The sequence below is a fragment of the Salmo salar genome, chromosome 12 (genome assembly GCF_965601325.2).
Source record: "Salmo salar chromosome 12, fSalSal1, whole genome shotgun sequence".
NCBI lineage: Eukaryota > Metazoa > Chordata > Actinopteri > Salmoniformes > Salmonidae > Salmo > Salmo salar.
The window spans coordinates 88,155,915-89,309,347 of NC_138302.1; the positions used below are offsets into that span (position 1 = coordinate 88,155,915).

Below are 1,153,433 nucleotides of genomic sequence, written 5' to 3' on the forward strand. Positions count from 1 at the left end.
CCGTGCTCGCAAGACTGACCTGAAGATACTGTATCCCGGCGTCATCGCTCCCATGATTAGCCTAAGATAGGATATTCTACACCCAACAGACAGACTCAACACACACTTGTCATTAGCGAAAGAGCAGGCAGGCCAGCTCGAGGGAGAAGGCAGAGGAGCAGGCAGGCAGGCCAGCTCGAGGAAGAAGGCAGAGGGGTAGGCAGGCAGGCAGGCCAGCTCGAGGGAGAAGGCAGAGGAGCAGGCAGGCAGGCCAGCTCGAGGGAGAAGGCAGAGGAGCAGGCAGGCAGGCCAGCTCGAGGGAGAAGGCAGAGGAGCAGGCAGGCAGGCAGGCCAGCTCGAGGGAGAAGGCAGAGGAGCAGGCAGGCAGGCCAGCTCGAGGAAGAAGGCAGAGGGGTAGGCAGGCAGGCAGGCCAGCTCGAGGGAGAAGGCAGAGGAGCAGGCAGGCAGGCCAGCTCGAGGGAGAAGGCAGAGGAGCAGGCAGGCAGGCCAGCTCGAGGGAGAAGGCAGAGGAGCAGGCAGGCAGGCAGGCCAGCTCGAGGGAGAAGGCAGAGGAGCAGGCAGGCAGGCAGGCCAGCTCGAGGGAGAAGGCAGAGGAGCAGGCAGGCAGGCAGGCCAGCTCGAGGGAGAAGGCAGAGGAGCAGGCAGGCAGGCAGGCCAGCTCGAGGGAGAAGGCAGAGGAGCAGGCAGGCAGGCAGGCCAGCTCGAGGGAGAAGGCAGAGGAGCAGGCAGGCAGGCAGGCCAGCTCGAGGGAGAAGGCAGAGGAGCAGGCAGGTAGGCAGGCCAGCTCGAGGGAGAAGGCAGAGGAGCAGGCAGGTAGGCAGGCCAGCTCGAGGGAGAAGGCAGAGGAGCAGGCAGGTAGGCAGGCCAGCTCGAGGGAGAAGGCAGAGGAGCAGGCAGGTAGGCAGGCCAGCTCGAGGGAGAAGGCAGAGGAGCAGGCAGGTAGGCAGGCCAGCTCGAGGGAGAAGGCAGAGGAGCAGGCAGGTAGGCAGGCCAGCTCGAGGGAGAAGGCAGAGGAGCAGGCAGGCAGGCCAGCTCGAGGGAGAAGGCAGAGGAGCAGGCAGGCAGGCCAGCTCGAGGGAGAAGGCAGAGGAGCAGGCAGGCAGGCCAGCTCGAGGGAGAAGGCAGAGGAGCAGGCAGGTAGGCAGGCCAGCTCGAGGGAGAAGGCAGAGGAGCAGGCAGGTAGGCAGGCCAGCTCGAGGGAGAAGGCAGAGGAGCAGGCAGGTAGGCAGGCCAGCTCGAGGGAGAAGGCAGAGGAGCAGGCAGGTAGGCAGGCCAGCTCGAGGGAGAAGGCAGAGGAGCAGGCAGGTAGGCAGGCCAGCTCGAGGGAGAAGGCAGAGGAGCAGGCAGGTAGGCAGGCCAGCTCGAGGGAGAAGGCAGAGGAGCAGGCAGGTAGGCAGGCCAGCTCGAGGGAGAAGGCAGAGGAGCAGGCAGGTAGGCAGGCCAGCTCGAGGGAGAAGGCAGAGGAGCAGGCAGGTAGGCAGGCCAGCTCGAGGGAGAAGGCAGAGGAGCAGGCAGGTAGGCAGGCCAGCTCGAGGGAGAAGGCAGAGGAGTAGGCAGGCCAGCTCGAGGGAGAAGGCAGAGGAGCAGGCAGGTAGGCAGGCCAGCTCGAGGGAGAAGGCAGAGGAGCAGGCAGGTAGGCAGGCCAGCTCGAGGGAGAAGGCAGAGGAGCAGGCAGGTAGGCAGGCCAGCTCGAGGGAGAAGGCAGAGGAGCAGGCAGGTAGGCAGGCCAGCTCGAGGGAGAAGGCAGAGGAGCAGGCAGGTAGGCAGGCCAGCTCGAGGGAGAAGGCAGAGGAGCAGGCAGGTAGGCAGGCCAGCTCGAGGGAGAAGGCAGAGGAGCAGGCAGGCAGGCAGGCCAGCTCGAGGGAGAAGGCAGAGGAGCAGGCAGGCAGGCAGGCCAGCTCGAGGGAGAAGGCAGAGGAGCAGGCAGGCAGGCAGGCCAGCTCGAGGGAGAAGGCAGAGGAGCAGGCAGGCAGGCAGGCCAGCTCGAGGGAGAAGGCAGAGGAGCAGGCAGGCAGGCAGGCCAGCTCGAGGGAGAAGGCAGAGGAGCAGGCAGGCAGGCAGGCCAGCTCGAGGGAGAAGGCAGAGGAGCAGGCAGGCAGGCAGGCCAGCTCGAGGGAGAAGGCAGAGGAGCAGGCAGGCAGGCAGGCCAGCTCGAGGGAGAAGGCAGAGGAGCAGGCAGGCAGGCCAGCTCGAGGGAGAAGGCAGAGGAGCAGGCAGGCAGGCCAGCTCGAGGGAGAAGGCAGAGGAGCAGGCAGGTAGGCAGGCCAGCTCGAGGGAGAAGGCAGAGGAGCAGGCAGGTAGGCAGGCCAGCTCGAGGGAGAAGGCAGAGGAGCAGGCAGGTAGGCAGGCCAGCTCGAGGGAGAAGGCAGAGGAGCAGGCAGGTAGGCAGGCCAGCTCGAGGGAGAAGGCAGAGGAGCAGGCAGGTAGGCAGGCCAGCTCGAGGGAGAAGGCAGAGGAGCAGGCAGGCAGGCAGGCCAGCTCGAGGGAGAAGGCAGAGGAGCAGGCAGGCAGGCAGGCCAGCTCGAGGGAGAAGGCAGAGGAGCAGGCAGGCAGGCAGGCCAGCTCGAGGGAGAAGGCAGAGGAGCAGGCAGGCAGGCAGGCCAGCTCGAGGGAGAAGGCAGAGGAGCAGGCAGGCAGGCAGGCCAGCTCGAGGGAGAAGGCAGAGGAGCAGGCAGGCAGGCAGGCCAGCTCGAGGGAGAAGGCAGAGGAGCAGGCAGGCAGGCAGGCCAGCTCGAGGGAGAAGGCAGAGGAGCAGGCAGGCAGGCAGGCCAGCTCGAGGGAGAAGGCAGAGGAGCAGGCAGGCAGGCAGGCCAGCTCGAGGGAGAAGGCAGAGGAGCAGGCAGGCAGGCAGGCCAGCTCGAGGGAGAAGGCAGAGGAGCAGGCAGGCAGGCAGGCCAGCTCGAGGGAGAAGGCAGAGGAGCAGGCAGGCAGGCAGGCCAGCTCGAGGGAGAAGGCAGAGGAGCAGGCAGGTAGGCAGGCCAGCTCGAGGGAGAAGGCAGAGGAGCAGGCAGGTAGGCAGGCCAGCTCGAGGGAGAAGGCAGAGGAGCAGGCAGGTAGGCAGGCCAGCTCGAGGGAGAAGGCAGAGGAGCAGGCAGGTAGGCAGGCCAGCTCGAGGGAGAAGGCAGAGGAGCAGGCAGGTAGGCAGGCCAGCTCGAGGGAGAAGGCAGAGGAGCAGGCAGGTAGGCAGGCCAGCTCGAGGGAGAAGGCAGAGGAGCAGGCAGGTAGGCAGGCCAGCTCGAGGGAGAAGGCAGAGGAGCAGGCAGGTAGGCAGGCCAGCTCGAGGGAGAAGGCAGAGGAGCAGGCAGGTAGGCAGGCCAGCTCGAGGGAGAAGGCAGAGGAGCAGGCAGGTAGGCAGGCCAGCTCGAGGGAGAAGGCAGAGGAGCAGGCAGGTAGGCAGGCCAGCTCGAGGGAGAAGGCAGAGGAGCAGGCAGGTAGGCAGGCCAGCTCGAGGGAGAAGGCAGAGGAGCAGGCAGGTAGGCAGGCCAGCTCGAGGGAGAAGGCAGAGGAGCAGGCAGGTAGGCAGGCCAGCTCGAGGGAGAAGGCAGAGGAGCAGGCAGGTAGGCAGGCCAGCTCGAGGGAGAAGGCAGAGGGGCGGGCAGGCAGGCCAGCTCGAGGGAGAAGGCAGAGGGGCGGGCAGGCAGGCAGGCCAGCTCGAGGGAGAAGGCAGAGGGGCAGGCAGAACCATGTGGATATGTTTTGGTAATCTGCATCTGGCAATGTATTAATTGTCTTGCATGCCTCGCAAATTCAACAAAGTAGACAAATGTTTTCCTCTTCCTCTCTGGTTTTACTTAAATTACACAACTTTCCCTAGGCTTTTATAGCCATATAGTCTGGTTTGGCTTTAACATGGGTAATGATGTTTTGTGATAACGGCACTGTGATTTTAATGTTGTGGGGGGGAAAAATGTTTCTCGGTAAGGTATTTTTCTTAACGTTAAATATCCCAACTTCATTTAAACGTTTAAAGGTACTTACTTGAAATAGCTTATATGGAGCTATAAGTAGGTACTAAAACTATCAAACGCTTGCCAAGTGTAGGCGTCTGCAACAATTTAGCAGGAGGGGAATGTGGGAGGGGTGAGTTTCCAACACAATTCCTCACCTCCATTCTCTCACAACACCACAAAGGAGACAGTGTAATCTACTGTGATATTAAGGTGAAGACCGCAGGCTGTCATTACTCACCCTATTGCCTCACTGAGGATGATGCCTGACTGAGAAGGGTTTGGCACTACATGTCTGCACTGTGTTTGATTGAGACACATCAGCCTTAGGTACAGACACATGACTGAATCACTGTCAGTGCTCTTTGTGTAATAAAAAGGTAGGGAACTCTTGACAAGAATTTGTTGGATTAAAATATTTAATGTCCCCATCTTTTTAATACCAAATCTGCCATTAATCCGAGGGGGATCAAACACTTGCGCGCCTCTGAATATAAATTCATTTGTCCAGGTGTTTCTTCCACTCAGTTCAAGTGTGCACCACACTCAAAATGGATTTAAATAGGAGGAAAACCCAGGGTTTGTGAAAGCAACAGTGACGGCCTCAGCCAGATCAAAGCGGGTCTGTGTGTGGAGTGGTAATCTCTTATCTGGGGCTCCTAAGTGTTGATGCCTGAACTCTCTGACCTCTGGATAGCTATGATGCTGCCAGCACGTTCATTCCTCTCCACTGCCCCCAGTCTCACCCTCCCCTGGCTGGCTACCCCAGACCATACCTGGCCTGTGGTACATGTGCATCGGTCCTCCCCAGCAGCAGCAGGCTGGGGCCTGTCTCTCTCTGAGGCTCAGCCCTACCCCTGGCTGCCTGTCTGTCACGGAACCTTGCCCTAATGAAGGCGGAAGGGCCGCTGTGCTACTGCCTGCTCTTCATCATTCCTGCCACAGCCGAGGTTCACTAATTAAGACGCTCGGCCCTGCAGATTATAAAGCATCTGGATCATTAGCATGGGGTCAAATGGCATTCGCTCGGGGGGGGGGGGGGGGGGCACTGTCATCAACCTGCCGTCTGTCAGCTGGCTGGCCTCTCATGGCGAGCCAACAGTGTTCTGGCTGCATCCTAGCCCTGCTTCATAATTAGAATGTTACAGGTTAGGACCGGCCCCAGAGAGCGACACGCAGGTTAGGACCGGCCCCAGAGAGCGACACGCAGGTTAGGACCGGCCCCAGAGAGCGACACGCAGGTTAGGACCGGCCCCAGAGAGCGACACGCAGGTTAGGACCGGCCCCAGAGAGCGACACGCAGGTTAGGACCGGCCCCAGAGAGCGACACGCAGGTTAGGACCGGCCCCAGAGAGCGACACGCAGGTTAGGACCGGCCCCAGAGAGCGACACGCCGGTTAGGACCGGCCCCAGAGAGCGACACGCCGGTTAGGACCGGCCCCAGAGAGCGACACGCCGGTTAGGACCGGCCCCAGAGAGCGACACGCAGGTTAGGACCGGCCCCAGAGAGCGACACGCAGGTTAGGACCGGCCCCAGAGAGCGACACGCAGGTTAGGACCGGCCCCAGAGAGCGACACGCAGGTTAGGACCGGCCCCAGAGAGCGACACGCAGGTTAGGACCGGCCCCAGAGAGCGACACGCCGGTTAGGACCGGCCCCAGAGAGCGACACGCAGGTTAGGACCGGCCCCAGAGAGCGACACGCCGGTTAGGACCGGCCCCAGAGAGCGACACGCAGGTTAGGACCGGCCCCAGAGAGCGACACGCAGGTTAGGACCGGCCCCAGAGAGCGACACGCAGGTTAGGACCGGCCCCAGAGAGCGACACGCAGGTTAGGACCGGCCCCAGAGAGCGACACGCAGGTTAGGACCGGCCCCAGAGAGCGACACGCCGGTTAGGACCGGCCCCAGAGAGCGACACGCAGGTTAGGACCGGCCCCAGAGAGCGACACGCAGGTTAGGACCGGCCCCAGAGAGCGACACGCCGGTTAGGACCGGCCCCAGAGAGCGATACGCCGGTTAGGACCGGCCCCAGAGAGCGACACGCAGGTTAGGACCGGCCCCAGAGAGCGACACGCCGGTTAGGACCGGCCCCAGAGAGCGACACGCCGGTTAGGACCGGCCCCAGAGAGCGACACGCAGGTTAGGACCGGCCCCAGAGAGCGACACGCCGGTTAGGACCGGCCCCAGAGAGCGACACGCAGGTTAGGACCGGCCCCAGAGAGCGACACGCAGGTTAGGACCGGCCCCAGAGAGCGACACGCAGGTTAGGACCGGCCCCAGAGAGCGACACGCAGGTTAGGACCGGCCCCAGAGAGCGACACGCCGGTTAGGACCGGCCCCAGAGAGCGACACGCAGGTTAGGACTGGCCCCAGAGAGCGACACGCCGGTTAGGACCGGCCCCAGAGAGCGACACGCAGGTTAGGACCGGCCCCAGAGAGCGACACGCAGGTTAGGACCGGCCCCAGAGAGCGACACGCAGGTTAGGACCGGCCCCAGAGAGCGACACGCCGGTTAGGACCGGCCCCAGAGAGCGACACGCAGGTTAGGACCGGCCCCAGAGAGCGACACGCCGGTTAGGACCGGCCCCAGAGAGCGACACGCCGGTTAGGACCGGCCCCAGAGAGCGACACGCCGGTTAGGACCGGCCCCAGAGAGCGACACGCCGGTTAGGACCGGCCCCAGAGAGCGACACGCCGGTTAGGACCGGCCCCAGAGAGCGACACGCCGGTTAGGACCGGCCCCAGAGAGCGACACGCAGGTTAGGACCGGCCCCAGAGAGCGACACGCAGGTTAGGACCGGCCCCAGAGAGCGACACGCAGGTTAGGACCGGCCCCAGAGAGCGACACGCCGGTTAGGACCGGCCCCAGAGAGCGACACGCAGGTTAGGACCGGCCCCAGAGAGCGACACGCCGGTTAGGACCGGCCCCAGAGAGCGACACGCCGGTTAGGACCGGCCCCAGAGAGCGACACGCCGGTTAGGACCGGCCCCAGAGAGCGACACGCCGGTTAGGACCGGCCCCAGAGAGCGACACGCCGGTTAGGACCGGCCCCAGAGAGCGACACGCCGGTTAGGACCGGCCCCAGAGAGCGACACGCCGGTTAGGACCGGCCCCAGAGAGCGACACGCCGGTTAGGACCGGCCCCAGAGAGCGACACGCCGGTTAGGACCGGCCCCAGAGAGCGACAGACACATAGACAGACCATGCAGGGTGAGGTTTAGACACCGGGTGATGTGGCTTGTGTTGAAATGCAATAATTTGTAAAACAATCTGGGATTCCTGTGTTCAACGGCACGTAATGAGAATCCGGTATTTATTTGATCTAGGAGAGGGTTGGGTGCCGACCGTGCCGCTCTACCATCATTTGTCATAAAATCCCTCTCATTAGCAGGTCCTCACTCACCTTTTATTTGAGTTAGCTCCAGAGCCACTGTGGTGTTTGGTAGTGTCATGGAATAAAGCAGCAGTGAGCTCTAAGTGCTGCTTCTGCATCTCTTCAGTCGGTGTCTCTGTCAAGGGCATTCCTACTGCCCCTCAAACCCTCAGCGGCCTGTGAGGTATTTAATACAGCACGGCGGGCTTGTGAGGACACACACATACAGGCTGGAGGTTCCGCTCTCTTTTTCCTGCGGGACTTTCTCTCCGTCATAGTGCAGTGTCACTACACAGGGGTGTTGTTTGGCATGGCAGCATGCGTTCACCTATCTATGCCTGTAACTTCAGACCTCTCCTCTGCTTCTATTTTAAACCAGAGGGCAGCGATCCCAGAGAGAAGCTGTTTGTGGGTGCAGAGGAAGGCAGAGGGCTGAGCTGAGGACTGTGGTTGGCACAACTGCACAGGGCTGCTTGTTTACGTTAGAGGCTCCGCCTGTGGGAGTGAAAGGGGAGGGGAGTTTACTAACCTCGCGAGGGTCGCAATTCCTCATGAGCCATTCCCCCATTTCGCTGGCAGTTGTGAAAACAATTCCCCATCTGGCATGGGCAGCAGCGCAGAGTGGGCAGGGAGAGGAGTGTGAATCAGCTAACTTGCAGCGGTGGTGGGATATTTGGGGTTAGAGTTCCTGTGTGCTGGCCTGGGATCAGGGGTTATGAGTGGTTGTCAGACAGCCTTGCTGGTGTTATGAACACGACTCAGATTAGTTTCTCTATGTGGTCACAGAAACAAACTGCACTACCACAGCTCAGGAGTGGAACCGAAGACATGGCACAGATTTGAGTCAATCAAACCTGCCTGTGTCCAGGATCTGTTTACACAACCACACTGCCTATATGCTAGTGATGAAGGAAAAAATCGGTACAGCTACTATATTGTCCAAAAATAATATTGGGATGTATCAATATTTGACTGTAAAAAAAAATGAAAAAATGAATATATACACACGTACGTGTGTGTTTTCCTTCTACTTTAGTTAGCACTAGTGGGCTGTACTTGCTCCAGAACTCCTGTGTTGTTCATCCTATAGCTTGTTCTCCATCTTCTCTCCAAATAGTGAGCCAACATGGTTTCAGCACTTACTGATAAACTGGTTTTGTCATGCTCTCTCTCTGCCACAGACATATGGTGAGCAGTATGTGTGGAACATCAAATCACAGTAAAATACAAGTATCGAATCGAAATACATATATAGAATCGTGAGAATCTCTCTTAACCGCAGGTAGCCTAGCGGCTAAGAGCGTTGGGACAATAACCGAAAGGTTGCTGGTTCGAATCCCCGTGCTAACTAAGTGAAAAATAGGTCTGTGCTGTTGAGCAAGGCACTTAACCCTAATTGCTCATGTAAGAGCGTCTGCTAAATGACAATGTAAATATTGTATTGGCACTTAGTGTTGTTATTATTTTATTGCCAGATCCCTGGCATTTCCCAACCCTTCTATATTCACATGAAAAATGGGAAGCATCCACATGTTAAGGGAGCCCTGGTATTTTGAAAGTACCAAAAACCAGTCTGCAGTGTACAGTTTCACTACAGGAAATATGGTACTAATTGGATACTGAATGCTTAGCTAGCTGCCAGACGTGTTTGTGTAATTAGTTATGCTCAACCAACCTCATTGTTAGTGTAATTTCAAAATGTATGTAGTTGGACTAAAAACTCTGCTTCCTCATCTTCTAGGTTTCACTCAGAGAGACAGCTAGACCGCTGAAGCCCTGAGCTGGGGAGCCCTGTCCTCAGCCTCCACTCACCTCACCTGGCCTGCATTTCGCCCATCAACCCCCTTCTACCACCACAGACTCGCCGCAGCCCAGCCTGTCGTCACTATGACGTCGGAGCTGGAGAGTAGTCTGACATCCATGGATTGGCTGCCTCAGCTGACCATGCGGGCAGCCATCCAGAAGGCTGATGCCCAGGGGCACCACGGGGGGCCGGGCATGGGCAAGAAGAGCGCCATGCTGGACCCCAACACCACTCTGGACCAGGAGGAGGTCCAGCAGCACAAAGACGGCAAGCCGCCTTACAGCTACGCCAGCCTCATCACCTTCGCCATCAACAGCTCGCCGAAGAAGAAGATGACCCTGAGCGAGATCTACCAGTGGATCTGCGATAACTTCCCCTACTACAGGGAGGCGGGCAGCGGCTGGAAGGTAAGATGATGGACAGAAAGGAGCTGGAGTAGAATGGATGTCATTCTGAGCTGATGTCATGACAGAGTGTATGAGATGGTTTGTAGACATTGAGTTAGACATAAAGCTAACTGTCATTCATTATAATCACCCACACTGTTATTTCACTAAAGCTCAAAGCGAGACTACCCACTCTATATCCACTAAGTGCCTTACATCTTTGAGTGAAATAATAGGAGCAACCCTCAGAACTGTGTGAAGTGTACAATTCTGGATTAATATTCAGAGCGAGAGATGGCCCTATCTTTGCGAACACAGACTAAATAGCCCATTCATGGGTGGTATTATTCATTGCAGATGCCTTGATAGGAGAAAGCCATTATGTAGGAGAGAGAGCCAGTGCTGTGTCATCTCAAGGAGCACGTGATATACAGAGATGAAGCTATGCTGATTGCCTTTTACAGAGCCCAGATAGAAATTGATATTGTTTTTTCCAGTCAGTGACATTTATATGGACCAGAATGTGAGGCACTGCTTTATTGCAGCCAGGCACAATGTATGTAGCCCATTTCCTGTGTGTAAGAGCAAGTGTGTGTGCGAGTGAATCTATGGAAGGGGAAGAAAGTATCCAACAATATTATACATTTGGGTTGAGTTGGCTTCATGTCAACTCTGTAGATATGCAATATCTTGCTAAGGTTACTAAACTATAGTGGATAATGACCTTTTGAACAACTTTTAACATCTGTACTTTATGGTGATGTTGACTTGTATTCAGGTTGACAATCTTCAGGTTGTGATGTTAAACATGTAATGGCACTACACATGTTTTGCTCCCTGTTCATTTATTTCCATTTTCTAAGAGCAAAAGCATGTAGTTGAGTTAGCAGGGTGCTAGTCCTGGGGATGCTGTCTTTAGCAGTAGTCATCCTATCCTCCTCCGTTGTATCTGCTAGGATAGGAATGCAGCTATAGCATGTGTTGTAGTTGAGTTAGTGGGCGTGTGAGGGTTGTTGTGAGCATGTCTGGGTGAGGTGAATGTAGGTCGGATGCAGTCATCGCTCCGCTATTCCCCCAGTGATGTCGGTGCGCTGCAGGAATGTAGGACCCAGTGCACGCACACGTCTGCTCTGTATGATAATGCAGGCTGCGCCGCCGAGATGAAACCGGGCTAATCCAGGCGCCGGCAACTCATTTAATCATCTCAATATAACTCCATTAGTCTACGCTTTTAAGAAATATCAATAAGTGCTGTCAGTAAGAACAGATAATTCATCAAGGTCAAAGAAATATGAATGCTGTGTTTGAAGGAGTGAATATTCACACACAGCGACCACGAGCAGGCATGTAGACAGAGGCTTCCTTACACGCTCTCTAAAGCACCTTTTTGACAATGTTTTAAACTCTGAAGTGATGCAGAAGAGTTTCATAATGTGGTCTCTTTTTATATGGGCCTGTGCTGTAGGACAGGCTCTATAAGTTAAAGGTGTTGTTGGGGGAACAGCTAGAAACTCACGGGCTATTCCTGTATTATATATTGTTGACCCAGTATGCCTCTTACAAGAATACTTGCCTAAGGATGCATCATCCTTTCTGTAGTTTTCCCCCTCATCCCATAGTATCTATTTGTACCAACATCACCGAGCATGTTACATGATAGAATCATGTATGTACATTTTATAGAGCTTCTTGTATTCTAAAATGGACCCCTCTCTGTGTGGAGTCCTATCCTCCGTTCACTCCAATTCAATCTTGCTGCTCAATCCCATCCATTCAAGTCCATGTCATTACAATATTGGATATGTGGCGCTGGCCCTAATGACTTTCTCCAGATTAAATGGGGAATAAGAGCGATCTGGTCTCTCCCAGGTTAGGAGGTGTCTCCTCCTATCAGAAGCTCTCGTCTCGGAGACTTTTTAATGCTATCAAGACGTTAGGCTGTGGGTCAGTTTCTAAGCTTATGAGTTTGACACTGTCTGGCTCCTTCCTGAGCGTCCACTAATGAATTTAAAGCGATGATGTCCTGCCTGGGTGTCTAACTTCGTCCCTGCCGTGACGTGCTTTCTCCCAGCACACAGCCTATAGCAGGCGATCACAAACTGTTTTTGGAACACAACCCAATTTTAATATCTGAAAATTCTCACGAGCCCAACTATGTGAAAAAAATTATGTAATTAATGTTTACTTTATTTGGGGCTGTAGCAGTCAATGGAAAAACATTTTAACACTATTTCTGATTGTCTTCTCAACTCACTATCACATACTTTTAATGTGGGGCGATGGTAGTCAATTGCAAATGAGTCTGACATAATGGAGGTTGTTTCACCACCACTAATGAGATGGGTGTGCTTGATGCATGTCGCGTCAGAGCTTTTCCAACGTGGATGGATATTTGGCTTTAATACAGAAGAGAGCACTGAACCCATCTTCACACAGATATAAGCTGGCTAAGGGTACCATGAGTTTTATGGTGCTTTCAATACAACTGGGAAGTGAAATTATGTCAGTAATCTTCAGGTCGGAAAGTTGGACCCCTTGAAAGGTTCCCGAGTTGGAATTCCGAGTTGGATGACCATTAAACAATTTTTCCCAGTCTGAGCTCTTTTTTCCCCGTGTTCCCAGTTGTCTTGAACAAGGCATTAATGCTCAGAGGGAGACTGCAGGAACCAAAACTCCTCCGTAGTGACCCGTGAATGTGTTGTCTGCAGCATTTGGTCACATGACAGCTCGATCAGCTGTTCGATTTCACTTACCGGCATGTCAATTGAGCCAGGATCACAGTCAAACGGACTGGGAAGTAGGTCCTAAAGTCCTCTTACAAGCATTGGAGGTGAGCAGTCATTACTCGTGTGGGACACCAGCCTGGTCTCATAGCAGCTGGGACACTTACTGATGTTTTCTGTTAGAAACATGCACCGCCAAGGGAACGTGAATGGTTCGCTTTTGAAAAATTCTCTTCATTAATAATTCTATCCTCTGAATACACTGATTTGGTCACTCATCTGTAGAATGTTTTTTTTCTATTTCCTCTGCATTCTTGCATTCAGTTTCCCAAATCTTTCTGTTTCAGAGGCAAGGAGACACATTCTCTTTTCATTACAATAGGTCAACCAAGTCTGTTTTTTTACATCCATTGTGAATGACAACAGTTCCTCTCTCAATGCAAAAATATATCCTACACTCCCCCTTGATAACCACCAAGCCACGGTGTGAAACGAATCCCATATCTCCACATAGTTTTGCAACAGGCAGTGCAGTGGTATGTGATTTGATTTAGTTTACAATTGAAGTTACCTGCTGCAGTATATCTCTGAGTTCTGTGCTCAGCTCTTTTGCCGCCAGTTGCTCTCGGTGTATCATACAATGTGTCCACATGGCAGAGGCAGACACATTCAGAACTAGTGTGCAGAGGCCTGACCTCTGTCCCACCATGGATGGAGCCCCATCTGTTCAAAAGTACTCACCATTCCATCCCATGGAATCTGTTTTTGTCAATATAGTTATGCAGCATAATAAACATCCCCTGTGCTGTTTCTTGCTTGGGAATTGTGAGACAGAACAATATGTAGCATCCCCCGCAAGTATAGCGAACAAAAATCAATGCATGGGCATCTCGGCCCTCACAGCTAACGTCCGTTTTTGAGTTGTTCAGTCAGTTTCCTCTTGATTGCTATTAATAGCATACATTCTTCGTTTAACAGTGTTATCTGACAAAGGTATTGATGTGAGTTTCTGTGCCTCTGCCTCCCCACACGTTGTTTTCACCGTATCAATTGCGTCTGGTAATATCAAAGTCTCTGCAATAGTGTGTGGTTTCATATCGTAGCAGGCCTAGCCATTCACCGTGGGAATGATTCAAGTGCAACGCTCTAGTGTGCCCTTTTCCTGTGATCTAAGGGCACTCTCTGGTTGAATGTGATCTTTTAGATATGAATCGTTATAATTTCTATTTTTAAGGTTAACCACATTACAATGATTTTGAGATGCAAAGACGATATTATAATTTGTTTTTATCCCCGGATTTTGGAAATTCTCCCGCTAACCCATTTCATATCAGACGAGCCCACATGAGGTCGCGACCCGTAGTTTGGGAACCGTTGGTCTTTTAGGCTACTGCTGAAATGCGTTAGTGTGGGATCCTTAGTGGTGCGATACACATAAACCTCAGTGTAAAGGTATTAAATGTCTAGATACTGGAGGATTACCGGGATCCCACCCAGTCAATGCAAAAGCGCTTATTATGCGCAGAGATTTGAAATCCATGTTTACAAAACAGGTTTATAATCCCGCTAAGAACCGGCCGTCTAATCTGATCAGGTCCTCTGAAAACGTGTGTCCGGCGGAGCCACGCCCACTGATTACACCGCAAACTCCTTTGTCCCACTCCAACTCCAGGTAACCCGTAGTTTGGGAACCGTAGGGCTGGCACAGTTACCTAGAACTGTGTAACCATCGGCTAGAGATGAAGACATTCATTAAAAAAACAGTCATAACCTTCCAACAAAATTATATACACTACCGGTCAAAAGTTTTAGAACACCTACTCATTCAAGAGCTTTATTTTATTTATACTATTTTCTTCATTGTAGAATAATAGTGAAGACATCAAAACTCTGAAATAACACATATGGAATCATGTAGTAATGAAAAAAGTGTATTTGAGATTCTTCAAATTGCCACCCTTTGCATTGATGACAGTTTTGCACAAGCTTGGCATTCTCTCAACCAGCTTCACCTGGAATGCTTTTCCCAAAATCTTGAAGGAGTTCCCACATATGCTGAGTACTTGTTGGCTGCTTTTCCTTCACTCTGTGGTTCGACTCATCCCAAACCATCTCAATTGGGTTGAAGTCGGGTGATTGTGGAGGCCAGGTCATCTGATGCAGCACTCATCATTCTCCTTCTTGGTCAAATAGCCTGTACAGAGCCTGGAGGTGTGTTGGGTCATTGTCCTGTTGAAAAACAAATGATAGTCTCACAAAGCGCAAATCAGATGGGTGGTGTATCGCTGCAGAATGCTGTGGTAGCCATGCTGGTTAAGTATGCCTTGAATTCTAAATAATTCTGTGTCACCAGCAAAGCAACCCCACACCATAACACCACCTCTTTCATGCTTTATGGTGGGAAATACACATGCGGAAGTCAAATTTATTTATATAGCCCTTCTTACATCAGCTGATATATCAAAGTGCTGCACAGAAACCCAGCCTAAAACCCCAAACAGCAAGCAATGCAGGTGTGGAAGCACGGTGGTTAGGATAAACTCCCTAGAAAGGCCAGAACCTAGAGAGGAACCAGGTTATGAGGGGTGGCCAGTCCTCTTCTGGCTGTGCCGGGTGGAGATTATAACAGAACATGGCTAAGATGTTCATAGATGACCAGCATGGTCAAATAATAATCACAGTGAACAGGTCAGGGTTCCATAGCCCGAGGCAGAACAGTTGAAACTGGAGCAGCAGCACGGCTAGGTGGACTGGGGACAGCAAGGAGTCATCATGCCAGGTGGTCCTGGGGCATGGTCCTAGGGCTCAGGTCCTCCGAGCGAGAGAATTAAAGAGAGCATACTTAAATTCACACAGGACACCGGATAAGACAGGAGATATACTCCAGATATAACAGACTGACCCTAGCCCCCCGACACAAACTACTGCAGCATAAATACTGGAGGCTGAGACAGGAGGGGTCAGGAGACACTGTGGCCCCATCTGATGATACCCCCGGACAGGGCCAAACAGGAAGGATATAACCCCACCCACTTTGCCAAAGCACAGCCCCCACTAAAGGGATATCTTCAATATCTTCAACCACCAACTTACCATCCTGAGACAAGGCCGAGTATAGCCCACAAAGACCTCCGCCACAGCACAACCCAAGGGGAGTGCCAACCCAGACAGGAAGACCATGTCAGTGACTCAAACCACTCAAGTGACGCACCCCTCCTAGGGACGGCATGGAAGAGCACCAGTAAGCCAGTGATTCAGCCCCTGTAATTGGGTTAGAGGCAGAGAATCCCAGTGGAGAGAGGGGAACCGGCCAGGCAGAGACAGCAAGGGTGGTTCGTTGCTCCAGTGCCTTTCCGTTCACCTTCACACTGCTGGGCCAGACTACACTCAATCATAGGACCTACTGAAGAGATTAGTCTTCAATAAAGACTTAAAGGTTGAGACCGAGTCTGCATCTCTCACATGGGTAGGCAGGCCATTCCATAAAAATGAGGCTCTATAGGAGAAAGCCCTACCTCCAGCTGTTTGCTTAGAAATTCTAGGGACAATTAGGAGGCCTGCATCTTGTGACCGTAGCGAACGTGTAGGTATGTACGGCAGGACCAAATCGGAAAGATAGGTAGGAGCAAGCCCATGTAATGCTTTGTAGGTTAGCAGTAAAACCTTGAAGTCAGCCCTTGCCTTAACAGGAAGCCAGTGTAGGGAGGTTAGCACTGGAGTAATATGATCACATTTTTTGGTTCTATTTAGGATTCTAGCAGCCGCAATCTGTTCACCCACACCGCCTCTCACAAAGACACGGCGGTTGGAACCAAAAATCTCCAATTTGGGAAGATTTCCACCGGTCTAATGTCCATTGCTCGTGTTTCTTGGCCCAAGCAAGTCTCTTCTTATTATTGGTGTCCTTTAGTAGTGGTTTCTTTGCAGCAATTCGACCATGAAGGCCTGACTCACGCAGTCCCTCTGAACAGTTGACGTGTCTGTTACTTGAACTTTGAAGCATTTAGGCTGGTAACTCTAATGAACGTATCCTCTGCAGCAGAGGTGAATCTGGGTCTTCCATTCCTATGGCGGTCCTCATGAGAGCCAGTTTCATCATAGCACTTGATGGTTTTTGTGACTGCACTTGAAGAAACTTTCAAAGTTCTTGTAAATTTCTGTAACGACTGACCTTCATGTCTTAAAGTAATGATGGACTGTCATTTCTCTTTGCTTATTTGAGCTGTTCTTGCCATAATATGGACTTGGTATTTTACCAAATAGGGCCATCTTCTGTATCCACCCCTACCTTGTCACAACACAACTAATTGACTCAAATGCATTAAGAAGGAAAGAAATTCCTCAAATTAACTTGTAAGAAGGCACACCTGTTAATTGAAATGCATTCCAGGTGACTACCTCATGAAGCTGGTTGAGAGAATGGCAAGAGTGTGCGAAGCTGTGAAGGCAAAGGGTGGCTACTTTGAAGAATATAAAATGTATCTTGTTTTCTTGAACACACTTTTGGTTACTACATGATTCCATATGTGCTATTTCATAGTTTTACAATGTAGAAAATAGTAAAAATAAAGAAAAACCCTTGAATGAGTAGGTGTTCTAAAACTTTTGACCGGTGGTGTGTGTATATATAATTATTTATACAGAACAAAAATAGAAGCTCAACATGCAACAATTTCAAAGACTTTACTGAGTTACAGTTTAATGAAATCAGTCAATTCATATAAACCCACTGGGGAACCAGGCCCAGCCAGTCAAAATGAGTTTTTCGACACAAAATGGCATTATTACAGACAGAAATACTCCTGTGTGGAGGTCTTGGGCTGGCGTGGTTACTCATGGTCTGTGGTTGAGGCCAATATTGTGATTTTTGTCCAAACAACACGATACATAGTAAATTATATCCGACTATCAATTATTTGGGATTTTTTTCCCATCCCTATTGGCCCCTTGATTTGTCACTAGACTTCGCTAGATTATGTTTTGCTGTTGCCGCGATTATGTCACAACACCAATTTGCCTGCGGTCCCCGACATAGCGTTTTCAACCTCCTCTCCCGCCACACACCGGGAGAACGGTTTGGAACCTCTAACCCGAGCAATTTGACTGGTAAACTCATGGGTACATTCGCAATGGCTGTCTGGTATTGTGATGCAATTTCCATTGTAATGTAAAATGTTCCTTGAAATTATGTTAACTGATGTGGCGCATGCAATGGAATGTATTTTCTTGAAATGTCAGTCGTGTTTAATCAACAAATCACACCACGTTGATGGGTACACTACGTGCTTTTACTTCCTGCATTTACTTCTGCTTTGCTCCTCACAATAGCTGCCACTCCACCATTGTGCCATCATTGACTTGAATGAGGATGCTTGTTCCATTCATTTTATTTATATTGCAGTACATGCAGTCTAAATGTGCAAAAAAATGTACAATATATTTCTGTATATATAAAAATGATGGGGACTGCAGTCAGTTGGCTGGCCAATTACCATCATCCAAAATGTAATGACCATCACAGGCTTATGTGTTAGTGCTCTCAGTTCTCTCCAAAGGAGTCCCCTTGGCAACAGTATAGATGGAGACTTTCCACAATATACACACACACACACACCTCATCCAACAGCTTCTGACTGTGTTGCCACCCACCCCCATCTCAAATATTGCTTCCCACACCGAATGTCGTCCAGAGCAGGCAGAAACTCTTTCCTTGCAGAAAGTTCCCTACTGCGTCTCTCTCAGGTGAGGGATGCCAAAGAAAATGTGGGGCAATTCTCAACCAGTTTAAAAATTCCTGAAATATTTGCTTTTGAACTTTAACTGTTGAGGAGGAGATTGTTGCTACTGGCTTGATTTCCCCCCCCCCCCCTGTTTTTTCTACACATGCATGCAGGGAAGCAGAAAAAATAATGCATATAGCTGCTGATTGCCCAACAAACACCATCTCCCCTACTGCAGCCACAGCTACTGTAACATGTTAATAGAGACAGCCTCAGACACTGGAGGAGACCTATGTCGGCCAGTCTGTAGACTAGAGCTGGGGTGTGGTGTTGCCTTCTGCAGTGGCCCTGGACAGAACTAGCCTCTGATCTCATTATAAAATGCAAATACACAGCACCCTAAACAGATCAAAGGTTGGCCTTCCTATTGGATGGCGCAGGCTTAATAATGGCAGCCTGGAGACATTTGTATTTTTTAAGAGGTGATTTGGAGAGCTGACATTCCTCCGGGACATTATTTACTTTGGAGAGAATGTTGTTGCTCACTACTGTAGTGACTGACTACAGCACAGAAATCCCAGACAGCTCCTTCTGTTGCTTATTTAAATGTGATCAGCCAGGTAAGAGTATTTGCACTTTCCTCTGCCCCTGCAATCTCCCACAAGCTTGGGTTTCAGGGCGTGGAATGGGAAAGTGTAAAATTGCTTCAATGCTAGACTGTGATGCCTCCATCTGCTCATCCAGCCTGTATCATCATTACGCTGTTAAGCAAGCATTTACATTTTAAAAGCTTTGCTGATATTGAATAATTCAGCAGCTCAGATACACATTTAGGCAGTAGCCTAACACTAAAGCTTATTTTTCCTCATCCAAAAAATCTGACATTTTAGAACCCTGTCTTATCATTCTGTATCAAAGGGAGTGCAGTGCAAGTGAGAGCCTTGTTTTCTGAGGTGCATGTGGGAATATCTTTAGCGACTCCGTCTTTCCCCAGATTGCTGTAAATTGTAGATGCAGCAGAAGTGGATGTGTGGTGGCCCGGTGGCGGTAGTGATACATTCAGCAGCCGGTTTGATCCTGCTGTGAGCTGGTTTCCCGTGTTAGGAAGCTCCTGCCTGGCAGCCCACCCACCAGCCTCACCTTAAACCCTCTCCTGCTACTGCCACCCACCGCCTCCCCACTGCTTACGCTCTGCCCCTCAGAGTGGGCAGAGAGGACATGCTGGCTGGCATGCCCCGGATCCATTTGGCAGGAGCCGCTGTCCCCACCACCCCGCGGAGTGAAGAGTCAACTACAGTGAGGAGGAACATGAAAGGGCTTGGGCTCTGGAGCTGTCTCTTGTGACCTGTATGTACCGATTTTGGCTCTGTTCTTATATGTAACAGTATCTCTTCCCTGCTCATGACCATGACTTCACAGTTCAGTCTTATCTATAGGTTCCATACAACCAATCGTAGCCTAAACATGAGCTTTTAAGTCTGTTTTGTCTTTCCCTGCCGAGCAACACATTTTGCTGGACAGTGATGCACTGTTGTGCTCTGGACAGGGCGCACACTTGCTGAGTCACTGCTCCAGGCCTTTTCAAAAGCACTGCATCTCTCTCTCTGTTATGCTGAGTCACTGCTCCAGGCCTTTCCAAAAGCACTGCATCTCTCTCTCTCTGTTATGCTGAGTCACTGCTCCAGGCCTTTCCAAAAGCACTGCATCTCTCTCTCTGTTATGCTGAGTCACTGCTCCAGGCCTTTCCAAAAGCACTGCATCTCTCTCTCTGTTATGCTGAGTCACTGCTCCAGGCCTTTCCAAAAGCACTGCATCTCTCTCTCTGTTATGCTGAGTCACTGCTCCAGGCCTTTCCAAAAGCACTGCATCTCTCTCTCTGTTATGCTGAGTCACTGCTCCAGGCCTTTTCAAAAGCACTGCATCTCTCTCTCTGTTATGCTGAGTCACTGCTCCAGGCCTTTCCAAAAGCACTGCATCTCTCTCTCTGTTATGCTGAGTCACTGCTCCAGGCCTTTCCAAAAGCACTGCATCTCTCTCTCTGTTATGCTGAGTCACTGCTCCAGGCCTTTCCAAAAGCACTGCATCTCTCTCTCTGTTATGCTGAGTCACTGCTCCAGGCCTTTCCAAAAGCACTGCATCTCTCTCTCTGTTATGCTGAGTCACTGCTCCAGGCCTTTTCAAAAGCACTGCATCTCTCTCTCTGTTATGCTGAGTCACTGCTCCAGGCCTTTCCAAAAGCACTGCATCTCTCTCTCTGTTATGCTGGAACGTTACTCAGCCACTGAGCGCTACAGCGACACTAAAGCAGTGGGGAAGCAGGATTGGCTGTAGAGCCGCTCAGTAGCTGGGGATAGAGTTTGGACTGATACACTACACACCGCAGTGATACTTCCTGAGCAGTACATTGAAGTACATTACAGGGCTGAATTTGGAGTGGCTGAGATTTACATGTGCGTATTTAATAACTGAGGGAAGGGGGTGGTTCTTCTGTATTTTTATGGCTTTTCCAGATATGTTCCAGATCGCTTATGTGGGACTGAGATCATTACCTCCAATAGGCCGTGCCCATGCCTCGTCTCAGATCTGGAAATGGAGCCCGCTCGGGGGGAAATCACCCTCGCTACATAGTTAAAGTTATGAACTGCAAAGAATTTTAAGCACTTTTAAAACGACTCATAAAACTGGGAAAATCATTAGCTAGTCGTCAGGTTCTTCTGTAGGGATAACGGATAGTGTGAGAATCCTAGAGTCATCATTTTGTACCCAGTCAGATTTGAATGAAAAATCTTGCTGGTTTTTATTGCATTGTAAATGTGAATGTTTCTGAGGTGTGTCCATTTGTCCCTTTTATTATGGTGTTCCTGGTCTATGACCTGTCATTGTAAGGGCAGCAAAAGTCTGATAACACTCCCTGTGTTTTGTGCAATTGTGACATAGCAAAAAATGTTATCCTGTATATTAAGCCTTATCCAAAAATGTAATGCAATGTCTGAGGATAGCTCTGGACCATCTGACTTAAAAAGTGACAGCTTGATTAAAAAGCTTTGAATAAAGGTTAATGATGATGGCACAAAACATAGGCCCCTGCTAGACAGTGAAAGCTTAATCATGGCTCCAGTGTAGGAATACTGTAAAGCCCAGTCATGAAAGCATCAGCTTGGCCAGTCTCGTTTTTTTATTGAAAGCCTACTCATGGCTTTTCTGTGTTAAGGCAGTCTGACCTAAGCATGGCCTCTCGTAGGTTCTGTGATTTTGCCAGGAGAGCGGGAGAACGAGAGCGAGAGGGGAGAGGGAGGCGCTGAGCCATAATGAATTCTACATGCTATAAATAGAGCCCAGTCCTTGGAATCCGCCTTTAACTCTGAATCTGCACTGTTAAATCCGCCTAAGCTGGGCTAGACCGGCTAGTGCTGCTGCCGCTGGCTTCTGCTATATAAAGATTTTCATAAATGCTCTAAAAACCATGAATGATAAAACAACAAAAAATGTGTCTGAAGGATTTCTTCCCGTCTGTCTCCTGGTCTTTGTTTGATCGAATTAACAATATCCGTAATTGAGGTAGTCTGCTCTCCCTGTAGATCAGTTTGCCTCCTGTGATCTCGCTACTAATTTGTCAGCTTTTCTCCCGTGCTCAGCGTTTCCTTTTTGAAAGAAGAGAGAGAGCTCCAGCCATGACTAATTAGCAGAAGCTGTGAGGTCTGTGGGAAGGTCCAGAGGAACAGGAGACTAGCTGGTGATCTGGCCAGAGGTCTGGAGGCTGGCTGAGGTAAGCTCTCAACTGAGCATAATGCAGTTACACCTACAGTACAGGAATCTAAGCTATGTTATGTAGCCTATACATCCACACTGCTGATCACTGTCATCTGATGGGAATTAAAAACAGAGGTCGCCAGCCCAAATGTTTGGTGTGCTGATGTAATCAGCATGGTTAGTAGCCTAATTATAGTGCGAACATTGCTGGCCAATGTCGTTTCATTTCATCTTTGTTTAATCCGTCCTTTCTCCACCGTGGTAATTACTTAACCCCGATCACCCCTTCTGTCATTCTCCCAGAGCTAATAGCCTCACGCTGCCGCTTGCAATCTCCACTTTCTGCATTTAAATTCATGTGGTCAACACCAAGATATCTCTCTAAGTGCAGAGTATAACATTGCTAAATATTGACGTAGTGATCAGAATGTCATCATTGCCACAAATGTTTTTTTGCTGTATGCGTCTCTCTCTGGCCTTGCTCACGTCAGGACAGCCTATGAGAGTGAAAGTTGATCTCCATGCCTGCGGGTCCTCATTGGGGTCAGCGCTCTATGGCGAGGGGGACAGTGACACAGCTGTGGCAGTGGAGCGGAGCAGAACCAGTGATGGATGACATGTCAGAATGGGCTGCTCAGCCTTCCTCTCCGCTCCTATTGACAGCCACAACTCTCCCATCCTGCATCGGAGGGGCTAATCGCAGGTCATGGCAGCCAGGGATATGACACATAAATATCGCTGGTTGTAATTGCTCGTTTGTCAATGTCACATTCTCAATGAATGTTTTCTGCAGTTAATTTATCCAATGAAAGTCCCATTAACAAACACAAAAAAATGAATGGATGGAAGTAAATTTGCTACAAGGCAGGAACTGTGTAAGCAGAATGTCTTTATACTGCTACTGACTATGCTTACTTGTTGCCAGTGTTCAGACTGGATTGTACCCTGGAATCTTATCAATGTGTTTTAAGTGTTTATCGTTACATTGTGGTTTTGCTCAGGCTCTATGCAGGCTACAGTAGGTAGATGTTGTGAGTTCTGTCCTAATACAACAGTATGTATATGGTGATCAGAGTGGGTGTGTCCCAGACCGATTTGTTAGCCCAGGCTTTGAGTCCTGCAGCCCTCTTCCCTGACCCAACAGCCTGTAGCTCTTCTAGCCGTGAGGCCAGAGGTGGGTAGTATATGGGGCTTTGGTGACCCGCACCCGCCCGCCCGATAGACTACATCCAGTTTGCTGAGTAGAGTGTTGTAGGCTATTTTGTAAATGACATCGCTGAAGTCAAGGATCGGTAGAATAGTCCGTTTTACGAGGGTATGTTTGGCAGCGTGAGTGAAGGATGCTTTGTTGCGAAATAGGACGCCGATTCTAGATTTAATTTAGGATTGGAGATGCTTAATGTGAGTCTGGAAGGAGAGTTTACAGTCTAACCAGACACCCAGGTATTTGTAGTTGTCCACGTATTCTAAGTCAGAACCGTCCAGAGTAGTGATGCTGGACGGGCAGGTGCGGGCAGCGATCGGTTGAAGAGCATGCATTTAGTTTTACTTGTATTTATGAGCAGTTGGAGGCCACGGAAGGAGAGTTGTATGGCATTGAAGCTCATCTGGGGGTTTGTTAACATTGTCCAAAGAAGGGCCAGAAGTATACAGAATGGTGTCGTCTACGTAGAGGTGGATCAGAGAATCACCAGCAGCAAGAGCGACATCATTGATGTATACAGAGAAGAGAGTCGACCCCAGAATTGAACCCTGTGGCACACCCATAGAGACTGCCAGAGGTCCGGACAACAGGCCCTTCGATTTGACACACTGAACTCTATCTGAGAAGTAGTTGGTGAACAAGGCGATTCAGTCATTTGAGAACCCAAGGCTGTTGAGTCTGCCGATTTTAAGAATGCGGTGATTAACAGAGTCGAAAGCCTTGGCCAGGTCGATGAAGACGGCTGCACAGTACTATCTTTTATCGATGGCGGTTATGATATCATTTAGGACCTTGAGCGTGGCTGAGGTACACCCATGACCCGCTTTGAAACCAGATTGCATAGCGGAGAAGGTACGGTGGGATTTGAAATGGTCAGTGATCTGTTTGTTAACTTGGTGTTTGAAGACTTTAGAAAGGCAGTGCAGGATGGATATAGGTCTGTAACAGTTTGGGTCTAGAGTGTCTCCGCCTTTGAAGAGGGGAATGACCGCGGCAGCTTTCCAATCTTTGGGAATCTCAGACGATACAAAAGAGTTTGAACAGGCTAGTAATAGGTGTTGCAACAATTGCGGTGGATAAATATAGAAGGGGAGGGTCCAGATTGTCTAGCCCAGCTGATTTGTAGGGTTCCTGCTTTGAATTAGCCCATTGTGGGATGAATGGGTGCTCTGAGGTGTCTGGCCCTTCTTGACCACTGCAATGTATTATTTATGGGTCAGCGAGTATGGCAGCTCTACATTAACTTGGCTCCTTGACTGTTTAGGAAGGCTGTGACCTATTTTACCTCAGTAGGAAGTCAAATAAGATTCAAGGAAAGTTCTGATTTGGTCTGAAGTTGGAAGCTAAGGCGGCACATCCAAGTCTAAAGTCTCTTCTCTGTTTCTCTGTACATTCCTTTAAAATGAATAGTGCACAGGTTATCGCGGGAGATCTGCCTCGGTTACAGGATTGAGTAATGTTCTATTGGATTGTGATGCAAAGGCATGACGTGATTGGCTGCCCCATACCAACTTAAGTTTGTTTCTTTGACTAGTTACTGATCATACTTTGTATAATTGGAGGATAGTTTCTCTCTGTCCTATTGGGGGATCACATTTGTATTTTGTACAGCCTATCCAGAGGCTTCGGATGAAGGTGAATGTGGCCCTGAAGACCCCTGGTCTATTTGTGATCAAGTTCATGTTTCCTTTTCTACTCCCTGTTTGTTCTGTATTGAGAGCAATGGGAGAAGAACACACCTGAACATGAAACAAAGGACCTATATTTCCACAGAAAATTATAATTTCTTGCAATTCATTGAGCAGCTAAACTCCCAGAGTCAGTAGGTTTGCATTCACCAGGCATAGTGAATACATGATGCCACCAGACAACCCCACCACGTTTCGGATGAGTTCGACCCAATTGCAACAGCTTCCTCCGTCCTGCCTTTAGTGGTGCTCAATCATGGCCTTCATGTTTCTAATACTGAATAGAAAATGAAAATGCCTAACCAATTTGACTCTCTTGGTACATTACATGTGATAGGATGTTTTTTCTTTTCCATTCCAGAGAAATAATGATGCTATTCTCAGGCGTAGCCTAAGTCACCATTTTGTTTTCAAAAGTTGACGAATAAATTTGACTCTGTCAAGAATGGTAGATTAAGGAATGCTTGTTGCCTACATTTTATGAGTTGTATGCTTTGATTATTGCTCTTATTGCGGAGTATGAACTCCGTAATTGAAATGTAGGCATGGAAGCAAATCAAAGGTCTTTGGTTTCTCTGCCAGACTTCATGGCACAAAGCAATCACATTATTTCCTCTCCTTTAATTGGGCCTTTACTAAGTAATGCAAAGGCTAAATGTAACCACCAACACGTGGCGCATGATCTGCCCCTCACTATTATACCCTCTACCCTAAAAAAGGTAAATGCATTTTGTTTTGGTGATCAAGGCTCGGTTATACAGTATTATTGTGGCATTTCTACACAACAGGGATTTTTTTATACCCCCAAATCAGCTTAGAGTTTTTCAATTTGAATTATTATACAAAATGATTGCAACCAATAGAATGATATATATACAGTTGAAGTCGGAAGTTTACATACACTTATGTTGGAGTCATTAACTCGTTTTTCAACCACTCCAAAAATGGCAAGTCTTTTGGCAAGTCTGTTAGGACATCTACTTTGTGCATGACACAAGTAATTTTTCCAACAATTGTTTACAGACAGATTCTTTCACTTATAATTCACAGTATCACAATTCCTGTGGTTCAGAAGTTTACATTCTCTAAGTTGACTGTGCCTTTAAACAGCTTGGAAAATTCCAGAAAAAGATGTCATGGCTTTAGAAGCGTCTGATAGACTAACATAATTTGAGTCAAATGGAGGTGTACCTGTGGATGTATTTTAAGGCCTACCTTCAATCTCAGTGCCTCTTTGCTTGACATCATGGGAAAATCAATAGAAATCAGCCAAGACCTCAGAAAAAAAAAGGTGTGGACCTCCACAAGTCTGGTTCATCCTTGGCAGCAATTTCCAAATGCCTGAAGGTACCACGTTCATCTGTACAAACAATAGTGTGCAAGTATAAACACCATGGGACCACGCAAAAGCCACGCAGTTTGGGGTCACTTAGAAATGGCCTTGTTTTCCATGAAAACTTACATGAAATGAGTTGCAAAATGAATAGGAAATATAGTCAAGAGGTTGACAAGGTTATAAATAATGATTTTTAATTGAAATAATTGTATTCTTCAAACTTTGCTTTTGTCAAAGAATCCTCCATTTGCAACAATTACAGCCTTGCAGACCTTTGGCATTCTAGTGGTCAATTTGTTGAGGTAATCTGAAGATTTTTCACCCCATGCTTCCCGAAGCACCTCCCACAAGTTGGATTGGCTTGATGGGCACTTCTTACGTACCATATGGTCAAGTTGCTCCCACAACAGCTCGATAGGGTTGAGATCTGGGGACTGTGCTGGCCACTCCATTATATACAGAATATCAGCTGACTGCTTCTTCCCTAAATAGTTCTTGCATAGTTTGGAGCTGTGCTTTGGGTCATTGTCCTGTTGTAGCAGGAAATTGCAAAATGGAGTGATAGCCTTCCTTCTTCAAGATCCCTTTAACCCTGTACAAATACCCCACTTTACCACCACCAAAACACCCCCAGACCATCACATTGCCTCCACCATGCTTGACAGATTGCGTCAAGCTTTCCTCCAGCATCTTTTCATTTTTTTCTACGTCACACGAATGTTCTTCTTTGTGATCCGAACACCTCAAACTTAGATTTGTCTGTCCATAACACTTTTTCCAATCTTCCTCTGTCCAGTGTCTGTGTTCTTTCGCCCATCTTAATCTTTTCTTTTTATTGGTCAGTCTGAGATATGGCTTTTTCTATGCAACTCTGCCTAGAAGGCCAGCATCCCAGAGTCGCCTCTATACTGTTGATGTTGAGACTGGTGTTTTGCGGGTACTATTTAATGAAGCTGCCAGTTGAGGACTTGTGAGTCATCTGTTTATCAAACTAGACACTAATGTACTTGTCCTCTTGCTCAGTTGTGCACCGGGGCCTCCCACTCCTCTTTCAACTCTGGTTAGAGCCAGTTTGTGCTGTTCTCTGAAGGGAGTAGTACACAGCGTTATACGAGATCTTCAGTTTCTTGGCAATTTCTTGCATGGAATAGCCTTCATTTCTCAGAACAAGAATAGACTGATGAGTTTCAGAAGAAAGTTATTTGTTTCTGGCCATTTTGAGCCTGTAATCAAACCCACAAATGCTGATGCTCCAGATACTCAACTTGTCTAAAGAAGGACCGTTTTATTGCTTCTTTAATCAGAACAGTTTTCAGCTGTGCTAACATAATTGCAAAATGGTTTTCTAATGATCAGTTAGCCTTTTAAAATGATCAACTTGGATTAGCTAACACAACGTGCCATTGGAACACAGGAGTGATGGTTGCTGATAATGGGCCTCTATACGCCTATGTAGATACTCCATTAACCTCTCTCGTTCGGGACGTGAGCGTCCCACCTCGCCAACAGCCAGTGAAATTGCAGGGCGCCAAATTCAAACAGCAGAAATCTCATAATTATAATTCCTCAAACATACAAGTATTATACACCATTTTAAAGAAACTTCTTGTTAATCCAGCCACAGTGTCCGATTTCAAAAAGGCTTTGTGGCAAAAGCACACCATGCGATTTATGTTAGGTCAGCATCTAGCCACAGAAAACCATACAGCCATTTTCCAAAGAAGGAAAGGTGTCAGAAATAGCGTTAAAATTAATCACTAACCTTTGATCTTCGCCGGATGACGCTCCCAGGACTCCATGTTAGACAATAAATGTGTGTTTTGTAAGATAAAGTTCATCTTTATGTCCAAAAACCTCATTTGAAATTGGTGCGTTATGTTCAGAAATGCATTGTCTCAAACAAACATCTGGTGAATTTGAAGAGAGCCACATCAAATTAAAGAAATACTCATCATAAACATTGATGAAAGATACAATGTTATACATAGGATTAAAGATAGACTTCTTGTTCATCCAACCGCTGTGTCCGATTTCAAAAAGGCTGTACGGCGAAAGCACATCATGCGATTATGTTAGGTCAGCGCCTAGCCACAGAAAACCATACAGCCATTTTCCAACCAAGGAGAGGTGTCACAAAAGTCAGAAATAGCGTTACAATTAATCACTTACCTTTGATCGTCATCTGATGGCACTCCCAGGTCTCCATGTTAGACAATAAATGTTTGTTTTGTTAGATAAAGTTAATCTTTATGTCCAAATACCTCCTTTTTGTTCACGCGTTTAGTCCAGTAATCCAAATGCACAAAGCGCGAAACAGCTCTTATTCGATCCCCTTTCACAATACAAGCCTGAAACAACTTCTAAAGACTGTTGACATCTACTGGAAGCCTTAGGAAGTGCAATCTGACCCCACAGACACAGGATATTGGCAATCACTTAAACTACAAACCTCCGATTTCCCACTTCCTGGTTGGATTTTTCTCAGGTTTCTGCCTGTCATATGAGTTCTGTTATACTCACAGACATTATTTTAACAGTTTTGGAAACTTTAGAGTGTTTTAGAGTGTGTATCCAGATATATGCATATCGTAGCTTCTGGGCCTGAGTAACAGGCAATTTACGCTGGGCATGGTTTTCATCCAAACTTCCCAATGCTGTCCCCTATCCCAAAGAAGTTAAACAGTTGTTTCCAGCTACAATAGTCATTTACAACATTAACAATGTCTACACTGTATTTATGATCAATTTGATGTTATTTTAATGGACAAAAAAATGAGCTTTTCTTTAAAAAAACAAGGACATTTCTAAGTGACCCCATACTTTTGAACAGTAGTGTGTAAGAAGTAGTGGTACTGAGTTAATGTTCAGGGGTAGGCCTACCTAACCACGTTCATCTCATCATCCGAAGACGCTGCATATACAAAATACAAACGGTCCCCCGATAGGACAAACTATCCTCCAAAATCATACAACAAACCAGGCTTCATTTTTATCAAGATCATGCATGCATCATTACATGTCGTAAAAGCAAATTGAGACCGAAAACATGGGTATAAGTGAATTCACTGTAGATTTGCGACAATGTTTTATATGGAAGCCCATAACCGCTACCAATTTTTCAAAAATACAATTCCTCATGATTTGGCAACGTGCACATTTTAGTCTGTGCTTTAGTCTGATCAACTGTAGCCTACTGATAATCACCACAGCTGCAGGTAGTGTAGAGAAGCCTACTGATAATCACCACAGCTGCAGGTAGTGTAGAGAAGCCTACTGATAATCACCACAGCTGCAGGTAGTGTAGAGAAGCCTATGCCCTCTGATCCCATCTGGGCCATGAGAAAAATGTAACGTCATGTTTTTATAGCTTAAAATAGGCCCATTTATTTCTGAGAGAAATGGGAAGGTTTTCTTTTGGTTTATATGCACACTTTGGGTGGCTAGGTCAGAGGCATTTTTTTATCCAAAATGATTGACTTGAATTAATCAACTCAATAGTGATGACAAACTGTGAGTGTCTTTTATAGTTACAGATGCAACTCTGCATACACAGAGCTCAGCTCTGTTTTATTGTCCAAACGCAGTTGTCTCTTTGTCCATGTAAAGGGTTTTAATGTTGTCGTCTTCCCTAGGGCCAGGAGTTTTTCCAGGAGTTAAAAACAACACTATGATCTGATTTTAGAAAAATGTTCTGCTTCCATCATAGCCCGTATGATAGTTTTTATTTTAATTAAGTTTTTATTTACTGGTGATTTATTGCGATGTCATATGCTAGAGCTAGGGTCTGGAGTTGGTTAGGTTAGTCTACTACCAGATCAGAAAACCCACCCCACCACCACCACTCTGGGACCTGTGGTGCCACTTCTGAAATCACCACACAATGTTAGAAATGAGAAAACATATCCGATTTGTATGATGTACATTTTATATTTGTTGGGTGGTGGGGATGGGCTTCCATAGTTTTATGTGGCTCAGTGCAACCAGCAGCTAATGTTTCTGCAATTTTAGGTAAAACCTCAGTAAATCAAGTCTTAATTATTATTATAAACTCAGCAAAAAAATAAATGTCCCCTCACTGTCAACTGCGTTTATTTTCAGAAAACTTAACATGTGTAAATATTTGTATGGACATAAAAAGATTCAACAACTGCGACAGAAACTGAACAAGTTCCACAGACATGTGACTAACTGAAATTGAGTAATGTGTCCCTGAACAAAGGGGGGGGGGTGTAACAGTCAGTATCTGGTGTGGCCACCAGCTGCATTAAGTACTGCAGTACATCCAACCCCTCATGGACTGCACCAGATTTGCCAGTTCTTGCTGTGAGATGTTACCCATCTCTTCCACCAAGGCACCTGCAAATTCCTGGACATTTCTGGGGGGGAATGGCCCTAGCCCTCCGATCCAACAGGTCTCAGACGTGCTCAATGGGATTGAGATCCGGGCTCTTCGCTGGCCATGGCAGAACACTGTGACATTCCTATCTTGCAGGAAATCAATGGTGACTTGACCCTCATGCTGGAGGGTCATGTCAGGATGAGCCTGCAGGAAGGGTACCACATGAGGGAGGAGGACGTCTTCCCTATAACGCACAGGTTTGAGATTGCCTGCAATGACGACAAGCTCAGTCCGATGATGCTGTGACACACCGCCCCAGACCATGACGGACCCTCCACTTCCAAATCGATCCCGCTCCACAGTACAGGCCTCGGTGTAACGCTCATTCCTTCAACGATAAACGTGAATCCGACAATCACCCCTGGTGAGACAAAACCGTGACTCGTCAGTGAAGAGCACTTTTTGCCAGTCCTTTCTGGTCCAGCGACGGTGGGTTTGTGCCCATAGATGACGTTGTTGCCGGTGATGTCTGGTGAGGACCTGTTTTACAACAGACCTACAAGCCCTCAGTCCAGCCTCTCTCAGCCTATTGCGGACAGTCTGAGCACTGATGATTGTGCGTTCCTGGTGTAACTCAGGCAGTTGTTGTTGCCATCCTGTATCTGTCCCACTGGTGTGATGTTCGGATGTACCGATCCTGTGCAGGTGTTGTTACACGTGGTCTGCCACTGCGAGGACGATCAGCTGTCCGTCCTGTCTCCCTGTAGCGCTGTCTTAGGCGTCATGCCTCCTTGCAGTCCTCATGCCTCCTTGCAGCATGCCTAAGGCACGTTCACGCAGATGAGCAGGGACCCTGGGCATCTTTCTTTTGGTGTTTTTCAGAGTCAGTAGAAAGGCCTCTTTAGTGTCCTAGGCTTTCATAACTGACCTTAATTGCCTACCGTCTGTAAGCTGTTAGTGTCTTAACGACCTTTCCACAGGTGCATGTTCATTAACTGTTCATTGAACAAGCATGGGAAACAGTGTTTAAACCCTTTACATTGAAGATTTGTGAAGTTATTTGGATTTTGACGAATTATCTTTGAATTACAGGGTCCTGAAAAAGGGATGTTTCTTTTTTTTTTTTTTGCTGAGTTTATATTAAATATTATAAAGATGATGCACCCCCTGAAAAAAAACGTCTTTAATATGAGGAAAGTGTTCATACATTTCAGGTGTTTCTAAAACATTGTTCTGCTCTTACCATGTATGCTGTAGGAGTGATGGCTCACCAAGACAATTGTTTACACTGCCCTTCTTCAAGGGGGGCAACTTTTGGGCCGAGGGTCGTGCGCCACCTCCGGAGGTAGCAATTGAGTCGACGTAGAAAGTACATAAGTTTACCTTTGAGTAATATGTGTAGAGGATGGTATTTTTACAGGGAGTGTAGTAAGTGTGAAGATGCTCTAAATGGCGTACTGACAAACGGCTTTCATCAGATCTCTCATGTGGAACAGAGTATGTGAAGGCTTTCATCAGCTCTCTCATGTGGAACAGAGTATGTGAAGGCTTTCATCAGATCTCTCATGTGGAACAGAGTATGTGAAGGCTTTCATCAGATCTCTCATGTGGAACAGAGTATGTGAAGGCTTTCATCAGATCTCTCATGTGGAACAGAGTATGTGAAGGCTTTCATCAGCTCTCTCATGTGGAACAGAGTATGTGAAGGCTTTCATCAGATATCTCATGTGGAACAGAGTATGTGAAGGCTTTCATCAGATCTCTCATGTGGAACAGAGTATGTGAAGGCTTTCATCAGATCTCTCATGTGGAACAGAGTATGTGAAGGCTTTCATCAGCTCTCTCATGTGGAACAGAGTATGTGAAGGCTTTCATCAGATCTCTCATGTGGAACAGAGTATGTGAAGGCTTTCATCAGATATCTCATGTGGAACAGAGTATGTGAAGGCTTTCATCAGATATCTCATGTGGAACAGAGTATGTGAAGGCTTTCATCAGATATCTCATGTGGAACAGAGTATGTGAAGGCTTTCATCAGATCTCTCATGTGGAACAGAGTATGTGAAGGCTTTCATCAGATCTCTCATGTGGAACAGAGTATGTGAAGGCTTTCATCAGATATCTCATGTGGAACAGAGTATGTGAAGGCTTTCATCAGATCTCTCATGTGGAACAGAGTATGTGAAGGCTTTCAGGGAGCATAAACTGGAGGATGTCACTTTGCCTCCAATCTCTCATGGCCTGGCGCTTCCTCTGCAGACAGAGAGGGAACCATGTATAGCACAACAACCCAAAAGTGCAAGCCTGCATCGCTCAAAGAAATGGACCAAATGTACAGTAGCAGCCAGGCTTATAATGCTCTTCTGTCTTATGGCAAATATTGTGAATTCACTACTGTTTTGCGTATTATGTCAAATGGCTTAGGCTATGTGTGCAAGACTATGGTTTTTCCCTAATTTGAAAACCTGTCATTTGTCTTTGTTTCCTCTTTGAAATGTCACAGTTCGAGATCAGATTAGACATAGACAGTGGAAGTAGCAGAAAAGCTGTAAAAAAAGTTGTCATCTGAGGGTGGCTGGTGGATGGGTTAATACATAAATATATAATACACTGTTTTTAAAAAAATCCTTGTTTTAGTGCAGTGGGCCCTCATCTGAATGATGCAGATCTTTTGACATTCATTTAGACATATTTCCATTGTCTGGTGAGACCTTCATTATACCATACTGATAAAATAAGCCAAATAGAAAGCCTAGCCAATGTAGCAGATTGTAGGCTAGGCCTATTTGTTCCCTACTTTATTCACAACCTAAAACTATTCTGGACCACCTGGTTCTTCAGTCCGTTCCTCTGGGCCAGATGATTATTTTCAGTGTCCTGTACCAACCAATTCATGATGACTGAACAGTGTCTCTCTCTCTCTCTCCTCTTAACTGTTTTAAACAAGGTCCATGTCCATCATGTCCCCTTAACCCTGGCTGGCTCTAACTTTGAGAACACAGTCAAAGGCCAGAGATTTACAGAGTAGATAATTTATTTAATAGTGCCATCCCCATCTGTATAAGGGTGCTTGTTTGCAGTGAAATGATTTGAGCTAGTCTGTAGGCTGCTGTAGTCAGCTAGCTACAGTAGCTAGCCTCCTGTGCTGTTCTGTCTCTGCAGTGAGTTATGTGAGTGGAGCTGCTCTGCTCCGGAGGCTGTGGAAAGCCCTTTGACTGTGTGTGCTTTGCTCTCAGCACCAGGCGGGGGAGAGCTCTCTGAAGGACTATGATTAAAAGAGGCTTCAGACGAGTGGCTCAGATCTTTTGTCGTTGTGTTGACCTGTCATTCAGTATTAAATTAAGTTCATTTTCCCCACAGCCTTTCAAATAAATTCGCAGCAGCCAACCCGACTTCCAATTTTGAAATAGAGGCTTTCAAAAAAATGTAAAATATTTCACTGAAGTCAGGGCTTTAACTTTGAATGCATCCACAGGCTTTTCTAAATGTCTGCAACACCCAGTTCAAGGTTAGCTTACTCAACAAAGCAGGTAAAGATGTGGGTGTGATGGAGGTTGAGCTCAGAACATTTCCATTGCAGTGTTGTTGGTCTCCAAATCTCTTCCTCTGCTGAAAAGGGAACATCCTTGGTGCAGCTTTCATGAACACTCAAGAGAATACATTAGGGGTTTGTTAGCTGAGCCCTATTGTCTGTGGCTGTACGTGGGCTTCAACAAAGTTACACATCAGATAAAGACGGATATCTTGACTTACTGCTGAGAGGATCACAGATCTCACACTATGCCAAACTGGAAAGCCAGAATATGGGGAATACTCTATATAATGTCTGTGTTTTGAATGACATTATCTGTGTTTGCATTTTGGATAGACAGTCTTCAGTGACTGACTGACTGGTGTGTTAGTCAGTCCAGCCAGGGGGAGTGTCAGTCTCTGGCAGCACCATGTTGGCCCCTGCATACCTGTCTGGAAAGGAGCTCTCTGTCTCCCACACCTTCCCAGCCAGAGTAACTAGTATAGTAGTCACCTGTATACTCACCCTGAACAATGGATTCAAGTGAGCTGTAATAAATTAATCTCTGCCTTTTTTTGTTGAGTGCTCCAACTCCTTGCTGACTCACATTAGTCCTTTTTTGAGGTTTATCTTGGGAAATCCTTTTTGTCATGCGGAGGCCACCTGAACTCTTAACTAGTATAGTACTTTTATAAGCCTGGCCGCCAATGCTTCACGGCCCCATAATCACTTGATGGATGGGAAAGGGAGATACCTAGTCAGTTGTACAACTGAAAGCCTTCAACTGAAATGTGTCTTCTGCATTTAAACCAACCCCTCTGAATCAGAGAGGTGTGGGGGACTGCCTTAATCAACATCCACGTCTTCAGCGCCTGGGGAACAGAGGGTTAACTGCCTTGCTCAGGGGCAGAACGACAGATTTTTATCTTGTCAGCTCTGGGATTCGATCCAGCAACCTTTCGATTACAGGCCCAACGCTCCTACGAACCTGCCTGTCTCTGTCATTTGCCTAACTTGTCCCTTTGCTTATGTATGGAATATGTACTGTAGCCTATCCCGAAGGATATTTATGCTCTGTATAGAATCACATGACCTTGACAGTCAACTCCCACTATGGATATCCAGTGGGTGTAGTCAGTACAGCTTTACCTGGGGTTAAAACTGCTTGTGTGGGTTGCTTTTTACTGTACTGTGTCTGAAGCGTTTCACAACCATGCTAAGGAGAAACCTTTTTTAAATAGTCAGTGCATTAAAAGCTTTATCTATCTGATGAATGCAGAACCATTATTGTACACTTGAAACAGGGGAGATACTGAACCAGTTATGTGGTTACCAGGACCACTGATTTCTTTGGCGGCTATGTATATGCATTTATTTGTCTTTTAAATTTCTGTACGCACACATTTTATTGTGCTCATAATGTGAAATATGGATTTAATTTAACCATTGAAAAGACAATTTCCCTATGGTGTAATCTCAGTTTGCAGAAGAACATGTTTCTTTTTAATTACTGTAATACCTCAACATGTTCTAGATAGGGTCTTCGTATTACTGTAATACCTCAACATGTTCTAGATAGGGTCTTCGTATTACTTTAATACCTCAACATGTTCTAGATAGGGTCTTCGTATTACTGTAATACCTCAACATGTTCTAGATAGGGTCTTCGTATTACTGTAATACCTCAACATGTTCTAGATAGGGTCTTCGTATTACTGTAATACCTCAACATGTTCTAGATAGGGTCTTCGTATTACTGTAATACCTCAACATGTTCTAGATAGGGTCTTCGTATTACTGTAATACCTCAACATGTTCTAGATAGGGTCTTCGTATTACTGTAATACCTCAACATGTTCTAGATAGGGTCTTCGTATTACTGTAATACCTCAACATGTTCTAGATAGGGTCTTCGTATTACTGTAATACCTCAACATGTTCTAGATAGGGTCTTCGTATTACTGTAATACCTCAACATGTTCTAGATAGGGTCTTCGTATTACTTTAATACCTCAACATGTTCTAGATAGGGTCTTCGTATTACTGTAATACCTCAACATGTTCTAGATAGGGTCTTCGTATTACTGTAATACCTCAACATGTTCTAGATAGGGTCTTCGTATTACTGTAATACCTCAACATGTTCTAGATAGGGTCTTCGTATTACTGTAATACCTCAACATGTTCTAGATAGGGTCTTCGTATTACTGTAATACCTCAACATGTTCTAGATAGGGTCTTCGTATTACTGTAATACCTCAACATGTTCTAGATAGGGTCTTCGTATTACTGTAATACCTCAACATGTTCTAGATAGGGTCTTCGTCACAGGGTTTTGTGATCGACATGTTTGACGTTCTCTCTTTGTTTTGCTGCGTTTTGCTGCAGCAAGCAAACTGTTCATGTTTTATTAAAACAACATACAAGTGAGTAAAGATCAGAGACTAAGGCGGTTTAAAACCTAGCATGCCAACACTGCTACTAGATGCCAAGGGAGGCAGATCAAATGCCTTTGAAGCTTGTAAATAATCAAGTTGAAAATCGTTGCAGTTGACTTCATGGTTTTTCAAGTGTGTGCTTCGCGTCTCTCAGTACTTTAGTGGACTTGAGAGAGATCTGTGCTGTGCATCGAGCCGGCACTTGGCTCGATGCACAGCATAACTCTTCAGTTAGTGTGCAGTGTGTTGGGGCGAAGGGGGAATGAAGGAATGTCTCAGGCAGGCCTTTTCAGTAGTGCATGGTTTATGTGGTTGGCTTGTATAAGGTGAGGTGTGCAGAATGTTGGGAGGTAGAACCTATTCCTAACCTGACTCATCTCACCCAGTTCTATAAACAGCCAATCAGAAAGGCCTCATCTCTACGGCCCTGGGGTCACTGTTCTTCACATGACTAAAAGGATTAAAAACATCTTGTGAGATTGCACCGGGTCAGACTGTAGTTTAGCACCTTTGTGTGTGTGTCTGTGTGTGCTCCCATGCACAACGTGTGTGTGTGTGTGTGTGTGTGTGTGTGTGTGTGTGTGTGTGTGTGTGTGTGTGTGTGTGTGTGTGTGTGTGTGTGTGTGTGTGTGTGTGTGTGTGTGTGTGTGTGTGTGTGTGTGAGTGCGTGAAATGAAGGTGGTGCTCTGCTGTGGCGTTCAAGGCATCCCACACATCGTCCCACACCCACTACAAATAGACAGTGAAGGTGCTACATTCCTTAGCCCCTGTGGAGGTCTCTGAAGCAGAGTTGTGTGTGTGTGTGTTTTTATAGGAATGGGGCCTTGTATGAAATGTGTCACAACAACAGTGTAAAGTAATCTACTGTGCCAATGATTTATCTTCACCACTGTTTGGTCCCTACCTTAGTTTTATCCTAGTTGTGCTGTGTCAGTCCTGTTTCGCCTTGGTGCTCTCGCCCTCTTTTTCTCGCTTCGCTTTCTCTCCTTCCACCCTGTGTCGCTCCGCCCCGTCGCTCTGCTCTCCGCTCGCTCTGCTCTCCTCTCGTTCTGCTCTCCTCTTCGTTCTGCTCTCCTCTCGTTCTGCTCTCCTCTCGTTCTGCTCTCCTCTCGTTCTGCTCTCCTCTCGCTCTGCTCTCCTCTCGCTCTGCTCTCCTCTCGCTCTGCTCTCCTCTCGCTCCGCTCTCCTCTCCCTCTCCTCTCCCTCTCCTCTCGCTCTCCTCTCGCTCTCCTCTCGCTCTGCTCTCCGCTCTCCTCTCGCTCTCCTCTCGCTCTGCTCTCCGCTCTGCTCTCCGCTCTGCTCTCCGCTCTGCTCTCGCTCTCCTCTCGCTCTCCTTTCGCTCCGCTCTCGCTCGCTCCGCTCTCGCTCTGCTCTCCTCTCGCTCTGCTCTCCTCTCGCTCTGCTCTCCTCTCGCTCTGCTCTCCTCTCGCTCTGCTCTCCGCTCGCCTCTCCCTCTCCTCTCCCTCTCCCTCTCCTCTCCCTCTCCTCTCGCTCTCCTCTCCCTCTCCTCTCGCTCTCCTCTCGCTCTCCGCTCTCCGCTCTGCTCTCCGCTCTGCTCTCCGCTCTGCTCTCCGCTCTGCTCTCCGCTCTGCTCTGCTCTCCGCTCTGCTCTGCTCTCCGCTCTGCTCTCGCTCTCCTCTCGCTCTCCTTTCGCTCCGCTCTCGCTCGCTCCGCTCTCGCTCTGCTCTCCTCTCGCTCTGCTCTCCTCTCGCTCTGCTCTCCTCTCGCTCTGCTCTCCTCTCGCTCTGCTCTCCGCTCTGCTCTCCGCTCTCCTTTCGCTCGCTCCGCTCTCGCTCTCCTTTCGCTCGCTCCGCTCTCGCTCTGCTCTCCTCTCGCTCTCCTCTCCTCTCGCTCTGCTCTCCTCTCGCTCTGCTCTCCTCTCGCTCTGCTCTCCTCTCGCTCTGCTCTCCTCTCGCTCTGCTCTCCTCTCGCTCTGCTCTCCTCTCGCTCTGCTCTCCTCTCTGCTCTGCTCTCCTCTCGCTCTGCTCTCCTCTCTGCTCTCCTCTCCGCTCTCCTCTCCGCTCTCCTCTCCGCTCTGCTCTCCGCTCTCCTCTCCGCTCTCGCTCCGCACTCCTCTCCGCTCTCCTCTCGCTCTGCTCTCCGCTCTCCTCTCGCTCTCCTCTCGCTCTCCTCTCGCTCTCCGCTCTCCTCTCCGCTCTGCTCTCGCTCTCGCTCTGCTCTCCTCTCCGCTCTCCTCTCCGCTCTCCTCTCGCTCTCCTCTCGCTCTCCTCTCGCTCTCCTCTCGCTCTCCTCTCGCTCTCCTCTTGCTCTGCTCTCCGCTCTCCTCTCGCTCTGCTCTCCGCTCTCCTCTCGCTCTGCTCTCCGCTCTCCTCTCGCTCTGCTCTCCGCTCTCCTCTCGCTCTCCTCTCGCTCTCCGCTCTCCTCTCCGCTCTCCTCTCGCTCTGCTCTCCTCTCGCTCTGCTCTCCTCTCGCTCTCCTCTCGCTCTGCTCTCCTCTCGCTCTGCTCTGCTCTCCTCTCCGCTCCGCTCCGCTCTCGCTCTCCTCTCCGCTCTCCTCTCGCTCTGCTCTGCTCTCCTCTCGCTCTGCTCTGCTCTCCTCTCGCTCTGCTCTGCTCTCCTCTCGCTCTGCTCTGCTCTCCTCTCGCTCTGCTCTCCTCTCGCTCTGCTCTGCTCTCCTCTCGCTCTGCTCTCCTCTCGCTCTGCTCTCCTCTCGCTCTGCTCTCCTCTCGCTCTGCTCTCCTCTCGCTCTGCTCTCCTCTCGCTCTCGCTCTCCTCTCGCTCTGCTCTCCTCTCGCTCTGCTCTCCGCTCTCGCTCTCCTCTCGCTCTGCTCTCTCCTCTCGCTCTGCTCTCCGCTCTCCTCTCGCTCTGCTCTCCGCTCTCCTCTCGCTCTGCTCTCCGCTCTCCTCTCGCTCTGCTCTCCGCTCTCCTCTCGCTCTGCTCCGCTCTCCTCTCGCTCTGCTCTCCGCTCTGCTCTCCGCTCTGCTCTCCGCTCTGCTCTCCTCTCCGCTCTCCTCTCCGCTCTCCTCTCGCTCTCCTCTCGCTCTGCTCTCCGCTCCCCTCTCGCTCTGCTCTCCTCTCCGCTCTCCTCTCGCTCTCCTCTCGCTCTGCTCTCCGCTCTTCTCTCAGCTCTCCTCTCCGCTCTGCTCTGCGCTCTCCTCTCGCTCTCCTCTCGCTCTGCTCTCCGCTCGCTCTCGCAGGCTCTCAGGCGTTATCGGAAAGATCACATCCCTTTCTGTATGACTGGACTAGATCTGAGGTATGCACCGCAGAAGGTGTGGCTCAACTCTTTATCTGCCTCAGTCAATCACATGGAGTTTTACCCACAGGTCGATTACAGGGCACAGCAGACCTGCTATTTGTCATTCTTTCTCCTCTTTAGTCACTCTAAAATAGATATTTGAAGTGGCTGCGCTGGTCCTTGTTTTTTAAGTTGCTCTTAAAAGCCTTGTGGGTGCCATCTTTCATAACAAGTCTTTCATTGTTGTTGTTGAAATTAGATGTTGATTTCATAGAGATGGGTTGAACCTAAATGGGATGGAAGCACGGCAAGTGGAACTGATGCACCAAGTCTGCAACCAACAGGACCCTGAACAGCTTCTACCCCCAAACCATAAGACTACTAAACAGCTACCCAAATATCTGTACCAACTCTTTTGACTCATCACATAAGCTGCTGCTGCTGTTATCTATCCTGTTGTCTAGTCACTTTACCCCTACCTACAGTATACTGCTGTTACTGTCTATTATCTATCCTTTACCCCTACCTACAGTATACTGCTGTTACTGTCTATTATCTATCCTTTACCCCTACCTACAGTATACTGCTGTTACTGTCTATTATCTATCCTTTATCCCTACCTACAGCACTGCTGTTACTGTCTATTATCTATCCTTTACCCCTACCTACAGTATACTGCTGCTACTGTCTATTATCTATCCTTTACCCCTACCTACAGTATACTGCTGTTACTGTCTATTATCTATCCTTTACCCCTACCTACAGTATACTGCTGTTACTGTCTATTATCTATCCTTTACCCCTACCTACAGTATACTGCTGTTACTGTCTATTATCTATCCTTTACCCCTACCTACAGTATACTGCTGTTACTGTCTATTATCTATCCTTTATCCCTACCTACAGTATACTGCTGTTACTGTCTATTATCTATCCTTTACCCCTACCTACAGTATACTGCTGTTACTGTCTATTATCTATCCTTTACCCCTACCTACAGTATACTGCTGTTACTGTCTATTATCTATCCTTTACCCCTACCTACAGTATACTGCTGTTACTGTCTATTATCTATCCTTTACCCTACCTACAGCACTGCTATTACTGTCTATTATCTATCCTTTACCCCTACCTACAGTATACTGCTGTTACTGTCTATTATCTATCCTTTACCCCTACCTACAGTATACTGCTGTTACTGTCTATTATCTATCCTTTACCCCTACCTACAGTATACTGCTGTTACTGTCTATTATCTATCCTTTACCCCTACCTACAGTATACTGCTGTTACCGTCTATTATCTATCCTTTATCCCTACCTACAGTATACTGCTGTTACGGTCTATTATCTATCCTTTACCCCTACCTACAGTATACTGCTGTTACTGTCTATTATCTATCCTTTACCCCTACCTACAGTATACTGCTGTTACCGTCTATTATCTATCCTTTATCCCTACCTACAGTATACTGCTGTTACCGTCTATTATCTATCCTTTACCCCTACCTACAGTATACTGCTGTTACTGTCTATTATCTATCCTTTATCCCTACCTACAGTATACTGCTGTTACTGTCTATTATCTATCCTTTACCCCTACCTACAGTATACTAGTGTTACTGTCTATTATCTATCCTTTACCCCTACCTACAGTATACTGCTGTTACTGTCTATTATCTATCCTTTACCCCTACCTACAGTATACTAGTGTTACTGTCTATTATCTATCCTTTACCCCTACCTACAGTATACTGCTGTTACTGTCTATTATCTATCCTTTACCCCTACCTACAGTATACTGCTGTTACTGTCTATTATCTATCCTGTTGCCTAGTCACTTTACCCCTACCTGTATGTACATATCTACTTCATTTATCTGCACATCGACTCATTACTGGTACCCATTGCATATATCTAAGTTATCGTTACTTATTTTCTATGTATTCCTTGTTATTTTTCAATTTTTCTCTGTGCATAATTGGGAAGGGCCCGTAAGTATGAAATTCACTGTTATTTTACACCTGTTGTTTACAATTTGAGTTTGTGATTGGTGCTAAACAGGGATCTGCCTCATCATTAGGGCTTTTCTCCCATCCAGTCTGAAGGGTATTAGCCCCTGGCTTTATGGGAGTGTAAAGTGAACGTGTGTGTGGTACATTAGTGTCAGTGTTATTATCTGGGAAAGGTGTGATAAGAAATAAACTTTAAAACTCCACTAGAACAGCTCTGAGTTATGCAATATACCCCCCTGCTTCTTTTAGTTGCTGGGGAAACATTTTGATCACAATGCTGTAAATCCAAAGGTATTTAAGCATCATCCCATTTGGAGTTTAATCTAAACGATTAAAGAGCGTGTCCAGGCCTTCCCTTACTTAGTAAGATGGACGTTTGCAAAAGGCTCACAAGTAAATACTTAACTTTACATGAGAGGTGTGAAATGTCACAACAGCCATTTGTTGGGATGCCTGTCAGGAGGATATGTTTTTAAGACAGAGATGCAGCAGCAGGGAAGGACAGCATTAGTGTAAGTGTATGAACGTTAGACAGACCTGTGGAGAGACCGACCGCTCTTCACTGGTTCTCTGTGTGAGACGTCTACCTCCCTGCATGTCAGTATGTGTCCTGTGAGGCTGCAGTCCCCTGGCTCTCTCAGCAGTGTCTATACAGGGTGCTCTGACCCCTTCCTTCCCTCCCTGCCTGTGAGGAGAGGAGCAGGGTTCTGACACCACCTGTCCCTTTGGCTCACTCTGAACGTTTGACACGCGGAGCACGGGGTCAGCGTGACCTACTTTCCCCTGGCGGCCCTCCTGTTGTGCCGCAGCTCCCCGCTCCGCGGTGGGGTGGGCGTGGGGGGGGGGGGATGTGAGTGCACGGCGGAACTGCTTACGCCTTCACTGCTGTCCCGGTGTGTTAGATCACCATGTTCTTTAGGAAACACAATGTGGTGTGTGGGAGGCACAGTGGATGAGCATGAGCTGCACTGTGGGGGTTGCAGGTACATGCTGGGCAGCGCTTGGGCTGGACCCCTGCTCAGCGCTCGGCTCTGTCTGACTAAATTTGCATTACTGCTCATACTCAATGATCCCTTCTACTTACTGTACTTCTGTTAACACTGGATCTCTACTAGGTACCTATCAGGCTGCTCCATCCTCATTGTGTGCCAGTATGACACTGCGTACTGTAGATGCTTAGGCTAATTGTAGTGTAACTTTTCCCAAAACAGACACGGTAATATGGCTAACTGGCTTTAATTGGGAGGATTCTCACCAGAAGCAGAAGTGGGTGTCATCAGGTTTCTCTGTGTAACACTGCAGTCGTAATGTGTTAAACGCTTCTATTCACTCCACTTTACCCTTTCTCCCATGAATGACCCTCAGCCTGTTAGTTTCACACCAGTGATGTGTAAGCTTAGAGACGGGAGCGTGTTTGACAGAATACAGCATGCTGCTGCAGCACAGAGCCTGTCAGGGCAGTGGAGTGCTGCCAGAGAAGAGTTCATTAAAAAGTAAACCTCTAATGCAGTGGCAGTAATCTAGGCTGGGTTGGGATAGATGACTGTATCAATGATTTAGACCTGCAAGAAGGCCCTAAATGGAGACTGAGCAGCATCTGTCCCTGTGAGAGGCTGAGCACTACTACTGCCTCCTCTCATTGAAGCCATGGAAGTTCAAGGCCGAACACGGTACTGCAGGGATTGTTAGCAGTAAACAAGGCCGAACACGGTACTGCAGGGATTGTTAGCAGTAAACAAGGCCGAACACGGTACTGCAGGGATTGTTAGCAGTAAACAAGGCCGAACACGGTACTGCAGGGATTGTTAGCAGTAAACAAGGCCGAACACGGTACTGCAGGGATTGTTAGCGGTAAACAAGGCCGAACACGGTACTGCAGGGATTGTTAGCGGTAAACAAGGCCGAACACGGTACTGCAGGGATTGTTAGCGGTAAACAAGGCCGAACACGGTACTGCAGGGATTGTTAGCGGTAAACAAGGCCGAACACGGTACTGCAGGGATTGTTAGCGGTAAACAAGGCCGAACACGGTACTGCAGGGATTGTTAGCGGTAAACAAGGCCGAACACGGTACTGCAGGGATTGTTAGCGGTAAACAAGGCCGAACACGGTACTGCAGGGATTGTTAGCGGTAAACAAGGCCGAACACGGTACTGCAGGGATTGTTAGCGGTAAACAAGGCCGAACACGGTACTGCAGGGATTGTTAGCGGTAAACAAGGCCGAACACGGTACTGCAGGGATTGTTAGCGGTAAACAAGGCCGAACACGGTACTGCAGGGATTGTTAGCGGTAAACAAGGCCGAACACGGTACTGCAGGGATTGTTAGCGGTAAACAAGGCCGAACACGGTACTGCAGGGATTGTTAGCGGTAAACAAGGCCGAACACGGTACTGCAGGGATTGTTAGCGGTAAACAAGGCCGAACACGGTACTGCAGGGATTGTTAGCGGTAAACAAGGCCGAACACGGTACTGCAGGGATTGTTAGCGGTAAACAAGGCCGAACACGGTACTGCAGGGATTGTTAGCGGTAAACAAGGCCGAACACGGTACTGCAGGGATTGTTAGCGGTAAACAAGGCCGAACACGGTACTGCAGGGATTGTTAGCGGTAAACAAGGCCGAACACGGTACTGCAGGGATTGTTAGCGGTAAACAAGGCCGAACACGGTACTGCAGGGATTGTTAGCGGTAAACAAGGCCGAACACGGTACTGCAGGGATTGTTAGCGGTAAACAAGGCCGAACACGGTACTGCAGGGATTGTTAGCGGTAAACAAGGCCGAACACGGTACTGCAGGGATTGTTAGCAGTAAACAAGGCCGAACACGGTACTGCAGGGATTGTTAGCAGTAAACAAGGCCGAACACGGTACTGCAGGGATTGTTAGCAGTAAACAAGGCCGAACACGGTACTGCAGGGATTGTTAGCAGTAAACAAGGCCGAACACGGTACTGCAGGGATTGTTAGCAGTAAACAAGGCCGAACACGGTACTGCAGGGATTGTTAGCAGTAAACAAGGCCGAACACGGTACTGCAGGGATTGTTAGCAGTAAACAAGGCCGAACACGGTACTGCAGGGATTGTTAGCAGTAAACAAGGCCGAACACGGTACTGCAGGGATTGTTAGCAGTAAACAAGGCCGAACACGGTACTGCAGGGATTGTTAGCAGTAAACAAGGCCGAACACGGTACTGCAGGGATTGTTAGCAGTAAACAAGGCCGAACACGGTACTGCAGGGATTGTTAGCAGTAAACAAGGCCGAACACGGTACTGCAGGGATTGTTAGCAGTAAACAAGGCCGAACACGGTACTGCAGGGATTGTTAGCAGTAAACAAGGCCGAACACGGTACTGCAGGGATTGTTAGCAGTAAACAAGGCCGAACACGGTACTGCAGGGATTGTTAGCAGTAAACAAGGCCGAACACGGTACTGCAGGGATTGTTAGCAGTAAACAAGGCCGAACACGGTACTGCAGGGATTGTTAGCAGTAAACAAGGCCGAACACGGTACTGCAGGGATTGTTAGCAGTAAACAAGGCCGAACACGGTACTGCAGGGATTGTTAGCAGTAAACAAGGCCGAACACGGTACTGCAGGGATTGTTAGCAGTAAACAAGGCCGAACACGGTACTGCAGGGATTGTTAGCAGTAAACAAGGCCGAACACGGTACTGCAGGGATTGTTAGCAGTAAACAAGGCCGAACACGGTACTGCAGGGATTGTTAGCCGTAAACAGGAGTTGAACATTTGCAGTCTTCGTTTAAAAAATGGAATAATTTTAAGAACATGGTACCAATAATTGCTTATTATACACCAGATATTTTTTTTATTTGACCTTTTATTTAACTAGGCAAGTCAGTTAAACAAATTGTTATTGACAATGACTGCCTGGCAAAAGTCCTCCTGCGGGGCTGGGGGCTGGGAACCGATGTATTTTAATATCGCGCACAGATGTTATAAGGATAATTTAGTTGCTAATAGCAGCTGGTGTCGGCCATCACTGAGCTAGCCTGCAACGTCACTTCTTGGAGTAGCTCAAACTCTGCATGTTATGTCATCTTAACCGACCTTCATTTGGATTCAATGCGCTATTGGGTTTTCAAATAGAAATAATTGGTGTCAAGTGATCAATGACTTTGTCCATTCATTTACAGTGCATTCGGAAAGTTTTCAGAACCCTTGACTTTTTCCACATTTGGTTACGTTGCAGCCTTATTCTATAATAGATTCACTTCATTTTTTCCTCATCAATCTACACACAATACCCCATAATGACAAATCAAAAACCGGTTTATAGACATTTTTGCAAATGTATTAAAAAACATACCTTATTTGCACAAGTATTTAGACTGTTTCATATGAGACTAGGGGCGGCAGGTAGCCTAGTGGTTAAATAAAGACTAGCCTAGTTAAATAAAGATTCAAATAAAAAAATAGTCAATTGAGCTCCAGTGCATCCTGTTTATATTGATCATCCTTGATGTTTCTACAACTTGATTGGACATAATTTGGGAAGGCACCTACCTGTCTATATAAGGTTCCACAGTTGACAGTGCATGTCAGAGCAAAAACCATGCCATGAGGTTGAAGGAATTGTCCATAGAACTCCGAGACAGGATTGTGTCGAGGCACAGATCTGGGGAAGGTTACCGAAACATGTCTGCAGCATTGAAGGTCCCCAAGAACACAGTGGCCTCCATCATTCTTAAATGGAAGAAGATTGGAACTACCGATTGCCCAGCCAAACTGAGCAATCGGAGGAGAAAGATCTTGTTCAGGGAGGTGACAGAGCTCCAGAGTTCCTCTGTGGAGATGGTTGTCCTTCTGGAAGGTTCTCCCGTCTCTGCAGCACTCCATCATTTAGGCCTTTATGGTAGAGTGGCCACTCTACCATAGTCTGGCCACTCCTCAGTAAATGGCACATAACAGCCTGCTTGGAGTTTGCCATAAGACACCTAAAGACTTTCAGACAATGAGAAATAAGATTCTCAGGTCTGATGAAACCAAGATTGAACTCTTTGGCCTGAATGCCAAGTGTCACGTCTGGAGGAAACCTGGCACCATCCCTATGGTGAAGCATGGTTGTGGCAGCATCATGCTGTGGGGATGCTTTTCTGTGGCAGGAACTGGCATACTAGTCAGGATCGAGGGGGGAAAAGGAATGGAGCGAAGTACAGAGATCCTTGATGAATACCTTCTCCAGAGAATTGAACCCGATCAAACAGCTCTGGAGAGACCTGAAAATAGCTGTGCAGCGACGCTCCCCATCCAACTTGACAGAGCTTGAGAGGATCTGCAGAGAAAAATGGGAGAAACTCCCCAAATACAGGTGTGCCAAGCTTGTAGCGTCATACCCAACAAAACTCGAGGCTGTAATCGCTGCCAAAAGGTGCTTCTACAAAGTACTGAGTAAATGGTCTGCCTACTTACAGTTGAAGTCGGAAGTTTACATACACCTTAGCCAAATACATTTACACTCAGTTTTTCACAATTCCTGACATTTAATCCTAGTGAAAATTCCCTGTCTTAGGTCAGTTAGGATCACCACTTTATTTTAAGAATGTGAAATGTCAGAATAATAGTGGAGAATTATTTATTTCAGCTTTTATTTTTTTCATCACATTCCCAGTTGGTCAGAAGTTTACATACACTCAATTAGTATTTGGTAGCATTGCCTTAAACAATTTAAACTTGGGTTAAATGTTTCGGGTAGCCTTCCACAAGCTTCCCACAATAATTTGGGTGAATGTTGGCGCCCATTCCTCCTGACAGAGCTGGTGTAACTGAGTTAGGTTTGTAGGCCTCCTTGCTCGCACACGCTTTTTCAGTTCTGCCCACAAATTTTCTATAGGATTGAGGTCAGGGCTTTGTGAAGGCCACTCCAATACCTTGACTTTGTTGTCCTTAAGCCATTTTGCCACGACTTTGGAAGTATGCTTGGGGTCATTGTCCATTATTTTTTACATTTACGTCATTTAGCAGACGCTCTTATCCAGAGCGCCTTACAAATTGGAAGACCCATTTCTGACCAAGCTTTAACTTCCTGACTGTCTTGAGATGTTGCTTCAATATATCCACATACTTTTCCTCCCTCATGATGCCGTCTATTTTGTGAAGTGCACCAGTCCCTCCTGCAGCAACGCACCCTCACAACATGATGCTGCCACCCCCGTGCTTCACGGTTGGGCTGGTGTTCGACTTGCAAGCCTCCCCCTTTTTCCTCCAAACATAACGATGGTCATTATGGCCAAACAGTTCTACTTTTGTTTCATCAGACCAGAGGACATTTCTCCAAAATGTACGTACTTTGTCCCCATGTGCAGTTGCAAACCGTAGACAGGCTTTTTTATGGAGGTTTTGGAGCAGTGGCTTCTTCCTTGCTGAGTGGCCTTTCAGGTTATGACGATATAGGACTCGTTTTACTGTGGATATAGATACTTTTGTACCTGTTTCCTCCAGCAACTTCACAAGGTCCTTTGCTGTTGTTCTGTGATTGATTTGCACCATTCGCACCAAAGTACGTTCATCTCTAGGAGACAGAATGCGTCTCCTTCCTGAGCGGTATGATGGCTGCGTGGTCCCATGGTGTTATACTTGCGTACTATTGTTTGTACAGATGAACGTGGTACCTTCAGGCGTTTGGAAATTGCTCCCAAGGATGAACCAGACTTGTGAAGGTCTACACTTTTTTTCTGAGGTCTTGGCAGATTTTTTATTTTTTTATTCCGCATGATGTCAAGCAAAGGCGCTGTGTTTGAAGGTAGGCCTTGAAATACATCCACAGGTACACCTCCAATTGACTCAAATGATGTCAATTTGCCTGTCAGAAGCTTCTAAAGCCATGACATCATTTTCTGGAATTTCCCTAGCTGTTTAAAGGCACAGTCAACTTAGTGTATGTAAACTTCTGACGCACTGGAATTGTGATACTGTGAATTATAAGTGATATAATCTGTCTGTAAACAATTGTTGGAAAAATTACTTGTCATACTCAAAGTAGATGTCCTAACTGACTTGCCAAAACTATAGTTTGTTAACAAGAAATTTGTGGGGTGGTTGAAAAACGAGTTTTAATTACTCCAACCTAAATGTATAAACTTCCGACTTCAACTGTATGTAAATTTGATATTTCAGGTAATGTATTTTTAATACATTTTTCAACCATTTCTAAACCTGTTTTTGCTTTGTCATTACGGTGTATTGTGTGTAGACTGAGGGTAAAAATGGTTTCATACATTTTAGAATAAGACTAACATATCAAAATGTAGAAAAAGTCAAGGGGTCTGAATACTTTCCAAATGCACTGTATACAGGCACTACTTCCCTCTCTCTGACATCAAATGCATGAAGCACACACTCCACTCCCCAGAGGGGCTGGCATTGGATGCATTGTTGTACAACTGACTAGGTATCCCCATTTCCTCACCACTCCAGCTCTTTGATGGCTGAGTCTGGAAGGTGGGTGGTTTTACTTGGGTCTTAGAGATTATCCAGTACTTTTGTATACCTTTTAGTCAGTAGTTGTGAAAGTAGCGCTCACGAGACATACTACATCACGTGCAGATTTGTGTCCACATCATTGAACCACATCTCTTGTTCTCTCTCACTCTGCTGGGTGTGCATCTTGCTTGCTGTCACTCAAATGACAAAGGGCTGAAGCTCATTGCTTTGCTTCATCTTGGCCAGGTCGCAGAGATAAATGAGTACTTGTTCTTAACTGGCCTACCTGGTTAAATAAAGGTGAAATACATTATTATTATATATTTTTTTATTGGCTTAAACTAATTGCTGGGGGCTGTAACCCACGTGAGGGACAATTTAGGGGAAATGGCACCGTACGTCTTCCAGAAAAGTTTTCAAACTAGGGATTTCAAATAAAATGTAATTTGTCACATCCATCGAACACAACCGGTGTAGACCTTACTGTGAAACGCTTACTTACAAGCCCTTAACCAACAAGGCCGTTTTAAGAAAAATACGAGTTCAGAAACGATTTACTAAATAAAGTACAGTAAAAAAGAGTAACAATAATGAGGCTGTATACAGGGGTACTGAGTCAGTGTGCGGGGATACAGTTAGTGGAGGTGATATGTACTTGTAGGTAGGGGGAAAGGGACTTTGCATAGATAATAAACAGCGAGAAGCAGCAGCGCGGGGGAGTCAACGCCAATAGTCTGGGTAGCCATTTGATTAGCTGTTCAGCAGTCTTATGGCTTGGGTGTAGAAGCTGTTAAGGAGCCTTTTGGACCTAGACTTGGCGCTCCGGTACCTCTTGCTGTGCGGTAACAGAGAGAACAGTCTATGACTAGGGTGGTTGGAGTCTTTGACAATTTTTAGGGCCTTCCTCTGACAACTCCTAGTATATAGGTCCTGGATGGCAGGAAGCTGGGCCCCAGTGATGTACTGGGCTGTAAGTACTACCCTTTGTGTAGCATTAATTAATATTTAGTGGATCATTGAGGTAAGACAGTAATTCTGCTCATAGATTAGGCATGTATGAACAACACAATGGCACATCGAGCCCAAAGCGGGAGGTTTAAAAAATACTTAAGTCGCCAAAGTACCAGAGGATGACATTTAAGTGCTTAAGTTGTAAGACATTGTAAGGTCTGCATTACACTGCCTCTCTTCCTCTCTCTCCCTCTCGGTCTCCCTCTCTTCCTCTTGGTCTCGGTCTCCCTCTCTTCTTCTTCCTAGGGGCCTAATGGCCGCCGTTGTTTTCCAAGCTGATAGTATGCATCACACCCCTTTGTTACCATCCTGGACCTGTATGTAGGTTATGAATACTCTGTATAGCCTACTGTATGTAGGTTATGAATACTCTGTATAGCCTACTGTATGTAGGTTATGAATACTCTGTATAGCCTACTGTATGTAGGTTATGAATACTCTGTATAGTCTACTGTATGTAGGTTATGAATACTCTGTATAGCCTACTGTATGTAGGTTATGAATACTCTCTATAGCCTACTGTATGTAGGTTATGAATACTCTGTATAGTCTACTGTATGTAGCATGGAATGCTGTATAGCCTACTGTATGTAGGTTATGAATACTCTGTATAGCCTACTGTATGTAGGTTATGAATACTCTGTATAGCCTACTGTATGTAGCATGAATACTCTGTATAGCCTACTGTATGTGTACTCTTTAGTGTCCTTACTGACTCATGGTCATGTCCCCTGATGCAGGAGGTAGTATAGACTAAGGCTAGACTAGAGGACAGAAGGGGCAGGCTGATGGATACTGTACTGCTAATTAGTGTTGTCTGTCTGTGTGAGGGAACCCTGCTAGGCCTAAGTGTGAACAACTGCTTCAACAGACTCCTGGCAGAGAGGAGGCAGGCAGCCCCTAACCAGACCACATCTCTCCATCCCACCACTGGCACTGACTGACACTGGATCTAACCTGACATAGCAGGTGTAACATAAACACCCGAGGGGCCTTTTGTTCTTTATATCTTGTCTGTTGGGAGTTTCTCTTCTGCGCTGTTGAACCAATCCAGTAAATGTGGAGGAGTTGTTAAGATGTAGTGTTGTCTTGTTCACGTCCAAAGCAGAAGTCGCGTCACAGGCTTTATCCATTTCCCCTGAAAACCGGATGCATCCGGTGCAACTACCCTCAGAGGTTGGGTTGGTTGCTATCGGATGGTGCCCCAGATATTGGTGTTTGATATGTCTCTTCAATATTTGACAAGTGTGTGTGGTGTTTGTTTTGAAATATATTTTAGTTTTCTGGGCCTACTGAGGTGCAAAACTACTTTTTCTTTACTGATGTTACAACTAGCTCCATCTTGTGGGCTCTGTACTCATCTCACATCTGCTCAACCTATGTCCAACTCATCTGATGATCCCAAAGCTTTTTACTGCAGCTATCTATCAATACTACTCCATAAAATGGAGTGGAGACGCGTGCATTCAGTGAGTCCGCTAAGTCCATGGCTGGCCCAGCTCCTGATGATTCCAGGGCCCTGCCTGGCTGGCTCTATCCTGGCTGTTATTAATCCAGGAGCATAACTCTACAGCCATCATCAATGTTGCTTCAAGCCCCCGATCAGCCAGATAAATCAGCCTCTCTCTGACGGTGAGGACTAGCCAACACCATAATGAGTTAACTTTCAGAATTATCTCCATAATGTATTTCCTTCCCCCCAAAAGAGCCTTGTGTAGCGTTAACTGATATGAGTTAACGGTACACAAGGCTCTTTTGGGGGGAAGGAAATACATTATGGAGATAATTCTGAAAGTTAACTCATCCCAGAGAGGTATTCATTTGGGATGCGTGTGTCACTTAATTCAAGTGGAGCTTTGATTTTTGTAATTTGAGAAGTTGAAGAAGCCAGGTTGCTTGTAGTCTCCAGAGAGTTGTTACCAGGTAGATTAGACCCTGTGTCTTCCTAGTTGCTTTGGCCAGGTTCAAGGCAAAGATCCAGTGACTGACTGTGTCTAGTCATGGATTTAGCAGATTCATTCCTCAGGGTGTAATTAAAAGTTGATCTTGACAGCAGGAAATGACATGACACAGGATGATCGTGTAGCATGCTACCAAGATTCACTTTTCACTTTGTCACAATGGCACGGCCTCTGTGGCTATGATATGCTCTCTTCTCAAAGACACGAGATCTCTTCCTCTGTTTTTTTAAATCCCTAAGCTCTAACCCCGATATTCTCTCTCTCTCTCCCTACAGAACTCAATACGGCACAATCTGTCATTGAACAAGTGTTTTCTCAAAGTGCCTCGCTCCAAAGATGACCCAGGAAAGGTAAGAGGACTGTTGGTTCAAACCCAACACACAGAGATGACAGTGAATGGGGTGGGAATAAACAGCTGCTGTCCACAGGTTGATGTAGCAGTCTAGACATATATACTCTTGCAAGAGTCTCATGCCATCTGCACTAGAAAAATGTTAGCTTTGAATGTCTGCCAGTGCTGACAGTTTAGAAATGCATGGCATGCTCTTAATCTATTATGAACAGTCCACCCCCACACAATTGCATGGCCAATGTAAATGAGTTATTTTTAAGACCGGCAGGGCAGACTAAGTTGAAGATGTGGTAAAAAGTAGTGATGCACCGATATGACCTTCTTGGCCGATATCAGATATTTTCCTTGCCAAAAAAAACCCGATAACAATATTTAAAATTTTAGCGGCCTTTTTAAGCAATCTAGTACAGTTAAATAGTTACCACACACACGAACGCAGCAGTCTAAGGCACTGCATCTCAGTGGAAGAGGCGTCACTACAGTCCCTGGTTCGAATCCAGGCTGTATCACATCCGGCTGGGATTGGTAGTCCCATAGGTCTGGGCCGTCATTGTAAATAAGAATTTGTTCTTAACTGACTTTCCTAGTTAAATAAAGGTTACACACACCACACTGACCAAAAAGTTAATTTGTTGGTGTTTACGTATGTCCCCATTACCAGTAAAACATCATCAAAACCTATTTCTTTCACCTACTTGCTGTGCTGTTTTGTTTTTCATTTGTTCAGTCGTTTCATTCTCTACCAGGATTTCTATGGAACACCACTTGGATCTTTGTGTCAAAGATAACACTATTTGACGTGTCAAATAACACGACATAATCTGTTTCAGTCGCTATAGTTAGCTAGCTAACTATATAGCTAGGTGTCATCTAAAATAACCCTCATTTATAAGTCAGTTCTTATTTGATTAATGGTGGTCGGACCCATCTATGTAAAGTTAGCCACAATAGTGGACTTTGTGATTAGCCTTCAAACTAAAAGTAATGCATAATACTACTTTTTCTAGTCATTTGCATCACTGTCTATGACATACTTTTATTTTGAAGGCAAACTGCAAATTCCACTTGCGCCAAATCTTTATTGTGGCTAGCTTCACAACACATAACCCAGTCCTGTTGAGCGTCACTAGCCACATGAAGCCAGCTGGATGCTTATAACGTTAGCTTTGGGCAACAGGGTTAAGTAGCTGGCTAGCTATTTATTTTCATGAACTGAAGTTCAATTTCAATAGCGAACAAGTGGCTACCTAGCTAATACTTACTCACAAGGATTCCTAAATAATTGCTAAGAATAATGAAAATGACCGCAACTTCTACTGGTCATTGTTTTCATGCTGGTTGTATTGGTACTAGCTAGGTGCCAAGCTAAAGTTGGCTAGCTACCCCAGAGTTGCGGTTGAACAAATTATGCTTTATTACTAGAGGTCGGCCGATTATGATTTTTCACTGCCGATTATTGGAGGCCCAAAAAAGCCCGCTACCGATTAATCAGCCTATTTTATTTTTGAATTTGTTTATTTTTACTTTATTTTTTTAATTTTTAATTTTATTTTGGGGGGATTTATTTATTTGTAATAATGACAATTACAACAATACTGAATGAACACTTATTTTAACTTAATATAATACATCAATAAAATCTATTTGGCCTCAAATAAATAATGAAACATGTTCAATTTGGTTTAAATAATGCAAAAACGAAGTGTTGGAGAAGAAAGTAAAAGTGCAATATGTGCCATGTAAAAAAGCTAACGTTTAAGTTCCTTGCTCAGAACATGAGAACATATGAAAGCTGGTGGTTCCTTTTAACATGAGTCTTCAATATTCCCAGTTAAGAAGTTTTAGGTTGTAGTTATTATAGGAATTATAGGACTATTTCTATCCATACGATTTGTATTTCATACACCTTTGACTATTGGATGTTCTTATAGGCACTTTAGTATTGCCAGTGTAACAGTATAGCTTCCGTCCCGCTCCTCGCTCCTACCTGGGCTCGAACCAGGAACACATCGAAAACAGCCACCCTCGAAGCAGCGTTACCCATGCAGAGCAAGGGGAAAAAACAGTCCAAGTCTCAGAGCGAGTGACGTTTGAAATGTTATTAGCGCGCACGCCGCTAACAAGCTAGCCATTTCACATCGGTTACACCAGCCTAATCTTGGGAGTTGACCGGCTTGAAGTCATAAACAGCGTAATGCATTGAGAAGGGCTGCTGGCAAATGCACAAAAGTGCTGTTTGAATGAACGCTTACGAGCCTGCTGCTGCCTACCATCGCTCAGTCAGACTGCTCTATCAAATCATAGACTTAATTATAACATAATAACACACAGAAATACGAGCCTTAGGTCATTAACCTCTATGGGCTACTCAACAGCCAGTTGAATCCTGTGGCGCGTTATTCAAATCCTTAGATATGCTATTACTTCAATTTTATAAAAATATGACTATTTTACACCATTTTAAAGATAAGACTCTCGTTAATCTAACCACACTGTCCGATTTCAGAAAGGCTTTACAACGAAAGCAAAACATTAGATTATGTCAGCAGAGTACCGAGCCAGAAATAATCAGACACCCATTTTTCAAGCTAGCATATAATGTCACATAAACCCAAACCACAGCTAAATGTAGCACTAACCTTTGATGATCTTCATCAGATGACAACCCTAGGACATTATGTTATACAATACATTCATGTTTTGTTCAATCAAGTTCATATTTATATCAAAAAACAGCTTTTTACATTAGCATGTGACTAGCATTCCCACCGAACACTGCCGGTGAATTTACTAAATTACTCACGATAAACGTTCACAAAAAGCATAACAATTATTTTAAGAATTATAGATACAGAACTCCTCTATGCACTCTATGTCCGATTTTAAAATAGCTTTTCGGTGAAAGCACATTTTGCAATATTCTCAGTAGATAGCCCGGCATCACAGGGCTAGCTATTTAGACACCCAGCAGGTTTAGCACTCATCAAAGTCAGATTTACTATAAGAAAAATGTTCTTACCTTTGTTGTCTTCGTCAGAATGCACTCCCAGGACTTCTACTTCAATAACAAATGTTGGTTTGGTCCAAAATAATCCATCGTTATATCCAAACAGCGGCATTTTGTTCGTGCGTTCTAGACACTATCCTAAAGGCTAAATAAGGGTGACGAGCATGGCGCAATTCGTGACAAAAGAATTCTAAATATTCCATTACCGTACTTCGAAGCATGTCAACCGCTGTTTAAAATCAATTTTTATGCCATTTTTCTCATAAAAAAGCGATAATATTCCGACCGGGAATCTGCGTTTAGATAAACAGACAAAGGAAAACAAAGCATTCGGTCGAAGCGGGCACGCGCCTAAGCCCATAGTACTCTGAGTGGCCACTTGCCAAAAGCGATAAAGTGTTTCAGCCAGAGCCTCCCTCGATATCGTTCAATGTTTTCCCGGGCTCTGAGACCCTATGGAAGACGTAGGAAGTGTCACGTTATTGCACAGATCCTGAGTCTTCAATAAAAAGAGCCAAGATGAAACACTACTTCTCAGACAGGCCATTTCCTGCTTGAAATCTTCTCAGGTTTTGGCCTGCCATAGGAGTTCTGTTATACTCACAGACACCATTCAAACAGTTTTAGAAACTTTAGGGTGTTTTCTATCCAAATCCAATAATTATATGCATATTCTAGTTACTGGGCAGGAGTAGTAACCAGATTAAATCGGGTACGTTTTTTATCCAGCCGTGTCAATACTGCCACCTAGCCCCAACAGGTTAATATGGTCGAATCTGGAAACTATCATCTCGAAAACAAAACGTTTTTCCTTTCAGTGAAATACGGAACCGTTCCGTATTTTATATAACGGTTGGCATCCCTAAGTCTAAATATTCCGGTTACATTGCACAACCTTCAATGTTATGTCATAATTACGTAAAATTCTGGCAAATTAGTTCGCAACGAGCCAGGCGGCCCAAACTGTTGCATATACCCTGACTCTGCATGCAATGAACGCAAAATTACACAATTTCACCTGGTTAATATTGCCTGCTAACCTGGATTTCTTTTAGCTAAATATGCAGGTTTAAAAATATATACTACTTTGTATTGATTTTAAGAAAGTCATTGATGTTTATGGTTAGGTACAGTCGTGCAACGATTGTGCTTTTTTTCGCAAATGCGCTTTTGTTAAATCATCCCCCGTTCGGCGAAGTCGGCTGTCTTTGTTAGGAAGAAATAGTCTTCACAGTTCACAACGAGCCAGGCGGCCCAAACTGCTGCATATACCCTGACTCTGTTGCAAGAGAAGTGACACATTTTCCCTAGTTAAGAAATTCATGTTAGCAGGCAATATTAACTAAATATGCAGGTTTAAAAATATATACTTGTGTACTGATTTTAAGAAAGGCATTGATGTTTATCGTTGGAGCAACGTGTACCTAAGCGATTATATGCAACGCAGGACAGGCTAGATAAACTAGTAATATCATCAACCATGTGTAGTTAACTAGTGATTATGATTGATTGATTGTTTTTTTTATAAGGCAAGTTTAATGCTAGCTAGTAACTTACCTTGCCTTCGTACTGCATTCGCGTAACAGGCAGGCTCCTCGTGGAGTGCAATGTAAAGCAGGTGGTTAGAGCGTTGGACTAGTTTAACCGTAAGGTTGCAAGATTGAATCCTCGAGCTGACAAGGTAAAAATCTGTCGTTCTGCCCCTGAACAAGGCAGTTCCTAGGCCGTCATTGAAAATAAGAATGTGTTCTTAACTGACTTGCCTAGTTAAATTAAGGTCTTAAAAAAAAAAAATTAAGTCCCCCCCAAAAAATTTAAGTCCAAAAATACCGATTTCCGATTGTTATGATATCTTGAAATCGGCCCTAATTAATCGGCCATTCCGATTAATCGGTCGACCTCTATTTATTACCAACGCAGTATGAAGCACAGTTCCCGCTCAGCCCAGTCAAAACTGTTCGCTGCTCTGGCACCCCAATGGTGGAACAAGCTCCCTCACGACGCCAGGACAGCGGAGTCAATCACCACCTTCCGGAGACACCTGAAACCCCACCTCTTTAAGGAATACCTAGGATAGGATAAAGTAATCCCCCCCCCCCCTTAAAAGATTTAGATGCACTATTGTAAAGTGGTTGTTCCACTGGATATCATAAGGTGAATGCACCAATTTGTAAGTCGCTCTGGATAAGAGCGTCTGCTAAATGTCTTAAATGTAAATGTATTGTAAACACATCTTTCGTGGCCGGTGTTTCCTTGTTTGCAGACTTTTTTGTACAGCTATGACAGTGCTTCTGTACCTTTTTTGACACAAAGACCCAAACGGTGTTCCATTGTATGTATGTCGTGAAGCTAATAGCAGTGACGCTATTACTGTGTAACTCCGGTAGGGCAACATCTGGAAAATAGCGCACTTGGTAGTTTGTACCAACATCACCCACGACAGAGAAGTGTTGATTGTCAAGGGAAATAAATTCCATTATCTTGGCTTTAATGGATTTCACCTTTGAGTTGTCTCTCTGAAATGTTCTTACTCTTTCAAATGACTGCTTGATCCACACAGCAGACATTGTATGGGCTAGGTTAGGAATGCTGTGTAGCGCAAAATTTTACGTGGCGTTATTATGGTATGCACGGAAGCTTTGACATCGGTTTTTATCATCCACGTTAAACTAGACATCTTGTTAACCGATATATCGTGCATCCCTAGTAAAAAGCCATTAACCTTGTGGGAATAGGCCAAAATAAGGCCATAGTCAGGCCATTTCTAGTAACTCCCTAAAAGTGCCCCTCAGCACTTCGGAGGAGAGGAAAGGCATTACTAGTATCCCCTGCTGTGTTTAGTTTTTCACATGGTTGAACCATGTGGGCCTATATTTAGTGTATTCTGGTTATGTGAATTGGTCTAACATATGTAATCCCCGCTTTGTCTGGAGCACACACACTCTCTCCACACACACTCTCTCCACACACACTCTCTCCACACACACTCTCTCCACACACACACACACACACACACACACACACACACACACACACACACACACACACACACACTTTCTCCACACACTCTTTCTCCACACACACACACACACTCTTTCTCCAAACACACACACACACACAAACTCTCTCTCCACACACACACTCTCTCTCTCCACACACACACACTCTCTCTCTCCACACACACACTCTCTCTCTCCACACACACACACTCTCTCTCTCCACACACACACACTCTCTCTCTCCACACACACACACTCTCTCTCCCCACACACACACACACACTCTCTCTCCCCACACACACACACACACTCTCTCTCCCCACACACACACACACACTCTCTCTCCCCACACACACACACACACACTCTCTCTCCCCACACACTCCTCTCCTCTCTCTCCTCTCTCTCTGCGTTCTCTCCTCTCTCTCCGCGCTCTCCTCTCTCTCCGCGCTCTCCTCTCTCTCTCCGCGCTCTCCTCTCTCTCTCCGCGCTCTCCTCTCTCTCCGCGCTCTCCTCTCTCTCTCCGCGCTCTCCTCTCTCTCTCCGCGCTCTCCTCTCTCTCTCCGCTCTCTCTCCGCTCTCTCTCCGCGCTCTGCGCTCTCTCTCCGCTCTCTCTCCGCTCTCTCTCCGCTCTCTCTCCGCGCTCTCCCCTCTCTCTCCGCGCTCTCCGCTCTCTCTCCGCTCTCTCTCCGCTCTCTCTCCGCTCTCTCTCCGTTCTCTCTCCGTTCTCTCTCCGTTCTCTCTCCGTTCTCTCTCCGCTCTCTCCGCGCTCTCTCCGCGCTCTCTCCTCGCTCTCTCCGCGCTCTCTCCGCGCTCTCTCCGCGCTCTCTCCGCGCTCTCTCCGCGCTCTCTCTCTCTCTGCTCTCGCTCTCTCTACTCTTGCTTTCTCTCTCCGCTCTCTCTCCTCTCTGCTCTCGCTCTCTCTACTCGCTCTCTCTACTCCCTCTCCTCTCTGCTCGCTCTCTGCTCTCTCTCCGCTCTCTGCTCTCTCTCCGCTCTCTGCTCTCTCTCCCCTCTCTGCTCTCTCTCCCCTCTCTGCTCTCTCTCCCCTCTCTGCTCTCTCTCCCCTCTCTGCTCTCTCTCTCCCCTCTCTGCTCTCTCTCCCCCCTCTCTGCTCTCTCTCCCCCCTCTCTGCTCTCTCTCCCCCCTCTCTGCTCTCTCTCCCCCCTCTCTGCTCTCTCTCCCCCCTCTCTGCTCTCTCTCTCCCCTCCCCGCTCTCTCTGCTCTCTCCCCGCTCTCTCCCCGCTCTCTGCTCTCTCTCCCCCCCGCTCTCTCCCCCGCTCTCTGCTCTCTCTCTGCTCTCTCCCCGCTCTCTGCTCTCTCCCCGCTCTCTGCTCTCTCCCCGCTCTCTGCTCTCTCCCCGCTCTCTCCCCGCTCTCCTCTCCCCGCTCTCTGCTCTCTCCCCGCTCTCTGCTCTCTCCCCGCTCTCCACACTCACACAGGCTTGAAGTGCTACACCGAGCTATGAGCTGTAGAGGATGGGGACTGAATGCTTAATTTCATGTTTTGCTGTAATCCTCTGATGTTGACTCTCCTGGGAGCTGCTCCACTAAATACAAACCATCTATTGCTGTATGGATCCCAATCCAAATGCATGGCCAACATGCTCGCATCCTTAATGTTTCATTTGGAATTTCTCTCCCCCCCGAAGATAACTTCAAAGAAGCGCTAGCCTCTCTTGATATGTTACATCAATATTGTAATGTGGCAGGAATATGAGCACTGCTGGTTGTATGAGATAGGTGAGCCATGTCTTTCTCTGAGATGGAGAGAGAGAGATGATGGCAGGCATGGCATACTCCTTTACCATGGAGATAAGGGGGTACAGTGTAGTGCAGATACGACTCCCACTGCAGATAGACCTACATTCATTTACATGATGTTAACTGGTTAGTTTCAACTCAGTGACTAGGGTCTGGTTTCAATGATGGACGCGTTTGGCATAGAGGAACTACGTCACTACTTGTAAATAAGAATTTGTTCTTAACTGACTTGCCTAGTTAAATAAAGGTTAAATGAAAAAAAAATACTTTACCCACTTGTATAAAATACAAGAGATAGCTAGCAAGAGATTATGGAGGTTATTTTTAATGAGTGCATTTCGTCTTACACTCTTGGGAATTGGTCTATATGGATAGGGATAAATTAATATTTCTTACATAAGAAATATGGAAAGCATACACACAACCATGGTAGCAATTAAAAGGGAACAGTTTGGGCATAATGGGAAAATTATTAGACTAAAGGTGAGGACAACAATTCACCTGACACTAGTGAATCCAAACATTACACTGTAGAGGTCGACCGATTCTGAGTTTTCAATACCGATACCGATTATTGGAGGACCAAACAAAAGCCGATAACGATTATTCGGACAAATTTTCCTTTCATTATTATACATTTTATAAATAAATAAATATATGTTTATTTATTTATTTATAATAATGACAATTACAACAATACTGAATGAACAATGAACACTTTTATTTTAACTTAATATAATACATCAATAAAATCAATTTAGCCTCAAATAAATAATGAAACATGTTCAATTTGGTTTAAATAATGCAAAAACAAAGTGTTGGAGAAGAAAGTAAAAGTGCAATATGTGCCATGTAAAAAAGCTAACGTTTAAGTTCCTTGCTCAGAACATGAGAACATATGAAAGGTGGTGGTTCCTTTTAACATGAGTCTTCAATATTCTAATCTCAGGAATTGATAGGCTTGAAGTCATAAACAGAGCTGTGCCTCAAGCATTGCGAAGAGCTGCTGGCAAACGCAGTGAAGTGTTTGAATGAATGCTTACGAGCCTGCTGCTGCCTACCACCGCTCAGTCAGACTGCTCTATGAAATCATAGACTTAATTATAATATAATAACACACAGAAATACGAGCCTTAGCTCATTAATATGGTAAAATCCAGAAACTATCATTTCGAAAACAAAACGTTTATTCTGTCAGTGAAAGTAGAAGTGACACAATTTCCCTAGTTTAAAATTGCCTGCTAACATGAATTTCTTTTAACTAAATATGCAGGTTTAAAAATATATACTTCTGTGTATTGATTTTAAGAAAGGCATTGATGTTTATGGTTAGGTACAGTCATGCAACGATTGTGCTTTTTTCGCAAATGCGCTTTTGTTAAATCATCCCCCGTTTGGCGAAGTCGGCTGTCTTTGTTAGGAAGAAATAGTCTTCACAGTTCGCAACGAGCCAGGCGGCCCAAACTGCTGCAAATACCCTGACTCTGTTGCATAGAACGCAAGATAAGTGACACAATTTACCTAGTTAAAAGAAATTCATGTTAGCAGGCAATATTAACTAAATGTGCAGGTTTAAAAATATATACATGCGTATTGATTTTAAGAAAGGCGTTGATGTTTATGGTTATGTACACATTGGTGCAACGACAGTGCTTTTTTTTGCGAATGCGCTTGTTAAATCAACACCCGTTTGTCGAAGTAGGCTGTGATTCAATGATAAATTAACAGGCACCGCATCGATTATATGCAACGCAGGACAAGCTAGATGAAATAGTAATATCATCAACCATATGTAGTTAACTAGTGATTATGTTAAGATTGATTGTTTTTTATAAGATACGTTTAATGCTAGCTAGCACCTTACCTTGGCTCCTTGCTGCACTCGCATAACAGGTAGTCAGCCTGCCACACAGTCTCCTCGTGGAGTGCAATGTAATCGGCCATGATCGGTGTCCAAAAATGCTGATTACCGGTTATGAAATCTTGGCCATTCCGATAATCGGTCGACCTCTATTACACTGTTGATTTTGTCATTTTCCATTTACTGTACTTTTCACCACATTTGTTGATAACAAAAATGGATACATTCAGTAACATAAGAATTTTGGGGGGAAATTTGGGGTAGGTACAACATAAGACAGAAAAATGACAAGGGTTTGAGTAATAGGACATACTGGTGTTTCCAAGTTGTCACACACCTCACCATGTGTGCTGAGTTCCTAAGTCATTTCAATGCACTTTCATGACTCAGAGTTTTCAACTAGAAGGTGCTTTTTTTTAAGCTCTCCTAGCTGTGCCGTGGAGGAACTACACAAGCACACTTTTCTTGGACCACAGCCCGGTATCCCCGCCTTTACACAATTACTGTTGTTTACGCAATCCAAAAACAGTCCATTATAAATCACAATCTGGATCATGTGAGCATAATTTTAAAGCTTGTTCTATTGCCAACATGACTAGTTAAATTCTAAGATAAGATCTTATTGTTTAGGCTTTCAGTAGGCAATTCAGAGAGACAGATTAGTAATTTTGGTGCACATAGAATGGATTCATGAGTGCGTTCAAATGCAAGGTCTGTGGTAAATTTTCTTAAGAATACAACAGGCTAATTCTGTTCAGGACAACCCAGGATATGACGTCATGTCATCTTGTAACTACAACAAACATAGTGATCATAAACGTTAACACTGTATTTTACATGGAAATGTGAAGTGCACATTTGGACTCACTGGTGTGTGGCTTGCTTGTATGACATCAAAGTAGTATTTATTATGATCCTCAACGTTTCATTTTTCAAAATACATTGAGTCCTCGTAATTTACAGCATTTCCCTCACTGAGACAAGAAAACATTATCAAAAGTTGCCCAATTAGTGGTAGGGGGGTCAAATTCAGAACTGTAACAATTTAAGTTACTGTGATTTTGTCAAATGAAAATGGTCCAAAAAATAAAGAAATGGCTTCTGAGAAAATAGCGATTTATCAACAAGAATTTAGCTTAGACTGTCTGTGAGTGGGAAAGGGAAAACTGAAAATTGTCTGTTATTGGCAGAGAGGTTTAGAACTCTTTATTGGTCTATGAACTCATTTACTGCATGTTAATGTCACCATAGAAGGCCAAAACGCCATCTCACCAAAACAGGCTGAAATTGCAGGAAGTCTTTTCAAATAGCTCTTACACTAGAAAAGCTTCTTTTTTTTCAGTGTCAAAGTATTATTCCAACCTCAAGGGATAGATAGATAGAGAGTGAGTGTGTGTATGCGCGCGCAGAAACATATATATTTTATTTATTTATTTGTACCAGTCAAAAGTTTGGAAACCTACTCATTCAAGGGTTTTCTTTATTTTTACTATTATCTACATTGTCGAATATTAGTGAGGACATCAAAACTATGAAATGACACACATGGAATCATGTAGTAACCAAAAAAGTGTTAAACACATCAAGATATATTTGAGATTCTTCAAAGTAGCCACCCTTTGCCTTGATGACAGCTTTGTACACTCTTGGCAATCTCGCAACCAGCTTCATTAGGTAGTCACCTGGAATGCCTTTCCAACTGTCTTGAAGGAGTTCCCACATATGCTGAGCACTAGTTGGCTGCTTTTCCTTGACTCTGCGGTCCCAACTCATCCCAAACCATCTCAATTAGAGGTCGAATCGATTATGATTTTTCAACGCCGATACCGATAATTGGAGGACCAAAAAAGCCGATACCGATTAATTGGTTGAATTTTTTCCTTTATTTGTAATTACAACAATACTGAATGAACACTTATTTTAACTTAATATAATACATCAATAAAATCAATTTAGCCTGAAATAAATAATGAAACATGTTCAATTTGGTTTAAATAATGCAAAAACAAAGTGTTGGAGAAGAAAGTAAAAGTGCAATATGTGCCTTGTAAGAAAGTTAACGTTTAAGTTCCTTGCTCAGAACATGAGAACATATGAAAGCTGGTGGTTCCTTTTAATATTAGTCTTCAATATTCCCAGGTAAGAAGTTTTAGGTTGTAGTTATTATAGGAATTATAGGACTATTTCTCTCCATACGATTTGTATTTCATATACCTTTGACTATTGGATGTTCTTATAGGCACTTTAGTATTGCCAGTGTAACAGTATAGCTTCCGTCCCTCTCCTCGCTCCTACCTGGGCTCGAACCAGGAACACATCGACAACAGCCACCCTCGAAGCAGCGTTACCCATGCAGAGCAAGGGGAAAAACCACTCCAAGTCTCAGAGCGAGTGACGTTTGAAACGTTATTAATGCGCAAGCTAGCCATTTCACATCGGTTACACCAGCCTAATCTTGGGAGTTGAAGGCTTGAATTCATAAACAGCGCAATGCTTGAAGCACAGCGAAGAGCTGCTGGCAAAACGCACGAAAGTGCTGTTTGAATGAATGCTTACGAGCCTGCTGCTGCCTACCACCGCTCAGTCAGACTGCTCTATCAAATCATAGACTTAATTATAATATAATAAACACACAGAAATACGAGCCTTAGGTCATTAATATGGTCGAATCCGGAAACAAAACGTTTTTCCTTTCAGTGAAATACGGAACCGTTCCGTATTTTATCTAACGGGTGGCATCCCTAAATCAAAATATTCCTGTTACATTGCACAACCTTCAATGTTATGTCATAATTACGTAAAATTCTGGCAAATTAGTTCGCAATGAGCCAGGCGGCCCAAACTGTTGCATATACCCTGACTCTGCATGCAATGAACGCAAGAGAAGTGACACAATTTCACCTTGTTAATATTGCCTGCTAACCTGGATTTCTTTTAGCAAAATATGCAGGTTTAAAAATATATACTTCTGTGTATTGATTTTAAGAAAGGCATTGATATTTATGGTTAGGTACAGTCGTGCAACGATTGTGCTTTTTTCTTAAATGCGCTTTTGTTAAATCATCCCCCGTTTGGCGAAGTCGGCTGTCTTTGTTAGGAAGAAATAGTCTTCACAGTTCGCCCAAACTGCTGCATATACCCTGACTCTGTTGCAAGAGAAGTGACACATTTTCCCTAGTTAAAAGAAATTCATGTTAGCAGGCAATATTAACTAAATATGCAGGTTTAAAAATATCTACTTGTGTATTGATTTTAAGAAAGGCATTGATGTTTATGGTTGGAGCAACGTGTACCTAAGCGATTATATGCAACGCAGGACAGGCTAGATAAACTAGTAATATCATCAACCATGTGTAGTTAACTAGTGATTATGATTGATTGATTGTTTTTTTTATAAGGCAAGTTTAATGCTAGCTAGCAACTTACCTTGCCTTCGTACTGCATTCGCGTAACAGGCAGGCTCCTCGTGGAGTGCAATGTAAAGCAGGTGGTTAGAGCGTTGGACTAGTTAACCGTAAGGTTGCAAGATTGAATCCCCGAGCTGACAAGGTAAAAATCTGTCGTTCTGCCCCTGAACAAGCCAGTTAACCCACCGTTCCTAGGCCGTCATTGAAAATAAGAATGTGTTCTTAACTCTTACATCTAGATGTTCCGCTAGCGGAACGCCTCGCCAATATCCAATGATAGAGCGCGGCGCGAATTACAAACTCCTCAAAAATCCAAAAACTTCAATTTTTTAAACATATGACTATTTTACACCATTTTAAAGACAAGACTCTCCTTTATCTAACCACATTGTCCGATTTTAAAAAGGCTTTACAATGAAAGCAAAACATTAGATTATGTCAGGAGAGTACCCAGCCAGAAATAATCACACAGCCATTTTTCAAGCTAGCATATAATGTCACAAAAACCAAAACCACAGCTAAATGCAGCACTAACCTTTGATGAGCTTCATCAGATGACACTCCTAGGACATTATGTTATACAATACATGCATGTTTTGTTCAATCAAGTTCATATTTATATCAAAAACCAGTGTTTTACATTAGCATGTGACGTTCAGAACTAGCATACCCACCGAAAACTTCCGGTGAATTTACTAAATTACTCACGATAAACATTCACAAAAAAACATAACAATTATTTTAAGAATTATAGATACAGAACTCCTTTATGCAATCGCGGTGTCCGATTTTAGAATAGCTTTTCGGTGAAAGCACATTTTGCAATATTCTGAGTAGATAGCACGGCCATCACAGGCTAGCTATTTTGACACCCACCAAGTTTGCACTCACCAAACTCAGATTTACTATAAGAAAAATTGGATTACCTTTGCTGTTCTTCGTCAGAATGCACTCCCAGGACTTCTACTTCAACACCCAATGTTTTGGTTCCAAATAATCCATAGTGATATCCAAATAGCGGCGTTTTGTTCTTGCGTTCAAGACACCATCCGAAGGGTGACGCGCCGGCGCGTATCGTGACAAAAAAATTCAAAATATTCCATTACCGTACTTCAAACGCTGTTTAAAATCAATTTTTATGTGATTTTTCTCGTAAAATAGCGATAATATTCCGACCGGGAGACGTTGTTTTCGTTCAAAGACTGAAAGAAGAAAATGGTGTCTTCACATGCACGCGGGCGCCCGTGTCATTGTTCTCAGATCGACCACTATCCAAATCCCTTACTGTTTTCCGCCCAGGGACTGCAGAGTCATCATTCCCCATTCTGGCGCCTTCTGAGAGCCTATGGGAGCCTTAGAAAAGGTCACGTTACAGCAGAGATCCTCTATTTTCCATAAAGAGGCTATAGAAGGACAAGAAATGGTCAGAGAGGGAACTTCCTGTATGGAATCTTCTCAGGTTTTGGCCTGCCATATGAGTTCTGTTATACTCACAGACACCATTCAAACAGTTTTAGAAACTTTATGGTGTTTTCTATACAAATCAAACAATTAAATGCATATTCTACTTTCTGGACAGGAGTAATAACCAGATTAAATCGGGTACGTTTTTTATCCGGCCGTGAAAATACTGCCCCCTATCCTAAACAGGTTAACTGACTTGCCTAGTTAAATAAAGGTGTAAAAAAAATACTGATTTCCGATTGTTATGAAAATTTGAAATCAGCCCTAATTAATCGGCCTTTGAAGATCTTCCTCTGTTTGCAATCCCCAACGGTCCCAGCTACACAACAAATGGTCGGTTTGTTCGATAAAGTCCTTCTTTATATCCCAAAAAAGGCAGTTTAGTTGGCACGTTTGATTCACTAATCCACCCGTTCCACTCGTTCAACATGCATACAAAGAACCCCAAAGTTACCAATAAACTTCATCCGAACAAGTCAAACAACGTTTCTAAGCAATCCTTAGGTACCCTAATATGTAAATAAACGATCAAATTTAAGCCAGTATGTTCAATACCGGAGATAAAATAACGAAGTGCGCGCCCTCATCCACGTGCGCCACAAGACTACAGTCCAAAATGAGAGCCACCTTGAAAAACTACAATTACTAACTCATTTTTCAAAAAACAAGCCTGAAACCCTTTCTAAAGACTGTTGACATCTAGTGGAAGCCATAGGAACTGCGATCTGTGAGGAATTCCTTTGAATATCCCATAGACAAACAATTGAATGGGTGGTGACCTCAAACAAACAAAATAAATATTTAAAATCCGGATGGATTCTCCTCGGGTTTTCGCCTGCCATATCAGTGTTGTTATACTCACATACGTTATTTTAACAGTTTTAGAAACTTCAGTGTTTTCTATCCAATGCTACCAATTATATGCATATCCTTGCTTCTGGGCCTGAGTAACAGGCAGTTTACTTTGGGCACATCAGTCATCCGAACTTCAGAATACCTCCCCCTAGCCTTAAGAAGTTTTAAGAACGAATTCTTATTTTCAATGATGTCCTAGGAACAGTGGGTGAATTGCCTTGTTCAGGGGCAGAACGACATATTTTTACCTTGTCATCTCGGGGATTTGATCTTGCAACCTTTCAGTTACAAGTCCAATGCTCTAACCACTAGGCTACCTGCCGCCCACCGCTTCACGGTGAGAACCACCATGCAGAGGTCATCCGTTCACAATCCGTCTCACAATCAAAAATCTCAAATTTGAACTCATCAGATCAAAGGACAGATTTCCACTGGCCCAATGACCATTGGTTATGTTTCTTGGCCCAAGCAAATCTCTTCTTATTATTGGTGTCCTTTAGTAGTGGTTTCTTTGCAGCAATTCGACCATGAAGGCCTGATTCATGCAGTCTCCTCTGAACAGTTGGTGAGATGTCTGTTACTTGAACTCTGTGAAGCATTTGTTTGGGTTGCAATCTGAGGAGCAGTTAATTGCTGATTTCTGAGGCTGTTAACTCTAATGAACTTATCCTCTGCAGCAGAGGTAACTATGGATTTTCCTGTCCTTTGGCGGTCCTCATGATAGCCAGTTTCATCATAGCGCTTGATGGTTTTTGGGACTGCACTTGAAGAAACTTCCAAAGTTCTTGACATTTTCTGGATTGACTGACTTTCATGTCTTAAAGTAATGATGGACTGTCATTTCTCTTTGCTTATTTGAGCTGTTCTTGCCATAATCTGGATTTAGCCCTATTTGGTAAAATACCGTCTTCTGAAATACCCCCCCTGAAACCGAAAGGTTGCTGGATCAAATCCCCGAGCTGACAAGATACAAATCTGCTGTTCTGCCCCTGAGCAAGGCAGTTAACCCTCTGTTCCCCAGGCGCTAAAGACGTGGATGTCGATTTTTAGTTATTTAACCAGGTAGGCCAGTTGAGAACAAGTTCTCAATTACAACTACGACCTGGCCAAGATAAAGCAAAGCAGTGCAACACAAACAACACATGGAATAAACAAACGTACAGTCAATAACACAGTAGAAAAGTCTATACACAGTGTGTGCAAATGAAGTAAGATTAGGGAGGTAAGGCAATAAATAGGCCATAGTGGCGAAATAATTACAATTTCACAATTAAACACTGGAGTGATAGATGAACAGAAGATGAATGTGCAAGTAGAGATACTGGGGTGCAAAGGAGGGGGGAAAAAGAATAACATGGGGATGAGGTAGTTGGGTGGGCTATTTACAGATGGGCTATGTACAGGTGCAATGATCTGTAAACTGCTCTGACAGCTGATGCTTGAAGTTAGTGAGGGAGATATAAGGCTTCAGTGATTTTTGCAATTTGTTCCAGCCATTGGCATCAGCGAACTGGAAGGAAAGGCGGCCAAAGGAGGAGTTGGCTTTGGGGGTGACCAGTGAAATATACCTGCTGGAGCACGTGCTGCTATGGTGACCAGTGAGCTGAGATAAGACGGGGCTTTACCTAGCAAAGACTTAGATGACCTGGAGCCAGTGGGTTAGGCGACGAATATGAAGCGAGGGCCAGCCAAGGAGAGCATACAGATCGCAGAGGTGGGTAACATATGGGGCTTTGGTGAGAAAATGGATGGCACTGTGATAGACTACATCCAATTTGCTGAGTAGAGTGTTGGAGGCTATTTTGTAAATGACATCGCTGAAGTCAAGGATCGGTAGGATAGTCAGTTTTACGAGGGTATGTTTGGCAGCATGAGTGAAGGATGTTTTGTTGCAAAATAGGAAGCTGATTCTCGATTTAATTTAGGATTGGAGATGCTTGATGTGAGTCTGGAAGGAGAGTTTACAGTCTAACCAGACACCTAGGTATTTGTAGTTGTCCACATATTCTAAGTCAGAACCGTCCAGAGTAGTGATGCTAGTCGGGCGGGCAGGTGCGGGCAGCGATCGGTTGAAGAGCATGCATTTAGTTTTACTTGCATTTATGAGCAGTTGGAGGTCATGGAAGGAGAGTTGTATGGCATAAATCTCGTCTGGAGGTTTGTGTCCAAAGGGCCAGAAGTTTACAGAATGGTGTCGTCTGCGTAGAGGTGGATCAGAGAATCAACAGCAGCAAGAACGACATCATTGTTGTATACAGAGAAAAGTGTCTGCCTGAGAATTGAACCCTGTGGCACACCCATAGACTGCCGGAGGTCCGGACAACAGGCCCTCCGATTTGACACACTGAACTCTGAGAAGTAGTTGGTGAACCAGGTGAGGCAGTCATTTGAGAAACCAAGGCTGTTGAGTCTGCCGATAAGAATGTGGTGATTGACAGAGTCGAAAGCCTTGGCCAGGCTGAGGTGCACCCGTGACCTGCTCGGAAACCATTTTGCATAACGGAAAAGTTACGGTGGGGTTCGAAATGGTCAGTGATCTGTTTGTTAACTTGGTGTTTGAAGACTTTAGAAAGGCAGGGCAGGATGGATATAGGTCTGTAACAGTTTGGGTCTAGGGTGTCTCGCCCTTTGAAGAGGGGAATGACCGCGGCAGCTTTCCAATCTTTGGGGATCTCAGACGATACAAAAGAGAGGTTGAACAGGCTAGTAATAGGTGTTGCAACAATTGCGGTGGATAATTTTAGAGAGGGTCCAGATTGTCTAGCCCAGCTGATTTGTTGGGGTCCAGATTTTGCAGCTCTTTTAGAACATCAGCTATCTGGATTTGGTTGAAGGAGAACTGGGGGAGGCTTGGGTAAGTTGCTGTGGGGGATGCAGAGCTGTTGACCGGGGTAGGGGTAGCCAGGTGGAAAGCATGGCCAGCCGTAGAAAATTGCTTATTGAAATTCTCGATTATCGTAGATTTATTGGTGGTGACTGTGTCCTAGACTCAGTGCAGTGGGCAGCTGGGAGGAGGTGCTCTTATTCTCCATGGACTTGTGTCCCAGAACTTTTTGGAGTTTATGCTACAGGAAGCAAATTTCTGTTAGGAAAGCAAAGGCTCGCCTGTGTATATTGGTTCCTAACTTCCCTGAAATGTTGCATATCGCGGGGGCTATTCGATGCTAATGCAGTATTCCACAGGATGTTTTTGTGCTGGTCACGGGCAGTCCGGTCTGGAGTGAACCAAGGGCTATATCTGTACTTAGTTCTACATTTTTTGAATGGGGCATGCTTATTTAAGATGGTGAGGAAAGCACTTTTAAAGAATAACCAGGCATCCTCTACTGACGGAATGAGGTCAATATCCTTCCAGGATACCCGGGCCAGGTCAATTAGAAAGGCCTGCTCGCTGAAGTGTTTTAGGGAGCGTTTGACAGTGATGAGGGGTGGTTGTTTGACTGCGACCAATTACGGATGCAGGCAATGAGGCAGTGATTGCTGAGATCTTGGTTGAAGACAGCAAAGGTGTATTTGGAGGGCAGGTTGGTCAGGATGATATCTATGAGGGTGCCCGTGTTTAGGGTTGTACCTGGTAAGTTCCATGATCATTTGTGAGGTTGAGGGCATCTAGCTTAGGTTGTAGGATGGCCGGGGTGTTAAGCATATCCCAGTTTAGGTCACCTAACAGCAAAAACTGTGAAGATAAATGGGGGGTGATTAATTCACATATGGTGTCCAGGGCACAGCTGGGATCTAAGGGATGTCTTAAACAAGTGGGAACAGTGAGAGACTTTTTTTCTGGAAAGGTGGATTTTTAAAAGTAGAAGCTCGAACTGTTTGGGCACAGACCTGGATAATATGACAGAACTCTGCAGGCTATCTCTGCAGTAGATTGCAACTCCACCCCCTTTGGCAGTTCTGTCTTGGCAGAAAATGTTGTAGTTGGATGGAAATTTCTGAATTTTTGGTGGCCTTCCTAAACCAGGATTCAGACACGGCTAGGACATCAGGGTTGGCAGAGCGTGCTAAAGCAGTGAATAAAACAAACATAGGGAGGAGGCTTCTGATGTTAACATGCATGAGACCAAGGCTTTTACCGTTACAGAAGTCAACAAGTGATAGCGCCTGGGGAATAGGTGTAGTAGTGGGGGCTACAGGGCCTGGGTTAACCTCGACATCACCAAAGGAGGAGTAGGATAAGGGTACGGCTAAAGGCTATAAGAACTGGTCGTCTAGTGCGTTCGGAACAGAGAATTAAAGGCGCAGATTTCTGGGCATGGTAGAATAAGTTCAAGGCATAATGTACAGACAAGGGTATGGTTGGATGTGAGTACAGTGGAGGTAAACCTAAGCGTTGGGTGATGAGAGAGGTTTCGTCTCTGGAGGCATCAGTTAACCTAGGTGAGGTCGCTGTGTGTGGGGTGGGACCAAAGAGCTATCTAAGGCATTTTGAGCAGGACTGGGGGACCTACTGTGAAATAAAACCAATATAAACTAGCCAAGACAGCAGTAGACAAGGCGTATTGACATTAGAGAGAGGCATAAAGCAATCACAGGTGTTGATCAGGAGAGACAACGGGTAAATGGCGATGAATGGGCAGAGCGGGTCAGTTAGGTACATACAGGACCTGAGTTCGAGGCTGGGGCCGACAGGTAAACAAAATTACGTACTGTGTTATTGAAACAGGGGGCATCAGCTGTGTAGCCGAGTGATCATAGGGTCAAAAGAGCAGCAATAGGTGAGTCAGGGTGCTGTTCGGTAGTCACTACTACGCTAGGCGTGCAGGGGACACAGCATTCAGAAAAGCTTGCGGGCCGGGGCTAGTAGATGGTTTTTCGGTGACATCGTAACAGTATACCCTGTTGAGACCACATCGGGCGATTACGTCAGCAGTCCAGTCGTGATGGATCGGTGGGGCTCCGTTTCAACAATAAAGGGTCCTGGCCAATTGGCATAGGTGGTATTGTAGCCCTAGAATTAGCTGGTATATGGGTCTTGCTTGAGGCTAGCTCAAGGCTAGCTGGTGCTTTCTTCGGGACAGAGGCGTTAGCTAACAGTAGCTACTCGTTTGCAGCTAGCTCGCTGCGATAATCCAGAGCGGCAGGAATCCGGTGATCATGGTAGATAGAAGCAGTCCGATATGCTCTGGGTTGATATCGCACTGTGCAGACTGGCAGGTGTTGTCCGAGCTAAGGCTGGCTAATGCCGGGGGGGAAAAAGGCGAGGACCGCTAGCCGTGGCTAACAAAGACTAGTAGCTAGTTATCTGGCTAGCTCCTGATGGAAGTTCCAGTTATAAGAAATAAAAATAGCAGCTCTATACCGTATTTGTTGAGGCGGTTTGCAGGAAGTATATTTATTTCGTAGATAGAAAGAGAGATTAAGATATACGAAAAAGACCGGCTATTTACATGGGATAAGACAAATACAGATATACACGTCCTACTGTGCTGCCATCTCGGAAAGAAAAAAAGAATTATGGCAGTCCCCCGCACCTTTCTGATTGAGGGGTTGGGTTAAATGCAGAAGACACTTTTCAGTTGAGTGCATTCAGTTGTACAACTGACTTGGTATCTCCCTTTCCTTACCTTGTCACAACACAACTAATTGGCACAAACGCATTAAGAAGGAAAAATTCCACAAATTTACTTTTAACAAGGCACACTTGTTAATTGAAATGCATTCCAGGGGACTACCTCATGAAGTTGGTTGAGAGAATGCTAAGAATGTGTATAGCTGTCAAGGCTACTTTGAAGAATCTCAAATATAACATATGTTATGATTTTTTTTAACCCCTTTTTTGGTTACTGATTCCATATGTGTTATTTAATAGTTTTGATGTCTTCTATTATTCTACCGTTTTAGAAAATAGTGCAAATAAAGAAAAACCCTTGAATGAGTAGGTGTCCAAACTTTTGAATGGTACTACTTATGACTGGTACACAGAACAATCACGTTTTTAACTGCACTGGCCTTTAACTGGTAGGGAACGCTAAGTGTACTGCATATTCCATGTCCTGTATCTAATCTAGACTGAGATGGGGAAACCAGAGAACGTGATGTTGACATGCGTACTGTAGGGAGGGAAAGTCAGCTTCCTTTTTGATAGCAGGTATAGCAGTTAAACAGTGCTTCTGGTGAAATCATCACACGGTCATCATGGCCTTTGTTTAGAGACTGAATAGTTGGAGCTTAGTTTCATAACAGTTGTAGCTTACAATATGGACACACACACTTGCCTTGCCAGGCTTCGCTATGATGCAGTGTATTCATGAATAATTTAAGAACTCTTTAAATGGGTTTGTTTTTCCCCCCATCGAGTCTCATGGGGGGGTTTGTGGAGAAATGCAGAAACTCCCTTCCCAAGGGTTTGTGCTTAGATTTTTTGCTTAATTAAAAGAAATGCCACCCAGCCCGGCTCTCTACCGGGACAGTGATTTTGAGTCTACCAGGAGCTCGAATTGAATCAGTTAACCCCTAAATCATATATTTAGCAGTAAAACAGATGCTATGGTCATAACACGGAGCTCAGGCAGCTCACCTTCAGACGTCCTTAGACGTTTCTCTGTCTGTTACTCTCAGCCTTTTACACTGAAGACAACACCACCAAATATACCAACAATGGAATTGGGCTACAGAGCTGAGAGTATAATGGGATTTACTTCAGACATTATTATGAGATGTCTGTCTCTGGTTGGTTGCACTGTGAATTATTCTCCCTCTGAGGGAAATGCTAATCGACCCCAAGCTTTGAAAATATAAAACATATTTGCTCAACATTGTATTGTTGTTGCAGTGTTTCAAAATAAAAGCCAGGAATAAAAGCCAGGATGGTGGTTTAGATGGCGGTAGTACTGTGACTGGGGTATGGTACACCTTATTGTATGGATTACGTTAGACACAGGTTGTTGAAGCCGTACCTCTCCTCTTCTGTTGTCCAGAATGACAATTTCCCAAAAATATATTGAAATGATTCTCTCTGCTTAGGAAGAATTTTAAAAGTCCTGATCTCACTTTCCCTTAACAATTGAGATCTTATCAGGATTAATATAAAATATAATCATGTGTTGCATGTGGCTTCGGGGTGGAACACCATTGAAATATAAATGAAATGGGGCTGAATGCGGAGCTAAATAATGCAGCTGGAGTGTGGAGCTGCAGCCCCAGAGCCAGCAGGTCTATTCTCTCCTTGATTAGCCGGGCTCAGACCTGGGCAGAAAGCCCACATGTTGCTCCAGCTCCCAGACCAGCTACTGTTGGCTACCTACACTACCTGAGGCTGAGGAAGTACTGCTTCAGGAGGAGCTTAGCATTTCACCAGCCACTGTCTAGAACTACGGAGCATCACAGACGAGGAGAAGTCTCACCACAACACAGCTCCCTCCAATATAAAACAAAGTCACACACACACTCTTATCACACACCACTATTTACTCTTGCATTGTGATTTAATAGCATTTGTTAAAGCCCTATTGTGTCAGTCCCAAAGAAAAGCCTCCGATTCCTTTACCCTTTGTCTGGAGATATGAATCCCTCATGTCCAACGGTAACGTCCCTGTGGTATCAGGCCGTTCTGTGGTCTTTACTGTGGTCCCTCCTCTCTCCACAGGGCTCCTACTGGGCCATCGATACCAACCCAAAGGAGGACGCCCTGCCCACACGGCCAAAAAAGAGGCCGCGGTCCGGAGAGCGGGTGAGTCCTCCAGACACGCCACATCCTCCCCTGAATCTTTGTGTTTTACACATGTAGATACCCTCTCTTAAACCATGCCATCACCGGTAATGATGAGAGGACTCATGTGGAGAATTAGGTAACCAGATCATACACAATCTTCACATACAGCTATTTTTTTCCCCATGTTCAATCTCTCTCTGATAGACCTCTTTGTCTCTGCCTCTCTCTCCTGTATACTGTCTCACTCACACGCGTGTACACACACACGCACGCACGCACGCGCACACACACACGCAGTAGGAGTTTTTCCTCCCTTTATGTAACTGCCTCTGGATGAGTCTGTCTTGTCTTGTAGCAGGCTCCTCATTAATAAACTATGCCCCAGGCTGCTGTTACTTACATACATTGCATTCTGCAGTCATTTTTTTATTATTTTTTTTTTTTACAAACATCAATTAATGTGCACTGGCTGTTCTTTCTGAGCGGGAGCTTTTGTCTTTAATTATGTATGAGTCGTGTCCAGTGTAACGCACAGCCTCACTGGTTTAGTAAACTGCCCAGATTGACCTGGCTCTGAGGCATCCATCCATCTCTTCCTGGCTGCTGCAGGCGGCAGTCTGGCCCGATACAAGCCATACAGAGACGGACACAAAGAGCCTCTCACTCAGTTAACCAGCCACGTGTATGTCTGTGGTTCTAAGATGAGGAGGGAGAGGTGCACATCCTATTCTATACAGTACCTACACCTGTGTGTTTGTGTGTAAATGACTTTAAATATAGTCATTGGTGTGTCATTCTAAAGCAAAACAAATGCGCAGAATTCACACACTGTTCCGCCAGCCTCAGGTTTGTGCATGTATGTTGTTAGTATGACACATGCACACCATCCTCCCTTACTACACATGTGGCTGTTGGCCTACAAGGCATTCCATTAAGTCTCAGACATTTAGAAAATGGTGACTTTGTGAAATCTCATTTATGTTTATCATGAATTAAAATTGGTATTGTTGCCAGCCAATCCTCTTACAGTAAGCAGTTTTGGCAGACAGGCGTGGTGGAGTTATCTCCCCCAGCGGAGCGCCCGCGACTCGCAGAGAGCAATGGGGGCTCTTCTCTTCATCTCCTCAGGAAATATTTCAAATGTGACCTAAATAAAGGTGTTGCTTCTTTTGTAATTTATAAATGGTCCTGGTGTATTTTACATACTAGAGATCTGCATTCCTACCTCTTGCCTGGAAGGAAAACTAGCTTCCCAACAAACACGGCAACATATGAGTGTTAAAACCTATACCTTCGTACTCATGGCTTGAGGTTATGTATTATTCTTAGAATGAGTTAAGAGTGAGTATTTTAGTGGTCCTATATTTGATAATTAGCTAAAAGTAATACTTTTGCCTCCCTCCCTCCCCCAGGCTTCTACACCGTACAGCCTGGAGTCGGAGTCTTTGGGAATGGACTGTATGATCTCTGGAAGTGCCTCTCCAACTCTGGCAATCAACACTGTGACTAACAAGGTACCTACCCAGCATGCACCTGCACACACTGCACCACCCTGACCCCTCCTTCCTCCCTCTGCCCACCCACTGCTTGTTCCTCACTGAGAGTAGCACTCAACCGACACACACACACACACACACACACACACACACACACACACACACACACACACACACAGCTTGTTCCTCACTGAGAGCAGCACTCAACCGGGATATATATACACACACCACACACACACACACACACACACACACACACAGCACCACAACAACAGGGGATTACTCATTGTGTTCAATATGATATTGATGTTGAGTATGGTATTGAGTATCGTGATGATAACCCTGGTATTGGTATGGAAATCAAAATTCTGGTGTCGTGACAACACTACTCTACACACACCTGAAAGTTCATGGAAGATGCCCAGTCCTTTTCTGGTCTGTCCATGAGATGTGGTTGGGTTGCCTAGCCTGACGACTCACACTAAAGTCATCATTGAAGTCGTTTGTGGTGACGAGGGGTGTTGTACTAAACAAAGTAATCCATTTGATCGTCTCTAACAAATCAGAGTATCAAAGTCAAACCGCCGCTTTATCCTTGCGTCTTCTTGACCAATCAGACGTCTCCGAATGTGTTCACATTTGGTGAGGGGTCAGGCAAGTACTCAGATCCAGATTCGTTGTGGAGAAGAAACTAACGTCCACAGGCGTGCCGTAGCGTTTGGCTGGAGGAGTCTGGGTAGCCTGGCAAGACATTACTGTGTGTGTGGATGTCTGTTGCCGTATAACCCTCACTGCAGAGAAAGAGCGGGAGAAGCCACAGGGACTGCAAGCTGTTGGCGTTGAATACGCTGTTCACTCTGAAATTGAAATAGGCTTTTTAACCTTAAGCCCTCTCCTCTGGGCCCAGTGGGGGCAGCTCTCTGGAGTACTTTTAAAAAGCCTACAAGAGTCGCTCATTCATTTACTGCAGCGGGCGTAAAAAAATACTGTGTTTTATATAAACGGTGGGAGGGGGGTGCTTTGGGGTAGAGTACTTGAGGGTGGGATGTGTGAGAAGAGGAGGGTGTGTGTGGTCTTGCTCTTCTACCCTCGTGGGGACCTGAAGTCCCCACAAGGATAGTAAAATGAGGAAAATTCTCCATCGTTGGGACATTTCCGCAATCCCGACGACAACAAAGGCTATTTTGGGGTTTAGGTTTTGGGCTTAGGGTAAATAGGATTTTGAAAGGAAATACATTTTAGGGCCTCACGAGAATAGAACCGCGTATCTGACTGCGTGTGTGTGCAGTAAGGGGGAGTGGTGTGTGTCTGCCCTTTCGGAAGGAGGACTGTCTTTGGCGTGTGAGACGGGCTAGGTGGTGCCCCTGGAAACACACACACACACACACACTTGTCTTTCCTACTCTCATCTCAACAAATAATCACTTGTCATCGATTTGCTGGGAAAATTGAGGTTTCAAACCTCAGTTGGTCATTTAACACGGACATCCTCCATAGATAAGTTTGATTTCACACATAAGAATAATGGAAAACAAAACCCCAAAAATTCTGAACATCCCTGCTTCAGGCAAGGATACAGCGGGGCTGTGTTTGTGTGACGTTATGAGTGTCTTTTGTTCTCCTGATTGTAACTGTTGCTATGATAAAGCATAGTGGAGAAGCAGCAGCGGATCTGAGCCCTACTCCTGAGAGAGCTTGTTTCTCACTGTGTTACACTGTAAACATACAACTGGCCACGCCTCTTTTGGTGCACTGTGCCAAACCACAGGAATTCCCTCTTTCTCTCCCTCTTTCTCGCTCTCTATTTTCCCTCTCTATCTCTCATGTTCCTGCCTTCTCTGAGAGGCCAATGGGAGGCTGTGTCAGGACTACAGAACCAGTGAGAATCCCAACACTGTCTGTTAGACGTGCCTTCAAGTCTCCCCTGCCTTTCATTCTCTCTCTCTCTCTCACACACACACACACACACGTTTTAAAACATTTTTCTCTGGTCTATTCTGAGGTAGCTGTTTGTAATGGTTGTGAATGAGACAGAAGTCTGGCATTAGAGCGTGATAAAGGAAGGGGGATTGTAGGAAGAAGTGTGTGTTTACTGAGGAAACGTCTGGCCCTGTGCTTTGCTTCTCTTTCTCCCTCTTAAATCCTGTGAGCAGGGATTCTGCTGAACACTGGCAGGCATTGTTAAAGACATCTGGGTGAATCTCGCTTTGATTTCATAATCCAAGTCTCATGCTCCAGATTAGAGTCTTATGTAAAAGACACCTGGCTTTTTACTTAATTTACTGCTAAGAATAGAACACACACTAACTCCTGCTAGTTGCTAGCACCAAACACGGATCAGGATTTACTGTGGCAGGAGCTCCTACCTGTGTGAGCATGCTTGTCTTTGTGGGACTGGATGACTTTGTGTGTGTGAGAGACATGATGACTGGGTTTTGGTCTGTGACTGTGTGGCGTGCTGGAGTGGGCGTCTTGACTCTGGGGTCTGTGTAAACCACAGAGCAGTGAGGTCTGGAAATCATCACACTGGATGAGGGGACTAAAAATAGATTGGTGGTTTAAGACTTCATTACATGTAACATTTATATTTCTGCAGCGCGCTGTTTGATTAGCATTGTAGTGCTGATTTCGAGACGTGCCTAAGCCCTCAGTCTTAGCTGCTCATTGATTTCCTCCTTCACGCTAATGAACACTGGAGCCCAGCCCACACTGAGTGGTGGAAGGCAACAGTCGACTAATTAGCTTCTCTTTCATCCCTTCCCCCACCAAACATTCACTACTACACTGGATCCAACACTCTCTCATCTGACTGTTATTAAAGCACAACATTTTTGTGTCATTTTCTGGCAGAGTGAGAGCCCACAATGACTCACTACAGAGGGAGAGTGCTGTGTGTCAGGATTAGTGTCAGGACAAGTTTGCGTATAAAAAATAACATGACGGATTTCAGTTTTGCTTATCTTTTTCAACATTAAATGCATTATGAAATAATGACTAATTATTTTAGTGGAAATTCCAAAATGAACATTGAATTGCCAAAACATTGAAAACACTCTCTTTGTCAGTTCCACATTGGGTAGACATCAATAGAAAAAGAGGACATTACTATGAAATAATATTTCAGTTGTGTGTATTACTTGCTTTTTATTTGATGGTGTTATTATTTTTCATTATTTAAAGCCATCTCATCTCTTCTCAGGCAGTAGCAGGCAGCCAGCCAGCCAAACATACATGTAACGTTCTCTGTACTCCCCATACTGGACTCTCTTTGAGTCATCCTATTTAGCTAGGCTAGCTTGCTAGCTAGTAGCTGCTTAAATATGCTGCATAGTTGTCGAAACGTGGTAATTAGCTACTATGGAATTCAAGTAATTGAACTAACGTTTGTCAATTAGTTGTTTAATACCCCCCCCCCACCCACCCCACCAAAAAAAAAAAGTTGGTTAATTGCTCAGCACTAGTCAGTGGCTGTACTCAGACTGCCTATATAACAGTAACATGGGGCAGCAGCCAGATCTGGGTTCAAATGGTATGTTTTCTTTCAAACACTGAGCGGATGATTAAGCCTGCCTGGTTTGACAGATTTGCCGGGTTTTCACTTTTGTGATTATTCCGTTGGTTCCATTGTGCCAGGCAAGCTCAATCAAGCACAAGTACTATTTGAGCTCAGATCTGGAGGTCAGTCAGACCTAGACTTGTCTCTGGACTCAGAAAGCAGAGCGGCCTTCATGTCCTGCTGCTGCTGCTGTGTGTTAGACTGAGAGAGAGGGTGCAGGCAGGGCCACAGCCACTCAGCCTGATGAGCAGAGCCCTGGCCGGACACTGGGCAAGACTGAGCACACATCACCAGCACCATCCAGGCTGTTGGTGCTGCTGCCAATCCCTGCCCTGTCACACACACCAGCCAGTAGCATCGCCTGCATAGCTGCCATTCCACACATCCTTTCAGTTTCGCACAATGGAAAAAAATGAATGTCTATTCTCTCTGGATCTCATTATATTCATCGCCAGATTGTTTCTACCACCAGTGCTACTTAATAGCAGTCTGTTGTGTGACACCACAATACTCAATTTTTTTCTTTAGCAAAGCCTTTTCAGATGATAATAATGAAGATGGTCGTGTTGCAGTGCTCTGGTTGCTTGCGTTGCTGTATTGAAAGGTCAGGGTCTCGGTTGAATTGAAGACCTTTGTTGTCCCAAACCGATTTGCGCTCTGTGAGCAGATGGGTCTGACATGGCCAGTAGTGTGACCTTTAGTAGTTACCTACCCAGAGAGAAGAGCCTTTACCTGGACACTTATTCAGAAAGAGCCCATGTGGCTCGGGTAGCTGTGGAGGTTCAGAGAGAAGAGCCTTTACCTGGACACTTATTCAGAAGGAGCCCATGTGGCTCGGGTAGCTGTGGAGGTTCAGAGAGAAGAGCCTTTACCTGGACACTTATTCAGAAGGAGCCCATGTGGCTCGGGTAGCTGTGGAGGTTCAGAGAGAAGAGCCTTTACCTGGACACTTATTCAGAAGGAGCCCATGTGGCTCGGGTAGCTGTGGAGGTTCAGAGAGAAGAGCCTTTACCTGGACACTTATTCAGAAGGAGCCCATGTGGCTCGGGTAGCTGTGGAGGTTAAGAGAGAAGAGCCTTTACCTGGACACTTATTCAGAAGGAGCCCATGTGGCTCGGGTAGCTGTGGAGGTTAAGAGAGAAGAGCCTTTACCTGGACACTTATTCAGAAGGAGCCCATGTGGCTCGGGTAGCTGTGGAGGTTCAGAGAGAAGAGCCTTTACCTGGACACTTATTCAGAAGGAGCCCATGTGGCTCGGGTAGCTGTGGAGGTTCAGAGAGAAGAGCCTTTACCTGGACACTTATTCAGAAGGAGCCCATGTGGCTCGGGTAGCTGTGGAGTTTCAGAGAGAAGAGCCTTTACCTGGACACTTATTCAGAAGGAGCCCATGTGGCTCGGGTAGCTGTGGAGGTTAAGAGAGAAGAGCCTTTACCTGGACACTTATTCAGAAGGAGCCCATGTGGCTCGGGTAGCTGTGGAGGTTAAGAGAGAAGAGCCTTTACCTGGACACTTATTCAGAAGGAGCCCATGTGGCTCGGGTAGCTGTGGAGGTTCAGAGAGAAGAGCCTTTACCTGGACACTTATTCAGAAGGAGCCCATGTGGCTCGGGTAGCTGTGGAGCTTCAGAAAATATGTTTCTGGCCAGCCACTCTCTCAGTCCAAAAACAGCACTCTGATAACATCCAGTACACACATGCTTTGCATTCACACACAGGTATGGAATTCCCAGACACACAAACCACATTCAAAACCCATCCCCACCCATTATTTGGGCAAATGGTGACTCACCATCAGAATGATAATGTTTGTATATGGCATGCAGTTATTCGTCAAACCCTATTGGTGTATTTCTAGGTTGTGTGCTGTGCGGTATGCAAGAAAAGCTAACACAGCCTCTTCTTATTTCAGGTGGCGTTATACAACCCAGACCAGGATGGGAGTGACAGTCCAAGAAGCAGCCTTAACAACAGCCTGTCTGACCAGAGTCTGGCCTCCGTCAATTTAAACAGTGTGGGCAGCGTGCACAGCTACACACCAGTAAGAGCTCACACTGCAACCTCCTCTAACCACAGTGTTACAGCTATACACACTGCTAACACCAAGCAACACAACTACAGGATCCCAGTTAGAAAACATTTACAACCGCGATTCTCAGCTGGTGGGTTGCGGGAGGTCTTGAATGGGATGCGATTGTCTGAGTAAAAAAATATATAATTAATTTGTATTAAAAATACTCCATTCTGAACTTAAACGACTAAAACCAGGTATAACGTGTGTAGAAATGATAATGAACCTATATTTTAAAATGTAACCTTCTGAAGTAAAATGGTTCAATCATATTATTTTCAATATAGATTTATTAGCAGCACTATTTAGCAGATTTGGTTGATTTTATTATTGTCTCAAACCAGTAAGCTTGAAAGCTCAGACACACTGGTAGGATTGTCAAATGTTTGCCTGTGTTCACACAGCAAAGTTAAAATACTCCAAATCATAAGGTATCAATAGTGTTGTTTGGCAATGCATTTCCACGCGTATTGCTTATGGTCTAGATTTCAAGCTATCTGTGCTAATGTTGCTATGTTGTTAAAAAAAATAACTTGTTGATACTTGTCTGATGGCTACAGCTAGATAACTACCTAGCAAGATGACGAATAAACTATTTAATTCACTCTCCATAATCTAATACTGTCAGTGCCAGGCCATAGGCTAATGTTTTGCTAGGTATCTCAAGTTGGCATATTCGCTAACTAGCACAACATGGCTACCTAGCTAAGGACACTGCACTAACTCGGCAGCTAACACAGGCAGCTGTTTCATGGAAATTAGCTAGTCCATTGTGATTCAATTATGTCGATACTAGCTGCAGTGGTTAGAAAGTATGTAGTGTTGTGTGCATTGTCTGTGCACTTAGCTTGCTCCCATCCTATAGCCTACATTACATATGAAGTGTGACTGGTTGATCAGTGGATGTACAGAGAAAATGCCCTCTTCTTTTTTCCTTTTTTTCTTTGCTCCCAGAATCTCACTGCCGATAGGTACTTGCTAGAACAAAAGTGGTACCTGCTGCGTGCCGATCCGGTAGTGATGAACCTGCTGATTATACTTGTAGAATCGCAATCCTTGTCAATGGCCAACAACTTGACTTTGAGCCAATCAGAGATCACGAACCCCCATGTGGGGGGGGCAGCAGGTACCGCTTTTGTTCTAGCAAGTACCTATCTGCAGTCTATTGGCAGTGAGATTCTGTGTATTTCATGCTTAACATTCTTCATCAAGAATACGGGTGAAATATAATTAAGGTGGGACTGTTGTTCCATTGTCATTTAATTAGTACATTTACTAGCAATATAGATTTTTTAAACGTTTTCCAGATTGCATTTTGGCAACAAAATTCGCAATGCGAATATTGGAGTGAGACAGACAACCTGGTTCAATTTCGATCCTAAGGCAAAACCAGTTGAAAACCACCGATTTTAGAACATGCATGTCAATCTCTAACCACAGTGCCCCAGCTATACATCAGCTAAAACCAAACAAGCACCACAATAACTGTCACTCTATCACAGTTAGACATACAGGAATGTAGGCAGTGCATGCCAATCTCTTATCACAGTAGATAGCTGTAACCCTGGAACTTAAACACAGTGTATCAGACCAGTTAGTTACTGTATATCTCATATGATCCGAGAGACCCAGGAGTTTCCCTTCAGAAGAGCTATAGACAGTGAGAGACTAAAGAGGTCGTGGGGTTGGTGCTCTAGCGCAGAATATCAGCGGGGGTTGAGGGAAAGTGAGAGCTGTACACGCTCTTGGAGAGCAGACAAAGAGAGCTGTTGCCTGTGATGTCTTCCCACCAGAGATGCCCCCTTCTTTGGTGGGGTCCTCCTGCTTCCCAGGGTGCTATTGCTCCAGGCTCTCTGCATCGATCCGTTCAGACTGATGGATGTTCCTCCAGTGCTGCTGCTGCTGAGAGCAGACTGTTTCTTACTGCCTCACTTCAGCCAGGCAGACTCAGACTGGATTCTATAGTAAGGCAATCTATACTGTAGCCCACCAGTATGTCTGCAAAGCCCTTTGTTGTGTTAAAGAATGTGTACTCTAACAGCAAGACTACTTTAAGTGATAGCTCCATTATTAGTGTCCTTCACATGTTAAACCTGGTATGGCTTGAAAGCTACCTCTGTGATGCTGCAATAAAGGATATATACTGTTCTTAAACATCTAGTCTACTTCATGTAAATGAAGGTACATCCTCAGTTATAGAATAGTGATTGCTCCATATTAGTGTTTTTCTCATCATTAACCTTATTAGACCGTATTGTTAGAGGGCAACATTGCCTGCACTCTTATACACCATTGAATAAAATTGGCCCTCACACTACTACATGGGTAAAATGATTGCTTATTTGTCCAAGGCTTTAGTGTTTTTGTTTTAAATCCATTTTGCAGGCCATCTATTGTATTGGCTTTGTGTTGATTTTGGTTTCTCTTTTAATACTTTCTGAGAAGGATGCAAGCAGCGATCAAGACAGTCAAAGGCATGTAGTTGATGTTTAGTTTGAGGAGTGACCACTTTACACACCAGATATTTAGCTTCTTATACATGTTCATTATGGGTTCTTGGCAGTTTAATTAGGTTAGTGGACAGGATTAAAATATAAGCCTTGATCTGTTGCACAAAAAAGGTACTGAACAAAAATATAAACGCATAATGCAACAATTTCAGTTACAGTTCAGAGTTACAGTTCATATAAAGAAATCAGTCAAATTACTGGGAAGGGGCGCAGCCTGGGAGGGCGAAAGGGCTTTATTTCAGACAGAAATACTCCTCAGTTTCATCAGCTGTCCAGGTGGCTGGTCTCAGACGATCCTGCAGGTGAAGAAGCTGGAAGTGGAGATCCTGGGCTGGCGTAGTTACACATGGTCTGCGGTTGTGAGGCCGGTTGTACATACTGCCAAATGTTCTAAAACTACATTGGAGGTGGCTTATGGTAGAGAAATGAACATTTAATTCTCTGGCAACAGCTCTGGTGGACATTCCTGCAGTCAGCATCCCAATTGCCACACTGCTTCAAAACTTGAGACGTCTGTGGCATTGTGTTGTGACAAAACTGCACATTTTAGAGTGGCCTTTTATTGTCTCCAGCACAAGATGCACCTGTGTAATGATGATGCTGTTTAATCAGCTTCTTGATATGCCACACCTGTCAGGTGGATGGATTATCTTAGCAAAGGAGAAATGTTCACTAACAGGAATATTAACAAATTTGTGCACAAACTTTGAGAGAAATTAGCTTTTTGTGCAGATGGAACATTTCTGCAATCTTTTATTTTAGCTGTTGCAACATTGGACCAAACCTGTTTATTTTTGTTCAGTGTAGAAAAATGTTTTGCATGAAATGTTTGTGGCTCTCTTGTTCTCCAGCAGATCCATGTGCAGATATCCATTGATGTCTCTGAGACGTATGTTTCCCAGTCAAGCGTCAGTGTTGGATGGTGTAGTCGGTGCTCTTCACCAGTTAAAGTGAAAGTTGTAGTCTGTGTTTGACTGTGGTAATAGGTTTGTGTTGTAGTTAGTATGTTAGACGGAGGTGTGTACCGCTAGGTTGTACTGCATGACAGAACACAGCCGTCAGTGTTAGGTGTTGAGTAGATGTAATTCACTGCTCCAAGATCTCTAATTATCTCTCCTCTATTTCTACTCCTCTCCTTCTCTCTCTCCTCCTCCATCCCCAGGTGACTAACCACCCAGAGCCGGTGTCTCAGTCGATGAGCCTCCAGCAGCCCCTCCAGCCCCAGTACAACATGCCAGAGAGGGACAAGCAGCTCCTCTTCTCCGACTTTGAAGATCTCAGTGCCTCCTTCCGCAGCCTTTACAAGTCTGTCTTTGGGCAGTCCTTCAGCCAACAGGGTGAGTGCTCATCAAGAGGGCAGGATGATGCATCCCGGGTAGTAGGGCTGGGCGATATGGCCAAAATCTCATATCCTGATATAGGTCATTTCATATCCTGATAATGATACAAATCACAATATAGCACCTGTTTGTTTTTTATATAGTTTATATAAAATGACCACATGTAAAGGCCTATTTCTTATTACATTTTGAATTAAACTCAACAAATCAAAGCTACTTACTCATATTTTGTTATTTCTACTTTTTCTACTTTACAATAGATGTACTATTGTAAAGTGGTTGTTCCACTGGATATCATAAGGTGAATGCACCAATTTGTAAGTCGCTCTGGATAAGAGCGTCTGCTAAATGACGTAAATGTAAATGTTTATTTAGAACCTTTGTGCAAATTTTCAATTGTGGAATTGACGCTTTGTCGAAGGAGAGTGGAATTGGTGCGAATTAGGTTTAGTGATTTCAATGAGTTATCTAATAGACAGTAACCGTAGTGCAAATGTATGGGTGTTTTCATGGTCTACTGTGTGCTAAAGCCACGTGCAAAAGCCTCTGGCCTCATTCCCAATGCTAAACATAAAAGAGAGTCGGCAAGTTCATAGCAGAATAATGCAGTGGACTTTATTCATTATATGGGATGAAACATGTTAATCCTTACTCTGCCTGTAATCTAGTATATCTTTAGGATGATATATATACATGCATACATACATGCATGCATACATACATACATACATGCATACATACATACATACATACATACATACATACATACATACATACATACATACATACATACATACATACACACTTCGTATGATTGCAGCATCAAACCTGCTTTTGCCATAATGATGAAGTTCATAATGATAAAGGCCTATTATTGCACAGAGTCAGATCAAGTGTGGCTCTCCAAAACATGGCAGCCCTTTAGAACGGAATGCTTTTTGTTTGTCATCTGATTGACTGATGAACAAAAAGCACTTGACAAGTGGGTTATGGGCAAAAGCAGACAATACTTTTCCTTGTATAACCTACTTTCCCAAATCTAATGCATTTCATGCTAATGTTTTCAGTGTTCCTCTCCTTTAATCTATCATCTAAGTTTCATTAGTTTAAAGTTGTTCCCTTTTTATGTGCATAAAAGTGAAATCTCTTAGTCAGACAAGCCCTTGCAATTAAAAAGTGTAAATAAACGAGCGAGAGGATTTCACACAATGGTGCTGTAGACAGTGAGCTAATTCACCGGCTTTGATAATAGGTAATGAGCTCGCGTTATTATTCTGGGGCTGCGCGCTAATTGCTTTCTGTATTTCCCTGGTTGGACAATGGGCTTTCTGTGCCGATAAGAGATCCACCTTTGTCACCGCTGCAGTAAGTGTTCTGGGGCAGTGGCGAGGGGCTGGAGTCAACTCTAAAAGCACTCCAGTGAAGTAGGTTTACTGTGGCAAAGCTGGTAGCCTAGCGGTTAGCCTAGTGGTTAAGAGCGTTGGGCCAGTAATGGAAGTGTAGCTGGTTCAATACCCCAAGCCGACTAGGTCAAAAATATGCCGATGTGCCTTTGAGCAAGGCACTTTAACTGTAAGTGCTGCCGTAAGTCGTGCCGATAAGAGATCCACCTCTTCAGGAAGTGTTCTGAGGCAGTGGCGAAGGCAACTCTAAATGACTAACGTGTAAATGGACAGGCCCCTTAAGAACCGCTCCCCTAAACGATTGCTGTTGGGTGTGCAGATGTTCGGGCTCCAGTTTAGAAAACAGTGCTGCTGCACAATGGCAAATGTGAAAAGAAACACAGGGTGCAGAAGAAAGGCTCAGACTCTCTAGTGCTGCTGAGACATTCCTTTAGCTCGTTCAAAATGGCAGCTGTTTAGTCTCATTGTAACATCAGTTTATTTTACATTGCATGTTTATATCAAATAGTGATTCAATTCTCTAAGCAGAGAGCAATAATAATGACTGTTTTGTGTGTGTGTATATGGACTTCCAGGTTTGATGGGCATGCCAACAGAATCGTCCCAACAGACCCACACCTCCTGCTCCTATCAGCACTCCCCCAGTGGCACCATCAGCACCCAGAACAGCCTGGCAAACAACCACTCCAGTAGCGGTGGCCAGGTGCCTCTGTCCCACCCTCCCCAGCTCCCCGTCCAGAACGCCCACCCGGGCCATGGCTCGCCCCACACACAGCACATCTCCCAGCACGGCCCACACAACCAACACGCCCAACACACCCAGCACCAACACCCACAGCACCCCCATCACCCTGCACACTCCCAGCATGGTCCGCACCAAACGCAGCACACCCAGCAGCAGCACACCCAGCACCCCTCCCAACACGCACAGCACACCCAGCACCCCTCCCAGCAGCAGCATCAGACTCTGGCTCACCAGCCCCATCCTGCCCAGCAACAGATGGCCTGCAACACGGGTAAGACCTGCCGCTCTCTTCTCACACACATTCAGATACACTCAGGGATAACCCTCCTAGACACAGCTGGACATTTGTTCTGTATAAGTACCAAGACCTGCTTTGGGACAACGGACAGTAAATCACCATCTGATTTCTGCTGTTTGCTGTAATGAGAACAAAGCAAATGCTGCATCCATACAGCAGACAGTACCTCTGGAGCACAGCAACCTTTTCAGAGGGAACTGGCTCCTACCAGTGGCCAAAGTAGAGTACCGTTGCAGGAAATGTGGAGACTTATGGACTCCTCCAGCCTCTAAAAACCAGTCTGTGCTCCGTCTGTTTACAGGTCTGCCCTCTGACTGGTATCCAAATCTGGACGCACTGAAAGAGAGCTGCCGTATTGCCAGCAGTTATAACTGGGCTGACGTCGACCTCTCACCTTTTCAAGGTGTGGCCATGAAGGATTATGTAAATGCAGTTGCATTGACACATCCAATTTCAGCCTGAAATAGGATAACTATACAGGCTGCTTATTTTTCAATGTGTTAGGCCTGCGTTTAATACCGTTTTCTTACTGTCTACCTGTATTCTTTTCACTGACATTTTAAAAGCTGTTTATTGTGTTTACAAGAGTCATTTTATCCTAATTATTTCATGGCTGATTGCCCATGATGAGCACCATTAGACACATTGGAGTTCTCTATTTTTGTTGGTGTGCTGACGTGTTGCCAATCAACAGTTGAATTTGAAGGAGCTCTGCAATTAAAGAACACTGCCTTCAAGTTTAATTACCAAACAGTGTAGCTCAGCAGGTCACAGAGTTGATCCAATTACACTATACAATTGCAAGGTAGGCGGTTTTAATTATCACCGATAAAGTTTACTTATGTAATTAAAGCATTTTAAATGTTTTAACATAGATAAACGTATCTACACCCACTTTTCACATTTATGGGGTGTGGATGATTTGACCGGAGATTTTTATGACTAACTTGTCGTTGAGACATTTCTCTGCAGTGGCTAGCAGCTAGTACTACTGAAAGGTTTGGACTGGTGAGCCGCTGAGGCGGCTGTACATTGCTGTTGTTTTCCTTGGCTGATGATATGTATGTTTGACCCTGTGCAGGACTGAAGGAGAGCATGAGACTAGCAGAGCAGAACAACTGGGCCCTGGAGCCCACACAGATTGCAGATCTCTGCTCATCTATCAACCAGTTCTTCGCCCGCACCGGCGTCATTCAGCCACAGGGGGCAGTGCAGCCCGTACCCGTATGCCATGGCTCCATGCACCCCAACAAGCCCAGCCAGCACATGGCCACAGGTGGGTGACTCCTCACCTCTAACCTGCATCCCAACTAACATTATTATTGCATTTAAAACTACAGATCACTGGACATTGGTGGCATTTTCCTTTATGTAAATGTACACTGAGTGTACAAAACATTAGGAACACCTTCCTAATATTGAGTTGCACCCCCTTTTGCCCTCAGAACAGCCTCAATTTGCAATTTGTTGGGGCATGGACTACAAGGTGTTGAAAGCGTTCCACAGGGCTGCTGGCCCATGTTGACTCCAATGCCTCCCACAGTTGTGTCAAGTTGGCTGGTTGTCCTTTGGGTGGTGGACCATTATTGATACACAGGAAACTGTTGAGTTAAAAATCCAGAAGTTTTGCAGTTCTTGACACAAACTGGACCTACTACCATACCCCGTTCAAAGGCACTTAAATATTTTGTCTTGCCCGTTCACCCTCTGAATGACACGCATACACGTCTCAAGGTCTAAACATCCTTGTTTAACCTGTCTCCTCCCCTTCATCTACACTGATTGAAGTCGTCAGTCAGTCTGTCGTGGAATGTGCAGGTGTTCTTAATGTTTTGTCCACTCAGTGTATATTGCAATAATGCTGCGGACCAGGTGGCTTGTTTTAGCTAGCGCATATATTATTTTGGGATTGCGATATTTGAGTTTGTCTTTCTCTCCACAGGAAATCTCTACATGGACTCAAGACAGAGCATGTCTATGATGGGCCCCCCAGGCTACCCCCACATGCCCCCAATGAGCAGCGCAGGTCCCACAATGACAGGTACAGAACAGCGGCAGCACCTATACAATACAAGTACTCACTAAACTAGGTCTCAGTCAAGGAGATGGTCTCTACGGTACAGTCCGAGTATTCATCAAACCTATCCTTCCACATTCTACAAGCACTTTTCCCATTCAACTACACATTTAACCAATGAAGCTTGCACAGTGCATGTGTGTCTTTGTGTGTATGTACTATGCCCAACTCCCCTGCTCTCTTCTCTTAGGACACCATGCGCAGATGAACCAGCAGCACATGATCTCTCCCAGAAACTTCCAGATGCACCGCATGCCAGCTGATGACATCCAGGATGACTTTGACTGGGACTCCATTGTCTAATGTTAGATGTTCTGCCCCTAACGAGGAACGGTCAGGTGGTGCAGAGCAGGTGGAAGTAGGAGGAAGAAGCCAGGCCGAGCTGTACGCTCTAGCGAGGAGACTGACTGTTGCTGGTGGGATACAGAACAGAAGAGCAGGTGTCGTTTTGGGAGGATAGAGGAAGAGACTTCAGAGTGCTGCCATTTTTACAAACAAAATGAAACATACAAAATAAATGTTACTTTGAAGACAATCATATTTACTAGGACATGTTTAAGTGGTGGCTTATGTGCTTGTCTTGATCAGGCAAGTAGCACACGTTCATGTCCAAACACATCCTCCATCCTCTCCCATCCCTCTCCATCCCTCTCCCATCCCTCTCCATCCCTCTCCCATCCCTCTCCCATCCCTCTCCATCCCTCTCCCATCCCTCTCCATCCCTCTCCCATCCCTCTCCCATCCCTCTCCATCCCTCTCCCATCCCTCTCCCATCCCTCTCCATCCCTCTCCCATCCCTCTCCATCCCCCTCCCATCCCTCTCCCATCCCTCTCCCATCCCTCTCCATCCCTCTCCCATCCCTCTCCCATCCCTCTCCCATCCCTCTCCATCCCTCTCCCATCCCTCTCCCATCCCCTCCCATCCCTCTCCCATCCCTCTCCCATCCCTCTCCATCCCTCTCCCATCCCTCTCCCATCCCTCTCCCATCCCTCTCCCATCCCTCTCCATCCCTCTCCCATCCCTCTCCCATCCCTCTCCATCCCTCTCCCATCCCTCTCCCATCCCTCTCCCATCCCTCTCCCATCCCTCTCCCATCCCTCTCCCATCCCTCTCCCATCCCTCTCCATCCCTCTCCCATCCCTCTCCATCCCTCTCCCATCCCTCTCCATCCCTCTCCATCCCTCTCCATCCCTCTCCATCCCTCTCCCATCCCTCTCCATCCCTCTCCATCCCTCTCCATCCCTCTCCCATCCCTCTCCATCCCTCTCCCATCCCTCTCCATCCCTCTCCCATCCCTCTCCATCCCTTTCCATCCCTCTCCATCCCTCTCCATCCCTCTCCCATCCCTCTCCATCCCTCTCCATCCCTTTCCATCCCTCTCCATCCCTCTCCATCCCTCTCCATCCCTCTCCCATCCCTCTCCCATCCCTCTCCCATCCCTCTCCCATCCCTCTCCCATCCCCCTCCCATCCCTCTCCCATCCCTCTCCCATCCCTCTCCCATCCCTCTCCCATCCCTCTCCCATCCCTCTCCCATCCCTCTCCCATCCCTCTCCCATCCCCCTCCCATCCCTCTCCATCCCTCTCCCATCCCTCTCCCATCCCTCTCCCATCCCTCTCCCATCCCTCTCCATCCCTCTCCCATCCCTCTCCCATCCCTCTCCCATCCCTCTCCCATCCCTCTCCCATCCCTCTCCCATCCCTCTCCATCCCTCTCCATCCCTCTCCCATCCCTCTCCATCCCTCTCCCATCCCTCTCCCATCCCTCTCCCATCCCTCTCCCATCCCTCTCCATCCCCTCCCATCCCCCTCCCATCCCTCTCCCATCCCCTCCCATCCCCTCCCATCCCCCTCCATCCCTCTCCCATCCCTCTCCCATCCCTCTCCCATCCCTCTCCATCCCTCTCCCATCCCTCTCCCATCCCCTCCCATCCCTCTCCCATCCCTCTCCCATCCCTCTCCCATCCCCCTCTCCATCCCTCTCCCATCCCTCTCCCATCCCCTCCCATCCCCTCCCATCCCTCTCCCATCCCTCTCCCATCCCTCTCCCATCCCCTCCCATCCCCCTCCCATCCCCCTCCCAGCCAGCAGGTTTCCAAAGTTCCCCCAGCTCCCTCCGTAACTGTTGTGTGATTTGAGCGACTTGTTCCGCTTGTTATCCTTCTCGTGTTGACTTTAGGCCTCAGCTGCCTCTTGGATGAGTTTGTCTCTATTCGTTTTTATTATTTTATGGAAAACGCAGGCCGCCTGTGGTGCTTGTTGGTCAGACGATGGATCCCCTATAGTGGGTTTATTGGTAGGAAGGTTAGGGTCCCCTATAGTGGGTTTATTGGTAGGAAGGTTAGGATCCCCTATAGTGGGTTTATTGGTAGGAAGGTTAGGATCCCCTATAGTGGGTTTATTGGTAGGAAGGTTAGGATCCCCTATAGTGGGTTTATTGGTAGGAAGGTTAGGATCCCCTATAGTGGGTTTATTGGTAGGAAGGTTAGGATCCCCTATAGTGGGTTTATTGGTAGGAAGGTTAGGGTCCCCTATAGTGGGTTTATTGGTAGGAAGGTTAGGATCCCCTATAGTGGGTTTATTGGTAGGAAGGTTAGGATCCCCTATAGTGGGTTTATTGGTAGGAAGGTTAGGATCCCCTATAGTGGGTTTATTGGTAGGAAGGTTAGGATCCCCTATAGTGGGTTTATTGGTAGGAAGGTTAGGCTCCCCTATAGTGGGTTTATTGGTAGGAAGGTTAGGATCCCCTATAGTGGGTTTATTGGTAGGAAGGTTAGGGTCCCCTATAGTGGGTTTATTGGTAGGAAGGTTAGGATCCCCTATAGTGGGTTTATTGGTAGGAAGGTTTACAATAACTGAGGTTATGTTTTCAACAGGCTTCACATGAAGAACACATCTGGCCCATTAAAAAAAAAGAAGCTAATTGTGTACATTCAGAAACATTACCGGCAGTATTTGTTGTGGTTTTGTGTCTATTCTGTCAACATTGTCATACCTTTATCTCCAATACTCCAACAAGACTGAAACTGGTCGATGAATTCCAGACCTCATCACCTCCCCCCCTCCTTTGTCTGGCTTTTTTTTCCTTTGGCAAAATAATAATTAGACTGCAAGTAGTCTCATTGTCAATCACTACATCCTTCCACTGGTCCCGCAATCAATGAGATTGATTATAATTTCCCCGTACTAGTGTATTAAGGGAATAGTTTGTAGTTAATACACAAAATGAATGAGTACAAGTATACGCCTGTAGGTGTCTATTCATCTATTAAACTCAGTGTACATGCAGCACAACGAACTGTAGGATATTTTCCTATTATCTTCTGATGCAGGAAATGTACTGATTTAACTCAATTACTACAAGCAATAGGAATGTTCTTCATTCAGATGCTATACGTCTGAAGTCATCAGAATTGATCTCCCAAATATCTTCTTGGTTGTGACCGTCAGACTTACACTGCAAGGCAGAAAATATGCTGAAAAACGATATAAAAAGGGAACGAGGTGTGTTTGCCCTAAAATTACAATCATCTGCATATGCTATCAACGAGCACAAAACAGATGCAGAAAAAAGAGATGAAAGCAAGGGTTCAAAGCAGATGTGCATTTTGCAGGCAGGGTTTCTTATGTTGAGAAATGAGCTCTATCTGATCAACAGGCAAGTGGAGATGGAGGATGGGAGACTAGAGGTGCTGGAAACACTCCTGTCCTCTCTGTCCCTCTTTGGCGCGTTAATCAGTCTGGCCCTGAACCCTCATCATGGTGCTGCGTTGAACCTATATGGGAGCTTTGTTTGGGTAGAGCACAGTTCATCTTCCCTTTTTCATTTGTTCCTCCACTATTGGCCCCTTAGATAAACTAAATCTCTGGCTGGATTTTGTTTTACTCCATTTCTGAAAATGTTTAGTTTTTTTAAAAGAACTAAAATCATGACATTGTTTTGTAATATCACATAAACACCGCTGGGCCCAGACACCAATATGTCTCTTGTGACAGTGTACATGTGTAGATACTGAACCGCCATTGTCCTTTTGAAACAGGAGGCAGAAGACAAGAAGGGAAGCTTGGCTGGAACTAGTGCTAGCTCTTCTCACAGCTAGTTATACTGCCAGGCATATCTGCAAGGTTTCACAGATCTTTTAGCAGCCAGTTCTTTAATACTGCACATTGTTATGATCTTAAATGGTTTTTTCTTTCTTTTCCTCCATCTTTTTCCTTTTCTTTTACCTGTACCGGATTTTCGGTTAGATTCCCAAATGTTCATTGTATTTGAAAGCATTGTGTGTGGCTGATTGTCTTACCTGTGGATACCCATTGAGTGTTTAGGCTTTGTTTAATGGCCAAAATCAGTCAGTCAGTTAGTCAGTCAGCCATTTAAAGCACAGTCTGATTGCTCATTCAGTTAAAAAGCCAAGATCACTTAAGATAGTCAACCATTGAGCGCTTCATTAGTGAAGGAGGACTACTTTATGGAGAAGAGATCAGTGTAGCGATTTTGAATTGACCATTTGATTGCTAGTTGAAGTCAGCGTGGGTGCTGCAGACTCTGGGACTGACCTTAGGAATGGGTGTTTAGAGGGACACGATGAGAATGTGGATATAAAAGTGATAGGGAAGTCTTGGCAGCCCATGGTTTTGTATGTTGCATTTCATCACTGGTAATGATGAAGGCACTAATGAAAAACTCCCGGACAGCCGTAGGGTATGTAGTAAATCCACCCCCACAGCTCAGAGGAGATGGGATGGGCTGGAAAGAGCTCATGGATGTGATCAGAGGTAAAGAGGAAGGGAAAGACAATGACTGGATCACCCTCTTAACTGTGTGTGTGCTTGTGTGCTTGTGTGTCTGTGTGCGAGTGAGTACATTTTGTTTAAAAAGACAATACATTTTTTTAAATACTGCTGGAGATGTACCTGCCAGAGAGATTACGATGATATGAAAAAAGAAAATAAGCCGAACAAGGCTTGTTACATTACGGAGAAAACTGCCAAGAAGTACTGCTGATTGAGGCCTATTTTATTCAGTGCTGGTGTGTTGTTGTGCTTCTTGTAAATAAATGTCTTTTCAATCATCCCTTTTTCCTCTGGGGGCGGGGCATCAAGGCAAGGGGTTGGTCTTACTCATGAAAGAGGGAAAAGAATAGAGTATTTTGTTATTGTCCAATCAGAGGGTGAGACCGTATGTGTATATATCTATATTGTATATATGTGATGAAAATGTGTTGGCTTTTTGTGACACTACCTTTTACCTGTACTATGGTTCTACATTCAGTGTTTCAGTGTTGATAATATATATTTTTATGTTTTTTTGATTTTGTCTTTGTCATTTCTTGTATTTGTTTTCTTTTTCTCCTTTTTGTCCTCTTGGTTATTGCACGGTTTATTACTTTTGCTGTCCAATGAGGTGATACAGCTACTCTTTGTATTGGTTTAGTGCTGTAAAATAACTTGTTATTAGAGTTGTCGATACCACCCCCATCCCCAATATGCATGAATGGCACTTAAACAAATAAAATGTTCACTTCACTGTGGAATGGTTGTGCGTTTATCATATTTTTTTATGTATTTGAATTAGTTACATGAAGAAACTTGTGAATTATTTCATATTTTGAACATAAGATGTAGCTGTTACTCGCATCACCGTTACAGAACATGAGTTTTGCAGTATGTTTAGACCATACTAGTTGTGGGTAGGGGAATTTCTATATACACTGTTAAAATTGCAGCAATTATGACAAATCAGAGCCAAACTGAAAGGTTAGTGTTGAATATAACAGGTAGTAGAGCCCACCTGGCAGTAGTGCAGCTCCTTGCTCACAACCTCAAACATTTACCTAAAATAGTTTTTGGTAAATATTTGTGTTTTCACTCATTCCACTTAGTTCTGTGCACTCAATGTTTAAAATGTCTCTAATTCTGAAGGTTTTCCAGGATCATACATTAGTACTAGCATTACAGTACTAGTTCATACTGGAACTCTTTCTTCCATGTCAATGACAGGCTCCATATGTTGTTTTCCACACGTTCCTGGACTAGAATAGTCTCCCAGGAAGGTTACAGTCAGCAATCATAGGTTTATCAAGACATGCATGTCCTTTTCCCCGCCCAGCTCCCGGAGACCCTCCCCTAGCCCCTACACGTCAAGCCCCCACATTCACACTCCATGACACACACGACTTCATGCTTATTTTGGAATTCTACTCTATCTCTGGTCCAAGCTGGTAGAAGTGAGTAACTGACTGAAGAGCCTCCACTGCTGTCAGGGAAGGTAGTGTGGGGGAGCTTAGCTGTGCTGCAGCTCCTTTAGACTCAGCTAGGGGCGTTGGTCTAGTTACTGTAAGAGAGGACATCAGGAAGACAGTCATGAGAATTCCTCTGATGCTGCTTCTGCTGGCACTGGCAGTACAGCTATGTTCTGCACCGCCAGCTGCTGACTGACATTTACTCCTGAGGTTCTGACCTGTTGCACCCTCTACAACCACTGATTATTATTTGACCCTGCTGGTCATCTATGAACGTTTGAACATCTTGGCCATGTACTGTTATAATCTCCATCCACCACAGCCAGAAGAGGACTGGCCACCCCTCAGAGCCTGGTTCCTCTCTAGGTTTCTTCCTAGGTTCCTTCCCTTTCTAGGGAGTTTTTCCTAGCCACTGTGCTTCTACATCTGCATTGCTTGCTGTTTGGGGTTTTAGGCTGGGTTTCTGTATAACACTTTGTCATCGGCTGATGTAAAAAGGGCTTTATGAATACATTTGATTGATTGAACAAGTAAATAAGCCACTGCTCTACATTTTTGGGGCTCCAAAGTGGCACAGCGGTCTAAGGCACTACATCTCAGTGCTAGAGGCGTCACTACAGACACCCTGGTTCGAATCCAGGCTGTATCACAACTGGCCGTGATTGGGAGTCCCATAGGGCGGGGCACAATTGGCCCAGCGTCGTCCTGGTTTGGCCTGTGTAGGCCATCATTGTAAATAAAAATGTGTTCTTCACCAACTTACCTAGTTAAATAAAGGTTAATGTATTTTAATTTTTTGAAGTGTTAAATCAACTAATCAATCACTCTAACCTATGTCCCAGATGTAGGATCTTAATTTGACCCTATATTGTCACAGCAAATGAATCCTGCAGCAACAGGATTTTAATGTTTAGTCCATAATGTTCCTTGATCGGTGGTTAGGCTATTAGCTGGCCAAAAGTAGGCTACATAAAGTGTTCAACTGTTAATATAACTGTGTTTGTGGGGGTTTTCAGTGAATGTATGTAAATCAGCAGGCTCATCTGCATTTCCTGCAACTCTCAGCAACAAAAGGGATCAAATTAGGATTCTATATCTGTATGTCCTGAGCTTTGATTTGAAACACCCTTTTTGTAATTTAGTGAATTCAGTCAATTTGTTTAGTTAGTTATAATGTATTCAATTGAGACTTGGTTATGTTTATTTATAGTAACCTTTACGGATTATATCTCAGACCTCTTTGACTCTGGTGTGTATTTTAATTTGATCAGAACCATATGGAACAGGTTTCTTTTAGGTATGCTAAATATTTGTACCGGGCCACATTGGACTGTGCTGTTTAGGGTGTCATCAGAACTGCTATACATGGCAGGGCCATGGTTAACTCCTTACTTAATTGTGAACGCAAATGAAAGCTCTTTATGTTGAAATGTAATATGGGGAGGGGAGCCGTCTGCCCTGCCTTGGTGGTACATGTTATGTAATACTGCCAGGTGGAGTGTCTGATGCTCTAGTCTTGATGGTTGGTAGCAGAAATACCCCTAGCTGTATAGAATGAAAGTATGTAAGCTATTTAGGAGTTAACACTACACTCTACTCCACACTCCTCCCATTTCCCCTGCATTGAGGGAAGCTAATCCTACGTCCACACCATACTCTAATCTGTGTTTGGACAGCATGGGGACAAACACTAAGAATAATTACTTTCTTTATGCTGAAATATACAGATAACTGACAAAATAAAGGAAACACTTGAGTAAATGAGAGATACAAAGTATATTGAAAGCAGGTACTTCCACACGCAATTAGCATCCTATCATGCTTAGGGTGATGTATAAAAATGTTGGCTACCATGGCTAGAAGAAGAGATCTCAGTGAATTTGAAAGAAGGGTCTCAAACAAGGATATGGGGTTTAAAGTGTGTGTGTGTGGGTCAGTCCCCAGATCTAAACACAATTTAACACTTATGGGAAATTCTGGAGTGTGCGCCTGAGACAGCGTTTTCCACAACCACCAACAAAACACCAAAAGATAGGATTTCTTGTGGAAGAATGGTGTTGCATCACTCCAATAGAGTTCCAAACACTAAGACGCTTAATGTTGAAGTTTCCTTTATTTTGCCGCCATGTACATGTTATTTTCACTTATTAATCTCCTGAACCTATTGGAAAGGCCAAACCAAAGAATTTGCTATTTTGTTATCACTGAAGTCAAGACAGAGGTAGCTGAGGCTATTAACCCCCCTTATTCCCCCTGTAGAACCTGTTCCAGTTGTCCCAGATGAACCTGCCCCTGAAGAACTTGCCGCAGTAGAACCTCTTACAGTTGTCCCAGAGGAACTTGCCTCTGGAGAACCTGACCGTGAGGAACCTGCTGCTGAAGGACCTGCCATCACCCCTGAGGAATCTGTCCCAGTAGTCCTTGTACCTGACCTAGTTGCCCCTGTAGAACATTACCAAGAGGAACCAGCCCCAGTAAAATATGTTCCTGAAGAAGCTGCACCAGAGGACACCATCCTGATAGCTCCAGTGGAAGCTGCACTAAAGCAAGCAGAAGAAGCTGCCCCAGCAGAAGCTGGCCTGATTGTTCTAATTGAAGCAGATGTACACATTAAGTATGTAAGTACCCCACAAGATACACTTCATTTTCCAGCTTAATATTGTGTAACACGTAGTAATTCCATTGTACTTTTGTAGATAGTACACGTACTCTGTGGTGTACTAGTGTGTTTATCCTCCCACTTGAGGATGACCCAAGTCAGTGAGGTTGACCTACATCTTATCTATTTTTGTAAACTCAACCAAGTGCTAGCAACGACATTGAGTGAACATTTTGAAGAGTGTACATTCAAAGGTAGGTAATTAGAGCCTATGTAATCCCGGGACACCCAGCATATCTGTCCACAAGAGATTCCAACCTTGTGATAGTTATTACTGAATCGGATGCAGCTGAGTAGCAACTAAACTAGCCCATTTGTAACAAGCATTGTAACAAGCCTTCATTGTTACACCTCTGTAATTACAGACTGCAATTACCACCAATTACATGTTATTACAGTATAATTATGTATTGCAATTAGTTACAAAACTTGATACAGTGTAAATATATATATATATAACTATGTCATAAGAACCCCTTAAAATGATGTGCTACCGTAAAATCTTGTCTATGAATCTAAGCACAACTACTTTTGCACTTGTCTTCAAGTTCCAATTCAATTGTAAAAGGCAAGCTATTGAATAAATAATCACTGACTGGTGTTCTTTTGAACCTATCTCCTGTGGTCTATTCACCATACTGAATAAACCACATAAACAACATCATACTACACATATTCAGTCAGAGGCAAGGCTGGATTTGTAAGGTACATCAATACCTCAAGTTTTTTTTACAAGAGAGGACGGTCCTGTGTCACCCACACAGAGGCATGTTGCAGGAACAGTATGCGCACTGCTCAGTGCTCACACATCCGATATTAATGTTGATGAGAGAACGGGATGTTCTATATGAGACCCTTTAAAGAGCTCCTATGGCCAAGCTGTATACATGTGTGCATGAGGGTCAATGATGGACGTCCTGAGTGGGAAAGCATGAGAAGTTGCTGTCAAGGGGGGAATGCCCCTCTCAGAGCTGGAGTGCTGCTGACAGCTGAGTCGAGGAGCCAGGGAGGATGACCTGGGAGTTGAGGAGGGTGAAGTCTTGTGGAAGATGGGAGGAGTCAGCTCTGGTAGAAGGGTGTTTTATTACACTGACTTCAGTGAAATTGGGGAAGCAGTTGAAACAAAAGCTTTACAAACCAACCACTACCTGGGTCTTCCTCAAAATTAGTCCCTTTTGCGTCCCTTTGATATTTAAGTAGAAATTGTTCACTAATATTGGATTTGAAAATCCTTTTTCTGGCCTTTTGTTGTGGGAAACTGAGTGTGTCGAGCATAACACGTCAACCCTGTTATTATAGATAGACAGGCTAGAAATGTTTTAACAACAAAACATTTTTTGTGAAGCCTGCATTCAATTGTCCCTTCCTGTTGCACCCAACAAGCATCCCTTCCCCCTGTTACGACCAACCCTGTTACTTTTTGGCACTTAATTAGGCACTTTCTATAGTCTTTTTTTTTTTTTTTACCTCTTGAGATTGAAACACATTTTTTTATTAAGTTGAACATGTGCTCATCATGACAGGATGTTAAAATTTGGTGATTTATTTTTTTCAAAAGTCATTTTGATACATGAATCTCAGTATAATATATTAACAATGCCCGAGGTTTGCTATTGAATTCTTAAATCCGTTATCCAACAACATGAATGAGAGACACTTATTGGTCAGGTTGACAATTATACCATGGATAATGAACTGTATACTCTTGGGCTTGAGACTTGGTAAACATTTATTGGAATGACTGTGTGCTCTTCTGTTGGGAGATAGAAAGGGGGGTTAAATAATCACCTACATTGTGTGGGAACAGCCTCCTCTGCTGGCCACTAACATGTTTGGAACGGAACTTTGACAAGGACCGTTTTGCAGGGTTACTCTGTAGCAGTAGCACATTTGAAATGTATTTCATCATTTAAAAAAATGATACCATGTGATTAAATCAATGTGTTTTTAAGAGAACTTCCATTCATAGTCTGAAGGGAAAATCTGTTAGCGTGAGCCAGCATCAGGATTCACAGGAAGGCCAAAAAGATCATCAAGGACATAAACCTCCCGAGCCACAGCCTGTTCACCCCGCTATCATCCAGAAGGCGAGGTCAGTACAGGTGCATCAAAGCGGGGACCAAGAGACTGAAAAACAGCTTTGATCTCAAGGCTATCAGACTGTTAAACAGACATCACTATACGTAACCCTGCACCCTAGAGGCTGCTGCCCTACATACATAGACTTGAAATCACTGGCCACTTTAATAATGTTTAAATAATGTTTACATACTGCTTTACTCATCTCATATGTATATACTGTACTGTATTTTAGTCAATGCCCCTCCGACATTGCTCTATCTAATATTTATATATTTCTTAATTCCATTCTTTTACTTTTAGATGTGTGTGTATTATTGTGAATTGTTAGATACTACTGCACAGCATTTCGCTACACCCGCAATAACATTTGCTAAATATGTGTATGTGACCAATACAATGTTATTTGATTCTTGATGCCATAATATGCCACTGTTACCTTGAGCATGGCACTTGACCCAATAACAGCTCTAGGGGTGCTGCACCGCACGCTGCCAGGGTTCCCATGTGTGTGTTGGATTGAGCAAAAAACATCTCTGTAAGAAAATGGACAATAAATTCTTGTAATTCATGTAATAGTCTTTCATGCTTTATTTTCAAGTACAAAGTAATACTCCTGGAACTAAATACAAAAAAATACTATAAGGATTTTTAACCTACATACTTCCACATCCTGAGTGTAAGAAATTAAAGGATATATGTAATCAAATGATTATGTGTACATTTTTTAGATACCAACTATCAATGTTATTTGCCTGATGATAACATAACAGTTAAACATTTATGTGGCATGGGCCGAATAAAAATGTGATTGATTAGTGGACATCAATTTCTTGTAGTACTGTATCTAAATGCCATTGAATATTCCATTTAATAATGATGTGAGACATGAAAAGACCATCGGTAAACAATTTGACAATTGAGGTTAGGCTACTGGCTACTGGGTGGCTTGGGCGTACATGCTTGAAAACAATTATTCATCTAATACATTTTTCAAGAGAAGTCTGTTGTCCATTCTGCACAGAGTCCTTGCAAAAATCTTTAAAAAGACGAATTGAACATTGCCCCATCGATAGTTGCACGAGCCGCCTTCCTCTCGCTGCTCCGCAACCCTAATGAATAGTTAGTCATTGGAAAGCCTTTCGACTCAAGCCTCCATCCTCCATTTTCAGCAGATTGAAAGCAGGTAAATACAAATCAGTGCTGATCAAACTAAAACAGGTAAGTGCACAAATATGTCAACACGGGTATCCCAATCAAACCGGTTGGCGTGTAAGTGGCTACATTGGAAACCCAGAGACACTCAGTCGATGGTTGCATCGGTTTGGAATAGGCTACCATTCCAATGGTCGATGTACAAGGATAACAATAAAATGCATTTTGTAAAATAATTTGGCTATGATGTTCTATCAAACATCTGGCGCAACTTTTCGGTCAAGCCATTGGATTCACAATCTGAAAGAAATATAAGTGATACCCTCTAGCTATTTGTTTGTAGAACTTGCTTGAGAAGCACATGATTTATTTGTTATTTTATGTAAGATTACTGGTAAATCTAGGCAATAGCCTAATAAAGGCAGCATTATAATATATGATAGATTATTAAAAGGCAATGTTTTTAGCAACATATTTTGTGTTGGATTGTTTTCAGACAATTTGCTAATAAATAGCCATATAAAAAAAGTCATGCCTAATTATATTTCAGGCCATCTCAAGGCCATCAGACAGTTAAATAGCCATCACTAGCACATTAGAGGTTGCTGCCTATATACATAGATTTGAAATCACTGGCCACTAATAAATGGAACACTAGTCACTTTAATAATGTTTACATATTTTGCATTACTCATCTCATATGTATATACTGTATTCTATTCTACTGTATCTTACTCTATGCCGCTCGGACATTTATATATTCTTAATTCCTTTACTTAGATTTGTGTGTATTGGGTATATGTTGTGAAATGATTAGATATTACTGCACTGTCGGAGCATAAGCATTCCCCTACACCCGCAATAACATCTGATAAACACGTGTATGTGACCAATAACATCTGATAAACACGTGTATGTGACCAATAACATCTGATAAACACGTGTATGTGACCAATAACATCTGATAAACACGTGTATGTGACCAATAACTTCTGATAAACACGTGTATGTGACCAATAACATCTGATAAACACGTGTATGTGACCAATAACATCTGATAAACACGTGTATGTGACCAATAACATCTGATAAACACGTGTATGTGACCAATAACATCTGATAAACACGTGTATGTGACCAATAACATCTGATAAACACGTGTATGTGACCAATAACATCTGATAAACACGTGTATGTGACCAATAACATCTGATAAACACGTGTATGTGACCAATAACATCTGATAAACACGTGTATGTGACCAATAACATCTGATAAACACGTGTATGTGACCAATAACATCTGATAAACACGTGTATGTGACCAATAACATCTGATAAACACGTGTATGTGACCAATAACATCTGATAAACACGTGTATGTGACCAATAACATCTGATAAACACGTGTATGTGACCAATAACATCTGATAAACACGTGTATGTGACCAATAACATCTGATAAACACGTGTATGTGACCAATAACATCTGATAAACACGTGTATGTGACCAATAACATCTGATAAACACGTGTATGTGACCAATAACATCTGATAAACACGTGTATGTGACCAATAACATCTGATAAACACGTGTATGTGACCAATAAAATTTGATTGGATTCATTTGTTTTTTATTTTTAATACATTTTGTAAAATTTTACAAATATTTTATTTTTCTTTGTCATTATGGGGTATTGTGTGCCGATTTGATGAGGGGGAAAACCCATTTAATCCATTTTAGAATAAGGCTAACAAAATGTAATGTCACAAAATCTGGAAAAAGTCTAGGGGTGTGAAAACTCTCCAAATGTAGGCCTAATTGATTTGTTCATGGAAAGTTCTGGATCAGTAATGGTTTACCGATAGGTAGTAGGCTAGTCTCTTTCCATTGTAACTGTAAGATTATCATAATTTGAAAGCTTTTAAAAGACCTTATAGCCTACCCTATATTCATCATGAGTGCAGCCTATAGCCTACTGAAGGCATTTTCTTGCACTTGTTGGGTGAGGTAGTCCTTACTTATGGAGATGATCACATCACTGTATTTCAGGCTATGGACAAGTCTACTACAGTGAGTTATTACACTGAATTCATACTACAATCTCAAATATATGCATGCTGGCATGTCTGCACCTTGAAAAAATGTGTCTGGCCTCCATGTAATCTGCTTTGTGTCGGAGTTTGTCAACTACATAAAGGAGTGTGATATTTTGAACCAGTGACAGCCAGGACAGTTTGCCTTGCAATCCCCTCTCCTTTCCTAATACAGTACCTTATGAGTAACAAATACAACCTCTTACAAAAGGAACTTGCTACCTGTGCTTCTCAAGCTTGTTGTAATAAGAACAACTTGATTCCACAAACATGCATGTCTTATATTTCACCTTTGTGTTGTTAATAAAGGGGTAGTTAATCTTAATTCTAGTGGAGTACTGGTAATGATAGCTATCCCCTTCATAATCAGTAGTGACTCTGCCAGAGTCACTATCATGTGGCTATATGTGGCATCGGCAGTCTGCCTCAATGCTATTATCCAACCATAGGATTGACTATTACCCTGAGACCACAATTATACATGTCTCCTGTGCTGCCTCCCCTTTAGATCCAATGTGAGCACAGCCTGCCCAAAGTGCCAGACCCCAGAGTCCATTGTGGAGTCTTACATGAGCAGGTAAAAGAAGCCAATGCATTTATGCTCAGTTTTACAGTGCTCCCGGTGTGAGAGTGTATTTATGTTTTGGTCAGGGTGGTGGTCTGCTTTAGATATGAAATTGGGTGTTATATTCTAGGTGACCATGGCAGTTCCTGGAGGGACAAAGGAAATGCTCGCTGACATACCGCGCCATGTGTGGAAGGGCTTTCCCGATAGCATGAGACTAAGCCCCTCTGTTGTTGATCCAAGTCGCATTGGTGAGTTGAAAATGAGCTGCTTTGGGTTTGTTCTAACATCACATCACTTTTCAGTTTTGTAGATAAGTAATGAATGATCATTTGTTGGTGGTAAAATTACACTAGCAGTGCACCTTACGATATGCAGTGAGTGGCTATGTGGTTTCTGACTGTGGCGTTCACTGGTGTGGTATGAGTGTAGCTCATATAAGTGTAGCTCCTGAAACTTAGGACCATACAGTAATGACCAGTGATCACAAGGGAGAGGAAGAACTACATCTGGCAGTGGAAGCAGAGTACATTATGAAGGCTTTCAACTCAAGAAAAAGAATAATCTCCAGCCTGTTCTGGCATGCCTCAGAGAATCGGCACACCTTAACACATTTTTAGAGTCTGAAAGCTTTTCTATATTGCATGGTTAATTGTGGATTTTGTAGTGCATGTCCAATTCTGTCCAACTTTTAAAAAATCTGCATTTGTAAGATGAATTTGATTTGGGATCGCTATCCCCCAATGGCAGGGAGTTACCTAGGCAACATTTAGTAGGCAGTGGGGTTTTTGGTTTGAGATTGCTGACGGATTTTCCTCCACTCCTTTCCCCAGGTGTCTGGGCCTCGAGGCTGATCCCGAAAGGCAAGAGGTTCGGCCCGTTTGTAGGAGAGAAGAAAAAGAGGTCCCAGGTGTCCAGCAATGTTTACATGTGGGAGGTGAGCAGCAGAGGATAGAGCGATAGCCTCAAAGATCTACAGTACCTTCACAGACATCTAGGTTGTAAATGTTGTAAGCGTAAATGTTGTAAGCATCACAGGCACAGCACACCCTCCATATTATATGTGCTGTTATCCATTTTCATAACATTTTAAAGATTATCATCCAGATAACCAATCTGTCCTCTGTAGGTGTATTTTCCAGCCAGGGGCTGGATGTGTGTGGATGCTACAGACCCCATGAAGGGGAACTGGCTACGGTATGTAAACTGGGCACACTCCACTCAAGAACAGAACCTTTTCCCAATGGAGATCAACCGAGCCATTTACTACAAAGTGTTACGGGTAATTCAGACATGAAGTCTCACTGGTAAAATGTTATTCTCTAAACATTTGAGCACTAAAGCAGAGTGATGGTTTGCTATTTAGGCATGTGAATTTAAGAGTACTGGCTATTTAGCGTTCAATCTTCTCGGTGTAACAGTTGGGATAATGGGACAATTTGTATTACAACGCATTTCTCATTCCTGGATTTGGTTTTTGCTATGTTTACCGTCGTGGTAAACTTTTTTAAATAATTCATGCAAAATCCAAATTTGTATTATGCTGTCTCAGCTATACTTGGATATAATAAACCATTTATAAAAGGAATTACGTTTAAAAATGTTGAAATACATAGTTTGCCATCTACAGCTACTGAAATGTCAGGACCTAACATTCCTGTTGGACTTGACAGGCACAACAAGAGCCCAAGTATTTCATCCTGTCTCTCAGCAAACCTGTCTCTGATTTGTTCCCATTCTCCTCTTTCCTTGTAACAGCCAATCGGACCCGGGGAAGAGTTGCTTGTGTGGTACAATGGGGAAGACAACCCTGAGATAACAGCTGCATTAGAGGAAGAAAGAGCCAGCAATCTGAACAAGAAAAATTCACCCAGGGCAAAGCGAGGTAAAGCGTACACCCCTAAATCCTAATTTCTCTCTTAAATTGTGCAGTACATATTTACCAAACCCTTCGATACGATAGCTGGCAGTGGGTGGCAGAAGTCGAAGGAAATTGTCCTTACGCCCATTCGAAGTTGAATTCTTGATAGCATGCTAGCTAGCTAGCTAGCTAGCTTAGCTAACAGTACAGTGAGGTGTAACTAACTAGATTCAGTCATTTTCCTTTCCAAACTTTCTATCTCAAATGTAGTTTTATGTTACTGTTAATTCATAAAGGTTGATTGCAGCTAAATTAGTAGCTATTATGTAACAACACAGACAGCAGGATACTGTCAACATTGGCTTGTCGGATAAATAAGTTAGCTAGCTAACGTAAACGTAAACGTCACGACGAACCAGCCACCGAGTTTTCTAGGATGTGACCTTTCCAGACTAGCAACTTATTTGCGAGCCACGTTATTTGATCCGTTGATCCATTTGCTACTTACCTATTTTTAATAGGTATCCAATTAGCTAGTTATGTTACAGGACTTGCAGGTTAGGGATTTCATGGTCTGATCGGTTTGTTTCACTCTGCTGTCAATTCAGCTCAGGTAGCTAGCTCGCGAGCTAACAGGCTAGGTCAAGCACGGGCGTGCTAGATTGCAAAGTGCTGGCTTTTGTGTTAAGAAAATAACTGATCAAAACAGTTACCATTGTGGTAAAGGGATGGTAGATTACTCGAGGTATGTGTCATACATGTGCTGTAAACCCTTAGCTACATCTAGTTAGCTACCTGGATACGTTTATCAATTTTGTCTGTGCCATCGCCAGGAATATGCCTGCCCTGAAAAGAAACACCCTTTATTTATTTTCGACGTAACAAACACGATTTAGCTGAACGGTATAGGTTTCTTATACTTTGACAAATTTGAAATGTTGTTCATGTTTCCCAGGTAAGTGAACTCCATTTTCATTTGGCATCGGGACTGTAACTACTAGCTAGCTAGTCAGCCAAAGTCAATGCAAAGTTGAGGTAATGTAGTGCTGCAGACTAGGCCCAGGATGCATGTAGTTGCACAAGTTCTGTAGTCCCACCCTTCCTTTCTCAACAATACCACATCTTAACATCGAGTTTCATTTTACATAATAATTACCTGCTAGAATGAAATTCATATTTATTTCTTTTTCTACATGAAATTGACCTAGTGTTTTCCTTTCAATATGAATGACCAGTTGATAATGTTGGTTAACTGTAGGCCTACACCAAACTTGAAAATCATAGACATATCTATGCATTCAACCCCGGTCTGTTTTTAATTTGCACTGATTTATTGACTCCATAGTGATCGGGAGACGCATAGGGCGGTGCACAATTTGGCCCAGCGTCGTCTGTGAGGGGAGGGTTTGGCCGGGGTAAGCCGTCATTGTAAAATAAGAATTTGTTCTTGCCTAGTTAAAGGTTAACTAAATAGTCACGTTCACCCCAATACCCAGGGCTAAAAGAGCTTTTATCCCGGGCCAAAACTGAAACCACACAGATTACGCTAATTTGCGTGCGAGTAGAGCGTCAATTCACATACACTAAGTAGTTTATGCCAATTTAATTGACATGAAAATCCATAATAAACAATTGCATTTATGTTTGCGATGTAGCCCTTGTGAATTATTGTGTTCATTTTGACTCCCATTATGTCCTACGGGAGCCACCGTACCTGCTTCCTGTTATGTTGGCTCATGAACAGGAGAGTTGTATCGTTAGCTAATACACCCTAGCAGTTTTTAAAGAATGTAGCTAGTCTGGTTATTTAGACATAACAGTATTCTCTCTTGAACGGAGTTCCAGTTTCCCAGTCGTACATCAACAAAGGTAGACATAGTTATTGCTTTCAAATATGTATTATTGTCACTGGCAGCTAAACTTAACACTAAATAGACACTTTCTAACTAATTTATACATGTCACCATTCCAGACGTAACAATGCACAAACGGTCATTTGTGCCGTTTTATATGCTCATTGCTTCACGTAGATGCGGGAAAAAATAGACTTGCGTTATAATGTGAAGTGCATTGACGCTCGCGGCCTGTCTGTTTTCTCTCATTCACTACGGTGCATTGTAATTCCAGCGTTTTCACACTCCTACCAAGTGGTCTAGCTGGCCCTGCTCCAGAGCACTGTGGCACCGACTTTGCAGGGCTAGTCAATCAGTGTTCCATTGTCTCCTCATTTGAATATTTTACTCCAGAAAAGTGACAGTTGGTTGGTTTCAGGCAACTCTGTGTGGACACAGGCTTAACTAGCCCACGACCAGTTTTTGCCTGGGACTAAGGATTGCCAGGGGCTAAGAACATTGCCATGTTAAAAGGCCTATTGAGTACTATCATTGAGTTGTGTTAGACAATTCTGAATGTTGAGACTTCTGAGAGAGCCTACTTGTCATTTATCTGCAATCCCTCTTTGACAAATCATGTACATATCTGCATCAAATTTCCAACAAGTGGGAACTATCTATACACCATATAATCTTTCAATGTAAATAAATTCACTTCTGGAGAAAAATTAAATGCTAGCACAATTTCAATGCTTGTTTTCAAGCACACAAACTTGTTTATTTTGCTGACTTGAAACAAATTTGAGGGGCACAGGTGACTGGGCTGCAACATGTGTTTCTGGGGCATGAATCAGGCTTTGTAGGCCAGGCCAGATGACCTTGTTGTCACAGCAACTCCAGTGATGACTGGATGCTAACCCAGTCTCTTGAGGCCGGCTGATATCAACTCAAAATGGTCTCCTGCCTAGGCACATAACCACTACATTGATCAGCCATTCCAAAAATATCCATGTCTCTTCACATGACAGTTTGTTCATTATGTAGCCTAGTGTTTAGTATGACTTGAAAAATTCTGAATGAAGGCATCATAGCTGTGAAAATTCATTTCGGACAGAAGTTGTATTTGACCGTATTGGACATTAGCCTGACTTTTAAACCTGCAGCTGTTTAGCAGAAGGAAAAAAAACATTACGTATGGTAATATCGAAAGACAATTGATGACATAAGCTCATGTGGTACTTGGCCTACATTGTTTAAGATCCTGTTCAGCAGTCATACAGTATATTGCTTTGCTTTCTGTTAGACAAATATAATATTATGAGTTTGTAATTCCATGTAGTTTAAGTGCCAACCAATACACAGCACAGTTGTGAGTTGAGGTGTGAATTAGTACACTTTTCCCACTAGATGTTCACTTATCTGAACATCTCCTTTCTGATAGTGCATTTACTTTTGTAGATGTAGTCCAATGTCAACATTTTAAAGAAACTACATTCCACATCTTACTAGTATTGCTTTGGTGTGAATTTTTTTATTTGCGTTTGGCTAATGTTTGTTGGTTGATGTGTGCTTTCTACCTTAGCCAGAAAACTCTTGGAGAGAGCCAGACAGGCTGGTTTGGGTGGATTCCGTGGGCCCAAACAAACAGGCGGAACCAAACCTATTGTCACAGAGATGTGGGATACAGAGGAAGGTAAGTTGCCCCATTTTATAATGGATATTTGTAATTTGGGAAGTCTGTTCAGGTGTAGCTAGTTAAGTCGTGTTATTTATGTATTTCAACCATTTCGGCTAGGTTTCCTCCTTTAAAATCTCTATTTTTTTACGTTGAAATTAAGTTACTTTTTATATTCTGTTGCTATGCGGTTTTAGGTCCAAATGAGGAGGACGAGAGACCCTCCCCATCTCCAGGGCCTTCACAGGGGACTCGGGAGAGTTCCACCATGGGGAGTAACAGCCTCTCTCAAGCCCAGTTCATCTCAGCAGCAATGAGAGAGAAAGATGAGGGTGATGAGGAAGACCCAAGGGATCTGCAGCAGTGGCCGTCGCTGATAACGCAGAGTGCTCGGTCTGCTACTGAAGCTGAGTCGGAGGATAGGAGTGAGCAGCCTGATCTGCCACTAAGCCATAGCAGCCCAGGTGAGGTGGGGCCTGGGAGCCTTCAGACTGCCTCATCCCTACCAAGGCCTGAACCAGAGGCTGACCCATACCTCGACCTTGACCTTGAAAGTGAACCCCACGGAGAGGAGTCCCATCCCTGCCAGCACTGCGAGCGCCATTTCTCCACCAAACAGGGCTTGGAGCGCCACACACACATCCATGCTACTGCAAACCAGCAAACGCACACGTTCAAATGCCGTTACTGTGGCAAGTCCTTTGGCTCGCAGGTGGGACGTCGGCGACACGAGCGGAGGCATGAGAACGGGCCAAAGAACAAAGGCCAAAGGCCTGGCTCACTGGCTGGGACTGCTACTTTACTCAGTCCTCTGGGGCAGGCTGACTGTTCCAGCCCAGACTGTGCCACTGTCTCTGGCCACTATGTTGTCATGGGATCCCCGGTCCCTGGAGGACTTATGCAGAGCCCTCAGGTTGTGAGGAAGGACCCCGCGGCTGAGAGTGACCAGCCCTTTATCGTGGATGAGAATGGAGAGACAAAGGAGCTTCATCCTTGCAAGTACTGTAATAAGGCTTTTGGCACTCACACTAACATGCGCAGACACCAGCGCAGAATCCACGAGCGCCACTTACTGCCCAAGGGTGTGCGCAGGAAAGGCATGCTGCTGCAGGAGAGCCCGCAACAGCAGCGTCTGCCTGAGCAGTCCCCCAGTGCCAGCCCACCCCCTGTCTATGTGCCCAGTGCAGACACTGAGGATGAGGGGGACCGAGAGGAGTACATGGTCGACATATCCAATAATATCTCTGAGAATCTCAGCCTGTACATCGACGGCAAGATCCTGTCCACTAGTTCAGTCAGCGGCTGTGAGGTGATTGAAGTGGACTCCAGTTCTGCAGCACTGTTTGGTCTCGATGCAGTGGTCATCAGCCCCAATCAGATCAGTCAGGCTTTCAAAGTGGACACCAGGACCTGTGCTGTGAAGCAGGTCTCCAACCTCGGCCAGCCCACGACGAAAAGGAGAACGTCGACACCCCCGCTCATGCCCAGTCTTAAAATGGAGTCTGAAAATGGGTCCTCCTCTTCCTCCTCCACGTCTTCCTCATCTGCCTTGTTGGTGGAAAGTCTCTTCCCTCAGTCCTCAGACTCATTAGCATTTCAAAAGGAGAAAACGATCTATCTGTCTCCTAAGCTCAAACAGCTCCTTCAGACTCAGACAGACAGTCAGAAACCCACCATCGCCCTGATAGCAGACAGCCACAGATTAGCTCCCCCCCTCTCCGTTGCGTCCCTGCCTGCAGCCTCAGGCAGGTTTAAGAGAAGAACGGCTTCCCCTCCCTCATCTCCACAGCTCAGCCCTGCGCTGAAAGCAGATGGCTGTAAGAGCGAGGCAGGGGTCTCGTCGTACACCCTCAAGGTGCCAAAGCTGGAGAGCCTGGGCATGTCCTCTGCCTGGAGTCTGTCCAGCAAGGAGGAGAGGGACACACTGAGTCCCAGCGGGAAGGACGGGTGCAGCTGGTCTGCCTCTCGGAGCGGAGGGAACTCATGTAATCAGCAGCCCTTGGACCTTTCCAGCGGCATCAGTAAATGGAGTGACGGCTTCAACAAGACGCCCAGGGAGGAAGTGCTAGATTTAAGCATGAGTCGGAAGAGTACAGCGGAGCCAGAGTCCAAGGGAAGTCCAGCTCCGACACAGCCCCACATCAAGAAGAAGAAGCCCAATACCAGTATGCTAGAGAAGGTGTTGATGAATGAGTACGCTGGCTTAAACCCAGCAGGAGAGGAGGGCTCTTGTGCCCTGGGAAGCCCAGATTCTCAGTATACTGCAAGCAGTGGTACAGGCACAGCTTCTCACAGCCCCTCTTCCAATATGCCCTTTGAATCAGCTGATCCCTCTCCCCCCTCTCTAACCCCTGTCACTATGAACCCCTCCTCCCCCTGCGTCTCCAGCCTGACCTCTCCAACGCCACCTCCCCCTGTCCTACCCTCTATGCCCTCACCAGACTGCCCCACTTCCAGCTCTCTCCCTGTCCTCTCCCCTAAAATGTCCCCCAGATCCATTGACCATTGTGAGGACAAGCCAGTTTGTGTATCTAACTCTACTACAGCAGAGACAATATTAGCTGCAGTAAGTAACAGTTATGGAGATGAGAAACATGTCACTAAACCAGTAGACCACAATACAGATCCTGTTATCGGGAAAGCTTTATCAAACCCCTCAACAGAGTCCCCCTCAGTATCTGATGCTGTCCCTGTGAGTCTGTCTTCAGCACAATCTAAACCTGCTAGGAGTGGGAACCACAGTTTCTTAGATATCCAAATTAACCCAGACCTGGAACCGATTATTACTGATGGACAGGGGAAATCCCAATGCTCTGAACTCCCTGTTTTATCACCCGTAACAGAATCCCCCCTCACTGCCTCATCGACCTCTCCTGTTGGAATATCAGATGGCCCAGCGTCGTCAGTGGTCTCCCCAGCATCACTCTCTAGCACTGTGATTAAAGAGGAGGCCCAGCACATGGATCAGCTGGCTGATTTAGGCCTTCCTCCTGGTGCCACAGGGTCTTCACCTCAATCTGCTGCTGCTGCTGAAAAGCCCTCTGAGGTGGTGGTGGTGGTGGTGGAGGAGGGGGGATTGGAGCCAGACCCATTCAGTAAGAGCTTTGTGTGTAACGTGTGTGAGGATCCCTTCCGCTCCATCAAAGAGCTCAGTCGGCACATCGTGGAACACGCCTCTGAGTGGCCCTACAGGTGTGAGTTCTGTGTGCAGCTGTTCGGGAATGCCCCGGCCCTGCTGGAGCATCGCACAGCCCTCCATGGTGTGGGACGCATCTTTGTCTGCTCCTTCTGCTCCAAGGAGTTCGCATTCCTCTGCAACCTCCAGCAGCACCACAAAGACCTGCACCCCAGCCAGCCATGCACACACACAGCGGTGGAGAGTGGCAAGCTGAGGCCACAGAACTACACAGACCCAGCCAGGGCCAAAGAGGAGAGTAACCCCTCAACCACAGGGCCTGAGTCCTCTGCTGAAGCTGCCTCCTCCCAGGAGGTCTATGATGTGAAGAAAGAGGAGCAGCCTGATACTAACGGGAAGCATGAAGAGGCTGGACCAGAGGACCCAACTGAAGAGCTCTACACTACTATAAAGATCATGGCTTCTGAGGGAGGCAAGCCTAAAGGCCCGGACGTACGCCTGGGCATTAATCAACACTACCCCAGTTTCAAGCCACCCCCCTTCCCCTACCACAACCGCACGGCTGCAGACTCAGTGGCCTCGGCCACCAACTTCACTACCCACAACATCCCCCAGACATTCAGCACTGCCATCCGATGCACCAAGTGCGGCAAGAGCTTTGATAACATGCCCGAGCTGCACAAGCACATACTAGCCTGTGCCAACGCCAGTGATAAGAGGCGGTACACTCCCAAGAAGAACCCCATCCCTCTCAGACAGATAGTGAAGCCCCAGAACGGAGCTCTGTCGCCTGCCTCTGCTGCCAACGCAGGGCACAACGCCTTCCGCAGAATGGGCCAACCCAAGAGGCTCAACTTCAACCAAGAACCGCCTGGCAAAACCAAGATGAGTTCCCTCAGTAAGAAGAAGAACCAGCTGGTTCAGAAGGCCATCACTCAGAGGAATAAGACTGCTGCTACTGCTAACAAGGCCCCTAGCCAGGTTAAAGAGGAGGAGCCGCAGGAGGTCCATGTGTGCCCTCACTGCAGTCGGGAGTTCACTTACCCTGCCAGCCTCAGTAAACATATAGCAGTCAGCTGTCCCATGAAGCCTGTCTCTAAAAAGGCCCAAAAGGGAGCAGCAGCAGAAGAGGCAACACCAGCTGTAGATAAAAACATGAGCCTTCGCAGGAGAACCACAGACTCTGAGATCCAGCAGCCAGAGACTGCTGAGTCGGTGCCCAAAACCCTGGGCAAAACACGCGCTCGCACTTCTGGACCCGGCTCTGCGGAGGCTGAGACCCCACTGCCGCCAGGGAAAGGAAAGACGGCTGTCACGCAGGTGCGTACCAAGAGGCCAGCCTCTTTCCCTGCTGCCACAGTTTCTCTCAACCTGAAAAGTAAAAAAGGCAAAGTTCAATCGTTACCCCCCACCCTGTTGCCCTCCGAGACTCCCAGTGACTCTGCACCACTGCCAGCCACCCAGACAAAGCAACGCATGGGCAAGGAAATGCCGCCCAAGAAGGTAGCAGAGGTGAAATTTCCCCTACAGAAGCTGTCTCAGGTGCCGCCTAAGAAAGAAGGGGAACGGTTCTCTCTGAGAGCGAGGGAGCGAGCTGGGGGGCCGGTGACCCGGAGCCTACAGATGGCTAACAGTGTAGCTCCTGGGGAGGTGAAAATAGAGGACCTCTCCAGCCAGGGGCATAAAGAGACCCAGGTAATGTTACTTTCAAATGGTGTTCATGCCAAGTTACTACTCACTTTTAAATAATCCTTTACACAATATTCTGTCTTACAAAAACACTTTCCATACAACGTGGTTCAAGATGTTTATATTAATCAGGTTCTGTGTTGCACTTCAAATTAGAGAAGACATATCACTGTAGTTGATATTTGTTGATATCTTGATGCGTTGTCTCGTCTTCCAGGAGCCCTTGCTGAAATGAGCCAGGTTGAGCCATGTCGATCTGAGGAGAAAGAAGTCCGTGGCTAGGAGGGTGTCACTGTGCTGTCTCACCTCTGAGGAGATCCTCTAGCCTTCCCAAGGTTCTGACAGACAGGAGGAGGTGGGCTGGCTCAGTTACAGGACATCATGGACTCTGCTCTCTACACATCACATGCTGTGTTGGCTGAACAGGAGGGATGCCTTTCTCTCCATCACTCACTGTGAAATGAGCCTGAGACTTTTAAACACAAAAAAGAAACAATTAACAGACTGTAAATTAATATATACAGTCTGTCATATATTTTAAGTCATAACTTGACCCATAACATTGACATTGGGGTTCCGTTACGGTTAAAAGCTGATATATTGCAAATGGCAATCATTTATATTAGTTCACAAAACTGGTCTGGTGTTTCTTTCGCTGTGTTTTTGGTTTACTTGTTTGGTTGTTGAGATGTTGGAGGATTCAACAGTCTCTTAATGCATGTGCTGATTATCCAGTAGAACTAGACAGAACTCTGTCCCTCGCCTGTGTCCCATGTTAAGTCTTGCGCCTACTTTAATTAATACAAATCATTTGCAAATGAATATGTATATTTGATTTCATGTAATACTCCATTGAGAATACATTGTAGAATATCTCTTATATGCATTTATTTTTAATTTTTTGTTTGTTTGGGAAGCTATGATTAAACAGCTGTTTTCAACTGTAGAAGTGGGCTGTCTGAAAGGCTGGCTGAAAGAGTGTGTGTGCAAATGTGGTGTATGGGCAGGCATGTGCTGTATGCATGGCCTGACAACAGTTGACCCCTTCGTCTCAAAGTTGAGATGTGTGTCGTCTCTGGTATGTTTTTGTCTTCATGTTGCTTATCAGAGCAGTACCAGCAGGGAAACCTGCCACAGCTAGAACAATGCTGCCTAGCACCGTTACTTCCCACAGAAGGGATAGGGAAGATGAGATTTGATCTTCATGTTGAAAATGTGAGTGGCTAAGGAACACTGCCGCTTATCCAGTTTATTGACATTGTGGATTTCAGAGGCTCACATGTTGATGTATTATACATAGTTATAAGTAGCCCCCTCTTGTCTGAAAGCACTTCAAGAAGAAAATCTGCCAAACTGTTTTGATTAGATCAGTATGAATCCTTAAAGGACCAGTGCAGGCAAACATGATTTTCTGTATTTTCTAGATATTTCCTCGCTGGGGTTGGAATACTACTGTGAAATTGTGAAAATTATGACGCTCTTTTAATGTAAGAGCAGTTTGAAAATACTCACCCAGACCACTCCCAGACAGTCCTAGCAAAATTCTTGAGAAATTGCTCTTTTCAATTTTTATTGAAATCAATCATAGTAAGGTACTTAATTGTTTTCCTGAAATTATTTCATATTGAGGTAAAAACGACTGCATTTGGACCTTTCAGTTATTTGGTTTTAAATGTGAAGAATGGGATTTAGACATTTCTATTGCACATGACAAACTGAGTTGCCTCAGAAAAATAATTGAAATGTAGTCATTGGAATATTTCCCCTGTAACATTTCCCTGATTAAAGACTCCCTATAGATTTGCATTTTTGTTTTGTTTTCGAAACGGTCCCGAGACTTGATTTCATCTTTATGATGTAATCAAGTGAATTCATCTGAAATATCTAGCAGCAATGATTGTATGGAGGATTGTCAAAGAAGTTCAAAGGTGATGGGGTTCGGAAGTATTTTCCAGAGCGACTTACAGTAGTGAATGAATACATTTCATACTATTTTTTTTTCTTTTTCTCCGTACTGGCTCCCTGTGGGAATCGAACCCACAATGTTAATTTCTGTACCTAAAGTTGTGTGGTTGGAGAGGTAGCATATCTATACTGAACAAAAATATAAACACAACATGTAAAGTGTTTGTCACATTTTTCATAAGCTATAATAAAAGATCCCAGAAATGTTCTATGTGCACAAAAAGCTTATCTCAAATTTGGTGCACAAATTTGTTTACATCCCTGTTAGTGAGTATTTCTCCTTTTCCAAGATAGCCTGTCAAGCATTCCACAGGAATGCTGGCCCATGTTGACTCCAATGCTTCCCACAGTTGTGTCAAGTTAGCTGGATGACCTTGAGTGGTGGACCATTCTTGATACACAAGGGAAACTGTTGAGCATGAAAAACCCAGCAGCGTTGTAGTTCTTGACAATCAAACTGATATGCCTGGCACCTACTACCATACCCTGTTCAAAGGCACTTACATCTTTTGTGTTGCCCATTCACCCTCTGAATGACACGCATACAATATCCATTTCTCAACTGTCGAGGCTAAACAATCCTTCTTTAACCTGTCTCCTCTTCATCTATACTGATTGAAGTGGATTTAACAAGTAAAATCAATAAGGGATTATAGCTTTCACCTGGATTCACCTGGTCAGTATATGCCATGGAAAGAGCAGGTGTACCTAATGTTTTGAACACTCAGTGTATGTTTGAGGACTAATGAACAAAGAAGAATATACCTGTTGACCTCATTATGTAAAACATATTGTTAATTTACATATTAAATTATTTTTCAATTTGGCGTCTGTGTACGCCGCCATGTATGATTTCATGTTTTTGGTTAGGTCCTTTTTAGTTGTGATTCCATTGCAGAGTCATCGTACTGTACATTCAGGTATCTGTTTTGACAAGATGAGCTCATCTTGATCACCTGGTCCCATTTTTTTTTTTTTTTTAAGTCATCTATATGGATTTTGGCTATCGGATAGAATTAAATGCATAGAAAGAAAATCTATACAACAGGAGTCCACATTAAAGTAAATTATTTGTCAGTTCTATTCATTCTATTTCTATGCTTTTAATCCTTTCCGATAGGAGAAATCCAGATAATTTATTAAAAACTGGGCCATGGTGGTGAGCATTGAGTCCTATTTGGGATGCACAGAGATTTGTCCATCAGTCACTATGTACAGTATGATTGCAATGTAGTTGATTTCATACACTGATACTGATTATGTATAGGTTAGACTACAGAATGACAAGCGCATTGATGACAATGTACTTGAGTATGATGGAGAGAGGTCATCCCAAGGGGAATGTGTCTTCAGAACGTGACTGACTGAATGTCTTTCATCTGACCTGAAAACATTACCTGCAATATGACAGACAGGGGCTCCAATCCTGTATCCTGCATTGTCTTCTCGACATGCCAAAGAATAGATATTAATTTGTTATTTAAAAAACAAAAGTCTGAAGCATGATCAGCCCCCCATAGATGAATTATCTTGCTGTGATGCTGCAGCTCTAGTCAATCATCATTATTTATTTCTTCCTGTAGAACCAGAATACTACGTGAGGAATAGCTGCTGGAATCCGGCTGTGCTCAGGATGCCAAATGCTCCGTTTGTTTATTCATTTCCTAGTCTACACTTGACAGAGTACATACAGAAATGTGATATTCTGGGTAGTCGATGAAGCTAGCCTATATTGGCATTGGCAAGTTTCTGCCAAACTGAAAGACTCTCTTCTTTTAGAAAGTTGAGACAGATACTATAATCAAGGCTTATTAAAGTTATTTTACTTTTCCCTAAGTATACACTGAGTGTACAACCCCCCCATTTCCCCTCAATTCATTTGCATGGACTCTACAGGGTGTTGAATGCGTTCCACAGGGATGCTGGCCCATGTTGACTCCAATGCTTCCCGCAGTTGTGTCAAGTTGGCTGGACGTTCTTTGGGTGTTGGAGCATTTTTGAAGCACGGAACTGTTGAGTGTGAAAAACCCAGCAACGTTGCAGTTCTTGACACAAACCGGTGCACCTGACACCAACTACCATAACCTGTTCAAATGCACTTAAATATTTTGTCTTGCCCATTCACCCTCTGAATGGCACACATACACAATCCATGTCTCAATTGTCTCAAGGCTTGAAAATCATTCTTTAATCAATATCAATATCCTCCCCTTCATCTACACTGATTGAAGTGGATTTAACAAGTGACATCAATAAGGGATCATAGCTTTCACCTGGATTCACCTGATCAGTCTCTGTCATGGAAAGAACAGGTGTCCTTAATGTTGTTTTTTTTTACACTCGGTGTATATACTGTACTTCGGGAAAAGTAATGACTTTTGATATGCCTTGATTATATTATCTGAAAATATAATATAGACCAGGGATCATCAACTAGATTCAGTGCTGGCCGATTTTTAGTGGAGTGGATGGTCGGGGGTCCGCAACACAATTTCAAATAATTTGTAGACTGCAAACTAACCACAAGAAGGCCAAACAGATATAATATTAGAATGAAACATAAATCTTGCTTCCATTTGTTTATGATCACGTGTCTATCTGTTATTCGTTGAAATACTTGGGAACAGAGTTCCGAAATTAAAATCACTTGAAGCTGATTTCTTGGTGTTTTTACATCCAATAATGAAAATGCAACCATTTTTTAAAAATGTTTTATTATTTTTTGCTCAGAGAACTTGGGGGGGGGCAAATAAAACCTCTGCCAGTTGTGGAACCCTGATATAGACTGTTAGAGGACCATGTCTGGGGCTGTGATCTGGGTGTATTTTGAGAGCAGTGCGCTGTGAGTCATCTCATGCATACAGTCCTTGCATTGTTCCTCGGTGTGGGTGATACCTTGTAAAAAGACTGTTCTGTGAAAACAATAGAGCCTTTACACTCTCCAGTTGGCCTCAAGGACAACACCCATGGTGGAAATTAGTCCTAAGTCACTCACCTACCAGTACACAAATTGCCCCAGATTCACTGTAATGTGTCTACTTTAAACTTATGAGCACTGCATACAAATTGCATCAGGTATTATCTGATAGTGGAATCACTATCTTTGTTCCAATACAGCCTGACCAGGACAGGAAGTGACCTAATCAGAAAGTCTGGTTGATGGCCAGGACACAGTGACCTTGAGACATCTGAGGCTGGTGCTAAAACATAAACACAACATCAATTTTAAACAGAGGTCAAATAGTTAATATTATATTTGGCTACAACAGTAAAAGCTTTAACGTACAATATTAATGTTTTAACAAATGCTATGAAATTACACTATATTTAGAAAACCTGTGCTTCAAATACCAATTGTACTGTACAGTGCATTCAGAAAGTATTCAGATCCCTTGACTTTTCCACATTTTATTACATTACAGTCTTGTTCTCAAATGGATTAAAACATTTTTTCCCCTGATCAATCTACACACAATACCCCCAAAACTGTTTTTATAACTTTTTGAACATAAAAAAAATTAATGTACACAATTATTCAGACCCTTTATTCAGAACATTCTTGACGCACCTTTGGCAGCAATTACAGCCTCAAGTCTTCTTGGGCATGACGCTACAAGCTTGGCACACCTGTATTTTGGGAGTTTCTCCCATTCTTGTCTGCAGATCCTCTCAAGCTCTGTCAGGTTAAATGGGGAGCGTCGCTGCACAGCTATTTTCAGGTCTCTCCAGAGATGTTTAATCAGGTTCAAGTCCGGTCTCTGGCTGGGCCACTCAAGGACATTCAGAGACTTGTTCCAAAGCCACTCCTGCGTTGTCTTGGCTGTGTGCTTAGGGTCGTTGTGCTGTTGGAAGTTGAACCTTCGCCCCAGTCTGAGGTCCTGAGCGCTCTGGAGCAGGTTTTCATCAAGGATCTATCTGTACTTTGCTCCGTTCATCTTTCCTTCGATCCTGACTAGTCTTCCAGTCCCTGTATCTGAAAAACATCCCCACAGCATGATGCTGCCACCACCATACTTCACCTTAGGGATGGTGCAAGGTTTCCTCCATACATGGCGCTTGGCATTCAGGCCAAAGAGTTCAATCTTGGTTTCATCAGATCAGAGAATCTTGTTTCTCATGGTCTGAGAGTCTTTAGGTGCCTATTGGCAAAATCCAAGCTGGCTATCATGTGCCTTTTACTGAGGAGTGGCTTCGGTGTGGCCACTCTACCATAAAGGCCTGATTGGTGGAGTGCTGCAGAGATGGTTGTACTTCTGGAAGTTTCTCCCATCTCCACAGAGGAACTCTGGAGCACTGTCAGAGTGACCATCGGGTTCTTGGTCACCTCCCTGACCAAGGCCCTTCTCTCCCAATTGCTCAGTTTGGCCGGGCGGCCAGCTCTAGGAAGAGTCTCAATTTAAGAATGAAGGAGGCCACTGTGTTCTTGGGGACCTTCAATGCTGCAGAACTTTTTTGGTACCCTTCCCCAGATCTGTGCCTCGACACAATCCTGTATTGGAGCGCTACAGACAATTCCTTTGACCGAATGGCTTTGTTCTTGCTCTAACATGCAATGTCAACTGTGGGACCTTACATAGACAGGTGTGCGCCTTTCCTAATCATGTCCAATCAACTGAATTTACCACAGGTGTACTCCAATCAAGTTGTAGAAACATCAAGGATGATCAATGGAAACAGGATGCACCTGAGCTCAATTTCGAGTCTCATCGCAAAGGTTCTGTATACTGCAAACATTTCTAAAACCTGGTTTCGATTTGTCATTGTTGGGTATTCTGTGTAGATTAATGAGGGAAAAAAGTAATTCAAACCATTTTAGAATAAGATTGTCATGTAACAAAGTGTGGAAAAAGTCAATGGGTCTGTATACTTCCTGAATGCTGAGCAAAAATATAAAGTGTTGGTCCCATGTTTCATGAGATTAAATTAAAAAATCGTATTTCTCTCAAATTTTGTGCACAAAAAATGCCCTGTTGGCATTCCTCCTCTGCCAAGATAATCTGTCCACCTGACAGGTGTGGCATATCAAGAACCTGATGAAACAGCATGATAATTACACAGGTGCATCTTGTGCTGGAGACAATAAAAGGCCACTCTAAAATGTGCAGTTTTGTCACACAACACAATACCATCGATGCATCAAGTTTGGAGGGAGTGTGCACTTGGCATGCTGACTGCAGGATTGTCCACAAGAGCTGTTGCCAGAGAATAGAATTTGAATTTCTCTACCATAAACCTCCAATGTCGTTTTAGAGAATTTGGTAGTACGTCCAACCGGCTTCACAACTGCAGACCACATGTAGCCATACCAGCCCAGGACCTCCACATCCAGCTTCTTCACCTGCGGGATCGTCTGAGACCAGCCACCCAGAAAGCTGATGAAACTGTGAATTTGCAAAACTGAAGATTTCTGCACAAACTGTCAGAAACCGTCTCAGGGAAGCTCATCTGCAGGCTTGTCATCCTCACCAGGGTCTTGATCTGCCTGCAGTTCGGCGTCTTAACTGATTTTAATGTGCTCTTAACGGATGAATCCTGGTTTCAACTGTACCAGGCAGATGGCAGACAGTGTGTATGCATCGCATGGGAGAGCGGTTTGTGCTGATGTCAACGTTGTGAACAGGGTGCCCCATGGTGGCGGTGCAGTTATGGTAAGAGCAGGCATAAACTACGGACAACGAACACAATTGCAATTTATCGATGGCAATTTGAATGCATAGAGATACCGTGATGAGATCCTGAGGCCCATTGTCCTGCCATTCATCCGCTGCCATCACCTCCTGTCTCATCATGATAATGCACGGCCCCACGTCGCAAGGAAGCTTAACATTTCCCAGTTCTTCCAGTGTACTTGTCACTGCTCAATATTCCTTTTTATTAGTACAGTTTGCTTAGTATATTCCAAATGCTAACTGTTGTTTTCAGGTTTTTCAGCATGCAGTCTGATCTTCACTACACACCTTTTTTTGTGGAGCAGCAGACTGTGACCTTACAGAAGTCAGGTAATTTTATCAGCAATGGAGTGTATTCGTCTGACATGAATCCTGAACACATTCATTTCGAGGTGTAAACTTTGGTGCTGATGTTGGACATGGGGCTGATTCTGTAGACTGCTGTCAATCAGAGAGAGTAAACTCACACTGTATCAAATGAAATGTTATTGGTCACATACACAAGGTTAGCAGATGTTATTGTGAACGTAGCGAAATGCTTATGCTTCTAGTTCCGACAGTGCAGCAGTATCTAACCGGTAATATCTAACAATTACACAACAAAACCTAATATCTAACAAATTCCACAACAAACCTAATACACACAATCTAGTAAAGGAATGGGATAAGAATATATAAGTATAAAATATATGGATGAGCAGTGACAGAGTGGGTAAGATGCAATAGATAGTAAAGAATATATAGTGAAGGATACAGTATACGTTATATACATATGAGATGAGTAATGCAAGATATCTAAACATTATTAAAGTGACTATTGTTCCATTTATTAAAGAGGCCAATGATATCAAGTCTATAGGTAGGCAGCCACCTCTCTGTGCTAGTGATGGCTGTTTAACAGTCTGACGGCCTTGAGATAGAAGCTGTTTTTCAGTCTCTCGGTCCCAGCTTTGATGCACCTGTACTGACCTCGCCTTCTGGATGATAGCGGGGTGAACAGGCAGTGGCTCGGGTGGTTGTTGTCCTTGATGATCTTTTTGGCCTTCCTGTGACATCGGGTGCTGTAGGTGTCCTGGAGGGCAGGTAGTTTGCCCCCGGTGATGTGTTGTGCAGACCGCACCACCCCCTGTAGTCGAGAGGGCTTAGATATTATGATTATATTATTGTTATTATATTATCTGTTATACTAGATATTATGCCACTATCTGTATCTACTATAATATTAACAAGAGCAATTTTATCCTTTACCATTATTGTTTTTGAATAACATTATATCCTCTATCCAGGAGGCGTTTTAGGAGCAGTCTTTCACTCTCTTTAGATCTGTATCAGCAGACCACATGGACAAAGTAAGTCTCATTCACATCACTTCAGTCCTTATGTCTTTTACTGGCAGATAAAGCAGGGTAGTTTACTGGATGGTAGGCCGTTGTATCGCCATCACATTAATGCTGCTTTGCCATGAATATGCTTAGAGACAGGTTCTGGCCAGCGTGCGTCTGTGCTGAGAGGAGTTGTCCAAGGCCCATCCGCCACAACCTCACACACATTAATGGCCTATCAAGCTCACTCACCAGACAAGCTGCAATAAACCATACTAGTCACAGGATAATTGGAATGTATTTTGGACTAGAACTTCTCTAATGCATTTGTTGTACTGGAAAGGTGTGTGGAGCTTTGAGGTTGATAGGTGAATGAGGAATCTAATGTAATGTGTGAATTTTATTTATTCAGTGGGCTGGTGCAACATGTTTTTCTTTCCCCTGGTGCCATGGCGGTATGGTTTATGGTTCCCCGTGGGCTGGTGTTGTTGTTTATGGGTGCTCTGTGTGGAGAGGTGCGCTGTGCCATGCCCCGGCTGTCAGAATGAAATATCACTGCACTCACTCTTGATTGCGGTGTACGGGGCCTCGTCGGATTCATAAAAATGCAATCCCATGCAGCTCTGTACCAGCCAGCCAGGGAGCACTAAATAAACTACGATACAGAGGAAAGCAGGCCGATTTAAGAAGTGCATGGACACACACCACAGGAGGCTGCTGAGGGAAAGACGACTCATAATAATTCTGCTCCAGCCATTATCACGAGCCCGTCCTCCCCAATTAAGGTGTCACCAACTTCCTGTGACACACACATTTGGTGTGACACACTGTAGCTGCTACTGCTACTGCACGTGTATGTGCTGATATATAGTACCATGATATACCATGATGTACCATTATATACAGTATAGTACCATGACATATAGTACCATGACATATATATATATATATATAGTACCATGATATATAGTAACATTATATACAGTATAGTACCATGATATATAGTACTATTATATTCAGTACCATGCAAATTCTGAATGACCAGATGCACATAACACCATGAGACCACAGTATTCATCATTTGTGAATCTAGATCGGAACATATCCTATTCCTGAAGGGGTGCAGTTTCTGCATTTCTGTAAGCAACATTGCTCTGTAACCCTCATTGTTCCAAACACTCAGCTCATCCTAAAGCCTGAGGAGTATAGTAATCTGTCTTCTCTATAGAATGTGTCAGCGAGCTCTGTGGGAGGGGTATGACTGTTGCTGCGCACACATCACAGCACACAGCCTTCTGTGATCTAAAAAAGCATTCCCAGTCCTGACTTGCTGTTCAAAGAGAATGGCATTTTCCTTTATATCCCAGCACACGGACCAAAAAGGCAATTTTCTGATGTTGAATGTTATTTAACAAGGCAAGTCAGTTAAGAACAATTTCTTATTTACAATGACGGCCTACCAAAAGGCAAAAGGCCTCCTGTAGGGACAGGGGCCTGGGATCAAAAATAAAACAATTTAAATATAGGACAAAACACACATCACAACACTACATAAAGAGAGACCTAAGACAACAACATAGCAAGGCAGCAACACATGACAACACAACATGGTAGCAACACAACATGACAACAACATGGTAGCAACACAAAACATGGTGCAAACATTATTGGGCACAGACAACAGCCCAAAGGGCAAGAAGGTAGAGATACATCACACAAAGCAGCCACAACTGTCAGTAAGAGTGTCCATGATTGAGTCTCTGAATGAAGAGATAAACCTGTCCAGTTTGAGTGTTTGTTGTAGCTCGTTCCAGTTGCTAGCTGGAATTGTACCTTACATGGTGAAAAATACACATTGATTTCATGTATATCCCACCAGGAGCAAATCTGGTGTTTTTAGATCACATTAAAGCTATATTTATCAGGTTTGAAGGTAAGACCCAGATTCAGACTGTGTTGGAGTAACAATGTTTATTACAGCAACAGGGCAGGATAACAACAGGTCAAGGCAGGCAGGGTTGATAACCAGAGTAGTAGGGGAAAGGTACAGGACGGCAGGCAGGCTCAGGGTCAGGTCAGGCAGAGGTTGGTAATCCAGAGGTGGGGCAAAGGTACAGGATGGCAGGCAGGCTCAGGGTCAGGTCAGGCAGAGGTTGGTAATCCAGAGGTGGAGCAAAGGTACAGGACGGCAGGCAGGCTCAGGGTCAGGTCAGGCAGAGGTTGGTAATCCAGAGGTGGGGCAAAGGTACAGGATGGCAGGAGCAGTGGTGAAGCTGTAATAAACATTGTTACTCTGACACAGACTACATCTGGGTCTTACCTTCAAACCTGATAGTACAAACTGGCCATGACTGACACAGTAGACCCGGGCCAGCTGCGCAAAGCCTTCTCTTCCCAAGGAGCCACCATCGGGAGGAAGTGAAGTGGCTTGGGCCTTGTTGGACACCTCCCGAAGGTCCTGGTACTCCGCGGGAATGGCGGAGAGGTCCGGGGCACCTTCCAAGCACGCAGGAAGACGTCCCGGGGCAGGTTGCGCTGACTTCAGACACTGGGCGCGGCAGAATGGACTCCTGCCCATGATGGCACCAGTAGACCAGTTGATGAGGGGATTGTGTTGCTGGAGCCAAGAGAATCCCAATACCATGGGAATCTGAGGAGACTTGATGAGCAGGAATTGAATAGTCTTGCTGTGATTCCCTGACACCCGTAGCTTGATGGGAGTGGTAATATGAGTGACCTGGCCTATAGAGAGCCCGTCCAGCGCTCTGACATCCATGGGAGTGGAGAGGGGCTGAGTGGGGATGTTCAGCTCAGAAGCCAAGGTAGTGTCCAAAAAACTCTCATTGGCCCCAGAGTCAATGAGGACCCGGAGAGATTTATACTGGTTTCCCCACAGAAGAATGGCATGAACAGGGGTGCGAGCAAGAGAAGCAGGAAAGTTCTCCATATGGCCCACGAGTACTCGCTCCTACCAGTGAGCCTGATCTTTTTAAAGGACAAGAGGACACAAAATGACAAAGAGTCCCGCAGTACAGACAACACTTCGTGTTGATCCTGTATTGCCATTCCCCTGGCGATAGCCCAGCTCTACCTAGTTGCATAGGCTCGGGAAGCGGTGACTCAGCCATCTTCGGCGACTCTTGGGGAAGGTTGGGAAGCCTCGGGTTCTCTCGGCAAGATTGATATATATCAATCAAACAGGGTTTATTAAAAATAGACACAAACAAATAGAAGAACATGTTTCAGTTTAATACAACGGCTGTTGATGCTGAAAAAGCTTTCAACTTTCCAGCTTAAATAATTAATTTGATAAAAAATATGATATAAATGTCCTAATGCAAAAAATATAGTACATTATCTGATGAAATTGCTTTAGAAAGGGGCACAAGACAAGAATGTCCTCTCTTCCCCCCTCCTGTTTGCACTGGCACTTGAACCGCTTGCAAAAAGAATTAGACAGGATTTGGTAAATATTAATCAAAACTTATTTTAAAATGTATTTGCAGATGATCTACTGATATACCTGACCAATATAGAAAACTCAATGTCCTCCTTGCTAAAAATATTTTTATAAAATCTCCAGAGGGTGGTGCGGTCTGCCCAACGCATCACCGGGGGCAAACTACCTGTCCCCCAGGACACCTACAGCACCCGATGTCACAGGAAGGCCAAAAAGATCATCAATGACATCAACCATCCAAGCCACTGCCTGTTCACCCCGTTATCATCCAGAAGGCGAGGTCAGTACAGGTGCATCAAAGCGGGACAGAGAGACTGAAAACAGCTTCTATCTCAAGGCTATCAGACTGTTAAATAGCCATCAGTAGGCAGCTTCCACACAGTTATGTAACCCTGCACCTTAGAGGCTGCTGCCCCATATACATAGACTTGAAATCACTGGCCACTTAATAATGGAACAATAGTCACTTTAATGATGTTTACATATTTTTGCTTTATTCATCTCATATCTATATACTGTATTCTATTCTACTGTATTTTAGTCTATTCCACGCCGACATTGCTCATCCTAATATTTATATATTCCATTGTTTTACTTTTAGATTTGTGTGTATTGTTAGATATTACTGCACTGTTGGAGCTAGAAACACAAGCATTTCGCTACACCCACAATAACATCTGCTAAACATGTGTATGTGACAAATAACATTTTATTTGATTTCTCAGGAGATCAAATGTACGTGGAAAAAAAATCATGGCAAAAGGCCAAAGAAAAAGAACAACTCGTGATCTACAGCAATCCTTTAACTGCATTACAAAAAAATATAAAACACTTAGGATGCTTAATAGGTGACAACAAACAACAAATATATAAAGATAACTTAATCACATCACTCAACAATATGAAAGCAGATCTAATTAGATGGCACTATCTTCCCATAAATCTAAGAGGTAGAATAAACCTCTTCAGAATGGCATGGCTTCCAAATTACCCCACCGAAGACATTCTTTAAAAACATATACTCTGTCATAAGACTTTATATGGGCAAATAAAACTCATAGAATAAAAATGAAAGTTTGAAATCTTCCTGAGTCAGAGGGTGGTTTTAACCTTGGACTTGGAATTGTATCAACCTGCCACCCAGGGCTTTTATTCCACCCAGGGCTTGACCACCCAGGGCTTTTATACCACCCAGGGCTTTTATACCACCCAGGGCTTTTATACCACCCAGGGCTTTTATACCACCCAGGGCTTGACCACCCAGGGCTTTTATACCACCCAGGGCTCATCCCCAGAATTTTTAACCTGTCTGTTTTCTAAGGATAAAGCTAAGAACATGAGCAACTTCATAGTTAAGAACACTATAACAATAATATTTCGTTTTCCATGTGGACCAATTTATCTGTGAATTCTGAAAAGCTATCCAAGGATTGTTCCATAGGGTTGGGTTTTAAGGGAGCGATATTGGTTCTAAAACCCAACCCTATGGAACAATCCTTGGATAGCTTTTCAGAATTCACAGATAAATTGGTCCACATGGAAAACTAAAAGCATAGAAACCGTAAATGACTTGGTAATAGGAAATAAATGTATTTCCATGACAGAATTAAAAATCAATGTTGGACTGACCAATGCAGATATTTTCAAATAGATACCAGTTAAAAGGTTAATAACAAGACATTTCAAATTGAATCTATTGGACATCAGAGCAATCTGAAGGGGATCCTATTTGAGTCAGAAAAAGATGTTCATATGATAGGTAAGATATTCAAAACCTTGCCTATCCAACTGACAAAAAATAACTTATATTGGCACAAGATGGAAGGAATGTTGAAACATAACTAACAAGATGACAGTTAAAGAAAATGTAGGCTTAATCCAGTATAAACAAATATATAGAATGAATTACACAAGACAAAAATCACAAATTCTAGAGCACAACGACAGAGTCATGTCTTAAGTGTAAACTAATAATTACTAAATTATCCATGATTTCTGGGAAAGCTATAAAGTCCAAAAGTTATGGGCAGAGATAGAAAGTTGGCTGTCAGAAGTATTACAATGTAAATGTACTTTTAATCCATCTGTCTGCATATTTCAAGACATGTTATATGAGGGTGCAGTGAGATACTTTTCTGTCAATCATCTTGAAAAAACATATTCGTAAAAACTGGAAATCACCCAATCCTCCGTCGTTAACACAAAGGAATGGTCAAATGCTTTATTATCTAAATGTTGATACTGCGTGGGTGGCACAGAGGAACAAAATGGTGCAGTTTGAGGCCATGTGGCGGAGAGTGATGCGGGCGCTGGAGATGGGGGTGTGAACAGATGGGTCTGGGTAGGGGTGATGTTGTGGATGTTACTGTATGCTTTGTATTGTAAAAAAAATACAAACATAAATAAAACTAAAAAACTAAAAAAAGAGAATGGCCAATGAAGTTAGAGGGGATGAATAATGAATTCCAACGGACATCAGTCTGACTTACAGATGTCGGATCTTAATTTGATCACCCTGTTGCAGGAGAACTTGCCTGCAATGCAGGAAATGTAAAACTTGTGTGAGGTTTAAAAGGCTTCTGAAGTTAGATTTTCCCGTACAAAAATGTATCAAATGTATAATAATTGACATTTCCTTTTGCTGCAGGATTATTTTAATAATAATACATTGTACTTATATAGCACTTTTCAAAGTTTCTTTACAATTGTAGAAATTATTTTCCTGCTGTAGCAAACTGGCTCAAATTAAGATCCTACATCTGTAGGCAGGGATTTCAGTGAGGAGCCATCTTCTCTGTGTTGCTTGTCATTGCTCATGTCATACCACAACTGAGCCTGTCCCATAGACTCAGTTAATTTATGTCTCTATAGGTATGATTTGCCTCTGATATAGGGCAGCTGTCCATCTATACGAGTGTTTGTGAGATGAGGGTACTTTTTACCTGCAGTGGTATGTTAGGGTGGGTGTGGTGTCAGATATCTACACGTTTTTGTATGAGGTTAACTGTTCACCTACTTGAATGTCTTAGATTGGCTGAATCTTCACCTGCAGACAGTAAAGCATGTGCATGCCTATGGCTAATTATTCACTTGGCCAAGCAAATATGGCCAGATCTGTTCACCTGCGTTGTCACCTGCTTTAGCCTGCCAGCCGAGGGCTGATCTCCCAGAGTGGCTGTTGGAGTGTCCTGCTGCAACGTTTCCTTTCAAAACAGAAGGATGTGACGTGAGTGCCATAGTCAGGTCCCCTGTGTGTAAGCTCTTAACAGCACAGCAGTGTGACAGAGGGCTCAGTGACAATGGGCTTCCTGGGAATGTTTTGCTAACAGGGAAATGGACTGTTAAACGGAGGAGCTGGCTGACATCCTGCAGAAGGGTCAGGACCCAAACAGAACAGAGAAAGAGAGGTGGACTCACTGAGAGGAATATTATGGGTTTTGTCCCTTCATTGTGTAGGAATAAGTGTGTCATAATGTGTCTGAGGGTGGTTTCCATGCCAACCCTTAAATAAATAATGGGCACTTTACGCTTCAAGGTGCCTCAGGATCTGAAGTATTATTGTCTCAATGTAATTGGATATTCCTTTCATGCCTATGTATAATATCCTTCATTTCAACTTGTTGATGTATCTTCGCAGTTACTGTAGGTGGACATATATGTATTTTCAGATACTTATAATCATTGGCACTCATCTCATCAGATGCAACAGCGGAGCACTTTGTTTCCACACTACATTCATAATGGGTTCGAGGAAGCTACAGTGTGTGCTCCTTTTCACCTCATATTCAGTGTTTCTGGTTGTGCTTTTTGAAAAGCGAAGCCTCGGGTAACAAATATAGAATTCAGACTTTTACGCAACCTCTTTCTTTCTCCCGCATCCCTTTTCCCAGCGCCAGGGAGAAATGAAGAGCTGGGGTTGCAGAAATCCGTTTCGCAGCAGCTCAGGCTCTAAGATGGATAGAGGTGGTTTGCATGGGGAGAGGGAGAGAGCGAGGGAACGAGAGAAAGAGATTATTAGGGATATAGAGAGGGGAGGAGGAAGGGAGGGTGGGCAGTGGGAGGAGAGAATGGGGGCATGCAAAACAGATCAGATAACAACAATTGTTTTTCCACTATCCTTTCCCAGAGGCTGCTGCCTACTACCTACTCCCAGGGAGAGAGAGAAAGAGAGGGAAGTGTGACTTTCACCTGCTGGAGACAACCAGCCTCTCTCTGCTCTGCTCCTCTCTCAGCCTGCAGCTACCAAACCTGCTGTCAGCCTCTCACAGACACAGAGCAAGATCACAGCACTACTGAAACAGCTGCACTCAGGGCTGCTTTCTCCAACACTCCTGCACTCTCTCACTCTAACATACACACACAGGCACGTCCAGAACACTACCACGCAAGCGCTCCTCACACACTCACGCAGGCAGGCACACCCCCTCTCATTATATGTGCAGTGAGAAGCTCTGCTCTGCTTGTGTGGGTGTGAGCAGTGGGCTGTGTTTCTCTCTGGCAGCAACAGCAGCACTAGCAGCAGGACTGGTCCAGTGGAGGGCAGTCACCTCACTCTCTCCAGACTCCAGGACAGCTCATCCCCGGGACTCGGGAAGCCCTCAACAAGCCTTTCTCTCTCTATTTCTTGTTCTGTCTCTCTCCATTCTCACTCTCTCTCTGCTTCGTCGTGACGCAGTGTTTCTGACCTTCATTCCCCTAGTGCACGCAGTGTGGACCAGTGGGACAGCCATGGAGGATACCCTCACCTGCAGCCCCACCACCTTTTCCCAGGTGTTTGGACGTCAGGGACAGCTCATGCAGGCCAGTGAGTAACCAAACCAACCTACCCCATTATTAAACATGTCAGTGTTTTATCCCCCATCGGCTGCCTGGAGATCGCGCCCAGATCAGATCGTTAACAAGCCTGCTCTATCTGTCAGTTTTAACGGATCTCCTAGCTGTCACTGCCACCTTAGTTCAGCTGGTGCTTGGAGGCAACAATGACTGTTTCAGACAGAGCAAGGCTGAGATCTCATGGGATTGCTGTTGCACTTCTACAGTCTCTTTGGAGTAGAGGGGTGGTTTGTATGTAGGTTGATATTAAGGGAGTTTGCAGAGATCTGTGTACAGGGGCTTTAGGTAAAGTGTAAGGTGCACAAACCCTTGCAGGATGTTGTTTTGTTTTTGTGCCCATGAGGAAATATGCGGTTTGTGTAGCAGCTGGTACTCATGGTTAATATCTGTTGCTGTGCTGAGTTGTAGCACTAGCAGGGCTGATTTTACATATCCAGTGTTCAGCATAGAGAGGGAGGCATGACATCATAGCAGTGTAATCTCACAACAGCGTAATCTCCACAGCGCAGGGGAAAAGGGGATACCTAGTCAGTTGTACAACTGAAATGTGTCTTCCACATTTAACCCAGCCCCAGAGAGGTGCAGGGGGCTACCTTAATCGACATCCACGTCATCGGCGCCCGGGGAAAAGTGGGTTAACTGCCTTACTCAGAACAACAGGTTTTTACCTTGTCAGCTTGGGGACTCGATCCAGCAACCTTTCGGTTACTGGCCCAACACTCCTACCGGCCAGGCTACCTGCCGCCCCAGATACATACCACTGTTCTTTTCACAGAACATCTGAAATCTATATTGTGCCCTTGTTTGACAAGTTAAAATATCACTGGGAATTCCATCTTCGTCAAACTGCCTGCTTTCAAGACAGCATTTTTTTTTTACTACAATAGCAAGGCAGCAGTGGATCAGGCCCTGAGAGACTATGTAGGAAATGTACATTGCCCAGACTGATGTCTAAATTACTGAGAGCTGAATCCATGACATTATCAGTAAAATGAACACATGCGTTGAAAGCACTCTGCAACTGTTTGATCATATCAATCATGTTTGGCTGATATTCAGGGTCATCTAGCTCCTGAATGCAGATTATTTCCCTTGAGAGAGGACCAGAGATTGGCTTATGTCAGCCTGGTCTGCCTTAATCTGGGATCTCTCTCTCTCTCTCTCTCTCTCAGGGGCTTTATTGGCATGGGGAACGCATGTTTACATTACCAAAGAAAGGAAATTGATGAACAAAAGTGAAATAAACAATAAAAAGTGAACAGTAAATATTATACTCCAAAATAAGTAAATACAACGTTCCAAAAGAATAAAGACATTTCAAATGTCATAATATGTCTATATACAGACTTGTAACGATGTGCAAATAAATATATGCTGTATTTACAATGGTGTTTGTTCTTCACTGGTTGCCCTTTTCTTGTGGCAACAGGTCACAAATCTTGCTGCTGTGATATTTCACCCAATATCGAAATTGGATTTGTTTTCAAATTCTTTGTAGGTCTGTGTAATCTGAGGGAAATATATGTCTCTAATATGGTCATACAGTACATTTGGCAGGAGGTTAGGAAGTGCAGCTCAGTTTCCACCTAATTTTGTGGTCAGTGTGAGCCAGGTCTGCCTACGGCAGCCTTTCTCAATAGCAAGACTATGCTCACTGAGTCTGTACATAGTCAAAGCTTTCCTTAATTTGGGGTCAGTCACAGTGGTCGGGTATTCTGCCACTGTGTACTCTCTGTTTAGGGCCAAATAACATTCTAGTTTGCTCTGTTTTTTTGTTAATTCTTTCGAATGTGTCAAGTAATTATCTTTTTGTTTTCTCATGATTTGGTTGGGTCTAATTGTGTTGCTGTCCTAGGGGTCTGTGGGGTCTGTTAGTGAACAGAGCCCCAGGACCAGCTTGCTTAGGGGCCTCTTCTCCAGGTTAATCTCTCTGTAGGCGATGGCTTTGTTATGGAAGGTTTGGGAATCGCTTCCTTTTAGGAGGTTGTTGAATTTAACGTCTCTTTTCTGGATTTTGATAATTAGCGGGTATTGGCCTAATTCTGCTCTACATGCATTATTTGGTGTTTTACGTTGTACACTGAGGATATTTTTGCAGAATTCTGCATGCAGAGTCTCAATTTCATGTTTGTCCCATTTTGTCTCTCTCTAGCCAACGTCTTGCAAAGAGAACTTACCCACTTCCTTTCCCCTCTACCATTAATACAAACTGACTCTTCACACATGTATGTTGGGTAATGAGGAGGGCGTTGGGGAGATTAAACAGTGCCAGAGCAGTCAGAGAAAAGACAGAGGCCTGTACGGTGCTGCCACTTTCTCTCTGAAGTTAAAGTTCTTGCTTCATAGTTCAAGAGGATTTCTGCTCCACCGGATCTTCTAATCAGATAGACCCCTAGTCTAGATTCAGAAATGTGTTATCAACAGACACACAGTATTAAAAAAACAATTAGATTGCGAACACACGGTATTAAAGCATAATGCGCAAACAGAGAGTTGTTTGTGATAATGAGAACATAACTCACTAACACATGTTCCTTGGCAGGGTGTAATGAGCTGTGGTGCGGTGCAGTCTAGTGGATCTGCTATCTCTTCTGTTATTGTGCTTTATTTAGCCGACTCGCTGCTGGGCCGTGCAGTGATTTGATGAGATAAATGAGCTAATCCAGCCCGGTGGTGTATTGTCATTGTTATTGCCGAGAGAGTGTCTCTCTCTGTTCCTCTCTTCTCTTTGCATAAGAGCAGCCTTATATAAATAATGCTCTTTGTTTGAGTGTATCTGTGGACTCATTAAGTGTGTTTGGTATTCATGGGCGTATTACTGTCGGAGGGGTGACAGGGCCCTGATTAATATTCTGCCTCTGACTGGGCATCTCAGGAGGCTCAAATCCTCTTCACTAAGTGTGTGCTGGGTTTTGAAGTGCTGCTGATGATGACTCTTCTGTTGTATCTAGGAGAGCCGAGCTAGGCTTTATTATATAGGACAAACCTTTATCTCTCTTACACACACACACACACACACACACAGTCCTGATTTATTCACACACACCGCTGCTACCGTATGTGGCTAATCTCAAATGCTGTCACATTTGATGCCTAACACTTATCTTTCTCTTTGAGTGTGGGGGAACATTCAGTACACAATTGAGCTTTAAGATGGCTTAGAATTTTTTTTCATAATAGTAGGCCTAGTCGAGGTACAGTGTGTACCATGCTAAATGGAAATGTGCTTTTGCACTTACGCAAATGAAGGGTTTGATTGAGTCACACCGACTGTACTGTAGCTTGGTTTGTACTATCACGCCCACTCTGCCTAACCAAACCTATTAAGCTAATGCAATTACTGTATGCAAATCAGCTATTCAGTGAAGTTGCTTTAATATTTCATGTTTTTGAACAGGTTAGAATTCTAAGACAGAACCTCTTTTTTGTTGTTGTCACAAAACATTGTACACTACCGTTCAAAAGTTTGGGGTCACTTAGAAATGTCCTTGTTTTTGAAAGAAAAGCTATTTTTTTTGTCCATTTAAAATAACATCAAATTGATCAGAAATACAGTGTAGACGTTGTTAATGTTGTAAATGACTATTGTAGCTGGAAACGGCTGATTTTTAATGGAATATCTACATAGGCGTACAGAGGCCCATTATCAGCAACCATCACTCCTGTGTTCCAAAGGCACGTTGTGTTAGCTAATCCAAGTTGATCATTTTAAAAGGATAATTGATCATTAGAAAACCATTTTGCAATTATGTTAGCACAACTGAAAACTGTTGCTCTGATTAAAGAAGAAATAAAACTGGCCTTCTTTAGACTAGTTGAGTATCTGGAGCATCAGCATTTGTGGGTTTGATTACAGGCTTAAAATGGCCAGAAACAAATAACTTTCTTCTGAAACTCATCAGTCTATTCTTGTTCTGAGAAATAAAGGCTATTCCATGCAATAAATTGCCAAGAAACTGGAGATCTCGTACAACGCTGTGTACTACTCCCTTCACAGAACAGTGCACACTGGCCCTAACCAGAATAGAAAGAGGAGTGGGAGGCCCCGGCGCACAACTGAGCAAGAGGACAAGTACATTAGAGTGTCTAGTTTGAGAAACAGACGCCTCACAAGTCCTCAACCTGCAGCTTCATTAAATAGTATGCGCAAAACACCAGTCTGAACGTCAACAGTGAAGAGGCAACTCCGGGATGCTGGCCTTCTAGGCAGAGTTGCAAAGAAAAACCATGTCTCAGACTGGCCAATAAAAAGAAAAGATTAAGATGGGCAAAAGAACACAGACATTGGACAGAGGAAGATTGCAAAAAAGTGTTTTGGACAGATGAAACATTCGTGAGATGCAGAAAAAAATGAAAAGATGCTGGAGGAGTGTTTGACACCATCTGTCAAGCATGGTGGAGGCAATGTGATGGTCTGGGGGTGCTTTGGTGGTGGTAAACTGGGAGATGTGTACAGGGTAAAAGGGATCGTGAAGAAGGAAGGCTATCACACTGTGAACAGAGCTTAATTGGAGCCAATTTCCTCCTACAACAGGATAATGCACAGCTCCAAACTATGCAAGAACTATTTAGGGAAGAAGCAGTCAGCTGATATTCTGTATATAATGGAGTGGCCAGCATAGTCACCAGATCTCAACCCTATTGAGCTGTTGTGGGAGCAGCTTGACCGTATGGTACATAAGAAGTGCCCATCAAGGCAATCCAACTTGTGGGAGGTGCTTCAGGAAGCATGGGGTGAGATCTCTTCAGATTACCTCAACAAATTGACAACTAGAATGCCAAAGGTCTGCAAGGCTGTAATTGTTGCAAATGGAGGATTCTTTGACGAAAGTAAAGTTTGAAGGACACAATTATTATTTCAATTACAAATCATTATTTATAACCTTGTTAACGTCTTGACTATATTTCCTATTTATTTTTCAACTCATTTAATGTATGTTTTCATGGAAAACAAGGACATTTCTAAGTGACCCCAAACTTTTGAAAGGTAGTGTAGGTTTTTGGCAGCATGATTATCATCACCTATCAATATTGAATGAATTTGATCAGTAACAGGTTTATATTTCAATTCCACTCTCTAGGTTTGTCTTTCAATGTGATTCTCTGCTCCTCAACAACATTGGAAGAGTTGCTGTAACATTGCAGTCAGTGTCATTATGTATAGGGACTGCACACCCTCCCACTCATAGAATTAACTCAAAATAATGTTTACAACCACACATACTAAGAACTGTAGAGACCCTGTGTTAATAAACTTTGATATTGAGTTTGCCACTTCAGCATGCTTTTGTGGCACAGTCGATGCCACGCAGGGCCTTGGGCCAGAAGGTTGACGGTTCGCCCACCAACACGAACGAGCTCACTTTCCCTGCCTATTTCAATAGGCCAACACTATGATCAGAGCCGTCTGTAGACAATGATCAACTAGGGAAATATCTGATTTTGTAAATGTGGATGCCATATTTATAATTATATAAAATATGCTAAAACATTTCCGCCAACAGGTTTCTGTGCCAATGATCCACACAACCAATAAACAAAGCCTTCCGGCTTCAGGCGCTTCAATATCATGGTTTACGTTCTTTAATACCACAATAATTATGCCAATAATATCAACAAACAGAAAATACACCCCTCCCTACCTTGTACCCAGTATAGAAGGCTTGGCTTGACAATCTCCGAATGTCATTAAACGTTTTAGTGTTTTGTAACAGATGTCTCTTTCCATTCATCAAATGGCCGCTGCACAGTTGGAATTGATTGGTTTTATACTGTATGTCAGTAAAAACATTTACATATGGTACAGTATTCAGACCCCTTGACTTTTTCCACATTTTGTTACGTTACAGCCTATTCTAAAATTGATTAAATATTTTTTTCCCCTCAACAATCTACACACAATACCCCATAATGACAAAGGGAAAACTGGTTTTTAGAATTTTTGGTAATTAAAAATAAAAACAGAAATACCTTATTTAAGTAAGTATTCAGACCCTTTTCTATGAGAATAAAAAATGTAGTAAAGCTGTATCCTGTTTCCATTGATCATCTTTGAGATGTTTCTACAACTTGATTGGAGTCCACCTGTGGAAAAGTTAAATTGATTGGACATGATTTAGAAAGGCACACCGCTGTCTATTTAAGTTCCCACTGTTGACATTTCATGTCAGAGCAAAAACCAAGCCATGAGGTCGAAGAAATTGTCCATAGAGCTCCGAGACAGGTTTGTGTCGAGGCACTCCTCAGTAAATGGCACATGACAGCCCGCTTGGAGTTTGCCAAAAGGCACCTAAAGACTCTCAAACCATGAGAAACAAGATTTTCTGATCTGATGATACCAAGATTGAACTCTTTGGCCTGAAAGCCAAGCGGTGAAGCATGGTGTCATATCGCCTTATCTCTGCTTGCTGGTCACCATAGCTGTACCCACTCGTAGCATGCGTTCCAGCAGGTATATCTCACTTGTCACCCCCAAAGCCAATTCCTCCTTTGGCCGCCTCTCCTTCCAGTTCAATGACTGGAACGAACTACAAAAATCTCTGAAACTGGAAACACTTATCTCCCTCACTAGCTTTAAGCACCAGCTGTCAGAGCAGCTCACAGATCACTGCACCTGTACATAGCCCATCTATAAATAGCCCATACCACTACCTCTTCCCCTACTGTATTTATTTATTTAGCTCCTTTGCACCCCAGTATTTCTACTTTGCACACTCATCTACTGTCAAATCTACCATTCCAGTGTTTTAATTGCTATATTGTATTTACTTTGCCACCATGGCCTATTTATTGCCTTTACCTCCCTTATCTCACCTCATTTGCTCACATTGTATATAGACTTATTTTTATACTGTATTATTGACTGTATGTTTGTTTTACTCCATGTGTAACTCTGTGTTGTTAAATGTGTCAAACTGCTTTGCTTTATCTTGGCCAGGTCGCAGTTGTAAATGAGAACTTGTTCTCAACTTGCCTACCTGGTTAAATAAAGGTGAAATAAAAATAAAATAAATACAAATGGTGGTGGCAGCATCATGCTGTGGGAATGTTTTTCAGCGGCAGGGACTAGGAGACTAGTCAGGATCAAGGAACGGTTCAATGGAGAAAAGTACAGAGAGATCCTTGATGAAAACCTGCTCCAGAGCGCTCAGAACCTCCGACTGGGGTGAAGGTTCTCCTACCAACAGGACAACGACCCTAATCACACAGCCAAGATAAAGCAGAAGTGGCATCGAGACAAGTCTCTGAATGTCCTTGAGGGGCCCAGCCAGAGCCCGGACTTGAACCCAATCTAACGTCTCTGGAGAGACCTGAAAATAGCTGTGCAGTGACGCTCCCCATCCAACCTGACAGAGCTTGAGAGGATCTGCAGAGAAGAATGGGAGAAACTCGCCAAATACAGGTGTATCAAGCCTGCAGCGTCGTACCCAAGAAGACTCGAGGCTGTATTCGCTGCCAAAGGTGCTTCAAAAAAGTGCTGAGTAAAAGGTCTGAATACTTATGTAAATGTAATATTTCAGTAAAAAAATATCACGGCCAATATTCCAACCCTCTCTCTGTGTGCCCAGACTGACCACTAAAACATTACTGTCATCTTCCTATTAGAGTCACAGTCAGACAATTGATATTGTTGGCATTATCCTTAGTTCCTTTTCCTTTGTCATTATGGGGTATGTGTGTAGATTAATGTGGGGGAAAAAACGATTTAATCCATTTTAGAATAAGGCTGAAATGTGAAAAAAGTCAAGGGGTCTGAATACTTTCCGAATGCACTGTATATACACACAGTACAAAGATTTTTAAATGTGACCAGGATTGCACAATAAAGTCGGACTTATTCCATTGTGGTCCCTATTGTCACACCAGTCGTCGCTTTGGCTGTCCAGCTCAGGCGTTCGACGTCGCCGGCCTTCTAGGTGCTGCCGAACCTACTGCTGGCAAACGCCCTTTACTCGTCAACCCCAAACTTGTCTCATCATCATTACACACACCTGGTTCCAATCCCCACTCTATCACTGTATATATACTCCCTCTGTCATTTGTCTTTGTCGGTCATTGTAAATGTTACTTGTTTTCCTGAGAGGAATCACTCCCACTACTTCCTGAGTGCTTTATATTTTGCACTTTGTGTTCGCCCTGTGCCTTTTTGTTTATGAAGATATATTTTGAGCACAACAGCGTTTGGGTTTCATCCCACTTTGATCTATGGCGCTTAAATAAATGCAGTAGTTCTAAACCTGCGACTGCCTCCTGCCTACTCCTCTCTACACCAGTGACTGCCTCCTGCCTACTCCTCTCTACACCAGTGACTGCCTCCTGCCTACTCCTCTCTACACCAGTGACTGCCTCCTGCCTACTCCTCTCTACACCAGTGACTGCCTCCTGCCTACTCCTCTCTACACCAGTGACTGCCTCCTGCCTACTCCTCTCTACACCAGTGACTGCCTCCTGCCTACTCCTCTCTACAACAGTGACTGCCTCCTGCCTACTCCTCTCTACACCAGTGACATCTATTATTTTTTTTACATAAATACATATACAATTACATAGATACAGACATCAAAATGTTCTACTGTTCACACATTAGCCAGCTTTTGACATTCTTTTTAAAAGAGGTTATGGTTGGTATGGCTTTGAGTTGCTATGGTAGTTTGTTCCACTCAACAGCGCCGGTATATCTTCTTTTCAGATAGACTCATATTTAAAACAGTGAAAATTAGAGTCTCTGTCTCTGGTATTATGCTGGTGGACGTCTCTAACTAATAAAAATAGTTGGATAGGTACCTGGGGGCTGAGTCTGTGATAATTCAGACCAAGTTTAATTAATACTACTCTTTTTTTAAACAGATAGCAAGCCTAGCTGCTTAAAATGCTCAACCTCCAGATGAATAGGAAGGGTGAGTTTAAGTGCAATTCCTAGACGCTTGTTTTGGCTGGTCTGTAACTTATTCTTTATATGTGTGGGACTGCTGGTGATGCATGGGTGGACTGGGACAAAAATTCAGCCCTGGCATTTTACCCACACCAGGCCACATCACACCACTCGCTACTTACACCCACACAGGCGGTAGTGCTACTGACACATAAGATAAGCAGTACACTACAGTACAGGGTCTCTCAACCTTTACTGTACTAGTGACTGGCAAAACATGACCTGCCTCCTATTTTTAACCAGCTAATTTGGAGTCTGGAGATACAACTCACCACTATAACTGGGCCTCTGAGTCTATTTTCTCAGCAGCTGGTCTGTCATTTCTCACAGATGTAGATGTAGACACAGCACTAGCAGAACCAGAACTTTTAGCAAATACTGTAAGTCGTTAATTTCAGACATTTAGCAGCGTCGGCCTCAAGAATCGGCACCAACTTTTTCGGCACCAACTTTCTGTTTTTTATGATCCATGATCTTATGTTCTGACTGAGTGACTGACAAAGAGAGCGGGTCTCACTCTCTTTGATGATGCGCGTTTGACTTTGAATGTGAATTTACGCCACCTCAGCCAATCAGAAAACCGGGCAGCCCATCTTGGTAGAGGGGCCGACCGATGCCCACTGGTCAGCCAAATGCTCAATATAGATTATTATAACAACAGAGATTGTATTTAAAAAAAATAAATAAAAATTGACCAGCCCACCCTAATAAAACAAGGTCCGGCCCTTCTGGCATTTGCCAGAATTGCCAGACGGCCAATCTGCCCATGCCATGATGCGCAGGCATAATCAAAGTGACACTGGACTAGCACACATGCCAGAGTCTTTAAGGTGTCTATAGCTACCTTTCCGTCCAATTGGCGACCGATTTTCTCAATATTCTAAAATCTGCATACAAGCAATATGCGCATTTTCCCATCAGAGTTGTGCTTCCATCACATTGACTTGTTGCAGATAAAAGTCTGTGCGTAAATACAGTTGAAGTCGGAAGTTAACATACACTTAGGTTGGAGTTATTAAAACTCATTTTTCAACCGCTCCACAAATTTCTTGTTAACAATCTATAGTTTTGGCAAGTTGGTTAGGACATCTACTTTGTGCGTGACACAAGTAATTTTTCCAACAATTGTTTACAGACAGATTATTTCACTTATAATTCACTGTATCACAATTCCAGTGGGTCAGAAGTTTACATGCATTAAGTTGACTGTGCCTTAAACAGCTTGGAAAATTCCAGAAAATGATGTCATGGCATTAGAATCTTCTGATAGGCTAACTGACATCATTTGAGTGAATTGGAGGTGTACCTGTGGATGTATTTCAAGGCCTACCTTCAAACTCAGTGCCTCTTTGCTTGACATCATGGGAACATCAAAAGAAATCAGCCAAGACCTCAGAAAAAAAATTGTAGACCTCCACAAGTCTGGTTCATCCTTGGGAGCAATTTCCAAATGCCTGAAGGTACCACATTCATCTGTACAAACAATAGTACACAAGTATAAACACCATGGGACCATGCAGCCATCATACCACTCAGGAAGGAGACGTGTTCTGTCTCCTGGAGATGAACGTACTTTGGTGCGAATGGTGCAAATCAATCCCAGAACAACAGCAAAAGACCTTGTGAAGATGCTTGAGGAAACGGGTAGAAAAGTATCTATATCCACAGTAAAACAAGTCCTATATCAACATAACCTGAAAGGCCGCTAGGCAAGGAAGAAGCCACTGCTCCAAAACCTCCATAAAAAAGCCAGACTACGGTTTGCAAGTGCACATGGGGACAAAGATTGTACTTTTTGGAGATATGTCCTCTGGTCTGATGAAACAAAAATAGAACTATTTGGCCATAATGACCATTATGTTTGGAGGATAAAGGGGAAGCTTGCACCCGAAGAACACCATCCCAACCGTGAAGCACGGGGATGGCAGCATCATGTTGTGGGGGTGCTTTGCTGCAGGAGGGACTGGTGCACTTCACAAAATAGATGGCATCATGCGGAAAGAAAATGATGTGGATATATTGAAGCAACATCTCAAGACATCAGTCAGGAAGTTAAAGCTTGGTCGCAAATGGGTCTTCCAAATGAACAATGACCCCAAGCATACTTCCAAAGTTGTGGCAAAATGGCTTAAGGACAATAAAGTCAAGGTATTGGAGTGGCCATCACAAAGCCCTGACCTCAATCCTATAGAAAATGTGTGGGCAGAACTGAAAAAGCGTGTGCGAGCAAGGAGGCCTACAAACCTAACTCAGTTACACCAGCTCTGTCAGGAGGAATGGGCCAAACTTCACCCAACTTATTGTGGAAAGCTTGTGGAAGGCTACCTGAAACATTTGACCCAAGTTAAACAATTTAAAGGCAATGCTACCAAATACTAATTGAGTGTATGTAAACTTCTGACCCACTGGGAATGTGATGAAAGAAATAAAAGCTGAAATAAATCATTCGTTCTGCTATTATTCTGACATTTCACATTCTTAAAATAAAGTGGTGATCCTAACTGACCTAAGACAGGGAATTTTTTTTACAAGGATTAAATGTCAGGAATTGTGATAACTGAGTTTAAATGCATTTGGCATAGGTGTATGTAAACTTCCGACTTCAACTGTACATAGTGCACATCAAAATAACTTTTGCAGTTCAATTCCCATCTACCGAATAAATAATACAAGTGAAATGAGTTTCCATGGCATTTTAAACCCTAGGCCTACTGATTGTTTTGCCACAAAAAATGTTGCGTAGGTTTAGCGAATGTCCCACTCTGGTATTGGCACCCGCGCTCTAGCCCACAGCTCGCAGATACAGTGATGCACCTGGCCTCTTCACTGCCTATAAGCTATTCCTATTCGTTCTTGTGGATTCATATTGAAAATTGATGCAGCTTTGAATGCTTTTATGTGTGGTATAAGTGCTAGTTAGCCTATTGCAGATCTGTACAAATGATCCACCAACCGCTATTGTCTATATAAATGGTGGATAGAGGGCAGGATAGACAGTTAGACTAGTAATCGATATTGACCTGTGGTATAGTAAAAGTTAGCGAGTGGAAAAGCATAGTGCATAAGGGAAATACCAAAACACCTTGATATAGGGGAGGTGCATGGAAGCAGATGTGGAAATATGTGGATGGATGTGGATGGATGAAATTATATAGTAAAACCTGCAAAAGAGCTCATGTAAACCAGGGAAAAAACGCACTACCCTCCCCTGTGCCCAATAAAAAAACACACAGCCCTCCCCAAAGCAAAAAATATATTAGAAAACCCTCCCCTATTTTGACCCCCCCCCCCCCAGTAAATGTTTAACTGTCCTTTACATGAAAACAGTTTTTACCAACTAAGATTACACAGATCTCCAATCCTGACAGCATTGTTTTATGTGGGACCAGAGTTTAATCTTGCCTAAAGCTAGTGCCAAGCAAAACCACTGTATCTGGAAACTATTTTTTTGTTGTTGGAATTATTAAATATTTTGCAATTTTCTTTATTCTGTATGAACAGTCCCTGTTCCGCATGTTTTCATCTTAAGTTTTGGGCAATGTTTTGTCCCACTTTGTTCCTCCAAAAAAACGCTGGTGGTGCAAACACATTTCACAAGGGCCTATAAAGTTGGGAGATTGCCTTTAATGCGTGCCATCACTCAAATCGATGCCATAGAGCTGGGGTCTGCTCTGGCTAAATGCCCCTCTGCTGTACTGTAATGTCCTATGGAGAAGTTCCAGTCACCTTTCTGCTCCACTGGGTTCCAGTGATGAGAGGACAGAGGGAAAACAAGGTTATCAGCAGATTAAAGTCTATCGAGCCTATAACTCTTCATACTGTCCTCATCCCCTCTGAGAGAGAGAGAGAGAGAGAGAGAGAGAGAGAGAGAGGTTGGCGCAAGGCCAATATTCCAACCCTCTCTCTGTGTGCCCAGACTGACCACTAAAACATTACTGTCATCTTCCTATTAGAGTCACAGTCAAAAACAATTGTCACAGTGGTTTTCATATCTCTATTAGATTAGAGGTCCTTATTGACCGTGGTTGCTGGATATCTCCAGTGATGCTGGTAATTACCATCAGAGCCCATACAGGCTTAAGTTAGACCTCTCTCTCTCTCTGTGGTCTAATCTCCCATATTGGATTTCAGCACTACATTAGTGCATTTGATTGCACAGATGGGCAGGCCTCATGTCTCTAATGGTCACTGTGTAAGAACTGGGTCTGTGGGACTGTGCGTGGGACTGTGTTTGTGCGTGCACTTGTGCGTACGTGTGTGTGTGTGAACCTTTACTGACTCAGGGTAGTCAATACTGTGTATTTATGAAAATTGCCTTCAGAAAGTATTCATACCCCTTGACTTATTCCACATTATGTTGTGTTACAGCCTGAATTCAGAATGGATTACAAAGATATATGTATATCACCTATCTACACACAATACCCAATAATGACAAAGTGAAAACATGTATTTTGACATTTTTGCTAAATAATTGAAAATTAAATACAGAAATATCTAATTTACATAAGTATTCACACCCCTAAGTTAATGCTTAGGTAGAAGCACATTTGGTAGTGATTACAGCTGTGAGTTTTTCTGGGTAAGTCTAAGAACTTTCAACATCTGGATTGTGCAGCATTTTCCCATTTTTCTTTTCCAAATTCTTCAAGCTGTGTCAAATTGGTTGTTGATCTTTGCTAGACAACCATTTGAAGGTCTTGCCGTACATTTTCAAGTAGATTTAAGTAAAAACCGCCACTCAGGAACATTCACTGTCTTCTTGGTAAGCAACTCCAGTGTACATTTGGTGTTGTGTTTTAGGTTATTGTCCTGTTGAAAGATGAATTCATCTCTCAGTGTCTGGTGGAAAGCAGACTGAACCAGGTTTTCCTCTAGGATTTTGCCTGTGCTTAGCTCCATTCTGTTTGTTTTTTTTATCCTGAAAAATTCCCTAGTCCTTAATGATTACAAGCATACACATAACATGATGAAAATATGGAGAGTGGTACTTAGTAATGTATTGTATTTGCCCCAAACATTACACTTTGTATTCAGGACAGAAAGTTAATTGCTTTGCCACATTTTTGTTGCAGTATTACTTTAGTGCCTTGTTGCAAACAGGATGCATGTTTTGGAATAGTTTTATTCTGTACAGGCTTCCCTCTTTTCCCTCTGTCAATTAGGTTAGTATTGTGGAGTAACTACAATGTTGTTGATCCATCCTCTGTTTTTTCCTATCACAGCCATTAAACTCTGTAACTGTTTTAAAGTCACCATTGGCCTCGTGAAATCCCTGAGTGGTTTCCTTCCTCTCCAGCAACTGAGTCAGGAAGGAGGCATGTATCTTTGTATTGGCTGGGTGTATTGATACACCATCTAAAGTGTAATTATTCACTTCGCCATGCTGAAAGGGATATTCAGTGTCTGCTTTTTTTTTTATTTGACCCATCTACCAATAGGTGCCCTTCTTTGCTAGGCATTGGAAAACCCCTGTGGTCTTTGTGTTTGAAATTCACTGCTCGACTGAAGGACCATACAGATAATAATATGTGTGGGGTACAGAGATGAGGTAGTCATTGAAAAATCATGTTAAACACTATCGTACAAAGAGTGTGTCCATGCAACTTATGTGACAGATCTTTACTCCTGAACTCATGTAGGCTTGCCATAGCAAAGGGGTTGAATACTTATTGGCTCAAGACATTTCAGCTTTTCATTTTTTATTCATTTGTAAAATAATCCACAACAGAAAATCCACTTTGACGATGGGGTATTGTGTGCAGGCCAGTGACAAAAAAAGCTAAACGTAACCCATATTAAATTCAGGCTATAACACAAAAAAAATTACAAAAAGTAAAGGGGTGTGAAAACTTTTTGAAGACACTGTGTGTATGCATGTACTGTATGCATGTGTGCGTCTGTCTGCATGACTAGTGACTGACTGTCACGGTTGTTGTCGGTGAATGAGGACCAAAACGCAGCAGGTACGTGAATGCTCATCTTGATTTTTAATTACTCTCAAAAATGAACATACAAAATAACAAAACACGAAAAACGAACACTCGACAAATAGACAGTCTGGTAAGGCACAAGGCTATACACAGAATAATCACCCACAAATCACACACACAAACACACCCTAATATAGGGGACTCTCAATCAAAGGCAGATAGACAACACCTGCCTTCAACTGAGAGTCCCAACCCCAATTAACCAAACATAGACATACACTCACTAGACTCCACATAGAACTACCTAGACATAAACCAAAACCCGAAAATACTAAATCAAACACCCTTTACACAAACACACCACCCCAAACCACATAAAACAAATACCCCCTGCCACGCCCTGACCAAACTACAAAACAATTAACCTTATATACTGGCCAGGACGTGACAGTACCCCCCCCCCCTTAAAGGTGCTACCCCAGAAGCACCTTAACAAAAAATAACCCCAAGCAACACCAACAAAAAGTCCCCTTTTCTAAAGGGAGGGAAGGGAGGGTGGCTGCCGTCAACGACGGCACTGTGCTACACCCCCCCTCCCCAACCCACCTATTTCTGGAGGTGGCTCTGGTTCCGGCCGTTCCAGGCTGTCGGGCCACTCTGGCATCGCCGGGGGGCAGTCGGGCCAGTCTGGCATCGCCGGGGGGCAGTCGGGCCAGTCTGGCATCGCCGGGGGGCAGTCGGGGCAGTCTGGCATCGCCGGGGGGCAGTCGGGGCAGTCTGGCATCGCCGGGGGGCAGTCGGGGCAGTCTGGCAATCGCCGGGGGGCAGTCGGGGCAGTCTGGCAATTCGGGACAGTCTGGGCAGTCTGGCAATTCGGGACAGTCTGGGCAGTCTGGCAATTCGGGACAGTCTGGGCACCAGTCTGGGCAGTCTGGCAATTCGGGACAGTCTGGGCAGTCTGGCAATTCGGGACAGTCTGGGCAGTCTGGCAATTCGGGACAGTCTGGGCAGTCTGGCCACTCCGGACAGTTCAGCGCAGTCTGGCCACTCGGGACAGTTCAGCGCAGTCTGGCCACTCCGGACAGTTCAGCGCAGTCTGGCCACTCCGGCAGTTCAGCGCAGTCTGGCCACTCCGGCAGTTCAGCGCAGTCTGACCTCTCTGACGACTGTTGACTGGCGGGCAGCTCTGACGATGACTGTTGACTGGCGGGCAGCTCTGACGATGACTGTTGACTGGCGGGCAGCTCTGACGATGACTGTTGACTGGCGGGCAGCTCTGACGATGACTGTTGACTGGCGGGCAGCTCTGACGATGACTGTTGACTGGCGGGCAGCTCTGACGATGACTGTTGACTGGCAGCTCTGACGATGACTGTTGACTGGCGGGCAGCTCTGACGATGACTGTTGACTGGCGGGCAGCTCTGACGATGACTGTTGACTGGCGAGGCTGGGTTGACGCACTTGTAGCCTGGTGCGTGGTGCTGGTACTGGGCTTACCAGATTATGTACACCCACCTCCAGGCTAGTGCGGGGAGCGGGAACAGGACGAGTCGGACTGGGTTGACGCACTTCCGGGTCCGCACGAGAGACAGGAGCTGGAAACCCAGGGCTATGGAGGCGCACAGTTGGTCTCGATCTTACCTCCTGCACAACCCGTCTTGGCTGGATGGAACTAGTAGCCCTGTACGAGCGGGGTGCCCGTACAGGGCAGACTGGGCTGTGCAGGGGCCTGATGGTAGCCGTGCGTAGAGCGGGAGTTGGGTAGCCTGGTCCTCGGAGGCGTACCGGCGACCAGATACGCTGCACAGGCATCCTCCTACCAGGCTGGATGCCCGCTCTAGCACGGCACCTGCGAGGGGCTGGAATAACGCGCACCGGACTGTGCGTGCGTATGGGTAAGAGTGCGCTCCTCAGCGAAACATAGCGCTCTCCACCCCATGCGCTCCTCCATATAACCACGAGTAGCTGGCTTCCGGCTCTTCTTACGCCTAGCCAAACTACCCGTGTGCCCCCCCCCCAACATTTTCTTGGGGGTGCCTCTCGTGCTTCTCCTTCAGCGCGTACTTGGCATCGTACCACCGCCTCTCTGCCTTGGCTGCCTCAATTTCCCACTGCGGGCGTCGATAATCCCCAGCCTGGTGCCAAGGTCCGGCCCCGTCCAGAACTTCCTCCCAAGTCCACTTCTCCCGCCAGTCCAACTCGAACTCCGTCTGCTCCTTCCTCTGCTGCTTGGTCCTTTGGTGGTGGGTGATTCTGTCACGGTTGTTGTCGGTGAATGAGGACCAAAACGCAGCAGGTACGTGAATGCTCATCTTGATTTTTAATTACTCTCAAAAATGAACATACAAAATAACAAAACACGAAAAACGAACACTCGACAAATAGACAGTCTGGTAAGGCACAAGGCTATACACAGAATAATCACCCACAAATCACACACACAAACACACCCTAATATATGGGACTCTCAATCAAAGGCAGATAGACAACACCTGCCTTCAACTGAGAGTCCCAACCCCAATTAACCAAACATAGACATACACTCACTAGACTCCACATAGAACTACCTAGACATAAACCAAAACCCGAAAATACTAAATCAAACACCCTTTACACAAACACACCACCCCGAACCACATAAAACAAATACCCCCTGCCACGCCCTGACCAAACTACAAAACAATTAACCTTATATACTGGCCAGGACGTGACACTGACAGACCTGGGTTCAAATACTGTTTCAAATATCTCAATTACTTTCACATACATTCAAAGTAAGTAGTCATGTATATTTTATTTGAAAATACAAGTAGTTTAACATTTTAAGGTATCTGAAAATACACTTGGAAAGTAATTGAAAATATTAAAATACACTGACTCAAATACAATCCCATGCATTTAACACAGGCATTTGAAAATAGTATTTTAAACTACTCACAAATACAATTGAGTTGACTATTTGGTTTTTACAAATATCCATTCAAATACTTAAATAAAAGTAGTTGTTTTTGGGCTGTGTATTTGAAAATACTAAAATACACAGAAAAAAATATTTTAAATACCAGATACTCATATACACATGTCATCATTGAGATTGAGCAGACAGACAGACACCGGCTGATGCCAGAGGACAGTATCCCTTTATGGAGTACAGACCCAGTGACAGATTTTGATTTGATTTGATGCTTTTGATGTGCCTGTGTTGCTCATATTTTCACACATTGCATTGCAGTATCGTTTCTCTCTTCCATACTGATTTACCTTTGGGCTTCTTTAGAACTCTGTATCTCTTTTGTTTCTCTCTCTTTTACTCAGAAGCACACACACACACACACACACACACCTCTGACACAGCCTCAATTTCACACCTTCCTGCATTTCTGCAGATAGTAATGGGTAATTCCCTTTTCTTTTGTGATAAAAATGTAATATGCTGTCTACAGTATGTTATCAAAGTGGTTGTACTCAGGAAGAGTGGCTTGTTACGAGAGAGTTGCTTTCATACTCCGATGCTCAAGCTGTCTTAAGATCTGGGCCTCGTTTTCCAGTTGCGAAATAACTTAAGCATTACTATGATCGTACCAGATGCATCGTTATTTAGGAGCCAACTTTTTAAGAGTGCTTCCCATACAAGCACGTAGAGAGAACATTTGGTAAGTGCGTCTTAGACCATGTGTCGATACTGATAGGATCGAAAGAAAAGCAGCACTGCTCTCGGATCAGCTCCTAGAGAGATATTATCACTACCACCTATGGCTGCAAATGGGCTATTGTGTGCGAGTCTGCTTATTACGCGTAAACATTAATAATGCACTAAATAAAAAAATTGGGCACATTATTGCGCACACATTGTCATATCATGAAACACATTGAGGCAAAAATGACAGACCGTAGCCTAGTCGCAATTATATACAACATTAAAAAGTTCTGCTTCCTGACAAACTCTTAGCTTCACCTTATGTTGCGGAATTATTTTGGCAAGCTTACTGTAAGTGGTGCACACATGCACTGATACATTCCCATTAGCATACAATTCACCCTGGTTCAGGCTTTTAAGCGTTTAATTGAATGTTTGGGATGCAACAGTATGTGCTAATTGAAAGTCTACCTCAGGATAAAGGTTGATGTTGTTTTACTGAAAATAGAAACAGCAGGAGCAACTTTTTCATTATACTATAACTCTGCTCACAGATGCTACGTTAATGAAAACTCCACTGAACCTTCATACAAGATAATTAAAAGTCATGTTGCCAAGGGTTACATTTAGAGTTAACCTTTAGAAACCACAGGTTTACAAGCTTTTCCTTTTGTAAGAAATAACCTTTTTTTAGTGGTGAAGAATGGTCTGCCATTGCCACAGCAAAATAAATATAATCCTATTTTAAATGTCTTCTGAATCCAATATGCATTGAGGCGGTCCAGTTAAACTATCATTACCTACTTAAATTGTTACAAACATGCACACTCTGCTCTGTGCACTCCCATTCACTCCCATGTGTGTGGCGTGTGCCCTGCATGTTAAAGAGCTAGCCACTGGGGCTCTGTGTGTGAAGACTATATATTTCATCACAACAGGAGCACATCCACCATAGCCTAACTATGGATGCACTAATTCATATAGATCAAGAATTTCTTGTATGTTCTATGGCCTCTGCTCTATAGGTGCCAGTGCTATGGGTGATGTGCTATAGGGGTTTTGCTATGGAGTGTGTAACCTTCTACATGCAATGGGTGTGTTTGCTATAAATATTGGATTTAAGAGCAAGCACTCTTGTGTTATGACCTCTGTACTATAAAGGTATTGTCCTCCAGTATGGGTGTTTGTACTATTGGTTCCATGCTCTGGTGCAATGGTTTAGTTTTTTTATTGTGGCTTTGTGTGTGGATATATATTTGTTCTTTATTACAGGTGTGGAGTAAATTGTTTTGTCTTTGTCTTTAGCTTGTTTTCCATCCTCCCCTCTCTTCCCAGTTTGTAGCTCTGTCGTTTGTTAGAGGAACACTGGGGGCTTGGCAAGCAGCTCAGCCTCAGCGTGTCTGCAGTGGAGGACTCAACAGTGTAACTAAGAGGTTTATATTCCAGACTGAGGGGAAAGGAGGCCAGCGGCGCTGGGTACTGGGTACTGGGTAGGGAGGTAGAGACGACAGATGTGTGGAGTCAGCAGACACAGGAAGCCTCGGGTTCAGTGATGCAGAAACAAAGAAACACATCGAGAGGATGATGAGGCTTAGTTTAGCTCTATGCTGCCAGGCTGGTTCTACTGCTGCTGCTAGTGCATTCACACCTCCAAGACTCACAGTTGTAAACATCTATATATGATGATTATTATGATGTTTGTTTTATTGTTTTATTCACACCTGCACTGTTGGAGCTCAGACCTTAAGAGTTTGACTGTACACTGCTACTACATTTGCAACCCTAAATAAAAAATGGAATCTAATCTCTCCAGGCAGCGCCACAGCATTTACTGACCTGAGAGAGGCAGAGCAGGGCCAGATAAAGCAGGTGTTTTAAGCAGGTTTGAAATTTACATTTACATTTACATTTACGTCATTTAGCAGACGCTCTTATCCAGAGCGACTTACAAATTGGTGCATAATGGTGTGTGTGTTTGAGTAAGGATGATGCTGGTGCATTTACTAATCTTATTTTGGGGAGAGGGCTCACTGAGCAGAGAGTACATTTACATAGGACCTGTAAAGGGCCATAAGTAAACAAGAAAATGCTCCCCAGTTGTGGCGCTCCTATTGGCCGGTGACTTTAATGCGGGAAAACTGAAATCCGTTTTTACCTCATTTCTACCAGTATGTCACCTGATCAACTAGAGGAAAAAAAACTCTAGATCAGCTTTACACCACATACAGAGGTGCATACAAAGCTCTCCCTCGCCCTCCATTTGGCAAATCTGACCATAACTCTATCCTCTTGATTCCTGCTTACAAGCTAAAATTCAAATAAGAAGTACCAGTGACGCACTCAATACGAAAGTGGTCCGATGAAGCGGATGCTAAGCTACAGGACTGTTTTGCTAGCACAGACTGGATTCACCCGATGGCATTGAAGAGTTTACCAAATCAGTCACCGGCTTCATTAATAAGTGCATTGACGACATCGTCCCCACAATGACAGTACATACATATCCCAACCAGAAGCCATGGATTACAGGCAACATCCCCACTGAGCTAAAGGCTAGAGGAGCCGCTTTCAATGAGCGGGAGACACTAATTTGAACTCCCTACGACAAACCATCAAACAGACAAAGTGTCAATACAGGACCAAGATTGAATCCTACTACACCAACTCTGACGCTCGTCGGATGTGGCAGGGCTTGCAAACTATCACAGATTACAAAAGGAAACCCAGCCGCGAGCTGTCCAGTGATGTGAGCCTACCAGACCAGCTAAATACCTTCTAACCACGCTTCGAGGCTAGCAACACTGAACTGTGAATGCATGAGAGCACCAGCTGTTCCGGACGACTGTGTGATCACGCTCTTCTTAGCCGATGTGAGCAGGACCTTTAAACAGGTTCATATTCACAAGGCTGCAGAACCAGAAGGATTACCCAGGACACGTACTCAGAGCATGCGCTGACCAGCTAGCAAGTGTTTTCAATTACATTTTCAACCTCTCCTTGACCCAGTCTGTAATACCTACTGTACATGTTTCAAGCAGACCATCATAATCCTTGTGCCCAAGAATGCCAAGGTAACCTATCTAAATGACTATCGCACCATAGCACTCACATCTGTGGCCATTCCATTTTAAGTTATCGTCATTTTTTTCTCGCTGCATTGTTGGGAAGGGCCTGTAAGTAAGCATTTCACTGTTATTCTACACCTGCTGTTTAGAAAGCATGTGACAAATACAATTTGATTTGATTCACCGCCTCTGAGATTGGATATTATCAGAACCTGGAAATGCAGTATTTTGTGTCAAAGGCTTTCCATTTTTAATTAACAGTCAAGTAAACTCCTCCAGAGTTATATAAGTCTGCTGACTGTGCAAGTGAGAGTTTAGTTTTCTGCATCAGCCACAATGTAATAACAGTTTATAAAATGACAGACGTGACAGCGCTACACTTTAATTGCAGTAGTGGAATTGTTGCTGAGTTGAAAAGGAGTAGGTTTGAACTTGCCCTTCATTACTGACCATCCTAAAGTCACACCCCTAGCTCTGTTGTTTATTACAATTAAATGGTAGGAGTTACACATTATAATAAAAGCTTTGTGGTTATTAAGGAAAATGAAATACTGAAGGAAATGCTCGTCAGGGCTAATTCTGTCTATATCTGTTTGAGCTGGCCTGTCTTCTCGTGACATAAGACCAGATCCCTCAAAACCTCCACCTCCACCGAGACGTTGGGCACCGAGGACCAGACCCAGACCAAAACTGCATTCACATGATCTGCAGTAGTCTGGAGATCAACAACCCATTTGTGCTGTCCATACAGGCATATCCTGTATGATCTAATCACCTGGTCCAGGTACTCACCAGGACAGATACTGTCAGCATCATTAAGCTGCATTCCTTTCTCTCCCGTCTCCTGAGCTCATGGGTAGCAGACATGTGAATACGGAGCTGTCTGTGCGTGTGTTTGGAGTGTGGAATGTATGAAAGATGTGAGTGCCCTTTAACTTTTCTCGCATATCCTTTCTCCAGGAGTGTCAAGCTCAGTATGCTTTGGTTTGAGGTGCCTTTGAATATCTGGGGCTGTTTACCTACATTAAACCCGGAAATAACCTTATAACAATAACTGTATTTTACCAGGTTTTTAATCAGGTTTTTGCAAGCACTTTTTCTACCTTTGAATTGCATATAATCTACTGTCATTGAGCTGTTACAAAGTAAGATATGGGTATAAAAATGGTTTTGACTAGATGGGATACAGTTTTTGTCAGATTTGACTTTTCGTTGCAGAATTTACACCACACAGTAGATTGCAGAATTGACACAGTAAATTAGGATAATTAATGTAGCTAGCAGGTTAGGAGAATTAGGTTAAGTTTAGGAGGAGGGTTAGGGTTAGTATTAGCTAAAATGAATATTTTTTTATTTATTTAACTAGGCAAGTCAGTTAAGAACAAATTCTTATTTCCAATGACGGCCTAGGAACAGTGGGTTAACTGCCTTGTTGAGGGGCAGAATGACAGCTTTTTATCTTGTCAGCTCTGGGATTCGAACTTGCAACATTTCGGTTACTAGTCCAACATACTAACCACTAGGCTACCTGCCGCCCGATGTTAATTTGACAAAAGCTGTATCCCTTCTAGCCATGAGCTATACAAATATGAGTATCATTTTATTTTATTTTTTTGGAGCGGGCATAAAATAAGTATAAAGGTCCAAAATGTGTAGCCTCTCCGAAAGATTTTTGGCATACGACCCGAAGTACAAGGAGTGGAATGTTAGCTAAAAACACTGGCAACCAGGCTGCAATATCTATACTATTAGAGTAATTCTGAGATCTAATGTTTCCCCAATAGCCTTATTATAGGTTGTGAAGAGTATCTTGCTATCACACAGTGTTCCTTCCTGCTGCAGAGTTAGAAGATCTGCCTCTGCCCCACTTTTTCCGTGATACACAGATACACAAAGAACACACAGAGACTGAGACAAACAGGCCTAATTGGCAGCAGCCTTGTCATAGTCCTGGCTCTCCAAAGGACCCTCATTCAGCCGCTGGATTTGATGTGCCTGGTGACCACAGTGGTGTCTCTGTAGCTGTGTAGTGGTGGAGTTCCTATGGGTCTCCTCCCCTCTAACAAGCTATCTGTGTAGTGGTGGAGTTCCTATGGGTCTCCTCCCCTCTAACAAGCTCTATCTGTGTAGTGGTGGAGTTCCTATGGGTCCCCTCCCCTCTAACAAGCTCTATCTGTGTAGTGGTGGAGTTCCTATGGGTCTCCTCCCCTCTAACAAGCTCTATCTGTGTAGTGGTGGAGTTCCTATGGGTCCCCTCCCCTCTAACAAGCTCTATCTGTGTAGTGGTGGAGTTCCTATGGGTCTCCTCCCCTCTAACAAGCTCTATCTGTGTAGTGGTGGAGTTCCTATGGGTCTCCTCCCCTCTAACAAGCTCTATCTGTGTAGTGGTGGAGTTCCTATGGGTCTCCTCCCCTCTAACAAGCTCTATTTACCCTGATTCCTCAAAGAGAAGAGCCTTATCCTCATGAACTCTCCTTCTCAGCTGGAAGAAGTGCACAGATGTCTCTTTTCTTCTCTCTCCTGCGGTATGTGTCACTCCCATCCTTCAGCGTTTCTTCTTAATCTCATTTTCCTCTTTCATATACACTAGAATAACACTTACTGTTGTAGCTGTGAGATGGTAGGCTCTGTGTTGTGTTGCAGGCTGGCGGGATGCTAATGCTAGCTGACCTTGGGCTGAGGATCGATCCAGATCATTAAGCCGGCCTGCCCTGAGATGCTCCCTCACCTCCCTGACATGACGCGCAGCATTACATGTCTTATCGTGAGAGCCTCTCCTCACCACACTCATTTGTCATTCATTTCAATTAGTCTGTGGGCTCTCTGTGCCTGAGTGGAGGCACGCTAATGTGAGTGTAATAATACTCCAGCCAGGCAGCTTGGAGTCTTTGGCAGTCTATCAAAGAGCCAAAGGAGGCTTTTATCTTCAGTGCATGGTTCTGATGCTCCATCTGAGGTTTGTATTTCAAAAAGTTCAGACTGAACACAGGGAATCCCAGCAGCTCTTGGTGCCGTTCACTTAGTTGTCTCACTAGGTGGCACACTGATCAAAGCCAATCTGGACCTGTGGAGGGCACTATCCTCCATGCTGCCTCGAGCTGCTTTGCTTCTGGCTGTGATACACTCAGGGTTAGTGCGATCTGGGGTCCTTGTGATGTCTCTACACTAAACCCTAACCTTAACCCCTACCCTTACCTTAACCATTTTATATGTCAACTTCAATGGGGTAGGGACGTCCCAAGGATCCCAGTGTGGCAAGGACCATACACTCAATATACTGTATTGTACAGCTCAGCCATACAGCACATTACTGCTTTCTTTAATCACAACAATAGGAGACTCTTTGGTTGTCTGAATGATTGTGTGGATGATATTGAGGTGGATCTGAAATCTGTACTTGTAATTTATTGATGTTATACTGTAGTTAATGTGGTGAGTGCAGCGGTCATTCTGGTTCAACCAGGCTAGTGAATTAGTATAACAAATTTGTATACTAGGCTTTGATCTAATATTTTATTAAAAAGCCCTTGAAAATAGAACAGACTTGATAACGATTTACACTAGGGTCCCCCAACTGGTGGCTCACGGGCCAAATTATGATTTTCTTTTGGGCCTCCCAAGTTTTCTGAGTAAAAACAAAAAAATATGCAGTACCATTCAAAAGTTTGGACATACTACTCATTCCAGGGGTTTTCTTTATTTTTACTAATTTCTACATTGTAGAATAATAGTGAAGAAATCAAAACTATGAAATAACACATGGAATCATGTAGTAACCACAAAACTGTTAAACAAATCAAAATTTCAGATTCTTCAAGGTAGACACCGTACTTTCTACAATGTAGAAAACAGTTAAAATAAAGAAAAACCTTTGAATGAGTAGGTGTGTCCAAACTTTTGACTGGTACTGTATATATTGTAATTTAAAAAAAATGGTTGGATATATAAATTTTTTTAAACCAACAAATCAGCTCCAAGTGATTTTAATTTGGGAAATCTGTACCAAACTATTCCCACGCATAATAGATATGTGATCGTATACAAATGTAAGCAAGGTTTGAAATGATTGTTTTAGTGAAATACTATATCAGTTTGGGCAGTCTACAAATGATCTGGAATTATGTTCCAGCCCCTGACCTTCCTTTCAATAAAACATATAGTTGGTGATCCCTGATTTACACCATGCCCATTCTCATACAGTAGCCGTCTACCATGCTACAGTTACCACACGGGGGCAGTGTTGATTTGTAAAAAGGTGGAATCCCTGCACAGTGCACAAAGGAGTGTACACTGACTTTACCAAATATTAGGAACACATTGCTAATATTGAGTTGCACCCCCCCCCCACCATTTTGCCCTCAGAACAGCCTCAATTCACCAGGGCATGCACTCTACGAAGTGTCAAAAGCGTTCCACAGAGATGCAGTCCCATGATGACTCCAATGCTTCCCACAGTGGTGTCAATTGGCTGGATGTCCTACGGGTGGTGGACCATTCTTGATACACACTGGAAACTGTTGAGCTTGAAAAACCCAGCAGCGCTGCAGTTCTTGACACACTCAAAACTATACCCCGTTCAAAGTGGGCTCCCGAGTGGCGCAGCGGTCTAAGGCATTGCATTTCAGTGCAAGAGGCGTTACTACAGTTCCTGGTTCAAATCCAAGCTGTATTACATCCGGCTGTGATTGGGAGTCCCATAGGGTGGTGCACAATTGGCCCAGTGTCGTCCAGGTTTGGCCGGGGTAGGCCGTCATTGTAAATAAGAATTTGTTCTTAACTGACTTGCCTGGTTAAATAAAAAGTCCTATAAATCTTTTATCTTGCATATTCACCCTCTGAATGGCACAAATCCATGTCTCAATTGTCTCGAGGCTTAAAAATCATACTTTAACCTGTCTCCTCCCCTTCATCTACACTGACTGAAGTGGATTTAACAGGTGGCAGCATTAAGGGATCATAGCTTTCACCTGGTCAGTCTATGTCATGGAAATAATCGAGCAGAGGTACATGAACTATAATGTACTGCACTCACTGTCACACAGGGTCACATACTGCCAACCAGGGTCAGACAGTGTAGGTAGAGTCCCCCAAAGGAGAGCTTTCATGGGCTCACCTTCCCCCAGGTTAGTATTTAGTATTTTATTAGGATCCCCATTAAGTTAACCAGCTGCCTGCTGGAACAACCAGTCACTAACCACAACCAAGAAGTAACCAGGTCCAACTGTCTGATATTGTAATGTTCAAACTGACAGATAGACAGGTCAAGGCTGGGAGGTCTGGGAGCCATTGGCTGGCATTAACAGAAGGAAATGTTGCTCGATCATAAGTCGCAGCCACACTGGTATACACTCTGAAATCAAATCACCCAGGATCGGTTAAACCATTTCATCTGCTTACCATGTAGAATTTAATAATACTTCAAACAAATGTAGAAAAGTCATGACGAAGGTGAATGCTTTGGTTTGGTGTTAGCTAATAATTTGTTTGTTACAATGAAATTGTGAACTTCTATCCTCAACACAGAACTGGTGCTGCTGTTCAAGGGAAACTGGTCTCAAACTGGATTGGTCTGTTTTTCAAGGCGTGTGTTAATGCTATGGCTTTAGTTATAGGGTGATAGTACAAGGATTAAGAAGTGTTGTAACTCTAGTCTTGCCTGCTCCTGCTGGCTTCAAGACCCAGTGGGTCCAGTTCTACTGTCACCATAGCAACCAGCGCTGAGACATGCCGTAAAAGTTTCATTAGAAATGTAACGGGATTTGTTTTTCTTTCTCTAGCCTTCATTAGAATTTTGATGACTGTGCCTGTTGAAATACTTTTGAGTTTTTTGAAGAAGGGATCTTTTTTTTTTTTTATCAGTCCTCATTGTTGAGAATTTGATTGGGCGGCTGTCTTTGTATGCTTATCATGTGTGAGCGCTGAAAGAGCTGAATAACTATCAGTATAATTAGTGGGACCCCCACAAGAGAAACGAAAGGAGACACTTTAGTACTTATTTGCTGAACTTTGAAACATTTAATTGTCACACACATTTATAGAATCACATTCGATTTATACTGTTATTTGTTTTGGGAATATAGGGTAGATGTGAAAAGGATAGATTGAATGATCAATTCAGTCTCAGTTTTTCCTCATACATCAAGAAATAAAACAAAACAACTTAAAATATGCAAATGCATTTTTTTCCCCTCCCGTGGTAATTTACATTACATGTGAATAGAATACAGAATGTGGCCAATGGATTGGAATTGAATAAACCGAGCTGTATGGCTCAGTGAAAACAACACATAAGGAAATACGATTCTCAGGCTTTTACAGTGACATTTCAAATTAGATTTGTCTTCGAGACATCCATGTAGGGGGATATTGAAAAGAGACCCAAAGCAATTCAATTTAAAGTTGGAGACACAAGTATTGCAAATTGTGTTGTCTCAGACAGAAATAGAGAGCATCAACAAGACCTTGATTGGATATTGGATGTTTGCTTAACCCAGCGTTTAGTTTCATGAGAAGTTTATCCCACATTTTTCCCGTACGGTTTTCATTTCAAAAGAATAACATTTCACTTTTTCCATTGAGAGGATTGGTTGTCCAGAGGTTCCAAACCCATTGTGGTGCAGTCAGACCAAACTGTTTCCTGCATGGGTAAGCTCCTGTTTTAAGAATAAGATGTTTCATCATTTATATATGCAGTTTGCAGGTTCTGGAAATACATGGTTCATACACATATGATGTTAAGTAATCCAAGAATTCTAAGCATAAGCAGTATAGGTGCTATATCATAACAATATAACCAATTACATGAACACGGAGTCTACAAAACATTAGGAACACCTGCTCTTTCCATGGCATATACTGACCAGATGAATCCAGGGGAAAGCTATGATCCCATATTGATGTAATTTGTTAAATCCACTTCAATCAGTGTAGATGAAGAGGAGGAGACAGGTTAAAGAAGGATTTTTAAGCCTTGAGACAATTGAGACATGGATTGTGTATGTGTGTCATTCAGAGGGTGAATGTGCAAGACAAAAGATTTAAGTGACTTTGAACGGGGTACAGTAGTAGGTGCCAGGCGCACTAGTATGAGTGTGTCAAGAACAGCAATGCTGCAGCGTTTTTCACGCTCAACAGTTTCCCATGTTGATCAAGAATGGTCCACCACCCAAAGGACATCCAGCCAACTTGACACAACTGTGGGAAGCATTGGAGTCTGTGGAACACTTGACACCTTGTAGAGTCCATGCCCTGATGAATTGAGGCTATTCTGAGGGCAAAAAGCGACACAACGCAATAATAGGAAGGTGTTCCTAATGTTTTGTACACTCAGGGTACAGCACAATCAAGAGTTCTCTATTTCAACTTCTGTAATGACCATATTTTATCTGAATACCAGCACGTCTTCACACCTTTCATTTATCTCCTCTAACCCCTCTGCTGTGTGGGCTGGGCCGTCAACACCATGTTGTGCTGCTCTGTAATATTACAGTGTGTCTAAAAAGCATTCCTCATAAGCAAATAACGTGTGGATAGTATACTATGATTTATTAATGATCAATGTAGTTTTTGAGAGTCTTGGTGTGTCTATATGTAAGAGTAGGCCTATATGGTTTCCCATTCTTCATTCCACAACAGGTTGTTGTGAGTTGTGTTTACATCCTGATTGGAACAGAAGGTTTGTTCTACACAAACCAAAGCAAGACTGTTGCACAATGGGAACCACACTCTTAGAAAAAGTTTTAAAAAGGGTTCTGCTAGGAGAACCCTTTTTGGTTCCAGGTAGAAATGTTTTTGCCTCCACATAAAACTCTTTTGGATTCTGTGGAAAGGAAATATGCCTCCCGTGTCTGCATCTGGGTCTCACCCTGTACCCTTATACCAATGTCTATTTTACAAGGGAGCCCTGCACAATGTACAAATACAACATAATACATATATATACAAAATTACAAAACACACTCAAGAGAAACAATCACAAGAGGGCCTCCACTTCAGTACAGTACATCTAGTTGTAGGGAACTCCGTAGGTTGTTCCATACATGGGGTGCAACGAAACTAAAAGCATATTTACCTAACTGTGTGGAGACCGGGTATGGTAACTCGTACAGTACGTCTAAAGGTTATCAATAATGTTAGGTACTGCAGAAGTTTTGGTAAGAGAGCTTTATAAATAAAAAGAGCAATGAATCGACCTACAGTACATGTCTTCAGAGAGGGCCATCCTACTTTCTGATATATGCCAGTCTGGCTGTTCGTTTTAGACAGACTGAGGGCTGTGGATTCTCTGATAATTGATTCTGTAGAACACAAGTGGAATTCTAGATTTTTGGCTTGATTCCTTTTTGAGATCAACCCCCTGAATCCAGTTACTGTCAGTGTTGCATTTCACATCCTCCTCCGCCAAGCAAAACAGATCAAATCTACGCTTCATACTAACATACCTCCATCTTCTGTGCTTCATCCTCTTCACACAGTCAGACAGAAGTCAGTGTTGAGAGTGACAGGATCAGTTACTTTCTGAGGAACTGGGATACATTGGAATGAGGCTTACTAAGGTGAAGTATTTGTCATTGTGTCCACATAAAGGAAAACCTTTAAGAGCCAGCACTGTGGTCCATTCACAGTGGGACTTTTGGCAGTTATTCCTGTTGCAACCTGGATTTACTTTTGCAGAATAAATTGCTATTTGACAGGTCTTCAAAGTTAATTTGATTCTGTCTAACTCTTAGGGACATTTGCGCTCTCAACAATATATATTTGTTAGAGCAAAGCTTTGAAAAAAGTAACATTTCAGGAGATTGCGATGCATAGACAATCAGGGGATGAATTGCACCCTCCCATGGATACTGATGCAGAACAATGTGGCAAACATCAAAGTTACAAGCCTTTATGGACGTTGTCAGATACCAAGCGGGATTGGATTAATTTTATGCAAAGCAAACCTCTGAACTAAAATGGATCTATCCAAATGCCTGTGTGTTTGAGTAGCTTTACAATAAGCATTACAGTTGCAAACTTTCTAATGCCTCAATATTAACCTCAGTCTCTTCCCGTTCTGAAAGAAGCAGATCATGTTACTGTATAGCCTTAAGTTTAAATTCAATACAGGCTTTGTTCTCCAACATGATTGTGTGGGGTGCTTTCCTGGCGTCTGCCATTGAGATGCAGCAGAGTTGCGTTCTCTTGGTTGTCTCAGAACCTCAGAGATCTCTCATCCATTGATGCAGCCCTGGGCCTGAGGTTTCAGATGTCATGTCCAAATCAAATCAAAATGTATTTGTCACGTGCGCCGAATACAACAGGCATAGACCTTAGTGAAATGCTTACTTACAGGCTCTAACCAACAGTGCAAAAAAGATATTAGGTGAACAATAAGTAAATAAAGAAATAAAACAACAGTAAAAAGACAGTGAAAAATAACAGTAGCAGTTCTTGGAACTTCTTCAAATTGCCTTGGCAGAAGGCAGGCAGTACCACAGCACCTGAACAGGGAGGGATCCCCAAAGCTGCTGAAGAATTGAAATATTCATCTCTATTTCTCTCTGCACCAGCAGAAAAATTGTATTAATCTATAGTGCAGAGCTGGATAAGAAGGCCTGGGTGAAAAACCCCAGTCATTACCTTTACATTTATTCATTTTGCAATTATACCAAACAAATCTGTCTCCCACAGGAAACACTATGCAGATTGATATTTTAACAAACACCACAAAACACAGGTGAAGTGTGAAAACGTCCCTCTAGAGATGTTACATTAATAAGAGCTAGCTGTTTTCTTACTGCTTACTGATTCACTAAAAGTGTCTGCTGTTGACTGGTCTCATTACAGTTCTTTGTTGATGCCGCCAGTGACTCTGCAAAGCCTGTAATGAGTTCTATCTCATCTGTTCCACGTGTGTATGGACCATGTGGAGGAGTACTAGTCTGGCAAATAAACACTAATCAAACAATGGTGTGGTGATTTCATTGACCATCCAGTGGATCCTTCAGGAAAATGTATGTAACAAAAACAGGAGTTTGATTCATAGTCATGAACTCTGAGGTAAAACTACTGAAAAGAGTGGGCAAATGTGTAGCTTTAATGTCAATATTTGCATAACAAAACACCATTGTTATAATACAAGGAACATAAATTATTACAGAGGCGTTGTTCCGAGGACTATCTGAATACATCAAATGCATTTGACTTTCCAGGTTTATGTTTGAGCAAATACTGAAGGGACAAGAAATGTACCTATATTTATAAGGAAATATGTCATGTGGCGCTTACTGAGAAAGAGCATTGACATAATTTCTCTCAGTTATGCTAATCGAATGCTTCAGTTGACACATGGTCAGCTCTCCAGGTGATTTGAATACTTAGGTTAGGTATTGTATTCAATCATTGATCTGAAAACCACCGTTGACATTTTCTCTACTGTTTTACTTGCTGTAGAATAAGGGGGCGCGTATTAATGTCCATGCTAATGGATTGTCTGCTTTGCACTTGCTGTGTGAATATGATTAGATGTGAAGCTAGGAACATGGGCAGTAGAACACCTTTCCAGTAATTTGAGGGCTGCACTGATGCGTGTTTTTATTTCTTCGGGCAACTTACTTGATCAATTCATGTTAGTGATTGACCAGAGAGTGTACATACTGTATCTGTTTTCCCAGATATAAACAGTCATTTATCAAAAGGCTAGAATAAAATCCAGCAGACCCTGTAGCCCTTAAGGACTGGAGTTGTACCCATTCCCTGGAGCTACACTAATAGGAAGAGTCACCTGCCTTATATGTCTAGAAGTGACATTGTATTATTCAAATATATTTTTTTAATTATTATTCTTTTTTAAATTATTATTATTATTATTATTTTTTTATTTCACCTTTATTTAACCAGGTAGGCTAGTTGAGAACAAGTTCTCATTTGCAACTGCGACCTGGCCAAGATAAAGCGTAGCAATTCGACACATACAACAACACAGAGTTACACATGGAATAAACAAAACATACAGTCAATAATACAGTAGACCAAAATAAAACAAAAAGTCTATATACAGTGAGTGCAAATGAGGTAAGATAAGGCAATAAATAGGCCATGGTGGCGAAGTAATTACAATATAGCAATTAAACACTGGAATGGTAGATGTGCAGAAGATGAATGTGCAAGTAGAGATATTGGGGTGCAAAGGAGCAAGATAAATAAATAAATACAGTATGGGGATGAGGTAGGTAGATAGATGGGCTGTTTACAGATGGGCTATGTACAGGTGCAATGATCTGTGAGCTGCTCTGACAGCTAGTGCTTAAAGCTAGTGAGGGAGATATGAGTCTCCAGCTTCAGAAATTTTTGCAGTTCGTTCCAGTCATTGGCAGCAGTGAGCTGGAAGGAAAGGCGGCCCAAGGAGGAATTGGCTTTGGGGGTGACAAGTGAGATATACCTGCTGGAGAGCATGCTACGAGTGGGTGCTTCTATGGTGACCAGTGAGCTGAGATAAGGCGGGGCTTTACCTAGCAGAGACTTGTAGATAACCTGTAGCCAGTGGGTTTGGCGATGAGTATGAAGCGAGGGCCAACCAATGAGAGCGTACAGGTCGCAATGGTGGGTAGTGTATGGGGCTTTGGTGACAAAACGGGTGGCACTGTGATAGACTGCATCCAGTTTGTTGAGTAGAGTGTTGGAGGCTATTTTATAGATGACATCACCGAAGTCGAGGATCGGTAGGATGGTCAGTTTTACGAGGGTGTGTTTGGCAGCATGAGTGAAGGATGCTTTGTTGCGATATAGGAAGCCGATTCTAGATTTAATTTTGGATTGGAGATGCTTAATGTGAGTCTGGAAAGAGAGTTTACAGTCTAACCAAACACCCAGGTATTTGTAGTTGTCCACATATTCTAAGTCAGAGCCGTCCAGAGTAGTGATGCTGGAAGGGCGAGCAGGTGCGGGCAGTGATCGATTGAATAGCATGCATTTAGTTTTACCTGCATTTAATTAGAGGCCACGGAAGGAGAGTTGTATGGCATTGAAACTCATCTGGAGGTTAGTTAACCTCTATGGGACCCCTTCCCGTTCTCATCCCGGTAACGGGATTGCTTGACAAGATAGCATGGCGTGAAATTCAAAACAGCAAAAATCGAATAATTTCAATTTCAACTATTTTACACCATTTGAAAGATAAACATCTCCTTAATCCAACCACATTGTCCTATTTCAAAGAGGCTTTACGGCGAAAGCATAAAGTTAGATTATGTTAGGACAGTACATAGACAAAAAATGACACACAGCCATTTTCAATGGAAGGACAGGCATCACCAAAAGCAGAAAACCAGCTAAAATTATGCACTAACCTTTGACAATCTTCATCAGATGACACTCCTAGGACATTATGTTAGACAATACATGCATTTTTTGTTCTATCAAGTTCATATTTATATCCAAAAACAGCATTTTACATTGGCGCGTGACATTCAGAAAATGTATTTCCCCCAAAACTACCGGTGAATCAGCACTACAATTTACAAAAATACTCGTCATAAACGTTGATAAAATATCAAACTGTTATTCAAAGAATTATAGATGAACATCTCCTGAATGCAACCGCATTGACAGATTTCAAAATAACTTTACAGGAAAGCACACTTTGAATAATCTGAGTACTGTGCTCAGAAAAATACACTACGCAATACAGATAGCCGCCATTTTGGAGTCATCTAAAAGCATAAATAGCATTAGAAATATTCACTTACCTTTAATAATCTTCATCAGAATCCCAGGTTCACAACAAATATTGTTTTGTTCGATAAACTCCATCATTTATGTCCAAATAACTCCATGTTGTTTGCGCGTTCAGTAAGCTACTCAAAATGTAGGACGCGCGAGGAAAATGTCACGACGAAAAGTTCAATTTACGTTCTTTCAAACATGTCAAACGTTGTATAGCATCAATCTTTAGGGCCTTTATAACGTGAAACTTCAGTAATATTCCAACTGGACTCATGCATTGTCTTGAAAAACGCTTTGGAACAGAGCTTCCTCTCTCGTGAATGCGCGCCAATGAACTGACATCCTTCCCTGGGTTACCAACTTCCCAGCCTTCTCATTCGATCTCTGTTCATCATAGATGCCTCAAACAACTTTCTAAAGACTGTTGACATTTAGTGAAAGCATTAGGAAGTGCATAATGAATCCTTAGTCACTGTGTGTTCGATTGGCAATGACTTGAAAAACCTACAGGCACCAGATTTTTCATTTCGTGGTATTTTTCTCAGGTTTTTGCCTGCCATATGAGTTCTGTTATACTCACAGACACCATTCAAACAGTTTTAGAAACTTCAGAGTGTTTTCTATCCAAATCTACTAATAATATGCATATTCTAGTTTCTGGGCCAGAGTAGTAACCTGTTTAAATTGGGTACGTTTTTCATCCGGCCGTGAAAATACTGCCCCCTAGCCCAGACAGGTTAACACAGTGTCCAAAGAGGGGCCAGAAGTATACAGAATGGTGGAGTCTACGTAGAGGTGGATCAGAGAATCACCAGCAGCAAGAGCAACATCATTGATGTATACAGAGAAAAGAGTCGGCCCGAGAATTGAACCCTGTGGCACACCCATAGAGACTGCCAGAGGTTCGGACAACAGGCCCTCCAATTTGACACACTGAAGAAGTAGTTGGTAAACCAGGCGAGGCAATCATTTGAGAAACCAAGGCTGTCGAGTCTGCCAATAAGAATGGGGTGATTGACAGAGTCGAAAGCCTTGGCCAGGTCGATGAACACGGCTGCACAGTAATGTCTCTTATTGATGGTGGTTATGATGTCGTTTAGGACCTTGAGCGTGGCTGAGGTGCACCCATGACCAGCTCTGAAACCAGATTGCATAGTGGAGAAGGTACGGTGGGATTCGAAATGGTCGGTAATCTGTTTGTTAAATTGGCTTTCGAAGACCTTAGAAATACAGGGTAGGATAGATATAGGTCTGTAGCAGTTTGGGTCTAGAGTGTCAACCCCTTTGAAGAGGGGGATGACCGCGGCAGCTTTCCAATCTTTGGGAATCTCAGACGATACGAAAGAGAGGTTGAACAGGCTAGTAATAGGGGTTGCAACAATTTCGGCAGATAATTTTAGAAAGAGAGGGTCCAGATTGTCTAGCCCGGCTGATTTGTATGGGTCCAGATTTTACAGCTCTTTCAGAACATCAGCAATCTGGATTTGGGTGAAGGAGAAATGGTGGGGCTTTGGCGGGTTGCTGTGGAGGGTGCCGGGCAGTTGACCGGGGTAGTGGTAGCCAGGTGGAAAGCATGGCCAGCCGTAGAGAAATGCTTATTGAAATTCTCAATTATAGTGGATTTATCGGTGGTAACAGTGTTTCCTAGCCTCAGAGCAGTGGGCAGCTGGGAGGAGGTGCTCTTATTCTCCATGGACTTTACAGTGTCCCAGAACTTTTTTGAGTTAGTACTACAGGATGCAAATTTCTGTTTGAAAAAGCTAGCATTAGCTTTTCTAACTGCTGTGTATATTTGTTCCTAACTTCCCTGAAAAGTTGCATATCACGGGGGCTATTCGATGCTAATGCAGAACGCCACAGGATGTTTTTGTACTGGTCAAGGGCAGACAGGTCTGGAGTGAACCAAGGACTATATCTATTCCTAGTTCTACATTTTTTTGAGTGGGGCATGCTTATTTAAGATGGTGAGGAAGGCACTTTTAAAGAATAGCCAGGCATCATCTACTGACGGAATGAGGTCAATGTCATTCCAGGATACCCCAGCCAGGTCGATTAGAAAGGCCTGCTCGCAGAAGTGTTTTAGGGAGCGTTTGACAGTGATGAGGGGTGGTTGTTTGGTCGCAGACCCATTACGGATGCAGGCAATGAGGCAGTGATCGCTGAGATCTTGATTGAAAACAGCAGAAGTGTATTTGGAGGGCGAGTTAGTTAGGATGACATCTATGAGGGTGCCCGTGATTACGGATTTGGGGTTGTACCTGGTAGGTTCATTGATAATTTGTGTGAGATTGAGGGCATAAAGCTTAGATTGTAGGATGGCCGGGGTGTTAAGCATGTCCCAGTTTAGGTCATCTAGTAACACGAGCTCAGAAGATAGATGGGGGGCAATCAATTCACATATGGTATCGAGGGCACAGCTGGGGGCAGAGGGAGGTCTATAGCAAGTGGCAACAGTGAGAGACTTGTTTCTGGAAAGGATCATTTTTAGAAGTAGAAGCTCGAATTGTTTGGGTACAGACTTGGATAGTAATACAGAACTCTGCAGGCTCTTTGCAGTAGATTGCAACACCGCCCCCTTTGGCAGTTCTATCTTGGCGGAAAATGTTATAGTTAGCGATGGAGATTTCAGGGTTTTTGGTGGTTTTCCTAAGCCAGGATTCAGACACGGCTAAGACATCCGGGTTGGCAGAGTGTGCTAAAGCAGTGAGTAAAACAAACTTAGGGAGTAGGCTTCTAATGTTAATATGCATTAAACCAAGGCTTTTACGGTTACAGAAGTCAACAAATGAGAGCACCTGGGGAGTGGTAGTGGAGCTAGGCACTGCAGGACCTGGATTAACCTCCACATCACCAGAGGAACATAGGAGAAGTAGGATAAGGGTACGGCTAAAGGCTATACGAACTGGCCGTCTAGCATGTTTGGAACAGAGAGTAAAAGGAGCAGGTTTCTGGGCACGATAGCATAGATTCAAGGCATAGTGTACAGACAAAGGTAAGGTAGGATGTGAGTACATTGGAGGTAAACCTAGGCATTGAGTAATGATGAGAGAGATATAGTCTCTAGAGACGTTTAAACCAGGGGATGTCATCGCATATGTAGGAGGTGGAACAACATGGTTGGTTAAGGCATATTGAGCAGGGCTAGAGGCTCTACAGTGAAATAAGACAGTAATCACTAACCAGGACAGTAATGGACGAGGCATATTGATATTAGAGAGAGGCATGCGTAGCCAAGTGAACATATGGGTCCAGTGATTGGTTGGGCTGACTGGGGACACGGCGATTCAGACAGTTAGCAGGCCAATGCTAACAAACTAACAGTTAGTAGGCCGGGGCTAAACAAGCTAGCAATTAGCAGACCGGGGCTGGCAAGCTAGCAGTTAGCAGACCGGGTTATCAAGCAAGCAGTAGGCAGACCAGGGCAGGCAAGCTAGCAGTTAGCAGACCGGGGCTAGCAAGTCAGTCTTTGGGGGACGTCGCGATGGGGGTAAAGTCTGTTTTTGCCTCTTAGTGCAGTGACGTCGATAGACCAGTCATGGAATTAGTAGGGTTCCAAGTAGCTCTAGATAGCTAGCAGGCCGGTTAGCAGAATGGGCCTTCAGTGGACGTCGCGCCTGAGGGGCCTGTTGGAATCCTCGGGCAGATTATGTCGGTATTCCAGTCATAGAGGATCGGTGGGGTTCCGTGCCCCGTACCGGCAGTAGAAGGGGTCCGGATATTGTAGCCCAGGAGTGGGCTTCGGTGGTAGCACAGGAGCCCTGGCCGGGCTAGTTTCAGTCTAATTGGTGCTTGCTCCAGGATGGAAACGCTAGCCAGGAGTAGTCACCCGGGATTGCGGTTAGCTAGTTACGAAGATCCAGTTGAAAATGTTCAGAGTTTGCGGTAGGAATCCAGGGGAAGAAAAAAAAAATAATATATATATATAAAATAATAATAGGTCCATTATGCTCTGGTTTGAGTCACGTTGTTCGAACTGGCTAGAGCTTTCCGAGCTAAAGGTTAGATGATGACCACTAGCAATGGTTTGCTGACTGATAGCTGGTAGGTAGTTAGCTGTCTAGCTTCAGTTGAGGGATTCCAGATCTGAAGTAAATAGAAATACTTTAGAAAAGAAAACAGATCCACGTTACATTGGATGAGGCGGGTTGCAGGAGAGTATTTAGAAGTTGAGGGTTAGGAAAATATTTGTAAAAGATATGCGAAGAAAAGGATGTAAAAAGATATATACAAGGGACACGACAGGACAAACACGTCTGACTGCTACGCCATCTTGGATGATTGATTTTGTATATATATGGTTTTGTATATAGACTACTTGTTTATCCTAATACTTTATGTAAATAGTGGAACCCTATGAGCAAACTGCATTTTCACTCTAATATTTTGCCATATTGAAGTAGTATTGTTATTGAATTGCTTTCAGAAAAAGCCACTTGGTTTCCCCGTTGAGCTGAGCTCTTTCTCTCAGTGACAGATTTCATTGAAATGAAATTGAAAGTACAGCTGAAGGTGTGTCTGTTCTGTTCTCCACGTCTGACAGAACGTCATTTTCAACAGCAGCGTTTCATTACACTGCAGCGTGTCTGCCCGCCCATCTTTCAGGCAGAGAGAGGTACACCTCGTCAATGTTGAATGTGAAATTAGAATCCATTTGTCAACCGCTGTCATAAACATTTTCTTTTTTCCTGCCTCTGATTTGATGTCTGCCTCTGCCTGCCTGCAGTGCTGTGTGCTCATAAACATGTCTCTGGCTGTGTGATGCTGTTCAATGGAAAACTGGAAGGTGGGAACATAAATCTTTCATCAATTTGTTGATGGACTGACCTTGGTTGTCATCGGGGACGGCGTCACATGTGACCAGCGTTCCACTTCCCTATGCTGACCTCCCAACCAACTATGTAGGTCACCCTCTCCTTTTCACCTCCTGTGGCCACCCTGAGAGTCAAAGGTCATCTGCTCTCATGTCTGATGAGCTGACCTGACCTCGCGGCTAAGCCAAGCACAACATCCACCCCTAGACAGCTACAGATGCCATGTCTTAATTTGATCATCCTGTTGCAGGAATTTTTTCTTCACAGCAGAACATGCAAACTTGTTGTGTATTCAAGGTTTTAAAAGGCTTCCACTTAAATGTTAAACTTGATTTACCCTAACGAAAAATGTACCAATTATATATTAATTATAATCCACATAACAATTCACATTTCCTGTTGCTGCAGGAATATTTACCTGTTGTGTGAAACTGGCTCAAATTCCGATATGAAGACAGTCATTATCCATTATACAGTACATTTACAGTTTCCACAGTAAGGTATCTATGAAGTAAGCATAGTGTGTTTGTTTTAAAAGTGCTGCATTTATTGATGCATCAACTCTCATGGATGAAAAACAAAGGGTTGCACGATCACCAGAGTTTACAGCATGAACAAATGCATCAAATGGGCTAGAGTGAGATTTGGGATGGATTAGAGCTCAGCCAGGGAAGGAGCAGTACTATAGCTGTGGCCATGGGGATGACAGGGTTTAGAGCTCAGCCAGGGAGGGAGCAGTACTATAGCTGTGGCCATGGGGATGACAGGGTTTAGAGCTCAGCCAGGGAGGGAGCAGTACTATAGCTGTGGCCATGGGGATGACAGGGTTTAGAGCTCAGCCAGGGAAGGAGCAGTACTATAGCTGTGGCCATGGGGATGACAGGGTTTAGAGCTCAGCCAGGGAGGGAGCAGTACTATAGCTGTGGCCATGGGGATGACAGGGGTTAGAGCTCAGCCAGGGAAGGAGCAGTACTATAGCTGTGGCCATGGGGATGACAGGGTTTAGAGCTCAGCCAGGGAAGGAGCAGTACTATAGCTGTGGCCATGGGGATGACAGGGTTTAGAGCTCAGCCAGGGAGGGAGCAGTACTATAGCTGTGGCCATGGGGATGACAGGGGTTAGAGCTCAGCCAGGGAAGGAGCAGTACTATAGCTGTGGCCATGGGGATGACAGGGTTTAGAGCTCAGCCATGGAAGGAGCAGTACTATAGCTGTGGCCATGGGGATGACAGGGTTTAGAGCTCAGCCATGGAAGGAGCAGTACTATAGCTGTGGCCATGGGGATGACAGGGTTTAGAGCTCAGCCAGGGAGGGAGCAGTACTATAGCTGTGGCCATGGGGATGACAGGGTTTAGAGCTCAGCCAGGGAGGGAGCAGTACTATAGCTGTGGCCATGGGAATGACAGGGAATGGAGCTCAGCCAGGGAAGGAGCAGTACTATAGCTGTGGCCATGGGGATGACAGGGGTTAGAGCTCAGCCAGGGAGGGAGCAGTACTATAGCTGTGGCCATGGGGATGACAGGGTTTAGAGCTCAGCCAGGGAAGGAGCAGTACTATAGCTGTGGCCATGGGGATGACAGGGTTTAGAGCTCAGCCAGGGAAGGAGCAGTACTATAGCTGTGGCCATGGGAATGACAGGGTTTAGAGCTCAGCCAGGGAGGGAGCAGTACTATAGCTGTGGCCATGGGGATGACAGGGTTTAGAGCTCAGCCAGGGAAGGAGCAGTACTATAGCTGTGGCCATGGGAATGACAGGGTTTAGAGCTCAGCCAGGGAGGGAGCAGTACTATAGCTGTGGCCATGGGGATGACAGGGGTTAGAGCTCAGCCAGGGAGGGAGCAGTACTATAGCTGTGGCCATGGGGATGACAGGGTTTAGAGCTCAGCCAGGGAGGGAGCAGTACTATAGCTGTGGCCATGGGGATGACAGGGTTTAGAGCTCAGCCAGGGAGGGAGCAGTACTATAGCTGTGGCCATGGGGATGACAGGGGTTTAGAGCTCAGCCAGGGAGGGAGCAGTACTATAGCTGTGGCCATGGGAATGACAGGGTTTAGAGCTCAGCCAGGGAAGGAGCAGTACTATAGCTGTGGCCATGGGGATGACAGGGTTTAGAGCTCAGCCAGGGAGGGAGCAGTACTATAGCTGTGGCCATGGGAATGACAGGGTTTAGAGCTCAGCCAGGGAAGGAGCAGTACTATAGCTGTGGCCATGGGGATGACAGGGTTTAGAGCTCAGCCAGGGAGGGAGCAGTACTATAGCTGTGGCCATGGGGATGACAGGGTTTAGAGCTCAGCCAGGGAGGGAGCAGTACTATAGCTGTGGCCATGGGAATGACAGGGAATGGAGCTCAGCCAGGGAGGGAGCAGTACTATAGCTGTGGCCATGGGGATGACAGGGTTTAGAGCTCAGCCAGGGAGGGAGCAGTACTATAGCTGTGGCCATGGGGATGACAGGGGTTAGAGCTCAGCCAGGGAGGGAGCAGTACTATAGCTGTGGCCATGGGGATGACAGGGTTTAGAGCTCAGCCAGGGAGGGAGCAGTACTATAGCTGTGGCCATGGGGATGACAGGGTTTAGAGCTCAGCCAGGGAGGGAGCAGTACTATAGCTGTGGCCATGGGGATGACAGGGTTTAGAGCTCAGCCAGGGAAGGAGCAGTACTATAGCTGTGGCCATGGGGATGACAGGGTTTAGAGCTCAGCCAGGGAAGGAGCAGTACTATAGCTGTGGCCATGGGGATGACAGGGTTTAGAGCTCAGCCAGGGAAGGAGCAGTACTATAGCTGTGGCCATGGGAATGACAGGGTTTAGAGCTCAGCCAGGGAGGGAGCAGTACTATAGCTGTGGCCATGGGGATGACAGGGTTTAGAGCTCAGCCAGGGAGGGAGCAGTACTATAGCTGTGGCCATGGGAATGACAGGGTTTAGAGCTCAGCCAGGGAAGGAGCAGTACTATAGCTGTGGCCATGGGGATGACAGGGTTTAGAGCTCAGCCAGGGAAGGAGCAGTACTATAGCTGTGGCCATGGGAATGACAGGGAATGGAGCTCAGCCAGGGAGGGAGCAGTACTATAGCTGTGGCCATGGGGATGACAGGGTTTAGAGCTCAGCCAGGGAGGGAGCAGTACTATAGCTGTGGCCATGGGAATGACAGGGTTTAGAGCTCAGCCAGGGAGGGAGCAGTACTATAGCTGTGGCCATGGGGATGACAGGGTTTAGAGCTCAGCCAGGGAGGGAGCAGTACTATAGCTGTGGCCATGGGGATGACAGGGGTTAGAGCTCAGCCAGGGAGGGAGCAGTACTATAGCTGTGGCCATGGGGATGACAGGGTTTAGAGCTCAGCCAGGGAGGGAGCAGTACTATAGCTGTGGCCATGGGAATGACAGGGAATGGAGCTCAGCCAGGAGAGAGCAGTGCTGTAGCCATGGGGATGGCAGGGATTAGAGCTCAGCACTCAGAATGCACATGGGAGAGATCAGCCTGGACAAGGAGGGAGACTCACAGGGGGAGATGCGAAAGCAAAGCCAGTGTGAGGCAAATTAGTTCAGCTGACAGGTCACCATGGCAATGGATGGAAAGGCAGACAATCTTATTCAAATCAAATTTTATTTGTCACATGCGCCAAATACAACAGGTGTAGACCTTAAAGTGAAATGCTTACTTACAAGTCCTTAACCAACAATGCAGTTCATGAAATAAAGTTAAGAAAATATTTACATGTCTGTTGGGTTAAGTGTGTGTCAGTTGTGTGTAAGTTGTGTTTGCAAGCAATTCATGTTTTTGGAATTTCCAAAACATTAATGTTTCTTATAAAAACAAGATGCGATGCAGTCAGTCTTTCCTCAACTCTTAGCCAAGAGAGACTGGCATGTATAGTATTGATATTAGCCCTCTGATTACAATGAAGAGCAAAATGTGCTGCTCTATTCTGGGCCAGCTGCAGCTTAACTAGGTCCTTTTTTGCAGCACATGACCATATGACTGGTCAATAATCAAGATAAGATAAAACTAGAGCCTGCAGGACTTGCTTTGTGGACTGTGGTTTCAAAATAGCAGAGCATCTATTTATCACTTGACAGACCTCTACCCATCTTTACAACCATTGAATCTATATGTTTTTACCATGACCATTTACAATCTAAGGTAACACCAAGTAATTTAGTCTCCTCAACTTGCTCAACAGCCAAACCAGCCAAACCAGATCCAGAACCTAGGGAATGATTTGTACCAAATACAATGCTCTTAGTTTTAGAGATGTTCAGGACCAGTTTTTTACTGACCACCCATTCCAAAACTCACTGCAACTCTTTGTTTAGGGTTGAAATGATTTCACAAGCTGTGGATGCTGAAGTTTACAGGGTTGAATCATCAGCATACATTGACACAAGCTTTTCTTAATGCCAGTGGCAGGTCATTTGTAAAAATAGAAAAGAGTAGAGGGCCAAGTGAGCTGCCTGCGTTACACCACGCTTTACATGTTTAACATTAGAGAAGCTTTCAGTAAAGAAAACCCTCTGTGTTCTATTAGATACATAGCCCTGAATCCACAACATGGCAGAGGTTGAAAAGCCATTAAACCTACCTTTTTTTCAACAAAAGGCTATGGCCAATAATATCAAAGACTGCACTGAAATTTAACAGCTCCCAAAAACGTATTGTTATGAATTTATTTCAACCAATCAGTCATTTGTGTCAGTGCAGTAAATGTTGAGTGCACTTCTCTATAAGCATGCTGAAAGTCCATTCATTTGTTTACAGAGAAATAGCATTGTATTTGGTCAAACACAATTTTTACAACAGTTTGATAAGAGCTGGCAGCAAGCTGATAGGTCTGCTGTTAGAACCAGTAAAGTCTGCTTTACTGTTCTTGGGTAGTGGAATGACTTTGGCTTCCCTCCAGGCCTGAGGACAATGTAACGAGTGCGCTGAGTCGGGAAGCAAGTTCAGGGAGTGTGTTTCAATAAATAAACAAAACAATTAACACAAACAACACACCGACATGAAACAGAGTCAATAACACCTGAGGAAAGACCCAAGGGGAGTGACAGATAGGGAAGATACTCAAGGAGGTGATGGAGTCCAGGAAGGTGTCATGAGGTGCTGGTGGGCTTGACGATGGTGACAGGTGTGTGGGATAATCAGCAGCCTGATGACCTAGAGGAAGGAGAGGGAGTATAAGTGACAAACACTTTTCTCTAGGCTCAGATTAAAGATATGACAGATAGGAGTGGCTATAGAGTCACCTACCATCCTCAGTAGCTTTCCATCTAAGTTGTCAATGCCAGGAGGTTTGTCATTATTAAATCGATAACAACAATTCTTTCAACTCTCCCACACTAACTTTACAAAATTCAAACGTACAATGCTTTTCTTTCATAAATATTTTTTTTTATACATGAATATGATGTCTCATTGATCGTTGTTGGCATTTCCTGCCTAAGTTTGCCCACTTTATCTTTGAAAAATTCATTAAAATAGTTGGCAACGCCAAATGGTTTATATTCATTACAAAACTATCTGATATGATTCGATGGAGTTGAATTTGTCTTTCTGCTCATACTTTTATTTAAAGTACTCCAAAGTTGTTTAACCCCTCATTCTTTATATTATTGATCTTGGCTTCTGTCACGTGTGCTCCCTCTCCGGCCTCTAGGTCACCAGGCTTCTTGTTATGGCTCACACCCATCACCATCGTTACGCGCAGAATGACGCCTCACCAAAAGGAAGCATCAGGGAGTGTTTTTTGTTGTTGTTTGTTTTGGAGGTGATGTCAGGTCCGGGTGTCAGAACCAGAGCTACCTGGGAGGCCTCAGCCGGTTTGTCGGATTCCCGCGCCACGGCGGGTTCGACGGGTTTCCATGCCTCGGCGGGTTCGAGGGGCTGCCGTGCCTCAGCGGGTTCGACGGGCTGCCGTGCCTCGGCTGGGTTCGACGGGCTGCCGTGCCTCTGCTGGGTTCGACGGGCCTCGGCTGGGTTCGACGGGCTGCCGTGCCTCTGCTGGGTTCGACGGGCCTCGGCTGGGTTCGACGGGCTGCCGTGCCTCTGCTGGGTTCGACGGACCTCGGCTGGGTTCGACGGGCTGCCGTGCCTCTGCTGGGTTCGACGGGCCTCGGCTGAGTTCGACGGGCTGCCGTGCCGCGGCTGGGTTCGACGGGCTGCCGTGCCGCGGCTGGGTTCGACGGGCTGCCGTGCCTCGGCTGGGTTCGACGGGCTGCCGTGCCGCGGCTGGGTTCGACGGGCTGCCGTGCCTCGGCTGGGTTCAACGGGCTGCCGTGCCTCGGCTGGGTTCGAGGGGCTGCCATGCCGCGTCTGCGTTCGACGTGCTGCCGTGCCTCGGCTGGGTTCGAGGGGCTGCCGTGCCTCTGCTGGGTTCGACGGGCCTCGGCTGGATTCGAGGGGCTGCCATGCCGCGGCTGGGTTCGACGGGCTGCCGTGCCGCGGCTGGGTTCGACGGGCTGCCGTGCCTCAGCGGGCTCGACGGGCTGCCGTGCCTCAGCTGGGATCCCGAGCCTCGACCCTCACACCTCAGCCGGTTCGTCAGGTTTTTTGCGCATCGCCGGAGGCGACCGGTCCACTCCTGATTCCCGGGATCGTCCCTGTGGTTGGAGTCCTGCGGCTAGAGCCGAACGTGCTGGGGAGGGGGTACTGTCACATATGCTCTCTCTCCGGTGCTCTAGGTCGCCATGCTCCCGCGCCTCAGCTGGTTCGACAGGTTCCCACACCTTAACAGAGGTGACCGGTCTGCTCCTGATCCCCGAGATCATCATCTTGGTCAGCGTCCTGTGACTAGAGTCGCGCGTCGGGGAGGGGGTACTGTCACATATGCTCCATCTCCGGCCTCTAGGTCACCTGGCTGCTCATTATGGACTCACACCCATCACCATCGTTAAGCCCATTATGACACTCACCTGGACTCCATCACCTCCTTGATTACCTGCCCTATATATGTCACTCCCTTTGGTTCCTTCCCCAGGTGTTTCTGTTTCTGTTTCATGTCTGTGCGTTGTTCGTATATTTTTGTTTTGTATTACGTTTATTTATTAAAACACTCTCTCCCTGAACTTGCTTCCCGACTCTCAGCGCACATCGTTACAGCTTCATAATACAGTTTATTTGTATTTTTGTTGAGTTTAGTCACATAATTTTTCATTTTGCAGTAAGTCAGATGTGCAGCCAGACTTATTAGCCACTCCTTTTGCCCCATCTCTTTCAGCCATACAATTGTTTTAATTCCTCATCAATCCATGTAGCCTTAACAGTTCTAACAGTCAGTTCATTAAGAGCTGCATATTTATCAATGATTGGAAGAAGCATTTTCATAAATTCATCAAGTGCACCGTCTGGATGTTCCATATTAATCACGTCAGATCAAAATATTTTTAACATCATCCACATATGAGTCACAGCTAAATATTTTGTATGATCACTTATACAGCTTTTGGAACCTTGGCTTTCCTGAATATAGCCACTATATTGTGACCACTGCATATAATGGGTATGGGTACAGCTTTAGAACAAAGTTTTACAGTATCAGTAGAAATGTGATCAATGTGGATGATATAGTTCCTGTAATGTTTGTAAACAACCTGGTAGGTTGATTAATAACCTGAACCAGATTACAGGCACTGGTTACAGTGAGAAGCTTCTTCTTGAGCGGACAGCTTGATGAAAACCAGTCAATATTCAGGTCCCCAAAAAAAGTATTGGTTTACATCACATACACTCTCAAGCATTTCACACACACATTATGTAGATACTGTCTGTTAGCACTTGGCAACTCAATTTTAGGAAGGTGTTCCCAATATTTGGTATACCCAGTGTATTAATATGAGCAATTTTTTGCCCTTTCCTGGATTGCTTATCAGAGATAGACATAATATGGAAAAGAAACAAAGCAAGAAAAAACACTATTCAGCAGTCCATCAATCAGTTGGTCTGTGTAAGTGTGTATGTCCTGTGGGGTTGAAACTACAAACCCACAGGCTTTTGGGAGGGAGGGTGGACAATGAGCCTGTCATAGCGGATCTTAGCAATGTCCTGGCAGTTTTCATGGCTGGGATAAGTTATTTCCTCTTCTGGCGCACAGCTTCAGGATAGTCGTCATTGAGGAAGTAAGTTCCTCTCAAGTTCTTGGCTCTTTCCAGAACAACTACCTTGTCCTTGAACTTCAGGAGCTTGATCACTATCGGTCCCATCACCTGGGCCAGTGGTGGGTTTCCAGTCCTCTGGGCACGCTCCATCTCAATCTTCCTGTGGTCCATCTTCAGTTTCTCAGTGATCATTTCCCTCACTTTGTCCTCAGACTGCGTCCAGGTCTCATATGGAGACTCTGTGATTCCGTCCACAACTATGTGTGTGGTTATTTCCCTCTGTGTGTGTGTGTGTGTGTGTGTGTGTGTGTGTGTGTGTGTGTGTGTGTGTGTGTGTGTGTGTGTGTGTGTGTGTGTGTGTGTGTGTGTGTGTGTGTGTGTGAAACAGTGTTGTAGTACTCAAGACCAGTCTCGGTATATGTGACCGACCGCCTTGATTTGGTATTATGTAGCAAAATTTGAAATTGTGTTTTTTACATTGGATAAACGTAGAGATACAGAGCTACAAAATGGTATATCATACATTGCATTTGAGGAACAGTAGAAATTGAGGAAAGTAATTCTGCTTTGAAAGTTGATAAACGTGTATCCTCTATTTTGATAAAATGGCCTTTGAATGTTTTGGTGGCCTTTGAATGTTTTAGAGAGCTCTTCTTTGTCTACACCCATTCAACATCATTCACACCCTCTTAAGCTTTAGCCCCCATGCAAACTCTGACCATTTTACTCGCCCTTGCAGAGCTGGTTATCCAGAGCGTTGGTGACAACAATTTTTTGCCGATGTTTACTGACACCAGCCATATTCAACGGGTGTTGAGCTTTCGTAAATTCATCAGTTATTCTGCGCTCTGGCACACTCAGATGAAAGCTCTGAAATCGGAGTAGATGGCCAGAGTGAATTCACGAACTCACCCGAAATGGTTACTTGCATAGTGGAGTCTTTGTTAAGACATGTAGCTAGCTAGCTAAACAATTAACCATAATCCCAATCATGACCTTACTACCCTAAATGAACCAGGTTCAATGTTAGCTAGCTAACATTAGGCTATAACTAGCCAAGCAAATGGCTCTGAGATAAGAATAATAAGGTCATACACATAACGTTAGCTAGCTAAGAGTACACTTTAACTTGAAATGAAACCACTTTCTGTCAAAATTAGAAACATGTGTCGTGTCTGGACTATCATTAAATGTGAAGATTGTTATTTTGTCAAATCAATTCTCTATGTGCAATTATTATTACGTGATTTAACTAATCATGTAAACTTTAATTAACTAGGAAGTAGGGGCACCACGGGAAAATGTTTATAGGGTCTATTTCCCGAATCGACTCTTCAGATATTTTCATATCTTAAAACCTGTTAGGGACAGACGTTCCGATTGGGGAACGCCTCACCAATATCCAATGGTATAGCGTGGCGCGAATTACAAATACCTCAAAAATGCTATAACTTCAATTTCTCAAACATATGACTATTTTACACCATTTTAAAGACAAGACTCTCCTTTATCTAACCACATTGTTCGATTTCAAAAAGGCTTTACAACGAAAGCAAAACATTAGATTATGTCAGGAGAGTACCCTCCCACAAATAATCACACTGCCTTTTTCAAAGCAAGCATATATGTCACAAAAACCAAAATCACAGCTAAATGCAGCACTAACCTTTGATGAACTTCATCAGATGACACCTCTAGGACATTATGTTATACAATACATGCATGTTTTGTTCAATCAAGTTCATATTTATATCAAAAACCAGCTTTTTACATTAGCATGTGATGTTCAGAACTAGCATACCCACCGCAAACTTCCGGTGAATTTACTAAATTACTCACGATAAACGTTGACAAGAAAACATTACAATTATTTTAAGAATAATAGATACAGAACTCCTTTATGCAATCGCGGTGTCAGATTTTAAAATAGCTTTTCGGTGAAAGCACATTTTGCAATATTCTGAGTACATAGCCCGGCCATCACGGCTAGCTAATTTGACACCCACCAAGTTTGGCCCTCACCAAACTCAGATTTACAATAAGAAAAATTGGATTACCTTTGCTGTTCTTCGTCAGAATACACTCCCAGGACTTCTACTTCAACAACAAATGTTGTTTTGGTTCGAAATAATCCATAGTTATATCCAAATAGCTCCGTTTTGTTCGTGCGTTCAAGTCACTATCCGAAGGATGACGCGCCGGCGCATTTCGTGACAAAAAATGTCAAAATATTCCATTACCGTACTTCGAAGCATGTCAAAAGCTGTTTAAAATACATTTTTATGCTATTTTTCTCGTAAAATAGCGATAATATTTCGACCGGGCGACGTTGTATTTGTTCAAACACTGAAAGAAAAAAATTTTGTCGTCTCGTGCACGCGCGCTCCAGTGTCATTGTTCTCAGCAGGACCACTCACAAAAACTCCTGCTGTTTTTTGCCTAGAGACTGGAGAGCTCTCATTCCACTTTCTGGCGCCTTCTGAGAGCCAATGAAAGCCTTAGAAAATGTCACGTTACAGCAGAGATGCTGTATTTTTGATAGAGATGCCCTAGAAGGAGAACAAATTGTCAGACTGGGCACTTCCTGTATAGAATCTTCTCAGGTTTTGGCCTGCCATATGAGTTCTGTTATACTCACAGACACCATTCAAACAGTTTTAGAAATTTTAGAGTGTTTTCTATCCAAATCTACTAATTATATGCATATTCTAGTTTCTGGGCAGGAGTACTAACCAGATTAAATCGGGTACGCTTTTTATCCGGCCGTGAAAATACTGCCCCCTATACCATAACAGGTTAATGTATCATTATTACCTCATTAGTTCTCATTACTGAATGTCGCAAACCCTTGGATATCTGCACGAACCCTAGCCTAAATGATGAATCAGCAATACACAAATTGGCTTAATTATTTATTTACTAACTAACTAAATAATCACAGAAATACATAAACAAACAGTAGATATTGGTTACTAACACAATGCATTGATAAGTCCCTAGTGGGCTAAACCGGTGTGATGGCTTGGTAGACAATGGAAAGGCGGGACAGAGAAAGAGCGGGAGATAATTATATTCATTAAAATGATAATCCTTTGCACATGAACGGCCACTCATTTGAGAATAATTGAAATGTATATACTTACGCCCATATGTCGTTGTTGTCTTCTCTGTTGGAATCGCCGTTCCGTCTGAATTAGAGTCAGTTCATCAGAGAGTCTCTGGTTAACATCCCCAGAAGTCACAATGTCTTTTGTAGTTGTCGCTTTCTCAGCGGCTAAGGATAGTGTCTGTTGCATAGAATAGATGCTTCTGCGGTTGTTGGTATTCTCGTACTAGATTTACGTAATTTCCAGCTGCAGACTAGTAATTCTACATCTAGGATTTGCTCTTATTCTGTAGTGATCGATAGTCTCAGAGTTGAACCATTTCCAGCCGTGTAGCCAATGCTCCACGCTGTATGGTCTTCTGGGCCTATAGAGTTGTAGTTCTTTACCACTTCAACATGTAGCGTCAGCTCCATATTTTCTGGTCTAATGGTCTATAGAATTGTAGCCATTCCAACATGGGGACTCCGTCCCGGCGTTCTCTGACTTAATGTACATTTTGTAGGAGGTGGGTTTTATACTCTGTGGAAGAAGGGGCAGTTGTATGACTCTTAATGTGATATCTGGGCTCATGGGGGTGTGGCCACTGACTAGTTAAAATTTATATGAAAATCCATACTCTCATTTAGAAGGCTAACATCACATTTAATCTTTTCACAAATAGTTTCATATTTACTCATTCATTTTATCCATCATCTGGATGTAAATCTGATAATTGAAAAGATGTTCACAAACAGAGATACAGTAATGTGGGTTTCCTGTCCTTCATGAGATCACCAAATGAAACACACTAGTCATGACTGTCCCTTAAGTGTCCACGGACCACTCCCACATTCTCAACAATATAAATATTGTTTAATTATTGAAATGATGTCCAACGGTCTCTCTGTGTTCCACAATTTACATTCCAATCTCGAACACTACAGAGCATAGGGGCAGCGTATTTTATGACCGACCATATAACAGACGGTTTCCCGCGCTCCCCCTCTACTAGAGAGAGCACGCTGTAGAGCGGACCCACTGTAACCTGACCCTTCAGATCGTCACAGGAGACTTATGACACGTGTAATATCTGAAAATGTAGCTATGTAGACTATCTTACCCTTATAAATCATAGATGGATGCGTCTCCTGTCACGGATGCCATGGTTGCGCTTAGTTTGACGATGTAAACCGGAGACAGGTGTTTTCTCCATCATAATATCATAGCTATCATAACTGATTTCAAAACTCAGTCCTCCAGAAAGAAAAAAGAAAAAGAAAAGAAGAAAAGTGGAGAGCAACACTTATGTAGTTTTACTAGGCGATACATTTTAAAAAAGTCACGTTAAACAGGATGACCTACACATATTGACCAGCTCAAATAGACTGCTGTATGGTCTGCTGTATGGCAGACCAATTCAAACTCATCTCTCAGCATGTCCAGCCCATTCATTATCTCAGCCAATCATGGCTAGCAGGAAGGTTGCTTACTTTTTCTGTTGCTTAACCAACCAGGCTCGTAATATAACAATTGTATTTGTATTTACCGATAGCATACAAGTTTGTTATTAAAGCACATGAAAGTTCACATGTCCGAGAAGGGATTTCTGCCAAAAAAGTTTACGTTCAAACGGCTCTCCTGTGAAGTAGTGACCCGTGACATACGCCTACAGGCCCACCCAATCAGATTGATGTGGTTTAAGCATTGTTGTGGACTTAGACCATCACATTTTTGAATTTTATTCTATTTTAAAAAAGTGTGATTTTGAGAGTGAAAATCTGAAAAACATAGGAAAACTCATAAAAAATGCCATAAGAAAACATTGGATTTTTCACACAGGGTGCCTTTCCTTCACTGGGCGGGCTGTTTTAGGAATCTTTTGCCAAATTTGAATATAGCCACTACATGCAACACTACAGCACTGCACAGGGCCGATGGAAAGACAGCAGTCACATACAGCATGATGTTAAAGGATAAGCAGGCTGTCAGAACCACTCTAAATAGCAGGAGGGTGAAGTCAGGCGCAGGAGACCGAGGTACGTGAAACACACGTTTAATGAGTAAGTCCATAGTAGCCAAAAACAAGGCAGGGTAACAAAACTCCAAAACAACAGGAACAATGAATCCTGGAAAGAGTCGGGACGCAGCCCAGCAACCCTAATGCCCAAAATGACAGTGGCAGAGGAAAACACAAATCTCCAACCTACTAAACGGACGACACGAAAATAATCCCGCACAAACCCCAACAAAAACAGACAGACTAAATACCCCACTAATGACCTAACACAAAACAGGTGCTAACCTAAACAGACATATCCAAATGACACAGAAACAAAGATCGGTGGCAGCTAGTAGTCCGGCGACGACGAGCGCCGAGCGCCGCCCGACCGGAGAGAGGCGCCACCTTCTGTGGACGTCGTGACACAGGCCTTAAACTGGGACATAATAAGCCAGTAGGTCCTAATCATAAGAATACAGAAACACAACCATTAAGCATTTCTCAATCGAAATGTACAACTATTACTTCCCATTGAAAAAACATTTCACCTTTAGCACACAAAGTAACCTGTTACCTAAAGTTTTTAAAGTGGAACTTTGCAGATATGAAACAAACAGACAATCATAATATCAGTCAAAAATAAAAATAAATCCCAGTTTATGCTACAAAACCAACATAATAAGAGGTCTTAAAAATAGGTAATATTTGACTCAACTTTCCATGCCGAACACTAAGGCATTGTTGGCAGAATAGATGGATGCAGTTTGTATTTGTATTTTTATTTATTATGGATCCCCATTAGCTGCTGCCAAAGCAGTAGCTACTCTTCCTGGGGTCCAGCAAAATTATGGCAGTTCAATGCTTGATTAATATAATTCACCAATATCTTTCTTGGTAGTCCAAAACATATTGCTATCAGATTGTAAATTACAGCTGGCCTGGTACATTGCTTGCTGCCTCCATTGGGATGCACTGTTTCAGTTTCAATGACTCAATATTCTGGACAAAAATGGACGAATGTAATTAAGTCTGGGAAAACAATCAAACTATCAAGGGCAATGATCCCAATGTGGCTAATAGGCTATCGTATCTATTTATGTAGCAAGCTAAAAACACAAAGCCTAATGTTAGCTAGCTAGCTGCTAGAAGTATCTCATGTTATGCCATTGGAGGAGTGGTTGAGTGACTGACTTTTTCCCCTCATATCATTTTTCGGTGGCTATAGACAGCTAGAGTTGCAGGTGTCATTTGGTTAGCTAGCAATAACTTGAATGACTGTTATTCAGTTAGCATATCTCTTACATTCACAAATTCACTCTGGCTATCTACTCCGATTTCAGAGCACTCTCGTCTGAGTGTGCCAAAGCACAGAACAACTGATTAATTTATGAATGACCAACACCCGCTGAATATGACCGGTGTAAGTAAACATGGACAAAAAAAGTACTAGTCTAGTCTAGATTATTATTTGACCCTGCTGGTCATCTATGAACATTTGAATATCATGGCCATTTTCTGTTATAATCTCACCCCGGCACAGCCAGAAGAGTACTGGCCACCCCCATAGCCTGGTTCCTCTCTAGGTTTCTTCCTAGGTTCTGGCCTTTCTAGGGAGTTTATCCTAACCACTGTGCTTCTACACCTGCATTGCTTGCTGTTTGGGGTTTTAGGCTGGGTTTCTGTACAGCACTTTGTGACATCAGCTGATGTAAGAAGGGCTTTATAAATACATTTGATTGATAGATAACATGTAAAAAGCCTACCCAGCTCTGCTACTGCGAGTAAAATGATCAGAGTGAGGTGTTCTCTCACTTGTGTCTGGAAGTAGCTAGCTAGCAAGCTAGCCAACTTCAGCCAATTAGCTTGGGTGCTTGGTTGGGATAAGCATGCATTGGCAGGCAAGCTGCAGAAGGATGAGGAGGCTACAATTCCCCGTTATCAATTTTGACGGCCAAATAGTGAAAAGGTTTGAGAAGGATTATCAAATGTTCCTTTGTTAGATTCGAGCTCATCTTGCTCTGGATAGCTTTAGTTGTTAATCTTATTTATATACATATCTGAGGGCGAGAGAGCCTACCTTTTCATGGTTGTTTGATCAATAGGACAGTAAAGTTTCCAAATGTAAGAGGACTCCCGTGGTGTTTACATACAGTGCCTTGCGAAAGTATTCGGCCCCCTTGAACTTTTCGACCTTTTGCCACATTTCAGGCTTCAAACATAAAGATATAAAACTGTCATTTTTTGTGAAGAATCAACAACAAGTGGGACACAATCATGAAGTGGAACGAAATTGATTGGATATTTCAAACTTTTTTAACAAATAAAAAACTTAAAAATTGGCCGTACAAAATTATTCAGCCCCTTTACTTTCAGTGCAGCAAACTCTCTCCAGAAGTTCAGTGAGGATCTCTGAATGATCCAATGTTGACCTAAATGACTAATGATGATAAATAGAATCCACCTGTGTGTAATCAAGTCTCCGTATAAATGCACCTGCTCTGTGATAGTCTCAGAGGTCCGTTTAAAGTGCAGAGAGCATCATGAAGAACAAGGAACATTACATTACATTACATTTAAGTCATTTAGCAGACGCTCTTATCCAGAGCGACTTACAAATTGGTGCATTCACCTTATGATATCCAGTGGAACAACCACTTTACAATAGTGCATCTAAATCTTTTAAGGGGGGGGAAGGGGGGGGGGGGGGGGGGGGGGGTTAGAAGGATTACTTTATCCTATCCTAGGTATTCCTTAAAGAGGTGGGGTTTCAGGTGTCTCCGGAAGGTGGTGATTGACTCCGCTGTCCTGGCGTCGTGAGGGAGCTTGTTCCACCATTGGGGTGCCAGAGCAGCGAACCGTTTTGACTGGGCTGAGCGGGAACTGTGCTTCCTCAGAGGTAGGGGGGCCAGCAGGCCAGAGGTGGATGAGCGCAGTGCCCTTGTTTGGGTGTAGGGCCTGATCAGAGCCTGAAGGTATGGAGGTGCCGTTCCCTTCACAGCTCCGTAGGCAATCACCATGGTCTTGTTGCGGATGCGAGCTTCAACTGGAAGCCAGTGGAGAGAGCGGAGGAGCGGGGTGATGTGAGAGAACTTGGGAAGGTTGAAGGAACACACCAGGCAGGTCCGAGATACTGTTGTGGAGAAGTTTAAAGCCGGATTTGGATACAAAAAGATTTCCCAAGCTTTAAACATCCCAAGGAGCACTGTGCAAGCGATAATATTGAAATGGAAGGAGTATCAGACCACCGCAAATCTACGAAGACCCGGCCGTCCCTCTAAACTTTCAGCTCATACAAGGAGAAGACTGATTAGAGATGCAGCCAAGAGGCCCATGATCACTCTGGATGAACTGCAGAGATCTACAGCTGAGGTGGGAGACTCTGTCCATAGGACAACAATCAGTCGTATACTGCACAAATCTGGCCTTTATGGAAGAGTGGCGAGAAGAAAGCCATTTCTTAAAGATATCCATAAAAATTGTCGTTTAAAGTTTGCCACTAGCCACCTGGGAGACACACCAAACATGTGGAAGAAGGTGCTCTGGTCAGATGAAACCAAAATCGAACTTTTTGGCAACAATGCAAAACGTTATGTTTGGCGTAAAAGCAACACAGCTCATCACCCTGAACACACCATCCCCACTGTCAAACATGGTGGTGGCAGCATCATGGTTTGGGCCTGCTTTTCTTCAGCAGGGGCAGGGAAGATGGTTAAAATTGATGGGAAAATGGATGGAGCCAAATACAGGACCATTCTGGAAGAAAACCTGATGGAGTCTGCAAAAGACCTGAGACTGGGACGGAGATTTGTCTTCCAACAAGACAATGATCCAAAACATAAAGCAAAATCTACAATGGAATGGTTCACAAATAAACATATCCAGGTGTTAGAATGGCCAAGTCAAAGTCCAGACCTGAATCCAGTCGAGAATCTGTGGAAAGAACTGAAAACTGCTGTTCACAAACGCTCTCCATCCAACCTCACTGACCTCGAGCTGTTTTGCAAGGAGGAATGGGCAAAAATGTCAGTCTCTCGATGTGCAAAACTGATAGACATACCCCAAGCGACTTACAGCTGTAATCGCAGCAAAAGGTGGCGCTACAAAGTATTAACTTAAGGGGGCTGAATAATTTTGCACGCCCAATTTTTCAGTTTTTTATTTGTTAAAAAAGTTTGAAATATCCAATAAATGTCTTTCCACTTCATGATTGTGTCCCACTTGTTGTTGATTCTTCACAAAAAATTACAGTTTTATATCTTTATGTTTGAAGCCTGAAATGTGGCAAAAGGTCGAAAAGTTCAAGGGGGCCGAATACTTTCGCAAGGCACTGTATTTGCAAAAATCCATTCAGGTGTATTTTGTGGCTTTTAGAGAATGCGTTCTAATGATCTAAAGTCACGCTTCTGCAACTACCTGTAAACACACAGTTCAGTTCAAATCGAATGATGGCTGGCCCGTGTGGTTTCATACATGTATGTTATTTTCAAAGAAATGGCTAACAAGAGCAAGCGCGCTGCAATAAAAAACATAGTTCCACTCACCAGATGATGATCGTTTGAAACTTAACTTCTTGTTGAAACTTATTCTTGAAAAGGGAGAAGCTAACAAATTAGCAGCAACATCCTCTTTGATAACACCTGCTGCAGCCACTGCAAACTAGCCGACAACAAAAGCTAGCTAGCTAGACCGTGGGAAAGCTACTGCTCCATATTGCGCAGTGATTGGATCTTTTTTTCTCTTCATTGTTAACCCTTTCCTTATCAACAAAAAGTTGCAAGATTAAATCATTAAATCAAGATTAAATCATAATTGAAAATAATCATATCATTATCATTAAAATCATTATTTTATAAATCCTTAGCCCTTCTCTGAAGGCGTAAAAGGCCAATTGTTCCCCACTGTGTTTGGGTTAGTAATAATTTGTAGAGTGGCTCTATTTTCCCTCAGCATGCATTTTTTTCACTATTTTCAATGTCTAAAGAATCTATATTGTTCTGAAATATGAATGTGAATGGTTTGAAATTGCTAGCTAGTTAGCGGGGTGCGCGCGAATAGTGCTTCAATTGGTGACGTCACTCGTTATTGGTCACTCGCAATTGGTGACGTCATTTGTCCCTTGCTCTGCAAGGGCCGCGGCTTTTGTGGAGTGATGGGTAACAGTGTTTCGAGGGTGACTGTTGTCGATGTGTGCAGAGGGTCCCTGGTTCAAGCCCAGGTAGGGGCTAGGAGAGGGATAGAAGCAATACTGTTACATTGGTGCCGTGACCCGGATCACTGGTTGCTGCGGAAAAGGAGGAGGTCAAAAGGGGGGTGAGTGTAACCGGTGTGAAATGGCTAGCTAGTTTGCGAGGTGCGCGCTAATAGCGTTTCAATCGGTGACGTTACTCGCTCTGAGACCTTAAAGTAGTTGTTTCCCTTGCTCTGCAAGGGCCACGGCTTTTGTGGAGTGATGGGTAAAGGTGCTTCTAGGGTGGCTGTTGTCGATGTGTGCAGAGAGTCCCTGGTTAGGGGCGAGGAGAGGGGCGAGGAAAGGGACGGAAGCTATACTGTTACATGAACCGAGAAATAGTGGATATTTTGAACTCTTATTATGGTGGTGATTTGACTAAATGCCTTACCTCCTCACGCCATTTGCACACACTGTATATAGACTTTCTTTTTTTCTATTGTGTTATTGACTGTACGCTTGTTTATTCCATGTGTAACTCTGTGTTTTTGTTTGTGTCGCACTGCTTTGCTTTATCTTGGCCAGGTCGCAGTTGTAAATGAGAACTTGTTCTCAACTGGCCTACCTGGTTAAATAAAGGTGACTCACATTTTTCTGGTCTCGGTCTTAACTCGGTGTCAGACCCCTTGTCCTCCTCCCAGTCTTGGTCTTGACTCGGACTTGATTTGCTCCGGTCTTGGTCTAGAATCGGTCTCACTTTAAGTGGTCTAAAACACAACACTGGTGTGAGTCAAATTGAATATGCATGAACCTGAGTTTTTTTTTCTCTCTCTCCTTTACCTCCCTCTCCTCTCCTCTCCTCTCCTCTCCTCTCCTCTCCTCTCCTCTCCTCTCTCGATTTCCCTCTCTTTCACTCCATCTCTCTCTCCTAGCGGTCCAGTCTCTGAACAGTCTGAATGACCAGATAGCCCACTTCATGGTGACCAGGCCCGCCACTCTGTCCCGGGAGGACGAGGCCTTCATGCCTGAAGAGAGAGACACCTTGAAGGAGTCCATGGCCCTGATGAGGCACCTACTCTTGGACGCACAGGTACAACCCCTGACGTCTAACCTCTGACCCCTGATCATTCACCACCTTTAAAACCAGGTCAAGATTCAAAAGGGCAAACAAGTCTCTTTGCTGTATGAGTCTGCAGAAATCATGTGGGGAAGAAGGAATGTTTTCACAGCAATTCAGGGCATTAATGTTATGATGACTCATACTTGGGCTGTTAGACTTGACTAGAGTATTAATAGTTCATTCACTCCAATCTCATTAAAAAGTATTTCAACTGATACTATGCTAGACTATTTCCCTTCAAGCAAGCAAACTAATATTTATTTATGGTATATTATGATGAAGTTTGCAGGTATCTAATTTAGTCCTGGGACATTTGTTCTACTCTTTCACTTTGTGTTTCCTTTCCCTGGAGAGGATGTAGCTTCTCCCGGGGAACAGGCACTGACAGGGCAGCTATGAGCTTACTGACTCTATGCAGGACCTGGGAGAGACAAAAGTCCAACAAAACGAAATCGTCCCAAAATGTCGACATTTGAATAATTGAATGCCACCTCGTTCGGAGAGGAGCATAAATAATGCAATGGTCTCTCAGTCTCTCTGAAGCTCCTGATCAAATTGAGCTGTTCAAAATCATTAGTGACAACATCAGCACTGCAGATATGGCCATAATGTGACTGGCTCTGCCGCGGCTCGCTCACTAATTACAGTATGCATAAACCAAGGCCCCAATATCATGCCATCCCAAGCGCCCAACAGTGCAATTGCATGCTGGATATTGTCTCCAATATGGCAACACACTGTTGTTGTGGAGGGAGTCTGGCCCTAACTCTGTGATGAAGCAATAGATTGTTTGTATGTCTCTCAATCCTCAGGAGGCTTGGAAAGAAAATGCTTGCTTCAATCACAATGATTTCCATTGTCTTTTCTAAAGACTTCTTTCCTGAACATAATGATGTCCTTTCTTCATCCGAGGGGACTCTTTATGTATAATATGTGATGAATTTCTATAGAATGAATCCGTCTGGCTGTAGGGAGAAGTAATAAAACAATCTGCTTGAATCCTCCGGTTTGCCTTGGATCATTTGACAATTCCTCTTTACAGTTTTTATTTCCCCCTTTATCATCTTGTTCCCTTTCTTGTTTTGATGGATGTTCTCCAGGACTTGACATAGTGATGCATTTGGCTCATCCTTTAGTCACATCACACACTTGATGGATATAGAGTCCCCTCGCCATTCTCCCTAAGATATTTTCCTGAGACGCTACGGTGTCATTGATTAAAGAGAATGTAATTCAGCAAAAGGCCATCGCCTTCTCCTCAGCCCATTTGTATGCAAGCCGGAGTGAAAGATAGTTAGCCTGCAGTCAGTTTTTCTGCAGCTCAACAATAGAACACTGTAGGGTGATGGATGAGCAGTAGCCTCTGCCATGAATGGACTGCTGAATATCCCTGTGAGAAGTTGTACTTCTAAAAGTTGGTAGTAGTTTAATGTTAACTGAATCATCCTGTAGCTATCAAGTTGACTAATGATCTACCTGTTGCCATGGCTCTGTGTCCAGTAGACCCATTATCTTTACCTGCACCCCTCTCTTCCCTTGTTGTCTGTCCTGTCACCTGAGCCCCTCTATGAGGCCCTTTTCTGCCCTGTCACAGTAGCGTAGCTACAGTATAGGCTGCTCCTCTTCGACTGACAGCTGCTTGCTGCCATAGCGATGAGTCTTGTATCCTCTCCAGGAGATTCCTTACAGGAGAGTGTGTAGTGGTAGGCTAAGCTTACACATCAGTCTGTCTCAGTGGGTGTGTCTCTCTTCTACATTCCCTCATTTCCTCTGGGTATGAGCACAGTAGGACCTTTCTGAACTGTGCTGCACAGTGCTATGTTTAATCAGACTACATGATCACAGTAATTACAGCCTTATATCTATAGTGTATGACTTTGCCCAGAGAACCTCCCAAAATAAAAGGTGAGAAAAAATAAGACTATTTCCATGATGCCTACACAGGAGCAGTGTCTGTCTGTCTATCTGTCTGTCTGTCTGTCTGTCTGTCTGTCTGTCCAAACAGTAGAGCAGCAGCAAGCACTCAGGTGGAATATTAAATCAGTCTCTCCCACCCTCTATCCCCCCCATCTCCCCTCTCTCTCCTTCCTTCTGTGTTAGCTGCCAATCTCGGGGTAAGTCTGAACCAAAAGTCCAGCTAGCTGACAATGTTTCAGCAGCAGGGCTACAGCTGACCTCAGCCTAATTGGTTCTGTGGCAGAGCCAGACTGGGCTGTTCTGGCACCCCGCGGAACCTTAAAGAGCCGCAGAAAGAAAAAAGCAACTCTGGAGCAGTGGCTAGTTTAGCATGTCAATCTTGGTGGGGAAAACTCAACACATGTTTTTTTAGATGCATGCCAGCAAAGCCACTACACAACACAACACTAAACAATACATGAATTGCACTATAATTGCGACAAACGGTGCCCACAAACTGTGATGGCCTACATAAAGCTGTCCCAACAGCAGAGCTTTACTTTCAGCAACATGGAGTGAATCTTTACCACTGCTACACCTGGCTATCAGCAGAGCCTTGTCTGTCAGAGAAACAGTTCATTCAGGCTCATTTACTGCCTTTTAAAAACATGGCTGATATGGCTGACTTGCTTAAATAAACATGGCTTCTACTGACTCCTTGTGGATTTGTGTAACTCGATAAGAACCACATTCTCCTTCATAATAACGAACGCCAACATGAGTTTAGACTGTTGAACCATACACCAAAATTATTACATTTATGTTCAGTAAATTCATAATGTTTATTCTTGTAACGGCTGTCTGAAGAAGTAGACCAAGGTGCAGCGTGGAGTTTGTTCATCTTTTATTTTGGATGAAAAAAGGCACTTCACAAAGAAAAACCAAACGACAGCCAAACAGTCCTATCAGGTATCCTAACACACTAAACAGAAATGAACTACCCACAAACCCCAAAGGAAAACAAGCTGCCTAAGTATGACTCCCAATCAGCGACAACGATGTACAGCTGTCCCTGATTGAGCGCCATACCAGGCCAAAACAAAGAAATACAAAGCATAGAAAAAAGGACATAGAATGCCCACCCAAATCACACCCTGACCAAACCTAAATAGAGACATAAAAAAGGCTCTCTCAGGTCAGGGCGTTACAATTCTTATATCATTGACCCTTACACACACCTGGGTATCAAGATTTTGATTGTATGACTTCATCTTCAAATACCATTTTTTCAGGAATCTCTTGCGAATGATTTTGCCGAAAATGGTGTCTACGCCGGGCTGGGCTGGTTCCCTCACTTAACAGAGCACAAACAGAAAACATGTCTGATGAAACTGCAGTTTATCACAATAAAATGACAGCTCTTAATAAAGATTGTTTAAAAAGAAATAAGACCCTTCTATACGATATTAAATTAATTATTTTGAGCTGATAGGCCTGCCTTCATTAAGGCAGGCCTTTGAAGGTGTTAGAAAAGTCCCTAGCTCTAAGTATAAGTGTATAAGCAAGTGCAAGCAAATGAGCTGCGACGAGTTAGGCCTTCGTTCAGAACTTTCAAAATGGACACCGACAGAAATTCAGATAGATGTTAGTTCAGATAAATTCAGCAGGACGTTGAGGGATAACTTTACTCTTCTTTAAGTCACCAGAGAGAGAGAGAGAGAGAGATAGATAGAGACGCTCTTAGCCTACCATTTGAAGTATTTTATTAGGCCTATGTGGTCTAAAAAGGAAAGAAAATACAATCACAAGGATCCACTTTTATAGACAATATACCTATGCACACATCGCATCGCTCAAACAAACAACCCTCACAATATCAACTGGAATTACATGAGTTTATTAGTGAACGTTCACTAGCGAACATGGTTATAGACCCAACAACATTAAATCATCCCCTCCTCTTGGTAACAGACCCAACAACATTATATAGTATCCCCTCCTCATGGTTACAGACCCAACAACATTATATAGTATCCCCTCCTCATGGTTATAGACCCAACAACATTAAATCATCCCCTCCTCTTGGTTACAGACCCAACAACATTATATAGTATCCCCTCCTCATGGTTACAGACCCAACAACATTATATAGTATCCCCTCCTCATGGTTACAGACCCAACAACATTATATAGTATCCTTCCTCATGGTTACAGACCCAACAACATTATATAGTATCCCCTCCTCATGGTTACAGATCCAACAACATTATATATTATCCCTCCTCATGGTTACAGACCCAACAACATTATATAGTATCCCCTCCTCATGGTTACAGACCCAACAACATTAAATAATCCCCTCCTCTTGGTTACAGACCCAACAACATTATATAGTATCCCTCCTCATGGTTACAGACCCAACAACATTATATAGTATCCCTCCTCATGGATACAGACCCAACAACATTATATAGTATCCCTCCTCATGGTTACAGACCCAACAACATTATATATTATCCCTCCTCATGGTTACACCCTCCTCTTGGTTACAGACCCAACAACATTATATAGTATCCCTCCTCATGGTTACAGACCCAACAACATTATATAGTATCCCTCCTCATGGTACAGACCCAACAACATTATATAGTATCCCTCCTCATGGTTACAGACCCAACAACATTATATAGTATCCCCTCCTCATGGTTACAGACCCAACAACATTATATAGTATCCCCTCCTCATGGTTACAGACCCAACAACATTATATAGTATCCCTCCTCATGGTTACAGACCCAACAACATTATATAATCCCCTCCTCATGGTTACAGACCCAACAACATTATATAGTATCCCTCCTCATGGTTACAGACCCAACAACATTATATAGTATCCCCTCCTCATGGTTACAGACCCAACAACATTAAATAATCCCCTCCTCTTGGTTACAGACCCAACAACATTATATAGTATCCCTCCTCATGGTTACAGACCCAACAACATTATATAGTATCCCTCCTCATGGATACAGACCCAACAACATTATATAGTATCCCCTCCTCATGGTTACAGACCCAACAACATTATATAGTATCCCCTCCTCATGGTTACAGACCCAACAACATTATATATTATCCCTCCTCATGGTTACAGACCCAACAACATTATATAGTATCCCCTCCTCATGGTTACAGACCCAACAACATTAAATAATCCCCTCCTCTTGGTTACAGACCCAACAACATTATATAGTATCCCTCCTCATGGTTACAGACCCAACAACATTATATAGTATCCCCTCCTCATGGTTACAGACCCAACAACATTAAATCATCCCCTCCTCTTCGTTACAGACCCAACAACATTATATAGTATCCCTCCTCATGGTTACAGACCCAACAACATTATAAGGTATCCCTCCTCATGGTTAAAGACCCAACAACATTATATATTATCCCTCCTCATGGTTACAGACCCAACAACATTATATAGTATCCCTCCTCATGGTTACAGACCCAACAACATTATATAGTATCCCTCCTCATGGTTACAGACCCAACAACATTATATAGTATCCCTCCTCATGGTTACAGACCCAACAACATTATATAGTATCCCTCCTCATGGTTACAGACCCAACAACATTATATAGTATCCCTCCTCATGGTTACAGACCCAACAACATTATATACTATCCCTCCTCATGGTTACAGACCCAACAACATTATATAGTATCCCCTCCTTATGTTTACAGACCCAACAACATTATATAGTATCCCTCCTCATGGTTACAGACCCAACAACATTATATAGTATCCCCTCCTCATGGTTATAGACCCAACAACATTATATAGTATCCCTCCTCATGGTTACAGACCCAACAACATTATATAGTATCCCTCCTCATGGTTACAGACCCAACAACATTATATAGTATCCCTCCTCATGGTTACAGACCCAACAACATTATATAGTATCCCCTCCTCATGGTTACAGACCCAACAACATTATATAGTATCCCCTCCTCATGGTTACAGACCCAACAACATTATATAGTATCCCCTCCTCATGGTTACAGACCCAACAACATTATATAGTATCCCCTCCTCATGGTTACAGACCCAACAACATTATATAGTATCCCCTCCTCATGGTTACAGACCCAACAACATTATATAGTATCCCCTCATCATGGTAACAGACCCAACAACATTATATAGTATCCCCTCCTCATGGTTACAGACCCAACAACATTATATAGTATCCCCTCCTCATGGTTACAGACCCAACAACATTATATAGTATCCCTCCTCATGGTTACAGCCCCAACAACATTATATAGTATCCCTCCTCATGGTTACAAACCCAACAACATTATATAGTATCCCCTCCTCATGGTTACAGACCCAACAACATTATATAGTATCCCTCCTCATGGTTACAGACCCAACAACATTATATAGTATCTCCTCCTCATGGTTACAGACCCAACAACATTATATAGTATCCCTCCTCATGGTTACAGACCCAACAACATTATATAGTATCCCCTCCTCATGGATACAGACCCAACAACATTATATAGTATCCCTCCTCATGGTTACAGACCCAACAACATTATATAGTATCCCCTCCTCATGGTTACAGACCCAACAACATTATATAGTATCCCTCCTCATGGTTACAGACCCAACAACATTATATAGTATCCCTCCTCATGGTTACAGACCCAACAACATTATATAGTATCCCTCCTCATGGTTACAGACCCAACAACATTATATAGTATCCCTCCTCATGGTTACAGACCCAACAACATTATATAGTATACCCTCCTCATGGTTACAGACCCAACAACATTATATAGTATCCCTCCTCATGGTTACAGACCCAACAACATTATATAGTATCCCCTCCTCATGGATACAGACCCAACAACATTATATAGTATCCCTCCTCATGGTTACAGACCCAATAACATTAAATCATCCCCTCCTCTTGGTTACAGACCCAACAACATTATATAGTATCCCTCCTCATGGTTACAGACCCAACAACATTATATAGTATCCCTCCTCATGGTTACAGACCCAACAACATTATATAGTATCCCTCCTCATGGTTACAGACCCAACAACATTATATAGTATCCCCTCCTCATGGTTACAGACCCAACAACATTATATAGTATCCCCTCCTCATGGTTACAGACCCAACAACATTATATAGTATCCTTCCTCATGGTTACAGACCCAACAACATTATATAGTATCCCCTCCTCATGGTTACAGATCCAACAACATTATATATTATCCCTCCTCATGGTTACAGACCCAACAACATTATATATTATCCCTCCTCATGGTTACAGACCCAACAACATTATATAGTATCCCCTCCTCATGGTTACAGACCCAACAACATTAAATAATCCCCTCCTCTTGGTTACAGACCCAACAACATTATATAGTATCCCTCCTCATGGTTACAGACCCAACAACATTATATAGTATCCCCTCCTCATGGTTACAGACCCAACAACATTATATAGTATCCCCTCCTCATGGTTACAGACCCAACAACATTATATAGTATCCCTCCTCATGGTTACAGACCCAACAACATTATAAGGTATCCCTCCTCATGGTTACAGACCCAACAACATTATATATTATCCCTCCTCATGGTTACAGACCCAACAACATTATATATTATCCCTCCTCATGGTTACAGACCCAACAACATTATATAGTATCCCCTCCTCATGGTTACAGACCCAACAACATTATATAGTATCCCTTCTCATGGTTACAGATCCAACAACATTATATAGTATCCCATCCTCATGGTTACAGACCCAACAACATTATATAGTATCCCTCCTCATGGTTACAGACCCAACAACATTATATAGTATCCCTCCTCATGGTTACAGACCCAACAACATTATATAGTATCCCTCCTCATGGTTACAGACCCAACAACATTATATACTATCCCTCCTCATGGTTACAGACCCAACAACATTATATAGTATCCCCTCCTTATGTTTACAGACCCAACAACATTATATAGTATCCCTCCTCATGGTTACAGACCCAACAACATTATATAGTATCCCCTCCTCATGGTTATAGACCCAACAACATTAAATCATCCCCTCCTCTTGGTTACAGACCCAACAACATTATATAGTATCCCCTCCTCATGGTTATAGACCCAACAACATTAAATCATCCCCTCCTCTTGGTTACAGACCCAACAACATTATATAGTATCACCTCCTCATGGTTACAGACCCAACGACATTATATAGTATCCCCTCCTCATGGTTACAGACCCAACAACATTATATAGTATCCCCTCCTCATGGTTATAGACCCAACAACATTAAATCATCCCCTCCTCTTGGTTACAGACCCAACAACATTATATAGTATCCCCTCCTCATGGTTACAGACCCCACAACATTATATAGTATCCCCTCCTCATGGTTACAGACCCAACAACATTATATAGTATCCCCTCATCATGGTAACAGACCCAACAACATTATATAGTATCCCCTCCTCATGGTTACAGACCCAACAACATTATATAGTATCCCCTCCTCATGGTTACAGACCCAACAACATTATATAGTATCCCCTCCTCATGGTTACAGACCCAACAACATTATATAGTATCTCCTCCTCATGGTTACAGACCCAACAACATTATATAGTATCCCTCCTCATGGTTACAGACCCAACAACATTATATAGTATCCCCTCCTCATGGATACAGACCCAACAACATTATATAGTATCCCTCCTCATGGTTACAGACCCAACAACATTATATAGTATCCCTCCTCATGGTTACAGACCCAACAACATTATATAGTATCCCTCCTCATGGTTACAGACCCAACAACATTATATAGTATCACCTCCTCATGGTTACAGACCCAACAACATTATATAGTATCCCATCCTCATGGTTACAGACCCAACAACATTATATAGTATCCCCTCCTCATGGTTACAGACCCAACAACATTATATAGTATCCCATCCTCATGGTTACACACACAACAACATTATATAGTATCCCATCCTCATGGTTACAGACCCAACAACATTATATAGTATCCCCTCCTCATGGTTACAGACCCAACAACATTATATAGTATCCCATCCTCATGGTTACAGACCCAACAACATTATATAGTATCCCTCCTCATGGTTACAGACCCAACAACATTATATAGTATCCCTCCTCATGGTTACAGACCCAACAACATTATATAGTATCCCTCCTCATGGTTACAGACCCAACAACATTATATAGTATACCCTCCTCATGGTTACAGACCCAACAACATTATATAGTATCCCTCCTCATGGTTACAGACCCAACAACATTATATAGTATCCCTCCTCATGGATACAGACCCAACAACATTATATAGTATCCCTCCTCATGGTTACAGACCCAACAACATTATATAGTATCACCTCCTCATGGTTACAGACCCAATAACATTATATAGTTTCCCATCCTCATGCTTTCAGACCCAACAACATTATATAGTATCCCCTCCTCATGGTTACAGACCCAACAACATTATATAGTATCCCATCCTCATGGTTACACACCCAACAACATTATATAGTATCCCATCCTCATGGTTACAGACCCAACAACATTATATAGTATCCCCTCCTCATGGTTACAGACCCAACAACATTATATAGTATCCCATCCTCATGGTTACAGACCCAACAACATTATATAGTATCCCTCCTCATGGTTACAGACCCAACAACATTATATAGTATCCCTCCTCATGGTTACAGACCCAACAACATTATATAGTATCCCTCCTCATGGTTACAGACCCAACAACATTATATAGTATACCCTCCTCATGGTTACAGACCCAACAACATTATATAGTATCCCTCCTCATGGTTACAGACCCAACAACATTATATAGTATCCCTCCTCATGGATACAGACCCAACAACATTATATAGTATCCCTCCTCATGGTTACAGACCCAACAACATTAAATCATCCCATCCTCTTGCTTACAGACCCAACAACATTATATAGTATCCCTCCTCATGGTTACAGACCCAACAACATTATATAGTATCCCTCCTCATGGTTACAGACCCAACAACATTATATAGTATCCCTCCTCATGGTTACAGACCCAACAACATTATATAGTATCCCCTCCACATGGTTACAGACCCAACAACATTATATAGTATCCCCTCCTCATGCTTACAGACCCAACAACATTATATAGTATCCCATCCTCATGGTTGCAGACCCAACAACATTATATAGTATCCCCTCCTCATGGTTACAGACCCAACAACATTAAATAATCCCCTCCTCTTGGTTACAGACCCAACAACATTATATAGTATCCCCTCCTCATGGTTACAGACCCAACAACATTATATAGTATCCCATCCTCATGGTTACAGACCCAACAAGATTATATAGTATCCCTCCTCATGGTTACAGACCCAACAACATTATATAGTATCCCCTCCTCATGGTTACAGACGCAACAACATTATATAGTATCCCCTCCTCATGGTTACAGACCCAACAACATTATATAGTATCCCTTCGTAGTGGTTACAGACCCAACAACATTATATAGTATCCCCTCCTCATGGTTACAGACCCAACAACATTATATAGTATCCCCTCCTCATGGTTACAGACACAACAACATTATATAGTATCCCTCCTCATGGTTACATACCCAACAACATTATATAGTATCCCCTCCTCATGGTTACAGACCCAACAACATTATATAGTATCCCCTCCTCATGGTTACAGACACAACAACATTATATAGTATCCCTCCTCATGGTTACATACCCAACAACATTATATAGTATCCCTCCTCATGGTTACAGCCCCAACAACATTATATAGTATCCCTCCTCATGGTTACAAACCCAACAACATTATATAGTATCCCCTCCTCATGGTTACAGACCCAACAACATTATATAGTATCCCTCCTCATGGTTACAGACCCAACAACATTATATAGTATCTCCTCCTCATGGTTACAGACCCAACAACATTATATAGTATCCCTCCTCATGGTTACAGACCCAACAACATTATATAGTATCCCCTCCTCATGGATACAGACCCAACAACATTATATAGTATCCCTCCTCATGGTTACAGACCCAACAACATTATATAGTATCCCCTCCTCATGGTTACAGACCCAACAACATTATATAGTATCCCTCCTCATGGTTACAGACCCAACAACATTATATAGTATCCCTCCTCATGGTTACAGACCCAACAACATTATATAGTATCCCTCCTCATGGTTACAGACCCAACAACATTATATAGTATCCCTCCTCATGGTTACAGACCCAACAACATTATATAGTATACCCTCCTCATGGTTACAGACCCAACAACATTATATAGTATCCCTCCTCATGGTTACAGACCCAACAACATTATATAGTATCCCCTCCTCATGGATACAGACCCAACAACATTATATAGTATCCCTCCTCATGGTTACAGACCCAATAACATTAAATCATCCCCTCCTCTTGGTTACAGACCCAACAACATTATATAGTATCCCTCCTCATGGTTACAGACCCAACAACATTATATAGTATCCCTCCTCATGGTTACAGACCCAACAACATTATATAGTATCCCTCCTCATGGTTACAGACCCAACAACATTATATAGTATCCCCTCCTCATGGTTACAGACCCAACAACATTATATAGTATCCCCTCCTCATGGTTACAGACCCAACAACATTATATAGTATCCTTCCTCATGGTTACAGACCCAACAACATTATATAGTATCCCCTCCTCATGGTTACAGATCCAACAACATTATATATTATCCCTCCTCATGGTTACAGACCCAACAACATTATATAGTATCCCCTCCTAATGGTTACAGACCCAACAACATTAAATCATCCCCTCCTCTTGGTTACAGACCCAAGAACATTATATAGTATCCCTCCTCATGGTTACAGACCCAACAACATTATATAGTATCCCTCCTCATGGATACAGACCCAACAACATTATATAGTATCCCTCCTCATGGTTACAGACCCAACAACATTATATATTATCCCTCCTCATGGTTACAGACCCAACAACATTATATAGTATCCCCTCCTCATGGTTACAGACCCAACAACATTAAATAATCCCCTCCTCTTGGTTACAGACCCAACAACATTATATAGTATCCCTCCTCATGGTTACAGACCCAACAACATTATATAGTATCCCCTCCTCATGGTTACAGACCCAACAACATTATATAGTATCCCCTCCTCATGGTTACAGACCCAACAACATTATATAGTATCCCTCCTCATGGTTACAGACCCAACAACATTATAAGGTATCCCTCCTCATGGTTACAGACCCAACAACATTATATATTATCCCTCCTCATGGTTACAGACCCAACAACATTATATATTATCCCTCCTCATGGTTACAGACCCAACAACATTATATAGTATCCCCTCCTCATGGTTACAGACCCAACAACATTATATAGTATCCCTTCTCATGGTTACAGATCCAACAACATTATATAGTATCCCATCCTCATGGTTACAGACCCAACAACATTATATAGTATCCCTCCTCATGGTTACAGACCCAACAACATTATATAGTATCCCTCCTCATGGTTACAGACCCAACAACATTATATAGTATCCCTCCTCATGGTTACAGACCCAACAACATTATATACTATCCCTCCTCATGGTTACAGACCCAACAACATTATATAGTATCCCCTCCTTATGTTTACAGACCCAACAACATTATATAGTATCCCTCCTCATGGTTACAGACCCAACAACATTATATAGTATCCCCTCCTCATGGTTATAGACCCAACAACATTAAATCATCCCCTCCTCTTGGTTACAGACCCAACAACATTATATAGTATCCCCTCCTCATGGTTATAGACCCAACAACATTAAATCATCCCCTCCTCTTGGTTACAGACCCAACAACATTATATAGTATCACCTCCTCATGGTTACAGACCCAACGACATTATATAGTATCCCCTCCTCATGGTTACAGACCCAACAACATTATATAGTATCCCCTCCTCATGGTTATAGACCCAACAACATTAAATCATCCCCTCCTCTTGGTTACAGACCCAACAACATTATATAGTATCCCCTCCTCATGGTTACAGACCCCACAACATTATATAGTATCCCCTCCTCATGGTTACAGACCCAACAACATTATATAGTATCCCCTCATCATGGTAACAGACCCAACAACATTATATAGTATCCCCTCCTCATGGTTACAGACCCAACAACATTATATAGTATCCCCTCCTCATGGTTACAGACCCAACAACATTATATAGTATCCCCTCCTCATGGTTACAGACCCAACAACATTATATAGTATCTCCTCCTCATGGTTACAGACCCAACAACATTATATAGTATCCCTCCTCATGGTTACAGACCCAACAACATTATATAGTATCCCCTCCTCATGGATACAGACCCAACAACATTATATAGTATCCCTCCTCATGGTTACAGACCCAACAACATTATATAGTAACCCTCCTCATGGTTACAGACCCAACAACATTATATAGTATCCCTCCTCATGGTTACAGACCCAACAACATTATATAGTATCACCTCCTCATGGTTACAGACCCAACAACATTATATAGTATCCCATCCTCATGGTTACAGACCCAACAACATTATATAGTATCCCCTCCTCATGGTTACAGACCCAACAACATTATATAGTATCCCATCCTCATGGTTACACACCCAACAACATTATATAGTATCCCATCCTCATGGTTACAGACCCAACAACATTATATAGTATCCCCTCCTCATGGTTACAGACCCAACAACATTATATAGTATCCCATCCTCATGGTTACAGACCCAACAACATTATATAGTATCCCTCCTCATGGTTACAGACCCAACAACATTATATAGTATCCCTCCTCATGGTTACAGACCCAACAACATTATATAGTATCCCTCCTCATGGTTACAGACCCAACAACATTATATAGTATACCCTCCTCATGGTTACAGACCCAACAACATTATATAGTATCCCTCCTCATGGTTACAGACCCAACAACATTATATAGTATCCCTCCTCATGGATACAGACCCAACAACATTATATAGTATCCCTCCTCATGGTTACAGACCCAACAACATTAAATCATCCCATCCTCTTGCTTACAGACCCAACAACATTATATAGTATCCCTCCTCATGGTTACAGACCCAACAACATTATATAGTATCCCTCCTCATGGTTACAGACCCAACAACATTATATAGTATCCCTCCTCATGGTTACAGACCCAACAACATTATATAGTATCCCCTCCACATGGTTACAGACCCAACAACATTATATAGTATCCCCTCCTCATGCTTACAGACCCAACAACATTATATAGTATCCCATCCTCATGGTTGCAGACCCAACAACATTATATAGTATCCCCTCCTCATGGTTACAGACCCAACAACATTAAATAATCCCCTCCTCTTGGTTACAGACCCAACAACATTATATAGTATCCCTCCTCATGGTTACAGACCCAACAACATTATATAGTATCCCTCCTCATGGTTACAGACCCAACAACATTATATAGTATCGCTCCTCATGGATACAGACCCAACAACATTATATAGTATCCCTCCTCATGGTTACAGACCCAACAACATTATATAGTATCCCTCCTCATGGTTACAGACCCAACAACATTATATAGTATCCCATCTTCATGGTTACAGACCCAACTACATTATATAGTATCCCCTCCTCATGGTTACAGACCCAACAACATTATATAGTATCCCTCCTCATGGTTACAGACCCAACAACATTATATAGTATCCCCTCCTCATGGTTACAGACCCAACAACATTAAATCATCCCCTCCTCTTGGTTACAGACCCAACAACATTATATAGTATCCCTCCTCATGGTTACAGACCCAACAACATTATATAGTATCCCTCCTCATGGTTACAGACCCAACAACATTATATAGTATCCCTCCTCATGGTTACAGACCCAACAACATTATATAGTATCCCTCCTCATGGTTACAGACACAACAACATTATATAGTATCCCTCCTCATGGTTACAGACCCAACAACATTATATAGTATCCCTCCTCATGGTTACAGACCCAACAACATTATATAGTATCCCCTCCTCATGGTTACAGACCCAACAACATTATATAGTATCCCATCCTCATGGTTACAGACCCAACAAGATTATATAGTATCCCTCCTCATGGTTACAGACCCAACAACATTATATAGTATCCCCTCCTCATGGTTACAGACGCAACAACATTATATAGTATCCCCTCCTCATGGTTACAGACCCAACAACATTATATAGTATCCCTTCGTAGTGGTTACAGACCCAACAACATTATATAGTATCCCCTCCTCATGGTTACAGACCCAACAACATTATATAGTATCCCCTCCTCATGGTTACAGACACAACAACATTATATAGTATCCCTCCTCATGGTTACATACCCAACAACATTATATAGTATCCCCTCCTCATGGTTACAGACCCAACAACATTATATAGTATCCCCTCCTCATGGTTACAGACACAACAACATTATATAGTATCCCTCCTCATGGTTACATACCCAACAACATTATATTGTATCCCATCTTCATGGTTACAGACCCAACAACATTATATAGTATCCCCTCCTCATGGGTACAGACCCAACAACATTATATAGTATCCCTCCTCATGGTTACAGACCCAACAACATTATATAGTATCCCTCCTCATGGTTACAGACCCAACAACATTATATAGTATCCCTCCTCATGGTTACAGTCCCAACAACATTATATAGTATCCCTCCTCATGGTTACAGACCCAACAACATTATATAGTATCCCTCCTCATGGTTACAGACCCAACAACATTATATAGTATCCCTCCTCATGGTTACAGACCCAACAACATTATATAGTATCCCTCCTCATGGTTACAGACCCAACAACATTATATAGTATCCCTCCTCATGGGTACAGACCCAACAACATTATATAGTATCCCTCCTCATGGTTACAGACCCAACAACATTATATAGTATCCCTCCTCATGGTTACAGACCCAACAACATTATATAGTTTCCCTCCTCATGGTTACAGACCCAACAACATTATATAGCATCCCATCCTCATGGTTACAGACCCTACAACATTATATAGTATCCCCTCCTCATGGTTACAGACCCACCAACATTATATAGTATCACTCCTCATGGTTACAGACCCAACAACATTATATAGTATCCCCTCCTCATGGTTACAGACCCAACAACATTATATAGTATCCCTCCTCATGGTTACAGACCCAACAACATTATATAGTATCCCTCCTCATGGTTACAGACCCAACAACATTATATAGTATCCCCTCCTCATGGTTACAGACCCAACAACATTATATAGTATCCCCTCCTCATGGTTACAGACCCAACAACATTATATAGTATCCCTTCGTAGTGGTTACAGACCCAACAACATTATATAGTATCCCTCCTCATGGTTACAGACCCAACAACATTATATAGTATCCCTCCTCATGGTTACAGACCCAACAACATTATATATTATCCCTCCTCATGGTTACAGACCCAAAAACATTATATAGTATCCCCTCCTCATGGTTACAGACCCAACAACATTATATAGTATCCCCTCCTCATGGTTACAGACACAACAACATTATATAGTATCCCTCCTCATGGTTACATACCCAACAACATTATATAGTATCCCCTCCTCATGGTTACAGACCCAACAACATTATATAGTATCCCCTCCTCATGGTTACAGACACAACAACAAGATATAGTATCCCTCCTCATGGTTACATACCCAACAACATTATATAGTATCCCATCTTCATGGTTACAGACCCAACAACATTATATAGTATCCCCTCCTCATGGGTACAGACCCAACAACATTATATAGTATCCCTCCTCATGGTTACAGACCCAACAACATTATATAGTATCCCTCCTCATGGTTACAGACCCAACAACATTATATAGTATCCCTCCTCATGGTTACAGACCCAACAACATTATATAGTATCCCTCCTCATGGTTACAGACCCAACAACATTATATAGTATCCCTTCCTCATGGTTACAGACCCAACAACATTATATAGTTTCCCTCCTCATGGTTACAGACCCAACAACATTATATAGCATCCCATCCTCATGGTTACAGACCCTACAACATTATATAGTATCCCCTCCTCATGGTTACAGACCCAACAACATTATATAGTATCCCTCCTCATGGTTACAGACCCAACAACATTATATAGTATCCCCTCCTCATGGTTTCAGACCCAACAACTTATATAGTATCCCTCCTCATGGTTACAGACCCAACAACATTATATAGTATCCCCTCCTCATGGTTACAGACCCAACAACATTATATAGTATCCCTCCTCATGGTTTCAGACCCAATAACATTATATAGTATCCCCTCCTCATGGTTACAGACCCAACAACATTATATAGTATCCCTTCCTCATGGTTACAGACCCAACAACATTATATAGTATCCCTCCTCATGGTTACAGACCCAACAACATTATATAGCATCCCTCCTCATGGTTACAGACCCAACAACATTATATAGTTTTCTTCCTCATGGTTACAGACCCAACAACATTATATAGTTTCCCTCCTCATGGTTACAGACCCAACAACATTATATAGTATCCCTCCTCATGGTTACAGACCCAACAACATTATATAGTATCCCTCCTCATGGTTACAGACCCAACAACATTATATAGTATCCCTCCTCATGGTTACAGACCCAACAACATTATATAGTATCCCCTCCTCATGGTTACAGACCCAACAACATTATATAGTATCCCCTCCTCATGGTTACAGACCCAACAACATTATATAGTATCCCATGCTCATGGTTACAGACCCAACAACATTATATAGTATCCCTCCTCATGGTTACAGACCCAACAACATTATATAGTATCTCCTCCTCATGGTTACAGACCCAACAACAATATATAGTATCCCTCCTCATGGTTACAGACCCAACAACATTATATAAAATCCCTCCTCATGGTTACAGACCCAACAACATTATATAGTATCCCCTCCTCATGGTTACAGACCCAACAACATTATATAGTATCCCCTCCTCATGGTTACAGACACAACAACATTATATAGTAACCCCTCCTCATGGTTACAGACCCAACAACATTATATAGTATCCCTCCTCATGGTTACAGACCCAACAACATTATATAGCATCCCTCCTCATGGTTACAGACCCAACAACATTATATAGTTTTCTTCCTCATGGTTACAGACCCAACAACATTATATAGTTTCCCTCCTCATGGTTACAGACCCAACAACATTATATAGTATCCCTCCTCATGGTTACAGACCCAACAACATTATATAGTATCCCTCCTCATGGTTACAGACCCAACAACATTATATAGTATCCCTCCTCATGGTTACAGACCCAACAACATTATATAGTATCCCCTCCTCATGGTTACAGACCCAACAACATTATATAGTATCCCCTCCTCATGGTTACAGACCCAACAACATTATATAGTATCCCATGCTCATGGTTACAGACCCAACAACATTATATAGTATCCCTCCTCATGGTTACAGACCCAACAACATTATATAGTATCTCCTCCTCATGGTTACAGACCCAACAACAATATATAGTATCCCTCCTCATGGTTACAGACCCAACAACATTATATAAAATCCCTCCTCATGGTTACAGACCCAACAACATTATATAGTATCCCCTCCTCATGGTTACAGACACAACAACATTATATAGTATCCCTCCTCATGGTTACATACCCAACAACATTATATAGTATCCCCTCCTCATGGTTACAGACCCAACAACATTATATAGTATCCCCTCCTCATGGTTACAGACACAACAACAAGATATAGTATCCCTCCTCATGGTTACATACCCAACAACATTATATAGTATCCCATCTTCATGGTTACAGACCCAACAACATTATATAGTATCCCCTCCTCATGGGTACAGACCCAACAACATTATATAGTATCCCTCCTCATGGTTACAGACCCAACAACATTATATAGTATCCCTCCTCATGGTTACAGACCCAACAACATTATATAGTATCCCTCCTCATGGTTACAGACCCAACAACATTATATAGTATCCCTCCTCATGGTTACAGACCCAACAACATTATATAGTATCCCTTCCTCATGGTTACAGACCCAACAACATTATATAGTTTCCCTCCTCATGGTTACAGACCCAACAACATTATATAGCATCCCATCCTCATGGTTACAGACCCTACAACATTATATAGTATCCCCTCCTCATGGTTACAGACCCAACAACATTATATAGTATCCCTCCTCATGGTTACAGACCCAACAACATTATATAGTATCCCCTCCTCATGGTTTCAGACCCAACAACTTATATAGTATCCCTCCTCATGGTTTCAGACCCAATAACATTATATAGTATCCCCTCCTCATGTTTACAGACCCAACAACATTATATAGTATCCCTCCTCATGGTTACAGACCCAACAACATTATATAGTATCTCCTCCTCATGGTTACAGACCCAACAACAATATATAGTATCCCTCCTCATGGTTACAGACCCAACAACATTATATAGAATCCCTCCTCATGGTTACAGACCCAACAACATTATATAGTATCCCCTCCTCATGGTTACAGACACAACAACATTATATAGTATCCCTCCTCATGGTTACATACCCAACAACATTATATAGTATCCCCTCCTCATGGTTACAGACCCAACAACATTATATAGTATCCCCTCCTCATGGTTACAGACACAACAACAAGATATAGTATCCCTCCTCATGGTTACATACCCAACAACATTATATAGTATCCCATCTTCATGGTTACAGACCCAACAACATTATATAGTATCCCCTCCTCATGGGTACAGACCCAACAACATTATATAGTATCCCTCCTCATGGTTACAGACCCAACAACATTATATAGTATCCCTCCTCATGGTTACAGACCCAACAACATTATATAGTATCCCTCCTCATGGTTACAGACCCAACAACATTATATAGTATCCCTCCTCATGGTTACAGACCCAACAACATTATATAGTATCCCTTCCTCATGGTTACAGACCCAACAACATTATATAGTTTCCCTCCTCATGGTTACAGACCCAACAACATTATATAGCATCCCATCCTCATGGTTACAGACCCTACAACATTATATAGTATCCCCTCCTCATGGTTACAGACCCAACAACATTATATAGTATCCCTCCTCATGGTTACAGACCCAACAACATTATATAGTATCCCCTCCTCATGGTTTCAGACCCAACAACTTATATAGTATCCCTCCTCATGGTTACAGACCCAACAACATTATATAGTATCCCCTCCTCATGGTTACAGACCCAACAACATTATATAGTATCCCTCCTCATGGTTTCAGACCCAATAACATTATATAGTATCCCCTCCTCATGGTTACAGACCCAACAACATTATATAGTATCCCTTCCTCATGGTTACAGACCCAACAACATTATATAGTATCCCTCCTCATGGTTACAGACCCAACAACATTATATAGCATCCCTCCTCATGGTTACAGACCCAACAACATTATATAGTTTTCTTCCTCATGGTTACAGACCCAACAACATTATATAGTTTCCCTCCTCATGGTTACAGACCCAACAACATTATATAGTATCCCTCCTCATGGTTACAGACCCAACAACATTATATAGTATCCCTCCTCATGGTTACAGACCCAACAACATTATATAGTATCCCTCCTCATGGTTACAGACCCAACAACATTATATAGTATCCCCTCCTCATGGTTACAGACCCAACAACATTATATAGTATCCCCTCCTCATGGTTACAGACCCAACAACATTATATAGTATCCCATGCTCATGGTTACAGACCCAACAACATTATATAGTATCCCTCCTCATGGTTACAGACCCAACAACATTATATAGTATCTCCTCCTCATGGTTACAGACCCAACAACAATATATAGTATCCCTCCTCATGGTTACAGACCCAACAACATTATATAAAATCCCTCCTCATGGTTACAGACCCAACAACATTATATAGTATCCCCTCCTCATGGTTACAGACCCAACAACATTATATAGTATCCCCTCCTCATGGTTACAGACACAACAACATTATATAGTAACCCCTCCTCATGGTTACAGACCCAACAACATTATATAGTATCCCTCCTCATGGTTACAGACCCAACAACATTATATAGCATCCCTCCTCATGGTTACAGACCCAACAACATTATATAGTTTTCTTCCTCATGGTTACAGACCCAACAACATTATATAGTTTCCCTCCTCATGGTTACAGACCCAACAACATTATATAGTATCCCTCCTCATGGTTACAGACCCAACAACATTATATAGTATCCCTCCTCATGGTTACAGACCCAACAACATTATATAGTATCCCTCCTCATGGTTACAGACCCAACAACATTATATAGTATCCCCTCCTCATGGTTACAGACCCAACAACATTATATAGTATCCCCTCCTCATGGTTACAGACCCAACAACATTATATAGTATCCCATGCTCATGGTTACAGACCCAACAACATTATATAGTATCCCTCCTCATGGTTACAGACCCAACAACATTATATAGTATCTCCTCCTCATGGTTACAGACCCAACAACAATATATAGTATCCCTCCTCATGGTTACAGACCCAACAACATTATATAAAATCCCTCCTCATGGTTACAGACCCAACAACATTATATAGTATCCCCTCCTCATGGTTACAGACCCAACAACATTATATAGTATCCCTCCTCATGGTTACAGACCCAACAACATTATATAGTATCCCTCCTCATGGTTACAGACCCAACAACATTATATAGTATCCCTCCTCATGGTTACAGACCCAACAACATTATATAGTATCCTTCCTCATGGTTACAGACCCAACAACATTACATAGTATCCCTCCTCATGGTTACAGACCCAACAACATTATATAGTATCCCCTCCTCATGGTTACAGACCCAACAACATTATTTAGTATCCCTCCTCATGGTTACAGACCCAACAACATTATATAGTATCCCCTCCTCATGGTTACAGACACAAGAACATTATATAGTATCCTTCCTCATGGTTACAGACCCAACAACATTATATAGTATCCCCTCCTCATGGTTACAGACCCAACAACATTATATAGTATCCCCTCCTCATGGTTACAGACCCAACAACATTATATAGTATCCCTCCTCATGGTTACAGACCCAACAACATTATATAGTATCCTTCCTCATAGTTACAGACCCAACAACATTATATAGTATCCCTCCTCATGGTTACAGATCCAACAACATGATATAGTATCCCCTCCTCATGGTTACAGACCCAAGAACATTATATAGTATCCCTCCTCATGGTTACAGACCCAACAACATTATGTAGTATCCCTCCTCATGGTTACAGACCCAACAACATTATATAGTATCCCATCCTCATGGTTACAGACCCAACAACATTATATAGTATCCCCTCCTCATGGTTACAGACCCAACAACATTATATAGTATCTACTCCTCATGGTTACAGACCCAACAACATTATATAGTATCCCTCCTCATGGTTAGAGACCCAACAACATTATATAGTATCCCATCCTCATGGTTACAGACCCAACAATATTATATAGTATCCCTCCTCATGGTTACAGACCCAACAACATTATGTAGTATCCCTCCTCATGGTTACAGACCCAACAACATTATATAGTATCCCCTCCTCATGGTTACAGACCCAACAACATTATATAGTATCCATCATCATGGTTACAGACCCAACAACATTATATAGTATCCCCTCCTCATGGTTACAGACCCAACAACATTATATAGTATCCCCTCCTCATGGTTACAGACCCAACAACATTATATAGTATCCCCTCCTCATGGTTACAGACCCAACAACATTATATAGTATCCCTCCTCATGGTTACAGACCCAACAACATTATATAGTATCCCATCCTCATGGTTACAGACCCAACAACATTATATAGTATCCCCTCCTCATGGTTACAGACCCAACAACATGATATAGTATCCCCTCCTCATGGTTACAGACCCAACAACATTATATAGTATCCCTCCTCATGGTTACAGACCCAACAACATTATATAGTATCCCTTCCTCATGGTTACAGACCCAACAACATTATATAGTATCCCTCCTCATGGTTACAGACCCAACAACATTATATAGTATCCCTCCTCATGGTTACAGACCCAACAACATTATATAGTATCCCCTCCTCATGGTTACAGACCCAACAACATTATATAGTATCCCCTCCTCATGGTTACAGACCCAACAACATTATATAGTATCCCATGCTCATGGTTACAGACCCAACAACATTATATAGTATCCCTCCTCATGGTTACAGACCCAACAACATTATATAGTATCTCCTCCTCATGGTTACAGACCCAACAACAATATATAGTATCCCTCCTCATGGTTACAGACCCAACAACATTATATAAAATCCCTCCTCATGGTTACAGACCCAACAACATTATATAGTATCCCCTCCTCATGGTTACAGACCCAACAACATTATATAGTATCCCTCCTCATGGTTACAGACCCAACAACATTATATAGTATCCCTCCTCATGGTTACAGACCCAACAACATTATATAGTATCCCTCCTCATGGTTACAGACCCAACAACATTATATAGTATCCTTCCTCATGGTTACAGACCCAACAACATTACATAGTATCCCTCCTCATGGTTACAGACCCAACAACATTATATAGTATCCCCTCCTCATGGTTAGAGACCCAACAACATTATTTAGTATCCCTCCTCATGGTTACAGACCCAACAACATTATATAGTATCCCCTCCTCATGGTTACAGACCCAACAACATTATATAGTATCCTTCCTCATGGTTACAGACCCAACAACATTATATAGTATCCCCTCCTCATGGTTACAGACCCAACAACATTATATAGTATCCCCTCCTCATGGTTACAGACCCAACAACATTATATAGTATCCCTCCTCATGGTTACAGACCCAACAACATTATATAGTATCCTTCCTCATAGTTACAGACCCAACAACATTATATAGTATCCCTCCTCATGGTTACAGATCCAACAACATGATATATTATCCCCTCCTCATGGTTACAGACCCAAGAACATTATATAGTATCCCTCCTCATGGTTACAGACCCAACAACATTATGTAGTATCCCTCCTCATGGTTACAGACCCAACAACATTATAAAGTATCCCATCCTCATGGTTACAGACCCAACAACATTATATAGTATCCCCTCCTCATGGTTACAGACCCAACAACATTATATAGTATCTACTCCTCATGGTTACAGACCCAACAACATTATATAGTATCCCTCCTCATGGTTAGAGACCCAACAACATTATATAGTATCCCATCCTCATGGTTACAGACCCAACAATATTATATAGTATCCCTCCTCATGGTTACAGACCCAACAACATTATGTAGTATCCCTCCTCATGGTTACAGACCCAACAACATTATATAGTATCCCCTCCTCATGGTTACAGACCCAACAACATTATTTAGTATCCATCATCATGGTTACAGACCCAACAACATTATATAGTATCCCCTCCTCATGGTTACAGACCCAACAACATTATATAGTATCCCCTCCTCATGGTTACAGACCCAACAACATTATATAGTATCCCCTCCTCATGGTTACAGACCCAACAACATTATATAGTATCCCTCCTCATGGTTACAGACCCAACAACATTATATAGTATCCCATCCTCATGGTTACAGACCCAACAACATTATATAGTATCCCCTCCTCATGGTTACAGACCCAACAACATGATATAGTATCCCCTCCTCATGGTTACAGACCCAACAACATTATATAGTATCCCTCCTCATGGTTACAGACCCAACAACATTATATAGTATCCTTCCTCATGGTTACAGACCCAACAACATTATATAGTATCCCTCCTCATGGTTACAGACCCAACAACATTATATAGTATCCCCTCCTCATGGTTACAGACGCAAGAACATTATATAGTATCCCTCCTCATGGTTACAGACCCAACAACATTATATAGTATCCCTCCTCATGGTTACAGACCCAACAACATTATATAGTATCCCATCCTCATGGTTACAGACCCAACAACATTATATAGTATCCCCTCCTCATGGTTACAGACCCAACAACATTATATAGTATCTACTCCTCATGGTTACAGACCCAACAACATTATATAGTATCCCTCCTCATGGTTACAGACCCAACAACATTATATAGTATCCCCTCCTCATGGTTACAGACCCAACAACATTATATAGTATCCCATCCTCATGGTTACAGACCCAACAACATTATATAGTATCCTTCCTCATGGTTACAGACCCAACAACATTATATAGTATCCCTCCTCATGGTTACAGACCCAACAACATTATATAGTATCCTTCCTCATGGTTACAGACCCAACAACATTATATAGTATCCCTCCTCATGGTTACAGACCAAACAACATTATATAGTATCCCCTCCTCATGGTTACAGACCCAACAACATTATTTAGTATCCCTCCTCATGGTTACAGACCCAACAACATTATATAGTATCCCCTCCTCATGGTTACAGACACAACAACATTATATAGTAACCCCTCCTCATGGTTACAGACCCAACAACATTATATAGTATCCCTCCTCATGGTTACAGACCCAACAACATTATATAGTATCCCCTCCTCATGGTTACAGACCCAACAACATTATATAGTATCCCTCCTCATGGTTACAGACCCAACAACATTATATAGTATCCCATCCTCATGGTTACAGACCCAACAACATTATATAGTATCCCCTCCTCATGGTTAAAGACCCAACAACATTATATAGTATCCCCTCCTCATGGTTACAGACCCAACAACATTATATAGTATCCCTCCTCATGGTTACAGACCCAACAACATTATATAGTATCCCTCCTCATGGTTACAGACCCAACAACATTATATAGTATCCCCTCCTCATGGTTACAGACCCAACAACATTATATAGTATCCCTCCTCATGGTTACAGACCCAACAACATTATATAGTATCCCTCCTCATGGTTACAGACCCAACAACATTATATAGTATCCCATCCTCATGGTTACAGACCCAACAACATTATATAGTATCCCCTCCTCATGGTTAAAGACCCAACAACATTATATAGTATCCCCTCCTCATGGTTACAGACCCAACAACATTATATAGTATCCCTCCTCATGGTTACAGACCCAACAACATTATATAGTATCCCTCCTCATGGTTACAGACCCAACAACATTATATAGTATCCCTCCTCATGGTTACAGACCCAACAACATTATATAGTATCCCATCCTCATGGTTACAGACCCAACAACATTATATAGTATCCCCTCCTCATGGTTACAGACCCAACAACATGATATAGTATCCCCTCCTCATGGTTACAGACCCAACAACATTATATAGTATCCCTCCTCATGGTTACAGACCCAACAACATTATATAGTATCCTTCCTCATGGTTACAGACCCAACAACATTATATAGTATCCCTCCTCATGGTTACAGACCCAACAACATTATATAGTATCCCCTCCTCATGGTTACAGACGCAATAACATTATATAGTATCCCTCCTCATGGTTACAGACCCAACAACATTATATAGTATCCCTCCTCATGGTTACAGACCCAACAACATTATATAGTATCCCATCCTCATGGTTACAGACCCAACAACATTATATAGTATCCCCTCCTCATGGTTACAGACCCAACAACATTATATAGTATCTACTCCTCATGGTTACAGACCCAACAACATTATATAGTATCCCTCCTCATGGTTACAGACCCAACAACATTATATAGTATCCCCTCCTCATGGTTACAGACCCAACAACATTATATAGTATCCCATCCTCATGGTTACAGACCCAACAACATTATATAGTATCCTTCCTCATGGTTACAGACCCAACAACATTATATAGTATCCCTCCTCATGGTTACAGACCCAACAACATTATATAGTATCCCCTCCTCATGGTTACAGACACAACAACATTATATAGTAACCCCTCCTCATGGTTACAGACCCAACAACATTATATAGTATCCCTCCTCATGGTTACAGACCCAACAACATTATATAGTATCCCCTCCTCATGGTTACAGACCCAACAACATTATATAGTATCCCTCCTCATGGTTACAGACCCAACAACATTATATAGTATCCCATCCTCATGGTTACAGACCCAACAACATTATATAGTATCCCCTCCTCATGGTTAAAGACCCAACAACATTATATAGTATCCCCTCCTCATGGTTACAGACCCAACAACATTATATAGTATCCCTCCTCATGGTTACAGACCCAACAACATTATATAGTATCCCTCCTCATGGTTACAGACCCAACAACATTATATAGTATCCCCTCCTCATGGTTACAGACCCAACAACATTATATAGTATCCCTCCTCATGGTTACAGACCCAACAACATTATATAGTATCCCATCCTCATGGTTACAGACCCAACAACATTATATAGTATCCCCTCCTCATGGTTAAAGACCCAACAACATTATATAGTATCCCCTCCTCATGGTTACAGACCCAACAACATTATATAGTATCCCTCCTCATGGTTACAGACCCAACAACATTATATAGTATCCCTCCTCATGGTTACAGACCCAACAACATTATATAGTATCCCTCCTCATGGTTACAGACCCAACAACATTATATAGTATCCCATCCTCATGGTTACAGACCCAACAACATTATATAGTATCCCCTCCTCATGGTTACAGACCCAACAACATGATATAGTATCCCCTCCTCATGGTTACAGACCCAACAACATTATATAGTATCCCTCCTCATGGTTACAGACCCAACAACATTATATAGTATCCTTCCTCATGGTTACAGACCCAACAACATTATATAGTATCCCTCCTCATGGTTACAGACCCAACAACATTATATAGTATCCCCTCCTCATGGTTACAGACGCAATAACATTATATAGTATCCCTCCTCATGGTTACAGACCCAACAACATTATATAGTATCCCTCCTCATGGTTACAGACCCAACAACATTATATAGTATCCCATCCTCATGGTTACAGACCCAACAACATTATATAGTATCCCCTCCTCATGGTTACAGACCCAACAACATTATATAGTATCTACTCCTCATGGTTACAGACCCAACAACATTATATAGTATCCCTCCTCATGGTTACAGACCCAACAACATTATATAGTATCCCCTCCTCATGGTTACAGACCCAACAACATTATATAGTATCCCATCCTCATGGTTACAGACCCAACAACATTATATAGTATCCTTCCTCATGGTTACAGACCCAACAACATTATATAGTATCCCTCCTCATGGTTACAGACCCAACAACATTATATAGTATCCTTCCTCATGGTTACAGACCCAACAACATTATATAGTATCCCTCCTCATGGTTACAGACCCAACAACATTATATAGTATCCCCTCCTCATGGTTACAGACCCAACAACATTATTTAGTATCCCTCCTCATGGTTACAGACCCAACAACATGATATAGTATCCCCTCCTCATGGTTACAGACACAACAACATTATATAGTAACCCCTCCTCATGGTTACAGACCCAACAACATTATATAGTATCCCTCCTCATGGTTACAGACCCAACAACATTATATAGTATCCCCTCCTCATGGTTACAAACCCAACAACATTATATAGTATCCCTCCTCATGGTTACAGACCCAACAACATTATATAGTATCCCATCCTCATGGTTACAGACCCAACAACATTATATAGTATCCCCTCCTCATGGTTAAAGACCCAACAACATTATATAGTATCCCCTCCTCATGGTTACAGACCCAACAACATTATATAGTATCCCTCCTCATGGTTACAGACCCAACAACATTATATAGTATCCTTCCTCATGGTTACAGACCCAACAACATTATATAGTATCCCTCCTCATGGTTACAGACCCAACAACATTATATAGTATCCCATCCTCATGGTTACAGACCCAAAAACATTATATAGTATCCCCTCCTCATGGTTACAGACCCAACAACATTATATAGTATCCCCTCCTCATGGTTACAGACACAACAACATTATATAGTATCCCTCCTCATGGTTACATACCCAACAACATTATATAGTATCCCCTCCTCATGGTTACAGACCCAACAACATTATATAGTATCCCCTCCTCATGGTTACAGACACAACAACAAGATATAGTATCCCTCCTCATGGTTACATACCCAACAACATTATATAGTATCCCATCTTCATGGTTACAGACCCAACAACATTATATAGTATCCCCTCCTCATGGGTACAGACCCAACAACATTATATAGTATCCCTCCTCATGGTTACAGACCCAACAACATTATATAGTATCCCTCCTCATGGTTACAGACCCAACAACATTATATAGTATCCCTCCTCATGGTTACAGACCCAACAACATTATATAGTATCCCTCCTCATGGTTACAGACCCAACAACATTATATAGTATCCCTTCCTCATGGTTACAGACCCAACAACATTATATAGTTTCCCTCCTCATGGTTACAGACCCAACAACATTATATAGCATCCCATCCTCATGGTTACAGACCCTACAACATTATATAGTATCCCCTCCTCATGGTTACAGACCCAACAACATTATATAGTATCCCTCCTCATGGTTACAGACCCAACAACATTATATAGTATCCCCTCCTCATGGTTTCAGACCCAACAACTTATATAGTATCCCTCCTCATGGTTACAGACCCAACAACATTATATAGTATCCCCTCCTCATCGTTACAGACCCAACAACATTATATAGTATCCCTCCTCATGGTTTCAGACCCAATAACATTATATAGTATCCCCTCCTCATGTTTACAGACCCAACAACATTATATAGTATCCCTTCCTCATGGTTACAGACCCAACAACATTATATAGTATCCCTCCTCATGGTTACAGACCCAACAACATTATATAGCATCCCTCCTCATGGTTACAGACCCAACAACATTATATAGTTTTCTTCCTCATGGTTACAGACCCAACAACATTATATAGTTTCCCTCCTCATGGTTACAGACCCAACAACATTATATAGTATCCCTCCTCATGGTTACAGACCCAACAACATTATATAGTATCCCTCCTCATGGTTACAGACCCAACAACATTATATAGTATCCCTCCTCATGGTTACAGACCCAACAACATTATATAGTATCCCCTCCTCATGGTTACAGACCCAACAACATTATATAGTATCCCCTCCTCATGGTTACAGACCCAACAACATTATATAGTATCCCATGCTCATGGTTACAGACCCAACAACATTATATAGTATCCCTCCTCATGGTTACAGACCCAACAACATTATATAGTATCTCCTCCTCATGGTTACAGACCCAACAACAATATATAGTATCCCTCCTCATGGTTACAGACCCAACAACATTATATAAAATCCCTGCTCATGGTTACAGACCCAACAACATTATATAGTATCCCCTCCTCATGGTTACAGACCCAACAACATTATATAGTATCCCCTCCTCATGGTTACAGACACAACAACATTATATAGTAACCCCTCCTCATGGTTACAGACCCAACAACATTATATAGTATCCCTCCTCATGGTTACAGACCCAACAACATTATATAGCATCCCTCCTCATGGTTACAGACCCAACAACATTATATAGTTTTCTTCCTCATGGTTACAGACCCAACAACATTATATAGTTTCCCTCCTCATGGTTACAGACCCAACAACATTATATAGTATCCCTCCTCATGGTTACAGACCCAACAACATTATATAGTATCCCTCCTCATGGTTACAGACCCAACAACATTATATAGTATCCCTCCTCATGGTTACAGACCCAACAACATTATATAGTATCCCCTCCTCATGGTTACAGACCCAACAACATTATATAGTATCCCCTCCTCATGGTTACAGACCCAACAACATTATATAGTATCCCATGCTCATGGTTACAGACCCAACAACATTATATAGTATCCCTCCTCATGGTTACAGACCCAACAACATTATATAGTATCTCCTCCTCATGGTTACAGACCCAACAACAATATATAGTATCCCTCCTCATGGTTACAGACCCAACAACATTATATAAAATCCCTCCTCATGGTTACAGACCCAACAACATTATATAGTATCCCCTCCTCATGGTTACAGACCCAACAACATTATATAGTATCCCTCCTCATGGTTACAGACCCAACAACATTATATAGTATCCCTCCTCATGGTTACAGACCCAACAACATTATATAGTATCCCTCCTCATGGTTACAGACCCAACAACATTATATAGTATCCTTCCTCATGGTTACAGACCCAACAACATTATATAGTATCCCTCCTCATGGTTACAGACCCAACAACATTATATAGTATCCCCTCCTCATGGTTACAGACCCAACAACATTATTTAGTATCCCTCCTCATGGTTACAGACCCAACAACATTATATAGTATCCCCTCCTCATGGTTACAGACACAAGAACATTATATAGTATCCTTCCTCATGGTTACAGACCCAACAACATTATATAGTATCCCCTCCTCATGGTTACAGACCCAACAACATTATATAGTATCCCCTCCTCATGGTTACAGACCCAACAACATTATATAGTATCCCTCCTCATGGTTACAGACCCAACAACATTATATAGTATCCTTCCTCATAGTTACAGACCCAACAACATTATATAGTATCCCTCCTCATGGTTACAGATCCAACAACATGATATATTATCCCCTCCTCATGGTTACAGACCCAAGAACATTATATAGTATCCCTCCTCATGGTTACAGACCCAACAACATTATGTAGTATCCCTCCTCATGGTTACAGACCCAACAACATTATAAAGTATCCCATCCTCATGGTTACAGACCCAACAACATTATATAGTATCCCCTCCTCATGGTTACAGACCCAACAACATTATATAGTATCTACTCCTCATGGTTACAGACCCAACAACATTATATAGTATCCCTCCTCATGGTTAGAGACCCAACAACATTATATAGTATCCCATCCTCATGGTTACAGACCCAACAATATTATATAGTATCCCTCCTCATGGTTACAGACCCAACAACATTATGTAGTATCCCTCCTCATGGTTACAGACCCAACAACATTATATAGTATCCCCTCCTCATGGTTACAGACCCAACAACATTATTTAGTATCCATCATCATGGTTACAGACCCAACAACATTATATAGTATCCCCTCCTCATGGTTACAGACCCAACAACATTATATAGTATCCCCTCCTCATGGTTACAGACCCAACAACATTATATAGTATCCCCTCCTCATGGTTACAGACCCAACAACATTATATAGTATCCCTCCTCATGGTTACAGACCCAACAACATTATATAGTATCCCATCCTCATGGTTACAGACCCAACAACATTATATAGTATCCCCTCCTCATGGTTACAGACCCAACAACATGATATAGTATCCCCTCCTCATGGTTACAGACCCAACAACATTATATAGTATCCCTCCTCATGGTTACAGACCCAACAACATTATATAGTATCCTTCCTCATGGTTACAGACCCAACAACATTATATAGTATCCCTCCTCATGGTTACAGACCCAACAACATTATATAGTATCCCCTCCTCATGGTTACAGACGCAAGAACATTATATAGTATCCCTCCTCATGGTTACAGACCCAACAACATTATATAGTATCCCTCCTCATGGTTACAGACCCAACAACATTATATAGTATCCCATCCTCATGGTTACAGACCCAACAACATTATATAGTATCCCCTCCTCATGGTTACAGACCCAACAACATTATATAGTATCTACTCCTCATGGTTACAGACCCAACAACATTATATAGTATCCCTCCTCATGGTTACAGACCCAACAACATTATATAGTATCCCCTCCTCATGGTTACAGACCCAACAACATTATATAGTATCCCATCCTCATGGTTACAGACCCAACAACATTATATAGTATCCTTCCTCATGGTTACAGACCCAACAACATTATATAGTATCCCTCCTCATGGTTACAGACCCAACAACATTATATAGTATCCTTCCTCATGGTTACAGACCCAACAACATTATATAGTATCCCTCCTCATGGTTACAGACCAAACAACATTATATAGTATCCCCTCCTCATGGTTACAGACCCAACAACATTATTTAGTATCCCTCCTCATGGTTACAGACCCAACAACATTATATAGTATCCCCTCCTCATGGTTACAGACACAACAACATTATATAGTAACCCCTCCTCATGGTTACAGACCCAACAACATTATATAGTATCCCTCCTCATGGTTACAGACCCAACAACATTATATAGCATCCCTCCTCATGGTTACAGACCCAACAACATTATATAGTTTTCTTCCTCATGGTTACAGACCCAACAACATTATATAGTTTCCCTCCTCATGGTTACAGACCCAACAACATTATATAGTATCCCTCCTCATGGTTACAGACCCAACAACATTATATAGTATCCCTCCTCATGGTTACAGACCCAACAACATTATATAGTATCCCTCCTCATGGTTACAGACCCAACAACATTATATAGTATCCCCTCCTCATGGTTACAGACCCAACAACATTATATAGTATCCCCTCCTCATGGTTACAGACCCAACAACATTATATAGTATCCCATGCTCATGGTTACAGACCCAACAACATTATATAGTATCCCTCCTCATGGTTACAGACCCAACAACATTATATAGTATCTCCTCCTCATGGTTACAGACCCAACAACAATATATAGTATCCCTCCTCATGGTTACAGACCCAACAACATTATATAGTATCCCTCCTCATGGTTACAGACCCAACAACATTATATAGTATCCCCTCCTCATGGTTACAGACCCAACAACATTATATAGTATCCCTCCTCATGGTTACAGACCCAACAACATTATATAGTATCCCTCCTCATGGTTACAGACCCAACAACATTATATAGTATCCCTCCTCATGGTTACAGACCCAACAACATTATATAGTATCCTTCCTCATGGTTACAGACCCAACAACATTATATAGTATCCCTCCTCATGGTTACAGACCCAACAACATTATATAGTATCCCCTCCTCATGGTTACAGACCCAACAACATTATTTAGTATCCCTCCTCATGGTTACAGACCCAACAACATTATATAGTATCCCCTCCTCATGGTTACAGACACAAGAACATTATATAGTATCCTTCCTCATGGTTACAGACCCAACAACATTATATAGTATCCCCTCCTCATGGTTACAGACCCAACAACATTATATAGTATCCCCTCCTCATGGTTACAGACCCAACAACATTATATAGTATCCCTCCTCATGGTTACAGACCCAACAACATTATATAGTATCCTTCCTCATGGTTACAGACCCAACAACATTATATAGTATCCCTCCTCATGGTTACAGACCCAACAACATTATATAGTATCCCCTCCTCATGGTTACAGACCCAAGAACATTATATAGTATCCCTCCTCATGGTTACAGACCCAACAACATTATGTAGTATCCCTCCTCATGGTTACAGACCCAACAACATTATAAAGTATCCCATCCTCATGGTTACAGACCCAACAACATTATATAGTATCCCCTCCTCATGGTTACAGACCCAACAACATTATATAGTATCTACTCCTCATGGTTACAGACCCAACAACATTATATAGTATCCCTCCTCATGGTTAGAGACCCAACAACATTATATAGTATCCCATCCTCATGGTTACAGACCCAACAATATTATATAGTATCCCTCCTCATGGTTACAGACCCAACAACATTATGTAGTATCCCTCCTCATGGTTACAGACCCAACAACATTATATAGTATCCCCTCCTCATGGTTACAGACCCAACAACATTATTTAGTATCCATCATCATGGTTACAGACCCAACAACATTATATAGTATCCCCTCCTCATGGTTACAGACCCAACAACATTATATAGTATCCCCTCCTCATGGTTACAGACCCAACAACATTATATAGTATCCCCTCCTCATGGTTACAGACCCAACAACATTATATAGTATCCCTCCTCATGGTTACAGACCCAACAACATTATATAGTATCCCATCCTCATGGTTACAGACCCAACAACATTATATAGTATCCCCTCCTCATGGTTACAGACCCAACAACATGATATAGTATCCCCTCCTCATGGTTACAGACCCAACAACATTATATAGTATCCCTCCTCATGGTTACAGACCCAACAACATTATATAGTATCCTTCCTCATGGTTACAGACCCAACAACATTATATAGTATCCCTCCTCATGGTTACAGACCCAACAACATTATATAGTATCCCCTCCTCATGGTTACAGACGCAAGAACATTATATAGTATCCCTCCTCATGGTTACAGACCCAACAACATTATATAGTATCCCTCCTCATGGTTACAGACCCAACAACATTATATAGTATCCCATCCTCATGGTTACAGACCCAACAACATTATATAGTATCCCCTCCTCATGGTTACAGACCCAACAACATTATATAGTATCTACTCCTCATGGTTACAGACCCAACAACATTATATAGTATCCCTCCTCATGGTTACAGACCCAACAACATTATATAGTATCCCCTCCTCATGGTTACAGACCCAACAACATTATATAGTATCCCATCCTCATGGTTACAGACCCAACAACATTATATAGTATCCTTCCTCATGGTTACAGACCCAACAACATTATATAGTATCCCTCCTCATGGTTACAGACCCAACAACATTATATAGTATCCTTCCTCATGGTTACAGACCCAACAACATTATATAGTATCCCTCCTCATGGTTACAGACCAAACAACATTATATAGTATCCCCTCCTCATGGTTACAGACCCAACAACATTATTTAGTATCCCTCCTCATGGTTACAGACCCAACAACATTATATAGTATCCCCTCCTCATGGTTACAGACACAACAACATTATATAGTAACCCCTCCTCATGGTTACAGACCCAACAACATTATATAGTATCCCTCCTCATGGTTACAGACCCAACAACATTATATAGTATCCCCTCCTCATGGTTACAGACCCAACAACATTATATAGTATCCCTCCTCATGGTTACAGACCCAACAACATTATATAGTATCCCATCCTCATGGTTACAGACCCAACAACATTATATAGTATCCCCTCCTCATGGTTAAAGACCCAACAACATTATATAGTATCCCCTCCTCATGGTTACAGACCCAACAACATTATATAGTATCCCTCCTCATGGTTACAGACCCAACAACATTATATAGTATCCCTCCTCATGGTTACAGACCCAACAACATTATATAGTATCCCCTCCTCATGGTTACAGACCCAACAACATTATATAGTATCCCTCCTCATGGTTACAGACCCAACAACATTATATAGTATCCCTCCTCATGGTTACAGACCCAACAACATTATATAGTATCCCATCCTCATGGTTACAGACCCAACAACATTATATAGTATCCCCTCCTCATGGTTAAAGACCCAACAACATTATATAGTATCCCCTCCTCATGGTTACAGACCCAACAACATTATATAGTATCCCTCCTCATGGTTACAGACCCAACAACATTATATAGTATCCCTCCTCATGGTTACAGACCCAACAACATTATATAGTATCCCTCCTCATGGTTACAGACCCAACAACATTATATAGTATCCCATCCTCATGGTTACAGACCCAACAACATTATATAGTATCCCCTCCTCATGGTTACAGACCCAACAACATGATATAGTATCCCCTCCTCATGGTTACAGACCCAACAACATTATATAGTATCCCTCCTCATGGTTACAGACCCAACAACATTATATAGTATCCTTCCTCATGGTTACAGACCCAACAACATTATATAGTATCCCTCCTCATGGTTACAGACCCAACAACATTATATAGTATCCCCTCCTCATGGTTACAGACGCAATAACATTATATAGTATCCCTCCTCATGGTTACAGACCCAACAACATTATATAGTATCCCTCCTCATGGTTACAGACCCAACAACATTATATAGTATCCCATCCTCATGGTTACAGACCCAACAACATTATATAGTATCCCCTCCTCATGGTTACAGACCCAACAACATTATATAGTATCTACTCCTCATGGTTACAGACCCAACAACATTATATAGTATCCCTCCTCATGGTTACAGACCCAACAACATTATATAGTATCCCCTCCTCATGGTTACAGACCCAACAACATTATATAGTATCCCATCCTCATGGTTACAGACCCAACAACATTATATAGTATCCTTCCTCATGGTTACAGACCCAACAACATTATATAGTATCCCTCCTCATGGTTACAGACCCAACAACATTATATAGTATCCTTCCTCATGGTTACAGACCCAACAACATTATATAGTATCCCTCCTCATGGTTACAGACCCAACAACATTATATAGTATCCCCTCCTCATGGTTACAGACCCAACAACATTATTTAGTATCCTTCCTCATGGTTACAGACCCAACAACATTATATAGTATCCCCTCCCCATAGTTACAGACCCAACAACATTATATAGTATCCCTCCTCATGGTTACAGACCCAGCAACATTATATAGTATCCCTCCTCATGGTTACAGACCCAACAACATTATATAGTATCCCTCCTCATGGTTACAGACCCAACAACATTATATAGTATCCCCTCCTCATGGTTACAGACGCAAGAACATTATATAGTATCCCTCCTCATGGTTACAGACCCAACAACATTATATAGTATCCCTCCTCATGGTTACAGACCCAACAACATTATATAGTATCCCATCCTCATGGTTACAGGACCTAACAACATTATATAGTATCCCCTCCTCATGGTTACAGACCCAACAACATTATATAGTATCTACTCCTCATGGTTACAGACCCAACAACATTATATAGTATCCCTCCTCATGGTTACAGACCCAACAACATTATATAGTATCCCCTCCTCATGGTTACAGACCCAACAACATTATATAGTATCCCATCCTCATGGTTACAGACCCAACAACATTATATAGTATCCTTCCTCATGGTTACAGACCCAACAACATTATATAGTATCCCTCCTCATGGTTACAGACCCAACAACATTATATAGTATCCTTCCTCATGGTTACAGACCCAACAACATTATATAGTATCCCTCCTCATGGTTACAGACCAAACAACATTATATAGTATCCCCTCCTCATGGTTACAGACCCAACAACATTATATAGTATCCCTCCTCATGGTTACAGACCCAACAACATTATATAGTATCCTTCCTCATGGTTACAGACCCAACAACATTATATAGTATCCCTCCTCATGGTTACAGACCCAACAACATTATATAGTATCCCCTCCTCATGGTTACAGACGCAATAACATTATATAGTATCCCTCCTCATGGTTACAGACCCAACAACATTATATAGTATCCCTCCTCATGGTTACAGACCCAACAACATTATATAGTATCCCATCCTCATGGTTACAGACCCAACAACATTATATAGTATCCCCTCCTCATGGTTACAGACCCAACAACATTATATAGTATCTACTCCTCATGGTTACAGACCCAACAACATTATATAGTATCCCTCCTCATGGTTACAGACCCAACAACATTATATAGTATCCCCTCCTCATGGTTACAGACCCAACAACATTATATAGTATCCCATCCTCATGGTTACAGACCCAACAACATTATATAGTATCCTTCCTCATGGTTACAGACCCAACAACATTATATAGTATCCCTCCTCATGGTTACAGACCCAACAACATTATATAGTATCCTTCCTCATGGTTACAGACCCAACAACATTATATAGTATCCCTCCTCATGGTTACAGACCCAACAACATTATATAGTATCCCCTCCTCATGGTTACAGACCCAACAACATTATTTAGTATCCCTCCTCATGGTTACAGACCCAACAACATGATATAGTATCCCCTCCTCATGGTTACAGACACAACAACATTATATAGTAACCCCTCCTCATGGTTACAGACCCAACAACATTATATAGTATCCCTCCTCATGGTTACAGACCCAACAACATTATATAGTATCCCCTCCTCATGGTTACAAACCCAACAACATTATATAGTATCCCTCCTCATGGTTACAGACCCAACATCATTATATAGTATCCCATCCTCATGGTTACAGACCCAACAACATTATATAGTATCCCCTCCTCATGGTTAAAGACCCAACAACATTATATAGTATCCCCTCCTCATGGTTACAGACCCAACAACATTATATAGTATCCCTCCTCATGGTTACAGACCCAACAACATTATATAGTATCCTTCCTCATGGTTACAGACCCAACAACATTATATAGTATCCCTCCTCATGGTTACAGATCCAACAACATGATATATTATCCCCTCCTCATGGTTACAGACCCAAGAACATTATATAGTATCCCTTCTCATGGTTACAGACCCAACAACATTATATAGTATCCCTCCTCATGGTTACAGACCCAACAACATTATATAGTATCCCATCCTCATGGTTACAGACCCAACAACATTATATAGTATCCCCTCCTCATGGTTACAGACCCAACAACATTATATAGTATCTACTCCTCATGGTTACAGACCCAACAACATTATATAGTATCCCTCCTCATGGTTAGAGACCCAACAACATTATATAGTATCCCATCCTCATGGTTACAGACCCAACAATATTATATAGTATCCCTCCTCATGGTTACAGACCCAACAACATTATGTAGTATCCCTCCTCATGGTTACAGACCCAACAACATTATATAGTATCCCCTCCTCATGGTTACAGACCCAACAACATTATATAGTATCCATCCTCATGGTTACAGACCCAACAACATTATATAGTATCTCCTCCTCATGGTTACAGACCCAACAACATTATATAGTATCCCTCCTCATGGTTACAGACCCAACAACATTATATAGTATCCCCTCCTCATGGTTACAGACCCAACAACATTATATAGTATCCCTCCTCATGGTTACAGACCCAACAACATTATATAGTATCCCATCCTCATGGTTACAGACCCAACAACATTATATAGTATCCCTCCTCATGGTTACAGACCCAACAACATTATATAGTATCCCTCCTCATGGTTACAGACCCAACAACATTATATAGTATCCCATCCTCATGGTTACAGACCCAACAACATTATATAGTATCCCCTCCTCATGGTTACAGACCCAACAACATTATATAGTATCCCTCCTCATGGTTACAGACCCAACAACATTATATAGTATCCCTCCTCATGGTTACAGACCCAACAACATTATATAGTATCCCTCCTCATGGTTACAGACCCAACAACATTATATAGTATCCCATCCTCATGGTTACAGACCCAACAACATTATATAGTATCCCTCCTCATGGTTACAGACCCAACAACATTATATAGTATCCCTCCTCATGGTTACAGACCCAACAACATTATATAGTATCCCTCCTCATGGTTACAGACCCAACAACATTATATAGTATCCCTCCTCATGGTTACAGACCCAACAACATTATATAGTATCCCTCCTCATGGTTACAGACCCAACAACATTATATAGTATCCCATCCTCATGGTTACAGACCCAACAACATTATATAGTATCCCCTCCTCATGGTTACAGACCCAACAACATTATATAGTATCCCCTCCTCATGGTTACAGACCCACCAACATTATATAGTATCCCTCCTCATGGTTACAGACCCAACAACATTATATAGTATCCCTCCTCATGTTTACAGACCCAACAACATTATATAGTATCCCTCCTCATGGTTACAGACCCAACAACATTATATAGTATCCCATCCTCATGGTTACAGACCCAACAACATTATATTGTATCCCCTCCTCATGGTTACAGACACAACAACATTATATAGTATCCCTCCTCATGGTTACATACCCAACAACATTATATAGTATCCCATCCTCATGGTTACAGACCCAACAACATTATATAGTATCCCTCCTCATGGTTACAGACCCTACAACATTATATAGTATCCCTCCTCATGGTTACAGACCCAACAACATTATATAGTTTCCCTCCTCATGGTTACAGACCCAACAACATTATATAGTATCCCATCCTCATGGTTACAGACCCAACAACATTATATAGTATCCCCTCCTCATGGTTACAGACCCAACAACATTATATAGTATCCCATCCTCATGGTTACAGACCCAACAACATTATATAGTATCCCCTCCTCATGGTTACAGACCCAACAACATTATATAGTATCCCCTCCTCATGGTTACAGACCCAACAACATTATATAGTATCCCTCCTCATGGTTACAGACCCAACAACATTATATAGTATCCCTCCTCATGGTTACAGACCCAACAACATTATATAGTATCCCTCCTCATGGTTACAGACCCAACAACATTATATAGTATCCCCTCCTCATGGTTACAGACCCAACAACATTATATAGTATCCCTCCTCATGGTTACAGACCCAACAACATTATATAGTATCCCTCCTCATGGTTACAGACCCAACAACATTATATAGTATCCCTCCTCATGGTTACAGACCCAACAACATTATATAGTATCCCCTCCTCATGGTTACAGACCCAACAACATTATATAGTATCCCTTCCTCAGTGGTTACAGACCCAACAACATTATATAGTATCCCTCCTCATGGTTACAGACCCAACAACATTATATAGTATCCCTCCTCATGGTTACAGACCCAACAACATTATATAGTATCCCTCCTCATGGTTACAGACCCAACAACATTATATAGTATCCCCTCCTCATGGTTACAGACCCAACAACATTATATAGTATCCCCTCCTCATGGTTACAGACCCACCAACATTATATAGTATCCCTCCTCATGGTTACAGACCCAACAACATTATATAGTATCCCTCCTCATGGTTACAGACCCAACAACATTATATAGTATCCCTCCTCATGGTTACAGACCCAACAACATTATATAGTATCCCCTCCTCATGGTTACAGACCCAACAACATTATATAGTATCCCTTCCTCAGTGGTTACAGACCCAACAACATTATATAGTATCCCTCCTCATGGTTACAGACCCAACAACATTATATAGTATCCCTCCTCATGGTTACAGACCCAACAACATTATATAGTATCCCCTCCTCATGGTTACAGACCCAACAACATTATATAGTATCCCTTCCTCAGTGGTTACAGACCCAACAACATTATATAGTATCCCTCCTCATGGTTACAGACCCAACAACAATATCTAGTATCCCTCCTCATGGTTACAGACCCAACAACATTATATATTATCCCTCCTCATGGTTACAGACCCAACAACATTATATAGTATCCCCTCCTCATGGTTACAGACGCAACAACATTATATAGTATCCCCTCCTCATGGTTACAGACCCAACAACATTATATAGTATCCCTCCTCATGGTTACAGACCCAACAACATTATATAGTATCCCCTCCTCATGGTTACAGACGCAAGAACATTATATAGTATACCTCCTCATGGTTACAGACCCAACAACATTATATAGTATCCCTCCTCATGGTTACAGACCCAACAACATTATATAGTATCCCATCCTCATGGTTACAGACCCAACAACATTATATTGTATCCCCTCCTCATGGTTACAGACACAACAACATTATATAGTATCCCTCCTCATGGTTACATACCCAACAACATTATATAGTATCCCATCCTCATGGTTACAGACCCAACAACATTATATAGTATCCCTCCTCATGGTTACAGACCCTACAACATTATATAGTATCCCTCCTCATGGTTACAGACCCAACAACATTATATAGTTTCCCTCCTCATGGTTACAGACCCAACAACATTATATAGTATCCCATCCTCATGGTTACAGACCCTACAACATTATATAGTATCCCCTCCTCATGGTTACAGACCCAACAACATTATATAGTATCCCTCATGGTTACAGACCCAACAACATTATATAGTATCCCCTCCTCATGGTTTCAGACCCAACAACTTATATAGTATCCCCTCCTCATGGTTACAGACCCAACAACATTATATAGTATCCCTCATGGTTACAGACCCAACAACATTATATATTATGCCTCCTCATGGTTACAATCCCAACAACATTATATAGTATCCCTCCTCATGGTTACAGACCCAACAACATTATATATTATCCCTCCTCATGGTTACAGACCCAACAACATTATATAGTATCCCTCCTCATGGTTACAGACCCAACAACATTATATAGTATCCCATCCTCATGGTTACAGACCCAACAACATTATATAGTATCCCCTCCTCATGGGTACAGACCCAACAACATTATATAGTTTTCCTCCTCATGGTTACAGACCCAACAACATTATATAGTTTCCCTCCTCATGGTTACAGTCCCAACAACATTATATAGTATCCCTCCTCATGGTTACAGACCCAACAACATTATATAGTTTCCCTCCTCATGGTTACAGACCCAACAACATTATATAGTATCCCATCCTCATGGTTACAGACCCAACAACATTATATAGTATCCCCTCCTCATGGTTACAGACCCAACAACATTATATAGTATCCCCTCCTCATGGTTACAGACCCACCAACATTATATAGTATCCCTCCTCATGGTTACAGACCCAACAACATTATATAGTATCCCTCCTCATGGTTACAGACCCAACAACATTATATAGTATCCCTCCTCATGGTTACAGACCCAACAACATTATATAGTATCCCCTCCTCATGGTTACAGACCCAACAACATTATATAGTATCCCTTCCTAGTGGTTACAGACCCAACAACATTATATAGTATCCCTCCTCATGGTTACAGACCCAACAACATTATATAGTATCCCTCCTCATGGTTACAGACCCAACAACATTATATAGTATCCCCTCCTCATGGTTACAGACCCAACAACATTATATAGTATCCCTTCCTAGTGGTTACAGACCCAACAACATTATATAGTATCCCTCCTCATGGTTACAGACCCAACAACAATATCTAGTATCCCTCCTCATGGTTACAGACCCAACAACATTATATATTATCCCTCCTCATGGTTACAGACCCAACAACATTATATAGTATCCCCTCCTCATGGTTACAGACGCAACAACATTATATAGTATCCCCTCCTCATGGTTACAGACTCAACAACATTATATAGTATCCCTCCTCATGGTTACAGACCCAACAACATTATATAGTATCCCCTCCTCATGGTTACAGACGCAAGAACATTATATAGTATACCTCCTCATGGTTACAGACCCAACAACATTATATAGTATCCCTCCTCATGGTTACAGACCCAACAACATTATATAGTATCCCATCCTCATGGTTACAGACCCAACAACATTATATAGTATCCCCTCCTCATGTTTACAGACCCAACAACATTATATAGTATCTACTCCTCATGGTTACAGACCCAACAACATTATATAGTATCCCTCCTCATGGTTACAGACCCAACAACATTATATAGTATCCCCTCCTCATGGTTACAGACCCAACAACATTATATAGTATCCCATCCTCATGGTTACAGACCCAACAACATTATATAGTATCCCCTCCTCATGGTTACAGACAAAACAACATTATATAGTATCCCTCCTAAATGGTTATAAACCCAACAACATTATATAGTATCCCTCCTCATGGTTACAGACCCAACAACATTATATATTATCCCTCCTCATGGTTACAGACCCAACAACATTATATAGTATCCCCTCCTCATGGTTACAGACCCAACAACATTATATAGTATCCCTTCCTAGTGGTTACAGACCCAACAACATTATATAGTATCCCTCCTCATGGTTACAGACCCAACAACAATATCTAGTATCCCTCCTCATGGTTACAGACCCAACAACATTATATAGTATCCCTCCTCATGGTTACAGACCCAACAACATTATATAGTATCCCCTCCTCATGGTTACAGACCCAACAACATTATATAGTATCCCTCCTCATGGTTACAGACACAACAACATTATATAGTTTCCCTCCTCATGGTTACAGACCCAACAACATTATATAGTATCCCATCCTCATGGTTACAGACCCAACAACATTATATAGTATCCCCTCCTCATGGTTACAGACCCACCAACATTATATAGTATCCCTCCTCATGGTTCAGACCCAACAACATTATATAGTATCCCTCCTCATGTTTACAGACCCAACAACATTATATAGTATCCCTCCTCATGGTTACAGACCCAACAACATTATATAGTATCCCCTCCTCATGGTTACAGACCCAACAACATTATATAGTATCTACTCCTCATGGTTACAGACCCAACAACATTATATAGTATCCCTCCTCATGGTTACAGACCCAACAACATTATATAGTATCCCCTCCTCATGGTTACAGACCCAACAACATTATATAGTATCCCATCCTCATGGTTACAGACCCAACAACATTATATAGTATCCCCTCCTCATGGTTACAGACCCAACAACATTATATAGTATCCCTCCTACATGGTTACAGACCCAACAACATTATATAGTATCCCTCCTCATGGTTACAGACCCAACAACATTATATAGTATCCCTCCTCATGGTTACAGACCCAACAACATTATATAGTATCCCTCCTCATGGTTACAGACCCAACAACATTATATAGTATCCCTCCTCATGGTTACAGACCCAACAACATTATATAGTATCCCATCCTCATGGTTACAGACCCAACAACATTATATAGTATCCCTCCTCATGGTTACAGACCCAACAACATTATATAGTATCCCTCCTCATGGTTACAGACCCAACAACATTATATAGTATCCCATCCTCATGGTTACAGACCCAACAACATTATATAGTATCCCCTCCTCATGGTTACAGACCCAACAACATTATATAGTATCCCTCCTCATGGTTACAGACCCAACAACATTATATAGTATCCCTCCTCATGGTTACAGACCCAACAACATTATATAGTATCCCTCCTCATGGTTACAGACCCAACAACATTATATAGTATCCCATCCTCATGGTTACAGACCCAACAACATTATATAGTATCCCTCCTCATGGTTACAGACCCAACAACATTATATAGTATCCCCTCCTCATGTTTACAGACCCAACAACATTATATAGTATCTACTCCTCATGGTTACAGACCCAACAACATTATATAGTATCCCTCCTCATGGTTACAGACCCAACAACATTATATAGTATCCCCTCCTCATGGTTACAGACCCAACAACATTATATAGTATCCCATCCTCATGGTTACAGACCCAACAACATTATATAGTATCCCCTCCTCATGGTTACAGACAAAACAACATTATATAGTATCCCTCCTAAATGGTTATAAACCCAACAACATTATATAGTATCCCTCCTCATGGTTACAGACCCAACAACATTATATATTATCCCTCCTCATGGTTACAGACCCAACAACATTATATAGTATCCCTCCTCATGGTTACAGACCCAACAACATTATATAGTATCCCTCCTCATGGTTACAGACCCAACAACATTATATAGTATCCCATCCTCATGGTTACAGACCCAACAACATTATATAGTATCTCCTCCTCATGGTTACAGACCCAACAACATTATATAGTATCCCTCCTCATGGTTACAGACCCAACAACATTATATAGTATCCCATCCTCATGGTTACAGACCCAACAACATTATATAGTATCCCCTCCTCATGGTTACAGACCCAACAACATTATATAGTATCCCTCCTCATGGTTACAGACCCAACAACATTATATATTATCCCTCCTCATGGTTACAGACCCAACAACATTATATAGTATCCCTCCTCATGGTTACAGACCCAACAACATTATATAGTATCCCATCCTCATGGTTACAGACCCAACAACATTATATAGTATCCCCTCCTCATGGGTACAGACCCAACAACATTATATAGTTTTCCTCCTCATGGTTACAGACCCTACAACATTATATAGTATCCCTCCTCATGGTTACAGACCCAACAACATTATATAGTATCCCTCCTCATGGTTACAGACCCAACAACATTATATAGTATCCCTCCTCATGGTTACAGACCCAACAACATTATATAGTATTCCTCCTCATGGTTACAGACAAAACAACATTATATAGTTTCCCTCCTCATGGTTACAGACCCAACAACATTATATAGTATCCCATCCTCATGGTTACAGACCCAACAACATTATATAGTATCCCCTCCTCATGGTTACAGACCCAACAACATTATATAGTATCCCCTCCTCATGGTTACAGACCCACCAACATTATATAGTATCCCTCCTCATGGTTAGACCCAACAACATTATATAGTATCCCTCCTCATGTTTACAGACCCAACAACATTATATAGTATCCCTCCTCATGGTTACAGACCCAACAACATTATATAGTATCCCATCCTCATGGTTACAGACCCAACAACATTATATTGTATCCCCTCCTCATGGTTACAGACACAACAACATTATATAGTATCCCTCCTCATGGTTACAGACCCAACAACATTATATAGTATCCCATCCTCATGGTTACAGACCCAACAACATTATATAGTATCCCTCTTCATGGTTACAGACCCTACAACATTATATAGTATCCCTCCTCATGGTTACAGACCCAACAACATTATATAGTTTCCCTCCTCATGGTTACAGACCCAACAACATTATATAGTATCCCATCCTCATGGTTACAGACCCTACAACATTATATAGTGTCCCCTCCTCATGGTTACAGACCCAACAACATTATATAGTATCCCTCATGGTTACAGACCCAACAACATTATATAGTATCCCCTCCTCATGGTTTCAGACCCAACAACTTATATAGTATCCCCTCCTCATGGTTACAGACCCAACAACATTATATAGTATCCCTCATGGTTACAGTCCCAACAACATTATATAGTATCCCCTCCTCATGGTTTCAGACCCAACAACTTATATAGTATCCCCTCCTCATGGTTACAGACCCAACAACATTATATAGTATCCCTCATGGTTACAGACCCAACAACATTATATATTATGCCTCCTCATGGTTACAATCCCAACAACATTATATAGTATCCCTCCTCATGGTTACAGACCCAACAACATTATATAGTATCCCCTCCCCATAGTTACAGACCCAACAACATTATATAGTTTCCCTGCTCATGGTTACAGACCCAACAACATTATATAGTATCCCTCCTCATGGTTACAGACCCAACAACATTATATAGTATCCCTCCTCATGGTTACAGACTGAACAACATTATATAGTATCCCTTCCTCATGGTTACAGACCCTACAACATTATATAGTATCCCCTCCTCATGGTTACAGACCCAACAACATTATATAGTATCCCTCCTCATGGATACAGACCCAACAACATTATATAGTATCCCTCCTCATGGTTACAGACCCAACAACATTATATAGTATCCCCTCCTCATGGTTTCAGACCCAACAACTTATATAGTATCCCCTCCTCATGGTTACAGACCCAACAACATTATATAGTATCCCTCATGGTTACAGTCCCAACAACATTATATAGTATCCCCTCCTCATGGTTTCAGACCCAACAACTTATATAGTATCCCCTCCTCATGGTTACAGACCCAACAACATTATATAGTATCCCTCATGGTTACAGACCCAACAACATTATATATTATGCCTCCTCATGGTTACAATCCCAACAACATTATATAGTATCCCTCCTCATGGTTACAGACCCAACAACATTATATAGTATCCCCTCCCCATAGTTACAGACCCAACAACATTATATAGTTTCCCTGCTCATGGTTACAGACCCAACAACATTATATAGTATCCCTCCTCATGGTTACAGACCCAACAACATTATATAGTATCCCTCCTCATGGTTACAGACTGAACAACATTATATAGTATCCCTTCCTCATGGTTACAGACCCTACAACATTATATAGTATCCCTCCTAAATGGTTATAGACCCAACAACATTATATAGTATCCCTCCTCATGGTTACAGACCCAACAACATTATATATTATCCCTCCTCATGGTTACAGTCCCAACAACATTATATAGTATCCCTCCTCATGGTTACAGACCAACAACATTATATAGTATCCCATCCTCATGGTTACAGACCCAACAACATTATATAGTATCCCCTCCTCATGGTTACAGACCCAACAACATTATATAGTATCCCTCCTAAATGGTTATAGACCCAACAACATTATATAGTATCCCTCCTCATGGTTACAGACCCAACAACATTATATATTATCCCTCCTCATGGTTACAGACCCAACAACATTATATAGTATCCCTCCTCATGGTTACAGACCCAACAACATTATATAGTATCCCATCCTCATGGTTACAGACCCAACAACATTATATAGTATCCCCTCCTCATGGGTACAGACCCAACAACATTATATAGTTTTCCTCCTCATGGTTACAGACCCAACAACATTATATAGTATCCCTCCTCATGGTTACAGACCCAACAACATTATATAGTATCCCTCCTCATGGTTACAGACCCAACAACATTATATAGTATTCCTCCTCATGGTTACAGACAAAACAACATTATATAGTTTCCCTCCTCATGGTTACAGACCCAACAACATTATATATTATCCCTCCTCATGGTTACAGACCCAACAACATTATATAGTATCCCTCCTCATGGTTACAGACCAACAACATTATATAGTATCCCATCCTCATGGTTACAGACCCAACAACATTATATAGTATCCCCTCCTCATGGTTACAGACCCAACAACATTATATAGTATCCCTCCTAAATGGTTATAGACCCAACAACATTATATAGTATCCCTCCTCATGGTTACAGACCCAACAACATTATATATTATCCCTCCTCATGGTTACAGACCCAACAACATTATATAGTATCCCTCCTCATGGTTACAGACCCAACAACATTATATAGTATCCCATCCTCATGGTTACAGACCCAACAACATTATATAGTATCCCCTCCTCATGGGTACAGACCCAACAACATTATATAGTTTTCCTCCTCATGGTTACAGACCCAACAACATTATATAGTTTCCCTCCTCATGGTTACAGACCCAACAACATTATATAGTTTCCCTCCTCATGGTTACAGACCCAACAACATTATATAGTATCCCATCCTCATGGTTACAGACCCAACAACATTATATAGTATCCCCTCCTCATGGGTACAGACCCAACAACATTATATAGTTTTCCTCCTCATGGTTACAGACCCTACAACATTATATAGTATCCCTCCTCATGGTTACAGACCCAACAACATTATATAGTATCCCTCCTCATGGTTACAGACCCAACAACATTATATAGTATCCCTCCTCGTGGTTACAGACCCAACAACATTATATAGTATTCCTCCTCATGGTTACAGACAAAACAACATTATATAGTTTCCCTCCTCATGGTTACAGACCCAACAACATTATATAGTATCCCATCCTCATGGTTACAGACCCAACAACATTATATAGTATCCCCTCCTCATGGTTACAGACCCAACAACATTATATAGTATCCCCTCCTCATGGTTACAGACCCACCAACATTATATAGTATCCCTCCTCATGGTTACAGACCCAAAAACATTATATAGTATCCCTCCTCATGTTTACAGACCCAACAACATTATATAGTATCCCTCCTCATGGTTACAGACCCAACAACATTATATAGTATCCCATCCCCATGGTTACAGACCCAACAACATTATATTGTATCCCCTCCTAATGGTTACAGACACAACAACATTATATAGTATCCCTCCTCATGGTTACATACCCAACAACATTATATAGTATCCCATCCTCATGGTTACAGACCCAACAACATTATATAGTATCCCTCCTCATGGTTACAGACCCTACAACATTATATAGTATCCCTCCTCATGGTTACAGACCCAACAACATTATATAGTTTCCCTCCTCATGGTTACAGACCCAACAACATTATATAGTACCCCTCCTCATGGTTACAAACCCAACAACATTATATAGTATCCCCTCCTCATGGTTACAGACCCAACAACATTATATAGTATCCCTCCTCATGGTTACAGACCCAACAACAGTATATAGTATCCCATCCTCATGGTTACAGACCTGACAATATTATATAGTATCCCATCCTCATGGTTACAGACACAACAACATTATATAGTATCCCCTCCTCATGGTTACAGGCCCAACAACATTATATAGCATCCCCTCCTCATGGTTACAGGCCCAACAACATTATATAGTATCCCCTCCTCATGGTTACAGACCCAACAACATTATATAGTATCCCTCCTCATGGTTACAGACCCAACAACAGTATATAGTATCCCATCCTCATGGTTACAGACCTGACAATATTATATAGTATCCCATCCTCATGGTTACAGACACAACAACATTATATAGTATCCCCTCCTCATGGTTACAGGCCCAACAACATTATATAGCATCCCCTCCTCATGGTTACAGGCCCAACAACATTATATAGTATCCCCTCCTCATGGTTACAGACCCAACAACATTATGTATTATTCCTCCTCATGGTTACAGACCCAACAACATTATATAGTACCCCTCCTCATGGTTACAGACCCAACAACATTATATAGTATCCCTCCTCATGGTTACAGACCCAACAACATGATATAGTATCCCCTCCTCATGGTTACAGACCCAAGAACATTATATAGTATCCCCTCCTCATGGTTACAGACGCAAGAACATTATATAGTATCCCTCCTCATGGTTACAGACCCAACAACATTATATAGTATCCCATCCTCATGGTTACAGACCCAACAACATTATATAGTATCCCCTCCTCATGGTTACAGAGCCAACAACATTATATAGTATCTACTCCTCATGGTTACAGACCCAACAACATTATATAGTATCCCTCCTCATGGTTACAGACCCAACAACATTATATAGTATCCCTCCTCATGGTTACAGACCCAACAACATTATATAGTATCCCATCCTCATGGTTACAGACCCAACAACATTATATAGTATCCCCTCCTCATGGTTACAGACCCAACAACATTATATAGTATCCCTCCTAAATGGTTATAGACCCAACAACATTATATAGTATCCCTCCTCATGGTTACAGACCCAACAACATTATATATTACCCCTCCTCATGGTTACAGACCCAACAACATTATATAGTATCCCTCCTCATGGTTACAGACCCAACAACATTATATAGTATCCCATCCTCATGGTTACAGAGCCAACAACATTATATAGTATCTACTCCTCATGGTTACAGACCCAACAACATTATATAGTATCCCTCCTCATGGTTACAGACCCAACAACATTATATAGTATCCCCTCCTCATGGTTACAGACCCAACAACATTATATAGTATCCCATCCTCATGGTTACAGACCCAACAACATTATATAGTATCCCTCATGGTTACAGACCCAACAACATTATATAGTATCCCATCCTCATGGTTACAGACCCAACAACATTATATAGTATCCCCTCCTCATGGTTACAGACCCAACAACATTATATAGTATCGCTCCTAAATGGTTATAGACCCAACAACATTATATAGTATCCCTCCTCATGGTTACAGACCCAACAACATTATATAGTATCCCTCCTCATGGTTACAGACCCAACAACATTATATAGTATCCCATCCTCATGGTTACAGACCCAACAACATTATATAGTATCTCCTCCTCATGGTTACAGACCCAACAACATTATATAGTATCCCTCCTCATGGTTACAGACCCAACAACATTATATAGTATCCCCTCCTCATGGTTACAGACCCAACAACATTATATAGTATCCCTCCTCATGGTTACAGACCCAACAACATTATATAGTATCCCTCCTCATGGTTACAGACCCAACAACATTATATAGTATCCCTCCTCATGGTTACAGACCCAACAACATTATATATTTTCCCTCCTCATGGTTACAGACCCAACAACAATATATATTATCCCTCCTCATGGTTACAGACCCAACAACATTATATACTATCCCCTCCTCATGGTTACAGACCCAACAACATTATATAGTATCCCTCCTCATGGTTACAGACCCAACAACATTATATAGTATTCCATCCTCATGGTTACAGACCCAACAACATTTTATAGTATCCCTCCTCATGGTTACAGACCCAACAACATTATATAGTATCCCATCCTCATAGTTACAGACCCAACAACATTATATAGTATCCCATCCTCATGGTTACAGACCCAACAACATTATATAGTATCCCATCCTCATGGTTACAGACCCAACAACATTATATAGTATCCCATCCTCATGGTTACAGACCCAACATTATTATATAGTATCCCATCCTCATCGTTACAGACCCAACAACATTATATAGTATCCCTCCTCATGGTTACAGACCCAACAACATTTTATAGTATCCCTCCTCATGGTTACAGACCCAACAACAGTATATAGTATCCCATCCTCATGATTACAGACCTGACAATATTATATAGTATCCCATCCTCATGGTTACAGACACAACAACATTATATAGTATCCCCTCCTCATGGTTACAGGCCCAACAACATTATATAGCATCCCCTCCTCATGGTTACAGGCCCAACAACATTATATAGTATCCCCTCCTCATGGTTACAGACCCAACAACATTATGTATTATTCCTCCTCATGGTTACAGACCCAACAACATTATATAGTACCCCTCCTCATGGTTACAGACCCAACAACATTATATAGTATCCCCTCCTCATGGTTACAATCCCAACAACATTATATAGTATCCCCTCCTCATGGTTACAGACCCAACAACATTATATAGTATCCCCTCCTCATGGTTACAAACCCAACAACATTATATAGTATCCCCTCCTCATGGTTACAGACCCAACAACATTATATAGTATCCCTCCTCATGGTTACAGACCCAACAACATTATATAGTATCCCATCCTCATGGTTACAGACCCAACAACATTATATAGTATCACCTCCTCATGGTTACAGACCCAACAACATTATATAGTATCCCTCCTCATGGTTACAGACCCAACAACATTATATAGTATCCCATCCTCATGGTTACAGACCCAACAACATTATATAGTATCCCCTCCTCATGGTTACAGACCCAACAACATTATATAGTATCCCCTCCTCATGGTTACAGACCCAACAACATTATATAGTATCCCTCCTCATGGTTACAGACCCAACAACATTATATAGTATCCTTCCTCATGGTTACAGACCCAACAACATTATATAGTATCCCTCCTCATGGTTACAGACCCAACAACATTATATAGTATCCCCTCCTCATGGTTACAGACGCAAGAACATTATATAGTATCCCTCCTCATGGTTACAGACCCAACAACATTATATAGTATCCCTCCTCATGGTTACAGACCCAACAACATTATATAGTATCCCATCCTCATGGTTACAGACCCAACAACATTATATAGTATCCCCTCCTCATGGTTACAGAGCCAACAACATTATATAGTATCTACACCTCATGGTTACAGACCCAACAACATTATATAGTATCCCTCCTCATGCTTACAGACCCAACAACATTATATAGTATCCCCTCCTCATGGTTACAGACCCAACAACATTATATAGTATCGCTCCTAAATGGTTATAGACCCAACAACATTATATAGTATCCCTCCTCATGGTTACAGACCCAACAACATTATATATTACCCCTCCTCATGGTTACAGACCCAACAACATTATATAGTATCCCTCCTCATGGTTACAGACCCAACAACATTATATAGTATCCCATCCTCATGGTTACAGACCCAACAACATTATATAGTATCTCCTCCTCATGGTTACAGACCCAACAACATTATATAGTATCCCTCCTCATGGTTACAGACCCAACAACATTATATAGTATCCCCTCCTCATGGTTACAGACCCAACAACATTATATAGTATCCCTCCTCATGGTTACAGACCCAACAACATTATATAGTATCCCTCCTCATGGTTACAGACCCAACAACATTATATAGTATCCCTCCTCATGGTTACAGACCCAACAACATTATATATTTTCCCTCCTCATGGTTACAGACCCAACAACAATATATATTATCCCTCCTCATGGTTACAGACCCAACAACATTATATACTATCCCCTCCTCATGGTTACAGACCCAACAACATTATATAGTATCCCTCCTCATGGTTACAGACCCAACAACATTATATAGTATTCCATCCTCATGGTTACAGACCCAACAACATTTTATAGTATCCCTCCTCATGGTTACAGACCCAACAACATTATATAGTATCCCATCCTCATAGTTACAGACCCAACAACATTATATAGTATCCCATCCTCATGGTTACAGACCCAACAACATTATATAGTATCCCATCCTCATGGTTACAGACCCAACAACATTATATAGTATCCCATCCTCATGGTTACAGACCCAACATTATTATATAGTATCCCATCCTCATCGTTACAGACCCAACAACATTATATAGTATCCCTCCTCATGGTTACAGACCCAACAACATTTTATAGTATCCCTCCTCATGGTTACAGACCCAACAACAGTATATAGTATCCCATCCTCATGATTACAGACCTGACAATATTATATAGTATCCCATCCTCATGGTTACAGACACAACAACATTATATAGTATCCCCTCCTCATGGTTACAGGCCCAACAACATTATATAGCATCCCCTCCTCATGGTTACAGGCCCAACAACATTATATAGTATCCCCTCCTCATGGTTACAGACCCAACAACATTATGTATTATTCCTCCTCATGGTTACAGACCCAACAACATTATATAGTACCCCTCCTCATGGTTACAGACCCAACAACATTATATAGTATCCCCTCCTCATGGTTACAATCCCAACAACATTATATAGTATCCCCTCCTCATGGTTACAGACCCAACAACATTATATAGTATCCCCTCCTCATGGTTACAAACCCAACAACATTATATAGTATCCCCTCCTCATGGTTACAGACCCAACAACATTATATAGTATCCCTCCTCATGGTTACAGACCCAACAACATTATATAGTATCCCATCCTCATGGTTACAGACCCAACAACATTATATAGTATCACCTCCTCATGGTTACAGACCCAACAACATTATATAGTATCCCTCCTCATGGTTACAGACCCAACAACATTATATAGTATCCCATCCTCATGGTTACAGACCCAACAACATTATATAGTATCCCCTCCTCATGGTTACAGACCCAACAACATTATATAGTATCCCCTCCTCATGGTTACAGACCCAACAACATTATATAGTATCCCTCCTCATGGTTACAGACCCAACAACATTATATAGTATCCTTCCTCATGGTTACAGACCCAACAACATTATATAGTATCCCTCCTCATGGTTACAGACCCAACAACATTATATAGTATCCCCTCCTCATGGTTACAGACGCAAGAACATTATATAGTATCCCTCCTCATGGTTACAGACCCAACAACATTATATAGTATCCCTCCTCATGGTTACAGACCCAACAACATTATATAGTATCCCATCCTCATGGTTACAGACCCAACAACATTATATAGTATCCCCTCCTCATGGTTACAGAGCCAACAACATTATATAGTATCTACACCTCATGGTTACAGACCCAACAACATTATATAGTATCCCTCCTCATGCTTACAGACCCAACAACATTATATAGTATCCCCTCCTCATGGTTACAAACCCAACAACATTATATAGTATCCCATCCTCATGGTTACAGACCCAACAACATTATATAGTATCCCCTCCTCATGGTTACAGACCCAACAACATTATATAGTATCCCTCCTAAATGGTTATAGACCCAACAACATTATATAGTATCCCTCCTCATGGTTGCAGACCCAACAACATTATATATTATCCCTCCTCATGGTTACAGACCCTACAACATTATATAGTATCTCCTCCTCATGGTTACAGACCCAACAACATTATATAGTATCCCTCCTCATGGTTGCAGACCCAACAACATTATATATTATCCCTCCTCATGGTTACAGACCCAACAACATTATATAGTATCTCCTCCTCATGGTTACAGACCCAACAACATTATATAGTATCCCTCCTCATGGTTACAGACCCAACAACATTATATAGTATCCCCTCCTCATGGTTACAGAGCCAACAACATTATATAGTATCTACACCTCATGGTTACAGACCCAACAACATTATATAGTATCCCTCCTCATGCTTACAGACCCAACAACATTATATAGTATCCCCTCCTCATGGTTACAGACCCAACAACATTATATAGTATCCCATCCTCATGGTTACAGACCCAACAACATTATATAGTATCCCCTCCTCATGGTTACAGACCCAACAACATTATATAGTATCCTTCCTCATGGTTACAGACCCAACAACATTATATAGTATCCCTCCTCATGGTTACAGACCCAACAACATTATATAGTATCCCCTCCTCATGGTTACAGACGCAAGAACATTATATAGTATCCCTCCTCATGGTTACAGACCCAACAACATTATATAGTATCCCTCCTCATGGTTACAGACCCAACAACATTATATAGTATCCCATCCTCATGGTTACAGACCCAACAACATTATATAGTATCCCCTCCTCATGGTTACAGAGCCAACAACATTATATAGTATCTACACCTCATGGTTACAGACCCAACAACATTATATAGTATCCCTCCTCATGCTTACAGACCCAACAACATTATATAGTATCCCCTCCTCATGGTTACAGACCCAACAACATTATATAGTATCGCTCCTAAATGGTTATAGACCCAACAACATTATATAGTATCCCTCCTCATGGTTACAGACCCAACAACATTATATATTACCCCTCCTCATGGTTACAGACCCAACAACATCATATAGTATCCCTCCTCATGGTTACAGACCCAACAACATTATATAGTATCACATCCTCATGGTTACAGACCCAACAACATTATATAGTATCTCCTCCTCATGGTTACAGACCCAACAACATTATATAGTATCCCTCCTCATGGTTACAGACCCAACAACATTATATAGTATCCCCTCCTCATGGTTACAGACCCAACAACATTATATAGTATCCCTCCTCATGGTTACAGACCCAACAACATTATATAGTATCCCTCCTCATGGTTACAGACCCAACAACATTATATAGTATCCCTCCTCATGGTTACAGACCCAACAACATTATATATTTTCCCTCCTCATGGTTACAGACCCAACAACAATATATATTATCCCTCCTCATGGTTACAGACCCAACAACATTATATACTATCCCCTCCTCATGGTTACAGACCCAACAACATTATATAGTATCCCTCCTCATGGTTACAGACCCAACAACATTATATAGTATTCCATCCTCATGGTTACAGACCCAACAACATTTTATAGTATCCCTCCTCATGGTTACAGACCCAACAACATTATATAGTATCCCATCCTCATAGTTACAGACCCAACAACATTATATAGTATCCCATCCTCATGGTTACAGACCCAACAACATTATATAGTATCCCATCCTCATGGTTACAGACCCAACAACATTATATAGTATCCCATCCTCATGGTTACAGACCCAACATTATTATATAGTATCCCATCCTCATCGTTACAGACCCAACAACATTATATAGTATCCCTCCTCATGGTTACAGACCCAACAACATTTTATAGTATCCCTCCTCATGGTTACAGACCCAACAACAGTATATAGTATCCCATCCTCATGATTACAGACCTGACAATATTATATAGTATCCCATCCTCATGGTTACAGACACAACAACATTATATAGTATCCCCTCCTCATGGTTACAGGCCCAACAACATTATATAGCATCCCCTCCTCATGGTTACAGGCCCAACAACATTATATAGTATCCCCTCCTCATGGTTACAGACCCAACAACATTATGTATTATTCCTCCTCATGGTTACAGACCCAACAACATTATATAGTACCCCTCCTCATGGTTACAGACCCAACAACATTATATAGTATCCCCTCCTCATGGTTACAATCCCAACAACATTATATAGTATCCCCTCCTCATGGTTACAGACCCAACAACATTATATAGTATCCCCTCCTCATGGTTACAAACCCAACAACATTATATAGTATCCCCTCCTCATGGTTACAGACCCAACAACATTATATAGTATCCCTCCTCATGGTTACAGACCCAACAACATTATATAGTATCCCATCCTCATGGTTACAGACCCAACAACATTATATAGTATCACCTCCTCATGGTTACAGACCCAACAACATTATATAGTATCCCTCCTCATGGTTACAGACCCAACAACATTATATAGTATCCCATCCTCATGGTTACAGACCCAACAACATTATATAGTATCCCCTCCTCATGGTTACAGACCCAACAACATTATATAGTATCCCCTCCTCATGGTTACAGACCCAACAACATTATATAGTATCCCTCCTCATGGTTACAGACCCAACAACATTATATAGTATCCTTCCTCATGGTTACAGACCCAACAACATTATATAGTATCCCTCCTCATGGTTACAGACCCAACAACATTATATAGTATCCCCTCCTCATGGTTACAGACGCAAGAACATTATATAGTATCCCTCCTCATGGTTACAGACCCAACAACATTATATAGTATCCCTCCTCATGGTTACAGACCCAACAACATTATATAGTATCCCATCCTCATGGTTACAGACCCAACAACATTATATAGTATCCCCTCCTCATGGTTACAGAGCCAACAACATTATATAGTATCTACACCTCATGGTTACAGACCCAACAACATTATATAGTATCCCTCCTCATGCTTACAGACCCAACAACATTATATAGTATCCCCTCCTCATGGTTACAGACCCAACAACATTATATAGTATCCCATCCTCATGGTTACAGACCCAACAACATTATATAGTATCCCCTCCTCATGGTTACAGACCCAACAACATTATATAGTATCCCTCCTAAATGGTTATAGACCCAACAACATTATATAGTATCCCTCCTCATGGTTGCAGACCCAACAACATTATATATTATCCCTCCTCATGGTTACAGACCCTACAACATTATATAGTATCTCCTCCTCATGGTTACAGACCCAACAACATTATATAGTATCCCTCCTCATGGTTGCAGACCCAACAACATTATATATTATCCCTCCTCATGGTTACAGACCCAACAACATTATATAGTATCTCCTCCTCATGGTTACAGACCCAACAACATTATATAGTATCCCTCCTCATGGTTGCAGACCCAACAACATTATATATTATCCCTCCTCATGGTTACAGACCCAACAACATTATATAGTATCTCCTCCTCATGGTTACAGACCCAACAACATTATATAGTATCCCTCCTCATGGTTACAGACCCAACAACATTATATAGTATCCCCTCCTCATGGTTACAGACCCAACAACATTATATAGTATCCCTCCTCATGGTTACAGACCCAACAACATTATATAGTATCCCTCCTCATGGTTACAGACCCAACAACATTATATAGTATCCCTCCTCATGGTTACAGACCCAACAACATTATATATTTTCCCTCCTCATGGTTACAGACCCAACAACAATATATATTATCCCTCCTCATGGTTACAGACCCAACAACATTATATAGTATCCCCTCCTCATGGTTACAGACCCAACAACATTATATAGTATCCCTCCTCATGGTTACGGACCCAACAACATTATATAGTATCCCTCCTCATGGTTACAGACCCAACAACATTATATAGTATTCCATCCTCATGGTTACAGACCCAACAACATTTTATAGTATCCCTCCTCATGGTTACAGACACAACAACATTATATAGTATCCCATCCTCATAGTTACAGACCCAACAACATTATATAGTATCCCATCCTCATGGTTACAGACCCAACAACATTATATAGTATCCCATCCTCATGGTTACAGACCCAACAACATTATATAGTATCCCAACCTCATGGTTACAGACCCAACAACATTATATAGTATCCCATCCTCATCGTTACAGACCCAACAACATTATATAGTATCCCTCCTCATGGTTACAGACCCAACAACATTTTATAGTATCCCTCCTCATGGTTACAGACCCAACAACAGTATATAGTATCCCATCCTCATGGTTACAGACCCAACAACATTATATAGTATCCCCTCCTCATGGTTACAGACCCAACAACATTATATAGTATCCCTCCTAAATGGTTATAGACCCAACAACATTATATAGTATCCCTCCTCATGGTTACAGACCCAACAACATTATATATTATCCCTCCTCATGGTTACAGACCCAACAACATTATATAGTATCCCTCCTCATGGTTACAGACCCAACAACATTATATATTTTCCCTCCTCATGGTTACAGACCCAACAACAATATATATTATCCCTCCTCATGGTTACAGACCCAACAACATTATATAGTATCCCCTCCTCATGGTTACAGACCCAACAACATTATATAGTATCCCTCCTCATGGTTACAGACCCAACAACATTATATAGTATCCCTCCTCATGGTTACAGACCCAACAACATTATATAGTATTCCATCCTCATGGTTACAGACCCAACAACATTTTATAGTATCCCTCCTCATGGTTACAGACACAACAACATTATATAGTATCCCATCCTCATAGTTACAGACCCAACAACATTATATAGTATCCCATCCTCATGGTTACAGACCCAACAACATTATATAGTATCCCATCCTCATGGTTACAGACCCAACAACATTATATAGTATCCCAACCTCATGGTTACAGACCCAACAACATTATATAGTATCCCATCCTCATCGTTACAGACCCAACAACATTATATAGTATCCCTCCTCATGGTTACAGACCCAACAACATTTTATAGTATCCCTCCTCATGGTTACAGACCCAACAACAGTATATAGTATCCCTCCTCATGGTTACAGACCCAACAACATTATATAGTATCCCCTCCTCATGGTTACAGACCCAACAACATTATATAGTATCCCTCCTAAATGGTTATAGACCCAACAACATTATATAGTATCCCTCCTCATGGTTACAGACCCAACAACATTATATATTATCCCTCCTCATGGTTACAGACCCAACAACATTATATAGTATCCCTCCACATGGTTACAGACCCAACAACATTATATAGTATCCCATCCTCATGGTTACAGACCCAACAACATTATATAGTATCTCCTCTTCATGGTTACAGACCCAACAACATTATATAGTATCCCTCCTCATGGTTACAGACCCAACAACATTATATAGTATCCCATCCTCATGGTTACAGACCCAACAACATTATATAGTATCCCCTCCTCATGGTTACAGACCCAACAACATTATATAGTATCCCTCCTCATGGTTACAGACCCAACAACATTATATAGTATCCCTCCTCATGGTTACAGACCCAACAACATTATATAGTATCCCTCCTCATGGTTACAGACCCAACAACATTATATATTTTCCCTCCTCATGGTTACAGACCCAACAACAATATATATTATCCCTCCTCACTGTTACAGACCCAACAACATTATATAGTATCACCTCCTCATGGTTACAGACCCAACAACATTATATAGTATCCCTCCTCATGGTTACAGACCCAACAACATTATATAGTATCCCTCCTCATGGTTACAGACCCAACAACATTATATAGTATTCCATCCTAAAGGTTACAGACACAACAACATTTTATAGTATCCCTCCTCATGGTTACAGACCCAACAACATTATATAGTATCCCATCCTCATAGTTACAGACCCAACAACATTATATAGTATCCCATCCTCATGGTTACAGACCCAACAACATTATATAGTATCCCATCCTCATGGTTACAGACCCAACAACATTATATAGTATCCCATCCTCATCGTTACAGACCCAACAACATTATATAGTATCCCTCCTCATGGTTACAGACCCAACAACATTTTATAGTATCCCTCCTCATGGTTACAGACCCAACAACAGTATATAGTATCCCATCCTCATGGTTACAGACCTGACAACATTATGTAGTATCCCGCCTCATGGTTACAGACCCTACAATATTATATAGTATCCCATCCTCATGGTTACAGACGCAACAATATTATATAGTATCCCATCCTCATGGTTACAGACACAACAACATTATATAGTATCCCCTCCTCATGGTTACAGGCCCAACAACATTATATAGTACCCCTCCTCATGGTTACAGACCCAACAACATTATATAGTACCCCTCCTCATGGTTACAGACACAACAACATTATATAGTATCCCCTCCTCATGGTTACAGACCCAACAACATTATATAGTATCCCCTCCTCATGGTTACAATCCCAACAACATTATATAGTATCCCCTCCTCATGGTTACAGGCCCAACAACATTATATAGTATCCCCTCCTCATGGTTACAAACCCAACAACATTATATAGTATCCCTCCTCATGGTTACAGACCCAACAACATTATATAGTATCCCTCCTCATGGTTACAGACCCAACAACATTATATAGTATCCCTCCTCATAATTACAGACCCAACAACATTATATATTATCCCTCCTCATGGTTACAGACCCAACAACATTATATAGTATCCCTCCTCATGGTTACAGACCCAACAACATTATATAGTATCCCTCCTCATGGTTACAGACCCAACAACATTATATAGTATCCCTCCTCATGGTTACAGACCCAACAACATTATATAGTATCCCCTCCTCATGGTTACAGGCCCAACAACATTATATAGTATCCCCTCCTCATGGTTACAGACCCAACAACATTATATAGTATTCCTCCTCATGGTTACAGACCCAACAACATTATATAGTACCCCTCCTCATGGTTACAGACCCAACAACATTATATAGTATCCCTCCTCATGGTTACAATCCCAACAACATTATATAGTATCCCCTCCTCATGGTTACAGACCCAACAACATTATATAGTATCCCTCCTCATGGTTACAGAAACAACAACATTATATAGTATCCCTCCTCATGGTTACAGACCCAACAACATTATATAGTATCCCTCCTCATGGTTACAGACCCAACAACATTATATAGTATCCCCTCCTCATGGTTACAGGCCCAACAACATTATATAGTATCCCTCCTCATGGTTACAGACCCAACAACATTATATAGTATCCCCTCCTCATGGTTACAGACGCAAGAACATTATATAGTATCCCTCCTCATGGTTACAGACCCAACAACATTATATAGTATCCCATCCTCATGGTTACAGACCCAACAACATTATATAGTATCCCCTCCTCATGGTTACAGACCCAACAACATTATATAGTATCCCTCCTCATGGTTACAGACCCAACAACATTATATAGTATCCCATCCTCATGGTTACAGACCCAACAACATTATATAGTATCCCATCCTCATGGTTACAGACCCAACAACATTATATAGTATCCCCTCCTCATGGTTACAGACCCAACAACATTATATAGTATCCCTCCTAAATGGTTATAGACCCAACAACATTATATAGTATCCCTCCTCATGGTTACAGACCCAACAACATTATATATTATCCCTCCTCATGGTTACAGACCCAACAACATTATATAGTATCCCTGCTCATGGTTACAGACCCAACAACATTATATAGTATCCCCTCCTCATGGTTACAGACCCAACAACATTATATATTATCCCTCCTCATGGTTACAGACCCAACAACATTATATAGTATCTACTCCTCATGGTTACAGACCCAACAACATTATATAGTATCCCCTCCTCATGGTTACAGACCCAACAACATTATATAGTATCTCCTCCTCATGGTTACAGACCCAACAACATTATATAGTATCCCTCCTCATGGTTACAGACCCAACAACATTATATAGTATCCCCTCCTCATGGTTACAGACCCAACAACATTATATATTTTCCCTCCTCATGGTTACAGACCCAACAACAATATATATTATCCCTCCTCATGGTTACAGACCCAACAACATTATATAGTATCCCCTCCTCATGGTTACAGACCCAACAACATTATATAGTATCCCTTCTCATGGTTACAGACCCAACAACATTATATAGTATCCCTCCTCATGGTTACAGACCCAACAACATTATATAGTATTCCATCCTCATGGTTACAGACCCAACAACATTTTATAGTATCCCTCCTCATGGTTACAGACCCAACAACATTATATAGTATCCCATCCTCATAGTTACAGACCCAACAACATTATATAGTATCCCATCCTCATGGTTACAGACCCAACAACATTATATAGTATCCCTCCTCATGGTTACAGACCCAACAACATTATATAGTATCCCTCCTCATGGTTACAGACCCAACAACATTATATAGTATCCCTCGTCATGGTTACAGACCCAACAACATTATATATTTTCCCTCCTCATGGTTACAGACCCAACAACAATATATATTATCCCTCCTCATGGTTACAGACCCAACAACATTATATAGTATCCCCTCCTCATGGTTACAGACCCAACAACATTATATAGTATCCCTCCTCATGGTTACAGACCCAACAACATTATATAGTATTCCATCCTCATGGTTACAGACCCAACAACATTTTATAGTATCCCTCCTCATGGTTACAGACCCAACAACATTATATAGTATCCCATCCTCATAGTTACAGGCCCAACAACATTATATAGTATCCCCTCCTCATGGTTACAGGCCCAACAACATTATATAGTACCCCTCCTCATGGTTACAGACCCAACAACATTATATAGTACCCCTCCTCATGGTTACAGACACAACAACATTATATAGTATCCCCTCCTCATGGTTACAGACCCAACAACATTATATAGTATCCCCTCCTCATGGTTACAATCCCAACAACATTATATAGTATCCCCTCCTCATGGTTACAGGCCCAACAACATTATATAGTATCCCCTCCTCATGGTTACAGACCCAACAACATTATATAGTATCCCTCCTCATGGTTACAGACCCAACAACATTATATAGTATCCCTCCTCATGGTTACAGACCCAACAACATTATATATTATCCCTCCTCATGGTTACAGACCCAACAACATTATATAGTATCCCTCCTCATGGTTACATACCCAACAACATTATATAGTATCCCTCTTCATGGTTACAGACCCAACAACATTATATAGTATCCCCTCCCCATGGTTACAGACCCAACAACATTATATAGTATCCCTCCTCATGGTTACAGACCCAACAACATTATATAGTATCCCTCCTCATGGTTACAGACCCAACAACATTATATAGTATCCCCTCCTCATGGTTACAGGCCCAACAACATTATATAGTATCCCCTCCTCATGGTTACAGACCCAACAACATTATATAGTATTCCTCCTCATGGTTACAGACCCAACAACATTATATAGTACCCCTCCTCATGGTTACAGACCCAACAACATTATATAGTATCCCTCCTCATGGTTACAATCCCAACAACATTATATAGTATCCCCTCCTCATGGTTACAGACCCAACAACATTATATAGTATCCCTCCTCATGGTTACAGAAACAACAACATTATATAGTATCCCTCCTCATGGTTACAGACCCAACAACATTATATAGTATCCCTCCTCATGGTTACAGACCCAACAACATTATATAGTATCCCCTCCTCATGGTTACAGGCCCAACAACATTATATAGTATCCCTCCTCATGGTTACAGACCCAACAACATTATATAGTATCCCCTCCTCATGGTTACAGACGCAAGAACATTATATAGTATCCCTCCTCATGGTTACAGACCCAACAACATTATATATTATCCCTCCTCATGGTTACAGACCCAACAACATTATATAGTATCCCCTCCTCATGGTTACAGACCCAACAACATTATATAGTATCCCTTCTCATGGTTACAGACCCAACAACATTATATAGTATCCCTCCTCATGGTTACAGACCCAACAACATTATATAGTATTCCATCCTCATGGTTACAGACCCAACAACATTTTATATTATCCCTCCTCATGGTTACAGACCCAACAACATTATATAGTATCCCATCCTCATAGTTACAGACCCAACAACATTATATAGTATCCCATCCTCATGGTTACAGACCCAACAACATTATATAGTATCCCTCCTCATGGTTACAGACCCAACAACATTATATAGTATCCCTCCTCATGGTTACAGACCCAACAACATTATATAGTATCCCTCGTCATGGTTACAGACCCAACAACATTATATATTTTCCCTCCTCATGGTTACAGACCCAACAACAATATATATTATCCCTCCTCATGGTTACAGACCCAACAACATTATATAGTATCCCCTCCTCATGGTTACAGACCCAACAACATTATATAGTATCCCATCCTCATAGTTACAGACCCAACAACATTATATAGTATCCCATCCTCATGGTTACAGACCCAACAACATTATATAGTATCCCATCCTCATGGTTACAGACCCAACAACATTATATAGTATCCCATCCTCATCGTTACAGACCCAACAACATTATATAGTATCCCTCCTCATGGTTACAGACCCAACAACATTTTATAGTATCCCTCCTCATGGTTACAGACCCAACAACAGTATATAGTATCCCATCCTCATGGTTACAGACCTGACAACATTATGTAGTATCCCGCCTCATGGTTACAGACCCTACAATATTATATAGTATCCCATCCTCATGGTTACAGACCCAACAATATTATATAGTATCCCATCCTCATGGTTACAGACACAACAACATTATATAGTATCCCCTCCTCATGGTTACAGGCCCAACAACATTATATAGTACCCCTCCTCATGGTTACAGACCCAACAACATTATATAGTACCCCTCCTCATGGTTACAGACACAACAACATTATATAGTATCCCCTCCTCATGGTTACAGACCCAACAACATTATATAGTATCCCCTCCTCATGGTTACAATCCCAACAACATTATATAGTATCCCCTCCTCATGGTTACAGGCCCAACAACATTATATAGTATCCCCTCCTCATGGTTACAAACCCAACAACATTATATAGTATCCCTCCTCATGGTTACAGACCCAACAACATTATATAGTATCCCTCCTCATGGTTACAGACCCAACAACATTATATAGTATCCCTCCTCATGGTTACAGACCCAACAACATTATATATTATCCCTCCTCATGGTTACAGACCCAACAACATTATATAGTATCCCTCCTCATGGTTACATACCCAACAACATTATATAGTATCCCTCTTCATGGTTACAGACCCAACAACATTATATAGTATCCCCTCCCCATGGTTACAGACCCAACAATATTATATAGTATCCCTCCTCATGGTTACAGACCCAACAACATTATATAGTATCCCTCCTCATGGTTACAGACCCAACAACATTATATAGTATCCCCTCCTCATGGTTACAGGCCCAACAACATTATATAGTATCCCCTCCTCATGGTTACAGACCCAACAACATTATATAGTATTCCTCCTCATGGTTACAGACCCAACAACATTATATAGTACCCCTCCTCATGGTTACAGACCCAACAACATTATATAGTATCCCTCCTCATGGTTACAATCCCAACAACATTATATAGTATCCCCTCCTCATGGTTACAGACCCAACAACATTATATAGTATCCCTCCTCATGGTTACAGAAACAACAACATTATATAGTATCCCTCCTCATGGTTACAGACCCAACAACATTATATAGTATCCCTCCTCATGGTTACAGACCCAACAACATTATATAGTATCCCCTCCTCATGGTTACAGGCCCAACAACATTATATAGTATCCCTCCTCATGGTTACAGACCCAACAACATTATATAGTATCCCTCCTAAATGGTTATAGACCCAACAACATTATATAGTATCCCTCCTCATGGTTACAGACCCAACAACATTATATATTATCCCTCCTCATGGTTACAGACCCAACAACATTATATAGTATCCCTGCTCATGGTTACAGACCCAACAACATTATATAGTATCCCTCCTCATGGTTACAGACCCAACAACATTATATAGTATCCCCTCCTCATGGTTACAAACCCAACAACATTATATAGTATCCCTCCTCATGGTTACAGACCCAACAACATTATATAGTATCCCTCCTCATGGTTACAGACCCAACAACATTATATAGTATCCCCTCCTCATGGTTACAAACCCAACAACATTATATAGTATCCCTCCTCATGGTTACAGACCCAACAACATTATATATTATCCCTCCTCATGGTTACAGACCCAACAACATTATATAGTATCCCATCCTCATGGTTACAGACCCAACAACATTATATAGTATCTCCTCCTCATGGTTACAGACCCAACAACATTATATAGTATCCCTCCTCATGGTTACAGACCCAACAACATTATATAGTATCCCCTCCTCATGGTTACAGACCCAACAACATTATATAGTATCCCTCCTCATGGTTACAGACCCAACAACATTATATAGTATCCCTCCTCATGGTTACAGACCCAACAACATTATATAGTATCCCTCCTCATGGTTACAGACCCAACAACATTATATATTTTCCCTCCTCATGGTTACAGACCCAACAACAATATATATTATCCCTCCTCATGGTTACAGACCCAACAACATTATATAGTATCCCCTCCTCATGGTTACAGACCCAACAACATTATATAGTATCCCTTCTCATGGTTACAGACCCAACAACATTATATAGTATCCCTCCTCATGGTTACAGACCCAACAACATTATATAGTATTCCATCCTCATGGTTACAGACCCAACAACATTTTATAGTATCCCTCCTCATGGTTACAGACCCAACAACATTATATAGTATCCCATCCTCATAGTTACAGACCCAACAACATTATATAGTATCCCATCCTCATGGTTACAGACCCAACAACATTATATAGTATCCCTCCTCATGGTTACAGACCCAACAACATTATATAGTATCACTCCTCATGGTTACAGACCAAACAACATTATATAGTATCCCTCCTCATGGTTACAGACCCAACAACATTATATATTATCCCTCCTCATGGTTACAGACCCAACAACATTATATAGTATCCCTGCTCATGGTTACAGACCCAACAACATTATATAGTATCCCATCCTCATGGTTACAGACCCAACAACATTATATAGTATCTCCTCCTCATGGTTACAGACCCAACAACATTATATAGTATCCCTCCTCATGGTTACAGACCCAACAACATTATATAGTATCCCCTCCTCATGGTTACAGACCCAACAACATTATATAGTATCCCTCCTCATGGTTACAGACCCAACAACATTATATAGTATCCCTCCTCATGGTTACAGACCCAACAACATTATATAGTATCCCTCCTCATGGTTACAGACCCAACAACATTATATATTTTCCCTCCTCATGGTTACAGACCCAACAACAATATATATTATCCCTCCTCATGGTTACAGACCCAACAACATTATATAGTATCCCCTCCTCATGGTTACAGACCCAACAACATTATATAGTATCCCTTCTCATGGTTACAGACCCAACAACATTATATAGTATCCCTCCTCATGGTTACAGACCCAACAACATTATATAGTATTCCATCCTCATGGTTACAGACCCAACAACATTTTATAGTATCCCTCCTCATGGTTACAGACCCAACAACATTATATAGTATCCCATCCTCATAGTTACAGACCCAACAACATTATATAGTATCCCATCCTCATGGTTACAGACCCAACAACATTATATAGTATCCCTCCTCATGGTTACAGACCCAACAACATTATATAGTATCACTCCTCATGGTTACAGACCAAACAACATTATATAGTATCCCTCCTCATGGTTACAGACCCAACAACATTATATATTTTCCCTCCTCATGGTTACAGACCCAACAACAATATATATTATCCCTCCTCATGGTTACAGACCCAACAACATTATATAGTATCCCCTCCTCATGGTTACAGACCCAACAACATTATATAGTATCCCTCCTCATGGTTACAGACCCAACAACATTATATAGTATCCCTCCTCATGGTTACAGACCCAACAACATTATATAGTATTCCATCCTCATGGTTACAGACCCAACAACATTTTATAGTATCCCTCCTCATGGTTACAGACCCAACAACATTATATAGTATCCCATCCTCATAGTTACAGACCCAACAACATTATATAGTATCCCATCCTCATGGTTACAGACCCAACAACATTATATAGTATCCCATCCTCATGGTTACAGACCCAACAACATTATATAGTATACCATCCTCATCGTTACAGACCCAACAACATTATATAGTATCCCTCCTCATGGTTACAGACCCAACAACATTTTATAGTATCCCTCCTCATGGTTACAGACCCAACAACAGTATATAGTATCCCATCCTCATGGTTACAGACCTGACAACATTATGTAGTATCCCGCCTCATGGTTACAGACCCTACAATATTATATAGTATCCCATCCTCATGGTTACAGACCCAACAATATTATATAGTATCCCATCCTCATGGTTACAGACACAACAACATTATATAGTATCCCCTCCTCATGGTTACAGGCCCAACAACATTATATAGTACCCCTCCTCATGGTTACAGACCCAACAACATTATATAGTACCCCTCCTCATGGTTACAGACACAACAACATTATATAGTATCCCCTCCTCATGGTTACAGACCCAACAACATTATATAGTATCCCCTCCTCATGGTTACAATCCCAACAACATTATATAGTATCCCCTCCTCATGGTTACAGGCCCAACAACATTATATAGTATCCCCTCCTCATGGTTACAAACCCAACAACATTATATAGTATCCCTCCTCATGGTTACAGACCCAACAACATTATATAGTATCCCTCCTCATGGTTACAGACCCAACAACATTATATAGTATCCCTCCTCATGGTTACAGACCCAACAACATTATATATTATCCCTCCTCATGGTTACAGACCCAACAACATTATATAGTATCCCTCCTCATGGTTACAGACCCAACAACATTATATAGTATCCCCTCCTCATGGTTACAGGCCCAACAACATTATATAGTATCCCCTCCTCATGGTTACAGACCCAACAACATTATATAGTATTCCTCCTCATGGTTACAGACCCAACAACATTATATAGTACCCCTCCTCATGGTTACAGACCCAACAACATTATATAGTATCCCTCCTCATGGTTACAATCCCAACAACATTATATAGTATCCCCTCCTCATGGTTACAGACCCAACAACATTATATAGTATCCCTCCTCATGGTTACAGAAACAACAACATTATATAGTATCCCTCCTCATGGTTACAGACCCAACAACATTATATAGTATCCCTCCTCATGGTTACAGACCCAACAACATTATATAGTATCCCCTCCTCATGGTTACAGGCCCAACAACATTATATAGTATCCCTCCTCATGGTTACAGACCCAACAACATTATAGAGTATCCCCTCCTCATGGTTACAGACGCAAGAACATTATATAGTATCCCTCCTCATGGTTACAGACCCAACAACATTATATAGTATCCCATCCTCATGGTTACAGACCCAACAACATTATATAGTATCCCCTCCTCATGGTTACAGAGCCAACAACATTATATAGTATCCCTCCTCATGGTTACAGACCCAACAACATTATATAGTATCCCCTCCTCATGGTTACAGACCCAACAACATTATATAGTATCCCTCCTCATGGTTACAGACCCAACAACATTATATAGTATCCCTCCTCATGGTTACAGACCCAACAACATTATATAGTATCCCTCCTCATGGTTACAGACCCAACAACATTATATAGTATCCCATCCTCATAGTTACAGACCCAACAACATTATATAGTATCCCCTCCTCATGGTTACAGACCCAACAACATTATATAGTATCCCCTCCTCATGGTTACAAACCCAACAACATTATATATTATCCCTCCTCATGGTTACAGACCCAACAACATTATATATTATCCCTCCTCATGGTTACAGACCCAACAACATTATATAGTATCCCATCCTCATGGTTACAGACCCAACAACATTATATAGTATCTCCTCCTCATGGTTACAGACCCAACAACATTATATAGTATCCCTCCTCATGGTTACAGACCCAACAACATTATATAGTATCCCCTCCTCATGGTTACAGACCCAACAACATTATATAGTATCCCTCCTCATGGTTACAGACCCAACAACATTATATAGTATCCCTCCTCATGGTTACAGACCCAACAACATTATATAGTATCCCTCCTCATGGTTACAGACCCAACAACATTATATATTTTCCCTCCTCATGGTTACAGACCCAACAACAATATATATTATCCCTCCTCATGGTTACAGACCCAACAACATTATATAGTATCCCCTCCTCATGGTTACAGACCCAACAACATGATATAGTATCCCTTCTCATGGTTACAGACCCAACAACATTATATAGTATCCCTCCTCATGGTTACAGACCCAACAACATGATATAGTATTCCATCCTCATGGTTACAGACCCAACAACATTTTATAGTATCCCTCCTCATGGTTACAGACCCAACAACATTATATAGAATCCCATCCTCATAGTTACAGACCCAACAACATTATATAGTATCCCATCCTCATGGTTACAGACCCAACAACATTATATAGTATCCCTCCTCATGGTTACAGACCCAACAACATTATATAGTATCACTCCTCATGGTTACAGACCAAACAACATTATATAGTATCCCTCCTCATGGTTACAGACCCAACAACATTATATATTATCCCTCCTCATGGTTACAGACCCAACAACATTATATAGTATCCCTGCTCATGGTTACAGACCCAACAACATTATATAGTATCCCATCCTCATGGTTACAGACCCAACAACATTATATAGTATCTCCTCCTCATGGTTACAGACCCAACAACATTATATAGTATCCCTCCTCATGGTTACAGACCCAACAACATTATATAGTATCCCCTCCTCATGGTTACAGACCCAACAACATTATATAGTATCCCTCCTCATGGTTACAGACCCAACAACATTATATAGTATCCCTCCTCATGGTTACAGACCCAACAACATTATATAGTATCCCTCCTCATGGTTACAGACCCAACAACATTATATATTTTCCCTCCTCATGGTTACAGACCCAACAACAATATATATTATCCCTCCTCATGGTTACAGACCCAACAACATTATATAGTATCCCCTCCTCATGGTTACAGACCCAACAACATTATATAGTATCCCTTCTCATGGTTACAGACCCAACAACATTATATAGTATCCCTCCTCATGGTTACAGACCCAACAACATTATATAGTATTCCATCCTCATGGTTACAGACCCAACAACATTTTATAGTATCCCTCCTCATGGTTACAGACCCAACAACATTATATAGTATCCCATCCTCATAGTTACAGACCCAACAACATTATATAGTATCCCATCCTCATGGTTACAGACCCAACAACATTATATAGTATCCTTCCTCATGGTTACAGACCCAACAACATTATATAGTATCACTCCTCATGGTTACAGACCAAACAACATTATATAGTATCCCATCCTCATGGTTACAGACCCAACAACATTATATATTTTCCCTCCTCATGGTTACAGACCCAACAACAATATATATTATCCCTCCTCATGGTTACAGACCCAACAACATTATATAGTATCCCCTCCTCATGGTTACAGACCCAACAACATTATATAGTATCCCTCCTCATGGTTACAGACCCAACAACATTATATAGTATCCCTCCTCATGGTTACAGACCCAACAACATTATATAGTATTCCATCCTCATGGTTACAGACCCAACAACATTTTATAGTATCCCTCCTCATGGTTACAGACCCAACAACATTATATAGTATCCCATCCTCATAGTTACAGACCCAACAACATTATATAGTATCCCATCCTCATGGTTACAGACCCAACAACATTATATAGTATCCCATCCTCATGGTTACAGACCCAACAACATTATATAGTATACCATCCTCATCGTTACAGACCCAACAACATTATATAGTATCCCTCCTCATGGTTACAGACCCAACAACATTTTATAGTATCCCTCCTCATGGTTACAGACCCAACAACAGTATATAGTATCCCATCCTCATGGTTACAGACCTGACAACATTATGTAGTATCCCGCCTCATGGTTACAGACCCTACAATATTATATAGTATCCCATCCTCATGGTTACAGACCCAACAATATTATATAGTATCCCATCCTCATGGTTACAGACACAACAACATTATATAGTATCCCCTCCTCATGGTTACAGGCCCAACAACATTATATAGTACCCCTCCTCATGGTTACAGACCCAACAACATTATATAGTACCCCTCCTCATGGTTACAGACACAACAACATTATATAGTATCCCCTCCTCATGGTTACAGACCCAACAACATTATATAGTATCCCCTCCTCATGGTTACAATCCCAACAACATTATATAGTATCCCCTCCTCATGGTTACAGGCCCAACAACATTATATAGTATCCCCTCCTCATGGTTACAAACCCAACAACATTATATAGTATGCCTCCTCATGGTTACAGACCCAACAACATTATATAGTATCCCTCCTCATGGTTACAGACCCAACAACATTATATAGTATCCCTCCTCATGGTTACAGACCCAACAACATTATATATTATCCCTCCTCATGGTTACAGACCCAACAACATTATATAGTATCCCTCCTCATGGTTACAGACCCAACAACATTATATAGTATCCCCTCCTCATGGTTACAGGCCCAACAACATTATATAGTATCCCCTCCTCATGGTTACAGACCCAACAACATTATATAGTATTCCTCCTCATGGTTACAGACCCAACAACATTATATAGTACCCCTCCTCATGGTTACAGACCCAACAACATTATATAGTATCCCTCCTCATGGTTACAATCCCAACAACATTATATAGTATCCCCTCCTCATGGTTACAGACCCAACAACATTATATAGTATCCCTCCTCATGGTTACAGAAACAACAACATTATATAGTATCCCTCCTCATGGTTACAGACCCAACAACATTATATAGTATCCCTCCTCATGGTTACAGACCCAACAACATTATATAGTATCCCCTCCTCATGGTTACAGGCCCAACAACATTATATAGTATCCCTCCTCATGGTTACAGACCCAACAACATTATAGAGTATCCCCTCCTCATGGTTACAGACGCAAGAACATTATATAGTATCCCTCCTCATGGTTACAGACCCAACAACATTATATAGTATCCCATCCTCATGGTTACAGACCCAACAACATTATATAGTATCCCCTCCTCATGGTTACAGAGCCAACAACATTATATAGTATCCCTCCTCATGGTTACAGACCCAACAACATTATATAGTATCCCCTCCTCATGGTTACAGACCCAACAACATTATATAGTATCCCTCCTCATGGTTACAGACCCAACAACATTATATAGTATCCCTCCTCATGGTTAAAGACCCAACAACATTATATAGTATCCCTCCTCATGGTTACAGACCCAACAACATTATATATTTTCCCTCCTCATGGTTACAGGCCCAACAACAATATATATTATCCCTCCTCATGGTTACAGGCCCAACAACATTATATAGTATCCCCTCCTCATGGTTACAGACCAAACAACATTATATAGTATCCCTCCTCATGGTTACAGACCCAACAACATTATATATTTTCCCTCCTCATGGTTACAGACCCAACAACAATATATATTATCCCTCCTCATGGTTACAGACCCAACAACATTATATAGTATCCCCTCCTCATGGTTACAGACCCAACAACATTATATAGTATCCCTCCTCATGGTTACAGACCCAACAACATTATATAGTATCCCTCCTCATGGTTACAGACCCAACAACATTATATAGTATTCCATCCTCATGGTTACAGACCCAACAACATTTTATAGTATCCCTCCTCATGGTTACAGACCCAACAACATTATATAGTATCCCATCCTCATAGTTACAGACCCAACAACATTATATAGTATCCCATCCTCATGGTTACAGACCCAACAACATTATATAGTATCCCATCCTCATGGTTACAGACCCAACAACATTATATAGTATACCATCCTCATCGTTACAGACCCAACAACATTATATAGTATCCCTCCTCATGGTTACAGACCCAACAACATTTTATAGTATCCCTCCTCATGGTTACAGACCCAACAACAGTATATAGTATCCCATCCTCATGGTTACAGACCTGACAACATTATGTAGTATCCCGCCTCATGGTTACAGACCCTACAATATTATATAGTATCCCATCCTCATGGTTACAGACCCAACAATATTATATAGTATCCCATCCTCATGGTTACAGACACAACAACATTATATAGTATCCCCTCCTCATGGTTACAGGCCCAACAACATTATATAGTACCCCTCCTCATGGTTACAGACCCAACAACATTATATAGTACCCCTCCTCATGGTTACAGACACAACAACATTATATAGTATCCCCTCCTCATGGTTACAGACCCAACAACATTATATAGTATCCCCTCCTCATGGTTACAATCCCAACAACATTATATAGTATCCCCTCCTCATGGTTACAGGCCCAACAACATTATATAGTATCCCCTCCTCATGGTTACAAACCCAACAACATTATATAGTATCCCTCCTCATGGTTACAGACCCAACAACATTATATAGTATCCCTCCTCATGGTTACAGACCCAACAACATTATATAGTATCCCTCCTCATGGTTACAGACCCAACAACATTATATATTATCCCTCCTCATGGTTACAGACCCAACAACATTATATAGTATCCCTCCTCATGGTTACAGACCCAACAACATTATATAGTATCCCCTCCTCATGGTTACAGGCCCAACAACATTATATAGTATCCCCTCCTCATGGTTACAGACCCAACAACATTATATAGTATTCCTCCTCATGGTTACAGACCCAACAACATTATATAGTACCCCTCCTCATGGTTACAGACCCAACAACATTATATAGTATCCCTCCTCATGGTTACAATCCCAACAACATTATATAGTATCCCCTCCTCATGGTTACAGACCCAACAACATTATATAGTATCCCTCCTCATGGTTACAGAAACAACAACATTATATAGTATCCCTCCTCATGGTTACAGACCCAACAACATTATATAGTATCCCTCCTCATGGTTACAGACCCAACAACATTATATAGTATCCCCTCCTCATGGTTACAGGCCCAACAACATTATATAGTATCCCTCCTCATGGTTACAGACCCAACAACATTATATAGTATCCCCTCCTCATGGTTACAGACGCAAGAACATTATATAGTATCCCTCCTCATGGTTACAGACCCAACAACATTATATAGTATCCCATCCTCATGGTTACAGACCCAACAACATTATATAGTATCCCCTCCTCATGGTTACAGAGCCAACAACATTATATAGTATCTACTCCTCAAGGTTACAGACCCAACAACATTATATAGTATCCCTGCTCATGGTTACAGACCCAACAACATTATTGAGTATCCCATCCTCATCGTTACAGACCCAACAACATTATATAGTATCCCATCCTCATGGTTACAGACCCAACAACATTATATAGTATCCCCTCCTCATGGTTACAGACCCAACAACATTATATAGTATCCCTCCTAAATGGTTATAGACCCAACAACATTATATGGTATCCCTCCTCATGGTTACAGACCCAACAACATTATATAGTATCTCCTCCTCATGGTTACAGACCCAACAACATTATATAGTATCCCTCCTCATGGTTAAAGACCCAACAACATTATATAGTATCCCTCCTCATGGTTACAGACCCAACAACATTATATATTTTCCCTCCTCATGGTTACAGACCCAACAACAATATATATTATCCCTCCTCATGGTTACAGACCCAACAACATTATATAGTATCCCCTCCTCATGGTTACAGACCCAACAACATGATATAGTATCCCTTCTCATGGTTACAGACCCAACAACATTATATAGTATCCCTCCTCATGGTTACAGACCCAACAACATTATATAGTATTCCATCCTCATGGTTACAGACCCAACAACATTTTATAGTATCCCTCCTCATGGTTACAGACCCAACAACATTATATAGAATCCCATCCTCATAGTTACAGACCCAACAACATTATATAGTATCCCATCCTCATGGTTACAGACCCAACAACATTATATAGTAACCCATCCTCATGGTTACAGACCCAACAACATTATATAGTATCCCATCCTCATGGTTACAGACCCAACAACATTATATAGTATCCCATCCTCATCGTTACAGACCCAACAACATTATATAGTATCCCTCCTCATGGTTACAGACCCAACAACATTTTATAGTATCCCTCCTCATGGTTCCAGACCCAACAACAGTATATAGTATCCCATCCTCATGGTTACAGACCTGACAATATTATATAGTATCCCATCCTCATGGTTACAGACACAACAACATTATATAGTATCCCCTCCTCATGGTTACAGGCCCAACAACATTATATAGTATCCCCTCCTCATGGTTACAGGCCCAACAACATTATATAGTATCCCCTCCTCATGGTTACAATCCCAACAACATTATATAGTATCCCCTCCTCATGGTTACAGGCCCAACAACATTATATAGTATCCCCTCCTCATGGTTACAAACCCAACAACATTATATAGTATCCCTCCTCATTGTTACAGACCCAACAACATTATATAGTATCCCTCCTCATGGTTACAGTCCCAACAACATTATATAGTATCCCTCCTCATGGTTACTGACCCAACAACATTATATATTATCCCTCCTCATGGTTACAGACCCAACAACATTATATAGTATCCCCTCCTCATGGTTACATACCCAACAACATTATATAGTATCCCTCCTCATGGTTACAGACCCTACAACATTATATAGTATCCCTCCTCATGGTTACAGACCCAACAACATTATATAGTATCCCCTCCTCATGGTTACAGGCCCAACAACATTATATAGTATCCCCTCCTCATGGTTACAGACCCAACAACATTATATAGTATTCCTCCTCATGGTTACAGACCCAACAACATTATATAGTACCCCTCCTCATGGTTACAGACCCAACAACATTATATAGTATCCCTCCTCATGGTTACAATCCCAACAACATTATATAGTATCCCCTCCTCATGGTTACAGACCCAACAACATTATATAGTATCCCTCCTCATGGTTACAGACCCAACAACATTATATAGTATCCCTCCTCATGGTTACAGACCCATCAACATTATATAGTATCCCTCCTCATGGTTACAGACCCAACAACATTATATAGTATCCCCTCCTCATGGTTACAGGCCCAACAACATTATATAGTATCCCCTCCTCATGGTTAAAGACCCAACAACATTATATAGTATCCCTCCTCATGGTTACAGACCCAACAACATTATATAGTATCCCTCCTCATGGTTACAGACCCAACAACATTATATAGTATCCCTCCTCATGGTTACAGACCCAACAACATTATATAGTATCCCCACCTCATGGTTACAGACCCAACAACATTATATAGTATCCCATCCTCATGGTTACAGACCCAACAACATTATATATTATCCCATCCTCATGGTTACAGACACAACAACATTACATAGTATCCCCTCCTCATGGTTACAGACCCAACAACATTATATATTATCCCATCCTCATGGTTACAGACCCAACAATATTATATAGTATCCCTCCTCATAGTTACAGACCCAACAACATTATATAGTATCCCTTCCTCATGGTTACAGACCCAACAACATTATATATTATCCCATCCTCATGGTTACAGACGCAACAATATTATATAGTGTCCCTCCTCATGGTTACAGACCCAACAACATTATATAGTATCCCTCCTCATGGTTACAGACCCAACAACATTATATAGTATCCCCTCCTCATGGTTACAGACCCAACAACATTATTTAGTATCCATCCTCATGGTTACAGACCCAACAACATTATATAGTATCCCATCCTCATGGTTACAGACCCAACAACATTATATAGTATCCCTCCTCATGGTTACAGACCCAACAACATTATATAGTATCCCATCCTCATGGTTACAGACCCAACAACATTATATAGTATCCCTCCTCATGGTTACAGACCCAACAACATTATATAGTATCCCTCCTCATGGTTACAGACCCGACAACATTATATAGTATCCTTCCTCATGGTTACAGACCCAACAACATTATATAGTATCCCTCCTCATGGTTACAGACCCAACAACATTATATAGTATCCCCTCCTCATGGTTACAGACGCAAGAACATTATATAGTATCCCTCCTCATGGTTACAGACACAACAACATTATATAGTATCCCTCCTCATGGTTACAGACCCAAAAACATTATATAGTATCCCATCCTCATGGTTACAGACCCAACAACATTATATAGTATCCCCTCCTCATGGTTACAGACCCAACAACATTATATAGTATCCCTCCTCATGGTTACAGACCCGACAACATTATATAGTATCCTTCCTCATGGTTACAGACCCAACAACATTATATAGTATCCCTCCTCATGGTTACAGACCCAACAACATTATATAGTATCCCCTCCTCATGGTTACAGACGCAAGAACATTATATAGTATCCCTCCTCATGGTTACAGACACAACAACATTATATAGTATCCCTCCTCATGGTTACAGACCCAAAAACATTATATAGTATCCCATCCTCATGGTTACAGACCCAACAACATTATATAGTATCCCCTCCTCATGGTTACAGACCCAACAACATTATATAGTTTCCCATCCTCATGGGTACAGACCCAACAACATTATATAGTATCCCTCCTCATGGTTACAGACCCAACAACATTATATAGTATCCCTCCTCATGGTTACAGACCCAACAACATTATATAGTATCCCATCCTCATGGTTACAGACCCAACAACATTATATATTATCCAATCCTCATGGTTACAGACACAACAACATTACATAGTTTCCCCTCCTCATGGTTACAGACCCAACAACATTATATATTATCCCATCCTCATGGTTACAGACCCAACAATATTATATAGTATCCCTCCTCATAGTTACAGACCCAACAACATTATATAGTATCCCTTCCTCATGGTTACAGACCCAACAACATGATATATTATCCCATCCTCATGGTTACAGACCCAACAATATTATATAGTATCCCTCCTCATGGTTACAGACCCAACAACATTATATAGTATCCCTCCTCATGGTTACAGACCCAACAACATTATATAGTATCCCCTCCTCATGGTTACAGACCCAACAACATTATTTAGTATCCATCCTCATGGTTACAGACCCAACAACATTATATAGTATCCCATCCTCATGGTTACAGACCCAACAACATTATATAGTATCCCTCCTCATGGTTACAGACCCAACAACATTATATAGTATTCCATCCTCATGGTTACAGACCCAACAACATTATATAGTATCCCTCCTCATGGTTACAGACCCAACAACATTATATAGTATCCCCTCCTCATGGTTACAGACACAACAACATTATATAGTATCCCACCTCATGGTTACAGACCCGACAACATTATATAGTATCCTTCCTCATGGTTACAGACCCAACAACATTATATAGTATCCCTCCTCATGGTTACAGACCCAACAACATTATATAGTATCCCCTCCTCATGGTTACAGACGCAAGAAAATTATATAGTATCCCTCCTCATGGTTACAGACACAACAACATTATATAGTATCCCTCCTCATGGTTACAGACCCAAAAACATTATATAGTATCCCATCCTCATGGTTACAGACCCAACAACATTATATAGTATCCCCTCCTCATGGTTACAGACCCAACAACATTATATAGTATCCCATCCTCATGGTTACAGACCCAACAACATTATATAGTATCCCCTCCTCATGGTTACAGACCCAACAACATTATATAGTATCCCTCCTAAATGGTTATAGACCGAACAACATTATATAGTATCCCTCCTCATGGTTACAGACCCAACAACATTATATATTATCCCTCCTCATGGTTACAGACCCAACAACATTATATAGTATCCCTCCTCATGGTTACAGACCCAACAACATTATATAGTATCCCATCCTCATGGTTACAGACCCAACAACATTATATAGTATCTCCTCCTCATGGTTACAGACCCAACAACATTATATAGTATCCCTCCTCATGGTTACAGACCCAACAACATTATATAGTATCCCATCCTCATGGTTACAGACCCAACAACATTATATAGTATCCCCTCCTCATGGTTACAGACCCAACAACATTATATAGTATCCCTCCTCATGGTTACAGACCCAACAACATTATATAGTATCCCTCCTCATGGTTACAGACCCAACAACATTATATAGTATCCCTCCTCATGGTTACAGACCCAACAACATTATATAGTATCCCCTCCTCATGGTTACAGACCCAACAACATTATATAGTATCCCATCCTCATGGTTACAGACAAAACAACATTATATATTATCACCTCCTCATGGTTACAGACCCAACAACATTATATAGTATCCCATCCTCATGGTTACAGACCGAACAACATTATATATTATCCCATCCTCATGGTTACAGACACAACAACATTACATAGTATCCCCTCCTCATGGTAACAGACCCAACAACATTATATATTATCCCATCCTCATGGTTACAGACCCAACAACATTATATAGCATTCCTCCTCATGGTTACAGACCCAACAACATTATATAGTACCCCTCCTCATGGTTACAGACCCAACAACATTATATAGTATCCCTCCTCATGGTTACAATCCCAACAACATTATATAGTATCCCCTCCTCATGGTTACAGACCCAACAACATTATATAGTATCCCTCCTCATGGTTACAGACCCAACAACATTATATAGTATCCCCTCCTCATGGTTACAGGCCCAACAACATTATATAGTATCCCTCCTCATGGTTACAGACCCAACAACATTATATAGTATCCCCTCCTCATGGTTACAGACGCAAGAACATTATATAGTATCCCTCCTCATGGTTACAGACCCAACAACATTATATAGTATCCCATCCTCATGGTTACAGACCCAACAACATTATATAGTATCCCCTCCTCATGGTTACAGAGCCAACAACATTATATAGTATCTACTCCTCATGGTTATAGACCCAACAACATTATATAGTATCCCTCCTCATGGTTACAGACACAACAACATTATATAGTATCCCCTCCTCATGGTTACAGACCCAACAACATTATATAGTATCCCCTCCTCATGGTTACAGACCCAACAACATTATATAGTATCCCTGCTCATGGTTACAGACCCAACAACATTATTGAGTATCCCATCCTCATCGTTACAGACCCAACAACATTATATAGTATCCCCTCCTCATGGTTACAGGCCCAACAACATTATATAGTATCCCCTCCTCATGGTTAAAGACCCAACAACATTATATAGTATCCCTCCTCATGGTTACAGACCCAACAACATTATATAGTATCCCTCCTCATGGTTACAGACCCAACAACATTATATAGTATCCCTCCTCATGGTTACAGACCCAACAACATTATATAGTATCCCCACCTCATGGTTACAGACCCAACAACATTATATAGTATCCCATCCTCATGGTTACAGACCCAACAACATTATATATTATCCCATCCTCATGGTTACAGACACAACAACATTACATAGTATCCCCTCCTCATGGTTACAGACCCAACAACATTATATATTATCCCATCCTCATGGTTACAGACCCAACAATATTATATAGTATCCCTCCTCATAGTTACAGACCCAACAACATTATATAGTATCCCTTCCTCATGGTTACAGACCCAACAACATTATATATTATCCCATCCTCATGGTTACAGACCCAACAATATTATATAGTGTCCCTCCTCATGGTTACAGACCCAACAACATTATATAGTATCCCTCCTCATGGTTACAGACCCAACAACATTATATAGTATCCCCTCCTCATGGTTACAGACCCAACAACATTATTTAGTATCCATCCTCATGGTTACAGACCCAACAACATTATATAGTATCCCATCCTCATGGTTACAGACCCAACAACATTATATAGTATCCCTCCTCATGGTTACAGACCCAACAACATTATATAGTATCCCATCCTCATGGTTACAGACCCAACAACATTATATAGTATCCCTCCTCATGGTTACAGACCCAACAACATTATATAGTATCCCTCCTCATGGTTACAGACCCGACAACATTATATAGTATCCTTCCTCATGGTTACAGACCCAACAACATTATATAGTATCCCTCCTCATGGTTACAGACCCAACAACATTATATAGTATCCCCTCCTCATGGTTACAGACGCAAGAACATTATATAGTATCCCTCCTCATGGTTACAGACACAACAACATTATATAGTATCCCTCCTCATGGTTACAGACCCAAAAACATTATATAGTATCCCATCCTCATGGTTACAGACCCAACAACATTATATAGTATCCCCTCCTCATGGTTACAGACCCAACAACATTATATAGTATCCCTCCTCATGGTTACAGACCCGACAACATTATATAGTATCCTTCCTCATGGTTACAGACCCAACAACATTATATAGTATCCCTCCTCATGGTTACAGACCCAACAACATTATATAGTATCCCCTCCTCATGGTTACAGACGCAAGAACATTATATAGTATCCCTCCTCATGGTTACAGACACAACAACATTATATAGTATCCCTCCTCATGGTTACAGACCCAAAAACATTATATAGTATCCCATCCTCATGGTTACAGACCCAACAACATTATATAGTATCCCCTCCTCATGGTTAGAGACCCAACAACATTATATAGTTTCCCATCCTCATGGGTACAGACCCAACAACATTATATAGTATCCCTCCTCATGGTTACAGACCCAACAACATTACATAGTATCCCTCCTCATGGTTACAGACCCAACAACATTATATAGTATCCCATCCTCATGGTTACAGACCCAACAACATTATATATTATCCAATCCTCATGGTTACAGACACAACAACATTACATAGTTTCCCCTCCTCATGGTTACAGACCCAACAACATTATATATTATCCCATCCTCATGGTTACAGACCCAACAATATTATATAGTATCCCTCCTCATAGTTACAGACCCAACAACATTATATAGTATCCCTTCCTCATGGTTACAGACCCAACAACATGATATATTATCCCATCCTCATGGTTACAGACCCAACAATATTATATAGTATCCCTCCTCATGGTTACAGACCCAACAACATTATATAGTATCCCTCCTCATGGTTACAGACCCAACAACATTATATAGTATCCCCTCCTCATGGTTACAGACCCAACAACATTATTTAGTATCCATCCTCATGGTTACAGACCCAACAACATTATATAGTATCCCATCCTCATGGTTACAGACCCAACAACATTATATAGTATCCCTCCTCATGGTTACAGACCCAACAACATTATATAGTATTCCATCCTCATGGTTACAGACCCAACAACATTATATAGTATCCCTCCTCATGGTTACAGACCCAACAACATTATATAGTATCCCCTCCTCATGGTTACAGACACAACAACATTATATAGTATCCCACCTCATGGTTACAGACCCGACAACATTATATAGTATCCTTCCTCATGGTTACAGACCCAACAACATTATATAGTATCCCTCCTCATGGTTACAGACCCAACAACATTATATAGTATCCCCTCCTCATGGTTACAGACGCAAGAAAATTATATAGTATCCCTCCTCATGGTTACAGACACAACAACATTATATAGTATCCCTCCTCATGGTTACAGACCCAAAAACATTATATAGTATCCCATCCTCATGGTTACAGACCCAACAACATTATATAGTATCCCCTCCTCATGGTTACAGACCCAACAACATTATATAGTATCCCATCCTCATGGTTACAGACCCAACAACATTATATAGTATCCCCTCCTCATGGTTACAGACCCAACAACATTATATAGTATCCCTCCTAAATGGTTATAGACCGAACAACATTATATAGTATCCCTCCTCATGGTTACAGACCCAACAACATTATATATTATCCCTCCTCATGGTTACAGACCCAACAACATTATATAGTATCCCTCCTCATGGTTACAGACCCAACAACATTATATAGTATCCCATCCTCATGGTTACAGACCCAACAACATTATATAGTATCTCCTCCTCATGGTTACAGACCCAACAACATTATATAGTATCCCTCCTCATGGTTACAGACCCAACAACATTATATAGTATCCCATCCTCATGGTTACAGACCCAACAACATTATATAGTATCCCCTCCTCATGGTTACAGACCCAACAACATTATATAGTATCCCTCCTCATGGTTACAGACCCAACAACATTATATAGTATCCCTCCTCATGGTTACAGACCCAACAACATTATATAGTATCCCCTCCTCATGGTTACAGGCCCAACAACATTATATAGTATCCCTCCTCATGGTTACAGACCCAACAACATTATATAGTATCCCCTCCTCATGGTTACAGACGCAAGAACATTATATAGTATCCCTCCTCATGGTTACAGACCCAACAACATTATATAGTATCCCGTCCTCATGGTTACAGACCCAACAACATTATATAGTATCCCCTCCTCATGGTTACAGAGCCAACAACATTATATAGTATCTACTCCTCATGGTTATAGACCCAACAACATTATATAGTATCCCTCCTCATGGTTACAGACACAACAACATTATATAGTATCCCCTCCTCATGGTTACAGACCCAACAACATTATATAGTATCCCCTCCTCATGGTTACAGACCCAACAACATTATATAGTATCCCTGCTCATGGTTACAGACCCAACAACATTATTGAGTATCCCATCCTCATCGTTACAGACCCAACAACATTATATAGTATCCCATCCTCATGGTTACAGACCCAACAACATTATATAGTATCCCCTCCTCATGGTTACAGACCCAACAACATTATATAGTATCCCTCCTAAATGGTTATAGACCCAACAACATTATATGGTATCCCTCCTCATGGTTACAGACCCAACAACATTATATAGTATCTCCTCCTCATGGTTACAGACCCAACAACATTATATAGTATCCCTCCTCATGGTTACAGACCCAACAACATTATATAGTATTCCCTCCTCATGGTTACAGACCCAACAACATTATATAGTATCCCTCCTCATGGTTACAGACCCAACAACATTATATAGTATCCCTCCTCATGGTTAAAGACCCAACAACATTATATAGTATCCCTCCTCATGGTTACAGACCCAACAACATTATATATTTTCCCTCCTCATGGTTACAGACCCAACAACAATATATATTATCCCTCCTCATGGTTACAGACCCAACAACATTATATAGTATCCCCTCCTCATGGTTACAGACCCAACAACATTATATAGTATCCCTTCTCATGGTTACAGACCCAACAACATTATATAGTATCCCTCCTCATGGTTACAGACCCAACAACATTATATAGTATTCCATCCTCATGGTTACAGACCCAACAACATTTTATAGTATCCCTCCTCATGGTTACAGACCCAACAACATTATATAGAATCCCATCCTCATAGTTACAGACCCAACAACATTATATAGTATCCCATCCTCATGGTTACAGACCCAACAACATTATATAGTAACCCATCCTCATGGTTACAGACCCAACAACATTATATAGTATCCCATCCTCATGGTTACAGACCCAACAACATTATATAGTATCCCATCCTCATCGTTACAGACCCAACAACATTATATAGTATCCCTCCTCATGGTTACAGACCCAACAACATTTTATAGTATCCCTCCTCATGGTTCCAGACCCAACAACAGTATATAGTATCCCATCCTCATGGTTACAGACCTGACAATATTATATAGTATCCCATCCTCATGGTTACAGACACAACAACATTATATAGTATCCCCTCCTCATGGTTACAGGCCCAACAACATTATATAGTATCCCCTCCTCATGGTTACAGGCCCAACAACATTATATAGTATCCCCTCCTCATGGTTACAGACCCAACAACATTATGTATTATTCCTCCTCATGGTTACAGACCCAACAACAATATATAGTATCCCCTCCTCATGGTTACAATCCCAACAACATTATATAGTATCCCCTCCTCATGGTTACTGACCCAACAACATTATATATTATCCCTCCTCATGGTTACAGACCCAACAACATTATATAGTATCCCCTCCTCATGGTTACATACCCAACAACATTATATAGTATCCCTCCTCATGGTTACAGACCCAACAACATTATATAGTATCCCCTCCCCATGGTTACAGACCCAACAACATTATATAGTATCCCTCCTCATGGTTACAGACCCAACAACATTATATAGTATCCCTCCTCATGGTTACAGACCCAACAACATTATATAGTATCCCCTCCTCATGGTTACAGACCCAACACCATTATATAGTATCCCCTCCTCATGGTTACAGACCCAACAACATTATATAGTATCCCTCCTCATGGTTACAGACTCAACAACATTATATAGTATCCCTCCTCATGGTTACAGACCCTACAACATTATATAGTATCCCTCCTCATGGTTACAGACCCAACAACATTATATAGTATCCCCTCCTCATGGTTACAGGCCCAACAACATTATATAGTATCCCCTCCTCATGGTTACAGACCCAACAACATTATATAGTATTCCTCCTCATGGTTACAGACCCAACAACATTATATAGTACCCCTCCTCATGGTTACAGACCCAACAACATTATATAGTATCCCTCCTCATGGTTACAATCCCAACAACATTATATAGTATCCCCTCCTCATGGTTACAGACCCAACAACATTATATAGTATCCCTCCTCATGGTTACAGACCCAACAACATTATATAGTATCCCTCCTCATGGTTACAGACCCATCAACATTATATAGTATCCCATCCTCATGGTTACAGACCCAACAACATTATATAGTATCCCTCCTCATGGTTACAGACCCAACAACATTATATAGTATCCCTCCTCATGGTTACAGACCCAACAACATTATATAGTATCTCCTCCTCATGGTTACAGACCCAACAACATTATATAGTATCCCCTCCTCATGGTTACAGGCCCAACAACATTATATAGTATCCCCTCCTCATGGTTAAAGACCCAACAACATTATATAGTATCCCTCCTCATGGTTACAGACCCAACAACATTATATAGTATCCCTCCTCATGGTTACAGACCCAACAACATTATATAGTATCCCTCCTCATGGTTACAGACCCAACAACATTATATAGTATCCCCACCTCATGGTTACAGACCCAACAACATTATATAGTATCCCATCCTCATGGTTACAGACCCAACAACATTATATATTATCCCATCCTCATTGTTACAGACACAACAACATTACATAGTATCCCCTCCTCATGGTTACAGACCCAACAACATTATATATTATCCCATCCTCATGGTTACAGACCCAACAATATTATATAGTATCCCTCCTCATAGTTACAGACCCAACAACATTATATAGTATCCCTTCCTCATGGTTACAGACCCAACAACATTATATATTATCCCATCCTCATGGTTACAGACCCAACAATATTATATAGTGTCCCTCCTCATGGTTACAGACCCAACAACATTATATAGTATCCCTCCTCATGGTTACAGACCCAACAACATTATATAGTATCCCCTCCTCATGGTTACAGACCCAACAACATTATTTAGTATCCATCCTCATGGTTACAGACCCAACAACATTATATAGTATCCAATCCTCATGGTTACAGACCCAACAACATTATATAGTATCCCTCCTCATGGTTACAGACCCAACAACATTATATAGTATCCCATCCTCATGGTTACAGACCCAACAACATTATATAGTATCCCTCCTCATGGTTACAGACCCAACAACATTATATAGTATCCCCTCCTCATGGTTACAGACCCAACAACATTATATAGTATCCCTCCTCAGGGTTACAGACCCGACAACATTATATAGTATCCTTCCTCATGGTTACAGACCCAACAACATTATATAGTATCCCTCCTCATGGTTACAGACCCAACAACATTATATAGTATCCCCTCCTCATGGTTACAGACGCAAGAACATTATATAGTATCCCTCCTCATGGTTACAGACACAACAACATTATATAGTATCCCTCCTCATGGTTACAGACCCAAAAACATTATATAGTATCCCATCCTCATGGTTACAGACCCAACAACATTATATAGTATCCCCTCCTCATGGTTACAGACCCAACAACATTATATAGTATCCCTCCTCATGGTTACAGACCCGACAACATTATATAGTATCCTTCCTCATGCTTACAGACCCAACAACATTATATAGTATCCCTCCTCATGGTTACAGACCCAACAACATTATATAGTATCCCCTCCTCATGGTTACAGACGCAAGAACATTATATAGTATCCCTCCTCATGGTTACAGACACAACAACATTATATAGTATCCCTCCTCATGGTTACAGACCCAAAAACATTATATAGTATCCCATCCTCATGGTTACAGACCCAACAACATTATATAGTATCCCCTCCTCATGGTTACAGACCCAACAACATGATATAGTTTCCCATCCTCATGGTTACAGACCCAACAACATTATATAGTATCCCTCCTCATGGTTACAGACCCAACAACATTATATAGTATCCCTCCTCATGGTTACAGACCCAACAACATTATATAGTATCCCATCCTCATGGTTACAGACCCAACAACATTATATATTATCCCATCCTCATGGTTACAGACACAACAACATTACATAGTATCCCCTCCTCATGGTTACAGACCCAACAACATTATATATTATCCCATCCTCATGGTTACAGACCCAACAATATTATATAGTATCCCTCCTCATAGTTACAGACCCAACAACATTATATAGTATCCCTTCCTCATGGTTACAGACCCAACAACATTATATATTATCCCATCCTCATGGTTACAGACCCAACAATATTATATAGTATCCCTCCTCATGGTTACAGACCCAACAACATTATATAGTATCCCTCCTCATGGTTACAGACCCAACAACATTATATAGTATCCCCTCCTCATGGTTACAGACCCAACAACATTATTTAGTATCCATCCTCATGGTTACAGACCCAACAACATTATATAGTATCCCATCCTCATGGTTACAGACCCAACAACATTATATAGTATCCCTCCTCATGGTTACAGACCCAACAACATTATATAGTATTCCATCCTCATGGTTACAGACCCAACAACATTATATAGTATCCCTCCTCATGGTTACAGACCCAACAACATTATATAGTATCCCCTCCTCATGGTTACAGACCCAACAACATTATATAGTATCCCACCTCATGGTTACAGACCCGACAACATTATATAGTATCCTTCCTCATGGTTACAGACCCAACAACATTATATAGTATCCCTCCTCATGGTTACAGACCCAACAACATTATATAGTATCCCCTCCTCATGGTTACAGACGCAAGAAAATTATATAGTATCCCTCCTCATGGTTACAGACACAACAACATTATATAGTATCCCTCCTCATGGTTACAGACCCAAAAACATTATATAGTATCCCATCCTCATGGTTACAGACCCAACAACATTATATAGTATCCCCTCCTCATGGTTACAGACCCAACAACATTATATAGTATCCCATCCTCATGGTTACAGACGCAACAACATTATATAGTATCCCCTCCTCATGGTTACAGACCCAACAACATTATATAGTATCCCTCCTAAATGGTTATAGACCGAACAACATTATATAGTATCCCTCCTCATGGTTACAGACCCAACAACATTATATATTATCCCTCCTCATGGTTACAGACCCAACAACATTATATAGTATCCCTCCTCATGGTTACAGACCCAACAACATTATATAGTATCCCATCCTCATGGTTACAGACCCAACAACATTATATAGTATCTCCTCCTCATGGTTACAGACCCAACAACATTATATAGTATCCCTCCTCATGGTTACAGACCCAACAACATTATATAGTATCCCATCCTCATGGTTACAGACCCAACAACATTATATAGTATCCCCTCCTCATGGTTACAGACCCAACAACATTATATAGTATCCCTCCTCATGGTTACAGACCCAACAACATTATATAGTATCCCTCCTCATGGTTACAGACCCAACAACATTATATAGTATCCCTCCTCATGGTTACAGACCCAACAACATTATATAGTATCCCCTCCTCATGGTTACAGACCCAACAACATTATATAGTATCCCATCCTCATGGTTACAGACAAAACAACATTATATATTATCACCTCCTCATGGTTACAGACCCAACAACATTATATAGTATCCCATCCTCATGGTTACAGACCGAACAACATTATATATTATCCCATCCTCATGGTTACAGACACAACAACATTACATAGTATCCCCTCCTCATGGTAACAGACCCAACAACATTATATATTATCCCATCCTCATGGTTACAGACCCAACAACATTATATAGCATTCCTCCTCATGGTTACAGACCCAACAACATTATATAGTACCCCTCCTCATGGTTACAGACCCAACAACATTATATAGTATCCCTCCTCATGGTTACAATCCCAACAACATTATATAGTATCCCCTCCTCATGGTTACAGACCCAACAACATTATATAGTATCCCTCCTCATGGTTACAGAAACAACAACATTATATAGTATCCCTCCTCATGGTTACAGACCCAACAACATTATATAGTATCCCTCCTCATGGTTACAGACCCAATAACATTATATATTATCACCTCCTCATGGTTACAGACCCAACAACATTATATAGTATCCCATCCTCATGGTTACAGACCGAACAACATTATATATTATCCCATCCTCATGGTTACAGACACAACAACATTACATAGTATCCCCTCCTCATGGTAACAGACCCAACAACATAATATATTATCCCATCCTCATGGTTACAGACCCAACAACATTATATAGCATTCCTCCTCATGGTTACAGACCCAACAACATTATATAGTACCCCTCCTCATGGTTACAGACCCAACAACATTATATAGTATCCCTCCTCATGGTTACAATCCCAACAACATTATATAGTATCCCCTCCTCATGGTTACAGACCCAACAACATTATATAGTATCCCTCCTCATGGTTACAGAAACAACAACATTATATAGTATCCCTCCTCATGGTTACAGACCCAACAACATTATATAGTATCCCTCCTCATGGTTACAGACCCAACAACATTATATAGTATCCCCTCCTCATGGTTACAGACCCAACAACATTATTTAGTATCCCATCCTCATGGTTACAGACCGAACAACATTATATATTATCCCATCCTCATGGTTACAGACACAACAACATTACATAGTATCCCCTCCTCATGGTTACAGACCCAACAACATTATATATTATCCCATCCTCATGGTTACAGACCCAACAATATTATATAGTATCCCTCCTCATAGTTACAGACCCAACAACATTATATAGTATCCCTTCCTCATGGTTACAGACCCAACAACATTATATATTATCCCATCCTCATGGTTACAGACCCAACAATATTATATAGTATCCCTCCTCATGGTTACAGACCCAACAACATTATATAGTATCCCTCCTCATGGTTACAGACCCAACAACATTATATAGTATCCCCTCCTCATGGTTACAGACCCAACAACATTATTTAGTATCCATCCTCATGGTTACAGACCCAACAACATTATATAGTATCCCATCCTCATGGTTACAGACCCAACAACATTATATAGTATCCCTCCTCATGGTTACAGACCCAACAACATTATATAGTATTCCATCCTCATGGTTACAGACCCAACAACATTATATAGTATCCCTCCTCATGGTTACAGACCCAACAACATTATATAGTATCCCCTCCTCATGGTTACAGACCCAACAACATTATATAGTATCCCACCTCATGGTTACAGACCCGACAACATTATATAGTATCCTTCCTCATGGTTACAGACCCAACAACATTATATAGTATCCCTCCTCATGGTTACAGACCCAACAACATTATATAGTATCCCCTCCTCATGGTTACAGACGCAAGAAAATTATATAGTATCCCTCCTCATGGTTACAGACACAACAACATTATATAGTATCCCTCCTCATGGTTACAGACCCAAAAACATTATATAGTATCCCATCCTCATGGTTACAGACCCAACAACATTATATAGTATCCCCTCCTCATGGTTACAGACCCAACAACATTATATAGTATCCCATCCTCATGGTTACAGACGCAACAACATTATATAGTATCCCCTCCTCATGGTTACAGACCCAACAACATTATATAGTATCCCTCCTAAATGGTTATAGACCGAACAACATTATATAGTATCCCTCCTCATGGTTACAGACCCAACAACATTATATATTATCCCTCCTCATGGTTACAGACCCAACAACATTATATAGTATCCCTCCTCATGGTTACAGACCCAACAACATTATATAGTATCCCATCCTCATGGTTACAGACCCAACAACATTATATAGTATCTCCTCCTCATGGTTACAGACCCAACAACATTATATAGTATCCCTCCTCATGGTTACAGACCCAACAACATTATATAGTATCCCATCCTCATGGTTACAGACCCAACAACATTATATAGTATCCCCTCCTCATGGTTACAGACCCAACAACATTATATAGTATCCCTCCTCATGGTTACAGACCCAACAACATTATATAGTATCCCTCCTCATGGTTACAGACCCAACAACATTATATAGTATCCCTCCTCATGGTTACAGACCCAACAACATTATATAGTATCCCCTCCTCATGGTTACAGACGCAACAACATTATATAGTATCCCCTCCTCATGGTTACAGACCCAACAACATTATATAGTATCCCTCCTAAATGGTTATAGACCGAACAACATTATATAGTATCCCTCCTCATGGTTACAGACCCAACAACATTATATATTATCCCTCCTCATGGTTACAGACCCAACAACATTATATAGTATCCCTCCTCATGGTTACAGACCCAACAACATTATATAGTATCCCATCCTCATGGTTACAGACCCAACAACATTATATAGTATCTCCTCCTCATGGTTACAGACCCAACAACATTATATAGTATCCCTCCTCATGGTTACAGACCCAACAACATTATATAGTATCCCATCCTCATGGTTACAGACCCAACAACATTATATAGTATCCCCTCCTCATGGTTACAGACCCAACAACATTATATAGTATCCCTCCTCATGGTTACAGACCCAACAACATTATATAGTATCCCTCCTCATGGTTACAGACCCAACAACATTATATAGTATCCCTCCTCATGGTTACAGACCCAACAACATTATATAGTATCCCCTCCTCATGGTTACAGACCCAACAACATTATATAGTATCCCATCCTCATGGTTACAGACAAAACAACATTATATATTATCACCTCCTCATGGTTACAGACCCAACAACATTATATAGTATCCCATCCTCATGGTTACAGACCGAACAACATTATATATTATCCCATCCTCATGGTTACAGACACAACAACATTACATAGTATCCCCTCCTCATGGTAACAGACCCAACAACATTATATATTATCCCATCCTCATGGTTACAGACCCAACAACATTATATAGCATTCCTCCTCATGGTTACAGACCCAACAACATTATATAGTACCCCTCCTCATGGTTACAGACCCAACAACATTATATAGTATCCCTCCTCATGGTTACAATCCCAACAACATTATATAGTATCCCCTCCTCATGGTTACAGACCCAACAACATTATATAGTATCCCTCCTCATGGTTACAGAAACAACAACATTATATAGTATCCCTCCTCATGGTTACAGACCCAACAACATTATATAGTATCCCTCCTCATGGTTACAGACCCAATAACATTATATATTATCACCTCCTCATGGTTACAGACCCAACAACATTATATAGTATCCCATCCTCATGGTTACAGACCGAACAACATTATATATTATCCCATCCTCATGGTTACAGACACAACAACATTACATAGTATCCCCTCCTCATGGTAACAGACCCAACAACATTATATATTATCCCATCCTCATGGTTACAGACCCAACAACATTATATAGCATTCCTCCTCATGGTTACAGACCCAACAACATTATATAGTACCCCTCCTCATGGTTACAGACCCAACAACATTATATAGTATCCCTCCTCATGGTTACAATCCCAACAACATTATATAGTATCCCCTCCTCATGGTTACAGACCCAACAACATTATATAGTATCCCTCCTCATGGTTACAGAAACAACAACATTATATAGTATCCCTCCTCATGGTTACAGACCCAACAACATTATATAGTATCCCTCCTCATGGTTACAGACCCAACAACATTATATAGTATCCCCTCCTCATGGTTACAGACCCAACAACATTATTTAGTATCCCATCCTCATGGTTACAGACCGAACAACATTATATATTATCCCATCCTCATGGTTACAGACACAACAACATTACATAGTATCCCCTCCTCATGGTAACAGACCCAACAACATTATATATTATCCCATCCTCATGGTTACAGACCCAACAACATTATATAGCATTCCTCCTCATGGTTACAGACCCAACAACATTATATAGTACCCCTCCTCATGGTTACAGACCCAACAACATTATATAGTATCCCTCCTCATGGTTACAATCCAAACAACATTATATAGTATCCCCTCCTCATGGTTACAGACCCAACAACATTATATAGTATCCCTCCTCATGGTTACAGAAACAACAACATTATATAGTATCCCTCCTCATGGTTACAGACCCAACAACATTATATAGTATCCCTCCTCATGGTTACAGACCCAACAACATTATATAGTATCCCCTCCTCATGGTTACAGGCCCAACAACATTATATAGTATCCCTCCTCATGGTTACAGACCCAACAACATTATATAGTATCCCCTCCTCATGGTTACAGACGCAAGAACATTATATAGTATCCCTCCTCATGGTTACAGACCCAACAACATTATATAGTATCCCATCCTCATGGTTACAGACCCAACAACATTATATAGTATCCCCTCCTCATGGTTACAGAGCCAACAACATTATATAGTATCTACTCCTCATGGTTACAGACCCAACAACATTATATAGTATCCCTCCTCATGGTTACAGACCCAACAACATTATATAGTATCCCCTCCTCATGGTTACAGACCCAACAACATTATATAGTATCCCATCCTCATGGTTACAGACCCAACAACATTATATAGTATCCCCTCCTCATGGTTACAGACCCAACAACATTATATAGTATCCCTCCTCATGGTTACAGACCCAACAACATTATATAGTATCCCTCCTCATGGTTACAGACCCAACACCATTATATAGTATCCCCTCCTCATGGTTACAGACCCAACAACATTATATAGTATCCCTCCTCATGGTTACAGACCCAACACCATTATATAGTATCCCATCCTCATGGTTACAGACCCAACAACATTATATAGTATCCCTCCTCATGGTTACAGACCCAACAACATTATATAGTATCCCTCCTCATGGTTCCAGACCCAACAACATTATATATTTTCCCTCCTCATGGTTACAGACCCAACAACAATATATATTATCCCTCCTCATGGTTACAGACCCAACAACATTATATAGTATCCCCTCCTCATGGTTACAGACCCAACAACATTATATAGTATCCCTTCTCATGGTTACAGACCCAACAACATTATATAGTATCCCTCCTCATGGTTACAGACCCAACAACATTATATAGTATTCCATCCTCATGGTTACAGACCCAACAACATTTTATAGTATCCCTCCTCATGGTTACAGACCCAACAACATTATATAGTATCCCTCCTCATGGTTACAGACCCAACAACATTATATAGTATCCCTCCTCATGGTTACAGACCCAACAACATTATATAGTATCCCTCCTCATGGTTCCAGACCCAACAACATTATATATTTTCCCTCCTCATGGTTACAGACCCAACAACAATATATATTATCCCTCCTCATGGTTACAGACCCAACAACATTATATAGTATCCCCTCCTCATGGTTACAGACCCAACAACATTATATAGTATCCCTTCTCATGGTTACAGACCCAACAACATTATATAGTATCCCTCCTCATGGTTACAGACCCAACAACATTATATAGTATTCCATCCTCATGGTTACAGACCCAACAACATTTTATAGTATCCCTCCTCATGGTTACAGACCCAACAACATTATATAGTATCCCTTCTCATGGTTACAGACCCAACAACATTATATAGTATCCCATCCTCATAGTTACAGACCCAACAACATTATATAGTATCCCATCCTCATGGTTACAGACCCAACAACATTATATAGTATCCCTCCTCATGGTTACAATCCCAACAACATTATATAGTATCCCCTCCTCATGGTTACAGACCCAACAACATGATATAGTTTCCCATCCTCATGGTTACAGACCCAACAACATTATATAGTATCCCTCCTCATGGTTACAGACCCAACAACATTATATAGTATCCCTCCTCATGGTTACAGACCCAACAACATTATATAGTATCCCATCCTCATGGTTACAGACCCAACAACATTATATATTATCCCATCCTCATGGTTACAGACACAACAACATTACATAGTATCCCCTCCTCATGGTTACAGACCCAACAACATTATATATTATCCCATCCTCATGGTTACAGACCCAACAATATTATATAGTATCCCTCCTCATAGTTACAGACCCAACAACATTATATAGTATCCCTTCCTCATGGTTACAGACCCAACAACATTATATATTATCCCATCCTCATGGTTACAGACCCAACAATATTATATAGTATCCCTCCTCATGGTTACAGACCCAACAACATTATATAGTATCCCTCCTCATGGTTACAGACCCAACAACATTATATAGTATCCCCTCCTCATGGTTACAGACCCAACAACATTATTTAGTATCCATCCTCATGGTTACAGACCCAACAACATTATATAGTATCCCATCCTCATGGTTACAGACCCAACAACATTATATAGTATCCCTCCTCATGGTTACAGACCCAACAACATTATATAGTATTCCATCCTCATGGTTACAGACCCAACAACATTATATAGTATCCCTCCTCATGGTTACAGACCCAACAACATTATATAGTATCCCCTCCTCATGGTTACAGACCCAACAACATTATATAGTATCCCACCTCATGGTTACAGACCCGACAACATTATATAGTATCCTTCCTCATGGTTACAGACCCAACAACATTATATAGTATCCCTCCTCATGGTTACAGACCCAACAACATTATATAGTATCCCCTCCTCATGGTTACAGACGCAAGAAAATTATATAGTATCCCTCCTCATGGTTACAGACACAACAACATTATATAGTATCCCTCCTCATGGTTACAGACCCAAAAACATTATATAGTATCCCATCCTCATGGTTACAGACCCAACAACATTATATAGTATCCCCTCCTCATGGTTACAGACCCAACAACATTATATAGTATCCCATCCTCATGGTTACAGACGCAACAACATTATATAGTATCCCCTCCTCATGGTTACAGACCCAACAACATTATATAGTATCCCTCCTAAATGGTTATAGACCGAACAACATTATATAGTATCCCTCCTCATGGTTACAGACCCAACAACATTATATATTATCCCTCCTCATGGTTACAGACCCAACAACATTATATAGTATCCCTCCTCATGGTTACAGACCCAACAACATTATATAGTATCCCATCCTCATGGTTACAGACCCAACAACATTATATAGTATCTCCTCCTCATGGTTACAGACCCAACAACATTATATAGTATCCCTCCTCATGGTTACAGACCCAACAACATTATATAGTATCCCATCCTCATGGTTACAGACCCAACAACATTATATAGTATCCCCTCCTCATGGTTACAGACCCAACAACATTATATAGTATCCCTCCTCATGGTTACAGACCCAACAACATTATATAGTATCCCTCCTCATGGTTACAGACCCAACAACATTATATAGTATCCCTCCTCATGGTTACAGACCCAACAACATTATATAGTATCCCCTCCTCATGGTTACAGACCCAACAACATTATATAGTATCCCTCCTCATGGTTACAGACAAAACAACATTATATATTATCACCTCCTCATGGTTACAGACCCAACAACATTATATAGTATCCCATCCTCATGGTTACAGACCGAACAACATTATATATTATCCCATCCTCATGGTTACAGACACAACAACATTACATAGTATCCCCTCCTCATGGTAACAGACCCAACAACATTATATATTATCCCATCCTCATGGTTACAGACCCAACAACATTATATAGCATTCCTCCTCATGGTTACAGACCCAACAACATTATATAGTACCCCTCCTCATGGTTACAGACCCAACAACATTATATAGTATCCCTCCTCATGGTTACAATCCCAACAACATTATATAGTATCCCCTCCTCATGGTTACAGACCCAACAACATTATATAGTATCCCTCCTCATGGTTACAGAAACAACAACATTATATAGTATCCCTCCTCATGGTTACAGACCCAACAACATTATATAGTATCCCTCCTCATGGTTACAGACCCAATAACATTATATATTATCACCTCCTCATGGTTACAGACCCAACAACATTATATAGTATCCCATCCTCATGGTTACAGACCGAACAACATTATATATTATCCCATCCTCATGGTTACAGACACAACAACATTACATAGTATCCCCTCCTCATGGTAACAGACCCAACAACATAATATATTATCCCATCCTCATGGTTACAGACCCAACAACATTATATAGCATTCCTCCTCATGGTTACAGACCCAACAACATTATATAGTACCCCTCCTCATGGTTACAGACCCAACAACATTATATAGTATCCCTCCTCATGGTTACAATCCCAACAACATTATATAGTATCCCCTCCTCATGGTTACAGACCCAACAACATTATATAGTATCCCTCCTCATGGTTACAGAAACAACAACATTATATAGTATCCCTCCTCATGGTTACAGACCCAACAACATTATATAGTATCCCTCCTCATGGTTACAGACCCAACAACATTATATAGTATCCCCTCCTCATGGTTACAGACCCAACAACATTATTTAGTATCCCATCCTCATGGTTACAGACCGAACAACATTATATATTATCCCATCCTCATGGTTACAGACACAACAACATTACATAGTATCCCCTCCTCATGGTTACAGACCCAACAACATTATATATTATCCCATCCTCATGGTTACAGACCCAACAATATTATATAGTATCCCTCCTCATAGTTACAGACCCAACAACATTATATAGTATCCCTTCCTCATGGTTACAGACCCAACAACATTATATATTATCCCATCCTCATGGTTACAGACCCAACAATATTATATAGTATCCCTCCTCATGGTTACAGACCCAACAACATTATATAGTATCCCTCCTCATGGTTACAGACCCAACAACATTATATAGTATCCCCTCCTCATGGTTACAGACCCAACAACATTATTTAGTATCCATCCTCATGGTTACAGACCCAACAACATTATATAGTATCCCATCCTCATGGTTACAGACCCAACAACATTATATAGTATCCCTCCTCATGGTTACAGACCCAACAACATTATATAGTATTCCATCCTCATGGTTACAGACCCAACAACATTATATAGTATCCCTCCTCATGGTTACAGACCCAACAACATTATATAGTATCCCCTCCTCATGGTTACAGACCCAACAACATTATATAGTATCCCACCTCATGGTTACAGACCCGACAACATTATATAGTATCCTTCCTCATGGTTACAGACCCAACAACATTATATAGTATCCCTCCTCATGGTTACAGACCCAACAACATTATATAGTATCCCCTCCTCATGGTTACAGACGCAAGAAAATTATATAGTATCCCTCCTCATGGTTACAGACACAACAACATTATATAGTATCCCTCCTCATGGTTACAGACCCAAAAACATTATATAGTATCCCATCCTCATGGTTACAGACCCAACAACATTATATAGTATCCCCTCCTCATGGTTACAGACCCAACAACATTATATAGTATCCCATCCTCATGGTTACAGACGCAACAACATTATATAGTATCCCCTCCTCATGGTTACAGACCCAACAACATTATATAGTATCCCTCCTAAATGGTTATAGACCGAACAACATTATATAGTATCCCTCCTCATGGTTACAGACCCAACAACATTATATATTATCCCTCCTCATGGTTACAGACCCAACAACATTATATAGTATCCCTCCTCATGGTTACAGACCCAACAACATTATATAGTATCCCATCCTCATGGTTACAGACCCAACAACATTATATAGTATCTCCTCCTCATGGTTACAGACCCAACAACATTATATAGTATCCCTCCTCATGGTTACAGACCCAACAACATTATATAGTATCCCATCCTCATGGTTACAGACCCAACAACATTATATAGTATCCCCTCCTCATGGTTACAGACCCAACAACATTATATAGTATCCCTCCTCATGGTTACAGACCCAACAACATTATATAGTATCCCTCCTCATGGTTACAGACCCAACAACATTATATAGTATCCCTCCTCATGGTTACAGACCCAACAACATTATATAGTATCCCCTCCTCATGGTTACAGACCCAACAACATTATATAGTATCCCATCCTCATGGTTACAGACAAAACAACATTATATATTATCACCTCCTCATGGTTACAGACCCAACAACATTATATAGTATCCCATCCTCATGGTTACAGACCGAACAACATTATATATTATCCCATCCTCATGGTTACAGACACAACAACATTACATAGTATCCCCTCCTCATGGTAACAGACCCAACAACATTATATATTATCCCATCCTCATGGTTACAGACCCAACAACATTATATAGCATTCCTCCTCATGGTTACAGACCCAACAACATTATATAGTACCCCTCCTCATGGTTACAGACCCAACAACATTATATAGTATCCCTCCTCATGGTTACAGAAACAACAACATTATATAGTATCCCTCCTCATGGTTACAGACCCAACAACATTATATAGTATCCCTCCTCATGGTTACAGACCCAATAACATTATATATTATCACCTCCTCATGGTTACAGACCCAACAACATTATATAGTATCCCATCCTCATGGTTACAGACCGAACAACATTATATATTATCCCATCCTCATGGTTACAGACACAACAACATTACATAGTATCCCCTCCTCATGGTAACAGACCCAACAACATTATATATTATCCCATCCTCATGGTTACAGACCCAACAACATTATATAGCATTCCTCCTCATGGTTACAGACCCAACAACATTATATAGTACCCCTCCTCATGGTTACAGACCCAACAACATTATATAGTATCCCTCCTCATGGTTACAATCCCAACAACATTATATAGTATCCCCTCCTCATGGTTACAGACCCAACAACATTATATAGTATCCCTCCTCATGGTTACAGAAACAACAACATTATATAGTATCCCTCCTCATGGTTACAGACCCAACAACATTATATAGTATCCCTCCTCATGGTTACAGACCCAACAACATTATATAGTATCCCCTCCTCATGGTTACAGACCCAACAACATTATTTAGTATCCCATCCTCATGGTTACAGACCGAACAACATTATATATTATCCCATCCTCATGGTTACAGACACAACAACATTACATAGTATCCCATCCTCATGGTAACAGACCCAACAACATTATATATTATCCCATCCTCATGGTTACAGACCCAACAACATTATATAGCATTCCTCCTCATGGTTACAGACCCAACAACATTATATAGTACCCCTCCTCATGGTTACAGACCCAACAACATTATATAGTATCCCTCCTCATGGTTACAATCCCAACAACATTATATAGTATCCCCTCCTCATGGTTACAGACCCAACAACATTATATAGTATCCCTCCTCATGGTTACAGAAACAACAACATTATATAGTATCCCTCCTCATGGTTACAGACCCAACAACATTATATAGTATCCCTCCTCATGGTTACAGACCCAACAACATTATATAGTATCCCCTCCTCATGGTTACAGGCCCAACAACATTATATAGTATCCCTCCTCATGGTTACAGACCCAACAACATTATATAGTATCCCCTCCTCATGGTTACAGACGCAAGAACATTATATAGTATCCCTCCTCATGGTTACAGACCCAACAACATTATATAGTATCCCATCCTCATGGTTACAGACCCAACAACATTATATAGTATCCCCTCCTCATGGTTACAGAGCCAACAACATTATATAGTATCTACTCCTCATGGTTACAGACCCAACAACATTATATAGTATCCCTCCTCATGGTTACAGACCCAACAACATTATATAGTATCCCCTCCTCATGGTTACAGACCCAACAACATTATATAGTATCCCATCCTCATGGTTACAGACCCAACAACATTATATAGTATCCCCTCCTCATGGTTACAGACCCAACAACATTATATAGTATCCCTCCTCATGGTTACAGACCCAACAACATTATATAGTATCCCTCCTCATGGTTACAGACCCAACACCATTATATAGTATCCCCTCCTCATGGTTACAGACCCAACAACATTATATAGTATCCCTCCTCATGGTTACAGACCCAACACCATTATATAGTATCCCATCCTCATGGTTACAGACCCAACAACATTATATAGTATCCCTCCTAAATGGTTATAGACCCAACAACATTATATAGTATCCCTCCTCATGGTTACAGACCCAACAACATTATATATTATCCCTCCTCATGGTTACAGACCCAACAACATTATATAGTATCCCTCCTCACGGTTACAGACCCAACAACATTATATAGTATCCCATCCTCATGGTTACAGACCCAACAACATTATATAGTATCCCATCCTCATGGTTACAGACCCAACAACATTATATAGTATCTCCTCCTCATGGTTACAGACCCAACAACATTATATAGTATCCCTCCTCATGGTTACAGACCCAACAACATTATATAGTATCCCCTCCTCATGGTTACAGACCCAACAACATTATATAGTATCCCTCCTCATGGTTACAGACCCAACAACATTATATAGTATCCCTCCTCATGGTTACAGACCCAACAACATTATATAGTATCCCTCCTCATGGTTCCAGACCCAACAACATTATATATTTTCCCTCCTCATGGTTAAAGACCCAACAACAATATATATTATCCCTCCTCATGGTTACAGACCCAACAACATTATATAGTATCCCCTCCTCATGGTTACAGACCCAACAACATTATATAGTATCCCTTCTCATGGTTACAGACCCAACAACATTATATAGTATCCCTCCTCATGGTTACAGACCCAACAACATTATATAGTATTCCATCCTCATGGTTACAGACCCAACAACATTTTATAGTATCCCTCCTCATGGTTACAGACCCAACAACATTATATAGTATCCCATCCTCATAGTTACAGACCCAACAACATTATATAGTATCCCATCCTCATGGTTACAGACCCAACAACAATATATAGTATCCCTTCTCATGGTTACAGACCCAACAACATTATATAGTATCCCATCCTCATAGTTACAGACCCAACAACATTATATAGTATCCCATCCTCATGGTTACAGACCCAACAACATTATATAGTATCCCTCCTCATGGTTACAATCCCAACAACATTATATAGTATCCCCTCCTCATGGTTACAGACCCAACAACATTATATAGTATCCCTCCTCATGGTTACAGAAACAACAACATTATATAGTATCCCTCCTCATGGTTACAGACCCAACAACATTATATAGTATCCCTCCTCATGGTTACAGACCCAACAACATTATATAGTATCCCCTCCTCATGGTTACAGACCCAACAACATTATTTAGTATCCCATCCTCATGGTTACAGACCGAACAACATTATATATTATCCCATCCTCATGGTTACAGACACAACAACATTACATAGTATCCCCTCCTCATGGTAACAGACCCAACAACATTATATATTATCCCATCCTCATGGTTACAGACCCAACAACATTATATAGCATTCCTCCTCATGGTTACAGACCCAACAACATTATATAGTACCCCTCCTCATGGTTACAGACCCAACAACATTATATAGTATCCCTCCTCATGGTTACAATCCCAACAACATTATATTGTATCCCCTCCTCATGGTTACAGACCCAACAACATTATATAGTATCCCTCCTCATGGTTACAGAAACAACAACATTATATAGTATCCCTCCTCATGGTTACAGACCCAACAACATTATATAGTATCCCTCCTCATGGTTACAGACCCAACAACATTATATAGTATCCCCTCCTCATGGTTACAGGCCCAACAACATTATATAGTATCCCTCCTCATGGTTACAGACCCAACAACATTATATAGTATCCCCTCCTCATGGTTACAGATGCAAGAACATTATATAGTATCCCTCCTCATGGTTACAGACCCAACAACATTATATAGTATCCCATCCTCATGGTTACAGACCCAACAACATTATATAGTATCCCCTCCTCATGGTTACAGAGCCAACAACATTATATAGTATCTACTCCTCATGGTTACAGACCCAACAACATTATATAGTATCCCTCCTCATGGTTACAGACCCAACAACATTATATAGTATCCCCTCCTCATGGTTACAGACCCAACAACATTATATAGTATCCCATCCTCATGGTTACAGACCCAACAACATTATATAGTATCCCCTCCTCATGGTTACAGACCCAACAACATTATATAGTATCCCTCCTCATGGTTACAGACCCAACAACATTATATAGTATCCCTCCTCATGGTTACAGACCCAACACCATTATATAGTATCCCCTCCTCATGGTTACAGACCCAACAACATTATATAGTATCCCTCCTCATGGTTACAGACCCAACACCATTATATAGTATCCCATCCTCATGGTTACAGACCCAACAACATTATATAGTATCCCTCCTAAATGGTTATAGACCCAACAACATTATATAGTATCCCTCCTCATGGTTACAGACCCAACAACATTATATATTATCCCTCCTCATGGTTACAGACCCAACAACATTATATAGTATCCCTCCTCACGGTTACAGACCCAACAACATTATATAGTATCCCATCCTCATGGTTACAGACCCAACAACATTATATAGTATCCCATCCTCATGGTTACAGACCCAACAACATTATATAGTATCTCCTCCTCATGGTTACAGACCCAACAACATTATATAGTATCCCTCCTCATGGTTACAGACCCAACAACATTATATAGTATCCCCTCCTCATGGTTACAGACCCAACAACATTATATAGTATCCCTCCTCATGGTTACAGACCCAACAACATTATATAGTATCCCTCCTCATGGTTACAGACCCAACAACATTATATAGTATCCCTCCTCATGGTTCCAGACCCAACAACATTATATATTTTCCCTCCTCATGGTTACAGACCCAACAACAATATATATTATCCCTCCTCATGGTTACAGACCCAACAACATTATATAGTATCCCCTCCTCATGGTTACAGACCCAACAACATTATATAGTATCCCTTCTCATGGTTACAGACCCAACAACATTATATAGTATCCCTCCTCATGGTTACAGACCCAACAACATTATATAGTATTCCATCCTCATGGTTACAGACCCAACAACATTTTATAGTATCCCTCCTCATGGTTACAGACCCAACAACATTATATAGTATCCCATCCTCATAGTTACAGACCCAACAACATTATATAGTATCCCATCCTCATGGTTACAGACCCAACAACATTATATAGTATCCCTTCTCATGGTTACAGACCCAACAACATTATATAGTATCCCTCCTCATGGTTACAGACCCAACAACATTATATAGTATTCCATCCTCATGGTTACAGACCCAACAACATTTTATAGTATCCCTCCTCATGGTTACAGACCCAACAACATTATATAGTATCCCATCCTCATAGTTACAGACCCAACAACATTATATAGTATCCCATCCTCATGGTTACAGACCCAACAACATTATATAGTATCCCATCCTCATGGTTACAGACCCAACAACATTATATAGTATCCCATCCTCATGGTTACAGACCCAACAACATTATATAGTATCCCATCCTCATCGTTACAGACCCAACAACATTATATAGTATCCCTCCTCATGGTTACAGACCCAACAACATTTTATAGTATCCCTCCTCATGGTTACAGACCCAACAACAGTATATAGTATCCCATCCTCATGGTTACAGACCTGACAATATTATATAGTATCCCATCCTCATGGTTACAGACACAACAACATTATATAGTATCCCCTCCTCATGGTTACAGGCCCAACAACATTATATAGTATCCCCTCCTCATGGTTACAGGCCCAACAACATTATATAGTATCCCCTCCTCATGGTTACAGACCCAACAACATTATATAGTATCCCTCCTCATGGTTACAGACCCAACAACATTATATAGTATCCCTCCTCATGGTTACTGACCCAACAACATTATATATTATCCCTCCTCATGGTTACAGACCCAACAACATTATATAGTATCCCTCCTCATGGTTACATACCCAACAACATTATATAGTATCCCTCCTCATGGTTAAAGACCCAACAACATTATATATTATCCCCTCCCCATGGTTACAGACCCAACAACATTATATAGTATCCCTCCTCATGGTTACAGACCCAACAACATTATATAGTATCCCTCCTCATGGTTACAGACCCAACAACATTATATAGTATCCCCTCCTCATGGTTACAGACCCAACACCATTATATAGTATCCCCTCCTCATGGTTACAGACCCAACAACATTATATAGTATCCCTCCTCATGGTTACAGACTCAACAACATTATATAGTATCCCTCCTCATGGTTACAGACCCTACAACATTATATAGTATCCCTCCTCATGGTTACAGACCCAACAACATTATATAGTATCCCCTCCTCATGGTTACAGGCCCAACAACATTATATAGTATCCCCTCCTCATGGTTACAGACCCAACAACATTATATAGTATTCCTCCTCATGGTTACAGACCCAACAACATTATATAGTACCCCTCCTCATGGTTACAGACCCAACAACATTATATAGTATCCCTCCTCATGGTTACAATCCCAACAACATCATATAGTATCCCCTCCTCATGGTTACAGACCCAACAACATTATATAGTATCCCTCCTCATGGTTACAGACCCAACAACATTATATAGTATCCCTCCTCATGGTTACAGACCCAACAACATTATATAGTATCCCTCCTCATGGTTACAGACCCAACAACATTATATAGTATCCCCTACTCATGGTTACAGGCCCAACAACATTATATAGTATCCCCTCCTCATGGTTACAGACCCAACAACATTATATAGTATCCCTCCTCATGGTTACAGACCCAACAACATTATATAGTATCCCTCCTCATGGTTACAGACCCAACAACATTATATAGTATCCCTCCTCATGGTTACAGACCCAACAACATTATATAGTATCCCCACCTCATGGTTACAGACCCAACAACATTATATAGTATCCCATCCTCATGGTTACAGACCCAACAACATTATATATTATCGCATCCTCATGGTTACAGACACAACAACATTACATAGTATCCCCTCCTCATGGTTACAGACCCAACAACATTATATATTATCCCATCCTCATGGTTACAGACCCAACAATATTATATAGTATCCCTCCTCATAGTTACAGACCCAACAACATTATATAGTATCCCTTCCTCATGGTTACAGACCCAACAACATTATATATTATCCCATCCTCATGGTTACAGACCCAACAATATTATATAGTATCCCTCCTCATGGTTACAGACCCAACAACATTATATAGTATCCCCTCCTCATGGTTACAGACCCAACAACATTATTTAGTATCCATCCTCATGGTTACAGACCCAACAACATTATATAGTATCCCATCCTCATGGTTACAGACCCAACAACATTATATAGTATCCCTCCTCATGGTTACAGACCCAACAACATTATATAGTATCCCATCCTCATGGTTACAGACCCAACAACATTATATAGTATCCCTCCTCATGGTTACAGACCCAACAACATTATATAGTATCCCCTCCTCATGGTTACAGACCCAACAACATTATATAGTATCCCTCCTCATGGTTACAGACCCGACAACATTATATAGTATCCTTCCTCATGGTTACAGACCCAACAACATTATATAGTATCCCTCCTCATGGTTACAGACCCAACAACATTATATAGTATCCCCTCCTCATGGTTACAGACGCAAGAACATTATATAGTATCCCTCCTCATGGTTACAGACCCAACAACATTATATAGTATCCCTCCTCATGGTTACAGACCCAAAAACATTATATAGTATCCCATCCTCATGGTTACAGACCCAACAGCATTATATAGTATCCCCTCCTCATGGTTACAGACCCAACAACATTATATAGTATCCCATCCTCATGGTTACAGACCCAACAACATTATATAGTATCCCCTCCTCATGGTTACAGACCCAACAACATTATATAGTATCCCTCCTAAATGGTTATAGACCGAACAACATTATATAGTATCCCTCCTCATGGTTACAGACCCAGCAACATTATATATTATCCCTCCTCATGGTTACAGACCCAACAACATTATATAGTATCCCTCCTCATGGTTACAGACCCAACAACATTATATAGTATCCCATCCTCATGGTTACAGACCCAACAACATTATATAGTATCTCCTCCTCATGGTTACAGACCCAACAACATTATATAGTATCCCTCCTCATGGTTACAGACCCAACAACATTATATAGTATCCCATCCTCATGGTTACAGACCCAACAACATTATATAGTATCCCCTCCTCATGGTTACAGACCCAACAACATTATATAGTATCCCTCCTCATGGTTACAGACCCAACAACATTATATAGTATCCCTCCTCATGGTTACAGACCCAACAACATTATATAGTATCCCTCCTCATGGTTACAGACCCAACAACATTATATAGTATCCCCTCCTCATGGTTACAGACCCAACAACATTATATAGTATCCCATCCTCATGGTTACAGACCCAACAACATTATATATTATCCCCTCCTCATGGTTACAGACCCAACAACATTATATAGTATCCCATCCTCATGGTTACAGACCGAACAACATTATATATTATCCCATCCTCATGGTTACAGACACAACAACATTACATAGTATCCCCTCCTCATGGTAACAGACCCAACAACATTATATATTATCCCATCCTCATGGTTACAGACCCAACAATATTATATAGTATCCCTCCTCATAGTTACAGACCCAACAACATTATATAGTATCCCTTCCTCATGGTTACAGACCCAACAACATTATATATTATCCCATCCTCATGGTTACAGACCCAACAACATTATATAGTACCCCTCCTCATGGTTACAGACCCAACAACATTATATAGTATCCCTCCTCATGGTTACAATCCCAACAACATTATATAGTATCCCCTCCTCATGGTTACAGACCCAACAACATTATATAGTATCCCTCCTCATGGTTACAGAAACAACAACATTATATAGTATCCCTCCTCATGGTTACAGACCCAACAACATTATATAGTATCCCTCCTCATGGTTACAGACCCAATAACATTATATATTATCACCTCCTCATGGTTACAGACCCAACAACATTATATAGTATCCCATCCTCATGGTTACAGACCGAACAACATTATATATTATCCCATCCTCATGGTTACAGACACAACAACATTACATAGTATCCCCTCCTCATGGTAACAGACCCAACAACATTATATATTATCCCATCCTCATGGTTACAGACCCAACAACATTATATAGCATTCCTCCTCATGGTTACAGACCCAACAACATTATATAGTACCCCTCCTCATGGTTACAGACCCAACAACATTATATAGTATCCCTCCTCATGGTTACAATCCCAACAACATTATATAGTATCCCCTCCTCATGGTTACAGACCCAACAACATTATATAGTATCCCTCCTCATGGTTACAGAAACAACAACATTATATAGTATCCCTCCTCATGGTTACAGACCCAACAACATTATATAGTATCCCTCCTCATGGTTACAGACCCAACAACATTATATAGTATCCCCTCCTCATGGTTACAGACCCAACAACATTATTTAGTATCCCATCCTCATGGTTACAGACCGAACAACATTATATATTATCCCATCCTCATGGTTACAGACACAACAACATTACATAGTATCCCATCCTCATGGTAACAGACCCAACAACATTATATATTATCCCATCCTCATGGTTACAGACCCAACAACATTATATAGCATTCCTCCTCATGGTTACAGACCCAACAACATTATATAGTACCCCTCCTCATGGTTACAGACCCAACAACATTATATAGTATCCCTCCTCATGGTTACAATCCCAACAACATTATATAGTATCCCCTCCTCATGGTTACAGACCCAACAACATTATATAGTATCCCTCCTCATGGTTACAGAAACAACAACATTATATAGTATCCCTCCTCATGGTTACAGACCCAACAACATTATATAGTATCCCTCCTCATGGTTACAGACCCAACAACATTATATAGTATCCCCTCCTCATGGTTACAGGCCCAACAACATTATATAGTATCCCTCCTCATGGTTACAGACCCAACAACATTATATAGTATCCCCTCCTCATGGTTACAGACGCAAGAACATTATATAGTATCCCTCCTCATGGTTACAGACCCAACAACATTATATAGTATCCCATCCTCATGGTTACAGACCCAACAACATTATATAGTATCCCCTCCTCATGGTTACAGAGCCAACAACATTATATAGTATCTACTCCTCATGGTTACAGACCCAACAACATTATATAGTATCCCTCCTCATGGTTACAGACCCAACAACATTATATAGTATCCCCTCCTCATGGTTACAGACCCAACAACATTATATAGTATCCCATCCTCATGGTTACAGACCCAACAACATTATATAGTATCCCCTCCTCATGGTTACAGACCCAACAACATTATATAGTATCCCTCCTCATGGTTACAGACCCAACAACATTATATAGTATCCCTCCTCATGGTTACAGACCCAACACCATTATATAGTATCCCCTCCTCATGGTTACAGACCCAACAACATTATATAGTATCCCTCCTCATGGTTACAGACCCAACACCATTATATAGTATCCCATCCTCATGGTTACAGACCCAACAACATTATATAGTATCCCTCCTAAATGGTTATAGACCCAACAACATTATATAGTATCCCTCCTCATGGTTACAGACCCAACAACATTATATATTATCCCTCCTCATGGTTACAGACCCAACAACATTATATAGTATCCCTCCTCACGGTTACAGACCCAACAACATTATATAGTATCCCATCCTCATGGTTACAGACCCAACAACATTATATAGTATCCCATCCTCATGGTTACAGACCCAACAACATTATATAGTATCTCCTCCTCATGGTTACAGACCCAACAACATTATATAGTATCCCTCCTCATGGTTACAGACCCAACAACATTATATAGTATCCCCTCCTCATGGTTACAGACCCAACAACATTATATAGTATCCCTCCTCATGGTTACAGACCCAACAACATTATATAGTATCCCTCCTCATGGTTACAGACCCAACAACATTATATAGTATCCCTCCTCATGGTTCCAGACCCAACAACATTATATATTTTCCCTCCTCATGGTTACAGACCCAACAACAATATATATTATCCCTCCTCATGGTTACAGACCCAACAACATTATATAGTATCCCCTCCTCATGGTTACAGACCCAACAACATTATATAGTATCCCTTCTCATGGTTACAGACCCAACAACATTATATAGTATCCCTCCTCATGGTTACAGACCCAACAACATTATATAGTATTCCATCCTCATGGTTACAGACCCAACAACATTTTATAGTATCCCTCCTCATGGTTACAGACCCAACAACATTATATAGTATCCCATCCTCATAGTTACAGACCCAACAACATTATATAGTATCCCATCCTCATGGTTACAGACCCAACAACATTATATAGTATCCCTTCTCATGGTTACAGACCCAACAACATTATATAGTATCCCATCCTCATAGTTACAGACCCAACAACATTATATAGTATCCCATCCTCATGGTTACAGACCCAACAACATTATATAGTATCCCTCCTCATGGTTACAATCCCAACAACATTATATAGTATCCCCTCATGGTTACAGACCCAACAACATTATATAGTATCCCTCCTCATGGTTACAGAAACAACAACATTATATAGTATCCCTCCTCATGGTTACAGACCCAACAACATTATATAGTATCCCTCCTCATGGTTACAGACCCAACAACATTATATAGTATCCCCTCCTCATGGTTACAGACCCAACAACATTATTTAGTATCCCATCCTCATGGTTACAGACCGAACAACATTATATATTATCCCATCCTCATGGTTACAGACACAACAACATTACATAGTATCCCCTCCTCATGGTAACAGACCCAACAACATTATATATTATCCCATCCTCATGGTTACAGACCCAACAACATTATATAGCATTCCTCCTCATGGTTACAGACCCAACAACATTATATAGTACCCCTCCTCATGGTTACAGACCCAACAACATTATATAGTATCCCTCCTCATGGTTACAATCCCAACAACATTATATAGTATCCCCTCCTCATGGTTACAGACCCAACAACATTATATAGTATCCCTCCTCATGGTTACAGAAACAACAACATTATATAGTATCCCTCCTCATGGTTACAGACCCAACAACATTATATAGTATCCCTCCTCATGGTTACAGACCCAACAACATTATATAGTATCCCCTCCTCATGGTTACAGGCCCAACAACATTATATAGTATCCCTCCTCATGGTTACAGACCCAACAACATTATATAGTATCCCCTCCTCATGGTTACAGATGCAAGAACATTATATAGTATCCCTCCTCATGGTTACAGACCCAACAACATTATATAGTATCCCATCCTCATGGTTACAGACCCAACAACATTATATAGTATCCCCTCCTCATGGTTACAGAGCCAACAACATTATATAGTATCTACTCCTCATGGTTAAAGACCCAACAACATTATATAGTATCCCTCCTCATGGTTACAGACCCAACAACATTATATAGTATCCCCTCCTCATGGTTACAGACCCAACAACATTATATAGTATCCCATCCTCATGGTTACAGACCCAACAACATTATATAGTATCCCCTCCTCATGGTTACAGACCCAACAACATTATATAGTATCCCTCCTCATGGTTACAGACCCAACAACATTATATAGTATCCCTCCTCATGGTTACAGACCCAACACCATTATATAGTATCCCCTCCTCATGGTTACAGACCCAACAACATTATATAGTATCCCTCCTCATGGTTACAGACCCAACACCATTATATAGTATCCCATCCTCATGGTTACAGACCCAACAACATTATATAGTATCCCTCCTAAATGGTTATAGACCCAACAACATTATATAGTATCCCTCCTCATGGTTACAGACCCAACAACATTATATATTATCCCTCCTCATGGTTACAGACCCAACAACATTATATAGTATCCCTCCTCACGGTTACAGACCCAACAACATTATATAGTATCCCATCCTCATGGTTACAGACCCAACAACATTATATAGTATCCCATCCTCATGGTTACAGACCCAACAACATTATATAGTATCTCCTCCTCATGGTTACAGACCCAACAACATTATATAGTATCCCTCCTCATGGTTACAGACCCAACAACATTATATAGTATCCCCTCCTCATGGTTACAGACCCAACAACATTATATAGTATCCCTCCTCATGGTTACAGACCCAACAACATTATATAGTATCCCTCCTCATGGTTACAGACCCAACAACATTATATAGTATCCCTCCTCATGGTTCCAGACCCAACAACATTATATATTTTCCCTCCTCATGGTTACAGACCCAACAACAATATATATTATCCCTCCTCATGGTTACAGACCCAACAACATTATATAGTATCCCCTCCTCATGGTTACAGACCCAACAACATTATATAGTATCCCTTCTCATGGTTACAGACCCAACAACATTATATAGTATCCCTCCTCATGGTTACAGACCCAACAACATTATATAGTATTCCATCCTCATGGTTACAGACCCAACAACATTTTATAGTATCCCTCCTCATGGTTACAGACCCAACAACATTATATAGTATCCCATCCTCATAGTTACAGACCCAACAACATTATATAGTATCCCATCCTCATGGTTACAGACCCAACAACATTATATAGTATCCCTTCTCATGGTTACAGACCCAACAACATTATATAGTATCCCTCCTCATGGTTACAGACCCAACAACATTATATAGTATTCCATCCTCATGGTTACAGACCCAACAACATTTTATAGTATCCCTCCTCATGGTTACAGACCCAACAACATTATATAGTATCCCATCCTCATAGTTACAGACCCAACAACATTATATAGTATCCCATCCTCATGGTTACAGACCCAACAACATTATATAGTATCCCATCCTCATGGTTACAGACCCAACAACATTATATAGTATCCCATCCTCATGGTTACAGACCCAACAACATTATATAGTATCCCATCCTCATCGTTACAGACCCAACAACATTATATAGTATCCCTCCTCATGGTTACAGACCCAACAACATTTTATAGTATCCCTCCTCATGGTTACAGACCCAACAACAGTATATAGTATCCCATCCTCATGGTTACAGACCTGACAATATTATATAGTATTCCATCCTCATGGTTACAGACACAACAACATTATATAGTATCCCCTCCTCATGGTTACAGGCCCAACAACATTATATAGTATCCCCTCCTCATGGTTACAGGCCCAACAACATTATATAGTATCCCCTCCTCATGGTTACAGACCCAACAACATTATATAGTATCCCTCCTCATGGTTACAGACCCAACAACATTATATAGTATCCCTCCTCATGGTTACTGACCCAACAACATTATATATTATCCCTCCTCATGGTTACAGACCCAACAACATTATATAGTATCCCTCCTCATGGTTACATACCCAACAACATTATATAGTATCCCTCCTCATGGTTAAAGACCCAACAACATTATATATTATCCCCTCCCCATGGTTACAGACCCAACAACATTATATAGTATCCCTCCTCATGGTTACAGACCCAACAACATTATATAGTATCCCTCCTCATGGTTACAGACCCAACAACATTATATAGTATCCCCTCCTCATGGTTACAGACCCAACACCATTATATAGTATCCCCTCCTCATGGTTACAGACCCAACAACATTATATAGTATCCCTCCTCATGGTTACAGACTCAACAACATTATATAGTATCCCTCCTCATGGTTACAGACCCTACAACATTATATAGTATCCCTCCTCATGGTTACAGACCCAACAACATTATATAGTATCCCCTCCTCATGGTTACAGGCCCAACAACATTATATAGTATCCCCTCCTCATGGTTACAGACCCAACAACATTATATAGTATTCCTCCTCATGGTTACAGACCCAACAACATTATATAGTACCCCTCCTCATGGTTACAGACCCAACAACATTATATAGTATCCCTCCTCATGGTTACAATCCCAACAACATCATATAGTATCCCCTCCTCATGGTTACAGACCCAACAACATTATATAGTATCCCTCCTCATGGTTACAGACCCAACAACATTATATAGTATCCCTCCTCATGGTTACAGACCCAACAACATTATATAGTATCCCTCCTCATGGTTACAGACCCAACAACATTATATAGTATCCCCTACTCATGGTTACAGGCCCAACAACATTATATAGTATCCCCTCCTCATGGTTACAGACCCAACAACATTATATAGTATCCCTCCTCATGGTTACAGACCCAACAACATTATATAGTATCCCTCCTCATGGTTACAGACCCAACAACATTATATAGTATCCCTCCTCATGGTTACAGACCCAACAACATTATATAGTATCCCCACCTCATGGTTACAGACCCAACAACATTATATAGTATCCCATCCTCATGGTTACAGACCCAACAACATTATATATTATCGCATCCTCATGGTTACAGACACAACAACATTACATAGTATCCCCTCCTCATGGTTACAGACCCAACAACATTATATATTATCCCATCCTCATGGTTACAGACCCAACAATATTATATAGTATCCCTCCTCATAGTTACAGACCCAACAACATTATATAGTATCCCTTCCTCATGGTTACAGACCCAACAACATTATATATTATCCCATCCTCATGGTTACAGACCCAACAATATTATATAGTATCCCTCCTCATGGTTACAGACCCAACAACATTATATAGTATCCCCTCCTCATGGTTACAGACCCAACAACATTATTTAGTATCCATCCTCATGGTTACAGACCCAACAACATTATATAGTATCCCTCCTCATGGTTACAGACCCAACAACATTATATAGTATCCCATCCTCATGGTTACAGACCCAACAACATTATATAGTATCCCTCCTCATGGTTACAGACCCAACAACATTATATAGTATCCCCTCCTCATGGTTACAGACCCAACAACATTATATAGTATCCCTCCTCATGGTTACAGACCCGACAACATTATATAGTATCCTTCCTCATGGTTACAGACCCAACAACATTATATAGTATCCCTCCTCATGGTTACAGACCCAACAACATTATATAGTATCCCCTCCTCATGGTTACAGACGCAAGAACATTATATAGTATCCCTCCTCATGGTTACAGACCCAACAACATTATATAGTATCCCTCCTCATGGTTACAGACCCAAAAACATTATATAGTATCCCATCCTCATGGTTACAGACCCAACAGCATTATATAGTATCCCCTCCTCATGGTTACAGACCCAACAACATTATATAGTATCCCATCCTCATGGTTACAGACCCAACAACATTATATAGTATCCCCTCCTCATGGTTACAGACCCAACAACATTATATAGTATCCCTCCTAAATGGTTATAGACCGAACAACATTATATAGTATCCCTCCTCATGGTTACAGACCCAGCAACATTATATATTATCCCTCCTCATGGTTACAGACCCAACAACATTATATAGTATCCCTCCTCATGGTTACAGACCCAACAACATTATATAGTATCCCATCCTCATGGTTACAGACCCAACAACATTATATAGTATCTCCTCCTCATGGTTACAGACCCAACAACATTATATAGTATCCCTCCTCATGGTTACAGACCCAACAACATTATATAGTATCCCATCCTCATGGTTACAGACCCAACAACATTATATAGTATCCCCTCCTCATGGTTACAGACCCAACAACATTATATAGTATCCCTCCTCATGGTTACAGACCCAACAACATTATATAGTATCCCTCCTCATGGTTACAGACCCAACAACATTATATAGTATCCCTCCTCATGGTTACAGACCCAACAACATTATATAGTATCCCCTCCTCATGGTTACAGACCCAACAACATTATATAGTATCCCATCCTCATGGTTACAGACCCAACAACATTATATATTATCCCCTCCTCATGGTTACAGACCCAACAACATTATATAGTATCCCATCCTCATGGTTACAGACCGAACAACATTATATATTATCCCATCCTCATGGTTACAGACACAACAACATTACATAGTATCCCCTCCTCATGGTAACAGACCCAACAACATTATATATTATCCCATCCTCATGGTTACAGACCCAACAATATTATATAGTATCCCTCCTCATAGTTACAGACCCAACAACATTATATAGTATCCCTTCCTCATGGTTACAGACCCAACAACATTATATATTATCCCATCCTCATGGTTACAGACCCAACAATATTATATAGAGTCCCTCCTCATGGTTACAGACCCAACAACATTATATAGTATCCCTCCTCATGGTTACAGACCCAACAACATTATATAGTATCCCATCCTCATGGTTACAGACCGAACAACATTATATATTATCCCATCCTCATGGTTACAGACACAACAACATTACATAGTATCCCCTCCTCATGGTAACAGACCCAACAACATTATATATTATCCCATCCTCATGGTTACAGACCCAACAACATTATATAGCATTCCTCCTCATGGTTACAGACCCAACAACATTATATAGTACCCCTCCTCATGGTTACAGACCCAACAACATTATATAGTATCCCTCCTCATGGTTACAATCCCAACAACATTATATAGTATCCCCTCCTCATGGTTACAGACCCAACAACATTATATAGTATCCCTCCTCATGGTTACAGAAACAACAACATTATATAGTATCCCTCCTCATGGTTACAGACCCAACAACATTATATAGTATCCCTCCTCATGGTTACAGACCCAACAACATTATATAGTATCCCCTCCTCATGGTTACAGGCCCAACAACATTATATAGTATCCCTCCTCATGGTTACAGACCCAACAACATTATATAGTATCCCCTCCTCATGGTTACAGACGCAAGAACATTATATAGTATCCCTCCTCATGGTTACAGACCCAACAACATTATATAGTATCCCATCCTCATGGTTACAGACCCAACAACATTATATAGTATCCCCTCCTCATGGTTACAGAGCCAACAACATTATATAGTATCTACTCCTCATGGTTACAGACCCAACAACATTATATAGTATCCCTCCTCATGGTTACAGACCCAACAACATTATATAGTATCCCCTCCTCATGGTTACAGACCCAACAACATTATATAGTATCCCATCCTCATGGTTACAGACCCAACAACATTATATAGTATCCCCTCCTCATGGTTACAGACCCAACAACATTATATAGTATCCCTCCTAAATGGTTATAGACCCAACAACATTATATAGTATCCCTCCTCATGGTTACAGACCCAACAACATTATATATTATCCCTCCTCATGGTTACAGACCCAACAACATTATATAGTATCCCTCCTCACGGTTACAGACCCAACAACATTATATAGTATCCCATCCTCATGGTTACAGACCCAACAACATTATATAGTATCCCATCCTCATGGTTACAGACCCAACAACATTATATAGTATCTCCTCCTCATGGTTACAGACCCAACAACATTATATAGTATCCCTCCTCATGGTTACAGACCCAACAACATTATATAGTATCCCCTCCTCATGGTTACAGACCCAACAACATTATATAGTATCCCTCCTCATGGTTACAGACCCAACAACATTATAAAGTATCCCTCCTCATGGTTACAGACCCAACAACATTATATAGTATCCCTCCTCATGGTTACAGACCCAACAACATTATATAGTATTCCATCCTCATGGTTACAGACCCAACAACATTTTATAGTATCCCTCCTCATGGTTACAGACCCTACAACATTATATAGTATCCCTCCTCATGGTTACAGACCCAACAACATTATATAGTATCCCATCCTCATGGTTACAGGCCCAACAACATTATATAGTATCCCCTCCTCATGGTTACAGACCCAACAACATTATATAGTATTCCTCCTCATGGTTACAGACCCAACAACATTATTTAGTACCCCTCCTCATGGTTACAGACCCAACAACATTATATAGTATCCCTCCTCATGGTTACAATCCCAACAACATTATATAGTATCCCCTCCTCATGGTTACAGACCCAACAACATTATATAGTATCCCTCCTCATGGTTACAGACCCAACAACATTATATAGTATCCCTCCTCATGGTTACAGACCCAACAACATTATATAGTATCCCTCCTCATGGTTACAGACCCAACAACATTATATAGTATCCCCTACTCATGGTTACAGGCCCAACAACATTATATAGTATCCCCTCCTCATGGTTACAGACCCAACAACATTATATAGTATCCCTCCTCATGGTTACAGACCCAACAACATTATATAGTATCCCTCCTCATGGTTACAGACCCAACAACATTATATAGTATCCCTCCTCATGGTTACAGACCCAACAACATTATATAGTATCCCCACCTCATGGTTACAGACCCAACAACATTATATAGTATCCCATCCTCATGGTTACAGACCCAACAACATTATATATTATCGCATCCTCATGGTTACAGACACAACAACATTACATAGTATCCCCTCCTCATGGTTACAGACCCAACAACATTATATATTATCCCATCCTCATGGTTACAGACCCAACAATATTATATAGTATCCCTCCTCATAGTTACAGACCCAACAACATTATATAGTATCCCTTCCTCATGGTTACAGACCCAACAACATTATATATTATCCCATCCTCATGGTTACAGACCCAACAATATTATATAGTATCCCTCCTCATGGTTACAGACCCAACAACATTATATAGTATCCCCTCCTCATGGTTACAGACCCAACAACATTATTTAGTATCCATCTTCATGGTTACAGACCCAACAACATTATATAGTATCCCATCCTCATGGTTACAGACCCAACAACATTATATAGTATCCCTCCTCATGGTTACAGACCCAACAACATTATATAGTATCCCATCCTCATGGTTACAGACCCAACAACATTATATAGTATCCCTCCTCATGGTAACAGACCCAACAACATTATATAGTATCCCCTCCTCATGGTTACAGACCCAACAACATTATATAGTATCCCTCCTCATGGTTACAGACCCGACAACATTATATAGTATCCTTCCTCATGGTTACAGACCCAACAACATTATATAGTATCCCTCCTCATGGTTACAGACCCAACAACATTATATAGTATCCCCTCCTCATGGTTACAGACGCAAGAACATTATATAGTATCCCTCCTCATGGTTACAGACCCAACAACATTATATAGTATCCCTCCTCATGGTTACAGACCCAAAAACATTATATAGTATCCCATCCTCATGGTTACAGACCCAACAGCATTATATAGTATCCCCTCCTCATGGTTACAGACCCAACAACATTATATAGTATCCCATCCTCATGGTTACAGACCCAACAACATTATATAGTATCCCCTCCTCATGGTTACAGACCCAACAACATTATATAGTATCCCTCCTAAATGGTTATAGACCGAACAACATTATATAGTATCCCTCCTCATGGTTACAGACCCAACAACATTATATATTATCCCTCCTCATGGTTACAGACCCAACAACATTATATAGTATCCCTCCTCATGGTTACAGACCCAACAACATTATATAGTATCCCATCCTCATGGTTACAGACCCAACAACATTATATAGTATCTCCTCCTCATGGTTACAGACCCAACAACATTATATAGTATCCCTCCTCATGGTTACAGACCCAACAACATTATATAGTATCCCATCCTCATGGTTACAGACCCAACAACATTATATAGTATCCCCTCCTCATGGTTACAGACCCAACAACATTATATAGTATCCCTCCTCATGGTTACAGACCCAACAACATTATATAGTATCCCTCCTCATGGTTACAGACCCAACAACATGATATAGTATCCCTCCTCATGGTTACAGACCCAACAACATTATATAGTATCCCCTCCTCATGGTTACAGACCCAACAACATTATATAGTATCCCATCCTCATGGTTACAGACCCAACAACATTATATATTATCCCCTCCTCATGGTTACAGACCCAACAACATTATATAGTATCCCATCCTCATGGTTACAGACAGAACAACATTATATATTATCCCATCCTCATGGTTACAGACACAACAACATTACATAGTATCCCCTCCTCATGGTAACAGACCCAACAACATTATATATTATCCCATCCTCATGGTTACAGACCCAACAATATTATATAGTATCCCTCCTCATAGTTACAGACCCAACAACATTATATAGTATCCCTTCCTCATGGTTACAGACCCAACAACATTATATATTATCCCATCCTCATGGTTACAGACCCAACAATATTATATAGAGTCCCTCCTCATGGTTACAGACCCAACAACATTATATAGTATCCCTCCTCATGGTTACAGACCCAACAACATTATATAGTATCCCCTCCTCATGGTTACAGACCCAACAACATTATTTAGTATCCATCCTCATGGTTACAGACCCAACAACATTATATAGTATCCCATCCTCATGGTTACAGACCCAACAACATTATATAGTATCCCCTCCTCATGGTTACAGACCCAACAACATTATATAGTATCCCTCCTCATGGTTACAGACCCAACAACATTATATAGTATCCCTCCTCATGGTTACAGACCCAACAACATTATATAGTATCCCTCCTCATGGTTACAGACCCAACAACATTATATAGTATCCCATCCTCATGGTTACAGACCCAACAACATTATATAGTATCCCATCCTCATGGTTACAGACCCAACAACATTATATAGTATCTCCTCCTCATGGTTACAGACCCAACAACATTATATAGTATCCCTCCTCATGGTTACAGACCCAACAACATTATATAGTATCCCTTCTCATGGTTACAGACCCAACAACATTATATAGTATCCCTCCTCATGGTTACAGACCCAACAACATTATATAGTATTCCATCCTCATGGTTACAGACCCAACAACATTTTATAGTATCCCTCCTCATGGTTACAGACCCAACAACATTTTATAGTATCCCTCCTCATGGTTACAGACCCAACAACATTATATAGTATCCCATCCTCATAGTTACAGACCCAACAACATTATATAGTATCCCATCCTCATGGTTACAGACCCAACAACATTATATAGTATCCCATCCTCATGGTTACAGACCCAACAACATTATATAGTATCCCATCCTCATGGTTACAGACCCAACAACATTATATAGTATCCCTCCTCATGGTTACAGACCCAACAACATTTTATAGTATCCCTCCTCATGGTTACAGACCCAACAACAGTATATAGTATCCCATCCTCATGGTTACAGACCTGACAATATTATATAGTATCCCATCCTCATGGTTACAGACACAACAACATTATATAGTATCCCCTCCTCATGGTTACAGGCCCAACAACATTATATAGTATCCCCTCCTCATGGTTACAGGCCCAACAACATTATATAGTATCCCCTCCTCATGGTTACAGACCCAACAACATTATGTATTATTCCTCCTCATGGTTACAGACCCAACAACATTATATAGTACCCCTCCTCATGGTTACAGACCCAACAACATTATATAGTATCCCTCCTCATGGTTACAGACCCAACAACATTATATAGTATCCCATCCTCATGGTTACAGACCCAACAACAATATATAGTATCCCCTCCTCATGGTTACAATCCCAACAACATTATATAGTTTCCCTCCTCATGGTTACAGGCCCAACAACATTATATAGTATCCCCTCCTCATGGTTACAAACCCAACAACATTATATAGTATCCCTCCTCATGGTTACAGACCCAACAACATTATATAGTATCCCTCCTCATGGTTACAGACCCAACAACATTATATAGTATCCCTCCTCATGGTTACTGACCCAACAACATTATATATTATCCCTCCTCATGGTTACAGACCCAACAACATTATATAGTATCCCTCCTCATGGTTACATACCCAACAACATTATATAGTATCCCTCCTCATGGTTACAGACCCAACAACATTATATATTATCCCCTCCCCATGGTTACAGACCCAACAACATTATATAGTATCCCTCCTCATGGTTACAGACCCAACAACATTATATAGTATCCCTCCTCATGGTTACAGACCCAACAACATTATATAGTATCCCCTCCTCATGGTTACAGACCCAACACCATTATATAGTATACCCTCCTCATGGTTACAGACCCAACAACATTATGTAGTATCCCTCCTCATGGTTACAGACTCAACAACAGTATATAGTATCCCTCCTCATGGTTACAGACCCTACAACATTATATAGTATCCCTCCTCATGGTTACAGACCCAACAACATTATATAGTATCCCCTCCTCATGGTTACAGACCCAACAACATTATATAGTATTCCTCCTCATGGTTACAGACCCAACAACATTATATAGTACCCCTCCTCATGGTTACAGACCCAACAACATTATATAGTATCCCTCCTCATGGTTACAATCCCAACAACATTATATAGTATCCCCTCCTCATGGTTACAGACCCAACAACATTATATAGTATCCCTCCTCATGGTTACAGACCCAACAACATTATATAGTATCCCTCCTCATGGTTACAGACCCAACAACATTATATAGTATCCCTCCTCATGGTTACAGACCCAACAACATTATATAGTATCCCCTCCTCATGGTTACAGGCCCAACAACATTATATAGTATCCCCTCCTCATGGTTACAGACCCAACAACATTATATAGTATCCCTCCTCATGGTTACAGACCCAACAACATTATATAGTATCCCTCCTCATGGTTACAGACCCAACAACATTATATAGTATCCCTCCTCATGGTTACAGACCCAACAACATTATATAGTATCCCCACCTCATGGTTACAGACCGAACAACATTATATAGTATCCCATCCTCATGGTTACAGACCCAACAACATTATATATTATCGCATCCTCATGGTTACAGACACAACAACATTACATAGTATCCCCTCCTCATGGTTACAGACCCAACAACATTATATATTATCCCATCCTCATGGTTACAGACCCAACAATATTATATAGTATCCCTCCTCATAGTTACAGACCCAACAACATTATATAGTATCCCCTCCTCATGGTTACAGACCCAACAACATTATTTAGTATCCATCCTCATGGTTACAGACCCAACAACATTATATAGTATCCCATCCTCATGGTTACAGACCCAACAACATTATATAGTATCCCTCCTCATGGTTACAGACCCAACAACATTATATAGTATCCCATCCTCATGGTTACAGACCCAACAACATTATATAGTATCCCTCCTCATGGTTACAGACCCAACAACATTATATAGTATCCCCTCCTCATGATTACAGACCCAACAACATTATATAGTATCCCTCCTCATGGTTACAGACCCGACAACATTATATATTATCCCATCCTCATGGTTACAGACCCAACAATATTATATAGTATCCCTCCTCATAGTTACAGACCCAACAACATTATATAGTATCCCCTCCTCATGGTTACAGACCCAACAACATTATTTAGTATCCATCCTCATGGTTACAGACCCAACAACATTATATAGTATCCCATCCTCATGGTTACAGACCCAACAACATTATATAGTATCCCTCCTCATGGTTACAGACCCAACAACATTATATAGTATCCCATCCTCATGGTTACAGACCCAACAACATTATATAGTATCCCTCCTCATGGTTACAGACCCAACAAAATTATATAGTATCCCTCCTCATGGTTACAGACCCAACAACATTATATAGTATCCCTCCTCATGGTTACAGACCCAACAACATTATATAGTATCCCTCCTCATGGTTACAGACCCAACAACATTATATAGTATCCCATCCTCATGGTTACAGACCCAACAACATTATATAGTATCCCTCCTCATGGTTACAGACCCAACAACATTATATAGTATCCCTCCTCATGGTTACAGACCCAACAACATTATATAGTATCCCTCCTCATGGTTACAGACCCAACAACATTATATAGTATCCCTCCTCATGGTTACAGACCCAACAACATTATATAGTATCCCCTCCTCATGGTTACAGACCCAACAACATTATATAGTATCCCTCCTCATGGTTACAGACCCGACAACATTATATAGTATCCTTCCTCATGGTTACAGACCCAACAACATTATATAGTATCCCTCCTCATGGTTACAGACCCAACAACATTATGTATTATTCCTCCTCATGGTTACAGACCCAACAACATTATATAGTACCCCTCCTCATGGTTACAGACCCAACAACATTATATAGTATCCCTCCTCATGGTTACAGACCCAACAACATTATATAGTATCCCATCCTCATGGTTACAGACCCAACAACAATATATAGTATCCCCTCCTCATGGTTACAATCCCAACAACATTATATAGTTTCCCTCCTCATGGTTACAGGCCCAACAACATTATATAGTATCCCCTCCTCATGGTTACAAACCCAACAACATTATATAGTATCCCTCCTCATGGTTACAGACCCAACAACATTATATAGTATCCCTCCTCATGGTTACAGACCCAACAACATTATATAGTATCCCTCCTCATGGTTACTGACCCAACAACATTATATATTATCCCTCCTCATGGTTACAGACCCAACAACATTATATAGTATCCCTCCTCATGGTTACATACCCAACAACATTATATAGTATCCCTCCTCATGGTTACAGACCCAACAACATTATATATTATCCCCTCCCCATGGTTACAGACCCAACAACATTATATAGTATCCCTCCTCATGGTTACAGACCCAACAACATTATATAGTATCCCTCCTCATGGTTACAGACCCAACAACATTATATAGTATCCCCTCCTCATGGTTACAGACCCAACACCATTATATAGTATACCCTCCTCATGGTTACAGACCCAACAACATTATATAGTATCCCTCCTCATGGTTACAGACTCAACAACAGTATATAGTATCCCTCCTCATGGTTACAGACCCTACAACATTATATAGTATCCCTCCTCATGGTTACAGACCCAACAACATTATATAGTATCCCCTCCTCATGGTTACAGACCCAACAACATTATATAGTATTCCTCCTCATGGTTACAGACCCAACAACATTATATAGTACCCCTCCTCATGGTTACAGACCCAACAACATTATATAGTATCCCTCCTCATGGTTACAATCCCAACAACATTATATAGTATCCCCTCCTCATGGTTACAGACCCAACAACATTATATAGTATCCCTCCTCATGGTTACAGACCCAACAACATTATATAGTATCCCTCCTCATGGTTACAGACCCAACAACATTATATAGTATCCCTCCTCATGGTTACAGACCCAAAAACATTATATAGTATCCCCTCCTCATGGTTACAGGCCCAACAACATTATATAGTATCCCCTCCTCATGGTTACAGACCCAACAACATTATATAGTATCCCTCCTCATGGTTACAGACCCAACAACATTATATAGTATCCCTCCTCATGGTTACAGACCCAACAACATTATATAGTATCCCTCCTCATGGTTACAGACCCAACAACATTATATAGTATCCCCACCTCATGGTTACAGACCGAACAACATTATATAGTATCCCATCCTCATGGTTACAGACCCAACAACATTATATATTATCGCATCCTCATGGTTACAGACACAACAACATTACATAGTATCCCCTCCTCATGGTTACAGACCCAACAACATTATATATTATCCCATCCTCATGGTTACAGACCCAACAACATTATTTAGTATCCATCCTCATGGTTACAGACCCAACAACATTATATAGTATCCCATCCTCATGGTTACAGACCCAACAACATTATATAGTATCCCTCCTCATGGTTACAGACCCAACAACATTATATAGTATCCCATCCTCATGGTTACAGACCCAACAACATTATATAGTATCCCTCCTCATGGTTACAGACCCAACAACATTATATAGTATCCCCTCCTCATGATTACAGACCCAACAACATTATATAGTATCCCTCCTCATGGTTACAGACCCGACAACATTATATATTATCCCATCCTCATGGTTACAGACCCAACAATATTATATAGTATCCCTCCTCATAGTTACAGACCCAACAACATTATATAGTATCCCCTCCTCATGGTTACAGACCCAACAACATTATTTAGTATCCATCCTCATGGTTACAGACCCAACAACATTATATAGTATCCCATCCTCATGGTTACAGACCCAACAACATTATATAGTATCCCTCCTCATGGTTACAGACCCAACAACATTATATAGTATCCCATCCTCATGGTTACAGACCCAACAACATTATATAGTATCCCTCCTCATGGTTACAGACCCAACAACATTATATAGTATCCCCTCCTCATGGTTACAGACCCAACAACATTATATAGTATCCCTCCTCATGGTTACAGACCCGACAACATTATATAGTATCCTTCCTCATGGTTACAGACCCAACAACATTATATAGTATCCCTCCTCATGGTTACAGACCCAACAACATTATATAGTATCCCCTCCTCATGGTTACAGACGCAAGAACATTATATAGTATCCCTCCTCATGGTTACAGACCCAACAACATTATATAGTATCCCTCCTCATGGTTACAGACCCAAAAACATTATATAGTATCCCATCCTCATGGTTACAGACCCAACAGCATTATATAGTATCCCCTCCTCATGGTTACAGACCCAACAACATTATATAGTATCCCATCCTCATGGTTACAGACCCAACAACATTATATAGTATCCCCTCCTCATGGTTACAGACCCAACAACATTATATAGTATCCCTCCTAAATGGTTATAGACCGAACAACATTATATAGTATCCCTCCTCATGGTTACAGACCCAACAACATTATATATTATCCCTCCTCATGGTTACAGACCCAACAACATTATATAGTATCCCTCCTCATGGTTACAGACCCAACAACATTATATAGTATCCCATCCTCATGGTTACAGACCCAACAACATTATATAGTATCCCCTCCTCATGGTTACAGACCCAACAACATTATATAGTATCCCTCCTCATGGTTACAGACCCAACAACATTATATAGTATCCCTCCTCATGGTTACAGACCCAACAACATTATATAGTATCCCTCCTCATGGTTACAGACCCAACAACATTATATAGTATCCCCTCCTCATGGTTACAGACCCAACAACATTATATAGTATCCCATCCTCATGGTTACAGACCCAACAACATTATATATTATCCCCTCCTCATGGTTACAGACCCAACAACATTATATAGTATTCCATCCTCATGGTTACAGACCGAACAACATTATATATTATCCCATCCTCATGGTTACAGACACAACAACATTACATAGTATCCCCTCCTCATGGTAACAGACCCAACAACATTATATATTATCCCATCCTCATGGTTACAGACCCAACAATATTATATAGTATCCCTCCTCATAGTTACAGACCCAACAACATTATATAGTATCCCTTCCTCATGGTTACAGACCCAACAACATTATATATTATCCCTCCTCATGGTTACAGACCCAACAACATTATATAGTATCCCTCCTCATGGTTACAGACCCAACAACATTATATAGTATCCCATCCTCATGGTTACAGACCCAACAACATTATATAGTATCTCCTCCTCATGGTTACAGACCCAACAACATTATATAGTATCCCTCCTCATGGTTACAGACCCAACAACATTATATAGTATCCCATCCTCATGGTTACAGACCCAACAACATTATATAGTATCCCCTCCTCATGGTTACAGACCCAACAACATTATATAGTATCCCTCCTCATGGTTACAGACCCAACAACATTATATAGTATCCCTCCTCATGGTTACAGACGCAACAACATTATATAGTATCCCTCCTCATGGTTACAGACCCAACAACATTATATAGTATCCCCTCCTCATGGTTACAGACCCAACAACATTATATAGTATCCCATCCTCATGGTTACAGACCCAACAACATTATATATTATCCCCTCCTCATGGTTACAGACCCAACAACATTATATAGTATTCCATCCTCATGGTTACAGACCGAACAACATTATATATTATCCCATCCTCATGGTTACAGACACAACAACATTACATAGTATCCCCTCCTCATGGTAACAGACCCAACAACATTATATATTATCCCATCCTCATGGTTACAGACCCAACAATATTATATAGTATCCCTCCTCATAGTTACAGACCCAACAACATTATATAGTATCCCTTCCTCATGGTTACAGACCCAACAACATTATATATTATCCCATCCTCATGGTTATAGACCCAACAATATTATATAGAGTCCCTCCTCATGGTTACAGACCCAACAACATTATATAGTATCCCTCCTCATGGTTACAGACCCAACAACATTATATAGTATCCCCTCCTCATGGTTACAGACCCAACAACATTATTTAGTATCCATCCTCATGGTTACAGACCCAACAACATTATATAGTATCCCATCCTCATGGTTACAGACCCAACAACATTATATAGTATCCCCTCCTCATGGTTACAGACCCAACAACATTATATAGTATCCCTCCTCATGGTTACAGACCCAACAACATTATATAGTATCCCCTCCTCATGGTTACAGACCCAACAACATTATATAGTATCCCCTCCTCATGGTTACAGACCCAACAACATTATATAGTATCCCTCCTCATGGTTACAGACCCGACAACATTATATAGTATCCTTCCTCATGGTTACAGACCCAACAACATTATATAGTATCCCTCCTCATGGTTACAGACCCAACAACATTATATAGTATCCCCTCCTCATGGTTACAGACGCAAGAACATTATATAGTATCCCTCCTCATGGTTACAGACCCAACAACATTATATAGTATCCCTCCTCATGGTTACAGACCCAAAAACATTATATAGTATCCCATCCTCATGGTTACAGACCCAACAGCATTATATAGTATCCCCTCCTCATGGTTACAGACCCAACAACATTATATAGTATCCCATCCTCATGGTTACAGACCCAACAACATTATATAGTATCCCCTCCTCATGGTTACAGACCCAACAACATTATATAGTATCCCTCCTAAATGGTTATAGACCGAACAACATTATATAGTATCCCTCCTCATGGTTACAGACCCAACAACATTATATATTATCCCTCCTCATGGTTACAGACCCAACAACATTATATAGTATCCCTCCTCATGGTTACAGACCCAACAACATTATATAGTATCCCATCCTCATGGTTACAGACCCAACAACATTATATAGTATCCCCTCCTCATGGTTACAGACCCAACAACATTATATAGTATCCCTCCTCATGGTTACAGACCCAACAACATTATATAGTATCCCTCCTCATGGTTACAGACCCAACAACATTATATAGTATCCCTCCTCATGGTTACAGACCCAACAACATTATATAGTATCCCCTCCTCATGGTTACAGACCCAACAACATTATATAGTATCCCATCCTCATGGTTACAGACCCAACAACATTATATATTATCCCCTCCTCATGGTTACAGACCCAACAACATTATATAGTATTCCATCCTCATGGTTACAGACCGAACAACATTATATATTATCCCATCCTCATGGTTACAGACACAACAACATTACATAGTATCCCCTCCTCATGGTAACAGACCCAACAACATTATATATTATCCCATCCTCATGGTTACAGACCCAACAATATTATATAGTATCCCTCCTCATAGTTACAGACCCAACAACATTATATAGTATCCCTTCCTCATGGTTACAGACCCAACAACATTATATATTATCCCTCCTCATGGTTACAGACCCAACAACATTATATAGTATCCCTCCTCATGGTTACAGACCCAACAACATTATATAGTATCCCATCCTCATGGTTACAGACCCAACAACATTATATAGTATCTCCTCCTCATGGTTACAGACCCAACAACATTATATAGTATCCCTCCTCATGGTTACAGACCCAACAACATTATATAGTATCCCATCCTCATGGTTACAGACCCAACAACATTATATAGTATCCCCTCCTCATGGTTACAGACCCAACAACATTATATAGTATCCCTCCTCATGGTTACAGACCCAACAACATTATATAGTATCCCTCCTCATGGTTACAGACCCAACAACATTATATAGTATCCCTCCTCATGGTTACAGACCCAACAACATTATATAGTATCCCCTCCTCATGGTTACAGACCCAACAACATTATATAGTATCCCATCCTCATGGTTACAGACCCAACAACATTATATATTATCCCCTCCTCATGGTTACAGACCCAACAACATTATATAGTATTCCATCCTCATGGTTACAGACCGAACAACATTATATATTATCCCATCCTCATGGTTACAGACACAACAACATTACATAGTATCCCCTCCTCATGGTAACAGACCCAACAACATTATATATTATCCCATCCTCATGGTTACAGACCCAACAATATTATATAGTATCCCTCCTCATAGTTACAGACCCAACAACATTATATAGTATCCCTTCCTCATGGTTACAGACCCAACAACATTATATATTATCCCATCCTCATGGTTATAGACCCAACAATATTATATAGAGTCCCTCCTCATGGTTACAGACCCAACAACATTATATAGTATCCCTCCTCATGGTTACAGACCCAACAACATTATATAGTATCCCCTCCTCATGGTTACAGACCCAACAACATTATATAGTATTCCATCCTCATGGTTACAGACCCAACAACATTTTATAGTATCCCTCCTCATGGTTACAGACCCAACAACATTTTATAGTATCCCTCCTCATGGTTACAGACCCAACAACATTATATAGTATCCCATCCTCATAGTTACAGACCCAACAACATTATATAGTATCCCATCCTCATGGTTACAGACCCAACAACATTATATAGTATCCCATCCTCATGGTTACAGACCCAACAACATTATATAGTATCCCATCCTCATGGTTACAGACCCAACAACATTATATAGTATCCCATCCTCATCGTTACAGACCCAACAACATTATATAGTATCCCTCCTCATGGTTACAGACCCAACAACATTTTATAGTATCCCTCCTCATGGTTACAGACCCAACAACAGTATATAGTATCCCATCCTCATGGTTACAGACCTGACAATATTATATAGTATCCCATCCTCATGGTTACAGACACAACAACATTATATAGTATCCCCTCCTCATGGTTACAGGCCCAACAACATTATATAGTATCCCCTCCTCATGGTTACATACCCAACAACATTATATAGTATCCCTCCTCATGGTTACAGACCCAACAACATTATATATTATCCCCTCCCCATGGTTACAGACCCAACAACATTATATAGTATCCCTCCTCATGGTTACAGACCCAACAACATTATATAGTATCCCTCCTCATGGTTACAGACCCAACAACATTATATAGTATCCCCTCCTCATGGTTACAGACCCAACACCATTATATAGTATACCCTCCTCATGGTTACAGACCCAACAACATTATATAGTATCCCTCCTCATGGTTACAGACTCAACAACATTATATAGTATCCCTCCTCATGGTTACAGACCCTACAACATTATATAGTATCCTTCCTCATGGTTACAGACCCAACAACATTATATAGTATCCCCTCCTCATGGTTACAGACCCAACAACATTATATAGTATTCCTCCTCATGGTTACAGACCCAACAACATTATATAGTACCCCTCCTCATGGTTACAGACCCAACAACATTATATAGTATCCCTCCTCATGGTTACAATCCCAACAACATTATATAGTATCCCCTCCTCATGGTTACAGACCCAACAACATTATATAGTATCCCTCCTCATGGTTACAGACCCAACAACATTATATAGTATCCCTCCTCATGGTTACAGACCCAACAACATTATATAGTATCCCTCCTCATGGTTACAGACCCAACAACATTATATAGTATCCCCTCCTCATGGTTACAGGCCCAACAACATTATATAGTATCCCCTCCTCATGGTTACAGACCCAACAACATTATATAGTATCCCTCCTCATGGTTACAGACCCAACAACATTATATAGTATCCCTCCTCATGGTTACAGACCCAACAACATTATATAGTATCCCTCCTCATGGTTACAGACCCAACAACATTATATAGTATCCCCACCTCATGGTTACAGACCCAACAACATTATATAGTATCCCATCCTCATGGTTACAGACCCAACAACATTATATATTATCGCATCCTCATGGTTACAGACACAACAACATTACATAGTATCCCCTCCTCATGGTTACAGACCCAACAACATTATATATTATCCCATCCTCATGCTTACAGACCCAACAATATTATATAGTATCCCTCCTCATAGTTACAGACCCAACAACATTATATAGTATCCCCTCCTCATGGTTACAGACCCAACAACATTATTTAGTATCCATCCTCATGGTTACAGACCCAACAACATTATATAGTATCCCATCCTCATGGTTACAGACCCAACAACATTATATAGTATCCCTCCTCATGGTTACAGACCCAACAACATTATATAGTATCCCATCCTCATGGTTACAGACCCAACAACATTATATAGTATCCCTCCTCATGGTTACAGACCCAACAACATTATATAGTATCCCCTCCTCATGGTTACAGACCCAACAACATTATATAGTATCCCTCCTCATGGTTACAGACCCGACAACATTATATAGTATCCTTCCTCATGGTTACAGACCCAACAACATTATATAGTATCCCTCCTCATGGTTACAGACCCAACAACATTATATAGTATCCCCTCCTCATGGTTACAGACGCAAGAACATTATATAGTATCCCTCCTCATGGTTACAGACCCAACAACATTATATAGTATCCCTCCTCATGGTTACAGACCCAAAAACATTATATAGTATCCCATCCTCATGGTTACAGACCCAACAGCATTATATAGTATCCCCTCCTCATGGTTACAGACCCAACAACATTATATAGTATCCCATCCTCATGGTTACAGACCCAACAACATTATATAGTATCCCCTCCTCATGGTTACAGACCCAACAACATTATATAGTATCCCTCCTAAATGGTTATAGACCGAACAACATTATATAGTATCCCTCCTCATGGTTACAGACCCAACAACATTATATATTATCCCTCCTCATGGTTACAGACCCAACAACATTATATAGTATCCCTCCTCATGGTTACAGACCCAACAACATTATATAGTATCCCATCCTCATGGTTACAGACCCAACAACATTATATAGTATCCCTCCTCATGGTTACAGACCCAACAACATTATATAGTATCCCTCCTCATGGTTACAGACCCAACAACATTATATAGTATCCCATCCTCATGGTTACAGACCCAACAACATTATATAGTATCCCCTCCTCATGGTTACAGACCCAACAACATTATATAGTATCCCCTCCTCATGGTTACAGACCCAACAACATTATATAGTATCCCTCCTCATGGTTACAGACCCAACAACATTATATAGTATCCCTCCTCATGGTTACAGACCCAACAACATTATATAGTATCCCATCCTCATGGTTACAGACCCAACAACATTATATAGTATCCCTCCTCATGGTTACAGACCCAACAACATTATATAGTATCCCATCCTCATGGTTACAGACCCAACAACATTATATAGTTATCCCATCCTCATGGTTACAGACCCAACAACATTATATAGTATCCCTCCTCATGGTTACAGACCCAACAACATTATATAGTATCCCCTCCTCATGGTTACAGACCCAACAACATTATATAGTATCCCTCCTCATGGTTACAGACCCAACAACATTATATAGTATCCCTCCTCATGGTTACAGACCCAACAACATTATATAGTATCCCCTCCTCATGGTTACAGACCCAACAACATTATATAGTATCCCTCCTCATGGTTACAGACCCAACAACATTATATAGTATCCCATCCTCATGGTTACAGACCCAACAACATTATATAGTATCCCCTCCTCATGGTTACAGACCCAACAACATTATATAGTATCCCTCCTCATGGTTACAGACCCAACAACATTATATAGTATCCCTCCTCATGGTTACAGACCCAACAACATTATATAGTATCCCTCCTCATGGTTACAGACCCAACAACATTATATAGTATCCCTCCTCATGGTTACAGACCCAACAACATTATATAGTATCCCCTCCTCATGGTTACAGACCCAACAACATTATATAGTATCCCTCCTCATGGTTACAGACCCAACAACATTATATAGTATCCCTCCTCATGGTTACAGACCCAACAACATTATATAGTATCCCTCCTCATGGTTACAGACCCAACAACATTATATAGTATCCCATCCTCATGGTTACAGACCCAACAACATTATATAGTATCCCTCCTCATGGTTACAGACCCAACAACATTATATAGTATCCCTCCTCATGGTTACAGACCCAACAAACATTATATAGTATCCCATCCTCATGGTTACAGACCCAACAAGCATTATATAGTATCCCCTCCTCATGGTTACAGACCCAACAACATTATATAGTATCCCATCCTCATGGTTACAGACCCAACAACATTATATAGTATCCCCTCCTCATGGTTACAGACCCAACAACATTATATAGTATCCCTCCTCAAATGGTTACTAGACCGCAACAACATTATATAGTATCCCTCCTCATGGTTACAGACCCAACAACATTATATATTATCCCTCCTCATGGTTACAGACCCAACAACATTATATAGTATCCCTCCTCATGGTTACAGACCCAACAACATTATATAGTATCCCTCCTCATGGTTACAGACCCAACAACATTATATAGTATCCCTCCTCATGGTTACAGACCCAACAACATTATATAGTATCCCTCCTCATGGTTACAGACCCAACAACATTATATAGTATCCCTCCTCATGGTTACAGACCCAACAACATTATATAGTATCCCTCCTCATGGTTACAGACCCAACAACATTATATAGTATCCCTCCTCATGGTTACAGACCCAACAACATTATATAGTATCTCCTCCTCATGGTTACAGACCCAACAACATTATATAGTATCCCTCCTCATGGTTACAGACCCAACAACATTATATAGTATCCCATCCTCATGGTTACAGACCCAACAACATTATATAGTATCCCCTCCTCATGGTTACAGACCCAACAACATTATATAGTATCCCTCCTCATGGTTACAGACCCAACAACATTATATAGTATCCCTCCTCATGGTTACAGACCCAACAACATTATATAGTATCCCTCCTCATGGTTACAGACCCAACAACATTATATAGTATCCCCTCCTCATGGTTACAGACCCAACAACATTATATAGTATCCCATCCTCATGGTTACAGACCCAACAACATTATATATTATCCCCTCCTCATGGTTACAGACCCAACAACATTATATAGTATTCCATCCTCATGGTTACAGACCGAACAACATTATATATTATCCCATCCTCATGGTTACAGACACAACAACATTACATAGTATCCCCTCCTCATGGTAACAGACCCAACAACATTATATATTATCCCATCCTCATGGTTACAGACCCAACAATATTATATAGTATCCCTCCTCATAGTTACAGACCCAACAACATTATATAGTATCCCTTCCTCATGGTTACAGACCCAACAACATTATATATTATCCCATCCTCATGGTTACAGACCCAACAACATTATATAGTATCCCTCCTCATGGTTACAGACCCAACAACATTATATAGTATCCCTCCTCATGGTTACAGACCCAACAACATTATATAGTATCCCCTCCTCATGGTTACAGACCCAACAACATTATTTAGTATCCATCCTCATGGTTACAGACCCAACAACATTATATAGTATCCCATCCTCATGGTTACAGACCCAACAACATTATATAGTATCCCCTCCTCATGGTTACAGACCCAACAACATTATATAGTATCCCTCCTAAATGGTTATAGACCGAACAACATTATATATTATCCCTCCTCATGGTTACAGACCCAACAACATTATATAGTATCCCTCCTCATGGTTACAGACCCAACAACATTATATAGTATCCCATCCTCATGGTTACAGACCCAACAACATTATATAGTATCTCCTCCTCATGGTTACAGACCCAACAACATTATATAGTATCCCTCCTCATGGTTACAGACCCAACAACATTATATAGTATCCCATCCTCATGGTTACAGACCCAACAACATTATATAGTATCCCATCCTCATGGTTACAGACCCAACAACATTATATAGTATCCCATCCTCATGGTTACAGACCCAACAACATTATATAGTATCCCTCCTCATGGTTACAGACCCAACAACATTATATAGTATCCCTCCTCATGGTTACAGACCCAACAACATTATATATTTTCCCTCCTCATGGTTACAGACCCAACAACATTATATAGTATCCCTCCTCATGGTTACAGACCCAACAACATTATATAGTATCCCCTCCTCATGGTTACAGACCCAACAACATTATATAGTATCCCTCCTCATGGTTACAGACCCAACAACATTATTATAGTATCCCTCCTCATGGTTACAGACCCAACAACATTATATAGTATCCCTCCTCATGGTTACAGACCCAACAACATTATATATTATCCCTCCTCATGGTTACAGACCCAACAACATTATATAGTATCCCTCCTCATGGTTACATACCCAACAACATTATATAGTATCCCTCCTCATGGTTACAGACCCAACAACATTATATAGTATCCCCTCCCCATGGTTACAGACCCAACAACATTATATAGTATCCCTCCTCATGGTTACAGACCCAACAACATTATATAGTATCCCTCCTCATGGTTACAGACCCAACAACATTATATAGTATCCCCTCCTCATGGTTACAGACCCAACAACATTATATAGTATCCCCTCCTCATGGTTACAGACCCAACAACATTATATAGTATCCCTCCTCATGGTTACAGACCCAACAACATTATATAGTATCCCTCCTCATGGTTACAGACCCAACAACATTATATAGTATCCCTCCTCATGGTTACAGACCCAACAACATTATATAGTATCCCCTCCTCATGGTTACAGGCCCAACAACATTATATAGTATCCCCTCCTCATGGTTACAGACCCAACAACATTATATAGTATCCCTCCTCATGGTTACAATCCCAACAACATTATATAGTATCCCCTCCTCATGGTTACAGACCCAACAACATTATATAGTATCCCTCCTCATGGTTACAGACCCAACAACATTATATAGTATCCCTCCTCATGGTTACAGACCCAACAACATTATATGGTATCCCCTCCTCATGGTTACAGACCCAACAACATTATTTAGTATCCATCCTCATGGTTACAGACCCAACAACATTATATAGTATCCCCTCCTCATGGTTACAGACCCAACAACATTATATAGTATCCCCTCCTCATGGTTACAGACCCAACAACATTATATAGTATCCCCTGCTCATGGTTAAAGACCCAACAACATTATATAGTATCCCTCCTCATGGTTACAGACCCAACAACATTATATAGTATCCCTCCTCATGGTTACAGACCCAACAACATTATATAGTATCCCTCCTCATGGTTACAGACCCAACAACATTATATAGTATCACTTCCTAGTGGTTATAGACCCAACAACATTATATAGTATCCCTCCTCATGGTTACAGACACAACAACATTATATAGTTTCCCTCCTCATGGTTACAGACCTGACAAAATTATATAGTATCCCTCCTCATGGTTACAGACCCAACAACATTATATAGTATCCCTCCTCATGATTACAAACCCAACAACATTATATAGTATCCCTCCTCATGGTTACAGACCCAACAACATTATATAGTATCCCCTCCTCATGGTTACAGACCCAACAACATTATATAGTATCCCTCCTCATGGATACAGACCCAACAACATTATATAGTATCCCCTCCTCATGGTTACAGACCCAACAACATTATAGAGTATCCCTCCTCATGGATACAGACCCAACAACATTATATAGTATCCCCTCCTCATGGTTACAGACCCAACAACATTATAGAGTATCCCATCCTCATGGTTACAGACCCAACAACATTATATAGTGTCCCCTCCTCATGGTTACAGACCCAACAACATTATATAGTATCCCCTCCTCATGGTTACAGACCCAACAACATTATATAGTATCCCTCCTCATGGTTACAGACCCAACAACATTATATAGTATCCCCTCCTCATGGTTACAGACCCAACAACATTATATAGTATCCTCTCCTCATGGTTACAGACCCAACAACATTATATAGTATCCCCTCCTCATGGTCTACCCACCAGTACCCTCCCGGCACCCACAACATTATATAGTATCCCTCCTCATGGTTGCAGACCCAACAACATTATATAGTATCCCTTCCTCATGGTTACAGACCCAACAACATTATATAGTAACCCTCCTCATGGTTACAGACCCAACAACAATATATAGTATCTCCTCCTCATGGTTACAGACCCAACAACATTATATAGTATCCCCTCCTCATGGTTACAGACCCAACAACATTATATAGTATCCCTCCTCATGGTTACAGACCCAACAACATTATATAGTATCCCCTCCTCATGGTTACAGACCCAACAACATTATATAGTATCCCCTCCTCATGGTTACAGACCCAACAACATTATATAGTATCCCCTCCTCATGGTTACAGACCCAACAACAGTATATAGTATCCCTCCTCATGGTTACAGACCCAACAACATTATATAGTATCCCCTCCTCATGGTTACAGACCCAACAACATTATATAGTATCCCTCCTCATGGTTACAGACCCAACAACATTATATAGTATCCCCTCCTCATGGTTACAGACCCAACAACAGTATATAGTATCCCTCCTCATGGTTACAGACCCAACAACATTATATAGTATCCCCTCCTCATGGTTACATACCCAACAACATTATATAGTATCCCTCCTCATGGTTACAGACCCAACAACATTATATAGTATCCCTCCTCATGGTTACAGACCCAACAACATTATATAGTATCCCTCCTCATGGTTACAGACCCAACAACATTATATAGTATCCCTCCTCATGGTTACAGACCCAACAACATTATATAGTATCCCCTCCTCATGGTTACAGACCCAACAACATTATATAGTATCCCTCCTCATGGTTACAGACCCAACAACATTATATATTATCCCTCCTCATGGTTACAGACCCAACAACATTATATAGTATCCCCTCCTCATGGTTACAGACCCAACAACATTATATAGTATCCCATCCTCATGGTTACAGACCCAACAACATTATATAGTATCCCCTCCTCATGGTTACAGACCCAACAACATTATATAGTATCCCTCCTAAATGGTTATAGACCGAACAACATTATATAGTATCCCTCCTCATGGTTACAGACCCAACAAAATTATATATTATCCCTCCTCATGGTTACAGACCCAACAACATTATATAGTATCCCTCCTCATGGTTACAGACCCAACAACATTATATAGTATTCCATCCTCATGGTTACAGACCCAACAACATTTTATAGTATCCCTCCTCATGGTTAGAGACCCAACAACATTATATAGTATCCCATCCTCATAGTTACAGACCCAACAACATTATATAGTATCCCATCCTCATGGTTACAGACCCAACAACATTATATAGTATCCCATCCTCATGGTTACAGACCCAACAACATTATATAGTATCCCATCCTCATGGTTACAGACCCAACAACATTATATAGTATCCCATCCTCATCGTTACAGACCCAACAACATTATATAGTATCCCTCCTCATGGTTACAGACCCAACAACATTTTATAGTATCCCTCCTCATGGTTACAGACCCAACAACAGTATATAGTATCCCATCCTCATGGTTACAGACCTGACAACATTATGTAGTATCCCGCCTCATGGTTACAGACCCTACAATATTATATAGTATCCCATCCTCATGGTTACAGACCCAACAATATTATATAGTATCCCATCCTCATGGTTACAGACACAACAACATTATATAGTATCCCCTACTCATGGTTACAGGCCCAACAACATTATATAGTATCCCCTCCTCATGGTTACAGACCCAACAACATTATGTATTATTCCTCCTCATGGTTACAGACCCAACAACATTATATAGTATCCCCTCCTCATGGTTACAGACCCAACAACATTATATAGTATCCCCTCCTCATGGTTACAATCCCAACAACATTATATAGTATCCCCTCCTCATGGTTACAGGCCCAACAACATTATATAGTATCCCCTCCTCATGGTTACAAACCCAACAACATTATATAGTATCCCTCCTCATGGTTACAGACCCAACAACATATTATAGTATCCCTCCTCATGGTTACAGACCCAACAACATTATATAGTATCCCTCCTCATGGTTACAGACCCAACAACATTATATATTATCCCTCCTCATGGTTACAGGCCCAACAACATTATATAGTATCCCCTCCTCATGGTTACAGAACCCAACAACATTATATAGTATCCCCTCCCCATGGTTACAGACCCAACAACATTATATAGTATCCCTCCTCATGGTTACAGACCCAACAACATTATATAGTATCCCTCCTCATGGTTACAGACCCAACAACATTATATAGTATCCCCTCCTCATGGTTACAGACCCAACACCATTATATAGTATCCCCTCCTCATGGTTACAGACCCAACAACATTATATAGTATCCCCTCCTCATGGTTACAGACTCAACAACATTATATAGTATCCCTCCTCATGGTTACAGACCCTACAACATTATATAGTATCCCTCCTCATGGTTACAGACCCAACAACATTATATAGTATCCCCTCCTCATGGTTACAGGCCCAACAACATTATATAGTATCCCCTCCTCATGGTTACAGACCCAACAACATTATATAGTATTCCTCCTCATGGTTACAGACCCAACAACATTATATAGTACCCCTCCTCATGGTTACAGACCCAACAACATTATATAGTATCCCTCCTCATGGTTACAATCCCAACAACATTATATAGTATCCCCTCCTCATGGTTACAGACCCAACAACATTATATAGTATCCCTCCTCATGGTTACAGACCCAACAACATTATATAGAATCCCTCCTCATGGTTACAGACCCAACAACATTATATAGTACCCCTCCTCATGGTTACAGACCCAACAACATTATATAGTATCCCTCCTCATGGTTACAGACCCAACAACATTATATAGTATCCCTCCTCATGTTTACAGACCCAACAACATTATATAGTATCCCATCCTCATCGTTACAGACCCAACAACATTATATAGTATCCCATCCTCATGGTTACAGACCCAACAACATTATATAGTATCCCTCCTCATGGTTACAGACCCAACAACATTATATAGTATCCCATCCTCATCGTTACAGACCCAACAACATTATATAGTATCCCATCCTCATGGTTACAGACCCAACAACATTATATAGTATCCCCTCCTCATGGTTACAGACCAGACAACATTATATATTATCCCTCCTCATGGTTACAGACCCAACAACATTATATAGTATCCCATCCTCATGGTTACAGTCCCAACAACATTATATAGAATCCCCTCCTCATGGTTACAGACCCAACAACATTATATAGTATCCCTCCTCATGGTTACAGACCCAACAACATTATATAGTATCCCTCCTCATGGTTACAGACCCAACAACATTATATATTTTCCCTCCTCATGGTTACAGACCCAACAACAATATATATTATCCCTCCTCATGGTTACAGACCCAACAACATTATATAGTATCCCCTCCTCATGGTTACAGACCCAACAACATTATATAGTATCCCTTCTCATGGTTACAGACCCAACAACATTATATAGTATCCCTCCTCATGGTTACAGACCCAACAACATTATATAGTATTCCATCCTCATGGTTACAGACCCAACAACATTTTATAGTATCCCTCCTCATGGTTACAGACCCAACAACATTATATAGTATCCCATCCTCATAGTTACAGACCCAACAACATTATATAGTATCCCTCCTCATGGTTACATACCCAACAACATTATATAGTATCCCTCCTCATGGTTACAGACCCAACAACATTATATAGTATCCCCTCCCCATGGTTACAGACCCAACAACATTATATAGTATCCCTCCTCATGGTTACAGACCCAACAACATTATATAGTATCCCTCCTCATGGTTACAGACCCAACAACATTATATAGTATCCCCTCCTCATGGTTACAGGCCCAACAACATTATATAGTATCCCCTCCTCATGGTTACAGACCCAACAACATTATATAGTATTCCTCCTCATGGTTACAGACCCAACAACATTATATAGTACCCCTCCTCATGGTTACAGACCCAACAACATTATATAGTATCCCTCCTCATGGTTACAATCCCAACAACATTATATAGTATCCCCTCCTCATGGTTACAGACCCAACAACATTATATAGTATCCCTCCTCATGGTTACAGACCCAACAACATTATATAGTATCCCTCCTCATGGTTACAGACCCAACAACATTATATAGTATCCCTCCTCATGGTTACAGACCCAACAACATTATATAGTATCCCCTCCTCATGGTTACAGGCCCAACAACATTATATAGTATCCCCTCCTCATGGTTACAGACCCAACAACATTATATAGTATCCCTCCTCATGGTTACAGACCCAACAACATTATATAGTATCCCTCCTCATGGTTACAGACCCAACAACATTATATAGTATCCCTCCTCATGGTTCCAGACCCAACAACATTATATAGTATCCCCTCCTCATGGTTACAGACCCAACAACATTATATAGTATCCCATCCTCATGGTTACAGACCCAACAACATTATATATTATCCCATCCTCATGGTTACAGACACAACAACATTACATAGTATCCCCTCCTCATGGTTACAGACCCAACAACATTATATATTATCCCATCCTCATGGTTACAGAGCCAACAATATAATATAGTATCCCTCCTCATAGTTACAGACCCAACAACATTATATAGTATCCCTTCCTCATGGTTACAGACCCAACAACATTATATAGTATCCCCTCCTCATGGTTACAATCCCAACAACATTATATAGTATCCCCTCCTCATGGTTACAGGCCCAACAACATTATATAGTATCCCATCCTCATGGTTACAGACCCAACAACATTATATAGTATCCCATCCTCATGGTTACAGACCCAACAACATTATATAGTATCCCCTCCTCATGGTTACAGACCCAACAACATTATATAGTATCCCTCCTCATGGTTACAGACCCAACAACATTATATAGTATCCCTCCTCATGGTTACAGACCCAACAACATTATATAGTATCCCCTCCTCATGGTTACAGACCCAACAACATTATATAGTATCCCTCCTCATGGTTACAGACCCAACAACATTATATAGTATCCCCTCCTCATGGTTACAGACCCAACAACATTATATAGTATCCCCTCCTCATGGTTACAGACCCAACAACATTATATAGTATCCCTCCTCATGGTTACAGACCCAACAACATTATATAGTATCCCCTCCTCATGGTTACAGACCCAACAACATTATATAGTATCCCTCCTCATGGTTACAGACCCAACAACATTATATAGTATCCCTCCTCATGGTTACAGACCCAACAACATTATATAGTATCCCTCCTCATGGTTACAGACCCAACAACATTATATAGTATCCCTCCTCATGGTTACAGACCCAACAACATTATATAGTATCCCCTCCTCATGGTTACAGACCCAACAACATTATATAGTATCCCTCCTCATGGTTACAGACCCAACAACATTATATAGTATCCCTCCTCATGGTTACAGACCCAACAACATTATATAGTATCCCTCCTCATGGTTACAGACCCAACAACATTATATAGTATCCCCTCCTCATGGTTACAGACCCAACAACATTATATAGTATCCCATCCTCATGGTTACAGACCCAACAACATTATATATTATCCCATCCTCATGGTTACAGACACAACAACATTACATAGTATCCCCTCCTCATGGTTACAGACCCAACAACATTATATATTATCCCATCCTCATGGTTACAGAGCCAACAATATAATATAGTATCCCTCCTCATAGTTACAGACCCAACAACATTATATAGTATCCCTTCCTCATGGTTACAGACCCAACAACATTATATATTATCCCATCCTTATGGTTACAGACCCAACAATATTATATAGTATCCCTCCTCATGGTTACAGACCCAACAACATTATATAGTATCCCTCCTCATGGTTACAGACCCAACAACATTATATAGTATCCCCTCCTCATGGTTACAGACCCAACAACATTATATAGTATCCCTCCTCATGGTTACAGACCCAACAACATTATATAGTATCCCCTCCTCATGGTTACAGACCCAACAACATTATATAGTATCCCCTCCTCATGGTTACAGACCCAACAACATTATATAGTATCCCCTCCTCATGGTTACAGACCCAACAACATTATATAGTATCCCTCCTCATGGTTACAGACCCAACAACATTATATAGTATCCCTCCTCATGGTTACAGACCCAACAACATTATATAGTATCCCTCCTCATGGTTACAGACCCAACAACATTATATAGTATCCCTCCTCATGGTTACAGACACAACAACATTATATAGTATCCCTCCTCATGGTTACAGACCTAACAACATTATATAGTATCCCTCCTCATGGTTACAGACCCAACAACATTATATAGTATCCCTCCTCATGGTTACAGACCCAACAACATTATATAGTATCCCTCCTCATGGTTACAGACCCAACAACATTATATAGTATCCCATCCTCATGGTTACAGACCCAACAACATTATATAGTATCCCCTCCTCATGGTTACAGACCCAACAACATTATATAGTATCCCCTCCTCATGGTTACAGACCCAACAACATTATATAGTATCCCTCCTCATGGTTACAGACCCAACAACATTATATAGTATCCCTCCTCATGGTTACAGACCCAACAACATTATATAGTATCCCTCCTCATGGTTACAGACCCAACAACATTATATAGTATCCCCTCCTCATGGTTACAGACCCAACAACATTATATAGTATCCCCTCCTCATGGTTACAGACCCAACAACATTATATAGTATCCCCTCCTCATGGTTACATACCCAACAACATTATATAGTATCCCCTCCTCATGGTTACAGACCCAACAACATTATATATTATCCCCTCCTCATGGTTACAGACCCAACAACAGTATATATTATCCCTCCTCATGGTTACAGACCCAAGAACATTATATAGTATCCCATCCTCATGGTTACATACCCAACAACATTATATAGTATCCCCTCCTCATGGTTACAGACCCAACAACATTATATAGTATCCCTCCTCATGGTTACAGACCCAATAACATTATATAGTATCCCTCCTCATGGTTACAGACCTAACAACATTATATAGTATCCCTCCTCATGGTTACAGACCCAACAACATTATATAGTATCCCTCCTCATGGTTACAGACCCAACAACATTATATAGTATCCCTCGTCATGGTTACAGACCCAACAACATTATATATTATCCCTCGTCATGGTTACAGACCCAACAACATTATATAGTATCCCTCCTCATGGTTACAGACCCAACAACATTATATAGTATCCCCTCCTCATGGTTAAGGACCCAACAACATTATATAGTATCCCTCCTCATGGTTACAGACCCAACAACATTATATAGTATCCCTCCTCATGGTTACAGACCCAACAACATTATATAGTATCCCATCCTCATGGTTACAGACCCAACAACATTATATAGTATCCCTCCTCATGGTTACAGACCCAACAACATTATATAGTATCCCTCCTCATGGTTACAGACCCAACAACATTATATAGTATCCCCTCCTCATGGTTACAGACCTGACAACATTATATAGTATCCCCTCCTCATGGTTACAGACCCAACAACATTATATAGTATCCCTCCTCATGGTTACAGACGTAACAACATTATATAATATCCCTCCTCATGGTTACAGACCCAACAATATTGTATAGTATCCCTCCTCATGGTTACAGACCCAACAACATTATATAGTATCCCTCCTCATGGTTACAGACCCAACAACATTATATAGTATCCCCTCCTCATGGTTACAGACCTGACAACATTATATAGTATCCCTCCTCATGGTTACAGACCCAACAACATTATATAGTATCCCATCCTCATGGTTACAGACCCAACAACATTTTATAGAATCCCTCCTCATGGTTACAGACCCAACAACATTATATAGTATCCCTCCTCATGGTTACAGACCCAACAACATTATATAGTATCCCTACTCATGGTTACAGACCCAACAACATTATATAGTATCACTCCTCATGGTTACAGACCCAACAACATTATATATTATCCCTCCTCATGGTTACAGACCCAACAACATTATATAGTATCCCCTCCTCATGGTTACAGACCCAACAACATTATATAGTATCCCTCCTCATGGTTACAGACCCAACAACATTATATAGTATCCCTCCTCATGGTTACATACCCAACAACATTATATAGTATCCCTCCTCATGGTTACAGACCCAACAACATTATATAGTATCCCCTCCCCATGGTTACAGACCCAACAACATTATATAGTATCCCTCCTCATGGTTACAGACACAACAACATTATATAGTATCCCTCCTCATGGTTACAGACCCAACAACATTATATAGTATCCCTCCTCATGGTTACAGACCCAACAACATTATATAGTATCCCATCCTCATGGTTACATACCCAACAACATTATATAGTATCCCCTCCTCATGGTTACAGACCCAACAACATTATATATTATCCCCTTCTTATGGTTACAGACCCAACAACAGTATATATTATCCCTCCTCATGGTTACAGACCCAAGAACATTATATAGTATCCCATCCTCATGGTTACATACCCAACAACATTATATAGTATCCCCTCCTCATGGTTACAGACCCAACAACATTATATAGTATCCCTCCTCATGGTTACAGACCCAATAACATTATATAGTATCCCTCCTCATGGTTACAGACCTAACAACATTATATAGTATCCCTCCTCATGGTTACAGACCCAACAACATTATATAGTATCCCTCCTCATGGTTACAGACCCAACAACATTATATAGTATCCCTCCTCATGGTTACAGACCCAACAACATTATATAGTATCCCTCCTCATGGTTACAGACCCAATAACATTATATAGTATCCCTCCTCATGGTTACAGACCTAACAACATTATATAGTATCCCTCCTCATGGTTACAGACCCAACAACATTATATAGTATCCCTCCTCATGGTTACAGACCCAACAACATTATATAGTATCCCTCCTCATGGTTACAGACCCAACAACATTATATAGTATCCCTCCTCATGGTTACAGACCCAACAACATTATATAGTATCCCCTCCTCATGGTTACAGACCCAACAACATTATATAGTATCCCCTCCTCATGGTTACAGACCCAACAACATTATATAGTATCCCTCCTCATGGTTACAGACCCAACAACATTATATAGTATCCCATCCTCATGGTTAGACCCAACAACATTATATAGTATCCCTCCTCATGGTTACAGACCCAACAACATTATATAGTATCCCCTCCTCATGGTTACAGACCCAACAACATTATATAGTATCCCTCCTCATGGTTAAAGACCCAACAACATTATATAGTATCCCTCCTCATGGTTACAGACCCAACAACATTATATAGTATCCCCTCCTCATGGTTACAGACCCAACAACATTATATAGTATCCCTCCTCATGGTTACAGACCCAACAACATTATATAGTTTCCCTCCTCATGGTTACAGACCCAACAACATCATATAGTATCCCCTCCTCATGGTTACAGACCTGACAACATTATATAGTATCCCCTCCTCATGGTTACAGACCCAACAACATTATATAGTATCCCTCCTCATGGTTACAGACCTAACAACATTATATAGTATCCCTCCTCATGGTTACAGACCCAACAACATTGTATAGTATCATCCCTCCTCATGGTTACAGACCCAACAACATTATATAGTATCCCTCCTCATGGTTACAGACCCAACAGCATTATATAGTATCCCTCATCATGGTTACAGACCCAACAACATTATATAGTATCTCCTCCTCATGGTTACAATCCCAACAACATTATATAGTATCCCTCCTCATGGTTACAGACCCAACAACATTATATAGTATCCCTCCTCATGGTTACAGACCCAACAACATTATATAGTATCCCCTCCTCATGGTTACAGACCCAACACCATTATATAGTATCCCATCCTCATGGTTACAGACCCAACAACATTATATAGTATCCCCTCCTCATGGTAACAGACCAAACAACATTATATAGTATCCCCTCCTCATGGTTACAGACCCAACAACATTATATAGTATCCCTCCTCATGGTTACAGACCTAACAACATTATATAGTATCCCTCCTCATGGTTACAGACCCAACAACATTGTATAGTATCCCTCCTCATGGTTACAGACCCAACAACATTATATAGTATCCCTCCTCATGGTTACAGACCCAACAACATTATATAGTATCCCCTCCTCATGGTTACAGACCTGACAACATTATATAGTATCCCCTCCTCATGGTTACAGACCCGACAACATTATATAGTATCCCATCCTCATGGTTACAGACCCAACAACATTTTATAGTATCCCTCCTCATGGTTACAGACCCAACAACATTATATAGTATACCCTCCTCATGGTTACAGACCCAACAACATTATATAGTATCCCATCCTCATGGTTACAGACCCAACAACATTATATAGTATCCCTCCTCATGGTTACAGACCCAACAACATTATATAGTATCCCTCCTCATGGTTACAGACCCAACAACATTATATAGTATCCTTCCTCATGGTTACAATCCCAACAACATTATATAGTATCCCCTCCTCATGGTTACAGACCCAACAACATTATATAGTATCCCTCCTCATGGTTAAACACCCAACAACATTATATAGTATCCCTCCTCATGGTTACAGACCCAACAACATTATATAGTATCCCCTCCTCATGGTTACAGACCCAACAACATTATATAGTATCCCTCCTCATGGTTACAGACCCAACAACATTATATAGTTTCCCTCCTCATGGTTACAGACCCAACAACATTATATAGTATCCCCTCCTCATGGTTACAGACCCAACAACATTATATAGTATCCCCTCCTCATGGTTACAGACCCAACAACATTATATTTTATCCCCTCCTCATGGTTACAGACCCAACAACATTATATAGTATCCCTCCTCATGGTTACAGACCCAACAACATTATATAGTATCCCTCCTCATGGTTACAGACCTGACAACATTATATAGTATCCCCTCCTCATGGTTACAGACCCAACAACATTATATAGTATCCCTCCTCATGGTTACAGACCTAACAACATTATATAGTATCCCTCCTCATGGTTACAGACCCAACAACATTGTATAGTATCCCTCCTCATGGTTACAGACCCAACAACATTATATAGTATCCCTCCTCATGGTTACAGACCCAACAACATTATATAGTATCCCCTCCTCATGGTTACAGACCTGACAACATTATATAGTATCCCCTCCTCATGGTTACAGACCCAACAACATTATATAGTATCCCTTCCTCATGGTTACAGACCCAACAACATTTTATAGTATCCCTCCTCATGGTTACAGACCCAACAACATTATATAGTATACCCTCCTCATGGTTACAGACCCAACAACATTATATAGTATCCCATCCTCATGGTTACAGACCCAACAACATTATATAGTATCCCTCCTCATGGTTACAGACCCAACAACATTATATAGTATCCCTCCTCATGGTTACAGACCCAACAACATTATATAGTATCCCTCCTCATGGTTACAGACCCAACAACATTATATATTATCCCTCCTCATGGTTACAGACCCAACAACATTGTATAGTATCCCCTCCTCATGGTTACAGACCCAACAACATTATATAGTATCCCTCCTCATGGTTACAGACCCAACAACATTATATAGTATCCCTCCTCATGGTTACAGACCCAACAACATTATATAGTATCCCCTCCTCATGGTTACAGACCCAACAACATTATATAGTATCCCTCCTCATGGTTACAGACCCAACAACATTATATAGTATCCCTCCTCATGGTTACAGACCCAACAACATTATATAGTATCCCTCCTCATGGTTACAGACCCAACAACATTATATAGTATCCCTCCTCATGGTTACAGACTCAACAACATTATATAGTATCCCTCCTCATGGTTACAGACCCAACAACATTATATAGTATCCCCTCCTCATGGTTACAGACCCAACAACATTATATAGTATCCCCTCCTCATGGTTACAGACCCAACAACATTATATAGTATCCCCTCCTCATGGTTACAGACCCAACAACATTATATAGTATCCCTCCTCATGGTTACAGACCCAAGAACATTATGTAGTATCTCATCCTCATGGTTACAGACCCAACAACATTATATAGTATCCTTCCTCATGGTTACAATCCCCACAACATTATATAGTATCCCCTCCTCATGGTTACAGACCCAACAACATTATATAGTATCCCTCCTCATGGTTACAGACCCAACACCATTATATAGTATCCCTCCTCATGGTTACAGACCCAACAACATTATATAGTATCCCTCCTCATGGTTACAGACCCAACAACATTATATAGTATCCCCTCCTCATGGTTACAGGCCCAACAACATTATATAGTATCCCCTACTCATGGTTACAGACCCAACAACATTATATAGTATCCCTCCTCATGGTTACAGACCCAACAACATTATATAGTATCCCTCCTCATGGTTACAGACCCAACAACATTATATAGTATCCCTCCTCATGGTTACAGACCCAACAACATTATATAGTATCCCCTCCTCATGGTTACAGACCCAACAACATTATATAGTATCCCTCCTCATGGTTACAGACCCAACAACATTATATAGTATCCCTCCTCATGGTTACAGACCCAACAACATTATATAGTATCCCCTCCTCATGGTTACATACCCAACAACATTATATAGTTTCCCTCCTCATGGTTACAGACCCAACAACATTATATAGTATCCCATCCTCATGGTTACAGACCCAACAACATTATATAGTATCCCTCCTCATGGTTACAGACACAACAACATTACATATTATCCCATCCTCATGGTTACAGACCCAACAATATTATATAGTATCCCTCCTCATGGTTACAGACCCAAGAACATTATATAGTATCCCTCCTCATGGTTACAGAACAAACAACATTATATAGTATCCCCTCTTCATGGTTACAAACCCAACAACATTATATAGTATCCCTCCTCATGGTTACAGACCTAACAACATTATATAGTATCCCTCCTCATGGTTACAGGCCCAACAACATTATATAGTATCCCTCCTCATGGTTACAGGCCCAACAACATTATATAGTATCCCCTCCTCATGGTTACAGACCTGACAACATTATATAGTATCCCCTCTTCATGGTTACAGACCCAACAACATTATATAGTATCCCCTCCTCATGGTTACAGACCCAACAACATTATATAGTATCCCCTCCTCATGGTTACAGACCCAACAACATTATATAGTATCCCCTCCTCATGGTTACAGACCCGACAACATTATATAGTATCCCCTCCTCATGGTTACAGACCCAACAACATTATATAGTATCCCATCCTCATGGTTACAGACCCAACAACATTTTATAGTATCCCTCCTCATGGTTACAGACCCAACAACATTATATAGTATCCCATCCTCATGGTTACAGACCCAACAACATTATATAGTATCCCTCCTCATGGTTACAGACCCAACAACATTATATAGTATCCCTCCTCATGGTTACAGACCCAACAACATTATATAGTATCCCTCCTCATGGTTACAGACCCAACAACATTATATATTATCCCTCCTCATGGTTACAGACCCAACAACATTATATAGTATCCCCTCCTCATGGTTACAGACCCAACAACATTATATAGTATCCCTCCTCATGGTTACAGACCCAACAACATTATATAGTATCCCTCCTCATGGTTACATACCCAACAACATTATATAGTATCCCTCCTCATGGTTACAGACCCAACAACATTATATAGTATCCCCTCCCCATGGTTACAATCCCAACAACATTATATAGTATCCCTCCTCATGGTTACAGACCCAATAACATTATATAGTATCCCTCCTCATGGTTACAGACCCAACAACATTATATAGTATCCCCTCCTCATGGTTACAGACCCAACACCATTATATAGTATCCCATCCTCATGGTTACAGACCCAACAAAATTATATAGTATCCCCTCCTCATGGTTACAGACCAAACAACATTATATAGTATCCCCTCCTCATGGTTACAGACCCAACAACATTATATAGTATCCCTCCTCATGGTTACAGACCCAACAACATTATATAGTATCCCTCCTCATGGTTACAGACCCAACAACATTATATAGTATCCCTCCTCATGGTTACAGACCCAACAACATTATATAGTATCCCTCCTCATGGTTACAGACTCAACAACATTATATAGTATCCCTCCTCATGGTTACAGACCCAACAACATTATATAGTATCCCCTCCTCATGGTTACAGACCCAACAACATTATATAGTATCCCCTCCTCATGGTTACAGACCCAACAACATTATATAGTATCCCCTCCTCATGGTTACAGACCCAACAACATTATATAGTATCCCTCCTCATGGTTACAGACCCAAGAACATTATATAGTATCCCATCCTCATGGTTACAGACCCAACAACATTATATAGTATCCTTCCTCATGGTTACAATCCCAACAACATTATATAGTATCCCCTCCTCATGGTTACAGACCCAACAACATTATATAGTATCCCTCCTCATGGTTACAGACCCAACAACATTATATAGTATCCCTCCTCATGGTTACAGACCCAACAACATTATATAGTATCCCTCCTCATGGTTACAGACCCAACAACATTATATAGTATCCCCTCCTCATGGTTACAGACCCAACAACATTATATAGTATCCCCTCCTCATGGTTACAGACCCAACAACATTATATAGTATCCCTCCTCATGGTTACAGACCCAACAACATTATATAGTATCCCTCCTCATGGTTACAGACCCAACAACATTATATATTATCCCTCCTCATGGTTACAGACCCAACAACATTATATAGTATCCCATCCTCATGGTTACAGACCCAACAACATTATATAGTATCCCTCCTCATGGTTACAGACCCAACAACATTATATAGTATCCCTCCTCATGGTTAAACACCCAACAACATTATATAGTATCCCTCCTCATGGTTACAGACCCAACAACATTATATAGTATCCCCTCCTCATTGTTACAGACCCAACAACATTATATAGTATCCCTCCTCATGGTTACAGACCTGACAACATTATATAGTATCCCCTCCTCATGGTTACAGACCCAACAACATTATATAGTATCCCTCCTCATGGTTACAGACCTAACAACATTATATAGTATCCCTCCTCATGGTTACAGACCCAACAACATTGTATAGTATCCCTCCTCATGGTTACAGACCCAACAACATTATATAGTATCCCTCCTCATGGTTACAGACCCAACAACATTATATAGTATCCCCTCCTCATGGTTACAGACCTGACAACATTATATAGTATCCCCTCCTCATGGTTACAGACCCAACAACATTATATAGTATCCCTTCCTCATGGTTACAGACCCAACAACATTTTATAGTATCCCTCCTCATGGTTACAGACCCAACAACATTATATAGTATACCCTCCTCATGGTTACAGACCCAACAACATTATATAGTATCCCATCCTCATGGTTACAGACCCAACAACATTATATAGTATCCCTCCTCATGGTTACAAACCCAACAACATTATATAGTATCCCTCCTCATGGTTACAGACCCAACAACATTATATAGTATCCCTCCTCATGGTTACAGTCCCAACAACATTATATATTATCCCTCCTCATGGTTACAGACCCAACAACATTGTATAGTATCCCCTCCTCATGGTTACAGACCCAACAACATTATATAGTATCCCTCCTCATGGTTACAGACCCAACAACATTATATAGTATCCCTCCTCATGGTTACATACCCAACAACATTATATAGTATCCCTCCTCATGGTTACAGACCCAACAACATTATATAGTATCCCCTCCCCATGGTTACAATCCCAACAACATTATATAGTATCCCTCCTCATGGTTACAGACCCAACAACATTATATAGTATCCCTCCTCATGGTTACAGACCCAACAACATTATATAGTATCCCCTCCTCATGGTTACAGACCCAACACCATTATATAGTATCCCATCCTCATGGTTACAGACCCAACAACATTATATAGTATCCCCTCCTCATGGTTACAGACCCAACAACATTATATAGTATCCCCTCCTCATGGTTACAGACCCAACAACATTATATAGTATCCCTCCTCATGGTTACAGACCCAACAACATTATATAGTATCCCTCCTCATTGTTACAGACCCAACAACATTATATAGTATCCCTCCTCATGGTTACAGACCCAACAACATTATATAGTATCCCTCCTCATGGTTACAGACTCAACAACATTATATAGTATCCCTCCTCATGGTTACAGACCCAACAACATTATATAGTATCCCCTCCTCATGGTTACAGACCCAACAACATTATATAGTATCCCTCCTCATGGTTACAGACCCAAGAACATTATATAGTATCCCATCCTCATGGTTACAGACCCAACAACATTATATAGTATCCTTCCTCATGGTTACAATCCCAACAACATTATATAGTATCCCCTCCTCATGGTTACAGACCCAACAACATTATATAGTATCCCTCCTCATGGTTACAGACCCAACAACATTATATAGTATCCCTCCTCATGGTTACAGACCCAACAACATTATATAGTATCCCTCCTCATGGTTACAGACCCAACAACATTATATAGTATCCCCTCCTCATGGTTACAGGCCCAACAACATTATATAGTATCCCCTCCTCATGGTTACAGACCCAACAACATTATATAGTATCCCTCCTCATGGTTACAGACCCAACAACATTATATAGTATCCCTCCTCATGGTTACAGACCCAACAACATTATATATTATCCCTCCTCATGGTTACAGACCCAACAACATTATATAGTATCCCATCCTCATGGTTACAGACCCAACAACATTATATAGTATCCCTCCTCATGGTTACAGACCCAACAACATTATATAGTATCCCTCCTCATGGTTAAACACCCAACAACATTATATAGTATCCCTCCTCATGGTTACAGACCCAACAACATTATATAGTATCCCCTCCTCATTGTTACAGACCCAACAACATTATATAGTATCCCTCCTCATGGTTACAGACCTGACAACATTATATAGTATCCCCTCCTCATGGTTACAGACCCAACAACATTATATAGTATCCCTCCTCATGGTTACAGACCTAACAACATTATATAGTATCCCTCCTCATGGTTACAGACCCAACAACATTGTATAGTATCCCTCCTCATGGTTACAGACCCAACAACATTATATAGTATCCCTCCTCATGGTTACAGACCCAACAACATTATATAGTATCCCCTCCTCATGGTTACAGACCTGACAACATTATATAGTATCCCCTCCTCATGGTTACAGACCCAACAACATTATATAGTATCCCCTCCTCATGGTTACAGACCCAACAACATTATATAGTATCCCTCCTCATGGTTACAGACCCAACAACATTATATAGTATCCCTCCTCATGGTTACAGACCCAACAACATTATATAGTATCCCATCCTCATGGTTACAGACCCAACAACATTATATAGTATCCCCTCCTCATGGTTACAGACCCAACAACATTATATAGTATCCCTCCTCATGGTTACAGACCCAACAACATTATATAGTATCCCTCCTCATGGTTACAGACCCAACAACATTATATAGTATCCCTCCTCATGGTTACAGACCCAACAACATTATATAGTATCCCCTCCTCATGGTTACAGGCCCAACAACATTATATAGTATCCCCTCCTCATGGTTACAGACCCAACAACATTATATAGTATCCCTCCTCATGGTTACAGACCCAACAACATTATATAGTATCCCTCCTCATGGTTACAGACCCAACAACATTATATAGTATCCCCTCCTCATGGTTACAGATCCCAACAACATTATATAGTATCCCATCCTCATGGTTACAGACCCAACAACATTATATAGTATCCCTCCTCATGGTTACAGACCCAACAACATTATATAGTATCCCTCCTCATGGTTACAGACCCAACAACATTATATAGTATCCCATCCTCATGGTTACAGACCCAACAACATTATATAGTATCCCCTCCTCATGGTTACAGACCCAACAACATTATATAGTATCCCCTCCTCATGGTTACAGACCCAACAACATTATATAGTATCCCTCCTCATGGTTACAGACCCAACAACATTATATAGTATCCCTCCTCATGGTTACAGACCCAACAACATTATATAGTATCCCTCCTCATGGTTACAGACCCAACAACATTATATAGTATCCCTCCTCATGGTTACAGACTCAACAACATTATATAGTATCCCTCCTCATGGTTACAGACCCAACAACATTATATAGTATCCCCTCCTCATGGTTACAGACCCAACAACATTATATAGTATCCCCTCCTCATGGTTACAGACCCAACAACATTATATAGTATCCCCTCCTCATGGTTACAGACCCAACAACATTATATAGTATCCCTCCTCATGGTTACAGACCCAAGAACATTATATAGTATCCCATCCTCATGGTTACAGACCCAACAACATTATATAGTATCCTTCCTCATGGTTACAATCCCAACAACATTATATAGTATCCCCTCCTCATGGTTACAGACCCAACAACATTATATAGTATCCCTCCTCATGGTTACAGACCCAACACCATTATATAGTATCCCTCCTCATGGTTACAGACCCAACAACATTATATAGTATCCCTCCTCATGGTTACAGACCCAACAACATTATATAGTATCCCCTCCTCATGGTTACAGGCCCAACAACATTATATAGTATCCCCTCCTCATGGTTACAGACCCAACAACATTATATAGTATCCCTCATGGTTACAGACCCAACAACATTATATAGTATCCCTCCTCATGGTTACAGACCCAACAACATTATATAGTATCCCTCCTCATGGTTACAGACCCAACAACATTATATAGTATCCCCTCCTCATGGTTACAGACCCAACAACATTATATAGTATCCCTCCTCATGGTTACAGACCCAACAACATTATATAGTATCCCTCCTCATGGTTACAGACCCAACAACATTATATAGTATCCCCTCCTCATGGTTACATACCCAACAACATTATATAGTTTCCCTCCTCATGGTTACAGACCCAACAACATTATATAGTATCCCATCCTCATGGTTACAGACCCAACAACATTATATAGTATCCCTCCTCATGGTTACAGACACAACAACATTACATATTATCCCATCCTCATGGTTACAGACCCAACAATATTATATAGTATCCCTCCTCATGGTTACAGACCCAAGAACATTATATAGTATCCCTCCTCATGGTTACAGAACAAACAACATTATATAGTATCCCCTCTTCATGGTTACAAACCCAACAACATTATATAGTATCCCTCCTCATGGTTACAGACCTAACAACATTATATAGTATCCCTCCTCATGGTTACAGGCCCAACAACATTATATAGTATCCCCTCCTCATGGTTACAGACCTGACAACATTATATAGTATCCCCTCTTCATGGTTACAGACCCAACAACATTATATAGTATCCCCTCCTCATGGTTACAGACCCAACAACATTATATAGTATCCCCTCCTCATGGTTACAGACCCAACAATATTATATAGTATCCCTCCTCATGGTTACAGACCCAACAACATTATATATTTTCCCCTCCTCATGGTTACAGACCCAACAACATTATATAGTATCCCTCCTCATGGTTACAGACCCAACAACATTATATAGTATCCCCTTCTCATGGTTACAGACCCAACAACATTATATAGTATCCCCTCCTCATGGTTACAGACCCAACAACATTATATCGTTTTCCTCCTCATGGTTACAGACCCAACAACATTATATATTATCCCTCCTCATGGTTACAGACCAAACAACATTATATAGTATACCCTCCTCATGGTTACAGACCCTACAACATTATACAGTATCCCTCCTCATGGTTACAGACCCAACAACATTATATAGTATCCCTCCTCATGGTTACAGACCCAACAACATTATATATCATCCCTCCTCATGGTTACAGACCCAACAACATTATATAGTATCCCCTCCTCATGGTTACAGACCCTACAACATTATATAGTATCCCTCCTCATGGTTACAGACCCAACAACATTATATAGTATCCCTCCTCATGGTTACAGACCCAACAACATTATATAGTAACCCTCCTCATGGTTACAGACCCAACAACATTATATAGTATCCCTCCTCATGGTTACAGACCCAACAACATTATATAGTATCCCTCCTCATGGTTACAGACCCAACAACATTATATAGTATCCCCTCCTCATGGTTACAGACCCAACAACATTATATAGTATCCCCTCCTCATGGTTACAGACCCAACAACATTATATAGTATCCCTCCTCATGGTTACAGACCCAACAACATTATATAGTAACCCTCCTCATGGTTACAGACCCAACAACATTATATAGTATCCCTCCTCATGGTTACAGACCCAACAACATTATATAGTATCCCTCCTCATGGTTACAGATCCAACAACATTATATAGTATCCCCTCCTCATGGTTACAGACCCAACAACATTATATAGTATCCCATCCTCATGGTTACAGACCCAACAACATTATATAGTATCCCCTCCTCATGGTTACAGACCCAACAACATTATATAGTATCCCTCCTCATGGTTACAGACCCAACAACATTATATAGTATCCCTCCTCATGGTTACAGACCCAACAACATTATATAGTATCCCTCCTCATGGTTACAGACCCAACAACATTATATCGTATCCCACCTCATGGTTACAGACCCAACAACATTATATAGTATCCCCTCCTCATGGTTACAGACCCAACAACATTATATAGTATCCCTCCTCATGGTTACAGACCCAACAACATTATATATTATCCCTCCTCATGGTTACAGACCCAACAACATTATATAGTATCCCTCCTCATGGTTACAGACCCAACAACATTATATAGTATTCCTCCTCATGGTTACAGACCCAACAACATTATATAGTATTCCTCCTCATGGTTACAGACCCAACAACATTATATAGTATCCCATCCTCATGGTTACAGACCCAACAACATTATATAGTATCCCCTCCTCATGGTTACAGACCCAAGAACATTATATAGTATCCCTCCTCATGGTTACAGACCAAACAACATTATATAGTATCCCCTCTTCATGGTTACAAACCCAACAACATTATATAGTATCCCTCCTCATGGTTACAGACCTAACAACATTATATAGTATCCCCTCCTCATGGTTACAGACCCAACAACATTATATAGTATCCCCTCCTCATGGTTACAGACCCAACAACATTATATAGTATCCCTCCTCATGGTTACAGACCCAACAACATTATATAGTATCCCCTCCTCATGGTTACAGACCCAACAACATTATATAGTATCCCATCCTCATGGTTACAGACACAACAACATTATATAGTATCCCTCCTCATGGATACAGACCCAACAGCATTATATAGTATCCCCTCCTCATGGTTACAGACCCAACAACATTATATAGTATCCCATCCTCATGGTTACAGACCCAACAACATTATATAGTATCCCATCCTCATGGTTACAGACCCAACAACATTATATAGTATTCCTCTTCATGGTTACAGACCCAACAACATTATATAGTACCCCTCCTCATGGTTACAGACCCAACAACATTATATAGTATCCCATCCTCATGGTTACAGACCCAAAAACATTATATAGTATCCCATCCTCATGGTTGACATGATCAGTCCAATCAAAGCTACGCTAGATATAACGTGATTTTACATCATATTATCTGTGGCAAATTACCTTGATCCTTCTTGGACGGGCACTTCTACTGTAAATCGATGGCAGCACCCATTGTTTGCAAACTGATATGTAACATGAAATAATGCCAAAATAACATGTAAAACAGTCCTTTTTTTTGTGCTAAACAGGTGGGGCTCTGCCCTGAATGACGGGTCACCACTGCTCTGGAGTTAAATTGAGTCTGATATTTCAATAATCACACCCTGTATCCAATTAGATGTGTATCTGAAAAGGTTGTCTGTCCCTGTATCAAACTCGTATTTGAAAGGACAATAGTCAAAATGTAAATATAGTTCCATGGCATTGTTTTTTTATTTTTTTCGCAGCTACAATCCACCGCACCCCCCAAAAATGGCCTCGATTTTCATTGACAAAATCTGGTCACCTTAATATAGTGCTTCCTGTGTTTGAGGAGCCAGTTAAAGGGCTGCTGAAGGAGGATAACCGTCACCAAACTCCATTGTTTTGTCCTCATTAGGAAGCAGGAGTGGTGCGAGGGTAAAATCACTGGGGAACCCCCCCAAAAAAGCCATATTACAATCTATGTGTTGTGTTAATTGCGTTGTTTGCTCTATATCCTGTTAGTTCATATTCCTTATGACCGTGATATATAAATCACATTTTTTATTGGTCACATACACATATTTTGCAAATGTTATTGCGGGTGTTGCGAAATCCTTGTAATATATAGGCCTGTGGCCGAGACAATAAGACAACACAGTGGCAGAATAAATTCAACCACACCTTTGTTTTATCACAAAACTAGAGAGAAACCTCTGTCCGGTGAAGTCCACAAAGCATTTTTCATCTAACAAACAGTTACATGACCTATAGCATGGTCAAGCAAGTTAATGTTTCCGCCATTTTTGGACCACTAAAACATCTATGGATTTACAACCACAGAGAGTTACCACAAGTCGCAAAGTAAACAGGAGCTGCCTCCACTATTCCAGCACCATTTCAACTTCAACATTTCAACATCATCAAATCAGCTATGCTTAGTCTAGTAAACATTAGCTTTCTACATCTAGCTACATACTGAACTTCCATCCTCTCAGACCAGGGGCACAATGTATGAATTAATGGTAGGATCAGAATCACCTTTATAATCATTAGACAGTATGGAAAATTAAGCAAAAACCACAAGTCCAAATCCCTATCTCCATCCATGGCTTATTTAGGAAAGGGTTCAATTTTAGCTAGCTCGCTAGTCACTAAAGGACAACAACACAACGAGATGCAACAATTCAGGTTTTTTCTATTAATGACGTATGCTCTCGATGCGATTTGATAGGAGTGACCCCAAATCCAAGCTGGCTTCCCTTGACACATTTTTGGTGCGCCAGGACCATTCACAGCTGAGGTCACTCAGTTTAGCTCAACACCGATTGGCTCTTGTTTTATACTTTTTTTTATCAAGGGAGGCCAAACGCTTGCTGGCTTCCCTTGCATTCAATGCTACGGGCCGCAACAATGTCATACTCTTTAGGACCAGACAGCATCAGATAGATGGCCTACACATACAGAGACAGAGGGGCGCTGTTTTGCTTGCTCGGATGCTTTCTCCGGTGAGATACATTCAGCCTCTTGTGAATTGAAGGGAAATGATGAAACATAGAGAGACGAAAAATACATTATTTTATATATTTTTGTATTTTTCCTTGGTAAGTTTTTTTTATGGAAGCCTGGCTTCCCTTGGCATCCATGGAACAAGGCCACTGTTAGGAAGTAGTGTGTCATAACGATGAAATCTGTATATCCATCTAGTTCAGGTTCATAAAGAGCTGAAGAACAGAATTCATCATTAGAAAATTATGTGAAAGAAACAGTACTTTCTTTAATCAAAGATTTCTTTATCATTTTTACAATCTATTTGCAGTCAAAGGGTTCGGTTTGACTGTGTAAATCTGAGGAAAACTGAACGTTTAAGTGCCAATATCTCAAGGCAAATTCCACTAAAAGGCAGAACATTTATTTGGAAGGATTTTGAATCGTTTCTCTTTGAATGCTATCCCATAATTTATTGCCTCATTTGTCATTTGCACAGATGTATTATTTATGTCCTGCTTGCTGTGCTGTGCTGTGCTGTGCTGTGGCTGGGTGACTAATGAAATGCTTCGCTGTGGGTGTGGGGACTGTGAGTTGATGTAGCGGAACATTACATTGCCTTACTGTGGTGGAGGTGTCAGTGGGGTTTCCATAGGTTGCTACTCTCATCTGATGATGGCGGACAGAGAGCTCATCATGATACGGAAAAGTAATAAGGTCAAAAGGTCAAAATACTGTATTGTAAACAATAGAATAAACGTAGGATCAGTACGTCTGACTGCGGTACTACTGAGTTAATACAGACTGAATACAGAGCCTGACTGGGACTGGTCAGAGACCTCAAACAGCACTGCTGCCGCCCAAACACCCGTCACTGTCAGTTTGTATGTTATGGTCACTCTGTCCAAACAGGAGAGGTTTCCTTGTCTATTAGCTAAAGGCTTTGAGACCATCTTACATGAATAATTGATCGCTAGCCCACCATGGGCAGGCTGTTAGATGGGACACCAGGAAGTGATTACAGTATTGATCGGACGGTGAGTTGGCATTGGGGGCGTGTTGTTCTGCAGACCTTGCACATCCTTAATCTCCCCTCTCTCCCCCTACTCTGATATCCGGGGTCAGGGTCTGTCTGTTTGGCAATGAAGGGAGTGTATAGTGGAAGCAAAAACAGAGTGCCCAGAAATTCAATACAGAACAAACACAAAAGTGAAAAGGCAGCAGGAGCACTGGTAGGATTAGAAGTGAATAGTGATGCTATTAATCCCATTAATCCTAGCCGTCACTTCCAGCCCCTTTCACTTCCAGCAGCTCACAGGAGTCTGATTATGAGCAATACTCATGATAAACATTCCAGTTAATTAACACATTTTAGGGAGATTTTAGTATATGTGATGGGCTGTGCCGATTTAAAACCACAGTGAATTTTATGGCCGCTACAAAACATTTGTTTTGTAGTTTTATTAGGTGGAGGGGTAAGGTGCCAATTTGAAGCATTCAATTACAAAGTTTTTGTCACTGTCATCATTTGAATTTATTATTGAGCCATGGGCCTGGGAGAAGATTATTTGGGTGGCTGGGATATTGATCCAGGAGGGTTTGAATTGGGAGACAGACTTTCTGCAGCTTCTAGAGCTGAGGTGTGTGTGTCTGTGTCTGTATGTGCATACGTGGGTCTGGGAGGATGATCAGGGCCTTCCCATAATGCACTAATAAACTGGTCGACAGAAACACAAAGAACGACCCAGGTCAGTGTAGATTTGCTGCCCCATCTCCACTTAACTACTTGAATAATGATCCATAACTCCTAGCTAGCATCTCCTCAATACTTGTATTCTTAGAGCCTTGCAGGCCCCGGAGTGTTCGGCCTTCGTTTGAAGTGTGAACACTTTACTGCTGAGGTTCACAAAATGAAATGACATTGTTTTGTCCGAGGATACCGAAGATCTCATTCCATCTCATCTCAGGAGACAACAATATATTTTATCTCATTTGAATGGCCGTCATTACTTTCTCTGCCACCTGATTCATCGTGTGACGGTGTGAGATAATTCACTGAACCAAGGTTTATTTATTTGGTAGACTGGCATTCTGAATGAAAACAGTATGAGTGGTCTGGACTTCAAAGAGCTGAGGTTGTTTATTTTCTAGCTGTGCCGTTTGAGCTGATAGGCCCTTTTTCACCTATCCAGACATTTCAAACTGCTAGGATGCCTTTGTTTTTTAACATCCGTTTGGGATCCATCCGGCTGTGGAGAATCTGTTGAAATGAAATATGTGTCATGTCTGAGGGTCATAGGCCTGGATGAGGATAGAAAAGCACTGTAATTGGATACTTCACATGCTCTATCACATTCAGGATATTTCCACCTTTCAATGGAATGACACGCAGATGTAATGGATTCTTTGTATTGTCCCCACGTCCCTTGAAATACAGTAAGATAAACTTGCACACTGATTGTAGAATCTCACATCCGATCACAAATCCAGCAACCCCTGTATTGAGGGCACAATGCTCAGTAGATCTTGCCTTTGCTATACACTGAGTATACATTATGAGCACCTGCTCTTTCTATGACATAGACTGACCAGGTGAATCCAGGTAGAAGCTATGATCCCTCATTGATGTCACTGGTTAAATTCACTTAAATCAGTGTAGATGAAGGGGAGGTGAAAGGTTAAAGAAGGATTGTTAAGCCTTGAGATAATTGAGACATGAATTGTGAATGTGTGCCATTCAGAGGGTGAATGGGCAAGACAAAAAGTGCCTTTGAACAGGGTATGGTACGCTGCTGGGGTTTTCAAGCTCAACAGTTTCCTGTGTGCATCAAGAATGGTCCACCACCCAAAAGACATCCAGCCAACTTGACACAATTGTGGGAGACATTGGAGTCAACATGGGCCAGCATCCCTGTGGAACGCTTTGACTATTTGTAGAGTCCATGCCCCGACGAATTGAGGATATTCTGAGGACAAAGGGGGAGGGGGTGAATAAGTTGTATCAGATGAAACAGCCCCAGTCTGATGATGGGGTTTGGTTATCTAAAGCCCTCCCTAAACCTGTCCATTCACACAGTTTGAACTGGAGCATCACTTGTGTGCATGTTGCCATAGAAACGGAGAGTGCTGTCACAAAGTTGATCCGGATCACTACGTACAGCTCTTTCTGCAGATCAAAAGTTCTCACCTCAATTTCAGAGAGAGTTTTGATGATATGAAAGGTCTCTTCATCCTTGCCGATCTGCTCTTGACTGACAGAGAGAGTGTTTGTGCAATTGAAAGTATTGTTTTGGTCCTATTTGTGTCTGGCTGAAGGGAATAAATTAACTTGTCTCGCATTGGAAACTGAGAGAGCTCTGAGGGGAGCTACAGAATGTCCTCTGGTGACTGTCTCAGAGAGAGAGAGAGAGCGAGAGAGAGGCTGCCTGCACCAGAGTTCAGCATAGACTATTAGGGCCTCTGGTGTAGTTTGCCATTGTTTTGATTCATTCAGAGAGGAGAGATGTACAAACAACCTACAGTTCATTATTTAGCATCTATTAGTATATGAGATTTATTTTTCTCCTCCTTCTGCTGCTTCTGCTGAGGCTGCTGCTGCTGGTGTTTCTTCCTGAGAACTGGCGCTTGAATAATGCATGTGAAAACATACAGCTGTTGTGCACACACACAGTCGACCAAGAGTAGGGAGGTTTGAGGTGAGAAGAAGAGGCTGACGTGCTTTTACTTCTCCCTTCTTTTCAAATCAAATCAAATCAAATGTATTTATATAGCCCTTCGTACATCAGCTGATATCTCAAAGTGCTGTACAGAAACCCAGCCTAAAACCCCAAACAGCAAGCAATGCAGGTGTAGAAGCACGGTGGCTAGGAAAAACTCCCTAGGAAAAACTCCCTAGAAAGGCCAAAAACCTAGGAAGAAACCTAGAGAGGAACCAGGCTATGAGGGGTGGCCAGTCCCCTTCTGGCTGTGCCGGGTGGATATTATAACAGAACATGGTCAAGATGTTAAAATGTTCATAAATGACCAGCATGGTCAAATAATAATAATCATAGTAGTTGTCGAGGGTGCAACAAGCACGTCTGGTGAACAGGTCAGGGTTCCATAGCCGCAGGTGCCAACCCTTCTTTTCTGTCTCAACTCCTCTCCATCCTCCATTCTCCTCCAACCCCATCCTCCTCTATCCTCCCCCATCCTCCATCCTCCCCCATCCTCCATCCTCCTCTATCCTCCCCCCTCCTCCTCCAACCCCCATCCTCCTCTATCCTCTCCCATCCTCCCCCATCCTCCATCCTCCTCTATCCTCCCCCTCCCCCTCCTCCTCCAACCTCCATCCTCCTCTATCCTCCCCATCCTCCTCCATCCTCTCCATCCTCCTCCAACCCCCATCCTCCTCCTTCCTCCATCCTCTCCATCCTCCTCTATCCTCCCCCATCATCCCCCATCCTCCTCCATTCTACTTCACCCTCCTCCATCCTCCTTTATCCTCCCCCATCCTCCCCCATCCTCCTCCATCCTCCTCCATCCTCCTCCATCCTCCCCATCCTCCTCCATCCTCCTCTCTCCTCCCCATCCTCCTCCATCCTCCTCTATCCTCCCCCATCCTCCTCCATCCTCCTCTCTCCTCCTCCATCCTCCTCCATCCTCCTCTATGTGATCTCAACCTGAGGAATGTGTTCACCTCCTGAATCCCTCTCTGCCCATTGACTCCTCATCGAAAGTGGAATAATTCTGTAGGGCTGATTCGAGAGTGGAATTAGCTGTATGGAGATCCCCCTTGACCTCACTCTAAGATTGAAATGCTTCCTGCCATCCCATACCTGTAAGGAGCTGCAGGGAACTAAATGACTCCCCCCGTATCTATTCCCTGCCAGAAGCAATCAGTTCGAGTAGGCAGGGAGGCTGGCCAGGCGGAGGTGGTATTTAGCCCAGGGCCCCTCATTCTCAAAGCACGTATTTGAGAAGGAAATGATGCTGGCCGGGCCAGGCTGGATTACTGTAGACTGGACTGATAACAGGGCATTAGTAACAGGTTTATACAAACAGAGTGTTTACTCTACCTGGGCCAGCCACCAGCTCAGCTCACTGATACACCAAATGTATGTCGTTCTGTGGGAGTATCAGAGCATCAGTCCCTTTTAACTGTAATGTTAGTAAAAATAGGCACTGTGCTCATCCTTGAGATTACTATGTCCTTTATTTGAAAATTGTCAAAACAGCATTGATGTTAACTAGGGTCAAACATACATTATTATTTTCTCAGTGTATCAAACATTATTTTTCCCCTACCGTTTCGCCACACTGAAACAGTAATTGACAGCAGGGTTGCCGGGTTCTGCGTGTCAGATCTTCCCCAGCTGTAATCTGATGTAATCTGGTGTAATGTCATTAAACAGAGAGGCTATCTGTCTGTAATCCTCTGGAGGGCTCAGCAGGCCTCCCCCATACAGGTGATAGATAGGGTCATCCTCATCCTGCTCTTCATCCTGTACAGTATCCTCACAGTATCTAGTACTCACCCAGCAGCACCCACAGCAGGTGGTATGATGGTATGATGGGATTACCTGTACCTCCTAGCATTGCCTTCACACCATGGCTATTAAATTATACCTGGGTGTCATACAAGGTGTCATATGGACTTTACAGTAGGAACATACACTGAACATAATGATCTTTCCATTAAATAGACTGACCAGGTGAATCCAGGTGAAAGCTATGATCCCTTATTGATGTCACTTGAAGGGGAGGAGACAGGTTAAAGAAGGATTTTTAAGCCTTGAGACATGGATTGTGTATGTGTGCTATTCAGAGGGTAAATTTGCAAGACAAAAGATTTAAGTACCTTTGAACGGGGTATGAGAGTAGGTACCAGGCGCACTGGTTTGTGTCATGAACTGCAATGCTGCTGGATTTTTCACGCTCAACAGTTTCTCATGTGTATCAAGAATGGTCCACCACCCAAAGGACATCCAGCCAACTTGACACAACTGTGTGAAGCATTAAGTCAGAGGCGTCGATGAAAGGTGACCAAAACGCAGCGGGTATAGTGCTCATCTTCTTTTTATTAAAGTAATAAAGTGAACACTTAAACGAAAACAACAAACCGACGAGCAACAGTTCTGCAAGGTACACAGACTATACAGAAAGCAACCACCCACAAAAACACAGGAAAAACAGACTGTATAAGTATGGCTTCCAATCAGAGACAACGAAAGACACCTGCCTCTGATTGGAAGCCATACTTGGCCACACATAGAAAAAGAAAACTAGAACATATCCCCTGGAAACAAACAAACCCCAAAACACACAGAAACAACACCTCCTGCCACGCCCTGACCATACTACAATGACAAATGACCCTTTTACTGGTTAGGACATGACACATTCGAGTCAACATGGGCCAGCATCCCTGTGGATGGGGGAGGGGGGGTTAACTCAATATTAGGAAGGTGTTTCTAATATTTGGAATACTCAGTGTAAGCTGCACTTGAAGGCCGCCACCATCTGGCCACAATGATTGCAGACAGGCAGGAATTTGATGGTGGATCTCGATATTGATTCAAATTTAATATGGATGGAGGTTTATTCTTGGGAACCACATTCCATGCTTGAAGGCTCTGGGCTGTTAAATCCTGTTTCTATTCTACCAGGATGAGGTTGATTTCCACTGTATCAAGTTGTATTCAACACTGTATTATTAGGATGAAACATACTGTTAATTTTCAATTTAAAAAACTACCTTCGTTACTGTCTTTTGTCCCCTTCAACGACCAGTTGTCCTACCCCAGATGTCCCTGCCACTGTAATAACTACAATAACAACTACTGTAATCACATGGACAAGGTTATTAAAGATGGCTCCCATCTATTTATGAGCTCTGCTATGTGTTTTAATCCTGACAGTTCCCAAGGTATCCTGGCCTCTTGTATGTGTTAGCTAGCTGTGAGTGCTATGCAGTGATATTGGATAGGATACATAAGAACCTAGTGATAAAGTGAGACAGAGTAATTAAGGATAGGATACATAAGAACCTAGTGATAAAGTGAGACAGAGTAATTAAGGATAGGATACATAAGAACCTAGTGATAAAGTGAGACAGAGTAGTTAAGGATAGGATACATAAGAACCTAGTGATAAAGTGAGACAGAGTAGTTAAGGATAGGATACATAAGAACCTAGTGATAAAGTGAGACAGAGTAGTTAAGGATAGGATACATAAGAACCTAGTGATAAAGTGAGACAGAGTAGTTAAGGATAGGATACATAAGAACCTAGTGATAAAGTGAGACAGAGTAATTAAGGATAGGATACATAAGAACCTAGTGATAAAGTGAGACAGAGTAGTTAAGGATAGGATACATAAGAACCTAGTGATAAAGTGAGACAGAGTAGTTAAGGATAGGATACATAAGAACCTAGTGATAAAGTGAGACAGAGTAATTAAGGATAGGATACATAAGAACCTAGTGATAAAGTGAGACAGAGTAATTAAGGATAGGATACATAAGAACCTAGTGATAAAGTGAGACAGAGTAGTTAAGGATAGGATACATAAGAACCTAGTGATAAAGTGAGACAGAGTAGTTAAGGATAGGATACATAAGAACCTAGTGATAAAGTGAGACAGAGTAGTTAAGGATAGGATACATAAGAACCTAGTGATAAAGTGAGACAGAGTAGTTAAGGATAGGATACATAAGAACCTAGTGATAAAGTGAGACAGAGTAGTTAAGGATAGGATACATAAGAACCTAGTGATAAAGTGAGACAGAGTAGTTAAGGATAGGATACATAAGAACCTAGTGATAAAGTGAGACAGAGTAGTTAAGGATAGGATACATAAGAACCTAGTGATAAAGTGAGACAGAGTAGTTAAGGCAGACAGGTTGCCCACTTCAGACGTGGCTCATTTGAATTTTCTCCAGCGTGTTCTACTTGTCGTCTGACTATGGTCACATGTCAGTATGCAGTGCATTAACCCCCCTGAGCCTCAAGGATAAGCCACATGTTTAGAACTTAATTTGCCATTTCGCTCACATGTTAATAGTCACCTGCCCCCGCTCCTCTCATTGGGTTCTGGACACCTACACGTCTGTCCATGTGATATTATGCATGAGGTGAAGCAATAGGAAGCCACTGCAAATTGACATGCAGATTAATAGAGGAAGTAGAGTGTGACATTGGAAGTCATAAATTAGATAGGAAATGTCTGTTATAGAGAAATCCAATTCCAGCATGTTAAAAAAGAAAGTGGTTGGCATCATCGGGGTTGTACGGTAGTCTGTGTATGGTTATGGTATCTGCATTTCTATATACCGCCTATGCTGTTTTATTACCCCCATGTTGTCCTGGGGTTCCCTCCTGGCCCCTGTTAAATCCTCCCATGGGTCTCTGGTTCTGTGTCACTGGCTAGCTGACTCACACACTGATGGCTTCTTATAACAGACCTTATGGGACTTTAGTTATTTTCGCAACAAAGACATTTTGATGGTACAATGATAACATTCCCCAACCCCTCCTAACAGTTTCAGCATTTAAGCCCTGACTGCTTTTGTCAGTGAAACATTACAGCACTGCTGTATAAAAACCAGGGTGTTATGCACTCTACAGTATATAGTGCATCAATAGAGTATGTTGCTCCTTAGAATGTTGGAATGTTAGACATTTACTTTGCTTTATTGAAATCTATACATTCAGTCATACCATTAAAAACCAAGGTCATAAAGTGGAAAGTTACATCCTAGACAACCTGAGATTTCATGTATTCATTTAACTTGGCGTTCTACAGCTGTTGTGAGTATAGGATAGCAGTGCTCTTTAAAACAAGCAATATGCACTCAGTGTCCAGTTTATTTGGTACACCACCCCGTTCACGAAAATGGTTCGCTCCTACAGACAGTGAGTCACATGGCCGTGGCTTGCTATATAAAGCAGGCAGACAGGCATCGAGGCATTCAGTTACTGTTCGATTGAATGTTACAATGGGAAGAACGAGTGACTTAAGCAACTTTGAGCGTGGTATGATCATCGGTGCCAGGCACGCCGGTTCCAGTATCTCAGAAACGACAAGTCTCCTGGGCTTTTCACGCACGACAGTGTCTAGGGTTTACAGAGAATGGTGTGACAAACAAAAAACATCCAGTCAGCGGCAGTCCTGTGGGCAAAAACAGCTCGTTGATGAGAGGTGGAAGGAGAATGGCAAGAATCGTGCAAACTAACAGGCAGACCACAAACAGGCAAATAACAGTGGTGTGCAGAACAGCATCTCGGAACGCACAACTCTTCGGTCCTTATCACGGATGGGTTATTGCAGCAGATGACCACATCGGTTTCCACTCCTATCAGCTAAAATCAAGAAGAAGCGGCTCCAGTGGGCACGTGATCAACAACACTGGACAATTGAGGAGAGTAAAAAATTGCCTGGTCCGACGAATCCCGGTCCCTGTTGCGTCATGCTGATGTCAGAGTCAGGTTGTGGCATAAGCAGCATGAGTCCATGGTCCCATCCTGCCTGGTGTCAACGGTACAGGCTGGTGCCGATGGTGTAATGTTGTGGGGAATGTTTTCCTGCCACACGTTAGATCCCGTGATACCAATTGAGCAACGTTTGAACACCACACTTTTTAGAATCCATTCCCCAAAGAATTAAGGCTGTTCTGGAGGTAAAGGGGGGTCCGACCTGGTGCTAGATGGTTGTAACTAATAAACTGGCCGCTGAGTGTTTATTTCAATACCACAGTCTAACAGCATTCTCTTAAATCCCTAGAGCACTATTATTTCGTCATGAATCTTTGTTGTTTCTTTAGAGAGAAGATGTTATTTTAACTTCACTAGGTATTTTAATAAAGCTATTGTCCTCTTGCATGTTGCATGACATAAGATGCCAGGAAGGTGCACTTGAAATATGCCATAAAGATCATTGCTCCAGTCAGCATTTTCCATTGTATGCCCTTTTAGAGATTCAGGGTTCATGAAGCGTCTCAGAGTAGTATTGCTAGGATCGGTTTAGTATTTTAAATCATAATGAATAGGATTAGGGTCTATATGGACAGGGGAGACCTGATCAGTACTCCTTGATCAGTTCTCCTACTCTGCGACACTTTATGAAAACTGGTCCAGACTCATAAGAAAACAACAAACTCTCGATCCGATAGGATTGTTAAAGGTGAACGTTTTGAAGGTTATGATGGTTGAAGGTGGAAGGTTATGATGGTTGACGTTTATGATGGTTGAAAATTATGAAGGTTGATGGTTATGATGGTTGAAGGTTGAAAGTTATGATGGTTTAAGGTTATGATGGTTGAAGGTTATGATGGTTGAAGGTTGAAAATTATGATGGTTTAAGGTTATGATGGTTGAAGGTTTAAGGTTATGATGGTTGAAGGTTGAATGTTATGATGGTTGAAGGTTATGATGGTTGAAGGTTTAAGGTTATGATGGTTGAAGGTTTAAGGTTATGATGGTTGAAGGTTGAATGTTATGATGGTTGAAGGTTATGATGGTTGAAGATTGAAAGTTATGATGAATCACTAATGTTTATATCTGTCAGTGTTCCAAAGAATGCCTCCTTAATCAGAACCAGCCGCAGATTCCATGTTCTGTTAGGGTCTCATGAAGAGGCTTTGTTTTATATGTTGTGTTCTGGTTGAGTCATTACAGTCCTCAGTCTACAGTGAGAACATATCTCAATATTCTTAAGAGAGAGTGAAGAGAGAGAGATAGATTCAGTATAGAGAACCATACAAAACCCATAGTCCTCTATAGCCTCTAAACGTGTGATTACTATCAATGACTTCACTCTGAATAGTTCAAACCTGATTGATCATCAGCTGCTCATGTTGTTCTCTCTGTAGGTGAGCTACCTGTCCAAATCAACCTAAACACCTGCTGTCAGAGCAGCTCACAGATCACTGCACCTGTACATAGCACATCTGTAAACAGCCCATCTATCTACCTACCTCATCCCCATACTGTATTTATTTATTTATCTTGCTCCTTTGCACCCCAGTATCTCTACTTGCACATTCATCTTCTGCACATCTACCATTCCAGTGCTTAATTGCTATATTGTAATTACTTCGCCACCATGGCCTATTTATTGCCTTAATTTACCTCATTTGCACTCACTGTATATAGACTTTTATTTTTATTTTGTTCTACTGTATTATTGACTGTATGTTTTGTTTATTCCATGTGTAACTCTGTTAAATAAAGGTGAAATAATAAATAAATAAATAAATAATGCTGCAGGGGGAATGAAATCAATGCACGTCAACAGGTCCTGCAGAGCTGAAACTTGTGGGATTAATGTCCAGGGTGTGTTGTGGGATTAATGTCCAGGGTGTGTTGTGGGATTAATGTCCAGGGTGTGTTGTGGGATTAACGTCCAGGGTGTGTTGTGAGATTAATGTCCAGGGTGTGTTGTGAGATTAATGTCCAGGGTGTGTTGTGAGATTAATGTCCAGGGTGTCTTGTGGGATTAATGTCCAGGGGGGTCCGGGTGTGTTGTGAGATTAATGTCCAGGGTGTGTTGTGAGATTAATGTCCAGGGTGTCTTGTGGGATTAATGTCCAGGGTGTGTTGTGAGATTAATGTCCAGGGTGTGTTGTGAGATTAATGTCCAGGGTGTCTTGTGGGATTAATGTCCAGGGTGTGTTGTGGGATTAATGTCCAGGGTGTCTTGTGGGATTAATGTCCAGGGTGTGTTGTGAGATTAATGTCCAGGGTGTGTTGTGAGATTAATGTCCAGGGTGTCTTGTGGGATTAATGTCCAGGGTGTGTTGTGGGATTAATGTCCAGGGTGTGTTGTGGGATTAATGTCCAGGGTGTGTTGTGAGATTAATGTCCAGGGTGTGTTGTGGGATTAATGTCCAGGGTGTGTTGTGAGATTAATGTCCAGGGTGTGTTGTGAGATTAATGTCCAGGGTGTCTTGTGGGATTAATGTCCAGGGTGTGTTGTGAGATTAATGTCCAGGGTGTGTTGTGAGATTAATGTCCAGGGTGTGTTGTGAGATTAATGTCCAGGGTGTCTTGTGGGATTAATGTCCAGGGTGTGTTGTGGGATTAATGTCCAGGGTGTGTTGTGGGATTAATGTCCAGGGTGTGTTGTGAGATTAATGTCCAGGGTGTGTTGTGAGATTAATGTCCAGGGTGTCTTGTGGGATTAATGTCCAGGGTGTGTTGTGAGATTAATGTCCAGGGTGTCTTGTGGGATTAATGTCCAGGGTGTGTTGTGAGATTAATGTCCAGGGTGTGTTGTGGGATTAATGTCCAGGGTGTGTTGTGGGATTAATGTCCAGGGTGTGTTGTGAGATTAATGTCCAGGGTGTGTTGTGAGATTAATGTCCAGGGTGTGTTGTGAGATTAATGTCCAGGGTGTGTTGTGGGAATAATGTCCAGGGTGTCTTGTGGGATTAATGTCCAGGGTGTCTTGTGGGATTAATGTCCAGGGTGTCTTGTGGGATTCATGTCCAGGGTGTCTTGTGGGATTAATGTCCAGGGTGTTTTGTGGGATTAATGTCCAGGGTGGCTTGTGGGATTAATGTCCAGGGTGGCTTGTGGGATTAATGTCCAGGGTGTCTTGTGGGATTAATGTCCAGGGTGTCTTGTGGAATTAATGTCCAGGGTGTCTTGTGGGATTAATGTCCAGGGTGTGTTTGTCTGAGAGTGTTCCTCTTGTGCTGGTATATACAGTACCATCAATTAAAATAGTGTTTCTCTTGTATTGTAAAGCTGCTCTTCCTCCTCCGTGGTTTGTGTTTAGACACAGAGATGTGATGGTTCTCCAGGGAGTAACAGCTACAGGCAGAGCCATTAGGCTTTCAAAGGCTTCTGGAATGAAGGGTTGGTCTTTAGATCTCAAGGATGGCAGGTACACTCCATTTCAGACTGATTGTTATCCTCGGTCAACAAAGTACCTGTGGTTGTGACAGCGCCAGATGAAACAAAATGATGAACACAGACACTCTCTCTCTCTCTCTCTCTCTCTCTCTCTGTCTCTTTCTCTCCTTCACACAGACACATACGCACACACGCACGCACGCATAGACACACACACACACACACACACACACACACACACACACACACACACACACACACACACACACACCACACACACACACACACACACACAGATATATGCATGCCCACACACACACACACACACACACACACACACACACACACACACCACACACACACACACACACACACACACACACACACACACACACACACACACACACACACACACACACAGATATATGCATGCACACACACACACACACTCAGACAGATGCATGCACACATAAACAGATTCGCAGGTGTTCTGTTACTCTATTATTTCAAATATGGTCCCAAAACATTCATGTGTAAATGAGGTTAGCCAGATCAGATGCAACATAACAAAACAATGGGAAGCATAGCGCAATGTCCTTTATTGCTTTTCACGTTTCTAATTGTTGGTCTTAGTATTACTCTTAGTGTTACTTTTAGTGTTACTCTTAGTGTTACTCTTAGTGTTACTTTTAGTATTACTCTTAGTGTTACTCTTAGTGGTACTCTTAGTGGTACTTTTAGTGTTACTCTTAGTATTACTCTTAGTGTTACTCTTAGTGTTACTCTTAGTGTTACTTTTAGTGTTACTCTTAGTGTTACTTTTAGTGTTACTCTTAGTATTACTCTTAGTGTTACTCTTAGTGTTACTCTTAGTGTTACTCTTAGTGTTACTTTTAGTATTACTCTTAGTGTTACTCTTAGTGTTACTTTTAGTGTTACTCTTAGTGTTACTTTTAGTGTTACTCGTAGTATTACTCTTAGTGGTACTCTTAGTGTTACTTTTAGTGTTACTCTTAGTGTTACTCTTAGTGTTACTCTTAGTATTACTCCTAGTGTTACTCTTTGTGTTACTCATAGTGTTACTCTTAGTATTACTATTGGTGTTACTCTTGGTGTTACTCTTAGTGTTACTTGTAGTGTTACTCATACTATTACTCTTGGTGTTACTCTTAGTGTTACTTTTAGTATTACTCTTAGTGTTACTCCTAGTATTACTCGTAGTGTTACTCTTGGTGTTACTCTTAGTATTACTCTTAGTGTTACTCTTAGTATTAGTCTTAGTATTACTCTTAGTATTGCTCTTGGTATTACTCTTAGTGTTACTCTTAGTATTACTCTTAGTATTACTCTTAGTGTTACTTTTAGTGTTACTCTTAATGTTACTCTTAGTGTTACTCTGTTCTGCAAGGTCTGCTTTGCCCTGCTCTGTTCTGCTCTGCTCTGTTCTACTCTGTTCTGCTCTGCTCTGTTCTGCTGTCTGTTCAGGGTTGTGCGGGGTTGTGCATGCTAAGCCTGGAGAGCTGAATGGATTTCTGCTTGTTGGGCCATCAGTGTTCCTTTAACAGACTCCTCACTGCACGCTTGAATGTCTTTCAATTAAGTCCCTCTGATAACTCTTGCTCCTTCCAAGAGATAAATGTTTAAATAAAATAAATGTCTTTAACTATTTTGACATTCAACTGTCTTTCGCTCTCTGCACCTCCCACCCTCCCTCCCTCCCTCCCCACCTACCCATCCCATTGTATTTTGCAGTTCTCTAACAATTTATATGCTTTGGAAGGCGCATTTATTCTATCCAATTTATATTTGAAATATACTGTACAGTAGGTAGACAACCTTTGCTGAATATTTTTCCCAGCACTATAGTTATGTTATCTTGTAAAAAGCAGAAAACCATTTTGACCTCGTTCCCATGTTTGTGTTATATTTTTAGCGTTCTTAAAGCCTGATAAGCATTGACGTATTAAAAATATTTTTGGGATGAGAGGAGATTTATTTCTGATAGGAATGTGCTTTGTTGATAAAAGAGATTGAAGATGTCACTTGGGATGGTGGAATAAGTGGACTGCAGCAGGAGAATAGATGACAGAGGAGAGTAGATGACAGAGTTACAGAGGGAGAGAGAGAGGAGAGTGGTCACCTAAAGCTGTAACGAGTAAAGATGGAAGATTGTTGTCGTTTCTCCGCTATGCTCCACTGTAGCTGGCCATGTTTAGGACATGGGACAATACCAGCGAGATGAGCTACCCAATCAGCAGAAACCTGGCCTGTCAACAGGGCTCTGCTCCATCAAACCCTGGCCTGTCAACAGGGCTCTGCTCCATCAAACCCTGGCCTGTCAACAGGGTTCATGCTAGATGAGGAACAGCTACATGCAGGGATAAAGTTCTTGAGGTAGAAGTTGCCCTGCCCTAAGCACAGATCTAGAATCAGATTACCCTGCCCCCAATACTAACCTTTATCTTTATCAGTGGAAAGGGACAACCTCTACCTACTCCTCAGAGAGAGAGAGAGAGAACAGTAGCACCATACACCCAGCAGGGGGCAGAAGAGAGACCGAGGGAAAGAGGGAGGAAAAGGGAAGGAAACGGAGGAAGAGATTCACTGGGCCCCCTTCACCGGGCCCCCACCACCCCTCTACGCTCTGAAACCATGTCTGTCGTTATCTTTGAGTGGAAAGACCATGTCACTGTGTTGGGTGTTACTGCTCCTCTATCAAAAATGGAGGAAGGATGGATGTGGGCGAGGTGTGAGAGTGGAGTGGAGTGGAGCCGCTAGGGAGGACTGGAGCGATAGATAGACAGACGTAGGAAGTTTGACAGCAGATAAGAGGTCCTCCCTTCAAGCCTTATCTCAGTCAACATACGGCTCGCTCCTGGGATGGGACTTTATCGCTGTCAGAGTTCAAGCCGTAGAGCGAGCAGGGACTCAAGCAACATTTGATGCATCAATAACCTGTTGATAGAGTTTGGCTTGGAGTGTGGACCAGGTTATATCTCCTCCTGTGGAATATGTAATAGGGTTTAGCCGTGATAAAAGATACTAGCACTGACTTTCACAAATAAGACATGTACATATGCTGCTGCCAGAAGTTGATTGGAATGTAGTCTGGTGCGATCGCAGAAAACTGAATAAAGGAGTGATTTATAACATTTTATCAGAACACTGAGCTTGCTTATTGGATATTCTGTTTCCTAGGCTTGGTTCCATTGACTGTGTGGAAGGGTCAGAGAAAGAAAGAGGCAGCCATACGGCAGATTAAGAATGAGAGCTCAGTTTCAGCTCTCTGCCATCGACTGTGTTCTCCATCAATGCCCCTCTGTCCCAGTGTGTCACACTGCCACCGCTCGGGCCGGGTGAGAGATGGGGGGGGGCAAAGGACTCTCTCCCCCACTGTCACTCGCACCTATACATAAATGTCCCTTTTCCCCCAACTGTGACATTAGCATAAATCCTCCTTCTGTGTTAAAACTCTGCTTCAGAGTGTTGACCCTAAATGGACGCAGTTTAGCTCAGAGAGGATTGTGCTGGGAGAGCCAGACAGGGCTATATTTACACAGTTTAGCTCAGAGAGGATTGTGCTGGGAGAGCCAGACAGGGCTATATTTACACAGTTTAGCTCAGAGAGGATTGTGCTGGGAGAGCCAGACAGGGCTATATTTACACAGTTTAGCTCAGAGAGGATTGTGCTGGGAGAGCCAGACAGGGCTATATTTACACAGTTTAGCTCAGAGAGGATTGTGCTGGGAGAGCCAGACAGGGCAATATTTACTGAAGTTACACACAGCAATTGAATCACATTTCCCCACACAGAAATAAATGACACACCTCAGTCTGATACAGCATCACATGGTTCTGCACACAAGTCCTGAGTTAAGGCGAATATAATACTCATTCTTCAACTGCAGTCTGCAATGTGAGCACTTCTCTCTCTTCGTTCACTCTTCTCCTCATCCTTCACAACCAACCAGTCTCTTCATTTTTCCATGACTTGCCTGTTTGTGTTCACGGTGGAATTCTGTTTGTTCTCATTCAGCGGGTTCCTCCAACATCTGACAGGATGTGACATGGCTCTCCCTGGAACGCTGCCTGCATGCCCTGCTGTAACCGTGTGTTGCTTTCAGACAGCAGTCACTATATGGAGAAATGGGACGAGTCCTTGACCCAACACACAGCTCTAACAGTCAAGTGCTACTCCTCCTCTTCTTTCTTGTTCTTCTTCTTACATAGACCCATCATACTCAAACAGACTTACAGAGACCCGTAACACTCTAACAGACTTACAGAGACCCATCATACTCTAACAGACTTACAGAGACCCGTAACACTCTAACAGACTTACAGAGACCCATCATACTCTAACAGACTTACAGAGACCCGTAACACTCTAACAGACTTACAGAGACCCATCATACTCTAACAGACTTACAGAGACCCATCATACTCTAACAGACTTACAGAGACCCGTAACACTCTAACAGACTTACAGAGACCCATCATACTCTAACAGACTTACAGAGACCCGTAACACTCTAACAGTCTTACATAGACCCATCATACTCTTACAGACTCGCAGAGACCCATCATCTAACAGGCTCACAGAGACCCATCACCCTCTATCTAACAGACTTATATAGACCCATCATACTCTTACAGACTCGCAGAGACCCATCATCTAACAGACTTACAGAGACACATCACACTCTATCAGACTCACAGAGACCCATCATACTCTAACAGACTTACAGAGACCCATCACACTCTAACAGACTTACATAGACCCATCACACTCTAACAGACTTACATAGACCCATCACACTCTAACAGACTTACATAGACCCATCACACTCTAACGGACTTACATAGACCCATCACACTCTAACGGACTTACATAGACCCATCACACTCTAACAGACTCACAGAGACCCATCATACTCTAACAGACTCACAAAGACCCATCATACACTATTTAACAGACCCATAAAGACCAATAATACTCTAACAGACTCACAGAGACCCATCACACTCTAACAGACTCACAGAGACCCATCACACTCTAACAGACTCACAGAGACCCATCACACTCTAACAGACCCATAAAGACCAATAATACTCTAACAGACTCACAGAGACCCATCATACTCTAACAGACTCAATAAGTCCCATCATACCTTATCTAACAGACTTACAGAGACCAATTATAATATATCTAACATACTTACATAGACCCATCATACTATATCAAACATATTTAAAGAGACCCATCATACTCTAACAGACTATCAGAGACCCATCAAACTCTATCTAACAGACTTTCAGATACCCATAATACTCTAAAAGACTTACAGAGACCCATGACAAACTATCTAGCATACTAACAGAGACTTATCATACTCTATTAAACAGACTTACAGAGACCCATCACCCTCTATCTAACAGACTTACATAGACCCATCACCCTCTATCTAACAGACTCACATAGACCCATCATACTCTATCTAACAGAATTACAGAGACCCATCATGCTCTAACAGACTCACATAGACCCATCATCCTCTATCTAACAGAATTACAGAGACCCATCATACTCTATCTAACAGACTCACATAGACCCATCATCCTCTATCTAACAGAATTACAGAGACCCATCATACTCTATCTAACAGACTCACATAGAGCCATCATCCTCTATCTAACAGAATTACAGAGACCCATCATACTCTAACAGACTCACATAGACCCATCATACTCTATCTAACAGAATTACAGAGACCCATCATAATCTATCTAACAGAATTACAGAGACCCATCATGCTCTAACAGACTCACATAGACCCATCATCCTCTATCTAACAGACTCAGACACCCATCATTCTCTGTCTAATAGACTCACAGAGACCCATATTACTCTAACAGACACACAAAGACCCTTCATACTCTACCGTAAAGATGTACAGAGACAATCAAACTATTCCTAACAGACTCACAGAGACTCATCATACCCATCATACCCATCAAACTCTAACAAACTCAGAGATACCCATCATACTCTAATAGACTTACAGAGAGCCATCATACTCTATCTAACAGACTCACAGAGACCCATCATACTCTATCTAACAGACTGACAGGGACCCATCATACTCTATCTAACAGACTCACAGAGACCCATCATACTCTATCTAACAGACTCACAGAGACCCATCATACTCTATCTAACAGACTTACATAGACCCATCATACTCTATCTAACAGACTCACAGAGACCCATCATACTCTATCTAACAGACTTACATAGACCCATCATACTCTATCTAACAGACTTACTGAGGCACATCATCCTCTATCTGACATACTTACAGAGACCCATCAAACTCTATCTAACAGACTCACAGAGACCCATCATACTCTATCTTACAGACTCACAGAGACCCATCATACTCTAATAGACTCACAGAGACCCTTCATACTCAATAAAACAGACTTACAGAGAGACCCATCACACTCTGTCTAACAGACTCACAGAGACCCATCACACTCTATCTAACAGACTCACAGAGACCCATCACACTCTATCTAACAGACTCACAGAGACCCATCACACTCTGTCTAACAGACTCACAGAGACCCATCACACTCTATCTAACAGACTCACAGAGACCCATCACACTCTGTCTAACAGACTCAGAGAGACCCATCATTCGCTAATAGACACACAGAGACCCAACATACCCTAATAGACGCACAGACACCCGTCATACTCTATCTAACAGACTCACATAGACCCATCATACTCTTTCTAACATACTTTCAGTTTCCCATCATACTCTAACAGACACACAGAGACCCATCACACTCTAACAGACTCACATAGACCCATTATTCTCCATCTAACAGACTCACAGAGACCCATCACCCTCCATCTGACATACATACAGAGACCCATCAAACACTAACAGACTCACATAGACCCATCAAACTCTATCTAACAGACTTACAGTGACCCATCATGCTCTTATTTACTCACAGAGATGCATCATACTCTATCTAACAGACTCACAGAGACCCATCATCTTCTATCTAACAGACTCACAGAGACCCATCACACTTTATCTAACAGACTCACAGACTCATCATCTTCTATCTAACAGACTTACAAGGACCCATCATGCTCTGATAGACGCACAGAGACCCATCATACTCTTATTTACTTACAGAGACCCATCATACTCTATCTAACAGACTTACAAGGACCCATCATGCTCTGATAGACACACAGAGACCCATCATACTCTTATTTACTTACAGAGACCCATCATACTCTATCTAACAGACTTACAGTGACCCATCATGCTCTTATTTACTCACAGAGATGCATCATACTCTATCTAACAGACTCACAGAGACCCTTCACACTCTATCTAACAGACTTACATAGACCCATCACCCTCTATCTAACAGACTCACAGAGACCCATCACACTCTGTCTAACAGACTCACAGAGACCCATCACACTCTATCTAACAGACTCACAGAGACCCATCACACTCTGTCTAACAGACTCAGAGAGACCCATCATACGCTAATAGACACACAGAGACCCATCATACCCTAATAGACGCACAGACACCCATCATACTCTATCTAACAGACTCACATAGACCCGTCATACTCTTTCTAACATACTTTCAGTTTCCCATCATACTCTAACAGACACACAGAGACCCATCACACTCTATCTAACAGACTCACATAGACCCATTATTCTCCATCTAACAGACTCACAGAGACCCATCACCCTCCATCTGACATACATACAGAGACCCATCAAACACTAACAGACTCACATAGACCCATCAAACTCTATCGAACAGACTTACAGTGACCCATCATGCTCTTATTTACTCACAGAGATGCATCATACTCTATCTAACAGACTGACAGAGACCCATCATCTTCTATCTAACAGACTCACAGAGACCCATCACACTTTATCTAACAGACTCACAGACTCATCATCTTCTATCTAACAGACTTACAAGGACCCATCATGCTCTGATAGACACACAGAGACCCATCATACTCTTATTTACTTACAGAGACCCATCATACTCTATCTAACAGACTTACAGTGACCCATCATGCTCTTATTTACTCACAGAGATGCATCATACTCTATCTAACAGACTTACAGTGACCCATCATGCTCTTATTTACTCACAGAGATGCATCATACTCTATCTAACAGACTTACATAGACCCATCACCCTCTATCTAACAGACTCACAGAGACCCATCATGCTCTAACAGACTCACATAGACCCATCATCCTCTATCTAAAAGAATTACAGAGACCCATCATCTAACAGGCTCACAGAGACCCATCACCCTCTATCTAACAGACTCACATAGACCCATCAGACTCTATCTAACAGACTTACATAGACCCATCATCCTCTATCTAACAGAATTACAGAGACCCATCATGCTCTAACAGACTCACATAGACCCGTCATACTCTATCTAACAGACTCACATAGACCCATCATACTCTATCTAACAGACTTACATAGACCCATCATACTCTATCTAACAGACTCACAGAGACCCATCACCCTCTATCTAACAGACTCACAGAGACCCATCATACTCTAATAGACTCACAGAGACCCTTCATACTCTATCTAACAGACTTACAGAGACCCATCATACTCTAACAGACTCACAGAGACCCATCACCCTCTATCTAACAGAATTACAGATTCCCATCATACCCTAACAGACTTACAGAGACCCATCATACTCTATCTAACAGACTTACAGAGACCCATCATACTCTATCTAACAGACTTACAGAGACCCATCATACTCTAACAGACTCACAGAGACCCATCACCCTCTATCTAACAGACTCACAGAGACCCATCATCCTCTATCTAACAGACTCACAGAGACCCATCATCCTCTATCTAACAGAATTACAGAGATCCATCATTCTCTATCTAACAGACTCACAGAGACCCATCATCCTCTATCTAACAGACTCACAGAGACCCATCATTCACTATCTAACAGACTTACAGGGACCCATCATCCTCTATCTGACAGACTCACAGAGACCCATCATTCTCTATCTAACAGACTCACAGAGACCCATCATTCTCTATCTAACATACTCACATGCACTGACTCATTCATTGATAATTCTCTTTCTATCACTTATGCAATTACTGACCCATGTTTCTCTCCTTCACACTCACTTTCCTTCTCTCTCTCTCTCTCTTTTTCTGTTTCACACGCATGTGTTCGCAACCACACACACACACACACACACACACACACACACACACACACACACACACACACACACACACACACACACACACACACACACACACACACACACACACACACACATACACTTATCTCGCTTTCTCATAGTGTGTGATGGACATTAGGATGTGTGTTTGAGCCTCCCAAGTGGCACTGAATCACAGTGCTTGAGGTTGCACAACAGACCCGGGTTCGATCAACCGGCCGTGACCATGAGTCCCATAGAGTGGCGCACAATTGGCCCAGCGTCGTCCAGGTTAGGGGAGGGTTTGGCCGGGGGGCTTTACTTGGCTCATCCCGCTCTAGAGACTCCTTGTTGCGGGCCGGGCGCCTGCAGGCTGACTTCGATCGTCAGTTGAACGGTGTTTCCTCTGACGCATTGGTTAAGCGGGTGGGTGTTAAGAAGCACCCTCCCAAGCCTGTTGGGGAGTTGCAGCAATGAGACAAGTTGGTAATTGGATATCATGAAATTGGGGAGCAAAAGGGTGTAAAAAAAAAGTATGTGTGTTTGGTTATCCCTGGTTAGAGGGGAGTCTGTCCTAGACATAGAGGAGAGGGGGAGAACTATCCCTGGTTAGAGTGGAGTCTGTCCTAGACATAGAGGAGAGGGGAAGAACTATCCCTGGTTAGAGGGGAGTCTGTCCTAGACATAGAGGAGAGGGGGAGAACTATCCCTGGTTAGAGTGGAGTCTGTCCTAGACATAGAGGAGAGGGGGAGAACTATCCCTGGTTAGAGGGGAGTCTGTCCTAGACATAGAGGAGAGGGGGAGAACTATCCCTGGTTAGAGGGGAGGCTGTCCTAGACATAGAGGAGAGGGGGAGAACTATCCCTGGTTAGAGTGGAGTCTGTCCTAGACATAGAGGAGAGGGGGAGAACTATCCCTGGTTAGAGGGGAGTCTGTCCTAGACATAGAGGAGAGGGGGAGAACTATCCCTGGTTAGAGGGGAGGCTGTCCTAGACATAGAGGAGAGGGGGAGAACTATCCCTGGTTAGAGGGGAGGCTGTCCTAGACATAGAGGAGAGGGGGAGAACTATCCCTGGTTAGAGGGGAGTCTGTCCTAGACATAGAGGAGAGGGGGAGAACTATCCCTGGTTAGAGTGGAGTCTGTCCTAGACATAGAGGAGAGGGGGAGAACTATCCCTGGTTAGAGGGGAGTCTGTCCGAGACATAGAGGAGAGGGGGAGAACTATCCCTGGTTAGAGGGGAGGCTGTCCTAGACATAGAGGAGAGGGGGAGAACTATCCCTGGTTAGAGGGGAGTCTGTCCTAGACATAGTACCATAATGCCTGTCTGACATTCTTTTACATTAGAGACAGAGGAGGGCTTTGTGACATACCATGATTATACATCCTCAATGTATCTTCTCTGTTATTGATGTCTATCTGGGACACAAGCTGACCCTTGACCTCTGGAATCATTCCACAGCAGGTTTCAGAACAGACAGAGAGTGGTTTCACACACACTGCCCCACCATGTAAACGATAGGCAGACATTTTCAAATGTCAGACCCAACTGACCAAACCTGGGCTGATGAGACAGTTCAGTGATTATATACAGACACTGTTCTCCGTGTTGTCACTGCTCTGATGCTGACGGTCACACTGATTCAGTGGCTGTCTGTGAACAGAGTTACAACAGAGATTGTAATCTTGTTATGTTGAATTGTGATGTTAATCTGTGTACCGTATGAGTTAGATATAACCATGCCGTAACCATGCCGTAAAAAACATTTTTAGATAAAACTATACTAAATATAATCACGTCACCAAATAATTGACTAAAACACACTATTTTGCAAAGAAGTTCTACAGTAGCCTTGACTTCAATACAAAACCAAGATGCTCATGGTTCTCACCCCCTTCCATAGACTTACATAGTAATTATGACAACTTCAGGAGGACATCTTCCAACCTATCAGAGCTCTTGCAGCATGAACTAACATGTTGTCCACCCAATCAAAGGATCAGAAAATAAATCTAGTACTGAAAGCATAAGCTATAACTAGCTAGCTAACTAGCACTGCACTGCATAAAATGGGGTGAGTAGATGACTCAAAGAGAGAGAAAGACAGTAGTTGACCAGTTTTGAACAAATGAATTTATTACAAAATGAAGGAGAAGCAAGAGAGAAATAGAGAGAGAGAGATGTAGTCTTTTTTTCACTTTCAGTTTCACTTAATTAGCTAGCAAATGCAGCTAGCTAGTTTAGCCTACTGAAACACCCTGCTCAAACAGAGGGATGCTATGTTAGCTAGCTGGCTATGACTTTCCAACACAACACAAATCAAGGTAAGCTTTTGATTTGACAAATTTATTGCCACCGGGCCCGCGGGTGTAACTGCTTACTGACTGTACACTGTAACATTACTGCAGGATTGTAACGGGTTTACTAATGCATTAGTTCTATTAGCTATGCTGACTATGAAGTTACTTTAGCTAATATGGTGACAACGATGTAGGCTGTGTGTAGCAGTTTGGCTTGGAAAGGTTTTTTCTCCTGGTCACATACAGCTGATGTGTTGTTCATTGAAGTCCACAAGCGAAGGCAAAAGGTGAGAGGAGGAGAGCACATAGATGTGAGAAGGAATACCACGTGGCTGCTATGAAAGTGAACTGTATTTACGCGTGATCAGGGGTGTACTCATTCCGTCGATTCTGTTGAAAAACGTTTCTTAAACTGAAGCAAACAGAACAAAATTGAGATAAACATACCTGAATTTGTCCAATAGAAACTCTCGTTTGCAAATGTTGGACTAATGATAGGGAAAATTATCATGTAGTAGCCTAAACCTATCGCTGTAACATTGAACTGGGTGAATGAAATATGAATGAGAGTCATCCAATATGCTGTAATAGAAATAAGGCCATGCTCATGAATTTCTTTTTATCCTCCCTCATCTTAAATGGCACTGACCTCCACTGACTGTATGTCATATACTGTATGTCAGGGCATGACAAAAATCAACTAATGTGCTAGTGACGGAACTATAGCAAAAACTTTTCCTAAGTGTTCGTGGCAATGTCCTGCTGGTGGTTTGGAGATATCCATCATTCTGCAGTCTACCTTTCAGCTAGCCTGTGGTAATAGACTACACTGGTCCTCTCTGACTTTCTGCCACCATGTTTTATACTCACCTCTCCACCTCTGTCTCTCGCGTCTGTCCTAAAAAATATCCCCCCCAGAAAAATAGAAAAATCACAGACCTGCTGCAGTACCTCCGCGGACCTGTAGGGGGTGCAGACCCCCGTTTGAAAAACTCTGAACATAGAATGCAGTAATTAATTAGAATGCACTTCCCCAAACCGCATCAGAGCTGCTCTGTCATTGAACAGCTCATTACCCACATACATCATTATTTTATCCCTTGCTTCTCTCTCTCTCTCTCTCTCTCTCTCTCTCTCTCACACACACTGTGTAGAGGGTTTAGGGTAGACTACCACAGCACAGTGATTTCATATAGTACTTGTCTCGCCCTGAGGCCAGACTAACTGGTAGGTTACTACTGTACCTGAGGCACAGAGTAATGATATATAGAAGCACCAGCAGCTGCACCACATTCATTTACAAGCTTCATTTCAAACTAGGATGTGGTGGAGCTGCAGTAACTTCACAGTGAAACGGGGATCTTATGTGCGTTCACGTACTAGTCGGAACTAGGAAACTCGTTGTAGAAACATGAGCTCAGAGTTTCCCACTTAAAAGTACCAGAATCAACAAATAAGAAGCTCTACTCAAATAACGTACAGTACATTTGAACTCAGATGTTATCATTATACCAATCAGAGCTGTCTGTGATACAGACTCCCTGGTCTCGCCCTGGCCATGCCTTTATCCGCCTCTGCATTGTGTGAATACCAATGAGCACACTAACTGTTATCACCGAACCTAGACAGTGGCAGAGTGGCATGCTGTAACGTTTATCTCCCTGACTTTGTTCACAGACAGAGAATGTGTTTTGCCACTGGGAAAAATACCTGTTTAACACTGCTAATAGATTCAATCCAGATGTATGATTTGATCAAGGTGTTAGAGGTGTGCTGAACTGTAGTTATACTGAGAAGTGTTAACGATTTATCTCGCTATCTAAAGGCATACACATCCAAATCTCTGTGTTTCATAAAACTGCCTATCCCTCCAAACAGGAATTGATCTGGTAGTGTTTGTTTGTTGGGCTTAGAGATAAATGTCAAACTTGTAATCCTTTGGAGCAGTTTTTGATCATAGACATAAGCCCACAATGTTCTCTTACTGAGGCTCAATTGTAATTCTACCAGCCTCTCCTTATTTATGGGCTGTGCCTCTCACTGTCTGTTTGTCCTATGCTAAGTTTGTTTTCGGGGTTGACATGTTTTCCTCTTGGCCAGACTTGAGCCAACCCCCTTTCATTTCTTCCGATATGGGGGCGAGCTTTTCAGGGACAAAGGATGAATATATCATGAATAGAAAGAGAGGGGGTGGGATTGATAGAAAGACTGTGTGTGTGTGTGTGTGTGTGTGTGTGTGTGTGTGTGTGTGTGTGTGTGTGTGTGTGTGTGTGTGTGTGTGTGTGTGTGTGTGTGTGTGTGTGTGTGTGTGTGTGTGTGTGTGTGTGTGTGTGTCTGAGAGAGAGAGAAAGCAAATGTATGACCATATTAGAGACACATATTTCCCTCAGATTACACAAACAAATCCAACTGTGATAAACTCCCGTATTATTAGGTGAAATACCACAGTGTGCCATCACAGCAGCAAGATTTGTTTTGTGACCTGTTGCCACAAGAAAAGGGCAACCAGTGAAGAACAAACACCATTGCAAATAAACTATATTTATCTGTCTATTTATTTTCCCTTTTATACTTTAACTATTTGCACATCATTACAACAGTGTACGTAGCCATAATATGACATTTGAAATGTCCTTATAATTTTGCTACTTTTGTGAGTGTAATGTTTACTGTTCATTTCTGATTATTTATTTCACCTTTGTTTATTATCTATTCCCCTTGCTTTGGCAATGTAGACATGGTTCCTATGCCAATATAGCCCTTTGAATTTAATTCAGAGAGAGAGAGAGAGTGAGAGAAATGTTTGTTACAAGGACCAACACAAGTGTTTGTTACAGGGACCATCACTACATCCAAGCCAAGAAAAAAGGGAAAACAAGCTTCACATAGGAGAGTGGATTACTAAATCAGTCTGTCTGTAGGATGTGGGATACATGATGATGTATTCTGTTGTTAAAGAGTTTAAGAAGTGGAGCTTGGCTCAGTCTAACTACCTCTATCACCCCCCCCCCCCCCACCCCACAACCCCCCTCTCCCCTGGTGCTGCAGCACATGGTACGTTCCATTTAAAAGGGTGCATGTCATCTCTGTATGCGCTGGGTCCTCTCATAGAGCAGCTGCTCACAGCACATTCTCCTCAGCGGGAACACTCACTTTCCTTCTCCGTCTGCTGTGTTTCATCTCTTTCTCTCACTCACTTTCTGTATTTGGCAAAACACACAAATCAGGGACAGGAGGATACTGACTGTATGCAGTAACAAGTAGAAACACCATCTCTGTTCTGGCTGAACGGAGGGGAGATAAGAGGAACTGGCTGCTGGCATTTTTATGTGTGAAGTAAACTGTGAGAGAAGAAGAGGCGGAGGAGGAGAAGAAGAAGAGAGAGGGAGAGAGAGGGTATCAGTCTCTTCATCCCCTAATGCTCCACTTGACACCATGCTGCTCTGTGTGGGTTTGGTCCTCAGGGGAAAATCCTTAAAATGATGGAAGACAACAAGCAGCTGGCTCAGAGGATCGATGGGGCCATCCAGTCTGCCAGTCAGGAGGTAACCAACCTGCGCTCAGAGCTGTCTGCCACCAGCCGTAGACTGGCAGAGCTGGGGGCCAGCAGCCCCCCCTCGCCCCTGGAGAACAACCACCAGCACCACCACCATGACAGCCTCCGCTACCGGGGTGAGTTACACACCGTGTGTGTGTGTGTGTGTGTGTGTGTGTGTGTGTGTGTGTGTGTGTGTGTGTGTGTGTGTGTGTGTGTGTGTGTGTGTGTGTGTGTAGGGGAAGTATTTGGGGAATGCGTAACTGGACAATGGGATGACTAATCACATTCCACCGTTCTTTTGCTAACTTATTCCTGCGTTGGATAAGTCCCAGCACCCTGACAGGGATAGAGGAGTAGGAGAATGGAACTAGGACAAGGAGAAGCTGGTCCTGGTCTGCTTTCCTAGGCAGTGGTGGAGACTGTGTGTTTCTCTGCTCCCCCTGGCTCTGGCTCCGTCCTGGCTCTCTCTCTGTCTGTGTTAGCCCGGAGAGAGGAGAGTTGCTGCCAGCTGCTCCAGCATGAGTTTGGCGTCACATCACATTGTCTTAAAGGGTGGAAATGTGGAAGGACGTGGTTGATCAGGATGATATGGTCATTGTCATGTTGCTTCATTCACATCATGGCAGGCAGTAGGCATTAGGCACTAGGCTGTAGGCAGCAGGTACTAGGCACAAGGCAGTAGACACTAGGCTGTAGACACTAGGCAGTAGACACTAGGCAGTAGACACTAGGCAGTAGACACTAGGCTGTAGGCAGCAGGTACTAGGCACAAGCCAGTAGACACTAGGCTGTAGACACTAGGCAGTAGACACTAGGCAGTAGACACTAGGCAGTAGACACTAGGCAGTAGACACTAGGCAGTAGGCACTAGGCTGTAGGCAGCAGGTACTAGGCACAAGGCAGTAGACACTAGGCAGTAGACACTAGGCTGTAGACACTAGGCAGTAGGCACTAGGCTGTAGACACTAGGCAGTAGGCAGCAGGTACTAGGCACAAGGCAGTAGACACTAGGCTGTAGACACTAGGCAGTAGACACTAGGCAGTAGACACTAGGCTGTAGGCCCTAGGCAGTAGACACTAGGCAGTAGACACTAGGCAGTAGACACAAGGCAGTAGACACTAGGCAGTAGACACTAGGCAGTAGACACAAGGCAGTAGACACTAGGCAGTAGACACTAGGCAGTAGACACTAGGCAGTAGACACTAGGCAGTAGGCAGCAGGTACTAGCCACAAGGCAGTAGACACTAGGCAGTAGACACTAGGCAGTAGACACTAGGCAGTAGACACTAGGCAGTAGACACTAGGCAGTAGGCACTAGGCTGTAGGCAGCAGGTACTAGCCACAAGCCAGTAGACACTAGGCAGTAGACACTAGGCAGTAGACACTAGGCAGTAGACACTAGGCATTAGGCACTAGGCTGTAGGCAGCAGGTACTAGGCACAAGGCAGTAGACACTAGGCAGTAGACACTAGGCAGTAGACACTAGGCAGTAGACACTAGGCAGTAGACACTAGGCATTAGGCACTAGGCTGTAGGCAGCAGGTACTAGCCACAAGGCAGTAGACACTAGGCAGTAGACACTAGGCAGTAGGCACTAGGCAGTAGACACTAGGCAGTAGACACTAGGCAGTAGACACTAGGCAGTAGGCACTAGGCTGTAGACACTAGGCTGTAGACACTAGGCTGTAGACACTAGGCTGTAGACACTAGGCAGTAGACACTAGGCTGTAGACACTAGGCAGTAGACACTAGGCAGTAGACACTAGGCAGTAGACACTAGGCTGTAGGCAGCAGGTACTAGGCACAAGGCAGTAGACACTAGGCTGTAGACACTAGGCAGTAGACACTAGGCAGTAGACACTAGGCAGTAGACACTAGGCAGTAGACACTAGGCAGTAGACACTAGGCTGTAGGCCCTAGGCAGTGGGCACTAGGCACTAAGCACTAAGCTGTAGGCACTAGGCAGCAGGCAGTAGGCAGTGTCTCTTTGATCATAGATGTAGTGTAGTCTACAGAATAAGTGGGGTAGAGTTTCAGAGATTGTGTGTTTACTGAGATGGGTGTGATGGGATTTATGATAGTAGGATGATGTGAGTCTGATATTAAAGCTGCAATATGTCACTTTTTGGGCGACCCGACCAAATTCACATAAAAATGTTAGTTATAGATCTGTCATTCTCCTTTAAAGCAAGTCTTTAAAGGATCTCCCGAGTGGCGCAGCAGTCTAAGGCGCTGCATCTCAGTGCTAGAGACACCCTGTTTCGAATCCAGGCTGTATCACAACTTGCCGTGATTGGGAGTCCCATAGGGAATCTGCCACAATTGGCCCAGCGTCGTCCGGGTTTTTCCGGTGAAGGCCGTCATTGTAAATAACAATTTGTTCTTAACTGACTTGCCAAGTTAAAAAAAGGAAGCGGTAAATCTTATATGTGCGCTATTTCTATACCCTATACTCTATATTCTACACCCTATACTCTATACTCTATACCCTATACTCTATACCCTATACCCTATACTCTATACCCTATACCCTATACTCTATATTCTACACCCTATACTCTATACTCTATACCCTATACTCTATACCCTATACCCTATACTCTATACCCTATACCCTATACTCTATACTCTATACCCTATACTCTATACTCTATACCCTATACCCTATACTCTATACCCTATACTCTATACTCTATACCCTATACTCTATACCCTATACTCTATACCCTATACTCTATACCCTATACTCTATACTCTATATTCTACACCCTATACTCTATACTCTATACCCTATACTCTATATTCTACACCCTATACTCTATACTCTATACCCTATACTCTATATTCTACACCCTATACTCTATACTCTATACCCTATACTCTATACCCTATACTCTATACTCTATACCCTATACCCTATACTCTATACCCTATACTCTATACCCTACACCCTATACTCTATACTCTATACCATATACTCTATACCATATACTCTATACTCTATACCCTATACCCTATACTCTATACTCTATACCCTATACTCTATACTCTATACTCTATACCCTATACCCTATACCCTATACTCTATACCCTATACCCTATACTCTATACCCTATACCCTATACCCTATACTCTATACCCTATACTCTATACCCTATACCCTATACCCTATACTCTATACCCTATACTCCATACTCTATACTCTATACCCTATACCCTGTACCCTGTACCCTGTACTCTATACTCTATACCCTGTACTCTATACTCTATACCCTATACTCTATACCCTATACCCTATACTCTATACACTATACCCTATACCCTATACCCTATACTCTATACTCTATACCCTATACCCTATACTCTATACTCTATACTCTTTACCCTATACTCTATACCCTATATCCTATACTCTATACCCTATACCCTATACCCTATACTCTGTACCCTGTACTCTATACTCTATACCCTGTACTCTATACTCTATACTCTATACCCTATACCCTATACCCTATACCCTATACTCTATACTCTATACCCTATACCCTATACTCTATACTCTATACTCTTTACCCTATACTCTATACCCTATACTCTATACTCTATACTCTATACCCTATACTCTATACCGTATACTCTATACTCTTTACCCTATACCCTATACCCTATACTCTATACTTATTTCCCTCATTAAAATGCAAATCAATTTATAACATTTTTGACATGCGTTTTTCAGGAGTATTTTGTTGTTATTCTGTCTCTCACTGTTCAAATAAACCTACTATTAAAATTATAGACTGATCATTTCTTTGTCAGTGGGCAAACGTACAAAATCAGCAGGGGATCAAATACTTTTTTCCCTCACTGTATGTCAATGTCAGTTTGTAAGTAGTGGTGTCAGTTGGTATTGGCTGTGTGTCTGTGATGTGAGATCAGAGAGGAAGGCCTTGTAGCCTCAGGCTGTTGGTGTTCTGTATCTTCCCACATAAAAAAATACTAAAGTTTAATACAGAATACTATAGTACTTACTACAGAATTCTGTTGTAAACTTTAGTATACTGTAGTATCCCTCAATCATGTGTAATACTTAGTATAGCATTTTGTAGAAAACTTTAGTAAGTATTACAGCATTTAATTTGCATATACCCTACTCAGTCCCCACACCCATATCCCAATTTGTGCCACGCGTAAGTGAAAAACCGACATGCCAAGTATAGACCATATATTGTGCTCCTTACAGGTAATACAACAGAGCAGAAGCTCTGAACTCCACGTTCAGAACTCAGTCCTACCTACTGTATAGGTCATGTAACATTTGTTCCTTTACTATTTCTCCAGTAGGTTTCCTTTAGAAAGCCTCCTGCTTCTATATCAAATATAATAAAACAATAGTAATGTCCACAAAAACACTACAGAGAATACTACAGTAAAGTCAGCAAAAACACTACAGTAAACACTAGTATTTCTTAATTTGTGTTACTGAGTATAGGTGCCATGGAGGAGTGGAACAGGGGGTATTGAGCTGACGGGTCTGTGATACCCAGTAGGTGGGTCTGTCTAATGGTTCTCTCTGTGTGTTGAGCAGATGGTGTTGAGCAGAGCAGAAAGGCATCTCAGCTGGAGCTGGTTGGCCCTCAGGGTTTAAAGCACAGAGTCGACTGGTCAGTGTGAAATGTTTACCCAGCTCACCCTTGCTTCCTCTGCTCGACTCTGCTTGCCTAGTGGGTGGACACTGGATAGACTCTCTGTTTGAACAGGTGTCATTAGCATGTTAGAGTTCTCACACTGAGTGGATGAGATGATGGGCTGCTTTCTGGCTATCTGCTATCTGACTATCTGCTATCTGGCGGGCTGCTATCTGCTATCTGGCGGGCTGCTATCTGCTATCTGGGAGAGAGTCTGTGGTTGGGTTCAGAGCGTGATTCCCTGGCCTCCCTCCCTCTTCAGTCATGCAGCGTTAACAGGGAACCTCAATTCCACATTCACACATGCCTTTGCATCAGGGCAGTGATGTCATGCTTCCTGTTCCCCAGCCGGACAGTCGGCAGGCCAGCCAGTCAGGTGACTGGAGTTATGTGAGGCTGTTTAGTCAAAACCCAAACAGAGACACACATACAGGTAACTGCCAAAATAGAGTAAATGAGGGATACAAGGTATATTGAATGCAGATGCTTCCACACAAGTGTGGTTCCTGATTTAATGAATCAGTTAACATCCCATCATGCTTAGGGTCATGTATAAAAATGGTACCACGGCTAGAAGAAGAGATCTCAGTGACATTGAAAGAGGGGTCTCAAAGGAGCATAGGGGGTTTAAAAAGTGTGTGTGTGCGTGTACATCCATGTGTGTGTGTCACTCACCAGATCTCAGCCCAATTGAACACATATGGGAGATTCTGGAGAGGTGCCTGAGACAGCGTTTTCCACCACCATCAACAAAACACCAAATTATGGAAATTCTCGTGGAAGAATGGTGTCACATCCCTCCAATAGAGTTCCAGACACTTGTAGAATTTATGCCAAGGTGCATTGAAGCTGTTCTGGCGGCTCGTGGTGGCCCCAGGCCAGACGCTTTATGTTGGCGTTACCTTTATTTTGGCAGTTACCTATAACTCTTCCCCCACTGCATGCTAGGAAGGGAACTCAGTCACATAATCTCGCCCTGGAAGGAGAGGGGATCACAGAGCTGACCGTTTATACCGTCTTTGTTTAAGGTAATCTTACAAGATGAGGTTTAAGATTGTTCATGTGTGAGACTTAGATTTCTCTGATTTCTCCTCTTAGTGAAATTTCCCCTCTTAGTCAGAGGAGTTATCTGATACATCAGCTTCAGCACTCAGTGGATTAAGAGATTAAGACTTCTTGAAGTGTGTTTCCTTCTCTATGTCAGGGTGTTTGTAAGCCTTGCCCTGAGCCGGATCAAGGCTAGCAAACAGACAAGACTTGTTAGTATGCACAGGCTGACTCCTGTAAATATATTCTGCTGTGCAAAAATGCCAGGACTTTTTACTGTGTTTCACCTCTGTGGGACCTCAATAACATCACTGACAGATGTCCAATAAAGCTATAAAACTAGAGCTCAATCTGGTTCCTTGCCCTTGGAATCTGCCCTTCTAAAACAAACCACTGGCTGGCAGTGACACAAGATTAAACCACCACTCGCCGGCCATGATGGCCCACAACTCTCCCTAACTTTGGACCTCCTCAGAAGTAGCATCAATGAAAGTGGCAGCAAAACCAGTGTGTGTGTGTGTACTGAATGGTAGTGAATCGGCACGCATGAACCAGCCTGTTTTGTGTTTGTGTTGACTGTGTTTCCTCCCCTGGTTCTACTCTACAGTACATATCTACAGTAGGAGGCTGGGTCCACTGGGCAGCTGAATGGAACAAATGACCTGCCTCCTCTTTTTCCAGACGCTGACACTGAAGTATTCATAATGGGGTGATGACACCTCGGCATGATTGGATACTATATTAATCCATCACTTGGATGTCCGCAATCTGTTTAGCATTTCTAAATGATTCTGATGTTCCACCGCCAATCGACTACATTACTGTCGCCCCTAATACGGGTCCGACTGGGGGGAAAAGATGGTGTGAAATATCCGCCTCACACCCAATACATCTGAGCCAGTGGAGCAGTACCAGAATGGACCAAAATCAATGCACTGTAAGCCTGTTCCATTATTTATGGTTGGGGCTGATCAGTATCTTGCAGGCACTGGGTGAGCGGGCACTCATCACAGACTCATGGGAATCTGCAAATACAGTACTACTCCATAAAGCTCCTAAGACACCGCCGTAAAGAAGGCAGCCTTCAGTTGCTCATACTGTACGTAAGAGAGACACATCTGGTACAACAGGGGGAGAATACATCTCACTTACAACAGGCCGGATTGTGCTGAACACAAGAGGAAATAGTTGTAATATAAGCAGTATGTTTACTGGATGGTGTTGCACCTCTCACAGGGGGCCAGTGTCGGTCAGGGTCAAGGTTTGAGGTGAGGGATTTAGCTTTGTGTGTTTGAAGCAGAGTTAGGTTTTGATCTGAGAGGGTTGTTGGTGGTCAGAGTTTTAGTGTTATGGTTCAATTGTAGGATTAGTGATGTGGTTGGAATGAAGGACAATCTATACTCTCTTCACCCTACTGAAGCATGGTAAGGATAGGTTAGAGAGGATTGTGGACTTGCAGCGGCTGAAAGACCTTTTTGGAAGTGCACATACTGTAGTCAATTGGAAAGGGAATAAAGTCCAACACTTCTTAATACAAAATAATGGATACTCAACTTCTTTCTTCAGATGAGGGAAGTCATGCTGGTTTCTAGTACCTGCAGAGCCCTGTGAGGAAGACTACTTCTCTCCATCTGGCCTGAGTTTAGGTCTCAGCTCTCTCATTACCTCATGGTGCTCTAGAGCAGTTCTGGGATAGAGTAAGAGGAATACATGTACACACTCGGAAACCATTTAACTCAGTGAGAGACTGAGAACAGAAAGCCCCACCTCACCCCCTCTCTCCATCTCTCTCCACCTCTCTCCACCTCTCTCCTGGGACCACCCACCTTCCTGTTCACTCTCCACATGCAGAGAAAGTACACCCTGTAGTGAGCCAGAACCTCCCCCCCCACCCTCTCCTCCCCTTCTCCCAGCCCTCCCCCAGCCATGCCCTGTCTGTGGCCAATGCAGCGGGAGAGGAACTTTGTCCGAATAATAGCCAGAGGCAGGTCACCCCCACCCCTCTCTCTCTCTTCCGCTCTACCCCTCCTCTCTCTCTCTTCCGCTCTACCCCTCCTCTCTCTCTCTTCCGCTCTACCCCTCCTCTCTCTCTCATTTTAATTCAATTCAAGGGGCTTTATCGGCATGGGAAACATATATTTACATTGCCAAAGCAAGTGAAATGGATAAATAAAAGTGAAATAAACAATACGAATGAAATGTAAACATTATACTCACAGAAGTTCCAAAAGAATAAAGACATTACAAATGTCATATTATGTCTACAAACAGTGCTGTAGCGATGTGCAAATAGTTAAAGTACAAAAGAGAAAATAAATAATGATGGGTTGTATTTACAATGGTGTTTGTTCTTCACTGGTTGCCCTTTTCTTGTGCCAACAGGTCACAAATCTTGATGCTCTGATTGCACATTTTGGTATTTCACCCAATAGATATGGGAGTTTATCAAAATTTGATTTGTTTTCAAATTCTTTGTGGGTCTGTCTAATCTGAGGGAAATATATGTCTCTAATTTAGGTCATACATTTGTCAGGAGTTTAGGATGTGCACAGTTTCCACCTCATTTTGTGGGTGGTGTGCACATAGCCTGTCTTCTCTTGAGAGCCAGGTTTGCCAACGGCGACCTTTCTTAATAGCAAGGCTATGCTCACTGAATCTGTACAAAGCTTTCCTTCATTTCGGGTCAGTCACAGTAATCAGGTATTCTGCCACTGAGTAATCTCTGTTTCGGGCTAAATGGTATTCTAGTTTGCTCAGTTGTTTTGATAATTATTTCCAATGTGTCAAGTAATTATCATTTTGTTTTCTCATGATATTGTTGGGTCTAATTGTGTTGCTGTCCTGGAGCTCTTTGTGGTATGTTTGTGTTTGTGAACAGAGCCCCAGGACCAGCTTGCTTAGGGGACTCTTCTCCAGGTTCATCTCTTCGCTTCCTTTTAGGTGGTTGTCGAATTGAATGTCTCTTTTTGGGATTTTGATCATTAGCGTGTATTGGCCTAATTCTGCTCTGCATGCATTATTTGGTGTTTTACGTTGTACATGGAGGACATTTTTGCAGAATTCTGCATGCAGAGTCTCAATTTGTTTTTTGTCCCATTTTGTGAATTCTTGGTTGGTGAGCGGACCCCAGACCTCACAACCATAAAGGGCAATGGGTTCTATAACAGATTAATGTATTTTTAGCCAGATCCTAATTGATATGTCAAATTTTATGTTCCTTTTGATGGCATAGAAGGCCCTTCTTACTTTGCTCTCAGATCGTTCACAGCTTTGTGGAAGTTATCTGTGGCGCTGATGTTTAGGCCGAGGTATGTATAGTTTTTTGTGTGCTCTAGGGCAACGGTGTCTAGATGGAATTTGTATTTGTGGTCCTGGCAACTGGACCTTTTTTGGAAGACCATTATTTATTTCTGAATACTTTCCGAATGCACTGTATATGGTTTTTGCTGTTTGTTCATTGTTGTAGTACCAAAACGACTGGAGAAGTGGTTTATCCACATATCTCTGTTTTGGATAGATAACTCTTCGTGTGGTTGTTTGTTTAGTGTGTTCCAATTTTCCCAGAAGTGGTTCGATTCTATGGATTCTCTCTCTCTCTCTCTCTCTCTCTCTCTCTCTCTCTCTCTCTCTCTCGCGCGCTCTCTCGCTCTCGCTCTCTCTCTCTCTTTACCCTCCCCCTCTCTCTCTCTATAGGGAAGGCTATTAATTCCTTCAGCAGAGATCTCCAGCGGCTCCAGGGGCCCCAGCTCCACTACTAGTTGAGCCCGAGGCAGTGGGGCAGTGGGGCAGTGGGGCAGTGAGGCAGTGAGGCAGTCGGGCAGTGGGGCAGTGGGGCAGTGAGGCAGTGAGGCAGTGGGGCAGTGAGGCACCACTCCACTAGGGAGGAATGGGAGCTGGACCCCTATGATGTTGGCCATGGCCTTGTACAAAGAGAGAGAGAGAGAGAGAGATGAAGATTGAAGAGCTAGCATCTCAGTGCACTTTCTTTTTGAGAAATACAGGAACACCTTACTCAGAGTTTAATGAATTGGAAATAGAAGAAATTGGATTTTGCTGCAATAATTCAATTGAACTTCAGATTTCCTGTGTAGAATATAGGTCTGACAAAACCAATTGCACACATGCAGTTTAGTGTGTCCATTGACTAGACTAGTATGATTTGTGTTTACATTGTCAGCCATTATTCTACAGTGCCTGGTAGTGGCTTGTAATGCATAAGGACTTTATTGTCATCTGTCTGTCTCCTCTGTGCTCTGTTAATAAGGCCAGGCCTGGTAATGAGTCCATTGAGACAGAGCCAGGCACGTTGCAGACAGACAGGCCTGTATCAGTGTGAACAGTAGGACCATACAGAATGATGGAGTAACTGCAAGATGTTTTAGGGATTTTTAGGAGGAAGCCGGCTTGGTGCAAGTTTCTGTTTAATTTCATGTAGGGAAAGTCAAGAAATGAGAAATGGTGATAATGTTTACATTTTGTTTTAGTCACCATCATTCAGTTGAAGGTCGGGGTTGACAAGGCATAGTGTTTAGTGAAAGGGTTAGTGAAGGGGATAGTGAAGTGGTGTAATGTTTGGGAGTAAGTTGTGGATTTCATTGGGGTCAAAAGATCCTAATGAAAAGTGACCTCCGCTTGTTTTGGGATTGATGGATTTGGAAAACTAGGACGGTCAGAAAAGTGCCCCTCTTTCTACCTAGTGAGGGGCCACACCTCTTCCTCTGGGGCCCTGCCTGCCCTGCCTGGTGAGGGGCCACACCTCTCCCTCTGGGGCCCTGCCTGCCCTGCCTGGTGAGGGGCCACACCTCTCCATCAGGGACCCTACCTGCCCTGCCTGGTGAGGGGCCACACCTCTCCCTCTGGGGTCCTGTCTGCCCTGCCTTGTGAGGGGCCACACCGCTCCATCAGGGGCCCTACCTGCCCTGCCAGGTGGTGCAACTGGTGACGGTGGCTCTTCTCTGCAGCTGGGCAGCAGATGGCCTCGGTGGTGACGGCAGGCAGCCGATGACATGAACTGTCCTTTATTGGGACCGGCTGAGGCTAAGACAAGCAGTGGAGCAGAACCAGGAAGGGAGCAAGAGAGACGCAGGCAGGGAGAGAGATGCCAGCTTTATGACAGGGTACAACTGAGGAGACACAATGAGCCCATCTGATACTTTCACATATTGGACTTGGAAGTCAGAGAAAGTTAGTTCAAGGAGAAACAAATAGTGTTTTTAACCATGAAAATAACTATTTAATGGATTCCTTCCCATTGTGATCGTATTGTTGCTATGGTTGAAGCAGTGATGGTATTGTTGCTATGGTTGAAGCAGTGATGGTATTGTTAATATGGTTGAAGCAGTGATGATATTGTTAAAATGGTTGAAGCAGTGATGATATTGTTAATATGGATGAAGCAGTGATGATATTGTTGCTATGGTTGAAGCAGTGATGATATTGTTACTATGGTTGAAGCAGTGATGGTATTGTTACTATGGTTGAAGCAGTGATGATATTGTTGCTATGGTTGAAGCAGTGATGATATTGTTGCTATGGTTGAAGCAGTGATGATATTGTTGCTATGGTTGAAGCAGTGATGAGTATTGTTAAGCTATGGTTAGAAGCAGTGATGATATTGTTAATATGGTTGAAGCAGTGATGATATTGTTGCTATGGTTGAAGCAGTGATGCTATTGTTGCTATGGTTGAAGCAGTGATGATATTGTTGCTATGGTTGAAGCAGTGATGATATTGTTGCTATGGTTGAAGCAGTGATGGTATTGTTACTATGGTTGAAGCAGTGATGATATTGTTGCTATGGTTGAAGCAGTGATGATATTGTTGCTATGGTTGAAGCAGTGATGATATTGTTGCTATGGTTGAAGCAGTGATGGTATTGTTGCTATGGTTGAAGCAGTGATGATATTGTTAATATGGTTGAAGCAGTGATGATATTGTTGCTATGGTTGAAGCAGTGATGATATTGTTGCTATGGTTGAAGCAGTGATGGTATTGTTGCTATGGTTGAAGCAGTGATGGTATTGTTAATATGGTTGAAGCAGTGATGATATTGTTGCTATGGTTGAAGCAGTGATGGTATTGTTAATATGGTTGAAGCAGTGATGATATTGTTAATATGGTTGAAGCAGTGATGATATTGTTGCTATGGTTGAAGCAGTGATGATATTGTTGCTATGGTTGAAGCAGTGATGATAGTGCTGCTATGGTTGAAGCAGTGATGATATTGTTGCTATGGTTGAAGCAGTGATGATATTGTTGCTATGGTTGAAGCAGTGATGATATTGTTGCTATGGTTGAAGCAGTGATGGTATTGTTAGTATGGTTGAAGCAGTGATGATATTGTTAATATGGTTGAAGCAGTGATGATATTGTTAATATGGTTGAAGCAGTGATGATATTGTTAATATGGTTGAAGCAGTGATGATATTGTTGCTATGGTTGAAGCAGTGATGATATTGTTGCTATGGTTGAAGCAGTGATGATAGTGTTGCTATGGTTGAAGCAGTGATGATAGTGTTGCTATGGTTGAAGCAGTGATGATATTGTTGCTATGGTTGAAGCAGTGATGATATTGTTGCTATGGTTGAAGCAGTGATGATATTGTTGCTATGGTTGAAGCAGTGATGGTATTGTTAATATGGTTGAAGCAGTGATGATATTGTTAATATGGTTGAAGCAGTGATGGTATTGTTAATATGGTTGAAGCAGTGATGATATTGTTAATATGGTTGAAGCAGTGATGATATTGTTGCTATGGTTGAAGCAGTGATGATATTGTTAATATGGTTGAAGCATTGATGATTTTGTTAGTATGGTTGAAGCAGTGATGGTATTGTCAATATGGTTGAAGCAGTGATCGTATTGTTAATATGGTTGAAGCAGTGATGATATTGTTGCTATGGTTGAAGCAGTGATGATATTGTTATTATGGTTGAAGCAGTGATGATTTTGTTAATATGGTTGAAGCAGTGATGATTTTGTTAATATGGTTGAAGCAGTGATGGTATTGTTAATATGGTTGAAGCAGTGATGATATTGTTTATATGGTTGAAGCAGTGATGATATTGTTAATATGGTTGAAGCAGTGACGATATTGTTAATATGGTTGAAGCAGTGATGGTATTGTTAATATGGTTGAGTAAGTGATGGTATTGTTGCTATGGTTGAAGCAGTGATGGTATTGTTGCTATGGTTGAAGCAGTGATGATATTGTTAATATGGTTGAAGCAGTGATGATATTGTTAATATGGTTGAAGCAGTGATGATATTGTTTATATGGTTGAAGCAGTGATGATATTGTTAATATGGTTGAAGCAGTGACGATATTGTTAATATGGTTGAAGCAGTGATGGTATTGTTAATATGGTTGAGTAAGTGATGGTATTGTTGCTATGGTTGAAGCAGTGATGGTATTGTTGCTATGGTTGAAGCAGTGATGATATTGTTAATATGGTTGAAGCAGTGATGATATTGTTAATATGGTTGAAGCAGTGATGGTATTGTTAATATGGTTGAAGCAGTGATGATATTGTTACTATGGTTGAAGCAGTGATGGTATTGTTGCTATGGTTGAAGCAGTGATGGTATTGTTGCTATGGTTGAAGCAGTGATGATATTGTTAACATGGTTGAAGCAGTGAGGATATTGCTAATATGGTTGAAGCAGTGATGGTATTGTGAATATGGTTGAAGCAGTGATGGTATTATTGCTATGGTTGAAGCAGTGATGATATTGTTGCTATGGTTGAAGCAGTGATGATATTGTTAATATGGCTGAAGCAGGGATGATATTGTTAACATGGTTGAAGCAGTGATGATATTGTTAATATGGTTGAAGCAGGGATGAGTTTGTTAATATGGTTGAAGCAGGGATGATATTGTTAATATGGTTGAAGCAGTGATGATATTGTTGCTATGGTTGAAGCAGTGATGGTATTGTTGCTATGGTTGAAGCAGTGATGATATTGTTAAAATGGTTGAAGCAGTGATGGTATTGTTAACATGGTTGAAGCAGTGATGATATTGTTAATATGGTTGAAGCAGTGATGATATTGTTATTATGGTTGAAGCAGTGATGGTATTGTTGCTATGGTTGAAGCAGTGATGCTATTGTTGCTATGGTTGAAGCAGTGATGATATTGTTAATATGGTTGAAGCAGTGATGATATTGTTAATATGTTTGAAGCAGTGATGATATTGTTGCTATGGTTGAAGCAGTGATGGTATTGTTAATATGGTTGAAGCAGGGATGATATTGTTAATATGGTTGAAGCAGTGATGATATTGTTGCTATGGTTGAAGCAGTGATGATATTGTTAATATGGTTGAAGCAGGGATGATATTGTTGCTATGGTTGAAGCAGTGATGATATTGTTGCTATGGATAAAGCAGTGATGATATTGTTAATATGGTTGAAGCAGTGATGATATTGTTGCTATGGTTGAAGCAGTGATGGTATTGTTGCTATGGTTGAAGCAGTGATGATATTGTTAATATGGTTGAAGCAGTGATGGTATTGTTGCTATGGTCCAAGCAGTGATGGTATTGTTGCTATGGTTGAAGCAGTGATGGTATTGTTAATATGGTTGAAGCAGTGATGATATTGTTGCTATGGTTGTAGCAGTGATGGTATTGTTAATATGGTTGAAGCAGTGATGATATTGTTGCTATGGTTGAAGCAGTGATGATATTGTTGCTATGGTTGAAGCAGTGATGATATTGTTGCTATGGTTGAAGCAGTGATGATAGTGTTGCTATGGTTGAAGCAGTGATGATATTGTTGCTATGGTTGTAGCAGTGATGGTATTGTTGATATGGTTGAAGCAGTGATGATATTGTTGCTATGGTTGAAGCAGTGATGATATTGTTGCTATGGTTGAAGCAGTGATGGAGTATTGGTTGGCGGGGTATGGGTTGAAGCAGTGATGGTATTGTTAATATGGTTGAAGCAGTGATGAGGCTAGGTGGCGTGTGGTAGTGTATGGTTGAAGCAGTGATGATATTGTTAATATGGTTGAAGCAGTGATGATATTGTTGCTATGGTTGAAGCAGTGATGGTATTGTTAGTATGGTTGAAGCAGTGATGATATTGTTAACATGGTTGAAGCAGTGATGATATTGTTAATATGGTTGAAGCAGTGATGGTATTGTTAATATGGTTGAAGCAGGGATGATATTGTTGATATGGTTGAAGCAGTGATGATATTGTTGCTATGGTTGAAGCAGTGATGATATTGTTAATATGGTTGAAGCAGTGATGGTATTGTTGCTATGGTTGAAGCAGTGATGATATTGTTGCTATGGATAAAGCAGTGATGATATTGTTAATATGGTTGAAGCTGTGATGATATTGTTAATATGGTTGAAGCAGTGATGATTTTGTTAATATGGTTGAAGCAGTGATGATTTTGTTAATATGGTTGAAGCAGTGATGGTATTGTTAATATGGTTGAAGGAGTGACGATATTGTTAATATGGTTGAAGCAGTGATGGTATTGTTAATATGGTTGAGTAAGTGATGGTATTGTGCTATGGTTGAAGCAGTGATGGTATTGTTGCTATGGTTGAAGCAGTGATGATATTGTTAATATGGTTGAAGCAGTGATGATATTGTTAATATGGTTGAAGCAGTGATGGTATTGTTAATATGGTTGAAGCAGTGATGATATTGTTAATATGGTTGAAGCAGTGATGATATTGTTAATATGGTTGAAGCAGTGATGATATTGTTAGTATGGTTGAAGCAGTGATGGTATTGTTAATATGGTTGAAGCAGTGATGATATTGTTAATATGGTTGAAGCAGTGATGATATTGTTAATATGGTTGAAGCAGTGACGATATTGTTAATATGGTTGAAGCAGTGATGGTATTGTTGCTATGGTCCAAGCAGTGATGGTATTGTTGCTATGGTTGAAGCAGTGATGATATTGTTAACATGGTTGAAGCAGTGAGGATATTGCTAATATGGTTGAAGCAGTGATGGTATTGTGAATATGGTTGAAGCAGTGATGGTATTGTTGCTATGGTTGAAGCAGTGATGATATTGTTGCTATGGTTGAAGCAGTGATGGTATTGTTAACATGGTTGAAGCAGTGAGGATATTGCTAATATGGTTGAAGCAGTGATGGTATTGTTAATATGGTTGAAGCAGTGATGATATTGTTAATATGGTTGAAGCAGTGATGATTTTGTTAGTATGATTGAAGCAGTGATGGTATTGTTAATATGTTTGAAGCAGTGATGGTATTGTTAATATGCTTGAAGCAGTGATGATATTGTTGCTATGGTTGAAGCAGTGATGATATTGTTAATATGGTTGAAGCAGTGATGATATTGTTAACATGGTTGAAGCAGTGATGATATTGTTGCTATGGTTGAAGCAGTGATGGTATTGTTGCTATGGTTGAAGCAGTGATGGTATTGTTGCTATGGTTGAAGCAGTGATGATATTGTTAATATGGTTGAAGCAGTGATGATATTGTTAATATGGTTGAAGCAGTGATGATATTGTTGCTATGGTTGAAGCAGTGATGATATTGTTGCTATGGTTGAAGCAGTGATGGTATTGTTGCTATGGTTGAAGCAGTGATGATATTGTTAACATGGTTGAAGCAGTGAGGATATTGCTAATATGGTTGAAGCAGTGATGGTATTGTTGCTATGGTTGAAGCAGTGATGGTATTGTGAATATGGTTGAAGCAGTGATGATATTGTTGCTATGGTTGAAGGAGTCATGATATTGTTAGTATGGTTGAAGCAGGGATGGTATTGTTGCTATGGTTGAAGCAGTGATGGTATTGTGAATATGGTTGAAGCAGTGATGATATTGTTAATATGGTTGAAGCAGTGATGATATTGTTAGTATGGTTGAAGCAGTGATGATATTGTTGCTATGGTTGAAGGAGTCATGATATTGTTAATATGGTTGAAGGAGTGACGATATTGTTAATATGGTTGAAGCAGTGATGGTATTGTTAATATGGTTGAGTAAGTGATGGTATTGTGCTATGGTTGAAGCAGTGATGGTATTGTTGCTATGGTTGAAGCAGTGATGATATTGTTAATATGGTTGAAGCAGTGATGATATTGTTAATATGGTTGAAGCAGTGATGGTATTGTTAATATGGTTGAAGCAGTGATGATATTGTTAATATGGTTGAAGCAGTGATGATATTGTTAATATGGTTGAAGCAGTGATGATATTGTTAGTATGGTTGAAGCAGTGATGGTATTGTTAATATGGTTGAAGCAGTGATGATATTGTTAATATGGTTGAAGCAGTGATGATATTGTTAATATGGTTGAAGCAGTGACGATATTGTTAATATGGTTGAAGCAGTGATGGTATTGTTGCTATGGTCCAAGCAGTGATGGTATTGTTGCTATGGTTGAAGCAGTGATGATATTGTTAACATGGTTGAAGCAGTGAGGATATTGCTAATATGGTTGAAGCAGTGATGGTATTGTGAATATGGTTGAAGCAGTGATGGTATTGTTGCTATGGTTGAAGCAGTGATGATATTGTTGCTATGGTTGAAGCAGTGATGGTATTGTTAACATGGTTGAAGCAGTGAGGATATTGCTAATATGGTTGAAGCAGTGATGGTATTGTTAATATGGTTGAAGCAGTGATGATATTGTTAATATGGTTGAAGCAGTGATGATTTTGTTAGTATGATTGAAGCAGTGATGGTATTGTTAATATGTTTGAAGCAGTGATGGTATTGTTAATATGGTTGAAGCAGTGATGGTATTGTTAATATGGTTGAAGCAGTGATGATATTGTTGCTATGGTTGAAGCAGTGATGATATTGTTAATATGGTTGAAGCAGTGATGATATTGTTAACATGGTTGAAGCAGTGATGATATTGTTGCTATGGTTGAAGCAGTGATGGTATTGTTGCTATGGTTGAAGCAGTGATGGTATTGTTGCTATGGTTGAAGCAGTGATGATATTGTTAATATAGTTGAAGCAGTGATGATATTGTTAATATGGTTGAAGCAGTGATGATATTGTTGCTATGGTTGAAGCAGTGATGATATTGTTGCTATGGTTGAAGCAGTGATGGTATTGTTGCTATGGTTGAAGCAGTGATGATATTGTTAACATGGTTGAAGCAGTGAGGATATTGCTAATATGGTTGAAGCAGTGATGGTATTGTTGCTATGGTTGAAGCAGTGATGGTATTGTGAATATGGTTGAAGCAGTGATGATATTGTTGCTATGGTTGAAGCAGTGATGATATTGTTAATATGGTTGAAGCAGTGATGATATTGTTGCTATGGTTGAAGCAGTGATGGTATTGTGAATATGGTTGAAGCAGTGATGATATTGTTGCTATGGTTGAAGCAGTGATGATATTGTTAATATGGCTGAAGCAGGGATGATATTGTTAACATGGTTGAAGCAGTGATGGTATTGTTAATATGGTTGAAGCAGTGATGATATTGTTGATATGGTTGAAGCAGTGATGGTATTGTTAATATGGTTGAAGCAGTGACGATATTGTTAATATGGTTGAAGCAGTGACGATATTGTTAATATGGTTGAAGCAGTGACGATATTGTTAATATGGTTGAAGCAGTGATGATTTTGTTAATATGGTTGAAGCAGTGATGGTATTGTTAATATGGTTGAAGCAGTGATGGTATTGTTAATATGGTTGAAGCAGTGTTGATATTGTTAATATGGTTGAAGCAGTGATGATATTGTTAATATGGTTGAAGCAGTGATGATATTGTTAATATGGTTGAAGCAGTGATGGTATTGTTAATATGGTTGAAGCAGTGATGATATTGTTAATATGGTTGAAGCAGTGACGATATTGTTAATATGGTTGAAGCAGTGATGGTATTTTTAATATGGTTGAGTCAGTGATGGTATTGTTGCTATGGTTGAAGCAGTGATGGTATTGTTGCTATGGTTGAAGCAGTGATGATATTGTTAATATGGTTGAAGCAGTGATGATATTGTTAATATGGTTGAAGCAGTGATGATATTGTTGCTATGGTTGAAGCAGTGATGATATTGTTGCTATGGTTGAAGTAGTGATGGTATTGTTGCTATGGTTGAAGCAGTGATGATATTGTTAACATGGTTGAAGCAGTGAGGATATTGCTAATATGGTTGAAGCAGTGATGGTATTGTGAATATGGTTGAAGCAGTGATGGTATTGTGAATATGGTTGAAGCAGTGATGATATTGTTGCTATGGTTGAAGCAGTGATGATATTGTTAATATGGCTGAAGCAGGGATGATATTGTTAACATGGTTGAAGCAGTGATGATATTGTTAATATGGTTGAAGCAGTGATGAGTTTGTTAATATGGTTGAAGCAGGGATGATATTGTTAATATGGTTGAAGCAGTGATGATTTTTTAATATGGTTGAAGCAGTGATGATATTGTTATTATGGTTGAAGCAGTGATGATATTGTTAATATGGTTGAAGCAGTGATGGTATTGTTAATATGGTTGAAGCAGTGATGATATTGTTAATATGGTTGAAGCAGTGATGATATTGTTGCTATGGTTGAAGCAGTGATGATATTGTTAATATGGTTGAAGCAGTGATGATTTTGTTAGTATGGTTGAAGCAGTGATGGTATTGTTAATATGGTTGAAGCAGTGATGGTATTGTTAATATGGTTGAAGCAGTGATGATATTGTTAATATGGTTGAAGCAGTGATGGTATTGTTAATATGGTTGAAGCAGTGATGATATTGTTAATATGGTTGAAGCAGTGATGATATTGTTGCTATGGTTGAAGCAGTGATGATATTGTTAATATGGTTGAAGCATTGATGATTTTGTTAGTATGGTTGAAGCAGTGATGGTATTGTCAATATGGTTGAAGCAGTGATCGTATTGTTAATATGGTTGAAGCAGTGATGATATTGTTGCTATGGTTGAAGCAGTGATGATATTGTTATTATGGTTGAAGCAGTGATGGTATTGTTAATATGGTTGAAGCAGTGATGATGGTATTGTGAATATGGTTGAAGCAGTGATGATGGTATTGTGAATATGGTTGAAGCAGTGATGATGGTATTGTTAATATGGTTGAAGCTGTGATGATATTGTTAATATGGTTGAAGCAGTGATGGTATTGTAATATGGTTGAAGCAGTGATGATATTGTTAATATGGTTGAAGCAGTGATGATTTTTGTTGCTATTGTTGAAGCAGTGATGATATTGTTGCTATGGTTGAAGCAGGGATGGTATTGTTAATATTCTTCATTCCAAGATGGTGTAGCAGTTCTGACGTCCTTTACCCTCCTCTTGTCGTGTCCCGTGTATATATATATATATTTACATATTTTTCTTCACATATCTTTTTAAATTTTTTCTTCTAAAAACTCAACCTCAAAGCACTCTCCTGCAACCCGCCTCACCTATTTAAAAAATAAAGTATTATTTACCTCAAATCTGAAATCCACAACAGAAGCTAGCCAGAGGTTAGCCATTTTCACTGGCTAACGTTGAAGTTCAGCTAGCCACGGTTAGCAGTCAGATATCAGATATCCATTAGCTCGAAAAGCTATCGCCAGTCTTTGTACAGCGCGACTCAGACCAGAGCATACCGGTCCTATTCTCTCTCCTTTCCCCGGATTTCTACCGCATGCTCTGGACATTTACACCTGGATCTTGCAGCTAACTAGCTGCTACCTGAGTGACTATTGGCAACGTCGGTCCCGGAATTAACACACATTATTCCTGAGCTAGCCAGCTGAAGTGTCTCCTGGGCTACAATCACCTATCCGGACCCGTTTTACTGCCGATGCGGAGCCCCATCGGGCCTTCACGACTGGACCACCGACGTTATCTGCCCGAGGGAATTATCCAACTGGCCCCTCCATCGCGACGTAACCTGATCGCCCATTCTGCGGCCTGCTAATCGTTAGCTGTCTTATCGGCTGCGATCGGAATAGGTCTATTGGACACTTTTCTTGGGCCACTATAACTAACTATTTTGCCAACTTGGACTGGTCCCCCCTTCCACACGGAACCCCACTAATCCACAGACGGAAACGCACGAGGTGGCTAAAAACAGACCTCCCTCCATCTTCCACCACCTTGCTACCTATGGCCCGGCTAGCTGTCTGAATCTCACTGGACCCTTTGATCACTCGGCTAAGCATGTCAATATGCCTTGTCCATTGCTGTTCTGGTTAGTGTTTATTGGCTTATTTCACTGTAGAGCCTCTAGCCCTGCTCATTATACCTTATCCAACCTCTCAGTTCCTCCACCCACACATGCTATGACATCTTCTGGTTTCAATGATGTTTCTAGAGACAATATCTCTCTCATCATCACTAAATGCCTCGGTTTACCTCCTCTGTACTCACATCCCACCATACCTTTGTCTGTACATTATACCTTGAAGCTATTTTATCGCCCCCAGAAACATGCTCCTTTTTCTCTCTATTCTGGACGTCACAGACGACCAATTCTTATAGCTTTTAGCCGTACCCTCATACTCATTCTTCTCTGCTCCTCTGGGAATGTAGAGGTGAATCCAGGCCCTGCAGTGCCTGGCTCCACTCCTACTCCCCAGGCGCTCTCTTTTGATGACTTCTGTAACCGTAATAGCCTTGGTTTCATGCATGTTAACATTAGAAGCCTCCTCCCTAAGTTTGCTTTATTCACTGCTTTAGCACACTCTGCCAACCCGGATGTCCTAGCTGTGTCTGAATCTTGGCTTAGGAAGTCCACCAAAAACTCTGAAATCTTCATCCCTAACTACAACATTTTCAGACAAGATAGAAAGACCAAAGGGGGCGGTGTTGCAATCTACTGCAGCGATAGCCTGCAGAGTTCTGTCCTGCTATCCAGGTCTGTACCCAAACAATTTGAACTTCTACTTTTAAAAATCCACCTCTCTAAAAACAAGTCTCTCACCGTTGCCGCCTGCTATAGACCACCCTCTGCCCCCATCTGTGCTCTGGACACCATATGTGAACTGATTGCCCCCGATGGTATTGTTAATATGGTTGAAGCAGGGATGATATTGTTAATATGGTTGAAGCAGTGATGATATTGTTGCTATGGTTGAAGCAGTGATGATATTGTTAATATGGTTGAAGCAGGGATGATATTGTTGCTATGGTTGAAGCAGGGATGATATTGTTGCTATGGATAAAGCAGTGATGATATTGTTAATATGGTTGAAGCAGTGATGGTATTGTTGCTATGGTTGAAGCAGTGATGATATTGTTGCTATGGTTGAAGCAGTGATGGTATTGTTGCTATGGTTGAAGCAGTGATGATATTGTTAATATGGTTGAAGCAGTGATGGTATTGTTGCTATGGTCCAAGCAGTGATGGTATTGTTGCTATGGTTGAAGCAGTGATGGTATTGTTAATATGGTTGAAGCAGTGATGATATTGTTGCTATGGTTGTAGCAGTGATGGTATTGTTAATATGGTTGAAGCAGTGATGATATTGTTGCTATGGTTGAAGCAGTGATGATATTGTTGCTATGGTTGAAGCAGTGATGATATTGTTGCTATGGTTGAAGCAGTGATGATAGTGTTGCTATGGTTGAAGCAGTGATGATATTGTTGCTATGGTTGAAGCAGTGATGATATTGTTGCTATGGTTGAAGCAGTGATGATATTGGTGCTATGGTTGAAGCAGTGATGATATTGTTGCTATGGTTGAAGCAGTGATGGTATTGTTAGCTATGGTTGAAGCAGTGATGATATTGTTAACATGGTTGAAGCAGTGATGATATTGTTAATATGGTTGAAGCAGTGATGGTATTGTTAATATGGTTGAAGCAGTGATGGTATTGTTAATATGGTTGAAGCAGTGATGGTATTGTTAATATGGTTGAAGCAGTGATGATATTGTTAATATGGTTGAAGCAGTAATGATATTGTTATTATGGTTGAAGCAGTGATGGTATTGTTAATATGGTTGAAGCAGGGATGATATTGTTGATATGGTTGAAGCAGTGATGATATTGTTAATATGGTTGAAGCAGTGACGATATTGTTAATATGGTTGAAGCAGTGATGGTATTTTTAATATGGTTGAAGCAGTGAGGATATTGCTAATATGGTTGAAGCAGTGATGGTATTGGTGCTATGGTTGAAGCAGTGATGATATTGTTGCTATGGTTGAGTCAGTGATGGTATTGTTGCTATGGTTGAAGCAGTGATGGTATTGTTGCTATGGTTGAAGCAGTGATGATATTGTTAATATGGTTGAAGCAGTGATGATATTGTTAATATGGTTGAAGCAGTGATGATATTGTTGCTATGGTTGAAGCAGTGATGATATTGTTGCTATGGTTGAAGCAGTGATGGTATTGTTGCTATGGTTGAAGCAGTGATGATATTGTTAACATGGTTGAAGCAGTGAGGATATTGCTAATATGGTTGAAGCAGTGATGGTATTGTGAATATGGTTGAAGCAGTGATGGTATTGTGAATATGGTTGAAGCAGTGATGATATTGTTGCTATGGTTGAAGCAGTGATGATATTGTTAATATGGCTGAAGCAGGGATGATATTGTTAACATGGTTGAAGCAGTGATGATATTGTTAATATGGTTGAAGCAGTGATGGTATTGTTAATATGGTTGAAGCAGGGATGATATTGTTGATATGGTTGAAGCAGTGATGATATTGTTAATATGGTTGAGTCAGTGATGGTATTGTTGCTATGGTTGAAGCAGTGATGGTATTGTTGCTATGGTTGAAGCAGTGATGATATTGTTAATATGGTTGAAGCAGTGATGATATTGTTAATATGGTTGAAGCAGTGATGATATTGTTGCTATGGTTGAAGCAGTGATGATATTGTTAATATGGTTGAAGCAGTGATGATTTTGTTAGTATGGTTGAAGCAGTGATGGTATTGTTAATATGGTTGAAGCAGTGATGGTATTGTTAATATGGTTGAAGCAGTGATGATATTGTTAATATGGTTGAAGCAGTGATGGTATTGTTAATATGGTTGAAGCAGTGATGATATTGTTAATATGGTTGAAGCAGTGATGATATTGTTGCTATGGTTGAAGCAGTGATGATATTGTTAATATGGTTGAAGCATTGATGATTTTGTTAGTATGGTTGAAGCAGTGATGGTATTGTCAATATGGTTGAAGCAGTGATCGTATTGTTAATATGGTTGAAGCAGTGATGATATTGTTGCTATGGTTGAAGCAGTGATGATATTGTTATTATGGTTGAAGCAGTGATGGTATTGTTAATATGGTTGAAGCAGTGATGATGGTATTGTGAATATGGTTGAAGCAGTGATGATGGTATTGTGAATATGGTTGAAGCAGTGATGATGGTATTGTTAATATGGTTGAAGCTGTGATGATATTGTTAATATGGTTGAAGCAGTGATGGTATTGTAATATGGTTGAAGCAGTGATGATATTGTTAATATGGTTGAAGCAGTGATGATTTTTGTTGCTATTGTTGAAGCAGTGATGATATTGTTGCTATGGTTGAAGCAGGGATGGTATTGTTAATATTCTTCATTCCAAGATGGTGTAGCAGTTCTGACGTCCTTTACCCTCCTCTTGTCGTGTCCCGTGTATATATATATATATTTACATATTTTTCTTCACATATCTTTTTACATTTTTTCTTCTAAAAACTCAACCTCAAAGCACTCTCCTGCAACCCGCCTCACCTATTTAAAAAATAAAGTATTATTTACCTCAAATCTGAAATCCACAACAGAAGCTAGCCAGAGGTTAGCCATTTTCACTGGCTAACGTTGAAGTTCAGCTAGCCACGGTTAGCAGTCAGATATCAGATATCCATTAGCTCGAAAAGCTATCGCCAGTCTTTGTACAGCGCGACTCAGACCAGAGCATACCGGTCCTATTCTCTCTCCTTTCCCCGGATTTCTACCGCATGCTCTGGACATTTACACCTGGATCTTGCAGCTAACTAGCTGCTACCTGAGTGACTATTGGCAACGTCGGTCCCGGAATTAACACACATTATTCCGGAGCTAGCCAGCTGAAGAGTTCCGTCAGCCACTCCTGGGCTATTCCTGAGCTAGCCAGCTGAAGTGTCTCCTGGGCTACAATCACCTATCCGGACCCGTTTTACTGCCGATGCGGAGCCCCATCGGGCCTTCACGACTGGACCACCGACGTTATCTGCCCGAGGGAATTATCCAACTGGCCCCTCCATCGCGACGTAACCTGATCGCCCATTCTGCGGCCTGCTAATCGTTAGCTGTCTTATCGGCTGCGATCGGAATAGGTCTATTGGACACTTTTCTTGGGCCACTATAACTAACTATTTTGCCAACTTGGACTGGTCCCCCCTTCCACACGGAACCCCACTAATCCACAGACGGAAACGCACGAGGTGGCTAAAAACAGACCTCCCTCCATCTTCCACCACCTTGCTACCTATGGCCCGGCTAGCTGTCTGAATCTCACTGGACCCTTTGATCACTCGGCTAAGCATGTCAATATGCCTTGTCCATTGCTGTTCTGGTTAGTGTTTATTGGCTTATTTCACTGTAGAGCCTCTAGCCCTGCTCATTATACCTTATCCAACCTCTCAGTTCCTCCACCCACACATGCTATGACATCTTCTGGTTTCAATGATGTTTCTAGAGACAATATCTCTCTCATCATCACTAAATGCCTCGGTTTACCTCCTCTGTACTCACATCCCACCATACCTTTGTCTGTACATTATACCTTGAAGCTATTTTATCGCCCCCAGAAACATGCTCCTTTTTCTCTCTATTCTGGACGTCACAGACGACCAATTCTTATAGCTTTTAGCCGTACCCTCATACTCATTCTTCTCTGCTCCTCTGGGAATGTAGAGGTGAATCCAGGCCCTGCAGTGCCTGGCTCCACTCCTACTCCCCAGGCGCTCTCTTTTGATGACTTCTGTAACCGTAATAGCCTTGGTTTCATGCATGTTAACATTAGAAGCCTCCTCCCTAAGTTTGCTTTATTCACTGCTTTAGCACACTCTGCCAACCCGGATGTCCTAGCTGTGTCTGAATCTTGGCTTAGGAAGTCCACCAAAAACTCTGAAATCTTCATCCCTAACTACAACATTTTCAGACAAGATAGAAAGACCAAAGGGGGCGGTGTTGCAATCTACTGCAGCGATAGCCTGCAGAGTTCTGTCCTGCTATCCAGGTCTGTACCCAAACAATTTGAACTTCTACTTTTAAAAATCCACCTCTCTAAAAACAAGTCTCTCACCGTTGCCGCCTGCTATAGACCACCCTCTGCCCCCATCTGTGCTCTGGACACCATATGTGAACTGATTGCCCCCGATGGTATTGTTAATATGGTTGAAGCAGGGATGATATTGTTAATATGGTTGAAGCAGTGATGATATTGTTGCTATGGTTGAAGCAGTGATGATATTGTTAATATGGTTGAAGCAGGGATGATATTGTTGCTATGGTTGAAGCAGTGATGATATTGTTGCTATGGATAAAGCAGTGATGATATTGTTAATATGGTTGAAGCAGTGATGGTATTGTTGCTATGGTTGAAGCAGTGATGATATTGTTGCTATGGTTGAAGCAGTGATGGTATTGTTGCTATGGTTGAAGCAGTGATGATATTGTTAATATGGTTGAAGCAGTGATGGTATTGTTGCTATGGTCCAAGCAGTGATGGTATTGTTGCTATGGTTGAAGCAGTGATGGTATTGTTAATATGGTTGAAGCAGTGATGATATTGTTGCTATGGTTGTAGCAGTGATGGTATTGTTAATATGGTTGAAGCAGTGATGATATTGTTGCTATGGTTGAAGCAGTGATGATATTGTTGCTATGTTTGAAGCAGTGATGATATTGTTGCTATGGTTGAAGCAGTGATGATAGTGTTGCTATGGTTGAAGCAGTGATGATATTGTTGCTATGGTTGAAGCAGTGATGATATTGTTGCTATGGTTGAAGCAGTGATGATATTGGTGCTATGGTTGAAGCAGTGATGATATTGTTGCTATGGTTGAAGCAGTGATGGTATTGTTAGTATGGTTGAAGCAGTGATGATATTGTTAACATGGTTGAAGCAGTGATGATATTGTTAATATGGTTGAAGCAGTGATGGTATTGTTAATATGGTTGAAGCAGTGATGGTATTGTTAATATGGTTGAAGCAGTGATGGTATTGTTAATATGGTTGAAGCAGTGATGGTATTGTTGCTATGGTTGTAGCAGTGATGGTATTGTTAATATGGTTGAAGCAGTAATGATATTGTTATTATGGTTGAAGCAGTGATGGTATTGTTAATATGGTTGAAGCAGTGATGATATTGTTAATATGGTTGAAGCAGTAATGATATTGTTATTATGGTTGAAGCAGTGATGGTATTGTTAATATGGTTGAAGCAGGGATGATATTGTTGATATGGTTGAAGCAGTGATGATATTGTTGCTATGGTTGAAGCAGTGATGATATTGTTAATATGGTTGAAGCAGTGATGATATTGTTAATATGGTTGAAGCAGTGATGATATTGTTAATATGGTTGAAGCAGTGATGATATTGTTGCTATGGTTGAAGCAGTGATGATATTGTTGCTATGGTTGAAGCAGTGATGGTATTGTTGCTATGGTTGAAGCAGTGATGATATTGTTAACATGGTTGAAGCAGTCAGGATATTGCAATCTACTGCAGCGATAGCCTGCAGAGTTCTGTCCTGCTATCCAGGTCTGTACCCAAACAATTTGAACTTTTACTTTTAAAAATCCACCTCTCTAAAAACAAGTCTCTCACCGTTGCCGCCTGCTATAGACCACCCTCTGCCCCCATCTGTGCTCTGGACACCATATGTGAACTGATTGCCCCCGATCTATCTTCAGAGCTTGTGCTACTAGGTGACCTAAACTGGGACATGCTTAACACCCCAGCCATCCTACAATCCAAGCTTGATGCCCTCAATCTCACACAAATGATTAATGAACCCACCAGGTACAACCCCAAAGCCGCAAACACGGGCACCCTCATAGATATCATCCTAACCAACGTGCCCTCTAAATACACCTCTGCTGTTTTCAACCAAGATCTCAGCGATCAGTGCCTCATTGCCTACACCCGTAATGGGTCAGCGGTCAAACGACCTCCACTCATCACTGTCAAACGCTCCCTGAAACATTTCAACGAGCAAGCCTTTCTAATCGACCTGGCCCTGGTATCCTGGAAGGATATTGACCTCATCCCGTCAGTAGAGGATGCCTGGTTATTTTTTTTAAATGCCTTCCTCACCATCTTAAATAAGCATGCCCCTTTCAAGAAATTTAGAACCAGGAACAGATATAGCCCTTGGTTCTCCCCAGACCTGACTGCCCTTAACCAACACAAAAATATCCTGTGGCGTTCTGCATTAGCATCGAACTGCCCCCGCGATATGCAACTTTTCAGGGAAGTTAGAAACCAATACACACAGGCAGTTAGAAACGCCAAGGCTAGCTTTTTCTAACAGAAATTTGCTTCCTGCAACTCAAACTCTAAAAAGTTCTGGGACATTGTAAAGTCCATGGAGAATAAGAACACCTCCTCCCAGCTGCCCACTGCACTGAGGATAGGAAACTCTGTCACCACCGATAAGCCCACTATAATTGAGAATTTCAATAAGCAATTTTCTACGGCTGGCCATGCTTTCCACCTAACTACCCCTACTGCATTCAACAGCACTGCACCCCCCACAGCTACTCGCCCAAGCCTCCCCCATTTCTCCTTCTCCCAAATCCATTCAGCTGATGTTCTGAAAGAGCTGCAAAATCTGGACCCCTACAAATCAGCTGGGCTTGACATTCTGGACCCTTTCTTTCTAAAATTATCTGCCGAAATTATTGCAACCCCTGTTACTAGCCTGTTCAATCTCTCTTTCGTGTCGTCTGAGATTCCCATAGATTGGAAAACAGCTGCTGTCATCCCCCTCTTCAAAGGAGGTGACACTCTTGACCCAAATTGCTACAGACCTATATCCATCCTACCCTGCCTTTCTAAGGTCTTCGAAAGCCAAGTCAACAAACAGATTACCGACCATTTCGAATCCCACCGCACCCTCTCCGCTATGCAATCTGGTTTCAGAGCTGGTCATGGGTGCACCTCAGCCACGCTCAATGTCCTAAACGACATCGTAACCGCCATCGATAAGAAATAATACTGTTCTGCCGTATTCATTGACCTGGCCAAAGCTTTTGACTCTGTTAATCACCACATCCTCATCGGCAGACTCAGTAGCCTTGGTTTCTCAAACGATTGCGTCGCCTGGTTCACCAACTACTTCTCTGATAGAGTTCAGTGTGTCAAATCGGAGGCCCTGCTGTCCGGACCTCTGGCAGTCTCTATGGGGGTACCACAGGGTTCAATTCTTGGACCAACTCTTTTCTCTGTATACATCAATGATGTCGCTCTTGCTGCTGGTGAATCTCTGATCCACCTCTACGCAGATGACACCATTCTGTATACTTCTGGCCCTTCTTTGGACACTGTGTTAACAACCCTCCAGACGAGCTTCAATGCCATACAACTCTCCTTCCGTGGTCTCCAACTGCTCCTAAATACAAGTAAAACTAAATGCATGCTCTTCAACCGATCGCTGCCTGCACCTGCCCGCCTGTCCAGCATCACTTCTCTGGACGGTTCTGACTTAGAATTTGTGGACAACTACAAATACCTAGGTGTCTGGTTAGACTGTAAACTCTCCTTCCGGACTCACATCAATCATCTCCAATCCAAAGTTAAATCTAGAATTGGCTTCCTATTTCGCAACAAAGCATCCTTCACTCATGCTGCCAAACATACCCTCGTAAAACTGACCATCCTACCAATCCTCGACTTCGGCGATGTCATTTACAAAATAGCCTCCAATACCCTACTCAACAAGCTGGATGCAGTCTATCACAGTGCCATCCGTTTTGTCACCAAAGCCCCATATACTACCCACCACTGCGACCTGTACGCTCTCGTTGGCTGGCCTTCGCTTCATAATTGTCGCCAAATACATTGGCTCCAGGTCATCTACAAGACCTTGCTAGGTAAAGTCCCCCCTTATCTCCGCTCACTGGTCACCATAGCAGCACCCACCTGTAGCACGCGCTCCAGCAGGTATATCTCTCTGGTCACCCCTAAAGCCAACTCCTCCTTTGGTCGTCTCTCCTTCCAGTTCTCTGCTGCCAATGACTGGAACGAACTACAAAAATCTCTGAAACTGGAAACACTTATCTCCCTCACTAACTTTAAGCACCAGCTATCAGAGCAGCTCCCAGATCACTGCACCTGTACATAGCCCATCTATAATTTAGCCCAAACTACTACCTCTTCCCATACTTTATTTATTTATATTATTTATTTTGCTCCTTTGCACCATATTATTTATATTTTAACTTTGAACTTTCTTCAAATAACAAATCTACCATTCCAGTGTTTTACTTGCTATACTTTATTTACTCTGCCACCATGGCCTTTTTTGCCTTTACCTCCCTTATCTCACATCATTTGCTCACATTGTGTATAGTCTTATTTTTTTCTACTGTATCATTGATTGTATGTTGTTTTACTCCATGTGTAACTCTGTGTTTTTGTATGTTGTCGAACTGCTTTGCTTTATCTTGGCCAGGTCGCAATTGTAAATGAGAACTTGTTCTCAACTTGCCTACCTGGTTAAATAAAGGTGAAATAAATAAATAAATAAATAAAACTATGGTTGAAGCAGTGATGATATTGTTAATATGGTTGAAGCAGTGATGATATTGTTAATATGGTTGAAGCAGGGATGGTATTGTTAATATGGTTGAGTCAGTGATGGTATTGTTAATATGGTTGAAGCAGTGATGGTATTGTGAATATGGTTGAAGCAGTGATGGTATTGTGGATATGGTTGAAGCTGTGATGATATTGTTAATATGGTTGAAGCAGTGACGATATTGTTAATATGGTTGAAGCAGTGATGATATTGTTAATATGGTTGAAGCAGTGATGGTATTGTTACTATGGTTGAAGCAGTGATGATATTGTTACTATGGTTGAAGCAGGGATGGTATTGTTAATATGGTTGAAGCAGTGATGATATTGTTAGTATGGTTGAAGCAGTGATGGTATTGTTAATATGGTTGAAGCAGGGATGATATTGTTGCTATGGTTGAAGCAGTGATGGTATTGTTAGTATGGTTGAAGCAGTGTTGGTATTGTTAATATGGTTGAAGCAGTGATGGTATTGTGAATATGGTTGAAGCTGTGATGATATTGTTAATATGTTTGAAGCAGTGATGATATTGTTGCTATGGTTGAAGCAGTGATGGTATTGTTAATATGGTTGAAGCAGTGATGGTATTGTGAATATGGTTGAAGCAGTGATGGTATTGTGAATATGGTTGAAGCAGTGATGATATTGTTGCTATGGTTGAAGCAGTGATGGTATTGTTAATATGGTTGAAGCAGGGATGATATTGTTGCTATGGTTGAAGCAGTGATGGTATTGTTGCTATGGTCCAAGCAGTGATGGTATTGTTAATATGGTTGAAGCAGTGATGGTATTGTGAATATGGTTGAAGCTGTGATGATATTGTTAATATGGTTGAAGCAGTGATGATATTGTTGCTATGGTTGAAGCAGTGATGGTATTGTTAATATGGTTGAAGCAGGGATGATATTGTTGCTATGGTTGAAGCAGTGATGGTATTGTTAGTATGGTTGAAGCAGTGTTGGTATTGTTAATATGGTTGAAGCAGTGATGGTATTGTGAATATGGTTGAAGCTGTGATGATATTGTTAATATGGTTGAAGCAGTGATGATATTGTTGCTATGGTTGAAGCAGTGATGGTATTGTTAATATGGTTGAAGCAGTGATGGTATTGTGAATATGGTTGAAGCTGTGATGATATTGTTCATCAAATCAAATCAAATCAAATTTATTTATATAGCCCTTCGTACATCAGCTGATATCTCAAAGTGCTGTACAGAAACCCAGCCTAAAACCCCAAACAGCAAGCAATGCATGTGAAAGAAGCACGGTGGCTAGGAAAAACTCCCTAGGAAAAACTCCCTAGAAAGGCCAAAAACCTAGAAAGAAACCTAGAGAGGAACCAGGCTATGAGGGGTGGCCAGTCCTCTTCTGGCTGTGCCGGGTGGATATTATAACAGAACATGGTCAAGATGTTAAAATGTTCATAAATGACCAGCATGGTCAAATAATAATAATCATAGTAGTTGTCGAGGGTGCAACAAGCATGTCCGGTGAACAGGTCAGGGTTCCATAGCCGCAGGCAGAACAGTTGAAACTGGAGCAGCAGCAAGGCCAGGTGGACTGGGGACAGCAAGGAGTCATCATGCCAGGTAGTCCTGAGGCATGGTCCTAGGGCTCAGGTCCTCCGAGAGAAAGAAAGAAAGAAAGAGAGAAAGAGAGAATTAGAGAGAGCATATTTAAATTCACACAGGACACCGGATAAGACAAGAGAAATACTCCAGATGTAACAGACTGACCCTAGCCCACCAACACATAAACTACTGCAGCATAAATACTGGAGGCTGAGACAGGAGGGATCAGGAGACACTGTGGCCCCATCCGATGAAACCCCCGGACAGGGCTAAACAGGCAGGATATAACCCCACCCACTTTGCCAAAGCACATCCCCCACACCACTAGAGGGATGTCTCCAACCACCAACTTACCGTCCTAAGACAAGGCCGAGTATAGCCCACAAAGATCTCCGCCACGGCACAACCCAAGGGGGGGGGGGGGGGGGCGCCAACCCAGACAGGAAGACCACGTCAGTGACTCAGCCCACTCAAGTGACGCACCCCTCCCATGGACGGCATGGAAGAACACCAGTACGCCAGTGACTCAGCCCCTGTAATAGGGTTAGAGGCAGAGAATCTCAGTGGAGAGAGGGGAACCGGCAAGGCAGAGACAGCAAGGGCGGTTCGTTGCTCCAGCCTTTCCGTTCACCTTCATACTCCTGGGCCAGACTATACTTAATCATAGGACCTACTGAAGAGATAAGTCTTCAGTAAAGACTTAAAGGTTGAGACTGAGTCTGCGTCTCTCACATGGGTAGGCAGACCATTCCATAAAAATGGAGCTCTATAGGAGAAAGCCCTACCTCCAGCCGTTTGCTTAGAAATTCTAGGGACAATTAGGAGGCCTGCGTCTTGTGACCGTAGCGTACGTTTAGGTATGTACGGCAGGACCAAATCGGAAAGATAGGTAGGAGCAAGCCCATGTAATGCTTTGTAGGTTAGCAGTAAAACCTTGAAATCAGCCCTTGCCTTAACACGAAGCCAGTGTAGGGAGGCTAGCACTGGAGTAATATGATCAATTTTTGTTGGTTCTAGTCAGGATTCTAGCAGCCGTATTTAGCACTAACTGAAGTTTATTTAGTGCTTTATCCGGGTAGCCGGAAAGTAGAGCATTGCAGTAGTCCAGCCTAGAATTAACAAAAGCATGGATTAATTTTTCTGCGTTATTTTTGGACAGAAAGTTTCTGATTTTTGCAATGTTACGTAGATGGAAAAAAGCTGTCCTTGAAACAGTCTTGATATGTTCTTCAAAAGAGACATCAGGGTCCAGAGTAACGCCAAGGTCCTTCACAGTTTTATTTGAGACGACTGTCCAACCATCCAGATTAATTGTCAGATTCAACAGAAGATCTCTTTGTTTCTTGGGACCTAGAACAAGCATCTCTGTTTTGTCCGAGTTTAAAAGTAGAAAGTTTGCAGCCATCCACTTCTTTATGTCTGAAACACAGGCTTCTAGCGAGGGCAATTTTGGGGCTTCACCATGTTTCATTGAAATGTACAGCTGTGTGTCGTCCGCATAGCAGTGAAATTTAACATTATGTTTTCGAATGACATCCCCAAGAGGTAAAATATATAGTGAAAACAATAGTGGTCCTAAAACGGAACCTTGAGGAACACCGAAATGTACAATTGATTTGTCAGAGGACAAACCATTCACAGAGACAAACTGATATCTTTCCAACAGATAAGATCTAAACCAGGCCAGAACTTGTCCATGTAGACCAATTTGCGTTTCCAATCTCTCCAAAAGAATGTGGTGATCGATGGTATCAAAAGCGGCACTAAGATCTAGGAGCACGAGGACAGATGCAGAGCCTCGGTCTGACGTCATTAAAAGGTAATTTACCACCTTCACAAGTGCAGTCTCAGTGCTATGATGGGGTCTAAAACCAGACTGAAGCGTTTCGTATACATTGTTTGTCTTCAGGAAGGCAGTGAGTTGCTGTGCAACAGCTTCTTCTAAAAATGTTGAGAGGAATGGAAGATTCGATATAGGCCGATATTTTTTTATAATTTCTGGGTCAAGATTCGGTTCTTTATTTTTATTTTTAAATTTTTTAATATGGTTGAAGCAGTGATGATATTGTTGCTATGGTTGAAGCAGTGATGATATTGTTGCTATGGTTGAAGCAGTGATGATATTGTTGCTATGGTTGAAGCAGTGATGATATTGTTAATATGGTTGAAGCAGTGATGATATTGTTGCTATGGTTGAAGCAGTGATGATATTGTTGCTATGGTTGAAGCAGTGATAATATTGTTAATATGGTTGAAGCCCGTGATTCTATGGTTGAAACAGTGATTTACATAGATGGCTAGATTCCTCTATCTCTAGCATGTTAATTACATTTATGAAATACAAAGTTTGAATGATTTTCCTCCCCTCTCTTATTCTATTCCGTTTGACTAATAGTTGAGACATCGTTTACTTAGGACTTCCTGGGTCTGTTGTGGTCATAGCTGGGTCATGACTGTGACTGCTGCTCTTTATTATCTGGGACTGGAACTGGGACTGGGACTGGGACCGGGACTGAGCTGTGACTGGACTGGGACTGGGACTGAGCTGGGACTGGATTGGGACTGAGCTGGGACTGGGACTGGGACTGGGACTGAGCTGGGACTGGGACTGGGACTGAGACTGGGACTGGGACTGAGCTGGGACTGGGACTGGGACTGGGACTGAGCTGGGACTGGGACTGGGACTGAGCTGGGACTGGGACTGGGACTGGGACTGAGCTGGGACTGGGACTGGAACTGGGACTGGGACTGAGCTGGGACTGGGACTGGGACTGGAACTGGGACTGGAACTGGGACTGGGACTGAGCTGGGACTGGGACTGGGACTGAGCTGGAACTAGGACTGGGACTGAGCTGGGACTGGGACTGGGACTGGGACTGGGACTGAGCTGGGACTGAGCTGGGACTGGGACTGGGACTGGGACTGAGCTGGGGCAGCTTCTTCTGATGCTACATGGGAAGATTCCTCCATTCTCCCTCTCACTTCAGTTCTCTCCTTTTTCAGTTCCCTTCTTTTCAGCCCCTGACAAAAAAAGATTGCAGTAAGAGCGCAGTATAACTGCAGTACACTGCAGTATAACTGTAGTTAGAGTGCAGTGTAACTGCAGTATGCTACAGTACTGTGTCCAAAATATCACAGTCGTCTGCAGCTACTGTACTTTTACTGCAGTTTCAAAACTGAAATCTTTTTTTGTAAGGGGCTCCCCTCACTTGGCCCCCACCTCATAATATTATCAGCAGTGACACACTGTATATTTCCTTTCCCCCGTAGACGACAAGAGATAGAGAGAGAGAGAAGCTTTGCTAGTGGAAATGAGGCAATAAGCATCCTTCATGTCTTCTCTGTGTCTTGGTGGGAACCTGGGGTTTATTACGCCCCATATGTCAGAGTGGATGGTTCATTTCATGTGTCTGGTAAAATAGTGCTTCCTACTCCATTCTATATGGATCTATGGGACATCTGCAGCATGTTTATCTGGAGAGGATCAGGAGGGGTGTGCAGGGAGGGGTAGCAGCTATCTCACTGAGGATGAGTCAGACCTGTTACCTTATGATTGTGATTATAAGAGACGCTGCTTTAACTGGAGGGACTGGGGCCGGTGCAGAACCCAAAGCAGGTGCCTGCGTGACTTAACATTACTGGGATGAGAGCAGACAGACTGAGTGTTTTGTACTCTCTTAAGGAACTGGCTCCTCCTCAGGTCCAAGTCCAGAGGCTAGTGGACCATGATGAGACCAACCCCTCTGGGATTCCGCTGTTTTAGCCATGTTAGACATATTAGGCATCTCTCCATCTCTCTCCTCTCTCCTTCTGTCCTTTTCTCCCTCCTTTTCCCTCTCCTCTCTCCTTCTCTCTCCTCTCTCCTCTCTCCTCTTCCCTTCTCTCTTTTCTCTCCTTCTCTCTCCTTCTCTCCCCTTCTCTCTCCTCTCTCCTTCTCTCTCCTTCTCTCCCCTTCTCTCTCCTCTCTCCTCTCTCCTTCTCTCCCCTTCTCTCCCCTTCACTATCCTCTCCTTCGCTCTCCTTCTTTCTCCTTCACTATCCAACAGTGAACATTACACTCACAGAAGTTCCTAAATAATAAAGACATTTCAAATGCAATATTATGTCTATATACAGTGTTGTAACGATGTGCAAATAGTACAAAAGGGAAAATAAATAAACATAAATATGGGTTGTATTTACAATGGTGTTTGTTCTTCACTGGCTGCCCTTTTCTTGTGGCAGCAGGTCACACATATTGCTGCTGTGATGGCACACTGTGGTATTTTCCCCAGTAGATATTTATCAAAATTGGGTTTGTTTTTTCGAATTCTTTGTGGATCTGTGTAATCTGAGGAAATATGTGTCTCTAATATGGTCATATATTTGGCAGGAGGTTAGGAAATGGAGCTCAGTTTCCACCTCATTTTGTGGGCAGTGTGCACATAGCCCGTCTTCTCTCCTTCTCTCTCCTTCTCTGCCTTTCTCTCCCCTTCTCTCTCCTCTGTCCTTCTCTCCTTCTCACTCCTTCTCGCTCCTTCTCTCTCCTCTCTCTTTCTCCTCTGCCCCCCTGTCTCCCCACTTCTCCCCCTGTCTCTCCTCGTTCTCCCCCTCTCCCCCCCTCTCCCTCTGTCTCCCCCCCATTCTCCCCCTGTCTCTCCCCTTCTCCCCGTCTCTCCCCCTTCTCCCCCTGTAACCCCCCCCCCTTCTCCCCCTGTAACTCCCCCTTCTCCTCCTGTCTCCCCATCTCTCCCCCGTTCTCCCCCTCTCTCCTCCTGTAATCCCTTATTTTCCTTTCTCTCCCCTTCTCTTCCTGTCTCCCTCCCTTCTCCTCCAGTCTCCCCCTTCTCCTCCAGTCTCCCCCTTCTCCTCCAGTCTCCCCCTTCTCCTCCTGTCCCCCCTTCTCTTCCTGTCTCCCTCCCTTCTCTTCCTGTCTCCCTCCCTTCTCTTCCTGTCTCCCTCCCTTCTCTTCCTGTCTCCCTCCCTTGTCCTCCTGTCTCCCCTCTTCTCTTCCTGTCTCCCTCCCTTCTCTTCCTGTCTCCCTCCCTTCTCTTCCTGTCTCCCTCCCTTCTCTTCCTGTCTCCCTCGCTTCTCCTCCAGTCTCCCCTTTCTCATCCTGTCTCCCCCTTCTCCCCATCTCCCCCTTCTCCTCCTGTCTCCCCCATTCTCCTCCTGTCTCCCCCCTGCTCTCCCTGTAAACCCCCTCTCACCACCTCCACACATCTAACCCTCAGTTTTCACCTTAATTCATCCAAATCTTTGTTGAGTCCAGACTTCAAACGACTGTAACTTAGTGGGAGTGTGGGTGGAAGGAAAGCCTGGGCATGCAGGCGCTCTCTGAACAGTCCCTCAGCTCATCCTATTAAAATGCCTCATTGCTTTGGCAGAGGAGCCTTTTATTGCTGCTGGTACATATTGTTGCCTTGGCTACAGTATACATCCATTCTCCAATGAGCAGGGACTTACTGCATGCGGAGATTTTTTTTTTTAAAGAAGTGCAGACGCAGGCAGAGCCTCCTGTACCCAGGGGACAAAAAGCGTGACATTCCAATAGGGCTGGAGGTTTAGCAGAGTACTCCTTCTATACCACTCCTCCCCCAGCTCATCTGGCTCACGCAGACCTCTAACTTGATGGATGGGCTCAATACACATTCCCAACATTAGAGGAGTGTGTTCACAAACACAGGCACACACACTCTCTCTCGCTTCATGCACACTCGCACAAACACACACGCACGCACACAGACACACACGCACACACACACACCAGACCTGACTGTGTTCAGCATAACTCAAACCTTCCCATAAATCCTCAGATGACATGGATTCATGATTTATACCAACGTTGGAGTTACCCACACATCCATCAAGTCTAGGTGTCAGGCTAAGTGCATGCTGTCCAGGTGTCAGGCTAAGTGCATTCTGTCCAGGTGTCAGGCTAAGTGCATTCTGTCCAGGTGTCAGGCTAAGTGCATGCTGTCCAGGTGTCAGGCTAAGTGCATGCTGTCCAGGTGTCAGGCTAAGTGCATGCTGTCCAGGTGTCAGGCTAAGTGCATGCTGTCCAGGTGTCAGGCTAAGTGCATTCTGTCCAGGTGTCAGGCTAAGTGCATGCTGTCCAGGTGTCAGGCTAAGTGCATTCTGTCCAGGTGTCAGGCTAAGTGCATTCTGTCCAGGTGTTAGGCTAAGTGCATGCTGTCCAGGTGTCAGGCTAAGTGCATGCTGTCCAGGTGTCAGGCTAAGTGCATGCTGTCCAGGTGTCAGGCTAAGTGCATGCTGTCCAGGTGTCAGGCTACGAGCATGCTGTCCAGGTGTCAGGCTAAGTGCATGCTGTCCAGGTGTCAGGCTAAGTGCATGCTGTCCAGGTGTAAGGCTAAGTGCATGCTGTCCAGGTGTCAGGCTAAGTGCATGCTGTCCAGGTGTCAGGCTAAGAGCATTCTGTCAAGGTGTCAGGCTTAGTGCATTCTGTCCAGGTGTCAGGCTAAGTACATGCTGTCCAGGTGTCAGGCTAAGAGCATTCTGTTCAGGTGTCAGGCTAAGTACATGCTGTCCAGGTGTCAGGCTAAGTGCATTCTGTCCAGGTGTCAGGCTAAGTGCATTCTGTCCTGGTGTCAGGCTAAGTGCATTCTGTCCTGGTGTCAGGCTAAGTGCATTCTGTCCAGGTGTCAGGCTAAGTGCATTCTGTCCAGGTGTCAGGCTAAGAGCATTCTGTCCAGGTGTCAGGCTAAGTGCATGCTGTCCAGGTGTCAGGCTAAGAGCATTCTGTCCAGGTGTCAGGCTAAGTGCATGCTGTCCAGGTGTCAGGCTAAGTGCATGCTGTCCAGGTGTCAGGCTAAGAGCATGCTGTCCAGGTGTCAGAGTAAGTGCATGCTGTCCAGGTGTCAGGCTAAGTGCATGCTGTCCAGGTGTCAGGCTAAGTGCATTCTGTCCAGGTGTCAGGCTAAGTGCATGCTGTCCAGGTGTCAGGCTAAGTGCATTCTGTCCAGGTGTCAGGCTAAGTGCATTCTGTCCTGGTGTCAGGCTAAGTGCATTCTGTCCTGGTGTCAGGCTAAGTGCATTCTGTCCAGGTGTCAGGCTAAGTGCATTCTGTCCAGGTGTCAGGCTAAGAGCATTCTGTCCAGGTGTCAGGCTAAGTGCATGCTGTCCAGGTGTCAGGCTAAGAGCATTCTGTCCAGGTGTCAGGCTAAGTGCATGCTGTCCAGGTGTCAGGCTAAGTGCATGCTGTCCAGGTGTCAGGCTAAGAGCATGCTGTCCAGGTGTCAGGCTAAGTGCATGCTGTCCAGGTGTCAGGCTAAGTGCATGCTGTCCAGGTGTCAGGCTAAGTGCATTCTGTCCAGGTGTCAGGCTAAGTGCATGCTGTCCAGGTGTCAGGCTAAGAGCATTCTGTCCAGGTGTCAGGCTAAGTGCATGCTGTCCAGGTGTCAGGCTAAGTGCATGCTGTCCAGGTGTCAGGCTAAGAGCATGCTGTCCAGGTGTCAGGCTAAGTGCATGCTGTCCAGGTGTCAGGCTAAGTGCATGCGGTCCAGGTGTCAGGCTAAGTACATGCTGTCCAGGTGTCAGGCTAAGTGCATGCTGTCCAGGTGTCAGGCTAAGAGCATTCTGTCCAGGTGTCAGGCTAAGTGCATGCTGTCCAGGTGTCAGGCTAAGTGCATGCTGTCCAGGTGTCAGGCTTAGTGCATTCTGTCTAGGTGTCAGGCTAAGTGCATGCTGTCCAGGTGTCAGGCTAAGTGCATGCTGTCCAGGTGTCAGGCTAAGAGCATGCTGTCCAGGTGTCAGGCTAAGAGCATGCTGTCCAGGTGTCAGGCTAAGTACATGCTGTCCAGGTGTCAGGCTAAGACAATGCTGTCCAGGTGTCAGGCTAAGTGCATGCTGTCCAGGTGTCAGGCTAAGTGCATGCTGTACAGGTGTCAGGCTAAGTGCATTCTGTCCTGGTGTCAGGCTAAGTGCATGCTGTCCAGGTGTCAGGCTAAGTGCATGCTGTCCAGGTGTCAGGCTAAGTGCATGCTCTCCAGGTGTCAGGTTAAGAGCATGCTGTCCAGGTGTCAGGCTAAGTGCATGCTGTCCAGGTGTCAGGCTAAGACAATGCTGTCCAGGTGTCAGGCTAAGTGCATGCTGTCCAGGTGTCAGGCTAAGTGCATGCGGTCCAGGTGTCAGGCTAAGTACCTGCTGTCCAGGTGTCAGGCTAAGTACATGCTGTCCAGGTGTCAGGCTAAGAGCATTCTGTCCAGGTGTCAGGCTAAGTGCATGCTGTCCTGGTGTCAGGCTAAGTGCATTCTGTCCAGGTGTCAGGCTAAGAGCATTCTGTCCAGGTGTCAGGCTAAGTGCATGCTGTCCTTGTGTCAGGCTAAGTACATGCTGTCCAGGTGTCAGGCTAAGACAATGCTGTCCAGGTGTCAGGCTAAGTGCATGCTGTCCAGGTGTCAGGCTAAGTGCATGCTGTACAGGTGTCAGGCTAAGTGCATTCTGTCCTGGTGTCAGGCTAAGTGCATGCTGTCCAGGTGTCAGGCTAAGAGCATGCTGTCCAGGTGTCAGGCTAAGTGCATGCTGTCCAGGTGTCAGGTTAAGAGCATGCTGTCCAGGTGTCAGGCTAAGTGCATGCTGTCCAGGTGTCAGGCTAAGACAATGCTGTCCAGGTGTCAGGCTAAGTGCATGCTGTCCAGGTGTCAGGCTAAGTGCATGCTGTCCAGGTGTCAGGCTAAGTGCATGTGGTCCAGTCGTCAGGCTAAGTGCATGCTGTCCAGGTATCAGGCTAAGATCATTCTGTCCAGGTGTCAGGCTAAGTGCATGCTGTCCAGGTGTCAGGCTAAGTGCATGCTGTCCAGGTGTCAGGCTAAGAGCATGCTGTCCAGGTGTCAGGCTAAGTACATGCTGTCCAGGTGTCAGGCTAAGGCAATGCTGTCCAGGTGTCAGGCTAAGTGCATGCTGTCCAGTCGTCAGGCTAAGTGCATTCTGTCCAGGTGTCAGGCTAAGTGCATGCTGTCCAGGTGTCAGGCTAAGTGCATGCTGTCCAGGTGTCAGGCTAAGAGCATGCTGTCCAGGTGTCAGGCTAAGTACATGCTGTCCAGGTGTCAGGCTAAGGCAATGCTGTCCAGGTGTCAGGCTAAGTGCATGCTGTCCAGTCGTCAGGCTAAGTGCATGCTGTCCAGGTATCAGGCTAAGAGCATTCTGTCCAGGTGGCAGGCTAAGTGCATGCTGTCCAGGTGTCAGGCTAAGAGCATTCTGTCCAGGTGACTGGCTAAGTGCATGCTGTCCAGGTGTCAGGCTAAGAGCATTCTGTCCAGGTGTCAGGCTAAGTGCATGCTGTCCAGGTGTCAGGCTAAGAGCATGCTGTCCAGGTGTCAGGCTAAGTGCATGCTGTCCAGGTGTCAGGCTAAGTGCATGCTGTCCTGGTGTCAGGCTAAGTGCATGCTGTCCAGGTGTCAGGCTAAGTGCATGCTGTCCAGGTGTCAGGCTAAGTGCATTCTGTCCAGGTGTCAGGCTAAGTGTATGCTGTCCAGGTGTCAGGCTAAGAGCATTCTGTCCAGGTGTCAGGCTAAGTGCATGCTGTCCTGGTGTCAGGCTAAGTACATGCTGTCCAGGTGTCAGGCTAAGTGCATGCTGTCCAGGTGTCAGGCTAAGTGCATTCTGTCCAGGTGTCAGGCTAAGTGCATGCTGTCCAGGTGTCAGGCTAAGTGCATGCTGTCCAGGTGTCAGGCTAAGTGCATTCTGTCCAGGTGTCAGGCTAAGTGCATGCTGTCCAGGTGTCAGGCTATGTACATTCTGTCCAGGTGTCAGGCTATGAGCATTCTGTCCAGGTGTCAGGCTAAGTGCATGCTGTCCAGGTGTCAGGCTAAGAGCATTCTTTCCAGGTGTCAGGCTAAGTGCATGCTGTCCAGGTGTCAGGCTAAGTGCATGCTGTCCAGGTGTCAGGCTAAGAGCATGCTGTCCAGGTGTCAGGCTAAGTACATGCTGTCCAGGTGTCAGGCTAAGGCAATGCTGTCCAGGTGTCAGGCTAAGTGCATGATGTCCAGGTATCAGGATAAGAGCATTCTGTCCAGGTGGCAGGCTAAGTGCATGCTGTCCAGGTGTCAGGATAAGTGCATGCTGTCCAGGTGTAAGGCTAAGAGCATGCTGTCCAGGTGTCAGGCTAAGTGCATGCTGTCCAGGTGTCAGGCTAAGAGCATTCTGTCCAGGTGACTGGCTAAGTGCATGCTGTCCAGGTGTCAGGCTAAGTGCATGCTGTCCAGGTGTCAGGCTAAGTGCATGCTGTCCAGGTGTCAGGCTAAGTGCATTCTGTCCTGGTGTCAGGCTAAGTGCATGCTGTCCAGGTGTCAGGTTAAGAGCATGCTGTCCAGGTGTCAGGCTAAGTGCATGCTGTCCAGGTGTCAGGCTAAGACAATGCTGTCCAGGTGTCAGGCTAAGTGCATGCGGTCCAGGTGTCAGGCTAAGTACCTGCTGTCCAGGAGTCAGGCTAAGTAAATGCTGTCCAGGTGTCAGGCTAAGAGCATTCTGTCCAGGTGTCAGGCTAAGTGCATGCTGTCCTGGTGTCAGGCTAAGTGCATTCTGTCCAGGTGTCAGGCTAAGTGCATTCTGTCCAGGTGTCAGGCTAAGTGCATTCTGTCCAGGTGTCAGGCTAAGTGCATTCTGTCCAGGTGTCAGGCTAAGTGCATTCTGTCCAGGTGTCAGGCTAAGTGCATGCTGTCCAGGTATCAGGCTAAGTGCATTCTGTCCAGGTGTCAGGCTAGGAGCATTCTGTCCAGGTGTCAGGCTATGAGCATGCTGTCTGGTGTCAGGCTAAGTGCATGCTGTCCAGGTGTCAGGCTAAGAGCATTCTGTCCAGGTGTCAGGCTAAGTGCATGCTGTCCTTGTGTCAGGCTAAGTACATGCTGTCCAGGTGTCAGGCTAAGTGCATGCTGTCCAGGTGTCAGGCTAAGTGCATGCTGTCCAGGTGTCAGGCTAAGTGCATGCTGTCCAGGTGTCAGGCTAAGTGCATGCTGTCCAGGTGTCAGGCTAAGTGCATGCTGTCCAGGTGTCAGGCTAAGTGCATTCTGTCCAGGTGTCAGGCTAAGTGCATGCTGTCCAGGTGTCAGGCTATGTACATTCTGTCCAGGTGTCAGGCTATGAGCATTCTGTCCAGGTGTCAGGCTAAGTGCATGCTGTCCAGGTGTCAGGCTAAGAGCATTCTGTCCAGGTGTCAGGCTAAGTGCATTCTGTCCAGGTGTCAGGCTAAGTGCATGCTGTCCAGGTGTCAGGCTAAGAGCATTCTGTCCAGGTGTCAGGCTAAGTGCATGCTGTCCTGGTGTCAGGCTAAGTACATGCTGTCCAGGTGTCAGGCTAAGTGCATGCTGTCCAGGTGTCAGGCTAAGTGCATTCTGTCCAGGTGTCAGGCTAAGTGCATGCTGTCCAGGTGTCAGGCTAAGTGCATGCTGTCCAGGTGTCAGGCTAAGTGCATTCTGTCCAGGTGTCAGGCTAAGTGCATGCTGTCCAGGTGTCAGGCTATGTACATTCTGTCCAGGTGTCAGGCTATGAGCATTCTGTCCAGGTGTCAGGCTAAGTGCATGCTGTCCAGGTGTCAGGCTAAGAGCATTCTGTCCAGGTGTCAGGCTAAGTGCATGCTGTCCAGGTATCAGGCTAAGTGCATTCTGTCCAGGTGTCAGGCTAGGAGCATTCTGTCCAGGTGTCAGGCTATGAGCATGCTGTCTGGTGTCAGGCTAAGTGCATGCTGTCCAGGTGTCAGGCTAAGAGCATTCTGTCCAGGTGTCAGGCTAAGTGCATGCTGTCCAGGTATCAGGCTAAGTGCATTCTGTCCAGGTGTCAGGCTAGGAGCATTCTGTCCAGGTGTCAGGCTATGAGCATGCTGTCTGGTGTCAGGCTAAGTGCATGCTGTCCAGGTGTCAGGCTAAGAGCATTCTGTCCAGGTGTCAGGCTAAGTGCATGCTGTCCTTGTGTCAGGCTAAGTACATGCTGTCCAGGTGTCAGGCTAAGTGCATGCTGTCCAGGTGTCAGGCTAAGTGCATGCTGTCCAGGTGTCAGGCTAAGTGCATGCTGTCCAGGTGTCAGGCTAAGTGCATTCTGTCCAGGTGTCAGGCTAAGTGCATGCTGTCCAGGTGTCAGGCTAAGTGCATGCTGTCCAGGTGTCAGGCTAAGTGCATTCTGTCCAGGTGTCAGGCTAAGTGCATGCTGTCCAGGTGTCAGGCTATGTACATTCTGTCCAGGTGTCAGGCTATGAGCATTCTGTCCAGGTGTCAGGCTAAGTGCATGCTGTCCAGGTGTCAGGCTAAGAGCATTCTGTCCAGGTGTCAGGCTAAGTGCATTCTGTCCAGGTGTCAGGCTAAGTGCATGCTGTCCAGGTGTCAGGCTAAGAGCATTCTGTCCAGGTGTCAGGCTAAGTGCATGCTGTCCTGGTGTCAGGCTAAGTACATGCTGTCCAGGTGTCAGGCTAAGTGCATGCTGTCCAGGTGTCAGGCTAAGTGCATTCTGTCCAGGTGTCAGGCTAAGTGCATGCTGTCCAGGTGTCAGGCTAAGTGCATGCTGTCCAGGTGTCAGGCTAAGTGCATTCTGTCCAGGTGTCAGGCTAAGTGCATGCTGTCCAGGTGTCAGGCTATGTACATTCTGTCCAGGTGTCAGGCTATGAGCATTCTGTCCAGGTGTCAGGCTAAGTGCATGCTGTCCAGGTGTCAGGCTAAGAGCATTCTTTCCAGGTGTCAGGCTAAGTGCATGCTGTCCAGGTATCAGGCTAAGTGCATTCTGTCCAGGTGTCAGGCTAGGAGCATTCTGTCCAGGTGTCAGGCTATGAGCATGCTGTCTGGTGTCAGGCTAAGTGCATGCTGTCCAGGTGTCAGGCTAAGAGCATTCTGTCCAGGTGTCAGGCTAAGTGCATGCTGTCCTTGTGTCAGGCTAAGTACATGCTGTCCAGGTGTCAGGCTAAGTGCATGCTGTCCAGGTGTCAGGCTAAGTGCATGCTGTCCAGGTGTCAGGCTAAGTGCATGCTGTCCAGGTGTCAGGCTAAGTGCATGCTGTCCAGGTGTCAGGCTAAGTGCATGCTGTCCAGGTGTCAGGCTAAGTGCATTCTGTCCAGGTGTCAGGCTAAGTGCATGCTGTCCAGGTGTCAGGCTATGTACATTCTGTCCAGGTGTCAGGCTATGAGCATTCTGTCCAGGTGTCAGGCTAAGTGCATGCTGTCCAGGTGTCAGGCTAAGAGCATTCTGTCCAGGTGTCAGGCTAAGTGCATTCTGTCCAGGTGTCAGGCTAAGTGCATGCTGTCCAGGTGTCAGGCTAAGAGCATTCTGTCCAGGTGTCAGGCTAAGTGCATGCTGTCCTGGTGTCAGGCTAAGTACATGCTGTCCAGGTGTCAGGCTAAGTGCATGCTGTCCAGGTGTCAGGCTAAGTGCATTCTGTCCAGGTGTCAGGCTAAGTGCATGCTGTCCAGGTGTCAGGCTAAGTGCATGCTGTCCAGGTGTCAGGCTAAGTGCATTCTGTCCAGGTGTCAGGCTAAGTGCATGCTGTCCAGGTGTCAGGCTATGTACATTCTGTCCAGGTGTCAGGCTATGAGCATTCTGTCCAGGTGTCAGGCTAAGTGCATGCTGTCCAGGTGTCAGGCTAAGAGCATTCTGTCCAGGTGTCAGGCTAAGTGCATGCTGTCCAGGTATCAGGCTAAGTGCATTCTGTCCAGGTGTCAGGCTAGGAGCATTCTGTCCAGGTGTCAGGCTATGAGCATGCTGTCTGGTGTCAGGCTAAGTGCATGCTGTCCAGGTGTCAGGCTAAGAGCATTCTGTCCAGGTGTCAGGCTAAGTGCATGCTGTCCAGGTATCAGGCTAAGTGCATTCTGTCCAGGTGTCAGGCTAGGAGCATTCTGTCCAGGTGTCAGGCTATGAGCATGCTGTCTGGTGTCAGGCTAAGTGCATGCTGTCCAGGTGTCAGGCTAAGAGCATTCTGTCCAGGTGTCAGGCTAAGTGCATGCTGTCCTTGTGTCAGGCTAAGTACATGCTGTCCAGGTGTCAGGCTAAGTGCATGCTGTCCAGGTGTCAGGCTAAGTGCATGCTGTCCAGGTGTCAGGCTAAGTGCATGCTGTCCAGGTGTCAGGCTAAGTGCATTCTGTCCAGGTGTCAGGCTAAGTGCATGCTGTCCAGGTGTCAGGCTAAGTGCATGCTGTCCAGGTGTCAGGCTAAGTGCATTCTGTCCAGGTGTCAGGCTAAGTGCATGCTGTCCAGGTGTCAGGCTATGTACATTCTGTCCAGGTGTCAGGCTATGAGCATTCTGTCCAGGTGTCAGGCTAAGTGCATGCTGTCCAGGTGTCAGGCTAAGAGCATTCTGTCCAGGTGTCAGGCTAAGTGCATTCTGTCCAGGTGTCAGGCTAAGTGCATGCTGTCCAGGTGTCAGGCTAAGAGCATTCTGTCCAGGTGTCAGGCTAAGTGCATGCTGTCCTGGTGTCAGGCTAAGTACATGCTGTCCAGGTGTCAGGCTAAGTGCATGCTGTCCAGGTGTCAGGCTAAGTGCATTCTGTCCAGGTGTCAGGCTAAGTGCATGCTGTCCAGGTGTCAGGCTAAGTGCATGCTGTCCAGGTGTCAGGCTAAGTGCATTCTGTCCAGGTGTCAGGCTAAGTGCATGCTGTCCAGGTGTCAGGCTATGTACATTCTGTCCAGGTGTCAGGCTATGAGCATTCTGTCCAGGTGTCAGGCTAAGTGCATGCTGTCCAGGTGTCAGGCTAAGAGCATTCTTTCCAGGTGTCAGGCTAAGTGCATGCTGTCCAGGTGTCAGGCTAAGTGCATGCTGTCCAGGTGTCAGGCTAAGAGCATGCTGTCCAGGTGTCAGGCTAAGTACATGCTGTCCAGGTGTCAGGCTAAGGCAATGCTGTCCAGGTGTCAGGCTAAGAGCATGATGTCCAGGTATCAGGCTAAGAGCATTCTGTCCAGGTGGCAGGCTAAGTGCATGCTGTCCAGGTGTCAGGATAAGTGCATGCTGTCCAGGTGTAAGGCTAAGAGCATGCTGTCCAGGTGTCAGGCTAAGTGCATGCTGTCCAGGTGTCAGGCTAAGAGCATTCTGTCCAGGTGACTGGCTAAGTGCATGCTGTCCAGGTGTCAGGCTAAGTGCATGCTGTCCAGGTGTCAGGCTAAGTGCATGCTGTCCAGGTGTCAGGCTAAGTGCATTCTGTCCTGGTGTCAGGCTAAGTGCATGCTGTCCAGGTGTCAGGTTAAGAGCATGCTGTCCAGGTGTCAGGCTAAGTGCATGCTGTCCAGGTGTCAGGCTAAGACAATGCTGTCCAGGTGTCAGGCTAAGTGCATGCGGTCCAGGTGTCAGGCTAAGTACCTGCTGTCCAGGAGTCAGGCTAAGTAAATGCTGTCCAGGTGTCAGGCTAAGAGCATTCTGTCCAGGTGTCAGGCTAAGTGCATGCTGTCCTGGTGTCAGGCTAAGTGCATTCTGTCCAGGTGTCAGGCTAAGTGCATTCTGTCCAGGTGTCAGGCTAAGTGCATTCTGTCCAGGTGTCAGGCTAAGTGCATTCTGTCCAGGTGTCAGGCTAAGTGCATTCTGTCCAGGTGTCAGGCTAAGTGCATGCTGTCCAGGTATCAGGCTAAGTGCATTCTGTCCAGGTGTCAGGCTAAGAGCATTCTGTCCAGGTGTCAGGCTATGAGCATGCTGTCTGGTGTCATGCTAAGTGCATGCTGTCCTGGTGTCAGGCTAAGAGCATTCTGTCCAGGTGTCAGGCTAAGTGCATGCTGTCCTTGTGTCAGGCTAAGTACATGCTGTCCAGGTGTCAGGCTAAGTGCATGCTGTCCAGGTGTCAGGCTAATTGCATTCTGTCCAGGTGTCAGGCTAAGTGCATGCTGTCCAGGTGTCAGGCTAAGTGCATGCTGTCCAGGTGTCAGGCTAAGTGCATTCTGTCCTGGTGTCAGGCTAAGTGCATGCTGTCCAGGTGTCAGGTTAAGAGCATGCTGTCCAGGTGTCAGGCTAAGTGCATGCTGTCCAGGTGTCAGGCTAAGACAATGCTGTCCAGGTGTCAGGCTAAGTGCATGCGGTCCAGGTGTCAGGCTAAGTACCTGCTGTCCAGGAGTCAGGCTAAGTAAATGCTGTCCAGGTGTCAGGCTAAGAGCATTCTGTCCAGGTGTCAGGCTAAGTGCATGCTGTCCTGGTGTCAGGCTAAGTGCATTCTGTCCAGGTGTCAGGCTAAGTGCATTCTGTCCAGGTGTCAGGCTAAGTGCATTCTGTCCAGGTGTCAGGCTAAGTGCATTCTGTCCAGGTGTCAGGCTAAGTGCATTCTGTCCAGGTGTCAGGCTAAGTGCATGCTGTCCAGGTATCAGGCTAAGTGCATGCTGTCCAGGTGTCAGGCTAAGTGCATTCTGTCCAGGTGTCAGGCTAAGTGCATGCTGTCCAGGTGTCAGGCTATGTACATTCTGTCCAGGTGTCAGGCTATGAGCATTCTGTCCAGGTGTCAGGCTAAGTGCATGCTGTCCAGGTGTCAGGCTAAGAGCATTCTGTCCAGGTGTCAGGCTAAGTGCATTCTGTCCAGGTGTCAGGCTAAGTGCATTCTGTCCAGGTGTCAGGCTAAGTGCATGCTGTCCAGGTGTCAGGCTAAGTGCATGCTGTCCAGGTGTCAGGCTAAGTGCATTCTGTCCAGGTGTCAGGCTAAGTGCATGCTGTCCAGGTGTCAGGCTATGTACATTCTGTCCAGGTGTCAGGCTATGAGCATTCTGTCCAGGTGTCAGGCTAAGTGCATGCTGTCCAGGTGTCAGGCTAAGAGCATTCTGTCCAGGTGTCAGGCTAAGTGCATTCTGTCCAGGTGTCAGGCTAAGTGCATGCTGTCCAGGTGTCAGGCTAAGAGCATTCTGTCCAGGTGTCAGGCTAAGTGCATGCTGTCCTGGTGTCAGGCTAAGTACATGCTGTCCAGGTGTCAGGCTAAGTGCATGCTGTCCAGGTGTCAGGCTAAGTGCATTCTGTCCAGGTGTCAGGCTAAGTGCATGCTGTCCAGGTGTCAGGCTAAGTGCATGCTGTCCAGGTGTCAGGCTAAGTGCATTCTGTCCAGGTGTCAGGCTAAGTGCATGCTGTCCAGGTGTCAGGCTATGTACATTCTGTCCAGGTGTCAGGCTATGAGCATTCTGTCCAGGTGTCAGGCTAAGTGCATGCTGTCCAGGTGTCAGGCTAAGAGCATTCTTTCCAGGTGTCAGGCTAAGTGCATGCTGTCCAGGTGTCAGGCTAAGTGCATGCTGTCCAGGTGTCAGGCTAAGAGCATGCTGTCCAGGTGTCAGGCTAAGTGCATGCTGTCCTGGTGTCAGGCTAAGTGCATTCTGTCCAGGTGTCAGGCTAAGTGCATTCTGTCCAGGTGTCAGGCTAAGTGCATTCTGTCCAGGTGTCAGGCTAAGTGCATTCTGTCCAGGTGTCAGGCTAAGTGCATTCTGTCCAGGTGTCAGGCTAAGTGCATGCTGTCCAGGTATCAGGCTAAGTGCATGCTGTCCAGGTGTCAGGCTAAGTGCATTCTGTCCAGGTGTCAGGCTAAGTGCATGCTGTCCAGGTGTCAGGCTATGTACATTCTGTCCAGGTGTCAGGCTATGAGCATTCTGTCCAGGTGTCAGGCTAAGTGCATGCTGTCCAGGTGTCAGGCTAAGAGCATTCTGTCCAGGTGTCAGGCTAAGTGCATTCTGTCCAGGTGTCAGGCTAAGTGCATTCTGTCCAGGTGTCAGGCTAAGTGCATGCTGTCCAGGTGTCAGGCTAAGTGCATGCTGTCCAGGTGTCAGGCTAAGTGCATTCTGTCCAGGTGTCAGGCTAAGTGCATGCTGTCCAGGTGTCAGGCTATGTACATTCTGTCCAGGTGTCAGGCTATGAGCATTCTGTCCAGGTGTCAGGCTAAGTGCATGCTGTCCAGGTGTCAGGCTAAGAGCATTCTGTCCAGGTGTCAGGCTAAGTGCATTCTGTCCAGGTGTCAGGCTAAGTGCATGCTGTCCAGGTGTCAGGCTAAGAGCATTCTGTCCAGGTGTCAGGCTAAGTGCATGCTGTCCTGGTGTCAGGCTAAGTACATGCTGTCCAGGTGTCAGGCTAAGTGCATGCTGTCCAGGTGTCAGGCTAAGTGCATTCTGTCCAGGTGTCAGGCTAAGTGCATGCTGTCCAGGTGTCAGGCTAAGTGCATGCTGTCCAGGTGTCAGGCTAAGTGCATTCTGTCCAGGTGTCAGGCTAAGTGCATGCTGTCCAGGTGTCAGGCTATGTACATTCTGTCCAGGTGTCAGGCTATGAGCATTCTGTCCAGGTGTCAGGCTAAGTGCATGCTGTCCAGGTGTCAGGCTAAGAGCATTCTTTCCAGGTGTCAGGCTAAGTGCATGCTGTCCAGGTGTCAGGCTAAGTGCATGCTGTCCAGGTGTCAGGCTAAGAGCATGCTGTCCAGGTGTCAGGCTAAGTACATGCTGTCCAGGTGTCAGGCTAAGGCAATGCTGTCCAGGTGTCAGGCTAAGAGCATGATGTCCAGGTATCAGGCTAAGAGCATTCTGTCCAGGTGGCAGGCTAAGTGCATGCTGTCCAGGTGTCAGGATAAGTGCATGCTGTCCAGGTGTAAGGCTAAGAGCATGCTGTCCAGGTGTCAGGCTAAGTGCATGCTGTCCAGGTGTCAGGCTAAGAGCATTCTGTCCAGGTGACTGGCTAAGTGCATGCTGTCCAGGTGTCAGGCTAAGTGCATGCTGTCCAGGTGTCAGGCTAAGTGCATGCTGTCCAGGTGTCAGGCTAAGTGCATTCTGTCCTGGTGTCAGGCTAAGTGCATGCTGTCCAGGTGTCAGGTTAAGAGCATGCTGTCCAGGTGTCAGGCTAAGTGCATGCTGTCCAGGTGTCAGGCTAAGACAATGCTGTCCAGGTGTCAGGCTAAGTGCATGCGGTCCAGGTGTCAGGCTAAGTACCTGCTGTCCAGGAGTCAGGCTAAGTAAATGCTGTCCAGGTGTCAGGCTAAGAGCATTCTGTCCAGGTGTCAGGCTAAGTGCATGCTGTCCTGGTGTCAGGCTAAGTGCATTCTGTCCAGGTGTCAGGCTAAGTGCATTCTGTCCAGGTGTCAGGCTAAGTGCATTCTGTCCAGGTGTCAGGCTAAGTGCATTCTGTCCAGGTGTCAGGCTAAGTGCATTCTGTCCAGGTGTCAGGCTAAGTGCATGCTGTCCAGGTATCAGGCTAAGTGCATTCTGTCCAGGTGTCAGGCTAAGAGCATTCTGTCCAGGTGTCAGGCTATGAGCATGCTGTCTGGTGTCATGCTAAGTGCATGCTGTCCAGGTGTCAGGCTAAGAGCATTCTGTCCAGGTGTCAGGCTAAGTGCATGCTGTCCTTGTGTCAGGCTAAGTACATGCTGTCCAGGTGTCAGGCTAAGTGCATGCTGTCCAGGTGTCAGGCTAATTGCATTCTGTCCAGGTGTCAGGCTAAGTGCATGCTGTCCAGGTGTCAGGCTAAGTGCATGCTGTCCAGGTGTCAGGCTAAGTGCATTCTGTCCAGGTGTCAGGCTAAGTGCATGCTGTCCAGGTGTCAGGCTATGTACACTCTGTCCAGGTGTCAGGCTATGAGCATTCTGTCCAGGTGTCAGGCTAAGTGCATGCTGTCCAGGTGTCAGGCTAAGAGCATTCTGTCCAGGTGTCAGGCTAAGTGCATGCTGTCCAGGTGTCAGGCTAAGTGCATGCTGTCCAGGTGTCAGGCTAAGAGCATTCTGTCCAGGTGTCAGGCTATGAGCATGCTGTCTGGTGTCAGGCTAAGTGCATGCTGTCCAGGTGTCAGGCTAAGAGCATTCTGTCCAGGTGTCAGGCTAAGTGCATGCTGTCCTTGTGTCAGGCTAAGTACATGCTGTCCAGGTGTCAGGCTAAGTGCATGCTGTCCAGGTGTCAGGCTAAGTGCATTCTGTCCAGGTGTCAGGCTAAGTGCATGCTGTCCAGGTGTCAGGCTAAGTGCATGCTGTCCAGGTGTCAGGCTAAGTGCATTCTGTCCAGGTGTCAGGCTAAGTGCATGCTGTCCAGGTGTCAGGCTATGTACATTCTGTCCAGGTGTCAGGCTATGAGCATTCTGTCCAGGTGTCAGGCTAAGTGCATGCTGTCCAGGTGTCAGGCTAAGAGCATTCTGTCCAGGTGTCAGGCTAAGTGCATGCTGTCCAGGTGTCAGGCTAAGTGCATGCTGTCCAGGTGTCAGGCTAAGGCAATGCTGTCCAGGTGTCAGGCTAAGTGCATGCTGTCCAGTTGTCAGGCTAAGTGCATGCTGTCCAGGTATCAGGCTAAGAGCATTCTGTCCAGGTTGCAGGCTAAGTGCATGCTGTCCAGGTGTCAGGCTAAGTGCATGCTGTCCAGGTTTAAGGCTAAGAACATGCTGTCCAGGTGTCAGGCTAAGTGCATGCTGTCCAGGTGTCAGGCTAAGAGCATTCTGTCCAGGTGACTGGCTAAGTGCATGCTGTCCAGGTGTCAGGCTAAGAGCATTCTGTCCAGGTGTCAGGCTAAGTGCATGCTGTCCAGGTGTCAGGCTAAGTGCATGCTGTCCAGGTGTCAGGCTAAGAGCATGCTGTCCAGGTGTCAGGCTAAGTGCATGCTGTCCAGGTGTCAGGCTAAGTGCATGTTGTCCAGGTGTCAGGCTAAGTGCATGCTGTCCAGGTGTCAGGCTAAGTGCATGCTGTCCAGGTGTCAGGCTAAGTGCATTCTGTCCAGGTGTCAGGCTAAGTGCATGCTGTCCAGGTGTCAGGCTAAGAGCATTCTGTCCAGGTGTCAGGCTAAGTGCATGCTGTCCTGGTGTCAGGCTAAGTACATGCTGTCCAGGTGTCAGGCTAAGTGCATGCTGTCCAGGTGTCAGGCTAAGTGCATTCTGTCCAGGTGTCAGGCTAAGTGCATGCTGTCCAGGTGTCTTGCTAAGTGCATGCTGTCCAGGTGTCAGGCTAAGTGCATTCTGTCCAGGTGTCAGGCTAAGTGCATGCTGTCCAGGTGTCAGGCTATGTACATTCTGTCCAGGTGTCAGGCTATGAGCATTCTGTCCAGGTGTCAGGCTAAGTGCATGCTGTCCAGGTGTCAGGCTAAGAGCATTCTTTCCAGGTGTCAGGCTAAGTGCATGCTGTCCAGGTGTCAGGCTAAGAGCATGCTGTCCAGGTGTCAGGCTAAGTACATGCTGTCCAGGTGTCAGGCTAAGGAAATGCTGTCCAGGTGTCAGGCTAAGTGCATGCTGTCCAGTTGTCAGGCTAAGTGCATGCTGTCCAGGTATCAGGCTAAGAGCATGCTGTCCAGGTGGCAGGCTAAGTGCATGCTGTCCAGGTGTCAGGCTAAGTGCATGCTGTCCAGGTGTAAGGCTAAGAGCATGCTGTCCAGGTGTCAGGCTAAGTGCATGCTGTCCAGGTGTCAGGCTAAGTGCATGCTGTCCAGGTGTCAGGCTAAGTACATGCTGTCCAGGTGTCAGGCTAAGGCAATGCTGTCCAGGTGTCAGGCTAAGTGCATGCTGTCCAGTTGTCAGGCTAAGTGCATGCTGTCCAGGTATCAGGCTAAGAGCATTCTGTCCAGGTGGCAGGCTAAGTGCATGCTGTCCAGGTGTCAGGCTAAGTGCATGCTGTCCAGGTGTAAGGCTAAGAACATGCTGTCCAGGTGTCAGGCTAAGTGCATGCTGTCCAGGTGTCAGGCTAAGAGCATTCTGTCCAGGTGACTGGCTAAGTGCATGCTGTCCAGGTGTCAGGCTAAGAGCATTCTGTCCAGGTGTCAGGCTAAGTGCATGCTGTCCAGGTGTCAGGCTAAGTGCATGCTGTCCAGGTGTCAGGCTAAGAGCATGCTGTCCAGGTGTCAGGCTAAGTGCATGCTGTCCAGGTGTCAGGCTAAGTGCATGTTGTCCAGGTGTCAGGCTAAGTGCATGCTGTCCAGGTGTCAGGCTAAGTGCATGCTGTCCAGGTGTCAGGCTAAGTGCATTCTGTCCAGGTGTCAGGCTAAGTGCATGCTGTCCAGGTGTCAGGCTAAGAGCATTCTGTCCAGGTGTCAGGCTAAGTGCATGCTGTCCTGGTGTCAGGCTAAGTACATGCTGTCCAGGTGTCAGGCTAAGTGCATGCTGTCCAGGTGTCAGGCTAAGTGCATTCTGTCCAGGTGTCAGGCTAAGTGCATGCTGTCCAGGTGTCTTGCTAAGTGCATGCTGTCCAGGTGTCAGGCTAAGTGCATTCTGTCCAGGTGTCAGGCTAAGTGCATGCTGTCCAGGTGTCAGGCTATGTACATTCTGTCCAGGTGTCAGGCTATGAGCATTCTGTCCAGGTGTCAGGCTAAGTGCTTGCTGTCCAGGTGTCAGGCTAAGAGCATTCTTTCCAGGTGTCAGGCTAAGTGCATGCTGTCCAGGTGTCAGGCTAAGAGCATGCTGTCCAGGTGTCAGGCTAAGTACATGCTGTCTAGGTGTCAGGCTAAGGCAATGCTGTCCAGGTGTCAGGCTAAGTGCATGCTGTCCAGTTGTCAGGCTAAGTGCATGCTGTCCAGGTATCAGGGTAAGAGCATTCTGTCCAGTTGGCAGGCTAAGTGCATGCTGTCCAGGTGTCAGGCTAAGTGCATGCTGTCCAGGTGTAAGGCTAAGAGCATGCTGTCCAGGTGTCAGGCTAAGTGCATGCTGTCCAGGTGTCAGGCTAAGAGCATTCTGTCCAGGTGACTGGCTAAGTGCATGCTGTCCAGGTGTCAGGCTAAGAGCATTCTGTCCAGGTGTCAGGCTAAGTGCATGCTGTCCAGGTGTCAGGCTAAGTGCATGCTGTCCAGGTGTCAGGCTAAGAGCATGCTGTCCAGGTTTCAGGCTAAGTGCATGCTGTCCAGGTGTCAGGCTAAGAGCATGCTGTCCAGGTGTCAGGCTAAGTACATGCTGTCCAGGTGTCAGGCTAAGGCAATGCTGTCCAGGTGTCAGGCTAAGTGCATGCTGTCCAGTTGTCAGGCTAAGTGCATGCTGTCCAGGTATCAGGCTAAGAGCATTCTGTCCAGGTGGCAGGCTAAGTGCATGCTGTCCAGGTGTCAGGCTAAGTGCATGCTGTCCAGGTGTAAGGCTAAGAACATGCTGTCCAGGTGTCAGGCTAAGTGCATGCTGTCCAGGTGTCAGGCTAAGAGCATTCTGTCCAGGTGACTGGCTAAGTGCATGCTGTCCAGGTGTCAGGCTAAGTGCATGCTGTCCAGGTGTCAGGCTGAGAGCATTCTGTCCAGGTGTCAGGCTAAGTGCATGCTGTCCAGGTGTCAGGCTAAGAGCATTCTGTCCAGGTGTCAGGCTAAGTGCATGCTGTCCAGGTGTCAGGCTAAGTGCATGCTGTCCAGGTGTCAGGCTAAGAGCATGCTGTCCAGGTGTCAGGCTAAGTGCATGCTGTCCAGGTGTCAGGCTAAGTGCATGCTGTCCAGGTGTCAGGCTAAGTGCATGCTGTCCAGGTGTCAGGCTAAGTGCATGCTGTCCAGGTGTCAGGCTAAGTGCATTCTGTCCAGGTGTCAGGCTAAGTGCATGCTGTCCAGGTGTCAGGCTAAGAGCATTCTGTCCAGGTGTCAGGCTAAGTGCATGCTGTCCTGGTGTCAGGCTAAGTACATGCTGTCCAGGTGTCAGGCTAAGTGCATGCTGTCCAGGTGTCAGGCTAAGTGCATTCTGTCCAGGTGTCAGGCTAAGTGCATGCTGTCCAGGTGTCAGGCTAAGTGCATGCTGTCCAGGTGTCAGGCTAAGTGCATTCTTTCCAGGTGTCAGGCTAAGTGCATGCTGTCCAGGTGTCAGGCTATGTACATTCTGTCCAGGTGTCAGGCTATGAGCATTCTGTCCAGGTATCAGGCTAAGAGCATTCTGTCCAGGTGGCAGGCTAAGTGCATGCTGTCCAGGTGTCAGGCTAAGTGCATGCTGTCCAGGTGTAAGGCTAAGAGCATGCTGTCCAGGTGTCAGGCTAAGTGCATGCTGTCCAGGTGTCAGGCTAAGAGCATTCTGTCCAGGTGTCAGGCTAAGTGCATGCTGTCCTGGTGTCAGGCTAAGTACATGCTGTCCAGGTGTCAGGCTAAGGCAATGCTGTCCAGGTGTCAGGCTAAGTGCATGCTGTCCAGGTGTCAGGCTAAGGCAATGCTGTCCAGGTGTCAGGCTAAGTGCATGCTGTCCAGTTGTCAGGCTAAGTGCATGCTGTCCAGGTGTCAGGCTAAGGCAATGCTGTCCAGGTGTCAGGCTAAGTGCATGCTGTCCAGTTGTCAGGCTAAGTGCATGCTGTCCAGGTGTCAGGCTAAGTACATGCTGTCCAGGTGTCAGGCTAAGAGCATGCTGTCCAGGTGTCAGGCTAAGTGCATGCTGTCCAGGTGTCAGGCTAAGTGCATGCTGTCCAGGTGTCAGGCTAAGTGCATGCTGTCCAGGTGTCAGGCTAAGAGCATGCTGTCCAGGTGTCAGGCTAAGTACATGCTGTCCAGGTGTCAGGCTAAGGCAATGCTGTCCAGGTGTCAGGCTAAGTGCATGCTGTCCAGTTGTCAGGCTAAGTGCATGCTGTCCAGGTATCAGGCTAAGAGCATTCTGTCCAGGTGGAATGCTAATTGCATGCTGTCCAGGTGTCAGGCTAAGTGCATGCTGTCCAGGTGTAAGGCTAAGAACATGCTGTCCAGTTGTCAGGCTAAGTGCATGCTGTCCAGGTGTCAGGCTAAGAGCATTCTGTCCAGGTGACTGGCTAAGTGCATGCTGTCCAGGTGTCAGGCTAAGAGCATTCTGTCCAGGTGTCAGGCTAAGTACATGCTGTCCAGGTGTCAGGCTAAGAGCATTCTGTCCAGGTGTCAGGCTAAGTGCATGCTGTCCAGGTGTCAGGCTAAGTGCATGCTGTCCAGGTGTCAGGCTAAGAGCATGCTGTCCAGGTGTCAGGCTAAGTGCATGCTGTCCAGGTGTCAGGCTAAGTGCATGCTGTCCAGGTGTCAGGCTAAGTGCATGCTGTCCAGGTGTCAGGCTAAGTGCATTCTGTCCAGGTGTCAGGCTAAGTGCATGCTGTCCAGGTGTCAGGCTAAGAGCATTCTGTCCAGGTGTCAGGCTAAGTGCATGCTGTCCTGGTGTCAGGCTAAGTACATGCTGTCCAGGTGTCAGGCTAAGTGCATGCTGTCCAGGTGTCAGGCTAAGTGCATTCTGTCCAGGTGTCAGGCTAAGTGCATGCTGTCCAGGTGTCAGGCTAAGTGCATGCTGTCCAGGTCTCAGGCTAAGTGCATTCTGTCCAGGTGTCAGGCTAAGTGCATGCTGTCCAGGTGTCAGGCTATGTACATTCTGTCCAGGTGTCAGGCTTTGAGCATTCTGTCCAGGTGTCAGGCTAAGTGCATGCTGTCCAGGTGTCAGGCTAAGAGCATTCTTTCCAGGTGTCAGGCTAAGTGCATGCTGTCCAGGTGTCAGGCTAAGTGCATGCTGTCCAGGTGTCAGGCTAAGAGCATGCTGTCCAGGTGTCAGGCTAAGTACATGCTGTCCAGGTGTCAGGCTAAGGCAATGCTGTCCAGGTGTCAGGCTAAGTGCATGCTGTCCAGTTGTCAGGCTAAGTGCATGCTGTCCAGGTATCAGGCTAAGAGCATTCTGTCCAGGTGGCAGGCTAAGTACATGCTGTCCAGGTGTCAGGCTAAGTGCATGCTGTCCAGGTGTAAGGCTAAGAGCATGCTGTCCAGGTGTCAGGCTAAGTGCATGCTGTCCAGGTGTCAGGCTAAGTGCATGCTGTCCAGGTGTCAGGCTAAGAGCATTCTGTCCAGGTGTCAGGCTAAGTGCATGCTGTCCAGGTGGCAGGCTAAGTGCATGCTGTCCAGGTGTCAGGCTAAGTGCATGCTGTCCACGTGTAAGGCTAAGAGCATGCTGTCCAGGTGGCAGGCTAAGTGCATGCTGTCCAGGTGTCAGGCTAAGTGCATTCTGTCCAGGTGTCAGGCTAAGTGCATGCTGTCCAGGTGTCAGGCTAAGTGCATGCTGTCCAGGTGTCAGGCTAAGGGCATGCTGTCCAGGTGTCAGGCTAAGGGCATGCTGTCCAGGTGTCAGGCTAAGTGCATGCTGTCCAGGTGTCAGGCTAAGTGCATGCTGTCCAGGTGTCAGGCTAAGTGCATGCTGTCCAGGTGTCAGGCTAAGTGCATGCTGTCCAGGTGTCAGGCTAAGTGCATTCTGTCCAGGTGTCAGGCTAAGTGCATGCTGTCCAGGTGTCAGGCTAAGAGCATGCTGTCCAGGTGTCAGGCTAAGTGCATGCTGTCCAGGTGTCAGGCTAAGTGCATGCTGTCCAGGTGTCAGGCTAAGAGCATGCTGTCCAGGTGTCAGGCTGTGCTGGTTTGCACTGCAGCCCTCCAGTCATTCAAATTAAAAACATTCTATCTGAATGAATGCCAATGGAGTCCTGTTTGGCACTTCTGAATGATCTCCCATAGAGTTGTTCTAGATACCCTCTCCTCTCCTCTCCTCTCCTCTCCTCTCCTCTCCTCTCCTCTCCTCTCCTCTCCTCTCCTCTCCTCTCCTCTCCTCTCCTCTCCTCTCCTCTCTCCCATTATCCCCTCCACTTCTCACTGCTCCAGTCTGTTCCCAATTACCCTGTAATGAATCAGATACAAGATGAATCAATGAGAGCAACATTATATGACAACAACCATGATTAAGTGCTTCTGATACTGTTTGCACCTGGAAAGTTTTTACAAAACTTAATCTGTTTTTGGCAAAGCTGTGTGTTGTACAGTCATCAACATCAATGCTCTCTCTTCCTCTCACTTGAAATCTGAAAATCTGTACTGAGTACATTAGACATGTCATTATTAGCTCCGGCACTCTGGGATCTTGACATCAAGGACAAGAAGTCACTTCCTCTGAATGATTGTTGTCTGCCTCTGGAAAGCATTAGCAGGTTTCTCTGTTTTTAAAGTTGAGGAGGCGATTCACAAATATTTACCTGGCCCCAATTACCCTGACATTATGACGACACGCACACACACACACGCACACACACACACACACACACACACACACACACACACACACACACACACACACACACACACACACACACACACACACACACACACACACACACACACACACACACAGTTAATATTCTCCTTCTCCAAGGCCTGTTTTCCTGTATGTCTGTAAATGGAATGTGTTTATACTGTCTGTCTGCATGCCTCCTCAAAACAGATGTGGTTTACTATTACCCCAGGAGGTTGAAACATGAGCTATTTGGACGACAAAGTTTAGACAGTTGTGGTCATGAACTCGTGCGATAACTAATCCTTGTCAGGTTGCTACATCCATCACTGTCCTCTCGCTGTAATGTAAATACACTCCAACTTCAGCCTTTTACATTCAGTACTGACATCCAATGTAAAATCAGACTTTTCCCCTTTAAACTCAACACCCACCATCCATCCCCGGATTTTGTGTTAAACGCTCTACAACAAAGCTTTCTTAGTGTCTAACAAGCTTTCTCTGCCCTTAACCTTTTTCTGAACACCTCCAAAACAAAGGTAATGTGGTTTGGTAAGAAGAATGCCCCTCTCCCCACCGGTGTGATTACTACCTCTGAAGGTTTAGAGCTTTAGGTAGTGAGTATGGTTAGATGGTCCCTCTCTCAGCACATATCAAAGCTGCAGGCTAAGGTTAAATCTAGACATAGTTTCCTCTATCGTAATCGCTCCTCTTTCACCCCAGCTGCCAAACTAACCCTGATTCAGATGACCATCCTACCCATGCTAGATTACAGAGATGTAATTTATAGTTTGGCATGTAAGGGTTCTCTCGAGCGACTAAATTTTCTTTACCATTCGATTTGCCATCAATGCTCCTTATAGGACACATCACTGCACTCTATACTCCTCTGTAAACTGGTCATCTCTGTATACCCGTTGCAAGTCATATACTGTATTCTATTCTATTCTACTGTATCTCAGTCTATGCCGCTCTGACATTGCTTGTCCATATATTTATATATTCTTAATTCCATTCCTTTACTAGATTTGTGTGTATTGGATATATGTTGTGTAATTGTTAGATATTACTTGTTAGATATTACTGCACTGTCAGAGCTAGAAGCACAAGCATTTCACTACACCCGCAATAACATCTGCTAAACATGTGCATGTGACCAATAAAATTTGATTTGATGATTTGATTTGAAGAACCACTGGTTGATGCTTATTTATAAACCCTCTTAGGCCTCACTCCCCCCTATCGGCGATACCTACTGCAGCCCTCATCCTCCACATTCAACACCTGTTCTGCCAGTCACATTCTGTTAGAGGTCCCCAAAGCACTGGCTTCTTCGCGTGATGTATTGTTGTCTCTACCTTCTTGCCCTTTGTGCTGTTGTCTGTGCCCAATAATGTCTGTACCATGTTTTGTGCTGCTACCATGTTGTGCTGCTGCCATGTTGTGTTGCTACCATGCTGTGTTGTCATGTGTTGCTGCCATGCTGTGTTGTTGCCTTAGGTCTCTCTTTATGTAGTGTTGTGGTGTCTCTCTTGTTGTGATGTGTGTTTTGTCCTATATTTTTATTACATTTTTTATTTTTAATCCCAGCCCCCGTCCCTGCAGGAGGCCTTTTGCCTTTTGGTAGGCCGTCATTGTAAATAAGAATTTGTTCTGAACTGACTTAAATGATTGAATAAAGAAATAAAACATTATAATAAACTCTGACCCTAAACACACAGACTTCCTGCCCTTTATACTACTGTAACAGATAGCCAGCCAGGCAGACCCAACTCTCAGTATCTGAGACAGTTCCCTAATGCCTGTTCTAAACTCTCCCACTTCATCCCTCTCCCATTGTTATTTAGGGTGCCCATTCTCTACTGTTTCCCATACTGGCCTTCTCATAGCCAGGCTCATAATAGCTCCTCAGAGAGGACGGGATTCTAGTGGTGGAATCTTCCACACTGGCAACCGAACAATGAATTCCATTCATGACTGTGTGGTTTCAGGGGGATTCAGACATGAAGGGTTTCCCACAAACCCCTTTAATTACCACGACCAGAGACTCAACATCTCTCTCCATCCAGGAATATGCTCCCAAAACCAGAAATGCTTCTGTTCCATTCAGCCTGCTCTGTGAAATTCTTCCATAATTCCACAGGCGGCAGGGGAATGAGTACTGTACCAGAGAGCTGGAAATGGGTTGATTTCCCCCAAATTAAATGGTGACGGTTGGGCCATCAAAGACTGTATATCTGCTGAAGAGGGATGGATGATGCTTTCGGTCTGCCTGTCTTCTGTGTCGCCTCCCTGGGTAGAGAGTTTACCTGCTGTTATAGTTGTAGGGAGCTTGAGGAGGGAGATCAGTTATTCCATGGTTATTGTTGCGTCAAAAGACAGGTATTCATATTCAAGGCGTTCAGATTTTCAACTGATTTCAAAGATAAAACACCAACAGGGGGCGAAAGAGTGTATGCATTGTGGAACCCATCATTAGCTTGTGTTTCCCTGGGGAACATATATACTGGTGCACCTTTGTGATAGCAGGTGGTGAAATGTTTGGTGGAAAAGCATTTCACTGGAAGTCCTTCACGGAAGAGGAGACTCTCATCCATACACATTCAGCTCATTTAGGATTCTGGAGACTCAACCGGTAGGCACATGGACATTGTTGTGTAAAATTGTTGCCAGTTAGGTGTTTATTTGTGTTGAGAATTGAGACCAATTGTCTAATTTAGTATATAGTATAATTTAGATAATATGACTACATTAAGATTATATATTTCATTTGAAATGACCTTACTTGAAGTAATGTATATTTATTTTTGTGTTTTGCCTTTAAAGGTTATCAACCTAACTAACTAATGAACTAACTAACTAACTGACTAAAGAAATAAAAGAAGTCAGAAGAAAATTGAGTTGTCCCTTGCGTCCTTCAGACCTTAAAGGCCTTTTTCAAGTTTGGGCAAAGAGCTGCAGTGTGAACCATACACAACTTGACAGTTGATAACCGCGTGGCAGTGAAGACAAAAGGATTAACGGCCTGAAGTCAGGAAAGCTGTCGTCGCAGAGAGGAATATTGACTGACATCTCAACATGGCGGAGGAAGCTCTTGGAATAACAGTGAAGGAGCTGAAGCAAAAAATAACTTTAGCTAAAAGCACTTTTACCAAGCAGGCAAACTTCCTCAGCAGAGTCGCAAAGCACATGACTAAAAGAGAACTACAAGAGGAGTTCAAGAAGCTCAAGTCGGAGGCGAGGACGGTCAGTGAGACAAATGACGAGTACAGGGCTGGCCTTCTGGCAGACATTGAAGCTGGAACCGATGAGGGTGAAGAAGCTGAACTGAGCAAGGAGAAGCAGGCTGAACTTGAGAAGACGTTCCAAGAATGCGAAGCACGATTGGATGAGGTCAGGGAGATAGTCCAGGCCAATCTATGGCCTAGATATGGCGAAAATGAGGTGAAGTCTGCAATCCATGAAGCCGAGACAGCCTGTGATGGAGTTGCTCAGATACCTGTTACCGCTGTAAACAGAGATGGCTTTGAGCTACGGTGGGATTGTGTGAAAACACAAGTCCAAAATGCAATCGCAAGCCTAGCAGAGTGGGAGATGTGGATTCCGGTGGCAGAAAAGGAAAGGCTCGGAGGGAGAGTGAAGGATCTGAAGGCATTCGGCAACTACCTTGAAGCAAGGAGGGCAGGATTTCTCACAGCACAAAGAATTGCAGGAGACGAGAGAGACAGAGGGAGAGTGCCGCAGGTGCCCATGCCAGCTCCACAACCGACACTGAGGATAAAGCCAATCTGTCTTCCCAAGTTCAGTGGGTATAAAAGGAACTTCCTTCGATGGAGAAGAGACTGGGAGAGTCTGCAAAAGCAGGGGGAACCAACAGGCTCAGTCGAGGTAAAGAGGATCCAACTCATTGACAGTATAGATGAGAGGATATGCAGAGGCCTCCGTTTGTCTTCTTACAACACTGCTGAGGACATGTTCAGGCTGCTGGAGAACAGATATGGAAACAAGTCTACAATTGCCTTGGAGATAATGGAGGATTTGGAGAAAATTCCTGCTTTAAGGGCAAATCAGCCTAGGAAGGTTATCGACATGATCCAAACTATAGAGAAGGCCCTGGATGACCTCACGGAGCTTGGAAACACAGGAGCCATCAACAACCCTCTAGTGATCAGATCCATAGAAAGCAAGTTACCTGACGACATCAAGAGAGAGTGGCTTGTCTTCATGGTTAATCCGAGGAATAATGTCACACCAGATAATCACTTTGAGAACCTTCTTAAATTCCTGAAAACACAAGAGGAAATTCTTGAAAAACTGGAGCAGCTGGGAGTGAGTGAAAGGCCAGAAAAGAGAAATGCTTGCATGGAGAGGAAATATGCGTCCACGCGGTCCACAACGAAAGGAGGCTGTGTTGTGTGTGTGGTGATGAAAAGCACAGAGAAAATATATTCTTTTGCAAGCGTTTCAAGGAACTGAAGCCGGTGGAAAAGTTGGCTGCTGTAGAAAAGCTGGGGGCCTGCAAGAGGTGCTTGGTCTGTCATGGAGAAGATGATGAATGCAAAGAGACATACCTGTGCAGGAACAGAAACTGTAAAAAAGACCACCATTTCTTTCTATGCCTGAAGGGAGACTTCAGGAGGAGTGACTCAGAAAGAAGACAATTCAATGTGAGAAGGCATACGCGGACTGAGGAGCAGGAAGAATTTGTATCTAAACTCTCCCCAGAGATGGCGGACAAATTCAAGAGAGCGTTCACCAACATCACCGCAAAGACAAACTGTGGTGAAAAGATCCAGCTTGGAGAGATTGTGTCAGGTGCAGTAGAAGAATTGCCAGTTATTCTAATGCTGCTCGAGGTAACTGCCAATGCAGGACAAAAAATTGGAACCCTGATCGACTTGGCATCAGACACAAATTATATCACCCACAGAGCTGCCAGGAGATTAAATCTTCGAAGTGAAAACATCACTTTAGTCGTCCATGGAGTTGGGGGGATGGCCATGAAGGTTAAAACCAGAAGATATCTCCTCAGAGTGAGGGTCAAAATGCCTAGAGGCACAGAAAGAGCCCATGAGCTTGTCTGCTATGGTTTGAATGAAATTGCCAACATCCACAGAGTCATCAAACCTGAGCAACTCAAGAAGTTCTTCCCAGAAGTCAGTCTAGGAGATCTGAGGAGACCGGAGAGCATTGAGCTACTGATAAGCCACCGCGAAGGAAGACTTGCTCCGCAAAGAGTGAAGGTGATTGGAGACCTTGTCTTATGGGAGAGCCCGCTAGGAAAGATTGTTGGTGGAGCACATCCAGATCTGTTTGAAGAAGTCGATATGGCCGCGCACAGGTCTGGAACGCACTTTGCTCGATCCATGAGAGCAACCGCTGTCAAGTATCAAGAGATAATTAAAACACGAGTTCACAGCTGAAACCAAAAGCACAGTTGCTCGCAGAGAGTTCTTGGATTGGTGGAAATGGGATAGCATTGGAGCAGCTTGCGAACCGAAGTGTGGAGGATGCCGGTGCGGCAATTGTCAACCAGGAGGCAAGGAAATGACTCTGAGTGAGGAAAGGGAGCTGGAGATCATAAGGAAAGGCCTCACGTACATCAAAGCAGATGCTCACAGCGATGAACCGCACTGGGACACAAAATGCCCCTGGATTCAAGATCCAAGTTCCCTTCCCTACAACAGGAGTGGGGTTGAAGCCACCTTCTTAAGAACAGAAAAACAACTCAAGAAAGAGCCAGAGTGGAAAATAGCATACACAGCTCAAGTGCATGAAATGGTGGAGAGAAGAGCAGCAAAGAAACTCACCAAAGAGATGATCGCCAGCTGGAAAGGACCAGTATGGTATGTCAGCCACTTGGTGGCGCCAAACCCACACTCTGTCACAACACCTGTGCGACTGGTATGGAACAGCAGCCAGAAGTTTAGAGGGCTCAGCATGAATGACCTGCTGCTGAAAGGGCCTGATGTTCTCAATCCCATCCGAGCAGTACTACTCAGGTTCAGAAGAGGTGTCCATGCTGCTCTTGGCGACATCAGGAAGATGTACAATTCGGTGTGGTTAGAAAACCTGGAGATGCATCTCCACAGATTTCTCTGGAGAAACACTGAGGAGGAAGAGATTGAAGAGTATGCCATCACCAGAGTCAACATTGGCGATCGACCAGCAGGGTGCATTGCACAACTGGCCATGAGAGAGACAGCAAAACTGCCCATGTTCGCTCACCTGGAGGAGGAACGTAGGATCCTTGAAGAGGATGCCTATGTCGATGACATCCTGACTTCCCATAATGACTTACAAAAGCTGGACAAGGACGCCAAAGGAGTTGAAGAGATCCCGAGGACAGGCGGATTCTTCCTCAAACCCTGGGTCCGGTCAGGCCAAAGTGGGAGGCAGGAGATCGTACCAGGAGAACAAGGAGCGGTGTCAGGCACAGTACTTATTCTCCCAAACCAGATGAGGAAAGGAGACAATAAAGCCCTTGGAGTTGGATACCTTGTTGAAGAGGACGAACTGTACCTTATGACTTCAATCAATTTCTCAAAGAGGAAAAAGAAGATGAGTCGGACAAAATCTCCTTGAAGAAGAGGTGAGAGGGAAAACTCCAAACCCACTGACGAGAAGAGAACTGCTAAGCCAAGTAGCTAGCCTGTATGACCCAATAGGCCTCGTCACACCTGCCAAACAAAAGGGCGCCATTCTTGTCAGAAAGGCGTTTCAAGAAGCTGGAGGCAAAACTCTGACCCGAAACACGTGGGACAAACCTCTGTCTGAACAATTGAGAGAAAAAGCCATCAAACTGTTTGAGGAGTACACACGTCTTAGCCAAATCACCTTCCACAGAAGCCTCACACCAGTCAACTGGCTTGGTAAACCTTGGGGAATAACATTCTCTGACGGAAGTGAGAAGAGCTATGGAGCTGTAGTGTACTTCAGATGGGAAACCGAGCAAGGCATCCAAGTCAGGTTGGTTGAGTCCAAAGCAAAACTCACACCTTTGGACCAAAAGGGGGAGGCAGTGAAAGCTGAAATCTGCGGTGCTGTCTGCGCAGCACGACTTCGAAAGTACATTGAAAAACACAGTCATATAGAAATTGAACGATGGCTCCATCTGCTGGACAGTCAAACTGTGGTGGGAGCTATCCAGAGAGACAGTTATGGGTATCAATCTTTCTTCGCGAACAGAGTCGGAGAGATCCAGAAATCCACATCCGTCAAAGACTGGTGGTGGATCCCGGGAGGCCTGAACAGTGCTGACATCATAACAAGAGGGGCAGCCCCGGAAGACCTCCAAGAAGATTCCATGTGGCAAAATGGACCAGCGTTCCTGCGGCAACCCATGGAAGAGTGGCCACAGAAGTCAGCCAAAGAAATTGCAGCTTATGCCAAGGAAGGCATAAACAAACTTCAAAGGAAATATTTCTCTGCAGCACTGACCAGAGCGCAGGCCAAGAGAAACAAGAATGATGTACTTCCTGAAGTGGGAGTTCAGAAGGAAAGTCAGAGTGATGCACAGCAAAGCAGGCAAAATAACCCAGATGAACCTAAGACTAAGATCCAAAGACCACCAGCTGGCTCTGCGGTAACAAAACTGATTGACATCAGGAAATTCAGCAGCCTGACCAGGCTGATCCGAGTCACTACCTGGGTTTGGAGCGCTGCAACGAAATGGAAAGAAGTGTTGACCAGGAATTCAGCCTCAGATAAACCAAAGTGGGAGGAAATTCTTTCAACAAACTGGAAGTCCAGAGGCAAACAAGCTGTACTCACTGTTGGGGAGTGTGAAGATGCACTAAGAGACCTGTTCCTTGCAGCACAAGAAGGTATAACCTTTCAAGGCACCACTCTCAACAGACTCGCTGTTTACAGAGATGAAGAGACTGGGCTCTTGGTTTGTGGAGGGAGGTTCAAGATCTTTGATGAGGACGAGACTGCTGTACCAATTCTACCATATGAGGCAAGGATATCCACTCTCCTAGCCCAAGAGGCCCATGATGCAAACTATGAAGAAATAGCAGGTACACTCCTCCGGATGAGGAAGAAGGCCTGGGTGATAAAAGGCCGGAAGCTGGCTAAAAAGAGAGTTGACAACTGTGTGGTGTGCAGAAAGGCTAGGGCCAGAAAGTGCCAACAAATCATGAGTGACCTTCCACCCGAGCGTATAACACCAGCCAGACCATTTGAGTACACAACAGTGGACTTATTTGGACCATATGAAGTCAAGGACGAGGTGAGAAAGAAAGTCAAGCTCAAGGTGTGGGGAATTGTCTTCTGCTGTATGGCATCCAGAGCTATACACACAGATGTTGTCAGTGACCAGTCAACTGAAGGCTTCTTACTGGCCTACCAAAGATTCACGGCACTGAGAGGGCATCCAAAGAAACTGTGGTCAGATCCTGGAAAGAACTTTGTGGGTGCCAGACCTGCCCTCAAAGAGCTCTACCACTTCCTGGATCAACAAATTACATCTGAGCTTGAAAATGAAGCTTCAAAGCATGGAACAGAGTGGAGCTGGAAGATCCACCCAGCAGACTCCCCTCACAGGAATGGTGCTGCAGAAGCAGCTGTTCGCACTGTGAAGTGGTCCTTGCACAATATGAGAGGTGAAGGACTCTTCACATGGAGTGAGTTTCAAACATTTATGTTCATGGCTGCTAACCTTGCCAATGAAAGGCCCATAGATGCCAGGACTCAGAGCCGGGAGGACTGCATAGAATACATCAGCCCTAATTCTCTTCTGCTTGGAAGGACTGGACCTAGGGGAGACTTAGGAAGCTTTGAGTTTGAAGACTACTCCTACAAAAGGTTAAGAGTCATTCAAGCAGAAGTTAACTGGTTCTGGAGGAAGTGGAGTCAGTTGGCTGGACCTAACCTGTTTGTGAGGAGTAAGTGGCACACAAAGCAGCGAAACGTGGCCGTTGGAGACGTCGTCTGGCTTGCAGACCAGAACGCTTTGAGGAGTCAGTATAAGCTTGGGAGGGTCGTCAATGTCAACGCTGACAAGGAGGGCATTGTGAGAGATGCAAATATACGAACCTTCCCAAGTTATCCCATCTCAACTTTGAAGCATGTTTGTGGAGACAAAGCAAAGAAACGTTCAACCAAAATCCCTGCTACAATTCTTCACAGGGACGTCAGGCGTTTGGTTGTGTTATTACCTGTAGAAGAGCAGAAGTAAAGCGATCGAAGATGGAGCCGATGTGACCTCCTTGGGTTCAAGAACCAGGAGATCAAGTGGGAGGTGTTGCGTCAAAAGACAGGTATTCATATTCAAGGCGTTCAGATTTTCAACTGATTTCAAAGATAAAACACCAACAGGGGGCGAAAGAGTGTATGCATTGTGGAACCCATCATTAGCTTGTGTTTCCCTGGGGAACATATATACTGGTGCACCTTTGTGATAGCAGGTGGTGAAATGTTTGGTGGAAAAGCATTTCACTGGAAGTCCTTCACTGAAGAGGAGACTCTCATCCATACACATTCAGCTCATTTAGGATTCTGGAGACTCAACCGGTAGGCACATGGACATTGTTGTGTAAAATTGTTGCCAGTTAGGTGTTTATTTGTGTTGAGAATTGAGACCAATTGTCTAATTTAGTATATAGTATAATTTAGATAATATGACTACATTAAGATTATATATTTCATTTGAAATGACCTTACTTGAAGTAATGTATATTTATTTTTGTGTTTTGCCTTTAAAGGTTATCAACCTAACTAACTAATGAAATAATGAACTAACTAACTAACTGACTAAAGAAATAAAAGAAGTCAGAAGAAAATTGAGTTGTCCCTTGCGTCCTTCAGTCCTTAAAGGCCTTTTTCAAGTTTGGGCAAAGAGCTGCAGTGTGAACCATACACAACTTGACAGTTATTGTGCATGGTGTATTAGAGGAGAGGAGAAGAGATGAGAGGAGAGGAGGAGCAGAAGAGAGATGAGAGGAGAGGAGTAGAGTAGATAGGAGAGGAGTAGAGTAGAGAGGAGGAGAGAGAAGGGGAGAGGAGTGGAGTGGAGTAGAGATGAGAGAAGGGGAGAGGAGTGGAGAGGAGGAGAGAGAAGGGGAGAGGAGGAGAGAGAAGAGGAGAGGAGGAGAGAGAAGGGGAGAGGAGAGGAGTAGAGTAGAGAGGAGAGGAGAGGAGAGAGAAGGGGAGAGGAGTGGAGTGGAGTAGAGAGGAGAGGAGGAGAGAGAAGGAGAGAGGAGAGGAGGAGAGGAGAAGAGAGGAGGGGAGAGAGAGGAGTAGAGTAGAGTGGAGAGGAGTAGAGGAGGAGAGAGAAGAGGAGTGGAGTAGAGAGGAGAGGAGGAGAGAGAAGGGGAGAGGAGGAGAGAGGAGAGGAGTAGAGGAGAGGAGAGGAGGAGAGAGAAGGGGAGAGGAGTGGAGTGGAGAGGAGAGGAGGAGAGAGAAGGGGAGAGGAGAGGAGTAGAGTGGAGAGGATAAGAGAGGGGGAGAGAGAAGGGGAGAGGAGTAGAGAGGAGAGGAGGAGAGCGAAGGGGAGAGGAGAGGAGTGGAGTGGAGAGGAGAGGAGGAGAGAGAAGGGGAGAGGAGTAGAGTAGAGAGGAGAGGAGAAGATTGGAGAAGAGAGGAGGAGAGAGAAGGGGAGTGGAGTGGAGAGGAGAGGAGGAGAGAGAAGGGGAGAGGAGAGGAGTAGAGTGGAGAGGATAAGAGAGGGGGAGAGAGAAGGGGAGAGGAGTAGAGAGGAGAGGAGGAGAGCGAAGGGGAGAGGAGAGGAGTGGAGTGGAGAGGAGAGGAGGAGAGAGAAGGGGAGAGGAGTAGAGTAGAGAGGAGAGGAGAAGATTGGAGAAGAGAGGAGGAGAGAGAAGGGGAGAGGAGTGGAGTAGAGAGGAGAGGAGGAGAGAGAAGGGGAGAGGAGTAGAGTAGAGAGGAGAGGAGGAGAGAGAAGGGGAGAGGAGTAGAGTAGAGAGGAGAGGAGGAGAGAGAAGGGGAGAGGAGTAGAGTAGAGAGGAGAGGAGGAGAGAGAAGGGGAGAGGAGTAGAGTAGAGAGAAGAGAAGGAGAGAGAAGGGGAGAGGAGTAGAGTAGAGAGGAGAGGAGGAGAGAGAAGGGGAGAGGAGTGTAGTGGAGTAGAGAGGAGAGGAGGAGAGAGAAGGGGAGAGGAGTGGAGTAGAGAAGAGAGAAGGGGAGAGGAGTAGAGTAGAGTAGAGAGGAGAGGAGGAGAGAGAAGGGGAGAGGAGTAGAGTAGAGTAGAGAGGAGAGGAGAAGGGGAGAGGAGTAGAGTAGAGAGAAGAGAAGGAGAGAGGGGAGAGGAGTAGAGTAGAGTAGAGAGGAGAGGAGGAGAGAGAAGGGGAGAGGAGTAGAGTAGAGAGGAGAGGAGAGGAGGAGAGGAGAGAATGTGAAAACGCAACAAGTTCACGAGAGTAGAGAAAAAAATAACACTGAAATGTAGTTGAACTGCTGTAAGGAGACACTTCAGACACTAGACAGACTTCACACTCTGTAACAAGAGGGACGAAGAGGGATGGAGAGAGGAGAGGATGTGAACTGCTGTAAGGAGACACTTCAGACACTAGACAGACTTCACACTCTGTAACAAGAGGGACGAAGAGGGATGGAGAGAGGAGAGGAGAGGATGTGAACTGCTGTAAGGAGACACTATAGACACTAGACAGACTTCACACTCTGTAACAAGAGGGACGAAGAGGGACGGAGAGAGCAGCACCTGTCATGGGTGAGGTAATGGACGTTATAGTGATGTGAGGCTCTCACACTCCTCTTTAGGAATTAGTGAGGTTTTGTCAGTGTTCAAACAGCCTGAAGACAGTGTCATCATGATGAAATGGAACGAGAACATGAAAGACTACTTGGACTCCATAACATGATCTGGCTAAAACATATTTCCTACTGGGGCTCACCCCACCATGATATCTTGCTTTTCTGAACAGACTTTAGATTCTGCTGCAGTAACTAAGGCTGGTGAGATCGCTTTCCTTACCTATCTATAATGGCATTCCCAATGCAACGACGCAACGCAGCCACCTCTAGCTTTGCCCTTATTAGCCCAGAGTGTGACCTTTTCAGGAAGTCAATGAGAGCCCAATCAGGTTGCTGCTGGTTCCACTACCTTCACATACTGTGTGGGTGGCTGGCCTTTATGAATAAATAAAAACTCAAGTACCTGCATAGAACAGTGCTGCAGCAGTAAGTAAAGTCATTATCAGTCTACTGTAGATGATCAGGTTTGTTATCGTTTCATTCAAGTGCACATGTACTGTACAGTATTGTGTAGTGGAGCATGTACAGGCCATAGTCCCAGTCGGTATTAGCTAGAACGCCGTTGCTGTCCCGCCCTCCTGTGGGGAAAACAAACTGTGGTAACCTAGGTTACCCCGTTGGCTCACAGAAAATACTTGACCTTTTTCAAATGCAATTTTCTTATTGTCTGCTTGTTTTAGTAAATTACAAAACTACATTTAAGAAGAGTACAACATGTCTGAAGATTACTTTTCAACACTGTCTGCTCCCGAGCGTTCTCCCTACTAAGAAAAACATAATTTTGTAGGGCTTCCCTCATGCCCCTTTTCATGACGGTGCTAGCAGCCATGTGAGTGAGTGATAGCTAGCTATCAACTGGAACATTAAGCTAGCCAAGACCAACAACACAAACTGAATATACAACAGACTACAAGTTAAATGTGATGTGATGAAATGTTTTCCACACACATAGCTACGCGTAACCCACTTGGATACCGGGTCCCCACATTTCCCACTCTCCCATGTCAAATAGCCTGAAGCCACAGGGCTCTTCTCGCACGTTCTATTTCCCTACATGGGAACATTGCGAACCATAGGTCGGGATTTTTAATCTGGTTACATGAAGCCACATTGAACAACACAGCAGCTTTTCGGCATGTTTTGTGATTTCTGTATAACAGCAAATCGACAACGAACTTGGTTCTTTTACAATGGGGGTCAATAGGAAAGAATGTTTGTTTTCTCCAATTTGTAGGTGTTGTCGAGTGGAATTCCTTATTATTATGGACTGGAAGTACACGGTACATAGAGCATGTGGTTCTTTACTCATCAGACTTAACTGATGAGATCAGCTTCCCCTCTGGGAGTAAAGATAGCTGCTCTTTCTGCAAGCCTGAATTGGTTACCTTTCAATTACTGTCTTATTGGCATCTGACAAGCTAACAACTTTTTACTAATCTATCTAGCCTGCCTTTCTCAATCCAATCCAGAGGGGGAATTCCTGGTTCCTGTTGTGCAATCAATCATTCCTCCACAATAATTACATACACATTTCAGGGGGGTTGGACCATAAAGTGTTTTTGGAAGTGGGAATGTGGAAATGTATGTGAATGTGGATGGGACATTAGTGTTGAACCTTTGTGTCTGTGTCTGTGTTTCTGGAGTTGTTTTGGTGGCTTTGACATTGATGAGTTGTGTCGCTATGTATGTGAGTGTTTTTGGAAGAGGGTGTTTGCTGTTTGCTTTGTGATGGTGCTAGTTATGCCCCTTGATCTTCACTGTTGAAGTGGCATTCAAGTACTTCGTTTCTTTCATCAGAAGTTGACTAGCACAATCACATTTTAAATTCTCTGTGTGTTTTCTTGCAAACTTGTTCAAGTGTTGTCCAGAACTTTAAAACAACAGCCTTGTCCAAAGTGGTATTTGTTGTATTTGATGGGAAAATAATTTTAGCTGTGGCCTGCAGTTCTGGCATTATTGCAGAGAAGAAAAAAAAGACAGGGAGAGGGATGGTGAGAGAGAGAGAGAAAGGAGGGGAGAGAGAAGCAAGGGATATAATAAAAAAATTATGATGTATGTGGGTAATGAGCTGAGTTCAATGACAGAGCAGCCCTGATGTGGTTTGGGGCAGTGCATTCTAATGAATTACTGCATTCTATGTTGATCAGGGTTTTTCAGACTGGGGTCTGTGGGTCTGTGGAGGTACTGCAGGGGGTCTGTGATTTATTTAATATTTTGTAAAGCTTTTGGGGGGGCTTTTTTACATGAAAAATGTTATGAATAGCTGCAACAAAATGTAATTGTGGATACCATTTTTATGTCTCTGTGTCCATTATATAGGGAGTTAGAGGTAGTTTCACAAGCCAATGCTAACTAGCGTTAGCGCAATGACAAAGTCTGCAGGAACAGTTAAGTAGATAAATGGCTTCATTGCCAAAATCTCAAACTATTCCTTTTTTTATGGAGGAAATTACAGTCATTGGAATAAATTACAGGTTTTTTTCTGCATAAAAAATTCTTAGGCGGGCTGTCTAAGTGGCAATTTTCAGAATGGAAAAACAGTTTCAGTGTTTCATTTGCGATTATCCCTGACTATCTGGCTTTTATTTGATTGTTTGTTCTCAAAGATGGTATTATTAAAAAATATGTACCATCTTTGAGAAGTGAAAATCAAATAAAAGCTAGACAGTCAGGGATAATTGCAAATTCCCAAAACCGGGCATTCAAAGCACATGCCTATTGATTTGCTATACATTTTGAGCAGAGGAACATAGCATTAGCCATGGCAAAACAGAACTGCAGGAAATTAGCTTTAACTTCCCTGGGCTAGGCGGGACGCCTAGTCAACAGCCAGTGGAATCGCGTGGCGCGAAATACAAATACCTCAAAAATGCTATAACTTCAATTTCTCAAACATATGACTATTTTACACCATTTTAAAGACAAGACTCTCGTTAATCTAACCACATTGTCTGATTTCCAAAAGGCTTTACAGCGAAAGCAAAACATTAGATTATGTCAGGAGAGTACCCTGCCAAAAATAAACACACAGCCATTTTCAAAGCAAGCATATATGTCACAAAAACCAAAACCACAGCTAAATGCAGCACTAACCTTTGATGATCTTCATCAGATGACACTCCTAGGACATTATGTTATACAATACATGCATGTTTTGTTCAATGAAGTTCATATTTATATCAAAAACCAGCTTTTTACATTAGCATGTGATGTTCAGAACTAGCATACCCACTGAAAACTTCCGGTGAATTTACTAAATTACTCATGATTAATGTTCACAAAATACATAACAATTATTTTAAGAATTTTAGATACAGAACTCCTTTATGCGGTGTCAGATTTTAAAATAGCTTTTCGGCGAAAGCACATTTTGCAATATTCTGAGTACATAGCCCGGCCATCACGGCTAGCTAATTTGACACCCACCAAGTTTGGCCCTCACCAAATTCAGATTTACTATAAGAAAAATTGGATTACCTTTGTTGTTCTTCGTCAGAATGCACTCCCAGGACTTCTACTTCAACAACAAATGTTGTTTTGGTTCCAAATAATCCATAGTTATATCCAAATAGCTCTGTTTTGTTTGTGCGTTCAAGTCACTATCTGAAGGGTGACGTGCGAGCGCATTTCGTGACAAAAAAAATCAAAATATTCCATTACCGTACTTAGAAGCATGTCAAACGCTGTTTAAAATCAATTTTTATGCTATTTTTCTCATAAAATAGCGATAATATCCCAACCGTGTCACTGTTCCCAGCCTGACCACTCACAAATTCCCCTGCTGTTCTTCGCCCAGAGACAGGAGACACGTCATTCCACTTTCTGGCGCCTTCTGAGAGCCAGTGGAAGCCTTAGAAAATGTCACCTTACAGCAGAGATGCTGTATTTTTGATAGAGATGCAACAGAAGGATAACAAATTTTCAGACAGGGCACTTCCTGTATGGAATCTTCTCAGGTTTTGGCCTGCTATATGAGTTCTGTTATACTCACAGACACCATTCACCAACAGTTTTAGAAACTTAAGAGTGTTTTCTATCCAAATCTACTAATTATATGCATATTCTCGTTTCTGGGCAATAGTAGTAACCAGTTTAAATTGGGTACGTTTTTTTATCCGGCTGTGCAAATACTGCCCCCTAGCCCCAACAGGTTCTCAGCTCCCGGCCAAACTGTGTAGGATTGCATGAAATTTAGCTTCAAATCTGCCACATTTTCTGAAAACTCAATGGGAAAAATTTCTGTACATACAGTGGCCAAGATACCATTGTTAGAGTTTACACTTCCTCTTCCAATGAACCGTGGGGAGGTCAAAATAATGAAACTGTCTACCAAAATTATTCTTTTTAAAATGTTGATTACTTCGACTTCCCACTGGGCACACACTGGTTGAATCAATGTTGCTTCCACGTAATTTCAATAAAATGATGTGTGGAATAGACATTGAATTGACCTCTGTACCCAGTGGGTTGCCATTATCATTTTTCATTTGTTTATTATTGAACCTTTATTTAACTAGGCAAGTCAGTTAAGAACAAATTCTTATTTACAATGACGGCCTACCCCTTCCAAACCTGGACGACACTGGGTCAATTGTGCGCCACCCTATGGGACTCCCAATCATGGCCGGATGTGATGCAGCCTGGATTCGAACCATGTACTGCAGTGACGCCTCTTGCACTGAGATGCAGTGTGTTTACTAACATATGATTGGGGTTTCTGGGTCATCCTCTCTGGAATTTGTTTTCATTGACAAGGTCAAGGAAGAGAACATTCAGAGAACATTCATGCACATGCATTTTTCATCAGCTTGTGGTTTATAGATTATATTGAGTCTTTTCTCAAGAGTCTTTGTTGCACTCAGTCTGTGTGCTAGTGGGGGTGTTGGGATGATGTAGGTTGTGCTCTGCCTGTTTACGCACGCACGTGCGTGTGTATATGTTTGTGTGTGTGTGTCTGTGTGTGTTTGTGTGAATGATGCAGCCCCGGAGCCTCCTGTTCTAATGCGATGAGCGGTACAGCAGGAGGGAGATGAGTTCTGCTCCATTGTGAGAGACAGTTAATGAATGAGTGTGTGGTAATTTGCATCCAGACTTTAATTGGTAGAAATGCACGGGCCGAAGAGGCTACACTATCACGATGTGGATGAGTAGAGAGGCAGGTGACAGAATGTGGGGAAAGAGCTAATTGGTTTCTTCTCATCCCTCTGTTGCTCCTGTCTGTCACAGTGGGGGGAGAAGTACCCAATCATCATACTTGAGTAAAAGTAAAGATACCTTAGTAGAAAATTACTCAATTAAAAGTCACCCAGTAAAATACTACTTGAGTAAAAGTCTAAAAGTATTTGCTTTTAAATATACTTAAGTATCAAAATATATGTAATTGCTAAATATACTTAATTATGAAAAGTAAAAGTATAAATATTTTCAAATTCCTTATATTAATCAAACCAGACAGCAACATTTTCTTGTTTTTTCATTTATGGATAGCCAGGGGCATGCTCCAACACTCAGACATAATTTACAAACAAAGCATGTCTTTAGTGACTCTGCCAGATCAGGGGCAGAAAGGATGACCAGGGATGTTCTCTTGATAAGTGTGTGAATTAGGCAATTTTCCTGTCCTGCTAAGCATTCAAAATGTAACAGGTACTTTCGGGTGTCAGGGAAAATGTATGGAGTAAAAAATACATCCTTTTGTTTAGGAATTATTGTCAAAAATATAAATAGTAAAGTACAGATACCCCAAAAAACTACTTAAATAGTACTTTCAAGTATTTTTACTTAAGTACGTTACACCACTGTCTGTCCTCATGTCTTCACTCATCCTTCTGTTGCTCCTGTCTGTCCTCATGTCTCCTCTCATCCCTCTGTTCCTTATGTCTGTCCTCGTGTCTCTGGAACTTTACTGGCTGAGTTGTTGATTTGAGATTGATAATGAAAGGTCCATTCTGATGAAACTGTCTTAGAGAAAGAGGTTCCCTTCTTGGAATGTCTGTAATCCCAGCTTTCACTCTGTAATGTAAAGACTGTGTGTGTATTGTGAAGTGTAATGTCAGTTCTTTCAGTGTGTGCAGCAGAGGAGGCTGGTGGGGGGAGCTATATGAGGATGGACTCATTGTAATGGCTGGAATGGAACGGTATCAAACATATCGAAACCACTTGTTTGACTCCGTTCCATTTGGAGCCGAGTATGCTCAAGTGTTCTGCCCCTCTCATTCATGGCTCAGTAACCCATATCTTAAATCTAACATTATCAGGAAATATACAAAAGTAAGGAAAACAGTTTATGTGGGGGATGATAGTGATCTGGATCTTCTCCAGGCTCCCATGTCTAGCTAAGATTCTCAAATCTTTGGTAAATAAGCAACTTCGCTATTTTTTATCTGAGCTTGCTATTTGAACATAAACCAATCAGGGTTTAGGCCAGGGCATAGCATTATCACAGCAACCACTTTAGATGTTAGTGATATTGTCCATGCTTTAGATGCTAAAATTAATTGTGCTGCCTTGTTTGTGGACCTGTCAAAAGCGTTTGATACTGTGGATCATGCTATTTTATTGAACAAGTTGTCTTCGATTGGCCTGGGCTCTAATGTCTGCTCATGGTTTCATTATTTTAGTGACAGAACTCACGCCATCTTGATTGAAATACATAAAGGTGTTCCGCAGGGGTCGATACTAGGACCTGTTCTTTTCAGTATTTTTATAAATGCTATTGGTCAATCTGTTTAAAATCGTAAATTTCATCTATATGCGGATGATACTATTACGTACGCAATTTTACCGACTGCTGACCTGGCTGTGACAAGGCTACAGTCTGACTTTGGAGCTGTACAGGAAGCCCTTACTGAGTTAATATGGGCAAAACTAAATACATTATTTTTTCAAGTTCTCATAAGATTGTCTCAGATGGATTACATCTTCACTCATCAGATGGTTCTATAATCGAACAAGTCCCTGCTTACAAATACCTTTGCATTCGTATTGTCAATGATTTAAAGTTTTAAAAAAACATACGAATGAGCTTGTTAAGAAGCTCTAAGTGTTAAAAAAAATGTTTGAAACAGATCTGGCCTCTCTAGACAGCAGGAAGCAGATTGTGCAGTCAACCCTTTTACCAGTTCTTGATTATGGTGATACTATTTATCAAAGTGCAGCTGCCTCTACTCTTAAACCATTGTGTTCTGTTTATCATAGCACCCTTCGTTTTATCACAGGAGACCGTTTTATTATTAATCAATGTATTCTTTACCAAGAGGTTGGATGGACCTCTTTAAAGTCACATAGATCACATCATTACGCTCTTTTTGTTTACAAAGCCCTGTTCCATAAGCTTCCGACTTACCCAACATCACTGTTAAGACTTAAAATGACAAGTTATCAAACCCTACAGAGTTGCAGTAGGTAAATTGACCTTTAATGTCCTTACACCCTATGTTTGGAATAATCTCCACAAGACGTTTCGTTGGATGCTTTGACATCCCTAGGGCAATTCAGACAGCTGACAGAGGATTTTTATGATAAAGAATGTGTTTGTTTTAGTTGACTGTGTTTTGTATGTTAATGTGTATTTAATGTGTATATTGTCTATATTTAGGTTTATCTATACTTGCCTGTTATATGTCTTTGTTTTTGCATTGTGCATTGCTCATTTGTAAAAGAGACTTTAGTCTCAATTTGACTTCCCTGTTGAAATAAAGGTAAATAAATACAATTCCATTCCAGCCATTACAATGAGCCCGTCCTCCTATAGCTCCTCCCACTCTCTGGTTTGCAGAGTTGTTATCCAGTCAAACAATATCATAATGTCCTAAGGAGCCTCACTAACTGACATCTATAAGTGGCTGCAGGTTCAACTAATTCTTACTTTCACCTCCCACACACTGGCTTTCAGGGACCTCCGGCTGTATGTATGCCAGGAGGGTTGTATGTTGAGATCTGTGGCTAGACTCCTACTCAAAATCCCTTAACACTGCTGTCTCTGATCAAGATATCAAAGGATTACAGCAATGTTTTCTGAGGCATTACAAATGTCTCCATGTCACAATCAGGCATTAGCTCTCTAATACACATCCTATATGATTACACTGTATAGTGGTGTCGTGGCTGGTGATTAGCTGGGAGGCGGGTGTCTTTGACCCAGAGAGAGATGGTCCATCTGGCGTGCAGTCTGACCTCTGGTGGGGTCGTTAGGGGGTGGGGCGGGGCGGAACAGGGTGGGGGTCACCAGCAGGAGGCTGAGGAGGACAGGAGAGGTGGGGGATGGGGGCGGGCGCGGGCGCGGGGACAGATTGCCATGGTAATCTGCATCCCTCATCTGGGATATGCAAACGGTAGTAGCAGGGACATGGACTTCTCCTTGGTGTGAAGGGAAGAGAGGATGTGGCGGCCTAGCTGTGTTCCGTGGGAGCTGGATGGAGGGGACGTGATTGGAGGTAAAGCAGGAAACGTACAGCCTCTGTCTCAGTCAGTGTCAGACAGGACTAGAGTAGCATCAGTCGGCTAATCCTGCGCTGGATGGATGGAGGATATGTACAGGTCTCATTACATTACTACGCAGGCTTGTTTTAGTCACTTCTCAGTCACATCTCTGAGCAGTATTCTCTTCAGACTGTACTGTAGAGAAGGCTTTAAAATTAGACCGGTGCATTTTATACATCTTGTAATGGGATCTGCACAGATATGCAGATATATACTGTATACTGTAACATGTGATGCTATTATTTAGCCTTGTGATCAGCGATATGCAGAAATCTAATATGGCAGCTCACTGTCCTAAACTCAGGTGCGAGGGTGTGTGCGTGCGTGTGTGCATTTGTGTTTGTGTGTGTCAAGAGGGGGGTTACAGACAGATTGGGTGAGTGTTGACATGATGACAGAAACAGGAAGTGGATAGAGGAGGATGACTCATCCATACTGTCAAGTGCCTCTGAGGAGGTGTAACCACAGTGTGATCTAAATGGATGAGGACTGAGCTGGGTCTCTCTCTCTCTCTCTTTCTCTCTCTCGCTCTTTCTCTCTCTCTCAGAGGCTTTGAATGGCCTCATGCACAGATGAGGGAATTTCCTGTAATAGAGTTCTGATTGAGGAATTTTCCTTTTGAGCACATACTGTAAGATCCACTAAGGTTCTCAAGATACGCCTGTCACTGCTATCGTCCGCCCTCAGGCAAAGATCAGCAGCCCACTAAATGTATGTATTTTGTTCTAATTTGGTGACTTTACCCTTTTCAGAAATTTCTAAGCCTAAATTAGCCTGCAATACTCCAATCTCATTTATCAAACAGCAGAATGACATTTTTGGGCCAGGATCCGGTGTTGCAGAACACTACTCAGATGAGAGCTGGTTAGTTTAGGAAAGAAGCAACAATAACCGGCTCGTTGATGGAGTTATTTGACAGGAGGTGTGAGCGTTCTGGTTGGATTTGTTGGGTATTGCCATTTGTTCGCGATTCCGTTTACGGCTTTTAGAACTATGAGCAGCTGTGTTGTTTGATGATAGCTGTTAAAGTTCAAGGTAAAAGTGTTCTTTCATGGTAGTTGTGAGAACTGCATGTGATAGTAATGTGTAGTACAATGGAGGTTGGGGGAGCTGAGGTCTAATAGTACTGTTTAATGAGAGTTGGGAGTTGTGTGTGTGGTGAGCTTGGGAGTTGTGTGTGGTAGTTGTTATTGAACAGTACTTCTGAGGGCTCTGTCTTTTTAATGCTGCATATCAATCGCAAGTTAGCTTTCCTTCTCATCAGTCATGCTGTATTACATAGGCTTTATTTTCTCTGCAGTTCTTTACCAGTTTCTATAGAGAGAAGATTAAAGTTTAAGCCTATTGTTGCCTGTGCAGCTGTTGCTAAGCAACTACCGTTGGATTGTATGCCGCAGAGGAACATAATAAGTTATGTTTCTCGGACTCCATTTAACCTTTGCTATCACAATGAGCTTCAAAGTTGCTGCTAGTTTCCAGTCGTTGTGAATAACAGACCAGTATGTGTTTATGACCTGTGACTGTGTATATCAGGGATGGGCAACTGGTGGCTGGCCACTTTTGCATACCCGCGGATCCATTTCCAATTATTATGATTTTTTTTGTGAACTTACTGTTGAGAGTTAAAATAGTAGAACACAAAAGGTGAAATTTCAAAATGTGGTTGTGCATCAGCAGTTTTTCTCTTGTTATGTCAGTCACTGACATTTACTCAATTAGCCCATTTCAGCTAACATTTTTTAGATGTAAAATTCATCTAATGGCCAGCTATCAAAACTTTTAATAATCGTGGTTGAATTACTGACCGTGGCCCCCCATTGATTTTGTTAGTCACTCTCCTTCAGATATCATATTAAATAAAAAATGAAAACATTTCTCTCCACCTGTCACGACTTCCGCCGAAGTCGGTCCCTCTCCTTGTTCAGGCAGCATTCGGCGGTCGACGTCACCGGTCTTCTCATCATTGCCGCTCCACTTTTCATTTTCCATTTGTTTTGTCTTGTTTTCCTGCACACCTGGTTTACATCTCCTCATGATTACTATGTGTATTTAGCCCTCTGTTCCCTCCATGTCTGTGTGGGGTATTGTTTATTGTCAAGGTTGGCACGCTTCCGGCTGGTTTGCGCCGGGATCTGTTTTGTACCCGTGCTTTGTGGCAGCCGGTACTTTGTACTTTGTTGTTGTACTTGTGCTGCCTCACTTGTTCTTTGGGCATTTGTTTTGTGACGCGGGTGCGTCTGTTCTAATAATTGCCTCAGTAAAAGTGCTTTGTCCACTCATCTCTGCTCTCCTGCGTCTGACTTCCATGCACCGGCTACACCCACCGTTTGACACCACCCTATGGCAAAGTGTGTAGAATTGCAGGAAATTAGGTGTAAACCTGCACATTTTTCTCTCCGCTCCAAAGCAAAATGTGTAGAATTGTATGGAGTCAATTTCACGCCATATGTATTGAATTCAAAATAAAATAATTTCTCAACCTGAAAAATAAAGTTGAGAATGTAAACATTATATTTTCAAGGATGGGTGAAATAATGGATGTTGAAATCAAAAACCAAACAATTGGAAGAAAAATGTATGGAATTGTAAACAAAAATAAGACATCAAAACAAAACCCCCAAACTTGTAAACAAATCATTTTAAAGCGAGAGCAAACCTCTATGACAAATGATTAAAAAAAATATTTGTAAACGAATGCAAAAATCGTTTTCAGTTCAACTTTCCCAGCAACCAATCCTATTGAATACATTTGGCCTACATTTGCTCTTGCCTGCATGTACTAACTTTGCTGCTTCTATCTTTGCTTTCAATGTCTGTTTCTTTGCTTTCAATGCCAGTCTTTTCGATTGCGAGTTTTGTCATTATTTTTCTGTAAAGGGCGGGGTTTAGAGGGAGGTGTAGACAATGAGTCTCCATTGGTCCGCTAGTTTTGGAATGACGGTTGGTATTATTTTATTTTATTTTGAATTCAATACATATGGTGTGAAATTGACCCCAAAGAATTGCAGCAAACATGCTTTAGAACTGCAACATGTTCTCTACACAATGTGGGTACGCAGACCTGCGAGCCACTGGGGCCACTCATGATGAGTTCAGATTTTTTGTGAGTTGCCAATCCCTGATCCCTGATCCCTGAGTTGCCAATCCCTGATCTATCTGAAAGGCGGGCATCTGCTGGCCCTAAACCAGAGTCCCGCAGTATCACTGATGTCACAGATGCACTAGAAGAGTGGAGAGCAGATGCACTGTAAAACAGCTAGTCCTTCCCATATTAAATCAAAACAAATTGTATTTGTCACATGCGCAGAAATACAACAGTGGCCCCGGTGATGTACTGGTCCGTAGCCATACCAGGCAGTGATGCAACCCATCGGGGATGCTCTTGATGGTGCAACTATAGAACTTTCTGAGGACCCATGCCAAATCTTTTCAGTCTCCTGAGGGGGAATAGTTTTTTTGTGCCCTCTTCATGACTGTCTTGGTGTGCTTGGACCATGTTAGTTTGTTGGTGTTGTGGATCACAAGGAACTTGAAGCTCTCAACCTGCTCCACTACAGCCCCGTCGATGAAAATGGGGGAGTGCTCGGTCCTCCTTTTCCTGTCGTCCATAATCATCTCCTTTGTCTTGATCACGTTGAGGGAGAGGTTGTTGTCTTGGCACCACACAATCAGGTCTCTGACCTCCTCCCTATAGGCTGCCTCATTGTTGTCGGGGATCAGGCCTACCACTGTTGTGTCATCAGCAAACTTAATGATGGTGTTGCAGTCATGCCTGGCCGTGCCATATCTGTGGGTCTGCAGACACTAGCATGGCAGATTCATTGAATTTATCAGGTCTTACTACTCAACCATTTGGTTCAAACTGGAGCAACAGAATTTTGAAATCTAGGTAATATGGGATTCTTACTACCACAGATGGATGATGAAGTAGAGGTTGAATTGATGGTTGAATTTGAGGGTTCATAAGAGGCATTCAGTAGCGCACTTCCATTTCACACAAGAAACAGAGAACACATAGACAAGCAAGCAACCCTTGGTTTCTGGCCTGTGACTAGTAACTCTACAACAAGAAACCGTAAATTGATCTAAAGTGTTGAGTGGAGTGTAACATAGTATTTGTGTGTATGCATGGCCAGCTGCTCTGTAGGAAGATGGCCTGGATGAATCTGGTTTGAATTAAAAACTCAACCGAGAGCTCACTCGCAGTTAATTAATCAGAGCTCATATCAGGGGGCAGAGGTGCAGAGTAACTCCAGTCTATCTCAACCTGCCAACCTGTCCCCAGGGAGTCACAAGACATGAACAGCAGTAGATGTCACTGTAGTGTAATTTGTGACCGACTGGCTCGATTCGGTCTCATGTAGCAAAATTTTAAATGGTGTTTTTAACATTGGATAAAAGTAGAGACTCAGAGCTAGAAAATTGTATATCATACACTACAGTTCAAAACAATGGGAAAGTAATTCTGCTTTGAAAGTTGATAAACGTGTAACCTCATTTTTGAGAAAATGGCCTTTGAATGTTTTGGTACCTACTGGAGAGCTCTTCTTTGTCTACACCCATTCACCATCATTCATACCCTCTTAAACTTTAGCCCCACCCATCTCTTTAAGGGTTGATCCGAGCGTTCTGTCCTAACAACAGCAGTCAAGCACCAAAGCTAACTGGCTAGCGTTGGGTAGCTACTTCCAGACACAAATGAGAGAACAGCTCACTGACCATTTAACTCACCCTAGCAGAGCTGGTTTGGCTATTTTTATGTTATCCAGAGCGTTGGTGACTGCCACTATGCTGCTGGCAACAATTTATGCTTTTTTGCCAACATTTACTGACACCGGCCATCTTCAATGGGTGTTGAGCGTTCGTAAATTCGTCAGTTATTCTGCACTCTGGCACACTCAGATGAGAGTGCTCTGAAATCGGAGTTGATAGCCACAGTGAAATTACCAGCAATGTCTATCACAGAGACATTCTATTCAAATGGTTACTTGCATAGTGGCTAGCTAGGTAAACAATGAACCATAATCCCAACTCATGATGTTACTACACTGCATGAATCTGCAGGTAGCTAACCAACCAGGTTCAACGTTAGCTAGCTAATATTAGGCTATAACTAGCAAAGCAAACGGCTCTGAGATATGAATAATATTACTACAGCCGTGGCCAAAAGATTTGAGAATGATACAAATATTAATTTTCACAAAGTCTCCTGCCTCTTTTTGTATGATGACAATTTGCATATACTCCAGAATGTTATTAAGAGTGATCAGATGAATTGCAATTAATTGCAAAGTCCCTCTTTGCCATGCAAATTAACTGAATCCCCCAAAAACATTTCCACTGCATTTCAGCCCTGCCACAAAAGGACCAGCTGACATCATGTCAGTGACTCTCTCGTTAACACAAGTGTGAGTGTTGATGAGGACAAGGCTGGAGATCACTCTGTCATGCTGATTGAGTTCGAATAACAGACTGGAAGCTTCAAAAGGAGGGTGGTGCTTGGAATCATTGTTCTTCCTCTGTCAACCATGGTTACCTGCAAGGAAACACGTGCCGTCATCATTGCTTTGCACAAAAAGGGCTTCACAGGAAAGGATATTGCTGCCAGTAAGAGTGCACCTAAATCAACCATTTATTGGATCATCAAGAACTTCAAGGAGAGCGGTTCAGTTGTTGTGAAGAAGGCTTCAGGGCGCCCAAGAAAGTCCAGCAAGCGCCAGGACCGTCTCCTAAAGTTGATTCAGCTGCGGGATCGGGGCACCACCAGTACAGAGCTTGCTCAGGAATGGCAGCAGGCAGGGGTGAGTGCATCTGCACGCACAGTGAGGCAAAGACTTTTGGAGGATGGCCTGGTGTCAAGAAGGGCAGCAAAGAAGCCACTTCTCTCCAGGAAAAACATCAGGGACAGACTAATATTCTGCAAAAGGTACAGGGATTGGACTGCTGAGGACTGGGGTAAAGTCATTTTCTCTGATGAATCCCCTTTTCCGATTGTTTGGGGAATCCGGAAAAAAGCTTGTCCGGAAAAGACAAGGTGAGCGCTACCATCAGTCCTGTGTCATGCCAACAGTAAAGCATCCTGAGACCATTCATGTGTGGGGTTGCTTCTCAGCCAAGGGAGTGGGCTCACTCACAATTTTGACTAAGGACACAGCCATGAATAAAGAATGGGACCAACACATCCTCCGAGAGCAACTTCTCCCAACCATCCAGGAACAGTTTTGTGACGAACAATGCCTTTTCCAGCATGATGGAGCACCTTGCCATAAGGCAAAAATTATAACTAAGTGGCTCGGGGAACAAAACATCAATATTTTGGGTCAATGGCCAGGAAACTCCCCAGACCTTAATCCCATTGAGAACGTGTGGTCAACCCTCAAGAGGCGGGTGGACAAACAAAAACCCACACATTCTGACAAACTCCAAGCATTGATTATGCAAGAATGGGCTGCCATCAGTCAGGATGTGGCCCAGAAGTTAATTGACAGCATGCCAGGGCAGATTGCAGAGGTCTTGATAAAGAAGGGTCAACACTGCAAATATTGACTCTTTGCATCAACTTCATGTAATTGTCAGTTAAAGGCTTTGACACTTATGAAACGCTTGTAATTATACTTCAGTATTCCATAGTAACATCTGACAAAAATATCTAAAGACACTGAAGCAGCAAACTTTGTGAAAATTAATATTTGTGTCATTCTCAAAACCTTTGGCCACGACTGTATAGTTATCATACATGTAACGTTAGCTAGCTGACCTAACAACAGCAGTCACGTACCCAAGCTTACTGGCTAACATTGGCTAGCTTGCTAGCTACTTCCAGACACAAATGAGAGAACACCTCACTGACCATTTTACTCACCCTATTGAAATGGATACTTGCATAGTGGAGTCTTTGTTAAGACATGTAACTAGCTAGCTAAACAATGAACCATAATCCCAACTCTTGATGTTATTACCCAGCATGAATCTGTAGGTAGCTAACCAACCAGGTTCACTGTTAGCTAGCTAAAATTGGGCTATAACTAGCAAAGCAAATGGCTCTGAGATACAAATAATGTTAATACACAGATCATACATGTAATGTTAGCTAGCAAGCCAGCCAGCTAACGTTAGCTAGCTAGCTAACAGTACACTTTAATTTGAAATGAAAATGACTTTCTGTCAAAATTAGAAACATGTAATATCTGAAAATGTAGCTAGCTAAACTATCTTACCCCTATACATCATGGATGGACGCTTCTCCCTGTCATGGATGCCATGGTTGCCCTTAGTGTGAAGATGTAATCCGGAGACAGGTGTTTTCTCCATCTCCTTAGCTATCATACTCTAATTCCGCTGATTTCAAAACTCGGTCCTTCAGTAAGTGGCGAGCAACACTTATGCAGTTCTACTACATGATATATATATATATATATAAAAAAAACAGTGTTAGACAGTATCAGAACTCAGGATAAGACCCAGATGCAGACCACCTTCATCTACTGCACTGATCTGATCACACCACCTTCATCTACTGTATGTACAGGGATCAAGCTTTTGTCATGCTGGTATTATGGTATTCATGGACTGTGTGTTCCTTTTTTCCGCTGAGATGACATACTGTAGGTGCTATATCTCTTTTAGACGCCTCGGTCTCACTGCTCTGCATTGTTACTTTGACTTTCCTCTTCTTTCATTTAATGTGCCCTTCAGAGTGCCAGCTGAATGCCATCCCAGGTGCTCTGAGCCCTTCAGAGTGCCAGCTGAATGCCATCCCAGGTGGTCTGTGCCCTTCAGAGTGCCAGCTGAATGCCATCCCAGGTGCTCTGTGCCCTTTAGAGTGCCAGCTGAATGCCATCCCAGGTGCTCTGTGCCCTTCAGAGTGCCAACTGAATTTCATCCCAGATGCTCTGTGCCCTTCAGAGTGCCAGGTGAATGCCATCCCAGGTGCTCTGTGCCCTTCAGAGTGCCAGCTGAATGCCATCCCAGGTGCTCTGCTCTCATTACAGCACAGTCAGAACCATGGAGAGAGAGATAGGGAGGGAGGGAAAGCGAGAGACTGCTGCAGGTACAGGGGTAGGAGAGGAGGGTTGATAGTCATGGGTTGAAAGGGATTGAGTTTAGAAAGTCCAGAGAGGAGAGAGGGGATGGATTAAGACAGGTGTCACTGAAAGAGGGCAGCGATAGAAATAGCAGAAGCATGATTGCCATGATGGAAGGGATGGGCACTTGGGTAGCAGAGTGGTGACTCTCAGCAGCACTCTCATCTGCTACAGTAAATTAAGATGAGATTAATCCGTCAGTGTGCCACTAAGCCAGTGGACTATTGTCTGTGCTTAACAGTAGTCACACAGATGTCATAGCTGAGAGAGACTGAGAGAGGTGGAGGTAGAGGAGACTGGTGAGCTGTATGTTCTCCTCTTCTCAGCTCTAAACAAATAGTATATCTCAGGACTGTGTATGGATGGTCATGGAGGGGTGGACACTGTACAAGCAGACATGCCACAGCCATCAGTAGACATGCCACAGCCATCAGTAGACATGCCACTGCAATCAGCAGACATGCCACAGCCATCAGTAGACATACCACAGTCATCAGTAGACATACCACAGTCATCAGTAGACATGCCACAGTCATCAGTAGACATGCCACAGTCATCAGTAGACATGCCACAGTCATCAGCAGACATGCCACAGTCATCAGTAGGCATGCCACAGTCATCAGCAGACATGCCACAGCCATCAGTAGACATGCCACAGCAATCAGCAGACATGCCACAGTCATCAGTAGACATACCACAGCCATCAGCAGACATGCCACAGCCATCAGTAGACATGCCACAGTCATCAGTAGACATACCACAGCAGCACAGCAGGTCATCATAGAGCCAGGTGGAGACAACACGTGCAACATTAGATCAGTAGCACTAACCCACCAGATTACAGAGTCCTACAGCCAAGTCTAATAGAGTAGTAACATCATGTGATGGAACTGCCAGTCAAGGAACTGTAATTGATGGATATGTAACCTAATGAGCAGACCGACTGTGTGCCTGTGTGTGTGGACTTGATCTCACAAAGAATGTGTGTGTTAGGTGTATGTTAGGTGTGGTGTGGGTTTAGGGGACCTGACAGCTCTTGCTCCACAGCTCTAGCTGTACGGATGCTAATGAGCGCTGCTGCTGCCATCCCACTAATTATACAGAGGTGTTGCTGTTTGACAGAGAGGGCGGAGGAGACAGAGACACAGTGTGAGCGGACGCTCTGACACACAACAACACACACGCATCCCTGAATTGCTGCAGGAGAAGAGGAGCATGTGGTCAACTCCCTTCGAGAAATGTCGCTTCTCAGAAATGTCGCTTCCCTGAAACATCAGTGATTCTGCATGCTCTCTATTGTGGTAAATTGTCATAGTTTAGATACCAAGCTGATATGCCTTTACTCCATTTTTTTGGATTACTGGTGAAACATTGTGTGATTTGACACCCGCCCAGTCTTAAGTTTATCAACTGTTTTCTAAAGATAGTGTTCCTGTCTCTTACAATCAAGTACATAGTATGGATGTATGAATGAAGCCTCTGTTCCCATGCATATCACATCACACCTGAATGGAGCCTCTGTTTCCATGCATATCACATCACACCTGAATGGAACCTCTGTTTCCATGCATATCACATCACACCTGAATGGAACCTCTGTTTCCATGCATATCACATCACACCTGAATGGAACCTCTGTTTCCATGCATATCACATCACACCTGAATGGAACCTCTGTTTCCATGCATATCACATCACACCTGAATGGAACCTCTGTTTCCATGCATATCACATCACACCTGAATGGAACCTCTGTTTCCATGCATATCACATCACACCTGAATGGAGCCTCTGTTTCCATGCATATCACATCACACCTGAATGAAGCCTCTGTTTCCATGCATATCACATCACACCTGCTATGCATCTGTAAGGTAAGACACACACACACACACACACACACACACACACACACACACACACACACACACACACACACACACACGCACACGCACATTCAGGCAGATGTATCACTTAACCAGAGGGAAATAGGTCTGTTTGATTGGTTTCCCTCCATGGGCAGGAAAAAGAGTATTGTTTGCCTTTTATTTCATACACCTCCCCTTCCCTATCAAAGCTGATCACATAACTTGGCCTAGAGTGACATGAGGAATGACCAGTGGGAGTGAGTGAAGGTTCCTGCATTAATATCAGTGTTATCTGTGCTCTCAGTGGTTGCCTTTCAAATAGCACCCTATTGACTATTTAGTGCACTACACTCTTAGAAAAAAGGGTTCTTTGCGGAGGGATAGCGTTCTACCAAGAACCGTTTCAATCAGAAGAACCATTTTTGGAAGACAAGCGTTCTTTGTAAAGGGTTCTACCTAGAACATTTAACATCCTAAGAACCGTTTTTGGAAGAAAGGGTTCTTTAATGATCCTTAGAAAGGCAAGAAGGATTCTACATAAAACTATATATAATATTTCCCAGCATGCTCTATCGCATGGATATTTTCTGAATTGTTTGTTCTACTGTAATATCTGTGTTTTTGCATTGATTGGTTGATTAATTTTATGCTACACAAAGATAAATAACATAACGTTTTCTAAACTAATCCAATCAGTATGTAATTTGATTAATTGCATCCCTTACTGAGATAGTTCTTCAAGTTTAGATGATTGAGGTAGTGTCAGTATTCAATCTTCCTTACCCTGGCAGTCATTCTGAATGCAGGTTGTGGGTGATTAACAATTCCACTTGTTGGATATCCTAACTCTGGCTGGATTCCAATAGGAATTACACATCACTTTGCAAGCCAGCATAGTGTGACTTGCAGGCCTGAAATGGCCAATAAACCAGGAGCTTCCAAGCACCACAGTGTTAGGGTTTAATAACTAGGCCCTCAAAGAAAAGCCTTATATATGTAATGTATTGTCTTAAATAATACATCGTTAAAGGCTAATAAGGCTGGTGGAATCATTCATAGAGGGTTCTAGGATGAACCCTCCAAAGATTAAATGGTTCTTGGTAGAATCCATCATAGAGGGTTCTCGATAGAACCATAGAAAGGGGGTTCTTTGAAGAACCCTATGTATAGGATTCTAGATAGAACCCTCTGCAAAGGGTTCTACCCAGCACCAAAAATGGTTCCCCTATGGGGACAAACCGAAGAGACCGGTATACAGGGGGTTCTTTGAAGAACCCTCTGCAAAGGGTTCTACCCAGCACCAAAAAGGGTTCCCCTATGGGGACAAACCGAAGAGACCTGTATACAGGGGGTTCTTTGAAGAACCCTCTGCAAAGGGTTCTACCCAGCACCAAAAAGGGTTCCCCTATGGGGACAAACCGAAGAGACCTGTATGGTTCTACTGAGCAACTTTTTTTCTAAGAGTGTACTTTTTACCAGGGCCAATAGTGTACTATGTAGGGAATAGGGTGCCATGTGGGATGCTGACAGTGTTCCAATCATGCCACACTCATTACCATGGGCCGATGGGCCACAGGACCATAACAGTATTCATTGATGGACAGCAGTGGTGTTTCACCCTGAACCCTCCCATATTACCTTCCCATCTTGCCAGGCCAAGTCTCTCTCATTCTCTTTTTCTCTCTCTCTATCTTACTCTCTCTCTTTCTCGCTCTCTCACTCTCTTTTTCTCTCTCTCTCTACCTGTCTGATGCACGGTAAACAGAGTTGATGTCTGACGCACGGTAAACATGCATCCTGGGCCAGGGCATTGATCTTGGATATACGTTGCCTTCACTTACCTCTGTGTGTATCAAACATATCAGGCCACTAGAGTACTCCATTAGCCTGGAAGACTACTGTCAGACAGCTAGGCTAGGGCTGCAGTCTGGGGCATGACGCGAACCGGACCGACCCTGACAGCTATCGACATGGAGGCTACAGTCAGTCATCCTCCCTAACCCCCTGTCCACTAACTCATGTAGAAAAGTGCACTATCTCTGCAGTTAAGTGAAGGACATGTCTGGTTAGGCTGAGTTCTGCTGTTCTAGTGGTACTCTCTTTAGCTGGTTTCCCATAGGGAGTACATTATTGTAAGTTGCCCTTTTCCATCATGTTGTATGCTGGTTTGTGGGTGTTCAACACTGCGTTTATAAGTGGGGTCTGGGTCAGAGAGGCCATTCTCTCTCTTCTCTGTACTCTGCAATTAGACCAGAGAAAGGACAGTCTGTTCAAACCTTGGTGGGCAATATGGGGACTCTTTATTCTCAGTAAAGCAATAATAAAACACAAGAGAGGGTGTGTGTTATTGTTATTAATGTCTCGGCTCAGCTGTGATGTGGTTACCTGGTATGAGGAATGAGATTTGCTGTATTGAATTGTTGAAGCCAACTGATGATGTCTTCATAGGATTCTGTTTGAACAGAGTGTGTCGGTGGTGGTGGTGGGGAGCTGTAACTAGTTAGCGGTTCATGTGACTGTTCTCTTTACTTTGCCGAGAGCGTGTGTAAAGTACAGTATAGGCCCAATGCACACAGTGTGCATCATTTATTTTATTCACACTGCCTTCTCTGTTCACCTGCTCAACTCAACACCACCTGCACTCACAGTGCTCTAGACTCACGCTACACTGCTACTCTAACTAATGCAGACTCTGTGTAACAGAGTCAGGCGCAGGAGAGCAGAGATGGGTGATAACAGGAGAACTTTAATATACACCCTGGCCCAAAGGCACGGTGAGGTAGCACAAAGCACAACCACGGTAACATGAACCGGATAAAACAAAACAAACAAACCTAGGTTTGAAACAAACCTAGCGCAAGCCAGCCTGTAGCGTAATACCCTACACAAAGAACAATTTCACACACAGACATGGGGGAAACAGAGGGTAATATACATTTAGTCTGATGAGGGAATGTGAACCAGGTGTGCGGGAAAACAAGACAAAACAAATGGAAAATGAAAGGTGGAGTGGCGATGGCTAGAAGACCGGTGACGTCGACTGCCGAACGCCGCCCGAACAAGGAGAGGAACCGACTTCGGCAGAAGTCGTGACACTCTGTTCTGCTGTGCTGTAGTCTCCACCTTGCAAGGCTGAGTTATATTATTCAGCCATGCAGTCTGCTGAGTAGGCCTTTTCTCTGGAGACATGACGTAGGTTCTGCAGTCCCACAGGTGACCTTAAATCTTTCATGTTGTTTTTTCAGTCCTATCGGTTCCTGGCTGGGCCCATCCTGGGTTCAGTCTCCGGGACATAGAGGAGGGGACTGCATCCTTGTAATGCAGGGAACATGGGATCGAGTGCAGAGCAGGTGTATGTGGACTGTAATGCAGGGAACATGGATCGAGTGCATAGTAGGTGTATGTGGACTGTTGGTGTGGTTGTCCCAGAGATGGCAAGGCCTCTCTCTACCGCTTCATACAGCTCCTGTCCTCCGACAGGACAAGGTGTCCAGTGAGGATGGAGATCTTTGATCTCCCAGTGATGACCAGTGATAATGTCTGTATCTCTGTGTCTCTGTGTCCCCCTCCAGACAGGACAGAATGTCCAGTGATGAGTCTCTGTGTCCTAGTCCATCTGTCCAAAGACGAGGCTGAGGAGACACTAAGGGACCCAGTTAGGTTTGGAGCCAGCTGGGCTGGGAGGGGCAGGACTGGAATGTGTGACAGCAACAGTAATCAGACACGTAGTGCCAATGGGACAGAGGTCACACTTGGCTCACATTCTCCAAATGTCCCTCCACACTGGGAGAATATTAAAGAGCCAAGTGACATGTGTGCCCGCGCTGCCGCTGCTGCTCCCTATTCCTGCCGTCATCACCACGTCTCTCCCACCCTCTCCAAATGCAGAGAGGAGAGGCGCTTTGGCAATAAGGAGCCCTGACATGGGCTGGAGGAAGGAGGTTTTAGTTGTGTCCGTGCTTTATTGCTTCCAGACAGATTTCCTTGCTTAATCTTCACTTTAAATCCGACCTCATCTTGGTGTCTGGGTCCAGCAGAAAAGCCCCTGGGTCAGGGTGATGAGGGACCAGCCCAGCTGTGACCAACACCACCAACCAGATGAGCTACCACGTGTGTGTGTGTGCATGTGTGTGCATGTGTGTGTGTGTGCATGTGTGTGTGTGTGCATGTGTGTGCGTGTGCACGTGAGAGTGTGTGTGTGTGTGTGTGTGTGTGTGTGTGTGTGTGTGTGTGCTTGTCCGTGCATTTCTTTTTTTCTTCTTCATTGAGTCTCCCCTAGCGTCAATCAGTGTCAGTTTATTGAATACATTTTTGTGACTGTTTGTGTCTACCAGCTACTGTGTGATCTAAAAAGCCTCCCGAGAATGTCAAAAAGGATGCAATTGCCTCTTTTCTGACAGTAATTTGTTAACCTTATGCATTATAAATACATCACTCCTTCTGCTTGTTTAATTCATCCACACATATCTAGGCTGTTAAGGTCAAATTACTTTCCCTAGAGAAGCGTATTTGCATTTCTGTTTCAGGTTGTGTTATTAACTATAGGACTCACGTTCTTGCTCACTAAGGGAAACCCAATAAGAGTCTAAGCCTAGGGGTGCAGCACTCCATCACTCTCCTTCTTGGTCAAATAGCCAATACACAGCCTGGTGGTGTGTTGGTCATTGTCCTGTTGAAAAACAAATGATAGTCCCACTAAACGCAAACCAGATGGGATGGCGTATCGCTGCAGAATGCTGTGGTAGCCATGCTGGTTAAGTGTGCCTTGAATTCTAAATAAATCACAAACAGCAAAGTACCCCTACACATCACACCTCCTCCTACAAGCTTCACGGTTGGAACTGCAAATGTGGAGATCATCGGTTCACCTACTCTTAGTCTCATAAAGACACGGCGGTTGGAACCAAAAATCTACAATTTGGACTCATCAGACCAAAGGACAGATTTCTACCGGTCAAATGTCCATTGCTCGTGTTTCTTGGCCCAAGCAAGCATCTTCTTCTTATTGGTGTCTTTTAGTAGTGGTTTCTTTGAAGCAATTCGACCATGAATGGCTGATTCACACAGTCTCTGAACAGTTGATGTTGAGATGTGTCTGTTACTTGAACTCTGTGAAGCATTTATTTTGTCTGCAATTTCTGAGGCTGGTAACTCTAATGAATTTATCCTCTGCAGCAGAGGTACACCTGTGGCAGTCCTCATGAGAGCCAGTTTCATCATAACACTTGATGTTTTTTGCAACAGCACTTGAAGAAACTTTCAAAGTTCTTAACATTTTCCAGAGTGACTGACCTTCATGTCTTAAAGTAATGTTTCTCTTTGCCTATTTGAGCTGTTTACATTTACATTTTAGTCATTTAGCAGACGCTCTTATCCAGAGCAACTTACAGTAGTGAATGCATACATTTCATTCATTTTTTTTTTCTTTTCCTACTGGTCCCCCGTGGGAATCGAACCCACAACCCTGGCGTTGCAAACACCATGCTCTACCAACTGAGCCACACAGGACCATAATATGTGACTCACCACCTGGATTTGGTCTTATGTAGCAAAATTTGAAATTGTGTTTTTTTTTACATTGGATTAAAGTAGAAACTCAGAGCTACAAAATGGTATATCATACACTGCATTTTTTAGGAGCGATGGGTAATTGAGCTTTGAAAGTTGATAAACTCACCTTTCAGAAAATGTACTTTGAATGTTTTGGTATCTAGTGTAGAGCTCTTCTTTGTCAACACCCATTCAGCATCGTTCACATACTCTTAAGCTTTAGTCCCACCCATCTCGTTTTGCTTTTGGAGCGTTCAGAGCGCACACTTGACTCTCTGGCCGATGATTTGTTTACCTCTGAATACGGCCTAACCAGCTCTGCTGGCATCAATTTCATTGCGCTTTTTTGCCAACGTTTACTGATACCGGACATATTCAACGGGTGTTGTACACTTTAGCCTAAGACATGTAGCTAGCTAGCTAGGTAAACAATGAACCTAGCTAGGTAAACAACGTGTAAGATCACACACGTCACGTAACGTTAGCTAACGAGACAGCCAGCTAACGTTAGCTAGTTAAACAACAATGAACATAGTGCCAAATCATGTCATTACTGCCCTGCATGAATCTGCTGGGAGCTAACCAACCAAGTTCAATCTTAGCTAGCTAACATTAGACTCTAACTAGCAAAGTATACAGTTCTGGGATACAAATAATAACGTCATACACAGAACGTTAGCTAGGGAGCAAGCTAGCTAACGTTAGCTAGCTAGCAAACAGTACACTTTAGCTTGAAATGAAACCACTTTCTGTCAAAATTATAAATGTGTAATATCTGAAAATGTAGGTAGCTAGACTATCTTACTCGTATACATCATCACGCATGATGGACGCGTCTCCCTGTCACTGATGCCATGCCATGGTAGCCCTTAGATGAAGATGTAATCCTGAGACAGGTGTTTTTTCCACCTCTTTAGCGATCATACTCTAATTCCACTGATTTCAAAACTCGATCCTCATGAAAGTGGAGAGCAAAACTTATGCAGCTCCACTACACGATGCATTTAAAAAAAGCTGTGTTCGATAGGATTACCAACACAGACTGACCAGCTCAAATAGATAGAACCCTATCTATATGGCAGACCAATCCATACTCCTCTCTCGGCATGTCCAGCCCACTCATTATCTCAGCCAATCATGGCTAGTGGGAAGGTTGCTGACTTTTTCTATGGCTTAACCAACAAGGCTCGTAATTTAACAATTGTATTTGTATTTACAGATGGCATACACGTTTGTTATTAAGGCACATGAAAGTTCACATGTTCCAGAATGGCTCTCCTGTGAAGTCGTGATTTGCGACATACGCCTGTTTCCTGAAACGGGTCACATATGGACTTGGTCTTTTACCAAATAGGCTATTTTCTGTATACCCCTCCACTTTGTCACAACACAACTGATTGGCACAAACACATTAAAAGGCCAAGCTTTAGGCGACCTTTCTCTCTGCATCCCCAGTCGGACTGCTGACCCAACCAAAGTTCAGCTCTCTGCCTCTACAGCCTCATTCTGTCTTTCACAAATGGAAGTCTGTTTCCCATCGGAGTGCAAATCACTGTCCTGCTTTTCATCTCGTTCTGGTTGTATCTTGTATAATCGATTTGTCTACCATAGTGATAGAAGGACATTTTATTATAAATCCTTGCCAACTCGCAATGGGCACAACTGTCATACTCCATCAGTCGTTGGCCTGCTCATCTAACCCCAGTGGAAGCTCTGGATTCTCCCCATCAAAAATACTTTATTGGATTAACTAGTTTGTGATCGACATGATGATAATGATAGTCCATCCCACCCATCATGGGGCTAAAACAGTTTACCATTATTGACATTAGTTAGCCATGCCATGAGAGTTTCCAGACAGTCCATTAGTTCAGCTAATTGGGAAGGTGGTGCTGGAATGGATGGCTCGGAGTCAAGCTCCTAGCTCCACACAGCCCTAGCCAACAGTGAGTGGGGTTTAATATTATTTCTGCCCCGGCCTCAGATTATCTAGCAGTAAAGCCTGCCTGTACTCTGTACTCTGTGTGTCTCTAAACCCTATTCCCCAGTTTGGCAGCTCAGGAACCTGTGATCTGCCTCAGCAGGCCAACACAGAGGCTCAGGTTATCAGTGAGGGATGAGGCCTGGATGGACGGGTCTCAACTGACCTTAATATTTCAACCAGACACAATCGCCTCATCATATTTTCAAGGTTGGTGGGTTCATGGTCCCATGTTGTCATATGTCCTACTGTACTGACGGATTTGTGACGGATTCCAGAAAGCTGGACATTGAGGTCTGTGGGTTCATAATATTTGCAGAGAATTAATGGAATTTCTCATCTAAATACATGAAGGACCCTACATAGGACCTTAAGGCATACAAAAACAAACACATGAACAAACAAGCCCTTACACAGGGACAGAATAGTTGCCACTAGATCATTGAGCTATTTGGTTTCATTCTATTATTCTGTGCTTCAGAGCCTATGTGTGCCATGGCAACGCTTACATTCGTGATGGGCGGTGGTTGAAGTGCCTTTTAGCTATGAACAAAACCCATTCAGAATCAGAACATTATCAGGCATGTAGACCAGTTGGGTAGAAGTTAATGACATGCAGGGGTTCAATTGAGATTATTGTGGTGGGATGTTTCCCAAAACTGATTGCTTTTTAATGATACAGTAATCTAAGATACTTTGAACAGAAATCAGTTCAAATTCCCACTATATTCTGTCTCCCCAGCTGTTCCAATCCACCCCCCAAATTAAACTGTTGATGACACTTCTGACTTAAGACTGACCAAAAGTATTGAGAAGCTTACAGTATGTCAAGCTTCACACCGTCACACTGGGGTTTTTAAGGGGACATGAGCACTCTTCCCCAGGCTCCACACATTGCTTTTGAAGAGCTTCATTCTCGTCTGTCCTCATCAACTGACATCATTAGAGAGAAAGAGAGAGGGAATGAGAGAGAGAGAGATCCACCACATCCTGTTAAGCTGAGTTGCACCATCATTTTCCAGAGTGTTCTCCCCTCATAGCTAGATGTAATGGATGGGTCCCTAATGGGGCCTGTTTGGAGGTGGTTTCCTCGGGGCAGACTGAGGCTGAAACTGAAGCTGTCTTCCCAACCACACTCAGCGCTAACTGCATCTAAGGACCTTGGATCACAGCAGCCTTGAAGCACCCTTTCAGGCCGAATGCTCTCTGAATGCAGCCTTTATTGATTTGCTTTGTGTGTCGCCTGCAATTATGAATACATATTCATAAAGTGGATGTTTTCAGTTCCAGGCAGGCCTGAACAGGGAGGAATGGCACTTGTTGTAGTGTACTTTTGCTTGAAATGACATGGAAACAACGTTGATTCAACCAGTGTCCAGTAACGCTCACTATACTGGCCTTAGGAAATCACCATATGAGGCTCTTAATAGGGTCACTTTGAGATGACACAGATACCACCGTAGGTCTATAAAGTTATCTCTACAGCTTGACACTTAATTACCTAGGGCATGGAAGTCGTCTCTTCCGATGGTGCTGTAGATTACATTTCTTACAAAAGGGAAGAGAGACGGACATGTGAAAGTCTGTTTGTAAAGTCTTCTTTCCATCAAGTTACCTCGGGTTTACAGCCTAATCCCTGTAATTGTTAAAGCTCACAATTCTTGTTTTCACAGCAGTCCCAATCACAGAGAATATTGGTTCGATTCATCAATGCCATATGTAGCGTAGGTTTTCTAATGATACCTGTAAATGGAACAAACTGCTGTGCTATGGATCTCTGGAAAACAGTATTTACTTTTCCCCTTGTCAGCATTCTGTATGCTGGAATTTGGATGAGCTCCACGTGTCTCTGTCTCTGCCAGACAAAGTACTGCAGAGGGCTGTAAATGAATGAGAGGATTTAACATTTAAACACCCCAATGTCCAAGAACGGATAATCAAAGTCTAAAAAAGAAAACCGAATCACTCGAAAATCATTCCCGTAAAGTCAATTGTGCGGGTCATAGTTCTTGAAACTGGTGTGGAAGCGGGCAAACCAACTTCCTTAATGAGAAATATTTTCTAGGAACTGTTCGGACAGGAGCAGCTGGGTCCCATGCCGTTGATTAACATTGCACACTGCAAAGGTCAACTCCAGAACGGCGCACGCTTTATGATCCATAGCTTTGAAGTCAAGTGGCAAATTGTTCGCCTTGCAGTGGAATCTGGGGGTCTGACCTATGCAGGGAAGAGGATCACCATCTACCCAGACCGGAGTGCTGAACTGCTAAAACAGAGGAAGACCTACAGCGACGTGAGATCCCAGCTACGCAAGCTAAACCTGAGATGCGGCTTCATCCACCCGGCAAAACTCATCTTGACCTTCCAGAACACAACACACATGTTTTCATCTGCCAAGGAGGCTCAAGACATCTTGGAGAAGCACATCAAACCCAACACACAAGGAGACAAGCTGACACATTAAACCCAACACACAAGGAGACAAGCTGACACATTAAACCCAACACACAAGGAAACAAGCTGACACATTAAACCCAACACACAAGGAGACAAGCTGACACATTAAACCCAACACACACGGAGACAAGCTGACACATTAAACCCAACACACAAGGAGACAAGCTGACACATTAAACCCAACACACAAGGAGACAAGCTGACACATTAAACCCAACACACAAGGAGACAAGCTGACACATTAAACCCAACACACAAGGAGACAAGCTGACACATTAAACCCAACACACAAGGAGACAAGCTGACACATTAAACCCAACACACAAGGAGACAAGCTGACACATTAAACCCAACACACAAGGAGACAAGCTGACACATTAAACCCAACACACAAGGAGACAAGCTGACACATTAAACCCAACACACAAGGAGACAAGCTGACACATTAAACCCAACACACAAGGAGACAAGCTGACACATTAAACCCAACACACAAGGAGACAAGCTGACACATTAAACCCAACACACAAGGAGACAAGCTGACACATTAAACCCAACACACAAGGAGACAAGCTGACACATTAAACCCAACACACAAGGAGACAAGCTGACAGATGGAACCCCATGAATTGGGTTTGATGAGCGTCTCGATTTATAAAGGTTCTTCTGGATGGGGAGTTACCAATGGAAGGGTTTCCCTGTGGGTCCTGCTTTTTATTTTACATCCATGGGCTTATCAACACCAAAGATAACAATTACATTCTAGATAAACACTAGCTGGTAACACTAGCTATTCTCTTGTGGAATTTGAAAAGCCTTTATATTCCTGTAAAGTGTTCCAGCTGTATTGATATTCTATTGATATAGCAATGCTCCAAGAAACACACCTGCTCCAAAGGACTCACACAGAATAGAGAACCATTTGAACTGGCTGCTTTTTTATCAGCCCCAAACAAAACGAAGGCTGGAATCATAATGATACGTAAGAAACTCAAAATCACCATCCTTGGTAAAGGCCAAGACCAAGAAGGCAGAATCACTTTCCTTAAATGTATCCATAATGGAAAGAAAATGACATTGTTAATGTGTATGCACCCCAGGACAAATTTATTAAGACACCAACTACAATCCACAGGCTACGAAAGCTCTCCAACATATACTCTCTGATTACAACCTCATTGATGCCTTGTGAGCTCATAACCCTAAAGTAAAAGAGTACACTTTCTGTTCAAACAGGCACAAAACATTCTCCTAAGTCGATCTTGTACTATTATCTTTGCTTTGCGTGATGTATTGTTGTCTCTACCTTCTTGCCCTTTGTGCTGTTGTCTGTGCCCAATAATGTTTGTACCCTGTGCTGCTGCCATGTTGTGCTGTTGCCATGTTGTGCTGCTGCTGTACCATGTTGTTGTCATGTTGTGTTGCTACCAGGCTATGTTGTCATGTATTGCTGCCATGCTATGTTGTTGTCTGCGGTCTCTCTTTATGTAGTGTTGTATTGTCTCTCTTGTCGTGATGTGTGTTTTGTCCTATATTTTAATTTATTTTATTTTTATTTTTAATCCCAGCCCCCGTCCCCGCAGGAGGCCTTTTGCTTTTTGGAAGGCCGTCATTGTAAATAAGAATTTGTTCTGAACTGACTTCCCAAGTTAAATAAAGGTTAAATATATATATTTTACATAAATAAAATATCTACTTCTCTAGTTTCTTTAATCAAGTAAATAAAAATGTGACTTTTGAGCCTATCTGATCTGCATGCTTATTACTGCCAGCTACAAATGTCTGAATCTCCTAAAAGAGCCACAAGATGGAGCTTTAATGTTTCCTTACAACAAAATCCTACTTTCTGCGAACAGTTTGAAACTAAATTGAATGAATTCATAATGATTGACAAAAATTCAGTCGATGACCCTCGGATTGTATGGGACACCATCAAAGGCTTTATTAAAAGCAATGCAACAACATTTGCATATATGCATAAACACTTTTTTTCAGACCAGGTAGTGTCTACTCTCTTCAAAGTCAAGACAGAACTAAATCTATAGATTAGACAGAGAGCATAATTTGCCATCCATCGAGTTAGACTAAATTATTACTTCCATGGTAATCGACCCAGTCGTCTACTGTCTAACAAGCTTCACAGTAATGATCAATTGGCGGATATTGCAACTATTGAATCTGAATCAGGTAAATTACTATCAGAACTCAAATGAATCAACCAAAGGCTCTCCCATTTCTATAAAGAATTGTACACCTCTAACCAAGCCAGATTGAGTCCTTTTTAGAAGATATGAAAACTCCTTTTCTCTCAACTGAGGAAGCCGGCTTGCTGGGTGCCCAAATCTCTCTCCATGAACTCAAAGGGTTCAGTCAGACTGCCAGATGGTGAAGTGTGATTCATCACTCCAGAAAATGCATTTTAACTGCTCCAGAGTCCAATGGCGGCGAGCTTTACACCCCCAGCTGATGCTTGACATTGCACATGGTGATCTTAGGCTTGTGTGCGGCTGTTCGGCCATGGAAACCCATTTCATGAAGCTCCTGACAAACAGTTATTGTGCTGACATTGCTTCCAGATATAGTTTGGAACTCGGTAGAGAGTTTTGCAACCGAGGACAGATGATTTTTACGTGCTACGCGCTTCAGCACTTGGCGGTACCGTTCTGTTAGCTTGTGTGGCCTACATTGCAGCTGAGCCTTTGTTGCTCCTAGACGTTTCCACTTCACAATAACAGCACTTACAGTTGACCGGGGTAGCAAGCAGGGCAGAAATTTGACAAACTGACTTGTTGGAAAGGTGGCATCCTATGACGGTGCCACATTGAAAGTCACTGAGCTCTTCAGTAAGGCCATTCTACTGCCAACGTTTCCCTATGGAGATTGCATGTCTGTGTGCTTGATTTTATACAACTGTCAGCAACGGGTGTGGCTGAAATAGCCAAATCCCCTAATTTGAAGGGGTGTCCACATACTTTTGTATATATAGGTTTTGATAAACAACAGACAAAAACAGTCATGGTAAGCACAAATAAAACATCACAAATCACCCAGAAAAACAGTTACATTCCTCCACAAAGAAATCCCCAATCAATACTTTAAATTGCCTGAACTGCACCAGAAGCATGAAACATATTTAGAAATTTGTTCCATGCATTAAAACTAAAAGCAGATTCATTTAGGTCAGTGGGGACCCTAGGAACCATAAGAGTTAACCAATCCTGTGAACGCGTTAGGCAACTCAAGTGTGTATACTTCAACAGCAAAGTTATATAAGAGGGAAGTTTATGAAGTAGGGCCTTGTAAACGAAAAGGGAGTAATATAGGGCTCTACGGTTCTTTAGCAAAGTCCAGCCAACCTTTTGATACAGGATGCCGTGATGAGTATTAAAACTGTAACAAAATGAAGGGCACTATGGTAGATGGCATCCGGGGTTTAAGGGTAGTAGCAGCTGCATTTTGATAAATAGTAGCACCATAATCAAGAACAAATTAAAAGGTTTGATTGGAGAACCATCTAACGAGTGAACATGTAGTTCACCTGAAACATTCTTAGGAGAGTTTGAAAACAACATGTATTTAGTTTTGCCTGTATTAAGCACACGTTTTAAATCAGCAAGGGCTTCCTGCATAGCTATAAAATCTGACTGTAGTTTTGACACAGCCAGGTCAACAGTCAGGACAATAGCATACATAATGCTATCATCCACATACAGATGAATTTTACACATTTTAACAGATAGTCCAATGGTGTTTGTATAAATATTGAAGGAAACAGGTCCCAAAAGGTCTATTGAGGACAATTTATTTGATAATAGCATGATCCACAGTATCAAAAGCTTTTGACAGGTCCACGAACAAAGCAGCACAATTAATTTTAGCATCTAAAGCATGGACAATATCATTAACAACTGATGTGGTTGCTGTGATAATGCTATGCCCAGGCCTAAACCCTGATTGGTTTATATTCAAAATGCATTTCTCAGATAAAAAAGAGCAAAGCTGTACATTTACGATAATGATTAAGATCACTACTATCCCCATCCTTATGGTGTGGCAGTGGAAGAGATGATTTCCATACTTTTGGAATATTTCCTGATAACTACGTTAAATAAAAAATGTAGGTTAATGAGCCAACACTGATGGGCGCTACACACTTAAGGAGACCAGGATCCGATTGGTCGGATTTCTTGTTGTCTATTGCTAGCGAAGCATCCAGAACACTCAAATCAATTCAATCCGACCTCAGTAGATGGACTAACATCCCAGTCGCTTTAACCAGCAGAGTATTGTAAAATGAATATATTGCCACAGCTGAATTTTTGTAGTTCAGTGCTTCCCTTGTTTCCCCACTTGTTGTTATTAAGATCAAATTCATAGTGTGGTTTTTGAAATGTACATGGCAAGGTAAGCTATCCCAGGTAAAATCAACATACTTACAAAGAAGGAAATATGTAGGAGGACTATCCTTACCAAACTTTAAATTGTATTTCCAGGCTCTAGCATTTTGTCCCATCCTAAATTGGTTTTGACAGGATTTTAGCACCCCCTGGCTGAGTATAGAGAGAAATATGGTGTTTCCTATTGCCCTGGAAGAGGTGGTCTTCACTGATATGCTTTGGTCCTATTATTGCTCATACAATCTCTATTTGGCGCAACATTTTTAAACGATGTAACTGGGAAAAATGGCATGCCCATAAGCCAATATTTCACAATGATGACTTGCAATCTGGAGGGCGGCTTTTGGATCTCCCCCAATGGTCCAAATGTGGAATCTGTATTCTTTGACGATATCATGGACAGTAATGGTTTGAGAACATTTCAAGATTTTAAAGGCACATACACATTACCAGGCAATTCCTTTTTTCTATATTTACAATTTAGGTAATCTATGCTGGCCTATGGAGTCCCTTGGGGAACCCAACTACCGAATCATCCAATGATGGGATTTATAAATAAATTATCTTGGGTCCCGAAAGGACTGATCTCTATAATGTATAAACACCTTTTGGAAAACTCATATTCTGAGCTAGTCATTAAAAAAGTATGGTCCACAGATCTAAGTGAATATGAACAACCCTTTAACCGGAACTGAATATAAAAAAATATGACCTTGGCATCCCGTATTCCAAACCATGAATTTATACATTTTAAATTTGTTCACAAACTGTATTTAACACCAAGGAGACATTTTACAATGAAATTGGACCCAACTCACAACTGTTCACTGAATCCCTTAAATCAGGTAGGCACATTCCTTCACAAACTCAGCAAAAAAAGAAATGTCCTCTCACTGTCAACTATATTTTCAGCAAACTTAACAAGTTCCACAGACATGTGACTAACAGAAATGGAATAATGTGTCCCTGAACAAAGGGGGGGGGGGGTCAAAATAAAAAGTAACAGTCAGTATCTGGTGTGGCCACCAACTGCATTAAGTACTCCAGTGCATCTCTTCCTCATGGATTGTGCCAGTTCTTGCTGTGAGATGTTACCCCACTCTTCCACCAAGGCACCTGCAAGTTCCGGACATTTCTGGGGGGAATGGCCCTAGCCCTCACCCTCCGATCCAACAGGCCCTAGACGTGCTCAATGGGATTGAGATCCGGGCTCTTCGCTGGCTATGGCAGAACACTGACATTCCTGTCTTGCAGGAAATCACACACAGAACGAGCAGTATGGCTGGTGGCATTGTCATGCTGGAGGGTCATGTCAGGATGAGCCTGCAGGAAGGGTACCACATGAGGGAGGAGGATGTCTTCCCTATAACGCACAGGGTTGAGATTGCCTGCAATGACAACAAGCTCAGTCCGATGATGCTGTGACACGCCCCAGACCATGATGGACCCTCCACCTCCAAATCGATCCCGCTCCAGAGTACAGGCCTCGTTGTAACGCTCATTCCTTCGAAGATAAACGTGAATCCGACCATCACCCCTGGTGAGACAAAACCGTGACTCGTCAGTGAAGAGCACTTTTTGCCAGTCCTGGCTGGTCCAGCGACGGTGGGTTTGTGCCCATAGGCGATGTTGTTGCAGCCTATTGCGGACAGTCTGAGCACTGACGGAGGGATTGTGCGTTCCTGGTGTAACTTGGGCAGTTGTTGTTGCCATCCTGTACCTGTCCTGCAGGTGTGATGTTCGGATGTACCGATCCTGTGCAGGTGTTGTTACACGTGGTCTGCCACGGGGAGGATGATCATCTGTCCGTGCTGTCTCTCTGTAGCGCTGTCTTAGGCATCTCACAGTACGGACATTGCAACACATTGCCCTGGCCACATCCCCTGTAGCAGCCTTCCCTGTAGCTCAGTTGGTAGAGCATGGTGTTTGCAACGCAATGTGGGAGTGCATTGCAGTTAATGCTTCTTGGACAAAGTTACAAAATTAATTTTAAAGTACATTCATTTAAATATTCAATACTTTGCATCTACTACGTTACCTAATGATAGTTCCTTGAATCTCTCAATAAATCAGAGACGATTACTTCTGGCAGTGCTGCCACAAAAAAAGATGTTGGCTCTTAGATGGCAATCACCTCACTCTCTCCCAATTCGCCAGTTTATACAGTTACTGTTAGAAGTTAGAACATTAGAATTGAAGGTGCTTGTCAAGAAACAACTGAGGCCTGGACAAAATGCACTTGACTATGTAAATAATAATCTCAGCTAAAGCCCAACACATTCAAATAAACAATCTATAAAGGCTTAACATACAAACAAAATATTCAGTACTAGTCAAAAGTTTGGACATGCCAAAAAATAAAAAAATATTTTAGATTTTAGATTCTTCAAAGTAGCAACCCTTTGACTTGATGACAGCTTTGCACACTCTTGGCATTCACTCAACCAGCTTCATGAGGTAGTCACCTGGAATGCATTTCAATTAACAGGCCTGCGTTGTTAAAAGTTCATTTGTGGAATTTATTTCCTTCTTAATGCGTTTGAGCTAATCAGTTATGTTGTGACAAGGTTGGGGTTGGTATACAGAATATAGCCCTATTTGGTAAAATACCAAGTCCATATTATGGCAAGAATAGCTCAAATAAGCAAAGAGAACTGACATTTAATAATTATTTAAAGACATGAAGGTCACACTTGCTCTAATGAAGACTGCCACAGGAAAGGAAGACCCAGAGTTACCTCTGCTGCAGAGGATAAGTTCATTAGAGTTACCTGCCTCAGAAATTGCAGCCCATCTCAACACATCTCAACATCACCTGTTCATAGGAGACTGCGTAAATCAAGCCTTCATGGTCAAATTGCTGCAAATAAACCACTACTAAAGGACACCAGTAAGAAGAAGTGACATGCTTGGGCCAAGAAACACGAGCAATGGACATTAGACCGGTGGAAATCTGTCCTTGGTATGATGAGTACAAATTTGAGATTATTCGTTCCAACCACCCTGTCTTTGTGAGACGCAGAATAGGTCAACGATTGATCTCCGTATGTTTGGTTCCCACGTGAAGCATGGAGGAGGAGGTGTGATTGTATGGGGTGTTTTGATGGTGACACTGTCTATGATTTATTTAGAATTCAATGCACACTTAAGAAGCATGGCTTCCACAGCATTCTGCAGCAATACGCCATCCTATCTGGTTTGCGCTTAGTGGGACTATTATTTGTTTTTCAACAGGACAATGACCCAATACACCTCCAGGCTGTGTAAGAGCTATTTGACCAAGAAGGAGAGTAATGGAGTGCTGCATCAGATGACCTGACAACACACCTGACCTCAACCCAATTGAGATGGTTTGGGATAAGTTGGACCGCAGAGTAAAGGAAAAGCAGTCAACAAGTGCTCAGCATATGTGGGAACTCCTTAAAGACTGTTGGAAAAGTATTCCAGGTGAAGCTGGTTGGTGAGAATGCCAAGAGTTTGCAAAGCTGTCATCAAGGCAAAGGGTGGCTACTTTGAAGAATCTCAAATATAAAACATATTTTAATTTGTTTAACACTTTTTGGGTTACTACATGATTCCATATATGTTATTTCATAGTGTTGATGTCTTCACAATTATTCTACAATGTACAAAATAGTAAAAATAAAGAAAAACCCTTGAATGAGTAGGTGTGTCCAAACTTTTGACTGGTACTGAGTATACTGCACATATGTACCTATTTTCGTGGTTTCTACTGTCTTTGCTTTCAGAGGTAGTTATATGAATTAGTGTGTTGTGCCCCCCCCCCCCCCCCCCACCCCAACAAAAACAATGACAAAAGATATATAAAGATTTGGTCACAAAGAAAATATGGGAAAAAAGCCAGAACTGTTGCAAGTTTGGTCATTTATTCACTGTGACATCATTTTGAAATTCCAATCTAGATAATAATTCATAGTAATATTGCACTGTGCCTTGTCAATTTCAACATGTGCGAGAGAACAAATGAAAGAATTCGAGAAAATAAATATATTTTTTATTCCAACTTGCAGTATTATTCCACAGAAAACAGCTAAATTCTTCAGGGAATCATAACCTAGATTACTAAAATGAGGTACAGTTTAGACCCTCTTGTTATTTGCGATGAAATAATGTCCAGTTAATTGTGATTGAATCTACTAGTAGCTGGCACCCTGCAGTTTTATAATGACTTTGGTAATAACTGACCAATATCCAGACTAGCCCACAATACTCTGACCAAAGTAATGGCCTGACAATTATGTAGCCATTCATGCCATCATGCCATTGGAAAAGTGGCGTGTCCTTGATGTAATGTGTGTGTGTGTGTGTGTGTGTGTGTGTGTGTGTGTGTGTGTGTGTGTGTGTGTGTGTGTGTGTGTGTGTGTGTGTGTGTGTGTGTGTGTGTGTGTGTGTGTGTGTGTGTGTGTGTGTGTGTGTGTCTCATGGTGCTTTCAAGACAACTCAGAAACTCTGAACCTCTGAGTTAAAATGTATGTACGTTTTTTGTGTAGAGCTTCCTATTGGTCGATTTTTAACAATGAGTTTGCAAGTCGAAAATGTCAGAGTTTCCGAGTTCCGAGTTGTTTTAAAAACGGCATCAGTCACCTGAACGGCTCTCTGTACATGAAATCAGGAGCATGTTTACTAGAGAGCCACAGTGCAGGGTTATTTATAGGGCGTTGTGATGTGATTCCATGACAGCATCAGGTGATAGTATTCACTTTCTCCTTGGAGATGATTGATATTGGAGTGTCTGACTCTATAAGAGCAGTGAATGTCAGTGTAATTATGAGTTAGGTGAGGAGAGGCAGAGAGGACGATGCATAGCTAAGCCTGCTGCCTATTTGTCTCCTCTGTTCCTGACTAGAATGTAGAGTTGTATTTTTGAACAGGTTTTAAATGAATTACCTCTGTTCTTCTCTCAGAGGGGTTTTTAGCCTGCCTGATTCTCCACAGTGTCAAGTGTTCTGAGTGAAAAGGGACAGGATATGAGATCATCCATCTATGTCAGAGACCTATTAATGATATGTCAGAGAAATTAGCAGTGACAGGAAGCACATTGATTGTTTGAAAGGGCAGCAGACACAAGGTGGAAACTGATTACCCAGGTGGCTCTGGGGGATTAGGATAGGTCACTTTCTGTTCACCCAGGAAGTGCCGAGGTTGAGGATCTCAGCTTGTACTCTATAGAACACATCTCTCTCTGTATGTGACGGACAGGCAGCCTGCTCTGTCCAGGCCACAGAAGTGCTACTGAAACAGACTGACACCACACTGGTCTACCTGAGGGGGGTGCCTACTAGAGGTCGACCGATTAATCGGAATGGCCGGTATTTTTGGACGCCGATTTGGCAGATTTAAAAAACATTTTTTAGACCTTTATTTAGCTAGGCAAGTCAGTTAAGAACACATTCTTATTTTCAATGACGGCCTAGGAATGGTGGGTTAACTGCCTTGTTCAGGGGCAGAACGACAGATTTCTACCTTGTCAGCTCGGGGATTCAATCTTGCAACCTTACGGTTAACTAGTCCAACGCTCTAACCACCTGCTTTACATTGCACTCCACGAGGAGCCTGCCTGTTACGTGAATGCAGTAAGAAGCAAAGGTAAGTTGCTAGCTAGCATTAAACTTATCTTATAAAAAACAATCAATCAATCATAATCACTAGTTAACTACACATGGTTGATGATATTACTAGTTTATCTAGCCTGTCCTGCGTTGCATATAATCGCTTAGGTACACGTTGCTCCAACCATAAACATCAATGCCTTTCTTAAAATCAAGACACAAGTAGATATTTTTAAACCTGCATATTTAGTTAATATTGCCTGCTAACATGAATTTCTTTTAACTAGGGAAAATGTGTCACTTCTCTTGCAAACAGAGTCAGGGTATATGCAGCAGTTTGGGCCGCCTGGCTCGTTGCGAACTGTGAAGACTATTTCTTCCTAACAAAGACAGCCGACTTCGCCAAAAGGGGGATGATTTAACAAAAGCGCATTTGTGAAAAAAGCACAATCGTTGCACGACTGTACCTAACCATAAGCATCAATGACTTTCTTAAAATCAATACACAGAAGTATATATTTTTAAACCTGCATATTTAGCTAAAAGATATCCAGGTTAGCAGGCAATATTAACCAGGTGAAATTGTGTCATTTTGTGTTCATTGCACGCAGAGTCAGGGTATATGCAACAGTTTGGGCCGCCTGGCTCGTTGCGAACTAATTTTCCAGAATTTTACGTAATTATGACATAACATTGAAGGTTGTGCAATGTAACAGGAATATTTAGACTTAGGGATGCCACCCGTTAGATAAAATACGGAATGGTTCCGTATTTCACTGACAGGAAAAATGTTTTTTTTCGAAATGATAGTTTCCGGATTCGACCATATTAATGACCTAAGGCTCGTGTTTCTGTGTGTTATTATGTTAGAATTAAGTCTATGATTTGATAGAGCAGTCTGACTGAGCGGTGGTAAGCAGCAGCATGCTCGTAAGCATTCATTCATACAGCACTTTCGTGCATTTTGCCAGCAGCCCTTCACAATGCATTGCGCTGTTTATGACTTCAAGCCTGTCAACTCCCAAGATGAGGCTGGTGTAACCGATGTGAAATGGCTAGCTAGTTAGCGGGTGCGCGCTAATAGCGTTTCAAATGTCACTCTCTCTGAGACTTGGAGTAGTTGTTCCCCTTGCTCTGCATGGGTAACGCTGCTTCGAGGTTGCTTGTTGTCGATGTGTTCCTGGTTCGAGCCCAGGTAGGAGCGAGGAGAGGGACGGAAGCTATACTGTTACACTGGCAATACTAAAGTGCCTATAAGAACATCCAATAGTCAAAGGTATATGAAATACAAATCGTATAGAGAGAAATAGTCCTATAATTCCTATAACTACAACCTAAAACTTCTTACCTGGGAATATTGAAGACTCATGTTCTGAGCAAGGAACTTAAACATTAGCTTTTTTACATGGCACATATTGCACTTTTACTTTCTTCTCCAACACTTTGTTTTTGCAGTATTTAAACCAAATTGAACATGTTTCATTATTTATTTGAGGCTAAATAGATTTTATTAATGTATTATATTAAGTTATAATAAGTGTTCATTCAGTATTGTTGTAATTGTCATTATTACAAATAATAATATTAATAAAAAATCGGCCGATTAATCGGAGCGATTTTTTGGGGCCCCCAATAATCGGTATCGGTATCGGCGTTGAAAAAAAAATCATAATCGGTCGACCTCTAGTGCCTACCACCAGGCATATGCTTTCAGGCAAATCTAATTAATAACTCATGGCTGTTTCCACTAGCTATGCTGTCATGACTGCATTTCCTGCTGGTTGTTAGGAAATCACTTATTAATTTAATTGAGAATGATAATAAATCTTTTTAATTATGAATGGCCTGTGATATGAATATGTTATTGGGCAACAAGCCTAATGAATAATTACGCTTATTACAATTAATTATTTCATACATGACGTTAGCATGCAAGAGGGACAGAGAAAGAGGATGAACAGTAGAGAGTGAATCTACAGTACATTACGTTCATCTTTTATTTTTTTGAGAGCATGGACAATCGCCTGTGGCATGTGCTCCTGTGGTTTGTGACATCCTCTGATCGTCATTTGGGTTAGAGCCAGCCCCACCTCTGGTTTGTCTCATTATTTACCTGACCTTTGACCTCTCACGGCTAGAGAGGAAGCGACCAGTGGCTATCCCTATTCCCTCCCACACTTTCTGCATACCTATAGGCTTGTTCCCCTAGCACCTACGGTATACACACAGTAATGTACCACTGCAGTTTCTCCCAGGTTGAGGTAGAGATTCAACTGAATTTTCAAATAGGGAATAGTTTTCACAATTCTCTGTTTACTTATTAATTGATATGTTTATTTATTCCCACATTCAGACAGCTCCTGCAGAAAGCAGAATAGCTTCTCTCTCTGTGAATTAGTCTCAGTGCCGACCCTGCTACTCATTATCACCTGCTAAAGAAAGCAGCCGCCCAGCATGGAGCCTGTGGCTGTGCTGCCTGCTACCTGCTTCCCTGCCTGCTGCCTGCCTGCTGCCCAAGGAAAAGGTGTCGTGGAATATTCTAATCAAGTGAGAGAGACTGTCATTTCTTCAAACAATCATCTTTATTCAATATCGATTAATTATTGCAATAATGAGGCTGGTCAACCCCACACCCTTGAGTGTTGGACTGAATAACCTAACAAATTCAGAGTACTATATATAGCTGACACTAAAAACCCTTAGTCATGGTTGGTTCCACCCCTGTCATGCAGATTGGGGCATCATAAACCACTCTGGGTTCATCCGGTCGTTATCTGTACAGGGTTGTTGTCTTAACCCCACCCTGGCTTAGTTTCCCAGATGCAAGGATGATTTTGAGACAATGAGGGATTGTTCTACTCTTAAGCTATCCCTAGTAAAACACATTCTTGTCTATGTAATGCAGTCTTTAACTCATTTTTCATCTCCAGCCATCTCTGGTGACCTTACGCCCAGATCAGCTGCAGGGAACTAGAGTGGAGACCTTAACAAACACAGACACTAGCAGGACAGAAATGTCTTACTATTAGTTAAATATTAATTGTTAACCATTAATATCAAATAAATCAGGTAAATATGTAATTTTTCTCTCACATTCCCCTCAAGAAACTCCGTTTCTTCTAGAAAAACTCAAGATTGTTAAGTATACATTTAAGCTAACAAAATACATCCCTCTGGTGCCTAACATTTCATCCATGGTATATAACCTTCCTCTGGGTTGCTGAGCTTAATACCTTCTTTATCAAAACACAGTCAATTTGGAACATAATAAAACCCATAAAATTAACATCACACACAAGCTTCATTACAACAGATAGGACAGTCATCACACTGGCACCATGCACAAAGGTAGGGTCAGCATGATAAAAATGTCCACCCCATTAAGAACCCTTCCTACACCAGTGACAGACGCCCCTCGCACTTTGTACACTCAGTACGGAACATGAGCTCCACATCTCGGTCCTTGTGCTCAGAATTGGGGTCCTTATCATTAGAGATGTAGTCAGGAATAGGGAAATCATTCAGTTTCCAAATCATAATTAAAAACCCAATTAAGTATCCAACCCACAATCTAGAATGGCATTGCTCAGTGATTCACATTGGCTCTATCCCTCAAAATTAAAACCCTCAAATTAACACACATCAATACTGGTAGAATGGATGGCCCATGATAATGTCCCAATTTCAATGTCTCAGGAACAATCAGGAACAATCTGTTTTTCCCAAACTGACTAATGTCTCACCTGAGCCCCAACATAACGCCTATTATGTCTTGTCCATTTGTCAACCAGTATACCAGCAATATGAAAGAAGTTTTGGAACTGATCTCTCTTCATACTCTCTCCACATGGACTTATTTTGCACTCCCGAGAAAAAAGGCATGAGAGAACAGGCAGTTGGCAGTGTTAGTAGTTGATGTTATTCTTCAATAACACAGACCCCCAAAGCAAATCGGGGGAGGAAAAATGTATTTATTCAAAGAGGATAAATCATAGATGTTATGCTGAGAGTTAGATGGTCATTCTCTCCTGTCCTCCGTGATGCTTTCTCAGTGATGCTCTCTCAGTGAATCTCTCCAGTGGTTCTCTCCTGTGATTCTATCCCCAGAACAAGGGACAGCATGTAGCTTTATAACCCAGCCCTAGCCTGTGGTTGACCAATTAGAATACCTTTCAACAAAACTAGCCAATGGCCAAATAAGTACCCTATTTCAGAAGACATATTCCTCCCATGTCTCTGAACCATTGATCAATAATTCCCTATTACAAAAAAAACACTATTTCCCTTAATCGTTATTACTCTATTGCCTTCTCGTCCTTTTGACCTCTCATTCTCTGTCTCTGCATTGTGTATTTATCTTCGACATAATCTTACACTCCCCCCTAGACCCTTTTAACCTCTTATTTTAACCTCACTCCCCCCTAGACACTTTTAACCTCTTCGCTATAGGGGGCAGTATTTTCACGGCCGGATGAAAAACATACCCAAATTAAATGGCCTACTTCTCGGGCCCAGAGTCAAATATTTGCATATTATTAGTAGATTTGGATTGAAAACACTCTGAAGTTTCGAAAACTGTTTGAATGGTGTCTGTGAGTATAACAGAACTCATATGGCAGGCAAAAACCTGAGAAAAGTCCAAGCAGGAAGTGGCCTGTCTGAGAATTTGTATTCTCTATCGAAACTACAGTATCTGTGGAGTTACGTAGCACTTTCTAAGGCTTACATTGGCTCTCTAAAGCCTTCAGAAAGTGGATTGACGCATCTCCTGTCTCTGGGCAGAGTATAGTAGCTCAGTTTCTCAGTGGTCTGCCAGGTGACAAAGAGATTGGATATGCGCATTCACGCGACCACGCTGTTTTTTCTTTTCCTCTTTGAATGAATACACTATTGTCCGGTTGGAATATTATCGCTATTTTACGAGAAAAATACCATAAAAATTGATTTTAAACAGCGTTTGACATGCTTCTAAGTACGGTAATGGAACATTTTGATTTTTTTTTGTCTCGAATTGCGCTCGCGCGTTACCCTTTGGATAGTGACCTGAACGCACGAACAAAACGAAGGTATTTGGACATAACTATGGATTATTTGGAACAAAAACAACATTTCTTGTGGAAGTAGCAGTCCTGGGAGTGCATTCTGACGAAGATCAGCAAAGGTAATACAATTTTTCTAATACTAATTCTGAGTTTAGTGTGCACGAACTTGGCGGGTGTCTGAATAGCTCACCGTGATGGCTGAGCTATGTACTCAGAATATTACAAAATGTGCTTTCGCCAAAAAGCTATTTTAAAATCTGACATAGCGATTGCATAAAGGAGTTCTGTATCTATAATTCTTAAAATAATTGTTATGTATTTTGTCAACGTTTATGATGAGTAATTTAGTAAATTCACCGGAAGTTTTCGGTGGGACAACATTTTCTGAACATCACACACCAATGTAAAAAGCTGTTTTTTGATATAAATATGAACTTGATTGAACAAAACATGCATGTATTGTATAACATAATGTCCTAGGGGTGTCATCTGATGAAGATCATCAAAGGTTAGTGCTTCATTTAGCTGTGTTTTGGGTTTTTGTGACATATATGCTTGCTTGGAAAATGGCTGTGTGATTATTTTTGGCTATGTACTCTCCTAACATAATCAACTGTTTTGCTTTCGCTGTAAAGCCTTTTTGAAATCGGACAATGTGGTTAGATTAACGAGAGTCTTATCTTTAAAATGGTGTAAAATAGTCGTATGTTTGAAAAATTTAAATTATTGCATTTTTGAGGTTTTTGTATTTCGTGCCACGCTCTTCCATTGGATATTGGCGAGGCGTTCCGCTATTGGAACCCCTAGATGTAAGAAGTAAAAAATAAATATACTTAAAATGTATTTTTAGAAAACAATAAAAAACATTAGCAGTTAGCATAAAATCATTCACATTAAACACCTTGCATTTCTATAAAACACAAAGGGCACATTATACTTGCTGTTAGAATAAGATATAGATTTCAAACAAAGTTATAGAAAATAAGTATTAACAGATGTAATGATGATGTCCCGATTCCTACCACATCCTGTATTAGGAGGAAACTACCACACCAAAAAATTGTCTACAAGACACAATTCAATCATCCTATTGGCAAGGTAATCATTCATCGAGTCCTTTAAAAGTGACCGGCTCTTCCACACTGGTATCAGTCCCACAAAGATAACTATTAAAAATTATGTTGTGACCGTCTGCCAGTAGTGAGGAATTATTCTTCTGTTCCACTGGTTGCACTTCACCGGTGATCTTGTATCATTTCAGGTACAGTCCTTGAATCGAAGGATATTGCTTCAGCTTCAGACTATAGATTCTCATAACCTGTAACGAAGGAAACAAAAATGTGAAAAAATATTTCCTGGTTTCAAGAGATTGATATTTCACATAGATTTCCCTAAGTAAGCATGTCCCAGTTTTCAAGAAAACGTTGGCGATTTCACCTAGATTTCCATAATATGACGACTGCGGTATGCATCATAGAAGTTTATCAGGTTCTGATCATCTTACTATGCTTCTTCACCTGAGTTTGGCCCCCGTTTGCTAATCAATCAGTTCTTTATTCTCCAGGCTCTGCTTTGTCATCAAAATCAACAACCTTGCAATGAGTGACATGTATCCATCGTGATTATCCCTGGACTTTTACTGCTGACCTTGTTTTGAGCAAAACTTGATAAGGACCTTCCCATTTTGGCCCTAATGTGTCTGTCACATATTTCTTTACCATTATCCACTGTCCTGGCACTAGATCATGTCCCCCCTCGGGAGTTATTCCCCATTAGAGAGTTGTATGCAATAGTTAACCATTGTGTCATTCATAAAGTGAACGTCTGCTTTTCTCAAATCTAACGTAACTGGTATTATCACATTGTCCATTGTTGTAACTACCCATGCCCAGCCTGCCTCACACCCCCTCCACAATGCTTGAACCGTCTGTGCATAAGAGAAACTCAGGGTTTTCTAACGAATGACTCTATAAACCCATCAGAGAGCTGATCCAAAACCAACTCACAACAGTTGTGTTCAAGTAATGTGGTATCTGTAGGATACATCAGAGTTTCTGGATTACTTGGTGTCTTTTCAACTATACCCATGTCCCATAGATCTTTAATCACTACTTTAGTAGCGTCCATAGCTTCCTTGCTAATGATATATTGTTTTGTGCAAGGTGGGGCAACACCTGTGAAGCACACTGGTTCCATATCCAAAGTTCCACACTCATTTTTCTTTGTAGGAATGTTCTGAACTGTAGATCCGTGGACCAATAGAAATTGACAATGGTTTGGTTTGTTTCATATCTGTCTTCCCCCCCACTCCTGTTGCTCTCATCTTCATGCCCGTGTACTGAGGACATATATGTTTTGCATAAGATATGGGCAATACAGTGACTTCAGCACCCGTATCTATGAAAAACAAATCGACTGCAAAGTTATTAACCATCATGTTCACATATATTCCATCTGATTTCATATGTACACCAGCTGAGATGGGACGTAAGAGGGGGGTCTATTAGTCCCTCCACAGCATCCAGCAAGCTCCGCTGCTGAGCCGGAGAGAGCTTCTTACATTTCTGCATTAACATTGTGTCATTGGGGCTGTTGTTTTGATTCCATTTTCCCTTACACAGACCCTGCTTCTCCTGGCCACTTCTCATTAAATCATGTTTTCTTTTCTGACATTCTCATTGCCAGTGAACAGAAATCCCGCAATAATTCACCAGGTTTCTCTTCTGCTGAACGAATAATGTTGTTGGTTTCACTTGGAACCTGCACAACTCTGATAACAGCCGGTCTATTATGTTGATTGATGTCTCTGTCCAGTCGTGACAGTCTGTCGATGATGTCGCCGTAGTTTTGTCTCTCCCAGTCATTACTTGTGGAAACAAAAGTTTTTCGCAAATCATCATGTATGGATTGCATCAGCTGATGAGTGATTGCCCCATTTTTGGAGGGATTGAGTGTATCTTCATCTTCCATGTCAGGTAACCCACTGTGTCTAACCACCTCTGCTCTAAACCTGATTTCAAATTCAACAAACGGTTCTTTCGGTTTTTGAACACATTTGGTTATCTCTCCCCAATTGGTGGTTGCATTGGTCAGACCCTTAATTAAGGAAAACATGTATGGCTCTCCATCCATCGGCCACATCTTGCTCTTCACCACCCACAGCTCTATAAACCTTTTCTTCAACTACACCATGTTCACGGTTGTTCAAAACAAAGGCTAACAACTGTAACCCATCATAAGGATGTAGATTGTAGAGTCTCTTATAACGCTTCAAATGGTCCCACGTTTTCATATCCACTTCTCGGGGATGTTTCAACGTTTTTGACAGTTCGTCCAACTGTTTTGGAGATGCTGATTTGTGTGATTACTGTCACCGGAGGTTTGTCTTTACCACCTTTTACAGCCTGTGTTCTGGTTGGCCTAAGACATCGTTCACCAGATGCTTGAAACCCGATCAACCTTGTGCAACTCAGCCTGAGTGTATTTCAGAAGACATATTCCTCCCATGTCTCTGAACCACTGATCAATAATTCCCTATTACAGAAAAAACACTATTTCCCTTAATCGTTATTACTCTATTGACTTCTCGTCCTTTTGACCTCTTGTCCTCTGTCTCTGCGTTATGTATTTATCTTCGACATATTCTTACAATAGCTTCAACTGGATGCTGGTCACCGGTTGCTGGCTCAGACTCAGGTCTCTCGATAGAAGTACAGGGCCGGATTGAACACAATTTTTTCAGCCGGTTAGAGGGGGTTTTGAGGTCCACACCGTTTGGTCAAATTATCCCTTTCATGCATCTAAATACCATCTGTAGTCACAATCCAAAATCTCAAGAAAGGACAGATCAAAACAATAGTTTAGTTAAGTTCATTTCTGATTCAGGAAATCCTGAAATTATTACTTTTACCCATATTCTTAATACACATTTCTAAAACAAAAATCGAAGAAAATAACATCACATTCTGTTGAAAATGTTTTCCAAATTGGCTTATACTCCCCCTATGACACTGTCAACCTCATCGCAGAGTCACAGGATCAGGAAATTATCCCGATCATCCAGCAGACCCAATCTGGTGACATTTATCGAAACAAAACAGAACAAACAATACACTCCTTCATATATCACTCAATCCAAAAATCCCAAAACCTCAGAAGACTGGTAATTCCCCCATTTTGATACATGACACTGCAAATCAAATTCGAATTACTATCCTTAATAACTCTGTAAAAAACATTTGTACCCATAACTTCATAGTAAAAACAGACTTTAGACAGCCTACCCCTAATCACAAATATAAGTATTAATTATAACCTTCTCTGTAATTATCATCATTACAAATGACCTTAAACTCATCATCCAATGTCTCTTGGCTTTCCAGTGAGGGCAATCAAACCACACTAGAAAGTCAGGACAGAGCTCATTCAAACCCTTCAAATATGTGTTTCTTACTATATTAGTCTATTTAATAAAAATAATTGAACATTTCATACATTTTGCATCCCAGGTTTACAGTAAGTTTCCAGTACATTTCTTATCAAAAGAATTCACGTGTTCAATTAAACTCAGAAAATAAAAACTTCAGAAAATTCCATGTGTGTGTGTGCTCCTTTAAGATACCTCGGAACTAACCCATATTCATAACCAGTAAGTTATGTTTCACTATATTGGATCACTCCAATATATTGGTATCACTCCGCGGCGGATGGATACATCCGAGTTGAGGATTTATAGATTCACTCCCATGTACACCTGTGTCACGGCTGGGGTTGATCTGCATGTTCCCCCCATGGTTTGTCGTACTTATGTTTCGGTAGCCACCATACTAATGGATGCACACGGAGTCGTCCGTGTGCATCCATTAGTATGGTGGCTCTTGCTGCCACAAACTGTAATTTACCTTACACAACTTGCCCACTGGCTTGTTCTATGTGTGTGTTGTGAATTACTTTAACATGCTGCTCCCAGCGCCATAGGTGCGGGTTTTCTGCTAATTATCCTGCAGGGTTTCTTCTTGTTCTTTCCCCTGCAGAGTGTAAGAGTATTGTGGTGGGCTTTCCACTACATTGAGACATTCACTTTGGAGTTCCTTAACCTCTTACATCTAGACGTTCCGCTAGCGGAACACCTGCTCCAATATCCAATGATGGGCGTGGCGCGAAATACAAATTCCTCTAAAATCCAAAAACTTCAATTTTTCAAACATATGACTATTTCACAGCATTTTAAAGACAAGACTCTCGTTAATCTAACCACACTGTCCGATTTCAAAAAGGCTTTACAGCGAAAGCAAAACATTAGATTATGTCAGCAGAGTACCCAGCCAGAAATAATCAGACACCCATTTTTCAAGCTAGCATATAATGTCACAAAAACCCAGAAGACAGCTAAATGCAGCACTAACCTTTGATGATCTTCATCAGATGACACACCTAGGACATTATGTTATACAATACATGCATGTTTTGTTCAATCAAGTTCATATTTATATCAAAAAACAGCTTTTTACATTAGCATGTGATGTTCAGAACTAGCATACCCCCCGCAAACTTCCGGGGAATTTACTAACAATTTACTAAATTACTCACGATAAACGTTCACAAAAAGCATAACAATTATTTTAAGAATTATAGATACAGAACTCCTCTATGCACTCGATATGTCCGATTTTAAAATAGCTTTTTGGTGAAAGCACATTTTGCAATATTCTAAGTACATAGCCCAGCCATCACGGGCTAGCTATTTAGACACCCGGCAAGTTTAGCCTTCACCAAAATCAGATTTACTATTACAAAAGTTTGATTACCTTTTGTTGTCTTCGTCAGAATGCACTCCCAGGACTGCTACTTCAATAACAAATGTTGGTTTGGTCCAAAATAATCCATCGTTATATCCGAATAGCGGCGTTTTGTTCGTGCGTTCAAGACACTATCCGAAATGGTAAATCAGGGTCGTGCGCATGACGCATTTCGTGACAAAAAATGTCTAAATATTCCATTACCGTACTTCGAAGCATGTCAACCGCTGTTTAAAATAAATTTTTATGCAATTTATCTCGTAAAAAAGCGATAATATTCCGACCAGGAATCTCCTTTTCGGTAAACAAAGGAAAAATCACAAAGACGGGGGCGGCCAGTGCACACGCCTAAGCCCACAGTCCCTTGATCGGCCACTTGAGAAAGGCGATAATGTGTTTCAGCCTGGGGCTGGAATGACGACATTCAGGTTTTTCCCGGGCTCTGAGAGCCTATGGAAGACGTAGGAAGTGTCACGTTAGAGCAGAGATCCTTTGTAATAGATAGAGATGGCAAAGAAGTTCAAGAAATGGTCAGACAGGGTACTTCCTGTACAGAATCTTCTCACGTTTTGGCCTGCCAAATGAGTTCTGTTATACTCACAGACACCATTCAAACAGTTTTAGAAACTTTGGAGTGTTTTCTATCCAAAGCTAATAATTATATGCATATTCTAGTTTCTGGGCAGGACTAATAATCAGATTAAATCGGGTACGTTTTTTATACAGCCGTGAAAATACTGCCCCCTAGCCATAACAGGTTAATGGAGTTACTCCATATGGTGCTATTTTTACTGCTTGGATATTAAACCGGCAAGGTAATATTGCAGTTGGCGAAAAACAATTAAATCAAATCCATTACCTGGTTGCTGTTTTTTGTCTACCTGTTTTTCCCACAGAGGTCTTCCCATGTGTTTCCAGAGGTACTAGGTAATTTATTCCCCACCGGGTTCCTATTCCTCCAAGCGGGTCATGACGTAGCTCTCACCGGGCATCAGACCCCTGCTCCGTGGACTTGTTGGCTGAGCTTATGGCTTACCTTTGTGACAGGTGTGATATTGGCATCCCCTGGGATCCGCATACCCATGTATGCTCTGCCTGGGTTTGAGCCACGCAGAGAGTACGCTGGAGCGCCCTACTGGATGCCTGTTTTGTGTGGTGTTCTCAGAACGCCTGCACCTGGCGCGATTGGAGGCCATGTGCGAGTGGGTCGACCAGGCTCAGACTCAGGCTGGGGATGAGCTCTCTCCCGCAGGAGTGGTGCGGCAGCGAGCTGTTAGTCCCTCTACTGGGCCCAGTACCCCTCCCAGGAAGTGTGGCCGGAGCCACCGCAGGCAGAGCCCATCTGCTGCCAGTCCTGGATGGGGGCACCTTGAACAGAGGGCGCATGCCCTGCGTCAGGAGGTTGATAGCTTCAATGGCGATGACAGCTGTTCCCTGTTGGCCAGTGATGGGGGATGATGCTGTTCCTGGGGGATGATGCTGGCACTGTTCACCACCGTGAGCGTGGCTACCAGGCTTGCAGACCATCAGAAGCCGCCAACGTGGCTTCATCGCCCCTAGCGGCTCGAGAGGCTATGAGGAGCCTACTCACCTGGGTAGTCACTGCACTGGACATCAACTGGTGGACAGTGATGACTCTTCATCTGTCCCCATCTCTGCTGATTTCCATGAGGCCTTGGAGGAGAGCTGGACCTCTGCCAGGGTGGAACCCGAAACTGAAGGCAGTCCCCCCCCCAGAATCTTTGATGCAGACTTGAAAGCCACATATTGGTCCCTCTGCTCTCTTGGCCGCCTTACCAACACAGCCATGATGCTGCAGGCCTCCCTGCAGACTCTGTTTTCCAGGCTGCAGGAGGGCACATAGGAGCTCCTCCGGGAAGTGATGGAGGTGTCTCGCCTGCTTTCCCTGCTCCACAGGGATGTGGCCCACGCCAACGGACGAGCCATGGTGCAGGTGGTTACCTCCCGGCGCCATCTCTGGCTGGCCCAATCCCGTCTGCCAGCTGCTCTCCAGAGCACATTTGCCAGTCACCCCATCATCCCAGGGCTGACGTTTTGCCCATGGGTTGATGACATTCTAGAGCAGAACGATAAGGTTTGTAGGGACCGGGAGACCCTGAGACGGTTCATGCCGCCTCCTCAGGCCTCGGGTCTAAGGCAGACGGACCGTCACCACCCACCTGCACCCAAACGATGGTGGGGTCCCTCTCCTGCCCCATCGCCTCGTGCTAAGGGACAACAGCGGGGAGGGGCACAGCGTGAGATGAAGCAACAGCCTGTTTTTCCCACACAGGTCTTTTCCGTTTTTTGCAGAGGTACTGAGTAATTTATCCCTCACCCGGGTTCCTATTCCTCCAAGCGGGTAACAATATAAGCTCTCACAGGGTGTCAGACCCCTGCTCCATGGCCTTGTTGGCTTGGCTGAGCTTATGGCTTCCTTTTGTGACAGGTGTGATGGTATCAATCGTCACCGCCAATAGGGACTTGCCTGGGAGACCCAGGTCCTCGGAGCGCCAGAGGAGAGGCGAGCCCTGGCAGGACCCCTGACACCCCCTACCCCGGCCGCTTCTCTGGGAGAAGGGTGTGGAGTCTCCCTGGGTGTTGTCCACAATGCTCGAGGGGTACCAACTCCAATTCCGGTGCCCCGTCCTTCAGGGGCCTTCGTGTCACCATGGTGGCCAACCCCCTGAAGAAAACCCTGCGGCTGGAGATCTCCTCACTTTTGGACAAGGGTGCCATCCAAAGGATTGAGACATCAGGACGGCTAGGTGGGTTCTACTCCACTTATTTGGTGGTCCCAAAAAGAGACGGAGGGTTTCAACCGATTCTGGACCTCCACAACCTCAATGGGTACTTGAAGGTACTGAGGTTCCACATGCTGTCCCCAGCCACATGTCGCAGGCTGTGTCCATGGTAGAGGTTGACCGATTAATCGGAATGGCCGATTTCAAGTTTTCATAACAATCGGTAATCTGTATTTTTGGCCACCGATTTGCCGATTCTTTTTACACCTTTATTTAAATATGCAAGTCAGATTAAGAACACATTCTTATTTTCAATGACGGCCTAGGAACGGGGGTTAACTGCCTTGTTCAGGGGGGATTCGGGGATTAGTTTTTGCAACCTTCTGGTTACTAGTCCAACGCTCTAACCACCTGCCTTACATTGCACTCCACGAGGAGCCTGCATGGCAGGCTGACTACCTGTTACACGAGGGCAGCAAGAAGCCAAGGTAAGTTGCTAGCTAGCATTAAACTTATCTTATAAAAAACGATCAATCTTAACATAATCACTAGTTAACTACACATGGTTGATGATATTACTAGTTTATCTAACGTGTCCTGCGTTGCATATAATCAATGCGGTGCCTGTTAATTTCTCATCGAATCACAGCCTACTTCGACAAACGGGTGATGATTTAACAAGCGCATTTGCGAAAAAAGCACTGTCGTTGCACCAATGTACCTAACCATAAACATCAATGCCTTTCTTTAAAATCAATACACAAGTGTATATTTTTAAACCTGCATATTTAGTTAATATTGCCTGCTAACATGAAATTGTGTCACTGCTCTTGCGTTCATTGCCTGGCTAGTTGCGTGCTAATTTGCCAGAATTTTACATAATTATGACATACCATTGAAGGTTGTGCAATGTAACAGGAATATTTACACTTAGGGATGCCACCCGTTAGATAAAATATGGACCGGTTCCGTATTTCACTGAAAGAAAAAAAGGTTTTGTTTTCGAAATGATAGTTTCCAGATTCGACCATATTAATGACCTAAGGCTCATATTTCTGTGTGTTTATTGTATTATAATTAAGTCTATGATTTGATAGAGCAGTCTGACTGAGCGATGGTAGGCACCAGCAGGCTCGTAAGCATTCATTCAAACAGCACTTTCGTGCGTTTTGCCAGCCGCTCTTCGCATTGCATTGCGCTGTTTATGACTTCAAGCTTGTCAACTCCCAAGATTAGGCTGGTGTAACCGATGTGAAATGGCTAGCTAGTTAGCCGGGTGCGTGCTAATAGCGTTTCAAACGTCACTCGCTCTGAGACTTGGAGTAGTTGTTCCCCTTGCTCTGCATGGGTAATGCTGCTTCGAGGGTGGCTGTTGTCGATGTGTTTCTGGTTCGAGCCCAGGTAGGAGCGAGGAGAGGGACGGAAGCTATACTGTTACACTGGCAATACTAAAGTGCCTATAAGAACATCCGATAGTCAAAGCTTTATGAAATTCAAATCGTATAGAGAGAAATGGTCCTATAATTCCTATAATAACTACAACCTAAAACTTCTTACCTGGGAATATTGAAGACTCATATTAAAAGGAACCACCAGCTTTCCATGTTCTGAGCAAGGCACTTAAACGTTAGCTTTCTTACATGGCACATATTGCACTTTTACTTTCTTCTCCAACACATTGTTTTTGCATTATTTAAACCAAATTGAACATGTTTCATTATTTATTTGAGGCTAAATAGATTTTATTGATGTATTATATTAAGTTAAAATAAGTGTTCATTCAGTATTGCTGTAATTGTCATTATTACAAATAATAATAAAAAATTAGGCCGATTAACCGGCATCGGCTTTTTTGGTCCTCCAATAATCGGTATCGGTATCGGCGTTGAAAAATCATAATTGGCCGACCTCTAGTCCATGGACCAGTGGTTTGTGACGCTGGACCTGAGGGATGCATACTTTCATGTTCCTGGTCACCCAGCTCATTGGTAGTACCGCCGATTCACTTTTGAAGGGACGGCTTACAAATTCATGGTTCTTCCCTTCGGCCTCTCCTTGGCACCCTGCACTTTCACAAAGTGCATGGACGCTGTCCTGGCACCTCTCACGTCCTGAGGACGTCAATTACCTGTACGATTGGCTGATTTGTGCCCCGACCAGGACCCAGGTCCTGTCAGACAGAGACATGCTCCTCACCAACATTGGTGGGCTGGGCATCACTGTAAATGACAAGAAGAGTCATCTGACGCCGACCAAGAAGGTGGCCTTCATTGGCATGGAACTGGACTCAGTCCTTATGAGAGCCCACCAGAAGGGTTCTGTACCTTTCTCCGGCATGCTGTGCCCTGTGCAGACACTGGCTGCCTATGTGGAGCAGTCACAGTCAGTGAACAACAGACCAGCTTTTTGTCTGCTATGGTGAGAGAGTCCTGGGAGCTGGGTTATCAAGCAGAGGGTCTCTCACTGGATCGTGGACACGATTACGACAGCATACCACCTGGCTGGCAGGCCAGTGCTGGGATCTGTGGGGGCACATTCAACACGAGGTGTTGGTGTGTCCTGGGCTCTACTGAGAGGAGTGCCCCTCGCTGATATCTGTGCTGCGGCCAGCTGGGCTTCCTCTTGCACCTTTTGCTTGGTACTATCGGGTAATGTGGCACCTCCCTCTGCGGTTGGTTCAGCGGTCCTGGGCGTCGCCTCCCCTTCCAGGGACTGTGCCGTGACCCCCCTTCCACATTGATGGCCCCTGCGTCTTGATCCCGCACTGGGACTTAGCCACTGGCTGGCCAGGTCCCTCTAGCACCAACTAAATCTGGTGCGGGTATACCAATATACCAATGATCCCATGCATCTATTAAAAAGTTGTTTGAGACGTGGTCTCCTACTCTACATCTCTCTTAACATAAATACCGTAGTGGACTTCCATCAGTCCTGGAAGAAAGAATCCTACTCAAGACACAACAGATAATACAGTGTTCCATTAAGGGGAATCAACACCGTCTAAAATAAACAAACTCATAACCCCTTTCTGGTAATCTAATCATTGCAACCTGTTGTAGTAATTTAGTCAAAATATAAACCTGTTGTTTACAAATGTAGAACCTTCAAACAGTAGGTGCTCTTTAATCAGCTTAATATTCAATACTTATTTCTACTTTGATTACTGGACACTGTTTCACAAAATGGAAACAGATTATAATTTTAGAATACATTAACTTCCTGCTCAAATTCACTGGTGTTACCTAAACTATAAAACCAAGCAACAATAATCAGAAACAATCAACAAACGTTTCTCATACCCCTACTTCAAATGCCCCATTGTCTGCTCACTTTCAACCGCAGCTAATCTATTTTACAATCTCAAGGCTCACTCCCTCTACTCATCATTTAACCTTGTACCTTATATTGCTAAAATATCGCATCATTAGAGTGCTATCAAAAAAACTCACTAATAACATATTTCCAATTGACTTACTTTGTTACCTTCACTAGTCAACATTTCTGTTTCCTTAAACTCAGAAAGCCCTCTACAATCTCTACCATACTCTACCTCTGTAAAAACAAACATAACTTCTGTTCACAGGGAGGCCACTTGAATTACTCATGACCCGTCCTCCCTTTCGTCAGATCTATAAATCTATTTTAGAATAAAACTAAATAAAGTGTCTCATGAGATTAAAACATCTAGGGTTTTCCTGAGTTGCATTGTTCTCGAAACCCCCAAATATGTTATCAATTGTTTCGCTGGTTGTACTTTCCCATATGATGCCTTGTGAGCCCTGCTCTACAAAATAGTTTACTAATGTGGTGATGTTTGGCATATGGAGATTCTTCTTCTTTTTACGCCAATAACAAATTCAGTACATATTGTATCAACACAAAACCCTCAAATCAACACCCTTTAGCGATTTTTTTAAATGCAGCGTGATACAAAGTTTGACTCTTTGTAAACATCATTTGTGCTCTCACCCATATATGCTGCCAATTATACACCGGCCATATTCAACGGGCGTTGAGCGTTTGTGAATCCATCAGTTATTCTGCGCTCTGGTACATTCAGACAACAATAGCAAGAGCGAATTTACCAAGAACCCCATTTAACAATGTCCATTGCACAAAGACGATACCATTTAGCTACGCTAAGAATGACGTGAATAGTTAATATTCTAGCAAGTTCGATACAATGATATGCTATGCGGTTCATATGGATAGCGCAACCAACAAATTTGTCATAATTAGTTAAAACAAAGAATTAGTATGTTAAAATCAATAAGCATACTACATACTCAAATTACTTAACATTTACATTTACGTCATTTAGCAGACGCTCTTATCCAGAGCGACTTACAAATTGGTGCATTCACCTTATGATATCCAGTGGAACAACCACTTTACAATAGTACATCTAGATATATATATTTTTTTTTGGGGGGGGGGGGGGGGTTAGAAGGATTACTTTATCCTATCCCAGGTATTCCTTAAAGAGGTGGGGTTTCAGGTGTCTCCGGAAGGTGGTGATTGACCCCGCTGTCCTGGTGTCGTGAGGGAGCTTGTTCCACCATTGGGGTGCCAGAGCAGTGAACAGTTTTGACTGGGCTGAGCCGGAACTGTGCTTCCGCAGAGGTAGGGGGCCAGCAGGCCTGAGGTGGATGAACAGTGTCTAGTAAAGATGAGGTCAAGCGTATTGTCTACCTTGTGAGTAGGGGGGGACGGTGAGAGGGTGAGGTCAAAAGAGGAGAGGAGTGGAAAGAAGGAGGCAGAGAGAAATGAGTCAAAGGCAGACGTAGGGAGGTTAAAGTCACCCAGAACTGTGAGGGGTGAGCCATCCTCAGGAAAGGAACTTATCAAGGCATCAAGCTCATTGATGAACTCTCCAAGGGAACCTGGAGGGCGATAAATGGTAAGGATGTTAAGCTTGAATGGGCTAGTGACTGTGACAGCATGGAATTCAAAGGAGGAGATAGACAGATGGGTCAGGGGAGAAAGAGAGAATGTCCACTTGGGAGAGATGAGGATTCCAGTGCCACCACCCCGCTGACCAGATGCTCTCGGGGTATGCGAGAACACGTGGTCAGACGAGGAGAGAGCAGTAGGAGTAGCAGTGTTTTCTGTGGTAATCCATGTTTCCGTCAGCGCCAAGAAGTTGAGGGACTGGAGGGTAGCATAGGCTGAGATGAACTCTGCCTTGTTGGCCGCAGACCGGCAGTTCCAGAGGCTGCCGGAAACCTGGAACTCCACGTGGGTCGTGCGCGCTGGGACCACCAGGTTAGAGTGGCAGTGGCCACGCGGTGTGAAGCGTTTGTATGGCCTGTGCAGAGAGGAGAGAACAGGGATAGACAGACACATAGTTGACAGGCTACAGGAGAGGCTACGCTAATGCAAAGGAGATTGGCATGAAAATTAACTAAACAACTGGGGAAGTGAGAGAGCAGCGCCTCCCTCACTAACCTTTCACTGAAACACTCAAATATAACTTTTCCAACTTCCACTTTAGAAATTATAATTGATGTAAACTACAGTGGTTCAATGTTTCCAAGAATAAGCTCAAACTTAATTTATTCAGCTAGATAACTTGGTACAGTATTCTTCCGTGAAACCCCCCCAGTGCACCGTATCCTATGACGCCGTAGCTAACTAGCATGCTAGCATCCAATAAAACACGGTTAGCATCAATACTTAGTTACAACAAACTACCAATGGATCATTCATGTCCGTGTCTAGTTCCTTTCATAACGCAGAAGTAATTAAACGTTGGCTAGGTAACACAAAGTCAGTCCTGCTAGCTACACAAGAGGACTACACATCTCGAATGTTCAGAAAGTTAAGCTTACGTTGCAAAAATCTTATTGACTAAAAATGATACAGTACTGCTAGCTGGTAGAGTTGGCTAGCTAGCAGTGGCTGCGTTGTTGACTTTGTTTGAAAATGTAGCTGGCTAGCTAACCTCGATAGTTACTCTGCACTACGCCTTTATCTTTGATACAAAGACAACTATGCAGCTAGCTAACATTACACTAGTTAACACATAGTTAGTTAGTGCGATTACACTTATACAACACAAACATCAATACGCTGGTGTATTGAGCTAATGATTCTTCTTTTGTCATTGTGCTTAGTCACAATTGCATCCCTGAATTCTCTATTAGATTGGAATCTTCCTGTCAGCATGGAAATGCTGCCGAATGTTATCCATGAATAGATTCTTTACCATATTTGAGCCGAATTGGTAGAATGCTCATGCGCTTCTTTTTAGTGCTTCTATGGCTTTGCTATAATTTACCTCTTCTATGAATTTATTTCTGCGCCTCTCTCACGCCTCTCTCGCGGTTTTAATATATGTCAATCTTTTTCTGAGACTATTTTCCAGTCATATAATGCTTAACCTTAACTTAATCAAATGATCCATAAAGACCACTCTGAACCTACGTATGTCTACATATGGGTTCACAAGTTAGTATATGAATACAGTATCAGTCAAATTATGATTTTATCAAATCTCTAGTAATCGATTACACACACATACAATTTCTCATTTTCCCCATATATCTTCAAAGAATCATTATATAACGTAGGAAAACCTAGGTACTCACATTAATTAACCACTCCATGTACGTTTCCAACGACTCTCCATCCATTCACTTCCAGCGGAACCCAAAAACGCTGCCCTATGGAAATAATGCTCCACACGTATCCTCAACAGTTTCTTAGACTTCCAGAAATGATAGACTTGCCGCTATTATTCTAAAATAACATCCCGCACTCAATACCACCCTGTGATATTCTATGATGGGCAGTGATGGACGGAACCCCAAGATAACGCTACATATCGAAACTTATTATCCAAAATGTAAATCAGCTTATTATACACATTTCTACATCTTATTATCCAAATTTAAGATTAACACTTATTTCTACCCTCACACACTCTCGTATCACATTCACAGAAAACACAAACAAGAGATACAGAGGGGGATGAGACATATGACGAAAACCAGTTAGCGCTGTTTTTAGATTTCAGACCCTGTCTATATGAACAGGGAAACCCATACCATTATCAAAATATTGCCTAATTAGTGATCCCACAAAGGGGTGTTGTGTCCACACTGGGATGTCGCCTACTGTATAGATTATTTTATATCTATCCAAATGTTAAAAAAACAACCTACAGAGTACCCATGTCTCCTATCTAACTATGTAACACGGTCCCAAAAAATCCAACCTTACCTCATATTTTCTAAGTATCAGGAATAACAAAACACTTACAATAACACCTAACAATAGTAACCCAGGGCATACCTGTTTACCTCACTTATCAAACAGTTTTATCAAAACATTACAGGTTATAATTTGAACTTCACCAACGCAGATGCCCTCGCAAGATTACCCCGTTCTAGGCCTTCACTCCACATTAATAACCTCACCAGTCCTACGGTGATCAACTCAGTACCACAGATCTGGACTTTTGGTTGCCCACAACTGGCTAATTAACAATTATGCCCAAGGACACCTCACTTAAGAACACCCTTATCAACTCAACTCATTCCTGCTAGTTACAGTACCTCAGCTGTGGCCCTTTTAAGGAAGACCTCGCTCTGTGTGTACCCTCAACAGGGGTTTTTATTAAAGCGCTTTTTACTTGCTCTTTTAGGCCTGAACTAGTCCTCACAAGGTTCTAGTTATACATCCAGTACACACAGATTTGGACGTCATCCGCCCCCCAAGGTTCTAGTTATACATCCCCCGGTACACACAGATTTGGATGCTCACGTTCTTTTGATCATAACTAGTTCCCACAGGTTTGGATGCTAACGAACTTCTTAGGGATAGCCCCCTTTTCTTTCATTCTTCTCCTAAAATGACATACCCAAATCTAACTGCCCATAGCTCAGGCCCTGAAGCAAGGATATGCATATTTTTGGTACCATTTGAAAGGAAACAATTTGAAGTTTGTGGAAATGTGAATGTAGGAGAATATAACACAATAGATCTGGTAGAAGAAAATACAAAGAAAAAAACAACAGGTATTTTTGTATTTTGTTTCTACAACCATCTTTGAAATGCAACAGAAATGTCCCAAATCTAGCCATCACTCTGGTTGTAATTCCGATGGTGTCCAGAAGAGGGCAGCGTGTATGTGCAAAGTTTCAGACTGATAACTTGAAGTATGAGGAAGCTACATAACATTTAATGTGAAGTCACCCAGATACATTTGGGAAAATCGTGAAGGACACATTTACATTTATATTACATTTTTCTGCAAGAATATCGTCAAATCTGTATACTTGGACTTTGATTGAGCTTTTCCAGTATTTGTAGCCATATTGTAAGTTCAACATTTGCAAAACACCGAGTTTTCATAACTTCAAAACTCTCCATATTCTTGCAGTTTTTGTGCAAAACGAAAAGGCTTGCTGTTGCACACATTTTACGGTGTTACAGATACGGGGTTTCCGAACATAAAGACCCAGAAAACTTGAGTCTACACCTTCACTATGGTGAAACACTAAAACAATACAGAAATACACTATGGAAAAAGAAGGAACAGCACATCAGAAATCAGCTTAATGTAATTGAAGAATCCATGGAATCTAACCACTTCTGGAAAATTGGAACACACTAAACAAACAACATCACGAAGAGTTATCTATCCAAAATGGAGATGTGCGGATAAACCACTTCTCCAATCTTTTTGGCTCTATAAAAAAGAACAAACAGCAAAAACATATGTATGATCAATTACAAATCTTAGAATCAGCTATTAAAGACTACCAGAACCCACTGGATTCTCTAATTACCTTGAATGAACTACAGGACAAAATAAAAACCCTCCAACCCAAAAAGGCCTGTGGTGTTGATGGTATCCTACATGAAATTATAAAATACACAGACCACACATTCCAATTGGCTATACTTAAACTTTTTAACATAATCCTCAGCTCTGGCATCTTCCCCAATATTTGGAACCAAGGACTGATAACCACAATCCACAAAAGTGGAGACAAATTGGACCCCAATAACTACCGTGGGATATGCATCCCGCAACCTTGGATAAATCCTCTGCATTATCATTAACAGCAGACCAGTACATTTCCTCAGTGAAAACAATATACTGAGCAAATGTCATAGTGGCTTTATACCAAATTACCGTACAACAGATCACATATTCACCCTGCAAACCGTAAGTGACAAACAAAACAAAGGCAAGGTCTTCTCATGCTTTGTTGACTTCAAAAAATATTTTGACTCAATTTGGCATGAGGGTCTGCTATACAAATTGATGGAAAGTGGTGTTGGGGGAAAAACATTATAAAATCCATGTACATTTATTTAACTAGGCAAGTCAGTTAAGAACAAATTCTTATTTTCAGTGACAGCCCAGGAACAGTGGGTTAACAGCCTTGTTCAGGGGCAGAACGACAGAATGTTTACTTCTTAGCTCAGGGATTTGATCTTGTAACCTTGCAGTTACTAGTCCAGTGCTCTGACCACTAGGCTACCTGCCACCCCAAAACGTAAACAACAAGTGCGCGGTTAAAAATGGCAAAAAACACACACATTTATTTCCACAGGGCCGTGGGGCGAGATAGGGATGCAGCTTAAGCCCCACCCTCTTAAACATTTGAGTCAATGAACAGTCTGCAGCGCCCGGCCTCACCCTACTAGAATCTGAAGTCAAATGTCTACTGTTTGCTGATGATCTCGTGCTTCTGTCCCCAACCAAAGAGTGACTACAACAGCACCTAGATGTTCTGCAAAAATTCTGTCAGACCTGGGCCCTGACAGAAAGTCTCAGTAAGACAAAAATAATGGTTTCCAAAAAAGGTCCAGTTGCCAGGACCACAAATATAAATTCCATCTAGACACCGTTGCTCTCCTAGAGCACACAAAAAAACTATACATACCTCGGCCTAAACATCAGTGCCACAGGTAATTTCCACAAAGCTGTGAACAGTCTGAGAAACAAGGCAAGAAGGGCCTTCTACGCCGTCAAAAGGAACATCATATTTGACATACCAATTAGGATTTGGCAAAAAATACGTGAATCAGTTATATAACCCATTGCCCTTTATGGTTGTGAATTCCGGGGTCCAATCACCAACCAATAATTCACAAAATGGGACAAAAGACAAATTGAGACTCTGTATTCAGAATTCTGCAAAAGATATCCTCTGTGTACAACATAAAACACCAAATAATCCATGCAGAGCAGAATTAGGCCGATACACGCTAATTATCAAAATCCTGAAAAGTGACGTTAAATTCTGCACCCACCTAAAAGGAAGCGATTCCCAAACCTTCCATAACCTGTCTGGGATAGGGGGCAGTATTTTCACGTCCGGATAAAAAACGTACCCTGGTTACTACTCTGGCCCAGAAACGAGAATATGCATATTATTAGTAGATTTGGATAGAAAACACTCTAAAGTTTCTAAAACTGTTTGAATGGTGTCTGTGAGTATAACAGAACTCATATGGCAGGCAAAAACCTGAGAAGATTCCAAGCAGGAAGTGCCCTGTCTGACAATTTGTAGTCCTTCTGTTGCATCTCTATCGAAATTACAGTATCTGTGCTGTTACATGACACTTTCTAAGGCTTCCATTGGCTCGGTAAAGGAACATTTTTAATTTTTTTTGTCACGAAATGCGCTGCGCGTTACCCTTTGGATAGTGACCTGAACGCACGAACAAAACAGAGGTATTTGGATATAACTATGGATTATTTGGAACCAAAACAACATTTGTTGTTGAAGTACAAGTCCTGGGAGTGCATTCTGACGAAGAACAGCAAAGGTAATCCAATTTTTCTAATAGTAATTCTGAGTTTAGTGAGCCCCAAAGTTGGCGGGTGTCTGAATAGCTAGCCTGTGATGGCTGAGCTATGTACTCAGAATATTGCAAAATGTGCTTTCGCCGAAAAGCTATTTTAAAATCTGACATAGCGATTGCATATAGGAGTTCTGTATCTATAATTCTTAAAATAATTGTTATGTATTTTGTCAACGTTTATGATGAGTAATTTAGTAAATTCACCGGAAGTTTTCGGTGGGTATGCTAGTTCTGAACATCACATGCTAATGTAAAAAGCTGTTTTTTGACATAAATATGAACTTGATTGAACAAAACATGCATGTATTGTATAACATAATGTCCTAGGAGTGTCATCTGATGAAGATCATCAAAGGTTAGTGCTGCATTTAGCTGTGGTTTGGGTTTTTGTGACATATATGCTTGCTTTGAAAATGGCTGTGTGATTATTTTTGGCTGGGTACTCTCCTGACATAATCTAATGTTTTGCTTTCACTGTAAAGCCTTTTTGAAATCGGACAATGTGGTTGGATTAACGAGAGTCTTATCTTTCAAATGGTGTAAAATAGTCATATGTTTGAGAAATTGAAGTTATAGCATTTTTAAGGTTTTTGTATTTCGCGCCACGCTCTACCATTGGATATTGGTGAGGCGTTCCGCTAGCGGAACGTCGAGATGCAAGAGGATAACAAAGCCATCACCTACAGAGATGGACCTGGAGAAGAGTCCCCTAAGCAAGCTGGTCCTTGGGCTCTGTTCACATACAGAAACGGACCTCACAGAGCCCCAGGACAGCAACACAATTAGACAGAGAGTACACAGTGGCAGAATACCTGACCACTGTGATTGACCCAAAATTAAGGAAAGCTTTGACTATGTACAGACTCAGTGAGCATAGCCTTGCTATTGAGAAAGGTTGCCGTAGGCGAAGAGAAGACAGGCTACAGTATGTGCACACTGCACACAAAATGAGGTGAAAACTGAGCTGCACTTCCTAACCTCCTGCCAAATGTATGACCATATTAAAGAAAAATATATCCCTCAGATTACACAGACCAACAAAGAATTCTAAAACAAATCAAATTTTGATTATTGGGTGAAATACCACAGTGTGCCATCACACCAGCAAGATTTGTGACCTGTTGCCACAAGAAAAGTGCAACCAGTGAAGAACAAACACCACTGTAAATACAACCCATATTCATGTTTATTTATTTTCCCTTTTTTGCACAATGCACAATGCTACAACATTGTATATCGACATAATATGACATTTGAAATGTCTTTATTCTTTTGGAACTTGTGTGAGTGTAATATTTACTGTTCACTTTTAATTTCACTTTACTTTATCAATTTCACTTGCTTTGGCATTGTAAACATACACTACCGTTCAAAAGATTGGGGTCACTTAGAAATGTCCTTGTTTTTGAAAGAAAAATCACATTTACTGTCCATTAAAATGACATCAAATTGATCCGAAATACAGTGTAGACATTGTTAATGTTGTAAATGACTATTGTAGCTGGAAACAGCTGATTGTAACGTCTGCTTCCAACTCACACTCTCATACACGTAGATCCCCTGAACGCTGCTCACTTTCCAGCCCACACTCTCACTCACATAGATCCCCTGTTACATCTGCTCCTGCCCCGCCCTCTAGTGCTCATCCAGTGTCTCCTTGACTTGCCGCCACTGCCACTCCCTCTCCCTCTCTCTCTGTGTGTGTGTGATTTTGTGGGTGGAGACAGGTGTGCGGGAGTCAGCAGATCCCCACCAGCTGCAACCTGTTCCATAATCAAGACCTCTACAAATACTCAGTCCTGCCACTGCCAGATCGTAATCTCTGCCCAGTCAGTCCATGGTTCTAGCCGTTTGTTCCTGTTGTGCCTGTTTTCCTCTGCCTGACGCTATTTTCCTCTCCGCTACAGTTCTGCCCGCTCTGACTCTTGTCACTGATTCCAGTCCAACGTCTTGTCAGTCTGCTACTCTGTCCTGGATTCCCTACTCTACGCTCCCTTGGATTCCCCTCCTGACCTGCTTACCCTGTCCCCACACCTCTCGCTCCAGCCTCCGCACCTGGTTTCCAGCAACCCGCCTGAGCTTCCCCTGGCCTGCACTCAATCTTGCCCCGTGTTTCAATAAATACCTTGGTTACCTCATCCCAGTCTCCTCGTCTGAGTCTGCTCTTGGGTTCACCTGTTCCGCTCCGCATGACATCCCCTGAACGCAGCCCCATCTTTGTGAGATATTGTTTGTTTTTGACACACTTCTCTTCGGAGCTCTATTTTTCCCGTCATTTACTCCTCCCGTGTATGATAGTTTTTGCCTGCCTCATTAACGATGCCTTTTGCCTAACGGCGCCTTTTTCTTTGGTCACAGCCTCCTTACTAATGAATATGTTTATCTTTAATACTACAATATCATTACATTGACCTGAAGCATACAATGTTTCAGACAGCTTTTTCTCCATCTGGATTTGGTAGCTCTTTGTAATAGTTTAGATATGAACCCACCCTATCCAACTACTACTCTAGATGCATGTAGTATTATACTATGGCATTGTTGAATACTCATTTCTGATTGGCTTGAAGAGCATTCTAGAGTGTGCATTATCAGCCTACCTTCCACAAAATTGAGGCTGCATGATTTTCCAAGGCCAGCGATGCAAGCGCAATCCAGCCGTCTCTAATGATCCTTTGTTGGATACAAGTGCCCAAGCAGAGTGGTAAGAGCTGCTTGATTGGCTGAGCTGAACATCGGCCTTCAAAAATACCAATCCTTTTCCCTCCTCCCGGTGAAGCCATTTGTGTGTGTTCCAAAATGTATTTATTTAACCTTTATTTAACTAGACAAGTCAGTTAAGAACAAAATCTTATTTACAATGACGGCCTACCAACAGCCAAAGGCCTCCTGCAGGGACGGGGGCTGGGATTAAAAAAACAAATACAATATAAATATAGGACAAAACACACATCACAACAAGAGACACAACACTACATAAAGAGAGACCTAAGGCAGCAAAACATGACAACACAGCATGGTAGCAACACAACATGACAACAACATGGTAGCAACACAACATGGTAGAAGCACAAAAACATGGTGCAAAAAAGCCAACAAATGTGAGCGATGTTTTTGTTAAGATGTGTTAATGATGCACGTTATTTAATTATTAGCTAGCCACTGCTCTAGGATAATTCGTTAGCATTGACAGAATTAGAAAAAATGGAAACACCAGCACAATCGTGTTTGAATGGAACTGGGTCAAGTGGGCGGTGCTACATAAGGCGAATAACGCACGGTATATTTGCACCGTACAATTCAATGGCTATGGTTCATTCTTACGTTACATGTTTGAGCCGCTTTTGAAAGCAACAGTCTAATTGAAAACATTATTGGCATTGTTGAATTGGATTTTCATAATAGCAAGCTAGGACGGATGGTTTAGTTAGTTAAACTAGCAAGTCTGTTTGGTTACCAAGGCAACTAGATACTGTCCTATCTAGTAAACTTGCTAGCTACTTCAGTGGATGTTGAACACATTTCTAGTGGCAAAGGTGTTAAATTATAGCCATGGTATAAAAGGGAAGTCAGCTCGTGGCTCTATGCGTTCTCTGGAAAATAATGCAACTCCATGGAAGGTTAGAACCTACCTTCCACGTTGTTCATTATTTTCCATAGAACGCAAAGCCTCTTGTTGATTATCCCTTGCTTATATAATGGGTGGGTCTAATCCTGGATGCTGATTGGTTAAATTACCACTGGCTAAGGCTATGACGTTGAAATGCGTATTCACTATTGCATCTGACTGCGCAATCCACTGGCTCATCAGCCCAGCCAGGTCATTTTTAAATCTCCACTGTAAAAAACATCTACACATTATCTCCTATTTCTTTTAGACTAGCATTTGGTTTTCAACAGCGGAGATTTGTCTCTCGGACATTTGCAACATTGTTTCAATATTGAATTTCCAACTCCAACTGTCCCATAGTAATAAAAGTGTCGGGACGAGACAGACAGGCTGAATGCTTTTCTCAGCCAGTCAAAATAATGAATCAGCATAATTTTTATGGACATATACGAGGAAATGTCAATAGAAAAACACAAAATGCAGTTTGCTGTCATTCCAGCTTAAGTTTGAAGTGATATTGTTAGCTGTGTAGTTAGCTATCTCTTCGGAACAGTGGCCTGGCGAGAGAGCAAGTTTTTTATGCCAGGTGAAATCGCACATCATTAGCTCAATGTTATGAAAACAACTAGAAAACAGCATAAACAATTGCAAATGCAGCTACTTTGTTATTCTTGCTGCGCTGTTTGACGTGACTGTGTTAGCCGAAGTTGGCTAGCTAGCAAGCAAGGGATAAGAACGTTGTCAGCCATCATGGCAACGGAACATTTAGAACAAACGACTGGGTCACGTCTATAGATTTAGAGCAAGAATACTTAACGACTGGGCCACATGTCTGGAAACCGAACCAATAGAACGATCGACCAGCCGGCTTGGGTAGCAACCCTTGATTTGTGTTGGGACTATACTGTATCTCGTGGAAGGAAGGATTAAAAAAAATAGGAAAATATGCCAATCATTATTTGAATATGTTACTAACCCATTGTATAAAAGTGATAATGGCCTTGAAGCCGGTGATGGGAGGATATATTGAAGTGGTTTGCTAACACCCTTGCCAATATATCCTCCAAACACCAGCTTCTCTGGCATTATAACTTCATTAAATGACAGACACGAGGCAACCAATTGAAAGTTGAAGGTTAGATTTAGTTTTATTCTCTTGCCTGTAAGCCTGTTTATCATTGCTCCACTATGGAGCCTGTAGTGTTGAACTGCTGAACACCAAAAGTGAGACACGACAGACTAGAAGATGAGAGGTGTGCCTAACTAGCTGACAGGTCAGGGTTGTGTTCGGAGAAGCAGGTAGCCTGGCGTTTTAGAGTAACCGAAAGGTCGCTGGTTCAAATCCCTGAGCTGACTAGGAGAAAAATATGCCGATGTGCCCTTGAGCAAGTCACTTAACCTATGTTTCTCTGGGTAAGAGCGTCTGCTAAATGACTAAAATGGATCCAGTGTCTTGTCATGATACAGTTGTACACCAAACGACGAGAGCTCCTGTACGTGACCGGCATGGGAATAGCCTGTCTCTGAACACGTTTATTCTTTAGCGAGAAGAACGGCAGATCAATGCCAGGATGCTATCTTCTGAAGAAATTATTTCAGTTTTTGTCGTTTTGGGTCTGCTCTAGAAAATGATTTCATGTTCATGCAAAAATATTGCTGCCACCTCTCCTGTGAACATGTGTTTCTTTTATAGTCCCTCATAGCCGGAAGAGGAGGAGGTGGTGGAGGAGGAGGTGGAGGATGATGAAGAGGTGGTGGAGGTGGATGAGGCGGAGGATGATGAGGAGGGAGTGGGGAAGGAAGAGGAGGTGGTGGTGGTGGTGGAGGAGGAGGCTTAGGAAGAGGAGAGGAAAAGAAAGAATGGTATAATTAAGTAATAAGGCCTGAGTTGGTGTGGTATATGGCCAATATACCACGGCTAAGGGCTGTTCTTATGCGCGACCCAGAGCAGAGTGCCTGGATACAGCCCTTAGCCGTGGTATATTGGCCATATATCACAAACCCCCCCAGGTGCCTTATTGCTATTATAAACTGGTTATCAACGTAATTAGAGCAGTGAAAATAAATATTTTGTCATACACGTGGTATATGGTCTGATATACCATGGCTGTCAGACAATCAGCATTCAGGGCTCGAACCATTCAGTTTATAATGAGAGTTAGCTGCCTTTCCTCTGTTCACATTCAGAGCTGGAAATGACATGAGTTAATCAAAACAAAACTATCCGTGGAAAGTGGGGTAGGAGCAGAGAGGAGAGAGAGGAGGAGGATAGAGAGGAGGAGAGAGGAGGAGCAGAGAGGAGGAGGATAGAGAGGAGGAGAGAGGAGGAGCAGAGAATAGAGAGGAGGACAGAGAGGAGGAGCAGAGAGGAGGATAGAGAGGAGGATGAAGAGGAGGAGAGAGAGGAGGATGAAGAGGAGGAGAGAGAAGGATAAAGAGGAGAGAGTGGATTAGAGGAGGACAGAGAGGAGGAGCAGAGAGGAGAGAGAGGAGGAGGAAGAGGAGGATGAAGAGGAGGGGAGAGAGGAGGAGGAGAGAGGAGGAGGAGAGAGGAGGAGAGAGAGGAGGAGGAGAGAGAGGAGGAGCAGAGAGGAGGGTGAGAGAGGAGGAGAGAGATGAGGATGAAGAGGAGGATGAAGAGGAGGAGAAAGAGGAGGAGAGAGAGAAGGAGAAAGAGGAGGAGAGAATGGATAAGAGGAGGAGAGAGGAGGATAGAGAAGAGGACAGAGTAGAGGACAGAGAGGAGGATAGAGAGGAGGATGAAGAGGAGGAGAGAGAAGGATAAAGAGGAGAGAGTGGATTAGAGGAGGAGCAGAGAGGAGGAGCAGAGAGGAGGAGGAGAGAGAGGAGGACAGAGAAGAGGACAGAGTAGAGGACAGAGAGGAGGATAGACAAGAGGAGAGAGACGGACAGCAGATGAACCGTCACCTGTAGAGCTCAAGCAGCAGAGTTCGATCAGAACCATTAAATCATTGTACTGGACGCAAAACAGTTTGCGGAGCAAGATAGAGAGAAAAAGTGTGAAAAGGAATGAGACAATGTGAGCAGTGTATGATCTGTATGAATAAGGTCCTCCTCCCATTTCTCCTGTTAAACATGCAGAAATCTATTAGCTGTATTGTTCATTAGAATAGTGCCTGTCAAACTCAATTCATATCTATAATGGCTCTGCCAATTTCAAACATAATTGTTTGTTTTTGAAAACCTCTCAGCAGTGTGTATGGAAGTTTCATCACATCACAAGTTTAACGCAGACAGTGACTCATTTGATTACTCGCTCACTCTTTCTTTCTCTTTCTGTCCCTCTTTCACACGAGCAAGCATGCACACGTACACACAATCACACACACAGACACACAGCTATTCACCACCTGTGTGAGTCATGTTAGTGCCCCTTGGCTTTGTAAATGCTAATAATAACTGTCCTTCCTCTTTAGAAAGACGTCTTCCTGAAGAGATCTGTTGTGAACATAACGTTATTGTACATCTCAATGATGCTAGTCCCTGTTGTTGGTCTGATGTCATGTGTCCTATTGTGTTTTTTCTGACAGATCCTGCTGGTAATTACAGGCAGAAGTCGGTGGTGAGCGATATCTGTTACCAGACAGAGATCTCCAGCCTCATGGACTTTGGGACTCCAGACTCCTCGCTCGACAAAGGTAGGGTGTTGCCTTGGAAATACGGGGCGTTGCCTTGGTGACGGAAGGAAGTGTGTGCATGGTGATTTGTGCCAGGAGTTGAGACTGAGACAAAGACCTGTCAGCATGTCAGATGGGTGGACACAGACAGGAGCAATGGCCTGTCTGTCTGTCTGTCTGTCTGTCTGTCTGTCTGTCTGTCTGTCTGTCTGTCTGTCTGTCTGTCTGTCTGTCTGTCTGTCTGTCTGTCTGTCTGTCTGTCTGTCTGTCTGTCTGTCTGTCTGTCTGTCTGTCTGTCTACGGGTGCAAAGGCTTTATTGCCGACTGTTAGATACTATAATCAAATGGCTGTAATATACAGACAGTATACAGCACACAGGGTTAATGATCTGCTTGGCATTGTACTGTATACACCCAATTCTGTGCTGGGCTCAGACACAATACAAAGAAACATTGATAGGAGAGCTGAATGGGGTGAGAGGGGCAGATGTAACCTCTTTACATTCTATTGTTGTAGCATCTGAATAGAGAAGAGTACTATTGATGTTCATCTTTGTTGTGTTGTGGTTTTGACCATTTTCTGCTCTAATCAGTCTTCATTTTGAGGTAAATGGCATCTAATTTTCCTCCTAAAGAACTTTCTGAATATAGGCTCTCTCTCTTAGTTGTGATCTGGATGATCAGTAATGATACTGGCCACTGAGGAGGATCGTCATAAAGAGTATTGATCACCTAAAGCTTATTGGTCAATCTATAAGTCTTGTGGGCATTTCATTTTCTCCTACTTAATGATACCCATTATTCTTTATCATGCTGCCAGAAAGCCAGAAGAGTGTCCCCCACAATTGTAATTGTAATCATTTCATTGAATACTGCCCCTTCAAGCAGCAGAAGTACACTCTCAGGTCATTAAATGAGCCTCATGACATTTCAATCAGCCCTGGACAGAGGTAGTATCTCTCTGTCACTCCTTCTTCTCTCACTCCTTCCTTCCCTCCCTTCTTCCCCTCCCAGGGCAATTATTAATATCTTAATGCCTGTCTTTCTCAGCTCTCCATCAACACTCTCATGTGCTTATAATGCAGAGTGACCAATCATCTGGTGCAGCTGGAGGACAGGGGGGGCAGAGAAAGAGAGAGGGGGGGTGAAAGAGAAAGGGAAAGACATAGGGGGAGAGGGAGAGAAATGGAGGGAGAGAGAAAGGGAGAGAGAATAAGATAGGGAAGAGAAAGAGAGGGAGGGAGGGGGTGCAGGAGAGAGAGGGAGAGCCCCACCCTCTTCAACATATATATCAACAAATTGGTGAGGGCTCGAGAACAGTCTGCAGCACCCGGCCTCACCCTACTAGAATCTGAAATCAAATGTCTACTGTTTGCTGATGATCTGGTGCTTCTGTCATCAACAAAGGAGGGCCTACAGCAGAACCTAGATGTTCTGCACAGATTCTTTCAGACCTGGGCCCTGACAGTAAGTCTCAGTAAGTCAAAAATAATGGTGTTCCAAAAAAGGTCCAGTTGCCAGGACTATAAATACAAATTCTATCTAGACACCATTACCCTAGAGCACACAAAAAAACGATACATACCTCGGCCTAAACATCAGCGTCACAGATAACTTCCACAAAGCTGTGAACGATCTGAGAGACAAGGCAAGGAGGGCCTTCTATGCCATCAAAAGGAACATAAAATTTGGCATACCAAGTAGGATCTGGCAAAAAATATTGGAATCAGTTATAGAACCCATTGCCCTTTATGGTTGTGAGGTCTGGGGTCTGCTCACCAACCAATAATTCACAAAATGGGGCAAACACCAAATTGAGACTCTGCATACAGAATTTAGCAAAAATATCCTCCATGTACAACGTAAAACACCAAATAATGCATGCAGAGCAGAATTAGGTCGAAACCAGCTAATTACCAAAATCCAGCTGGTAAATTCTACAACCACCTAAAAGGAAGCGATTCCCAAACCTTCCATAACAAAGTCATCACCTACAGAGATGGACCTGGAGAATAGTCCCCTAAGCAAGCTGGTCTTGGGGCTCTGTTCACAAACAAAAACGGGCCCCATAAAGCCCCAGGACAGCAATACAATTAGACCCAAACAAATCATGAGAAAACAAAAAGAGAATTACTTGGCACATTGGAAAGAATGAACAAAAAACAGAGCAAACTAGAATGTTATTTGGCCCTAAACAGTGAGTGCACAGCGGCAGAATATCTGACCACTGTGATTGACCCAAAATGAATCTCTTAAGGATCGGACCCTTTTTTTCAATTTTCGCCTAAAATGACATACCCAAGTCTAACTGCCTGTAGCTCAGGACCTGAAGTAAGGATAGGCATATTGTTGATACCATTTGATAGGAAACACTTTGAAGTTTGTGGAAATGTGAATTGAATGTAGGAGAATATAACTGTCACGCCCTGACCATAGAGAGCCATTGTTTCTCTATGGTGTAGTAGGTCAGGGCGTGACTAGGGGGTGATCTAGTATATCTATGTCTATGTTGTGTTCTAGTTTCTTTTTCTATGTTGGTGTTTTGTATGATTCCCAATTAGTCAGCTGGTAATCATTGTCTCTAATTGGGGATCATATTTAAGTAGTTATTTTTCCCACCTGTGTTTGTGGGATCTTGTTTCTGTGTAGTTGCCTATGAGCACTGCTTGAGCTTCATGTAACGGCTATTCTTTGTAGTTTTGTGCGTTTCACTTTAATAAAATATGTGGAACCCAGACCACACTGCACGTTGGTCCGCTCATTACGACGATCATGACAATAACACATTAGATCTGGTAAAAGATAATACAAAGAAAAAACCAACCGTATTTTGTATTTTTTTTTTACCATCATCTTTGAAATGCAAGAGAAAGGTCATAATGAATTATTCTAGCCCAGGCGCAATTCAGACTTTGGCACCTAGATAGCAGCACTCTATGTGCAAAGTTTTAGAGTGATCCAGTGAAGCATTGCATATCTATTCAAAATGTTGTATCAAGACTGGCCAAATGTGCCTAATTGGTTTATTCATACATTTTCAAGGTCATAATTGTGCACTCTCCTCAAACAATACTGTCAGCGTATGCGCTACTGGTGTTGAAGTCAGGTGCAGGAGAACAGAGAGTTGTGATCAGGCGCACACTTTATTCGGCAAAAGTAACCAACGGGGGGGGGGGGGTGATTTAGGAATCTCTGACTTCAGCAGTCTAATGGCTTGGGGGTAGAAGCTGTTAAGGAGCCTTTTGGTCTGAGACTTGGCGCTCCGGTACCGCTTGCTGTGCGGTAGCAGAGAAAACAGTCTATAACTTGGTTGACTAGAGTCTCTGACACCACCTATTACAGTACAGTTGAAGTCGGAAATTTACATACACTTATGTTGGAGTCATTAAAACTCATTTTTCAACGACTCCACAAATTTCTTGTTAACAAACTATAGTTCTGGCAAGTCGGTTAGGACATCTACTTTGTGCATGACACAAGTCATTTTTCCAACAATTGTTTACAGACAGATTATTTCACTTATAATTCACTGTATCACAGTTCCAGTGGGTCAGAAGTTTACATAGACTAAAATGACTGTGCCTTTATACAACTTGGAAAATTCCAGAAAATGATGTCATGGCTTTAGAAGCTTCTGATAGGCTAATTGACATCATTTGAGTCAATTGGAGGTGTACCTGTGGATGTATTTCAATGTCTCCCTTCAAACTCAGTGCCTCTTTGTTTGACATCATGGGAAAATCTAAAGAAATCAGCCAAGACCTGAGAAAAAAATGGTAGACCTCCACAAGTCTGGTTCATCCTTGGGAGCAATTTCCAAACGCCTGAAGGTCCCACGTTCATCTGTACAAACAATAGTACGCAAGTATAACCACCATGGGACCACGCAGGCGTCATACCGCTCAGGAAGGAGACACGTTCTGTTTCCTAGAGATGAACGTACTTTGGTGGAAAAAGTGCAAATCAATCCCAGAACAACAGCAAAGGACCTTGTGAAGATGCTGGAGGAAACAGGTACAAAAGTCTCTATATCCACAGTAAAACGAGTCCTATATCGACATAACCTGAAAGGCCGCTCAGGAAGGAAGAAGCCATTGCGCCAAAACCGCCATAAAAAAGGCAGACTACGGTTTGCAACTGCACATGGGGACAAAGATCATACTTTTTTGGAGAAATGTCCTCTGGTCTGATGAAACAAAAATAGAACTGTTTGGCCATAATGACCATCGTTATATCTCAAACTTGTAGAGAATTTGAAAAAGTGTGTGCGAGAAAGGAGGCCTACAAACCTGACTCAGCTACACTAGCTCTGTCAAGAGGAATTGGCCAAAATTCACCCAACTTATTGTGGGAAGCTTGTGGAAGGCTACCTGAAACGTTTGACCCAAGTTAAACAATTGAAAGGCAATGCTATCAAATACTAATTGAGTGTATGTAAACTTCTGACCCACTGGGAATGTGATGATGGAAATAAAAGCTGAAATAAATAATTCTATCTACTATTATTCTGACATTTCACGTTCTTAAAATGAAGTGGTGATCCTAACTGACCTAAGACAGGGAATTTTTACTAGGATTAAATGTCAGGAATTGTGAAAAACTGAGTTTAAATGTATTTCGCTAAGCTGTATGTAAACCTCCGACTTCAACTGTATGTAGGTCCTGGATGGCAGGAAGCTTGGCCCCAGTGATGTACTGGGTCATTCGCACTACCCTCTGTAGCTCCTTACAGTCAGATGTTGAGCAGTTGTCATACCAAGCGGTGATGCATCCAGTCAGGATGCTCTCGATGGTGCAGCTGTAAATCCTTTTGAGAATCTGGGGGCCCATGTCAAATCTTTTCAGTCTCCTTTGTTGTGCCCTCTTCACGACTGTCTTGGTATGTTTGGACCATGATAGTTTGTTGGTGATGTAGACACCAAGGAACTTGAAACTCTCGACCCGCTCCACTACAGCCCTGTCGATGTTAATGGGGGCCTGTTCGGCCCGCCTTTTCCTGTAGTCCACGATCAATGTGTTTAGTTATGACATCAGGGATAGCTGTATGAGGGGTGAAAATACAGGATGGAGCACTGAGAGTATGACGACAAAAGAGCAGTATCATGAGAAGGGTAACTGTGAGTAAAAATATCAGTCAATTGATTCCAGCTACACTGAAACCAAGGCTGAAACAAGTAAACTCTTGTCACACTCACAACCCTGAATGGGCGTTAGATGAATGAGAATGACACATGACTGTGATTCTTAAGCAGTCAGTGAATCAGCCAGCCAGTCAGCCAGCCAGCCAGCCAGTCAGTCAGTGATTGACAGATCCATTGCATCAGTTGACAAGCATCTGGCTAAAATGTGTGTGATGTTTGGGCCATGTTGAGAGATGAAACACACATTGGAGCATCATCCACTGACAAGCAGGATGGATGGCATACTTGTGCTAATTACTACAATAGCAATAGGTGACACACTCTCTCCCACACATAAGTCTAAATATGCACATATGTATTCTATATTTGAGACATAATTATTCTGTACAGGCTTAGCACTAGAAAATAACACAATATTAGGTTTGTGGTAGCCAAGTAATGAAATTCTGCGACAGAATCATAAGAAATTGTCATGGCTGTGTTTAGAGACGGACCAAGGCGCAGCGTGCTCTGAGTTCCACATATTTTATTTGGTGAAACTACAAAAACAAAAAGGCAACAAACAACTAACCGTCTCGTAAGAGGTGCAACATGCACTAACTCAAAACAAGATCCCACAAAACACAGTGGGGAAATGGCTGCCTAAATATGATCCCCAATCAGAGGCAACGATAAACAGCTGCCTCTGATTGGGAACCATACCAGGTCAACATAGAAATAAAACAACCTAGATTACCCACCCTAGTCACACCCCGACCTAACCAACATAGAGAATAAAAGGCTCTCTATGGTCAGGGCATGACAGAAATATCTAAACCAATTTGCGGATGGAAAAAATATGCATGTTACATTTTTTGTTGCAAGTTTATGTATTACTAATAAGAGGAGGGGTGAGAGCGGTGTGGAATGTAAACTGCATCTGGACAGGTTCCAGAACAGGTAGAGAAAAGGGCGGGAGAGAGAGAGGGGTTGAGAGATAGAACGCACAAATGACAGAGTGAGAGAGAGGGAGATAGCTTGAGAGAACAGAGAAAACAGGCTCACTCACGCACTCAGGGGAACTCTTCCTAGTAACCTGGCTGGGTGGACCCAATGACCAGAGCTGCGAGTGGCTTGGAGAGAGGCTGCTGTGCTATGGTGTCTGTCTGGGTTGGGTTTCTCTGCTATGAGAACACACACCAGCACTGACCGTGGAGCCCAGCGGAGCCTGTACTGTGGAGGAGGAGGAGGAGGAGGACATGAGGTCCGACAGGGAGGAGGGGACACCCGGTGAGTGAGAGAAAGAAAGAGGAGTGTGTTTAGAGGATCACTCACTGTTGTGACGGTTGGTTTGAACCAGAGTTCTGTTTCTACGGTAGAGGAGTGTGTTTAGAGGATCACTCACTGTTGTGACGGTTGGTTTGAACCAGAGTTCTGTTTCTACGGTAGAGGCGTGTGTGAGTTCATGAGTTCGTCTTTAACATGTATACCCATTCGTTTTAATATTCACACTGAATTTATTAGAGGAATTTGAACTAGTCATGTAAACACGTTGCCAATGAGTTACTAAATGAACAACTCATCATTCGGTAGTGTTAGTACTGCGTTTAGATTATATTATACAGTATATATGAAGGTTGTGTTACAGTAGCAACACATTCATGACTGTAAAGAAAGAATGTTTTGCGTGTAATTTTAGAAAACATATTTGATGGTAGTAGGCTCCTAACCTCATTTGTTTATTTGCTTTACATAAGCATGTTGACCTGGATCTGATATGTACGTTGATTAATATGCGTGTTAATCTGTTAATCAACCAAGAGTGAGTCGGGTATTTAGGCAGATATTTGGTGATGATCAGCTCAGACAACATAGCACACATAGACTACATCTCTGAGAGATGATCAGTCAGTCTCTCACATGCCAGTACTCTGGAAGCTGTGTCCTGTTCTGTCTGGAGTGCTGTAGGTCTGGTCCTAGAACTACTATCCAATCAGCATATTGCCCCAGTGTTCACCCTAGAATTCCTCCTCCCATGTCTTGCCTTTAATGTGTTGCAATGCATTTGATAGAAAACGACAACCACCAGACACAGCCATTCATTCAGGTGTTATCTGAGAGAGCCTCCAACACATCCAACTGGAACCCTGGTAGACACTGTCTCTGTCGCTGTGACAGGATCTATACTGTTTTTTTTTACCTGTATGCCCCCTGACAAGTTACACAAGACTGTGTGTGTATGTGTGTGTGTGTATGCGTGCGCATCTCCATGCACGCCTGTGTGCGTGTGTGCATATGTGTGCGTGCGTGCTCATGCATGCATATTATGTGTGTGTGTGCATGCACATGTGTGTGTGTGTGTGCTGGTGGTGGTATTTGAGTGGATGAGTCCGAGTCTGATCCCGCTGGTTGTGTTGCGTGACTCCTGCTGTTGATTTACTCCATACCCAGAGGTTGAGGAAAGATAATGAGTTTGACAGAGTGAGATGCTGCTGCCAGATGGCACTATCAGAGATGGTCTCACACTCTGCTCCAACAACAGCTCACAGCAGGCCTATGATGACATGCTCTGCAGGCCTAGTCATTGACCAGTGATCAGTCCACCTGGCTGGACCAGTATAATGTGTTACAGCTCCATAGCGAGTGGAGGTCAGTGTACAAGAAGGATGCACCATCATTAGTTTGACTGTGGTTTTCCTGGAGATGTTCATGAATTGGGCACTGCTTTCATCTCCATCCTGGTCAGAGTGAAAAGAGATACAGTATGTTTAGATAGATTAGAGCTTTTGGTCTTGTTGGCCTTGTTGGCCTTGTTGGTCTTGTTGGCCTTGTTGGTCTTGTTGACCTTGTTGGCCTTGTTGGCCTTGTTGGCATTATTGGTCTTACTGTTCTTGTTGGTATTGTTGTTCTTGTTGGTCTTGTTGGTCTTACTGTTCTTCTTGGCCTTGTTGGTCTTATTGGTCTTATTGTTCTTGTTGGCCTTGTTGGTCTTATTGTTCTTGTTGGCCTTGTTGGCCATGCTGGCCTTGTTGGCCTTTTCAGCCTTGTTGGCCTTGTTGGTCTTATTATTCTTGTTGGCCTTGTTGGCCTTATTTGTCTTGTTGGCCTTGTTAGCCTTGTTGGTCTTGTTGGCCTTGTTGGCCTTATTGGTCTTGTTGGCCTTATTGGTCTTGTTGGCGTTGTTGGCCTTGTTGGCCTTATTGGTCTTGTTGGCCTTGTTGGCCTTGTTGGTCTTGTTGGTCTTACTGTTCTTGTTGGCCTTGTTGGTCGTATTATTCTTGTTGGCCTTGTTGGCCTTGTTGGTCTTGTTGGCCTTGTTGGTCTTATTGGTCTTGTTGGTCTTGTTGGTCTTATTGCTCTTGTTGTTCTTATTGTTCTTGTTGGTCTTATTGGTCTTATTGTTCTTGTTGGCCTTGTTGGTCTTATTGTTCTTGTTGGCCTTGTTGGTCTTATTGTTCTTGTTGGTCTTGTTGGTCTTGTTGACCTTGTTGGTCTTGTTGGTCTTGTTGGTCTTGTTGGTCTTATTGTTCTTGTTGGCCTTGTTGGTCTTATTGTTCTTGTTGGCCTTTTTAGCCTTGTTGGCCTTGTTGGTCTTATTATTCTTGTTGGCCTTATTGGCCTTGTTCGCCTTGTTGGTCTTGTTGGCCTTGTTGGCCTTATTGGTCTTGTTGGCCTTGTTGGTCTTGTTGGTCTTGTTGGCCTTGTTGGTCTTGTTGTTCTTGTTGGCCTTGTTGGCATTATTGGTATTTTTGTTCTTGTTGGTATTGTTGTTCTTGTTGGTCTTGTTGGTCTTACTGTTCTTGTTGGCCTTGTTGGTCATGTTGGTCATGTTGGCCTTGTTGGCCTTGTCGGTCTTGTTGGCCTTGTTGGCTTTGTTGTTCTTGTTGGTCTTGTTGGTCTTGTTGGTCTTATTGTTCTTGTTGGCCTTGTTGGTCTTGTTGGCCTTGTTGGCCTTGTTGGCCTTGTTGGCATTATTGGTCTTACTGTTCTTTTTGGTATTGTTGTTCTTGTTGGTCTTGTTGGTCTTACTGTTCATCTTGGCCTTGTTGGTCATGTTGGTCTTCTTGGCCTTGTTGGCCTTGTTGGCCTTGTCAGCCTTGTTGGCCTTGTTGGTCTTATTATTCTTGTTGGCCTTGTTGGTCTTGTTGGTCTTACTGTTCTTATTGGCCTTGTTGGTCATGTTGGCCTTGTTGGCCTTGTTGGTATTATTGGTCTTAATGTTCTTGTTGGTATTGTTGTTCTTGTTGGTCTTGTTGGTCTTACTGTTCATCTTGGCCTTGTTGGTCATGTTGGTCTTCTTGGCCTTGTTGGCCTTGTCAGCCTTGTTGGCCTTGTTGGTCTTATTATTCTTGTTGGCCTTGTTGGCCTTGTTGGTCTTGTTGGTCTTACTGTTCTTGTTGGCCTTGTTGGTCATGTTGGCCTTGTTGGCCTTGTTGGCCTTGTTGGTCTTATTATTCTTGTTGGCCTTGTTGGCCTTGTTGGTCTTGTTGGCCTTGTTGGTCTTGTTGGTCTTACTGTTCTTGTTGGCCTTGTTGGTCATGTTGGCCTTGTTGGCCTTGTTGGTCTTATTATTCTTGTTGGCCTTGTTGGCCTTGTTGGTCTTGTTGGCCTTGTTGGTCTTGTTGTTCTTATTGTTCTTGTTGTTCTTGTTGGCCTTGTTGGTCTTATTGTTCTTGTTGGCCTTGTTGGCCTTGTTGGCCTTATTGTTCTTGTTGGCCTTGTTGGTCATGTTGGTCTTGTTGTTCTTATTATTCTTGTTGGTCTTATTGGTCTTATTGTTTTTGTTGGCCTTGTTGGTCTTATTGTTCTTGTTGGCCTTGTTGGCCTTGTTGGCCTTTTCAGCCTTGTTGGCCTTGTTGGTCTTATTATTCTTGTTGGCCTTGTTGGCCTTATTTGTCTTGTTGGCCTTGTTAGCCTTGTTAGCCTTGTTGGTCTTGTTGGCCTTGTTGGCCTTATTGGTCTTGTTGGCCTTATTGGTCTTGTTGGCCTTTTTGGCCTTGTTGGCCTTATTGGTCTTGTTGGCCTTGTTGGCCTTGTTGGCATTATTGGTCTTTTTGTTATTGTTGGTCTTGTTGTTCTTGTTGTTCTTGTTGGTCTTACTGTTCTTGTTGGCCTTGTTGGTCATGTTGGTCATGTTGGCCTTGTCGGTCTTGTTGGCCTTGTTGGCCTTGTTGGCCTTGTTGGTCTTGTTGGTCTTGTTGGTCTTATTATTCTTGTTGGCCTTGTTGGCCTTGTTGGCCTTGTTGGTCTTATTATTCTTGTTGGCCTTGTTGGCCTTGTTGGTCCTTGTTGGTCTTGATGGTCTTGTTGGTCTTATTGTTCTTGTTGGCCTTGTTGGTCTTGTTGGTCTTGTTGGCCTTGTTGGTCTTGTTGGCCTTGTTGGTCTTGTTGGTCTTGTTGGTCTTATTGGTCTTGTTGGCTCTTGTTGGTCTTGTTGGCCTTGTTGGCCTTATTGGTCTTGTTGGTATTGTTGTTCTTGTTGGTCTTGTTGGTCGTGTTGGTCTTTTTGTTCTTGTTGGTCTTGTTGGCCTTGTTGGCCTTATTTGTCTTGTTGGCCTTGTTAGCTTTGATGGTCTTGTTGGCCTTGTTGGCCTTATTGGTCTTGTTGGCCTTATTGGTCTTATTGGTCTTGTTGGCCTTGTTGGCCTTGTTGGTCTTGTTGGCCTTGTTGGCCTTGTTGGCATTATTTGTCTTTTTGTTCTTGTTGGTCTTGTTGTTCTTGTTGGTCTTACTGTTCTTGTTGGCCTTGTTGGTCTTGTTGGCCTTGTTGGTCTTGTTGGTCTTGTTGGTCTTGTTGGTCTTGTTGGTCTTCTTGACCTTGTTGGTCTTATTGTTCTTGTTGGTATTGTTGTTCTTGTTGGTCTTGTTGGTCGTGTTGGTCTTTTTGTTCTTGTTGGCCTTGTTGGCCTTGTTGGCCTTATTGGTCTTGTTGGCCTTGTTGGCCTTGTTGGTCTTGTTGGCCTTGTTGGCCTTATTGGTCTTGTTGGCCTATTGGTCTTATTGGTCTTGTTGGCCTTGTTGGCCTTGTTGGCTTGTTGGCTTGTTGGCCTTGTTGGCATATTTGTCTTTTTGTTCTTGTTGGTCTTGTTGTTCTTGTTGGTCTTACTGTTCTTGTTGGCCTTGTTGGTCATGTTGGTCAGGTTGGCCTTGTTGGCCTTGTCGGTCTTGTTGGCCTTGTTGGCCATGTTGGTCTTGTTGGTCTTGTTGGTCTTATTATTCTTGTTGGCCTTGTTGGCCTTGTTGGCCTTGTTGGTCTTATTTTTCTTGTTGGCCTTGTTGGTCTTGTTGGTCTTACTGTTCTTGTTGGCCTTGTCGGCCTTGATGGCCTTGTTGGTCTTATTATTCTTGTTGGCCTTGTTGGTCTTGTTGGTCTTGTTGGTCTTGTTGGCCTTGTTGGTCTTGTTGGCTCTTGTTGGCCTTGTTGGACTTGTTGGCCTTGTTGGTCTTATCGTTCTTGTTGGTCTTATTGTTGTTGTTGGTCTTGTTGACCTTGTTGACCTTGTTGGTATTATTGTTGTTGTTGGTATTGTTGTTCTTGTTGGTCTGTTGGTCATGTTGGTCTTATTGTTCTTGTTGGTCTTGTTGGTCTTGTTGGTCTTGTTGGTCTTATTGTTCTTGTTGGCCTTGTTGGTCTTATTGTTCTTGTTGGCCTTTTCAGCCTTGTTGGCCTATTTGGTCTTATTATTCTTATTGGCCTTGTTCGCCTTGTTGGTCTTGTTGGCCTTGTTGGCCTTATTGGTCTTGTTGGCCTATTTGGTCTTGTTGGCCTTGTTGGTCTTGTTGTTCTTGTTGGCCTTGTTGGCCTTGTTGGCCTTTTCAGCCTTGTTGGCCTTGTTGGTCTTATTATTCTTGTTGGCCTTGTTGGCCTTATTTGTCTTGTTGGCCTTGTTAGCCTTGTTAGCCTTGTTGGTCTTGTTGGCCTTGTTGGCCTTATTGGTCTTGTTGGCCTTATTGGTCTTGTTGGCCTTTTTGGCCTTGTTGGCCTTATTGGTCTTGTTGGCCTTGTTGGCCTTGTTGGCATTATTGGTCTTTTTGTTATTGTTGGTCTTGTTGTTCTTGTTGTTCTTGTTGGTCTTACTGTTCTTGTTGGCCTTGTTGGTCATGTTGGTCATGTTGGCCTTGTCGGTCTTGTTGGCCTTGTTGGCCTTGTTGGCCTTGTTGGTCTTGTTGGTCTTGTTGGTCTTATTATTCTTGTTGGCCTTGTTGGCCTTGTTGGTCTTATTATTCTTGTTGGCCTTGTTGGTCTTGTTGGTTTTACTGTTCTTGTTGGCCTTGTCGGCCTTGATGGCCTTGTTGGTCTTATTATTCTTGTTGGCCTTGATGGTCTTGTTGGTCTTGTTGGCCTTGTTGGTCTTGTTGGTCTTGTTGGCCTTGTTGGTCTTGTTGGCCTTGTTGGTCTTGTTGGTCTTGTTGGTCTTATTGTTCTTGTTGGTCTTGTTGGTCTTCTTGACCTTGTTGGTCTTATTGTTCTTGTTGGTATTGTTGTTCTTGTTGGTCTTGTTGGTCGTGTTGGTCTTTTTGTTCTTGTTGGTCTTGTTGGCCTTGTTGGCCTTATTTGTCTTGTTGGCCTTGTTAGCTTTGATGGTCTTGTTGGCCTTGTTGGCCTTATTGGTCTTGTTGGCCTTATTGGTCTTATTGGTCTTGTTGGCCTTGTTGGCCTTGTTGGTCTTGTTGGCCTTGTTGGCCTTGTTGGCATTATTTGTCTTTTTGTTCTTGTTGGTCTTGTTGTTCTTGTTGGTCTTACTGTTCTTGTTGGCCTTGTTGGTCTTGTTGGTCTTGTTGGTCTTGTTGGTCTTATTGTTCTTGTTGGTCTTGTTGGTCTTCTTGACCTTGTTGGTCTTATTGTTCTTGTTGGTATTGTTGTTCTTGTTGGTCTTGTTGGTCGTGTTGGTCTTTTTGTTCTTGTTGGTCTTGTTGGCCTTGTTGGCCTTATTTGTCTTGTTGGCCTTGTTAGCTTTGATGGTCTTGTTGGCCTTGTTGGCCTTATTGGTCTTGTTGGCCTTATTGGTCTTATTGGTCTTGTTGGCCTTGTTGGCCTTGTTGGCCTTGTTGGTCTTGTTGGCCTTGTTGGCATTATTTGTCTTTTTGTTCTTGTTGGTCTTGTTGTTCTTGTTGGTCTTACTGTTCTTGTTGGCCTTGTTGGTCATGTTGGTCAGGTTGGCCTTGTTGGCCTTGTCGGTCTTGTTGGCCTTGTTGGCCATGTTGGTCTTGTTGGTCTTGTTGGTCTTATTATTCTTGTTGGCCTTGTTGGCCTTGTTGGCCTTGTTGGTCTTATTTTTCTTGTTGGCCTTGTTGGTCTTGTTGGTCTTACTGTTCTTGTTGGCCTTGTCGGCCTTGATGGCCTTGTTGGTCTTATTATTCTTGTTGGCCTTGTTGGTCTTGTTGGTCTTGTTGGTCTTGTTGGCCTTGTTGGTCTTGTTGGTCTTGTTGGTCTTGTTGGCCTTGTTGGTCTTATTGTTCTTGTTGGTCTTATTGTTGTTGTTGGTCTTGTTGACCTTGTTGACCTTGTTGGTATTATTGTTGTTGTTGGTATTGTTGTTCTTGTTGGTCTTGTTGGTCATGTTGGTCTTATTGTTCTTGTTGGTCTTGTTGGTCTTGTTGGTCTTGTTGGTCTTATTGTTCTTGTTGGCCTTGTTGGTCTTATTGTTCTTGTTGGCCTTTTCAGCCTTGTTGGCCTATTTGGTCTTATTATTCTTATTGGCCTTGTTCGCCTTGTTGGTCTTGTTGGCCTTGTTGGCCTTATTGGTCTTGTTGGCCTATTTGGTCTTGTTGGCCTTGTTGGTCTTGTTGTTCTTGTTGGCCTTGTTGGCATTATTGGTCTTTTTGTTTTTGTTGGTATTGTTGTTCTTGTTGGTCTTGTTGGTCTTACTGTTCTTGTTGGCCTTGTTGGTCATGTTGGTCATGTTGGCCTTGTTGGCCTTGTCGGTCTTGTTGGCCTTGTTGGCCTTGTTGGTCTTATTATTCTTGTTGGCCTTGTTGGCCTTGTTGGTCTTGTTGGTCTTGTTGGTCTTGTTGGTCTTGTTGGTCTTATTGTTCTTGTTGGCCTTGTTGGTCTTGTTGGTCTAGTTGGCCTTGTTGGTCTTGTTGGCCTTGTTGGTCTTGTTGGCCTTGTTGGTCTTATTGTTCTTGTTGGTCTTGTTGGTCTTGTTGGTCTTGTTGACCTTGTTGGCCTTATTTGTCTTGTTGGCCTTGTTGGCCTTGTTGGTATTGTTGGCCCTGTTGGTCTTATTGTTCTTGTTGGTCTTGTTTGCCTTGTTGGCCTTGTTTGTCTTGTTGGCCTTGTTGGTCTTATTGTCTTTGTTGGCCTTGTTGGTCTTGTTGTCCTTGTTGGCCTCGTTGGCCTCGTTGGTATTGTTGGTAGTGCTAACTGAGTTGAGCAGTCGCTCCAGGTTATTGCTGCTCTTCCAGAGGCACATCCCTGGCAGTAGGCCTAATCTCCTCATAATAAAAGTGTGAATTAATTACTGCTATTTCCAGTCGGCATGCCTACACTGAACCCTGTTGTAATGTAAACTCACAGCAATTAATTAATGGCAGCTGTTCCCTATAGATATACACACAGACATGGACGAGCCTGCTTGCACAATCACACACACACACACACACACACACACACACACACACACACACACAAACACACAATCTCTTTGTGGGTTCATGCATGCAGAATTACACATGCAGACACTAGTCAGGAAAAAACTGTAACATATACTGTATGGAGGGAAACCCAGGGTCCTTTCTCTAACATCTTGTTTGTGTTGTGTGTTGGATGTTCAAGTTAAGTAAAGTTGAGAGCCAATGCCAATGCATAATTGATGCTCACATATATTATAGAACAGTCCTGTAATAACCTGAGTGAGAAGAGGACTTGCTGGTCCTCACGTGCTGCCAAATGCTGTTCAGGGATCAACCAGGGAGGGTTTGTGTTGTGTTATATTCTCTCACCCACCCACACTCATCCTGGCACTATCAATGGCTGAGAGACTGAGACAGCCTACAGGAAGGAGGTCAGAGACCTGACAGAGTGGTGCCAGGACAACAACCTCTCCCTCGACGTCAGCAAGACAAAGGAGCTGATCGTGGACTACAGGAAACGGAAGGGCCGAGCACGCCCCCATTCACATGGACGGGGCTATAGTGGAGACGGTCGAGAGCTTCAAGTTCCTCAGTGTCCACACCATCAAGGACCTACCATGGTCCACACACACCAACACAGTCGTGAAGAGGGCAAGACAACTTCTCTTCCCCCTTAGGAGGCTAAATAGATTTGGCTTGAGCCCTGAGATCCTCAAAAGGTTTTACAGCTACACTATTGAGAGCATCTTGAATGACTGCATCACCGCTTGGTATTGTAACTGTTTGGCATTAGGCCACAATTGCCTTACAGAGGGTAGTGCGTACAGCCCAGTACATCACTGTGGCCGAGCTCCCTGTCAACCAGGACCTCTATACCAGACGGTGTCAGAGGATGGCCCTGTCAAAGACTCCAGCCACCCAAGTCACAGTCTGTTCTCTCTGCTACCACACTGCAAGCGATACCGGAGCGCCAAGTCTGGGACCAAAATGCTCCTGAAAAGCTTCTACCCCAAAGCCATAAGACTGCTGAAAAGTTAATTAAACGGCTACCCGGACTTTCTACTTTTCACCCCCTACCTACATGTACATAGTACTTCAGTCAATCACCTAACCAAACCTGCATGTATATATTACCTCAATCAATCACACCAACTACCTAGTACCCCAGTACACTGACTCGGTACCGGTACTGCTTGTATATAGCCTGTACATAGCCTCGTTATAGTAATTTATTGTGTTATTTTAATGTTACTATTTTCTTTTTATCTATTTGTAAATGTTCTTACTGTTTATCTGCATTGTTGAGAAAGGGCTCGTAAGTAAGCAATATTACAGTAAAGTCTACACTTGTTGTATTCGGCGCATGTGACAAAATAATATTTGATTTGACTACTGTAGAGAATGTCAACATAGTGTTGTGCAGCAGGTTTAGAACAGAAAATAATCTCCATGCAGCCTCCCAACCACCAAACTCCCCCTCGGATCCAAAACCGGTCATTGACTGAATGAATATGGTTGCTATTTTTGATGCAACCCTTTCCATCGGTCTTCCTGCATCATTTCATGTTGATTTGATGTTATCCTCTTATATAAGGCTTATATATGGGTCATCCTCTTGTCTTGAGATGTAAACAAAATTGGCTCTTTAGAGACTGGTCTTATCAGGTCGCTGTTAACAGCCATTTCGTGATACCTTCCACTGTCTTACAATAGACCTAAATTAGATCTCACTGCTTCATGCAAAATTAAATGTGCCTGTTGCCTGTGAGACGTCGTAATAATGTGAAAATATGGTTTAAAAAGCCACTTAAAGTTTGTAATTTCCACTTTGAAATTTCAGACTTGAGTTTCCCTTATGAAAAATGTATCAACCGCTACAATAATGACCATTAATTATAATCCACATAATAATTCACATTTCCTGTTGGTGGAGGACTATTTTCCTACTGTAGGAGATTGTATCAAATTAAGATCCCACATCTGTATGAGAGATCCTTGGGTTCATTCGGCAGGCTGCATTTCCCTAACAATAAGGGCTATTATCTGCATGAGTTTGATGAGGAGAAGCAGCCGACCCCTGTCATCCCCTACGGCGATCCCAACACAGCCCTCCTTTCGTGGGAATCATCTCCACCACGCAGTAATAATCAGAGGCAAAGCACACCAGGCATTCATACACACACACACACAAGCACACACACACACACACACTTGCATGCGCGCACACAAACACACCGATACGGCCATCCACTACAGAGGAACATTGTGGCTGGAGCAGAGACATGGAAGCACAGATGCTCTGTGGCCAAGAGCAGGCAATAAGATGTAATGTACTCACAGTGGTGTAAAGTTCTTAAGTAAAAATACTTTAAAGTACTACTTAAGTAGTTTTTTGGGGTATCTGCACTTGACTTTACTATTTACATTTGAAGTCGGAAGTTTACATACACTTCTGTTTAAATCATTAAAACGTGTTTTTCAACCACTCCACAAAGTTCTTGTTAACAAACTATAGTTTTGGAAAGTCGGTTAGGACATCTACTTTGTGCATGACACAAGTCATTTTTCCAACTATTGATTACAGACAGATTATTCCACTTATAATTCACTGTATCACAATTCCAGTGGGTCAGAAGTTTGTATACACTAAGTTGTTGTGCTTTTAAACAGCTTGTAAAACTCCAGAAAATTAGGTCATGGCATTAGAAGCTTCTGATAGGCTAATTGACCTCATTTGAGTCAGTTGGAGGTTTACGTGTGGATGTATTTCAAGGCCTACCTTCAAACTCAGTGCCTCTTGCTTGACATCATGGGAAAATCGAAAGAAATCAGCCAAGACCTCAGTAAAAAATGGTAGACTTCCACAAGTCTGGTTCATCCTTGGGAGCAATTTCCAAATGCCTGAAGTTACCACGTTCATCTGTTCAAACAATAGTATGTTGTTTGTACAGTATAAACACCATGGGACCACGCAGCCATCATACCGCTCAGGAAGGAGATGCGTTCTGTCTCCTAGAGATGAATGTACTCTGGTGCGAAAAGTGCAAATCAATCCAATAACAACAGCAAAGGACCTTGTGAAGATGCTTGAGGAAATGGGCACAAAAGTATCTATATCCACAGTAAAAAGAGTCCTATATCGACATAACCTGAAAGGCCGCTCAGCAAGGAAGAAGCCACTGCTCCAAAACCGCCATAAAAAAAATAAAAAATACTACGGTTTGCAACTGCACATGGGGACGAAGATCGTACTTTTTGGAGAAATGTCCTCTGGTCTGATGAAACAAAAATAGAACTGTTTGGCCATAATGTTTGGAGGAAAAAGGGGGACGCTTGCAAGCCGAAGAACACCATCCCAACCGTGAAGTACGGGGAGGCAGCATCATGTTGTGGGGGTGCTTTGCTGCAGGAGGGACGTCACAAAATAGATGGCATCATGAGGAAGGAAAATTATGTGGATATATTGAAGCAACATCTCAAGACATCAGTCAGGAAGTTAAAGCTTGGTTGCAAATGGGTCTTCCAAATGGACAATGACCCCAAGCATACTTCCAAAGTTGTGGCAAAATGGCGTAAAGGACAACAAAGGCAAGGTCCTGGAGTGGCCATCACAAAGCCCTGAACTCAATCCTATAGAAAATGTGTGGGCAGAACTGAAAAGCGTGTGCGAGCAAGGAGGCCTGCAAACCTGACTCAGTTACACCAGCTCTGTTAGGAGGAATTGGCCAAAATTCACCCAACTTATTGTGGGAAGCTTGTGGAAGGCTACCCGAAACGTTTGACCCAAGTTAAACAATTGAAAGGCAATGCTACCAAATACTAATTGAGTGTATGTAAACTTCTGACCCACTGGGAATGTGATGAAAGAAATAAAAGCTGAATTGAATCATTCTCTCCACTATTATTCTGACATTTCACATTCTTAAAATAAAGTGGTGATCCTAACTGACCTAATTTTTATTAGGATTAAATGTCAGGAATTGTGAAAAACGGAGTTTAAATGTATTTGGCTAAGGTGTATGTAAACTTCTGACTTCAACTGTATATTTTTGCCAACTTTTACTTTTACTTCACTACATTCCTAAAGAAAAGTATGTACCTTTCACTCCACACATTTTCCCTGACACCCAAAAGCAAATTTTCCCGTTGAAAAACAAATGATAGTCCCACTAAGTGCAAACCAGATGGGATGGCGTATCGCTGCAGAATTCTGTGGTAGCCATGCTGGTTAAGTGTGCCTTGAAGTCTAAATAAATCAATGACAGTGTCACCAGTAAAGCACACTCACACCATCACACATCCTTCTCCATGCTTCACGGTGGGAACCACACATGTGGAGATCATCCGTTCACCTACTTTGATTCTCACAAAGACACGGCGGTTGGAACCAAAAATCTGAAATTTGGACTCATCAGACCAAAGGACAGATTTTCACCGGTCTAATGTCCATTGCTTGTGTTTCTTGGCCCAAGCAAGTCTCTTCTTATTATTGATGTCCTTTAGTAGTGGTTTCTATGCAGCAATTTGACCATGAAGGCCTGATTCATGCAGTCTCCTCTGAACAGTTGATGTTGAGATGTGTCCGTTACTTGAACTCTGTGAAGCATTTATTTGGGCTGCAATTTCTGAGGCTGGTAACTCTAATGAATTTATCCTCTGCAGCAGAGGTAACTCTGGGTCTTCCTTTCTTGTGGCGGTCCTCATGAGAGCCAGTTTCATCATAGCCCTTGATGGTTTTTGCAACTGCGCTTGAAGAAACTTTCAAAGTTCTTGTAATTTTCCGGATTGACTGACCTTCATGTCTAAAAGTAATAATGTAATGTTTCTCTTTGCTTATTTGAGCTGTTCTTGCCATAATATGGACTTGGTCATTTCCCAAAAAGGGCTATGTTCTGTATACCACCCCTACCTTGTCACAACACAACTGATTGGCTGAAACAAATTCACTTTTAAGAAGGTACACCTGTTAATTGGAATGCGTTCCATGAAGCTGGTTGAGAGAATGCCAAGAGTGTACAAAGCTGTCATCAAGGCTAAGGGTGGCTACTTTGAAGAATCTCAAATATAAAATATATTTTGATTTGTTTAACACTTTTTTGGTTACTACATGATTCCATATGTGTTTTTTTATAGTTTGGATGTCTTCACTATTATTCTACAATGTAGAAAATATGACAAAATAAAGAAAAACACTTGAATGTGTGTCCAAACTTTTGACTAGTACCTTTTGCATATGTGTATATATATATATAATTTATAAGTCAAAAAATGGATGTAGAAACTCCAGATTGACCCTTTAAGTATCAAAGGTGTGCGAGTATGTGTCCGTTAGGCCTATGGATTTTAGTTTTTTATCAGCATCAATTAGATTGAGCAATAAAAGCCCCACTTTTATTCCGTATTTATTTATTTTTATTTCACCTTTATTTAACAAGGTAGGCCAGTTGAGACCAAGTTCTCATTTACAACTGCGACCTGGCCAAGTTATGGCAAAGCAGTGCGACAAAAACAACAACAGAGTTGCACATGGAATTAACAAACGTACAGTAAATAACAGAATAGAAAAATATGTATACAGCGTGTGCAAATGAAGTAAGGAGGTAAGGCAATAAATAGGCCAATAGTGGAGAAGTAATTACAATTTAGCAATTTACACTGGAGTGATATATGTGCCAATATGCTGGGATCCGCACTATGCAGCTGTTGCAAGAGCACATTTTTTACTGGCTGTCCACTGGTTTCAAAAACAATGATTAATAGGCAGCTTAAACTTCTTGAATTCAACCATTATTGGGTTCAAATACACATTTAGATTTGTGAGCAGCCATCCACATCAACCACAATCCGTAAGGCGCAAATAGCTAAATGAGAGCAGCAGTGATTCACATCAATGTGCTATGTAGATATCAATAATAAGTGATATCCGTATCACCGTAGACTACACCACTGCTGTCATCCTTACCTCAAAGCGTTTATTCAAATTGGATCATCGTTGGATGACAACAGCAGTAGCACCATTGGAAGACATACCTTGGACTGTAGCCTACAAAAGCCTAGTCCTGCGCTTGTCCCGTGATCGATCAAACACATTTGGTGTGTCATCATAGTGGTCTCTGACTTGTGGTCAGACTTGCTCAGGTGGAACAAACTTAAACTTGTTCCATTTTTCAAAGCTGATTTGAATGTCATTGAGAAACAGAGAAGTGTCAAATATATATTTTTGCAAACATTCCTTCTGAATTTAAAAGCAATCATCTAGTTTTTCAAAAGTATCTGTAATCTGATTACAATATTTTAGCTGGTAACGTAATGGATTAAAGTGACCGTTTTTTTGTAATCCATTACTCCCCAACCCTGTCAGTGAGTCACACAGGGGCTTTTGTTGAGCGCTGTTTGAACCCTCCCTAACACCCCTTCAGGGCTGTTTGAACTTCCCAAGCACCCATTTTTTTCAATGGCTGAAAACAGCAAATTATTGTTTAAATAAACATTGGATGGATTTTTCAAGTATTTGAAATGGTTGAATATTTCGCAACCCTGTGGTGACCTGAGTGCATGATTGAGTTGTGTTCCAGGTACTGTAATAGTGACCTTCTTTCTACAGTACAGTTACATGCAATGCTACAGTACAATATCTCTCTGTACAGCACATCACACTCTCTAAAAAAGTAATTACTCTTCTCCTCCCTCAGCTCCAATTCCCCTGCCCCCTCTCCTCACTGTGCTGAGTGTATTAGTGCTGTGCAGCACCAATCCCACCAGGGTGACACAGTGTGGGAAAATAGTAATGCATAGAGAAACAGGACCTCGAAATGTACAGGAATTGAAATATCTCCAGTCCATGTTCTATTTCCAGACTATTGTGGGAACTGACAATCAAATAGTAATCCAAGGATTGTGAATTATTACATACACACTACCGTTCAAAGGTTTGGGGTCACATAGAAATGTCCTTGTTTACAGTGTAGACATTGTTAATGTTGTAAATGACTATTGTAGCTGTAAACGGCAGATTTTTTTATGGAATATCTATATAGGTGTACAGATGCACATTATCAGCAACCATCACTCCTGTGTTCCAATGGGAAGGCTAATTGATCATTAGAAATCCCTTTTGCAATTATGTTAGCACAGTTGAAAACTGTTGTCCTAATTAAAGAAGCAATAAAACTGTCCGCCTTTAGACTAGTTGAGTATCTGGAGCATCAGCATTTGTGGGTTCGATTACAGGCTCAAAATGGCCAGAAACAAATAACTTTCTTCTGAAACTCGTCAGTATATTCTTGTTCTGAGAAATGAAGGCTATTCCATGCGAGAAATTGACAAGAAACTGAAGAACTCGTACAACGCTGTGTACTAGTCCCTTCACAGAACAGTGCAAACTATCTCTAACTAGAATATAAAGTGGGAGGCCCCGGTGCACAACTGAGCAAGAGGACAAGTACATTAGAGTGTCTAGTTTGAGAAACAGACGCCACACAAGTCCTCAACTGGCAGCTTCATTAAATAGTACCCGCAGAACACCAGTCTCAACGTCAACAGTGAAGAGGCGATGCTGTTCGTGTGTCCAGTGTCTGTGTTCTTTTGCCCATCTTAATATTGCTAAATGACTAAAATGTAAAATGTAAATGTAATATTTTATTTTTATTGGCCAGTCTGAGATATGGCTTTTTCTTTACAACTCTGCCTAGAAGGCCAGCATCCCGGAGTTGCCTCTTCACTGTTGACGTTGAGACTGGTGTTTTGCGGGTACTATTTAATGAAGCTGCCAGTTGAGGACTGTTTCTCAAACTAGACACTCTAATGTACTTGTCCTCTTGCTCAATTGTGCACCAGGCCTCCCACTCCTCATTCTATTCTGGTTAGAGCCAGTTTGCGCTGTTCTTTGAAGGGAGTTGAACAAGATCTTCAGTTTCTTGGCAATTTCTCGCATGGAATAGCCTTCATTTCTAAGAACAAGAATAGACTGACGAGTTTCAGAATAAAGTTATTTGTTGTTTTGAGACTGTAATCGAACCCACAAATACTGATGCTCCAGATCCTCAACTAGTCTAAAGAAGTCCAGATTTATTGTTTCTTTAATTAGCACAACAGTTTTCAGCTAATGATCAATTAGCCTTTTAATGATCAATTAGCCTTTTTTCTAATGATCAATTAGCCTTTTAAAATGATAAACTGTATTAGCTAAAACAACGTGCCATTAGAACACAGGAGTGATGGTTGCTGATAATAGGCCTCTGTACGCCTATGTACAGTTGAAGCCGGGAGTTTACATACACCTTAGCCAAATACATTTAAACTCTGTTTTTCATAATTCCTGACATTTAATCCTAGTAAAAAGTCCCTGCCTTAGGTCAGTTATGATCACCACTGTATTTTAAGAATGTGAAATGTCAGAATAATAGTAGAGAGAATAATTTATTTCAGCTTTTACTTCTTTCATCACATTCCCAGTGGGTCAGAAGTTTACATACACTCAATTAGTATTTGGTAGCATTGCCTTTCAATTGTTTAAATTGGGTCAAACGTTTCGGGTAGCTTTCCACAAGCTTCCCACAATAAGTTGGGTGTATTTTGGACCATTCCTCCTGTCAGAGCTGGTGTAACTGAGTGAGGTTAGTAGGCCTCCTTGCTCGCACACGCTTTTTCAGTTCTGCCCACAAATTCTCTATAGGGTAGAGGTCAGGGCTTTGTGATGGCCACTCCAGTACCTTGCCTTTGTTGTCAAGGTTGTCATTTGGAAGACCTATTTGCGACCAAGCTTCAACTTCCTGACTGATGTCTTGAGATGTTGCTTCAATATATCCACATAATTTTCCTCCTCATGATGCCATCTATTTTGTGAAGTGCACCAGTCCCTCCTGATGCTGCCACCCCCGTGCTTCACGGTTGGGATGGTGTTCTTCGGCTTGCAAGCCTCCCCCTTTTTCCTCCAAACATAACGATGGTCATTATGGCCAAACAGTTATATTTTTGTCAGACCAGAGGACATTTCTCCAAAAAAGTACGATCTTTGTCCCCATGTGCAGTTGCAAACCGTAGTCTGGCTTTTTTATGGCGGTTTTGGAGCAGTGGCTTCTTCCTTGCTGAGCTGCCTTTCGATATAGGACTCATTTTACTGTGGATATAGATACTTTTGTACCTGTTTCCTCAAGCATCTTCACAAGGTCCTTTGCTGAACAGAACGAGTGTCCTTCCTGAGCGGTATGACGGCTGCGTGGTCCCATGGTGTTTATACTTGCGTACTATTGTTTGAACAGATGAACGTGGTATCTTCAGGCGTTTGGAAATTGCTCCCATAGATGAACCAGACTTGTGGAGGTCTACCATTTTTTTCTGAGGTCTTGGTTGATTTCTTTTGCTTTTCACATGATGTCAAGCAAGGAGGCACTGAGTTTGAAGGTAGGCCTTGAAATACATCCACAGGTACACCTCCAATTGACTCAAATTATGTCAATTAGCCTATCAGAAGCTTCCAAAGCCATGACATCATTTTCTGGAATTTTCTAAGCTGTTTAACTTCACAGTCAACTAATTGTATGTAAACTTCTGACCCACTGGAATTGTGATACAGTGAATTATAAGTGAAATAATCTGTCTGTAAACAATTGTTGGAAAAATTACTTGTGTCATGCACAAAGTAGATGTCCTAACCGACTTGCCAAAACTATAGTTTGATAACAAGAAATTTGTGGAGTGGTTGAAAAACAAGTTTTAATGACTCCAACTAAAGTGTATGTAAACTTCCTACGTCATCTGTAGATATTCCATTAAAAATCAGCCATTTCCAGCTACAATAGTCATTTACAACATTAACAATGTCTACACTGTATTTCTGATCAATTCGATGTTATATGTGCTTTTTTTTCAAAACAAGGACTTTTCTAAGTGACCCCAAACTTTTGAACAGTACTGGGGGCGGCAGGTAGCCTAGTGGTTATAGCATTGGGCCAGTAACCGAAAGGCTGCTAGATCAAATCCCTGAGCTGAAAAAGTAAACATCTGTCGTTTTTCCCCTGAACAAAGCAGTTAACCCACTGTTCCTTGGCCGTCATTGTAAATAACAATTTGTTCTTAACTGACTTGCCTAGTTAAATAAAGTTAAAATAAATATATGTATATAATGTTTTGGTTTTTTTACATATTGTGAGATTACTGCGTTCCTACTAATGCTGCTGCTGCAAACCCACTGAAACCTTTCCCTGTTCAGCACTCCACATACTGGAGAATATAATACAGTAAAATACAGTAAAGCCATGGATGGAAATATAGGATCAATTCTCTTAAATGGTGGAGCTTTGTAGAATGTACTGGATGACAGTGTGCTGGTCATCCAGTACACTGGTTTCAAGCCTGCTGATACTGTGCCAGATTTATACAGAAATGTAAGACTGTCTCTGTCACTCTCCTAACCAGGGTTGGGTAGGTTAATTTCTAAATGTAACTCATTACAGTTACCTGTCCAAAATGTTAGTAAGTAACGTAACTTTTGGTTTGCCCAAACCCAGTAAAGTAATCTGATTACTTTTGTATTACTTTCCCCTTTAGAGGCTTTAGAAAAAGACAAAAAGGATTCTTCGAACACATTTGGTGTGTCATCATAGTGGTCTCTGACTTGTGCACAGACTGTCTCAGGTGGAACAAACTTAAACTTGTGCCTTTTTTCAATGTTGAATTGAATGCTATTGAGAAAATAGAAAGGTGCCATAGTCATCCTTACTGAATTAAAAAGTAATCCAAGAAGTAATCAAGTTATTCAAATGTATCTGTAATCTGATTACAATATTTTAGCTGGTAACCTAACTGAATGAAGTTAGTTTTTTTGTAATCAGATTACATGTAACTGATTACCTGTAATCAGTTACTCCCCAACCCTGTTCCAAACATACAGTATGGAGTCACATATACACTGAATAAAAATCTAAACACAACATGCAACAATTTCTAATATTTTACTGAGTTACAGTTCATATTGAAATAAATTCATTTGGCCTTAATCTATGGATTTCCCATGACTCGGAATACAAATATGCATCTGTTGGTCACAGATACCTTAAATAGAAGGTAGGGGTGTGGATCAGAAAACCAGTCAATATCTGATGTGACCACTATTTGCCTCATGCAGCGCGACACATCAATCAATCAAATGTATTTATAAAGCCCTTCTTACATCAGCCGATGTCACAAAGTGCTATACAGAAACCCAGCCTAAAACCCCAAACAGCAAACAATGCAGATGTAGAAGCACGGTGGCTAGGAAAAACTCCATAGAAAGGCAGGAACCTCGGAAGAAACCTAGAGAGGAACCAGGCTCTGAGGGGTGGCCAGTCCTCTTCTGGCTGTGGTGGATGGAGATTATAACAGTACATGGCCAAGATGTTCAAACGTTCATAGATGACCAGCAAGGTCAAATAATAATCAGTGGTTGTAGAGGGTGCAACAGGTCAGTACCTCAGGAGTAAATGTCAGTTGGCTTTTCATAGCCGAGCATTCAGAGGTCGAGACAGCAGGTGCAGTAGAGACAGAGAGTCGAAAACAGCAGGTCCAGGACAAGGTAGCATGTCCGGTGAACAGGTCAAGGTTCCATAGCCGCAGGCAGAATAGTTGAAACTGGAGCAGCAGCAGGTGGACTGTGATGGACTGGGGACAGCAGGGTGACTGGGGACAGCAAGGAGTCATCCGGCTAGGCTGTCCTGACGCATAGTCCTAGGGCTCAGGTCCTCCGAGAAAAGAGAGAAAAAGAGAGAAAGAATTAGAGGGAGCAAACTTAAATACACACAGGACACCAGAAAAGACAGGAGAAAAATTCCAGATATAACAGACTGATCCTAGCCCCCCGACAAATAAACTATTGCAGCATAAATACTGGAGGCTGAGACCTGAGGGGTCGGGAGACACTGTGGCCCTGACCGACGATACCCCCAGACAGGGCCAACCAGGCATGATATAACTACCACGCACTTTGTCAAAGCACAGCCCCCACACCCTAGAGAGATATCTTCAAACCACCAATTTACTACCCTGACAAGGCCGAGTATAGCCCATAAAGATCTCCCCAACGGCACAAACCCGAGGGGGGCGCCAACCCGGACAGGAAGATCACGTCAGTGACTCAGCCCACTCAAGTGACGCACCCCTCCTAGGGACGGCATGGAAGAGCACCTGTAAGCCAGTGATTCAGCCCCCATAATAGGGTTAGAGGCAGAGAATCTCAGTGGAGAGAGGGGAACCGGCCAGGCAGAGACAGTAAGGGTGGTTCGTTGCTCCAGTACCTTTCCGTTCACCTTCACACCTTTGGGCCAGACTGCACTCAATCATACAGTGGGGGAAAAAAGTATTTGATCCCCTGCTGATTTTGTACGTTTGCCCACGTACAAAGAAATGATCAGTCTATAATTTTAATAGTAGGTTTATTTGAACAGTGAGAGACAGAATAACAACAACAAAATCCAGAAAAACTCATGTCAAAAATGTTATAAAATGATTTGCATTTTAATGAGGAAATAAGTATTTGACCCCTCTGCAAAACATGACTTAGTACTTGGTGGCAAAACCCTTGTTGGCAATCACAGAGGTCAGACGTTTCTTGTGGTTGGCCATCAGGTTTGCACACATCTCAGGAGGGATTTTCTCTCACTCCTCTTTGCAGATCTTCTCCAAGTCATTAAGGTTTCGAGGCTGACGTTTGGAAATTCGAACCTTCAGCTCCCTCCACAGATTTTCTATGGGATTAAGGTCTGGAGACTGGCTAGGCCACTCCAGGACCTTAATGTGCTTCTTCTTGAGCCACTCCTTTGTTGCCTTGGCCGTGTGTTTTGTGTCATTGTCATGCTGGAATACCCATCCACGACCCATTTTCAATGCCCTGGCTGAGGGAAGGAGGTTCTCACCCAAGATTTGACGGTACATGGCCCCGTCCTTTGATGTGGTGAAGTTGTCCTGTCCCCTTAGCAGAAAAACACCCCCAAAGCATAATGTTTCCACCTCCATGTCAGACGGTGGAGATGGTGTTCTTGGGGTCATAGGTGGCATTCCTCCTCCTCCAAACACGGCGAGTTGAGTTGATGTCAAAGAGCTCCATTTTGGTCTCATCTGACCACAACACTTTCACCAGTTGTCCTCTGAGTCATTCAGATGTTCATTGGCAAACTTCAGACGGGCATGTATATGTATTCTTGAGCAGGGGGACCTTGCGGGCGCTGCAGGATTTCAGTCCTTCACGGCGTAGTATGTTACCAATGGTTTTCTTGGTGACTATGGTCCCAGCTGCCTTGAGATCATTGACAAGATCCTCCCGTGTAGTTCTGGGCTGATTCCTCACCTTTCTCATGATCATTGCAACTCCACGAGGTGAGATCTTGCATGGAGCCCCAGGCCGAGGGATATTGACAGTTCTTTTGTGTTTCGTCCATTTGCGAATAATCGCACCAAATGTTGTCACCTTCTCACCAAGCTGCTTGGCGATGGTCTTGTAGCCCATTCCAGCCTTGTGTAGATCTACAATCTTGTCCCTGACATCCTTGGAGAGCTCTTTGATCTTGGCCATGGTGGAGAGTTTGGAATCTGATTGATTGATTGCTTCTGTGGACAGGTGTCTTTCGTTCGCTGCGGTTGGGCACCCCGAGGGCCCTCTCAGCCGACCGGACACCGGGAGCCAGAAATCTTTCTGATTGAGAGGGGGTCAAATACTTATTTCCCTCAATAAAATGCAAATCAATTTATAACATTTCTGTCATGCGTTTTTCTGGATATTTTTGTTGTTATTCTGTCTCTCACTGTTCAAATAAACCTACCATTAAAATTATAGACTGATCCTTTCTTTGTCAGTGGGCAAACATACAAAATCAGCAGGGGATCAAATACTTTTTTCCCCCACTGTAGGACCTACTGAAGAGATGAGTCTTCAATAAAGACTTAAAGATCGAGACCGATTCTACGTCTCTCACATGGATAGGCAGACCATTCCATAAAAATGGAGCTCTATAGGAGAAAGTCCTTCCTCCAGCTGTTTGCTTAGAAATTCTAGGGACAATAAGGAGGCCTGCGTCTTGTGACCGTAGCGTACGTGTAGGTATGTACGGCAGGACCAAATCGGAAAGATAGGTAGGTGTCACGATTCCCACCGACGGTGGCGCCCCCTCCTGCTCCGGTGGCGCTCGGCGGTCGTCGTCACCGGCCTATTAGCTAGCACTGATTCCCTTTTTTGGTTTTCCCTTTCTTGGGTTTTGTGCACCTGTGTTTAGTTTGGGTAATTAGCGGGGCTATTTAATTTAGCTGGTCCGCTTCCGTGTTGTGCTGGATTATTTCGTTACTGATGGCTCATGTTCGTGTCGGCGCTGTTTTACGCCGTGTGTGTTTTCTCCCCAGTGTTTGGGAATATTTGTTTTGTGTGTGAGTGTACATTAAATACGCCACTACCCTGTGCTCGCTGCTTCCTGTGCCTCATTCCTTCACCACGACTACCAAGCCATTACAGTAGGAGCAAGCCCATTTAATGCTTTGTAGGTTAACAGTAAAATCTTGAAATCAGCCCTAGCTTTAACAGGAAGCCAGTGTAGAGAGGCTAGCACCTGAGTAATATGATCACATTTGTTGGTTCTAGTCAAGATTCTAGCAGCCATGTTTAGCACTAACTGAAGTTTATTTAGTGCTTTATCCGGGTAGCCGGAAAGTAGAGCATTGCAGTAGTTTAGTCTAGGAGTGACAAAAGCATGGATACGTTTTTCTGCATCATTTTTGGACATAAAGTTTCTGATTTTTGCAATGTTAAGTAGATGTAAAAAAGCTGTCCTTGAAACAGTCTTAATTAAGATGTTCATCAAAAGAGAGATTAGGGTCCAGAGTAACGCCGAGGTCATTCACAGTTTTATTTGAGACAACTGTACAACCATCAAGATGAATTGTCAGATCCAACAGAAGATCTCTTTGTTTCTTGGGACCTAGAACTAGCATCTCTGTTTTGTTCGAGTTTGAGGCTTCACCATGTTTCATTGAAATGTACAGCTGTGTATCGTCTGCATAGCAGTGAAAGTTAACATTATGTTTCCGAATGACATTACCAAGAGGTAAAATATATAGTCAAAACAATAGTGGTCCTAAAACATAACCTTGAGGAACACCGAAATGTACAGTTGATTTGTCAGAGGACAAACCATCCACAGAGACAAACTGATATCTTTCCGACAGATAAGATCTAAACCAGGCCAGAACTTGTCCGTGTAGACCAATTTGGGATTCCAATCTCTCCAAAAGAATGTGGAGATCAATGGTATCAAAAGCAGCTCTAAGGTCTAGGAGCACAAGGACAGATGCAGAGCCTTGGTCTGATGCCATTAAAAGGTAATTTACCACCTTCAAGTGTGCAGTCTCAGTGCTATGATGGGGTCTAGAACCAGACTGAAGCATTTCGTATACATTGTTTGTCTTCAGGAAGGCAGTGAGTTGTTGCGCAACAGCTTTTTCTAACATTTTTGAGAGGAATGGGAGATTTGATATAGGCCAATGGTTTTTAATATTTTCTGGGTCAAGATTTTGCTTTTTCAGAAGAGGTTTTATTACTGCCACTTTTAGTGAGTTTGGTAGACATCCGGTGGATAGGGAGGCGTTTATTATTTGTTCAACATAGGAGGGCCAAGCACAGGAAGCAGCTCTTTCCGTAGTTTAGTTGGAATAGGGTCCAGTATGCAGCTTGAAGGTTTAGAGGCCATGACTATTTTCATCAATGTGTCAAGAGATATAGTATTAAAAAACGTGTCTCCCTTGATCAAAGGTCCTGGCAGTGTTGTGCAGACTCAGGACAACTGAGCTTTAGAGAAATATGCAGATTTAAAGAGGAGTCTGTAATTTGCTTTCTAATGATCATGATCTTTTCGTCAAAGAAATTCATGAATTTATCACTGCTGAAGTGAAAGCCATCCTCTCTTGGGGAATGCTGCTTTTTAGTTAGCTTTACAACAGTATCAAAAATACATTTTTTATTGTTCTTATTCTCTTAAGTTGGAAAAATAGGATGATCGAGCAGCAGTGAGGGCTCTTTGATACTGCACGATACTGTCTTTCCAAGCCAATTGGAAGACTTCCAGTTTGGTGTAGCGCCATTTCCGTTCCAATTTTCTGGAAGCTTGCTTCAGGGCTCGGGTATTTTCTGTATACCAGGGAGCTAGTTTCTTATGACAAATGTTTTTTGTTTTTAGGGGGTGCAACTGCATCTAGGGTATTATGCAATGTTACATTTAGTTCCTCAGTTAGGTGGTTAACCGATTTTTGTTCTCTGACGTCCTTCGGTAGGTGGAGGGAGTCTGGAAGGGCATCTAGGAATCTTTGGGTTGTCTCAGAATTTATAGCACGGCTTTTGATGATCCTTGGTTGGGGTCTGAGCAGATTATTTGTTGTGATTGCAAACGTAATAACATGGTGGTTCAATAGTCCAGGATTATGAGGAAAAACATTAAGATCCACAATATTTATTCCACGGGACAAAACTGGGTCCAGAGTATGACTGTGGCAGTGAGTAGGCCCAGAGACATGTTGGACAAAACCCACTGAGTCGATGATGGCTCCGAAAGCCTATTGGAGTGGGTCCGTGGACTTTTCCATGTGAATATTAGTCACCAAAAATGTGAATATTATCTGCCATGACTACAAGGTCCGATAGGAATTCAGGGAACACATCTCCTTCGCATATAGAGTTTATCAGGCTATTGATTGTGGCCTGTGGAATGTTGTTAGACTCCTCGTAAATGGCTGTGCGAAGTTGCTGGATCTTGGCGGGAACTGGAACAGGCTGTCATACACGTTAATCCAGAGCATCCCACACATGCTCAATGGGTGACATGTCTGGTGAGTATGCAGGCCATGGAAGAACTGGGACATTTTCAGCTTCCAAGAATTGTGTACAGATCCTTGCGACATGGGGCCATGCATTATCACGCTGAAACATGAGGTGATGGTGGTGGATGAATGGCACGACAATGGGACTGAGGATCTCGTCATGATATCACTCTGCATTCAAATTGCCATCGATAAAATGCAATTGTGTCTGAATACTGTAGCTTATGCCTGCCCATACCATAACCCACCACCATGGGGCACTCTGTTCACAATGTTGACATCAGCAAACCACTCGCCAACACAACGCCATCTGCCCGGTACAGTTGAAAACGGGCGTGCCAGTGGCCATCATAGGTGAGCATTTTCCCACTGAAGTCGGTCAAACTGCAGTCAGGTCAAGACCCTGGTGAGGACGACGAGCACGCAGATGAGCTTCCCTGAGACGGTTTCTGACAGTTTGTGCAGAAATTCTTTGGTTGTGCAAACCCACAGTTTCATCAGGTGTCCGGGTAGCTGGTCTCAGACGATCCCGCAGGTGAAGAAGCCAGATATGGAGGTCCTGGGCTGGTGTGGTTAAACGTGGTCTGAGGTTGTGAGGCCAGTTGAATGTACTGTCAAATTCTCTAAAATGACATTGGAGGTGGCTTATGGTAGAGAAATTAGCATTCAATTCTCTGGTAACAGCTCTGGTGAATATTCCTGCAGTCAGCATGCCAATTGCACGCTCCCTCAAAACATTGTGTTGGGTGAAAAATGGCACATTTTAGAGTGGTATTTTATTGTCCCCCAGCACAAGGTGCACCTGTGTAATGATCATTATGTTTAATCAGCTTCTTGATATGCCATACAGTCTACATTTTTGTCATTTAGCAGATGCTCTTATCGAGAGCAACTTACAGTAGTGAGTGCATACATTTTTTCACACTGGTCCCACGTGGTTTTCAAACCCACAACCTTGGCATTGCAAGCGCCATGGTATACCAATTGAGCCACACCAGGTAGATTGATTGTCTTGGCAAAATACATTCTCACTAACAGGGATGTAAACAAATTTCAGCCCAACATTTTAGAGAAATAAGCTTTTTGTCCTTATGGCAAATTTTGGGGATCTTTAATTTCAGATCATGAAACATGGGACCAGCACTTTACATATTGCGTTTCTATTTTTTTTCAGTGTACTTTGTTATATATATTAACTAAAGTAGACTCTTACCAGCTCTAACCAGCCTGAGCCGTCTTCCATCCTGCATTACCCACACTGTCTCTCAATTAGAGAAAGCGGCCCCTGCAGTGTGTGTAAATGGGTATGTTAAATAGTATTTTCCAAGGTCAATAATGCTGTTAGGTGCACTGTTAGTACTGCAAGAATAATGTGAAGTGTTTGAAAATGTAAATGTAAAAAAATTATTAATGCACATATTTGAGTTTGGTTATTATATTTTGAAAGGGCCACGGTTTGCCTAATCATGTAAGCTCTTTCTCCCTGTTGTTGGCTGGCTAATTTCCTGCTATAACAAACCCGAGGAACATAACATAGTACATTTATTACACTGAATATTGCAGGCAGAGAGGCAAATAATTAATTGTCATACCGCGTCAATCTAACAGGGTCCGTGGAGATGCTTATTAAGATGAAATAGAGATCTGCACACATTAACCACTGGATAATGGACAGTTTCACACTGTATTGGAGGTGTCGTGTCTGTGCAGCTCCTCTCAGTTAGGACATTTATAGTGAACATAGTAGGTGTAGGACGAATTTGATGTCACTCCGGTCAGTGATGTGGCTACCTGACACAGGGAGAGGAGTTGCCATATGATCATAGCCTCCAGCATAGTAACACATGTAGGCCGAGGGAGGACGGTGGGTGACACCTGCCCAGAAATTCCTACACAGCATGCTACGTAGAAGTAGAGCAGATGGCTGCTGTCAAGGATGTGTTTGACACTCGTTTCAAACACACAGCACAGGTAGTCATCTAGTTAATACCTCTGGCCCCAGCCCCCTTTTAGCCATGAGACCTGTCTGTTCAGTAAGCTGTGTCCCGTCTCTCTCTGTGTCTGATTGGAGAAGCCAGGGAGAGAGGGAAGAGGACAGGTTGATGGCCTGGTCAGAGCAGCCCTGATGCTAGACACTCTAATGGAGGGAGACATGGCTCAGACTGGAGTAATTGAGTGAAGAGACGAGTGACCTTCTCTCCTCAGGGAGGAAGCTAATGGAACAGGCATGCTCCCTGTCTACTGGTGGTGCTAAGACTAAGACTGGAGTCAGGGAGACAATGACAACAACAACAACAATGCAATGGGTGCACTATACACACACGTACACATGGATTTTGTGTTGTATATATGTGGTAGTAGAGTAGGGGCCTGAGGGCACACACTTATTGTTTTGTGAAATCTGTTGTAAAATGTATTGTCATGTTTTTTTAAATTGTATAACTGCCTGAATTTTGCTGGACCCCAGGAAGAATAGCTGCTGCCTTGGCAGGAACTTATGAGGATCCATAATAAATACAAATACAAATGGGATTTTCAACCGGCCAGGGCACATTATGGCCAGTAAAGTACATACAATTTATTTTGGCTTATTCTTCAATAGTGTATACTAATATATTACCTCTGAGGCTTGTCCCTCATATGTGCCTGTGTATTGTGTAAGAAGAGACAAACAGACATAAATCATTTCATGCTTTGCATGTCTTTACAAAAAAAACAACTGACCCCACAAACACACTCCCTCTCACAGCCCTCAGTTGACAGCCCTCAGTGTGGTTTAAGTGTCCAGTACGACACGACGTGTAGCCTCTTTTCTTCTGATCATGTCCCTGCCAACTGGCTTTTCCACACTGAAATGGCCACGTTGTCTCTGGGGAAAAATAAAGAAGATTCTAAAGGTTTTGCTTTGCCTTGCCTTCATTTCATCCTGACTTTAAAGCAGGCAGGGAGGGAGGCAAGGGAACCTAAAAAAGGAGTGATTATGCAGCTCAGAGCTGACAGTGGGGGAGTAATGGCAGGATCAATGGAAAAGTGTATTTGAGGGAATTATGGTGCTGATTGCTTGTGCTTAAATCACCCTCTGTTCTGTTCTCACAGTATCTAGAGAATCTCTGAGTGCTCACCGTGTGTCTGTCTTTCTTATGTTGAGTCACGTTGGATGGCTCTGTTCCAACTGCTCTGCTACAGTTAGTGCAGATGCATACACTCTACAATGCTGGTGATACTGACAATTTCCTTCAAGTAGCCTACTTACCCATACATATAATTCTACATGATCATTATCATAATACACATATATGATATCAGATTTAGAGTTAAACTGTCCTGAAACACTCAATTCAATTCAATTCAAGGGGTTTTATTGGCATGGGAAACATATGTTAACATTGCCAAAGCAAGTGGAGTAGATAATATGCAAAAGTGAAATAAACAATAAAAATGAACAGTAAACATTACACTCCCAGAAGTTCCAAAAGAATAAAGACATTACAAATGTCATATTATGTATATATACAGTGTTGTAACGATGTACAAATGGTTAAAGTACAAAAGGGAAAATAAATAAGCATAAATATGGGTTGTATTTTCAATGGTGTTTGTTCTTCACTGGTTGACCTTTTCTTGTGGCAACAGGGCACACATCTTGCTGCTGTGATTACACACTGTGGTATGTCACCCAGTAGATATGGGAGTTTATCAAAATCGTGTTTGTTTTCAAATTCTTTGTGGATCTGTGTATTCTGAGGAAATATGTGTCTCTAATACAATGGGCAGGAGATTAGGAAGTGCAGCTCAGTTTCCACCTCATTTTGTGGGCAGTGTGTACATAGCCTGTCTTCTCTTGAGAGCCAGGTCTGTCTATGAGCCAGGTCTATGAGCCAGGTCTGTGTTTCTCAATAGCAAAACTATGCTCACTGAGTCTGTACATAGTCAAAGCTTTCCTTAAGTTTGGGTCAGTCACAGTGGTCAGGTATTCTGCCACTGTGTACTGTCTGTTTAGGGCCAAATAGCATTCTAGTTTGCTCTATTTTTTTGTTAATTCTTTCCAATGTGCCAAGTAATTATCTTTTTGTTTTCTCATGACTTGGTTGGGTCTAATTGTATTGCTGTCCTGGGGCTCTGTGGGGTGTGTTTGTGTTTGTGAACAGAGCCCCAGGATCAGCTTGCTTAGGGGACTCTTCTCCAGGTTCATCTCTCTGTAGGTGATGGCTTTGTTATGGAAGGTTTGGGAATCACTTCCTTTTCGGTGGGTGTAGAATTTAACAGCTATTTTCTGGATTTTGATTATTAGCGGGTATCGGCCTAATTCTGCTCTTCATGCATTATTTGGGGTTCTACGTTTTACATGGAGGATATTTTTGCAGTCTCAATTTGTTTTTTGTCCCATTTTGTGAATTCTTGGTTGGTGAGCGGACCCCAGACCTCACAACCATAAAGGGCAATGGGTTCTATAACTCCTATAAATCCTAATTGGTATGTCGAATTTTATGCTCCTTTTGATGGCATAGAAGGCCCTTCTTGCCTTGTCTTTCAGATCGTTCACAGCTTTGTAGAAGTTACCTGTGGCGCTGATGTTTAGGCCGAGGTATGTATTGTTTTTAGTGTGCTCTAGGGCAACGGTGTCTAGATGGAATTTGTATTTGTGGTCCTGGCGACTGTATCTTTTTTGGAACATTATTTTGGTCTTACTGAGATTTACTGTCAGGGCCCAGATCTGTCAGAATCTGTGCAGAAGATCTAGGTGCTGCTGTAGGCCGTCCTTGGTTGGTGACAGAAGCACCAGATCATCAGCAAACAGTAGACATTTGACTTCAGATTCTAGTAGGGTGAGGCCGGGTGCTGCAGACTTTTCTAGTGCCCTCGTCAATTCATTGATATATATATGTTGAAGAGGGTGGGGCTTAAGCTGCATCCCTGTCTCACCCCACGGCCCTGTGTGAAGAAATGTGTGTGTTTTTTGCCTTTTTTAACCACACACTTCTTGTTTGTGTACATGGATTTTATAATGTTGTATGTTTTTCCCCCAACACCACTTTCCATCAATTTGTATAGCAGACCCTCATGCCAAATTGAGTTGAAAGCTTTTTTGAAATCAACAAAGCATGAGAAGACTTTGACTTTGTTTTGGTTTGTTTGTTTGTCAATTAGTGTGTGCAGGGTAAATACATGGTCTGTCGTACAATAATTTGGTAAAAAGCCAATTTGACATTTGCTCAGTACATTGTTTTCATTGAGGAAATGTACGAGTCTGCTGTTGATGAAGAGGATTTTCCCAAGGTTGCTGTTGACGCATATCCCACGGTAGTTATTGAGGACAAATCTGTCTCCACTTTTGTGGATTGGGGTGATCAGTCCTTGGTTCCAAATACTGAGGGAGATGCCAGAGCTAAGGATGATGTTAAAGAGTTTTGGTATAGCCAATTGGATTTTGTTGTCTGTTTATTTGATCATTTCATTGAGGATACCATCAACACCACAGGCCTTTTTGGGTTGGAGGGGTTTTATTTTGTCCTGTAGTTGTCACGGGCGTCGTATGGATTGGACCAAAATGCAGCCAGGAGTGTGTATACTCATCTTCTTTTTATTAGGCAGAAAGAAGGAAAAACAAAACAAAACAGACGTATACAAAAACAACGACGAAACAGTCCTGTAAGGCTACTAGGCTATACAAAGAACAACTACCCACAAAATTCCATAGAAAAACACCCCTCTTAAATAGGACCTTCAATTAGAAGCAACTAGGAGCAGCTGCTTCCAATTGAAGGTCAACCCAACAAACACCACATAGAAATAGACATACTAGAACTAACATAGAAATAGACTAACAAGAACATAACCCAACAAACCCCGAAACACTCTAAACAAACACCCCTCTTTAATCAGAACATAGCCCAACAAACCCCGAAACATTCTAAACAAACACACCCCTGCCACGTCCTGACCAAACTACAATAACAAATAACCCCTTATACTGGTCAGGACGTGACAGTAGCTCATTCAAGGTAATTGGAGAATCCAGTGGGTTCCGGTAGTCTTTAATAGTTGATTCTTAGATTTGTATTTGATCGTGTATATGTTTTGCTGTTTGTTCTTTGTTCTTTGTTATACACTCTCCATTGTATGGAAGGTTATACAATGACTACATGTACTACAACCTATGGGAATAAGATTATTCACATTTTGTATTATTATTATTTTTATATTCCACATTAGTAACCCTGCTACTAACACAGATTACTATAACAGCACAGTTAGTACAACAGATTACTATAACAGCACAGTTAGTACCAGAGATTACTATAACAGCACAGTTAGTACCACAGATTACTATAACAGCGGAGTTAATACCACAGATTACTATAACAGCACAGTTGGTACAACAGATTACTATAGTAGCACAGTTAGTACCACATATTACTCTAACAGCGCTGTTAATACCACAGATTACTATAACAGCACAGTTAGTACCACAGATTACTATAACAGCACAATTAGTGGCACAGATTACTCTAACAGCACAGTTAGTACCACAGATTACTATAACAGCACAGTTAGTGGCACAGATTACTCTAACAGCACAGTTAGTACCACAGATTACTATAACAGCACAGTTAGTACCACAGATTACTTGAACAGCAGTTAGTACCACAGATTACTATAACAGCACAGTTAGTACCACAGATTACTATAACAGCACAGTTAGTACCACAGATTACTATAACAGTACAGTTAGAAGCACAGATTACTATAACAGCACAGTTAGTGGCACATTTACATTTACATTTAAGTCATTTAGCAGACGCTCTTATCCAGAGCGACTTACAAATTGGTGCATTCACCTTATAATATCCAGTGGAACAACCACTTTACAAAAGTGCATCTAAATCTTTTAAGGGGGGGGTTAGAAGGATTACTTTATCCTATCCCAGGTATTCCTTGAAGAGGTGGGGTTTCAGGTGTCTCCGGAAGGTGGTGATTGACTCCGCTGTCCTGGCGTCGTGAGGGAGCTTGTTCCACCATTGGGGTGCCAGAGCAGCGAACAGTTTTGACTGGGCTGAGCGGGAACTGTGCTTCCTCAGAGGTAGGGAGGCGAGCAGGCCAGAGGTGGATGAACGGAGTGCCCTTGTTTGGGTGTAGGGCCTGATCAGAGCCTGAAGGTACGGGGGTGCCGTTCCCCTCACAGCTCCGTAGGCAAGCACCATGGTCTTGTAGCGGATGCGAGCTTCGACTGGAAGCCAGTGGAGAGAGCGGAGGAGCGGGGTGACGTGAGAGAACTTGGGAAGGTTGAACACCAGACGGGCTGCGGCGTTCTGGATGAGTTGTAGGGGTTTAATGGCACAGGCAGGGAGCCCAGCCAACAGAGAGTTGCAATAATCCAGACGGGAGATGACAAGTGCCTGGATTAGGACCTGCGCCGCTTCCTGTGTGAGGCAGGGTCGTACTCTGCGAATGTTGTAGAGCATGAACCTACAGGATCGGGTCACCGCCTTGATGTTGGTGGAGAACGACAGGGTGTTGTCCAGGGTCACGCCAAGGCTCTTAGCACTCTGGGAGGAGGACACAAGGGAGTTGTCAACCGTGATGGCGAGATCATGGAACGGGCAGTCCTTCCCCGGGAGGAAGAGCAGCTCCGTCTTGCCGAGGTTCAGCTTGAGGTGGTGATCCGTCATCCACACTGATATGTCTGCCAGACATGCAGAGATGCGATTCGCCACCTGGTTGTCAGAAGGGGGAAAGGAGAAGATTAATTGTGTGTCATCTGCATAGCAATGATATGAGAGACCATGTGAGGATATGACAGAGCCAAGTGACTTGGTGTATAGCGAGAATAGGAGTGGGCCAAGAACAGAGCCCTGGGGGACACCAGTGGTGAGAGCACGTGGTGCGGAGACAGATTCTCGCCACGCCACCTGGTAGGAGCGACCTGTCAGGTAGGACGCAATCCAAGCGTGGGCGGCGCCGGAGATGCCCAGCTCGGAGAGGGTGGAGAGGAGGATCTGATGGTTCACGGTATCAAAGGCAGCAGATAGGTCTAGAAGGATGAGAGCAGAGGAGAGAGAGTTAGCTTTAGCAGTGCGGAGAGCCTCCGTGACACAGAGAAGAGCAGTCTCAGTTGAATGCCCAGTCTTGAAACCTGACTGATTAGGATCAAGAAGGTCATTCTGAGAGAGAAAGCAAGAGAGCTGGCCAAGGACGGCACGTTCAAGAGTTTTGGAGAGAAAGGAAAGAAGGGATACTGGTCTGTAGTTGTTGACATCGGAGGGATCGAGTGTAGGTTTTTTCAGAAGGGGTGCAACTCTCGCTCTCTTGAAGACGGAAGGGACGTAGCCAGCGGTCAAGGATGAGTTGATGAGCGAGGTGAGGTAGGGGAGAAGGTCTCCGGAAATGGTCTGGAGAAGAGAGGAGGGGATAGGGTCAAGTGGGCCGTCACAAGACGCGAGATTTCATCTGGAGAGAGAGGGGAGAAAGAGGTCAAAGCACAGGGTAGGGCAGTGTGAGCAGGACCAGCACAGTTAGTGGCACAGATTACTCTAACAGCACAGTTAGTACCACAGATTACTATAACAGCACAGTTAGTGGCACAGATTACTATAACAGCACAGTTAGTACCACAGATTACTATAACAGCACAGTTAGTACCACAGATTACTATAACAGCACAGTTAGTACCACAGATTACTCTAACAGCACAGTTTGTAGCACAGATTACTCTAACAGCACAGTTTGTAGCACAGATTACTCGAACAGAACAGTTCATTCTACAGATAACTATAACAGCACAGTTACTATTCTTATTTTCATGTTTTTGTTCTACCTTGTGTTATTTGTGGTACTACATTGATATTGATTACTGCATTGTTGGGTTTGGAACTTGCAAGGCACTATACTGCTCGTGACATTAACACTTGAAACTACGACTGCAGTTCATCTGAATATCACATAACTGCCTGGGATGTATACTTCTACTTGTGTCAGGCTGCTCTGCTCTACACAGCTAACAAAGACGGCAGCTGGGCTCGCCTGCAACAAATAAGAAAGCCTGTAGGTAAATAGATGAATAAGCGGATTTAGCCGGCAAGAAGGCTGTGAATGATTGCTCTCTCCAGATACTACCTCCTTCTGCCATGTACAATACAGAGTTGCTGCCTAGCGCGTCTCTCCACAGGCAGAGTCAACAGTGACCGATGGACTGTCCTTTCTCTCTTATCTGGGCCTCTGCAGCCCCACGTCGTCTGGCTACAGGCCCTCACACACTCTTTCTCTGTTTGCACACAGCTCCCCTACACCCTCATTCCGGAGAAGACTCGCCCGTGAAGTTTTGAAATATTTATTATCTATCGTCATGCAACATCACCGAGTGCCAAGTCAATCTCCTGGTTCAGTTACTGTACACAACTAATGCGTAGCACCTATCTGTGTAATGTACAACAAGTACAGTATGAATATTAGAACACACTGCGGCTCTCAGGCCTTGTCAATGCCCTTGGATATCTTTGACTAGAGGAAGGATAGTGGCCAAAACTGTCAGATTTTTACATGCTGTCTCCCAGGTACCAACCAGCCCTGCTCCCTACCCTGCTAAGGGCTGGAAGTGTTTTGGCTGCTGATTTCTGCTGTTGGTATAGCTTCTGCACAGTCATACAAACATTGTGCATCGTTCTGAACCATGATACTGTATATATTCTAGAATCTTTAGTGTGAAAATATAACTCATTATGACTAGTTAATGTCTTTGTTGTGGTGTGCGGCCCGGCCCTTACTGGGGTGAAATAGAAGCTCTAAACTAACCTCAGCTAGTCGATTCCTTGTATCTTATGAAATAGAGGCCTTGACTCCTCTGTTCAGTTCAGGATCTTTGTGTTCAGCGTTTCTTGCCTTGGTAAATGTGCTTGTGTATTAGGAGATACTGTGCCAATTACTGTCTTCGGATTCTCTGTGTTGTATCCTTGGTTTCCTGCTCTTGTTTATCGCTCTAAGTCGCTTGCTCCCAGAGGGCTGTGAGGCAGTTTGTCAGTGGAAAGGCACAGAGCTTGCGTTCCAGATATTTTTTTTATAGAGTCTTATCAAACTACTGTCTCTCACTGGCTCTGCAGCCCTGCCAATTTGTCCTGACACTGTCACTCCTCGTCTACCTCTATCGCTCATCACCCATGGCTTCAGTTTACAGCCTGTGCGTGTGTGTGTGTGTGTGTGTGTGTGTGTGTGTGTGTGTGTGTGTGTGTGTGTGTGTGTGTGTGTGTGTGTGTGTGTGTGTGTGTGTGTGTGTGTGTGTGTGTGTGTGTGTGAATCCCACTGGGCACAGACATCAATTCAACGTCTATTCCACGTTGGTTCAACATAATTTAATTGGAATGACGTGAAAAAAACATTCATTCAACCGGTGTGTGCCCAGTGGGAGGTGTTGCATATTGTCATATGCTTCATACTCACACTGTTCTGCTCCTCTCCCTTTGTAACCTTGTTACACACCTCCCTCCTCTCCCTTCGTAACCCTGTTACACACCTCCCTCCTCTCCCGTTGTAACCCTGCTACACACCTCCCTCCTCTCCCTTTGTAACCCCTGTTACACACCTCCCTCCTCTCCCTTTGTAACCCTGTTATGCACTTCCCTCCTCTTCCTTTGTAACCCTGTTATGCACTTCCCTCCTCTCCCTTTGTAACCCTGCTACACACCTCCTCTCCCTTTGTAACCCTGTTATGCACCTCCCTCCTCTCCCTTTGTAACCCTGTTACACACCTCCCTCCTCTCCCTTTGTAACCCTGTTACACACCTCCCTCCTCTCCCTTTGTAACCCTGTTACACACCTCCCTCCTCTCCCTTTGTAACCCTGTTACACACTTTCTCCCTCTCCCTTTGTAACCCTGTTACACACCTCCCTCCTCTCCCTTTGTAACCCTTTTATGCACTTCCCTCCTCTCCCTTTGTAACCCTGTTACACACCTCCCTCCTCTCCCTTTGTAACCCTGTTACACACCTCCCTCCTCTCCCTTTGTAACCCTGTTACACACCTCCCTCCTCTCCCTTTGTAACCCTGCTACACACCTCCTCTCCCTTTGTACCCTGTTATGCACCTCCCTCCTCTCCCTTTGTAACCCTGTTACACACCTCCCTCCTCTCCCTTTGTAACCCTGTTACACACCTCCCTCCCTCTCCCTTTGTAACCCTGTTACACACCTTCTCCCTCTCCCTTTGTAACCCTGTTACACACCTCTCTCCTCTCCCTTTGTAACCCTGTTACACACCTCCCTCCTCTCCCTTTGTAACCCTGTTACACACCTCCCTCCTCTCCCTTTGTAACCCTGTTACACACCTCTCTCCTCTCCCTTTGTAACCCTGTTACACACCTCCCTCCTCTCCCTTTGTAACCCTGCTACACACCTCCTCTCCCTTTGTAACCCTGTTATGCACCTCCCTCCTCTCCCTTTGTAACCCTGTTAGACACCTCCCTCCTCTCCCTTTGTAACCCTGTTACACACCTCCCTCCTCTCCCTTTGTAACCCTGTTACACACCTTCTCCCTCTCCCTTTGTAACCCTGTTACGCACCTCCCTCCTCTCCCTTTGTAACCCTGTTACGCACTTCCCTCCTCTCCCTTTGTAACCCTGTTATGCACTTCCCTCCTCTCCCTTTGTAACCCTGTTACACACCTTCCTCCTCTCCCTTTGTAACCCTGTTACACACCTCTCTCCTCTCCCTTTGTAACCCTGTTACACACCTCCCTCATCTCCCTTTGTAACCCTGTTACACACCTCCCTCCTCTCCCTTTGTAACCCTGTTACACACCTCCCTCCTCTCCCTTTGTAACCCTGCTACACACCTTCTCCCTCTCCCTTTGTAACCCTGTTACACACCTCCCTCCTCTCCCTTTGTAACCCTGTTACACACCTCACTCCTCTCCCTTTGTAACCCTGTTACACACTTCCCTCCTCTCCCTTTGTAACCCTGTTACACACCTCACTCCTCTCCCTTTGTAACCCTGTTACACACCTCCCTCCTCTCCCTTTGTAACCCCGTTACACACCTCCCTCCTCTCCCTTTGTAACCCTGTTACACACCTCCCTCCTCTCCCTTTGTAACCCTGTTACACACCTCTCTCCTCTCCCTTTGTAACCCTGTTACACACCTTCTCCCTCTCCCTTTGTAACCCTGTTACACACCTCCCTCCTCTCCCTTTGTAACCCTGTTACACACCTCCCTCCTCTCCCTTTGTAACCCTGTTACACACCTCCCTCCTCTCCCTTTGTAACCCTGTTACACACCTTCTCCCTCTCCCTTTGTAACCCTGTTACACACCTCCCTCCTCTCCCTTTGTAACCCTGTTACACACCTTCCTCCTCTCCCTTTGTAATTTTCATTATAATTCTCCATCTCGTTGTCCTTACTCCCTATTTTCTCAACTAATCTCTCCCTTACTCTCCCTCTCCACTCTTCCTTCCCCACCCTTTCCTCATTATTTCACTTCTCTCCATTCCCAACCTCAGGGGTTAAAAGCAGAAATACACATTTCTGTCGACTGTAAGTAATGGAAAATGAAGTCTCTCTCTCTCTCTCTCTCCTCTCTCTCTCTCTCTCTCTCTCTCTCTCTCTCTCTCTCTCTCTCTCTCTCTCTCTCTCTCTCTCTCTCTCTCTCTCTCTCTCTCTCTCTCTCTCTCTCTCTCTCTCTCTCTCTCTCTCTCTCTCTCTCTCTCTCTCTCTCTCTCTCTCTCTCTCTCTCTCTCTCTCTCTCTCTCTCTCTCTCTCTCTCTCTCTCTCTCTCTCTCTCTCTCTCTCTCTCTAGTGTTGCTGCGTGAGGAGGTGGCCCAGCTGCAGGAAGAGGTGCACCTGTTGCGGCAGATGAAGGACATGTTGAGTAAGGACCTGGAGGAGACCCAGGGCCAGGGAGGCTGCTCCTCCCACCTTCTCTCTGACACTGAGCTCCGCGTGCAGATGGGAGACAAGGAGCAGGAGCTGGACCGCGTCAAGGAGGCCTTACAAGGTCAGGGGGAACGCTGTGGTGCTCACTTGTTACCCTGCTAGTCCTACCTTAGTACTACCTGAGTCCTATCCTACTGTCCTACCATAGTTATACCTTACTTTCCTACCTTGCTAGTCCTACCTGAGTCCTACCCTACTGTCACACCTGAGTCATACCCTGCTGTCCTAACTGAGTCATACCCTACCGTCCTACCTTGCTATTCCTACTTGAGTCGTACCCTACTGTCCTCCCTGAGTCCTACCCTAATGTCCTACCTGAGTCATACCCTACTTGTCTACCTTGCTATTCCTACTTGAGTTCTACCCTACTGTCATACCTTACAGTCCTACCTTGCTATTCCTACCAGAATCCTACACTAAGTCCTACCTGAATTCTACCCTGCTAGGTTTATCCAACATGTGCATCAAATTGTGTGTGTAGACTTAACTGAAATATTATCAAAAGGTGAATGTTGCTCACATATCCAATAAAAAATGTGGATTACATAATGAAATATTTATTATGCAGCATTGATGCAATGACGCTGTTGGTCTTATCGAGGCATTAGCCCTAATATACTACACAGCTGTCTGAGCCCCACCTTAAGCCCCATATGTTTCTCACACAGCTCAGTCAAACCCACTTCATCTCACTAGAGATAATATCAGTTTATTACTCAACACATCGATCAGTCAATCCCTTTAAAAAATGTATCTGACCTAAATGTGTCTGGTATGCCCAATATGTTTATCAGTGGAGGCTCCTCAGAGGATGAAGGGGAGGACCAATCTCCTCAGTGAATTTCAGAAAAATAATCAAATAAAATGTAAAATGTTATCCTTTTTAGAGAAAACTAAATATATTCACGTCATCAAACAATTGATTAAAACACACTGTTTTGCAATGAAGGTCTACAGTAGCCTCAGCAGCACTCTGTAGGGTAGCACTATGGTGTAGCCGGAGGACAGCTAGCTTCTGTCCTCCTCTGGGTACATTGACTTCAATACAAAACTGAGGAGGCTCATCATGGTTCTCACCCTCTTCCATAGACTTAAACAGTAATTATGACAACTTCCAGAGGACGTCCTCCAACCTATCAGAGCTCGTGCAGCATGATATGACATGTTGTCCACCCAATCAAAGGGTCAGAGAATGAATCTAGTACTGAAAGCATAAGCTACAGCTAGCTAGCACTGCAGTGCATAAAATGTGGTGAGTAGTTGACTCAAAGAGAGAAAAATACAATAGTTGAACAGTTTTGAACTAATACCTTTCTTCCAAAATTAAGGAGAAGCTAGAGAGAGAGAGCTAGCTATATTTAGTATATATTTTTTCCTTTTCACTTTCACTTACTTAGCTAGCATTGAATGCAGCTAGATAGTTTAGTCTACTCAAACACCTGGCTCAAACAGAGAGGCATGCTATGTTAGCTAGCTGGCTATAGCTATCCAACACTGGAACTCTTCCAAGTCAAGGTACTGTAACTTTTTGCTTTTATTATTTTATTGCCACCTGGGCCCACCGGTAAAACTGCTGGCTGCTGACTGTACACTGTACTGCATGATAGCAGGTTTACTAACACGTTTGTTCTAGTAACTATGTTGACTATGACGTGAAAATGATGTAGGCTGTGTGTAGCGGTTAGCGCTCATGATATAAAGGTTTGGCTTCCAAAAAATGTTTTACCTGGTCACAGACAGCTGATATGTTGTGCACTGAATTCCACAAGCGAAAGGGAAAAGGTGAGAAGAGCAGAGTGTGTAGATTGATGCGAGAAGGTATTATTTATACAATGAGCTGTTTGTATGTGGCTGCTATGAAAGTGAACTGTGTTTGCATGTGATCAGTAGTGGTGGGGTGTCGACTTCAAAAATCCTGCCGTCATGCACCACTACTGATCAGGGGTGTATTCATTACGCCAATTCTGTTGAAAAACGTTTCTTAAACGGAAGCAAATGTAACGAAATGTGGATAAACATACCTGATTTTGTCTAATAGAAACTCTCGTTTGCAACTGTTAGACTACTGATTACACCCTAGATCAACTAGATGCTGCTGACAAGAGTGTGCAAGGTGGTATTGAATGTGTCACTGTCTGTCATCTTGATTACCACAAATTCTCTCAACCTGTTCACCTACATTGGAAACTTACATTCATAGGCTAGGTTGTAGAAACCTCATGATGGGTACAGGGAGAATTGAAGTATTGTCACGCCCTGACCTGAGAGAGAGGGTTTGTTTCTCTATGTGGTTAGGTCAGGGTGTGGGGTGGGCATTCTATGATGTCTATTTCTTTGTTTTGAGCCGAGTATGGTTCCTAATCAGAGGCAGCTGTCTATCGTTGTCTCTGATTAGGAATCATACTTAGGCAGCCTTTCCCCACCTGTAGTTGTGGGATCTTTATTTTGTACTGCTTGTTAAGCCTACAGGACGTTACGGTCGTATTCATTGTTTATTCCTTTTTGTTTGTAGTGTTCTGAGGTAAATAAATACTACGATGAACACTTACCCACTCTGCGCTTTGGTCCACTCCTTTTGACGAGCGTGACAAGTATCATGTAGTAGCCTAAACCTATCACTGTTACATTGAACTGGGTGAATGGAATATGAATGACAGTCATCCAATATGCTGTAATAGAAATAAGGCCATGTTCATTAAAACAGTTATAATTCTCCCTCATCTTAAACAGCACTGACCGTCACTGAAGATTATCTACTGTATGCACTAACTGTGTGTGATATAGAATTCTGATCTGTCATAATAGTCATGGTGTGTGTGTGTGAGGTAGACATACACTACCGTTCAAAAGTTTGGGGTCACTTAGAAATGTCCTTGTTTTTGTTTTTCTTTCAAAAACAAGGGCATTTCTAAGTGACCCCAAACTTTTGAAAAGTAGTGTATATAAGTCGTTACTTTCCGCCTGATCTGTCCTTCCACAGTGTCAGTAATTAGATCTGTTCATCATTCTACTTGGCTCTAGTCTAGGCTCAGTTCCTTCAAGGTTGAGCTCCATAAATGGTAGCACACAGGCATTGCTTTAAGATATACAGGGCCTTCTGAAAGTATTCAAACCCCTTTTTCCCTCATCAATCTACAAACAATACCCCATAATGACAAAGAAAAAACTGGTTTGTAGAAATGTTTGCTAATTTATTAAAAATAATAAACTGAAATATCACATTTACATAAGTATTCAGACCCTTTACGCAGTACTTTGTTGAAGCACCTTTGGCAGCGATTACAGCCTTGAGTCTTCTTGGGTATGACGCTACAAGCTTGGCACACCTGTATTTGGGGAGTTTATCCAATTCTTCTCTGCAGATCCTCTCAAGCTCTGTCAGGTTGGATGGGAAGCGTTGCTGCTCAGCTATTTTCAGGTCTCTCCAGAGATGTTCAATTGGGTTCAAATCCGGTCTCTGGCTGGGCCACTCAAAGACATTCAGAGACTTGTCGTGAAGCCACTCATGCGTTGTCTTGGCTGTGTGCTTAGGGTTGTTGTCCTGTTGGAAGGTGAACCTTCGCCCCAGTCTGAGGTCCTGAGCACACTGGAGCAGGTTTTCATCAAGAATCTCTCTGTACTTTGCTCTGTTCATCTTTACCTCGATCCTGACTAGTCTCCCAGTCCCTGCTGCTGAAACATCCCAGCATGATGCTTTTACTGAGGAGTGGATTCCGTAAGGCCTAAATGGTGGAATGCTGCAGAGAGGTTTGTCGTTCTGGAATGTTCCCCCATCTCCACAGAGGAACTCTGTCAGAGTGACCATCAGGGTTCTTGGTCACCTCCCTGACCAAGGCCCTTCTCCCCCGATTGCTCAGTTTGGCCGGGCGGCCGGCTCTAGGAAGAGTCTTGGTGGTTCCAAACTTCTTCCATTTAAGAATGATGGAGACCATTGTGTTCTTGGGGACCTTCAATACTGAAGAACAATTTTAGTACTCTTCCCAATAATGTCTCAGAACTCTATGAACAATTCCTTCGACCTCATGGCTTGGTTTTTGCTCTGTCAACTGTGGGACCTTATATAGACAGGTGTGTGCCTTTCCAAATCATGTCCAATCAACTTAATTTACCACAGGTGGACTCCAATCAAGTTGTAGAAACATCTCAAGGATGATCAATGGAAACAGGATGCGCCTGAGCTCATTTTCGAGTCCATACCAAAGTGTTTGAATACTTATGTAAATAAGATATTCTTTTTTTTTTTTTTACTGATTTGCTTTGTCATTATGGGGTATTGTGTGTAGATTGATGAGGATGTTTTTTTTATATCCATTTTAGAATAAGGCTGTAATGTAACAAAATGTGCAAAAAGTCAAGAGGTCTGAATATTTTCAAAAGGCACTGTATATATTTTTGGCTTGGAGTGTAACGCTATGTAGAGTATGTAGTCGTGAGAGGAGACAGCTTGTCATCATACCATGGCCAAGTGTGGTTTCTCTTGTGAAACCAACCCCCCTTACTCCTACCCCCAAATAAATACTTGACAGGGGAAAAATTGTATTTATTTGCTTGTTTAACCAGGCCACGTGTCAGCTCTGGAGCATGAAGTCGTGAGCTCTGCTGGTCGGCCACTGCATAGCAACCTAGCAGTGTCAAAAGCCCTCTGTCATTTATCAATCATGTGTAGGCAGAAATCTGTGCATAAACCATGCGTTGGATAATTTCCACGCAAAGTGTGAGATTTATCCATTTGAACGTTGGTTTGCTTGTGAGTGTGCATAAATGTATACATTTACAGCCATGACCATGCATACTCACAGTGCCAAGTTGTCCTCACAGTGCGAGGATTTAAGATCTACTTTGGAAAGGCAAACACATGCCATTCCGGTGCACATTCAAGTGCTATCCACCCTAGAGTTTTTGGCAACGGGCACTTTTCAGCAGGAGCTTGCCGTTAGACATTACACAGCCCTCAATGAGCCAATGTTTTGGATGTAAACCAATTTCCAAACACAATCGCACAACAGGTTGAAGTCAAGAAAGGTTTCTTTGCCATTAATGGGTTCCCAAATACGAACGGAGCAGTAGCCAATGTAGCCACCCACATCGCCATAAAAGCACCATCCCAAAACAAGTTCAACTATGTGAACAGAAAAGGCATCTACTCACTTAATGTACAGCGGATAGGTTATGTGATGCGTAAAATACTCTGCTGAATGTGGTGGCCAGGTGGAATGGATGACTCATTCATTCTGCAGAACAGCAATGTTGGACTATATGCCTACAGGAGGGAGCTGTTGAGGATGGACGGCTTATTGATGTGTTATCAACTTATTTCAACTATATTTGCCATTCTAAAACAACATGAATTGTCCTATCTCTTTGTAGCTCTTTGTAGCTATATATATATATATATATATATATATATATACCTGTTGAAGTCGGAAGTTTACATACACTTAGGTTGGAGTCATTAAAACTCGGTTTTCAAACACTCCACAAATGTCTTGTTAACAAACTATAGTTTTGGCAAGTCGGTTAGGACATCTACTTTGTGCATGACACAAGTAATTTTGCCAACAATTGTTTACAGACAGATTATTTAACTTATAATTCACTGTATCACAATTCCAGTGGGTCAGAAGTTTACATAAACTAAGTTGACTGTGCCTTTAAACAGCTTGGAAAATTCCAGAAAATTATGTCATGGCTTTAGAAGCTTCTGATAGGCTAATTGACATACGTTGAGTCAATTGGAGGTGTACTTGTGGATGTATTTCAAGGCCTACCTTCAAACTCAGTGTCTCTTTGCTTGACATCATGGGAAAATCTAAATAAATCAGCCAAAGCTGATGACCTTCACAAGTCTGGTTCATCTATGGGAGCAATTTCCAAATGCCTGAAGGTACCACGTTCATCTGTACAAACAATAGTACGCAAGTATAAACACCATGGGACCACGCAGCCGTCATACCGCTCAGGAAGGAGACGCGTTCTGTTTCCTAGAGATTAACGTACTTTGGTGCGAAAAGTGCAAATAAATCCCAGAACAACAGCAAAGGACCTTGTGAAGATGCTTGAGGAAACAGGTACAAAAGTATCTATATCCACAATAAAACAAGTCCTATATCGACATAACCTGAAAGGCCGCTCAGCAAGGAAGAAGCCACTGCTCCAAAACCACCATAAAAAAGCCAGACTACAGTTTGCAACTGCACATGGGGACAAAGATTGTACTTTTTGGAGAAATGTCCTCTGGTCTGATGAAACAAAAATATAACTGTTTGGCCATAATGACCATTGTTATGTTTAGAGGAAAAAAGGGGAGGCTTGCAAGCCGAAGAACACCATCTCAACCGTGAAGCACAGGGTGGCAGCATCATGTTGTGGAGGTGCTTTGCTGCAAGAGGGACTGGTGCACTTCACAAAATAGATGGCAACATGAGGAAGGAAAATTATGTGAATATGTTGAAGCAACATCTCAAGACATCAGTCAGGAAGTTGAAGCTTGGTTGCAAATGGGTCTTCCAAATGGACAATGACCCCAAACATACTTCCAAAGTTGTGCCAAAATGGCTTAAAGACAACAAAGTCAAGGTATTGGAGTGACCATCACAAAGCCCTGACCTCAATCCTATAGGAAATTTGTGGACAGAACTGAAAAAGCGTGTGCGAGCAAGGGGGCCTACAAACCTGACTCAGTTACACCAGCTCTGTCAGGAGGAATGGGCCAAAATTCACCCAACTTATTGTGGGAAGCTTGTGGAAGGCTACCCGAAACGTTTGACCCAGATTAACAATTTAAAGGCAATGCTACCAAATACTAATTGAGTGTATGTAAACTTCTGACCCACTGGGAATGTGATGAAAGAAATAAAAGCTGAAATAAATCATTATCTCTACTATTATTCTGACATTTCACATTCATAAAATAAACTGGTGATCCTAACCGACCTAAGGCAGGGAATTTTTACTAGGATTAAATGTCAGGAATTGTGAAAACTGAGTTTAAATGTATTTGGCTAAGGTGTATGTAAACTTCGACTTCAACTGTATCAATAGTTTTCAGTCTGTGTTCCTGCACGACTTTTGACACACCCTGTAACGCCCTGGCCATAGAGAGGGGTTTTTGTTCTTTATTTTGGTTAGGCCAGGGTGTTACATTGGGTGGGCGTTCTATGTTCCTTTTTCTATGTTTTTGTATTTCTTTGTTTTGGGCCGTGTGTGGCTCCCAATCAGGCACAGCTGAAGCTCGTTGTTGCTGATTGGGAGTCACACATAAGGAGCATGTTTTTCCTTTGGGTTTTGTGGGTAATTGTTTCTGTTTAATGTTTTGCACCTGACAGGACTGTTTGGCTGTCGGTTTCTTGTTTTTTGTCTAACGTGTTCTTTCTGTAATAAATTCCTGAAGATGAACACATCCTCCGCTTCACCTTGGTCTACTCTCTCTCACGACAGCCCTTACAGAATTACCCAACACAAGAAGACCAAGCAGCGGAGAAGAGGGCAGATGGAAGTCAAGGAGGACTATAGGAAGCAGCGCGCTCGGGAGGAGATGACATCCTGGTCGCTGGAAGTATTGGAGGCAAGAATAGACTGGACTTGGGAACAGCTATTTGACCATTGCAGCAACCTGCCGGGGAAGCAGGTGGAGGTGAAGAGGCAGCCCCAAAAATTCTTTGGGGGGGGGCACACGGGGAGATTGGCGGAGTCAGGCGTTAGACCTGAGCCAACTACCCGTGCTTACCGGAAGCGGCGTGGTACTGGTCAGGCGCCGTGTTATGCGGTGGAGCGCATGGTGTCTCCAGTGCACGCTCATAGCCCGGTGCGCTACATCCCAGCCCCCCGCAAGTGCCATGCGAGGATGGAACCAGAGCCAGTCGGGGTGAAGTTGGAGGTGAGCGAAGGGAGCGAAGCAGAGACAGTGAAGGAGTTGATGGGGAGATTGGAGGAGAGATATATGAGAGAGCTGCTGTGTTGGTGCATGAGGCACGACATTCGCCCTACGGAGCGTGTCCTCGAGTTGATGTCACCTGAGTCAGCTCTCCATACTCGTCCTGAGGTGCGTGCTAGCCGTCTGGTGAAGACTGTGCCAGCCCAACGCACCAGGCCTCCTGTGCACCTCTCCAGCCCTGCACGTCCTGTGCCTGCGCCCAGAACCAGACCTCCTGCATGTCTCCCCAGCCTGGTGAGTCCTGTGCCTGCGCCCAGAGCCAGGCCTCCTGCATGTCTCCCCAGCCTGGTGAATCCTGTGCCTGCGCACAGAACCAGGCCTCCTGCATGTCTCCCCAGCCTGGTGAGTCCTGTGCCTCCTCCTCGGACCAGGCCTCCTGTGGGTCTCTCCAGCCTGGTCTATCCTGTGCTTCCTCCAAGGCCAGGCCTCCAGTGGGTCTCCCCAGCCTGGTCTATCCTGTGCCTCCTCCCAGGACTAGGCCTCCAGTGGGTCTCCCCATCCTGGTCCATCCTGTGCCACCTCCCAGGACTAGGCATCCAGTGGGTCTCCCCATCCTGGTCCGTCCTGTGCCACCTCCCAGGACTAGGCCTCCAGTGGGTCTCGCCAGTCCGGAGCCGCCAGAGCTGCCTGCCAGTCCAGAGCTGCCAGAGCTGCCCGCCAGCCCGGTGAGTCCTGTGCCTACGCCTAGGGCCAGGCCTCTTTCATTTCTCCCCAGCCTGGCGATGACTGCGCCAGCCGGGCGCAGTCATCGCCGCCCGCCAGCCGGGCGCAGCCATCGCCGCCCACCAGCCGGGCGCAGCCATCGCCGCCCACCAGCCGGGCGCAGCCATCGCCACCCGCCAGCCGGGCGCAGCCATCGCCGCCCACCAGCCGGGCGCAGCCATCGCCACCCGCCAGCCGGGCGCAACCATCGCCGCCCGCCAGCCGGGCGCAGCCATCGCCGCCCGCCAGCCGGGCGCAACCAGGGCCGCCCGCCAGCCGGGCGCAGTCAGGGTCACCCACCAGACCTTCGGCGCGACCAGGTGCGCCACCTAAGAGGGCGACGCCAAGGGTGGAACAGAGGCCACGTCCCGCACCTGAGCCGCCGCCGTAAGAAGGCCCACCCGGACCCTCCCCTTCAGTGTCAGGTTTTGCGGCCGGAGTCCGCACCTTGTGGGGGGGGGGGGGGGGGGGGGGGGGGGGGTACTGTAACGCCCTGGCCATAGAGAGGGGTTTTTGTTCTTTATTTTGGTTAGGCCAGGGTGTTACATTGGGTGGGCGTTCTATGTTCCTTTTTCTATGTTTTTGTATTTCTTTGTTTTGGGCCATGTGTGGCTCCCAATCAGGCACAGCTGAAGCTCGTTGTTGTTGATTGGGAGTCACACATAAGGAGCATGTTTAGTGTTTGCACCTGACAGGACTGTTTGGCTGTTTCTTGTTTTTTGTCTAACGTGTTCTTTCTGTAATAAATTCCTGAAGATGAACACATCCTCCGCTGCACCTTGGTCTACTCTCTCTCACGACAGCCCTTACACACCCCTAATTTACCATATGGTCAAAAGCATCCCTTTAATGCATGTGCGGCATTAAATAGCCTACAACCGCCTAACAAAACAAAAAAAAAATCTTCTTCCGCGACTGAAATAGAGGTGCTAGTGTCAGTGGTTGAATACAACCAAAATGTTTTATTTGTCTGGGTCAATTGTGGTTTGACCAGTAAAAAATCTAAACATATCTACAAAGAGAAGACCATTAAGTCAATTAGTTGTGTTAGCAATAGCAAATGTGCTTCAAATAAGGAGGCAACACTCACCAATAAGCCCTCAATCCTCAACAGCTCCCTACTGTAGGGTATAGGCCAGCATTGCTGTTCTACAGAATGAACGAGTCCCACCTGTCTCTAAAAACACTCCCTGCACTTAAACCTTGTCTCAGAGCATTTTGTATTATTCAAATCAAATCAAATGTAGTTTGCACATGCACAGAATACAACAGGTGTAGACCTTACTGTGAAATGCTTACTTACAAGCCCTTAACCAACACTGCAGTTAAAAAAAAATACGTTTAGTTTATTTAGTAAATATTTTCTGAAGTAAAAAAATTAAAAGTAGCACAATAAAATAACAATAATGAGGCTATATACAGGGGGTACCTGTACCGGCAGTCAAGGTCATTTGTACATGTAGGTAGGGGTAAAGTGACTATGCATAGATAATAAACAGCAAGCAGCAGCAGTGTAAAAACAAAGGGCGGGTCAGTGTAAATAGTCTGGGTGGCCATTTGATTAATTGTTCAGCAGTCTTATGGCTTGGGGGTAAAAGCTGTTAAGGAGCCTTTTGGACCTAGACTTGGCGCTCCGGTACTGCTTGCCGTGCGGTAGCAGAGAAAACAGTCTATGAGTCTTGGACCATTTTTTGAGACTTCCTCTTACACCGCCTAGTATATAGGTCCTGGATGGCAGAAAACTTGACCCCAGTGATGTACTGGGCCATACGCACTACCCTCTGTAGCGCCTTACGGTCAGATGCTGAGCAGTTGCCATACCAGGTGGTGATGCAACCGTTCAGGATGCTCTCGATGGTGGAGCTGTATAACTTTTTGGCGATCTGGGGACCCATGCCAAATCTTTTCAGTCTCCTGAGGGGGAACCAGGATAGTTTGTTGGTGATGTGGACACTCCTCCCTATAGGCTGTCTCATCGTTTCAGTGATCAGGCCTACCACCGTTGTGACGTCAGCAAACTTAATGATGGTGTTGCAGTCGTGCTTGGCTACGCAGTCGTGGTTGAACAGGGAGTACAGGAGGGGACTAAGCACTCACCCCTGAGGGGCCCCCGTTTTCAGGATCAGCGTGGCAGATGTGTTGGTGCCTACCCTTATCACTTGAGGGGAGGCCCATCAGGAAGTCCTGAATTCAGTTGCAGAGGGTCCTTAGTTTATTGATGAGCTTTGAGGGCACTATGGTGTTGAATGCTGAGCTGTAGTCAATGAACAGTATTCTCACATAGGTATTCCTTTTGTCCAGAGGTGTTCCTTTTGTTCCTTCTGTATCCGAGACACTCCATTTAGTATGATACGTTACGTTTCGTATGGTATGTATTAATTTGTGGATGTCCATCACCCATTTCGTATGATATGTTACGAATTACAATTTGTATTATATGTTACGAATTTGCAACACGTACTATATGTTGCGTTATTTGCAAAACGTATGATATGTGACGAATTCTAGCTAGGTGGTTAACGTTAGCTAGCTGGCTAATATTAGCTAGGCTAGGGTTTAGGGTTAGGGGTCAGGGTTACGCTTAGGGTTATGGGAAGGGTTAGCTAAAAGGGTTAGGGTGAGGGTTAGCTAAAAGTGTTAGGGAAAGGGTTAGATAACATGCTAAGCAATTGCAAAGTAGCTTAAAAATAGTAAGTAGTTAAACAGTTGCTAATTAGCTAAAATGCTAAAGTGTCAGTGATGAGATTCGAACTCACAACTGTTGGGTTGCTAGACATTCGCGTAATACACCCCCCCATCCTACTTTAGTTTTTGCCTTAAATAACCATCTGTCTTGTGTAACCATACCAAATATACTGTAACAAGCAAGATCAGACACCTCTCATTCCATTTTCCCATTATATCATTATTTTATAGTGTTTCAACAATAGTTTAACTTTCACACGTGCCTCTAATTTAACAAATTATTATCGTAACAAATGCACTGATGTGTTGAAATCATATATAGCCTGTCAAGGTATATTGCATGAATTCACAATAGAAATAATTATTAGGCTCACTCTCACAATTTCTCACATTTGTGACATATTTTCTCCATTCTATGCTTGACAAGCAGTTCCCTTATTTTACTACTTGGCACCGTGCATACATGGCTGTGCAGACATTTATGCACACTCTCAAGCAAATGTTCATATTGGGCGTGTTTGAGTGGTAAGGCCAAAGTAGCTGACTGTAGACGGAAGTCAACAAGTAAAGTGGGCGAGGTACATATGCAAAGACAGCAAGTTAGGCAACTTCTGCTGTTTCGAGGAAACACGACAATGGCAGACATGGCATTCACCTTTGTTAAGTTGATGCTATCAAAATACCACTTCTCCTGCATGTAGCCAAACATGACCAACATGTTCCAAGGAATGAATATCGTGATGATACGGACATTAGAATCCAGCCCAACCTTTTTCTAACAGTCACAAGACATGTTTTGTATTTTTGCAATGGTTTTCCCAAAATATAACCAGGCAGTGAGTGCACAGGCTACTAGAATGAGAACATAAGCAATAAGTATTTTTGCAGAATATGGGAAATGTTCTGTTGTTTGCCATTACTTCATGCTCTTGTACCTTTCTCATTATTAATTATCCACAAAGATTCTTACTCTATGATAACTGATTGCATGTCAGCATCACTACAGTCTGTTGTGTGTTTATGTTGCTGTTGTCAGTAAGCATGTAAAGAACAGAATTTCATTCAATCACATGAAGGACAAAACACATTGTACAGAGAAGTATTAGAGTATACACTGAGTATACAAAACATTAGGAACTTTGCTCTTTCCATGCTCTTTCCATGACATAGACTGACCAGGTGAAAGCTATGATCCCTTATTGATGTCACCTGTTAAATCCACTTCAATCAATGCAGATGAAGGGGGAGGAGACAGGTTAAAGAAGGATTATTAAGCCTTGAGACAATTGAGACATGGATTGTGTATGTGTGCCCCCCAAAGGACATCCAGCCAACCTGACATAAGTGTGGGAAGCATTGGATTCAATGTGGGCCAGCATCCCTGTGGAATGCTTTCGACACTGTGTAGAGTCCATTCCCGATGAATTGAGGCTGTTCTGAGGGCAAAAAGGTGTGCAACTCAATATTAGAAAGGTGTTCCTAATGTTTTGTACACTCAAATAAATTACTGAGTAAACAATATGCCTAACAGTCAAATGCACTTGGTACTGTAGTTGCTCATTAAGGGCTGGTTTCCCAGACACAGATTAAGCCTCTAAAATTGTTTTGATAATATCCAATGATAAGTGGCGACATCAACCATTTGTGAGCATGTAGTGTCTTTTGCTTCCAAAAAAACAGAACAAGTTTGTCTCCCAAAATGCTTTGGTTCTGACTTTTCAATCGGTTGCAGTTGAGTCTGCATTTTTTATATCCATAATGCAACACACTTTGAAAGGCGCTGGTCAATATTGGTCAACATCTTTAAAAAAGTGATCTGCTCGAATGCGCCCAATGATACATAAAGCACTTTAAAACTTCTTATGGCTGGAATCCCGTTAGCGGGATCGATATGACAACAGCCAGTGAAAGTGCAGGGCGCCAAATTCAAAACAACAAAAATCTCATAATTAAAATTCCTCAAACATACAAGTATTTTACACCATTTTAAAGCTTTACTTCTTGTTAATCCAGCCACAGTGTCTGATTTCAAAAAGGCTTAACGGCGAAAGCAAACCATATGATTATGTCAGGTCAGCGCCTATACACAAAAAAACACAGCCATTTTCCAGCCAAAGAGAGGAGTCACAAAAAGCAGAAATAGAGATAAAATTAATCACTAACCTTTGATGATCTTTATCAGATGACACTCATAGGACTTCATGTTACACAATACATGTATGTTTTGTTCGATAAAGTTCATATTTATATCCAAAAATCTCAGTTTACATTGGCGCGTTATGTTCAGTAATGTTTTGCCTCCAAAACAGCCAGTGATTTTGCTGAGAGCCAAATCAATTTACAGAAATTCTCATCATAAATGTTGATGAAAATACAAGTATAATGCATGGAACTTCAGATACATTTCTCCTTAATGCAACCGCTGTGTCAGATTTTTAAAAAAGCTTTACCGAAAAAGCACACCATGCAATAATCTGAGTATGGTGCTCAGACACAAAAACATGCCATACAATATATCCGCCATGTTGGAGTCAACAATAGTCAGAAATAGCATTATAAATATTCACTTACCTTTGATGATCTTCATCGGAATGCACTCCCAGGAATCCCAGTTCCACAATAAATGTTTGTTTTGTTCGATGAAGTCCATCCTTTATGTCCAAATACCTCCTTTTTGTTCGTGCCTTCAGTTCACAAATCCAAATTCACGATGCGCAGGTCAGACGAAAACTCAAATTCCATTACAGTTCATAGAAACATGTCAAACGATGTATAGAATCAATCTTTAGGATGTTTTTATCATAAATCTGCAATAAAGTTTCAACCGGAGAAATCCTTTGTCTTCAGAAATGCAATGGAACTGAGCTACCTCTCACGTGAGCGTGCATGGCTGAGACTCATGCCCTGCTGGCAGTCCTCTCACTCAATGAGCGCTTATTCTCCCCCACTTCCCAGTAGAAGCCTCAAACAAGGTTCTAAAGACTGTTGACATCTAGTGGAAGCCTTAGGAAGTGCAGAATGACCCCACAGACACTGTAGTTTGGATAGGCAATCACTTGAAAAACTACAAACCACTTCCTGTTTGGATTTTTTCTCTGGTTTTTGCCTGCCATATGAGTTCTGTTATACTCACAGACATCATTCAAACAGTTTTAGAAACTTCAGAGTGTTTTCTATCCAAATCTACTAATAATATGCATATCTTAGTTTCTGGGAGTGAGTAGCAGGCAGTTTACTCTGGGCACGTCAGTCATCCATGCTACTCAATACTGCCACCATCCATAAGAAGTTAAATGGAAATGATCCGATGCATGGTTTATAGACAGATATGTGCCTACGCATGATTGATAAACGAGGCCCCTGGTCTGCCCTTGGAAGGCTACTGTATGTAAACAGGATCCCCAGAACAGCCAAAATTAAATTAGATGTCTGTTTTGGGCTCTAAAATGTGTTTATTATGATCAAGTTCAATTCCCATTCTGAATTCTTTTAAAGTTTGCTACAAATTGAGATATTTATGAATTAAATAGTGAGTCATTCTGACTACATTTGTCGTCACACAGGACCATGTGCTGACACAGACCAATCACGGGCCGGCAGGCTACGAGGAGGCTCCTGGTTGACTCTCTCAGGCAGGATGAAAACGACGACATCGACCATGATTCTTTGCTAGTTACAGCCACTCTCCCCATGATCCTTTGCGATTTGTTTTTGGTGCCATTCAGCCCCATTCAGCAATATGACACGCTTCAAATTCAAATACTTCCCGCTTCAAGAGGCATTGGTAGTTTTCCATAGGAATACGTGGATGACGTCAGTGCTATCACTATCTACTGGTTTTAATGTGTTAAACCCCATCCCCTGCTAAGGCAGACTGGCTGTGTGTAGAATGTCGGCAGCGACGGCACATAAAGAAGAGAAACCAATCACTTCAGTTTCATCTCTCAACCTCCCCCATCTATCCCTCCTTCTCTCCTCTGTCTTCCGATCAGGGAGCAACAGGTGGCAGGCAGCGTTCTCATTACTGTAGCGCTCTCTGGTGTAACTGTTGAAGAACAGGTTTGAATGTTGATTGAGGAGAGTTAAGGCAGAACATTGGGAATGCTTAAGCTCAATGAATGACGGTTGCGGTTATGGAAAGGACAGCTTCTCCTTTTTCCTGATAGAAAGATTCAGGAATACTTTGCTATCAGGACTCACAATCTTAGTCTGCCTGTTGAGATTTCACTATTTTCCTATCCTCTCAATACAGGTTATTATTTATGGTCTCATTACCTCTCAATTCAGGTTATTATTTATGGTCTCATATCCTCTCAATTCAGGTTATTATTTATGGTCTCATATCCTCTCAATTCAGGTTATTATTTATGATCTCATTACCTCTCAGTACAGGTTATTATGTATGGTCTCATAACCTCTCAATACAGGTTATTATTTATGGTCTCATTACCGCTCAATTCAGGTTAGGAGTTATGGTCTCTTATACTGAAAAGAAAACCTTGACCCTGGAAGTTCGCTGTTTTTAACATGCTGCCTGTGTAGCCAATGCCACTATGCCAAGCCGTCTTTGGGAGAAGATTAGTGAACATAGTGCCCACATCAGTCTGTGTGGTTACGTGTTTTGAATGACTAAGTGCCTCTCTACCACTTACCTTCTTAGATCCTTACATAATTTACTCTGTGGTGCTTCTTTGGCATCAGTGGTGGAAAAGTATCCAATTGTCATGCTTGAGTAAAAGTAAAGATACCTTAATAGAAACTGACTCAAGTAAAAGTCAGTAACCCAATAAGATACTACTTCAGTATCAAAAGTACATGTTGATAAGTGTGTGAATTGGACCATTTTCCTGTCCTGCTAAGCATTCAAAATGTAACGAGTACTTTAGGGTGTCAAGGAAAATGTATGGAGTAAAAAGTACACTATTTTCTTTAGGAATGTAGTGAAGTAAAAGTCAAAGTTGTCAAAACTATTAATAGTAAAGTAAAATAAAGATACCCCAAAAAACGACTTAAGTACTACTTTAAAGTATTTTTACTTAAGTACTTTACACCACTGTTTGAGATAACAATGTTGCTCTTTCTAGGATTTTCCAATAAACCACAGTGTCATCTTGTGGTAATCCAATATAGCTGCATCTCTGACCCAACCTTCTGTTAAAGCCTTTAGTCCTGATTTGTGTGTGTGTGTGTGTGTGTGTGTGTGTGTGTGTGTGTGTGTGTGTGTGTGTGTGGTGTGTGTGTGTGTGTGTGTGTGTGTGTGTGTGTGTGTGTGTGTGTGTGTGTGTGTGTGTGTGTGTGTGTGTGTGTGTGTGTGTGTGTGTGTGTGTGTGTGTCCCACAGCTATGAAGTCTGACCGTAAGCGTCTGAAGGTGGAGAAGGCAGACCTGGTGAACCAGATGCAGCAGCTGTACACCACACTGGAGAGCCGGGAGGAGCAGCTCCGAGACTTCATACGCAACTACGACCAGCACCGAAAGGTACATTTACTCTCAACTACGACCAGCACCGAAAGGTACACTCACATTTACTCTCAACTACGACCAGCACCGAAAGGTACACTCACATTTACGCTCAACTACAACCAGCACCGAAAGGTACACTCACATTTACTCTCAACTACGAACAGCACGAAAAGGTACACTCACATTTACTCTCAACTACGACCAGCACAGAAAGGTACACTCAAATTTACTCTCAACTACGACCAGCACAGAAAGGTACACTCACATTTACGCTCAACTACGACCAGCACAGAAAGGTACACTCACATTTACTCTCAACTATGAACAGCACAGAAAGGTTCACTCACATTTACGCTCAACTACGACCAGCACAGAAAGGTACACTCACATTTACGCTCAACTACGAACAGCACAGAAAGGTACACTCACATTTACGCTCAACTACGACCAGCACAGAAAGGTACACTCATATTTACTCTCAACTATGAACAGCACAGAAAGGTTCACTCACATTTACGCTCAACTACGACCAGCACAGAAAGGTACACTCACATTTACGCTCAACTACGAACAGCACAGAAAGGTACACTCACATTTACGCTCAACTACGACCAGCAAAGAAAGGTTCACTCACATTTACGCTCAACTACGACCAGCACAGAAAGGTACACTCACATTTACGCTCAACTACGAACAGCACAGAAAGGTACACTCACATTTACGCTCAACTACGACCAGCACAGAAAGGTACACTCACATTTACGCTCAACTACGAACAGCACAGAAAGGTACACTCACATTTACGCTCAACTACGACCAGCACAGAAAGGTACACTCACATTTACGCTCAACTACGACCAGCACAGAAAGGTTCACTCACATTTACGCTCAACTACGAACAGCACAGAAAGGTACACTCACATTTACTCTCAACTATGAACAGCACTGAAAGGTTCACTCACATTTACGCTCAACTACGACCAGCACAGAAAGGTACACTCACATTTACGCTCAACTACGAACAGCACAGAAAGGTACACTCACATTTACTCTCAACTATGAACAGCACAGAAAGGTTCACTCACATTTACGCTCAACTACGACCAGCACAGAAAGGTACACTCACATTTACGCTCAACTACGAACAGCACCGAAAGGTACACTCACATTTACGCTCAACTACGACCAGTACCGAAAGGTACACTCACATTTACGCTCAACTATGACCAGCACCGAAAGGTACACTCACATTTACGCTCAACTACGACCAGCACAGAAAGGTTCACTCACATTTACGCTCAACTACGACCAGCACAGAAAGGTACACTCAAATTTACGCTCAACTACGAACAGCACAGAAAGATACACTCACATTTACGCTCAACTACGACCAGCACAGAAAGGTACACTCACATTTACGCTCAACTACGAACAGCACAGAAAGGTACACTCACATTTACGCTCAACTACGACCAGCACAGAAAGTTTCACTCACATTTACGCTCAACTACGACCAGCACAGAAAGGTACACTCACATTTACGCTCAACTACGAACAGCACAGAAAGGTACACTCACATTTACGCTCAACTACGACCAGCACAGAAAGGTACACTCACATTTACGCTCAACTACGACCAGCACAGAAAGGTTCACTCACATTTACGCTCAACTACGACCAGCACAGAAAGGTACACTCAAATTTACGCTCAACTACGAACAGCACAGAAAGATACACTCACATTTACGCTCAACTACGAACAGCACAGAAAGGTACACTCACATTTACTCTCAACTACGAACAGCACAGAAAGGTTAATTCACATTTACGCTCAACTACGACCAGCACAGAAAGGTACACTCACATTTACGCTCAACTACGAACAGCACAGAAAGGTACACTCACATTTACCCTCAACTATGAACAGCACAGAAAGGTTCACTCACATTTACGCTCAACTACGACCAGCACAGAAAGGTACACTCACATTTACGCTCAACTACGACCAGCACCGAAAGGTACACTCACATTTACTCTCAACTATGACCAGCACAGAAAGGTACAGTGCGCTCAACTACGACCAGCACAGAAAAGTACACTCACATTTACGCTCAACTACGACCAGCACAGAAAGGTACACTCACATTTACACTCAACTACGACCAGCACAAAAAGGTACACTCACATTTACTCTCAACTATGAACAGCACGGAAAGGTTCACTCACATTTACGCTCAACTACGACCAGCACAGAAAGGTTCACTCACATTTACGCTCAACTACGACCAGCACAGAAAGGTTCACTCACATTTACTCTCAACTATGAACAGCACGGAAAGGTTCACTCACATTTACGCTCAACTACGACCAGCACAAAAAGGTACACTCACATTTACTCTCAACTATGAACAGCACGGAAAGGTACACTCACATTTACGCTCAACTACGACCAGCACAGAAAGGTACACTCACATTTATGCTCAACTACGACCAGCACAGAAAGGTTCACTCACATTTACTCTCAACTATGAACAGCACGGAAAGGTTCACTCACATTTACGCTCAACTACGACCAGCACAAAAAGGTACACTCACATTTACTCTCAACTATGAACAGCACGGAAAGGTACACTCACATTTACGCTCAACTACGACCAGCACAGAAAGGTACACTCACATTTACGCTCAACTACGACCAGCACAGAAAGGTTCACTCACATTTACTCTCAACTATGAACAGCACGGAAAGGTACACTCACATTTACGCTCAACTACGACCAGCACAGAAAGGTTCACTCACATTTACGCTCAACTACGAACAGCACGGAAAGGTACACTCACATTTACGCTCAACTACGACCAGCAGCGGTGGAAAAAGTAGCCAATTGTAATACTTCAGTGAAAGTAAAGATACCATAATAAAAAATGACTCAAGTAAAAGTCACCCAGTAGAATACTACTTGAGTAAAAGTCTAAAAGTATTTTGTTTTAAATATACTTAATTTTCTGTTTTTTTTTATTTACGGATAGCCAGGGGCACACTCCAACACTCAGACATAATTTACAAACAAAGCATGTGTGTTTAGTGAGTCCACCAGATCAGAGGCAGTAGGGATGACCAGGGATACTCTCTTGATAAGTGTGGGAATTTGACCATTGTCCTGTCCTGCTAAGCATTCAAAATGTCACAATTACTTTTGGGTGTCAGGAAAAATGTTTGGAGTAAAAAGTACATTTATTCTCATTAGGAATATAGTGAATTAAAAGTTTAAAAAAATATAAATAGTGAAGTAAAGTACAGATACCCCCAAAAACCACACATTTACGCTCAACTACGACCAGCACCAAAATGTACACTACATCCACTATACAGTAGCCAGATACTCTCCACATAGTTTGAAATAGGATAACTAACACACCAGGGCTTCATTGAGCAGTCATGTGCTCACACACTGGTTTGAGGCAATGCTGGGAGTGTGAAGATTGACCGTATCTGTGTTCTGTACTGTAGGAGAGTGAGGATGCAGTGAAGGCCCTGGCTAAGGAGAAGGACCTGCTGGAGAGGGAGAAATGGGATCTGAAGAGGCAGACCAAAGAGGCCACAGAGCAGGCCTGCATCCTGCGCTCTCACATGGACATTAAGGAGAACCGCATCAAAGAGCTGGAGGCTGAACTCACCATGGTGAGACGTACACTCACACACATGCACACTGATACACACACACACACGAGCACATGTACACACCCACACACACCAATATGCACTGACACACACAGGTTTTGCTCTGAATCGGAATTACTGCATTTTCTGCCTTGTTAAGGTACCCTTTAGAGTCTGTTGTCTTGCCTGACTGACAGATGGACTCATTATTCAGTCCATGTCCTTAATCCCTCTCCACTGCCAGACAACAGCAGCCAGCCAACCAGTCAGCCAACAACAGCCAGCCAGTCCACCACCTCTGTGGGGCTCCTCTAACTCCTCACTACACACAGCAGCAGTAGCTGATAAGATTTCTCAGAGCTAGAATAGCCTATATCTCTGTCTCTGTCAAGTGCTCACAGCCAGAGAATTATGCTAACCTTGATGGAATGATCTGTCCCATCTAATCCCACACACATTTCAACACACCCTGCAATTCCAAACATGTGCCTACACCTATAGGTGTAGCAGTGCTCCTATGTGTATACACACTGAGTGTACGAAACAAGAACACCTTCCTAATATTCAGTTGCCCTCAGAACAGCCTCAATTCACCAGGGTATGAACTCTACAAGGTGTCGAAAGCGTTCCACATGGATGCTGGCCCATGTTGACTCCAATGCTTCCCACAGTTGTGTCATGTTGGCTGGATGTCCTTTGGGTGGTGGACCATTCTTGATACACATGGGAAACTGTTGAGCGTAAAAAACCCAGCAGCGTTACAGTTCTTTACTCAAACCAGTGCGCCTGACACCTACTACCATACCCCGTTCAAAGGCACTTAAATATTTTGTCTTGCCCATTCCCCCTCTGAATGGCACACATACACAATCCATGTCTCAATTGTCTCAAGGCTTAAATTATTCTTTAACCTGTCTCCTCCCCTTCACCTACACTGATTGAAGTGGATTTAACATGACATCAATGAGGGATCATAGCTTTCATAGCTTCATAGCTTTCACCTGGATTCACCTGATCAGTCTATGTCATAGAAAGAGCAGCAAAAAGCAGGTCTATGTAATGGAAAGAGCAGGTGTTTGTACACTCAGTGTATGTGTGTATGGTGCATCAGTGCATACATGCCTCTAAGCATGTACTGTATGTGCGTGTGTCTGTACCACTGTATCTTACCGCCTTGTGTGTGTATTTATGGCAGGCAAAACAGTCCCTGGCCACGCTGACTAAGGACGTGCCGAAGCGCCAGTCCTTGGCCATGCCCTCAGAGCCGGTGGTGAACGGCAGTCAGGAGTGGGCGATGCAGGGAGACCTGCCCCTCACCGCTGCCATCCGCCAGAGCCAACAAACACTCTACCACGGACACACTGTGGACCGCCAGGGTAGGCAGTGGTGTAAAGTACTTAAGTAAAAATACTTTAAAGTATTACTTAAGTTGTTTTTTGGGTTATCTGTACTATACTATTTATATTTTTGACAAATTTTACTTTTACTTCACTACCTTCCAAAAGAAAATAATATACATTTTACTCCATAAATTTTCCTTGACACCCAAAAGAACTCATTACATTTTGAGTGCTTAGTAGGACAGGAAAATGGTCCAATTCATGCACTGATCAAGAGAACATCCCTGGTCATCCCTACTGGCTTTGATCTGGTAGACTCACTAAACACACATGCTTCCTTTGTAAATGATGGCTGGGTGTTGGAGTGTGCCTCTGGCTATCCGTAAAAAAAGAAAATGGTGCCGTCTCTTTTGCTTAATACAAGGAATTTGAAATGGTTTATACTTTTACTTTTGATACTTAAGTATATTTAACACCAAATACTTTTAGTATTTGACATTTGTTCGTGGGAACCGAACCTACCTGGTGTTGCTCTGTCAACTGAGCTACAGAGGACCACTCTCTCCCACACACACACACAGCACAACCATTACAGTGGCTCAGTGTGAGGTGACTAATGTGCGTGTCTCTCCTCTCCAGCGGTGGTCAGGGTCAGTCCCTGTCACTCCCGCCAGCCCTCTACCATCTCGGATGCGTCAGCAGCTGACGGGGATCGGTCGTCCACCCCCAGTGACATCAACTCCCCCCGCCATCGGACACACTCCCTCTGCAATGTAAGAGCTGCCTGTCACCCCCGACCAAGTAATCACACCTCCGCAATTCTCTATAAGTACCTTTACTCCTCTTTGTTCGTCTGTCTGTCTGTTTGTCTGTCTTTACCTGCTCTTTCAGTTGGTTTGGTTCTGTTGCAGTATTGGTTATTGTAGTTCTGTGATTGAATCTGCAAGTCGTTTGGGTGAGAATCTCCTGTTTCATTGACTAACCCGAATGTCTGTCTGTCCTCTGCACTCTCTCTCTCTCTGTCCTACTCCCCTCTGCCCTTTTCACTCTCTTTCCTCTCTCCGTCCTCCTGCCCTCTCCTTCCCTGGCCTAGTCTATGGAGGACCTGGAGGACCAGAAGCGTAAGACTAAGAAGAAGGAGAAGATGTGTCTGGGCTCCCTGTCCCGGGTGTTTGCTCGGGGAAAGCAGCGCAAGTCAATGGACCCGGGCCTGTATGATGGTACATCCATCCCTGATTATTACATAGAGGAGGATGCCGACTGGTGATGGTGTGTGTGGATTTATGTGTGGTTGTGTGCATGCGGATGTGCGTGTCTGTCTCTGTCTCTGTCTCTCTCTGTGCGCGTGTGCGTGTGTGTGTGTTTGACCATGTGCATGCGTGCGGGTGTGTTGCCGTATGTGCCCACAAGAAAAACCTGAGACAACTGCTGCCCCCAGAAAATGTATATTATCCTCAAAAATGTATGTATGTAAATTAAATATATATTTATAGATGTACATGTATGCATATGTATATATGTTTACATGCATATAAATATATACATGAGATAATTATGTGTGGACATGTTCATGCTGTGTAATCTTTTATTTATCTTAATATATATTTGTTTTTTATAACTGGAGACATGAAGGACTGGTGTGAATATGTTAATAGTAGTAAATCGGCACCTACTGTTTGTAAATGTCTTTTGTCTGACAACTGTTTTATTTTATAGTTGCTTTTATCATACTTTTTTATTTGGAATTTTCCCATCCCCAGTCTTAGTTGGCCGATTCTTTATATTCTCATGAAGATATGAATGAGGGTAACCCTCCACATTGTGAATGGAGAATAAACACACTAGTATAACCCATGACGTTATCCACGAACAGAAGAACACTGGACCGGTGGTATCATTTAGTGATCAACATTCACGAACAGAAGAACACTGGACCGGTGGTATCATTTAGTGATCAACATTCAAGTCTATGGAACAACCATGTTTCTTATAGTGAAACTGAAAGAAAATGATAAAAATATGACAATCAGAAGGACATTTGATATTCCGGTTAACAAAATGGACCAGAAACATCCCACTGTACAGCAACAGTAAGGAGTTTGTGACACTGTAGTGTAGAACAAGTGAAACTGCTACAGCTGGGGGGAGCAGGCCTTATTGCTTATTCTGTCATAATGGATAAAAGGGGAGGAACAACACATTTAAATAGCTCATTGGGCAGCATTGACGAAAAGGATAGCCTTATAGAGGATGATGCTGTGAGTACGAGAGTGTCTGATGTGAATAGTGTGCTTTGTATAGATACATGTTTAGGAGTATAGGAATGTTAGATCGGTAGAGGATTGATATGTGCTTGTTTGTGTAGACCTCCTGCTCTGTTCTACCCATGCTGAATGTTTCTGATAGACACTGACCTTTACAATCGGATCAATTGTTAAAGAATGATGGTACCCTGCCAGGCCTGTAGATGTGTTGAATCGATCCATATGCATTTCTCAGACTGAAAGCTGAAAACCAAAATAAGGTTCCAAAAACAATGGTAGTAAAAAAGTAGAAAACACACAAATGTATCAATGTATCTGATACGCGGATTGAAAGCATTTTAAAGTGCCAAAGGTTCAAGTTTAATCTTTAACAAAACAGAGTCAGAGTAGATGTGTGTCACTGCCTTGTAAGATCGCTTTTGTCCTTATTGAGTTTAAATGGACAACTATCTAATGTGCCAACGGTAAGCATAGGACTGTGCAGTAAAACCCCTGCATGATTACCTCTGCTGCTTTGGTTAGGAATCCATTAGTTAGCAGTAAAATGAACAACCTCAAGCATCCTCATATTCCCTAACCTCCAAAACATAACCCGTTCCCATTTTCATTCTCTTGCATCATTCTGGATGCAATGACACTTTTTGTTTTGCTCTTTACCATACAACCCTCCTAATTTCTTACATTTGTGATTATGATGATAATTTGTTTCATGTTTTGTAATTTAGGAGATGTTGCATAAAAGAGTAAATCTTTCAAAGTATTTTATTTAAAGAACAAGAAGTAAGTTCAAGGGTAAGATAACCTGACCTGTCTTCAACTGTTGGCAGAGGATGAGGAACTTTAACATCTTAAAAAATGAATATGATAAATGATTCAAATAAAATCATATTTTAAAATGAAAGCAGTAACTAAATAACTATGTGGTGTTATTCTGTTCCATGTGTAATCTGTTCTTGTGTCTTGGTGTCTCTTTTCCTCTCAGGGGGCATGAATCCCTCCCTCCCAAAAAAATAACTCCTCATCTGTGAATTACCAAGTGTTTGTTTCCACACTGTGGAGATCATTCATAAAACTATACTCCTGAAGGGAAATGACCTCCTGCACTGTCTTTTGAAAACCTACTGAAAAATTCATAGATTGTATTTACGTAGGCCTCACTCTCAGCATGTGAACAAGGCAGAAGACACACTCGCTAATCCTCCTGGATTTTGCAGCTTACTTATTTGTTTAAGTCTTGGATAAACAGGTGGTAAATTCACAGCAGCAGTTCGTTTTATGAATAATGTGACCCATGTATTTCTAATGTGTCTCAATCTCTAATATTTGCCTATAGTGAGGAAAAAATCATTCCATCCCCACAAGATCATTCAAAGTCAACCATTTAAATTCAAACCTTAACCCTACTCACACAGTATTCACTGAACACTAGAACTAAATAAAGGTCTCTGTCTTTATGAAATGCATACTAATAGTTTTCATTGTATCATTTAAAAATGTTTTCCTGGATTTGTCAGTGCTTGAGTCACCTGCCCAGATGTGGCACCTGTTCTCAATCTGTAATATCCTATTTGTAGTGTGATAAGTTATTCTGTAATGTCGTCATATTATGGCATCTAATAAGTCATCTGTCAGATAATAGAGACCTTAATAATACTCTGCTGTGGTGAATTACTCTGGCACCATCTAATGGCTGCATAGAGCAGTGACTGACTGTTCGTACTAGTCCCAAAGCTGTTTTATGCTTTCTTGGTGCTGTCTCATGTGTGAGACCCTCTGTCATTCAATTGATAATACTGCTGTCATGAAATGACATTTGATGTTAGCTGCGGGGGACATAACTCCAGGTTGATGAGTTGCCAAACAATCCAATAGGTTTCAGTAGACGGTAAATATTGTAGCCATGTCAATGTTTCAGAGAGATGTTAGTAATATCCTATATACAGTAATATATCCTCCTCCCTTTTCTACAGTTAAAGGCCCAATGCAGCCGTTTTTATTCCAATATCAAATCATTTCTGGGTAACAATTAAGTACCTTTAATACATTTCCATTAAAATGGGCAAAAGTATCTTTTTAGCAAGAGACTATTTTTAAAAGCAATAATTTTGCTGGGACTGTCTGGGAGTGGTCTGTTTGGGGAGGGGAAAACGGAAAACTAGCTGTTATTGGCAGGGAGGTTTGGAACTCTTTGTTATTTGTTTATTAACCAATTCAGCGTATGGTGTTGTCACCATGGAAAGCCGAAACTCTTGCCCATGCAAACCTGCCGATAAGAAGGTCCTGTGTAGATTGTATTTTCAACTAGCAACCATCAGAAAATAACACTGGTCAAAAGTGTTTACACTTTTAAAGTGTTAGTATCATCACCCGTTGTGCAATATGATATAAAACACAGAAGAAATTGATTTTGACTGCACTGGGCCTTTAAATTTGAGTTGGATGAGTCATTTTTGCCTCTCAATTCCTTTGTCCCCAAACCCCTCCCCTGTCCTGTACTCCTACTTCCCCTGACCAATCCTGACAGACTCTGACAGCCTCTCCAGCCTATCGACACAACAGCATAGCCTATCAGATGGAGAGGAGCAGCTGGACCGCCTCCAGCAGGCGGAGCTCACTCGGAACATGCCCATGTCACTGTGGAAGGCAGGGGCAGTACAAGCCTGGCTGGAAGTTGTCATGGCAATGCCCATGTATATCCGTGCTTGCACGGAAAACGTCAAAAGTGGCAAGGTACGGCCTCTACGCTTCAACTTATAACAAGTACACATCCACTTTAAGCCTAATTTCAGGACTTGTTTTTATAGAGCCTGTAACGATGGTAACATTATTTCTAAGAATCCCTCATCCTCCCAGTAAAACAGGAATTTCAGCATGCTTTCCTTCCTCATAGCATCTGCATTAAATGTAGTATTCCCTCGTCCATGCTTGCATGTGTGTGTGTGTCTTAGTGTAAGAGTGATTTTCAGTGCAGGTGTATATTGATAAGAGTGCTCTGGATGGGTGTCCCCTGGTTACAGGTGCTGCTGGGGCTGACAGACGAGGACCTGGAGCTGGGACTGGGCATCAGTAAGCCCATGCACCGCAGGAAGCTACGCCTTGCCATCGAGGACTACAGGGAGGCAGAGGCTGGCCAGGGGTAAGCTACAACACACACACACACACACACACCACACACACACACACACACACACACACACACACACACACATACAACACACACACACACATTACTAAGTGTGACCGTCTAAACTTTTAGGCTATCAAAGGCTGCAGAAATGGACCATCACTGGGTTTCCAGATCTTGGTTGAGTGACGTCGGGTTGCCACAGTATTCCCAAGCCTTCCAAAATCAACTGGTGGATGGTCGGGTGCTCAACTCCCTCAGCCGACAAGACCTAGAGAGACTCCTGAACATCACCACAGAGTCCCACCAAAACAGCCTGCTCCTGGCGATACAGCTCCTGCAACTGATCAACTTCAACAAAGAGGTCAGAACTGTAGTCATATTACCAATACTGTGACATTAGAGTGACCACTCAGCCTCTCTTCACTGTGTACTTGTGTTGCTGTGGTTAGAATTGTAACCGTACAACAACAGTACAGTATTGTAACCCTATAGTAACAGTACAGTATTGTAACCGTATAGTAACAATAACGTATTGTAACCGTATAGTAACAATAACGTATTGTAACCATATAGTAACAGTACTGTATTGTAACCATATAGTAACAGTATAGTATTGTAACCGTTTACTAACAGTACCGTATTGTGACCATATAGTAACAGTACCGTATTGTAACCCTATAGTAACAGTACAGTATTGTAACCGTATAGTAACAATAACGTATTGTAACCATATAGTAACAGTAGTGTACTGTAACCGTATAGTAACAGTAGCGTACTGTAACCTTATAGTAACAGTACTGTATTGTAACCGTATAGTATTGTAACCATTTAGTAACAGTACCGTATTGTGACCATATAGTAACAGTACCGTATTGTAACCGTATAGTAACAGTACCGTATTGTAACCCTATAGTAACAGTACAGTATTGTAACCCTATAGTAACAGTGCAGTATTGTAACCGTATAGTAACAAAACCGTATTGTAACCGTATAGTAACAGTACCGTATTATAACCGTACAGTAACAATAGTGTATTGTAACCGTACAGTAGCAGTACCGTATTGTAACCCTACAGTAACAGTACCGTATTGTAACCCTATAGTAACAGTACCGTATTGTAACCATATAGTAACAGTACAGTACTGTAACCGTATAGTAATTGTAGCGTATTATAACCGTATAGTAACAATACCGTAGTGTAACTATATAGTAACAGTATCATATAGTAACAATAGTGTATTGTAACCATACAGTAACAGTACCGTATTGTAACCATACAGTAACAGTACCGTATTGTAACCCTATAGTAACAGTAGCATATTGTAACCCTATAGTAACAGTACTGTAATGTAACCATATAGTAACAGTACTGTAATGTAACCATATAGTAACAGTACCCTATTGTAACCGTATAGTAACAGTACTGTATTGTAACCGTATAGTAACAGTACCGTATTGTAATCTTATAGTAACAGTACTGTATTGTAACCGTATAGTAACAGTACTGTAATGTAACCGTATAGTAACAGTACCGTATTGTAACCGTATAGTAACAGTACTGTATTGTAACCGTATAGTAACAGTACTGTATTGTAACTGTATAGTAACAGTACTGTAACTGTACAGTAACAGTACTGTATGTGTGTTGTTGGTGTGCAGGTGCTGCAGGCTCGCCGGGCCCAGTGTGAGCACCAGCACCAGGACCCTGTAGTTTGGACCTGCCACAGAGTCATGAAGTGGATCAGAGACATAGACCTAAAAGTGTGTCCTTCTCCTACAACAGAAACATCAGAATAGACCTGGATTCTGTTCTGACTGTCTCCGTTTTGGGACCAATACTGTTGTATACTCTGTTTACATCCTGATAGGGGAGGATAAGTAAAATTGAGACAAGTTGCTTGTTTTCCATTGTTGTTCTTGAATAAATCGGAATACCTCTGTCTCGCTAAACATTCTGTTTCTATGTCCCACTCTCCAGGAGTATGCTGACAGTCTCCATGGCAGGGGAGTCCATGGTGCTGTGCTGGCTCTGGACCCCTCCTTTGATGCAGATGCCATGGGCAGGGCCCTGGGAATCCCCAGCCACAAACACATGCTCCATCGGCACCTATATGAGGAGATGAAGGCTCTCGCCATCCCTGCCAGGTGATTAGTCTTGCTCTATCATTCATGGTTTTAAGCTCCTTAGCAATAGTAATAAGTGGAATGTTTTGTTGAGGAAGTGTTTACAGCAGTGAGCTCAATTAAATCTCCCCTCCTTCCTACTACTTGCAGGCATAGTAGTGTTGAGCAGGATTGTGACGCGTCGCGAACCCCACCACAATCACCTTCTGCTGTTTGCCGCTATAATGACGAGAGTGTGTCCATGAGACGAAGACCAGGCAAGGTAGCAAGAAGCTACTTTAATAACAATTTCATTCATTAAGACTCATAATAATACATGTTATAAAAATGGGAGTTATTCAAACTTGTACTGCGGATATTCAAACTGAGGCTGTATTTTTCCACTGGGTAAAAGCTCTGTTTTGCTTTGTGACTCATTCTTCCTTTCATTTTCCCAGAGTCCTCTAAGGTTCAGCCCAAGGACCGCCATTGGACAGGGCCTTGGTTACCATGGCAGCTGTGGATCTCTGCCCAGAGAGGCGCGGGTGCAGGCTGTGCCCAGGACGAAGGGCAGTCCCATGCACACCTACAACAGTGTTGAGATCACCAATGTCTAAACTATGCAGAGCCACCAAGGATTTCAATGCAGTTTCCATTTAGTCAGAGGTGAATACTGGTGGTTGGACTCAGAATCAACATAATACCTGCTTGTTGACAGTCTAAGTTTTCATCTTAATATTTGGAATTAAAATCTATTTTAATTTTAGAGACATTTTCTTTATTTTGTTCTACAGTAAATGTCAATAGATCAGTGGACGTAATGCCTTATGTTTGAATATGGAAAACTATGAAAATGTGGTAACATTCAAAATTCCACATTGCAGCACTGGTGCCATCTTTCCTTTCTAAGAATGAACATCACAACATTTCTTTATCAACACATCTGTTGTAACATATATCAAGGAACATTACGCTAATAATGTGTTTCCGCATATCAAACACAAAAATATTGACGTGTAAAGGAAAAAGTCACTTCTGGGCATTAAAACAAACCATCCCAAGTCCATGGAGGCTGAATGTTGTCTGTTCCTGATGTTGATGAAAATGTAGCCATGCGAGGAGGACGCATGGAAAGAAGACCTATGCCTGATGTCCTGGTTCTTTGATGTCCATGCCTGGGTTTCCTGTATCTCACTGCCTGATGTTGGCATGCCTGGGTTTCCTGTATCTCACTACCTGGCCTGCCTCCCCCTGCAGGGGTCTGATGTTGGCATGCCTGGGTTTCCTGTATCTCACTGCCTGGCCTGTGTCCCCCTGCAGGGTTCTGATGTTGGCATGCCTGGGTTTCCTGTATCTCACTGCCTGGCCTGCCTCCTCCTGCAGGGGTCTGGTGTTGGCATGCCTGGGTTTCCTGTATCTCACTACCTGGCCTGCCTCCCCTGCAGGGGTCTGATGTTGGCATGCCTGGGTTTCCTGTATCTCACTGCCTGGCCTGCCTCCCCTGCAGGGGTCTGATGTTGGCATGCCTGGGTTTCCTGTATCTCACTGCCTGATGTTGGCATGCCTGGCCTGCCTCCCCCTGCAGGGTTCTGATGTTGGCATGCCTGGGTTTCCTGTATCTCACTGCCTGGCCTGCCTCCCCTGCAGGGGCCTGATGTTGGCATGCCTGGGTTTCCTGTATCTCACTACCTGGCCTGCCTCCCCTGCAGGGGTCTGATGTTGGCATGCCTGGGTTTCCTATATCTCACTACCTGGCCTGCCTCCCCTGCAGGGGTCTGATGTTGGCATGCCTGGGTTTCCTGTATCTCACTGCCTGATGTTGGCATGCCTGGCCTGCCTCCCCCTGCAGGGTTCTGATGTTGGCATGCCTGGGTTTCCTGTATCTCACTACCTGGCCTGCCTCCCCCTGCAGGGGTCTGATGTTGGCATGCCTGGGTTTCCTGTATCTCACTGCCTGGCCTGCCTCCCCCTGCAGGGGTCTGATGTTGGCATGCCTGGGTTTCCTGTATCTCACTGCCTGGCCTGCCTCCCCCTGCAGGGATCTGATGTTGGCATGCCTGGGTTTCCTGTATCTCACTGCCTGATGTTGGCATGCCTGGGTTTCCTGTATCTCACTGCCTGGCCTACCTCCCCCTGCAGGGGTCTGATGTTGGCATGCCTGGGTTTCCTGTATCTCACTGCCTGATGTTGGGATGCCTGGCCTACCTCCCCCTGCAGGGTTCTGATGTTGGCATGCCTGGGTTTCCTGTATCTCACTGCCTGGCCTGCCTCCCCTGCAGGGGTCTGATGTTGGCATGCCTGGGTTTCCTGTATCTCACTGCCTGGCCTAACTCCCCCTGCAGGGGTCTGATGTTGGCATGCCTGGGTTTCCTGTATCTCACTACCTGGCCTGCCTCCCCCTGCAGGGGTCTGATGTTGGCATGCCTGGGTTTCCTGTATCTCACTGCCTGATGTTGGCATGCCTGGCCTGCCTCCCCCTGCAGGGTTCTGATGTTGGCATGCCTGGGTTTCCTGTATCTCACTACCTGGCCTGCCTCCCCTGCAGGGGTCTGATGTTGGCATGCCTGGGTTTCCTGTATCTCACTACCTGGCCTGCCTCCCCTGCAGGGGTCTGATGTTGGCATGCCTGGGTTTCCTGTATCTCACTGCCTGGCCTGCCTCCCCCTGCAGGGTTCTGATGTTGGCATGCCTGGGTTTCCTGTATCTCACTGCCTGATGTTGGCATGCCTGGGTTTCCTGTATCTCACTGCCTGGCCTACCCCCCCCCCCCCTGCAGGGGTCTGATGTTGGCATGCCTGGGTTTCCTGTATCTCACTGCCTGGCCTGTGTCCCCCTGCAGGAGTCTGATGTTGGCATGCCTGGGTTTCCTGTATCTCACTGCCTGGCCTACCTCCCCCTGCAGGAGTCTGATGTTGGCATGCCTGGGTTTCCTGTATCTCACTGCCTGGCCTACCTCCCCCTGCAGGGGTCTGATGTTGGCATGCCTGGGTTTCCTGTATCTCACTACCTGGCCTGCCTCCCCCTGCAGGGTTCTGATGTTGGCATGCCTGGGTTTCCTGTATCTCACTGCCTGGCCTGCCTCCCCCTGCAGGGTTCTGATGTTGGCATGCTTGGGTTTCCTGTATCTCACTGCCTGGCCTGCCTCCCCCTGCAGGAGTCTGATGTTGGCATGCCTGGCCTACCTCCCCCTGCAGGGGTCTGATGTTGGCATGCCTGGGTTTCCTGTATCTCACTGCCTGGCCTGCCTCCCCCTGCAGGGGTCTGATGTTGGCATGCCTGGGTTTCCTGTATCTCACTGCCTGGCCTGCCTCCCCTGCAGGGGTCTGATGTTGGCATTCCTGGGTTTCCTGTATCTCACTGCCTGATGTTGGCATGCCTGGGTTTCCTGTATCTCACTACCTGGCCTGCCTCCCCCTGCAGGGGTCTGATGTTGGCATGCCTGGGTTTCCTGTATCTCACTGCCTGGCCTGCCTCCCCCTGCAGGGGTCTGATGTTGGCATGCCTGGGTTTCCTGTATCTCACTGCCTGGCCTGCCTCCCCCTGCAGGGTTCTGATGTTGGCATGCCTGGGTTTCCTGTATCTCACTGCCTGGCCTGCCTCCCCCTGCAGGGTTCTGATGTTGGCATGCCTGGGTTTCCTGTATCTCACTGCCTGGCCTGCCTCCCCCTGCAGGGTTCTGATGTTGGCATGCCTGGGTTTCCTGTATCTCACTGCCTGATGTTGGCATGCCTGGGTTTCCTGTATCTCACTGCCTGGCCTACCCCCCCCCCCCCCTGCAGGGGTCTGATGTTGGCATGCCTGGGTTTCCTGTATCTCACTGCCTGGCCTGTGTCCCCCTGCAGGAGTCTGATGTTGGCATGCCTGGGTTTCCTGTATCTCACTGCCTGGCCTACCTCCCCCTGCAGGGGTCTGATGTTGGCATGCCTGGGTTTCCTGTATCTCACTACCTGGCCTGCCTCCCCCTGCAGGGTTCTGATGTTGGCATGCCTGGGTTTCCTGTATCTCACTGCCTGGCCTGCCTCCCCCTGCAGGAGTCTGATGTTGGCATGCCTGGCCTACCTCCCCCTGCAGGGGTCTGATGTTGGCATGCCTGGGTTTCCTGTATCTCACTGCCTGGCCTGCCTCCCCCTGCAGGGGTCTGATGTTGGCATGCCTGGGTTTCCTGTATCTCACTGCCTGGCCTGCCTCCCCCTGCAGGGGTCGGATGTTGGCATGCCTGGGTTTCCTGTATCTCACTACCTGGCCTGCCTCCCCCTGCAGGGGTCTGATGTTGGCATGCCTGGGTTTCCTGTATCTCACTGCCTGGCCTGCCTCCCCCTGCAGGGGTCTGATGTTGGCATGCCTGGGTTTCCTGTATCTCACTGCCTGGCCTGTGTCCACCCCTGCAGCCTGCCTCCCCTGCAGGGGTCTGATGTTGGCATGCCTGGGTTTCCTGTATCTCACTGCCTGGCCTGCCTCCCCCTGCAGGGTTCTGATGTTGGCATGCCTGGGTTTCCTGTATCTCACTGCCTGGCCTGCCTCCCCCTGCAGGGGTCTGATGTTGGCATGCCTGGGTTTCCTGTATCTCACTGCCTGGCCTGCCTCCCCTGCAGGGGTCTGATGTTGGCATGCCTGGGTTTCCTGTATCTCAGGGGTCTGATGTTGGCATGCCTGGGTTTCCTGGTTCAAAAGTTGCCACTACTTGGAACTTGAAACATTTTCTTTGGAACCCGTCATTCACTGTTCTGTGTAAGTGTATCATTACATTCTATATTGTGAGAGATAACTAACTGGCCTTGCATTAAAGACAACAGCCGTGAAGAGAATTAGGTGTGGTGGAGCAGAGCTTTCTCTTTGTTCAAATAGCTCGAATGTGGCTAAGAGGTACAGATAAAAACCTAATCAAATGTTATTTGTCACATGCTTGGTAAACAACAGGTGTAGACTAACAGTGAAATGCTGACTTACAGGTCAGTTTCCAACAATGCAGAGTTAAAGATAAAAAATGTTATAGAAATACAGACTTCAGTTTGATATGTTTGTCATAAATATTCTTAACTTTACTGAAAGCAATAAAAGCACTTCAGTTCCATGTGTCACTGTAAATATGGGGAAAATACTGTATTACAATATTACTAATCAATTCATTAGAAGGTAAAGATTTAGCTATGTCTCTCTGTGTCACAGAGATTACATTGTTGTAAATGTTTGTACATTTTGCATTGCAGATAATGAAGGACCTCAAACAAAGGAACAGTTATATAATACCATGGTTTAGAATGTCTTCACAGGACAGAATGTCAAGGGAAATCTTTGTTTTATTATCAATAACTAAATTATCTTTACCACACATGATTGTAGCAAGATGTATAGCACGTGTCAATCTCATTCTATGGAGGGCCGAGTGTCTGCAGGTTTTTTGCTCTTCCCTTGTACTTGATTGATGAATTAAGGTCACTAATTAGTAAAGAACTCCCCTCACCTGGTCATCTAGTTCTTCATTTAAATGAAAAACCGAAAACCCGCAGATACTAGGACCTCCATGGAATGAGTTTGACACCCTGCTGTACACCGTACAACAGTACAGCAGTATATTTCACCACTGCATTCCACAGCCATGTCTCTATATGCAAACAGCTGGAGGGGGAATAGAACCAGAGGAAGACAAGTCTGTCAGCTATGGGCATTACCCCAGCACTCTAGTGAACACAGTCATATAGAGATACAAAGCGGGAACATTAGACTAGTTCAAACTAGCTAACTGTGGTTGTGAGATATGATTTGAATATCAATGGCTTATGTGTTACAGAAAACACACTATACTGTTGACTTTGTTATGGTGTCACAATCTACTTTCAAACAAGCATATCCCATCCATATATAGTCAGACAACTGACAACAGAACAGAGGGGCAATTTCCATTAAATGAGAAAGAGAGTTTATATTGTATGTTTTCAAATAGATGCTTATTAAGTAATAATGTACATTGTGACATTGCTGATTTTTTTTTTTTTTTTTTACATTATGGAGCACTTGTGTTTAGTGTACTCAATAATAAAGATATAAATACTATCTAAAATTATCTTTATTGCAGTTTATTATGAGAACATAAGAAAATCGAGTAGTTCTAAATGTATTTTATTTTGGATTTAGTCTGCTCAGGAATTTCTCAGACAGGCCTATTTGGGGGAATAGAATTGTCAAACCAAGTTTATTTGAGTTTTATGGGGAATTTACAGCATAAGCAATGCTCTTCATACAATCTGGACTCAACAGTGGCGGAGCGGTCTAAGGCACTGCATCTCAGTGTTTGATGCTTCGCTACAGACACCCTGGTTTGAATCCAGGGTGTATCACATCCCGGCCGTGATTGGGAGCCCCATAGGGCGGCGCACAATTGACCCAGCGTCGTCCGGGTTTGGCCGGGGTAGGCCGTCATTGTAAATAAGAATTTGTTCTTAACTGACTTGCCTAGTTAAATAAAGGCTAAACAAAAATAATTTAAAAAATGTAAAAAGGGTAGATGTAACATAGTAAACATAAATCCAGGACACTCCAATTAGTTGGTTACGTTTCATATGGTATGTATTCATTTGTGAATGTCCATCATTAATTGCGTAAGAAATGTTACGAATTGCAATTCATACAATATGTTACGAATTTACAAACGCATGACATGTTACGAATTCTAATTTGTTGTTAGCTAGGTGGCTAATGTTAGCTAGGCTAGTGGTTAGGGTAAAGTATACAGGGGGTTGGTGGCACCTTAATTGGGTAGGACGGGCTTGTGGTAATGGCTGGAGAGGAATGGGTGGAGTGGCAAATATATCAAAAACATGGTTTCCGTGTGTTTGATCCCATTCCATTCACTCCGTTCCAGCCAATATTATGAGCCGGTTAGGAGTTAGGTTAGGGTTAGCTAGCATGCTAAGTAGTTGAATAGTAGCAAAGTTGCTAATTAGCTAAAATGCTGAAGTTGTCTGTGATCAGATTTGAACACACAACCTTTGGGTTACTGGACTTTCACATTATACGCTCACCCATCCACCCTACTTTAGTTTTTTCCTTAAGTAACCTTCTCTCTTATGTAACCATACCAAATACAAAACGTAACATACACTAATTTGACGGTCCCGGATTACTATGTTACGTCTCATCTATGAGACCAGGTTGCCTTGTAAAAAGTAAAACTACGTGCTCTATGACCAAGGAGCAAAGAGTTAACGCTTTACAACAGGGGGGAAGTTTTCACTCTGGGTGGAATTTGGACAAAGTTCCTGTCTAACATATTCCCTGAATTCTATATACTACCATCGGGGGAAATATACACGTTAATACATATTTCAGATTGTGTAAATAGCAGGATTACATTCTGGATATTGGGGTAACAATATCATAATTTTGAAGACACCTGCGATACATCAGGTATTCGATTGGGAGGGAAGTGATTGTGCGTTCACCGCTGGAAAGACTAAGGTGAGGCCGTCTCAAATTGCAAATCACCTTGACAGTTTGAGCAGTGTTCAGACTGACTTTATTATATTATCTGTGAAGTATTAGGCCGTGTTATCTGATAACACAAAATCGCAGTTCTTATGGCAAGATATCAAGAGTTACAAGTGATCTAATGCCACAGAGTTTGTAACATGATTTCAGTTCCTCCCCACTACAAACACCTTCGCTCAAATGGGTGGCAGCGATACATTGTATCGGGATTCGGAAGGGAGAATTGTAGTCAAATTGATACATTAAGATGGTAGTAGTCATTTAATACACAGTTGATTGGTATATACCGCCTGTAAAATCGTGTAAATGCTCCTTAGAAACTAGGCCATAATGAGTCTGTTAAATAAAATGTTCATAAAGTAAGAGGCATTGGAAAAGGCGTCTTCTGTAAGGGGGTGTTTTGTTAGGAGGCGCGACGCTCGGTCTGAATATTAACACCCTTTGTTTGCGGTATGGTTTCGGAAACATAAGGACCTTATCTTTCATATCAGCGAGAAATATATATATTTTATAAGGTTAAATTGATACACACCTCTCTTATAGGGATAGGGCCATATACACAAAGGTGTTGCCACTGACAAACACTGTCGGCTGCAACTGTGTTAAAAATGGCTTAAACCATGTACAGTAAGTAGTAAGTGTGTGTTTTGCATTTGTGAAATTATTTTGATGTGATATGAAAGTAGAGGGATTTATGTTTCTAGAACTGTACCACAATTGAGAATCAATTCATGTTTAGATGGAGTATTTGGCTGTTTTGTCTTCCAGAGCCAATTCGCCCTTTAAACAGAACAAGGTCCTTGGACTATGGAGTAACGTTAGGCTTGGACTATGGAGTAACGTTAGGCTTGGCCTCGAGGTGTCGAAAGCTGGATAATGTTGACTCCAATGCTTCCCACGGTTGTGTCAAGTTTGCTTGATGTCCTTTGGATGGTGGACCATTCTTGAAACACACAGTAAACTGTTGACCATCAAACCCAGCAGTAGTGCAGTTCGAGACAAACCGGTGCGCCTGGCACCTACTACCATACCCTGTTCAAAGGGCTTGAAAAATCTTCTTGAAAATCTATGGCAAGATTTGAAAATGGTTGTCTAGCAATGAACAACAACCAATTTGATAGAGCTTGGAAGAATTTAGAAAGTACAAATGGGCAAATAATGTACAATCTAGGTGTGTAAAGCTCTTAGAGACTTACCCAGAAAGACTCACAGCTGTAATGAATGCCAAAGGGGGTCCTAACCTATATTGACTCGGGCGTGAGTACTTATGTAAATGAGATATTTTTGCATTTCATTTTCAATACTCTATCAAATTGGTTGTCGATTACTGCTAGACAACCATTTAAGTTTTGCCATTGGTTTTCAAGCAGATTTAAGTCAACTGTATGTAACTCACCACTTGGGAACAGTCATTGTCTTCTTGGTAAGCAACTCCAGTGTAGATTTGGCCTTGTGTTTTAGGTTATTGTCCTGCTGAAAGGTGAATTAATCTCCCAGTGTCTGGTAGAAAGCAGACAACCAGGTTATCCACTAGGATTTTGCCTGTGCTTAGCTTTTTATCCTCAAAAACTTCCCAGGCCTTAAAGATTACAAGCATACCCATAACATAACACTGTTTCGCTTGAAAATATGAAGAGTGGTACTCAGTAATGTGTTGTATTGGATTTGCCTCAAACATAAGTTTCTATTCAGGACAAAAAGTGAATTGCTTAGAGAAATGTTTTACAGTATTACTGTAAGGTCGCCTAGTGGTTAGAGCGTTGGGCCAGTAACCGAAAGGTTGCTAGATCAAATCCCCGAGCTGACAAGGTAAAAATCTGTCATTCTGCCCCTGAACAAGGCAGTTAACCCACTGTTCCTAGGCCGTCATTGTAAATAAGAATTTGTTCTTAACTGACTTGCCTAGTTAAATAAAGTTTAAATAAAAAATATAAAGTGCCTTGTTGCAAACAGGATGCATGTTTTGGAATATTTTTTATTTCCTTCTTTTTCACTATGTCAATTAGCATAGTATTGCGGAGTAACTACAATGTTGATCCATCCTCATGTTTTGGAATATTTCTATTTTGTACAGGTTTCCTTCTTTTCACTCTGTCATTTAGCATAGTATTGCAGAGTAACTACAATGTTGTTGATCCATCCTTAGTTTTCTCCTATCACAGCCATTAAACTCTGTAACTGTTCTAAAGTTACCATTGGCCTCATGGTGAAATCCCTGAGCGGTTTCCATCCTCTCCGGCAACTGAGTTAGGAAGGACGCCTGTATCTTTGTAGTGACTGGATGTATTGATACACCATCCAAAGTAATTAATAACTTCACTGTGATCAAAGGGATATTCAATGTCAGCTTTTAATCTTTTTTTGTTTTTGTTTTACCCATCTACCAATAGGTGCCCTTCTTTGCGAGGCATTGGAAATCCTCCCTGGTCTTTGTGGTTGAATCTGTGTTTGAAATGCACTGCTTGACTGAGGGATAATTATATGTGTGGGGGAAAGAGAAGATGTAGTCATTCAAAAATCATGTCAAACACTATTATTGCACAAAGTGAGTCCATGCAACTTATGTGACTTGTTAGGCACATTTTTACTCCTGAACTTACACTGCCTGCACAATTATTAGGTAAGTGAGTATTCTGATCTTATCATTGTTTCTATTCACATTTTTTAACTCCAAACCATATAAACTTGAATGCTTATTGGATTTAATCATTTTCAGGTGATATGTATTTGTGTAATGAGGGAGGGTGTGGCGAAAGTGAATAACACCTTATATCAAGGTGTGCATAATTATTAGGCAGCCTCATTACCTCAGGTAAAATGGGCCAAAAAATGAATTTAACTGACACTGAAAAAACAAAAATGTAAAATGCCTTTCAGACGGAGGCGACACTCTTTAAATAGCTAAACTATTGAGGTGTGACCACCGGACATTCAAACGTTTTGTTGCGAATAGTCAACTGGGGTGCAAAAAAACGCATGGGGAAGAAAAGGTGCAAATTAACTGCAAAAGACTTTAGAAGAATTAAACGTCAAACTACCAGGAACCCATTATCCTCCAGTGCCACCGTATTCCAGAACTGCAACCTACCTGGAGTGTTCAGAAGTACAAGGTGTCAAGTGCTCAGAGACATGGCCAAGGTCAAGAGGACTGAAACACCACTGAATAAGATTCACAAGTTGAAGCGTCAAGATTGGGCAAAGAAATACCTGAAGACAGATTTTTCAAAGGTGTTATGGACAGATGAAATGAAAGTGACTCTTGATGGACCAAATGGATGGGCCCGTAACTGGATCAGTAATGGGCATAGGGCACCACTTTGAGTCAGATGCCAGCAAGGTGAAGGAGGGGTACTGGTATGGGCTGCTATCATTGAGGATGAGGTAGTTGGACCTTTTCGGGTTGAAGATGGACTGAAACTCAACTCCCAAATCTACTGCCAGTTTCTGGAAGATTCTTTCGTCAAACAGTGGTACAGGAAGAAGTCCTCAGCATTCTAGAAGGCCATGATCTTTATGCAGGACAATGCTCAATCACATGCATCCAAGTACTCCACTGCTTGGCTAGCCAGCAAGGGCCTCAAAGATGCCTGAATAATGACCTGGCCCCCTTCCTCACCTGACTTAAATCCTATTGAGAACTTGTGAGATTCTCAATAGGATTCTCAAACGTGAGATTTACAGTGATGGAAGACAATACACCTTTTTGAACAGCATTTGGGAGGCTGTGGTTGCTGCTTCAGTGAAAATTGATCGTGAACAGATCAAGAAACTGACAGACTCCATGGATGGAAGGCTCATGTCAGTTATTGAAAATAAGGGTGGCTATATTGGTCACTGAATATTTTTGAAAGGCCAAAAATGTTATATAATTGTCATTTTGTGTTACTTATCTGTTACACTTACTCTAAAAATTGAGAATAAACAAGTGAGTTGAGAGACATTATTTTTGTAATTTAGTTGCCTAATAATTCTGCTCACTAATAGTTGCCTAATAATTGTCCACACTTATATGTTTCCCTGAGAAAGACACAACTCACTTTTCCTTTGTTAAACATTCAGGTTTGAGGTTCAATAACATTTTGGATTGACTGAGAGCATTGTGTTTGTTCAACAATAAAAGTAATCCCGAGGAATACAATTTGCCTAATAATTGTGCACGCTGTGTATTTAGGCTTGCCGTAACAAAGGGGTTGAATACCTATTGATTCAAGACATTTCAGTTTAATTTAATGATTTTTTTTTAAATACAAATTGAAATGTCATAATTCCACTTTGACATGGAGTATTGTGTGTAGGCCAGTGACAAAACATCTCAATGTAATCCATTTTAAATTCAGGCTGTAACACAACAAAATGTGGTAAAAGTCAAGGGGTGTGAATAGTTTCTGAAAGGACTGTAGGCTATATGCCCATTTTTGTTGAAGAACCAGGGCTTCAAAAAACAATTACTCAACCAAATGGTTAATTGTTTTGTTTGCTCAGTGTTTCCCGTTTTCTTCTATTTCTCTCTTTCAGTCATTCTGTGTGGTCATAACAGAGGTCATTTATCATCTGTCACCTCGAGAATCAGCTTAGTCTGGATTCCCATGGGATTGTGACACAAGCCAAGAGGTCAGATGACTTAAACATGCGAACCCTGTTACCATTTACACAATAGGAAACATCAATTACCTCAACATGTAAAGTATTTTTTTGTTTACATTGATCAGAATACTGTTTTGTAATGAGTTTGAACTATGTAGGTGTGGGGTTTGAGTCTGTCTAGCTGTAGCCTCTAAAACATGTTCACTCTAAGGTCCCATTTCCATTGTAGTTGGGTGTTATTCTGATTGGTTAAAACTGCATTCCAGCCTCTGTCTATTCCACAAGATACCACTGGCTAAATCTATGATGTTAAAATGCCTATTTACCATGTTCCATCTGACTGCGTAATCCACTGTCTCATCAGCCCAGCCAGGCAGTTTAAAAAACTTGATTTCCACTATAGAAATTCTCACATTTCTTTTAGACTAACATTTAGTTTTAGGTTTGTATAAACCTTGCTGTCTGTCTCTCCGATATTTGTTTCCATATTCAAATTCGATCTCCAGCTGTCCAATAGTAATGAATGTGTCGGGAAGAGACCGACAGATAGGCAGCTTTTCTCAGCCAGTCAAATCATGAATCGGCATCGTACAAACATACATACAGTTGAAGTTGGAAGTTTACATACACCTTAGCCAAATACATTTAAACTCAGTTTTTCACAATTCCTGACATTTAATCCTAGTAAAAATTCCCTGTCTTAGGTCAGTTAGGATCACCACTTTATTTTAGGAATGTGAAATGTCAGAATAATAGTAGAGTGTTTTTTATTTCTTTCATCACATTCCCATTGGGTCAGAAGTTTACATACACTCAATTAGTATTTGGTAGCATTGCCTTTAAATTCTTTAACTTGGGTCAAACGTTTTGGGTAGCCTTCCACAAGCTTCCCACAATAAGTTGGGTGAATTTTGGCCCATTCCTCCTGACAGAGCTGGTGTAACTGAGTCAGGTTTGTAGGCCTCCTTGCTCGCACGTGCTTTTTCAGTTCTGCCCACAGATTTTCTATAGGCTTGAGGTCAGGGCTTTGTGATGGCCACTCCAATACCTTGACTTTGTTGTCCTTAAGCCATTTTGCCACAACTTTGGAAGTATGCTTGGGGTCATTGTCCATTTGGAAGACCCATTTGTGACCAAGCTTTAACTTCCTGACTGATGTCTTGAGATGTTGCTTCAACATATCCACATAATTTTCCTCCTGATGATGCCATCTATTTTGTGAAGTGCACCAGTCCCTCTTGCAGCAAAGCACCCCCACAACATGATGCTGCCACCCCGTGCTTCATGGTTGGGATGGTGTTCTTCGGCTTGCAAGCCTCCCCCTTTTTCCTCCAAACATAACGATGGTCATTATGGCCAAACAGTTCTATTTTTGTTTCATCAGACCAGAGGTCATTTCTCCAAAAAGTACGATCTTTGTCCCCATGTGCAGTTGCAAACCGTAGTCTGCCTTTTTTATGGCAGTTTTGGAGCAGTGGCTTCTTCCTTGCTGAGCTGCATTTCAGGTTATGTCGATATAGAACTTGTTTTACTGTGGATATAGATACTTTTGTACCGGTTTCCTCCAGCATCTTCACTCTAGGAAACAGAATGCGTCTCCTTCCTGAGCGGTATGACGGCTGTGTGGTCCCATGGTGTTTATACTTGCGTACTATTGTTTGTACAGATGAACTTGGCACCTTCAGGCATTTGTTAATTGCTCCCATAGATGAACCAGACTTGAGGAGGTCTACACATTTTGTTTCTGAGGTCTTGGCTGATTTCTTTAGATTTTTCCATGATGTCAAGCAAAGAGGCACTGAGTTTGAAGGGAGGCCTTGAAATACATCCACAGGTACACTTCCAATTGACTCAAATTATGTCAATTAGCCTATCAGAAGCTTCTAAAGCCATGACACCATTTTTCTAGAACTTTCCAAGCTGTTTAAAGACACAGTCAACTTAGTGTATGTAAACTTCTCACCCACTGGAATTGTGATATAAGTGAAATCATCCGTCTGCACAAAGTAGTCCTAACCGACTTGCCAAAACTATAGTTTGTTAACAAGAAATTTGTGGAGTGGTTAAAAAATTAGTTTTAATGACTCCAACCTAAGTGTATGTAAACTTCCGACTTCAACTGTACATACATACAAAGCTAGTTTGTCTTTCCAGCTTCAGTTGGAAGTGATTGTGTTAGCTGGGTTGTTGGCTAGCTCTCAGTGTCATGACGTGAGAGCACATTTTCTATGCCAGGTGAAATCGCACTCCATTAGCTCATTGTTATTAATGTATCCAAATAAATGTCACTAGAAATCAGCTTATGCAAATGCAGCTACTTCGTTGTTATTCTGTCTGCACTGTTTGACGTGATTGAAGTTAGCCGTAGTTGGTTAGCTAGCTAGCGAGCAAGGGATAAGAACATTGCCAGCCAGTATGGCAATAGAACATTTAGAACAAACAACTAGGCCGTGTTCATAGATACTGAACCAATGGGTCGCGTCTGGCAACCGAACAGGGCATTATCACTTAATTGTGACATTACCTTCAGTGTTGAGACATCTTATTACAGTCAGTGTTGTGACATAACATTACATTTGTATCAAGGTAGAGGGAGGTTGTGCTCTAAGCTTGTATGTACACTGAGTATACCAAATATTAGGAATGCATTCATAATATTTTGTCCTCAGAACAGCCTCAATTTGTCGGGCCATAGGTGTCAAGGTGTCAAAAGCGTTCCACAGGGTTGCTGGCCCATGTTGACTCCAACGCTTCCCACAGTTGTGTCAAGTTGGCTGGATGTCATCTGTGTGGTGGACTGTTCTTGATACACACGGGAAACTGTTGAGCATGAAAAACCCAGCAGCGTTGCAGTTCTTGATACAAACCGGTGCACCTGGCTAGGGCTGTTATGGTGACTGTATTACCGCCAGTCCGGTGGTCACGAGTCATAAAGGCAGTCAAATTCCACATGACTGTTTAGTCACGGTAATTAGGCTTCTCCAATCTCTGATGCTGCTGATGGTCATTAGTAGCCTAGCAAACTTGCTAACTGCCTGGTACTCAGCACTCTATTGTCCCTCTAATCACTCTGACATCAATGCAAATGTAATTGAAAATCTAATCAAACCCTTCATGAGCTCATGTTGAGCAACATTTCTATAGGCTATGCAATTGTGTGAGAAAACAGAGTGATGACCTCTGATAAAAAGACGAGGTTCCCATCAGCTAGGCCTACTATATTTCTCAAATGTCCTAATATTAAACACATTGCTTCTCTTTACAACAATAAAGCCTACCTACCTGGCTGGCATGAAAAGGAACCACAGGAAAAGTGTCCATCATTCACTATTTAAGTGCTGCCCCTTTTCCGAGACGGGTGCATGATAATGGTCCATTCCCAATCAAAACAAACTTCACACATATATTATTTAGTATATGTGAAAACACAATTAAATCAAGAATAGTCTGATGGGTGACAATATTAGCCGATCATTTGTGAATGATGCCCAACTTAAGGCAAGAAACAGTATATATATATATATATACACTGCTCAAAAAAATAAAGGGAACACTTGAACAACACATCCTAGATCTCAATGAAATAAATAATCTTATTAAATACTTTTTTCTTTACATAGTTGAATGTGCTGACAACAAAATCACACAAAAATAATCAATGGAAATCCAATTTATCAACCCATGGAGGTCTGGATTTGGAGTCACACTCAAAATTAAAGTGGAAAATCACACTACAGGCTGATCCAACTTTGATGTAATGTCCTTAAAACAAGTCAAAATGAGGCTCAGTAGTGTGTGTGGCCTCCACGTGCCTGTATGACCTCCCTACAACGCCTGGGCATGCTCCTGATGAGGTGGCGGATGGTCTCCTGAGGGATCTCCTTCCAGACCTGGACTAAAGCATCCGCCAACTCCTGGACAGTCTGTGGTGCAACGTGGCATTGGTGGATGGAGCGAGACATGATGTCCCAGATGTGCTCAATTGGATTCAGGTCTGGGGAACGGGCGGGCCAGTCCATAGCATCAATGCCTTCCTCTTGCAGGAACTGCTGACACACTCCAGCCACATGAGGTCTAGCATTGTCTTGCATTAGGAGGAACCCAGGGCCAACCGCACCAGCATATGGTCTCACAAGGGGTCTGAGGATCTCATCTCGGTACCTAATGGCAGTCAGGCTACCTCTGGCGAGCACATGGAGGGCTGTGCGGCCCCCCAAAGAAATGCCATCCCACACCATGACTGACCCACCGCCAAACCGGTCATGCTGGAGGATGTTGCAGGCAGCAGAACGTTCTCCACGCCGTCTCCAGACTCTGTCACGTCTGTCACGTGCTCAGTGTGAACCTGCTTTCATCTGTGAAGAGCACAGGGCGCCAGTGGCGAATTTGCCAATCTTGGTGTTCTCTGGCAAATGCCAAACGTCCTGCACGGTGTTGGGCTGTAAGCACAACCCCCACCTGTGGACGTCGGGCCCTCATACCACCCTCATGGAGTCTGTTTCTGACCGTTTGAGCAGACACATGCACATTTGTGGCCTGCTGGAGGTCATTTTGCAGGGCTCTGGCAGGCCCTCCTGCTCCTCCTTGCACAAAGGCGGAGGTAACGGTCCTGCTGCTGGGTTGTTGCCCTCCTACGGCCTCCTCCACGTCTCCTGATGTACTGGCCTGTCTCCTGGTAGCGCCTCCATGCTCTGGACACTACGCTGACAGACACAGCAAACCTTCTTGCCACAGCTCGCATTGATGTGCCATCCTGGATGAGCTGCACTACCTGAGCCACTTGTGTGGGTTGTAGACTCCGTCTCATGCTACCACTAGAGTGAAAGCACCGCCAGCATTCAAAAGTGACCAAAACATCAGCCAGGAAGCATAGGAACTGAGAAGTGGTCTGTGGTCTCCACCTGCACAACCACTCCTTTATTGGGGGTGTCTTGCTTATTGCCTATAATTTCCACCTGTTTTCTATTCCATTTGCACAACAGCATGTGAAATTTATTGTCAATCAGTGTTGCTTCCTAAGTGGACAGTTTGATTTCACAGAAGTGTGATTGACTTGGAGTTACATTGTGTTGTTCAAGTGTTCCCTTTATTTTTTTGAGCAGTATATATATATATATATATATATATATATATATATATATATATATATATATATATATATATATATATTTAAAAATGTGCGTCCTTTTTCAACTCCTAGTCGCACACCTCATGTAGCTTAGCCCATAGGCCTATATGTTTTGATAAGGTTTGTATTACAATTAAAGTGGCCAAATAACTTAAAATGAAGCCCATTAATCCACTTTACAATGGGTGTAGACGAGAGCCTAACTGGCATACATACACAGCGCATGAGTTTCAAGTTAAGGGAAGATCATTTTCACCATAAAAATGCACCTTTATAATAAAAGCGTTACATACATAATCACATTTGTGGTCCCTTTTGAGAATGGTGTTTTCCTGCTAATGGAACATTTGTGCTTATAGCCTACTGCCCTGTGTGTATTGCTGCACTTACGTGAAGAAATAGCCTAATAGTTATCAACATTTTAAGCTAAATGTTCTGATCTGTTGCGTCAAGCTCATTGCTTAAAACAGTTTTTTTGAAGCTAGTGGTTGCATTAATTTGGGATCTATCGCATCCCACAACTGTCCCAGACTATGTTGGATAAAGACATGCTCAGTTGCGTCCCGGTGTGTCTGTCTTCACTTGTAGCCTGTGCGAAAGACCCGATCACGTGAAGGAGAGGTGCTTCGGCACACAGCAGGGAGTTGGGCTGAATTATAATGATTATAATTCAGCCCAAGGGCACAACGGCCACTGGCTGCAAAAAGTATGGATTATTTTAGGGGGCATTACGGGCCACACAAAGGGGATGCAGCCGGGAAATTTGAGGCATTATCAAGTTCTTGTCAAATTTTGAATGAGACTGAAGTGTGTACAGCCTGTGCAAAAACAAAGCAGAGCTTATGCCTTTTTCATGCAACTTTTTTCAAATCATCATTAGTTGCATCATGCAGCCTTAGAATGTATTAAAATCCAAACATATAGCCCAACATCACAACTAAAGTTAGGTAAATAACTCTAAATGAAGCATATAGGAGTACCTGTTTCTATGTTAAACGCTCAGCGCAGAATAGCCGTATGGGTGCACTCCCTCAAATCACTTGGAGAAAATTAGCCTCTCTATTTTACTCAGCTATGTTCAGTTGTATTCTTCATACTATAAAATAATGCCACGGAATTCAAAGCAAATCTTGTCTGCTAAATGAACTAGTTTAGCCCACAGCCATATGGCATGGCCAGATCAGGGTCTAACATAAGGACAACTCAGAGCATGCTATTCTGTTCTTCTGAAATAGACTACATTTTCTATATATGTTTCTTTAGACCTGTCTAAAATAAATAAAGGATTTATTGTGATGGTGTAGACTATATTACATGGATTTATTAGACTTTTTAAAATGTAGATGTTCCAAAGGTCTGCATCAGTGTCTTGTAGGAAGCCAGGAGATGCTAAATGTTTTTATGTTAATTAACAGTTTATTACCGTGAGACCGGCAGTTATTTGGTGACCATCACCTGCTGACCGCCACAGCCATAAACCTGGCTCCTACTACCATACCCTGTTCAAAGGCATTCATAAACCTGGCTCCTACTACCATACCCTGTTCAAAGGCATTCATAAACCTGGCTCCTACTACCATACCCTGTTCAAAGGCATTCATAAACCTGGCTCCTACTACCATACCCTGTTCAAAGGCATTCATAAACCTGGCTCCTACTACCATACCCTGTTCAAAGGCATTCATAAACCTGGCTCCTACTACCATACCCTGTTCAAAGGCACTTACATTTCTTGTCTTGCCCATTCACCCTCTGAATGGCACACATACACAATCCATTTCTCAACTGTCGAGGCTTAAAAATCCTTCTTTAACCTGTCTCCTCCCCTTCATCTACACTGATTTTGATGTGCATTTAACAAGTGACATCAATAAGGGATCATAGCTTTCACCTGGTCTTAATGTTTTGTATCCTCTGTGTATATCCTATTGTGTACATATCAGTTGTATTACTATGCACACTACCTTCCTGTAATTACTTTTTATTTGTTTTAATTTTGACACTTATTATTGATATTGTACTGCAGTGTTGAAGGAGCTAGCACATAAGCATTTCACTGCACTTTTTAAACCTGCTGGAAACTGTGTACATTATTTTTTATTTGATTTGCGCCAATTTACTGTTTAAGTGCCTTGAAACAGGGGACTCTGGCTTGGCATAATAGAAGATTCTCATTGAGTCTGTGGCTGGTTGAAGTTTTCATGTCTATTTGGGCTCTGTTTTTGACAGTGCAACTCTGAGGTCATGCTCAGCCTTGAAACTGTTTCTGTACTTGTTTTTTAAGTATGTCAGAGTTGAGAATCCTGACTCGCATGGATATGTGGTGCCGAACTGGACCAGAACATCTACTGCTGTCTCAGTCAGGCAGGAGACAACTTCCTGCTGTCAATGAGCAACCCAGAACTGAGTGAGTGTGTTTGCCTCAAACAGCATCTTGCTTAAATCAGTTTACTCCAGTTAAGAATACAAAATTATTACATGTATTTTAACAGCAACAGTTCCAACCGAGACTAGGTTTCATCTACTTTCTACAGTAAGATGTACAGTAGGCCTGAACATTTTTCATCTTCTTCTGTACTGTTACTAGGATTGCACTATCAGTAGCTAGCTTGCTTTGGTGAATGTTATCTATTAACGTTAGCTGTGTACAAGGCCAGGGTATCGTTTGAAAGAGAAACTCACATCTATTACTATGAGAGTTAGTACTCCCTTATTTCTGCTCACTACCTGTTATAAAATGACAACAATGCCTTGCTAGCTGACTTTTCCACTGTGGAAGCACTGTTTCCTGAAGCATTCTGCCCTGTTCTGAAAGAACTCGTTTTACATTACATTTACGTCATTTAGCAGACGCTCGTATCCAGAGCGACTTACAAATTGGTGCATTCACCTTATGATATCCAGTGGAACAACCACTTTACAATAGTACATCTATATCTTTTTTTTTGGGGGGGGGGGGTCAGGACGTGTCGTTTTGGTCAGGACGTGTCGTTTTATTAATTTGTTCGTTTTGAGACTCATTACTATGCACTTCCCCGCACAAAACACATTGTGGGCGCTCCTCGTTATAAAATGTGTATGAAAGAGAGAGAAACTCATCGCTGTATATGCGTTTCATGACAGTAGAGCTCAGTCAGACCTTGTGGCTATCATGAGTCCATTTGATGACAGCAGTGAGTGATGGCGAGTGGGAATGACAGGTGAGTGGGAGACAGGTGAGTGGCAGACAGCGCATCATCTGCTGCGTTGTGTGTGTCGCGGCGTGATCTTCATGAAAACTGCAGAAAAAAGATCCGGTGAATCGCGAAGCTCACAGGCATCTCTCTCTCTAGCTTACGCAGCTGTCACACTGAACAGAGACCGCTGCTTTGCAGAGAGCACACTGAACAGAGAGCGCAGATGCACTTGGCCAAATCACTTCCAGTAATTAATGATTAGTAATGAAATAATTATACATTTATTCTGACACATCGCGACCCACCATTTAACAGGTCCTTGGGTCGCGACCCATACCTTAAGAAAGGCTGCTTTTGTGTAATGTTTGCTTGTCACTTTGAAAGCACACCAAGCACATTGTTGCTATAGGAGGCTTTTTCATACATTCATGCTTTTGATATTGTCACTGTACCATAACGTTCATGTCGGTACTCTTCCGTGCTAATGTGATAGGTGCAGTGCATGCCTTCAACTGCCATCCTTCACATTAAGGTTTCCGTGCTAATGTGATAGGTGCAGTGCATGCCTTCAACTGCCATCCTTCACATTAAGGTTTCCGTGCTAATGTGATAGGTGCCTTCAACTGCCATCCTTCACATTAAGGTTTTGTTGGATAGTGTGTCTTCAGTGCATATTAAGACCTGCACTGCAAAGCTGTTCACACTTTTCACCACCAGTCTTTTATTTCCACCTGAAGCATCTCTTCTAGTGATCCAACAAGTCAAACCATTTAATATATTGGCTGACAGGTACGTGTGAATGGCATACATCATGTATTTTAGACAGTTATGCATTCGATGGTATATATTATAATGTTGAATACACTTATCACCAAACATTGCATATCAGGAATATTTATTTATTTAACCTTTTATTTAACTAGGCAAGTCAGTTAAGAACAAATTCTTATTTACTATGGCGGCCAAACCCGGACGACGTTGGGCTAATTGTAATCCACCCTATGGGACTCCCAATCATGGTCGGTTGTGATACAGACTGGAATCGAACCAGGGTCTGCAGTGACGCCTCTAGCACTGAGATGCAGTGCCTTAGACCGCTGAACCAGGGTCTGTAGTGACGCCTCTAGCACTGAGATGCAGTGCCTTAGACCGCTGAACCAGGGTCTGTAGTGACGCCTCTAGCACTGAGATGCAGTGCCTTAGACCGCTGAACCAGGGTCTGTAGTGACGCCTCTAGCACTGAGATGCAGTGCCTTAGACCGCTGAACCAGGGTCTGTAGTGACGCCTCTAGCACTGAGATGCAGTGCCTTAGACCGCTGAACCAGCGTCTGTAGTGACGCCTCTAGCACTGAGATGCAGTGCCTTAGACCGCTGAACCAGGGTCTGTAGTGACGCCTCTAACACTGAGATGCAGTGCCTTAGACCGCTGAACCAGGGTCTGTAGTGACGCCTCTAGCACTGAGATGCAGTGCCTTAGACCGCTGAACCAGGGTCTGTAGTGACGCCTCTAGCACTGAGATGCAGTGCCTTAGACCGCTGAACCAGGGTCTGTAGTGACGCCTCTAGCACTGAGATGCAGTGCCTTAGACCGCTGAACCAGGGTCTGTAGTGACGCCTCTAGCACTGAGATGCAGTGCCTTAGACCGCTGAACCAGGGTCTGTAGTGACGCCTCTAGCACTGAGATGCAGTGCCTTAGACCGCTGCGCCACTCGGGAGCCCAAAATATATGCTTCGTGAGAAATTCATGCACACTCTTCATAGGCTGTAGTTTACACACTTATGCCAAAGTAGTATTACATGCAGACACAACAGACGCCCTGTACAAGTTGTTGTCTTGGTATGGTCGGCCAGTTAGAGATCCATCAGAGAGTGACAGATTTCTGTGTGTTTTTGTTTAGGGGCATTTTGTTGCATTAGGAGCTAAGAGGAATAAGTACTGTCAGTGTTTGCTGAATCCACGTTAAGTGACTCATAGCATGATATGGAGGTATCACTATGAGACAGTCATTTTGTGAATATCCACCATTTACACTGTGAAATGCTCTCCTGACAATTACACTGTGAAATGCTCTTCCTGACAATTACAATGTGAAATGCTCTTCCTGACCATTACAATGTGAAATGCTCTTCCTGACCATTACAATGTGAAATGCTCTCCTGACCATTACAATGTGAAATGCTCTTCCTGACCATTACAATGTGAAATGCTCTTCCTGACCATTACAATGTGAAATGCTCTTCCTGACCATTACAATGTGAAATGCTCTTCCTGACCATTACAATGTGAAATGCTCTTCCTGACCATTACAATGTGAAATGCTCTTCCTGACCATTACAATGTGAAATGCTCTTCCTGACCATTACAATGTGAAATGCTCTTCCTGACCATTACAATGTGAAATGCTCTTCCTGACCATTACAATGTGAAATGCTCTTCCTGACCATTACAATGTGAAATGCTCTTCCTGACCATTACAATGTGAAATGCTCTTCCTGACCATTACAATGTGAAATGCTCTTCCTGACCATTACAATGTGAAATGCTCTTCCTGACCATTACAATGTGAAATGCTCTTCCTGACCATTACAATGTGAAATGCTCTTCCTGACCATTACAATGTGAAATGCTCTAGTTGTAAACTGAAAAGAAACAAATGGAAGTGCCAGCAGTTTAGAATCTTCTGTTGGTTATACTATAGTAATACAACCTCAGCCTGAGCAAAGTGTAGTGTTGGTTTAGCATGATTTAGGAGGGCTAGACCCACAAAGAAACGTTCAGGACATTGTTTGGGTAATATATTGTCACTCGAAATACCAACACATTCACAAAGTGAAGTATTTAAAGACAGGACAATGATAAATTACCATGGTATATATTAAGTTGCCATGCACACTACCTCCAACAATACATTTTGATGGATTTCAAATCACACAGGGCTAGCCTTTAATTTGGACTTTGTAGTTTTGAGGAAGATTTCTTTGAATTTCACTACAATAGTATAGACTTAGATTTCTTCCTGGTGCTTTTGGTCAATGATTGGCTCATTCGCATGATTAATTCAGCTCTCTTTGATTGGCACTATTCCAGCGGCTTTATATCATGTAAAATATATTTGTGAATAACTGAAACACAGGTTAATGTAACCCTCCATGAACTTCTATGGCTTTGGCCCCTTTCCCAGCCACATTGTGTCTATTCCAGGAAGTTGTTCATTGTCATCTGATTTCAGCTAGTCTGAGCCTTTGCCAGTTTTATTGTGCTGCTACATTCCTGCTCCTTAATGTGAAAACAACTTTCCTCTCTCCCACATTGCAGGTTAGGTCTACGGTTCATCCCTTGAGTCTCCTCTCCCCAGTCTGCTGTATCTGATTGTGTGACACTTCTGGTGGGTCCAGGTGGGGGGGTGATGTGTTCCAGTAGCGGTCCAGACAGCTCCAGCTACGGGGGTAGCCGGTCCGGCTCCTCGTATGCTCTGTGTGCCTTGGGGGTGGGGCTCATAGCCCTGGGCGTCGTCATGATCATGTGGACTGTGGTGCCCGGGGATGCTCCCAAAACAACCAAGGCTCCGGGCAACTTCAGTGTTATTGTACCAGTGGACCATGCTGGGGATGGAGAGAAAGACAGGGAAACAGCGAAGACCTCATCAATAGCCTATGTGCTGGTGGGGGCGGGGGTGGCCATGCTGCTGCTGTCCATCTACCTGGGGGTAAGGAACAAGAGGAGGGGGAGCCAAAGAGGACAGGAGACACAGGTCCCCTTTGTGGACCATGTGGCTGGGGATGCAAGAGAGATGTGAGTGCTTTAAACAATTTAAATATTCACTAAGAGTGACTTATTTTAATCATCCAAGAAGGGGTTCAAAGAGGCTTCGTTTTCACTATCAATCCATATAACTTAGTTTCTAGGATGATGCCTGCAACATGCCTCCCTTTTGATTGATAGATGTTAAAGCACCAGTTTATCTACACTAAGTGTACAAAACATTAAGAACACCTTCCTAATATTGAGTTGTCTTACCCACTCACCCTCCGAATGGCACACATGCATATCTCAGATGTCTCAATGCTTAAGAATCCTTCTTTAACCTGTCTCCTCCCCTTCATCTACACTGATTGGAAGTGGATTTAACAAGTGACATCAATAAGGGATCATAGCTTTCACCTGGTCAGTCTATGTCATGGAAAGAGCAGGTGTCTTAATGTTTTCTACTCTCAAAACTAGCACCAAATGTCATACCAGTACATATCACTAGTAATTAAGGAGTAAAAGTCCATTAGAGGAAAAAAGAAACATTGAACGCCGTGCAACACTTATTACCACTACTGGCCGGTGTGGCTAGTTGTGTGTACAACTTCCTGCATTACAAATGGCTCTCATTCGTGAGGTTTACAACAATGGCAGAAACATCATTACAAAAGCTCTTATTGTTCTGGCAATGGATGTTTTTGTGATTATGATCAGTTAAGAAGCAGTACTTAGCTATTTTAGGCTTTTCTAGTATCCTTAAAAAAAACATGAAATGTTAATGATGGCTAAAATGTTGCTTATTTTAAACTGCCGTCCCTGTACATTCTTTTGTAGTGCAGGGGAGCCAGCACCAGCCTACGACGTGCCCAGCTATGAGGAGGCGGTCACCAGTGGCCAGTACCCCATACGCCAGAGCAACTTACGCCACAGCACCTCCCAGCTGCCTTCATACGAAGACCTCATCAGTGCTGTGGAAAACGAGGGGGAGGGACCAAGAGCAGTCACTTCAGAGGAGGTTCCTCCCACCACTCCGGCCCTGGATCCCCAGCCCACCCCTGCCGCTGCAGCCAACCCCCCCACCCGCAGCAGCAGTCGGGCTAGCCGGATACTACGGCCGCTCAGGGTACGCAGAATCAAGTCAGAGAAACTCCATCTGAAGGACTTCCGTTTTAAAGTCCGCAACCCTACTGATGTGAAGGTGACCATTGAACCCATTACGCCACCACCACAGTATGACGATAAGATGCCTGAGTTCTGACAGCGCCCTTGGGCTTGGGAGGACTACAAGCATTGTTTTTCAATGTTGAGTAAAACAACACTATTGCTGGATCAGATGGACTTATAATAATACCATTTCTGGAAAGCAGAACCGTTATAACAGATGCTTTGTGAATATAGGCCCTGAACTCGCATACCATCTCAGAGTAGGAGTGTTGATCTAGGATCTGTCCATGCAATCTTATTCATTATGAACTGAAAGGCAAAACTGATCCTAGTTCAGATCTCCTACACTGAGACATTTTGTGGATACACGGGCCTTGAGTCCAGAGGCCTGGCTGGGAGTCTTCTTCCTTCACACTGAGACCAAGACACTGTTGCTTTGAATCAAGATGTTTCTCTGCTCTATCTTGACTTGTTTATTGAAATCTGCTTAATGGCCTATTTATTCCAGGGCTTCTTTATGTGCACTATGCTATCTGTTTAGAACACTGTGGCTGTGTTTTGAAGATAATTAGCTATCATATTCTTATCTTGTGCACGAATACGTCTTGACATCCAGAAAATGTCCTTAACCTTTTCAGATGGAATGCATAAAATGGTGTCATAACAGTGCCTTGGTAATTGTATTGTATCAGCAGATGTGCCTATTAGGAAACAATCCATGTCATCAGTTTGTCCCACACTGTGATTGCTCAAGGACTACTGGAAACAAATGCCCTATGAAAATGGTCATTTCATGTCAGTTTATACAAAGAATGGCACAACTTTTGAGAATGTGTTTTATAGTACTACTATGTAGAGGACATGCTGAAGCCAAGGAATAATGAAATACCTTTATGTTGACTGTCCTCTGTGTTGACGTTTGGGGAGTATTGAATGTGAATCATGAAAATGCCCACTTTCTATAACTGCAGCAACAATGAAAGGGAATAAGTGTTGTCTCGTCAGCTTTACATTGAAGGGAATAGCAGGTAGAATACCCTGAAGTCCAAATAAACTGTAAGACTTTACCTCTGCTAATTTATCTAATTAACTATGCACATTTTTACAGCGTTGCAGATTGCTTCAAGGTTTCTTTACTTATGTGGGCCGTGAATGAATGTACCTTTCTAGTACTGACCCAGTTCACCTAACTACAGCCATGTTTGGGAAGATCATTGGAGAAGCATAATGTTCTTAGAATTTAGCAGCAGTTATTTATTAAAGATTTTTTGTCATCTGACACTGTAGAAGAAAAAAATGACCTATTGGCTCCCGAGTGGCACTGCGGTCTAAGGCACTGCAGTGCTAGAGGTGTCACTACAGACCCTGGTTCGATTCCAGGCTGTATCTCAACCGGCCGTGATTGGGAGTCTCAGGGCGGCTCACAATGGGCCCAGCGTCGTCCAGGTTAGGGTTTGGCTGGGGTAGGCCGTCACTGTAAATAAGAATTTGTTCTTAACTGACTTTCCTAATTTTAAAAAATGAGGGGGGTGGGGGTGTACTGTATATGTAGGTGACCAAATTCAATAGATAGCACAGGATGAATGACCTCGGGGTCTGTATGAATGACCTCGGGTCTGTATGAATGACCTCGGGTCTGTAGAATTGGTTTGCGTGTATGCGCTTGTTTCTGTATTGACACAAATTTAAATAAGTAATGAAATGTATTGGGGTAATTGTCTGTTTTTAAAAAGGTTAAATATCAATGTATTTATTTTAACATGTGCAAATCATTATTTTGGGATTCATGAGAAATAAAATGGACTGAGTTGTTTGTGTTGTATGGATCAAAGATGCATCACAATCTCACACTGAACATTAAATATTTCAAGCTTGACCTTCTCACATTAATTCATGTTACATGTGTAAACAAACAATAAGTTGCCCAGAATGTTCTTTGGCCTACGATTATATATTAATAAGACTGTCATTTTTTTATATTGCCACAAAATTCCTATTGCTTCCTATTTTTCCAGCTCTTATTAAATTATATTTTAGCACCCTCTAGTGGTATCTTAATGAACCCATGTAAGGTGAAGGACAGGGTGCAAGTTTATTCCTGACCATGCCGTCAAACCGGGGAAACTGGACCCAGGGATGGATTCATTACGTCTTGCAACGGAAACCGTTTAAGAACCAAACGCAAGTAATCCGAGCAAACGGAACGTAATAGGGTAGGAACTACGTGCATTTGTATAATAGAAACGATAGTTTTCGTTGCAAAACTTTTCCCGTTTGGAGTAAACGTTTTCTGTTGCAAAACATCGGCGTAGTGAAAACCCCCTGGTTATATCATGTGTAGAGCGCCACAAAGGGGAACAAATCCACAAAATATTGTCATCAAACTGGGGTGCGTTCAGCAAGACCCAACGTTTTGGAATGTTCAGATAGTAATACGCTATGAGGAACAAACATGCCTCTGACGAATAATAAAGAATCGCGTCGGCTCTATTCGTTGCATATCTATAACGTTCAACATTTGGATACTGAACATCGTCCTGGTGTGTACTCATTCTGTCTTCCAACGGAAACTGTTTACCGTTCAAGAAATAAACGGAAGCAAGCAGAACGTAACGTGGAGGGACCTACCTGAATTTGACCATTGAAACGCTAGTTTTTGTTGCAAAAGGTTTTCCAATTGGAGTAAAATGTGCAAAATATTTTGCAAAAGACTGGGCGTATAGAATGGTCCAGTGGTCACACAAATCTTATCTGAAGTGTTAAGGAAATATATATTTTCTGCACCAAAGAATTCAGCATAGGACACTAATCATAGCTTCCTATTAATTTCAGGGGTTCACATTAACCTACATAAACCTATAGTGTACACTAACTTGTAGTACACGTTTTTCCAAAAGCACAATGAGGTCCTACTTTTCATGGCTATATCTACAAATGATTCATTGGATATTCAACTTATTCTGTTATGTCGTTCTGCCTGTTAAATAGTAGACTATTAAAGACTTTTGGCAGCTGACCATAGAAATATTTGGGTAACACTTTATTATAACTTTGACAAATAACCATTAATAAACTAGGCAAATTATAAATGTTAATAGGCCTACATGTTTACGAATAATGAAATACTTATTAATAATTTAAGCATTTATAGGCCTAAGTATTAGCTGATAAGAATTACAATTCATCATAAGCATTGAACATGTATAACCATTTATAAAGCATTTATAAACATTTCTAAGCATTCATAATGGCATATTCATGAAAGTTATTTTAAAGTCGCTCTGGATAAGAGCGTCTGCTAAATGTCTTAAATGTAAATGTGAAGTGTTACCGGCTAGGATTTGCTATAATTGCAGGTGTCTGTAAGCTACTAAATACACAATTGAAATAATTTAACTTAATGTGACTATTAAACAATTTCATAATAATAGTAATATTTTGTGTGAAGTATTAATTTGGAGATTAGGGTTTGATAACTAAATGTACTTATTTAGGTTTAGCACTGCGGGGGAAAACGTAAGATCATGTTTGGGCTAGGAGAGACCGGGGCTAAATGTAACACTTTTTGCCTTTTGCTTATTTATGAAAATACTATTTTAGGGCTCTATTCGATCTGTATCGCGGTATGTCAGTGTTACAGCGTGTTTGAAACGTAAAGGCAATGTTCCTACATTAGCGAGTGTTGGAACATTGCTTTGGGATTTGCTTCCATTCAGCCGTAAGAGCGTTAGTGAGGTCGGGCACTGATGTTGGGTGATTCTTCCACACCGATTTCGACAAACTATTTCTGTATGAACCTCGCTTTGTGCATGCGGGCATTGTCATGCTGAAACAGGAAAGGGCCTTCCCCAAACTTTTGCCACAAAGTTGGAAGCACAGAAACATCTAGAAGGTATGCTGTATGCTGTATGTTGGCGTTAAGATTTATTTTCACTGGAACTAAGGGGCCTAGCCTGAACCATGAAAAACAGTCCCAGACCATTATTCCTCCTCCACCAAACGTTACAGTTGGCACTATGCATTGGGGCAGGTAGCGTTCTCCTGGCATCCGCCAAATCCAGATTCGTCCGTCGGACTGCCAGATGGTGAAGTGTGCTTTATCACTCCAGAGAATGCGTTTCCACTGATCCAGAGTCCAATGGTGGCGAGCTTTACACCACTCCAGCCGACGCTTGGCATTGAGCATGGTGATCTCAGGCTTGTGTGTGGCTGCTCGACCACGGAAACCCATTTCATGAAGCTCCCGACAATGAACAGTTATTGTGCTGATGTTGCTTCCAGAGGCAGTTTGGAACTTAGTAGTGAGTGTTGCAACAGAGGACAGATGATTTTTACACGCTTCAGCACTCGGCGGTCCCATTCAGTGAGTTTGTGTGGCCTACCACTTCGCGGCTGAGCCGTTGTTGCTCCTAGACATTTCCACTTCACAATAATAGCACTGTGAAATTTGATATCATTATGTGAATGTGTCTAAATACTATATAAAATACAATATAATTGTAGGTACACTGCAGTACAAATAACCCTGTTACAACTAACCCCCATTACTAATCTGAGTCTAATCTAAGTCTTGTGAGAAAAAAACCCTCAAAAGCCCACTTCTTACTGATCAAATTTATATATAATTGTAGATACATGGAGAGTGTTCCACAGGTCAATAATCAAAAAAAGAGAGCCAGCAAGAACATTTAATTTAGGCAACAACAACAACAAATATGTGTCCCCCCCTTTGCCCTCAGAACAGCCTCAATTCGTTGGGGCATGGACTCTACATGAAAAACCCAGCAACGTTGCAGTTCTTAACAAAAACCGGTGAGCCTGGCACCTACTACCATTCCTCGTTCAAAGGCACTTACATCCTTTGTCTTGCGCATTCACCCTCTGAATGGCACACATACACAATCCATTTCTCAATTATCTCAAGGCTTAAAAATCCTTCTTTAACCTGTCTCCTCCCCTTCATCTACACTGATTGAAGTGGAGTTAACAAATTACATCAATAAGGGATCATAGCTTTCACCTGGATTCATCTGGTCAGTGTATGTCATGGAAAGAGTAAGTGCTCTTAATGTTTAGTACACTCAGTGTAGATACCACTGACACCAAGACTGTGGTATCACACATATATTTATGAACACTGCCATGGATACATTCATGCATTATAAAGGTTCCTTGGAACTAGTTTTAATAGTTTCAATTGAGATTAATGTATTCTCCCCATTGAGGTCAGACTCCACCCTTACTTTCCAGTCTACTAGGTTTTTGTGGCTGCTGCTGCTGCGGCCATGGTATGAGGGGGAGGGACAACTCGTTCAGGGAACAGCCAGCCCGGGGAGTCAGTCACATTCCTGGCCGGGATTCAATGACTGAACCAGACACAAACAAACAGAGAGAGAGAGAGAGAAGGAGAGGGAGGGGAAAGAGAGAGAGAGAGAGAGAGAGAGAGAGAGAGAACGCCAGACTGCGCAGACTTGGCATATTTGAGGATCACATCGTGCAGACTAGACATAGACATTACAACCAGAGACTGCTTTGGAGAAGATAAACATTGTATCGTTTTGACGCTCTTTTGTGAGTGGTCCGACGGATTTATATTTTTTATCTGTGGACTGGGGAGAGTTAAGAGTATTTCAACTCAATAGTGTCTTATCCTCATTTTTTTTAAATATATATATATAACGACCTGGGCCGGTGGTGACATTCTCTAGTGACATGGAAATGCTCTTTTGGTGGATTTTGAAGACAACTGATTAAAATAGGTCGCGTAAATTTGAACTCACTTCTCTAGTGGCGAAAACATGGAGGCTCCATCAAGCTTCCAGCCTCATCCCGGACTTCAGCAAACTCTGAAGCAGTTTCATTTGAGTTCCAGGAGCTCCCTTGGTGGACCGGCGGCGTTCTCCGCTCGGTGGCACCAGGAAATTCTCTTCAACAAAGATGGAAAAACAGCTGAACTGATGCTGGCCATGCCTCCCCTGACACCCCAGGTTTTGTCGGGGCCGTTGTTCATTCCATCCGACCGCTCCATCGAAAGGTGCGAAACTGTCCTGGAGCGCGAGACAATTTCTTGTTTCGTGGTCGGCGGCGAGAAACGGCTGTGTCTGCCGCAGATTCTCAACAGTGTCCTGCGGGATTTCTCTCTTCAGCAGATCAACTCGGTGTGCGACGACCTGCATATCTACTGCTCCCGGTGCACTGCGGACCAGCTGGAGATCCTCAAAGTCGTGGGTATCCTGCCCTTCTCTGCCCCATCATGCGGACTGATCACCCAGACGGATGCTGAGCGCCTCTGCAATGCCCTCATTTACTGTGGTATCTACCCTCCTCACTGCAACAAAGAGCTGTCTGGCTCCCTGGAGTTGGAGAGGACGGAAAAAAGCTTCAAAGTATACCACGAATGTTTTGGTAGGTGTAAGGGGTTATTTGTCCCAGAACTGTATACCAGTCCCAATACCGCCTGTATCCAATGCATGGACTGCAGACTCATGTACCCCACTCACAAGTTTGTGGTCCATAGTCACAAAAGACTAGAGAACCGGACAGTTCACTGGGGGTTCGACTCGGCTAACTGGCGGGTCTATGTTCTCCTGGACCCGGACTATACAGGGAAAGAAGAGAAGGCTGTCCTGGATCAGAACCTCAAAGAAATGAAAGGCAAATTTGACTTCGTGAACAAGTTCTCAAACAAATCATGCCGTGTAAGTCTGTTCAAGTTTTTTTTAAAGTTTGTGTTTAAAATATCTTTTAACATATTTGATGACATACATTAACATTTAATTAAGTGATAATTCAGCATTCAGGATTAGACCCACCCGTTGTATAATTAAGCAACAAGGCTCGAGGAGGTGTGGTAAATTGCCAATATACCACAGCTAAGGGCTGTCCTTTGTATGATGCAACGGGGAGTGCCTGGATACAGCCCTTAGCCGTGGTATATTGGCCATATATCACAAACCCCCAAGGTGCCTTATTGCTATTATAAACTGGTAACCAATGTAATTATCAAAATAAAGAAAGTCTCACACTCCATGTATAATCTCCAGGAAATCTAATGGGTATTTACCAACGTTTGGCATCACTGTGCCAAAACGTTGGTAAATACCCATTAAATTGCTGGGAGATTATACATGGAGTGTGAGACTTTCTTTATTTTGATAGTTGATAGTTTATTCTCCGTTAGTCAGCACCTCCACACTAACTATTATTCTGGGTGTCACCAGCTCATGTTTCTTATCTACCAATGTAATTAGAGCAGTAAAAATAACTGTTTTGTCATACTGGTGGTATATGGTCTGATATACCACGGATGTCAGCCAATCAGCATTCAGGGCTTGAACCACCCAGTTTATAATTTGTGATTGGTTAATGTGTTGTTATTCATTAATCAATGGTAGTGGTAGTGTTTAATGGCCCTATTACACAGTTGCTTGTTAAGAACAACTAAGGATATCTGAATGCGATATCTTATTGCATTCCATTTAGCCCACACTATTGAGTCATTCCATCACTGTTACATTTGCAACTGACAATGTACAGTAGGGATGACTAGCCTGTATATGATGGCCCCTTCCCCTGCCCTGTTCTATTGGTCTCACTCACTCACTCACTCACTCACTCACTCACTCACTCACTCACTCACTCACTCACTCACTCACTCACTCACTCACTCACTCACTCACTCACTCACTCACTCACTCACTCACTCACTCACTCACTCACTCACTCCACACACATTCATACATTCATACACACATTCACATACACATTATTCATCTCCAATGTTTTCCTCTCTGCCTTTTTACAGTGCAGGTACATTGGTTTAAATTCACATTAAAAAGGTTGTTTTAAAATGTTCCTTGGAAAACAAAAGAACCTCAAACGTTCACACCCTGAGTGGTCCTCCACTCCACTCTCCTTGGAACCCCCATAAGGTAACTCAAGGGCATCTTCATATGACAGATTTTATTAGCGTCAGAGAAGGGAGGGGAATCCATTATTGGGCCACAAGGTGGGTTAGGGGATAAGAGTTTAATGAACTATGGGTTATCACAATGTGTGTTAGATCAGGATAGGTTGTGTGTATGTGTGTGGTGTGTGTGTGTGTGTGTGTGTGTGTGTGTGTGTGTGTGTGTGTGTGTGTGTGTGTGTGTGTGTGTGTGTGTGTGTGTGTGTGTGTGTGTGTGTGTGTGTGTGTGTGTGTGTGTGTGTGTGTGCGTGCGAACTTGAGCCCATTGAATGCAGGGTGGTGGAAGGTTTTCAGGGTGACCACTTGCCTGAGGTCTATGGCTGTGCTGCCTTGCTCCACGCGAGGTTCACAGATGTTCAGAATGGACAAAGAACAGGGAGAAATGGTGGCTGTTTCCCTCAGCTCACAACAGCTGTTGAGTGGGACTTTGCTAATGACTGGACACTATGTTTCACTGTGGTGTAACAACTACACTCTGAACAGGAGACAGGCTATGTCTCTTCAATATTCCTCTCAGTGACTTTACATTGCATTATCATTCCTACACAGGAAATTGTGGAATTTGTATGTATTATTAGAAATGAATGGAGGTCTACCTCGACCAAGAGAGGCTTGGTTGAATATTATTTCTGAGCGATTAACCGAAATATAGATTATTTTTCAGTTTAAAACAACTAATTGACTGACGTCAGTTCAAATATTTTAAATAAATTGCGTTTTTTTTCTCCAGTGAGCTCAATGCGCATATTGCACAGTTTCTCTAGAGATAAATCACATCCAGCCTGAACTGTGCGATGTAGTAGGGAGTTGTAGTTTCCAACAGGCCAATATTCTACATAGGTTAGCGCATAAAACATGGTAATTAACTACAATGACCATAATCCATTATGCATCTACCAGTCTGTGTTTCTTTTAAGCCATCTATGGAAGAGACACGAATGCATAATCGTGAGTCTCAACGTCAACAGTGAAGAGGCGACTCCGGGATGCTGACCTTCTAGGCAGAGTTCCTCTGTCCAGTGTCTGTGTTCTTTCACCCATCTTAATATTTCATTTTTATTGGTCAGTCTGAGATATGTCTTTTTCTTTGCATCTCTGCTTAGAAGGCCAGCATCCTGGAGTCGCCTCTTCACGTTGAGGCTGGTGTTTTGCGGGTACTATTTAATGAAACTGCCAGTTGAGGACTTGCGAGGCATCTGTTTCTCAAACTAGACACTCTAATGTACTTGTCCTCTTGCTCAGTTCTGCACCGGGGCCTCCCACTCCTCTTTCTATTCTGGTTAGAGCCAGTTTGTGCTGTTCTGTGATGGGAGTAGTTCACAGCGCTGTACGAGATCTTCAGTTTCTTGGTAATTTCTCCCATGGAATAGCCTTCATTTCTCAGAACAAGAATAGACTGACGCGTTTCAGAAGAAAGTTCTTTGTTTCTGGCCATTTTGAGCCTGTAATTGAACCCACAAATGCTGATGCTCCAGATACTCAACTAGTCTAAAGAAGGCCAGTTTTATTGCTTCTTTAATTAGCACAACAGTTTTCAGCTGTGCTAACATAATTGCAAAAGGGTTTTCTAATGATCAATTAGCCTTTTAAAATGATAAACTTGGATTAGCTAACACAACGTGCCATTGGAACACAGGAGTGATGGTTGCTGATAATGGGCCTCTGTACGCCTACGTAGATATTCCATAAAAAATCTGCCGTTTCCAGCTACAATAGTCATTGACAACATTAACAATGTATTTCTGATCAATTTGATGTTATTTTAATGGACAAAAAATGTGCTTTTCTTTAAAGAACAAGGACATTTCTAAGTGACTCCACACTGTTGAATGGTAGTGTATGTTCTTAATTTCTAAACTGCTTGTAAAACGGCTTCCAGTGTCTCTCTTTTGAGACACAGTAACATTGTGCCCTCTACAGTTTTCAAAATCTCACAGTTAATGCACATTTAATAATACATTTACATAATCTGTGTCATTTCCACATAAGAAATGGACATTCAAAACTTCACAGTGGCTTGTACCTAAAGAAAAAATGTCTGTGTGGCAAAATCTCCACCACCTGTTGCTTACTGCTGCTGTCCTAACTGTAGTCATCGTGACATGATATATGGTCAGTGTGTTTCATATTTTCAAAACTGTGAGGTCTCTGCTTCAGGGGGCATAGGGTGGTGTGGGGTTGGGGTGTGTGCTTGTGCGTGTGTGTCTGCCTGCCTTGGTTCACAGTCAGTAGTGTCCCAGTTAGCAGACAGCCAGGCCTGGTCCTTGGGGAGCTACACAACAGTGCTCCCATACATCACTCTGACAGGGGAAGCTGCTGAGAGGCTGGACTGACAGGGCCACTAGCAGCCAGCCCTGGCTCGCTTACCCATAAAACAACAACAATGTTATCAACCGACCTCAGACCCACACTAATGTCAGAGTGTGTGTTGGGTCAGACCTCATCCAGGATCATGTCTGTCTGTTTGGGCCTTCAGTTACACTACTGTACACAGAGCTCTGTAAACTAGGTTCAGTTAAAAATGACCTTTTTGCTATTGTTTTGTATTTTCTTTGAATAAAAAGACATTTAAATGGACAAAAAATGTGCTTTTCTTCCAGCATTTAAATAAAAATTTCCAAAGTTCTGTAGAACAAGTTGAACAGGGTTTCTACATAGCTAGAGACAGCATTATAGTTGGATATCATTGTTCGGGTACAAAGCAGACAGGGAATTGAGGGGGATGACACCAGAGATCAGGGGTGGACTGGGACCAGAAATTGTCCCTGGCATTTATAACACACCGGCCCATTTTTCCCCCATTGATGCCCCCACACTGCGCTAAAAACCCCAGTTAGACAGGTCAACTGGGCTAATAATGGACCAGCCCATCTGGCATTTGCCAGAAATGTCAGATGGCCAGTCCGCCCCTGTCAGAAGTCCATTGTGTCTGTTTTAAATCGAATCCTGCATTTGGTCATTTAGCTGTTGCCTAATGTAAAGATGGGGGTAGATTGGAAGAAAACAGGCTGTGGTCTCTCATTGAAGAGATGCGGGCCCAGTAGGGCAGGGCCTTAACATGTGTTGTTAAAGAGCTGTGACACCTGACCTCTATCCACAGAGACTGACCCCACTCACCCCCACTCTTTTTACAGCGTCCAATCAGATGTCCTTGTGTCCAGTCCACTGGCCAGATGGCTGTCTGATAAAGGACAGAGAGACACAGCAAATAAATAAATACAAATAACAAACATTATTCCGAACTAGCCTAGCAACCACGCAAATACAAAAACACATAGTACACCAGTATCTATCATACAGGAAACAAGTACACCAGCATACAACACAAACAAATGATCTTATGAAACCCCACATTTCAAATAAATAACCATATATCAAAGGTACAAAATATGATATTGATTGCTTTTCTGAAATATGAATTCCACTTGTTCTTCTATTTAGGGAAAGTACATAAAATCTGGTTTTGTGAGGAATGACTAAAATATGTTTCCCCCCGTTGTCCAATATTTCTTAGTATAAGCTTAACAAGTAAGAGCAATAACATCAATCTTGTGTATGAGTGTAGAGAAGAAGCAGACTGTGGAGACCCATGTAGTCCTTCCTTAATGGAATGGATATTAAACTTGTTCTTGTGAGGCCAAGTTATGCCATTTCTCATCCCATTGTTCTGTTCACTCCATCAAATGAGCCTCAAACCTGGGACCAAACCAGTCAACTGAGTACTGTACTCTGAGGTAGAGAGGGACGGTGTGTGTTTTATGTGTGTGTAAAGCCTGACATCTGTGTGCTTATGTATTGCTCTGTGTAACCTATGGCTAGCAAGACAAATCAAATCAAACGTTATTTGTCACATGCGCTGAATACGACAGGTGTAGACTTTACCGAAGGCTTACTTTACGAGCCCTTTCCCAACAATGCAGAGTTAAAAAATACAAAAATAATCAAAATAAGCAGAAAAAATAGGAACTATTAACACAATAGAATAATGAGGCTATATACAAGGAGTGCCAGTACAGAGTGAATGTGTAGGGCTACGAGGTAGTTGAGGTAATTGAGGTAATTGAGGTAATATGTACATGTAGGTAGGGGTAAAAAACATTGTTGTCTGTGTGTATGTGTATTCATGTGTCTGTGAGGGGGTGTATATGAGTGTGTGTGCAGTATGTGCATGTGAGTGGGCATGTATTATGCCTGGATCAGCTGGTCTGGGTGATTCAAATGAGCTCACTGCCGGCTCATTTCCTCTCCCATCTGTCTGCTAACCTCTGGGAAGCCCTGAGAGCACACATGGTTCATCCCCCTGGCCCGGCCCTCGGTCACCCCTGTCTGACCACCACTGACCCAACACACACTTCCTCACTGACCAGCACCTCCCCTAAACGGACCAGCCAAGCCAAACTCAGTCCCAGCATCTCCAACCTCTGCCTCCAGTTCAACCTAAACCATAGCCTAGTCCCCAAGCAAACAAATATTTCGGTGGATAATGCATCCAGCCCAGAGTGTTGTTGGTAGGATTCAATATAAGGAGCTCTGAGTCTGTTCAATTGCCTCGTCTGTAAACCCCTTTGAAAACATGGCTAACTAGAGAAGTGCATCATCTCATATTCTATGTGATTGAAGGAGAGTGAGAGGCATTGTGTCAGAAAGAGGGGTGTGAGGAGCTCACAGGGGTCTCGCCCTCCATTCTCCAAAGGCTGACCCCCTGTTAAAAGGACGTCAGCTGGAGCTCTGTCATGGGTGATGTGTGCTAAAGACCAGCCGCCTCCTTTGTTCCAGAGCCCTGCCTTTCAGAGGCTGTTAAGTGCAGCCATTCCTTTTTGTTAATGTCTTGTTTCTTTGGGTGGTGCGTGGGTAAAATGTCTCTAACTCACAGCCTCTCCCATGGTGGGAAACCTATGACTGAGCACTTTGCTGTGTCTGTCTGTATCAATGGCATCCTGTTCCATGTAGGGCAGCCAGTCGCCACTGACTGGTCACTGTCTGTCTGCTTCAAAAGCATGCACACTAACCTGAAAGTACAGCTTCATGTAAACCTCATACCATTATTCATAACCTATGACAAATAGATGGTACAGGGTTTGTTGATGTGGTGTGCATTCTTTAAAGGTGGTGTTTAACAGTAGACAGTCAGAGGAGGAGATTAGTGAGGAGGAGGTGGAGAGGAGGAGGAGATTAGTGAGGAGAGGAGGTGGAGGTGGAGAGGAGGAGGAGGTGGAGAGGAGGAGGAGATTAGTGAGGCGAGGAGGAGGAGGTGGAGAGGAGGAGGAGGTGGAGAGGAGGAGGAGATTAGCTGTGGCTGTGACTGTAGTCTTGCTGAGAACAGATGCCTGGATGGGGTTTGGTGTTATTTTATGATCATCAATTCATCTGCGATAGCCTCGTGATTTAGAGATACATGATTAAGACTCTGCTCCATCTGTGTGGATAGAAAAAATCCTGGAGCCTGCACCTGCTGCTGGGAGGATAGGAGGAGGAGGTTTTAATCCTGGAGCCTGCACCTGCTGCTGGGAGGATAGGAGGAGGAGGTTTTAATCCTGGAGCCTGCACCTGCTGCTGGGAGGATAGGAGGAGGAGGTTTTAATCCTGGAGCCTGCACCTGCTGCTGGGAGGATAGGAGGAGGTTTTAATCCTGGAGCCTGCACCTGCTGCTGGGAGGATAGGAGGAGGTTTTAATCCTGGAATGCACTGACTCAGTTTGGATGAAAATAAACATCTGGACAGCTCATCGATAGATCTAAGTCTAGTTTGACCTCCTCAGACAGGGAGACTGTAATGTTCTCTTTCCTCATGTTTGGCCTTACTGCTAACTTTGTCTGGAATTTTCATTATTAGATTTTACCTTTTTTTAACTAGGCAAGTCAGTTAAGAACAAATTCTTATTTTCAATGACAGCCTAGGAACTGTGGGTAACCACTTGCCTACGCTGCCACCCCTTGTTCAGGGGCAGAACAACAGATTCGTACCTTGTCAGCTCAGGGATTTGAACTTGCAACCTTTCAGTTACTAGTCCAACTCTATAACCACTTGGCTACGCTGCCGCCCCATGATTATTAGGGTCAGGAATTAGAAATATGAGAATATGTCTTCCAGACTGGCTTGCTGCAACACACAAGGCTTAGTAATATTAGGATGATTCTGATGAAAGTTTCTTTCTACAGTTTTTGAAGCCACAGACAGTATCATTTTTTATTTATTTATTATGTCCATCTTGGTTTGCCTTTGAACTGACCAGCAGTACTAGTCTGTGTTTGTTGATCTGTCAGACCAGTGCAACAGTAATGTAGCTCCAGCCAGAACAGAACAGAGCCTGCTGGTGCCATATGACAAATCGGCCTGCTGCTCTCGCCTACGTTACGCCCACCAAACACCCCCAAAGCTATCAGGAGGATTAGCTCACGTAGCTAAACCAAAAAGACTGCTCAATGTTCAGACAGCATTTGTTCCAAATGATGGATTTAAATGCTCACAAATCATGCAATCATTTCAGTTGTAGCTGCTGCAAATGGTAGGCTGCGCTACAGTAACTGAACTGGAAAAGTAGTGAATGTTTTAAGGATTTACTACTTCCTTGCTCTCCAGGATATACATCATTTATTTTAGGATTAATTGGAACAGATTAACTCTCACTGCAGGTTCAGTTCAGAATTCAAACAATCCAAGAGGGAGAGGAAAGCATCTGTTAGCAACCAACATTATTCTGTAATCACTAGGTTAGAAAGTCTTGTCTGTATGAAATATGGTTTTTAACTGAGTTCTCTCAAAGACTACACGCACACACGCACACGCACGCCCCCCCCCCCCCCCCCCCCCCCCCCCCCCACACACACACACACACGCACACACACACGCACACCGCACACGCACAGGCTGGAGTCTCCTCCATACAGTAGGCCTGTGATTGGAGGGCCGATGTGGTTGCTAAGCAGAGCTGCTCTTCTTCTGCTAAATAAGAACTTGATGCTCTTTCTCTGGCTGGTGGGCTGAGCGGAGTGTGCCAGAGCTGAGCAGCACAACAAACACAGACAGGCAGGCAGGCCTCCCCACACAGACTTACTCACAGCAGAGCAGAGAGACTGTAGGTTTCCCTTCTCCACCCTCCTCTACCCTGCACAACAGATACATCCTCCTCCTCCCTATAGAATACACACCTCGTCCTCCAACTACACCACATACAGCTGACCTCGTTACACAGACCTCCAACCGCCTCCTCGTCCAACTACACCACATACAGTAGACCTTCTTACACAGACCTCCAACCACCTCGTTCTCCAACTAAACCACATACAGTAGACCTTCTTACACAGACCTCCAACCACCTCGTCCTCCAACTACACCACATATAGTAGACCTTCTTACACAGACCTCCAACCACCTCGTCCTCCAACTACACCACATACAGCTGACCTCGTTACACAGACCTCCAACCGCCTCCTCGTCCAACTACACCACATACAGTAGACCTTCTTACACAGACCTCCAACCACCTCGTTCTCCAACTAAACCACATACAGTAGACCTTCTTACACAGACCTCCAACCACCTCGTCCTCCAACTACACCACATACAGTAGACCTTCTTACACAGACCTCCAACCACCTCGTCCTCCAACTACACCACATACAGTAGACCTTCTTACACAGACCTCCAACCACCTCGTCCTCCAACTACACCACATACAGTAGACCTTCTTACACAGACCTCCAACCACCTCGTCCTCCAACTACACCACATACAGTAGACCTTCTTACACAGACCTCCAAACACCTCGTCCTCCAACTACACCACATACAGTAGACCTTCTTACACAGACCTCCAACCACCTCGTCCTCCAACTACACAACATACAGCTGACCTCGTTACACAGACCTCCAACCGCCTCCTCGTCCAACTACACCACATACAGCTGACCTTGTTACACAGACCTCCAACCGCCTCCTCGTCCAACTACACCACATACAGCTGACCTCGTTACACAGACCTCCAACCACCTCCTCGTCCAACTACACCACATACAGCTGACCTCGTTACACAGACCTCCAACCGCCTCCTCGTCCAACTACACCACATACAGCTGATCTCGTTACACAGATCTCCAACCACCTCATCCTCCAACTACATCACATACAGCTGACCTCGTTACACAGATCTCCAACCACCTCGTCCTCCAACTACACCACATACAGCTGACCTCGTTACACAGACCTCCAACCGCCTCCTCGTCCAACTACATCACATACAGCTTACCTCGTTACACAGACCTCCAACCACCTCCTCGTCCAACTACACCACATACAGCTGACCTCGTTACACAGACCTCCAACCACCTCCTCGTCCAACTACACCACATACAGCTGACCTCGTTACACAGACCTCCAACCACCTCCTCGTCCAACTACATCACATACAGCTGACCTCGTTACACAGAACTCCAACCACCTCCTCGTCCAACTACATCACATACAGCTGACCTCGTTACACAGACCTCCAACCACCTCGTTCCTCCAACTACATCACATACAGCTGACCTCGTTACACAGACCTCCAACCACCGCCTCCTCGTCCAACTACACCACATACAGCTGACCTCGTTACACAGACCTCCAACCGCCTCCTCGTCCAACTACACCACATACAGCTGACCTCGTTACACAGACCTCCAACCACCTCCTCGTCCAACTACACCACATACAGCTAACCTCGTTACACAGACCTCCAACCACCTCCTCGTCCAACTACACCACATACAGCTGACCTCGTTACACAGACCTCCAACCACCTCCTCGTCCAACTACACCACATACAGCTGACCTCGTTACACAGACCTCCAACCACCTCCTCGTCCAACTACATCACATACAGCTGACCTCGTTACACAGACCTCCAACTACCTCCTCGTCCAACTACATCACATACAGCTGACCTCGTTACACAGTCCTCCAACCGCCTCCTCGTCCAACTACACCACATACAGCTGACCTCGTTACACAGACCTCCAACCGCCTCCTCGTCCAACTACACCACATACAGCTGACCTCGTTACACAGACCTCCAACCGCCTCCTCGTCCAACTACACCACATACAGCTGACCTCGTTACACAGACCTCCAACCGCCTCCTCGTCCAACTACACCACATACAGCTGACCTCGTTACACAGACCTCCAACCACTGCCTCCTCGTCCAACTACACCACATACAGCTGACCTCGTTACACAGACCTCCAACCACCTCCTCGTCCAACTACACCACATACAGCTGACCTCGTTACACAGACTTCCAACCACCTTCTCCTTCTCCCTACAGCACAGAGCTTCTCCTCCTCCCTACAACTCCTATTTTACACTACAGAACATAGAAAGCACACCGTTCCTACTGCCCAGGCTGCCGTCCATCTGCAGTCATTCCGTCCTGCCTGTCTCTCCCTCAAACCAGAATTGATTGCCCCCATCTATCTTCTGAGCTCGTGCTACTAGGTGACCTAAACTGGGACATGCTTAACACCCCGGCCATCCTACAATCTAAGCTTGATGCCCTCAATCTCACACAAATTATCAATGAACCTACCAGGTACAACCCCAAATCCGTAAACACGGGCACCCTCATAGATATCATCTTAACTAACTCTCCCTCCAAATACACCTCTGCTGTTTTCAATCAAGATCTCAGTGATCACTGCCTCATTGCCTGCATCCGTAATGGGTCTGCAACCAAACGATCTCCACTCATCCCTGTCAAACGCTCCCTAAAACACTTCTGCGAGCAGGCCTTTCTAATTGACCTGGCCGGGGTATCCTGGAATGACATTGACCTCAGGCAGATAGGCAGGCAGGCAGGCAGGCAGGCAGGCAGGCAGACAGACAGACAGACAGACGGACGGACAGACAGGCAGGCAGACAGACAGACAGACAGACAGACAGACAGACAGACAGACAGACAGACAGACAGACAGACAGACAGACAGACGGGCATGCAGACAGGCAGGCAGGTAGACTGGCTGGCAGGTAGACTGGCTGGCAGGCAGGCAGGCAGGCAGACAGACAGACAGACAGACAGACAGACAGACAGACAGGCAAGCAGACAGACAGACAGACAGACTGGCAGGCAGGCAGGCAGGCAGGCAGGCAGGCAGGCAGGCAGGCAGGCAGGCAGGCAGGCAGGTAGGCAGGCAGACAGGCAGGACAGACAGACAGACAGACAGACAGACAGACAGGCAGGCAGGCAGACAGGCAAGCAGACAGACAGACAGACAGACAGACAGACAGACAGACAGACAGGCAGGCAGGCAGGCAGGCAGGCAGGCAGGCAGGCAGGCTCCCGTATCAAATGAATTCACCACAGGTGTCTGTATTCTACTGGTCTGTACTGGGCTGAGTTAGACTTGTTCGTATTCAGGCCCTCTTGGTCTGTCATGGTCACCCCCATTACTGTCTCCTTCTTTACCGCAAAGCATCTGACTAGTCCGTCCTTTCTCTCTCTTTTGTTCTTCCTGTTTCTGACAGGAAGTGCCCTCATTCAAAAGCCTCGATGTGTCGTTGCAGACGTGTCACTCCTGATTACTCACCAGAGCAGGGCTCTGTCTCTCTCCTTTAATCCCTCCACGCACTCCCTCACTCCCTTTCTTCCCTCCCTACATTTCTGACACGGCAGCTCTCGCATTTAGAGAGACAGGCGCACCGATTGGGGTTGCTATAGGCTCAGAGAGCGAGAGAGAGAGCATCTTCCCTCTGCAGGGGCCTTAGATGATGAGATGGCCTCATTCTGTGGCGCTGCCAGGGTGGGGCCCTTAACTGGAGTTCCCGTCCTCTGTCTGGTCTGCCCAGTGGGGCTGTGTGAGCCGGTGGCATTGACGGGAGTCTGCCTGGCTTTATTTCCAGCCAGTCAGCGGGACCGCAGACAGACACAGACTGACTCAGCCTGAAATAGAGCTTGGATGGAGACTTGCCCTTTATCCCATAATGAGGAGACTATTATAAACCCAGTGTCTTAAGGCAGGGAATTGTACAGTGTTAGGGCAGAGGTTAGCTTTTACATCACCTTAAAAATCTCCAAGCTGCTTTTCAGATTATCATCATAAATTGGGTCGTCACCTCCTCTTTTGGCACCAACAGCTTAATCTGCTGCATAGTGAAGAGCAGAGGCAGAGTATCCAACTCCTATTGAGGCTGCAGTGGCCTGACCTTTCTGGATGTAATGGGCTCTTTGGCAATGGAGAAGATGAAGCAAGGTCTCCTGAGAGGGAGTAAGTGAATAGGGATTAAGAGATGGGTTACCTTTACGTTGTCGAACGTTCCGATTTCACTATTGAAAGATTGGGTACATTGTTAATACAATGATATACAGTTACAGTAGTGAAATTGCAGATGAATCCATGACAGACACAACAATAGGTCAGTCTGTGTCACACATGGAATGTATGAATTATTCCAGGGCTATGACAGAGCAATGTTGGAGCTCATCTCTACAAAGACTCCCATCTCTGCATGTCCATATTTAATTCAGGCCTTTCAGCTGCTCAACTGTACAGGCTGATGATAGAATGAGCCTTTCCAGAGGGATTAGTCGCCCTCTCATCAGCCGGCACCCTAATTTCTCTTCCTTTGTTGGGGTGCAGGCTGTACTAAATGGGATAAAGGACCTTGACCAGACACAGTGGGAAGAAGTGGATTTTGTGTGGCTGGCAGGTGCAGTGCAGACGGAGTGACAGTGGGGTTCTGGGTAGTGTGTGTGTGTGTCTGTGAGTAAGTGTGGGCTTGTGCGCATCTGTATGAGTAAGTGTGTTTCTGTAAGTGTTTGTGTCTTTGTGTGAGTGTGTGTGTGTGAGAGAGAGTGCATGTGTGTGTCTGGGTGTGTATCTGTTTGTGCACATCTGTATGAGTAACTGTGTTTCTGTGAGTGTGTGTGTCTTTGTGAGAGTGTGTGTGTGTGTGTGTGTGTGTGTGTGTGTGTGTGTGTGTGTGTGTGTGTGTGTGTGTGTGTGTGTGTGTGTGTTTGTGAGTGTGTGTGTGTGTGTGTGTCTGTGTGTGTGTGAGTGTTTGTGAGTGTGCATGTGTGTGTATCTGTGAGTAAGTGTCTGCTTGTGCACATCTGTATGAGTAACTGTGTTTCTGTGAGTGTGTGTGTCTTTGTGAGAGTGTGTGTGTGTGTGTGTGTGTGTGTGTGTGAGTGTGTGTGTGTGTGTCTGTGTGTGTGTCTTTGCGAGAGTGTGTGTGTGTGTCTGTGTGTGTGTGAGTGTTTGTGAGTGTGCATGTGTGTGTCTGGGTGTGTATCTGTGAGTAAGTGTCTGCTTGTGCACATCTGTATGAGTAACTGTGTTTCTGTGAGTGTGTGTGTCTTTGTGAGAGTGTGTGTGTGTGTGTGTGTGTGTGTGTGAGTGTGTGTGTGTGTGTCTGTGTGTGTGTCTTTGCGAGAGTGTGTGTGTGTGTGTGTGTGTGTGTGTGTTTGTGAGTGTGTGTGTGTGTGTGTGTGAGTGTGTGTGTGTGTGTGTGTGTCTGTGTGTGTGTGAGTGTTTGTGTGTGTGTGTGTCTTTGCGAGAGTGTGTGTGAGTGTGTGTGTGTCTGTGTGTGTGTGTGTGAGTGTGAATACGTGCGCCCCTAAGCAGGATATGTTTTCCTTGCTGCTGAGTGCTGCTGAGAAAGACCAGGAACTCTGGAGCTGGACTTGAACCCTCAATCACAGGCTCCTCAGGGGTTTTCAGTAAATTCTTCAGGCGAATGGTTCTCTCTCCTTCCTCCTTTTTTTCTCCTCACATCTGGGGAGCAGTGCTAGCGCCCCTGTCATCTTTTACTGCGCTGAGGTCATTTCCACCCTATCTGTAGAGTGAAAACACGTGATGTACTGGGCTGGGCCTTGATGAAGCGGGGCTGGCATGGACCAACACGGACACAGGCACACATTCAGCTTGCCAACATTTGCCCAAAACTGCCTTTCTAGGTAAGGCAAGTCTCAAACAGCACAATTAGAGCTTTTCAACGTAAGTTGTCTAAATTATTATGAAAAAGATACCTATATCTTTATTTGGCTTTAGTGCCAATCTAATTATGTTCAAGGTCATTTGCAATATCAGAAAAAACTAACATTTTCTGGAGCAGTCAGCTCCAGAAAATACAGATGTAGGATCTTTATTTGATCACCATGTTGCAAGATAACTTTCCTGCAATGCAGAATAATTTAAACTTGTAGTGTATTTGAGGTCTAAAAAGGTTTGGAAGTTTGTAATTTCCACTTTTAATAAATGTCAGACTTGATTTTCCCTTACAAAAAATGTACCCCTACAAAAATGTCCTGTTGCTGCAGGATTATGTTCCTGCTGAAGTAAACAACTCAAATTAAGATCTTAATGGCTGCACCAGAGCAGAATTGAAGTCTTACTGGAAAACGGATGCATGCCCACTAAGCATTTATCAATGGATACGTCTTTTTTTGGTCCTGTCTTGATGTGGGATTTTTCTTTCAATTTTTTTGTTGCAGTCTGGACCGGCCTTGATTTCAACGGCCAAGGACCAAATCTGAACCAATCATAGACGTCTATATTTGGTTCAGAATCGGTTCGGTCCAGACCAGCCTTTATTTGGCCCAAACATAGAAGTGTATAATTGGTTCAGATTTGGTCCAGTGCGGACCGGACCAAATCTGAACCAATCATAGACATCTATGCTTCTTAAGTTTTTACAGCACAGTACAGCACAATACAGTACAGTAGAGCACCACAGAGTACAGTACATTACAATACAGTACACAGTACAGTAAAGAAAAGTATAGTACAGTACAATACAATACAGTAGAGCACAGTAAAGTATAGTTTACTGCAGAGGTGGGACCAAGTCACTATTATCTGAGTCACAAGGAAGTCTCAAGTCACAAGGTCTGAGTCTCAAGTCGAGTCACAAGTAGAATGGGTCGAGTCTCGAGTTTAAGTCCAAGTTGTGCATTCTAAGAGCAAGTCGAGTCGAGTGGAGTCACAAGTTTTTTCAAGTCAAGTCTCGAGTCTAAAAAAAATCTATACATGCAATCTTGTTCAACTGCAAATCAAGACCTTGGGACTACAAGGTTCTCTCTGACATTTTAGTCAGAAATGAGTTAGTCACATATAATAGATCTTTAGCTGGTTCTTCGTAGAGTATGTCTGTGAAGTTAGATTTTTGAAAAAAGTATGTAAAACTAGAATGTTCTATCTGCTTAAATCCATTTGAAAGGAAGATAACTAATCAGTTGTACAACTGAGATGTGTCTTCTGCATTTAACCCAACCCCTCTGAATCAGAGAGGTGCGGAGAGCTGCCATAATGGACATCCACATCTTCGGCACCCAGGGAGCAGTGGGTTAACTGCCTTGTTCAGAGGAAGAACAACAGATTTTTATTTTGTCAGATCAGGGATTCGATCCAGCAGCCACTCAGTTATTGGCCCACTGCTCTAACCACTAGGCTACCTGAACTTGGCACTTCAAAGTTCTATCTGCAATCCAATCACCAGTGGTAGAAAAAGTACCCAATCGTCATACTTGAGGATTAGTAAAGATACCTTGATATAAAATGACTCAATTAAAAGTGAAAGTCACCCAGTAAAATCATACTTGAGTAAAAGTCTAAAAGTATTTGGTTTTAAATATACTAATGTATCAAAAGTAAATGTAATTGCTAAAATATACTTAAGTATTTACAAGTAAAAGTAAAAGTATAAATCATTTCAAATTACTTAAGCAAACCAAACAGCACAATTTTCTTGTTTTTATTCACGCTCCAACCGTCAGACATAATTTACAAATGAAGCATGTGTGTTTAGTGAGTCTGTCAGATCAGCGGCAGTAGGGATGACCAGGGATGTTCTCTGTTTAGTGAGTCTGTCAGATCAGCGGCAGTAGGGATGACCAGGGATGTTCTCTGTTTAGTGAGTCTGTCAGATCAGCGGCAGTAGGGATGACCAGGGACGTTCTCTGTTTAGTGAGTCTGTCAGATCAGCGGCAGTAGGGATGACCAGGGACGTTCTCTGTTTAGTGAGTCTGTCAGATCAGCGGCAGTAGGGATGACCAGGGATGTTCTCTGTTTAGTGAGTCTGTCAGATCAAAACTTGGCTAGATCATTTCAAGTCATCAGTCAAAGTTGAGTCCCGAGTCTCAAGTTATTTTATTTTCTGTCAAGTCGACTCAAGTCATCAAATTTGTGACTCGAGTCAGACTCGAGTCCAAGTCATGTGACTCGAGTCCAAGTCATGTGACTCGAGTCCAAGTCATGTGACTCGAGTCCAAGTCATGTGACTCGAGTCCACATCTCTGGTGTACTGTATTGTACCCTACTTTACTCTAATGTACTCTACTATACTGAGCAAAACTGTTCTCTACTCTACTGAATTAAACTCTACTGTACTGTATTGTACTCTACTGAATTAAACTATACTGTACTGTACTCTACTGAATTAATCTATACTGTTCTGCACTGTACTGTACTGTACTCTACTGAATTAAACTATACTGTACTCTACTGTACTGTAGTTAGCTTGGCTGCTTCGCGTGATGTATTGTTGTCTCTACCTTCTTGCCCTTTGTGCTGTTGTCTTTGCCCAATAATGTTTGTACCATGTTTTGTGCTGCTATCATGTTGTGCTGCTGCCTTGTTGTGTTGATACCATGTTGTTGTCATGTTGTGTCGCTTCTAGAGGTCGACCGATTATGATTTTTCAACGCCGATACCGATTATTGGAGGACCAAAAAAAGCCGATACTGATTAATCGCCCAATTTATATATATTTGTAGTAATGACAATTACAACAATACTGAATTAACACTTTATTTTAACTTAATATAATACATAAATAAAATCAATTTAGTCTCAAATAAATAATGAAACATGTTCAATTTGGTTTAAATAATGCAAAAACACAGTGTTGGAGAAGAAAGTAAAAATGCAATATGTGCCAAGCTAACGTTTAAGTTCCTTGCTCAGAACATGAGAACATATGAAAGCTGGTGGTTCCTTTTAACATGAGTCTTCAATATTCCCAGTTAAGAAGTTTTAGGTTGTAGTTATTATAGGAATTTATAGGACTATTTCTCTCTATACCATTTGTATTTCAAATACATTTGACTATTAGATGTTCTTATAGGCACTATAGTATTGCCAGCCTAATCTCGGGAGTTGATAGGCTTGAAGTCATAAACAGCGCTGTGCTTCAAGCATTGCGAAGAGCTGCTGGCAAATGCAGGAAAGTGCTGTTTGAATGAATGCTTAAAAATATACTTGTGTATTGATTTTAAGAAAGGCATTGATGTTTATGGTTAGGTACATTGGTGCTACGATTGTGATTTTTTCACGAATGCGCTTGTTAAATCATCACCCGTTTGGCGAAGTAGGCTGTGATTTGATGATAAATTAACAGGCACCGCATTGATTATATGCAAAGGAGGACAAGCTAGTTAAACTAGTAATATCATCAACCATGTGAAGTTAACCAGTGATTATGTTAAGATTGATTGTTTTTTATAAGATAAGTTTAATGCTAGCTAGCAATTTACCTTGGCTCCTTGCTGCACTCACGTAACAGGTGGTCAGCCTGCCACGCAGTCTCATCGTGGATTGCCGATTACCGATTGTTATGAAAACTTAAAATCGGCCCTAATTAATCGGCCATGCCGATTAATCGGTCGACCTCTAGTCGCTACAATGCTGTGTTGTCATGTATTGCTGCCATGCTATGTTGTTGTCGTAGGTCTCTATGTACCATACTCTACTCTACTGTGCTCTACTGTACTAAACTGTGCCGTACTGTACTGTGATGTTCAAACATAACCGAGACCTCTACGATTCGTTCATTTTTGGATCTGACCGCACCGTCCAAATATGGACGTGTTTGGGGAGCTCATTCGAATAATAGCCAGCATGGTTTTCAAGTTGTATTTATACATTTACATTTTGTTCATTCACCAGATGCTCTTATCCAGAGCGACTTACAGTCAGTGGATTCAACCAAGATAGATTAACAACATCATATCACAGTCATAGCAAGAAATGTTTTATTCTGTAACCGTTACAGAAAATGTTATCGTAATTGAGTAGTCTTTTGGTTTATTCTGGAGGTAGGACTACTTTGAACGTCATCGCTGCCCGTTTTAAAGCTTTTGAAAAAGCTAATATAAGTGCATGTGACTGATGGGCGCAATAATAAATATTCTGTTGCAGTCTTCAGTTGCCTCCTCTTTCCTATATTAAGAGGCTTGAAAGGTTATTATTGTGATATAATGCTTACTTCATTGAGAATGTACATGTATGTGCAGTTGAAATATGGCCATATAATCAATGACAGAAAAATAGTTATTTTCAATATCTGTAAAAGGCGTCTTTTCAACATCCGGAAAATATGTATTTTTGACATCCGGAAAATACATATTTTCACCTTTCATTCAGTAACTAAAATGCACTTGACGTCAATCCACATTTGGAAAAGACGACTAAAAGACGTCTTTTCAATGTCCGTTTGCTTACTGGGTGGGTTTTATTCCGTTGTCTGAGTGTGAAGAAGAATTGTCATAGACTGACTGGACTAGGCAGCACTCGTTTTTCAGAGCACCATCTTCTGCTCTGTATGCCTCGGTCTGTCTGTCTGTCCTCATTCCCTCTGCAGCAGCTTAGCTCACTGCCTTTGTTCTCTCACTTGGCTTGAAACTTGAGAAAATGGAGAAAAGTGCTGAGGCTGCAGTTATATAGCTTGGCTTCCCACAACTCAGACAGTACAGGAGAAACACAGCACCACAGCACAGACCCCCACCCCCTTTATACATACACAGCTAAACCCAGAGACATTCAAATCACGCTCGAGCCACATCCACTTATGTTATGTTTCAGTTTTTTACCACTTTTTAGAAGGTACAGTACTTGAACACTTGTGACCCCGATGCAGGGAAAACAATCAGCGCAGTTCTTTGTTTTGAAATTCGCACAATTTTACTAATTTAAAGCATGTGTATCTATTGACCAAATGCACCCAAACAAACTAGCTATCTGGATGTCTTTGGGCTAGTAGTGTGAAAGAGAGGTCCCATATACTACAGATGTAGGATCTTAATTTGAGCCAGTTAGCTACAGCCAGGAAATTATCCTGCAGCAACAAAAAATGTGAATTATTATGTGTATTGTAATTAATGGACATTTTTGAGGGGGTTGATAAAGTCTGAATTTCAAAGTGAAAATTACAAACTTCAGAACCCTTTTTAAAACTAAAATATCCTACAAGTTTTACATTTCCTGCGTTGAAGGAAAGTTCTCTTGCAACTGGGTGATCAAATTGACATCCTACATCTGTAGTTGAGAATCCAGCAGGCGTTTTAACAGCAGCCTTGTAGAGTGGCTGGAGTGACAGTAAACTTTTATCACACTAATAGCCTGAAGTCACAGCTAACCCTAATGGCTTAGGCAGCCGTGGTAGGGGTAGGGCCAGGGGCTGCCTGGAGGTCAGGTTGAATTACAGGACATACATGCTAGTTTCCAACTAGTAAAACAAATAAAGGAGAGAGAAGGAGGAGCATCTGAGGTGAGGAAGGGAGAAACCGTTGTTATTCGAAGAGCAGATCATTGATTGATTAGCAGTAAAAGGAAGCCTTTGGTTGAACCTACCCTTTTATATAGAGGCATCCGTGCCCTTTAACCTTCTCAGACTACACTAAACTCAACACAGCCGCTATACTAGGATGGGAATCAGCTCGTGCATTTGGTTTCTGGTTCACTTGTTAAGTTTTATCATGCTCAATGCATGATGTTTGCCATTTATTTTTTATTAACTTGTGATTCAATTTTGTAAAACTTTGACTAAAACTTTACTTTTATCAAATGAATTACTTTTAAAACAGTGTTAATAGAGCTGAAATGTGCGCTACAATAATCTCCAGATTGCTTATTTAAATCCCTCTAGCCCAGGTGGATAAGAATCAAGTATGTTTGTTAGAGAGGTGGCGTCAACACTGGAATAGAATGTAGTGAAACATGAGCCAGACTGGCTTTTCATCTCTAACCTGAATATAGACCACTGCATTTGTTTTGTTTCTCCGTTTCTCGGGGAGAACTTTAGAGGCTGCCAAGGACTTGTATTCACAACCAAGGCACGCAAATAAAATCCTTCACATAAACCTCTACCTGGGTGTAGCCTCTACATCTGGTGGAAAACATGCCGTTTTCTCCTCTGTAAATGTGCCTCTTTCTGCGAGACTAAATGGCGTTGATTGTTTCAGTGGCAGGATGTTTGTGTGTTTTGTTCCAAGCCCTTTTCATAAATGCCAGTTTTTATGTTGCCAAGGTCAACTGGTTTTTACTAGACTGGAGAGGCAAGTCCAGCGGCAAGATGGCCTCCCTACCATCTGGCAGCCATAAAATGGGGAGCAGGTTTTTAGTGGGGTTTTATAGGACGGCAGGGTGAGAGATAGAGTGTGGATGGCAGACTCTAGTTGCCCCCAAGCTTCAGAGCATCCTCCATAGTCTGTAGGACAGGTCAGAAGTTCATTGTCTTCTTTTCTCTTCCTTTCCTAAAGTCCTGGTGGAAAGGTGAAGGGAGGTGGTAACTGGTTCGGCAGTCAGTTGAAGGAGTGTAGATGTAAATGAGAGGAGAGACTTTTTGTTGTTGCTGTGAATGTTTTAGACAAATGTTGTACCTGAGAGACTTTGTTTTATGAGTGCTGTAGTGCTAAATATTGTACTGTAGCTGTGTCTGTTGTTCGTTGTTGTTCTGTAACTATTAGCTTGTTATATCAGGCAGAGAACCATCCCTCAGTCAGTCTCACAGATGGTGCAGAATGATATGGATGTGTAAACACTGATGATTCAACGGGTTAGTGTTGTTTGGGTATGTGTCAGCTTCGCAAAGCTCTCTGTACTCCATTGACTAATGAACAGACAGCTTCGTTTCAATGGCCTCCCGGTCTAGTCATCTTTATCATAGAGGCAATCTAGTAGAAGTTCAGCTGTTGTCTTTACACATCGGACCGAGATGAAATCACAGCATTGTTGCACGTGAAGACGGGTTTGTGAGATTCTCTCATGGACATTATCTGAGATGAGGACAGTCCTGAGATTCTCAGTTATGTGTTCCTCCTGGATGTCTCTCTTCCTGCTTTAAGAGCCTGAAGTGGAACTGTTTGGCCCGTCTGTAGCTGGATGTCTCTCTTCCTGCTTTAAGAGCCTGAAGTGGAACTGTTTGGCCCGTCTGTAGCTGGATGTCTCTCTACCTGCTTTAAGAGCCTGAAGTGGAACTGTTTGGCCCGTCTGTAGCTGGATGTCTCTCTTCCTGCTTTAAGAGCCTGAAGTGGAACTGTTTGGCCCGTCTGTAGCTGGATGTCTCTCTTCCTGCTTTAAGAGCCTGAAGAGGAACTGTTTGGCCCGTCTGTAGCTGGATGTCTCTCTTCCTGCTTTAAGAGCCTGAAGAGGAACTGTTTGGCCCGTCTGTAGCTGGATGTCTCTCTTCCTGCTTTAAGAGCCTGAAGAGGAACTGTTTGGCCCGTCTGTAGCTGGATGTCTCTCTTCCTGCTTTAAGAGCCTGAAGTGGAACTGTTTGGCCCGTCTGTAGCTGGATGTCTCTCTTCCTGCTTTAAGAGCCTGAAGTGGAACTGTTTGGCCCGTCTGTAGCTGGATGTCTCTCTTCCTGCTTTAAGAGCCTGAAGAGGAACTGTTTGGCCCGTCTGTAGCTGGATGTCTCTCTTCCTGCTTTAAGAGCCTGAAGTGGAACTGTTTGGCCCGTCTGTAGCTGGATGTCTCTCTTCCTGCTTTAAGAGCCTGAAGTGGAACTGTTTGGCCCGTCTGTAGCTGGATGTCTCTCTTCCTGCTTTAAGAGCCTGAAGAGGAACTGTTTGGCCCGTCTGTAGCTGGATGTCTCTCTTCCTGCTTTAAGAGTCTGAAGTGGAACTGTTTGGCCCGTCTGTAGCTGGATGTCTCTCTTCCTGCTTTAAGAGCCTGAAGAGGAACTGTTTGGCCCGTCTGTAGCTGGATGTCTCTCTTCCTGCTTTAAGAGCCTGAAGTGGAACTGTTTGGCCCGTCTGTAGCTGGATGTCTCTCTTCCTGCTTTAAGAGCCTGAAGTGGAACTGTTTGGCCCGTCTGTAGCTGGATGTCTCTCTTCCTGCTTTAAGAGCCTGAAGAGGAACTGTTTGGCCCGTCTGTAGCTGGATGTCTCTCTACCTGCTTTAAGAGCCTGAAGTGGAACTGTTTGGCCCGTCTGTAGCTGGATGCTTTGCTGATTGGCTCTCCAGATTGGGGTTATCATTTCAGAGGGCTGGAGTTCTGTGCAGCTGACTCTTCTGTGCTGACTCTGGTACTGGTACTTCCTATAGAGAATTCATATTTTGTAACGCTGCAGAGCTTAGATATGTTAACCCCTTACCCCTTAGCCACTCCAAGACATTTGGCTTATATTGAAGCACATCATATTTAGTTCACATCAGGATGTTTGTTCTTTCTGCTATGCGAGGAAAAAGCCCTAAACCATGTTTATGGTGATGGCTTTTTCTGTATTTCCAGATTTCTGTCTCAATGCAAATTTAGAGAAGTCCTCCAGTCAGTCCTCCTCACAGGAAAGTAAAACAAATATATATCAACTCAACATAGATGCTATTTGAATTAGTTTGGAGGCAGCTTGACCTCTTTCCCTTGTCTGTTGGGTTGAGTATCCAGACCCTTGGCTTCCCACACAGTTTGCATTATCCAGAGAAGAAAAGGGCTGACAGCGTGTTTAGCAGGGCACGCCCTTGTAGGTTTCTGTGTCACTCAACCCCATTAAATGTTTTATTGTTTCCTCACTGTGGTATACAGCCCACAGTGTCATACAGTTTACCAACACATGTAGTGTTGTGGTTTATATGGTTAGCTTCTAAAAAATCATTTGGTTAGATTTGAACTAATTCGAACCAAAGTTCAACCATACCTATTTGCAGGCATGGGGTGTGTGTTGAATATGTGGGGTGTGTGTTGAATATGTGGGGTGTGTGTTGAATATGTGGGGTGTGTGTTGAATATGTGGGGTGTGTGTTGAATATGTGGGGTGTGTGTTGAATATGTGGGGTGTGTGTTGAATATGTGGGGTGTGTGTTGAATATGTGGGGTGTGTGTTGAATATGTGGGGTGTGTGTTGAATATGTGGGGTGTGTGTTGAATATGTGGGGTGTGTGTTGAATATGTGGGGTGTGTGTTGAATAGGGGTGGTGTGTGTTGAATATGTGGGGTGTGTGTTGAATATGTGGGGTGTGTGTTGAATATGTGGGGTGTGTGTTGAATATGTGGGGTGTGTGTTGAATATGTGGGGTGTGTGTTGAATATGTGGGGTGTGTGTTGAATATGTGGGGTGTGTGTTGAATATGTGGGGTGTGTGTTGAATATGTGGGGTGTGTGTTGAATATGTGGTGTGTGTGTTGAATATGTGGGGTGTGTGTTGAATATGTGGGGTGTGTGTTGAATATGTGGGGTGTGTGTTGAATATGTGGGGTGTGTGTTGAATATGTGGGGTGTGTGTTGAATATGTGGGGTGTGTGTTGAATATGGGTGGTGTGTGTTGAATATGTGGGGTGTGTGTTGAATAGGGGTGGTGTGTGTTGAATATGTGGGGTGTGTGTTGAATAGGGGTGGTGTGTGTTGAATATGTGGGGTGTGTGTTGAATAGGGGTGGTGTGTGTTGAATATGGGTGGTGTGTGTTGAATAGGGGTGGTGTGTGTTGAATAGGGGTGGTGTGTGTTGAATAGGGGTGGTGTGTGTTGAATATGTGGGGTGTGTTGAATATGTGGGGTGTGTTGAATAGGGGTGGTGTGTGTTGAATATGTGGGGTGTGTGTTGAATAGGGGTGGTGTGTGTTGAATAGGGGTGGTGTGTGTTGAATAGGGGTGGTGTGTGTTGAATAGGGGTGGTGTGTGTTGAATATGTGGGGTGTGTGTTGAATAGGGGTGGTGTGTGTTGAATAGGGGTGGTGTGTGTTGAATAGGGGTGGTGTGTGTTGAATAGGGGTGGTGTGTGTTGAATATGTGGGGTGTGTGTTGAATAGGGGTGGTGTGTGTTGAATAGGGGTGGTGTGTGTTGAATAGGGGTGGTGTGTGTTGAATAGGGGTGGTGTGTCTGTACTGATGCATTTCCTGGGAGGTCTGTGGTGTGGTGGCCAGACCTTCACCACATCACCTTGGATGCACAGTGCAACTTTATCTGTTGGATTGATGTAACTGCACTTTATATAGGGTTCATGAGTGGCGCATCGGTCTAAAGCTCTGCATCTCAATGTTAGAGGGGTCGCTACAGTACCTGGTTCAAATCCAGGCTGTATCACATCTGGCTGTGTTTTCAAGTCCCATAGGGCAGTGCACATTTAGCCCAGTGTTGTCTGGGGTAGGCTGTCATTGTAACTGACTTGCCTAGTTAAATACACTGCTCAAAAAAATAAAGGGAACACTTAAACAACACAATGTAACTCCAAGTCAATCACACTTCTGTGAAATCAAACTGTCCACTTAGGAAGCAACACTGATTGGCAATACATTTCACATGCTGTTGTGCAAATGGAATAGACAACAGGTGGAAATTATAGGCAATTAGCAAGACACCCCCAATAAAGGAGTGGTTCTGCAGGTGGGGACCACAGACCACTTCTCAGTTCCTATGCTTCCTGGCTGATGTTTTGGTCACTTTTGAATGCTGGCAGTGCTTTCACTCTAGTGGTAGCATGAGACGGAGTCTACAACCCACACAAGTGGCTCAGGTAGTGCAGCTCATCCAGGATGGCACATCAATGCGAGCTATGGCAAGAAGGTTTGCTGTGTCTGTCAGCGTAGTGTCCAGAGCATGGAGGCGCTACCAGGAGACAGGCCAGTACATCAGGAGACGTGGAGGAGGCCGTAGGAGGGCAACAACCCAGCAGCAGGACCGCTACCTCCACCTTTGTGCAAGGAGGAGCAGGAGAAGCACTGCCAGAGCCCTGCAAAATGACCTCCAGCAGGCCACAAATGTGCATGTGTCTGCTCAAACGGTCAGAAACAGACTCCATGAGGGTGGTATGAGGGCCCGACGTCCACAGGTGGGGGTTGTGCTTACAGCCCAACACCGTGCAGGATGTTTGGCATTTGCCAGAGAACACCAAGATTGGCAAATTCGCCACTGGCGCCCTGTGCTCTTCACAGATGAAAGCAGGTTCACACTGAGCACGTGACAGACGTGACAGAGTCTGGAGACGCCGTGGAGAACGTTCTGCTGCCTGCAACATCCTCCAGCATGACCGGTTTGGCGGTGGGTCAGTCATGGTGTGGGGTGGCATTTCTTTGGGGGGCCGCACAGCCCTCCATGTGCTCGCCAGAGGTAGCCTGACTGCCATTAGGTACCGAGATGAGATCCTCAGACCCCTTGTGAGACCATATGCTGGTGCGGTTGGCCCTGGGTTCCTCCTAATGCAAGACAATGCTAGACCTCATGTGGCTGGAGTGTGTCAGCAGTTCCTGCAAGAGGAAGGCATTGATGCTATGGACTGGCCCGCCCGTTCCCCAGACCTGAATCCAATTGAGCACATCTGGGACATCATGTCTCGCTCCATCCACCAACGCCACGTTGCATCACAGACTGTCCAGGAGTTGGCGGATGCTTTAGTCCAGGTCTGGGAGGAGATCCCTCAGGAGACCATCCGACACCTCATCAGGAGCATGCCCAGGCGTTGTAGGGAGGTCATACAGGCACGTGGAGGCCACACACACTACTGAGCCTCATTTTGACTTGTTTTAAGGACATTACATCAAAGTTGGATCAGCCTGTAGTGTGGTTTTCCACTTTAATTTTGAGTGTGACTCCAAATCCAGACCTCCATGGGTTGATAAATTGGATTTCCATTGATTGTTTTTGTGTGATTTTGTTGTCAGCACATTCAACTATATAAAGAAAAAAGTATTTAATAAGATTATTTATTTCATTCAGATCTAGGATGTGTTGTTTAAGTGTTCCCTTTATTTTTTTGAGCAGTATATTATAGAAGATCCATTCTGCTCGTCCTGTATAGCCAGCAGCAGTAATGTGTTGATTCATTAGAGTGCAGAGCTACATCTTATATTATTGTATTGATTTATTTAACCCTTATTTAACTAGGCAAGTCAGTTAAGAACAAATTCTTATTTACAATGACAGCCTACCAAAAGGCAAAAGGCCTTCTGCGGGGACAGGGGCTGGGATTAAAAATAAAAAAATGAAATATAGGACAAAACACACATCAGGACTAGACAGACACCACAACACTACATAAAGAGAGACCTAAGACAACAACATAGCATGGTAGCAACACAACACGACAGCAGCACAACATGGTAACAGCACATAACATGGTATAAAGTTTATTGGATTGTCCCTAATGATTATCATAATAATGGCATCAAATACACTTTCATGGCCAAGACTGCTGATTGCACATGACAAGCCTTCTCCTGCTTTTTAAAGTAAATCATCAAAGCTCCTTCAAAAGCTGCTGCAGTGAAATAATTATGCCTGATATCCACTGAGAGACTCTTAACATATTTCAGTCTGTTTCACCCTCACTTTTCATGTCTTGTTGGGATCTCGAGTTCCATGAAAAAGATTTAGAGAAAGGAAAAGAACCGGTCCTCTAGTGAGAGGCTGGGAACAATGGCCTCTGCTCTGAGTTCGTGGGTACATCCACTGCAGGGATTCAGGGGAGAAAAATGTGGCCTGTGTCTCTTTAAGAGCGCTGGCCTGTCTGCAGAATGCATCAGTCCTGTGGAGCAGACACAGGCCAGGAGGAGGGAGGTTTAAGGAGGAGCGTGGGGCCCAGCGGCGGGAGGGAAAGGAGCAGGAGGGAACAGCCGCAGTCTGGGCCTCCTGCCTCCTGGCTAGACTGTTGAAAGTTATTATTAAGTTCCTGTGCCGGGCCTCCCTTCTCTGCTCGCTACGAGAGGGATAGAAACATACAGAGACAGAAAGAAAAAGCTGGCAGCTTAACATGCCCTTTCACAATAACCTTTAATACAACAAATAAAGTAGAATTATGTTTGATTCTATGTTTTGTAAAGTCTTTAAAAGGTGAGTGACCCACACTCCACACAATAAGTGAACTGCCTCACAGCTGCTCCTACAGCCCAGGCAGCAGCTGAAAATCCAAGCCCAGCATACTACCCAGCCAGCATACTACCCAGCCAGTAAACTACCCAGCCAGCATACTACCCAGCCAGCATACTACCCAGCCAGCATATTACCCAGCCAGTATATTACCCAGCCAGTATATTACCCAGCCAGTAAACTACCCAGCCAGCATATTACCCAGCCAGCATATTACCCAGCCAGTATATTACCCAGCCAGTAAACTACCCAGCCAGCATACTACCCAGCCATCATATTACCCAACCAGCATATTACCCAGCCAGCATACTACCCAGCCAGCATACTACCCAGCCAGCATATTTGGTTCCTTGGAAGTTGTGGGAATGTACTTTAAAATGTTTTACTCATATAAGCTGTTAATTTTAGTCTATTCAAACAGACCCCATTTTAAAGGAAACAAGCACTCATTAAGATCAGGTGTGGCCAATTAGTGGGCATTGCCAAGACACCTGAACACACTTAACATGATCGAGCATAGAGAGAGTTTTGTTGATGAGAATGGAGTGTATACTGAACAAAAATATAAACGCAACATGCAACAATTTCATTGATCTTGCTGAGTTACAGTTCATATGAGGAAATCAGTCAATTGAAATAAAGTCATTAGGCCCTAATCTATGGATTTCACATGACTGAGAATACAGATACGCATCTGTTGGTCACAGATACCTTAAAACAAATGGGCCTCACAATGGGCCTCAGGATCTCGTCACAATATTTTTGTGCATTCAAATTGCCATCGATAAAATGCAATTGTGCTCTTTGTCCGTAGCTTATGCCTGCCCATACCACAACCCCACCGCCACCATGGGGAACTCGGTTCAAAAGGTTGACATCAGCAAACCGCTCGCCCACAAGATGCCATACACGTGGTCTGTGGTTGTGAGGCCGGTTGGACGTACTGCCAAATTCTCTAAAATGACGTTGGAGGCGGCTTATGGTAGAGAAATTAACATAAAATGCTCTGGCAACAGCTTTGGTGGACATTCCTGCAGTCAGCATGCCAATTGCACTCAAAACTTGAGACATCTGTAGCATTGTGTTGTGTGACAAACCTGCTCATTTTAGAGTGGCCTTTTATTGTCCCCCGCACAAGATGCACCTATGTAATGATCATGCTGTTTAATCAGATTCTTGACATGCCACACCTGTCAGGTAGATGGATTGTCTTGGCAATTTCAGTTCATGAAATGTGGTAGCAACACTTTACATGTTGCATTTATATTTTTGTTTAGTGTATATGTTTTTAAATAACTTTAAATGTTGTCTCTAAGAAACATGGTTCTCAGAAAGTTACTAACATTTTCTTGTGGTTTTTATGGAAAGTTTTCTTAATGGTCTCGGAACAATTTGAGAACATGACTTTAAATAGAACCATGGGGAAACGTTATGCTGAAGTATTGAAATTCCCACAGAATAACGTTGTTTCTTAATGTTCTCTGAACGATTTGAGAACTCTCCCAATGTCAAGCCAGTTGGACAACGTTCCTAGAACATTATCAAAAATGAAATTAAAAGTAACCATGTTTAAACTTTTAGGAAATGTTCTGTTAAAGTAATGAAATACCAATAATGTAAGTTCCTTAAATGTGCTCAGAAGTATCCTGCACCAATCCCAGAATGTTGTGGGAAGCTTGTAATGCAAAATAACTATTGGACAACCACGCTCTCACCAAGCTTTAAGAAACATTTGATTCTCAGAACATTATGTGCTAGCTGGGTATATTCTTCTGTTACAGTGAAGTAGGCCTGTCCTGTTTTCATAGGGAACTGCCTTAACTAGTCAAGACAAGAAGAGCACAGAGGCTGACTGCTCTCCAATCAGCATTCAGCGGTCTAAATTCTCTGCTGGCTGGCTGGCTGGCTGGCTGGCTGGCTGGCTGGCTGGCTGGCTGGCTGGCTGGCTGGCTGGCTGGCTGGCTGGCTGGCTGGCTGGCGTGCTAAATGATAAGTATGATTCATGGCTGACTAGGGGGAGGAATACTGTACTGACAGCACAGAAACACACTTATCTTTCACAGCAGTTTAAAAAAAATGGCTCGTATACAGTGCATGCCCTATAGGAGAATTCAAAAGATGCGTTTAAATCTGGAGTAAAAATGGTCTAGATCATATACTGGCTGTTTTCAGTCTCTCTCCCTCTACCTTGTACATAACACCATTGAGGGCTCTAGTAGCTGAGTTTGCAGACGCTTGGCAGCCGTGCATGGTCACTGGTCAGAGCTCAGCTACCAGGTCAGACTGGATCTGATGGGAGAGAGTTAGTAGCCAGGGCCCAGGGAGGCTGTGGAGAGATTATATACTTACACCATGCCCTCTCCTCAGGCCTGTGCCTGATTGCCTGGCTGCCTGTAATCCCTGGCTGGATCCCTGGCAGGCAGCACAGACTGCATTAAACCATAAAACACCTGTGTCTGTACGGCTCAGTGCTGAGCTGAGAGAGACAGGAGACAATTATGTAATACTGTGCTGGCCTGTCTGTTCTCCTGCGGGCCGGGCCGGCCGGGCAGCTCTAAGTTTCATCTAGCCTGTCTGAGTGACCATGTTTCCCAGGATCAGCTGGAGTGACCAGCTGTTGCCTCCCTCTCTTCCCAGGCCTACTGTTTAGTCCTGTTGGCCTCAATAGAGGAATACAGACTGAATACAGACTGAATACAGACTGAATACAGACTGAATACAGACTGCACTACATCACACCCACCCCCCCCCCTGGACCCCCCTGGACCCCCCTCCCCCATCTCATACAGTACCAGTGCATGTGTTTATTTCAACATGTGTCTCCATTCATGGTTCCTGCAATCTGTACAGTCCATGTTTTAAAGCTGTCTGGAGTCAGGTTCTGGGAGTGCTGCTCTGCTCTGCTTGGGGAAAACCCTGGCGTTGAAATGGGGATTTTGTAGAGTTCTTTGGTTGAGTCAGAGCTTAGCTGTGCTCCACTGTTTTGTGGTTGCTATGGAGAAAAACACTGGCCCCAGATTCAGAAGAGTGCAATAAAATCATCCAGGAAAAATATATTTCCAAGTATTTTCAGGGTCATGAGCAGACGGAGCATTGCTATGAATTGAGCGATGGTGTGGTCCATCCAATCCCTCCCCCCTACCCTAGCTTTCCATTTTCCATGCTCATATTTGTTTTATGGAGGCTCCGAGACTGGGCCCTCTCACCCATATTTGTTGAGAGCAGATCTTGCCTTCCTGTTAATGGGGGTGGAGGGAGAAAAAAGCCACGTGTTTACTTATGGAATGTACCATCTGAGGAACGGAAGTTGTGGGTGTTTTTATCCCCTATTTCCCTCAGAGACAATCCCTGAGCATGTGGAAACAAGTGAAATGCTATTTGATCTCTGTCGAATGTTAGCCATAGAAGTGCTGTGTTCACCCTGTTATGTTTTAGTCATCTTGCAAGTCAGGTGTAAATAAGCAGGACATACATAGACTATAAACCTTAACCCTTTACTCTCGTGGGAATTGGTCAATATGGATAAGGCTAAATTGAAATGTTTCTTACAGAGGAAATATGAAAATGCATAAGCATGGTAGTAATTGAAAGGGAACAGTTTGGAGATTATGGGAAAATATTCACCTGACACAAGACTGAATTCAAGCATTACATTGTTGATTTTAGGTGCATTTTACATGTACTGTACTTTTCACTGCATTTGTTGATAACGAAATCTGAAAATCCTCTTGATACATTCAGTAACATGATAAGAATAATCCTGGAAAAGGTGGGTAGATGCAACATAAGACAAATGACAAGGGTTTGAATGAGAGGACTAACTGGTGTCTCCACATGGCCAGACACCTTTTCAAAGTGTGCACAGTTCCTAAGTCATTTCAATGCACTTTTATGACTCAAAGAATAGTCTTCAACTGTAAGGTGCTGTTTTGAGCTCTCCTGTGGAGAAAGTGTTTTTGTGTTTTTTATTGAACCTTTATTTAACTAGGCATGAGTGCATTCAGGTGTGTGTTCTGCAGCACATTTTCTTCACAATAGACTAATTCTGTTCAGGACAACCCAGGATATGACGCCATGTCATCTTGCAGTTGTACATCAAACATAGTGATCATAAACGTTGACACTGTATATGACATGAGTTTTATGATACGGAAATGTGAAGTGCACATTTGCATGGGTGTTTGGCTTGCTTGTATGACATCAAAGCAGTATTTCTTATGATCCTCAATGTCTAATCATTGAAAATACATGGATTCTGCTTAATTTACAGCATTTCCCTCACTCAGATAACAAAACGTTTGAAAAGGTTGCCCAATTAGCAGGAGGGATGGAGGCAACTTCTTGTCACGTTTGGTGCTCAAATTTAGAACGGCTGTCAGTCAAAACCCATACAGCACTGTGAAGTGCTCAGCCTGAGCTCTGATATCATTCATAGCATGTTTCTGTATAGTCTTTGCGTTCCTTTTTATGTCCTTATCAGTGCCCAAATCTGCCATTTTCAACATGAGTGTAAAGGGCTTCTGTATTTTGGAAAATTGGTCAGCAGTTACTTGGTAACATACACATAATGGTTTTTGGAGTAGTATTTTTTTCCTGGCACTCTAATTTCTCCTCAGCCTCACAGCCACATGCTGGGGCTCCATAGTGCTCTGAGTGGAGAGCTTCACATTTACAATGTTTCCTGTCACTCTGCATGAAGCCATTAGTAGTGTTTGTTTTGTCAAAACACACTAGAGAAACACTATGTTTAAGAGGCTGTACTCAAAATAATAAACCAATCCCTTCACCCATCACATATCTATCTCCAAGCACACAAATACAGCTAGACCCATCTCCTACAGCCACATCTTTTACAGCCACAACATCAGAGGCTGACCAAACTCATTGGAGTTTTTTATTTATTTATTTATTTTTATTTCACCTTTATTTAACCAGGTAGACTAGTTGGAAACAAGTTCTCATTTACAACTGCGACCTGGCCAAGATAAAGCAAAGCAGTGCGACACAAACAACAACACAGAGTTACACATGGAATAAACTAGCGTACAGTCAATAATACAATAGAAAAAAGAAAGTCTATATACAGTGTGTGCAAATGGCGTGAGGAGGTAAGGCAATAAATAGGCCATAGTAGTGAAGTAATTACAATTTAGCAAATTAACACTGGAATGATAGATGAGCAGTTGATGATGCAAGTAGTGAAACTGGTGTGCACAAGAGCAGAAAAGTAAATAAAAACAATATGTGGATGAGGTAGGTAGATTGGGTGGGCTACTTACAGATGGGCTGTGTACAGCTGCAGTGATCGGTTAGCTGCTCAGATAGCTGATGTTTAAAGTTAGTGAGGGAAATATAACTGCATTTCATGTAGCCTATCAGGAATTGTGCATTTTACAGAGTTGTTGTGTTGTAACTTTAGCCACATGTTTGATGTTTTTGGACCCAGTGGGGAACCTGCACTGAAACCAAACAGCTTGAATGGCGTCTATAAATATCACTAGGATTTATCACCTTCGTTCAGGCAGTTACCTCAAGCCCAGTTCCCAGGGCAGACACTGTGTCTGTGAAATGACATCATATGGGACCCTGGGCAGTGACCCTAACTTCACCCCACCCTCTGACACAGTTTTTATGAGCCCCTAGACCCCATCCTCCCAGCCAGTCCTCAGTCCCCTCACACCTCTTAACCTCTCCCTGGTGTTCATCCTCTTTTTCCTCCTCCCAAATAAACCTGCCACCTGCCTTCCTCCCCATTGGCCTGCCAGGGACCATGTGGTCATGGGCCTCAGCTTTCCTGCTCAGGCCAAACCTCAGGTCAGCTTCCAAGTGCTGCTCTTTATCTCTCCATTTACCTTCTCATGTTTGATCACTGTTTACTATTTGTATTTTGTTGATTTCATTTCTTGGTCATTTCTAATCCATTTGATGAATTGTAGATGACACTCACTACAATGATGATTTACTATAAAATGGTATAGCACATTTTGGACAAACTCAAATACATGGCACCAGGAGCCAGCTGGCCAATTGAAAGACCTATCTGTGCAGTGGGCTCTAGAGTCTATGCTAGACTGACCAATGGGTGGCTGTGTGGGGAGAGATTATGGCAGCATAAATAGAGACTGAGGGGAATGGCACAAGCAATCCTTAAGACTCCTTCAGACACAATGGTTTCTGGGAAGCAAGTTGCTTCTCATGTTGACTTTCTCCTCACATAACATTCACATAGTGGGAACTTGACACAAGAATTCTACAAGAAAAGTTAAATATAAGAGGCCTGCTAGACACTCACAATATAGTGTTTCCATCCACTTGTCACTCATTTTAGTTCATTGTGAATGTGAGCACGTGAACCCACTTAAGTCCAGTTGGTGACACAGAGGGATGTCACTCTCACACTTAACTCCTTTACGTGACTGACCATTTGGCCTGTCAATCACTCAGACGCCAAAGGGCCAGGGTTAACCCCAACTTCACTAGGTAGCAGTCTCGCCATCATCAATCTGCCACCTGACACACTGTACTGTCGTGTAGCCACAGTGTAGCTCCTCTGTTTGGGGGAGTCCTCACACCCTAATGAAATCTCCTGGGACCTGGTATATGTGATATAATGGTCTGTATTTAGAGCTGTAACTGTTTGGGGGAGTCCTCACACCCTAATGAAATCTCCTGGGACCTGGTATATGTGATATAATGGTCTGTATTTAGAGCTGTAACTGTTTGGGGGAGTCCTCACACCCTAATGAAATCTCCTGGGACCTGGTATATGTGATATAATGGTCTGTATTTAGAGCTGTAACTGTTTGGGGGAGTCCTCACACCCTAATGAAATCTCCTGGGACCTGGTATATGTGATATAATGATCTGTATTTAGAGCTGTAACTGTTTGGGGGAGTCCTCACACCCTAATGAAATCTCCTGGGACCTGGTATATGTGATATAATGGTCTGTATTTAGAGCTGTAACTGTTTGGGGGAGTCCTCACACCCTAATGAAATCTCCTGGGACCTGGTATATGTGATATAATGGTCTGTATTTAGAGCTGTAACTGTTTGGGGGAGTCCTCACACCCTAATGAAATCTCCTGGGACCTGGTATATGTGATATAATGGTCTGTATTTAGAGCTGTAACTGTTTGGGGGAGTCCTCACACCCTAATGAAATCTCCTGGGACCTGGTATATGTGATATAATGGTCTGTATTTAGAGCTGTAACTGTTTGGGGGAGTCCTCACACCCTAATGAAATCTCCTGGGACCTGGTATATGTGATATAATGGTCTGTATTTGGAGCTGTAACTGTTTGGGTTGCTGAGAGAGGTTACCCAGTGACATTTTAATCGTCTTTCTGACTTCTTTGCCTTGGCATTGGTACTAATCTGTGGGATTAAAACTCAGGCAGTCCGATACTGGATGTACTGTCTCGTGGCGGTGGTTGTGTACTTATTGCTGCTACAACAGAGCAGACAGTCTTTCATGTTGAAGGGTCAGATTGACTGTGGAAACTCAGGTTCTCAGGCAGGAGACGTTATGGCGGTGGTATTCAAACGTTTGGTGAGCCCACCCCAAATCTAATGACACAACCTCAAAATCTGTCAATTCAAAAAAAAATGACATCAACAAATAACCTTCAATTCATTCCATTTTCATCTCCTATCAAAATTAAGACAGCCAGTACATGCATTTACTCAATAAAATGTTATTATTTTAATAACGTTTGTATATTGTCCTGTAACATAATCTGTACTCTTCATTTATGGTTCCCCACTGGAATTCCCTCGACTTTGAGTTCCACTGCGTTAGGGGATAGTAGGGTGGATGGGCTCTTAATATGTATGTAGCCTTGTTTCTCACTGCAACTAGGTGGGATTATTCTCACTAATCTATACTGCACATCATATGCATAAAATTGAATTTGATTTATTGGACTGATATTATCTGTAGGTGTAATCTATGCTGTATATCCTATTGTGTACAATTTATAACTTTGCATACCTTGTAATTACTTTAGATTTTGTATTTGACTTGTTATTATTAATATTGATGATTGTACTGCATTATTGAGGGAGCTACCACGCAAGTATTTCACTGCACCTGTTATACCTGCTGTAACCAGTGTATGTGACAAATACAATTGTATTTCATTTGAAACGTGTCAGAGGCTCTTTAATAACATTTTGCTGCAGTGGGCTAAATCACGGTAACACAATGTTTCTTGGTAGTCTTAAACAAATCAATCAATCAAATGTATTTATAAAGCCCTTTTTACATCAGCCAATGTCGCAAAGTGTTGTACAGAAACCCAGCCTAAAACCCCAAACAGCAAGCAATGCAGATGTAGAAGCACGGGATGCACCTCACACACATGGTTATGGGCTTAAAGAAGACGCCTGTACCATGTCGGATATAGAGGTTAAATGTATTACATTTAAGTATTGCATCCCGTGCTTCTACACCTGCATTGCTTGCTGTTTGAGGTTTTAGGCTGGGTTTCTGTACAGCACTTTGAGATGTCAGCTGATGTAGAAGGGCTATATAAATACATTTGATTTGATTTGATGTTACACTTTCTATACATCATAGAAGACTGAAATAGAACAAAAGTGTTTGATATTAGAAATATGAATAACATTCCACCCATGAGGTCACTAGTCATTTGACTGCAGGAAAGGGCCATAAAATTGTTGCTTGTGTATAGTACAGGTTGAATCCTTACTTGAGACTTGTAACTCACATTTTCACCCAAATCTCCCCTAACATCAATACATGATTTTCAGTAGGTTTTCATTGACTGTCTGTGTGCATTAAGCCCTATGAGCGTCTTAATAGATGTTATAGAGGGATGTTATGTCATCTTTCTCCCTCCCGTTAACCAACCATCATCCCCTCTGGCTTCCTGGTTAGCACTACAGCTGTTCCTACATTGTAAGTGTGCTAAATGTGAATAGAAGCATAAAAACATTGTGTATTGTGTTTGTATTGTGTGTCTGTGTGCCCTCATTGGCACTCAAACACAGTAGTGTATGTTCCACAGTACTACAATACATGTTCTAGCACACATAGAACCAATGGTGCACTGTTTAATGTTCACATAGAACCAATGCTGCACTGTTTAATTTTCACATAGAACCAATGCTGCACTGTTTAATGTTCACATAGAACCAATGCTGCACTGTTTAATTTTCACATAGAACCAATGCTGCACTGTTTAATTTTCACATAGAACCAATGGTGCACTGTTTAATTTTCACATAGAACCAATGCTGCACTGTTTAATTTTCACATAGAACCAATGCTGCACTGTTTAATTTTCACATAGAACCAATGCTGCACTGTTTAATTTTCACATAGAACCAATGCTGCAGTGTTTAATTTTCACATAGAACCAATGGTGCACTGTTTAATTTTCACATAGAACCAATGCTGCACTGTTTAATTTTCACATAGAACCAATGCTGCACTGTTTAATTTTCAATTGGGACAGACACAGTCCCTACGGGCTGCTCCGACAGGCATTGTGTGAATTTGACGTCTGTCTAAACTATACACCACTCACATAACACGCTTCATGTCCAAAGATGTCTGTGACTTAGAACCATACCAAACACCCTAATACTAATAACATGCCATCTGTGATGATATCTTTGTCAGTTCATTTTTAGCCAGGTTCGGATTAGGCCTACAGCTCTTGGAAGAACTAATCACCCATCTTCCTGTAGTGAAATTCCTTCCTCAGTTCTTTCTAAGGGGTCAGCTGTTTTAGCCACAATGAGAAAATGAATATGGATACATGTGATGTTGTCATGGTTGCTATATTTGACCTGAATTGGATTTGCTTCCTCTTAGTTACACCGGTCTTTGCCTGCTCAGGACATAAGAGGAGTCCACTGTTGTCCTGGTCATGTAGGGATATTAAAGTCTGCCTGGTTCTTCTGTTTATAGACCTGGACACTCTGCAGTGTTGATGGGTCCACGACAGCTCACTTAGGGAGTGTGGGAAGTCTGGGAAGTCTGGGGATATATTGATAGAAGCTTTCCTCCTCCCACTTGGCTGCTATGTGTTACACATGCTGCTGTTGGATGCTGTAGGTCAGATATGATCATTTACTTGGTAATGAACAGACAAGGTCTTAGTTTGTCCAGTCGTCAGCTCTAACCTCTCTCGATTCCAAAAGACAATTAGGACAATCCAATCAAGATTGCTTTGCTTCAAGGCTGTTCTCTTCTCACGACATCCCTCCCCTCTCTGTGTTTCATATGGCACGGTGACGGTGTGGCCATATTGTACAGAATGTCACAGTGTTGTCATGCTGTTGCAGCTCAACTCACCTCCCAGGATCCTCTATTGTTGTCACGCTAGGACAGCCATGTCACCCTGACTCCCTTTAGCTCAGATCATGTGAATTAGAAGGGGAAGCAGACTGTGCTGAATTATGTGGGAGGAAGTCTAGACACTCAGAAGTTTGGTAGCATGGTGCATGCACATTTAAGTCTGACACCAGTCAGCTAAGCCCAGCCAAGCTGTAAGTCTGACACCAGTCAGCTAAGCCCAGCCAAGCTGTAAGTATGACACCAGTCAGCTAAGCCCAGCCAAGCTGTAAGTCTGACACCAGTCAGCTAAGCCCAGCCAAGCTGTAAGTCTGACACCAGTCAGCTAAGCCCAGCCAAGCTGTAAGTCTGACACTAGTCAGCTAAGCCCAGCCCAGCCCAGCTTTAAGTCCGACACCAGTCAGCTAAGCTCAGCCCAGATGTAAGTCCGACACCAGTCAGCTAAGCCCAGCCCAGCTGTAAGTCTGACACCAGTCAGCTAAGCCCAGCCAAGCTGTAAGTCTGACACCAGACAGCTAAGCCCAGCCCAGCTGTAAGTCTGACACCAGTCAGCTAAGCTCAGCCCAGTTGTAAGTCCGACACCAGTCAGCTAAGCCCAGCCCAGCTGTTAGTTAGGCGGTAACCACCAGGCATAATATAAATCATGATACCTTCCTTTCTACATACCATGAGCACTGAATAGAGCACGGAATAGAGCACTGAATAGAGCACTGAATAGAACACTGAATAGAGAACTGAATAATGCACTGAATAGAGCACCGAATAGAGCACTGAATAGAGAACTGAATAAAGCATTGAATAGAGAACTGAATAAAGCACTGAATAGAGCACTGAATAAAGCACTGAATAGAGCACTGAATAGAGCACTGAATAGAACACTGAATAAAGCACTGAATAGAGCACTGAATAGAGCACTGAATAGAGCACTGAATAGAGCAGTGAATAGAGCAGTGAATAGAACACTGAATAGAGCAGTGGATAGAGCACTGAATAGAACACTGAATAGAGAACTGAATAAAGCACTGAATAGAGCACTGAATAAAGCACTGAATAGAGCACTGAATAGAGCACTGAATAGAACACTGAATAAAGCACTGAATAGAGCACTGAATATAGCACTGAATAAAGCACTGAATAGAGAACTGAATAAAGCACTGAATAGAGAACTGAATAGAGCACTGAATAGAGCACAGAATAAAGCCCTAAACAGAGCACTGAATAGAGCACTGAATAGAGCACTGAATAGAGCACAGAATAAAGCATTGAATAGAGGCCCATAGGCTTCCCCAGGACCACCCACCCCAGACCTCACTCATTCACTGCCCACTAAGGTTGTTTCCCGGGTGAGCTGTGCCAGTTGGTGTGCCCTTGAATGAGACAGCAGCCTACTAAGCACACTCAGATCCAGGGATTACAGTGAGGGGTTTAGTAAGGGGAGGAGTCTGAAAGGTGAAACTGTTGTGTGTTGTTGCTGTGTACATAATGCTATGCTATCATCCAGCATGCTGTGGTTTTGTGTGAGGGAAGCCCGGGAAAGTTCAGCTGAGGAAACGTCCGGGCTGAGTGCAGTCCTCGTGTTTGGTTTTTAGATCATTTCATTTGAAATTCTATCTCGTGCTTCAGCAAATAACTAAAGGATTTGCCGGGACTGATGAAATGTAATTAATCGTACCCACATTGTACTTTAAATTGAACCTAGATATTTTTGATGCCTGTCAACCAGCAGTTTGTATTTTACTATGACACTAAAGTAATTTGTTGATTGTTTATTAATACAACTACAACTATTAATACAAAGTCCATCATGTCAAATGAACTAAAACAACCTTCCCATCTCCTATCATGCTCCAATATATTGGTGTATACCATTCTAACGGTCAGATAGTCCACTTGGAATACATGTTGTTTATATTGTCTGTTGACAGTTATAGTGCTGTAAGGAGGATTTGTCCATGTGGACATTTTCTCAGCGAGTTTATCACAGTATTACCACACCATAATATGACTGTAATTTCCAGATAAAGGATGTCTGCTTTGCCCTGGGCACTGTTAGGCCCTGTTTAGTCCCTCATTATGGTTCGTCAAATAAATATCCTACAATAGCCAGTTGAAAAGGGCAATGCTTGAATGGACTCTTTAAGAGGAGGCTGTACTTGGCCTTCAAGTATACATTCCTCCAGCTCAGTGCTCCCTCTGTGGTCCCGCTCCCCTCCCCTAGCCCTCCCCTCCCTCGCACTCACTACTCCGTTCCCATAGGGGCCCTCGCCAAAGCAAACTCCAGAGAGGAAGTCTCCCCCTCCATTTTTATCTCTCTCCCTCTTTCACTCACTCCCTTCGAGGGGCCATGTTGGGTAGTTTAGGATTTTATTGGAGCACAGTGAGGGTAATGTAGTCATGGCATGTGGTGTGCAGCCAGGCTAGGAGGATATATGAAGAAAGTCTTATGGCTGTGATGCTGTGCCTGTGTGGTTTGGTTATGGCTGTGATGCTGTGTCTGTGTGGTCTGGTTATGGCTGTGATGCTGTGTCTGTGTGGTCTGGTTATGGCTGTGATGCTGTGCCTGTGTGGTCTGGTTATGGCTGTGATGCTGTGTCTGTGTGGCCTGGTTATGGCTGTGATGCTGTGTCTGTGTGGCCTGGTTATGGCTGTGATGCTGTGTCTGTGTGGTCTGGTTATGGCTGTGATGCTGTGTCTGTGTGGTCTGGTTATGGCTGTGATGCTGTGTCTGTGTGGTCTGGTTATGGCTGTGATGCTGTGTCTGTGTGGTCTGGTTATGGCTGTGATGCTGTGCCTGTGTGGTCTGGTTATGGCTGTGATGCTGTGTCAGTGGTCTGGTTATGGCTGTGATGCTGTGTCTGTGTGGTCTGGTTATGGCTGTGATGCTGTGTCTGTGTGGTCTGGTTATGGCTGTGATGCTGTGTCTGTGTGGTCTGGTTATGGCTGTGATGCTGTGTCTGTGTGGTCTGGTTATGGCTGTGATGCTGTGTCTGTGTGGTCTGGTTATGGCTGTGATGCTGTGTCTGTGTGGTCTGGTTATGGCTGTGATGCTGTGTCTGTGTGGTCTGGTTATGGCTGTGATGCTGTGTCTGTGTGGTCTGGTTATGGCTGTGATGCTGTGTCAGTGGTCTGGTTATGGCTGTGATGCTGTGCCTGTGTGGTTTGGTTATGGCTGTGATGCTGTGTCTGTGTGGTCTGGTTATGGCTGTGATGCTGTGTCTGTGTGGCCTGGTTATGGCTGTGATGCTGTGTCAGTGGTCTGGTTATGGCTGTGATGCTGTGCCTGTGTGGTTTGGTTATGGCTGTGATGCTGTGTCTGTGTGGCCTGGTTATGGCTGTGATGCTGTGTCTGTGTGGTCTGGTTATGGCTGTGATGCTGTGTCTGTGTGGTCTGGTTATGGCTGTGATGCTGTGTCAGTGTGGTCTGGTTATGGCTGTGATGTGGTGCTGAGTAAAGCCTGTGTGGCTTCTCTCCTATGAGATCAGTGTCCGATTTAGCCAGCAGGTCCCTTGTGGTGTCTGGAAGGGTCTGTTTTCTGGCTCTATGATGTCTGAGGCTCTACGTCTTCCTGGAGCTGCAAACCTCAGGGTAGAAATAGTACCAGACAGAAAGCTTTTGTTGGGAAAACAACAGCAATGGCAGTAATTACAGACTCCGGTTTCACCACTCCTCGCTTCTTAGAAAACCACAAACAGGTGAGCGGTCGAGTCATCATGGAGTCAGCTAGAGGTCTGGGTTAAATTCCCCTGAAAATGAACCTCAATGTCTGCTTCTGACTGCGTGTGTGTGTGTGTGTGTGTGTGTGTGTGTGTGTGTGTGTGTGTGTGTGTGTGTGTGTGTGTGTGTGTGTGTGTGTGTGTGTGTGCGTGCGTGCGTGCGTGCGTGCGTGCGTGCGTGTGGTTAGACAGAGAGGAAACAGACGTGTGTGTCAGGGAGGGAGACATGAGGTGAGTGTCCGGACAACCACAGTCATGCCGTACGCACTTGGGCCTTGTGATAACACAACTGCTGTGTGATTATAGCTTTATGGGCCAGAGGCACAGCTAGAAATGACAAGGTTTTGTGGTATGTTTTAGTCTTGAGTGCCGTCGTACAGTAGACTGAGGCGGTCAGTGCAGTGTGAGACCTGACTGACAACTTCCTCCCCGTCAGTGGGGGCTGCTGAGGGGAGGAGGGCTCATAATAATGGTTGGAACTGAGCAAATGGAATGGCATCAAACCATGTGTTTAATGTACAGTATTTGATATCATTCCAATCTTTCCTGTCCAGTCATTACCACGAGCCCGTCCTCCCTAATTAAGGTGCCACCAACCTCCCTTGTGTTCCATTGCTAGAACCACAGACTCATCAGAACTGTGAGACAGGATTTATTAACGCCAAAGCTGTCAGTCGGTACCACAGGCAATTTATCTTTCTCCTCTACGCGTTATTAAACCTTTCAATATTATATAGTAGAGTATACACTATATATACAAAAGTATGTGGACACCCCTTGAAATTAGTGGATTCGGCTATTTCAACCACACCCGTTGCTGACAGGTGTATAAAATCGAGCACACAGCCATACAATCTCCATAGACAAATATTGGCAGAAGAATGGCCTAACTGAAGAGCTCAGGGACTTTCAACGTGCCACCTTCAACGTGCCACCTTCATCCAGCAAGTCAGTTTGTCACATTTCAGCCCTGCTAGGAGTAACAACGGCTTAGCCACAAAGTGGTAGGACACAGAACCTCACAGAACAGGACCGCCAAGTGCTGAAGCGCAAAAAAACGTCTGTCCTCGAATGCAACACCTACTACCGAGTTCCAAACTGCCTCTGGAAGCAATGTCAGTACAAGAACTGTTAGTCGGGAGCTTCATGAAATGGGTCTCCATGGCCGTGCAGCCGCACACAAGCCTAAGATCACCATGCTCAATGCCAAGCGTCGGCTGGAGTGGTGTAAAGCTCGCCACCATTGGACATTGGACTTCTCTGGAGTGATAAATCACGCTTCACCAACTGGCAGGCCGACGGACGAATCTGGGTTTGGCTGAATGGAAGCAAGTCCCCGCAGCAATGTTCCAACATCTAGTGGAAAACCTACCCAGAAGAGTGGAGGCTGTTACAGCAGAAAAAGGGGGACCAACTCCATATTAATGCCCATGATTTTGGAATGAGATGTTTGACAAGCAGGTGTCCACATACTTCTGGTCATGTTCATGTAGCGTATTTTCCATTCACACCTATGTAGTATATACTTTTATGATACATCCCCTGTATATTTAAGCAATAAGGCCCGAGGAGTTGTGGTCAATATAACACGGCTAAGAGCTGTTCTTATGCACGACGCAACGCGGAGGTAAACATATCCTCATCCTCAGGCAGACCTCTCACACTGCCTAAGTAAACATATCCTCATCCTCAAATCAAATCAAATTGTATTTGTCACATGCGCCGAATACAACAGGCGACTTGCAAGCCCTTAACAAACAATGCAGATTTTGTTTTTAAGTAAGTAAGAAAATATTAACGTTAATGAGGCTATTTACAGGAGGTACCAGTACCGAGTCAATGTGCGGGAGTACGGGTTAGTCAAGGTAATTTAGGTAATATGTACATGTAGGTAGGGGTAAAGGGACTCTGCATAGATAATAAACAGCGATTAGCATCAGTGTAAAAAAGGGGGTCAATGCAAATAGTCTGGTTAGCCATCCGATTAACTGTTTAGCAGTTTAATGGCTTGGGGATGGAAGATGTTAAGGAGCATTTTGGAACAAGACTTGGCACTCTGGTACCGCTTGCCATGCGGTAACAGAGAACAGTCTATGACTAGGGTGGCAGGAGTCCTTGAAAATGTTTAGTGCCTTCCTCTGACACCACCTGGTATAGAGGTCCTGGATGGCAGGGAGCTTGGCCACAGTGATTTACTGGGCCGTACGCACTACACTCTGCAGCGCCTTGCAGTCGAATGCTGAGCAGTTGCCATACAAAGCGGTAATGCAACCAGTCAGGATGCTCTCGATGGTGCAATTGTATAGCTTTTTGAGGATTGAGGACCCATGACAAATCTTTTCAGTCTCCTGGGGGGGAATAGGTGTTGTCGTGCCTTCTTCACGACTGTCTTAGTGTGTTTGGACCATGATAGTTTGTTAGTGATGTGTACGCCAAGGAACTTGAAGCTCTCGACCCGCTCCACTACAGCCCCATTGATGTGAATGGGGGCGTGCTCGGCCCCCCTTTTCCTGTAGTCCACAATCAGCTCTTTTGTCTTGCTCACGTTGGGGGAGAGGTTGTTGTCCTGGCCACGCAGTTGTGGGTGCGTAGCCACGCAATTGTCGTGGCAGATCTGTTGTTGTCTACCCTTACCACCTGGGGGGTGGCCCGTCAGGAAGTCCAGGATCCAGTTGCATAGGGAGGTGTTTAGTCCCATGATCCTTGGCTTAGTGATGAGCTTTGAGGGCACTATGGTGTTGAACGCGGAGCTGTAGTCAACAAACAGAATTCTCACGTAGGTGTTCCTTTTGTCCTGCTGGGAAAGCGCAGTGTGACGTGCAATAGAGATTGCGTCATCTGTGGATCTCTTGGGGCGGTATGCAAATTGTAGTGGGTCTAGGGTTTCTGGAATGATGGTGTTGATGTGAGCCATGACCAGCCTTTCAAAGCACTTCATGGCTATGGACGTGAGTGCTACGGGGCGGTAGTCATTTAGGCAGATTACCTTGGTGTTCTTGGGCACAGGGCCTATGGTGGTCTACTTGAAACATGTAGTTATTACAGAGTCATCAGGGAGAGGTTGAAAATGTCAGTGGAAACACTTGCCAGTTGATCAGCACATGCTCTGAGAATGTTGACCTGTTTAAAGGTCTTACTCACATCGGCTACTGAGAGTGTCTGGAACAGCTGCTGCTCTCATGCATGGTTCAATGTTGCTTGCCTCAAATCGAGCATAGAAGACATTTAGCTCTTTTAGTAGGCTTGTGTCACTAGGCAGCTCGCGGCTGGGTTCCCTTTGTAATCCGTAATAGTTTGCAAGCACTGCCACATTCGATGAGTGTCTGAGCCGGTGTGATAGGATTCAATCTTAGTCCGGTATTGATGCTTTGCCTGTTTGATGGTTCGTCTGAGGGCATAGTGGGATTTCTTATAAGCATCCAGATTAGTGTCCCGCTCCTTGGAAGCGGCAGCTCTAGTCTTTAGCTTAGTGCTAATTTTGCCTGTAATCCATGGGTTCTGGCTGGGATATGTATGTTCGGTTACAATGGGGACGACGTCGTCGATGCTGAAGCCGGTGACTGATGTGGTATACTCCTCAATGCCATCGGATGAACATATTCCTGGAACATATTCCCGTCTGTGCTAGCAAACAGTCCTGTAGCTTAGCATCCACGTCATCAGACCACTTCCGTGTTGAGCGAGTTATTGGTACTCCCTGCTTGAATTTATGCTTGTAAGCAGGAATCAGGAGGATATAATTATGGCCAGATTGTGGCCGGATTTCAGTCCCTGGCCACTAGGAGCGCCGCTTCTGGGTGAGCATTCTCTTGTTTGCTTAGGGCCTTATACAGCTCGTAGAGTGCGGTCTTAGTGCCTGCATCGGTTTGTGTTGGTAAATATACAGCTACGAATAATATAGATGAAAACACTCTTGGTAAATAGTATGGTCTACAACTTATCATGAGGTACTCTACCTCAGGCGAGCAAAATCTTGAGACTTCCTTAATTTTAGAGATCGCACGCCAGCTGTTGTTGACAAATTGACATAGACCAACACCCCTCGTCTTACGGGAGGTTGCTGTTCCCTCTTGCCGATGCACGGAAAACCCAGCCAACTGTATATTATCCATGCCCTTGTTTATTCTCGAGTGATTGCACGTTTGCCAGTAGGACGGATGGTGAAGGCGGATTTTCCACTCGCCGACGAATTCTCACCAAGCAGCGAGATCTGCGCCCACTGTATTGGCGTCTCCTTTTAATGCGAATGATGGGGATTTGGGGCTGGTCTGGGAGGAGCTGTAAATCTTTCACTTCCGATTCATTAAAGAAAAAATCTTCGTCCAGTCCGAGGTGTGTAATCGCTGTCCTGATATCCAGAAACTATTTTCGGTCATAAGAGACGGTGGCAGAAACATTATGTAGAAAAAAAGTTAATCACCACGAAAAACCCACAGAATAGCATGATTGGTTAGGAGCCCGTAAAACGACAGCCATCCCCTCTGGCTCCATCTCTAGGTGATCGCAGACCTCTCACACTGCCTAGGTAAACATATCCTCATCCTGACACAGACCTCTCACACTGCCTAGGTAAACATATCCTCATCCTGACGCAGACCTCTCACACTGCCTAGGTAAACATATCCTCATCCTGACACAGACCTCTCACACTGCCTAGGTAAACATATCCTCATCCTGACGCAGACCTCTCACACTGCCTAGGTAAACATATCCTCATCCTGACACAGACCTCTCACACTGCCTAGGTAAACATATCCTCATCCTGACGCAGACCTCTCACACTGCCTAGGTAAACATATCCTCATCCTGACGCAGACCTCTCACACTGCCTAGGTAAACATATCCTCATCCTGACGCAGACCTCTCACACTGCCTAGGTAAACATATCCTCATCCTGACGCAGACCTCTCACACTGCCTAGGTAAACATATCCTCATCCTGACACAGACCTCTCACACTGCCTAGGTAAACATATCCTCATCCTGACGCAGACCTCTCACACTGCCTAGGTAAACATATCCTCATCCTGACGCAGACCTCTCACACTGCCTAGGTAAACATATCCTCATCCTGACGCAGACCTCTCACACTGCCTAGGTAAACATATCCTCATCCTGACGCAGACCTCTCACACTGCCTAGGTAAACATATCCTCATCCTGACGCAGACCTCTCACACTGCCTAGGTAAACATATCCTCATCCTGACAAGTGTAGACTTGAGGGAAGGGGCTAGATTACTCTGTCTCACCACTGGAGCCAGGGCCCCAGTGCTGCACAGAACCTGTTTCAACACTGCCCCTTCCTGGATCATTGTCACATGGCCAAACATGCCGCTATGTGTGGCCCCTTTGCTCAGTGAGAGAGAGAGAGAGAGAGAGAGAGAGAGATGTTAGGTAGTCTCTCCTAACAGTAGCATCATCTTGCTCAGCAGAGTGAAGCGGGAAACATTGCGTGACTCTACGATCCGTGCCGAGGTGTAGCAGCACTGGCAGAACATTTTACTCCAGTTGTCCATCAGATTCCAGCGCCATTACTCTGCTCTTCATAGTTCTCTCAGCCCTCTCTCCCACACAGAGCAGAGAGCAGCTCCACTCCACCTAATGATGCGGTATGGTGTAGCTCTGCTGGCTGCCATCCAGACCAGCCTGGTTGTCTGCTACTCCCAGCCTAGACACACACAGAACAGAGCCCTCAGCTCACTATTCACAGCCAGACCTCTTATAGACACATCTACTGCTGCCCTCACACACTGACGTAGGTCCACTAGCTGATGTTGTATGACACATGGATGTTTTCTCTGGAATACACCTCAACTGAGATGATGTACAGTATCACACAACTCTGAGGAGGATGTTGTGTTAAAGTGTTGGGCCAGTAACCGAAAGGATGCTGGTTCGAATCCCCGAGCTGACATGGTGAAAAATCTGTTGATGTGCCCTTGAGCAAGGCACTTAATCCTCATTTATCCTGTAAGTCACTCTGGATAAGGGTGACTGCTAAATGATGTAAATGTATGGGGGATTTGTACAGTATGAGGAAGTGTATTGCACTACTCCAGTAGATTCCTGTGGATGTTGATAATTAATAGCCTTTCTCTTTTCTATCTAGTCTCACAGCCCAGTTCCAGCCAAAAAGTCCAAACTGGTGAAACTACACTCTCCATCAGCTGACAAAGAGAAGCAACCTGATTGGTTACAATCTCTATCAAAGTCAGCGAACAAGGTTAGTAGCTCATGTTCTTCACTTTGTGTGTGAAATGTGATTTTTTTCCAAGGTCAGGGGATTCTACAGATGTAGGATCTTAATGTGAGACTGTTTTCTGAAATGAATCCTGCAGCAACAGGACATTTGAATTATTATGTGGATTATAATTAATGGACATTTTTTTGTTGGGGTTGATACATTTTTCATTAGGGAAAATGAAGTCTGACATTTTTAATTGGAAATTACAAACTTTAGAAGCCTTTTTAAACCTTGAATACACAACAAGTTTGCATTTCCTGCTGTGCAGGTAAGTTCTCATCAAAAAAAGTGATCAAATTAAGATCCTATGTCTTTATACAGAGTCCTTGTCTAATTGACTGTGTTACCTTACCTTATACAGTTAGATAATTAATGTTGTCAATAGTCTTTTTAACAAACCTGTCTGCCTTATGCAATACAATTTCACTTCTCCTTTCCAGGGATGTTTTTCAAATTACCCATTTCACTGTATTAAATTAATTCTATATTTTGTCAGGATCTGAAACGGGTCCATCTGAAACAGAGGTCGTCAGCCTTCCGCCCCTGGTCTTCCAGAAGTCCATCTGCTGAGAAGGAGAAGTCTACTAGTCACAATGAGAGGTCAGTCAGAGACAGTCATGTTGTCATAGTTTCACTCATCCATTTCACCACACCACACTAAAGGAGTGTTTGGCTGTAACATTCCTAAGGGATTACAATGTAATGAGGACCAATAACTACATTGTCCGCTGCTATGATCCCTTACTTTATATTGTTGAAATACACTAAATAAGGTCACTTGTATTTTCTTGTCATAACAGATTCATCCACAAAAACATAGACACGTCTGTAGTGCCAAATGTGGCCCCAGCTCTGTTGGCCTACCAGAGAGAGGAGCAGGCCCCTGTGGGCCACAGTCAGGCTCTAGCCAGGGGAGACCAGCACATCAGCTCCATACCAGCACCACAGTGTGGAGACTCCCAGCCTGGGCCCAGACCTGTCCACATCAACACCAACACTAATTACACAGCCAACGGTGTGGAGGACATGGAGACTGACAGGGAGATCGAGGTGGACGACTGTGATGACTGTGAGTATGACACACTGTTGTTCAGACATTCGGTAGGAGAAATAGGGCACCATGACACAAATTTCTCCAACTCTCAAGGACAGGCAACCTAACCCAAGCTAATACTACTGGAAGAAGGCTATGGTTAGATGGCCTGATCCCTGTGACAGACCACCATCTAGTGGTTGGTCTGTGCAGCACAGAGCACAGAGGGCAAGCTCAACTTGCTTAACAGCAGATGTCGCTGCTGCTCCAAGAAATTCTTTAGGCTTCCCGCTATGAAAGGCCCAGTGCAGTCAAAAATGGGATTTCCTCTGTTTTATATATATTTCCACAAAATGAGGTTGGAATAATACTATGAAATTGTGAAAGTTATGTTAATACCATTTTGGTGTAATAGATGAAATTCCAGCCTGTTTTGGAAGGATGGAGTTTCAACCTGCCTGCTGATTAGTTAATAGACCAATAAGAAAGAGAGTTCCAAACATCTCTGCCGATAACTGCTAGTTTTCAGTTTTCCTGTCCCCACTTAGACCACTCCCAGACAGTCCTAGTGTAACAGTATAGCTTCGGTCCCTCTCCGCACCCCTACCTGGGCACGAATCAGGGAATTTCTGCACACATCGACAACAGCCACCCTCGAAGCATCGTTACCCATCGCTCCACAAAATCCGCGGCCCTTACAGAGCAAGGGAAACAACTACTTCAAGGTCTCAGAGCGAGTGACTTCACCGATTGAAACGCTATTAGCGCGCACCCCGCTAACTAGCCAGCCATTTCACATCGGTTACACTAGCAAATTCTTACTTGAGAAATTGCTCTTTGCTAAGAAGCTATTTTGTTTCCTTCTGACCATTTTGATTGAATGCAATCACAGTAAGATACTTAATTATTACCCAGAAATGATTTTATATTGAGGTAAAATGGCTACATTGGATCTTTAACATAATGTTTTGTTTTTCTGTCTGTCAGACCCACCATTGGTCCCCTCCTTGGCATCCCCTCCCTCTGCCTGTTCCAGTGTGTACCAGACCCTGACCCCCCAGACCACCGTGAGGCCTCTGGAGGGCCCAGTCCGACTGGTATTACCAGGGGAACCGTCATGCCCAGAGCTGGACGCGCTGAGACAGAACCTGTATGGATGCCTGGACTCCAAGGAGGCCAGGGAGAAGTTCCTGCAGGAGATTATTCAAATGAGAGTGAAGCAGGAAGAGAAATTGGGGGTTGCTCTGCAGGCCAAACTTAGTCTTCAGCAGGTAAACCTCCCACTCAAGATCCAAAATGGACCCCTTTGACACAAAAAGGAAAACAGTTTCTTTATGTGTAGAGACAATCTTGAGGTGTTTTAAAGATTATGTTTCTACACATATATATACATATATATTTTTATTCCCCCACAGGAGCTGGAGTTTGTGAGGGTGTCCAAGAAGGGGCGTCTTCGAGAGGCCATCGAGGCCAAACACAATCTGAGGAAAGAGATAGATCACCTGCACATGGAGTGGGACAGGAAGATGAGGGAGGCTGACGAGTCCCGTGGCCATCTGAAAAGAGAGCTGGAGAGAGAGATACAGTTACGGGTCTGCGACAAAGGCTGTGAGGCTGAACGCCTGCGATCCAAGTACTCCACACAGGTAAGACCAAGATCCTAATGATATAGCCTATATACAAAATTAACTGTAATTGAGTCATTGTATGCTCCCTGACTGATGTGTACGTTCCTTTCCAGATTAAAGAGCTGCAGGTACAGCTGCATCAGGCGGAGGCAGACCGAGAGCAGCTGAGAGAGGAGCTGCAGCAGGAGAGGGAGGCGCGGCAGAGCCTGGAGAGGGTGGTCAAGGACCTGCAGGCTCAGCTGGGAGGCCCACAGGACAACGCCATGAACCCCCGAACACACTAGCACAGAGACACACAGACAGACATAACACCCCAATGGATCCTAAAGATGCATGCAGTGGACTGGAGTCAGAGACGTAATGCAAGAGGGTGGATACAGACTGAATTGCGCCTCTTGTTAAGGGAAAGAAATTCAGTAAATGAAACATGTTTGTTGGAGCAAAGTCAAGATGTTTTCATAGTATGAAAAAGAAATCTTCTGATGACTGATATGGTTACTGATAGGATAGAAATGGACATTATTATAATAATATATGAACTTCATATGGTGAACTGGATGGAAGCATGAATACGCATGACATACAGCCTACAGATGATACGAAATAAACTACATAGAAGACACCTCACAAGTGACTTTAGAGCCCTCAGTCAGATTCCTGAAGCTTTTTAAGGATTTTATTTTGGTATAAGCTATTTAAAAATGTAGAAATATAGCTACATAATGTTACTTGAATATAAAAGCGGAGTGATTGTTTTCATGAAATGACAGCAGCAGATGTAACTCTTGCTTGTGCCACACAATCTCGGTACACTTTAAGGTATTACAAACCACTGGAAACAATGGACACCAGTTGACCACTTTTTACTTCATTCAACTGATCAGTTTGCTTAATTGTAATGTTTTCATTTTGAGGTTGTACAGGAAATGTTGCATGAGCAGCACTGCTATCCTACAGGCAATGCTCACATACATATTTACATATTCACATACAAACATATAGGCCTATGTATACCAGCTTCTCTACCGTGTGTATTTGTGTTCTTGTATTTAAAGCCTGAAGTATTTGGGATTGTGTGGTCTGGAATCAGTTCCAGACACCTTTTGTTCTCATCTTAAATATTTTATGAAAGTGTTACTTTTTACAATCCTTATACAACTTAATATGTTTTGTTTTTTAATTGTTTTGAGATACAGTATATTGTGTATGAAACCAAACCATGTGAGAAATGTTTAAATGTGCTTGTCCATGCTAAAATGGAGTTCCGCCCACATATAAAACACCTTTGATAAAGCTTTCTCTTTGGTGAATTGAGGTATTTCCAATTTTGTATCGAGTACTGTAAAATCATTTATATTCTGAAATAATTTCCTGCTTGTCAACTATAAGCAGCATACATTTTTAGTCACTGGTTTTAGGGCTCTTTGAAAAAGCAACATGTGCTGTTTATATGAACAACATTTCTACATATACAAAACATGGCTATATTTTTTTACTTTACTAAAAGTCATTGCACTTTTAAAAAATAAAATTGCATTGTGCATTTAACTCTTATGTTTTTCAACTCACAAATGAACATGGACATAGAATTGAACAACATCATTTAATGACCTCTTGTGTAAATACAACGATTAAGGATGATATTGTAAATAAGATTTTTGTCAATAAGTTTGCTTGCTTCACACCTAAATTGCATATGAATATCATTTTGACTCTTACTTGAAACCAATAGAAACTCTATATTTGAAATGTTGATATTCTAGTTTCATTATTGTTCCCCTTCAATATCATCTGAAATCAATGTGCATTTATTACAATGGATTATGGGTAGCGAAAAGAAGAAATATTGCTAATTGACCAATCAGTGATCTTTGTGAGATGGAGACAAAAACAGAGAGAGAACATTTAAAATGTCCTCTTTATTTTCTTTCTTCAGTAAGAATTTTCAGAAAAGATATCTTATTTGATGTATCGTTAAGTGTACCAAAACCCAGACCAAAATCGATACCTGAAGACGATATCTCAGCATTAATTCCTTTATCAGGTTTCCCAATGCTAAAGCTCCAATTAGGATAAATATTACAACTTCTCTGGGTTTCATTCCTAGGTGCTCTCTTATGTATTGTAGAAGAAAATACTTTTGTCTTATGTACCAGTTACTATTATTATCTCCCCACTGAATACCTGTTGGGTACAATGTAATAACATTAGACATTGTGTTTATGCTCTTGTTGTAGTTTTGGTTTGGAAGTGGGGTTTGTTTTTGCTGCTTGTTTCAGTGTAGGTTTTTTCTTTGGAAAACCTGTATAAAACTCATTAAAAATCAACCATATTCAATGGTGTGTTTTATATTTTACTACTGTCAGTGAGTTACAGAATGTGTAACACTGTTATGTATTCATATCTAAGAAACAGGGAGAATTTAAAGGCGCAATATGTAACTTCTTTGTCATCTGTGGATATGGGACAAAATGCACAAACAATGAATGCTCAGACACACATATAGTATGCAGAAACAAACATTAGCAAATCAACAAGCCAATCATTTCAGCTTTCCATTTTTTATTAATTTGTAAACGTTTCTAAAAACATAATTCAACTTTGACATTATGTTGTATTGTGTGCAGGCCAGTGACCAAAACATCTAAATTTAATCTGCTTTCAATTCAGGCTGTAACACAACAACATGTGGAAAAAGTCAAGGCGCTGAATATTATAACACTTTCAATTGCCACCAACAATTTGTGGGTTCCCATCATAACAGAGGGAAAATGCAGGTAACATGCATAGATGATGGCATGGACTCCAGACAATCCTTGGAGATTATACTGAGTGATAGACGAGCGGGCAGCATGTCTCTCTCTACTCCAGATCGCTGAGGAAGGTTACCTGCTCTTACTGTCATGCTCAACATTACAATACATACATACTATACAAACATGTCACGGCCCATGGGACAGGAGGTCCTAATGGAAGCCAGTTCAGTTTTAAAGTCAACTGTAGACCCAAATCAATTAGTCAATGTTGGAGCAAAAGATGTTCAAGGTGGAAATTACAAACTTCAGAAGCATTTTAAAACTTTAAATACACTACCATTTTGTCATTTCCTGCATTGCAGGAAAGTGCCTTTGCAACAGGTTGATCAAATTAAGATCTTATATACCCTTACAAAAAAAAAAAAAAAAAAATTCAAGTGAAAAGCATAATTTGCTCAAACTGAGCTTTAATTTTTGTTGGATGTTTTCAGTGCATTTTGAACGCATTCCGAAAATTAGATTTAAAATGTTGCACTGAAATGTCCAAATGTTTACTGACAGCACTAATTTAATACACTATATATACACAAAGGTATGTGGACATCCCTTCAAATTAGTTTGACAGGTGTATAACATCGAGCACACAGTCATGCAATCTCCATAGACAAACATTGGCAATAAATCAAATCAAATGTATTTATATAGCCCTTCGTACATCAGCTGATATCTCAAAGTGCTGTACAGAAACCCAGCCTAAAACCCCAAACAGCAAGCAAAGCATGTGAAAGAAGCACGGTGGCTAGGAAAAACTCCCTAGGAAAAACTCCCTAGAAAGGCCAAAAACCTAGGAAGAAACCTAGAGAGGAACCAGGCTATGAGGGGTGGCCAGTCCTCTTCTGGCTGTGCAGGGTGGATATTATAACAGAACATGGTCAAGATGTTAAAATGTTCATAAATGACCAGCATGGTCAAATAATAATAATCATAGTAGTTGTCGAGGGTGCAACAAGCACGTCCGGTGAACAGGTCAGGGTTCCATAGCCGCAGGCAGAACAGTTGAAACTGGAGCAGCAGCACGGCCAGGTGGACTGGGGACAGCAAGGAGTCATCATACCAGGTAGTCCTGAGGCATGGTCCTAGGGCTCATGTCCTCCGAGAGAAAGAGAGAAAGAGAGAATTAGAGAGAGCATATTTAAATTCACACAGGACACCAGATAAGACAAGAGAAATACTCCAGATGTAACAGACTGACCCTAGCCCCCCGACACAAACTACTGCAGCATAAATACTGGAGGCTGAGACAGGAGGGATCAGAAGACACTGTGGCCCCATCCGATGATACCCCCGGACAGGGCCAAACAGGCAGGATATAACCCCACCCACTTTGCCAAAGCACAGCCCCCACACCACTAGAGGGATGTCTCCAACCACCAACTTACCGTCCTAAGACAAGGCCGAGTATAGCCCACAACGATCTCCGCCATGGCACAACCCAAGGGGGGCGCCAACCCAGACAGGAAGACCACGTCAGTGACTCAACCCACTCAAGTGACGCACCCCTCCCATGGACGGCATGGAAGAACACCAGTAAGCCAGTGACTCAGCCCCTGTAAAAGGGTTAGAGGCAGAGAATCCCAGTGGAAAGAGGGGAACCGGCAAGGCAGAGACAGCAAGGGCGGTTCGTTGCTCCAGCCTTTCCGTTCACCTTCACACTCCTGGGCCAGACTATACTTAATCATAGGACCTACTGAAGAGATAAGTCTTCAGTAAAGACTTAAAGGTTGAGACTGAGTCTGCGTCTCTCACATTGGTAGGCAGACCATTCCATAAAAATGGAGCTCTATAGGAGAAAGCCCTACCTCCAGCCGGTTGCTTAGAAATTCTAGGGACAATTAGGAGGCCTGCGTCTTGTGACCGTAGCGTACGTGTAGGTATGTACGGCAGGACCAAATCGGAAAGATAGGTAGGAGCAAGCCCATGTAATGCTTTGTAGGTTAGCAGTAAAACCATGAAATCAGCCCTTGCCTTAACAGGAAGCCAGTGTAGGGAGGCTAGCACTGGAGTAATATGATCAAATTTTTTGGTTCTAGTCAGGATTCTAGCAGCCGTATTTAGCACTAACTGAAGTTTGTTTAGTGCTTTATCCGGGTAGCCGGAAAGTAGAGCATTGCAGTAGTCCAGCCTAGAAGTAACAAAAGCATGGATTAATTTTTCTGCGTCATTTTGACAGAAAGTTTCTGATTTTTGCAATGTTACGTAGATGGAAAAAAGCTGTCCTTGAAACAGTCTTGATATGTTCTTCAAAAGAGAGATCAGGGTCCAGAGTAACGCCGAGGACCTTCACAGTTTTATTTGAGACGACTGTACAACCATCCAGATTAATTGTCAGATTCAACAGAAGATCTCTTTGTTTCTTGGGACCTAGAACAAGCATCTCTGTTTTGTCCGAGTTTAAAAGTAGAAAGTTTGCAGCCATCCACTTCTTTATGTCTGAAACACAGGCTTCTAGCGAGGGCAATTTTGGGGCTTCACCATGTTTCATTGAAATGTACAGCTGTGTGTCGTCCGCATAGCAGTGAAATTTAACATTATGTTTTCGAATGACATCCCCAAGAGGTAAAATATATAGTGAAAACAATAGTGGTCCTAAAACGGAACCTTGAGGAACACCGACATTTACAATTGATTTGTCAGAGGACAAACCATTCACAGAGACAAACTGATATCTTTCCGACAGATAAGATCTAAACCAGGCCAGAACTTGTCCATGTAGACCAATTTGGGTTTCCAATCTCTCCAAAAGAATGTGGTGATCGATGGTATCAAAAGCGGCACTAAGATCTAGGAGCACGAGGACAGATGCAGAGCCTCGGTCTGGCAGGTAGCCTAGTGGTTAGAGCATTGGGCCAGTAACCAAAAGGTTGCTAGAACAAATCCCTGAGGTGACAAGGTAAAAATCTGTCCTTCTGCCCCTGAACAAGGCAGTTAACCCACTGTTCCTAGGCCGTCATTGTAAATAAGAATTAGTTCTTAACTGACTTGCCTTGTTAAATAAATGTTAACAAATATGTTACGTTTGGTATGGTACGTATTAATTTGTGGATGTCCATCCATTTCATATGATACATTTCTAATTCCAATTTGTAAAATATGTTACGAATTTGCAATACGTATGATATATTACAAATTCCAATTTGTTGTACTAATGTTAGCTAGGTGGCTAATGCTAACATTAACTAGGTGGCTAACATTAGGGTCAGGGGTTAAGGTTAGGATTTAGGTTAAAGGGTTACGGTTAGGGTTATAGAAAGGGTTGAAAGTAGCTAAAAAGTAGTAAGCTAATTATCTAAAATGCTGAAGTTGTCCGTGATGAGATTCGAACACGCAACCTTTGGGTTGCTAGATGTTCCTATTATACGCCTACCCATCCACCCCAACCAACACACCCCCCCCCCCCCCCTTTCTTTTCTGCTTTAACTAACCTTCTGTCTTATGTAACCATTCTAAACATAACATATCATACCGGTCTAATCTATATGAGTAATTAGGTGGTAGCTAATACACACATGCAGTATTGTCATTTGCACATTGTGTTCAAATGGAATCGGACTGGTAAATGGTTGCATGTAGACAAAGTGGAAATACAAGAGTATTCCTCAAAGTAATAGGCTGAAACCCTATCTGAAACATTCCTTCTGTGACTCACTTTAAGCCTTATCATGCTTCCTGGAGGGCATCCAGCGGATTGAGGACTTGTGTTCATCCAGGTAGAAGAACCTGACCAGCCGCATATTTCCTTTCGGTTTGGTCATCTGGGTGCCAGTCTGCATGGTGCACATACACATCTCCGCTGCAGACAAGCCACAGGGAGGGAGGAACACATACACACATGGGGTTAACATCAGATGGCCTTTGTGCTCATACAACACAGATGTCACGGTTGTCGTTGGTTAAGGAGGACCAAAACGCAGCAGGTATATGTAAGCTCATCTTGAGGTTTATTAACTCCAAAATGAACAACAAAATAACAAAAGAGACCGAACGATCAACACACAGTCTGGCAAGGCACAAGGCTAAACTCAGAACAATCTCCCACAATTAAACACACCAAACTAATATAGGACTTCCAATCAAAGGCAACACCACACAGCTGCCTTCAATTGGAAGTCCACCCCAATTAACCAAACATAGACATACAACTAACTAGATCAACATAGAAATATGTGAATTTCAAACAGTGCCCAAAAACCCCGGAATACTAAATCAAATGCCCTTACTACAAAAACACCACCCTGAACCACATAAAACAAATACCCTCTGCCACGTCCTGACCAAACTACAATACCAATTAACCCTTATACTGGCCAGGACGTGACAACAGAGCTTTCTGTCCCTGTACTGTACTTTTGTGCCCTAAAAGAATAGCCTTTGGGCCCACCCTTACAACAACAACAAAAAACATGTCAAATTTGCAGTTTCACACGTGAACATCACATTTTCACATGAAATAGCTGTTTTCACATGTTGAGCTAAAATATCACATGTGAAACCATATTTTCACATGTATTAAATTTAGAGTTCACATGTTAACACCACCCTTTCACATGTAAGGAGAAATCTTGTTTTCACCTTATGTGAATGGCAGTTTCACGTGAAAAACTTTCTCATGTGAAAAGTTCACATGTGAAAAACAATCATACTCTTAGTAAATATCAAGTTCACATGTGGTGGTGAAATAATGTTATTCTCCTCACATGTGAAAAGGTGGTGTTAAAATGTTTCCACATATGGAATTGCAAATTCTGTAATACCATTCTGTAAAAAGGTAATTTAGCCTACCTGAGTATAATAATTAAAGTGTGTTGGGAGTTTGTTGCCCCTTTGCTGCTATAACAGCCTCCACTCTTCTGGGAAGGCTTTCCACTAGATGTTGGAACATTGCTGCGGGGACTTGCTTCCATTCAGCCACAAGAGCATTAGTGAGGTAGAGCACTGAGGCCTGGCTCGCAGTCAGCGTTCCAATTCATCCCAAAGGTGTTTGATGGGGTTGAGGTCAGGGCTCTGTGCAGTCCAGTCAAGTTCTTTCACACCGATCTCGAGAAACCATTTCTGTATGGACCTCGCTTTGTGCATGGGGCATTGGCATGCTGAAACAGGAAAGGGCCTTCCCCGAACTGTTGCCACAAAGTTGGAAGCACAGAATCGTCTAGAATGTCATTGTATGCTGTAGGGTTAAGATTTCTCTTCACTGGAACTAAGGGGCCTAGCACGAACCATGAAAAACAGCCCCAGACCATTATTCCTCCCTCACCAAACTTTACAGTTGGCATTATGCATTCAGCCAGGTAGTGTTCTCCTGGCATCCGCCAAAACCAGGTTTGTCTGTCTGACTGCCAAATGGTGAAGCGTGATTCATCACTCCAGAGAACGCGTTTCCCCTGCTCCAGAGTCCAATGGTGGCGAGCTTTACACCACTCCAGCCGACGTTTGGCATTGCACATGGTGATCTTAGGCTTGTGTGCAGCTGTTCGGCCATGGAAAACCATTTCATGAAGTTCCCGATGAACAGTTCTTGTACTGACGTGGCTTCCAGAGGCAGTTTGGAACTCACTACTGAGTGTTGCAACTGAGGACAGATGATTTTTACACGCTTCAGCAGTCCCGTTCTGTGACCTACCTCTTTGTGGCTTAGCCGTTGTTGCTCCTAGAAGTTTCCACTTTACTATAATAGCACTTACAGTTGACCACGGCAGCTCTAGCAGGGCAGAAGTTTGATGAACTGACTTGTTGAAAAGGTGGCATCCAATGACAATGCCACATTGAAAGTCATTGAGCTATTCAGTAAGCCCATTTTATTTTATTAACCTTTATTTAACTAGGCAAGTCAGTTAAGAACACATTCTTATTTTCAATGACGGCCTAGGAACGGTGGGTTAACTGCCTTGTTCAGGGGCAGAACGACAGATTTTTACCAATGCCTTTCTTAAAATCAATACACAAGTATATATTTTTAAACCTGCATATTTAGTTAATATTGCCTGCTAACATTAATTTCTTTTAACTAGGGAAAATGTGTCACTTCTCTTGCAACAGAGTCAGGGTATATGCAGCAGTTTGGCCGCCTGGATCATTGTGAACTAATTTGCCAGAATTTTACGTAATTATGACATAACATTGAAGGTTGTGCAATGTAACAGGAATATTTAGACTTAGGGATGTCACCCGTTAGATGAAATACGGAACGGTTCTGTATTTCACTGAAAGGAAAAACGTTTTGTTTTCGAGATGATAGTTTCCGGATTCGACCATATTAATGACCAAAGGCTCGTATTTCTGTGTGTTATTATGTTATAATTAAGTCTATGATTTGATAGAGCAGTCTGACTGAGCGGTGGTAGGCAGCAGCAGGCTCGTAAGCATTCATTCAAACAGCACTTTCGTGCGTTTTGCCAGCAGCTCTTCGCTGTGCTTCAAGCATTGCGCTGTTTATGACTTCAAGCCTATCAACTCCCAAGATTAGGCTGGTGTAACCGATGTGAAATGGCTAGCTAGTTAGCGGGTGCGCGCTAATAGCGTTTCAAACGTCACTCGCTCTGAGACTTGGAGGAGTTGTTCCCATTGCTCTGCATGGGTAATGCTGCTTCGAGGGTGGTTGTTGTCGATGTGTTCCTGGTTCGAGCCCAGGTAGGAGCGAGGAGAGGGACGGAAGCTATACTGTTACACTGGCAATACTATAATGCCTATAAGAACATCCAATAGTCAAAGGTATATGAAATACAAATCGTATAGAGAGAAATAGTCCAATAATTCCTATAATAACTACAACCTAAAACTTCTTACCTGGGAATATTGAAGACTCATGTTAAAAGGAACCACCAGCTTTCATATGTTCTCATGTTCTGAGCAAGGAACTTAAACGTTAGCTTTTTTACATGGCACATATTGCACTTTAACTTTCTTCTCCAACACTTGGTTTTTGCATTATTTAAACCAAATTGAACATGTTTCATTATTTATTTGAGGGTAAATTTATTTTATTGATGTATTATATTAAGTTAAAATAAGTGTTCATTCAGTATTGTTGTAATTGTCATTATTACAAATACATTTTCAAAAATCGGCCGATTAATTGGTACCGGCTTTTTTTGGTCCTCCAATAAATCGGTATCGGCGTTGAAAAATCATAATTGGTCGACCTCTAGTACATACCACCCTCATCACTCACTTGATCACTCACTCGACCACCCGATCACTCACTCACTCACTCACTCACTCACTCACTCACTCACTCACTCACTCACTCACAGTGGACTGCTTGGATGGACCAGACAGGGAATCTATTATTTATCATGGCTACACACTGACATCCAAGATCCTCCTCAAAGACTTCATTGAAACCATTAACAAATATGCTTTTACAAAGAATCAGCAAGTACCTTCATTTTGTCACCATATCCAGCCCAGGCATTGATAGCAATAGCAAACCATTCATGGGCAACTCACTTTATATTCCAATATGTTGAGCCCATAGAGATAGTTAGAGGATGCAACATTGCATCTGTCCTGGCATATGTGAGAGCATGGGCAGCACCATTGAGGCCATCTCCATTTTGAAGTAGTCCATTTTCGTCTTCTACTACTTTTATGAGTTGGTAAACAAACTGAACAGATGTACACTGCCACGTGGAGTGTGTTGTTTGAACAGGTATAAAGCAAAGGATGGCGATTTACTGCCACCTCCAGTTGTGGAATGTTTGCTCAAAGTATAATTCATTGGCTGATCACTCCTGATGACCTGCATGGAATTATGTGATTCTTCCTTAACCCATAGGAATTCCAACCCAGTTGACTACTTAGAAATTGTGAAAGTCCTCAAAGGCACTGCATGCTAAAACGGGCTTTTGGGCAGTAGAGTATCTATCTCTATGGCTGTGTCATGCATCCCCAGGTACCCAGTTATCCTATCCATAGAGAAGCATTGCACAGTGCCCCAGCAGAAGAAGATGGCTGAGTCTCTGATGGAGGTACTCCAGGACAAGGTGGACCTATCTACGGTCAATATGAATGAATTCAGAAAGCTGAAAGCTGAGCTCCTGAAAAGGAAAGTTCTAGTCAAGGTAGAGCCATCTTTACTTTGTCAATTTGTTGTTCAACCAATGGAAGCACTCAGTCATTTTTATAGAGACAATTTCCAAATCATGAAATGTTACCCCAATAAATATAACATTACTGAACATCTTCTGTTGAAATAATAAGGTAGGGAAAGAAGCTCCCAGCTAACATTGACGATGATGCAGAGGTAGGGGATGTGTCGGAGGAAGACAGTAGGGAAGAGGAAGATGAGGATAAAGATGACATCCAGATGAACACAGATGTAAGACTGTTACTACTGTTTAGGCTAAAATAGACTGAGGGCAAAATATACATGTTTTGAGTAAAAATATCCCAGGAGATTTGCTGTGTTCCTTAAGTCCCTCTAGGTGGCATAATAGCCCAATGTCTGGAACTTTTTCAGTTGATGGCTGTTTTGCAGTGTATGGGAGGGGATCCGTCCCCACCAGATCCCCTCCCATCTGGCATGGACTAATAAAGTAGCTATGTCTTATACCACATGATACTATCAGGTGCTCTGTCATAAGATGATGCTGAAGCCATTGGGTATTCCATCAGACAGTGAAATAGCGGATGGCTGATAGCTGATAGCTGATTGTTTCTGCAGGGAGTCTTGCTTGGCTACCCAAAGTCCTTGCTCCAGCCAAACGCTCCGCCAAGCCCACAGACATTAGTTTCTTCTCCGCAATGAGTCTGGATCTGATTACCTCCCAGGTGATTTCTAGAATTCAGACACATTCTAACTGTTCTGATTGGTCCCCGAAACGATGGGTTGGGTCAGAGCATGCTGAAAACGTGTCATTGGCTTTGATACTTTGAATGGTTAGAGATAGTCCAATTGCTGATGACTTTGTTTTGTACAACAGCCCATTTTGATGTCATCACAAACGACATCAATAATGTCAGTCTCAGACTGAAGTATGCAGCGAACATAGAGCAATAATTCAGTTTAAGTCGTCAGGCCATCTAGAATCTGGAATATGTTTTACTATTTCAGGGCAATGCAGCGGTACTGCAGATGAGCCCAAACCCAAGAAATGCAGGTATATCATGGGCAGCTTCAAACGCAAGGTCAGCTGATTCTCTCATACAACTCCCTCCCTCTCCACCCAGTCTTCGCTTCACCACACCACGCTTTCCAATCATGTTTATGCAAATTAACATCTCTCCTCTTCACCATTCCCTCCAGCATGCAAATTAGTCTTTCCTCACCAGCACAAATGCAAATCACAAACTCCCTTCACCACCTTTACTAGTGTGTAAATGTAGTCATTATCATCATACACTCTCAGAAAAAAAAGGTACAGAATTGTACTTAAAGGGGTACAAACACTTGTCACTATAGTGGTGCCCTGTAAGCTGTGTCCATTGTACCATTAGTTATAGGTACATAATTGTACCGTTGCAGTTCGTACCTTAAAAGAGCAAATAGTGTACCTTAAGGGACAAGATAGTACCTTTCTTACATATTGTCCACAGGTATAAAACCTCTACAGCCTACATCTGCGCTCCTGTGTGATTGCCTGGCAGTGTTCTACTGCTCTAACATCTTTCCATGCTCTGGTTAGAATACAAATGTCTCCTTCTGGAAGACCCTTGTTGCACTAAACGCTGACTGTTCATATCTTATATTTAGAGAGGGAAAAAAGAAGGTAATGTGTACAACAACAAGTAAATCCAATCAAACGTGACATACTATTATCAAACCATTTACTTTAACTTTGAAACTGGTGTGTTAGATTGACCCCTGCATCCAGCTATGTCTGCCCATCCCCTATTCGCCCTCAGGAAAGGGAAGATAATGAGGTTATCCCGAGCACTGTCTGACCTTGTTAAGTACGCCAAGGCTGTCCGGGTCCATGACATTGAAACACAAGGTGGGGAGGAGTATCCATTTTCAGACAAAATAATTTCTTCCTCATTCAACATGCACAGCGCTATCACAAGTTCTTTCAGCATGGGAGTCTTTCTACCTCTTGGTTGTCAGTGTGTGTGAACCTACACGTATGTGTTTTCTGGTTGGCAGTGTACAGTATATGACCAGTTGGCAAGTGTCTTCCCCTCAATGAGAGCATTGTGAAGCAGATCATGGCTCTGAAGCCAGCTCATTTGGTGCGCTTCAACCAGAGACAGCTGATACCGTGTGGACTCCAGTAACTTCAACCCACAGCCTTCCTGGAACACATGATGTCATATGGATAAGAGACCCTGCTCATACAATACCTTAAAAGTGCTTTGCTTTTTGCAGGCATTCAACAAGGCAATTTAGAGGCAAACATCTAAACGCACTGCCTTGTTCATACTCCAAAATGTATTTCCTGTGGCTTATCTTATATTTTCAGTTGCACTGAATTACCAAACAGAGGCACGCATGCTTGAACTGAACAGAGCCAAGTTCTCAAACAATGGCAAATGTGGATTCTTGCTGATGTCCAGGTGCATGAATAGAGGTGGGTACTATTACAAAACACAGGTAGCTGCCATTAGCTGTATAGTTGAGGCCATATAGTTACGCAATAAGGCCAAAGGGGGTGTGGTATATGGCCAATATACTGTGGCTAAGGGCTGTTCTTAGGCACAATGTAAAGCAGAGTTCCTAGATACAGCCCTTAGCCGTGGTATATTGGCCATTTGTACAACGGGTGGGTCTAATCCTGAATGCTGATTGGTTAAAAGCGCATTCCAGCCAGGGTCTATTCCACAAGTTACCACTGGCTAAATCTATGACGTTAAAATGCCTATTTACTCTGTTCCATCTGACTGCGCAATCCACTCTCATCAGCCAAGGCAGGGAAGTTATAAAGATCTCCATTATAAAAAGCATGTACACCTTATCTCACATTTCTTTTAAACTAACATTTACTTTTCATCAGCGGAGAGTTGTATCAACCTTGCTGTCTGTCTCTCCGACATTTGCAATATTGTTTTAATATTCAAATTCGATCTCCAGCTGTCCCATAGTAATGAACATGTAGGGATCGGGATGAGTATCACGTTTCAGGTAAGACCCAGATGCAGACAACATTGAAGTAACAACAGTTTATTAATCCAACAGGGACAGGCAAAAGACAGGTCAAGGGCAGGCAGGGGTCAGTAATCCAGATAGGTGGGGCAAAGGTACAGGACGGCAGGCAGGCAGAAAAGGTCAACACTGGGAAAACAGGAACAATCGAGAGACAGGAACAGAGGGAAACATGCTGGTAGGCTTGATGAAACAAAACGAACTGGCAACAGACAAACAGAGAACACAGGTATGAATACACAGGGGATAATGGGGAAGATGGGCGACACCTGGAGGGGGTGGAGACACTCACAAAGACAGGTGAAACAGATCAGGGTGTGACAATGAGAGAGAGAGAGAGAGGCAGGCAGCATTTCTCAGACAGTCGAAATCATGAATCAACTGGCATCATTTTTATGGATATATACAAATAAATATAAATTGAAAAAAGGTAAAACGAAACGAAGTGCAGCTAGTTTGCAGTCTTTTCAGCTTCAGTTTGAAGTTATTGTGTTAGCTGTGTTGTTGGCTAGCTCCTCTGAACAACAGTATCCTGACCAGTGGCGATTTTAGCATGTAAATCTTGGTGGGGCAAAAAAAAAAAGAAAGTGGGATGCATTCCAGCAAAGCCACTAAACAACAACACTAAGCAATACATCAATTGCACTATAATGGTCACAAACAGTACCCACAAACGGTTAGGGCCTACATAAAGCTGTCCCAACAGTCCCAACATCTTACCACTGCTACACCTGGTTATCAGCGGAGCCTTGGCTGGCAGTGAAACAGTTCATTCAGCCTCAATTACTGCCTTTAAAAAAAACATAGCTGATATGGCTGACTTGCTTAGACAAATGTGGTTTCTAATGACAAATGAGATGTACAAACTATGGCATAAGGAGATGACAAGCGGATAAGAGGCAATCTGTAATTTCGATTAAAACATTAATGAGCGAGCTAGGACGGAAGTAGTAAATGTTGCTTCTACACCTGCATTGCTTGCCGTTTGGGGTTTTAGGCTGGGTTTCTGTACAGCACTTTGAGATATCAGCTAATGTAAGAAGGGCTATATAAATACATTTGATTTGATTTGAATATAACTATTTGTTTAGCACTTTTGAAATGTACAGCGATATAATTCAGAACATGGGCCATTCTTAGTGTTCTCCCTGTACACCAAGTCAGAACCATAGGATAAATAAAGGGGGCATATAAGCATACAATGAAAGCTCTTACAATATTTGATGATTACATTTCTCTAAAACAGGTTATAGGCTACATGTGCACCACCAAGTCAGAACAGTAGGCGAAATTAAGAGGGTTAAATAGACCAAATTATTAGGGTGAGGCACATGGGCTACTAACATCGTACTACACAACATATACTTAGTATTACTTTCTTAGCTACAGTATACATATCTCCCTGGCATATTACATAATTTATGCAGAAGCATACAATACACTTTTGGACTCACCTTGTTGTGCTGTGCTCATTTGAAAAGGAAGGTGGTGCGGTGGTCCTTCGTGGGTAAATTTTGTCATCAAAGTCTTGCATTCTCTGGATTTATGGTATTTTCAAAACAACTGGAAACTCTGAAAAAAAGAAGGTTGAATTATGATGACGTCTTCGATTTTCAGGTCGTAGCTCTAGAAAGAGGCCAGATTTACAATTCTGAGTTGGATGACCGTTAAAAACGTATTTTCCCAGTCAGAGCTCATTTATTCCCAACTTCCCAGTTGTCTTGAACTCGCTGAAGTCAAGTTTTTGCAGTTCCGAGTTAACCGTTGTTTTGAGTGTGGCACAAATCATTTTTCATTGACAGTTTTTCCAATGTTGAATGTTTATAATTTTAAACTTGGAAAGAGCCCCTTAATCCCAGATTTGGGACCACACAGCCACTCTACTGAATAGCAGGCTAGTGATTGCTTTGCAATGCTTGCAGTTACGCACTGTCACTGATTCCTTCCAAACAACTTATTGTTGAATTTGCGATTTCCAACTTGTTGTGTAATGTTTATGTCCAATAGCCGAAGAGCACCGATATGTTTTATCTATAATTTCTCATTATTTCTCTTCATATGACAAGGATTAAAAAGGATTTGCCAGTAGATTGTCAACTTGATTCATGATGATAACTGCTAGCTAAGATTTTAAAAGTATAATGTTGACATGATCAGTCCAATCAAAGCTACTGTACATATGTGATTTGACGTAATTTTATCTGTGGCCAATGACCTTGAGCCTTCTTGGATGGGCACTTCTAATGTAACTCTCTGGCAGCACCCAAGGGGCTAGAATGTTCTAGCTCTACCCTTAGACTTGGCGGTGACGTAGTGTCCCCATGAGTGACAGAACACTGAGCTAATCACGGTGCAACGTGTCATGGAAATTCAGTACTGAGAGACTTGGTCATTTCTTCAAACAATCATCTTTATTTAATATTGATTACCGTAATTTCCGGACTATTAAGCGCACCTGAATATAAGCCACACCCACTGAATAAAAATAAAAAACTATTATTTTGAACATAAATAAGCCGCACATGTCTATAAGCCGCAGGTGCCTACCGGTACATTGAAACAAATTAACTTTACACAGGCTTTAACGAAACACGGCTTGTAACAAAAATAAATAGGCTTTAACGAAACACGGCTTGTAACAAAAAATAAAAAAATTAACAGTAAGCTTTAGTTGTCTTTTTGCACTGAGTCAATTCCTCACGCTGCTGTTTCCAATGTCTTATCATCGACTCATTAAGACCAAGCTCCCGTGCAGCAGCTCTATTTCCTATTCTAACAGCCAGATCAATCGCCTTCAACTTGAAAGCTGCATCATAAGCATTTCTCCGTGTCTTTGCCATGATGAGGGTGACAAAATGACTACCGTAATCAGAATGATGGGAAGTTTGAGAGCGCTCGACTTAATCTAAACAGTAAACAAAAGTTGTTTGACCGTAACCGTTCGGCAATTTCATTGGTCTAATGAAAGCTTCATGCCGCCAAAAAACTGAGCACGTCACAGAATGTGTTTTTTTGGAGAAAAAAAATTGAAAGCGGGAAAAATCCATATATTAGCCGCGTCATTGTTTAAGCCGCGAGGTTCAAAAAGCCTGGGAAAAAAGTTGCGGCTTATAGTCCGGAATTTACGGTAATTGCAATAATGAGACCGTCAGCCCAGCATAGTAAACAACCTGTCTTTGCGTTGCTGAGTTTTAGACCTTTCTTATCTAAACACATTCAATCTGGAACAGAAAATGGAACATAAAATCACACACAATCTTCATTACAGGAAATATGACAATCACCACACTGGCACTATGCACAAAGATAAGGGTCAGCATGAAAAAAGATGTCCATCCCATTTTGAACCCTTCCTACATCAGTGACAGACACCCCTCTCTGTGCACCTTGTACATATAGTAGGAACACGAGTCCACATCTGGGTCCTTATGCTCAGAATTGGGGTCCTCATCTGGGATGTAGTCAGGAATAGGTCAGTGAAATCATTCAGTTTCCAAATCCTAATTAAAACCTAATTAATTATCCAACCAAAATTTAGAATGACATCGCTCAGTGATTCACTTTGGTTTAATCACCCAAAATCAAAAACCCTCAATTTAACACTGGCAGAATGTACAGTTATATCTCCATACAATATATTCATCTCATAATTCTAGTATTACGTTCCTCTTCAGGGCTATAATTACAGATCAGTATCTCAATGCATTCTTAGCCTAAATCAATATAAATGTAGCAGTGTGCAGTCTAAATCACTGTACATTTAGCAGTGTGTAGTCTAAAATCACTATACATTTAGCAGTGTGCAGTCTAAATCACTATAAATGTAGCAGTGTGTAGTCTAAATCAATTACGGGTATAGTTGACCAACCCCCTCTCTTCTCCGACACTCAATCTTCTGGCATTTCTCTTCATTTTCTTCTTCAGATAGCTTCACAGTTCGAAGTGGATGGCCCATGATAATGTCCCAATTTCAATGTCTCACCAGAATCCCACCACAACTCATTATGTCTTGTCCATTTGCCAACCAGTGTACCAGCAATATGAGATAAGTTTTGGAACGGATCTCTCTCTCCCCATGTTCACTCCACGTGGACTTCTTTTTCACTCCTGAAAGAAAAGGCATTTGATAACTTCAACTGGATGCTGTACACCGGATGCTGGCTAAGGTCTCTCGATAGAAGTGGTGCAGGACAGGGCCATAGGGAACGTCATTTCTTCAGCCAGTTAGAGGGGGTTTTGATGTCTACACCCTGTTTGGTCAAATTATCCCGCCTATGCATCTAGATACCATCTCCACCATAACCTCAAGAAAGGACAAATCAGAACAATTCAGTTCATATGACAAATTATTACTACTACCAATATTCTTAATGCAAATCTCTAAAACACCAAAAAATATCACATTCTGTTGAAACAATGTTTCAAATTAGCTTATACTCCCTTATCACTCTGTCAACTATCACCGCAGCCATAGGATCAGTCACAGAGTCAGGATGTTATGCTGATCATCAGCAGACCCAATCTGATGAGAACAGAACAAACTACTGTCATGACGTTGCCCTCTTTGGGTATAGCGAGCACAGTTGACCCCCTTCCCCTGCACTTCACCATCTCCCTCTGTCTCCTACACCCAGGCTGCTGTGGTCAGAAGGGGTCGTAAATTCCTAAGAAAATGTCCCACCTCATGGCCACAGTATAAAGACAGGGTGTTTTCATGGAGAGACAAAGGAATTCTTCCACCTCACAGGACTGGAGAACCGAACGACATTCATGTTCTGGAGAAGGTATAAAAGATCGGTGAAGAATCCAGCTACGAACTGGTCCGTTAGGTACAATTTTGTGAAACTCATGAGAGACAATACGGCCACATTACCATGGCTCTGTTTATATCATAGCCTCAGTTGTGAGATTTACATCTAATGGTTGTATGAAATTAATGAATAAGGATAAAGCTATTTGGAATATGTTGGGATGCTTGTAAGATGTTAACCTCTCTTGGGTTGGGGGCAGTATTTTCACGGACGGATGAAAAACGTACCCAAATTAAACGGCCTACTACTTGGGCCCAGGAACTAAAATATGCATATTATTAGTAGATTTGGATAGAAAACACTCTGAAGTTTCTAAAACTGTTTGAATGATGTCTGAGTATAACAGAACTCATACGGCAGGCAAAAACCTGAGAAAAATCTAACCAGGAAGTGGAAAATCTGGAGCTTGTTGTCTTTTCAAGTCATTGCCTATCCAACACAGTGACTTAGGGTTCATTTTGCACTTCCTAATGCTTCCACTAGATGTCAACAGTCTTTAGAACCTAGTTTCAGGCTTTTGCAGTGAACAGAGAGCGAACAATAAGGCCAGGGAGTTGGTGACTCAGGGAAGGACATGAGTTCATTGGCGCGCATTCACGTGATGAGGTAGCTGTGTTCCAAAACGTTTTAAGACATTGGAATCGTCCAGTTGGAATATTATTGAAGTTATGTTAAAAAGGCCCTAAAGATTGATGCTATACAACGTTTGACATGTTTCAACGAACGTAAATATAACTTTTTTAAAACCTTTTGTCGTGAAATTTTGGGCGCGCTTCCTAAATTTGGAGTAGCTTACTGAACGCGCAAACAACAAGGAGGTATTTGGACATAAATTATGGACTTTATCAAACAAAACATTTATTGTGGACCTGGAAGTGCCTTCTGATGAAGATCAAAGGTAAGTGAATATTTATAATGCTATTTATGATTTTAGATGACTCCAAAATGGCGGGTATCTGTATTGCCTAGTGTATGTTTCTGAGCGCCGTACTCAGATTATTGCAAAGTGTGCTTTCCCCGTGAAGCTTTTTTGAAATCTGTCACAGCGGTTGCATAAAGGAGATGGTTATCTAAAATTCTTTGAATAACAGTTTAATATTTTATCAATGTTTATGATGAGTATTTTTGTAAATTGTTGTGCTGGTTCACCGGCAGTATTGGAGGCAAAATATTTTCTAAACATCACACGCCAATGTAAAATGCTGTTTTTTTATATAAATATGGACTTTATCGAACAAAACATACGTGTATTGTCTATCATTGAGTCCTAGGAGTGTCATCTGATGAAGTTCGTCAAAGGTTAGTGCTTAATTTTAGCTGAATTTCTGGTATTTGTGACCCCTCTCCTGCTTGGAAAATGGCTGTGTGGTTTTTCTTGTGTTGTACCTGTCCTAACATAATCTAACTTTATGCTTTCGCCGTAAAGCCTTTTTGAAACCGGACAATGTGGTTACATTAAGAAGAAGTGCACCTTTAAAATAGTGTAAAATAGTCGTATGTTTGAGAACTTTGAATTATGACATTTTGTTGATTTGAATTTGGCGCTCTGATTTTTCACTGGCTGTTGAATAGTGTGAACTGTGGGTGGGACGCTAGTGTCCCACCTGCCCAAGAGAGGTTAATGTGAGAGAATTGTATTTTCTGTTCAAAGTTTTACCAAGTCATCGGCACGCCCCCAGGGACACAGACAGGACCAGGCGTCATGAGATAGCCTTTTTCTGTAGTCCGAATATAACCCCCACCCAGGGTTTCTATCACCAGACCAGCTTACCTCGAGAACGAGAGGGCCAAGGTTTGACCATGCATTCCTCTACTGAACTTTAACCATGGACCACGTGATTAAACTCTTAGACTATTGATACTGACAGAATAATAACAAGTCTTTGATATTAATTACTAGTCTGCAGCTAGGAATTCGGTATCATTGAACGAGAAGACCAGACGAAACATCCATCCTATAACGACATTAATGAATGTCACTTTGAAATAGCCATTCTAACCGAGAGGGAGAGAGAGAGAGAATGCGAGGACAACCTCTCCAACAGAACAAAACTCTCCAACAAAGATCCCGACGACACACTGAGCGTAAATATATATATATTGATTGCAATTGTTCCCGAATGAGTGAGCGTTCATGTGCAAAGGATTAGCATTTCAATTGTTAATATTTATCAACTCTGTAGTGCCTTCTCAGCTGACCCACACTCCCCTTTTGTCTAACAAGCCGCCATGCCGGTTTAGCCCACCAGGGCACATTCCTTTATCATTTCTTTGTAACGATACCTACTGTTTGTTATGCATTTCTGTGAATTACTTAGATTAGTAAATAAATGATTTTAAGACAATTGATGTATGACTCATAGTGAAGACTGGGTTCGTGCAGATAACCAACAATTTACGACGTTTGGAATGAGACTGACGAGGTAAATAACATCATTAACCAGGAGACTAATCGATCAGATATTATAATATCTGAAAGTTATATTAGGAAAATTCTAACTTTGGTAATCTGAATATTTTCCTTGGTGCCCCGACCTCCTAGTTAATTACAGTTACACGATGAATCAGTTTAATCGCGTAATAATAATTACAGAGTTATTTGCTAAACATGTCTTCCGTTTTAATGATGCCAAAGACACGACGCAACAATACACTCCTTCATAAATCACTCAATACATCCCTACATATCACTCAAGGTGTGTAAACATCCATCCCAAAAAACAAGTAATTCCCCCATCTTGACACATAATTCACCATAGTGACTAATGTGTAAAAACAACACCACAAATAAAATTCGAAATACTACCCTTAAAAACGCCATAAAACTTGTACCCATAACTTCATAGTAAAAATATACCTTTAAATCATCATCCAATGTCTCTCGGCATTCCAGTGAGGGTAATCAAACCACACTAGAAAGTCAGGAAGTGTTACTTTCTCTATTAGACCAATTATCTAAAAAACAGTCAAACATGTGGTAGAATTCGTATCCCAGATTTACCGTAAGTTTCTTCAGTACATTTTTATCAAAATAATTCACATGTTCAATTAAAACTCAGAAGAAAAAAAAAATACTTCTGAAAAGTCCATATGTGTGTGTGCCCCTTTAAGATACCTAGGCACTAACCCATATTCATAACCAGTAAGTTGTGTGTGTGTGTGCTGGTGTGTGTGTGGTAAACCATATGGCAAAAACAAACAAAAATGGCCAGGCCTTATGTAACCTGGTAACTCCTCTTTAACACTAAATCCCTCTACTCATCATTTAACCTTGAATTGAAACCTCAGCTTTCAAATTACTGAAATATCGCATCATTAGAGTGCTATCAAAAAAACAGTAATAACATTACCATTCACATACAGTCAACACTCATTAAGTTACCATCAATCCTCATCAAAATTACTCTATATTTTTAATACCAACCTCTGCTTCACACTCATTAAACATCTGTTATTTTAAGATGAACTTGTATTGCCCCAAATGTAGAAAATACATCAGCCAATTCTTAACCAATCCAAACAATTCAATCCGAAATCCTTACTTTCCTATTTACTTACTTTCCTTTGTCACCTTCACTAGTCTACATCTCTTCCCTTAAACTCAAAAATCCCTGAATAATCTCTACTGTACTCTACCTCTGTCTTTCCATCTAACGTTATGTTACCAGGTGAACTAATAATAAAAATAAATGTATTATAGTCAAAACAAACATAACTTCTACTTTTCACAGGGAGGCCACTTTAATTACACTTGTTATCTCTTCCTCCCTTTCGTCAATTCAATAAATATATACTGCTCAAAAAAATAAAGGGAACACTAAAATAACACATCCTAGATCTGAATGAATGAAATAATCTTATTAAATACTTTTTTCTTTACATAGTTGAATGTGCTGACAACAAAAATCACACAAAAATAATCAATGGAAATCCAATTTATCAACCCATGGAGGTCTGGATTTGGAGTCACACTCAAAATTAAAGTGGAAAACCACACTACAGGCTGATCCAACTTTGATGTAATGTCCTTAAAATAAGTCAAAATGAGGCTCAGTAGTGTGTGTGGCCTCCACGTGCCTGTATGACCTCCCTACAATGTCTGGGCATGCTCCTGATGAGGTGGCGGATGGTCTCCTGAGGGATCTCCTCCCAGACCTGGACTAAAGCATCCGCCAACTCCTGGACAGTCTGTGATGCAACGTGGCGTTGGTGGATGGAGCGAGACATGATGTCCCAGATGTGCTCAATTGGATTCAGGTCTGGGGAACGGGCGGGCCAGTCCATAGCATCAATGCCTTCCTCTTGCAGGAACTGCTGACACACTCCAGCCACATGAGGTCTAGCATTGTCTTGCATTAGGAGGAACCCAGGGCCAACCGCATCAGCATATGGTCTCACAAGGGGTCTGAGGATCTCATCTCGGTACCTAATGGCAGTCATGCTACCTCTGACGAGCACATGGAAGGCTGTGCGGCCCCCCAAAGAAATACCACCCCACACCATGACTGACCCACCGCCAAACCGGTCATGCTGGAGGATGTTGCAGGCAGCAGAACGTTCTCCACGGCGTCTCCAGACTCTGTCACGTCTGTCACGTGCTCAGTGTGAACCTGCTTTCATCTGTGAAGAGCACAGGGCGCCAGTGGTGAATTTGCCAATCTTGGTGTTCTCTGGCAAATGCCAAACGTCCTGCACGGTGTTGGGCTGTAAGCACAACCCCCACCTGTGGACGTCGGGCCCTCATACCACCCTCATGGAGTCTGTTTCTGACCGTTTGAGCAGACATGCACATTTGTGGCCTGCTGGAGGTCATTTTGCAGGGCTCTGGCAGTGCTCCTCCTGCTCCTCCTTGCACAAAGGTGGAGGTAGCGGTCCTGCTGCTGGGTTGTTGCCCTCCTACGGCCTCCTCCACGTCTCCTGATGTACTGGCCTGTCTCCTGGTAGCGCCTCCATGCTCTGGACACTACGCTGACAAACACAGCAAACCTTCTTGCCACAGCTCGCATTGATGTGCCATCCTGGATGAGCTGCACTACCTGAGCCACTTGTGTGGGTTGTAGACTCCGTCTCATGCTACCACTAGAGTGAAAGCACCGCCAGCATTCAAAAGTGACCAAAACATCAGCCAGGAAGCATAGGAACTGAGAAGTGGTCTGTGGTCACCACCTGCAGAACCACTCCTTTATTGGGGGTGTCTTGCTAATTGCCTATAATTTCCACCTGTTGTCTATTCCATTTGCACAACAGCATGTGAAATTTATTGTCAATCAGTGTTGCTTCCTAAGTGGACAGTTTGATTTCACAGAAGTGTGATTGACTTGGAGTTACATTGTGTTGTTTAAGTTTTCCCTTTATTTTTTTGAGCAGTGTGTATTAAAATACAACGAAATCGTGTGTCTTGCGAGATTAAAACTCCTAGGGCTTTCCTGAGTCGCATTGTTCTCGAAACCCCCAAATATGTTCTCGTTTCACCGGTAGTACTTTACCATTTAATAATTCCTTGAGAATCTACTCTACCACATAGTTTACTAATGTGGCGATGTTTGGCATACGAGTTTCTTCATCTTTTTATGCAAATAACAAATTCACTAACTTACATTTCAGCTTTTTGTGCCCCAAAAGCATGCTCGTTACAACATATTGATGAAAAACTAAATTACACTTTGTACTACGTTATAAGTTACCAACTTCATGGGGAAAGGATTTATTCAATAAATATAGGATCTGATCTCTTACTGCGAAAACACATTTTCAGGCCTTACACGGAACCCATACCGGCTGCGCGCGTGCGCCATCGTGCATAAATTCATTTTGTCCCTCCACACCAAACGCGATCACGACACGCCGGTTAAAATATCAAACAAACTCTCAACCAATTACATTAATTTGGGGACAGGTCGAAAAGCATTAAACATTTATTGCAATTTAGCTAGCTAGCTTGCACTTGCTAGCTAATTTGTCCTATTTAGCTAGCTTGCTGTTGCTAGCTAATTTGTCCTGGGATATAAACATTGAGGTGTTATTTTACCTGAAATGCCCAAGGTCCTCTACTCCGACAAATAATCCACACATTAAATGCTCAACTGAATCGTTTCTAGTCATCTCTCTTCCTTCCAGGCTTTTTCATCGTTGACCTTATATGGTGATTGGCATCTAAACTTTCATAGTATTACCGCGACAACCGGCAAAACAGTTCGTCTTTCAATCACCCATGTGGGTATAACCAATGAGGAGATGGCACGTGGATACCTGCTTCTATAAACCAATGAGGAGATGGGAGAGGCAGGACTTGCAGCGCGATCTGCGTCATAGGCTGACCACACTGCTCGCGTCGTGTGCGCGAGCGTTGCAAAATAAATGTAGGAATCTGTGTTGTTCAATTATTGCACCCACACTGCTCACGCGCATCAACGAGCGTCTGCGTTGCCAAGGTCTAAAATAGAAGTCATTCCTATTTCTGATGCAGATCGAGCTGCAAGTCCTGCCTCTCCCATCTCCTCATTGGTTTATAGAAGAAAATACCCACGTGCCATCTCCTCATTGGTTATACCACGTAGGTGATTGAAAGACGAACTGTTGCCGGTTTGGGTTCCATGTCAGAAATATAACTGATTTCTATTTTAGACCTTGGCAACGCAGACGCTCGTTGGCGTGCACGAGCAGTGTGGGTGAAATAATTGAACAACATGCATTTCTAAATGCATTTTGCAACGTTCGCGCAAGCGACGCGAGCGGTGTGGTCAGCCTATTAGGGGCAGTTTTCTCTAAATGTATTACCCTGACGGAAAAAATAACATAAGCGTTTAGACATTCATATAATGCTTTTAACCTTATCTCTATCAAATGATCCATAAAGACCCTAGGTACGTCTACGTATGAGTTGTTTAAGTTGCACCTTATTATTTTCCCAGTATTTACTTTATCAAATCTCTAGTAATCGATTATAGACACATACAGTTTGTCATACATTTTTTTCATGTCTTCACAGAATCAATATATAACGTGAAAATCTTAGGTACTCACATTAATGAATCACTCCATTTCCAACGACTCCTCATCCATACACACCCAGCGGAACCCAAAAACGTTCGTTTCTCGGACACTGCCCTATGGGAATAATTCTCAACGGTTCTCTAGTCTTCCAGAAATTATAGAATAACATCTAGCATTTAATAATACCACACCGTGATATTATATGATGGGCAGTGTTGAATGGAACCCCAAGATAACGCTACATATCTTTTTATCCAAATGTAAGATTAACACTTATTTATACACTCACAAAACTCTCATTCACACAGTACTATTCCCAAAACATACTTCCCTCACACTCTCTCGTATCACATTTACAGAAAACACAAACAAATAACACACCGTGGAATGAGACAGACGAGGAAAACCGGTTAGCGCTGTTTTTAGATTTCAAAACCCTAACCCTAACCCAGCCCACCAGTCTTGACTGACTGTTAGGCTGAGTCTAGCCTTTTCAGACGATGCACAGTTTTTATATAGCTGATACCAAGATTGCTTAGTCAGAGACCATGTTTGTATGCGGCTTTAAGTCAATGCTAGATTTTTTTTATACATTGTTTGCGAACTGATATGTGACACGCATTAATGCCAAAATAACATGCAAAACAGGCAAGTCCCCCCCAAAAACTTTTTTTTTTAAATAGTTTTTTATGTGGGGCTCAAAACAGATGGCTGTCTGCTTTATTAGCTCATTGTTATGGATGTATCCAAATAAATGTGACTAGAAAACAGCTTAAACAAATGCAGCTACTGTTGTTATTCTGTCTCCACTGTTTGACGTGACTGTAAGTTAGCCGTAGTTGGCCAGTTGGCAAGCAAGGGATAAGAACGTTGCCAGCCAGAATGCCAATGGAACATTTAGAACAAACGACTGGGTCGCGTCCATAGATACAGAACAAAAAGACTCAACAACTGGGTCGCATCTCTGACGAACGACCAGTCGGCTTGGGTAGCAAACCTAGATTTGTTTCGGGACTATATCTTGTGGAAGGATGAAATAGTATGAGTAAATTCATCAGAATAATGTTTTTAATTAAAATCTGTCAATCATTATTTGAATATGTTGGTAACCTGTTGTATAAAAGTGATAATGCTCTCCAAGCCGCTGTTTGGAGGATATATTGGCACGGTTTGTCGTGCAAATACCACAAACCCCTGAGGAGCCTTATTGCTATTATAAACTGGTTACCAACTTAAATAAAAGAGTAAAACTTTTTTTTTGTCATGCCCATGGTATATGGCTTTCAGCCAATCAACATTCAGGGCTCGAACCACCCAGTTTATATTTGCACTTATAAACTGGGTAGTTTGAGCCCTGAATTTTAATTGGCTGACAGCCGTATCAGGCCGTATACCACAGGTATGAAAAAACTTTTCTTTTTACTGCTCTAATTACATTGGTAACCAGTCTATAATAGCAATAAGGCACCTCCGGGGTTTGTGATATATGGCCAATATACCACGGCTAAGGGCTGTATCCAGGCACTCCGCTCTGCATTGTACATAAGAACAGTCCTTAGCCGTGGTATATTGGCCATATACCACACCTCCTGGTGCCTTATCGCTTAATTAAAGCATTTGACCAAACTGATTATAAAGTTTAACACTAGAAATATACAGCAGTTGTTTCTTGAGCTACGAGTTTGCTGGCTGAATGTTACCTTCTGTGTTGCCCAGGTTTCTTTAACCCTACAGTGACCCTCTGCCAGGACAAAAGAAGACTCAGCTGGTGCTGAAGATCATTAGTGGGCAGCAGCTGCTGGTGGATTGAGGGGAGTTGAGACATATCTGACAACCTCAATTGACCTCTTTTTTTATTGAACCTTTATTTAACTAGGCAAGTCAGTTAAGAACAAATTCGTATTTACAATGACAGCCTACACCAGCCAAACCCAGACAATGCTGGGCCAATTGTGCACCACCCTATGGGACTCCCAATCACAGCCGGTTGTGATACAGCCTGGATTTGAACCAGGGTGTCTGTAGTGACACCTCTAAGCACTGAAATGCAGTGCCTTGGACCGCTGTGCCACTCGGGAGCCCAAGGATACTGCAAGGCATTTAGTCATGTCACTCGTGTGTTGTATGTGAAGATGGTTCTTCATTGTTGTTGTTGATTTTGATATTGATTGCTGTAAGCAGCAGACAAGTGTGTTGGACGATAATGATGAGCATTGACCTGACCAACCTTTTAATGCAGAGGGCTAAATCAGGGTCACACGGTGTGTGATAGTCTTAAACAAATCTACAAAAGTATATATCACACACACATGGTTATGGGCTTAAAAAAATGTAGACACCTGTACCATGTCAGATATAGAGTTGAAATGTATTCAATTTTAAGTTTCCATCCCAATATTACACTTTATATACAGTACATAACAGAAGACTGAAATACTGTATAACAAAACTGTTTGACATAGAAACACTGGATTTTTGGCGTTTAGACAAAATGTATGTTTATTAATTATGAAATTCTAACAAATATTAATAACATTCCACCCATGAGGCAACTAGATCATTTGACTGCAGGAAAGGGATCTATTTCACAGCTATTTATCTTCTGTATTTTATTTTAACAAGATGCTCATTCAAGAAAGCATTTTGATGTTCTATTACATTTCTGTTGAATGAAAAGCACATAAAATGCTGTGGAAATGCAATCGAAGTTAATCGTCTTGTTCTTTCCCTGTACCATTGCAGGGTTCAACCCCATGTGGGAGGAGACCATGGTCTTCACCCTTCACATGTCACACATTGCACTGGTGCGTTTCCAGGTGTTTGACCATGATTATTGGACAGAGGACCATAGCCTTCAACAGCATGATGCCAGGTAAGGTAGCTGGAGATATTATTTCATGGAGTAATCAGGTCTCTACTTCATCAGACAGAAGACATTTGGATCGTCAGCATATCAAGTGTGGATACCAGGAGAGCAGCGGGAACTGCAGCATGTTGCTGACGCCTGCAAGCATAGACTACCTCCACAGAGTGGCTCAGAGTGAACCACTGAAGCGAGCTCACAGGGTGCAAATTCTGGAGGAGGAAATCTAGGGTGATTCTCCGAAGGAGGGGAAAAGGAAGGGCCTCCTCGTCTGCATGTCATCCACCCTCCAACTCTGGGGCATCCATCGCGTGCATCACAGCAACAAGCCCAGAGCCGGAGGATGTTTTTCAGTCATCTCAGCCACAAAGTCCAGAACCAGAGAGCCAAATGCAGCCGTTTCAGGCAGCCTAACCAGATCTGGAGGACCAGCCTGAGTCTTTCCATGCTTTTGAACCTGAGTGGCCAGACCCACCTGAGATTGAGGACAGAACAGGAAAACCATTGATAAAGCTTATCAGTGAACCTGCAGCCCAGGCTTTGTCAGAACATCTGAATCAGCCCCAACACCACACACAGCTCCAGCCCCTGCTCCACCACCAACCTCAGTCCTTGCCTCAGCCCCAGGCCCAGTTTCACCCTGAGGTCATTCTCCAGAGCCAACACCTACCAAATCAAATTTTATTTGTCACATACACATGGTTAGAAGATGTTAATGTGAGTGTAGCGAAATACTTGTGCTTCTAGTTCCGACAGTGCAGTAATATCTAACAAGTAATCTAACAATTCCCCAACAACTACCTAATACACACAAATCTAAAGGGATGAATGAGAATATGTACATGTAAGTATATGGATGAGCGATGGCCAAGTGGCATAGGCAAGGTGCAATAGATGGTATAAAATACAGTATATACATGTGATATGAGTAATGTAAGATATGTGAACATTATTAAAGTGGAATTATTTAGAGTGCATTATATAAAGTGACTAATGATCCATTTATTAAAGTGGCCAGCGATTGGGTCTCAATGTAGGCAGCAGCCTCTCTGAGTTAGTGATTGCTGTTTAGCAGTCTGATGGCCTTGAGATAGAAGCTGTTTTTCAGTCTCTCGGTCCCAGCTTTGATGCACCTGTACTGACCTCGCCTTCTGGATGATAGCGGGGTGAACAGGCAGTAGCTCGGGTGGTTCACATCCTTGATGATCTTTTTGGCCTTCCTGTGACATCGGGTGGTGTAGGTGTCCTGGAGGGCAGGTAGTTTGCCCCCAGTGATACGCTGTGCAGACCTCAATACCCTCTGGAGAGCCTTGCGTTTGAGGGTGGTACAGTTGCCGTACCAGGCTGTGATACAGTCTGACAGGATGCTCTCAATTGTGCATCTGTAAAAGTTTGTCAGGGTTTTGGGTGACAAGCCAAATTTCTTCAGTCTCCTGAGGTTGAAGAGGCACTGTTGCGCCTTCTTCACCACACTGTCTGTGTGAGTGGACCATTTCAGTTTGTCTGTGATGTGTACGCCAAGGAACTTAAAACTTTCCACCTTCTCCGCTACTGTCCCGTCGATGTGGATAGGGGGGTGCTCCCTCTGCTGTTTCCTGAAGTCCACGATCATCTCCTTTCTTTTGTTGACGTTGAGTGAGAGGTTGTTTTCCTGACACCACACTCCGAGGGCCCTCACCTCCTCCCTGTAGGCTGTCTTGTCGTTGTTGGTAATCAGGCTCATTACTGTTGTGTCATTTGCAAACTTGATGATTGAGTTGGATGTGTGCATGGCCATGCAGTTATGGGTGAACAGGGAGTACAGGAGGGGGCTGAGCATGCACCCTTGTGGGGCCCCAGTGTTGAGGGGCAGCGAAGTGGAGATGTTGCTTCCTACCTTCACCACCTGGGGGCGGCCTGTCAGAAAGTCCAGGACCCAATTGCACAGGGCAGGGTTGAGACCCAGGGCCTCCAGCTTGATGATGAGCTTGGAGGGAACTATGGTGTTGAATTCTGAGCTGTAGTCAATGAACAGCACTCTTACATAGGTATTCCTCTCCTCCCCTGTCAGAGTCAGACAGACCCTGGAGACCCCAGCCAGCCAATTCCCCTCCAGTACATTAAGGATCAAGGCCCGCTCTCGCAGTGTTCTACGGAAGCCGCACGCCTCGCCACTCTCCCCGGCGGTTAACCGCAGGGCTGCTATGCACTGGCAGCCTCAGATTCCTCCCCCCTTCCCCCAGAACCACCTCAGAACCATGGCAGCTATGGCCACCAGGTGAATCCTGTACCCAATGGCCTCTGCCTATCTGACAGTGACTCCAGCAGTGGTGGCAGTATAGACAGTCTGAGTCTCTAGCTCCGGCCCTCCCGTGTGCCAGTTGGTGAGCAGAGAGAAGTGGGCACCCTGTAGAGCCAGATAAACTCCCTCTTCAACCAGAAGATAAGGGAGATCTGCTGTAGTTCACCACTCTTTTTTGACGGTAAGAGTGAATCTTATTAGATTGTCTTATTGTATCCCAACTAGAGAGCATGCCATGCCAGTGTTAAATATGTATTCCTTTGAATGAGTCACAAAGTATGTGTTTAGTAGAAATCTGTACCTGTATGCTCCGATCATTCAACAGTACAAAATCGATGTTGATTGATGACCTGGAATGATAATGTTATTTGATGTGTTTTATTTACTCCATGTGATAGTAGTCAGCCATTACAAGAATCACAGCAGTGAGCAGCATTGGATTAAACATAGGAGTATGAAATACACTCTAAACATATAGCATTACCTTGCATGTATCTAGATTCTAGATGCATGAACAAAATGTACCACCGTGGTCTGTACTGTCAGCTACACACGCAGGATCATTACAGGAGCCCAAACAAGTTTATTAGTATAATTTAATCACCTACTTTTTGATGTGGGTATTTTGATTTTGCATCAAGATGCATGTATTGTAAATAGAATGTATTACCAAAGTGGTAAATAGTTCAGATTGAAACAGAATGGAATATATATTCATTATTAGACTGGTTTTATTGAAAGATGTGCCGTAACTTTTACATCAACATCATTCTATGACATAATGCTTTTTTATGTATGTTGAGTTCTATAATAACCAAAAAATTGAACTAACGGTTTTATAGTTTCGAAAGAAATGCGCAAAATGTGTGCTGCCAATTGTACAAAAACAGTTAGGTTTACTTAGTATCTACAATATGTAAATGTATAATCTACTTTGAAACAAATTTACTGCATCATACAATTAATAGCAGTAATCTGTTGTTCTCAGTATTTGTTCCGAACCAAAGTACTGAAATGTAAACTCTTTGAAACTGACAATTTTTCATAATTTACAGATGACTTGAATCTTCATGTTTAATTTCTATTTTTGCACTCCCCTTAAATATTTATAAATCAGTACACATTACATGTTTTGTAACAGTAAATATACATGTTGGTTTTCTCAGTAAAATGCTCTGCTATCATGTAATTATTTTGAAACATAGTACTTCAGTAGTATTGTTAATTGACTTCACTATGTTATGTATCACTCTGTTAATAAACATATATCATATAACAGTCTGGAAGCCTTTCTGATACACTCTGTCTCACTGTGGTAGATAGTATTGAAAATGAAAATAAGTATACAAGCCATGATTCATGTCAAGACCTGCATGGAGACATTTGCTTTGTCAGGCTGTATATATTATCATATACTATCATGTCTCCTCATGCTTTTTCTTTGTCTGTGGTTTCCTCACTTCTCTTCTCATTGGTGGTGGTGCCCCTGAAACGCTGACTCAGTTCTTCAGACAACACTGTGCAACATGATTTCTGTGGGGAGCAAATTGTATGGATGTTTAGAGAGATCTTGACCAGGCAATCTGCTTATCCATTCATATGAAATATTCACACAATGCACCAGTGTTAAACCAGCAGTGACTAGCTCACCCTCTGCTCCCCAGCACCGCTCCGGGACTTGGCGGTGAGCTCCAGGACAGCCAGCAGCACCCCCAGTCCCAGGCCAAGGACCAGCACCAGAAACATGCCCTTCAGGCTGTGGGGCTGCAGGGAGGAGGCCTTGGCTGGGTTTGCCATGCAGCTGCTGGCCCACCACTTACTGCGCAGGTAGGACAACTCCCCTGCCTCACTCAGCTGCAGGATGGCCACGCTCAGGTTCTTCAGCATGGGAGAACCTGAATGACACAAACAGTACCATTTGCAAGTCAGCTGGCTTGTTGTCATAAGGTCATAAAATCAGCCATAAGCCAATATGTGGATTGCATGAGTATCTGGGTGCCTTGCTATTTTGAGTACAGGAACAGTTTTTAAAAGTTTCAGTCAATATGTGTTGTATGAGATCTCACTATCGGTCTAGACTACATGGCTCACCCAGGGTGCCTGCAATGCTGTACCCTCTCATGCCGATGACCTCATGGACACGGATCAGCTCACAGTGACGTGCCACCGCCAAGTCCAGTGACACAGACTCTCCAATGAAGGCAAAGTTGCCCTCCTTTGCCCGGCGAACACCCTCATCCATTGACGGCACAAAACTCTTGGTTCTTTCCATGTGCTCATAGATCTTGCGGTAGGTTGGGTTATTAGAGTTCTACACCAAAGAAAAGAAAAACCACAGACAGAGAGGAAGAGAAAGTCAGTATGCTGCTGAGAGAACTGACAGAACTGAGACACTGACGTGAATCTAATCCTTTGATGGCAAAGAGTGAAGGGAAAAGGAGGGATATAGGAGGGCCGGGTGTGGCGGGGTACACTGGCCTAACCTTGAAGTAGGCAAGCGTAGAGGAGCCAGACAGGGTCCCATACTCAATTCCTTGCTGGTTGGCCAGGTCCTCAAACCCTTTCACCATCAGTGAATTGGAGTCTGAGCCCTGAGAGGTGCTGAGGTTGGAGAAATAGCAGGCCAAGAGGACCAGACCAAACAACCACCAGGTGCAGCAGATAATACGTCCTGATAAAGCTTTGGGGTGTGGACCGGCACCTGAGAATAAGATAAAGGAATACTAAATCAGAACACCAAACCACAGACCCATATAAAGCTCCTCCTAAGCTCTTATGTTGTACTGCTGTGGGTAAGCTATTGGTTGAAATGCCTGGTTAAATCCCTGTTAGTTACCCTGTAAAGTGAGGGCTCCAGCGGTGTACCACAGACTGTGGCTGAGAGTGAAGCTGTTTTTCTCAGTCTGGGGTTGACTCCACTCACATGGGCTGAGTCTGTGTTGAAAAAGTTTTGTGTAACCGTCTTTAAATTCTACTTGTAAAAGGCTCCCGTCAGGCACATGATAAATGTATTTTCTGATGAAAGTTCATCACAATAACAACTCACCTGGCTACTATACAGAAGCAGACAGCAGTCCCCAGGTATGCAGCGAGGATCCCCACCCAGGTATCTACTGAGAAGGGGGTAAGGAAGTCAAAGAAGCCAGCCTCTTCTGAGATGTCTTTCCTCAGGAGAATACTGATGCCTGTCTGCATGAAGGGTTTGGTCATCCCCACAGCCTTCTCCCGGGCAGCAGTTAGGGTCAGAGGAGCAATCGCCAGGTCTGCCTCCTACAGGGATAAGAATATATATTAATATTTTATGGATTGCACATTATACATTTGCTTTTTATCTGCATTAATAACATCACACATGGTTATAGTCACATCTGTACAGTATCTATCATAAGCAGATGTGAGTAGATTTTTTTGTACTATAATCACTTATGTATGAAAATGCTAGCTTTACTCACCCCTCTCACCACCTCACCGATCATCCCGTTCCAGGCCCCACTCTCATCCTGCCTGCCATAGGACCCATCTTTCACCAGGTGCACATTGTATTTGAAGCTCAGTTTCTTGGCCAGTTCAGACAGCAGGTCCATGCAGTACCCTTCCAGCTGAGAGCCTTTGGACATTGTGTATGGATCTTGCTGAAAGATGGGACACAAAGGAACTATTCTGATGTAATCATATTTATACAGCAGCAAATGTCTTGAATTTGAGTATAAAATGCTTTCAGGCAATAAAGTATAGTGTCAGAAACAGGTATCGTACTACCTTTATTGTAGTGATTGTCAAGTCTGGTCGCACTGATAAGGGAAAAAAGATAGTAAGATATAGAGGTTATCTTGATTCAGAGCAGCCACATCCAAATGAAGTTGTATTTGAACATGTCCAACTACATCTTTAGTTAAATCAATTAGGATTCGCAGCATCTCCAACAGTGGAACATTTTGAGTGCTTTCTAAGAGCATCAATGCATCAATACATAATTTCAATTGAATAAAGGCATATACACATGAGGACAACAACATACATGCTGACACATTGAAGAGACAGAGGAGAGGGAACCGGCAGCAGACTTTAGCAGAACTTCCCTATCGGCATTGAGATATTGCCAAAGTGTCTTTCCAGTCCCAGTGGTTTAACATCACTGAGTTTTTCTTTCACTCTGAGTGCAATTGGAGTGCCTTCCAAATTTAGCAGGCTGAATCAAAGAGCTCTTTGTGCTGTGGCCTTCTTTAGGCCTTATACCCTAAGTCAGTGACCCCTTTGCAGATAGTGAGGGTGAATGTGGGGGTGCATTGATGCCTTCTTTCTCATCACCACTGGTTTCCGGCATCCCAGAGATCTGGCCACTCTCTTTTCCCTCTTGAAAATGTTCAAAACCCCCAAGATCTATTTATAGCCATAAACCAGTTAGTGAGTTAATTCAAGCCATCACAAAGCCATGGCACTATGGGGTGGGAGGGCAGTCAAAGAGTATCAAAAGCCTTGATTCAGGCTAAGGCCTCAGGACTCCATCAATACCATAGGGCGATCCTGACACACACATCAGCTCCTCCTATTCAAAATATGACACACATACAAGCTCTCAATGGCCCTGTCACTATTTGGCTACAGTTAAACACAAGGATTTTTGTGATCATGTCAGCTGGCTCTCTTCTTTTTCTATCAGAGTGGGGTATGGTGTGTGTGTGCCAGACAGGATGCGGCCCCTCACTTTGATGCCATGCCCAGCTGACAGTCTCCCCATTTATGACTAGTCAAGGCCTGAGAAACTATACCACGTCAAGCAGAGAGGACATGAGGAGTCTGGCACCAAAATGAGCATATCCACTGTCACACTGCCACCAGACAGTACAACGACTGGTCAAACAGCTAAAGAAAAACATCTAAAGCACAGATACAGTATGTCATTTTCACATGAGTCAGTCTGAGTCCCAGTTTGTTTGTGTCATCATGCCAACAATAGGTGGACTTCCATAGGTTTCAAATTAAATGGACCTCAGCTGCCCGAGGTGCCCACACTGACTGATTTTGGACTATTTTGGTTATATATTTTTCACACAAATGTCAGTGAGCCACTCACTCAACATCTTTATAGGCCCTATACATTTCATTTTTAATTGTTGGATAATAATAATCAAGCAGTACATTTATGGGGGAAATGTCTCCTTTGGGTGTTAGGGGGCCCATCAACAGAATTTTGAAATGGGCCCCCAAATCGCTATGTCCGCCCCTGATACCAACTCCTTGTCACTCATTGTCATACCAAACAAATCTGCAGTGTTCTGCTCCAGCTCTTTAGAGGTTATTAACAATAGAATGTTTTTGCTGTAACGCCAGACAATAACAGCATTGGTAAGAGCACAAACAGATCTGGGACAAGGTTACGGTGAATCCCATGCATGTCAAGATTCCTGTTTTATACAATTTTGTTTGCTTAAGTGACAGACAAACAGGCAAACCACTCACTGGGTTTCTAAGCACAGTAGGATGCATGTTAAACATTGCATTACCTGCAGCACAGCTCCCTGGGGACAGTAGAAGCACCACGGTGCACACTACAACACCCTCCAGCACCCTCATGGTTTCACCTTTGATCCTAATGATGTAAAACAATCAATGTAATTGATATTACAAACTATCAAATTCAGAGAACAAAAAAACTCAGGGAACAAATTAAGGAATACAATTGAACAGCTGACAAAAAATACCCTAGGTATGAAGCATGGACATATTAAATCTATGACAATAAACAAATGAAAAATATCTCCATACCTGACAGGATTGTTAGCTGTAAATTGAGTCTGCTGTGTTGAACCTTCCAACTATAATCTGATCCTGATGAACTAGGGCAAATGATGATGAGAAATATTCATCCCAACACAACATAGTTGTGATAACAGCCAATGGACTTTTTGTGGGTGGAGAATGAGATTTTAAAGGGGGGTGGGGGACAGACAAAGAGTTTGTTCCCTTTACAGGGACTGCGGTTGAAAATTAGCCGGCTGGCTAAAACCGGCACTTTTACTGAAACGTTGATTAATGTGCACTGTCCCTGTAAAAATAAAATAAACTCAATAAGTCACTTAATAATATGTTTGGAATGTATCACAGGTTGTTATAATTGAGAAAAAATCTTATAATCTGCCAAATTGCTTGTGACTGGTTTGAAGTCAGCCTCAGGTTCACACCTGTTTACAGAGCAAGGCTGTAGGCTCCTGAACAAATAATAAAGAAAAGGTTTTTAAAAAACCATTGACAAACGAAAGGGGGTGGGAATGTGTGTAGTGTAAACAGCAAAGGGAGCTGCATGGAGCTATTCCTCTTACATGTCTAACTCTTGGCTGCAGATATGTTGCCCCTTCATTAATCAATATCTATTTTGTTTGTATATGCAATAAATTGTGACAAGTTAAGTAACTATGCAGAAAAAGGCTATGCATACAGGCATAGCCTTTTTTTTAACCGTACCCAACGGAATGCAACTTCTAAGCAGCACTGTACTGGACGTAACAGGTGTGAAATACTGTTGTGCGTCGATAATGAAGTTAAGGCGCGCAAGAAAGGTCGATGAGCTTTTCTCAACGATTTGCGCTAATATGTGCTCCCGTTACAACTCGATGCAATGGGTTTTCTGTGTTGGCCAATCATAATCGAATGCGCGTTGTGTACGCGGCAAAAATAGGACGCACAATTGGCTGTGCTAGTTTTTTTTCCCCCCAAAGGGGCGTATTTTTCAAGCCATCTTGACTGAATATCTAGCTAGCTACATCAACCTGACACATCTTACATAATTTTATGTAACAATTAGTGTATGTATTTCCAGTTGAAAACGTCTAAATCACAGATATATAACCAGGTCGAGTTTGAGCATTTGTCTGAAGTCACCATGGAGGACTGAAGTGCTGAAGATGACGCTGTCGCCCCTGAAATTACCGGCTAGCAATGCCATAGCTTGTTATTAGGAGGTCCGTTTCGGTCGTATTTCAACATTAGCTACATAATATTACATTTCTCTGGCTCGCGCATACCATAGGATCACGTTAAACAAGGTAAACACATCCGACATTTTGGCTGACTTGTTTGTTTTTGCTTCATAAGATGTGGCGTTCGTCATGTCGAGCTAGTTATGTGCAAGCTAGTTTGCGCTAACCTAGAGTTATACTGAAGGGTCTGTAGCCTGCGTACACATACGAGGACGCACATATTGCGGCAATCTAGCCGACATGACAATTGTACAGTTGTGCACAGTGTTAACCTGGCTATAGTGCCCCGGTTGTGCTGTTGCCATTGTTTTTATCGGTTGCGTATCAGTTCACAATAATAGTGTTGACTGCAAATGTTGTTGAACGGATAAAATGGCTGACAGTCGGGATACTCGGTTTGGTATTTAGCGCCCCGCAACCCAACTATGTCTTATGTTCAGCTGTAAGCAAAAAATAGAAAATAATACGAGCAGTTGATTGGTAAGAAAAATACGTGTGCAATGGTCTCGAGCCGTGATTGGATGCCGAGATGTACTCTCGAGTGTAATGTTCGCAGGTTCTAAAATCTTGTAGTGTAATACCAAATTACTTTTAGATTAATTAATCGCATATCAGAAAAACACTGATAATTTATTTGAGATTACAGATGACTAGTAAAATCAGTAGGCCTAATATTTTTTGCTGTGTGGCTATTTTGTCCAGAAATGGAATGTAATGCACACGTTCATGTGAGTCTCTCTTGTCGCACAAACTTGCTGCAGACTGGCACCAATGATGTGTATTTATACACTCAGTGGCCAGTTTATTAGGTACAACCACCACATTCGCGAAAATGGTTCGGTCCTACAGACGGTGAGTCACGTGTCCGTGACATGGAATATAAAGCAGGCAGACGGGCATCAGGGTATTCAGTTACTGTTAATTGAACTTTAGAATGGGCAAAATGAGTGACCTCCAAATCAATTCGTGTAGACCTGCTGCTGGTGTACTTACAAGCACTTAACCAAAAATTCAGTTAAGAAAATATTTACTAAATAAACTTAAGTGTAAAAAAATAACAAGTAACTGAATAAAATAACAATAACGAGGCTGTATACAGGGGGTACCGGTACTGAGTCATGTGCTGGTACAGGAAAGTCAAGGTAATTGAGGCAATATGTACAGTACCAGTCAAAAGATTGGACACCTACTCATTCAAGGGTTTTTCTTTATTTTTACATTGTAGAATAATAGTGAAGACATCAAAACTATGAAATAACACATGGAATCATGTTGTAACTAAAAAAGTGCTTGAGATTCTTCAAAGTAGCCACCCTTTGCCTTGATGACAGCTTTGCACACACTTGGCATTCTCTCAACCAGCTTCATGAGGTAGTCACCTGGAATGCATTTCAATTAACAGGTGTGCTTTGTATACATCTGGCCCCTCGGAACGCTGTGTTAACAAACCTCCAAACGAGCTTCAACGCCATACAACACTCCTTCCGTTGCCTCCAACTGCTCTTAAATGCTAGTCAAACGAAATGCATGCTCTTCAACCGATCGCTGCCCGCACCCGCCCGACTAGCATCACTACTCTGGACGGTTCTGACTTAGAATATGTGGACGACTATAAATACCTAGGTGTCTGGTTAGACTGTAAACTCTCCTTCCAGACTCACATTAAGCATCTCCAATCCAAAGTTAAATCTAGAATCGGCTTCCTATTCTGCAACAAAGCATCCTTCACTCATGCTGCCAAACATACCCTCGTAAAACTGACCGTACCGATCCTTGACTTCAGCGATGTCATTTACAAAATAGCCTCCAACACTCTACTCAGCAAATTGGATGCAGTCTATCACAGTGCCATCTGTTTTGTCATCAAACCCCATATTTACATTTTAGTCATTTAGCAGACGCGCTTATCCAGAGCGACTTACAGTAGTGAATGCATACATTTCATACATAATTTTTATTTTATTTTTTCCTGTGCTGGCCCCCGTGGGAATCGAACCCACAACCCTGGCGTTGCAAACACCATGCTCTACCAACTGAGCTACAGGGTACTACCCACCGACGTGACCTGTATGCTCTCGTTGGCTGGTCCTCGCTACATATTCATCGCCATACCCACTGGCTCCAGGTCATCTATAAGTCTTTGCTAGGTAAAGCACCGCCTTATCTCAGCTCAATTGTCACCGTAGCAAAACCCACCCGTAGCACGCGCTCAAGGTACATATCACTGGTCATCCCCAAAGCCAACACCTCCTTTGGCCGCCTTTCCTTCCAGTTCTCTGCTGCCAATGACTGGAACGAATTGCAAAAATGACTGGAGCTAGAGACTCATATCTCCCTCACTAACTTTAAGCGTCAGCTGTCAGAGCAGCTTACCGATGGCTCTGTACAGTTGCAGCGAATCTGTAAATAGCCCATCCAACCAACTACCTGCCTCATCCCCATATTTGTTTTTGTTTTTCTGCTCTTTTCCACACCAGTATTTCTACTTGCACATCCTCATCTGCACATACAGTTGAAGTCAGAAGTTTAAATACATTTAGGTTGGAGTCATTAAAGCTCGTTTTTCAACCACTCCACAAAGTTGTTGTTAACAAACTATATTTTTGGCATGTCGGTTAGGACATCTACTTTGTTCATGACACAAGTGATTTTTCCAACAATTGTTTACAGACAGATTATTTCACTTAATCACAATTTCAGTGGGTCAGAAGTTTAAATATATTAAGTTGACTGTGCCTTTAAACAGCTTGGAAAATTCCAGAAAATGATGTCATGGCTTTAGAAGCTTCTGATAGGCTAATTGACATCATGAGTCAATTGGAGGTGTACCTGTGGATGTATTTCAAGGCCTCTTTGCTTGAAGAGTGCCTCTTTGCTTGACATCATGGGAACATCTAAATAAATCAGCCAAGACCTCAGAAACAAAATTGTAGACTTCCACAAGTCTGGTTCATCCTTGGGAGTAATTTTCAACCGCCTGAAGGTACCACGTTCATCTGTACAAACAACAGTACGCAAGTATAAACACCATTGGACCACGTAGCCGTCATACCGCTCAGGAAGGAGATGCGTTCTGTCTCCTAGAGATGAACGTACTTTGGTGCGAAAAGTGCAAATCAATCCCAGAGGAAACAGGTACAAATGTATCTATATCCACAGTAAAATGAGTCCTATATCGACATAACCTGAAAGGCCGCTCAGCAAGGAAGAAGCCACTGCTCCAAAACCGCCATAAAAAAACCACTACGGTTTGCAACTGCACATGGGGACAAAGATCATACTTTTTGGAGAAATGTCCTCTGGTCTGATGAAACACAAATAGAACTGTTTGGCCCATTTATGTTAGGAGGAAAAAGGGGGAGGCTTGCAAGCCGAAGAATACCATCCCAACCGTGAACCACAGGGGTGGCAGCATCAAGTTGTGGGGGTGCTTTGCTGCAGGAGGGACTGGTGCACTTCACAAAATAGATGGCATCATGAGACAGGAAAATTATGTGGATATATTGAAGCAACATCTCAAGACATCAGTCAGGAAGTTAAAGCTTGGTTGCAAATGGGTCTTCCAAATGGACATTGACCCCAAGCATACTTCCAAAGTTGTGGCAAAATGGCTTAAGGACAACAAAGTCAAGGTATTGGAGTGGCCCTCACAAAGCCCTGACCTCAATCCTGTAGAAAATGTGTGGGCAGAACTGAAAAAGTGTGTGCGAGTAAGGAGGCCTACAAACCTGACTCGGTTACGCCAGCTCTGTCTGGAGGAATGGGCCAAAATTCACCCAACTTATTGTGGGAAGCTTGTGGATGGCTACCCGAAATGTTTGACCCAAGTTTAACGGCAATGCTACCAAATACTAATTGAGTGCATGTAAACTTCTGACCCACTGGGAATGTAATGAAAGAAGTAAAAGCTGAAATAAATCATTCTCACTGCTATTATTCTGACATTTCACATTCTTAAAATGAGGTGGTGATCCTAACTGACCTAAGACAGGAACTTTTTACTAGGATTAAATGCCAGGAATTGTGAAAGACTGAGTTTAAATGTATTTGGCTAAGGTATATGTAAACTTTCAACTTCAACTGTATATCACTCCAGTATAAATTGCTAAATTGTAATTACTTCACCACTATTGGCATATATATATTGCCTTACCTCCTTACTTCATTTGCACACACTCTATACAGATTTTTCTATTGTGTTATTGACTGTACGTTTGTTTATCACATGTGTAACTCTGTTTTTGTTGTACTGCTTTGCTTTATCTTGGCCAGGTCACAGTTGTAAATGAGAACTTGTTCTCAACTTGCCTATTTAACAAGGTAAAGGTGAAATACCTATTTATTTATTTTTTTTTTAAATACAGAAGATTTGGTAAAAGACCAAGTCCATATTTATGGCAAGAACAGCTCAAATAAGAAAAGAGAAATGACAGGCCATCATTACTTTAAGACATTAAGGTCAGTCAATCCAGAAAATGAAGAACTTTGAAAGTTTCTTCAAGTGCTATGATGAAACTGGCTCATGAGCACCGCCACAGGAAAGGAAGACCCAGATTCACTTCTGCTGCAGAGGTTAAGTTCATTAGTTACCAGCCTCAGAAATTGCAGCCCAAATAAATGCTTCAGAGTTCAAGTAACAGACACATCTTAACATCAACTGTTCAGAGGAGACTGCGCGAATCAGGCCTTTATGGTCGAATTGCTGCAAAGAAACCACTACTAAAGGACACCAATAAAAGACTTGCTTGGGCCAAGAAACATGCGCAATGGACTCTAGACCGGTGGAAATGTGTCCTTAGTCCCGTGTAGCTCAGTTGGTAGAGCATGGTGTTTGCAACGCCAGGGTTGCGGGTTCGATTCCCATGGGGGACCAGTACAGAGAACAAATGTATGCATTCACTACTGTAAGTCGCTCTGGATAAGAGCGTCTGCTAAAATGTAAATGTAAAAATGTCTGAGTCCAAATTTGAGATTTTTGGTTCCAACTGCCGTGTCTTTGTGAGACGCAGAGTAAGTGAATGGATGATCTCTGTGTGGTTCCCACCGTGAAGCATGGAGGAAGAGATGTGGGGGTGCTTTGCTGGTGACACTGTCAGTGATTTATTTAGAATTCAAGGCACACTTAATCAGCATGACTACCACAGCATTCTGCAGCGATATGCCATCCCATCTGGTTTGCGCTATCATTTGTTTTTCAACAGAACAATGACCCCACATGCCTCCAAGCTGTGTAAGGGCTATTTGACCAAGAATGAGAGTGATGGAGTGCTCCATCAGATAACCTGGCCTCCAATCACCCGAGCACAAGCCAGTTGAGATGGTTTGGGATGAGTTTGACTGCAGAGTGAAGGAAATGCAGCCAGCAAGTGCTCAGCATATGTGGGAACTCCTTCAAGACTGTTGGAAAAGAATTCCAGGTGATTCCAGAGAATGCCAAGAGTGTGTAATGCTGTCATCAAGGCATAGGGTGGCTACTTTGAAGTATCTAAAATATATTTTGATTTGTTTAACACTTTTGGTTACTACATGATTCCATGTGTTATTTCATAGTTTTGATTTCTTCACTATTATTCTACAATGTAGAAAATAGTAAAAATAAAGAAAAACGCTTGAATGAGTAGGTGTGTCAACTTTTGACTGGTACTGTACATGTAGGTAGGGGTAAAGTGACTATGCATAGATGATAAACAGTGAGTAGCAGCAGTGTAAAAAAAAAAAAAAGATGCAAATAGTCAATGCAAATTGTGTGGGGAGCCATTTATTTCATTGTTGAGCAGTCTTATGACTTGGGGGTAGAAGCTGTTAAGGAGCCTTTTGGACCTACTGTAGACTTGGCGCTCCGGTTCTACTTGCCGTGTTGTAGCAGAGCGAAGTCTGACTTGGGTGGCTGGAGTCTTTGACAATTTTTAGGGTCTTCCTCTGACACTGCCTGGTATAAAGGTTCTGGATGGCAGGAAACTTGGCCCCAGTGATGGGCCATACACACTACCCTCTGTAGCTTACGGTCAGATGCCGAGCAGTTGCCATACCAGGCTGTGATGCAACCAGTCAGGATGCTCTCGGTGGTGCAGCTGTAGAACTTTTTGAGGATCAGAGGACCCATGCCATATATTTTTAGTCTCCTGAGGGAGAAAAGGCATTGTTGTGCCCTCTTCATGACTGTCTTGGTGTGTTTGGACCATGATTGTTGGTGGACAAAGGATCCTCTCCACTACAGCCCAGTCGATGTGAATGGGAGCGTGCTTAGCCTTGCTTTTCCTGTAGTCTATGATCAGCTCCTTTATCTTGCTCACGTTGCGGTAGAGGTTGTTGTCCTGGGACCACACTGCCAGGTTTCTCACCTCCTCCCTATAAGCTGTCTCGTCGTTGTCGGTGATCGTCGGCAAACTTAATAATGGTGTTGGAGTCGTGCTTGACCACACAGTCGTGGGTGAACAGGGAATACAGGAGGGGACCTCATGTTGAGGATCACAGAGGCAGATGTATTGTCTACCCTTACCACCTGTCAGGAAGTCCAGGATCCAGTTGCAGAGGGAGCTGTTTAGTCCCAGGGTCCTTAGCTTAGTGATGAGCTTTGAATGTGCTATGGTGTTGAATGCTGAGCGGTAATCAATGAACAGCATTCTCACATAGGTGTTCTTTTTGTCCAGGTGGGAAAGGGCAGTGTGGAGTGCAATTGAGATTGCGTCATCTGTTTGAGCTGTATTTTTTTATTTTACCTTTATATAACCAGGTAGGCTAGTTGAGAACAAGTTCTCATTTGCAACTGCGACCTGGCCAAGATAAAGCATAGCAGTTAGACACATACAACACAGAGTTACACATGGAATGACCAAAACATACAGTCAATAATACAGTAGAAAAAAAGAAAACAAAAAGTCTATACACTGAGTGCAAATTAGGTAAAATAAGGGAATTAAGGAAATAAATAGGCCATGGTGGCAAAGTAATTACAATATGGCAATTAAACACTGGATTGGTAGATGTGCAAAAGATGGATGTGCAAGTAGAGATACTGGGGTGCAAAAGGAGCAAAATAAATAAATAAATAAATACAGTATGGGGATGAGGTAGATAGATGGGCTGTATACAGATGGGCTATGTACAGGTGCAGTGATCTGTGAGCTGCTCTGACAGCTGGTGCTTAAAGCTAGTGAGGGAGATAAGTGTTTCTAGTTTCAGAGATTTTTGGAGTTCATTCCAGTCATTGGCAGCAAAGAACTGGAAGGAGAGACGGCCAAAAGAGGAATTGGCTTTGGGGGTGACCAGAGAGATATACCTGCTGGAGTGCGTGCTACAGGTGGGTGCTGCTATGGTGACCTGTGAGCTGAGATAAGGGGGGACTTTACCTAGCAGGGTCTTGTAGATGACCTGGAGCCAGTGGGTTTGGCGACAAGTATGACGCGAGGGCCAGACAACGAGAGCGTACAGGTCGCAGTGGTGGGTAGTATATGGGGCTTTGGTGACAAAACGGATGGCACTGTGATAGACTGCATCCAGTTTATTGAGTAGGGTATTAAAGGCTATTTTGTAAATGCCGAAGTCAAGGATCGGTAGGATGGTCAGTTTTACGAGGGTATGTTTGGCAGCATGAGTGAAGGATGCTTTGTTGCGAAATAGGAAGCCAATTCTAGATTTAACTTAGGATTGGAGATGTTTGATGTGAGTCTGGAAGGAGAGCTTACAGTCTAACCAGACACCTAGGTATTTGTAGTTGTCCACATATTCTAAGTCAGAACGTCCAGAGTAGTGATGCTGGACGGGCGGGCAGGTGCGGGCAGCGATTGGTTGAAGAGCATGCATTTAGTTTTACTTGTATTTAAGAGCAGTTGGAGGCCACGGAAGGAGAGTTGTATGGCATTGAAGCTCGTCTGGAGGGTTGTTAACACAGTGTCCAAAGAAGGGCCAGAAGTATACAGAATGGTGTCGTCTGCGTTGAGGTGGATCAGAGACTCACCAGCAGCAAGAGCAACATCATTGATATATACAGAGAAAAGAGTTGGCCCAAATGATTGAACCTTGTGGCACCCCCATAGACTACCAGAGGCCCGGACAACAGGCCATCCGATTTGACACGTTGAACTCTATCAGAGAAGTAGTTGGTGAACCAGGCGAGGCAATCGTTTGAGAAACCAAGGCTATTGAGTCTGCCGATGAAGATATGGTGATTGACAGAGTCGAAAGCCTTTGCCAGGTCAATGAATACGGCAGCACGGTATTGTTTCTTATCGATGGCGGTTACGATATTGTTTAGGACCTTGAGCATGGCTGAGGTGCACCCGTGACCAGCTCTGAAACCAGATTGCATAGCGGAGAAGGTGCGGTGGGATTCGAAATGGTCGGTAATCTGTTTGTTGACTTGGCTTTCGAAGACCTTAGAAAGGCAGGGTAGGATAGATATAGGTCTGTAGCAGTTTGGGTCAAGAGTGTCCCCTCCTTTGAAGAGGGGGATGACAGCAGCTGCTTTCCAATCTTTTGGAATCTCAGATGACACGAAAGAGGTTGAACAGGCTAGTAATAGGGGTTGCAACAATTTCGGTAGATAATTTTAGAAAGAAAGGGTCCAGATTGTCTAGCCCGGCTGATTTGTATGGGTCCAGATTTTGCAGCTCTTTCAGAACATCAGCTGACTGGATTTTGGAGAAGGAGAAATGGGGAAGGCTTGGGCGAGTAGCTGTGGGGGGTGCAGTGGTGTTGACCGCGGTAGGGGTAGCCAGGTGGAAAGCATGGCCAGCCGTAGAAAAATGCTTATTGAAATTCTCAATTATAGTGGATTTGTCGGAGGTGACAGAGTTTCCTATCCTCAGTGCAGTGGGCAGCTGGGAGGAGGTGTTCTTAATCTCTATGGACTTTACAGTGTCCCAGAACTTTTGAGTTTGTTGCAGGAAGCAAATGTCTGCTTGAAAAAGCTAGACTTGGCTTTTCTAACTGCCTGTGTATATTGGTTTCTAACTTCCCTGAAAAGTTGCATATCACGATGCTAATGCAGAACGCCACAGGATGTTTTTGTGTTGGTTAAGGGCAGTCAGGTCTGGAGATAACCAAGGGCTATATCTGTTCCTGGTTCTAAATTTCTTGAATCGGGCATGCTTATTTAAGATAGTGAGGAAGGCATTTGAAAAACAATATCCAGGCATCCTCTACTGACGGGATGAGGTCAATATCCTTCTAGGATACCCGTGCCAGGTCGATTAGAAAGGCTTGCTCGCTGAAATGTTTCAGGGAGTGTTTGACAGTGATGAGTGGAGGTCGTTTGACCGCTGACCCATTACGGTTGCAGGCAATGAAGCAGTGATCGCTGAGATCTTGGTTGGAAACAGCAGAGGTGTATTTAGAGGGCAAGTTGGTTAGGATGATATCTATGAGGGTGCCCGTGTTTACAGCTTTGGGGTGGTACCTGGTAGGTTCATTGATAATTTGTGTGAGATTGAGGGCATCAAGCTTAGATTGTAGGATGGCTGGGGTGTTAAACATGTCCCAGTTTAGGTCAACTAGCAGCACAAGCTCTGAAGATAGATGGGGGGCAATCAGTTCACATATAGTGTCCAGAGCACAGCTGGGGGCAGAGGGTGGTCTATAGCAGGCAGCAACGGTGAGAGACTTGTTTTTAGAGAGATGGATTTTTAAAAGTAGAAGTTCAAATTGTTTGGGTACAGACCTGGATAGTAGGACAGAACTCTGCAGGCTCTCTCTGTAGTAGATTGCAACACTGCCCCCTTTGGACGTTCGATCTTGACTGAAAATGTTGTAGTTATGGATGAAGATTTCAGAGTTTTTGGTAGACTTCCTAAGCCAGGATTCACACACGCCTAGGACATCCGGGTTGGCAGAGTGTGCTAAAGCAGTGAATAAAACAAACTTAGGGAGAAGGCTTCTAATGTTAACATGCATGAAACCAAGGCTATTACAGTTACAGAAGTCATCAAAAGAGAGCGCCTGGGGTAGAGGTCGACCGATTTAGGATTTTTCAATACCGATAATTGGAGGACCAACAAAAAAAACGATACCGATTAAATCGCCCGATTTTTATTTATTTTTTTAGATGATTTATTTATTTATTTGTAATAATGACAATTATAACAATACTGAATGAACACTTATTTTAACTTAATATAATACATCAATAAAATCAATTTAGCCTCAAATAAATAATGAAACATGTACAATTTGGTTTAAATAATGCAAAAACGAAGTGTTTGAGAAGAAAGTAAAAGTGCAATATGTGCCATGTAAAAAAGCTAACGTTTAAGTTCCTTGCTCAGAAGATGAGAACATATGAAAGCTGGTGGTTCCTTTTAACATGAGTCTTCAATATTCCCAGGTTGTAGTTATTAGGACTATTTCTCTCTATACGATTTGTATTTCATATACCTTTGACTATTGGATGTTCTTATAGGCACTTTAGTATTGCCAGTGTAACAGTATAGCTTCCGTCCCTCTCCTCGCTTCTACCTGGGCTTGAACCAGGAACACATCGACAACAGCCACCCTCAAAGCAGCGTTACCCATGCAGAGCAAGGGAAACAACTACTCCAAGTCTCAGAGCTAGTGACGTTTGAAACGCTATTAGCGCGCACCCGCTAACTAGCTAGCCATTTCACATCGGTTACACCAGCCTCATCTTGGGAGTTGACAGGCTTGAAGTCATAAACAGCGCAATGCATTGCGAAGGGCTGCTGGCAAAACGCACGAAAGTGCTGTTTTGAATGAAAGCTTACAAGCCTGCTGCTGCCTACCGTCGCTCAGTCAGACTGCTCTATCAAATCATAGACTTAATTATAACATAATGACACAAAAATACGAGCCTTAGGTCATTAATATGGTTGAATCCGGAAACTATCATCTCGAAAACAAAACGTTTTTCCTGTCAGTGAAATACGGAACCGGGTGACATCCCTAAGTCTAAATATTCCTGTTACATTGCCCAACATTCAATGTTATGTCATAATTACGGAAAATTCTGGCAAATTAGTTCGCAACGAGCCAGGCGGCCCAAACTGTTGCATATACCCTGACTCTGCGTGCAATGAACGCTAGAGATGTGACACAATTTCATGTTAGCAGGCAATATTAACTAAATATGCAGGTTTAAAAATATATACTTGTTTATTGATTTTAAAGAAAGGCATTGATGTTTATGGTTAGGTACATTGGTGCAACGACAGTGCTTTTTTTCGCAAATGCGCTTGTTAAATCAACACCGTTTGGTGAAGTAGGCTATGATTCAATGATAAATTAACAGGCACCGCATCGATTATATGCAACGCAGGACACGTTAGTTAAACTAGTAATATCATCAACCATGTGTAGTTAAAAAAAAAAAAAGTTAACTAGTGATTGTTAAGATTGATAGTTTTTTATAAGATAAGATAAGTTTTTAATGCTAGCTAGCAACTTACCTTGGCTTCTTGCTGCCCTCGCGTAACAGGTAGTCAGCCTGCCATGCAGGCTCCTCGTGGAGTGCAATGTAAGGCAGGTGGTTTTAGCGTTGGAATTATAACTGGAAGGTTGCAAAAATGAATCCCCGAATCCCCCCTGAACAAGGCAGTTAACCCCCATTCCTAGGCCGTCATTGAAAATAAGAATGTGTTCTTAATCTGACTTGCCTAGTTAAATAAAGGTGTAAATTTTTTTTAAATAATAATTACAAAAAAAATACCCCTAAAAATCGTCATATCGGTGGCCAAAAATACCGATTTGTAATGAAAACATGAAATCGACCCTAATTAATCGGTCGACCTCTAGCCTCCAAGAATGATGGTGGCCACTGTGTTCTTGGGGACCTTCAATGCTGCAGAAATGCTTTGGTACCCTTCCCCAGATCTGTGCCACAACAATCCTGTTTTGAAGCTCTACAAACAATTCCTTTGACCTCATGGCTTGGTTTTTGCTCTGACGTGCACTGTCAACTGTGGGACTTTTTATATACACAGGTGTGTGCCTTTCCAAATGTCCAATCAATTTAATTTACCACAGGTGGACTGAAGGATGATCAATGGAAACAGGATGCACCTGAGCTCAATTTCGACTCTCATAGCAAAGGGTCTGAATACTTGTGTAAATAAGGTAGTTCTGTTTTTAATAGATTTTCAAAAATGTCTAAACTGGTTTTTGTGTGTAGATTTGATGAGGACAACAATTAATTTAATACATTTTAGAGTAAGGCTGTAACGTGGAAAAAGTAAAGGGGTCTGAATGCTTTCCGAATGCACTGAAGATATATTTTCTAACTATCATTGGCTGGCACTGGACAGTGGATTAGCTATAGTATGTTGGTGTTTGACTGTTTCAAATTTACTCTGGTGGGTTTTCCTTATCTGTCAACTCCTAATGTGGTATGTAATCAGCCTACATTTGAAATGTCATGAATGATATCTTCTAATTAGTTCCTCTTGACTTATTGTGAAATTCTGAATTTAGCAGATTAGGTTTTTTCTTTCCTTCTTTTGCAGAACTCCGTCCTCCTCGCCCTCTCCAATCTAGGAAGCTAGTGCAAACCCCCATGAGGAGGCTGCGGAGGAGGGGATGCAGGCCAGGAGTAGTTGGCCTTGAGATGGGCAGGGGTAGAGGGAGGGGGAGGGGTAGGGGCAGGGACTCCAGTGTTCAGCTGCGGCCACCTTCCCCCTATAGACTGCAGCTATCTCCATCTAGAGAAACTTTGACGTATGCTCAGGCCCAGAAGATGGTGGAGGTGGACCTGGATGGAAGGCTTCACAGGATCAGCATCACCGACCCTCTGCCAGTCATCACAGAGGATGAGATGATGGCTCAGGACATTGTTGAGTGCAACAGTAACAAAGAGAACAGCGAACAAACCCAGAGCAGAGCCAGACCAGGGCGCAAACCTCCCAACCCAAAGGGCCGCAGGAGGGAAAGCAAAACCTCATCTCACCAGAGCCGACATTCTGGCAGTCAGCAGCACACTCAAAGCCACACCAATTCCTCCCAACACCCTTCTCACCAAAGCCCTCTCCCCGAGCCAACCTTCCGCGTGCTTGACTGCCCGTGTCCTTTAGACACACCTCCCCTACCTGTGGCCTACTACCGTTTCGTAGAGAAGTCAGGGGAGGAGCAGGACTGTGAAGCAGAGTACGACATGGACGAGGAGGACCTGGCCTGGCTGGAGATGGTCAACCAGAAGAGGGTATCTGATGGCCACGCGTCCGTCTCCCCGGACACCTTTGAGCTGCTGATCGACCGTCTGGAAAGGGAGTCCATCCTGGAGTCACGGAGCCAGGCTCTGTCCCAGAGTGCCATAGATGAGGACGCCTTCTGCTGCGTCTGCCTGGACGACGAGTGTCTCAACAGCAACGTCATCCTGTTCTGTGACATCTGCAACCTGGCCGTCCACCAGGAGTGTTACGGTGTGCCCTACATCCCTGAGGGCCAGTGGCTGTGCCGCTGCTGTCTGCAGTCCCCCTCGCGCCCCGTGGACTGTGTGCTCTGCCCCAACCGGGGAGGTGCCTTCAAACAGACTAGTGATGGACGCTGGGCCCACGTTGTCTGTGCCATATGGATCCCAGAGGTGTGCTTTGCCAACATGGTATTCCTGGAGCCAGTGGAGGGGGTGAAGAACATCCCCTCAGCCCGCTGGAAGCTCACCTGCTACCTGTGCAAGCAGAAAGGCCGGGGCGCGTCCATCCAGTGCCACAAGGCCAACTGTTACCGGGCCTTCCATGTCAGCTGTGCCCAGAAGGCTGGCCTCTTCATGAAGATCGACCCGGTCCGGGAGACAGGGGTCAACGGAACCACCTTCTCTGTGAAGAAGACTGCCTTCTGTGAGAATCACTCCCCAGTCGGGTCACGGCGAGATGGGTCAGGTGATGAGGCTGTGGAGGGAAGGCTGGTGGGAGGCAGGGGGAACAGGGGTCAAAGGTCATACACTCAGAGCCCCCCGGCACCGCCCAGTAAAAAGACTCCCAAAGGCCAGAAGAAGAAGAAAGGAAAGAAGAGCCTAGCTGGTCAGACGACCCGTCGCTCTGCTGTGCCTGTGCTGCTGGTGCCTCAAATCCCCTCTCACAGGTCTGACCTCAGACAACCCTTCTCCTAACACACCACTCCCAGTAGCAGTAGTTTTCCTTATAACTATATTTGCTTGTAGTAATCTCCAGTGTAGAAAGCGCATGTGTATTTATTTAGCATGCTTAATGTAACAGTACAGCTGCCTTATACTATTAATACACCACCTATACAGTGGAAGGATGCCAATGTATCATTAACAGTTATTGCTATGTCGTAAACAGGCTGAATAAGATTTGCATTGGGGTTGCTGTCCAGAGGAAGAACCAGTTCATGCAGAGGCTTCACAACTACTGGCTGCTGAAACGTCAGTCCCGAAACGGCATGCCTCTTATCCGGCGCCTGCACTCGCATCTGCAGGCTCACAAGACTGCTGAGCAGGTCAGGAAGATACAGGAAGGGAGAGAAAGACCTAAAGTCAATTATAGATCTCATGTTGATGGTGAAATAGAAATTGTGAAGCTGAATGTGTGTGTGCATGTGTTCAGAGGGAACCAGATGAGAAGCTTTGTGCGGCGAGGGAGGAGCTACGGTACTGGCAGAAGTTGCGGCAGGACCTGGAGAGAGCCCGGCTCCTGGTGGAACTCGTCCGCAAGAGAGAGAGACTAAAGAGAGAGCAGGTACTGTTTCAGTCAGAGGACACCGTGTAAAATGTCAACATATTATATAATCATGAGTTACCATCTGCATATACCGTATGAAAATATTAACTTTCACAATCACTGTATCGTTCTTATGTCTTTCCTTAAATGACTCTGCACCCTTTCATATTCCCTCTTTCTCTCCCCCTCTCTCTTTCTCTCCCTCCAGATGAAACTTCAACAGGCTGCTCTGGAGCTGAAGTTGACCCCTGCGTTAATACTGCTGCGCTCCACCCTGGACCAGCTTCAGGAGAAGGACACGGCACAGATTTTCTCTCAGCCTGTCAATCTAGCAGAGGTTAGATAAATGGGTCACTTTTTGCATTGATTTAAAATTCACAAAGTAGTACTGCAGTTGTCTCCTTTTCTTGAATAGTCTGTGTTACGAATCCCTTTGGCCCAGCGGTCTAGGGGGGGGGATGGATACGAGACCCGTAACATAAATCATGTAAATAAGTGAAAAGAACAGTGAGAACCAAAAACCACAGACAACTGAAATCTACCGTCAAACTCAAAAGGTTTATTTTAAACACACGGTAAAGAGATGTGAGAAAAGGGGCTGAGCTGGACCCAAGAAAAGAAACAATAATCCAAAAACACCCCTAAACTAGACTAGCCTATTTCCACAACAGCTAGCTAACTAACCAAAAATACAGTGGGTGGTCTGCCCAGTTCTAACTAGGGTACTTAGACACAGTATTCCTACGGGTAATGTATGCCCATGGGCGACTTGTCTTGGTACCCCCTTTTCCCACCAAACAAACAGTCAAACAACAAAACAATACTCACAGGATTACCGGACAAATGTGACATGTAGTTGCAAAAACAAAAGAGATCAATACAGCGAGAGAGGGGACACAGCGAGCGATTGAGAGAATGAACACAAAGATTGATCTCTGAGTGAGAATGAGCTAAAGAGAGAGCAACTGACTGGGGTTTTTAAACCAAGGGAAAGGGGCTGTGATTGGGTGAGGGAAGAGGAGTAGGTGTCTTCTGTTTGGGGACTGATTGATGACTGATTGGTGAGTGATGATTGTCACCTGTGAGGAGGAGAAGGAGAGAAAAGAAATACAAATACAGGATACACACTACCTGTATCTGTAACAGTCTGTTAATTTGTATGTTTTTAATTGAAGGTGCCAGACTATCTGGAGTTTATCTCCAAGCCAATGGATTTATCCAGCATGCGTGCCAAACTGGAGGCCCATGCTTACTGCTCCACAGCCGACCTGGAGGGGGACTTTAACCTCATGGTGTCCAACTGCCTGAGGTACAACTCCAAGGAGACCGCGTTCCACCGAGCCGCCCTGCACCTACGAGAGGTGGGAGGAGCCGTCCTCCGCCACGCCCACAGACAGGCGCAGAGCATCGGGTTGGACCCCAGCACAGGCATGCACCTCCCAGACTCTCCCAACAAGCACGGCTTCTACCAATGCACTTGGGAGGACGGTGAGCAGAGCACACCAACTGGGTTGGCCTTGGAATGGCTTCCGGTGAAGAATCTGCCTTTCACAATCGTAAAACACATAAGAAATAATTATTATTGATTGAATTTGTATAGCGCTTTTCATTGCAGAAATTAATTTTTCTCATCCTTCATCTCATCTACCTGTTCTCTCTTTTATGGCCTTTGTGTTCTGTACAGTGGACTCTCTCCTGGATCCAGACAACAGGCTCCACCTGTCCACAGAGGAGCAGCTGAAGGCCCTGCTGGAGAAGCTGGACATGGTGGCATCCATGCGCTCCAGTGGAGGACGAACCAAACGCATCCGGCTGCTGCGTAGAGAGATCAACACAGTCACGCACAAACAACAGCGCTCACAGTCGCACAACGGGAAAGAGGAAGAGGAGGAAGAAAAGGGAAAGAAGGACAATGTGGAGAACAGTCCTTTAACATCAGCCTCTACTCTGGGGAAAGGTAAAAGGGATGTACTTGGATTGTTCATGGGCTTGTTGTGGTCCAACTCGACTAGTCTTTCTGGTATGGATGAGTTAGTTTAATTAGCTAATGATTTTGCTGTTGTGCATTTCTGATTTTATTATTCTAACAAAGTGAATGCATGTTTCCTTCTTGTAGATGCCTCTCCACCAACACTAGAGCCTTCATGCCCAGCGTCGTCCCCCCTGCAAGGCGATGCCCCACCTGAGCCACCCGTACTGGGCCTTGTGACCGCAGGGCGAAGGTCACCAGGGCGCTCTTACAAACGCCAGAGATCCTCCCCGAGTGGGGGAAAAGGGCAGAGTGACGATGATGCTGAAGTTGAGGAGACAGCGACACCGTGTAAACAGAAGGAGGATTCTCAAAAGTTTTCTCCTTCACAGACTCCCAGTCCTCCCACTAACGCCTGTCCATTGATTGGAGTTGGCCGGCGGACATCTGTTCTGTTCAAGAAAGCTAAAAATGGAGCGAGACTGGCAAAGATTAGAGCAGCTCAGTTACAGTATGTAGGGACCACTGAGGGTAAAACCAATGGATTGGACAGTTCCCCCACCATTACAAAACCTCCCAGTGAGACTGCCCTTTCCACCCCCGCCCCTCCCCCCACTCCCTCCTCACCGTCATCCCACCGCCTGAGGTCCAGAGGGCCCAGCTCTGACAGCGAGGGAGACAAGCCCCCCCCCCTTGTCAAAGTCGAAGGTAGATACAAAAAGTGTTATTTACATTTGCTCTGTCATTTCATTAAAGCTGTAGGCGATGAGTAATACGTTATTACTTGTTATTAAGGAAACCATGTCTTTACCCTTTATTTGTGAGTTGCATAAGGGAAGAGAGGGTAGTTCATCATGATGACGTACAGAATTTGTATTCTACTAGGCTTTACAAATGGTCTAGGAAAGCACAAAGATGACTCTTCAGACATAGCATCCAATGACCAAAAACACAGGTGAGGATCCCACTGAACACATGATACCTCTGAAATGTAGATTGATTTCCAAGATGGAATATGTTTAGAAATAACATACCTTTTTCCTTTGTTCTGTCTATGGATGAAGTGTCCCCCCGCCACCCAAACGCAGCCGTGGTAAACCAGCTCTGGCTAAAGTCCCAGAGAGACAGAATGGAGGCTCAGGTGAGTGTGTTCAGGCACCATAGACCTTAGGGTCAGACAAAAGAGCTCCAATTTCAACTTCCACTAAATCGTGTATTGGAAAATATAGATTTATACATTATAGTAAATCCTGTAAAATTCTAAATATCATTACAGAAAATAATTTTTCCATCTCAACCATTTCCATTTTTCCAGTTCAACATCCCACATCTTTGTGTTTGTGCTCAGGGGGAAGTATGCTTTTGCCCTTTGATAGTGACACAGAGCTCACACCACTGGACCTGGTCTGGGCGAAGTGTCGTGGGTATCCATCATACCCAGCAATGGTGAGAACATGAACACTTATTCATTGCAATAAGAGGGTTGGCCTGATTTTCAATATTTTTAGGGGGTTGGCACAAGCAATGTAAGTTACCTCCTTTTAGATGTTTAAAAAAAAAAAAGTGTAACCTTTTATTTAACTAGGCAAGTCAGTTAAGAACAACTTCTTATTTCCAATGACAGCCTAGGAACAGTGGGTTAACTGCCTTGTTCAGGGAACGACAGATTATTACCTTGTCAGCTCGGGGAGTCGACCCAGCAACCTGTCGGTTACTGGCCCAGTGCTCTAACCACTAGGCTACCTGCCGCCCCGATGTAGTCTGACTTCACCAGTCATTCAACGAGTTGGTTTTGCATGGCTCGTTGCCCGAGGTGGGTGTAGTTTTCAACCTTGCCCAACCATGGCATCGGCCGATGCAAAACCAACTCGCCCATTGTTGTACCACAGAGACTAACAGGGTACATAAACTGCCAATGTGTTTCCCCAGGTTGTTGACCCAGACATGCCTCAGGAAGGGCTTCTTCACAACGGCATCCCCATCCCCGTGCCTCCTGGGGACGTGCTCAAACTGGGGGAGCGGAGGCAGAAGGAGACCGGGGAGAGGCACTACCTTGTGCTGTTCTTCGACACCAAGAGGACCTGGTAAGAAATTCAAGACGAGTGTTCTGAAAGTTTAGTCTCACATTAATTAGCTAAGGCAGTTTTTTGGGGTAGTTGTGTGTGTCTATTGATTGCTCCTATTGTATGTTTTTGTGTTCTTTTGAACCCTCTTTCTTCCTTTTAGGCAATGGCTGCCACGGGACAAGTTGCTGCAAATGGGGATGGATGACACGGTGGACAAACTGCGCCTGATGGAGGGCAAGAAGCCCAGCGTCCGCAAGTCTGTACACACGGCATACAACCGTGCCATGATACACCTGAACCACGTTATCAACCACGTCAAGGGGAACCTCACTTTCAACCCCTCCAATTTTATATGAAGGATTTTATTGTCAGTCTGCAAATCCACTGCAAACTGTCTGGCTAGGACTGCTCAAACCCTCACCAATAACAAAAATCTTCAGTGAGAAAATAACAATTTCTTCATTCATTTACTAGAAGGTGGACATGGAATTTGAGTTGTTCAATATACAGTTTTCTTAAATAATTAACTTTCTTCTCAAATAATGTTCCTATTGGATTGTCAACATTGCTGTACACCATTTTGCTATGGGGAAACTTAAGTTTTAGAAAATAAAAGCAAATGGAACGGACAACATTGGCAGGAGCTAATACTTTGTTGCCCAGCCTTTGGCTAAGTTAACTGAAAAATAATTAGCTTGCTGCACCGTTCTACTGGCAATTTGTCCTACTCTTCAGCTGCAGACTGCTCCAATTCTTCAATGTTTGAGTGGTGTCGATCTCGCCATAGGTTTTTGATGGGAGTCAGTTCTGGACTTATCACTGGCCACTCCAGAACAGTTCACTGTTTTATTCTTGAAACATTCCTGGCTGCTTTTTGATGTGTATTTGAGTTGTTCTGCTGGAAGACCCAGAACCTTCAACAGAGACCAAGTTTTTGGACACTGGGTTGAACATCGTACTCAAACACCTAATAATCTCATGATTTGATGATGTCTAGTACACATTCAAGGACCCCAGAGGCAGCAAAGCAACCCCAGGCTTTTTTTTTTTTTTTAAACGTTTTTTTAAAAAGTTCAATGGGGCTTTCTTGTCTCTTTCAGGAGTGGGGCCCTTCCTATGTTTACCAATGACCAAATTAAGAATTCAAAGAAAAGAACACCCTCACTAGAATCAAACATGGGGGAAGGTTCGATAATGCTGTGGGGTTGCTTTGCTGCTCTGGTACGTAGGGACTTGAAGGTGTTTTGGAGTACGATGTTCAACTCATTGTCCAAAAACTGGGTCTCTTTTGAAGAGTGCGGGTCTTCCAGCAGGACAACAACCCAAACACACATCAAAAAGAACCCAGGAATGGTTCAAGAATAAGCACAGGAATGTTTACATTTACATTTAAGTCATTTAGCAGACGCTCTTATCCAGAGCGACTTACAAATTGGTGCATTCACCTTATGATATCCAGTGGAACAACCACTTTACAACAGTGCATCTAAATCTTTTAAGGGGGGGGGGGGGGGGGGGGGTTAGAAGGATTACTTTATCCTATCCCAGGTATTCTTTAAAGAGGTGGGGTTTCAGGTGTCTCTGGAGTGGCCATCGATAAGTCCAGATCTGAATCCCATCAAAAACTTACGGAGAGATCTGAAAACAGCAGTTGGTGGAAGGCATCACTCAAACTTTACAGAATTGGAGCAGTCTGCAGCTGAATAATGGGCCAAATTGCCACTAGAAAGGTGCAGCAAGCTCATTTATGGTGTTTTTTTTGCAGTCAACTTGGCCAAAGGCTGTGCAACCAAGTATTAGCTTGTAGGTGCCAATAATGTTGTCCATGGTATTTAGCTTTTATTTTCAGAAAAAAAAAAATTGCAAACTGAAGTCCCCCCCCCAAAAAAATGGTTCTGCAATGTTTACAATCCAATAACATTTGGAGACCAACATTTTCTTTGGTAATTTCTACTTATTTTAGAAGACAGAGAATTCTTTAAATGAGTGATGATCTGGTTGACTCTGACCTTTTTTTAGGGGGAATGTTATAATTTTGGTAATTGGGGGGAAATGTGAAAGGAGGAGTTCCTAAAAGACATGGATTTTAGAATATATATTTTTTAAGATAAAATCTGATTACTCATTGTGATTACTTTTTAGTACTTTACACAACCACTCTGTTGCAATGAGTCTAGTAATAATATACATTTTGTTTTAGCCCAAAGTGAATCAAGACAAAGAAAGTCATTGTATATATTTTATCCTCAAAGGGGATTTGCTTGATTCAAAGCATATTCAGATTTGTCATTGAAATGCCATGCTTCTTATACATTTTTACACATTGATGCTATTTCTGGGTTTATTTCTTTCTTTTTTTTATATGAAATGGTGGTGGTGCGCTTGTTGCAGCTATTTGATGGAACAGGACTTTTGAATGTCTAGTCATGACTTAAGAAATGGGTCACTGCAACCACTTCAATAAGGTCAATAACTTGGGATTCCAGTCAGTGGCAAGATGTGATTTGCAAACCCTCCAATGACTTGAAAAGCACAATGTTAGTTTGAAATGGTTTGTAGATTGAGCTCTGAAGCCATAGGTATGATAAAAAAAATGAAAAAAACTTGGTTATGTGCATATATAGAAGCATATGCATATTTGTATATATGTAAATGTATGTGTTTATAATACACAAAGTAATTTAAGGAATGCAAAAAAAATCTAAATATTAGATTTTAATTTATATTGTGACAATTGAGTCTGTTATTTAAAAAAATAAATATTGAAAAAGATGTAGGAAGCTTTGTAGCTCTTTGTATCAATGTTTCCTAGTGGCCAGTTGGCACAAAACCCTGTAGTTGTCTAGGCATAAGTGCACTAGCCTACTAGACTGTTTATTAGGTGGCGCAAAGGAGTTATGGATCTTGTAATTTGAATTATACCACAAGATCTAAAATCTGTCAAACAATATTTTCTCAAATAAATATTGTTTAAAACAGTTGTTTGTTTTCAGTCTTATAAAAATGACAAGGTGGTTTGTGCAACCTGGGATTTTATTTAGGAACTCACTGAACATAATACTCTGGATAAAATATTCCTAACAGTCAAATCAGGTAAGACTGAACCGCCATCACTCATGAAATAACACATCATTCCATCATAGTTGATCCCGGTATCTGCCGGGAGAATTTGCAGCAAGTGTCTTTAAATAAAGAACTCTACAAATTGGAACTCTAATCTAGGATCTCAGTGGGCCGGACAAAGCATTTAGCCATCAAGTACTTTACTCTGGTAATCCTCAAATAATTAATATTACAGTGTGGGGGGGAAATGTGGCTCGCAGATGTAAAAATATATATTTTTAAGGATAGAAAATGTAACTGAATGTTTTACCAAAGCACAATTAAACAATGAGTATCAACACCGACACTATTTACAATCTAAACTGCAAAGACAACATGCCAGTCAAACAATTGTATCAACTGAGAACAATGAACATGTAGAGGTCATGTCATGGACTATCCAGACACATACAAGAGTAGTAATCCTTCCAATTCCAGTTGTCTAGAGGATGCGATTTCAAAATAAGACATTGATACATTTAAATTGTCATCCCACCAATAACCAAACTTTTTGAAATTAATTTCCTATTTGTCAGCAGGTCAACATTAAGGTTTCTAGCAATAAGTATGATGGCAAGGCAGTTAAAGAAATTCAGGAGTAGTTCTAGGTAGTCCTTCCTTTCATTTTTGTATTGTGCTACAGTGTCAATGACCACAAAAGCTTGAATTGCAATAGTTGTATGTAATGAGTCAGATATTATGCCTTCGAGACGAGTTCTCACCTTTGTCACAATAGAATAAAACAATATAAAAACAATTTGATATTATTGAAAGTTCCACCACTAGCCAATTTTAAAATGTTTGCTTTCTCCTTACAGTTTTCCTGACCAAGTTGTAATCTAAAAGCACTAACACAGTTACTGAACATGCTTTCTTATAAAAGGTACAGAAATAATTACTAGAGTCAGTTTCAAGAAGGCAAGTCATCCTTCAATAGTCCAGTGGTTGAAGTTCAAGAAGCTGTAGGATGTGGTCAGTGCCAAACACCTCTTCTAGTAGAACCAGTGTATAAACTATGTTGACAGAGAGGAATAGCCAGGGCTAGATCAGCTCTATAGTAGAGACGCAAAGCCATTATCTGTGGAGTCCTGCTGGTCAGACTTGCGGGAACTTTTGCTGGGGTTGGGGGTGGTTGAATACTTGGGTGGGTATCGGATAAAGAGACGGTCCTCCTCCTTCCTGATCCAACGTAGAAGCTTGGTTATTGCGTTAATGGCACGGGCCTTAGTCACCAAGGGGCTGAAGCAAGTGTACAACTCAAATTTACTTGTGACCTATAGAGAAATGGACAAAGCATGCAATTAGTTGACTTAGCAGGTCCATTTCAACTATTATTGTCTATTCATTTAGGTATGGACTGTATACTGCAATTCAGCTCTTAGCTACCAATGTTCTACATCATGACAATAAACGAAACCTTAAATATATAAAAGTTTCAAATTCCTTGAAATTACTGTTGTGTTCCATTGAGCCGAAAAGTATGCAACATGAACGCTAGCAACAATCCAACATAGCTCAAATACGGCAAAGTAAACTCTGGAACAGAATACATGTTTGTGAGACCCTAGCCTCCAGACTAAAACAGGCTTCAGTCAATAGACCTGCCCATAGTAACACTTCTACGTGTATTCCCTGTGGGAGTGACATACCCAGGCCAGCAGCGTTTCCCTCTCTGCCACGTGGTAGATGAGCTTGAGGGGCCGGGAGGAGCTGTGGATGCGGCCGTGCATGTAGCGGTACAGGTCCAGCAGCCTCATCCTCTCCTCCTCCGTGCTGTAGGGAGCCTCCATCTCTGGGCTGAAATCAACAGCACATCAAACGTCTTAAACAAGGACAGGGCAAGACCTTAGACATTATGCAGTGCAATATCGGCCAATTGTATACATCAGAAAGAAATAGCCATAGAACAGTGTTTAGAAAAATAAAACGTGTGCTTCTCCCACTTTGATCATGCTGCTCTAATGTAAGTCAGACTGTTAGCCTTTCAATAACTCAGTTTGCAAGACGCAGCATTGCATGGTGACTATTCATTTTCCCTGTTTTACTAGATTTTGCAAGTTGGTTCTCACAATCAAGATGAATAAGAAATAGTTGAAGTCATGCTTTGCTTAAAGTGAGAGTGATACAATCTTATCAGTACCATCATGGATATCATGCACTTTCAATGTATATGATTCTGTAATGTTAATATGGTAATCATAAGCAATAGGCCTACTGGAGGCTGCATGTGATCCGACCTGCTGAGGCACATATTTTGATGTACTACACACCACAGGAGGTTGGTGGCACCTTAATTGGGGAGGACGGGCTCCTGGCAATGGCTGGAGTGTAATCAGTGGAATGGCATCAAATACTTAGAACATGGTATCCATGGGTTTCATGCCATTCGCTTTGTTCCAGCCATTATTATGAGCCCTCCTCCCCTCAGCAGCCTCCTGTGCTACACATCTCCCCTTTGACATTACTTTTTGAGTAATTATGTTTGTAGGCTAATATTTCTGCACATTAACACAGAAATGCAGAACCACTACTTAGTTAAAACATGCAAGAAAATAGTAAAATGACAAAGACAGATGTGAATCATTCATAATCATTCACTGGGTGAAGGTTACATAGGCACAACCAAAACATACCACCTACCTGGTGAACTGGGTGAGCTGCTTGTGGTTGTCTGGGACATCAAAGGGCTTGTACATGAAGTGCCTGAGGTCTGAGACTCCCACCTGGCTCACGCTGTAGGAGTGGGCCTTGGCAATGAGCCTCAGGGAGTTCTGAGCCAGCATGGCCAACTCTATCCTCCTCTTACACTCTGCCACCGCATAAAAGGCCTCCTTATCCGTCGAGAGCAGCAGCAGACACACAGTGCATTCTGGGGGGTCCAGGTAGGAGATGTAGGCATAGAAGTAACAGTCAGGGTTAAAGAGAGGCAGGCAGATGGGAGTCCAGATCTCTCCGGCCTGGAAGGCAGAGGAGGCCCCAATGAGGTTGAGCAGCAGGTGGACGTCAGCAGGCTCCAGCCTGGTGTCCTCAATCACCGTCTTTTCCTGGACAATGGTGAGCAGCTGGTTCTTGGCGATGAGGATGGAGAAGACCAGGTTTGGGGTAATGGCCTTCTGTAGGATCTGGCTGAGAGAGTCCCTGAGAGAGGAAGTCAGGGGCAGGCAGTGCACCGCTGCCAGCAGGAAGCTGGGGTCTGAGTCCACCAGGTTGAGGAGGCCATCCAGGATCTTCTCAGAGCCGGCCAGCAGTCGCCGCAGGTCATAGTTCTTCTTGTGTTGGAAGATGCGTGTGATGCTGGCCTGGGTGAGCATGCTGATGATCTGGTAGTAGACGTACAGCAGCTCACCACGCAGCTGCTGCTCTGACTGCCGGCTGCTTGACACAGACACCAGCACCAGAGGACCCTTCTGCATGAACACCACTGTGTGCCCGTCTGAGGGAAGAGTAAAGGTAGAGACACAGGGAAACAGCATGATGTAAAGCTGTACAGAAGGAGCAAAGTATGATGCAAAAACACCTATAGTATTGTCATAGTCAAGAATGTAAGGAAATTCTCACCTGAGTAGACAGAGCGGATCATGTTGTCACTACTCTGGACAAAGGACACCAGTGCCATCATGACTCCCATGGTGGACGACAGGGCCTCTTCACTGCCGTAGCGGGAGTAGATTGGTTTCCCTGCCTCACTCAGGACAAACACATGCTTCCTGTGCTGCCTCCAACTCTCAGCCATCACGTCTTCATCACGGTGGGATGGGGGGGCCTCTGGGGCGCCAGTCTCTGACAGTGGAGAGGACATCCCTTTCACTCCCATACCTTGTTCCTCCAGTTTACCTCTGGCCAACATAGTGACCACAAACTCCCCTGAGTCGTCCTGCCCATTCTCAGCTGAAGATGAAGCCTCTTCTGGCACCGTCTCTGGTTGACCACCTGAACTGTTCTGATATTCTGTCTTATTGCACTCATCAGTCTCTTCATCTTTTACCTGGTCAGGGGCCGGTTCTAGTTCCTGGTCAGGGGCCGGTTCTAGTTCCTGGTCAGGGGCCGGTTCTAGTTCCTGGTCAGGGGCCGGTTCTAGTTCCTGGGTCCCCTCCTCACCCATAGTATCTGATGGAGGTGGATTCTTAGGCTCCTCTAAAGTCACATTGGTGTTGTCGTCTCCTCCCACTGGCCCAGCAGGCTCAGGAACTGTGTGATTTTCAGAGGACAGAGCAGGAGTGAGATCAGCAGAACCTGAAAATCAGACAAATGAACTCAGTAAAATAATCACAAACACTGCTGATCCCCCTACTTACTGAGTGGAGGCATGTCAAGATCAGCTGGATGTCATTAAAGATTAGCTAACTTTCATTATAGATTAGATAAGGCATTTCATTACCAGTTGACAGTGTGCTGTCAGAGGATGGATTCTCACAACTCTTTATCTCCTCCATCTCTCCCTTTTCTTGATTGTCATCTCTCTCCATGTTGACATCACAAACACTGTAAATCACAGAAAAGGGAGCATTCATTGGCATACTAGTCATTCATTTGATATTCAGTTAACTAACAGTAACAGACATACAACAGCACACCACTAGCGATCGAGCTACACAGCTAGCCACAAACTGGTAATGCAAGTAGTTAATGCCCTAGATAGACGACAAGCCTAAAATGGGTCATTATGGAGAGTGTCAGAGGACATACAGAGTGAACAAAAAATTAGGAATACCTTCCTAATATTTGCCCTCAGAACAGCCTAAATTAGTCAGGGCATGGACCCTACAAGGTGTCAAAAGCATTCCACAGAGATGCTGGCACATGTTGACTCCAATGCTTCCCACAGTTGTGTCAAGTTGGCTGGATGTCCTTCGGGTGGTGGACCATTCTTGATACACACAGGAAACTGTTGAGTGTGAAAAACCCAGCAGCGCTGCAGTTCTTGACACACTCAAACAGTGCGCCTGGCACCTACTAACATACCTGGTTCAAATGCACTTAAATATTTTGTCTTGCCAATTCAACCTCTGAATGGCACATATACACAACCCATGTCTCAAGCCTTGAAAATCCTTCTTTAACCTGTCTCCTTCCCTTCATGTACACTGATTGAAGTGGATTTAACAGGTGACATAGCGTTGGTCAGTCTATGTCATGGTAAGTGCAGGTGTTCCTAATTTGTTGTACACGCAGTGTGTGTTTAGTTTTGGTAACAAACACTCACTGACTGGCATCTTGATCAGATTAAAGCCCCTGTAGTAGGAACATATTTAAGTAACGTTAGCCGTTTGTTACTGGAAACATTAGCTTGATTTACTACGCTTTGAACTTCAACTTCATTTAGCTAGCTAAATTAATTTCCTAAAACAGCTGAAGCCAATATGCATCGCTATACAGACCAGAAAACATCACAGCTAACATTAGCTCTAAATTAAAATGCCTTTATCTAGCTAACTGGATTAATACGATTAGCAGGCAAAACAATTTTGGGCTAATGAGTTAACGTTACCTAGCTAGCTAACTATAACTAAATGAAGTACCTAACTAGCTAGATGATTTAGATGTTATTGCAGGCTAAAGTTACCCTCACTACGTAACATCCAGCTAAATACGTTCCAGTACTGTACTTCCCAACCCCCCAGTTTGCCGAACACAATAAAGCAGCCAGGTAGTTAACTATAGTAGCTTTAGCAAATACCTAACTTTATCAATGTAGCTACAATACTAACACAACTTGAAATAATCACAAACAAATCTTACATTTGGATATTCCGTTGTTAAATCATCGGGGGAAAGGCATGACTAACTGGTAAACAAGTTGTTTTTCCACTCACAACAGCACATCCATAATCCCAATGGTGACAGGATTCATTGTCCAATGGTAATTTAGATGGAGCAGGTAATAAACCAATGAAGGGAGAAACTCCCTCTCCCCACAGACAGGGTACGTTCCAGTGCGCTTTTTTGTTTTGTTTGTTTTTTGTTTACGATTCGTGCTGGTTGCCGTCAATGCGCAGCCATGTACAGACACGATTCTCTAAAACTAGACAAAAAAATTTACCTTCAGATTTGACACGGAGGATTCTATTCCCCCCAAAAAGGTAGCTAACTGTACCAAGAGCTAGCAATATGAGATACTGGTTATCTCATTATAATAGTACGGTTATTTGAATTTAAAAGTATTTCATGACATAACAGTAAAGCAAATATTATTGCATCTGTGACTGAAAGTTTCCTCCTCAATCTGTTTGACGAATGGGGTGATTTGAAACAGTCAGCGCATCACCCGTTGGCTAGCTGTTACGCGTTTAGACCCTGTTTATATAGCTAGCTATAGTAAACCTCAGTGGTGTAGACAGTTACTCGGCCTTGGTCATATTAACTAACGTTAGCTAGCTGGTTTAGATAAAATGTTTTTTTGACAAAGCATACATTTTGGGTGTTGTTTTATAAAATGGAAGAGCCCTGGGATTTCGAGTTTTTATCCCGCATTGTGGACGGGTTTGTTTCGTTTCTTTCCGAATTTGTTGACGACTGGCTGGCAAATGATATGAGAGTGTCAATATTCAAGATATTGTTTAGTTGGCTCGTTGTCAGTCTCATTGCCATCCATTTCGCTTGGAAATTTTACGGAAACACTGTGAACGATATGTATTACCGACAAGGTGAGTGCTAAACTAGCTAGTTATTCATATTCGAATATTTGCCACCATCATCATGTTTAGTTCTATAAACGTTAGTTAGCTATGTCTGAAAGGCATGCTGCCATGAAGTGCTAGGTAGCTAACTTGTATTGCTGTCTAACGTTTAGGTACTGGTGGAAAGAATGGAGGCACACCTGACCCTGCACCTCACAGGAGCGGATGGTAGGTGTCCAAGCATCCATGTCTCCCTCCAGGTACCCCCAAATACTGACTGTTATTCTCCCCAGTCACTATACAGTCTCGTTTTCTTTAGCTAACTGGACTGGACACATATTTGATTTGTCCATTATGAATATGGTTGGTTAGTGTTCATGGTGTGTGCTTCCTACTGTTATAAACTATAGGTGTGAACCTTTCCTTGTCTCATATCAGTGAATGGTTGTGATAATGTTTTCTATCTGTCAGGGAGAGTGCGGCAGGAGACAACCTCAAGACACATCGTGAGTGACAGACAGGACATAAGTTGGACTACATACAATTTGCCCTCTGTCTTATCAGACAGGGTTGCTGAGTAGACACAGACTTGCTAATGTTGTGCCTTTTCAAATGGACTGGAGTTCATTGATGAGGTGGGCCTGTGGACGCTTCCTTTGAGCTGAAGAAGTTTCTCCTTGTTGGTTGTCATGACGATATAACGGTTATGTTGTTTGCTTCCGCACATAAACACCATGTAATATGCTAAGATATTCTCTCATATGCCATATCTTTTTAAATCTCATATATTTTTAAATTTAGCTCCTCTGGCTCATGTACAATTTTACCTCTTTATTGGTGAGACATTCAAATATCCATCTGGCTACATATCCACTGATTGATATAGATTTAAATTAAATGTTATTCTAATCTGTAGACAGAATCTGGAGAGACTCAACAACTGTGCTGTGAGAGTTGTGGGTTGGTGTGACTGCAGTTATATTCATAACATATTGTATGAGTAAGGAGCTGTTCAGAGAGATGGTTTCTGTTTTTATTTTTGCTGGAGCAAGGCTACATAGTAATCCATGAAGATTGCGCTGGAGCAAGGCTACTGTGGAGGGAGTGGTCAGAGATAGGTCTTACATCAAACAGCAGCTTTCCTCAAATTCATATTTCTTATTCTTGACAGCCTGAGCCCTCAATGACTGTCTTTTGATTGTTATGAAAATATAAAGCAGTGAAGACTGGGGTGTGTTCAGTTTGATTGAACATTTGCTACATTGTTTCTGTTTGTACTAAATGACAGGTTTCCCCAAAATGCTCTTGAACAGATGTTGCGGTAGGTTTGCTCTGTTTCGTGGGTGTGACGGGTTGATGCTTGAAGAAGGTGAGTGATGTATTTAAAGGTAAACGGCCATGCTGACAGCCTTCCACAACCCAACCCCTCCCTGTTTTTTAACTGGTCGTTCAGAACAGCACCGTTTCTATTTGATTGAATGTTGGAGTATGTTTTTTTGTACTGAACGCAGCCCTGTCTTTTGATTGCTGTGAAAATATTAAACAGTGAAGGCCAATAATGCGTTTTATTGTCTCAGGTACAGGTTGGTACCAGTAGCAGTCCAATGGAGTAGGCACATTGATTCTACATTTTATGTTATGGTCTTGTGCAGTTGATTGGTACATAAAGAATTTTGTTTAAAATTCTAATTTCCTAATGTTTTTGTTTTTCATTGTCTAAAACGATGTCTAGCACACAACTTAGTCCAGCAGATAGGTGACATAATTGTTCCATTTTATGATACAAGTATCAAACTTGGTACACTAATACTAGATACTTTAAGGAACATTTTAATGTTTTTTGCAGTCCAGGGAGCCTGTCAGTCAACCATGGTGGCCATTTTTAATGAAATGGCTGCCTGTTAGAAGAAAATAGAGTAAAATCATTCCAAACAATATCAAAATAACTTTGTAATTTATCTATCCACTATATTATCCCACAGATATAGACAATAATTCTGATCATAAAGTACTCTTATGACCTTAATAGGGGTCATATTGAGGTCATTTTCACCATAGTCCAGCAACTACGTGAAAAAATAAAGCCACTAAATTTCACACACTGCTACGGCATGTCTAAATAAGTATTTTTGTTTGTAGTGCCATCGCAGATTTTGTCAATTACACAACCCTGGCGGTCATTTCCAATATGGCCGCTGAAAAATAGGCTAAGAAATCCAAGATGGGGAACTAGTTGGATAGATGTTACCAGGGGTATAATTCAATTAAATGTATTTATACAGCCCTTTTTACAACAGCAGTATGGTTAAACCAAGCCTAAAACCCCAGAGAGCAAGCAATGCAGATGTAGAGGCACAGTGGCTAGGAAAAACACCCTAGAAAGTCAGGAACCTAGGAAGAAACCAAGAGAGGAACCTGGCTCTAAAGGATGGCCAGTCCTCTTCTGGCTGTGCCGGGTGGAGACTATAAGAGTACATGGCCATTAAGGCCAGATCGTTCTCCAAGATGATCAAACGTTGATAGAAGACCAGCAGGGTCAGACAGGAGTAGTCAGGCCATGTAGTCCTGAGGCATGGCCCTAGGGCTCAGGTCCTCTGGGAGGGGAAAGAGAGAGATGGGAGAAGAGGGAGCATATCTAAGATCACACAGGACAGCAGAATTACCCAGATATAACAGACTGACCCTAGCTCCCCGGAATATAGACTATTGCAGCATAGATACAGGAGACTGAAGGGGGGACACTGTGGCCCCGTCCAAAGTTAACCCCGGACAGGGGAAACCAGGCAGGACATAACCCCACCCACTTTGGCAAAGCACATCCCCACTAAAGGGATATCAACAGGCCACTAACAAGGCCGAGTATAGCCCACGAAGATCAACCTACCGCACAAGCTCAAGGACAGGAAGAATATAAGAGCGCAAGCAAGCCACTGACTCAGCCCTCATAATAGGGTCAGAGGCAGAGAATCCCAGTGGAGATAGGGGAGACGGCTAGGCAGAGGCAGCAAGTGTGGTTTGTCACTCCAATGCCTTGCCATTCGCCTTCGCACCCCTGGGCCGGAGTTCACTTCATCATCTCTTCAGTACTTAAAGGTTGAGACCGAGTCTGCATCTCTCACATGGATCGGCAGAACCATTCTGTAGAAATGAAGCAATATAGGAGAAAGTGCTGCCTCCAGCTGTTTTCTTAGAAATTCTAGGAACAATAAGGAGGCCTGCGTCTTGTGACCGTAGCATACGTGTAGGTACAGTATGTAATGGAGAACCAAAATGGTGAGATAGGTACGAACAAGCAAGTCCATGTAATGCTTTGTAGGTTAGCAGTAAAACCTTGAAGTCAGCCCTAGCCTTAACAGGAAGCCAGTGTAGGGAGGATAGCACTGATCACATTTTGGGGTTGTAGTCAAGATTCTAGCAGCTGTATTTAGCACTAACTGAAGTTTATTTAGTGCCTTATCCGGGTTTCCGGAGAGTAGAGCATTGCAGTAGTCTAATCTTGAAGTGACAAATGCATGGATGAGCTTTTCTGCATCAAATTTAGACAAGAAGTTTCTGATTTTTGCAATGTTACGAAGATGAAAAAAGGCTGCTCTTGAAATATTTTTGACACGTTCATCGAAGGCGATATCAGGGTCCAGAGTAACGCCAAGGTCCTTCAGTTTTATTTGAGATGACTGTACAACCATCTAGATTTACACTGCTCTGGTCAGAGAGCAAGGAGACAGAGCCATTTATTATGGACTTGTGGTTGGACATGGTAAAGTTGGATTTGTGTGTGGTTCTGATACAAAGGAGAGACATAAGCAAGTTGCATAATGTAAAAAGGTAAAGGTGATAAGGATGATTATATTAAACCAATATATATCAAATAAGGAAAAGTATTACATAACTAAAATGTACATGGAAATAGGAAATGTACTTTTAACACAACTGGAAAGAAACAGTAACGGCTTGACAGGCTCATTCACATCTTCAGTTTGGATTTCAATCCTATCAGGGCAGTCCTGAAAATTAGTGACAAGTGTGTGGCATTGAGAAAGAGTCAACAGGTGAAAATCAACTTGGTTGATTAAAGTAATCTCTGTAGTATTAGAGAGGAACATCCAAAGTGAGAGGGATAACGACTCAAAATCTGTCTTCTCGAGCAGGTGTTTTTCTTCTTTTTTCTCTCGTCAAGCAAGGAATTTTTGTATGGAGATCAATGACTGTCGAATTTGGTCAACAAAAAATGAATGGCTTATTACTTAGGTAAGGCTTATTTGATCAAATAGAAGTTTCGTAAGCTTTGATTGTTACGAGTGTGCTGATATAAGTAGGTCACGTGACTTCCCGGCAATTTTGCGAAATACCACTTTATATGGTTGTTGTGCCTGTTTATGCTCGTATCTGCCCTCTTATTGGCTAGAATGGTCCCACCTGATCTTGCCTCCTTACATTTTTGATGATATTTATTTTCATTGTTCGAGCGGCCACTAGAGTATCAGGTCAATATAATGGATAATCTGTGGCAGTATGCTGCTCCACACGGCTTTTGTACAGCTGCCAACCAACTGCATGGGGTCGTATTGGACACGATTCACGTGGCCATATCTTGAGAAATAATTGGTACATACAGCCCAATAATGGATTAAAATGTTTGAGGGGGGTCTGGAAAACACAATGGCCCAAAGATGCCATATATACGTATCATTTAAAATGTTAGTGGGGAAAAATGTGCCACCTTACTGTTTAAAAAAAATACATTCATAGCTAGTACCAATAGTTTACATGTAAACACTCCAACTATATGGGTGTTCCCTGAAGTGATATATAATATATTCTGTTTTGTGTCAATTTTAAGAAATGTGACAGGAAACCTGCCCTGTACACTTTGTCACTTTATGTAAAATCCCATAGGAATGCATTATGTCCAGCAGAGAGACAGGTAACCCATTGAGACTTTTCAGTCTTTTCACAAAGTGAGTCAACTACTACATAAAGTTGAATAGCTATAGTGCCATTGTAGATTTAATAACCTATTATACTCTAAAATATAAGTTTTCCAAAATGACCACCAACCAGCTACATTGGTTCTAATTGGACAGGATTCACATGGCCATATTTCCAGGTATATACAGATCAATGATGGCTTAAAATATGAGGTGGTGTGGAGAACACAATAAAATGACCCAAGTATGCCTTATGTATGTGCCCTTTAAACTTTATGCAGAAATGTGGTGGAAATATCCCCTAAAATGACTGTTCTGTAATTAGAATTGTCTATAACTTTATTAGTAAGTGGTATAGTATGCCTAATGATTGCTTAATGTTCAAGGTAGCATGGAAAATACAATCAAATGGATCATGGATAGGTTTTTTTCTCATGGAAGGTTTCTTGTCACATTTCTTGAAATTCACAAATTACAGAATATCATAGTTTATAATATTGTAATTAGTGGACTTCAGGGAACACCCATTTGACAGTTAAATGTTTTAAATGTAAAATTCAGAAAATTAGGATAAGTATGTTCAAGAATCAGTAATTTTGGTAGGTTTTGGGGAAAAATACTTAATGGATACATATACACTATATGGCATACTTGGACCATTTTATTGTGAGATATGTTGATTTTTGGGAGGCTCTGGCACCTCAATATCACTACACCACTGAGTATAATAGGTTAAATCTGCAATGGCACTATAGCTAGACATCTTTGTTTAGACTTTTACTCCGTGTAAAAACTAAAAGGTCTCATCATAATGGGTTACCTGTCTCTCTGCTGGACATAATGCATTCCTATGTAGTTTTACCTAAAGTGATGTGTACAGGGCAGGTTTCATGTCATTTTTCTTTTTAAAATTTACACAAAACATTATATCACATTGTATATCATTGCAATCAGGAGACTTCAGGGAACACCCAAATGACTTTCTAGAGTGTTTACATGTAAAACTATTGGAACTAGTCATGGAAAAATTCATTTGGCACATGTTTTCACCACTTTTTACTACAAGTTTAAAGGATAAGTATATATGGCGTTTGTGAGCCATTTTGTGTTTTCCAGACCCCCTCAAACATTTTCAACCATCATTGGGCTGTAAGTAACAATTTTTTTATGGCGACATGTCCAAGTGAATCCTGTCCAATATGGCCCCATGCAGCTGGTTAGTGGTCATATGGGAAATGGCAGCCAGAGGGGTAATGGACCAAATCTGTATTGGCACTATAGCCAAGAATAATTTAGACATGCCCCAGCTGTGAAATTTCTTGGCTCTATCAACAAGTCCAAAATGTTTTCCCGTGGTCATTGGACTATGGTCAAAATGACCTCAATATGACCCCCTTGAAGTTCTTAAGAATATGTTATTTGTGGGGTTTATTTAGTGGGTAGATAACATTAAAGTCATTTAGATATTATTTGGATTGACTTTACCCTATTTTATTCTAATAGGAAATCAGAATGGCAGCCATTTTATTAGACTGCATCCAATCTTCAGAAATGTTCCTTAAGGTATCTAGTATTAGTGTACTATGTCTGATACTTGTATCATAAAGTGGAACAGTCTTGGGTATATCTGCTGGACTAACTGCTCTGTACAGAAACAATCTCTTCACAAATACCACAAAAGTAAACTATTTACTGTATTTATTCTTATCATAGACATAACTGACTGCTGCTTTTTAAATTAAACATGGATCTCCAAAAGGGCTTGCTGGAAAGAATATCATGGGTATGGTCAGCTTTGAAAAGCTGCTCTCTGAATATACTGTCTGCTCTGTATGGATTCATACTGAAATGTGTAATTGACAGCTTTCATGCCCTTGTCTTCATCAACGACCAGACACGACTATGGGAATTGGTGGGATGAGCAGCATGTGCACATCCATCACATTGGTACCCGTTAACCCTGGTAGGAGCAGCCGCTGCCCACCAGACAGGCGTGAAAAGAAGGTGAAGGAATCATTGTTGACGAGGAAGCCATCAGGGTCGAGCCCCTGTGCTCGTGCTTCTTTGCCAAGCCCCGCGTCTGTGACTGCCCCTGCTGCCTCAGTTGGCCCGTCCTGACCATCGGTCCCACCACTCAGGAACAGGGGACCCTTTGGAGGGAGCTCCATGCCTTCCAGCTCAAGCCCTACTCTCAGGGCCAGCTCCTGGTTCCGCCCACCACGCCCCTTGCCTGTCAACTGCACAGTGGGCTCTCCCCCAGCCAGCAGACAGGTGGCTCCCCAGCCCTCCCCACGCCCCTCACCAAGCACCTGCATGGCACGGCACAAGTCCCAGCTTTCCACGCCTGTCTCGGGCCCCAGCTTCAGAATCTCAGCAGGCAACTCAGGAGGGGGCTCGTCACGGGAGCAGGCAAAGCGAGCCAGTAGACCATAAAGGCGGGAGACAGACTGTACGTCCCCGCACACCCCTGGCGACAGCACAACTGGACGGAATCCGAGCTCCCGCGCACGTCTCCCTGCGCATTCCAGAGCAATGCTATTGGAGCCAATCACAGCATTGAGAACATGTGCCGCCCTGTCTGACTGCTCTCCAGACTTCTCCCATCGGGGTGCTGAGCGTCCAAGCACCTCTTTCACTGAGACAGGGAGAGAGGAGGACAGCCCGTAACGTTCAAGGACCGACCAAATCTCCTCAGGCCACACCTCTGTCCACACTGTGGGGCCACTGGCTATCAAGTCCAGGGGATCTCCAATTACGTCAGACAGAACCAGGGCCACCACCTGTTATAAAATGTTAACAGGAACATTTTATTTGACCAAATACAACCAGAATGTAAAGCTAATGTGCAAGAAGTTCAGGTCTTTGGGTAAAAGCTCTATAATGAGCTAGTACAGTTGTGTTCTTACCTGAGCAGGGTGAGCGCAGTGTGCAAGTCCTCCTCCTTTCAAAATCGACAGGGCACGGCGTACAGAGTTAAGCTCCTGAATAGTGGCACCAGCACCAGCCAGTCTGCGTGTAACATCCTGTTTCTCTTGAAGAGAGATTGGTGGGACTGGTGCAGGCAAGAGTGCAGACCCTCCTCCTACACACACACACACACACACACACACACACACACACACAAAGTATGTACATATTTATGGACAACCTGTAGCTTCAGTGATTCAAATTGAGTAATGACTACTTTGTGTGACATAGTTACATGATTTAGTAGTTTGGTATCAGTTTACCTGAGATGAGTACAAGCAACATGTCATTCTCTGTTAGTGTGCTGACCAGCTCCTTAATACATTCGGCTGCCCTCTGGGCATCAGCATCTGGCAGGTTGTGTTTAGCTCCCTCCATCACTGTGATGTGACTTCCATCCTTCAACAACATCTGGCTGAGGTGGAATTAAAACAGAGATTAGGAATTCATTTACCAACCAAACCCATCCCACCCACAAACAATCTGGTTCTATTGTGAGTTGCTTACTCTTTCCCATGCTGCCGTATTGTCTCCTGAATGCCGTGTGGCACACTGATCACTCCTCTCACCAAGTGGTCCCCCACAATCCTCTCTGCCTCGGCAGCCATGCCCAGCACAGCTTTGCCAAAACCTACCAGGTGAAGGTTGTTTTTTAGCGTGAAGCTGCGTCCATTCACTAGGAGAGTGTCTCCTGTACGCTCCAGACCCCGCCGCACCACAATGTCTGGTTGCACAGCTTCGATAGCCGTAGCAAACACCTCCCGTGCTCGCATGTCCAGTGACATTCTGTAAACTATGGCTCGCCTCACCCCCACTGGGGCCAGTAAAGATAAAGGACGATACAGGGACACAACACAAGCCATCAGGCTGTCCTTGCAGGGAGCACCTAGCGGACAGGAGAGAAAAGGCAAAAAACATGTTTCTGGATCACAGGATGTACTGTAAATTATGACCACCCCCTTTGCTGTTTCTGCTGTTCTGATTTTACTGGTTATTTACCAAAAGGAGGACACCCAAGAGAATTCAGATAGAAGGTCAACTAGTAGGTCAACTTTGTCACTTGCCTCGAGATGCCCACCCAACACGTCGGATAACCCCATAGTCTCTGCATTTAATTGACAAGTCATTGTGACTGAATCCTACAGAGGTTGCCTACCTGTACACCGGGTATGGTGAACCTCTGGATTTCCTCTGTGCTCCGTGTGAGAGCTGTGTATTGCAGAGTCGGGATCAGCACTAAGGCAGTGTGGCAAAATCGGGACAGAGCTCAACTCAAGTTGAATGTGTACCCTCTGTGTAATGATTGACTCAAGCTTGACCATAGGGCAGGAAAAGTGAGCAGTCTGCGTGTTTGTCTTTTTAGATGTACAGTCAGGTACTACCAGGGGCGGAAATCCCGGGGGGGACGGGGGGGACACGACCCCCCCATCCTGGGAAAAATATGATTTGTCCCCCCCAATATATCACTGAAACATAACTATGTAATTTAAATAATATTAATAATACGCAATGAAAGCAATTGTGCTGATTATAGACACTTAATAGCGCGTTTTTAAGTTTCAAAAGATTGCGACCCCCCCACCCTTTGCCTCACAATGGTTTGATCCACTGCCAGTTCCTTAGCTTGCTAGGTAACAGAGAGGTCGTATCTACTGTAAGTTAGTGCTTCAAAGTCCCTGTGATAAGGTTAGCGATAAACTGAAATCCAAACTGAACAGAACTACACTCTCTTCTACCATTGTCTTAAATATATTTAATGGTCTCGTTGCAAAAGCTAAATTGTCGCAAGGGAACTTTTATTTATTTATTTATTTTATTTCACCTTTATTTAACCCGGGTAGCAAAGATTATAGCAAACACCACTGAAACTGAATTGGTGCTCGCTAGCTTTGCAAATTCAGCTATTGTTGGAAGCCAGCCAATATGAAACAAACTATTAAAATTACAAAAGGTTGCAGCATATGTTGTGTAAATGGTGAACTCATACAGCTGTCAACTCTTGTCATTTTAATCCGTTTCACATTTGCTAGCTACCTTTTAGATCGAAGCCCAAATAGAATGATTGAAGATGATAGAAGCCCATCTCCTACTGTAAATAACCTACACACTGTGTGTAGCCAGCCAGCCAGCCAGGTAGAAAAATGGCAGAAAAATAAAAGACGGACATCAGAGTATTTTTCAATACACCAAAACGCATAGTAAGAACCCTAGTAGCCTAATATCTCAAAGACTAGTTGATAAAATGTTTATAAGAAAGAACTGAAATTCTAATGGAAATGTTTCACAATGATGTCATTAGGCAGAGCAGGCAACAGATGGCACACAGACAGCAGAGTTGGGGACAGATATGCAGGGACAGACTGGCAGAGACAGGGAGTCTCAGGTAAGTTTGTTGAGTCTTTGTTTGACAACATTATGAAAGGTTCTAAACAATTTTGACTTGTAAAATAGGAACATAATTGGAAAATGCCATGGATACCCCCACTCTCAACTTAAACTGGTGACTGAACTAAGATTTGTTGAAGGCAATGGTATTGCTGTTGTGATTAGTTGTGTAGTTTTGGGTACTGGTAGTTAGGAGTACGGCAAACACCTTATTTCTTTGGTTCCTCAATATACATTTACCATATTACAATGTAGGCTATGTGTTACAGCACTACGTTTGGTGTCCCCCTCAGGAATTGCTCTTGAGAAAATTTCATGTAATTGTCCCCTCCAAAGTTGATATCAGATTTTCGCCCCTGGGTACTACCCAGGGTCAAAACACACAGCAGTATTCAATTTGAGCGACTAGGTATTAAAAATATTGACTGGAATGAGGACAGGGTGGATGAGTGCTGAATATTCAAACCTCACTCACATACAGCTAACTGCCAAAATAAAGGAACCACCAACATAACATTTCTTAATAGGGCGTTGGGCCACCACAAGCCGACAGAACAGCTTCAATGCGCCTTGGCAGATTCTACAAATGTCGAACTCTTTGGAGGGATGCGGCACCATTCTTCCATGAGAAATTCCATCATTTGGTGTTTTGTTGACAGTGGAAAACGCTGTCTTAGCGCCGCTCCAGAATCTCCCATAGTTGTTCAATTGGGTTGAGATCTGGTGACTTGACACACACATCCTTTAACCCGATTATGTTTATTTTGAGACCACCCTTAAATTAAATGGGAAACTGGACCTTTTTTTTTATATACATGACCCTAAGCATGGGATGTTAATTGCTTAATTAACTAATGGAAACCACACCTGTGTGGAAGCACCTGCTTTCAATAAACAAAATATTCAGCACATAGTAACTTCTGATTTCTTTGTGCTTTAATTAATGCAAACCCTTGAAGGGTAAATAGGTGGTTCGTATATACGGGCTCCCTGTAACACCTCGCAGGGCAAAACAGAGAACTGGAATAACATCACAAGTTTTACTTTAAATACTTCTTGACAGACTTAGTTCCCTCTCCCTGAGGGCCTGTCATAGTAGAGGCTTGGGTGTGGTTTAGACTTACTCCAGCCTATCGTTGGCGTGCAGGCTGGTCCCAACCTCTAGACGCATCTTTGTTGCCAGGCATAGTTGTCTTCTAGCTTATCTTCGTGTGTGTAACCGAGAGTCAGACACCCAAGGACAGTGCCTGTTTTTATGCTACAGCCATTCTCCCCTCTATCAGTTCCTCACATACACCTGTCCTTGAGCGGCCCCACAACCAGGCATTGTGTGTGTGTGTCACGAGTCTACTCAGCCTACACTACTAGCCAGCAACCCTCCAGTTAGTCATGTCTATTATATGTCACACAATCTATCTTAATACAATATAAACCTCTTATGTTTAGCATTAGTATTCATAAGTTATGCACCACAACTAATTTTATTATATAGGTTTAAATAGTTGTATTATATTGGTTATGCAAACAAATAGTTGGTCAAACCCTAACAATCCCCCTTTTCACACCTGATAGGTGTAAATACATAAGTTCTTAAATTTCAGGGAAATTTTGAGATTCCCCCTTTTGACACCCCCTAGGGTGTCACTCAACACAATTTTAAAATCCCATTTTAATGATTAGATGATTAGTTAAAAAACCCTCAAGTCCTTCCGGCTACACCTCACTTGTACTAGGTTGACTACCAGCCACCCAGGAACTTCAAACCTTCACATAAGGAAAGACAAATAGTACACAGGATAAATTCAGAACATATTATTTAAAAAAGTTATAAAAAGAAAACCTTCCTGCGGCAGTGGCTACACCTAGCAGGTATGGGACAGACTCTTTGTCCCAGAACTTAAAACCCTTACATCCACCTGCCACTACATTCAATACATATGAGAACATTTTAGATAAGCTTTATTCGACCCCTTCCTCAACAGTAAACCAAGGATCGTCCTCAGACAGACCCGTCTTTTGGCCAGAGGTTGATTCAGTATCCACTGGGGTCACTTCCATCAAAGACATCATTCCGGTTGCTCTGACAACTTCTGTAAGATATTTTCTCAAGCAAGGGATTATACAGACAACACAACAATAATAAGAACACAAGCACTAGGGTCAGAAATCCAGTAACCACCATAGATGTGTACTTACCAAAAAAGGTATTCAGCCAATTCTCTTCGTATACCCCCGCTACACCCTTCATTTCAGCAGATAGCTTGGCAAGTCCCAGTAGGGCTTTGGTAATGCTATCATAGGGCTGGTGTTATTAGGGATAAAAGTACAGCATTGTTCACCAAACGTTTTATACACCCCCCATTATTAGCCAATATCATACCCAACTCCAATCTATTTTGTCTAGCGGTTCTAGTGGTAGCCTCTAGTTGCTCAGCCATACCTGTCAGTGCAGTGCAAGTATAGTTAACAAATCTCTGTTACACACACATCAGTAAAGAACTCAACCCAGCTTTAGGCGGCTGTATTTTTCCCACAGTACACATACATTCCTTATCAACCTTGCCTCCTGTCTTCTAATCTTCTGCCCACCAGCCGTTCCCAGGCCGTTGTTACTCTCCCTAACTTAGGGAGGCTTCTTCTCCTGTTCCCTTCCCAAGGTCGTCTTATCAACTCTGCCCTGCTCATTCTGGTAACAGTGTCTTACTCACACAGTATTGGAATATAGTTTTTAACCCATTAATATAGCTGTATTTCCAATACATTTCAACAGGTCATAAGGTTTCTGAGTGAAATCTTTTAGTCAAACCTTTCATTACATCCATCCGATTAGCTAAATATTTCACATACATTATAACACATCTATTTTTATTGGATTCAGAAATTTCACACAAAATCAAACTAATTCAGGAAACTCTAAAGATGGTCTCATCTTATCATGGGCTCCTCATAACTGAATGAATCCTCCACCAGGCTCGGCGGGAGGTATTTGTCGTCCCACTGATCTGAACTTTGACTCGGTCCGTATCTCACCATCTGCTCCGTTATCGATCTCTCTAGAGTTCTGGAAATGAGACCTCTCGCACAGGGGACCAAACAACAACCACACAACACAAACACACTCATACAGGTGAAAGCTGCCCATAATACAGTTCTTACAACACTTTTCCATTTCCCAAACATGAGCTGTGTTATCAGGAATGTACGTACAGCAATGAACCTAATCATTCTACCTACACCATCCTCTTTTGCCAGTAACATATCGAGAGTCAGTCTTTTTTACCAGGTCATGAGGGAGGTGGTGGATAATTGGTCAGAGAACCTCTTTACTGCATCCCTGTTTTCATTCATGAATCTCTGTTGATTATAAAAGATGTCATTAATCCCTTCCACATTTTTTATGGTCAACCACCAAAATAATGTAGTGTTAAAGCCTTCACATATTTGATTCATAGCTTTGTATTCATCTGGAACTTCCCTGAGGATGCCAATAGCATCCATCTAGACAAAGCTAATCCCATCCTGGTCAAAATTCCTCCTGTGCCTACTTTAGCCTCCTATAACTGGCCTCTGATGACTAACTCGAACTGGTTGGACCAATAACCCCAGGGCGCAAGTTCCTAACCACCCTTTGTGGTCATTTCTGTCGTATGCATCCTTTGCTGGTACTAGCCCACCCTTCATCAGTTATAGGTGCAGTGAGGTTAAGAATTTTCTATTCATCTTTCAAACCTAAGTCAGTCACATTAACGATTACATTCAGCCATTAAAATCATCTAAGTTCTCGGTGCCATTCTTGTATCCATAACACTGGTACTCATCAGGAGTTAAGGTGAACCGAGGTCGGTTGGCTGAGTACTTCAATCTGACCAACCCCAATTCCTGTACAGTTGTCTGCTTCCCCAGGAAATTGTTTAATGTTTACCTTAAATTCTATATCTTGATCTTCTTTGATTCCTTATTCTGTATGTCACTCATCCATTTATTATATAGTTTATCTTCTACTTCTTCTCAATAACAACGGTATCCTATGATTAGTACCGGAAGGTGGTGGATCTGAATGTATCAGAAAGATTAGACTATGATGCAGCTCAGAGTCTCTACTCTTCCCAAAAACCGCCAACCCTCTCCTGCCCTTAGTCTCTCTGCTAGGTACCACCCCATACTCACACCTCTAGGAGCACACACAGTGATGAACGGTCGGGATAGGAAATCTTCGTTAAGGAGGTAACCCCCGGACCCTGTTGGTACTCGGTTCTTCTCCTAACTCTGTGTGTGATCAGCAGTGCTCATATGTGTACATACCTTCTTGCAGTGGATAACGTGGACCCAAGTGACTCTCAGCTTTTCTAATGGCAAAGGTTTAACAGAACCTGGTATGGGCCCTCCCCACGGGGCTGCTTCCAGTCTTTGCTCCTCAGGGACTGGATCCACACCCAGTCTCCTGGTTGGATTGAGTGAATCACCTTCTCCTGTAATTGGACACACATTCTTGGACATACGGGTTTGGTTAACAAACAGTCTTCTCATGTGTTCTGTTAGTATTACTTCAACTTCTATGTCTACCTGTTCTGGAATCTCTATTCTCCCTAACTCTGGCATTCTATAGGCTCTATCTGATTAGCTAAAATGTCATCCATCATTTAAAGAGATAGATCCCAGTAAACCAACTCTAGGGATAATATCTTGACCTAATATTCTAGCTACCATAATCATGTCCACCAAGTAAGTTGGGAACGCTTCTACCCATTTGCTATACTTATCTGTTATTGTTAAACACCCCTTCTTCCCCTCAATTCGGAATAGTTCAATAAGTCCATTTCCAAATGTTGGAAAGGATATTCTACAAAACTTTTGTTAAGTAATTATCCTAACCTGTTCTATCGTCTGCCCTACCATACTCCCCCTATTTATACATGGCTTAAGCCATGTATCAATATTGCTGCATATCTAAACAAATCATTATAGGAGTTCAACTAACATAATCAGATCAAAAATGACTAATCTGAACCACTCCACAAAGAAAAATTATTGTACCCTTATTGTCATTCAGTCTTCTCATTGGTTCAAATTATCAACTGCGTCTAAGAACTTTAACTCCATCATAATTATCAGTTCTACAAATTTCCTTAAAGTCAGTATCACAAATGACCTTAAATTCACCATCCAAATGGCCTTTCATTGCGGCTGATCAGACCACAAAAGGAAAAGTCACCAGAGGGGTCAAAAGTCATACCACCCTTTCAGAACCGTGTTTCTTACTACTTTAGATAAATGACGGCCAAGAACTTCATCCACATTTTGTATCTCAAGTTCCCAGAACATTCCCTATCAAAAGAATTTCACGTGTTTAATTAAAACTCAGAAAACAAAACTTCAAAATGCCATGTGTGTATACCCCTTTAAGATATCCTGTCCCTAGGTATTTTTCCAAAGACAGCTAAGCGCTCCTTTTTCCATAAAATAACCACTTGGTCAGCATTTCCTCATACTACACCGATTCAAAAACCCAAAAGTTAACTACAAACAAAACCTAATAATACTTATAATTCCATTGTACTCCCCCCAATCATTAGTTTTAAACTTAATTGAACATGCGCTACCCTTGGATACAATACTGTACTTCAAACCTATCAAACTCCCATACTTTAACATACTACTTGACTAATTTAACCCAAGATTACTTAAAACCTTAAACTGAAGGGGTTATCTGCAAACCGGCCCATTCTGTTTGCTAGGAATACCCTGCCATTATACACAACTGTGTTTAATGTGCACCGTCCCTGTAAAAATAAAATTAACTCCACCTGTAATTCACTTTAATGACTTGACAGTTTTCCATGCAATGTTCAATTCACTGGTATTACTAAACAATCAATACCACGAATCAATAACCAGAATTTATCACGTCACAAAATGCTTCCTTCCAGCCAAACATAGCCCAGCGCTCACACCCCACTCTCCTCTTTTCACCCGTAGGGAAAAACATTACCTCTTTTCAAACCGCGTTCTGCCTTTCCTCTATCGCAAGATTAAAACCAATGTTCCAACTGTATCTCTCTTTCGGCTCCACATACCTTATGCATCTTTCTTACCATTAGTCCCAACTTTAACCCATCCAAACTTCCATCAAATTCATACTTCCTTCTCCACCTTGGACCGAAATAAATATTTATTTTATATCATTTAACCTCTTGACGTTACCCTAGGATAGGGGGCGCCACAGCGCATTTTGGAAAAAATTCGTGCCCATTTTCAACGGCCTACTAATCAGACTCAGAAGCTAGGATATGCATATAATTAATACCTGTGGATAGAAAACACCCTAAAGTTTCTAAAACTGTTTGAATGGTGTCTGTGAGTATAACAGAACTCATATGGCAGTCAAAACCCTGAGACCGATTGAACCAGGAAGTGGAATTCTGAATTGTGGACTCAACTTCACGTCGTCGCCTATTATTCACACCGTGAGATATCGTTCACTGAGCACTTCCTATTGCTTCCACAAGATGTCGCCAGTCTTTACAAAGTGTTTTGAGCCTTCTACTGTCGAAACTCAGTGAATGAGACTCGTTGGAAATTGGTCACAGCGGGAGGGCCATCACCATTATGACGCCGGCGGCCCTGTCTACCCCCACCTTTGGAAACGTTTAGAAACACAATGAAATCATCCCCCTCGAATCTTATTGGCTCTCTTGTTGAAACAGGCCCTGAAGATTTATGTTATACAACGTTTGACATGTTTGAACGAACCTAAATGTGAAAAAAATGATTATTTCGAAACTACTGTGGCGCGCACGGCAGAGTAGTTGGATACACCCTTCGGACGCGCTAACAACAGCAAGCTAATGGAACATAAAGGATGGACTTTTTCGACCGAAAATACATCTGTTGTGGACCTGGGATTCCTGGAAGTGCTTTCTGATGAAGACAACTAAAGGTAAGGGATTATTGACAATATTATACAACATTAGATGTGATATGCGATTGTTCCAAGATGGCGCCGAGCTGTATTTACTAGCTCATTTTCTGAGTATCGCATCCCCTTTTATCGCTAAGTGTGATTACCCAGTAAAGTTATTTTTAAATCTGGTATGACAGGTGCGTTCAAGAGATATTCATCTATAAATCTTAGAATGACAATATTACATTTTAAACATGTTTTCGAATAGTAATTCAGTAAATTGTAGCACTGTTTCATCGGATGCTTTTGACGGGAAAATAGTTAGTCAACGTCAGACGCCGATGTAAAATGCTGTTTTCATATATAAATATGAACTTTATTGAACAAAAGAATGCATGCATTGTGTAACATGATGTCCTAGGTGTGTCATCTGATGAAGTTTGTAAAAGGTTAGTGCTGCATTTAGCTGTTTTTTGGTTATTTGTGATGCATGTGGTTGGTCGGAAAATGGCTATGTTGCTGCTTTTTACGATGGACTCCTCTAACATAATCTAATGATTTGCTTTTCCTGTAAAACCTTTTTGAAATCGGACGACGTGGGTCGATTCAGGAGAGGTGTATCTATAAAACGATATAATTTGAAAAAAAAAATGAAAAAAAAAAAAAAAGATTAAATTTTGTCATGCTAATGGCGATATGATTTTTCGCTGGATTTTGATTCCGCTAACGGGATGAGACGCTGAAGAGGTTTTAACTCCATGTATCGCTCATCTCCCGTTAATTCCTGCACCTCCTTTAAGGTGTTTGTTTGTTAAATTACTATCGTAGTTATTCTACTCCTTTTCCCACTCTAGAATTTTAAGAAGGAGTATTCGTATGAATCTTAAATTATATTTTATTCTATGTGTTTTTTTTTTTTTTTTTTAACTCTGATTCAATTACAATCTGTGTGTACTTGCTATTGATCTCTATGTGTGTGCTGTATTTTCCTTCCTACTGGTAATTTCCTCTAGGATCCCAGAATAATTTATTTCATGACTTTTGATAGATCCATTAGGTCTCACATGTATATGGCTTTTGACCCTCATCCATCTCACACGCAATTATCCTCTTACCCCTGTGGAAACTTCCCAATGTGTATATATGTTATACAATCTATGTGTATCTCTTTCTTGAAACTTTATCTATAGAGGTGACTTTTGATCGGACATTAGGTCGCATATGTATGCAACTATCTGTTGCTCCTTGTAACTTTTGACAATAATATCTGTATCTCACTCCGCCATATTAGGTTTCCCTTCTTCAATGGATAATCAGACCTAGATTTGCTCCTCCGGAAGATCTGACCATCCCCTCCTTTTCCACTCTTTCTTCTTTTGATGCCATTTTGTTAATAAATTCAATCAGTTCAATATCTCCTTTATTCTACACCTAATTTGGACATATAATTTTATCTCCAGCCTTTTTATTGTCCTATTACTATTTTATCTTTAACCTTCTAGTTTACTAAATTCAACCAGCTAAATATCTCCTTTTATTTTACACCTAAAGTAGGCATATAATCTTAACTTTAACTGCTATTATGTTATCCTTCCCTTGCCTTTAAGTTCCTAATTTATTAGCCCCCTTTTATCACGCCTACAACCTCACCTCCATTCCTAAGAATTACTCCGCCGTCTCGCCGGTCACCCAGTATTCTTATCTAAAATTTTCCGACCCCAGTCGTACTCTCGTAGTTACAAACCTCGCCGGCAGCAATTGCTATTTCAATTATTCCCTATATCCCCGGGTCGGACCCTCCAAGTTACGATCCCAGCCGGAGATTTCAGTATTTTCTCCGGTCCTAATCGTGCCCTACAGTGTCACGGATCTTGCCGGTAGAACAATACTCCAAGTTACCAAGGTAATAACAACACATTCACCATGGGTTTGCATGTCACAATAATGACTCTATAATATTTCTTATCTACTCATAATAATTCATAATTTGGTTCACTTACATCGAACAGGTGCTTCACAAAATTAATTTGGTTAAAGCCAATATGCAGATCTTTAGTTATTATAACAATAGGTGTCTGCTTACCTGTTTTTAGTTGTCCGGACTCTTTGTGAAACACACCGTTCCCCGAGAGCGATGTCCAATTAGCTGATCAATACTCAGCGAAGCCCCTCTACCAGACCGTCGGGGTCACCATGTTAAGTTGCGTCAATTCGAATCTGGTATCGGAACAAAATATTCAGCACATAGTAACTTCTGATTTCTTTGTACTTTAATTAATGCAAACCCTTGAAGGGTAAATAGGTGGTTCGTATATACGGGCTCCCTGTAACACCTCGCAGGACAAAACAGAGAACTGGAATAACATCACAAGTTTTACTTTAAATACTTCTTGACAGACTTAGTTCCCTCTCCCTGAGGGCCTGTCATAGTAGAGGCTTGGGTGTGGTTTAGACTTACTCCAGCCTATCGTTGGCGTGCAGGCTGGTCCCAACCTCTAGACGCATCTTTGTTGCCAGGCATAGTTGTCTTCTAGCTTATCTTCGTGTGTGTAACCGAGAGTCAGACACCCAAGGACAGTGCCTGTTTTTATGCTACAGCCATTCTCCCCTCTATCAGTTCCTCACATACACCTGTCCTTGAGCGGCCCCACAACCAGGCATTGTGTGTGTGTGTCACGAGTCTACTCAGCCTACACTACTAGCCAGCAACCCTCCAGTTAGTCATGTCTATTATATGTCGCTCAATCTATGTTAATACAATATAAACCTCTTGTTTAGCATTAGTATTCATAAGTTATGCACCACAACTAATTGTATTATATTGGTTTAAATAGTTGTATTATATTGGTTATGCAAACAAATAGTTGGTCAAACCCTAACAATACTTTGTATCCCTCATTTACTCAAGTGTTTCATTTATTTTAGCTATTACTTGTACGTCACTAACGTCAAGATGGGAAGCACAGTACACAATTTGTTTTCCATGTGCTCATCACCTGTCGTTGGCGAGGCTATCACCTGCAACCTGGTAATGTGATGGGGAGGCAAATATCTCTCTGAATGACAACTACCACCACAAAAAAAAAAAAACATTTCTAGGTAGCCATTTAACCCATGTTCTCGGAGCTACACGTTTTCAGTGTATCTGAAAATGATTGGATAGATATTATGGGAATACCCTACCCTGCCCTCTGATTGGATATGTGGATTTTGCCCTGGGGTGTATTCAGTTGCAAAGCGTTTTGTCTTAAATGCTTCCATTGCTCTAAAGTGGAGTGAAGTCCCTGTGGTTTCCTTAACTTCTTTGACACATTTGTTTTAAGAGGAAGACAGCTGAACTACAACTTGTGTTTAACAAAACATAACTAGTTTAGTGTAAGCGGTTTCTGTTGCAAATCGTTTTGCAATCGGCGTAATGAATACACCCCAAGGCCAAGGGTCGATTTACATAACCCAATGACTTCAAACTCACCTGCATTGCTACTTCGGTTATTCTGTCTTGACAGTCAGAGCACGTGTTATTGTATGACTGATAAGTAGTTACAATTATTGTAAATGTGAGAATTTCTCTGCTCCATTTTTGTCTGTATCCAAAAGCGTTATGATTGCGTCTTCCTTGTTTATAGTCTGTGCTCTTATGGTTATGTACAAAACATCAACTGACTGTACCGCGATAGTTGTTGTATATCGCGAGAGTTAATAAGCGTGTCTGTGGAACTTGCGGGAAGCCGAATTATGGAAGGTGGTGCTTTTACATGACTCGTGTAACAAGTGTACCAGGAGGGCTTTCTTTACAGTTTTTGAAACACACAGTTCTATTTATTTGTATTTTTACAAAACAATAAAGCTCCTATTTAAACAGCACATAAATAGATGATCAGATAATAGAATCAAGTAGAAAACGAGGGTCTGCGCCCCCTCAAAGAGCCCATCATGAAGCTGACGGACAATGTGCTGCGGAGCTTCAGGGTTGCAAAGGTTTTCCGAGAAAATTCAGACAAAATCAACTGTTTTGATTTCAGCTCAAACGGCGAAACCATTATTTCTAGCAGCGACGATGACTCCCTGGTTTTATACGACTGCCAGGAGGGAAAGTAAGACATGCATTGAATTAATATTAATCGACAGTTTTTTTCCGAACTGCATGATGTAGGCCGACCCCTGTGCTGTAACTAGGATCTGCTCCGTTAGTACTAGGGAGGCCTACTGCGGTATGCAAAATCCTCGGGCTCGAGTTAAGACACGATCTAGAGTTTGAGCGGATGCAGGTCTGGGTTGTTAGCTTGGTAACAAAACTATCAATTGTATTTCATCTTATTTCCCACAAGCGTGTAGTTTGTATATTGTGGAGGTAAAATACATAACAATATTTCACAATTGTATGTGCTAGTTGAGGTTAGCACTATATGTGGCTGCTTTAACCGCCCATATTATGATTGTTATTGGGATTTCAGAGGCAGTTGGCTTTGCTAGAAGTTTCTGTGCCAGCAATCTAACATGGTTCCTTAAAAAAAAATCCTCTCCATCCTGTGCTGGTCCAGACCCAAGCGGACCCTCTACAGTAAGAAGTATGGAGTGGATCTGATCAGGTACACACATGCAGCCAACACCGTGGTCTACAGCTCCAACAAAATTGATGGTATGTTAGTGAGGTGATTTGAGATCAGTAGGCCTATACCTGTTAATAATAAGCAGTTGTCCATGTTACTCTTGCCAGGCACATTTCAGGAGTGTATTATTGTATGTATATAGAAGATTGTTCATGGAGATTTCCTGACAGAGCCTCACCGGGTTAATCTCAGCCTGGGGCGGCCATACTCACCCTGGTCTGAGGTAGTTGTTTGTACAGTTTGAGGGTCCGTGATTCTGCCCGATAAAGGAGCTAACTGTACAAGCCACTGCCTTGCCTAGGGTGGTGTCTACTCATCTGACCTGCCCAGTGCCCATCGCCTCCAGGATCGGAAGGTCTACTTGCTCTCAAGTTGTCTGTGGTGATGAATGGGAATGCTATGCTGTCTTCGGGCCATAACCCCATGCCTTTATGATAATTGCAGACACTATCCGGTACCTCTCCCTCCATGACAACAAGTACATCCGGTACTTCCCCGGACACAACAAAAGGTGAGGATTGAGACCGAGAAACCCAATTAACTGAGGGGTAGTTTAGGCTACATTACTGTACTATTACTTGAGTATTGTTTTTTTTTTAACAGACATCAGGTGTTTCTCTCAAGGTAGATGTTTCTATACCTTTAACACGAATGTTTCAGAGTGACGGCTCTCTCCATGTCCCCTGTGGATGACACGTTTATCTCAGGATCTTTAGACAAGACAATCCGGCTATGGGACCTGCGGTCTCCGAACTGCCAGGTGGGTTCCCTTTACTCACTAGGTCTTAGAGGTTGACATTGCCATGAAGCGGGACTGCAGATATTGCGATGGACCAGATGCACAACTTTGCTTTCACAGTCACACACGGTATCTGCACATGTGCATGAGTTCGCTTCACGCTTTTACAATGTGGTAGCCACGGGACCAAAACAGCAGAGAAGTTGAGCCTTGCGCTTCAAAGCTGTTTGCTTTCTACGTCATATCGCAGTCTACCTTGACTACTCCTTGACATTGCAGATGACTCTAGATCAGGGATGTAAACTTGCCACTTTGTGATATTCACCTTTTTGATCTCAATAGGTCATCCATGGGAATATTGTAGATCTGTTAAAGAAAGTGCATATATCACCCATTGAGCTATAAAAGAGGCGCAAACAAATCTTCTCCCTGGGAGAATCTCAATTGCATACTCCTCTCATCCTCGCCTCCTTCTCAAAACCCATTGGAGGAGAAGGTCAGAGGGGTGGGACCTCTGGATTTCTCATCCAATGGTTTTTGAGGAGAGAGAACGCGAGGAGTATGCAATTGAGATTCATTAACGTTCTCTGGCGGCTGTGTCATCACGCACTCCACGCAACAAACTTTGTTCCTGGCTGGAAAATTTGGAATGCAACTCGAGTTTAGCGACCTGTGTTGAAAATGATGCTGAGGTTATAGTTGATAAGAAGCAAATTATAGTTGCACGTATGGTTCAATAGCGCAAATGATTACACACACAGTTATTAACGTTAGCTAGATACGTTAGTATTTAAGCTGGCAAGTGAACATTACCACCCGCCAATTTTCTTTATTATTTCACCTTTATTTAGCCAGGTAAGCCAGTTGAGAACAAGTTCTCATTTACAATTGCGACCTGGACAAGATAGAGCAAAGCAGTGCGACACAAACGATGGAGTTACACATGGAATAAATAAACATACAGTCAATAACACAATAGAAAAGTCTATACACAGTGTGTGCAAATGTAGTAAGATTAGGGAGGTAAGGCAATAAATAACCCATAGTGGTGAAATAATTACAATTTAGCAATTAAACACTGGAGTGATAGATGTGCAGAAGATGAATGTGCAAGTAGAGATACTGGGGTGCAAAGGAGCCAAAAAATAAAATCACATGGGGATGAAGTAGTTGGGTGGGCTATTTCCAGATAATAATGGGGTATGTTTCTCATATCCAAATGAATGACTGAACACAGAATGAATCCTTACGCATCCTACAAATAGAATCTCAGAGCGTGATGTCAGATATATATCAGAATGAGTGCTCCATCCAATAATATCACGTGACAGCTGTGAGCAGACAGCTGTGAGCAGCCAGCTGTGAGCAGCCAGCTGTGAGCATCCCCCTAACCAGACATTAGTCTACTCAGTTGCTTCTCTCCAGCCCTGGCATGAGGATATAGTGACAAAGGGGGTGGTTGAAGTGAGTGAGGGGCACAATTTTTGGGACTTCTTGCATTGGAATTTTATTGAATTCTGCTTCTATCACGCTCTACCACAATAAACACAGTTCAAATGGCGAGACTCTGACCATTGAGTGCTTTTGAAGTGACAGGTCGGTGCGAAATCTGTAGTCTATCTATGCTGCGCTGTATCAGCACAATGGACAGCGCCCTACACACTAAAGCAAGGCCGTTTTGGTAATAATATAGGCTAATGGGGCGGCAGGAGCGTAGTGGTTGGGCCAGTAACCGGAAGGTTGCTGGATCGAATCCCTGAGCGGACAAGGTAAAAATCTGTCGTTCTGCCCCTGAGCAAGGCAGTTAACCCACTGTTCCCCGGGCGCCGATGATGTCGATTAAGGCAGTCTCCCACACCTCTCTGATTCTGAGGGGTTGGGTCAAATGTGGAAGACACTTCAGTTGAATACGTTCAGTTGGACAAATGACTAGGCACTAGAGGTCGACTGATTATGATTTTTGATTATATGCAACGCAGGACAAGCTAGTTAGCCTAGTAATATCATCAACCATGTGTAGTTAACTAGTGATTATGTTAAGATTGATTGATAGTTTTTTATTAAGTAAGGTTAATGCTAGCTAGTAACTTACCATGGCTCCTTGCTGCACTCGCATAACAGGTGGTCAGCCCGCCACGCAGTCTCCTCGTGGAGTGCAATGTAATCGGCGTCCAAAAATGGCGATTACCGATTGTTTTGAAAACTTGAAATTGGCCCAAATTAATTGGCCAACTTCTACTAGGTACCCCCCCTTTTCCTACAAGATAGATGGGCTGTTTGTAATAGGTGAATTACCCTATATGAATGCAGCCGTACACACAGCTGTCTTACCAAAATAATGCAAACTAAATGCTGAAAGTAGCCTTGTTATTCATGCAAACAAACAAACACTATATAGCAGTTTGGCTTAGAATTCCGACAACTGCAAATGCAAACAGAATAAAGCAGCGGTACCAAGTAGGCCTAGTAAATAAAATATTTGATCGATAAAGGCATGACACAATCTATATTTAGGCTAGTTGCGTTAACGTTAAACGAAAGGCAAATGGAGATCCAGATAACCAAAACCCAGTGAGATGCACAAATGGGCCTAAAGGCCTGCTTCAGACTTTGAAAATCATGCCGCTCATGAGTACAGCAACACGTTGTGATATGGAACAATACACTTCTGTGGATTACATTCGACCCCTGTAATCATTTAAGTAATGCCAGCCCACCATAAACATGTTTCCAGAGTATTGAGATTATTCAAATATGTACTTGTTATTCCCTGAAAATATTCAAATTTATATGCACAAAAGAAGTCATTTTTGAACCCTTGCCAGTTTGCATCCCTGTTCTAAATGGACTGTTGCGCTGGATTAAATGTATTTCCTGTGACTGTCTCTGTCACTACCAGGGCCTGATGCACCTCCAGGGGAAGCCAGTTTGCTCCTTTGATCCTGAGGGTCTGATTTTTGCTGCTGGTGTGAACTCCGAGATGGTCAAATTGTACGACCTGCGATCCTTTGACAAGGTAACAGTAATTTTCAGGGCTTTCTGTTTTATAGTTGTATGTTTATTGAGAGCTGTGAATGCAGGTCAGTGGTAGATGGTTGTCTTCAGAGTAACCTTTCGTGTTGGCTTGTCTATAGGGTCCTTTTGCTACCTTCAAGCTACAGTACGATCGTACATGTGAGTGGACAGGACTCAAGTTCAGCAATGATGGGAAGCTCATCCTTGTCTCAACCAATGGGGGTGCTCTCCGCCTCCTCGATGCCTTCAAGGGCGCTGTGATGCATTCCTTTGGGGTGAGAGATCATACGCATTCATGCAGACACATAAAACCTAGACAGACACTGTTAGATACTTAATCCAAAGACTCTTGAACTGACATACATTTCGCAACAAGAGCAAGTTGCTCAAGAAGTAAATGATAGGCCTATACTTATAGACACTCTCCTCTATCCTACAGGGCTACAACAACAGTAAAGCTGTGACGCTGGAGGCCTCCTTCACTCCTGACTCTCAGTTTATTATGATTGGTAAGTCCACAAGGAACGTGAGGTAACAGGCTCTATGTTCTGTAAAGTAAGACATGAAAGTTCCAATTGTCTTCCCATTCTACCATAGAATAATTTGGTAGTAATTATTTGGAACTGCTAATTAAACCTAACCTGGAAACATTACACACACTAAAACAGTAGTTAAGCTTCCTCTTGTTTTTCCGTGGTCTGACGATGGTTGTCTCTCAGGCTCTGAGGATGGGAAGATCCACGTGTGGAATGCAGAGAGTGGGATGAAGGTGGCTGTTCTGGATGGGAAGCACACGGGTCCCGTCACCTGCCTTCAGTTCAACCCCAAATTCATGACGTTTTCTAGTGCCTGTTCAAACATGGTAAGATTAGTTATGTTGAAAACACACAGTCTCACATACAGTAGAATGCTCAGTAAATCTGTTTTGTCCTCTGCAGGCATTCTGGCTCCCCACTATTGATGATTGATTGAGAGCGAGATGCTATGGAAGCCACAGGCAACGTGAGATCCCATTTAAAACCAGCAGGCGTCAGCACATCCAGCTCTTTATGTGTGTGTTGCCAATTCAAGTTGATTGTAAATATGTAGAACTTCAGGAATATAAATTGTCAGATTTTTGTGTTCTTTTTATACTTGTAACATTAAATGTTTTCTTTTTCTAACAAGTGTTGGACTTCTATGTGTGTCTTCCTAATCAGAGGTTGTTTACTACACCCAGACAGTGAACCACACGGCATCATTAGCACCAGCAGGCTAGTCTAACCTAGTCTAGGACAGCTGGGGTGTATTTGTTCAGACCAAGACCGTCGCAAACAGTTGCAAAACGATTCGCAACAAAAAAAGTTTCAATTGGACAAATTTGAATATGTCTCTACCCGTTTGGTTCCTAGTGAATACACCCCTGGTGATTTATAATGTACTACCACAGTGCATTCCTAATATGAAGTTTGTTTGTAGACTTGTCTCAACTGACAGGTTAATATCAACAGGAGGGTGTGTTCAGCTGGTGAAGTGTTATCTGTGTCTATGCCTAACCTCTCTTAACACAATCTTAGGCTCACATATTATCAAAGATTCTGTTATATTGACAAGATCGTCGTGTGACCGCTCTAACAATGGAAATACACATCCTCAAAAATGTAAGGCAGGCGGGAGGATGCGAGGTCAGGTGGGACCATTTTAGCTAATGAAAGGGCAAACGTTTGTGTGTGTGTGTGTGTGTGAGAACGGGCACAACTCCAATATGTTTTTTGTTGCCGAAATGCAACGTGCATCCACTTATTTATTTCGTAACAACCTAACAATTATTATGAAACGTATATTGAAGAAGCTTCACCTAGCACATTTGCAATTACATTTGTTGAACAAATTCGAATTCCTCAGTGGTTTAATTTTAGTGGAAAGATTTTGGACGGAGTAAACCCTTTTCCTCTGACAATCAATAGCTCTTCCAGACCCCCTCCCTTAATACTTGCCCAGCCTCAAAGAACAGTGCGCATTACTGAGTTATGGATGATTTATGACAAGGCAAGCAGGAACATGGGAATGATTGACCAACCAAGTCATGCATGGATCCCTTGTAAAAGAGACGTTGGTCTCAATGGGATTCCCTGCCTAAATAAAAGTTAACATGCATTTAATGAAGATGGAAATATGTCAAGGCGTAGGGTGAGAATCAACAAGTAAGCTCGTTTCCACAGTTAAATTCAACCTCTCGTGATAAAACCACAATATTTACTTTAGACTGCATTACCACTGTCTTCTTGGAAAGGAGTATGTCTACCCCTGAACAAGGTCAATTGGCAGCAATACTCTGAAACCTGCTGCTTGAAGTCACAGATGACAATTTAGTTAATTGTCATCTGTGACTTCAAGGGAAACAAACTAGGAAGAGGTCAGTGATTGAAGCAGTCATGCTATTCTTGGAAGGTGAGAAATTTCAATTTACAATGAATGCAAAAAGGCGCTTGTGGTTCCTAATTTTAGAATTGCATTAGGGGTAATGGTAGTCAGGCATTTCAGGGAATTCAAACAGAGTTCTTGAAATAGATTCTAACCGTGGGCCAGTTTCTCAGAACATTGAATTAGGATGAAAATGTTTGTGTTTTTATTACTGTGTCCCTAATTAGATGTTGTCAACCACTTACAGTGACAGTAGCTCACTACAACCAAGTTATCTTCACAAAAAGATACATCTATATTCATAATTTATAACTAATTACTTCTATTCAGATCAAAAAGTAGTCCATGAAGTACATGCTCTCAATGTTCCTAAGAAAAATATACTGTCAACAAAATCTGTCATAGTCTACAGTGGATTATATTACAACTACATTCTTATAGTTTGGTTTCGTTTTGACTTCTGTTTGATATGCCAACACAAAATCCTTCCTGGCTCTTTAAAGAGACAAGCGTGTGCGAATTTGCTAGACTAGTGGAGGATGTCTAGTTAAATCCTAATTGCACGCACAAAATGTCCAGAAAAAAAGTTAACAATTATGGGGAAACAGAATCCAATTGATGAACAGGATTTCACTCAACACATGATTGTTTTGATCTGGATTAAAAACATTTTAAAACTGTTCCCTGGACATACAGTAGTAGCACATACACTGGGATTGAATGCAGTTGATACTCATAGTGCAAGAAGCATGGGATTGATGTATGATCTGAATTCTTTTCGGTATTAGACAAACCCACACCAGCGAATGGCCTGCAGCAGCTGAACTCAGCTAATCTGTTTATGTCATAGGGGCCATATAGATTTTTTACCAAGGCCTTTGGTCTAATTCACCATCTCATTCTCTTAGATAAACTAAAATGCTTGAGTTTGCACGAAGGCCTTGGAATTGGTTTTCTGAGTAATTATTGAAATCAGAATTACAAAAAAGGCCATTAAGTTCAATCACTTGATGCCGCTAGGTTCAATATTTGGACCATTGTTATTCTTCATTGTTGGTAACTGTGCGTTAACACAAATGTTCCCTTGTGACAGATTGTGTGCCGTACACGTCCATTAAACACATATCTCTGCAGTCTTTGTCAGTAGTCTTCAGTCCTCCATTTACTTATCTCCACCACTGAACAGTGCACCAAATTACAATCAAATATTGTTGAAAACAGTTTAACAGAAATGCCACTGGGTCAGGGGCTCAGGTGAGTGTGGTTTTAAGGTTTTCTGGTCACTAGTTCGTCTCTCAAGCAGACCCTGGTGGGCTGGGGGTGGGGAGGATGATGGACAGGCTGGACAGTCAGTAGCAGCTAAATTTGGGAGAGAGGGGATCAGGTTGCCTCTCTGAACACACATGATCCTGCCGTAGTTACTTAGGCTGTGTCCTCATCATACAGTCACACTCACTCAGACCAGTGCTTAGTCACGCAGGCTTTATCAGTGCAGTTATTGCCGCAGGTTACCCCATTGTGTGTCTTTTTTTGGCTGGGCTAAATCTCCATCATCTGCTCTGGGACTTGGCTTGGCTCTACCGTCTCTGTCTCTCAACCCCCCTCCCCCCTACAGCACACGGCGGGTGGGACATACTTTGTGATGAACTGCCATGTTTCTGGTTCTCGTCGTGACGCCAGAACTAGGGGAGTTCTTGGCCAGGGCAAGGGGTGAAGCTATCCGCCTCATCCAGGTGCAGATCCAGGACGGTGAGTGACCCAGGGGACAGCGGTGGAGTCAGGTTGCAGGGGCAGGAGGGATCTAGGACGGGAGGGGTCTTGGTAAGGCAGCGCAACAAAATGTATATTATTTGGATATCTTGAATTATTTCTCCTGAATTGCCAGTGTTATGTGATTAAACTGATCTAACTGTGTGTTTTGTATGATGATGTGTGTATTTGTGAAGGTGTGTGTGAGTTATCCATGTTGTTCGCTGTTCTGCTGTTCAGTCACTTGATTGTGTGTATGACGCTGGTGGAGATGTCATTGAGTTGAATAAGAACAAACATTTCACAATGTGTTTGGTCAGATGATGCATTCAGTCTGTTGAAAGGAATTGCAAGAGAGACTGACTGCTTTCCTCAACTTTGTGATGGTGGGCAAGTTGTCAAGGTTTACAGTGCCTTGCAAAAGTATTCAGACATTTTATTGTGTTACAAAGTGGGATTAAAATGGATTGAATTGTCATTTTTTGTCAACAATCGACACAAAATACTCTGTAATGTCAAAGTGGAAGAACACTTGCAATATTTTTTAAAGATGAATTAAAATGTAATAACTAAAATATAGTCGTTGCATAAGTATTCAGTTCCTTGAGTCAATATGTTAGAAACAAATCAAATTGTATTTGTCACATCCGCCAAATACAACACGTGTAGACCTTACAGTGAAATGCTTACTTACTTACAAACACCTTTGGCATCGATTACAGCTGTGAGTCTTCTTGGGCAAGTCTCTAAGAGCTTTGCACACCTGGATTGTGGAATATTTGCCAATTATTATTTTCAAAATTCTTCAAGCTCTGTCAAGATGTTGGGGATCATGGCTAGACAGCAATTTTCAAAACTTGCCATAGATTTTCAAGCAGATTTAAGTAATACCTGTAACTTACTTGGCCACTCAGGAACATTCACTGTCTCTTAGTAAGCAACTCCAGTGTAGATTTGGCCTTGTGTTGTAAGTTATTGTCCTGCTGAAAGGTGAATCCATCTCCCAGTGTCTGGTGTAAAGCAGACTGAAGCAGGTTTTCCTCTAGGATTTTGCCAGAGCTTACAGTAGCTACATCCCATTGCTTTTTATCCTGAAAAACTCCCCAGTATTTGCCAATGTCAAGTATAGCCATAACATGATGCAGCCACCACCGTGCTTAAAAATAAGGAGGCAGTTACTCAGTGATGTGTTTGGTTGGATTTTCCCCAAACATGAGGCTTCACAGTAGGCCAAAAAGTGTATTCCTTTGCTGTGTTATTTTACACTATTACTTTAGTGCCTTGTTGCATACAAGATGCATGTTTTGTAATATTTGTTATTCTGTATATTTGTATTTTTTTCACTCTCTCATTTAGGTCATTATTGTGAGTCACTACAGTGTTGTTGATCCATCCTCAGTTGTCTACCATCACAGGCAATGAACTCTATAGCTGATTTAAAATCACTAATGGCCTCATGGTAACATCCCTGAGCAGTTTCATTCCTGTCCTGCAGCTCACTTCAGAAGGATGACTGTATCTTTGATGTGTCTGGGTGGTTTAATACATCATCCACAGCATAATTATTAACTTGACCATGCTTAAAGAGATATTACATGTCTGATTTGTTATTGTTACCCATCTACCAATCACTGCCCTTCTTTTTAAGGCTTTCAAAAAGCACCCTGGTCTTTGTAGTTGAATCTGTGTGCGAAATTCAATACTTGACTGAGGGACCTTACAGATGTTATATGTGTGGGGGACAGAGGAAGGGTTAGTCATTCAAAAATCATGTCAACCCCTATTATTTCACAAAGAGTGAGTCCGTGTAATTTGTGTGATATTTTTTAAACCAAATGTTACTCCTTATCTAATTTAGGCTTGCGCCAACAAAGGGTCTGAATACTTACGCAAATACTTTATTTTAATTCAGAATAGTTTTTCTCAAAAATAAAACTTGGATATTTCTTTCACTGTCACAAGCATTGAAAGGATTAGACCAAGGTGCAGAGTGTATAGTGCTCATCTTCAAAATAACCAAACGACAAACAGTTCCGTAAGGTACACAGACTATACGGAAAACAACCACCCACAAAACCCAAAGGAAAACAGGCTGCCTAAGTATGGCGTCCAATCAGAGACAACGAAAGACACCTGCCTCTGATTGGAAACCATACTCGGCCAAAACTGGAAAACGAAACATAGAAAATGAAAACTAGAACACATTTCCCTAGAAATAAACAAACCCCAAAACACACAAAACAACCCCCCTGCCACGCCCTGACCATTCTACTATGGCAAATTACCCTTTTCACTGGTCAGGACGTGACAATTCACTTTGATATTACAGAGTATTTTGTGTAGATTGTTGACAAAAAAAAGTAAATTCAAACCATTTTAATCCCACTTTGTAACACAATAAAATGTGAAGAAATCCAAGGGGTCTGAACACTTTTGCAAGGCACTGTATATGATCCAGTCAAGATATCAAGTTACATTAAACTTCCATTCAGAAGGGTTAGTGGAAAATATAGTCTGAGCCCTCACTGGACTCACTGTCTAATGACACTCATCATGACAAAACCTGACTGTTGATTGCACCTTATGAGCCGCTAACAGCAGCTGTAGCAGAAACTCACTTTAGTCAGGTAACATGACGTGATTAGGAGCAAGGGGGCTTCTTATTTTCTGATAATCCTTTCAGGGTAGCTTTTCAGTATAAAAAACACTTAGATTACCACAACAATAAACAGCCAGCTACATGCATGAAACCACTGTGGAGATGTTCATCCAGGTGTCAGGCATAACACTCAAATGGCCAGATCTCTCACACACTGTGATGTTCCTTGGTCCATCCGTGAGCTGAGCTGTCACACAAAATAAGTCTAACATTCATCAGACATGATTTATTTTCCTCTATGTGCCAGACTATACATGTGTGAAACATACCATGAGACAACAGGTTGGCCTGTGAGGTTAACAGATATTTAATGAAGTACATCTGGGATGTTCACAGCTTTTTTATGACATCTTGTGGGCCTACTGATGCACTGTATGGTCCATCAGTCAAACTGTAGACATCTGAGACTATGACTGATATGGGTGTGGAGTCTGGCTCGAGTTGGACTGTCTCTGGGTAGTTTACAGGGTTGTGTCTAGTCTGATGTCTGGGCCTATCTCCAGGAGGTGTATAGGCCAACAGTTGGGCAAGTATGCAGATGGGGTACAGTGGTACTGTCTAAAGTTTCTCTGGACTGTTTTTTAAAGTATGCATGAGGTCTCCTGTCTGTCTCCTGCTTTTTGGAGCTGTCACTGCGCTATTGAGCTATTTGGCGCTGTCTCTGAGCTGTGTGTGTGTGCACTTGTCTTCATGTGTTGATCGTCTGTCTGTGATTGGACTTTATGTTGTTTCGTAATTCTATGCGAGTGCGTGTGCATCTTGTCTGTGACCTCATTTTATAGACCTGGTAATTAGTGATCTATTTCTAGTAAATACCACCAATGTGTCATTTTAAACACAGCGCCTCCGCTGTCGTCGTGCATGCCAAAGTTAGTGACCCTGGATCATTTAACAACGTTCCTTTTCTGATCTTGTCAATATTATTGAGAGAGAATTAGTTGAGTGCACAATCGAGGACTGCCATGTGGGCTACTGTCAATCATTGACAGACTCAACTCATGAAATGGTCCCTATACACCAGTGAGATGAATAGGTCCCGAGACCTGATGAATAGTTATTGATGTGTTGAGACTCATTTAAGCCAAGCACAAGAGTAGGGGAAAGATAAGCCACAGAAGAGGCTTCAGTGCATGGAGTAAAAGAGATGAAGTCTGATATCACTGCAAAAAGAAGAGCATTGGCTGGACTACAGTGGCTTCGGTGGACAGAGAATGTGTTTTTGCGTGTGTGTAAAGGACGTCACGCTACTTGCTTAGCCAGTACCACTTCCTTCTGATTCGGCTCTCACCGAGACTCAAACCCAGGACTCTCTAGCACACATGACCGTCTTCCTTAAGCATCTCATCAGTCTGTGCCATACAAAAAGTTAGCTATTCAGTGGCGACACTTCAGGCTGAGGAGTAAGTTTCACACATCACCATGTGCTACGACCTTAGTGCTGAGCTAAGCGCAACTGTAGATCTGAGACAATAGGCACCACTGTAAAGGATGTCACGCTGCTTGCTTAGGGAGTACAACTTCCCCCTGATTAGGCTCACACCGAGGCTTGAACCCAAAACCTCTGCTTTTCTAGCACATGTGACCGCCCTCCCAAAGCATCTTACCAGTCAGCGCCACACGAAAAGCTAGCTATTCAGTGTCACAAGTGGGGACACTTCAGGCTGAGGAGTAAGTTTCACACATCCCAACCTGCGTGTATGTGTAGCTGAGTAATAATGTTCAAAGCATGGGTCAAGGTCTGTAATGACTTGTACTCTGTTTTTCAGAGCAGCTGGTGCTGGGGACTTTCAGAGAGCTGGGACCATGACTATAACCACTTCCTACTTCCTCTGCTGGACGACAAGGAGCCCTGCTACATCCTATACCGCCTCAACTCCCAGAATGCACAGGGATACGAATGGATATTCATCTCCTGGTCGCCTGACCAATCTCCAGTATGTGTAACCGTTCAACCAAGGTTATTATAGTACATGAAAACTGAAACTAAAAAAGATACAATAAATGAAAAACAATTTAGTAAACTGAAATAAAAAATGTCAACTAAAAACATTTAGAAAAGCTAAGACTATACTGAAACTATTATCTTTGAATACAAAACTAAATTAAGTTAAATAAAAACCATCATAAATTATGTTTAGTTTTAGTTTCTTCTAGACTTTGGTTAAAAATCAAATGGAGTTTTCGAGCTTCTGAATCTAGCGGGTAAATGTTGCCAGTGGATGTCGATGTTTCAAATGGGCCCTGCTTGTGCATCACTATCCCTAGCTACCACTAGCTAACAGGGAATAAATCTTAAGTTGAGCACGAAGCATGACTGGGCCAAGCTAGAACAGCTTCTGAAGTTGTTGGAGCCGTTCGTAATCCACACCGACCAACTTCAATCTGAATCAGTTGTTGGAGCCGTTCGTAATCCACACCGACCAACTTCAATCTGAATCACCACATCAGTCGCTGTCTGATGTGGTGCCGTGCCTTCTCAACCTTGAGGCACACTTGCATTCAACTTCTGTTGCAAAACAGTTGGCACAGGTCCTCCTGAAGTCACTGCATGAGCTCTTCGCATGCATACTGAATTCTCTGGCAGCCAACTTTTATCCAACCCCTGCAGCAGCTTACCTGATGGACCAAAGCGTGTCTCTGGCACTTCGCTCAACAGAGATGTAGCCACTGATTAGGGAAGCAGAGTCTTTTGTACATCAGCAAATCAGATAGTACAGCCGTGAAGCAGCAGGGACCCAGGAAGATGCAAGCACGATGACTCATGCAAGCATCTCGACCGCAGTGCTTCAGAACAATAGCTTCCTCACATCAAAGATTGTGTCTGAGGTCACTGTCCTACCGGAAGGTCAACCTGGCTGGGCATTAAGTGCCCCGTGTGAGCTGCGGAAATACCTGGAAGAGGTCAAGGGTGGCATGTTAACAGAGTCACCTCTCCAGTTCTGGCAGGCAAGGATGGCTGTTTATCCAAAGCTGTGCCCTGTGGCACTGGATCTGGTTTACGCCCCTGCATCCCAAGCGTTCATAGAGACAATATTTTCTTTCCGAGGACAACTGTCATCAGGCTTGAGAAACCAAATGACCACCTCTCTGGAACGCAGAAGATAAACCAGAAAATCCTGTTTGGTTGAACGGAAACACACACAAGCTGGCTAGCTGTGAACTGATAGATTTGTGAAGCAATGTTGTATTGCTTATGTTTTTGCTGTTGTTGCCGCTGTTTTCATTAACCCTATTTGAAGGGGTTAGTCAGTGATATATGTCAAATCAAATCACATTTTATTTGTCACATGCTTGTAAACAACAGGTGTAGACTAATAGTGAAATTCATACTTATGGGCCCTTCCCAACAATGCAGAGAGAAAAATAATAACACAAGGACTAAATACACATTGAGTAACGATAACTTGACTATATACATGGGGTACCAGTACAGTCGATGTGCAGGGGTACGAGTTAATTTAGGTAGATGTGTACATATAGGTAGGGATAAAGTGACTAGGCAGCAGGATAGATCATAAACAGTAGCAGCAGCGTATGTGATGAGTCAAAAGAGTTAGTGCAAAAAGGGTCAAAGCAGATAGTCCGGGTAGCAACAGACTAGCACAGTATGAGTCATAATACCCATAAAACCTAGTGGTCAAACAGGGAAATGGTTCCAATCTTTTTTCTACCATTCATTTTTTCCATAGAAGATTTTAAAATGACTGTGTTTTAAGGTCTGTGTTTTGTGTAGATTTAGCCTGGCTTGACGCTTTTATAACCATGTAAATCTCTCTAACACAAGACTTTTATCAATATATTCACCTGTATTTACCCCCCAAAAAGTGAAATTCTACTTAGCTGCTAATGTGGCTATTATAAAGAACTACAAATGTCATGATGATCTGAATGAGACTGCCAAATTGAGGCAAAGGTAAGAATCTCTGGATTAACTATCTAATGTTAGCTAAATGTAGTAATAAATAAATTGACAAAATGTCTTAAATGGACAATTCTGTGAACTGTCTTGTGCAAGTTTTACAAGGTTATCAAAACGTCATGCCAGGGTAAGTCTAAACAGCCCTTATTTTAAGTGTTCTAAAAAAATGAAAATGAATGGTGGAAAAACGATTGGAACCATTTCCCTGTTTGACCGCTAGTTTTTATTGGTATTATGACACCTCCACTGTGGGGCTCTATTGGTTAACTGTTTAGTAGTCTTATGGTTTGGGGGTAGAAGCTGTTCAGGGTCCTGTTGGTTCTAGACTTGGTGCATCGGTACCGCTTGCCATGCGTTGGCAGAGAGAAGTCTATGACTTAGGTGGCTGCAGTCTTTGAAAAATGTTTGGACCTTCCTCTCACACCACCTGGTAGAGGTCCTGGATGGCAGGGAGCTCGGCCCAAGTGATGTCCTGTACGCACTCCCCTCTGTAGTGCCTTGCGGTCGAATGCCAGAAAGTTGATACAGCCAGTCAAGAAGCTCTCAATGGTGCAGCTGTAGAACTTTTTGAGAATCTGAGGGCCCATGCCAAATCTTTTCAGCCTCCTGAGGGGGAAGAGGCGTTTCCGTGCCTTCTTCACGACTGTGTTGGTGTGTGTGGACCATGAAAATTCCTTAGTGATGTGGACACCGAGGAACGTGAAGCTCTCAACCCGCTCCACTACAGCCCTGTCAATATGAATGGGGGTGTGCTCGGCCCTCCAGTTCCTGTAGTCCACAATCAGATCCATTGTCTTACTGATGATGAGGAAGAGGTTGTTGTTCTGGCACCGCTCTGCCAGGTCACTGACCACCTCTCTATAGGTGGTCTCATTGTCGTCAGTGATCAGGTCATGTCATCGGCAAACTTAATGATGGTGTTGGAGTCGTGCGCAGCCACACAGTCGTGGGTGAACACGACCCACTCTGACCCGCTCTGCTACATCCCCGTCGATGTGGATGGGGGCCTGCAACATAAACATAACATGTCAAATGTGCCATGACTTCATTTGTTGTTTTTTCCCTCTCTCTTTCTGTCAGATAAAGGTACTTTCACTAAAGGTAAAAAAGCATTGGATTGGTGTAAACATGGGCAAGAGAGTTTCCTTCCACCATATTTCTTGCACCAGTCTTGGCGCTTATCCTTTAAATCCAAGTCAAATTAGGATTGATTTATAATTTAAACCTAACCAAACCTATGTCTTGGCCATGGAGTTGAATGAAGTCCTCTAGTGGCCAAAAGCCTGTGTTAGCATGGGCAGCTCCATTGAGGATTCACCATTTTGATTTAGTCAAATGGGCGGGACTTCCACCTTCATTGGCTGATCCCTCCTGATAATCCAGTTGGCATGACCTGATGACCCGGTTGGAGTCATGATAGTGTAGCTGGGTCATCAGGAGGGAAACAATGCATTTTACTCGTGAAGAAGAAAATGGACCATTTCAAGATAGAGATGGCCTCAATGGAGCTGCCCATGCTTTCAAAGACGCCATCATGAAACAGATACAGAGATGTGTTACTTCTATCCAGGTCTATGGTCCTGACCAATGTATTACTACCCCCCAGTAGCAAGAAGGGACAGCTCCCCCCAAATAACTATATAGGCCTACAATGCATAATAGGCTCCCACGTATAGGCTACTTCCTGTCCCTAACACTAAAACTAAAACTAAATAATATAAAAACAAAATAGAAATGTTTTAATCAAACTAAAATTAAATGAAAACTAGTAAATCAAGTCTGAAAACGAACTGAAACTAAACAGAATTTCAAATAAAATCTAAAATGAATAGAAATAAAAACTAATATTAAATCACAAAACTATAATAACCTTGTGTGCAACACACACACATACTATCATGTTCACAGCAAACACATTTCGCTCAGATCCATGTCTCATTCACCCATTAATGTGTACTACAGGTGAGACAGAAGATGCTGAATGCTGCCACCCGTGCCACAGTGAAGAAGGAGTTTGGTGGTGGTCATGTGAAGGATGAGATGTTTGGCACAGCGGAGGTACAGTAGAAGCCATTTTTTTAACTGACGTACTCTGGTTATGCTCTCACCTGACTAATGAGGTTAGACCTGTTGGTTCTCAGCCTTCCCTAAATGGCTGACCTCTTATTTGCTCTCAGTAGGAGGACATCAGTCTGGAGGGGTATCAACGCCATGTGTCCACCAGCTCCGGCCCTGCCCCACTCACAGCTGCTGAGGTGAGACGACAAGCATCGACTAGGTTAATTAACCGGCATCGAGCAGGTTAATTATTAGTACATGTGTGTTTTCACATACTGAGGACAGAATGGTGGAGTCCCTCATCAACTAAGATAAGGAGGGTCACACATTTACCTCAACTAATGACCATGCTTTCTACATTAACCCTGCATAACTGTCACGTCGTGTGTGTAGGTGGCAGGGAAGTCAGGCGCAGGAGAAACAAACTTGGTGTAACTGGAGTAGTTTAATAAAGTAAAAACAAACTCCAAAACCAAAGTACATAATAAACATGGGTACAATAACCCGTTGTGCACCAATCCAACACGAGCACATAACAACAAACAATCTCTGACAAGGACATGAGGGGAAACAGAGGGTTAAATACAAAACATGTAATGAATGGGATTGGAACCAGGTGTGTAGGAAGACAAGATAAAACCAATGGAAAATGAAAAATGAATCAATGATGGCTAAAAGACCGGTGACATCGACCGCCGAGCACCGCCCGAACAAGGAGGGGCATCGACTTCGGCAGAAGTCGTGACACTACCCCTCCCCCCGATGCGCGGCTCCAGCAGCGCGTCGACACCGGCCTCGGGGACGACCCGGAGGATGAGGTGCAGGGCGATCCAGATGGAGACGGTGGAACTCGCAGGAGGGAAGGATCTAACACCTCCTCCACCGGAACCCAGCATCTCTCCTCCGGACCGTACCCCTCCCAATCCATGAGGTACTGAAGGCCCCTCGCCCGACGTCTCGAATCCAGGATGGATCAAACGGAGTATGCTGGGGCCCCCTCGATGTCCAGAGGGGGCGGAGGAACCTCCCGCACCTCAGCCTCCTGGAGCGGGCCAGCCACCACCGGCCTGAGGAGAGACACATGGAACGAGGGGTTAATGCGGTAATCGGGGGGAAGCTGTAACCTATAACATACCTCGTTCACTCTCCTCAGAACTTTAAACGGCCCCACAAACCGCGGACCCAGCTTCCGGCAAGGCAGGCTTTGGGTCGAGAGCCAGACCCTGTCCCCCGGTGCAAACACCGTGGCCTCACTCCGACGTGCTGAAGGTGGACGTGGGCGGTGTCTCATGTTTCCTCCGTGTGCCGGAATCAGTTGTCCACCGCAGGAGCCTCGGTCTGACTCTGATGCCAAGGAGCCAGAACCGGCTGATACCCCAACACACACTGAAAGGGAGAGAGGTTAGTGGAGGAGTGGCGGAGGGAGTTCTGGGCCATCTCTGCCCATGGCACAAACGCCACCCACACCCCCGGCCAGTCCTGGCAATAAGACATCAGAAACCTACCCACATCCTGGTTAACTCTCTCCACCTGCCCGTTACTCTCGGGGTGAAAACCTGAGGTAAGGCTGACCGAGACCCCCAGACGGTCCATGAATGCCTTCCAGACCCTTGACGTGAACTGGGGACCTCAATCAGACACTATATCCTCAGGCACCCCGTAGTGCCGGAAGACGTGTGTAAACAGGGCCTTCGCAGTTTGTAGGGCCGTAGGGAGACCGGGCAAAGGGAGGAGACGACAGGACTTAGAAAAACAATCCACAACGACCAGGATCATGGTGTTACCCTGCGAAGGTGGAAGATCGGTTAGGAAATCCACCGACAGGTGCGACCACGGCCGTTGTGGAACGGGTAAGGGGTGTAACTTACCTCTGGGCAGGTGTCTAGGAGCCTTGCACTGGGCGCACACTGAGCAGGAGGAAACATAAACCCTCACGTCCATAGCTAAAGTGGGCCACCAATACCTCCCACTAAGACAGCGCACTGTCCGACCGATCCCATGATGACCAGAAGAGGGTGACATGTGGGCCCAATAGATCAACCAGTCGTGGACAGCAGACAGAATGTACAGACGCCCAGCTGGACACTGAGGGGGAACGGGCTCTGCACGTGACGCCCGCTCAATGTCCGCGTCCAGCTCCCACACTACCGGCGCCACCAAACAAGAGTCTGGGAGTATGGGAGTAGGATCCATGGACCGCTCCTCTGTGTCATACAGCCGGGACAGTTTATCTGCCTTAACGTTCTGGGAGCCTGGTCTGTAAGAGAGGGTAAACACAAAATGGGTGAAACACATGGCCCACCTTGCCTGGCGAGGATTCACACTCCTCGCCTCCCGGATGTACTCCAGATTGCGGTGGTCAGTCCAGATGAGAAAGGGGTGTTTAGCCCCCTCAAGCCAATGTCTCCACGCCTTCAAAGCCTTGACGACAGCCAACAGCTCCCGGTCCCCCACATCATAGTTTCGGTCCACTGGGCTGAGCTTCTTAGAGAAGAAGGCACAGGGGCGGAGCTTTGGTGGCGTACCCGAGCGCTGAGAGAGCACAGCTCCTATCACAGCCTCGGACGCATCCACCTCCACTATGAACGCCAAAGAGGGATCCGGAAGGGCCAACACAGGAGCCGAGGTAAACAGAGCCTTCAGGTGCCTAAAAGCCCTGTCCGCTCCAGCCGACCACTGCAAGCGCACCGGGCCCCCCTTCAGCAGTGAGGTAATGGGAGCAGCTACCTGACCAAAACCCCGGCTAAACCTCCGGTCATAGTTGGCAAACCCTAAGAATCGCTGCACCTCCTTCACCGTGGTGGGAGTCGGCCAATTACGCACTCTCCATCTCCACTCCTGACGTGGAAAGGCGATACCCTAAGAAGGAGACGGACTGTTGAAAGAACAGGCATTTCTCAGCCTTGACGTACAGGTCATGCTCCAACAGGCGACCAAGCACTCTGCGCACCAGGGACACATGCTCAGCACGTGTAGCGGAGTATATCAGAATGTCATCGATATACACCACTACACCCTGCAGGTCCCTGAAAATCTCGTCTACAAAGGATTGGAAGACTGATGGAGCATTCTTCAACCCATACGGCATGACGAGGTACTCATAATGCCCTGAGGTGGTACTAAATGCCGTCTTCCACTCGTCTCCCTCTCGGATATGCACCAGGTTGTACGCACTCCTGAGATCCAGTTTAGTGAAGAAGCGCGCCCCGTGCATTGACTCAATCGCCGTGGCGATCAGAGGTAGCTAGCGGGTAACTGTACCCCACCGGGATTTAATTGAGATCTCGATAATCAATGCACGGACGCAGACCTCCATCCTTCTTCACAAAAAAGAAACTCGAGGAGACGGTTGAAGTAGAGAACCGAATGTACCCCTGACACAGGAATTCGGAGACATATGTTTCCATAGCCACCGTCTCCGCTTGTGACAGGGGATACACGTGACTCCTGGGAGGTGCAGCGTCTACCATGAGATTTATCGCACAATCCCCCGTTGATGGGGTAGAAATTGAGTCGCCTTCTTTTTACAGAAGGCGAGAGCCAAATCGGCATATTCAGGGGGAATGCGCACGGTGGAGACCTGGTCTGGACTTTCCACCATAGTAGCACCAACAGAAACCCCTAAACACCTACCTGAGCACTCTCATGACCACCCCGTGAGAGCCCTCTGTGGCCAAGAAAAGGTGGGGTTATGACAAGTTAACCAGGGTAGGCCCAGCACCAAGGGATACGCAGGAGAGTCAATAAGGAAAAGACTAATCTTTTCCGTGTGACCCCTCTGCGTCACCATACTCAAAGGAGCGGTGGCCTCCCTGATAAACCCTGACCCTAATGGTCGACTATCTAAGGTGTGAACGGGGAAAGGCACATCCACGGGTACAATGGGGATCCCTAAACTACGAGCAAGAGCTTGATCAATGAAATTCCCAGCCACACCTGAATCTACTAGCGCCTTATGCTGGAACACGGGGAAAATTTAGGAAAAGTGACAGACACAAATATATGTGCAACAGAGGGCTCTGGGTGAGAATGGTGCCAGCTCACCTGGGGTGACACCAGAGCACCCTGCCTGCTGCCTCGATTCCCAGAGGAACCAACCCGGCACCAACCAGCAGTGTGACCTCTGCGGCCACAGATGGTGCACGAGCGGGAACCCCCTCCGGTCTCCCTGACACCGCCCCTCCCAGCTCCATGGGTATTGGAGAGGGGGTGCGGGAGGATGGAACCACCAGACCCCGATCTGGACGTCCACGAGCAGCCAGCAGGTTGTCCAGCCGGATGGACAGATCCACCAGCTGGTCGAAGGTGAGGGTGGTGTCTCTGCAGGCCAGCTCCCGACGGATGTCCTCGCGCAGACTGCAGCGGTAGTGGTCGATCAGGGCCCTGTGGTTCCATCCCGCGCCGGCTGCCAGGGTCCTAAACTCCAGGGCAAACTCCTGGACGCTCCTCGTCTCCAGCCTCAGATGGTAGAGGCGCTCACCCACCGCTCTGCCATCGGGTGGGTGGTCGAAGACTGCCCGAAAACGGCGGGTGAACTCCTCAAAATGGTCCAACGCCGCATCTCCCTCTCCACACACGACGCTGGCCCACTCCAGGGTGCTCAGGATAGACCCCGGTTGGGCTGGTGGAGGCACTGGAAGAACTCCCTGTCTCTCCCAGCAGTCCATATTCTGGACAACGCGATCCACGGCGGCGCACAGATGGTGAAACTTCTCCGCATGCTCCTGGACGCGCTCCTCCACCTCCATGTACCTTCTCCTGCTGAGTTCATATTCTGGTCAGAGATTCTGTCACGTTGTGTGTGTGTAGGTGGCAGGGAAGTCAGGCGCAAGAGAAACAAACTTGGTGTAACTGGAGTAGTTTAATAAAGTAAAAACAAGTCCAAAACAAAAGTACATGATAAAATAAACATGGGTACAATAACCCATCGCGCACCAATCCAACAACACGAGCACATAACAACAAACAATCTCTGACAAGGACATGAGGGGAAACAGAGGGTTAAATACACAACATGTAATGAATGGGATTGGAACCAGGTGTGTAGGAAGACAAGACAAAACCAATGGAAAATGAAAAATTGATCAATGATGGCTAGAAGACCGGTGACGTCGACTGCCGAGCACCACCCGAACAAGGAGGGGCATCGACTTCGGAAGAAGTCGTGACAATGACCGACAACTGGGAAACAGTAACACTGGTTTGACCCCAACAATTCTAATGTATCACTTAAATAATTTAGAAAATATTTGTAAACTAAATTCAAGGTAATCATTATTCAAGGGGAATGAATAACACTAGCCTCCTCTTTGAACGGCAGTGACTGGCACTGTCTAGACTAGAGAGAGTGTAAGTGAGAGAGCATAGCACATGTCCATAAATGTGTCCGTGCAGACTGCACACCTGTGTGAACACAATATATACTATTTCGTTAAAAATGTTATTCTGCATTTTCTTGTAAAGGGATACTTGTTTTTTTGGCAATGAAGCCCTTTATCTACTTCCCCAGAGTCAGATGAACTCGTGGAAACCATTTTTATGTCTCTGAGTGCAGTTTGAAGGAAGTTGCTAACTAGCGCTAGCACAATTGCTAGTTAGCATTGGCTAATGAAACTACCTCTAACATCCTTCACACAGAGGCATTAAAATGGTATCCACAAGTTCATCTGACTCTGGGGAAGTAGATGAATTTACAAACTCCTGTAGTATCCCTTTAAGTAATAATGTTGTGTGTCTGTGTATATGCTACCCCCATTAGGTGAAAACAGAGACCAGTGTAGAGAGTAAGAGCCAAACACTGCAGGGCCTTGCTTTCCTACTGCAGGAGGATGCCAAATGGGTTCTACAACAACTTGCACAGAAACACATCAACTACATACAGCTGGTGAGCCATATAGAAATGCCATTAGCCAACCAAATACAAACGATTGATATCTCTAGTGGCCACAATCTCAGCGATAATAGCCATGTATTCTGACCCAAGGCACACTGCCTGAGCCATACACAGTCATCTCAGTGGTAGCTGTGTAATATGTGTGTTGCAGAAGTTGGACACAGAGAAAGAAATGATAGAGCTGGTCCATTCCGACCCGACAGAGGCCCATGAGCTGCCTTGTAGGGTTCCACGGATACGCCCAGACACCTCTTCTTCCTCTATAAACACTCCCATGAAAGGGATTACTTGGAATCTGTGGGTCAGTCTCAGTCATTGGTTTTCTGCCCTGATCATTCTACTCTCTCTCTCTCTCTCCCTTAATTCAATTAAATAAAAATACAATGGTGCACTATTATAATGCCATAAATACTGAACAAAGAGTAGCAGGTCCAACCCCCCTCTTTCACTTCCTCTCAGTGTTCATCTACTCCATGCCAGGTTACAGCTGTAGCATTAAAGAGCGGATGCTGTTACTCCAGTTGTAAGAGTCGACTGCTGGATGAGGTGGAGAAAGATTACCATCTGGAGGTTGCCAAAAAGGTCATCCGCCGAAATTCAGATATTGCATACACAATGTGGTCTTTGTGTTTTTACAACACAGAGCAATATTGTTTTTACAATATTGCTCTGTGCCTGAGTGGCAGTGCACATTTACTCTGTTATTGTATTTACTCTGTGTTATTGTATTTACTCTTTAATTGTACTCACACTGTGTTATTACTCTGTGTTATTGTATTTACTCTGTGTTATTACTCTGTTATTGTAGTTACTTTGTGTTATTGTGTTTACTCTTTAATTGTATTCACACTGTGTTATTACTCTGTGTTATTGTATTTACTCTGTTACTACTCTGTGCTATTGTGTTTACTATGTGTTATTGTATTTACTCAATGTTATTGTATTTACTCTGTTATAATATTTACTATGTGTTATTACTGGGAATTATTGTATTTACTCTGTTGTTACTATGTTTACTGTGTTATATTTATTCTGTGTATTGTATTTACTGCGTGTTATTGTATTTACTATGTTATTGTATTTACTCTGTATTATTACGGTGTTACTGTATTTACTGTGTGTTAATACTCTGCATATTGTATTTACTCTGTATTATTAATCTGTGTTATTGTATTTACTGTGTGTTATTGTATTTACTCTGTATTATTGTATCAACTCTGTGTATTTACTCTGTGTTATTGTGTCTGTGTGCAGATGGAAATTGACAATGGGGATGAGTTGACAGAGGAGTTCCTGTATGATGTGGTTCATCCTAAGCAGCATGCCTTCCAGCAGGCCTTCGCCAAGCCTGGTGGACCAGCAGAGAAGAGAGGCAGTAAGCGCCTCATCAAGGGTCCAGCGGATGGGGAGGGCAGGCTGGAGAGTTAGAGAGAGGGAAAGAGCTTTGTCATCACCCCAGCCCAAGCCTTCCCTAGCCTTCCCCAGCCCAGCCCTGCCCTCAATCCTCATCCTCCAGTTGCCACGCCATCTGGCAGCTTGTTTGGCCACGAGGAAGGAAAAAGAGAAGAACATGAACAGATTTCTCCTGTCATTTTTATTTTCACCTCCCTTTGCTTGTCATTACTGTACATGCTATTCATTAACATCAACAATAGTGTAAAACTAAGGAAATCAATGTTTTTCTCATTCTCTCTCTGTGTCACTTTTAAAAACCTTACATATACTGTTACGTTCCCCAGTTTCTGTGTTGTTGTGGGTTTGTATGTGTATGTGTGTATTTCAGGAAATGGAATCCTGGATTCCTCAAGCAGCTGATTGGTTGGCCCCATCGCTGATTGGAGCTCTGACCCCTCCCTCTCGTCAGGGGAAACGGCTGGCTCTTCAATTACCAACTCCTTCTCCAGCTTGATAAAAGTCAGTGTTCCTTTGTCAGAAAAATAGCTTATTTTTATGTCCTGTGTTGATTTGTTGTGGCGGTCAGTAAAAGTTTTGTGGATATTATTTTGTAGCCGCTCCTTCCGAGGATTGTGTATGCCAATATTTCAATAACCAAAAACACTAAGTATTAGTAATTATTCTGTTTCATTTGTTCCCAGGGGGGAAGGGGAATGCACCTTGGGAGTGCTTAGGCAAGAGGCCTGCGGGCATACATAACCCGTAGTATTTAATCTGTTTATGCACACTAGGTAAGACCTGGGGGGACCACCCCCTGTATTTTGGTTAGCGCGCCAGTTGGTGCTAAAGGTTAGGTAAGTAGTGGGAAGGTAGGAGAGGTAGAAGAGGGGACTCTTTAACTTACTTTCTTTTCTTTGGTTCCGTCCAGCCCCTTTTCCCCCACCTTACCGTGTTTAAGGAATAATCAATTCCCTGTAACGGAATTTTTCTCTGTATTTTTCTCTGCCTCTGTCTTCTTTCCCTGCACCTACGATCACATACTTTATTTCACTCCACGGGGAGTTGAGATGTAGCAGGGTGTTGCGTTCCCTCCAAGAGGCATACGTAACATCATGGGAGCTCATCCGGGATTATTAAATTCACAGGACCCCGCTGCTCTGAGCTCTCTGTGATTGAGGCGTGGGGGTAAGGTTGTGAGTTGGGATGACTTGTTTAGTTTACGTGTGTTCAGTAGGCTGCTGTGTACAAAATGGCTGCCTCAGCCTTCTCCAATTTTATTGAAGCGCCCTCGGTTGGTGGGGTTGCATAAAGTAGAGCTTTGCGCCATAGCTGACCATTATGAACTCTCCATCCCTGAGAAAGCCCTAAAGGCTGTGCTTTTGGTGATAGTCAAGGAGGGTTTAGTGAGAACTAATTTTCTCGTTGAAAGATGAGGAGAGGGAGGCTTCAGGAGAGATGGGTAGACCTACCGATGCCAAGTCGGAGGACGGCGTGGAGGAAGGGGTTGCTCGTACCCCCTTTACCTTACCCCGATTTGACCCTTTATCTTCTGCTTCGGGTTGTTCAGACGGGACCTCTAGGCTAAAGGTGAGGCTGGCCCGTTTGGAAATAGAGCTAAAAGATAAAGAGCGCGTTAGACAGCTGGAGTTTGATTTAGAAATTAGGAAAATGGAACTAGAAGCAGACAAGGAGGTGAGGATCCGACCACTGGAGCTAGACGCTGACAACCTGTCCGTCATCAAGCCCACTTCGAAGTGAGTTAAAATATTGCTTTAGTCCCTACATTTCGTGAGTCGGAAGTTGATTCCTATTTCTCTACGTTTGAGCATGTGGCCGCTGCACTGCATAGGCCACTCGCAGTTTGGCCGCTCAAGTTGCAATGTATATTGTCTAGGAATTAGTAGCTGCTCTCTCCCTGGAAGACAGTTTACAGTAAGATAAAGTTACAACTGTTGCGGGCTTATGAGTTGGTGCCTGAAGCTTATAGGCAGGGCTTCAGGAACCACAAAAACCCTCTCACTGTACTTTTGAGTTTGCTAGGGACAAAAAGTCTGTTTAATCACTGGTGTTCAGCCAGCAAAGCTAACACCTTTGCTGATATTCGGGATTTGATGCTGTTGGAGGATTTTAAAAGAAACCTGCCTGATAGACTTGTAGTTCATTTAAATGAACAGAAAGTGGCGACATTGGCCCAGGCATTAGTGTTGGCAGATGAGTACGCTCTGACACACGATTGTGTTTGCAGCTGATTGGTTGGCCCCATCGCTGATTGGAGCTCTGACCCCTCCCTCTCGTCAGGGGAAACGGCTGGCTCTTCAATTACCAACTCCTTCTCCAGCTTGATAAAAGTCAGTGTTGCTTTGTCAGAAAAAGAGCTTATTTTTATGTCCTGTGTTGATTGTTGTGGCGGTCAGTAAAAGTTGTGGATGTTGTTTTGTAGCCCCTCCTTCCGAGGTATGTGTATACCAATAGGACTTAGTGTTTTTGGTTATTGAAATTGTTCACTCAGTATTAGTAATTATTCTGTTTCATTTGTTCTGGGGGAGAAGGGGAAGGCACCTTGGGAGTGTTTAGGCAAGATGCATGCAGGCATACATAACCCGTAGTATTTAATCTGTCTATGCACACTAGGTAAGATGTGGGTGGACCACCCCCTGTATTTTGGTTAGTGAGCCAGTTGGTGCTAAAGCTTTGGTAAGTAGTGGGAAGGTAGGAGAGGGGACTCTTTAACTTATTTTCTTTGCTTTGGTTAGGTCCAGCCCCTTTCCCCCCCCACCTTATCGTGTTTTAAGGAATAATAAATTCCCTGTAACAGTATTTTTCTCTGCCTCTGTCGTCTTTCCCCGCACCTAAGATCACATACTTTTTTTCACTCCACGGGGAGTTGAGATGTAGCAGGGTGTTGTGTTCCCTCCAAGAGGCATATGTTACACACACAGATGGACTGACAAACATGAAAGACCAATGGATGGTCTTACAGATGCCTCAGCCAAATTTCTCTATTGCAAATGTCACATAGACCTACAGAAGAAGCCTGTCCATCTGATGTGTTGTCCATAGGTTTAAAAAAATTCTGGTAACTTTCCCCAAATTCCCATTCCCCCCCCCCCCCCCCCCCCCGGAAATCCTGGTTAGAGGATTCCTGGATTTCCTGCTTATTCCCTGGTGACTCCAGGAATCTTCCAACCAGTTTTTCTGGAAAACCAGGGCATTTGTGGAATATTACTAGAATTTTGCAACCCTAGTTGTCCATACCTTGCCTGTTGCCACTAAATGTTTGGCATCAAACATGTTTGTAAAAACAGATGATAATGAGAGGAATTCTAAATGAAATGGAGATGTTTTTCAGTATGTTGTCTTTTTCTTATCACTGAAATGATAAGTAAAAAAAAAAAAAACACAAACTGCATGGGACTGATGATGCATGATTACAAGAGAGCCTCTTGTGGCAGCTATTAAAGGACACACAGAGGGGACAGGGAGGACACTGACTAGACTGCTGCACCACTGACTGGCCTGTTGAGGAAGCAAATGACCATCTTTTAACATAAGCACAGATTGTCAACATGCACAGGCAGCCATGCATAAATACCACAGAGCTTAGAGCCTGTTAATTAAGATCGGCAAGGAATTTCTTAATTTAAATAGCGAGTATCCTAATAGCCCACATGCCTTTGAGAGCAGGTTAATTAAAACATCTGACACTTTTTACATGTTTAGACTAACATAAGGTAAAGGCACCCCAAAAATCCATATCTATTGACATATTACACAACATTTCTTCAACAGTGTATTGTCGTTCAATACTGGTCCCCCACACAGTTCCAGTTTAGTACTGCTACGGGCCTGATTCAATCATCAAGCCCTTGATTCATTGAAACAGGTTTATTGGTGCTGGTCAGAGACAAAAGCCTGTACAACAGTGGGTTTCCAGCCAGGTCAGCCCAGCTGGATGACGAATTCAATTACCTTTTCAACAGTTTGTTTCAAAGCTTACCTTACTCTACTGAACAAATCTATCACAAATAACGAGCCATTTCAGTGGCAAATTAATGTTAGGCCACCACACCAGACCTAACATCACATTTGTTTATAAGCAGGGGTGAAAGTAAGGCGGTATGGTCCAGGCAAAATAAAGTGTGGTATGCCATACCAGTTAAAAGGAAGTCAATCACAATTAAAACAAGCCCAAAAAACTATAGGCTATTATACCATTATTTGACATTACTGCATATAAGCCGCATGAATAATTAGCGAATTGACTGGAAATCGGTTGGTATAAGCTCCAAATTGAGTTGTGGTTTGACGAGCAGTGGCGGTTCTAGACCATTTCAACTGGGGGGGCCAAGCTGGGGCCAGTTGTACTGTTAGAGGGGCCAGTTACATTAGACGTTATTGTTGTCATATCGTTCTCTTCACTGCATTAGCAGGCAAAAGACCATGCTCCGCGTTGCCACTGTCTAATAATTACTTCATACTCCACATTTAAGGGGGCCACAAGGGGGTCCAAAATTGTTGTCAGAACCGCTAGTGTTGAGGTGAACACTTACATGTTGTCACGGCGGAGATGAGTGACCGAGACCGTGGCGCGTGGACATCCGTGCAATGGGTCAGTGTCGCTTTAGTTTTTTTTACAATAATTTCCTCCTCCAGGTTAGATGGAGGTCATATTGTATTTCTGTCTCCACTTTTCGTAGGCCAATTATATATGGATCAGACATCGTTTTTATTGATCTGTTTGTCAGTCAGCAGAGTAGGCTCCCATGTATTTTTTTATAATATAAAAAAAAAAGAGTGCACGCACTTGGATATCCCGTACCCGTAAGAAATTAAATCTACGTTCACCCTCTGTTTATACGTATTTTCATCTGACGAATGTCTATATTATTTGGGAAAACCCTATTCGTTTCGGATACCCATTATTCTAGTGACTCAATTCCCCGAATGTGTAGAGGGCTGGCTGCAGGTCTCGTGGGCGGAGATAATCGCACCGATTCTTGGAAAGTGACTAGGGGGAAGGTAGCGGTAAAGTCCGATTCCTGGCAGCGAGCGCAGCAAGACCGAAAGACTGAATTACTATGATGAATTTAGACTCACCAGGAACGAGCAATTATTATTATTTTTTACACTGGCATTCACAGTAACAGATTTCAAATAATAAAATGTGGACACGCTCGGTGGCGGTGCGCATGACGTCAGAAGCTCCGGTGTACTGAACACTTCTCAGAATAGAATCACAGAGTAGAATTCTTGGAATTGGTTCATTTTAAAAGCCGAACCCACACACCCTCCCTCACATGCTAAGAACCCATTTTAGAGACAACACTCATCTGCTACATTTCACATTTATTTTAGTGCTTTTGAATTAGATTATTAGTTTATTCATTTTCGGGTGCGTCTCTATTCACTGAACATTTGCGTGAGACATTAATTAGAATAAAATAAGAACATTCCTTTGTATCGACCAGCTATATATTTTCGTAAAAACCGCTGTGGAATTAAACTATTGTGGAATATTGAAGACTCACCATCATGATTCTTTGTGTTCAAGGGTAAGTTCACATTTGTATGTCCCTGTTTGATGTAACATTTCATGCTTTGATGTTGATATTCAAAATCAAATGGCAAAGACAAAAGTAGTGTTTCTCTATAAATTCCATTTAATTCAATAACAATTCCAGGTCATTCTTAGAATTCTGAAATAATTCAATTACTGTCAATTCCAATATTTAAATTCCAAGAACTCAATTCCCAATTAAATATTATCACTAACAATTGCACAAATTCTGTTGTGCAGATAGCCTAGCTATACTGTAAATATAAATATACAAGTTGAAATTTAAAACAAATCCTGCAATACATTTGATACTAGGTTCATTAATTATAATATTACATTCCAAAAATGAAATGTTTTTACAATTCCAATTCAAACAGTCCAAACAGTTTAAATTCTAATCCAATTCAAAATCCATAACTTGAAGATTGTTTAAATTCGAATTGAATTGAACAGATTCTCCTCTTCATGCGTGATTTCAAGAATTTTATTGGAATTTCGAATTAAACTGGAATCGACCCCAACCCTGTTGTGAATTCATATATTATAATACTTCCAATTGTGACAAGTCTAACCCGTTTCTGAGCATCTGAATCAGTTCACACTCAGTCAGTGACACTGCTTGATGTCAGGGGTCTTTGTCTGGCCAATGTTACAAGGAAGGGAGCCATCTGAGATTTAATGTTGAGATTTGAGGTCTTGTAAAGCCACCACTCCCAAATGATGAGCTTTGTTCTAGCAAAACATTTTACCCCCCCAAAAAACATTAAGGCCAAGGGTGGACTGGCCATCTTACATTTCAGACAAATGCCAGATGGGCTGGTCCATTTTCAGCCCATTGGGCCTGTCTAACTTGGTTTTTTTTGTGTGCAAAATGACAATTACTTGACTAATAATGGGGGCCTCAGGGGAAAAAAATGGTCCAGTGAGGGGTCCTGGAGGGGGAAAAAAATGGTCCGGTGAGGGGTCCTGGAGGGGGGAAAAATGGTGCAGTGAGGGGGCCTCGAGGGAAAAAATTGCCCGGTGTGTTAGCAATGCCAGGGCAGATTTCTGGTTTCAGTCCGCCCCTTGATTAATTAGCCTATGACAATATTAGGACTTATCCTTTAACAGGATAGTGGGTAATGTAATGAAAGATTCACCTGGTTGTTCCCTACTGTCTCCTACACTTGTCCTGTGCTCATTGTTGTAGTCTCTTGTTTACAGCCCCAGACCACTGCTGTCTGGCAGCCCCACAGAGGGCCCCGTGGGCATGCGGACAGGGAGCATCTCCTCACCTCACTGCCTTCACAGCACCCCTCCACAGTGGGACCCCACGAATGACCTGCGCACCATCGCCAAAAACTTCTTCTACCTTGATACCTCAGGTAATGCAAATTGAATATTCAAACTGTAAACTCCATCCAACAGGCTCCCTAAACCCCTGTTATGGATTTAATGTTTTTGGTAACAAGAGCTACTTGCGTTTCAATTCATCCAGCCGACTGCTTACTCCAGGATTATTACTAAAATCTAAACCATTGAATAAGTGAATAAACTTTGACCTCTCTCTCTCTGCAGGCTGGTACTGGGGAGCCATCACAGCAGGTCAGGCCCATGCAGCTCTCCAGGCAGCGTCAGAGGGGGCCTTTCTGATTCGAGACAGCAGCCATCCCCTGTACATGCTGACCCTGTCTGTTAGGACTGCCCGTGGCCCCACCAGCATACGCATCCAGTACAGTGGAGCCCGGTTTCTGCTAGACTCCAGCTCGCCAGCCCGACCCAGCCTTTTGTCCTTTCCTGACGTGCCTAGCATGGTGCAGTACTACGTAGGACCAACGAGGAAGGTGCAGAAGGGCAAGGTGGAGGAGACTCATGGCGCCCAGCCCGCCCAGAGGACAGTTCAGGAGAGCACAGTAGTGCTGAAGCTCAAGCGGGCCCTGCACAAGCCCCAGGCCTTCCCCTCCCTCCAGCACCTCACACGCCTCACCATCAACCGCAGCACAGGCTGTCCGGACCAGCTGCCACTGCCACGCCCACTGGTGCGCTACCTGCAGGACTACCCCTTCCATGTATGAGGGTCCTCTGGTGCTGAATTAAATGAAACAGTTCAACTAAACCTTGAGGAGCGCTGTCAGTAAGAGGTCCCTGGCAGCTGGAAACAACATCACTGCACTGGCAACTAATGGAGCCACGTCAGACATAAGGTTGGTCATGAGACCATGTTTGGGAAAGAACCTTCTAGAAAATGGTGCCTGGTTTTGGATTTGTCAGAGGGAAGTGGGGTTCTGTGTACCACCCCAATTCACAGAGGTGATTCACTGGAAAACACATGGTGCATCCTCGTGCTATGAGGGATAGAGGTTTTCTTTCTGTTTCTGAGCAGTGAATTGTTTTTCAGTCAGATGTAAATTGTTGAATTTTTTGTTTAGTCAACATTGTCATTTTTTTACCCCCAACACTGTACATATCCCTTTTTTTATTAAAACAATATTCAACATGAGTTATACTGCTCCTGTCTTCAATGTCCAGTTGTCTTTTGGTGGGTCAAATGCCACAGAGCTTTATAGCCTACATCCACAGAAGAAAAAAAATGGGTTGCATGGGCAGTGTGCCCAATCTCAGTTATCTGAAGCTATCTTTATAACAGAGATTAAACCCCCCTCGGGTAAGTGTGTACACAGCAGAATCGACGAGGCAGTATAGGCTGGATTCAATGTGCTTTTGTGTAAGAGTGAATCTGAGTCAGCAGCCAAGTCAGCGGGGAGGGCGAATCCCTTGATTCGTAGAACTACTGAATGCCTTCTGGGAGGGTGAAATTCTGAGAGGGAGGGTTCTAAGAAAAGCCTCTCAGTAATTACCTTCAGCCTACTCCTCGCTCTGTCACCCTCCTTTATTGCCACACAAACACACATTAGCACCTACAATGTCCTCAGGTATAAATGTAGCCCATTTATGCGTGTTTGTGAATTTCTACACTATTTGAGATCAGTAGTGTGTACTGTACGTGGCAGATAGATGGTGGGTGTTGAGGCTGTAGCAGGCTGGTCTGAAGCCAGTGAAACAGGATCCATATCTCACACATTCTCAATGCTGGTCCTATCTGTGTTGCACTTCTTTTTTTGAAGGATGCAGAAACGAGGCCTATAAGGGACAGAGAGAATATGAATCGGGCGTTCAATATTAATACATTTCTTGATCGAAGATTTTGTAAATGGAGTTATTTAACAAAGATATAGCAATCTGATTTACTCCTGACCTGTCAGTGATGTCACGATGCGTGTGCAAGTAGTGTAACCCTTCAACACTTTCCTCTACCCACTGCTGGATGAGATGTGGATGACGTGGGTCTACTTCCAAGTATACACGACTGCAAGACAGGAAGAAATGAAAACACAGTGAAGTGAAACTTCTCAAACCATTGAAAAACAGAGATCAAAGTGGTGAGATCTGCTTTACAATAGATCCAACAGAGTGACTAGACAGAAAGCTTCTTCGTGTGCGCCACAAAACGGTACACCTAAAATAATATTGGCCTACTGTGACTATTCCCTTAAAAACAAACACTGTGGCCTGCATAAACACTTCCAATACAATTTGGGGCTCCAGAACTGACTTGAGTTTCACCATAAGGATAAGATGAGAGGTAAGGTCACTAGGAACAATGGGGGGAGGGATATTATACAGATAGCAATGATACATTCATATTGACCAATTTCAAGGGTGTGATTTTATGTTATGTTCTAGATGCAGAAAATACACCCAGTGCCTTACCCATCGTTTGATAAGAGCTTTGGAGCCAGAGTCAGAATGTGTCTTATCACCTGCATGCCATCTTTCCCCCCATCCAGAGCAGCATGGTCCTCAAACCTGAGGATGTCAGCACAGAACACTGGAGTTCATATACCTCCATTTGAACTCTAAGTGTGCGTGCGTTTGTGTGTGCGTGCGACTGCTCATCTCACCTGAGGATTTCAGGTTCAAGTGATGTCATATCCTCTGAGAACAGGTACGGAGGGTTGCTGACCAAAGCGGAGACTGGACTGCACATGCTCACAATTATGTTTGCATCTAGAACATAACATAAAATCACACCCTTGAAATTGGCAAATATGAATGTAACATCTGTATGGTTTATCTTCCTTTACCGATTTTATAATATCCCTCCCCCCATCATTCCTATTGACCTTACCTCTCATCACATCCATATGGTGAACCTCAAGTCGGTCTTGGAACCCCAAACTGTAACATACAGCCAATCAGGTTTGCACATATTCACAAAACATTAATTAATGTCGCTAATCAAAATCAGCTAATCAAAGTAAAATTGATATCTTGTGTTTTCATGATTACCTGTGTGAGTTCTCTCTCGTCAGATCCACAGCATCCTTGTTTTTATCTAAAGCAATAGCTCTGAGCTGGGAGAGAGAAACTAAAATATCAGTGTTGTTCGAGTGAAGGGGCTCAGAGATCAAGGAACATGATTTGAAAGAAAGGGAGAAAGTAAAAGAGCGGGAGAGCACACCTGTGGGAGGCTCTTAAGTAGACTGAGGGAGATGGCACCAGAGCCACAACCCACTTCCAGGCACCTGAAACTGGTCTCCTCACTTAATCCAGTCCCCTGCTTCATCTGGAGATCTGTAAGCACTAGGCCAACCAGCTCCTACACACACACACACACACACACACACACACACACACACACACACACACACACACACACACACACACACACACACACACACACACACACACACACACACACACACACACACACACACACACACACACACACACACACACACACACAGCTTGACAGAAGGTCATGTCTCTGCAATGGAAATTCTGACGACAGTCACAGAATGAAATATGTAAATGCACTCTTATCACAAGAGACTATGGTCCCTTGTATTTCAAACAACTTGTTTTATAGTATGTGTGTAAGTGACTTGCCTAGTTAAATAAAGGTTAAATAAAAAAAGTGTACCTCAGTTTCAGGTCGGGGGATAAACACGGGAGGTCTCATCTTCAGTGTCAGATCTCTGAAGTCCCACTCTTCAATCACATACTGCACTGGCATTCTGAACACACAGCACATTTCACATGTTCACGCAATGTAGGCTACACTTTCCAATGAAATTCTTAGCCTTTCACAGAGACAGAAGAATAGGTCAAGTGCACTGTCACTGACTGTAGCACGTTTAGACTAAGCTTGTATGTACCTGGTGAGACGTCTGGTACAGAGCTCCCATGTCTGCTCTGTCTGTTCTTGTGTCAGGAATTCAGCCAGCCTGTCCTGTCCAATGCCCTCTAACTGTGAGGGGAAGAGCCTGAGGGTTAGATGATTCCTTCAGTGGGAGACCGATAGACTGACAAGGATACAAGCTGGAAAGGTGAACAAACGATTTGCAAGGATCATATTTTGGGTTCAGAAACTCACTGTTTTAGCACCAAGCAAATGTGCAATGATGTACTGGCTGGAGAGATGTGGCTCTGAGACACCTCTTTGCTGGAAATGGCCTGTCCATAACCTGACAGCTTGCTCCACCGTGAGCCTGCTAGCTGTAGGTAAGGCTGGGACGCATTCAGCCACACACGGAGACGTGCACAGCCACTGGAGGAAGGGAGAGAGCGAGACGGCGATAGAGAGAATATTATGAGGATATATTACGAGGCTTCATTCAATAATTAATTCCAGCTATGGTTATACTGTAAACAACGCACGTTGCTTGCAATCCACGTGCAACACTTTATAGGAAAGGTCATCTTAATTTACCTTGTGTCCAATAAATCCGTCTTTAAGTGGTTTAAAGCAGTTATAAACCTCGTTCAATCGTCTTCGTAATCGTATCCACATGGTATTCCACTTTCTCTTGACACAAGACCAACACGTGAAGCAGTTGACATAAAGAAGGTAAAAAATGTAGCTAATGTGAAATTCCAATATAAGCGTTTGACTATATTAATGAATATTGTGTAAAACCAGCTGAATGTGGTCTAAGTAAGTTGACTGTACTAACTATTAAATACAAAAGAACCAACAATTTAAATCATTCATTAGGGGTATTCACTTCCGGGCATCATTCCTTTTTTCAGAATAAAAGTGCATCAGATTAATATATAAATCTTCCACATTTTTAAGAAGCAAATTGCAGTACATGCTTCAAATTAATTCATACTGGATCTACATATATTTAACATTTACTATAAAGATTTAATTTCCCAAATCTGACATCCATCAACTTGTTTGGCGTGTCCTGGAACGTACCCATCCGTAAAGCGCAGTACGGGTAAATTATGTTCGGGAACTCCACCATGTTTCATCGATAGCGCAAGGTTGTTGTTAGCCATATAGCTAGCTAGCATACCACTTGTTCGATTGTATTTACGCTGTGGTATATTTTTTGCATGACATTTACACAGATTGGTCGTCAATTGCAAGGAAATACAAGAGGATCCAGTTGTATGTTTCCACATTAGCCAGAGAGCTAAATTAGCTGGACTAGCTAGCTAGGGTAGACTGTCAACAACAACCCTTCCCTGCTCTGTTAGGAATTAGGAGTCATAGCTACTACCTAGCTACAGTAACAAGAGTGACTTACAACCACTAGATACACAGCTACTGTAGGTCTTCTTCAAAAATATTTATCTTCAATTGAGCATTCACATTGTCTGAGAACTGAGTAAGAGATTGACGCAGTTGGAGTTGCTTTCTTTCTTTATTATACTACCTGAAGTTTAAAGTCCTTTTTACAACGTCTTCATGGGGATGAGTCGAATAGAGTGTATATTTTTTAGTGAGTTTCACCCCACACTGGGACCAAAGATTACTTATCAGGTAGGTGTACAGTACAGTATATGTTTTGACAGTTTTTGCAACGAGTGTCAAGCTAACTTTCTAATCAAATCGCATTTTATTTGTCACATGCTTCGTAGACAACCTGGCGGGTAGACTAACAGTGAACTGCCTACCTTACGGGTCCTTTTCCAACAGTTAAAGATGAGATCAAAAATAGAAATAGTGACCTAGTGAATAACGAGTAAATATAACATGGCTATATACAGTGGTGTAAAAATACATTAATGTACTACTTAAGTAGTTTTTTTTTTGTGGTATCTGTACTTTACTATTTATATTTTTGACAACTTTTACTTTGCTACATTCCTTGACAAAATAGTGTTCTTTTTACTCCATACATTTTCCCTGACACCCAAAAGTACTCGTTACATTTTGAATGCTTAGCAGGACAGGAAAATGGTCAAATTCACACACTTATCAAGAGAACAACCCTGGTCATCCCTACTGCCCCTGATCTGGCAGACTCACAAAACAATGCTTGGTTTGTAAATGATGTCTGAGTCCTGGAGGGTCCCCTGGCTATCGATAAATAAGTAAAAAACTAAAACGGTGCCCTCTGGTTTGCTTAATATAAGGAATTAGTCATTATTTATGCTTGTACTTTTAATACTTAAGTATATTTAAAACCAAATTCTTTTAGACTTTTACTCAAGTAGTATTTTACCGGGTAACTCACTTTTACTTGAGTAATTTTCTATTAAGGTATATTTAGTTTTACTCAAGTATGACAATTGGATACTTTTTCCACAACTGGCTATATATAGGGTTTAGAAAATAACATGGCTTTTCAGGGAGTACCAGTACTAAATCAATGTGCAGAGGCACAAAGTAATTGAGGTACCTATGTACTGTACTGTACATGCAATGCATTCGTAAAGTATTCAGAACACTTGACTTTTAACACATTTTGTTATGTTACAGCCTTATTCTAAAATGGATTATTAACTGGGTGGTTCCAGCCCTGAATGCTGATTGGCTGACAGCTGTGGTATATCAGACCGTATACCACGGGTGTGACGCAACATTTATTTTTACTGCTCTAATCTAACGAAGCAAGTCAGTTAAGAACAAATTCTTATTTACAATGACGGCCTACCAAAAGCAAAAGGCCTCCTGCAGGGACAGGGGCTGGGATTAAAATATATATATATATATTCTCCACCGATTTCTCAGTTTGGCTGGGCGGCCAGCTCTAGGGAGAGTCTTGGTGGTTCCAAACTTCTTCCATTTAAGAATGAAGGAGGCCAGTGTGTTCTTGGGAACCTTCAATGCTGCAGAAATGTTTTGGTACCCTTCCCCAGATCTGTGCCTCAACATGACCCTGTCTCGTAGCGCTATGTACAATTCCTTCGACCTCATGGTCGTAGCGCTATGTACAATTCCTTCGACCTCATGGTCGTAGCGCTATGTACAATTCCTTCGACCTCATGGTCGTGGCGCTATGTACAATTCCTTCGACCTCATGGTCGTAGCGCTATGTACAATGCCTTCGACCTCATGGCTTGGGTTTTACTCCGATATTTACCACAGGTGGATTCCAGTCACGTTGTATAATCGTCTCAAGGATGATCAATGGAAACAGGATGCACCTGAGCTCAATTTCGAGTCTCATACCAAAGGGTCTCAGTACTTATGTAAATAAGGTATTTCTGTTTTTTATTTTTAATACATTTGAAAACGTTTCGAAAAACCTGTTTTCGCTTTGTCGTTATGGGGTATTGTGTGTAGATTGATGAGTACATTTATTTATTGAATCCATTTTAGAATAAGGCTTTAACGTAACAAATGTGGAAAAAGTTAAGGGGTCTGAATACTTTCCGAATGCACTGTATAGGTAGAGGTTAAGTGACTATCAGCAGCTTATGTGGTGAGTATGAAAGTGTGAGTGTGTGCGTTGCATCAGTTTACGTGTGTGTGTCGGGGGTGTCAGTAAGTGTGTGTGGTCACTGCTAAAGAGTTAGTGCCAAAAAAGGTAAATGCAAGTAGTCCGGGTAGCCCTTTGATTAGCTGTTTAACAGTCTTATTGGTTGGGGGTAAAAGCTGTTCAGGGTCCTGTTGGTTCCACACTTGGTGGATTGGTACTGCTTGCTGTGTGGTAGCAGAGAGAACAGCCTGTGGCTTGGGAGGATGGAGTCTTTGACACTTTTTTGGGCCTTCCTCTGACATCGCCTGGTATAGAGGTCCTGGATGGCACGAATCTCAGCCCCAGTAATGTACTGGGCCGTACGCACTACTCTGTAGTGCCTTGCGGTCGGATGCCAAGCAGTTGCCATACTGGTGATGCAGTCAGTCAAGATGCTCTTGATGGTGCAGCTGTAGAACTTTTTGAGGATCTGAGGGCCCATGCCAAATAATTTCAGTCTCCTGAGCGGGAAGTGGCATTGTTCCCTCTTCACAACTGTGTTGGTGTGTCTGGACCATGATAGACCCTTAGTGATGTGGACACCGAGGAACTTGAAGCTCTCCTCCCGCTCCACTACAGCCCTGTCGATGTGGATGGGAGAGTCCCGTCCGTTTCCTGTAGTCCACGATCAGCTCCTTTGTCTTACTGACGTTGAGGTAGAGGTTGTTGTCCTGGAACCACACTGCCAGGTCACTGACCTCCTCCCTATAACCTGTCTCATTGTTGTCGGTAATCAGGACTACCACCGTCGTGTTGTCGGCAAACTTAGTGATGTTGTCGGCAAACTTAGTGATGTTGTCGGCAAACTTAGTGATGATGTTGGAGTTGTGCGTGGCCACGCAGTTGTGGGTGAACGGAATACAGGAAGGGGCTAAGCATGCACCTCTGAGGGGCCCCCGTGTTGAGGGTCAGCATGGCTGTGTTATTGCCTATCCTCACCACCTGCGGGCGGGCTGTCAGGAAGTCCAGGATGCAGTTTCAGAGGGAGGTGTTCAGTCCCAGAGTCCTTAGCTTAGTGATGAGCTTCGAGGGCACAGTGGTGTTGAATGCTGAGCTGTAGTCAATGAACAGCATTCTCACATACTGTAGGTGTTCCTTTTGTCCAGGTGGGAGAGGGCAATAAAGACTGTGTCATCTGTGGATCTTTTGGGGCTGTGTTCTATCTTTTCCCATCTTTGTATTGTGTTCTATCCTCCAGGTTCCAGAGGAGTACATATCCCGGGAGCTCTTTGACACAGTACAGGTGTACATCATTACCAAACCAGAACTGCAGAACAAACTCATAACTGTGTACGTACACTTGGGAATTTACATTAGGATATTTTTATTCATGGTCCAATTTAACAACAGGTCTTATTTTTCTCTCTTGTGTCTGTTACTTGAACTATGTAAAGAATTTATTTGGGCTGCAATTTCTTCCTTTCCTGTGGCGGCCCTCATAAGAGCCAGTTTCATCATAGTGCTTGATGGTTTTTGCAACTGCACATTTTCCGAATTGACTGACCTTCATGTCTTAAAGTACTGATGGACTGTCATTTCTCTTCGCTTATTTGAGTGGTTCTTGCCATAATATGGACTTGTCTTTGATTGATGTAGAACGGCCATGGGGAAGAAGTTAATTGGTTGTCCGGTGTGCATCGAGCACAAGAAGTACAGCCGTAATGCTCTGCTCTTTAACCTGGGCCTTGTATGCGATGCAAGGACTAAGACCTGTGCCCTTGAGCCGATTGTCAAGAAGCTGTCAGGGTACCTCACAACGCTGGAGGTAAAAGGATCTCCCTAGAGGCTGGTGCTCTTTTTGAAAACATCACAAGATCTGAATGTCTTATGGGATATACAGGTCATAGTGTTAATATTTCTCTTTATTTTGCAGCTGGAGAGTGGGTTCATATCGAACGAGGAGAGCAAACAGAAACTGCTACCTATTATGTCCACGTTGTTAGAGGAGCTAAATGCTACCGGAGCCTGTACCTTACCCATCGGTATGTGTGCATTTGTACTCAGCAATGTGTCAGACAGTCTTTTCTCTTTCTCTCACACACCATTCGTTCCCTCCCTCTTATTTAGATGAGTCCAATACAATCAACCTGAAGTTGATTGAGCAGCGCAGGGACCCTCTGATCGTGCAGGAGTATGACGTGCCTGTCTTCACTCAGTGCAAAGACCACTTCATCAAATCCCAGTGGGATCTCACCACTCAACAGGTAGGTCTTTCCGCCACACCGACAGTGGCTCACACAGATAGACCCACGCCTCATCCATATCGGAAGCAGTGTGGCTGACAAGCAGTGTGGCTACAGTGTGGCTGACATCCCATCAAGGGTTTCAGAGAAACAATGATTTGTCTATACAGTACCAGTCAAAAGTTTGGACACATCTACTCATTCAAGGGTTGTTCTTAATTTGTACTATTTTCTACATTGTAGAATAATAGTGAAGACATCAACACTAGGAAATAACACATATGGAATCATGTAGTAACCAAAAAAGTGTTAAACAAATCCAAATAGATTTTATATTTGAGATTATTCAAAGTAGCCACCCTTTGCCTTGATGACAGCTTTGCACACTCTTTGCATTCTCTCAACCAGCTTCATCTGGAATGCTTTTCCAACAGTCTTGAAGGAGTTCTCACATATGCTGAGCACTTGTTGGCTGCTTTTCCTTCACTCTGCGGTCCAACTCATCCCAAACCATCTCAGTTGGGTTGAGGATGGGTGATTGTGGAGGCCAGGTCATCTGATGCAGCACTCCATCACTCTCCTTCTTGGTCAAATAGCTCTTACGCAGCCCGGAGATGTGTTTGGTCATTGTCCTGTTGAAAAACAAATGATAGTCCCACTAAGTGCAAACCAGATGGGATGGTGTATCGCTACAGAATGCTGTGGTAGCCATGCTGGTTAAGTGTGCCTTGAATTCTAAATAAATCACCAACAGTGTCACCAGCAAAGCACCATCACACCTCCTCCATGCTTCACGGTGGGAACCACACATGCTGAGATCCTCCATTTACCTACTCTGCGTCTCACAAAGACACAGAGGTTGGAACCAAAAATCTCAAATTTGGACTCAGACCAACGGACAGATTTCCACCGGTCTAATGTCCATTGCTTGTGTTTCTTGGCCCAAGCAAGTCACTTCTTCTTATTGGTGTCCTTTAGTAGTGGTTTCTTTGCAGCAATTTGACCATGAAGGCCTGATTCACACAGTCTCCTCTGAACAGTTGATGTTGAGATGTGTCTGTTACTTAAACTCTTTGAAGCATTTATTTGGGCTGCAATCTGAGGTGCAGTAAACTCTAATGAACTTATCCTCTGCATCAGAGGTAACTCTGGGTCTTCCTTTCCTGTGGCGGTCCTCATGAGAGCCAGTTTCATCCTAGAGCTTGATGGTTTTTGGGACTGCACTTAAAGAAACTTGACTGACATTCATGTCTTAAAGTAATGATGGACTGTCGTATCTCTTTGCTTATGTAAGCTGTTCTTGCCATAATATGGACCCCTTTTATCTGTATACCACCCCTACCTTGTCACAACACAACTGATTGGCTCAAATGCATTAAAAGGAAGGAAATTCCACAAATTAACTTTTAACAAGGCACACCTGTTAATTGAAATGCAATCCAGGTGACTACCTCATGAAGCTGGTTGAGAGAATGCCAAGAGTGTGCAAAGCTGTCATCAAGGCAAAGGGTGGCTACTTTCAAGAATCTCAAATGTAAAATATATTTAGATTTGTTTAACACTTTTTTTTTATTACTACATGATTCCATATGTGTTATTTCATAGTTTTGATGTCTTCACTATTATTCTACAATGTAGAAAATAGTACAAATAAAGAAAAACCCTTGAATTAGTAGGTGTGTCCAAATTTTGGACCAGTACTGTGCGATGTCATCATGCACCTGTCTCAGATTAAAGCGCTGATGAAAATGATGTCAGAAATGTGTTGAATTCTGTTGTAGATCCTGGCCTACATTGATGGGTTCAGGCATATCCAGAAGATATCTGCAGAAGCGGATGTTGAACTTAATCTAGTCCGGATCGCCGTACAGAATTTACTGTGAGTGCTGTAAAACTGGTAATATGAAGCAACAGATAATGAACCCATTGGAATAGATTCAAAGAGAACATTCTTTATGATGAAACATGCAACATTTACCTATGAAACCATGGAATAGATTCTAAGATAACATTCTTTTTTACAGGTATTATGGTGTTGTAACCTTGGTATCAATATTTCAGGTAATGAAACCCTCAGTAACAATACCGTCTTTACATAATGTCTTCTTCATCTGAAATGTGGTGTGTGTGTGTGTGTACAGTCCTGCTTACACACTGTATGTTGTGTCTCTCCAGTACTCCAATGTGTACTGCACAACCCCTACAGTCCAAAGCCTGATAGATGACAGGTCCATTCAGGAGGAGTGTCTCAACTATGTCACCAAGAAAGGTAACAGCCAGTTTGGAAAGTTGTAGTCAGAACGAGTTAGAATTTGTTACAGTCAGTGTATGATAAGTTCTGCTGTCTGTGTGCTTCAGGACAGAAGAGAGCCTGTTTAAGGGATGTGTTCCAGCTGTACTGTGGTCTGACTCCAGGCACCACAGTTCGCGACCTTTGCTCCCGCTACTCACAGCAGCTGCAGAGGGTAGATGAGAGGTGAGTTACCAATCATCCATGTTGACTCATGATGTTTATGTGGTTGACATGGACCTCAATGTCCATATTTATTTATTTGTTTATTTGTCAGGGACCATGTACAACATGCCATTGCACCAGATTTAGCTAGATAGCTAATCTTCATCTACGCGGAGAAGTGTAGAGAATAGTGTTGTTTATATCATGTGGTGCTCAAACAGGAGGCTGATCCAGTATGGACTGATGAAGGCTCTCATTCGCCGTCTGCAGAAGTATCCTGTTAAGGTGACACGAGACGAGAGGAGCCGCCCACCACGCCTTTACACTGGTTGCCATAGTTACGACGAAATCTGCTGCAAGACGGGTAGGTTAAGACGTTTATGATGACACATTGCTGGTTTTATAGTGATGACAAATGTGTTTAGGAAGATTAATAATTACAGCGGGCTGGATAAGTATTTTGAGAAATCGTTCTATACTCTAATCTCTCATGGCAGCGCCTTTCCCTGTATTTGCAGGAATGAGCTACAAAGAGCTGGACGAGCGCTTGGAGAATGACCCCAACATAATTGTGTGCTGGAAGTGATACCCTGGCTTAATCAGCAACCACACTCACTTTGATAGAGAAAGCCATCTCTCTAACAAAGACAGACACGAGGTCCGATTGTACTGAAACAGAGGCCTCCTGCTCGTCTCTCATCTGACCCACACAACTGCCTGCTGTCCAGGAGACACAATGTGGATCAATCTCGGCCAAAGATGCCTTAAACTGACTTTTCTATCGTTGTTGTCTGTGGACTTCATCTGAAATGTTCTGGAAATTATCTGTGCATTCAAAGGCTGAGACATGTAGGAATTTTTATACTAGTAGTATGTCACCAATGTCACTTGTTATCATTCTCAGGTTTTTCCATCCAGACTTTGAATCAATAATTGTGGGATAGTTTCATTCAGAACAATGAATGGAATCATTTAAAAAGACCACAAAAATTAGGAATGTGGCAGGTAGCCTAGCGGTTAAGAGCATTGTGCCAGTTCAGCAAACATTCGCTAGTTCAAACTCTTGCGCCGACTAGGTTAAAAATCTGTTGATGTTCCCTTGAGCAAGGCACTTAACCGTAATTGCTCCTGTAAGTCGCTCTGTATAAGAACGTCTGCTAAATGACTCAAATGTAAAATGTGCTTATTAATGTACCGAAAAATGATAATACCAACTCCTTACAATAATAAAGATGCTTTGTCGATTTGAATGACCCATTGTCTGACTGTGTTTATCTTGCTCACGTCATTTACAGTGCCTTCAGAAAGTATTTATACCCCTTGACTTATTCCACATGTTGTATTACAGCCTGAATTCAAAATAGATTGAATTGATTTTGTTTCTCACCCATCTACACAGTTTTTTTCAATAAATTTGCTAACATTTCCAAAAACATGTTTTCACTCACATTATGATGCTCTTAACCCCATAATGTGAGTGAAAACATGTTTTTGGAAATGTTAGCTAACTTATTGTAAATTAAATGCAGAAATACAGTCTCTCATTTACAGAAGTATTCACACCCCTGATCTCAATACATGTTAGAATCACCTTTGGCAGTGATTACAGCTGTGTCTTTCTGGGTAAGTCTCTATGAGCTTTGCACACCTGGATTGTAGAATATTTGCACATGCTTAAAAAAATTCTTCAAGCTCTGTCACGTTGGTTGTTGATCATTGCTAGACAGCCATTTTCAAGTCTTGCCATAGGATTAAGATAATTTAAGTCAAAACTGTAACTAAGCCACTCAGGATCATTCAATGTTGTCTTGGTAAGCAACTCCAGTGTATATTTGGCCTTGTGTTTTAGGTTATTTTCCAGCTGAAAGGTGAATTTGTCTCCCAGTGTCACGACCGTCTAGGACCAGTGGAGATGTGGAATCAGGAGCAGGAGACAGAGGGCCGGAGCAACTATGTTTTAATAATAATAGTAACACGCAATAGCCGTAGGGCACCAGGCGCGTGGCGAAGTCTGCCAGGGGAAAACACCTTCCCAAAATAAGCGCACTGGAAAAAAAAGCGCACGGGGCGCAGCCCGGCAATATAATAGACAATAACAGTTTACAATCACAACTGTCCTGAGTGGACAATAAACAGTCCCGCACGAGAACCCCAACTGAAAATACACACTAAATAACCCCCCACTAATGACAAACACAAAACAGGTGCGAGATAGACAGACAAAACCAAAAGACACAGAAACAACGATCGGTGGCAGCTAATAGGTCAGCGACGACGACCGCTGAGCGCCGCCCGACCGAGGAGGGGCGCCACCTTCGTTAGATACTGTGACAGTACCCCTCCCCTCGCGCGCCGACGCCGGCCTCGGGGACGGCCCGGAGGGCGAGGCGCCGGCCGATCCGGACGGCGACGGTGGAATTCTTGTAGCATAGGTGGATCTAGAATGTCCGCCGCCGGAACCCAGCACCTCTCCTCCGGACCGTACCCCTCCCAGTCCACGAGGTACTGCAGGCCCCCGACCCGACGTCGGGAGTCCAGGATGGCTCGGACTGTGTACGCCGGGGACCCCCGATGTCCAGGGGGGGCGAGGGGACCTCCAGCACCTCATCGTCCTGCAGTGGACCAGCTACCACCGGCCTGAGGAGAGACACATGAAACGAGGGGTTAATACGGTAATATGAAGGGAGTTGTAACCTGTAACACACCTCGTTTATCCTCCTCAGGACTTTGAACGGCCCCACAAACCGCGGACCCAGCTTCCGGCAGGGCAGGCGGAGAGGCAGGTTCCGGGTCGAGAGCCAGACTCTGTCCCCCGGATTATACACTTGGGCGTCACTGCGGTGGCGGTCAGCGCTCTCCTTGTGACGTTCACCAGCCCTCCTTAGGCACTCCTGGACACCATTCCAGGTCTCCTGAGAGAGCTTCACCCATGCCTCCACCGCAGGAGCCTCCGTCTGGCTCTGTTGCCATGGCACCAGGACCGGCTGATACCCCAATACCACCTGGACGGGTGATAGGTTGGTAGAGGAGTGGCGCTGAGAGTTCTGGGCCATCTCGGCCCATGGCACGAACTGCGCCCACTCCCCTGGCCGGTCCCGGCAATACGACCGCAGGAACCTGCCCACATCCTGGTTAATGCGCTCCACCTGCCCATTACTCTCGGGGTGGAACCCCGAGGTCAAGCTGACCGAGACCCCCAGCCTCTCCATAAACGATCTCCACACCCTGGACGTGAACTGGGGACCCCGATCAGATACGATGTCCTCGGGCACCCCATAGTGCCGGAAGACATGGGTGAACAGGGCCTCCGCGGTCTGCAGGGCCGTAGGAAGACCGGGCAAAGGGAGCAGACGGCAGGACTTAGAGAACCTGTCCACAACGACCAGGATCGCCGTATTCCCCTGGGACGGCGGGAGATCCGTGAGGAAATCCACCGAGAGGTGAGACCAAGGCCGCTGTGGAACGGGGAGGGGCTGTAATTTCCCTCGAGGCAGGTGCCTAGGAGCCTTGCACTGAGTGCATACCGAACAGGAAGAGACATAACGCCGAACATCCTCAGCCAAGGTGGGCCACCAGTACCTTCCCTTCAGGCCCCGCACTGTCCGTTCCACCCCAGGATGACCCGAGGAGGGTAGAGTGTGGGACCATCGGATCAGGCGATCGCGAACACCAAGCGGAACGTATTTCAGGCCCACGGGACATTGAGGAGGAGTGGGTTCTGACCGACCCGCCCGCTCGATGTCCGCATCCACCTCCCAGACCACCGGTGCCACCAGACAAGAGGCGGGGAGTATGGGAGTAGGATCGATGGTCCGCTCCTCGGTGTCGTAGAGACGCGACAGTGCGTCAGCCTTCCGGTTCCGGGAACCTGGAATGTACGAGAGGGTAAAGTGAAACCTCGTAAAAAACATGGCCCACCTTGCCTGACGGGGATTAAGCCTCTTCGCTGCCCGAATATACTCCAGGTTACGGTGGTCGGTCCAGATGAGAAAAGGGTGACGTGCCCCCTCAAGTCAATGTCTCCACACCGTCAAAGCCCTGACCACGACTAACAGCTCCCGGTGCCCCACATCATAGTTGCGCTCCGCCGGGCTCAGCTTCTTAGAAAAGAAGGCACATGGGCGGAGCTTCGGAGGAACGCCCGAGCGCTGCGATAGCACAGCTCCTACCCCAGCCTCGGACGCGTCCACCTCCACTATGAATGGCAAGGAGGGGTCCAGATGCGCCAGGACGGGTGCGTTGGTAAACAGAACCTTCAGACGATGGAAGGCTCTGTCCGCCTCTGCTGACCATCGTAGCCGCACCGGCCCCCCTTCATCAGTGAGGTAATGGGAGCCGCCACCTGGCCAAAACCCCGGATAAACCTCCGATAATAATTAGCGAACCCCAAGAACCGCTGCACCTCCTTCACAGTGGTTGGGGTTGGCCAATTACGCACAGCCGTCACGCGGTCACACTCCACCTCTACCCCCGAGGTGGAAATGCGATATCCTAGAAATGAGACGGCTCATTTGAAGAACTCGCATTTCTCAGCCTTGACGTATAGGTTATGCTCCAGCAGCCGCCCAAGCACTTTACGCACGAGGGACACATGCTCGGCGCGTGTGGTGGAGCAAATCAGGATGTCATCGATGTACACCACCACACCCTGCCCGAGCATGTCCCGAAGGACCTCGTCCACAAAGGATTGGAAGACAGCGGGAGCGTTCTTTAACCCATACGGCATGACGAGGTACTCATAATGGCCCGATGTGGTACTAAATGCGGTTTTCCACTCGTCTCCATCTCGGATACGCACCAGGTTATATGCGCTCCTGAGATCTAATTTCGTGAAGAAGCGCGCCCCGTGAAATGACTCCACTGCCGTAGCAATGAGAGGTAGCGGGTAACTGAAACCCACTGTGATAGCATTTAGACCTCTATAGTCAATGCACGGGCGCAGACCTCCCTCCTTCTTCTTCACGAAAAAAAAGCTCGAGGAGACGGGGGCCGAATGTATCCCTGTCTCAAGGACTCAGTGACGTATGTATCCATAGCCACTGTCTCCTCCTGAGACAGAGGATACACGTGACTCCTAGGAAGAACCGCATCGGCCTGGAGGTTTATCGCACAATCCCCTCGTCGATGGGGGGGTAATAGAGTCGCCTTCGTCTTACTGAAGGCGATAGCCAAATCGGCATACTCTAAGGGAATGTGCACCGTGGAGACTTGGTCTGGACTCTCCACCGTAGTCGCACCGATGGAAACTCCTATGCACCTACCTGAGCACTCCCTCGACCACCCCGTAAGAGCCCTCTGTCTCCACGAAATCTGAGGGTTGTGCGTGGCTAGCCAGGGATTCCCAGTACCACCGGAAACGCTGGGGAGTCAATGAGGAACAGGCTGATACGCTCCTCATGACCCCCCCACGTCTGCATAACCAGTGGCACTGTGACCTCCCCTACTTGGCCTGACCCTAGCGGTCGACTATCTAGGGCGTGCACGGGGAAGGGGTGGTCCTTTGTCTCCTTCTACAGGAGAGATAGCAAAGTACATTAATGGAAAATGGTAGAAGGTTCTGTCTGAAGATGGCTAAATTGGACGGCCAGGTCTGGATTGCTCTGTTCTACCTGGTGCTGAAAGAAGACTGCCAAAGGAAATATGACTTCAACAACTTCAACAAGAACCAGCGCTTGAAGGTACAGTAGCCTCAGCCAGTACTGACGCTTCTGACAAGAGTGGCCTCTGAACTCTAACTGTCAAAACTATAGCTCAGGAAGAATGTCTGTTCAGATCATTGTCCTTCAAAATCTTTTCTAATCTCCCCTCCGATTAGAAAACAGATGAGGTATCCCGGCTCTGTTTTGACTGGTGTTTTCTCTTATTATTTCTATGATTGTCTCTCCTTCCTGAACATACGTGAGGATAGAATTATGAGCTCTGAGAACTGTGCAGGATAGCATAGGTGGTCTATCAGACATACCACAATGCAGACAATAAAAGTCTAACTCAAACTGAAACTTATTTTGTGTGTAGCTGTGGTTTCCTGACAGAGGTGTTAATAGACCAGCTTCCCAACCTGGTGGAGCTCCAGCGCTTCCTCAGTCACCTCACTGTCACAGACCCTGCTCCTCCAAAGAAAGACCTAATATTGGAACAGGTGAGGAACACACACACACACACACAGGAACATGCACACGCACACCAGGGTTTCCGTTAGCCGGCTTTTGCCTATAAAATAAATTAAAAGCCGATTAAGTGAAGTTGTAGCTGGGGCGGTTGCATATTATACATCCCGATTTCACACTTCAGCACCATTCTCTCACTCCTTGCGCACTGCCTTATGTGCATCAAATCACATTTTATTGGTCACATACACATATTTAGCAGATGTTATTGCGGATGTTGCAAAATGCTTGTGTTCCTAGCTCCAACAGTGCAGTAGTATCTAATATCTAGTATCAGCATGTATCTGCTGCTGAGGAGAGAGAGGAGCAAAAGTTAAAGGAAAGTTAGAGAGTATGTCTACAATGAAAAGCCTACCAGAGGAATGTCCTCCGTATGGACAACTTTTAGTATTGTAGTGGACAAAGATGAGAAGAAAGTTGGTACGACCAAATGCAGGCTACTGTGCAACTCGCTATTCAGGTAGGATGCAATTTTGGAGAAAAAAAAAAAAAAATAGTATTTATAATAATTTGTATTATCATTATTATTAACGTATATCAGTGGTCACCAACCTTTTTTGAGTCAACATCACTTTCTGAGTCAAAATGCAAGCCGAGATCTACAGTTCAGATTTTTTTTTAACATTACTTAAATAACGTAAGTCTATGCAACATTAACCTATGCAGTAAGCTATAGGCCCAAAACATTATCACCGCATATTGGCTTTGCTTGAATTGCCCTGCCAATGCATTTTTGTACTTCTCTAACCATTTTATTAAAATTATATTTCAACATTTGAAGTAGGCTATATGATCACACTGGTAATAGATCAGTTGTTGTATTACTTGTGAGGCACAGCTGAGTGAGCATAATAATAATAATAATGAACTTTTTTCATTTTACTGTGCTGATGGAGCCTGCATCTGATGGTCAGTCAACGTCCCACCACTCTCCCTTTCCTCCGCTGACACTGACCAAAAATGGACACCGTCTTCCAGCTAATGGCAAAACTCAAATCACACCGCATTATTTCTGCCTCATGCACAAATTCATGTTGTTACTCCTATGACCAGAGAAAGTGAAACATTCCTCGATATTAAAAAAGACCCAATCTGCTAATAATAACAACGCAAGCCTATCGATACACTTTTCGAGTCATTCATTGCAGCTGCAGTGCTGGTTGTAGTGCGAGTGGAAGTAGGAAGAACGCGCATTTTATAGCTTATAAAAGTGTTGAATACAAAGTGTTGACAGTGCTGAGTAAAATCTTAAACATGAACTCAGTCATAAAAACAGCAGCTCTTTGCTCTATTCATTGACAGTCTCTCTCTAGTCATGGTTTTAAAAGTTTAGAAATCTCACAGTATCAACTTTGCTGTAGCTTTCTTTTACGCCTGCTACATTACTGCAGACATGTTAATCTGAACCATCCGATTGGCCAGTGGTAGGCCTATAGCGCACTTGATTTGCTCCCCCCGGGAAGGCAGAGTTTGTACCTTCAGAGATATAAAATGGTTCACAATGGGAATATGTCGGGTGCACCTAACACAAACAGCGTGAGACGAATAAAAAACAAATAGGAATGAAAGCCTTGTAGTTGTTTTTTTACAGAAATGTTTGGTAATCAACTAGGAATGCCTTGGCGATTGACCGGTTGGTGACCACTGCTGTATATCATTGTTATTACTGTAGGCCTATTTATTAATCTAAACAAGTTTTAAATAAGCATAACGTGTTTTGTTTTATTCTGTTGAGACATTTCCGTTTGCTAAATTAAGTTCGATCTGTCTTTTTAATTGTGTGCTCCGTATTTAGTTTAAGATAGGTTATTAGTTGGCTTGTTGTAAAATAAATATCATTAGCCTATTGCTGTAATTTGTTCAGTATGGTAGGTACTAGCCTTTCTTGGTAATTGCTGCAATATATCCTGTTGAAAGCATTTGTGAAGGTTTAAACCAGCTAGCAAGTGTTTTGTCTCATTCTGTTGAGCCATTTTCTTTGGCCAAATTAAAGGGAGACTCACACAGTCACACACTGTATCTTCGCATGTGCACAGGTTTGCTTCAAACTGTTCACAGCGTGGTATCCACAGGACCAAAAGCTTGAGGGTGTAACTTTGTGTTGCATATTGGGGGGGTCGGGGTCAAAGGGTTTCCGGGGTCATCACCCTTCTAGGGGGGTCTGGAGCAATACCCCCCGTGAGATATGTTTTTAAAGAAATAGCTGTGAAATCATAAACTTTACTGATAATTTGGTCAATATATCCCAACCACAACTGAAATACCAATCATTTCTGTATTACTTTAAACTGTTGGTCTACTTTAACAGCTCAGAAAGTAACCACATTTGGCAATTTGTTTGAAGAACGACTGTGAGAAGGTCAGTTCTGGGGTTTGATTGAATGTTTACTATGTTGTGTAACGGCTTGTACTGAACGACACGTTTCCCCAAAACTTTCTTCAACGTTCTTGAACAGACTTTGAGATAGCCTACGTTTACTCCATGTGGTAGGTGTGGCCCCTCCCCGTTTTTAAACTGGTCGTTCAGGACAGCACCGTTTAGGTTTAATTGAACATTGCATTATGTTTTTCTTCGTACTGAATACTCCAAAATTAATGGAAATAAAATTAATGGTGACACCATTAAAATATAATTTGAATGCTGATTGCCTGACAGTCGTGGTATATTAGACTGTATACCATGAGTATGACAAAACACTCATTTTTACTCCTCTAATTACATTTGTTAACCAGTTTATAATAGCAAAATGGCACCTCAGGGGTTTGTGGTATATGTCCAATATACCATGCCTAAGGCCTGTATCCAGACACTCCATGTTGCGTCGTGCATAAGAACATTTTTCTCTGTATATATCAATGATGTCGCTCTTGCTGCGGGCGATTCCCTGATCCACCTCTACGCAGACGACACCATTCTGTATACTTCTGGCCCTTCCTTGGACACTGTGCTAACTAACCTCCAAACGAGCTTCAATGCCATACAACACTCCTTCCGTGGCCTCCAACTGCTCTTAAACACTAGTAAAACCAAATGCATGCTTTTCAACCGTTCGCTGCCCGCACCCGCCCGCCCGACTAGCATCACCACCCTGGACGGTTCCGACCTAGAATATGTGGACCACTACAAATACCTAGGTGTCTGGCTAGACTGTAAACTATCCTTCCAGACTCATATTAAACATCTCCAATCCAAAATCAAATCTAGAATCGGCTTTGTATTTCGCAACAAAGCCTCCTTCACTCACGCCGCCAAACTTACCCTAGTAAAACTGACTATCCTACCGATCCTCGACTTCGGCGATGTCATCTACAAAATAGCTTCCAATACTCTACTCAGCAAACTGGATGCAATCTATCACAGTGCCATCCATTTTGTTACCAAATCACCTTATACCTCCCACCACTGCGACCTGTATGCTCTAGTCGGCTGGCCCTCGCTACATATTCGTTGCCAGACCCGCTGGCTCCAGGTCATCTATAAGTCTATGCTTGGTAAAGCTCCACCTTATCTCAGTTCACTGGTCACAATAACAACACTCACCCGTAGCACACGTTCCAGCAGGTATATCTCACTGATCATCCCCAAAGCCAACACCTCATTTGGCCGCCTTTCATTCCAGTTCTCTGCTGCCAGTGACTGGAACGAATTGCAAAAATGGCTGAAGTTGGAGACTTTTATTTCCCTCACCAACTTTAAACATCAGCTATCTGAGCAGCTAACCGATCGCTGCAGCTGTACATAGTCCATCTGTACATTGCCCACCCTATCGACCTACCTCATCCCCTTACTGTTTTCCTTTTATTTCCTTTTCTGCTCTTTTGCACCCCTATATCTCTACATGCACATCATCATATGCTTATTTATCACCAGTGTTAATCTGCTAAATTGTAATTATTTGCTCCTATGGCCTATTTATTGCTACCTCCTCATGCCTTTTGCACACACTGTATATAGACTTTATTTTTTCTACTGTATCATTGACTTGTTTATTGTGTTATTGGCTTGTTTGTTTACTCCATGTGTAACTCTGTGTTGTTGTCTGTGTCACACTGCTTTGCTTTATCTTGGCCAGGTCGCAGTTGTAAATGAGAACTTGTTCTCAACTTGCCTACCTGGTTAAATAAAGGTGAAATAAAAAAATAAAATAAAAAAATCCCTTAGCAGTGGTATATTGGCCATATACCACACCCCCTCATGCCTTAATGCTTAAATAAGCATTATTGGTCACACTTTATTTGATAGTCTGGAAAGTCCATATGGTCATATGACAGATGATCATACTATAAACAAACTATCTGTTGATAAGCAACTGCTTGCTAAGGTTAGGGTTAGAGTAAGGGTTAAGGTCAGGGCTAGGGTAAAGCTTAAGTTTAGGGTTAGGGCTAGGGTAAAGGTTAAGTGTAGGGTTACATTTTTACATTTTTTATTTTTTTGTCATTTAGCAGACGCTCTTATCCAGAGCGACTTACAAATTGGTGCATTCACCTATAATATCCAGTGGAACAACCACTTTACAATAGTGCATCTAAATCTTTTAAGGGGGGGGTTAGAAGGATTACTTTATCCTATCCCAGGTATTCCTTGAAGAGGTGGGGTTTCAGGTGTCTCCGGAAGGTGGTGATTGACTCCGCTGTCCTGGCGTCGTGAGGGAGCTTGTTCCACCATTGGGGTGCCAGAGCAGCGAACAGTTTTGACTGGGCTGAGCGGGAACTGTGCTTCCTCAGAGGTAGGGAGGCGAGCAGGCCAGAGGTGGATGAACGGAGTGCCCTTGTTTGGGTGTAGGGCCTGATCAGAGCCTGAAGGTACGGAGGTGCCGTTCCCCTCACAGCTCCGTAGGCAAGCACCATGGTCTTGTAGCGGATGCGAGCTTCGACTGGAAGCCAGTGGAGAGAGCGGAGGAGCGGGGTGACGTGAGAGAACTTGGGAAGGTTGAACACCAGACGGGCTGCGGCGTTCTGGATGAGTTGTAGGGGTTTAATGGCACAGGCAGGGAGCCCAGCCAACAGCGAGTTGCAATAATCCAGACGGGAGATGACAAGTGCCTGGATTAGGACCTGCGCCGCTTCCTGTGTGAGGCAGGGTCGTACTCTGCGAATGTTGTAGAGCATGAACCTACAGGATCGGGTCACCGCCTTGATGTTGGTGGAGAACGACAGGGTGTTGTCCAGGGTCACGCCAAGGCTCTTAGCACTCTGGGAGGAGGACACAAGGGAGTTGTCAACCGTGATGGCGAGATCATGGAACGGGCAGTCCTTCCCCGGGAGGAAGAGCAGCTCCGTCTTGCCGAGGTTCAGCTTGAGGTGGTGATCCGTCATCCACACTGATATGTCTGCCAGACATGCAGAGATGCGATTCGCCACCTGGTTGTCAGAAGGGGGAAAGGAGAAGATTAATTGTGTGTCATCTGCATAGCAATGATATGAGAGACCATGTGAGGATATGACAGAGCCAAGTGACTTGGTGTATAGCGAGAATAGGAGTGGGCCAAGAACAGAGCCCTGGGGGACACCAGTGGTGAGAGCACGTGGTGCGGAGACAGATTCTCACCACGCCACCTGGTAGGAGCGACCTGTCAGGTAGGACGCAATCCAAGCGTGCGCGGTGCCGGAGATGCCCAGCTCGGAGAGGGTGGAGAGGAGGATCTGATGGTTCACGGTATCAAAGGCAGCAGATAGGTCTAGAAGGATGAGAGCAGAGGAGAGAGAGTTAGCTTTAGCAGTGCGGAGAGCCTCCGTGACACAGAGAAGAGCAGTCTCAGTTGAATGCCCAGTCTTGAAACCTGACTGATTAGGATCAAGAAGGTAATTCTGAGAGAGATAGCAAGAGAGCTGGCCAAGGACGGCGCGTTCAAGAGTTTTGGAGAGAAAGGAAAGAAGGGATACTGGTCTGTAGTTGTTGACATCGGAGGGATCGAGTGTAGGTTTTTTCAGAAGGGGTGCAACTCTCGCTCTCTTGAAGACGGAAGGGACGTAGCCAGCGGTCAAGGATGCGTTGATGAGCGAGGTGAGGTAGGGGAGAAGGTCTCCGGAAATGGTCTGGAGAAGAGAGGAGGGGATAGGGTCAAGTGGGCAGGTTGTTGGGCGGCCGGCCGTCACAAGACACGAGATTTCATCTGGAGAGAGAGGGGAGAAAGAGGTCAAAGCACAGGGTAGGGCAGTGTGAGCAGGACCAGCAGTGTCGTTTGACTTAGCAAACGAGGATCGGATGTCGTCAACCTTCTTTTCAAAATGGTTGACGAAGTCATCCGCAGAGAGGGAGGAGGGGGGGGGGGAGGGGGAGGAGGATTCAGGAGGGAGGAGAAGGTAGCAAAGAGCTTCCTAAGGTTAGAGGCAGATGCTTGGAGTTTAGAGTGGTAGAAAGTGGCTTTAGCAGCAGAGACAGAAGAGGAAAATGTAGAGAGGAGGGAGTGAAAGGATGCCAGGTCCGCAGGGAGGCGAGTTTTCCTCCATTTCCGCTCGGCTGCCCGGAGCCCTGTTCTGTGAGCTCGCAGTGAGTCGTCGAGCCACGGAGCAGAAGGGGAGGACCGAGCCGGCCTGGAGGATAGGGGACAGAGGAAATCAAAGGATGCAGAGAGGGAGGAGAGGAGGGTTGAGGAGGCAGAATCAGGAGATAGGTTGGAGAACGTTTGAGCAGAGGGAAGAGATGATAGGATGGAAGAGGAGAGAGTAGCGGGAGAGAGAGAGCGAAGGTTGGGACGGCGCAATACCATCCGAGTAGGGGGAGAGTGAGAAGTGTTGGATGAGAGCGAGAGGGAAAAGGATACAAGGTAGTGGTCGGAGACTTGGAGGGGAGTTGCAATGAGATTAGTGGAAGAACAGCATCTAGTAAAGATGAGGTCAAGCGTATTGCCTGCCTTGTGAGTAGGGGGGGAAGGTGAGAGGGTGAGGTCGAAAGAGGAGAGGAGTGGAAAGAAGGAGGCAGAGAGGAATGAGTCGAAGGTAGACGTGGGGAGGTTAAAGTCACCCAGAACTGTGAGAGGTGAGCCATCCTCAGGAAAGGAACTTATCAAGGCGTCAAGCTCATTGATGAACTCTCCAAGGGAACCTGGAGGGCGATAAATGATAAGGATGTTAAGCTTGAAAGGGCTGGTAACTGTGACAGCATGGAATTCAAATGAGGAGATAGACAGATGGGTCAGGGGAGAAAGAGAGAATGTCCACTTGGGAGAGATGAGGATTCCAGTGCCACCACCCCGCTGGCTCGATGCTCTAGGGGTATGCGAGAACACGTAGTCAGACGAGGAGAGAGCAGTAGGAGTAGCAGTGTTATCTGTGGTGATCCATGTTTCCGTCAGCGCCAGGAAGTCTAGGGACTGGAGGGTAGCATAGGCTGAGATGAACTCAGCCTTGTTGGCCGCAGACCGGCAGTTCCAGAGGCTGCCGGAGACCTGGAACTCCACGTGGGTCATGCGCGCTGGGACCACCAGGTTAGAGTGGCAGCGGCCACGCGGTGTGGAGCGTTTGTATGGCCTGTGCAGAGGAGAGAGAACAGGGATAGGCAGACAAATAGTAGACAAGCTACAGAAGAGGCTACGCTAATGCAAATGAGATTGGAGTGACAAGTGGACTACACGTCTCGAATGTTCAGGAAGTTAAGCTTACGTTGCAAAAATGTTATTGACTAAAATGATACAGTACTGCTGGCGGGTTAGGATACGGGTTAAGGTTAGGGTTAGTAGATAGATAGGTGAAACAAATCAGGGTGTGACAGCAACTGTTTTTGTTCTTGTCTCCGCCCCCCTGCTGGTCTCACCCATATTCCCCTGTGTATTTATACCTGTGTTCTCTGTCTGTTGCCAGTTTGTTTTGTTTCAAGAAACCTACCAGCGTTTGTTCCCCTGCACCTGTATGTTCTCGCTCCTGTTTTCTAGTCCTTCCCGGTTTTGACCGTTCTGCCTGCCCTGACCCTGAGCCTGCCTGCTGTTCTATACCTTGCCCCACCTCACTGGATTATTGACCCCTGCCTGTCCTGACCCTGAAACTGCCTGCCGTTCTGGACCTTTTGCACCCTCTCTGGGTTACTGACCTCTGCCTGCCTTTCACCTGTTGTTTGCCTGTCCCTGTACTAGAAATACACTTTTGTTTCTTCGACACTGTCTGCATCTGGGTCATACCTGAAACCTGATAGTACGAACTGGTTATGACTGACCCAACAGACTCAGACAAGCTCCACAATGCTGTCTCCCTGCAAGGAGCCATCCTTGGAAGACACGAGGAGTTACTTTTACGGTCTTGTGTAGGCCTACCCTGACAGAACGCCATGACCAGGCATTCGATACCTTGCGGAAGCAATTCCACAGATTCCCCACTGGGCAGAGGTTCACACCCGCAATCTTCCAGCCTACCCCAGTGTCCGGAGAACCCCGCTTACCTCCTCCGGAGCGATACGCTGGAGATTTCGGAACCTGCCGTGCTTTTCTCTCCCAGTGCTCCCTCATTTGAGCTGCAGCCTTCTTCGTTCCCATCGGACCACTCAAGGATAGCGTACATCATAATGCTGATGTCCGGGAGGGCACTCGCCTGGGCCACTGCAGTGTGGTAGCCTCCGAAGACTTCCGATTCACCTCTTCCCGAGCCCATGCAGCTAGGCTGTCTCCAGCTGAATGGTTATACAGGCTTCACACTAAGAGCTGCCTGTATTGCGGGACTACTAGTCATTTCGTCTCCACCTGTCCACTAAAAGACCTTTTCATGCCATGTTGCTGTGGGGGAACCAGTCAATTCTGTCACTATCAATTGATTAAGCTATTCACTTATGTACAATAAAATATGTTTACACCCATACATCTTTTAGGGAAACACCTCTCGTTGGGTTAAGCCACGGAAGAAGAGTAGCCAGCAGTTAAAGCTTAGTAGGCCTACTATGTCTGAGATAGAAAGGTAGGGCTAACTTTTGAAAGTACCGTGCTCAGATTCCTAATGACGTCTCAGATTTTATTATTTGCAAACAGGGACAGTTTCGTTAAAACCAAGACACACCAAGATCTCTCTGTCCTGTAATTAGTGTGGTATTAAAAAATATTCAGCTAATATGTAAAATGACATAGAATTGCATTAAATGTTTATAAGAGGATATTTTTTCTCGGACCGGCAAATACGATGAGAATCAAATCAAACTTTATTTGTCACATACAACAGGTGTAGACCTTACCGTGAAATGCTTACTTACTAGCCCTTTACCAACAGCGCAGTTCAAGAAAGAGTTAAGAAAATATTTACCAAAAAAAACAAAAGTTAAAAATAATAAAAAGTAACACAATAAAATAACAATAATGAGGCTATATACAGGGGGTACCGGTACCGAGTCAATATGCGGGGTACAAGTTAGTCGAGGTAATTTGCACATTTAGGTTGGGGTGAAGTGACTATGCATAGATAATAAACAGCGAGTAGCAGCAGTGTAATCTCTAAAACGACGTTGGAGGCGGCTTATGGTAGAGAAATTAACATTCAAATCTCTGGCAACAACTCTTTTCAGGTAGAGATACCTTGCGAAGCAACAGCTTCTCTCCATATCAACTCATGATCACACATTCTTCTGTCTCTTCTGTAGCAGGCCTAAAAGAAACAGAGAACCGGACAAATAGATGCACATTGGATTATGGTCATTGTAGTTATTTACCACATTTTATGCTCTAAACTATGTAGACTATTGGCCTGTTGGAAACTACAACTCCCTACATCATCACACAGTTCAGGCTTGGATCTGATTTATCTCTAGAGAAACTGTGCAATGTGCACATTGAGCTCACAGAAAGAAAAAGCAACTAAATGGAATTCAAATAATTTAACAGATTTTGTCTGTTTAGTTTAAAAAACTAAAAATTACTGACATTTCGATGAATTGCTCAGCACTATGAGGTGGGCAATTATTGTTTTAGGAAAGGAAAAAACAATAAAAAATGTGTCTATAAAGTTTTGCCTATTCTACATATCGGACCACAAGGAATAGTGTTATTGTAACTTCTTACAGGCTGTTTCTAAGGACACGCAAATGTGTCTCATTTTACCAATATCCCTTGTTTACTGATGGGTGGACGCCCTAATGCATACAGTGAGGGAAAAAAGTATTTGATCCCCTGCTGATTTTGTACGTTTGCCCACTGACAAAGAAATGATCAGTCTATAATGTTAATGGTAGGTTTATTTGAACAGTGAGAGAAAGAATAACAACAAAGAAATCCAGAAAAACGCATGTCAAAAATTTTATAAATTCATTTGCATTTTAATGAGGGAAATAAGTATTTGACCCCTCTGCAAAACATGACTTAGTACTTGGTGGCAAAACCCTTGTTGGCAATCACAGAGGTCAGACGTTTCTTGTAGTTGGCCACCAGGTCTGCACACATATCAGGAGGGATTTTGTCCCACTCCTCTATGCAGATCTTCTCCAAGTCATTAAGGTTTCGAGACTGACGTTTGGCAACTCGAACCTTCAGCTCCCTCCACAGATTTTGTTTGGGATTAAGGTCTGGAGACTGGCTAGGCCACTCCAGGACCTTAATGTGCTTCTTCTTGAGCCACTCCTTTGTTGCCTTGGCCGTGTGTTTTGTGTCATTGTCATGCTGGAATACCCATCCACGACCCATTTTCAATGCCCTGGCTGAGGGAAGGAGGTTCTCACCCAAGATTTGACGGTACATGGCCCCGTCCATCGTCCCTTTGATGCGGTGAAGTTGTCCTGTCCCCTTAGCAGAAAAACACCCCCAAAGCATAATGTTTCCACCTCCATGTTTGACGGTGGGGATGGTGTTCTTGGGATCATAGGCAGCATTCCTCCTCCTCCAAACACGGCGAGTTGAGTTGATGCCAAAGAGCTCTATTTTGGTCTCATCTGACCACAACACTTTCACCCCGTTGTCCTCTGAATCATTCAGATGTTCATTGGCAAACTTCAGACAGGCATGTATATGTGCTTTCTTGAGCAGGGGGACCTTGCTGGCGCTGCAGGATTTCAGTCCTTCATGGCGTAGTGTTACCAATTGTTTTCTTGGTGACTATGGTCCCAGCTGCCTTGAGATCATTGACAAGATCCTCCCGTGTAGTTCTGGGCTGATTCCTCACTGTTCTCATGATTATTGCAACTCCACGAGATGAGATCTTGCATGGAGCCCCAGGCCGAGGGAGATTGACAGTTCTTTTGTGTTTCTTCCATTTGCGAATAATCGCACCAACTGTTGTCACCTTCTCACCAAGCTGCTTGGCGATGGTCTTGTAGCCCATTCCAGCCTTGTGTAGGTTTACAATCTTGTCCCTGACATCCTTGGAGAGCTCTTTGGTCTTGGCCATGGTGGAGAGTTCGGAATCTGATTGATTGCTTCTGTGGACAGGTGTCTTTTAAGCAGATAACAAACTGAGATTAGGTGCACTCCCTTCAAGAGTGTGCTCCTAATCTCAGCTCATTACCTGTATAAAAGACACCTGGGAGCCAGAAATGTTTCTGATTGAGAGGGGGTCAGATACTTATTTCCCTCATTAAAATGCAAATCAATTTATAAAACTTTTGACATGCGTTTTTCTGGATTATTTTGTTGTTATTCTGTCTCTCACTGTTCAAATAAACCTAATCATTAAAATTATAGACTGATAATTTCTTTGTCAGTGGGCAAACATACAAAATCAGCAGGGGATCAGATACTTTTTTCCCTCACTGTATGGATGATGGGTACATTTCTCAAATGTCCAATAAATTAAAATTTTACCTGTCACTTGTCCCATGAAAAACCCTGGCGCAGGCACACACACACACACACACACACACACACACACACACACACACACACACACACACACACACACACACACACACACACACACACACACAAACACACACAATTAATTGCTGTCGGAGATGGCGCCGATAGAGATGCCATGATGTCATAGATGGCGCCGATAGAGATGGCAGCTTCGCTTCAGGTCCTTAGGAAACTGTGCAGTATTTTGTTTTTTTAATGTATTATTTCTTACATTGTTAGCCCAGAAAACATAAAGTGTTATTACATTCAACCGGGAGGAACTATTGGATATCAGAGAGACATCAACTTACCAGCATACCAGCACTACAACCATGAATACGACTTTCCCAAAGCGGATCCTTTGTCTGCACCTCCCAGGGCATTTGAACAGATTCCAGAGGCCGACCCAAAACAACACCGTCAGACGAGAGGGTGCCGGAGCGGTCTTCTTGTGAGGCTTCAGATGCGCACACACCACCCACCGCTTCCGAATATATTACTAGCTAATGTCCAGTCCCTAGTTAACAAAGTTGATGAAATTAGGGCAAGAGTTGCTTTCCAAAGAGATATCCGGGATTGTAACATACTCTGTTTCACGGAGACATGGCTAGCTGGGGACATGCTGTCGGAGTCCGTACAACCAATGGGATTTTCAGTGCATCGCGCCGACAGGAACAAACATCTCTCTGGTAAGAAGAAGGGCGGGGGTGTATGTTTCATGATTAACGACTCATGGTGTTATTGTAACAACATCCCTTAAGTCATTTTGTTCACCTGACCTAGAATTCCTCACAATCAAATGCTGACTGTATTATTATTGTGGGGTGGCAGGGTAGCCTAGTGGTTAGAGCGTTGGGCTAGTAACCGAAAGGTTGCAAGTTCGAATCCCCGAGCTGACAAAGGTACAAATCTGTCCTTCTGCCCCTGAACAAGGCGGTTAACCCACTGTTCCTAGGCCGTCATTGAAAATAAGAATTTGTTCTCAACTGACTTGCCTAGTTAAATAAATTTAAAAAATCTCCCAAGAGAACTCTCCTTGGTTATTGACACAGCTGTGTATATCCCCCTGCAAGCGGATGCCATCAAGGAACTTCACTCGACGTTATGCAAACTGAAAACCATATACAGTTGAAGTCGGAAGTTTACATACACCTTATTGAAATACATTTAAACTCAGTTTTTCACAATTCCTGACATTTAATCCTAGTAAAAATTCCCTGTCTTAAGTCAGTTAGGATCACCACTTTATTTTAAGAATGTGAAATGTCAGAATAATAGTAGAGAAAATTATCTACTTCAGCTTTTATTTCTTTCATCACATTCCCAGTGGGTCAGAAGTTTACATACACTCAATTAGTATTTGGTAGCATTGTCTTTAAATTGTTAAACTTGGGTCAAACGTTTCGGGTAGCCTTCCACAAGCTTCCCACAATAAGTTGGGTGAATTTTGGCCCATTCCTCCTGACAGAGTGTCGTGGAATATTGCCTCAAAAATATAACACTCTTACAAGAACTTGTGAATTCAATATAGGCTTTAATACAAAGTAGCAAAGCCGAGCTGGTCCATGGAACAACTGACTCCCCTCAGCACTGGCTTTGCTTTTATACACATACAGCATATGGCTACATCCCATATGTAAATGCCATTACTCCCCTTAGTCCTTCTGCCACCATTATCTTTTAGTCCGAGTTCTTTGCTTGTTTACGCCCAGTAACGCCCATCTCTGCTTCTGGTTAGATTATAATGGTGGCAGGACCCCTTATGTCATACAAAAAATAATACATTTATTGTATACTTATATTTCACCTGTTGGTCATTTTACCACCATCCTCCTTCCTGTGTCCTTCTGACATTAGTATGTCTGACTGTCATAAATGTGCTTATGGCCCTGACTTAATGCATCCATTAGTTGTGTCCAGCTGCCATAAATGTACTTATAGCCTCAGCTAATATATGTCCAGATGCAATAAATGTACTTTGTGGTGGCTAATTTCTGCATTACCAAATGAGGAGAGTTAAACACAATAGTTAAACAATAGTTAGGAACGGTTCACAAAGAAAGACTGTTTACTTTAGAGAGGAGTATTTACAGCCAGATAGCATTCGCTATAAATTATCGTTCAGTTTGATCCCTAATGACGAGGTTCTAATCTCGTCCCTGGTACTTCATAGAACAAAAACACAATTTCATCCAATGGCATATATCAATTGTCAACTTTAGATACTCCCATCTCAAGCAAACCCCCTCTTGACCCCACTCCTGGACAGGCTCACTGGGGGGAGTGAACCTCTATGCCATATACTATCACAGGATAAGTGCGAGATCTAAGAGACAATGGTCCCAGACACTGCCATAAACCTCCCCACAATAAAGAAAAGGAGGGAGTGACTTGCTCACAGACATTGTGGAGACAAGTCATTGGTTCCCCATTAATCACGCCATCCCTTCACATGGTTTAAGAACAGGTAAAGACACATTCCATGAAGACAAGTCTGACCTCTCCCCTCTCTGGGCCCCAAGTGACTGAGCCCTAGCTAAGGGAAACGTGCAACTGAAACATACCAGAGTCCAAAGGACACTTTCTAATGACAAGTATCTCACATAAGCATATTATACTAATAAAACATCTTAATCATCTATGTTACCCAACTAATTCTGATTCATCCACCACAACTTATTGCCTCAGTTAATGTATGTCCAGATGCAACCAATGTAACCATTGTCCTGTGTTTCCTTAACATAGCAGTTGTACCTAGTTACATTACATTAACTCCCACAAGAGCTGGTGTAACTGAGTCAGGTTTGTAGGCCTCCTTGCTCGCACATGCTTTTTCAGTTCTGCCCACAAATATTCTATAGGACTGAGGTCAGGGCTTTGTGATGACCACTCCAATACCTTGACTTTGTTGTCCTTAAGCCATTTTGCCACAACTTTGGAAGTATGCTTGGGATCATTGACCATTTGGAAGACCCATTCACGACCAAGTTTTAACTTCCTGACAGATGTCTTGAGATGTTGCTTCAATATATCCACATAATTGTCCTTCCTCATGATGCCATCTATTTTGTGAAGTGCACCAATCCCTCCTGCAGCAAAGCACCCCCACAACATGATGCTGCCACCCCCGTGCTTCACGGTTGGGATGGTGTTCTTTGGCTTGCAAGTCTCCCCCTTTTTTCTCCAAACATAACGATGGTCCTTATGGCCAAACAGTTCTACTTTTGTTTCATCAGACAGGAGGACATTTCTCCAAAAAGTATGATGTTTGTCCCCATGTGCAGTTGCAAATCGTAGTCTGGCTTTTTTTATGGCGGTTTTGGAGCTGTGGCTTCTTCCTTGCCGAGTGGCCTTTCAGGTTATGTCGATATAGAACACGTTTTACTGTGGATATAGATACTTTTGTAACTGTTTCCTCCAGCATCTTCACAAGGCCCTTTGCTGTTGTTCTGGGATTGATTTGCACTTTTTGCACCAAAGTAGGTTAATCTCTAGGAGACAGAATGCATCTCCGTCCTGAGCGGTATGACGGCTGCGTTGTCCCATGGTGTTTATACTTGCGTAGTATTGTTTGTATAGATGAACGTGGTACCTTCAGGTGTTTGGAAATTGCTCCCTAGGATGAACCAGACTTGTGGAGGTCTACAATTTATTTTCTGAGGTCTTGGCTGATTTCTTTTGGTTTTCCCATGATGTCAAGCTAAGAGGCACTGTGTTTGAGGGTAAGCCTTGAAATACATCCACAGGTACACCTCCAATTGACTCAAATTATGTCAATTAGCCTATCAGAAGCTTCTAAAGCCATGGCATAATTTTCTGGAATTTTCCAAGCTGTTTAAAGGCACAGTCAACTTAGTGTATGTAAACTTCTGACCCACTGGAATTGAGATACAGTGAATTATAAGTGAAATAATCTTTCTGTAAACAATTGTTGGAAAAATTACTTGTGTCATACACAAAGTAGTTGTCCAAACCGACTTGCCAAAACTATAGTTTGTTAACAAGAAATTTGTGGAGTGGTTGAAAAACGAGTTTTAATGACTGCAAGCTAAGTGTATGTAAACTTCCGACTTCAACTGTACATCTCGTGTTTGAGCCGTTGAATTGCGACTCCACTTTGTCTCTATACTGACACTTTGCTTGTTTGATTGCCTTACGGAGGGAATAACTACACCGTTTGTATTCGGTCATGTTTCCAGTCGACTTGCCATGATTAAATGCGGTGGTACGTGCTTTAAGTTTTGTGCGAATGCTGCCATCAATCCACGGTTCTGGTTAGGGAAGGTTTTAATAGTCACAGTGGGTACAACATCTCCTATACACGTCCTTATAATCTCGCTCACTGAGTCAGCGTATATGTCAATGTTTTTGTCTGAGGCTACCCAGAATATATCCCAATCCACTGATCGAAGCAATCTTAAAGCGTGGAATCCAATTGGTCAGACCAGTGTTGGATTCACCTAAGTTTCTGCCTATAGGAAGGGAGCAACAAGATGGAGTCATGGTCAGATTTGCCAAAAGGAGGGCGGGGCAGGGCCTTGTATGCATCGCGGAAGTTAGAGTAGCAGTGGTCGAGTGTGTTACTCGCTCGTGTACTGTATTACTCGCTCGAGGCTTCTAAGAGATGCTCCGTTGCCACGGAGAACGGTACTGCCAGAGGTAAGACTGTTCACACTGTAGCACTACAGGGAAATGTTTCTACTTAAATAAATATCAAACGAATGGTGCTGCTACTTTTCTCTAAATCTGTTACTAGACTTGCAAAGAATGTGTTGCTGTATTACAAGAGATTGTACTCAAAAGACCATGAAAAAACCATTACACCCCATGTGTTCAAGAGGTTCTACTGTGTAGCCCACAGCAGCTGAATGAGATTATATGTCAGGGGTGTCAAACTCATCTTCAACAAGGTCTGGAGGGCCACACTGAAAATTGGTTGTATTTCCTTGCCGTCAAAATTAGCAAAAGATTGACCCTCTATCCAGCGTTTTTTTTGTTTTTTTTTTATACTCCCCGACTGTCTAGTTTTAATTTTGGTTATTGTTAACGAGCTGGACACGTTCAAGACTGTATAAATGTAAGTCTATTACATTTCTACACAGTTTTAATTTGGTTTTAGTCATTTGAAAGTATATTGAGTTGTTTTTTTGTTTTACTCAGACCACCTGCGGGCCAGATTGCAGGACATAAGTTTGACACCCGTGTTCTAAGTGTTGCTGCTCTGTGTTTGTAGGGAATGCCAGGTGAAGCACTGGGCCAAACACAAGGCGGCCTGCCAACTGATGGCTGAAGCCACAGAGAAGCTCCAGAAGGACTTGACCATAACTCCTGAAGAGAGAAAGGTGGACATCAGCAACATATTGGACTGAATGATGGGAGAGAGAAGAGAAGTCTTACGTGGTGACAAGTCAATGCAAAGATATTCACCTATATGCAATTTTGGGATGGGATTTGAATGCAATTGTTATGGTTTTGGACTGTTAATGTTAACCTTTTGAGGTTTGTCTGTCTCAATTCAATTCCAACTTCTAGATTGTATTAATGCAAAAGTTGACGGCTCCCAAGTGGCGCAACGATCTAATGCACTCCATCTCAGTGCTTGAGGAGTCAATACAGACACCCTGGTTCGAATCCAGGCTGTATCACAACCGGCCATGATTGGGAGTCCCATAGGGCGGCACACAATTGGCCCAGGTTTGGTCGGTGTAGGCTGTCATTGTAAATAAGAACTTAACTGACTTGCCTAGTTAAGGTAAAACATTATTATTATTTTTTAATAAATTATCAAGCAGAGTTTATATCCCTTTGATCTCAGACCTGACACTGAGTGGAACTTACAGGTTGAACCTGGGAAGGAGCAGAACTCAAGACTTGCTAATTAAATTGTAATAATGGGCTCCTCATTAGCTTGTCATCTTACAAGATGTTTAGCACATTTTTTGACAATTCTAACAATCAAATAAGCCTATGCTTCTGTTATAGATGTGAAATAGAAACATGTTTTACAAGAAACTCCAAAGTTTGTGGCCTCATGTTTTGACTCATCATCATGGTCAGTCATCCTGGGATCAGAATCTGCCTATTGTTCAGGTAACTGCACGGTATCCATTTCACGGGGTACTATTTCAAAGTAACTTTACCCACTTGATTGTTTAGACTCTGCACGCCTTGAACTGTTAAAAGGGTGTGCCTGTGAAGTTCACAAATTAACTGACAAACATATAATAACATATACTGTCAATGGATGATTAGTAAATCATTATCCTTAAGGTAGTTTTTATTTGAATGTCACTGTTTAATGAAATAGCATACAGATACAGTGTTCAATGGCGATGGAGGGCTGGGGGATTTACACACATCTTCCGCGCCCGCTCTACTGTTCAAGACTCAGAAGCACCCCCTATGTGAAAACATTCCGGATGTCAAGAACAGTAGTCTGCTCTTCACTTTCTCGTCTTTCTCTTATTTTCTTGTCTTGTTATTGCGTCACATGTTGGGGTGTCAGAATAGGGTGATGGGGTCTTTATAAAGTAAACCCGCTGCTGATAATCTCGATTTTTTTTGTGAATTGCGGTATTTCCGTTAAGTAACCGATAATACATTGTTTCCAGACCAGACGCGAAACTGCCCACCTCTGCTCCGTTATTCGTAATAACTTATATGGAAACTTGGTACAATAGAAGAACGTCGGGGACGAGTCATCGGCCGCTGCGGGGTGGATCCCGGATTTGGTAAATTGTTAAACTTTCAAAACAAGTCTATAGCACGTTTTATGAATTATGTGAAATAGGCTCGAGTCGGTCCCTTGCTTCTCGTGTTTCTAGGCTACCCCCTCCTCCCTCTTACATCTTCATCTGTGATGCTAAACGGCTGCATGTAGGCCTAATTTACAATTATTATTCACGACATGTTTGAAGCAGAATGGTGGCGATTTATTCGATTATATAGTCTGACATTTGATGGTATGCAAATTAATTTAACTAGTTATCTTGGTATTTAACAATAGACGGCAACATGCTCCGTTATTAAAACAATAAAACACAGGACAATTATAAGATAGCCTTAAACGCTATTTTTTATTATTATTGCCGATTAGACCACTTTATTGATGCAGTAAATGGCAAATTATATTAAAGTACTAACACAGATCATTTTATGTCGAGAAACAATGACTTCATTCATACTCAGTAGGCTATAGAATAGGTTATTTTATTTAGTTCAAGCCATGGTTTCTATAGTAAGGGATGCATAGCTGTATGGGAAGTTCTCCCCACAATTGAAGGCTAGCAACAATGTACTACTGTAGGCCAATGTCCTGTCCTTGAGTTGGTGCTTCATGATTGGTGATGCTGGATTGTGTATTATTGTTTTTAGTCACAGGTGTGATGATTGCCTCTGAGTGAAGAAGGAACTGAAGCTGTGACTAACAGAATGTCTTGGGGTGAGTTCATTGAGCTCCGTGAGTTGAGGCTGCATGACAATGACCGAATAGAGCTGACCAGCTGTGAGGTGCCTCGCTCACCACCTCGCCTGGAGCGGGCCAATGCCCTGCGGATCAGCCCAGGGAAGGTCCCTGAGCTGCTCAGCCGAGTGGGCATCATCCGACTGCTGGGGGATAGCCTGGACCCACGGCTCACAGATGAGAGGGGAGAGGGACATGACTTCCAGCCCTGCAGCCATGCCCAGCCCACCTGGTGTGACCTGTGTGGAGACTTCATCTGGGGACTGTACAAACAGAGCCTGCGCTGTGCCAGTGAGTCTGCCTTCTGCTGCTGCACAGGATTGACTTGCATGATAATGATTAGGATTGTATGTCTGCATACATGTATGTCACAGGCAACCGGTGGCACCTTAATTGGGGAGGACGGGCTCATAGTAATGGCTGGAACGGAATGAATGGAATGGTATCAAACACATGGTTTCCATGGAGTGAATGAAATGGTGGTTGATACCATTTAATTCACTCCATTCCAGACATTATTATGAGCGGTCCTCCCCTCACCAGCCTCCTGTGTTATGTAGGCCTATGTGCGTGAGTGTTATAGGGTTTAACTATAGCCTATGAGAATGTGTTTCAAGGTAATCCCACTTTTGACACCAATATAATGAAACGGGCAAGGAGTGTGGTGCGAACCCTCGACCTTCTAGTCCGTAGACATAGAAAGCATCGTCAAGAGGCAGAGTTGATTTCCGCCAGTGTAAACCAGGGTCCTACAGTATTATATGGCCTGTTTGTGTGTGCATAGGATATAATGTATGTGTGTTTATGTATATGCCAGGCCATATAGCTTTAAGTCATTGTTTCTCAGATGGACTAAATGGGCTTTTTGTAAGATGGGCTCTATTCACAGGACTCAGTATTCATTGGGCCTGAATAGGCTTTAATGAGGAGTTTCTGCAAAGAGGGACATTACCGTTCCCAGCAGCAACGAACCAGCTGAGAACCAAACCGCTCGCCTGGAAATCCCAGACCCTGTTTTAGCTCTGGAGTACTTGGAAAACTCCCATATTCAGTCAGCTGTTGGCGGCAGTCTATTCCTCAGGGCGTTAAGATGGATCTAGTGGTTTTTTTGTGTCTGTGTAGGTACATGCATAATCTTCAAAGTTTACACTATGAACTTCCTTTCCTCTGGCTGAAACCGGCCCTTTTTATTGTTATGTGTGGCCATTACATGTGGGGAGAGAAAATTGAGAAGTGTAGCCTGTGTCTGAAGTGTATGGGGAATATACTGGTAAAATCTCATGAAAACACCTGTTTATTTGTCAAAGAATCCCTCTACTGTCTAGCAATACTTGTCTGATCAGGTCCTGTTTGATTAGTTAGTGACCAAATTGAAGTAATATCTTTTAGTCTGTGACTAGTTCTGTCAAACGTGTAATGACTCCATGTGGCCAGTGGAGGACAGCAGATAAATTAGAATCTCAAAATGTCCCAAAACTGGAGGGAATGGATTTCCTAAATTGAGCAAATGGAAGTTTCTGTGCCAGTGCTCACCACTTTTTTTCATAGCTGACATTTCCTTACATCTGTGGAGAAGGCACAACTTTGATTACAACCCATGATCTGATCAAATCTTGTTTTTAATTAATCACTTATCTTTTCTTACAGATTGCGGATTCACATGTCACTATCGATGTCGACCTCTCATCCAATTAGATTGCAGTTTGGATCGTGGCTCCACAGTTGAACAAACATGTGCTGTAGAGACTGATACAAATGTGGTAAGAACCTCATGACCTGATGTATACGTGTCATTTCATTTGTTTTCTCTACTCAACCTCTCATTCACCGGCCATGTCGTGTGTCATGACCACCACCTATCCACTATTCAGGCCATACTCTTTGTGGTGACATGGTGTCTGCACACTCTCTGTAATCAATCACCCTAGTCTTCTTTTCTTTCTATTCATTTTTCTTTCTATTCCATGATCCCCCTGTGTCAGGTCCTTTGAGTTCAGGTCCTCTCTCTCACAATTCCCTTTGGCTACAGTACCCTATCTACGGGCATCAATCATTAATATGTATTTTATTTGTATTTTTTTTTATTTAACCTTTATTTAACTAGGCAAGTCAGTTAAGAACAAATTATTATTTACAATGACGGCCTACCTCGGCCAAACCCAGACAACGCTGGGACAATTTTGCACCGCCCTATGGGACTCCCAATCACGGCCGGTTGTGATACAGCCTGGAATCGAACCAGGGTCTGTAGTGACGCCTCTAGCACTGAGATGCAGTGCCTTAGATCGCTGCGCCACTCGGGAGCCAGTCTTATCTGATCTATTTATTTTTCTCTAAAGTGGTGCTGTTCTCTGTAGAACCCTAGGCCTACATGTCTACATATGTCATGCATTTGTCATGTTATGTGAAGCCCCTATGCTCTGCTATCATTTGAATCCTCTCACATGATTTTCATCTTCTCACGTCGCCTTTATTATTGGCAGACAGGAAAAGGGAGGGGTATGATGTCATGGGAGTTCTAATTTTCCCTCAGCGCCCAATCATGGCCTTTTGCACTGGTTTTGTGTATTTTCTAATCTCAACTGCCTGGGTGGGGCCTCCGCGGGCCGGGGGAGAGAGATGGAAAGGCGGGGGCGGGTCCCGCATCCTGTTCTCAGCTAGTCTTGAGAAACCGAAACGTGGCCAGATTTAACAGGAAACCGACAAAAACGTGCTTTAGAACGTTGTTGAAGTTTACAGGGAGATACTAACTATACTAGCAGTCTGATTACGCTACACCCTATCGGTGAATTAAAGTTTCTGTAGTTACTACAAGTTTATTACAGCGGGATACATTTTAAGATATAAATTGTCTTATTAAACGGGAAACTACGCCTATTAGCGCTCCAATCAAAGCCGAATTAGATATAACTTGAGAAATTGTAGCGGATTCTAATCGCAATATCGTTCCAGTGTCTAACATTACATTGCAACATTTTGATAATGAAAGACGCGGTCAGTGGTTCGGATAAGAACCCATCCTTCGGGAAGACGTGGGGCAGCTCCACCAGTAGCGGATACTGCAGTGGGGACTCGGATTCTGAGTTCGAGCAGTACTTTACTGCTCGCACATCATTCATTTGCAAACCAAAGAAAGAGAAGGTAAGAATGAGAACTTTATCAAGCAGACAGGACTATGTCAATTGCCTACCAAGCTGTTTCTATTTAGAAATGTTCTGTTTAATATATTTTTTTATTTAACCTTTATTTAACTAGGAAAGTTCTTATTTACAATGACGGGCTACCCAGGCCAAACGCTAACCCGGACGACGCTGGGCCAATTGTGTGCCGCCCTATGGGACTCCCAATCACGGCCGGTTGTGAGACAACCTGGAGTTGAACCAGGGTCTGTAGTGACGCATCTAGCACTGAGATGCACTGCCTTAGACCACTGCCCCACTCAGGAGCCCACTCTGTAACTGTAACTTTCTTTATAGTTGCATTATAGTTTGATTATTCACTAATAGCGTTATGAAGTGATTGCTGTAGTTGCCTGAGTAACTCTACCATGGCTCCTTTTTAAAAATGTTCATTGGGATCTGCTGTACCTCTCATATAAAACACGTGTAAAACATTTCACTACAGACCCGTGTTCGATCCCAGGCTGTGGCACAGCCGGCCGCGACCAGGAGACCCATGAACCGGCGGACAATTGGCCCAGCGTCATCCGGGTTAGTGGATGGTTTGGCTGGCCGGGATTTCCTTGTCCCATCGCGCTCTAGCGACTCCTTGTGGCGGGCCGGGCACATGCACGCTGACTTCGGTTTCCAGCTGTACGGTGTTACCTCCGACACATTGGTGCTGCTGGCTTCCGGGTTAAGCAAGCAGTTTGGCTTGACGGGGTCGTGTTTCGGAGGACGCATAGCACTCGACCTTCGCCTCTCCCGAGTCCATGCAGGAGTTGCAGAGATGGGACAAGACTGTAACTACCAATGTGGATATCACGAAATTGGGGAGAAAAAGTAAAATAATTTCACTGCACATATCCATATGTGACAATACAAAATAACATCTATATTACAATGACTCTTACACCCTGATGCTGAGAACCACTCACAATTTCATGTTTAGTGACGCACCCATGATACTGTACCTCTAGTTAAGTTTCAGAACACAAACACACTATTCATGTAGCCTACTGTTCAGTGTTCTACTCTCACATCTGAACAAACATTACACTTAAAGCTTGCACACACAAGTTTGCATACAAGCCTGCACACATATTTCCGCAGGGTTTGAATGAGTAATGGCAAAATAACATCATGTTTGATTAACTAATATTTCCACATCATCTTGAATGTTATTATACAGAGTACAGTACAAAGTGATAACGTCACCGTGAACATTAGTGACTCCTTAGTAGAATGGGCTGGCTCTCATTTTGTGATTGCCTATTTAATAGTTAACTGCAGGACATTAACTCAGCGGCCTTTCAATCTGCATTAGGATGTAGGTTATTGATCTGTTTTATTGATCTTTTTTTCACAGCTTGACATTGCTTTATGTAGTTTTGTGCTCCATGAATTCTAGGCAGCTGTGGCCATTCATTTCTCCAATGTGTAAACATCAGCTAACTCTCGTCATTAGGAACATGTTTAGTGGGATAAACAATACAAGAGCAATCTAGTTTTGAATGGCACCATTCCTAAAGAGTTATTTATTTGTCCCTGTGATTTTCCTACTGAATTAGTTATTTTTCTTGTGATTTTGCCCCAGAGGAGAACTCATGTTGGGTGCTGATGGTAGAACGAGCCATGGGGATTGATGGCTATTGATCTATGGATTATCCCTCCCCCCTCCACGAAAAACAGCTACTGTTGGTCCCCTAATTCAGTGTTTCCCAACCCTGGTCCCCAAGTGCCCCCAAAAATACAGAGTTTTGTTGTAGCCCTTGACAAACACGCCTCACTCAGCTCATTGAGGGTTTGATGATTAGTTGACAAGTTGAATCAGGTGTGCTTGTCCAGAGTTACAATACAAATGTGTACTGTTGGGGGTACCTGAGGACTAGGGTTGGGAAATACTGCCATAATTGATGCGCCTACGTTTTGTGCATCATATGTCCTGAATAACATTCTCACACAGGAAGCAAGAACAGACCATTAGACACCGGAAGTGCATAGATGTGGTGGATACTGTGTGTCCATACCAGCCATCTCAAGCGGGCGGGCGGAGGATATTTTTTACATGAACACAGCATTAAAGAATGCAGCTCAAAGCCGTTGCAGACATTACAAACAGCTGCACGTTCCCCCATGGCACCTCCCTCTTCAGAGATAGGAGTTCAGGAACTAGGATTGGTCAGCACTGACATCATTGTGCTCCACTACTTCCTTATTGTAAGCTATGGCTATTTTGACACTTGACAGGAAGTTTGGAATCTGATGCAACCGGTGGTCATTTATGAAGGAAGGAGTGGAGCTTACAGGAAGTTAGCACTGTGAAGCATAGGTTGCTATTTAGCACATTTACCAACTCTTCATTATACAGCAGCAACAAGTCCTGAAAAAGCAGTAATGCTGTTTCTCATTCAATACCATTTTGACTTACACCAGTCTAGTGTTTCCTTCCTCTCAGCTACTGCGGGAAAAAACTCAGCTAGTCCACCTCTATGAATTTTCATTAGACAGATTTTCATTAGCTCAAGCTTTCTTAACTAAATGTTTAGTTGAATTGGTCGATATGTCGTGCCTCCTTAACTGTCCCTCTAATCTATTTGAGTTTTTTTTCAATATGAAATGTTGTGGGGTGTTAGTTTGCCCCCATTAGGCCCACATAATACATTTCTTACAGGCATAATTTTACATGCAACACATTTAAACTTGGCTTTCTGCTGACACATAGTGGTAGAACACAGAAGACTCCCAAGATAACCTTTTTTTGTCTTTCATCTTTAGGAAGATGAGAGAGTAAGCAAAATGGAAAGAGGGCTTTTATAGCTGCTTCGACAATTAAAGTGTAGCCAATAAATGGCTTATTGAAATATTGACTCCCTTTTCAATCACTCTGGTCAGGATGAGCAGGTCAAATGTGGGAAGCAGCAGGAGCTGTCAGGCACAGAGATCCAGCAGAAGGTGAAGGAGTACAACGCTCAAATCAACAGCAACCTCTTTATGAACCCGGTGAGTACTAACAAGTTGCTCTTATACCATTGTAGTAACATTGTAATAAATCTAGTATACCATTGTAGTAACTTTGTAATAAATCTAGTAATTCAGTAATTGCTCAGTTACAATACTGCAGAATTACCCCAACAATGTAATGTCTACTATGCAATAACATGTTGATAATGTGTGTTAATGTTACATTTTATGCCAACATTTCTTCATTCTCTTCAACAGAACAAAGATGGCTCCTACACTGGCTTCATAAAGGTCCAGTTCAAGCTGGTACGACCTGTGTCAGTTCCCCCACCAAGAAAGGGTACTGCAACACAGGATGGTGCGGGCAAGAAGAATGGGGGAGTAAAACGTTGCACCTCTTTCTACCTGCCCAAGGATACATCCAAACACCTACACATCAGCTCCCGGACATGCGCTCGTGAGGTCATCGAAGCCTTGCTAAAGAAGTTCACTGTGGTGGACAACCCTGGAAAGTTTGCCCTGTTTGAGCGCACCGAGCGTCATGACCAAGGTAAGCCTACCTCTGTGACCGGTTTTGTGGCAGCACATGACTTCTTTGTTCTGGATTGACATCACATACAGTAGATAAATACTACGAGGTGCCATACAGTTGATTCATTCTATTGTCCTCCTGTATTTCTCTCAGTGTTCCTGCGTAAGCTGTCTGATGACGAGCGTCCACTCGAACTGCGTCTGTACGCTGGACCCAATGAGAAAGCCCTCAGTTTGGTATTGAAAGAGAATGAGACTGGAGAGGTCAACGTGAGTATTGAGCATGCATTGGGCATTCATTCTCAAACCAACATGGCCATTTCACATTGTGCAGCATACACTAATGCTCAGTCTCCCTCCTCTCTCTGTCCAGTGGGATGCCTTCTCTATGCCAGAGCTCAAGAACTTTGTCCGCATGTTACAGCGTGAGGAGGAGGAGCATGTCAAGCAGATTTTGCAGCGCTATGCTCTGGCCCGCACCAGAATGCAGGAGGCCCAAGCTGCAGCTTCCATCCCTGGTGGTTCCTCCGCTTGTGGTTCCACCCCTGGCTGAGAAACATGTCGCCTACGGGACAACCTGCACCTCTGACTGACAACCATCACAAGATGACCAGTCATCACTGCATCCAAAGATCCCAGAGAACACAAGTGAACACCTCCCTCAAAGGAGGAGAGTGAAAGAGCGAATGAGAGCGAGAGGGCGCATGAGAGCAAGAGGACAAGCGCGTGAGTGTGAGAGATATCAGAAGTGCCGTACACCTGGAGAGAGTCTGTTGAGAATGAGAGTTGAGAAACAGTATATGAAACTGTGGCTGATGAGAGACTGGCTTTGTCCAGAACTGCCTCATTATGGGGGCCCCATTTCACTATCCTGGGTGAGCTACCTGCCTCGTAGCGTTTATCACGTTATTCTTGTTGGCAGTAGGGTCCATAGATTATATCATTTATAGCTTTTGGGTAACGATCAAAGATAATTTTGAGACACCTGAGTGGGGTAAGCCATATCAAAAAGCTCTGTTTGTCTCCCTTAATGCCAAGCAATAAGAGGATAGCCAACCTACTAGCTAAGACAAATGTTGAACATATTCAGGTACTGTCTGCCTCAGTATCTCCAGACCCAAATGCTAGTCAGAATAACAAGTGATGGACATTATGGGCCAGGTAGGTACCCCAGGTTTCCATTTGACTCCAATGTCTGCCACATACCTCTTGCACATCCGTACTGTGATGGATGTTACTCTTTTTGCTGTCCCTTTATGAAACTGAGTGGGAGTGCCCCATGTGTTGGGTGCACTGTGAATGTCAATTGAGAGGACAATCCCCAGGTTGATTTAATTGATAGGGGAATCTCATCCTTGAAACACTTTGAACTGGACGCTGATGCTTTTTATGGAATGTTTGTTTTTTAGTTTGTATATCATTTTATGTTCTTTATGAGATTTTAAACCTCTGCTAAAACAGAATAATAGAGTTGATTCATATTATCAGCACATGTCTATATTGCTTGAAATAATACCTTGACTGTCAATTATTCAATTAAAAGATATATATGTTACATGTCCAGTGTCAATATATTTTTTACAAAACAATAATACATGTGCACTGTTCACATTAAATAAGATATCGTTCACAAAAGTGTGGTGTCTTTTGGTGATGGGGGTATGCCATTGGGATGATATTCGTTAGCTAAATAATGCTATCCACACTTGGCAGTTATGGCTAGTTGCGAGTACTTGGTTTGTGGTCCAAATACTTAAAAGACACACTCTCGTCCACTTACCCTCCTGATGCGCTTGGGGGATACCCCGTCGCCATCTTGGTGGGTGGGTGGTCCAAATGATTAGCCAAGCAAGGGAAGTTTGCAACGTAAGGCCCTCAGGCCTCGTTTTCTGTCTGTTTTGTGTGTGTAAAATTATGTTCACTCTGGGGCCTGAAAAAATCATTTCTGCCTCCTTTAAAAAAAAAAAAAAACGTTTTTATTGACAACAAATCAATACAGGGAGTACATGTGGGAACACAAGTATATATAAATAATATACAATGGACAATTGGGCTAGGGGGTACAATATCACATTATACAAGGACCTTAAGGGACATACATACAGTCATTATTCTAAGAGTATTTAATTGTCTTAAAATTCAGTTCAATTTCTTTTTGTAAGGTAAGAATATGTGTTTTTTTTGTTGTTGTAAATTTACATTTGTGAATATGAAATTTGGCCAAAAGAATAATGAAATTAATTACATAAAAATGTTTCAGCTTATTTCTATCGTAGGTAAAGAATCCAAGCAGTACATCTCTCCACAATATTGTAAGATCTTCATAAATGTGTTCAATTATAAATCTACTGATGTCTTGCCACAGTTTTCTTACATGGATACAATGCCAACAAAGACGCAACACCATTCCTGCCTCCCTTGTCCTGCAAGTGTATACTCGTCACACGTCATGAAACGTCTTCAAAAGTGTCCACTTAATTTGAAAGCTTAGGGGATAGGGTGCGTCTTAATAAGTGTTTGGACTGCAAACTTTGACACAGAGAATGTTACTATTATTTCCTTGTGATGGTGTACAGATTTAGTAAAGGATGCTGTGCAAACATCTACCTACATCCTCTCTGTACTGGCTAGAGGTTACATTGTTTATGTCACTCATGCGCAAGCTCAGCTGACCAACCGTGCCGCTCTTTCGTTCGTTTAGACCACACGTCACGTCAGTGTGATTGTTTTTTGAGATCTGTACTAGCTAGCTATCCAGCCATTTTAGCTATTTAACAACAACAGTGTATTTGATCAACACTACCCTACTCCAAGGACGAATAGAAGTCACTACGCTAAAAATAATGAATATGTTACTGTAAGTGCTGTCACCATAATACACCGTTAGCTAGAGCTAACGTCAGCTTACCTTGCTAATTGTTAAAAGTTACTAGGTTAGCGTAGCAAACAGCCAGGGAACTGTTGACATAGTTATCTAGCTTTGGTTGATGCAGTTTCAAAGCTTAATTCATTTACTATATTAAGATAACTTAGTTTGCTATCAGCTGTAATTTGAACAGTGTGACGTTAGCTAGCCATCTTGGCCAAGCTGGCCAACGTCGTTCGCTAACTACAGTAACTAGCTAATGTTAAGTTGACAGTTTGAATGCCAAGTAGTTAGCAAGCAAACATAGCTATTTAAATTGCTAGCTAACTATTGTTTGGCCTATGTGGTAACATCAGGCTAGCTAACGCAACAGCTTGTGTGTTTTAACAGCAGTGCCTATGGCATAACTGTTCTTGTTTTCAGATCCAAACCAGGAAACAACTGACTGTCTGAATAGCTCATATACTCGTTGCCTAGGGGTTTTCACAGGGGATAATGTCCCATCTCTGAAGATGGGAGGCAGTGGGTCCAAGGTGAAAGGTGCTTGGCCATTTGCTGGTTCAGGAGCTGGAGGTGATTCAGGAAGCGAGGGGCAAGAAGACCAGTCTTTGACCCGCCTCAAAGGGACCAGAAAATCAACCCCATTTATTTTCACAAGGAGGAGGTAATAATGTCTGCTAAATGCAATATGTAGCCTATATGATATGTGATCCTTAGTGAAATGCTTTCCAATACCTGGTGTGTGTGTGTGTGTGTGTGTGTGTGTGTGTGTGTGTGTGTGTGTGTGTGTGTGTGTGTGTGTGTGTGTGTGTGTGGATAGCTCTCTTTACTATGATGAGGATGGGGACCTGGCTCATGAGTTCTATGAAGAGACTGTGGTGACAAGAAATGGCCGGAAGAGGTCCAAGCTGAAGAGGATTCAGAAGAACCTCATACCTCAGGTACGCTGATTGGATGAACACTTGAGAGTCCCAGACTGTGTTTTGGAAAGGTATCCAGTTACCCATGGTTCTTGTTTATAATTACTGTTGTGGGTATTGTTATCTGTTTGCAGGGAATTGTGAAGCTGAACCACCCCCGGATCCATGTAGATTTTCCTGTCATCCTCTGTGAGGTGTGAATCACATTGGGCTGGTCAATGTGGAAAAGATACCTGTCAGTCAAAGGCTGCCCCACACTACAACTGCTCCATCTTGAACGCTGGTGTTCCTCTGAGAAGATGGATGAGATGTCTGACTACAGCTGTGGACAGACCACCGAAGCTATGTTGCGGAGAGAAAGGGGAGGTGGATAGATATTTGGTGAAATACAGAGTAAAAGTACTGCCTTTTGTGACATGTAGAGAAGTGTTTGTGTGGGAGAGAAAGGTAGCTCAAGATAAGGGAAGGTATATGAATTCCCACAGTACATGTTGACCATTTTCAATATTATCATATCTATGTCTGCCCCTGTGATTGGAGCCAAGACCTGCACTAGTGAACTTTTAATGTAAATAAAAAAATAAAAACCTGTCTGAGTTGGAAATACTTGAATAAATGGTTTACCAGGCTAAAAGACTGAGGCATCCCCTGTTTTTATCAAGTCCACATATGGTTCACAGTCTGAGTTTTGTTCCATAAGAGTATTTAACTGGTCACAATTAAATACTCTTGTGGTCACAATATCGATGTGGTCACAATGTGGTCACAATATCGATGGTTTTGTATTCTGTGATTTAAAGACTGATTGGCTCAATTTACTAGTCCTTCTCTTTCTAGTTATCATCATCCTGGGAAGCTGTCGTTGGTGAATATTTTTTTTCTCTCTGCTGTATTTCAGTTTAGGCACCAGGGGGCAGTGCTCTTGTACAGGTGGGTCTCAACATAGGTTTGATTCTGTAACATTTTTGGGTCAGTCATCTTTTATGCCAATTGACTTTGAATAATTTAGGATGATTATGACATATGTCTAGTTGTTTATGATAGTCAAGTACTTTATAGACATTTTGAAGGTTTGGTGGAAAGTATTCTAATGATAATCAATTTGTACAGTATCTTATGTTTCATGATCATGATATATTGTCAGTTTCAGTGTTGTTTGCTCTCTTGTAGCATATGGCTGGCTATGGGCATAACGGCCATCTCTGGCCCCTGTAATTGTATGGAATGTGGTCGGGTATGTTTCAGGGCCAGGGGTCAGACTCTGATGTAATTCCTCCTTCATTCCTTCCTTTGATGTTCTGCAGAGCAACTTCCTCTGAGATGTGTTACTCTCGATTGGGTGAGGCTTGTTTATGACCCTAAAGTGTGTTTTAGCCATACTGATGGATTTAGCAAGATGAGTAATACATCCAAATAGCATACTGTAAGCAATTTATCATGACATTTTATTTTATTTAATCAGAAAGTCCCATGGAGTTCAGAAGACCACTTTCCCAAGGGAGACCTCAACCTGGCATACTTTCAAATGCCATAGGCAGTTTATGTAAAGTATGTGAATTCATGGGTTGTTGGTGTAAAAATTGATTTTCATACATCTCAGAGATAAAAAATAATTTTATAAAGCAATTTCTCACATGATCAACAAAGTTCAAAATGTAACCTGTGTGAGTTCTAGGCTATTATACAGTCCTATGGTCCCTCTGATTTTTAAAGTGCTTGTGTATGATGAAGGTAACAGAGTGTGTGTTTCCAGTTCCCTACATTGTTATCACTTCCTGGAGGTGCCTGAAGACTGATGATGTAATGTCCAGGAGTCAAGGGTCAAAGGGAAGCACGCAGGATGGAGGGAAACTGCCCATCCCTTCTCTTCCCTCACTCTCTCTTTGTCTCATTCACACGCATACTAGCAGGTGAGTCAGCAGAGCTTGGAGAACAAACAGCGGAACAGCATCAACTGAGTGACCCTGACAGGATGAGGTCTCACTTCCAGGGGTTTTTGTCTATCATGTGCTCTCAGATCCTCCACGTCACATGCACCCTTTAGGCATATGTTTTGTTGGACTTTGCTTCTAACTATTCATTTAAAAGCTTTCAACCCCAGCCTGCTCTAAATCTTTCCATGATCTTGGCAACATGACAGCATGTGGTACTTGGTTGGTTCATTTGAGCCACTGCCAATGGCCATCGCATCTGCCTCAAGCGGAACATCTGCATGCCAGATGTCTGTGTCCAGACAGAGTTTAAATGCTACTAGTCCTAGAGATATACCATGCTTGCTTACATGAACTATAGGTTATTCTGTAACACTTTATATTATGGTGTAGCCTACTTACAATTATTTATTAAGGGGTATAAACGGTCATTTATAAGTGTATAGATAGTTTATGAATATGTAATGAACATGTATAACACATTGTATGCTTGTCATCTAACTATGTTTATGAACTCTAATGGTCCTGTGTGGCTCAGCTGGTAGAGTGTGGCTTTTGCAACGCCAGGGTTGTGGGTTCGATTCCCATGGGGGACCAGTACCAAAATGAATGCACTCAAGTTGCTCTGGATAAGAGAGCCTGTTAAATTACTAAAATGTATTAAACTGAGAACTCAAACTATAGGCATGGCGTTCTCAGTATGTTGGGAGGGTCTATGCCAGGCTTCGGTAAAATCACAAGGAAATCAGCTCAAAGGGGTTTTAATTTAGGACATCTGTTACCAAGTATTCCCACGCATAAAAAGAGAGCCATATGTGATCTTATCCCAATGTAAAGGTTTGAAGTTATTCTGTTTTGTCAAATAATCTGTTTGGGATTCTTGTGGTTAATTTGCAGTACAAATTATTTATAACTATGTTCAACCCCCCGACAATCCTTTCAAGGGAAAACCGGCCCATGGCTGAATGTAATTGGGACCCCTGTTCTATGCTGTCAACAGCTATTAAATCTAGATAATGCAACAATATACACTATATATACAAAATTATGTGGACATCCCTTCAAATTAGTTGATTTGGCTATTTCAGCAACACCCGTTGCTGACAGGTGTGTAAAATCGAGCACACAGCCATGCAATCTTCATAGGTAAATATTGGCAGTAAAATGGCTCAGTGACTTTCAACGTGGCACTGTCATAGGATGACACCCTTCCAACAAGTCAGTTCATCAAATTTCTGCCCTGCTTGAGCTGCCCGGGTCAACTGTAAGTGCTGTTATTGTGACGTGGAAATGTGTAGAAGCAACAACAGCTCAGTTGCGAAGTCGTAGGCCACACAATCTCACAGAACGGGGATGCCGAGTGCTGAAGCGCGTAACGCGTAAAAATCGTCTGTCTTCGGTTGTAACACTCACCACTGAGTTCCAAATTGCCTCTGGAAGCAACGTTTGCACACAAACTGTTAGTCGGGAGCTCCATGAAATGGGTTTCAATGGTCGAGCAGCCGCACAGAAGCCTTAGATCACCATGCGCAATGCCAAGCGCCGGCTGGAGGGGTGTAAAGCTCGCCGTCATTGGACTCTGGAGCAGTGGAAACACATTCTCTGGAGTGATAAATCACGCTTCACCATCTGGCAGTCTGAAGGACAAATCTGGGTTTGGTGGATGCCAGAAGAACGCTACCTGCCCCAATGCATAGTACCAACTGTAAAGTTTGGTGGAGGAGGAATAATGGTCTGGGGGTGTTTTTCATGCTTCAGGCTCTTTAAGTTCCAGTGAAGGAAAATCTTAATGCTACAGCATACAATGACATTCTAGATGATTCTGTGCTTCCAACTTTGTGGCAACTGTTTGAGGAAGGTCCTTTCCTGTTTCAGCATGACGATGCCCCGTGCACATAAAACAAACAAAGTCCATACAGAAATGGTTTGTCAAGATCGGTGTGGAAGAACTTGACTGGCCTGCACAGAGCCCTGACATCAACCCCATCAAACACCTTTGGGATGAACTGTAACGCAGACTGTGAGCCAGACCTCTCTAATGCTCTTGTGCCTGAATGGAAGCAAGTCCCCGCAGCATTGTTCCAACATCTAGTGGAAAACCTTCCCAGAAGAGTGGAGGTTGTTATAGAAGCAAAGGGGGGACCAACTCCATATTAATGCACATGATTTTGGAATGAGATGTTCTACAAGTAGATGTCCACATACTTTTGGCCATGTACTGCATCTGTTTTCAATGACCAAATTGGAAACGTTTTGGACTGACTCATTCTGAAGTGTTGAACTGACAAATTAAAGGAACTATTTTCAATTAAAAACAGGAAAGAAATATTAACTGGAAAGAAATATAAATATTATAAGATATTAAACCTATGTTAGCCCAATTATTTTGGTGTCATACAATATATTAAGAACCACTTGACACGCCTACAGTAAAATATCATAATTGTAGGGTTTAGTTCGCCACTCCCCCATTTTCATGCTGAATGGAACGTCCTGAAGTGGTCCAGTCTCGTGCAACTGAACTGACAACAGTACGAGGTTTACGGTACACTGTCGGTTCAAGTTGTAAAGTACAGTAATAATACACGCCAGTGACATAAAGGAAATACCAGTGTTTTTACCTATTATTGCAGGGATCACTTAAAGTTTGTGTCATTCACTTTTCTCCAACTTATCTTGAGGAAAGACAAACGTGGCTTGGAATATAGCAGGACTCCATCTTTTGGGAATGCTTCCTCGTTCGGTAAAGTATGTTTTTCTATTTTCTTTTCCACTAATTAAAACTTCCTCATGGATAAAAGGTGGGTGTTGTACACCCACAGCAAAAATGTAAGGGTGTGTTTCCCGAGACAAGCGTCTACTGCTTTTTCAATCCACTGCTGCTAAATACTGTTTCCCACCAAACGGATTACTTTCAATAACCTAGAACTTTTACTAAATATTAAATTCATCATCTTCATGAAAAGTGGTATTGTTTCTAGGCTTGTCATATACAGTAGGCTGCTTGATCTTAATGCATTATTCATAGAGGCTTTCACGCTGAATACAATGAATTAAACCAGCTGAACTGTTCACAGCATATATCCTCTTTATTCATAAACCTAGTGTATGTCTTGAACCTGTGGGGAAAGTGAGCCCTTTATTTCAACTTTTATGCTCATGGAGGTACCCAAGTAATTACAGTTGGTAAGCAAATCTGAATCTATTGATTAGAAATCCAAATATAATTTGTGATGTTTACTTCAATTTACATTTAAAATAAGCTAATGTAATTTATCTTTACAGGACAGGAGAGCAGAGTGAAAAGATATTCATTCCCCACAAAAGTCATGTACTGGACTGCACTGCCTGATTGGAAAGTATTGTTGTTGGTGACTCTTCTATGGGACTGCTGCTTCTGTGCAGAGGAACTGAAGCCCACAAGATGGCCACTGTATCCCCAAAAGCCTCTGGTCCTGGCCTGGAATGCCCCGACGGAGGACTGCGGCCCGCGGCACAGTATCCATTTTCAGCTGGAGCAGTTCCAGATTGTGGCGTCGCCCAACGAGGGCTTTGTCCGCCAGAACCTCACCATATTTTACAAGGACCGCTTAGGGTTGTACCCCTACTATGATGAGCCTGATGGTACAGCCATGAACGGTGGGCTCCCGCAGGTTGCCAGTCTCGCTCAGCATCTGGAGAAGATGCCGGAGGGCATTCAGTATTACATACGTGAACCAGGGGCCAAGGGACTGGCAGTTATTGACTGGGAGGAATGGAGACCACTGTGGATCCGCAACTGGGACTTCAAGGATGTGTACCGCAGACGGTCACGCCAGCTGGTGGCTGAGAAGAACCTAGCTTGGCCCGCAGAGCGTGTGGCTAAGGTGGCCCAGCAGGAGTTTGAGATGTCGGCCCGGAAGTTCATGCTGGAGACCCTGAGGCTGGCCAAGAGCCTGCGGCCCAACCAGCTGTGGGGGTTCTACCTGTTCCCAGACTGCTACAACCACGACTACAGGAACACTCTGGAGAACTACACAGGCCGCTGCCCTGACGTGGAGGTGGCCCGGAATGAAATGCTCAAATGGCTGTGGACTGAGAGTACAGCCCTCTTCCCTTCCGTCTACATGAGCACAGTGCTACGCTCTTCGCCCTCTGGGCGCCAGTTTGTCCGGAACCGGGTGAAGGAGGGGATGCGTCTGGCATCAGGGGGAGACGGGCTGGCACGTCCTGTCTTTGTGTACGCCCGGCCCACCTACGCCAACGTATTGGACCTGCTGACGGAGGTGAGGGGCCGTTTCACTGACAGTCACATAGTACTAACCAGGAGCACTTATCCTACCTAGACCTTTAAATAATATAGATTTTTTTAAAGTCTTTGTATGTTTGTTGGATTGAGACAGATGGAGGTGAAAGGTATGAGAGAGAGGTTGCTGAAAGAGCACTGGAACAGATTCAAATCCATGCTGGCTGCAGAACATCATACATGTCCTCCAGAGGCAGTGGCTTAGACAGATAGGTGGCCTGGGGTGGCCTATCTTGACCTTTTGATCAGACTGTTTACCATTGGACAGGAAATCCATCCTGCATATTCTATTCCAGCCCAATTCAGTGAGAAAGTAGTCAAGGAGTTGGAAGAATAATTTCTGTTAACCAATATCTACAGCCTATAAACCTACCCTAATAGAATCTTCATCGGGATTTGAATGATGATTCCGATTCAGTTAATGTTTTGAGGATTCAATGAGTTTTAGTTTGAAACCGTTTCATATTTTTTTCTGAATACTCCCTCTTTAAAATCTATTTCATCAGTGGGTGTGGTTTCTAACTGCTCTTTTGTGTGGTGTGTCTGTGTGTGCTGGTTTGATTGACCCTGATTCACAGACAGATTTCTCTCTGTCCTTATCTGTGGCTGCAACCCTTTCCTGTGCTATCAGCAGACACTCCAATACCACCACTCTTTTGTATGTGTGTGAGCAGGATGGGTGTTGGACATGTTACTTGCTAACACTCCATAGTGCATTTCCTTAGGGGGCATGAGCAGATAAGATGTGGTCATGCACAAAAGTGTATAGGGTCCGGTGGCCTCTCGCCCCCTCTCACGCTCAACAATACTAAGTGCATGTGGTTAATTCTGGTGCTATTTCCACTGGCTGATTTGTGCTGACTGTGCACGGTGTGCTTTTGTGATAAATCTGTACTCCTATAGTCAAGATTTTTAATGATTTCATCTCTATGCAGACGGACCTGGTCTCCACCATCGGGGAGAGTGTGGCTCTTGGGGCCGCAGGCATCATCCTCTGGGGAGACCATGCTTATGCAGGCAGCAAGGCAAGTGTCCACAGAATGACATCGCTACGAATCACTGAATGACCAAATCACAGGACCTCACTGCTTGTCACAATATCATAGTCAATCATGTCACACACTTGATGATCAGATGATTATGAGTTGTTTTTGTAGCAGCCCCTCTTCCTATCCCTTTTGTTATTATGATGTGAAATGGTTTGTAGTGGACTGTAAGCTTCATTTAAATTGGGGAGATGCAGGAACAACATCAATCTTTCAACTCTGTGTGTCTTTCTCTCTCCAGACCAGTTGCTTCAGTCTGAATGAGTACCTACAGGGTCCGCTGGGCCGGTACCTGCTCAATGTCTCCACGGCAGCAGAGCTGTGCAGCCAGAGGCTGTGCGGTTCCCAAGGACGCTGCCTGCGCAGACACCCTGACACTGATGCCTACCTGCACCTTAGCCCCCTCACCCACAGCATAGTCAGCCTGGAAAATGGCAAATTCAACGTTCAAACTCTAGGTCAGCTTGGGGAAGAGGACATAATGGGCTTTCAGAGAGAGTTTCAGTGCCAGTGCTATAGTGGCTACCAGGGAGAGGGTTGTGGCCAGAGAGACCCCCTACAACAAAGAGGTATCGCACCTTCAGTCATGGGGACATGGGTTCACTGTCTGCTGCTGCTACTCCTCACACTCCTGCTCTGACTGATTGCATACATACATAGTTCATACAGCTACATTTAAAATGATTTAATGTGTATACACATGACATTATCTACACACTTCCACAAAATGCACAAACATTATATACATACACTGGGACAAATGCAAATGTGTTCACTGCGGCCCAGGTTGCTGTAAGGTTGGTGAATCTATGATTAAATGGTGGAACACTGTGGAACACGTACGTAGAGTTATGGTTGTTTGTGTGTTTTGATTTTCTTGATACATTGGAGGGCTCGCTGGAAATAACTTTGTTTACATTGCTCTCTCACTCTTTCTCAGTTTCCTCCCAACAATATATATCTCTCTCATGTCTCTTCTTCCCACCCCCCCCTTTTCTTTCTACAAACCCCCCCTTTTAAGTTGTAATTTTCTCATGATCCCTACGTTTGTTTTTGTGTGGTAGTTTTCAGCTTATGATGTATGTACAGGTTTGTATTATGTGTGTGTGCCAAAATGGGACAGGTGCACTTGATTGTTTTTAATAGCACAAAATAGTACTTAGTGCCTGACCTTTGACATTTGTATCTTTAGGTAAAAGTTCATATTTATATGAATGTATTTTCACACAAGAAAAAAGCTTTTGTTATTTTATGACAAATTGTATGACAAAAGCAAGACTACTATTTTCTCTCCAGAATTGTGCATCTATTTTACTGTGTACTGTGTTTCAATCTCTCAAAATAAATCAAAGCTGTAACAACATCCAATACAAATCTTGTAGATGCATTACTCTTGCTGGTCACTGGTCTATCAGTGCCTCTCTCTGCTTTGTTTCTGGTGGATCCAAAAATCACAATGTACACATAAGGGCTATAGGCGTAGACCCTTCAAACTCAACTCTGGAACTCGATGCCAGATCCACTGCATTTTTTTCATAGTTCCTCTTTAATCAGGGTTTGATTTAGACCTGGGACACCAGGTGTGTGCAAGTAATTATCAGGCAGAACAGAAAACCAGCAGGCTCCGGACCTCGTAGGGTAAGAGTTGGATACCCCTGGTCTAGACCTTAAATACAGGCTACTTTTGAGATTGGATTTGTCTGGCACAACATGTTATTGAAAGCACAACCCCTTCCCCCCTATAATTGTCTGGTGTTGCCAGCCAAATGTTATTTTCAGCTCTTTTCAGCAATACACATTTCCAGGAAGCTGACACATGACCTAACATTATGGAAAGACACGGCATGTTCATAGAATTCTGAGGCCAATTCTCCACAGATCTATATATCTTTTAAAAAACAGTTTTGGGGTTTTTACATCCAAATTGGTGGGTAATAGGCTACCCTCCCGATTTTGGGGTCAAATAAAACTTTGTCTGAAGCATTGCCTTACTGTAGCCTAGGCCACAACACCATCTTTGATTTAACAGCCCTCCTCTACCATAATTATAGGTTGCCTCGAGACAAAATTATTTTGGTTCCTTTGAAGTCTTCAGCAAGAGTTCCTAAAGTTTTATAGGCATGTGTGTTTAGACACATTGCAGATAGCCAGGTCTGTTAAAATGTTAATGCACAGAGCCTGTTTATTGTAATTATCTAAAGAATTAATTAATTATCCCGAGTGGTGCAGCGGTCTAAGGCACTGGTTCAAATCCAGACTGCGTCACATCACAGGCTGTGATTTGGAGTCCCATAGGGCGGCGCACAATTGGCCCAGCGTCGTCCGGGTTTGGCTGGGATAGGCCATCATTGTAAATAAGAATTTGTTCTTAACTGACTTGCCTAGTTAAATAAAAATACAAAAATATTAAAGACAGTGCATTCTGTAGGCCCATTCTGAGAGCAATACTTTGTAATAATTTATATAATACATTATTTTCACGAGATGAATGGGCTACAGTGGTTCCCAACCTGTCCTGTTCCGGGGACCACCAAATCACTGTAAAAAGCTCTTGAGGACCACCATTGGTGGAGTCGCAGAATTTTCTAAACATAAAATATTTTGGCGGTCTTAGCAGTAAATGTAGCACATAAAGGCCTATAATAATTATAATTGTTTATAATATTATTATTATAAACCATTTGCGTCGTGAAAAGTAATGTAAAATTGCTTATAATACCATTAATACTCCCAACTGTTATTATTTCTGGAAGAAAACGTATATATATAAAAAATCAAAAGAATTTCGCAAACCACCTGCAGCACCCCCGCGGACCACAGGTTGAAAACCACTGGGCTACAATAAACTAAGCATACATTGGCTTGATATTTCAAACTCGCAATTCGATTCACAAAGGTGATTCAGAGCGAAATACATTTGTTCATGTGTCTTTAACGAATGTCGACTGTATGAGAAAACGTTCTGCCTCGTTCTCTTTTGATTGGTGCTTGGAAAATCTCCTCCTCTGGTTTTTCAAGATGCACTGCATTTAGTTCGCGTGGCGCAAATGGTGAGCCGAATTTGCACTTTGTTCAATAAAAATAACAAAGACCGAACCCCAGGCATAGCGAACGACCTAAATCCAGCGCACCTACTTTTTTCTCCAGAGCGTTTTCCTTCCTCTTTCTTACTTTGAAAAGCGAAGTTGGATATCAGCAGATCATGCGATAGCAATCACTTTTCTCTGTAGTCAGTTGACTTTTAAACCAACTATTTGCCCACGAAACCGATGATATGGGTAAGTAGACTAATAAGGATCTGTTATTGTGTGACTTTGACATAGCTAAGTAATGTTTATGCAGTGAACATTTTCATTAGATTCCCTTAGCACACTCAAAGTCATGTGACTTACTTCCTCACAATAAAAAAGTAGACTGGAGAACCTGAATCATTATGTACTGACAGTGTCACTCATGCACACTGCTTATTTTTCAATTTGGCAAAATATGGTATAAAAGTTGTGTTTTCTCTCTGCAGGTACAAAGTGCATTTTCCCTGGGGTGCTGATTCTTTGTGTGAATGTGGCTGGTATTGTTCTTAACAGTGAGCATGAAGCAGGAGCACTCCCCACACTGTCCCAGCTGCCCTTCCTCACTGTGTGGAATGCCCCTACAGCCCAGTGTAAGAGCCGCTATGGGGTGGATCTGGACCTGGGAGTGTTCAACATAGTGAGCAATCAGAACCAGAGCTTCATGGGTGACAACATCACCATCTTCTACAATACTAAACTGGGTCTGTACCCAAGATACAACCAAGGAGAGGCAGTTAACGGCGGGGTGCCACAGAATGCCAGCCTGCAGGAGCACCTGAGGGCTGCCTCTGAGAACCTCCGGACCTACATGCCTGACAGAGACTTCCAAGGGCTGGCTGTGGTGGACTGGGAGAGCTGGAGGCCACTGTGGGAGCGCAACTGGGAAGGCATGAAGGTTTACTGGGAGGGGTCCAGGGCCCTAGTGAGGGCCAAGCACCCAGACTGGAGCCCTGCTCAGGTGGAGGTGGTTGCCCGCAAGGAGTTTGAGTATGCAGCACGGGCGTTCATGGAGGGCACCCTGAGGTTGGGGGAGCAGGAGAGGCCCAAGGGGATGTGGGGCTTTTATGGCTTCCCCTCCTGCTATAACTACTACAAAAACACAACATATAACTACACAGGGGAGTGTCCTCAGATAGAGTTGAAGAGGAATGATGATCTGTTCTGGCTGTGGAACGTCTCCTCTGCCCTCTACCCAGATATCTACCTGGATCTTGGGATGCGTGGTCTTGGCAATGGCATCCTCCTGTACACACACCACCGTGTCATGGAAGCCATGAGGGTGGGCGCGCAGGTGACCCCCATGGTCCCCCCTGTGTTTCCGTACGCCCGCATTGTCTACACTTACTCTCTGGAGTTCCTCTCTCAGGCAGGTGCTCCCCTGGTTCAGTATGCTGTGCTGTACTGCCAATCCCTATTGTCTATCAGTGCAATAGTATGAGTCTAAGACTGGTACGTGATACATACTGACCCCTGATTGCTACTTTGTTAGGAGGTCCTGGTCCACACGATTGGAGAGAGTGCTGCTTTAGGATCTGCAGGGATCGTACTGTGGGGAGACAATGCCTACTCCAAATCTAAGGTACATTACAAATTAGAATTTGGTCCATTCCCTGCATATGTAAACATACACAAATAATTATTATTTGTGATTTCCTGTTTTCCAGGCGAGTTGTCAGGCAATCAAAGACTACCTGGATGAAACCCTGGGCCGTTACTTGGTGAATGTGACCACAGCAGCTACTCTATGTAGCAGGATGGTTTGCTCCTCTCGGGGCCGATGCCAGAGGAGAGACAAAGGCTCCCGTGCCTACCTCCACCTGGACCCCAGCGCCTGGACTGTGGTGCCTGAGAAGAGGCCAGAGGGGGGGCAACGCTACAGGGTCCTGGGCCAACTGAAGCCACGTGAGGCTTTGTACATACAGACCCACTTCCAGTGCCAATGCTATCCTGGCTGGGGAGGTAAACGCTGCTCCAAGCCCCTGTAGTTCTGATCGTGTTTAAAGGAGCATCGGTTACATTACGCTACATTGTTAGCCCACTCTGATTACTGTACTCACTCTTATGGGACACATTATACCCAGTCCTGAGCCAATAAGGTATAGCGGTATAACAATTATAACCAGTGTTGTTGCATTCGTGACCCTCATTTCAGACTCCCCCTGCTCAACACCAATCTGCCTCTGACCACCCCAGATAGGTGGGTTACATGTTACCAGTTGGATGAGTTTACAAGTGAGGGATGAAGTGATATGATATAATGAACAGTTTATTTGTAGATCATTGAGAAAGCCAGGAATAAACCATAGCTGACATTGACATTTAAGCACATGTCTGTTTAGAAAATAGTTTCCAGACATTTTACAAAAGTAGAAATGTAATCTCGTTAAATTACAGTTTATGACCTGGGATTATTCATATTGGTTTCAAACACGTCACAGAAAATCAGTGGTTAAGCTTGAATCCTTAGTTGAAACAATAACAAAGGGGTCATTCTGTTTCGGTAAAAAGCTGAGGGATGGGCCTTTTAGAAGTGTAACCACTCTCAAATTTATAGACAGAGCTATGGATGCAAGGACTGACCATCCATAATGAGTTATAGTTTTAACCATGTTTTGATGCTATACAGTGTTTACATTGTTTACCAACATTGGAGTAAATCAAGATTATATTTTGGGTTCTGATGGGGTATGCGAGTTGAGCTAAGCTCATGATCCATTTACAAGTTCTATTTTTCAAGAATCAATGGGTATATGTCATTCATAAATCCAAAAATGGATGTAGCAACTAAGGATTTTAGCTTTAAAATAATGCTTTATTTTGGGACTTTAAGTTTTGAAAGCTATTAGAGCTAAGGAAATCCACACCAACTGGATTGGTGCTTGACAGTTTCAGCTGTTAGCTAATGGCAAAGTCATTCTTGAGCACCACAAATGTACTCAGCAATTTACCAGAACCCTGTGGGCGTATACGTGACTCATGAGAAATGTGATGCAATGTACTCATGATTGATACTGTATGGGTGAATGTATTGTCTACCAGATACTTCAACTGAAATGTTTTTGAATTTTACATTCAATAAATGATTTCACTGGCATATCTGTACTAAAATCATAATAGGAAGTGGGCTTAAACCATTTCAGCACAGCTGCATGTGACATCCCAACCTCACACCACAGTGGGCCTATTATGGATGCCTTGTACCCACACTCTCATTTAGAAATAACATTGTTATTTGTATACTTGTGTGTGAGTTGTTAGCGGAGGAGTAGCATGCTGAGCTCTGACAGGATTCTCTGGGTTTTCTACTGCAGGTCTGTGACCACCAGGTGGTGGTGGTATGTAATAATTAAACTGAAACAAGAGTTTACCCAAGGCTGTATATGTAGCTACTACTGGTCACCACAGCTCAGAGTGGATCTTTGCAAAAGATAATTGGCCCACACAAATGTATGGATAATTTCATGCCTCAGTTTTGAAGAGCTCAAAATATGAGTGCTTATCCACTGTATTGAACCAACAGACACTGACGGACACAGTCTCAGTGTCTTCTTAGGAACATGTGGCGACCCTGATGCCCTTGATTGATTTTCACGCAGCGTGTAAGACCCTGTCTCTTCTGATAGCTGCTGTTTTAATGTGGTGTGGTTGGCTGTAATTTGGCTTTCTCCCTGGAGGATGGGCTTGCTCTTTCCCACTTCCCTCTTTATCACAGCAGACTGGATTGGGGGGAATTGAGAAAGATATCCAAAGGCTGCTGTTTCCACACACTATTATTCTGATATATGGAAACTAGGAATATATAGGAACCTTTTAGAATCATCAAAACTGTGGTTTGGGCCAGCACTGACTTTAATTACACATTACATTGTGTAATTACGCAATGATAAGTAAAAAGATGAGAACAACTTCATGTTACAACAGTCATAATAACAATTTGAATGCAACTTGTAGCTGTTATATTTTCTCCTTTTGCCATACTCCAATACTGAATAGAGCTGACCTGTAGCCTTCAGGTAGATCAGCTATAATGAGAGGCCACTGTGAGTGTTATCTGGCTCCTGCTGGAAACACAACTCTCCAAACAATTGGCCCTCTCTCCCACTAACTAACCCCTGTCTGTCAGTTCCAGTGAGCCGGGCCTTCGCTCTCCATCTCTCTATCCTCTAATCTCCACATTTGTTCATTTTGGTGTCTCGCTCTGTCACCCCTCTGTGGTCACGCCTCCCCCTCCCCTGCCGCTCGGTCTAGAGATTGTCTCGGTGGCTCTTGGTATAATAAGTGGTTCGTCACACTCTCTGTCCGTGTCCTTCAAAAGAGTCAAGACTGATCAGGCTCCATAGAGGTCTGATGTTCTTCTGTAAAGATGTGTTGTCCCTTATATGTGTGAGCAAGTCTATGTTTTTGTTCATTGATTTTTCACCGTAGGAGGGGAGTGGGAATCATGTAAAGTTTATTTGTCATATGCACAGGATACACATCTGTGACCACACTGGCTCCGAATATCTTTGACTAATGTCGTCCAAAATTACAGTACCAGTCAAAAGTTTCGACACACCTACTCATTTCAGGGTTTTTCTTTATTTTTACTATTTTATACATTGTAGAATAATAGTGAAGACATCAACACTAGGAAATAACACATATGGAATCATGTAGTAACGAAAAAAGTGTTAAACAAATCAAAATATATTTTATATTTGAGATTATTCAAAGTAGCCACCCTTTGCCTTGATGACATTTGCCTTGGCATTCTCTCAACCAGCTTCACCTGGAATGCTTTTCCAACAGTCTTGAAGGAGTTCCCACCTATGCTGAGCGCTTGTTAGCTGCTTTTCCTTCACTCTGCGGTCCAACTCATCCCAAACTATCTCAGTTGGGTTGAGGATGGGTGATTGCGGAGGCCAGGTCATCTGATGCAGCACTCCATCACTCTCCTTATTGGTCAAATAGCCCTTACACAGCCTGGAGGTGTGTTGGGTCATTGTCCTGTTGAAAAACAAATGATAGTCCCACTAAGCACAAACCAGATGGGATGGCATATCGCTGTAGAATGCTGTAGTAGCCATGCTGGTTAAGTGTGCCTTGAATTCTAAATCAATCACTGACAGTTTCACCAGCAAAGTACCCCCACACCATCACACCTACATGCAATAACACTTTTGTGGTTACTACATGATTCCATATGTGTTATTTCATAGTTTTGATGTCTTCACTATTATTCTACAATGTAGAAAATAGTAAAAATAAAGAAAAACCCTTGAAAGAGTAAATGTGTCCAAACTTTTGACTAGTACTGTATATTTACCTAGTAGCACAGTAGGCCAATGCACTATTTGTGACAGTTTCACAGAAATAAAACTCATGAGCTCTCCTGTTCCTAGGTACACAGACACAATAGATGCTTGATGGAGGCTGAGGTGTTTGTGGAGACTGTCACACAAAATGTTCTCTGACACTTCAATAATAATATATCCATCAAATGTAAGAAAATGACATCAGGACATGGGGGGGGGGGGGGGGGGGGTGATAGAGGTCACAATGTCCTATTTCTCTGAGATGGGGCTCTGATTGCACTCACTTCACTGAATGGCCATTTCTCCCTCTGAGTGGCGGACAGACTCTATCTGGCTGTTGTGCATGTCATATCAACGCAATGCCTGAATGCAGACAGTTTCAAGATATTCACTTTCTTTATTCATGGAAGATAAATGAATAACCTTGTATAAACTCTCTCTCAGGGGTATGACATGAGAGGAGTGTGTATCTCTGCGCGTGCAGGTGTGTGCACATGGGTTTGTGCGCCTACCTGTGTATGTATGTGTGCGTGTGAGTTGAAGATTTGCTGTCTCTGCAGTATGTGTCCTGATGAGAGGTGACCTGACAGACTGTCACATGTGACTTCTCCACCGATGAGCAGCTCTGTTCTCCACCCCGCCAGACCCCATTAGAGCTCGGTGAATACCACCACACACACACACACACACACACCAAGGTTAACCCCATGGACCTTCAGCCAATGAGGAAAACTTGCACTTTTCAGATAAGTAATTTATTATGTAATTAATTTAAATGTGATTTATTTTTGTAAGCAGATAATCCATTTCAGCATTTTCATTTTACTGAATTTTGATCTAAGCTCATTTGAATAAAATGTTTTCTGCACATTAGTCTGGGTAATGAAGTGGATCTCCGAAGAGAGATGCTTTTGTTATAAGAGGAGGCTCTCGGTAGTGGCACAATGAAGGAGAAGACTGACATGCTGGTCACCTCACCGTGGGGAAATGCTGATTGGATTGTAGATGGGAACCAGTGAAGAATATGAATAACGACTTGTAATTTGCTACAAAATAGGAAGAAAATATCTTATCAGTCTCTAGTGACACCTTAAAATACCACTCATCTCATATGTAAACGACTGTAAGATGGCTGCCATTGCAAAAGGGAAGGGATCACTGCAGCTGCCTCGCTTTACAACCGCGATGGCTGCCATTTGCCAAGTGTTTTGTGTTCCTTTTTCAAACAGTCTCTGAATATTAATATCAACCTGACAAATGTTGCGTTAGCAGCAGATAGAGCAATAGCGATCCCGTGTGTTGGAGGGCCTTAGCACATACCGTGCTTGGAGCTGATTTCAAATGAACTACATCACGACACTTAGTGGCTTTGCCTAGGCCCTGGGGACGTGAGAACCTAGTCTAAGAAAAATTGGACCAAAGTTTACAATAGACAGCAAACTGTTCTGTAACATCCCTACTCTCTCCTATAATACGTATGCTATGTCTTTTAAAGAACTCATTGATCTCAATCCACAAGCTGATCCAGCTCCTACCAGTGACAGAGAGACAACAAAAGGAAGAGCGAGAGAGAGAGATTAGAATAATGTAATTTGCATATTTCTATACCCATATTTTTTTAAATCCACAATTCAGTCAAATTGTGTATCTTCTTATCATATTTTTTATTTCATTCTTGGAGATGTAGCTTGCCTTGTGCTTTTAATTAACTTAAAGCCCCACTAAACATGACTCTTAGAGAAAAATTCATTTTTAGAACATAGAATAAACTTTTCTCAGTAATAGCAGAGGACAGCTCTTAAGACGTTTCATGGACTATTCCCCACACGCCTTGTATAGCAATTATGACTGTAATGGAGTACATTAACCATTGACACATACATTTTGCATCGTATAAAATGTACCATTAAATTCGCTTTAATTAAAAACACACACACACACACCACCTCTCCCCTCCCACTCACACACATACTATAGACATGAATACGCATCCTTATATAAATTCAGTCTTTGTACAGGAATCCCAGGAATGCCTGTTGTTCGGCCTCAACAGAAATGTCACGGTTACATTTTGTAACCTTTACTAGAGAACGTTATCTGCTCTGATAGCGAGGCAGAGCTGGGACGGGGACCACGGCGATGCGATTGGATTTGAAAGGTCCCCATCGGAGTCATGCCCGCGGGCTATCTCCCCTTCACAGTTCAGCAACACCAGCGCTACGGCAGGCCGTCCACACCGCACACCACTCTGTAACGTTACAAGGATCTAATCTGTCCCAGTGTATCTGCGTCTCTCCACACAGCATCAGGCTGGGGGAAGATGGAGGGGATAGAGGAGGATGGAGGAGGATGGGGAGTAGGGATGGAGGATGGAGAGGATAGAGGAGGATGGGGAGTAGGGATAGAGGATGGGGAGGATGGAGGAGGATTGAGAGGATGGAGTAGGGATGGAGGATGGAGAGGATGGAGTAGGGATAGAGGATGGAGAGGATAGAGGAGGATTAGAGGAGGATGGAGAGGATGGATCAGGGATGGAGGATGGAGAGGATAGAGGAGGATGGAGAGGATGGAGTAGGGATAGAGGATGGAGAGGATAGAGGAGGATGGAGAGGATGGAGTAGGGATGGATGATGGAGAGGATAGAGGAGGATGGAGAGGATGGAGGAGGATGGAGGAGGATGGGGAGTAGGGATGGAGGATGGAGAGAATGGAGTAGGGATGGATGATGGAGAGGATAGGTGAGGATGGAGAGGATGGAGTAGGGATGGAGGATGGAGAGGATAGAGGAGGGTTAGAGGAGGATGGGGAGGAGGGATGCAGGATGGGGAGGATGGAGTAGGGATGGAGTATGGAGAGAATAGAGGAGGGTTAGAGGAGGATGGGGAGGAGGGATGGAGGATGGAGTAGGGATGGAGGATGGAGAGAATAGAGGAGGGTTAGAGGAGGATGGGGAGGAGGGATGGAGGATGGGGAGGATGGAGTAGGGATGGAGGATGGAGAGAATAGAGGAGGGTTAGAGGAGGATGGGGAGGAGGGATGGAGGATGGGGAGGATGGAGTAGGGATGGAGTATGGAGAGAATAGAGGAGGGAAGGGGAGGATGGGGGATTCTCTGTCCATATTCTTCCTTGAGGTACACCATCCAAGCAGGTATATGTCTCAGTCCACTCCCATTTACACACTAGGGGGCAGTAGTAGTTAATGTAACTCAACAGGTGAAACTGGGCGCTGATTTTACTGCATGTGGATAGTCTCTCTCAGTCGTGCTGCCTGGGCGAGGGCCCTACTTGCATTTTCCCAGCCATTTTGGTTGCTTGTCATGGCTGTGTGATGTTTTCACTGCTTCATCTTTCATATACCAATAAACCCTACAATACTTCAACATGTTATCGTATGGAGACCTTACACATTTGTGTGGCTCAGTTGGTAGGGCATGGCATTTGCAATGTAAGCGTTGTGGGTTCAATTTCCATGGGGGACCAGTATGGAAAACAATTATGAAAAATATATCCACAAACTACTCTAAGTCTCTCTGGATAAAAGCGCCTGCTAAAATTTAAATATTATGAATTCACACGTTTAGAGCTCATATATAGTTATTGAGTGTCTTTTTTATTGTGGATAATGCAGAAAATACTTTGACATGTTGTCTTTGTCAGCATGTTGAAAGGATGCCAGCCAAAATAAAAGTCCTCCAGGAAAGGATTCCTGTGTGACCGATCCAGGGTGGCAAAATGTCGGTAACTTTCCCAAAAACACTGGTTTTCCAGAAATCCTGATAGGAATCAGGTCTTCCTGCTTTTTAACTCTTGAATACGCAATCTTTTAACCAGGATTTCTGGAAAATCTGGGAATTTTAGGAATGTTAACAGAAATTTGCAACCATAGACCGATGAAAGCACTTCTGAAAACCTCTATGCACTTCTAAGAAAATGAACAATTAAGTAATCTTCCTCTTTTTTTACAGATTACAGCACCTGGTATTCCAGGCAGTCTCCCATCCAAGTACCAACCAGCCCTGACCCTGCTTAGCTACCAAGATCAGGCATGTTCTCACCAAATTGACCCATTATCTCACCGAATTACAACATTGGCTCTTCGCCGTGCTCTGCCACAAGGAGTCGCTAGAGCTCGATGAGCCAAGGAACGGCCAAACACTACCCTACTCCGGACAGCGCTGTCCAATGGGGCTCCAGGTCACAGTCGGCTATTCTTCCTCTTCTTCTAAGCGTTAGTTTAATCGAGTACACGCTTAACTGAATGAGAACAGAGACAGAATATAGAGGCTGATGACTGGTTGCCCTATGCTGACGCAACATTTGTCAGGTCTTGCTCAGTTGTGCACCGGGGCCTCCCACTCTTCTTTCTATTCTGGTTAGAGACAGTTTGCGCTGTTCTGTGAAGGGAGTAGTACACAGCGGTGTACGAGATCTTCAGTTTCTTGGCAATTTCTCGCATGGAATAGCTTTAATTTCTCAGAACAAGAATAGACTGACGAGTTTCAGAAGAAAGTCCTTTGTTTCTGGCCAAATTGAGCCTGTAATCGAACCCACAAATGCTCATACTCCAGATATTCTAGTCTAAAGAAGGCCAGTTTTATTGCTTCTTTAATTAGCACGACAGTTTTCGGCTGTGCTAACATAATTGCAAAAGGGTTTTCTAATGATCAATTAGCCTTTTAAAATTATAAACTTGGATTAGCTAACACAACGTGCCATTGGAACACATGAGTGATTGGGCCTCTGTATGCCTATTTAGATATTCCATAAAAAATCTGCCGTTTCCAGCTACAATAGTAATTTACAACATTAACAGTGTCTACACTGTATTTCTGATCAATTTCATGTTATTTTAATGGACAAAACATTTGCTTTTCTTTCAAAAACAAGGACAGTGACCACAAACTTTTGAACGGTAGTGTACCTGATCAAGTGCTACAAATATGTTTTAGCTGTTATCCTCGTAATTCCAGTGGAGATTTGACTTTCAATGTATGTTTAAAGATCAAACATTTTTAAACACACTAGTATGCAATATTACACATCAACTTGAAAACAAAAGATCCCACTGAACATTTGAAATTCAGGTACTCAGCTGATTCACTAAAGTATCCTCATGTGGAACATACACATCTCTAAAATGATTGGTTGTTCCAGTGGTTGTTCCACTGGTTGTTCCACTGGATATCATAAGGTGAATCCACCAATTTGTAAGTCGCTCTGGATAAGAGCGTCTGCTAAATGACTTAAATGTAAATGTAAAACGGTATAATTTGGTTATGACTGCTGCAGTGTTTCTGCTAGAGAGTGTTATGTTGTGGCTCCTGGGTGTGACCGTGTGACATTATGTCTCCTTGCTGTTGTTCCAAGAGGCTGCTGTTAAATGGGTCCTTGCTATCCGGGAACTCTAACGTCACCCATTAACGTTGACATGTAAGATGATTAAGGTAGAGGTTAAGGCTAGAGTTTCGGGTAGGGACGTCCCGAGGACCCCGGATAGCACTAACCCTGCTCATTGCTGCCTCCCAGGCTGCTCTACTCAGCCATCTTCCAAATCCCTGATTTCTGCACCTGTTTCCTAGACAACCGACTGCCGTTTAAAGGGGCAGTTCTGCTTATTGACCGCATACCCTTGACCAGAACCGCACTCACACTTGAAGCTGTGATTAGACCCTTTTTTATGGCACTTCAGATCCTTGTGGAAGGATCAGCATAGCGTGGAATTCCATGCAAAACACCCTGCACACTAAAACAAAGAGGTAGGGTCTATCCTGTGTCATCTCAAGTTGTCTGAGTGAGCTTATTATGGTACAGTAGGCTTACTGTGGATCTATTGCTTTCTACATTCACTATCATGGTCATTTAAGTGTGTGTGACAGTATATCAATACATGGTATTACTTGATGAAATCTACACCCTGTCCAAAATGATGACAATATCACATTGCCATTGGGGGATATTCAGCCCCTCTTCTATCCTCCTGTGGAGATCTCTCTCTCTCTCTCTCTCTCTCTCTCGCTCTCTCTCTCTCTCTCTCTCTCTCTCTCTCTCTCTCTCTCTCTCTCTCTCTCTCTCTCTCTCTCTCTCTCTCTCTCTCTCTCTCTCTCTCTCTCTCTCTCTCTCTCTCTCTCTCTCTCTCTCTCTCTCTCTCTCTCTCTCTCTCTCTCTCTCTCTCTCTCTCTCTCTCTCTCTCTCTCTCTCTCTCTCTCTCTCTCTCTCTCTCTCTCTCTCTCTCTCTCTCTCTCTCTCTCTCACTCACTCACTCACTCACTCACTCACTCACTCACTCACTCACTCACTCACTCACTCACTCACTCACTCACTCACTCACTCACTCACTCACTCACTCACTCACTCACTCACTCACTCACTCACTCACTCACTCACTCACTCACTCACTCACTCACTCACTCACTCACTCACTCACTCACTCACTCACTCACTCACTCACTCACTCACTCACTCACTCACTCACTCACTCACTCACTCACTCACTCACTCACTCACTCACTCACTCACTCACTCACTCACACACTCACTCACTCACTCACTCACTCACTCACTCACTCACTCACTCACTCACTCACTCACTCACTCACTCACTCACTCACTCACTCACTCACTCACTCACTCACTCACTCACTCACTCACTCACTCACTCACTCACTCACTCACTCACTCACTCACTCACTCACTCACTCACTCACTCACTCACTCACTCACTCACTCACTCACTCTCTCTCTCTCACTCTCTCACATATCAACCAGGAGCCTGATGTCTTAATCTGGCACTCCATAATTTCTTTCCTGCTCTTAATTACTCTGCAACAGGTGAACCCAGTCAAGCAAGACTAATGGGATTTCTCCCCCCAGTGTCGCAGGCAGCACAACTTTACACGGTCAGGAACAACCACCTCCATATTGGGTTTAACTATACTGAACAAAAATATAAATGTATCATGCAACAATTTCAAAGATCTTACTGCGTTACTGGGAAGCTTTTTGAGAAATAAGCTTTTTGTGCATATGGAACATTTCGGGGATCTTTTATTTCAGCTCATGAAACATGGGACCAACACTTTACATGTTGCATTTATATTTTTATTCAGTGCAGAAAGGAGCACGAAAGAGAGAAGAGACAGACAGAGGAATGCAAATGATATGTGTCAGGATGAGATTGGGCTTTTGTTTTGATGGCGCTGCTCTGCAGCTGTGTGTTGGATAGCTGTCTGTCTGGCTGCTAGCCAGGCCGCTTGTCATGAGTAGCATATTGGATGTCAAACCAATTATAGCCTCAATTGGTTTCAGATCGTTCCTTTAACTTATTATTGTTTAAAACTCAGTCTCATGAACTTTCTTAAGGACGTAGACCATTTCTGTTTTAGACAGCGTGACATGATCTTTCCTAGAGGTCATCATCTCTGAGTTGGACTAATCTAATGCTGACTAAACAAAAACCACACACAAACAGACTGAATGCACACACACACACACACACACACACACACACACACACACACACACACACACACACACACACACACACACACACACACACACACACACACACACACACACACACACACACACACACACACACACACAGTCTGAGCTAAGAAGCCAAACCAGCTATCTCAAGTCAAGGTCACTCAAATAGAATAGCTGAACCTGAATCTTCTCCAACTCCCTCTTTCGCTCCTCTCCCTCTATCTCTCCTCTCTCACTTTCTCTTCATCTCTTAGTTTTTTCTGCCTCTGCTTCTTTCACTCTCTTCTCCTTCTCTACTTTCTCTGATCGGGCAGCAGACAGCGTGTAAGTACTCTAACCCAGAGAAGTCTCTGGGAGCCCTTGCGATTGGTTCTGCTCTGTAGCACTGTTCACAATCGATTAAGAGACGGTGCGCTCCCGCTAACAGCTTTCCTCTGCTGCTCCTGTGGCTTTAATACTGTCACATAGACTCCCAACTTCGCACCTAACCCTTCAACCCGCTCTTTCCCCTTTCTTTTTCTGCACCTCCCTTCTCCTTTTTCCCCTCTCATTTTGAAACTCCCTAACTCTATCACCCTGCAAAATCTCTCTCAACATCTCTTTTTTCCTCCCCTTCTCTCTCGCCTTGATGCTCCACTTTCTTTATTCTGCCCTTCTCTCTCGCCTTGATGCTCCACTTTCTTTATTCTCCCCTTCTCTCTCGCCTTGATGCTCCACTTTCTTTATTCTCCCCTTCTCTCTCGCCTTGATGCTCCACTTTCTTTATTCTCCCCTTCTCTCTTGCCTTGATGCTCCACTTATTTATTCTCCCCTTCTCTATCGCCTTGATGCTCCACTTTCTTTCGCTCTGCTCTCCTCATTATTAGTTGTTCACCTCCTTTCAACCATCTGCTCTCCGGACTCACCCTGTTCTATCACCATTAATTTCCAATGTTATTCTATCTTTTATCCTCTGAGAGAGAGATACAGAGAGAGAGAGAGGCTCGTACATTTCCTCAGTGAAAACAATGTACTGAGCAAATGTCAAATTGGCCTTTTACCAAATTACAGTATGAAAGACCACGTGTTCACTCTGCACACCCTAATTGACAAACAAACAAACCAAAACAAAGGCAAAGTCTTCTCATGCTTTGTTGATTTCAAAAAAGCCTTTGACTCAATGTGGCATGAGGGTCTGCTATACAAATTGATAGAAAGTGGTGTTGGGGGAAAAACATACAACATTATAAAATCCATGTAAACAAACAAGTGTGCGGTTAAAATTGGCAAAAAACACAAATTTCTTCACACAGGGCCGTGGGGTGAGACAGGGATGCAGCTTAAGCCCCACCCTCTTTAACATATATATCAACAAATTGGCGAGGGCACTAGAACAGACTGCAGCACCCGGCCTCACCCTACTAGAATCTGAAGTCAAATGTCTACTGTTTTCTGATGATCTGGTGCTTCTGTCCAACTAAGGAGGGCCTACAGAATTACCTAGATCTTCTGCACAGATTCTGCCAGACCTGGGCCCCTCTGCATGCAGAATTCTGCAAAAATATCCTCTGTGTGCAATGTAAAAAACTAATAATACATGCAGAGCAGAATTAGGCCGACCCCGCTAATTATCAAAATCCAGAAAAGAGACGTTAAGTTCTACAACCACCTAAAAGGAAGCGATTCCCAAACTTTCCATAAAAAAGCCATCACCTACAGAGAGATGAACCTGGAGGAGAGTTCCCTAAGCAAGCTGGTCCTGGGGCTCTGTTTGCAAACACAAACAGACCTCACAGAGTCCCAGGACAGCAACACAATTAGACCCAACCAAAACAAAAAGATAATTACTTGACACATTGGAAAGAATTAACAAAAAAACGGAGCAAACTAGAATGCTATTTGGCCCTAAACAGAGAGTACACAGTGGCAGAATACCTGACCACTGTGACTGACCCAAACTTAAGGAAAACTTTCACTATGTACAGACTCAGTGAGCATAGCCTTGCTATTGAGAAAGGCCGCCGTAGGCAAACCTGGCTCTCAAGAGAAGACAGGCTATGTGCACACTGCCCACAAAATGAGGTGGAAACTGAGCTGCACTTCCTAACCTCACACATATTTCCCTCAGATTACACAGATCCACATAGTATTTGAAAACAAACCCAATTTTGATGAACTCCCCTATCTACTGGGTGAATCTACCGTGTTTCCTGTTGCCACAAGAAAAGGGCAACCAGTGAAGAACAAACACCATTGTAAATACAAACCATATTAAAAAAAGAATATTTCACCTTTATTTAACCAGGTAGGCCAGTTGAGAACAAATTCTCATTTACAACTGTGACTCGGCCGAGATAAAGCAAAGCAGTGCGACACAAACAACACAGAGTTACACATGGGATAAACAAATGTACAGTCACAATAGAAACATGTATATACAGTGTGTGTAAATGTAGTAAGATTTGGGAGGTAAGGCAATAAATAGGTCATAGTGGTGAAATAATTACAATTTAGCAATTAAACACTGGAGTGATAGATGTGCAGAAGATGATTGTGTAAGTAGAGATACTGGGGTGCAAAGGAGCAAACAAATAAATAACAATATGGGGATGAGGTAGTTGGATGGGCTATTTACAGATGGGCTGTGTACAGGTGCAATGATCGGTAAGCTGCTCTGACAGCTGGTGCTTAAAGTTAGTGAGGGAGATATAAGACTCCAGCTTCAGTGATTTTTGCAATTCGTTCCAATCATTGGCAGCAGAGAACTGGAAGGAAAGGCGGCCAAAGGAAGAATTGGCTTTGGGGGTGACCAGTGAAATATACCTGCTGGAGCGCGTGCTTGCGGGTGGGTGCTGCTATGGTGACCAGTGAGCTGAGATAAGGCGGGGATTTACCTAGCAAAAACTTATTGATGACCTGGAGCCAGTGGGTTTGGCGATGAATATGATGCGAGGGCCAGCCAACAAGAGCATACAGGTCACAGTGGTGGGTAGTATATGGGGCTTTGGTGACAAAACGGATGACACTATGATAGACTACATTCAATTTGCTGAGTAGAGTGTTGGAGGCTATTTTGTAAATGACATCGCTGAAGTCAAGGATCGGTAGGATAGTCAGTTTTACGAGAGTATATTTGGCAGCATGAGTGAAGGATTCTTTGTTGCAAAATAGGAAGTCGATTCTAGATTTAATTTTGGATTGGAGATGCTTAATGTGAGTCTAGAAGGAGAGTTTACAGTCTAACCAGACACCTAGGTATTTGTAGTTGTCCACATATTCTAAGTCAGAACTGTCCAGAGTAGTGTTGCTAGTCGGGCGGGTGCGGGCAGCGATCGGTTGAAGAGCATGCATTTAGTTTTGAGTAGTTGGAGGCCACGGAAGGAGTCTTGTATGGCATTGAAGCTCGTCTGGAGGTTTGTTAACACAGTGTCCAAAGAAGGGCCGGAAGTATACAGAATGGTGTCATCTGCGTAGAGGTGGATTAGCAGATCACCAGGAACAACAGCGACTTAATTGATGTATACAGAGAAAAGAGTCGCCCCGAGAACTGAAACCTGTGGCACCCCCATAGAGACTGCCAGAGGTCCGCACAACAGCCCCTCCGATTTGACACACTGAACTCTATCGGAGAGTAGTTGGTGAACCTGTTGAGCTGTTGAGTCTGCCAATAAGAATGCAGTGATTGACGGAGTTGAAAGCCTTGGCCAGGTCGATGAAGACGGCTGCACAGTGTTGTTTTTTATCGATGGCATTTATGATATCGTTTTGGACCTTGAGCGTGGCTGAGGTGCACCCATGACCAGCTCTGAAACCAGATTGCATAGTGGAGAAGGTATGGTGGGGTTCTAAATGGTCGGTGATCTGTTTGTTAACTTGGCTTTCAAAGACTTTAGAAAGGCAGGGTAGGCTAGATATATGTCTGTAACAGTTTGGGTCTAGAGTGTCTCCCCATTTGAAGAGGGGGATGACTATGGCAGCTTTCCAATCTTTGGGGATCTCAGACGATACGAAAGAGAGGTTGAACAGGCTAGTAATAGGGGTTGCAACAATTGCGGCGGATAATTTTAGAAAGAGAGGGTCCAGATTGTCTAGCCCAGCTGATTTGTAGGGGTGCGGATTTTGCAGCTCTTTCAGAACATCAGCTATCTGGATTTGGGTGAAGGAGAAATGGGGGAGGCTTGTGCAAGTTGCTATGGGGGGTTCAGAGCTGTTGACCGGGGTAGGGTTAGCCAGGTGGAAAGCATGGCCAGCCGTAGAAAAATGCTTTTTGAACTGATCGATTATCGTAGATTTATCGGTGGTGACAGAGTTTCCTAGCCTTAGTGCAGTGGGCAGCTGGGAGGGAGTGCTCTTATTCTCCATGGACTTTACAGTGTCCCAGAACGTTTTGGAGTTTGTGCTACAGGATGCAAATTTCTGTTTGAAAATACTAGCCTTTGCTTTCCTAACTGCCTGTGTATATTTGTTCCTAACTTCCCTGAAAAGTTGCAAATCGCGGGGGCTTTTCGATGCTAATGCATTACGCCAAAGGATGTTTTTGTGCTGGTAAATGGCAGTCAAGTCTGGAGTGAACCAAGGGCTATATCTGTTCTTAGCTCTATTTTTTTTTAATGGGGCATGCTTATTTAAGATGGTGAGGAAAGCACTTTTAAAGAATAACCAGGCATCCTCAACTGACGGAATGACGTCAATATCCTTCCAGGATACCCGGGCCAGGTCAATTAGAAAGGCCTGCTCGCTGAAGTGTTTTAGGGAGCGTTTGACAGTGATGAGTGGTGGTCGTTTGACCGTGGACCAATTACGGAAACAGACAATGAGGCAGTGATTGCTGAGATCCTGGTTGAAGACAGCAGAGGTGTATTTAGAGGGCAGGTTGGTCAGGATGATATCTATGAGGGTGCCCGTGTTTATGGATTTAGGGTTGTACCTGGTAGGTTCCTTGATCATTTGTTTGAGATTGAGGGCATCTAGCTTAGATTGTAGGATGGCCGGGGTGTTAAGCATATCCCAGTTTAGGTCACCTAACAATACAAAGTCTGAAGATAAATGGGGGGCAATTAATTCACATATGGTGTCCAGGGCACAGCTGGGGGCTGAGGAGGTCCTATAACAAGGGACAACAGTGAGAGACTTATTTCTGGAAAGGTGGATTTTTAAAAGTAGAAGCTCGAACTGTTTGGGCACAAACCTTGACACCATGACAGAACTCTGCAGTAGATTGTAACTCCACCCCCTTTGTCAGTTCTATCTTGGCAGAAAATGTTGTAGTTGGGGATGGACATTTCTGAATTTTTGGTGGCCTTCCTAAACCAGGATTCAGACACGGCTAGGACATCAGGGTTGGCAGAGCATGCTAAAGCAGTAAATAAAACAAACTTAGGGAGGAGGCTTCTGATGTTAACATGCATGAAACCAAGGCTTTTACGGTTACAGAAGTCAACAAATGATAGTGCATAGGAGTGGAACTGTGGGCTACAGGGCCTGGGTTAACCTCTACATCACCAGAGGAACAGAGGAGGAGTAGGATAAGGGTACGGCTAAAGGCTATAAGAACTGGTCGTCTGGTGCGTTGTGGACAGATAATAAAAGGAGCAGATTTCTGGGTGTGGTAGAATAGATTCAGGGCATAATGTACAGACAATGGTATGGTACGATGTGAGTACAGTGGAAGTAAACCTAGGCGTTGAGTGACGATGAGAGAGGTTTCGTCTCTGGAGGCACCAGTTAAGCCAGGTGAGGTCTCTGCATGTGTGTGTGGGATGTGACAAAAGAGCTATCTAAGGCATTTTGAGTGGGACTGAGGGATCTACAGTGAAATAAAATAATAAGAACTAGCCAAGACAGCAGTAGACAAGGCATATTGACATTAGAGAGAGGCATAACGCAATCACAGGTGTGGATCAGGAGAGACAACAACGGGTAAATGGCGATGAATGGGCAGAGCGGGTCAGTTAGGTACATACAGGACCTGAGTTCGAGGCTGGGGCCGACAGGTAAACAAAATTACGTACTGTGTTATTGAAACAGGGGGCATCAGCTGTGTAGCCGAGTGATCATAGGGTCAAAAGAGCAGCAGTAGGTGAGTCAGGGTGCCGTTCAGTAGTCACTACTACGCTAGGCAAGCAGGGGACACAGCATTCAGAAAAGCTGTGGATGGTCTAGTAGATGGTAGATGGTTCTTTGGCGACATCGTAACAGTATACCCTGTTGAGACCACATCGGGCGATTACGTCGGCAGTCCAGTCGTGATGGATCGGTGGGGCTCCGTGTCGACAATAAAGGGTCCTGGCCAGTTGGCAAAGGAGGTGTTGTAGCCATTGAATTAGCTGGTATATGGGCCTAGCTCGTTGCTAGCTCAAGGCTAGCTGGTGCTTGCTTCGGGACAGAGGCGTTAGCTAACAGTAGCCACTCGTTTGCTGCTAGCTAGCTGTGATGATACGGTGTAATGATCCAGAGCGGCAGGAATCCGGTGATTGGTAGAGAGAAGCAGTCCGATATGCTCTGGGTTGATATTGCGCTGAGCAGACAGGCAGTTGTTGTCTGAGCTAAGGCTGGCTGGCTGGTGACCTAGAAAAAGGTGAAGACCGCTAGCTGTGGCTAACAAAGACTAGTAGCTAGTTAGCTGGCTAGCTCCTGATGGAAGTTCCAGTTATAAGGAATGAAAATAGCAGAATCGTACCACATTGGGTGAGGCAGGTTGCAGGAAGTATATTTAGTTCATAGATAGAAAGTGAGATTAAGATATATACAAAAAAAGACTGGCTATTTACATGGGATAAGACATGGGATAAGACAAAGACAAACACACATGTCCTACTGCTACACCATCTTGGACAAAATGTATGTTTATTTATTATCCCTTTTGCACTTTAACTATTTGCACATTGTTACAACACTGTATATAAACATAATATGACATTAGAAATGTCTTTATTCTTTTGGAACTTCTGTGAGTGTAATTTTTACTGTTCATTTCTATTGTTTATTTCACTTTCGTTTACTATCTACTTCACTTGCTTTGGCAATGTTAACATATGGATCCCATGCCAATAAAGCCCTTGAATTGAATTGAGAAACAAAAAAGAGGCTGAGAGAGAGATACAGAGAGAGAGAGGGAAAGAGAGATACAGAGAGAGAGAGATACAGAGGTTAAGAAAAATAAATATACAGTATACAAACAGATAGAGGGAGAAAGAGAGAGAGGGATGTGTTTTTCTTCAAGTCGGGATCGAAATTACAACAAGCAGCACAGGTGCCATTGTGTCTGGTATCAGATTATTTTATGATGATGTGTTTTCACTTGTGTGTGTGGTTAAGTGTGTTTGTATTTGGCAAGTGTGTGTGTATTACTTTTAACCCCCCTCCCCCCTATTATTTGGGGTTAATGTTGTGTGACTAAAGATAACTATCAGAAAATACACAGCCTGTAGCTTTACTTACCTTTCTTTTCTCCACCCACTCAAATCATTTACCAGCTATTAACTCGTTACTCTGTTACTACCTTCTATTTCTACCCTTCCTTCCCTCCCTCCATCCCACCTCCTTCTCTCCCTCCATCCCCCATGTCCTCCTTTCCTCCATTCCATATCCTCTTTCCCTCCTTGCATCCCACCTCCTTCCCTCCTTCCATCCCCATGTCTTCCGGTATAAAGGGAAAAGAATTCCCCTCGTTACTTATAACAGAGAAGAAATGGCAAAATGATGCAGTTTTATTCATAAGAAACGCTAAGTACAAATGTAAGATAGATTTAGAATACCCAGCTTTTTTGTTCGGCCTTGTTGTTCATGTGCTGGTCAGCGTGAGCAGAGATTGACTGGAGAAAATGATGTCTTTTTTTCTGTGGTTTTTATTATAAAAAAGCAGTGAACCATTCACTCAGAAACACAAAGATGTAGGCAGAGAGAGACCAATGCCTCCATCTCCCCAGACACAAGATTCTTTTTTCCCTCTTTTGTCGCTCACAAAACAACATCAAGTGCCGTTTAACTCTGGCGCTTACCTCAGAATAGCCCTGGAGGAGCTGTCCTCTGTTATAGTCTCTGTGAGGGCGTGTCAGTGCGTAGATCTAGTGTCCAGTATGTACGCGTACAGTGTGAAGGTGGGTCGGTGTCGTAGGTGCCTAGTATGTATGCGTGCGTAGGTCTAGTGTCCAGTATGTATGCGTGTCAGTGTGTAGGTGGGTCGGTGTCGTAGTGTCCAGTATGTACGCGTGGTGTGTAGGTGGGTCGGTGTCGTAGTGTCCAGTATGTATGCTTGTCAGTATGTAGGTGGGTCGGTGTCGTAGTGTCCAGTATGTACACGTGGCGTGTCAGTGTGTAGGTGGGTCGGTGTCGTAGTGTCCAGTATGTACGCGTGGCGTGTAGGTGGGTCGGTGTCGTAGTGTCCAGTATGTACGCGTGGCGTGTCAGTATGTAGGTGGGTCGGTGTCATAGTGTCCAGTATGTACACGTGGCGTGTCAGTGTGTAGCTGGGTCGGTGTCGTAGTGTCCAGTATGTACACGTGGCGTGTCAGTGTGTAGGTGGGTCGGTGTCGTAGTGTCCAGTATGTACACGTGGCGTGTCAGTGTGTAGGTGGGTCGGTGTCGTAGTGTCCAGTATGTACGCGTGGCGTGTAGCTGGGTCGGTGTCGTAGTGTCCAGTATGTACACGTGGCGTGTCAGTATGTAGGTGGGTCGGTGTCGTAGTGTCCAGTATGTACACGTGGCGTGTCAGTGTGTAGGTGGGTCGGTGTCGTAGTGTCCAGTATGTACGCGTGGCGTGTCAGTATGTAGCTGGGTCGGTGTCGTAGTGTCCAGTATGTACACGTGGCGTGTCAGTATGTAGGTGGGTCGGTGTCGTAGTGTCCAGTATGTACGCGTGGCGTGTAGCTGGGTCGGTGTCGTAGTGTCCAGTATGTACACGTGGCGTGTCAGTGTGTAGCTGGGTCGGTGTCGTAGTGTCCAGTATGTACGCGTGGCGTGTAGGTGGGTCGGTGTCGTAGTGTCCAGTAAGTACACGTGGCGTGTCATTGTGTAGGAGGGTCGGTGTCGTAGTGTCCAGTATGTACACGTGGCGTGTCATTGTGTAGGTGGGTCGGTGTCGTAGTGTCCAGTGTGTGAGAGGATGAATCTGCAAATATTCTCTGTAAACATATCCTCGTTGATTTGATTAGAAGGCTCTCTTCTTCCTCATGTCTGTCTCCATGGGCACCATGAAATGGTCTCCTCACAGATGAAACACAGAACCACTGGCAACATCTCGAAAAATCCATCAGATTCATACAGGATTTTGTGTATGCCACAGAGGTTTTTGGGTAATGTAGTTCATTACTGCTCCTCTCTCTGCTGGCCAGCAATCTAAACTCTCCTGATGGCAGCAGACAGATTGGCAGTGTTAATGGAGCAACGAGGGTCTGGCTGGCTCACTGACAGTCACTGTGCTTGTTTGGAGGGAGGCATCTGTAGAGGGTGTATGATTGTCCCCTGTGTGGTTCTCCAGTCCTTAGAGCTGTAATCACAGCAGACTGCATGTCACCGTGCCTTGCTCTAATTGGCCTGTCCCTCTCCATGCACTGGGGAAGGGGCTGGGCCTTGTGAGGCTGCCATGGCGACTGGGCCATTTAATGAGAGAGAGCACGCTGTGACTAATGACATCCCTGAGCCCATCAGATATACAGCAAATGGACAATTTTGCTGCATCACTCACACACAAAAACACTCTAAAAAACAATACACCCTGACACACAGTGACACACACACCATCGAGTTAGAAGTGTATTGACTGACTCAAATACAATTCCTTTTGTCCCTACCTGTGACCCAAATGGCAACTTTTGAAGTCTATTTGTTGACATTTGCCATGTTGTTGCAGGTTATATTAGCATTATCTAATAGTCCATTGGTGATATATAATAGGCTATAATCATCTATACTACATGACTTTATTGAGTATTAGGTGGATCATTGGAGCATCTATAGGGGTTAGGGTTAGAGTGATGTGGGACATCTATAAGGGTTAGGGTTAGAGTGATGTGAGACATCTATAAGGGTTAGGGTTAGAGTGATGTGGGACATCTATAAGGGTTAGGGTTAGAGTGATGTGAGACATCTACAGGGGAAATCATCCATGATGGGCAGGCAGGACTTGAGCTGAGTTGTGATGAGGAGGACAGAGCATCACTGGTTAGTGGAACTGGAGAAAATCATTCATTGGAGGCGGGAGCATCTCCCTTCATGCTGTTTATTGGTACATTAGAGACCAGGGCACATTCTGGAATCTCTGGTCAAGCACATCCATAGCGTTTCATGCTTTGAACTTGAGCATATAACATACTTATGTTATATGGGTCTCTGACCCCAAGATATTTGTTGATCTCACAAAGGTAATGATAACAGCCATCTAAACAGAGGTCATTGTGTTGTAGTGGCCTTGAATGTGACAACCCTAAAGGGAACACTCGTGGCTTAGGGGTATGTACAGTGGGTATGATAAGTATTCACCCCCCATATGATTTTTTCCAAAAAAAATTGCATTACAAAGTGGGATTGAAATTAATTTAATTGTGATTTTTTTGGTTTGTCATTGATCTACTCAAAATACTCTGTAATGTCAGTGGAAGAAACGTTCTCACATTTTTCTTTTATTAATGAAAAATAAAACTTTACATAAGTATTCAGCTCCCTGTTAGAAACACATTTGGCAGCGATTACAGCTAAGAGTCTTCTTGGGTAATTCTCTAAGAGCACAACTGGATTGCGCAATATTAGCCCATTATTATTAAAAACATTCTTCAAGCTCTGCCAAGGATCATGGCTAGAAAGCAATTTTCAAGTCTTGCAATAGATTTTTAATGAGATTCATGTCAAAACTGTAACTTGGACTGTCAGGAATCTTCACTGTCTTCTTGGTAAGTAACTCCAGTGTAGATTTAGCCTTGTGTTGTAGCTTATTGTGCTGCTGAAAGGTGAATTCATCTCCCAGTGTCTGGTGGAAAGCAGACTGAAGCAGGTTTTCCTCTAGGACTTTGCCTGTGCTTAACTCCATCCCATTTCTTTTACCCTGAAAAACTCCCCAGTCTCTGACAATGTCAAGTATAACCATACCATGATGCAGCCACCACCATGCTTAAAAATAAGGAAGCAGTTACTCAGTGATGTGTTGTGTTGGATTTGCCCTAAACACAAGGCTTAGCATTTAGGACAACAAGTTTATTATTTTGCTGTGTTTTACAGTATTACTTTAGTGCCATGTTGGATGTTTTGGAATATTTCTATTCTGTATATTTGTATTCTTCTTTTCACTCTGTCATTTAGGTCATTATTGTGGAGTCACTACAATGTTGTTGATCCATCCTCTGTTTCTCCCTTCACAGCCATTGAACTCTGTAACTGTTTTAAAATCACCAATGGCCTCATGGTGACATCCCTGGGGCCGGTTTCCCGATAGCGATGTCACTTAGGCTTAGGCGTGTTTTAATGATGCATTATTCCTACAAAGGCTGAAGATGTAACATACATTTCCCAAAACCCCACGCAGAGAGAACGTTCGCTAAGTAACTGATTAATAAAAAATACCAAAATAAACTGCATAATAAATAAATGTGACTGGTCAGTTATGTGAGTCAGGAGCTGGTCCCCAAAAAGTTTTGTAATGACCTAGTTAAAGTCCAGACCTAATCCCAATTGAGATGTTGTGGCAGGACTTGAAATGGGCGGTTCATGCTTGAAAACCCACAAATGTTGCTGAGTTACAGCAGTACTAAGTTTGTTAATTAAATAAATGAAATAAATATACATGTTTTTTGTTCATTGTAAACGCAGGTTCCCTTTATCTAATATTACATTTTGGTTGAAGACCTGATAACATTCAGTTAAAAAAAATATGCAAAAAATACAGAAAATCCGAAAAGGGGCAAATACTTTTTCACGGCGCTGTATAATATACAGAAGGGTTTTGGAACCTCTTACTCTGGCTGTTAACCTCAATGGTTGTTAAACTCAATGGCTGCCAGTCTTGACTTGAATGGGAACTGCCATTAATGGATTATATTTCTATGGTTGGTTGCGGCTGTAGCTTTTTGCAGACTACGAAATACTGTACAATCATGGGAAAAACATACCCTAGGGCTTCATCTTCCTCATTAGGTAAGTCAGTGTGCTATTGGACTTTTTATTTAGTAGCTTACCCTACCCTTTACTATGTACAGTTGAAGTCAGAAGTTTACATACATTTAGGTTGGAGTCATTAAAAATTGTTTTTCATAAACTCCACAAATTTCTTGTTAACAAACTATAGTTTTGGCAAGTCGGTTAGGACATCTACTTTGTGCATGACACAAGTAATTTTTCCAACAATTGTTTACAGACAGATTATTTAATTTATAATTCACTGTATCACAATTCCAGTGGGTCAGAAGTTTACATATACTAAGTTGACTGTGCCTTTAAACAGCTTGGAAAATTCCAGAAAATGATGTCATGGCTTTAGAAGCTTCTGATAGGCTAATTGACATCATTTGAGTCAATTGGAGGTGTACCTGTGGATGTATTTCAAGGCCTACCCTCAAATTCAGTGCCTCTTTGCTTGACATCATGTGAAAATCAAAAGAATTCAGCCAAAAATTGTAGACCTCCACAAGTCTGGTTCATCCTTGGGAGCAATTTCCAAATGCCTGAAGGTACCACATTCATCTGTACAAACAATAGTACGCAAGTATAAACACCATGGGACCACACAGCCGTCATACCACTCAGGAAGGAGACGCGTTCTGTCTCCTAGAGATGAATGTACTTTCGTGCGAAAAGTGCAAATCAATCCCAGAACAACAGCAAAAGACCTTGTGAAGATGCTGGAGGAAACAGGTACAAAAGTATCTATATCCACAGTAAAACAAGTCCTATATCGACATAACCTGAAAGGCCGCTCAGCAAGGAAGAAGCAACTCCTCCAAAACCGCCATAAAAAAGCCAGACTACGGTTTGCAACTGCACATTGGGACAAAGATCGAACTTTTTGGAGAAATGTCCTCTGGTCTGATGAAACAAAAATAGAACTGTTTGGCCATAATGACCATCGTCATGTTTGGATGAAAAAGGGGGAGGCTTGCAAACCAAAGAACACCATCCCAACCGTGAAGGACTGTGGTGGCAGCATCATGTTGTGGGGGTGCTTTGCTGCAGGAGGGACTGGTGCACTTCACAAAGTAGTTGGCATCATGAGGAAGGACAATTATGTGGATATATTGAAGCAACATCTCAAGACATCAGTCAGGAAGTTAAAGCTTGGTCGCGAATGGGTCTTCCAAATGGACAATGACCCCAAGCATACTTCCAAAGTTGTGGCAAAATGGCTTAAGGACAATAAAGTCAAGGTATTGGAGTGGCTATGACAAAGCCCTGACCTCAATCCTGTAGAAAATTTGTGGGCAGAACTGAAAAAGCGTGTGCGATCAAGGAGGCCTACAAACCTGACTCAGTTACACCATCTCTGTCAGGAGGAATGGGCCAAAATTCACCCAACTTATTGTGGGAAGCTTTTGGAAGGCTACACGAAACGTTTGACCGAAGTTTAACAATTTAAAGGCAATGCTACCAAATACTAATTGAGTTTATGTACATTTTTGACCCACTGGGAATGTGATGAAAGAAAGATATCTGAAATAAATCATTCTCTCTATTATTATTCTGACATTTCACATTCTTAAAATAAAGTGGTGATCCTAACTGACCAAAGACGGATTTTTACTAGGATTAAATGTCAGGAATTGTGAAAGACTGAGTTTAAATGTATATGGCTAAGGTGTATGTAAACTTCTGTCTTCAACTGTTTATATATTTCCTCCTAATATTGTACAATCATTGTGTCGCTTCATTGGCCTGGGCTATTGTTTGTTTGAATTCAAGACCAGATTGATCTCAGTTTGTCAGTGTCTCAGTTTGTCAGTACCAACTCATTTCGGTCATTTGTGGGGTATTAAAAAAGATTCAGTTAATGTCTTCTGAAATTGTAATTGAGGTAGCATTGCATGAAATGCATTTTTAAAAGGCAGATTCTTTTCCCGGACTGAGTCCAAAATATAGTTAAAAACTGATTGGATAAAACATTGAATTTGGCATTACTGCTTTTCGGCAGTAGTATCGCATTGAATTACCGATTCACCAGCAGTAATGCCAAATTAAATGTTTTATCCAATCAGTTTTTAAACATGTTTGATACCTTAAGGGGTCTTAAAATTCATAATCAAGCAGCTAAATAATCCATGGTATGACCATCTTAAAACAATTACATATGTTAGCTTAGACCACCCCCCCCCCCCCCAACCCCCGGTTTAGACAGGTCTTAGACAGGTCTTAGACAGGTCTTTTGACTCTAGAGGGTTTTAAAGGAAATGGGTCACATGACTTTCGGTGTTGCTCGATGCAGGCCTTGATCTGTTCCGTTGCAAGTGATTCCATAATTATTTATTTTTTTAACCTTTATTTAAGGAGGCAAGTCAGTTAAGAACAACTTCTTATTTACAATGACAGCCTAGGAACAGTGGGTTAACTGCCTTGTTCAGGGGCAGAACGACAGCTGTCAGCTCGGGGATCCAATCTAGCAACCTTTCAGTTACTGGCCCAACGCTCTAACCACTAGGCTACCTGCCTCTAACCACTAGGCTACCTGTCTCTAACCACTAGGCTACCTGCCTCTAACCACTAGGCTACCTGCCTCTAACCACTAGGCTACCTGCCTCTAACCACTAGGCTACCTACCTGCTACCTGGCTGCCTGCCTCTAACCACTAGGCTACCTGTCTCTAACCACTAGGCTACCTGTCTCTAACCACTAGGCTACCTGCCTCTAACCACTAGGCTACCTACCTGCTACCTGGCTGCCTGCCTGCTACCTGGCTGCCTGCCTGCTACCTGGCTGCCTGCCTGCTACCTGGCTGCCTGCCTGCTACCTGGCTACCTACCTGCTACCTGGCTGCCTGTCTCTAACCACTAGGCTACCTACCTGCTACCTGGCTGCCTGCCTGCTACCTGGCTACCTACCTGCTACCTGGCTACCTACCTGCTACCTGGCTGCCTGCCTGCTACCTGGCTGCCTGCCTCTAACCACTAGGCTGCCTGCCTGCTACCTGGCTGCCTGCCTGCTACCTGGCTGCCTGCCTGCTACCTGGCTGCCTGCCTCTAACCACTAGGCTGCCTGCCTGCTACCTGGCTGCCTGCCTGCTACCTGGCTGCCTACCTGCTGCCTGCCTTCTACCTGGCTGCCTACCTGCTGCCTGCCTGCTACCTGGCTGCCTGCCTGCTACCTGGCTACCTATCTGCTACCTGGCTGCCTGCCAATTCATGATTCAGAAATGTGGACAAATTCGTTGTTTTATTGAAAGTGCCTTTTTGCCCAAATTATTATTATTTGAGTCAGGAAATGTGTACTTTTTCACCTAAAACATTTGTGATTCTTTTACATCATTATTTTATGTGGCTGACTGCCACAGTAGCGGAGATGGGTAACAACTGTGCATGTGTGCCCTCGCGGGGGGGAACTTAGAAACATCACGATATGCGATACACAATACACGTACAGCATTTACTGCGATGCGGCCTCAGCAGAATTCAGAGCCTTCATACTTCTTGCACTTCGGGGAGCGGTAATACACATCCAATAAATTGTTGTGCACCGCACCACACGTAGTAACTCAGGGTTAATCTATATAGCCATCCAGCTAATTACAAGCAACTGCTAAACAAAAAGACAAGGCCTTACCTCTTCTGAGATGTTGGAGTTCGTTTCCCGGTGCGTGACATAGGTCGTCAGCCAAAATAGCATGAAGTAAAAAGCCTTCAGTTTTCTCACCTGCTTCTCCATCCCAAATCTCTTCATTGCCCTCCAGAAAAATGATCCTACATTTAGTCTATTGTTTATATGTATATTTCACACTATGTTGAGGTAAAAATCTGAGTATAATGCTTGTATTGATGTCAACCCCAATATATGTTCATGTCATCGTCACCAATACACTGCATTACAGTTAAAAACGACTTTAACTATCACCACCGATTTCTGTATGCTAGCTATGCTACCAGCTTATAGGAATGGGAGTTAGTATTTAGCTGTCACTATTTCTAAACCTGTTCTAAATTGTATGCAGCGAAAACAGACAAATATATCAAAATCTGATTTTAGTAACCACATCGTGGGCCTGTTTCAATACATCAATCATGACAGATTTGGCAAATATCCACTTTGTTAGATCAGATTTGTTGAATGTGCACCAATCCAGCGTCATTCTATCTCCTAAGGTCTGCATTCTATTGACCTCTTTACCGCATCTATCTCCATTACCTCCCTGATCTCTTTCTAGGAGTTCAAACTCATTTTAGTGTCTTTGAAATCCATACGCGAGGTATTGTGACAACCCTCCCACTCTGTCTGCTGTATTCTTTCTCTTTGCTCTCGTTTTCCTTATTAGGATGCCGGTGGGCGGAGCCGGGAGGGTCGTCAGAGACATGGGACACACCTGGGCCCGGGTGTGTCCCAGGATAAATACACCACTTCCCCATTCATGGAGGAGACGCTCTCCATGCAGACACCTTTATAGATTTTGTTGTGGTACTTTTGTGGCCTTTTGTTTGTTTGCTTTGGCACCTTTCAACACCCCGCATTATCACATTTATGCATGCAAAACACTCACTTACACTACTGATTACTGATTACACACACCATTGTTAATTTTGTTATTCCTTGTCTCCACGTTGTCTCCCTTTTGTTACGAACTTCGAGCCGGTTCGTGAATCATAAAGATTATTTTTTATTTGTGAACCTGTTCTGATAGCCTTTTGTCAAAGTTCTCTGTGTTTGTTGTGAAGGAAGTGAGTTTGTGTTTACACAGGATGTACCGCCCCCACCTACTGTCAACTAATCATGCCAATGTGGAGCTATGTGGAGCCATACAGAGCTCGATTTGGCATCCGCAAGCCTCCGGAAGCTCCGCAATTGCATCACACCCTCCGTATAGAGCCTCCAGACCACATTTCCAGATCAAGCATAAATTATCTTTTAGGCATATCACAGGTAAAATAAGTTACGCAAAGTGAAAAAAGAGATGGCAGCAAGAGCAAGCTGGTGTTTGGTCATTGGCTGCACTTTATACATGAAATCAAGGAAAGAAGGCACCACATTTCACTGTTTTCCGATAAAAGATGCAGAAGATGGTTAGTAGCAATTCAAAATACTATATACAATGTAAATACTCCTGCAGCCAACTTTGCATCGCTGCATGTGTGTAGCAAGCACTTCAGCGACAATGCATATGAAATGATGGGGACAGAAAACCAAAGGATACTAAAAGATACAGCTGCTGCTACTGTACCTCCATGGACTGGGTCTGGCGCAGTGCCAAAATACAAAGGCACGTTTGAGAAGAAAAAGAGACATAGCAAGCGTGCTGAGGAATGTAGCCTGATTCTTGACGTTCGAGGTGTTCTTATTGTGTTATTACCATTGCATCATGTAGACATACAGTAGAGGCCTAGGTGCTCAACAGGTTAGCATATGTGCCCTGTGTATTAATGACAGGGGGAGTTGAGAGACAATGGATATTGTGTCACCTTACATTGCAGAATAGAATATCCCAAAAACATAAATCCACAACGGTCCAGGTCATAGATGTTTATGATAAGCAATCATTCAATAAAGTTTAGCTACTTACTCGTTAGATAACTGTCCATTTGGCCCAGCTGGAACAGGGGTGCATCTCCCATTTGTTTTTGGAATACGGAATTTTTTTTCCAGGACACCAGAGTTTAGGTGGGCAGCAAAATCCCCATGTTCGCAAAGCAAACAAACTGCTCCTCATCATCATTACGTTCCTCGATTTCTGTAAGAATTGTAGTCACATATTTGAATTTTCTGCAGCGCAAACATTCCTAATTTTTGGCATTGGAGCGCATTTGCCACAACTGCAACACCAGCCTGTGTTGATTCTGGGGATGGGTTGGGCTGTGGTCCAGCTACTGCTGTAACACCAATCTGTGTTGATCCTGGGGATGGGTTGGGCTGTGGTCCAGCTACTGCTGTAACACCAATCTGTGTTGATCCTGGGGATGGGTTGGGCTGTGGTCCAGCTACTGCTGTAACACCAATCTGTGTTGATCCTGGGGATGGGTTGGGCTGTGGTCCAGCTACTGCTGTAACACCAATCTGTGTTGATCCTGGGAATGGGTTGGGCTGTGGTCCAGCTTCTGCTGTGTGGCTTCGGTGGATAGAGATGTCTAGAGGTGGCTAGAGGCGGCTAGAGGCGGCTAGAGGCGGCTAGAGCCGTCTAGAGGTAGCTAGAGGCGGCTAGAGGCGTCTAGAGATACCTAGAGGTGGCTAGAGGTGGCTAGAGGCGGCTAGAGGCGGCTAGAGGTAGCTAGAGGCGGCTAGAGGCGTCTAGAGATACTTAGAAGTGTCTAGAGGCGTCTAGAGATACCTAGAGGTGGCTAGAGGTGGCTACAGATACCTAGAGGCGGCTAGAGGTGTCTAGAGGTGGCTAGAGGCGTCTAGAGGTGGCTAGAGGCGTCTAGAGGTGGCTAGAGGCAGCTAGAGATGCCTAGAGGCGGCTAGAGGTGGCTAGAGGTGGCTAGAGGCGTCTAGAGATGCCTAGAGGTGGCTAGAGGCGTCTAGAGATGCCCAGAGGCGTCTAGAGATGCCTAGAGGTGGCTAGAGGTGTCTAGAGGTGGCTAGAGATAGCTAGAGGCGTCTAGAGATGCCTAGAGGTGGCTAGAGGCGTCTAGAGGTGCCTAGAGGTGGCTAGAGATAGCTAGAAGTGGCTAGAGGCGGCTAGAGGTGGCTCAAATAAATACGGTTCAACGACATCATCGGCACCCCTCTAGTTGTTTTCTTCATCACTCGCGAGTATTTTGTCGTCAGACATGTTTGTAGGTTGTTGTTTACTTTGTAACTGTCTTCACTTCTCCGCAGGAAAAAACTCACGTCTGTGAATAAGGGCATAATGTGCTGTTTCTAGCATGGATTCTCCCCAGAGTGCACATACGCAGTTGTTACCCATCTCCACTGCTGTGGCAGTCGGCTACGTAAAATAATTATATAAAATAATAGCAAATGTTTTAGGTAGAAAAGTACACATTTGACTCAAAATCCTCAAAATAAACAAAAATACTGTAGCTCATTTGGCTGCACGCTTTCAATAAAACATTGAATTTAACCACATGTTAAATTCATTGGCAATGGAGCAGAGCGAGGCTTGCATCCAGCAACATCATGTGTCACGTGGCCCGTTTTTGCAGCTGTTTCAGTACAGCACTACAGGGAGAGAGAGGGGGAAAGGCCAAATTCCACTGAACTAGTTTCAATGTATAGAATCACTTGGGAGTTTCTGGATTTTGGATAAACTTCTCCTTTAACTTGACCATGCTTAAATAGATATTCAATGTCTGATTTGTTATTGTACCTAACTACCAATCACTGCCCTTCTTTATGAAACTTTCGAAAAGCCCCCTGGTCTTTATAGTTGAATCTGTGCTTGAAATGCAATACTTGACTGAGGTTACAGATGTATGTATGGGGGACTGAGGAAGGGGTAGTCATTAAAACCCCTAGTCAACCCCATAATTATTTCACACAGAGTGAGTCCATGTAACTATGTTGTTTGTTTAGCCAAATTTTACTCCTGAATTAATTTAGGCTGGCCTAAACAAAATGGGTTAATACTTTTGCAACAACATTATTTTGGTTATTTAATTTGTATAAATTTGTTAACATTTGTAGAATTTTCTATTAACTTTTGACATTACTGAGTATTTTATGATCAATGACAAAAAAACTACAAATCCATTTTAATCCCACTTTTTCATGCAACAAAATGTGAAAAGTCCATGGGGGGTGAATGCATATGATACCCACTGTATAATGCAATCCAACCCAGCCACGGCGGACCCGGGATTCAAACCCACACCAGGTCACAACATACTCTACAAGTTAGCATGTTAGCGATCAGTGGCAGCTCTTCAGGTCTCAGGAAGGCAGTAGCGGTGCTAACTTAGCCATCCGTAACACCAGCATAATACAGTGGTACTGGCTCATGGGAGTGTTGCTAGGATAAGGTGGTCAGACACAGCCACTCTGCACAATAAGACTCATTACCAATCATTACCATCTCTGTGAGACACCACATCTAGTGAGTCTTATACATGCTTGTAAAATCAAACCAAGGGTCCAAACGGCTGGAAAATCCCAGGCGTGCAGTTCATTAGCAGTGATAATGTTTTGTTGAACCTTTTTTATTCCTGAGTGAATATTACTGAGACCTCCCTGGGATCACAGCATTCCTGTCACTTCCCTTCTCCTGCTGTGCACCTTGATACTGCTCTTAGGGCCAAGCTGAAATATACTGCTTTTTTAATGCCAGACTGAAATACCTCCAAACCAGACTCAGAGCAGTAAGATTTTACTACCTCACTACTTAATGTAACTGTAATATTAATTTTGCTGCTTTCCCATCTAAAGGAGAGTGTACTTGCATTTCAGTATTAGCTAAAACATTAGGGTAGTACTGTGTACAGCTAAAACATTAGGGTAGTACTGTGTACAGCCAAAACATTAGGGCAGTACTGTGTACAGCTAAAACATTTGGGTAGTACTGTGTACAGCTAAAACATTAAGGTAGTATGGTGTACAGCTAAAACATTAGGGTAGTACTTTGTACAGCTAAAACATTTGGGTAGTACTGTGTTCAGCTAAACATTAGGGTAGTACTGTGTACAGCTAAAATATTAGGGTAGTACTTTGTACAGCTAAAACATTTGGGTAGTATTGTGTACAGCTAAAACATTTGGGTAGTACTGTGTACAGTTAAAACATTATGGTAGTACTGTGTACAGCTAAAACATTTGGGTAGTACTGTGTACAGTTAAAATATTAGGGTAGTACTTTGTACAGCTAAAATATTAGGGTAGTACTTTGTACAGCTAAAACATTTGGGTTGTACTGTGTACAGCTAAAACATTAGGGCAGTACTTTGTACAGCTAAAATATTAGGGTAGTACTTTGTACAGCTAAAACATTTGGGTAGTACTGTGTACAGCTAAAACATTAGGGCAGTACTGTGTACAGCGATTCAGTGCTTAGCTGTTATTATGCACAGCATGAATAAACTCAACTAAACCTAGACAAATAGCTGTGAAAGTTGTCACATGACAAGTATGTCATTACTAAAAATCAATTTGCTTCAGTGTAAACCTACTATACACAATAAAATTAGATTAATACGATTATAATCTGTATACTATTGTGCATAGGGAAGCCATCTCTAGGGATCATACCCATAATAAGATTGATGTGGATTGATATCTCAGAAGGGCTTCTGGAACGTTCACAGCCCATGTAGCCTTTGAGAATGGATAATGACATGAACACTAAGGCCCGTTTAATGTGTGAAGGGATTGTTATGTCTAAAAGCCAGGTTGTTACTCTTGGAAATGGTGCATGGGTCATATCAGACTGCAGTAGCTGACCTAACGGTGAACTCTGACCCTGCTACAGTTGCACATCGAATAAGCAGAACCCATTAGAGTGATAGCCAGGGTGTCCTCTGCGGTGTCATTACTGGCCTAATGAGATGGCTAGCCCAGGCTTTAGCCACATTGGCTATGGGTTACCCAGCATGGTTGTTTTTATGACTTTATGACTCCACAGTAATGTTAGGGTTAGTTATGTGGGTGTGTTGGGTTACCAGGCAACCCAGGCAGGGCCGGTGATGGGACTCGTTCCTCCTTAGAAGTGAAATGTACTGTTATGTGCTGTGACTGTTGCATTAGATTCATGTGACCAAGCAGGTGGGCCGAGGGAAATGGGGCTGTTCTACGAGTGAATTATACTCAGACACACACTCAATGTACCCCTGCAAACCTAGTCATGGAGGCATACACACAGACACATGCACTGAACTCCAGTTAAAGAGGTTAAGAAGGGTTTTATCAATAAATACGATTTTTTGATATCCAATTTGGAGGAAATCATATTTCGGTTAATGATGTCTGGAAATGAACACAAATGGAAAACAATAACCTAAAAACCAGCTCAGTAGTGTTTCACTGTTAAAAGGACAAACTTTGATTGTGATGGACAGATGTGGTATTACTCAACATCATTTAGTACCAGTTCACATCATTAAATCCTAATGATAATGAGAGTTACATGTGAATTTAGCATGTGCAATGTATGCATGCATGACTATTTCATGATCCAATACTAACATGTTACATGATTGACCCTATTTAATCCCGGAGCATCACAGACAGTGACAGACTGACAGTGGGTTTGTTGGTTGTTCTGTTTATGTTGGATGACTGTACTCAGTCTGTTAATGAGATGATATTAAATATTCATCTTCATTTCACAGGCAATGAATTATAAAGGTGTTTCTGCCCGCTGCCATCCATCCTGTGGCGTAGCAGACAGCTGTTTGAAATTATAAACTGGGTGGTACGAGCCTTGAATGCTGATTGGCTGACAGCCGTGGTATATTGGCCATATACCACACCTCCTCATGCCTTATTGCTTAATTAGACACCAGATTGTGTTACTTAAAAGCTAGTGCTAGCAGGAGTGATGCTGATCATTCTGTAACCCAATGAGCAATCTGTCATGGCACAGCAGACCCATGGCAATGTAACCATAGGTGAGGTAAGCTCATGTAATATGTCTGGCTATGTATCCATGCAAGGAATGTTGTAAAACACATGGGATGTAGTAGAAAGAGGAGGAAGTGAAGGCTACTAAGGTACACAATACTACATTTTGGGAGACAGAAGGTGCTCTTTGGTAAAAGGGGTGAATTAGTCATCAAAAAGAAAGGAGGACCAAGGCACTCTTCATATAATTAATTAAAATGCCTTTATTTGTTATGGCATGTTCAATAGAAACACAGTTTAAACAATCTGATGCATTTCGGCTGCATGGCCTTCGTCAGGGAGTACAAAGAAATAATACAATGAGGACATTGATGACCAATGAGGACATTGATGACCAATGAGGACATTGTATTATTTCTTTGTACTCCCTGACGAAGGCCATGCAGCCGAAATGCTTCAGATTTTTAAAACGTTGTTTCTATTGAACATGGGATGTAGCATTGCTAATTTAGTCTCTAATGGGTTAATATGGTCTTGCACCATGATTTAGCCTGTTGCTCAGTGTAACCAGGGTGTTACATCTTCACCTGTGCCTGTGGGTTCCCCAAGTTGTACCTTTACCGGTGCCAATGTAAACATTTCAGTGCCATGGACAGCACCGCGTTAAGCGCTATGAAGATTGGACGACGATTCAACACTATGACCTAGTGAACAGCACCACGGACTATATTGCACGCACTGCACAACAATTCAGCACCATGGATAGCACCGCGTTTATTCAACACTACGACCGTGCGGAGAGCGCTGTGAAAAAGATTGCACGCACCGCACAACAATTCAGTACCATCGAGAAGCACCGCGTGTAGAGCTATGAAAATCGGGCGACGATTCAGCACCAAGGCCATGTGGACAGCGCCACGCACCTGTTGTTGGTGTGGCTGCAAGGAGGATGCCTCTTTCATGCTGCCTGTATTTTTCCAATTCCTCTTTAATCTATGTACAATGTGCTAACTTACTGTAAATACAGACAGAGTGAACAAATCTATTCGCAGGGAACTCCTTGTAGCCTATATGAGGCACAGGCTACCATTGACAGTTCTAGGAAGTTGTCATCCTCCTCATTGTTGCTCAGTCAGACTACAGGTTGGACAGAGCCCAGGCTGTAAATGCCCACAAAGAATATGGACAATGATGATTTTCAATAATTGCCTGACACAATCAATCAATTTCTAATTTGTGAAGTTCTATAGAAAGAAGAGTAGCCCACTTCAGTGGGGAGACATATTAGAGAGGGCAGGATTAGCGAAGACGTTGATAGATGGCCATATTCTCAAAAGGAGTCAGGGAGCAGATTCTGATTCATTATCTGACAGAGCAATGTGGAATCGGGAAAATCTTGACTACAGTTTTGTTCCTTTCTGCTCGTTAGCAGCTTTTGCGCGCCTTAATGCATCTTTTCATTTTACTTTTTCGTGACACAGCGCACAGAACCCACCGCTTGTAGTACAAATGACAAAATCATTCACTCTCGGGTCCATGTCATTTAAATTATTATTTTATTATGACGTTTAAGATGAAAATGAATAACCCCGCTACAATGACACCTAATTTGGAGAGCAATTTATTCACAAGCTCTGCAATGAATTGAAATGACATCACCTAATCGAAAATGGATATTAGCTATTGAAATGCAGCAGACCTTAGTCAGTTGTGAATTTTGATAAAGCTTTAGGGCTAGATTCAATCCAATCGTGGATGCCTTTTTCCATATTCTGTTACCTTACAACCTTATTCTAAAATTGATTAAATACATTTGTTTTTTACCTCATCAATCTACACACAATACCGCATAAAGACAAAGCGAGGTTTTTAGAATTTTTGCAAATGTATTAAAAATAAAAAACAAGTACCTTATTTACACAAGTATTCAGACCCTTTCCTACGAGACTCATAATTGAGCTCAGGTGCATCCTGTTTCCATTGATCATCCTTGACTTCTACAATTTGATTGGAGTCCACCTGTGGTAAATTCAGTTGATTGGACATGATTTGGAAAGGCACACATCTGTCTATGTAAGGTCCCACAGTTGACAGTGCATGTCAAAAACCAAGCCTTGATTATGAAGGAATTATCCGGTACAGATCTGGGGAATGGTACCAAAATATTCTGCAGCATTGACGGTCCCAAAGAACACAGTGGCCTTGATGGTCACTCTGACAGAGCTCCAGAGTTCCTCTGTGGAGATGGGAGAACCTTCCAGAAGGACAAACATCACTGCAGCACTCCACCAATCAGGCTTTTATGGTAGAGTGGCAAGACGGAAGCCACTCCTCAGTAAAAGACACATGAAAGCCCATGACATTTTGCCAAAAGGCTCCTGAAGGAGGAGGATACAAGATTCTCTGGTGTGATGAAACCAAGATTGAACTTTTTGGCCTGAATGCCAAGTGTCACATCTGGATGAAAACTGGCACCATCCCTACTGTGAATCATGGTGGTGGCAGCATCATGCCATGGGGATGTTTTTCAGCGGCAGGGACTGGGAGACTAGTCAGGATCGAGGGAAAGATGAACGGAGCAAAGTACAGTGAGATCCTTGATGAAAACCTAATCAGGACCTCAGACGGGGTCGAAGGTTCACCTTCCAACAGGACAACGACCCTAAGCACACAGCCAAGACAACGCAGGAGTGTCTTCGAGACAAGTCTCTGAATGTTCATGAGTGGCCCAGTCAGAGCCCGAACTTGAACCCAATCAAACATTGCTTACCGCCCTAATAGGTCCACAGACGACGCAATCACAATAACACTGCACACTGCCCTAACCCACCTGGACAAGCGGAATACCTATGTAAGAATGCTGTTCATCGACTACAGCTCAGCATTTAACACCATAGTACCCTCCAAACTCGTCACCCCACCCTGTGCAACTGGGTCCTGGACTTCCTGACGGGCCGCCCCCAGGTGGTGAGTGTAGGAAACAACATCTCCACCCCGCTGATCCTCAACACTGGGGCCCCACAAGGGTGCGTTCTCAGCCCTTTCCTGTACTCCCTGTTCACCCATGACTGTGTGGCCATACACGCCTCCAACTTAATCATCGAGTTTGCAGACGACACTACAGCTTGATTACCAACAACGACGAGACGGCCTACAGGGAGGAGGTGAGGGCCCTCGGAGTGTGATGTCAGGAAAATAACCTCACACTCAACGTCAACAAAACAAAGGAGATGATCGTGGACTTCAGGAAACAGCAGAGGGTGCACCCCCCTATCCACATCGACGGGACAGTAGCGGAGAAGTTCCTCTGCGTACACATCACGGACAAACTGAAATGGTCCACCCACACAGACAGCGTGGTGAAGAAGGCTCAACCACCCGATGTCACAGGAAGGCCAAAAAGATCATCAAGGACAACAACCACCCGAGCCACTGCCTGTTCACCCCGTTATCATCCAGAAGGCGAGGTCAGTACAGGTGCATCAAAGCTGGGACCGAGAGACTAAAAAACAGCTTTTATCTCAAGGCCATCAGACTGTGAAACAGCCATCACTAACATTGACTGGCTGCTGCCAACATACTGACTCAATCTCTAGCCACTTTAATAATTCAAAATTGGATGTAATTAATGTATCACTAGTCACTTTAAACTAGGCCACTTTATATAATGTTTACATACCCTACACTACTCATCTCAAATGTATATACTATACTCTATATCATCTACTGCATCGTGCCTATGCCGTTCGGCCATCACTCATCCATATATATTTTTATGTACATATTCTTATTCATTCCTTTACACTTGTGTGTATAAGGTAGTTGTTGTGAAATTGTTAGATTACTTGTTAGATATTACTGCATGGTTGGAACTAGAAGCACAAGCATTTCACTACACTCGCATTAACATCTGCTAACCATGTGTATGTGACAAATAAAATTTGATTTGATTTGACATCTCTGGAGAGACCTGAAAATAGCTGTGTAGCGACGCTCCCCATCCAACCTGACAGAGCTTGAGAGGATCTGCAGAGAAGAATGGGAGAAACACCCCAAATACAGGTGTGCCAATCTTGTAGCGTCATACCCAAGAAGACTCAAGGCTGTAATCACTGCCAAGGGTGCTTCAACATATTACTGAGTAAAGGGTCTGGATACTTATGTAAATATGATTCTATAAATTAGCAACAATTTCTAAAAACCTGTTTTTGCTTTGTCATTTTGGGGTTGTGTGTAGATTGATGAGGGGAAAAAAACAATTTAATACATTTTAGAATAAGCCTGTAACTTCACTAAATGTGGAAAAAAGTCAAGGGGTCTGAATACTTTCCAAATGCACTGTATGTTGGCTCAACCAGAAATGACCTTTAAATGTCAATTGCTCTATAACGCAGACATTCCGCGGTCCAGACTGAATCTAGGCCAGTGTAACTCTCCAGTGTTTCCAGGTTTCTATGAAATATGACCAATAATTCATTACAATATAAGTGAAATAGTTTTCCTTCCAAGAAATGGTAATTAAGAAAGTTAAAAAGCAGTTTTTGTGTGTTGGAATGATGTGGGCATATACCGGTCATTAAAAATATTCATGCGAGTAGACCACTGATTGGCCAGTTCATCCTCTTCTGGAGTTTGACATCATCAAGTTTGTGGTAGGGTTTTTGAAGTGTTTTTTTCTCCAATTTATGCTTTGTCCACAAATACGAGTATAGGATGAGTCAACATTATTTGGGCATGAGTTAACAGAATATGAACTTTTAAAAGTGAGATTTTCACCGGATGGTTATTTAAAGCTACTCAACACATGAATGAGGTTCACTGAACCACCCGCCGCTACATATGGCCATATTAAATGTGGGCGTTTGTATATATGGTTGTGTATCCATCAAAAGTGAAATCAGTCAACTAAATAAACAAAGAGGTGTGTATGAGAAGACGTTATAGACACATTCAAATCCATTGCAACTCTCTGCCAGGTTAGTAATTGCTCTTTTTATGGTGCTAATTATTTCCTCTAAGGTACGCACTGTTGCACAATGCAATTATACATGTGCTGCTATCTGTGGAGGGAAAGGAGGGCGGTGGGGCCAGTTATTTTCTACATTTTCACAAATAATGTGTGTGTGTGTGTGTGTGTAATGGGAGAGAAAAACAGAGGAGCAGTGTGCTGAGGGGATTCCACAGGTTCTTGCCAGCACATAAATACATTGATCTGTTATGTGGTTAAAAGTATTAATGGTTTGTGTGGCAGGTCTCTGTCAGTATATGGATTAATACCAGAAAAGAAAACCCTTGTAAAAGAACAGCAGAGAGATAGGTCGCTGCGTGATCACGCCCCAAAACTCTATTCACGTTCTCTATTCCCTGCCCTCCTGTCCTCAGTTTTTTTCTCCTCTCCTTTTGTCTGTTTCTCTCTTTGTCCCAGACAGATTGACCTGGAGCAACCTTGTGCTGGCCGGCCAACGCTGTCGACCAAACACCTCACTGATAAGGCCTTTACTGGGATGCACTATATGAAGCACTTAATTACTTTTATTGAAAAGCGCTATACAAATAAAGTTATTATTATTATTAATGTGTGTTCATACTGATACAAATATTATATTCCTTTCCACACAAGTATTTTTTACCTTTTAAGGATACATTCTCTGAGTCAGAACTGAAGAAGCCATAGCAGCTTACTCAAGCAAAGCTGTAGTGGCTCTTATCTGTGTCAATAAGATTTAGAGATGTGATAATTGTCCTGTCCTCTATCTGGTATTATAGCCTCATTTCCACAGATACCATCTCATGGGGAAGAAAATTCCTCCTGTCTTTTCACGACTCCACATTCAGCTAAGCTGGAAGCTATATTTATATCTTATTTTCCCTGTTAACATTCAGAGAATTTGTAATCATAATTCAACCTGAGATTTGCTGAGCATCTCCCAATTAACCTGCTCCCCTCTCTCTTTGACCTCATCAGTAATGCCATTAAACTCACATGGTCACCAGGGCCCTGTGCTGTATGAGTGTGTGAGAGAGACAGAGAGACAGAGACAGAGTAGGCCAGTGTGTGAGACAGACAGAGGGACAGAGAGACAGAGCGACAAAGAGACAGAGAGAGAGAGAGTATGAGAGTGTGTGCGACTGAGTGTGGAACTGTCCCTCTGTGTGGGAGATTACATTGTGTCCATACTTGTGTGTGTGTGTGTGCGCATTTGTTTACTGAGTCGGGAAGTGTTTGACTTTGACTTGACTTTTTTCATATCATTATCTGTAGGTGAACTTTACTTTTCTCTTATCATTATCTGTAGCTAAACTTGAATTTTTTCTTATCATTGTCTGTAGCAAAACTTTACTTTTCTCTTGTCATTATATGTTGCTAAACATTAATTAAAATAATAATTATCTGTAGCTTAAATCTGTCGCCCCTCTGCCTCTGAAGTGCTACATCTCATTGTATATAGTGTGTGTGTGTTGGTGTGTGTATGAATGTGTGCCTATATGCCTGTGTGTGGTGGCATGCCTTACCTTGCTCCTCACAGCGGCGTGCCAGTCCAAAATAAGCAGGGTGATGATGTGCTCTCAGTGTGCCGACACAACCCATTTGGCCAGGAGGTGCTGATCCACACCAGCCATGCTCATTTACAGCTTAGAGGCGAGAGAGGGTGTGCGTCTGTGTCCGCCCTGTCCTCTACGTTGAGTGTTTGTATGATTCCTCTTCTCCTTCTTCTGAGTGTGTGTGCTCATGCGTAACATCCTCAAAAACAATTATGATATGATTCATATTATAAAAGTCATGACTCCCGCCTCATCTGGTGAATACGAGATGAGATGGTGATAAGTCATCTGTAATGCCCTTGTATAGGACTATATCATACCAGTCCCACAGTAATCTATACAGTATTTATGCTAGGCCATTTTTGTTCAACCAAAGAGATTCTATCTTGTGCCTTGGCTAAAGCAGAAATAACAGAGTTATCTATTTAGTACACAAGGAAATGAGAGTGGATTTGACTAAAATGAACCATAATGTTTGTTACCATACTTCTGCTGTAGCAATATCATCTGGAATCAAGATGGCGCCGGAGAACTGACGTTATATGTATTCCGAACCAATTGTGTTTTTTGTTTGTTTCTTTGGGTAGTTTGTAACTTATTTTTTTACTTATTTTGTACATAATGTTGCTGCTACCGTCTCTTATGACCGAAAATAACTTCTGGACATCAGAACTGCGATTACTCACCACGGACTGGCAGAATCCTTTTTTTCCTTTAACGAGTACGACGAGCCCGACGTGAATGATATACTGCTTTCCCGGGAACAGGCCCAGATCCCTGTCATTTGCGTGAAGAGAAGGCGAAGAAAAAGGGTCCAGAGGGCAGGCTGCCTTCTGAGAATTCGTAGGTGATCGATTAAACCCCCACTTCCTTCCATTCTGCTAGCAAGCGTGCAATCTTTGTAAAATAAAATCGATGACCTACACGGAAGAATAAACTACCATCGGGATATTCAAAACTGTAATATCTTATGCTTCATGGAGTCGTGGCTGAATGATGACACTATCAACATACAGCTGGCTGGTTATACCCTTTATCGACAGGACAGAACAGCGGCGTCTGGTAAGACAAGGGGCGGTGGACTATGTATTTTTGTAAATAACAGCTGGTGCGAGATATCTAAGAAAGTCTCGAGGTTTTGCTCGCCTGAGGCAGAGTATCTCATGATACTCCTGGGGCGACAGGTAGCCTAGTGGTTGGAGCATTGGTTTAGTAACCAAAAAGTTGCAAGATTGAATCCCCAAGCTGACAAGGTAAAAATCTGTCATCCTGCACCTGAACAAGGCAGTTAACCCTCTGTTTCCTAGGCTGTCATTGAAAATAAGAATTTGTTCTTAACTGACTTTGCCTAGTTAAATAAAGGAAAAATAAATACGTTTTAGACCACCCTATCTACCTAGAGAGTTTTCATCCGTATTTTTCGTAGCAGTCTACATACCACCACAGACTGATGCTGGCACTAAGACCGCACTGAATGGGCTGTATTCTGCCATAAGCAAACAGAAAAGGCTCACCCAGAGGCGGTGCTCTTAGTAGCCTTGGGACTTTAATGCAGGCAAACTTAAATCCGTCTTACCAAATTTCTATCAGTATGTTAAATGTGCAACCAGAGGGGGAAAAAACTCTGGACCACCTTTACTCCACACACAGAGACGCATTCAAAGATCTCCCTTGCCCTCCATTTAGCAAATCTGACATTAATTCTATCTTCCTGATTCCTGCATACAAGCAAAAATTAAAGCAGGAAGCACCAGTGACTCGATCAATAAAAAAGTGGTCAGATGAAGCAGATGCAAAGCTACAGGACAGTTTTGCTAGCACAGACTGGAATATGTTCCGGGATTCCTCCGATGGCATTGAGGAGTACACCACATTAGTCATTGGCTTCATCAATAAGTGCATCGATGACGTCGTCCCCACAGTGACTTTACGTACATACCCCAACCAGAAGCCATGGATTACAGGCAACATCCGCACTGAGCTAAAGGCTAGAGCTGCCACTTTCAAGGAGAAGCTTATAAGAAATCCCGCTATTCCCTCCGATGAACCATCAACAGTTAAAGCGTCAATACAGGACTTAGACCAAATCATACTACACCAACTCTGATGCTCGTCAGATGTGGCAGGGTTTGCAAACCATTACAGATTACAGAGGGAAGCACAGCCGAGAGCTGCCCAGTGACACGAGCCTACCAGATGAGCTAAACTACTTCTATGTTCGCTTCGAGGCAAATAACACTGAAACATGCATGAGAGCACCAGCTGTTCCGGAAGACTGTGATCATGCTCTCTGCAGCCGATGTGAGTAAGACCTTTAAACAGGTCAACATTCACAAGGCCGCAGGGTGAGACGGATTACCAGGACGTGTACTGCGAGCATGCGTTGACCAACTGGCAAGTGTCTTCACTGACATTTTTAACCTGTCCCTGTCTGTGCCCGTAGTTAAGCAGACCACCATAGTCCCTGTGCCCAAGAACACTAAGGTAACCTGCCTAAATGACTACCGACCCGTAGCACTCACATCTGTAGCCATGAAGTGCTTTGAAAGGCTTGTCATGGCTCACATCAACACCATTATCCCAGAAACCCTAGACCAACTCCAATTTGCATACCGCCCCAAAAGATCCACAGATGATGCAATCTCTATTGCACTCCACACTGCCCTTTCCCATCTGGACAAAAGTAACACCTATATGAGAATGCTATTCATTGACTACAGCTCAGCGTTCAACACCATAGTGCCCTCAAAGCTCATCAATAAGCTAAGGCCCCTGGGACTAAACACCTCCCTCTGCAACTGGATCCTTGACTTCCCGAAGGGCCGCCCCCAGGTGGTAATGGTAGGTAACAACACACATCTGCCACACTGATCCTCAACATAGGGGCCCCTCAGGGGTGCATGCTCAGTCCCCTACTCCCTGTTCACTCATGACTGCACGGCCAGGCACAACTCCAACACCATCATTAAGTTTGCCGATGACACAACAGTGTTAGGCCTGATCACCGACAACGACGAGACAGCCTATAGGGAGGAGGTCAGAGACCTGGCCGTGTGGTGCCAGGACAACAACCTGTCCCTCAACGTGATCAAGACAAAGGAGATGATTGTGGACTACAGGAAAAAGAGGACCGAGCACACCCCATTCTCATCGACGGGGCTCTTGTGGAGCAGGTTGAGAGCTTCAAGTTCCTTGGTGTCCACGTCACCAACAAACTAACATGGTCCAAGCACAGCTAGACAGTCGTGAAGAGGGCACGACCAAACATATTCCCCCTCAGGAGACTGAAAAGTTTTGTCATGCGTCCTCAGATCCTCAAAAGGTTCTACAGCTGCACCATCGAGAGCATCCTGACTGGTTGCATCACTGCCTGGTATGGCAACTGCTCGGCCTCCGACTGCAAGGCACAACAGAGGGTATGCCAACCAGGACCTCTATACCAGGTGGTGTCAGAGGAAGGCCCTCTGCAAGTGGTACCGGAGCGCCAAGTCTAGGTCCAAGAGGCTTTTAAACAGCTTCTACCCCCAAGCCATAAGACTCCTGAATATCTAATCAAATGGCTACCCAGACTATGTGCATTGACCCCCCCCCCCCTTTTTCACTGCTGCTACTCTCTGTTGTTATCATCTATGCATAGTCACTTTAATAACTCTCCCTACACGTACATATTACCCTAAATAACCGGTGTCCCCGATCATTGACGCTGTACCGGTACCCCCCCTGTATATAGTCTCGCTATTGTTATTTTACTGCTACTCTTTAATTACTTGTTACTTTTATTTCTTATTCTTAAATTGCATTATTTTTTTAAACTGCATTGTTGGTTATGGGCTCGTAAGTAAGCATTTCACTGTAAGGTCTACACTTGTTGTATTCAACGCATGTGACTAATACAATTTGATTTGATTTGATATTGACAATGGCCATCTGAGCTGAAGCACTATTACAGTATCTAACATAATCTGTCTATGCTGTGTTTACCTGCGTAATTACACTCTCAATATGCCCTAGCTAGTAAATGGACATATCATGAGATAAAGGACCCTGTTAAGAGGCAGGCTGTGGCCACTTTCACCCAGTTCTATTCCTAAGTCAACACACCATACTTCCTCTTCTCAGTTTCTTCGTTGGAGATAAGCAGTATAAAAGTGAGAAAGAGAGAGAGACAGAGAGGGACAGAGAGGGAAATAGAGAGAGAGAGAAAGAGAGGAGGGGTGTGGGAGGTTAGAAAGAGAGAGAGAGAGTGTGTCTGGTATGCCTGTATTTTGGGCCTGATAAAATTTGGGCCTGATAAGATAAAGGCGGAGGACGCTTGTTTACATGAATCCTTGCTGTGGGTTTCATCTGCGATGTGACTGCTCAACTTCCCAACCAACCCTTCCAAAGGATGTAGCTCAGGAAGTCGACTGTGGCGTGACTGAGATAATATGGTGCACCTCTGTCTCACCCATAGTATCTGCCCCATCATGGCGTCTGTGAGACAGGCTTTTTGGCACTAGAGTCCGCTATCTATCTCTATGGTCCTACCTGACTCCAAGGCAGATAGAAACATGGTCAAACAAGCCTACAGACCGAGTACTGATGAAAGGAAGACTTCTGGCACATCTAGACAGGACAGGAAGGAGGTGATGGTTTTGGACGTCAGTATGATTTTGTACAGGGCCATTAGTGTCGTTTCTCTCCCTCTCACCATTGACGACAACGATAAACAAAGATATTCTGAGTCCTTTACATTACAATCCTGCTCCTTCTTCTAAAACAATCCAGTGGGTAATAACTTTAAAAACTAAATGGAATTTTGTGACTCAGAGGTGTAGAATGTTAGATGCTGAAATATCCAGAGAGGAAGTATTATTTCTAACTGGAAGAAATACATTTTAAATCAAACTTGGAATGTGTGGATGTGAAAGAGAATGGTGGAAGACACAATTTAACGTCATGGTTTAACCAGCATGAATAGCTACACTAATTAAAAAATGATACACACTTGAAAACCGTCTCAACGAATATCACAACAACCTTTAAAAGCCCATAGATACACAACACCTATCTCTTCACACAGTCGAGATAGGACTGAATTCATACCTCACCTCAGCTATCTTTACACAGCTCTTGAATAGGTCCAGCTGAACAGCTTCCATGCAAGTACAAATGACTAAATCACCACACGGGTGCTGCTGCAATGTGCTCATAATTGTACTCCTTAGCGCCAATAAAAGAGATTTAAAAAGTTTCAAAAGCATGCTATGTTTGTTAATTAAAACGGCAATCACATTTCTCTCTTAAACTGGCTGCAAAAAGGGCCTCTGCTCAATTCAATCATTAGTCTTTCTATCCCCCTTTCAATATACAAACAAACGAGTGAGGGGGAGGAAATTGTGTAAATCCATGTGCTTGTTGATTGCCTGCTACAGTTGGGATTTTTCATTTGGTAAACAGTGGCTTTGGTGTAGCCATTTGAGGTGCTGGGAAGAGGTGAGCAGCGGGCAGGGACAGATTAAAGGCTGTTTCCCTGGTCTCCTGTTGGCACTTGTCGTGCACTTCATTTGAAGCTGTAATTAACTTTTGAAATCTTGAGGCATTTCCAAAAAGCGTTCTTAGGATTTTGGGCAGATAATGCAGAGTGCATGCTGCTAGGACCAGGGTTCTTAACTAGTATGGAACCCCTTACTATTTATCTCTTCCTATAGGGAATTTTCACCACAAGATGGCACCGATGATGGTCGCCCTGTTGCTAGCTCCCAGCCAACTTTGCAGTCTTTTGTTTATTTTAGTGTTATATTTTATACCTTTGCTTTCTTGGGTAAAGGAACAATGGTGGACATCTTGAAGCATGTGGGGACAGCAGTGGCCAAAAGCCCGTATTAGCATGGGCAGCAGCATTGAGGGCTTCCACCATTTTAATATAGTCAACTGGGTGGGACTTCCAACTTCATTGGCAGATCCCTCCTAGTGACCTTGTTGGAGTCATGTCCAACTGGGCCATCAGGAGCGATCAGCCAATTGTGAAGAAGACCAAAATGGAGATTGCCTCAACAGCGAGTAATCTATAGAGATTACTCACCACAGATTTGACTTTCCGAAGCTGGATACTGTAACGATCGTCTGGAAGAGGGGACCAAGATGCAGCGCGGTAAGTGGTCATAATGATTTTTAATGATACACTTCAAAAAATAAACAGGGAAACCGAAAGCCAACAGTTCTGTCGGTGCAAACCACACAACAGAAACAACTACCCACAAAACCCCAAAGGAATACAGGCTGCCTAAGTATGATTCCTAATCAGAGACAACGATAGACAGCTGCCTCTGATTAGGAACCCTACTCGGCCCAAAACAAAGAAATACAAAAACATAGAAAAGGAACATAGAACGCCCACCCAATGTAACACCCTGGCCTAACCAAAATAAAGAACAAAAAACCCCTCTCTATGGCCAGGGTGTTACAGATACGTTGTCAGGATTACCGCTTTTTCCAAAAAGATGCCACCACATGACTCTCCAGAGGGTGGTGCAGTCAGCCCAACACATCATCGGGGGCACACTGACTGCCCTACAGGACATTTAAAGCACTAAGGGTCAAAGGAAGGCCAAGAAAATCATTAAGAACCTACGTCACCTGAGCCACGGACTGTTCACTCAAATCAAATCAAATGTCATTTGTAACATGCTTCGTCAACAACAGGTGAGGTCTAACAGTGAAATGCTTACTTACAGGCCCCTTCCCAACAATGCAGAGAGAAAGAAAATAGAGAAATAATAGAAAAGTAAAACATGTAATAATACAAATGAATAATAGATACAGAATTGTTTTTACTTTTACACCTTTTTCTCCCCAATTTCATGGTATCCAATTGGGAGTCTTGTCTCAATGCTGCAACTCCTGTACGGACTTGGGAGAGGCGAAGGTCGAGAGCCGTGCATCCTCTGAAATACAACCCAACCAAGCCGCACTGCTTCTTGACACAACGCACACTTAACCCGGAAACCAGCCGCACCATTGTGTCAGAGAAAACACTGTTCATCTGGCGACCGTGTCAGCGTGCATTGCACCCGGCCCACCACAGGAGTTGCTAGAGAGCAATGGGACAAGAACATCCCTGCTGACCAAACCCTCCCCTAACCCGAACGACACTGGGCCAATTGGGCGCTGCCCCATGGGACTCCTGGTCGCGGCCGGCTGCAACAGAGTCTGGACCTGAACCAGGATCTCTAGTGGCACAGCTAGCGATGGAGTGCCTTAGACCACTGCGCTACTCGGGAGGCCATTGATGTAGATATGTACACTAACGTTCAAAAGTTTGGTGTCACTAAGAAATGTCCTTGTTTTTGAAAGAAAAGCAAAAAACATTGTCCATTAAAATAACACCATATAGATCAGAAATATAGTGTAGACATTGTTAATGCTGTAAATGACTATTGTAGCTGGAAACGGCTGATTTTTAATGGAATATCTACATAGGTATACAGAGGCCCATTATAAGCAACCACCACTCCTGTGTTCCAATGGCACGTTGTGTTAGCTAATCCAAGTTTATCATTTTAAAAGGCTAATTGATCATTAGAAAACCCTTTTGCAATTATGTTAGCACACCTGAAAACTGTTGTCCTGATTAAAGAAACAATAAAACTGGCCTTCTTTAGACCAGTTGAGTATCTGGAGCATCAGCATTTGTGGGTTCGATTACAGGCTCAAAATGGCCAGAAACAAAGAACTTTCTTCGGAAACTCTTCAGTCTACTCTTGTTCTGAGAAATGAAGGCTATTCCATGTGAGAAATTGCCAAGAAACGGAAGATCTCGTACAACGCTGTGTACGACTCCCTTCACAGAACAGCGCAAACTGGCTCTAACCAGAATAGAAAGAGGAGTGGGAGGCCCCGGTGCACATCTGAGCAAGAGGACAAGTACATTAGAGTGTCTAGTTTGAGAAACAGACACTTCACAAGTCCTCAACTGGCAGCTTCATTAAATAGTACCCGCAAAACACCAGTCTCAACGTAAACAGTGAAGAGGCGACTCCGGGATACTGGCCTTCTAGGCAGAGTTGCAAAGAAAAAGCCATATCTCAGACTGGCCAATAAAAAGAAAGATTAAGATGGGCAAAAGTCCACAGACACTGGACAGAGGATCTCTGCCTAGAAGGCCAGCATCCCGAGTCGCCTCCTCACTGTTGACGTTGAGACTGGTGTTTTGCGTGTACTATTTATTAATGAAGCTGCCAGTCCAAAATGTTTGTGCAAAAAGGGTGAATGCAGATAGTCCGGGTAGCTATTTGGTTAACTATTTAGCAGTCTTATGGCTTGCGGGTAGAAGCTGTTCAGGGTCCTGTTGGTTCCAGTCTTGGTGCATCGGTACTGCTTGCCGTGCGGTAGCAGAGAGAACAGTCTATTACTTGGGTGACTGGAGTCTTTGCCAATTTTTAGGGCCTTCCTCTGACACTGTCTGGTATAGAGATCCTGGATGGCAGGGAGGTCGGTCCCAGTGATGTACTGGGTCGTACACATTACCCTCTGTAGCGCCTTGCGGTCAGATACCAAGCAGTTGCCATACCAAGCGATTATGCAGCCAGTCAAGATGCTCTCAATGGTGCAGCTGTAGAACTTTTTGAGGCTCTGAGGGCCAAGGTGAAATCTTTTCATCCTCTTGAGCCCACCGACTGGTGCAGCTGTAGAACCGTCTGGCAGACGGAGACAGGTCCATCAGGACCAACATCGCGAGACTAAAAAACATGTTCTATTACCAGGCCATCAGACTGTTGAACAGCTTCTATTACCATCAGACTGTTGAACAGCTTCTATTACCAGACCATCAGACTGTTGAACAGCTTCTATTACCATCAGACTGTTGAACAGCTTCTATTACCAGACCATCAGACCGTTGAACAGCTTATATTACCAGACCATCACTGTTGAACAGCTTCTATTACCAGGCCATCATCAGACTGTTGAACAGCTTCTATTACCAGACCATCAGACTGTTGAACAGCTTCTATCACCAGACCATCAGATTGTTGAACAGCTTATATTACCAGACCATCAGACTGTTGAACAGCTTCTATCACCAGACCATCAGACTGTTGAACAGCTTCTATTACCATCAGACTGTTGAACAGCTTCTATTACCAGGCCATCATCAGACTGTTGAACAGCTTCTATTACCAGACCGTGACTGTTGAACAGCTTCTATTACCAGACCATCAGACTATTGAACAGCTTATATTACCAGACCATCAGACTGTTGAACAGCTTCTATTACCAGACCATCAGACTGTTGAACAGCTTCTATCACCAGACCATCAGACTGTTGAACAGCTTCTTTTACCAGACCATCAGACTGTTGAACAGCTTCTATTACCAGACCATCAGACTGTTGAACAGCTTCTATTACCAGACCATCAGGCTGTTGATCAGCTTCTATTACCATCAGACTGTTGAACAGCTTCTATTACCAGACCATCACTGTTGACCAGCTTCTATTACCAGGCCATCATCAGACTGTTGAACAGCTTCTATCACCAGACCATCAGACTGTTGAACAGCTTCTATTACCAGACCATCAGACTGTTGAACAGCTTCTATTACCAGACCGTCAGACTGTTGAACAGCTTCTATTACCAGACCACCAGACTGTTGAACAGCTTCATTTACCAGACCATCAGACTGTTGAACAGCTTCTATCACCAGACCATCAGACTGTTGAACAGCTTCTTTTACCAGACCATCACTGTTGAACAGCTTCTATTACCAGACCATCAGACTGTTGAACAGCTTCTATTACCAGACCATCAGACTGTTGAACAGCTTCTATTACCATCAGACTGTTGAACAGCTTCTATTAGCAGACCATCAGACTGTTGAACAGCTTCTATTAGCAGACCATCAGACTGTTGAACAGCTTCTATTACCATCAGACTGTTGAACAGCTTCTATTACCATCAGACTGTTGAACAGCTTCTATTACCATCAGACTGTTGAACAGCTTCTATTACCATCAGACTGTTGAACAGTTTCTATTAACATCAGACTGTTGAACAACTTATTTTACCAGACCATCAGACTGTTGAACAGCTTCTATTACCAGACCATCAGACTGTTGAACAGCTTCTATTACCATCAGACTGTTGAACAGCTTCTATTACCAGACCATCAGTCTGTTGAACAGCTTCTATTACCAGACCATCAGACTGTTGAACAGTTTCTATTACCATCAGACTGTTGAACAGCTTCTATTACCAGACCATCAGACTGTTGAACAGCTTCTATTACCAGACCATCAGACTGTTGAACAGCTTCTATTACCATCAGACTGTTGAACAGCTTCTATTACCAGACCATCAGACTGTTGAACAGCTTCTATTACCATCAGACTGTTGAACAGCTTCTATTACCAGACCATCAGACTGTTGAACAGCTTCTATTAGCAGACCATCAGACTGTTGAACAGCTTCTATTACCATCAGACTGTTGAACAGCTTCTATTACCATCAGACTGTTGAACAGCTTCTATTACCAGACCGTGACTGTTGAACAGCTTCTATTACCAGACCATCAGACTATTGAACAGCTTATATTACCAGACCATCAGACTGTTGAACAGCTTCTATTACCAGACCATCAGACTGTTGAACAGCTTCTATCACCAGACCATCAGACTGTTGAACAGCTTCTTTTACCAGACCATCAGGCTGTTGATCAGCTTCTATTACCATCAGACTGTTGAACAGCTTCTATTACCAGACCATCACTGTTGACCAGCTTCTATTACCAGGCCATCATCAGACTGTTGAACAGCTTCTATCACCAGACCGTCAGACTGTTGAACAGCTTCTATTACCAGACCACCAGACTGTTGAACAGCTTCTATTACCAGACCATCAGACTGTTGAACAGCTTCTATCACCAGACCATCAGACTGTTGAACAGCTTCTTTTACCAGACCATCACTGTTGAACAGCTTCTATTACCAGACCATCAGACTGTTGAACAGCTTCTATTACCAGACCTTCAGACTGTTGATCAGCTTCTATTACCATCAGACTGTTGAACAGCTTCTATTACCAGACCATCACTGTTGACCAGCTTCTATTACCAGGCCATCATCAGACTGTTGAACAGCTTCTATCACCAGACCATCAGACTGTTGAACAGCTTCTATTACCAGACCATCAGACTGTTGAACAGCTTCTATTACCAGACCGTCAGACTGTTGAACAGCTTCTATTACCAGACCACCAGACTGTTGAACAGCTTCTATTACCAGACCATCAGACTGTTGAACAGCTTCTATCACCAGACCATCAGACTGTTGAACAGCTTCTTTTACCAGACCATCACTGTTGAACAGCTTCTATTACCAGACCATCAGACTGTTGAACAGCTTCTATTACCAGACCATCAGACTGTTGAACAGCTTCTATTACCATCAGACTGTTGAACAGCTTCTATTAGCAGACCATCAGACTGTTGAACAGCTTCTATTAGCAGACCATCAGACTGTTGAACAGCTTCTATTACCATCAGACTGTTGAACAGCTTCTATTACCATCAGACTGTTGAACAGCTTCTATTACCATCAGACTGTTGAACAGCTTCTATTACCATCAGACTGTTGAACAGTTTCTATTAACATCAGACTGTTGAACAACTTATTTTACCAGACCATCAGACTGTTGAACAGCTTCTATTACCAGACCATCAGACTGTTGAACAGCTTCTATTACCATCAGACTGTTGAACAGCTTCTATTACCAGACCATCAGTCTGTTGAACAGCTTCTATTACCAGACCATCAGACTGTTGAACAGTTTCTATTACCATCAGACTTTTGAACAGCTTCTATTACCAGACCATCAGACTGTTGAACAGCTTCTATTACCAGACCATCAGACTGTTGAACAGCTTCTATTACCATCAGACTGTTGAACAGCTTCTATTACCAGACCATCAGACTGTTGAACAGCTTCTATTACCATCAGACTGTTGAACAGCTTCTATTACCAGACCATCAGACTGTTGAACAGCTTCGATTAGCAGACCATCAGACTGTTGAACAGCTTCTATTACCATCAGACTGTTGAACAGCTTCTATTACCATCAGACTGTTGAACAGCTTCTATTACCAGACCGTGACTGTTGAACAGCTTCTATTACCAGACCATCAGACTATTGAACAGCTTATATTACCAGACCATCAGACTGTTGAACAGCTTCTATTACCAGACCATCAGACTGTTGAACAGCTTCTATCACCAGACCATCAGACTGTTGAACAGCTTCTTTTACCAGACCATCAGGCTGTTGATCAGCTTCTATTACCATCAGACTGTTGAACAGCTTCTATTACCAGACCATCACTGTTGACCAGCTTCTATTACCAGGCCATCATCAGACTGTTGAACAGCTTCTATCACCAGACCGTCAGACTGTTGAACAGCTTCTATTACCAGACCACCAGACTGTTGAACAGCTTCTATTACCAGACCATCAGACTGTTGAACAGCTTCTATCACCAGACCATCAGACTGTTGAACAGCTTCTTTTACCAGACCATCACTGTTGAACAGCTTCTATTACCAGACCATCAGACTGTTGAACAGCTTCTATTACCAGACCATCAGACTGTTGAACAGCTTCTATTACCATCAGACTGTTGAACAGCTTCTATTAGCAGACCATCAGACTGTTGAACAGCTTCTATTAGCAGACCATCAGACTGTTGAACAGCTTCTATTACCATCAGACTGTTGAACAGCTTCTATTACCATCAGACTGTTGAACAGCTTCTATTACCATCAGACTGTTGAACAGCTTCTATTACCATCAGACTGTTGAACAGTTTCTATTAACATCAGACTGTTGAACAACTTATTTTACCAGACCATCAGACTGTTGAACAGCTTCTATTACCAGACCATCAGACTGTTGAACAGCTTCTATTACCATCAGACTGTTGAACAGCTTCTATTACCAGACCATCAGTCTGTTGAACAGCTTCTATTACCAGACCATCAGACTGTTGAACAGTTTCTATTACCATCAGACTGTTGAACAGCTTCTATTACCAGACCATCAGACTGTTGAACAGCTTCTATTACCAGACCATCAGACTGTTGAACAGCTTCTATTACCATCAGACTGTTGAACAGCTTCTATTACCAGGCCATCAGACTGTTGAACAGCTTCTATTACCATCAGACTGTTGAACAGCTTCTATTACAAGACCATCAGACTGTTGAACAGCTTCTATTACCATCAGACTGTTGAACAGCTTCTATTACCAGACCATCAGACTGTTGAACAGCTTCTATTAGCAGACCATCAGACTGTTGAACAGCTTCTATTACCATCAGACTGTTGAACAGCTTCTATTACCATCAGACTGTTGAACAGCTTCTATTACCATCAGACTGTTGAACAGCTTCTATTACCATCAGACTGTTGAACAGTTTCTATTAACATCAGACTGTTGAACAACTTCTTTTACCAGACCATCAGACTGTTGAACAGCTTCTATTACCAGACCATCAGACTGTTGAACAGCTTCTATTACCATCAGACTGTTGAACAGCTTCTATTACCAGACCATCAGACTGTTGAACAGCTTCTATTACCAGACCATCAGACTGTTGAACAGCTTCTATTACCATCAGACTGTTGAACAGCTTCTATGACCATCAGACTGTTGAACAGCTTCGATTACCATCAGACTGTTGAACAGCTTCTATTATCAGGCCATCAGACTGTTGAACAGCTTCTATTACCATCAGACTGTTGAACAGCTTCTATTACCATCAGACTGTTGAACAGCTTCTATTACCAGACCATCAGACTGTTGAGCAGCTTCTATTATCAGATCATCAGACTGTTAAACAGCTTCTATTACCATCAGACTGTTGAACAGCTTCTATTACCAGACTGTCACTGTTGAACAGCTTCTTTTACCAGACCATCAGAATGTTGAACAGCTTCTATTACCATCAGACTGTTGCACAGCTTCTATTACCAGACCATCAGACTGTTGAACAGCTTCTATTACCAGACCATCAGACTGTTGAACAGCTTCTATTACCATCAGACTGTTGAACAGCTTCTATCACCAGACCATCAGACTGTTGAACAGCTTCTATTACCATCAGACTGTTGAACAGCTTCTATTACCAGACCATCAGACTGTTGAACAGCTTCTATTAGCAGACCATCAGACTGTTGAACAGCTTCTATTACCATCAGACTGTTGAACAGCTTCTATTACCATCAGACTGTTGAACAGCTTCTATTACCATCAGACTGTTGAACAGCTTCTATTACCATCAGACTGTTGAACAGTTTCTATTAACATCAGACTGTTGAACAACTTCTTTTACCAGACCATCAGACTGTTGAACAGCTTCTATTACCAGACCATCAGACTGTTGAACAGCTTCTATTACCATCAGACTGTTGAACAGCTTCTATTACCAGACCATCAGACTGTTGAACAGCTTCTATTACCAGACCATCAGACTGTTGAACAGTTTCTATTACCATCAGACTGTTGAACAGCTTCTATTACCAGACCATCAGACTGTTGAACAGCTTCTATTACCAGACCATCAGACTGTTGAACAGCTTCTATTACCATCAGACTGTTGAACAGCTTCTATTACCATCAGACTGTTGAACAGCTTCGATTACCATCAGACTGTTGAACAGCTTCTATTATCAGGCCATCAGACTGTTGAACAGCTTCTATTACCATCAGACTGTTGAACAGCTTCTATTACCATCAGACTGTTGAACAGCTTCTATTACCAGACCATCAGACTGTTGAGCAGCTTCTATTATCAGATCATCAGACTGTTAAACAGCTTCTATTACCATCAGACTGTTGAACAGCTTCTATTACCATCAGACTGTTGCACAGCTTCTATTACCAGACCATCAGACTGTTGAACAGCTTCTATTACCAGACCATCAGACTGTTGAACAGCTTCTATTACCATCAGACTGTTGAACAGCTTCTATCACCAGACCATCAGACTGTTGAACAGCTTCTATTACCATCAGACTGTTGAACAGCTTCTATCACCAGACCATCAGACTGTTGAACAGCTTCTATCTCCAGACCATCAGACTGTTGAACAGCTTCTATCACCAGACCATCAGACTGTTGAACAGCTTATATTACCAGACCATCAGACTGTTGAACAGCTTCTATCACCAGACCATCAGACTGTTGAAAAGCTTCTATTACCAACAGACTGTTGAACAGCTTCTATTAACAGACCATCAGACTGTTGAACAGCTTATATTACCAGACCATCAGACTGTTGAACAGCTTCTTTTACCAGACCATCAGACTGTTGAACAGCTTCTATTACCAGACCATCAGACTGTTGAACAGCTTCTATTACCAGACCATCAGGCTGTTGATCAGCTTCTATTACCAGACCATCACTGTTGAACAGCTTCTATTACCAGGCCATCATCAGACTGTTGAACAGCTTCTATCACCAGACCGTCAGACTGTTGAACAGCTTCTATTACCAGACCACCAGACTGTTGAACAGCTTCTTTTACCAGACCATCAGACTGTTGAACAGCTTCTATCACCAGACCATCAGACTGTTGAACAGCTTCTATTACCATCAGACTGTTGAACAGCTTCTATTACCAGGCCATCAGACTGTTGAACAGCTTCTATTACCATCAGACTGTTGAACAGCTTCTATTACAAGACCATCAGACTGTTGAACAGCTTCTATTACCATCAGACTGTTGAACAGCTTCTATTACCAGACCATCAGACTGTTGAACAGCTTCTATTAGCAGACCATCAGACTGTTGAACAGCTTCTATTACCATCAGACTGTTGAACAGCTTCTATTACCATCAGACTGTTGAACAGCTTCTATTACCATCAGACTGTTGAACAGCTTCTATTACCATCAGACTGTTGAACAGTTTCTATTAACATCAGACTGTTGAACAACTTCTTTTACCAGACCATCAGACTGTTGAACAGCTTCTATTACCAGACCATCAGACTGTTGAACAGCTTCTATTACCATCAGACTGTTGAACAGCTTCTATTACCAGACCATCAGACTGTTGAACAGCTTCTATTACCAGACCATCAGACTGTTGAACAGCTTCTATTACCATCAGACTGTTGAACAGCTTCTATTACCATCAGACTGTTGAACAGCTTCGATTACCATCAGACTGTTGAACAGCTTCTATTATCAGGCCATCAGACTGTTGAACAGCTTCTATTACCATCAGACTGTTGAACAGCTTCTATTACCATCAGACTGTTGAACAGCTTCTATTACCAGACCATCAGACTGTTGAGCAGCTTCTATTATCAGATCATCAGACTGTTAAACAGCTTCTATTACCATCAGACTGTTGAACAGCTTCTATTACCAGACTGTCACTGTTGAACAGCTTCTTTTACCAGACCATCAGAATGTTGAACAGCTTCTATTACCATCAGACTGTTGCACAGCTTCTATTACCAGACCATCAGACTGTTGAACAGCTTCTATTACCAGACCATCAGACTGTTGAACAGCTTCTATTACCATCAGACTGTTGAACAGCTTCTATCACCAGACCATCAGACTGTTGAACAGCTTCTATTACCATCAGACTGTTGAACAGCTTCTATTACCAGACCATCAGACTGTTGAACAGCTTCTATTAGCAGACCATCAGACTGTTGAACAGCTTCTATTACCATCAGACTGTTGAACAGCTTCTATTACCATCAGACTGTTGAACAGCTTCTATTACCATCAGACTGTTGAACAGCTTCTATTACCATCAGACTGTTGAACAGTTTCTATTAACATCAGACTGTTGAACAACTTATTTTACCAGACCATCAGACTGTTGAACAGCTTCTATTACCAGACCATCAGACTGTTGAACAGCTTCTATTACCATCAGACTGTTGAACAGCTTCTATTACCAGACCATCAGACTGTTGAACAGCTTCTATTACCAGACCATCAGACTGTTGAACAGTTTCTATTACCATCAGACTGTTGAACAGCTTCTATTACCAGACCATCAGACTGTTGAACAGCTTCTATTACCATCAGACTGTTGAACAGCTTCTATTACCATCAGACTGTTGAACAGCTTCGATTACCATCAGACTGTTGAACAGCTTCTATTATCAGGCCATCAGACTGTTGAACAGCTTCTATTACCATCAGACTGTTGAACAGCTTCTATTACCATCAGACTGTTGAACAGCTTCTATTACCAGACCATCAGACTGTTGAGCAGCTTCTATTATCAGATCATCAGACTGTTAAACAGCTTCTATTACCATCAGACTGTTGAACAGCTTCTATTACCAGACTGTCACTGTTGAACAGCTTCTTTTACCAGACCATCAGAATGTTGAACAGCTTCTATTACCATCAGACTGTTGCACAGCTTCTATTACCAGACCATCAGACTGTTGAACAGCTTCTATTACCAGACCATCAGACTGTTGAACAGCTTCTATTACCATCAGACTGTTGAACAGCTTCTATCACCAGACCATCAGACTGTTGAACAGCTTCTATTACCATCAGACTGTTGAACAGCTTCTATCACCAGACCATCAGACTGTTGAACAGCTTCTATCTCCAGACCATCAGACTGTTGAACAGCTTCTATCACCAGACCATCAGACTGTTGAACAGCTTATATTACCAGACCATCAGACTGTTGAACAGCTTCTATCACCAGACCATCAGACTGTTGAAAAGCTTCTATTACCATCAGACTGTTGAACAGCTTCTATTAACAGACCATCAGACTGTTGAACAGCTTATATTACCAGACCATCAGACTGTTGAACAGCTTCTTTTACCAGACCATCAGACTGTTGAACAGCTTCTATTACCAGACCATCAGACTGTTGAACAGCTTCTATTACCAGACCATCAGGCTGTTGATCAGCTTCTATTACCAGACCATCACTGTTGAACAGCTTCTATTACCAGGCCATCATCAGACTGTTGAACAGCTTCTATCACCAGACCGTCAGACTGTTGAACAGCTTCTATTACCAGACCACCAGACTGTTGAACAGCTTCTTTTACCAGACCATCAGACTGTTGAACAGCTTCTATCACCAGACCATCAGACTGTTGAACAGCTTCTATTACCAGACCATCAGACTGTTGAACAGCTTCGATTACCAGACCATCACTGTTGAACAGCTTCTATTACCATCAGACTGTTGAACAGCTTCTATTACCATCAGACTGTTGAACAGCTTCTATTACCAGACCGTCAGACTGTTGAACAGCTTCTATTACCATCAGACTGTTGAACAGCTTCTATTACCAGACCATCAGACTGTTGAACAGCTTCTATTAGCAGACCATCAGACTGTTGAACAGCTTCTATTACCATCAGACTGTTGAACAGCTTCTATTACCAGGCCATCATCAGACTGTTGAACAGCTTCTATTACCAGACCGTGACTGTTGAACAGCTTCTATTACCAGACCATCAGACTGTTGAACAGCTTATATTACCAGACCATCAGACTGTTGAACAGCTTCTATCACCAGACCATCAGACTGCTGAACAGCTTCTATTACCATCAGACTGTTGAACAGCTTCTATTACCTGGCCATCATCAGACTGTTGAACAGCTTCTATTACCAGAACGTGACTGTTGAACAGCTTCTATTACCAGACCATCAGACTGTTGAACAGCTTCTATTACCAGACAATCAGACTGTTGAACAGCTTCTATCACCAGACCATCAGACTGTTGAACAGCTTCTTTTACCAGACCATCAGACTGTTGAACAGCTTCTATTACCAGACCATCAGACTGTTGAACAGCTTCTATTATCAGATCATCAGACTGTTAAACAGCTTCTATTACCATCAGACTGTTGAACAGCTTCTATTACCAGACTGTCACTGTTGAACAGCTTCTATTACCAGACCATCAGACTGTTGAACAGCTTCTATTACCATCAGACTGTTGAACAGCTTCTATCACCAGACCATCAGACTGTTGAACAGCTTCTATTACCATCAGACTGTTGAACAGCTTCTATTACCAGACCATCAGACTGTTGAACAGCTTCTATTAGCAGACCATCAGACTGTTGAACAGCTTCTATTACCATCAGACTGTTGAACAGCTTCTATTACCATCAGACTGTTGAACAGCTTCTATTACCATCAGACTGTTGAACAGCTTCTATTACCATCAGACTGTTGAACAGTTTCTATTAACATCAGACTGTTGAACAACTTATTTTACCAGACCATCAGACTGTTGAACAGCTTCTATTACCAGACCATCAGACTGTTGAACAGCTTCTATTACCATCAGACTGTTGAACAGCTTCTATTACCAGACCATCAGACTGTTGAACAGCTTCTATTACCAGACCATCAGACTGTTGAACAGTTTCTATTACCATCAGACTGTTGAACAGCTTCTATTACCAGACCATCAGACTGTTGAACAGCTTCTATTACCATCAGACTGTTGAACAGCTTCTATTACCATCAGACTGTTGAACAGCTTCGATTACCATCAGACTGTTGAACAGCTTCTATTATCAGGCCATCAGACTGTTGAACAGCTTCTATTACCATCAGACTGTTGAACAGCTTCTATTACCATCAGACTGTTGAACAGCTTCTATTACCAGACCATCAGACTGTTGAGCAGCTTCTATTATCAGATCATCAGACTGTTAAACAGCTTCTATTACCATCAGACTGTTGAACAGCTTCTATTACCAGACTGTCACTGTTGAACAGCTTCTTTTACCAGACCATCAGAATGTTGAACAGCTTCTATTACCATCAGACTGTTGCACAGCTTCTATTACCAGACCATCAGACTGTTGAACAGCTTCTATTACCAGACCATCAGACTGTTGAACAGCTTCTATTACCATCAGACTGTTGAACAGCTTCTATCACCAGACCATCAGACTGTTGAACAGCTTCTATTACCATCAGACTGTTGAACAGCTTCTATCACCAGACCATCAGACTGTTGAACAGCTTCTATCTCCAGACCATCAGACTGTTGAACAGCTTCTATCACCAGACCATCAGACTGTTGAACAGCTTATATTACCAGACCATCAGACTGTTGAACAGCTTCTATCACCAGACCATCAGACTGTTGAAAAGCTTCTATTACCATCAGACTGTTGAACAGCTTCTATTAACAGACCATCAGACTGTTGAACAGCTTATATTACCAGACCATCAGACTGTTGAACAGCTTCTTTTACCAGACCATCAGACTGTTGAACAGCTTCTATTACCAGACCATCAGACTGTTGAACAGCTTCTATTACCAGACCATCAGGCTGTTGATCAGCTTCTATTACCAGACCATCACTGTTGAACAGCTTCTATTACCAGGCCATCATCAGACTGTTGAACAGCTTCTATCACCAGACCGTCAGACTGTTGAACAGCTTCTATTACCAGACCACCAGACTGTTGAACAGCTTCTTTTACCAGACCATCAGACTGTTGAACAGCTTCTATCACCAGACCATCAGACTGTTGAACAGCTTCTATTACCAGACCATCAGACTGTTGAACAGCTTCGATTACCAGACCATCACTGTTGAACAGCTTCTATTACCATCAGACTGTTGAACAGCTTCTATTACCATCAGACTGTTGAACAGCTTCTATTACCAGACCGTCAGACTGTTGAACAGCTTCTATTACCATCAGACTGTTGAACAGCTTCTATTACCAGACCATCAGACTGTTGAACAGCTTCTATTAGCAGACCATCAGACTGTTGAACAGCTTCTATTACCATCAGACTGTTGAACAGCTTCTATTACCAGGCCATCATCAGACTGTTGAACAGCTTCTATTACCAGACCGTGACTGTTGAACAGCTTCTATTACCAGACCATCAGACTGTTGAACAGCTTATATTACCAGACCATCAGACTGTTGAACAGCTTCTATCACCAGACCATCAGACTGCTGAACAGCTTCTATTACCATCAGACTGTTGAACAGCTTCTATTACCTGGCCATCATCAGACTGTTGAACAGCTTCTATTACCAGAACGTGACTGTTGAACAGCTTCTATTACCAGACCATCAGACTGTTGAACAGCTTCTATTACCAGACAATCAGACTGTTGAACAGCTTCTATCACCAGACCATCAGACTGTTGAACAGCTTCTTTTACCAGACCATCAGACTGTTGAACAGCTTCTATTACCAGACCATCAGACTGTTGAACAGCTTCTATTATCAGATCATCAGACTGTTAAACAGCTTCTATTACCATCAGACTGTTGAACAGCTTCTATTACCAGACTGTCACTGTTGAACAGCTTCTTTTACCAGACCATCAGACTGTTGAACAGCTTCTATTACCATCAGACTGTTGAACAGCTTCTATTACCAGACCATCAGACTGTTGAACAGCTTCTATTACCAGACAATCAGACTGTTGAACAGCTTATATTACCATCAGACTGTTGAACAGCTTCTATTACCATCAGACTGTTGAACAGCTTCGATTACCATCAGACTGTTGAACAGCTTCTATTATCAGGCCATCAGACTGTTGAACAGCTTCTATTACCATCAGACTGTTGAACAGCTTCTATTACCATCAGACTGTTGAACAGCTTCTATTACCAGACCATCAGACTGTTGAGCAGCTTCTATTATCAGATCATCAGACTGTTAAACAGCTTCTATTACCATCAGACTGTTGAACAGCTTCTATTACCAGACTGTCACTGTTGAACAGCTTCTTTTACCAGACCATCAGAATGTTGAACAGCTTCTATTACCATCAGACTGTTGCACAGCTTCTATTACCAGACCATCAGACTGTTGAACAGCTTCTATTACCAGACCATCAGACTGTTGAACAGCTTCTATTACCATCAGACTGTTGAACAGCTTCTATCACCAGACCATCAGACTGTTGAACAGCTTCTATTACCATCAGACTGTTGAACAGCTTCTATTACCAGACCATCAGACTGTTGAACAGCTTCTATTAGCAGACCATCAGACTGTTGAACAGCTTCTATTACCATCAGACTGTTGAACAGCTTCTATTACCATCAGACTGTTGAACAGCTTCTATTACCATCAGACTGTTGAACAGCTTCTATTACCATCAGACTGTTGAACAGTTTCTATTAACATCAGACTGTTGAACAACTTATTTTACCAGACCATCAGACTGTTGAACAGCTTCTATTACCAGACCATCAGACTGTTGAACAGCTTCTATTACCATCAGACTGTTGAACAGCTTCTATTACCAGACCATCAGACTGTTGAACAGCTTCTATTACCAGACCATCAGACTGTTGAACAGTTTCTATTACCATCAGACTGTTGAACAGCTTCTATTACCAGACCATCAGACTGTTGAACAGCTTCTATTACCAGACCATCAGACTGTTGAACAGCTTCTATTACCATCAGACTGTTGAACAGCTTCTATTACCATCAGACTGTTGAACAGCTTCGATTACCATCAGACTGTTGAACAGCTTCTATTATCAGGCCATCAGACTGTTGAACAGCTTCTATTACCATCAGACTGTTGAACAGCTTCTATTACCATCAGACTGTTGAACAGCTTCTATTACCAGACCATCAGACTGTTGAGCAGCTTCTATTATCAGATCATCAGACTGTTAAACAGCTTCTATTACCATCAGACTGTTGAACAGCTTCTATTACCAGACTGTCACTGTTGAACAGCTTCTTTTACCAGACCATCAGAATGTTGAACAGCTTCTATTACCATCAGACTGTTGCACAGCTTCTATTACCAGACCATCAGACTGTTGAACAGCTTCTATTACCAGACCATCAGACTGTTGAACAGCTTCTATTACCATCAGACTGTTGAACAGCTTCTATCACCAGACCATCAGACTGTTGAACAGCTTCTATTACCATCAGACTGTTGAACAGCTTCTATCACCAGACCATCAGACTGTTGAACAGCTTCTATCTCCAGACCATCAGACTGTTGAACAGCTTCTATCACCAGACCATCAGACTGTTGAACAGCTTATATTACCAGACCATCAGACTGTTGAACAGCTTCTATCACCAGACCATCAGACTGTTGAAAAGCTTCTATTACCATCAGACTGTTGAACAGCTTCTATTAACAGACCATCAGACTGTTGAACAGCTTATATTACCAGACCATCAGACTGTTGAACAGCTTCTTTTACCAGACCATCAGACTGTTGAACAGCTTCTATTACCAGACCATCAGACTGTTGAACAGCTTCTATTACCAGACCATCAGGCTGTTGATCAGCTTCTATTACCAGACCATCACTGTTGAACAGCTTCTATTACCAGGCCATCATCAGACTGTTGAACAGCTTCTATCACCAGACCGTCAGACTGTTGAACAGCTTCTATTACCAGACCACCAGACTGTTGAACAGCTTCTTTTACCAGACCATCAGACTGTTGAACAGCTTCTATCACCAGACCATCAGACTGTTGAACAGCTTCTATTACCAGACCATCAGACTGTTGAACAGCTTCGATTACCAGACCATCACTGTTGAACAGCTTCTATTACCATCAGACTGTTGAACAGCTTCTATTACCATCAGACTGTTGAACAGCTTCTATTACCAGACCGTCAGACTGTTGAACAGCTTCTATTACCATCAGACTGTTGAACAGCTTCTATTACCAGACCATCAGACTGTTGAACAGCTTCTATTAGCAGACCATCAGACTGTTGAACAGCTTCTATTACCATCAGACTGTTGAACAGCTTCTATTACCAGGCCATCATCAGACTGTTGAACAGCTTCTATTACCAGACCGTGACTGTTGAACAGCTTCTATTACCAGACCATCAGACTGTTGAACAGCTTATATTACCAGACCATCAGACTGTTGAACAGCTTCTATCACCAGACCATCAGACTGCTGAACAGCTTCTATTACCATCAGACTGTTGAACAGCTTCTATTACCTGGCCATCATCAGACTGTTGAACAGCTTCTATTACCAGAACGTGACTGTTGAACAGCTTCTATTACCAGACCATCAGACTGTTGAACAGCTTCTATTACCAGACAATCAGACTGTTGAACAGCTTCTATCACCAGACCATCAGACTGTTGAACAGCTTCTTTTACCAGACCATCAGACTGTTGAACAGCTTCTATTACCAGACCATCAGACTGTTGAACAGCTTCTATTATCAGATCATCAGACTGTTAAACAGCTTCTATTACCATCAGACTGTTGAACAGCTTCTATTACCAGACTGTCACTGTTGAACAGCTTCTTTTACCAGACCATCAGACTGTTGAACAGCTTCTATTACCATCAGACTGTTGAACAGCTTCTATTACCAGACCATCAGACTGTTGAACAGCTTCTATTACCAGACAATCAGACTGTTGAACAGCTTATATTACCATCAGACTGTTGAACAGCTTCTATTACCATCAGACTGTTGAACAGCTTCGATTACCATCAGACTGTTGAACAGCTTCTATTATCAGGCCATCAGACTGTTGAACAGCTTCTATTACCATCAGACTGTTGAACAGCTTCTATTACCATCAGACTGTTGAACAGCTTCTATTACCAGACCATCAGACTGTTGAGCAGCTTCTATTATCAGATCATCAGACTGTTAAACAGCTTCTATTACCATCAGACTGTTGAACAGCTTCTATTACCAGACTGTCACTGTTGAACAGCTTCTTTTACCAGACCATCAGAATGTTGAACAGCTTCTATTACCATCAGACTGTTGCACAGCTTCTATTACCAGACCATCAGACTGTTGAACAGCTTCTATTACCAGACCATCAGACTGTTGAACAGCTTCTATTACCATCAGACTGTTGAACAGCTTCTATCACCAGACCATCAGACTGTTGAACAGCTTCTATTACCATCAGACTGTTGAACAGCTTCTATTACCAGACCATCAGACTGTTGAACAGCTTCTATTAGCAGACCATCAGACTGTTGAACAGCTTCTATTACCATCAGACTGTTGAACAGCTTCTATTACCATCAGACTGTTGAACAGCTTCTATTACCATCAGACTGTTGAACAGCTTCTATTACCATCAGACTGTTGAACAGTTTCTATTAACATCAGACTGTTGAACAACTTCTTTTACCAGACCATCAGACTGTTGAACAGCTTCTATTACCAGACCATCAGACTGTTGAACAGCTTCTATTACCATCAGACTGTTGAACAGCTTCTATTACCAGACCATCAGACTGTTGAACAGCTTCTATTACCAGACCATCAGACTGTTGAACAGTTTCTATTACCATCAGACTGTTGAACAGCTTCTATTACCAGACCATCAGACTGTTGAACAGCTTCTATTACCAGACCATCAGACTGTTGAACAGCTTCTATTACCATCAGACTGTTGAACAGCTTCTATTACCATCAGACTGTTGAACAGCTTCGATTACCATCAGACTGTTGAACAGCTTCTATTATCAGGCCATCAGACTGTTGAACAGCTTCTATTACCATCAGACTGTTGAACAGCTTCTATTACCATCAGACTGTTGAACAGCTTCTATTACCAGACCATCAGACTGTTGAGCAGCTTCTATTATCAGATCATCAGACTGTTAAACAGCTTCTATTACCATCAGACTGTTGAACAGCTTCTATTACCAGACTGTCACTGTTGAACAGCTTCTTTTACCAGACCATCAGAATGTTGAACAGCTTCTATTACCATCAGACTGTTGCACAGCTTCTATTACCAGACCATCAGACTGTTGAACAGCTTCTATTACCAGACCATCAGACTGTTGAACAGCTTCTATTACCATCAGACTGTTGAACAGCTTCTATCACCAGACCATCAGACTGTTGAACAGCTTCTATTACCATCAGACTGTTGAACAGCTTCTATCACCAGACCATCAGACTGTTGAACAGCTTCTATCTCCAGACCATCAGACTGTTGAACAGCTTCTATCACCAGACCATCAGACTGTTGAACAGCTTATATTACCAGACCATCAGACTGTTGAACAGCTTCTATCACCAGACCATCAGACTGTTGAAAAGCTTCTATTACCATCAGACTGTTGAACAGCTTCTATTAACAGACCATCAGACTGTTGAACAGCTTATATTACCAGACCATCAGACTGTTGAACAGCTTCTTTTACCAGACCATCAGACTGTTGAACAGCTTCTATTACCAGACCATCAGACTGTTGAACAGCTTCTATTACCAGACCATCAGGCTGTTGATCAGCTTCTATTACCAGACCATCACTGTTGAACAGCTTCTATTACCAGGCCATCATCAGACTGTTGAACAGCTTCTATCACCAGACCGTCAGACTGTTGAACAGCTTCTATTACCAGACCACCAGACTGTTGAACAGCTTCTTTTAACAGACCATCAGACTGTTGAACAGCTTCTATCACCAGACCATCAGACTGTTGAACAGCTTCTATTACCAGACCATCAGACTGTTGAACAGCTTCGATTACCAGACCATCACTGTTGAACAGCTTCTATTACCATCAGACTGTTGAACAGCTTCTATTACCATCAGACTGTTGAACAGCTTCTATTACCAGACCGTCAGACTGTTGAACAGCTTCTATTACCATCAGACTGTTGAACAGCTTCTATTACCAGACCATCAGACTGTTGAACAGCTTCTATTAGCAGACCATCAGACTGTTGAACAGCTTCTATTACCATCAGACTGTTGAACAGCTTCTATTACCAGGCCATCATCAGACTGTTGAACAGCTTCTATTACCAGACCGTGACTGTTGAACAGCTTCTATTACCAGACCATCAGACTGTTGAACAGCTTATATTACCAGACCATCAGACTGTTGAACAGCTTCTATCACCAGACCATCAGACTGCTGAACAGCTTCTATTACCATCAGACTGTTGAACAGCTTCTATTACCTGGCCATCATCAGACTGTTGAACAGCTTCTATTACCAGAACGTGACTGTTGAACAGCTTCTATTACCAGACCATCAGACTGTTGAACAGCTTCTATTACCAGACAATCAGACTGTTGAACAGCTTCTATCACCAGACCATCAGACTGTTGAACAGCGTCTTTTACCAGACCATCAGACTGTTGAACAGCTTCTATTACCAGACCATCAGACTGTTGAACAGCTTCTATTATCAGATCATCAGACTGTTAAACAGCTTCTATTACCATCAGACTGTTGAACAGCTTCTATTACCAGACTGTCACTGTTGAACAGCTTCTTTTACCAGACCATCAGACTGTTGAACAGCTTCTATTACCATCAGACTGTTGAACAGCTTCTATTACCAGACCATCAGACTGTTGAACAGCTTCTATTACCAGACAATCAGACTGTTGAACAGCTTATATTACCATCAGACTGTTGAACAGCTTCTATCACCAGACCATCAGACTGTTGAACAGCTTCTATTACCATCAGACTGTTGAACAGCTTCTATCACCAGACCATCAGACTGTTGAACAGCTTCTATCACCAGACCATCAGACTGTTGAACAGCTTCTATCACCAGACCATCAGACTGTTGAACAGCTTATATTACCAGACCATCAGACTGTTGAACAGCTTCTATCACCAGACCATCAGACTGTTGAACAGCTTCTATTACCATCAGACTGTTGAACAGTTTCTATTACCAGACCATCAGACTGTTGAACAGCTTCTATCACCAGACCATCAGACTGTTAAACAGCTTCTATCACCAGACCATCAGACTGTTGAACAGCTTCTATTACCAGACCATCAGACTGTTGAACAGCTTCTATTACCATCAGACTGTTGAACAGCTTCTATCACCAGACCATCAGACTGTTGAACAGCTTCTATTACCATCAGACTGTTGAACAGCTTCTATTACCAGGCCATCATCAGACTGTTGAACAGCTTCTATTACCAGACCGTGACTGTTGAACAGCTTCTATTACCAGACCATCAGACTGTTGAACAGCTTATATTACCAGACCATCAGACTGTTGAACAGCTTCTATTGCCAAACCATCAGACTGTTGAACAGCTTCTATCACCAGACCATCAGACTGTTGAACATCTTCTTTTACCAGACCATCAGACTGTTGAACAGCTTATATTACCAGACCATCAGACTGTTGAACAGCTTCTATTACCAAACCATCAGACTGTTGAACAGCTTCTATCACCAGACCATCAGACTGTTGAACATCTTCTTTTACCAGACCATCAGACTGTTGAACAGCTTCTATTACCATCAGACTGTTGAACAGCTTCTATTACCAGACCATCACTGTTGAACAGCTTCTATTACCAGGCCATCATCAGACTGTTGAACAGCTTCTATCACCAGACCGTCAGACTGTTGAACAGCTTCTATTACCAGACCATCATACTGTTGAACAGCTTCTTTTACCAGACCATCACTGTTGAACAGCTTCTATTACCAGACCATCAGACTGTTGAACAGCTTCTATTACCAGACCATCAGACTGTTGAACAGCTTCTATTACCATCAGACTGTTGAACAGCTTCTATTACCATCAGACTGTTGAACAGCTTCTATTACCATCAGACTGTTGAACAGCTTCTATTACCAGGCCATCAGACTTTTGAACAGCTTCTATTACCAGACCATCAGACTGTTGAACAGCTTCTATTACCATCAGACTGTTGAACAGCTTCTATTACCATCAGACTGTTGAACAGCTTCTATTATCAGGCCATCAGACTGTTGAACAGCTTCTATTACCATCAGACTGTTGAACAGCTTCTATTATCAGATCATCAGACTGTTGAACAGCTTCTATTACCATCAGACTGCTGAACAGCTTCTATTACCAGACTGTCACTGTTGAACAGCTTCTTTTACCAGACCATCAGACTGTTGAACAGCTTCTATTACCATCAGACTGTTGAACAGCTTCTATTATCAGATCATCAGACTGTTAAACAGCTTCTATTACCATCAGACTGTTGAACAGCTTCTATTACCAGACTGTCACTGTTGAACAGCTTCTTTTACCAGACCATCAGACTGTTGAACAGCTTCTATTACCATCAGACTGTTGAACAGCTTCTATCACCAGACCATCAGACTGTTGAACAGCTTCTATTACCATCAGACTGTTGAACAGCTTCTATCACCAGACCATCAGACTGTTGAACAGCTTCTATCTCCAGACCATCAGACTGTTGAACAGCTTCTATCACCAGACCATCAGACTGTTGAACAGCTTATATTACCAGACCATCAGACTGTTGAACAGCTTCTATCACCAGACCATCAGACTGTTGAACAGCTTCTATTACCATCAGACTGTTGAACAGCTTCTATTACCAGACCATCAGACTGTTGAACAGCTTATATTACCAGACCATCAGACTGTTGAACAGCTTCTATTACCAGACCATCAGACTGTTGAACAGCTTCTATCACCAGACCATCAGACTGTTGAACAGCTTCTTTTACCAGACCATCAGACTGTTGAACAGCTTCTATTACCAGACCATCAGACTGTTGAACAGCTTCTATTACCAGACCATCAGGCTGTTGATAAGCTTCTATTACCAGACCATCAGACTGTTGAACAGCTTCTATTACCAGACCATCAGACTGTTGAACAGCTTCTATTATCAGATCATCAGACTGTTAAACAGCTTCTATTACCAGACCATCAGACTGTTGAACAGCTTCTATTACCAGACAATCAGACTGTTGAACAGCTTCTATTACCATCAGACTGTTGAACAGCTTCTATCACCAGACCATCAGACTGTTGAACAGCTTCTATTACCAGACAATCAGACTGTTGAACAGCTTCTATTACCATCAGACTGTTGAACAGCTTCTATCACCAGACCATCAGACTGTTGAACAGCTTCTATTACCATCAGACTGTTGAACAGCTTCTATCACCAGACCATCAGACTGTTGAACAGCTTCTATCACCAGACCATCAGACTGTTGAACAGCTTCTATTAGCAGACCATCAGACTGTTGAACAGCTTCTATTACCATCAGACTGTTGAACAGCTTCTATTACCAGGCCATCATCAGACTGTTGAACAGCTTCTATTACCAGACCGTGACTGTTGAACAGCTTCTATTACCAGACCATCAGACTGTTGAACAGCTTATATTACCAGACCATCAGACTGTTGAACAGCTTCTATCACCAGACCATCAGACTGCTGAACAGCTTCTATTACCATCAGACTGTTGAACAGCTTCTATTACCTGGCCATCATCAGACTGTTGAACAGCTTCTATTACCAGAACGTGACTGTTGAACAGCTTCTATTACCAGACCATCAGACTGTTGAACAGCTTCTATTACCAGACAATCAGACTGTTGAACAGCTTCTATCACCAGACCATCAGACTGTTGAACAGCGTCTTTTACCAGACCATCAGACTGTTGAACAGCTTCTATTACCAGACCATCAGACTGTTGAACAGCTTCTATTATCAGATCATCAGACTGTTAAACAGCTTCTATTACCATCAGACTGTTGAACAGCTTCTATTACCAGACTGTCACTGTTGAACAGCTTCTTTTACCAGACCATCAGACTGTTGAACAGCTTCTATTACCATCAGACTGTTGAACAGCTTCTATTACCAGACCATCAGACTGTTGAACAGCTTCTATTACCAGACAATCAGACTGTTGAACAGCTTATATTACCATCAGACTGTTGAACAGCTTCTATCACCAGACCATCAGACTGTTGAACAGCTTCTATTACCATCAGACTGTTGAACAGCTTCTATCACCAGACCATCAGACTGTTGAACAGCTTCTATCACCAGACCATCAGACTGTTGAACAGCTTCTATCACCAGACCATCAGACTGTTGAACAGCTTCTATTACCATCAGACTGTTGAACAGCTTCTATTACCAGACCATCAGACTGTTGAACAGCTTCTATTACCAGACAATCAGACTGTTGAACAGCTTATATTACCATCAGACTGTTGAACAGCTTCTATCACCAGACCATCAGACTGTTGAACAGCTTCTATTACCATCAGACTGTTGAACAGCTTCTATCACCAGACCATCAGACTGTTGAACAGCTTCTATCACCAGACCATCAGACTGTTGAACAGCTTCTATCACCAGACCATCAGACTGTTGAACAGCTTATATTACCAGACCATCAGACTGTTGAACAGCTTCTATCACCAGACCATCAGACTGTTGAACAGCTTCTATTACCATCAGACTGTTGAACAGTTTCTATTACCAGACCATCAGACTGTTGAACAGCTTCTATCACCAGACCATCAGACTGTTAAACAGCTTCTATCACCAGACCATCAGACTGTTGAACAGCTTCTATTACCAGACCATCAGACTGTTGAACAGCTTCTATTACCATCAGACTGTTGAACAGCTTCTATCACCAGACCATCAGACTGTTGAACAGCTTCTATTACCATCAGACTGTTGAACAGCTTCTATTACCAGGCCATCATCAGACTGTTGAACAGCTTCTATTACCAGACCGTGACTGTTGAACAGCTTCTATTACCAGACCATCAGACTGTTGAACAGCTTATATTACCAGACCATCAGACTGTTGAACAGCTTCTATTGCCAAACCATCAGACTGTTGAACAGCTTCTATCACCAGACCATCAGACTGTTGAACATCTTCTTTTACCAGACCATCAGACTGTTGAACAGCTTATATTACCAGACCATCAGACTGTTGAACAGCTTCTATTACCAAACCATCAGACTGTTGAACAGCTTCTATCACCAGACCATCAGACTGTTGAACATCTTCTTTTACCAGACCATCAGACTGTTTAACAGCTTCTATTACCATCAGACTGTTGAACAGCTTCTATTACCAGACCATCACTGTTGAACAGCTTCTATTACCAGACCATCAGACTGTTGAACAGCTTCTATTACCAGACCATCAGACTGTTGAACAGCTTCTATTACCATCAGACTGTTGAACAGCTTCTATCACCAGACCATCAGACTGTTGAACAGCTTCTATTACCATCAGACTGTTGAACAGCTTCTATTACCAGGCCATCATCAGACTGTTGAACAGCTTCTATTACCAGACCGTGACTGTTGAACAGCTTCTATTACCAGACCATCAGACTGTTGAACAGCTTATATTACCAGACCATCAGACTGTTGAACAGCTTCTATTACCAAACCATCAGACTGTTGAACAGCTTCTATCACCAGACCATCAGACTGTTGAACATCTTCTTTTACCAGACCATCAGACTGTTGAACAGCTTCTATTACCATCAGACTGTTGAACAGCTTCTATTACCAGACCATCACTGTTGAACAGCTTCTATTACCAGGCCATCATCAGACTGTTGAACAGCTTCTATCACCAGACCGTCAGACTGTTGAACAGCTTCTATTACCAGACCATCATACTGTTGAACAGCTTCTTTTACCAGACCATCACTGTTGAACAGCTTCTATTACCAGACCATCAGACTGTTGAACAGCTTCTATTACCAGACCATCAGACTGTTGAACAGCTTCTATTACCATCAGACTGTTGAACAGCTTCTATTACCATCAGACTGTTGAACAGCTTCTATTACCATCAGACTGTTGAACAGCTTCTATTACCAGGCCATCAGACTTTTGAACAGCTTCTATTACCAGACCATCAGACTGTTGAACAGCTTCTATTACCATCAGACTGTTGAACAGCTTCTATTACCATCAGACTGTTGAACAGCTTCTATTATCAGGCCATCAGACTGTTGAACAGCTTCTATTACCACCAGACTGTTGAACAGCTTCTATTATCAGATCATCAGACTGTTGAACAGCTTCTATTACCATCAGACTGCTGAACAGCTTCTATTACCAGACTGTCACTGTTGAACAGCTTCTTTTACCAGACCATCAGACTGTTGAACAGCTTCTATTACCATCAGACTGTTGAACAGCTTCTATTATCAGATCATCAGACTGTTAAACAGCTTCTATTACCATCAGACTGTTGAACAGCTTCTATTACCAGACTGTCACTGTTGAACAGCTTCTTTTACCAGACCATCAGACTGTTGAACAGCTTCTATTACCATCAGACTGTTGAACAGCTTCTATCACCAGACCATCAGACTGTTGAACAGCTTCTATTACCATCAGACTGTTGAACAGCTTCTATCACCAGACCATCAGACTGTTGAACAGCTTCTATCTCCAGACCATCAGACTGTTGAACAGCTTCTATCACCAGACCATCAGACTGTTGAACAGCTTATATTACCAGACCATCAGACTGTTGAACAGCTTCTATCACCAGACCATCAGACTGTTGAACAGCTTCTATTACCATCAGACTGTTGAACAGCTTCTATTACCAGACCATCAGACTGTTGAACAGCTTATATTACCAGACCATCAGACTGTTGAACAGCTTCTATTACCAGACCATCAGACTGTTGAACAGCTTCTATCACCAGACCATCAGACTGTTGAACAGCTTCTTTTACCAGACCATCAGACTGTTGAACAGCTTCTATTACCAGACCATCAGACTGTTGAACAGCTTCTATTACCAGACCATCAGGCTGTTGATAAGCTTCTATTACCAGACCATCAGACTGTTGAACAGCTTCTATTACCAGACCATCAGACTGTTGAACAGCTTCTATTATCAGATCATCAGACTGTTAAACAGCTTCTATTACCAGACCATCAGACTGTTGAACAGCTTCTATTACCAGACAATCAGACTGTTGAACAGCTTCTATTACCATCAGACTGTTGAACAGCTTCTATCACCAGACCATCAGACTGTTGAACAGCTTCTATTACCAGACAATCAGACTGTTGAACAGCTTCTATTACCATCAGACTGTTGAACAGCTTCTATCACCAGACCATCAGACTGTTGAACAGCTTCTATTACCATCAGACTGTTGAACAGCTTCTATCACCAGACCATCAGACTGTTGAACAGCTTCTATCACCAGACCATCAGACTGTTGAACAGCTTCTATCACCAGACCATCAGACTGTTGAACAGCTTATATTACCAGACCATCAGACTGTTGAACAGCTTCTATCACCAGACCATCAGACTGTTGAACAGCTTCTATTACCATCAGACTGTTGAACAGCTTCTATTACCAGACCATCAGACTGTTGAACAGCTTCTATCACCAGACCATCAGACTGTTAAACAGCTTCTATCACCAGACCATCAGACTGTTGAACAGCTTCTATTACCAGACCATCAGACTGTTGAACAGCTTCTATTACCATCAGACTGTTGAACAGCTTCTATCACCAGACCATCAGACTGTTGAACAGCTTCTATTACCATCAGACTGTTGAACAGCTTCTATTACCAGGCCATCATCAGACTGTTGAACAGCTTCTATTACCAGACCGTGACTGTTGAACAGCTTCTATTACCAGAACATCAGACTGTTGAACAGCTTATATTACCAGACCATCAGACTGTTGAACAGCTTCTATTACCAAACCATCAGACTGTTGAACAGCTTCTATCACCAGACCATCAGACTGTTGAACATCTTCTTTTACCAGACCATCAGACTGTTGAACAGCTTATATTACCAGACCATCAGACTTTTGAACAGCTTCTATTACCAAACCATCAGACTGTTGAACAGCTTCTATCACCAGACCATCAGACTGTTGAACATCTTCTTTTACCAGACCATCAGACTGTTGAACAGCTTCTATTACCATCAGACTGTTGAACAGCTTCTATTACCAGACCATCACTGTTGAACAGCTTCTATTACCAGGCCATCATCAGACTGTTGAACAGCTTCTATCACCAGACCGTCAGACTGTTGAACAGCTTCTATTACCAGACCATCAGACTGTTGAACAGCTTCTTTTACCAGAACATCACTGTTGAAGAGCTTCTATTACCAGACCATCAGACTGTTGAACAGCTTCTATTACCAGACCATCAGACTGTTGAACAGCTTCTATTACCATCAGACTGTTGAACAGCTTCTATTACCATCAGACTGTTGAACAGCTTCTATTACCATCAGACTGTTGAACAGCTTCTATTACCAGGCCATCAGACTTTTGAACAGCTTCTATTACCAGACCATCAGACTGTTGAACAGCTTCTATTACCATCAGACTGTTGAACAGCTTCTATTACCATCAGACTGTTGAACAGCTTCTATTATCAGGCCATCAGACTGTTGAACAGCTTCTATTACCATCAGACTGTTGAAAAGCTTCTATTATCAGATCATCAGACTGTTGAACAGCTTCTATTACCATCAGACTGCTGAACAGCTTCTATTACCAGACTGTCACTGTTGAACAGCTTCTTTTACCAGACCATCAGACTGTTGAACAGCTTCTATTACCATCAGACTGTTGAACAGCTTCTATTATCAGATCATCAGACTGTTAAACAGCTTCTATTACCATCAGACTGTTGAACAGCTTCTATTACCAGACTGTCACTGTTGAACAGCTTCTTTTACCAGACCATCAGACTGTTGAACAGCTTCTATTACCATCAGACTGTTGAACAGCTTCTATCACCAGACCATCAGACTGTTGAACAGCTTCTATTACCATCAGACTGTTGAACAGCTTCTATCACCAGACCATCAGACTGTTGAACAGCTTCTATCTCCAGACCATCAGACTGTTGAACAGCTTCTATCACCAGACCATCAGACTGTTGAACAGCTTCTATCACCAGACCATCAGACTGTTGAACAGCTTCTATTACCATCAGACTGTTGAACAGCTTCTATTACCATCAGACTGTTGAACAGCTTATATTACCAGACCATCAGACTGTTGAACAGCTTCTATTACGAGACCATCAGACTGTTGAACAGCTTCTATCACCAGACCATCAGACTGTTGAACAGCTTCTTTTACCAGACCATCAGACTGTTGAACAGCTTCTATTACCAGACCATCAGACTGTTGAACAGCTTCTATTACCAGACCATCAGGCTGTTGATAAGCTTCTATTACCAGACCATCACTGTTGAACAGCTTCTATTACCAGGCCATCATCAGACTGTTGAACAGCTTCTATCACCAGACCGTCAGACTGTTGAACAGCTTCTATTACCAGACCACCAGACTGTTGAACAGCATCTTTTACCAGACCATCAGACTGTTGAACAGCTTCTATCACCAGACCATCAGACTGTTGAACAGCTTCTATTACCAGACCATCACTGTTGAACAGCTTCTATTACCATCAGACTGTTGAACAGCTTCTATTACCATCAGACTGTTGAACAGCTTCTATTACCAGACCATCAGACTGTTGAACAGCTTCTATTACCATCAGACTGTTGAACAGCTTCTATTACCAGACCATCAGACTGTTGAACAGCTTCTATTAGCAGACCATCAGACTGTTGAACAGCTTCTATTACCATCAGACTGTTGAACAGCTTCTATTACCAGGCCATCATCAGACTGTTGAACAGCTTCTATTACCAGACCGTGACTGTTGAACAGCTTCTATTACCAGACCATCAGACTGTTGAACAGCTTCTATTACCAGACCATCAGACTGTTGAACAGCTTCTATTACCAGACCATCAGACTGTTGAACAGCTTCTATCACCAGACCATTTGACTGTTGAACAGCTTCTTTTACCAGACCATCAGACTGTTGAACAGCTTCTATTACCAGACCATCAGACTGTTGAACAGCTTCTATTATCAGATCATCAGACTGTTGAACAGCTTCTATTACCATCAGACTGTTGAACAGCTTCTATTACCAGACTGTCACTGTTGAACAGCTTCTTTTACCAGGCCATCAGATTGTTGAACAGCTTCTATTACCATCAGACTGTTGAACAGCTTCTATTACCAGACCATCAGACTGTTGAACAGCTTCTATTACCAGACCATCAGACTGTTGAACAGCTTCTATTACCATCAGACTGTTGAACAGCTTCTATCACCAGACCATCAGACTGTTGAACAGCTTCTATTACCATCAGACTGTTGAACAGCTTCTATCACCAGACCATCAGACTGTTGAACAGCTTCTATCACCAGACCATCAGACTGTTGAACAGCTTCTATCACCAGACCATCAGACTGTTGAACATCTTCTTTTACCAGACCATCAGACTGTTGAACAGCTTCTATTACCATCAGACTGTTGAACAGCTTCTATTACCAGACCATCACTGTTGAACAGCTTCTATTACCAGACAATCATCAGACTGTTGAACAGCTTCTATCACCAGACCGTCAGACTGTTGAACAGCTTCTATTACCAGACCATCAGACTGTTGAACAGCTTCTTTTACCAGACCATCACTGTTGAACAGCTTCTATTACCAGACCATCAGACTGTTGAACAGCTTCTATTACCAGACCATCAGACTGTTGAACAGCTTCTATTACCATCAGACTGTTGAACAGCTTCTATTACCATCAGACTGTTGAACAGCTTCTATTACCATCAGACTGTTGAACAGCTTCTATTACCAGGCCATCAGACTTTTGAACAGCTTCTATTACCAGACCATCAGACTGTTGAACAGCTTCTATTACCATCAGACTGTTGAACAGCTTCTATTACCATCAGACTGTTGAACAGCTTCTATTATCAGGCCATCAGACTGTTGAACAGCTTCTATTACCATCAGACTGTTGAACAGCTTCTATTATCAGATCATCAGACTGTTGAACAGCTTCTATTACCATCACACTGCTGAACAGCTTCTATTACCAGACTGTCACTGTCGAACAGATTCTTTTACCAGACCATCAGACTGTTGAACAGCTTCTATTACCATCAGACTGTTGAACAGCTTCTATTATCAGATCATCAGACTGTTAAACAGCTTCTATTACCATCAGACTGTTGAACAGCTTCTATTACCAGACTGTCACTGTTGAACAGCTTCTTTTACCAGACCATCAGACTGTTGAACAGCTTCTATTACCATCAGACTGTTGAACAGCTTCTATCACCAGACCATCAGACTGTTGAACAGCTGCTATTACCATCAGACTGTTGAACAGCTTCTATCACCAGACCATCAGACTGTTGAACAGCTTCTATTACCATCAGACTGTTGAACAGCTTCTATTACCAGGCCATCATCAGACTGTTGAACAGCTTCTATTACCAGACCGTGACTGTTGAACAGCTTCTATTACCAGACCATCAGACTGTTGAACATCTTCTTTTACCAGACCATCAGACTGTTGAACAGCTTCTATCACCAGACCATCAGACTGTTTAACAGCTTCTATTACCATCAGACTGTTGAACAGCTTCTATTACCAGGCCATCATCAGACTGTTCAACAGCTTCTATTACCAGACCGTGACTGTTGAACAGCTTCTATTACCAGACCATCAGACTGTTGAACAGCTTATATTACCAGACCATCAGACTGTTGAACAGCTTCTATTACCAGACCATCAGACTGTTGAACAGCTTCTATCACCAGACCATCAGACTGTTGAACAGCTTCTTTTACCAGACCATCAGACTGTTGAACAGCTTCTATTACCAGACCATCAGACTGTTGAACAGCTTCTATTATCAGATCATCAGACTGTTAAACAGCTTCTATTACCATCAGACTGTTGAACAGCTTCTATTACCAGACCATCAGACTGTTGAACAGCTTCTATTAGCAGACCATCAGACTGTTGAACAGCTTCTATTACCATCAGACTGTTGAACAGCTTCTATTACCAGGCCATCATCAGACTGTTGAACAGCTTCTATTACCAGACCGTGACTGTTGAACAGCTTCTATTACCAGACCATCAGACTGTTGAACAGCTTCTATTACCAGACCATCAGACTGTTGAACAGCTTCTATCACCAGACCATCAGACTGTTGAACAGCTTCTATCACCAGACCATCAGACTGTTGAACAGCTTCTTTTACCAGACCATCAGACTGTTGAACAGCTTCTATTACCAGACCGTCAGACTGTTGAACAGCTTCTATTATCAGATCATCAGACTGTTAAACAGCGTCTATTACCATCAGACTGTTGAACAGCTTCTATTCCCAGACTGTCACTGTTGAACAGCTTATTTTACCAGACCATCAGACTGTTGAACAGCTTCTATGACCATCAGACTGTTGAACAGCTTCTATTACCAGACCATCAGACTGTTGAACAGCTTCTATTACCAGACCATCAGACTGTTGAACAGCTTCTATTACCATCAGACTGTTGAACAGCTTCTATCACCAGACCATCAGACTGTTGAACAGCTTCTATTACCAGACCATCAGACTGTTGAACAGCTTCTATTACCATCAGACTGTTGAACAGCTTCTATTAGCAGACCATCAGACTGTTGAACAGCTTCTATTAGCAGACCATCAGACTGTTGAACAGCTTCTATTACCATCAGACTGTTGAACAGCTTCTATTACCATCAGACTGTTGAACAGCTTCTATTACCATCAGACTGTTGAACAGCTTCTATTACCATCAGACTGTTGAACAGTTTCTATTAACATCAGACTGTTGAACAACTTATTTTACCAGACCATCAGACTGTTGAACAGCTTCTATTACCAGACCATCAGACTGTTGAACAGCTTCTATTACCATCAGACTGTTGAACAGCTTCTATTACCAGACCATCAGTCTGTTGAACAGCTTCTATTACCAGACCATCAGACTGTTGAACAGTTTCTATTACCATCAGACTGTTGAACAGCTTCTATTACCAGACCATCAGACTGTTGAACAGCTTCTATTACCAGACCATCAGACTGTTGAACAGCTTCTATTACCATCAGACTGTTGAACAGCTTCTATTACCAGGCCATCAGACTGTTGAACAGCTTCTATTACCATCAGACTGTTGAACAGCTTCTATTACCAGACCATCAGACTGTTGAACAGCTTCTATTACCATCAGACTGTTGAACAGCTTCTATTACCAGACCATCAGACTGTTGAACAGCTTCTATTAGCAGACCATCAGACTGTTGAACAGCTTCTATTACCATCAGACTGTTGAACAGCTTCTATTACCAGGCCATCAGACTGTTGAACAGCTTCTATTACCATCAGACTGTTGAACAGCTTCTATTACCAGGCCATCATCAGACTGTTGAACAGCTTCTATTACCAGACCGTGACTGTTGAACAGCTTCTATTACCAGACCATCAGACTGTTGAACAGCTTCTATTACCAGACCATCAGACTGTTGAACAGCTTCTATCACCAGACCATCAGACTGTTGAACAGCTTCTATCACCAGACCATCAGACTGTTGAACAGCTTCTTTTACCAGACCATCAGACTGTTGAACAGCTTCTATTACCAGACCGTCAGACTGTTGAACAGCTTCTATTATCAGATCATCAGACTGTTAAACAGCGTCTATTACCATCAGACTGTTGAACAGCTTCTATTCCCAGACTGTCACTGTTGAACAGCTTATTTTACCAGACCATCAGACTGTTGAACAGCTTCTATGACCATCAGACTGTTGAACAGCTTCTATTACCAGACCATCAGACTGTTGAACAGCTTCTATTACCAGACCATCAGACTGTTGAACAGCTTCTATTACCATCAGACTGTTGAACAGCTTCTATCACCAGACCATCAGACTGTTGAACAGCTTCTATTACCAGACCATCAGACTGTTGAACAGCTTCTATTACCATCAGACTGTTGAACAGCTTCTATTAGCAGACCATCAGACTGTTGAACAGCTTCTATTAGCAGACCATCAGACTGTTGAACAGCTTCTATTACCATCAGACTGTTGAACAGCTTCTATTACCATCAGACTGTTGAACAGCTTCTATTACCATCAGACTGTTGAACAGCTTCTATTACCATCAGACTGTTGAACAGTTTCTATTAACATCAGACTGTTGAACAACTTATTTTACCAGACCATCAGACTGTTGAACAGCTTCTATTACCAGACCATCAGACTGTTGAACAGCTTCTATTACCATCAGACTGTTGAACAGCTTCTATTACCAGACCATCAGTCTGTTGAACAGCTTCTATTACCAGACCATCAGACTGTTGAACAGTTTCTATTACCATCAGACTGTTGAACAGCTTCTATTACCAGACCATCAGACTGTTGAACAGCTTCTATTACCAGACCATCAGACTGTTGAACAGCTTCTATTACCATCAGACTGTTGAACAGCTTCTATTACCAGACCATCAGACTGTTGAACAGCTTCTATTACCATCAGACTGTTGAACAGCTTCTATTACCAGACCATCAGACTGTTGAACAGCTTCTATTACCATCAGACTGTTGAACAGCTTCTATTACCAGACCATCAGACTGTTGAACAGCTTCTATTAGCAGACCATCAGACTGTTGAACAGCTTCTATTACCATCAGACTGTTGAACAGCTTCTATTACCAGGCCATCAGACTGTTGAACAGCTTCTATTACCATCAGACTGTTGAACAGCTTCTATTACCAGGCCATCATCAGACTGTTGAACAGCTTCTATTACCAGACCGTGACTGTTGAACAGCTTCTATTACCAGACCATCAGACTGTTGAACAGCTTCTATTACCAGACCATCAGACTGTTGAACAGCTTCTATCACCAGACCATCAGACTGTTGAACAGCTTCTATCACCAGACCATCAGACTGTTGAACAGCTTCTTTTACCAGACCATCAGACTGTTGAACAGCTTCTATTACCAGACCGTCAGACTGTTGAACAGCTTCTATTACCAGACCGTCAGACTGTTGAACAGCTTCTATTATCAGATCATCAGACTGTTAAACAGCGTCTATTACCATCAGACTGTTGAACAGCTTCTATTCCCAGACTGTCACTGTTGAACAGCTTATTTTACCAGACCATCAGACTGTTGAACAGCTTCTATGACCATCAGACTGTTGAACAGCTTCTATTACCAGACCATCAGACTGTTGAACAGCTTCTATTACCAGACCATCAGACTGTTGAACAGCTTCTATTACCATCAGACTGTTGAACAGCTTCTATCACCAGACCATCAGACTGTTGAACAGCTTCTATTACCAGACCATCAGACTGTTGAACAGCTTCTATTACCATCAGACTGTTGAACAGCTTCTATTAGCAGACCATCAGACTGTTGAACAGCTTCTATTAGCAGACCATCAGACTGTTGAACAGCTTCTATTACCATCAGACTGTTGAACAGCTTCTATTACCATCAGACTGTTGAACAGCTTCTATTACCATCAGACTGTTGAACAGCTTCTATTACCATCAGACTGTTGAACAGTTTCTATTAACATCAGACTGTTGAACAACTTATTTTACCAGACCATCAGACTGTTGAACAGCTTCTATTACCAGACCATCAGACTGTTGAACAGCTTCTATTACCATCAGACTGTTGAACAGCTTCTATTACCAGACCATCAGTCTGTTGAACAGCTTCTATTACCAGACCATCAGACTGTTGAACAGTTTCTATTACCATCAGACTGTTGAACAGCTTCTATTACCAGACCATCAGACTGTTGAACAGCTTCTATTACCAGACCATCAGACTGTTGAACAGCTTCTATTACCATCAGACTGTTGAACAGCTTCTATTACCAGGCCATCAGACTGTTGAACAGCTTCTATTACCATCAGACTGTTGAACAGCTTCTATTACCAGACCATCAGACTGTTGAACAGCTTCTATTACCATCAGACTGTTGAACAGCTTCTATTACCAGACCATCAGACTGTTGAACAGCTTCTATTAGCAGACCATCAGACTGTTGAACAGCTTCTATTACCATCAGACTGTTGAACAGCTTCTATTACCATCAGACTGTTGAACAGCTTCTATTACCATCAGACTGTTGAACAGCTTCTATTACCATCAGACTGTTGAACAGTTTCTATTAACATCAGACTGTTGAACAACTTCTTTTACCAGACCATCAGACTGTTGAACAGCTTCTATTACCAGACCATCAGACTGTTGAACAGCTTCTATTACCATCAGACTGTTGAACAGCTTCTATTACCAGACCATCAGACTGTTGAACAGCTTCTATTACCAGACCATCAGACTGTTGAACAGTTTCTATTACCATCAGACTGTTGAACAGCTTCTATTAGTAGACCATCAGACTGTTGAACAGCTTCTATTACCAGACCATCAGACTGTTGAACAGCTTCTATTACCATCAGACTGTTGAACAGCTTCTATTACCAGGCCATCATCAGACTGTTGAACAGCTTCTATTACCAGACCGTGACTGTTGAACAGCTTCTATTACCAGACCATCAGACTGTTGAACAGCTTCTATTACCAGACCATCAGACTGTTGAACAGCTTCTATCACCAGACCATCAGACTGTTGAACAGCTTCTATCACCAGACCATCAGACTGTTGAACAGCTTCTTTTACCAGACCATCAGACTGTTGAACAGCTTCTATTACCAGACCGTCAGACTGTTGAACAGCTTCTATTATCAGATCATCAGACTGTTAAACAGCGTCTATTACCATCAGACTGTTGAACAGCTTCTATTCCCAGACTGTCACTGTTGAACAGCTTATTTTACCAGACCATCAGACTGTTGAACAGCTTCTATGACCATCAGACTGTTGAACAGCTTCTATTACCAGACCATCAGACTGTTGAACAGCTTCTATTACCAGACCATCAGACTGTTGAACAGCTTCTATTACCATCAGACTGTTGAACAGCTTCTATCACCAGACCATCAGACTGTTGAACAGCTTCTATTACCAGACCATCAGACTGTTGAACAGCTTCTATTACCATCAGACTGTTGAACAGCTTCTATTAGCAGACCATCAGACTGTTGAACAGCTTCTATTAGCAGACCATCAGACTGTTGAACAGCTTCTATTACCATCAGACTGTTGAACAGCTTCTATTACCATCAGACTGTTGAACAGCTTCTATTACCATCAGACTGTTGAACAGCTTCTATTACCATCAGACTGTTGAACAGTTTCTATTAACATCAGACTGTTGAACAACTTATTTTACCAGACCATCAGACTGTTGAACAGCTTCTATTACCAGACCATCAGACTGTTGAACAGCTTCTATTACCATCAGACTGTTGAACAGCTTCTATTACCAGACCATCAGTCTGTTGAACAGCTTCTATTACCAGACCATCAGACTGTTGAACAGTTTCTATTACCATCAGACTGTTGAACAGCTTCTATTACCAGACCATCAGACTGTTGAACAGCTTCTATTACCAGACCATCAGACTGTTGAACAGCTTCTATTACCATCAGACTGTTGAACAGCTTCTATTACCAGGCCATCAGACTGTTGAACAGCTTCTATTACCATCAGACTGTTGAACAGCTTCTATTACCAGACCATCAGACTGTTGAACAGCTTCTATTACCATCAGACTGTTGAACAGCTTCTATTACCAGACCATCAGACTGTTGAACAGCTTCTATTAGCAGACCATCAGACTGTTGAACAGCTTCTATTACCATCAGACTGTTGAACAGCTTCTATTACCAGGCCATCAGACTGTTGAACAGCTTCTATTACCATCAGACTGTTGAACAGCTTCTATTACCAGGCCATCATCAGACTGTTGAACAGCTTCTATTACCAGACCGTGACTGTTGAACAGCTTCTATTACCAGACCATCAGACTGTTGAACAGCTTCTATTACCAGACCATCAGACTGTTGAACAGCTTCTATCACCAGACCATCAGACTGTTGAACAGCTTCTATCACCAGACCATCAGACTGTTGAACAGCTTCTTTTACCAGACCATCAGACTGTTGAACAGCTTCTATTACCAGACCGTCAGACTGTTGAACAGCTTCTATTATCAGATCATCAGACTGTTAAACAGCGTCTATTACCATCAGACTGTTGAACAGCTTCTATTCCCAGACTGTCACTGTTGAACAGCTTATTTTACCAGACCATCAGACTGTTGAACAGCTTCTATGACCATCAGACTGTTGAACAGCTTCTATTACCAGACCATCAGACTGTTGAACAGCTTCTATTACCAGACCATCAGACTGTTGAACAGCTTCTATTACCATCAGACTGTTGAACAGCTTCTATCACCAGACCATCAGACTGTTGAACAGCTTCTATTACCAGACCATCAGACTGTTGAACAGCTTCTATTACCATCAGACTGTTGAACAGCTTCTATTAGCAGACCATCAGACTGTTGAACAGCTTCTATTAGCAGACCATCAGACTGTTGAACAGCTTCTATTACCATCAGACTGTTGAACAGCTTCTATTACCATCAGACTGTTGAACAGCTTCTATTACCATCAGACTGTTGAACAGCTTCTATTACCATCAGACTGTTGAACAGTTTCTATTAACATCAGACTGTTGAACAACTTATTTTACCAGACCATCAGACTGTTGAACAGCTTCTATTACCAGACCATCAGACTGTTGAACAGCTCCTATTACCATCAGACTGTTGAACAGCTTCTATTACCAGACCATCAGTCTGTTGAACAGCTTCTATTACCAGACCATCAGACTGTTGAACAGTTTCTATTACCATCAGACTGTTGAACAGCTTCTATTACCAGACCATCAGACTGTTGAACAGCTTCTATTACCAGACCATCAGACTGTTGAACAGCTTCTATTACCATCAGACTGTTGAACAGCTTCTATTACCAGGCCATCAGACTGTTGAACAGCTTCTATTACCATCAGACTGTTGAACAGCTTCTATTACCAGACCATCAGACTGTTGAACAGCTTCTATTACCATCAGACTGTTGAACAGCTTCTATTACCAGACCATCAGACTGTTGAACAGCTTCTATTAGCAGACCATCAGACTGTTGAACAGCTTCTATTACCATCAGACTGTTGAACAGCTTCTATTACCATCAGACTGTTGAACAGCTTCTATTACCATCAGACTGTTGAACAGCTTCTATTACCATCAGACTGTTGAACAGTTTCTATTAACATCAGACTGTTGAACAACTTCTTTTACCAGACCATCAGACTGTTGAACAGCTTCTATTACCAGACCATCAGACTGTTGAACAGCTTCTATTACCATCAGACTGTTGAACAGCTTCTATTACCAGACCATCAGACTGTTGAACAGCTTCTATTACCAGACCATCAGACTGTTGAACAGTTTCTATTACCATCAGACTGTTGAACAGCTTCTATTAGTAGACCATCAGACTGTTGAACAGCTTCTATTACCAGACCATCAGACTGTTGAACAGCTTCTATTACCATCAGACTGTTGAACAGCTTCTATTACCATCAGACTGTTGAACAGCTTCGATTACCATCAGACTGTTGAACAGCTTCTATTATCAGGCCATCAGACTGTTGAACAGCTTCTATTACCATCAGACTGTTGAACAGCTTCTATTACCATCAGACTGTTGAACAGCTTCTATTACCAGACCATCAGACTGTCGAGCAGCTTCTATTATCAGATCATCAGACTGTTAAACAGCTTCTATTACCATCAGACTGTTGAACAGCTTCTATTACCAGACTGTCACTGTTGAACAGCTTCTTTTACCAGACCATCAGAATGTTCAACAGCTTCTATTACCATCAGACTGTTGCACAGCTTCTATTACCAGACCATCAGACTGTTGAACAGCTTCTATTACCAGACCATCAGACTGTTGAACAGCTTCTATTACCATCAGACTGTTGAACAGCTTCTATCACCAGACCATCAGACTGTTGAACAGCTTCTATTACCATCAGACTGTTGAACAGCTTCTATCACCAGACCATCAGACTGTTGAACAGCTTCTATCTCCAGACCATCAGACTGTTGAACAGCTTCTATCACCAGACCATCAGACTGTTGAACAGCTTATATTACCAGACCATCAGACTGTTGAACAGCTTCTATCACCAGACCATCAGACTGTTGAACAGCTTCTATTACCATCAGACTGTTGAACAGCTTCTATTAACAGACCATCAGACTGTTGAACAGCTTATATTACCAGACCATCTGACTGTTGAACAGCTTCTATTACCAGACCGTCAGACTGTTGAACAGCTTCTTTCACCAGACCATCAGACTGTTGAACAGCTTCTTTTACCAGACCATCAGACTGTTGAACAGCTTCTATTACCAGACCATCAGACTGTTGAACAGCTTCTATTACCAGACCATCAGGCTGTTGATCAGCTTCTATTACAAGACCATCACTGTTGAACAGCTTCTATTACCAGGCCATCATCAGACTGTTGAACAGCTTCTATCACCAGACCGTCAGACTGTTGAACAGCTTCTATTACCAGACCACCAGACTGTTGAACAGCTTCTTTTACCAGACCATCAGACTGTTGAACAGCTTCTATCACCAGACCATCAGACTGTTGAACAGCTTCTATTACCAGACCATCAGACTGTTGAACAGCTTCTATTACCAGACCATCACTGTTGAACAGCTTCTATTACCATCAGACTGTTGAACAGCTTCTATTACCATCAGACTGTTGAACAGCTTCTATTACCAGACCATCAGACTGTTGAACAGCTTCTATTACCATCAGACTGTTGAACAGCTTCTATTACCAGGCCATCAGACTTTTGAACAGCTTCTATTACCAGACCATCAGACTGTTGAACAGCTTCTATTACCATCAGACTGTTGAACAGCTTCTATTACCATCAGACTGTTGAACAGCTTCTATTATCAGGCCATCAGACTGTTGAACAGCTTCTATTACCATCAGACTGTTGAACAGCTTCTATTACCAGGCCATCATCAGACTGTTCAACAGCTTCTATTACCAGACCGTGACTGTTGAACAGCTTCTATTACCAGACCATCAGACTGTTGAACAGCTTATATTACCAGACCATCAGACTGTTGAACAGCTTCTATTACCAGACCATCAGACTGTTGACCAGCTTCTATCACCAGACCATCAGACTGTTGAACAGCTTCTTTTACCAGACCATCAGACTGTTGAACAGCTTCTATTACCAGACCATCAGACTGTTGAACAGCTTCTATTATCAGATCATCAGACTGTTAAACAGCTTCTATTACCATCAGACTGTTGAACAGCTTCTATTACCAGACCATCAGACTGTTGAACAGCTTCTATTAGCAGACCATCAGACTGTTGAACAGCTTCTATTACCATCAGACTGTTGAACAGCTTCTATTACCAGGCCATCATCAGACTGTTGAACAGCTTCTATTACCAGACCGTGACTGTTGAACAGCTTCTATTACCAGACCATCAGACTGTTGAACAGCTTCTATTACCAGACCATCAGACTGTTGAACAGCTTCTATTACCAGACCATCAGACTGTTGAACAGCTTCTATCACCAGACCATCAGACTGTTGAACAGCTTCTTTTACCAGACCATCAGACTGTTGAACAGCTTCTATTACCAGACCGTCAGACTGTTGAACAGCTTCTATTATCAGATCATCAGACTGTTAAACAGCGTCTATTACCATCAGACTGTTGAACAGCTTCTATTCCCAGACTGTCACTGTTGAACAGCTTATTTTACCAGACCATCAGACTGTTGAACAGCTTCTATGACCATCAGACTGTTGAACAGCTTCTATTACCAGACCATCAGACTGTTGAACAGCTTCTATTACCAGACCATCAGACTGTTGAACAGCTTCTATTACCATCAGACTGTTGAACAGCTTCTATCACCAGACCATCAGACTGTTGAACAGCTTCTATTACCAGACCATCAGACTGTTGAACAGCTTCTATTACCATCAGACTGTTGAACAGCTTCTATTAGCAGACCATCAGACTGTTGAACAGCTTCTATTAGCAGACCATCAGACTGTTGAACAGCTTCTATTACCATCAGACTGTTGAACAGCTTCTATTACCATCAGACTGTTGAACAGCTTCTATTACCATCAGACTGTTGAACAGCTTCTATTACCATCAGACTGTTGAACAGTTTCTATTAACATCAGACTGTTGAACAACTTATTTTACCAGACCATCAGACTGTTGAACAGCTTCTATTACCAGACCATCAGACTGTTGAACAGCTTCTATTACCATCAGACTGTTGAACAGCTTCTATTACCAGACCATCAGTCTGTTGAACAGCTTCTATTACCAGACCATCAGACTGTTGAACAGTTTCTATTACCATCAGACTGTTGAACAGCTTCTATTACCAGACCATCAGACTGTTGAACAGCTTCTATTACCAGACCATCAGACTGTTGAACAGCTTCTATTACCATCAGACTGTTGAACAGCTTCTATTACCAGGCCATCAGACTGTTGAACAGCTTCTATTACCATCAGACTGTTGAACAGCTTCTATTACCAGACCATCAGACTGTTGAACAGCTTCTATTACCATCAGACTGTTGAACAGCTTCTATTACCAGACCATCAGACTGTTGAACAGCTTCTATTAGCAGACCATCAGACTGTTGAACATCTTCTATTACCATCAGACTGTTGAACAGCTTCTATTACCATCAGACTGTTGAACAGCTTCTATTACCATCAGACTGTTGAACAGCTTCTATTACCATCAGACTGTTGAACAGTTTCTATTAACATCAGACTGTTGAACAACTTCTTTTACCAGACCATCAGACTGTTGAACAGCTTCTATTACCAGAACATCAGACTGTTGAACAGCTTCTATTACCATCAGACTGTTGAACAGCTTCTATTACCAGACCATCAGACTGTTGAACAGCTTCTATTACCAGACCATCAGACTGTTGAACAGTTTCTATTACCATCAGACTGTTGAACAGCTTCTATTACCAGACCATCAGACTGTTGAACAGCTTCTATTACCAGACCATCAGACTGTTGAACAGCTTCTATTACCATCAGACTGTTGAAAAGCTTCTATTACCATCAGACTGTTGAACAGCTTCGATTACCATCAGACTGTTGAACAGCTTCTATTATCAGGCCATCAGACTGTTGAACAGCTTCTATTACCATCAGACTGTTGAACAGCTTCTATTACCATCAGACTGTTGAACAGCTTCTATTACCAGACTATCAGACTGTTGAGCAGCTTCTATTATCAGATCATCAGACTGTTAAACAGCTTCTATTACCATCAGACTGTTGAACAGCTTCTATTACCAGACTGTCACTGTTGAACAGCTTCTTTTACCAGACCATCAGAATGTTGAACAGCTTCTATTACCATCAGACTGTTGCACAGCTTCTATTACCAGACCATCAGACTGTTGAACAGCTTCTATTACCAGACCATCAGACTGTTGAACAGCTTCTATTACCATCAGACTGTTGAACAGCTTCTATCACCAGACCATCAGACTGTTGAACAGCTTCTATTACCATCAGACTGTTGAACAGCTTCTATCACCAGACCATCAGACTGTTGAACAGCTTCTATCTCCAGACCATCAGACTGTTGAACAGCTTCTATCACCAGACCATCAGACTGTTGAACAGCTTATATTACCAGACCATCAGACTGTTGAACAGCTTCTATCACCAGACCATCAGACTGTTGAACAGCTTCTATTACCATCAGACTGTTGAACAGCTTCTATTAACAGACCATCAGACTGTTGAACAGCTTATATTACCAGACCATCAGACTGTTGAACAGTTTCTATTACCAGACCGTCAGACTGTTGAACAGCTTCTTTCACCAGACCATCAGACTGTTGAACAGCTTCTTTTACCAGACCATCAGACTGTTGAACAGCTTCTATTACCAGACCATCAGACTGTTGAACAGCTTCTATTACCAGACCATCAGGCTGTTGATCAGCTTCTATTACAAGACCATCACTGTTGAACAGCTTCTATTACCAGGCCATCATCAGACTGTTGAACAGCTTCTATCACCAGACCGTCAGACTGTTGAACAGCTTCTATTACCAGACCACCAGACTGTTGAACAGCTTCTTTTACCAGACCATCAGACTGTTGAACAGCTTCTATCACCAGACCATCAGACTGTTGAACAGCTTCTATTACCAGACCATCAGACTCTTGAACAGCTTCTATTACCAGACCATCACTGTTGAACAGCTTCTATTACCATCAGACTCTTGAACAGCTTCTATTACCATCAGACTGTTGAACAGCTTCTATTACCAGACCATCAGACTGTTGAACAGCTTCTATTACCATCAGACTGTTGAACAGCTTCTATTACCAGGCCATCAGACTTTTGAACAGCTTCTATTACCAGACCATCAGACTGTTGAACAGCTTCTATTACCATCAGACTGTTGAACAGCTTCTATTACCATCAGACTGTTGAACAGCTTCTATTATCAGGCCATCAGACTGTTGAACAGCTTCTATTACCATCAGACTGTTGAACAGCTTCTATTATCAGATCATCAGACTGTTGAACAGCTTCTATTACCATCACACGGCTGAACAGCTTCTATTACCAGACTGTCACTGTTGAACAGGTTCTTTTACCAGACCATCAGACTGTTGAACAGCTTCTATTACCATCAGACTGTTGAACAGCTTCTATTACCATCAGACTGTTGAACAGCTTCTATTACCATCAGACTGTTGAACAGCTTCTATTACCATCAGACTGTTGAACAGCTTCTATTACCATCAGACTGTTGAACAGCTTCTATTACCATCAGACTGTTGAACAGTTTCTATTAACATCAGACTGTTGAACAACTTCTTTTACCAGACCATCAGACTGTTGAACAGCTTCTATTACCAGACCATCAGACTGTTGAACAGCTTCTATTAGCAGACCATCAGACTGTTGAACAGCTTCTATTACCATCAGACTGTTGAACAGCTTCTATTACCATCAGACTGTTGAACAGCTTCTATTACCATCAGACTGTTGAACAGCTTCTATTACCATCAGACTGTTGAACAGTTTCTATTACCATCAGACTGTTGAACAGCTTCTATTACCATCAGACTGTTGAACAGCTTCTATTACCATCAGACTGTTGAACAACTTCTTTTACCAGACCATCAGACTGTTGAACAGCTTCTATTACCAGACCATCAGACTGTTGAACAGCTTCTATTACCATCAGACTGTTGAACAGCTTCTATTACCAGACCATCAGACTGTTGAACAGCTTCTATTACCAGACCATCAGACTGTTGAACAGTTTCTATTACCATCAGACTGTTGAACAGCTTCTATTACCAGACCATCAGACTGTTGAACAGCTTCTATTACCAGACCATCAGACTGTTGAACAGCTTCTATTACCATCAGACTGTTGAACAGCTTCTATTACCATCAGACTGTTGAACAGCTTCGATTACCATCAGACTGTTGAACAGCTTCTATTATCAGGCCATCAGACTGTTGAACAGCTTCTATTACCATCAGACTGTTGAACAGCTTCTATTACCATCAGACTGTTGAACAGCTTCTATTACCAGACCATCAGACTGTCGAGCAGCTTCTATTATCAGATCATCAGACTGTTAAACAGCTTCTATTACCATCAGACTGTTGAACAGCTTCTATTACCAGACTGTCACTGTTGAACAGCTTCTTTTACCAGACCATCAGAATGTTGAACAGCTTCTATTACCATCAGACTGTTGCACAGCTTCTATTACCAGACCATCAGACTGTTGAACAGCTTCTATTACCAGACCATCAGACTGTTGAACAGCTTCTATTACCATCAGACTGTTGAACAGCTTCTATCACCAGACCATCAGACTGTTGAACAGCTTCTATTACCATCAGACTGTTGAACAGCTTCTATCACCAGACCATCAGACTGTTGAACAGCTTCTATCTCCAGACCATCAGACTGTTGAACAGCTTCTATCACCAGACCATCAGACTGTTGAACAGCTTATATTACCAGACCATCAGACTGTTGAACAGCTTCTATCACCAGACCATCAGACTGTTGAACAGCTTGTATTACCATCAGACTGTTGAACAGCTTCTATTAACAGACCATCAGACTGTTGAACAGCTTATATTACCAGACCATCAGACTGTTGAACAGCTTCTATTACCAGACCGTCAGACTGTTGAACAGCTTCTTTCACCAGACCATCAGACTGTTGAACAGCTTCTTTTACCAGACCATCAGACTGTTGAACAGCTTCTATTACCAGACCATCAGACTGTTGAACAGCTTCTATTACCAGACCATCAGGCTGTTGATCAGCTTCTATTACAAGACCATCACTGTTGAACAGCTTCTATTACCAGGCCATCATCAGACTGTTGAACAGCTTCTATCACCAGACCGTCAGACTGTTGAACAGCTTCTATTACCAGACCACCAGACTGTTGAACAGCTTCTTTTACCAGACCATCAGACTGTTCAACAGCTTCTATCACCAGACCATCAGACTGTTGAACAGCTTCTATTACCAGACCATCAGACTGTTGAACAGCTTCTATTACCAGACCATCACTGTTGAACAGCTTCTATTACCATCAGACTGTTGAACAGCTTCTATTACCATCAGACTGTTGAACAGCTTCTATTACCAGACCATCAGACTGTTGAACAGCTTCTATTACCATCAGACTGTTGAACAGCTTCTATTACCAGGCCATCAGACTTTTGAACAGCTTCTATTACCAGACCATCAGACTGTTGAACAGCTTCTATTACCATCAGACTGTTGAACAGCTTCTATTACCATCAGACTGTTGAACAGCTTCTATTATCAGGCCATCAGACTGTTGAACAGCTTCTATTACCATCAGACTGTTGAACAGCTTCTATTACCAGGCCATCATCAGACTGTTCAACAGCTTCTATTACCAGACCGTGACTGTTGAACAGCTTCTATTACCAGACCATCAGACTGTTGAACAGCTTATATTACCAGACCATCAGACTGTTGAACAGCTTCTATTACCAGACCATCAGACTGTTGAACAGCTTCTATCACCAGACCATCAGACTGTTGAACAGCTTCTATTATCAGATCATCAGACTGTTAAACAGCTTCTATTACCATCAGACTGTTGAACAGCTTCTATTACCAGACCATCAGACTGTTGAACAGCTTCTATTAGCAGACCATCAGACTGTTGAACAGCTTCTATTACCATCAGACTGTTGAACAGCTTCTATTACCAGGCCATCATCAGACTGTTGAACAGCTTCTATTACCAGACCGTGACTGTTGAACAGCTTCTATTACCAGACCATCAGACTGTTGAACAGCTTCTATTACCAGACCATCAGACTGTTGAACAGCTTCTATTACCAGACCATCAGACTGTTGAACAGCTTCTATCACCAGACCATCAGACTGTTGAACAGCTTCTTTTACCAGACCATCAGACTGTTGAACAGCTTCTATTACCAGACCGTCAGACTGTTGAACAGCTTCTATTATCAGATCATCAGACTGTTAAACAGCGTCTATTACCATCAGACTGTTGAACAGCTTCTATTCCCAGACTGTCACTGTTGAACAGCTTATTTTACCAGACCATCAGACTGTTGAACAGCTTCTATGACCATCAGACTGTTGAACAGCTTCTATTACCAGACCATCAGACTGTTGAACAGCTTCTATTACCATCAGACTGTTGAACAGCTTCTATCACCAGACCATCAGACTGTTGAACAGCTTCTATTACCAGACCATCAGACTGTTGAACAGCTTCTATTACCATCAGACTGTTGAACAGCTTCTATTAGCAGACCATCAGACTGTTGAACAGCTTCTATTAGCAGACCATCAGACTGTTGAACAGCTTCTATTACCATCAGACTGTTGAACAGCTTCTATTACCATCAGACTGTTGAACAGCTTCTATTACCATCAGACTGTTGAACAGCTTCTATTACCATCAGACTGTTGAACAGTTTCTATTAACATCAGACTGTTGAACAACTTATTTTACCAGACCATCAGACTGTTGAACAGCTTCTATTACCAGACCATCAGACTGTTGAACAGCTTCTATTACCATCAGACTGTTGAACAGCTTCTATTACCAGACCATCAGTCTGTTGAACAGCTTCTATTACCAGACCATCAGACTGTTGAACAGTTTCTATTACCATCAGACTGTTGAACAGCTTCTATTACCAGACCATCAGACTGTTGAACAGCTTCTATTACCAGACCATCAGACTGTTGAACAGCTTCTATTACCATCAGACTGTTGAACAGCTTCTATTACCAGGCCATCAGACTGTTGAACAGCTTCTATTACCATCAGACTGTTGAACAGCTTCTATTACCAGACCATCAGACTGTTGAACAGCTTCTATTACCATCAGACTGTTGAACAGCTTCTATTACCAGACCATCAGACTGTTGAACAGCTTCTATTAGCAGACCATCAGACTGTTGAACAGCTTCTATTACCATCAGACTGTTGAACAGCTTCTATTACCATCAGACTTTTGAACAGCTTCTACTACCATCAGACTGTTGAACAGCTTCTATTACCATCAGACTGTTGAACAGTTTCTATTAACATCAGACTGTTGAACAACTTCTTTTACCAGACCATCAGACTGTTGAACAGCTTCTATTACCAGACCATCAGACTGTTGAACAGCTTCTATTACCAGACCATCAGACTGTTGAACAGCTTCTATTACCAGACCATCAGACTGTTGAACAGTTTCTATTACCATCAGACTGTTGAACAGCTTCTATTACCAGACCATCAGACTGTTGAACAGCTTCTATTACCAGACCATCAGACTGTTGAACAGCTTCTATTACCATCAGACTGTTGAAAAGCTTCTATTACCATCAGACTGTTGAACAGCTTCGATTACCATCAGACTGTTGAACAGCTTCTATTATCAGGCCATCAGACTGTTGAACAGCTTCTATTACCATCAGACTGTTGAACAGCTTCTATTACCATCAGACTGTTGAACAGCTTCTATTACCAGACCATCAGACTGTTGAGCAGCTTCTATTATCAGATCATCAGACTGTTAAACAGCTTCTATTACCATCAGACTGTTGAACAGCTTCTATTACCAGACTGTCACTGTTGAACAGCTTCTTTTACCAGACCATCAGAATGTTGAACAGCTTCTATTACCATCAGACTTTTGCACAGCTTCTATTACCAGACCATCAGACTGTTGAACAGCTTCTATTACCAGACCATCAGACTGTTGAACAGCTTCTATTACCATCAGACTGTTGAACAGCATCTATCACCAGACCATCAGACTGTTGAACAGCTTCTATTACCATCAGACTGTTGAACAGCTTCTATCACCAGACCATCAGACTGTTGAACAGCTTCTATCTCCAGACCATCAGACTGTTGAACAGCTTCTATCACCAGACCATCAGACTGTTGAACAGCTTATATTACCAGACCATCAGACAGTTGAACAGCTTCTATCACCAGACCATCAGACTGTTGAACAGCTTCTATTACCATCAGACTGTTGAACAGCTTCTATTAACAGACCATCAGACTGTTGAACAGCTTATATTACCAGACCATCAGACTGTTGAACAGCTTCTATTACCAGACCGTCAGACTGTTGAACAGCTTCTTTCACCAGACCATCAGACTGTTGAACAGCTTCTTTTACCAGACCATCAGACTGTTGAACAGCTTCTATTACCAGACCATCAGACTGTTGAACAGCTTCTATTACCAGACCATCAGGCTGTTGATCAGCTTCTATTACAAGACCATCACTGTTGAACAGCTTCTATTACCAGGCCATCATCAGACTGTTGAACAGCTTCTATCACCAGACCGTCAGACTGTTGAACAGCTTCTATTACCAGACCACCAGACTGTTGAACAGCTTCTTTTACCAGACCATCAGACTGTTGAACAGCTTCTATCACCAGACCATCAGACTGTTGAACAGCTTCTATTACCAGACCATCAGACTGTTGAACAGCTTCTATTACCAGACCATCACTGTTGAACAGCTTCTATTACCATCAGACTGTTGAACAGCTTCTATTACCATCAGACTGTTGAACAGCTTCTATTACCAGACCATCAGACTGTTGAACAGCTTCTATTACCATCAGACTGTTGAACAGCTTCTATTACCAGGCCATCAGACTTTTGAACAGCTTCTATTACCAGACCATCAGACTGTTGAGCAGCTTCTATTACCAGACCATCAGGCTGTTGATCAGCTTCTATTACAAGACCATCACTGTTGAACAGCTTCTATTACCAGGCCATCATCAGACTGTTGAACAGCTTCTATCACCAGACCGTCAGACTGTTGAACAGCTTCTATTACCAGACCACCAGACTGTTGAACAGCTTCTTTTACCAGACCATCAGACTGTTGAACAGCTTCTATCACCAGACCATCAGACTGTTGAACAGCTTCTATTACCAGACCATCAGACTGTTGAACAGCTTCTATTACCAGACCATCACTGTTGAACAGCTTCTATTACCATCAGACTGTTGAACAGCTTCTATTACCATCAGACTGTTGAACAGCTTCTATTACCAGACCATCAGACTGTTGAACAGCTTCTATTACCATCAGACTGTTGAACAGCTTCTATTACCATCAGACTGTTGAACAGCTTCTATTACCAGACCATCAGACTGTTGAGCAGCTTCTATTATCAGATCATCAGACTGTTAAACAGCTTCTATTACCATCAGACTGTTGAACAGCTTCTATTACCAGACTGTCACTGTTGAACAGCTTCTTTTACCAGACCATCAGAATGTTGAACAGCTTCTATTACCATCAGACTTTTGCACAGCTTCTATTACCAGACCATCAGACTGTTGAACAGCTTCTATTACCAGACCATCAGACTGTTGAACAGCTTCTATTACCATCAGACTGTTGAACAGCTTCTATCACCAGACCATCAGACTGTTGAACAGCTTCTATTACCATCAGACTGTTGAACAGCTTCTATCACCAGACCATCAGACTGTTGAACAGCTTCTATCTCCAGACCATCAGACTGTTGAACAGCTTCTATCACCAGACCATCAGACTGTTGAACAGCTTATATTACCAGACCATCAGACTGTTGAACAGCTTCTATCACCAGACCATCAGACTGTTGAACAGCTTCTATTACCATCAGACTGTTGAACAGCTTCTATTAACAGACCATCAGACTGTTGAACAGCTTATATTACCAGACCATCAGACTGTTGAACAGCTTCTATTACCAGACCGTCAGACTGTTGAACAGCTTCTTTCACCAGACCATCAGACTGTTGAACAGCTTCTTTTACCAGACCATCAGACTGTTGAACAGCTTCTATTACCAGACCATCAGACTGTTGAACAGCTTCTATTACCAGACCATCAGGCTGTTGATCAGCTTCTATTACAAGACCATCACTGTTGAACAGCTTCTATTACCAGGCCATCATCAGACTGTTGAACAGCTTCTATCACCAGACCGTCAGACTGTTGAACAGCTTCTATTACCAGACCACCAGACTGTTGAACAGCTTCTTTTACCAGACCATCAGACTGTTGAACAGCTTCTATCACCAGACCATCAGACTGTTGAACAGCTTCTATTACCAGACCATCAGACTGTTGAACAGCTTCTATTACCAGACCATCACTGTTGAACAGCTTCTATTACCATCAGACTGTTGAACAGCTTCTATTACCATCAGACTGTTGAACAGCTTCTATTACCAGACCATCAGACTGTTGAACAGCTTCTATTACCATCAGACTGTTGAACAGCTTCTATTACCAGGCCATCAGACTTTTGAACAGCTTCTATTACCAGACCATCAGACTGTTGAACAGCTTCTATTACCATCAGACTGTTTAACAGCTTCTATTACCATCAGACTGTTGAACAGCTTCTATTATCAGGCCATCAGACTGTTGAACAGCTTCTATTACCATCAGACTGTTGAACAGCTTCTATTATCAGATCATCAGACTGTTGAACAGCTTCTATTACCATCACACTGCTGAACAGCTTCTATTACCAGACTGTCACTGTTGAACAGGTTCTTTTACCAGACCATCAGACTGTTGAACAGCTTCTATTACCATCAGACTGTTGAACAGCTTCTATTATCAGATCATCAGACTGTTAAACAGCTTCTATTACCATCAGACTGTTGAACAGCTTCTATTACCAGACTGTCACTGTTGAACAGCTTCTTTTACCAGACCATCAGACTGTTGAACAGCTTCTATTACCATCAGACTGTTGAACAGCTTCTATCACCAGACCATCAGACTGTTGAACAGCTTCTATTACCATCAGACTGTTGAACAGCTTCTATCACCAGACCATCAGACTGTTGAACAGCTTCTATTACCATCAGACTGTTGAACAGCTTCTATTACCAGGCCATCATCAGACTGTTGAACAGCTTCTATTACCAGACCGTGACTGTTGAACAGCTTCTATTATCAGACCATCAGACTGTTGAACATCTTCTTTTACCAGACCATCAGACTGTTGAACAGCTTCTATCACCAGACCATCAGACTGTTTAACAGCTTCTATTACCATCAGACTGTTGAACAGCTTCTATTACCAGGCCATCATCAGACTGTTCAACAGCTTCTATTACCAGACCGTGACTGTTGAACAGCTTCTATCACCAGACCATCAGACTGTTGAACAGCTTCTTTTACCAGACCATCAGACTGTTGAACAGCTTCTATTACCAGACCATCAGACTGTTGAACAGCTTCTATTACCAGACCATCAGACTGTTGAACAGCTTATATTACCAGACCATCAGACTGTTGAACAGCTTCTATTACCAGACCATCAGACTGTTGAACAGCTTCTATCACCAGACCATCAGACTGTTGAACAGCTTCTTTTACCAGACCATCAGACTGTTGAACAGCTTCTATTACCAGACCATCAGACTGTTGAACAGCTTCTATTATCAGATCATCAGACTGTTAAACAGCTTCTATTACCATCAGACTGTTGAACAGCTTCTATTACCAGACCATCAGACTGTTGAACAGCTTCTATTAGCAGACCATCAGACTGTTGAACAGCTTCTATTACCATCAGACTGTTGAACAGCTTCTATTACCAGGCCATCATCAGACTGTTGAACAGCTTCTATTACCAGACCGTGACTGTTGAACAGCTTCTATTACCAGACCATCAGACTGTTGAACAGCTTCTATTACCAGACCATCAGACTGTTGAACAGCTTCTATTACCAGACCATCAGACTGTTGAACAGCTTCTATCACCAGACCATCAGACTGTTGAACAGCTTCTTTTACCAGACCATCAGACTGTTGAACAGCTTCTATTACCAGACCGTCAGACTGTTGAACAGCTTCTATTATCAGATCATCAGACTGTTAAACAGCGTCTATTACCATCAGACTGTTGAACAGCTTCTATTCCCAGACTGTCACTGTTGAACAGCTTATTTTACCAGACCATCAGACTGTTGAACAGCTTCTATGACCATCAGACTGTTGAACAGCTTCTATTACCAGACCATCAGACTGTTGAACAGCTTCTATTACCAGACCATCAGACTGTTGAACAGCTTCTATTACCATCAGACTGTTGAACAGCTTCTATTACCAGACCATCAGACTGTTGAACAGCTTCTATTACCATCAGACTGTTGAACAGCTTCTATTAGCAGACCATCAGACTGTTGAACAGCTTCTATTACCAGACCATCAGACTGTTGAACAGCTTCTATTACCATCAGACTGTTGAACAGCTTCTATTAGCAGACCATCAGACTGTTGAACAGCTTCTATTAGCAGACCATCAGACTGTTGAACAGCTTCTATTACCATCAGACTGTTGAACAGCTTCTATTACCATCAGACTGTTGAACAGCTTCTATTACCATCAGACTGTTGAACAGCTTCTATTACCATCAGACTGTTGAACAGTTTCTATTAACATCAGACTGTTGAACAACTTATTTTACCAGACCATCAGACTGTTGAACAGCTTCTATTACCAGACCATCAGACTGTTGAACAGCTTCTATTACCATCAGACTGTTGAACAGCTTCTATTACCAGACCATCAGTCAGTTGAACAGCTTCTATTACCAGACCATCAGACTGTTGAACAGTTTCTATTACCATCAGACTGTTGAACAGCTTCTATTACCAGACCATCAGACTGTTGAACAGCTTCTATTACCAGACCATCAGACTGTTGAACAGCTTCTATTACCATCAGACTGTTCAACAGCTTCTATTACCAGGCCATCAGACTGTTGAACAGCTTCTATTACCATCAGACTGTTGAACAGCTTCTATTACCAGACCATCAGACTGTTGAACAGCTTCTATTACCATCAGACTGTTGAACAGCTTCTATTACCAGACCATCAGACTGTTGAACAGCTTCTATTAGCAGACCATCAGACTGTTGAACAGCTTCTATTACCATCAGACTGTTGAACAGCTTCTATTACCATCAGACTGTTGAACAGCTTCTATTACCATCAGACTGTTGAACAGCTTCTATTACCATCAGACTGTTGAACAGTTTCTATTAACATCAGACTGTTGAACAACTTCTTTTACCAGACCATCAGACTGTTGAACAGCTTCTATTACCAGACCATCAGACTGTTGAACAGCTTCTATTACCATCAGACTGTTGAACAGCTTCTATTACCAGACCATCAGACTGTTGAACAGCTTCTATTACCAGACCATCAGACTGTTGAACAGTTTCTATTACCATCAGACTGTTGAACAGCTTCTATTACCAGACCATCAGACTGTTGAACAGCTTCTATTACCAGACCATCAGACTGTTGAACAGCTTCTATTACCATCAGACTGTTGAACAGCTTCTATTACCATCAGGCTGTTGAACAGCTTCGATTACCATCAGACTGTTGAACAGCTTCTATTATCAGGCCATCAGACTGTTGAACAGCTTCTATTACCATCAGACTGTTGAACAGCTTCTATTACCATCAGACTGTTGAACAGCTTCTATTACCAGACCATCAGACTGTTGAGCAGCTTCTATTATCAGATCATCAGACTGTTAAACAGCTTCTATTACCATCAGACTGTTGAACAGCTTCTATTACCAGACTGTCACTGTTGAACAGCTTCTTTTACCAGACCATCAGAATGTTGAACAGCTTCTATTACCATCAGACTGTTGCACAGCTTCTATTACCAGACCATCAGACTGTTGAACAGCTTCTATTACCAGACCATCAGACTGTTGAACAGCTTCTATTACCATCAGACTGTTGAACAGCTTCTATCACCAGACCATCAGACTGTTGAACAGCTTCTATTACCATCAGACTGTTGAACAGCTTCTATCACCAGACCATCAGACTGTTGAACAGCTTCTATCTCCAGACCATCAGACTGTTGAACAGCTTCTATCACCAGACCATCAGTCTGTTGAACAGCTTATATTACCAGACCATCAGACTGTTGAACAGCTTCTATCACCAGACCATCAGACTGTTGAACAGCTTCTATTACCATCAGACTGTTGAACAGCTTCTATTAACAGACCATCAGACTGTTGAACAGCTTATATTACCAGACCATCAGACTGTTGAACAGCTTCTATTACCAGACCGTCAGACTGTTGAACAGCTTCTTTCACCAGACCATCAGACTGTTGAACAGCTTCTTTTACCAGACCATCAGACTGTTGAACAGCTTCTATTACCAGACCATCAGACTGTTGAACAGCTTCTATTACCAGACCATCAGGCTGTTGATCAGCTTCTATTACAAGACCATCACTGTTGAACAGCTTCTATTACCAGGCCATCATCAGACTGTTGAACAGCTTCTATCACCAGACCGTCAGACTGTTGAACAGCTTCTATTACCAGACCACCAGACTGTTGAACAGCTTCTTTTACCAGACCATCAGACTGTTCAACAGCTTCTATCACCAGACCATCAGACTGTTGAACAGCTTCTATTACCAGACCATCAGACTGTTGAACAGCTTCTATTACCAGACCATCACTGTTGAACAGCTTCTATTACCATCAGACTGTTGAACAGCTTCTATTACCATCAGACTGTTGAACAGCTTCTATTACCAGACCATCAGACTGTTGAACAGCTTCTATTACCATCAGACTGTTGAACAGCTTCTATTACCAGACCATCAGACTGTTGAACAGCTTCTATTAGCAGACCATCAGACTGTTGAACAGCTTCTATTACCATCAGACTGTTGAACAGCTTCTATTACCAGGCCATCATCAGACTGTTGAACAGCTTCTATTACCAGACCGTGACTGTTGAACAGCTTCTATTACCAGACCATCAGACTGTTGAACAGCTTATATTACCAGACCATCAGACTGTTGAACAGCTTCTATCACCAGACCATCAGACTGCTGAACAGCTTCTATTACCATCAGACTGTTGAACAGCTTCTATTACCAGGCCATCATCAGACTGTTGAACAGCTTCTATTACCAGAACGTGACTGTTGAACAGCTTCTATTACCAGACCATCAGACTGTTGAACAGCTTATATTACCAGACCATCAGACTGTTGAACAGCTTCTATTACCAGACCATCAGACTGTTGAACAGCTTCTATCACCAGACCATCAGACTGTTGAACAGCTTCTTTTACCAGACCATCAGACTGTTGAACAGCTTCTATTACCAGACCATCAGACTGTTGAACAGCTTCTATTATCAGATCATCAGACTGTTAAACAGCTTCTATTACCATCAGACTGTTGAACAGCTTCTATTACCAGACTGTCACTGTTGAACAGCTTCTTTTACCAGACCATCAGACTGTTGAACAGCTTCTATTACCATCAGACTGTTGAACAGCTTCTATTACCAGACCATCAGACTGTTGAACAGCTTCTATTACCAGACAATCAGACTGTTGAACAGCTTCTATTACCATCAGACTGTTGAACAGCTTCTATCACCAGACCATCAGACTGTTGAACAGCTTCTATCACCAGACCATCAGACTGTTGAACAGCTTCTATCACCAGACCATCAGACTGTTGAACAGCTTCTATAACCAGACCATCAGACTGTTGAACAGCTTATATTACCAGACCATCAGACTGTTGAACAGCTTCTATCACCAGACCATCAGACTGTTGAACAGCTTCTATTACCATCAGACTGTTGAACAGCTTCTATTACCAGACCATCAGACTGTTGAACAGCTTCTATCACCAGACCGTCAGACTGTTGAACAGCTTCTATTACCAGACCACCAGACTGTTGAACAGCTTCTTTTACCAGACCATCAGACTGTTGAACAGCTTCTATCACCAGACCATCAGACTGTTGAACAGCTTCTATTACCAGACCATCAGACTGTTGAACAGCTTCTATTACCAGACCATCAATGTTGAACAGCTTCTATTACCATCAGACTGTTGAACAGCTTCTATTACCATCAGACTGTTGAACAGCTTCTATTACCAGACCATCAGACTGTTGAACAGCTTCTATTACCATCAGACTGTTGAACAGCTTCTATTACCAGACCATCAGACTGTTGAACAGCTTCTATTAGCAGACCATCAGACTGTTGAACAGCTTCTATTACCATCAGACTGTTGAACAGCTTCTATTACCAGGCCATCATCAGACTGTTGAACAGCTTCTATTACCAGACCGTGACTGTTGAACAGCTTCTATTACCAGACCATCAGACTGTTGAACAGCTTATATTACCAGACCATCAGACTGTTGAACAGCTTCTATCACCAGACCATCAGACTGCTGAACAGCTTCTATTACCATCAGACTGTTGAACAGCTTCTATTACCAGGCCATCATCAGACTGTTGAACAGCTTCTATTACCAGAACGTGACTGTTGAACAGCTTCTATTACCAGACCATCAGACTGTTGAACAGCTTATATTACCAGACCATCAGACTGTTGAACAGCTTCTATTACCAGACCATCAGACTGTTGAACAGCTTCTATCACCAGACCATCAGACTGTTGAACAGCTTCTATTAGCAGCTTCTATTACCAGACCATCAGACTGTTGAACAGCTTCTATTACCAGACTGTCACTGTTGAACAGCTTCTTTTACCAGACCATCAGACTGTTGAACAGCTTCTATTACCATCAGACTGTTGAACAGCTTCTATTACCAGACCATCAGACTGTTGAACAGCTTCTATTACCAGACAATCAGACTGTTGAACAGCTTCTATTACCATCAGACTGTTGAACAGCTTCTATCACCAGACCATCAGACTGTTGAACAGCTTCTATTACCAGACCATCAGACTGTTGAACAGCTTCTATCACCAGACCGTCAGACTGTTGAACAGCTTCTATTACCAGACCACCAGACTGTTGAACAGCTTCTTTTACCAGACCATCAGACTGTTGAACAGCTTCTATCACCAGACCGTCAGACTGTTGAACAGCTTCTATTACCAGACCACCAGACTGTTGAACAGCTTCTTTTACCAGACCATCAGACTGTTGAACAGCTTCTATCACCAGACCATCAGACTGTTGAACAGCTTCTATTACCAGACCATCAGACTGTTGAACAGCTTCTATTACCAGACCATCAATGTTGAACAGCTTCTATTACCATCAGACTGTTGAACAGCTTCTATTACCATCAGACTGTTGAACAGCTTCTATTACCAGACCATCAGACTGTTGAACAGCTTCTATTACCATCAGACTGTTGAACAGCTTCTATTACCAGACCATCAGACTGTTGAACAGCTTCTATTAGCAGACCATCAGACTGTTGAACAGCTTCTATTACCATCAGACTGTTGAACAGCTTCTATTACCAGGCCATCATCAGACTGTTGAACAGCTTCTATTACCAGACCGTGACTGTTGAACAGCTTCTATTACCAGACCATCAGACTGTTGAACAGCTTATATTACCAGACCATCAGACTGTTGAACAGCTTCTATCACCAGACCATCAGACTGCTGAACAGCTTCTATTACCATCAGACTGTTGAACAGCTTCTATTACCAGGCCATCATCAGACTGTTGAACAGCTTCTATTACCAGAACGTGACTGTTGAACAGCTTCTATTACCAGACCATCAGACTGTTGAACAGCTTATATTACCAGACCATCAGACTGTTGAACAGCTTCTATTACCAGACCATCAGACTGTTGAACAGCTTCTATCACCAGACCATCAGACTGTTGAACAGCTTCTATTAGCAGCTTCTATTACCAGACCATCAGACTGTTGAACAGCTTCTATTACCAGACTGTCACTGTTGAACAGCTTCTTTTACCAGACCATCAGACTGTTGAACAGCTTCTATTACCATCAGACTGTTGAACAGCTTCTATTACCAGACCATCAGACTGTTGAACAGCTTCTATTACCAGACAATCAGACTGTTGAACAGCTTCTATTACCATCAGACTGTTGAACAGCTTCTATCACCAGACCATCAGACTGTTGAACAGCTTCTATCACCAGACCATCAGACTGTTGAACAGCTTCTATCACCAGACCATCAGACTGTTGAACAGCTTCTATCACCAGACCATCAGACTGTTGAACAGCTTATATTACCAGACCATCAGACTGTTGAACAGCTTCTATCACCAGACCATCAGACTGTTGAACAGCTTCTATTACCATCAGACTGTTGAACAGCTTCTATTACCAGACCATCAGACTGTTGAACAGCTTCTATCACCAGACCGTCAGACTGTTGAACAGCTTCTATTACCAGACCACCAGACTGTTGAACAGCTTCTTTTACCAGACCATCAGACTGTTGAACAGCTTCTATCACCAGACCATCAGACTGTTGAACAGCTTCTATTACCAGACCATCAGACTGTTGAACAGCTTCTATTACCAGACCATCAATGTTGAACAGCTTATATTACCATCAGACTGTTGAACAGCTTCTATTACCATCAGACTGTTGAACAGCTTCTATTACCAGACCATCAGACTGTTGAACAGCTTCTATTACCATCAGACTGTTGAACAGCTTCTATTACCAGACCATCAGACTGTTGAACAGCTTCTATTAGCAGACCATCAGACTGTTGAACAGCTTCTATTACCATCAGACTGTTGAACAGCTTCTATTACCAGGCCATCATCAGACTGTTGAACAGCTTCTATTACCAGACCGTGACTGTTGAACAGCTTCTATTACCAGACCATCAGACTGTTGAACAGCTTATATTACTAGACCATCAGACTGTTGAACAGCTTCTATCACCAGACCATCAGACTGCTGAACAGCTTCTATTACCATCAGACTGTTGAACAGCTTCTATTACCAGGCCATCATCAGACTGTTGAACAGCTTCTATTACCAGAACGTGACTGTTGAACAGCTTCTATTACCAGACCATCAGACTGTTGAACAGCTTATATTACCAGACCATCAGACTGTTGAACAGCTTCTATTACCAGACCATCAGACTGTTGAACAGCTTCTATCACCAGACCATCAGACTGTTGAACAGCTTCTATTAGCAGCTTCTATTACCAGACCATCAGACTGTTGAACAGCTTCTATCACCAGACCATCAGACTGTTGAACAGCTTCTTTTACCAGACCATCAGACTGTTGAACAGCTTCTATTACCAGACCATCAGACTGTTGAACAGCTTCTATTATCAGATCATCAGACTGTTAAACAGCTTCTATTACCATCAGACTGTTGAACAGCTTCTATTACCAGACTGTCACTGTTGAACAGCTTCTTTTACCAGACCATCAGACTGTTGAACAGCTTCTATTACCATCAGACTGTTGAACAGCTTCTATTACCAGACCATCAGACTGTTGAACAGCTTCTATTACCAGACAATCAGACTGTTGAACAGCTTCTATTACCATCAGACTGTTGAACAGCTTCTATCACCAGACCATCAGACTGTTGAACAGCTTCTATTACCATCAGACTGTTGAACAGCTTCTATCACCAGACCATCAGACTGTTGAACAGCTTCTATCACCAGACCATCAGACTGTTGAACAGCTTCTATCACCAGACCATCAGACTGTTGAACAGCTTATATTACCAGACCATCAGACTGTTGAACAGCTTCTATCACCAGACCATCAGACTGTTGAACAGCTTCTATTACCATCAGACTGTTGAACAGCTTCTATTACCAGACCATCAGATTGTTGAACAGCTTCTATCACCAGACCATCAGACTGTTAAACAGCTTCTATCACCAGACCATCAGACTGTTGAACAGCTTCTATTACCAGACCATCAGACTGTTGAACAGCTTCTATTACCATCAGACTGTTGAACAGCTTCTATCACCAGACCATCAGACTGTTGAACAGCTTCTATTACCATCAGACTGTTGAACAGCTTCTATTACCAGGCCATCATCAGACTGTTGAACAGCATCTATTACCAGACCGTGACTGTTGAACAGCTTCTATAACCAGACCATCAGACTGTTGAACAGCTTATATTACCAGACCATCAGAGTGTTTAACAGCTTCTATTTCCAAACCATCAGACTGTTGAACAGCTTCTATCACCAGACCATCAGACTGTTGAACATCTTCTTTTACCAGACCATCAGACTGTTGAACAGCTTATATTACCATCAGACTGTTGAACAGCTTCTATTACCAGACCATCACTGTTGAACAGCTTCTATTACCAGGCCATCATCAGACTGTTGAACAGCTTCTATCACCAGACCGTCAGACTGTTGAACAGCTTCTATTACCAGACCATCAGACTGTTGAACAGCTTCTTTTACCAGACCATCACTGTTGAACAGCTTCTATTACCAGACCATCAGACTGTTGAACAGCTTCTATTACCAGACCATCAGACTGTTGAACAGCTTCTATTACAATCAGACTGTTGAACAGCTTCTATTACCATCAGACTGTTGAACAGCTTCTATTACCATCAGACTGTTGAACAGCTTCTATTACCAGGCCATCAGACTTTTGAACAGCTTCTATTACCAGACCATCAGACTGTTGAACAGCTTCTATCACCATCAGACTGTTGAACAGCTTCTATTACCATCAGACTGTTGAACAGCTTCTATTATCACGCCATCAGACTGTTGAACAGCTTCTATTACCATCAGACTCTTGAACAGCTTCTATTATCAGATCATCAGACTGTTGAACAGCTTCTATTACCATCAGACTGCTGAACAGCTTCTATTACCAGACTGTCACTGTTGAACAGCTTCTTTTACCAGACCATCAGACTGTTGAACAGCTTCTATTACCATCAGACTGTTGAACAGCTTCTATTATCAGATCATCAGACTGTTAAACAGCTTCTATTACCATCAGACTGTTGAACAGCTTCTATTACCAGACTGTCACTGTTGAACAGCTTCTTTTACCAGACCATCAGACTGTTGAACAGCTTCTATTACCATCAGACTGTTGAACAGCTTCTATCACCAGACCATCAGACTGTTGAACAGCTTCTATTACCATCAGACTGTTGAACAGCTTCTATCACCAGACCATCAGACTGTTGAACAGCTTCTATCTCCAGACCATCAGACTGTTGAACAGCTTATATTACCAGACCATCAGACTGTTGAACAGCTTCTATCACCAGACCATCAGACTGTTGAACAGCTTCTATTACCATCAGACTGTTGAACAGCTTCTATCACCAGACCATCAGACTGTTGAACAGCTTCTATTACCATCAGACTGTTGAACAGCTTCTATTACCAGGCCATCATCAGACTGTTGAACAGCATCTATTACCAGACCGTGACTGTTGAACAGCTTCTATAACCAGACCATCAGACTGTTGAACAGCTTATATTACCAGACCATCAGAGTGTTTAACAGCTTCTATTTCCAAACCATCAGACTGTTGAACAGCTTCTATCACCAGACCATCAGACTGTTGAACATCTTCTTTTACCAGACCATCAGACTGTTGAACAGCTTATATTACAATCAGACTGTTGAACAGCTTCTATTACCAGACCATCACTGTTGAACAGCTTCTATTACCAGGCCATCATCAGACTGTTGAACAGCTTCTATCACCAGACCGTCAGACTGTTGAACAGCTTCTATTACCAGACCATCAGACTGTTGAACAGCTTCTTTTACCAGACCATCACTGTTGAACAGCTTCTATTACCAGACCATCAGACTGTTGAACAGCTTCTATTACCAGACCATCAGACTGTTGAACAGCTTCTATTACAATCAGACTGTTGAACAGCTTCTATTACCATCAGACTGTTGAACAGCTTCTATTACCATCAGACTGTTGAACAGCTTCTATTACCAGGCCATCAGACTTTTGAACAGCTTCTATTACCAGACCATCAGACTGTTGAACAGCTTCTATCACCATCAGACTGTTGAACAGCTTCTATTACCATCAGACTGTTGAACAGCTTCTATTATCACGCCATCAGACTGTTGAACAGCTTCTATTACCATCAGACTCTTGAACAGCTTCTATTATCAGATCATCAGACTGTTGAACAGCTTCTATTACCATCAGACTGCTGAACAGCTTCTATTACCAGACTGTCACTGTTGAACAGCTTCTTTTACCAGACCATCAGACTGTTGAACAGCTTCTATTACCATCAGACTGTTGAACAGCTTCTATTATCAGATCATCAGACTGTTAAACAGCTTCTATTACCATCAGACTGTTGAACAGCTTCTATTACCAGACTGTCACTGTTGAACAGCTTCTTTTACCAGACCATCAGACTGTTGAACAGCTTCTATTACCATCAGACTGTTGAACAGCTTCTATCACCAGACCATCAGACTGTTGAACAGCTTCTATTACCATCAGACTGTTGAACAGCTTCTATCACCAGACCATCAGACTGTTGAACAGCTTCTATCTCCAGACCATCAGACTGTTGAACAGCTTATATTACCAGACCATCAGAGTGTTTAACAGCTTCTATTTCCAAACCATCAGACTGTTGAACAGCTTCTATCACCAGACCATCAGACTGTTGAACATCTTCTTTTACCAGACCATCAGACTGTTGAACAGCTTATATTACCATCAGACTGTTGAACAGCTTCTATTACCAGACCATCACTGTTGAACAGCTTCTATTACCAGGCCATCATCAGACTGTTGAACAGCTTCTATCACCAGACCGTCAGACTGTTGAACAGCTTCTATTACCAGACCATCAGACTGTTGAACAGCTTCTTTTACCAGACCATCACTGTTGAACAGCTTCTATTACCAGACCATCAGACTGTTGAACAGCTTCTATTACCAGACCATCAGACTGTTGAACAGCTTCTATTACAATCAGACTGTTGAACAGCTTCTATTACCATCAGACTGTTGAACAGCTTCTATTACCATCAGACTGTTGAACAGCTTCTATTACCAGGCCATCAGACTTTTGAACAGCTTCTATTACCAGACCATCAGACTGTTGAACAGCTTCTATCACCATCAGACTGTTGAACAGCTTCTATTACCATCAGACTGTTGAACAGCTTCTATTATCACGCCATCAGACTGTTGAACAGCTTCTATTACCATCAGACTCTTGAACAGCTTCTATTATCAGATCATCAGACTGTTGAACAGCTTCTATTACCATCAGACTGCTGAACAGCTTCTATTACCAGACTGTCACTGTTGAACAGCTTCTTTTACCAGACCATCAGACTGTTGAACAGCTTCTATTACCATCAGACTGTTGAACAGCTTCTATTATCAGATCATCAGACTGTTAAACAGCTTCTATTACCATCAGACTGTTGAACAGCTTCTATTACCAGACTGTCACTGTTGAACAGCTTCTTTTACCAGACCATCAGACTGTTGAACAGCTTCTATTACCATCAGACTGTTGAACAGCTTCTATCACCAGACCATCAGACTGTTGAACAGCTTCTATTACCATCAGACTGTTGAACAGCTTCTATCACCAGACCATCAGACTGTTGAACAGCTTCTATCTCCAGACCATCAGACTGTTGAACAGCTTATATTACCAGACCATCAGACTGTTGAACAGCTTCTATCACCAGACCATCAGACTGTTGAACAGCTTCTATTACCATCAGACTGTTGAACAGCTTCTATTACCAGACCATCAGACTGTTGAACAGCTTCTATTACCAGACCATCAGACTGTTGAACAGCTTCTATTACCAGACCATCAGACTGTTGAACAGCTTCTATCACCAGACCATCAGACTGTTGAACAGCTTCTTTTACCAGACCATCAGACTGTTGAACAGCTTCTATTACCAGACCATCAGACTGTTGAACAGCTTCTATTACCAGACCATCAGGCTGTTGATAAGCTTCTATTACCAGACCATCACTGTTGAACAGCTTCTATTACCAGGCCATCATCAGACTGTTGAACAGCTTCTATCACCAGACCGTCAGACTGTTGAACAGCTTCTAATACCAGACCACCAGACTGTTGAACAGCATCTTTTACCAGACCATCAGACTGTTGAACAGCTTCTATCACCAGACCATCAGACTGTTGAACAGCTTCTATTACCAGACCATCACTGTTGAACAGCTTCTATTACCATCAGACTGTTGAACAGCTTCTATTACCATCAGAATGTTGAACAGCTTCTATTACCAGACCATCAGACTGTTGAACAGCTTCTATTACCATCAGACTGTTGAACAGCTTCTATTACCAGACCATCAGACTGTTGAACAGCTTCTATTAGCAGACCATCAGACTGTTGAACAGCTTCTATTACCATCAGACTGTTGAACAGCTTCTATTACCAGGCCATCATCAGACTGTTGAACAGCTTCTATTACCAGACCGTGACTGTTGAACAGCTTCTATTACCAGACCATCAGACTGTTGAACAGCTTCTATTACCAGACCATCAGACTGTTGAACAGCTTCTATTACCAGACCATCAGACTGTTGAACAGCTTCTATCACCAGACCATTTGACTATTGAACAGCTTCTTTTACCAGACCATCAGACTGTTGAACAGCTTCTATTACCAGACCATCAGACTGTTGAACAGCTTCTATTATCAGATCATCAGACTGTTGAACAGCTTCTATTACCATCAGACTGTTGAACAGCTTCTATTACCAGACTGTCACTGTTGAACAACTTCTTTTACCAGGCCATCAGACTGTTGAACAGCTTCTATTACCATCAGACTGTTGAACAGCTTCTATTACCAGACCATCAGACTGTTGAACAGCTTCTATTACCAGACCATCAGACTGTTGAACAGCTTCTATTACCATCAGACTGTTGAACAGCTTCTATCACCAGACCATCAGACTGTTGAACAGCTTCTATTACCATCAGACTGTTGAACAGCTTCTATCACCAGACCATCAGACTGTTGAACAGCTTCTATCACCAGACCATCAGACTGTTGAACAGCTTCTATCACCAGACCATCAGACTGTTGAACAGCTTCTATTACCATCAGACTGTTGAACAGCTTCTATTATCACGCCATCAGACTGTTGAACAGCTTCTATTACCATCAGACTCTTGAACAGCTTCTATTATCAGATCATCAGACTGTTGAACAGCTTCTATTACCATCAGACTGCTGAACAGCTTCTATTACCAGACTGTCACTGTTGAACAGCTTCTTTTACCAGACCATCAGACTGTTGAACAGCTTCTATTACCATCAGACTGTTGAACAGCTTCTATTATCAGATCATCAGACTGTTAAACAGCTTCTATTACCATCAGACTGTTGAACAGCTTCTATTACCAGACTGTCACTGTTGAACAGCTTCTTTTACCAGACCATCAGACTGTTGAACAGCTTCTATTACCATCAGACTGTTGAACAGCTTCTATCACCAGACCATCAGACTGTTGAACAGCTTCTATTACCATCAGACTGTTGAACAGCTTCTATCACCAGACCATCAGACTGTTGAACAGCTTCTATCTCCAGACCATCAGACTGTTGAACAGCTTATATTACCAGACCATCAGACTGTTGAACAGCTTCTATCACCAGACCATCAGACTGTTGAACAGCTTCTATTACCATCAGACTGTTGAACAGCTTCTATTACCAGACCATCAGACTGTTGAACAGCTTATATTACCAGACCATCAGACTGTTGAACAGCTTCTATTACCAGACCATCAGACTGTTGAACAGCTTCTATCACCAGACCATCAGACTGTTGAACAGCTTCTTTTACCAGACCATCAGACTGTTGAACAGCTTCTATTACCAGACCATCAGACTGTTGAACAGCTTCTATTACCAGACCATCAGGCTGTTGATAAGCTTCTATTACCAGACCATCACTGTTGAACAGCTTCTATTACCAGGCCATCATCAGACTGTTGAACAGCTTCTATCACCAGACCGTCAGACTGTTGAACAGCTTCTAATACCAGACCACCAGACTGTTGAACAGCATCTTTTACCAGACCATCAGACTGTTGAACAGCTTCTATCACCAGACCATCAGACTGTTGAACAGCTTCTATTACCAGACCATCACTGTTGAACAGCTTCTATTACCATCAGACTGTTGAACAGCTTCTATTACCATCAGAATGTTGAACAGCTTCTATTACCAGACCATCAGACTGTTGAACAGCTTCTATTACCATCAGACTGTTGAACAGCTTCTATTACCAGACCATCAGACTGTTGAACAGCTTCTATTAGCAGACCATCAGACTGTTGAACAGCTTCTATTACCATCAGACTGTTGAACAGCTTCTATTACCAGGCCATCATCAGACTGTTGAACAGCTTCTATTACCAGACCGTGACTGTTGAACAGCTTCTATTACCAGACCATCAGACTGTTGAACAGCTTCTATTACCAGACCATCAGACTGTTGAACAGCTTCTATTACCAGACCATCAGACTGTTGAACAGCTTCTATCACCAGACCATTTGACTATTGAACAGCTTCTTTTACCAGACCATCAGACTGTTGAACAGCTTCTATTACCAGACCATCAGACTGTTGAACAGCTTCTATTATCAGATCATCAGACTGTTGAACAGCTTCTATTACCATCAGACTGTTGAACAGCTTCTATTACCAGACTGTCACTGTTGAACAACTTCTTTTACCAGGCCATCAGACTGTTGAACAGCTTCTATTACCATCAGACTGTTGAACAGCTTCTATTACCAGACCATCAGACTGTTGAACAGCTTCTATTACCAGACCATCAGACTGTTGAACAGCTTCTATTACCATCAGACTGTTGAACAGCTTCTATCACCAGACCATCAGACTGTTGAACAGCTTCTATTACCATCAGACTGTTGAACAGCTTCTATCACCAGACCATCAGACTGTTGAACAGCTTCTATCACCAGACCATCAGACTGTTGAACAGCTTCTATCACCAGACCATCAGACTGTTGAACATCTTCTTTTACCAGACCATCAGACTGTTGAACAGCTTCTATTACCATCAGACTGTTGAACAGCTTCTATTACCAGACCATCACTGTTGAACAGCTTCTATTACCAGACAATCATCAGACTGTTGAACAGCTTCTATCACCAGGCCGTCAGACTGTTGAACAGCTTCTATTACCAGACCATCAGACTGTTGAACAGCTTCTTTTACCAGACCATCACTGTTGAACAGCTTCTATTACCAGACCATCAGACTGTTGAACAGCTTCTATTACCAGACCATCAGACTGTTGAACAGCTTCTATTACCACCAGACTGTTGAACAGCTTCTATTACCATCAGACTGTTGAACAGCTTCTGTTACCATCAGACTGTTGAACAGCTTCTATTACCAGGCCATCAGACTTTTGAACAGCTTCTATTACCAGACCATCAGACTGTTGAACAGCTTCTATTACCATCAGACTGTTGAACAGCTTCTATTACCATCAGACTGTTGAACAGCTTCTATTATCAGGCCATCAGACTGTTGAACAGCTTCTATTAACATCAGACTGTTGAACAGCTTCTATTATCAGATCATCAGACTGTTGAACAGCTTCTATTACCATCACACTGCTGAACAGCTTCTATTACCAGACTGTCACTGTTGAACAGATTCTTTTACCAGACCATCAGACTGTTGAACAGCTTCTATTACCATCAGACTGTTGAACAGCTTCTATTATCAGATCATCAGACTGTTAAACAGCTTCTATTACCATCAGACTGTTGAACAGCTTCTATTACCAGACTGTCACTGTTGAACAGCTTCTTTTACCAGACCATCAGACTGTTGAACAGCTTCTATTACCATCAGACTGTTGAACAGCTTCTATCACCAGACCATCAGACTGTTGAACAGCTTCTATTACCATCAGACTGTTGAACAGCTTCTATCACCAGACCATCAGACTGTTGAACAGCTTCTATCTCCAGACCATCAGACTGTTGAACAGCTTCTATCACCAGACCATCAGACTGTTGAACAGCTTCTATTACCAGACCATCACTGTTGAACAGCTTCTGTTACCATCAGACTGTTGAACAGCTTCTATTACCATCAGAATGTTGAACAGCTTCTATTACCAGACCATCAGACTGTTGAACAGCTTCTATTACCATCAGACTGTTGAACAGCTTCTATTACCAGACCATCAGACTGTTGAACAGCTTCTATTAGCAGACCATCAGACTGTTGAACAGCTTCTATTACCATCAGACTGTTGAACAGCTTCTATTACCAGGCCATCATCAGACTGTTGAACAGCTTCTATCACCAGACCGTGACTGTTGAACAGCTTCTATTACCAGACCATCAGACTGTTGAACAGCTTCTATTACCAGACCATCAGACTGTTGAACAGCTTCTATTACCAGACCATCAGACTGTTGAACAGCTTCTATCACCAGACCATTTGACTATTGAACAGCTTCTTTTACCAGACCATCAGACTGTTGAACAGCTTCTATTACCAGACCATCAGACTGTTGAACAGCTTCTATTATCAGATCATCAGACTGTTGAACAGCTTCTATTACCATCAGACTGTTGAACAGCATCTATTACCAGACTGTCACTGTTGAACAGCTTCTTTTACCAGGCCATCAGACTGTTGAACAGCTTCTATTCCCATCAGACTGTTGAACAGCTTCTATTACCAGACCATCAGACTGTTGAACAGCTTCTATTACCAGACCATCAGACTGTTGAACAGCTTCTATTACCATCAGACTGTTGAACAGCTTCTATCACCAGACCATCAGACTGTTGAACAGCTTCTATTACCATCAGACTGTTGAACAGCTTCTATCACCAGACCATCAGACTGTTGAACAGCTTCTATCACCAGACCATCAGACTGTTGAACATCTTCTTTTACCAGACCATCAGACTGTTGAACAGCTTATATTACCAGACCATCAGACTGTTGAACAGCTTCTATTACCAGACCATCAGACTGTTGAACAGCTTCTATCACCAGACCATCAGACTGTTGAACAGCTTCTATTAGCAGCTTCTATTACCAGACCATCAGACTGTTGAACAGCTTCTATCACCAGACCATCAGACTGTTGAACAGCTTCTTTTACCAGACCATCAGACTGTTGAACAGCTTCTATTACCAGACCATCAGACTGTTGAACAGCTTCTATTATCAGATCATCAGACTGTTAAACAGCTTCTATTACCATCAGACTGTTGAACAGCTTCTATTACCAGACTGTCACTGTTGAACAGCTTCTTTTACCAGACCATCAGACTGTTGAACAGCTTCTATTACCATCAGACTGTTGAACAGCTTCTATTACCAGACCATCAGACTGTTGAACAGCTTCTATTACCAGACAATCAGACTGTTGAACAGCTTCTATTACCATCAGACTGTTGAACAGCTTCTATCACCAGACCATCAGACTGTTGAACAGCTTCTATTACCATCAGACTGTTGAACAGCTTCTATCACCAGACCATCAGACTGTTGAACAGCTTCTATCACCAGACCATCAGACTGTTGAACAGCTTCTATCACCAGACCATCAGACTGTTGAACAGCTTATATTACCAGACCATCAGACTGTTGAACAGCTTCTATCACCAGACCATCAGACTGTTGAACAGCTTCTATTACCATCAGACTGTTGAACAGCTTCTATTACCAGACCATCAGATTGTTGAACAGCTTCTATCACCAGACCATCAGACTGTTAAACAGCTTCTATCACCAGACCATCAGACTGTTGAACAGCTTCTATTACCAGACCATCAGACTGTTGAACAGCTTCTATTACCATCAGACTGTTGAACAGCTTCTATCACCAGACCATCAGACTGTTGAACAGCTTCTATTACCATCAGACTGTTGAACAGCTTCTATTACCAGGCCATCATCAGACTGTTGAACAGCATCTATTACCAGACCGTGACTGTTGAACAGCTTCTATTACCAGACCATCAGACTGTTGAACAGCTTATATTACCAGACCATCAGAGTGTTTAACAGCTTCTATTTCCAAACCATCAGACTGTTGAACAGCTTCTATCACCAGACCATCAGACTGTTGAACATCTTCTTTTACCAGACCATCAGACTGTTGAACAGCTTATATTACCAGACCATCAGACTGTTGAACAGCTTCTATTACCAAACCATCAGACTGTTGAACAGCTTCTATCACCAGACCATCAGACTGTTGAACATCTTCTTTTACCAGACCATCAGACTGTTGAACAGCTTCTATTACCATCAGACTGTTGAACAGCTTCTATTACCAGACCATCACTGTTGAACAGCTTCTATTACCAGGCCATCATCAGACTGTTGAACAGCTTCTATCACCAGACCGTCAGACTGTTGAACAGCTTCTATTACCAGACCATCAGACTGTTGAACAGCTTCTTTTACCAGACCATCACTGTTGAACAGCTTCTATTACCAGACCATCAGACTGTTGAACAGCTTCTATTACCAGACCATCAGACTGTTGAACAGCTTCTATTACCATCAGACTGTTGAACAGCTTCTATTACCATCAGACTGTTGAACAGCTTCTATTACCATCAGACTGTTGAACAGCTTCTATTACCAGGCCATCAGACTTTTGAACAGCTTCTATTACCAGACCATCAGACTGTTGAACAGCTTCTATCACCATCAGACTGTTGAACAGCTTCTATTACCATCAGACTGTTGATCAGCTTCTATTATCAGGCCATCAGACTGTTGAACAGCTTCTATTACCATCAGACTGTTGAACAGCTTCTATTATCAGATCATCAGACTGTTGAACAGCTTCTATTACCATCAGACTGCTGAACAGCTTCTATTACCAGACTGTCACTGTTGAACAGCTTCTTTTACCAGACCATCAGACTGTTGAACAGCTTCTATTACCATCAGACTGTTGAACAGCTTCTATTATCAGATCATCAGACTGTTAAACAGCTTCTATTACCATCAGACTGTTGAACAGCTTCTATTACCAGACTGTCACTGTTGAACAGCTTCTTTTACCAGACCATCAGACTGTTGAACAGCTTCTATTACCATCAGACTGTTGAACAGCTTCTATCACCAGACCATCAGACTGTTGAACAGCTTCTATTACCATCAGACTGTTGAACAGCTTCTATCACCAGACCATCAGACTGTTGAACAGCTTCTATCTCCAGACCATCAGACTGTTGAACAGCTTCTATCACCAGACCATCAGACTGTTGAACAGCTTATATTACCAGACCATCAGACTGTTGAACAGCTTCTATCACCAGACCATCAGACTGTTGAACAGCTTCTATTACCATCAGACTGTTGAACAGCTTCTATTACCAGACCATCAGACTGTTGAACAGCTTATATTACCAGACCATCAGACTGTTGAACAGCTTCTATTACCAGACCATCAGACTGTTGAACAGCTTCTATCACCAGACCATCAGACTGTTGAACAGCTTCTTTTACCAGACCATCAGACTGTTGAACAGCTTCTATTACCAGACCATCAGACTGTTGAACAGCTTCTATTACCAGACCATCAGGCTGTTGATAAGCTTCTATTACCAGACCATCACTGTTGAACAGCTTCTATTACCAGGCCATCATCAGACTGTTGAACAGCTTCTATCACCAGACCGTCAGACTGTTGAACAGCTTCTAATACCAGACCACCAGACTGTTGAACAGCATCTTTTACCAGACCATCAGACTGTTGAACAGCTTCTATCACCAGACCATCAGACTGTTGAACAGCTTCTATTACCAGACCATCACTGTTGAACAGCTTCTATTACCATCAGACTGTTGAACAGCTTCTATTACCATCAGAATGTTGAACAGCTTCTATTACCAGACCATCAGACTGTTGAACAGCTTCTATTACCATCAGACTGTTGAACAGCTTCTATTACCAGACCATCAGACTGTTGAACAGCTTCTATTAGCAGACCATCAGACTGTTGAACAGCTTCTATTACCATCAGACTGTTGAACAGCTTCTATTACCAGGCCATCATCAGACTGTTGAACAGCTTCTATTACCAGACCTTGACTGTTGAACAGCTTCTATTACCAGACCATCAGACTGTTGAACAGCTTCTATTACCAGACCATCAGACTGTTGAACAGCTTCTATTACCAGACCATCAGACTGTTGAACAGCTTCTATCACCAGACCATTTGACTATTGAACAGCTTCTTTTACCAGACCATCAGACTGTTGAACAGCTTCTATTACCAGACCATCAGACTGTTGAACAGCTTCTATTATCAGATCATCAGACTGTTGAACAGCTTCTATTACCATCAGACTGTTGAACAGCTTCTATTACCAGACTGTCACTGTTGAACAGCTTCTTTTACCAGGCCATCAGACTGTTGAACAGCTTCTATTACCATCAGACTGTTGAACAGCTTCTATTACCAGACCATCAGACTGTTGAACAGCTTCTATTACCAGACCATCAGACTGTTGAACAGCTTCTATTACCATCAGACTGTTGAACAGCTTCTATCACCAGACCATCAGACTGTTGAACAGCTTCTATTACCATCAGACTGTTGAACAGCTTCTATCACCAGACCATCAGACTGTTGAACAGCTTCTATCACCAGACCATCAGACTGTTGAACAGCTTCTATCACCAGACCATCAGACTGTTGAACATCTTCTTTTACCAGACCATCAGACTGTTGAACAGCTTCTATTACCATCAGACTGTTGAACAGCTTCTATTACCAGACCATCACTGTTGAACAGCTTCTATTACCAGACAATCATCAGACTGTTGAACAGCTTCTATCACCAGACCGTCAGACTGTTGAACAGCTTCTATTACCAGACCATCAGACTGTTGAACAGCTTCTTTTACCAGACCATCACTGTTGAACAGCTTCTATTACCAGACCATCAGACTGTTGAACAGCTTCTATTACCAGACCATCAGACTGTTGAACAGCTTCTATTACCATCAGACTGTTGAACAGCTTCTATTACCATCAGACTGTTGAACAGCTTCTATTACCATCAGACTGTTGAACAGCTTCTATTACCAGGCCATCAGACTTTTGAACAGCTTCTATTACCAGACCATCAGACTGTTGAACAGCTTCTATTACCATCAGACTGTTGAACAGCTTCTATTACCATCAGACTGTTGAACAGCTTCTATTATCAGGCCATCAGACTGTTGAAAAGGTTCTATTACCATCAGACTGTTGAACAGCTTCTATTATCAGATCATCAGACTGTTGAACAGCTTCTATTACCATCACACTGCTGAACAGCTTCTATTACCAGACTGTCACTGTTGAACAGCTTCTTTTACCAGACCATCAGACTGTTGAACAGCTTCTATTACCATCAGACTGTTGAACAGCTTCTATTATCAGATCATCAGACTGTTAAACAGCTTCTATTACCATCAGACTGTTGAACAGCTTCTATTACCAGACTGTCACTGTTGAACAGCTTCTTTTACCAGACCATCAGACTGTTGAAGAGCTTCTATTACCATCAGACTGTTGAACAGCTTCTATTACCATCAGACTGTTGAACAGCTTCTATCACCAGACCATCAGACTGTTGAACAGCTTCTATTACCATCAGACTGTTGAACAGCTTCTATTACCAGACCATCAGGCTGTTGATAAGCTTCTATTACCAGACCATCACTGTTGAACAGCTTCTATTACCAGGCCATCATCAGACTGTTGAACAGCTTCTATCACCAGACCGTCAGACTGTTGAACAGCTTCTAATACCAGACCACCAGACTGTTGAACAGCATCTTTTACCAGACCATCAGACTGTTGAACAGCTTCTATCACCAGACCATCAGACTGTTGAACAGCTTCTATTACCAGACCATCACTGTTGAACAGCTTCTATTACCATCAGACTGTTGAACAGCTTCTATTACCATCAGAATGTTGAACAGCTTCTATTACCAGACCATCAGACTGTTGAACAGCTTCTATTACCATCAGACTGTTGAACAGCTTCTATTACCAGACCATCAGACTGTTGAACAGCTTCTATTAGCAGACCATCAGACTGTTGAACAGCTTCTATTACCATCAGACTGTTGAACAGCTTCTATTACCAGGCCATCATCAGACTGTTGAACAGCTTCTATTACCAGACCTTGACTGTTGAACAGCTTCTATTACCAGACCATCAGACTGTTGAACAGCTTCTATTACCAGACCATCAGACTGTTGAACAGCTTCTATTACCAGACCATCAGACTGTTGAACAGCTTCTATCACCAGACCATTTGACTATTGAACAGCTTCTTTTACCAGACCATCAGACTGTTGAACAGCTTCTATTACCAGACCATCAGACTGTTGAACAGCTTCTATTATCAGATCATCAGACTGTTGAACAGCTTCTATTACCATCAGACTGTTGAACAGCTTCTATTACCAGACTGTCACTGTTGAACAGCTTCTTTTACCAGGCCATCAGACTGTTGAACAGCTTCTATTACCATCAGACTGTTGAACAGCTTCTATTACCAGACCATCAGACTGTTGAACAGCTTCTATTACCAGACCATCAGACTGTTGAACAGCTTCTATTACCATCAGACTGTTGAACAGCTTCTATCACCAGACCATCAGACTGTTGAACAGCTTCTATTACCATCAGACTGTTGAACAGCTTCTATCACCAGACCATCAGACTGTTGAACAGCTTCTATCACCAGACCATCAGACTGTTGAACAGCTTCTATCACCAGACCATCAGACTGTTGAACATCTTCTTTTACCAGACCATCAGACTGTTGAACAGCTTCTATTACCATCAGACTGTTGAACAGCTTCTATTACCAGACCATCACTGTTGAACAGCTTCTATTACCAGACAATCATCAGACTGTTGAACAGCTTCTATCACCAGACCGTCAGACTGTTGAACAGCTTCTATTACCAGACCATCAGACTGTTGAACAGCTTCTTTTACCAGACCATCACTGTTGAACAGCTTCTATTACCAGACCATCAGACTGTTGAACAGCTTCTATTACCAGACCATCAGACTGTTGAACAGCTTCTATTACCATCAGACTGTTGAACAGCTTCTATTACCATCAGACTGTTGAACAGCTTCTATTACCATCAGACTGTTGAACAGCTTCTATTACCAGGCCATCAGACTTTTGAACAGCTTCTATTACCAGACCATCAGACTGTTGAACAGCTTCTATTACCATCAGACTGTTGAACAGCTTCTATTACCATCAGACTGTTGAACAGCTTCTATTATCAGGCCATCAGACTGTTGAAAAGGTTCTATTACCATCAGACTGTTGAACAGCTTCTATTATCAGATCATCAGACTGTTGAACAGCTTCTATTACCATCACACTGCTGAACAGCTTCTATTACCAGACTGTCACTGTTGAACAGCTTCTTTTACCAGACCATCAGACTGTTGAACAGCTTCTATTACCATCAGACTGTTGAACAGCTTCTATTATCAGATCATCAGACTGTTAAACAGCTTCTATTACCATCAGACTGTTGAACAGCTTCTATTACCAGACTGTCACTGTTGAACAGCTTCTTTTACCAGACCATCAGACTGTTGAAGAGCTTCTATTACCATCAGACTGTTGAACAGCTTCTATTACCATCAGACTGTTGAACAGCTTCTATCACCAGACCATCAGACTGTTGAACAGCTTCTATTACCATCAGACTGTTGAACAGCTTCTATTACCAGACCATCAGGCTGTTGATAAGCTTCTATTACCAGACCATCACTGTTGAACAGCTTCTATTACCAGGCCATCATCAGACTGTTGAACAGCTTCTATCACCAGACCGTCAGACTGTTGAACAGCTTCTAATACCAGACCACCAGACTGTTGAACAGCATCTTTTACCAGACCATCAGACTGTTGAACAGCTTCTATCACCAGACCATCAGACTGTTGAACAGCTTCTATTACCAGACCATCACTGTTGAACAGCTTCTATTACCATCAGACTGTTGAACAGCTTCTATTACCATCAGAATGTTGAACAGCTTCTATTACCAGACCATCAGACTGTTGAACAGCTTCTATTACCATCAGACTGTTGAACAGCTTCTATTACCAGACCATCAGACTGTTGAACAGCTTCTATTAGCAGACCATCAGACTGTTGAACAGCTTCTATTACCATCAGACTGTTGAACAGCTTCTATTACCAGGCCATCATCAGACTGTTGAACAGCTTCTATTACCAGACCTTGACTGTTGAACAGCTTCTATTACCAGACCATCAGACTGTTGAACAGCTTCTATTACCAGACCATCAGACTGTTGAACAGCTTCTATTACCAGACCATCAGACTGTTGAACAGCTTCTATCACCAGACCATTTGACTATTGAACAGCTTCTTTTACCAGACCATCAGACTGTTGAACAGCTTCTATTACCAGACCATCAGACTGTTGAACAGCTTCTATTATCAGATCATCAGACTGTTGAACAGCTTCTATTACCATCAGACTGTTGAACAGCTTCTATTACCAGACTGTCACTGTTGAACAGCTTCTTTTACCAGGCCATCAGACTGTTGAACAGCTTCTATTACCATCAGACTGTTGAACAGCTTCTATTACCAGACCATCAGACTGTTGAACAGCTTCTATTACCAGACCATCAGACTGTTGAACAGCTTCTATTACCATCAGACTGTTGAACAGCTTCTATCACCAGACCATCAGACTGTTGAACAGCTTCTATTACCATCAGACTGTTGAACAGCTTCTATCACCAGACCATCAGACTGTTGAACAGCTTCTATCACCAGACCATCAGACTGTTGAACAGCTTCTATCACCAGACCATCAGACTGTTGAACATCTTCTTTTACCAGACCATCAGACTGTTGAACAGCTTCTATTACCATCAGACTGTTGAACAGCTTCTATTACCAGACCATCACTGTTGAACAGCTTCTATTACCAGACAATCATCAGACTGTTGAACAGCTTCTATCACCAGACCGTCAGACTGTTGAACAGCTTCTATTACCAGACCATCAGACTGTTGAACAGCTTCTTTTACCAGACCATCACTGTTGAACAGCTTCTATTACCAGACCATCAGACTGTTGAACAGCTTCTATTACCAGACCATCAGACTGTTGAACAGCTTCTATTACCATCAGACTGTTGAACAGCTTCTATTACCATCAGACTGTTGAACAGCTTCTATTACCATCAGACTGTTGAACAGCTTCTATTACCAGGCCATCAGACTTTTGAACAGCTTCTATTACCAGACCATCAGACTGTTGAACAGCTTCTATTACCATCAGACTGTTGAACAGCTTCTATTACCATCAGACTGTTGAACAGCTTCTATTATCAGATCATCAGACTGTTGAACAGCTTCTATTACCATCACACTGCTGAACAGCTTCTATTACCAGACTGTCACTGTTGAACAGCTTCTTTTACCAGACCATCAGACTGTTGAACAGCTTCTATTACCATCAGACTGTTGAACAGCTTCTATTATCAGATCATCAGACTGTTAAACAGCTTCTATTACCATCAGACTGTTGAACAGCTTCTATTACCAGACTGTCACTGTTGAACAGCTTCTTTTACCAGACCATCAGACTGTTGAAGAGCTTCTATTACCATCAGACTGTTGAACAGCTTCTATCACCAGACCATCAGACTGTTGAACAGCTTCTATTACCATCAGACTGTTGAACAGCTTCTATCACCAGACCATCAGACTGTTGAACAGCTTCTATCTCCAGACCATCAGACTGTTGAACAGCTTCTATCACCAGACCATCAGACTGTTGAACAGCTTCTATTACCAGACCATCACTGTTGAACAGCTTCTATTACCATCAGACTGTTGAACAGCTTCTATTACCATCAGAATGTTGAACAGCTTCTATTACCAGACCATCAGACTGTTGAACAGCTTCTATTACCATCAGACTGTTGAACAGCTTCTATTACCAGACCATCAGACTGTTGAACAGCTTCTATTAGCAGACCATCAGACTGTTGAACAGCTTCTATTACCATCAGACTGTTGAACAGCTTCCATTACCAGGCCATCATCAGACTGTTGAACAGCTTCTATTACCAGACCGTGACTGTTGAACAGCTTCTATTACCAGACCATCAGACTGTTGAACAGCTTCTATTACCAGACCATCAGACTGTTGAACAGCTTCTATTACCAGACCATCAGACTTTTGAACAGCTTCTATCACCAGACCATTTGACTATTGAACAGATTCTTTTACCAGACCATCAGACTGTTTAACAGCTTCTATTACCAGACCATCAGACTGTTGAACAGCTTCTATTATCAGATCATCAGACTGTTGAACAGCTTCTATTACCATCACACTGCTGAACAGCTTCTATTACCAGACTGTCACTGTTGAACAGCTTCTTTTACCAGACCATCAGACTGTTGAACAGCATCTATTACCATCAGACTGTTGAACAGCTTCTATTATCAGATCATCAGACTGTTAAACAGCTTCTATTACCATCAGACTGTTGAACAGCTTCTATTACCAGACTGTCACTGTTGAACAGCTTCTTTTACCAGACCATCAGACTGTTGAACAGCTTCTATTACCATCAGACTGTTGAACAGCTTCTATCACCAGACCATCAGACTATTGAACAGCTTCTATTACCATCAGACTGTTGAACAGCTTCTATCACCAGACCATCAGACTGTTGAACAGCTTCTATCTCCAGACCATCAGACTGTTGAACAGCTTCTATCACTACACCATCAGACTGTTGAACAGCTTCTATTACCAGACCATCACTGTTGAACAGCTTCTATTACCATCAGACTGTTGAACAGCTTCTATTACCATCAGAATGTTGAACAGCTTCTATTACCAGACCATCAGACTGTTGAACAGCTTCTATTACCATCAGACTGTTGAACAGCTTCTATTACCAGACCATCAGACTGTTGAACAGCTTCTATTAGCAGACCATCAGACTGTTGAACAGCTTCTATTACCATCAGACTGTTGAACAGCTTCTATTACCAGGCCATCATCAGACTGTTGAACAGCTTCTATTACCAGACCGTGACTGTTGAAAAGCTTCTATTACCAGACCATCAGACTGTTGAACAGCTTCTATTACCAGACCATCAGACTGTTGAACAGCTTCTATTACCAGACCATCAGACTGTTGAACAGCTTCTATCACCAGACCATTTGACTATTGAACAGCTTCTTTTACCAGACCATCAGACTGTTGAACAGCTTCTATTACCAGACCATCAGACTGTTGAACAGCTTCTATTATCAGATCATCAGACTGTTGAACAGCTTCTATTACCATCAGACTGTTGAACAGCTTCTATTACCAGACTGTCACTGTTGAACAGCTTCTTTTACCAGGCCATCAGACTGTTGAACAGCTTCTATTACCATCAGACTGTTGAACAGCTTCTATTACCAGACCATCAGACTGTTGAACAGCTTCTATTACCAGACCATCAGACTGTTGAACAGCTTCTATTACCATCAGACTGTTGAACAGCTTCTATCACCAGACCATCAGACTGTTGAACAGCTTCTATTACCATCAGACTGTTGAACAGCTTCTATCACCAGACCATCAGACTGTTGAACAGCTTCTATCACCAGACCATCAGACTGTTGAACAGCTTCTATCACCAGACCATCAGACTGTTGAACATCTTCTTTTACCAGACCATCAGACTGTTGAACAGCTTCTATTACCATCAGACTGTTGAACAGCTTCTATTACCAGACCATCACTGTTGAACAGCTTCTATTACCAGACAATCATCAGACTGTTGAACAGCTTCTATCACCAGACCGTCAGACTGTTGAACAGCTTCTATTACCAGACCATCAGACTGTTGAACAGCTTCTATTACCATCAGACTGTTGAACAGCTTCTATCACCAGACCATCAGACTGTTGAACAGCTTCTATTACCATCAGACTGTTGAACAGCTTCTATCACCAGACCATCAGACTGTTGAACAGCTTCTATCACCAGACCATCAGACTGTTGAACAGCTTCTATCACCAGACCATCAGACTGTTGAACATCTTCTTTTACCAGACCATCAGACTGTTGAACAGCTTCTATTACCATCAGACTGTTGAACAGCTTCTATTACCAGACCATCACTGTTGAACAGCTTCTATTACCAGACAATCATCAGACTGTTGAACAGCTTCTATCACCAGACCGTCAGACTGTTGAACAGCTTCTATTACCAGACCATCAGACTGTTGAACAGCTTCTTTTACCAGACCATCACTGTTGAACAGCTTCTATTACCAGACCATCAGACTGTTGAACAGCTTCTATTACCAGACCATCAGACTGTTGAACAGCTTCTATTATCATCAGACTGTTGAACAGCTTCTATTACCATCAGACTGTTGAACAGCTTCTATTACCATCAGACTGTTGAACAGCTTCTATTACCAGGCCATCAGACTTTTGAACAGCTTCTATTACCATCAGACTGTTGAACAGCTTCTATTACCATCAGACTGTTGAACAGCTTCTATTATCAGGCCATCAGACTGTTGAACAGCTTCTATTACCATCAGACTGTTGAACAGCTTCAAATATCAGATCATCAGACTGTTGAACAGCTTCTATTACCATCACACTGCTGAACAGCTTCTATTACCAGACTGTCACTGTTGAACAGCTTCTTTTACCAGACCATCAGACTGTTGAACAGCTTCTATTACCATCAGACTGTTGAACAGCTTCTATTATCAGATCATCAGACTGTTAAACAGCTTCTATTACCATCAGACTGTTGAACAGCTTCTATTACCAGACTGTCACTGTTGAACAGCTTCTTTTACCAGACCATCAGACTGTTGAACAGCTTCTATTACCATCAGACTGTTGAACAGCTTCTATCACCAGACCATCAGACTGTTGAACAGCTTCTATTACCATCAGACTGTTGAACAGCTTCTATCACCAGACCATCAGACTGTTGAACAGCTTCTATCTCCAGACCATCAGACTGTTGAACAGCTTCTATCACCAGACCATCAGACTGTTGAACAGCTTCTATTACCAGACCATCACTGTTGAACAGCTTCTATTACCATCAGACTGTTGAACAGCTTCTATTACCATCAGAATGTTGAACAGCTTCTATTACCAGACCATCAGACTGTTGAACAGCTTCTATTACCATCAGACTGTTGAACAGCTTCTATTACCAGACCATCAGACTGTTGAACAGCTTCTATTAGCAGACCATCAGACTGTTGAACAGCTTCTATTACCATCAGACTGTTGAACAGCTTCTATTACCAGGCCATCATCAGACTGTTGAACAGCTTCTATTACCAGACCGTGACTGTTGAACAGCTTCTATTACCAGACCATCAGACTGTTGAACAGCTTCTATTACCAGACCATCAGACTGTTGAACAGCTTCTATTACCAAACCATCAGACTGTTGAACAGCTTCTATCACCAGACCATTTGACTATTGAACAGCTTCTTTTACCAGACCATCAGACTGTTGAACAGCTTCTATTACCAGACCATCAGACTGTTGAACAGCTTCTATTATCAGATCATCAGACTGTTGAACAGCTTCTATTACCATCAGACTGTTGAACAGCTTCTATTACCAGACTGTCACTGTTGAACAGCTTCTTTTACCAGGCCATCAGACTGTTGAACAGCTTCTATTACCATCAGACTGTTGAACAGCTTCTATTACCAGACCATCAGACTGTTGAACAGCTTCTATTACCAGACCATCAGACTGTTGAACAGCTTCTATTACCATCAGACTGTTGAACAGCTTCTATCACCAGACCATCAGACTGTTGAACAGCTTCTATTACCATCAGACTGTTGAACAGCTTCTATCACCAGACCATCAGACTGTTGAACAGCTTCTATCACCAGACCATCAGACTGTTGAACAGCTTCTATCACCAGACCATCAGACTGTTGAACATCTTCTTTTACCAGACCATCAGACTGTTGAACAGCTTCTATTACCATCAGACTGTTGAACAGCTTCTATTACCAGACCATCACTGTTGAACAGCTTCTATTACCAGACAATCATCAGACTGTTGAACAGCTTCTATCACCAGACCGTCAGACTGTTGAACAGCTTCTATTACCAGACCATCAGACTGTTGAACAGCTTCTATTACCATCAGACTGTTGAACAGCTTCTATTACCATCAGACTGTTGAACAGCTTCTATCACCAGACCATCAGACTGTTGAACAGCTTCTATCACCAGACCATCAGACTGTTGAACAGCTTCTATCACCAGACCATCAGACTGTTGAACATCTTCTTTTACCAGACCATCAGACTGTTGAACAGCTTCTATTACCATCAGACTGTTGAACAGCTTCTATTACCAGACCATCACTGTTGAACAGCTTCTATTACCAGACAATCATCAGACTGTTGAACAGCTTCTATCACCAGACCGTCAGACTGTTGAACAGCTTCTATTACCAGACCATCAGACTGTTGAACAGCTTCTTTTACCAGACCATCACTGTTGAACAGCTTCTATTACCAGACCATCAGACTGTTGAACAGCTTCTATTACCAGACCATCAGACTGTTGAACAGCTTCTATTACCATCAGACTGTTGAACAGCTTCTATTACCATCAGACTGTTGAACAGCTTCTATTACCATCAGACTGTTGAACAGCTTCTATTACCAGGCCATCAGACTTTTGAACAGCTTCTATTACCAGACCATCAGACTGTTGAACAGCTTCTATTACCATCAGACTGTTGAACAGCTTCTATTACCATCAGACTGTTGAACAGCTTCTATTATCAGGCCATCAGACTGTTGAACAGCTTCTATTACCATCAGACTGTTGAACAGCTTCAAATATCAGATCATCAGACTGTTGAACAGCTTCTATTACCATCACACTGCTGAACAGCTTCTATTACCAGACTGTCACTGTTGAACAGCTTCTTTTACCAGACCATCAGACTGTTGAACAGCTTCTATTACCATCAGACTGTTGAACAGCTTCTATTATCAGATCATCAGACTGTTAAACAGCTTCTATTACCATCAGACTGTTGAACAGCTTCTATTACCAGACTGTCACTGTTGAACAGCTTCTTTTACCAGACCATCAGACTGTTGAACAGCTTCTATTACCATCAGACTGTTGAACAGCTTCTATCACCAGACCATCAGACTGTTGAACAGCTTCTATTACCATCAGACTGTTGAACAGCTTCTATCACCAGACCATCAGACTGTTGAACAGCTTCTATCTCCAGACCATCAGACTGTTGAACAGCTTCTATCACCAGACCATCAGACTGTTGAACAGCTTCTATTACCAGACCATCACTGTTGAACAGCTTCTATTACCATCAGACTGTTGAACAGCTTCTATTACCATCAGAATGTTGAACAGCTTCTATTACCAGACCATCAGACTGTTGAACAGCTTCTATTACCATCAGACTGTTGAACAGCTTCTATTACCAGACCATCAGACTGTTGAACAGCTTCTATTAGCAGACCATCAGACTGTTGAACAGCTTCTATTACCATCAGACTGTTGAACAGCTTCTATTACCAGGCCATCATCAGACTGTTGAACAGCTTCTATTACCAGACCGTGACTGTTGAACAGCTTCTATTACCAGACCATCAGACTGTTGAACAGCTTCTATTACCAGACCATCAGACTGTTGAACAGCTTCTATTACCAGACCATCAGACTGTTGAACAGCTTCTATCACCAGACCATTTGACTATTGAACAGCTTCTTTTACCAGACCATCAGACTGTTGAACAGCTTCTATTACCAGACCATCAGACTGTTGAACAGCTTCTATTATCAGATCATCAGACTGTTGAACAGCTTCTATTACCATCAGACTGTTGAACAGCTTCTATTACCAGACTGTCACTGTTGAACAGCTTCTTTTACCAGGCCATCAGACTGTTGAACAGCTTCTATTACCATCAGACTGTTGAACAGCTTCTATTACCAGACCATCAGACTGTTGAACAGCTTCTATTACCAGACCATCAGACTGTTGAACAGCTTCTATTACCATCAGACTGTTGAACAGCTTCTATCACCAGACCATCAGACTGTTGAACAGCTTCTATTACCATCAGACTGTTGAACAGCTTCTATCACCAGACCATCAGACTGTTGAACAGCTTCTATCACCAGACCATCAGACTGTTGAACAGCTTCTATCACCAGACCATCAAACTGTTGAACATCTTCTTTTACCAGACCATCAGACTGTTGAACAGCTTCTATTACCATCAGACTGTTGAACAGCTTCTATTACCAGACCATCACTGTTGAACAGCTTCTATTACCAGACAATCATCAGACTGTTGAACAGCTTCTATCACCAGACCGTCAGACTGTTGAACAGCTTCTATTACCAGACCATCAGACTGTTGAACAGCTTCTATTACCATCAGACTGTTGAACAGCTTCTATCACCAGACCATCAGACTGTTGAACAGCTTCTATTACCATCAGACTGTTGAACAGCTTCTATCACCAGACCATCAGACTGTTGAACAGCTTCTATCACCAGACCATCAGACTGTTGAACAGCTTCTATCACCAGACCATCAGACTGTTGAACATCTTCTTTTACCAGACCATCAGACTGTTGAACAGCTTCTATTACCATCAGACTGTTGAACAGCTTCTATTACCAGACCATCACTGTTGAACAGCTTCTATTACCAGACAATCATCAGACTGTTGAACAGCTTCTATCACCAGACCGTCAGACTGTTGAACAGCTTCTATTACCAGACCATCAGACTGTTGAACAGCTTCTTTTACCAGACCATCACTGTTGAACAGCTTCTATTACCAGACCATCAGACTGTTGAACAGCTTCTATTACCAGACCATCAGACTGTTGAACAGCTTCTATTACCATCAGACTGTTGAACAGCTTCTATTACCATCAGACTGTTGAACAGCTTCTATTACCATCAGACTGTTGAACAGCTTCTATTACCAGGCCATCAGACTTTTGAACAGCTTCTATTACCATCACACTGCTGAACAGCTTCTATTACCAGACTGTCACTGTTGAACAGCTTCTTTTACCAGACCATCAGACTGTTGAACAGCTTCTATTACCATCAGACTGTTGAACAGCTTCTATTATCAGATCATCAGACTGTTAAACAGCTTCTATTACCATCAGACTGTTGAACAGCTTCTATTACCAGACTGTCACTGTTGAACAGCTTCTTTTACCAGACCATCAGACTGTTGAACAGCTTCTATTACCATCAGACTGTTGAACAGCTTCTATCACCAGACCATCAGACTGTTGAACAGCTTCTATTACCATCAGACTGTTGAACAGCTTCTATCACCAGACCATCAGACTGTTGAACAGCTTCTATCTCCAGACCATCAGACTGTTGAACAGCTTCTATCACCAGACCATCAGACTGTTGAACAGCTTCTATTACCAGACCATCACTGTTGAACAGCTTCTATTACCATCAGACTGTTGAACAGCTTCTATTACCATCAGAATGTTGAACAGCTTCTATTACCAGACCATCAGACTGTTGAACAGCTTCTATTACCATCAGACTGTTGAACAGCTTCTATTACCAGACCATCAGACTGTTGAACAGCTTCTATTAGCAGACCATCAGACTGTTGAACAGCTTCTATTACCATCAGACTGTTGAACAGCTTCTATTACCAGGCCATCATCAGACTGTTCAACAGCTTCTATTACCAGACCGTGACTGTTGAACAGCTTCTATTACCAGACCATCAGACTGTTGAACAGCTTCTATTACCAGACCATCAGACTGTTGAACAGCTTCTATTACCAGACCATCAGACTGTTGAACAGCTTCTATCACCAGACCATTTGACTATTGAACAGCTTCTTTTACCAGACCATCAGACTGTTGAACAGCTTCTATTACCAGACCATCAGACTGTTGAACAGCTTCTATTATCAGATCATCAGACTGTTGAACAGCTTCTATTACCATCAGACTGTTGAACAGCTTCTATTACCAGACTGTCACTGTTGAACAGCTTCTTTTACCAGGCCATCAGACTGTTGAACAGCTTCTATTACCATCAGACTGTTGAACAGCTTCTATTACCAGACCATCAGACTGTTGAACAGCTTCTATTACCAGACCATCAGACTGTTGAACAGCTTCTATTACCATCAGACTGTTGAACAGCTTCTATCACCAGACCATCAGACTGTTGAACAGCTTCTATTACCATCAGACTGTTGAACAGCTTCTATCACCAGACCATCAGACTGTTGAACAGCTTCTATCACCAGACCATCAGACTGTTGAACAGCTTCTATCACCAGACCATCAGACTGTTGAACATCTTCTTTTACCAGACCATCAGACTGTTGAACAGCTTCTATTACCATCAGACTGTTGAACAGCTTCTATTACCAGACCATCACTGTTGAACAGCTTCTATTACCAGACAATCATCAGACTGTTGAACAGCTTCTATCACCAGACCGTCAGACTGTTGAACAGCTTCTATTACCAGACCATCAGACTGTTGAACAGCTTCTATTACCATCAGACTGTTGAACAGCTTCTATCACCAGACCATCAGACTGTTGAACAGCTTCTATTACCATCAGACTGTTGAACAGCTTCTATCACCAGACCATCAGACTGTTGAACAGCTTCTATCACCAGACCATCAGACTGTTGAACAGCTTCTATCACCAGACCATCAGACTGTTGAACATCTTCTTTTACCAGACCATCAGACTGTTGAACAGCTTCTATTACCATCAGACTGTTGAACAGCTTCTATTACCAGACCATCACTGTTGAACAGCTTCTATTACCAGACAATCATCAGACTGTTGAACAGCTTCTATCACCAGACCGTCAGACTGTTGAACAGCTTCTATTACCAGACCATCAGACTGTTGAACAGCTTCTTTTACCAGACCATCACTGTTGAACAGCTTCTATTACCAGACCATCAGACTGTTGAACAGCTTCTATTACCAGACCATCAGACTGTTGAACAGCTTCTATTACCATCAGACTGTTGAACAGCTTCTATTACCATCAGACTGTTGAACAGCTTCTATTACCATCAGACTGTTGAACAGCTTCTATTACCAGGCCATCAGACTTTTGAACAGCTTCTATTACCAGACCATCAGACTGTTGAACAGCTTCTATTACCATCAGACTGTTGAACAGCTTCTATTACCATCAGACTGTTGAACAGCTTCTATTATCAGGCCATCAGACTGTTGAACAGCTTCTATTACCATCAGACTGTTGAACAGCTTCAAATATCAGATCATCAGACTGTTGAACAGCTTCTATTACCATCACACTGCTGAACAGCTTCTATTACCAGACTGTCACTGTTGAACAGCTTCTTTTACCAGACCATCAGACTGTTGAACAGCTTCTATTACCATCAGACTGTTGAACAGCTTCTATTATCAGATCATCAGACTGTTAAACAGCTTCTATTACCATCAGACTGTTGAACAGCTTCTATTACCAGACTGTCACTGTTGAACAGCTTCTTTTACCAGACCATCAGACTGTTGAACAGCTTCTATTACCATCAGACTGTTGAACAGCTTCTATCACCAGACCATCAGACTGTTGAACAGCTTCTATTACCATCAGACTGTTGAACAGCTTCTATCACCAGACCATCAGACTGTTGAACAGCTTCTATCTCCAGACCATCAGACTGTTGAACAGCTTCTATCACCAGACCATCAGACTGTTGAACAGCTTCTATTACCAGACCATCACTGTTGAACAGCTTCTATTACCATCAGACTGTTGAACAGCTTCTATTACCATCAGAATGTTGAACAGCTTCTATTACCAGACCATCAGACTGTTGAACAGCTTCTATTACCATCAGACTGTTGAACAGCTTCTATTACCAGACCATCAGACTGTTGAACAGCTTCTATTAGCAGACCATCAGACTGTTGAACAGCTTCTATTACCATCAGACTGTTGAACAGCTTCTATTACCAGGCCATCATCAGACTGTTGAACAGCTTCTATTACCAGACCGTGACTGTTGAACAGCTTCTATTACCAGACCATCAGACTGTTGAACAGCTTCTATTACCAGACCATCAGACTGTTGAACAGCTTCTATTACCAGACCATTTGACTATTGAACAGCTTCTTTTACCAGACCATCAGACTGTTGAACAGCTTCTATTACCAGACCATTTGACTATTGAACAGCTTCTTTTACCAGACCATCAGACTGTTGAACAGCTTCTATCACCAGACCATTTGACTATTGAACAGCTTCTTTTACCAGACCATCAGACTGTTGAACAGCTTCTATTACCAGACCATCAGACTGTTGAACAGCTTCTATCATCAGATCATCAGACTGTTGAACAGCTTCTATTACCATCAGACTGTTGAACAGCTTCTATTACCAGACTGTCACTGTTGAAAAGCTTCTTTTACCAGGCCATCAGACTGTTGAACAGCTTCTATTACCATCAGACTGTTGAACAGCTTCTATTACCAGACCATCAGACTGTTGAACAGCTTCTATTACCAGACCATCAGACTGTTGAACAGCTTCTATTACCATCAGACTGTTGAACAGCTTCTATCACCAGACCATCAGACTGTTGAACAGCTTCTATTACCATCAGACTGTTGAACAGCTTCTATCACCAGACCATCAGACTGTTGAACAGCTTCTATCACCAGACCATCAGACTGTTGAACAGCTTCTATCACCAGACCATCAGACTGTTGAACATCTTCTTTTACCAGACCATCAGACTGTTGAACAGCTTCTATTACCATCAGACTGTTGAACAGCTTCTATTACCAGACCATCACTGTTGAACAGCTTCTATTACCAGACAATCATCAGACTGTTGAACAGCTTCTATCACCAGACCGTCAGACTGTTGAACAGCTTCTATTACCAGACCATCAGACTGTTGAACAGCTTCTTTTACCAGACCATCACTGTTGAACAGCTTCTATTACCAGACCATCAGACTGTTGAACAGCTTCTATTACCAGACCATCAGACTGTTGAACAGCTTCTATTACCATCAGACTGTTGAACAGCTTCTATTACCAGACCATCAGACTGTTGAACAGCTTCTATTAGCAGACCATCAGACTGTTGAACAGCTTCTATTACCATCAGACTGTTGAACAGCTTCTATTACCAGGCCATCATCAGACTGTTGAACAGCTTCTATTACCAGACCGTGACTGTTGAACAGCTTCTATCACCAGAATATCAGACTGTTGAACAGCTTCTATTACCATCAGACTGTTGAACAGCTTCTATTACCAGGCCATCATCAGACTGTTGAACAGCTTCTATTACCAGACCGTGACTGTTGAACAGCTTCTATTACCAGACCATCAGACTGTTGAACAGCTTATATTACCAGACCATCAGACTGTTTAACAGCTTCTATTACCAGACCATCAGACTGTTGAACAGCTTCTATCACCAGACCATCAGACTGTTGAACAGCTTCTTTTACCAGACCATCAGACTGTTGAACAGCTTCTATTACCAGACCATCAGACTGTTGAACAGCTTCTATTATCAGATCATCAGACTGTTAAACAGCTTCTATTACCATCAGACTGTTGAACAGCTTCTATTACCAGACCATCAGACTGTTGAACACCTTCTATTAGCAGACCATCAGACTGTTGAACAGCTTCTATTACCATCAGACTGTTGAACAGCTTCTATTACCAGGCCATCATCAGACTGTTGAACAGCTTCTATTACCAGACCGTGACTGTTGAACAGCTTCTATTATCAGGCCATCAGACTGTTGAACAGCTTCTATTACCATCAGACTGTTGAACAGCTTCTATTACCAGACCATCAGACTGTTGAACAGCTTCTATTACCAGACCATCAGACTGTTGAACAGCTTCTATTACCAGACCATCAGACTGTTGAACATCTTCTTTTACCAGACCATCAGACTGTTGAACAGCTTCTATTACCATCAGACTGTTGAACAGCTTCTATTACCAGACCATCACTGTTGAACAGCTTCTATTACCAGACCATCATCAGACTGTTGAACAGCTTCTATCACCAGACCGTCAGACTGTTGAACAGCTTCTATTACCAGACCATCAGACTGTTGAACAGCTTCTTTTACCAGACCATCACTGTTGAACAGCTTCTATTACCAGACCATCAGACTGTTGAACAGCTTCTATTACCAGACCATCAGACTGTTGAACAGCTTCTATTACCATCAGACTGTTGAACAGCTTCTATTACCATCAGACTGTTGAACAGCTTCTATTACCATCAGACTGTTGAACAGCTTCTATTACCAGGCCATCAGACTTTTGAACAGCTTCTATTACCAGACCATCAGACTGTTGAACAGCTTCTATTACCATCAGACTGTTGAACAGCTTCTATTACCATCAGACTGTTGAACAGCTTCTATTATCAGGCCATCAGACTGTTGAACAGCTTCTATTACCAGATCATCAGACTGTTGAACAGCTTCTATTACCATCAGACTGTTGAACAGCTTCTATTATCAGATCATCAGACTGTTAAACAGCTTCTATTACCATCAGACTGTTGAACAGCTTCTATTACCAGACTGTCACTGTTGAACAGCTTCTTTTACCAGACCATCAGACTGTTGAACAGCTTCTATTACCATCAGACTGTTGAACAGCTTCTATCACCAGACCATCAGACTGTTGAACAGCTTCTATTACCATCAGACTGTTGAACAGCTTCTATCACCAGACCATCAGACTGTTGAACAGCTTCTATTACCAGACCATCAGACTGTTGAACAGCTTCTTTTACCAGACCATCAGACTGTTGAACAGCTTCTATTACCAGACCATCAGACTGTTGAACAGCTTCTATTACCAGACCATCAGACTGTTGAACAGCTTCTTTTACCAGACCATCACTGTTGAACAGCTTCTATTACCAGACCATCAGACTGTTGAACAGCTTCTATTACCAGACCATCAGACTGTTGAACAGCTTCTATTACCATCAAACTGTTGAACAGCTTCTATTACCATCAGACTGTTGAACAGCTTCTATTACCAGACCATCAGACTGTTGAACAGCTTCTATTACCATCAGACTGTTGAACAGCTTCTATTACCATCAGACTGTTGAACAGCTTCTATTATTAGGCCATCAGACTGTTGAACAGCTTCTATTACCATCAGACTGTTGAACAGCTTCTATTATCAGATCATCAGACTGTTGAACAGCTTCTATTACCATCAGACTGCTGAACAGCTTCTATTACCAGACTGTCACTGTTGAACAGCTCCTTTTACCAGACCATCAGACTGTTGAACAGCTTCTATTACCATCAGACTGTTGAACAGCTTCTATTACCAGACTGTCACTGTTGAACAGCTTCTTTTACCAGACCATCAGACTGTTGAACAGCTTCTATTACCATCAGACTGTTGAACAGCTTCTATCACCAGACCATCAGACTGTTGAACAGCTTCTATTACCAGACCATCAGACTGTTGAACAGCTTCTATTACCAGACCATCAGACTGTTGAACAGCTTCTATCACCAGACCATCAGACTGTTGAACAGCTTCTTTTACCAGACCATCAGACTGTTGAACAGCTTCTATTACCAGACCATCAGACTGTTGAACAGCTTCTATTATCAGATCATCAGACTGTTAAACAGCGTCTATTACCATCAGACTGTTGAACAGCTTCTATTCCCAGACTGTCACTGTTGAACAGCTTATTTTACCAGACCATCAGACTGTTGAACAGCTTCTATGACCATCAGACTGTTGAACAGCTTCTATTACCAGACCATCAGACTGTTGAACAGCTTCTATTACCAGACCATCAGACTGTTGAACAGCTTCTATTACCATCAGACTGTTGAACAGCTTCTATCACCAGACCATCAGACTGTTGAACAGCTTCTATTACCATCAGACTGTTGAACAGCTTCTATTACCATCAGACTGTTGAACAGCTTCTATTACCAGGCCATCAGACTTTTGAACAGCTTCTATTACCAGACCATCAGACTGTTGAACAGCTTCTATTACCATCAGACTGTTGAACAGCTTCTATTACCATCAGACTGTTGAACAGCTTCTATTATTAGGCCATCAGACTGTTGAACAGCTTCTATTACCATCAGACTGTTGAACAGCTTCTATTATCAGATCATCAGACTGTTGAACAGCTTCTATTACCATCAGACTGCTGAACAGCTTCTATTACCAGACTGTCACTGTTGAACAGCTTCTTTTACCAGACCATCACTGTTGAACAGCTTCTATTACCAGACCATCAGACTGTTGAACAGCTTCTATTACCAGACCATCAGACTGTTGAACAGCTTCTATTACCATCAGACTGTTGAACAGCTTCTATTACCATCAGACTGTTGAACAGCTTCTATTACCAGGCCATCAGACTTTTGAACAGCTTCTATTACCAGACCATCAGACTGTTGAACAGCTTCTATTACCATCAGACTGTTGAACAGCTTCTATTACCATCAGACTGTTGAACAGCTTCTATTATTAGGCCATCAGACTGTTGAACAGCTTCTATTACCATCAGACTGTTGAACAGCTTCTATTATCAGATCATCAGACTGTTGAACAGCTTCTATTACCATCAGACTGCTGAACAGCTTCTATTACCAGACTGTCACTGTTGAACAGCTTCTTTTACCAGACCATCAGACTGTTGAACAGCTTCTATTACCATCAGACTGTTGAACAGCTTCTATTACCAGACTGTCACTGTTGAACAGCTTCTTTTACCAGACCATCAGACTGTTGAACAGCTTCTATTACCATCAGACTGTTGAACAGCTTCTATCACCAGACCATCAGACTGTTGAACAGCTTCTATTACCAGACCATCAGACTGTTGAACAGCTTCTATTACCAGACCATCAGACTGTTGAACAGCTTCTATCACCAGACCATCAGACTGTTGAACAGCTTCTATTACCAGACCATCAGACTGTTGAACAGCTTCTATTACCAGACCATCAGACTGTTGAACAGCTTCTATCACCAGACCATCAGACTGTTGAACAGCTTCTTTTACCAGACCATCAGACTGTTGAACAGCTTCTATTACCAGACCATCAGACTGTTGAACAGCTTCTATTATCAGATCATCAGACTGTTAAACAGCGTCTATTACCATCAGACTGTTGAACAGCTTCTATTCCCAGACTGTCACTGTTGAACAGCTTATTTTACCAGACCATCAGACTGTTGAACAGCTTCTATGACCATCAGACTGTTGAACAGCTTCTATTACCAGACCATCAGACTGTTGAACAGCTTCTATTACCAGACCATCAGACTGTTGAACAGCTTCTATTACCATCAGACTGTTGAACAGCTTCTATTATTAGGCCATCAGACTGTTGAACAGCTTCTATTACCATCAGACTGTTGAACAGCTTCTATTATCAGATCATCAGACTGTTGAACAGCTTCTATTACCATCAGACTGCTGAACAGCTTCTATTACCAGACTGTCACTGTTGAACAGCTTCTTTTACCAGACCATCAGACTGTTGAACAGCTTCTATTACCATCAGACTGTTGAACAGCTTCTATTACCAGACTGTCACTGTTGAACAGCTTCTTTTACCAGACCATCAGACTGTTGAACAGCTTCTATTACCATCAGACTGCTGAACAGCTTCTATCACCAGACCATCAGACTGTTGAACAGCTTCTATTACCAGACCATCAGACTGTTGAACAGCTTCTATTACCAGACCATCAGACTGTTGAACAGCTTCTATCACCAGACCATCAGACTGTTGAACAGCTTCTTTTACCAGACCATCAGACTGTTGAACAGCTTCTATTACCAGACCATCAGACTGTTGAACAGCTTCTATTATCAGATCATCAGACTGTTAAACAGCGTCTATTACCATCAGACTGTTGAACAGCTTCTATTCCCAGACTGTCACTGTTGAACAGCTTATTTTACCAGACCATCAGACTGTTGAACAGCTTCTATGACCATCAGACTGTTGAACAGCTTCTATTACCAGACCATCAGACTGTTGAACAGCTTCTATTACCAGACCATCAGACTGTTGAACAGCTTCTATCACCAGACCATCAGACTGTTGAACAGCTTCTATTACCATCAGACTGTTGAACAGCTTCTATTACCAGACTGTCACTGTTGAACAGCTTCTTTTACCAGACCATCAGACTGTTGAACAGCTTCTATTACCATCAGACTGTTGAACAGCTTCTATCACCAGACCATCAGACTGTTGAACAGCTTCTATTACCAGACCATCAGACTGTTGAACAGCTTCTATTACCAGACCATCAGACTGTTGAACAGCTTCTATCACCAGACCATCAGACTGTTGAACAGCTTCTTTTACCAGACCATCAGACTGTTGAACAGCTTCTATTACCAGACCATCAGACTGTTGAACAGCTTCTATTATCAGATCATCAGACTGTTAAACAGCGTCTATTACCATCAGACTGTTGAACAGCTTCTATTCCCAGACTGTCACTGTTGAACAGCTTATTTTACCAGACCATCAGACTGTTGAACAGCTTCTATGACCATCAGACTGTTGAACAGCTTCTATTACCAGACCATCAGACTGTTGAACAGCTTCTATTACCAGACCATCAGACTGTTGAACAGCTTCTATTACCATCAGACTGTTGAACAGCTTCTATCACCAGACCATCAGACTGTTGAACAGCTTCTATTACCATCAGACTGTTGAACAGCTTCTATTACCATCAGACTGTTGAACAGCTTCTATTACCAGGCCATCAGACTTTTGAACAGCTTCTATTACCAGACCATCAGACTGTTGAACAGCTTCTATTACCATCAGACTGTTGAACAGCTTCTATTACCATCAGACTGTTGAACAGCTTCTATTATTAGGCCATCAGACTGTTGAACAGCTTCTATTACCATCAGACTGTTGAACAGCTTCTATTATCAGATCATCAGACTGTTGAACAGCTTCTATTACCATCAGACTGCTGAACAGCTTCTATTACCAGACTGTCACTGTTGAACAGCTTCTTTTACCAGACCATCAGACTGTTGAACAGCTTCTATTACCATCAGACTGTTGAACAGCTTCTATTACCAGACTGTCACTGTTGAACAGCTTCTTTTACCAGACCATCAGACTGTTGAACAGCTTCTATTACCATCAGACTGTTGAACAGCTTCTATCACCAGACCATCAGACTGTTGAACAGCTTCTATTACCAGACCATCAGACTGTTGAACAGCTTCTATTACCAGACCATCAGACTGTTGAACAGCTTCTATCACCAGACCATCAGACTGTTGAACAGCTTCTTTTACCAGACCATCAGACTGTTGAACAGCTTCTATTACCAGACCATCAGACTGTTGAACAGCTTCTATTATCAGATCATCAGACTGTTAAACAGCGTCTATTACCATCAGACTGTTGAACAGCTTCTATTCCCAGACTGTCACTGTTGAACAGCTTATTTTACCAGACCATCAGACTGTTGAACAGCTTCTATGACCATCAGACTGTTGAACAGCTTCTATTACCAGACCATCAGACTGTTGAACAGCTTCTATTACCAGACCATCAGACTGTTGAACAGCTTCTATTACCATCAGACTGTTGAACAGCTTCTATCACCAGACCATCAGACTGTTGAACAGCTTCTATTACCATCAGACTGTTGAACAGCTTCTATCACCAGACCATCAGACTGTTGAACAGCTTCTATTACCATACCATCACTGTTGAACAGCTTCTATTACCAGGCCATCATCAGACTGTTGAACAGCTTCTATCACCAGACCGTCAGACTGTTGAACAGCTTCTATTACCAGACCATCAGACTGTTGAACAGCTTCTTTTACCAGACCATCACTGTTGAACAGCTTCTATTACCAGACCATAAGACTGTTGAACAGCTTCTATTACCAGACCATCAGACTGTTGAACAGCTTCCATTACCATCAGACTGTTGAACAGCTTCTATTACCATCAGACTGTTGAACAGCTTCTATTACCATCAGACTGTTGAACAGCTTCTATTATCAGGCCCATCAGACTGTTGAACAGCTTCTATTACCATCAGACTGCTGAACAGCTTCTATTACCAGACTGTCACTGTTGAACAGCTTCTTTTACCAGACCATCAGACTGTTGAACAGCTTCTATTACCATCAGACTGTTGAACAGCTTCTATTATCAGATCATCAGACTGTTAAACAGCTTCTATTACCATCAGACTGTTGAACAGCTTCTATTACCAGACTGTCACTGTTGAACAGCTTCTTTTACCAGACCATCAGACTGTTGAACAGCTTCTGTTACCATCAGACTGTTGAACAGCTTCTATTACCAGACCATCAGACTGTTGAACAACTTCTATTACCAGACCATCAGACTGTTGAACAGCTTCTATCACCAGACCATCAGACTGTTGAACAGCTTCTATCACCAGACCATCAGACTGTTGAAAAGCTTCTATTACCAGACCATCAGACTGTTGAACAGCTTCTATTACCAGACCATCAGACTGTTGAACAACTTCTATTACCAGACCATCAGACTGTTGAACAGCTTCTATCACCAGACCATCAGACTGTTGAACAGCTTCTATCACCAGACCATCAGACTGTTGAAAAGCTTCTATTACCAGACCATCAGACTGTTGAACAGCTTCTTTTACCAGACCATCGACTGTTGAACAGCTTCTATTACCATCAGACTGTTGAACAGCTTCTATTATCAGATCATCAGACTGTTGAACAGCTTCTATTACCATCAGACTGCTGAACAGCTTCTATTACCAGACTGTCACTGTTGAACAGCTTCTTTTACCAGACCATCAGACTGTTGAACAGCTTCTATTACCATCAGACTGTTGAACAGCTTTTATTATCAGATCATCAGACTGTTAAACAGCTTCTATTACCATCAGACTGTTGAACAGCTTCTATTACCAGACTGTCACTGTTGAACAGCTTCTTTTACCAGACCATCAGACTGTTGAACAGCTTCTGTTACCATCAGACTGTTGAACAGCTTCTATTACCAGACCATCAGACTGTTGAACAACTTCTATTACCAGACCATCAGACTGTTGAACAGCTTCTATCACCAGACCATCAGACTGTTGAACAGCTTCTATCACCAGACCATCAGACTGTTGAAAAGCTTCTATTACCAGACCATCAGACTGTTGAACAGCTTCTTTTACCAGACCATCACTGTTGAACAGCTTCTATTACCATCAGACTGTTGAACAGCTTCTATTACCATCAGACTGTTGAACAGCTTCTATTACCAGACCATCAGACTGTTGAACAGCTTCTATTACCATCAGACTGTTGAACAGCTTCTATTACCAGACCATCAGACTGTTGAACAGCTTCTATTAGCAGACCATCAGACTGTTGAACAGCTTCTATTACCATCAGACTGTTGAACAGCTTCTATTACCAGGCCATAATCAGACTGTTGAACAGCTTCTATTACCAGACCGTGACTGTTGAACAGCTTCAATCACCAGACCATCAGACTGTTGAACAGCTTCTATTACCATCAGACTGTTGAACAGCTTCTATTACCAGGCCATCATCAGACTGTTGAACAGCTTCTATTACCAGACCGTGACTGTTGAACAGCTTCTATTACCAGACCATCAGACTGTTGAACAGCTTCTATTACCAGACCATCAGACTGTTGAACAGCTTCTATTACCATCAGACTGTTGAACAGCTTCTATTACCAGACCATCAGACTGTTGAACAGCTTCTATTATCAGATCATCAGACTGTTAAACAGCTTCTATTACCATCAGACTGTTGAACAGCTTCTATTACCAGACCATCAGACTGTTGAACACCTTCTATTAGCAGACCATCAGACTGTTGAACAGCTTCTATTACCATCAGACTGTTGAACAGCTTCTATTACCAGGCCATCATCAGACTGTTGAACAGCTTCTATTACCAGACCGTGACTGTTGAACAGCTTCTATTACCAGACCATCAGACTGTTGAACAGCTTCTATTACCAGACCATCAGACTGTTGAACAGCTTCTATTACCAGACCATCAGACTGTTGAACAGCTTCTATCACCAGACCATCAGACTGTTGAACAGCTTCTTTTACCAGACCATCAGACTGTTGAACAGCTTCTATTACCAGACCATCAGACTGTTGAACAGCTTCTATTATCAGATCATCAGACTGTTAAACAGCTTCTATTACTATCAGACTGTTGAACAGCTTCTATTACCAGACTGTCACTGTTGAACAGCTTCTTTTACCAGGCCATCAGACTGTTGAACAGCTTCTATTACCATCAGACTGTTGAACAGCTTCTATTACCAGACCATCAGACTGTTGAACAGATTCTATTACCAGACCATCAGACTGTTGAACAGCTTCTATTACCATCAGACTGTTGAACAGCTTCTATCACCAGACCATCAGACTGTTGAACAGCTTCTATTACCATCAGACTGTTGAACAGCTTCTATCACCAGACTATCAGACTGTTGAACAGCTTCTATCACCAGACCATCAGACTGTTGAACAGCTTCTATCACCAGACCATCAGACTGTTGAACATCTTCTTTTACCAGACCATCAGACTGTTGAACAGCTTCTATTACCATCAGACTGTTGAACAGCTTCTATTACCAGACCATCACTGTTGAACAGCTTCTATTACCAGACCATCAGACTGTTGAACAGCTTCTATTACCATCAGACTGTTGAACAGCTTCTATTACCAGGCCATCATCAGACTGTTGAACAGCTTCTATTACCAGACCGTGACTGTTGAACAGCTTCTATCACCAGACCATCAGACTGTTGAACAGCTTCTATTACCATCAGACTGTTGAACAGCTTCTATTACCAGGCCATCATCAGACTGTTGAACAGCTTCTATTACCAGACCGTGACTGTTGAACAGCTTCTATTACCAGACCATCAGACTGTTGAACAGCTTATATTACCAGACCATCAGACTGTTGAACAGCTTCTATTACCAGACCATCAGACTGTTGAACAGCTTCTATTATCAGATCATCAGACTGTTAAACAGCTTCTATTACCATCAGACTGTTGAACAGCTTCTATTACCATCAGACTGTTGAACAGCTTCTATTACCAGACCATCAGACTGTTGAACACCTTCTATTAGCAGACCATCAGACTGTTGAACAGCTTCTATTACCATCAGACTGTTGAACAGCTTCTATTACCAGACCATCAGACTGTTGAACACCTTCTATTAGCAGACCATCAGACTGTTGAACAGCTTCTATTACCATCAGACTGTTGAACAGCTTCTATTACCAGGCCATCATCAGACTGTTGAACAGCTTCTATTACCAGACCGTGACTGTTGAACAGCTTCTATTACCAGACCATCAGACTGTTGAACAGCTTCTATTACCAGACCATCAGACTGTTGAACAGCTTCTATTACCAGACCATCAGACTGTTGAACAGCTTCTATCACCAGACCATCAGACTGTTGAACAGCTTCTTTTACCAGACCATCAGACTGTTGAACAGCTTCTATTATCAGACCATCAGACTGTTGAACAGCTTCTATTACCAGACTGTCACTGTTGAACAGCTTCTTTTACCAGGCCATCAGACTGTTGAACAGCTTCTATTACCATCAGACTGTTGAACAGCTTCTATTACCAGACCATCAGACTGTTGAACAGCTTCTATTACCAGACCATCAGACTGTTGAACAGCTTCTATTACCATCAGACTTTTGAACAGCTTCTATCACCAGACCATCAGACTGTTGAACAGCTTCTATTACCATCAGACTGTTGAACAGCTTCTATCACCAGACCATCAGACTGTTGAAAAGCTTCTATTACCAGACCATCAGACTGTTGAACAGCTTCTTTTACCAGACCATCACTGTTGAACAGCTTCTATTACCATCAGACTGTTGAACAGCTTCTATTATCAGGCCATCAGACTGTTGAACAGCTTCTATTACCATCAGACTGTTGAACAGCTTCTATTATCAGATCATCAGACTGTTGAACAGCTTCTATTACCATCAGACTGCTGAACAGCTTCTATTACCAGACTGTCACTGTTGAACAGCTTCTTTTACCAGACCATCAGACTGTTGAACAGCTTCTATTACCATCAGACTGTTGAACAGCTTTTATTATCAGATCATCAGACTGTTAAACAGCTTCTATTACCATCAGACTGTTGAACAGCTTCTATTACCAGACTGTCACTGTTGAACAGCTTCTTTTACCAGACCATCAGACTGTTGAACAGCTTCTGTTACCATCAGACTGTTGAACAGCTTCTATTACCAGACCATCAGACTGTTGAACAACTTCTATTACCAGACCATCAGACTGTTGAACAGCTTCTATCACCAGACCATCAGACTGTTGAACAGCTTCTATCACCAGACCATCAGACTGTTGAAAAGCTTCTATTACCAGACCATCAGACTGTTGAACAGCTTCTTTTACCAGACCATCACTGTTGAACAGCTTCTATTACCATCAGACTGTTGAACAGCTTCTATTACCATCAGACTGTTGAACAGCTTCTATTACCAGACCATCAGACTGTTGAACAGCTTCTATTACCATCAGACTGTTGAACAGCTTCTATTACCAGACCATCAGACTGTTGAACAGCTTCTATTAGCAGACCATCAGACTGTTGAACAGCTTCTATTACCATCAGACTGTTGAACAGCTTCTATTACCAGGCCATAATCAGACTGTTGAACAGCTTCTATTTCCAGACCGTGACTGTTGAACAGCTTCAATCACCAGACCATCAGACTGTTGAACAGCTTCTATTACCATCAGACTGTTGAACAGCTTCTATTACCAGGCCATCATCAGACTGTTGAACAGCTTCTATTACCAGACCGTGACTGTTGAACAGCTTCTATTACCAGACCATCAGACTGTTGAACAGCTTCTATTACCAGACCATCAGACTGTTGAACAGCTTCTATTACCATCAGACTGTTGAACAGCTTCTATTACCAGACCATCAGACTGTTGAACAGCTTCTATTATCAGATCATCAGACTGTTAAACAGCTTCTATTACCATCAGACTGTTGAACAGCTTCTATTACCAGACCATCAGACTGTTGAACACCTTCTATTAGCAGACCATCAGACTGTTGAACAGCTTCTATTACCATCAGACTGTTGAACAGCTTCTATTACCAGGCCATCATCAGACTGTTGAACAGCTTCTATTACCAGACCGTGACTGTTGAACAGCTTCTATTACCAGACCATCAGACTGTTGAACAGCTTCTATTACCAGACCATCAGACTGTTGAACAGCTTCTATTACCAGACCATCAGACTGTTGAACAGCTTCTATCACCAGACCATCAGACTGTTGAACAGCTTCTTTTACCAGATCATCAGACTGTTAAACAGCTTCTATTACTATCAGACTGTTGAACAGCTTCTATTACCAGACTGTCACTGTTGAACAGCTTCTTTTACCAGGCCATCAGACTGTTGAACAGCTTCTATTACCATCAGACTGTTGAACAGCTTCTATTACCAGACCATCAGACTGTTGAACAGATTCTATTACCAGACCATCAGACTGTTGAACAGCTTCTATTACCATCAGACTGTTGAACAGCTTCTATCACCAGACCATCAGACTGTTGAACAGCTTCTATTACCATCAGACTGTTGAACAGCTTCTATCACCAGACTATCAGACTGTTGAACAGCTTCTATCACCAGACCATCAGACTGTTGAACAGCTTCTATCACCAGACCATCAGACTGTTGAACATCTTCTTTTACCAGACCATCAGACTGTTGAACAGCTTCTATTACCATCAGACTGTTGAACAGCTTCTATTACCAGACCATCACTGTTGAACAGCTTCTATTACCAGACCATCAGACTGTTGAACAGCTTCTATTACCATCAGACTGTTGAACAGCTTCTATTACCAGGCCATCATCAGACTGTTGAACAGCTTCTATTACCAGACCGTGACTGTTGAACAGCTTCTATCACCAGACCATCAGACTGTTGAACAGCTTCTATTACCATCAGACTGTTGAACAGCTTCTATTACCAGGCCATCATCAGACTGTTGAACAGCTTCTATTACCAGACCGTGACTGTTGAACAGCTTCTATTACCAGACCATCAGACTGTTGAACAGCTTATATTACCAGACCATCAGACTGTTGAACAGCTTCTATTACCAGACCATCAGACTGTTGAACAGCTTCTATTATCAGATCATCAGACTGTTAAACAGCTTCTATTACCATCAGACTGTTGAACAGCTTCTATTACCATCAGACTGTTGAACAGCTTCTATTACCAGACCATCAGACTGTTGAACACCTTCTATTAGCAGACCATCAGACTGTTGAACAGCTTCTATTACCATCAGACTGTTGAACAGCTTCTATTACCAGACCATCAGACTGTTGAACACCTTCTATTAGCAGACCATCAGACTGTTGAACAGCTTCTATTACCATCAGACTGTTGAACAGCTTCTATTACCAGGCCATCATCAGACTGTTGAACAGCTTCTATTACCAGACCGTGACTGTTGAACAGCTTCTATTACCAGACCATCAGACTGTTGAACAGCTTCTATTACCAGACCATCAGACTGTTGAACAGCTTCTATTACCAGACCATCAGACTGTTGAACAGCTTCTATCACCAGACCATCAGACTGTTGAACAGCTTCTTTTACCAGACCATCAGACTGTTGAACAGCTTCTATTATCAGACCATCAGACTGTTGAACAGCTTCTATTACCAGACTGTCACTGTTGAACAGCTTCTTTTACCAGGCCATCAGACTGTTGAACAGCTTCTATTACCATCAGACTGTTGAACAGCTTCTATTACCAGACCATCAGACTGTTGAACAGCTTCTATTACCAGACCATCAGACTGTTGAACAGCTTCTATTACCATCAGACTTTTGAACAGCTTCTATCACCAGACCATCAGACTGTTGAACAGCTTCTATTACCATCAGACTGTTGAACAGCTTCTATCACCAGACCATCAGACTGTTGAACAGCTTCTATCACCAGACCATCAGACTGTTGAACATCTTCTTTTACCAGACCATCAGACTGTTGAACAGCTTCTATTACCATCAGACTGTTGAACAGCTTCTATTACCAGACCATCACTGTTGAACAGCTTCTATTACCAGACCATCAGACTGTTGAACAGCTTCTATTACCATCAGACTGTTGAACAGCTTCTATTACCAGGCCATCATCAGACTGTTGAACAGCTTCTATTACCAGACCGTGACTGTTGAACAGCTTCTATCACCAGACCATCAGACTGTTGAACAGCTTCTATTACCATCAGACTTTTGAACAGCTTCTATCACCAGACCATCAGACTGTTGAACAGCTTCTATTACCATCAGACTGTTGAACAGCTTCTATCACCAGACCATCAGACTGTTGAACAGCTTCTATCACCAGACCATCAGACTGTTGAACATCTTCTTTTACCAGACCATCAGACTGTTGAACAGCTTCTATTACCATCAGACTGTTGAACAGCTTCTATTACCAGACCATCAGACTGTTGAACAGCTTCTATCACCAGACCATCAGACTGTTGAACAGCTTCTTTTACCAGACCATCAGACTGTTGAACAGCTTCTATTACCAGACCATCAGACTGTTGAACAGCTTCTATTATCAGATCATCAGACTGTTAAACAGCTTCTATTACCATCAGACTGTTGAACAGCTTCTATTACCAGACCATCAGACTGTTGAACACCTTCTATTAGCAGACCATCAGACTGTTGAACAGCTTCTATTACCATCAGACTGATGAACAGCTTCTATTACTAGGCCATCATCAGACTGTTGAACAGCTTCTATTACCAGACCGTGACTGTTGAACAGATTCTATTACCAGACCATCAGACTGTTGAACAGCTTCTATTACCAGACCGTGACTGTTGAACAGCTTCTATTACCAGACCATCAGACTGTTGAACAGCTTATATTACCAGACCATCAGACTGTTGAACAGCTTCTATTACCAGACCATCAGACTGTTGAACAGCTTCTATTATCAGATCATCAGACTGTTAAACAGCTTCTATTACCATCAGACTGTTGAACAGCTTCTATTACCATCAGACTGTTGAACAGCTTCTATTACCAGACCATCAGACTGTTGAACACCTTCTATTAGCAGACCATCAGACTGTTGAACAGCTTCTATTACCATCAGACTGTTGAACAGCTTCTATTACCAGACCATCAGACTGTTGAACACCTTCTATTAGCAGACCATCAGACTGTTGAACAGCTTCTATTACCATCAGACTGTTGAACAGCTTCTATTACCAGGCCATCATCAGACTGTTGAACAGCTTCTATTACCAGACCGTGACTGTTGAACAGCTTCTATTACCAGACCATCAGACTGTTGAACAGCTTCTATTACCAGACCATCAGACTGTTGAACAGCTTCTATTACCAGACCATCAGACTGTTGAACAGCTTCTATCACCAGACCATCAGACTGTTGAACAGCTTCTTTTACCAGACCATCAGACTGTTGAACAGCTTCTATTATCAGACCATCAGACTGTTGAACAGCTTCTATTACCAGACTGTCACTGTTGAACAGCTTCTTTTACCAGGCCATCAGACTGTTGAACAGCTTCTATTACCATCAGACTGTTGAACAGCTTCTATTACCAGACCATCAGACTGTTGAACAGCTTCTATTACCAGACCATCAGACTGTTGAACAGCTTCTATTACCATCAGACTTTTGAACAGCTTCTATCACCAGACCATCAGACTGTTGAACAGCTTCTATTACCATCAGACTGTTGAACAGCTTCTATCACCAGACCATCAGACTGTTGAACAGCTTCTATCACCAGACCATCAGACTGTTGAACATCTTCTTTTACCAGACCATCAGACTGTTGAACAGCTTCTATTACCATCAGACTGTTGAACAGCTTCTATTACCAGACCATCACTGTTGAACAGCTTCTATTACCAGACCATCAGACTGTTGAACAGCTTCTATTACCATCAGACTGTTGAACAGCTTCTATTACCAGGCCATCATCAGACTGTTGAACAGCTTCTATTACCAGACCGTGACTGTTGAACAGCTTCTATCACCAGACCATCAGACTGTTGAACAGCTTCTATTACCATCAGACTTTTGAACAGCTTCTATCACCAGACCATCAGACTGTTGAACAGCTTCTATTACCATCAGACTGTTGAACAGCTTCTATCACCAGACCATCAGACTGTTGAACAGCTTCTATCACCAGACCATCAGACTGTTGAACATCTTCTTTTACCAGACCATCAGACTGTTGAACAGCTTCTATTACCATCAGACTGTTGAACAGCTTCTATTACCAGACCATCAGACTGTTGAACAGCTTCTATCACCAGACCATCAGACTGTTGAACAGCTTCTTTTACCAGACCATCAGACTGTTGAACAGCTTCTATTACCAGACCATCAGACTGTTGAACAGCTTCTATTATCAGATCATCAGACTGTTAAACAGCTTCTATTACCATCAGACTGTTGAACAGCTTCTATTACCAGACCATCAGACTGTTGAACACCTTCTATTAGCAGACCATCAGACTGTTGAACAGCTTCTATTACCATCAGACTGATGAACAGCTTCTATTACTAGGCCATCATCAGACTGTTGAACAGCTTCTATTACCAGACCGTGACTGTTGAACAGATTCTATTACCAGACCATCAGACTGTTGAACAGCTTCTATTACCAGACCATCAGACTGTTGAACAGCTTCTATTACCAGACCATCAGACTGTTGAACAGTTTCTATCACCAGACCATCAGACTGTTGAACAGCTTCTTTTACCAGACCATCAGACTGTTGAACAGCTTCTATTATCAGATCATCAGACTGTTAAACAGCTTCTATTACCATCAGACTGTTGAACAGCTTCTATTACCATCAGACTGTTGAACAGCTTCTATTACCAGACCATCAGACTGTTGAACACCTTCTATTAGCAGACCATCAGACTGTTGAACAGCTTCTATTACCATCAGACTGTTGAACAGCTTCTATTACCAGACCATCAGACTGTTGAACACCTTCTATTAGCAGACCATCAGACTGTTGAACAGCTTCTATTACCATCAGACTGTTGAACAGCTTCTATTACCAGGCCATCATCAGACTGTTGAACAGCTTCTATTACCAGACCGTGACTGTTGAACAGCTTCTATTACCAGACCATCAGACTGTTGAACAGCTTCTATTACCAGACCATCAGACTGTTGAACAGCTTCTATTACCAGACCATCAGACTGTTGAACAGCTTCTATCACCAGACCATCAGACTGTTGAACAGCTTCTTTTACCAGACCATCAGACTGTTGAACAGCTTCTATTATCAGACCATCAGACTGTTGAACAGCTTCTATTACCAGACTGTCACTGTTGAACAGCTTCTTTTACCAGGCCATCAGACTGTTGAACAGCTTCTATTACCATCAGACTGTTGAACAGCTTCTATTACCAGACCATCAGACTGTTGAACAGCTTCTATTACCAGACCATCAGACTGTTGAACAGCTTCTATTACCATCAGACTTTTGAACAGCTTCTATCACCAGACCATCAGACTGTTGAACAGCTTCTATCACCAGACCATCAGACTGTTGAACATCTTCTTTTACCAGACCATCAGACTGTTGAACAGCTTCTATTACCATCAGACTGTTGAACAGCTTCTATTACCAGACCATCAGACTGTTGAACAGCTTCTATCACCAGACCATCAGACTGTTGAACAGCTTCTTTTACCAGACCATCAGACTGTTGAACAGCTTCTATTACCAGACCATCAGACTGTTGAACAGCTTCTATTATCAGATCATCAGACTGTTAAACAGCTTCTATTACCATCAGACTGTTGAACAGCTTCTATTACCAGACCATCAGACTGTTGAACACCTTCTATTAGCAGACCATCAGACTGTTGAACAGCTTCTATTACCATCAGACTGATGAACAGCTTCTATTACTAGGCCATCATCAGACTGTTGAACAGCTTCTATTACCAGACCGTGACTGTTGAACAGATTCTATTACCAGACCATCAGACTGTTGAACAGCTTCTATTACCAGACCATCAGACTGTTGAACAGCTTCTATTACCAGACCATCAGACTGTTGAACAGTTTCTATCACCAGACCATCAGACTGTTGAACAGCTTCTTTTACCAGACCATCAGACTGTTGAACAGCTTCTATTATCAGATCATCAGACTGTTAAACAGCTTCTATTACCATCAGACTGTTGAACAGCTTCTATTACCATCAGACTGTTGAACAGCTTCTATTACCAGACCATCAGACTGTTGAACACCTTCTATTAGCAGACCATCAGACTGTTGAACAGCTTCTATTACCATCAGACTGTTGAACAGCTTCTATTACCAGACCATCAGACTGTTGAACACCTTCTATTAGCAGACCATCAGACTGTTGAACAGCTTCTATTACCATCAGACTGTTGAACAGCTTCTATTACCAGGCCATCATCAGACTGTTGAACAGCTTCTATTACCAGACCGTGACTGTTGAACAGCTTCTATTACCAGACCATCAGACTGTTGAACAGCTTCTATTACCAGACCATCAGACTGTTGAACAGCTTCTATTACCAGACCATCAGACTGTTGAACAGCTTCTATCACCAGACCATCAGACTGTTGAACAGCTTCTTTTACCAGACCATCAGACTGTTGAACAGCTTCTATTATCAGACCATCAGACTGTTGAACAGCTTCTATTACCAGACTGTCACTGTTGAACAGCTTCTTTTACCAGGCCATCAGACTGTTGAACAGCTTCTATTACCATCAGACTGTTGAACAGCTTCTATTACCAGACCATCAGACTGTTGAACAGCTTCTATTACCAGACCATCAGACTGTTGAACAGCTTCTATTACCATCAGACTTTTGAACAGCTTCTATCACCAGACCATCAGACTGTTGAACAGCTTCTATTACCATCAGACTGTTGAACAGCTTCTATCACCAGACCATCAGACTGTTGAACAGCTTCTATCACCAGACCATCAGACTGTTGAACATCTTCTTTTACCAGACCATCAGACTGTTGAACAGCTTCTATTACCATCAGACTGTTGAACAGCTTCTATTACCAGACCATCACTGTTGAACAGCTTCTATTACCAGACCATCAGACTGTTGAACAGCTTCTATTACCATCAGACTGTTGAACAGCTTCTATTACCAGGCCATCATCAGACTGTTGAACAGCTTCTATTACCAGACCGTGACTGTTGAACAGCTTCTATCACCAGACCATCAGACTGTTGAACAGCTTCTATTACCATCAGACTTTTGAACAGCTTCTATCACCAGACCATCAGACTGTTGAACAGCTTCTATTACCATCAGACTGTTGAACAGCTTCTATCACCAGACCATCAGACTGTTGAACAGCTTCTATCACCAGACCATCAGACTGTTGAACATCTTCTTTTACCAGACCATCAGACTGTTGAACAGCTTCTATTACCATCAGACTGTTGAACAGCTTCTATTACCAGACCATCAGACTGTTGAACAGCTTCTATCACCAGACCATCAGACTGTTGAACAGCTTCTTTTACCAGACCATCAGACTGTTGAACAGCTTCTATTACCAGACCATCAGACTGTTGAACACCTTCTATTAGCAGACCATCAGACTGTTGAACAGCTTCTATTACCATCAGACTGATGAACAGCTTCTATTACTAGGCCATCATCAGACTGTTGAACAGCTTCTATTACCAGACCGTGACTGTTGAACAGATTCTATTACCAGACCATCAGACTGTTGAACAGCTTCTATTACCAGACCATCAGACTGTTGAACAGCTTCTATTACCAGACCATCAGACTGTTGAACAGTTTCTATCACCAGACCATCAGACTGTTGAACAGCTTCTTTTACCAGACCATCAGACTGTTGAACAGCTTCTATTACCAGACCATGAGACTGTTGAACAGCTTCTATTATCAGATCATCAGACTGTTAAACAGCTTCTATTACCATCAGACTGTTGAACAGCTTCTATTACCAGACTGTCACTGTTGAACAGCTTCTTTTACCAGGCCATCAGACTGTTGAACAGCTTCTATTACCATCAGACTGTTGAACAGCTTCTATTACCAGACCATCAGACTGTTGAACAGCTTCTATTACCAGACCATCAGACTGTTGAACAGCTTCTATTACCATCAGACTGTTGAACAGCTTCTATCACCAGACCATCAGACTGTTGAACAGCTTCTATTACCATCAGACTGTTGAACAGCTTCTATCACCAGACCATCAGACTGTTGAACAGCTTCTATCACCAGACCATCAGACTGTTGAACAGCTTCTATCACCAGACCATCAGACTGTTGAACATCTTCTTTTACCAGACCATCAGACTGTTGAACAGCTTCTATTACCATCAGACTGTTGAACAGCTTCTATTACCAGACCATCACTGTTGAACAGCTTCTATTACCAGACAATCATCAGACTGTTGAACAGCTTCTATCACCAGACCGTCAGACTGTTGAACAGCTTCTATTACCAGACCATCAGACTGTTGAACAGCTTCTTTTACCAGACCATCACTGTTGAACAGCTTCTATTACCAGACCATCAGACTGTTGAACAGCTTCTATTACCAGACCATCAGACTGTTGAACAGCTTCTATTACCATCAGACTGTTGAACAGCTTCTATTATCAGGCCATCAGACTGTTGAACAGCTTCTATTACCATCAGACTGTTGAACAGCTTCTATTATCAGATCATCAGACTGTTGAACAGCTTCTATTACCAGACTGTCACTGTTGAACAGCTTCTTTTACCAGACCATCAGACTGTTGAACAGCTTCTATTACCATCAGACTGTTGAACAGCTTCTATTATCAGATCATCAGACTGTTAAACAGCTTCTATTACCATCAGACTGTTGAACAGCTTCTATTACCAGACTGTCACTGTTGAACAGCTTCTTTTACCAGACCATCAGACTGTTGAACAGCTTCTATTACCATCAGACTGTTGAACAGCTTCTATCACCAGACCATCAGACTGTTGAACAGCTTCTATTACCATCAGACTGTTGAACAGCTTCTATCACCAGACCATCAGACTGTTGAACAGCTTCTATCTCCAGACCATCAGACTGTTGAACAGTTTCTATCACCAGACCATCAGACTGTTGAACAGCTTATATTACCAGACCATCAGACTGTTGAACAGCTTCTTTTACCAGACCATCAGACTGTTGAACAGCTTCTATTACCAGACCATCAGACTGTTGAACAGCTTCTATTACCAGACCATCAGACTGTTGAACAGCTTCTTTTACCAGACCATCACTGTTGAACAGCTTCTATTACCAGACCATCAGACTGTTGAACAGCTTCTATTACCAGACCATCAGACTGTTGAACAGCTTCTATTACCATCAGACTGTTGAACAGCTTCTATTACCATCAGACTGTTGAACAGCTTCTATTACCAGGCCATCAGACTTTTTAACAGCTTCTATTACCAGACCATCAGACTGTTGAACAGCTTCTATTACCATCAGACTGTTGAACAGCTTCTATTACCATCAGACTGTTGAACAGCTTCTATTATCAGGCCATCAGACTGTTGAACAGCTTCTATTACCATCAGACTGTTGAACAGCTTCTATTATCAGATCATCAGACTGTTGAACAGCTTCTATTACCATCAGACTGCTGAACAGCTTCTATTACCAGACTGTCACTGTTGAACAGCTTCTTTTACCAGACCATCAGACTGTTGAACAGCTTCTATTACCATCAGACTGTTGAACAGCTTCTATTATCAGATCATCAGACTTTTAAACAGCTTCTATTACCATCAGACTGTTGAACAGCTTCTATTACCAGACTGTCACTGTTGAACAGCTTCTTTTACCAGACCATCAGACTGTTGAACAGCTTCTATTACCATCAGACTGTTGAACAGCTTCTATCACCAGACCATCAGACTGTTGAACAGCTTCTATTACCATCAGACTGTTGAACAGCTTCTATCACCAGACCATCAGACTGTTGAACAGCTTCTATCTCCAGACCATCAGACTGTTGAACAGCTTCTATCACCAGACCATCAGACTGTTGAACAGCTTATATTACCAGACCATCAGACTGTTGAACAGCTTCTATCACCAGACCATCAGACTGTTGAACAGCTTCTATTACCATCAGACTGTTGAACAGCTTCTATTACCATCAGACTGTTGAACAGCTTCTATTACCAGACCATCAGACTGTTGAACAGCTTCTATTACCATCAGACTGTTGAACAGCTTCTATTACCAGGCCATCAGACTGTTGAACAGCTTCTATTAGCAGACCATCAGACTGTTGAACAGCTTCTATTACCATCAGACTGTTGAACAGCTTCTATTACCAGGCCATCATCAGACTGTTGAACAGCTTCTATTACCAGACCGTGACTGTTGAACAGCTTCTATTACCAGACCATCAGACTGTTGAACATCTTCTTTTACCAGACCATCAGACTGTTGAACAGCTTCTATCACCAGACCATCAGACTGTTGAACAGCTTCTATTACCATCAGACTGTTGAACAGCTTCTATTACCAGGCCATCATCAGACTGTTGAACAGCTTCTATTACCAGACCGTGACTGTTGAACAGCTTCTATTACCAGACCATCAGACTGTTGAACAGCTTCTATTACCAGACCATCAGACTGTTGAACAGCTTCTATTACCAGACCATCAGACTGTTGAACAGCTTCTATCACCAGACCATCAGACTGTTGAACAGCTTCTTTTACCAGACCATCAGACTGTTGAACAGCTTCTATTACCAGATCATCAGACTGTTAAACAGCTTCTATTACCATCAGACTGTTGAACAGCTTCTATTACCAGACCATCAGACTGTTGAACAGCTTCTATTAGCAGACCATCAGACTGTTGAACAGCTTCTATTACCATCAGACTGTTGAACAGCTTCTATTACCAGGCCATCATCAGACTGTTGAACAGCTTCTATTACCAGACCGTGACTGTTGAACAGCTTCTATTACCAGACCATCAGACTGTTGAACAGCTTCTATTACCAGACCATCAGACTGTTGAACAGCTTCTATTACCAGACCATCAGACTGTTGAACAGCTTCTATCACCAGACCATCAGACTGTTGAACAGCTTCTTTTACCAGACCATCAGACTGTTGAACAGCTTCTATTACCAGACCATCAGACTGTTGAACAGCTTCTATTATCAGATCATCAGACTGTTAAACAGCGTCTATTACCATCAAACTGGTCAACAGCTTCTATTACCAGACTGTCACTGTTGAACTTCTTATTTTACCAGACCATCAGACTGTTGAACAGCTTCTATTACCAGACCATCAGACTGTTGAACAGCTTCTATTACCATCAGACTGTTGAACAGCTTCTATCACCAGACCATCAGACTGTTGAACAGCTTCTATTACCATCAGACTGTTGAACAGCTTCCATCACCAGACCATCAGACTGTTGAACAGCTTCTATTACCAGACCATCACTGTTGAACAGCTTCTATTACCAGGCCATCATCAGACTGTTGAACAGCTTCTATCACCAGACCGTCAGACTGTTGAACAGCTTCTATTACCAGACCATCAGACTGTTGAACAGCTTCTTTTACCAGACCATCACTGTTGAACAGCTTTTATTACCAGACCATAAGACTGTTGAACAGCTTCTATTACCAGACCATCAGACTGTTGAACAGCTTCTATTACCATCAGACTGTTGAACAGCTTCTATTACCATCAGACTGTTGAACAGCTTCTATTACCATCAGACTGTTGAACAGCTTCTATTACCAGGCCAACAGACTTGTGAACAGCTTCTATTACCAGACCATCAGACTGTTGAACAGCTTCTATTACCATCAGACTGTTGAACAGCTTCTATTACCATCAGACTGTTGAACAGCTTCTATTATCAGGCCATCAGACTGTTGAACAGCTTCTATTACCATCAGACTGTTGAACAGCTTCTATTATCAGATCATCAGACTGTTGAACAGCTTCTATTACCATCAGACTGTTGAACAGCTTCTATCACCAGACCATCAGACTGTTGAACAGCTTCTATCACCAGACCATCAGACTGTTGAACAGCTTCTATCTCCAGACCATCAGACTGTTGAACAGCTTCTATCACCAGACCAACAGACTGTTGAACAGCTTATAATACCAGACCATCAGACTGTTGAACAGCTTCTATTACCATCAGACTGTTGAACAGCTTCTATTACCAGACCGTGACTGTTGAACAGCTTCTATTACCAGACCATCAGACTGTTGAACATCTTCTTTTACCAGACCATCAGACTGTTGAACAGCTTCTATCACCAGACCATCAGACTGTTGAACAGCTTCTATTACCATCAGACTGTTGAACAGCTTCTATTACCAGGCCATCATCAGACTGTTGAACAGCTTCTATTACCAGACCGTGACTGTTGAACAGCTTCTATTACCAGACCATCAGACTGTTGAACAGCTTCTATTACCAGACCATCAGACTGTTGAACAGCTTCTATTACCAGACCATCAGACTGTTGAACAGCTTCTATCACCAGACCATCAGACTGTTGAACAGCTTCTTTTACCAGACCATCAGACTGTTGAACAGCTTCTATTACCAGATCATCAGACTGTTAAACAGCTTCTATTACCATCAGACTGTTGAACAGCTTCTATTACCAGACCATCAGACTGTTGAACAGCTTCTATTAGCAGACCATCAGACTGTTGAACAGCTTCTATTACCATCAGACTGTTGAACAGCTTCTATTACCAGGCCATCATCAGACTGTTGAACAGCTTCTATTACCAGACCGTGACTGTTGAACAGCTTCTATTACCAGACCATCAGACTGTTGAACAGCTTCTATTACCAGACCATCAGACTGTTGAACAGCTTCTATTACCAGACCATCAGACTGTTGAACAGCTTCTATCACCAGACCATCAGACTGTTGAACGGCTTCTTTTACCAGACCATCAGACTGTTGAACAGCTTCTATTACCAGACCATCAGACTGTTGAACAGCTTCTATTATCAGATCATCAGACTGTTAAACAGCGTCTATTACCATCAGACTGTTGAACAGCTTCTATTACCAGACTGTCACTGTTGAACTTCTTATTTTACCAGACCATCAGACTGTTGAACAGCTTCTATTACCAGACCATCAGACTGTTGAACAGCTTCTATTACCATCAGACTGTTGAACAGCTTCTATCACCAGACCATCAGACTGTTGAACAGCTTCTATTACCATCAGACTGTTGAACAGCTTCCATCACCAGACCATCAGACTGTTGAACAGCTTCTATTACCATCAGACTGTTGAACAGCTTCTATTATCAGGCCATCAGACTGTTGAACAGCTTCTATTACCATCAGACTGTTGAACAGCTTCTATTATCAGATCATCAGACTGTTGAACAGCTTCTATTACCATCAGACTGTTGAACAGCTTCTATCACCAGACCATCAGACTGTTGAACAGCTTCTATCACCAGACCATCAGACTGTTGAACAGCTTCTATCTCCAGACCATCAGACTGTTGAACAGCTTCTATCACCAGACCAACAGACTGTTGAACAGCTTATAATACCAGACCATCAGACTGTTGAACAGCTTCTATTACCATCAGACTGTTGAACAGCTTCTATTACCAGACCGTGACTGTTGAACAGCTTCTATTACCAGACCATCAGACTGTTGAACATCTTCTTTTACCAGACCATCAGACTGTTGAACAGCTTCTATCACCAGACCATCAGACTGTTGAACAGCTTCTATTACCATCAGACTGTTGAACAGCTTCTATTACCAGGCCATCATCAGACTGTTGAACAGCTTCTATTACCAGACCGTGACTGTTGAACAGCTTCTATTACCAGACCATCAGACTGTTGAACAGCTTCTATTACCAGACCATCAGACTGTTGAACAGCTTCTATTACCAGACCATCAGACTGTTGAACAGCTTCTATCACCAGACCATCAGACTGTTGAACAGCTTCTTTTACCAGACCATCAGACTGTTGAACAGCTTCTATTACCAGATCATCAGACTGTTAAACAGCTTCTATTACCATCAGACTGTTGAACAGCTTCTATTACCAGACCATCAGACTGTTGAACAGCTTCTATTAGCAGACCATCAGACTGTTGAACAGCTTCTATTACCATCAGACTGTTGAACAGCTTCTATTACCAGGCCATCATCAGACTGTTGAACAGCTTCTATTACCAGACCGTGACTGTTGAACAGCTTCTATTACCAGACCATCAGACTGTTGAACAGCTTCTATTACCAGACCATCAGACTGTTGAACAGCTTCTATTACCAGACCATCAGACTGTTGAACAGCTTCTATCACCAGACCATCAGACTGTTGAACGGCTTCTTTTACCAGACCATCAGACTGTTGAACAGCTTCTATTACCAGACCATCAGACTGTTGAACAGCTTCTATTATCAGATCATCAGACTGTTAAACAGCGTCTATTACCATCAGACTGTTGAACAGCTTCTATTACCAGACTGTCACTGTTGAACTTCTTATTTTACCAGACCATCAGACTGTTGAACAGCTTCTATTACCAGACCATCAGACTGTTGAACAGCTTCTATTACCATCAGACTGTTGAACAGCTTCTATCACCAGACCATCAGACTGTTGAACAGCTTCTATTACCATCAGACTGTTGAACAGCTTCCATCACCAGACCATCAGACTGTTGAACAGCTTCTATTACCAGACCATCACTGTTGAACAGCTTCTATTACCAGGCCATCATCAGACTGTTGAACAGCTTCTATCACCAGACCGTCAGACTGTTGAACAGCTTCTATTACCAGACCATCAGACTGTTGAACAGCTTCTTTTACCAGACCATCACTGTTGAACAGCTATTATTACCAGACCATAAGACTGTTGAACAGCTTCTATTACCAGACCATCAGACTGTTGAACAGCTTCTATTACCATCAGACTGTTGAACAGCTTCTATTACCATCAGACTGTTGAACAGCTTCTATTACCATCAGACTGTTGAACAGCTTCTATTACCAGGCCATCAGACTTGTGAACAGCTTCTATTACCAGACCATCAGACTGTTGAACAGCTTCTATTACCATCAGACTGTTGAACAGCTTCTATTACCATCAGACTGTTGAACAGCTTCTATTATCAGGCCATCAGACTGTTGAACAGCTTCTATTACCATCAGACTGTTGAACAGCTTCTATTATCAGATCATCAGACTGTTGAACAGCTTCTATTACCATCAGACTGTTGAACAGCTTCTATCACCAGACCATCAGACTGTTGAACAGCTTCTATCACCAGACCATCAGACTGTTGAACAGCTTCTATCTCCAGACCATCAGACTGTTGAACAGCTTCTATCACCAGACCAACAGACTGTTGAACAGCTTATACTACCAGACCATCAGACTGTTGAACAGCTTCTATTACCATCAGACTGTTGAACAGCTTCTATTACCAGACCATCATACTGTTGAACAGCTTATATTACCAGACCATCAGACTGTTGAACAGCTTATATTACCAGACCATCAGACTGTTGAACAGCTTCTATTACCAGACCATCAGACTGTTGAACAGCTTCTATCACCAGACCATCAGACTGTTGAACAGCTTCTTTTACCAGACCATCAGACTGTTGAACAGCTTCTATTACCAGACCATCAGACTGTTGAACAGCTTCTATTACCAGACCATCAGGCTGTTGATCAGCTTCTATTACCAGACCATCACTGTTGGTTGAACAGCTTCTATTACCAGGCCATCATCAGACTGTTGAACAGCTTCTATCACCAGACCGTCAGACTGTTGAACAGCTTCTATTACCAGACCACCAGACTGTTGAACAGCTTCTTTTACCAGACCATCAGACTGTTGAACAGCTTCTATCACCAGACCATCAGACTGTTGAACAGCTTCTATTACCAGACCATCACTGTTGAACAGCTTCTTTTACCAGACCATCACTGTTGAACAGCTTCTATTACCATCAGACTGTTGAACAGCTTCTATTACCATCAGACTGTTGAACAGCTTCTATTACCAGACCATCAGACTGTTGAACAGCTTCTATTACCATCAGACTGTTGAACAGCTTCTATTACCAGGCCATCAGACTGTTGAACAGCTTCTATTAGCAGAGCATCAGACTGTTGAACAGCTTCTATTACCATCAGACTGTTGAACAGCTTCTATTACCAGGCCATCATCAGACTGTTGAACAGCTTCTATTACCAGACCGTGACTGTTGAACAGCTTCTATTACCAGACCATCAGACTGTTGAACATCTTCTTTTACCAGACCATCAGACTGTTGAACAGCTTCTATCACCAGACCATCAGACTGTTGAACAGCTTCTTTTACCAGACCATCAGACTGTTGAACAGCTTCTATTACCAGACCATCAGACTGTTGAACAGCTTCTATTACCAGACCATCAGGCTGTTGATCAGCTTCTATTACCAGACCATCACTGTTGGTTGAACAGCTTCTATTACCAGGCCATCATCAGACTGTTGAACAGCTTCTATCACCAGACCGTCAGACTGTTGAACAGCTTCTATTACCAGACCACCAGACTGTTGAACAGCTTCTTTTACCAGACCATCAGACTGTTGAACAGCTTCTATCACCAGACCATCAGACTGTTGAACAGCTTCTATTACCAGACCATCACTGTTGAACAGCTTCTTTTACCAGACCATCACTGTTGAACAGCTTCTATTACCATCAGACTGTTGAACAGCTTCTATTACCATCAGACTGTTGAACAGCTTCTATTACCAGACCATCAGACTGTTGAACAGCTTCTATTACCATCAGACTGTTGAACAGCTTCTATTACCAGGCCATCAGACTGTTGAACAGCTTCTATTAGCAGAGCATCAGACTGTTGAACAGCTTCTATTACCATCAGACTGTTGAACAGCTTCTATTACCAGGCCATCATCAGACTGTTGAACAGCTTCTATTACCAGACCGTGACTGTTGAACAGCTTCTATTACCAGACCATCAGACTGTTGAACATCTTCTTTTACCAGACCATCAGACTGTTGAACAGCTTCTATCACCAGACCATCAGACTGTTTAACAGCTTCTATTACCATCAGACTGTTGAACAGCTTCTATTACCAGGCCATCATCAGACTGTTGAACAGCTTCTATTACCAGACCGTGACTGTTGAACAGCTTCTATTACCAGACCATCAGACTGTTGAACAGCTTATATTACCAGACCATCAGACTGTTGAACAGCTTCTATTACCAGACCATCAGACTGTTGAACAGCTTCTATCACCAGACCATCAGACTGTTGAACAGCTTCTTTTACCAGACCATCAGACTGTTGAACAGCTTCTATTACCAGATCATCAGACTGTTAAACAGCTTCTATTACCATCAGACTGTTGAACAGCTTCTATTACCAGACCATCAGACTGTTGAACAGCTTCTATTAGCAGACCATCAGACTGTTGAACAGCTTCTATTACCAGACCGTGACTGTTGAACAGCTTCTATTACCAGACCATCAGACTGTTGAACAGCTTCTATTACCAGACCATCAGACTGTTGAACAGCTTCTATTACCATCAGACTGTTGAACAGCTTCTATTACCATCAGACTGTTGAACAGCTTCTATTATCAGGCCATCAGACTGTTGAACAGCTTCTATTACCATCAGACTGTTGAACAGCTTCTATTATCAGATCATCAGACTGTTGAACAGCTTCTATTACCATCAGACTGTTGAACAGCTTCTATCACCAGACCATCAGACTGTTGAACAGCTTCTATCACCAGACCATCAGACTGTTGAACAGCTTCTATCTCCAGACCATCAGACTGTTGAACAGCTTCTATCACCAGACCAACAGACTGTTGAACAGCTTATAATACCAGACCATCAGACTGTTGAACAGCTTCTATTACCATCAGACTGTTGAACAGCTTCTATTACCAGACCGTGACTGTTGAACAGCTTCTATTACCAGACCATCAGACTGTTGAACATCTTCTTTTACCAGACCATCAGACTGTTGAACAGCTTCTATCACCAGACCATCAGACTGTTGAACAGCTTCTATTACCATCAGACTGTTGAACAGCTTCTATTACCAGGCCATCATCAGACTGTTGAACAGCTTCTATTACCAGACCGTGACTGTTGAACAGCTTCTATTACCAGACCATCAGACTGTTGAACAGCTTCTATTACCAGACCATCAGACTGTTGAACAGCTTCTATTACCAGACCATCAGACTGTTGAACAGCTTCTATCACCAGACCATCAGACTGTTGAACAGCTTCTTTTACCAGACCATCAGACTGTTGAACAGCTTCTATTACCAGATCATCAGACTGTTAAACAGCTTCTATTACCATCAGACTGTTGAACAGCTTCTATTACCAGACCATCAGACTGTTGAACAGCTTCTATTAGCAGACCATCAGACTGTTGAACAGCTTCTATTACCATCAGACTGTTGAACAGCTTCTATTACCAGGCCATCATCAGACTGTTGAACAGCTTCTATTACCAGACCGTGACTGTTGAACAGCTTCTATTACCAGACCATCAGACTGTTGAACAGCTTCTATTACCAGACCATCAGACTGTTGAACAGCTTCTATTACCAGACCATCAGACTGTTGAACAGCTTCTATCACCAGACCATCAGACTGTTGAACGGCTTCTTTTACCAGACCATCAGACTGTTGAACAGCTTCTATTACCAGACCATCAGACTGTTGAACAGCTTCTATTATCAGATCATCAGACTGTTAAACAGCGTCTATTACCATCAGACTGTTGAACAGCTTCTATTACCAGACTGTCACTGTTGAACTTCTTATTTTACCAGACCATCAGACTGTTGAACAGCTTCTATTACCAGACCATCAGACTGTTGAACAGCTTCTATTACCATCAGACTGTTGAACAGCTTCTATCACCAGACCATCAGACTGTTGAACAGCTTCTATTACCATCAGACTGTTGAACAGCTTCCATCACCAGACCATCAGACTGTTGAACAGCTTCTATTACCAGACCATCACTGTTGAACAGCTTCTATTACCAGGCCATCATCAGACTGTTGAACAGCTTCTATCACCAGACCGTCAGACTGTTGAACAGCTTCTATTACCAGACCATCAGACTGTTGAACAGCTTCTTTTACCAGACCATCACTGTTGAACAGCTATTATTACCAGACCATAAGACTGTTGAACAGCTTCTATTACCAGACCATCAGACTGTTGAACAGCTTCTATTACCATCAGACTGTTGAACAGCTTCTATTACCATCAGACTGTTGAACAGCTTCTATTACCATCAGACTGTTGAACAGCTTCTATTACCAGGCCATCAGACTTGTGAACAGCTTCTATTACCAGACCATCAGACTGTTGAACAGCTTCTATTACCATCAGACTGTTGAACAGCTTCTATTACCATCAGACTGTTGAACAGCTTCTATTATCAGGCCATCAGACTGTTGAACAGCTTCTATTACCATCAGACTGTTGAACAGCTTCTATTATCAGATCATCAGACTGTTGAACAGCTTCTATTACCATCAGACTGTTGAACAGCTTCTATCACCAGACCATCAGACTGTTGAACAGCTTCTATCACCAGACCATCAGACTGTTGAACAGCTTCTATCTCCAGACCATCAGACTGTTGAACAGCTTCTATCACCAGACCAACAGACTGTTGAACAGCTTATACTACCAGACCATCAGACTGTTGAACAGCTTCTATTACCATCAGACTGTTGAACAGCTTCTATTACCAGACCATCATACTGTTGAACAGCTTATATTACCAGACCATCAGACTGTTGAACAGCTTATATTACCAGACCATCAGACTGTTGAACAGCTTCTATTACCAGACCATCAGACTGTTGAACAGCTTCTATCACCAGACCATCAGACTGTTGAACAGCTTCTTTTACCAGACCATCAGACTGTTGAACAGCTTCTATTACCAGACCATCAGACTGTTGAACAGCTTCTATTACCAGACCATCAGGCTGTTGATCAGCTTCTATTACCAGACCATCACTGTTGGTTGAACAGCTTCTATTACCAGGCCATCATCAGACTGTTGAACAGCTTCTATCACCAGACCGTCAGACTGTTGAACAGCTTCTATTACCAGACCACCAGACTGTTGAACAGCTTCTTTTACCAGACCATCAGACTGTTGAACAGCTTCTATCACCAGACCATCAGACTGTTGAACAGCTTCTATTACCAGACCATCGACTGTTGAACAGCTTCTTTTACCAGACCATCACTGTTGAACAGCTTCTATTACCATCAGACTGTTGAACAGCTTCTATTACCATCAGACTGTTGAACAGCTTCTATTACCAGGCCATCAGACTGTTGAACAGCTTCTATTACCAGACCATCAGACTGTTGAACAGCTTCTATTACCAGGCCATCAGACTGTTGAACAGCTTCTATTAGCAGAGCATCAGACTGTTGAACAGCTTCTATTATCAGGCCATCAGACTGTTGAACAGCTTCTATTACCAGGCCATCATCAGACTGTTGAACAGCTTCTATTACCAGACCGTCAGACTGTTGAACAGCTTCTATTACCAGACCATCAGACTGCTGAACAGCTTCTATTACCAGACCGTCAGACTGTTGAACAGCTTCTATCACCAGACCATCAGACTGTTGAACAGCTTCTATTACCAGACCATCAGACTGTTGAACAGCTTCTATTACCAGACCATCAGACTGTTGAACAGCTTCTATTACCAGACCATCAGGCTGTTGATCAGCTTCTATTACCAGACCATCACTGTTGGTTGAACAGCTTCTATTACCAGGCCATCATCAGACTGTTGAACAGCTTCTATCACCAGACCGTCAGACTGTTGAACAGCTTCTATTACCAGACCACCAGACTGTTGAACAGCTTCTTTTACCAGACCATCAGACTGTTGAACAGCTTCTATCACCAGACCATCAGACTGTTGAACAGCTTCTATTACCAGACCATCACTGTTGAACAGCTTCTTTTACCAGACCATCACTGTTGAACAGCTTCTATTACCATCAGACTGTTGAACAGCTTCTATTACCATCAGACTGTTGAACAGCTTCTATTACCAGACCATCAGACTGTTGAACAGCTTCTATTACCATCAGACTGTTGAACAGCTTCTATTACCAGGCCATCAGACTGTTGAACAGCTTCTATTAGCAGAGCATCAGACTGTTGAACAGCTTCTATTACCATCAGACTGTTGAACAGCTTCTATTACCAGGCCATCATCAGACTGTTGAACAGCTTCTATTACCAGACCGTGACTGTTGAACAGCTTCTATTACCAGACCATCAGACTGTTGAACATCTTCTTTTACCAGACCATCAGACTGTTGAACAGCTTCTATCACCAGACCATCAGACTGTTTAACAGCTTCTATTACCATCAGACTGTTGAACAGCTTCTATTACCAGGCCATCATCAGACTGTTGAACAGCTTCTATTACCAGACCGTGACTGTTGAACAGCTTCTATTACCAGACCATCAGACTGTTGAACAGCTTATATTACCAGACCATCAGACTGTTGAACAGCTTCTATTACCAGACCATCAGACTGTTGAACAGCTTCTATCACCAGACCATCAGACTGTTGAACAGCTTCTTTTACCAGACCATCAGACTGTTGAACAGCTTCTATTACCAGATCATCAGACTGTTAAACAGCTTCTATTACCATCAGACTGTTGAACAGCTTCTATTACCAGACCATCAGACTGTTGAACAGCTTCTATTAGCAGACCATCAGACTGTTGAACAGCTTCTATTACCAGACCGTGACTGTTGAACAGCTTCTATTACCAGACCATCAGACTGTTGAACAGCTTCTATTACCAGACCATCAGACTGTTGAACAGCTTCTATTACCAGACCATCAGACTGTTGAACAGCTTCTATCACCAGACCATCAGACTGTTGAACAGCTTCTTTTACCAGACCATCAGACTGTTGAACAGCTTCTATTACCAGACCATCAGACTGTTGAACAGCTTCTATTATCAGATCATCAGACTGTTAAACAGCGTCTATTACCATCAGACTGTTGAACAGCTTCTATTACCAGACTGTCACTGTTGAACAGCTTATTTTACCAGACCATCAGACTGTTGAACAGCTTCTATTACCAGACCATCAGACTGTTGAACAGCTTCTATTACCAGACCATCAGACTGTTGAACAGCTTCTATTACCATCAGACTGTTGAACAGCTTCTATCACCAGACCATAAGACTGTTGAACAGCTTCTATTACCATCAGACTGTTGAACAGCTTCTATCACCAGACCATCAGACTGTTGAACAGCTTCTATTACCAGACCATCACTGTTGAACAGCTTCTATTACCAGGCCATCATCAGACTGTTGAACAGCTTCTATCACCAGACCGTCAGACTGTTGAACAGCTTCTATTACCAGACCATCAGACTGTTGAACATCTTCTTTTACCAGACCATCATTGTTGAACAGCTTCTATTACCAGACCATAAGACTGTTGAACAGCTTCTATTACCAGACCATCAGACTGTTTAACAGCTTCTATTACCATCAGACTGTTGAACAGCTTCTATTACCATCAGACTGTTGAACAGCTTCTATTACCATCAGACTGTTGAACAGCTTCTATTACCAGGCCATCAGACTTTTGAACAGCTTCTATTACCAGACCATCAGACTGTTGAACAGCTTCTATTACCATCAGACTGTTGAACAGCTTCTATTACCATCAGACTGTTGAACAGCTTCTATTATCAGGCCATCAGACTGTTGAACAGCTTCTATTACCATCAGACTGTTGAACAGCTTCTATTATCAGATCATCAGACTGTTGAACAGCTTCTATTACCATCAGACTGCTGAACAGCTTCTATTACCAGACTGTCACTGTTGAACAGCTTCTTTTACCAGACCATCAGACTGTTAAACAGCTTCTATTACCATCAGACTGTTGAACAGCTTCTATTACCAGACTGTCACTGTTGAACAGCTTCTTTTACCAGACCATCAGACTGTTGAACAGCTTCTGTTACCATCAGACTGTTGAACAGCTTCTATTACCAGACCATCAGACTGTTGAACAACTTCTATTACCAGACCATCAGACTGTTGAACAGCTTCTATCAACAGACCATCAGACTGTTGAACAGCTTCTATCACCAGACCATCAGACTGTTGAACAGCTTCTATTACCAGACCATCAGACTGTTGAACAGCTTCTTTTACCAGACCATCACTGTTGAACAGCTTCTATTACCATCAGACTGTTGAACAGCTTCTATTACCAGACCATCAGACTGTTGAACAGCTTCTATTACCATCAGACTGTTGAACAGCTTCTATTACCAGACCATCAGACTGTTGAACAGCTTCTATTACCATCAGACTGTTGAACAGCTTCTATTACCAGACCATCAGACTGTTGAACAGCTTCTATTAGCAGACCATCAGACTGTTGAACAGCTTCTATTACCATCAGACTGTTGAACAGCTTCTATTACCAGGCCATCATCAGACTGTTGAACAGCTTCTATTACCAGACCGTGACTGTTGAACAGCTTCTATTACCAGACCATCAGACTGTTGAACATCTTCTTTTACCAGACCATCAGACTGTTGAACAGCTTCTATCACCAGACCATCAGACTGTTGAACAGCTTCTATTACCATCAGACTGTTGAACAGCTTCTATTACCAGGCCATCATCAGACTGTTGAACAGCTTCTATTACCAGACCGTGACTGTTGAACAGCTTCTATTACCAGACCATCAGACTGTTGAACAGCTTATATTACCAGACCATCAGACTGTTGAACAGCTTCTATTACCAGACCATCAGACTGTTGAACAGCTTCTATCACCAGACCATCAGACTGTTGAACAGCTTCTTTTACCAGACCATCAGACTGTTGAACAGCTTCTATTACCAGACCATCAGACTGTTGAACAGCTTCTATTATCAGATCATCAGACTGTTAAACAGCTTCTATTACCATCAGACTGTTGAACAGCTTCTATTACCAGACCATCAGACTGTTGAACAGCTTCTATTAGCAGACCATCAGACTGTTGAACAGCTTCTATTACCATCAGACTGTTGAACAGCTTCTATTACCAGACCATCAGACTGTTGAACAATTGCTATTACCAGACCATCAGACTGTTGAACAGCTTCTATCACCAGACCATCAGACTGTTGAACAGCTTCTATCACCAGACCATCAGACTGTTGAACAGCTTCTATTACCAGACCATCAGACTGTTGAACAGGTTCTTTTACCAGACCATCACTGTTGAACAGCTTCTATTACCATCAGACTGTTGAACAGCTTCTATTACCATCAGACTGTTGAACAGCTTCTATTAACAGACCATCAGACTGTTGAACAGCTTCTATTACCAGGCCATCATCAGACTGTTGAACAGCTTCTATTACCAGACCGTGACTGTTGAACAGCTTCTATTACCAGACCATCAGACTGTTGAACAGCTTCTATTATCAGATCATCAGACTGTTAAACAGCTTCTATTACCATCAGACTGTTGAACAGCTTCTATTACCAGACCATCAGACTGTTGAACAGCTTCTATTAGCAGACCATCAGACTGTTGAACAGCTTCTATTACCATCAGACTGTTGAACAGCTTCTATTACCAGACCATCAGACTGTTGAACAACTTCTATTACCAGACCATCAGACTGTTGAACAGCTTCTATCACCAGACCATCAGACTGTTGAACAGCTTCTATCACCAGACCATCAGACTGTTGAATAGCTTCTATTACCAGACCATCAGACTGTTGAACAGCTTCTTTTACCAGACCATCACTGTTGAACAGCTTCTATTACCATCAGACTGTTGAACAGCTTCTATTACCATCAGACTGTTGAACTGCTTCTATTACCAGACCATCAGACTGTTGAACAGCTTCTATTACCATCAGACTGTTGAACAGCTTCTATTACCAGACCATCAGACTGTTGAACAGCTTCTATTAGCAGACCATCAGACTGTTGAACAGCTTCTATTACCATCAGACTGTTGAACAGCTTCTATTACCAGGCCATCATCAGACTGTTGAACAGCTTCTATTACCAGACCGTGACTGTTGAACAACTTCTATTACCAGACCATCAGACTGTTGAACAGCTTCTATTACCAGACCATCAGACTGTTGAACAGCTTCTATCACCAGACCATCAGACTGTTGAACAGCTTCTTTTACCAGACCATCAGACTGTTGAACAGCTTCTATTACCAGACCATCAGACTGTTGAACAGCTTCTATTATCAGATCATCAGACTGTTAAACAGCTTCTATTACCATCAGACTGTTGAACAGCTTCTATTACCAGACCATCAGACTGTTGAACAGCTTCTATTAGCAGACCATCAGACTGTTGAACAGCTTCTATTACGATCAGACTGTTGAACAGCTTCTATTACCAGGCCATCATCAGACTGTTGAACAGCTTCTATTACCAGACCGTGACTGTTGAACAGCTTCTATTACCAGACCATCAGACTGTTGAACAGCTTATATTACCAGACCATCAGACTGTTGAACAGCTTCTATCACCAGACCATCAGACTGTTGTACAGCTTCTATTACCATCAGACTGTTGAACAGCTTCTATTACCAGGCCATCATCAGACTGTTGAACAGCTTCTATTACCAGACCGTGACTGTTGAACAGCTTCTATTACCAGACCATCAGACTGTTGAACAGCTTCTATTACCAGACCATCAGACTGTTGAACAGCTTCTATTACCAGACCATCAGACTGTTGAACAGCTTCTATTACCAGACCATCAGACTGTTGAACAGCTTCTATCACCAGACCATCAGACTGTTGAACAGCTTCTTTTACCAGACCATCAGACTGTTGAACAGCTTCTATTACCAGACCATCAGACTGTTGAACAGCTTCTATTATCAGACCATCAGACTGTTGAACAGCTTCTATTACCAGACTGTCACTGTTGAACAGCTTCTTTTACCAGACCATCAGACTGTTGAACAGCTTCTATTACCATCAGACTGTTGAACAGCTTCTATTACCAGACTATCAGACTGTTGAACAGCTTCTATTACCAGACCATCAGACTGTTGAACAGCTTCTATTACCATCAGACTGTTGAACAGCTTCTATCACCAGACCATCAGATTTTGAACAGCTTCTATCACCAGACCATCAGACTGTTGAACAGCTTCTATCACCAGACCATCAGACTGTTGAACAGCTTCTATTACCATTAGACTTTTGAACCGCTTCTATTACCAGACCATCAGACTGTTGAACAGCTTCTATCACCAGACCATCAGACTGTTGAACAGCTTCTATCACCAGACCATCAGACTGTTGAACAGCTTCTATTACCAGACCATCAGACTGTTGAACAGCTTCTATTACCATCAGACTGTTGAACAGCTTCTATTACCATCAGACTGTTGAACAGCTTCTATTACCATCAGACTGTTGAACAGCTTCTATTACCAGGCCATCAGACTTTTGAACAGCTTCTATTACCAGACCATCAGACTGTTGAACAGCTTCTATTACCATCAGACTGTTGAACAGCTTCTATTACCATCAGACTGTTGAACAGCTTCTATTATCAGGCCATCAGACTGTTGAACAGCTTCTATTACCATCAGACTGTGGAACAGCTTCTATTATCAGATCATCAGACTGTTGAACAGCTTCTATTACCATCAGACTGCTGAACAGCTTCTATTACCAGACTGTCACTGTTGAACAGCTTCTTTTACCAGACCATCAGACTGTTGAACAGCTTCTATTACCATCAGACTGTTGAACAGCTTCTATTATCAGATCATCAGACTGTTAAACAGCTTCTATTACCATCAGACTGTTGAACAGCTTCTATTACCAGACTGTCACTGTTGAACAGCTTCTTTTACCAGACCATCAGACTGTTGAACAGCTTCTGTTACCATCAGACTGTTGAACAGCTTCTATTACCAGACCATCAGACTGTTGAACAACTTCTATTACCAGACCATCAGACTGTTGAACAGCTTCTATCACCAGACCATCAGACTGTTGAACAGCTTCTATCACCAGACCATCAGACTGTTGAACAGCTTCTATTACCAGACCATCAGACTGTTGAACAGCTTCTTTTACCAGAACATCACTGTTGAACAGCTTCTATTACCATCAGACTGTTGAACAGCTTCTATAACCATCAGACTGTTGAACAGCTTCTATTACCAGACCATCAGACTGTTGAACAGCTTCTATTACCATCAGACTGTTGAACAGCTTCTATTACCAGACCATCAGACTGTTGAACAGCTTCTATTAGCAGACCATCAGACTGTTGAACAGCTTCTATTACCATCAGACTGTTGAACAGCTTCTATTACCAGGCCATCATCAGACTGTTGAACAGCTTCTATTACCAGACCGTGACTGTTGAACAGCTTCTATTACCAGACCATCAGACTGTTGAACATCTTCTTTTACCAGACCATCAGACTGTTGAACAGCTTCTATCACCAGACCATCAGACTGTTGAACAGCTTCTATTACCATCAGACTGTTGAACAGCTTCTATTGCCAGGCCATCATCAGACTGTTGAACAGCTTCTATTACCAGACCGTGACTGTTGAACAGCTTCTATTACCAGACCATCAGACTGTTGAACAGCTTATATTACCAGACCATCAGACTGTTAAACAGCTTCTATTACCAGACCATCAGACTGTTGAACAGCTTCTATCACCAGACCATCAGACTGTTGAACAGCTTCTATTACCAGACCATCAGACTGTTGAACAGCTTCTATTACCATCAGACTGTTGAACAGCTTCTATTACCAGACCATCAGACTGTTGAACAACTTCTATTACCAGACCATCAGACTGTTGAACAGCTTCTATCACCAGACCATCAGACTGTTGAACAGCTTCTATCACCAGACCATCAGACTGTTGAACAGCTTCTATTACCAGACCATCAGACTATTGAACAGCTTCTTTTACCAGACCATCACTGTTGAACAGCTTCTATTACCATCAGACTGTTGAACAGCTTCTATTACCATCAGACTGTTGAACAGCTTCTATTACCAGACCATCAGACTGTTGAACAGCTTCTATTACCATCAGACTGTTGAACAGCTTCTATTACCAGACCATCAGACTGTTGAACAGCTTCTATTAGCAGACCATCAGACTGTTGAACAGCTTCTATTACCAGGCCATCATCAGACTGTTGAACAGCTTCTATTACCAGACCGTGACTGTTGAACAGCTTCTATTACCATCAGACTGTTGAACAGCTTCTATTACCAGGCCATCATCAGACTGTTGAACAGCTTCTATCACCAGACCATCAGACTGTTGAACAGCTTCTAATACCATCAGACTGTTGAACAGCTTCTATTACCAGGCCATCATCAGACTGTTGAACAGCTTCTATTACCAGACCTTGACTGTTGAACAGCTTCTATTACCAGACCATCAGACTGTTGAACAGCTTATATTACCAGACCATCAGACTGTTGAACAGCTTCTATTACCAGACCATCAGACTGTTGAACAGCTTCTATCACCAGACCATCAGACTGTTGAACAGCTTCTTTTACCAGACCATCAGACTGTTGAACAGCTTCTATTACCAGACCATCAGACTGTTGAACAGCTTCTATTATCAGATCATCAGACTGTTAAACAGCTTCTATTACCATCAGACTGTTGAACAGCTTCTATTACCAGACCATCAGACTGTTGAACAGCTTCTATTAGCAGACCATCAGACTGTTGAACAGCTTCTATTACGATCAGACTGTTGATCAGCTTCTATTACCAGGCCATCATCAGACTGTTGAACAGCTTCTATTACCAGACCGTGACTGTTGAACAGCTTCTATTACCAGACCATCAGACTGTTGAACAGCTTCTATCACCAGACCATCAGACTGTTGAACAGCTTCTATTACCAGACCATCAGACTGTTGAACAGCTTCTATTACCATCAGACTGTTGAACAGCTTCTATTACCATCAGACTGTTGAACAGCTTCTATTACCATCAGACTGTTGAACAGCTTCTATTACCAGGCCATTAGACTTTTGAACAGCTTCTATTACCAGACCATCAGACTGTTGAACAGCTTCTATTACCATCAGACTGTTGAACAGCTTCTATTACCAGACCATCAGACTGTTGAACAGCTTCTATTATCAGGCCATCAGACTGTTGAACAGCTTCTATTACCATCAGACTGTGGAACAGCTTCTATTATCAGATCATCAGACTGTTGAACAGCTTCTATTACCATCAGACTGCTGAACAGCTTCTATTACCAGACTGTCACTGTTGAACAGCTTCTTTTACCAGACCATCAGACTGTTGAACAGCTTCTATTACCATCAGACTGTTGAACAGCTTCTATTATCAGATCATCAGACTGTTAAACAGCTTCTATTACCATCAGACTGTTGAACAGCTTCTATTACCAGACTGTCACTGTTGAACAGCTTCTTTTACCAGACCATCAGACTGTTGAACAGCTTCTGTTACCATCAGACTGTTGAACAGCTTCTATTACCAGACCATCATACTGTTGAACAACTTCTATTACCAGACCATCAGACTGTTGAACAGCTTCTATCACCAGACCATCAGACTGTTGAACAGCTTCTATCACCAGACCATCAGACTGTTGAACAGCTTCTATTACCAGACCATCAGACTGTTGAACAGCTTCTTTTACCAGACCATCACTGTTGAACAGCTTCTATTACCATCAGACTGTTGAACAGCTTCTATTACCATCAGACTGTTGAACAGCTTCTATTACCAGACCATCAGACTGTTGAACAGCTTCTATTACCATCAGACTGTTGAACAGCTTCTATTACCAGACCATCAGACTGTTGAACAGCTTCTATTAGCAGACCATCAGACTGTTGAACAGCTTCTATTACCATCAGACTGTTGAACAGCTTCTATTACCAGGCCATCATCAGACTGTTGAACAGCTTCTATTACCAGACCGTGACTGTTGAACAGCTTCTATTACCAGACCATCAGACTGTTGAACATCTTCTTTTACCAGACCATCAGACTGTTGAACAGCTTCTATCACCAGACCATCAGACTGTTGAACAGCTTCTATTACCATCAGACTGTTGAACAGCTTCTATTGCCAGGCCATCATCAGACTGTTGAACAGCTTCTATTACCAGACCGTGACTGTTGAACAGCTTCTATTACCAGACCATCAGACTGTTGAACAGCTTATATTACCAGACCATCAGACTGTTGAACAGCTTCTATCACCAGACCATCAGACTGTTGAACAGCTTCTAATACCATCAGACTGTTGAACAGCTTCTATTACCAGGCCATCATCAGACTGTTGAACAGCTTCTATTACCAGACCTTGACTGTTGAACAGCTTCTATTACCAGACCATCAGACTGTTGAACAGCTTATATTACTACACCATCAGACTGTTGAACAGCTTCTATTACCAGACCATCAGACTGTTGAACAGCTTCTATCACCAGACCATCAGACTGTTGAACAGCTTCTTTTACCAGACCATCAGACTGTTGAACAGCTTCTATTACCAGACCATCAGACTGTTGAACAGCTTCTATTATCAGATCATCAGACTGTTAAACAGCTTCTATTACCATCAGACTGTTGAACAGCTTCTATTACCAGACCATCAGACTGTTGAACAGCTTCTATTAGCAGACCATCAGACTGTTGAACAGCTTCTATTACGATCAGACTGTTGATCAGCTTCTATTACCAGGCCATCATCAGACTGTTGAACAGCTTCTATTACCAGACCGTGACTGTTGAACAGCTTCTATTACCAGACCATCAGACTGTTGAACAGCTTCTATCACCAGACCATCAGACTGTTGAACAGCTTCTATTACCAGACCATCAGACTGTTGAACAGCTTCTATTACCATCAGACTGTTGAACAGCTTCTATTACCATCAGACTGTTGAACAGCTTCTATTACCATCAGACTGTTGAACAGCTTCTATTACCAGGCCATTAGACTTTTGAACAGCTTCTATTACCAGACCATCAGACTGTTGAACAGCTTCTATTACCATCAGACTGTTGAACAGCTTCTATTACCATCAGACTGTTGAACAGCTTCTATTATCAGGCCATCAGACTGTTGAACAGCTTCTATTACCATCAGACTGTGGAACAGCTTCTATTATCAGATCATCAGACTGTTGAACAGCTTCTATTACCATCAGACTGCTGAACAGCTTCTATTACCAGACTGTCACTGTTGAACAGCTTCTTTTACCAGACCATCAGACTGTTGAACAGCTTCTATTACCATCAGACTGTTGAACAGCTTCTATTATCAGATCATCAGACTGTTAAACAGCTTCTATTACCATCAGACTGTTGAACAGCTTCTATTACCAGACTGTCACTGTTGAACAGCTTCTTTTACCAGACCATCAGACTGTTGAACAGCTTCTATTACCAGACCATCAGACTGTTGAACAGCTTCTATTACCATCAGACTGTTGAACAGCTTCTATTACCATCAGACTGTTGAACAGCTTCTATTACCATCAGACTGTTGAACAGCTTCTATTACCAGGCCATTAGACTTTTGAACAGCTTCTATTACCAGACCATCAGACTGTTGAACAGCTTCTATTACCATCAGACTGTTGAACAGCTTCTATTACCATCAGACTGTTGAACAGCTTCTATTATCAGGCCATCAGACTGTTGAACAGCTTCTATTACCATCAGACTGTGGAACAGCTTCTATTATCAGATCATCAGACTGTTGAACAGCTTCTATTACCATCAGACTGCTGAACAGCTTCTATTACCAGACTGTCACTGTTGAACAGCTTCTTTTACCAGACCATCAGACTGTTGAACAGCTTCTATTACCATCAGACTGTTGAACAGCTTCTATTATCAGATCATCAGACTGTTAAACAGCTTCTATTACCATCAGACTGTTGAACAGCTTCTATTACCAGACTGTCACTGTTGAACAGCTTCTTTTACCAGACCATCAGACTGTTGAACAGCTTCTGTTACCATCAGACTGTTGAACAGCTTCTATTACCAGACCATCATACTGTTGAACAACTTCTATTACCAGACCATCAGACTGTTGAACAGCTTCTATCACCAGACCATCAGACTGTTGAACAGCTTCTATCACCAGACCATCAGACTGTTGAACAGCTTCTATTACCAGACCATCAGACTGTTGAACAGCTTCTTTTACCAGACCATCACTGTTGAACAGCTTCTATTACCATCAGACTGTTGAACAGCTTCTATTACCATCAGACTGTTGAACAGCTTCTATTACCAGACCATCAGACTGTTGAACAGCTTCTATTACCATCAGACTGTTGAACAGCTTCTATTACCAGACCATCAGACTGTTGAACAGCTTCTATTAGCAGACCATCAGACTGTTGAACAGCTTCTATTACCATCAGACTGTTGAACAGCTTCTATTACCAGGCCATCATCAGACTGTTGAACAGCTTCTATTACCAGACCGTGACTGTTGAACAGCTTCTATTACCAGACCATCAGACTGTTGAACATCTTCTTTTACCAGACCATCAGACTGTTGAACAGCTTCTATCACCAGACCATCAGACTGTTGAACAGCTTCTATTACCATCAGACTGTTGAACAGCTTCTATTGCCAGGCCATCATCAGACTGTTGAACAGCTTCTATTACCAGACCGTGACTGTTGAACAGCTTCTATTACCAGACCATCAGACTGTTGAACAGCTTATATTACCAGACCATCAGACTGTTGAACAGCTTCTATTACCAGACCATCAGACTGTTGAACAGCTTCTATCACCAGACCATCAGACTGTTGAACAGCTTCTATTACCAGACCATCAGACTGTTGAACAGCTTCTATTACCATCAGACTGTTGAACAGCTTCTATTACCAGACCATCAGACTGTTGAACAACTTCTATTACCAGACCATCAGACTGTTGAACAGCTTCTATCACCAGACCATCAGACTGTTGAACAGCTTCTATCACCAGACCATCAGACTGTTGAACAGCTTCTATTACCAGACCATCAGACTGTTGAACAGCTTCTTTTACCAGACCATCACTGTTGAACAGCTTCTATTACCATCAGACTGTTGAACAGCTTCTATTACCATCAGACTGTTGAACAGCTTCTATTACCAGACCATCAGACTGTTGAACAGCTTCTATTACCATCAGACTGTTGAACAGCTTCTATTACCAGACCATCAGACTGTTGAACAGCTTCTATTAGCAGACCATCAGACTGTTGAACAGCTTCTATTACCAGGCCATCATCAGACTGTTGAACAGCTTCTATTACCAGACCGTGACTGTTGAACAGCTTCTATTACCATCAGACTGTTGAACAGCTTCTATTACCAGGCCATCATCAGACTGTTGAACAGCTTCTATCACCAGACCATCAGACTGTTGAACAGCTTCTATTACCAGACCATCAGACTGTTGAACAGCTTCTATTACCATCAGACTGTTGAACAGCTTCTATTACCATCAGACTGTTGAACAGCTTCTATTACCATCAGACTGTTGAACAGCTTCTATTACCAGGCCATTAGACTTTTGAACAGCTTCTATTACCAGACCATCAGACTGTTGAACAGCTTCTATTACCATCAGACTGTTGAACAGCTTCTATTACCATCAGACTGTTGAACAGCTTCTATTATCAGGCCATCAGACTGTTGAACAGCTTCTATTACCATCAGACTGTGGAACAGCTTCTATTATCAGATCATCAGACTGTTGAACAGCTTCTATTACCATCAGACTGCTGAACAGCTTCTATTACCAGACTGTCACTGTTGAACAGCTTCTTTTACCAGACCATCAGACTGTTGAACAGCTTCTATTACCATCAGACTGTTGAACAGCTTCTATTATCAGATCATCAGACTGTTAAACAGCTTCTATTACCATCAGACTGTTGAACAGCTTCTATTACCAGACTGTCACTGTTGAACAGCTTCTTTTACCAGACCATCAGACTGTTGAACAGCTTCTGTTACCATCAGACTGTTGAACAGCTTCTATTACCAGACCATCATACTGTTGAACAACTTCTATTACCAGACCATCAGACTGTTGAACAGCTTCTATCACCAGACCATCAGACTGTTGAACAGCTTCTATCACCAGACCATCAGACTGTTGAACAGCTTCTATTACCAGACCATCAGACTGTTGAACAGCTTCTTTTACCAGACCATCACTGTTGAACAGCTTCTATTACCATCAGACTGTTGAACAGCTTCTATTACCATCAGACTGTTGAACAGCTTCTATTACCAGACCATCAGACTGTTGAACAGCTTCTATTACCATCGGACTGTTGAACAGCTTCTATTACCAGACCATCAGACTGTTGAACAGCTTCTATTAGCAGACCATCAGACTGTTGAACAGCTTCTATTACCATCAGACTGTTGAACAGCTTCTATTACCAGGCCATCATCAGACTGTTGAACAGCTTCTATTACCAGACCATCAGACTGTTGAACAGCTTCTATCACCAGACCATCAGACTGTTGAACAGCTTCTATCACCAGACCATCAGACTGTTGAACAGCTTCTATTACCAGACCATCAGACTGTTGAACAGCTTCTATTACCAGACCATGACTGTTGAACAGCTTCTATTACCATCAGACTGTTGAACAGCTTCTATTACCATCAGACTGTTGAACAGCTTCTATTACCAGACCATCAGACTGTTGAACAGCTTCTATTACCATCAGACTGTTGAACAGCTTCTATTACCAGACCATCAGACTGTTGAACAGCTTCTATTAGCAGACCATCAGACTGTTGAACAGCTTCTATTACCAGGCCATCATCAGACTGTTGAACAGCTTCTATTACCAGACCGTGACTGTTGAACAGCTTCTATTACCATCAGACTGTTGAACAGCTTCTATTACCAGGCCATCATCAGACTGTTGAACAGCTTCTATCACCAGACCATCAGACTGTTGAACAGCTTCTAATACCATCAGACTGTTGAACAGCTTCTATTACCAGGCCATCATCAGACTGTTGAACAGCTTCTATTACCAGACCGTGACTGTTGAACAGCTTCTATTACCAGACCATCAGACTGTTGAACAGCTTATATTACCAGACCATCAGACTGTTGAACAGCTTCTATTACCAGACCATCAGACTGTTGAACAGCTTCTATCACCAGACTCATCAGACTGTTGAACAGCTTCTTTTACCAGACCATCAGACTGTTGAACAGCTTCTATTACCAGACCATCAGACTGTTGAACAGCTTCTATTAGCAGACCATCAGACTGTTGAACAGCTTCTATTACGATCAGACTGTTGATCAGCTTCTATTACCAGGCCATCATCAGACTGTTGAACAGCTTCTATTACCAGACCGTGACTGTTGAACAGCTTCTATTACCAGACCATCAGACTGTTGAACAGCTTATATTACCAGACCATCAGACTGTTGAACAGCTTCTATCACCAGACCATCAGACTGTTGAACAGCTTCTATTACCATCAGACTGTTGAACAGCTTCTATTACCAGGCCATCATCAGACTGTTGAACAGCTTCTATTACCAGACCGTGACTGTTGAACAGCTTCTATTACCAGACCATCAGACTGTTGAACAACTTCTATTACCAGACCATCAGACTGTTGAACAGCTTCTATCACCAGACCATCAGACTGTTGAACAGCTTCTTTTACCAGACCATCAGACTGTTGAACAGCTTCTATTACCAGACCATCAGACTGTTGAACAGCTTCTATTATCAGATCATCAGACTGTTAAACAGCTTCTATTACCATCAGACTGTTGAACAGCTTCTATTACCAGACCATCAGACTGTTGAACAGCTTCTATTAGCAGACCATCAGACTGTTGAACAGCTTCTATTACGATCAGACTGTTGAACAGCTTCTATTACCAGGCCATCATCAGACTGTTGAACAGCTTCTATTACCAGACCGTGACTGTTGAACAGCTTCTATTACCAGACCATCAGACTGTTGAACAGCTTATATTACCAGACCATCAGACTGTTGAACAGCTTCTATCAGCAGACCATCAGACTGTTGAACAGCTTCTATTACCAGACCATCAGACTGTTGAACAGCTTCTATTACCAGACCATCAGACTGTTGAACAGCTTCTATCACCAGACCATCAGACTGTTGAACAGCTTCTTTTACCAGACCATCAGACTGTTGAACAGCTTCTATTACCAGACCATCAGACTGTTGAACAGCTTCTATTATCAGATCATCAGACTGTTAAACAGCTTCTATTACCATCAGACTGTTGAACAGCTTCTATTACCAGACTGTCACTGCTGAACAGCTACTTTTACCAGACCATCAGACTGTTGAACAGCTTCTATTACCATCAGACTGTTGAACAGCTTCTATTACCAGACTATCAGACTGTTGAACAGCTTCTATTACCAGACCATCAGACTGTTGAACAGCTTCTATTACCATCAGACTGTTGAACAGCTTCTATCACCAGACCATCAGACTGTTGAACAGCTTCTATTACCATCAGACTGTTGAACAGCTTCTATCACCAGACCATCAGATTTTGAACAGCTTCTATCACCAGACCATCAGACTGTTGAACAGCTTCTATCACCAGACCATCAGACTGTTGAACAGCTTCTATTACCATGAGACTGTTGAACAGCTTCTATTACCAGACCATCAGACTGTTGAACAGCTTCTATCACCAGACCATCAGACTGTTGAACAGCTTCTATCACCAGACCATCAGACTGTTGAACAGCTTCTATTACCAGACCATCAGACTGTTGAACAGCTTCTATTACCATCAGACTGTTGAACAGCTTCTATTACCAGGCCATCATCAGACTGTTGAACAGCTTCTATTACCAGACCGTGACTGTTGAACAGCTTCTATTACCAGACCATCAGACTGTTGAACATCTTCTTTTACCAGACCATCAGACTGTTGAACAGCTTCTATCACCAGACCATCAGACTGTTGAACAGCTTCTATTACCATCAGACTGTTGAACAGCTTCTATTACCAGGCCATCATCAGACTGTTGAACAGCTTCTATTACCAGACCGTGACTGTTGAACAGCTTCTATTACCAGACCATCAGACTGTTGAACAGCTTATATTACCAGACCATCAGACTGTTGAACAGCTTCTATTACCATCAGACTGTTGAACAGCTTCTATTACCAGGCCATCATCAGACTGTTGAACAGCTTCTATTACCAGACCGTGACTGTTGAACAGCTTCTATTACCAGACCATCAGACTGTTGAACAGCTTCTATTACCATCAGACTGTTGAACAGCTTCTATTACCAGGCCATCATCAGACTGTTGAACAGCTTCTATTACCAGACCGTGACTGTTGAACAGCTTCTATTACCAGACCATCAGACTGTTGAACAGCTTATATTACCAGACCATCAGACTGTTGAACAGCTTCTATTACCAGACCGTGACTGTTGAACAGCTTCTATTACCAGACCATCAGACTGTTGAACAGCTTCTATCACCAGACCATCAGACTGTTGAACAGCTTCTATTACCATCAGACTGTTGAACAGCTTCTATTACCAGGCCATCATCAGACTGTTGAACAGCTTCTATTACCAGACCGTGACTGTTGAACAGCTTCTATTACCAGACCATCAGACTGTTGAACAGCTTATATTACCAGACCATCAGACTGTTGAACAGCTTCTATTACCAGACCGTGACTGTTGAACAGCTTCTATTACCAGACCATCAGAATGTTGAACAGCTTCTATCACCAGACCATCAGACTGTTGAACAGCTTCTTTTACCAGACCATCAGACTGTTGAACAGCTTCTATTACCAGACCATCAGACTGTTGAACAGCTTGTATTATCAGATCATCAGACTGTTAAACAGCTTCTATTACCATCAGACTGTTGAACAGCTTCTATTACCAGACCATCAGACTGTTGAACAGCTTCTATTAGCAGACCATCAGACTGTTGAACAGCTTCTATTACCATCAGACTGTTGAACAGCTTCTATTACCAGGCCATCATCAGACTGTTGAACAGCTTCTATTACCAGACCTTGACTGTTGAACAGCTTCTATTACCAGACCATCAGACTGTTGAACAGCTTCTATTACCAGACCATCAGACTGTTGAACAGCTTCTATTACCAGACCATCAGACTGTTGAACAGCTTCTATCACCAGACCATCAGACTGTTGAACAGCTTCTTTTACCAGACCATCAGACTGTTGAACAGCTTCTATTATCAGATCATCAGACTGTTAAACAGCTTCTATTACCATCAGACTGTTGAACAGCTTCTATTACCAGACTGTCACTGTTGAACAGCTTCTTTTACCAGACCATCAGACTGTTGAACAGCTTCTATTACCATCAGACTGTTGAACAGCTTCTATTACCAGACCATCAGACTGTTGAACAGCTTCTATTACCAGACCATCAGACTGTTGAACAGCTTCTATTACCATCAGACTGTTGAACAGCTTCTATCACCAGACCATCAGACTGTTGAACAGCTTCTATTACCATCAGACTGTTGAACAGCTTCTATCACCAGACCATCAGACTGTTGAACAGCTTCTATTACCAGACCATCACTGTTGAACAACTTCTATTACCAGGCCATCATCAGACTGTTGAACAGCTTCTATCACCAGACCGTCAGACTGTTGAACAGCTTCTATTACCAGACCATCAGACTGTTGAACAGCTTCTTTTACCAGACCATCACTGTTGAACAGCTTCTATTACCAGACCATCAGACTGTTGAACAGCTTCTATTACCAGACCATCAGACTGTTGAACAGCTTCTATTACCATCAGACTGTTGAACAGCTTCTATTACCATCAGACTGTTGAACAGCTTCTATTACCATCAGACTGTTGAACAGCTTCTATTACCAGGCCATCAGACTTTTGAACAGCTTCTATTAATAGACCATCAGACTGTTGAACAGCTTCTATTACCATCACACTGTTGAACAGCTTCTATTACCATCAGACTGTTGAACAGCTTCTATTATCAGGCCATCAGACTGTTGAACAGCTTCTATTACCATCAGACTGTTGAACAGCTTCTATTATCAGATCATCAGACTGTTGAACAGCTTCTATTACCATCAGACTGCTGAACAGCTTCTATTACCAGACTGTCACTGTTGAACAGCTTCTTTTACCAGACCATCAGACTGTTGAACAGCTTCTATTACCATCAGACTGTTGAACAGCTTCTATTATCAGATCATCAGACTGTTAAACAGCTTCTATTACCATCAGACTGTTGAACAGCTTCTATTACCAGACTGTCACTGTTGAACAGCTTCTTTTACCAGACCATCAGACTGTTGAACAGCTTCTATTACCATCAGACTGTTGAACAGCTTCTATTACCAGACCATCAGACTGTTGAACAACTTCTATTACCAGACCATCAGACTGTTGAACAGCTTCTATTACCAGACCATCAGACTGTTGAACAGCTTCTTTTACCAGACCATCACTGTTGAACAGCTTCTATTACCATCAGACTGTTGAACAGCTTCTATTATCAGATCATCAGACTGTTGAACAGCTTCTATTACCATCAGACTGCTGAACAGCTTCTATTACCAGACTGTCACTGTTGAACAGCTTCTTTTACCAGACCATCAGACTGTTGAACAGCTTCTATTACCATCAGACTGTTGAACAGCTTCTATTACCAGACCATCAGACTGTTGAACAGCTTCTATTACCAGACCATCAGACTGTTGAACAGCTTCTATTACCATCAGACTGTTGAACAGCTTCTATCACCAGACCATCAGACTGTTGAACAGCTTCTATTACCATCAGACTGTTGAACAGCTTCTATCACCAGACCATCAGACTGTTGAACAGCTTCTATTACCAGACCATCACTGTTGAACAACTTCTATTACCAGGCCATCATCAGACTGTTGAACAGCTTCTATCACCAGACCGTCAGACTGTTGAACAGCTTCTATTACCAGACCATCAGACTGTTGAACAGCTTCTTTTACCAGACCATCACTGTTGAACAGCTTCTATTACCAGACCATCAGACTGTTGAACAGCTTCTATTACCAGACCATCAGACTGTTGAACAGCTTCTATTACCATCAGACTGTTGAACAGCTTCTATTACCATCAGACTGTTGAACAGCTTCTATTACCATCAGACTGTTGAACAGCTTCTATTACCAGGCCATCAGACTTTTGAACAGCTTCTATTAATAGACCATCAGACTGTTGAACAGCTTCTATTACCATCACACTGTTGAACAGCTTCTATTACCATCAGACTGTTGAACAGCTTCTATTATCAGGCCATCAGACTGTTGAACAGCTTCTATTACCATCAGACTGTTGAACAGCTTCTATTATCAGATCATCAGACTGTTGAACAGCTTCTATTACCATCAGACTGCTGAACAGCTTCTATTACCAGACTGTCACTGTTGAACAGCTTCTTTTACCAGACCATCAGACTGTTGAACAGCTTCTATTACCATCAGACTGTTGAACAGCTTCTATTATCAGATCATCAGACTGTTAAACAGCTTCTATTACCATCAGACTGTTGAACAGCTTCTATTACCAGACTGTCACTGTTGAACAGCTTCTTTTACCAGACCATCAGACTGTTGAACAGCTTCTATTACCATCAGACTGTTGAACAGCTTCTATTACCAGACCATCAGACTGTTGAACAACTTCTATTACCAGACCATCAGACTGTTGAACAGCTTCTATTACCAGACCATCAGACTGTTGAACAGCTTCTTTTACCAGACCATCACTGTTGAACAGCTTCTATCCATCAGACTGTTGAACAGCTTCTATTATCAGATCATCAGACTGTTGAACAGCTTCTATTACCATCAGACTGCTGAACAGCTTCTATTACCAGACTGTCACTGTTGAACAGCTTCTTTTACCAGACCATCAGACTGTTGAACAGCTTCTATTACCAGACCTCAGACTGTTGAACAGCTTCTATTATCAGATCATCAGACTGTTAAACAGCTTCTATTACCATCAGACTGTTGAACGGCTTCTATTACCAGACTGTCACTGTTGAACAGCTTCTTTTACCAGACCATCAGACTGTTGAACAGCTTCTATTACCATCAGACTGTTGAACAGCTTCTATTACCAGACCATCAGACTGTTGAACAGCTTCTATTACCAGACCATCAGACTGTTGAACAGCTTCTATTACCATCAGACTGTTGAACAGCTTCTATTACCAGACCATCAGACTGTTGAACAGCTTCTATTACCATCAGACTGTTGAACAGCTTCTATTACCATCAGACTGTTGAACAGCTTCTATTACCAGACCATCAGACTGTTGAACAGCTTCTATTACCAGACCATCAGACTGTTGAACAGCTTCTATTACCATCAGACTGTTGAACAGCTTCTATTACCAGACCATCAGACTGTTGAACAGCTTCTATTACCATCAGACTGTTGAACAGCTTCTATTACCAGGCCACCATCAGACTGTTGAACAGCTTCTATTACCAGACCATCAGACTGTTGAACAGCTTCTATTCGACCATCAGACTGTTGAACAGCTTCTATTACCAGACCATCAGACTGTTGAACAGCTTCTATCACCAGACCATCAGACTGTTGAACAGCTTCTATTACCGCCATCAGACTGTTGAACAGCTTCTATTACCAGACCATCAGACTGTTGAACAGCTTCTATTACCAGACCATCAGACTGTTGAACAGCTTCTATTACCATCAGACTGTTGAACAGCTTCTATTACCAGACCATCAGACTGTTGAACAGCTTCTATTACCAGACCATCAGACTGTTGAACAGCTTCTATTACCAGACCATCAGACTGTTGAACAGCTTCTATTACCAGACCATCAGACTGTTGAACAGCTTCTATTACCAGACCATCAGACTGTTGAACAGCTTCTATTACCATCAGACTGTTGAACAGCTTCTATTACCAGACCATCACTGTTGAACAGCTTCTATTACCAGACCATCAGACTGTTGAACAGCTTCTATTACCATCAGACTGTTGAACAGCTTCTATTACCAGGCCATCATCAGACTGTTGAACAGCTTCTATTACCAGACCATCAGACTGTTGAACAGCTTCTATTACCAGACCATCAGACTGTTGAACAGCTTCTATTACCAGACCATCAGACTGTTGAACAGCTTCTATTACCAGACCATCAGACTGTTGAACAGCTTCTATTACCAGACCATCAGACTGTTGAACAGCTTCTATCACCAGACCATCAGACTGTTGAACAGCTTCTATTACCATCAGACTGTTGAACAGCTTCTATTACCAGGCCATCATCAGACTGTTGAACAGCTTCTATTACCAGACCGTGACTGTTGAACAGCTTCTATTACCAGACCATCAGACTGTTGAACAGCTTCTATTACCAGACCATCAGACTGTTGAACAGCTTCTATTACCATCAGACTGTTGAACAGCTTCTATTACCAGCTGACTGTTGAACAGCTTCTATTACCAGACCACTCAGACTGTTGAACAGCTTCTATTACCATCAGACTGTTGAACAGCTTCTATTACCAGCCATCAGACTGTTGAACAGCTTCTATTACCAGACCATCAGACTGTTGAACAGCTTCTATTACCATCAGACTGTTGAACAGCTTCTATTACCAGACCATCAGACTGTTGAACAGCTTCTATTAGCAGACCATCAGACTGTTGAACAGCTTCTATTACCATCAGACTGTTGAACAGCTTCTATTACCAGATCATCAGACTGTTGAACAGCTTCTATTACCAGACCATCGACTGTTGAACAGCTTCTATTACCAGACCATCAGACTGTTGAACAGCTTCTATTACCAGACCATCAGACTGTTGAACAGCTTCTATTACCAGACCATCAGACTGTTGAACAGCTTCTATTACCAGACCATCAGACTGTTGAACAGCTTCTATTCCGACCATCAGACTGTTGAACAGCTTCTATTATCAGATCATCAGACTGTTGAACAGCTTCTATTACCATCAGACTGTTGAACAGCTTCTATTACCAGACAGTCACTGTTGAACAGCTTCTATTACCAGACCATCAGACTGTTGAACAGCTTCTATTACCATCAGACTGTTGAACAGCTTCTATTACCAGACCATCAGACTGTTGAACAGCTTCTATTACCAGACCATCAGACTGTTGAACAGCTTCTATTACCATCAGACTGTTGAACAGCTTCTATCACCAGACCATCAGACTGTTGAACAGCTTCTATTACCATCAGACTGTTGAACAGCTTCTATCACCAGACCATCAGACTGTTGAACAGCTTCTATTACCAGACCATCGACTGTTGAACAGCTTCTATTACCAGGCCATCAGACTGTTGAACAGCTTCTATCACCAGACCATCAGACTGTTGAACAGCTTCTATTACCAGACCATCAGACTGTTGAACAGCTTCTATTACCAGACCATCAGACTGTTGAACAGCTTCTATTACCAGACCATCAGACTGTTGAACAGCTTCTATTACCAGACCATCAGACTGTTGAACAGCTTCTATTACAGCCATCAGACTGTTGAACAGCTTCTATTACCATCAGACTGTTGAACAGCTTCTATTACCAGACCATCAGACTGTTGAACAGCTTCTATTACCAGCCATCAGACTGTTGAACAGCTTCTATTACCAGACCATCAGACTGTTGAACAGCTTCTATTACCAGACCATCAGACTGTTGAACAGCTTCTATTACCAGACCATCAGACTGTTGAACAGCTTCTATTACAGCCATCAGACTGTTGAACAGCTTCTATTACCAGACCATCAGACTGTTGAACAGCTTCTATTACCATCAGACTGTTGAACAGCTTCTATTACCAGACATCAGTCACTGTTGAACAGCTTCTTTTACCAGACCATCACTGTTGAACAGCTTCTATTACCAGACCATCAGACTGTTGAACAGCTTCTATTACCATCAGACTGTTGAACAGCTTCTATTACCAGGCCATCAGACAGTTGAACAGCTTCTATCACCATCAGACTGTTGAACAGCTTCTATTACCAGACCATCAGACTGTTGAACAGCTTCTATTACCAGACCATCAGACTGTTGAACAGCTTCTATTACCAGACCATCAGACTGTTGAACAGCTTCTATTACCAGACCATCAGACTGTTGAACAGCTTCTATTACCAGACCATCAGACTGTTGAACAGCTTCTATTACCAGACCATCAGACTGTTGAACAGCTTCTATTACCAGACCATCAGACTGTTGAACAGCTTCTATTACCATCAGACTGTTGAACAGCTTCTATTACCATCAGACTGTTGAACAGCTTCTATTACCAGGCCATCAGACTGTTGAACAGCTTCTATTACCAGACCATCAGACTGTTAAACAGCTTCTATTACCATCAGACTGTTGAACAGCTTCTATTACCAGACCATCAGACTGTTGAACAGCTTCTATTACCATCAGACTGTTGAACAGCTTCTATTACCGGACTGTCACTGTTGAACAGCTTCTTTTACCAGACCATCAGACTGTTTTTAACAGCTTCTATTACCATCAGACTGTTGAACAGCTTCTATTACCAGACCATCAGACTGTTGAACAGCTTCTTTTACCAGACCATCAGACTGTTGAACAGCTTCTATTACCATCAGACTGTTGAACAGCTTCTATCACCAGACCATCAGACTGTTGAACAGCTTCTATTACCATCAGACTGTTGAACAGCTTCTATCACTAGACCATCAGACTGTAGAACAGCTTCTATCACCAGACCATCAGACTGTTGAACAGCTTCTATTACCAGACCATCAGACTGTTGAACAGCTTCTGTTACCATCAGACTGTTGAACAGCTTCTATTACCATCAGACTGTTGAACAGCTTCTATTACCAGGCCATCAGACTGTTGAACAGCTTCTATTACCAGACCATCAGACTGTTAAACAGCTTCTATTACCATCAGACTGTTGAACATCTTCTATTACCATCAGACTGTTGAAGAGCTTCTATTATCAGGCCATCAGACTGTTGAACAGCTTCTATTACCATCAGACTGTTGAACAGCTTCTATTATCAGATCATCAGACTGTTGAACAGCTTCTATTACCATCACACTGTTGAACAGCTTCTATTACCATCAGACTGTTGAACAGCTTCTATTACCAGACCATCAGACTGTTGAACAGCTTCTATTACCATCAGACTGTTGAACAGCTTCTATTACCAGACCATCAGACTGTTGAACAGCTTCTATTACCATCAGACTGTTGAACAGCTTCTATCACCAGACCATCAGACTGTTGAACAGCTTCTATTACCATCAGACTGTTGAACAGCTTCTATCACCAGACCATCAGACTGTAGAACAGCTTCTATCACCAGTCCATCAGACTGTTGAACAGCTTCTATCACCAGACCATCAGACTGTTGAACAGCTTCTTTTACCAGACCATCACTGTTGAACAGCTTCTATCACCAGACCATCAGACTATTGAACAGCTTCTATTACCATCAGACTGTTGAACAGCTTCTATTACCATCAGACTGTTGAACAGCTTCTTTTACCAGAACATCACTGTTGAACAGCTTCTATTACCAGACCATCAGACTGTTGAACAGCTTCTATTACCAGGCCATCAGACAGTTGAACAGCTTCTATCACCATCAGACTGTTGAACAGCTTCTATTACCAGACCATCAGACTGTTGAACAGCTTCTATTACCAGACCATCAGACTGTTGAACAGCTTCTATTACCAGACCATCAGACTGTTTAACAGCTTCTATTACCAGACCATCAGACTGTTGAACAGCTTCTATTAGCAGACCATCAGACTGTTGAACAGCTTCTATTACCATCAGACTGTTGAACAGCTTCTATTACCAGACCATCAGACTGTTGAACAGCTTTTATTACCAGACCATCAGACTGTTGAACAGCTTCTATTACCATCAGACTGTTGAACAGCTTCTATTACCATCAGACTGTTGAACAGCTTCTATTACCAGGTCATCAGACTGTTGAACAGCTTCTATCACCAGACCATCAGACTGTTGAACAGCTTCTATTACCAGACCATCAGACTGTTAAACAGCTTCTATTACCATCAGACTGTTGAACAGCTTCTATTACCATCAGACTGTTGAACAGCTTCTATTATCAGGCCATCAGACTGTTGAACAGCTTCTATTACCATCAGACTGTTGAACAGCTTCTATCACCAGACCATCAGACTGTTGAACAGCTTCTATTACCAGACCATCAGACTGTTGAACAGCTTCTATTACCAGACCATCAGACTGTTGAACAGCTTCTATTACCATCAGACTGTTGAACAGCTTCTTTTACCAGACCATCAGACTGTTGAACAGCTTCTTTTACCAGATCATCACTGTTGAACAGCTTCTATTACCATGAGACTGTTGAACAGCTTCTATTACCATCAGACTGTTGAACAGCTTCTATTACCAGACCATCAGACTGTTTAACAGCTTCTATTACCATCAGACTGTTGAACAGCTTCTATTACCATCAGACTGTTGAACAGCTTCTATTACCAGACCATCACTGTTGAACAGCTTCTATTACCATCAGACTGTTGAACAGCTTCTATTACCATCATACTGTTGAACAGCTTCTATTACCAGACCATCAGACTGTTGAACAGCTTCTTTTACCAGATCATCACTGTTGAACAGCTTCTATTACCAGGCCATCATCAGACTGTTGAACAGCTTCTATTACCAGACCATCAGACTGTTGAACAGCTTCTATTACCATCAGACTGTTGAACAGCTTCTATTACCAGACCATCAGACTGTTGAACAGCTTCTATTACCAGACCATCAGACTGTTGAACAGCTTCTATTACCATCAGACTGTTGAACAGCTTCTATTACCATCAGACTGTTGAACAGCTTCTATTACCATCAGACTGTTGAACAGCTTCTATTACCAGGCCATCAGACTGTTGAACAGCTTCTATTACCAGACCATCAGACTGTTAAACAGCTTCTATTACCATCAGACTGTTGAACAGCTTCTATTACCATCAGACTGTTGAACAGCTTCTATTATCAGGCCATCAGACTGTTGAACAGCTTCTATTACCATCAGACTGTTGAACAGCTTCTATTATCAGATCATCAGACTGTTGAACAGCTTCTATTACCATCACACTGTTGAACAGCTTCTATTACCATCAGACTGTTGAACAGCTTCTATTACCAGACCATCAGACTGTTGAACAGCTTCTATTATCAGATCATCAGACTGTTAAACAGCTTCTATTACCATCAGACTGTTGAACAGCTTCTATTACCAGACTGTCACTGTTGAACAGCTTCTTTTACCAGACCATCAGACTGTTTTTAACAGCTTCTATTACCATCAGACTGTTGAACAGCTTCTATTACCAGACCATCAGACTGTTGAACAGCTTCTATTACCATCAGACTGTTGAACAGCTTCTATCACCAGACCATCAGACTGTTGAACAGGTTCTATTACCATCAGACTGTTGAACAGCTTCTATCACCAGACCATCAGACTGTAGAACAGCTTCTATCACCAGACCATCAGACTGTTGAACAGCTTCTATCACCAGACCATCAGACTGTTGAACAGCTTCTATTACCAGACCATCACTGTTGAACAGCTTCTATCACCAGACCATCAGACTATTGAACAGCTTCTATTACCATCAGACTGTTGAACAGCTTCTATTACCATCAGACTGTTGAACAGCTTCTATTACCAGACCATCAGACTGTTGAACAGCTTCTATTACCATCAGACTGTTGAATAGCTTCTATCACCAGACCATCAGACTGTTGAACAGCTTCTTTTACCAGACCATCACTGTTGAACAGCTTCTATTACCAGACCATCAGACTGTTGAACAGCTTCTATTACCATCAGACTGTTGAACAGCTTCTATTACCAGGCCATCAGACAGTTGAACAGCTTCTATCACCATCAGACTGTTGAACAGCTTCTATTACCAGACCATCAGACTGTTGAACAGCTTCTATTACCAGACCATCAGACTGTTGAACAGCTTCTATTACCAGACCATCAGACTGTTGAACAGCTTCTATTACCAGACCATCAGACTGTTGAACAGCTTCTATTACCAGACCATCAGACTGTTGAACAGCTTCTATTACCAGACCATCAGACTGTTGAACAGCTTCTATTACCATCAGACTGTTGAACAGCTTCTATTACCATCAGACTGTTGAACAGCTTCTATTACCAGGCCATTAGACTGTTGAACAGCTTCTATTACCAGACCATCAGACTGTTAAACAGCTTCTATTACCATCAGACTGTTGAACAGCTTCTATTACCAGACCATCAGACTGTTGAACAGCTTCTATTACCATCAGACTGTTGAACAGCTTCTATTACCGGACTGTCACTGTTGAACAGCTTCTTTTACCAGACCATCAGACTGTTTTTAACAGCTTCTATTACCATCAGACTGTTGAACAGCTTCTATTACCAGACCATCAGACTGTTGAACAGCTTCTTTTACCAGACCATCAGACTGTTGAACAGCTTCTATTACCATCAGACTGTTGAACAGCTTCTATCACCAGACCATCAGACTGTTGAACAGCTTCTATTACCATCAGACTGTTGAACAGCTTCTATCACCAGACCATCAGACTGTAGAACAGCTTCTATCACCAGACCATCAGACTGTTGAACAGCTTCTATTACCAGACCATCAGACTGTTGAACAGCTTCTATTACCATCAGACTGTTGAACAGCTTCTATTACCATCAGACTGTTGAACAGCTTCTATTACCAGGCCATCAGACTGTTGAACAGCTTCTATTACCAGACCATCAGACTGTTAAACAGCTTCTATTACCATCAGACTGTTGAACATCTTCTATTACCATCAGACTGTTGAACAGCTTCTATTATCAGGCCATCAGACTGTTGAACAGCTTCTATTACCATCAGACTGTTGAACAGCTTCTATTATCAGATCATCAGACTGTTGAACAGCTTCTATTACCATCACACTGTTGAACAGCTTCTATTACCATCAGACTGTTGAACAGCTTCTATTACCAGACCATCAGACTGTTGAACAGCTTCTATTACCATCAGACTGTTGAACAGCTTCTATTACCAGACCATCAGACTGTTGAACAGCTTCTATTACCATCAGACTGTTGAACAGCTTCTATCACCAGACCATCAGACTGTTGAACAGCTTCTATTACCATCAGACTGTTGAACAGCTTCTATCACCAGACCATCAGACTGTAGAACAGCTTCTATCACCAGACCATCAGACTGTAGAACAGCTTCTATCACCAGTCCATCAGACTGTTGAACAGCTTCTATCACCAGACCATCAGACTGTTGAACAGCTTCTTTTACCAGACCATCACTGTTGAACAGCTTCTATCACCAGACCATCAGACTATTGAACAGCTTCTATTACCATCAGACTGTTGAACAGCTTCTATTACCATCAGACTGTTGAACAGCTTCTTTTACCAGAACATCACTGTTGAACAGCTTCTATTACCAGACCATCAGACTGTTGAACAGCTTCTATTACCAGGCCATCAGACAGTTGAACAGCTTCTATCACCATCAGACTGTTGAACAGCTTCTATTACCAGACCATCAGACTGTTGAACAGCTTCTATTACCAGACCATCAGACTGTTGAACAGCTTCTATTACCAGACCATCAGACTGTTTAACAGCTTCTATTACCAGACCATCAGACTGTTGAACAGCTTCTATTAGCAGACCATCAGACTGTTGAACAGCTTCTATTACCATCAGACTGTTGAACAGCTTCTTTTACCAGACCATCAGACTGTTTTTAACAGCTTCTATTACCATCAGACTGTTGAACAGCTTCTATTACCAGACCATCAGACTGTTGAACAGCTTCTTTTACCAGACCATCAGACTGTTGAACAGCTTCTATTACCATCAGACTGTTGAACAGCTTCTATCACCAGACCATCAGACTGTTGAACAGCTTCTATTACCATCAGACTGTAGAACAGCTTCTATCACCAGACCATCAGACTGTTGAACAGCTTCTATTAGCAGACCATCAGACTGTTGAACAGCTTCTATTACCAGACCATCACTGTTGAACAGCTTCTATTACCAGACCATCAGACTGTTGAACAGCTTCTATTACCATCAGACTGTTGAACAGCTTCTATCACCAGACCATCAGACTGTTGAACAGGTTCTATTACCATCAGACTGTTGAACAGCTTCTATCACCAGACCATCAGACTGTAGAACAGCTTCTATCACCAGACCATCAGACTGTTGAACAGCTTCTATCACCAGACCATCAGACTGTTGAACAACTTCTATTACCAGACCATCACTGTTGAACAGCTTCTATCACCAGACCATCAGACTATTGAACAGCTTCTATTACCATCAGACTGTTGAACAGCTTCTATTACCATCAGACTGTTGAACAGCTTCTATTACCAGACCATCAGACTGTTGAACAGCTTCTATTACCATCAGACTATTGAACAGCTTCTATTACCATCAGACTGTTGAACAGCTTCTATTACCATCAGACTGTTGAACAGCTTCTATTACCAGACCATCAGACTGTTGAACAGCTTCTATTACCAGACCATCAGACTGTTTAACAGCTTCTATTACCAGACCATCAGACTGTTGAACAGCTTCTATTAGCAGACCATCAGACTGTTGAACAGCTTCTATTACCATCAGACTGTTGAACAGCTTCTATTACCAGACCATCAGACTGTTGAACAGCTTCTATTACCAGACCATCAGACTGTTGAACAGCTTCTATTACCATCAGACTGTTGAACAGCTTCTATTACCATCAGACTGTTGAACAGCTTCTATTACCAGGTCATCAGACCGTTGAACAGCTTCTATCACCAGACCATCAGACTGTTGAACAGCTTCTATTACCAGACCATCAGACTGTTGAACAGCTTCTATTACCATCAGACTGTTGAACAGCTTCTATTACCAGACCATCAGACTGTTGAACAGCTTCTATTACCAGACCGTCACTGTTGAACAGCTTCTATTACCAGACCATCAGACTGTTGAACAGCTTCTATTAGCAGACCATCAGACTGTTGAACAGCTTCTATTACCAGACCATCACTGTTGAACAGCTTCTATTACCAGACCATCAGACTGTTGAACAGCTTCTATTACCATCAGACTGTTGAACAGCTTCTATCACCAGACCATCAGACTGTTGAACAGGTTCTATTACCATCAGACTGTTGAACAGCTTCTATCACCAGACCATCAGACTGTAGAACAGCTTCTATCACCAGACCATCAGACTGTTGAACAGCTTCTATCACCAGACCATCAGACTGTTGAACAACTTCTATTACCAGACCATCACTGTTGAACAGCTTCTATCACCAGACCATCAGACTATTGAACAGCTTCTATTACCATCAGACTGTTGAACAGCTTCTATTACCATCAGACTGTTGAACAGCTTCTATTACCAGACCATCAGACTGTTGAACAGCTTCTATTACCATCAGACTATTGAACAGCTTCTATTACCATCAGACTGTTGAACAGCTTCTATTACCATCAGACTGTTGAACAGCTTCTATTACCAGACCATCAGACTGTTGAACAGCTTCTATTACCATCAGACTGTTGAACAGCTTCTATCACCAGACCATCAGACTGTTGAACAGCTTCTTTTACCAGACCATCACTGTTGAACAGCTTCTATTACCAGACCATCAGACTGTTGAACAGCTTCTATTACCATCAGACTGTTGAACAGCTTCTATTACCATCAGACTGTTGAACAGCTTCTATTACCAGACCATCAGACTGTTGAACAGCTTCTATTACCAGACCATCAGACTGTTGAACAGCTTCTATTACCAGACCATCAGACTGTTGAACAGCTTCTATTACCATCAGACTGTTGAACAGCTTCTATTACCATCAGACTGTTGAACAGCTTCTATTACCAGGCCATCAGACTGTTGAACAGCTTCTATTACCAGACCATCAGACTGTTAAACAGCTTCTATTACCATCAGACTGTTGAACAGCTTCTATTACCATCAGACTGTTGAACAGCTTCTATTATCAGGCCATCAGACTGTTGAACAGCTTCTATTACCATCAGACTGTTGAACAGCTTCTATTATCAGATCATCAGACTGTTGAACAGCTTCTATTACCATCACACTGTTGAATAGCTTCTATTACCATCAGACTGTTGAACAGCTTCTATTACCAGACCATCAGACTGTTGAACAGCTTCTATTACCATCAGACTGTTGAACAGCTTCTATTACCAGACCATCAGACTGTTGAACAGCTTCTATTAGCAGACCATCAGACTGTTGAACAGCTTCTATTACCAGACCATCACTGTTGAACAGCTTCTATTACCAGACCATCAGACTGTTGAACAGCTTCTATTACCATCAGACTGTTGAACAGCTTCTATCACCAGACCATCAGACTGTTGAACAGGTTCTATTACCATCAGACTGTTGAACAGCTTCTATCACCAGACCATCAGACTGTAGAACAGCTTCTATCACCAGACCATCAGACTGTTGAACAGCTTCTATCACCAGACCATCAGACTGTTGAACAACTTCTATTACCAGACCATCACTGTTGAACAGCTTCTATCACCAGACCATCAGACTATTGAACAGCTTCTATTACCATCAGACTGTTGAACAGCTTCTATTACCATCAGACTGTTGAACAGCTTCTATTACCAGACCATCAGACTGTTGAACAGCTTCTATTACCATCAGACTATTGAACAGCTTCTATTACCATCAGACTGTTGAACAGCTTCTATTACCATCAGACTGTTGAACAGCTTCTATTACCAGACCATCAGACTGTTGAACAGCTTCTATTACCATCAGACTGTTGAACAGCTTCTATCACCAGACCATCAGACTGTTGAACAGCTTCTTTTACCAGACCATCACTGTTGAACAGCTTCTATTACCAGACCATCAGACTGTTGAACAGCTTCTATTACCATCAGACTGTTGAACAGCTTCTATTACCATCAGACTGTTGAACAGCTTCTATTACCAGACCATCAGACTGTTGAACAGCTTCTATTACCAGACCATCAGACTGTTGAACAGCTTCTATTACCAGACCATCAGACTGTTGAACAGCTTCTATTACCATCAGACTGTTGAACAGCTTCTATTACCATCAGACTGTTGAACAGCTTCTATTACCAGGCCATCAGACTGTTGAACAGCTTCTATTACCAGACCATCAGACTGTTAAACAGCTTCTATTACCATCAGACTGTTGAACAGCTTCTATTACCATCAGACTGTTGAACAGCTTCTATTATCAGGCCATCAGACTGTTGAACAGCTTCTATTACCATCAGACTGTTGAACAGCTTCTATTATCAGATCATCAGACTGTTGAACAGCTTCTATTACCATCACACTGTTGAATAGCTTCTATTACCATCAGACTGTTGAACAGCTTCTATTACCAGACCATCAGACTGTTGAACAGCTTCTATTACCATCAGACTGTTGAACAGCTTCTATTACCAGACTGTCACTGTTGAACAGCTTCTTTTACCAGACCATCAGACTGTTTTTAACAGCTTCTATTACCATCAGACTGTTGAACAGCTTCTATTACCAGACCATCAGACTGTTGAACAGCTTCTTTTACCAGACCATCAGACTGTTGAACAGCTTCTATTACCATCAGAATGTTGAACAGCTTCTATGACCAGACCATCAGACTGTTGAACAGCTTCTATTACCATCAGACTGTTGAACAGCTTCTATCACCAGACCATCAGACTGTAGAACAGCTTCTATCACCAGACCATCAGACTGTTGAACAGCTTCTATTACCAGACCATCAGACTGTTGAACAGCTTCTATTACCAGACCATCAGACTGTTGAACAGCTTCTATTACCATCAGACTGTTGAACAGCTTCTATTACCATCAGACTGTTGAACAGCTTCTATTACCAGGCCATCAGACTGTTGAACAGCTTCTATTACCAGACCATCAGACTGTTAAACAGCTTCTATTACCATCAGACTGTTGAACAGCTTCTATTACCATCAGACTGTTGAACAGCTTCTATTACCAGGCCATCAGACTGTTGAACAGCTTCTATTACCATCAGACTGTTGAACAGCTTCTATTATCAGATCATCAGACTGTTGAACAGCTTCTATTACCATCACACTGTTGAACAGCTTCTATTACCATCAGACTGTTGAACAGCTTCTATTACCAGACCATCAGACTGTTGAACAGCTTCTATTACCATCAGACTGTTGAACAGCTTCTATTACCAGACCATCAGACTGTTGAACAGCTTCTATTACCATCAGACTGTTGAACAGCTTCTATCACCAGACCATCAGACTGTTGAACAGCTTCTATTACCATCAGACTGTTGAACAGCTTCTATCACCAGACCATCAGACTGTAGAACAGCTTCTATCACCAGTCCATCAGACTGTTGAACAGCTTCTATCACCAGACCATCAGACTGTTGAACAGCTTCTATTACCAGACCATCACTGTTGAACAGCTTCTATCACCAGACCATCAGACTATTGAACAGCTTCTATTACCATCAGACTGTTGAACAGCTTCTATTACCATCAGACTGTTGAACAGCTTCTTTTACCAGAACATCACTGTTGAACAGCTTCTATTACCAGACCATCAGACTGTTGAACAGCTTCTATTACCAGGCCATCAGACAGTTGAACAGCTTCTATCACCATCAGACTGTTGAACAGCTTCTATTACCAGACCATCAGACTGTTGAACAGCTTCTATTACCAGACCATCAGACTGTTGAACAGCTTCTATTACCAGACCATCAGACTGTTTAACAGCTTCTATTACCAGACCATCAGACTGTTGAACAGCTTCTATTAGCAGACCATCAGACTGTTGAACAGCTTCTATTACCATCAGACTGTTGAACAGCTTCTATTACCAGACCATCAGAGTGTTGAACAGCTTCTATTACCAGACCATCAGACTGTTGAACAGCTTCTATTACCATCAGACTGTTGAACAGCTTCTATTACCATCAGACTGTTGAACAGCTTCTATTACCAGGTCATCAGACTGTTGAACAGCTTCTATCACCAGACCATCAGACTGTTGAACAGCTTCTATTACCAGACCATCAGACTGTTAAACAGCTTCTATTACCATCAGACTGTTGAACAGCTTCTATTACCATCAGACTGTTGAACAGCTTCTATTATCAGGCCATCAGACTGTTGAACAGCTTCTATTACCATCAGACTGTTGAACAGCTTCTATTATCAGATCATCAGACTGTTGAACAGCTTCTATTACCATCACACTGTTGAACAGCTTCTATTACCATCAGACTGTTGAACAGCTTCTTTTACCAGACCATCAGACTGTTTTTAACAGCTTCTATTACCATCAGACTGTTGAACAGCTTCTATTACCAGACCATCAGACTGTTGAACAGCTTCTTTTACCAGACCATCAGACTGTTGAACAGCTTCTATTACCATCAGACTGTTGAACAGCTTCTATCACCAGACCATCAGACTGTTGAACAGCTTCTATTACCATCAGACTGTAGAACAGCTTCTATCACCAGACCATCAGACTGTTGAACAGCTTCTATCACCAGACCATCAGACTGTTGAACAGCTTCTATTACCAGACCATCACTGTTGAACAGCTTCTATCACCAGACCATCAGACTATTGAACAGCTTCTATTACCATCAGACTGTTGAACAGCTTCTATTACCATCAGACTGTTGAACAGCTTCTTTTACCAGAACATCACTGTTGAACAGCTTCTATTACCAGACCATCAGACTGTTGAACAGCTTCTATTACCAGGCCATCAGACAGTTGAACAGCTTCTATCACCATCAGACTGTTGAACAGCTTCTATTACCAGACCATCAGACTGTTGAACAGCTTCTATTACCAGACCATCAGACTGTTGAACAGCTTCTATTACCAGACCATCAGACTGTTTAACAGCTTCTATTACCAGACCATCAGACTGTTGAACAGCTTCTATTAGCAGACCATCAGACTGTTGAACAGCTTCTATTACCATCAGACTGTTGAACAGCTTCTATTACCAGACCATCAGACTGTTGAACAGCTTCTATTACCAGACCATCAGACTGTTGAACAGCTTCTATTACCATCAGACTGTTGAACAGCTTCTATTACCATCAGACTGTTGAACAGCTTCTATTACCAGGTCATCAGACCGTTGAACAGCTTCTATCACCAGACCATCAGACTGTTGAACAGCTTCTATTACCAGACATCAGACTGTTGAACAGCTTCTATTACCATCAGACTGTTGAACAGCTTCTATTACCAGACCATCAGACTGTTGAACAGCTTCTATTACCAGACCGTCACTGTTGAACAGCTTCTATTACCAGACCATCAGACTGTTGAACAGCTTCTATTAGCAGACCATCAGACTGTTGAACAGCTTCTATTACCAGACCATCACTGTTGAACAGCTTCTATTACCAGACCATCAGACTGTTGAACAGCTTCTATTACCATCAGACTGTTGAACAGCTTCTATCACCAGACCATCAGACTGTTGAACAGGTTCTATTACCATCAGACTGTTGAACAGCTTCTATCACCAGACCATCAGACTGTAGAACAGCTTCTATCACCAGACCATCAGACTGTTGAACAGCTTCTATCACCAGACCATCAGACTGTTGAACAGCTTCTATTACCAGACCATCACTGTTGAACAGCTTCTATCACCAGACCATCAGACTATTGAACAGCTTCTATTACCATCAGACTGTTGAACAGCTTCTATTACCATCAGACTGTTGAACAGCTTCTATTACCAGACCATCAGACTGTTGAACAGCTTCTATTACCATCAGACTGTTGAACAGCTTCTATCACCAGACCATCAGACTGTTGAACAGCTTCTTTTACCAGACCATCACTGTTGAACAGCTTCTATTACCAGACCATCAGACTGTTGAACAGCTTCTATTACCATCAGACTGTTGAACAGCTTCTATTACCAGGCCATCAGACAGTTGAACAGCTTCTATCACCATCAGACTGTTGAACAGCTTCTATTACCAGACCATCAGACTGTTGAACAGCTTCTATTACCAGACCATCAGACTGTTGAACAGCTTCTATTACCAGACCATCAGACTGTTGAACAGCTTCTATTACCATCAGACTGTTGAACAGCTTCTATTACCAGACCATCAGACTGTTGAACAGCTTCTATTACCAGACCATCAGACTGTTGAACAGCTTCTATTACCAGACCATCAGACTGTTGAACAGCTTCTATTACCATCAGACTGTTGAACAGCTTCTATTACCATCAGACTGTTGAACAGCTTCTATTACCAGGCCATCAGACTGTTGAACAGCTTCTATTACCAGACCATCAGACTGTTAAACAGCTTCTATTACCATCAGACTGTTGAACAGCTTCTATTACCATCAGACTGTTGAACAGCTTCTATTATCAGGCCATCAGACTGTTGAACAGCTTCTATTACCATCAGACTGTTGAACAGCTTCTATTATCAGATCATCAGACTGTTGAACAGCTTCTATTACCATCACACTGTTGAACAGCTTCTATTACCATCACACTGTTGAACAGCTTCTATTACCATCAGACTGTTGAACAGCTTCTATTACCAGACCATCAGACTGTTGAACAGCTTCTATTACCATCAGACTGTTGAACAGCTTCTATTACCAGACTGTCACTGTTGAACAGCTTCTTTTACCAGACCATCAGACTGTTTTTAACAGCTTCTATTACCATCAGACTGTTGAACAGCTTCTATTACCAGACCATCAGACTGTTGAACAGCTTCTATTACTAGACCATCAGACTGTTGAACAGCTTCTATTACCATCAGACTGTTGAACAGCTTCTATCACCAGACCATCAGACTGTTGAACAGCTTCTTTTACCAGACCATCAGACTGTTGAACAGCTTCTATTACCATCAGACTGTTGAACAGCTTCTATCACCAGACCATCAGACTGTTGAACAGCTTCTATTACCATCAGACTGTTGAACAGCTTCTATCACCAGACCATCAGACTGTAGAACAGCTTCTATCACCAGACCATCAGACTGTTGAACAGCTTCTATCACCAGACCATCAGGCTGTTGAACAGCTTCTATTACCAGACCATCACTGTTGAACAGCTTCTATCACCAGACCATCAGACTATTGAACAGCTTCTATTACCATCAGACTGTTGAACAGCTTCTATTACCATCAGACTGTTGAACAGCTTCTTTTACCAGAACATCACTGTTGAACAGCTTCTATTACCAGACCATCAGACTGTTGAACAGCTTCTATTACCAGGCCATCAGACAGTTGAACAGCTTCTATCACCATCAGACTGTTGAACAGCTTCTATTACCAGACCATCAGACTGTTGAACAGCTTCTATTACCAGACCATCAGACTGTTGAACAGCTTCTATCACCAGACCATCAGACTGTTTAACAGCTTCTATTACCAGACCATCAGACTGTTGAACAGCTTCTATTAGCAGACCATCAGACTGTTGAACAGCTTCTATTACCATCAGACTGTTGAACAGCTTATATTACCAGACCATCAGACTGTTGAACAGCTTCTATTACCAGACCATCAGACTGTTGAACAGCTTCTATTACCATCAGACTGTTGAACAGCTTCTATTACCATCAGACTGTTGAACAGCTTCTATTACCAGGTCATCAGACTGTTGAACAGCTTCTATCACCAGACCATCAGACTGTTGAACAGCTTCTATTACCAGACCATCAGACTGTTGAACAGCTTCTATTACCATCAGACTGTTGAACAGCTTCTATTACCAGACCATCAGACTGTTGAACAGCTTCTATTACCAGACCGTCACTGTTGAACAGCTTCTATTACCAGACCATCAGACTGTTGAACAGCTTCTATTAGCAGACCATCAGACTGTTGAACAGCTTCTATTACCAGACCATCACTGTTGAACAGCTTCTATTACCAGACCATCAGACTGTTGAACAGCTTCTATTACCAGACCATCAGACTGTTGAACAGCTTATATTACCAGACCATCAGACTGTTGAACAGCTTCTATTACCAGACCATCAGACTCTTGAACATCTTCTATTATAAGGTCATCATCAGACTGTTGAACAGCCATCACTAGCTGTCTACCAGGTGATGCACACTTACTCATACAAAACACACACACAAACTATCACACACACACAGACTTCATACTCATAAACACACACACACACAGCCAACACTGCTGTCCCATGTTATCGAGACATTAAACCACTGGACACTTCCTGTTTCACATTGCGTATTTAAATACTGTATTATCGACATACACTACCGGTCAAAAGTTTTAGAACACCTACTCATTCAAATGTTTTTCTTTATTTTGACTATTTTCTACATTGTAGAATAATAGTGAAGACATCAACACTATGAAATAACACATTTGGAATCTTGTAGTAATCAAAAAGGGGTTAAAACAAATCAAAATATATTTGATATTTGAGATTCTTCAAATAGCCACCCTTTGCCTTGATGACAGCTTTGCACACTCTTGGCATTATCTCAACCAGCTTCACCTGGAATGCTTTTCCAACAGTCTTGAAGGAGTTCCCACATATGCTGAGCTCTTGTTGGCTGCTTTTCCTTCACTCTGCCGTCCAACTCATCCCAAACCATCTCAATTTGGTTGAAGTCGGGGGATTGTGGAGGCAAGGTCATCTGATGCAACACTCCATCACTCTCCTTCTTGGTATAATTACCCTTACACAGCCTGGAGGTGTGTTGGGTCATTGTCCTGCTGAAAAACAAATGATCGTCCCACTAAGCCCAAACCAGAAATGGGTGGTGTATCGCTGCAGAATGCTGTGGTAGCCATGCTGGCTAAGTGTGCCTTGAATTCTAAATCAATCACAGACAGTGTCACCAGCAAAGCAGCCCCACACCATAACACCTCCTCCTCGTTGCTTTACGGTGGGAAATACACATGCGGAGATCATCCGTTCACCCATCATCCGTCTCACAAAGACACAGAGTTTGGAACCAAAAATGTACAGTTTGGACTCCGAACCAAAGACAAATTTCCTAATGTCTAATGTCCATTGCTTGTGTTTCTTGGCCCAAGCCAGTCTCTTCTTCTTATTGGTGCTATTTAGTACTGGTTTCTTTAAAGAAATTGGTCCGCAAAGGCCTGATTCACACAGTCTCCTCTGAACAGTTGATGTTGAGATGTGTCTGTTTGTTGAACTCCGTGAAGCATTTGTTTGGGCTGCAATTTCTGAGGCTGGTAACTCTAATGAATTTATCATCTGCAGCAGAGGTAACTCAGGGTCTTCCATTCCCGTGGCAGTCCCCATGAGAGCTAGTTTCGTCATAGCGCTTGATGGTTTTTGCGACTGAACTTGAAGAAACTTTCGAAGTTCTTGAAATGTTCCGTATTGACTGACCGTCATGTCTTAAAGTAATGATGGACTGTCATTTCTCTTTGCTTATTTGATCTGTTCTTGCCATAATATGTACTTGGTCTTTTACCAAATAGGGCTATCTTCTGTATACCCCCCTACCTTGTCACAAAACAACTGATTGGCTCAAAGGCACTAAGAAGGAAAGAAATTCCACAAATGACCTTAAAGAAGGCACACCTGTTAATTGACATGCATTCCAGGTGACTACCTCATGAAGCTGGTTGAGAGAATGCCAAGAATGTGCAAAGCCGTCATTAAGGCAAAGGGTGGCTATTTGAAGAATATAATTTGTTTAACACCTTTTTGGTTACTACATGATTCCATATGTGTTATTTCATAGTTTTGATGTCTTCACTATTATTCTACAATGTAGAAAATAGTAAAAATAAAGAAAAGGTCACCTTGCTTCAAGTCCTTAGGAAACAATGCAGTAATTCGTTTTTTTATGTACTATTTCTTACATTGTTAACCCAGAAAATCTTAAGTGTTATTACATACAGCAAGGAAGAACTATTGGATATAAGAGCGACGTCAACTTACCAACATTACGACCAGGAATAAGACTTTCCCGAAGCGGATCCTTTGTTCGGACCTTGGATCTAATCCCAGAGGCCGTCCCAAAACAACGACGTCGCCGCAGGAGAGGCAGATGGAGCGGCCTCCTGGTCAGACTTGGAAGGCGTGCACACCACCTACCGCTCTGAGTAAATTAGTCGCCAATGTCCAATCTCTAGACAACAAGGTGGACAAAATTAGGGCATGAGTTGCCTTCCGGAGAGACATCAGAGATTGTAACATTCTCTGTTTCACGGAAACATGGCTCACTCGGGATATGTTGTCAGAGTCGATACAGCCCCCGGTTTCTTCATGCGTCGCCTTGACAGAAACAAACATCTCTCTGGTAAGCAGAAGGGCGGGGGTGTATGCCTCATGATTAACGACTCTTGGTGTAATAATAACAACATACAGGAATTCAAGTCCTTTTGTTCACCTGACCTAGAATTCCTTACAATCAAATGCCGACTGCATTATCTCCCAAGAGAATTCTCTTCGATTATATCACAGCCGTGTATTCCCCCCCCAAGCAGATACTTCAACGGCCCTGAAAGAACTTCACTGGACTCTATGTAAACAGGAAACTAGATATCCTGAGGCTGCATTTATTGTAGCTGGGGATTTTAACCAAGTTAAGTTGAGAACAAGGCTACCTAAATTCTACCAGCACATTGACTGTAGTACCCGCTCGAGCAAAACACTGGACCACTGCTACTCTAACTTCCGCGATGCATACAAGGCCCTTCCCCGCCCTCCCTTTGGCAACTCTGACCACAACTCCATCTTGCTCGTACCGTCCTATAGGCAGAAACTCAAACAGGATGTACCCATGACTAGAACCATTCAACACTGGTCTGACCAATCGGAATCCACGCTTCAAGATTGTTTTGATCACGTGGACTGGAAAATATTCCGGGAAGCCTCAGACAATAATATAGATTTATACGCTGACTCGGTGAGTGAGTTTATTAGGAAGTGCATTGGAGATGTGGTACCCACTGTGACTATTCAATCCTACCCCAACCAGAAACCGTGGATAGACGGCAGCATTTGCGCAAAACTGAAAGCGCGAACCACCGCATTCAACCATGGAAAGAGTTCGGGGAATGTGGCCAAATATAAACAGTGTAGTTATTCCCTCCGCAAGGCAATCAAAAAAGCTAAATGTCGCTATAGGGACAAAATGGAGTTGCAATTCAACGGCCCAGACACGAGGCGTATGTGGCAGGGTCTACAGGAAATTACGGACTACAAAAAGAAAACCAGCCACATCACGGACACCGACATCTTGTTTCCAGACAAGCTAAACACCTTCTTTGCCCGCTTTGAGGATAATACAGTGCCACTGACGCGGCCCGCTACCAAGGACTGTGCCCCCCCTCTCCTTTTTCTTGGCCAACGTGAGTAAGAAATGTAAACGTGTTAACCCTCGCAAGGCTGCATCCCTAGCCATGTCCACAGAGCATGCGCAGACCAGCTGGCTGGTGTGTTTACCGACAAATTCAATCGCTCCCTATCCCAGTCTGCTGTCCCCACATGCTTCAAGATGGCCACCATTGTTCCTGTACCAAAGAAGGCAAAGATAACTGAACTGAATGACTATCACCCCGTAGCACTCACTTCTGTCATTATGAAGTGCTTTGAGAGACTAGTCAAGGATCATATCACCTCCACCTTACCTGCCACCCTAGACCCACTTCAGTTTGCATACCGCCCCAACAGGTGCTCAGATGATGCAATCGCCATCACACTGCACACTGCCCTATCCCATCTGTATAAGAGGAATACCTATGTAAGAATGCTGTTCATTGACCACAGCTCAGAATTCAACACCATAGTACCCTCCAAGCTCATCATTAAGCTTAAGGCCCTGGGTCTCAACCCCGCCCTGTGCAATTGGGTCCTGGACTTTCTGACGGGCTGCCCCAGGTGGTGAAGGTAGGAAATAACATTTCCACTTCACTGATGAGGGTGAGGGTGAGGGCACTCGGAGTGTGGTGTCCGGAGAACAACCTCTCACTCAATGTCAACAAAACATAGGAGATGATCGTGAACTTCAGGAAACAACCCCCCATCCACATCGATGGGACAGTAGTGGAGAAGGTGGAAAGTTTTAACCTCCTCAGTGTACACATCCCCTGTGGCTCAGTTGGTAGAGCATGGTGTTTGCAATGCCAGCATGGTGTTTGCAACCCCAGGGTTGTGGGTTCGATTCCCACGGGTGGCCAGTACACAAAAAAAAATGGTATGAAATGTATGCATTCACTACTGTAAGTTGCTCTGGATAAGAGTGTCTGCTAAATGACGTTAATGTAAACTGAAATGGTTAACCCACACAGACAGCATGGTGAAGAAGGCACAACAGCTTGCCACCTAAAACCCTCACAAACTTTTACACATGCACAATCGAGAGCATCCTGTCTGGCTGTATCACCGCCTGGTACAGCAACTGCACCGCCCTCAACTGCGGTCTGCACAACGCATCACCGGGGGAAAACTACCTGCCCTCCATGACACCAACAGCTCCCGATGTCACAGGAAGGCCAAAAAGATCATCAAGGACAACAACCACCCGAGCCACTGCCTGTTCCCAAATCACTGGCCTCTTTAATAAATGGATTTAATAAAGGTATCATTAGTCAATATAAATAATAAATAATGCCACTTTAATAATGTTTACATATCCTACATCACTCATCTCATATGTATATACTGTATTCCATACCATCTATTGCATCTTGCGTATGCCGCACGGCCATCGCTCATCCATAAATGTATATGTACATATTCTTATTCCATCCCTTTACATTTGTGTGTATAAGGTAGTTGGGAATTGGTTAGATTACTTGTTAGATATTACTGGAACTAGAAGCACAAGCATTTCGCTACACTCGCATTAACATCTGATAACCATGTGTATGTGACAAATAAAATTTGATGTGTTCTAAAACTTTTGGCCAGTAGTGTAGCTCATTCTAATATTTCTACTATTGCACATTGCATTGTAGTTACACTGTTTATGCACACTGCATATTGATTTATACACTGGATTCTTGACATAACTCACTGTAATATATCTACTGCTGTACATATCATTCTTAGTTTGTCTTGTGTAAATTAATCCGGTGTAGATACGTATAGCTTGGATTTGGATTACTGTTACAGTGCTATTTGGGTTGCTAAGTAGATTAGTTATGACATTTCTTGATTTCTTAATTTATATACTGCTCAAAAAAATAAAGGGAACACTTAAACAACACAATGTAACTCCAAGTCAATCACACTTCTGTGAAATCAAACTGTCCACTTAGGAAGCAACACTGATTGAAAATACATTTCACATGCTGTTGTGCAAATAGAATAGACAACAGGTGGAAATTATAGGCAATAAGCAAGACACCCCCAATAAAGGAGTGGTTCTGCAGGTGGAGACCACAGACCACTTCTCAGTTCCTATGATTCCTGGCTGATGTTTTGGTCACTTTTGAATGCTGGCGGTGCTTTCACTCTAGTGGTAGCATGAGATGGAGTCTACAACCCACACAAGTGGCTCAGGTAGTGCAGCTCATCCAGGATGGCACATCAATGCGAGCTGTGGCAAGAAGGTTTGCTGTGTCTGTCAGCGTAGTGTCCAGAGCATGGAGGCGCTACCAGGAGACAGGCCAGTACATCAGGAGACGTGGAGGAGGCCGTAGGAGGGCAACAACCCAGCAGCAGGACCGCTACCTCCACCTTTGTGCAAGGAGGAGCAGGAGGAGCACTGCCAGAGCCCTGCAAAATGACCTCCAGCAGGCCACAAATGTGCATGTGTCTGCTCAAACGGTCAGAAACAGACTCCATGAGGGTGGTATGAGGGCCCGACGTCCACAGGTGGGGGTTGTGCTTACAGCCCAACACCGTGCAGGACGTTTGGCATTTGCCAGAGAACACCAAGATTGGCAAATTCACCACTGGCGCCCTGTGCTCTTCACAGATGAAAGCAGGTTCACACTGAGCACATGTGACAGATGTGACAGTCTGGAGACGCCGTGGAGAACGTTCTGCTGCCTGCAACATCCTCCAGCATGACCGGTTTGGCGGTGGGTCAGTCATGGTGTGGGGTGGTATTTCTTTGGGGGGCCGCACAGCCCTCCATGTGCTCGCCAGAGGTAGCCTGACTGCCATTAGGTACCGAGATGAGATCCTCAGACCCCTTGTGAGACCATATGCTGGTGCGGTTGGCCCTGGGTTCCTCCTAATACAAGACAATGCTAGACCTCATGTGGCTGGAGTGTGTCAGCAGTTCCTGCAAGAGGAAGGCATTGATGCTATGGACTGGCCCGCCCGTTCCCCAGACCTGAATCCAATTGAGCACATCTGGGACATCATGTCTCGATCCATCCACCAACGCCACGTTGCACCACAGACTGTCCAGGAGTTGGCGGATGCTTTAGTCCAGGTCTGGGAGGAGATCCCTCAGGAGACCATCCGCCACCTCATCAGGAGCATGCCCAGGCGTTGTAGGGAGGTCATACAGGCACGTGGAGGCCACACACACTACTGAGCCTCATTTTGACTTGTTATATGGACATTACATCAAAGTTGGATCAGCCTGTAGTGTGGTTTTCCACTTTAATTTTGAGTGTGACTCCAAATCCAGACCTCCATGGGTTGATAAATTGGATTTCCACTGATTATTTTTGTGTGATTTTGTTGTCAGCACATTCAACTATGTAAAGAAAAAAGTATTTAATAAGATTATTTCTTTCATTCAGATCTAGGATGTGTTGTTTAAGTGTTCCCTTTATTTTTTTGAGTAGTGTATATACACTGAACAAAAATATAAAACGCAACATGTAAAGTGTTGGTCCCATGTTTCATGAGCTCAAATAAAAGATCCCAGAAATGTTCCATATGCACAAAAAGCTTATTTCTCTCAAATGTTGTGCACAAATGTGTTTAGATCCCTGTTAGTGAGCATTTCTTCTTTGCCAAGACAATCCATCCACCTGACAGGTGTGGCATATCAAAATCAAATCAAATCAAATTTTGTTTGTCACATGCTCCGAATACAACACGTGTAGACTTTACTGTTACTGTTTAATCAAGAAGCTGATTAAACAGCATGATCATTACACAGGTGCACCTTGTGCTGGGGACAATGAAAGGCCACTCTAAAATGTGCAGCTTTGACACACAACACAATGCCACAGATGTCTTCCATTTTTAGGGAGTGTGCAATTGGCGTGCTGACTGCAGGAATGTCCACCAGAGCTGTTTCCAGAGAATTTAATGTTCTGAAACAAAGCTGAAAATGTTCCAGTTCTTCCATGGCCTGCATACTCACCAGACATGTCACTCATTGAGCATGTTTGGAAGGATTGACGTGTACGACAGCGTTTTCTAGTTCCCACCAATATCCAGAAACTTCGCACAGCCATTGAAGAGGATTGGGACAACATTCCACAGGTCACAATTCACAGCCTGATCAACTCTATGTGATGGAGAGGTGTCACGCTACATGAGACAAATGGTGGTCACACCAGCTACTGACTGGTTTTCTGATCCACACCCCTACTTTTCTTATGGTATCCGTGACAAACAGATGCATATATGTATTCCCAGTCATGTGAAATCCATAGATTAGGGCCTAATGACTTTATTTCAATTGACTGATTTCCTTATATGAACTGTGGGGGTGTTGTCACTGAGAGGGAATGTGTGTGTGTGGGGGGGGGGGGGGGGGTTGTCACTGAGAGGGAATGTGTGTGTGCGGGGGGGTTGTCACTGAGAGGGAATGTGTGTGTGTGTTGGGGGGGTTGTCACTGAGAGGGAATGTGCGTGTGTGTGGGGGGGTGTTGTCACTGAGAGGGAATGTGTGTGTGCGGGGGGGTTGTCACTGAGAGGGAATGTGTGTGTGGGGGGGTGTTGTCACTGAGAGGGAATGTGTGTGTGTGTGTGTGGGGGGGGTTGTCACTGAGAGGGAATGTGCGTGTGTGTGGGCGGGGTGTTGTCACAGAGAAGGAATGTGTGTGTGGGGTGGGGGTGTTGTCACTGAGAGGGAATGTGTGTGTGTGTGTGTGGGGGGGGTTGTCACTGAGAGGGAATGTGTGTGTGTGGGGGGGGTTGTCACTGAGAGGGAATGTGTGTGTGTGTGTGGGGGGGTTGTCACTGGGAGGGAATGTGTGTGTGTGTGGGGGGGGTTGTCACTGAGAGGGAATGTGCGTGTGTGTGGGGGGGGTGTGGTCACTGAGAGGGAATGTGTGTGTAGGGTGGGGGTGTTGTCAATGAGAGGGAATGTGTGTGTAGGGTGGGGGTGTTGTCATTGAGAGGGAATGTGTGTGTGGGGTGGGGGGTGTTGTCACTGAGAGGGAATGTGTGTGGATACTGATTGAAATGTCTCTCATGTTCCTTTGACTCAGAGACACAAGAGATGCTGTCCACCTTCCTTTAGACACAATAGATGCTGTCCACCTGCCTCTAGACACCAGAGATGCTGTCCACCTGCCTCTAGACACCAGAGATGCTGTCCACCTGCCTCTATACACAAGAGATGCTGTCCGCCTGCCTCTAGACACCAGAGATGCTGTCCACCTGCCTCTAGACATCTGCCTGCTTGACTGGGAGGATATAAAGCAAGCCCTGAACAAAGGTTAACACACGCAGACACACTTACGGCTTAAACAATACACACACCAATACACAGACCACATGACAACTATTTTACACAATCTCAGTAAGGATACAGAGGATGAAGACCTCAGCAAAAGGGACACGACTGTTTCTTGAAGACCAGTCAATTACTAGGTAATTACATAGTGAATAGGTTGTAGCTTTTGGTATTCAAATGGTAGTTATCTGATGAGAGAAGGCACTCAATAAGTCATTATGAAAGTGAATGTTAACTAAATTACTCTTTTGAAAATATGTTAAATTCTTGTTAATTTCTAAGTGCCATCTCTTTTGAATGAATCACTATCTATATACGTAAGGAATGTATTATTTAACTTGTTATATCTCTGTAATTAATTGTCAAGAGAGAGTGTATAGACCAAAACTTTCACGACCTCCGCCGAAGTCGGTCCCTCTCCTTGTTCGGGCGGCGTTCGGCGGTCGACGTCACCGGTCTTCTAGCCATCGCCGATCCACCTTTCATTTTCCATTTGTTTTGTCTTTGTTTTCTACACACCTGGTTTCATTCCCCAATTACATGTTCATGTACATAACCCTCTGTTTCCCCCATGTTTTTGTGCGTGATTGTTTCTATGTTCATTTGGTACGTTATGGCTGGTTTTCGACGGGTGCTGTTTACACCCGTGCGTAATTGATTACCGTTTATTGTTGGTCAAGTGTATTGATACCTTGTGCCTTTATTTTGAGTAAAGTACGTTGCTCACTCATTCTGCTCTCCTGCACCTGACTTCATGCACCAGCTACACCCACCTTCTGACAGAAACATCACAAGATATAAGAGAGCAAACCCATTGCCAACATAGAAAATGACTGTTGCCTTTAGCTAAATCAGGACATGTAAACCACTTAACTAGCCACTCAAATATTCATTACCATGCAATGAGCGTTGCATTGCAATATCATATGACTAGAATATGACCATTCCATATTACTTTGCCAGAACAAGAGACAGTTCATCCTACAAGGAGAACAGATTTTCATAGTCATTGTCACTTCTTCCTGATTCGGTTCACACCGAGGCTTGAACCCAGGACCGCTGCTTTGCTAGCACATGTGATCGCCCTCCAAAAGTGTCTTACCAGTCTGCTCCACGCGAAAAACTAGCTATTCGCTGCTGCAAATGGGGACCCTTCATGCTGAGGAGTAAGTTTCACACATCAATAGCACCACAAGTTATTTAAAATATGTCGGCATCTGGCTCAATAAATAACTCTACAGGAAGTAATATTGTCTTAAAAATACTTTACTCTCCATTACTTTAATCCGTGAACCCCTTACTAACCACTGGCCCCCATAATTACCATTCTCATAGATTATATTTATTATTGAGTCAAACATTTTCATTATAGCGCCTCAGTCCTTCTCTTCCTCTGTGCCCCATCTCTCTTCCTCCTTGCTGAGGCTCTTAGGGTCCCAGAAAAGTTCCTCTGTCTGTCAACGGTTCTCCTTTTTGCAGTGCCGTGATAAGAAAGCTGTGTATTCTCCATCTCGCCCCTTAGACTCATTACTTAGAAAAGCTGTTAATGTAATTTGAATATTTTTTTTAAACAAGAAAACAGTTCCTCAAATCCAGGGAAGGAACTTTGTGTGGAGTGGAGAAGAAGGAGCAGAGAGAAGGAAAATCTGAGACAAAAGGGAAGTGTGTGTGTGTGTGTGTGTGTGTGTGTGTGTGTGTGTGTGTGTGTGTGTGTGTGTGTGTGTGTGTGTGTGTGTGTGTGTGTGTGTGTGTGTGTGTGCGTGCGTGCGTGTGTTTCAGAGGAGTGTTATGTAACCTCATATATGATCTGGCCCAGCCATTAACCTGGGATTAGCCTGGCAGAGCTAGGGGTCAGAGGTCAGAGGGATGGAGAGCCACCCAGCCAGCACAAGCTGGTATTACCAACCCTGAAATTGAAACTTAATGGTTCCCTGTAATCCTTATGAAATGGAAATTCCCCCTTGGCTCAAGGATCTTTGTGTGTGAGTATAGGGAAGAGTGTGTAAGTGAGAGTGTGTGTGTGTGTGTGTGTGTGTGAGAGAGGGAGTGTGTGTGTGTGTGCGTGCGTGCATGCGTGCGTGAGAGAGAGAGAGAGTGTGTGCATGTGTGATGATTAGGTATGTGTATGATTAGATGGAGGCTGTATCTTATCATGAGTATTTTCTAAGAAAGGCTTTTAGAAAGATATCTGTATAGATGAGAGAAGGTGAAGGTAATAATCTATTCCAAAATTATCAGATTTGACATGACAAAGACTTGACGCATGAGATTAGAAGTGACTTTTTTACATTTTAGGAAAGACACATTATCTTATAATGGCTTATATGCAAATAGTAGGAATACATTACAAACAGACTTTGCCTTCAGAAAGTATTCACAACCCTTGATTTATTCCACATGTTGTTGTGTTACAGCCTGAACTCAAAATGGATTAACTACATTTTCTTCTCCCCTATCTACGCACAATACCCCAGAAAGACAAAGTGAAAACATGTTTTTATGCATTTTTACAAATCTATTGAAAATTAAATACAGAAATACTTAATTTACGTACTGTTAGTATTCACACCACGTTGCTATGACACTCCAAATTGTGCACAGGTTCATCCAATTTCCTTTGATCATCCTTGAGATGTCACTACAACTTGATTGGAGTCCACCTGTGGACTGTATAAGGTCCCACAGTTGACAGTGCATGTTAGAGCAGAAACAATACCATGAAGTCCAAGGAACTGTCCATAGATCTCTGAGATAGAATTGTGATGATGCACATATCTGGGGAAGGGTATAAAACAATTTCGAGAGTGTTGAAAGTTTCCAAGAGTACAGTGGTTTCCATCATTGGGAAATTGAAAAAATATGGAACTTCCAAGACTCTGCATAGAGCTGGCTGTCAGACCAAACTGAGAAACCGGGCAAGAAGGACCTTGGTCAGGGAGGTGACCAAGAACAAAATGACCTCTCTGACAGAACTACCTTGGCTGAGATGGGAGAACCTTACAGAAGGACAACAGTCTCTACAGCACTTCACCAATCTGGGCTTTATGGGAGAGTAGCCAGACAGAAGCCACTCCTGAGAAAAAAGCACATGACAGCACGCCTGGAATTTGCAAAAAGGCACGTGAAAGACTCAGAGCATAAGGCAAAAGATTCTGTGGTCTGATGAGACAAAAATGTAACTCTTTGGCCTGAATGCAACGCGCTATGTATGGAGAAAACCAGGCACAGCTCATCACCGTATAACGCCAGCCCTACCGTGAAGTATGGTGGTGGCAGTGTCATGTTATGGGGATGGTTTTCAGCAGCAGGGACTGGTAAGGATGAAGGGAAGAATGAATGGAGCCAAACACAGGCAAATCTTTGATGAGGAGCTGCTTCAGAGTGCAAACGACCTTAGACTGGGGTGAAGATTTAATTCCAACAGGACATTGACCCTAAGCATACAGCAAAAGCAACACTGGAATGTCTATAGAAAAACAATGTTGGAAGACTTATAGATTGCTGTTCACCGCCGCTCCCCATCTAACTTAAACAGAGCTTGAGAATATCTGCAAGGAAAAATTGATGTGCAAAGCTGATCAGACATACCCAAGACTACTTAAAGCTGTAATTGCCGCCAAAGGTGCTTCTACAAAGTATTGACTCAGGGGTATGAATACTTCAAATTCTTCAAATAGACACCCTTTGCCTTGATGACAGCTTTGCACACTCTTGGCATTTTTTCAACCAGTTTCACCTGCAATGCTTTTCCAACAGTCTTGAAGGAGTTCCCACATCTGCTGAGCACTTGTTAGCTGCTTTCCTTCACTCTGCGGTCCGATTCATCCCAAACCATCTCAATTTGGTTTGTGGAGGATTGTGGAGGATTGTGGAGGCTAGGGCATCTGATGCAGCACTCCATCACTCTCCTTCTTGGTAAAATAGCCCTTACACGGCCTGGAGGTGTGTTGGGTCATTGTCCTGTTGAAAAACAAATGATAGTCCCACTAAGCCCAAACCAGATAGGATGGCGTATTTCTGCAGAATGCTGTGGTAGCCTTGCTGGTTAAGTGTGCCTTGAATTCTAAATCAATCACAGACAGTGCCACCAGCAAAGCACCCCACACCATATCACCTCCTCCTCCATGCTTTATGGTTTGAAATACATATGCGGAGATCATCCGTTCACCCACACCGCATCTCACAAAGACACGGAGGTTGGAACCAAAAATCTAAAATTTGGACTCCAGATTTAGCAAGCTAGCTACTGCAGGATATCAACACAAGCAGACCAGAAACAGACACATTTTTCTGAAAATTATGTCTTGCTTAGGAAGTGATTTGATTGGTGTGACGCCAAATCCAAACTACTCTCCCTTGGGGGGGGGGCGTTTTGCTGCACCAGGACAACCCACAGTTGAGCTCAGCTCAACGCTGATTGGCAAATTCTTTTAGATTTTTTTTTAAGGGATGCAAAATGCTTCCTATGTATGGAGAAAACCAGGCACAGCTCATCACTGTATAACGCCAGCCCTACCGTGAAGCATGGTGGTGGCAGTGCAATGTTATGGGGATGCTTTTCAGCAGCAGGGACTGGTAAGGATGAAGGGAAGAATGAATGGAGCCAAACACAGGCAAATCCTTGATGAGAACCTGCTTCAGAGTGCAAACAACCTTAGACTGGGGTGAAGATTTAATTCCAACAGGACATTGACCCTAAGCATACAGCAAAAGCAACACTGGAATGGCTATAGAACAACAATGTTGGAAGACTTGTAGATTTCTGTTCACAGCCGCTCCCCATCTAACTTAACAGAGCTTGACACCACATTTTTTTTAAGGGAGGCCAAATGCTTCCTGGCATCAATCAATCAAATGCTACGGCAGCAACATGTTATATTATTTTGGTCCAGACAGCATCAGAAACATGGACTACACAGACTGAGATAGAGGGGCAACGTTTTCATCAGATTTGCCACCAATGCTCCTTATAGGACACATCACTGCACTCTATACTCCTCTGTAAACTGGTCATCTCTGTATACCTGTTGCAAGACCCACTGGTTGATGCTTATTTATAAAACCCTCTTAGGCCTCACTCCCCCTATCTGAGATACCTACTGCAGTCCTAATCCTCCACATACAACACCCGTTCTGCCAGTCACATTCTGTTAAAGGTCCCAAAGCACACACATCCCTTTTCAGTTCGCTGCAGCTAGCGACTGGAACAAGCTGCAAAAACCACTCAAACTGGACAGTTTTATCTTCATCTATTCATTCAAAGACACAATCATGGACGCTCTTACCGACAGTTGTGGCTGCTTCGCTTGATGTATTGTTGTGTCTACCTTCTTGCCCTTTGTGCTGTTGTCTGTGCCCAATAATGTTTGTACCATGTTTTGTGCTGCTACCATGTTGTGCTGCTGCCATGTTGTGTTGATACCATGTAGTTGTCATGTTGTGTTGCTACCATGCTGTGTTGTCATGTGTTGCTGCCATGCTATGTCTTTGCCTTAGGTCTCTCTTTATGTAGTGTTGTGGTGTCTCTCTTGTCGTGATGTGTGTTTTGTCCTATATTTTTATATAATTTTTTATTTTTAATCCCAGCCCCCGTCCCTGCAGGAGGCCTTTTGCCTTTTGGTAGGCCTTCATTGTAAATAAGAATTTGTTCTTAACTGACTTGCCTAATTAAATGAAGGTTAAATTGAAATTAAAATAAAATTCCCTCTCTTTGATGCTTTCTCCGGTGAGATTCAGCCACTTGCAAATTGATGGAAAGTTATGAAAACACAGAGAGACGAAAGATAAATTATTTTAAAAAGTATTTATTTATTGGTCAAATATTTGGCAGCCATTAATACAGGCCACTGATTCAGGCTGTAACACAACAAAATGTGAAATAAGTCAAGGGGTATGATTATTTTCTGAAGGCACTGGATGTGCAAGAAATTGAGTTGTGCAGAGAGTTTAGAATTTGTTGGATGTGTGGAGATGTGAATGTCGTGGGGAGTTTGGAGGAAGGAGTTTGAAGGCGGCAGAATTTGTTTTATGAGGGTAATTGACGCTGTGCTGCAGAAGAAGAGGGGCAAAGCAGGCATGAAATTGCACTGGGGATCAGATCCGTATCGGAGCGTGTGGGAGAACGGGGGAGAGCCTGGCAGCCCGGGGTGGCTGGATTAGGGCTCCGCTTAGCACTGAGGTACAGTTAAGAGCCTATTTTATTCTCTAGTAACCCAATCAATGGAAGGGCCCTGTATGCTAGTAGAGTCAAGTTTGAGGAGAAGGCGCAGTGCTGTTGGAGAAAGACAATAAAGACATTCATAAGTTCATTAGAGCAGAAAGATGGAGAGGAGGGAAAAGGAAGAAGATTGATGGAGAGAAGGGGGAAGAGGAATAGAGAGATGGGGTAAAGGAGGAAGAGGAAGATGGAGATGAGGAGGAAGAGGAAGAGAGAGATGGAGTAAAGGAGGAAGAGGAAGATCGAGAGGAGGGAAGAATAACAAAAGAGAGTGGTAAACTGGGAAAAGGGGTCATAGGAAGTCACATCGCCTCATAAAAGTCCCTGATTGACCTGCTGTTTTCTGAAAAAGTATAGATAAATCGATAAATGGTGTTGATAGATGAAATACCCCATGAGGCTGTCAGACTTCATGATCAGAATGTAAAAAGTTGACAACACAGAGATGACTACCTGCTGCAGGTTTATGAACAAAGAGCTCATCATGATCTGAATGCTCAGTGGGTTTGGTTTCATTGTGACTGTGGGTGTATTATTGCAGGCCGGATGGTGTTAGCAAGTGAGTAGACCATAGAGGGTACACCTCATCAGGATTCCGTGGCTGTCCATCTCTGAATAAGAGGGGGGGAATTGGGTGTCAATCCCTAATTAATTAACTCTGCTCCTCACCCTGGTCGAGGGTGTGTGATCAATCGCTATTGTGGCATTTGCTTCAGATGGAAGCCATTCAGATTTATCTGCTAATATCCTGCATGATAGCCAACGCTAGACTGGAGTCTAGCGTTGGCTAGTGGGCTCAAAGCCCATTAACTCCTTATTTGCTGTTTACATTCTGCTGTTGCCATAGTCAGTCGGATGCGAATTGACTGCGTCATTTCCTGTCACAAACTTGGTTACCTCCTGCGCCTCGACCTGTTGTTTCCGAAGTTTTCATTTATTTAATTTTTTTTCACAAGTGTTTGTGTCAATACCTGCTGCCAACTAGCTAGCTAGCAATGGAGCCCACTTCGCCTGGAATGGCCAACAAACGTTTCCAGCACTGTAGAAGCTGTGTTTATTAAGCTCGTGTCTGGGACAATATTAACAATCCGGAGTTCCAATGCAGCAATTATTTGCTAGTGGAGGATTACAGGAATGAGGTGAATATGCTTAGCAAAGAAATCTCAATTCTGCAGAAACTTATGGGGAAAACGCAAATTGGAACTTTCTCGTTCTCAACTCCTTTGGCTGGACGCCGCTCAGGCCTGATGGATGTTTACACGCCTTGTCATCTGTCCCTATCGGAATGGCCTGTGCTACATGAAACTTGCCTGCCCAGGAAGTCGTCTCCATCTGCTTCTTCCTCCATCTTGTAATGAAGTAGACGGAGACCAGACTGTTCCAATCAGCGCTGATCCCATGTCACAAGTTGTGGAAACCCGAAGGCAGCGGCATGCTGCTAAGCGGACAGGAGTGACTGCAAGAGGTTCAGAGAAGATTAACATAAGGAATAGCTTCACTGCACTGGTGCCTGATCTACCTCCGCCTTCATGACTGGGATTGCCTGTGTCTGCAATGACGGTGCTGACTCCAACTACGCTGCTGGAGTTCGGCTCCTTTCCCTCTCTCTGGATCTGACGGGGCACTGCCTGCTGTGGGAGGTCTGGACCTATCGCCTGGAGCGTACGCTATCATGCTTCTCGTGGACCCGTGAAAGGTTCAACAAATTGTGTGAAGTGTAGGATTTAGCTCTGCCCTCCCTAAATTGTGCCATTGAATGTTTCAGCAGACCTTTAGCCCTCCATAACTGGCTACGAGACTATTGCAGTTCTGTGGGTGTAACATATATTGACAATTTTGATACCTTTTGGAAACAAAGCTCGTTTTATAAGGAGGTTGGGATCCACCCAAATCATTTGGGTTCCTGGATCCTTTCACATCATTATAAGGCTGCATTGAGACAATTACTTATCAATGACCCAAGCCCAGGTCAGTTAATCCCTACCATTGTGTCGCTGAGTTGTTATAATACTTCAGCAAATGTACATTATCCCAGGGGCGTTGGAAGACACAATTGTAAGTAACCTAATTTATGTCCCTCTAACTTCCTTGAATGCTTCTGCTGATCCCACAGCTATTTATGTAGTAATCATGTGCCTATAAACTAGAGTTATGCTGTTAGCACTGAGGTGGTGTGCCCTAGTAAGAAGTCCACTGTGTGCAGCTCACCCTGCACTAACATAAATGAATGAGCATGTCTACTTCTGCTAAGCTTTCCAGTAAAGCAATGAAAACAATCAAGCATCCCAAAAAAGTGCTAAAATAGACCATGTTAACATGAAGTCAATAACTTGCCAGTAACAGATGACATTCATATTCTGACTATATCTCTGAAACTCACTTACCTAATACCTTTGATGATACAGTGGTAGCAATACATGGTTATAACATCTACAGAAAAGACAGAAATGCCAATGGGGGTGGTGTTGCGGTCTATATTAAGAATCACATTCCTGTAAAGCTTAGAGAGGTTCTCATGTTAAATACTGTTGAAGTAATATGGCTACAGGTTAATCTGCCTCACGTAAAATCCATTATTGTGGGAAGCTGCTGTAGACCACTAAGTGCTAACAGTCAGTATCTGGATAATATGTGTGAACTGCTTGATAATGTATTGACTGGCTTTCATCAAGCTGCCCACTCAAGAAAAGCTTCAAACTGTAACCAGTGCCTGCACACCTGGATCGGGTTATCAGTCAACTTACCAGGGTAGTTATAAACAGCACAGGAATGAAATCATCAACATGTATTGATCACATCTTTACTAATGCTGCAGAAATTTGCTTTAAAGCAGTATCCATATCCATTGGATGCAGTGCTCACAATATAGTAGCCATATCTATGAAAACAAAAGGTCCAAAGTCTGGGCCTAATATAGTGTATAAGAGGTCACAATATGTTTTGTAGTGATTCTTATGTTGATGATGTAAAGAATATTTGCTGGTCTGTGGTGTTTAATGAGGAGCCACCAGATGCTGCACTTGACACATTTATGAAATTGCTTATTCCAGTTACTAATAAGCATGCACCTATTAAGAAACTGACTGTAAAAACGGATAAATCCCCTTGGATTGATGAGGAATTGAAAAAGGGTATGTTTGAGAGGGACGAGGCAAAAGGTATGGCAAATAAGTCTGGCAGCACAACCAATTGGCAAACATCCTGAAAATCGAGAAATTATGTGGCTAAACTGAATAACAAGAAGAAGAAACTATACTATGAAACAAAGATAAATAATATAAAGAATGATGGTAAAAAGCTTAAATGAAATTTTGGGCAAAAAAGGCAAACTCTGCTCCATCATTCATTGAATCAGATGGCTCAATCATCACAAAACCCACTGATATTGCCAACTACTTTAATAATTTTTTTCATTGGCAAGATTGGCAAACTTAGGGATGACATGCCAGCAACAAACGTTGACACTACACAACCAAGTATATCAGACCAAATTATGAAAGACAAGCATTTTAGTTTTGAATTCTGTAAAGTGAGTGTGGAAGAGGTGAAAAAATGATTGTTGTCTATCAACAATGGCAAGCCAACGCGGTTTGACAATCTGGATGGAAAATTACTGATAACAGCGGACGATATTGCCACTCCTATTTGCCATATCTTCAATTTAATCTTACTAGAAAGTTTGTGCCCTCAGGCCTGGAGGGAAGTAAAAGTCACTCCGCTACCTAAGAATAGTAAAACCCCATTTACAACAGACTTTCAGCACGCTAATGGGGAAGGTCATTCAACAAGCACAGAACTTACACAAATTAAATTGATGATTAAAAGATTGTGGGGGCTGTTTTGTTAGACTTCAGTGCGGCTTTTGACATTATCGATCATAGTCTGCTGCTGTAAAAAAGTATTTGTTATGGCTTTACACCCCCTGCTATACTGTGGATAAAGAGTTACCAGTCTAACAGAACACAGAGGGTTTTCTTTAATGGAAGCCTCTCCAACATAATCAAGGTAGAATCAGGAATTTCCCAGGGCAGCTGTCTAGGCCCCTTACTTTTTCAAGCTTTACTAAATACATGCCACTAGCTTTGAGTAAAGCCAGTGTGTCTATGTATGCGGATGACTCAACACTGTACATGTCAGCTACAACAGTGATTGAAATGATTGCAACACATAACAAAGAGCTGCAGTTAGCTTCAGAATGGATGGCAAAGAATAAGTTAGTCCTTAATATTTCAAAGCCTAAAAGCATTGTATTTGGGACAAATCATTTACTAAACCTAACCTCAACTTGTAATGAATAATGTGGAAATTGAGCAAGTTGAGGTGGCTAAAATGCTTGGAGTAACCCTGGATTGTAAACTGTCATGGTCAAAACATATTGATACAACAGTATCTAAAATGGGGAGAAGTCTGTCCATAAAAAGCGCTGCTCTGCCTTCTTAACAGCACTGTCAAAAACACAGGTCCTACAGGCCCTAGTTTTGTTGCACCTGGACTACTGTTCAGTTGTGTGGTCAGGTGCAACATGCTCAGAACAGGGCAGCACAGCTGGCCCTTGGAAGTACACAGAGAGCTAACAATAATAATATGCAGGGTTGGGTAAGTTACTTTCTAAATTTAATCCATTACAGTTACTAGTTACCTGTCCAAAATTGTAATCATTAAAAAGTAACTTTCGGATTACTCAAACTCAGTAATGTAATCTGATTACATTCAGTTACTTTTAGATTACTTTCCCTTAAGCGGCATTAGAAGAAGACAAAAATGTATGTTACTAATTGAACAACATCTATTGCAGGATAAATCAATGTTAAAGTTTACATAGCTGGACATATATGGATGTTACATTTTACTTCATGGTTTGGTTATGTAGGCTTCTTCTAACTCATCACTTTCTACTACAAAAAAATTATACGATTAAATTATATCTTTACATTAAAAACCAAAGTGTATCAGAATTCCAGTCATTCCAATACATGTTATACCCCTTGATCTTCAAGAATAGGACTTGGAAATAGGGAAGTATAGATTAGCCAAATTGTTTTACCTGAGCAGGACCCCAAAACAAAGGATTTATTAGCCAGCCCTACTCTGTTGTTTATGATTTTGTTGTCATGGAGGCCTGGTTGGGCTCATTGATTCTAGTTGGAAAATAAATGCTGCTCTCATGGAATGGCATGCTTTGAGCACTACTGAAAAGGGCTATTTATATGTGAAAAATGAATGCCATATGCTGCATTTGCTATAGGCCTATTGTTTCACTTTTTGTTGGTGACACTTTGACATCTTGATAATATGCAGCTGTTTAAAGGGCAAATCCACAGATGAAACAATTGCAAAACGTTTTGGTAAAAAGCTGAGGGATGGGCCTGGAGAAATGTAACCACTCTCAGAATAATAGACAGAGCTATGGATGCAAGGACTGACCTTCCATGATATCAAAATGATTGTTTTAACCATGTTATCAAGCTATACAGTGTTTATTTACAATGTTAACAAACATTGGCAAAAAACAAGCTTATATTTTGGGTTCTCATGGTGTGTGACTGTTGAACTAAGTTAATGAGGCATTTATAAATGATATTCTTCAATAATCCAGAATATGTGTTATTTCATTGTTTTGATGTCTTCAGAACTATATACAGTACCAGTCAAAAGTTTTGACACACCTACTCATTCAAGGGTTTTTCTTTATTTTTACTATTTTCTACATTGTAGAATAATAGTGACGACATCAAAACTATGAAATAAAACATATGTAATCATGTAGTAACCAAAAAAAGAGTTTAACAAATCAAAATATATTTTAGATTTTAGATTCTTCAAAGTAGCCACCCTTTGCCTTGATGAAAGCTTTGCACATTCTTGCTGTCTACAATGTAACAAATAGTGGGAAATCTCCACTCCCTCCCCAGGACAAGTCAAGAACAATCCAGAGGGAGAATGTCTGCATGTGTCTTGAATCCTCTTGTTTTATACATGGGTATGAGTGTGTCAGTGTCTCTGTGTGAATGCCCAGGTAAAGGTATATGTGATAGTGCTCCCCAATCTTGCCACATTGTATTGAAACGTAATATTTACAACATTAACTGACACGAACATACAACACACCGATATCGTTCTAATTCACATGGATCTGTCCTTTTTTATTGTTTTAGCAGAGAACTTAATATGACAATGATTAATATGACAATGCCCCACCCCCCTAAACAAGACAACCCATTTTTTGCTCAGCATGGTTTATTTCTAATTCTATTTGAATGCTTTCCTCTCTCACATCCTGCCTAAGATGGATCCCTCACTCCTGAGCAATAAGACTGTAGTTAAATCTGCACCCAGAAACCATATCCTGCCCATTCATCAGCCACTGGTTGACACTAGAACTGTTCTCGCTATTATACAGAATGATCTACAGTCAGTGTATGCGACAAAGGAAGCTTAGCAACAGCAAGCACAAACAGCAGCAGGTACCACAAGAAAAGCATTTCCAGATGCTGTGAGTGAGTACGCACAGACTAAGAGCCTGGTGGACTCTGCTGGTTGGACTAGTAGTGGGATTTACAGAAATGTGCCAGAAAGGAAAAGCTAAGAGGAATGTGATAAATGACTCTGCTATGATCATGTGCTCAATGTTAGTCTGACCACTTTCACTAACATCCTGATTACATTTTGCTTGTGTCCAATGTACAGAAATAGCACTAGCAACTACATGTACACAACAAAAAAAAGCTGGGTTGTTTTATTGATCCAACTGCTGGGTTGCAGGCATTGGGTCACTTATTTGGGCTGTTTTCTTTAAAAAAGAGAAAGGTTGGGTTGTTGATGTTGTGTTATTGGTGCTGGGTTATTGAGATATGACCCAGCGGGTCAGATCAGAGGACAGGAGGCGTAGTTTAGTAGGGGAGTCGCTTTCAGATAGTTATATTTAGCCACATGTAAATGTCATTCCTGTTCATCTGTTCTGTTGTATAGTTATCACGTTAAGGTTGAACATTTACATTTTTGTAGCTTCAATGAGGCTTACAGAAGTGTATGAGTTCCCTAAAAGCCTATGTAAATCCTTTGTTGGTATAGATATCACCTTATTGTATTAAGTAATAAATAAACTTAATATTCTAGAATGTGCAAAATGCATTTTTTAAGGAAAATGTAGTTTGCAGTACTTTACAGGATGAATAGGAAGGACAATTACTCTCTCAGTTGGCCAATAAGATCTATCTGAAAGCCACGCCCCTAATAAGCCACACCTCCTGAAAATACATTAAGGATTATATTAAAAAAGACCCAGCTGCTGGGTCAACCCAGCATGAAGTAAAAATTACCCATCTAATACCAAAGGTTGTCCAATATCGACATATCTATTTATTATTGCCATCGAAATGTTAGCTGTTAAAATCAGATCCAACAATAATATTAAGGGATTAGAAATCCATGGCTTAAAAACAAAGGTGTCATTGTATGCTGATGATTCATGTTTTCTTTTAAATCCACAATTAGAATCCCTCCACAGCCTCATAGAGGATCTAGATACTTTTTCTAACCTCTCTGGATTAAAACCAAATTATGATCAGTGTTCTATATTACGTATTGGATCACACAAAAATACAACTTTTACATTACCGTGTAGTTTACCAATAAAATCGTCTGACAGGGATGTGGACATACTCGGTATACATTTCCCGACAGAAATAAATGATCTCACTCCAATACATTTTAATAGAAAGTTAGCAAAAATAGATAAGATCTTGCTACCATGGAAACGAAAATACCTGTCTATTTGTGGAAAATCACCCTGATTAACTCTTTAGTCATATCACAGTTTACCTATTTGCCTATTGTTTTGCCTACACCTAGTGACCTGCTTTTTAAATTATATGAGCAAAAAATATTCCATTTTATTTGGAATGGCAAGCCAGACAAAATTAAAAGGGCCTATTTAAATAATGAATATGAATTCGGAGGGCAGAAATTGTTAAATATTAAAGCATTAGATCTCTCACTAAAGACATCAGTCATACAAAAGTTATACTTAAATCCGAACTGGTTCTCTAGGAAATTTGTAAGAATGTCTCATCCCATCTTCAAGAATGGCCTTTTCCCCTTTATTCAGATTACAACCGCCCCCTTTTCGGTTATTTGAAAACGAAATCCTCTCCAAAATATTGTTATTTTTTAAACAAGCCATAGAAGTTGTTTGCAATTTCTGTTTAATCTACCAGAAAATACAGAACAAATAATACAACAAATATACTAATTGATAAAAAAATATATATTTTCGATAACATTTAAAAAAAAAAAAAGGTATAATCTTTGTAATTTATATCATAAATAGGACTGCTGGTGTTATGTCACACTTGCAGCTAACACAAACATATGGAAATGTCCGCTCTAGCCAAAATTACAAGCAACTAATTGCAGCATTACTGCAAAAATGGAAGAGCTAAGTGGAAGGGGGAAAAAGTAAGGAACTTGTCTGTTGGCCCTGCATTAAAGACCAATATTGGTTAAAGAAAATTGTGATAAATAAAAATATATACAAGTTTAATTTAAGAACCCAAAAATTGACAGCTATTCCATATAAATTGCAAATAGTTGGGAAGAGATTTTCCATGGCACATGTTTTATGAATTGACATGCAAAATGACGCCGGATTCAAAATGTAGAATTTTTCAATTAAAATTATTATGCAAATTTCTTGCAACCAATAGAATGTTATATATATGAGGAATACAACCATCCCAGCTCTGCAGATTTTGCTGTGAAGAGGCAGAGTCATTAGATCATTTATTTTGGTATTGTCCATATGTAGCTTGTTTTTGGTCACAGGTCCAGGAATGGCTGAAGAATTGCAACATTTACCTAGAACTAACACTGCAGATAGCAATACTGGGTGATTTGAAAAGTCATAGTCAATCAATCAATAATATAATAATTATTTTTGCAAAAATGTTTATCTTTAATTTACAATCTGTAGAAGGTATGAGAATCCAACCAATTCAAATTAACCCAGCATGTTTTCTGTCCAATACTTACCAAGCGCTGGGTTACCAAAGAACCCAATTGGGTGGTTTTTGACTCAACATTTTTTTGAATATATACAGGCCCTGGATTATCTCTTTTAATACCATGATGTTTATTTTAATAGCAGTCATGCAAACTATTAATATTACCCTCACAGTCTTGGAGTACAGGATCTCTTTTGTTTCCTTTTGAGCTTTGCTCCCGCCCCCAAATATAACCTGTGGGAGTCAGTTCATTGCTGCCCTGGGCACAGCTTTAGGTGGTTCAGACAGGGGGCTCTGTGATAAGCTCTCTGCTTCCAATCACAGTTGAGGCGAATATAATCAAAGCATCTTAGATGGGATTTGAGCTGTTTCTTTGTTTATGCTCTATTGCTCGATTTCAGAGGCAGGATTGTTTCTGGTTGTTGCGGATGAGGTTTTCCTGACGATATCTCTGTGCTGATCAGCGGGAGATGATTAGAAGCGCTGGCCTGGGATACGGAGTCGGCACACTAATTCATCTAAGTGAGAAGGATACACACGCTCAGGAGGAGGCTAGCTCAGGGATAACACACTGACTGACTGATGTAACCCAACAATCACCTTCTTCTCATTGTTGGGGAGTTGTGGTTTAAACGATCACCTCAGGCACTACAGTCTGTCAGAACCTGTGGATTCATCTTCATCGTGATGCTTTAATGTCACTTCAGAGAGGCTGTTTGACAATGAGATACAACATGCATAATAAACATGTTAACCCACATTTAGTCTTATTTGCATGTGATTTCTTGTGCACAGTGGGTATACACACAGTGTGTGAACTACGTACAGTGTGTGTGAACGTGTTTATAATACAACAGTTTCATGTTAAGTGGGCGTACGTGTGTTTAGGTGTGTATGTGTTTGTGTTCAACACTGGAGGAGATTGTATTGTAATAGTGTTCATACATAATACATGTACTGTATGTCTGACTGCACATAGTACTGGAGCACACCACACACACACACACACACACACACACACACACACACACACACACACACACACACACACACACACACACACACACACACACACACACACACACACACACACACACACACACACGTACAGACACGCAAACACATTTTAATCCGCTTTTGATTCACGTCTTAATCTCGTCTCTGCCTCTATACTGTGATGTCCCGCCTCCCACCCAGTTTAGTAGTATACAGTACACCAGGCTACGATTGGCCAGTTAAGATTAACAAGACATTTGGCTGGCTGAGGCTTGACATCTCTGCGATAAAGGTTGGGCTGCATGATGGTGGGGGCAATCAGAACTTGATGTTTTTCCCAGAAATGAAAATGCCTGTTGTTTGTCAGTAGATAAACAGGGAACATTGCTAGTGTGCATGCGTACTGGTGCAGATGTCTTCATTATAGGCCCATTAGTTTAATTGCAATAAGCATTGAATACTCATATACAGTACATACACAGTATCTCAGCCCTGCAGTCCACACATAGCTGTCTATAGGCAGTAAGAGGCAACCAGGCCAGTGAAAACACCACTTGGGTTGTGTTATATTTTATGGCTCCATTTGACCAGCAGACGCTGTCCTACTGCTGGCTGTTTGACAGATAATTCATCACATCAACAGAAATATCTATTGTTATGACAGTTGGAACTATGGTATCATAGTCAGAGTGCTGAAATATCCAAAGACTGACACACATTAAAGACCAAATGATGAATGCTCTGTGTCCTGGCAAAAGAGGGATGCTTTATCAAAATGTAGGCCCCTACACATTAATAAAATATAATTTTGTTGTTGTTTTGTATACAAAGAAACCAAACACATTTGTAAATCACTGCTGTAGATATTGCCAACGTGATATTTTATGTGTATGTGTTTGCTTTTAAGTCTCCTAGGCTTCCCGAGGCATGCACACACAAATATCACACACACAGTGCACATGGTGTGTTTAATGTGACCAGCACAGTCACTCTCCGCATATGTGACATGCTCCTCTGGGAGGACAGGAAAGCATCTGCCCCCCTCTGTGTGTGTGTGTGAGAGAGAGAGAGAGAGAGAGAGAGAGAGAGAGAGAGAGAGAGAGAGAGAGAGAGAGAGAGAGAGAGAGAGAGAGAGAGACGTGGAAATGTGTGTCCAATTTAGGAGAGACTGTGTGAGAACCACATTTTCATTTTGTGATTATATGAATGGGAGTCAGTTTTGTTGTCACTGAAGAACGAACAATAAGTTCAGACTCATAGAGGAGTGAGGAAGCAAATCAAGGAATCTCAGACCGTTCTCAAGGCTCAGCAGGTTTATTAATACACCAGCTGATGGAGGGTTGTGTCACGGTTGTCGTTGGTTAAGGAGGACCAAAACGCAGCAGGTATATGTAAGCTCATCTTGAGGTTTATTAACTCCAAAATGAACACCAAAATAACAAAAGATCAACACACAGTCTGGCAAGGCACAAGGCTAAACTCAGAACAATCTCCCACAATTAAACAGCCAAACACACCCAACTAATATAGGACTTCCAATCAAAGGCAACACCACACAGCTGCCTTCAATTGGAAGTCCACCCCAATTAACTCTACATAGAAATAGACTACCTAGACTAAACATAGAATTACATAAACATAGATCATAAACCAAAAACCCGGAAATACTAAATCAAACGCCCTTTTACCAAAACACCACATAAAACAAATACCCTCTGCCACGTCCTGACCAAACTACAATAACAATTAACCCTTATACTGGCCAGGACGTGACAGGTTGTGCTTCAACGATCACCTATCAGACCTACAATTACATCTCCTTGTATACTGTCAACACACACAACATCTCTTTGGTCATACAGAATTATCTATACATTCTCATTGGTCAATGTGACCATCTCATGACCATCTTGTGACAGTCATACTACATCCCTGTGATGATATCTCCCACCGCTCAGGCCATCTTGTGATCCAGGCTTCAACCTTATGGACATTGATGCTTCCACGACAACTGCTTCACACTATGCATACATTAACCAAACTAAGTGTCTTCTCTCTGAAGTTCACCATGAGACCACAGAAAGACCCGCTTCCTTAGAGAGTACAGAGTTAACCCACAGTGCTTTGAGATGTGATGTGTACAATATTTCGAATATACTGGATATATACTGGATATATATTGGATATATATTGGATATAACGATCAAGGATATATTAGTTCAGGTCCAGGTCTTCATCACTGTGTCAAAGAGAGATTCTCATTCAACTCCGTAGGCACATCACATTTCTATGGAATAACACACAGAATAACACACAGAATAACACACAGAATAACACACAGAATAACACACAGAATAACACACAGAATAACACACAGAATAACACACAGAATAACACACAGAATAACACACAGAATAACACACAGATTAACACACAGAATAACACACAGAATAACACACAGAATAACACACAGAATAACACACATAACACAACTAAGACATCCAACCAACAAATCATTGGACAACAATTTGAGTTGAAAGCTTTAAGCAGCCCTGTTTAGAGAGTTTAAAGAAGGGTAACAGCCTCCAATTTATATAAGCAGTACAAAATGTACAAAATGTCAACATGCGTGACCACCTTTCCTTTCATTCAGCTTGAGCTAATTCTAATTCATTTCTGTATTTTCTTTCAGGCCTTTTAATATGACTTCTGACCCAGTTCTGTTTCTGAATGTAAAATTGTGCCAGTGTCAGTGTGTGTATGTGTGTGCGCGTTTGTCTGTCTGTGTGTCTGTGACTGTGTAGAAGAATAAGCTCCAGACTTTGTCTTATCTACTAATTCCTTCATTAAGCCCTTATCACTGGGTTTTAATGCTAATTAAGATGCTCTTTAATGTGATGGCAGGACGGCTAAGAGCCTCTGAGCCTGACGTGTTTTTCACTCTGCATGCGGAGAGCGTCGAGAGAGGAGGAGCACCCAGCCCACGCACAGACAGAACCACTCTCACCCTCAATCCAACCAATCCAAATGCTCTGGCCTCTTGGCGTAAGCTGGCCTTAAGTCGTAATTCATGTCTTATAACACCAATAAACCTTTCATTGGTCATAACAAAATATAGCATTTTGAGGATGGAGAGCATACTGTCGGGCAGCATCACAGTACGGCAACTCCGCCGCGGACCGCAAGGCACTTCAGAGGGTGATACGTGCTGCTAACACACTATTGGGTGTACACTGCCTGCCCTACAGGACACCTACATCACCAGGTGTCACAGGAAGGCCAAGAACATCATCAGGGACCCCAGCCTCCCAAGCCATGCCCTGTTCTCTCTGCTTCAATCACTCAGACGCAGGCAGTACAGGAGCATCATGGCAAAAACTGAAAGACTGGCAAATAGTTTCTACCCCCAGACCATCAGGCTGCTGAATAGCCACCACTAGTCAACTATCTGCAAACCCCCCGCTCTGCTACTCAGCTACCTGCTCCACCCCAATGACATTCATCACTGTTGCAGTTGTTAATATGTATATTATTATTATTATTATTTAAAAAAAAAATATTTGCTTGTACCCCACCCACTTGGACCCCACACACCCTCAATGGTCATGTTGCTTCCCCTATGGTCATTCCCCCCATCTCCTCAACAGTCTTTACTCTGCCTCCACCACAATGGACATTTATTTATTCATCTCTGCTACAGTTATGATGTATATAGTGCTATTTCTATTTCTTTTGTATTTTATTACAATTTATGTCATTTTATTTCACTAGTCCTTCATGTTAGAGTTTGTAAACTATGATGTTCACTGTAACCTACAATCACACGTGCAACCAAGGCTGGCCAAGGCTTTCGACTCTGTCAATCACCACATCCTCATCAGCAGACTCAACAGCCTTGGTTTCTCAAATGATTGCCTCAACTGGTTCACCAACTACTTCTCCGACAGAGTTCAGTGTGTCAAATCGGAGGGCCTGTTGTCCGGGCCTCTGGCAGTTTCTATGGGGGTGCCACAGGGTTCAATTCTTGGGCCGACTCTCTTCTCTGTATATATCAATGATGTCACTCTTGCTGCTGGTGAGTCTCTGATCCACCTCTACGCAGACGACACCATTCTGTATACTTCTGGCCCATCTTTGGACACTGTGTTAATAACCCTCCAGACGAGCTTCAATGCCATACAACTCTCCATCGGTGGCCTACAACTGTAAAACTAAATGCATGCTCTTCAACCGATCGCTGCCCGCACCTGCCCGCCCGTCCAGCATCACTACTCTGGACGGTTCTGACTTAGAATACGTGGACAACTACAAATACCTAGGTGTCTGGTTAGACTGTAAACTCTCCTTCCAGACTCACATAAAACATCTCCAATCCAAAGTTAAATCTAGAATTGGCTTCCTATTTCACAACAAAGCCTCCTTCACTCATGCTGCCAAACATACCCTCGTAAAACTGACCATCTTACCGATCCTCGACTTTGGCGATGTCATTTACAAAATAGCCTCCAACACTCTACTCAACAAATTCGATGCAGTCTATCACAGTGCCATCCGTTTTGTCACCAAAGCCCCATATACTACCCACCACTGCGACCTGTACGCTCTCGTTTGCTGGCCCTCGCTTCATACTCGTCGCCAAACCCACTGGCTGCAGGTCATCTACAAGACCCTGCTAGGTAAAGTCCTGCCGTATCTCTGCTCGCTGGTCACCATAACTGCACCCACCTGTAGCACGCGTTCCAGCAGGTATATCTCTCTGGTCACCCCCAAAGCCAATTCCTCCTTTGGCCGCATCTCCTTCCAGTTCTCTGCTGCCAATGACTGGAACGAACTACAAAAATCTCTGAAACTGGAAACACTTACCTCCCTCACTAGCTTTAAGCACCAGCTGTCAGAGCAGCTCACAGATCACTGCACCTGTACATAGCCCATCTATAAATAGCCCAAACAACTACCACTTCCCCTACTGTATTTATTTATTTTGTTCCTTTGCACCCCAGTATTTCTACTTTGCCCACTCATCTACTGTCAAATCTACCATTCCAGTGTTTTACTTGCTATATTGTTTTTACTTCGCCACCATGGCCTATTTATTGCCTTTACCTCCCTTATCTCACCTCATTTGCTCACGTTGTATATAGACTTATTTTTCTACTGTATTATTGACTGTATGTTTGTTTTACTCCATTTGTAGCTCTGTGTTGTTATATGTGTCGAACTGCTTTGCTTTATCTTGGCCAGGTCGCAGTTGTAAATGAGAACTTGTTCTCAACTTGCCTACCTGGTTAAATAAAGATGAAATAAAAAATGTATTAATAAAAAACCCTGTGCAGTGCATTCAGAAAGTATTCAGACACCTTTCTTCTTCTCATCAGTCTACACACAATACCCCATAATTACATCACGATACCCCATAATGACATCAAAATACCCCATAATGACAAAACAAAAACAGGTTTTTAGAAAGTTTAGAAAATGAATTATAAATTAAAAACAGAAATACCTAAGTGTTCAGACCCCTTGCTATGAGACTCGAAATTGAGCTCAGGTGCATCCGGTTTCTATTGATTGTCCTTGAGATGTCTCTACATCTTGATTAGAAGTACACCTTTGGTAAATTCAATTGATGGGACATTATTTGTAAAAGACACTCACCTGTCTAAGGTCACACAGTTGACATTGCACATCAGAGCAAAACCAAGCCATTAGGTCGAAGGAATTGTCCGTAGAGCTCCGAGACAGGATTTTGTTGAGGCACAGATCTGGGGAAGGGTACCAAAACATTTCTGCAGCATTGAAGGTCCCCAATAACACAGTGTCCTCCAACATTTTTAAATGGAAGTAGTTTGCAACCACCAAGACACTTCCTAGAGCTGGCCGCCTGGCCAGAGCAATCGGGGGAGAAGGGCCTTGGTCAGGGAGGTGACCAAGAACCCAATGGTCACTCTGACAGAGCTCCAGAGTTCCTCTGTGGAGATGGGAGAACCTTCCAGAAGGACAACCATCTCTGCAGCACTCCACTAATCAGGCCTTTATGGTAGAGTGGCAAGACGGAAGCAACTCCTCAGTAAAAGGCACGTGACTTGGAGTTTGCCAAAAAGGCACCTAAAGGACTCTCAGACCATGAGAAACGAGATTCTCTGGTCTGATGAAACCAAGATTGAACTCTTCAGGCCTGAATGCCAAACATCACGCCTGGAGGAAACCTGGCACCATCCCTACAGTGAAGCATGGTGGTGGCAGCGCCATGCTGTGGGGATGTTTTTTAGAGGCAGAGACTGGGAAACTAGTAAGGATCGAGGGAAAGATGAACGGAGCAAAGTACAGAGAGATCCTAGATGAAAACCGTCTCCAGGGTGTTCAGGACCTCAGACTGGGGCAAAGGTTCACCTTCCAACAGGACAACAACCCTAAGCACACAGCCAAGACAAAGCAGGAGTGGCTTCAGGACAAATCTCTGAATGTCCCTGAGTGGCCCAGCCAGAGCCCGGACTTGAACCCGATCGAACGTCTCTGGAGAGACCTGAAAAGAGCTGTGCAGTGACACTCCCCATCCAACCTTACAAAGCTTGAGAGGATCTGCAGAGAAGAATGGGAGAAACATCCCAATACAGGTGTGCCAAGCTTGGTGGCTGTAAAGACTAGAGGCTGTAATCGCTGCCAAAGGTGCTTCAAAGGTGCTTTAAAGGGTCTGAATACTTATGTAAATACGATATTTCAGTTTATTTATTATTTCTAAAACCTATTTTTGCTTTGTCATTGTGGTGTATTGTGTGTAGATTGATGAGGGAAAAAACTATTTTATTCATTTTTAGAATAAGGCTGTAACTTAACAAAACGAGGAAAAATTCAAGGGGTCTGAAAACTTTCTGAATGCGCTATTAAACACTCTGAATCAGAATTTCATTACACTGTAGCTACATTTTTGCTGGCCAAAATGAAGTATGTTTTCTACCATGCAGCAGCTTGACTTGCACCAACTTTCAATCCATTTCAGATCAGTTCATTTCATTTGGTTATTTTGACAATTTATTTGTCCCAAGGTTCTTCATAAAGAGGCCCAGCTAGTCTTCCAAAGTCTAAAGGCATGCAGGACTTGACTCGGCTAAGAGGTGCACAATAGAAAAGCTCTTGAATTGAGAGATTGCTGAGTGAGAATCCTTGAAAGGGACAGGCAGTCTTCTTCCAGTCCCCATCCCTCCAGCTACTATAGGATACATGAAAGTCATGGACCATCATTCTCCTGTGGATGTAGTTCATCACATTATGAGCACAGACACATTTCTCTAGCCCACTGATCGGTATAGTATTGAGGGATACTAGTCGATATCTCATTATCAATCATAAAAGACAAGAAGAATGAAAAAATTGATTTTTATTTAAACTTGTAGGACAGGGTCAGAAGTATAGATTATTAGGAGCTTGTATGTTTTCCCACTATAACTCTTGTTTGTCTCCACACTAACATTCAGTAAACACATGCAGGGTCAGAATGAAGAGCACTGTGCCAGTTATAATTAGCCCTCATTGATAGATGTGCAATATACAGACTGAGGAGGTGTCTCATCGGTAACAGGGAAGTGAGTACCCGCCGGCATAGGAAAGGATGGTGAGATTGGCTACAAGGCTTTGTTTGTGTTTAGCAGCTGGTTGCTAACACAGAGACATGTCAGCAGACAGAGAGAGAGAGATGGAGAAGAGGGGATGATGGGTAGTTTATGAAGGGGAGATGTGGGAGTTATTCACGAGAAACAGTTCTGAGGAGAAAATACCTAGTAATAGGCAGTTATGCATTAGGTCTAGAGATGTTTTAGATGTCCCTCTATACCTGTACTGCTGCTGTCCTCCTCTCTCTCCCCCTCTCTATCCCTCTATACCTGTACTGCTGCTGTCCTCCTCTCTCTCCCCCTCTCTGTCCCTCTATACCTGTACTACTGCTGTCCTACCCTCTCTTCCCCTCTCTGTCCCTCTCTATCCCTCTATACCTGTACTGCTGCTGTCCTCCACTCTCTCCCCCGCTCTGTCCCTCTATACCTGTACTGCTGCTGTCCTCCTCTCTCTCCCCCCTCTCTATCACTCTATACCTGTACTGCTGCTGTCCTCCTCTCTCTCCACCTCTCTGTCCCTCTCTATCCCTCTATACCTGTACTGCTGCTGTCCTCCCCTCTCTCCCCCTTTCTATCCCTCTATACCTGTACTGCTGCTGTCCTCCTCTCTCTCCCCCCTCTCTATCCCTCTATACCTGTACTGCTGCTGTCCTCCTCTCTCTCCCCCTCTCTGTCCCTCTCTGTCCCTCTATACCTGTACTGCTGTCCTCCTCTCTCCCCCTCTCTATCCCTCTATACCTGTACTGCTGCTGTCCTCCTCTCTCTCCCCCTCTCTCCCCCTCTCTATCCCTCTATACCTGTACTGCTGCTGTCCTCCTCTCTCTCCCCCCTCTCTATCCCTCTATACCTGTACTGCTGCTGTCCTCCTCTCTCTCCCCCTCTCTCCCCCTCTCTATCCCTCTATACCTGTACTGCTGCTGTCCTCCTCTCTCTCCCCCTCTCTATCCCTCTATACCTGTACTGCTGCTGTCCTCCCCTCTCTCCCCCTCTCTATCACTCTATACCTGTACTGCTGCTGTCCTCCTCTCTCTCCCCCTCTCTATCCCTCTATACCTGTCCTGCTGCTGTCCTCCTCTCTCTCCCCCTCTCTCCCCCTCTCTATCCCTCTATACCTGTACTGCTGCTGTCCTCCTCTCTCTCCCCCTCTCTATCCCTCTATACCTGTACTGCTGCTGTCCTCCTCTCTCCCCTATCTTCCCCTCGCTATCCTTCTCCCAACTTTGATGTATGCATGAGGGAGGATTTCCTTAAGACCAGAGGCCATTACCCAGGGGTCATTAGGCATCTAGTAGAGCATGCCAACGCTGGGACTCTGTTTTCACATGCACTGCGTGTGTGTGTGTGTGTGTGTGTTTGTCTGCCTATGTGTGTACTCATTCTGCTTCAATGTTTGTTTTTATTTTGGGAATATGTGTTTGTGTGTGTTGTGTGCAGTGTGTAGTGTGTAGAGTGTGATTGTGTGTGTGTGTGTGTGTGTTGTGTGCAGTGTGTAGTGTGTGATTGTTTGTGTGTGTTGTGTGTGTAGAATGTGTAGTGTGTGATTGTGTGTGTAGTGTGTAGAGTGTGATTGTGTGTGTGTTGTGTGCAGTGTGTGATTGTGTGTGTGTGTTGTGTGTGATTGTGTGTGTAGTGTGAAGAGTGTGATTGTGTGTGTGTTGTGTGTAGTGTGTGTTGTGTGTGTAGTGTGTATTGTGTAGTGTGTAATGTGTGAGTGTGTGTGTGTGTGTTTTGTGTTTTGTGTTGTGTGTAGCGTGTGATTGTGTGTGTGTGTGTGTTGTGTGTGTGTAGTGTGTGATTGTGTGTGTAGTGTGTGGTGTGTTATTATTTGTGTGTGTAGTTCGAAGAGTGTGATTGTGTGTGTGTTGTGTGTTGTGTGTGTTGTGTGTGTGGTGTGTATTGTGTAGTGTGTGATTGTGTGTGTGTGTGTGTGTGTGATTGTTGTGTGTGTAGTGTGCGATTGTGTGCGTAGTGTGTGGTGGGTTATTGTTTGTGTGTGTAGTGTGTAGTGTGTGGTGTGTGATTGTGTGTGTAGTGTGTAGTGTGTGATTGTGTGTGAAGTGTGTAGTGTTTGATTGTTTGTGTGTGTTGTGTGTGTAGTGTATAGTGTGTGATTGTTTGTGTGTGTAGTGTGTAGTGTGTGGCGTGCCATTGTGTGTGTGTTGTGAGTGTGTAGTGTGTGATTGTTTGTGTGTGTGGTTTGTGATTGTTTGTATTTGTTGTGTGTGTAGTGTTTGATTGTTTTTGTGTGTAGTGTGTGATTGTGTGTGTGTGTGTAGTGTGTAGTGTGTGATTGTGTGTGTGTGTGTAGTGTGTGATTGTGTGTTGTGTGTGTAGTATGTAGTGTGTAGTGTGTGATTGTGTGTGTGTGTAGTGTGTGTGTAGTATGTCGTGTGTAGTGTGTGATTGTGTTTTTGTGTAGTGTGTGATTGTGTGTGTGTGTGTGTGTGTGTTGTGTGTGTAGTATGTAGTGTGTGGTGTGTGATTGCTTTTGTGTGTAGTGTGTGAGTGTGTGTGTGTGTGTGTTGTGAGTGTGTAATATGTGTGTGTGTGTGTGTGTGTGTGTGTGTGTGTGTGTGTGTGTGTGTGTGTGTGTGTGTGTGTGTGTGTGTGTGTGTGTGTGTGTGTGTGTGTGTGTGTGTGTGTGGAGGCTGGGTCATTAATTGCTCTAGGAGCGTGATTCCTTCATGCTCTGTCTGGGAAGAGGGGGAGTGACTCATCAGCAGGATGAAATGCTCTGACATTTGAGCATGAAAATCCCAGCATGCCCTGTAGCCCAACACTACTGGTCTCTGTGTGTAGTTTACAGTAAAGAAAAGGTAAATACAAGACTGTGTGTAAATTACAGTAAATATGTACAATAAACAATTGTAAGAGTGGGGTCTACAGTATGTGTGTCTTAAAGGGGTTAATACGTCTCCTATCTGCATGAGCTGTCAGGTAGGGCCCTGATGACTTTGTTTCTACTGTTGGAGTTACTCTGTACACATCCTGTATCTCTCCACAGCGTCCCTCTGCAGGACGAGCAGGGATTATGCACCCCAGGATTATTTACACAATCAGACAATGAAGGGTTACATGTTGTGGTGTAGAAAACCAGAGAATAATATCTACTGCATTTGGACCAGACCTGTTTTACGGCCACATGTATTATATACTATTCCTATCCTGCATGGCAGAACACCAGCACACAGGTCACAGCAGGAGGGGGGAGGAATGGAGGGAGGGAGAGATGGATAAGGATGGAACACCAGCACACAGGTCACAGCAGGAGGGGGGAGGCACGGAGGGAGGGAGAGATGGATAAGGATGGAACACCAGCACACAGGTCACAGCAGGAGGGGGGAGGCACGGAGGGAGGGAGAGATGGATAAGGATGGAACACCAGCACACAGGTCACAGCAGGAGGGGGGAGGCACGGAGGGAGGGAGAGATGGATAAGGATGGAACACCAGCACACAGGTCACTGCAGGAGGGGGGAGGAACGGAGGGAGGGAGAGATGGATAAGGATGGAACACCAGCACAGAGGTCAGGATACGTGTGTGTTGGTGACTTCCCCCGGGCCTGGAGACAGGGGAAACAAGGTGTGATTAATTCCTCACTGACTGTGTCCTACTTGGCCTCTGCATGGGGAGCGGGCCCCTGAAAGCGCTGGAAGGATTGGAAGGATGGAGGAGACCCAGAATAGCAAGGCCCTGTTCCCTTCGTTTCTGCTCCACTCCCCAGATGAATAGTCTTTTGGCAGGTGAATCAAGAGGACCTACCTGTCCAATGAGAGGGAGCGGGGCAGGGCACAGAGGCCCAGCTCATGTTTACCTCCTGGGCTTCTGGAGGATCAATTGGGCTTGAGGCAATTGATTTTCATCCCGGTCTCTCTTGAAAAATAGATGTTTTATCTCAATAACACTAACCTGGTTACATAAAGGTTAAATAAAAATTCAAAATGTAAATCTGGGTGTTTTCACCCAGCCTATCCTTAGGGCGCCTGAATGATATTCACTAATGAGGAGTGGGTTCGCTATAAGCATCTCAGCGGTCTGCACAATGAGATCCAGACCATGGGTTGACAAACACCCCCACCTCCCACTACTTCACTTTAAATGGAGTCAGAATGTATTGATGTGACCATTTCGGTTATAGTAAGGCTATCCAATAAAATACTTGTTTAACAGTAATGGAGGTTGTCAATCTTTCCTCACAACGGCTTCATAAATTGCAATCATATTTTAAATGGAGAGTAGTCCAACTCCCAACTCACTTCCTTACTACCAAAGGTGCGACAAATTGTGGTGGACAAAAAATTGTCTTGAATCAATATACAGGTTCATGAATATGAATACTGTGAAATTGTCCTGGACTAAAATTTGGTACACTACTGTGACTATGCAAATAGAATAAAAACTGTCAGGAAAGGTAAAGATTTTTTTATTTATAAACTCTCGTCAACACAAGGCCATCGTGGTGTTGGCCCCTCAGTTTGCTCCACACTAAACCATTAATGGTCAGGCCATAGTATATTTCCATACTTGTAATTTTCATCTCCCTCTTTACCGCTGGCAGAATGGAACCGCCTACATCAGAGTAAAAAAACTGTTAGCCTACCACCATTAATGGCACCGCTCCACCAGTGCTGTTTTATGTGTGAAAATAAATTCTATTTATTTTTGTTAAAATTTCCTGTACATCATATGGTATCTGTATGTGACATCATTCTCCCCCCAGTCCAGAGACTTCCCTGTAAGTATGTAGTCATGGTGACACTGTATATTGTAAACCCTCTGCACATGTCAACTCTCTGTGTGATAGAGGCTAATACTTTGCAATTACTCACAATTAGAGTGGTTCTGAATGGCTGTTGCACGTATGTCTCTCTCCTTAGGCCCCGTGGGCCAGGTGCTTTGAGAGTACTTTGCATATGTGTGAGAGGAAGGAGAAATCAGGATGGCTGTGAGTCAGCAGAAATGGTCTATGTTGGGAAATGTGCTGATTTTAATATATCATCAGAGTATTAATTAAAGCTGGTGTCCCATTGGAAATAATGAATCAGCCCTCAGCATGTCTCTGGTACTGTGGGGCTGTCTGACTGGATCATACAAGTCTGAGAGAAAAACTCTAGATGAGGGGGAGAGACTGCGAGAGAGCTAGCTGGTCAATCGAACATAAACTGTAGTCCAGTAAAGGTTTGGTAAACAAACCCAGATTTAGCTGATACATTGTTGCATGGCAGATGACAGTAAAGGCTCCTCACTCCTCTATTCAGGTGAGGTTGTCCTTTCTGCCTGAGTTGTGTCCTAACATGTCCTTTCTGCCTGAGTTGTCCTAACATGTCCTTTCTGTCTGAGTTGTATCCTAACATGTCCTTTCTGCCTGACTTGTGTCCTAACATGTCCTTTCTGCCTGAGTTGTGTCCTAACATGTCCTTTCTGCCTGAGTTGTGTCCTAACATGTCCTTTCTGCCTGAGTTGCCCATAAATGTCCTTTCTGCCTGAGTTGCCCTAACATGTCCTTTCTGCCTGAGTTGTGTCCTAACATGTCCTTTCTGCCTGAGTTGTGTCCTAACATGTCCTTTCTACCTGACTAGTGTCCTAACATGTCCTTTCTACCTGGGTTGTGTCCTAACATGTCCTTTCTACCTGACTAGTGTCCTAACATGTCCTTTCTGCCTGAGTTGTCCTAACATGTCCTTTCTGCCTGAGTTGTGTCCTAACATGTCCTTTCTACCTGAGTTGTGTCCTAACATGTCCTTTCTACCTGGGTTGTGTCCTAACATGTCCTTTCTACCTGACTAGTGTCCTAACATGTCCTTTCTGCCTGAGTTGTGTCCAAACATGTCCTTTCTGCCTGAGTTGTGTCCTAACATGTCCTTTCTGCCTGAGTTGTGTCCTAACATGTCCTTTCTACCTGAGTTGTGTCCTAACATGTCCTTTCTACCTGAGTTGTGTCCTAACATGTCCTTTCTACCTGAGTTGTGTCCTAACATGTCCTTTATACCTGACTTGTGTCCTAACATGTCCTTTCTGCCTGAGTTGTGTCCTAACATGTCCTTTCTGCCTGAGTTGTGTCCTAACATGTCCTTTCTGCCTGAGTTGTGTCCTAACATGTCCTTTCTACCTGAGTTGTGTCCTAACATGTCCTTTCTGCCTGAGTTGTGTCCTAACATGTCCTTTCTACCTGAGTTGTGTCCTAACATGTCCTTTCTGCCTGAGTTGTGTCCTAACATGTCCTTTCTACCTGAGTTGTGTCCTAACATGTCCTTTCTACCTGAGTTGTGTCCTAACATGTCCTTTCTACCTGAGTTGTGTCCTAACATGTCCTTTCTGCCTGAGTTGTGTCCTAACATGTCCTTTCTGCCTGAGTTGTGTCCTAACATGTCCTTTCTACCTGAGTTGTGTCCTAACATGTCCTTTCTACCTGAGTTGTGTCCTAACATGTCCTTTCTACCTGAGTTGTGTCCTAACATGTCCTTTCTGCCTGAGTTGTGTCCTAACATGTCCTTTCTACCTGAGTTGTGTCCTAACATGTCCTTTCTGCCTGAGTTGTGTCCTAACATGTCCTTTCTACCTGAGTTGTGTCCTAACATGTCCTTTCTGCCTGGGTTGTGTCCTAACATGTCCTTTCTACCTGAGTTGTGTCCTAACATGTCCTTTCTGCCTGAGTTGTGTCCTAACATGTCCTTTCTACCTGAGTTGTGTCCTAACATGTCCTTTCTGCCTGAGTTGTGTCCTAACATGTCCTTTCTGCCTGGGTTGTGTCCTAACATGTCCTTTATACCAGAGTTGTCCCATCTCTCAGGCTACCTGTCACTGACTGACAAAGCTGCTGCACAGCAAAGCAACCCTGTGAAGAGCTGGCTGTTTGCTTCAGTAAGGAGAGGACCCCTGCTGATCGACTGAACCAAGACATACAGACAAAGCCAGCCTGGCACAGGGATCTGGAGCACCTGGATATGTCTGTTTTTTTAAGTTAACCTTTATTTAACTAGGCAGTCAGTTAAGAACGAATTCTTATTTACAATGACACTCTACCCCAGCCAAACCCGGACGACGCTGGTCCAATTGTGCGCTGCCCTATGGGACTCACGGCCGGACGTGACGCAGCCTGGATTCGAATCAAGTACTGCAGTGACACCTCTTGCACTGAGATGCAGTGTCTTAGACCACTGCACCGCTCAGGAGCCCTGTTTCTATGGCCTTGTATTTTTACTGGGTCAGTAATCATGGGTATCATTTTGTGTTATATGTGTTAGGACACAAGGGGACACATGTTAATAAATATTTGGGTTTGGTAAGGGTGTCTGTTTAGAATCTGACTGCAGGAAATCAACCTTTTGGAGACCAATTTAAACAGGTGACACAGAGAAAACAGAGGTACAGAATACATTATGCCTCTTCCTGCCATATTGTTTATATTATGTTGGGTCAAACTCCTTGTAAGTTACTAGAACTAATTTGGTCTGAGAGAAGCCCTAAGGAACTTTAGTGATGCAGAATGCTTACACTCTAGTTAATTTATTCCCCCTCTAGTCATGTCTGTAATTACCTAAATAAAGCCTTAATTTGTGCTCCTAATCGTTGAGTTTCCCCAGTCTTTCAGCGTGGGAACCAAGGAGGAGATGAGAAAGCATGGAAAACAGGACAGTGATATGGACTGCACGCGCGCCCCCGTCTGTCGCGTAGGAATATTGGAGCGAATGTGTCGTCTTGTGTTCACGCGTTCCGTTGGAGAGGGAGCGAGGGGAGCAAATGTGCAAGGGAGAGGGAGGGAGGGAGGAGAGCGAGTGCGCAAAGGCACAGCAGCACCAGCGGTGGCAGCAGCGTCAATGCATCTGTGAGTCTTCGAATCCGCGGTCTTGAGCTGCCAGTCCTCTGTACGTTTCAGATTGAGATTTCACAGCGCAAGGTCTTGAGGAGCCTCGCCATCAACTGACACACTTTCGGAGCTCAGCGTTTATTATTAGCTCCGCTCTAAGAGACTATTATCACGACCCTATTCTATTTATGCCAGTTTCTTGAATATTTAATGGAAAATGGCGATCTGCGCTCAGTCCTACGGTATATTCTGTCTGTTCTCAATCCAAACTATCCTCATCATTAGCTTATCTTCGCCGGCAACGGGGAGCCTCCGCTTCCCCCAACACTACACGTAAGTACCATTTGGGGTGCGAAAGAAACAGGGATACTGCGGAGAGCGCAGAACTGGGACAGGTAGCCCAAACAACGCTGTTTACTAGGTGCGATAATCGCGCGATGCTGTCTCTGATGTTGAAACAGAAACGCAGTTTCCGTCTCTGAACCATGCGTGAGCTATGTTATAGATATATCCGCTTGCAAGAATATTATTCGAGCAATGACAATCTAGCCATATAATATGAGGGTCTACCGCTTCTGCCCTTGCATATATTGTTGATTAGGCTATGGGATGTTGCGTTCATGGATAGATGCATCATAGGCTACTAATGGGGCACAGGTGCTCGCCGTAATAGCATGGGCATTAAATTATTAATCATGGCTTGGGATACGATTTCCGCTCAATACAGGTCACCTATTTTGTTTTGTCTTCTGTGTTCATAACGGATAGGCAAACATGCTACAATGTTAGAAAATGCATTCTGCCGGCGCATGGGTGATAGCTGCTTCGATCTATACCAAGTCACAATGCTAATCCTTTAAAACTCACAATCAAAGTAGCCTAATTATCAAGCAATCCTGGTGACATTATTGCAATTTTTAATTACCGGTAGGCCTATTCAGTCAATTTAAAGCAGCAAAAGTCCATGCCCCTCTGGCACAACTCAGGTAGGGAAGAAAAGTGCTCGGGAGGATGTCCAAATCTAGCCCTCCCGTTGTGCTGTGGCATTCACCCGCCTGTCACCAGGTTGGTGTGAAGGAGAACGAACTCTTCAATTGAATTGTCCGAATATATAGGTTTGTATATATTTCTCTCCTCGACCCAAATAGATTGGACATATATGATAAAAATAAGCTAAGGCACGTGCCTATTCTTTAGAATGGTTTCGGAGTAATCTTTCCATTGTAGTGTGTTCGATATAAACTATTCACCTTCGTGTCCGTCAAGTTTCAGCTTCATAATATTTATTCAAATTGTATAAACAAAACAAAACATGTATTAATTGACAGTGTTTTATGATACTGTCTGAACGAGAATAGACTGCACAATATTTATAAGTAAATAGGTCTCCAGGCGTTTTAATAAGCATTATTGGGCCCGTTATTCACAACTTTTGAAACATAATAAAATGCTATATAAAATGGACATTTATTGCAGTAGCCTATATTTCTTTTAAAAATTTTGTTTTTCAATCAATGTGTAGCCTAGTTTTTTCTGCATTTCTTGTGTCAGGGAAGATGGTCTGACTGGAGTCTTACTGTTGCTTTCCTTGTTTCTTCAGGGATTAAAAAAAACATGCAACAGTATTGTATAGCCGAGCTAATGCTTCGAGTCCGAATCCCCCCGCTCTCTCTAAACTGAGAAGCTTTTGGCGTTGTTTCCGATTCTTTCCCATGGATTAGGATAAATGAATCTGCAAATCCAAATACAACGGTTATTCAGCTGTTTATGTCATTTTAGATTATATAAACATTCATAATATCGCTTTCAGAATGTCTTTATTTGATATAAAAATATAGCATGTGTGCAGACTATGTGACTTGTGCTGCCTGATCATTGGGGTTGTGAGAGACAGTGGATTGTGCAGTCAGACGGAACAGAGTAAATAGGCATTTTAAGGTCACAGATTTAGCCGGTGGTAACTCGTGGAACAGATACCGGCTGGAATGCGTTTTTATTTTTTGATTTTTTTTACAAATCAGCATTCAGGATTAGTCCCACCCGTTCTGTAAATCGGGATCAATATGATGTATCCGATTTTAATAAAGATGGATTCGGGAACTTTCCTCATGCGTTGCCTCATCGGGTGCATCTGCAAGTTTTATAGACTATTCAATAATTTCAAATCTATTTATTCCCTTCCAATGCATGGTTTGTAAAATAGTACAATACTATGCAGTCTGTGCGGCTACACAATTACGCACATGATGACATACTTCTGATAGCCTAATAAAAACCTGTGTAATTCAAACTGATGCTGCACCCCTCTTAGTGGGGTATTAGTAGCCTGTGTCATACATAGACTGTGTAAATTGGCAGTTGTTATCTATAGGCTATCAGGTCCTGCCTCGGAAGCTGTATTTGTAGCAGCTAGCTCAGTGTGTAGTGGGCCATTGCAGGATTTATGATGGCGATTCTCACAGAGACAAATGTGTGTCAAGATATTGTAGATATAACTGTTGTAGGCTACTCCAGCCAAAATAAATGTAAACATGTATCCTACTAATCATTATTATCTTGTATTTAGGCTATAGGCTAATAAGGAGTGTGACGCCTTATAATATTGTTATTGACATGATAGCCTAATTTCTAAACTGTAGGTATAGGTTACATTTATTTCTGGACTGAGTCAACTCTTATAGGGTTAGGCTACATAAGAATAGGCCCCTAGTTGTTTGGATAAGAAACTAAGTTATTATTTGAGACCATTAAGAATGTCAGTAACTCAGAAAAATGATGTAAACTGGACTAAAATAGTGCCAACACTCAATGAAGAGAAAAAGGTACAACGTGACATTGAATAAAGGCAATCCAGAGGAATGGGTGACACCCTGGTGTTGTCGCCAGTGTGTGTATCACAGTGTGTGTGTGTATCGCCAGTGTGTGTATCACAGTCTGTGTATCACAGTGTGTGTATCGCCAGTGTGTGTATAACAGTGTGTGTGTGTGTGTGTGTGTGTGTGTATCGCCAGTGTGTGTATCACAGTGTGTGTATCACAGTGTGTGTGTGTGTATGTTTGTGTGTGTGCCGAACAATATTGTCCAATTCTCTAAAATTACAGTACAGTCCATTTGTTGTAACAAATAATGTTGGAGAAAACTCCTTACAGTCATTGGAGGTGGACTGGATCTTACACAATCATCTCTAGGTAAATGAGGTATACTTTATCTTGCAATATTGTGCATAAAAGTATAGGTCATTTCACAAACATAAACATAGCTATGAAAATAGTCAACTTCAATTATGAAAGATTTGTTCAATGCTTCACTTCACTAGAAATGACTTGCGTTTAGAGATCCATCGCCGAAACGTGGTGATGGCGTCTGACCGAAGAGCTATAGGGCTGATATTTAAACACGTTTCATTTTCATCCTGAGACAGTCTTGGATGATAGGCCCAATAAATGTCCCAAACTCGCTGAACGATATTTGATGGATTTGTAGGCCTACTTTTAGGCCTATTCATGCCCATATTATGTAGCCTAATGAATTATTATAGGTTCATACAAAAAGTTGTATTTAATGTGCTTTTGGATTTAATATCCTACAGCCCAAATTAAGGTCATCATTGGCTTGGTTTGAACATAAGATACATCAGCCTATGAGCTTACCTTCTAAGGTCACTTGTTGAGAGTCCATAGGTCAATCCAGCAATCTTTACAGTTTAAAGGGATAGTTCACACCCATTTTGTTTTTCATATCTCAGAATGAAGGTCTGTGGTAGTTTTAAAGGTTGATATATTTGAAATATATTGTAGTTGATATGTTTGTAGATTAATAATATTTACAGACAGGTGTTGTTCATTCAATCGCAAAAGGTCACACACTTTTTCAATATCTATTCAAAACCCTAACCCTACAAGAAACCTTTCCGGGTCTTTCTGGGTAAGTCTGAAAGATCTTTGCACACCTGGATTGTACAATATTTGCCACTCAGGAACTCAGGAACATGCAATGTTGTCTTGGTAAGCAACTCCAGTGTATATTTGGCCTTGTGTTTTAGGTTATTTTCCAGCTGAAAGGTGAATTTATCTTTCAGTGTCTGTTGGAAAGCAGACAGAACCAGGTATTCCTCTAGGATTTTGCCTGTGCTTAGCTCTATTCCGTTTATTTTTATAAAAACATAATCCAGCCACCACCATGTTTGAAAATATGAAGTGTGGTACTCAATGATGTGTTGTGTTGGATTTGCCCAAAAACATAACACTTTGTATTCAGGACATAAAGTTAATTTCTTTGCCACATTTTTAGCAGTTTTATTGCAAACAGGATGCATGTTTTGGAATATTTTGTCATTCTGTTATTTAGTTTAGTATTGTGGAGTAACTACAATGTTGCTGATCCTACCTCACTTTTCTCCTATCACAGTAATTCAACTCTGTAACTGTTTTATAGTCCCCATTGGCCTCATGGTCAAATCCCTGAGCGGTTTCTTTCTTCTCCAGGCAACAGAGTTAGGAAGGACACTTGTATCTTTGTATTGACTGGGTGTATTGATACACCAGTGGAGGCTCCTCAGAGGAGGAAGGGAAGGACCATTCTCCTCAGGGAATTTAATAAAAATAAAAATAATGAAACATTAAAAAAGTTATTATTTTTAGATAAAACTATTCTAAATATTCACATCACCAAATAATTGATTTAAACAAACTGTTTTGCAATGAAGGTCTACAGTAGCCTCAACAGCACTCTGTAGGGTAGCATCATGGTGTAGCCAGAGGACAGTTAGTTTCCGTCCTCCTCTGGGTACACTGACTTCAATACAAAACCTAGGAGGCTCGTGGTTCTCACCCCCTTCCATAGACTTACACAATAATTTTGACAACTTCCAGAGGACGTCCTCCAACCTATCAGAGCTCTTGCAGCATGAACTGACAAGTTGTCCACCCAATCAAAGGATCATATAACTAATCTAGTACTGAATGCATAAGCTACAGCTAGCTAGCACTGCAGTGCATAAAATGTGGTGAGTAGTTGACTGAAAGAGAGAGAAAGACAATAGTTGAACAGTTTTGAACAAATACATTTCTTAAAAAATTAACAAGACAGCGAGCGCTAGCCATAGATTGTTGTATTTTTTTTCCACTTTCACTTACTTAGCTAGCGAATGCAGCTAGCTAGTATAGTCTACTCAAACACCAGGCTGAAACAGAGATGGATGCTATGTTAGCTAGCTGGCTATGGCTATCCAACACTGGAACTCTTCCAAGTCAAGGTCATCTTTTGGTTTTATTAATTTATTGTCACCGGGGCACGCCGATGTAACTGCTAAATTGCTTGCTGCTGACTGTACTGCATGATTGTAGTGTGTTTACTAACGGGTTAGTTCTTGTAGCTATGTTGACTATGGCGTTAATATGCTGTCAACGATGTAGGCTGTGTGTAGTGGTTAGCGAGTATGAGATAAAGGTTTGGCTTGGAAAGGTTTGTTCGCCTGGTCACAGAGCTGATATGTTGTGCACTGAAGTCCACAACCGTAGGGAAAAGGTGAAAGGAGGAGATCACGTAGATGTGAGAAGGAATTATACCGCAATCAAAGGGATCATGCTGTTTGTATGTGGCTGCTATGAAAGTGAACTGTGTTTGCGTGTAATCAGGGGTGTATTCATTCCGCCAATTCTGTTGAAAAATGTTTCTTAAAACAGAAGCAAACTGAACGAAATGGGGATAAACATACCTGAATTTGTCCAATAGAAATTCTCGTTTGCAACTGTTAGACTACTGATTACACCCTAGATCAGCTAGATGCAGGCAAGAGTGTGCAAGGCGGTATTGAATGTGTCAATGACTGTCACCTTGATTACTCAAATTTCTCTCGACCAGAGAAAGCTAGTTTGTTGTAGTAACCTCATGATGGGTATAGGGAAAATGTTAGTATCATGTAGTAGCCTAAACCTATTGATGTTACATTGAGATGGGTGAATTGAATATGAATGACAGTCATCCAATATGCTGTAGCTAATAGATATAAGGCCATGCTCATTAAAAACAATATCGTCCTCCCTCATCTTAAACGGCACCAACCGCCACTGCGATTCACCATCCAAAGTGTAATTAGTAATTAGTGACAAAATGTAAATTTGATCTATATTTAATTCAGGCTGTAACAAAACAAAATGTGGAAAAAGTCAGGGGGTTGAAAACTTTCTGAAGGCACTGTAATTACTACTTTAGTAATGTAGAGGTCGCGATTTATTTGTTATTAAATGTGTGTAATAAGGAACAATTGTCCCCATTAGTTGTTTTTTTCCTGTAGATTTCATTGATGCTGATGAAATGCTAATGAATTTAACAGAATTGATTTGAGCGAGGGACAGAGAGCAGAAGGGCAGGGACCCTCTATAATAGGAAGGGGGCTGCTGTCTTCCGCAACGAAGGCCTGTTTGTGAGTGTGTGCTTGTTTGTGTGTGTGTGTGTGTGTGTGTGTGTGTGTGTGTGTGTGTGTGTGTGTGTGTGTGTGTGTGTGTGTGTGTGTGTGTGAGTGAGTGAGTTTGTGTGAGTGTGTTTTAGATTAGTATGTATACAATTGAGTTGTGTCTGTCTACAGTATGTGTGATTGTGTATAGGTGACTGTACTGTACACTAGTCAAGTTGTGTAAGGAGTGTTTAGCTTGGGGACAGAAGCATTGTCACTACAGATGTAAAATCTTAATTTGACCTATATTGTCACAGCAAAATAATCCTGCAGTAACAGGATTTGAACGTTTAGTCCATAATGTTATTTGATCAGAGGTTAGGCTATTAGCTGTCCAGTAGTAGGCTACATGAGAAGTGCAATACTGCTAATATAATCTTGTGTTAGTGTGGGTTTTCAGTTCATTTATGTATACTGAACAAAAATATAAACGTAAAATGCAACAATTTCAAAGATTTTACTGAGTTACAGTTCATATAATGAAATCAGTCAATTGAAATAAATTCCTTAGGCCCTAATCTATGGCTTTCTCATGACTGGGCCGGGGTGCAGCCATCGGGGGGCCTGAGAGGGCATAGGCCCACCCACTGAGGAGCCAGGCCCAGCCAATCAGAATTTGTTTTTCTCCTCAAAATGGCTTTATTACAGACCGAAATACTTCTCAGCACCAAAACAGCAACAAAAGAGTGTTTCGAATTAAGATCCTACATCTGTAGCTGTCAGCATCAGTTCATTCTGCTCCAGTGTGGTCTGTTTTCACTTCATTGCTACCGGTGAGCTTTTCATAGTCAGCGAGCTTTCTTCAGAAATCCTGCCTTGCGCAATCCTGTTAGAGGCCTCTCTCTTTCCTTCTCTTGTACTCTATATCCTATCCCCATTATAAACACAGTCAATACACAAGTCTATATCTTAGTAACATTTGAACATGTGCTTGCTCTACACTCACAGAGGCCTATGTATTATTTGATTCCTATCAGCGGACCTTGTTAAAGATATGATGTACCATTAACTATTCTCAGTGCTTCCAGGTCTCACTGTCACTTCTTGGCAGACTGGTATTGCTTAAAGGGACATTTCACCACTGCTGTATTTCACTAAATACACCACTGTTCAAAGGTTTGGGGTCACTTAGAAATGTCAGAGCCTGGACTCGAACCAGGATCTCTAGTGGCACAGCTAGCACTGCGATGCATTGCCTTAGACCACCACACCACTCGGGAGGCCATTGACGTAGATATGTACACTACAGTTCAAAAGTTTGGTGTCACTTAGAAATGTCCATGTTTTTGAAAGAGAACCGCATTTTTTGTCCATTAAAATAACATCATATTGATCAGAAATACGGTGTAGACATTGTTAATACTGTAAATGACTGTTGTAGCTGGAAATGGCCGATTTTTTTATGGAATATCTACATAGGCATATAGAGGACCATAATAAGCAACCATCACTCCTGTGTTCCAATGGCACCTTGTGTTAGCTAATCCAGGTTTATCATTTTAAAAGGCTAATTGATCATCAGAAAACCCTTTTGCAATTATGTCACCACAGCTGAAAACTGTTGTCCTGATTAAAGAAGCAATAAAACTGGCCTTCTTTAGACTAGTTGAGTATCTGGAGCATCAGCATTTGTGGGTTCGATTACAGGCTCAAAATGGCTAGAAACAAATACCTTTCTTCTGAAACTCGTCAGTCTATTCTTGTTCTGAGAAGTACATTAGAGTGTCTAGTTTGAGAAACAGACACCTCACAAGTCCTCAACTGGCAGCTTCATTAAATAGTACCCGCAAAACAACAGTCTCAACGTCAACAGTGAGGAGGCGACTCTGTCCGGTGTCTGTGCTCTTGCCCATCTTAATCTTTTGTTTTTATTGGCCAGTCTGAGATATGGCTTTTTCAATGCAACTCTGCCTAGAAGTCTAGCATCCCGGAGTCGCCTCTTCACTGTTGACGTTGAGACTGGTGTTTTGCAGGTACTATTTAATGAAGCTGCCAGTTGAGGACTTGTAAGGTGTATGTTTCTCAACCTAGACACTAATGTTCTTGTCCTCTTGCTGAGTTGTGCACCGGGACCTGCCACTCCTCTTTCTATTCTGTTTAGAGACAGTTTGCGCTGTTCTGTGAAGGGAGTAGTACACAGCGTTGTACGAGATCTTCAGTTTCTTGGCAATTTCTCGCATGGAATAGCCTTCATTTCTCAGAACAAGAGTAGACTGACAAGTTTTAGAAGAAAGGTATTTGTTTCTAGCCATTTTGAGCCTGTAATCGAACCCACAAATGCTGATGCTCCAGATACTCAACTAGTCTAAAGAAGGCCAGTTTTATTGCTTCTTTAATCAGAAGAACAGTTTTCAGCTGTGCTAACATAATTGCAGCAAAAGGGTTTTCTAATGATCAATTAGCCTTTAAAAATGATAAACTTGGATTAGCTAACACAACGTGCCATTGGAACACAGGAGTGATGGTTGCTGATAATGGGCCTCTGTACGCCTATGTAGATATTCCATAAAAAATCAGCCGTTTCCAGCTACAATAGTCATTTACAACATTAACAATGTCTACACTGTATTTCTGATCAATTTGATGTTATTTTAATAGACATTTTTTTGTGCTTTTCTTTCAAAAACAAGGACATTTCTAAGTGACCCCAAACTTTTGAACGGTATGGTATGTCCATTGATATGTTATTAACATATCATATGTGTTATAAAAATGTAGAATTTTCAATACACTCAAATACAAGCATTTCTGCATCTCACCGGGAGAAACGGCCAGCTACATTTCCTGGTCGTAAGCAAACTACATTATCCAGAATTCATAACGATTTCAGGATGTGGAGGACCGCCCTCTGGAGGTGTATGCAATTGATGTGAGAAATATCAAAACGTGTGTTTGTAGCCAGCACTTTCAGCCAGAGGATTTCAAAACCGAACTGAAGTCTTAACAAATGGGGTTGTCATGTCGTCGAAAGTTGAAAAGTGATGCTATTCCATCGATTTTCCCCTTCACTTCAAAGAGGAAGGATTCTGATCAGCCAACATCAGCGCAGCAGAAAGTAAGTCAAGCTGAGGTACATTAGCCAACTAGTTAGTTAGCAAGCTAGCGAACTACATTTGTTTTTCTAAACCAACATAAAGCTAGCTAGCTTTCATAATACGCTGCCTTGGCATTCCAAAGCATATCAATGTAATTAGCCAGCTGCTATATGGTGATGTGATTTGCAACTTTACAAGCTAACATTTGGTTCCTCGACCAAGCTAGCTAACTAAATACCACAGATGCTAACGTTTTAGAGTTTGATCCCATCAACATCTGCAGCGGCATCAACATCAAGCTCGTCACCAGGAACTAGTATACGTCACCTTCTAACATTTTACTACAATCTACAAAATATTTCCATGACTCAATGATGAGCAAATAAATATACTGGAGGTAGGCATGAACGTGGTCCATGTCTTGTTATCATAGTTGGTGTGTTTTCAAGTAAGCTAGCTAACGTAAACTCACTCACTTTTGTACATCGCCTTGGTCCGTACAATTCACCTTATTTTAGCGCCCCAAAAAACGTAATACTTCCAGATCAACTGTAACCCAAAACCATTGTAAAGCACAATGTCTCCCCTTTCCAACAGAATTCATGCCGAGACCTCCACGCTGCCTGTTTCTGCATGATTCAAGAAGGCAATGAGCTCCTTCGTTTCTGATTTATGGAGGCTTAGTTGATTCTTCATTCATGGCTTGAAGTCTAAACTGGAGAAAAGGAGGTATTAGTAAAGAGGGGATGCTGTGGGTGATGGACTGGTGTCATTTGGGGGTGGTATTGTGTGTGAAGGTCAGTATGCATGATCTATTGACATGAAGGGGGTGGCTGGATATAGTTCCTTGAGTGTGTATTGATGGGGACACAATAATAAAATGTTGGCTAATCACTGACTACCGTGTGTCCTACAGACTAAACTGTTGGTAGTGCTTGTCTGCTCAACAGCACAACTGTAGGTGCTCATACACAACTATACACAACTAGACTGTCTACAAGTCAAGCCCCCCTTAAACTTTTATCATCTTTGCTAACAGCTCATCTCAATGCCCTATTTTTGACTTTGAGTGTAACAAAACATATACCAGTCTAGTGTACCCTTTTCTGTTAACAGATAAACATGGTTTATTGTATGGTTACACGTCCTCATGATCAGTCTTCATGTTTTACACATCCTCATGGTCAGTCTTCATGTCTTTCCAGGAGACTTGCAGTACATACAAATCTTCTGCAAGATGTCGAAGCAGTTGGTGGTGAAGAACATTGCCACAGTGCCAAAGCCTGTTAAACCTGCTGCTATTACCCAACACAAGACGATGTTCACGAGCTGAAGAACATTCTGGAACCTGCCTGGAACATTCAACCAACACAACATCCATATTCAGTTAGACTGATGTTGTAGTATAAGAATGTGCGCAACTACGTTGTGGTATAGATAGGTTTAGGGTTTCCACATGGCCATATTTACATGTTACAGCGCTTGTTTACGGAAAACAGAAGACCGAGTGGACTAATTAGCTATCTGTGTCTCCGAACACCTGTGTGTAAACGGAAGACAGATGTCACAAACGTGTTGTCACTGAAAAATACTGTTGGTTGTAACTGTGTTAAAACAGTCTACAGTAAGTGTGAATTTTGCATTTGTGAAATGATTTTGATGTGATATGAAGGTAGAGGGATTTATGTTTCTTGAACCGTATCGCAGTTGAGAAGCGATTCACATTTACACATTTGCACTGTTTTGTCTACCAGAGCCAATTCACCCTTTAAACGGAAATGTAAGGTCCCTGGACTACGGAGTAACGATAGGCTCCTTTAGTCCAATATTGGGCCAAGATATTTCTAGCTGTTGTACATATGTATATAATGGTGTTTTTATATATATATATTTTTTTTTACAAGTGTACTGACAAGTGCCTAATGATTCCAGCTGCATCAAAAACCAATAAAGTGTTGACTTCAACTTCTTGATCAATTCATTGTGATAATTCTGAAATGTATTTCGATAAACTAGCTTCAATCTTACTGCTAAAACAAATGATGCGGGGAGTTGGTTTATCATTTAAACTTACATTTGTTGGCAAAGTAAACATGTTTCAAATAAACAGTAGATTAGTCTGTAAATGTAGCAAATAAGTAGACATGACTTGTATTCAAGACCAAGTTATTTGCTCAGGAGACCGCGGTGAGTTTACACAGCAGTACACAGGAACAGTTATGGCAATGTATGACATATATACAGTAGAAGAAAAATATACTACTTACGCTTATAATAAATACTACAGTTCTACAAAGGGAATACTTACATAATATGGTATGTTTGGTGGGTGCCGTGAGGTGTTCGGTGTCACTTTGATACAAGGGGAGATTGTTGTTATGGGACCTTTCACATCCCTTGAGTCATCAACTTATTTGTTCATTGCCAATCGTTGTGTACTGTCTGTATTCCTACAGTAGCAGCATGGTGTAGAATATGAGACATCCCACAAACACACATTAACTAGCTAGTTACAACACACAGTTATAGTTACTTCAAGACGAATATGGGTCATTAAGCCAAAGTAATTCCATTACTCTCCGTCAACATCATTAAAACATGTATCCAGTTCTGATCCTAATGAGAGGCACTGAGGCTAGCTACTGTAGACTAGTTAGCTAACTAGCTATTACATTGTACTACGGTATATTTTAGGTATAGCAAACACAGCTAGCTAGCTAGCTAGCTAAATTTGGCTAGCTTGACTTGTAGAGGTACTAGCAAGCCTCGTTATGGCCGAGTCGATGAAATTGTACTTTACTGAAAAACACTGCCTTGTGTAAAAAGATAGGTTATATTGACAGCTACCGACAGCAAAACAACTTACTTTTTTGTCATTTGCCCTCCTGAGTCCTGTTCCAGCTGGTCTAGGCTGCCACCGCTGCTTGCTGGTCTCACAACTCCTCTTCAGTTTATTCCGGCACAAATAAATAGGGCTGTGTGTTCCTATGTAAAAGAACATCAAAAAATGTTTCATCATCCAGCTCTTCTTGGAAAGAGGAATCATCAGAAGCAGCCATTGTTGCTAATTATTTAGCAATCTCGGATCGACAGTGCATGGTAACATAGCTCCAATGAAACTGTAAACTGGTACCACCCCCATTTTGAAAAGCCTGCCTTCGAGGTTGGGAGCAAGGAAGTAGGGCTCCCGTCAGGCTGTAGTCTTTACAAAGCCAGGGAAAATGAGTCAACCTAGATATGCTGCAACATCATTGGGAGAAGTCTAATGGCTCTATTGAAGAAGGACAACCATATCTACTCCCTGATAGCGTGATCGTGCAATCGGCGAAACACAAAGGCCACAATAATTGCTACAAAACATGACTCCATTTTTGTTTTCGATCAGGCTGTAGGCTCAATCAACCAATGATGTCATTGGTTGAACTCTCCCAGCGCGAAAATAAAAAAAGACAGCTACAGTGCATAATTATGTCTGAAACACCCTCTCAATCAGAATTATGTAGGGAGACTGGAAAAACACCCCAAAGTGTCAAGCGGTGAAGTTTACCTTTAATAGATCTGTCTTTTCTTGTCTTTCATAAGAATCTTTTAACACTGACATTTATTTTTGTCATATTATTAAGAGACAAATTACATCTACATTTGAGTCATTTAGCAGGCGCTGTTATCCAGAGAGCAAATGACAGCGTGTCTGAACTGAAAGGCTGCGTGGCTCAGAGCCAGCTGCTGCTGTCTCGTCAAAACACAAGCACAAACTAGATGGTAACTTTACATGAAGTAAAGATGTGGGGCTTGCTTTAGATCTTTAAACGTTTTTTTTGTGGTAGTGTAAGAAGTTGACAGTTTTACTTTACTAAATAAAGCAAAGCAGTTACATATAGTCAAAGTTAAATTTACTATAATAATTGGTCTGATTACTTTGATAGACTACTATATAAACCTTATTACTTTGGTTTGTGGTACAATCAAATCACAAAATGTTTAAACTACAGTTGTTGCGTGTGAAAACTGAAAGAATAAAGACAGGACAAAGTGATGTTCTGTCAGAAGATGGGAATAAAAGGCAGGATCATGTGGACAACACTTTTAGGAAAGCAAAGCAATGCAGAATAATAGATGCACAATTTTATTTTGTAAAACCTTCAGTGTAAATTAAGTTTGATTTTAGTTGAATGATGATGTAATGATTAGAATATTTTTGGCTATTATTTGGAGAGAGAAATATGATGGTGCATCTAGTTGTCAGGAGGTCTATGTGTAGCTGGTGTATAGGAGTCAGGCGCAGGACTGCAGATTAGAGTAAATAAACGTATTTTACTCAACATATAATAAATGTAATACAAAAACAGAGCCCACAATAACGGACCTACCTGCATAGAAATAATCACTCACAAACAAACATGGGGGAACCCAGGGTTAAATAATGAACAGGTAATTGGGGGATTGAAAACAGGTGTGTAAGACAAAGACAAAACAAATGGAAAATGAAAAGTGGATCGGCGATGGCTAGAAGGCCGGTGACGTCGACCTCCGAACACCGCCCGAACAAGGACAGGGACCGACTTCAGCGGAAGTCGTGACACTAGTGATGAAAGCTCTTTCGAGGTATTTTTTTGGTAGTTGAAGAACTATATAGAATAGGTTCGTATGTAGACCTACTGATAGGTCTACCTAATTTAAAAAACTCTTTAGGCTAACAGTGATTGCTGAAAAGTACATTTCCTGAAGAAAATGTGATGTGCTTGCTAGCTTGTTTTAAAGTATGTATGGTTTTGAAATAAGTTATAGTAGTGGTAGTGTCTACAGTATTAATTAATGGTGAATAGTTATAGTTGAACATGTAGGTCGATGAAAATATTGTTTGATTGATTGATTGGTTCATATGATAGGATAACTTGAACATGTGAAAGTTGGTTTGTTGTCTCTAGCTTGAACAGTTCAAGAGTTGCAGTTATTGTTGATGGGTATTATACTGTATGCTAATGTATGCACATTTAAGTATTTATTTTACAGTGCCTTCAGAAAGTATTCACAATTTAATTTATAATATGTAGAATCTATGAGAATAGAAAGGTTCAGAACTTTTGTGAAACATCACAGCACAGTTGAAAAATGTATGGTAAATATAAATAAAAACTGGATGGTGTTCAGAGAAAGATGGGGGGGGTTGAGTGGAGCTGAAGGATGGGACTAAAAACCATCAAAAGATAACTATTGTAAAAGATACTGTGCCCGTGAACTTTATATAGTATGTATAAGCTGGAAGTAGAAGCCTACGTTTTGTTGTCCATTAGTTTACTAATAAATGAAAAATATAAAAATATATTTTATGTATATATTTAAAAAATAATATATATATGGGGGATTGGAAATGAGGCAATTACATTGATAGAAGTCACAATCTATCTGTGATATTAAAGCTGATCTACCCCTTAATTAAAAAAATAATAATAATAAAGTATTCACACTTCTTGTCTTTTTCCACATTTTGTTGTGTCACAGCCTGAATTTAAAATAGATTAAATAGAGATTTTGTGTAGCTGGTCTACACACAATACCTCATTATGGCAAAGTGGAATTATGTTTACTACTAATTAACTAACAAGATGTTATACCAGATGTCATACCCTCTAACTTTTTGTTGAAGTTGTTGCATTTACTGTGAATGGAATGTTGGAAGTGATAATGTCACAATAGCACCTTTAGAATGTTGAGGGAATTCCATGCAAGTGGATGAAGATGGACAAAAAAAACAGACTAAAAGCTTAATAATTGAAAAAGTATAAAAGATATCAAAAAGTTGTATACAAGCACACTCTTCTGAAAGTTTGAATGACGTTTATTGCTTAAATAGTATAAGATGAATAGCGTTCCAAATAATAATAATAAGTATGATGAAGATTTAAAGGGGAGAGTCTTGCTTCGCAAGCCCCAATACAAATATGAGCGAAGAAAGGGCTTCATGTTTGTAGAGTTACTATTTCCTTAACATTTGTACATGGAAGCACAGCCGCGAGCTGCCCAGTGACACGAGCCTACCAGACGAGCTAAATTACTTCTATGCTCGCTTCAAGGCAAGTAACACTGAAACATGCATGAGAGCATCAGCTGTTCCGGACGATTGTGTGATCACGCCGTAGTCAATGTGAATAAGACCTATAAAGAGGTCAACATTCACAAGGCCGCAGGGCCAGACGGATTACCAGGACGTGTACTCCGAGCATGCGCTGACCAACTGGCAAGTGTCTTCACTGACATTTTCAACTTGTCCCTGACTGATTCTGTAATACCAACATGTTTCAAGCAGACCACCATAGTCCCTGTGCCCAAGAACACTAAGGCAACCTGCCTAAATGACTACCGACCCATAGCACTCACGTCTGTAGCCATGAAGTGCTTTGAAAGGCTGGTCATGGCTCACATCAACACCATTATCCCAGAAACCCTAGACCCACTCCAATTTGCATACCGCCCCAACAGATTCACAGATGATGCAATCTCTATTGCACTCAACACTGCCCTTTCCCATCTGGACAAAAGGAACACCTATGTGAGAATGCTATTCATTGACTACAGCTCAGCGTTCAACACCATAGTGCTCTCAAAGCTCATCAATAAGCTAAGGACCCTGGGACTAAACACCTCCCTCTGCAACTGGATCCTGGACTTCCTGACGGGCCGCCCCCAGGTGGTAATGGTAGGTAACAACACATTCGCCATGCTGATCCTCAACACGGGGGCTCCTCAGGGGTGCGTGCTTATTCCCCTTCTGTACTCCCTGTTCACTCATGACTGCATGGCCAGGCACGACTCCAACACCATCATCAAGTTTGCCGATGACACAACAGTGGTAGGCCTGATCACCGACAACGATGAGACAGCCTATAGGGAGGAGGTCAGAGACCTGGCTGTGTGGTGCCAGGACAACAACCTCTCCCTCAACGTGATCAACACAAAGGAGATGATTGAGGACTGAAGGAAAAGGAGGACAGAGCATGCCCTCATTCTCATCGACAGGGCTGTAGTGGAGCAGATTGAGAGCTTCAAGTTCCTTGGTGTCCACATTACCAACAAACTATCATGCTATCATCCAAACACTAAGACAGTCGTGAAGAGGGCACGACAAAGCCTATTCCCCTTTAGAAGACTGAAAAGTTTTGACACGGGTCCTCAGATCCTCAATAGGTTCTACAGCTGCACCATCGAGAGCATCCTGACTGGTTACATCACTGCCTGGTATGGCCACAGTGTCAAGGACTCCAGCCACCCTAGTCAAGGGCTACCTAAAACCCTCTTTTACGCTGCTGCTACTCTCTGTTTATTATCTATGCATAGTCACTTTAACTCCTACATGTACATATTACCTCAATTACCTCGACTAACCGTTGTGCCCCAGCAAATTGACTCTGTACCAGTATCATCTGTATATAACCTTGCTATTGCTACTTTACTGCTGCTGTTTATTTGTTTGTTACTTTTATTTTCTATTTTTTACTTATCTATTTTTTACTTAACACAGATTTTTCTTAACTTATTAAAGCATTGTTGGTTAAGGGCTTGCAAGTAAGCATTTCACTGTAAGGTCTACACCTGTTGTATTCGGCACATGACAAATAAAATTTGATTTGATTTGACTTACTTTTTATTATTACTCATTAATGATCTTTTTTATGTATGTGAGTGTAATTATTTCTCTTTTAGATGGGGGTGGTTGATGCCTGGGTGGGTAGGGCCTCCACTCTAAGTTGCTAACTCTTGCTGATTGAACAGCAGCTTGTCAACATCTTGATCCAGTCATTTGTAGCATTGGTGGGAGATCTACAGTGGGGTATTCCAGAAGTTTGATCTCTTCATTCCAGACTTGGCTTCATCCACTGAGAGTGCCTCCTGCTTATTGTGCACTTCTGTCAGACCTGATTTTTAAAAATGTATTACATGGCCTTATAAGCTGTGCTACTGATCCAAGCCCAGCTTTCAGAACACACGCTCACACTCCATCCAACCAGAACCCTACTGCGATGATTGACGTCTGGAAGGGATGTTGATGAATAAAACTGACGCTAGGAGATGAAAAAGAAGTGTGTCTATGGAGGGAAGGAGGGGAGTGGGTGACGGACAGAAAGACGGAAAGACATGTACAGTACATCACATGAGGTTAAACAAGGGAAGGGAATGTACTTTTTTACAGCTGTGTGTCTTTGTTCCTTCAGAATGATGCATTGGGCAGGCCGCATTGAGAAGGAGCTGGAGAAGACTATACAGTTGGTCACTGGAACCCAGCAGATAAGAGGGGTAAGTACTGGGATCTGTACTTAATTTGAGGTTTAATATCATATCTGATCCCATGCATCTACTGCAGAGGTAGCCTGCAGAGTTCTGTCATACTATCCAGGTCTGTGCCCAAACAATTCGAGCTTTTACTTTTAAAAATGCACCTTTCCAGAAACAAGTCTCTCACCGTTGTCACTTGTTATAGACCCACCGCAGCCACTAGCTGTGCCTTGGACACCATATGTGAATTGATTGCCCCCGATCTATCTTCAGAGTTCGTACTGTTAGGTGACCTAAACTGGGATATGCTTAACACCCCGGCCGTCCTACAATCTAAGCTAGACGCCCTCAATCTCACACAAATTATCAAGGAACCTACCAGTTACAACCATAAATCCGTAACCATGGGCACCCTCATAGATATCATCCTGACCAACTTGCCCTCTAAATACACCTCTGCTGTCTTCAACCAGGATCTCAGCGATCACTGCCTCATTGCCTGTGTCCGTAATGGTTCTGCGGTCAAACTACCACCCCTCATCACTGTTAAACGCTCCCTGAAACACTTCAGCGAGCAGGCCTTTCTAATCGACCTGGCTCGGGTATCCTGGAAGGATATTGACCTCATCCCGTCAGTAGAGGATGCCTGGTTGCTCTTTAAAAGTGCTTTCCTCACCATCTTAAAAAAGCATGCTCCCTTCAAAAAATGTAGAGCTAAGAACAGATATAGCCCTTGGTTCTCCCCAGACTTGACTGCCCTTGACCAGCACAAAAACATCCTGTGGCTTTTTCTTTTTCTTTTCTTTTTCTTTTCTGCATTAGCATCGAATAGCCCCCGCGATATGCAACTTTTCAGGAAAGTCAGGAACCAATATACATAGTCAGTTAGGAAAGCTAAGGTTAGCTTTTTTCAAACAGAAATTTGCATCCTGTAGCACTAATTCCAAAACATTTTGGGACACAGTAAAGTCCATGGAGAATAAGAGCACATCTTCCCAGCTGCCCACTGCACTGAGTCTAGCAAACACTGTCACCACCGATAAATCTACGATAATCGATCATTTCAATAAGCATTTTTCTACGGCTGGCCATGCTTTCCACCTGGCTACCCCTACCCCGGCCAACAGCTCTGCACTCCCTGCAGCAACTTGCCCAAGCGCAACTTGCCCAATTCTGAAAGAGCTGCAAAATCTGGATCCCTACAAATCAGCTGGGCTAGACAATCTGGACCCTCTCTTTCTAAAATTATCTGCCGAAATTGTTGCAACCCCTATAACTAGCCTGTTCAACCTTTTTTTTGTATCGTCTGAGATTACCAAATGTTGGAAAGCTGCCGCGGTCATCCATCTCTTCAAAGGGTGAGACACTCTAGACCCAAACTGTTACAGACCAATATTCATCCCGCCCTGCCTTTCTAAGGTCTTCGAAAGCCAAGTTAACAAACAGATTACCGACCATTTCGAATCCCACCGTACTTTCTCCGCTATGCAATCTGGTTTCAGAGCTGGTCATGGGTGCACCTCAGCCACGCTCAAGGTCCTAAACGATATCATAACCGCCATCGATAAGAGACATTACTGTGCAGCCGTATTCATCGACCTGGCCAAGGCTTTCGACTCTGTCAATCACCACATTCTTATCGGCAGACTCAACAGCCTTGGTTTCTCAAATGATTGCCACGCCTGGTTCACCAACTACTCTAATAGAGTTCAGTGTGTCAAACCGGAGGGCCTGTTGTCCGGACCTCTGGCAGTCTATGGGGGTGCCACAGGGTTCAATTCTCAGGCTGACTCTCTTCTCTGTATACATGAATGATGTAGCTCTTGCTGCTGGTGATTCTCTGATCCACCTCTATGCAGACGACACCATTCTGTATCCCTCTGGCCCTTCTTTGGACACTATGTTAACTAGCCTCCAGACGAGCTTCAATGCCATACAACTCTCCTTCCGTGTCCTCCAACTGCTCTTAAATGCAAGTAAAACTAAATGCATGCTGTTCAACCGATCGCTGCCCGCACCTGCCCACCCGTCCAGCATCACTACTCTGGATGGTTCTGGCTTAGAATATGTGGACAACTACAAATACCTAAGTGTCTGGTTAGACTGTAAGCTCTCTTTCCAGACTCACATTAAGCATCTCCAATCCAAAATTAAATCTAGAATCGGCTTCCTATTTCACAACAAAGCATCCTTCACCCATGCTGCCAAACATACCCCCGTAAAACGGACCATCCTACCGATCCTCGACTTTGGCGATGTCATTTAGCCTCCAACACTCTACTCAATAAATTGGATGCAGTCTATCACAGTGCCATCCTTTTTGTCACCAAAGCCCCATATACTACCCACCACTGCGACCTGTATGCTCTCGTTGGCTGCCCCTCACTTCATACTTGCCGCCAAACCCATTGGCTCCAGGTCATCTGCTAGATAAAGCCCCGCCTTATCTCAGCTCACTGGTCACCATAGCAACACACACCCGTAGCACACGCTCCAGCAGGTATATCTCACTGGTCACCCCCAAAGCCAATTCTTCTTTTGGCCGCCTTTCCTTCCAGTTCTCTGCTGCCAATGACTGGAACGAATTGCAAAAATCACTGAAGCTGGAGACTCATATCTTCCTCACTAGCTTTAAGCAACAGCTGTCAGAGCAACTCACAGATCACTGCACCTGTACATAGCCCATCTGTAAATAGCCCATCCAACTACCTCATCCCCATACTGTATTTATTTATTTATCTTGCTCCTTTGTACCCTAGTATCGCTACTTGCACATTCATTTTCTGCATATCTACCATTCCAGTGTTTAATTGCTATATTGTAATTACTTTGCCACCATGGCCTATTTATTGCCTTACCTCCCTTATCCTACCTCATTTTCACACACTGTGTATAGACTTTTTCTACTCTATTATTGACTGTATGTTTGTTTATTCCATGTGTAACTCTGTGTTGTTGTATGTGTCAAACTGCTTTGCTTTATCAAGGCAGGTTGCAGTTGTAAATGAGAATTTGTTCTCAACTAGCCTACCTGGTTAAATAAAGGTGAAATAAAAGTAGATAATATACAAAAGTGAAATAAACAATGAAAATGAAGAGTAAACATTACACTCACAGAAGTTCCAAAAGAATAAAGACATTTCAAATGTCATATTATGTCTATATACAGTATTGTAACGATGTGCAAATGGTTAAAGTACAAAAGGAAAAATAAATAAACAAATATGGGTGATGGCTTTGTTATGGAAGGTTTGGGAATCGCTTCCTTTTAGGTGGTTGTAGATTTTAGCGGCTATTTTCTGGATTTTGATAATTAGAGAGTATCGGCCTAATTCTGCTCTGCATGCATGATTTGGTGTTTTACGTTGTACACTGAGGATATTTTTGCAGAATTCTGCATGCAGAGTCTCAATTTGGTGTTTGTCCCATTTTGTGAATTCTTGGTTGGTGGCTGGACCCCAGACCTCACATCCATAATGGGCAAAGGGTTCTATAACTGATTCAAGTATTTTTAGCCAAATCCTAATTGGAATGTCAAATTTTATGTTCCTTTTGATGGTATAGAAGGCCCTTCTTGCCTTGTCTCTCAGATCGTTCACAGCTTTGTGAAATTTACCTGTGGCGCTGATGTTTAGGCCAAGGTATGTATAGTTTTTTGTGTGCTCTAGGGAAACGGTGTCTAGATGGAATTTCTATTTGTGTTCCTGGCGACTGGACCTTTTTTGGAACACCATTATTTTGGTGTTACTGAGATTTACTGTCAGGGCCCAGGTCTGGCAGAATCTGTGCAGAAGATCTAGGTGCAGCTGTACACACTCCTTGGTTGGTGACAGAAGCACCAGATCATCAGCAAATAGAAGACATTTGACTTCAGGTTCTAGTAGGGTGAGGCCGGGTGCTGCAGACATTCTAGTGCACTTGCCAATTTGTTGATATATGTATATATACACCACTTTCTATCAATTTGTATAGCAGACCCTCATGCCAAATTGAGTCAAAGGCTTTTTTGAAATCAACAAAGCATGAGAAGACTTTGCCTTTGTTTTGGTTTGTTTGTTGTTCAATGAGGGTGTGCAGAGTGAATACGTGGTCTGTCGTACGATAATTTTGTAAAAAGCTCATTTGACATTTGCTTTGTACATTGTTTTCACTGAGAAAATGTACGAGTCTGCTATTTATGATAATGCAGAGGGTTTTCCCAGGGTTGCTGTTGACGCATATCCCACGGTAGTTATTGGGGTCAGATTTGTCTCCATATTTGTGGATTGGGTGATCAGTCCTTGGTTCCAAATATTGGGGAAGATGCCAGAGCTAAGGATGATGTTAAAGAGTTTAAGTATAGTCAATTGTAATTTGTTGCCTGTATATTTGATCATTTCATTAAGGATACCATCAACACCACAGGCCTTTTTGGGTTGGAGGGTTTTATTTTGTCCTGTAGTTCATTCAAGGTCATTGGATAATCCAGTGGGTTCTGGTCGTCTTTAATAGCTGATTCTAAGATTTGTATTTGATCATGTATATGTTTTTGCTGTTTGTTCTTTGTTATAGAGCCAAAAAGATGGGAGTTTACCCATACATCTCCATTTTGGATAGATACACTGTAATTATTCATGTTGTTGTTTGTTTAGTGTTTTCCAATTTTCCCAGAAGTGGTTAGAGTCTATGGATTCTTCAATAACATCGAGCTGATTTCTGACGTACTGTTCCTTCTTTTTCCGTAGTGTATTTCTGTATTGTTTTAGTGATTCACCATAGTGAAGGCGTAGACTCAAGTTTTCTGGGTCTCTATGTTTTTGGTTGGACAGGTTTCTCAATTTCTTTCTTAGGTTTTTGCATTTTTCATCAAACCATTTGTCATTGTTGTTAACTTTTCAGATTTCTGTTTGAAATTGAGATTAGATTAGATTTGATGTGGAAGCTGAGAGGTCAAATATACTATTTAGATTTTCTACTGCCAACTTTACACCTTCACTATTACAGTGGAACGTTTTGTCCAGGATGTTGTCTAAAAGGGATTGAATTTGTTGTTGCCTAAAGGTTTTTTTGGTAGGTTTCCACACTACATTCCTTCCATCTATAGCATTTCTTAGTATTACTCAGTTCCTTTGACTTTGATGCCTCATGACTGATTATTACTCTGTTCAAGTAGACTGTGATTTTGCTGTGATCTGATAGGGGTGTCAGTGGGCTGACTGTGAACGCTCTGAGAGACTCTGGGTTGAGGTCAGTGATAAAGTAGTCTATGGTACTACTGCCAAGAGATGAGCTATAGGTGTACCTACCATAGGAGTCCCCTTGAAGCCTCTCTCTCTCTCTTTCTCTCGCTCTCTCTCTCTCTCTCTCTCTCTCTCTCTCTCTCTCTCTCTCTCTCTCTCTCTCTCTCTCTCTCTCTCCTCTCTCTCTCTCTGTCTCTGTCACTCTCTTGCTCTCTCTCTCTCTCTGTCTCTGTCACTCTCTTGCTCTCTCTCTCTATCTTTCTCTCTAACAGCAGCCTCTCAGAACAGAACAGATCACAGCAATGAGGATAATAATGAGGAAGAAACAAACAGAAAATAGCATCCTCATTAGATGCTCTCTCTCTCTCTATTGTCTTTCTCTCCATTCTCTCTTCTTATTTTTATTTTCTATTCTCTCTCTCTCTCTCTCTCTCTCTCTCTCTCTCTCTCTTTCTCTATTCTATCTTGTTATTTTGTATTTTGTATTCTCTCTGTCTGTCGCTCTCTTGCTCTCTCTCTCTATCTCTCGCACAGCAGCCTCTCAGAACAGAACAGATCAGATCACAGCAATGAGGATAATAATGAGGAAGAGAGAAACAGAAAAGATCATCCTCATTAGATGCTCTCTCTCTATTCTCTCTCACTCTATTCTGTCTTTTTATTTTTATTTTCTATTCGCTCTCTCTCTCCCCCCTCTCTCTCTCTCTCTCTCTCTCTCTATTCTCTCACACTCTATTCTCTCTTTTTATTTTTATTTTATTTTCTCTCTCTCTCTCTTTCTCTATTCTCTCTTTTTTTATTTTTCTATTCGCTCTCTCTCTCTCTCTCTCTCTCTCTCTCTCTCTATTCTCTCTTTTTATTTTTATTTTCTATTCTATTCTCTCTCTCTTTCTCTCTCTCTCTCTCTCTCTCGCTCTCTCTCTCTCTCACTCTTTCTCTCTCTATTATCTTTTTTTCTTTTTCTGTTCTCAATTCTCTCTCTCTCTCTTTCTCTCTCTCTGAAGCTAGGTCTACTGTTGTATTGCTTCTGGTCCAAATGGAATCAACACCAGCCGTGTGTCTACAGTATCTACACTATGTACTGAACTCTAGAAACGACACACATCTGGCCTCCTGTTTCTGATTCTGTAGAGACGCCACACATCTGGCCTCCTGTTTCTGTTTCTGTAGTCTAGAGACGACACACATCTGGCCTCCTGTTTCTGTAGTCTAAAGACGACACACATCTGGTCTCCTGTTTCTGTAGAAACGACACACATCTGGCCTCCTGTTTCTGTAGTCTAGAGACGACACACATCTGGCCTCCTGTTTCTGTACTCTAGAGACGACACACATCTGGCCTCCTATTTCTGTTTCTGTACTCTAGAGACGACACACATCTGGCCTCCTGTTTCTGTTTCTGTACTCTAGAGACGACACACATCTGGCCTCTTGTTTCTGTTTCTGTACTCTAGAGACGACACACATCTGGCCTCCTGTTTCTGATTCTGTACTCTAGAGACGACACACATCTGGCCTCCTGTTTCTGTTTCTGTAGTCTAGAGACGACACACATCTGGCATCTTGTTTCTGTTTCTGTACTCTAGAGACGACACACATCTGGCCTCCTGTTTCTGTTTCTGTACTCTAGAGACGACACACATCTGGCCTCCTGTTTCTGTTTCTGTAGTCTAGAGACGACACACATCTGGCCTCCTGTTTCTGTAGTCTAGAGACGACACACATCTGGCCTCCTGTTTCTGTTTCTGTATTCTAGAGACGACACACATCTGGCCTCTTGTTTCTGTTTCTGTAGTCTAGAGACGACACACATCTGGCCTCTTGTTTCTGTTTCTGTACTCTAGAGACGACACACATCTGGCCTCCTGTTTATGTTTCTGTACTCTAGAGACAACACACATCTGGCCTCCTGTTTCTGTTTCTGTATTCTAGAGACGACACACATCTGGCCTCTTGTTTCTGTTTCTGTAGTCTAGAGACGACACACATCTGGCCTCCTGTTTCTGTTTCTGTACTCTAGAGACGACACACATCTGGCCTCCTGTTTCTGTACTCTAGAGACGACACACATCTGGCCTCCTGTTTCTGTAGTCTAGAGACGACACACATCTGGCCTCTTGTTTCTGTTTCTGTATTCTAGAGACGACACACATCTGGCCTCCTGTTTCTGTTTCTGTACTCTAGAGACGACACACATCTGGCCTCTTGTTTCTGTTTATGAACTCTAGAGACGACACACATCTGGCCTCCTGTTTCTGTACTCTAGAGACGACACACATCTGGCCTCCTGTTTCTGTTTCTGTACTCTAGAGACGACACACATCTGGCCTCCTGTTTCTGTTTCTGTACTCTAGAGACGACACACATCTGGCCTCTTGTTTCTGTTTCTGTATTCTAGAGATGACACACATCTGGCCTCTTGTTTCTGTTTCTGTAGTCTAGAGACGACACACATCTGGCCTCCTGTTTCTGTAGTCTAGAGACGACACACATCTGGCCTCTTGTTTCTGTTTCTGTATTCTAGAGACGACACACATCTGGCCTCTTGTTTCTGTTTCTGTACTCTAGAGACGACACACATCTGGCCTCCTGTTTCTGTTTCTGTACTCTAGAGACGACACACATCTGGCCTCTTGTTTCTGTTTCTGTACTCTAGAGACGACACACATCTGGCCTCCTGTTTCTGTACTCTAGAGACGACACACATCTGGCCTCCTGTTTCTGTTTCTGTACTCTAGAGACGACACACATCTGGCCTCTTGTTTCTGTTTCTGTATTCTAGAGACGACACACATCTGGCCTCTTGTTTCTGTTTCTGTACTCTAGAGACGACACACATCTGGCCTCCTGTTTCTGTTTCTGTACTCTAGAGACGACACACATCTGGCCTCTTGTTTCTGTTTCTGTACTCTAGAGACGACACACATCTGGCCTCCTGTTTCTGTACTCTAGAGACGACACACATCTGGCCTCCTGTTTCTGTTTCTGTACTCTAGAGACGACACACATCTGGCCTCTTGTTTCTGTTTCTGTACTCTAGAGACGACACACATCTGGCCTCCTGTTTCTGTACTCTAGAGACTACACACATCTGGCCTCCTGTTTCTGTTTCTGTACTCTAGAGACGACACACATCTGGCCTCTTGTTTCTGTTTCTGTATTCTAGAGACGACACACATCTGGCCTCCTGTTTCTGTACTCTAGAGTCGACACACATCTGGCCTCTTGTTTCTGTTTATGAACTCTAGAGACGACACACATCTGGCCTCTTGTTTCTGTTTATGAACTCTAGAGACGACACACATCTGGCCTCTTGTTTCTGTTTATGAACTCTAGAGACGACACACATCTGGCCTCTTGTTTCTGTTTCTGTATTCTAGAGACGACACACATCTGGCCTCCTGTTTATGTTTCTGTACTCTAGAGACGACACACATCTGGCCTCTTGTTTCTGTTTCTGTATTCTAGAGACGACACACATCTGGCCTCCTGTTTCTGTACTCTAGAGACGACACACATCTGGCCTCTTGTTTCTGTTTCTGTACTCTAGAGACGACACACATCTGGCCTCTTGTTTCTGTTTCTGTACTCTAGAGACGACACACATCTGGCCTCTTGTTTCTGTTTCTGTACTCTAGAGACGACACACATCTGGCCTCCTGTTTATGTTTCTGTACTCTAGAGACAACACACATCTGGCCTCTTGTTTCTGTTTCTGTATTCTAGAGACGACACACATCTGGCCTCCTGTTTCTGTAGTCTAGAGACGACACACATCTGGCCTCCTGTTTATGAACTCTAGAGACGACACACATCTGGCCTCCTGTTTCTGTATTCTAGAGACGACACACATCTGGCCTCCTGTTTCTGTAGTCTAGAGACGACACACATCTGGCCTCCTGTTTATGAACTCTAGAGACGACACACATCTGGCCTCCTGTTTCTGTAGTCTAGAGACGACACACATCTGGCCTCCTGTTTCTGTATTCTAGAGACGACACACATCTGGCCTCTTGTTTCTGTTTCTGTATTCTAGAGACGACACACATCTGGCCTCTTGTTTCTGTTTCTGTATTCTAGAGACGACACACATCTGGCCTCTTGTTTCTGTTTCTGTACTCTAGAGACGACACACATCTGGCCTCCTGTTTATGAACTCTAGAGACGACACACATCTGGCCTCTTGTTTATGAACTCTAGAGACGACACACATCTGGCCTCTTGTTTCTGTATCTGTACTCTAGAGACGACACACATCTGGCCTCTTGTTTCTGTATCTGTATTCTAGAGACGACACACATCTGGCCTCTTGTTTCTGTTTCTGTAGTCTAGAGACGACACACATCTGGCCTCCTGTTTCTGTATCTGTACTCTAGAGACGACACACATCTGGCCTCCTGTTTCTGTATCTGTATTCTAGAGACGACACACATCTGGCCTCTTGTTTCTGTTTCTGTTCCTCTGTCAGTGCTAGTGGTGGTGGCTAAATGGTTTAGGTGTTTGGGTGGGCGGAGCGATGATGGTTGTTGTTGGTTGGCATGGGGATGTGTTGGTTGCTTTGACGTTGTAGCTTGATACAAAGATAATTTGCATTGTCTTACAGAGAAATACAATTTGGTCTGTTGCTATTTACTCAATGAAATACAGGCTTTGATGTTCCTAGTTTGTGTCAATATTCATTGAATAGGAATAGTGTGAACTTGCTTAAGCAAATACAGCATGTGTATTAGTTTGTGTTTGCGCTGTCAGAAGGAATGAGATTGAGTGTATGCTGTGGGAATGGTAACTATTAGTCTAGACTAGTTAGTCTCATCTGTTTCAGTGAATACTGGCGGCAGGTACCCTAACAGTTAATAGTGTTGGGCCAATAACCAAAAGGTTGCAAGTTCAAATCCCTCGAGCCGACTAGGTGAAAAGTCTGTCGATGTGCTCTTGAACAAGGTACTTAGTGTGTATGTGTTAGTCTAAGGACTGTGTGCATGCGCAATAGTTGGTGTGAAAAACATTTATCACGGCCCCAAACAGGAGTCGTCACAGGGTGTGCTAAATGGCCCAGCATGCCTTGAAAAGCCATTTTCTAAATGGATGCCTCTCTCTATACGTGTGTCTGATAGAAATCTTCCCAGGGCTATGCCGGCTGGTAACAAGATTGCCTCCCTCCACGCCCCCTTCCTCTTCATGAACAGTTTATTCTCAGAGTTTAAAAAAATCACAGTAAAGAGTCTGCAAATATTTTTTGGTTTGTCTTACGCTGAGAGAGTGACGGGAGGAAGTTGAATTTAATGTGATCTATTCTGTGCCTCTTGGTTGAGATTTTCAAGCAGAGAGATTGTGGGTATTTAGTGAAGGAGAGAAAGGGCAGAGAGGATGTGCTTGGTGAGAGAGAGAAGTAGGGTCGATATTGAAGGTTTAAAAATCAGGGGTAGACTGATGAATGAGAGAGAGGGTAGGTGTTTTTAGAATAGGAGGGGATTTGTGTGAGGGTATGGATGGATGATTTGACAGCAAGAACAGATATTTGGAGAATGTGGGCATATTTATAGAGACATCATTAGAGATGCATGATTTGAGAGTGAGAGAAAGAGAGAGAGATAATAGAGAGAGAGAATAGAAAGAGAGAGAATAGATAGAATGAGATAATGGAAAGAGAGAGAGCCTCTAATGAGGGAGGAAGGATGCTCTTTTCTGTTTCTCTCTTCCTCATTATAATCCTCATTGCTGTGATCTGTTCTGTTCTGAGAGAGGCTGCTGTGCTGTGGTGGACCCTGGCATTCTTTTCATATCCTCAGGCTTAGTCAGACCTGTTTTGAGAATCATACCGTAGGATTACACCCACACACTATCACCATGGACTACAGTAACTCTAGAGTTGATCAGAAAACATACACACGCACGCAGGCACACACACACACAGTTATGGCCATTTGTTCACCCCCTTTTCTAGAGAGATTTTTAAACTGCAAAGCACTGTAACATATGTTTGGCTCTTAATTAATTTCAATAAGAAGGGCCTAATCAGCATGAATCATTTAGCCTCATACACATGACGGCTCCTTAACCCCATATGCACTGGCACAGTACCAATAATATACCACATACTGTGCTGCACTGGGCCTCTCTAACTCCCTCTTCCTCTCTTTTCTCTCTCATCCCTCTCTCCTGCTCTCTTCTCCATGGTTATGGAATATAGCCTGGGAGTGGCAGACTGGGCTGATCCTAGTCTCTCCTCCTAGTTTGTCTGTGAGGAAGAAACACTGAGCTCCAGTATGAAGCCCAGGGGGAACACTGAGCTCCAGTATGAAGTCCAGGGGGAACACTAAGCTGCAGTAGGAAGCCCAGGGGGAACACTGAGCTCCAGTATGAAGCCCAGGGGGAACACTGAGCTCCAGTATGAAGTCCAGGGGGAACACTAAGCTGCAGTAGAAAGCCCAGGGGGAACACTGAGCTGCAGTATGAAGCCCAGGGGGAACACTGAGCTGCAGTATGAAGTCCAGGGGGAACACTGAGCTGCAGTATGAAGCCCAGGGGGAACACTGAGCTGCAGTATGAAGCCCAGGGGGAACACTGAGCTCCAGTATGAAGTCCAGGGGGAACACTGAGCTCCAGTATGAAGCCCAGGGGGAACACTGAGCTCCAGTATGAAGCCCAGGGGGAACACTGAGCTCCAGTATGAAGCCCAGGGGGAACACTGAGCTCCAGTATGAAGCCCAGGGGAACACTGAGCTGCTGTAAGAAGCCCAGGGGGAACACTGAGCTCCAGTATGAAGCCCAGGGGGAACACTGAGCTGCAGTATGAAGCCCAGGGGGAACACTGAGCTCCAGTATGAAGCCCAGGGGAACACTGAGCTGCTGTAAGAAGCCCAGGGGAAATACTGAGCTGCAGTATGAAGCCCAGGGGGAACACTGAGCTGCAGTATGAAGCCCAGGGGGAACACTGAGCTCCAGTATGAAGCCCAGGGGAACACTGAGCTGCTGTAAGAAGCCCAGGGGAAATACTGAGCTGCAGTATGAAGCCCAGGGGAACACTGAGCTGCAGTATGAAGCCCAGGGGAAACACTGAGCTCCAGTATGAAGCCCAGGGGAATGTGTGTGGGAAGACCAGGATTAGAGAGAATTCAAATTAACACACTTCAGATTCACTGATCCTTCAACAAATACAGAGAAGAGAGGATACACACACACACACACACACACACACACACACACACACACACACACCACACACACACACACACACACAGTTGAAGTCGGAAGTTTACATACACCTTGTTTACATACAAATCTGGTCTTGAACTCAAACAAACAGTAGCCCAGGCCAATGAAGCGACACAATGATTGTACAATATTAGGAGGAAATATATATAAACAGCTGCCTCTGATTGGGAACCATACCAGGCCAACATAGAACTAAACAACCTAGATAGGAACACCCCCCCTAGTCACACCCCGACCTAACCAAAATAGAGAATAAAAAAGGCTCTCTATGGTCAGGGTGTGACATACAGTTGAAGTCGGAGGTTTACATAGACCTTAGCCAAATACATTTAAACTCAGGCTTTCACAATTCCTGTCATTTAATCCAAGTAAAAATTCCCTGTCTTAGGTCAGTTAAGATCACCACTTTATTTTAAGAATGTGAAATATCAGAATAATAGTAGAGAGAATGATTTATTTCAGTTTTTATTTCTTTCATCACATTCCCAGTGGGTCAGAAGTTTACATACACTCAATTAGTATTTGGTAGCATTGCCTTTAAATTGTTTAACTTGGGTAAAACATTTTGGGTAGCCTTCCACAAGCTTCCCACAATAAGTTGGTTGAATGTTGGCCCATTCCTCCTGACATAACTGGTGTAATTGAGTCAGGTTTGTAGGCCTCCTGGCTCACACACACTTTTTAAGTTCTGCCCACAGATTTTCTATAGGATTGAGGTCCGGTCTTTGTGATGGCCACTCCAATACATTGACTTTGTTGTCCTTAAGGTATTTTGCCACCACTTTGGAAGTATGCTTGGGGTCATTGTCCATTTGGAAGACCCATTTGCAACCAAGCTTTAACTTCCTGACTGATGTCTTGAGATGTTGCTTCAATATATCCACATAATTGTCCTGCCTCATGATGCCATCTATTTTGTGAAGTGCACCAGTCCCTCCTGCAGCAAAGCACCCCCACAACATGATGCTGCCACCTCAATGCTTCACAGTTTGGATGGTGTTCTTTGGCTTGCAAGCCTCCCCCTTTTTCCTCTAAACATAACGATGGTCATTATGGCCAAACAGTTCCATTTTTGTTTCATCAGACCAGAGGACATTTCTCCAAAAAGTTACAATCTTTGTCCCCATGTGCAGTTGCAAACCATAGTCTGGCTTTTTTATGGTGGTTTTGGAGCAGTGGCCTCTTCCTTGCTGAGCGGCCTTTCAGGTTATATCGATATAGGACTCGTTTTACTGTGGATATACAGTGGGGAGAAGAAGTATTTGATACACTGCCGATTTTGCAGGTTTACCTACTTACAAAGCATGTAGAGGTCTGTAATTTTTATCATAGGTACACTTCAACTGTGAGAGACGGAATCTAAAATCCAGAAAATCACATTGTATGATTTTTAAGTAATTAATTTGCATTTTATTGCATGACATAAGAATTTGATACATCAGAAAAGCAGAACTTAATATTTGGTACAGAAACCTTTGTTTGCAATTACAAAGATCATACGTTTCCTGTAGTTCTTGACCAGGTTTGCACACACTGCAGCAGGGATTTTGGCCCACTCCTCCATACAGACCTTCCCCAGATCCTTCAGGTTTCGGGGCTGTCGCTGGGCAATACGGACTTTCAGCTCCCTCCAAAGATTTTCTATTGGGTTCAGGTCTGGAGACTGGCTAGGCCACTCCAGGACCTTGAGATGCTTCTTACGGAGCCACTCCTTAGTTGCCCTGGCTGTGTGTTTCGGGTCGTTGTCATGCTGGAAGACCCAGCCACGACCCATCTTCAATGCTCTTACTGAGGGAAGGAGGTTGTTGGCCAAGATCTCGCGATACATGGCCCCATCCATCCTTCCCTCAATACGGTGCAGTCGTCCTGTCCCCTTTGCAGAAAAGCATCCCCAAAGAATGATGTTTCCACCTCCATGCTTCACGGTTGGGATGGTGTTCTTGGGGTTGTACTCATCCTTCTTCTTCCTCCAAACACGGCGAGTGGAGTTTAGACCAAAAAGCTCTATTTTTGTCTCATCAGACCACATGACCTTCTCCCATTCCTCCTCTGGATCATCCAGATGGTCATTGGCAAACTTCAGACGGGCCTGGACATGCGCTGGCTTGAGCAGGGGGACCTTGCGTGCGCTGCAGGATTTTAATCCATGACGGTGTAGTGTGTTAGTAATAGTTTTCTTTGAGACTGTGGTCCCAGCTCTCTTCAGGTAATTGACCAGGTCCTGCCGTGTAGTTCTGGGCTGATCCCTCACCTTGCTCATGATCATTGATGCCCCACGAGCTGAGATCTTGCATGGAGCCCCAGACCGAGGGTGATGGACCGTCATCTTGAACTTCTTCCATTTTCTAATAATTGCTACAACAGTTGTTGCCTTCTCACCAAGCTGCTTGCCTATTGTCCTGTAGCCCATCCCAGCCTTGTGCAGGTCTACAATTTTATCCCTGATGTCCTTACACAGCTCTCTGGTCTTGGCCATTGTGGAGAGGTTGGAGTCTGTTTGATTGAGTGTGTGGACAGGTGTCTTTTATACAGGTAACGAGTTCAAACAGGTGCAGTTAATACAGGTAATGAGTGGAGAACAGGAGGGCTTCTTAAAGAAAAACTAACAAGTCTGTGAGAGCCGGAATTCTTACTGGTTGGTAGGTGATCAAATACTTATGTCATGCAATAAAATGCAAATTAATTACATAAAAATCATCATACAATGTGATTTTCTGGATTTTTGTTTTAGATTCAGTTGAAGTGTACCTATGATAAAAATTACAGACCTCTACATGCTTTGTAAGTAGGAAAACCTGCAAAATCGGCAGTGTATCAAATACTTGTTCTCCCCACTGTAGATGCTTTTGTACCCGTTTCCTCCAGCATCTTCACAAGGTCCTTTGCTGTTGTTCTGGGGTTGATTTGCACTTTTCGCACCAAAGTACGTTCATCTCGAGGAGACAGAACGCGTCTCCTTCCTGAGCGGTTTGATGGCTGCGTGGTCCCATGGTGTTTATACTTGCGTACTATTGTTTATATTGATGAACGTGGTACCTTCAGGCATTTGGAAATTGCTCCCAAGGATGCACTAGACTTGTCGAGGTCTACAATTTATTTTCTAAGGTCTTGGCTGATTTATTTTGGTTTTCCTATGATGTCTTGCAAAGAGGCAATGAGTTTGAAGGTAGGCCTTTAAATACATCCACAGGTACACCTCCAAATGACTCAAATTATGTAAATTAGCCTATCAGAAGCTTCTAAAACCATGACATCGTTTTCTGGATTTTTTCAAGCTGTTTAAAGGCACAGTCAACTTAGTGTATGTAAACTTCTGACCCACTGGAATTGTGATACAGTGATTTAGAAGTGAAATAATCTATCTGTAATCAGTTGCTGGAAAAATTACTTGTGTCACGCAGAAAGTAGATGTCCTAACCGACTTGCCAAAACTATAGTTTGTTAACAACACATTTGTGGAGTGGTTGAAAAACGAGATTTAATGACTCCAACCTAAATGTATGTAATCTTCCGACTTCAAATGTATATGCAGTACCATTCAAAAGTTTGGACACAACATCTCATTCAAGGCTTTAACTTTTTTTTAAACTATTTTCGACATTGTAGATTAATAGTGAAGACATCAAAACTATGAATACTATACTTCTTCAGAACTATGAAGTAACACATATGGAATCATATAAACTCAGCATAAAAAGAAACGTCCCTTTTTCAGGACCCTGTCTTTCAAATATAATTCATAAAAATCCAAATAACTTCACAGATCTTCACCTCCCTTAACTCACCTCATTTGCTCACATTGTATATAGACTTATTTTTCTACTGTATTATTGACTGTATGTTTGTTTTACTCCATGTGTAACTCTGTGTTGTTGTATGTGTCAAACTGCTTTGTTTTATCTTGGCCAGGTCGCAATTGTAAATGAGAACTTGTTCTCAACTTGCCTACCTGGTTAAATAAAGGTGAAAAAAAATTGTAAAGGGTTTAAACACTGTTTCCCATGGTTGTTCAATGAACCGAAAACAATTAATGAACATGCACCTGTGAATGGTCGTTGAGACACTAACAGCTTACAGATGGTAGGCAATTAAGGTCACAGTTATGAAAACTTCAGAACACTAAAGAGGCCTTTCTACTGACTCTGAAAAACACCAAAAGAAAGATGCCCAGGGTCCCTGCTCATCTGCGTGAACTTTTCTTAGGCATGCTGCAAGGAGGCATGAGGTCTGCAGATATGGCCAGGGCAATAAATTGCAATGTCCGTACTGTGAGACGCCTAAGACAGCGCTACAGGGAGACTGGACGGACAGCTGATCGTCCTCGCAGTGGCAGACCACGTGTAACAACACCTGCACAGGATTGGTACATCCGAACATCACAACTGCGGGACAGGTACAGGATGGCAACAACAACTGCCAAGTTACACAATCCCTCCATCAGTGCTCAGACTGTCCGCAATAGGCTGAGAGAGGCTGGACTGAGGGCTTGTAGGCCTGTTGTAAGGCAGGTCCTCACCAGACATCACCGGGCACAAACCCACCGTCGCTGGACCAGACAGGACTGTCAAAAAGTGCTCTTCACCTGCAAGTCGTGGTTTTGTCTCACCAGGGGTGATGGTTAGATTCACGTTTATCGTCGAAGGAATGAGCGTTACACCGAGTCCTGGACTCTGAAGCGGGATTGATTTGGAGGTGGAGGGTCCGTCATGGTCTGGGGCGGTGTGTCACCGCATCATCGGACTGAGCTTGTTGTCATTGCAGGCAATCTCAACACTGTGTGTTACAGGGAAGACATCCTCCTCCCTCATGTGGTACCCTTCCTGCAGGCTCATCCTAACATGACACTCCAGCATGACAATGCCACTAGCCATGCTGCTCGTTCTGTGCGTGATTTCCTGCAAGACAGGAATGTCAGTGTTTTGCCATGGCCAGCAAAGAGCCCGGATCTCATTCCCATAGAGCACGTCTGGGTTTCAGGAGTGCTGTCTTCGAATTCCCTGTCATAAATCAGCCAAGGCGCAGCGTGCCGTTAGTTCCACATATTTATTTAGTGAACCCGAACAAAACAAGAAACAGGTGAAACAGAAACAAACGTGACGTTCTGGGGCTGCAATAAACACAGCTGCCCAAAAACAAGATCCCACGAAAACACAGGGAAAAACAGGCTGCCTAAGTATGGCTTCCAATCAGAGATGGGCGACACCGTGCGCACCACCGCATAACACGGTGCTTGTACAGTCACTCGCTCCCCACGGTAAGCACAGGTCTTAAACCCGCCTTAGCCAATCTACTCGTGTGCCCCCCCCCACCCATTTTTTTTTGCCGCTGCCTCTCGGGCTCCTGTAGCTCTCTTAGCCGTTCTTCCCAGTATCGCCGTTCCGCCTTCCCTGCATCTATCTCCTCCGGCGGGCGGCGATACTCTCCCGGCCTTGTCCAAGGTCCTGCCCCATCCAGGATCTCTTCCCAGGTCCAGTCCTCTGATCCACACTGCTTGGTCCTGCTCGTCTTCCTAGTGAGCGCACGCTGCTTAGCTTTCTTTTGGTGGGATCTTCTGTCACGAGTGCTGTCTTCGAATTCCCTGTCTGAAATCAGCCAAGGCACAGCGTGCCGTTAGTTCCACATATTTATTTAGTGAACCCGAACAAAACAAGAAACAGGTGAAACAGAAACAAACGTGACGTTCTGGGGCTGCAATAAACACAGCTGCCCAAAAACAAGATCCCACGAAAACACAGGGAAAAACAGGCGGCCTAAGTATAGCTTCCAATCAGAGACAACGATAGACAGCTGCCTCTGATTGGAAACCATACCCGGCCAAAACATAGAAACAAAAACATAGAATGCCCACCCACCTATCACACCCTGGCCTAGCTAAACAGAGAAAACACAGCTCTCCTAGGTCAGAGCGTGACACTGGGACCTGTCGGATCGGAGGGTGAGGGCTAGGGTCATTCCCCCCAGAAATGTCTTGGAACTTGCAGGTGCCTTGGTGGAAGAGTGGGGTAACATCTCACAGCAAGAACTGGCAAAGCTGGTGCAGTCCACGAGGAGGAGATGCACTGCAGTACTTAATGCAGCTGGAGGCCACACCAGATACTGACTGTTACTTTTGATTTTGACCTCCCCTTTGTTCAGGGACACATTATTCAATTTCTGTTAGTCACATGTCTGTGGAACTTGTTCAGTTTATGTCTCAGTTGTTGAATCTTGTTATGTTCATACAAATATTTACACAAGTTAAGTTTCCTAAAAAAAACCCGCAGTTGACAGTGAGAGGACGTTTCTTTTTTTGCAGCGTTTAGTAACCAAAAAAGTGTTAAACAACCGTCCCGTTGAAGGGACACCAATCCCAAAGAAGTTTTAAACAAATCAAAATATAGTTTATATTTGAAATTCTTCACCCTTTGAGATTCTTCACCATTTGCCTTTATGACAGCTTAGCACACTCTTGGCATTCTCTCAACCAGCTTAACCTGGAATGCTTTTCTAACAGGCTTGAAGGAGTTCCCACATATGCTGAGCACTTGTTGGCTGCATTTCCTTCACTCTGCGGTCCAACTCATCCCAAACCATCTCAATTGGGATGAGGTTGGGTGATTGTGGAGGCCAGGTCATCTGATGCAGCACTCCATCACTCTCCTTCTTGGTGAAATAGCCCTTACACATCCTGGAAGTGTGTTTTGGGTCATTCTCCTGTTGAAAAATAAATGATAGTCCCACTAAGCGCAAACCAGATGGGATGGCGTATCGCTGCAGAATGCTGTGGTAGCCATGCTGGTTGTGTGCCTTCAATTCTAAATAAATCACAGACAGTGTCACCAGCAAACACATCTACACCATCACACCTCCTTCTTCATACTTCCTGGTGCGAAACACACATGCGGTTATCATCCGTCCACCTACTCTGCGTCTCATAAAGACACGGCAGTTGGAACCAAATATCTCAAATTTGGACTCATCAGACCAAAGGACAGATTTCCACCGGTCTAATGTACATTGCTTGTGTTTCATGGTCCAAGCAAGTATCTTCTTCTTATTGGTGTCTTTTAGTAGTGGTTTCTTTGCAGCAATTCAACCATGAAGACCTGATTCACGTAGTCTCCTCTGAGCAGTTGATGTTGAGATGTGTCTGTTACTTGAACTGGGCTGCAATCTGAGGTGCAGTTATTCTAATGAATTTATCCTCTGCAGCAGAGGTAACTCTGGGTCTTGCTTTCCTGTGGAGGTCCTCATGGGAGCCAGTTTCATCATAGCGCTTGATGGTTTTTGCGACTGCACTTGAAGAAACTTTCAAAGTTCTTGAATTGTTCCATATTGACTGACATTCATGTCTTAAAATAATGATGGACAGTTGTTTCTCTTTGCTTATTTGAGTTGTTCTTGACATAATATGGACTTGGTCTTTTACCAAATAGTGCTATTTTCTGTATACCCACCCAACCTTGTCACAATACAACTGATTAGCTCAAATTAACTTTTAACAAGGCACACCTGTTAATTGAAATGCATTCCAGGTGACTACCTCATGAAGCTGTTTGAGAGAATGCCAAGAGTGTACAAAGCTGTCATCAAAGCAAAGGGTGGCTACTTTGAAGAATCTCAAATATAATATATTTTGATTTGTTTTACACTTATTTGTTTACTACATGATTCCATGTGTGCTATTGCATAGTGTTGATGTCTTCACTATTATTCTACAATGTAGAAAATTGTAAAAATAATGAAAAACCCTTGAATGAGTAGGTGTATCCAAACTTTTGACTGGTACTGTATATACAGTGCATTCTGAAAGTATTTAGACCCTTTAACTCAATCCACATTTTGTCAGGTTAGAGCCTTATTCTTTTCTTTTAGAAATAATAAATAAACTGAAATATCACATTTACATAAGTATTATTTGAGGAGTTTCTCACACTCTTTGTAGATCCTCTCAAGCTCTGTCAGGTTGGATGGGGAGTGTCGCTGCACAGCTTTTTTCAGGTCTCTCCAGAGATGTTAGATCGGGTTCAAGTCTGTGCTCTGGCTGGGCCACTCAATGGCTGTGTTGTCTTGGCTGTGTGGCTGTGAACCTTCCCCGCAGTCTGAGGTTCCTGAGCACTCTAGAGCAGGTTTTCATCAAGGATCTCTCTGTGCTTTGCTCCGTTCATCTTTTCCTTAAGCCTGATTAGTCTCCCAGTCCATGCCGCTGAAAAACATACCCACAGCATGATGCTGCCACCACCATTCTTCACCAAAGGGATGGTGTCAGATTTCCTCCAGATGTGACGCTTGTCATTCAGGCCAAAGAGTTCAATCTTGGTTTCATCAGACCAGATAATATTGATACTCATGGTCTGAGATTCCTTTAGGTGCCTTTTAGCAAACTCCAAGCAGGTTGTCTCGGGCCTTACAACACCCGTGCCAGTATATCCTCCAAACACCGGCATCTCGGGCACTATCACTTAAATATACCACGGCTTTCAGCCAATCAGCATTCAGGACTCAAACCACCCAGGTTTATTCAACAAGACCTGTTGAAATTGTTGAATATTACTTTTTTTTTTTTTATCAATACACTAGAGTTAACTTTCCTGCTAAGCTTTCTCACCAGTATCTTCATTCCAATAATTATAATGTGATACAGCGTTTTTGACATTTCTCTCAATTCCTAGCTGAGCCGTGTTCTCTTCCCAGAGTAAAGCCAGCTGAATGGGAATCAATAGAGTGGGATTTGAGGATACTGCTCACCATGTGGCATGTTGCCAGCATGCAGTGTTATGTCCTTTCTGGACACATAAACATCTTATATCATTTGTTGCTCTGCTTGATTCCAGCATAGTGGATTGCCCTATAAAGCTTTTTTTAAAGTAGCTTTACTGAATGTTAGATGGGAATATGTTTCCCCCTTCATATCATGACTGTTGAGTCTCATTTAGCATTGCACAGAGCTGTGCACAGCCTTCTCTATGAAGTTCACTAACTAATGGTACATTGGGGGGCAGATATGTGTAGCTAATGGCTGCTTTATAAATGCGAGGAGAACTGTGCACACATGTATCCTGCTGCTTCTGATTTCTCTGGTGGAGAAAGACCATGGTGCATTTTGTTAAAGGAAGACAGTATAGTAGAATGTCAGAATGGGATTAGAATGCTGTTAAAAGCCTGCTGGAGGGGGAGGAGGGGGCCTTTTGCCTACGCTGCACATCTCCTCTCCTCTCCTTCGGAGCAGAACTGTTATTTGCACTGGGTGTGTGCGTGTCTAATTTCTAGCTTTCTCTGATTTCCCTGTTTCTGAGCGTAGCTGACAGATATTTCACTACGCAGTCTGTTTTGAGTGAATGAGAGAGAAGGGGTTTGTCTCTGTGAAACAGGTAATGCTCTCAAGGGCATGACGCAGCAGGAGGAAAATGAAAGGTGCAAAATCAGGAGTAGGTGTATCAAATAATAAGTGATACATAAAAAGATATTTACGACCATTTAGGCCTACATTCTTGTGTTGGAACAGAAATGTAGAGTGACATTTTGGAGCTCTGGATGATCTCAGGAGCGAGGTACACCGTGCTTCTTTTGCATACCAGTTTATAGAGAAGAATGCTTATGTCTCAGAGGGTATGTAGAGTGAGTTAAGTAAATGTGTCAGACACTATGGCTCACTAACTCTCCTCCACCTGCAGTTATTTCATCATACGGTAGGAGTCATAGGTTTCAGGTGGGTAGGCCTCAAACCTATACAGATGTCGATTTTACTAAAGACATTTGAAATGTCATATTTATCAGGAATCAAGGTAAGACCCAAGTGCAGACTGTGTAAAGTAACAATGTTTATTGTAACCACAGGGGCAGGCAAACGACGGGTCAAGGCAGGCAGGGGTTGATAATCCAGAGCAGAGGCCAAGGTACATGACGGCAGGCAGGCTCAGGGTCAGGCCAGGCAGAGGTTGGTAATCCAGAGGTGGAGCAAAGGTACAGGACGGCAGGCAGGCTCAGGGTCAGGGCAGGCAGAGTTTGGTAATCCAGAGGTGGAGCAAAGGTACAGGACGGCAGGCAGGCTCAGGGTCAGGGCAGGCAGAGGTTGGTAATCCAGAGGTGGG

General features: G+C 42.9%; 21 protein-coding genes and 2 long non-coding RNA genes across 48 annotated transcripts in view; 18 read left to right on the forward strand and 5 right to left on the reverse strand.

Annotated features, from left to right (window-relative positions):
* The window catches only part of LOC106565962 (forkhead box protein J3), a 164,104-nt gene extending 72,848 nt beyond the window's left edge, over positions 1-91,256 (forward strand). Inside the window, exons 2-12 of the mRNA XM_014133654.3 lie at positions 9,064-9,533; positions 52,125-52,199; positions 75,149-75,232; positions 76,627-76,728; positions 82,175-82,303; positions 86,006-86,180; positions 88,162-88,602; positions 88,931-89,032; positions 89,711-89,905; positions 90,572-90,670; positions 90,897-91,256. Coding sequence (XP_013989129.1) covers positions 9,210-9,533; positions 52,125-52,199; positions 75,149-75,232; positions 76,627-76,728; positions 82,175-82,303; positions 86,006-86,180; positions 88,162-88,602; positions 88,931-89,032; positions 89,711-89,905; positions 90,572-90,670; positions 90,897-91,009 — 1,839 coding nt within the window. The 5' untranslated portion in view covers positions 9,064-9,209 and the 3' untranslated portion in view covers positions 91,010-91,256. The remainder of the gene's footprint in view (positions 1-9,063; positions 9,534-52,124; positions 52,200-75,148; positions 75,233-76,626; positions 76,729-82,174; positions 82,304-86,005; positions 86,181-88,161; positions 88,603-88,930; positions 89,033-89,710; positions 89,906-90,571; positions 90,671-90,896) is intronic.
* A 14,345-nt stretch (positions 91,257-105,601) lies between these two features.
* LOC106565960 (PR domain zinc finger protein 2) lies at positions 105,602-117,501 on the forward strand. Of its 2 annotated transcripts, XM_082959393.1 has the most exons (7): positions 105,602-105,753; positions 106,336-106,439; positions 106,632-106,784; positions 107,261-107,387; positions 110,778-110,888; positions 111,068-115,701; positions 115,913-117,501. In XM_082959393.1, exons 1-7 carry the CDS (start codon positions 105,639-105,641, stop codon positions 115,928-115,930), a joined length of 5,262 nt encoding a protein of 1,753 aa, XP_082815519.1. In that variant the 5' UTR covers positions 105,602-105,638; the 3' UTR covers positions 115,931-117,501. The 2 variants fall into 2 exon arrangements, with proteins under 2 accessions (XP_082815519.1, XP_082815520.1); XM_082959394.1 differs by lacking the exons at positions 105,602-105,753; positions 106,336-106,439; positions 106,632-106,784; positions 107,261-107,387 and adding an exon at positions 107,582-109,232.
* A 14,970-nt stretch (positions 117,502-132,471) lies between these two features.
* Positions 132,472-598,468, forward strand: LOC106565964 (kazrin). 2 transcript variants are annotated; one of them, XM_014133666.3, is made up of 10 exons: positions 132,472-132,915; positions 191,295-191,452; positions 388,420-388,627; positions 528,992-529,099; positions 573,384-573,581; positions 590,181-590,317; positions 593,814-593,984; positions 595,159-595,339; positions 595,943-596,076; positions 596,397-598,468. In XM_014133666.3, exons 1-10 carry the CDS (start codon positions 132,546-132,548, stop codon positions 596,568-596,570), a joined length of 1,839 nt encoding a protein of 612 aa, XP_013989141.2. In that variant the 5' UTR covers positions 132,472-132,545; the 3' UTR covers positions 596,571-598,468. The 2 variants fall into 2 exon arrangements, with proteins under 2 accessions (XP_013989141.2, XP_045547819.1); XM_045691863.2 differs by lacking the exons at positions 132,472-132,915; positions 191,295-191,452; positions 388,420-388,627; positions 528,992-529,099 and adding an exon at positions 535,109-535,488.
* Positions 598,469-599,935: 1,467 nt separating this feature from the next.
* LOC106565966 (kazrin) lies at positions 599,936-603,863 on the forward strand. Of its 2 annotated transcripts, none has more exons than XM_045691864.2 (7): positions 599,936-600,297; positions 600,585-600,703; positions 600,824-601,055; positions 602,354-602,455; positions 602,673-602,839; positions 602,969-603,080; positions 603,256-603,863. In XM_045691864.2, exons 1-7 carry the CDS (start codon positions 600,190-600,192, stop codon positions 603,412-603,414), a joined length of 999 nt encoding a protein of 332 aa, XP_045547820.1. In that variant the 5' UTR covers positions 599,936-600,189; the 3' UTR covers positions 603,415-603,863. The 2 variants fall into 2 exon arrangements, with proteins under 2 accessions (XP_045547820.1, XP_082815521.1); XM_082959395.1 differs by lacking the exon at positions 599,936-600,297 and adding an exon at positions 600,304-600,385.
* A 6,119-nt stretch (positions 603,864-609,982) lies between these two features.
* LOC106565967 (transmembrane protein 51) lies at positions 609,983-629,960 on the forward strand. 2 transcript variants are annotated; one of them, XM_014133685.3, is made up of 4 exons: positions 609,986-610,252; positions 622,279-622,401; positions 626,489-626,965; positions 627,755-629,960. In XM_014133685.3, exons 3-4 carry the CDS (start codon positions 626,580-626,582, stop codon positions 628,176-628,178), a joined length of 810 nt encoding a protein of 269 aa, XP_013989160.1. In that variant the 5' UTR covers positions 609,986-610,252; positions 622,279-622,401; positions 626,489-626,579; the 3' UTR covers positions 628,179-629,960. The 2 variants fall into 2 exon arrangements, with proteins under 2 accessions (XP_013989159.1, XP_013989160.1); XM_014133684.3 differs by lacking the exon at positions 622,279-622,401 and having other exon boundaries at positions 609,983-610,252.
* Positions 629,961-633,253: 3,293 nt separating this feature from the next.
* LOC106565969 (ski oncogene) lies at positions 633,254-687,381 on the forward strand. Its single transcript, XM_014133686.3, has 7 exons — positions 633,254-634,782; positions 682,249-682,362; positions 682,880-682,983; positions 683,184-683,452; positions 684,404-684,687; positions 684,832-685,062; positions 685,158-687,381. Exons 1-7 carry the CDS (start codon positions 633,883-633,885, stop codon positions 685,326-685,328), a joined length of 2,073 nt encoding a protein of 690 aa, XP_013989161.1. The 5' UTR covers positions 633,254-633,882; the 3' UTR covers positions 685,329-687,381.
* A 3,893-nt stretch (positions 687,382-691,274) lies between these two features.
* LOC123725638 (uncharacterized) lies at positions 691,275-711,074 on the reverse strand. The gene is made up of 3 exons (XR_006758182.2): positions 710,769-711,074; positions 700,389-700,506; positions 691,275-691,650 (listed from the first exon to the last, which is right to left on the reverse strand). It is a non-coding gene; the product is annotated as an uncharacterized LOC123725638 (long non-coding RNA).
* Positions 711,075-716,591: 5,517 nt separating this feature from the next.
* On the reverse strand, positions 716,592-721,783 carry LOC106565970 (glutamate receptor U1). Its single transcript, XM_014133687.3, has 10 exons — positions 721,649-721,783; positions 721,387-721,472; positions 719,642-719,673; positions 719,335-719,514; positions 718,929-719,152; positions 718,719-718,816; positions 718,366-718,583; positions 717,974-718,193; positions 717,533-717,777; positions 716,592-717,415 (listed from the first exon to the last, which is right to left on the reverse strand). Exons 2-10 carry the CDS (start codon positions 721,454-721,456, stop codon positions 717,311-717,313), a joined length of 1,392 nt encoding a protein of 463 aa, XP_013989162.1. The 5' UTR covers positions 721,457-721,472; positions 721,649-721,783; the 3' UTR covers positions 716,592-717,310.
* An 801-nt stretch (positions 721,784-722,584) lies between these two features.
* LOC106565971 (bromodomain and PHD finger-containing protein 3) lies at positions 722,585-744,493 on the forward strand. 3 transcript variants are annotated; one of them, XM_082959397.1, is made up of 13 exons: positions 722,585-722,925; positions 735,312-736,881; positions 737,103-737,259; positions 737,367-737,498; positions 737,689-737,817; positions 738,656-738,968; positions 739,165-739,437; positions 739,597-740,157; positions 740,335-740,404; positions 740,514-740,590; positions 740,765-740,895; positions 741,379-741,533; positions 741,676-744,493. In XM_082959397.1, exons 2-13 carry the CDS (start codon positions 735,362-735,364, stop codon positions 741,869-741,871), a joined length of 3,714 nt encoding a protein of 1,237 aa, XP_082815523.1. In that variant the 5' UTR covers positions 722,585-722,925; positions 735,312-735,361; the 3' UTR covers positions 741,872-744,493. The 3 variants fall into 3 exon arrangements, with proteins under 3 accessions (XP_082815523.1, XP_013989165.3, XP_082815524.1); XM_014133690.3 differs by having other exon boundaries at positions 740,798-740,895; XM_082959398.1 differs by lacking the exon at positions 722,585-722,925 and adding an exon at positions 731,561-734,925.
* A 36-nt stretch (positions 744,494-744,529) lies between these two features.
* Positions 744,530-750,559, reverse strand: LOC106565972 (vacuolar fusion protein MON1 homolog B). 4 transcript variants are annotated; one of them, XM_082959399.1, is made up of 6 exons: positions 750,357-750,559; positions 748,996-749,099; positions 748,176-748,805; positions 747,258-748,050; positions 746,267-746,414; positions 744,530-745,891 (listed from the first exon to the last, which is right to left on the reverse strand). In XM_082959399.1, the coding sequence occupies exons 2-6, from the start codon at positions 749,081-749,083 to the stop codon at positions 745,670-745,672; spliced, it is 1,881 nt and encodes a 626-aa protein (XP_082815525.1). In that variant the 5' UTR covers positions 749,084-749,099; positions 750,357-750,559; the 3' UTR covers positions 744,530-745,669. The 4 variants fall into 4 exon arrangements, with proteins under 4 accessions (XP_082815525.1, XP_013989168.1, XP_013989169.1 ...); XM_014133693.3 differs by having other exon boundaries at positions 748,176-748,850; XM_014133694.3 differs by lacking the exon at positions 750,357-750,559 and adding an exon at positions 749,821-749,956 and having other exon boundaries at positions 748,176-748,850.
* Positions 750,560-750,694: 135 nt separating this feature from the next.
* LOC106565977 (T-cell leukemia translocation-altered gene protein homolog) lies at positions 750,695-752,923 on the forward strand. 2 transcript variants are annotated; one of them, XM_014133703.3, is made up of 3 exons: positions 750,695-751,261; positions 751,408-751,494; positions 751,706-752,923. In XM_014133703.3, the coding sequence occupies exons 1-2, from the start codon at positions 751,051-751,053 to the stop codon at positions 751,464-751,466; spliced, it is 270 nt and encodes an 89-aa protein (XP_013989178.1). In that variant the 5' UTR covers positions 750,695-751,050; the 3' UTR covers positions 751,467-751,494; positions 751,706-752,923. The 2 variants fall into 2 exon arrangements, with proteins under 2 accessions (XP_013989178.1, XP_013989177.1); XM_014133702.3 differs by having other exon boundaries at positions 751,408-751,462.
* Positions 752,924-754,875: 1,952 nt separating this feature from the next.
* On the forward strand, positions 754,876-777,945 carry wdr82 (WD repeat domain 82). Of its 2 annotated transcripts, none has more exons than XM_082959401.1 (9): positions 754,876-755,482; positions 772,957-773,054; positions 773,470-773,536; positions 773,686-773,785; positions 776,664-776,780; positions 776,899-777,054; positions 777,219-777,288; positions 777,499-777,641; positions 777,718-777,945. In XM_082959401.1, the coding sequence occupies exons 1-9, from the start codon at positions 755,436-755,438 to the stop codon at positions 777,745-777,747; spliced, it is 828 nt and encodes a 275-aa protein (XP_082815527.1). In that variant the 5' UTR covers positions 754,876-755,435; the 3' UTR covers positions 777,748-777,945. The 2 variants fall into 2 exon arrangements, with proteins under 2 accessions (XP_082815527.1, XP_013989175.1); XM_014133700.3 differs by lacking the exon at positions 754,876-755,482 and adding an exon at positions 771,475-772,509.
* On the reverse strand, positions 757,844-760,497 carry LOC106565974 (glycerate kinase). The gene is made up of 5 exons (XM_014133698.3): positions 760,286-760,497; positions 759,637-760,015; positions 759,393-759,544; positions 759,069-759,244; positions 757,844-758,942 (listed from the first exon to the last, which is right to left on the reverse strand). The coding sequence occupies exons 1-5, from the start codon at positions 760,449-760,451 to the stop codon at positions 758,046-758,048; spliced, it is 1,770 nt and encodes a 589-aa protein (XP_013989173.3). The 5' UTR covers positions 760,452-760,497; the 3' UTR covers positions 757,844-758,045.
* Positions 777,946-780,834: 2,889 nt separating the features above from the next.
* Positions 780,835-796,821, forward strand: LOC106565975 (twinfilin-2). The gene is made up of 8 exons (XM_082959570.1): positions 780,835-780,931; positions 784,373-784,377; positions 785,357-785,524; positions 789,472-789,567; positions 789,687-789,764; positions 795,326-795,451; positions 795,612-796,042; positions 796,715-796,821. Exons 1-5 carry the CDS (start codon positions 780,835-780,837, stop codon positions 789,687-789,689), a joined length of 369 nt encoding a protein of 122 aa, XP_082815696.1. The 3' UTR covers positions 789,690-789,764; positions 795,326-795,451; positions 795,612-796,042; positions 796,715-796,821.
* Positions 796,822-801,781: 4,960 nt separating this feature from the next.
* On the forward strand, positions 801,782-804,891 carry LOC106565979 (cytokine-inducible SH2-containing protein). The gene is made up of 3 exons (XM_014133705.3): positions 801,782-802,407; positions 803,616-803,776; positions 803,970-804,891. Exons 1-3 carry the CDS (start codon positions 802,388-802,390, stop codon positions 804,464-804,466), a joined length of 678 nt encoding a protein of 225 aa, XP_013989180.1. The 5' UTR covers positions 801,782-802,387; the 3' UTR covers positions 804,467-804,891.
* Positions 802,493-808,451, reverse strand: hemk1 (HemK methyltransferase family member 1). Of its 2 annotated transcripts, XM_014133704.3 has the most exons (11): positions 808,165-808,451; positions 807,829-808,002; positions 807,611-807,702; positions 807,376-807,469; positions 806,914-807,051; positions 806,742-806,806; positions 806,581-806,630; positions 806,354-806,459; positions 806,163-806,258; positions 805,648-805,758; positions 802,493-805,532 (listed from the first exon to the last, which is right to left on the reverse strand). In XM_014133704.3, exons 1-11 carry the CDS (start codon positions 808,243-808,245, stop codon positions 805,466-805,468), a joined length of 1,074 nt encoding a protein of 357 aa, XP_013989179.1. In that variant the 5' UTR covers positions 808,246-808,451; the 3' UTR covers positions 802,493-805,465. The 2 variants fall into 2 exon arrangements, with proteins under 2 accessions (XP_013989179.1, XP_045547822.1); XM_045691866.2 differs by lacking the exon at positions 808,165-808,451 and having other exon boundaries at positions 807,611-807,718; positions 807,829-807,956.
* tusc4 (Tumor suppressor candidate 4) lies at positions 808,024-817,041 on the forward strand. 6 transcript variants are annotated; one of them, XM_045690432.2, is made up of 12 exons: positions 808,703-809,226; positions 810,778-810,890; positions 812,349-812,440; positions 812,747-812,915; positions 813,024-813,132; positions 813,218-813,354; positions 815,115-815,212; positions 815,358-815,394; positions 815,509-815,602; positions 815,692-815,809; positions 816,010-816,152; positions 816,286-817,041. In XM_045690432.2, exons 2-12 carry the CDS (start codon positions 810,813-810,815, stop codon positions 816,372-816,374), a joined length of 1,164 nt encoding a protein of 387 aa, XP_045546388.1. In that variant the 5' UTR covers positions 808,703-809,226; positions 810,778-810,812; the 3' UTR covers positions 816,375-817,041.
* Positions 817,042-840,078: 23,037 nt separating this feature from the next.
* LOC106565980 (ras association domain-containing protein 1) lies at positions 840,079-849,360 on the forward strand. 4 transcript variants are annotated; one of them, XM_014133707.3, is made up of 7 exons: positions 840,079-840,421; positions 841,065-841,443; positions 842,800-842,912; positions 847,206-847,313; positions 847,533-847,824; positions 847,960-848,075; positions 848,179-849,360. In XM_014133707.3, exons 2-7 carry the CDS (start codon positions 841,122-841,124, stop codon positions 848,356-848,358), a joined length of 1,131 nt encoding a protein of 376 aa, XP_013989182.1. In that variant the 5' UTR covers positions 840,079-840,421; positions 841,065-841,121; the 3' UTR covers positions 848,359-849,360. The 4 variants fall into 4 exon arrangements, with proteins under 4 accessions (XP_013989182.1, XP_013989183.1, XP_082815529.1 ...); XM_082959403.1 differs by lacking the exons at positions 840,079-840,421; positions 841,065-841,443; positions 842,800-842,912 and adding exons at positions 844,149-844,293; positions 844,408-845,153; XM_014133708.3 differs by lacking the exons at positions 840,079-840,421; positions 841,065-841,443; positions 842,800-842,912 and adding an exon at positions 842,936-844,293.
* A 1,110-nt stretch (positions 849,361-850,470) lies between these two features.
* Positions 850,471-852,227, forward strand: tusc2 (Tumor suppressor candidate 2). Of its 2 annotated transcripts, none has more exons than XM_014133662.3 (4): positions 850,471-850,662; positions 851,149-851,335; positions 851,492-851,612; positions 851,726-852,227. In XM_014133662.3, exons 2-4 carry the CDS (start codon positions 851,184-851,186, stop codon positions 851,789-851,791), a joined length of 339 nt encoding a protein of 112 aa, XP_013989137.1. In that variant the 5' UTR covers positions 850,471-850,662; positions 851,149-851,183; the 3' UTR covers positions 851,792-852,227.
* Positions 852,228-855,878: 3,651 nt separating this feature from the next.
* Positions 855,879-860,216, forward strand: LOC106565981 (hyaluronidase-2). 3 transcript variants are annotated; one of them, XM_045691868.2, is made up of 5 exons: positions 855,879-856,265; positions 856,628-856,708; positions 856,808-857,787; positions 858,743-858,832; positions 859,095-860,216. In XM_045691868.2, exons 3-5 carry the CDS (start codon positions 856,852-856,854, stop codon positions 859,491-859,493), a joined length of 1,425 nt encoding a protein of 474 aa, XP_045547824.1. In that variant the 5' UTR covers positions 855,879-856,265; positions 856,628-856,708; positions 856,808-856,851; the 3' UTR covers positions 859,494-860,216. The 3 variants fall into 3 exon arrangements, with proteins under 3 accessions (XP_045547824.1, XP_013989186.1, XP_013989185.1); XM_014133711.3 differs by lacking the exon at positions 856,628-856,708 and having other exon boundaries at positions 855,880-856,270; XM_014133710.3 differs by lacking the exon at positions 856,628-856,708 and having other exon boundaries at positions 855,884-856,265.
* A 1,627-nt stretch (positions 860,217-861,843) lies between these two features.
* hyal1 (hyaluronidase 1) lies at positions 861,844-865,018 on the forward strand. The gene is made up of 4 exons (XM_014133713.3): positions 861,844-862,131; positions 862,371-863,290; positions 863,414-863,503; positions 863,589-865,018. Exons 1-4 carry the CDS (start codon positions 862,128-862,130, stop codon positions 863,907-863,909), a joined length of 1,335 nt encoding a protein of 444 aa, XP_013989188.3. The 5' UTR covers positions 861,844-862,127; the 3' UTR covers positions 863,910-865,018.
* Positions 865,019-1,113,117: 248,099 nt separating this feature from the next.
* Positions 1,113,118-1,153,433, forward strand: part of LOC106566000 (voltage-dependent calcium channel subunit alpha-2/delta-2) — a 466,343-nt gene continuing 426,027 nt past the window's right edge. For all 3 annotated transcript variants that reach the window (XM_045691873.2, XM_045691871.2, XM_082959405.1), the window contains exons 1-2: positions 1,113,118-1,113,502; positions 1,130,869-1,130,950. In XM_045691873.2, the coding sequence (XP_045547829.1) occupies positions 1,113,387-1,113,502; positions 1,130,869-1,130,950 (198 nt within the window). In that variant the 5' untranslated portion in view covers positions 1,113,118-1,113,386. The remainder of the gene's footprint in view (positions 1,113,503-1,130,868; positions 1,130,951-1,153,433) is intronic.
* On the forward strand, positions 1,122,449-1,124,623 carry LOC106565983 (uncharacterized). The gene is made up of 3 exons (XR_001319776.3): positions 1,122,449-1,122,678; positions 1,123,256-1,123,387; positions 1,123,864-1,124,623. It is a non-coding gene; the product is annotated as an uncharacterized LOC106565983 (long non-coding RNA).

Excerpts from the sequence above, each read along its gene's own strand:
- tusc4 (XM_045690432.2), top strand. The coding sequence starts at position 810,813 with ATGATCAATGGAAACAGGATGCACCTGAGCTCAATTTCGAGTCTCATA. Across the intron at positions 812,916-813,023 it reads GGTACCTCACAACGCTGGAG|CTGGAGAGTGGGTTCATATC; the intron begins GTAAAAGGATCT and ends TTTATTTTGCAG. Across the intron at positions 815,213-815,357 it reads ATCGCCGTACAGAATTTACT|GTATTATGGTGTTGTAACCT; the intron begins GTGAGTGCTGTA and ends TCTTTTTTACAG.
- LOC106565964 (XM_014133666.3), top strand. The coding sequence starts at position 132,546 with ATGTGCAGTGAGAAGCTCTGCTCTGCTTGTGTGGGTGTGAGCAGTGGG. Across the intron at positions 595,340-595,942 it reads ACACACTGTGGACCGCCAGG|CGGTGGTCAGGGTCAGTCCC; the intron begins GTAGGCAGTGGT and ends TCTCCTCTCCAG. Across the intron at positions 596,077-596,396 it reads GGACACACTCCCTCTGCAAT|TCTATGGAGGACCTGGAGGA; the intron begins GTAAGAGCTGCC and ends TCCCTGGCCTAG.
- LOC106565974 (XM_014133698.3), bottom strand. The coding sequence starts at position 760,451 with ATGGTCAAGCTTGAGTCAATCATTACACAGAGGGTACACATTCAACTT. Across the intron at positions 759,545-759,636 it reads ATACGGCAGCATGGGAAAGA|CCAGATGTTGTTGAAGGATG; the intron begins GTAAGCAACTCA and ends ATTCCACCTCAG. Across the intron at positions 758,943-759,068 it reads ACTGCGCTCACCCTGCTCAG|GTGGTGGCCCTGGTTCTGTC; the intron begins GTAAGAACACAA and ends ATTTTATAACAG.
- LOC106565967 (XM_014133684.3), top strand. The coding sequence starts at position 626,580 with ATGTGTTCCAGTAGCGGTCCAGACAGCTCCAGCTACGGGGGTAGCCGG. Across the intron at positions 626,966-627,754 it reads GCTGGGGATGCAAGAGAGAT|TGCAGGGGAGCCAGCACCAG; the intron begins GTGAGTGCTTTA and ends ATTCTTTTGTAG.
- LOC106565977 (XM_014133702.3), top strand. The coding sequence starts at position 751,051 with ATGGAAGAGCCCTGGGATTTCGAGTTTTTATCCCGCATTGTGGACGGG. Across the intron at positions 751,262-751,407 it reads CGATATGTATTACCGACAAG|GTACTGGTGGAAAGAATGGA; the intron begins GTGAGTGCTAAA and ends TCTAACGTTTAG. Across the intron at positions 751,463-751,705 it reads GCACCTCACAGGAGCGGATG|GGAGAGTGCGGCAGGAGACA; the intron begins GTAGGTGTCCAA and ends TCTATCTGTCAG.
- LOC106565979 (XM_014133705.3), top strand. The coding sequence starts at position 802,388 with ATGATTCTTTGTGTTCAAGG. Across the intron at positions 802,408-803,615 it reads ATGATTCTTTGTGTTCAAGG|CCCCAGACCACTGCTGTCTG; the intron begins GTAAGTTCACAT and ends TCTTGTTTACAG. Across the intron at positions 803,777-803,969 it reads CTTCTACCTTGATACCTCAG|GCTGGTACTGGGGAGCCATC; the intron begins GTAATGCAAATT and ends CTCTCTCTGCAG.
- tusc2 (XM_014133662.3), top strand. The coding sequence starts at position 851,184 with ATGGGAGGCAGTGGGTCCAAGGTGAAAGGTGCTTGGCCATTTGCTGGT. Across the intron at positions 851,336-851,491 it reads TTTATTTTCACAAGGAGGAG|CTCTCTTTACTATGATGAGG; the intron begins GTAATAATGTCT and ends GTGTGTGGATAG. Across the intron at positions 851,613-851,725 it reads AGAAGAACCTCATACCTCAG|GGAATTGTGAAGCTGAACCA; the intron begins GTACGCTGATTG and ends ATCTGTTTGCAG.
- LOC106565969 (XM_014133686.3), top strand. The coding sequence starts at position 633,883 with ATGGAGGCTCCATCAAGCTTCCAGCCTCATCCCGGACTTCAGCAAACT. Across the intron at positions 634,783-682,248 it reads TCTCAAACAAATCATGCCGT|TCTCACAGCCCAGTTCCAGC; the intron begins GTAAGTCTGTTC and ends TTTTCTATCTAG. Across the intron at positions 684,688-684,831 it reads CCAAACTTAGTCTTCAGCAG|GAGCTGGAGTTTGTGAGGGT; the intron begins GTAAACCTCCCA and ends ATTCCCCCACAG.
- wdr82 (XM_014133700.3), top strand. The coding sequence starts at position 772,349 with ATGAAGCTGACGGACAATGTGCTGCGGAGCTTCAGGGTTGCAAAGGTT. Across the intron at positions 772,510-772,956 it reads TACGACTGCCAGGAGGGAAA|ACCCAAGCGGACCCTCTACA; the intron begins GTAAGACATGCA and ends GTGCTGGTCCAG. Across the intron at positions 777,289-777,498 it reads CTCTCAGTTTATTATGATTG|GCTCTGAGGATGGGAAGATC; the intron begins GTAAGTCCACAA and ends GTTGTCTCTCAG.
- LOC106565971 (XM_082959397.1), top strand. The coding sequence starts at position 735,362 with ATGAGGAGGCTGCGGAGGAGGGGATGCAGGCCAGGAGTAGTTGGCCTT. Across the intron at positions 739,438-739,596 it reads AGCCTCTACTCTGGGGAAAG|ATGCCTCTCCACCAACACTA; the intron begins GTAAAAGGGATG and ends TCCTTCTTGTAG. Across the intron at positions 740,158-740,334 it reads CCCCCTTGTCAAAGTCGAAG|GCTTTACAAATGGTCTAGGA; the intron begins GTAGATACAAAA and ends GTATTCTACTAG.
- LOC106565975 (XM_082959570.1), top strand. The coding sequence starts at position 780,835 with ATGTTTCTGGTTCTCGTCGTGACGCCAGAACTAGGGGAGTTCTTGGCC. Across the intron at positions 785,525-789,471 it reads GGTCGCCTGACCAATCTCCA|GTGAGACAGAAGATGCTGAA; the intron begins GTATGTGTAACC and ends TGTGTACTACAG.
- LOC106565960 (XM_082959393.1), top strand. The coding sequence starts at position 105,639 with ATGGCAGTTCCTGGAGGGACAAAGGAAATGCTCGCTGACATACCGCGC. Across the intron at positions 106,440-106,631 it reads GCAATGTTTACATGTGGGAG|GTGTATTTTCCAGCCAGGGG; the intron begins GTGAGCAGCAGA and ends TGTCCTCTGTAG. Across the intron at positions 107,388-110,777 it reads TTCACCCAGGGCAAAGCGAG|CCAGAAAACTCTTGGAGAGA; the intron begins GTAAAGCGTACA and ends TTTCTACCTTAG.
- LOC106565981 (XM_045691868.2), top strand. The coding sequence starts at position 856,852 with ATGTACTGGACTGCACTGCCTGATTGGAAAGTATTGTTGTTGGTGACT. Across the intron at positions 857,788-858,742 it reads TATTGGACCTGCTGACGGAG|ACGGACCTGGTCTCCACCAT; the intron begins GTGAGGGGCCGT and ends ATCTCTATGCAG. Across the intron at positions 858,833-859,094 it reads ATGCTTATGCAGGCAGCAAG|ACCAGTTGCTTCAGTCTGAA; the intron begins GCAAGTGTCCAC and ends TTCTCTCTCCAG.
- hemk1 (XM_014133704.3), bottom strand. The coding sequence starts at position 808,245 with ATGTGGATACGATTACGAAGACGATTGAACGAGGTTTATAACTGCTTT. Across the intron at positions 805,759-806,162 it reads AAGCTCTTATCAAACGATGG|TCGTGTATACTTGGAAGTAG; the intron begins GTAAGGCACTGG and ends CCTGTCTTGCAG. Across the intron at positions 805,533-805,647 it reads CATCGTGACATCACTGACAG|GCCTCGTTTCTGCATCCTTC; the intron begins GTCAGGAGTAAA and ends TGTCCCTTATAG.
- LOC106565970 (XM_014133687.3), bottom strand. The coding sequence starts at position 721,456 with ATGAGGGTGCTGGAGGGTGTTGTAGTGTGCACCGTGGTGCTTCTACTG. Across the intron at positions 719,153-719,334 it reads TCGGTGAGGTGGTGAGAGGG|GAGGCAGACCTGGCGATTGC; the intron begins GTGAGTAAAGCT and ends TTATCCCTGTAG. Across the intron at positions 718,584-718,718 it reads TGGAGCCCTCACTTTACAGG|GTGCCGGTCCACACCCCAAA; the intron begins GTAACTAACAGG and ends TCTTATTCTCAG.
- LOC106565966 (XM_045691864.2), top strand. The coding sequence starts at position 600,190 with ATGCCCATGTCACTGTGGAAGGCAGGGGCAGTACAAGCCTGGCTGGAA. Across the intron at positions 600,298-600,584 it reads AAAACGTCAAAAGTGGCAAG|GTGCTGCTGGGGCTGACAGA; the intron begins GTACGGCCTCTA and ends CCCTGGTTACAG. Across the intron at positions 601,056-602,353 it reads TGATCAACTTCAACAAAGAG|GTGCTGCAGGCTCGCCGGGC; the intron begins GTCAGAACTGTA and ends GTTGGTGTGCAG.
- LOC106565972 (XM_014133693.3), bottom strand. The coding sequence starts at position 749,083 with ATGGAGAGAGATGACAATCAAGAAAAGGGAGAGATGGAGGAGATAAAG. Across the intron at positions 748,851-748,995 it reads TGACAGCACACTGTCAACTG|GTTCTGCTGATCTCACTCCT; the intron begins GTAATGAAATGC and ends TCTGATTTTCAG. Across the intron at positions 746,415-747,257 it reads CAGCTCACCCAGTTCACCAG|CCCAGAGATGGAGGCTCCCT; the intron begins GTAGGTGGTATG and ends TGTTGATTTCAG.
- LOC106565980 (XM_014133707.3), top strand. The coding sequence starts at position 841,122 with ATGTCTTGGGGTGAGTTCATTGAGCTCCGTGAGTTGAGGCTGCATGAC. Across the intron at positions 841,444-842,799 it reads ACAGAGCCTGCGCTGTGCCA|ATTGCGGATTCACATGTCAC; the intron begins GTGAGTCTGCCT and ends CTTTTCTTACAG. Across the intron at positions 842,913-847,205 it reads TAGAGACTGATACAAATGTG|GATGAGCAGGTCAAATGTGG; the intron begins GTAAGAACCTCA and ends CACTCTGGTCAG.
- hyal1 (XM_014133713.3), top strand. Across the intron at positions 863,291-863,413 it reads CTCTGGAGTTCCTCTCTCAG|GAGGTCCTGGTCCACACGAT; the intron begins GCAGGTGCTCCC and ends CTACTTTGTTAG. Across the intron at positions 863,504-863,588 it reads ATGCCTACTCCAAATCTAAG|GCGAGTTGTCAGGCAATCAA; the intron begins GTACATTACAAA and ends CCTGTTTTCCAG.